The sequence below is a fragment of the Carettochelys insculpta genome, chromosome 3 (assembly GCF_033958435.1).
Source record: "Carettochelys insculpta isolate YL-2023 chromosome 3, ASM3395843v1, whole genome shotgun sequence".
Lineage (NCBI taxonomy): Eukaryota > Metazoa > Chordata > Testudines > Carettochelyidae > Carettochelys > Carettochelys insculpta.
Window position 1 is genome coordinate 131,623,958 of NC_134139.1, and position 1,153,433 is coordinate 132,777,390.

Below are 1,153,433 nucleotides of genomic sequence, written 5' to 3' on the forward strand. Positions count from 1 at the left end.
CCATGAGATTTCAATGAGACAAATTTATTTCATTATTATTTCCTTATTGGTGCCAACAGATAATTTCTTTGAGAAAATTAAACCATGAACAGTGAAAATTAAGATTCACTACAGGCATAAAATACCTGCTGTTCATAGATTGGACAGAAATTCAAGCAATAGGAGGTCACCTTTTCTCTCAACATGAAATCATCACAAAATGTTGATACATTTAACTAGTATAAAGTGCAGAATGTCAAATCAAAAGTTCATTCAGTCTATTTGCATTTCTACCCACAAGTGTTAAATTTACATATTGCCATGTTCAATGTGTCATACAACAAAATGCTATCCAATATCAATATGTTATATAGCAGATTCAGTAGAGACTGCTCTTCCATGAATACAGAGGTACATCTGCCTTTGAAACTAATTGGAATTATGCCTGCATATCAAACGAAGAACAGACCAACTTCAGTGAGTAGTAGCACCTGTTCCTATGTAGCTAAGAGTTCTGCAGTGCCAAAGCATCATTTTCTAAATTGAAATTTACACTCATGCACCTAGTCTAGATATAGGGCTTTTTGTTGTCATAAATAATGAGCAACTTTGCTATAATGCAAATTGTGAAGTATATTACATGGTAATGTGATACCCTAAATATTCCTACAACACAATAGCTTAGAAGTTTGATTTCCCACAAAAACCAAGTGCATGTAAACCAATACCTGTAAATTAAATGAACTTCAAGTATAATAAAATTATTTTCATGTTCAAAATCTGATGTTCCCTGATGATCACATGTGAAGATCGTACATTAATAGCTCTCTGCAAATGTTTTGGTCTACCATTCTGAAGTATGGAGGACGTGGCACAGAGTAACTGATTTGTCATATGCACACAGATATGCAAGAAAGTCAGTTAACATGCCGCGTGCTAAATCACTTGTATATTTTTACACTGCTGAACTCAAAAGTCTTTCCATCTCATTTTCAAAGTGCCAGATCAGGGTTGAGGAACATTCATTGACGAGAAACGTGTACATCAACTGCTTGTGCTAGGCATGATCTATGACATAACTGGTATTGTCAGTCTTCAGGTCTGTAACTAAGAATTTTCCCCAAGAGTACATTCCCTTCATAAAAATAGAAAGAAACCCAACTACCCTTTTAAAGTTAATTCTTATTTTGATTGTTTAACTCTTTAGGGGACATATACATGTGTATATTACTGTAACATTTATGTATTACTAAATACAGAGACTTTACTTCAGGCAGCATGTGTTCAGCAAGTGATTCTATAGCCTGAGATTCACAACACCCTTTATCCAAGCCAAGGGAAACACAGAATAGAAAGTATGTCCTGCCTGTGAAGGTCAAACAACAATACTAAAAACATCTCCCACCCAGTTCAGTGGAACTGGTTGAATGTTGGAAATGTTGATATGTATGCTCTATTAAGTTTCCAATTGCATTTTCCTGCAATTGTATATTATTTGCTATGAGTTTTATTAAACAGGAAAATGGAATCATACCAGAAGTAAGTTTATAAAAGCGGAAAAGTGACTTGAGAAAAGAGCAAAACAATTCCCTGCCCCCTCCCTTGATCAATGGCAAATATATTGAACTCTGATAGCGAAATAGTAAGAGGTTTTTAACACATCAAAATTAAAAAAAATTAAATGTGTGCCTGATGCTTTTCTTCTCTTATGGAATGAATGATCTTGAGTCAAAATGAGATACTCACTAAATCCTTATCCTTTCCGTCATCCCATTAACTGTATTTGTGAAATAAGGTCACAAACAACGTAAGTAGATTATGAGAAAAAGGGCCAGAGTTTTTGTCCAATAGTCCAGTGATTGGAGAAACTCAGAAAAGGAAAGATTTTGCACTATCACCTTCCTTCAGAGGAGCAGAAAATGGAACAGCCTTCTTCACAGTCATGGAGCACTTTTGTCCTAAGTCCCCTTTCAAAATTTAAAAGCACAGAGAAGTAGAAAACGTAGAATCTGACAGAAATTAACTGGACGTTTAGGCTGTGTCTACACTTGCATTCCTCTTTCAAAAGAAGAATGCAAATGAGGGAAATTGAAAATGCAAATGAGGCACAGACTTCCATATCTCGTGCTTCATTTGCATAATCCTTTTTGGAAGAGACACTTTCAAAAGAAAAAACCAGAGTACGTGGGGCTCTTTTGAAAATAAACCCTATCTTCAAAAGAACCCTTCTTCCTATTTTGGTTCTTTTGAAAGAGGAATGCACATGTAGACGTAGCCCTAATGTCTAGTTGTGATGGGATTAGGAGGAATAAGATGATCTTATTTTATCCAGTTAACCACAGAGTGTACAATATCTTTTCTAGTGGTGGTGATTTATTAAAAGCAGCAGTTCTCAACTTTTTCCAGAAGGGAACCCATTTTGACAATTCAGGAAGACTTGGTGATCCAAGGCAATTCAAAAACAGGGAAAGGGGCAGTGCCATAACAGCTAATTTTACACCTGAGGCAAAACTATAAATTGTTCTCCCTCATGTTTATATATTCAGAGTAGTTATTTCATAGAAAAGGGGAAATATATAAATAAAATAATAACACTACATTTACTACAGTTAGTCAGAGTTTTGATGGTGCAAAGACACTCTTCCCCAAACCGCTCCCCCCAGCTTAAACACCACAATCAGGGGCTAGGGGAGTCACACTCAGGGGCTGGAGGTGGCTAGGGGAGGCACAGGGACCCCCCCACACCTCTGTAGCTGGAAGCTGGCTGGGGCACGGAGCCCTGGGCCGGATGCATCAGCCGTGGGACCCCCAGCCAGGTGCGGGGGAACCCTGACCCCCACAGATGGAAGCTAGCAGGGATGCAGAGCCCTGGGCCATCAGTACCAGCTGCAGGAAACCTGGCTGGGTGTGGGGAGGGAACCCCAACCGCCACAGCTGGAAGCCGGCTCAGGTGCAGAGCCCCAGCCAGCAGCACCAGCCTCAGGAACCCCCACCGGGTGATGGGGGAACCCCTGACCTGTGGAGCCCTGGGCTGGAAGTGCCAACTGGGGAACCCCAGCTGGGTGTGAGGGGGACCCCATCTGGAAGCCAGCAGGAGCGCAGAGCCCTAACCAGCTCTCAGCCCCAAGTCCCAGGCTCATGCCTGCCAACCCCCAACCCCACCTCCCTCACCTGAGCTGGGCACTGCTCCATTGACTCTTTAGTTCTCTGTCTTATACCTTTTTCACACGCAGGTGGGCAATTCCCCACACTGCAGGGCTGAAATTGCACTTAATTTAATTGATTGGTTTAGCCACGTAACTTCTGTTTGACAGTGCGGGCAGAATCGCGGGTGATGAAACCCCCCGCTGACCCCGCACGAGCAATCCGTTCGGATCCCCACAGGGCCTCAGAGGAGGGCACAGAGGAGCCGACAGAAAGCCCGCCCAAGGGCCGCTCCGCTCCTCCGCAGACCAACCCCACCCACCTCCGGCAGGGGGCCTAAGACGCAACGCCAGAGACCGGGGAAGAAGCTGACCACCGGCAGGGTAGGAACTGGCAAGGGATTGCTTGTGACGAGGGTAAAGCACGAAGAGGAAGGTTATAATAAACAACAATTATATTTATTAACGCCAACGATAATTAACAGGTCAACAATATAATAATTAAACTACTACTTTATAACTACCACTCTATATGCTATCTTATTTACCTAGGTTTTAACTTACAATGAGTATAGTTAAGGGTCCCATTGATGAAGCCACTTTGAGACTTCCCTTGCTAAACACAAGGACAAAAAGTTTAATGAGCCCTTTTGCCTTCTCCGAGCAATAAGGGGGGGTTTAATTTGCCCCCCTCAATTACCCTGGGTAACTGGGTAGGTTACCCTATTGGATACCTCGCGGTCCAGCCGAACAAGGCTCCTTTCCCACTGGCTTATTCAGTGGGGCTTGGAGAAAAAAGGGGAAAAGGAGAGAAGTAGGGAAAAAGAGGTAAAAGGGAATATAACTATGGGGATTTAACTTAACAAGTTTAACTATGGGCTTTGTTAAACAAATGTGCGGCCCAGATAATGGTTTTTTGTTAGATTTAAGCTCACGAAGCCCGGTTTAAAAGTCAGAAAGTTAGTATTCCGGGATGTGGGGTTTTACGTGTCCATGTGGTCCGTTGGTCGAGTCCGGTAGTCACGTCCGGTGGTGGAAGGCTGAGGCGGTGACAGCAAGGGCGGTGGTGCTGCGTGAGTCGCAGACCTTGAGCCTCAGTTGGAATGGGCGCAGTACCCCACCCTATTGATGGGGCCAGTTCGTCCCACTCCACGTCCGCTCTCAGCCTGCTGTTGGCGGCGAGATCGAAGGTGCCGCAGTGATTTATGTGGCAGACCCTGGGTGCTAAGGGGTGAGGGCGCAGTATCCCACCCTAAAGGTGGGACCAGTTCGACCCTCACCTAAATTTACCTCAGGGTTATCTGCCTAAGCTCTTTTTTGAGAGGGTTATTTCAAGAGTGATTTCAAGCAAAATGCCTCAGCAGAGCGGACTCTGCTGGGCGGCTGCGGAACTGCAGGCTCTGGAGACAGGAGCTCTTTGCAAATCAGGAGCTCTTCACAAAGTCTTCTGAAGCAGCTGGCAGGCTGGACGAATGGGAACGGACTGACTCCCGAGCGCTGCGGGGCGCCGCCTTATATTTCCTGTACTCATGAATATTTATGATTACATTAGCATACGAAAGTTCTGAGGGGCCTGTTTTCAATCAGGTCCCTCTCCAGGAGCTGCCTTACCTCTAACCAATGAGGGCCCTGGATTTTGAAATTCATGATTTAAAACGCTGGTGAGTTCAGGTTACCGGTAAAACCAACTGACACAGAGTGACCGTTACTGGGGCTGTTAACTGACAGCCTATGTACCCTTTAGAGTCTGCCTGCCCCTGTGATGATATTAATGGCCGAAGGCTTGTATCCCCTGGCCCACGGGGACGATTATGCCCAAGGGATGAAAAATCCCTGACACTGTTAAGCCAGTTAAGAGGTTGAGTACCATTTTAATGTGCATGGCTTTTTGAGAGCCACCTGGGAAGCTGCCAGCCCAGTTGGTGACCCTTTCCAATTGTAATCGTGACCCATGTTTGGGTCCCGACCCATAGGTTGGGAAACCCTGATTTAAAGTAATGATTGAAACATCTGCTACTAACATGGCCTTTGTTTCCAGCTTACTTCTGCTACGTTTTGATGGATAGCACACTTTCCCTCATTGATGTTTCTGTGGCAAAAGAGGGAGGAGGAAGACATTTGGGCTATGTCTATTGTAGAGAGCTCAGTTGACAACCTGGGGTTTTGTCAACAAAATTCGAAGCATCTACACACAAAATGTGTTTTGTCAACAGAAACTGTAGACAAAAGAGCTGGGTAGATACTCTGGGGGCCCCTCTGTTGACAGATCAGACCAACAGAGAAATCTGTTGACAGAAGTTTTGTCAGAACATCTCCTCTGACAGTAACTTCTGAAGACAGATACTTCTGGTGTAGATATTGCCTTATTGTATAGTTTTGTAAAAATATATATCACACACGTTAATTGGAAAACTGCCATATTAGCTTAGACAGTTTCTGCCTACATTTCATATTCCAAACCAATAAATATTTAGCACATGTACTAAAAAATAGCAATAAGACCACAGGCCTGTCTTTTCACACTTTAATATATCAAACTAACCTAAAGTTGCAAGTGATTTTAAATATCTTTAAAGAGGTCCAATTTTCTGTAAGCAAAAGCTCAAAATAAAATATTAAGAAAATAATGTTGCAGAACATATTTAAATATGTAATGCTGTAGCCAGACAAAAAGGTACTCCGGCATCGCTGAACAGCGTTGCATCAACACGGGAGGCAACAGATATTGGTTATAAGCTCTTGCTCGATTGGCGTAGAGAACACATGCCAGGGGTTGCCTTCGACAGTGGGAGAGATCCTCGCATCTCACTGGACAGTCACCACCTGCCTCAAGCTGGGCAGCCCCCAGCCAATAGGGTACTGTCCTGCCACAGTTCACCTGCCTCGCTGGTGCGTGAGGCTTAAGGTTCCTGAACCTGACAAGTGACTGAAATTTGGGCACCAGGCAAACCAATAAGAAAATCAACAAGAAATGAGAAACATCAACAATTTAAGCTTGCTTGCTGGAATGTGCGGACCATACTGACCAGCTTGACTGAAGATCTTCAGGCCATCAGTGACACCCGCAAGACCGCTGTCATCAACGAGGAACTGAAGAAGCTCAGAGTTGATATCGCTGCACTGCAAGAGACGCGACTCGCAGATTCAGGATCTCTAAAGGAAAAGGATTACACCTTTTTCTGGCAGGGTAAAGCCCAAGAAGAACCCAGAGAGCATGGTGTTGGCTTTGCTGTCAGAAACACTCTTCTACAAATGGTGGAATTAGTCATGGGTGGATCAGAAATACTTCTTCGGATCACGCTTCAAACTTGCGCCGGTCCCGTCCACCTGATCAGCGCTTATGCTCCAACCCTGTACGCCAAACCAGAAGTAAAAGACAAGTTCTATGACATGCTTAGTGCTGCTGTAGTGCAAATACCTGCTCGTGAACAACTGTACATCTTGGGTGACTTCAATGCAAGAGTTGGAGCTGATTGGGCCTCATGGCCTTCCTGCTTAGGACACTTTGGTGTGGGAAAAATGAATGACAATGGACAGCGTCTCCTTGAACTGTGCACGTACCACAATCTGTGCATCACAAACACATTCTTCCAAACGAAGCCACAGCACAGAGTGTCGTGGAGACACCCACGCTCGAAGCACTGGCATCAACTAGATGTGGTCATCACTAGACGTAATAACCTCAAAAACGTCCTTCTGACACTCAGCTATCATAGTGCTGACTGTGATACAGATCACTCGCTAGTCTGCTCCAAGCTCAAGCTGAGACCCAAGAAGCTGTACCGCTCTAAACCTGCTGGAAGGCCCCGCATTGACGCCAGAAAGACGGCAAACTCGGAGAAAGCTGAAAAGTTCAGAGAGACCCTCCAGGAAAATCTGCACAGCGGCCCTGGGGGTGCCGATGCGACATCCAAATGGCAACATCTGAGGCATACAGTTTACAACACAGCCTTGTCGGTGTTTGGAAGAAGAGCTAGAAACACGAATGACTGGTTCGAAGCTAACTCCGATGAGATGATTCCAGTCATTGAAAAGAAGCGCGCTGCACTCCTGGAGTACAAACGCTCACCGAGCCAGAGTACCCAGCAAGCACTTAGAGAGGCCAGAAGAACAGTACAGCAGACAGCCAGGCGCTGTGCCAACAACCACTGGCTGCAGCTATGCAGCAGCATCCAGACCTGTGCCGACTTTGGTAATCTCAGAGGAATGTACGAGGGTATGAGGAAGGCATTAGGACCCACCCAGAACAAGATGGCACCTCTAAAATCCAAATCTGGTGAAGTCACTGCTGAAAAAGCCAAACAGATGGAGCACTGGGTTGAGCACTACTCCGAGCAGTACTCACGCGAGAACGTTGTGGTTGACGCAGCCCTCGATGCCATCGAGCTCCCACCAGTAATGGACGAACTGGATCAAGAACCGACTGTGGATGAACTGAAGAGAGCCATCGACAGCATTGCAGCGGGAAAGGCCCCTGGTCAGGATGGTATACCACCAGAGGTAATCAAATGTGCTGCAGACACACTCCTGGAACCCCTACATGAGCTATTGTGCCTGTGCTGGAAAGAGGGTGAGGTTCCACAGGATATGCATGACGCTAACATTGTAACGTATAAGAACAAAGGAGACAGAAGCGACTGCAAAAACTACCATGGAATCTCTCTCCTAAGCGTCACTGGTAAGCTGTTCGCTCGCGTCATCCTTGGCAGACTCCAGAAGATTGCTGAGGTGTACCCCGAAACGCAGTGCGGATTCCGCGCAGAGAGGTCTACCGTTGACATGGTCTTCTCTCTAAGGCAGCTGCAGGAGAAGTGCAGGGAGCAGAGAAAGCCACTCTACATAGCCTTCATCGACCTGTCCAAGGCCTTTGACTTGGTCAGCAGGGATGGTCTGTTCAAACTGCTCCACAAGATAGGCTGTCCTCCACGGTTACTCAAGATGATCCAGTCGTTGCACGAAGACATGAGAGGAACCATCCAATATGACGGCGCATTATCGGATGCTTTCAGAATGAGGAGCGGCGTCAAACAAGGATGCGTGCTTGTTCCGACATTGTTCGGGATCTTCTTCGCACTCCTCCTGAAGCATGCCTTTGGATCTTCAACTGAGGGCATCTTGCTGCACACAAGATCTGATGGGAAACTGTTTAACCTTGCAAGGCTGAAAGCTAAGTCTAAGGTGCGGGAAGTCCTCATCAGAGACATGCTGTTCACAGACGATGCTGCTGTAGTGTCTCACACAGAAGACCAGCTTCAAAAACTGCTGGATCAGTTCTCCAAAGCGTGCAAGGACTTTGGGCTTACCATCAGCCTAAAAAAGACAAACGTACTCGGTCAGGATGCTGCTGAATCCCCATCAATCAGCATTGACAACTATACGTTAGAGGTCATCCATGAGTTCGTTTACCTCGGATCCACGATCACTGACACCCTGTCGTTGGACACGGAGCTAAATAGGAGGATCAGAAAAGCAGCCACAACTCTGTCCAGACTCAGCAAGAGAGTGTGGAATAATAAGCTGTACACTCACACCAAAATGCAAGTCTACAGAGCCTGCATCCTCAGCACCCTCCTTTATGGCAGCGAGAGTTGGACCCTGTATGCCCGCCAGGAAAAGAGGCTGAACGTCTTCCACTTGCGCTGCCTCAGGCGCATCCTTGGAATATCATGGTAGGACAGAGTGACCAACATCGCCGTCCTCGAGCAAGCTGGAATCCCAACCATGCACACCCTCCTCAGGCAGCGTCGACTCCGCTGGCTTGGCCACGTCCACAGGATGAATGATGGAAGGATTCCAAAAGACATCCTTTATGGTGAGCTAGCCTCTGGCAAAAGACCTCCTGGACACCCCCAGTTGCGCTACAAAGATGTCTGCAAGAGAGACCTCAGAGAGGTAGACATAGAGCTGGACAACTGGGAAGACCTAGCAGATGACCGCAGCAGATGGAGTCAGGGGTTACGCAAGGGCCTTCAGAAGGGTGAGACGAAGATCAGACAGCTAGCAGAGGAGAAACGAGCGCACAAAAAACACAATAAGGACTTGCCAGACACCCACTACATCTGCAAGAGATGCAAGGACTGTCACTCTCGTGTGGGTCTTCATAGTCACAATAGACGCTGTAAATGAAGTCCTCAATTGAAACTTTAAAGGGCGCGATCCATAGTCTATGCAGACTGAAGGATGCCTACCTACTAAGCCAGACAAAGTCTCCCCCTTACAAGCCAGCTTGCTCGCTGCCCCACCTCCGAACTGAGGAGCCTCACAAGCACACAGAGCATGGAAATGGCTGCTGACAGCAAAGTCTTTGATGCCCCTCATTGAAGCCCAGATGTGCTAGCTCATCATGACCCTGAGAAACAGAAAGTACAGATAGAGGGCTAACAGGCCAAACTGTCAACAAGGCGGGGGGGACCTCAGGAAATCACCCCAGCTGGCATTGATGGATATGATGACCACACAGGCATCCCAGAAGAGGAAGTCTCCGCCCACACAAAAGAATGTCCTGTACTCCTAAATTGCTTATCTCCTGTCTTACAAGTGCAAATTAAGTAAGAAATGCCCTTGTAACAAACTGGCGTCACAAAAGACAGACCAGTACGATCTGGCACCTTAGATAAGAAAAGAATACGTAACCTAAAAGGGGTATAAAAGGTGGGCCCGGCAGAACTCTAACTTTGAGTGCATTTCCACCATCTACCTGCTGGTCGGGTCAGGTGATTGCCTCCCGAGGTCCGCAACTGGGGACACCCAACCTCGTATTCATCTTTCTGCGGAATTGAGTGACCGATCTGGCTCGGCTACGCTGGTATCGAGAGATGCAGAGAGGGTAAGATATACCCATGCAAGGTCTCCTTTCTTTTTGTGCACAGCTAAAGAATTAGAGCTCTGTAACTAGATGTCGTTTTATCAAGATATCATTGTGTTAGATGGTAACAGATATCTTTGTATTGGATTGTAATGTAACCTGTTAACACCTGTACTTTGCTAGCATATAAGAAGTAGACAATAGCCTTTTGTAACCACACGCTTATAACTGTAGCTTAATAATCTTGTAACTAGTTAAGATCTAAGCCTGACTGCTGTTACCCTTTGTCACTCCAACACAGCCGGCACAATAAAAAGAACTTTAACCGTTTGGTTACCACAGCCTGGCCATAGGTGAGAGTGCTAGGAGCTCCCTGCTCTAACAGTAAAAAAAACTGGGTTGTTTAGGACCCAGGGGAATACCTCACCGCACATTACCCGGTCACTGGCTAACAAATGCCACTAACACAAAATGTTTATTATTTCACAATCACTCTGTTAATTCTTAACTGACATGAGGTGTGTAAGAGCCATCATGCAACCAGTTTAATATTTGTTTCAAAAATTAATTGCAGAGAACATTTTCAAGTCCTTTAAGAAGTTAAAATTGGAACTGAACTTGAAAGCAAGAAATATTTTTCTGGTACTGGCAGATCAGATATTATATTTCTGTTTCAACGATCAAATAGAACTTTATGTTATTCTGGATTATTGTCAGCCTCAACTATGTACATTGCAAACACTACAGACATTCACTTGCACAGGACATTGTAGACTAACCTTCCAGAAGCAGTAAAAAGCCTACAGATCTGAAAGTAAACTTTTATTGTTAAATACATGTGTAGAATCTGGTCTGGATTGGACACCAAAGGATGCCGGATAATTCATTACTTTTATAATGACGTGATGTGCAAAACAGAATCTCATCATCCTGTAGCTTCCATTTCCTATTTTAATACCTACCTCAGATGAAGTGCAATGTTTCCCAAAATGGCTTTCGGCATGGTGAAACCAAAGGGAATGTGTTACTTTGAGTTTTGTCTACGAATACATTAGTCAGTCTGAGCAGCTCACATATATTTTACATATCCCTATAATCTAAAATTGGAAATTCTGTCTCCATGTATTGCATGAAATTGATGGGTATGTTGTCAGTTTAATGTAACAAATCCCTTATATAATAGAGTAGGAGATTTTATGCTAAGTGGAGATCTATTTCAGACTCTCCAAACCTAAATATGTGCAATAGCATAATTTTCTTGAATGCCTTTCTGCATTTTATATGCTGACCTGCAGAAAATTTCTATGTAAGTTTGTGTTCTTCACCAACAGAAATTGGTCTAATAAAAGGTATTACTTCTCCCACTGTCTTGCTCATGTTTTTCTAAGCAAGTTTTACCCCAGAGGTGATTATACTGATTGCTTCCCATTTTATATACTAGTCTTTTTTTCCTTTGGACTTTGTATTGCATACTTATGAACATTTATTTATATGGTGTTTTTGTGCATCAGGTTCATCTCAGTGGCTGAAAGTCCCCCAGACAAACCAGATCTTCCTAGCACCAGCCACTTAAAGAATAGCCAGTCTGGGCTGGGCCGGCCCAATGCATCTCTGATTCCTTCTGTCTCGCTGAGTCAGTCCTGTATCCAGAACTTAAATACAGTAGTGCCTCGAGATACACACATTCAACATGTGCATGTCACACTTCTATGTGAGGTGGATGTGGAGAGGAATTACAGGGAGGTGGGGATGCCCTGCAAAGCCAATCGTGGGGTGCCTGGCCCAAGGGTGGGGAAACCCTGCAGCCCCATGGCTGGAGTAAAGCCAGCAGTGGGTTTCCTGGTGGAATGGAGCGGGGAGACCTGCAGCTCCACAGTTGGAGCCTTCTCCCTCCCTTCCCCCAGCTGCGTGGCTGTCTGACAGCCATGCAGCTGGGGGAAAGAAGGGAGAAGGCTCTTTAGCCTAGTTCCTGGCTCCCTGCTTGCTGGACCAGGAAGCTGACCAGCCATTAGCTGGTCAGTTTCCTGGGTCCAATAGCAGAGGGGAGCCAGGAACCAGGCTGCCCCCTGGGCTCTCTGCCACTGTGGGAGCCAGGACACTGACCATCCCAGGTGGGCTGGTCAGTTTCCCAGCTCCCCTCAACTTGCACAAAAATTTGAGTTATGCTGGGGTTGCAGGAATACAACCCCCTCATAACTCCAGTGTTTATTGTATGCTTTCCCTTTTGAACCCCCAGCATAATGGAATGGCAGCATAAGTGATGCCTCTTCTCTGAGAATGAATTACATCTTCAGTGCATTCCTCTTCTTACATCCCATAGCAAAAGGAGGAATTCATCTTCCACATTGCCACCCACATGAACATGAATGCCCAGTATAATGTAATTTTACTTGTGAACATTTGATCAAAAATCTGCTGTTTAATATTTAAAGAGCATGTTTGCACTGAAAGTCTAATGTATGGATTTTATCAAGGGTTTTCATCATTTTAAGACAGCATGATTATGATTAATCTCCTTTTTATATTATGTATTTGTGGAGTGAAAAGTAGAGGAAAATGTGACCGCAGCAGCAAACATTCATGTTCAAGAAACAAGCTAATGAAAAGAAGAAAACCAAAACTATATTACTCACCCGCCTAACCCAATATGAGTTTCTAAAAACAAGCAGCAGAAACAGTGACAATGCCATACGTAACACAAGGCACCAGTTGTATTCAATTGCTGCCAAAATTCTGGCATTCCTTACAAGAATACTGCAAGTGTAACTCTTCATGCCTGACAGAGACTCAACAATTGATGAGCAACACTACAAGAAAAGAACCTTGAACTTGGCAGTCAGATGAAATTACACACACAACCTGCATGGAACATGAACAAACAGCTCACAACATCTAACAAAAATACAGACCTGGCATTAACAGCATGCATATAATGTTCAATTAACTAACATACCCTGGATCTAATAAATGTTTTACTACCTAGAGGTGACCTTTTCAGTTTCAGTTTTGAGCACCAACTTACCATGGGAAATTAGAAAAGTATTTTACCAAATTTTAAAATCCAACTTTAAATATTTAACATTTTACACCTCCCCCACTAATTTCCATGTGCATGCTAATTTTATTAAGTAGCTTGAAGAAATTGCCAAAACATAGCCTTAAAGAAATTATAGAAGAGCATGCTTATGAAAGCCTTTACATTCTATTTATGCTTTAACGTTTTTTTGTTCGTTTTTTCAGTTTAAAACAAAACCATGCCCTGGATTTTCTCTCTTCAACTCCAAAACACATTCTCTGAAGAACAACTAGGTATATAACTGAATGCATGTAATCCCAAAGAACACCCTCATTTTCCACCATCACCCCCATACATCAAAAATGGCACTATACAAAATACACACTTATAAAGTATGTTTAATGTAAGAGAAGAAATATATCTTGTAGGAGGTTAGAAAGCTACTGGATAGCTAGTCAGGAATGAAGAAGGTTTGAGGCAGGTACTTAAGAAGGTAGCAGTACCATTATTTCTAAAGGGAAAGTTTGCTTTAATATAGAATAGATACAACCTACCCCCTCAGGTGGCCTACATTTGTGCTTCAAAACATCCCTAGGCAAGTATGTTCTGAGGCTCAGCATGGAGAATTTTCCCAGTTGGCTCAGCCTGCATCCTGAAATCCCATGTATTTTGATGTGTTTGGGGAGAAGAATCACAAAGTTTGAAATGCAAGCTAAACACTGAGCAACTGATTATCAGAACACAAGAAGCTCAAGGGCATGTGCAAATATGTGAGTGTAGCTACAGGTTGAGCTTCTCTCATCTGGCACCCTCATCACCCAGCCAGTGCCGGACAAGGGAATTTGATGGACCATGGGAGGTAAATATTGTTTAAAACATTACCAACCCTTCCACTGCTTAGTGGGCTCTTAGAAGACCTTTAAGTGTAAATTAGAGCAAAACAACAGCACATAATGCTGAGAGCCAGGGCCGGTAGCTATAAGCAAACTTTATGGGACCACATGAAACTTGGCCACACCCATGTTAAGTGGTCATCTGGTTAACTAGAATCATGACAGATTATGGATGTTGCCAGACAAGAGAGTTCCAGATTAGAAAGGTTCAACCTGTACCTGTTTCATTTGAGCATGCAGCCATTGTGACATGTATATCAGAAATGTTCACATACAAAAGGTCAGTTGGATACCAATCTGACCATTTGTCAGTGCACTTTCATATTTTGCATATTCAGCTGTGGAAAATGTGAACAGAAATTAAGGACTCAATTGTGCTTGTATGTTTGCACTACCCCTCCATAGGCATCTGCTATTTTGAAAGTCAGGGCCATTGAGAGACATCCTGATGTTGATATCAGCAGGGTAGGATGTTCTGAGTAAGTAAGAATGACAGGATTGGACACGGAATGGGGAAAAGATGAGTTTGTAAAAGCAATTTTCTTATCTGTGGTGGAACCAAAGATCTCCCAGAATAGAACAAGGAGATTTGCAGGCAGGGAGCTTCCATTGACATCCCTGGAAGTGATGCATTTGCCTGTCAAGGCAGAACTGGAAGTCTTGCTGAGAGCTGTTTTGGTTGCTGTTAAAAACGTTATTTGTCTTATTTCAAAATCATTATAGCGGCATAATTGTCTTTAATTATAAAGAAAATAAGTTTACTTTAATTCCATTGTGTTCTATTTGTTGTGAAATGCACTCTCTCATAAAGGGATTCAGCTCTCTGATGGGCAGGTGGAGACCTCTGTGAACTACAACAGAGCCACAATGGCTGCGGGCCACAGAGGGGGACAGCAAGTGGATGCACAAGGGGTTTTTACAGCCTGTGTTCCACAGAACTCAACTCCAGGGCACCTCTCTCAAATGACAACAAGGGGAAACTACAATAGTGTAGGCATGGTGGAGACAAAAGGGATTACCAGTGACATGCACTCATGCATGGATTCACAGATCTAACAGATTCCACACACAATAGGGATGCTGTAGTCTATGAAAAGAGGAGTGACTCAGAGGAGCTGCTCGTCTGATACACTCCAAGCCACCAGAAAGAGGGAATGTGGAATTTTTTTCCACGTTTGTCCTCCTGACATCCTCAGTGTTTACTTCATCTTGGGGGGGGCAAGAAAAAGGGTCAGAATTTATCATGAAACAAATAGCCCTTACTCTAGGGCTCAGTGCAGCCAGCCACTACTGAGAGAGTAATCGTTCACACTGCTTCGAACAGGCTTTATGGCATAAGACCCCTAAAATGAAACTGCACAAAAAGGAAATCAGGGATTAGCTCCAAAGAGTAGTTTCAGTGGAGCATAATATAAAGTTCCAACAGAATATGGTGAGCCAATTCTACCCCCATTTCCAGCGGTGTTATCGCCATGCCTTGGTGAGGTGGCATCAATATAAATGAAGACAGAAATTTGACCAAGTGAACAGATGCATTCATTTCTGAGTATAGAACAAACCTATGTTAATATTTTCATTATTTAAAAGTAAATTGCAATTTTCTAAATCCACTGTTCCAATTTACTTAGACAGAACCTGGCCAACATAGAATGGATCCAGCTTCCCTACTTTGGGGAGTTTCAATGGGTCAGAAATGTGCACCTAGCTCATCTGCAGCCACTTCTATTTTTAACAGATTCACTAGAGACCCTCTGAACTTTGAATGTGCAGGGTGTGAGTGAGGTGTGTGTGTGTCTGGTCACCAGTATGTTACTACCCACGATCAATCTGGCAGGCCCCCAGAGCAATCCAGACCCTGGAGTGCTAACTATAACATCAACTGGTGGGACTCTGTGGCCATGTCTACACTAGACATAGCAGGCTGATATGCAATTTTAGCTAAGACAATTGCATAGCTAAAAATCAACTTCCCAGTGGTCGACTTCAGAGGCTGTCTATATGGAAGAAGGTCGATGGGAGTGTTTCTCCCATCAACCTTCCTTAATTCTCACCACTCACAAGGAGTTCTGGGGTTGACTTTCACCCTGGAAAGCGCTGTTCCATGCATGCGCAAAACAAAACCCCAGGAGATCGACTGGGTGGGTCGATCTCCTGTGGCAGTATAGACGCAGGCTCTGTGTTTGTCTGCCTGTGTGAGCATATCCTTGCTGTTTTTCTAGTGCATTCTTAATAAATATGGTGTATTTCCTTTGCCCCTTAAAAGATCCTATGTAGTTCTTATTGGCATAACACTTTCCCTCCTCTACAGAATACACACAAATATTCAATAACCATGTTAATTTTAGAACTCAATGAAAAAATTACCTTAGCTCTCATTCTATGTTCTTTGTTCCACCTATTTTCACTATATAACGATTACCAAGAGGTAATTATAACCATGTCATTTTCAGTCGTTTTCCTACAAAAACAATTGTGTTAAGTATTCTGCATTTCTTTTATCAATGCAGTGATTGTATTCAGAATACTGCTCATGTTCTCACGATTTTATGGATTAAATTCAATATTTACCTGAATGGAATTAACTAAAATTCATGGGGCCATATTCTCTCATTTATAGCCACACAGTAACATTGACGGTGATTACTGTCATTGTCAATGAGGACAGAATTTGACCCACTAACCTGAGAAGACAATTATGTTTAAAAGGGAAAAACTGGATATCTAATTCTAAACATGGACTATATTAAGGTTAGTATATTATTTACAAGATTTAAAACCTTATGCTAGACTTCTTTGAGTATTATAAGGAGCAAAACTTATCTGATTTGGAACATTTTTAAAGATATTCATACCTAACAACGTGGCAGGGTCAAAAATGTGTGAAGCAACTGATTTCATACATTAGCAACTACAAGAAAACCCACCACTAATAAATAATACTTCAGACCACTTTTTATTGTAATTAGCAGCAACTTTGATAAATTATTGTACTATTTTGATTTTACATAATAATGTGCCTAATTATTTTATATTATAAAATACGATATATGCATCTAATTTTTAACATATGGTAAACTTGCTATTCTAACTCTTATTTGCATGGGTTCATTCTCAGCATTCAAATTCAATTTTGCCCTCTCTGGGTGCATTTATTATAGTCCTGTACTTGCCATACCTGTAGGACATAGAACTTAATCCAAAATTCACTAAGTCAATATGCGTCTTTCCATTGACTTGAATATGTATTAGGTCAGGAACATGGAGGTATATTTGCCTCTGAATCATCTATAGATAGAAACTTCAATATAAAATAATGGAAATTTACATATGGAATATAAAATGAAAGAATATTAAGATTATAGAATAATAAACACACAAACAAAAAAAAACAAAGACATTTGCAGGATCGTTTTTCCACCAGTAAAAATCCAGAGTACTACGACTACAGTGGAATACTGCAGATATATAACAGTGTAATAGTCAGCATAATTTGTCCTGTAGTGAGTCCTGCAGTAACAAATATATTTTGTCCACTACACAGGCACAACAAGCCCTATTCTCCAGGTATGCAATGATTTTTGTTCAAGGCAGAGTCTGTATTTTTGAAATATTACAGATCAACCACAGCCATAGAATTTGGACCAATATTTAGGAGTTTCTGGCTTACAATTTGGGTTACAATTTGACCCCTTCAGGAGATAAGTTAGATAGGAGCTAGAGCCTATTTCGATTTGGGTAGAAGTCCAGAATTCAAACTCTTTCAAATGTAGGTCCATCTTTAGTTAACCTGATATAATTAAACAAAGATGGATAACCCAGAAACAAAGGAAAGAAGTGTGAGCTTTAACTCAGTAACATCACTGTGCTTTTTATCTTCTTTTGAGTTCACATAAACTTGGGGTATCATTGTTATGAGGCCTTTTGTAGTTCTTTAATTATGTTGTTTAATTGACAGCACATACACAGTAATATGATGTGACATCTCAGAAATTTAAGTAAAACCCTTTTCTCCCAAGTGAATACTCACACTATGCCACATCATGAAAACTTTATTACGTTTTTATATTCATGGATTCATAAATTCCAGGGTTCATAAATGTCAGAAAAGGACATTGTGATCATTTAGCTTGACCTCCTGTATAAAACCAACCCAAAGTAATTATTAGAATGCATCTTTTAGAAAAGCATACAATCTTGATTCAAAAATTGACCCTGCTGGAGAAGCCACAAAGGCCCCTGGTAAATTGTTCCAGAGGCTAATTAGTCTGATTGTTAAAAATATTTACCTTATTTGCAGTCTGAATTTGTCTAGCTTCAACTTTCAGCCATTACATCATGGTATACTGTTTCTATGAGATTGAAGAGCCTATTATCAAGTATTTGTTCCCTATGTAGATGCAAACAGACTATAATCAAGTCACCCCTTAACTTTATCTACTTTAAGTTAACAAAACAAACCAGGAGTCATGTAGCATTTTTAAGATTATAAAAATAATTTATTAGGTGATGAGCTTTCATGGGGCAGACCCACTTTCTCAGATCTGAAGATACGAAATTTCCCATACAGAACCGGCAGTTTTATAATACAGAGATCCAAAACAAAACAAAAAAACAAAAAAAATGAAGTAAAAACTGACAAATCAGATACATAGGAATGAAAAGGCGGGATGCAAAATACTATGAGATCATTATGAATACCAAAGGTAGGGAGACTGCCTCTGTAACGCTTGAGTTAATTGCTATCTCTATTAAGGTCAAGAGTCAATGTATTGAATTTGAACATGAACTCCAGTTAATTTCTTTAAGTTAAATAGCTTGAGCTCCAGGGTCTGCCACCATATAGTAAGTCTCTTTATCCTTTAATCAGCACTTTTGTAACTTCTCTGCACCCTCTCCAATTTAACATCTTTTGTGAATTGTGGGCTCGAAGGCCTTGTGTCCTCTTGCAGGGTTTCCCCCCACCCAAAAAAAAAAATGTTCCAAAACATAAAGTGGAGCATTCACACAGCCATGGCTGTGTGAATGTGATTTTTCAACTTTACTTATTTCAACCTTGGGACACCCAGAAAGTATCAATGAAAAAGAACATGCAGTGTAAACACAGCCTAAAATTAGACACAGTATTCCAGCACCAGTGACACCTGGGCCAAATATCAAACTAAAACACCTTTCCTGCTCCCACTTGGGAATTTCTGTTTAAGAATCAGTGTTGCACTGGAAGCTCACATTCAGTTGATTGTGAACCCCAGTCCCCAAATCTTTTTCAGACCCACTGTTTCCAGGACAGAAGTCAGGGTCAGTCTTCCGGAGTTCAGTTTCACTTACCTGGTAAAGACAAGCAAAATCAACTCTCTGGTGTTGGCAGTTGATGCCTGTACTCCTTGAAATCATAAGGAGTAAGAGAGGTCAATGGGAGAGTTTCTCTCATCGACCTTCCTCTGTGTAGATGGCCAGGTGTGTAGATTGCAGACAAGTTGCTTCTAGCTCTGCAATTACACAATTCTAACTATGGCATCTGCAATCAGCTTAACTTCCTAGTGTTAACCAAGCCAGAGTCTGGTTCCTTTAAGTATGGTCTACATTGTTTATTCCTAGATTTACTTTTAGCCATATGAAGAAATAGTTTGCTTGCACCAAGCTTACCAAGCAATCCAAATCACTTTGGCTGTGTCTAGATTCAGTCCGATTGCCAGCAGCATGATGCAAATGAGGGCTCATGACATTGAAAATAGCTGCTCATTTGCATATTCACCAAAGAAAAACAATGTAGATGTGGTTCTGCTGGCAAAAAATTCCTCTGTCGCCAGACCCTTATCCCTGAAAAAAAAAAAAATCAGGAATAAGGGCCTGGTGACAGAGGGATTTTTTTTGCCGACAGAATCATATCCACACTGCTTGTTTTCTGCCGCAAATAAGCAAATGAGTTGTACAAATAAGCAAATGGATGACCATTTGCAATGTCGTGAACCCTCATTTGCATCATGCTGCTGGCAGACCAACTGACTCTAGATGCAACCTCTGTGTCAGTGACCTGCTCTCAATTATTTACTACTCCCTCAGTTTTGGGCCATCTGGAAACTTTGTGAATGATAATTTTATTTTCTTCCAGATAATTGATAAAAATATTGAACAACATTTGGCCAGTGAGAGATCCCTGCAGAATCCCACTAGAAACACACACATTCAGTGACCATTCCCTGCTTAGAATTACATTTTGCAACTCACCAGTTTGCCATATTATAATCCATTTAACACATTAATTTACATTGTTCAAGATTTTTAATGAAAGTGCTGTGTAATACCAAGTCAAATGCCTTGGAGAAGTCCAAGTATTTTATATATACTATAGTATATAATTATTTATTATGTATAATATTATGTATATTTGTCAACTAAACTGGCCCTTTCATCTAAAGAAGGTATCAAGTTAGTTTGATAGGATCGATTTTCCACAAACCCATTCTGATTGTCATTAATGATACTTCTTTCCTTTAATTTTTTATTAACTGAGTCCTATATCTGTTGCTCCATTATCTTGCCCAGGATTGATGCCATGTCAATAGGCCTATAATTAACTGGGTCATGCAGTTTACCTAATATTCACACATCATCATCTGTTCTCCCATCTTCTGGAATTTCCCCAGTATATCAATTAAAGGATCCAGCAAAGCCCTAAATCTCTTTTTTTTTTTTTTCTTCAAACTCTTGGATACTGACTTAAAATGCCTAACTTTTAGTTGCTTCTGTTTAACATCCTGCTGAGATACTACTGAAATTGAAGGAATGTTACAGTCAGCATATCATATTGCTGTACCATCTCCTTTTTAACTCCCAAGTACAAGAAAGCAATATTTAGTGAACACATCTCCAATTTGTGCATTATTTATAATAGTTATATTTATATAATAATAGAACAATACCACTCTTACTTTTTTTTTGTTTGTGTGTTTCTAATGTATTTTAAAAACTTTTGTTCATATTGTCCTTACCTCCATTGGCCATTCATTTCTGCTTATGTCCCCATGCCTCCCTTAATCATTCTCTATATTTCATAGTTTTTGATTTATATTCATTACTAATTCTATTATTTTCCGGGCAAATTCCAATTGATTCAATGGGAGTTTATCTATACTAAGACTGGGTAAAAAAACCTGAAGCTCTGATCTTAGAAACAGTTACATATGCAGTGGTTAATCCTCTGCCAAGTCAAATTGATTTTAACTGTTCCCATTGGGGAATACTCACACGTGTAATTACAAGAGATGAGCTAAGTAAGAATCTAACTATCCACAGATCCATCATGGGCCTTTTTATAGGCAATACATATCCTTTTATTGTTGTCCAAAAAATCTATCTGTCAAACATTTTGTGTTAGAGAGAAATGTTTCAAAACCAGACTCTTCAGGACTCCCTAGAGTCTTTTTAAATGCCTGAGTTTTTTGCTTCCATTATGGGAAATTATATTTCCAAAATCCTCCCCCCCTCAACCCCGACACTCCATACACGCACAGAGATTAATTGATTGACTTTGGCTGCACATATTGCTAACTATGAAATTCAAAGCTCCACGCAAGAATTACAAAACAGATGTATCTCCCCTTTATCTATAATTTTATCTGTTCAAAATATAGAAATTTGACTTTTCCCTGCTCTTCTTTCAGTAAAAATATTTAACTGTACCAATGTAAACAATGTATTTATAGTAGATCACTGTATAGCAAATTTCAAATGAATTAAACATTTTAAACATATCATTGCTAATAAGCCAATGAAATTATTTCCTATTAGGCAAAGTTAATAATAACGATCAATTTAAGCTGTATGCCTGACAATTCAAATACATTTTCTGGCCATATAACAGTTTGCAAGTCATAAATGGTTTCAGATTTCCCTAAACCATACTAAGAGCATAACATGAATATTTTAAGCAGCTTAGCTTTGATTTAAATATATTTTCTCAGGATATGCTGGCAGAAACCCAAAAGGCAGTGTAATACTCTCAGAGCTGGCAGGTCCAGGCTCAATTTAAAAAAGCAGATAATATGGACTAGCAGCATAAAAGCAAATAAAGTCAATTAACTTAATTTTTTTCTTAATTTGTTTCCTGTAGCTTGAAATTGAAAAAGGGTGGATAAAGGTGGAGGATAAATGAAGAAAAAAATAATGGAAAGGGAACAAAAACAACATTAAAAAGGAATAAGGGATTCTAACAATTATTTATTTATTACTGGTGGAATCTTTCTCGTCCAGCATCCTGGGGACATGACCAATGCTGAATGAAAAAATGTACCGGACCACAGGAGGATCAAAGTTGTCTTACAGCATTACCAATGCTTCCACTGCTTACAGGGCTCTTACAAGACATTTTGGGGGTAAATTACAACTAAACAACAGAACACTGAGAGCCAGGATGGGCAGCTGTAAACAAACTTTAAGTGACCCTGGGAAACTTGGCCACATCCATAAAAAGTGGTCATCCGACTAAAATCATGCCAGATTACAGATATTGCCAGATGTGAGAGTGCGGGGATTAAAGAGGTTCAAGTGCTGGATTAGAGAGGTTCAACTTATACTTAATTCATACAAATTGCATACTAATATTTCAATATTTAAGGTCACCCAAACACAGAAAGGGAAAAGCTTGCATGGTGTATATATATCAGTACCACATTCTAAAAAGCAATGTGCTCAACTGAAAACATCCACTTTCTCTTTAAAAAAGAAATACTCTGAAACATTAAATATTTATTATAAATCAGCAGTTCTCAATTGGTGGGTCAGGACCCCAAAGTGGGTCTGAACACCATTTAATGGGGTTACCAGTGCTGAAACCTGTAGACAAAGCCTGAGCCTTACCGCCTAGGATGGAAGCCAAATCATGAGCCTTACTGCCCAGGGCCACAGTTGGAACCAAATCATCCAGGGCCCAGGCTCTGGCTTCAGACCTGAATGGCTGGTCTTAGATTTGGTCCCCCTCCTCCCGGGGTAGTGTGGTAATTTTTTGTTGTTCAAAGGGGTCATGGTGCAATGAAATTTGAGAACCCAAACTGCAAATGACCTAAATACCCAGGTGGCCAAATTATTTCTTCTCCATCTTACACTCATACAAAGCCATTTAATTCAATTCTCTGTTGAATCAATTATGCAGGCTGCTGTACTTTGTGTACATTGAGATGTTGGCACTTAGGTGTTCCAAGATGGGATAGCAGTGAAACAGCCAAAAATGGTTGCAGAATACTAACACATTTTGCAATGAAAACAAATGGCTTGCATTATTCAGTTATTGCTTGAAGGTATTTCAATTTTTTATGCCTAAAATTCACTCAGCTTAAGAGTTGAAAAAAAGAAGTATCTTTCATGTTACACGTGGCACACTTCCACTGGAGATGTTCATGAAAAAGTACTATTGAGTGTTTTGGTAGTAGATTTACAATGTTTATTGATCTCATGCTTTGAAGGTAACCCTTTTATTTTTAAGTAACAGTATCACTGAAGGTCAATAGCCTTTAATTATACTACCAGAGCATGTTATACTCCCTGTCACTTACACAGTGGGCTTTTTTTCAATCTTCAGTAGTTTAACATTTGGAGAACCATATTTTATTCCTATATCTATATGCTTTGATTTGATGTATATGTTTTAAATAACCTTTATTTTAGCATATATATTCATTTGGTAAAAAACAAAAGTCTACACATCAGTGGGGCCAACAGCCATTGCAGGCCTGAGGGGCAATGTGGGAAGGGAGCCAGTTCTACATCCCCAGAAGGGGCAGAGTCTCGGTCAGAACGGGTGGTCCATGAGCAGCCAGCCCTTAGCACAACCTGAAGCACAGCTCTGGGACACACATTATCACCACCACTACCACCAGCAACACACATATACACTGCCCTCACAAGCTGCACAGAGTGATGCATATGCAGCGTTTCAAAGGAGTGCAGAGCTCTGGGCTACTGCAGCAGTGGCCAGGAGCTCCAAGTTGCTCTGAAATTTTGGGCCCCATTGCAGTTGCCCCATTGCCCCCACACACATACTCTACCCCCTGCTCCCATCAGCAGGCCTGCTACACATTATGGCTACATCTTCACTTGGTAAAAACTTTGAAATGGCCACGCCAATGGCCAAATCTAAGAATACTAATGAGGCGCTGAAATTCATATTCAGTGCCTCATTAGCACGCTGGCAGCCGCAGCACTTCAAAAGTGCTGTGGTTCGCTCCTGTGCAGCTCATCTACACCACGGTCCTTCTCGAAAGGACCCCACCAACATTGAAATCCCCTTATTTCTATCACTTCATAGGAATAAGGGAATTTCAATGTTGGTGGGGATCCTTTCAAAAAGGGCCCCAGTGTAGATGAGCCATGTGGGAGCGAACCATGGCATTTTCGAAGCGCCGTGGCTGCTGGCATGCTAATGAGGCACTGAATATGCATTTCAGCACCTCATTAGTATTCTTCAGTTTGGCCTTTTGCGTGGCCATTTCAAAATTTTTACTAAGTGTAGACACGACCTATCCGTTTTGGTTAACAGGGATTTCTTTGTATCATTTTTGATAAATTACATTGTTTCAAATTTGTCATGAAAATTGTGAGCTTTTTTGCCTTCCAATCCATTTTAAAGACTTCAGATGTAATGGAAAAATTGTCTGAACTTGCATAGAAATTTTATTAACTGAAGCAGTGTTTCATATGCTCTAGGCTCTCACATACTATGGTGATAAGAGACATAGTAGTAGTTAACTAGCTAGCTAGCTGGCTGGCTTTATGAAGAAATATATGAGTCTTGCATCATAATTTGATTTACTGTGGAGTAAGTCCAGGTAGCCAAAAACATTATTGTGATCCTGGGAGCCTGGGGGGCCAACAGCCTCCATGGGTGCCTGGGCAAGGCGGGGGGCAGAGCAGAGGAGGCTGGTTCCATGCTCCTGGAAGGAGAGGTCACTGAGGGCAGAAGGGGCAGGACCAAGGACAGCGAGCCCTCAGTACCACCTGGAGAACACTAACACCTCTCCTGTGTCGCCCCTCCCACACCAGACACTTAGTACTTCCTACACTCATAGAACACTGCTCTGGCAGAAATTTAAAGTGTCTGGGTCTCTGGCTGCTGCCTCCTGTCAGCAGACATGGCTGGGAACCTTTGTTGGAGCCTGTATTCCTTCTTGGGCTTTGTGACTGCAGCCTTTGCTAGCTAAATTGTAGTTCAATTTTGATAGTTTGGTTAAGACTTTGCTTTTATATTTCCACATATCAAGAAGCCATTATAGTATAGCTAACTTAGGCCCAGGGGAGGTCTACCTTTCCTGTTGGCAGTAATGCAAGCAGCCTGCCAGTAAGACCTGACACGAGGGGCTTTTTGCAAAATATTTTTCTTTTTCCCCTTTCATAGGAAAAGTTAAGTTCAAATTAGTAATGTTAAGTCATTTATGTCAATTGTCACTACCTGGGTTACTTTCCGATGTCAGCTGGTGTTCAGGCTTTCCCCACCGACCCCTGACTGCAAAGGTGTGATGGCCCCACTTGAATTGGAGTAAAGGTCATGTAATAATATTTTTCCCCAACATTTCATCAGAAATTGGCCTTGGAAGACTAACACATAGGATACGGTCAGTGGGAACAACTCCAAGTTGAGGTCATTAGGCAACTTGAAGTATTTTGGAGATTCTAAGAAATCAAAGCTTAATTTAGAATCAGTATTTAAGTGCTATGTGGTCAAATGGGTATAAGAACCCCTTGATGAATGGGGAAGGGGTGCTAGACAGAATCCGCACCTGAGGCGTATTTGTCGCCTCCTCAGAGCGCCACTCTTTTTCTATTATATCTGCTATCTCTGTTACCTTTGCTACTGCTATTCTTAGAAAAAACTTTTGTTCTTCCACTCTTTAACTTGTATTCTGTCCACTGCAACAGTACCTTCCTCACTAATCAAACTGAGCAGGCCTCGGCTTCTAGGAGATTCAGAGCAGTCAGTGAGTATTGTACCCTGCTCATATAGCATAAGTTTATACCGTAAGTGCACTTAGATAAGTAACTTTTATTAGTTGTTATAACATTGTTAAGTAAAATCTCTGTGTGTAACCAGATATTAACTATATTAAACATCTGTTAAGTGCTGCTTAATAGCATCGTGCTGCTAAAAGAAACAAACCAGATGTGCTGCTAAAAGTGTTGCCCATTTAATCACTGGGAAGCCCAAAAACTCACCTCTAACCTGAGGCTTACTCAGTCTCAGACTCTTAATGTTACCTCGGGAAAGGCGCAAACATTTAATCTGTAAATGTTAAGCCAGATTGGTGAGCCTTCCCTAATCCATATTTCCCACAAAATTCCACCCCCCACCCCCCTCACCAAAATCAACATGACGGACCATTATGGAGATAGTGCTTGTGGCACTCATAATGGCATGCTTTGCATGAGGAGCACTTTAGGTCCATTTGATAATGTACCTTCAGAAGACTCCTGTCTGGTCTCATGACTGTGGGAATAAGTGAGGGGACACTCCTGTTATAGGACTAGAATATTTTTCTGTTAGGCCACACCACTCCTCTGGAGAAGTTTGAAATAAGGACTAGTGTCTGCCACAATTCCAGAACAGCAGATATAGATTAGCTCCATCATGTACCAGACCTCCCCTCCCTCCATGGTTTATGTAAAATAGTTTATGAACTTAAATATGTATAACTCCGAAATGATTTTACCAAAAGTTGTGTGTGACCTATCATTTTTATGTTAGAACCTGCTAAATGTGTACATCATATTTTTGTGCATGCACCATTCTTCTATGTGAAGTTAGAAATATGAAGTGCACGTCTGTTTATAGTTTTAAAGGTACTAATGAATGACAACCATTACTGGCACTCCTGAAACCACCCAGAGGGCAGGATTATCTTCCCTAGTGACTGAACATTCAACCTGATGGCTTGTAAATGGATTTCTTTGTCCTATAAGTCTAGGAGGTGGTTGGTTTAGAAAAACATGTGACCATGCCACCTAGTACAGGCTTTCATTTTCGAATCCACCATTTCTTCCATGATGGGATACTTAAATTAACAATTCCTGCCCCTGAGGGAAAAGCCTTTTTAAGCAAAACAAAAAGCAGTCAAGTAGCACTTCAAAGACTAGCAAAATAGTTTATTAGGTGAGCTTTCGTGGGACAGATCCACTTCTTCAGACTATAGCCAGACCAGAACAGACTCAATATTTAAGGCACAGAGAACCAAAAACAGTAAGCAAGGAGGACAAATCAGAAAAAGATAATCAAGGTGAGAAAATCAGAGAGTGGAGGGGTGGGGGGGGAAGGTCAAGAATTAGATTAAGCCAAGTATGCAGATAAGCCCCTACAGTGACTCTTTGAAATTGACGCGGCTCATCCAGATGGGGCTCCTTTCCAAAAGGACTCCGGCTACTTCGCAGTCCCCTTATTCTCATCTGCTCACAGGAATAAGGGAACTTTGTAATAGCCAGGGTCCTTTCGAAAAGGAGCCTCATCTGGACGAGTTGCGTCAATTTTGAAGTGCCGCAGCCTCCCGCACGCTAATGAGGCGCTGAATATGTATTTCAGCACTTCATTAGTAAACTTCAAAATGGCCATTTGCATAGCAATTTTGAAGTTTTTGGCTAGTGTAAACAAGGCCATTGTGTTACTACTCTGACTCAGCAAGAGTGACCCTTGCGGCTGCTCAACTCAGTGTCATCTCCCATGTCACCAGGCTGTGGCCTGGTGAGCAAAGTCTTCAGGATTATTCCAGTCCTGACTTTGCCTTGCAGGGAACGACCACCGAGTTCCCCAGAAACATCTCTCTGAAGTATCTAGTCCCTTTCATTGGACAATCTTGGAAATGATTAAGTGTGCTACATCCAAAGAAACAGAGCTAACACCAGACTGTTGTCTGAGCTGAAGACACACGCATCACTTTGATATAACAGCACAGAGGTGGTTTTGAAAGAAAAAAAAACAAAGTTTATCGGCCAGCAACAGAGATTTAAATAATTTCAAATGTAAAGGTTATGAATAAACAAAACACACTTTCTAGTGACTAAAACTTGACTTCATCAAGTTATAATCTTTATCTAAGCAGGTTTCTCACCTACAGTCAGTGCTCAGACATCTCAACTCCTTTTTTTTTTTCCTTTTTTCTTTAAGGAGGACCCACCTTTCTAGAGCTTTGACATTCTGTCCCCTCAGGTGATGGACACCAAAATGGCATTTGGATTCCACTTATGTTTCCCAAAAACTCTCTGTTTTAGTCCCAGAGTCAAGATGACTACCTGCTATTCTTTGCTTCTTGCTTCCAATCCCCCTCATTCATATGTAAATAGGACTTACATCATTTTGATTCCATAATGCTAATTTACATTGGAAATTACCTTCTCCCTTGTCTGAGAGAAAACCTGCATAGCCCTTTGGTCAGAGACTTGAGAAGCACAGCATCAGTGTGTACTTAGAATTCCCAAAGCTATTAATCACCAGTGCTTCATCATCTTTTATAAAAGGACTTACTCAGTACATCTTTATAATACATTAATAATGCGTTATAATATCAGTTTATTCTTTGAGTTTAGACCCCCTATTCTCACCTTGGGGTATCTGGACACTGATTCTCAAACCTCTTGTTTCTCCTAATTCTTTCTTTGGTTAAGTTAAAGTCAAACCTTATGCACCACACTAACCTTCCTTGAACTATGCAAATGACTAATTAGGCCCACTGTGTCTAGTGATTCTATAAAGTGAGAGGGATAGGTCTAATTTATGCTTAAGTTTTTATAAAATAGACACGTTGAGGAAGAATAGAATAGATAAAACCTGAAGGGCTAGTTAAGCCTATTGGCCAAATTCATTTATATGGTAAGAGGGAGTAACTTTATTTAAATTAGTAGAAATAAACACCTATACATCAGATCTCAATTTGGCCAATTCCGATTCTCTTCTTGCACCTATCGGCTGATGCTCCTGCTCTCCTTGTGCATGTATAATGCAACTCATCACACAGAAAAGCACCCCAGAGGCATAATGCTGCTGTTGTATTTTTAGAATTAGATATATATTATTTTTGCTGTGTCCATTTGTCTGGGTAAGGTTCTACCATGGTCCTCTCCTGACCAGCTGCACTTTGCCACCCACAGCCCCTCCCCAAGTCCATGGAAAACTGTCCCAACTCTCAGTGGTTTGAGCACTAGCCTACTAAACTGAAAACTATGAGTTCAATCCTTCAGGAGGCCATTTAGGGTTGTAGGGCAAATAGATTAATACATATCTGCCAGGGATAGTGCTTGGTCCTGCCAAGAGCACGGGGCCTGAACATGATGATTTACTGAGGTCTATTCCAGCTCTGTAAGGTGTACATCATCAAATCCAGATTGCACTTCTTTACTTTTCCTGACTCTATAATACAAGGTGAAGAATTAATTCTTAAGCACTTTGGTACATTACTTAAAAGATTTAATTGTTATGCAATTAAATCAAAATTCTAATAGTATTGACTTCCAGAGAAGATGTTTGCTGTATATTGACCTTTCCATTTACTGCTGTTTACTCAGCTATAAAATCCCCTGAGAGCATATTACTTGCCTTTGAGGTAATTCTAGCAAAAATATACTCAGAAGTGTGATAGAAACCTGGCCTGCTGTCATTCCAAGATTTCAGCACATCAAGTCTGAGTAGTTGAAAACTAAGATCAATGGGATAAACAGTGGAATTGTAGTGCATTTTAGTTACCTGAATATCACAAAATTAGTTTTAAGATAAAGTAGTATTTGTAATAATCATGTCTGTAAAGTTTCAGACTAATCTTTTTAGTCTAAACCAGGGGTCAGCAACCTGAGCTGTAGTGAGGATTTGACCTTGACCTTTATGTACAGTCCGAGTGCCAATGATACTTTTTAAAGTCGCTAATAGTCCTACATACAACAGCTTCATTAATAAATACGCACGCAGATCTTTACCATTTAGGTGGTGGCTGGTAGCATTAGCTGGTATTTTGTTAATCCACAGGTGGCATGGCTTTGAGCAAGCCCCTAGCTGAGTGGGGGAGGAGGGGCTGGGCTAAATTGAGCTCCCACCTCACATGCTGATGAAAATCAGCTTGCATGCCACTCTTGGCATACATACCAGGGGTTGCTGACCCCTGATCTAAACTGTAGATATTGCTGGGCAGGTGTACTAGGAGGCAGGAAGGTGGTTCAAAGAGTCACCAAGCACATGTTCACAGGAAGGAAACAGACTAAACTCAGTGCTGCCTTGAGTGCTCAGGGTGTTTGGTCATGGAGAGGTGTGGCCATCCTGGCAGAGGTCATGATCAATACCCTGTGCCATCCAGCACGTGCACCAAGGGCTGAGGCAGTATTCACTGCTCTTCTTCAAAGCAGGATGAACACAGGAATGAGGATGTATGTCACATTCTACCTGGATTTGTTCTACTAACACAGATTCTGATTGCAAAACAATGAAAATCAGGACTACTTCATTTTAAATCAGTGGAATAACACTAGTGTAAAGCTGCAGGGGTTCTCTCAGAATTGGGTCCTCACCCAACAGGCAAACATGTTTGCTAAAGAGAATAATCAACGCATTGCATTTAGCTTCTCAAGCCCAAACTGGGCAGATATTACAATACTAACACTATTACTACAATGTGGTAGTAATACAGAGCTCTTACACAGAATTTGTTAGCTAGCCCTAGTGCCCAAGGGCCTTTACAAAGAGGTCAGTATCACGATCCCTGTTTTATACAGCCATGGAACAGCAGCACAGCCAGGAATAGAAGGCAGGTCTTATGAGTCCTAAAGGTCCGTCGCATGCTGTAGCCCCCAGTAACACTGCACTAGTTTAGGCTCCGAAGCTTCAGTCCTAAAAGATATTAAGCATCCTCAATTGCCATTAACTTCAAAAGGAAATGAGGGTGTTTTGCACTCCATAAAACTGAGCCCTAATTGATTGGAGGATTGAGCCAAAAGAAACCTAATGAGGTTCAACAAGGACAAGTGTACAGTCCTACACTTCAGACAGAAGAATCCCCAGCATTATTACAGGCTGGGGAGCAACTAGCTAAGTAGCACTGCAGCAGAAAAGGAACTGGGGATTACAGTGGATGAGAGGCTGGATATGAGTCGACATTGTGCCTTGATAGCCAAGAAAGCAAATGACATTTTGGGGTGCATTAGGAGGAGCATTTCCAGCAGATGTAAAGAAGTTATTATTCCCCTCTATTGGGCACTGGTGAGGCCTCATCTGGAGTACTGCACACAGTGCTGGGTCCCCAAGAATAGAAAGGATGTGGCTGCATTGGACAGGGTCCAGTGGAGGACAACAAAAATGATTAGGGGGTTGGAGTACATGACCTACAATGAACAGCTGAGAGATTTGGTCTTATTTAGTTTGCAGAAGGGAAAAGTGAGGGGCGATCTGATAGCAGCCTTCAACTTTCTGAGGTGGGGGAGGCGCTCTAAAGAGGATGGAGAGAGGCTGTTCTCAGTGGTGACAGATGGCAGAACAAGGAACAACGGTCTCAAGTTACAGTGGGGGAGGTCTAGGTTTGATATTAGGGAAAACTATTTCACTAGGAGGATGGTGAAGCACTGGAATGGGTTACCTAGAGAGGTGGTGGAATCTCCATCCCTAGAGGTTTTTAAGTCCTGGCTTGACAAAGTCCTGCTGGGATGATTTAGTTAGGGCTGGTCCTGAGGTCTCTTCCAACCCTAGGATTCTGTTATTCTGTGATCCAAGTACTTAAGACTGTACCTAACTGTAAGCCAGTGTACAGTCATACTGAAGTGAATATGAGCACTGGACTGGCTCCACTGTGGAAACCCCAGATTCAATTCCTGGTTTTCCAATTGGCCTGCAGCATGACCTTGCATAGATCACTTCAGTTTCCTGTTCCACAGCTTCCAGATGTGTGAAATAAGGATAATGACTTCTTTTGTTAAAGTGCTTGGAGATCCACTGATGAAATCATAATGTAATATTAATAGCTATTTTTACATAGTACATTTCATAAGCATTAGATATTTTTATGTGACTACTCATCTGCTCAGAGTCAGTTGCGTGATTAATTACCCTGCAGAATCTAAGTGTTAGCATACTGCACACACTTTTCAGGATGCATGCTCTCATCTGATTTATACGAAATCTATTTTATTACAGCCATGAAGTTTTCAGAAAAAAAAATCTTTACAGTCAAAATTCAACAGCCTCACTTCCATCCTGAAATGGCAAAATATTATTTTAACTTTCTGTCCTGGCTAAAGGTTAAAAGACTTAAACAAGGCACCTGCTTATTCCAAGACAAATGGAATATGATTAACTTATAAGGTGAGGAGAATAAAAATAAAAATTCTCTGTCAGTCTCTGAAACAAATGACTATTGCTGAATAATTAAAAAAAAAAGATAATGGAAGATATTTCCTTTAAAATGGATGTATGAAAGCAGTAAACACATTTTCATAATTTATACAGTGAAGGAGAAATTACATGTGATTCAGAAATAAAATTTCAGGATCTCAAAAGAGATATCCTGGTCATTTGAGCAGTAAATATGCAAAAGTGCTTTGAATATGTAAAAACAAACCTAGGCTTCACTTGTTGTCCAGATGGCTCGATTGTGTGGTAAAAGGCTAAAATGTATCATTATTCATAAATAATAAATTAGTACCTTCCCTTTTGTTACATTCACAGAACCTCAGTTAAATGGCTCAGTTAAATCCCTCCTTCCTCTAATGTAATCTTTCACTGTGCTATAAATTGTTAATTAAGAAAAGGAAGCAAAAGCAAAGGGGGAGAAATAGTTTATGACCTTCTTCAAAAGAAAAAAAAATGATTGAAGCTTAAAACCTAGAAGCAATGTGTGAGTTTTTGAGTAGACATATTTTCCTCTTCAAATATTAAAGGAACTGCGTGCAAAAGATGACCTGATTATTCCCTTATGGAATACAAAGAAATCTTGTTTAAAATAGTCAGATAAAAAAGAACAATTCTGCTGAGGACTACATTTTCAGCTAATCATATTATTTTGAAATTCTAAGTGACAGATGATTAGACAATTTTTGTATTTTTACACCCCCACCAACACTATAGTTCCCCGTCACATTATGCAATCTTAATGGCAGGATAGGTTACTTAAACTAGTCACTCTAACCACTGGGTTGCTAGACACCTCTTTATTCTCTGAATCCTGTGCAATAAATGACATTCCTTTAACTGATAAAATATTTTAAACTGTTTTACTGAAATTTTACAGAATTAGCCTGAGGTCAGGGAGTTTCTCTCTTTTATGATTTCTATTTTTAAAAGTGTCAAACATGATTAAAAAACAAACAAACAAGTCTATGTAGCCCTTGGTGTCAGACCAAAAGCCCCAGACCCTTAAGTCATGTCTACAGTAGCAAGTTCTTTTGGAAAATCAGGCTCTTTTTCAAAAGAAAACATGAAGCATCCACACACAAAATGAGCCCTTTTGAGCCAAAAATCAAAAGAATGCAGCTCTTCTTCTGGAAGCCCTCTTATGCCCCAGGATCAGGAAGAGCACCTACTTTAGAAGGTTCTTTCAGAAAACAAAACAAAACAACAAGCATGTGTAGCTGTTCCACAGGCCTTTTTCTCTAAAGAGCAATCCTCATGATGCCAGAAGATCATCTTTCGAAAGTTCACTGTAGTGTAGATGCAGGCTTAAGGTATATCTATATAGCAGAGTGATTTCAAAACAATAGCCCTTATTTTGAAGTAACTTTGCTAGCATCTGCACAATGCAACTGCTATTTCAAAATAACTTCAAAATAATGGTTGCCTTATTTTGTAATAGGTATGCCTCATTCCACAAGGAATAGCACCTGTTTCAAATTACCTATTTTGAAATAGGGGTGGTGTAGACAGCGAACAGAGCCTATTTTGAAATAAGCTATAGTGTATCCAGTGGCTTTGTTTTGAAATAGGCTGTGTTGTGTGTAGATGCTCTATTTCGAAACAGCTAAGTGCTATTTTGAAATGCATTTTGTTTGTTGCAGCATTAATTCTAAACAAGATATTCTGAAATTATACAGAATTACCAAGAAAAAAAGTAAGGATGTAAGAATGTATGACATTCTTGCGGGTACTGAATAAAATGAGACTACAGGTTTTATTTTGCAGAAGCCCACCCAAAGCAAATTCCTGGGAACCGACAATGAAATAATTATGGCTTTATCTTGACTGCAAGATCAAGCGTTGATTTTGGACACATCTAAAGGAAAAAAAAAAGACAACAAATATTAAGGACAAACATACTGATCTTTCAAGATGCAAACCTTAAGTCACAAAATATGAGAGGACTCAACTGAATCTACAAAGTAATCATCAGCGCTACACCCAGCAAATCTCCAAGTGCTTCATAAGTATAAGAGGGGTAGCCATATTAGTGTGTATCTACAAAAACAACTCGAAGTCCTGTTGCACCATATAGACTAACAGATTTTTGGGGAGTATAAGATTTTTGTGGGCAAAGACCCACTTCGTCTGTGAGTCTATCAGATGCCACAGGACTTCTTGTTGTTTTTATGAGAATAAAACATTCTTTGGTTTGCTCTTTTGGCAAGGTCTAGCAGGGTATACCTGCACAGAAACTTCACTGAGTTTTGATATAAAAAAAAAAAAAAAAGAGCTATCGATTTTCTTCTCTCCCTTCCCATCCCTCAATGACTGAGAAAAAAGGAAAGCTGAAGAACACATTGCTAAGATTTTCTCTTTTCTAAAGAAAATGCCTTGCTTTGTTAGCTCATTAATGTGACATCATTAGACTTTCAATGACTAAAATGAAATGACAGTCTTTGGCAAAGTGAATTCCTGAACATACAACATAACTAAAAATTACTGAAAATTAAACATCATTACTTATAGGTCAGTATCAAGGCAGACCTCAAACGGTTTACTATTATATTCTAAAGTAGTGACTTCTGGTTCTGACACAGAAATCTTTCCAGTGATGATCCAACAATATACTGTGTTGTAATGGTGCACAAACTTATTTTTGTGGCCCTCTTTTTACATACCTTTTACATTTCGTGTACCATTTCTCAACTTTGACACCTTAAATAAGAGAAATGCTCATATAATTTGTAGATTTCTATCGGTCAATAGCTTTATGATTTGATGCACACAGAGAACTTGCTTAAATCTTTTGGCCTTCTGAGGCTGATACTTTAGAATCACATTACCTTCCATTTTTCTGTGTTGCCTTTCTAGAGGTTTCTGTCTTGTGGGGTTTAATTTTGTTACTATGCTTCAAGAAGTTCCATCTCCAAGGAACTTCTGACAATAACAAAAGCTACAGTAACCTTTTGCTAGATTGCTTGAAATTTGCCTACAATAAGTCTTTGCAGAATGTCATAATTCAGTTCACAAGCAGCCACACAGAAGCAGTAAAGTTAATTGTACTTTTCCAGTTTATTGGCTCTGGAGGAAAGTATTTCCAGAATTGGCACATGAAGAATTTCAGTATTCTGATTACAAAAAAAAAAAAAAATCTTTATCTTCCTTGCTCATGCAGTGTTTACAATCAGTGTCTAAACATGGTGTGCTTAATAAGAGATTCACATGCCCATGAATTTCCATGTGAATTTTCCAGATCTGAAGAAGTGGGTCTCACCCACGAAAGCTCATCACCCATGACATTTTGTTAGTCTTTACAGTGCTACAGACTGCTTTCTTCTGTCCTATGATGATGCTAACTGATGAAATCATACTGTTTTATTTTGTGCAACCACTGAGTCAATTGTCCTTCAGAGCTTTGGGGTTTCAATGGCCACTGTAATGCTGCATGATCATTTTGAGTAATAAACTTTCTCCTATAGAGGTAATGATGAAAGTCATCTATTGATCTGACAATGACCAGTAGTTCTTTTCTTGTGATGCAATAATGTTTCTCAGCAGCACAGAGTTTAATTATAATATAAAACTACTCTTTCACAAGCTTCTGAGATCCCCAAATAGTACTGTTCCAATTCCTAAATCACTAGCATTAGTGTCCAGAAGGGAAAGTTGTCCTTTTAGAATGGATAAACTAAGACTGATCCTTTTAATAGGGTCATTTCCAGCTGCTGGAAGGACTTTTCACATTGTTCATTCCAGAAAAGGGGCATCTGTTTGACAGTAAATTGGTGGGGGAAAAAATTCAACATTATTCACAAAACAAAAAAGCAGTCAAGTAGCACTTTAAAGACTAACAATTATTAGTTAGTCTTTAGTTAGTTAGTAGTAGTTAGTTAGTTGTTAGTTAGGGCATTGTTGGCACATATGATGTTAGCTGAGGAACATGAGAATGTTCCCGTGATTCTGTGACTAACCTGGTTAGGTCCAGTGATGCTACCCTCAGAATAGCTATGTGGACAAAGCTGGCAATGGGCTTTGTTGCAAGGAAAAGTCCCAGGACTGGTACTCCTGCGGTATAGATTGTGGCTTGTAATGACTTAAGAGTTTGTGTCTTACTGAAGAGGAATTTTCACACTACTTTGGAAAGAGAGGCTCGTGAACTCTCTTTTATATTCAAATTTGACACATTAACACATGGTTTGAATGGGGATGTGAATTTTCTGGGTCATTATAGGGGCTCTTTTGCATACTTGGCTTAATCCAATTCTTGACTCTCCCACGCCCTGCCCCTCTACTCTCTGATTTGCTCACCTTGATTTTTTTTTTCTGATTTGTCAACCTTGATTACTATTTTTGGTTCTCTGTGCCTTAAATATTGAGTCTGTTCTGGTATGGCTATGGTCTGAAAAAGTGGGTCTGTCCCATGAAAGCTCACCTAATAAATTATTTTGTTAGTCTTTAAAGTGCTACTTTACTGCTTTTTTTGTTTTGATAGTATATGAACTAGCACAGCTTTCTCCCTGTTACTAATCATTATTTACAGAATTATGGAACAATCTTGTAGCATTAGAAACATTGTTGCTCCAATTTATGCTAATTTGTTCGGTTGGCAAAGGCACAATTTGGGGCTTTAGTTTCAGATGCCTTATCAAATGAAGTGGATCAGTCCTGTTAATTAAATTTTTTAGGCAACACTCTCCCTGTTTCAAGGACACTGAATGAATGTGTTAGCAATATGTTAAGGGTACACCGTCTTCCTAGGGTCTTTCAGGCGAGTTGTTAAACACAGCTGTTACATTGACTGCTGTGGTCACTGAACATACTACGAGAGTCTTTTCAAAATTTTGCAGATTAATAGGTGTTTTGTCCCTAGTCCAGACTTAATATCTGGTGCAATGGAACTTCTTCCTATCCCATTTTCAGCTCTCTGTTTGCTACATCTCCCAAGGCATAACAAAAATCCCAAATGTCACCTGCGATGTTGGCGACCAAAATCTCTGACTGGTTTCTGTCATGTCAGCATTTATTTTTGCTTACAGTGAAGCCTATTCACTGTTCATTGTCTCCTGTGTTATGTAATAACAAGCACGGCCTCTGGCATTTCATTTTTAAATTCTCTTTTTATATAGCATCTTTCATCCCAAAAAATCCCCAAATACATAATGGTCTATACAAAAGGATACATCTACTTCCCCTTATTGCGTAAGTCCCTAGTAAAAGCCAAGTAGGTGCCTCACCCGTATTTTTTCATTCTATAGTACTCACTGCAACAAATCCTACCGAGTAAAGCTGATATTTGAACTTATGAACAGGACAGCCTCACACAGCCTAACTTCTATTTTATAATCTTTTTGATATTTCATCCATCATGTCGCATTTACTATTTCTCATTAAGCAAGTTAGGGCCACATTTAAAGTTGAGTTTGTTTAGGAAAAAAACGACTCGAAGTTCACTTACATTATTTCTGCATTTCAGGACAGACCCATAAAGAGATTTAGATTATTTTACTCAAGGTTTAGCTACCTCAATTCCAGTTTTAGGCACTATTATGATTCACAAAACCCCTGCTCAGCTACTACCTAATCTGTATGTACTTAAATTCACTAGGCACCTACATTTTGTGTGTGTGTGTGTGTGTGTGTGTGTGTGTGTGTAAAAGTTAAATTCCCTGCCTCTGAGCATGTGTACAGCTGCCCCACTCGAGGTGCACACAATCAACCCCTAGGGCAAACTAGGGGAATACAGGTACGGGAGAACCTATCAGACCTGTGGGGCCCAACTTGGGAAGCATGCTACACAAAGTGGTCACAGGAGGGACCTTCCCTTATATCCTTTTACCCATTGGGTAAGGTACTCACTTGGGATATAAGAGGCCTCAGTTCAACTCCCCTCTCTACCTATGAAGAAACCAGCTCTCCCACTTTCACGGGACATGCACATTAATTATAGAGTCTCACATTGTGTCTGGCCTAATTTAGTATTTAATTAAGAGGAACATCTTCAGCAAGCGAGACTCACATCAGAATATCCCATAGTCCAGCAGCTAAACCACTCACTCCTACATCATAGCAGGAACCTGTTCATGTTCCTCCTCATGAAGCAAAGAGGGAAATTGACCTAGGGTCAACCATAACCTCTGAAAGTACCCTAGCCACCAGAATCCCTTTGTAGACATCTGTCTCCATTCATTGCACAGGGACTCTAGACACTTAAGCCAGGCTCTGTGAATCCCACTCATTCTCCCGGCACCTAAATGTCAGCAGTTGCAATGCTCAGTTTTGCACAATATAAGTCCCTTTGGCTATGTCTACATTAGCACCCCCCTTTCAAAAGGGGGGTGCTAATGAGAGATTTTGGGACATGTTAATGAGGTGCTGCAATGAATATGTAGCACCTCATTAGCACAATGTCAGCTGCGGCACTTCCAAACTGCCGCTTTCGATCATGTGTGGCTCGTCTACATGGGGTCCTTTTTGAAAGGACCCCTCACACTTCAAAATCCCCTTATTCCTATTTGGAAAGTGACGCGGCTTTTGAAGTGCCGCAGCTGCCATTATGCTTTTGACATGCTGCATATCCATTGCAGCACCTCATTAGCATATCCCGTATTGTCTCATTAGCATCCCCCTTTCGAAAGGGGGGGGGGCTAGTGTAGACATAGCCTGTATGTCTTTTTACCATAAGTCCTATTTTGCCCATGTTCAAGATCCATATTTCATTAGATACCTCTTCTGCTCAACATTACAATGCCTAAGTCTCATTTTCAGAAGTGGCTTAAACACTTGGGAGCCTACTTGCCTGATTTACAAATCAGACACTTGGTTTCAGTAGCAGTGCAGTGCCCAGCAACTTTTGAAAATCCCACTAAATGTTAGCTGCCTACATCACTTTTGACAATTTTACCCTCTAGTTCATTCATAACTACCTGTAATGCTAGAAAGAATAAGGAGCAGTAAAACCTAATGTGAGGCCTATGGTTCTGAACACAAACAAGAAACAGCTCTATGGATTAAGGTGATAACGCTTGTATCATTTTTAAAAGTAGAATCACTCTTCAAAAGAAAATGAAAGTTAGTTTCTGTGAATTTTCTGCCTTAATTAAATGTCAGTCATCTTTCCTTGGCTGTGAAATATTCTCTGATTTCAGATAATCTTCTTAGCAGTTATGAAAATGACTACAAATTCACTTTCAAATATCTCAGAAGGTGATAGGCAACTGATTTGCAAGGAATGCATATTTTTAGGTAATGAGGGGGAGTTTAAGTAAATCTTACAAGAAGATCATTAGTTGCTTGAACTTTAAGTTCGTAATTAGTGTTGGATGCATTTATTTTATTCTACTTTGAGTTGTCTCTCCCTCTTATATCATGAAATATTTGCTTTTTCAGATGATTTTTGGACAGTCATTTTTTAATTTCAACGTTTATGCCAGGGTTGCTGAATGATTTTATCTTCAGTTTCTGAGTTAGTAACACACAGAAAGCTGTGCTAGTCTATATACTATTAAAACAAAAAAGCAGTAAAGTAGCTCTTTAAAGACTAACAAAATATTTTATTAAATAAATAATTGACCTAATAAATTATTTTGTTAGTCTTTAAAGTGATCCTTTACTGCTTTTTTGTTTTGATAGTTTCTAAATTAGTGCAAGTACAGCATATGTATTTTGATAGTGAGATAAAGACATCTAAGGCTATGTCTAGACTACAGTGATTTGTCAACAGAAGTGTTTGTCGGAAGTTATCTTCAGACTCAACTTCTGTTGACAGATCTCAGCCAAACTGCCAGGCAGATGGCAAGAGCAATCCACTCTGTCGACAAGCAGCAGCTGGGCTGCCTGGCCACTCTCTTGACAAAACGGCCAACTGGAAACACAGCAGACAGGGCTGTCCTGTGGTCCAGAAGCCCTGTGTGTCAACATCCAGAGCACCTTTCCATCAACAGAGGTGTTGGGCTTCATGGGGAGGGGGATACAGCTGTCAAAACAAGTGTTGTGGTCTGTCAATGAACTGTCAAAAGAACACCTTGGGAATCTGGATGCTCCCCAGGATTTGTTGACAAAACGCCAGTTTTGTCAACAAAACCCTCTAGTATAGACATTTCCTTAGAGCTCTTCAGAATCATCTGGAAATGCATGTAGTAGTCCATCATTGCCTTCAGACAGTTTTGGTAGAGAATCCACATGTTCACTAACAAACTGTACTTCCAGCAAATTTATTCTGATACTCATCTCCAACTAAATTAGTTAATGCAGCTAACAAGGCTTAGCCACCTTTTCTTACAAATTTCTTAGCTAAAAAAAAACGTTTCAGATTTCTTTGGGTGGGCATCAAGAACTGCTAAATTGTTTAATCTGCCTTCCTTCAAAATAAACTTCTCAGAATAGATTTTCTTCAAAACTGAATAGGCTCTAATGCATCAGCTAACTAAGGCATATTCCTCAGTTCTTATGCTTGAAAACTGTAACACTGATTCTCCAAATGCCTAAAACATGTGATGGTCAAAGTAGTCCTGCTGACCTTGACCCTATGAACCATGTTTATAAAATTATTTGTGAAAAGAATTTGTAGAGTTTAAGCCTATACGATAAGTATGAAATGAGATGCCTTTACCAGATCTATCTTCATTTCTCAGTAAAGAAATGTGGGCTTGAGTCTCCACTGAACAGAGCTTTACTAGGTGCAGTGGGATAGGGGGAAGGGTATTTCTGGGAGTCCATTGCAACTCCTTGATTCTGAGCTGCTCAGATTCAGGATAAGATAAATTTGAAGACACTTTATGCTTATGCAGAGGGTAGGCCTCAATAGCGATAACAGGTTGTTTTGGATTTATCTTGTGCCACATATGCAATGTGAAATTGGCAGACTTGACAATATTATCTTGTACATTGTAAATAAGTCTCAAATTTCTACCTCACAGGTTTTCCCTAACGCCGTTGAGCCTCAAGATATGAAGTTTGTTGGGTTAGTACACTTTGGCACTCAATGCATCTCTCCTCTAGTCCTGCTATATTTTGACAAACACAATCTTCTAAATAGTTGTTAGTAGTTTTTAGTGTGTGACTGTGTGCTTATTATTCACAGGATAACATTAGCTTTTCTTTCTGAAAGCATTTGACTTTGACCTGTTTACCTTTTGTGCACAGGTTGAATCTCTCCAATTTGGCACCCTCGCAACCTGACTAGTGGAGAAAGAGAATTTGCCAGATCATATTATCTAGCACATCACTAACACTTCCACTGCTTACTGGGCTCTTAGAAGACATTTATGGGTAAATTACAGCTACATAACAGCACAGAAAACTGAGAGCCAGGACCGCTGGCAGTAAACAAGTTTTTTGGGACTATGGGAAACTTGGCCACACCCATGATAAGTGGTCATCTGGCTAACTAAAATCATGCCAGATTATAAATGTTTTCAGAAAAGAGTCTTCCAGATTAGAGAGGTTCAATCTGTACTTTGCATTTAGTCCCTCACTTGATTTCTGCTGATCTTCATATCTTTCATTTGGCCCTGAATAGTTCTTTATCTTCACCAAGACTGTGAAAGGACTGATGAAGTCCTCACCATCTGGAGGAAGAGCAGTATCTGCTACTTTCACAGCCTTTTGCCTTACCCCATTCCCACATCAGTCATCATGAAACAAAGAATATAGCCCCTTCAGTCCTGTCGTGAATACTCAAAGGTTGAGACTTAGGATAGTTCTTCCTTTGCTTCAAATTTATGTTTTAAAGATTGTGCAGACAAATGGGAAGTATTTTTCCCCCCATCATAAAGGTTCCAGGATCAAGAATATATGTGTGCAAGTGTGTTCACGTGCATTGAAGTATGACCATTTATGACTATTGCCAACTCATCCCTGTTTATGGAGACGTTATGTGGCTGTGCAGTGATTGCCTGCACCTGAAACTAAAAAGCCCAACTAAAGCTAACACAAATTGCTACTTGGCAGTTTCCATTATCTCAAGAGGCTCACATGGTAGAAACTACAGTTTTTGTAGTTAAAAATAATTTAGCATTCTATTTCTCATATTTTAATGTCAGTTTTTTTGGCTATATAAGTGGTAGTTTTACAACAGGCAGAATAGATGGTCAGAACTGGCAGTATCTGTGCTTCTGATGGTCTAAGTAGCTTTTAATTCTTTGTCGTTATAGCTGGTTCTTGCTGAGTATACCAACAGATACAGAATGTAGGCGGAGCAGTGAAGTGACCTACAATAGTTAACATGGAAGTACAGTATATTTTTACCTTAACCTTCAATAAAAACAACATTTAGCTAACAGCAAGGGTCTGCCTGAGGGCTACAAAAACTAGACATCCATTACTACATTTCAGGCCTCCAGGGTTTGGAGACAAAAGGTCACAACTGGGTGCTGTTGGAGATAATGTCCTGTTGTGACTAGATAATGTTAGTTTGATCCTTAAATGAGGTTTGCCTTGCTTTGGTACATTTAAGGCAGACCTTTTAATGTCTTTTTAATGCAGTTCTGTTGAATTTTATTTTTCTTATCCACAGCACAGACCTCATACCAAATTTGAATGTGCAAACTGAAGTTTACTCAGACGAATGAAAAACCTTGCAGTATCTGAAAACTAACTTTATACAGATTATTATATATTTTGTAAAGCTTTTCAACATCAAAGATCCTAAAGTAATATATAACTATGTGTGTATCATTGAATATCATTGAAATCCAGCCATATGCATTTTCCAGAGCTCCCCAGAGCACTGAGGGACCATATACAAAGCTGCATCCCTTTGTAAAGTGCAGTACTAACCCCTTTACACCAGTCCTGGGTTCTTCCACACAGAGGATGTCATAATGCCTTTGTAACACACACGCACCTAGGTGTCACTGTCCAATGTAGTGACACCTAGATCATTTACACAGAGAAAGAATGAGTCTCCTTTACCGCCTTAGCTGACAGACAGCTATTAGGTCAAACTGTAGCAGCTGATGCACTAAATTCCAAAGATGCCAGGTTTGAGTCTACCTGTGGGTGATTGTGCCTGGCCTTGCATAGAAAAGGGGAAGAGAAGACTACTATGATGTACAATTACATTTAAACCTGCAAAAGGCATTTATAGAAAAAACTGATCACAAGCAAAGCTTCCTCCTACCAAAGGCTGGCCTAGGCTATATAACACAGTTACATAAACTCAAAAATGCTCTGTATCTTAACATTTAAAAACAACAACTGAGGACAAAAATGCAAATTTTCAATTCTATCTTTGAATCCTCAAGAACCCTTGGTCTCAAACTATCTTCTGGCAATGAATGCTGTTGATAAAAATATTTTTAACATGCAGTTTTAAAAAAAATCAATATTTTCCCAGTTTCATTGACTGTTCTCTTTCACTGAATGTTCCCAATTTATCTTCTCTACATTATTCATTCTTTTGTGAACTTTTACCATGTCTCTTCTTATTAATTTTCTGGGTTAAAAATATTCCCCTATCTTTATAAGTTCACTTCATATACGATTTTTTTTTTATCATCACTCGTCACTGCCATCACCTTTTGGTAAGTGATCAACATCATTAAGATCTTAAAGCTCATCTACATTCTGCTGCACCCACAATTTTTTCAAAACCTTATCAAATTGATTCCAGAATTTTTTAAAACTTTGTGACCAGAATGGACTAACCAGTGGACATTTTCAGGCACTTTTTAGTGTCTCACCATAAAAATCAAGCACCAAAAAGTGTCTCAGTTTATGCAGTAACTGAGGTGTCCAAAATGAGCTTGTTTTTAAAATCTCTACTAATTTTATCTCTGCCAAAGAAAAGTTATTCACTTCATTGTCCAGCCCAATTCTAATTTTAGTTATACCAGTGTAAATCAAATGTAGTTTTCTTGAAATAGATGGAATTATTTTGCTTCTATGATGATATAAATTATGAAGCAAATTTGATGGTACGTTCAGCTTCTTTCAACTTGTCATATACAAGTTTTTTTTTATGTGACAATTTCAGGAGGTGTGATATAGAAAAAGCATTTGAAGGTCAGCTTGATTTGTTTGAATGACAGTGACAGGGTGACAGTAACTGACTAGCTTTTGTGTTAAACAAGAATACTTAGGTTTCTATGTACTTCTCAACATAAAAACAAAAACTTCCAATGGGTCCTCCTTTGCATGAGCAGGAGAAAAGGATTTTTTCAGCTATCACTGAGAAAGGGGGACTTTTATGAAGACATTAGGTCGTGAAAACACTAAAGAATATAGAGCAGATAAAAGTCAGAGATAGAATAATACTATAAACTGGCTTCACTAAGGTACTGAGTCCAGACATAGGTCTTTGTTAAGTGCTATGACATATAGTGAAAAGAATGAATTATGTATGTACTACTTGAACTTACGCTATGGATTTCTTAAAGATGCCAGGAGAACAATAGGATTGTCTTTCCACTGCTGAGATGAGAAGAATATACCCGATAGCCATTTGAGTATGTGTGTGGCATTTAAGAAATGTAAAGCCTATATCTAACAGATTTAAAAAAGGTAATTACTTTTAAAAGAGAAATAATTTTGTTGATTTTAGGTGAATGGAAGCTTATGTTCCAGAAAAGAATGTCTTAACATTCAAGCATATGGCTTTTTGCTTTTCTCCTTGAGGTACAAATGTGTAATTCTGGCACTGCGATATTTCATGTAGATACTTCCTGCCTTATAAGAGAAATTTCCTTTAAAAACCACAGAGTTCTTACTTTAAAATACTTTCTCATACTATAGAAAACATAGACTCTTAAGGCTGTATGACTATATTAGTCAGTTTCATTTTACATACTATAAGAAGCATGTGATTGCATGAGTTATTGTCAGTAAAACCAGTTGCATTTATTACTACCAAGAGACCAATTCTAAGGCAACAGGCATAATCTTTCCAGTTAATATAATAAAGACGTGATCACTACGAACCAAACCTTACCGACCATTTCCTGAAGCTGTCCTACTCAGTATTTTAAGATCTTGTTCATGACTTTAATGTTCTTTTTATGGTATGTTAGTTAATCATACCAATAGTTAGAAATTAAAGCCAGACAAATTCAAATTAGAAATAGGATTTTTTTAAGAGGGGGGTGATTAATCACTGGAACAAACCATCAAGGGAAGTGATGGATTCCCCATCTGCTGAAACCTTCAAATCAAGACTGGATGCCATTTTGAAAGAGATCCTTTCTTCAAACACAAGTTAGTGGTCTCACTAATGGGTAACTCCATGAAATGTTATTGCCGATATTATAGAGGCCATAACATTAGATGATCTAATGGGCCCATCTGGCCTTAAAAATCTATAAAATTATGAACTGGCATTTATTACAACAGAAACAGAGTGTTCTTTTTGGTGAAGTATCTGAGTTGATGCCACTATAGTGTGAGTGCATAACTGGAAAACCATTCTTAGAGAGTAGTTATTAATAGTTCACAGTCATGCTGGAAGAGCATAACACATGGGATTCCACAGGGGTATGTTTTGCATATGATACCAAGCTGGGAGTGGTTGCAACTGCTTTAAACAATAGGGTCATAATGCAAAATGATCTGGACAAAGTGGAGAAATGGTCCACGTTAAACAGGATGAAGTTTAATAAGAACAAATGCAAAGTACTCCACTTAGGAAGGAACAATCAGCTTCATACATATAGAATGGGAAGCAACTGTCTAGCAAGGAGTACTGCAAAATGGTATTTAGGGGGTCATGATGGACCACAAGCTAAATATGAGTCAACAGTGTGATGTTGTTGCAAAAAACATGATTCTGAGATGCATTAACAAGAGTGTAGTAAGCAAGACAAGAGTTCATTCTTCCACTCTACTCTGCACTAATTAGGCCTCAATTGGAGTACTGTGTCTAGTTCTGGGCGCCATATTTCAAGAATGATGTGGGGAAATTAAAGAAGATCCAGGGAAGAACAACAAGAATAATTAAAGTTCAAGAGAACATGGGCTATGAGGGAAGAGTGAAAGAACTGGGCTCATTTTGTTTAGAAAAGGGAAGACTTAGAGGGGACATGATAACGATTTTCAAGTAACTCAAAGAGGGTTACAAGGAGCAAGGAAAAAAACCTGTTCTTCTTGGCCTCTGAGGATAGGACAAGGAACAATGGGCATAAACTGAAGCAAGGGAGGTTTAGATTAGAGATTAAGAAAAACTTTCTAACTGTCAGGACGGCTAAACATTGGAATAAGTTAGCTAAGGAGGTTGTGGAATCTCCCTCACTGGAGATATTTAAGACCAGGTTAGATGGACATCTATTGTGCATGGTGTAGATGGTACTTTGTCCTGCTGAGAGGGCAGGGAACCGGACTTGATGACCTCTCAAGGTCCCTTCCAGTTCTATTGTTCTATAATTCTATGCACGCCATGTACTACTTATTTTTGTTTCACAAACTTTAGCACACAAATGAGCTAGATACTGCTAAAATAGCTTTACATAAAATATAAAAAGCACAATCGAATCTTTTGAATTTTGTTTTCTCCTGCATAAATAGGACCCACATACCAATCTCACGATACTACAATTAAACAAGCTGCAGGGAGGTAGCTGTGTTAGACTGTACCTTCGAAAACAACAAGAAGTTCTGTGGCACCTTATAGACTAACATGAGTCTAATGTACCTGATGAAGCGGGTCTTTGCCCACGAAAGCTTACGCTCCAAAATAACTGTTAGTCCACAAGGTGCCACAGGACTTCTCGTTGTTTACAATTAAACAGAAACTAAAAAACCCACTGTCCTCAAGCCTCACAAATACATGAAAATATATTCTACCAGCATGAGGTCTTACATTAAAATTCCACCTGATCCAAATGGCCATCCTTGATTTATGCTGGTGTGAGACTAAAATCAGGTCCATAGTCCACACAATCACTGTAGGAAACTAACAAAGAAAACTGACAAGAGTTAATTGGCAAATTTTCATCTCAGCTACATCAGTATAAATCCCAGGATTCATAAGTCTGCACAAATATTTTGTTAACTGAGTAAGTCAGAGATAAGACAAGAAGGAGACTAATTTAAGGGGAACAAAATTCATCTTCATACCTCTTACAATCTTCCATGAAATAGTCCTGTTGCAATACTGCTAGGGAAGAATTTAGCTTAAAAGACAGATGTTAAAGGGAAATGACTATAGAAAATTTGCCGGAATGACTGCAGAGAAAATTTATCAAGTTCGGAGTATATTACTACTTTAAGTGGGAACAGGGAGAAAGTCCCTAAATGACAAAGAACACTCACTCACTTTGGACACAGACATCATTGTGCCAGGGATGTTAATGACTCCAAAGTTTCAATCTCTGCAGCCAGTAAAAGGTAAGGCAGAAAATACAGCTCAACTGGAGTTCACAAACAATTCTGGAACAGGAATAGTGTATCAAAATATGCAACTGAATAAAAATGCAAAAAATAAAAGCTACATTATATTTTTAGGAATTGGACCCCACTACAGCATTTTTTTTTAGTTTTCTTTTTGAAAGGAGATATATATTTCTTGCACTGGGCCCAGTCTGACTTATTTTTCACTCAGGCAAAACACCCAGAGAAATTAATGAGTTGTGCTTTTGCACAAAAAAAAAAAAAAGTCACACTCACCCAAAATGTTCAGTAATAATAAATTTGTGTAACTCTTTCAGGATAAGAATTGCTACGTATTATTACATTACAACAGATGTTGAAAATTCTCAACACTGAAACAGAATTGCCAGGGCAAGTACATGCATACTTTTAAATTATGCATTATGTATATAAGTAACTGATGTGAACTTAAAAATGAAGTGCTTCTGTGCACAGATGAACATTCATAGGCCTAACTGGCCATGCTATGGTGGGATGGCACGAGTGCACACACACACACACACACACACACACACTATTTACATGTACACCGGATACTTGTACTCAAAATATTGGCCATGTAAACATATATATGTGGTTACACATTTGTCTTTAAAATATGGGCATGGATGTGTGCGTGTGTGTATGTACATACTCTATACATGTATAAAGATATGAATGTATAAGAACAAATTCAGTAAACACAGCTGCTGTAGAAGTCTGCAGGCCAAATGCAGTAGTAATACATATGATGAAGTAAATCACATACTGGGAATAAACTGATCATAAAACAATTAAAGTGGAGGTAGTGGCAAAGAAGTGTAACTTACACCAATTTACTATTTAGTGACTATGTAAAACATGTACCAAGAAGGGAGAAGGTATATGCAGCAAAATAAACAACTGACAGAAGAATATAAAATAGAACATACTCACTGCTCCAAAGGCACACAGAGTCTGATCCTCAGCTGGTGTAAACAAGCACAGTACTATTGACTTCAGTTGAACTATCTCAATGTATTTAGATTTGTGTCTACACAATCCTTAACATACTAGGAAAGGTCCAAAGCTAACATGAGCAGATGCAATTTCCATTGGCTTTGGTCTCATAGTACTAATGTGGTTTCTCACAGTCGCTACATGCCAAAGCAGTGTAATTCATACTCATTTTAAAATTACCTTAAAATTTGCAGGTCCGATTCTGATTTTGTTTACATTGATGTAAAATCAGGAATAACCCCACTAAACGAAATGCAGCGACACTTATATAAAAACAGTAGACTTAAGATCAGAATTAAAACCTACCTGTAATTTACATTGCAAATTATGATGCTGCTAAGTTTAATCCATAAAATGCAATCATGAATGACGACTATATAAAAAAGCGCACCCAGCTGATAGTTACATCTGTAAGCTAGGGTATAAAAATAAGACATATACTGAAGTGACTCCCACTAGCACTGAGATAGCTCACACAGCTAAAGGAATTGTATAATAATGTAGACAAGGTGTTTGCTACTAATAAATAATGCAAAGCTACTTATGAACATAAATCAGTACTGTACCCCCACCCCCATTTAAAAAAAAAAAACACAGAGTCTCTCTCATTATTTCAATCTGAACAGTTTGGGCAGAAGTTAAAATGATCTTAACACAACTGATTACTTACAATAAAAACGTCTTCAATATGAACGCAGTGGATTGTGTACAACGCATATTTCTTGTTGAAATAATGTGGATACTTCATTATTTATATTATGGTATGTTCTATAGCCATACCATAGTTGTGTTATTTTAAACTTGCAGTACAAATGTAGGTTGTCTCATATATACTTATGGGAAAACCATAAAAGCTCAAGCTTCAGTTTTATATATATCCTTAATAAATGAACTTGTATTATTTCTTATTACAATGTATATACATATTAATTATTACAATAACAGTATTTTTAATTCAACTATCGTCAGCTTATGACAAAGACAGCTTTCAATACAGCCTTGTTTTTGCATTAAACATAGGATAACATTTTCTTTGAAAATCAAGAATACATGCTGTCCAAACATTTTCTCCGTATGGACTTAATCTGACTCTCATTAACTTGAGTTGAAGCTTTGCTGTAGAATTAGGGTCCAGTTCATCAGTGTTTTTAAACAAATGCTGCAGACTATTCTTATTCAGCAAAACACGTGTGCTTAACTTCAACCATCTATACAAATCCCATTGAAATCAGTCAGATTTAATGTTAGGAACATACATGAGTGTTCTGCTTATTAAGGACAGCTTGTTGAACTGGGACCACACCCAAAGCAGGAATGCATTTTATAGGTCAGGTTCAACAGTCCTTACTCAGATGCATAGTGCTACTAACTTCAGGGGGAGTACACATTACATTATATATATAGGCTTCAGAATCAGGTCCTTACCCAGTATTCACAATTAGACCACTAAAAGGCAAAGTCTAATTTTTATGTCACATTCAAATGTATTGTTATACTGAAAGACACAATATTATATCCCTGGGGGGTATGGAAGTTCAAGTTTATAAATCCAGGGCCAGATCCTGCAATCACTGACTACCAGGTTAGAGCTTACTACCATTAATAGTCCCATTGGTGCTTTTGCTATTTGAAAGTCTGAGCTTCAGTGTTGTCAGCCTTTAAAGGCCAGACTGTGGAATGTTTAGAAAAAAGCTAATCTTTTTTATGTAAAATGTTTCCCCCACCCACTCATGGGAGTTTGAGGGTAAGTAGGTGTCACAAAAACGAATAGTTTTAAATAGTCTGATAAAATAAATTGATTACTCCCTCATTCTGTTTTCACTTTCTCTATATATGTAATGTCATAAACCAACTAGTTTTCCGGTCATCCATGCAGTTTTCCATGAAAGTTAGGAAGTTCAGGACCGTGCAAAACAGAAATAATATTTTTGTAAACAATAAAAGAGAGGAAAAAAAGACGGTCTCTTTCTTCTTTCCTCTGCAGTACATCTTTAAGATTATTTTGTCACCATATGAGAAACACTGCTGCTTACTACTATAATCTGTACAAAAACTATGAATCAATCATCTTATCCTGTAATATTTATTCAGATATACTTAAGTGAGTTGCATTATTTGTGTAATAAATTGTTGGCAGATTGGACCTAAAAATGTTTCCATAACAGCAAAATGGTGGGGAAGAGGGAACATGGCCTATTTACATTATTTAATAATTGATAAATGCACATGCTGGAAAACCCATTGTGACCTCAATGTGCATGTGTCCATAACTAGTTTTAGAAATCATAAGAAAACCTTCCTATAAGCAGTGATTTTCATCCCCCAAAAGACATAAAAGCATATATGCATGATTTGCTTCACCTAACTTTTAAACTGTCACCTCTGTGGTGAAATATAACAGGTTTAACAGAGTTAAGAGATGAACATGAACAATATCAAATGTAGCAAACTAGAGGGGAATTGTCATGGGAAGAATGTGGTTACCAAACGAGATAGCTGCTGCTTATAAAAATTTGAAATCTTGTTGACCCAATAAATATAAAGAGCTTCTATTGCATGATTGCTAACACAGTTCTCTACAAAGATCACACTACAGTTACACACCAAACTACCCTCACAAACATCCAGTTACAGTTCTAACATTATGCAGTGAAAAATGCAGCTTTTTGTTCATTTAAAGCAAATTATTCAGGAAGAAAATTCTCTCTCAAGTTATGAAATTCACTTCGAACATATGGGTCAGAATGGATTCCCAAACACTTCTACAAAAGAGGGAAGACTTACCCCAAGAAGAATTCTTTGATACTCTTGCATGCAAAACTACCTTACTATTAACTTGCAGATTGTGATCCAAGTGTGCCTTTTGGATGAGAGGTAAAAGTGAGATCCCATCAACTTTAAGATCCATGGAACGCATTGCACACCAGGCCTGAGGTCTTGGTCACATTCAAATACATGTATTCCAGTTCCAGGCTCAATAAAATCTCCCAATCAATGCAATTAAATATGACAGTCTTCTTTAATTTTCTGCCTTAAACTGCTTTATCGTTACTGTACGGTGTTACAGTCTCACTCATGATTGCACGCCGCTGACAGAGACCAAAATTAGTTTTAAACACAATAATTGCAAAATGCTTTGAATCTTTTGATTTTTTAAAACAAACATAGCACTATTATTAACATTATTATTACAGTCCATCGTCAGATCATAAAGATTAGAAACTACTAGTCAAAAACTAATCAAGTACAAACTAGGGGAATTTTCACGCACCTTTACACTTAAGCACTGGCCTCTGATTCTCCAAGTTTTTTTTCAGAGGTGACCTCATACTGTTACGTTGTGCAATGTTTAATCTAACATTCATTACAGCACAATCACCATAATAAGATTATTCAAGCAACATTAATTTGCCTAGTATATGAAAATCAGGCATGTTCTAGTTTCTCCTTTGCATTATTTTTATTTATATTTTATTTATTGCATTATTATTGCATAACTGACTGAATATATAATGGGAGTTTCAGTAGAAGAGATTACAGGAAGGAAAGATTAAAAATTATGACAAATAATATATATAAACCTAAAAATGAGACATAAGACTTGCAGCTGTTTGCATTTTTTTTTCTATTTCTGACAGGAGTGGTGGTTGTTCTTGTTAAAAGAAAAATCCTTAATATTAATGTTTAGAAAGGATAAGTAAATCTCTTTTTTCTCTGATTTCTTATCTCCAGAGACAGAAATCATTTCACTCATCAAGCACATTGACAGTGAAAACATGACTTGAACTTTCCATTACTTCCAAAGATCAGTCTTCTTAAATCCTTGTACTCCAAGGGGAGCACGGATCATCTTCAAGTCTCCTCTACTTCACTCTATCTTGGGACAAAACTTCTAGCTGACTTCAGAGAGTACCCGAGATCAGTAATGGTCAATACAAAAATGTGTTATAATTCTGATCACTTCATTCATGACACACTTCTGTGCAAATCCTTGTACAAGTATGCTTGATTCTACACAGTGGGGTAAAGGATGAACGGATATCCCCAAAGCTCCACACACAAGCAAGCTTACAACCTACATTAAATCTTGATAATGTAATAATGAGTCTTTTAAAAGGATAATTTTAATTCCCCTATCTACAGCAATAAAGACTGTACAGCCATCTCGTTTGCCCTTTCAATTAAACTTGTTCAGGACATTCTATTTAGTCAGCACCCTGAATGGGTCATTAAAATTCTTGTTCGGTAAGAGTTGTGTGCAGTGCACTGTTGTTTTTAAATTCCATTAAATCCAAATGGTCTTTATCGCCCCATGACCACTGTGACTTCAATCAGCCAGTTTAATTACCTTACAAAATTGTCAGCAGAAGGAGCAAAGACAAACAGGAAGAACTGTGACGTTATCAAATTGAAATCTTCCTCTGGGCTGTTTAATCTGGACCAGTCAATAACAATGCTTCTCACCTCCTTCCTTTCTTCCCTAGGCTTTTAACCTTGTTCTTCCTCCACAGATTGCTGCTGCTGCTGTTGTGTTTAAGACAGGTTTTGAATACCTCACTTCAAGGACTTTAATACAAATTGAAGGCTCTTTGCTTTCGGCAAGTAAGAATCTCTCTGCCTCCAAATAAACAAAGAAATACAGCAGCCCAGAAGCTTGAAGGGTTGTTGACCCAAACAAGCTCCTCTCCAGATATCTCCATTTCCCTGATCTGAAGGCAGATACACAGACACACATGCACAGACTGAGATAAGTTGACAGATATATAGACAGACTAGATCCTTTCCCTTACACTCAGTCTGACTTTACAGGGACTGTTGACTGCATTAGAAATGTACAAACATTTTTGTGGAAGAGAAATCAGATGGAAAGAAACTCCACACTACAGATGCCTAATGCAGGTACAGAAAAGTAGTACACTATTGCCCTAGAGGTATAAATGGATGCTTGAGGAGCCGGTAAACTATATGACCTCGGTGTCCTGAAAGCCAGCTTTCCCTCTGTGCTACATGGTGTCTTGGCAAATTTTAATAATGGTGTGGCTATGACTGGCTGTCAATGCAGTTGGCCATCAACAAAGGCATTAGGATCTACTTCCACCTGCTGTCAGACATATTTTAGCATGTAGTAAAAGTTTCTATGAAAAAGTCAAATTTGGTTCAGCTGGGGAACACAACGAAGCCCAAATGCCGTATCTTCACAGAAGAAGCCACGCTTGTGCAGTATTCCCTCCACTGAGCACCATTAAAAAAGAGATTGAAAATAAGCTGGTTTTTTTTCTAAATCTCTAAGAGAATAAAACTATTTTCACTTGTTTTCTGAGCATATTTTCTACATTTTGAGGAAGGACAAACAAGCAACTGTAACACTTGAAGCAGCTGATTATGGGAATAGATCAAAATTCCCTAAGATTTTCCTCAGGTGGCCTCAATATAGTTGTTTTTCGGAGTTCACTCTGACGTTCTTGCAGTTCTGACAGTTCCTCATTGCCAGAGACAGGTGGGCCCAGAGGGGACAGAATCTGCACAATTAATTTTAAAACAGTAACTAACTCATCACATTCAGCTAACTCCACTGCCCCATGCTTAAAATCTGCTATGACTACAGAGATCCACAACATCTGAGCAACCAAAGGTCACTGTCTATAGGGAGCTGTCATCCTGATTCTTGTACATGCCCAAAAGAAAGGAAGGGCAAGAAGCATTTTGTGATTTCCTTGTTTTTACAGGGATTTTGAAAGTGAAGAGGAGAGAGAGGGAGCAGCAACAGGTTGAGGGATGACTCGCAGTTCAGAACTTTGTGTCTTGCACATATGTTCACAGACAATACCTGTAATTAGGGGAAACGGAAATTAATCCCTAGTGACTAAACTGTGTTTTCCTAATTCCAGCCAGTTGTCATGCTGATGTCAGTACACTACTAAAACAAAGTGAACAGGATTGTCTGGCCTCAGATTCCCACTACTAAATATAGAAAGGTCCTAGAATGAATGATGCATCCTGAAAGGTGTTTTTAAGTAAGAAGAGGCATTTTAAAATGCTCAAAACATCTAAAACAGGTGACTTGAAGCAGCCAAATTTTTTTAAATATTCCATTGTCTCTACCTCACTGGGGACTTTTGTTGCTATAAACTGTATATTGCTGTCATGTTGAACCTTTTAGCACTGAACGCAGTGTTTGTGCACTGCTTTTACGATAGTCTGGTTTTTAAACACTGCTGCCTGTTGATCCACTTGTGATGCCTTGAAGAAGGGACCTGTGGAAGACACTGGGCTGTAGGCTATTTTTTTTAAATGTAAGAATCACTAGTAGGTGCATCTAAAGTCAGCACCAGCCAAAACTGCTTATCTTGGTCCTGAAATGCTTGATCTAGGGTTCACTAATGCAGTACCCCCACTCTTGCATATAAGCAGGCTGCTGTGAGAAAACAAACACAGGGAAATATAGATAGAGATGGAACACAACGTGTGGCAGTGAGGGTTGGAGGACATAAGGATGTCCATAGAGGTGTGTATGTTTCAGCTGATTTTATAGTCAAAGGCCTGATTGTCTCATAAATCAACAGTAAATTTAAAACGCGATCCACCAACTGACCCACCTTTGTTTTTCTGCTTTTGTGTAACTCCAAGAGCTGCCAGTTCCACTGAACATAGAGACCACAGCAATGCACATAAGACAAGACACCGTCCCCTGACCTCTCCTTTTATTCCCCTTAATTTAGAGCCAGAATAATATGATCGATGCCCCGCCTTAATTCTCTTTCAGTTTCTTGAATGTCATAAGCGCAAGCCTCATGCCTATTGTCTTCTGGGCTTGTTTATGGGGAGTTATTCAGGAACTGCACTGAGAGAGCTGGCTGGATGCTATTTACAAAAGATCACTCTTGTGGTGCCAAAATATCAGTTGGTCCTGCTCTAGCAACAGAAATCCAGGCAGGCATCATTCCTGCAACTGGACTGAGCAGGGTAGGCTGACTCACTGCTCCTAGAGTTAGTTTTTGTGTCAAATTAGCCTTTCCCGGGGTTCAATCCGCAAAGCCGGGGTAAAAGTGAGTCTGTCTATGACAAATGAGGTCCGCTCTCCTGTGCGGCAGTGGGGGGCGGGGAAGAGCCGCAGGGCTGAGTGGACATGCCGGCTAGTCCCAACAATGGTACAGTCGTGGGTAGAACAATGAGAATCCCCATTGGGTTAATTGACACAACAAGAATGAGGGGGCTGGCAGCTCTGGCAAGCTACATCTCCCCTGTTGCCATAGCGCTGCTAGCTGAAAAGGAAAAGCGGGGGATGGCAGGCTGCTGCCTTCTAAAAGGAATCTTCCCTGATCCTGCATAGACCCAAGGAGAACTTGGCTGGGCAACATGAGACAACCCATCAGTTCAGCAGCAAGGGCATTTGCGGGGTGGGAAGAGGGACACTATGCTTAGCACTAAAATCAAGATTGTCCTTGCACAGCTGTTCCCAGCTTCCCACTGCCAAACAATCAAACCGTCTTGGGAGTGAACAGCCCTCCCCTCACGTGCACAAGAGGAGCAGTTTTACTCCTGGACTACGCTGAAAGCTCAGCTCCCTCCCAATGACAGACATGCAACAGGCTAGGCTGACAAGCAAAACAGAAGCCTTTCCCCTCACACCTGGGGACTGCACATAAGAAAGAAACAGACTAACTTCACCACCTCTCTCCACACTGCAGAAAAAAGGTGATTTTTTTTAAGCACAGAAAGGCATCACAAGCTTCCGAAGTGGGCTTCTAGTTAGCTGCTACAAACCAGTGTGAACACTAAACATTGGCATCTAAACCCCAAAACTGAGATACATGTCCCGAAGACAGATTGGGAAAGGCAGTTAGTCTAGCAAAACATACTCTATGCAGCCAAGTGGCGGCCCTTTGGAAAAGGCACTATACAAAACCTGCTGTGAGCTTAAGATTATTATCTTTTCTAACAAGAAAACAGCTAGACCAATGATCTTCTAATAAGTGTCCTAGCCTAATGGTTCAATAAGGATACTACTGCTGATGGAGACAGCTTGAATTAACTCATGGATCAGCATTTAGTAATGGTGGGGCTGGAAGTTGTTTTCCTAGCTACCTCTGAAAGTGATTCAAACGCATAGGTACCAAGTCTGGGCACCAATGATGAGCCTGTTTCCCTTACAGAAGGATAACCGGGCAGCGACAGACAGCAGGCGGCCCTTGCACTGGTTGCATGGCAATGGCCACGGACCAGATTCAATGCAAAATAACCCCCCGCGATAATATATGGACCCGTTTAACCGTGTCCAAAGAAACAAGCATTCCTGAAGATGGTTGCTAAGAGCAACGTGCCTTAAGCACCACCGTTAGACCAGATGAAGGCAGGAGAAAGTACTGCTAGGAATTCAGCCCACCAGATCTATAACAACCTGTCGCCCTTTTTGTCATTGCCAACCTTATTCCACAGGAAAATAATTAAAAATAAATGCAAGGCAGTTCTACTTTCCCGAGACCTGCTAATGGCTCCTGCAAGAGCTGTAGGGCAACTAATGCTGGTACAGAACGGTGGAAGGAACATTTTCTTTCGCATAGGTAGCGAGCTGGCACCCAGGGTGCCGCTTGTTTAGCAAAGCAACTTTTCCACCGCGCGTGCAGGCGGAGAGTGTCATTAGCACGGGGACGCTAGGCGAGTCCCACTAGGATGGCGGTCACTGACCGGCCCAGCGCGCTTCGCAGCTCTCAGCACCTTGACTCGTATATACTTTGCAGAATTTTTCACGCCCAGCTCTGCCCGAACGCCGAGACCTAACCCGAGCCTCGAGCGGGGGTCGAACAAGCCACTCTCCGAGGGAGGCTAACGGAGCTCTCACGCAACATGCGGGATGCTGAGGGCTGCCGTGAGCCAGGGAAGCGCTAGGCTCGGTGTCACTGAGGTTTCCCCCTGATCTGCCTGGGACACCTCTGACTCTCTGTGTCTTGCGGGCAACTCATTGCCAGCCAACCCCTTTTCCCCGATGAGAGGCGCTGCTCTGAGCTGCGTCTCAGCCCCGCACCACGGGCACTTGTGTGTACCGCCAACCGGCGGGAGCAAATCCGCTGCACCGCCGCGGCACCCCCACCCCGAAAGTAAACTCGGAGAGAGCGTCCAAGGCCAACAGCACAGAAGGGCTCGTCGGGGGTGACCCCGGCGCACACTCCGCCCGGACCCTCCGAGCGCGGGGGCACCAGGGCAAAGCCGGAGGCCGAAACTTACCAGCCCCGGCCAGATTTGTAACTAACCCGCAGCCATTGGAGCCGCGTTTCCCACTGCTATGGAAACCAAACAGGCACAGCACGAGGGAGCCTCCCAGGCTCTGATCGCCCCGCGGAGCCCCCGGGAAGCGCGTCTGCCGGCCAACTCCCACCCCCGCCAATGTTATTTACTGGCGTCAGCCGCACGAAAACAAACAGAAATTCAGCCACGCGGATGCAAAATGGGGACGGGGGGCTTAGGTGACCGCCGCCAGCAGCTGCCCCTCTACAGCCACGAGCACGCCTATGCCCCTTCCGTACGCGATGGGCAAGCTTACCAAATCTCAGTACATGCGTGGTTCCTTGAGAATATCCAATCCACAGTGAGCAAAGCAGGAGTCTAATGGTGCATCTGAAGACTGGGTGAGTTAGAAGCGGGGAAATAATCTTCATGGTGTTTCTATGCACACACGCGCGGCCGGTACTTTCCCCCTTCTGAGCGTCAGGTTCCCGGGTAGGGCAGAAATAAGGAGACGTAGCCTGGCAGCCCTCAGACGCGATCACGGCATGGTCACCGGGAGAGGCGAGAGTCTACGCGTCCCAACCCCATTAGCAATCCCGGCATGTTCTTCATTCACTGCGCCAAGGAGCAACCTTCAGCTGCAAGGAATGGTGGGACGTCCATGGTAGTCGGGGGAGAAGCCTTGCGAAAGCCACACACCTCCCCCCCTCCCCGGCTCACCCAATGTCCAGCCGGGGAGACCTGGGAGGCGAGAAAGGAGAGGAATCAATAGGCAAGCCGGCTGGAGCAGGCACCGAGCTGTAGCCCCGGGGCGAGAGCCAGCGCGCGGCAGGCGTTTCAGTGGCGAAGCTTCCCCTGCCTTCCCATGCCACCGCACTGCTGCACAAGCTCCTGACGCCAAGCCAAGCTTAAGTGAGAGAAATTGCGAGCGCTCTTGGCTGCTTAAGGCTGCCTGCCAGCCAGCCAGCCTTCCCCAGGGCTGCCAGGCCACCGACCCGCTCGCCTCGCGTGGCTGGAGACCCTGTTCCGCTTTAGTTTACGTGCGTGCAACGATTCTCCTGTGTTGGTTCTCCACGCGAACTACTTTCGTGCCAAGGGGGTAGCCGGGGCTCTACGGGCGGGCGCGGGGCTAGCAAAAGCAGTTCATCAATTGCCACAGCTGACTAGCCGGCTGGAAATCACCCAGCCTCGGAGTTCCGGGAGAGAGGCGTTTACAAGGAGGGTCAGGAAGAGGAGCCAGCTAAGGCTGAGGCGGAAAAGGCTCCCCCTAGTTCAATTCACTCGCTCTTACTTGTGCATTGAATGCTATTAACGCAAGAGTGAGCACTCGTCTACTGGCTGCCCTGTGACAACTTGTAGCGGGCTCAGACTACCGCCCAGCCCGTTTTAGCAGCAGACAGAGGGACTGCTGGCGCTAAATACAACCAGCCATCTCGCTCAGGCTGAACTGCAAAACCTAGCTGGTCCTTTCGCTCACTTTGCTGAGCACGACCCTGCTGTTGGACGGAGAGAACGTAGGACTGCTCATGGTTCACGTTAAACCCTCCGAAACGCCTCTCGGTCTTTGGCACTGCCCTCTCTTTCACTGGGGTTTTATTAAAGTGCTACTTTTTATACCTGCAGAGCCAGACCCCTGGCTATAATGGGACTGTAGAATAAACACACATAACATCCCATTCGCCTTAATAAGTGCAAATAGTAAGTGCTAGCTGGCTCCTGGGACATGTAGCTTGCACCCTCAAACAGCTCTGGACTTCTTTGTCGCTAATGTATTCCTGATAAAGGGGCACTCCTCCGCCTAATCTCCGATTTTCCTTAGACATACAACCACGATATTTTAAATGGTGTATTCGCTGCTGTTTATGGGCCCTATTAGTCGAGAACGGAAAGTGATTTTAAAAAATCTGAGCGTGTACCTTTCACTGAAACTATCTGAGGACTCCCTATAGATAGTAAAAGGCTACTCCTAGTGCCCCATCAGAAAAATCTGCATTCTGCCTGGACTCTCCCCCTCTTTGTTGTCGAAAAATCTCTAGGGGAGAGGTATTTAACACAGCTGAAGACTAAGCTTTAGAGGAATAAATAACTGTAATGTCAATCTAAAGAAACATATTCCTGGGTCTATCAGGAGTGTAGCGAGCGTTATGGTTAAAATATTCTACATTGAACAAGCAGAATAAGTGATATTAAATTGAGATTACCTCTAATCTAGGTGTCATGTGTCCATAAAAGTGTTAACGATTCACAATAACTTCCTATCCTTATGAGTTAATGATTTTCTCCGCCCATGTTTACTTAAGATTTGTAAAAAAGTTGACGGAAAGACATTTACATTTTGCGACGGGATTATTAAACATCTCTGATTTCTCGTCTTTAAAATGGAGGCATAACTGCAGTGTCAAAAATAAGTATCATGAATGGCCAGTTCTGCAGTCTAGCAGGCAATTCCATCAAATGATTTGACTATAGGAGCACTTTGAAAAGAATACCTAGTGCTAAAAGCAAGGATATCTAGCGACTCCTTCAGTTCTCCTTTAGAATCTCTCTCAGGAAAATGTACGGTTTGATATGTTCTTTCATATATTTGCTGTTTCATTTAATCTGATCTACTTGTGTGTCTCTTATCTTAGTCCAAGAAGGAATAAAACTGACCTGCGGAGTGACTGACCATTCTTAAATTTTCTGCAGTGATGAATTAGAGCAGATTAGGTATCTTCAGATGCTCCTTCAGTTGCAAGATATCAGAATGTAGTACTATGTATAGACTTAATTTTTAAAAAGCATGGGAAATGTGAAGACTCTTGGTCTTCTTTTGCAAGTGTAGCACATCAATCTTTAGATGAAAATAAACTCTTTTTAACCATCTGTTAGCCAATCTGATTTTCCAAGTTATCTGGAAAAGTATGTAGCTTAACAAAAGACTAACAAAACTCCCAACTTGCCCAGGCACTTAGACAATCACTGAAACGTCAAAACCATCTATTATAAATGGCTTTGTAAATTAAATGTTCAGTGTTCTGCTATTCAAAATCTGTGGGCAAGCATAACACTTAAATTAACTTTCTTTTCACCCTTCATAAACGTCCATCACTAACCTGAGAGCACTCACTACCGCGGACAGCGACTGGACCTCTGGTGACGATTGGCAGTGTTCAGCACCATGGAGAGCACCACTCCTTAAGCATCATTGCAGTTGAGCTGTATTACCTAAACCCTGTGTCATTCTAGGCTAGGGCAAAATACATTTTCACCCTGCAGTGGTTTCGCAATACAGAAAGGGAATTCTCTGGTGTCTTATAAAACATTTTTCCCCTTCAAGGAAGATTGTGGTTGACCCAGAATTCTTACATAGCCTCCTTACTTCGTAGTGAGGGATGACTTACAAGCCACCAAATATTTAAATTTGAGTGGGGAAAAGCTGCCTACCTTTGGTGACTAGAGACCATTTATAAAACATGCAATTCGCTCAAACCTCAAACTCCACCACCTCCAGATTCCAAGCTAAGATTTCAGTTCCATTTTCCCTTTATTAAACACCTTTTAAAATAAACCCTTTTTTCCCCCCACGTCTGGGAGATTTTAGTGGGAAAACCGAGAAACGCCTATTCCAACCTCACAGCATTGTTTTTCCAAGTGTTGTACATACCTAATTGATTATCACCACCAATTACACAGTATTTTACTGAAGGAGCTCAAATTGTGTAATACTTGTCAACCCTGCCACTCATTTCTTTTCAGATATAGGGCTAACTGAAGACGGTGTTCGCTGGGAGCCTACCCTCCGTATACCAATAATTCGCCACCACAATTGAAATATTCAGTTTCTTGTTACAAGTCTTGATTTGTTCTTCCACTCCACCATAGGGAGTCTGGAAGCAATGTGGTTTAGTGCCCAGAGCCAATGCATAGGTGAAACAAATGTGAGAATATGTTTTCAGATACAAAAACCTTTAGACATTGAATAAATTCATTATAATTATGCTGGGCATTAAAAGCCTATTAGTTCTGTTTCTATGTGCGTGCCCTGCGTACACAATGATCTTATGTAAACAAGGTTGCCTTTGGAAAAGGGAGATTTGTTTAATTTATGCATTTAAACGACTGCCCTAAGCGATTACAATTCAATTATTACTATTTATACGAAGTGTTTCTTCTTTTTCAGAGCATACTTTATGGCCTCTTCTTATATTAAAGGTTAATCTAATTTCACTTAGCTTCCACCTGCTGGGATATACATTTTTACCTCAAAAAATGTAAAAGCAATTCTTTCCATCCTCAGGTCCTAGCTACATCTCTAGGAAACGACTACAGAGCTTGTGTCACGGGCCTTACATCACTTAACTTCTTGATTGTTTCCCTTCCAAGAACAAAGAAATGCATAATCCATGTGTGACATATGGTCCCTGACACTTCTTTTCTTTGGACATTTTTCGGTGAAACGTTGCAATCACCTCAGACTTGCCTGCCACTAAACTCTTCCTGCTAGTACAATCTGGGGCAAGGCACCCACCAGATCTGTAGGCAGAAATACTGCAGATTTGCTAACTTGTCTGTAGCCTGAACCACCCTGAAAATGTTCGCCAAAGTCCTAACGTGAATGTTGGTGTTAGGCGTTAAACACATTGTGGCCCTTTTGCACTTCGCTCCGACGAGCTACAACAACGGCAGGTCCCCCTTGTCTGTGATTAGCTTAGTCCAGATTTACAACCAAGTTTCTGCTGAGCCGATCATTAATAGCATTTTAAGATGGTAATTAACTTGTTTTTAGCTGCTGGAGAGACGTGCATCCTAATTAGGGAACAGAGTAGGCGAGAGATTTACTTGTTCGGGCACTTTTGGACTTCACTCCTACGCACGCCTTGGCACATTGTCAGCAGCAGAAGCAAACATTCATGGCTTTGCCCATACCTCAGCTTTCCCCCCCCTCGGTGCGTAGGAAAGGTGTGGGGGGGGGGGAGCTTTTCCTTTAGCAAAGTTTGAGAAAAACGGAAGGGAACTTTTCATTTGAAGGCATTTTCACTGCACGCGGGGTCTAAGCAATCCCCAGCGCAGGATACCGAGAGGCTCGGGTTGACAATAGATGGCGTTTCCAAGAAGGTGGCCCGCCCTTGTTGACCAATAACGACAGGACTGGCCGTCATATAGCAGACGGCTGGTAGTACCGTGTAGTAAATGACAGGGGGAGGGAGGCAAGAGGCGGTGGATGAGACATCAGCTGTTGTCCACCCAGAGCCCTTACTATTAAGTTAGAGCCCAGGTCTCAACAGCCGCCTCCTCCTGCGCCTCTGAGGACGGCGACCTGATGCACGTCTGAGCCAAAATCGTGACCCCGGAGAAGGGAGGCGGCTGGGTCACAATAGACATCCCCTCTCCTCCAGCCTCTGATGCCAACTCGGACCCTACCCGACCCGGCGTGACTGCAGATAGGCCGGGAAGCAAAGCAACACGTGGGGGAAGCGGGCGCGGCTTTGGGAGCCCTGCCTCGTGAGAGGGGCTCGGCGGGGGAGCGCTGGGGACCCGGCCGGCAGTCGGAATCTGGGGCGCAGCAGAGCCCCGCGCTGCCAGCCGCAGCTCGCACTGAATCGGCTTTAAAAGCCCCCCCCCCCCCCCCGGGGCCCCCGGACACTGCCCCTACTGCCAAGCCAGGCCCTGGGCACTCGCCAGCCCGCGGGGGGCCACTTCTCCAGCCCTCCCCCAAAGAAAACCGGCGAAAGCCCCACGCCCGGCCCCGCGGCGGCAGCGAGCCCCCGGAGCGCTCCTTACCTGGCTGCGGCTGGCCGCGTGCGCGGGGCAGGACAGAGCCCGGGCTCGCGGCAGCCGGCCGGGTGGCGGGAGCGAGGTGCAGCCGGCGCTCGGAGCGCGAGTGAAAAGCAGCAGCAGCCAAAGCAGCAGCTGCGGCGGCTGCCGCTCAGCAACCAAACCCGCCCCCTGTCGGGAGCTCTGCCCAGCGCCCTTTAAAGGCGCCGCGCTCCTTTTCCTGCCCCTTTGGCCGGGCCCGCCGCACTCACGCGCCCGGCAGGGGGGGACGCGCGTGCCTCCCCTCTGCCCCCCCGCGCGCTCACCTCTTGGCGCCCAAGGCAGCCCCGAGCCTGGCGACCCACGCGGCTCACCCCGCTCCCCAGGGAGGCCGTGGCCCGCTCGCGAGTGCAACCTCCCAGTCCGGGGCCGCTGCCCAGCGCCCCGCGGGGTCTTTTTGGCCAAGGGGTGGGGGGGAAGAGAGGAGAAGTGGGGGGGCCGGAGAGCTAAGGGCCGCCACGTGCAACCCCTTGGCACCCCAGCCCCCCCTTGCCTACACCGCTGGCAAAGAGGGGAAGGAGCTGAAGCCTGGCACAGCCCCCTCCGACCAGCCCAGGCAGGAGCTGAGTCCCAGCACGGCGGGACTGGGAGGAGAATTGCTCAGGCGGCGGGGCGGGGGCGTAAGGCTGGCAGAGGGACCTGGGGAGTGACAGGCCGAGGAAGACAGCCCAAGAGCAGCTCAGGGGAAGGTCCGAGGCCACCTCGAATAGGGCTGGATGGGGTTTAAACCCGCCCAGCCCTGACAGCGCCGCTGTCTGAGCGCCTCCCCACCGCCCTCCGAACCCTAACAGGAGCGGGGCGCGCTCCTGCCCGGCCAACTCAAATCAACCGTAGTAGCCAAGGCGCGTCTCCCGCTTCCTCCCGCGGCACGCCCCAGCCCTGCCCTGGTGCAGGGAATTCAGGCGCTCTGCCCCGCTCAGGTCCCCCTTGCGGTAACCCAAGAACCTCCCCTTCTCCCTCTGGTTCCCTGCTCCTGGCGGGAAATACTGCCGCTTCCCCCTTCCTTCTGGGGCTGCCCGGCTCGGCCCCGGGCACTGCTCCCTAGAGACGTGGCCCCACCCCACGAGCTGCTCACCCGCCCAGGAGAGCTGCTTAAAAAGGACACACCAAGCTCCAGCTGCAATCAATGAGCCGGTTTAGGGGGGCGATGGGGCGGAGGGACCTCCAACAGCATCAAAGAGTTAGTTTTGGGGGAGCTGAAAAAGCTCCTGTAATTAAGGAAACACCAGACTTCTTGTGTGAAGTAAATAAATAGTCAATGAGCCCATTGTGCGGCGAAAAGCCGGCAGCACAGACGCGCGACTGACTCACAGCGATTGGGCTCGGGTTGCTGTGACTTGCAGCTTAATCGGCCCCACAGTACGTAGCTTAATTACTTTGCTGCACACTTCCCGGGCCGACGGAAAATTCATTAGCTGCTTAATTTCCCCGAGATTGTAACGGCGATAACTTGTGTACAGACCACATGCATTCTGGTTGGAAACCACTCCTATCAACCGTAGTCACAAGAGGCTGGGGCTGAAGGGTGAGAGATCCGGTTGGGCATAGCTCCTTTTCGGGGTGGGTGAGAGTAGGGGTGATCAAACTTTTTACATCAGGCCCCACTTTTCCTCCCAGCAATTAGCAGCCTCCACCCCATTTAACGTAATCCAAACCCACAGAAATTTTGGTTATGACAGAATGAAAACCACCCTTTAAGCTAGTTTAAGAAAGTATGTAAAATGTAAAGCTTTATTAATCCCCATGTACATGGGAATACACATGTATAAAACCAGGAACATAGTTCAACATTTTTAATGAGATGGATGAGCCTGAGACCCAGCAGCCAATTGTGCTGTGCTCCCCCCTTATAAAATTTCATACTCTTCATCCCCCAATTTGTGCATCTCTGGGTTACAGGAGAAACTGAAGCCAATGGAACCCTGAGGTCAAAGGAAAAGGAAGGTGGGACCCTGACAAGACCAATGAAAAGATCTCCATGACAATGTGAATTGCAGTGGACATGCATGGGGGGCCACCTCCCATCAACGAGGAGAGAGGAGGCTTGTGTTAAATGAAAAGAAAAATAATATTTGTTCTCAGGTGCCTTGTTGGTTCACCCCACTTTGTTTTATAGTTTTCCATTATTATTAATTATAATCCAGAATCTTAGCTCCAAATATTTAGAAGTGTATATAAATGTTTGACTCTGATGTACATTTTTGGGAGGAGGAAGGGGGACAGAGCTAACAATGTGATATAGCTAGGGTTTCCAGCATTCTAGCCAGCAGCGGCTATTTGGCCAATTCAGTGTGGCTAGTTGGCTTGATCAATAAATATATTTTCAGAGTAATGTGGCTAGTGCTTCAGAACTGGTTGGACACCAGGCATGGCATTTCAGTCCTTAGAATAACATTGATAGTCCAAGAAGACAAGGGGTAGCACATAGGGCAGTTTCACTCCAAGGCTGTGGCCACACTAGCCCCTCCTTTTCGAGGAGCTATGGTAATGTGGAACTTCAGAATATGCTAATGAGGCAGTTAAATGAATATGCAGCACCTTATTAGCATAACAGTGGCCCTGCGCACATTGAAACTGCTGGTTTCAAAACACACGCTGCTCCTGTAGTGAAGGGCCTTTTGAAACAGCCCCCAATTTCTGAAGTGCCAGATTACCATAGCCCCTCTGAAAGGAGGGGCTAGTGTGGCCTCAGCCCTAGTGTTTCTTTACTGTATATTTCCTAGGATGAATAAATATGTCCAAGAGATCTATCTACTGCCCTTTCTCCCGCCCAGAAATATCTTTTCCTAAATGTGTCTCCCCTAGGACACATGAAATATCAAACTCTCAAAAGTCTAGGTAATATTATTATCACTGATCACCCAGAGATCTTAAGGTGCTTTATAAAGGTATCATTTAGCAGAATTTTTCAAATCAAGAAAACTAGGATGTGAAAAGTTAAGTGACCTGCATGAAATCACACCTCAAGTCAATGGCAGAGAATCTGGGTTTCCTTACTCCCAAGAGTCTGCGTACTCCAAAATCATATCCCTTTCCACATAGTTACAACACCTATTCATGCAGTATCTGCAATTAGGGAAACCATGGGTACTGTCAACGGGGACTTGCTCTAAGGGGTCTTCCAGAAACTATAGTTCAATGTTACATCTTCCACTTATGCTGTCTCAGGCGCATCCTTGGAATATCATAGAAGGACAGAGTGTCCAACACTACCGGCCTTGAGCAAGCCGGAATCCCAACTATGCACACCCTCCTCAGGCAGCGGCGGCTCTGCTGGCTTGGCCACGTCCACAGGATGAATGATGGAAGGATCCCAAAAGACATCCTGTCTGGTGAGCTAGCCTCTGGCAAAAGACCTCCCGGACGCCCCCAGCTGCGCTACAAAGATGTTTGCAAGAGAGACCTCAGGGAAGCAGACATCAAGCCAGACAGCTAGGAGGAGCTGGCAGACGACCGCAGCAGATGGAGGCAGGGGCTACCCAAGGGCCTTCAGAAGGGTGAGTTGAGGATCACACAGCTAGCAAAGGAGAAGCGAGCCCACAGAAGGCACAGCAAGGACCTGCCAGACACCCATTACATATGCAACAGATGCAGCAAGGACTGTCACTCTCGTGTGGGTCTTCACAGTCACAGCCAATGCTGCAAATGAGGATGCCAAATGGAACTACAAAGGGCGCGATCCATAGTCTACGTAGACTGAAGGATGCTACTACTAGTTCAATGTTATTATGGAAAGTCAGTAATGACATAAACCAGAACATGTAGCGGAGCTCATTGAAACTTTCCGAGATTTGACTTCAGAATTTCAAATTCTGACACCGGATCCCTGCCTCCAAGGCTTTTTCACACACATTAATACATGATTTGTTTTATTCACTACAAAGTGATCAAAACTGATTTTCAAAAAGTTGACTGAAATTACATTAAAATTTCAGATTAAAACAAAATTGATAATTATTTAGCAAATATTTTCATGAAAATATTTTCAATTGTTTGTCCAGTTCTGCTCTTAAGAACTTTGAATGGAATTGCATGGACTCCCACATAGCTATGCCATATTGCATTAATGATAAAATAGTACAATTCCTATCAAATATAGTAGTACTGTAACTACTTATCATAAATGTTCATCAAATAAGCTTTCACTGAAGTTCCTATATATGACTGTCTGGGGCAGGACCACATCAGCAGAGGGCCCACCATTCACACTGAAGTTGGAGACTTTTTTCTAGCAATACCCATGGAGGGTCAGCACTCACTCCTTATGCCTATAGCCCCTCCACTGTCTGTACAAGATGGTGAGGCCCCATCCTCCTCCAGTTTCTTCAGACTGAATGGCAAGTGGAAGACTCCAATGGAGAGGGGACAAAGGGTAGGTCATGGGTATGCCTCTGCATCACATTTAGAAGAACCATGGATACCGTAAGAAACCATTCTTCTTCAAGTAGATGCACATGCGTATTCCAAGTAAGTAACTCACAAGCAGTATCCCCTATCCAGAGGTGAAGCTCAGTAAGGATTGCAGGACTTCTATTCCAACATGAACATCTGCTCTGGAAGAAGCAGTGTCTGTATAATGGATCATAAACATGATACATATGGCTAGACAACCATATGACCACCATGCACACGTCCAACATGGGAATATTGAGGAATGCTAATGACATTTCCTGTGCTCTAAGCAAATGAGGCCATATATGCTGAGAAGGAATACCTGATACTATCTCATATGCAGTCTTGATATGAGATGTTATCCCTCTAAAGATGGTCTGTGCAAAGACTGGACGTCCCTGTATAAGGTCCACATATGATATGAACAGGTGAGGTGAAGCACAAAATCATTCAGGCCCACTCAGATAAAAGGCTAGACAGTGTCTAACAGATTGAGATGTTGCTCCTCCAGGGAGGACTGCAGGTTGAGGAAAAATACAAGCTAATGTGCCACCTCAATCAAATTAAACTCAGATACCACAATGAGAAAAAGTTCAGGAGTGTCCAGCACATTGCATTGTCCTTGGAGAACCACATGTAAGGAGGCCCTGCCATCAGGGCCAGAAAGTTACTTACCATCCTAGCATAATTAACGGCTATCAAGAATACAATTTTCTGAGATATGGGGGCAGCAGACAGGAAACAAGGTATTGATTGGAGGCCCCACTATAGCTGCTAAAACCTCAGGTCCCACAAAGATCCAAGTGTCAGAACAGCAAATGCAGGCAAAGAAGTCCATTCAGAAACTCATCACCAAGGCATTGGAAAAACAAACAAACAAACCAGCAAAAAACAATTTCCCTTGGATAGTCGACTGAAATGTTGATTTTACTGTCAAATGCACTTTCATCAAAGTGTCATGCTCAGTATCTGAAGTTGTGAAAGATATTTCAAGATGTCCTAGATAGGAGTCTGTACTAGATGAGTCTCAGGAGCCAACAACCACACCAAAACCTCTTCCACTTTGCCAAGGTTTCCTACTGTTGAGTAGGACCTGTTGGACAGCCTCTAAGAAATTATCTTCTCCCTCATTCATCCATGGAGCAGCCACCCCACAAGGTGGAGGGAGATGATCACTAGATTCAGAATGTGGTTGCAGAGGGAAGAAGCAAGGGAGCAGCAGGGGAGACTATACTGAGAGAGCAAGCCAGTCCAAGACAGAGAGCTGTCTCAGCCACATCATTCACTACCATGACCACCAGGGGCAAGATCAGGTAGGAATAGGACCCCTTGTATTCCTGTACAAGCACAAAGTAGTACTTCTCCAAGTGCTTGGGCATTGGTGTTACAGAGGCCAGCATACTCCAAAATGCTCTTGCAGGTTCAAGGAATAACCTCATTAACTGGGAGGGCTATTTTGCCTGGACCAGAGGCCTGGAGAATATTCACAAGTTTATGGACATGCTGTTAGAGAAACTCTGCTTGAAAACCCAGAAGCTATAGCCACACTATGTAAAAGATCCTCGTACACATTGAAATCTTCTGAGTTGGAAAGGGAGCAAGACCCAGACAGTACTGCATTCTCAGGAACAAGGACAAGGTTGTTGGTTGAACCATAGATGTGTCCTGTTCCTGAGGTAGTGTCTCCAGACAAAGAAGCTTCTATCACTTCACAAGAAGGGGAGCCATGGATGCCTGGGCTTGCAACCAACCCACAGCTGCCAGTGCTGCATGATCATATGATCTTGCCTTGAACTTGGATGATGAGTAAGACTTCTGGGAGCAAGAGGCTTTCCATTGAAATGAAGGGGGTCACTGGTATGGGTAAGGCATTAGTAGCAAGTAGCTGCAGGCCAGGTGCCTGTGCCTCATGAGACATGCTGATGCCCTGTGTTGGAAGGGAATAGCTCAGTAGTTAGAGTAGTGGACTCTTAAACACACTTTGCAAGTTCAATCCTCAAGGGAGGACCTTTCAAGCATTTGGGGCAGGTTAAATTAAAAAAAAATCTGTTATGAATGGTGATAGGCCCTGTTGTGAGAGCAGGGGGCTGGACTCTGACCTCTTGAGGTCCCTTCCACTTCTATGATTCTATACTATGGTAATTCTGTGATATGACATGGTAACAGCAGTGGTATCTGGACCTCCTCCAGAAAAGATGACAAAAATTCCAACTCTGAAACAGATGCATTCTGAGACAGAAGGGAGCAGCCCCAGAAGGGGTCAACAGCCAATCAGACTCCTTCTGTGGCTCAGAACGAGGCTGGAATCAGCATTCCTGATATAGTCAGCACAGTTGGTGCTCTATATGTTGGTGCCACAGGCCAGGTCAATCCTTGTGCAAAAAATGCAGCATAAGTTCTTGATTGCTTTGACTTTGAGGATGCTGACAACTGTCATGAAAACATATGCAGCTTTGATTCCATTAGTGCCAAGGAAGGGCCTGGCACCAAATTCCCCCTACTTTCTCCAGTGCCATGTCCTGCCTATCACAGAGGGGGATGCTTCCTATTGTGGTGTGGAAGAGTCTGAAATTTTAGTGGCATTCTCCAATTGGAGGGCCACTGTAGATGTCCGCCTTGAGAAGCCTTGGATCAGTTGTCAAGATGGGAGAAGAAAACTAGGTCTGCCACAACCTGCTTTTCCAATTTCACAGAGTCCATCAGTGCTGGCATTATTCCAGCTGGTACCAGACTCAATGGATGAGCAAACTGGTGTGGCAGATTGTTCACAAAGGGGTCTCAGGTGGCACAGAACATGAAGGGTTTGGCGGGGGCATGAACACAAGTGGAAGTGGGATCCCAAGTGGCGTTGGCCTCAGGCACCTCTCCTGCTGCAAGTTCATGGCCCCGTCAGAGCTAGGCTGGGATGGGATGAGGGATAGGGGGAGGTATGCACAAGGAGGGGCTGCAGTGGGGTCTTGGTGGGCAAAGGGAGCAGCAAGGGCCTGGGAGCCAGGGGGAAGGTCCATGGCTATCACATCTTGGAGCAGATGGGGGTTCAGGGCACCATGTGGGAGGGCTGATGGGTGTAGGGCAGCGACGGCAGCCATAGGTGGCTGAGACAGCATGTCCCACCAGGTGCTGGTGGCAGTATCACAGCAGGATATTAACTGGTCTCAGACCCATGACCACCACTCCACATCAACCTTGAGGTGGTGCTCCATGGACCTGTGGTTGTCTCAGAAGATGGCAATGTGCTTTTGCATGAGATCCTCATGGACCTACCCATGACTTCTCCAGCTGTGGGGGCAGGCTGGTGGCATTGTGGTGGTGGCCTGGCCTTTGGATGGTGTAGGTTCAGCTGTGAGGAAGACAAGGAGGAGAAAAGGTGAGTCATTCATGCAATGCAACCCCAAAAGCTCTGCCTCCCACCATATGGAGCAACTAACCCCCACCCTCCTGGGCGCAGGAACAGGGAAGTCCTGAGAGCAAAGCCATGTGTGGCCTGCATGGTGGGTCCTGCTACACAGGAGTTCTGCGATGCCTCTGGAACTGTGCAGGCTGCTGTGGCACCCCAACCCAGTGCTCGACTGATCTGTGGCCAAGGTGGGTATCTGATCACAGAGGGGTCCCCTCATGGGTGATGCATGAGCTGGGAGAAGCCTACCCCTTCCCAAGGTCTACTCACACACCTGTGGCTCACAGCACTACTCTCAGGAGCAAGTGCTGCCTCTCGCCTTCAGGCAAGCCTGTGTACAAGGTACTGCACTCCTTGGTGTGGCTGGGGTCAGGCTGGTGCCCTTGTGCCTAGCTCACTTTCAGCCATGGCAGGTGCTGGGAGGGGTCCCACCAGGGTCTGAGGCTCATCTGGCCTCCTCTGAGCTCGGCAGCAGGATACTATCCATTCCTGAGGGCTGTCTGCTGGGTCTGGATGGTGCACACTACCACTCCATGTGGTTATGCATGCTGGGACTGCAGCGCGAGGTCCTACCTGAGCTGGCTGAGCAACACTCATAGCACACCCCATCTGCACCTGCCTCCCATGCCCTGGGGTGTGAGGTGGGTGGGGTACTCACAGGAGGCATCTTATTCCAGTTTGGATGGTGCCTGGGACATGGCCTGGCTGCCAGGGACCAGGTCCAGCCCTGGGATGAGGCTGCTGGCCTCAGAATCTGGCTTCTGTGGGGGTTGGGCCTCTACTGCTTCCTTCTCCAGGTGCTCCTGCTGCACTGGGGGGACCTCGAACCCCATGTCAAGGCTCAGGCATGAGGGTGAGGTGTCCACCACCAGGATGTGGTGCAGCTCCCTGTAGTAGGGGTAGGAAAGTGGTCCTGCCCCTGAGTGTCGTGCAATATCCTGGGACCACACATACCTCTGCCACAACTCCTGGGTCTTGGGCCTGACTTGCTCAGTGGTGCAGCCAGGGTGGCCCTGTTCAGCCAGGGTGGCGATGTGGCTGTAGATTTCAGTGTTGTGATGCATGGCCCAGGGGTGTTAGAGGGTTTCCTCCTCAGCCCAGAGATCCAGGAAGGCCTCAACCTCTGAGCCGGACCAGGATAAGGCCCGCCTCTTGGAGCCCTGGGGTGGGTCTTTTGGAAGCCCTGAGGCTGTTCCCTTGTGAGACCTGGGGGGTCTAGAGCTTCTTCTTCTCAGTCATGGAGGCAACACTGCTGGAAAGGTGAAGCTGTGAAGGCATTAGACGCAGCAGATGGTAGCTTTACTGCTCAAATCACTCTCAGCTTCCTGCCATGGGGTTCCCCTGGCTCCCTGTGGCTCTCAGAAAGGCCAGAGACAGGAACTATGGATTGCTGATTGCTGTGGACAGGGTGTCTGCTGGAGCACCTGTGCAGCATCCCAGAGGTCTTTTTTGTCACCAGAGCTGTGTCTACACGTGCACGTTACTTCGAAGTAGCGGCACTAACTTCGAAATAGCGCCCGTCGCGGCTACACGCGTCGGGCGCTGTTTCGAAGTTAACTTCGACGTTAGGCGGCGAGACGTCGAAGTTGCTAACCCCATGAGGAGATAGGAATAGCGCCCTACTTCGACGTTCAACGTCGAAGTAGGGACAGTGTAGACGATCCGCGTCCCGCAACGTCGAAATTGCCGGGTCCTCCATGGCGGCCATCAGCTGGGGGGTTGAGAGACGCTCTCTCCAGCCCCTCAGCTCACTGGTGGCCGCGTGGAGCGGCCCCTTAAAGGTCCCCTCCCCCTCCCTGACTCTGCAGGAAGCTGAGGCAACGTGCAGGCTGCAGCCTGCACACGCGGGCAGCCTGCACAGCCATCAGCCACTCAGCCAGGAGCCCCCCCAGCGCCCCCAGGGGACCCCCCCCCAAGGGGAGCCAGGGCAGCCAGCCCAGCCAGAGGGCCACCCAGTCTGGGAAGTGGCAGCAGGGCCCCTCCTGGACGGAGGCCGAGCTGCGGGACCTGCTGGGGCTCTGGAGCGAGGAGGAGGTGCTCCAGGTAATGGGGAGCAAGAGGCGGAACACGGATGCGTTCGCTCGGCTGGCCGATGGCCTGGCTGCCCGAGGTCACCCTGCCCGCACTCCGGATCATGTGAGGAGTAAGGTGAAGGAGCTGCGGCAGGGTTATGCCTGGGCCCGGGATGCAGCCAGCCGATCTGGGGCCGCCCCCGTCACTTGCCCCTTTTACAGGGAGCTCAGGGACATCCTGGGCTCCCGGCGCACCTCCTCCCCTCCGGCCACCCTTGACACCTCGGCTGACGAGCCCCAGCAGGCCCTGCAGACGGAGTCCGCCCCGGAGGCAAGCCCCGCACCCCGGGGGCCCCCCCCGGAGGCCATCCCCGGGACATCGCGGCAGGAGGAGGAGGAGGAGGAGGAGCAGGGCTCCTCCTCTGCAGAATCCAGCCTGCAGATCCTCCTCCTGCCATCCCGGAGCAGCAGCAGGGCCTCCGACCCCCGGGGACCTCCGGACCGTGGGAGCGGACCCACAGGTAGGTACCCCTCTCTGGTGGACACCCCGGGGCTGGAGGGGCGGGGGTAACAGAGATGTGTCCAGGGCCCCCCACACGCTCACATGGCCATGGCCCCAAGGACACCAGGGCCATGCCCTCACAGCACTGCAGCCATCAGCCCCTGCCCCCCCACACCCTGCATGACAGTGCCATGCCCCATCCCCGGGCCAGGGGGGAGTGGAACCTCGAGGGGCCCCCGGGCGGAGGGGGTGGGACACCCCGCAGCAGCAGCATGTGATGAAGTGGGGGGAGTGCCCAAGGGAGACTCAGGCTATATATGAGCCACAAGAGCCGAAGAGCTCCCAGGGCCAAAGGAGGATCCTGGCGCTACAGCTGGCAGGTGACACCTCTGCCCTGAACCAACAGGAGGGAGGAGCCGAGCTGGCTTGGAATTGGGGGGCGAGGGCGGGGGCCACAGGTAGAGGCTACGGGAAGGGAGAGCTGGTAGGCAGCCAGCCTGAGGAGGGGGAAAGCTGCATCCCAGAGGGGCCCCCCTTGGGGTCTTCTCCCCACGACGGGTTGGAAGGACTGTCTCTTCCGACAGCTGGTGCTGTCACTCCTGCCAGAAACTGGGCATCTGTGGCCTAAGAAACCTCTCCTGCTGTCAGACCCTGCGGGGTGAAGTGAGAGTCACTCCCACCAGGGGACGGGGTGCAGGGCAGGGGGACCCCTGAACCCCATCCATCACAGCAGCATCTCCCGGGGACGGGGATGGGGAACCTGTAGCACAGGGCTGGGGGGACAGAGGCCACGGCTCGGGGCCCACACTAACGCCTGTCTCCATTCTTCTTTCCCCCCTCCTCTCCTGTGTCCTGCACCTGCACCTGCACCATCAGAAGGACCGGAAGAGAGCGCCGGCGAGGCCTCAGTTGTCCCAGAGAGCCCTCCGGGACCATCGTTCCAGGACAGCCCCTCGGCCGAGGAACGACCGGCCCCGCGGAGGGCTAGACGGCGGACCCCGTCCCTACTACCAGCGACGGCGACGGACCCCCACCTGCTGGCCATCCTCCGCCGGCAGCTGGAGGTATCGGAACAGCACCTCCAGCTGCAGGAGCGGGCACTGGCCTGGTGCCAGGAGGCATGGGGGGCCTATATGCAGACATTTAACCGGCTGGTGGACTACCTGGCCCCCCATGCCGCACCGGCCGAGCCATCGCCCGCCCTGCCCGCTCCTGCAGCCCCACCACCAGCTGCTCCAGCCATCGCCGGCCCGTCCGCCGTCGCCCCACCACCCACCCGCGAGGGCCAGAGCACCGAGGGACCCCTGGAGCCACCTGAGACTCACCGGCACCGATACCTTCCGGTCCAGCCCGCTCCCACCCAGCCGCGGACCAGACTGCAGGCGCGGCGGGGCTCCCGGCCGGGCACACCCAGTGCGGGGCTATAGGGGCGAGGGGCCCGGGACGTGGCCCCCGCCTTGTTGTATATAGTTGGACCCTCTTTTTTTGGTGCCCCCGTTTGCCCCGTCCCCCCTCATGTAAATAGTTGTCTCCTTTCTCCTCCCTGGTTTTCTTTTTATTATGTATGCCACACAGTTGTTTCTTTGGTTAGTTTTATTTGTGTACATATTTCTTTGGTTGAACGTTTGTACTTAGTTTTCTGTTTGTGCCTCACATATTTATTTACACCCCAAAAAAAAGGTTCAGCCACAAAAAAAAAATTTACGTTCACCCACAAGTTCATGCTGTCATTTGTCTAGGACAAGTGGGAGGGGGGGGCAGTGGGGTGCTCCATGGTGTGGGCGTTGGGGCAGGAGTGTGGGGGAGGAAGGGGCGGGCAGTAGGGGGCCTGGGCAGACTTCACCCCGTGGCCTGTTGGTCGAAGTAGGCCCGCAGGGCCTCCCGGACCCGGGTCCCCTCGGGGTCCACCTGCCGACTGGGGGCAGCAGGTGGCTGCACATGTGCCCTGCCGGCCTCCGCGGCCCAGCCCTGCAGAAAAGGTCTCCCCCTTGCTCTCCACGAGGTTGTGCAGGGCGCAGCAGGCACCCACAATCTGGGGGATGTTGTTGGGGCCCGCATCCAGGCGGGTCAGGAGACATCGCCAGCGTCCCTTGAGGTGGCCAAATGAGCGCTCCACCACCTGGCGCGCACGGTTCAGGCGCTCGTTGAAGCGCTCCTGGCTAGCAGAGAGGTGGCCCGTGTAGGGGTGCATGAGCCACGGCCGGAGGGGGTATGCCGCATCTGCGATGACGCAGAAGGGCATGGTGGTGTCCCCCAGAGGGATCTCCCGCTGGGGGATGTAGGTCCCCGCCTCCAGCCGGCGGCACAGGCCCGAGTTCCGAAAAACCCGGGCGTCGTGGGTGCTGCCAGGCCAGCCCACGTAAATGTCCTGGAAATGGCCCCGGCTGTCCACCAAGTCCTGCAGGACGACAGAATGGTAGCCCTTCCGATTGAGGTATCGTCCTCCACTGTGATGTGGGGCGTGGATGGGGATGTAAGTCCCATCCAAAGCCCCGAAGCAGTTGGGGAAGCCCAGGGTGGCAAAGGTGGCGACAGTGGCATGCGGGTCCCCCAGGCTCACGAGCCTGTGCAGGAGCATGGCATTGATTGCACGCACGACCTGCAGAGAAAGCACATGGGACAGCCCCAGTGAGGGGTGAGCAGGGTGTGCGTGGCCCTGCCCTGCCCTGGCCCCCCTGCTCTGCCCTGGCCCCCCTGCCCTGCTCTGGCCCCCCTGCCCTGCCCTGGCCTCCCCCTGTGGGTTCTCTTACCTCCATGAAGACAGCCCCGACGGTGGCCTTTCCGACACCAAACTGCTGCCCCACAGATCGGTAGCTGTCCGGAGTGGCCAGCTTCCAGACAGCGATGCCGACCCATTTCTCCACAGGGAGGGCACGCCGCATGGCAGTGTCCCGGTGCCTGAGTGCGGGGGTGAGCCACTGGCACAGCTCCAGGAATGTCTGCCGGCTCATCCTGAAGTTCCTGAGCCAGTGGTTGTCGTCCCACTCCCCAAGCACCAGCCGCTCCCACCAGTCGGTGCTGGTGGGGTAGCTCCACAGCCGCCGGCGTGTGAGGCGGGGGGTGGAGCGGGGTGCTGCAGGGGCAGGGGTTGAGCCCTGCTGCCCTGGGGGCATCTCCTCCCCTGGGGCAAGGAGGTACTCAGCTGCCTCCCACATGGCATGGGCCAGGGCAAGCCCTGCTCCTGCCGGGAGAGCTGGGTGGACCTCTAGCTGCTGCTGCTGCTGCTGCTGCTGCTGCTGGGGGTCCATGACTGCGGCGCCTGGGGTCTGTGTGTCTATATGGCTCCTCAGACCGCGTGCTGTGCAGGCTGAGTGTATGTGGGAGGGGCCCTTTAAGGGAGCGGCTAGCTGTTGCCCCGGAAGCGCTAGTCCGCCCGTTGACCCTGTCTGCAGCTGTGCCTGGCATCCCTATTTCGATGTGTGCTACTTGGGCGTGTAGACGTTCCCTTGCTGCGCCTATTTCGATGTTGGGCTGAGCAACGTCGAAGTTGAACATCGACGTTGCCGGCCCTGGAGGACGTGTAGACGCTATTCATCGAAATAGGCTATTTCGATGTCGCAACATCGAAATAAGCTACTTCGATGTAGGCTTCACGTGTAGACGTAGCCCAGAAGTCCCCGGAGAAGATCCAGACCCCCGTTGTGTCGACAGAGACATTTTTCCTCATGGTGAGTGGGGCAGAGCTGTTAACAAAAGCACTCCTTTACATTAGCCTACTGTTGAGAGAACGCACTTTGCAATCTGGATGCTCCGTGGGTTTTGTGAACAAAACGGATGTTTTGTCAACAAAAATCTTCCAATCGAGACATAGCCAAAGTAGTTATGGTGGCTGACATCAAACACTTGGAGGTATTAGCTGTTTACGAAGCACTCCTGTGAAGAACAGGAACTTTGCCCTGACTTTTAGTTCTCAGAGTCGAAAAGGTGAAATTCATACCTGTGCAGAGGGCTAGTACAAGGCCTATGTACTATTTAATTAATTAAAAATTCTGAAACTAGGCTGAAGTGAAATTCGAGTGGTTCATCAACCTTGTGTTGAATCTTTGCAAAGGAATGAATTCCACCCAAGGTGACCATACATTTGTAATCTACCTTGAAAATTATTGTTCTTTGGTTATACAAACTACATTTAGTTCATTTCAGAAGGGCTAGGAAGTTGCACAACTACCTCTACCTAAACAGCTTGTAAATTATGTAAAGTTTGTTCTCGTATGAGAAACTGTTTCTAAACTCATGCTCCTCCTTAATCTGGTTTTATTCAGACAGAAAAACACGTAACCTGACATTACATTTAAAAAAACACGTGTTTCTTAGTACGTGATGTACAAGTACTAGGGGAAAAATAAAACATTTTTAGTAGGTCATGCAAATTCCTATCTATCTAATATGCTTTCACGTTTTCCTGATCATTTTAAATATTCCTTGGCTTATCTGCTGGTTGCTGGAATAGAGGATTCGATTTTATTTGGATTTTTTTTTTTTGATGCTGCAAAGGAAAAGAAAATGACAAAAGTCTGAGGTACAGCGGAATTACCTATACCACTGGAGTTAGTTAGACAACTATATGCTTAAACTTAAGCATGTATTTAAATGTATTTCAACTTAAGGCAATCTACAGAGATTTCAGTGCTCAAACAGAGGCTGGATATGTGGACCTCATTTCATACACAATGGCTGTCTGACTACGTACTAGTTTTTGCCAGACTTGAAAATGACCTAGTTGTCTTGATTATTTGCATCCTCATATTGTCAAAGGTTTCCTTTTTCAAGATAGCTTTCTGAAGCAGCTGTACGGGCAAAGGGCCAAGGAAGGGATTTCTTAATGGTTCAGTAGCAATATAAAACTGCTGAACTTACAGTTTTAATCTTTGATAAAGTCTGTTTCATTGTTTTACACACATATTAATACTTACATCATTTTAAATTTCTTCTAATCATGATTGTTTCCATGAGAAGAGCACATATAGAAACAAATTTTGACAATTTATTTGTTTTTCCCCCTCTGAAAAAGCAATCCAAAGACAGAAAGTCAAATATATCCCTGTTACAGAACTCCACCTCAGAATGAATTTTCCCCACTGCCCCAAAGAAAAAGTAATTTAAATTTTTGAGCCAAGAAACAGAAATGAAGAAGGTGGTAAGAAAAATCTCTGATTTTCCATTGGGTCTTGGGGTAGTTAGGATCAGTCTTGCTAGGATTATAATATGAAACAGGATTCTTTTGAGACCCTGTGAGGAAGTTACAGGTGAGGAAAACCACTCCAGGCCTGTGAAATTTTGGAGATGATGATCAGTGATTAGATAATGCCACTGTGCTATCAAGAGAACTATTCTCTTCAATTTCTTGAATAATACTTATCACCATAATTATATATTTGAAAATGAATACCAAAGAATTCTTATTTACCCTTCCACTGAGAAAATGGGAGAAGAGAGATTCATTACCCAAAACTTGACAGGCAGAAGCCAAGTTACAGGCAGCAATTAATGTTATATTTTTCCTATACCCTGACCCCATTCACACACATGCTCTCAAAGACTGGGGTTTTAACTAGGGTTTTAACTCTGATTTAGAAGAAGAACTAGACACATTGTTCCTCAGAACATAGGAATAATAACCCAAAAGAGGCTGCTCAAGAGAAAAAAATAAAAATAAAAAGCACCCTGTCGCATGCTACAAAGACTGAAACTCACTCAAACTTAGATTTTGCCCTATGGCAAATAAAGATACTGCCATTTAATCTATAAATCCCACCAGTGTCATATTTGGTAGAGTCAGGGAAGACTAGAAGGTGGAGAGTAAAAACAGAGTTAGCTTTATACTTTTAAAGCGATTTGAAACTTCTTAAAAATTCTTGTTAAACATAATACGAAACCGTCTATTAAAAGTTGTGGAATTGTGGCTGGTGTGTTAGTGTAACAGTACACCTCTGGCAAAGCAGAACATTACATATGCATTCATCTTGCCTGGCAGGACTCTCAGCAAGTGCCAGAATGTTCTTAAATCTCTCAAGGCACTAGTAGAAGAACCCAGGTGTGCCCATGTCACTGGCTTCCTGATCATGGCTTTTGAGCAACAACTCCAGCTTTAACCTGAGCTCCTCCAGTTCACTGTCACGCTGTTGGGACAGTACTGTGCTATTGTGACTTCACAGGCATCCGTCTGGAGAATGAAGGGCTTCTCATTGTCAGGGATTTGTAGTACTGGTTGGCCAAAGAGTTTCTCTTTAATTCTTTGAAAGACCTGCTCACATTTAGTAGTCTATTTCACTTTCCAGGGTACCAAAGCCCTAGTTACTTCAGTCAGAGGTGCCAACAGCATTGCAAACATAGGCACAAATAATAGCAGATTAAGTCCCCAAAGAACAGGATTTTTTTTTTGCTTTTTTTGTTTGTCTTGGGGGTCAGACTGTCCCTCAAAGCTTATACTTCTTCAGTTAGGATACAGGTCTTCAACCTCTGGCTCTTGAGCTGCGTGCAGCTCTTTAAGGACTTCTTTGTGGCTCCTTATGCTATACTTGCAAAGCAAAAAACAACCCTCCTGATTATTTTCGATAAACAGTGAAAGTCTAAAAGCCCAACAGTGAACACCTCCTATCTAAACAGCAAACAATATGTGATCTTGAAACATTAGCTAACTCCCCTACCTTCCTCTAGGGAGTGAGAAGGGTTATGAGTAAAAGGCAGGAAGTCAGTGATACAAACACACACATAAAGTGTGAGGAAATAGAACATGTAAAAAGTTTATGAATGTCCTGCAGTAAACAGGTGTCACATAACAAATCATTCTGTGCACACTGTTCTTAAAACAGGGGTTACCACAAGTATGGTTTGATGTTATTTATTGAAGACAATCTCATTATATTGCTTGCGGCTCTTGAATTATTGAGCTTTTTCCTGAATTGGAAAAAAACGGCTCTTCTTGCTATTTTGGTTGCTGACCCCAAGCTAGAAATTTGGTCATTCTGCCTTGCAGCAGGTACCCCAGTTATCATGTCTTTTTTTCCCCCCAGTTGCAAACTTGGCAAGTTTGCAGTTAACCCATTGTAGCCAAACAAACCGCCCCCACCCCCCTTCTCCTCTCAGTGTAACTACTTCAAGGCACAGATGTGCTGAGTCGTCAAAACCATGGGAAGCACAGAAGAATAAACAAAGGGAGTAACAGGCTGTTCCTGGAGCCGGAGGCCTTGGGCTACCCTTGAACAGTACTGATAGTGATACGCCCATACAGCGTTCCAGGAGAGGAATCCTATGCCCATGTGAAAAGAATGTTCTGTCTTAATGATTTGGTTAAGATTTGGCTGTCTTCACCTAACAAATGCAAATTAATCTAGTAACCATCTTTTGAGACTGGCATCACTGAGACATACCAGCACAACTGGTGTTAAGGAAGATGTGTACGTGACCCAAGGGGTATAAAGTAGGGCCTAGCAGCAGACATGAGATGAGCTGCAATTGCCTGACCTGCTGGTCAGAACGGGCCTTTGCGTCCTGAGGTAAGGGGATGCCCTCCTCGTACTCTTCTTCCCAAGGGATTGAGTGACAGATGCTGGCAATGCTGGAGTCGGATGATGCAGGGGTGAGAATTATACCTGCTATGTATTATTTTGTGCTCATTTAATAGGTTAAATGTCGTTGTTGTTGAAACTAACGTTAAGTTGTAACTAAAGTTAAGTTTAACAATCTAAATTACCTGTAAGTTTACATCTCTTACATGCTAAACTTTTCACTGTAATAAATCATAGTAAGCACTATGCTAAGCCTGACTCCTCCAGTGATTTGCATTGAGCCATAAACAACCAAAGAACCCTAGCTGGCTTCTGGCTAATTAACCCCTTAGGTGGTTTTAGTGTGCTGGAAACTGGGCATTGAGTTTGGCCGCCTGCCAAGGGGCAAACTCCTGGGGCATCCGTCAGCCACCCTGGCTGCCCGCTGCAAAGGGACAGTCTGTCCTCGCAATTAAAGACTCGGATGTAAAAGGGGCTCCTTCTGGCACTAAGTACTACCCTGATCAGCCACCCCTTTAGTGTCGGCTAACAGAAATTAGCGCAGCGAGCAGGGTTGTGTTATTGGCTCAAATGCAGTTACATGGAGGCAGTCACGATGAACACCGATTTTAGTAAAATAGAAAGGGAATTTGCCCAGGAAGGATGGGTTGACCCGACATGGGACAAGGAAATGTTGGGGAAAGATTGGGACAATCCGGAGGAATTGTGGTTGCAGTTCTGTAAGTGGAGCACTGCTTGTAAAGTGAAAAAAAGGGAAAAGGAATATTGGAGCAGTTGCACCTGGATGTGAGAAACAGCTTTTTGGACAAAAGCCCAGATTATAAGATCTTGAAGAAACTGCCCAACTCTGAAAGCAGTTAACTCTTTGTGGTACAAAATGTAGTCATGCAAGCATTTATGTTGCAGTGTGTGTGTATATGTCATGGAGTTTTGTTTAAATTAATTGTTTTGCTAACAGGTGTTTGTGTCAAAATCTGATAACTTGCCCTTGCAGCAACAAAGAGCTGTTTTGGTTTTCTGCTACCAAATGTCTGGCAATTAGAATCTGTACTAATCTGTATTCGTCGTCTTTTATGTTTGGGGCTTCTTAGTTTTTGTGACTGGTCTGGGGTAATTTTGTTTGTTTGTCTGTCCTTCTGTTTGTCTTGCTGGTGTATACATAAGGAGGGGACGCCTTCTGATATGGACACCTTACAATATAGGAAAAACAGTAAGTTTAGGTTTGAAAGATCTAAATCCCTTTAGTAATACTTAAAATGGTAATATCCAATAAAATGTCATTTTGGAAAATAAGCATGTGATTTCAGGGAAAGAGTAAGTGAGTAAGTCCTTAACTCTGAAGTGTCCGAAGAAAATTCAGAGTGAGTAGCTAGCAGAGTTTAGAAAGAACTAAGCATATTTGTAAATGGAGTATTCTAAGATGTAACCTGCCACCCCAAAGGGGGTAGAAAAATATTCTTTTGTCTTTCAGAACCACAGAAAAACTGGTAGTTATTGAAGAACAACCTAAAACATCATGAATCTTCTCTCAAAACAAAGAATGTCATTTTGTATTTTATGTTTGTGCTTATCTTATTAATAGCATTATCAAATTGTCTATATTGGTAAGTTAATAAAATACACATGGGCTCACAAATTAAAAAAAATGGTCCATATGTTGCTGCCTTATTAAACGCCTTGCAGTTACCATGTGCTGTTGCAGTTACTAAGTTTGCTGCCCATCAGGTTGCTCATGATAAAGTTACATGTGGAAATGCCTTGGCTAACATGGCAGCTAAAGCTGCAGCCCTTTCCCCTCTTGGGCCACTTCACTGTTTCCTGTTTTTACAGACTCCCAGTCTCCTATTGCAACTCTTATTGATACTGCACTATTCCAACATCAGGCCTTAAATTTGGAGAAGACTATCTGGAGACTGGATGACTGTCTTTTGCATCCTGAACACCTTTGGCGCCTCCCTGGACATCTCCTTGGTTGCACCCAAGGTCCTTCTCCCTCATCTTGCTTGCATGCACCACAGTGTGGCTCATGTAAGCAAAGCAGGGGTTTGATTACTGCTGTTCAAACAAAATTGGTTTGCTTCCAAATTCTCCTAAGTGGCCCAAAATTACTCTCTGGCTTGCCCTGTCTGCCAAGCCCACGACGTGGGCACACCTGTAAAGACAGTTCTGGCAACCAGATCTCTGCCTTTAGGACCATTCCTGCAGTTACGAATGAACTTCATTCAACTACCCAAATGTCAATCTTTTTAAAAAAATGTGCTGGTTATTGTTTGTTTGTTCTTGGGGTGGGTAGAGACATATCCATGCCAGAAAGCTGATACCATACAGAACCCCACCTTAATTAAGGAACCCCTATGGAAGATGGGAATGCCTAATGAGTACCACCTACCCCCACAACCATCTCCTATTCAAAACGCTGCCCCATTCAATCCATCTCACCCTAAAGGGGTATGGTTCACAGATGGGAGTGCCAAGCCGGTTAAAGGAAAATGGAAAGGAAAGGCTGCTGCAGTGCCAGCAGACAGCCCTGCTGCACCTCTAACTACTGAAATAGTAGGGTCAGCCCAGCTTGCAGAACTAGCAGCAATCAAGCTGGCCTGTGACATGGGTGCTAGCACTAGTTACATTGACTTCTATGCTGTATGGACAGGCGCCACCCAGTGGATAATTAACTGGAAAAACAACAACTGGGAGATAGGAGGGAAGCCTGTATGGGGACTGGAATACTGGAAATGGAAACACCAGCATGCCGCCCTGCAACCCCTAAGTATAGGACATGTGTCAGGCCACCAAAAGAATAACACCCTGGCTGCACAGCTAAATAACTTGGCAGATGCGGCAGCCCAGATCTCCACCACCCAGGTAGATTGGGAATGTTTATACATTTGGCTACATGAGACTTTGGGACACACAGGGAGTGATGAGCTGGTGCAGCAAGCACATATCAGGGGGTGGCCTATCACCCACCAACAGGCCAGAGATCTAGTACAAGCCTGCACCATCTGCTGGGCTGAGTTGGTATTTTGAAAGGTTAACAATGTTAACCAACCAACAACATTGTTAACCTTTCGAAATACCAACTCAGCCCAGCAGAGGAGTCTCTCTTATCCCGGGGTCTTTCCTTCTGCCCTACCTCCTCCACGAACTTAATACAACTCTGTGGTGACCTTGAAGCCTTCTTTCGCCGCCTCCATCTAAAGGAATTTTTCCAGCACACCTATGAACAACAGTCTGACTCTCTCGACCCCCCCTACCAACAACAAAAGAAGAAGAACTCTATGTGGACTCCCCCTGAGGGTCGTAGTGAAAGTCCGGACTTCTACGTACAGTGCTTCTGCAACCGTGCTCAGGCTGACATTATACACAAACAATGCCAAATGAGACATAATCTGAACTATGCTGAACGCCATGCTGTCCAGAGTCTCAAAAATAACTCAGACATCATAATCAAACCAGCTGACAAAGGTGGTGCTGTTGTCATCCTGAATAGGTCAGACTATGAACAGGAGGCAGCCAGACAACTCTTCAACACCACATTTTACAGACCTCTCTCCGCTGATCACACTTTGGAATTCCAAAGGAAATTACAACTACTACTGAAGGAACTCCCTGCTGCTACTCGGGACCTCATTAACTCAGACACACCATCTGAGCCGCAGCCTGGATTATTTTATTTACTTCCCAAAATCCACAAACCTGGAAACCTTGGACGCCCTATCGTTTCAGCTATTGGCACCCTTACCACCGGACTATCCAGTTACGTGGACTCCCTCCTCAAACCCTATGCCACCAATGCTCCCAGCTATATCCGAGATACCACCGACTTCCTGAGGAAATTACAAAACATCGGAAAAGTTCCTCATAACGCCATCCTTGCCACAATGGATGTAGAGGCTCTGTACACTAATATTCCACATAAAGACAGATTACAAGCAATCAGGAATACCATCCCTCATGCCACCACAGCCAGTCTGGTGTCTGACCTCTGTAACTTTGTTCTCACACACAATTATTTCTGTTTTGGGGACGATTTATACCTCCAGATTAGTGGAACTGCTATGGGAACCTGCATGGCCCCACAATATGCTAATATATTTATGGTTGACCTGGAACAACGGTTCCTCAGCTCTCGTCCCCTATTACCACTCCTCTACTTCAGATACATTGATGACATCTTTGTAATTTGGACCCATGGTACAGAGGCTCTAGAGGAATTCCACAGAGACTTTAGCGATCTACACCCCACCATCAACTTATGCCTCGATTACAACATGCAAGAGATACATTTCCTGGACACTACAGTACTAATCAAGGATGGCCTGATCAGTACCACACTGTACCGAAAACCTACTGATCGCTATACTTATCTATACCCTTCTAGTTTCCATCCTGCACACGTGACTAGATCCATTGTTTACAGTCAAGCTCTTAGGTACAATCGCATTTTCTCTGATCCAACTGACAGAGACCAAAAACTACAAGAACTTTACCAAATATTCATAAACCTGAATTACCCACCAGGAGAAGTAAAAAAAACAAATTGACAGGGCCAGACGAATACCCAGAGACCAGCTACTCCAAGATCAGCCCAAAAAAGCCAAGAACAGAACACCACTGGTCATCACGTACAGCCCCCAACTCAGACCACTGCAACGAATTATTAAAGACCTACAACCTATCCTTAATGAGGATGCTACACTCCAGAAGGCCCTGGGTGACATGCCTGTTCTCTCCTACAGACAGCCTCCCAACCTCATAAGGATCCCCACTAACAGCCACAGTCTATACCCCAGTAATACCAGTCCTGGAACCTTTCCCTGCAACAAAGCCCGCTGCCAGCTTTGTCCACATATCTTCTCTGGAAATACCATCACTGGACCTAACCAGGTTACTCACAGAATCATGGGCACTTTCTCATGCTCCTCTACTAACATCATATATGCCATCATGTGCCAACAATGCCCAGATGCTTTGTATATTGGACAGACTTCTAACTCCCTTAGACAAAGGGTCAACGGGCACAAAACAGACATCAAAATACTCCAGATCCACAAACCAGTTAGTCAACATTTTAATGGAATGGGACATTCTGTCAATGACCTAAAGGTATGTGTGTTACTAAAAAGGAATTATCGCACCGTTCAGGAAAGAGAAACAGCCGAGCTGGCTTTTATATTCAAATTCGGCATATTGACACATGGTTTAAATCGTGATGGGAACTTTCTGAGTCACTGTAGGGGCTTGTCTGCATACTTGGCTCAATCTAATTCTTGACCTTCCCCCCCCACCCCTCCACTCTCTGATTTGCTCACCTTGATTATCTTTTTCTGATTTGTCCTCCTTGCTTACTGTTTTTGGTTCTCCGTGCCTTAAATATTGAGGCTGTTCTGGTCTGGCTATGGTCTGAAGAAATGGGTCTGTCCCACGAAAGCTCACCTAATAAACCATTTTGCTAGTCTTTAAAGTGCTACTTGACTGCTTTTTGTTTTGCTCAAAACAGGTGATAACATGTTGTTGCTCACATCTTGTTGGTTCCAGCATGACAGTGAGACATCTGAATGTTTCCAGAAAGGCCTCTGGGTTATCACCTGCTCCCCTCTCTAGTAGGAAGATAGGCTGAGACACAAGCCTTTGTATGAGGGGCTTCGTAGAAGGCATGACCTGCTCACAGAATCTGGCAAGAACAGGGCTGATATCGGAGAAATACATATTTCTGAGAAATGTTAAGCACAGAGTATTCTACATTCTGATATTACATGGTGCCAGAACATCCTGATATCAAGAATGGTACAAAAACATTCCCCAAGCATAAGAGTAGAAGCCCTCCTAAAAGAGCTTAACTTGCCTCAATTGGTAATGACACATTTGAAATCAAATTGCCAAGCTCGGCAAACATTCAAACATTGAAGAGCTTAACTTCCCTTATGGTTATGAAGTTTTTCCTAATCTCTAACCTAAATCACCTTTGCTTCATGGAATGAATTCTGCTGTGTGTATTATCAGAAGGTGCTCTAGAGTGTGAGTGACACCAAGGGGTTCAGGGTATAGGAGAGGGCTCAGGGCTGGGGCAGAGGATTAGGGTGTTGCAGGAGTGAGGAGTCTGGCTGGAGGTGTAGGCTCTGAGGTGGGGCGAGGGATGAAGTCTTCAGGCAGGCTATGGAGGTGGGCTCAGGACTTGGGCAGAAGGCTGGAGTATGGGGGCTGAGGGTTCTAGATGGGCATGAAAGCTCTAGGTGGAGCTAGAATGAAGGGTTTGATGTGCAGGCTGCCCTGGGGCTGTGGCAGGGAGAGAGGACTCCCTAGAGCCCCCTCTTCCCACACCAGCACCTCAGCTAGAGAAGAAAAGTGGCTGCTGCAGCAACTTCAAGGGGAGAGGCACTTCCCCCCACGCCGTGGCAAAGAGGCAGCTCTCCAGGCTACAACTCTAAGCATCTGTGTAGCTCTTGATAGGCTCCTGCAAGCCACAGAGGCACACAGCTGTCAGTGAACTTAGGCTATAGGTCATTTTAGTAAGGCCGATCAGGTATTTTTGTCTCCTCTGGACTTTCTCCAATTTGTCCATATCTTTCCTCAGCATGGTGTCCACCACTGAACACATTAATCCAGCTGAGGCAACACCAATTCCAAACAAATCAGGACAGTTAGACCTCATGCTGAAGATCAATGATAGCTTATTCCCCACTCCATTCTCTGAAGGCCAGACATTATTAGGACATGACAGCCTAAACTTAAAATAAGCTAAGGAATTTGCACTATGCAAACTACATAGCTTATTTCAAGTATAGTTTGAACTAGGCTATTTTGGCATTGGCTCTGTCTAAACAGCACCAAAAGTTGAAATAAAGTGCTATATTGAAACATCCCTTGCTCCTCCTGCAATGAGGGCAACAGGGATGCCAAAATAGCATGCCTGTTAATTCAGAATTTTTTTTCAAAATAACAGGCATAAGTAGACGTAGCTTTATGATATGCATCTTGTATATAACAGTCTTGTTAATATATCCTGGAATGATATTAGCTTTTTTGCAAGTGCATCACATTGTTGGCTTGTATTCAATTTGTGATCCACAATAAACCTTTGGTTCTTCTCAGCAGTTCTACCACTGAGCCCCTTAGAGATGTGCCTTTGATTTTTCCTTCCTAAGTGAAGACCTTTGCACTTATTTTTATTGAATTTCATCTTGTTGAATTCAGACCCATTCTCCAATTTCCAAGGTCATTTTGAATTTTTAATCCTGTTCTCCAAAGCACTAGCAACTCCTCTCATCTGCTCTTGTGTCATCTGCAAATTTTAAAAGTATTCTCTCCACTGTACTATCCAAGGCATTTAATTTCCATATTGAGCCGCACCTGACCCAAGACTGACTCCTGTGGGACCCCACTAGCTTATGCCCTCTCAGTTTGGAAGTCGGTACAAGTGCAAGAAAGAGAGATTTTGACAGAAGAACATTGATAACTACTTTCTCTAGTTGTGCACTCACCTTATAGTAATTTCATGGACTGCAGTTTCTTAGTTTGCTTATGAGTTTGTCAGGTGGAGCTATGCCAGTAGCCTTATTAACTCAGTATTCATTATGTCAGCTGCTTCTCCCTATACACTAAGGTAGCAGTAATTTAAAAGATAGAAAGGAGGCTGGTGTGGCAATATTTCTTCTTAATAACTTCAAGCTGGCTATTCCTTATAACCCCATTATCCTATAAAAGTGTGTATGCACCTATTTAAATGAACATATAAGGAAGGCATGTGACAAAGTGGGATGTGTCAAAGAAAGTGTGACAGTATCAGCATGTGCAGCTATGTCATTTCCATTCCTGCTGTGCAAAGTTATTTCTTGATCTCACTTCCACCTCCTAGATTTTGTACGCTTCTTGAAGGATGAATACTTTTGTGACTTCATGTGTTCCCAGTTAGTTCTAGTGCTGTTTGGATTCTTTATGGCTAAATGAAATTTTGCTGAAGTGTGCCCTGTCATCAAAGCTTAAGGGTTTTGCAGAGTTTTGTTGATTTCAACTGAGTTTTCTTCAGGATGGTATTTTGGGTCTAGGATTCTCTGGTCACTTTTGATCAGAAAGAGTGAAAGAGACCTGATTCAAAAAGCTCAGCTTCTCAGTCTTAGAGTAGGCATTTTGACACACTTCATTTTGTGAAAACATCTAAGAGGTTTTGGTTTTATTCCAATGCAGAATGAAAACAATTTTTAAAACATCAGAAATTTCCACATAAAAAGATTGTCACCCTCTGGACGGCTCTTCATATTTCTCAGACACTCGTCTGTTGGCTGCCAAGATTCTACATTCAGCTTATTTCTGTATCTATGAAAATCTACTCCCTGTAAATGCTCTGTTAGGCTGTGTTTACACTTCAGGCTTTTGTTGAAAAAAGCTTTTCTCATAAGGGATCTTCTGAAAAAACTTCCGTGAGCAGAGCGCATCCAGACATCAAAGTGCATTGAGAGAGAGATCTGCTCTCCCAACAGACAGCGGCCAGACAGAGGAGATGCTCATTTGGCAAAATGACCACCCAGAACCATATCAGCCAGGGTTGCAGGTCACCAGTTCCTTCTGAGTGTTGTTGCTGGAGTCCTGAGGAGATACACACTTAAACGGACTCCTCCAAACAGCCCTTCTCCTGCCCCTGCTGTAGGCTTGCCTACCCCTGCAAAGGACAGCAAAGCTGTTGCAGTGCCTGCTGTGCTTTTCCTGTTTGCTGGCAACACAGCTGGTCCCTGGGTGCCGAGCAGAAGGAGCTGCCCCTGGGCTTGCGATGGCCCCACACGGACATGGTGTGGCTTGTGCTGCACTTTCTGGCAGCTGCCTTCTTGTTCCCCAATGAGGTTGACCCCGAGCTTATCTACAGGACCATCAGCCTGGCTGTGGAAGCTACACTCTGGCAAGCACACATCCCAGTGGAGAGGCAGCTCTAGAGGCACCACACCAGTTTGGACTGGTGGGACCAGCTGGTCATGGACCGGTGGGATGACCAGCAGTGGCTCCAAAACTTCCGTATGTGGAAGGACACCTTCTTGGAACTTTGTGCCTGGCTCACCCCTGCCTTCTGCAGATGGGACACCCAGCTAGGGCCCACCATCCTCATGGAGAAGCAGGTTGCAGTTGCCATTTGGAAGCTTGCCACCCTCAAAAGCTATCAGTTGGTGGGCAACCAAGTTGGCATGGAGAAGTCCACCTCTGGGGCCCTCTTCATTGAGGCGACTCTTGGGCTGCAGTCCCCATGGGTGGTGGGGTGGCATCCTGCTAAATGGGGATCCTCAGGAAGTGAGGTTTGGGGGTGTGAGGGTGGAGGGAAGACCTGTCACTGAGGGATCATGCCTCTCTGCCCTCACACAGCCCTGCTGCTGGAGGAGCAACCTCACAGGGGGCTCCTGCAGAGCTTGCAGGAGAGAGGATGGGCTCCTTCCAAGGGCCCAGACACTCCCTCCCTCAGTCCTTGTTCTGTGTGTTTGTTCATCTCCCTTGCAGGTCGTGAGGGCCATCAACTTGATTCTGCTCTGGAGGGTCATTTATCTGGGAAACCTTGACTAGGTCATGGCCAGATTTGCTGCCCTGGGGTTCCCAAACTGTGCCAGAGACATCAGTGGACCCCGATCCATGCATCAGAGCATCTCATAACCAAGTTTATCAACAGAAAGAGCTACTTCTCCATGGTGCCACAGACCCTCGTCGACCACCACGGACAGTTCATGGACATTTTCATCAGGTAGTCAAACTGGTTGCATGACACTCGTGTGGAGGCAGGCTGGAGGCAGGCACCTTGGTCCACTGCTTTGAGATGGTGATAGGGGATGTTCAGATGCCTGTGTGCCTCGGTGGGGACATGGCCTATCCCCTCATGGCATGGCTAATGAAGCCATGTGCTGGACATCTGGACCCAAGCAGGGAACAATTCAATAAGTGCCTCAACGGCACCAGGATGCAGGCTAAGTGCACCTTTGGTCACCCCCAGACAGAGTTCAGGTCCCTGCTGACCCACCTTGATGTGGCAGAGCACAACAGCCCTGAGGTTGTTGCAGCTTGTTTTATTCTGCACAACATCGTGGAGAGGAAGGGGGGAGACCTTCCTCCTGGGGTGGGGGCAGGTGCTCGCTGTGAGGGGTGAGTCTACAAGCAGCCAAGCACAGCCTCCATCTGCCGGGCCCATTGGGATGGGATCATAGAACCATAGAATGCTAGGACTGAAAGAGACCTTGGGAAGTCATCATGTCCAGCTCCCTGCCCTCATGGCAGGACCAAGTATTGTCTAGACCATCCCTGATAGACCTTTGTCTAACCTGTTCTCAAATGTCTCCAGAGATGGAGATTCCACAGCCTCCCTAGGCAATTTATTCCACTGTTTGACCGCCCTGACTGTTAAGAACTTTTTCCTAATGTCCAACCTAAACCTCCCTTGCTGTAGTTTAAGCCTATTGCTTCTTGGTCTATCCTCAGAGGCCAAGGAGAACAAGTTTTCTCCCTCCTCCTTATGACATCCTTTTAGATACCTGAAAACCACTATCATGTCCTCCCCTTAATCATCTTTTGTCCAAATTAAACAAGCCCAGTTCTTTCAGCCTTTCTTCATAAGTCAAGTTCTCTAGACCTTTGATCATTCTTGTTGCTCTTTTCTGTACCCTTTCCAATTTCTCCACATCTTCCTTGAAGTGCAGCGCCCAGAACTGGACACAATACTCCAGCTGAGGCCTAACCAGTGCAGAGTAGAGCAGAAGAATGACTTCTCGTGTCTTGTTCACAACACACCTGTTAATGCATCCCAGAATCATGTTTGGTTTTTTGCCTCAGCTTCAATCTGTTGACTCATCTTTAACTTGCAGTACACTATAACCACTACATCCCTTTCTGCCATACTCCTTCCTAGACAGTTGCTTCCCATTCTGTATGTGTGAAACTGGTTGTTCCTTCCTAAGTGGAGCACTTTGCATTTGTCTTTATTAAACTTCATCCTGTTTACTTCAGACCATTTCTCCAATTTGGTCAGATCATTTTGCATTTTGACCCTGTCCTCCAAAGCAGTTGCAACCCCTACTAGCCTGGTATCATAGGCAAACTTAATAAGTATACTGTCTATGCCAATATCTAAATTGTTGATGAAGATATTGAACAGAACTGGTCCCAATACAGACCCCTGCGGAACTCCACTTGTTATACCTTTCCAGCAGGATTGGGAACCATTAATAACTACTCTCTGAGTATGGTTATTCAGCCAGTTTTGCACCCACCTTATAGTAGCCCCATCTAAGTTGTATTTCCCTCGTTCATTGATAAGAATATCGTGCAAGACCATATCATATGCAGATCTGGGACACCCTGAGGGAAAGGTTCTCCCAAGAACCCCAGTAGCTCTCTGCAGGGCCCCCACCTTGACAGCCTCAGGCTCACAACCCTATCCCTTCCCCACCACAACCCCTCCCTTTGCCCCTTCACCATTCCCTTACCCCTGATTAATAAAGCTACTGGTTTGGGTGTCAATGAAAGATGATTATATTTAACATGCGTGCAACATGCGTGTGGGAGGGTGGCTGTGAATGTGGAGTGGTGGGTGGCCTCATTTTGGTATTGGGGAGGGCTTGGGACATGTGGTGCAGGCCTCAGAACATGGGGAAGAGAGGAACTGCAAACTCAGAGGGGAAGTGGGACTCTAAGTGGCTCTCGCCTCAGGACCCCTCCTGGTGCACATTCAGGGCTCCTGTTGGGGCTGTCTGAATGTCAGGAACAATGGGAGGTATTCATAGTGGGGGGCTAGGACTGAGGCTGGGGCTGGATTGGCAGGGGAGAGGGGGCATGGCCACTGCCCAGGGGAATATGTGGGGTCAAAGGACCTTATAGGTGAGCAGGAGGGTGGAGAGCAGCAGGATTGCCAGCAGGTGGGTGGGCCAGCATGTCCCGCTAGACTGTTGCAGTAGGACATTAACTGGTCCCAGGCCCAGGCATGCCATTCCGCATCCTCCTGGACCTTGTAGGCCTGTGTCTGCTGCCTCTCACTCAGGACAGCAATAAGCTGGCACAAGATGTCCTCCTGGATGTGTGCCAACTTCCTCTGGCTCTGGGGTCATTCTACGGATGAGATTGTGGTGGCTAGGCCCTTGGTCAGGGCTAGTCCGGCTGTACAGAACCCAAGGCGGGAGAGATGGTCAGTCATTCATGCAGACAGTCCCTGAGGCTGTTCCCTCCACTGAGAGCAGCGACCAACAACCCTCTGGGCAGGGAAGAGGGGTGTCCTGAGAGCAAAGCCATGTGTGGCCTCCACAGCAGGCCCTGCCTCACAGGGTCCCAAGGTGCCTACAGGACCATGCTGCCCACTTCTGCCTCACCCCCCCACCCAGGTGACAGGGAAGCAGCCAAAGGGGGTATGCAGCCACAGTGGGGACCCTCATGGGTGGCAGGGGAGCCAGGCACAGCCTGGCCCTCCATGGGGCCCATCACACACCTGTGGCATGCAGCACTGCCCATGGGAGCAGCTATCTCATGTGCATGAGTCATGCCAGCACCCTTGTGACGAGCCTGTTTCCAGCCATGGCTCTCCCAACCCCCAGGGCCTGACATTCTTCTGGCTGCCTGCCACCTGTGTTTAGGGGCAAGTTGCTGGGTCCATGTGACACACACTAATGCTACATGTGGTTCCACGTGCAGAGACCACAGTGCAATGTCCTGCCCGAGCCAGCCAAGTGATGCTGTCACCCCACCCCCTGTGCACCTGCCGCCCATACCCCGGGTGTGAATGAGGCACTCACCTGAGGAACCCTCCCCAGCATCCAAAGAGGTCCAGGAGCCATCCTGGCTGGCTGGGACTGGCTCCAGCAAGATGGTGAAGATACTCCTCCACCTCCTGTGGCTGCCCCTCACCCAGCTCGCCCTCCTCTTCTCGTGCATTTTCAAGTCAGCTGACAAGGGGGATGTTGTGACCCAAGTCCAGGATCAGGTTGCATGGTGACGTGTTCCACCCCCCCTACCCCGCCCCCCGCAAGACTCTTGGTAGTACGAGGAGGTTGGGGGTTCTGCTTCCAAGCAGGCTGCAGTGTCCTGGACCCACATATAGCCCTGGAACAGCTCCTTAACTTTTGCCTGGACCTGCTCCAGGGTGCAGCAGGGGTACCCACATTCTGCCAGGGCTTTGGCCATGTCGCCGTAGATATCTGCATTGCATCTCCTGGACCAGAGGTCCTGGAGGATCTCTTTTTTTTCCCAGAGCTCCAAGAAGGCTTGTATCTCTGGGCCAGACCAGAAGGAGGCGCACTTCTTTGATCTCCTGGGCTGGGTCCTGGACCCCTGGAGCTGCTTCCTAGAAAGGCCAGGGAGGTCTTGGGGGGGCCTGTGGCTCAGCCATGGCTGCTGGAGGGGGCACTGTGGAGAGCTGCATGGTACACTGCTGCTCTCCAGACCAGCTTCCTGCCACAGAGTTCTCCTGCCTCCCTGCAGCTTTAAGAGGGCCTGGAGGCAGAAACCATAGAGTGATGATTGCTGTGGACAAAGTGTCCACCAGAACACCAGTGAGGTGTCCCGGAGGCCTCTTCTGTAGGCATAGGGCCTTCAGTTACATCCGCACCCACCTTTTGTCTACAAATCTCTATCAACAGAGGCATTCTTCTTTGTAGTGAGTGCAGTACATCTGTTGACAAAACCTCTCCCTTCTGTTGACTTACTGTTGATGGAACATGCTTGTAATGTGTCCACAGCCTGGACTTTGTCAACAAAATGCCCTTTTCGTCAATAAAACCCTGCAGTCTAGATGTATCGTTAGGCTGCTTTCTGTTGCCATGTTTACTGAAACAGGTTGAGGTAATTTTCTTTACGGCTATGTCTGCACTTGCATTCCTCTTTTGAAAGAGGCATCCAAATGAGGGAATTAAAAATGTAAATTAGGTACAGATTTACAAATCTAGCAGCTCATTTGCATATTCTTTCGAAAGAAGGAAGGCAGTGTAGACGTGGCTTTTTTGAAAATAAATCCCATCGTCGAAAGAACACCTCTTCCCGTAAAAAAAGGGAAGAAGTGTTCTTTTGAAGATGGGGTTTATTTTCAAAAGAACCATGTCTACACTGTTTTTCTTCTTTAGAAAGAAGAATTTGCAAAGGAGGTGCTAGATATGTAAATCTACATCTTATTTGCATTTTGATTTCCTTCATTTGCATGTCTCTTTTGAAAGAGGAATGCAAGTGTAGATGCAGACTATTTGAAGCGAAGTCAGGGATTTAACTGCGTAGGTCACATTTATCAAAGTTGGGAGCCTAGAGTTTGGTTCTGGAATCCACACAAATACCTAAATAAAAGTGCCCTCATTTTCAGCGGTGCTCGCCATTTAGAACTCCCAATGACTTTGGTGGGATTAGGGACTGCCAGAACTTCTCAAAATCAGGATGTTTGTCCATCTAACAAGGATCTTATATAGCCCCCATGCTGTAGTATTTCAGCACCTCACAATCTTTAATGTATTTACCCTCTCAATATTCCTGAGGTAATTATTTTCAGATGGGGAATTAAAACACAAAGGCCGTGTCTACACTAGCACAAGTCTTCAAAATGGCCATGCAAATGGCCATTTTGAAGATTAAAAAAGAGGCACTGAAATGCATATGCAGTGCCTCATTAGCATGCTGCCAGCCACGGCTCTTTGCAATTGCTGTGTTTCGCTGCCCTGCGGCTCGTCCAGAGAGGGGTCCTTTTCAAAAGGACCCCACCAACTTCAAAATCCTCTTATTCCTATCTGCTGACCCCCTGATAGGAATAAGGGGATTTTGAAGTTGCCAGGGTCCTTTTGAAAAGGAGGCCCATCTGGACGAGCTGCGCAACGACGAGCTGCGTCAATTTCGAAGTGCCGCGGCTGCCAGCATTCTAATGAGCTGCTGAATATGTATTTCAGCACTTCATCAGTAAACTTCGAAATGGCCATTTGCATGCAAATGGTCATTTCGAAGTTTTGGGCTAGTGTAGACACGGCCTAAGTGACTTGCCCATAGTCACATGAACAGCCAGTGACAGAGCAGGGAACTTAAATGGGTTTCCTGAGTTCCTGGCATCCACAGACACAATTACCCCATCCTTCCTCACATCTGGATGATAAATACAGATCTATGAATATATTCATCTAATTGAAGAACGAGACATAATTCTGGTTCATATAAACATGAAATATACTTGGAAAGTTCCATTACCCAAATATATTAAAAAGTTGCATAATGGCAGCTGTCTACACACAGTTTGAAACTCTGTGTCATGTGATCATTAGCAGGATGGGTAGAAAAATAAAGATCATAACTTCATTTTTCATCCTGCAGGAGGAATTCATGGTTGATAGTCTAACTGGTTGAGAATTCCGCCCCCGGTTGGCAGCAAGCCCCTGAATATCTTAGCTGCGGGGGGAAACTTCCACCCACTGGCAGAAAAGCCCTGAATATATTTTTGGTGGGGGGCTAGTTGAAGTAGTCCCCGCATGCAGCAGCAAGCCCCTAAAATCATTCCCGCCCTTTGACCCCTAACTGCACACTAACCGTGACGTGGTGCTGCCTGGCCTCATGGTCAGCACGAAATGGCAAGCACATCCTTTTATTGGGTTGGGGGCTACCTACGATATGTGGCTGAGCATGGGAAAGACCCCCCAGTGGGGGAGAAAGTGAGGGCTGCATGCACAAATGTAAACCGGTGAGAAGTTTCTCAGCCTTCTTAAGAAAGCATGATCCCCATAACAGCTTTGCTGCCATGTGATGCGGTGGGGCAGCGGCTGGCACCAGGAAACACACAGAAAAAAAAATACTAAGTGTAGAGACAGAACCACAAACTCTGCTGTGGCTATTTTTAATGCGTAGATGCACTCACAGTGCTAACAGCAAAGAAAAAAAAGACATTTCTAGGACTCTCATACAAACATGACCCCACAGCCACAGATCTTCTGGTCCCGATTTGAAATTCATGGTCTTCCTGTTACCGAATTCCTGCGCACCAGTAGAGCAGAAGCCAGAGCAGAGCACTTTGGGGCATTGTGGGTTACATACAGGACATGCGTGGGGCTAATAAATTTGATTTTAAGACATGTCACTTCCTTGCTGGCCATTAATCGAACTTTTGAATTTGAGCTTGACACCACACCCAGCAGGTACCAATGACATTGTATAGATATTAGTGCTCCCTAAATGGACCTAATGGTACTTACAGTGATGAAAGTCATGTGGTAATATCAAGCTAACTGCCTTAAATTTGAATTTACCTTGCAGTGTAGATGTAGCCAAAGAGAACAGGGCTAAACTGGTAGATGCTAAAGCCTAGTTCATTCCTTCTCTCTCCCTCCATGCCCTCTCCCTGTTATTTCCCACTTCCCATTAAATAATGAGGTCTCAGTTGCTGTCAACTTTACACTTGTGAGCTGAATGTGTAGTTTGCAACACTGCAGTTTAAGATGGTTCCCTATGTAGTTATCAGCCAGCAAAACTGTAAGGAGGGTGTAGTCCAATTTTTTTTTTTTTTACCTGAGTTAAAATACAAAACAGCAGACTAGAAGACCAGGAGCTTCTTTTGGTGCAAATCACTGAAGCTCCCTGATGTCCAAGAATCTTTATTATACTTCCTATCTCTTAATAATTAATTCCTGGAAGAATTTCTTTCCGTTTTGTATGTCTGCCAGTGAATTACAGCCCAGCTTTTACTGATACCTGATTTACCTCACTACTGAGAGATTTCAGTTTGTCACAAAGGCCGTGTCTAGACTGCAGGAAACTGTCAGCAAAAGATACACAAAATGTGCACCGCAGTTTGCGTATCTTTTTCTGACATTTGGCTCAAATGTCAGAAAATACCCTGTGCCAAGGCATCCCTTCTTCCTTATGGAATGAGGTGTACAGGGATGTCAACAGAATTCTCCCGACAGATGTCTTCCCAGAGATCTGCAGTCTAGACGCACGCTGTTAACAAAACTTCTAAAAAATTTGAAGTAAGAATAAGGTCTGCAAATTGATGATTTTGATATGAACATGATACTCAATATATTGTATAACATGGATATTGGTAATCCATACATCCTCGATGATAAATGGTTGTGGAACTTACAATGTCTAGACTTCACAGCTGAAAAATTTGCCACATCATCAGTGAAAGCAACCCATCTCCCTCTGATTTTCTCACTAAAATGTTTTTGATCTACTGAGATGAATACATTAATCAGCTTGGTTTTCAGCCTTGTAGGATTATGATTATTAAATGGACAGAACGCTTTAAATAAAGTTGTAACTACATTATCATTTGCTTAAACACCAAGAGTAAAATTTTGCACTTCAGTAAAATCTTTCCAAAAAAGTGGTGAAGATTGGGTTGAGGGATTTTTTAGACGATATTCAAATGTATTCAGACAGCTGTAGGCAGTTCATAATACATTGTGTCATTTTCCTTAATTCTATCATCAAAAGAAAAATGTCTTTTAACATATTCTCATTGTTCCTCCTGCCTCCGATCTAAGTTATTCCAGATGTTAAATTAAAATGACTAGAAAAGTAGGAGCAATGAGCTGTGAGCATTTCGAAGCCTCTCATGTACATGTCTTGTAGCTGAGGCATCACAAGGGCCTTGAAGCAGAGCTGGAAGTCTCTTCTCCAGAGCTACATCTACACAAGAGTTTGGTTGACAAAACTGGGATTTTGTTGACAAAACTCGAGGCGAGTCCACACACAAAATGCATTTTGTCAACAGGAACTGTCAAAAAAGCTGTGTAGATGCTTCAGGGGGCCCTTTTGTCAACAGAGTGGATCAAAAGATCGATCTATTTTTATGTGTAGACATGATCGATTGAGAGAAGTTTTGTCAGAACATCTCTTCCAACAGTAACTTCCTTAGACAGATGCTTTTAGTGTAGATGTAGTGTCCATACAGGGATTTAAATGAAGTTTAAATTCACACCTTCTGTTAATAGGAATTAATTTTTGAGTTCCTTTGTAGACAAGGCCTAAGAGAGGAATACAAAAATCTTGAACATGTGTAGTTTTTGAACAGATGGGCCTGGAAAAAATAGAAATGCCTGTTGAAACATGGAGAATATATAGCTCATGAAAATGGAAGGGACCTTGAGCAATACCTATCACCATCCCTCAGAGGTATTTTTTTTAAATCTAACCTGCTCCAGAACCTTGGAAGGCCCTCTCAGGTGGTTGAGCTCACAACCCTGGGTTTACAAGGCCAATGCTCTAATGACTGAGCTATCCCACCCCCGTATAAAGCTGTATCACACACTAAAAACAATGTTAAATGAACATTATGAAAGTTACAAAGTCTACACAAAGGCTACACAGTTAGGAAATGCCAGAGTTAAGATTGTCTGGGCAAACTTGATTCACACTTCTTATGCTTATAAATTATGATAGTATTTAATTACATCACATCATTTTTTCCCTGCAGGATGACCCTCATTCAGAGCACAGGACAGACCTGTTCTGGGGATGAATCAGGGCTGTATAGTGAAAGAAGATGTGGACTGTAGGACTGTTCCTCATCTGGTGTTGAAGTTGGAAGTGCATCATGGCTGCTGCCAGGAGAGAAAGGGTGGTATTATGGTTAATCCAGATGAATATCACCCCAAGGAAATGATTTCTATCCCTGCTCCTGCCATAAAGTTCTTGTGTGCTGCAGGCTGAGTCATTTAAACCAGACTTTTCACAGGTGGCTTCTAACTGTATGCTCCTCTTATTTTCTAAGTTCCCAGCTTGATGCCATGGGGTCTGATTGGGAGAAGTGCTGAGAAGTCACAGCTGACGTTAATGGTAGCTGTGCATGAAAACATGAAATGTGACATAATGCTAAGAACTCTAGGAGCAAGTCCATATCCACACACCACAAGACCAAATCACAATGCCAGAAGTGGAGAACCAGGACATGGAGTCAGGCCAGAATAAGAGACAGATGAATTAGTTTGATTACCAGACCAAAGAAGCAGAAATGTAGCACTTTAAAGACTAACAATATGATTTATTCAGTGGTGATTCATTTTGTTAGTCTTTAAAGTGCTACGTTTCTGCTGCTTTGGTTTGTTGGAGTACAGATTAACATGGCTACCTCTCTGTTACTATTTGACCACCAGGTCATTTGTATCCTTACTACTTACTCAACTGTTGCCAAATGACCTAGGCTATGTATACGCTAGTGAGTTTTTTTCAAAAAAGCTGAGGCTCTTTCGAAAAATCCCACAGAGCGTCTACACACAAAATGCTCTCTTTCAATATTAAATTGGAAGAGTGCAGAACTTTTTCTGGTGGCCCTCTTCCTCTCCCACATGAGGTTGATCACCTTTTCCCTAAAGATTCTTTAGGGAAGAGAAGTATGTAGATGCCTCAGGGGCCCTTGATTCGAAAGAGCAGTCCTCATGTTGCTAGATTTTTCGATCCCTTGCCCATTCTTTCAAAAAAGTGGAGGCTGTGTGGATGCTCTCTATCAAAAGAGTGGATCAATTTTTTCGATTTGCTTTTTTGTGTATGGATGCGCTCTTTTGAAAGAAGTTATTTTTGAAGAGATCTTCTGGAAGAACTTCTTTTGAAGGTTCGTGTTAGTGTGGACATAACCTTGGTGTTTGCAGACTGCAAAATCAGATAAAGCAAGTCACTATCCTCACACTGAAGTGCTCTACGCTTTTGCAGATTAACACTCAGGAAAATAATCACAATGTTGGGGAGTCACTTATGTATTTCAGGCATGACCAACACACTCAGAGAAACACACGGGGATTGGAATCTTTTGTTACAGGTCCGTTTATTGTAACAGAAGCTTATCACCCTGCAGAAGCACAGCTGTACCACTAGTTCACCTTTATATGCCGGTGAGTAAGCTCCAAGGCTTCTTTGTATTTCACCTTTATTGTAATCCTCAGTCCTTCCTCTACCTATATAGGCAGTCCAGATCTCCGACTTGGCCCAATAATTGTCCTTTGATTACCCTGCTTTCCCCCGTCCCCCAAAAAAGCCTTCAACAGCATTCATAGCGGTAGTCTTTGGCATATTTTGAGAGCACATGGAATAGCACAAGTGGTACAGATCATCAAGGCTACATCTACACTAGCACCTTCCTTTTGGAAGGAGCATGGTAATGAGCAAGTGGGGAATATGCTAATAAGGTGCTCCATGAATATGCAGTGTTTCATTAGCATAATAGCAGCTGCACATGATTCAAAAGGGCTGCTGTCAAATTGTGTGCCACCTGTGTAGACGGGGGCCTTACAGAAGGACCCTCCAGACATCAAAAGCTACTTCTTCCTATTTGGTTTTAGGAAGAATCATAGAATGCCGGCTGTGCGGGGCGAGTCTACAAGCAGCCGAGCATAGCCTCCATCTGCCGGGCCCATTGGGATGGGATCACAGAACCATAGAATGCTAGGACTGAAAGGGACCTTGGGAAGTCATCATGTCCAGCTCCCTGCCCTCATGGCAGGACCAAGTATTGTCTAGACCATCCCTGATAGATATTTATCTAACCTGTTCTTAAATATCTCCAGAGATGGAGATTCCACAGCCTCCCTAGGCAATTTATTCCACTGTTTGACCACCCTGACTGTTAAGAACTTTTTCCTAATGTCCAGCCTAAACCCCCCTTGCTGCAGTTTAAGCCCATTGCTTCTTGTTCTATCCTCTGAGGCCAAGAAGAACAAGTTTTCTCCCTCCTCCTTATGACACCCTTTTAGGTACCTGAAAACTGCTATCATGTCCCCCCTTAATCTTCGTTTTTCCAATCTAAACAAGCCCAGTTCTTTCAGCCTTTCTTCATAAGTCATGTTCTCTAGACCTTTGATCATTCTTGTTGCTCTTTTCTGGACCCTTTCCAATTTCTCCACATCTTTCTTGAAGTGCGGCGCCCAGAACTGGACACGATGCTCCAACTGAGGCCTAACCAGAGCAGAGTAGAGCAAAAGAATGACTTCTCGTGTCTTGTTCACAACACACCTGTTAATGCATCCCAGAATCATGTTTACTTTTTTTGCAAAAGCATCACACTGTTGACTCATATTAAACTTTTGGTCCACTATGACCCCTAAATCCCTTTCTGCCATACTCCTTCCTAGACAGTTGCTTCCCATTCTGTATGTGTGAAACTGGTTGTTCCTTCCTAACTGGAGCACTTTGCATTTGTCTTCATTAAACTTCATCATGTTTACATCAGACCATTTCTCCAATTTGTCCAGATCATTTTGAATTTTGACCCTATCCTCCAAAGCAGTTGCAGCCCCTCCTAGCTTGGTATCATCGGCAAACTCAATAGCTGTACTATCTATGTCAATATCTAAATTGTTGATGAAGATATTGAACAGAAACAGGTACCAATACAGACCCCTGTGGAACCACACTTGTTATATCTTTCCAGCAGGATTAAGAACTATTAATAACTACTCTCTGAGCATGGTTATCCAGCCAGTTTTGCACCCACCTTATAGTAGCTCCACCTAAGTTGTAGTTGCCTCATTTATTGATAAGAATATCATGCGAGACTGTAACAAATGCCTCACTAAAATCTAGGTATACCACATCCTCTGCTTCTCCCTTATCCATAAGGCTCGTTATCCTATCAAAGAAAGCTATCAGATTGGTTTTACATGGTGAGTTCTTTGCAAATCCATGCTGGCTGTTCCCTATCAGCTTACCACCTTCCAAGTGTTTGCAGATGATTTCCTTAATTACCTGTTCCGTTCTCTTTCCTGGAACAGAAGTTAAACTGATTGGTCTGTAGTTTTCTGCATTGTTCTTGTTCCCCTTTTTATATCAGCATCAATAACTGTGGGCTCAGAGACCTTTGGTGTCTGATGCCTCTCTCACTATTTCCTTCCATCTTTCCCTATCCAGTGCAGAGTGGCTTAGTTTCTTTAGACTAGCTCCTCACCAATCTACTACATCATCTATCCAGTCTTTGTGGGGTCTGCCTCTCCTATTTGAACCATCCATTATGCTGAATACTATGGTCTTGATTTTTCGTTTGTCATTCATTCTGCAAACATGTCCAAATAGTTGTAGCTTCCGTTTTATAACCTTCTGCAGCAGGTTCTCTTTCAGCTATCTTCCTATATAATTCCTCAATGATGACCTTCTGCATCCATCATATTTTCAGAATCTTTCTATAACAACTCCTTTCGAATGCCAATATTCTTCTTTTCGAATCTTTCATTATCACCCATGTCTTACATCCATACAACATGCTGCTGAACACATGTTTTCAAGACGCCCAGCTTCGTTCTTAAGCTAATTGCTTTGCTTTTCCGGATCTTATCCATCACCTTCAAACTCGCTCTTGCTTTTGCTATTCTAGTTGCTATTTCCTTCTTACAGTCTAGATCATACGTTATGTTACTCCCTAGGAGTGTGAACTTCTCTAAATGTTCTAGTTCAATACCATCCACACTGATCTTCCTTCCTACTTCCTTATCTCCAAATACCATTGTTTTTGTTTCATTGATGTTCATAATGGCTGAGTCTACACGTGCCCCTCCCTTTCGAAAGGGGCACGTTAATGAGCAGGTTCAAAATATGCTACTGAGGTGCTGCAATGAATATGCAGTGCCTCATTAGCATAATGGTGGTTGCGGCGATTCAAAAGTGCATCTTTTTGAATCGTGCACCGCCTGTGGAGATGGGACCTTCCAAAAGGACCGCCCCCCCAGTTTTCGAAGCCCTTCTTCCGATCACCAGATAGGAAGAAGGGCTTTTGAAAACTGGTGGGGGTGTCCTTTTGGAAGGTCCCGTCTCCACGGGTGGCGCGCGATTCAAAAAGCTGCACTTTCAAATTGCTGCAGCTGCCATTATGCTAATGAGGTGCTGCATATTCATTGAAGCGCCTCATTAACATATTTTAAACCTGCTCATTAACATGCCGCTTTTGAAAGCAGGGGGCACGTGTAGCCCCAGCCAATCAGTCCATACCACTTCCCTTCTTCGTTTAACACCCGCACCATTTTCACTAGCTTCTCCTCATCTTCCTCAATGATAACTATATCATCCATGAACCTCAAGTTGTTAATTATTTTCCCATGCACAGATATCACTTCTACCTCTTCCTTGATCTTGTCCATTGCTCTCTCCAGATGTGCAATGAAGATACTTGGCACTATATTTGCCTTTTTCCAGTCTTCTGGAATCTCTTCTGCCTCGCATGATTTTCCAAAGATGATAGCTAATGGCTCAGATACTTCATCAATCAGCTCCTTGAGTATTCTCGGCTGCATTTCATCAGGTCCTGGTAACTTGTAGACATCTAACTTTGCTAAGCGATTTTTAACTTGTTCTGTTTTTATTTGATCTTCTAAACCTACCCCTTTCCCACTAGCATTCACTATGTTAGACATTCCTTCTTCAGACTTTGGTCTTCACTGGATTATGGAAACAAAGAAGTCATTAAGCATCTCTTCCATTTCCAAGTTTCCCATTACTGTTTCTCCCTCCTAACTGAGCAATGGGCCTACCATATCCTTGGTCTTCCTCTTGTTTCTAATATATTTATAAAAAGTCTTCTTGTTTCCCTTTATGCCCGTAGCTAATTTGAGCTCATTTGTGCCTTTGCCTTTCTAATCTTGACCCCGCATTCCTGTGTTGTTTGCCTATATTTATCCTTCATAATTTGTCCTAGTTTCCATTTTTATATTATTCCCTTTTTTATTTTGAGATCATGCAAGCTCTCCTGGTTAAACCAAGGTGGCCTTTTGCCATATTATCTATCTTTCCTATGCAGAAGAATAGCTTGCTTTTGGGCCTTTACTAATGTCCCTTTGAAAAACTGCCACCTCTCCTCCATTGTTTTTCCCCTCAGTCTTGCTTCCCATGGAACCCTACTTACCAACTCTCTGAGTTTACCAAAATCCACCTTCCTGAAGTCCATTGTCTCTATTTTGCTGTTCTCCCTTCTACCCTTCCTTAAAATTGTGAACTCTATGATTTCATGATCACTTTCACCCAAGCTGCCTTCCACTTTCAGATTCTCAATCAGTTCCTCCCTATTTGTTAAAATTAAATCTGGGACAGCTTCCCCCCCGGGTAGATTTTTCAACCTTCTGAAATAAAAAGTTGTCTCCAATGCAATCCAAGAACGTATTAGATAGTCTGTGTGTGGCTGTCTTTCAAAGTCCAGGGGATCATTTCGAAAGGCCCCTGTCTACACAGGTGGTGCATGATTTGAAAGCAGCACTTTCAAATCACACACATCTGCCATTATGCTAATCAGGTGCTACATATTCATGGAAGCACCTCATTAGCATATTCCCAACTTGCTCATTACCATGCCCCTTCCTAAAGAGTTTTTATAAGAATTTCACATGCAGCATGGGAAACAGTGATCTACGCTTTGACATTAAGACTGGAGTAACACAGTGTTGTGTCATGTCTTCTCTGCTCTTTATTTTAGTCATAGACTGAGTTATGTGGCATACAACAGAAGATGAGCCAAGAGGCATGAGATGGTCCATCTTCTCTACATTAGAGAACCCTGATTTTTCTGGTGACCCCATGTTGCTCTCCCATATACACCATCATATACAACAGAAGGCAAATCAACTCTGCACCTTGGGAAAACAGATAAGACTAAGAGTTATCCAGAAGTTGAAAGAAGTCATGACCCTAAACATTGAGGCACCAGTGACAGTCAAGCTCAGTGGCCATGACCTACCTGCCACAAAGAGATTTGCATACCCGGGTAATATCATCAGAGAAGATGGAGGCATCAGAAGTGATATTCAGAGCAAACTCAGTAAAGCCAGAAATGTCTTCATGAGTCTGAGTGCTATATGGAAGTCATCACAGTACAGCATCCACACCAAACTGAAGTTTTATCAGAGCTATGTCTTAACAACATTATTATATGGATCAAAATGCTGGCAGAGTTAAAAACTTGATACATTTTTGACCTTTCACACCAGAAGCCATCAGAGGATCCTCCATATTTTTTGGCCAAAAATGATTTCAAATCAGGACCTGCTTGCATGGTGCAAGAAAGATATTGTGGCCACCATGATTATGAAAAGATGCTGGAGATGGATTAGTCATGTGATCAGAAAGACAGAAGTTCTTTGACAAAGTCTGCTGTTCACTGAACTCCTGAAGGGCAGCAGAAATGAGGACAACCCAAGATAACATGCCATCACACTGTTGAAGTAGAAATGAAGAGCATGAACCAAACTTTGGACACTATTTAGAGGTTGACCAGTGACAGACAGAAGTAGAAGATCTTTGTTGCAGCCCTAAACACCAGTAGACATAAAGGACAATGGTGGTGATGAATTACCCTGCTAAATTCTCCTCCTGTTTATGCCATGAACTTTGTGCCATATAAGGAGCTCTTTTTAAGCCCTTGCTGTCAGCAAACACCAGTAGGCTTGCAGTTTTGAGTTTTCCTGTCATGTCATGTGTTGCTTCTGCAGGCACTTTCCCAGATAGATTTGGTGAAACCTAGCAACATAGCCCTGCACACAACATTTTTATAGTAAGTGTAAGGCTGACAGACTCAGGTTGCTAGCCCCAGGTATAGAACCTGCAAGCATAGGGTCTAAAGTCTTGTACTCTACCATGTGAGCCAGAGACCATCTGGCTCTCACCTAAGGCTGTAGAGCAGAGACTTCACTCACCCCAGAGGAGGTCTCAGTGCCTGCAGGTACTACGTGCTTTCCTGGGCTGAGGAAGCACATCCCAAGCTTCTGAGACCTTCCAGCAGTTCTTCCCAGCCAATGCACCAATTGTAATGCCAACAGACCCGGGTTGCTAGCCCCAGGGATAGAATTTGTGTGCATAGGGTCTAAAGCCCTTCACTCTACCACGTGAGCTAGAGACCAGCTGGCTCTCTGCTGAGGCTGTAGAGCAGAGACTTCACTCACCCCAGGTGAGGTCTCAGTGCCTCTGGCTCCTACATGAGTACAGTTAATTAGTGGTCCAGTTCTGCAAGTCCTGTGTACGTGCACATGCCTCTGCAAGGACTTACAGAATTAGGTCATGTTAACTCTAGTTTCTATGAGGTATTTAGTTTTTAAAGGGTTTTTTGTAAAAGCTTTCAAGCACTTTTTCATAGGGAAAAATCAAGATTTTTTTTGCAGAGCAGCAGGGTTATGTGTAATGAATCAGTGATTTCAGTATTGTTTCTACTGGAGATGTGCGCACACCAGAAAAGCACAGTTTGTGGGACAGCTGTGTTTTAGACACTTTTTAGTCGATCTTTAGTGCACCCTTGAGGTGACAAGCACATTACTCTGAGTGGGTTCACATGATCTAACAAGTCTTAGACTGATTCTCTGGGCTGCATGCCCTGGTTCTCAACCATGGTAGCCCAATGAATCCACTAGCGCACAAGTCAGAAACTCCCAGCAGGTGCGAACAGTGGCACATGAGCCAATTTTCATGGGCACACAAAGAGGGAGCTCAGCCCCACTCCTCCTCCCCATGCAGCTGGGAGCTTGCTCATAGCCATGCTGCCCGTGGATTAACCAAAGACCAGCTAATGCTACCAACCACCACCTAAATGTAAGGCTCTTCATCTTAATGTATTTATTATTAATGAAGCTGTTGTAAGTAGGACTATTAATGACTTTAAAAAAGTATTGCTGGCACTTGGACCGTACATGAGGTCAAAAGGTCAAATTTCAGCACTCCACCTCGGAAAGGTTGCTGACCCTGGCACTAGTGCATAGGATCTGTAAACTCTACCTCCAGAAGCCAGTGACAGTGACTCGCTTGTGACTCAAAAACAGCTTCTTCAATGCAAAGTGTTATTTATTCTTTAACCCACAGGTACATAGCATGCAGAGCAAAGGTCTAACACAACAAACAGTCCCACAAACATGTTTCTCCTTGCCTGTAGCTTTCATTAAAAACATCTGTAAATTCCTCTCAGTCCAGCTAACTGCCCTCCCTGGTATACCTCTCTGCTCATGGCATGCTCTGTCTCTATGTTTCTGTCAGTCTAAGTGTCAGCCTCTGTATAACGACCCAAATCTGCTTATTTCCCTCCTTCTTCTGTTCTAGGCCATCATTTTTAAAGATTTAGCATTCCCTTTGAGCACGAGGTTTTGGTCTGGGAAGAATAAACTTGACTTGACTAACTGGAGCCAGGCAGGGGGCATCTCGCCCAGTTAACGGTTTCCCCACTGTTTTCTCAAAGAGACTAAGAGAGCCTGCCATGAGCAGGGCAGGCTGCCAAAGATGGTGATTAGCTGGACTGAGAGGAATTTATGAATGTTTTCAAGGAAGGTTTAAGATGAGGATAAGGTGAAATATGTGTACAGGACTGTTATCATAGCACCTTATCTTTGTCACTGTTTCCTGTTGGTTTCTTCCTCACAGACTTATTTGATTTAACTCTGCATTCAGGCAGGATGATGTCACATATATAACCTCAGGTGCATATTATATTTAGTCTCTTCTGCCCCGCACACGAGATGTTTGCTGGCAATCTACACAGAGAGACCAAATGTTGCTGAGGCACTGGTGTCAGCCCCCAGAAGAAGTTTCTTCATGTCAGGAGTAAAACACATTGAAATTACTGTCTGGAGAATCTTGCACTGCCCCGGCTCCATTCTACTCTTGTGTGTAAACAGCGGACCAGGTTCCAAACCAAAATCCTAGAAAGCATTTTCATAGGCTTCATTCTCCTCTAATCTATACTGGTGCAAATCACAAGTAATTCCAAGCTAATCAGTGAAGTTTTACACTGAGTTCAATTCAGCGTGGGAGGAGAATCAGACCTCATCTTGCTGTAATTTATTAAATCATTTGGATTTATTTTAAAGCACTTAGCTAAAGTTGTAAGTGCTTGTAACAACAATATATAACACTAAAATCAACAGCATAGTACATCAATCTTTTCCCAAACTGGGCTCATTTTTCCAATAAAGCACCCAAGAAGTCCTCTCGTCATAAAATAACTTCCCCAAACCCAACACTACATCTCATTAGGAGATGTCTGAGCAAATAGACTGGCTTTCTAGCATGCCCAAAGTGCACCAAACCCAGAATCTGTCATATCAAGGGGAAAAAGTGAGTTCCAGAAGCAAGGACACCGGAGAGATGCTGCCTAGCCCTCATTCCCCCTCTTTCTTAAATTGATGGAGTGAGTTTCAGCAACTACATTGGAGATAACTGCATGGTACCATGGACTTGGAAACGTTATGTCCCAAACCACTTACGGTTTCCAATGGTGAAAATCAACACATTAAATTATTCCAAAAACTAATGGAAGCAGAGGTAAGCTATGGTGCACTAGTGAAACATGCTCTTGATGTTATTTTACACAAACAGGCAGATGCATTTTGCAGGAGCTCACATTTTCTAAAATTCCCTAATGGTTTGTCTTCCCTGCTAATTAACTCAGGTTATAATTAAAATGTTGCCCCTTATTCGTCTCATTAAAAACACTTTAATTAAGTGTGATGGGCTTTTAACTGGAATTGGCTGAATTTTTGGGGACCAGGCTATGGCTCAAGTTAGTGTAACTCCTCCACTGGTCCCATGCTCACTCTGTGCCTCTCCAGTGTTATTTGGAAGTGTGACTGCTGTCACTTGAGTTAGACTAACTCTGCAAACAGGACTACATTAGTTCAAACTAGGTACTTTTTAGTGAGTGCCCACAGCACCCACACATGGGTGTTACAATGCAGCTCTTTGCTAAACACTGAAATTCACATACCCTAGAGCCCAAACTGTGGAATCTACACTACGTGGTTAACACCAGATACTACATGGATTTTAGCCTTAAACTCTCTATTATTTACACAAAATCCACCTGTCACCCAAGTTTGCCAATACATTGAGCTTATCTTGGTAGATGTATAGTGTAAAGGCTACATTCCACTTGGGGTGAAACCTAGCACTTCATAGTGAAGATGTAGGCCAAATCTCTCAAATGTCAATAGCTTTCCAACACCATCCCACAATTCCCACCAAAAGACAGAATTTATCCCATATTTGTTAAGGAAAGAATCATAGAGGTCTGTGGACAGAAACAGTAGGACACTATACCATAGGTAGGGTTTTGCATCAGGAGTAGCTGGTAATCTCTGCAACTTTCTTAATTCCAGAAGTGGCTGGTCTTCGTTATATACACTTAGTTCTTGTTTCAGTCTACGACCCTCAGAATTCACATCTATCTAGCTCCCCACTAAGTTAAAAACCTCCCAGACTAATGATGTAAATAAACCCATCATATCTTGTAATCAGTACTTTATTGTACCAAGTACTAAAATCACAGGCCCAGATCTCTACATGGTGCAATGACACTAATCAAACTGGTGAAACAAAACTGAAATAATATCAGTTAAAGAATTGACCAATGTCCCTCAAATTGATCCTCATTTTCATTTAGCAATGTTTTTATCTAAGCATGATGCCATTTCATTTTTGCTGCAGTATTATTATGATCTGTGATCCCCTTTTTTATCCAAACATTTGATGACACCTCATATTTCAGAAAACTCCAAAAGAAGCACCAAAAACACAGTTCAAGATGAGACCTATCCTTTCTAAGAGTATTATGGTGAATTTAGCATGGTACAATGTACCACAGAGAAATCAGCATTCTGGTGATACACTTTAGATAACTCTTTGCTAATAACCTGAATTGTCATCAAACATCAGAAGATATACTTGATCTCTTACTGTGTATCACCCACAGCTAGGGTTTTTGTTTCTATTAGTGGTGCACATTCACTCATGCCTTGGAGCACATGAAATTTCTTCTGCACATAGATAGAAAAAATCTGCACATGGATGGAAAAGATTAGTGGGAACATTGCTCAGCAGTAATTTTGGTACTTCTATTATGGACAAAATACCTTCAGTAAACATCAGCACCTTCTTTGTATTATACATCCTAGCAATATTTTTAATTACTATTCCTTGGAAATATTTTGGAGTTGATAACAAAGACGTTTTGAAGATGGATTTCAGAAATTTGTAGTCTGTGTCCACATGTATATGTTCATGTGGGACACACAAAATCAGTGACTACACATTCTTCCTCTGCTTGAGCATAATTTTGTGCTGTTAGTGATAGTGACCTAGAGGCAAAATTCTACTCTACTTATTATTCTTCAGTAATGCTGCTCCTAATCCAGATTAACTGGCATTACATAGAACTGCAGTATTTCAGGACTGAATGGAATAGGTGTGAGGGGACAAGAGCTACAAGTACCAAGGGTCTGATCCAAAGCCTCTTATAGCCAACAGAAAGAGCCTTTTGACTTCAGTGGGCTTGGGAACTGGCCGTAAGTGAGGTTGCACTAGAAGAGATCCCTACTGAGAAGCTGACTGGGGAGAAGGATTCTTTACCAGCAGCCTTTACAGCAGCACTTTGTGCAAGGCCCATATTCATGGGCAACATGATAATTCAAGATTTACCTCCAGAGGAATTGTCATGATTCATGCATTTAGTGCTTATGAGGTTTCTATGGGCTTTGTACATTTCTAAAATGGAAAAAAAACACAAAATAAAATTCTTCCAAAACAAAAAAGTTCAGTTGAGCGATTTTATGCTGATAGATTCAAAATCTGATTAAACTTTTCACTTCCAGTATTTATATTGAACGGCACAATCATTCTACAGAAAAAATGGAATGTATAGTCAGTGCAATTATCGTGCTCTCTCTTTTCCTAACTGGATCCAGTAGTGATTCTACCCAAGCTGAAAATGGAGACTGTTGATGTAAGTAGGTCAGTATATGGTTTGCTGATCAGTGTCCCCTGCTGTGTACAAGAGCCACATTGGGAAACCTGCCCCATGCGCAATGTTCAAGTTACGTTTTGAAAAGAAGGTAGCAATTGAATTGGATGGAATTTTGTCAGCAAACTGCATTTTCACAATTGCAGTCTTTGGACAAACAGAACTATTTGCAAAATCAGGTTGAATTCATCCCAATAGTTTCAGCTGAATAAAAACAGAGAAGAAAAAGATTCTGAAATGACAAAACCTTTTCAGTTAAATATTATCAAAATGAAACATACTGACTTTTCATTAGGAGGCAACATTTCATTTTGAAATGTAAGTGCTATTTTTAATCTCTCTCTCTCTCTCTTTCTCCCTTTCACCCCCACACACAAACCCCTTCTCCTCCAACACCAAAATATTTCTTTCCAGATCAACTATAACATTTCATTTAACCCAATTTTTTTTTTTAAAAATATTTTAAGTTGTCAAAAAACAAAGAATAGTTGTTCTGCTGGAAAAACTAAAATTAATTTATTTTGCTCAGTTTTCAACCAAATATACACCCAACTCTAAGGTGAACTCACCTACCAAGCAGAATTCCTTTTGTGTGACACACAGGTAGCTTTTGCAGATACAGAAATTTACCCAAAGAGACCTCATGCTTCTAAGCACTTAGAATAGTTATTATATCTGGATGGCCAGAGAAGAAAGAAAATGTACTTTTAGTATTAAGGAGTGGTAAGTATGTCAGTCAAACAGCCAAAGAATTAAAATAAAAGAAAGAAAAGGGAGTTGTTTAATCTATGGGCCAACTAAGAGATGAACAGCTTCTAAGAATCATGCTGAGTTTATCCAAACAAACAAAACGGAGTGTGGTAGAGCCAATCATACAGTGGCAGGGTATTAATTCAAATCTTATGATTAAATTAAAACAGCAGCAGATCCAAGTACTGTGTAAGCAAACCTGATATTGTTCTCCTCTGCATTAACTGTTGACTAACCTTCAGAAGTTTGGAAGTTCGGCTCCAGTGTGCCTCCTAAAATTTAGACTTAGCTGAATTTGTACAAATACTTTGCAAACCCATAGCAAAAACAACATAATATAGGGGTAATGGTAACTGATAGCTCTTTATTTCCCAGCCCCACTCAAAGGGGATGAGCCTGAGTTACAATAGGATTTATCTCACACAGATGTTGCCTCTAACACAAATGACTACTGTTTCAAGAAACATCTTCTATCTCTTACTATTTTCAGAGTGTCTTCCAATTCCCACCATCCATTGCCTTCATCAACATAGTGATAGTTAAGAAGACAGAGATTAAGCCTATCTGTCCTCTTCTTTTCACACATTGAAAAGTTTGATGTGTCTTATAACTACTGGTACACATAAAAGTCAAATTTAGCTACTTGATCCAGCTCTCTGTTCCAGATTTATGAGTTTGTAGCGAGATCAGTGATCTGTTTGCTGAGTTTGGAATTTCATGCTGATAGATAGTAGGATGTGCCATTGGGATCTGCTGTCTGGATCTTGGAGCAAACTGTTCTTCTTGGAATTCATTTTTTGGGCCATACCCTCACCGGTGTCAATTAGCATTGGTATCATTTTCATTTAAATCAATTTTATCACATTATGCCAGTTTATACCAGCTGTCCTGTCATTTTCAGGACCACATACACTTAATGTTCATTTGCCAGTTGTCTACAAAAGAGGGAGCCCTCCTGTAGGATTGTGTAAATACATTCTGGCAAATGCTGACTTTTCAATGGCAACCTCAGCAAATAGCTGTAGGGTTTAAGTCCCTGACTAGAATAAAACATTCCAAACTCTGAAGAATAATTTGCATTCCTAGCCAGGGGGGAAAAAAAGGGAAAGCAGCTTTACTTAATCCAGTGATAAAGCTATGAGTGAAAAAAATTACAAATGGAAAGCTTCAAATAATGGCTAACCCAGTATGTGGGCAGTCAAATGTGAGATGCTTAGGGCCAATTACAAATGTATTCAAGTTAAGTCTGTTTGTACTGACAAAAATTAGATGAAGTAGAAAATGAACTATAAGAACTGGGTATTTCATTTGTCAAACTTAACACTCTTGCAGGCATATGCATATCTCCCTTTTGTACTGATGGGGTGCACCAATAGCTTCCAGCAGCAAATGACAGAGTAGATATCATCCCAAGGAATTGTACACTTCAGCTATTTCTTTAAAAGAAGAATCCTTTATAAATATTACGCTATTGTAAATTTAACTGTTATCGAGACAGCTCCAGATGTAGATTTATCCTAGAGGATTTTATGTGTTTTGCAGTAGCATCTCTCATAAAAGTGGCAATAAATATGCTAATTTTAATGTCTTTATAGTTTAGTTTAATATTTTATCAACTTATAAAACAAAAATTAAATGTGTATGGATATGATACTCATGGATATTGCTTTCAAAAGTGATAGAATAAGGAGAAGATCCAGATGAATATTTCAGTAATGTGTGCACAATTATTTATCCTTTTTTTATTTAGAATGCCCAGCTCTTTGGCCACTAAATGCTATTATCAAGGTACATTAGTGGAATTGGTCTGATATGAGGTTTTCACTTTCACTTTATTCTTTTGGCACCAGTTGTTCTGGATCATCTCTAAATAGCTTTGCATGAAGGCATTAAGCATTCATGCTTTGTGCTGAAAATTCTGATTCAATAGCATAAGGTTAAGAAGTGACAGAATATTTAACAGAGGTGGAAGGGTGATGTGCAAAGGTATTCTGCTTATCTTTCCAATTATCAGGCACCTGAAGAGGCAAATGCAGCTTTGACCATTCAGGTAAATCAAAATGCAGAGTATTAGTTGGATGTAATTAATACCCCTGGTACATTTTCAGAAACAGATGGTAAGAAATGTCTGGTACGGCGTATTTATAAACTTTACTACTAAGGCTAAACTTCACCTTTGTGGTGCCCAAACTTGATGACAAAATTCCTAATATGCATAGATACTTACATATTGCACTAGCAAATCAAATCTATACAACCATAATATTGGCTTGTCCCTTCATTTGCCTTGATGTTTGAATATTTGTTCGATGAGCTCATCATCAATAAAATCAAAAGTCGAAGGCATTCACATGGCTATTTCACAAAAATATAGTTAGGGACCTAAATTCAGGAGTCAGGATATATGGCAGCATAAATTAGTCTTCTCACTTTTGTTTCACCCCTGTTAGAAATGAGACATGCACCTTCACACTGCAGCAAAGGCTTCTCCGCCACCCTGCCCACCCATCCCATGTGATTCACAGCCAAGTAAGGAAGAAATTGCTTGCACTGACTTCTTTACCAGGGACTCAGGCCGTGTCTACACTATAAGATAAATTCGAATTTCAAGGCTTTAGCTTGATTTTAAAATATGACTGTCTTCACACAATCATGTTACCTCAATTTATTGAGGATAATGTCGATTACAGAATATCGATATTACAGGACAGGTGTAGCATCTATTTCGAATTTAAAATCTCGAATGAAATCTAGTGTCAAAGCACCATGTTCTTAATTTGAATTTGTTAGCCTCCAGAAGTGTCCCACAAAGCTATGCAGTAACCATCCAAGTATGGCCACTTAGTTGTGCACTGCTGTCAGGTGTGCAGGAAGAAGGTCAAAGTAAGTGCACAATGTTTGGACTGAATTTGAGTTATACTTAGAATTGAAATTTAGCAGCCCAGCCCTCCAGATATAAAGGGCGTCCATTATGAAAAAAATTCCTTTGCCCATTGCATCGGTAGCTATCGCACCGCATCGGTAGCAATTATCAGTAGCCCATTACTGCAATCATGAGCACTCAGGGTAATGATCTGACTAACTCTTCTCAGGCTCACAAAAGAGCCTCAGCTTGGACCCACCAGGAGATTCTGGATCTTATTGCCATTTTGGGAGACCAATCAGTGGTGAAGAGACTTCAGGTGGCCAAGAGAAACATGCCCATCTATGATCAGATGGCATATGAGATGGCCACCCAAGGTTACTCCCAGGACTCTATGCAGTGCTGGGTGAAGGTTAAAGAACTGTGTCAGGCCTATCAAAAAGTCTGGGAAGCCAACCCATGGTCGGGGAGGCTCCACGGACCTTCCACTAACATCAACAGGTCCACATGCTTATGGGGAGTGACCCCACCACAGAGCCCAGATTGAATTATGACAGTTGTGGAGGCCCTGGTATGGATTTTGGGGTGAGCCCAGATGAAGAGGGCAATAGAGAGGAGGAAGGGAGCAATGAGCAGGGGACAGAGAAAGTTGTTCCAGGCACCCCAGAGCTTTTCACCATAGACCTGGAACTGGTCCCCCCCAACACATATCCCTTTTCAACCAGCATTTCTTTTAATTTTTCATGGTCCCCGCACCCCCACGCCACACTACTGCCGGTCTCTGTGGGCTTTTCCCCTCCCAATCCTGCTTCCTTCAGCATTTCTTTAGATTTTCCAGGGCTCCCTGTTGCCACATGGCTGCCAGGCTCTGCTGGGCATTTTCCCTCCCATGTCTCTTTCCAAGCACCATTTATTTTCAGTTCCCAGGAATGCCACAGCATCACATGGGGGATTCCCCTGCTGTGCTTTTTCCCTCTCATGTCCCTTTACATCCAGCTTCTCATTGGATACTTTTTTTCTTAACATTATTTTGATTGTGCACCGAAGCCCCACAAGCTGCCGTCCAATTGTCACTGCCACAGAACACCTGGTACAGTCCCGAATTTTGGAATACAAGCACATTGTGAACTCTCCCTGACCAGCCAATGTTAATGTCAGTAAAATGACCTTTGCAATCTACCAACCCCTGCATGACCAGGAAGGAGTACCCTTTCGATTAATATACTCTGAGGCCATGATGGGGATGTGCATGCCATCTATTGCCCCACTGCATTTAGGAAAGGGCTGGGCAGCAAAGCCATCCACTATGGCCTGTAAATCTCCAAGGGTCACAGTCTTCCTGAGGAGATGCAGACAGATTGCATGGGCCACCTCCATCACCAAGGACCCCATTGTATATCTGCCCATCCCAAACTGATTTGCCACAGACTGGTAACTGTCGAAGGTTGCAAACTTCCACAGTGGAATTGCCACTCGCTTCTGTACCATTAATGCCTGCCTCATTTTGGTGTTTCTGTGCTTCAGGGCGGGCACCAGCACATCAAGTTTCACTTGCTCATGTGAAAGTTCTGCACCTACTGCTGGCCATCCCAGTCCTCCAAAACAATGTGGTCCCATCAGTGCGTGCTGGTCTTTTGAGTCCAAAACTGATGCTCCACTGTCAGCAATGCAGTCATATGGTTAGTGATGCAGTGAATTGTGGGACAGTGCTTGGAATTCTGGGATTCCAACATGGAACACCCACAAGCAACAGGGTCTAAGGCACTGTGGGATAGGTACCCACAATGCAATGCTCACGCTGTTGAACTTGCAGGAGACAATGGGGATGTGGAGATTCAACATGGAGAAAAGGTAGGTCGAATTGCAAGAAGCTTTGTGGACACTTTATTCAGATTCATAATATCAAGATTAAGTATTCAAATTTATTATACACCAATCTTATCTCATAGTGTAGATGCAGCCTCAGTCAGCTGAGGGCAACTTTTAACTGCAATCAGAGCTTTCTGGGGAACACACTAAAATATGAGGGCTGTGAAGGGCAGCCTTAACTTGATGCTAGGGTCTCATACAGCCTACTCTACAGAGACTGTCCCAAGTGAGCACTAACCATCTCATACCCCAACCAACCTAGCCATCCTGTACTCAAAAAAAACCACTCCCTTTGAGGCAGCTATTAAGTTGTGGGTCCTCTCCCCTGCCCGCTCCTTTCCAGAGTATCATAGGGGTTCCTAATATCGTCACAGACCCAACCAGGTGAGCTTTCTGCCATCTGGAGCATTAGGGCCTGGAATAACAACCGATATCCTCCTGTCCTCTCATAGATTTCATCCCACCACATGTCTAAAGAGTATGTACAATTCATCATTGTGGCTGCAGTCACAATGGATAGTTTAGGAAGGCAAAGAACATAACCCAGTTACTGAAATGGAGGAGAAGGGTATTCTCAGGCAAGATTGTGACCAATGTGACCTGTACCTCAATGTTTTCACAGGGCCACCATATGGGATGTATTTTTCTGAGTACTCACATGTGTTTGCAATGACAGTACACACGGTTTAGAGGTATAACCCTTCAGAAAGAGGTCTTTAGCAGTACTAAGGGCCAGATTCAAAACCGTAATTTTTCAAATGTTAAATGTGTTAATTTAAAATAAATAAAAAGGTTGGATCAAGTCCTCACCTAAAACCTTGTCCAGTCTCAGGTTTTAGGCTATTTAAATTTTAACTCACGATCATCTTTATTGACACTTATCACACATCCACTGTTGGAGTCTTACTAATTTGAGAGTACAAACAAACTTTATTTAGAGTACTAAGAAACTACTTATCCAGCTACTTAGTTAAAAAAGTGGCTCCTTAATAATATCTACCAAGGCCTCACCTTTTATCCAGTTCAAACCCACCTCTGAAAGATGGGAAGAAGGCAGTTAACATAATAAATTGTGTTTAACTAAACCACAGTTTGTGTTTATGCTTTAGCCAAAGGCATCCAGTCTCAGTTTGAAGACATCAGTAGATGCATCATTTCCCTTGGTAGTTTGTTCCAATGGTTAATGATCCTCATTTTGAAACATTTGTGTCTAACTTCTGATTTGAACCTGTCTGGCTTCAGCGTCCAGCCAATGGTGCTTGTTTACACCTTTCTCCACTACATTAAAAATCCCTTAAGTACCCAATATTTTCCCTCCATGCAGTTTTGGTGGACATCTGCCAAAGCTTAATTCTCTGAATAATCTGTTGTGGGGACATAGACCAAGGTGGGAATGCGCACATAACTTTCTGTACTGAACCTTGTGTGCCAGTGGAGGTACCAAATAATAGCATGACCAGTGGAGAGAATTACCACAGTGCAAAAGGTATGTATAATGGAAGATGCTAGAATAGACACATAAATGTGAACTCACTTTAGCCCTCAAATACCCAGGCAACTCCCATTATTTGCATTAAATACATATGAACCAAAGCTAGAAAGAGAGTGGCTATATCTACACTAGAAGCATCTGTCAACAGAAGATGCTGTCAGGAGAAATCTACCAACAAAACTTGTGTTGACAGATAACATCTCTATGCAAAAGTAGAGTGCTCTGTCAATCCAACTGTTGACACAATAGACTGACAGAGCGATCCACTTCTGTGTAAGGATGTGATCTGTCAACACAAGTTTTCTCAGAAGTTCTGTCAACAAAGTGGATTGACTTTCTGGGCACTCTCTCCATGGAATGGTCAACTGGAAGCCCAGCAGACAAGGTTGCCAGAAGACCGGGAAGCCTTGTCTGTTGACAGAATTGTCAACAAAGGCATTCAGCCTCATCACAGAGAGGAAGAAGGTGGTCAGACAAAGTGCCAAGTTTTGTCATTATACTGTCAACAAAACACAGTTTTTGTGTAGACACTCCATGCGTTTTGTCAACAAAACACCAGTTTTGTTGACAAAATCCTACAGTGCAGACATAGCCAGTAGATACAAGATACACACACACACACACACACACACACACACACACACACACAGCTTGACCCATGAAGATTTAATGTTTGGACTATGATGTTTGGTTGCCAGACAATATAGATGTCTACATAGGGCTCATCTGTTAACATTTGCTACCAATAAAAGCCTTTTCAATTCAGGTACAGTAAACTCTTAATTCCTCAGACCCTGATTTAGTGGACTTCTGAAATAATGGACTGTTCACCAGCCTCCTCACCCCAAAGAAAGTGAATGCTGATGAATCACCAGAGCTGCCAGAGGTGTGGCTGGAGCCACCACTGTGGCTGGAGTTGCCGTCACTGCCCTGGCTAACAGAACTGCCATGGTTGGAAGAGATGCCACTATGGCTACAGCAGCTGCCACAGCTAGGTCTGCTGGAGTGTCTGGAGGAGCTCCCACCTGCTCCTCCCACCGGGGGAAGGGCACATAAGTGGGCAAGCAGCACTTGGGTGCGCACCCCACCCCTGGTGGCAGGAGCACATGGTGGCCCCAACCTCTCTGGCAGCTCCTTTAGCCACTCTGACTGCTTCAGCAGTGGTGGCAGCTCCAGTGAATCACTGGCATTTATGTAGGGGGAGTGCAGGGGGAGCCTGGCTGGGGGGGCCACTATGGTAAACCCTCAGATTTAATGGATTTTCAGCGTTAATGGACACCCCTCACTCCCATTAGTCCATTAAATCGAGGGTTTACTGTACTTCTAATAATCAAGGAACTCCACTAGTAAAAAATAAAAAGTAACACTGACCCATGAACAGGAATACTACATGCTGGGAAGTGCAACATTTTGACCGTAAAATAACCCTTTGACCAAACAAAATCTAAATATGCACTTGAGTTTAAAGAATAGAGTTACTTGGAAAAATAACCCAAACATGGCTTCATTGGTCTTCTATGATTACTGCATGTCAGTGAGTCCAAATCAAATTCACTCACTCAATTTATAAATAAAAATATATTCCCCCTCCCTCTCAACTCCCAGCCCTGCAAATTCATCCTAGGAGCTGAAAATCAAGCTGTATGTTTTCTGTTTACACATCTTTACTAATTACAATGGCCCTTCTGATTTATATATGCTGTTGCAACAGAAATATACTATTCACTTTGACATGCAATTGATTTAGAGGCAATAAACATGGAATCCTACAATGAGATTACTTTTAAACAATCTATTTTCAGAGTACAAACTCATTCTAAAGGGCTAGACACTGACAAGGTAGATTCTCACAGAAAACTCTCAAAATCATTGACGAGAGAAACTACGAAAAGGGACTAAAATTATGACAGAAAGGGAGATGAAGAGAAGTAGCTCAACATTTTTGAAGAGGCAGGGAGAGATATGGAGCAGGAAAAATGTCACAAATAAACCTGATGTAGAGAGACTGCTGTCAAGACTGCTGATGTCCTACAGATCATCTGGTTGCTATGATGTCATCAAGGAACTCTAGCTGCTACTATGACAGCTGTTGCAGATGACATCTGGCTATGACTACACAGAAGGATTAGAACCAAAGGTTGGGGATTTATATTTTTAACTGACAGCTGATCACTAATTCCGAACTAAAAAAAGTTTTAGAGAACCCAGGTTGAAGACTCTTCTCTTTCCCCTCTCTCTTTTTTGTTGCCATTATGTACCCATTCCATGAGGATTAAATTGCAATTTAGAAAGCATTTATTTCCACAATACAATAGCTTATTGTGCTGATGCAAGGAATTCATTTTAACTGTCAATTGCTCCCAGGAGGTTTCCAACTGAATGTTGCATTTTATTTCATTTAAATTTAGGCCCATGATTAAGTCCTTATTAAGAACAACTATTCATCTAATCTATGTATATGTCAGGGAAATATACATTCGACCTGCTCGAGGTCGAACAGGTAGGGAAGTTAGGGAAAAAAATCTTCAATCTCATACTAAAATTGTTTGGACTTTCAGGGTGTGTCTACACAGCAAAGTTAAACTCTGAAAAACGGCTGCTATTCTGAAATAACTTTGCATGTGTCTGCACGTGGCAATGGCTATTTCAAATTAATTTTCAAATAGAGGATGGCTTATTTTGAATTTGGTAAACCTCATTCTGGCTGTGTCTGCACTACAGTCCCCTTTTGGAGGAGGAATGCCAATAAGGGAGATCAAAAATGCAAATGAAGTGCTGATTTACAAACTTCTCTCTTCATTTGCATAATCTCTTCTGATAGCATTTTTGGAAAAGATTTTTTTTTAAAAAAACCCAACAGTGAAATTGGGCTTCTTTCAGGAAAAAAAAAAACTTTTTTGAAAGAACCTTTATACCTCATTTTTTTCAGGAATGAAGGTTCTTTTGAAAATGAGCTTTTATTTTTCCAAGGCAACCCCATCTAAACTGCTGTTTTTGTTTTTGGAAAAGTCTCTTCCCAAAACGCAATCAAGTGAGATTAAACAAATGAAACATGAGATTTGTAATTCAGCACTTCATTTACATTCTCAATCTCCATCATTAGCAGTCCTCCAAAAGGGGAATGTAGTGTTGACATAGCTTCTATGGCTACTTCTACACTGGCCCCTTCCTTTTGAAAGGAGCATGCAAAAACAGCCAATTGAAAATGCAGATGAAGTGCTGATTTGTATAATGATGGCCACTTGCCATTCTGGAAGTGCTGTTATCAAGAGCTAACACAGCCATGTAGTTGGGATTCCTTCGAAAGGAAGCCCCACTTTTCTCTTTTCAGGAAGAAGCTCTTCCAGTCTCCAAAACAGCCGTGTAGAAGTGTGGCCTCCGGGGATCTCCCAGAAGGAAATCCTTCCTCCAAAAGCCCTGTCTTCCTGAAATTTTTTTAGAGAGTTACAGTGGACCAAATCATGCCAGCAACACACATACATACACAACACAGAAAAAAAATCTGCCCCACGCCCTTTTCTATTTCAGTTAATCAAGGATTCTCGAACTGTGGGTCTGGACCCCAAAGTACATTGCAACCCCATTTTAATAGACTTGCTGGGGCCTCAGGCCTCAACTGAAGTCAAAGTGTGAGCTCACCAGCCTTCAGCTTTGCGACCCCTCCCCACTCTGTTGGAGTGGACTCAGACTTCAGTCCCCTCCCCCAGGGTTCTGTGGTAATTTTTGTTGTCAGAAGTCAGGGGGGTCACAATGCAATGAAGTTTAAGAACCATTGCAATATGTGATGGTTATCTCTGGGATAATACTTCACTGTACATATGTCTGTAAGATTATTGTTTTTTTTTTCATTTCTTTTTTTACAGTCACAAAACCATTGACGTAATTGTCTTTTTATTAAATGATACCCCTGGAAAATAATCTTGTTATCAAATTAACTTTTTAGGACACAATCTGCTTTGAGCCAAAGGGACAAAACACCAAGGAGAAACATATATTTTAACATGCAGTGATAATTGAATCCCCATGGACAAGGGAATATCACTTAGCAGCCTGCACAATATGGGAGGCTAAAAGCTTTTCATTAGACTCTTACTCAGCACTGGTGAAAATATAATTTAAAAGATTCACAGCTAAAGCTGAATGGTTAGTTTTAACTTTCAAAACCATGAAATAACAATTACACTAAATTAGTTTAACTGCTTGTTCATTAGCCTCCAATAGAAATGTGGATGCAAAATCACTCCAGGTTATTGTATTTTCAGCCAGATCTTAATTACTGATTGGCAAGATGTTTATTGAGTACAAAGTAAGGGCAAGTACAATAGTCTATATGACTTGTGTATGTAAATTTTGTATAATCTCAACTGCTTCTGCTAGGATGTTAAGATTTTATGTGATCAAAATGTCCAAATTTTATTAAGATTAGCTCACTTCTGTCTTGGTCTTCAAAGCTTAAACACAACTCTATAGCCAAGTGGTGGGCAATAATAACTAGCCTGTGGGCTGGATGCAGTTCACCAGGCCACTGGAGCTTTATTTACCTGAGCCTCCATGGGTACAGACGCTTAAAGCTCCCGTTGGCTCTGGATTGTTGTTCCTGGCCAATGGTAGCTGTGAAAAGCAGTATCCCAGTCCATGATACTTTCCGCAGCTACCATTGGCTGGGAACACTGTACCTGAAGAAGTTCAAGTAAATAAAATGGCAATGGCCCACCAGGGTAATCCTTGTGAATGGCCTCTATCTTATTCCTCACCCCACTTATAGCCACATTTTTAGTTAGCCAGACTAGGAATACCTAACACATAGTAAAGCTCTGTGGACCAACCCACTCTCAAAAGAATCTAATTGCAAAAATGTTATCTATTACAATATTAAGCAAACAACCTTTGTAAGTGTATATTTCCAAGCATCAAGGAAATGATGAGATAGCTTAAATTTTCTTTTAGACCGAAACAATCTTTAGCAATAGAAGGACAAAAATATAGTCCTTATGAGAGTGGAGTGTGTGAGCTTCCACACTGCCAAGCTATGCTCATGATGAACAAAACTGAGATATTTGCTTCTGCAGCAGAAAGTGTTGTTCAGAAGGTAAAGGTGAAGTACACAGAAAACAATGTCACCATAGTCCCATGGCTACACCTATCACAGAGTCAGATACTTTGGCCTCATTCAAGTCAATGGCAAAAAACATTAACTTCAAGGAATCCAGAATTTCACCCTTGGTATGCACAAAACCCAAGCCACTTCTCCAGAGCTGGTTTCTTGATTGGTTCTACATTCTTCACAGGTTTCCTGTAAAATGTGGAAGAGGAATCTGAGCTGGCAAACAGCTACAACTTCTGATTTAACTGAAAAGCTCAGACAATGGGAAACCACTGGAGACTTTCCCCTGCCTGCTTTATGTGCCAAAGATCCCCAGTGAGGACTCGCTCCTGGTTCCTATTATAGTCCATGGGTGTTTGAGGCATGCAAGGAATGTGGCTTTGGGCCACTGATGTTTCTAACAAGTAGGGGAATAAAAGAAAGCAAATGGAAGGAATGAATCAGAAGCCAAACACAAGGTTCACCTCCCTGTCCAGCATGGCTGGGTGATGTCAGGTCATGAACAAGAGAATTTGCCAGACCAGGGGACATCCAAGGCTTCTGCCCCCAGGCAGTCCCCTGCTCCCAGGCCTGATGCTGCCCCAGCCTCCAGCCTCCCTCCCTGAGACTCCAGGTCCAGGATTCCCATGGCTGCCCCTGGGCTCCAGCCCTAGCCCCACACTGCCACAGGGCAGCCAAGGGATGCTGGCTCCATCCCCTGGCCAGGCAGGGCAGGAAGGGTGCACTGGCTCCAACCCCACACTGCTGTCAGGCAGGCAGAGGCTTCAGCTCCCGGCCTCCATGCTGCCATGGGGCAGGTGGGGGCTCCGGCACTGGCCCCAACTGGGCTGCCAGCTGCTATTCCCGCACTGGCCTGGTTTGCAGACCCTCAGGGGGTGGTATCCCCAGCCCAGTATTCTTATCTGGCAACATCTGTGCTCCCGCCTAACCACAGATATTGCTGGATAAAAGAGTACCAGATTTGAGAAGTTCAATCTGCAGTACTTTGGAAAAGTTTAGAAGTAAACCTAGCCCATTAGGGTTGGCTCTTTATGCTTGGAGGGGTTGCAGCTGCTGCTGGGAGGGGTTGCAACTGCTTTGGAGGATAGGGTCATATTTCAAAATGATCTGGATATATTGGAGAAATGGTCTGAGGTAAACAGGATGAAGATTAATAAGGACAAATGCAAAGTGCTTCACTTGGGAAGGAACAATCAGTTTCGCACATACGGAATGGGGAGAGACTGTCTAGGAATGAGTACAGCAGAAAGGGATCTAGGGGTTATAGTGGACCACAAGCTAAATATGAGTCAACACTGTGATTCTGTTGCAAAAAAAGGAAACATGATTCTGGGATGCATTAACAGGTGTGTTGTGAACAAGACACAAGAAGTCATTCTTCCGCTCTGCTCTGTGCTGATTAGGCCTCAGCTGGAGTATTGTGTCCAGTTCTGGGCACCACAGTTCAAGAAAAATGTGAAGAAATTAGAGAGGGTCCAGAAGAGAGCAACAAGAATAATTAAAGGTCTGGAGAATGTGACCTATTTAGAAAGGCTGAAAGAATTAGGCTTGTTTAGTTTGGAAAAGAGGAGATTGAGGGGAGACATGATAGCAGTTTTCAGGTATCTAAAAGAGTGCCATAAGAAGGAGGGAGAAAACGTTCTTTTTGGCCTCTGAGGTTAGAATAAGAGGCATTGGACTTAAACTGCAGCAAGGGAGGTTTAGGTTGGACATTAGGAAAAAGTTCCTAATTGTCAGGGTGGCCAGACAGCGGAATAAATTGCCAAGGGAGGTTGTGCAATCTCCATTTCTGGAGATATTTAAGCACAGGTTACATAGATGTCTACCAGGGATGGTCTAGACAGTACTTGGTCCTGCCATTGGGGCAGGGGTCTGGACTCAATGGCCTCTCGAGGTCCCTTCCAGTATTCTATGATTCTATGATTCTATGCTAATGATTATTCGGAGCCAGATCCTCGGGGTTTTACTCAGGCTAACTTCCCACTGAGGGTCTTACCTAATAATATTTACAAGATGTGGTCCGTAGGAAGGTGTTGAGATTTACCCTGTCTTTGTATTTGCAGTCTCTCTCTTGGTTTTGAATTATTTAACCCCCCATCTTTTACTTTATTAGTCTGAAGTTAAAAAAGCAATAAGCATTTCAGAAATTATGCTGCACATAAATAGACACAAATGGATTTAAGTAAGACATCCTGGGGGTGGTGAGTCATCCCAAGATACACCATGACTTATACTGAAATCCTGGCTTGTGGAAAACAACATACTTTGTATTTTAAAATATTATAAGCTGATTTTTCTTTCACTCATTCTGCAAGTGTTTTACAGCTCTAAATAGGGGCAATGGCAAACAGAAGAGCCCACAGAGTAAGACTGAATATAGCAAAAAAGAAATCAGAGTCCAGCAGCATTTGTTAGTTTCATTTATAGCACAGTGAATTAGAACCATCTAGCTTGAAGTCTCCTGGAAGTCCTAAAGCTCCACAACTGTCTCAAACAAATCCATATCACTGTATAAACTATGGGCTTGAGGTCTGATCTGAGGCCTGCAGAGGTGAATGAGGGTTTTTCTCATTGATTTTAAAAGGCTTTGGATGAAGCATTTGAGGCAGTCAGTAGAGAAATTGAGTCATATATTGCAAATGCCGGCTGCCAAAATGTATTAAATCATCAGAAAGCTTTAGGTTAAGCAGCATTATTCTCTTGTCTTCTGTAATACTGGCATATTACAAAGCTATGCTGCAGCAGAAACTCTTTCTTAAATGAAACATATTTTAATTTTATTTGGTGGCAACCTTAATCTCACTTATTACCACCACCTCACCTGAGCAACTGCCACAGAACTTGTTTCCTTGAGCATTCATTCAGGTTCAAACAGAAACTCACCACTACAAAACTTGCCCCATGTATATGTTAACTCTGTGAAAACATTCATAATTGAGTTTCACCTGCATGAATGCTCTCAGGATGTGCAGCAATTCCTATGGAGGTGTGTTGGAATTTTTAGTTGAGGTTAGAGGAATTGGATCAGTCTCATGGAGGGCTAATGCAAAGGTTGCTCGTTCAAATATTTGCACTCAAAGTGATTTATGTTATGTGGACTGGGACAATGCTTAACACAGCGAGAGCACAGGATTCCTCAAAGCAACCAGAACTATGCTGTGGAGGAAATTAAACAGGTAAGGATCTAACAGACTAACAGAAGGGTAATAGACATGTTAGTCTGTAGCTTCACAAATAACAAGCAGCCCTGTAGCACCTTAAAGATTAAAAAAAAATATTTATTAGGTAAACGATACCTTTTGTTGGTAGGACAGTGTATGCATATGGAACATTTTTGTGCCCTCAAGAGTCATGAAGATACAAAATTACTAACAGCAACTTGGATTGTTATTCTACATAGAATATTTGAAACACTGTTTAACAAAGTTTGAGGACAGAAATCCACTCCACCACAAGAGGGAGTCTCAGAAGGGTCTGACTGGATGCAGGCTGCACCTCCCTGATCCAGCATGGTCCAGGCCTGACAAGTCCCAAACAAGAGAATTTGCTGCACCGCAGGAGATCCAGGGCTTCTTCTGCCAGGCAGCCCTTTGCTACCAGGGTTTCTGCACCTTCAACCTTGGGCTCCCCAGGGGCTCCACCTCAGCTGGGCTCCCTGAGGCTGCCAGAGGTTGAGCCCAGGCACTCCATGCCCTGGGGCTGTCATAGGGCTCCAGCCCTACAATGTTGCAGGGCTGCCACAGGACTCCAGCTTGCCCCACACTATCATGGGGTGGCCAGGGACTCTGGGCCACAGCCCCACACAGCAGGCAGGGGCTCCAGCTTCTGGAACCTGCACTGCTGCTGATCTGATGGAGGGTTCTGACTCCAGCCCCCCTCACGTTGCAATGGGCAGGCAGGAGGCTCTAGTTCCACCTGGGCTGCTGGCCCCAGGCCCTGCCGCAGCCCCAGCCCAAGGTCCCATGGAGTCTAGCTCCCGCTGGGCTGCCAGCACCAGCCCACAGATGCCAGTCTCTGCCCCAGCCCTGGGACTCTGCTCTTGGAACATGCATGGTCCTGCTGGACCACAGACGTTACCAGACAAGACAGTCCCAGATTTTAGAGGTGCAACCTCTGTTTCGCAACTAAGACTCAGCACGCAATTTAGTTAAATTAAGTTTTAATTTTGCACCCAGGCAATAAATCTTACACTGGTCTAGTTGTCCTAGAAAAAACACCTCAGACAATGTCTGAGGCATTATTCTAAAATTCTTTAATACTGGTTATCAGCTACAACTCCTAAAGCAACTGCCTCTCCCCAAAAAATTCAAAACTCCATTGTCATTAAGACCTCTTCTTCCTAACTGTAAGTTATTCTCATACAATCAACATGAGAGAGGCCACTTTACCTCTGTAGAAAATTAATCCCAGGAAAGCCACCGCTGAAAGGTTATCTCAGCAGAATGCACTAACTATAATAACTGCCTTCACTATTGCCTTACACGAAGCCCCATACAATAACTACCAGAGAAATCACAGGTGCAAGTGAACTGTTCACTTAGAATGAAAAATCACATTTTTCTTTATAACTAGTTCCCCCCATTCTGCTTCCCTTTAAGTTAATGTAGAAATGAGGACATATTTACCTTAGGTCTCATCTCTGGCTCCAGGAGTCGAGAAGAAGCCAGCAACTCTTACTGAAAGATGGCATCCTGGAAATACCTGTTGCTGGTTCATAGACTCATACAGCAATGCAAGGTGGCAGGAATGCAGTATTGCAGCTTGCTGTGCAGACGTTTTGGTTGATGTCCATTTTAATTTTTCTGTCTTTGAAAGGCTGTGTAACAGGATCAGACCAGCAGACCCTAAGTAAAAGGATGAAAGGCAGCTCAGGACACACCCTGAGCTCAGAAAAGAAAAGAAAGAGTGAGTTAAGCACCCAGGTGGAGGCAACAGGATGTGGCTGCAATTAAGCAATGAGGGCCAGCTGATCTCATAGTGGGCCGGCTAGCAGGGCTTTTAAAAAGACATCCTAGAGAGGTCATCGAGTCCAGCCCCCTGCCCTCATGGCAGGACCAAGTACTGTCTAGACCATCCCTGATGGACATTTATCCAACCTGTTCTTAAATATCTCCAGAGATGGAGATTCCACAGCCTCCCTAGGCAATTTATTCCAGTGTTTGACCACCCTGACAGTTAGGAACTTTTTTCCTGATGTCCAACCTAAACCTCCCTTGCTGCAGTTTAAGCCCATTGCTTCTTGGTCTACCCTCAGAGGCCAAGAAGAACAAGTTTTCTCCCTCCTCCTTATGACACCCTTTTAGATACCTGAAAACCGCTATTATGTCCCCACTTAATCTTTTTTCCAAACTAAACAAGCCCAATTCTTTCAGCCTTTCTTCATAGGTCATATTCTCAAGACCTTTGATCATTCTTGTTGCTCTTTTCTGGACCCTTTCCAATTTCTCCATATCTTTCTTAAAATGCAGTGCCCAGAACTGGACACAAAACTCCATCTGAGGCCTCACCAATGCAGAGTAGGGCAGAAGAATGACTTCTCATGTCTTGTTCACAACACAGCTGTTAATGCATCCCAGAATCATGTTTGCTTTTTTTGCAACAGCATCAGACTGTTGACTCACGATGCTGTTTTCAGCAGTCACACTTATTATTTAAAAGGTAAAATCTAATAATAGAAAATCCAAATTTGGGGGTTGTGTGGTTTTGCTTAACAATCTGCCCTGAGGTTGGTACTCAAGCTTGTGAGCTACCTAAGGAAGCTTTACATGTCCGCAACATCCTTAATCAGCTATGACTTTAGTTAGCAGGATGACTACTTATCCTGGGTGTGGTCAAGTTTCTTACATTCCCATAAAGTTTGTTTCCAGCCACCAGTCCTGGCTCTCAGTGTTCTGTGCTGCTACTTAGCTGTAATTTACCTTTAAATGTCTTCTAAAAGCCCAGTAAGCAGTGGAAGTGTTGGTAATGTGCTAGACAATATTGACCCCCTGTAGTCCAGCAAATTCTCTTGTCTGTCACCTATCAGGTCCCAAGGGTACTGGATTAGAGAAGTTCAGCCTGTACATAGAGTTGCCAAAGGATCTGATTTGTACAAAGACAATGATTACTAATAGATAACCGAACAGAAGAAAAAGCATCTAATGAGCAAATTAGTATGCTATCCTTAACCATTACCTACCGTAACAAATATCCTTCTTGATTGGCTACTGTCCTCAGAACTCCCCGTCCACCCACTCGCAATAAATATGGTCAACTCAATTCTGCCACACCTACTCTTATCACAGCAATTGCCCACCATGAAATTCACTTTGAGTATATATAAGGATAATTACTTTCTCATGCGGTGGGGAGAGATGAGCAGAAGGCCCTGATCCAGAAACAAGGAATAGAAGGAAGAGAATACTAAGAAGGGTGCAAAGTGGGGTAAGAGTGTCAGAAGTATTTGTGTTTGCAATAGACATGTGTATGGTGCATTGTGAGAACAGCAATCAGTCAGAACAGAGGGCATGAGAGCAGACAAGCAAAGCTCAGGGAGATAGGGTCAGAAATTAATTTAAGTATTATAATAATTATGACAATTTGAAAATGCTCTGGTAAGTGTAGCTCAGTTTATAGCCTGAGAACTTTTTCACTCTATATATCCTGTAAACTAGAACCATAAGATGCATACCTATGATTTAACTGGAAGGTGTTGTGTGAAATGATGACACACAAGAAACCACTTTAATGGATTTTAATGGAGTGGGCCATTCTGTTAATGACTTAAGAGTTTGCGTGTTACTGAAGAAAAATTTTCGCACCACTCGACAGGGAGACAGACGAGCTGTCTTTTATATTCAGATTTGGCACATTAACACGTGGTTTGAACTGGGATGGGAATTTTCTGAGTCACTATATGGGCTCATTTGCATACTTGGCTTAATCTAATTCTTGACCTTCCCCCCCTTCTACCCTTTTACTCTCTGATTGATTCACCTTGATCATTTTTTTTCTGATTTGTTCTCCTTGATTACTGTTTTTGGTTCTCTGTGCCTTAAATATTGAGTCTGTTCTGGAATGGCTGTGGTCTGAAGAAGTGGGTCTGTCCCAAGAAAGCTCACCTAATAAATTATTTTGTTAATCTTTAAAGTGCTACTTGACTGCTTTTTTGTTTTGATAGTATATAGACTAGCATGGCTCCCTCTCTGTTACTAAGAAACCACTGTTCACCTTAGTTTCATGTGTGTCAGTGTACGAAAATAATTAACTAAAATAAAACTGTAGTTTTTAATCAGTGAAACACCATGATTCTGGAGATTACACTACACATAAGGTAAAGAATAGCAATGAGTAGGGGAGTAGAAGGAAAATGATAAAGGTGGTGGGGAAAGTGGCTTTTCTTTGTTGCACTCTGGACTTTCTCCTACAGCAGCCCAAAGAAAAGGAGGTAGTATGTAGCCAGGTAGCATGTTGGAATCCTGAAGCAACACGGACCTCTGGCATTTAGGTCTTCAATTTTTCTATTTTCCAACTAGCCTGCAGACACATTTTCTGAGGTTGATTCACACACTACTTCTTCATCACAAACATGTTGCTTTATCTGCTTGGTCCACCATTCCATTTCTGCCATGAGTCATAAACAGATCCTATACCCTTTCTTGCAGCTACATATGAGGTTGCTTTTGTCGAAGTTAGCTGACTACTGTTCACCGAGTTCCTCCAAATGTAATTCTCTACAGTTTATTTAGGTTTTGTTCACTGAATAATTTATTGAGCAGAAGATTGCTTTTTGGACTATTGAACAATAAAGATTCAAACATGCAGTCATAGAGATTGTATTCAAATCCCTACTTTATAACAAATCTCCAAACACTTATGGGATTGCTTGACATTTTCCAAATTTACAAATATAGGCAGCAAAAGTGCTGATGCAAGTAGTTCGGGTTGCATAAGATATCCCATTACAAGCACTTGCTTTCAGTATCTTATGAACTTAACCAAACTCTGCTTGGGCTGAATTTTTCCATGGAGAGTGTCTGCTTTAGGATTATTATTAGTTTAAGGTTCAGCATAAGCAATTCAGCTACTTTCATAGCAAGAATAAGGGAGAATATAGTACTGCCATGTTAAAAAAATGCCTTATCACTATTCATTCTGTGCCCTGAATGAAGCAGCGGAGTTGTAGAAAAAAAAATAGTATGTGATCATGGAATTAGAAACTGTGCTATAGTTTATATGTACAAGGAGGACAGAATAAGGCTCCATGGGCAACCTTAATATTGCCATATCCTAACTTCTGAGTGTGTGGCTTTACACCCTTAATGTTCTTTTAATATAGTCCCATTTGTATGCAATGTATTTAAAAATCCAAAATTGCAGCTGTTACATCTGCAGCTACAGCCAAATGAGTGTTTTTTAAAATGTATGTATATATTTTGTGACATTTATTCAGCTTATTCATCTGATAGTGTAAATGTTAATGTGTTGGCTTCTCAAGTAGAGGTAACTAACTAAGGGTATATCTACGCTGCAATTAACATACCCACAGCTGGCCTATGACAGCTGACTCAGGCTCACAGAACTTAGACTGCGAGGCTGTTTAATTGCTTTGTAGATGTTTGAACTTGTGCTGTACCCAGAGCTCTGCAACATAATAAGGTGGTAACAGTCAGGATCCATTTGTCAAGAACAAATCACAAACAACCAAATAGCTTTCTTTGATGGGGTTACAAGCCTTGTGGGTAGATGGAACAGGTAGATGTCATATCTCTGGACTTTAGTAAGGGTTTTGATGCTGTTTTGCGTGATCTTCTTATAAACAAACTAGGGTTAAGGCTACACTATGGTTTCTATTCCGGGATAGAAATGTATCCCAAAATAGAAACAACCCTGTGGCCAAACATAGGACTCGAAATAGCAGGGGGTCATACAAGGGGTAGCATGAAGTTTGAAATAAGCACTTATTTCGCACTCTGGTGCAGTGCAGCCAACACTGGGCTCAAAATAATTTCCCTTGATTTGCGTCATGCAAATTGTGTAAGTTATTTTGAGACGGGACTAAAGTGTAGCCCTAGCCTAGGAGAAATGCAGCCTAGATGGAGATACTATAAAGTGAATGCATAACTGGTTAGAAAACTGTTCCTGGAGAGTAGTTATCAGTGGTTTGCCGTCAAGCCAAAGGGCATAATGAGTGGAGTCCCTCAAGAATAAATTCTATTTAATATCTTCATCAATGATGTAGATAATGACATAGAGAGTACTCTTATAACCTTGTGGAATATACTGAGTTGAGGTGTGGTTGGAACTGCTTTTCAGGAAAAGATTAAAAGTTAAAATGATTTGGACAAACCAAAGACATAGTCTGAAGAAAATGGGATGAAATTCAATAAAGACAAATGCAAAGTACTCCACATAGGAAGGAAAAATCAGCTGCACAGGTACTAATGGGAAATGACTAGCTAGGAAGGAGTAATGTGGGAAACACGTTGATTGTTAGTCTTTTCAAGACGGGTGACAAGTTCAACCATGGAAACTATCATGGCATCTCCCTTCTGGCAACAGCAGGGAAAATCTTAGCTCGAATCCTCGCAAACCACCTCCTGCCACTCTCAAAAGAAATTCTCCGAGAATCCCAGTGTGGCTTCTGACCATTCTGAGGAATAGCAGACATGATCTTCACTGCCCAGCAACTGCAAGAAAAATGTCATAAATGCTACCAAACCTTATATATGAGTTTCATTGACCTGATCAAAACATTCAACTCAATCGATCATAGTGCCCTGTGGACCATCCTCTCAAAGATAGTCTGCCCCAAAAAATTCATAAGCATTTTAGGGCTGCTTCACAACAACATGACTGCCACAGTATTGAGCCACAACAGATCCAACACGACCCCTTTGAGGTCAAATGGGAGTCAATCAAGGCTGTGTCATTGCCCAATCACTGTTCTGCATCTTCACCACCATGACCCTTCACCTCAGTGATGGCAAGCTTCCAGATAGTGTAAAGATTGTCTATAGAATGAGCAGGAAGCTTTTCAATCTCAGGAGGCTGAAGGCTAAAAGCAAGACCTCCAGTATGCAGATGACAATATGGTTGCTGCTTTTTCTCCTGTAGCCCCTCAGACTATCTTAAGTGCCTTCGCTGAAGCATATTACAATCTCAGCCGCACACTGAACATCAAAAAGACTAAGGTGCTCCACCAACCTTTACTGATGGGACAATCTTGTGCACCTTCTGTTGAAGCCAATGGAGAACTGCTGAAAAATGTGGATCACTTCCCATACCTTGGAAGTCATCTCTCTGCTAAAGTCAACATTGATGTGGAAATCCAGCATTGTCTCAGCCTTGCAAGCTCTGTTTTCTCCCACCTGAGACAGAGTCTTCAAGAACAGGGACATCTATTTGTAAGTGGTTTCCACCAGTTACAGGGTAACCTAGTGACTAGGCCCCCTTGCCGGGGTCTGGGATGTGGGTCTTCAGCCCCACCCAAGAGGCTGGTGGCTAAGTTTGGGGCTTGGCCCCAAAAACCTAGCTTTCCCTCTGGTGGGAGATCCATACCCAGGGAGGGGCTTCCCTCTTCCTTCTGCCTAGGGGAGGGTCCTGAGGGTCTGCCCTCCACCGGCCGACCAGGTTGCAGCACTGGCTTGGGCCCTGCTGCCTCAGAGCTATCTCTTGCCCCTTGGCTGTTTAGCCCCAAACTGGGCTGGCTTCCTTCCTTTTATATCCCTACAGGCCTGACACTGGCCACAGGTGAACCAGGGTGGGTCTGATTGGGCCAACAGGCCTTGCTTAACCCCTGCCTTGCCTGGCCTCCCTCTCACGCTCTTACACGATCCTAAGACAAAGCTCCTTGTATACCATGCAGTGGCTAGTTGTTCCAATGCCCCTATATTCATGTGAAACCTGGACAACATATAAGCATCATTTGAGGGCACTTGAATAATATCTTCAATGCTGCTTCAGAAGAATCCTAAATATCTCTTGTAAAGATAGGCACATGAACAGTAGCATCCTGGAAGAGTCAAGCGTTGACCAGCATTGAAGCCATTATCATTCATCAGCACCTTTGCTAAACTAGTCATGTGGTTCAGATGTCTGATCACTACCTCCCAAAACAGATTCTGTTTTCTGAGTTGGAGGAAGGACAGAGGAGCATTGGGAGCCAGTAGAAGTGATATAAGGATGTGCTGAAGACACACATGAAAAAGTGCAGCATTGGTGCTGACACTTGGGAGACCCTTGCCCAAGACCATCCTCAGTAGAGGATGGTAATCTATGAGGGAGTGGCGCAGTTTGAGAGGTCCTGCTGCAGTGTAGATGAGAACAGGCAGAGAAGAAAAGAGTGTCAAAAACTGCTCCGTACCCCTCCAACAGCTACTAACACCTGCCTCATCTGTGCTAAGATCTGTGGCTTCAGAATTGGGCGGATCCACCCTCAACAGTTTCACAAATAGGGGGGTGACATGAAGACTTCCTACTCATTATCATGCAACCACCAAGAAGAAAGTGGAAAGGGACCCAAAGGGCACAGTGGATCACAGACTACATTTAAATCAACAGTGTATTAGCATGGGGTGGGCAAAAAGTGGCCCAGCCCCTGCCACTTCCTGCAGCTCCCATTGGCTGGAAATAGTGAACTGCAGCCATTGGGAGCTGTGAGCAGCCACCTGGAGCTAAACCTGGCAAACACATCTGGCCTGCAGGCTGTTTACTTATTACCCTCTTCATATTAGCAGGATTGTTGTAAGCAAGGGAAGAAAAGTAATTCTTCAATTCTACTCCACAATGATTAGGCCTCAACTGAAGTATTGTGTCCAGTTCTGGGTTTCACACATTTTAAAAAAAAGATGTGAACATATTAAAGAAAGTCTTGCAAAGAGCAACAAAAATGATTGATGGCAGCAAGGCTGACAGCCACCACAGATCCTGGGGCAAAGTGGGACAGGAGCCTGGCTCCATGCTGGCCCCCAAAAAGGGTAGGAGCAAGGACAGAAGAGGCAGAGCCTAGGACAGTCAGCCTGTGGCACTGCTCAGGTGGCAGTGCTGCCTCCCCGCATCACCTGCCTTAGAGGCAAGTGGAATGACGTGCAGCGTGGCTGATGCATTTCAAAGGGGCCCAGAGCTGCTGCTGCTGCTGGTGCTGCTGCTGATGATGAATTAGCAGCAGCAGAAGGAGCACCAGACCTTTTGAAATGCTGGGCCCCTGGGCAACTGCCTCCTTTGTCTCTGCCCTCACCCACATTGACATGTCTGATAAATGGTCTAAAAATATGACCTATGAGAAAAGATGGGGGAGATAAGGGCTTACTTATTCTGGAGAAGACTGAGAGGGGATAGGATAGCAGTTTTCAAGTACATAAAAGTTTATTAGAAAGAGAAGGGAGAAAAATTGTTCTCCTTAACCTCTGAAGGTAGGATCTAAATTGTATCCAGGAAGGTTTAGGTTGAACATTAGGAAAAATTCCTAACTGTCAGGGTGGTTAGGCATTGGAATAAATTTCCTAGGGAGCTTGTGGAATCTCCATCACTGGTGATTTTTAAGAGAGGGTTGGACAAACACTTGTCAGGGATGGTCTAGATCAGGACTGGGAAATCTACGACCCTGTTGTTTGCCTTGATCCAGCCTACAGGGCTCAGGACTTGCCTCCTCCACATGCAACAGGCACCTCACGTGGCTGGAGAGTGAATGCTGGCTTCTCTCTACAGACAGAGAAGCCCTGAGTCTCATGGGCCAGAGCAAGGCAAGTTGGAGCCATATCTGGCCTGCGGGCTTTGCCTGGCATGGGATGGAAAATGGCTCTGTGCACTGTCATTCCCCTTCCCACCAGCTGCGGGAACAGCAGTGCAAGAACCTGCTTGCCTGGAGGCCCATGCTGCTTCCATTGACCAGATTCATGGCCAATAGGAGCAGTAGGGGCATTGCATGGGAGTGCTCTGGGACATGGAGCCACACGTGCCACTGGGAATCAGCTCAAGTAAGTTCTCTACCCTTTTTCCTCTAGCATTCCCTTTCCCATCATGACCTTGAACCCCAGCACACTCATGCACCCTACCTCCTACCCAGACCCCAGACCCTCATCCCAGTCTTGCACACCTCTTCAACCAAGAATGCACACCTCCATCTCCATCCTGCTCCCCATCATCAACTCTCTCTCACACACTGAATCCCTCACTTTTGACCCACCCCAGGGCCTGCAGGGGATGGGGGACACAAAATCTACTAGCCCCATGCTCCCAGAAGAGTTAATCCAGCCTGCAAGAAGCTCTGAGACTCAAGAAGCTCTGAACCTCAGGATCTCAGCTGGGGACCACAACAGTAGGGTGGGGTTTTTGTTTGTTTTTTGTTTTGGGATTTTTTTTTTATTTCTCCCTTTTGTGTGGCCCCTGACACTAAAATAAAGGTTTCATCACCTCTGGTATGCATAATACTTAGACTATATCTACACTAGTTAGGAAGATTGATGTACCAAGGTCAGTCTTCTAGGGTTCAATTTTGTGTGTCTGGGACAGACACACAAAATTGGCCTATCAGGGGTTGGCAGCAGACCCCTGTGCACCTCTCATGTCTTGAGGAGTAAGGGACGTTGATGAGAAAAACTCTCCTGTTGACCTTGTTAAGTGAGGGCAGTCAGGTAAGCAGTTTGCAGATACGTTGATTCTAGTTACAGAGTTGCCATAGCTAGAACTGCATATATCTGCAATCAGCTTACTTTCACTAGAGCAGACATAGCCTTAGTCCTGCCATGAATGCAGGGAACTAGACTGGATGAGCTTTAATGGTTCCTCCAGTCCTATGAATCCAAGATTTTATGAAGAGTGAGAGCACTGCAGTTAAACAGCCTTGTGAGCCCCAGTCAGCAGGTATGAGCCAGCCATAGGTGTCTACAAGCAGTGAAAACATATTCAAATACAATGTCCATAATGGAACAAAAGATGTTCCTTCTGAAGCCAGAAGCTGCTTTAAGCTCTTTAGAAAGCCTCCTCTGTGGTTGGTTCAGCTGAATGAGCATAATTAATATGAATCTCTAGTGTCAGAGCAGGAGGAAGGTGGATGGCTAGGCAATTAAAAACTCTGGATTCATATTACCAAGAACCCCTATTTGGCTCAATCTGTTTATTTCTAACTCCCTTGTGTTTGGGCATTCTAAAAGTGATCTAAAGAATTTACTTACAAAACCAGAACAAGCCAGTGAATACCACATTATCCCTGTCATCATTTCACTGACTCCATGAATAGTAAGTGAGCATCAGGTAATCAAATAAAATGTAAAAGGTTGATAACAGTTAAGTAAAGGTAATGTAGGCCCCCATCTGCTTCGACTGGAGTAAATGGCAAAATTCACATCAACTTCAGCAGACACGTGACATGCCAAATAGCAGGCAGTCTGCATTAAATCTGTTCAGTCAGATCAGCAAACTACTTGGAACCCACAAGCATGAAGTCAGGTTTTACAGAGTAACGTATCCAAGAAAAACCATAAATAAGTCAGAGCCGATAAATTAAAATGTGAGAAATTAACACATGATGCAGTTATTACACAAGATGATGAATGTATCCAGCTGTGGGATAGACAGTTAAGGAAGACAGGAGACAAATGGGAGAATACCAACTGTGACAACAAAATTGGGATGAGGATTTGAGGACCTAAGCCATGAGGAGAGACTGAAGAGCTACAGTTATAAGGTATAATCAAGATAAAAGAGGTGAAGAAGACACTATCAGTATAGTGTATTAATAAATTTTAAGTAACAGTAGATGTGTAAAAGGACAATACACTCATCCTTCATTCAATGAGCACTTAGGAGTACTTGCTAAAATGAGGGACACATATACCTACCTTTTGTTCACTAGACAAGTGAACTCCCCACCCCCACAATACGAGCCTTACCCCACTCCTCGCAGATCCTATTCACCGCAGCCTAAAACCCCTCTGGCCCTGCACATCCAACCTTCCTCAGCCTGAACCCCCCCTCACCAGCTCTGCAGCCCCAACCTTCCTCAGCCTGAACCTCCCTGCCCTCGCCGCGGACCCAACCTGCAGCAGCCTGAACCCCCCCATCCACCCCATGGCCCCAACCCACAGAAGACTTAATGCCCACCCGCCACCTGTTGCAGGGATCCAACCCACCACCACGTTTTAACCCTCCCTCCCACTCATGAGCCCACACTGCCCCCAGCCTTTAACCCTCCTCAACCCTCCCAAACCCAAGGTTCACTTACCTGTCAAAAGCAGCACCACATGCTGCCACTCCTTCACTGAGTCACAAGCAGCTGGAATGAATCAGAGATTTTATGTGCATTTTAATGGGAATTTAGTGTCCCTCTTACAAGTTTTTACCTATGAGCAGAAATTTGGGAACCAATTGTGCTCGTATAGTGAGGGATGAGCGTACTCTTCCTTAGAAACATTGGCAAGGAGAAATGATCTGCCGTTAAAAGAAGGAGTTAGAGCTAAATATTAGTGACAAATTCTTTGGCTGAGAGCGAATAAACCATACATCACAAATCTTAGTCAGAGAACCTTGATAAGGAGACCAATAGCTAAATCTATGCAGAATAGGAGAGAAAATTAAGATCAATAAGATTATGAAAGAGTGTTCCAAGGAAGATGGTGCAACTACTATCTCCACAGGGATTCAAGAACAGCTAAAGCATAATGAAGGCTATGGTCCTGCAAAATGGTGGGGATTAAACTGGATGACCCAAGTGATCATTTCTGGCCCCATTTTCCATTATACGTGTTATTTTAATCCATGGTATGTATTTGGTGGTAAGTAAAGACAGAAAATCAGTTGAAATTTGAGCTAGGGTACTCCTCCATGCAAAGATGGCACAGACTGCCATTTAGTTTTTCTGACTCCATTTTTAATCAAAGATATAGCTTATTTGCAATCAGTCATAAAATATGCAATCAAATATGTAACATCAACCCTCATGATAAATTGAAAGTTAAAAAATTATCTAATACAATTTGCTACACTGGGAACTGGATGAAATCTTGAAGATTTTGGGCATGACGGCCATCTTTCATTTCAAGATCAACATAAAAAACAAATTCTTTTGTGGAATGAGACAGCTGAAAATTGTGAGCCACTGTCCAAAACATAGGCCATACCAAGCCCCAATCAAGAGAGGGTTGGAGAGGTTTCTTTGTTCTCTAAACACAAATAAAGAGAGGATGAATATTGTTTTCATGGAGCTAGGAATGCTTGTGGAAAAGAACCAGCTAACAACACCACAGAAGCTGCCAGAGAAGTAGCAGAAAGGAGACAGCGAAGTACTGGGATCATGGCCCTAGAGGGAGGTTTTTTGAGGATGAGTGCTGGCTGAAAGAGGCTTGGAACTGTGAGCAAGGAAACAGTCTCTTGCTGTTTTACTCCTACTGGCTATGTCTACATGTGCACACTACATCGAAATAGGCGATGAATAACGTCTACACGTCCTCCAGGGCTGGCAACGTCGATGTTCAATTTCGACGTTGGGCAGCACCACGTTGAAATAGGCGCTGCGAGGGAATGTCTACACGCCAAAGTAGCACACATCGAAATAAGGGTGCCAGGAACAGCTGCAGACAGGGTCACAGGGCGGACTCAACAGCAAGCCGCTCCCTTAAAGGGCCCCTCCCAGACACAGTTGCACTAAACAACACAAGATCCACAGAGCCAACAACTGGTTGCAGACCCTGTGCATGCAGCATGGATCCCCAGCTGCTGCAGCAGCAGCCAGAAGCCCTGGGCTAAGGGCTGCTGCACACGGTGACCATAGAGCCCTGCAGGGGCTGGAGAGAGAGAGCGTCTCTCAACCCCTCAGCTGATGGCTGCCATGGCGGACCCCACTATTTCGATGTCGCGGGATGCGGATTGTCTACACGTGCCATACTTCGACGTTCAACTTCGAAGTAGGGCTCTATTCCCATCCCCTCATGGGGTTAGCGCCTTCGACGTCTCGCCGCCTAACGTCGATTTCAACTTCGAAATAGCACCCAACACGTGTAGCCATGACGGGCGCTATTTCGAAGTTGGCGCCACTACTTCAAAGTAGCGTGCACGTGTAGACGCGGCAACTGTGTTCAGAGGAGAAATGTGTTATGTACGTCCACTGTAAATAAACAGGATTGCATCAATGAAATGTATGTCTCTATCATCAGTTTCTTGTCCTAACAGGGAGAGCTGAAAGACTCCGAGTACTGGCTAACTCCTTGAGTCAAAAGGGATAACAAATTTTAGGTGCTGTTAGGACTTTAATTCTGAGCTGCACAGGGAAGGGAGATGAGTAACAGAGAAAAAGCCATGCTAGTCTATATACTAAAATGTCAGCTGACCAGTTTGTGGATCAGGAGTGTTTTTATGTCTGTTTTGTGCCCATTAACTCATTGACTAAGAGAGTTTGAAGTCTGTTCAATATACAAAGCATCTGGGCATTGTTGGCATATGATGGCATATATGATGTTAGTTGCAGAATGTGAGAATGTGCCTGTGATTCTGTGACTAACCTGGTTAGGTCCAGTGATGGCGTACCCAGAATAGATACGTGGACAGAGCTGGCAGCGGGCTTTGTTGCAAGGAAAAGTCCCAGGACTGGTGTCCCTGTGGTACAGACTGTGGCTGTTAGTGAGAATCCTTATCAGGTTGGGAGGTTGTCTATAGGAGAGAACAGGCCTGTCACCTCGGGCCTTCTGGAGTGTGGCATCCTGATTAAGGATAAGTTGTAGGTCTTTAATAATGTGTTGCAGTGGTTTGAGTTGGGGTCTGTAGGTAATGACCAGTGGCGTTCTGTTCTTGGCTTTTTGTGCCTATCTTGGAGTAGCTGGTCTCTGGGTAGCCATCTGGCCCTGTTGATTTGTTTTTTTATTTCTCCTGGTGGGTAATTCAGGTTTATAAAATTGGTTGGATTCTCTGTTCTGCATTCATTTTTGTGCTGCTGTTTGACTTGATGTTTTCCCCTGTAACTTTTCAGCTAAATCCCAGACAAATGTCTTTCTCTGTGTGTAACCCATGATTTACTTTTCTCTTGTTTTGTGAATAAATTACTTTTTTTTTTTTTGCAAATGATCTGATTTCTGTGTCTTGAGAAGGGTCTGTGTATATGCATACCTTAAACTGAAAGGTCAGCCACTGAAGTACAGGTTTGGTTGTTTTGTTTTTTTCTGTGTGGGTGTGTCTAAGCTCTCTCCTGAGGAAGGTTTAGTAGCTTGGGGTACCCCACAGGAAGATGTCCTGAGTGTGTCTTCCCGGGTTAAGGGGGGTCCTTTCCCCTCAGGTGGTGGCAGCGAATTACCCCCTGGGGTCAGGGAATCTGTGACCCAGGGAAGTTTTAAGGTAAAGCCTGTTTACAGGCAAGGTGTTCTTAAGTTTCTGCAGGGCCTCTCTTTCTGCACTCAAAATCTGTGTCTACACGTGCACGCTACTTCGAAGTAGCGGCACTAACTTCGAAATAGCGCCCGTCGCAGCTACACGCGTCGGGCGCTATTTTGAAGTTAACTTCGACATTAGGCGGCGAGACGTCGAAGTCGCTAACCTCATGAGGGGATCGGAATAGCGCCCTACTTCGACATTCAACGTCAAAGTAGGGACCGTGTAGACGATCCGCGTCCCGCAACGTTGAAATTGCCGGGTCCTCCATGGCGGCCATCAGCTGGGGGGGTTGAGAGATGCTCTCTCTCCAGCCCCTGCGGGGCTCTATGGTCACCGTGGGCAGCAGCCCTTAGCCCAGGGCTTCTGGCTGCTGCTGCAGCACAGGGTCTGCAACCAGTTGTAAGCTCTGTGTATCTTGTGTTGTTTAGTGCAAGTGTGTCTGGGAGGGGCCCTTTAAGGGAGCGGCTTGCTGTTGAGTCCGCCCTGTGACCCTGTCTGCAGCTGTGCCTGACACCCTTATTTCGATGTGTGCTACTTTGGCATGTAGACGTACCCTCGCAGCGCCTATTTTGATGTGGTGCCGCGCAACGTTGAAGTTGAACATCGACGTTGCCAGCCCTGGAGGACGTGTAGACGTTATTCATCGAAATAGCCTATTTCGATGTTGCTACATCGAAATAAGCTATTTCGATGTTGGCTTCACGTGTAGACATAGCCAAAGTGTGGAGAGGGAAGGAGCCTCTGACAGGAGCATAGGCACTCAGCTCTTGTCTTGCAGAGTCAATTAGTTTTCAAGTTGCTGCAAGCTGGGAATGGGTGATAGAGGATGGATCACATGACGATTACCTTTTCTGTTCATTCGCTCTTGGGCACCTGGCATTCGCAGCTGTCAGAAGATAGGACACAGGGCTAGATGAGCCTTTGGTCTGACTCAGTATGGCCATTCTTATGTTCTAACATTATGTTGAAACCTGCAGTATTCAGCACCATAATGCCTAACACTCTGTATGGATCTGGGGCTTAGAACACAGTATTCGTCTCACAGTGAAGAGAATGACATTGGTCTATGAGTACTGGTGATTTGACTGCAACTCTACAGAACAGACTTCAGCATACAACAAAGTTGTTGTTACCAGTTCCAGTCCAGGAATTGAACAATATCGGGGCTAACACCAAACTACCCAGAAACTAACTTGTTAAAAACACTATGGGTGTGTCTACACTAGCACCCTACTTTGAAGGGAGTATGGTAAGTAGGGTGTCAGGAGATTATTAATAAAGTGCTCGGTGCATATGCAGCACTTCATTAAGCTAATTCTCCCCCGCGGCAACTTCGAAGTGTCAAACTTCAGAGTGCCGGCTCACATGTAGCCATGGCTCACCCGCCGGTATTTCTAAGTGCCTGAGCAACTTCAAAGTCCCTTTACTCCTCAAAATTTTGAACACCTCGAAGTTGCTGCAGGGGAGATTAGCTTCAGGAAGTGCCACATATGCACCTCAACACTTCATTAATAATCTCCCGACACCCTTCTTACCATGATCCCTTCAAATTAGGGAGCTAGTGTAGACACTCCCTGTAGGATTTATATTCTACAGGTCCTATAATAAAAGAAGGTGAAAATGGGGGAAGTCTGTAGAGAGCTTTTCATCAACTCATCTGTAGGATTGTGCATCCCTGAAGGAATTAAATTCAAAGGAAAATTTTACTAAAAATAACCCTAATGTCATCATAGCCTGTGGCCCAGTCTTTCGAAGACTAAAAAAGTGTTTGACTTTGTACACAAAGCCTCACATGCATAAAGTTAACCATAGACCCCTTGGACAGCTCTCTCTCTGTCTCTCATTCTGGGATAAGGGGAGATGCTTGCTGTAAGAAACCCATTTAACTTTATATACTGGGCTGTGGCAGCAGCAGACATTTTGCATTCATATATTTCAAATCGAAGTTTCACTTTTGGCTCATCTATGTTTAAGTGGCATCCTCTTTGCAATTACACAAATTAACTCTAAGTGATAACAATTTATCTTATGATAATTTGAATAATAAAATGTTAATTGAGATGTCATAGGACAATTATGCAAACACTCATCATTTATGGTCATTACATCATCAATAGTAATAAAGATGTTTTTGTATTATGTGTGCACTAAGCTGGAGGATCACTCAAAATTTTTTAAAAATTAATCATCTAAACACCAGTTGGTGTTGAATTAAAGGTAGTACAATTGGGTGGCAAAATAAAAAGCAGTCGTGTAACACTGTAAAGACTAACAATATAATTTATCAGGTGATGAGCTACGTCAGAAAAGGTTCAGAAAAGGGCAACTACAATGATTAAGGCTTTGGAACGGGTCCCATATGAGGAGAAGCTAGAGAAACTGGGACTTTCCAGTCTAGAAAAGAGGAGATTGAGGGGCGATATGATAGAGGTATATAAAATCATGAGTGGTGTGGAGAAACTGAATACAGAAAAGTTATTTACTTGTTCCCATAAAATAAGAACTAGAGGACACCAAATGAAATTAATGGGTAACAGGTTCAAAACTAATGAAAGAAAGTTTTTCTTCACACAGCGCACAGTCAACCTGTGGAACTCCTTACCAGAGGATGCTGTGAAGGCCAGGACTCTAACAGAGTTTAAAAAAGAGCTCGATAAATATTTGGAGGTTAGGCCCATAGATGGCTGTTAGCAAGGGGTAAGGTATGGTGCCTAGCCTTTTGTCGAAGGCGGGAGATGGATGGCAGGAGAAAAATCGCTTGATCATTGTCTTCAGTTCTCCTCCTCTGGGGCACCAGGCATTGGCTACTGTCAGCAGACAGGATGCTAGGCTAGATGGACCTTTGGTCTGACCCAGTATGGCCGTTCTTATGTTCTTATGGGACCAACCCACTTCTTCAGATCTGGAAAAATTCTTATTTGCAGTTTTATTTACAGCTTTGATTGAAAACTTCAAATTCCAAAATGGTGATTTTACAAGTTGAAAGCTTAGCATGAGTTTTTCACCTACACACCCATTTTGCTCCATCATTCTTCTACAAGGTAATTATATATTATTTTAGACTTAAGAAAATCACTGTAATATTTTGTTGTAAGAATTCACAGCAATGGTCATAAAAAAGTCTGTGTCTCTCTATCACTTTTTTTCCTTTTGCTGGGGTGAAGGGGTATTTGGCATTTATACTTGTGTGACTACCCAGAAACTTTTGTCTTGTAAAAATAAATGCCAAAATAGTATTTAAACCCCTGTAGGGGAATGTTAGATGTATAGGTGGTGTCTCTGACCTTCCACATTAAGCCCATGCTGAGGATTTAATGAACCATTATTTACATGTCTTAAAAATCAGATAAATTACTTCTCTAGTTCCCCACCACCTACGCTCCATCATGCTTGCTTCATAATAGATATCTGCATATTGGAACTATGTGATGGAAAGTACACAAAACTACTTGATGAAAAGTACCTTCATCTTTCAGGCACAGCTTTTGTGTGGTGTGTACTCTGTAGTAAGATGACGGTCTAAAACATAAGCCCATGTACCACAGGCCTGCTATGAAACCTGAAGCCTAATAAGCCCCAATGCTCAAAACTTTGCTAATGGTGATCTGTGAGCAAGAGGTAGGCTTTGCTAACAAAATCTGGTGTGAGTAGGGTTAATGTTACAAAACACTGAAAGGTACGGGGCACTGACTGGAAACACATTCCAGAGGGATAACAGAGCACCTCATTGAAAAACATCTTGATAGCAACACATTCCCCACAAAAATAGACCTGATGACCCAGGTTCTGGACAGGATCTGAATTGACAGCATGATGGATAAATACAGTAAAGTTAGTACCAGAACACCCCAGTACCAAAGTACTCACTATAGATACCTAGAACAATATTGACTCATTTGGAGAACAGGGTCAGGATGACAGTATGATGGATAGGGATGTTCTGACTAAATCACCATGTACAAGGTAATGGGCAGATCTAGGTACATTAGAAGGTGGCAACCAGGTACATCAGGAATGATGTATAATTTGTTTGATCCTGTATATAAAAGAGTACCCCAAAGACTTTTCTTTGTTCAACCTAGAGGAGAGTGTTGCAGTCCTGGCAGTGACAGAGCCAAGTCAATTATAAGGGGGTACATACGTGCAGTGGTTCAGTAGAGTCTGCTGACAACTATTATTGTCCTTCATTTAACAATAAACAGGATCAAACAAGTTATACATCACTCCTGATGTACCAGGTTGCCTGGTTGGGTGCCTTTGTATCTTATCTGATTTCGTTGCCTTTGGGGGCTCCCTTGGAATCTACCACATTATCCATTTGTGCAGGAATAATGTGATATGCAGAGAAAAAGTATGCACATGGCTGAATGATTATCATCAGTGATGAAGCAGGAGACCACCCAGGTGATAATATCCAATATTTGCTAGAGGAATTTGGTGCTAGCCCTAATTACACATCATAACCTGACAGCCCCAAATCAGATGGTTTATTTCCTTACATGTTTTCAGAGGAATAATGTCCATTCAAATCCAATAGGCACCTAAATACCTTTGTGTGTCTAAGCACAAATGTTATTCTAGAAAATTCTGTAGATATTATCACAAGTTGCAAGTGAGCTTAAGAAATAAAAAGGAGAAATAAATCAAGTATAACAAAGAATTTAACTATATGCTTTAACCCTTTGTTAGATCAGGGTTCTGGTGAGGGACTTCAGCATTAGGCATGGCTTATAAGACTTGTGTAATTTTCTTTTTTTCAGGGCTATTCACTAGAATCTTTGAAGATTGTGTGTTTATTGTATATCATTTGAAGAGAACACATTAGCAATTATAATAATATTTTCAACAAATAAAACAAATGCTTTCTACAAAGTTGCTGCACAGTTTAGAAAAGTAAAATTATAAAAAGTTTTCACGTTGAGTTCCGTTTATTATGTGAAACACTATTTCACTGGCAATAGTCTCTGTTTCAATTACATTTACTTTCATTCAGAATTTCTAGTTATGGAAATTTTGTTTTACAAGATAGTGTTATTAGGGTGCAATGTAATAAAATGCTGATGTGATTAAACTAATTACATATATATTTGTAATACTATAGGACACAAAATAATAATTATTGTTCATGGTAATTACAAATGTTAATTATATTTGAGGTTACCATAAAAACTTGAATCTCATAAATCAGCAACAAATAACTATGTAATTCTTCTGCTAGCATGGCAAGAAAGTAGTTTCCTTATTGTTTCAGCCAATTTCAAATCTTTTAACAAGTTCAGTATAGACAATATAATATATTTTCTAAAGGCATAAACGAGATTACATAGCGCTCTTCTTTTATATACCAGAAAAAATAATTTTCTCAGATTTGATTTATAAGTCAATTATATTGTACAATTTCCCAGTTTTCTACGCATTATATATGCAAATAAACTAAATCTTGGTAAATTAGCCCTAACAATGGTAATGTGAGCTGAGTATAGCACAGAGAAAAAGGAATATGTATCTATTTATACATTTTATTTTGGAAATTCACAGGGTAAAAATAAGGCACATATTGGAATTATGTAGGTGATAGATGGCAGAATATCAAGTTTTCAGACATCTCCTGTGTATGTAATATCTTATTGAACATTTGTTTATCAATTGTAGTTGTTGTGCTTAGAGTATTACATTTGCAGCTTGTATATTGCAAGAGTTGCCTTGGTGGAAATAACATGTCCTCAAAATGTAGTTTACTCTTATTTGTTGGTACAATACCAGCTGAAACAGAAAATGTAAATATTCTTAGAAAAACACATATGTAACAGCACTAGAGAAGATTAACAGAGGGCTAGTTCTATAGATATTTTTTAACAGATGGTTGGCATGAAGGTCAAAACAAATAAAGTCCATTTCACGACAGTTTGGTAGTTAGCTTCTTTACTGAGCACAAGCTTTCTGTATTCCCATGAACCCAGTAGATTGCATGGTTATTGTACTGTTAGAGTTTGAAAATGTGTCATTTGAATGACATAATTCTGACACTGTCCAAATCCCACTGAAGGAGATTAAAAATTATTGTACCCATTTTGTCTTCTGCTTTTGTGGCCAAAATGAAACACGTATATGAATCTGCTTGCTGAAGGTGCCACCTCTGGAATACGTGCCTTTCTTCTTCCAATCTCATGGAAGTCTTCTTTGGGCAAGAAGGAGATGAAACACTAAAGGCCACACATGACCCCCCCAAACAGACAAGCCCCACGTTCTTCTGAGATATGTTCAAGGTGCACCCATAACTGAGGTTGTGCTGTCTAAAACCACATACGGAGAGACTCTATGATCTGATGCTTTGACTGAGCCAAATCCCTTGCCACTGCCACAGCCCCATCCAACTCCCACAAATGGGAAGAATTAGAGGAAAGCACTGAACTATTAAAACAAAATGAGTTAGTATTCTCCTATTCCTTCTACAGACCCCCAAGGAGGCTATTGCCTTATCGAACACAGAGCCCAACCTTGCACTCTTTAGCTCGGCAAAAAGTCTCTTTGAAGTAAATGGAAGTTTTGTCTAAATAAAGTTTGCCCCTGTAACCACTGTTGTGTGACATAGGCAGCCTTATCAAAAGATTATAAATAAGAATTCCCAATTATCACTTTGAGGGTTGACAGGTTTTTGTCCCAAGATCAGGCTCAGTCAGATTATTATTAAAATTACTATATAGTGGGGGACCCCAATATGCACAGGTGCAACATGCACACTCTACTGTTACAAAGACTATTTAACTCTTGTACTCCTTGTGGAGCATAGGTCATCTCCAAATCTCCTCCACTTCACTCTGACTTGGGACAAAAATTCTAGCTGGCTCCAGGAGTACCCTGGTTGTTGTCCTTCAATCTCAGTAGACCTTCTCCATGTTGTCCAAGGTCTTCCTCTTTTGGAGTTTTCCATGTGGGTTCCATCTGACAGCTTGGTAGACTATGGTAAATGATGGTTTTCTGAGTGTGTGGCCTAGCCATCCCCACTTTCTTCTCTTGATTTCAATGTCAATCAGTTCTTGTTCTGCTCCGTGCCAAAGCTCCTCATTTGTGACCCAGTCTTGCCATTTGATATGAAGCATTTATCTGTTTATGAATGTCTGTAGCTTGTGATTTGAAGACTTTTTAGTACACCAGGTCTTGCATCCATACACGATCACACTTTTCACATTTGTGTTCAAGAGCTTCACTTTCCTCTTCACAGATATTATTTGTGAACTCCATATGGGATGAAGAGTTTTGAATGCAGCTGTGCTTTCCCTGTCCTCGCATTAATATCCTTGCCTGTTCCTCCATCTCTGCCCATAATACCCTCAACTTGGTGAACTGCTCCACATCTTCCAGGTCATCCTCTCCCAGTGTGATGGTGGTGGTGTTGGACTGGTTGATCCTCATTATCTTGGTCTTTCCCTTGTTAATGCTCAGTCTAGTCATTAAGACAGTAATTAAGTATTCATATAAGAGTTCATAGAGTGTTCTACCATGCACACTTTAGGAACTTTTATATTTACAAATGAACAATTAATTAATGCATTTAGCAAAGACACACATATTCTACTTCAATAAGGTAGAGAGAGAATAAAGTACCTATTAACATCCGTATTCACACTACCACTTGCAGAACAAACTGAAACATCAGTAGGGGTTTCTCCCCTCTTGCTTACTTGGATTTCCTCCCTTTACCAATATTAAGGTGTCCTTCTTCTATAGATGAATGTATTTATGATTTTACCCCATGAACATATATGTCAATTCATTGCCAGGGCACCCTTGCGATTGTGTGTTCCATCCAAAACCCTCCAAAAATGGTGTCAGTTCAAGTTCTGTGGTTGGCTGATGTCATTATGGATAAAATTCCCCTCTACACTCTACTTTGAGTTACCAAAGAGGGCTATGAAGTCCTCAACTTCATGCTAACTGCAGAAGCAAGTGCCTTAGAGCAGGGGTAAGGAACCTCCAGCCCAAAGGCTATGTGTGGTTCATGAGGGTTAGCTGCTGGTAGGCAATCAAATGGTTTATTTACCTGAGCATCCATAGTCCTGGAGCCCCACTGTTCCCAGCCAATGGGAGCTGTAGGCAAGGATGCCATTTCAGAATGGCAGCGGGACTGCAGCCATGCGCACAGGGTGCTGTTTGTTCTTCTTCCCCTTCCCCCCCACTATCAGGGAGCCAGGAGCTAGTACATAGTTTGTATCACTTACTTCTTTGTCCCCTCCACTCATGAGCTGGGAGTGAGAGGAACACACCCCCAACACCTTCCTGAAATGGCACTCTAGGCTGTGGCAAGAAGCAGCCAAGTCCGCACAGCTACCATTGCACAGAAACAGCAAACTGTGGCCACTGGGAGCTGCAGGACTCAGTGCCTGCAGGTACTTAGGTAAACAAACCACCTGACAGCCCACCAGCAGCTAATGCCAATTAACTGCAATAAACCTATGTTAATACATTGGGCTACTCATAAGTAGAATAGTGAGTCTATTTCAGCATAAATAAATGGGATGACCAATGTAACAGAAATGGAAAATTCTTGATCCAAAGTGTAAAAATATCTGTCCGTTAGAATTTGACAGCAAGGCTGACAGCCACCATGGGCCCCTGGGCAAGGTGGGAGACAGGGCTGTCTCTGCACCTTGGAAGGGGCGGGGCCATGGACAGAAGAGGTGGGGCCTATGTCAGTCAGCCCTTATTGCCACTATGAGTGAAAGAGACTAGCTTAGATGACCTCTCGAGCTCTCTTAAGCCTCAACCCCATCTCTCCCCCCGCACACACACACAGCTGCATGAAGCCATGGAGCAGCACTGCTGCACCACTTCAACGGGGCCCAGAGCTCTGGTGACTGACACTGCTGAATTAGCAGTGGCAGCAGCTGGTGCTCCAGGCCCCTTTGAAATGCTTGGCCCCAGGGCAACTGTCCCCTTTGCCTCCCAAGTCAGCAGGCATGGCAATTGATCCTGGTCTGTCAAAGGCTACAAGTGCTTTGCCTTTGATTTCAATCAGAGAAACACCACACCTTATTTATAGCTGCAGCTGAGAAATCCATTTCCTAATTACTTGAGCTACACAATGTTGATTATTTGCTGGTCTTGTTAACCAGTTATCCAAGGATATAATCACAGTATCTTCAGGTAGTAGACATATCTCATCCGCCCTCTTGTTCTCTAAGAAAAATCTGCATATTGACTTTGCTTCCTGTTCAGAGGGTTTTAAAATTAATGTTTTTCTATTTATGTATGAAACACCGGAAGTTTTCAGTAACCACTGCTTCTTTCTTAAGGGAAGTAAAAGCTTTACAGCTGTGTGAGGTTTGAAGTAATTTTGCCAGAAAACTTAATCAAAGAAAGGTAAAGAATTGTTATGTGGCAGATGAGAGATTGATGAAGGCGATTAAGGAAAACTCTGACAGACTTCATGTAAGGGGCAAGTTAAGAAGGGTTCATTTCATTATCTGATTTGAATAGGGAGATCCAGGTGGATCCACATGGACAATCCATTTCCAAATGATATGTCTTTTTGAATGCTAATGTGGTCTCGCCAATGATTTATTGTTTACAATAGACAGTGGGGATGACATAACTGATGAGATCTTTGATTTTTTTTTAAGCCTACAATACGTTGCCATTCAACTGATAGGATGTGGTGACCTAGTAACACATCTTATACTCACACAATGAAATTTAATTATGGACTGTAATAATTTAAAAAGAGATAGAATCTTGCTGTATGAAATATACTAAAGACAGAATTAGTATTTGTACATATGATAAAATACTTCATTTTGTTTGTCATATTTAGGATCCTTTAAAATTGCAGGAAACATATGTAATATGAATTTAAAATTTTCCTATAAAACATGTATTTTTAAGTACATGTAAAGGAGAAAAGGCACATTTTCGGAACACGTAACTTGAAAATGCTATTTTCTGTTTGTCAGGAAAGGGCATTCTTTTTGCATAGAGTTGAAGTTAGCCATATGTCAAACTATGACAATTTAAAAAAAAATGCTAAAATAACAGACGTGCCGTATATGGACATTGAAGGATGTTGGTAGTACAGTGTTTTTACAAATACTATAGAAAGAGAGGTTTGAAAAAAGATCCAGCAATGAATCTGACACTCCCAGATGTTGGTTCTGTAGGTGTGTAGACTGCAGAGAGATGGATCAGACAAAAACATGGCTCCAAACAGAATTCAGAAAATGCTACAATAACATCACATGTTAAGAGATGAGGCTGAAGATGGCTATGTGTGAAGTCACCGGCCAACCACTACACCCAGGGCCAAACGGTGCTTTTTAGCTCAGCTTGGAAGCTCATCTAGGAGGACAACTCCAACTACAAATCCTGTCCCGAGGTCAGCTGCCGTAATCTAGTATATATTGCACAAGTGTGGAAACAGCTGCTTCACTGGGAGAGTGGGAAAGGCACCGCACAAGCATCTCTCACACTTATATCTATTTGTAATGCAGGATGATCATCTAATTCATTCAACTTATTTAACCAACTAACCAGAGACCTATGGTGATGAGAAAGTGGTAACAGTGACAGGCAGAGGATGCTCCTGGCAGTTTTTAGTAAAAACTCTGTACGCAGGTGGCTTTAGGAAGAACATCATTCTCGATAGAACAGGGCAGACATGGAGTTCATATCCCCCTGAGTTAACAGAGCAGGCCTTTTTAGCATTGCTGTTTCCAATCCAGGAAAAGGGGACTGAAAAGGAAGCCTAAAAACAGCTCAATGTCTGCATACCAGCCTGGCTACTGGTCGTGCCTGGTCAGCCAACCCAGCTGCTGAAATAAATCCAAGATTAACATATCTGAGTCATAGAACATCAGCATTCTTCTTGACAATGACCAAAGACCTGAATAAAGGACGGTACTTATTGACAATACACTGAAGAAGTATAAAATGGATATTGCTGACTTCCACAAAAAACTCATCATTAAGTCCAACCTTGAGAGATGAGAACAGTCTGCACCTTCTAGTGGCAGAGGTCCAGAGAGGTCCAGACCACATCCAGCTTTTGAGGCCCTCTGGCCATAATAAAAATAAAAAATGATGACACATGCAAACAAAATAAGGCACCAAAAAGAGTGAGACATAATTTGATTTTTTTTTAATTTAACAAATGCTTTTATAGCCTTTTTCTGTGCAAAGACACTAAATAGTGAAGGATGGGCATAAAAACAATTGTGAAAATTATTAAATGCCAAAAAATTAACAAGTGTCTAAATTTGAGACCTTCTTTGAGGCTGAGGCTGAGGCTAAGGCCAAATGGCCCTCTGCACTCCTCTTCCTCCAATTGGCCCTGCTTACTGTATTGGCAAGGCTAAGAATAAACTGAAATGAGTCATGGGTAGAGTTCACCACATGACGCCCCAAGAGAATCAATGACAGGCTTATGGTGCTCCACGTAAAGTTGTCCTGAGACCAGTATGCCACCATTATCAGCATCTGTGAATTAACAATCATTTACAGAGGTAAGATCAAGGATGCACTTCATGAAGATCTCAGCCAGGTGATCAAAGAAATGCCACACCAGGACAAATTCATCGTCCTTGGATTCTTTAATGTTTAGGTGGGGAGCAGATTCTGACACATGGAATAACGTGAGAGGCTATCCTGGCATTGGGAGGTTAAACTCTTATTACCAGCTGCTTCCCTCCAGATGAGCTGAGTTCAGTCTCACTAGTATACACACAATCTTCCAACAAGCAAAATATATAAATATTTTTCTAAGTAGAATACTGAAAAATACTAGAGTGAAGTTATGCTGCATTGACAGTGCCCCAATGTAAAAGGAATATCTGGTACATTTCCAGGGTTCCTCCACTGAACCATTCTTTCTAGAGCCATAAATTGTGTTGAACTACATATTCTGATAATTGCGTAAATTACAGAGCCTACAGATCTGAAATATTAAGGCACAAGTGATTTGTGGAAAGCCATCCTAAATTATGTTCTCATCAGAGTGGACAGTTAACATGATCAAGCAAGCTTCATTCTCTCTTTCAGAAAAAGAAGGAACAATTTTGATCATAGGTCACATACTTTAAAACAACATTATGAAGAGCTTTCAATGAATCTGTTACAAATTCCAGAGCAAACTAGTGTCCAACACATAAAGCAAATAATTTATTAAAGCAGATTCCAGCAGGGAGAAGAGTTGTTCCAATGGCACTTCAGGACCAAGATGCTTAGGTGGTACTTTGAAAAGCTTCTGCTGACACAGTGCTTTGGAACTAGCAATAATTTAAAGAGAGTAGTGCAACAAGGGCATGGTTTATGATTTCCAAGTTCCTTGCCAGAATCAAAATAACAAGCAGTTTTCAGCTATGCTGTTCTGTCATCTACATATTTTGGAGAGAAAAAAAAGATATCAGATAAGGACATTACAATTCAATATGATATATATTACAGATGCACATCTGCGCATACACACACAAAGTGTAAAAATCAGCAGCACACACAAAATACAAGGTGAACATTTTTATACTAATTACTGACTCACATCATTTTCGAAAAGGTATGACATTATGTGAGGCAGAAGGGACTCTTAAAAGAGACTGATATAAAAGTGTCAGGGAATTTTCTAATATACCTAAAGATATAAATGTAGACTGCAGCCATTTGAATTATTATTCAACTCTGACTAGCAAAATCATGATAAATTACAAGGGTCCAACTAAAATTCTTTTCATACTTCACAGGAACCTTTAGATTTATATGCTAGTCATGTGCTTCTCCTCTGTAGTCTTAAGCAAGCAGGGTTATCACTGTTATAAAAATTCAGAACACTTTAATTACTCTAAAGATTCACAATTAAAGTTCAAGGTTATGAATCTGCTTTGACGTTCCTAGTTAGAGTGCTCTCTGAATGGCTGCATTATTTTATAAAGGGAAACATATCTACTCCCAGTCAAGTAACAGTTTAAGAAATGCTTTCTATCATTAATAATCTGCCCAGTAGAATTCCAGAATTACGCACTTATACCTCTGCTATAAACATTATATAAAGGACCAACCCAATCTTCCTGCCATTGAAACTTTGCCATGAAAGTCAACTGAAACAGGAGTAGGTCCAATTAAAATACACATCCCAAAACAACAATATGTATACAATGGCAAAATTGGAAATGTTACTGACCAAAATATCTGAGGCTATACTAGACATAGCAGTCAAATGCTGATACATAATTTTAGCTACATCAATTGTGTAGCTAAAATTGACTTATCATGGTCAACTGCTATGGCTGTCTTTCAAAAGGGAGAAAATCGACGTTCAGCAGTCAAAATAGCAGCCGTCAAACGGGAGCACTTGACACTATTAGCGGATCAACATTTCAATCTGCTCTTTCATAGTGCCGCCATGGTCTTTCAAAAGAGAGAGTCCACATAGCTCCAAGCCCTCTTTCGAAGAAAGAAGGCAGGAAATGCCGTGGATGGGGTCCCATGGCCGACAAGCCCTTCCCGGGCTGCAGCCAGCCACTCCCTTAAAAGGCCCTCCCATCCACCCTCCACTCCTCATGAGCTAAGGGCTGCCTAGCCGTTCCCAGCCTGGCAGAGCCCACTTGTGCTAAAGATGGAGGCACAGTGACAGCTCCTGCAAGAGGACACCCTTATCATGGGCACAATGCTGGCAGTGCTGTGCACCATCACCCCTACTGCACCTGATCTCATTGGGTGGCTGGGTGTTCCCCCTGGGGCCGTGGGGTCCCCCCCACCCAGAGCACTGCTGGGCACCCCCCCCGGGTGCCTCGAAGCCTCTAGACCCACCCCAGGAGCACCGACTGATGGGAGCTCCTGGTGCTCAGGGAGTGGGGCAAGGACGTGTGGGTGCAAAAGTTCCACATGTCGAGGCAGACCTTCGATGAGATCTGCCATTGGCTAGCCCCCACACTCTGGCACCAGGACACCTGCATGCAGCCAGCCCTCACCCTGGAGAAACGGGTTGCGATTGCCATCTGGAAGCTGGCCCCGCCAGACTCCTACTGCTCCGTGGGACAACAGTTGGGGATGGGAAGGCCCTCATCACGGCCAGTACTTATGGAGGTAAGGTAGGTCTGGGTCACGCATCCCCTCTGGGTAGGGGGGGGCTGGGGCGAGGGGAACCCACCTCTGGATGGGGACAGAAGGGAGGAGGCAGGGGGCCAGATGGGGCTGGGGCTGAATGGGAGGGAGCAGAACAGGCCAGAGGCCAGGGGAAGAAGGCCCACTACACCAGCACTAGAGCACGTGTCCCCCTCCCCCCACACGCAAGTCATCAGAGCCATCAACATGATGCTGTTCCACAGGGTCATCAGCCTGGAAGATCTAGAGAACACCATCGCTGGCTTCCAGGACCTGGGCTTTCCAAACTGCATTAGCACTTTGGATGGCACGCACATCCCCATCCACACCCCACCACACAGCGCCAGCCAATACATCAACAGGAGGGGCTACTATTCAGTGGTGCTCCAGGCCCTGATGGATGCTAGGGGCCGGTTCACTGACATCTGTGTGGGCTGGGCTGGCTGCACTCATGATGCCTGGGTCTTCCAGAACTCCAGGCTCTGCTGGCACATGGAGATCCAGGTGGTGGAGGATGTCACCATGCCACTCTGCATGGTGGCAGATATAGCATACCTCCTGCAGCTGAGGCTCATGAGGCTGCCCACAGGACACCTCAACCCCACCCTGGAGGCATTCAATCAGCAACTCAACCACATCCACGACATTGTGGAGAGGGCCTTTAGGAGCCTGAAGGGGTGGTGGAGGTGTCTCCACACACGGCTGGAGGTCAGGCTCCTCAACATGCCCCAGGTGTTGGGCACCTGTTGCGTCCTCCACAATGTTGTGGAGGAAAACGGGTATGCCTATGTTCCTGAAGGGGGCCCTCCAGCTGGCTCCAGCTATGAGCAGCCAGGCACCACCCCCATCTGCCAGGCCCACTGGGACGGCCACCACATACGGGAGGCCCTCAGGCAGGCCTTTGCCGATGGCCACCTCTGACCCGCATACACACCCACATCCCATGCACATCCACCACCCATCATACCCCTCACCCCTACCCCCACCAGCACCACACCCATGCATCCACCACCCACCATCCCCTCAAGGAGCACAGCATGGGGTGGTGAATAGTAAATAAACATTTATTGAGACCATGCATTGTGAATTATGTACAGGTGGGGGGACTCTGAACCTGGAAGGGGATGGGGGGGACTCTGAACCTGGAGGGGTGGGAACCTAACCTGGAAGGGGGTAGGGGGACTCTGAACCTGGAAGGGGGTGGGGGCTTATTCCAGTGCCGGGGTAGAGGGCCGTGAGTCCCACCAGCCCCTGCAACCCCTGCCTCCCTGGGTGTGGGAGTCCCCAGAGGGTAGGAGAGGGTGCGGGGAGCACCAGCAGGTAAGGCCGGGGAGTGGACCTGGTGGGGGCAGTGGGGGCAGTCTTAGTGGGGGGGCAGGGGGCGGTCTCAGCAGGGGCAGTGTGGGCAGGAGCAGCAGGGGCAATGGAGGTGGGCTCAGCAGGGGCAGTGGGGGCAGGCTCAGCAGGGGAAAACTGCTGGGAGGGGCCAAGAGGCGGGCAACATTGGCTACATGCTCCTGGAGGGTCTGGCAAATTCTCAGTTCAGCATCCTCTCCCAGGCCACCCTCCACCAGCCCATCTCAGCCTCAGTGAGCCACAGGTACTGCTCAGCCACCTTGGCCTGGCACTGGCTGGCTGGGTCCTCCTCAGCCCCATGGGGGGCCCTCTGCTTACCATTCTGTTCCTCCTCCTCTTCCTCATCCACCATGTCTTCCCCTTTCTTGCCAGAGGCTGCCTGAAGAATCTTTTGTAAGGTATCCACAAACAGCTTAGGGACAGTGGATGGGTTCCCTCTTAAAATCCCAGGCAGTGGCAGATGTATGGTGATGACCCAATATCCATTTGCTTCCTTTGACTTCTGGTACACATAACTGAATTCCTTTATTTTCACACAGCACTGCTGACCTCCCGGTGTATGCTTTTTCCAACATGCCTTGAGAGGTCTTGGCATAGATGTTTGCATTTCTTTTGCTGATTCATAGTTCTGCCCGCAGAGCTTCATCCCTTCCTCTCTCCCCACCATCAATAAGGACATGTATATCCTGCATGCTCTATGCTGGAGCTCATCTGCGACCCTGGGAATTCAGGGCCAGATGTGGTGCTGTGGCTTGCTGCTTGCTCCACTCCTGGCCAAACAGGAAATGAAATTCAAACTTTCCTAGGCCATTTCCTGCACTCTGGAGAACAGCAGAGCTGAAAGTGCTGGCCAGAGTGGTCACTTTCGGGCACTGTAGAACACCTTTAGGAAGCCAAGAATGTGAAATTTCACAATGCCCCATTTGCATTACCCTGAAGTCAACCATGCAAAGTCAAATTTGGTGTTACTCCTTGTGAAAAACAGAAGTATTAAAATCTACCTTATGAGCTCTTCAGGTTGGCGGAGTGGACCCTGTAGCGTGAACTGATTGCTGAGAAAATTGACTTAAGCCGGTTAAGTTTGACTTAACCTTCTCTGGTAGACCAGGGCTATGCTTCAACTATGGGAGCACCTGTGGGGGAGTGAAAGTCAGCACTGGTCTTAAGACCTAGCGTAACTAGCTTGTGGCATCTCACTTATGAGGGAAAGGGGGTGTCAAGCAGAAACTGTGCACCCAGGGAATGGGACTAGAGCCCCGAGTGATATCTGGACACTGTTCAGAATCAGAGAAGACATAGAATAATGCAGTATCTAGTCAGTGTGTGGATCCAAATATAGACAGTAGCCTGGTGAGTGTCCAAGAGGGAGAACTCAACCAGTTCTGTGATACTGGTCACTGCCAATTATTGGTAAACAGAAAAAAAGAAAATAAGTAAGCTTAATTTTGCCTTAACTAAGAAGTGGATTAATAAGCATTTAACATCAAAAATATCTCAACATATATCTACCTACAGAATAAAAAAGTCTAATTAAAATTGTACTATATGTAGCCATTTCATTGTTCTGATCATATAGCTTGTTGTATCTTTAAATTTCTGGGAGTCTGCTTGTTCAGAGTTAATTATTATTTTGTGATGCAGCCAGTTATATAATGTGCTTTCTCAGGGAGACATTACTTGTTTTATTGTTTCCTTTAATACAAGAATAAATACAGATCATTCAGGCTGAAAGCAGACAGTTGCTCTATATATGAAAAAAAACCTTATGAACTATCTGTTTTTTTCTTAATCAATAAAATGGCATTTGCAACCATTGATTTCAATAGCAACAGATTCTTATCTTGAATTAGGAAAAGATTTTCAGTCAGGCTAACCACATAAGTGCATTACTTATTGTTGTACCTTCAGCAGATATAAAGAACAATTGATCACCATCCTCTTTCTAATAGCCCGTAATATCTGAGACTGGTGTCCCCTCCGATCTTCTTTTCACAGGACTGAACATTCCCACTTCTTAAGACTTTCATCCAATATCTCCTTCACTGTTCATCTGCACAATCAAGATCAAAGTCCATCCTTATAATTTTTAATAGAGATTTTATTGTAGAGTTGAAATCTGTACGGGAAACAAAAGAAAGAATAGGACCATAACATTTAACACTTAACACTGTATCAAATACTGAGAAAAATCTCATCATTTTACATCTTGAAATGCAACCGTATTATTTTGCTCATGTGGCATATCGGCATAGTTTGCTTTACGTCTATAGATTCATTTCCCAGCGCACTCAGTTTCAGGGGCTCCTGTTTTCAATAATGATTTAGTTTCTTGTTTAAATTATGCAAAACCATTAGTCCTATTAAAATTATTTAAATTTTATTATTTAATTTAATTATTTAACCTATTAAAATTACACATCTCTGATTAAGGAAGGGGGTGAATAACTGGGCAATAATTGATGCTCTTTGGCTATGGTTACACTAGCAAGTTTTTCCGGCAAAACCCCTGTTTTGTCAACAAAACTCATGGAGCATGCACACACACAATGTGCGTATCTGGACACAACACAGCGCTTTTGCCAGCAGTGTTGTGCCTCATAGCTTTGAGGCATAATGCTGCTGTTGGCAGAATCTGTTCACAAAAATGTTAATGTGGGCACTCTGGGAGGGCCTTCTCTCGACAAACAGGGCATCCACAGCCCTGTCTGCTTTGCTCCTGGGTGCCTGTTAGGTCGAGAGAGCAGCTGGGCAGTCTGGTTGTTCTGTTGACAGAGTGGAGTGCTGTCCTGACTGGCTTTTGTATGTGGCCGCACTCAGTCAACAGACGATTTGTTGGGAAATGTCTTCCAACAGTGACTTCTGTCGACAAAGTGCTGTAGTGTAACCATAGCCTTTAAGTGTATTCATCTCTAAAGGAAACCACAAGAAACCGGGAAAATTATTTATCATTTAGAGTTATGGCAGGGAATATCTTGTTTATCCAGTCCTTGTTTTCACATTCCTTTATGTTACTCCGACTAGTGAACAACAAAATATTTCTCAAGAAAAAATATTTCTCTGGACTAGTAGAAGATAATTTTTTGTTTTAATTTTGAGATATTAAATCTATTTCTCCCAACCCAAAGTACTTTAGGCTAGAACTGTATAGGCCTTTTAACATATTATTTAAAGAACGAACAAAGCATCTTTCCCTGTCCCACCCACCCTCCAAAAGCCCTTGTAATTAGGTTGGTAAAGTTGAATTTTCTGCCCTTCACTTTCTTGATGTCTTATCTCTTTCTATTTCAAAATACCACAGAAAACAATATTCAGCTACCCAAAACAATCACATTTAAACACAAGAGTTTATAAATCATCTGAGAACTTCTTTTACTGCAGGACCATATAGTAGTAAACCTCTAAAATTTCTTGAAAAATATCATGTCAGAAAAGTACAGTATCTTTCAGATCAGAAGAAATCTTGTAATCAGCAAGAAAAAGGGATGGACATTAATTGTTGTTACAGTACAATGGAGTCATTTGAAAATACATATTAAAATTAACTTAATTAAAAAGGGAATCAGAAAACATTTTTATATAAATAGGATTTCAACCTTTGGAGTATATGGTCATGTCTACACTAGCCCAAAACTTCAAAATGGCCATACATATTCAGCGCCTCATTAGCATGCTGGCAGCCGTGGCACTTCGAAATTGCCGCTGCTCTCTGTCGCGTGACTCGTCCAGACAGGGCTCCTTTTTGAAAGGAACCCGGCAACTTTGAAATTCCCTTATTCCTAACAGCAGATAGGAATAAGGGGATTTCGAAGTTGCTGGAGTACTTTCGAAAAGGAGCCCCATCTGGACAAGCCACGTGGCAGTAAGCCATGGCAATTTTGAAGTGCTGCGTTTGCAGACATGCTAATGAGGCACTGAATATGTATTTCAGTGCTTTATTAGAAAACTTCTAAATGGCTATTTGCATGGCCATTTCGAAGTTTTGGGCTAGTGTAGATGTAGCCTATATGTTCTATTTACTTATTTATACAGGTTATTGTGAATTTTTATTTACAAAAATCCCCTGTAAAACTGTAATATATATATGTGTATATATATATATATAGAGAGAGAGAGAGAGAGAGAGAAAGGCCTGATTTTAGACACTATATACTTCTAATGCTCATCTTAAAAAACTAACAGAAAGTGGGCAGAAGGACTCAAACTGTAAGGCAAGAAGGAAGCATCATGATCATCCAATAGTCTGACCTGAACATGATAGGCCACAACATCTTGTTCCTGCAATATACCCCTAAGTCCTGTTACTGAAGTCCTCAAATCACAATTTACAGATTTCAGGTTATGGAGAATCTGCCTCTTACACTAGTTTAAATCTGCAAGTGACTTATGCCCCATACTGCAGGGACAGGTGATATCCCCTAACATCTCTGCCAATCTGACCTGGGGGGAAAATCCTTCCAGACCCCATATATGGTGAACAGGTCGACCCTGAGCATGTGGAAAAGATCCACCACTCAAACACCTGGGGAAGAATTTCCTGTAGTGCCTCAGCGTCCTTCCCATCTAGTGTGTTCCCTCTATCTAGTGCCCCATCACCAGCCAGTGGAGATCTTTGCTGTCAGCAGTCACAGATGAGCTACTTGACCTTGAAGGCATTCTCATCATACAATCCCCTCCACGAACTAACAAAGCTCAGTCTTGAAGCCAGTTAGGTGTTTCTGGCTCCCACTGCTCCCCTGGGAAGGCTGTTCTAGATCTTCACTCTTATGGTTAGAAAACTTCATCTAATTTCAAGCCTAAACTTGTCAATGACCAGTTGACAGCTATTCGTTCTTTTGTCCACATTGATACTTAAATAACTCCTCTCTCTGCTCTCTGATGTATTTCTAGAGCAGTAACATCTTCCCCTCTTCCTTCTTTGTGAGAGACTTAACAAGCTCGGCTCATTTAGCCTTTCTTCCCCTTTTCCGAAATGTTTTTTCTTCACATTCCATTGATTAAATTTTCACTTGGTATAAATTGGCATAAATCTACTAAATTCAATAGAAGTTCACCAGCTCACATGAGCTGAGGACCTGGTCCCATGTTCTCATCATCAGTGCTCTAATTAGAAAAGACATTTGTATTTATTAGCCCGTTAGAATGTCTATAAAAAGGAAGCAGATATAATTCCCCAGTTTAACGGGGCACCAATGTCACCAGTCATCACTTAGGGGGACAGCCAGACTCAAAAAGAACTTCTGCATGTGTGGGAACACCTTCATTGTTTAGGCTACCACTAGGAGTGCAAGGTCTGCCATCCCCTCACCAATTTAACCAAGCAGAAGCCCAAGAGAGAGATGTAGTCACCCAACATGGCCTTGAGATTTCCCCAGTACAAAACAATGGAAATTACTCAATCTCTGTCAGGGTTTAGATCCATATCAATGAAAATAAGTGGCCAATAGTGCCAAAGGATTTTGACAGACTTACAAAAACAGCCTGAACAACCTGGACCCAACTTCACCATTAATGTATCTCCTTTGACTTTAATGAGTTTGCACCAGTAATAGAGGTGGCCCTAGTCTTGACTTTTTCCTTTCCAGAAGAAATCAACCAAGTAAGCCAGTACTGTGTTTGTATCATATGTGGTTCTCTGTACTCTATCCAAGTCTAAAACTATCTTTTTCTTTATTCATGTACATGGTGCTGCATGTTGAGTGAGACATAGCAGGCATAACAGAGCCTCTGCAATGAAAAGCTTACATTAACCCAACATCCCTAGGCTGTAGGAATCAAGTGCATGATACTTTCTGTTCTTACCCAGACAAAAGATATGCTGAATACATGCACTTCAGAAAACAAGCATCTTCCAAGAGGGTTTTTAAACAAAACCTCTTCACATGGGTAAAGGAAGAAAAATACATATGTATTCTCCTTCCAAGGCTAAGACTGAGACGAATTAATTTTTTACAATAAAGCTGTATTGAACCACAAGCTGCACAACAGTAATTCTTTGTAAATCGCATACCTCTCCACACTTGGATTCAACAAAAAGGGATTGCGGTTTGTACAGCAGAAGCAGGTGAGATATCCACAGAAACATTAGCTTGTCCCAAAACATAGTAAAGGTGTGTGCTGATTTAATATGCTTTGTCATTTAGGATTTTCCAGACTGGAGCATGAAATGTTAAAGCAACCAAAAGAATGATTCATTCTTAGGTGATCCTGCAGAAAGTGTAGTTCTCAGATGAAAGTAAACAGTGAGTAAATACAGTACAACTCATAAGATACTGTGCACAATAAGATTCTAGTGGCCGATGTGGTGCATTACATGTGGTGTTGCCCTACACTAAGGCTATGTCTACACTAGAGAGTTTTGTCAACAAAACCTGCAGTGTGTCCACATTACAAAGGTGTTCTGTTGACAGTAAATTGAAAGAGCACAGCACTTCTGTCAACTGGGCTCTGCCGTTCTCCCATGAGGCAGAATGCCTTTCTCAACACATCTCTGTCAACAGAAGCCAGTCTGGAGGCTGCAGGGAACCTTCTGTCAACAGAAAAGTCCTCCTTGGTGCTGGGCAGCTGCCCTGGGGGATGACGTGTTCACAGCAATGAGTTCTATGGTCCCTGCCCACAGCCATTCTTAAAGGCTCAGGGAGCCCCAGAAACCCCATGGCAGGAAGCTGAGAGCATGGAAGCAGCCCAGCAGTACACTCTCTGTCCCCATGCCTTTGGAGGCACTACTCCTGATAACACAGCTGGGTAAAATGGCAGAAAGCCAGACCCCTGATGACCCCCTGTGTCCCTTCCAGGGAGCAACTTGAGGGGTCCCAGGATACATCCCAGGGCTTGAGATCCAGAACCTCCTGAACATGTGGGACAAGGAGCACACCCTCCTCGACCCCTCAGCCAAGAGGAGGAACGTATGCCTGGCTGGCCACCATCCTGGTGGCACAGGGTCACCCCACCCAACCGTGGAGAAGGTGAACACAAAAGCAAAGAACTGAGGCAGGGCTACCGTCAGGCCCACAACTCCAGTCTGAGGTCAGGGGCAGGACCTGCCACCTGCCCCTACTACGGGGAGCTCCACCACCTTCTAGCGGGTGATGACACCTCCCTCCTCCACCTGCCCCCACAGACACCACAGAGGAGGTCCCTAACTCCACAGCCAGAGCTCAAGGAGGAATAGCAGGACCAGGAGCACCCCAGCACACAATCACCACTAAAGCTGGAGGCAGACACAGGGTCCAAGGCCAGCAGCAGCACCCTAGTCATTGCTCTGAACTCAGGCTTCTCCAGCCAGGCCACCTCCTGGGCATCCGCAGAGCTGATTAAGGGTCCTTCTGGTAAGTCCCCATGTGTCACACACCCCAGGGTGTGGGGGATGGGCACAGATGGGGTGTGTCTGAGCCTTGCTAAGCCAGCTCAGGTGGGACCTCGCACTGTGGGCCTGGCATGTGGAACCACGTGCAAGTCAGTGTGTCTCACCTGGACCCAGCACACAGCAGTGCCAACCTTCTGCCAGCTTCACAGGAAGCTGGATGAGCCCAAGGCCCTGGGGGAGGGGCAGCCCACCAGACTCTGCCATGGCTGGAAGTGGGCTAGCCACATGGGTGTGAGCCTGGCCCCAGACACACCAAGGAGTGCTGCTCCCAGCACACTGGCATGCCTGAAGGCAGGAGGCAGCACCCGCTTCTACCGAGAGAGCTGAAAGCTGCATGTGTATGAAAAGGCCCCTGGGGAGAGCCAGGCTGCAGCCTGCTCACCTGCCACAAATGCAGGGACCCCCTGTGGCCGGACACCCCCCTTGCATTCTAGCTTATTGAGTGGGGTGGGGGAAGGCCCACAACTGTCAGCCTGGTCCCTGAGACACCACACAGTGCCCCTGCAGTATGCTTGTGATCCTGGGACGTCCCTGTCCCTTGGCCTTGGGGGTGTTGGTGGCTGCTGATGGGTCAGGGACTTAGGAGCTGCATTGCATGAATGACTCACTGTCTCCCCTCCTTGACTTCCTTACAAATGGATCGGCAGCAAGTGAGGGCCAAGCCAGCCCTACCTACCCACAAGGGCCGGCCAGCCAACCCCACCCCAGGACCAGAGCGAGCCAGCACTCCACCAGCGAGAGGGAGGGCCCACTGCCAGAGCGGATGTCGCCAGGCAGGGGATGACTTCCAGAAGGCCCACACTGCCACCCTCTGAGGCTGACCAACTGCCTCAAGCAGTGGCTAGGGGATGACTGGGAGCAGCAGTTGCAGGACAGGGAGCGGTGGTCGTGGGCCTGGGACCAATTGATGTCCCACTTTGCTGTCCCCACCAGTGTCTGATGGGACCTGTTGGCTCAGCCACCCGCAGCTGCTGCCCCCGCTCCCCTCACCACTGCCGATGCTCCCCCCAGTGCCCGGCAGCCACCAGCCAACCTGCAGGGCATGCCGGACCTGCTACAGTGGGTCATGACCATGGCCACCCCCCTGTCATGCCTGCCCCCACTTGCTCCCCAGGCTTCCCCACTCCCTGACCCAGACCCTACCGCAACCCCACTTCCTCTGTATCTCCTCATGCTCCCAGCCCCACCCCAACCCTGATGGGGACCCCAAACCTGTGGCAGAAGGAAATCCCAAGGCTGATGACATTCGGCATCCTGTTCCTCCATGGGGTCAAAGCCCCCCACCTCTTCCATGGATTGAAACCCCTCACCCCGATCCCAAGCCCCCACACACTGTATACAGTTCACTGCTCTTGCAGTTATTTTCTTACAATGTTTATTTTTAAATCATTTATCTTAGTTCAAGTAAAAACGTTGTTTGCTCACCACCCCTGCATCCCTTTTTATTGGGGTGGGGTCAGAGAGTGATGAGGGGGCAATGGGAAGGGTTGGGGTGTGGAAGGGGTAGGGCTGCAGGCCTGAGGCCCCCACTGGGGTGTGCCCTAGGGAGGGTCATTGGGGTCTGCAGGTGAAGCTCTCCCTTGTGGATCCTTAGCCTGTCCCAGTGGGCCTAGTGGACAGGAGCTGTACCTGAAGCATGCTATGAGCTGGCTGAAGATGTACTCAGTCTGCATCCATGGCTGGTTGAGTCAGGCATTAAACTGTTCTCGGCTCAAGTCCAGCTGTCTGTTGTAGGGCTTCATAAGCTAGGGCATGAGAGGGTAGGCAGTGTCACCCACAGTGCACAGTGTCATGTGCAAGTCCCTGATGGCCAGCCCCAGCAGGGGATGAAGGTGTCCTCCTCCATCCTCTGGCACAGACCAGGGTTGTAGAATGCCCACACATCATGTGTCCAGCCCGACCACCTGAAGTACATGTCAGGGAACTGTCCATGGTAGTCAACCAGGGCCTACAACATGATGGAGAACTATCCCTTGTGGTATATATACTTGGCTGTGCCATGGTCTGGGGCACGGATGGGGACGTGGGTCCCGTCGATAACCATGAAGCAGTTGGGAAACCCTGAGGTAGCTAATCTTGTCATGACCACATCCACATGTGCCAGATGGATGACCCTCCGCAGCAGGAGTATGTCGATGGCTGACATGCCACCCCTGTGAGGCTGCCCCCCCTGGCAGCAGGGCTGTGTAAGAGAAAGGCTTCCCCTCCCAACCCACACCTTGCACCACCAACCCTGCTCTCTGAGGGCCATCCTTGGGCAGGACACCCTCCTCTGTTCAGAGCCTGAAGCCTGGGTGTGCCTTACCTGAATGAAGAGAGTCCTTACAGTGGACTTCCCTATGCCAAACTGGTTCCTGTTGGATCAGTAGCCCTCAGGGGTGTTGAGCTTCCAAAGGGTGATGGTGGGCTGCATCCAGGTATCCCTTCTGAGAAGTTCAGGGGGTGAGCCATGCACAGAGCTTCCACATGCAGAAGTTCCGGAGCCATTTCTGGTCATCCCAATGCCCCATTACAAGCCATTCCCACCAGTCAGAACTGGTGCTGTGCCTCCAGACCTGCCTGACCACCCAGACAGGGGGAAGTGCAGGTGGCCCTGCACAGCAGCAAGGATGTCTGGGTCATCCTCCTTGGGGAGGGGGAGGAGGACAGCCATTATGAGATTCGGCAGAAGCTGAAGCACCTCTGGGTGGGGACAGCACAAACCCAGGGACTGCTCTGACACATGGCTATCTGGAAAGCACTGTGTGTCTCTCAGTAAGCATGAGAGCCCTGCTGTAGCAGCTGTACTGTCCCTCATGCATATAGGCATCCCTCAGCATGGGCAGAGAAAGTGCATCGGGGGTGCGCTTGAAGTGCACGCCTTGCTGGGGCTCCCAGAAGGGAATGCCAGCCGCGTGACCCTGTCTAATGGGCTTCTGGGGGCCGTTCTGTTGAAAGAGTGGTCAGGCAGTCTGGCCACTCTGATGACTCAGAGGATCGGTTTTTAGATCTGCTTTGCAGTCTGGCTGCAATCTATTGACAGAGGTTTTGTCAGACAATGGCTACGTCTACACTAGCCCCAAACTTCAAAATGGCCACGCAAATGGCCATTTTGAAGTTTACTAATGAAGCGTTGAAATGCATATTCAGCACTTCATTAGCATGCGGGCGGCCGCGGCACTTCGAAATTGATGCGCCTCGCCGCCGCGCGGCTCGTCCTGACGGACCTCCTTTTCGAAAGGACCCTGCCTACTTCAAAGTCCCCTTATTCCCATCAGCTCATGGAAATAAGGGGACTTCGAAGTAGGCAGGGTCCTTTCGAAAAGGAGGTCCGTCAGGACGAGCCGCGCGGCGGCGAGGCGCGTCAATTTCGAAGTGCTGCGGCCGCCCACATGCTAATGAAGCGCTGAATATGCATTTCAGCGCTTCATTAGTAAACTTCGAAATGGCCATTTGTGTGGCCATTTTGAAGTTTGGGGCTAGTGTAGACACGGCCAATATCTTCCAACAGTAACTTCTGTCAACTGATCACTCTACTGTAGACATAGCCTCATTGACAAGATGGGTGCATGGCTTTTTAACAATTGATTCATCTTTACTGTAGCTAATCCATCTGCTATATGTCCTCAGTTTCACTTATCCTCCTTTGGTATATGAATAAATTTGTTTTTATATCCGCAAAAGGGCATGTTCTGAGATTCTGACATAAATACTGTCCAAGGTATGTTGTTTCTACTTTCATGTACAATGTATTTGTTAAATGCTTTTCAGTCTTTGTTAGAATTGTATTTTTCATCTGTGCTACGCCATGTATTATATTAGCTGTTTGCTCCCAACCATTTCTAAATGATTTAAAATATTAAATAATTCCAAATGAAAACTCTAAGATACAGCAAAGTTCACATATTTCTTAAACCAGAAGAACCACATTAGAAGAGCTTTGTTTTAAAAAAAAAAAAAGAAACAAACCCGCACTTTTTTGAAAGCCAGGATATTTGGAGTTAAGATTCCGTAAAGCGGTGGTTCCGAATGTGGAAAATATTTGAGACCTGGAACTGAGACTGGATAAAGGAGCTTTCTCAACTCCTTCCTAGATGGCATGTTGCTCATAGCCATCTCTCAGAGTCTATCTTCCTAATACTTTCATACTGGGGGTTTGAAAGAGGTAGACACAAGATGAAATGTCTCAGATTCTTTTTACGTGGGTTTTGACTACCAATATGGCTACTTGGTTGTAATCTGTTTTAAATTGTGCTAGTGTAGCATGTCTACATGATGTGAACTCAGAGCACCTTGACAAATGTGACTTCACCTACTTTACTGGAGCCATGATTTCACCCTTGGGCTTTGCACTGATACAGCCAATGTGGTGAATCAGTGGCTGTAGTGCTGGCATACACAAGGATTAGTTACTGCTGTGATTCTAACATTTTTTTCTGACGTGTTTCCTGGTGTATATAAAGGAAAGTGCAGAGAGAGTGAAGGTTTTACCATCGGTATCCTTGGTGCAAGGCTGGATAGGGAAAGATTATTAGCTCCAGACTACAGTTTCTTATCACAAAGAATATCATATATATTATGCTGTGTCGCTCTGTCAGTCTGTGCAACCTTCTACCATGTTCCCCTCAGCACTGTGCCAGCTCCAGCCCCTCCCCTGGGCAGCGCAGAGCCTGGCCCAGACTCCAACAACCCCCATCCACATTCCATGCCAACCTTTCCCCCACCTAGCATACGGCCCAGCCCAGTCCCCAACTGACCCCCCCAGCACCATGCTAGCTCCAGCCCCCCACCAGCCAGCATGGGGCCTGGCCCGTACACTTTAGATGTGTATTACAACAGGTTTCTGTCTAGAACTTTCCTCCAACCCAACTTCTGCTTGCAAGCAGAGCTGAAACAGGACCTCTAGCATCCTATAAATTTTCATGAGAACAGATTTTTTAAATCATAACCAGGTTTTGCATAGGAAAGAAACTGAAACAATGGAGACACCATTGTGATTTTATAATTGCAATTAAGTTTCATAATATACACTCATCCCTTGCTCTATGAGCACAGTTGGTTCCCACCTTTCTGCTCATAGGCAAAAACTCATAAGAGGGATGCTAAATTCCCACTAAAATACATGTAAATGTCTCTGATTTATGAAGGATTGGCAGCATGTGGCACTGCTTTTGAAAGGTAAGCAAACCTTGGGTTTGGATCAGGGGTGGGAGTTTAAAGGTTGGGGGGCAGTTTGGGGCCATGAGTGGGAGGGATGGTTAAAACCTGCTGGCGGGTAGGGTCTGAGGAGCAGGTGGGGAGGTTCAGGCTGCTGCAGGTTGGGTGTGAGGCCGGTGGGGAGGAGGGGTCAGGCTGTGGTGGGTTAGGTCTGCGGGACCAGTGGGGCAACAGGCTGCCATGAGACGGTCTGTGAGCTGTGGGTGGGGGGGGGTCAGGCTGCCAAGGCAGGTCTGCGGGGCCAGTACGGGGGGTTAAGGCTGAGGGGCCGACGGTGGTGAGGCTGCCGGGCCAGTCTGGGTGCTGGAGGGGGGACGTTAAGTCTTCCAGGGCCACAGGGCTGGCAGTGGTCAAGCTTCTGGGCCAGTCTGCGGGGCTGGTGGGGAGTTAAGGCTGCCGCGGGTGGGGTCAGGCTGCCGCGGAGCCGGTCTGCAGGTTGGCGAGGGTGTCAGGCTGCCACGGGTTGGGGCCACGGGGAGGGCAAGGGGTCATCAGAGTACAGCAGGTTGGAGCCTTGGGGTAAAGCTTGTAATAATGGGGGAAATTCACTCGTCTAGTGAACTAAGGGAGGAATGTGCGTCCCTTGTTAAAGCAAGTACTCATAAGTAAAGGACTCGTTTAACGAGGGATGAGTGTACTTGTAAGGTAATTCAGCATTATTAAATCTATTTCATCGATGGATCAAGGCAGGTGCACAAGGGATGAATCTTTAGTTGATGTAAATGTAAATGGTCTAGCCCCAGATGAGCCTCCAAGCCAGATTTAAGGTAGGTGTGCACCTAAATATACCTATACATGCTCTATGGGACTTGAAAACAATGGAATTTAGAGACACAGATTTTTCGAAAAAAATAAAATCTATTAGGGAGGCCCAAGCCGGGGAGAGGAGAAAAGGGGACTTTGCCCCTAGGCCCAGAGTTTCAAAGGGACCCGGACCTCTGGCTCCTGCCTCTCCAAAGTGGAGGGAGCTCTGAGCCGCTTTGAATTGCTGCAGTACTGCAGCTGCATGCAGAGGGTGGGGGCAGGGGCAGCAGCCCCATGGTCCAGCCAATGCTGAGGGCTGAATGCCCTATGCTCTCCCACTTTCACTCTCGGCCCTGCCCCTTCTGAGACACAGGGCTGGGCTCCACGACCATCTTGCCCCAGGGCCCACGATGCTTCTTGGTGCCACTGCTACTAGTCCCAGGCCTCTCTAGGCACATGTGTACGATTTAAAATGACTCCCAAAGGCCAGCTTTTAAAGGTTATATATGTTTTTGAAGAAGCAGCTCGGCATCTGCCATCTAAATATACCATTGAGAAGTCATTCACATTTTCAAAGACATTGCTGAGCTGCCCCTGCCACCTAACTGGCACATCTGGATCAACAAATGCACACTCATGCTACAGCCTTAAAAACCAGTTGTGCAGATGCTGAGGCTATGTCTACACTAGAGGGTTTTGTCAACAAAACTGCCATTTGGTTGACAGAATCATAGAGCGTCCATATTACCAAGGTGTTCTGTCGACAGTAAATCGACGGAATGCGGCACCTCTCTTGACAGCATTCTGCTGTTCCCCCATGAGGCAGAATGCCTCTGTTGACAGAAAGCTAGTCTTGACATTCCAGGAGGGGGCATCTGTCAACAGACAGGGCTTCTGGGACACAGGGACAAGAGTGGCTGTTTTGTCAAGAGCAGCTGGACAGGCAAGCTGCTGGCTGTTGATGGAGTGGACTACTCTTTCAATCTGCTTGCCAGACTGGCCGCAATCCGTTGGCCCAAGTTTTGTCAGAAGACATCTTCCAACACTAACTTCTGTTGACAGATTCCTATAATGTAGACATAGCCTGAGGCTCTTGCTCTGAAACCCACCAGGCTTCAGATCCTGAGCTCCCATGTCAATCTAGGCTTTTGGATTTGCTGCCACTCACTGTGTAGACATGGCCCTAGAAGCCTAAGCCCTTAGGTGCCTGAGTTTCTGCCAGTCAACATTTTAAAATCAACCTAAGCACTACCATCACCCCATAGCTAATGAGCTGTTCAGAGTGCTAGCTCAATCTGCATTGCAGGATTCTTAAATTAAGCAGGGTAATTTCTTCCCAGCAAGCAGGACCTAATCCTATAGGTAAATTCCGAGCAAATCCATCACCCTCCCAAGAGACACTTGTGGAAGAGATAAATATAGGAGGAATGCAGGGAGAAGTACTGAGCATGAGCAGGACAGAGAGATGTGGTTTCAGGGAAACAGTAGAGAACAAGTCATGGGGTACTTAGCTGACCTGGCTTAGATGCTTCATTCCAGGAGACAATTAGTAGATGAGGATCCTGAGCAGAGGTAGACACCTAGCTCTGACTTTTCAGCCATGCACTGTAGCTCAGGCACCTAAATTCCTCTTCTCTTCTGTTTCTCCTGGCTCCTCTCTTCTCCTGCTCCCTCGTGGCCTCTCTCTTCTGCATTTTACAGATAATATTGCATCCTTTTCCTTGCTGCAACAGTAAATCCTTCGACCTGAAGTGACTGGGGTAATTGTCTCTACCAACTGCTGGTGCAATAGAGTGCCATATATCCGATCACTTAAAGGTGGGTGGGTCTCGTTTCTCTCCTAGCTCGCTTAAGCTGTTCTCTGCTCGGATGGTAAGCTTCTGAAAATCTATTTCTTACACACTTAACTATCCCCATGCTCTCTACAGGGAAAGCACAGCATGGAGCTACCTGACTCAGGGCCGAAGATTTCACCTAACAGAACAACACCTAAACCTCTTGCTTCATCTGGCCAAAAGGGTGCGTCTACACAGCAATTAAACTCCTCCACTGATCCTTTTCAGGTAACTCAGGTGGCTCAGCTTTGGGCTGTATAATTTCAGTGTAAACTCTGAGGACCAGGCTGGAACACAAGTCCCATATCCTTCTAAGGGTTCTATGGCAAATGGAGGTGACAACTAGGGTGTGCATGCTCAGTGAAGTTGTTTTTTTTTCCTGTCTTGAAGCAAGTTATGTCAGGCTAGAACATTTTGGAACGCTTGTTTGGATGCTGCATGTATTCATCTCACTTATAATATTTATATCCCATGTTAGAAGATCACATTGAAGTTTTTGCTCTGTAACTACAAACATGTTTGGTAAGGCTATGGCCACCTATGAATATTCTACCTCTCTGAGTGAGATACGGTACATTGATATGAGTGCTAGTGTGCAAAGCATTGTGTCTGCAGAAGGTCTTTTCTGCCAACATAACTTACACTGCTCATGGAAGAAAGAGTTTTTTCTATACCAAGGGGAGAGCTCTCACCCATCGGCATAGTGTGTCTGCCCCAGACATGCTGCAGTGGTGCAATTGTATGGGTACACCTGCACCACTCCTGCACTCTATGTGTAGATGTGGCCAAAGAGAGTAAACCAATATAGACAGGGGACAAGTTTATCAAGTTTACCACATAAGAATGTCCATGCTGGGTCAGCCTAAAGATCCATCTACCCCAGTATCCTGTTTTCTAACATTGACCAATGTCAGGTACCCCACTGGAAATGAACAGAACAGGTAATCTTCAAGTGATCCATCCTGTCACCCATTCCCTGCCTCTGGCAAAATAGAGTCTAGAGACTCCTTCCCTGCCTATGTTGGCTAATAGCCATTTATCAACCTATCGTATCAGAAGGAGTAAATAACACTTCCTTATTTACTTTCTCCAAACCAATCATGATTTTATAGACCTTTACCATATCCCCCCTTAGCCATCTCTTTTCCAAGCTGAAAAGTCCCAGTCTTATTTATCCCTCCTCATACAGAGGCTATTCACCAATGTATCTGACTATTTTGTTCTTTACTGTAGTTTCAACCAGTTTGCCCAATACTGAAGTCAGATTTAAAATGCAGTAATCACCTCTGGAGCCCCTTTTTAAAAATTGATGTCACATTAGCTCTTCTCCAGTCATATGGTACAGAAGCTGATTTAAATTATAGGTTACAAACTACAGTCAGTAGTTCTGCAATTTCACATTTGAGTTCCTTAAGAACTTTTGGTTGAATACCATCTGGTCCTGGTAATTTATCACTCTTTATCAATTTCTTCCAAAACTTCCTCTAATGACAGAAGGATGGTTCCTCAGATATTTCACCTAAAAAGAATGTTTCACATTTAGAAACTTCCTTCCTATCCTCAGCCATGAAGCAAAGAATTAATTTAGTTTCTCTGCAATCAGCCATGAAGCAAAGAATTAATTTAGTTTCTTTGCAATGGCCTTATTGTTCCTGAGTGCTCGTTTAGTATCTCGATTGTCCAGTGGCACCACTGGTTGTTTAGCAGGCTTCCTTCTCCTCATACAATAAGAAAAGTTTTTTTTTCTATAACTTTTGCAGTCTTTGGTTAACTGTTTTAAATTTTTTTTTTGTTTTGCCTAATTATATTTTTACACTTAATTTTCCAGATTTCATGCTCCTTTCCATTTCTCTCACTAGGATATCGCTTTCACTTTTTAAAGGATATCTTTTTGTCTCTCTTTGCTTCTTTTACTGTGCTGTTTAGCTAAGGAGGCACTTTTATGGTTTTTCTCACAATTGCTTTTAATTTGGGTCATGCACTTATGGTAAGCCTCCATTATGGTGTCTTTAGTTTCCACACAGTTTGCAGGGATTTCATTTTTGGCACCGTGCCTTTTAATTTCTGTTTAACTTCCTCATTGTTGTGTAGTCCCCTTTTCAAAAATTAAATGCCTAACAGTGTTGGTAGCTGTGGTGTTTTTTTCCCAAACTATGGATATTAAATTTAATTATATTATGGTCACTATTAACAAACTGTCCAGCCTCTTGTACCAGATCTTGTTCTGCCATTATTGAACACCATGGAGAAAAGACTTACCCTATACCCATGCACAGGTCTTTATCCCATCAGAGCTTGAATTCTGGGGGAAGGGAATACAAATACCTGTGAGGCAGCAATTGTTAGTCCCATTGTGTTTGAACTATAAGGAGAGAAGATTTCTAAGTACAAGAAAGGGGTCCACAACTGCTTACTTGGACATACCCTAAAGAAAGGATAAAGTCTGACAGGTTCCTAAAGATGATAATGACTGTTAAGGCTCCTCCCTTATTTGTAAGTTTATATTTATTTGCTGTGACTCTGTAAATAAGTGTGACTTCTTTTTCTTAATAAGCTTTCAGTTAATTTATTATAGGATTGTCTACTAGTGTTGTAGTTGATATGAGAGCTAAAGTGCAACTGACCTGGGGTAAGTGGCTGGTCCTTTGGGACTAATTTGAATACTGATGTGATTTTTTTGGTGTAAAAAATGATCTAACACAAAAGCAAGAGTTCCTGGATAGCAAGATGTACCAGAGTGCCCAACAGGACTGTCTTTGACTCCATGGTAAGAATAATATACTGCTTAAGGATTCACACAGAATACTTGTGTTAAGGCTGTTCCCCACTCTGACTTGTCAAGTGCAGAAGGTAGAGGCCAGCAAGAGGCCTTAAAATACCTTTGTTTATAGGCTTCTGCTTAAAAGCTTTCCAAGGTCATAGATTCCCTGACTCTGGGAGGTAGCTGCCATCACCCAAGGGAGAAACCTGTCCTTTAAAACCCAGGAAGACACACTTGGGATGTCTCCCTGTGGAGTAACTCCAAGCTCTTAACCCTCCCATAGAAGAGAGCTTGAAAACAAAAGAGAAAAGAAAAAATAAACTGCAATCTCTGACAGCTGACCTTTCAGTCTTGGGCACGCACATATACAGGCTCTTTTCTAGGACATGGGAATCAAATCAGTGCCTTAAACATAGGCGATTTATTAACAAAACAAAAAGATATACGTGACAGCTATGTCTACACTAGCACTCCCCTTTCGAAAGGGGGATGCTAATGAGACACTTTGGGATATGTTAATGAAGTACTGCAATGAATATGCAGCGCCTCATTAGTGTAATGGCAGCCACAGCACTTCAAAAGTGGTGCTTTCAATCGTGTGCAGCTCATTGACATGGGGTCCTTTTCGAAAGGACCCCACAGACTTTGAATTCCCCTTATTCCTTTAACAAAATAGGAATAAGGGGATTTCAAAGTGTGCAGGGTCCTTTCGAAAAGGACCCCATGTAGACGAGCTGCACGCAATTGAAAGTGGCACTTTCAAAATGCTGTGGCCACCATTATGCTAATGAGGTGCTGCATGTTCATTGAAGTGCCTCATTAACATATCCCGAAGTGTCTCATTAGCATACCCCTTTTGAAAGGGGTGTGCTAGTGTAGACACAGCCGATAAAGCATACTTGGTTGTGAGGCGTGACAGGGCAACAAAAGAAAAAGAGAGATTAAAGCACAGAGAATTACTTCTCTGGGATTCAATTTAAAAGTTACAGGGTGCAGGGGGGTACATCAGCCAGCCTGCAGCAAACTCAAAATAAGAAAATAAGCTGATCGTGTCTGACTAAACATTTCCTGTTCTTTCCTTAACTGTGTTCCCAGATAACTTTGGAGGCCTGGATATTTACTGAAATCCTCCAAGCCTGGTTCAGACTTAAACCATCTCTTTATATCATTCCTTTCACCACACAAAAGAGTCTTCCAGGGGGTAATGGGTTCAATGAAAAAATCCCCGTCTCTTCTCATTGGCTCACAGTTTTGCTGGCCAACCCAGAAGCTACTCTCTCTGGCCATTTCTACATATGCCACTTGTTCCAAAAGAGGCATGCTAAGAAAAGGCCCAGAAAATGCTAATGAGGCACAGATGTAAATTTTCGGTGCCTTATTAGCATACGGTCACATGATTCAGAGTCCAGAGGAAGCTCTTCCGGACTGCAAAACAGCATGTAGAAGTGTGGCCCGTGGGGGATCTCCCGGAAGGAAATCCTCCTTCCAGAAGCCCCTTCCTCTCCCCATCCCACCCCACAGGGGCCTCTCTTCTACATGTTATTTTGCAGACCGGAAGAGGTTCTTCTGGACTCCGAATCATGTGACCACATGCTACAGAGGTGCTGGAAATTTACATCCTCTCCTTATTAGCCTTTTCTGGGCCTTTTATTAGCACTCCACTTTTGGAACAAGTGGCATGTGTAGAAACATCCTCTGGGTTTAGGTTTTTACAGGAATTCATTTATGACAACTTGGTTGGTGAAATATGAGTATTGAACAAACAACTAATTTGCATGCTTTGCCCTGGTTTGCGGTAGTTTTCCAGAAGTCTTGTGTCCATTTTTGTGAGCCCCTCCAGACAGGTTGACACTTCTTTTTACTTTGGTAAGAGTATTGTGGACAGATATAACCAGTCTACCTGGGGTCCTGTGTTTGTGTATTCTGGAAAGCAGGTAAAAGGTCTCTGGGGTGGGTTTGTGAGGGATGAAATTAATGTTTCACTTAGAGTTGTTTGGGGAAGAATTCGACGATATCCTTAAACTCCTGGGTGAAATGTGGTGTTTGGTCTTCTTTGAGTTCGTTAGAGCTGACAATATCAGAGTGCTGGTGGTTGAACTCACTAATGTTGACATCACGGTTGAGGACTACAATGGCTCCCTCTTTTTCTGCTGATCTGATTACTAACTGGTGGGTGGATTTCATGGACTGTAGCTGTTTTCTCCACAATAAAGAGATTGTGAGAGATGTGATATTTGTTAAGGATTTCACAGTCAGTTGTTTTTTTTTCCTCTAAATCAGTCAATGGACTGATCTATAGTGTGATTTTCTCTTCTATGGTGTGTCCAGTCAGACAACTATGTATAACACTGAACATATCACTAAATAATATCTTCACAGTTTCAGTAATCAGTCCAATACCACCAAGAAATCTGCAGCCAGGCATTCCCATAACACAGGATATGTTCCAATGAAAAAGTCTGGGATATACACCTTAATACATTTAAAACTGCCTTTACCAAACAAAGACACTCCACCAAAGAAGTAAATCACCTCATGTAGTGGGCCATACAAAATGCCCCAAGACAACATGTTTTGCTATAGAAATAAATACCCCACTGACCACAAACCCCTTGGAGTCACCTACCACTACACACTGGAACATACACAGATGTATCAAACAATTACAACCCATATTCAATGAGGACAACATCCTGAAAGTAATCTTTCCTGAACCTTTTCTTGTGACCTTAAAACAGCCCCCCAAATTCCCGAAGCTCGTTGTCATAAGAAAACTCCCCAAGCTTTCAGTCAGAAGCAAGCTCCACACAGACGAGGACACACCAACTCAAAACAGTACTAGACCCTGTCAGACAACAGATGCAAAACCTGCAGATATATTTCCACTGCTACAGTGATCAACTCCTCCTACAACAAACCTTTCATGATCCCTTGGTCCTGCATATGCCTATTGCAACATGTGGTGTATCTCATTCTGTGCACTAAATGTCCAAAAACATGAAACCAGACACTCACTAAGTTCTCGAATGAAATCACATGGGAAATTGATAAAAGACAAAAAAGCCATATGGATGAATAATTTTAGCAAAATAATTACTCTATATCTGACCTCTCAGTTATTATCCTCAAAGAAACTGGTACAACATCTCAAAAGATGAGCCTGGAAGCTTAAATTTATAACTTTGCTAGATGCTAAGTATTACAGACTGAATAAAGACACTGGATTTACAATTTATTACAACGACCCATAATTAACTAACTCCCCCATCCGCAAGCTTTTCCTCAATACTCCTCATAAGGTGTTAATGGGCCACAGTCCCTTGTATGGTTCCTTGATATATATATTAACTACTTGTGTACAACTACTTGTGTTAACTACTTGTGCTTAGCTGTGACGCTCTGAAGGTACGTCCACACAGGAAAGAAAAACCAGTAGCTGGTCCATGCCAGCTGATGCAAGGTGGTAGGGTTCAGGCTCTGGATCTATCTTGTTTCCGTGCCCCCGACTTCTGGGCCCCAACTATGAAAGCCTCCCAACCAGTGCAGTCCTAGACCCTGGGCTAGGCCTGGAAGGCTATGCAGCAATGAAACATCCCTGAAACCCAAGCCTGACAAGCATAAGGACATGTCTGTACATACAACACTGCAGTGGTTCAATTGTACCGATACAGCTGTACTGCTACAGCACATCTGATGAAGATGCTCTACGTTGGGGTGGGGCAGCTATGGAAGAGGAGGACAGAGAGCCCCAAGCCTCGCGGGCCATAGTCAGGCAAGCCAGGGCTGGATCTGGTCCACTGGCTCTGCTGAGTGGAGAAGTGCTGCCTGAAGGCTTTTCCTTTGCTTTTCTGATTAGCTGGACTCATGGCCCATAGGAACGGCAGTGGGGTGGGGTGGTGCCTGGAAGTGGTGCAGGACATGAACCCAAGTGCAACCCTGGGGAGCTATGCATGTAAGTGTCCCCCCATTGACCACCCTCCATATCCCCAAACCACTCCTGCACCCCCATCCTGCCCAGACCTCCTACTCCCAGCCCACTCCTACACCGCCTCCCAGCCAGACCCTACATCCACAGCCTGCTCCTGCAACCTCCTTCCTTCCCACCTCTCACACCTCAAGCCTGGTTCCCGAAAGCCCCTTCCCCCTCACAGAGCACCTCATTTTTGTCCCCATCCCAGTGCCTAGGGGACCACAAAATCTACTAACCTAACCCCTAGGTTCTGGGGCTGGTCTGTGAGGGGAATGAGGTGAGTATCTTTTTTCTGCTTCTCAGTGGGGGAGCCACATCAGTGAGGGTTTTTTTTTGTTTTTTTTTGGCTTCTCATTTTTGTGTCTCCCACAAATTATTTTTCTATGGCTCAGTGACGCCTGACCCAGAAAATGTTTTCCCCTCCTGTTCTGTGCTGATGGGAAAGGACTGTCCTGTCAACATTAAAAAAAACACACCTCCACAAGCAGCATAAGATACATAGGCAAGCTAAGCTCTCCAATCAATATAGCAGTGTGCATATGAGTGCTTACATTGGTGTAACTTACATCATTCATGAGACAGGCCATAACTGAGGCTGCCAGGTACAGGACGAACTGCTGAGAAATAGGGCAGACACATCCCAAACTGGTGACTATTCTACTACCAACTATACCAAGCCAGTAAGGCAAGTAAACTTCTGTCTCACCACACTGATTAACAGTGCAGTCTCCTTAGGTATTCTAGCACTCACTTCACCACATGGATACTAGAATTTGTAATGAGTAGTTATTTAAAACAAATTTAATCAAACAAAGGACTCTTCTAATTTGAAAAGATCAGCCACATAGATTAGTGTACAATTCAGATTTTACCCAATAATTATGCTGTTCCAATCCTTTAGTATCTAATATCTACAAGTTTATTTACAAGAGAAGAGAAAAGATTTGCAATGGTCCCAGAAATTATATACATACAATCATTAAAAAGTTCTTGTATCAGGTTTGTAGCAGCAGTGTTACAGACTGATGGCTTGTAAAGTCTCTGTGACTTACAAAAGATTGCAATGTCCTCACTCTCTTTAATATAGGTCCATAGTCCAGAGAACAGAGCAGAAAAGAGGCCAAATGGAAATGTTTCCAGGGTCCTTTTTATCTTTTCACAGAGGAGGAGATTATCCCAGTCTTAGTTTGTGGAAAATAACAAGCACAAGAGTGTGTCCCTGGTCACTTGAGCAAGGTACATTCCTTTGCATGCTTGGATGACTCGAAGTAGTGGTCCTTACCAACAGCTAGGCTAAAGCATCTACAGAAAAGCTCAGTAGGTGGAGACAAGCTGCCTCTATGACCCAGTGTGTTCTCTAAGAGGCCATCATTTTGAGTGATACATTCACAATCTGACTGCTAGATTAGATGTAAGATGCCTTCTGGACCTTACGCTGGAAGCAAACATTTGAAATACTGGTACAAGGTCAATATTTATAACTTTAGCTGCAAAGTGGATTCAAGCATATGAACAGGATAATTATATTGGTAGATTATAACTTTCCATTGATACCTTACATGACATACTTTGTCCAAGATTTGTTCCAACTGTTTAATAGTGACAATATCAGCTAGTTAGATGGTCATACTGCAATCATACAGCATCACAGGGCTGGAATATCACTTCCATGAATGAAATAAGTTTTAAAGATATAGGCATAGTGTACACATAGCATAAATTGACTTGCACAGGTCGGTTTTGGACCTCTGTGCTTTATATATTGAATCTGTTCTGGTAAGGTTATGATCTGAAGAAGTGGGTCTGTCCCACAAAAGCTCATCACCTAATAAATTGTTTTGTTAGTCTTTAAAGTGCTACTTGACTGCTTCTTTGTTTTGATAGAATACAGACTAACATGGCTACCTCTCTGTCAGAGGTCAGTTTTGGGTGTCTAGTTGCTGAGTAAGCATATCCTCAGTGCCTTCTTGGACCTGGAGGAGAGCTCTGTGTAAGTTTGAAAGCTTGCCTCTTTCACCAATAGAAAAGCTGGTCCACCAAAAGGTACTACCTCACCCATCTTGTCTTTTTCACGGCAGTTACTTCAGACTAGAACAGGCATTTTTTTTAAGATTTTCCAACAATGCTAGTATTGATGTTTTGATGGCCAGTATGTCTGCAGTACACATTACTTTCCTCCTGATTATCTTTTCTTTACAAATGAGATTAGACTTTGGCTATTACATTAGTATACTAGCCCTAACCACTCCTTAAATTCCAACCGGCATCAAATGGAATTTGGGATGAGCAAAAAATATAGTCTAGAGCCCAGAGATACACAATCATAACGGCTTGCTTTTGTGGTTTTAAACTGGTACTCTAAAAGCTTTTGAAAAATATTTTAGAAAATATTTTTTCTGAGTGAATTTAACAATGCTTCAGAATTCACAATCATTTCCTTGGGGTGGTGAGCATTTTTGCATTATATTCAATAGAAAGGGTCTGGAAGAACAAGGGGAAGGAGGATAAATTAGACAACATGTTTGAATTCTTTGGTCCACTCCAAACAATACCTCTTGTTGAGAAAGAATATCAAGCAGAGTTGCAGTTTCACTAATGTGAAACATCATTGAATTGCTGATGTAAAGCAGGACTATGTTCTACACCACGAATTGCTTATCTATGGTTTCGGAAATTGCACTGACCATGTTTACTGTCCTTGTACATACTTACAGTTAAACCATTTCAGCAGCAGATCAGCTGCACTTGAGGTTGATACTTGTTTCTACTACAGAAGTCACTCAGTGATGGCAACCAGACATGAGTGTGCCACTACAAAAACAGAAACCTCTAAAGCAGAAAAACTACCAGCTTATTGCACTGAAGTGAACATTGTTGTTTGAAGAGAAGCAGAGGTCTATTGGGTTGTAAATATGATTAAACACCGCCAGCTTACGCAAATCACTTGTTAATGGGGCTATTGTTCATTTTGTAAAGTAGTGTGGTCAGCTACTACATGCATCATCAAAGCCGTTTACTAATTATTCATCAGCACTAACTGTCATTGTGGAGATCTGTGGTTTTATATATATATATATATATATATATATATATATATATATAAAACGGCAGAAATTTCAAGCTGTGATCAGTTCATTTCAGATGTTTATTTTGTTTTCAGTTGCAACCACAGTATTGTTGCTTTGGAATTCAATTGAAATAATAGCCTGAAAGATGAACAGGAGTTCTATGACACTAAGATATAAACTGAAGATCTTTAAAAGCTTGAATAATTACGCCAGAAAACAATATGATGCTGCGGTCTCACGTTCAGCTGCTACTTGAAACATCTGTACAATTGTGAAGGCCAAGGCCAAAATTCTACTTCAGTGTCAGTAAGGATGCTGTTATGAGTGCGTGTGTTGCAGGGGGTCAGGGAGCGAGGAGAAGACAGGACAGATCGACTGGAAGCATGAGTAAAAAAGAAACCCTTCTGCCTGTGTTTCATTGTCAGACAGAAAAAGGAGGCTGTTCAGTATAAATAAATAAGCAAAAATATTTGCTAAGAGGTACCTAAAAATTTACCAGAGCAGGTCTGGGGAGAGACACAGAGCATGAAAATTTTCCCTTAAAAGGTGTCTTCTCTCAGACACGTACCCGGCAGCAGTCAGCACTCTGGGTCACTGTCACACATATCCAGTCTATGCCACACATACATTGTCACCGTCACGTATACACTGCAGCGCATATTCCACCTATGTCACAGTCTGTCTTCATACTCACACATTCTCATTGCCACTCTCGGTAACCCCAGCCCCAACCCTTCTGTCAAGGCCCTGCCCCTTCTAGGGGGCCCATAGCTGCCCCGCAACCAGTACTAAAATTTGTGGAGCATCCCCTGAGTGAAAATTATTACCCCACCCCCTGCTCTAGCTCAAACAGGCTCAGATACACATGCGTACTACTACTAGTGCTACTAGTGGTCTGAAAGAAACCTGTCAAAAATAAGGAAATTTTGGACTAAGGTAGCAACAATCAAGGGGGACACTGTCCTTATTGCACCTCATAGTCCCCAGATAGCAAGTCATGCACTCTCAGGCAATAGGGCGAGAAAGCCTAATCTTGCATTTCTGACTTTAGCAGAATTCCTATTGACTAAACGATTGTGTAATCAAGCCCAGAAAATTGGCCTGCTTTTTCATGCTGACCTATGTGTTTTGGCTTTGCAATTTGCATTTGTTTAGATCATTTTTATTTCCTGAATACAATTTTCTCAGATTGCTGTCCTGTTACTGTTTTCTCACAATCATTATGACTAAAAAACTGTAGTCAGGTGGGTTGTATGAAGGTTGGGTTTTTGTTGTTGTTTTTTTTAAAATTGACTCTTAATCTTAGTTGGGTTCCTTAAAGTGATAGAAGGAAAATCTAATGAACAAATCTGTATGCTGGACTGTATGACAGGTAGAGATAAAGCAAAGCTTTTGGTTATCAAAAAGTGAAGTAAAAAGCCCTAGCGCTTCAGAGAAATGAACTGAAATTTGCTGTCTGCAGGCGCTATAGCAAATGCTAAGGTATGGATGACAGAGTCCATTTTCACTTACTGCTTGCTAAAGATTGATGACAAGTGCTATATGAAAGAAAGAAAGAAAAATTGCACCAATCCTAGCTATGTGCAGTGTGTATTTGGATGGCTCCCTCATAAAAGGTTCAACTTATTCTCCTGACACGTAACAGTGCGTTATGACTCTACCAGGTGATCAACCAAGCACAACTGTAATCAGCATTACAAAGGGTAAGAGATAATGAGGACTCAGTGTGATATGGAGGTCAGAAACAAATATAGGACACAGAATTCAACCATATATGTCTGGGTGTAGGATGAAAAACTTAAATCACCTCTATTCTACAGCAATTCCAAATTAGAAGACAAGCCTATTTTCCATGTAGTATTAAAAAGGTAATTGTACTATAACCCATGCAAGTATTCACTGCTTTATGGATTTCATACTTTAAACATCCCCAATAAGGCACAGATCCCACCTCCAGGTGAGTACCTGGTGTGGCAGTATGAAGGACTCTAAAAAGGGGCAGGTCATAGCAGCCACCACTCCATGGAGAAGGCCCCTTCGAAGTAGGCGGGGCCCTTTCGAAAAGGAGCCCCGTCTGGACGCGCCGCGCGGCGGCAAGGAGCGTCAATTTCGAAGCGCCGCTGCCGCCCGCATGCTAATGAAGCGCTGAATATGCATTTCAGTGCTTCATTAGTAAACTTCGAAATGGCCATTTGCATGGCCATTTCGAAGTTTGGGGCACGTGTAGACACAGCCTGTGTGTACATAATCACAAAAAGATGACTAAGAAAAGAGGATGCAGTTCCTCATCATCAGGACAAAATTGGACATAGGTGGATTTAAAAGGTGGCTTCTTCTTTAATCAGGAGGCTATTCCAGCATCATTTGTAGAAGACCCACTTATGCAGGCAGAAAGAGCTGTGTGGTCTGAAGACCTCACCCAAACCCAGGAGTCCCAGGCATGGTGGGGACACATCAAGGAAGATGCACTTTGAACAAGAATATTTGGTTTCCACAGATGTGTAATTCTCCTGATTGTTCAAAAGTGTTTGCAGTTAAGACAATTCATTTCTAGGCCTGTATTTCCCTGTTTCACTGCTGCATTGTCCATAAAGGCAGTAACTAAGAATCTAGAGCTCCTTCAGCCAGGTAGACTCTCAGGAAGAACAGGTCCAAGTAACTTGTAGATGGTAGCAGGTAAGTCTACACCTTAGGAGAAATCCAAAGTTAGGAAGAGTGACCAGCCACTACCCAGACTCAGGGGGCTTAAAGGAATATGGGATTTGGTGATTGTATCAAATCACAGCAGACTGATTTCTGCTCAGAGAGGGAGATTAGACCAATTTGTGAAAAGTGAAGTATGTGAACCAGCTATACAGAAGAAAATACTTTTGTGATCCTGTAAAAATTAGAAAAATATATAACTGCCAACAAAACTTGGCACTTTCACCAACAGCAATAAGGAATGATGGCTTTGTTGACAGTTTCTGTTGACAAAATACCCATGTAGACACTAGGGGCAAGGGGATGTCTGTTGACTGACAGGGCTTCCAATTCACCGGGCAGCCTGTTTACTGAGCTTCCAACTGGCTGTTCTGTCAAAAGAGCAGCCAGGCAGTCTAGCTGCTCTCTGCTGTCAGAGCAGATGGTGTTTTCGATCTGCTTTTCTGTGTAGATGTGATCTGTCGACAGAAGTTTTGCTGGAAGATCAGTTCCAACAGTAACTTCTGCCAACAGATCACTTTGGTGTAGATGTAACCATAATGAAAAGAAATTGTCAAGAGCTAGAAACTTCCAGATATATGTTTGCATGATCAGAAGTGAGTAAAACAGGAAAGTATATATATTAACTTGAGAAAAATCTTCAAAAATATTTCATAGAGAACTTTGAAGGACAGCCCCTAGAGAAATACAGATTGCGAATTGCAAGCCTGGGTGCTGGCAGGAGATTGTCAAGCTTATCGAGCCTGTTAGTGTGCCTTGAAGATATTACTACTGAGAGATAAGGGGAATTCAGTGGACATAATCTATGCAAATTTTCAAAAGTATTTGACAAGGTTGCACACCAGCGACTAATAGGCAAAGTAAAGAGCCATGGAATGAGGGGTAAAATGGGATGCTGGATAAAAAAACTGGAAAACAAGTTTAAAATAGAGCTATAGATGGAAACTTTTTTCCCAATTGGAAAGAGATTAGTGACAAGTCAGTTCTAGGAGCATGTGCAAAAATTTAGATCTACACAGTTTCCATGTGGTTTACAGACCCTAAATGCCAGGATTCTAGAGGATACTAAAGACAAAAACAAACAAAAATAACAAGAAAAATTCACCAAGCTTTGAAAGGGTTAGATCAGAGCAGCATATGAAGTTCAAATGAGAAAAAAAAGTTAAATAATTTTAAAGAGAATCAGAAAACAGCATGAAAATATTCTAAATCATTCAACACACTCATTAGGAAAAGTTAAAAAGGCAAAAATAACTTGAAAATGTAAATAGATGCAGATGAGGGGGAGAAAAGCAAACAAGATAATGCTACCACAATTAGTAGATTTTATTTCCAGTGGGATAGACTACAATATGTCACTGTTGCTGTATAAGGCATCTGTCAGTGTCCTTCTGGAACACTGTACATTGTCATAGCAGTAAAGGAAGGATATCTGTACCTTGGAGGAAGTCATGCTTAAGATAAAAAACAATTACAGCGGGTCAGGAAAAATATGCAGGAAGGCAGTTTTTGTTGTAAGCAGAGAAATAGAGGACTTTGAGGGGCAATACTTGTCAGAATTCAGGGAAGTTTGAATTTAGGAGGTGGAGAAGTTAAAGGTACGTTTTTACATCACCAAAAGGTTAATAAAAGAGCCTATGTTTAGGTTACAGGGATTTGTCGCCAGAAGATTTGGTCAGAAGATATCTTCTGACAAAACTTCTTTCAACAGATTGCAGCCAAACTGCCAAGCAGATTGCAAGAGTGAGCCACTCTGTCGACAGAGAGTGGGAAGACTGCCCAGCTGCTCTATGAGCAAAATGGACAACTGGAAGTACAGCAGAGAGAACTGTCCAGTGTCCTGGAAGCCCTCTCTGACAGCGGCCCCTCGCCCCCCGCCCCCACTGACCCCCCAGTGAATCTCCAGACTGGCTTTCTGCCAACATATCTCTGTCAACAGAGGTGTTATTCCTCATGGGAGCAGGGTACAGCTGACGAAAAAAGTGCTGCATTCTGTTGACTTACTGTCCTCGGAATGTGGACACTCCAGGGGTTTTGCCAGCAAAGCCCTCTAGTGCAGACATAGTTACCATATAGGCCTATGAGCTTCCAGCATCCCTCACAATTAAATCAAAAGAGCCAGGCGATATATTTGGCTTTGAGCGTATTAAACTTACAGAGGAAGTTCCCTAAAAGAAATTGAACTGTGTCTAGTATATGTCCTATAAAAATATAAGAAAGGGTGCTTAAGGTTGTTTTCTGCTTGTTATTTCAGTAGTCAGAGCCAATTACAAACTAAAAGATAACTGGAACCAAAAGCAGGCCTGCCAGTGGGGGTGGGGACCAAAAGGGAGAGTTTCTCAGGGGCCTAGCTAGGACTCCAAGCCTCTGCTACCACAGCAGCAGGGCAACCAAAGCCCCAGGCCCTTTCAATTGCTGCTGGCAGACATGTACATGCTCCAGGAGTGTCTGAAGGCTGGCTGCCTAAGCCAACCCCTTTCCCCCAGGAGCACAGAGCAGCATATGAAGTTCAAATGAGACCCAGTGACCCAGCAAGTCTGTCAGCCCCCTCACCATGAAAGATGAATGCTTGGCAGATGCATAGGCTATTCTGACTGCAAAGAGCAAAACAAAATATTGATTGTAAAAGTTTTACATCACTAACCATAGTATTGTCCTTATTATTTATCAGGCCAAAATGTTAAGACTTCTTGTAAGTACATTAAGTTGGAAGCTCAAAAACTATGTTGTCAAAATCATTAAACATAAATGCAACATTTGACTGTGATTGGGTGACTGGATAATGCTAATTATGTAAGTAATCACAAGCTGTAGAAAGACTTAGACAATTAGTCTATAAAAATTGGAGACTTATAAACCACTCCAGACCAGTATGAGCTGACACGCCTGGCCCTCAGATTGGTAACTACAGCTTTCTGCATCAAGCACGTCCATTTTTAGTTAGAACAATCTGACATCATAAACCCATATAAGCTTGGGTTGTTGAAGTTTAATGGATTATCTCATTTGAACTCATTATTACAGAACAATCTGAAAATTAGAAACCTAGAAGCAAGTAGGAAAGTAGACAGAGCAAGCTGATTTTAAAAGATACTACGTGCATTTAAGAGTTAAAAAGGAGACTTTAAGAAACCCCTAGGTTTTGGAGAAGAAGGACTGAAGGGGAGGAGAAATAGTAGAGGAGAAAGGTGACATTGAGGCTTTGTGTACAGTGGGGCTTTTTGCCATTATATGCATAGCGTGCTGGCAGTGCTCCAGTGTGAACTATTACCTTTGCTGGTGCAGCTTCCTCCAGTTAACCATAACAACGGCTGAAAACCCAGTTGTAGACAAGGTAAACATACACATACAACAAGCTAAGTGGGCCAGTTGGCTTGTAGCTGTTCCTAAAATGTCCTATGTTCCACTGCTTTCTTGTTTATTTTAGGTTCTCCACTTGCCAACCATTTCCCTGTTTCAGCTGTTGGCTGTGTAAAAAGACACTTTCTGAATTCTCTGATTCCAGAAAGTGCATGTTTCTGAGACAAATGATTTTACCTGCAATGGGACAGGCTAAGGTCAAAATGCTAACTATTGCAGAAAACCTGAAATAATTCTGCATGTTAACTGAAGCATCTTCACATTTTCTTTTGTGCCCTCCAATCTTACACTGTTATTGTAAAATCAAGAATCATTCTGGCTAGGGTGACCATCCATCCTATGTTTGGTGGGCTGGTGCTGTATTTGGGATACCAAAAAGGCATCTCTACCTATTTTTTAAAACGGACTAATTGTCCTGTATTTGAGCCCTCCCCCACTGACCTTTTCTGCCAGCAGCTGTGCAGGCCAGGGGCTGCTACTTCCCTGGGGTTCCTGGAGAGCACCATGGACTGCTGCTTCCCCTTGGCTCGGAGAGGGCCAGTGGCTGTCACCTTCTTCCCGGCTCCCTGGGGCTTGGTGGAGCCAGGAGGAGCCGCCCCTCCTCTCCCATATCTCCCTGTCATGTATTTGGTGCACTGAGATATGGGCACCCTAATTTTGGCCCTCTGAAGTACTTCAGTTTCCACAGTGTCTTTGAATAATCAAGATGGTCCAGCATTACTGCAAATATGGTCAAAGTAGCATTTCATATACCAAGTATAAATGAAAATAGTAATTTATCCTACACAATACATACAAAATTATCATCTGTTGTCTGTACTTATAAGTTCATTGCATGACTCTAACATAGCAGTCTTGAAATTACTTTAGCTCGTATTTTGCTAAATATTGGCTTACACGCCGAATTGTACAAATAGATTTTATGGCATTATTCACAGTGCATTTAGCTGCTATTTGTATAAAAGTGGCTTGTAGCCCAAAACACAAATTTTAAGGCAAAATAAACTCTTTTATGAAGTGCTTAAAATTGTCTCAGTGTAAATTTATGTCTTGCAAAGATTTTTATCTCAAATTTGTTTAGTTAACATATTCAAGGTGTTTGTCCTTTAAACTGACAATATAGAAACAATCCGTTATCTGAAAAAAAAATTCCCACCTTGTTCTTTTTGTCAATTACAGCATCATATCCACCAACAGTTAGAATACAATCTAGTAGTAGAAGACTTATGGTAGACCTCTCTGCGCGGAATCCGCACTGCGATTCGGGGTACACCCTCTCGGCAATCTTCTGGAGTCTGCCAAGGATGACGCGAGTGAACAGTTTACCAGTGACACTTAGGAGGGAGATTCCACGATAGTTGTTGCAGTCGCTTCTGTCTCCTTTGTTCTTATACAACGTTATGATGTTAGCGTCACGCATATCCTGTGGAACCTCACCCTCTTTCCAGCACAGGCACAGTAGCTCATGTAGGGGTTCCAGGAGTGTGTCCGTGGCACATTTGATTACCTCTGGTGGTATACCATCCTGGCCAGGGGCCTTTCCTGCTGCAATGCTGTCGATGGCTGTCTTCAGTTCATCCACAGTCGGTTCTTGATCCAGTTTGTCCATTACTGGTAGGAGTGCAGCGCGCTTCTTTTCAATGACTGGAATCATCTCATCAGAGTTAGCTTCGAACCAGTCATTCGTGTTTCTAGCTCTTGTTCCAAACACTGACAAGGCCATGTTGTAAACTGTATCCCTCAGATGTTGCCATTTGGATGTTGCATCAACGCCCCCAGGGCCGCTGCGCAGATTTTCCTGGAGGGTCTCTCTGAACTTTTCAGCTTTCTCCGAGTTTGCCATCTTTCTGCCATCAATGCGGGGCCTTCCAGCAGGTTTAGAGCAGTACAGCTTCTTGGGTCTCAGCTTGAGCTTGGAGCAAACTAGCAAGTGATCTGTATCACAGTCAGCACTATGATAGCTGCGTGTCAGAAGGACATTTCTGAGGTTATTTCGCCTAGTGATGACCACATCTAGTTGATGCCACTGCTTCGAGAGTGGGTGTCTCCACGACACTCTGTGCTGTGGCTTCGTTTGGAAGAATGTGTTTGTGATGCACAGATTGTGGTATGAGCACAGTTCAAGGAGACGCTGTCCATTGTCATTCATTTTTCCCACACCGAAGTGTCCTAAGCAGGAAGACCATGAGGCCCAATCAGCTCCAACTCTTGCATTGAAGTCACCCAAGATGTACAGTTGTTCACAAGCAGGTATTTGCCCTACAGCAGCGCTAAGCACATCGTAGAACTTGTCTTTTACTTCCGGTGTGGCGTACAGGGTTGGGGCATAAGCGCTGATCAGGTGGACAGGACCAGCACAAGTTTGAAGCATGATCCGAAGAAGTCTTTCTGATCCACCCATGACTAAATCCACCATTTGTAGAAGGGTGTTTCTGACAGCAAAGCCAACACCATGCTCTCTGGGTTCTTCTTGGGCTTTACCCTGCCAGAAAAAGGTGTAGTCCTTTTCCTTTAGAGATCCCGAATCTGCGAGTCGCGTCTCTTGCAGTGCAGCGATATCAACTCGGAGCCTCTTCAGTTCCTCATTGATGACAGTGGTCTTTTGGGTGTCACTGATGGCCTGAAGACCTTCAATCAAGCTGATCAGCATGGTCCACACATTCCAGCAAGCAAGCTTGAATTGTTGATGTTTCTCATTTCTTGTTGATTTTCTTATTGGTTTGCCTGGTGCCCAAATTTCAGTCACTTGTCAGGTTCAGGAACCTTAAGCCTCACGGACCCAGCGAGGCAGGTGAACTGTGGCGGGACAGTACCCTATTGGCTGGGGGCTGCCCAGTTTGAGGCGGGCGGTGACTGTCCAGTGAGATGCGAGGATCTCTCCCACCGTCGAAGGCAACCCCTCTAAGGCAGCTGCAGGAGAAGTTCAGGGAGCAGAGAAAGCCACTCTACATAGCCTTCATCGACTTGACCAAGGCTTTTGACTTGGTCAGCAGGGATAGTCTGTTCAAACTGCTCCACAAGATAGGCTGTCCTCCACGGTTACTCAAGATGATCCAGTCGTTCCATGAAAACATGAGAGGAACCATCCAATATGACGGCGCATTATCGGATGCTTTCAGAATCAGGAGCGGTGTCAAACAAGGATGCATGCTTGCTCCGACATTGTTCAGGATCTTCTTCGCACTCCTCCTGAAGCATGCCTTTGGATCTTCAACCGAGGGCATCTTGCTGCACACAAGATCTGATGGGAAACTGTTTAACCTTGCAAGGCTGAAAGCGAAGTCTAAGGTGCGAGAAGTCCTCATCAGAGACATGCTGTTCGCAGACGATGCTGCTGTAGTGTCTCACACAGAAGACCAGCTTCAAAAACTGCTGGATCAGTTCTCCAAAGCATGCAAGGACTTTGGGCTTACCATCAGCCTAAAGAAGACGAACGTACTCGGTCAGGATGTTGCTGAATCCCCATCAATCAGCATTGACAACTATACGTTAGAGGTCGTCCACGAGTTCATTTACATCAGGTACACCATCACTGACACTCTGTCATTGGACACTGAGCTAAATAGGAGGATCAGAAAAGCAGCCACAACTCTGTCCAGACTCAGCAAGAGAGTGTGGAATAACAACAAGCTGTACACTCACACCAAAATGCAAGTCTACAGAGCCTGCATCCTCAGCACCCTCCTTTATGGCAGCGAGACTTGGACCCTGTATGCCCGCCAGGAAAAGAGGATGAACGTCTTCCACTTGCGCTGCCTCAGGCGCATTCTTGGAATATCATGGAAGGACAGAGTTACCAGCACTGCCGTCCTCGAGCAAGCCGGAATCCCAACCATGCACACCCTCCTCAGGCAGCGTCGACTCCGCTGGCTTGGCCACGTCCACAGGATGAACGATGGAATGATTCCAAAAGACATCCTGTATGGTGAGCTATCCTCTGGCAAAAGACGTCCCGGATGCCCCCAGTTGCGTTACAAAGATGTCTGCAAGAGAGACCTCAGAGAGGTAGACATCGAGCTGGACAACTGGGAAGAACTAGCAGACAACCACAGCAGATGGAGGCAGGGGTTACACAAGGGCCTTCAGAAGGGCAAGTTGAAGATCAGACAGCTAGCAGAGGAGAAGCGAGCACACAGAAAGCACAATAAGGACTTGCCAGACACCCACCACATCTGCAAGAGATGCAGCAAGGACTGTCACTCTCGTGTTGGTCTTTATAGTCACAATAGACGCTGTAAATGAAGTCCTCAATTGAAACTTTAAAGGGCGCGATCCATAGTCTATGCAGACTGAAGGATGCCTACTACTACTAGTAGAAGACTTACCTGGCACTGCTGAGCTCCTCTGTGACAGAAGTTGGCAGGAATAAGGACAAGGGGCCTGGTGGTGCGTTGGGGGAGGAGCTTAGGCCAGGAGGCTCAGGGCACAGGGGTGCTAACTGGGACCAGTTGCAATGGCAAGGATGGTGCTGTATTTGTTGCCCTCCTTCGGCTCCTCTGGGGAAAGGAGGGGTGGGGGGACCAGGGCTGTGACACCATTGGCAGGTGGCAACCGGGTAGGATGGGGTTGCACAGCCCAGCTTGGGCCACCAGTGTGGCTCCTGGATGGGGGCAGTGGGGGATGCTGCCCAGCCCTGGTCCTGGGTGGGGTTGCCCTGGAGCAGCAGGGCTGCTGGTGGATGGCTCACCCATCATCTGGCACTGTGGCTAAGGGTCAGGAAGGAGAAGGTTAGGGCAAGGGGGCCACTTACCTGAGCCACTCTGGGCAACACAGAGCACCAAACTGGGGGTGACTTTGCCATTGAGGCTGCAACTCCAGTGGTCGTAGCTCCAGTGGCTGCCACCCCCGTGGCCCCAGCTGTGGCAGAAGCCCAACTCCAATCAGGGCCCAGCCCCACACAGCAATCTGGGCCCGAGTAGCCAGATAAGATTATCTTGTTCCAACGTTTTTCCCCCTCCGCACACACACTGCACCTTACCCCCTGCCCCACTTCCAGCCCCGTCCCCTGCCTCCTCTACCCCTCCCAAAGTCTTTCCCTGAGCATCTCCATGAACCCTGCTGCTTTGCTCTGGGCTCCTTGCACTCCCCAACACTTGCTCCTGCACCTCTGAAGTCCCCAGCACCCACCCTAACTTCCGCACCCCCATACATTGCAACCCCCTGCCCTGAGCCCTTCATGCACCCCAAACCTGATTCCTGCACCTCCACATCCCCAGCACCCTGTCCCAACTTCTGCATCCCCTACACACTCCAATTCCACACCCTGAGCACCTCATATAACCCCACCCTGACTGCTGCACCCCCACATCCCCAGCCCGCTGCCCAGAGCCTCCCATATGCCATCCCATAATTTTTGGAGTATCTCTAATTGACTCACAGATTTAGCATCTTAAAGCTGAGCTATGTGTGGATAATGTGTATTTTGGTGTGTTCGCTAGCTTGAGTTGTTAGAAAGGATGATAATACAGGGATATGAAGAGCAGTGGTCATCCTCTTTTTTTATCTGCTTTCATATTAAATAAACAACATAAGCATCACCGCTTGTTAATTATCCCTTATTTTAATATATTTTCTTCCACATCAATGGACTGTTTACAATATATATTTGCATCTAGGATTTCTGTTCATTCTGGTGGCTCACATCCCCACACTAGCTTAGTATAGGGGTTGCACGTATGAAATTTTAACTGCCCCAAAAGAAAATTCAACCCATCCAAGGATGGAAAATCTTAAAGGCAACACTGCTCCCCTGTCCTGAACACTGTCAGAAGAGCCCAGCACTTATGCAAGGTTGGGCACAGCTGAGAGAGCCCCTGTGCACATTGCAGGTAGGAGTGGGAGAGAGGAGTAGGACAGCAAGTCCCTCATGAGCACGGGTGTGGCTGCTGGCAGCAGTCATGCTGGGGGAGGGGACCAGGGCCAGGCTGGCTGGAGGAAACTGGGGAGGCAGGGGCAGTTGGAGAGCTGTGGTTGGGAGAAGGGCAGAGCCTGCTGGCAGGTGGTGGTCCACATTTACAAAAAAGCACACTGTCCCCAGAATTTCCTTCATACAGACCTGTATGGACCCTGAGAATCTGGGATCCGCAGCAGTTCAACAAACTAGTAGGTTTCTCACAGGTCCCTGCCTCTGATTGCCCAGCAGATTAAACCCAAAGTGCTTCTGCAAAGCATTTCAGGTGCTACATGAAACCATTTCTTCAGAAAATGTCTGAATTTCAGCCATCTCTAGGTGTGACTAGACAGTTGCTCCAGAACACATAGCCCTTTTCATGGGCTTTGTAGGAACAGAAACATTCTTGTTTTTCACTCTAAAAGGCTTTGTGTTGTAACATTTTATATGAGGCTCTGAACAAAGAAAGGGGTCTTACTGTAACAACCAGGACATATGTGCTCTGTGCGAGGGTTCAGAGGAGGAGTTGGGGTAGGTCAGGTTATCAGGACATCTGACTCAGGCAGAAGGAGCCAGGGAGGCAATTGTAAGCAAGAAAAATGCAGCTGCATGAGCAGCTCCCTGTTCCTGTGCTTGGATTAAATAAGACTTGGGAATTTATCAGAACACCAGTGTTCCACTTATCAGGTCCCAAGCCAAAGTCCTCTGTTAAAGCTCAGTTTCTATCTACTGGATGACACGTTGAAACTACTTAGCTCTTAAGAGCCCTCTGGACCAAAGGTCAAGACCCCCTAGTTCTGATACTTCTCCAAATTGCTGTGTGCCCTCAATCCTTGAGGGAGGTGGGTGGATCCAGTCTTGGGGGAGCAGAAAGTAGAGAGGCCAGACTAGGAAACAGTAAGGAGAGAGTCATCTGTGGAGACAGGGAGAAACATGTCCCTGTGCATCTGGCATTTTTTACAGGGGACACGTTCTTCAGTATTACTTTAAAAAAAAAAAACTAAGAAAATTTCCCAGGAAAAAAGAACATTAAGGCAGAGACAAAACTAAATAAAGCTAATGCAAATCTTTTAAATAAAATGCTTTAAAGAATACCATAGTTTTTTAAAAAATTACTTTAGAAATCCTGGGAATCCAAAGCTCAGCCTCCACTTAAAAATGTGAAAGCAGAAAATATTAGAACACGTAGTTATCAGCAAAAGTCTGTAATCTCCTTCCCAGCCCTGGCCATCTGCGGCTGCATCTACACTCGCGCCCTGTCATCAGATGAGGCATGGTAATAAGGCAATTGGAAGCAGGCTAATAAGGTGCTAATGTGCATTTTCAGCACTCATTAGGATAATGGCAGCTGCGCAAATTTCAAAGTGCAGACTTCGAACTGAACGCTGACCATGTAGATGTGGGCAGCTTCAAAATAAGCACCCCATTTCGACATTCCCTTACTTCAATCTAGTTTTGTGGTCATAAGGGAATGTCAAAGTGAGGTACTTATTTCAAAGCTGCCCCATCTACATTGTCAATCTGCAATTCAAAGTCTGCTCTTTGAAATTCGTGAGGCTGCCATTAAGCTAATGAGGCACCGAATATGCACATTAGCGCCTCAGTAACCTGCTTCAAATTGCCTCATTACCATGCCACCTCCGACAGCAGGGGTGAGTATAGAAGCAGCCTCAGATGAGAATAATCAAATATTAGGCCTTGTCTACACTAGGGAACAAAGTCATTCCCAGATACACAATTCGATCATTAGTATCAGGATCGATTTTGTTCCCTGGTGTAGCTCAGGGCTCTTTGGGCTTGCACCAACATTCCTTAATCCATGAGATAGTGTGGAGTACCATGGTCAATGGCTGAGCCCAGAGAGATCAATTTTGCCGTGTCTTCGCTGACACATCAAAATCAAACTCCAGCGGCTCAACTGCGGCACTGTCAAATCTCAGTAAGTATAGACATCCCTTTAGAGAGACCCAGGCCCACTTAGAACACACACATATCAGAGAAGTAGCTGTGTTAGTCTGTATCTTCGAGAACAACAAGAAGTCCTGTGGCACCTTATAGACTAACAGATATTTTGGAGCATAAGCTTTTGTGGGCAAAGACCTGCTTCATCAGATGCAACAAGGGGTCCTGTGGCACCTTATAGAATAATAGAAATGGATGAGCATAAGCTTTCGTGGGCAAAGACCCTCTTCGTCAGACGCAGGACCTTCATCACCTGCATCTGATGAAGTGGGTCTTTGCCCACGAAAGCTTATGCTCATACATTTCTGCTAGTCTATAAGGTGCCACAGGACCCCTCGTTGCTTTTGCAGATCGGGACAAATACGGCTACCCCTCTGATACTTCATCAGATGCATGAGTCATAGAACACACAGGTTCACTTAATCCAGACTCCTAAACAAACAGTTTACTGAACTCTCTTGAGCTTATCTCCAAAAGACCACAATTCATGCAGTGCTCAGGAAGGAGACTTCTGTTTCTCATTTGCAGATGGTTTTGTTTTGCAGTTTCTTATCTTGCTACCCTGGTCTCACTGCTCTCTGCCTAAGCCCTGGAAAGGCTGTCCGGTACCAATTCTACATCTAATTTAAACTTCCTCAAACTTGAGCCCTAAATAATGACATTTGCATGGTAAGAGCGAAGATAATGTGGTGCACCAGAAGCACATTTAGACCTCAGCCCCGAAAAAAAAGTCATGTGTCAAACATAGTTTTGACTTTAATTGGACTATTTACATGCTGTCAGCTCCAGAGGATAAAGGCTTCATATCAAAGACAGACCTGTACAAACTCTGTATGCTGTAGGACATTTGCTATACTCCATGAGAAAACCTTTACAAATACAGTGGTTCTTTCAGATATAAGGAATTCACTAGTTATTGCTGTAGAATTCTCAGAGCCCTTTCGAAAAAAAGAAAACCTCTTTAACAAAAACTAAGTCAGACAAAATCCTTCAACAATAGGATTATATATCACAAAGTGGTAGGTACAACTGCAGGTCAATCACATTGCTGAGAAATGTTAGGCTGTATCTTCACTGTGCCCTTAACGTAAAACAAGATATACAATTTGTGCTACACAAATTGCATATCTTATTTCGAGTCAGTTTCAGAATAGGCTCTTTCAGGATTTGGTGCTGTATGCACAGCACCAAATTTTGAAATACTGTGCTATGTCAAGGCATCCCTTACGCCTCCCGCAATGAAGGGCAGAAGGATGCTGAAATAGTGCTCTCAGTATTACTGAAAATTTTTCAAAATACCAAGCGCATTTCCCAGACTTGGAGTTACTATTTTGGGGTACCTCAGTATCCTGAAATAGCTCTGCAGGGTAAACATAGCTTTAAGGGTAAACTTAAATGTACATCTCCAAACTCTCCAGTGTAATGTGGGGATTTGGGTTTTAAGTGGAAATTTGAAATTTTATATTTTTCAGCTTTCCAGCATTGTGTTCATGTTGGTGTATATTCTGGTTTGTTTTGTTTGTTTGTTTGTTTGTTTTTAACTGAAAAATTATTTTCTGGCATTTTTCACAAAGGTTAGGGTCATGTCTTAATTTTATGCGAATGGAATCTCCACCCCTTCTTGCCTGTTATATGTACTATTCTGGTCCTAGCCCTCTACAGAAAATATTTCAGAAAAGATTTTTCACGGTGAGTGCACAGTAATGCTTCCTGAATTTACCAACAGAGACGTTATCATTAGTGCTCAAAAAGCTATCAAGCCTCTACAAGGGGGAAAAAAACAAACTTGCCTCCTGCCTTTCAGTTCTGCCTGTGCCTACTCAAGGAATGATTCATCCTAACAGAATGCTATTTGAAGGGGAATCAAATAACTGGCTGTGGGTGGTCCCCCAGATAACCTCTTCTTTAACAACATAGATAGGACTGATAGTTGTGTTACTAAAAAAGAAAAATCATTTTTCTCTTCAAAAGACAGAGATCCACACAAAACTCCAATTGGAATAAAATGGCCTCCTACCGTTGCCTTCAGTTATATACCTATCTTACAGAGCTGGAAGGGACCTTGAGATGTCATGGAGTTCAGTCCTCTGCACTCACAGCAGGACCTGTCACCACCCCTGACAGATTTTTTTTTCATTTGTTTATTTGCCCCAAATCCCTAAATGGCCCAATCAAGGACTGAGCTCACAACCCTGAGTTTAGTAGGCCTTATGGCTAACTTCCCTCAGGGAAGAAAGCCACTAGACTTCCCTTTATCCCAGTGAGATTGGGCGTCAGGTTTGTTTGCCAAGTCCTTTAGCTACTCAGAAACTGGTCAACATTAGTTTTAGTCTCTCAGGAAAACAGACCTATCAAGCCAATTCTGTGGAAGATTCTCTCCATGGTCAAAACTTGTGCTAGATTTATTCAGTACCAGCAGGGAGAACACATGCAAAGTCTACAGTGCCACTTTACTGCAGTGCAGCTTTCTCAAGGGTGTGAAAAAACAGCCCCCCACACACACACTCTACGGCAAGTCACAGTGCTGTAGGGCACCAGTGTAAATGGGCTGCCAGTGCTGTTAGCTACTCCCTGCCTGGACACACTTTAACTTTAAAGTGCTGCCAAGAATATGCTTTAATTTCAAAAGTTTGGAAAAGCATTAGAAACTGATTTTCTCTGGACATAAGGTCAATTTTCAGGAACAGACTTTTTGATGTAATGTCACAAGTGTACTGGTTAAGGTGCATCAGAAATAATATTGTAGGCAGTGGCCACAGAAGTGGCTGCTTAAGGACACCACCCTTGTTGGCTTTTTTTTTTCTTGGTATACTATTTAAGGTTGTCAATTTTTCTGAAATTAAAGAGAAGAGGCTCATATTTTATTAAATGGAAAGATCAGTTCCTTATTTTCTGGTCTCCCACATCACTCCTGGTAGAATGTTAGCCCATCACTTCCCGGTGCTCTGAATTCTTTCATTCAGCAATGGGGTCTGTTCCAAGTTCAGAGAAACTGATATTTTGATCATTTTGTACAAAAATGAAAGTCAAATATACTTCAGTTGGTATTTAATTCATTTTCATGGACTGTCACAGTCTGCATTCTTGAAAGAGGTATTCCAAACAGGAGCTAAGAAAATATTGGGGCAAGACGCATATATCACAATTAGCACAGCTTAAAGGTTAATGAAAGTGGTAAAAATACCAGATAATACACATATTTCTGGCTACAATTTGAGTTTTAGATAAGACCAGAACCTGTTAATGGAGTTAAAGGGCACTTTAAATGAATCTAGCTTGGCATGGAGCTGAATAATTGGCGAGGACAAAAGAAATCTTTAAGGCTACGTCTACACGTGATGCCAACATAGAAATAGCTTATTTTGATGTAGCAACATCGAAATAGGCTATTTGGATGAATAACATCTACACGTCCTCCAGGGCTGGCAACGTCGATGTTCAACTTCGACGTTGCGCGGCACCACATCGAAATAGGCGCAGCGAGGGAACGTCTACACGCCAAAGTAGCACACATCGAAATAAGGGTGCCAGGCACAGCTGCAGACAGGATCACAGGGCGGACTCAACAGCAAGCCGCTCCCTTAAAGGGCCCCTCCCAGACACAGTTGCACTAAACAACACAAGATACACAGAGCCGACAACTGGTTGCAGACCCTGTGCATGCAGCATGGATCCCCAGCTGCCGCAGCAGCAGCCAGAAGCCCTGGGCTAAGGGCTGCTGCCCACGGTGACCATAGAGTCCCGCAGGGGCTGGAGAGAGAGCATCTCTCAACCCCCCAGCTGATGGCTGCCATGGAGGACCCGGCAATTTTGACGTTGCGGGACGCGGATTGTCTACACGGTCCCTACTTCGACGTTGAACGTTGAAGTAGGGCACTATTCCGATCCCCTCATGAGGTTAGGGACTTCGACGTCTCGCCGCCTAACGTCGAAGTTAACTTCGAAATAGAGCCCAACGCGTGTAGCTGCGACGGGCGCTATTTCGAAGTTAGTGCCGCTACTTCGAAGTAGCGTGCCCGTGTAGACACAGCTTAAAAGTGATCAGCTGATAGCATACGCTCAAGCCTTGGATCCTCTTCCTCAACCAGAAATTTCAAATGGTGTCCTTTAAAAATTGTGTGTGTACACCCTCATGCTTCTTCCTTATTATTGCCTGTTCTCATAGCTATAGGTCTCCCATATTCTGATCCTTGCACTCACTAGCTACGTCTACATGGGTATGCTACATCGAAATAGCTTATTTCAATGTAGCGAAATCACAATAAGCTATTTCAATGAATAGTGTCTGCACGTCCTCCAGGGCTGGTGCCATCGACATTCAACGTCAACGTTGGGCAGCACTACATTGAAGTAGGCGCTGCAGGGGAGCGTCTACACACCAAAGCGGCCCATATCGAAATAAGGGTGCCAAGAACAGCTGTCGACAGGGTCACAGGGTGGACTAGCACTTCCCGGGCAACAGCAAGCTGCTCCCTTAAAGGGCCCCTCCCAGACACACTCAGCCTGCACAGCACATGGTCTGCAGAGCCACAAGCCCGCACACCCCGTGGAAGCACCATGGACCCCCAGCAGCAGCAGCAGCAGCAGCCAAAAGCCCTGGGCTAAGGGCTGCTGCACACGGCAACCACAGAGCCCTGCAGGGGCTGGGCAGAGCGTCTCTCAACCCCTCAGCTGATGGCCACCATGGAGGACCCCACTATTTCAATGTTGCAGGACACGGATCATCTACACATGCCCTACTTCGATGTTCAACGTCGAAGTAGGGCGCTATTCCCATCTCCTGTTGGGGATAGTGACTTCAACATCTTGCCGCCTTACATCGATTTCAACTTCGAACTAGCGCTCACCATGTGTAGACGTGGCGGGCGCTATTTCGAAGTTGGCACGGCTACTTTGAAGTAGCCGGCTTGTGTAGACGCGGCTACTGTTCCAGATTCACACATGGCACTGGGAATATGCAGTGACTCAGGATCTGTGGCTACATGGGCTGCTAGTAAACTAGGTTTGATGGGGGCAGTGACCACAGCCCAGAGGTAAGTGAAAGATGTGGAGATCTGGGAGTTGGCCGGAAATGGAAGGGAACATGGGCTATAATAGCAGAGCAAAAAGGAGGGACTAGGCAGAATTGGGAGGCAAAATCAAATCAGTATCTTAGATGCCTATACAAAAATGCCAAAAATATGGGTAATAAGCAGGAAGAACTTGAAGTCTTAGTCTGGGTCTACATGTGCCCCTTCCTTTCGAAAGGGGCATGTTAACAAGCAGGTTCAAAAGATGCTAATGAGGTGATGCAATGAATATGCAGCGCCTCATTAGCATAATGGTGGTGGCGGTGATTCCAAAGTGGGGCTTTTCGAATCATGCGCCGCCTGTGGAGATGGGACCTTCCGAAAGGACCGCCCAGTTTTCAAAAGCCCTTCTTCCGATCACAGATAGGAAGAAGGGCTTTCGAAAACTGGGGGGGCATCCTTTCGGAAGGTCCCATCTCCATGGGCAGCACGCGATTCGAAAAGCCTCACTTTTGAGTCGCTGCGGCCACCATTATGCTAATGAGGCGTTGCATATTCATTGCAGTGCCTCATTAGCATCTTTCGAACCTGCTCATTAACATGCCCCTTTCGGAAGGAAGGGGCACGTGTAGACCCAGCCCTAGTAAATAAACACAACTATGTCATGGTTGGTATCACAGAGACTCGGTGGGATAATACATGTGATTGGAATATTGGCATAGAAAGGTACAGCTTACTCAGGAAGGATAGACAGGGTAAATAGAGAGGAAGTGTTTTCTTATATATTAAAAATGCACACACCTGGCCTGAGGTGGAGATCAACATAGGAGATGGAAGCATTGAAAGTCTTTGGGTTAGGTAAAAGGGGGTAAAAACAAGGATGATGTTATGCTAGGTATCTACTACAGACCATCTACCTAGGTAGAAGAGGTTGATGAGGCTTTTTCTAAGCAACTAACAAAATCATCCAAAGCACAGTTTTTGTTGTTAATGGGGGACTTTAACTATCCAGACATACATTGGGAAACTAACATAGCAAGGTACAGACTATCCAATAAGTTCTTGGACTTCTTTGAAGACATTTTTTTCATTTCAGAAGGTTGAGAAAGCTTCTGTGGGAGAAGCTGTTCTAGATTTGATTTTAATAAATAGAGAGAAACTAGTTGAGAATTTGAAAGTGGAAGGCAGCTTGGAAGAAAGTGACCATGAAATCGTAAAGTTCATGATTTTAAGGAATGGTAGGAGGCTGAACAGCCAAATAGAGACAATGAATTTCAGGAAGGCAGATTTTGGTAAACTGAGAGAGTTGGTAGGTAAGCTCCCATGGGAAGCAAAAAAAAACAACTGAAGAAAGTTAGCAATTTTATAAAAGGGACATTACTAAAGACCCCAAAAGCCAGCTATACTGCTGAGGATGAAAGATAGAAAGTATGGCAAAAGACCACCTTGGCTTAACCAGGAGATTTTGCATGATCTCAAAGTCAAAAAGGAGTCATATAACTAGTGGAAACTTGGACAAATTACAAAGGATGAATATAAGCAAACAATACAGGTATGCATGGGCAAGATTAGAAAGGCAAAGGCACAAAATAAGCTCACATAAAGGGTAACAAAAGGACCTTCTATAAATATATTAGAAGCAAGAGGAAAACCATCTATAGGGAAGCCCACTGATCAGTGAGGAGGGAGAAACAATATCAGAAAACTTGGAAATGGCAGAGATGCTTAATGGCTTCTTTGTTTCAGTCTTCGCCAAGAAGTCTGATGAAGAAATGCCTGACATAATGAATGCTAGTGGGAAGGAGGTAGGTAGATTTAGAAGATAAAATAAAAAATAAGTTAAAAATTACTTAGAAAATGTAGATATCTGCAAGTCACATGGTCCTGATGAAATGCTTCCTAGAATACTCAAGGCACTGGTAGAGGAGCTATCTGAGCCTTTAGCTATCATTTTTGAAAAGTCCCAGAAGTCTGGGGAGATTCCAGAAGACTGGAAGAGGGCAAATATAGTGCCCAGCTATAGAAAGGGAAATAAGATTAACCCAGGAAATTATAGACTAGTCGGTTTAACTTCTGTACCAGGAAAGATAATGTAGCAAGTAATTAAGGAATTCATCTGCAAACACCTGGAAGAAAACAAGGTAATAGGTAACAGCTAACATGGATTTGTAAAGAACAAATCATAGAATCATAGAACACTAGGACTGGAAGGGACCTCGAGAAGCCATCGAGTCCAGCCCCCTGCCCCAACGGCAGGACCAAGTACTATCATGCCAATCCAATCTGATAGCTTTCTTTGATGAATAACAAGTCTTGTGGGTAAGGGAGAAGCGGTGTATGTGGTATATCTATATTCTAGTAAAGCATTTGTTATGGTCTCACATGCTCTTCTTTTCAAAAAAATGGGGCAAATACTGCTTTTGTACAGCTTTTGTGGGTGGGTGCATAACTGGCTGCATAACGATTCCCAGAGACTGCATCTACATTTACATTCCTCTTTCGAAAGAGGCATGCGAATGAGGGAAAATAAAAATGCAAATGAGATGTAGATTTACATAAAGGAGACCTCATTTGCGTATCTTCCTTTGAAAGAAGAAAAGCAGCGTAGATGCGGCTTTTTCTAAAATAAACCCCATCTTTGAAAGAACCCTTCTTCCCCGATAAAAAGGGGAAAGGGTTCTTTCGAAGATGAGGTTTACTTTCGAAAGAGCCACATCTACACTGCTTTTCTTCTTTCAAAAGAAGCTCTTTCAAAAGAAGAATATGCAAATGAAGCATTTTCATTTGCATTTTCAATTTCCTTTATTTGCATGCCTCTTTCGAAAGAGGAATGCAAGTGTAGACACAGCCAGAGAATAGTTATTAATAGTTCATTATCATGCTGGAAGAGCATGACGAGTGGCGTCCCACAAGGGTTTCTTTTGGGACTGGTTCTGTTCAATATCTTCATCAACTACTTAGATATTGGCGTATAGAGTATGCTTATTAAGTTTGCAGATGATACCAAGCTGGGAGGAGTTGCATCTGCCTTGGAGAATAACGTCATAATTCAAAACAATCTGGACAAACTGAGGAAATGGTCTCATGTAAATAGGTTGAAGTTTAATGAGGGCAAATGAAACTACTCTGCCTAGGAAGGAATAATCAGTTTCACACATGTAGAATGGGAGGTGACTGTCTAACAAGGAGTACTGCAGAAAGGGATCTAGGCCCTTTAAACTGCTGCCAGAGCACTATACCATGTACTCCAGATAGTGCTCAGGGCTGGGGTGGGGGCAGGGCGTGAAGCAGTCCAGGTGGCACTGAGGACAGCCTGCCCTCAGCCCCACCACTTCTGGGTGCGCAGAGTCACTCCCACCCCCTTGCTCACAGGCCTGTGGAGGCTGTCAGCTCCCCTGTTCATAGTATATTAGTGCCTGTAAAGAGCTTGAAGACATTCTTAGGTTGCCATAAACACTTCATGTACACTACACATACATCAATATTTCTTTAGCCAAATCATGATACTCTCTTCTTACCCAGTTACAGAAAACATAGCTGACTCGTGTCCACAGGCCAGCTTCTTCGCCTCATGCTCACATTGGTGTATGCCTACTACCACGCTGCCTAACCATAGTCAGGGAAGTCTGGATAACTCTTCCACACTGCCTTAGAGTGTTCAGGGGACTTGAATACAGAATGACAGCAGCAGCCAATGAAGTACTGAAGCAATGCACTGTGGGATCTGAGATTGTCAACAGAGGTTTCTATTGAGTTTCTCCGCTTCATGAAATAAAAAACCTAGCCCTGTGTAATGGGGTGCAACGCAACATCCTGGCAACTTCTGCTGGTCACTCTGGGAGTTAGATCTTGCCCTCAGTAGGGCACCTTCTCCTGGCCAGTTTCTCACCTGTCACTGCTCTCCACTCTGGCTCAAGACCTGTATTGCTCACTGCACCACAGCATCCTCTTCGGGTACTACTGTTCTCCACTCCAATCTCTCAGCCCCTTTCAGGGGCATCAGGAGTCCTCAGTCTCACTTGCCACTGTGGCCAACTACAGCCCCAAAGTCTAGCCCTGTCCCTCAGGGGGAAGCCAGAGTCCATAAAGGCTACTCTTCAATGTGCTCAGTGTAGTGCAAGGAGAAAGGGGCTGACCCAGGCCCACCAACTATTATGCATCCCAGCCCAGGGACCCTCTGGAAGCGGCCTTGCCATGCCCTCCTTCACCCTTAACCGCCTTCTCTTCCCTGGGCTCTTTCCCCTGTAATGTTTGCAACCTCCTGGCTCTCCTGGGACCAGCCTTGTTCCCAGTGTCTGGAGGGGTGGGACAGCCTGGGAAGTCTCCCACAGGGCAGCAGCACCATTTCTGGTGCCTGAAGGTGTGGGACAGCCAGGGGGTCCCCCATGGGTCAGCAGCCCCATTCCCAGCTCTCCAAGGCATGGGTCATCCAGCAAAACCGCCTGTTCCCTGGGGCAACTGTCCCTGCAACCAGGGAACTCCCTGGTGGGGCAGCAGCCCCTTTCTGGCACCCTGTGGCATGGGGCAGCCAGACAGCTGTATTTGCTTGGCAGCTGCAGCTGGGAAACCATCCCCCCACCAACCCACCTACTAGAATGTCCCATATTTGGCCTAGGGAAATATGGTCACCCTACCTCTGGCCAGAGTAGGATAGCCACCCAACTACACACCAGGAAATTTCAAAAACCTGCTGGGTAATCTGTTTCTTTCTGTATTATTTTCTCAAAAAATGTTTGGGTAGTTGAAGTTCCCTTTCACCACCAACTCTGTGCTTTACATAATTTTGTTAGTTATGTTTAAAATGCCTTATCCACCTCTTTTCCCTGGCCAGGTTGTGGTAGACTCTTACTATGACATGACCCTTGCATTTTACCCCTTTTGTCCTTGCTCAAAGACTGTCAACAAGATTGTGGTTATTTTGAAACAGGAAAGGGTCATGAATTTGAGAAGGTGAATGTCCTGCAAGCAGATCACTCTAACCTCTATCACTGAAGGTCTGGTTGAAGTGACTCCAGTGCTCTCACCCACATCAGTATGGCCTGAGGAGACAGATTCTCGAATTGGCAAGTCTTTATCATCTTACAATTTTGTAGGTCAATGCTAGCACCTTAAAGTCCACCAAGATCAGTGGGCTGGGGACATGTACTCCTGGAACAACACTGCTTGCAAAGTAGGCTGCCCCAGTTCGCACCAGCTTTTTGATCAAGCCAGACTCATTTTGGAAGTCACCCATACATTCTTTTGGAGCATTACCATCTGCAGGATCCCAGACACGCAATATTGCTCTTAAGCACATTTAGGGTTTCTGTAAATTCCCAGTTAGCATTGCTCAAGTGCTTCAGCACATTTTCCTCCAGTTAAATTGCAAATGGCTGTGGCTGTAAAGTTCCATGCTGTTTTTGACTTCCAAGTTGAATGGTTTATTTAAAAGTTGATTATGAGCTACTGCTGAGATGCCAGTCAGAAAGGCAATATACTAGGAGGACACAAACAATATCTGTGAAAAGAAAAATGAATGGCTACTTTCTTCAATGCCATTAACTGGCTGTAAAATCTTTACTTAGATTTTCTCTACTTCATTCCTGAGCGCTCATACAATCACTATTCAGATATGCTATTTTATGACACCAGTCCACAATTTTCTTTTTTTAAATACTGCTGCTTCCACACCATAGATACAGTCTACAAACACATTTTAAAATGCTATGATAGAATAAAGTATAATTGTATTAATCAAAATTCTGGAAGGAATATGTAAGGAAAATTACTATTGTGTATATACACAGCTATAGAACTCTGATCACCCTCTCTTGCTTGAAAATAATCTTTCATAATTAATATTTTTTTTCTTGGAGTGAATGTGATACCTAATAATAGCATTCAGGTTTTGTACATGTCTCACCACTGATGTATATCTGAGCACTCTTCTGAAAGTGAATCAAACAACATATCAAGCATTTGTCTTGTGTGGTTTTTTTCTCTGTTTCCTTCTCCAGGGGAATTTGTATGTGTGTTTGTTTAATGATAAATCAATTTAAAATATATGCAGTGTGTGATGCCCACACAGATGACTGCACATGGGAATTATGCTGAAAGAGAGAAGCAACTAGAAGTGTGTGGGATTTTGGGGTGAAGCTGATCGACTCTATTCCAAAATATATCATGATGAATGATGAATTCTCATGATGTACTCACATGGGAGACCAAAAAAATAATAAAATAATAAAAAGTAATAAAAAATGATCTTTGACTCTGTCATAGCATTGATATAATCTTTAATAAAAGATGTGGTTTGAGTCGTGACTAGCTTTGTTCATATTAGCCTGGTCTACACATGCAAGTACATTCGAAATATCCGGCTCTCTTTCGAAGGAACATGAGGAAATCAAAGGAACGCAGTGCAGATTTTGAAATCCCTACCCTGATCCTGTATTAGGAAGACTGTCCCCTTTCAAAAGACCCTTTTGAAAGAAGACACGTGTCTTCACTCCATGGCCACTCTTTCAAAAGAAGAGTCCTCCATGGTGCTAACCAGCTGGAGCACAGAGATGCCCTGGCTTGCAGCAGCAGGGCTCTATGGTCTCTGCATCCAGCTGCCTTTAAAGCTGAATGGATCCAGAAAACCCGTGGCAGGAAGCTGAGAACATGCTAGCAGCACAGCCAGGAGCTGCTTTTAGCATGCCCTCACACCCATCCCCCATAATTGAAAAAAACTACAATGGCCAGCGGCCGCCTGCAGCAGAAGCCTAAATACCCCCTCCCAGAGCCCTCACAGGGCTCGCAGGAACCAAAGCAGGAAAAGAAAGGGCCCCCTCATGGACCCAGCCAGAATTGAGAGACCTCCTGGGACTAGGGAAGGAGGAGGTGGTTCTGTGCAAAATTGGGGTAAAACAACACAATGCCGCAGCCTTCTTCTGCCTTGCCCATAGCCTCTCCACCCAGGAACACTCTGAGTGCACTCTGGACCAAGTCTGCTGTAAAGTGAAGGAGTTCCAGCAGGGCTACACAAAGGCCTGGGATGAGGCTTGCTGTTCAGGGGCAGGTCTTGCAACCTGCCTCAACTACAAGGAGATATGAATCATCCTCAGTCCCTGGAACAGATCCCTGCCACCCATCACCTTCGACACATTTGTGGACCAGCTGGAGACAGAGGCCCAGGAGGAGCCGGGGCCAGGGAGCCAGAGCCAAGGAGCCATACCCACCCATGGAGTGGTCCAGCAACAAGGGGGACCTCATCATAGATGTGTCCTCCTGGTCATCCAGTCAGGCAACCCGGATCTGGACCTCACCAGCCCTTAGTGAGGGACTGTCTGGTAAATACCTGGCAGGGTGCTCACCCCAGCTTGTGGGGTGGGGGTGACACAGCTGCCAACAGGCCATGCACATGCCCAGTGGTCCCGGCCTGGACATATCCCAGCTGACAAAACTCAGCATCTGCCCCCATGGACAGCACTGTGAGCCACATGCATGGCAAGAGGTAGGCAGGGCATGACTGCACCTGGGGACTGCCCCACATGGACAGGGAACCTCTCTATGCTTGTGATACACCATGGCTGCTGTGCCTTTGGACAGGAGACATTGCCAGGGGCCATGACAGGGAACTGAAATAGCATCTTTCTCTCCATACAGCTGTGCCATATGAGAGTTGGGAGAGTCCCATGCCCCCCGTCATCCTGAACAGCCCCCCAGAGGTGGTGGAGACAGCCCAGGTATCTCCCCTCCCAGCAGCACCATGATGGGACCGCAGCCGGAGACCTAGGAGGTGGTCAGGGGATGACACCACCAGCCACTGCCAGGCTGAGGTTGCAGAGTGATGCCTCTGGATGGAGAAGGCCAACATGGCCTGCCAGAGGGTGGCCTGGGACAGGCTCATCAACAACCTGGAGGATACAACAGGCATCTTCCAGGAGCACGTGGTGAATATGGCCTGCCTTCTTGCCCCTTTGCCTCCCCCTTTGCCAAGAGCCCTGCCACCCTCTTGCCAAGCTGCCACTGCCTAAGCCCTGCCACAACCTTATCTGCCCATGCTGCTTGCCCCATCTCAGCCCCTCTGCAGACCCTGAATCCAGGGAGGGAGAAAATCCTAGGGCCAATGGGGCTTGTGGTCTTCCACCTTTGCACTTGGGTGATCCCCTCACCCCCACTCCAAGTTCAGCTCCCTCTCAGCCTCCCAGTGTACATAGTTCACCCTCCTCCCCATAGTACATATTTTTTGAGTTTGATAACAGTTGTGTATTCGTAGTTTCATAGTGGTGGTGGGGATGGTGAAGGTAGGCTGTGGGTGGAGGTGCAGCCTGTGAGCGAAACTGTTATGGAGGGCCTCCCTGATGCAGATGCCATTCCAGTGGGTCTGGTTACTGGAGGCAGAAGCTGGCTGCTCATACTTGGGGCCAGATTCAGCCACCCATCCCTGCATGAAGGCATCACCCTTGCCTTCATTGAGGCTCAGTAGTCACCCACCCCTGCAGGATTTCTTTACCACCACTGGCCCTTCAGTCACCCAAAGACTCACTCCACCTTGGTGTGGGCCTGGTTCAGCCAAGTGTTATACAGCTTCTGGGTGGGGTCGAGGTGGTCAGTATATGGCCACATTAGCCATGGATGCAGGGGGTAGACAGTGTCTGCCACCATGCAGAGTGGCATAGTGGCATCCCCCACCAGGAGCTCCTGCTAGAGGATGAAGGTCCCAACCAACATGCACTGGCAGAGGCCCCAGTTCTGGAACACACATGCGTCACGTGTCCGGCCCACCCAGCCCACTTCGACGTCCATGAACCAGCCTTTGGGATCCACCAGGGCCTGGAGCACTACCGAGTGGTAGGCATTTCTGTTAATGTAGTGGCTGGTGCTGCGCGCCAGGGCATGGATGGGGATGTGTCCCCCATGGTGGGCACCAAATCAGTTCAGGAAGCCAAGTGCAGTGAATCCCACAATGGTTACGTCCACATCCCCCAAGTAGACAACCCTGTGAAGCAGCATGGCAGTGATGGCTCCGATGACCAGCACAGGATGGAGGACATGCGCTCTTGTGAGGGTACAGTGGGGAGTTCCTGGCGTCTGCACCCTCTTCCCCTTTCCAGCCCCCAGCTCCCACACCTCCTGCCCCCTCCTGGCCCCTGGCCCCTGGCCCCCATACCTCCTGGCTCCCTGCCTCCAAGGGTCACCCTTGCCTGGGAGCTCCCTCTGATCTCCCCATAGCAGATGAGTGAACTGGGCATACCTTGCCTCCATGAGGACAGCCCCAACAGTGGCCTTGCCCACCCCAAACTGGTGCTCTACAGAGTGGTAGCTGTCTGGAGTGGCTAGCTTCCAGATGGCTAAGGCGACCCTCTTTTCAAAGGGAGGGAAGGCCGCATGCAGGTGTCCTGGTGTCTGAGTGCAGAGGCGAGCCAGTGGCAGAGCTCCTGGAAGGTCTGCCTGCTCATCCAGACGTTCCACAGTCCTCTGACATTGTCCCACTCCCCCAACACCAGCTGCTCCCCCCAGTTAGATCTGCTGGGGTAGCTCCAGAGGCAATGGGGCACCTGGGGAGGGTACCAGTGGGATCCACGCTGGGTGCATTCCACTGCCCCGGGGGGCAGCTTGGCCACCTGAGGAGGTGGGGCGGGGTATGGCTGTGACAACTGTGCACAGCATGACAAGCACAGTGTCCAGGATAGCAACATCGAATGCCAGGAGCAGCAGCTGGAGCTCTATTAGTTTGTGCGCTGGCCCTCTGGTTCCTGCATATGCTCTGCTTGGCCAGGGGCAGCTTGTCAGGCCTCAGCATGTGCAGGGCAATGGTGTGGGGGTGGAGTCCTTTGGAGCACTGTCTTGTACACACAGCTATTGTGAGCAGTGTTGATAAAGCTTTGCATTGAGACTCGGGAGAACTGAGTCTTGACTCTGGCACAGGTCTGCTGTGAGACCTTGGTCAAGTCATTTCTATCTATGTTTCCATTTCCCCTTGCGTATATCATATGCATTGTCTATCATGATTATAAGCTCTTTAGGGGAGGACACATTTCTTACTAAAAGTTTGTATAATAGATAACACAATAAAACCACACAGCCAGTTGGTAACTGTAGGTTCCAAAATGCAAATACTAAATAATAATGACTTACTATATCCATTATGTAGCTGATTAGAGAGCCTCTTGTGATGAAAAAATCAATAATTTTCAGGGGGAGAAATCATTTGGACTTGACTCAGTCTGCCATCATGAAAACAGAATAATGTTGTGTGAGGACAAAGGCTGTGCTGTCTCTATTTCTATTTCAGCCAACAGTTCTCTCTGGAACAGTGGAGGTGCTGGAAATGCTTTATACCATAAACTGAAAGGTATTCAGCGCCTTCTCTGAGGCATTGAGTGTTCTCAGCTTCCATTGACTAGAAATCATTTACTGCTCTGGGAGCTGCAAGAATTCGACGCCTTACTAGAAGCTGTTCACCATTTTGTCAGATTGGATGACGAGCTGCTTATGGACAAAGAACATGTGTGACAATTTGTAAAGCACCATATTCAGTGAGTTTATGGCACTTCCATAGCTATTAATCATATTGCATACTGAAATTACTATGATCTGAAAACTTCATATTCTTGGTCCAGGTGCACAAGAGAGTTACTTTGGCACATCCTCTGATGCGATATGTGCCATCATGTGCCAGCAGTGCCCCTCCGCCGTGCACATTGGACAAACTGAACAGTTTCTGCACCAACGGATGAATAGGTATAAATCTGACATCAGGAATTGGAATATACATAAATCCATAGGGGAACATTTTAACCTGCCTGGACATTCAATAAAAGATTTGAAAGTAGCTGTTCTCCTACAAAAGTATTTTGCCACAAGATTACAAATGGAGACATCTGAATTGGAAGTTTGACACATTCAACTTTGGGCTTAACAGAGATCTCAATTATCTTTGGTGTTACAAGGGCAATTTCCTCACCTTTGATATTTGCAGAAATGGCGCACAACCCACTTAACTTAATTTACATCTTCCAGTGGTCCTATTAGTGACAAGTGACACCCCTTTTTGCCCTCCTTCCTTCCCCCCCTCCCTTGCTATATAAACCCTGAACTGTAATTGTCTACTCCAATCTGAAAATCTGAAGAAGTGAGTCTTACCCATGAAACCTCATTACCTAAAAAATTAATTTATTAGTCTTTAAGGTGCTACAACACGGCTTGTTTTTCACTTTGGAAAGTTTGAGAAAAATTGGATTAGCCATTTGGGAGCCATAAGGTAGTGAAAAATTAATATTTATGTGTTTTTGCAAAAAGTTAACCTTTCCTGACCAAGCATAACTCAAAAAGAGCTGGTTTTGATTTCCAACTAGACAAATGCAGTTTGTCTACAATGGGGAGGATGACCTTTTTTGCTCCCTCTCATCTAAAGGAAATATTGATTTGTTCAGCGGTGAAAATAGAACAGACATCTACTGCATATTATGCAAAGAATAAAGGACACAGAATGATAATGTCTGCATACAAAGCACAGGAAGCAAGTAAAAAAGAGGTTCTAAAGAGTAGCAAAGTCAACATAATGATAACATATAGTGGTTTAGTTAGGGAGTAATCCTGAAGTGGAAGAGGAATAGTCAAATGTTCCCATTAAGCAGCTAGAGTGTAGGCAGCCAGTCCAATAGTGTCCACTGATCTGAGGTTGAAAGCAAGAGTCAAGACTAGTTACCAAGATGGGTCAGGACATGGGTACCAGAGTCAAACCAGGCTGAGGCTGAAGGTATGAATCAGGTACAAGAGAAGGCAAAAGATGAGATCTGCAGCAGTAGTAAACCAGAGACTATATTTTTCCTCACACAGCTCCCTCATTAAAATACTGAGTGTGAAGGAACATGTTACTCTGGTCTGTTTGGACAGCATTTTCTACCATCTTCTTTCTAACATCCTCCTGCTGTTGAATCCTGCTTTGCCAGACTCCCCATTCGTGACGTGGAGATGTCAATCACCAAAGATGCTGCAGCCTGCATTCTAGACCTGTGGACCCTTAGAGTGGCAAGCTGTGGCAAATATCCAAATCCCATTAACAACTGAATAAATAGACAGGATTGGTTCCCAGAAAAATTCTTCAAAGTTGTTATAATCAGGATTGCTAGTAAGCAGAACATATTGTATTATAGTGGTTTCTTATACAGATAACAGGTAATGAAAAAATCTTGCTCCTGGCCTTTTCTTTAACGATATTCTTTTTCTAACAAGGCTAAATTAAGAACATGAAGTAATACAGGTTTTGAAAGCTGGACAGTTTGTCATACTTCCAGTATTTCATAACATTTCTTTTGGCTGCCAATAAAGCCAGATATATGAATTTCCTGAAGCATGTGTTGTTTGCAAGTTCATTTACACCCTGAAACACCCATCACAGGGGAAAGAGTGATGATGGATCTCAGAATCTAACTGACAGCACTGGAAAGTGTGTAATTATTCAATATGAGTCCAATTCTGCTCCAGTTAAAATTAGTGAGAATTTGTCTGTTGACTTTAATAGGCACAAGAATGGAATGTAGAACAGGCCATACCACAATGGCTGAAGAAAGGGGCCATTTTAAATTTGAATATTTGGATAACAACTTATTGGGAAATAAGATTGTTTTCAATGGATTATAGTATACAGTATGTATAGTATGCACAAAGCTAGACATAACATTCAATAGCTGAAACAAGTCTTCTAATTTCCTCCCTGCAGTTCAATTCAACTACACTAGTCTCTTTTTTCTTAGCCGCTGTTCTGATCCAGCAGCCATATTTAACCCCCATCCTCTCTGCCAGCTATACCTGCCTTTGCTACACGTGCAACTATAGAAAAGACTGAGGTGAAGGATCATAGTGGCAGAGATGCAGAACAGCGATGGGGCAATGGCACAGCCTTGTTTTACTCCTCTTTTGACTTCAGAGGGGTCAGTTTCTCATGGAGCAGCCTCAAGAGGCTGACAAATTTTTTGGGGCAGCTGATCTTTGAGAGGATGGTCCACAGGGTGCTACAACTGATTGCTTCCCAACTCCCCCACCTACCCAGAGGCTCCACAGCTGACAGCTCACACCCCCAGCCACACATTCCCAGATGCAACTTCCCCAGGCCACAGCTTCTCCATGCCACACTCCCTGCCTGGCCCCAAGTGGGACTTCCTGGGGCTCTGGCTTCTCACCTGGTGCTGCCAGTGAGCTGCCATGAGCCTGAGCTGCCAGCTTACCAGCCTAGGCTCCCTGTCCTCCACTTGCCAGTGCTTAGAGACCTAATTACTTGTAAGAGGTGACCCAGGAAGTCTGTGGCAGATCAGCTACCTAAACCTGCATCTACTGAGTCCCAGACTGTTTTTCCTAATCGCAGGACCATTCTTCACTTCCACTTCCTCTTATTACTTAAGCAGGGCTGGACCAACTGCCTCCCTGTGCTACACACAAACCAGGTAGTTAGCATACTTCTGGCAGAGAGCGCCACATGCACCCATGTATGTCTCAAATGTCGCTCCTCATGTAGCATAGTTTTTAAGCCGGGGAAGGAGTTAATTTGGTTGAAAAGGTGGCATTATTTTATATTTGCTTGCTATTGTACTTGAGGTTTTCCTCTTTCATTGCTGAAGTTCTGTAATTTGCATAAAGTTCCTTTAACGTTTTACAACATCTGTTTGATGTAAAACCCATAATAGTTAAAGGGCATTAGGTTCCTAAGAACTATATGTGCTTTCAGAGAAAATTGCAGATAAATTGTTATATTTATACCTTAGCATCTGCTGATCTTGAAAAAGATATTTAAGGTATGTATTTTAAATAACGTTATATGTTGTTACCACAATTATTATTTTCCCTTCTTTACATTTATTACCTCCCACAAATAATACATTTCCTTCTAATTTTTAGTGTCATCTAGTCAGTCTATATGAAGGAAAATGCCAAACACGCATTACAGACTAGAAGGTTCTCTCTTCCTGTTGCTTCTCCTGGCCTGCTCTGTCATGCACTGGAATAGTCACACCAAGGTGTCTTGCTCACACAAGATGAAAATGCGATACGGGTATCCACAGCCATCACAGTCATTTTGAATCCCTGATGTGATTTCAATTGATAGAACAGATAACAGAAATTTTCTGCAATATTCAGGGCAGAAGTGAAATCAGAATAATATCGACTATGTTCAATTTACTGATATTGACCAGACTACCAAAAAAAAAAGAGAACTGATGTTTACACAGAGTATAAGAGACAGAGAAAGAAAGAGAAAAAAATTAGTCATTGCCTGAGAAGACAGGGTGGATGCACCTGCACAAACTGCTATTTTGTGTAGTATGCCATACTGTGTTGGTTCCAAGATCCTAGAACAAGTCCATCCAATTCCAGACCTATAAAACTTATTTGTCTATATAACAACAGAGTATTAGTGCCCTATAATAATTACTTAGACAGTATCATACATGTGTATGCCCCTTGACAGGCAAATATATTACTGCACCCCAGAGCCAGTTTGTTTCAGTGCATCTATTCTTCTTCGACAGTCTCCTCCATGAATAGTTTACAACCAATCCCATAATACAATGACTGTAAGTCAAGTCTGCCTGCCTCTGTGTAGAAGCCCAATAGCTTTGGTACAAACCCACACACTCTATTTCATGCTTATGGAAGAGAGTATTAGGAATGCAGCAATAGGCTCATGAGGCTGCTCCTATTAGTAATGCAGGTATCTTGAAAATTTCATAATGGGTTAATGATTTTACTGAGATAAGGTTAGGGCATATAGCTGTCATGGAAAAACTGTCCTTTGTGGGAGATTAAAGCAGGAAGAAAGTAGAGACTTGGAAGGATTTAATCATGCAGAGGGTTTTAAGCATAGCAGGTCAGCTAGAAAAAGGCACAGGGCTGAGAATGAGGGAAGGAAAGAAAGAGGTGGTGAGTCCAGTGAAAAAAAGCAAGTGAGAGGAAGTGAAGAGATACTGGAACGCAGAAGCTGATGAGAGCTATGTTATAATGTCAAGAAGAAAGAGTGTTAATCAGCATTTACATGGTGCTGTATGTCTCTAACCCATGAAACCTTGCAACTGGTCCAAAGACGACACAGAGTTTAGCTTGACAGTACTTAAAGATGACCCCTCATGCTGTGGTCAGAACAATCAAAAACCATTTGCTTTGAGAAAGGGGGGTGCTCTGAAGACCAAAGATACTGACACTATAAGAAGGAGGCAACATCTTCAAGATAATACTAGGGTGTCACATAAAATATTCCAGAAAAGTTTATTTCCCTTTTAAGCATATGCTACATGGGAAACAATCCAGTAATTTACCCAGTTACATCTCCCATATTCAGTAGCAGAAGGTCACTTGGGACACATATTTGATCCTAAGACAGAGTTTTACAGTACATCATTTCATCAGTATTCATTCTGTAATTTTTTTCATACCCCCAGTTTTGAAAATATTGAAAAGATTGCTATGTACAGCCCAAAGCGCCGAGCCAGGAGCCAGGAGAAGATACTCCCATCCAAAGTTGTCCAGCATGACCCCTTTTTTGCAATGATGACTTTGAAATATATTTGAGGATCCTCATGCACAAGTTCTGTTGCAGAAGTAAGTCACTTCTGGTTAAGCCCCCATGCACTGATGTTTGGTCACTTTCTGAAGCTCCTAGGTCCATATTTCATATCCTCTGGAAGTCCCAGACCTCATGACTGTAGCAAGACCACAAAGGTATTCATGATTATAAGTCAGATGCTATCTGAAATGTTTGTCTAAGAGATGCACAATATCTGCAGAACAGCTAAATAAGAGGATATTGATTTCAAGTTTACAAATGCTTGCTTAATCAGAACCCAAGAACATCACCTGAAATTTGGGTCAGCTCTATTCACCATTTGATGACAGCTGGCCAGCTGGGGATCATTGGCAATAAAGCATTTTGCTGTGCAAAAATCTCTTTAATAAACAGGAGGAAATTACTATTACTGGATTCCAAGTGATGTCCCATTTTGCATCTGTTTCTTCTTGTTCAGATCATTAACTCTCCCTACTCCCCCACTCCACACACACGCATTAGTTAGTGCCAGTGGTTAAAAGGACAGACGAGAAAACTGAACTATTTGTAACTATGACATACCAAATGCAGTCTCCCATCACAAATTGTTCAGTTTATTTTCATCTCGTACACAGTCTCTGATTATTCAGAGTGACACAAGCTTCCCCAGTGGTCTCACATATATGCTGATTAGGACAAATTGCATAGTTTTGCCTTAGTGGTGAGAACCAGCAAGCTATTTTTCTTAATGCTTTAAGCTCCAGTAGATAACAGGGATCTCATTTGCTAGGGGGCAGTTCATCACATTCAACTTTTCATAAGTCTGTATGCTCCTTTATGTCTTCCACTTTTGTCCCTCACCTCCAGGATATAATGGTTGGAATGTGGTTGATGTATGAGTCAGTTTGTTTCAATGCATCATCTTCTATGAATGCAAACCAATGAGGAATCTGCAGGTGCATCCACATGTCAGCAGATGTGACTGCATGGATTTTGCTACAACCTGCTTTCTTTGCTTGTGTTTCTGGTTGACTATTTCTGTTCTGCTATTCTTGATGGTTTTAGCTGCAGACTAACCAATGTGACAACATCCCAATCTGTCAGCAGCAGAAACAGCAGTGTCCCTTATGTTCAGGTCAGCTTGGCAAGCATGGAGGTGAGCAATAAGAATGTTTATATAATTTTTGATGGGTTCCCTGCGCATGTATGTTCATGTCATTTGTCCATAAAAATATGTGTTTGAGAGTCACATATTATTTGTACATGCAAGTTGATCTGTCTGGCAAAGTGGCATCTATATATTTATGGACTCACTGTTAGTCATTCATCATCTGTCCAGGATTGCAGTGTGGAATATCCTATTTGACCATTGGATGTTACAGATGAGATGCAGACAGTGCCTGTGAAAATGCTGTAAGTGCCTATAGGAGCATCCGTGGTTTACATGGTAAAGAAGAATGCTTAACATGACTGCACAATAGGCACTAACTCTGGTGTCAAGTAAAATGACTCTCACATTCCACAGGCAGTTACAATAGGCAGAACTGGCATTAGAAATGAGCTGCATGATTCCACAATCAAATGGGGAATGATTATAGCAATCATCAAGATAGCAACATTTTTTTACTGCATTTAGCAGTGTTACAAACTGCAATTTCAGGGACAGAATTCACTTTTCCTGGAGAAGGATGGTAAACCAGCTTGGTTTTCTTGAGGCTAAAAGAGCATTCAGATCACCTTGCAAATCCAGACAAGCAGTTAATTCAGTGCTGCGTGTCTTAGTATATACCTCAAGTGCAAATCATTGAAGAAAAATTACCTGATGAACAGGTAATAATTTGAGTGCAAGTATGAAGATGCTGGAGGCTGAAGATTCTGCCATCTCTGCAGAATGGCGTGTAAATTCCCTCTGAAAGACTCCAACAGTGTAGAACCAAAAAAAAAAAAGATAAATAGTATCACTGCTAGCACACAGCCCTGCTTAGCACCATTTGTGACAGAAAATGATGAAGCGCAGTTTTCTCCAGCCAGGTTGCCATCATGGAATGACCACACAAATGTGGTGAAATTATGTGTTCAACCAACTTTGTGTAAGATCTTCCAGAGACTTCCATGACTAGCGTTGAAGGTCTTACTCAGGTCTACAAACACACTAAGCAGACGTCATCGTTTTGTTCCTAACACTTTTCCTGTATTTGGCAAGCAGCAACAATCATATCCACTGTTCTTCATCCTAAATGAAAAGCACACTGGCTCTCTGAGATGTGCTGAAGGGTTTCAAAGGCAGTTGGTATAGCTAACAATGTCAGCGTGGACACCTGATCCCCATCTATATTAATGAGGGGATCATCCATTAGAATGACAGCTCTGCTTTCCGTGCCACTTCCACGTCTGAAGTCAGATTGGAAATGATCTAAGATGTTATAAATTATAAAGTACTATTGAAGCTGGCCCAAACAAATCAGGATGGAAAGCAGGGGAAGATCCTAGGAACCTGCGTGTGGACATTGAATCCTGATGCATCTGTCCCAGTTGATTAGAAACAGGAAAGGCAGGTTTAATGATCAGGAACAGAAGAGAAAATATCATACTCTCATGACCAAACCATTCTAATCAGGCACTAACATCACACCCATCACCATGGCATCTGAGTATCAAACTGTTATTCAGTAGTAGGTGTCTGAAAAGGTTGAAAGAACAAGAACAAGAACAAGCCTCCTATCTCCAGTATAGTTGGGACTACTATAAAAGCAATTTAAAAGAAAAGGAAAATGATACTGAGCAAGCACACTCTTGTTCGCTATTTGTTTTGTTCACTTCCACTGTCCATACACATCCATTTGATTTTCTGCTACACTTCCCCTTTTGTCAAATGATTGGATATATATCAGCTGCTCCAATCACATCACAGTCACTTTATTTCACAATGCAATGGGGCATGATGTAATGGAGCTTAAACAATTCTACTCTGTGTGGCCATACAAAGAAGTTCTATGGTAATTTTCAAAGTGGGGCTGAATGACTTCCAAAGTAATCATCCATCCTTTCTGTTTGTTTCTCTGAAGTCATCCATCAGAGAGATAGCCTCCCCATCCCCCTCAAGATAGGACAAGACACTCTTCTCCTACCCCCAACAGCTGTAATAGAGTGATCTGGTAGTGGTTTTCCAAGGGACTGATTTATAGAGTCATCTGAATCTGAACAAAGAGGTTCTACAGAGATTAAAAATATTTGGCTTGAATGCATATGAAATGCTATTTGGCAAATGTATTTTTAAATTTGTTTTTCCAGACACATTCCATCAATTCCTGGGGTTAGAGGGAGGCATAGAAGAAAGCAGCTACACAGACACAGAACAGCCAGCTGTACAAGGCATGTGAAATAAGACTGTGTAATGGGGCTGAATTATTTAATTGTTTTATAGACAATGGACCAAATTCAGACTTGGTGTAAATAGACAAACTGAAAAGGATGGCAGTTTGGATCTTCTTACACATGGGTTGAATTTGACCCACTGAATGCATTAGATCTTTGGAGCTGTTCAATTCAAGAATGTTGTCATTGTGTCAAATGTAAATTTGTGGGTGTATGTTTTGGATGAAATAGTCCATTCGAGTCAATAGCGTTATTCAGACAAAATAGTAATCGATCATGCCTGTGTGGAGGAACTTGAATGGCCAACGTGGTGACCACTTGAGGAGTCCGTCAAAGATAACATTAATGTGCAATTGTATTTTCAGTAACAGATTCTTTCCTCTCTCTTATCACTGCAAAGCTTTTTTATTACGGAGCCAAAGCTTAGTATGCCTCACCACATTAACCTACTTTTCTTTAAATGTATTTTTATTTGAACATTGTGGTATAATCCCCTTCATTCAGCAGTGCCATCCTTGCTTTTAGCCAACTCCACCACATTTCACTCTTCAAAACCACAGGAATGAGATTGAAACAGATACATCTAAGTACTGAAGAGATCTGTAGGGTGTGTAAATGTATAACAAAATTACACATAATGGGTGAATTTTGAGTATAAGTGGGGTCTCGATGGTTTGTGAATCAACTTTTACCACATGAAGTTACTTCTGTTAAGGCAAAATTAATGACTGACTGATCTAAGAAGGGGGTGTATGCATGTTTGTGTGAATATCTCTTATGCTTTGTGCTTACTTTTGTGGTTTCTGCACCATATCACTCTTGATTTTGTTTGCTTGTATTGTGAAAGGTACCCTTTTTACTACTTTATAAAAGCTCTGTTTTTGCTTTCACCTCCTCATTAGCTGGGGTATTATAAATATTAGCACTGTAAATTAATCCAAGTTAATTTACCCGTTTAATTCAAAAAACCTAATCATTGTTTAAACATTAATCACACTGTTAGACAACTGATATTTATTACATATTTTTCAGTGTTTTTCTACATTTCCACATATATTGGTTTCAATTACAACACAATGCAAAGTGTTGAGTGTTCATTTTATTTTATTTTATTAGAATATTTGCACTGCAAAAATAATAAAAGTAATAACATTTTTCAATTCACCTCACACAAAAACTGTAGTGAAATTTCTTTGTTGTGAAACTGTAATGTACAAATGTAAGGTTTTTGTTATATAACTGCATTCAAAAACAAAATAATGTAAATCTTTAGAACCTGCAAGTCCACTCTGTTCTATTTCTTGTTATACCAATAGCTAAGACTGTTTCCTTACATTTATGGGAGATAATGCTGTTTGCTTCTTACTTACAATGTCACCTAAAATGAGAGAGTGAATCATTTTTGTAGTCAGTATTGTAAGATGTTTATGTGCCATATATACTAAACATTCATATATCCCTTTATGTGTCTGCCATCATTGCAGAGGACATGCTTCAAAGTCTGCTGTACACCCTGCAAGGGATGATGAGTAAACTAAAAGCTGAGTCCCCTCCCCACCAGCCGACTGCAGCCAGGACATGGCATTTAAACCACGTCCCAGCTCCAACAGGCTCCCACCCTCCTCATTCCCCCTTCCCTCAGCAGGTGGTGGGCGTGGGCTCCCTGCTAGTTCAGTCAGGCCAGGAAGCAGCACTTCAGCTGCCTCCAGGCAAGAATGGGATCCTGCATGTTGGCATTTCCTCTCACAATAGCTCTGCAAAGAGCTACTGGGGGGAGTGGCGGGGGAGCGGGACTGATGAATGACATGCCACCTGGAACTCAGGCAGCACTGCTGCTTGAGCCCCAGCTCGTGCAGGGTCATCAATTTCCCCCCAACCTTGGCTCTGCAAGGGGGAATCGACAAAATTTCACAGCACACTTGGACAGTTCTCGTGGCACACCAGTGTTCCACGGCACACTGGCTCAAAACAACTATTCCAAGTTAGAAGAAACTCATTAGAAGTGGAAGTGCTGAACTAGTATTGTCAGACAAAAGACCACCTAGATAAATCACTCATGCATCTGATGAACCAAGTCTTTGCCCACGAAAGCTTATGCTCCAAAATCACTGTTTGTCTATAAGATGCCACATAACATCTTGTTGTTTTTGAAGATACAAACTAACACAGCTACCTCTCTGATACTTATCAAGGTAAACAGTGGGCCAATAATACAATCACACCCACTGGCATAATGGTATGTCGCCAGGCTGAGAAAATGCTAAATGAGGATCACGTGAGTCAAACTAACAGGAGCAGGAGGAGAGACCAAAGAATGCTGGGGGAAAGGTATTTATGGGTCTTAGAGAGGGAAAAAGAAATGAGTGTGTGTGAAGATGAAAGAAATAGAAAGGAAGAAATGAACAAATCAGAAAGACAAATGAAAAACAGATGACTGAAAATGAAGAGAAGGAAACAAATAAGGCAAATAGCAGAAAGATAAGTAACTTGGAGAAGCCCAAGGAGAAAACAAGGGCTAACTTAGGGAACAACAGTCATATGAAAAAGAATAGGCTACAGCAATGCATGAGAAGGAGAAGAAAACAGAGCAGGTGGAGAGTACTAGAGAGACTGTCTGTTGGAATGAGGGTTTATTCGAAAACAGAACTCAAAGTCTTAATTATATAAATCAAGGCAATCCATTCACAAAACTGTAAACTAAACTAGGCCTTTGTACCATTTAAGGTTTTTTCTATTTTTGTTATTACTGAGACACTAGATATTAATGCTGTTATTAATGTCCACACTATTAATACTTAGATAGTAAAACTGTTGAATAAACAACTACAAAAATCAAAGTCCATAATACTAGTGCTCAGCCAGTCTGAGAAACAGATCCTTAACCTCCCTGAAGTCAGTCTTGTATAGTTAGGGGCATGTAAAGCAATCTACTTTTTAACTTGATTCACTGATCAGAATTGAAACTCACTAGATTCCCTCACAAAAGTATGTTTGAGAGTGAACATGCTGAAGCTTGCCATTGACTACAAAGCAGCAGTAATCTCAAGATTTTATACCATCCTGTAAGTAGTACCTGAAATAGTGGGTCTGAAATGCTAGTCAGCTGAATAAAAACTCCAGCATATTCAATGCACGTGTGAGTGTGTGTTTTTAGTCAAGTATCTCTCTCTCCCTCTCTCTCTCTCTCTCTCTCTGTGTATACATATATATATATATATATATATATATATATATATATATATATATATATACACATATATTCAGTTTCCCTAAAATGTCACTGTGTGTCATGCAGTAATCTTTCAGAATGTACCTTTTAGAGATGAACCATACCAATAGATATCTAGAGTCTTATTGACATGATCTTCTCCCTGACGCAACTTCAGGAGAAATACAAAGAGCAGAGGAAGCCACTCTATGTCACCTTCGTCGACCTGACCAAGGCTTTCGACTCAGTCAGTAGGGATGGACTGTTTAAATTGCCCCCCAAGATAGGCTGTCCACCACAGCTACTCAAGATGATCCAGTCTTTCCATAAAGACACAAGAGGAACCATCCAATATGACGGCACATTATCAGATGCCTTCAGCATCAGGAGTGGTGTCAAACAAGGATGCGTTCTTGCTCCGACCTTGTTCAGGATCTTCTTCACACTCCTCCTGAAGCACGCCTTTGGATCCTCAACAGAGGGCATCTTTTGCACATAAGATCTGACAGGAAACTGTTTAATCTTGCAAGGCTGAAGGCGAAGTCTAAGGTGCAGGAAGTGCTCATTAGAGACATGCTGTTCGTAGACGATGCTGCTGTAGTGACACACACAGAAGGCCAGCTTCAAAAACTGCTGGATCAGTTCTGCAAAGCATGCAAGGACTTCGGGCTTACCATCAGCCTTGAGAAGACAAATGTACTTGATCAGGATGTTGCTGAACCTCCATCAATCAGCATTGACAATTACATGCTAGAGGTTGTTCACAAGTTTACTTACCTCGGGTCCACCATCACCGACACCCTGTCACTGGAGTCTGAGCTAAACAGGAGTATTGGAAAAGCAGCCACAACTCTGTTCAGACTTAGCAAGAAAGTGTGGACCATCAATAAGTTGTATACTCACACCAAAATGCAAGTCTACAGAGCCTGCATCCTCAGCACCCTCCTCTACAGCAGCGAGTCTTGGACCTTGTACGCCCGCCAGGAAAAGAAGCTGAATGTCTTCCCCTTGTGCTGCCTCAGGCACATTCTTGGGATATCATGGAAGGATAGAGTGCCCAACAACACCGTCCTCGAACAAGCTGAAATTCCAACCATGCACACCCTCCTCAAGCAGCGGCGGCTCCGCTGGCTTGGCCACTTCCACAGGATGAATGATGGAAAGATCCCAAAAGACATCCTGTATGGTGAGCTAGCCTCTGGCAAAAGACCTCCTGGATGCCCCCAGTTGCTCTACATATACATCTGTAAGAGGGACCTCAAGGAGGTAGACATTGACCCAGATAGTTGGGAAGAGCTGGCAGACAACCACAGCAGCTGGAAGCAGGAACTACACAAAGGCCTTCAGGAGGGCGAGATGAAGATCAGACAGCTGGCAAAGGAGAAGTGAGCCCACAGAAAGGACAGAAAGGACCTGCCAGACACTCACTACATATGTGGCAGATGTAGCAAGGACTGTCACTTTCATGTGGGCCTCTACAGTCACAGTCAATGCTGCAGATGACTATCTTAAATGGAGTTACAAAGGGCGCAATCCATAGTCTACGCAGACTGAAGGATGCCTTGGTATGAGAGTTTCCCTGAAATGTCACTGTATGTCATGCAGTAATCTTTCAGAATGTACCATTTAGAGATGAACCTTACCAATAGATATCTAGAGTCTTAATAAAAGGTAACATAGATAACAGGAGCCTATCAGAATTCGGTCTGTAATGATAAGTACAAAATTCAATACAAAATGGTTGGACTTTTACCTAAGGCCAATAGTACTGTCAAATGTACTGTATTTTAAAATGGAAAGGTTCTGTGGGTACATCTGAGATAAAAATCAATTCTACAACCACGAACAGTTTTGATATAATTCAGCTTGATATGCCTGTCCCCCCAGTTAAAAGCAAATAGTCACCACTCATAAGGTTGTGGATACTTCTTCTCTCTAATAAAAAAAAACAATGCCTTACCAGGGTCCAAAGGTGTTCAATCCATGGTTAATGGATTTGACTCATCCAGTGTTCAATCCATGGTTAATGGTTTGTTTTTTTCCTCATTCATCACATTGAAGAATAACCAAAAATCAGGTTATCACTCTTTCATCTAACCTTGAAGTGACAAGGGCAACATTTACAATTTATCTTCTTAAGGAACTGAAAATCTAATCATTTAGAATTTCTCACGTATCAAGCTATCTTGAAGCCAAAGACAAAAACCCCAGAATGTTTATACTGATTTCCAAGTAACACTTTTAAAAAGAGAGCTTTACTTGGCTGAATTATCCATCCTGTTGATGGAAAAGCTGGATAATCTCAAGAAGGGAGTTTAAATTCCTCTTAGGGCCTGACTTTATTAAAGAACCATATTCTCCTCAGTTTCTCTATAAAATGTGCTAATCTCAGATTCATCGGAATCATTCAAAGCTTTGAAGAAACAGTACATTGCCACTAGAATTAATATGTACCAAATATTTAAAATGGAAAGCACAAAGTCAACTGAATGCATAGTTTGGACTTTTCTCCACATTTAAAGATACCTGTGTCTGAGAACAACAGATAGCCGCTTCATGATAGTTACTGAGTATATGATGGATCTTTTGCTTAATTTATTATGGGCATAATACATTTACAAGAGCGAAAAATCAGAACATCAATCTGACCAGCTATTGATGCCAACTTCAAATCTGCAGTCTTCCACACCGCCCACAAATACATTAACACTTCCTTACAAACTAGAAAGGAATGCCCTCCTGAAACAATCTGAAAAGATACTTCCCATCTCCTCTTTTGAAAGCCTTCACAAGATCCATTTTTACCGTATGAAACAAGAAATTGGCCAACGTGTAACAGCACCAATGAATCTGGGACAGGTGGCTAGTGGGCAACTGGAAAAACAATATTTGTTTGTTTACGTAATTAATAAAAAAGCAACAATTTAAAAATAGTAAGTGTATCTAATGAATACATGGGTTGCATTACAAGTAGGTGTGATAGCATCATTTAATTTTAAGGCTGCCCAACACTTCGTACTGTAATGCCTGTTTCCATGTGCTTAGAACTTTGCCAAACTTCTTGTTTGTACAGAAATTTTCTCAGCGTTGGGTCTGCCTCAGGTTCATTTTTAATATTGTTTTTGGGGGTTACGAGAGATGGGGAAAGGGGAGAATTTTAGCCAAAACAATCATCCATTTCCAGAAACAAGGCTAAGGAAAATCTTCAGTGTTAAAAGAATCTTGTAATCTATTATTTAGAAAGCTCTAGAACTCCTCTAATTTGGTGTAGGGATTTGAAATGTAGCAGGAGGGTGGACTGTGTGTCAGGGATGTGAATTTTGCTAGCCCCAAAACCCCAACCATATTTGGCCAAGTCATAATCTGATGAAAAACTGCAATTCAGACATGCTTGTCAGAGACTTGCTAGAATTTAAAAGCTGGATTCCCTGAAGATTCTGTCCTTACTGAGCATGCTCAAGCCTCTCACAGCTCTCGTGCTGACCCAACACCATCTGCACAAAGTGAATGACCATGCTGGGGAGATGGGAGACTGGGACTTGGTTGAGACGAATACTTACTGGGCAGAGAAACTGGAACTGAAGTAAGGGATCCATGGTGCAATAGAGACAGCGAGAAGTTGGAGGGATGGGACAGTACAGTTTTGCTAGCACCACCACCACCTCTTCCTGGCATCACATAGCTGTACGCTTGGTCTGGTCAGATCCTGTCCAGTTTCATAAAACCGCAACCCCAACACACCTATTAGTAATCATCACACCCCTAGAACTTCCTGCCTATGGAGTCACCTTTACTGCTGTTTTGCTCTCCATACTCCCTTAGCCACAATGCTAGGTTCCAAGGTTCCACTTCATAAGGGCAGTGAGGTTCCTCACCATCTAATGATTTCATCTCAGTGATTGCATTTGGTGGTGGGAACCTCACTGTGGCTGCTCACTCTGTGCTTTCTTTCACCACAACTCTGTCTCCACATCAGGTCTAAGGAAAGAAACCACAGCTACCTCTCAACTGGTGCATGTGTTTAGGATTTCCACTTTGTCTTCAAGCTTTCTTGGGAGAAGGTACAGAGGTTGCACTCTAACTTCACAGACCAGCCTATTAGTGAGTCATTTCCAGGGGATATCAAGAAAAGACAAAGACTGTCAATTGCCTCATGTTAGTTCTGCTTTAAAATCTGGAGGGGACATGTCATGACCACCTCTTCCCCCCCCGATGCCACCCCACACCATTTCTCTTACATTTAGATTACTTTCCTCTTCCCCACCACTTTATGAATGGGTTTATGTTATAGTGACTCCCTCCATGAGGGTATAAGAAGTACAATTCTGTTGATCTTTAGTCATGCAATAAGGACAACAACATTTCACTACCTCTGCATCCATGACTCCAGTGAATTTTAATCCAAAATAGCCAAAACTGATTTCCTTGGCAAAGGAGGCCTATCTGTTCTAATAAGGTCTGCTGCTCTTGACTGCTGAAAAGACAACAGGGGAGAGTACACACAAACTACTGATTTCAGTCTAAAATGGTTGACCACCTGATTACTTCCTCAATGTCTCAAAACAAAAAATTGTCCCTAATACATTCCAAGGATATATTAGAAATGTTGTGCATTCCTATTACTTTTCAGTCCATGTCTGGGTAGTTAAAGTCCCCCACTAACATGTCTTTCATTTTAGCTGTTTCTGTTGTTTGTTCAAGAAATGCCTCATCCACCTTGACTTCCTGGCTTGGTAGAATACAATACACCCTACCATTACATCACCCGTATTTTCTTTCCTTCTTGTTGTGAGGATGGAAAGTTTTCCTGGAAGTTAAGCTAAATTTTCCCTTTCTCAGTTTCATTCTGTTGCTTCCTTGTTCCATCCTGGCAAAATAATTCCTCTCCATTGACATTTCAGATATTCCTAGACATGTTATTTGTTGCTTTTGTCTGAATCTCTGAAGTTCATTTTTAACAAATAGGGATGGTTTGCTCAGTCTGAAATAATGCCAGGAAATGGAACAATATGAAAAAGGATACAATAGCTCATTGAAACCAGTGCAGTTCAGGTCTTGACTACACTTACAGACTGATTCTTATTTATACTAAGGCCTCATCAAACCATCTGACACTATACAGGGACATTGAGGTGGATATAAATTACATGTTACTGTGACGTACAGAGACCTGAGTGTCAGAGTTTTGATCTCAATTTTTTAACTACTGGTTTAGTTGTACCAGTGAAACCTCCAAGCATAGATGTAGTTTATACCAGTGCAATGTAATTCGTATTGCTGCAGCTTAGAGCTTCTGCAAACAAGGGTTTGGAATAGTTCAGCAATATTATTTAATATGAAATATACAGCAAGAAGGAACACCGCTCCTAATTGATTATTTTTTATAAAAATAAATGAGAAAAATATAACTGTTTCTTGTCTTAATCAGTTTCTTGTCTTGTCCTGCATTCCTTACTTCTTATCTTACTCAGAAATAAACTGATAATAATTTACTAAAAATTAAAATAGAAAATTTCTTAATTGTTTAAAGATTTCAGATGGAAGGCAGGTGAATGAAAGAGCAGTGAGCACTGATCAATCAGTTGCTGGTGCAGCACTTTGAAGATGTGACTTTGTAAAAGTGTGAATTATTATTGAGAATATAATTAGTTAAGTAGTAGTTGTACAGGCAAACATTTTGTGCCAACAAATAGATGCTATACTATTCTGTTAGTAGGAGAAGTAATAAACCAGAGGAATGTGTTGCCAAGGACCTGCATTTGCTGCCACCATTCATTTACTGTGATATAGTCCTTTGTTACCCAGGATACAGAAGTTCTTCTCTGAACAAAGTGTAAAGTTTTAGAAAATGAACTAGCATTTATTGAATTCCACTATGGGTTGACTTCAGTATTGGAAATCAAACACAGCAGTCAACATACGACACGGTTCAGTACTTTTATTATTCAGTGTAATAAGGTGAATACAAGTAGTTCTGCCCATGAAAAGTAATTATTTTAAGCTGTTAGTCCTTCATCTTCCTAGCTATTTGCTAAATACATTTATACTGATAAACATAAATTTGTCATCTTAAATGGAAAAGGTATTGACTTCAGTTGAATTCCGTTCTGGCAAACCTCACTATCACTATGTAGTTTAAAACTGTTCTTCATGAAACTCATTCATTCCTGGTGTGTCTGAAGTGCATTCACATTGCTCAATCTTTTAACCTGGCCTTCAAAAAAATTACGCTACTTTAAAGTGGAGTTTTGCCCACAAAAACTTATGTCCAAATAAATCCATGAGTCTTTAAGGTGTCACAGGACTCCTCAGTGTTTTTGTGGGTACAGGCTAACATAGCTATCCTCTGACACTGGTCACTGCTTTAAAGTGCTATTTTTTGAAAGTTCAAATCATTAACTGTATCCATTGCAAAATATACAACAGTGATCTGTATCTTCTATTCACAATGCTTAGTCATTAAAGCCACATCTACACAAGCCAGCTACTTCGAAGTAGCCATGCCAACTTCGAAATAGCACCTGCCGCGTCTACACGTGCCAAGCGCTATTTCGAAGTTGAAATCGACGTAAGGCAGCGAGATGTCGAAGTCGCAATCCCCATCAGGAGATGGGAATAACGCCCTACTTCGACATTGAACGTCAAAGTAGGGCACATGTAGACGATCCGCGTACTGCAACATCGAAATAGCGGGCTCCTCCATGACGGCCATCAGCTGAGGGGTTGAGAGACGCTCTGTCCAGCTCCTGAGCTCTATGGTGGCCACGTGCAGCAACCCCTTAAAGCTCCCCACCCCCTTATTTCCTGTGCAGCAAGCTGAGAGCCCATGCAGGCAGCAGCACTGCCACGTGCATAGCCTGCACGGACCTCAGCAGCCCCAAGCCACAATCCTGCACCCCCTGGCAGCCAGCCAGTCCCCCAAGCGCCCACAGGGCACCCCCCCCACAAGGTTAGCCAGGGCTCCCAGGCTGGCAGCCAGCCAGGGAAGAGGCAGCGGGGCCCCTCCTGGACGGAGGCCAAGATCCGGGACCTGCTGGGACTCTGGGGTGAGGAGGAGGTGCTCCAGGTAATGGGGAGCAAGAGGCGGAATGCAGATGCGTTCGCTTGGCTGGCCGAGGGCCTGGCTGCCCAGGGTCACCCTGCCCGCACTCCTGACCATGTCAGGAGTAAAGTCAAGGAGCTGCAGCAGGGTTACGCCCAGGCCCAGGATGCGGGCAGCCGATCTGGGTCCACCCCCACCACTTGCCACTCTTACAGGGAGCTCAGGGCCATCCTGGGCCCCTGGTACACCTCCTCCCCCCCGGCCACTCTTGACACCTCGGCCAATGAGCCCCAGCAGGCCCCGGAGACGGAGTCCACCCTGGAGGCCAGCCCTGCACCCCAGGCCCCTCCCCAGGAGCCCACCCCTGGGACACTGGAGGAGGAAGATGGGGGTTCCTCCAGTGACAGGGGGCTCCGCATTGCCCTCCCAGCCTGCAGCTCCAGCAGGGCGTCTGCCCAATGGGTGTACCGGAACGTGGGAGCGGACCATCAGGTATGTACACCCCCCACAGTGCACACCCCCTGGGGTTAAGGGGCAGAGACAAGAGACATGACCAGGGCCTTCCACACATCCAGATAACCATGGCCCCAAGAACAGCAGTGGCATGTCCCTCAGAAGAGTGCATCAGCCCCTGCCCCCCCAGCAGGACAGCACCATGCCCCATCCCTGGGGATGGGGGTAGCGGAACCTAGGGTCCCCCATGGGGGGGGGACACCCTTCAGCAGCAGCAGCATCTCCAGGGGACGGGGATGGGGAACCAGCAGCAGAGGGGTTGGGGGACAAGGGCCACGGGTCAGGGCCCACACTAACGGCTGTCTCCACTCTTGTTCCCCTGTGTTCAGCAGCTGCACCATCGGAGGGCCCGGAGAGCGCCGGCAAGGTGTCTGTGGTCCCAGAGAGCCCACCAGGGCCATCCCAGCAGGCCAGCCCCTCGGTGGAGCACCGACCAGCCCCAGGATGAGGCCAACGGAGGAGCCACCCGCAGATGGCCACGGACCCCCAGCTGCTTGCGACCCTCCGGTGTCAGCTGGAGGTGTCGGAGCGGTGCCTGCAGGTGGAGAAGCGGCGGCTGGAGTTCCAGGAGTGAGCGCTGGCCTGGCGCCAGGAGGCTTGGGGGGCCTTCATGCACACTTTTGACCATACTGCGCAGCACCTGGCCCCCCCGCCGCGCTACCCGCCGCTCCGCCCACCGCTCTGCCTGCCGCGCCACCTGCCATCCCTCCACCGTCTGCCACTCTGGGGCCTGCCGCCGAGGGGGACCATGGGCCTGTGGACACCGGTCAGTAATATTTGCCGGTTTTCCCGGCCCCCACCCAGCCTCGACCAGGGCTCCGGCCAAGGCGTGGATCGCGCCCCCCAACACTGGGTTCTGGACATTAGGGTGTGGGGCCGAGGACGTGCCCCCCCCTTTTGTACATATTCCCCCATTTGTTGTAAATAGTTTTTGTTGGACCCCTGTTTTAGCAGCTGCCCCCCCATGTAAATAGTTCCCCCCTTTTCTTCTGTTATAATAATATGGTTGCACTGTTTTGTTTGAAACAACATTTCCATTTATTTCAAAGAAAAGTGCGGGGGAGGCTGTGCTCTTGGGTTCTCTGTGGTGTGGGCATGGGGGCAGGGAGTGTTGTGGAGGATGGGGGCGGGGTGCAGTGGGTGGCTCACCCGCAGCTGGCCCTGCCTGCATTCACTCCGCAGCCTGGTCAAAATGGGCCCGCAGGGCTTCCCGGACCCGGATCCCCTCAGGGTCGACCTGGTGACTGGGGGCAGCAGGTGGCTGGACGTTGGCCTTGTGAGCCTCCGCAGCCCAGCCCTGGAAGAAGTCCTCTCCCTTGCTCTCCACCAGGTTGTGGAGTGCACTACACGCGCCCACAACCTGGGGGATGTTGGTGAGGCCTGCATCCAGGCTGGTGAGAAGACACCTCCAGCGCCCTTTTAGGAGGCCGAAAGTGCGCTCGACCACCTGGCGCGCATGGTTCAAGTGCATGTTGAACCGCTCCTGGCTGGCTGTGACATGGCCCGTGTAAGGGTGCTTGAGCCAGGGCCAGAGGGCGTACGCCACGTCTGCAATGATGCAGAGGGGCATGGAGGTGTCCCCCACAGGGATCTCCTGCTGGGGGATGCAGGTCCCTGCCTCCAGCCAGCGGCACAGGCCCGAATTTCTGAACACCTGGGTGCTGCCAGGCCAGCCAACATAAATGTCCAGGAAGCGGCCCCGGCTGTCCCCCAAGGCCTGGAGGACCACGGAATGGTATCCCTTCCTATTGAGGAAGCGTCCTCCGCTGTGCTCCAGGGCACGGATGGGGATATGGGTCCCATCCAGAGCCTCAAAGCAATTTGGGAAGCCCAGGCTGGCAAACCCCGTGACGGCAGCATCCGGGTCCCCAAGCTGCACGAGCCTGTGGAGGAGCAGGGCATTGATTGCGCAGATGACCTGCAGGGGAAGGACATGAGAGAGCACCGGTGAGGGGTGTGCAGGGTGTGTCTGGCCCTCCACCCCTGGGCTCCCCCCATCCCCCCGAGGGCTCCCCCCCCGGGTCCTCTTACCTCCATGAGGACAGCCCCGACGGTGGCCTTGCCCATGCCGAACTGCTGCCCTATGGATCGGTAGCTGTCTGGAGTGGCCAGCTTCCAGACAGCGATGCAGACCCATTTCTCGACGATGAGGGCACATCGCATGGAGGTGTCCTGGTGCCATAAGGCAGGGGCGAGCCACTGGCAGAGCTCCAGGAATGTCTGCCGGCTCATCTGGAAGTTCCGGAGCCAGTGGTCATTGTCCCACTTGCCGAGCACCAGCCACTCCCACCAGTCCATGCTCATGGGGTAGCTCCACAGCCGGTGGCGTGTGCGGTGGGGGAGGGCTGGGAGGGTAGCAAGGCCGGGGGCTGCTTCCTCCTCCCCTGGGGGCAGCTCATCTTCCTCAAATAAAAGATGGTCAGCTGCCTCCTGCATGGCACTAAGCAGGGCAAGCACTGCTCCTCCAGGGGCAGGTGTGTGGACCTCTGGCTGCTGCTGCTGCTGCTGCTGCTGCTGCTGCTGGGGGTCCATGCTGCTTCCACGGGGTGTGTGTGCTTGTGGCTCTGCAGACCATGTGCTGTGCAGGCTGCGTGTGTCTGGGAGGGGCCCTTTAAGGGAACGGCTTGCTGTTGCCCCGGAAGTACTAGTCCACCCTGTGACCCTGTCTGCAGCTGTTCCTGGCATCCTTATTTCGATTTGGGCCACTGTGGTGTGTAGACGCTCCCCTGCAGCTCCTACTTCGATGTAGTGCTGCCCAACGTCGACGTTGAATGTCGATGGCACCAGCCCTGGAGGACGTGCAGAAGCTATTCATCGAAATAGCTTATTTCAATTTCGCTACATCGAAATAAGCTATTTCGATGTAGCATCCCCATGTAGAAGTAACCTAAATGTGATTATAAATTAAGTTTAACTACAGTTTGTTGGAATGTATTTTTAAAGTAATAGATTATTTATTATTACAAGGTAATACATATATCTATATATAAATTTTACAAAATTGCCTGAATTATATTATTAAAATACTAATCTAGAAAACGAAACAGTAAATCTTAGGCAGCGGTTGATATCATAACCCCACAAAGTTGTGAAAAGATCTAGCATAGCGTCAGTATTTATTAATAGTACCCATTCACAAACACGGAATGCAAAACAAAGGCTATCTTAGGTTACGGAATACATTTTCAATTGGTGTAAAATGTACACTGTGGATGGCAGGAGGTCATTTTTGTTGTCTCGTTCTTCCCCCTCTTACTCCTCCGAGCCTCACTCCCACCCTAGCCAATCCTCACATAATGTAATCTCACAGCAAAAAGCAAGCAGAGCCAGAACCAAGTACCCAGCAAATTCTCTGTGGACACTGAGCACTGCTCCACAGACCACAGTTTAGGACCCAATAATTAAAAACCAAAAATGCTTCCAATGACAAGTTGCTTTATTCTATCCACAGTACTAATTTTTTATATCTTTTGACTGCAGGAGGATGGATGGATGTCCCCATAATCATCTTAGCAAATGATCAGACCATCCTTCTGGAACCACAGGAAATTATTTTCTTTGTTGCAACTCATTGAAATTTGTCAGAGCCAAACAGTCCACATAGTATGTTAAAGGTACATTGCTAAAACATTACAAGAGGGTTGAAAGTAATTGGGAATCACAGTGGAGGCTTGCAGAGGAAGAGGATTTTAAAGTGACTTTTCATCAATAGCTTATGCCTCTTCTTCCCAGGTCTGGCTTTATTCAGTGGCTACAACTAGCAAACCAGTGGATGGGAGATAGATTGAAATCTATCCAGCAATCTTATCTATATGTTATGAATTCTTTGGAGGGGGGACTTTATGGTGTGTAAGTTCAGTAATTAACACAATGGGTTCTGACTGTAGGTAGGACTTCAAAGCACTAATGTAATAAAAATAATTGAAGTAAGCATATGGTCTGAATGAACTCTCTGCAGCCATGTATTGAGGAACTAGAAGAAAAGATATCATCAGCAGATTTTTTATGTCTTGATATATGTGGTCTGCCAAGATGACCAATTCTGGCTGTTTTGCATTAAAATTCACTGAAGTCTTGGATATAGGGTAAAATGTTATCCTTATTCAATGACTCAAGGTACACAGAACTGTGTTTTATCTAATATAATTGAGGGACCATCCTAACCTTAGTCTCACTTGCTAAGCATGGGATAGTGACCCAAATCCAAAGGAAAACTCAATGATGTAGGAAACAAGTGTTCGTATCTGGTGGATAGTGCTGGATGTTAGCAGCTGGCAAAGTAGAGTCTTTGATAGTGGCACAGGTTTCATTTCCTTCAGAAGCTGAAGATGAACCCACCTGACCTACCCCTGGACTGTTGGACTTATCTGACAACTAACCATTATTGATATACCTTCACACACATGACAAAATCAATCCCAGGAAGATTGATCGTGGTGCACTGATCCCCCACCCCTGTAAGTGGAGACATACCATCTGTGTTTATGAGTGGGGGACATGGTACCTACCAGAGTAAGGAGAAGTCTTTAGTTTTTGCAGGTTTCTGGACTGGGATGGAGCAAGGTCTCTTTAGCAACTTTAATGGAAATTCCTATACATGGAACCCAGCCTTTATCGCACCTGACAACATCTAGCTAAAGGGTGACATTAACAATAATTAGTGTAGATATAATTCTGTGTTTCTCCAGTGTAAAATGGAAAAAGGCACTGCTGCACAGTATGGGTGCTGGCAATCTGTTGGTGGGACAATGAGTTGGCCTTCATCTCACCTTTCCACAATGTGAAACTGATATCAGTCAAAAAGCCAGTTGTTTCCTATCCTAGCTGGCTACATTCACACTCAATGTAAAATGTTCTCGTCACAAAACTACAGTAATACTTGTCACTAACTGGGGAAAGAGGGAGTGTGAGGCATTAGGGAGTATGAGACAAATTAACATTTTTCAATTGGAGAGACCCACTCCAGGCATCCTTACCCAGAAACAAAACTATGCTGAACATAACCTCTCTAATTTCATCACAACCCAAGCCCAAAATCCTGACTCTTTATTGGACATGAGATCCAAATCTCAGGCTAATCAGATGGCACTTGTGGAAAAAAAGCATTTCTTTCCAGAAAACTAAAAATTGTTACTGAATGAATGGATATATTATTGTATTATAATCATTCTTCTTCTGACACTTGGAAAACCTGTGAGATAACCACTAAATGCTCAGGCATTGCTCATCAGTGATTGGCTGCTCTTCCCTGGGGTTGGTTTTAAAGTATGTAGAATTGCTCTTCATGCAAAAAAAAAAAATCCAATGTGTTTCTTAAGTCTGCCCAAAGTCTCTTATGGAGCATGATTATGTTCTGATCTCCACCTCATACTTCCCACCAAAATGAGAGAAAACCAAGCTAAAAGGTGAAATGGAACAGAATTCAGCTGACATGAGGCATAGATTCTGACTAACCTCCACATTAGCAAAGGAAACAGGAGTGTATGGCTTACCAGTCATCCAGACATCTGCTCCTCTTGCCAGCCTTCTTCCATTCCATTCCCCTTAGATAAGAGTGAACAGTAATTGTTGTTATTTATTCATGAATTTTAAATAGGACCATAGACTGACATGGTGTTTTACAGAGTAAGACTAATTCCCTGCTGTGAAGCATTTATACAGACAGAGTGAAATTCCACCAAGTAAACTGCAATGGCGAAAGGAAAGAAATCGTGTCCCCAAAGCCATCACAGAGCTTTGGATCCAATCCTCCAGTATCAGCCAAACACACCTGCCAGCTTCTCCTGGAAGAAGAGAAATGTGTTAATTATTGCATCAGTGCATTCCATGTGCTCTGAGCTATGGAATAACCCATCTTATATCATCTATTTACCAAGGTCTCTGTGAAGCCAAGATCTGCCTCAACATCATCTTGAACCTGCCCACCAAAATGATACAAGGTACTGACAACATACCTATTAGTAACAAATCCATGAACTCTGAAACAAATGTAATGTTGCAAGCACTGCAGAACAAACTTGAATAACAGATTCACACCCTCTGGGAATTTAGACATGCTGATAGTCTGTAAGCACAGTTTAAGGCTTATCCTTCCCCTCCCACCATTCTCCCACAAAAAATATCACTCTTTTGTTCTTGAGATTAATTATTTACATTATATCATAACCAGAATGGGAGACAATTAAACAATCATATCACATGTTGCTCCTAGGACACACATTTACTAATTCCTATTTGTACCATTCCCAGGAAACAGTGACTAGATTGCAAGTTGCAGAAGGGTAAGTCCGCATACCCCTGGATAGCGCTTCTGAAGTCACAGGAAATACAACAGGGATGGAATTTGTCCAGAATATTTAAAATATTTGCTTCTGAAACTGTATCCTTTTTAAAAGAACACAAACATATTAAGGCTACATTTACACAAGAAGCCTCTGTCGACACAAGTTATTCTCAGAAGGGATTTCCTGGCAAAATTTCTGTTGACAGATAGCGTCTACACATAAAAGTAGATCAAAAGAGCAATCTTATCTGTCAACAGAGAGCAGCCAGATTGCCCATCCCTTTCCTGACAGAATGGCTGACCGGAAGGTCTGCAAACAGAACTGCCTGGTGCACTAGAGGCCCTGTCTATTACAAAAGGGTCCCGGAGCATCTACATGGCTGTATTGATGACAGTAGACTGTTGAAAAAGGCATTATACCCAGGGCTTTTTTTCTGCCTGAATGCCCTGGAATGGCATCCCAGCACCTTTTTTCAAGGGTCAGCTGGGCGGCTCCACCCAAGCCACATGTGGGTCTTTAAGAGCCATTTGCAGCTCCAAACACAGCAACCACTCCATTCCGGCCCTGCCTGTGGTTTCAGGTAGTGTGAAGTTTAAGCTGGGGGGCAGGTGGTGGCTCCATGGGGGATTAAACCATCAGAGGGTGGGTTGGGGCCTTCTGGTGTGGCTCAGGGGCTGTGCAGGGAGGAAAGCCACGGGGGGGGACCATGTAAGAGGGCAGCTCAGGCCCCATGCAGGGGGGGAATTAAGCTGCTTGGGGGGAGGTTGGGGCTGCTTGGGGGGGGTAAGCTGTTAGGGGGTGTTGGGGGTCACACAAGGGGGAGGCTTGGGAGTGGCAAGCAGGGGGGACGGCTTGGTCCCCATGTGGGCAGGATAAGCCACCGGGGGTGGGTTGGGGTCATGTAGGGGAGTAAGCTGCCAGGCAGGATGGGACCACATGGGGGGTAGCTTGGACCCCACGGGGGAACAGTTAAGCCTTTGGGGGGTGTCTTAGCCTCTGATGAGGGGCAACTCAGGTCCCACCAGGGGACAGTTAAGCCACCTGGGGCAGCATGGGCCCTGCTGGGGAGGCAACTTGGGCCCCATCAGGAGGTGGTTAAGCTGCCAGAGGGCAACTCGGGCTGTGCCCAGGGGGTAGTGAAGGTGCCAGTGGGCAACTTAGGCCCTGCCAGGAGACAGTTAAGCCACCAGGTGGCAGGGGCTTGGGCCCACCAGGGGTTGGTCAATCCTCCGGGGGGCAGCTTGACCCCCATTGGGGGGGCACTTTAGCTGCTGGAGGGTAACTCAGGCTCTGCCGGGGGGATGGTTAAGCTGCCAGGGGGTGACTCATGCCCCACTTGGGGGGCAACTCGGGCCCCCACCAAGGGGATAGCTTGGTCCCCACTGGGGGCTGGTTAAGCCACCAGTGAGAAGCTTGGGCCACGTGTGGGGCAGCTAAGCTGCCCTGGGGCAGTTTGTGCCCCGCATATATGGAGTTAAGCAGCCAGGCAGGGTGTTGGGCCTCGGGGAGGAAGGGGCAGTTTGGGGTTTGAGTTCTGCCACCTTTTTTTCTCGAAACAAAGGACTGGTCATACTTCAATGCAGGAAGGTATAACAGTGCTGGCAGATGTGCCGAGTTTTGTCAACAGACTGTCACCAAAGCACATTTTGCATGTAGATGCTCCATGGGTTTTTCTGACAAAAGCCCAATCTTTCCAGCAAAATCCTCTCATGTAGACTTAACCTGAGAGTGGTGTGATTAAAATTAGTCAATAGCAGCTGATTATACCTCATGAACTTACTTCATCATTAACAGAACTAATGACCCTCAAGTAACATTTTGATAATTGACTATATTGCAAAGGAAAAATAAAACATTCTACTAATTGCCTGTGCAATGCAGCATATAGTGAATTGCTGTAATTCGGAGTTCTTTTCTTTTCTTTTGGTAATTTGTGTGATAAGATGCAAATAATTTTCATTGTCACAAGGTCCTTAAATAGCAACATTTGATGAAATGGTCTTGTGTAATGTTAACAGGTTTTCTCTCGGGAAAATCAAGGATGTCAATGAACTCATCAGATTTGGAAAATGAAGATTAAATGCTGTATTTTTGTGGATGAGTTAGGTTTTTGTTCATAATCCATGAGTTTATTAAAACCTATGACAAAGAACATCAAACAAGTCTCAAACCCCTCCCCAATTGTATAGACTTATGAAAGTCTGCATCATAAACAATAAGATAATATCAACACGCTCCTCAGAAGGTTTCTATGAAGCTGAGCATTTAGCCATTTATCTGATACCTCTTCACCAAGAGAAAGCATTACAGTCTGTTTTCTGTTCAGAGTCTTATTCCACTGTCCAGTGCTTTTCTGGGGGAAAAAAAAAAAAAGGGGAACTCAGTTGGTTCTCCCCACCTCCCACCAATCCCGTGGCTGGGGCTGCCATGTTGCCGGTACTTAATACCTTCAAATACCGGCACAGAAAACCCCACGGCCGCTGTCACCAGTGACATATCTGAGTACCTCCGATAAATATACTGAGCACCATGACTGATAAGTGTGGCTCACTCTTTTTTACCTCCTGTACCCGGTACCTATCCCCCAAACAAGGAAAATCATAAGAGGTATTTTTAAATTATAGTTTCATAATAGTTCAACTTTTAAAAATAGTTCCATATATTATATTTACTCTGTACTGTGTACCTGTATCCTCACTTTGCAGATACAAATTCCTATGTATCACCTAGGTCTGTGCCACCGCTTCAAGAATTTTGGAGATACATGCAACAACCTACAAAGATTGTGAAGCTTGTGTGGGGTGTGTACACAGTGCATTGGCTGCTTCCCACACAAGATGGCTAGCTGGGGGCATTACCATGGAATCTGGAGTGTTTCCGTCATAGCAGTGCTAGCACAAAAATAACAATTCCTTGGTGTAGCCTTATCTGTCCAGTGACTGTCGCAAAAGTCACACAAGTGCTTGCTCACTTGTTTGTGCATAAATGCATTCCAATCAGACACCATGCCAAATCACCTACAAGTGCCAGCAAAGTCCTATTATTCTCCGCAAAGTCACATTATCACCATGGCTATAATAAAAATGGCAGAACAGAGATAGGCTCTTTTAATTAGACTATTAAAGGAAGGAGACTGAGGGAAAATAACTTCATTTCTATTCTTATTGCCTTGTTTTTTGAGGTACACATCTTCCAAGTTTGATACACAGTCACAGTCCTATTATCAAAATAACTTAATTAACATCAACTATGGCAAAGAAACAAATATATAAACAGTAAAACACCTCATTATATATATTTCAATTTCAAATTTATCACTGAGGTGTTCCTCCCTTGGGTCTCAGTTACATCAGCAGTTCTGGATTTGTGTTTCTTATTGAAAAAAATGTGAGTTGGTATCAATTTTATAAATGTTATATAAATATTTACAAAAATAAGCAAGCAAACCTATCATCTAGTTAAGCTACCATTAATAAACTAAACTAAAAACAAAGCAATACAACATTCAAATAGACACTCCAAATCAAAACAAATTAGTCTCACTAATGAATTGGAATTAAATCAAATTAATTAAATCACCAAGTTTATGTCCGGAAATAAGGAATCCTTATGCATTTTAAAACTGGCTGACTGATCTTTATATTCCAGCTCATGAATGTTAGCAGTCAAACAAATCTATAGTTTGAATGGTTAAATAGCTTAATATTGAAACCAGATTATTATCTAATGGCAAGACAACAGCCTCAGAGCCAATTAAAATCTTTCCCTCCCACTCCACCTTCTATCCTGCACACAGCTACCATAATAGAGTTTTGCAAAACTCCCTTGATAAGCAGAAATTTAACAAATCTTATCTACCAGATTTCGCAGCTGATAATTGCAAGTTTATAGGACTTTTTGACATAGGACATATTTTAATGTTTCTTTACACAACAATGTTTAAAGCTGCTCAAAGCTGGGGAACTTCCTTAGGTTCCTTCCCAATGTGTGCTTCGAGTGGAGCCCACTCAAAATCCACACTGGACAAAGCTGTGCTTTCACGTCCTAAAAGTGTCAGCAAAATCTTTCAGTTAATAGAAATCAAAAGATTAAAAATAAAATAGGGAAGATACTTAGATATTTGGGTGTGACAAACTCCACTTGTAGTTTTCTGAACTCACATTGAGTCAAAGCTGGTACTTCAGTCAAGCAGCCACTTAGTGGTGGTCTGCTACTACCCAGCTTCTTGCAAGTGGGCCTCCGGCAGGTGCTGCTGGAGATCGTTGGTCAAAGACTGGAGTGGCTTGGGTCCAGATCCTCACAGGCACTTAGGCTTCCAACTTTCAGTGAAATGAATGGGACTTAGGTGCCTAAATACCACTGAAGAGCTCGACCCTGCAAGTTGACATTGTGGCTCTCTCTTGTGGTGATCTGCCTTGTGGAATAGGATTCTTGCTCAGATGGTTTGTTTACCTGAAAGCTGAGACTTCTCAGCCTTATCCTTCCTCCTCATGGTTTGGGAATTTCACTTGCTCTGTTTTACAGCACCACCCTCCAAGTTCTTTGGACAAATCAGGTGTGAAGTCCATTTTGGAGTTAAACAATTTGGTCCAGCCAGGTCTGAATAATCTTTGTTAGCACATGTCAGTTTTGGGAAAGTCCAGTTTAACCCAGCAATGTGACAAATATCCAGTATTTGCATATCACAAACATTAGTAAGTCTGTGACATCTCTCCACCAGCACAAAATATCTATGTATATGAAACTACTTTTGAGGAAGCTGACATAGTCTAATCAGGATGAAATATCTTAAGATGACATGAGGTCACCAATTTATGGAAAATTCAGTATAATAATTCTCTAAAAATAGCAATTAGAAAAAACCCTAGCACAAGAAAAACACTCACTCAATGTTCATTTATCAGCAAAATTAAAATAAAACCATACGTAAGATACATTTAGTCATCTTCAGTCAACATTCTTGTTCTTGTTGTAAATAAGATTTACAGTAATTTTCCTCTTTCAGAATCAGGCTATATGCCTGACGTATTTTATTCTGAAATCTAAATCTTGATAAAGAAAAGTGGTTTAGCAGTTCAAGAGTTGTAGCTCTATTTGAAATGTAAATGCTATATAAGGTCTGTATATCTATATACTATTCTCCTTACAGACAATTAAACGGCTTGTGGAACTTTCCACAAACCCAGAGATTTTCTAATCATCAAAGCACAAAGAAATTTCACGAGGGGAATTGTGGAAATGTCCCATACACTCCAATCTACAGTAAGTGGTGGGCAAACTAAGTGGAATGACAGGTGATGACAAATAACTGTAGGCATGGGCATATGATCCTCCACATGATGACAGCATAAGGTTTGTACATCAGGGCACAAATGGAAATCCTGGTCTATTTTAAGTCTAAAGCAAAATTCCCATTGACTTAAATGGCATTAGAATTTTACCTCTGTTCACTTACATTAGCACAGAATCAGCTCTAGTTATTTTCCAGTGACTGAAGATGGAACTGGACCACCCACAAACACTAAGGAGTCCCCAGGTGGCTTCAGACTGTACGAGACCATATAGTTAAGCCCTCCCACTGCACACATGGTACTTTCTACAGTGTGGATGACAACTGGGACTTTAGTGGAGAGGTTTAGCACCACGAGCCCATAATGACCTGGCACTTCCAATAGCATTGCTATCATCTTCACTGACTGGTGCATTTCAGCAATGCAACGCCACTTTGCTCTGAGCCTACTAATTTTGATCTCAGAAACAGGCAATCTGCTCTCAGCCACACTTTCACCTGCATCAACTATAAGTTGAAAACTGAAGCTCAGACGTCCTTGAGCTTCATCGTGCACTTCTGCACTGAAACCACTTTCCTTAAACTCCATGAGCTGAGGTGAAGGGCTGCCTTTGTATCAAGCTTTAGACGGCAATTCTGAGGGGCAGTTCTGTGCCAGTTACCCATAGCTTTAAGTCTTTCCTCCATCAAATTTCCCTGCTGCAGAGAGATGAAAGGCTGAAATCTGGGTACTAGGTCCACAATCTGCCCTGCAACAGGCATCTTCCAAGCAACTGTAACAGTGTCAGGCCAGCAGACCCCAGCTGGAAGGGTGAAAGGCAATTCAACGGACATCATGGCTAGGGGGAGAACAGAAGAAGCCAGTTCAGCTCCCGGGAGGGGGAAATAGAGAGTGGAAGCAGATAATCAATGAGGGCCTGGCAAGACCCTGGACACCCTGTTATACAACCCAAATCCCATTTTAGATGCCTTGGGGCATGAACCTGTCTGCCCAGAGAATTTGAGATTACACCTCGAGGCTACCCCCAAGTAATCCTCAAGGGCTCTTCATTTCATTCAATACTTGTAGCAGACAAGAGCTAAAAGCCAGGGCAAAACAATCTCCAGACAGTGAGAAAATGAATCCAAGGCAATTACATAGGTAGGGAACTCAGTACGTCAAGGGCCGTGCCCAGACTTCTGCCCATCAGCGAAGCACTAAGGCTACTGAAATGCTGTGCAAAGAAGAAATATTAACAACGAGAGGAAGTAAAAGCCTGTGTTCCACAACAGGCCAAGCACATCAAAGCACATGAACTGTAATATCTAAGAAATCCTCGTTTTCTGAGGAGAGGCACCAGTAACACAACAACTTCAGCTACTCAGTTAAAAGTGAAAAAAGACAATCAGTGCTATGAAGAGCTACTCCAGAGCCCCGGGAAAATAAAGTACAAGTAAAATAAGTGGATTTAGAAATGGCATCTAAACTTACATAAATATCCAAGGAGGCAGCAAGGACTGGAAGCAACTGTGATAACCACAATTCCTCATTATCCTGAGAGAGCCCAGTCAGAACAGGGGAAGCTCTGGCTCATGGACCGTCGGTCTCAGGATAGTGCAGAATGAGTGGTGCCTCATACAGCCAAAAATCTGAGAACTAGACAATGTCCATCTCTCGCGACACACCTGATAAAAAACAGTGGAAATTGGATCAATATGATTTATTTGGAGCTCGCTTAACAAAAATAGCTTTTGAGTTGGAACTGGATCAAAGTGTGTTTCCCTGGACCTTTTTTCTTTTTAAAACAAAGGAGTGTCTGACTAAAATTACAAAGAAATTCCATACAATGCAATAAAATATGGTCAATGAATACCCCAAAAGTTCACTTTCTTCATGTAAACATCTGTATTTTGGCATTAGATCAGTCATTGGATCTTCCACTTAGTCCCAGAAGATAATAAAATTGTGCGTGTGTCAAAAGAAAAAGAAATATGTGTCTCAGCACTAATATCAGTAACTTAACAATGAATCAGTCGGCATTAGTGCTAAACAGGATGATGACCACTAGCAGTCTCTCCAACTGCCTTTTATATTTTTGGCTTTAGACAAGAAGCTGCTCATATCAAGCATGCAATGCCCAATACCCTCTGCCACATCATATTTATTCACAGGATGTTGAACCATTTTAAGTAATTTCACACATATCAGTGCCCTTAATTGTGATAGGCAGCGCAAGAGCACACACTTCAGTGGTGTGTGCTAATCCAAGATGATTGTTTTGAGTCAACACATCCACCACAAAGAACAGCTTTGCACTTTAGTATTTACTTTCACTGCTCTCTTTCTCTTTCTTGCTCTCTGTTGACTGATTTTTAATAGTCTTGGCAAGTCAATCTAGTGAGCCCACATCATTGTTTTACATAGAGTAATTTTCTCTAATATACTGTGTTGCCATGGCTTTTGACAGCAAATTCCTGACCTGTTTTCTAAATTCAAGTGTAGTGTTGCTTGGGGATACATGAGGTATCTGAGGCGAACTTCGCTGCTCATATTAACATTGCCCCTTGGGCCTGGGCAGTTAGCCAATATTTGGGGCTGTGACTGGGTGTCCTGCTTTGGAAAGGGTCAAGAGATGATATGCCAGTTAGCTCTGTTCAAGTAAGCTCTGTGCTGCTACAGCTTTGCAGGATTGGAATGAAGAAAAAGGAAGCCCTGCAGTGAAAGCCGGCTAGAGAGGAAAATAGAAGGTACTGATAAGCCAGAGGAAAGCACGAGGCAGGCGGATCTGAGGAAGACATCTGGCAGAAAGACCTGGGATTGGCTGCCTAGGAAGGAGCCAAAGAGAGTGTGAGGAGAGAAACAAAAAAGGAGCCTTGGAAGCGGGGAAAGCTGAGCCTGGAGGGCAGCCGGAAGAATGCTTGAATCAGAGGAAAAACAGACTTCCTTGGGAAGGAGGAGCTGGGCCCAGTTTGAGAGTGGGTTAAAGACTTTGTATTTCTTTAGGTTTGAATGTGGAAACATCAGAAGGGGTTGTCTTTCGTTAATTGCTTAGCTAGAGAGTTAATTCACTGTGGGTAGATTGAAGCAGAGCAGCTATAATACCTCACTATGTCATGAGGAGGTATAGTGGGACAATGAGGTTTGTAACAAGGGCCCTGCTTGGTTGTTTCCACTAGGAGCAGAGGATTATACAAATCAGTAGATCCAGCCCAGCGGGGCCCAGCCCATGGTTGGGGCCCGAGTCGTCTTGTTGACAGTGGATCTCAACCAGTGGGCAGTGGATGCTGAAACATATGGAGGTGCTGGGCCCCGAGGGTGCAGGGCCTGAGACAACTGCATTCCTCACCACGCCCCATTGCCAGGCCTGCAAGTCAGATATAATTAGGTATAATCTTATCTATTTAAAAAGAATGTAAACGAAGTCCTGCCTCCCTGAGGACATTAGAAATAAATGGCAGGAGGTTTCTTTGCTCACAATTTCCAGGTGTGCTCCCTTCAACCCACAATCAGTTCTGTGTCCCAAGAAGTTCTGTCTTGCTGTTCTCCCTCAGGGATATATTTGTAGCTGCTTATCTTACAATCCACTCACTATCTCCACCGCACACACAAACATATCCCTAGTCCAGAGCCCTTCAGCCTCTATTGCTTAGGTACCGATCAGGCCTGGCAATGTAGCCCAGTGCTTTGGACAGTGGCTTCACTCCTCCAGCTATCTTGCCTCACAAATATGCCTAATTTTGCCTTCCATCTAGCCTGAAAGATGGATGCTTAGCACATCCACCTGATTTACCAGGTCTATGATAGCCTCTAGATCAGGAACCTGCAGGTCAGCAGATATTCATGAAACATTTCCCAACAGAACATTGACTTTAGTCAGTTCTGCCATGGACGAGGTAACATTAGTATTATTTTCCCCAGAAACACTGCAGTCTTTTCAGAGGACACAACATCACAACCATCTCATTGCCCAGTACTGCCTTATGTGTCTTGTAAGACATCTCTTTCTAAACATCTAAAGAACTGTGAATTCCCCTGTTGAACCAAGATTATTCAAACCATGATGAATGCTTGAATTTACTGCAAAATATTTTCAAGACTTAATAATAAAAAAAGTCTGCAAGAGCTCAAGTTGAGAACATATTTGATCTTTATTGTTTTCTTTTAATGCCCCTGCCCCACTCCAGTTTATCCTTATCTACTCATTTCAGTATGAAATTTCAAAGCCATCAATTGCAAGGGTACTACTACTACTACTACTACTACTACTACTTAACACTTTTACTCTGTGTGAAGCGTAGGTCATCTAGGTCAAATACCATTTAATCTATCCTGCAGAACAAAGGATATTTCTTGAGTTCCTGGAAACCTCTTCTTCATCACAATCATCTTTCAAATTTGCTCAGATTACCGAGAAACATGCAGCTCTTACTACCACCATGCTACCAGCTGTGCATCACTTAGGAGACCCAATCCATCATCCCTACATTACAAAAGTTTCAGCAGGACTTTAGTAGCAGACACTTGTCTGCTCCAGAGATCAGTCTATCCTTGTTACAGCACAGACACTAGTGCATCTGCATGTATTATGACAACTTTGGAGGTTTTATATTAAGTTCAGTATTGCCAACCCCAAGCCTTCAAAAACCGTGAGTCTTAGTACACTCCTCATAAAATTTACTTAAAACATTTTTGGGAGTCTATTTTTTGTTTCTGTATGGGGTCAGAGCCTTTAGGATTTATATTTTCAAGCCTTTTTCCATAATCATGTGGGCTAGACACTTTTTTTTTAAAGAAAGCTGAGTTCCCTGTGTAGTCACATGAATCTAAAATCTGGAGAGGTAAGGACAGCAGTAAATATTATGGGACTTGTGCAAATGTGGGCAGCTCACATTCCTTTGAAACATCCGATTGGCCACATCTGGAGACAAGACACTAAACATGGTGAACAGGTCTGAGGTGATACTGAGAAACTTCTTTTTATATTCCTGGTTGAAGTGTCTTGTTCACATGCACTAGGTCAATCTAATTGTCAGGGTCTGAGTTGAGAAAGAATTTTCCCCCAGGTCAGATCGGATGGAACCTTGGAGCAAGCATGGGGAAAGTGGGGTCGGCTTCCTCTACAGCAGGGGCATGGTTTGCCTGAGTGATAACCAGGTATATATCACCTGAATGAATTTTCTGACACAGCAGGGACCTCAGGCTTTGGGGATGCCTGGGTTTCTCCCATTCTCTCTCTGTAGCACAGTTTACTTTTCTGATAATGCAAATGTTTTAGTCTAAAGGATCTGGGTAAACATTAGATTGGATGATCTCTTGGTCCCTTCTATCATAACATTCTATGATGCTTTGTAAGAAAGTGCCAGTATTTACCAATGTGAACTCCTGTGCCTCTTCACCTCCCTTTTCCTAACCCCCACATTAGTCTTTACTGTTAGGACCTTCCCGTTCAGTTACCAAGTAGGGGGTGATTATATAATTCCAGATCGTCTACACTTACCAGAGAGGATCAAGATCTGTTGCAAGTGGAGCCTAATAAACAGAGGGATGTCACAGCAAGGGGGCTTTTAGTTACTGCTTAAGTCATGATTGTGTGTGTTCCCGCACTACTTTGTGTATGAAAGGAGTGATCCCATTCTTTGAAGGAGTAAAGGAAAGAAGGGAAACCCCCACGTAATAAAATGGGATTCTCAGGGCTCTGCTGAGTGTCAATTTGGAGCATCAATCGCTCAGAGACTAGGCTAATCACAGCCCAAGACTAGGGGTCTACCACTATAAGGCTCACCAAACCAGCCCGAAGAGCAATCTTCTATTTGCCACATTGTTTAGCAAGACACCATAGAAACTATTCCCTAAGAACCCCAGTTTTCCTGTGCCACCACCTGTGTCACACCTTATACTGATGAAAGGTTATGAAAACCCATCTCATTAAATAAAAACAGTCTTCTGAGCCCACTGAAACAGCCACATCTCCAGGCCAATTTATAATTCAGATCTGCTCACACTTAAAAGCACACTGATGATCAATCTTTTAGAATCTGAAATAGAAAGAAAGAAAGGTCAAATGCATATACCAACTACAAAGTTTTTGGTGCAGGCTTGTAGAACAGGTGTACTATAATCTGCTGGTTAAATCAAGTCTCTGGAACACTACACTTTTAGGATAGGTCATGAGTCATTTGTTCAAGACTCAGTTCACATCAAGATTCTCCGGAGGTAAGAAGCTGTACTAAAAATAAAATGAAGGAATCTCCAGGGCCCTTTATATATACTCATCCATGTGGAGGAACTCCCATTGTATACTTAACTCCTAAATTTTGAAAAATTCTGTTAAGATCGCCTGAAAAGAGAAGAGAGTTTTAAATAAATAACTGAAGTATTTTTTCTTATAATACTTTAATTTCCTTTAATTCTAAACAAAAAATTCTCCTTTTTCATTTTAAGTACAGAATTGATCAGTTTGATACATATCTAAAGAGGTATATAACACTCTGTATTTTGCAGAATTATATATTGTATCATATGATAAATGTGTAAGTGCATAAAGATGTATCTTATTTTAATATACACAAACCCAAATGGTTAATCTGCATCTTTTAGTGGTGTAAACAAGAGATGAAACAGTGAGGAGTGTTCAAAGATCTTGTGATTTGCTGTGAGTAGAGGCCAGGGAGTCTGTGAGCTGGCAGATTTGGTGGACCTGGGTAGAATGGGTCCACTGTGAACAGGCAGCCTGGCAGGACACAATCAGAATCACACATTCTGGGACTGAAAGTGGTGAAAGATTATAAAGAGAAATGAGAGCCAGAAAGGAGGATTCATCAATGGAGCACCAGAAGGATGTGCTGAAAGGATTGCGTTCCAGGAATAATGCCAGTTTGTTAGATTTAAATGGCAGACTTCCTCACCCCACAAGAGAAGAGGTGGTTTAGAATTGTTGCAGCTGTGTAAATGGCAAATGGTTATTGCAGAGACTCAAAGGGAGTTTAAAGGTGATTGCAAGCCTATCACTTGTTTCCCAGATTTTAAGACACTGGTATGCTCTGTGGAGGTCTTGGACACCATTCTACAGAGACTGAGAAGAGCACCAAAGCCCAGGAATGTACAGTTTTATTTTGAACATCTGGTAATATCAAGTACTTATGAAACCTCCCTTTGAAGTTTTCTCTTTCAAAGGGTTGTTGACAGTAATTGCAATTGGTTCTAAGATTATAAATTATTGTCACACATTCATGTAGAGAGGATGTTTTGGTAAACCTTTTCCTTTAGAGATCATCATTTTTCTAACAGAGATTTGACTTGGTTTAATATTATATCTGAAGCCCAGTCTCTTCTGCAACAGAAAGGTAGCCTGAAGTACAGAAGAAAAGAAATGCTATGCCTGAGACATAACATGTCCTCCTGGGACGTAGCTCAGGCAATTCAGCCAATCGTTGTAGAATTCCAGATGGTTGTGCCACTTTTTTCTCTTCTCACACTGCATTTTAGTGTTTGTTTTCTCAGCTGAATTCAAAATAAGGCTCAAAGTTCCATTGAGAGAGAAACAAAGTCCACCTGTTGCATCAGAAAGACTGAAAAGCTATTTGATGAACCTGCAAATGCTCAGAATCTTGTCACAAGGTGCAGAGTGAGTTATTAAAAGTATATGAAGTGGGCTGGGTCAACAGTCTGGCCCTTTTGCTTGCCTGAGGCTTCTAATATGTTCTTCTCAGCTTTCATGAAAAACAGTCTCTATGATTGCAAGAAAAATCTTCAAAATATGAAGCAGCTGTAACCTATGCAGTAATATTGCATTATCATAGTGTTGAAGCACCAGCTCTGGAAACTGTGCTCTGCTCCATGGATTCTTACCACAGCTACCCATTTCTGACTGTAATTATCAATATGTCGTCATCATTGTTACTTATTCCACTACTGATCAAAACACACAAAAGTTTAAACAGGATCAAATTCTGCAAGTCAGCTCAATTATCTGTGAGGTATGAAGGAGCGGGTAGGTGGTCTTTAGAGTATGACCGCTCCCTGCTCATTCTGCAGTCTCTGAGCCAAGAGACCACATATGAGAGAAACCGAGGAGCTGCTTGTCTTACAGCACCATCCAGGGCACCAAATGGAAGCAACAAAACCAAAGGATGTGATCAGAACCTAAATGGCCACAGTTCATTTTCAACTCTAGATTTTATGATTATCTCCATCAATCTACTTGGAAAAATTAGAGATGTCCAAGTTCATTTTCCATTCAGACCAAGTGACCTCAGAGGAGCTGACTGAAATATAGGGAAAAGGAAAGCTCAACTAGCTGACATTCTACTGGAAGAGTAGGTGTGGCCCACTGAAGGAACAGGAGTATGACATCATGTAGATTCAATCATAAGGCCTTTATTACACACAGCTGGCAGAGTGTCACTTCCCTTGTTAGGCTGAGTGAAACTGACAAAGCTGATTATAATGAATCACATAGTATGCCATTGGGTGGAGGGAAACAGCAGGGTGGGAGTTGTCAAACCCTGGACAGATGCTAGCGGCAAGGTATAATAAGCACAAAAAGCCAATAGTCTAAAAGATTATGTAAGTGCTCCACCCATGGCTCAAGTTTACATTTAAATACAAAGGTGTTATCCCTTTAGTTTTCTCTTATAGAAGATATCTTAAATTCCAATTCTTGGTCTTTAGGGTTGTCAGGCTGCACATTCCAATAGGTGTTTTCCGTAGATACATTCCTACTTGGTCTTGGGACATAAAAGAACAATAAGCGGTACATATATTGGCACAATTATAAATGTTATCCCCTTTCTCAGCTCCATCACTCATGCTGATATATTAGATCTTTTCCTGAACTTAGGCTGAGGAAGACAAAATATTACCTTTCCCTCATCTAGGGAGCAGACTTCCAGGCCCCTGTTCAATGAGTTAAGAGGCTATAATAATTCTTTTAGAGCTCTGCAATTAGGTACAATTGATACCCTAGTAACTTTATTGTGCTAAATGAGTTATTACTATACACAGTTTTCTTCAATGAATAGGCACTGATAAAAGACCCAGGATCTTTTTTCCAAGAGGTGTCATTGCTATTTTTATAGATAAAAGGGTGGCGGAACTCAATCCCATCCTGTCATTATGTGCCATAGCAACAGAACTATTGCCAGCCAGTAATCCTAGCCTCTGAGTTTTCACTTGAGCTTTATGCTGGTGTAAATACACTGATTTCAAGTGTGCTTATCCTGATGTGAAGCTGGTGTTACCAAGTTGAGAAACAAGACCAGAACTAAAACAGAATGTGTTTGGACCAGTGGTTACTTGTGTCCAACTCTAGTGTGATGTCTTTCTCCTCCACTCCCAGTTTTGCATTTATGTTTTCCTCTTTCTCTTCCCCTGACAGATACACTGCTCACTCACCAGAGGAATGCATGCTAGATGAACAGAAGAATCTGGTACTGTTGATATGCTCCTGCAGAAATGGGAAGAAGTTCATCCAGGCAGTCCCCCAATTTATCTGATGAACTAATGGCATAGTTTTGAAAAGGTGGAACTATTATCTGCTTGTTTCCCAGCTTCGTTCCTACCTAGAAAATGCTATCCATAAATTCACAGCTTGTAAAGTCCTGCACCATACAAGACATAGTACTTCACCCACTAATTCTAACACTGAACCCAATAATTTGTGGTTGGACTGGAGTATAGTTCTTATGGGGAGTTGGATTCTTGATTTAAAATTTTTGTTATAGATGATCGTCACATTCCTTGGTGTGCTGTTCCAATTATTAATTACAGAAGAGGCAAGAGTCTGCAAGCTTCTTCATTCCACCATGCAGCTTTTGTCATCATCTTCATTGACATTTCCTACTATTTTTCCCATTTGCTCTGAAGAGATGGGGGTGAACAAATGAGCCAACTCATGGAGATCCCTTCACTTAATTTTCTCTACTAGTGTTGCAGTCAGAGCAGCACTGATGGTCATGTGGAAATGGAACTGCCATATCACTGAAGTATTATTATGCCCTGTCCCATTCCCATGTGAAACTATAAAGGTTTGGAACCAGTACCCCCTAATGTTCCCTCTGTCATGCTCTGATAACATACTCACCCATGAGCTGACCTCCACCTTGATCCATTCCTTCCAGCAAAGACCCTGTGCATTGTTCCCACTTCTCATTTTTGCTTTTCCCTATATAGTACCCAGAGGCACTGCACCCTCATACTAGGGTGAGTGAAGTCCCTGCTCTACAGCCTTGGCTGAGAGCCAGATGCCCTTTAGCTCACGTGGTAAGGCACAAGGTTTTAGCCCCTATGATCGCAGGTTCAGTCCCTGGTGCCAGTGACCCAGGTCTGTTGGTGTTACTCCCAAAACAATGTCCTTGTACCAAGGAGGCCTGCTAGTGGGAGGGTGAAAATGTGCATAGTCCTGGAAAATTTAAAAGGGCCCAGGGGCCCACAGATATCACCAGCAGCTCTGTGGGGCTAAGGCAGGTTTTGTGCCTGCCCTCACATCCTGTCACTCCCATCCAGCTGCCACATCCTCCCCAGGGCACACTTTGTCCTCAGTCCTCCCCTGCCCAGCACCCTGAAAGCCACCAAACATATTACAGTGGGCAGGGGACCTGGGTAGGGACAGGGAAGCATTGATCAGTGCAGCCTGCTGGTGGTACTGAAGGGCCAGGGGCAACCGATGGGCGCTGCCTTTGGATGCTGAGATGACATCTACATCTGCACAGCCATATCTTGTATATATATGGGTGCCCATTGATTGTTCTGCTTGGAGAACCAGAATTACTGTATGCTGTCCTGGTACCTAGTCAAGTTCTCTCTCTCTCACAAGCACAGGTAACTTCCATAAGATACTTTAAACATTTTACAGAGACTCCCTATAACCTGCTTCTCTCTGAACTCTCAACACACTCTCCAGAAACAGAGAGCGCAAGTTCGTGTCTCTTGGTCCTTTCCATTGCATGAGAGATCTTTCCCCACAGCAGAAAGTAAAGCAAATAGGATGTTAGGAATAATTAAAAAAGGATAGAAAATAAGACAATGAATATCTTACTTCCCCTATATAAAACTATGGCATGCCCACATCTTGAGTACTGCGTGCAGATGTGGTCTCCTCACCTCAAAAAAGATATATTGGCGTTAGAAAAGGTTCAGAAAAGGGCAACTCAAATGATTAAGTGTTTGGAACGGGTCCCATATGAGGAGAGGCTAGAGAGACTGGTACTTTTCAGTCTAGAAAAGAGGAGACTGAGGGGCGATATGATAGAGGTATATGAAATCATGAATGGTGTGCAGAAAGTGAACACAGAAAAGTTATTTACTTGTTCCCATAATATAAGCACTAGAGGACACCAAGGCTATGTCTACACTAGCCAAAAACTTTGAAATGGCCATGCAAATGGCCATTTCGAAGTTTACTAATGAAGCACTGAAATACATATTCAGCGCCTCAGTAGCATGTGGGCGGCCGCAGCACTTCGAAATTGACACGGCTCGCCGCCGCGCGGCTCACCCAGATGGGGCTCCTTTCTGAAAGGATCCCGGCAACTTCGAAGTCGTCTTATTCCCATCTGCTCATTGGAATAAGGGGACTTTGAAGTAGCTGGGGTCCTTTCGAAAAGGAGCCCCATCTGGATGAGCTGAGCAGTGGCAAGCCACGTCAAGTTCCAAGTGCCGTGGCCACCCGCATGCTAATGAGGTGCTGAATATGTATTTCAGTGCTTCATTAGTAAACTTTGAAATGGCCATTTGCATGGCCATTTCGAAGTTTTTGGCAAGTGTAGACACAGCCCAAATGAAATTAATGGGTAGCAGGTTCAAAACAAATAAAAGAAAGTTTTTCTTCACACAGCGTACAGTTAACCTGTGGAACTCCTTACCAGAGGATGCTGTGAAGGCCAGGACGCTCACAGTTTAAAAAAGAACTCAATAAATATTGGGAGGTTAGGTCCATAGATGGCTGTTAGCAAGGGGTAAGGTATGGTGACTAGCCTTTTGTCGAAGGCAGGAGATGGATGGCAGGAGACAAATCGCTTGATCATTGTCTTCGGTTCACCTCCTCTGGGGCACCTGGCATTGGCTACTGTCGGCAGACAGGATACTGGGCTAGATGGACCTTTGGTCTGACCCAGTATGGCCGGTCTTGTGTTCTTATGTTCACCTTCAATACTGAGCTTCATTTTACAATGAACTCATGAAAAAATATAATTGAATTTGTTATAAGTAGCAATACAGTCTTAATTCTGTTGCCTGCTTCCCGTACTCTGGTTATGGCTAGCTTATGAAAATGCTTATTGTTTTTTTTTAAAGTCCCCAAGATAAAACAACAAAGATAGAAAGGAATGCTCAAACTTACGCAATACAAATAGCCCTAACTGACAGAATAACCAGAACACTTTTACTATACACATAATGATAATTAACTCCACTGAGCTCACCTGATATAGTAAGTTCATAACCCAAACCGTCAGGTGGCAGAATATTAAAAGATGAGGCTGACATTTCTTGTCTTCTCACATAAGCAATCCAGAATAAAAATCTGCCAGCCATAAATGCAAGGGGATTAAATTGTCAGGTTTATCACAAACTTGGGTTTTTAGTGCATGCTTTTTTAGCTTATTTTAAAAACATTTCTTATGGAAGGCTGTAAAATGCTCCTCAGTCACTTATCCAATACACCAGAAAGGCTCCTCTGGTACCTATAAATACACACTTCAGCAAACTTTAAAGCAACCGTTCCTCAAATGAAAGAGATCACTCAAAGCTACTTTTGGTCCATAGAATAAAGATTTCCCCATGTACAGGCATACTTTTACATATGCATCTCTGTTTATGTTTATGCGAAATAGCAGTAAAATAGTCTAATGTACAAGCATTCAGTTAATTACTATTTCTTTTAAATGCAGTGTATATTGCCTGTAATACCAATAGGCTCCAATCCAAAGCAAATGCAAGAAACCTTCACTAGAAGGGTTAGACATTCTGCCTATAGATACATAACATACACGAGTGTGTATAAAGACTACAAAATAAGCTTTTTTTCTTTTTCATTAAAACAAATGGCATTCGTTTTTATCCTAGTCAAAGACTATACTCCATTCAGTGAAAAGAAAATATTCTCTGCTTATTTGAACAGCTCTCATTTCAAGCACCGAAAGCATATGAAATACACGACTAAAGTGCTGTAATATATCTGTTTTATATCTGACCCTGGTACAGGTAGAACACATTGGTTGTTGTGAAACTATAGGACATATTTTTATACTCAGCATCGGAACTGATTTGTTTCCATATGACGGGTATGCTACAGTAAATATAACAGAAATAAGTGATTAAACGTTGGGCCTAGGTCTGGAAACTCTCTGCACATGGAACTGCCATGGAGTTCAAGGGCTGTTCTGTACACAGTTTATGGGAGCAGCTCTACGTAACCAGATTTTCAAGAAAGCCTGTGATTTTGTGTACCCAATTTGAAGCACTTTGAAAAGAATTTCAGAGTGCTGAGCAACCTGCTTCTTAAAATCAAATCTCTCTCAGGAGTCTCAGGCTGGGGATCCAAAAACTGACACCCGGGTTCATTATTCTGCTTTTTAAATTTTAGCCTGTAGTGAGTACAAGTCATTATCACTGTAAGTTATGAGGCTTTCATGTTAAAAAGGAAACAATAAAAGTATAATTTAAGAGGAAAATCTATCCGATTTATTTTAGAAATGGAAATAATGGAATAAGAATGTGCCTGTATTGTTGTTAGAAGCTGATGGTATGCTAAATTAGACTAGCACTTCAATTATTAGTTCAAAGAAGTGAGAGGTGATTAATCATCCAGTCCATCTCCTCATCAAATGTGAGAATGTCTCAGCAGCATATTTTTTATTCTGATCCACTTTTAATTATCCCAAATGATGGGACTTCCCCCGCTTACTTTGGGAGACTATTCCACAATAGAAAATTCTGCATTGTAAAGAGGTAATTCTTATTATCCAACCAGAAATTTTCTTTCTTTTATTTCAACTCATTACTTTTAGCTATTTCCCCACGTACCACACTAAATACTGACGAGGGAGAGGATATGAGGTTCTGTACATATTTTAAATAAATGATGCCCACACTGTTAATCACAAACAAATGTGTATAGCAATAGTGCTTCAAGACCAGCTAACATCACTTTAACAACCAGAAGGAGGAAAGCAAGACTGTCTATCTGTATATAAATGCAGGTTCAAGTGACAAAATCATATGCAGAGGCATAGTGTTTGTGTCTTTGTACCTCTGTATGTCTTCAGTTAAAATATGCTTGGTAGCTCTAGGTCAGGAGCTCCCTCAGCTCCCCTCTAGACTATATTTCCACTCTTTTATCATATGTTCCTTCCCTCCACCACCTGACACCCCAAGGCAGAGGAGGAAGCTCTTCAAGCAAACAACACGAAAGGGTCTCTTCCTTCCCAGAGGAGCGTCCGTAGGACAACAAAGGGAGGCAAGGGGGATCTGGATCTCAAGCAGTCATCCTAGATCAGACCTTTGAGCTTAATGTAAAATGGGATATGCCTACAGCCCCTCCCTGGGGGGTGTACTACTCTAAGGCTGGGTTCTGCAGCTTTGAGAGCAGTGAGGGCAGAGGTACGATGACCAGATCTCCCTGTCCCAAATAAGGGACAGGAAGTTATGGGGGGAGGGGCAGCTCCTCCAAGCCCCAGGGAGCTGGGAAGGAGGGGCAGCTGCCCGTGATCCCTGGGAGCCCAGGGAAGCCAGCGCTCCCCCTGCTTCCCCGAGGCTCAGGGGGAGGTGGGGCAAATATGGAACAATGAGTCCCTTTTTAAAAAAAAAAGGCAGGATGCCTTTTTGGTGTCCCAAATATAGGACTGTCCCACCCAATATGGGATAAATGGTCAGCTCAAGCAGAGATGAAAGTAAACTGGTGAGCTGCTCCAGCAAGAAGCAGCTGGCAGGCTGGGGCACTCAGCTCTGGGAGCTTTCTGCAGACTGCCTCATTAAGCAGCCAGGCAGGGAAAAGGGGCTGGCTGTGGGCGTGCCCCTACCAGTCTGGGACTGCCCTAGCCCCTTGCCCCTTGGCGGGACACTTTAGAGAGGGCAGAAGGCTGAGGCTCCCCTCTCCCCAGATTTTATTGGATGCTCAGAGCTGCCTTGCTCTTCCTCTCCCATCAGGGAACGAGGGGAAAGTGCACAGTACGCAGCTGCATTCCTCTCACTCTGGCTGGGGAGGCCCACTTCCCCCTCATTCCCTGACAGGGACAGGAGGGGGAAGAGCAAGCATCCCTGGTATGAATTTGGGGGGCTTCACCCCCGCTTTCCAGCATGTTTGGCTTTAATCTCCCACATCCCCAGCCTCATGCCCAGACTCCTGGGGGACATGTAGAGGTGTGGGGACACCTCCAGCCCCCTGCCTTGACCCCTGCTACAACCTCACACCCCTGCCCTCACTTCTCACACACCCAGCCCTGGCTCATGCATGCCCCATACCCCCAGCCTTTGAGACCCTTTGATCTAAAATAAAATTAATATTAAAATGGTAATATATATGGCATACTTAAAATGACCAATTGCTATTTAAAATTTGAAGTATTCTAATGGATCAAAATAACATTGTCTGATTCCATAGATGACTTCAGGTGTGACTTTTATTTCTATTATGTCTACTTCTGACTCTTGAACATGATACAAACTCAAAATAATCCCCACTGATTAGTTGACTAGAGACTGAAGTTTGCATTTGCAAGATTTCTCGGGACTGAAGTCCAATGTTACCAGCACCTCCAGCACATCGGCGTTTTTCTTGTATTAGAATTGCCTTAGGGCTGTGTTACTACTTCAGGCATATGCCACACAGGGAAAAAGTTAGTGGAGCACAAGTTTGCTCTCAAATCATAGCCTCCTGCTGTGCAAGTCCTGCAGGTCTCAATACTTTCACTTAGTATCAGCTCACTGCAGAAGGAGCAGGAGGAACCATGTGGTATAGTTCATTTCACCTTGAAGAAAAATCAGTGGGCAAAGACCCACCCACGAAAGCTTATGCTCCACAATATCTGTTAGTCTATAAAGTGCCACAGGACTTCTTATTGTTCTCAAAGATGCAGACTAACACAGCCTAATCAGACAAAGTGCATGGGTTAAGCAGTCTCTTTTATCTAGATCAGTGTTGCCCAAAGGGGGGCACACATACCACCATTGATTTCAAGGGGTACATGTCAGAAAACAAATTATTAAAACTCAGGAGATAAGCACTGGGCCAGCACTGGGAGAGGGGCATGCTGATAAGGCCAAGATCCCAAAAGGGATATGTGAATGTTTTAAGTTTGGGATACACTGAGCTAGATGATCATTGGCAAACTAAATAGCTCACGTGAACACTTAGGCTGTGACTACACTACCGTTCCCTTTTGGAAGGGTCATGTAAATGCAGCCATTCAAAAATGCAAATGAAGTGCTGATATGAATATTCAGCACCTTCTTTGTATAATGGCGGCCGCACGGCCCATCAAAAGTGCTGATTTCAAAATAAGAATAGGCATGTTGCTGGAGTTCCTTCAAAAGGGTGCCCTGATTTTGAAAGCACACTTCTTTCCAAATAAATGAGTAGACGTAGCCCTACACAAAAAGGCCATGTCAGTACTACAACATACCTTTGAAAGGACAGCTTTTGAAAATGCATGTCAAAAGACAACCTTTTGAAAGGGAGCATCCACACAGTCAAACAGGGATCGAAGGTCCAACCCATCCATTCAAAAGGCCCCACAGCTCTTTCGGAAGAGAGTGTCCACACATCCCAGGGCGCCCTTTAGAAATACCACAGGCAGGGTTTCATGGCAGACAAGCCCTTCTGGGGCCATTGCTAGATGCCCCTTTAAAGGGCCTCTCTCCAGAATCCTTGACCCGCACATTTGGAGGGCCAGCTAGCTGTCCCTAGGCAGGCAGAGTATAAGCGAGCAAAGGAGGCATGCCTGTCCACTCGATGGGCTCCAAGCAGCTCCCCTCTCCACCCATCAAGGCTTGGCCAATGTGCTGGCCATGGTGCTGGCTGGGGTCTTGCAGTAGCTCTGGAGGACATCCTCAGGGCACAACACCCTTGCCCAGTCCCCCGGTCCAGTGACTGGTGGGATCGGCTGGTGCTGGAGGACTGGGGTGATGACCAGTGGCTGCAGAAGTTATGGATGACCAAAGGGACATTCCTGAAGCTGTGCCACTGGCTTGCCCCAGCCCTCCAGCACTGCGACACTTGCATGAGGCCAGTAGTCCCCATACAGAAAAAAGTGGCAATCGCCCTCTGGAAACTGGCCACCCCGGACAGGCATCAATCCATTGGCCACCAGTTCAAGATGGGCAGAAGCACCAGTGGGGCCATCCTTAAAGAGGTAACTGATGCTCGGATCACACTCCCACCACAGGTGGAGAACAGAGGGGGAGGAGGCTCCCCAGCAAGAGGCACTGTTGGGAACCCAGGGGGTGGCCCCTGGCAAGGATGGGGGAGGCGACAGGGACAGGTTGCCTGAAGGTGGCAGGAGGAAGATGCCCCAGGGAGGAATGCCCTGTAGGGGATGGGTGAGGGGACAGTCCTGTGGGGACAGGGACGGGGATGGGCGGGCACTCTATGTCCCAATATACACTCACGAGTGCATTGTCCCTTCATGCCCTGCAGGGCTTCTGTGTTATCTACAAGGTCCTCCTCCAGCAGCTGCTCCATGGTGGGGCCCTCAATTATGCCATCTGGGGGGTTCATCGGATTGGGCTGCTTTGGGGCACTGGGCAGCACACACATCACCCATCCAGGCCCCAGAACACAGTGGCAGGACCTATGTAAACCACAAGGGCTACCACTCTGTGGTGCTGCAGGCACTCATAGACACCAAGAGCCAGTTCATGGGCATATGCATGGGCTGGTCCAGCCGTGCCCACGATGCCAGGGTGTTCTAGAACTCAGGGCTGGGCCACTGGATGACCAAGGGGACCTACATCTCTCAGTGGGATCTCCCCATCAGAGACTCCATGACCCCTTTGTGCAGGAGTGGGCATCCAAGGCAGGATGCAGCTACAAACTGCTGCCCCATGACACCAGGCCCAGCAGAATGGGAAGCAGGTAAGGGAGGCCCTTTGTGAGGCCTTCACCCAGGAGCCACATTGCCCCCCACACACACACACACCCTCCACCACTACCCCCACATATACACAGGGGACACAGGGGTAAGCACAAATAAACCTTTTACAGAGCATGGAACAAAAATCTGTGTCTTCATAACCTTATCAGCTATTTATGGAGGTGGGGGGAAGAACTATTTACAAGGGAGTGAGGCAAACTATTTACAAGGGTGGTTTGGCCCAGGGCAGGTGAACAGCAATTCCACAGGAGGGCCGAGGGGTTGCAGTTGGGGGGCTTTATCCCTCAATGGGAGCCAAGGAATGGGATCCCCATAACCCACCCCTGATACCCCCCGCTATCCAGGAGCCCTGTCGGGTCTGCGCTAGGGCTGGGAGCACAGGGAGGTAGGGCTGTAGCTGGGTCGCAGCCTCCACAATCTCACGGGGGTTGGCACGGGGGGACAGAGGGGGAGCCTGCCTCCACACATCCGGCCCTGTTCTCAAGCATGTGGGCTAGATGTAGGAGGCCAGCCAGGGGGAGATGAGTTGGGATCAGGGCAGTGAGGTCATGCTCATGGTTGGGGCAGTGGGGGGGAGAGTGGATGGGGAGCTGGAGTTGGGTGGAGGTTGGAGGTGGGCAGGTTGCAGGGGGACGGGGGAAGGAGGGGTGGGAGAGGGAGTGGTGGGTTCAGGAGTAGTTCACGAGGGGGCAGAGGGCAGGGCCAGGTGGGTGGTCAAAGCCTGGATCAGGGCATCCAAGTTGGCTGCCACCCTGACCCAGACCTGCTGCTCCACCATGAGCCATTCCTGAAGCATGCTGGTGAGGTCCCACAGTGTTGCAGTGTGGGCAGGGTCCCCCACCTCCTTGTCCCCTCTCTGATGGGGCTGGCTTATGGCCCGGCAACAGCCCAATGCTGTCCCTGGTTGGGATCTGAACGACTTCCCCTCGCCCTCTGTGGTGGGGCTCCCTGGCCCATGGATGAGGCTCAGCTGGCTGCTGGAGCTGTGGTGACAGAAGGGGAAAGAAGAATGGCCCTTAGTCCCATGAGATGGCCCCTGTGTTCCCGCCCCACCCCTCCCCATCCCAGGGGCCCTGCAATGCCCAGATCCTGGGGTTCTCCACATGGGTGGCATGGATGTGGGCTTCCCTCTGCCCTTCCCAGTCCTTCCATGTCTGTGTGATCTGTGGTGCTGTCCAGGCTCTGTGGTGCTGAGTGACATATGTCAGCCCCACGGGGCCCATGGAGCTTGGCCATACAGGTTGCACCTGAACCAGGGCATGCAGCCATGTGGGTGGGCTGTGGCCACCCTGGCCAAGACTGAGCGCCCCCTCCCCAGGTCCCAGACAATTGGCATGCACAACACCTATATGAGGGTCCCTCCAGGAACTCGGATGAGGTATAAGTGGAGGGAGCCCAGCTGGAGAGCCCAGACCTGATGGTCATGAAAAGGGCCCCCTCGCTTGAGCCCTCATCTTCACTGATTGTCTCCAGGTGCCAGACCATCTGTAGGTGTCAGGTGCTGGCTGCCATCCCAGGCAGTCCTCGCCCTCCATCCCAGTCTCTGGCTCTGGCTCTGGCTCTGGCTTGGCAGAGTCCAGAGCAATGGCTGGGGTTCCTGCCTCCTTGGGCCTGAGGAGGCAGTTGAGCTCCTTGTAGTAGGGACAGCTGGTGGGCACTGCCCCGACCGTCTGGCCACGTCCTGGGCCTTGAAGTAACCCTGCCATAATTCTTTCACTTTTGACCTCACCTGGTCCAGGGTGTAGCTGGGGTGGCCCCAACCAGTGAGGCCCTTGGGGAGGTGCCCAAATGTGGCAGTGTTGTGGCGCCGGACCCCCCACGTGGTACAGGACCTCCTCATCCTCCCATAGGAAGAAGAGGTCCCTGAGCTCAGCCTCCATCCCAGAGGGGGCCCAGTATTTTGGGGCCTAGCTTGCCTCCTGGGAGGGCTCCCTGTTCTCCTTTGGGGGCTGCTGGTGTGAGCAGGGGTCTGGCTGCCTGGCCATTGGGCCAGGGAGCGGTGGCGGGCTGGCTGAGGCTTCGCTGTAGGTGGCGTCCTGGAGAGCGGCATGGGCTCCCTGCTGCCCGCATGCTCTCAGCTTCCCACCTGGGAGGTGGTCCCAGCCTGTATCTTTAAACATAGGCCGACGCAAGAGCCGTAGAGCTCCATTTGTCCTGTGAGCAGTGTCACCGCCCACCAGCTGATCAGTGCCATGGAGGACACTTTCAAAATAGCCATCCATGGAGCATCTACACTTGCTCTCTTTCAAGAGAATCTATTGAAAGGTGGCACGCTTCACACAGCTGGAACAGAGGACCAACTTCAATGGAACGGCCCTGTTCTTTCAAAGTTAATTTTGAAAGACCCACGGTTTGTGTGTAAACGCTCTGCAGGGAATTTCAAAAGATGGGCTTCTTTCGAAGTTACTTTGAAATGTACTTGTTAATGTAGAGGCAGCCAAAATGTATATCGAAATAGTGTCATTGAATGCCATTGCGGCTTATTTTCAAAATAGCGCAATTCTGTGTCTTAACGGCGCCTATTTTGAAACGGCTATTTCAAAAGAGGCATTATGCCAATTTCAAAATCATGCACCTGCTATTTTGAATTTATTTCAAAATAGCACGAGAGTAGTAGAGACCCTTACAAAGTTATTGCAAAATAACTGTTGTGTAGACATAGCCAGTGAGCTCTGATCTGGCTGAGATCCAATTAGGTCTCATTACAAAGTAAATGATACCCAGCTGCTGCTGAACTAGCTCTACAGATTCATTCCACTGAGGACACAGAAACTCCTGCTAAGGAATCCAAAGTAAAACAAGACCCTTAGGTAAAGTATCTGACCCTTGGGATAGCATTCCTGATCTCTGTAAAAGCTCTTTCGTCTTTTCTATGCTGAACTTGACTTTGTTACTCTGTAAATGCCCCGGAGGGTGAAACACTTACTTCCAGCATATCCCACACAATTCTTATGCCCTTCTAGACTACATTAATAATAATGTATCATTTATAAAATCAAAACAATTCCAATAAAAGAAAAAAACTCTACAGTTAAGCAGTATTATAATTCATGTGAATAAAGCTGGTCAGAACTACTTTTTGACCTTCTCCCTCATAAAGGGGCCATGCATTTCCTTCCCTCTACATCTTCTGGCCCAGTGGGATTTATGACTCCAAGTGAAACAAGACTGACTTACTTCTCGTGCCTCTGCTGCATAACAAACACATAGTTCAATCTCATTAGCTCATGGGCAGCGAAGAAGAGAAGACAGTACGCTTACAACTTCAATAGATTCGAGGATGGCTGCAATGCTATCAAATTATATTCATTCCCTTAGCTAAGTTATGAGGTATGTCATGCTCCTGACTTCTGTATGGGTGCATAAGTGTGTGTTTATTTTTAATATATAGCAAAATTACATGGGGACATGGAGAAGAGACACTGCTGGTTTAACTGACTCTTCAGCTGAGAATATACCTGTCCCTTTTTCCTCTAAAAATGATTGTTCCTCATGCTGCATGTACTTTCCCAAGTCAGATATTGTCTGACTGCAAAAACAACAACAAATGCTATGACACCTTATCGACTAACCGTTTTTTTTGGAATGTAAGCTTTCGTGGGCAAAGACCCACTTCATCAGATGCTCCAATACATCTGTTAGATTATAAGGGGCCACAGGACTTCTCATTGTTTTTGTGGACACAAACTAACATGGCTACCCTTCTGATACTTGTCTGACTGCATGGTTCAAAAGCCCCAAACACTTGAACAAAAGCCAACTGGGCCAGGACTACTGCTACAATCCTATAATTGTGATAGCAAACACGTAAGGTACGGAACACTTGTGCAGTCCCATCCTTCATCTAAAGGGAAAGGTTTTTCCATTCCTCTCCACAGCCATGCTTTTGTGGGTCACAGCTGAGAATACCAAATTCAGGACAAGCTGCTGAGGAAGGGTCTTCTGATCCCAAAGGACTAGACACACACCCAGGTCAATATACAACTCAGATCTTAACCAGAAGTCATGCTGTTGTTAGTTCTTTCATATCTAAAATTTAAGGCTACATCCACACTACAGCAATCTCTTGAAAGAAGATTTACCAGAAAATATATTGAAAATCTTCTTTTGAAAGATTGAATCCATGCACCAAAAGCCCCAGATGCTTTTTCAAAAAAATGAACCAGGAAACACCACAGTCAGGGTCACACGGCCAGCAAGCCCTTCCAGGAGCTCCAGCCACATGCTCCCTTAAAGGTCCCATGCCAAACACCCTCTCCACACACATGCTGAGGCCTGCCTTGCTGCACATAGCTTTGCAGAGCTTGTGAATGATCCTGAAGCTCAGCCCTTCAGGGACATAGACCTAAAGCAGCCTGGACCCTCATGTACATCCTGGCTGGGCTACTGGCCACCCTCCTTGTGGCCACTGTCCACTACCTCCAGTGGCTAAGCCCTGTCCTGGGGGCCCCCAACCCACCCCAGCCCTGCCCATGCGCCCCTTTCCACAGCCAGCACCATTGGAACCACTCAACCAGCTCTGACTGGTGGGACCAGCTGGTCCTGGGAGAGTGGGATGGCATGCAATGGCTGCAGAACTTCTGTACCAAGAAAGAAACCTTCATGGACCTCTGCAGCTGGCTTGCTCTGGCTGTCTGATTCCAAGACACCCAAATGCAGCTTGCCCTAACAGTAGAAAAGCATGTGGCCATTGCCATTTGGAACGTGCTGCCCCAGAGAGCTACCACTCCGTGGGGCAGCAGTTCAGGGTGGGCAAGTCACCCGTTGGGGCTCTCCTCCTCAAGGTAAGGCACACTCTGCTGGCTGGCCTGGCATGGGGGAGGGGGAGGAGACTGGGAGGGGGCAGGGGAGCCTGCCTGGGCCAGGGCACCCCTTCACACACTACGAGCATGCTCGCTCTCTGTCCCCAACAGGTCGTGAAGGGAATTAACCAAGTGCTGCTCCAGAGGTTTATCCACATTGCGAGGTTCACTGTCCTCAGCTTCCCCCACTGCTTTGGGATGATTGGTAGTACCCATATTGCCACCCAAGCCCCAGACCACAGCACTGTACACTACATCAACCTGAAGGGCCACCATATGGTGGTGCTGCAGGCCCTGGTGGACCATATGTGCCAGTTCATTGATATTTACACGGGCTGGTCAGGCCAAGCCCATGATTCTCAGGTCTTCCACAGGATGGAGGCAGGGACCTACATCCTCCAGGTAGAACTTGCACTTGGAGATGTCACCATGCCCCTATGTATGGTGGGTGATGCAGCCTACCCTGTGAAAAAGGCCATCCTGCCTGGACATTTGAGCAGGTGCACTCCAAGGTTAAAGAACTGCACCAGGGCTATACCTGTGCTAGGGATGCCACCAGGCACTCAGGTGCAGGGCCAGACGCCTGCCCGCCTCCTTGCCAGTGTGGAGAGCTCCCCACCTTGCATTGTCCTCAGCATGACAGCTGAGGAGCGCCCCCGGGTTAATTGTAACCTATAGGGCTAATCTTCTAGCTTGCATATAGATACATTTTCTTGCAGATTTCTTATTTCCTTATGGTTTGATTATGTGTTTATTATAAAAAGTTACAATAGGTTTATAACAAAGTAATTTGGCTCTAATGAAAGGGAACATAAGGGAAACTTAGCACATGTGCCTGGGACCTTCCACCTAGATAGCAAAGTTAGTGTGCATATATTTGGGACTTTTCACCTAGACATATAAAGGTAAAGCAACCTTGAATGACACAGGGACTGCCAAGAGTACCCTCAAACTCTACAGATATACTGTAACTTGGAAAACCCCATAATAACCAGCTAAGACCAGACTGAATAACAGGGTAGGATAGAAATAACAAATGTGACATGTACCTGTAAAACAAACCATGGTAATGAATGGATATATAAGTTGATAAGTTAAGATCAGTGATATACTGATCTGTAGGAAAAAGAAGCTTCAACGTTAATAAGGGGAATGAAAAAAAATGAAAAAAGGAAGCATCCCCTACTCAATATGTACCAAACATAACAACATCAGTGAGCATATTATAAAAATGCCTCAGGGAAGGAGGAGAAGGATATGTAGTCCTTGGGAGGAGCCAGACTGATGGCCACTGGTAATGATGGGGAATGTAATGGTGATGGTAATAAAGAAGATGATGGCTAACACTTCAGGCTGTTGTAGAAGGAAAGGTGTGAGTATGTGTAAATATAGATGCACATTCCCTATATATCTTGTTAAGTTGCGGTGTTTGTGACAGTGCTAAATGTAGTAATAAGCAATATTTGTAAATGTACAGGAGATCCTATAGTGTGAGTGGTGCAACTGCACGCATCAGGGTTTTCAGCCACAGAATAATCGAAATACTGGGCTGAATTCTGGGACAAAGACCCATTAACCCTCAAGTGGTAATGGGAAATTCATAAGTAATCTATTTAATTATACACAATTTAAAGACCAGGCAACAAAATAGCATAATCAGATTCAGCAAATTGAACTTTTCCATACACACATTACATGCCACATTTTGTACCAGGTCTGTTGCAAATATGTAACAGTGGTTGCAAGAATGGGCCGTGTCTACACTAGCCCAAAACTTCAAAATGGCCATGCAAATGGCTATTTCGAAGTTTACTAATGAGCTGCGTCTACACATGCACGCTACTTCGAAGTAGCGGCACCAACTTCGACATTAGGCAGCGAGACGTCGAAGTCGCTAACCTCATGAGGAGATAGGAATAGCGCCCTACTTCGACGTTCAACGTCGAAGTAGGGACAGTGTAGACGATCCGCGTCCCGCAACGTCGAAATTGCCGGGTCCTCCATGGCGGCCATCAGCTGGGGGGTTGAGAGATGCTCTCTCTCCAGCCCCTGCGGGGCTCTATGGTCACCGTGGGGAGCAGCCCTTAGCCCAGGGCTTCTGGCTGCTTCTGTGGCAGCTGGGGATCTATGCTGCAGGCACAGGGTCTGCAACCAGTTGTCAGCTCTGTGGATCTTGTGTTGTTTAGTGCAACTGTGTCTGGGAGGGGCCCTTTAAGGGAGCGGCTTGCTGTTGAGTCCGCCCTGTGACCCTGTCTGCAGCTGTGCCTGGCATCCCTATTTCGATGTGTGCTACTTTGACGTGTAGACGTTCCCTCGCTGCCCCTATTTCGATGTTGGGCTGAGCAACGTCGAAGTTGAACATCGACGTTGCCGGCCCTGGAGGACGTGTAGACGTTATTCATCGAAATAGACTATTTCGATGTTGGCTGCACGTGTAGACGTAGCCATGAAGCGCTGAAATACATATTCAGCGCCTCATTAGCATGCATGGCACTTCAAAATTGCCGCGACTCACTGCTGCGCGGCTCGTCCAGATGGGGCTCCTTTTCAAAAGGACCCCAGCTACTTCAAAATCCCCTTATTCCTACCTGCTGTTAGGAATAAGGGGATTTTGATGAAAAGAAGCCCCATCAGGATGAGCCACGGCGATTTCAAAGTGCCACAGCTGCCGGCATGCTAATGAAGCGCTGAATATGTATATCAGCGCTTTGTTAGTAAACTTCAAAATGGCCATTTCGAAGTTTTGGGCTAGTGTAGACATAGCCATGGTGTATATGGTCATATTTTGATTAAGTTCACATCACACACTCCTCCCTATATAGGCCATATATTTACTCGTATTTATTTATAATATAATTGGAGATACACCTCTCCTAGAACTCGAAGGGACCTTAGGAGGTCACCTTGTGCAGTCCCCTCCCCTCTTGGCAGGACCAAGAACCATCACTGGCATCTATTTGCTCCAATCCTTAAATGGCCTCCTCAAGGATTGAGCTCACACTGGTAGGTTTAGCAGGCCAATTCTCAAACCAGCAAGCTGTCCCTCCCTGTTTATATGTAAATGTTCATTGGCTTCAAAGAAGGTACATACATTTGTTCAAAAATGTTAGTTCCCTGAATTAATTATCATTGCACAATGCATGAGTAGACTTAATTGTTACTCAAGCACATTTTCCCACCTGTTTCAGAAAAATATAAAATTGTTCTCCTGCAGTCTTTGAAGCAAGGCCAGTCTCCCAGAATGCCAGAGAACAGAATGGGAGACAAGGGAAAGGAATCAATGGGGTATAAGTTTCTACAATGTGTTTGTGTGCTCCTGTCAGGTTTCTCAGTGCATGTGAGATAGAAGGAAACACATTCATCCTCGGCATCACCAATAAAAGCATCTGAAAATTGTGGTAACTGGATCCTGAGTCTGTAAGATGTTGAGTACCCTTAACTTCCACTGCATGAATATCTCCTACAAGAAACATTAAACACTTTAATGTGAGACTCAAGCATGTGTCTTTTCTGTGGTAATTTGAGGGAATGTTAATAAATTTTACCAGCGTAGTGGAATATGCTACGAAGGCTCTGTCTGTGCTTGTACACATATTCTGCTAATTGGCCATATATACATGGCATGGTCCCCATACACTGTCTGCTTATGCTGGAGACAGGTATAATATGGCGTACACATGAATAGTCACGTCAGCACTACTGCTTTTATTACATGATGTCAACATTATCATTTCAAGTGTGGTACCCCAGGGTTCTGTGCATCACAGGAGACAATCTAGGAATTACTTCTGTTGGGTGTAATGCACCACAAAAAAACCGTTAAACATCCTGCAGGATAAATTAACTAAATTCATTCTTTGGGGACATACTGGCAGATACTTGTGTATTTGCATGTATATTGTTAGAGGTTAACAATGTAATCAAATCGTTCCTGTTTATACTGTATTTATCTGTCTGAAGTGTATAGCAAATCATCTGTGAATGATGGCCATCATCTTATGCTAACCCATATAGCTAATTACTGGTGACGCTTGGGAGATAGCTTTATTTGGAAGTCCATGATTGCCTAGTGTTCACCCAGGACTGAATGGTCAAGGGGCCGCTGGAAAACTATATAAATACACTTGGGATCTGATCTTTTTTATCTCATATCTGCTCACTGGGGAAAGCTTCAAGTCACAAGACTGAGATCCCAGGATACCCTGGAGTGATGCTGCAAGAACGTTTGCAATTACAAGGCTCACCAACATTACTATGAAATCTGATCTCAAACTATATTTATGACTGCTGTGATACTGATCTTTTAACCAATATTTTCCTCTCTCTTTTCTTTCTTTTTAAATAAATTTTACTTTAGCTACACAGAATTGGCTATAAGCATGTATTTGAGGTAATTTCAGAAATATTAATTAACTTTGGGGCATACCATGTCTGATCCTTCGGGACTGGTAGAACTTTCTTATGGGATGCATAAGATACTCAGTAAGGTATCATAGAGGCTGTTTTGTACTGGCTTGATAAATCTTAATATTTTGGAATGCCCATCAGCTTTAGTATCAGAGGGGTAGCTTCAGGAAGTGGTTCCCCCATTCTTTTCAATTTGGCTCTAATTGAGTAACTTCAACTGGCTCCCCTGTAACCCTAGGTACTTCTGGTGTTGTGCACATTTGCTGATGGTAGTTCTTGCTCACACCTTCTTCCTGCCAAACTGGATGGAAGACATGGAGAAAGTGAATGATGTTGCAGTTTTGTTTACTCCCCTTACTGAGGGACAAAGGAGTGCACTAGGTCAGTGGGGTCCAACACAAAACTGAGCAATCACCATGGCCCCTCGCCCCAGGCAGGCACACACATTCCCAGCCAGGTGCCCTGCAGCCAGGTGCTGCCCCTCAGCCAGGCACCTACTTCCCCATCCCCTCAGCCAAGCACCCCCTCCCACCGCACTAGAGCCACCACCAGAGCCTTGGCAGCCACCCCACCAGCCCAAGCCACACCGCATGAGCTGCCCTGAGCCACCCTGCAGCCCCAAGCAATCTGCAGGAGTAGCTGCCTTGGCTGTAGCTGCCATGTGCTTGTCCCACCAGCTGGCGGTGCACATGTGCAGAGAGGCGGAGGGCACTCCATATGTGCAGCTCTAACGAGCCGCTTTGCCGCACCACACTGTCCGGTTCACCACACGTGGCGAATGGACAACTTATTGGACACCATAGCACTAGATGATTGGCAAAATCACTGGATAGAACTGAAGCAGAATTTACTGATATGCAGAAGATGGCTGACTCTAAAAGTGGTGAGAAGCCCTTTTGCTCCCATGAAACAGATATGGTGATTGCTAGTATTGCCATGGTATGTCCACAGGTGGACCATCACTTCTGGCTTGGCAGACCTAGCCTGCTGTCATAGCACTGTCTCATTTTGGACACTTGGGATAGCAAGCAGTGGCTTCAGAACTTCTGAACAAGAAAACAGATCTTCAAGGAGCTGTGTGAGCAGCTAGCACCAATCATCCAGCATCACACACTTAGTTCATATCAGTACAGAAGCAGGTACTTATTGCTCTGTGGAACTTGGCAACACTGGCAGCTGTCTACCCATTGCAAGCCATTTTTGGGTGGGAAAGTCTGTTGGTGGGCTCAGATTTGCAAGGCTATTAATACAGTGATCTACCTCTACATGATTACCATAAGCAAAGTTCTGGAAATGACAACTGGATTTGAGAGGATGGTGTTTCTAAACTGCAGGGGCCATTGAAGGCATCCACATCCGAAAACTTTGCTCACCAAAAGGGGCAGGTGAGTATGTGAACTGAAAAGATTACTTGCTTGTTCTGTAAGGCTTAATGAATCACAGAAGCAGATTAATAAATACCAATGCTGGAAACACTAGAAAAGTTCATGACACATTGAGGAAATTGGAAATTATTTGAGGTGTGTGAGTGGGAAACTTTTTTCCACAGATATGAAGTGGTTCTCTCTTTTGCGCTTGCACCAACAATCATTTTGAGGGGCGCTGCATATCCTCTCCTTACCTGGCTCCTGAAACCTTACATCAACAAACCTGGCAAAAGGGAATTCAATTATAAATTCAGTAGCTGCAGAATGGTCATGGGATACATGTTTGAGAGGTTGAAAGCTTGTTGGCAATGCCTACACGCCCATCTGGATGCCAATGTGGCCAATGCTATTTGGATAATCGTGATCTGCTGTGTCCTCCATGTTCGTGATGGTTAAGAGAACCATATGGTCCAGAAAGAGCACAAGACAGGTCTGTTTTACAAATATTGTACTGGGAGCCATATCCTACCCACAAGCAAGCTGGATCCAGTTCCTGGTGGGCAAGGGATTCCACGTGTGCACTGCACACATCCTGCAGGGATGGCAGATGGTAACACCAGCTGCCCCATTGGACACCGTCACTCCCTAGGCAGCTGCTGGAAAGGTGCAAGCAGAAACATTGGCACATACTTGTGTGTCAACCAGAAGTGAAGGTAAGTCAATGTGCCCCACCCTGACCCTCCTGCACTCAACCCCACACTTAAATTTGTTATGGGTACAGTTGTATCACAACCCCACTCTATGCCCTAAGCTCCCACCCACGGGGAGCGGGCTGTGATAGGACAGTCCCTTGGGAGGGTTTAGTTAGTTCCCCCTTTGTTGATGGTCATTAGCTATTCATTTCTGTAGCTATTGATAAATTACAGACAATTGTCACAGGCCATTCCAGAGGTTTAACACCTTAGAGGTTGGGTTTTTGCTGTAGGTGGTGGTAACTAAGGTGTATTGCAATCATTGTGCAGTGGCTTTGGAATAATGTCAACACAATTCACAAGATTTTTATCAGGACCACCGAATGCGTGTGAGCTTAGTAACAGTTTGTTAAAGAGGGAGAATGCTTTCATATACAGTAAACTCTTTCATATCCATCATTCTATTATCCAGACCTCTCAAATAACTGCCATTTGAACCATAAGTAAATTTAAGTTATGTTTTCCATAAGTACATCCTAGTGAAAGTACAAATAAATACAGCAAATAAAGTACATGTTTACAGTGTGCAACTGCTGTTGTAAATAAAATACCGTGCATACATTTTTGTTTGTTTCTTAATATCTAACCTTGTTTTTCTCTAGTGATATGAATTGCTAGGAATACTTCTCTATTATCCAGAATATTTGAATATCCAGCAACCTCCCAGTCCAGGGGCTGCTGGATAAGAAAGAGTTTACTGTATTCTTTCTTTTTATTGCTAACTATTAGGGTCATAAGTGCCCTTTGCAGATGTTATGCATCATGGCACCCCAGGCTGAAACTGGTGAATGTTGGCTGGAAGTGGGAGCGTATGGACCATTAAATCACCATTCAGTGGTGGAAGTTGTTAATGTTACTTTAAATGTGTTTTCTTGCTCTGTGTATGAACCAAGCCATAAAGATGAGTTTATGTACCCATTTTCTGTCTTGTGACTTTTGCCTCTTTTAACGTTACCAGTGCTTTATATGCATATAACAATACATTTTTCCCATATTGCTGATGCATTTTTTGATTTTTTGATATTTATGATCCTGAAGGAGGGAGAGTTGCCCAGAAACAGTTAGCTACTGTAGGCAAGCACACTCCAGCAATCCATTTAGCATGGAGAGAAAGACAACACACAGTGGAGCTGGGGGGACAACAATTTCAAGTTTCGGCAGAGCAGGCCATGACCACCACTCTCTTCTCGGGGCCAGGATAAAAGCCTTGAGAAGTACCCCAACTCCTTCAGCCCCTGGAGCCCTACCCTTTGTTTTAATTATCTCCTTTCTTAAATATGTTTATACACTGCTCTTTAAATTGTCTTTTATAGTCTGTGTTTGTTAAACCTGCTGCTGCCACCAGTACTTTAAAATTAACTCTGTCAAGTTCTCTTTGAGCTGAGGTATCCTTTGCTGTATAGGTTGCTCTCCCACTTCTGCTCCCTTTGGGCAGGTGTATACAGCAAAGTTATTTCGAAATAACATCCATGATTTCAAAATAACTCTCCTAGCATATACACAACACAACCACGATTTCAAAATAATTTCAAAATAGTAGTCAGCTTATTTCAAAATTGGTAAACCTCATATTACAAGGAATAGCGCCTATTTTGAAATAACTGCTGTTAAGGCAGGGAATAGAACCTATTTCAAAATAAGCCCTGGCACGTCCAATGGCTCTATTTCAAAATAGGCTCTATTGTATGTAGTATTTTGAACTAGCTAAGTGCTATTTCGAAATGCATTTTGTTTGTAGCAGCATTGTTTTGAAATAAACTATTCCAGAATAGCTTATTTTGAAATAAGGCTACTGTATAGATACACTCTGGCTGTGGCTACACTACCCCGCCATTTGGAAGGTGCATGTAAATTATGGTTATTAAAAATGCAAATGAGGCACACATATGAATATTCAGTGCCTGATATGCATAATGACAGCCACCCAGCCCATCAAAAGTGCTGATTTCAAACTAAAAATAGCTGTGTAGCCAGGGCACCTTTGAAAGGGTGTCCCAATTTCAAAAGCACCCTTCTTTCTGAAAAAATTGGGAAGAATTTTATTGCAGCATTATTGTTTGAAAAACTAAAAGTTATAAATATCACAGAAATCTCCAGTACTGAAAAAGTAAAAGTAATGACAAACAAAGAGAAAATAAGGTAAAAAAGAGCTTTACTTAAAATAAGTCCAGTAAATTACCCTTCAGAAATGCAACAGCTGGAAATACTTCTAATTTTCTTGAAGATATGGTTGCCAAGCAACAGAAAGGCAGACTCTGCTTGTAATCCTAATCACTGACTAACAACTGAAACTTAGATTTCCCTTATTTTCACCTAGCAGAGTTTTTGAAACAATGTAAAATAATGGAAAATGCCTTCAGCTCTTAAATTAATATGAAGTGGGAAAATAATTAAATATGAATTTTCATTATTTTTTAAAAAATTGAAAGGCAATAATTTGAACAAAGCATAGCTTGTTTTAAAAAGACTTCGTCCTTATCATGCTGTAAACAAACTAAGCTAACTGTGTATTAAAACTGGCTTTTTGAAAAGAAGAGAAATATAAAACAAAAAGCAAAAATTTTATTATGATAACCAATTTAAACAGTTTAAGGTTCATCCCATAGATTGAAGACATCAGAAGCTATCAGTGCACAGTGATGAAACTCCCAGATATAAAAAAAGAGTAAAAATAAGCCCTTTATAAACAATAGACCAGTTTACTACACCTTAGCCTACCATATATGGATAATTAAGTATACAATCAGGTAGAAACCACTTGCTGGGCCAGGTCTAATTGTTGTTTTACAAGGGGGCATGTAATGAGCTCGATCGGAGAATAGCAACGAGGTGCTGCACCGCATATGCAGCAGCTCATTAGCATAATTCCCACCATGTGAACTTCAAAGTTCAGCAGCAAGCAGTGTAGCTGCAGACACTTTGAAGTACCCCTGCTACTTTGAAGTTCCCTTACTCCCAAAACGTTTTGGGTGGGAATTGTGCTATGAGGTGCTCCATATGCAGCACCTTTTTGCTATTCACTGATTGGGCTCATTTACATGCCCTCTTTGAAGGAGGGGCTAGTGTAGACTAGCCCAAGGAGTACATAACTGAGCTAAGTTAGTTCGTGTGCTGAGCAAAAGACTGGTATATTTCAAAATAGCAGATTCAAATCTAGATGAAGTTACTGAGTATAATACAAGATCATTTGAAATTGGAGACCTGTTTGGAATGGGAGTAATATCAAAAATTACAAATACAAAACATTAAGGGTGCAGCTACACTTGCATTCCTCTTTTGAGGTAAATAAAAATGCAAATAAGGTATAAATTTGCATATTTGGTACCTCATTTGCATATTCTGATTTCAAAGGAGCTTCTTTCAAAAAGAATAAGCCAGTGCATATGCCGCTCTTTCAAAAGTTAAACCCCCTCTTCGAAAGAATCCTTCTTCCCATTGAATAAATAAATAAATAAATAAATATTTAATGGCTACGTCTACACTAGCCCAAAACTTTGAAATGTCCATTTGCATGGCCATTTCGAAGTTTTGGGCTAGTGTACACACAGCCAATGGGAAGAAGGATTCTTTCAAAGATGGGGTTTACTTTCGAAAGAACAGCAATTACACTGGCTTTCTTCTTTCAGAAGAAGATCTTTTGAAATTAGAAAATGCAAATGAGGTGTAAAATATGCAAATTTATATCTCATTTGCATGTTCGATTTACCTCATTTGCATGTCTCTTTCGAAAGAGGAATGCAAGTGTTAGCATTTCTCTTTTGAAAGAGGAATGCTAACTGTTTTGACTGCCAGGCAATGGAAACTGTCTCTGAACCTGAAACTCATGGGCTGTGTCTACACTAGCCCAAAACTTCGAAATGACCATGGAAATGGCCATTTCGAAGTTTACTCATGAAGCGCTGAAATACATATTCAGTGCCTCATTAGAATGCCGGCGTTCGCGGCACTTCAAAATTGACACGGCTGTCTGCCGCATGGCTCATCCAGATGGGGCTCCTTTTCAAAAGGAACCCAGGAACTTTGAAATCCCTTTGTTCATAACAGCAGATAGGAATAAGGGGATTTCAAAGTTGCTGGGGTCCTTTCAAAAAGGACCCTCATCTGGACGAACCGTGTGGCGGCAAGCCACATCAATTTCAAAGTGCCGCACCCGTTCTAATGAGATGCTGAATATGTATTCCAGCACTTCTTTAGTAAACTTCAAAATGGCCTTTTGCATGGCCATTTCGAAGTTTCGGGCTAGTGTAGACATAGCCATGGTGTTACGTGTCATCTACTGAAGAAACAGTACACCAGTTATAACATGGCATTACTAAACTATTTAACCAAACACAAGTAAAAATTAATAGACTAATTGCAGCAAACAGTAAGAAGGCAGGGAAACAACAAATTGATAAATAAACCATTGGTATTGTTTATGGAAGTTACATAATAACTACAAATTGTGTAGACATAAACTGGGGTCACTAACCATACCAAGTACATTACAGTCAAACTGTATATTTTCACTCTAATACAAATCAGATTCTCAGCAACACACTGGTACATAACATTCAGCAAAAGGCTAATAGCTTCATTCACACAGATATTACTAAGCCTTAAGCAATAAAGAGACTGAACTAACAGAAAAAAACAGCAAAACTACATCTCCACTGGAGACTTTGGTGGTAATATGTTATCATTAATATCAGACTATTTTAACTGTTTTAAAAGAGTGGAGGAACAAGCTGTGACACTTTGGGGACTGACTCAGAGTGATAAGATATTCTGTTAATACCTACCTTGTAATCCTGGCAGCCGCTGTGCTCCCAGGCACCAGCAGCATGCTCACGGCACAATGGTTTCACTCTGGCTTCAGCCCACTTATTCCTTTTAAGATGACACCAACAACCCATCTAGTCCTGAGTCTCCCCAAAACCAACTCACCTAAAGTGGCCAGTCCCTCTTATTGGCACACAGAGAGGTAACCCCAGGTTCCCTGCCTCCAAAGAGCCTCCATACAACAGCTTGTTAGTACAACTGGGGTTACACACTTTAACACAGCACAGAGATGGGGGAAATGAACCTGACTCCATACACATCTATGGAATACCTAAAGCATTTAAGATGCTTCTTAGGGACGGGAGTTAGACACTTGCTTCACTCCATATTGAGGAGACCAGCAGTAATAATTCTGTATATACATAGTCCTTCTGATTTATGCTTTTCCTTGTGGCATGCACAAACCACTGAGCTACAACATATTCTCATATAGGTTCTCCTTGGTGCTTCCAATTAAAGGCACCTCCACTGTGGATGAATAAATACAGGAGTGTTGAAGCAGGTAGATAGTATAGTAAGATGACAGTCTGAAACATAAGCTTATATATCAAAGGCCTGCTGTGAGGCCTAAGGCCTAAGACACAATGATCACAACTTTGCTAATGTTAAACTGTGAGCAAGAAGCAGGCTTTGTTAACAGAATCTGGTATGAATAGGGTTAATGGTATAAAACACTGAATGGTACTAGGCACAGACTGGGAACACATTCCAGAGGGATAACAGAGCAGCTCATGAAGAAACGTCTTGGTGCCAACACACTCCCCACAGGCAAGAGATATACCCACCCAGGGTCAGGACAGGGTCAGGATGACAGCATGATGAATAGAGATGTTTTAATTAAACCACCATGAACAAGATAACAGGTGGTAGCTAAGTATGTCAGAGGGTGGCAATCTGATACATCAGGAGTGCTGTGCAACATTTTTGTACCTGTGTATAAAAGCTTTCACCAAAGAGTTGTCATGGTCCAGCAAAGGGGGCAATGAATTATCCTGTCATCATCTGAGCTGAGTCCATTTTCAGGGGGTATGTATGGTTCAGCAGAGTCTACTGACAATTATTACTGTACATCATTGGACAATAAGACTGGCTCAAGTACCTTCAATCCTTACCTGATTCTGTGGTGTTTGGGGGTCTCCCTTGGAGTCTACCCTGTTAGAGCCCTGCGCAGGGCTAAAGTGATATACAGCAGGGATGCACCCATGTGACTGAATGACTATCATCACCATCAGAGCAGGAAACCTGTCAGAATACCACATTGGAGACTACTGAGTACTACAGCTAGGACCCAGAGACTTACAGGTGTGTGCCATAACCAATGTAGGACCAAGCCATTCTAAGTCTTGCTCTACAAATAGAACTCCACTGAGCGTAAACACTTAAATGATTTTGAAGTCCAGAGAGGTTCTCTCTCAAATTCTGGCATCTTTATACTGCTGTGGTGCCCTAAGGGGCTATGGAAGCCCTATATTCACCAAGGAGAGAATTTCTCTGACAGACGAATTGAGTAAGATTGCCATAGAAGGCCTATGAGGCCTTCTGTACAAAAACAGGCACAGGGGTATTCAGAGGGCAGGGCTGTAGTGAACATAGCTATGGTCTGCTGCAACTTAAGCATCTGGGTGACATTCAGTTTTCTCCAAGAGATGTGGCACAATGCTTCATCCAGATTGCAAACTCTGCTAATTTAGTACAGTAACACAATCTAGCCATAGAATGGACTGTATGATTACGATGCTGATTCACACAGCAATTACAATGAGCAGTGACTTTATATGAAGAAGATAATTTACAGGCAACACATGGGTTGAATTTTGTATTCATTACTCACTCAAACATTTACAAATGGCAAACAAATTAGTAACAATCAATTCTTTTTTGTAAGAAGGAAACATGGTCATACTGAAAGAGTGAATTATTCACTACAAATAGTTTGTCCATCTCTCTTTGATTATACTGAATCAAAGTAAGCATTTGAGCAAGAAAACTTCAGAAAGATCTGTAGAGACTTGCTTATGTTGATAATGATGAGGCACCTTGAAAAGGCACTAGTAGAATAAATGGCTTCCTCCACGGTTATTTAGCCATTCAGAAAATGAAAATCACAGAACTTCTTAAACTGAAAAGAATGTTCTTTGCAGTGTTTCATGTAGCTGTTTTGGATCCTGGAAATTACAGAGTGAAGATGTGTGAGATAATGTTCTTTAGTGGATCAGCTTCTGCTGCTGAAGAAAACCATCATCCAGCATCGTCCATCAAGCTCTAAAATAGAACATGCAAGGAAAAGGCAAAAGAGGAAGACCTTGGACAATGTGGAGAAGACCTACTGAGACTGAAGGACAATAACTGGAATACTCCTGGGGTCAGTTAGAAGTTTTGTTCTGAGACATAATGAAGTGGAGGAGACTTGTAGATGACCTATGCTCCACCTGGGTACAAGGGTTTAAGTCAATATGTCAAGTCTGCTTTTGAAAGAGCCAAGCTTTCAAGTTCTTTTTCACGACTGGCAAAGGTACTTAGGATATTACAGCTAAATACAAGATGAACATAACATAAGGGGCTTGTCACCACTTGCTCCCAACTTTGAAGGACATCAGGGCAACGGGAGATTACTAATGAAGTGCTGCAGGGCACATACAGTACTTCATTTGGCTAAGTCTCCCCTGAGGCAACTTCTAAGCATCAGACTTCAAGTTCAATGTTCAACATGCATGCCGGCACTTCAAAGTTTGATGCTTTGAAATTGCCATGGGGGAGAATTAGCCTAATGAAGAATTAGCCTAATGAAGTGCTGCATATTCACTGCAGCACTTCAGTAGCAATCTCCCGTCACCCTGATTAACATGCCCCCTTCAAAGTTGGGGGCAAGTGTGGACCCAGCCAAGGAATTAACATGTAAAAGATCATTCAAGGCAAAATGGGCAATTAACACCTCAGCAGTCATAGGCCAAAGAAAAGTTAGTGGGTTGTAGACTGTTGAAATGGGCCATAAACCCAGCATCTTTATTAAGTCCATGATTTTGGATGTCTATCAGAGTTATGAATTTAAACTCACAGGCTTATCGTTTGACAGTATTGTTCAGGTTTCCTTTGAGGATGACAGCTGAGAAGTCAAATATGGAGTGATCATTTTGTGAATAGCATGCATCCATGGGTTTTATGGTGTGTTTGTCTTTTATCTTTTTTCTCTGAGTGTTCATTCAAGAACATAGTGATTGTCTGGTTTCATCCAGCTAGGTAGTGTTAAGACATTTAGTGCACTGGATGAGGTACACCGCATATTGTAATAGGCAGTGCTTTTTTCTGCCGGTACTTGCCAGTCAGTACTGAATACTGGCACCTCGGCAGCCCCAATCACTGGATTGGGTGGGAGGAGAGGGTGGGGAACTGGTTGAGTACCAGACCCTCTTTTTTCTTTTTTTGACAAAAAAAGCTCTGGTAATAGGCATGTGTAGAACCAGGGATCTTGAATTGTGTCTGTGGAGGGGGTAATTGGAAATGTGTAAGCTAGTTTTGAATCTGTTGTTATGGCAAAGTCTGATACCACTGTAAGTCTGTGTGTCCTGGTCTGTGGGCATCTAATGGGGAGGGTGGCTAGGTCAGAGGGTGATTCTTTGAGAAAGATTTCCTTCAGGATGTGGTCTCCACTGAGTATTGGTTGTATTGTGTAATGATACCCCACAGGAGTTCAAGTGGGGACAGTTTTTATTTTTTTGTATTGAAGCAAGTTATCTCAGCAGCTGTACAATGATGCAATTTGTGAGTGTCTGGTTGGTGCAGGCAGTTTTAAAGAGATGTGTATGTCAGATTTGCTCCTCAAAGCAAATTCTGTGCTGTCTGTAGGTTCCAGATTTCTTCTTAATGTTGTCTCATTCCCTCAAAAAATGTTATGTAATAAACCTTCCATTCAGCAGTTTAAGCCCCTTGCTTCTTGTCCTTTGATCAGAAGCTAAGGAGAGCAATAATTTTTCTCCCTCCTTGTAACAACCTTTTAGATATTTGAAAGCTGTTGTGTCCACTCGCAGTCTCCCCTTTTCCAAACTAAACAAAACTAATTCTTTCTTTCAATTTTTCCTCATAGGTCATGTTTTCTAGAGCTTTAATCATTTTTGTTGCTGTTCTCTGGACCTTTGCCAGTTTCTCCACATCTTTCTTGAAACGTGGTGCCCAGAACTGGATGCAATGCTCCAGCTGAGGCCTAACCAGCGCAGAGTAGAGCAGAAGAATTACCTCTTGTGTCTTGCTCACCACTCTTCTGTTAACGTCACCTGGGATATTTAAAGTTAAGAGTCAGCTTTATGTCAGAGAAGAGAAATGGATTCTGGCCTGTATGAGGATGGGCCAGTTGGAGCAGCCACATTACCTTCTGCTGCTAGTAAAGCTTTCCTCACCAAACCAATTTTCTCAGTGTGACCTGCTTCGCAGTGCTCCCAGGTCCTAATATATATGCTAGAGATGAGGAAATAGCAAGCTGGTGGACTGGTCATGTCAAAGAGATCAGACTGCAGTAAATAGTAAACAAGTACCACTGTGACCCACAAAAATCCTGTTTAGCTGATGTATAGTGCTATAGGTACGTAAAGTCACTATACACCAAAGTTTCCACAGTACAAGTTCCCTAAGTGCCTCACTTTCTGTCTCTGAACATGCATGCTGTTGCTTCACTCTGTGCCTCTGGATGCTGAAGCTCCAACATAATCTTCAAACAGATGGAAGGTCTCCCTTGTTTGGGGGGCTGTAACAATTCACAGCTCGCCCCCGTGGGACCTCCTGTTAGTCACTCTTGGAGTTAGCTCAGTCCATCCTCGGAGTCCATCATCTTCTGGTGGTGTCTTGTCTGTTATTTTTATGTCTGTTCACCACTCATCTGGGCCTGTATACCTGCCAGACCTCAATGACAATACTCTCAGGGTACTGTCCTCCAGCAGTGCCCCCAAGTTCTGAGGCCTTTTCCCCAGGTACTGCCCTGCAACAGTGACCCCACACTTTGGAGTCCTCTTCTCCCAGGGAACACAAACTCCATACACTCACCTTTTCTCAGTGACCCACAGCCAGTCATCCTCTAGCCCCTGTCTCAGGGACAAATTGCTGGAAGAAATGGCAACTCATCATAGGCAGGGGATGTGGATGTGCTACATTCCCCTGACCTGGCTGCTCTTCTGCAGCCCTAGCACCTATCTGGGACCCTGCTGTAGCTAGACCTCAGCATGTGGTTTATTCAGGATTGAACTTCCTTAGCTCACCCTGATTTCTGCTCTGTCCAAAGTACCCCTGCTAGCAAGTACCTAGGTCTGTTTCCCTCCATAGGTGGAGAAAGAGTGTGCATCTCTTGTCCAGTAGCCCCGACTGGTTGACTTTAGTCCCCCTTGATATGCTCCTGACTGACACCCATCTCCCAAGGCTGTTTTAACCCCTTTCATGCCTGGAGCAGAATAACAGCCTTGCTACTGGAGCCCATGGGTAGAGGCTGGGGTGGTGTATTTTAACTTGTACCTCGGTGTTCAGAATACTCCCCATAGGCTGTGAGAGGTCTGGGCTCAATTCTTCCCTTTACCTAACAAAGTAAAACGATCTGAAAAATTCTCAAAATGCCTCAACAGGTGTTTTGACCGCTGGGATATTGTAATCTAGGGACTATCTCAATCTCCCCTGTTGAGGTTGCGTCCCAGACACTTAACAGCTAGATTTACGGACCTTAGTTGCAAATTGTATAAGTTATATCACAGGGCAGCTATTTACTTATGATGTCCAAACATCAGAAAAGGCAATATAAAGTCAAGAAAAATAATCTTTCAACCACAAGCAGGGATCTGTGTATTGTGTAAAAAGACTTTTTTTTTTTTAATTTCAGTGAAGCTTTATTCCCAAATAGGGTACAACACAATGAATGGTGGGAATAAAAATGCTTTACTCTGTAGAGAAAATGACTATGACAGCATTTTGGAAAACGGGTATATTGGAAGGAAGTATTCCATCCTGTGAAAGGAGCTGGATTCCACTTATTAATCTTGGGACTCTTGAAAAATTTGAAATAAAGCTTTTGATAAGTTGATTAACTCATAAAAATTCATTAGAAATATAATCCAAAACTATAGTGGAGTACATAAAGTTACAGTTTGCATTCAGGGCACTGGAAAAACTATGTCAAATGCATAGCTTGTCCAAACAGAGTTAATTTCATCCAAGTGAAATTAATTAAGTTGTGCCTGCTTAAGTCAGCAGTGAGTATGTTTGCTGTTTCTAGGTTCATGGCTGAATTTAGCAGCTTGTGTAAGTATCGTACTTATCTTATTTCACACAATGAATAGCTGAGAGATTTTCTGGAATAGTATCAGGTACTGATGAAAACAACAATCAAAGAAAGCTGACTTCAGAGTCTATGCCGGATTTTATGAAAGCATTTGACATTATGTGGTCTGTGGAGTCAGCAACAAGTGATTCATGTGAAATAAAGGACATGGCACCATCTCTAGTGCCTGTGAGGGAAATATAGCCCACAGTAGCCCACAAGAAGGAAATATATTGATTGGATGCTACCATTGCAGAAGAAACCACTGAGTTATATCATTTTAAAGATTCGGCTCTTAAAAACACAAACAAAGAAAAAAAAAAGCCCTGCTTGTAGGAAAGAAGAAAGGCAAAAAACAGCAGCAGCAGTGGTAGAACCAATCAAAGGCTAAATTTCCCCTGCCCCCAATCCCAGTAAAAGCAAGATATGTGCTAACTTAGGTCTGGGAATCTGATGATGCCTATGCCACATGAATGACCTTAAACAAAAACACACAGAACCTATTAATCATGTCTTGGATGATTACTGCAAGAGGTACAGATGACTGGATACTGGCGTCTCTCAGACACTGTTAATGAGGCAATTATGAATAAACAAGAGGATCTCACAAGTAAAAATAAAGCAGTGACAACACTAACAAATACTGTGAAAACATTTCTGATTTAGGAAAAACAATATCCAACCTATCAAATTAAAGGTTTTCTTTCTTTTTTTTTCTTTTTTTTAATTCACCAATTAGGACTGGCTTAGAGGGAAAGTATTCAGGTTGAAAACAACTATAGCTTTCAACACTCCCCTCGAACTCGACTATTTTCCTTCATAGGAAATGAGTCTGAGTAATCCAAGAGAGAGAAACAGGCACTTGATCCAGGTCAGTTTTCATTGGCAATACCTATCATATCTATAGTGAAAAAGGAAGGAGCTACTTATAGCAGTAGCAATAAAACCCCATGGCCGTGTCTACACTAGCCCAAAACTTCAAAATTGCCATACAAATGACCATTTCAAAGTTTACTAATGAAGTGCTGAAATACATATTCAGCGCCTCATTAGCATGCAGGTGACCGCGGCACTTAGAAATTGACACGGCTCGCCGCCGCACAGCTCATCCAGACAGGACTCCTTTTCGAAAGGACCCCACCTACTTCGAAGTCCCCTTATTCCTATGAGCATACGGGAATAAGGGGACTTCAAAGTAGCCGGGGTCCTTTCGAAAAGGAGCCCCGTCTGGATGAGCCGCATAGCAGCGAGCCGCGTCAATTTCGAAGTGCCGCGGCCGCCCTCGTGCTAATGAGGCACTGAATATGTATTTCAGCGCTTCATTAATAAACTTCAAAATGGCCATTTGCATGGCCATTTCGAAGTTTTTGGCTAGTGTAGACATGGCCCATAGAGAATAGAATTGGGATACATACCTAACAAGAAGTAGAGGTGAGTTTTATTTTTTCATTACCAACTAGCTGCATTACTGAGTTTGACAAAAGTGATGTAGATCAATGTTAGTTTCTTGACTAGAACTCCAGATAATGTTTATTACTACAGTCATCATAGCCACATTTTATAAACTAGATATATCCCATGCTTTGGGTACATGAACAAATTAGTTTTCTTATAAAAATACATAAAGATTCAACACAAATTAATTTTAATTACAATCCTCTGCATCTTTGAAAACTGAGGGTATGTCTACACTTACGAGGTCGAAGGATTGATCTCCCAGAGTTCTATTTCTCATGTCTGGTAAAGACACACTAAATATCTCTCTCTGGCATCCACAGTTGACCACTCTGTAGTCACAAGAAGTAAGGGAGGTTGACAAGAGAAATGCTCCCATCCACCTGCCTTAGTGAGGACCGACCTTACAGTTGACTGCAGATACGTTGATTCTAGCTACGCAATTGCCATAGCTAGAATTGCGTATCTGCAGTTGACTGTAAGGTCTAGTGCAGACCAAGCTTTAGACATTCTGCCCACCAGAAAACCTTAGAAGGTCTTTGCATTTGGGAAACAGCATAAGCCTGTTCTCCACAAAAAAGCCCTAACTCATTAAAGGTGAGGTGGGCAGTCATCTCCTAGTTTTCTGGTGCTGGCCCTTTATTGTAGGGGAAATGTAACAGCTGGAGATCAACTACAAACTGCCAAATTCCCATTAAAAAGGATAGATGTCACTGGAGGACAAGGGCAGGAAACTGGCAGTATGCCATCTCATGCCTATGAGCCAATCAGGAAACACAGAGGGGAAATTAGCAAGAATGCTCATGAGACTGCCTGTAGTTTCAGTTTGTATTAGAGAAGAGAATGGTGGCAGAGTGGTCAAACCAGGTAGCAGTCCAACCTATCCAGGAAGTCCATCCCAGCAATGATGGAGACAGAAAGTCCAAGCAACAGAACTAAGGACTCTGAGCTCTTCTTTCACTCTAGCATCAGCAAAAGGTTGGTTTGTTCTATGTATGAAACAGAACAGATTGAATGTTGGTGCTCTATCATTTTAGTGAGCATCCATTTGTAAATTTAGTCTCTGAGGATATGGTATGTTGTAATGGAGCCCCTTCCTGGGGCAAACTTCTGACTTTCCTGGGTTCAGGTGGTGAGGAGGAGATGGTTCTTAATTGAGGATGAGGGAAATTTGTCCTAGGCATATAGTCTAGGTTATGAGAGCCACCCAGCATCCCCCCACCCTCAATATTCCACAGATTCAGGCTCCTTCACATAAAACGATTCCAGACCTTTCACTGAAGATGTTCTGTCATCAGTCTCACTTGTTTGAATCCAGGGACTGTTAGCTAGACTAGAATGACACTACTGCACTAAAGTAGGGAGGTGGTTTCTGTGGTTAAGGAAACAAACAAATTGGAGTTCTAAAAGGTGGGCAAATCCCTATGTTACAACCAAAGTCAAACTGCAAGATAATAACATCAGTGATCATAATGAGAAGTCCTGTGGCACCGTATAGACTAACATATTCAATGAAGTGGGTCTTTGCTCACAAAAGCTTATGCTCCTAAAAATCTGTTAGTCTGTAAAATGTCACAGGATTTCTTGTTGTTTTGGTAGATACAGACTAACATAGCTACCCCCCGATATCAGTGATCATAGAAGCGCATTTTGTTATATCAGTTGGGCTGTGGCCACGCTTGGCCAAAATTTCGAAAAGGCCACGCTAATGGCAAAATCAAAGAATACTAATGAGGTGCTGAAATGAATATTCAGCGCCTCATCAGCATGCTGTGGCTGCAGCACTTCAAAAGTGCTGCGTTTTGATCAAGTGTGGCTCGGCTACACAGGGCCCTTTTCAAAACGATCCCAGAGACTTTGAAATCCCTTTATTCCTATCAGATGATTCCCCACTGGGTTAGTCTGTATTCGCAAAAATAACAAGCTGATAGGAATAAGGGGATTTTGAAGTCTGCAGGTCCTTTTGAAAAGCGCCCCATGTAGCTGAGCCAGGCGCAATCAAAACATGGCAGTTTTGAAATGCCACAGCAGGCAGTATGCTAATGAGGTGCTGAATATTCTCCAATTTGGTCATTATCATGGCACTTCGAAATTTTGGCCAAGTGTGGCCACAGCCTTGATGTCTCTGTGTCTCTTTTACTTCAGGAACATCCAAATAATTTTAGCCCACTGACTCAAAGACAGTTAAAAATAATCTGTTTAGGAGACTAAAAGTCCTGATAATGATTTGAGACAAGTTATTAGAATACAGTACTATTGTTTCTACCACTTCAAATTATAAGACTATAAGAATGCCCAGACTGGATCAGTCCATCTAGCCCAATATCCTGTCTTCACACAGCAGCTAGTACCAGGTGCTTCAGAGGGAATGAACAGAACAGTTAATCCATCAAGTGATCCATCACCTGTTTATTCCTAGCTTCTGGCAAACATAGTAGGGACATCATCCCTTTCTGTCCCTAGCAATAGTCATAGATGGGTCTAGCCCCCATGAATATATCTAAATCTTTTTTAACCCTGTTATAATCTTGGCCTTTTCAGCACCTTCTGGCAAGGAGTTCCAAAGGTTGATGTTGTCTTGTGTGAAGAAATACTTCCTTTTGTTTGTTTTAAACCTTCTGCCTATTAACAGAGCCCTGAAAATCTGTGAGTAACTGCTTTATATTAGGTGGACCATTTTTGCAGATAGCAGCTCAGATGCTGATACAATATTTCATACCCATGCAGGGCTCTGATAGGAAAGCCAGTTGGGCAGAGTGTGCAACCACAGTGTGGACCCTCCATATGCCCTCAGTAGAGAGCCTAGGAAACAGGAACATGGGCCGGGGGCTGCTTGGACCCCCAACCCTGGGCAGATGGAGGATCTCCTGTGACTCCCCACACCTTCATGCCCTGCTCTTATAATGGCCAGGCTGCAGCTTCAATGCCTCTTTCCTCCCCAGTCCCACTCCAGCCAGAGCCAGGTCAGGGAGAACTGTGCTGACAGTTGAGACTCTCTAGTGCAGGTAGAGGGACTGAGGCTCACTGTAGCTGCCAGCACAGATCTCCCTGACCCAGCTGCGGTGGGATGAGGGGCTCAGAGCTGCAGGCCAACCCTGATAAGACCCAGGTGGGCAGCCGTGGGAGCCAAAGCAAACCCTCCACCTGCCCTGGGCAGGTGGGTCCATGCCACTTTCATGCAGCTCCACAGGTAACCGCATAACTGTTACCAGTGGCGCTGGAATGGGAGGGCCAAGGGGCCTTGCCCAACCACTTTTCACAGGCTGGATTCCTCCTCAAGCCCCTCTTCTCTCATTTCCACAAGGCCACACTATGAATCCCTCCAGTGAGGCCAGTGTGGAGCCCAGTCAGACAGCCTGGGGAGTTGTGGGCAGCTGCGGTAAACCTTCCACCTGCTAACAATGCAGGCTCACCAACAAGTTGAGAGCAGGTGGATGGTCGGCAACCTTTCCCAAACATACACGCACACGTGCACACACACACACCACCCAGTGTAGCTGTCCACACCCCTCTCCAAACTCCTACTCTGACTGGGGATGAGGCAGCAGGGCTTGAGACTAAGTAAGTAGAGCCCTCCATCTTTGCAGATATCTGAAGATATCCACAGACAATTTTTGCCAGTTGAGTATTGGCTATATGTATTTTGTATCCGCACAGGGCTCTGCTTATTAAGTTCACTTGACCCCCAGTTCTGGTGTTACAAGAGGGAGTATTTACATCCTCCATTCTAGTCATGATTTTATAGCCCTCTATCACATGCTCCTGCAGTCATCTCTTTTCCTAGCTGAAAGTCCCAATAAAGTCTAAATATGATGTCAAATTTGGAGTTTGGCCCTGGCCATATCAGCCAATGAATTCCTGTTATTTTATGTAATTTCATTGTTGTTTTAGGTATTTTTTGTTTGGTTTGGTTACTTATTTCTTTACAGAACCAATCGGTGCAATACAACGCACACAATAGCAAGTTTTCCTGGCTAATATGAAGAGACTATTTTATGAAAGTGTATTTATTGCATTCTGACTTAATTCACTGAAATAATATACAGTTAGACTTGTTCACATGGAGCTGGATAGGACTTCAAAAAGCAAAGCAGAAAAAATTTGAACATCAGCCTTTTATTCAATTTCAATTAACTTGCCTCATTGAAATTTCAAATACTCTTTTCTTTGTAAAATAAACTCCCCTAGTTTTAATGAAAGAGGTTGTATAACCCAATGAATAAAATTATTACTGCAGTTTGAAAAGGCAGTATATTGAAATCTGTGGTTATGCTTATCATGAAAAGAAATCAGATCATTCATTTTAAAACACAGCTTTTTTACCTTGACAAAATTCTCTGAATTTAATAAAATAAATTTCCCTCAGATGAAAAAAAATATAAATGTATAGTTTCACAATTATTTGAGGGTAGAAAAAACAATCTGATCATCTTTCTAGACCCCCTAAATATTACAGTTCATTAAGTTTCACCCAATAACACCAGTATTGAGCCCAAAAGCTTGTGTTTCAAGAAAGCATAACTTCGAGAAAGGTATCCATCCTTGATCTGAGATCTGCTTCTCATGATATTTTTACCATTTCTTTTGGTAATTTGTTTTAATAGATAACCACTTTTGCTATTAAAAAATTGTGCCTAATTACATATTGATATTTGTCTGGCTTCAGTTTAAAGCCATGGGATTTTGTTATGTCTGTTAACGAGATTTTTGGTCTCCAGTCTCCCCGTGAAGTGGCCTATATACTAATGAAGACATCTCTCTATCGTCATTTTGATCATCTAATATAATTGTACTCCTGAAGATGCTGTAAGGCATTTTTTCCAGCCCCCACATTATTTGTATGGCTTTTTCCTGCCCCTTCTCTAATTATCTGACATCCTTTTAAAGCGTTGACATGAGAAATGGACTCAGAACGGTATTGTCAGCTTCACCAATGCTTTCTACAAAGCTAAAACTCACCTCCCTACTTTTTCATTCACCTCTGGGGGAGCCACTTTTTTATTCACCTCTGTGTGTGTGTGTGTGTAACAGGGTGGCACTCACCTCCTGTGAGTGCCCCCATCTGGTCAAGTACATGCCTGCACTGATTCAGTTCTTTTTTTCCCTTTTTGTTACCTCAGCTCTCTGGCCAACTCACCATTCAGGCCTCAAACAAATAAACTCCTCCAGGGATACACAATTAACAGAGCTTGTCTTGGTGCCCTCACTAAAGTCTTTCACATTGTTTCCCCACTTCAAAAGAGCAGTGTCTCCAGGGCTTCCCCTCCTGGAGACAGTGTTTAGGTCATTTCCTGGCCCTTCAAATTTCAACCCTCTGGCTGGGTTGCCAGCCTCTAATTCCCTCCCCTCCTTCCTGGGATGCCAACCAAGGTCACCTCCCAGGTTCTACAAGAGGGATTGGAAGGAGTTGTAAGAGGGTCTCAGTTCCACCATTGACTCCAGACCCCAGCTCAGGGACTGTATAAATAACAGCCACACACTGAGTCCTACTTTACAGCTGCTACTTTTCTGTGCCACTTCCCACTGACCTGCTCTGGGCTTTCCTCAGGGCTCTATGGCCCTCAGTAGAGTCCTTGACCTTCTCTTGGCTTTACTTGCCATCCATCAGAACCTGCTGCAGTTGGCAGTGCCAGTAAGCTCCACACAGCACTCTCCAAGGTAGATTTTCCCTGGGTGAAGTCGCCAGCCACACTGAGCTGGCTCTGGAGTTGCAGCTTCTTATTATAGTTCCTCCCGGCTCCTGGTTGGCTACTTCCGGCTGCCCCTCTAGACTCTTCAGGAGTCGAGCCTCCAGCAGGTTTGTTGGAAAAGACATTTTTTTTTTAGTAAAACTGTGTAGATTGGCATCAATTATATTCCTATCCTTTACCTCTTTATCAGTTGAAACCCAAAATATCTTTTTTTCATTATTTTACCATCCTCCAGTTACTCAGGTCGTCCAGCTTTCACTTCTGAAGCGCATCATTAACAATCTTCTAATCTTCTGGAACTTCTCTGATATACAAATACTTATTAAAAATTAAATAATTAAATACTTACAATTACCTAGCCAGGGAGCTGCTAAGGCAGCTATTTTAGTGTTATCAAGCAGAAGCTATCAACAACACCTCATAGATGTTGATTTCTCTCTCTCTTCATTACTAATGAACAAGAAAGTACTTCAGCACTTTCATGAAATACTAGGACACCAGCTTACTTGTTCCAAATACCAAACAGAAATATTTATTAAATGCGTATGTTTTCTGTATCTTTATTAATAATTTTGCTATGTCCATCTACTAATGAGCTTCTCTCATTGTGAGGGGTTTTTTGCTCCTACATATGCTTAGTTCTCCTAGCTGTGGCTTTTCCCCTGATGTCTTTAGCCTCCCTTTTCAATCTTCTAATATTCCTAACTTCTAGTTTATCTTGATGATTATTTATTTCCCTCTTTATCCATTTGTTATATACCACTCGCTCACAGGCCTTCCACCCACTATGCAGAAAGTCATGTTTAAGGGACTTCTACCAGAGGAGAAAACGTTAAGGGAAATAAAAGTAACAAGTGGCGCAAAAATAATGGTTGTTGGTTCAGCTATCACTGATGTGCTCACCATAAATACTCACAAAGAAACTGCTCAACAGGAGGTTAAATCTGAAGAAAATAAAAAAGAGCCACTCTGCAGACAAAAGGTAAGTGACATCTTAAACCAAGCTATTGAGGCAAAGAAATTTGGGCTTGTATATTTCTTTTGTAATGTTGTGTTCTAATCTTTGGTTCTGTTCCACTCTGGAATAGTCTATTTCTTATTTACAATCAGTGCTAGATAGTGGGGCCAGAATAGAGTTCTAACCAAAGAACATATGTGTCACTAGTCCAGGGGGAGCTATTGATTTGCAAGATCATGCTGTGCTGGTGACTGATGGAGCTCAGAATCTCAATAAGACAAATGCTAGTATAAAGATTTCATAAGAGACAGAGTTTGTATTGCATTTTTAAGTCAGGTGATCAAAAATTAGTAGCTGTTAAGTCACTTACATGCAACAACTTAAATATCTTAGTCCCATTCTTAACAATCTAGTTTCTATGTCTCCAAAACCACCTTCACAGTTGACACCGAGTGGTGCTTTTCAGAAGCTTTATCAGCACAGAGAACATTGAACTCCTTTCACATTTTAAAGAGGTTTTTCCCACATGAGAGTTATGCTGCAGTGAAAAGAAGCATGTTGTCATGGCTATGCTGCATCTGTGTTTGGGCTAAGTAGAGGACTTCTAATTTGAGTTCTTTTCAGCCCCGTCTCTTCCATCAGCCACAAATTCCATTGAAAGTTAATGTCCACCATTGGTCTGCAAGTCTTTTTATGAAATATTCTTTGGTTTTCTTATTATCTATCATAGTTCACATGTACTGTAAGTGTTATCATTGTTCAAAGGTACTCAGCAAACTTGTCAGTTGCAAGCATGTTTTTCCTTACTGCTAGCGTTCTAATTCATTGTGGTTTTGTGGGTTTTTTTGTTCTGTTTTTGAAGTGTTACTCTTTAAATCAGCTCTCATCGCCCCCAGGTCCCCCTTCCCCTGGCCTCTCCGCACCTGGCCGCGCACTGCTGCAGCTCCACGGCCTCCAGAAAGGTGCCAATCTCGTGGCCCAGCCGCACCCTGGCTCCCTGCCAAAGCTACCAACTCTTCTTCTGGCTGCGGCTGCCCCCAGAGCCCCAAAGAGCTGCTGCGGGATGTGCCTGCAGGGATCACAGGACTGGGCCTGGAAACCCAGGCAATCTGAGCCAGGCTGCCACCACCAGCCTCCATGGGTGCCGCCATCTGCACAGCCGTACCACACACCCCCAAACCACATGCCCACCACTGAAACCCCTCGGTCTTGTCCCCCACATCCGCCATACTCCCCCAAGACCATTTGCGTCCTACTGCCCATGCTGCACCCTGAAGGCGGCGGGTCCCTCAGCTCTAGCCAGCAGTTGGGAACACCGCTTCCGTAACCATCTTGCCGCCCCTTACCCCTGTAGAAGTAACTAGCACCCTCTAAGCTCCCCTCTCAAAACTCCCTCCTGTTAGCAACCACCCTGTTCACAAGCTCCCTGGTCACTCACCAGCAGGGTTTAAAAAGCTTTGGCCTTCCTGAGAGCCCTTTCTTCTGACTACCACTCAGCCAATCAGCACGCAGAGTTTAGATTTCAAACCTAAACCTAATCAAGGCTAACAGCTTCCAACTGCCAGCCTCAGCACATGGCCTATCAAACAAACAGACAGTTCAGCACTCCAAACACCAAACAAACAGACAAACCCAGGCCCAGAACCCCCAAACCCAGACACCCACACACTCCAGGGAGCCACTTACCCAAAGGTGCAGTAGTTTGCCCCCTCCTTCCTCAGGGGAACTAATGGGGGCAGTGCGGTGAGTTGGGGGGACATGGGAGTGGATGGGGGACAAGGGGGCAAGGAGGGGGGATCTGGAGATGATGGTAGCTGATGGGAGGCAGAGGGGTGGGGAGGAGGGTCCTGGGGAGGTCAGAAGGTAGTCAGGCCATGGGGAGCTTTGGGGACACGTGGTGCCAGGGAGGTGCAAGAGGTAGTGGGATTGTTACCCACATTCTCCATGCCCCACTGCCTTGTGGGTTATCCTGGGAAGGAGCAAGGCTAAGGGAGTAAACCCTGTCAGAAAAAACAGAGGGGAGTCCTAAGGCAGTTCTGTGCCAACTTCTGGCATTGACCCGGCAACTTTTGCAGCTGAGCTGGTACCAGACGTAGAGGTTATCCTCTCCTTTGGACTATATCAGTAAAGCTGAGAGGGGAACACTGGCATCTGTGCAGCCCAGGGTCCCAAAAATTGCCAAGGCTCGCGCCTGGAGAGGTACTCCAGCATCGCTTAACAGCGTTGAACCAAGGAGGTAACAGATACCAGTTATAAGCTCTTGCTCGACTGGCGTAGAGAACGAGCACCAGGAGTTGCCTTCGACGGTGGGAGAGATAGTTGCATCTCACTGGACAGTCACCACCCGCCTCAAGCTGGGCAGCCCCCAGCCAGTAGGGTACTGTCCCGCCACAGTTCACCTGCCTCACTGGGTGTGTGAGGCTTAAGGTTCCCAAACCTGACAAGTGACTGAAATTTGAGCACCAGGCAAACCAATAAGAAAATCAACAAGAAAAAGAAACCATCAAAGTTTTAAGCTTGCTTGCTGGAATGTGCAGACCATGCTGACTGGTTTGACTGAAGATCTTCAGGACATCAGCGACACCCGAAAGACCACTGTCATCAATGAGGAACTGAAGAGGCTCCAAGTTGACATTGCTGCTCTGCAAGAGACGCAACTCACGGATTCGGGATCTCTAAAGGAAAAGGACTGCACCTTTTTCTGGCAGGGTAAAGCCCAAGGAGAACCCAGGGAGCATGGTGTTGGCTTTGCCATCAGAAACACCCTTCCACTAACATCATATATTCCATCATGTGCCAACAATGCCCAGATGCTTTGTATATTGAACAGACTTCTAACTCCCTTAGACAAAGGGTCAATGGGCACAAAACAGACATCAAAACACTCCAGATCCACAAACCAGTTAGTCAACATTTTAATGGAGTGGGGCACTCTGTCAACCAGACCTTCTACAAATGGTGGAATTAGTCATGGGAAGATCAGAAAGACTCCTTCAGGTCATACTTCAAACTTGCACCGGTCCTGTCCACCTGATCAGCACTTACGTTCCAACCCTGTACGCCACACCAGAAGTAAAAGACAAGTTCTATGACGTGCTTAGTGCTGCCATAGCACAAATACTTGCTCACAAACAACTGTACATTTTGGGTGACTTCAGTGCAAGAGTTGGAGCCAGTCGTGACTCTTGGCCTTCCTGCTTAGGCCACTTCGGTATGGGAAAAATGAATGAAAATGGACAGCGTCTTCTCAAACTTTGCACGTACCACAGTCTGTGCATCACAAACACATTTTTCCAAACCAAGCCACAGCACAGAGTGTCATGGAGACACCCACGCTCGAAACACTGGCATCAACTAGACGCGGTCATTGCTAGACGTGATAACTTCAAAAACATACTTCTGACACACAGCTATCATAGTGCCGACTGCGATACAGATCACTCGCTAGTTTGCTCCAAACTCAAGGTGATTCCCAAGAAGCTGTACCACTCTAAGCCAACTGGAAGGCCCCACATTGATGCCGGAAAAACAGCAAACTCAGAAAGAGCCAAACAGTTCAGAGAGACCCTCGAGGAGAATCTGTGCAGCAGCCCTGGGGGTGACATCCAGATGGCAGCATCTGAGGGACACAATTTACAACATGGCCTTGTCAGTGTTTGGAAGAAGAGCTAGAAACGCAAATGACTGATTCAAAGCTAATTCCGATGAGATGATTCCAGCCATCGAAAAGAAGCGCACTGCACTCCTGGAGTACAGACGCTCACCAAGCCAGAGTACCCTGCAAGCACTCAGAGCAGCCAGACAGACAGCCAGGCACTGTGCCAACAACTACTGGCTCGAGCTATGCAGCAGCATCCAGACCAGTGCTGACTTTAGTAATCTCAGGGGAACGTATGAGAGCATCAAGAAGGCATTAGGACCCACCAAAAACAAGATGGCACTTCTGAAATCCAACTCTGGTGAAGTCATCACTGACAAAGCTGAACAGATGGAGCGCTGGGTCGAGCACTACTCCAAGCTGTACTCATGTGAGAACATTGTGGTTGATACAGCCATCAATGCCATCAAGCTCCTACCAGTAATGGATGAACTGGACCAGGAACCAACTGTGGATGAACTGAAGAAATCCATTGACAGCATTGCAGTAGGAAAGGCCCCGGGCCAGGATGGTATACCACCAGAGGTAATCAAGTGTGCCACAGACACTCTCCTGGAATCCCTACATGAGCTACTGTGCCTGTGCCGGAGAGAGGGAGAGGTTCCACAGGATATGCGCAACGCTAACATTGTAATCTTGTACAAGAACAAAGGAGACAGAAGCGACTGCAACAATTACTGTGGAATCTCCCTCCTAAGCATCACTGGTAAACTGTTCGCTTGCATCATCCTTGGCAGACTCCAGAAGATTGCTGAGAGGGTGTATCCCGAATCACAGTGCAGATTCCGTGCAGAGAGATCTACCGTCGACATGGTCTTCTCTCTGAGGCAGCTGCAGGAGAAATGCAGGGAGCAGAGGAAGCCACTGTATATTGCCTTCATCGACCTGACCAAGGCCTTCGACTTGGTCAGCAGAGATGGACTGCTCAAATTGCTCCACAAAATAGGCTGTCCGCCACGGTTACTCAAGATGATCCAGTCTTTCCACGAAGACATGAGAGGAACCGTCCAAGATGATGGCACATTATCAGATGTTTTCAGCATCAGGAGCGGCGTCAAACAAGGATGCGTCCTTGCTCTGTAATTATTCGGGATCTTCTTTGTGCTCCTCCTGAAGCACGCCTTTGGATCATCAACAAAGGGCATCTTTTTGCACGCAAGATCTGATGGGAAACTGTTTAATCTTGCAAGGCTGAAAGCTAAATCTAAGGTGCGGGAAGTCCTCATCAGAGATATGCTGTTCACAGATGACGCTGCTGTAGTGTCATGCACAGAAGACCAGCTTCAGAAACTGCTGGATCGGTTCTCCAAAGCATGCAAGGACTTCGGGCTTTCCATCAGCCTAAAGAAGACAAATGTACTTGCTCAGGACGTTGCTGAGCCTCCATCAATCAGCATTGACAACTATACATTAGAGGTCGTCCACAAGTTCGTTTACCTCGGGTCCACCATCACTGACACCCTGTCATTGGAGACTGAGCTAAATAGGAGGATCGGAAACGCAGCCACAACTCTGTCCAGACTCAACGAGAGAGTGTGGAATAACATCAAGTTGTACACCCACACCAAAATGCAAGTCTACAGAGCCTGCATCCTCAGCACCTTCCTTTACGGGAGCGAGACTTGGACCCTGTACTCCCGCCAGGAAAAGAGGCTGAACGTCTTCCACTTGTGCTGCCTCAGGCAGATCCTTGGAATATCATGGAGTGTCCAACACCGCCATCTTTGAGCAAGCTGGAATCCCAACCATGCACACCCTCCTCAGGCAGCAGCGGCTCCGCTGGCTTGGCCACGTCCACAGGATGAATGATGGAAGGATCATTCTGCATGGCAAGCTAGCCTCTGGCAAAAGACCTCCTGGATGTCCCCAGTTGCGCTACAAAGATTTTTGCAAGAGGGACCTCAGGGAGGTAGACATTGAGCCAGACAGCTGGGAGGAGCTGGCAGACGATCGCACCAGATGGAGGCAGGAACTACACAAGGGTCTTCAGAAGGCTGAGATGAGGATCAGACAGCTAGCAGAGGAGAAGCGAGCCCACAGAAAGTACAGTAGGGACCTGCCAGACACTCTTTACACAGGCAACAGATGCAGCAAGGACTATCTCTGTCATGTGGGCCTTCACAGTCACAGTCGACGCTGCAAATGATGATCCCAAATGGAACTACGAAGGGCACAATCCATAGTCTACGTAGACTGAAGGATGCTACTACCACTACTGCTACTACTACTATACTGCTGCCTTCACTATACTAGCAAAGCAGGCTGTTAACCAAAGTTTTCCTCACCCTTGAATTGTAGAATTGTGGCTTCTTGGATATCTAATAAACTCTTTTCAAAGAACTCCCAATTTATATTCACATTTTTCTGTTGAAATTTGGCTTGCTGGTCAATTTCACTCATAATTTTCCTCAGATATGGGAAATGAGTCATTCTGTAGCACCAAATGTGTGTTACTGTTCAGGACTGTCCTCTGTTTGACTGTAATCAGGTCATGACTGGGCAATAACCAACTTCCTGATAAGTGATTATAATATATCAAGATTAATTAATGAGGTCAAAAATAATTTTTTCATCTGGGTGCAAAATCTTTTATATTTTCTATAGATCAGTTTAGAAAATCCAATGATGTTTTACTACTGACTGCATGAAACCTCCAGCGGTTTGTCTCCCAAAATGAAGTTCCTCAGAACATCGCTTTCCTCTTTCCACACACAAGACAAGCACTTGAGGAACTCATCCTGCTTTTTGGTATAATTCGGTAGTTTATAATAGACCCACCCACTTGTATCTTCTCCTGGACTTTGTTAATTAGCATATTGGTCCAGGTGTATCCAGTTGTTAAGACTTATTCATAACTATAAAATGGGCAATGGTGTGTTATGAACCAGGATGTGGGCAGCCCAGCCTAGTGTCTGAAGCAGGAGCCTGGAACAGTGATCATAATAGAGCACTATTTCCATGCTGGGCAGACCGCACCTGGCCCTGAATCCTTTTGCTGAATTCTCTGTCCATTCTTCTTAATATGGAGTTGCTGATGGTAAATGATTGCCTGCTTGAGATGGCTGAAGAGCCTTTCTTACTAACTGCTTGCTTAACACCACCAGGACCTCCCACCAGATATGCCCACTGTAGCTTTGTGTTCCAGTCCTCCAGAGATATATTCATTGTAGTTAATTTAGTGTGTATCTGATAAAGATTTGACACAATATAGGTTGAATGTCTCTCCAGGCAAGGAAACACACACACAACATATTAATGCCCATTATGCTATAACCTTAATAATGACATCAGAAGCAACAGCAAATACTCATCACTGACCTATGCATGTGGGTTAAATATATGGTACCTTGTGTTTGTGTATGAAATACAAAGTCATACTTAACATATTGCATTACAGATTGAAGGAAAATAGTGTATTAGGCGTATCACAACCAAGACTATCACCTCCTGTGTCTCCAGAACTGTATGTGCTTTTATTATTATCATTATTATTATTACTATTATTATTATTATTATTACCTATCTTGTGGTAGTACCTAGACTCTCGAGGCTAACCAGCTTGGGGCTCCATTGTGCTAGACACAGTACAATTGCATAGTCAGTGACTATACCTGTCCTAAGGAGCTTAAAGTCTAAAAGACATGAAATAACAGAGGAATGAGACAAAGCAGTGGAAATCTCCACTCCAGGTACTAATCATGCATAAACCTGATTTTGTGAGAGGTAAAGGGATTACAGCATACAGTGGTAAGGCTGAAGGTATACAAAATGGACTTAATTTTATATAACATTTATTTTTCAAAGTTCTTTACATACATTGCCAAAACCTCACTGCACCCCTGTGAAGTAAGCGGCGGTAACATTATCCAATACCAATGTAATAGAATTCAGTAAATATATTTACTATCCCTAGAACTGATGTTTTGTACTATAGCATAGTTTGATTACCACAGTTACATGATAAAAATAAGAATCACATAAAAACAAAAGCATAAATGTCATCTGTAAACACATTATTAAGTCCACTGCTATATTCAAGAGAAACAGAAAGAAACCTCAGTGAGCCAGATGGCACAAGAGTGCACTTTAATTTTATGTTCACCAGTCAAATAAAAATAATATAGTAATACAATCTTAAATGGGAGCACTCTATCAAAACATCTTTATTATTCAGTTCACACAAGCTGGTTTGCTATGCAGGCTTCAAATGATAGAAGAGTTGTGATGATCATACTAAAATGATAAATATTCTTATTTTGTGTTTTAAGAGACATCTAAACAATTATTGAGTATTTTATGGGACACCAAGAAACAGCCTTAAACATGGACGTGTTCTATATTTTTGCAATAAAAGATCCTTTTAAAAGTGTTAGGCTGATGTCGGCTTGTAAAACTGCTCAATTATTGCCTGATTCTTAGGTCCAAACTGTATATATCAAAGAACAGAATTTGGTATTTTAGACCATATTTTATTCTCGTTTCCCCCCCCCCACCCCATAGAGGATTCTGATACACAGCTTCCTTTAGTGATATTGAAACAGTTGATGGAAGCAATCTCAAAAGTTTCCAAGCTGATATCTTCACCTCTGTTTGAGTCATATTTGGGACCCACATTTGGGCCAGGTCTCCACTACAGACATATATCAGTATATCTACATCACTCAGGGACGTGAAAAATCGACACTCCTGAGCAATGTAATCATATTGACCTAACTCCCTGTGTAGACAGAACTTTGCTGAAGGGCAAGCTTCTCCCATTGACACAGCTACTACCTCTCAGGGAGGTGGATTGACTATGCTGATGAGAGATGCTTTCCTATCAGTGTAACATCATTTTCACTAAAGCACTCCAAGAACAGAACTGCACTGATGCATCTGGACATGAAGACAAGCCCTCAAAGTCTTGGCCCAATGTCTGAAGGGCCCAACAGCAGGATATAGCCAAAAAGAAATGTTACCACCTGCACCTCACTGTATGACCTTTTCTTTCTGGTACATACCTTGCTAACATCATGTGTCATTTTTGTCATAAAAGGATGAAGCTAATTCACGCTACATGGGCCGTGTCTACACTAGCCAAAAACTTCGAAATGGCCATGCAAATGGCCATTTTGAAGTTTACTAATGAAGCGCTGAAATACATATTCAGCACTTCATTAGCATGTGGGTGGCCGCGGCACTTCGAAATTGACGCGGCTCGCCGCCGCGCAGCTCGTCCAGATGGGGCTCCTTTTTGAAAGGACCCTGCCTACTTTGAAGTCCCCTTATTCTTATCTGCTCATAGGAATAAGGGGACTTCAAAGTAGGCAAGGTCCTCTCAAAAATGAGCCCCTTCTGGATGAGCCACGCAGCGGCGAGCGGCATCAATTTCGAAGTGCCGCGGCCACCTGCATGCTAATGGAGCACTGAATATGTATTTCAGTGCTTCATTAGTAAACTTCAAAATGGCCATTTGCATGGCCATTTCGAAGGTTTTGGCTAGTGTAGACATAGCCATGAAGACAACATAGGTGAATACAGAGTGCAATCACCCAGTACATTGTTATGGGCCATGCTAAGGACTATAGCTCTGTTTCTCCAGTGTGCTCCCAGTGGTGGACACCTGTGATTGTTTTGAGCCCCTTGAGGTTCATAGAATCACAGAACACTAAAACTGGAAGGGAAGTCAAGAGGTCATCGAATCAAGCCCCTGCCCTCACGGCAGGACTAAGAACCATCTAGATCATCCCTGGTAGATCTCTGTCTAATCTGCTCTTTAATATCTTCAGTGATGGAGATTCCACAAATACCTTGAATGTTTAACCACCCTGACATTTAGGAAGTTTTTACTAATGTCCAACCCTTTACTTGTAAATCTACTGTTACTTGTAATATGGCAGAGTGTAACTCCCCCACTATCGCTCATTGCAACACTAGACCTTATATAGAACTGCACTATGGGTAACTGCTTTGACACTGACCTAGCATGGCAGATCACCTTGCTTTTTCAGAAGTAGGTATGACGTTTATGTCAAAAATAATTTTTTTCTGGCAACATTGTTGCCTTAAGGTGAGTTATTGATACCTGTTTGTGATTAAGTGGACTCATTTTCAGAACCACGGGGATGAAAGAGTCTTGGGGATCACCTAGCCCCACCCCGCTATAACTGCAGCCAATGCTCTAACCACTAGATGGCCTGGCCCTCCATTCTGCCTACCACAGTTTCTGTACAGATTGCACTACTTTGACAAACTTAAAGGAAAATTGATGGCAGTATGAATTTTGGCAGTAATAGATCAGAGGTAAAAAGTGATAGGTGAGATCTACCCCTCTGGTTTCGAATCTAGTACTACAACATCAGCAGTACATACTGTTCATTATCACAAGGATAAGAATTTCACCATAGTCACAACAGTGAATCAAATGGCCAGATTTCTGGCTCCAAGATTTTTTATATATCTCAACTCAGTCCTCCTCACTCTGATCCACATCATAAGTGGCAAGATGAGGCCTAGTGGCTGGTCTTTGAGATCTGTAATCAGGTCTCCATTCCATTATTTTTTACAGCCTATACGATTTTTGTCTTTTGGTGACAGAATGACAGAATTTCAAGATTGCAAGGCCAAAGAATTAATCTTAAGCAGTCTTGTTAATCATATCAAAATTAGAGATTGATGGTAAAAATAAATTTTTGCATAGAAGTGTATATGCTAGTAGTGGCTGCTACTTTACAAGTTCTGTGTGTGAGCAAATGCCATTTTCAACATATTTTTAAACACAGTCCACAGACCACATATAGTTCAAACACAGAAACTATCAGACCAACACTCCATTTCAAATCTTCCCCCTTAGCTAAGTTCCTACCCAAGAATACTTCAGCTTATGTCTCAAATCCTCTCACCAGAGAGGGCTCCTGGTATTTGTATATACAGGTAGGGTAGAGAGTCACCTACCTCAGTGAATCAGCAGTTCCCTCTTAACATTCCCTTCACTTCTGTGAACTAGGAGCCATGTTCCAGGCAGACACTGACAGCTTATGACAGAGTTGTTTTCTATCCTTTATTAAGTATACCAGTTGAAAATGGTGATTTTCTTAAAAGATAACTATTTTGTTTTCAAAATGAGATGCTGCTGCACCCATTTGTTTTGCTTCCCTTTTCTCATTCCCCTCAGACAGAGGAAGTGGCAAAACATGTCAATGCAAAGTCAAGAAACATGACAGTGTACTCATCTTAAAAATATGCAAGCATAGTTCCAGTGAGAAACACAACTGAGACACACAGGCACAATGGATCAAGGGAAGCTGTTAAGAATTCAGAGTGAAAACCAACATTGGAGAAATGTCTTAAAATATTTTCTGGTATTCACTCAGCCTGGTCTTCTGTTGAATATAACATCTATCTTGCCACCAGAAGGCATTGAGCGTATTTTTGTTTGTTTGCTTTTAGGGAACCAATTAAAACATCATGGTTCCATGACAGAGGAGAGGAGAGGAAAGAGAATAGTACAATTATTAATTCGAAGAGGTAGCTGTGTTAGTTTGTTTCAACAAAAACAAGGAGTCCTGTGGCACCTTAAATATTAACAAATTTATTAGGGCATGAGCTTTTGTGGGCTGTAGCTGACTTTGTCAGATGCATAAAGTGAAAGATTTAGATGGCAGGGATTTATACATACATGCATACTGAGATGGGAATGTCACATCAGTGCTAATGAGTCTAATTCAGTTAGGGTGGATGTGGACTGCTTTCAAAAGTGATAGGTAAGGTGAGACTAGCTATCTTATTGTAAATGACATAGCCATTCACAGTCCCTATTCAGGACCATTCTTGTGCTTTCTAATTTGCACATAAATTCTAGCCCATCAGTTTTACGGTGTGGTCTGTAACTTTCAACTTTCTGGTAACTTTCAAGTCTGCAACTGTGTGTCCAGGGAACTTAAAGTGCTCTCCGGCTGGTTTTTGTATGCTATCATGTCCGGGTTTTGTCCATTTAATCTTTTGCATAACAAGAGTTTGGTTGGTCCAATGTACATGGCAGAGGGGCATTGCTGGTACCTAATGACATGTATCACATTGATGTATGTCTGATGTAATTAGATCCTATGCTGGTGTCAATAGATAGATATGTGGACAGCTGTGCCACTGATGCCTTCACCTGCCTGGGCCTCAGTTTCCTTCTCTTTAAAATGGAGATAATAACCCTTACTGTGTCTCTCTTGTGTATTGGGAAAGCTAATTATAATAATTAATAATGATAATAATTATAATAATTAATTTCCCCCTTTAGGTATTCTCACCTTCTTATCAATTGTTGGAAGTGGACCGCATCCACCCTAACTGAGTTAGCCTCATCAGAACTGATGGAACACTCCCAACTCTGTATGTGGGTGTGTATAAATCCCTACCAAACAACGCTCTCGCTTCAAGCATCTGAAAAAGAGAGCAGCAGCCTCAGAAAGCTTATGTCCCAGTAAATGTGTTAGCTTTTAAGATGCCACAGGACTCCCTGGTGTAACTACTAATGTGATCATTGTTTAAGGGAAAATACTCAAATGGAGTGATAATTTTCTTTTGCCATAAAAATAGTAAGCATAGCAATTAGTCACTGAAATTTAATTAATTCAAAATTAAAGAAAATCACATACATGTGTATACTATTATTTATTTTTTGTCTTAGGCACACTGGTACTTTTGAAAAAGTCAAAGATATTGAACAATCAGAAATTGACATTAAGTTAATCAGATATGTTATTTGTTGCAAGGTATTCATACTGGTCTAGGAACAATGATGTTCTCCCACTTCACAGGTATATTGTGATGACTAGTTTTTAGCTTCTTGGACAAGATGTATAATTGCCATGAAGATCATCACTGAGGCTGTGTCTACACTGAGCTCTTGTCCCAACAGTTTGATGTAAATAAGCAGTCTCAAAAATGCAAAATGGTGGCTCATTTGCAGATTTTTTCAGCAAATGTTCATATTCATGTGGCTAATTTGCATATTTGTGCCAGGAAATTAAACCATGTAGACATGGTTCTGCAGCCAAACACTGGATTTTTTTTCCTGGGTGTAAGGGACTGCTGATAAAGGGGGCTTTTGACAGCAGCATGGGGTCTACATGGCATGATTTCTACCACAAATATGCAAATTAGTCTCATGAATATGCACATTGGTGGTGCGAATATGCAAATAAGCTACCATTTGTAGGATGAAAATTCCCCTCAGGCAGGCCATGGTTTGTCCTAAAGACCCTCTATTCGAATGTTAAAGTCTGGAGTAGGCCTATAACATAGAAACCCAGTTATCATGAGTGGAAAGATACCTTGCTTGGCCCCTTCTCCCTTATCTCTCTCACAAGACCCAGAGAGGGACATCCCATCTGAGGAAGGAAGGATCTTGAAGTCTGAAGGGAGGAATAGCTGCCTCAGCAACTACATTCCAAGAAGAGGCCCTGCATGTGGAAACCAACTGTTAGTGCTGTATGCTGATTATGTCTTGTGCTTTAAATCTTGTAGATAAACACCCCCAGATGCACCAGTGTGGAGGCATCACCACATTCTCTATCCTACCTTGACATGAACCAGTCATTGTATATCTGTTTTGCTTAACATGTAGAGGAAACCACCTGTACTAGCAATAAGATGTTCTATAAGCTATGGGTGGGGATAATCTGTAGCCTTCTTAGATTATTGGTTTATTATGCTCATTTTGTCTTGCTGCTAGAACCTATCCAGGCATGGGTGACACCCATGTCATAGTTCCCCCCGACTCATCAATAATCTATGTAATCAATTGTAACCTATTGTCTGACAGTGCTTCACTGAGTCTTGATGAGCAAAGTGGCACTTCACCAGCACTGTGTGTGATAAACCCTCCTGCTTGCTTCATACACAGTGTCCAGACTTTGTTCCAATACCATTATACATTTTTGAGACTGCTTATTTGCATCAAAATGTCAGCACTAGGGCTCAGTGTAGACACAGCCTAAGAGTTAAAGTGAGTGAGTGAAGTATAAGTAATGGTAAATCTAAATACAGTCATGCTTGGGGAAGGCGATATTAACAGACTGAAACTAGAGATTAATCTATTGATCAATCTAAGGAGAGTTGGCAGTTTTTCAAGGGACATTATTAAGGGCCCAAAAGCAAGCTATCCCGCTGCCTAGGAAAGATAGAAAATATGGCAAAAGACTACCTCGGCTTAACCAGGAGATCTTGCATGATCTCAAAATAAAAAAGGAATCATATAAAAAGTGGAAACAAGGACAAATTGCAAAGGATGAATATAGGCAAACAACACAAGAATGCAGGAGCAAGATTAGAAAAGCTAAGGCACAAAATGAGCTCAAACTAGCTACAGGCATAAAGGGAAATGAGAAGGCTTTTTATAAATATATTAGAAACAAGAGGAAGACCCAGGACAGGGAAGGGCCATTGCCCACTGAGGGGGGAGAAACAGTAACAGGGAACTTGGAAATGGCAGAGATGTTTAATGACTTCTTTGTTTCAGTCTTCAGAGAAGTCTGATGAAGGAATGCCCAACACAGTAAATGCTAGTGGGAAAGGGGTAGGGTTAGAAGTTGAAATAAAAGAAGAACAAGTTAAAAATCACTTAGAAAAATTAGATGTCTGCAAGTCACCAGGGCCTGATGAAATGCACCCTAGAATACTCAAGGAGCTGATAGAGGAGGTATCTGAGCCTTTATCTATCATCTTTGGAAAATCATGGGAGACAGGAGAGATTCCAGAAGACTGGATAAGAGCAAATATAGTGCCAATCTATAAAAGGGGGAATAAGAATAACCCAGCAAACTACAGGCCAGTCAGCTTAACTTCTGTGCCAGGAAAGATAATGGAGCAGGTAATTAAAGAAATCATCTGCAAGCACCTGGAAGGTGGTAAGGTGATAGGGAACAGCCAGCGTGGATTTGGAAAGAACAAATCATGTCAAACCAATTTGATAGCTTTCTTTGATAGGGTAACGAGCCTTGTGGATAGGGGAGAAGCAGTAGATGGGGTATACCTAGACTTCAGTAAAGCATTTGGTATGGTCTTACATGATATTCTTATAAAAAAACTAGGCAAATACAATTTAGATGAGGCTACTATGAGGTGGGTGCATAGCTGGCTGGATAACCACACTCAAAGAGTAGGTCTTAATGGTTCTCAATCCTGCTGGAAAAGTATAACAAGTAGGATTCTGTAGGGGTCTGTTTTAGGACCGGTTCTGTTCAATATCTTCATCAACGATTTAGATATTGGCATAGAAAGTACGCTTATTATGTTTGCAGATGATACCAAGCTAGGAGGGGTTGCAACTGCTTTGGAGGATAGAGTCATAATTCAAAATGGTCTGGATAAATTGGAGAGATGGTCTGAGGTAAACAGGATGAAGTTTAATAAGGACACATGCAAAGTGCTCCACTTGGGAAGGAACAATCAGTTTCACACAAACAGAATGGGGAGAGACTGTCTAGGAATGACTACAGCAGAAAGGGATCTGGGGTTATAGTGGACCACAAGCTAAATATTAGTCAACAGTGTGATGCTGTTGCAAAAAAGCAAACATGATTTTGGGATGCATTAACAGGTGTGTTGTGAACAAGACAGGAGAAGTCATTCTTCCACTCTACTGTGAGCTGGTTAGGCCTCAGCTGGAGTATTGTGTCCAGTTCTGGGCACCGCAGTTCAAGAAAGATGTGGAGAAGTTAAAGAGGGTCCAGAAAAGAGCAACAAGAACAATTAAAGGGCTAGAGAATGTGACCTATGAAGAAAGGCTGAAAGAATTGGGCTTGTTTAGATTGGAAAAGAGAAGATTGAGGGGAGACATGATAGTGGTTTTCAGGTATCTAAAAGAGTGTCATAAGGAGGAGGGAGAAAACTTGTTCTTTGTGGCCTCTGAGGATAGAACAAGAGGCAATGGATTTAAACTGCAGCAAGGGAGGTTTAGGTTGGACATTAGGAAAAAGTTCCTAACTGTCAGGGTGGTCAAACAGTGGAATAAATTTCCAAGGGAAGTTGTGGAATCTCCATCGCAGGAGATATTTAAGAACAGGTTAGATAGATGTGTATCAGGGATGGTTTAGACCAGGTGTGTCCAACCCGCGGCCCGCGGGCCGCATGCGGCCCTGGACAGCTAGTAATGCAGCCCCACCAGATCGTAAACTTTTAACATTATTATGTGATTTATATACATTAACTATATTATATATTTTATATGCGGCCCAAGACAATTCCTCTTCACTCAATGCGGCCCAGGCAAGCCAAAAGGTTGGACACCCATGGTTTAGAGAGTACTTGGTCCTGCCATTGGGGCAGGGAGCTGGACTTGACGGCCTCTCAAGGTCCCTTACAGTCCTAATATTCTATGATTCTATGATCCAATAATTGAGATGATATATCATCTTTTTTTATAGCCAGTATTAGGATGAAAAAGAACCAAGTCCACAATAACAAATAAGGATTGTCACTTGTTACGCAGTGGTGGATATGGCAACATACTATGTCTCACAAGACAATATTAAGTTTCAAGAACTGACAGCCACTTATAATCTCTCTGTGACTTTTAAATAAAGTATTAAAAACCATGGGAGCAAGAATACTAAAGAATGACAGCTGATTTGAATGACAGCAACTCAGTTACACACAGGGGCTTTTGCAAGGATTGCAGTTGTTGTCATGATCAGCATGATTGCTTCATAATCATGGGCAATAGAGATGTTGTTTTTTTTCAGGAAGTTATATTATCTCCACATAATAACATTGATTTGGAATTCTTCTCACAATTTGTGTAACAGTGGCATCTGCAGAGAGGAGTTTGTTTCAGCTGCTTGATACCTTCACAACAGATATCAAGAATGAGTCAAGCATGTCTGTTATGTTTAGCCTATAACTTTAGCTGAGGATAAAATTGAGTCTTCTTGACTACAGTGATTTAATAAACAACTTTGCTGAGATTTAATAAGTTTTCTGCTATCTAAATAAAAAGAGTTATTCCAATTAGTAGTATTTAACTTTTCTGGATCTGAAGTACATTTCAGTGAACTGTAAAATGTATTACACTTACACTTTTTGTTTAGAGTTTTGAAAGAGGACCCAGAGTCCATTTAGCACCCTGTACCATTGGCTGGGAACTAGCAGCCAGAGTGGGCCCTGGGTCCAGGTGGGAGGGGGTCCTGGTTGGCCAGGGCCAAGGGTAGAAAGTTTGGGGCTTAGGGCAGTCAGGCCTGCACCCCCCTACACTCTTTCAGTGCTGTTGCGGCATTTCAAATGTCCCAGAGCATTGGCCGCCATTGCTGCTACTTCAGCAGCAGTGGCAGCTCGAGACTGGTCCACTTTGAAATGCTGGGCCCCATGGCAAATGCACCCTTTGCCTCCCACCACACCCCTTGCTCAGTGGGCCTGGAAACTAGACATCAGCACTATTAAGGACTTACTGTTTCCTAACTCTCATGATTCTTTTCATATGAAAACTGGAAAAATCAACTGATTTGCGCACCCTTCCTGAACATGATAACACTTTGATAAGGAATACGTTATTTCAAATAGTGTATCTACGTTATTTCATTCATAAAGCTACATGGCACATTGTAAATATTTTACTTGCTCAAAGAGTTTAAAATCCAAGGACCTGTTTTTCTAAACCTTTATGTGGCAGTGAGAGCTTCCCACATGAGTAAGGATTTGTAGACCGGTAGTGGTGCTAGCCCACTGGGAACCATAAGATGAAATATTTGGCAGGGAGGGGGTCTTCTGACTCACAGTACATACTAAAAAGCAAAAAGGGAATCCCTTGAGATGCTCTGGATCCTAACCAATTGCCGAGTCTGCTTATGCTTAGTGTAGCATCACTCTCATCTGCCTCTTATTCTAGAACATGTGAAGAAAATTGGCCAAACTATTTCTGAAGTACAGACCATAAAATGTATCTATAATACAGAATCACTGAGAAGAAATCCCAATTTTTTGTGATTACATTTAGGGTATACTACACATTTTTGGAAGAAGGTAATTGCTCTAAAGGTTGCTAAATTAGGAGTACATAAAAATTACATTCTTGAAATTCTGTCATTCTGTCACCAAAAGACAAAAGTGATAAAAGCTGTAAAAAATAGTGGAATCAAGAGCTGATTACAGATCTTGAAGACCAGCCCCTAGGCCTCATCTTAAGACAGGGATCACAGTGAACCACACAAAAACTTCACACCAACGTTACAATCATCTGGCTAAACAAACGGAAAATGAAGGACAGCCCATTATAGCCAGCAGCCGCCCACCACAGAAGTCCCCCTCCACCAGAGCCCTCACAGGAGCCACAGACCAAGAAGAAAAATAGGGCCCCATCCTGGACAGAGCCTGAGCTCTGAGACCTCCTTGGACTATGGAAGAAGGAGGAGGAGGTCCTCAGGAGATGTTGGGGTGAAGCGCTGGAACGCTGTGGCCTTTACCCACCTGGCCCAGGGACCGAAGACCCGAAGACACCCCTAGTGAAGCCTGGACCAAGTAAGAAGCAAAGTTGAAGAGCTCTGACAGGGCTACACCCAGGCCTGGTATGAGGCCAGGTGCTCAGGGGCAAGTCCTTCCACCTGCCCCTACTAGCAAGAGCTCTGCTCCATCCTGGGGCCCTGGGACAGCTCCCTGCCACCTGTCATCCTTGGCATGGCTGTGGACCAGCCCAAGTCAGAGACCCAGGAAGAGACGAGACCAGAGAGCCAGAGCCAGGGGCTGGACACCATCCTGGAGTGGTCAAGTGATGAAGGTGAACTCATCATTGATGTGCCCTCACGGTTGTCCAGCAGGTGACCAGGAGCTGGGTGTTGCTGGAGTTATTCAAGGGACTCTCTGGTAAGTCCACGGTGGGGTGCGCACCCCAACTAGTGGGGCGCGGATGACACAGCTGCCAGCAGGCCATGAACAGGCCTACTGGTCCAGGCCTGGATACATCTTGACCAGCTGTGGCCCCCGGCATCCATGATGCCCTCTGGTGACAGCCAGCACCCTCTCCTGTAGACAGCTCTGTGCACTGCACATGCAGCAAGAGGTAGGTGGGGCTGGATCGCACCCGGGGGACAGTCGCACATGGACAGAGCCCCTATGTGCCCCCGATACCTCGTGGATGCCATGCCCATGTTTCACCCTGGGGGTGGGTGTTGCCTTGGGGATGGGGGGTTGCTCGGGAGGCGGGTGGCATTGCTGCAAGGTCCCAGATCAGGGATTAAAATGCCATCCTTCTCTCCTTTCAGCTGCACCATGTGGGGGCTGGCAGAGTCCCATGCCCTCTGTGGTCCCAGAAAGCCCCCAGGAGGCAGCAGAGAGGGCCCAGGCACCAACATCAGCCCCACCAAGCTGAGGCTGCAGAAGGAGACTGCAACAGCGTTTGGGAGAGGACACCACCAGCCTCTGCCAGGCCAAGGTAGCGGACCAACATCTCTGGCTGGAGGAGGCCAACCTGGCTTGGCAGAGGGTGGCTTGAGATTGACTACTGTCCCTCCTGGATAGCATACGAAAGACCCTCCAGGAGCACATGGCCAACTGGCCAAGTGCCTCCTGGCCCACCATGCCACACTGCCCTGTTGAACCCCCTCTGAGCCCCCTGCCACAAATCTCACTGAGCCCCCCACCGCACCCCTGCTGAGCCACCCGCTGAAGTTCCCACCGAGCCACCTCCCAAAGCTGCCCCAAGGCCCAACCTGCCAGTGATCCCCACCCCATCCCAGCCCTGCTGCACACCCCGAACCTGGGAAGGGAGGGAGTCCCAGGGCCAACGGGGCTCTTGACCTCCAATCCCTGACCCTGAGTGACCCTCCATGGTTTAAGTTCTTCCCCATCTCCCTCCTTGTTCAGGTCCCTCCCTGCCCCCACAATGCACATGGGTTGCTCTGCTCCCCATTGTAAATTGTTTTGGTTTGACGGTTTACCAGCTCGAGGTTTAAGAGCAAAGGCTTTATTTCCCAAAAATCCCTGTGTCCCATGTTTTTGTTGGGGGTGGATGTGTGGGTGGTGAGGGGTGGATGTGTGGGGGGATGGTGAGGGGTGGCTGTGCGTGAGAGGTCAGTGGAACCCAATAGGAAAGCTCTCCTAGAGGGCCTCTTTCATGTGAACCCTGTCCCAGTTGGCCTGGCAACTGGCAGCAGCAGCTGGCTGCTCATACCCGGGGCCTGACTCGGCCGCCCACCCTGGATGGAGTCCCCCTTTTCCTCCACAATGCTGTGGAGGGTACAGCAGACACCCACCACATGCTGACATTCTGAACCCCAACCTCCAGGTGTGAGAGGAGGCACCGTCCCTTCAGGCCCCAAAGACCTACTCCACAATGTTGTGGGCCTAGTTGAGACGTGTGTTGAAGGCCTCCTGGGTGGGATCAAGGCAGTTGATATAAGGCTGCATGAGCCATGGCTGTAGTGGGTAGGCGGCATGCATCACCATGCACAGTTGCATGGTGGTGTCCCTGACCAGGAGCTCCCTCTGGGCCATATAGGTCCCAGCCCCCATATGTTGGCACAGGCCAGAATTCCAGAACACCCAGGCATTGTGTTCAGCCTGCCCAGCCCACATACATGTCCATGAACCGGTCTTTGTGATCCACCAGGACATGGAGGACTACTAAGTGGTAGCCCTTGCGGTTCACATAGTGGCCAGAACTGTGTGCCAGGGCACGGATGGGAAAGAGCATCCTATCCAGGGTGCCAAAGCAGCTCAGGAACCCAAGTGCTGCAAGTCCCCCAACAGCAGCATCCAGGCCCCTGATATAGCTGACTCAGTGGAGAAGCATCATGTTTATTGTGCAGACGACCAGCACAGGATGGAGGTAATGTGCTCTCATGAGGGTGTGGTGGGGAGTTCCCAGCCCCTGCACCCCCGCCTCCTCCCAGACAGCAGCCCCTGCACTCCCACCCACTCCTGACCCCCTGCCACCGCAGGTCCCCATGCCCTGAAGCCCTCTCCCCTCTCCCTGTGGCAGGGGTGTGACCTGGGCCTAGCTTACCTCCATGAGGACAGCCCCGATGGTGGCCTTTCTCACCCTGAACTAATGCTCCACTGAGCACTGGCTCACCCCTGCTTTGAGGCACCAGGACATCACCTTGTGGCCCACTCTACCTCTCAAAAAGCAGGTCAGAATTGCTATATGGAAACTGGCCACCTTGGACAGCTACCTCTCCGTGGAGCATCAGTTCAGGTTGCCTTCTAAGATCTTTCTTTGGAAGGGTGGTCTTGGTTCATTTCATGTCACTGGAAGCCACAGCATTGATGACAAACCTGGACATAGTCCAGTAATGTTGCTTTTCAAGTTGTCATACAAATGAAGAATGCCTCGTTTGTTTGCATAGCCCATCACAAGCCCCTTGTTCTGATGGTTTGTAGCAGTTTAGTCCGTTAGCTGTGCATTTGGACTTTCTCTCTATATCTCTCATCTATACGTATATGTATACATATATTACATCTGCATTTGATGAACACTGTAATTGTCAGGACAGAAAATGTATCTTGTCCACTATCCTCCATCTGACAGAGGCAATACTAGATGCTTCTGAAGATGGTAAAACTGAAGACAGAAGTGACTAGTCAAACTCTGAGGGTTAATATTTATTCAGTTAGGTGCTTCTTCTAGTAATATGAGTTTGCATTCTTTGTTCAGGGTTTACTTATACCATGATAATACATCTAATTAAGCACTATTATAACCATAATATTACACATTTCTTCTTTGCCTTAGCTAGGTTGTGCCCTAAAGAATAACAACTGACCATGTTTGTAAAAGTATCTGGACTTTTCTTCATATTCTCACCCTTTCTTTTCTTCTCCATGTAAACTCTGAAAGGCCCCATTGGCAACCCTGCCAGATACCTCCCTGCTTACTTCTAAATCAGGTATCTCCTTGTGTTCAACACCCTCATAAACTTTCATCTCTGCAGTTCCCCATTTCCTTCTAAAAATTCTCAATATGACTTGAAATAGTGTCTTATGATTAGGCCTCTGCCAATTTCAGAGCCATGAAAAATGCACCACGGACTGTGAAATAAGCCCTTCCCCATGAAATCTGATGTCTCCTAGTTCCAAGGCATGCCCTATCAAAGGGGGCTTCCTAGCACTGACTGGGCAGGGATGTGACTTGTCCCTCCCCTGAAAACTGCTGTTCTGGTGGATGCGGGGCGGGGGATCAGACAAGACCTGCCTCCATGTGCCTCTCCTTGCTCCAGGAAGCTGTCTGGTACTGGGCAGCAGCCTGAGGCTTCTGCAGCTCAGTGTGGGGCACGGGGTGCAGAAGTTTCTGAAGCTGTGCAGAGAGAGAGCAAGTATTGTCCCCCTAAGCCAGTCAGGAGAAGCAGCCAGGAGCCCCTAGCACAGGGGAGATCAGACCCACCTTTACCTCTTGGAACCTCCTGTGGTTGCAAGATGCTCAGTGGTCGCTGCCTTCAGAGTCCAGCTCTGAAAACAGCACAAAAGTGAGGGTGGTATTCCCAGGACCTCTGTACAACAGGTTTATGACACCACCCCCCCATTCGCCTTTTGGGTTGGAACCGGATGGTTACAATACCATAACATTTCAGGTTTAAATAGCTTCAAATTTGAAATGTATGTATTTTCAAATTCTGTGGCTGTGAAACTGGCCATAGTGGACCAGGAATTTGATGGGAACCTGCTTATGAGTCTGTCCACATTCCAATTTTCATCAGCGTGTGATGGAGTATAAAAAGGGACAGAGGAATTATATCGGCTGTTTGAATGAATAATCGAGGCCCTGACGTTAGCTCAGGTGTATGCAGATTTGAGTACAGTAGGGAGCAACATATGTGGGAAGTTAGAGTAGGAAGCAGTTTATGGAAGAAAGGGACAATTTGGCTGGGGCTAGTAAGATCAATATGTAGTGTGGGACTGGAGGTAGAACAAGAAGCAGTAAATTGTGTGTAATGTATGGGTGGAAACAGTATATGAGCTGGAATAGAGCTGGGGAGGGAGCAGAATGAGGAATGAGATTTATGTGGATGCAGATGGACAATGGTATATGAGAGCAGTATGTGGGGAAGGACACGTGGATGAGAGTCTGTGACCAGTCTTCAGGAGCACTGAGGAGGGTGAGGTCTCTGCAGGGCAGGCTGGAGGCAGGGACAGCAGAGTGTAAGGTGTTTGGGATGTGTGCGGGGTGCAGGGGAATAGCATAGACAGGGGTGTGCAAAGTGGGGGGCATACATTTTGAAAAGGGGCGCAGCATGATCAGCTGCTTTGGTTTCAGGCACATCCAGCTCATTAAAAATATTGAGATATATTACTATTTTTATGTCTGTGTATTGACTTTTGTATACTGATTAATGAAGTTTTCACATTCTACGTACTTATTCTCTTACACATACTGAAAAGATGTTTTTCATATGAGTATAACCTAAATTTCCATCAGTTTGGATTACATTAGACAGGTTCAGGCCCCCCTGCTAATTGCAAGAATGAAAAGGAGGTCCTGACATAAAAAGTTTGCTCATCCCCATCATAGGGGATATTTAAGATATATGTTTTTAGTAGTGGAGCATAGCATGGGGAGAAGGGTATACGCGGTTTTATGAAGTAGCAGGAGGTATGATATAGGTATGGGAATTGGGGGTCATGTGGACTATCAAAAGAATAGTAGGAACAGCTGGGGTTGGGTAGACATCTGGTAGGTGATGGCTGGGGCAGGATACACACCTGGCAGTAGGGGTGGGGATATCATGATACAGAACAGGTGTGCCAGTGAAGACAGGGAATAGTGGGGATTAGGGTAAAAGTGGGACAGTGGAGGGAGGGATAGCAGGGTAGGGTGCAGTTGTGCCAATGGGGGCAGGAGATAGCTTGGTAGGGAATGGGTGTGGTAGTGGGAACGTGGAAGTGGAGGGGGGTACAAAAGTGGCAGTGGGAGGAGAGGCTAGCAGGGGTAGGTGTGGCAGTGGAGGTAGGGGATGTTGGGGTAGAGTACTGGTGTGGCAATGCTGGTAAGAGCGAGCAGGGACACGGTACAGGAGAGGTAGTGAGGGAAGGTGGTGGTGATGGTGGGGGCAGTATACAAGCACAGTAAAACCCGCATAACTCAGGTTTATTCAAGTCGTGGTGGGGAGCCAGGCTGCTGCCTGGGTCCCAGCTCCCCACCGCTTCCGGACCCAGGAAACTGGCCAGCCCACCAGGGCTGGTCAGTTTCCTGGCTGCTTCTCCCTATCTTCACGGCTGGGGGAAAGCAGGGAGAAGGGGCTCTTAGCTTGCGTAGCTGCCTACAGCTGTGGCAAGCTACACAGGCTGACAGTCACAGAGCAACTTCAAGTTGCGCTTAACTCACGCTAGAGCGAGTTTGGGCCAACTTGAAGCCGCGTGTCTCCGGGTCTCACTGTGTGGTGAGAAGAGGGATGGTGTGCGCAAGGGCAGCGGTGCTGACAGAGATGGGGTTGCAGGGCGCAGGTGCAGCAATGCGGGCAGGAGTGGGGGGGACACACTGCAGATGTGGCGAGGGCAGGTGGCGGCAGAGAAAGGGCGCAGTGCGGCGGCACAGGGAGAGCGGGGCAGACCAGAAGGACAGTGCGCTTTGTCGCACCGCACGGAGCAGAGCGGGCTGTAGGTGTGAGGCGACAGCCGGCTGCTGCGCGGGTACCTGTCAATACGGGAACAGATGTAGCTCTGGTGAATTGAGGGGGGCGGGGCTTCGCGTCGGACCGCCCCACCGCCTGCCTTTGGGCGGTCCCAGCCTCGCTTCTTCACTTTACGGCAGTGTCGCACAGTGCTGCGCTTTGCGGGGACCGGCAGCCGGAAGGCAGGTGAGCTCCGGGCGGGAGGGGTCGGACAGTGCCACTGTGGCATTTGCGGCTGGGCCCCGCCGTGGGTCGTCTTGATCTGGAGCAGGGACGTGCTGTGCCCGGTCGTCACGGGGGCGGGGGGGTGTGGGACGCCGGTTTCCCCGGAGCCCGCCGCCCTGCCGGCGGGGCGCGCTCGAGCGCAGCGCTGAGGTTGTAACCGGCGTCGCTGTCCCCGTGCCTCAGTTTCCCCCAGCCGTGCAGTGGAGCTGGTGACCTGGATCCTCGCCTGCCGGGACGCTGCTCCGTGTTGCTCCCCGGAGCTTGGGGGCATCGACTCTGTCGCTCCGTGATTTTGCGGAGAGTGGAGCGGAGCCCGGTCGCAGCTCGCGCTGTGTGTCCGCGTGCGGGGCCCCTTGAGCCTCTTTCCGCTTCTCCAAGCCCGGCCGCCGGCACTGGGCTGTTAGTGTCACGCAGGCTATGTTGGGGCCTTTACTCCGTGTGGAGCTACACGTGTCCCCTCCACTGGCTGCGTTCTGGGAGCTCTCAGTGCACCTGGCTTCCAGATTGTTGGCTTCTCCCGCCGGCAGTTTGTGTGTGTGTGTGGGGTGTGTTATCGGGGCACTGTCAACAGAAAATTGTTTGGCAACAATATTATTAAAATTAACTGTTTTTAAAATCAGGGTTAATCTGCAGCTCTTCCCGTTCAAGTTTCCTTTCTCTGGGCCCTGACAAATGAAGTTTCACTTTTCAAACTGTTGTATGAATACTTTGGAGTTCCTAGCATTTTCACTTTCAGATTTCAAACATTGCTGGGAAATAAAAGGTTGAAATTTAAAACAAAATTTGAAGTGGTCAGGTTTTACAAAAATAAAATACAATGAAAAATACAGTTTGGTGTTTATGAAAGATTTCTTCAGAGCTCCTCATGTATGGTAAAGGTATTTTGCTGTTCCACTCTGAGTACGAAGTGCAACGTGTTAAGAATGTGTTCCAAGAGATTATTCAAGACCAGTGGGTAACTAGCAGTTTTCCAGTCATAGAAAATGGAGATGTAAACAAGTGTCTATTGAGTTCATGGTGTACAGTGTGTAGTAAAGTTTGAGTGTTCTGTGCAAGTTTCTGTTGAGGCAGAAGGCTGAGAGGTCAAATCAAATGAGAAGTGATCATCCACAAGTGATACGGTGTATTTTGCCTTATTACTGTTCTGTATGAACTGATTTGAAAATACATTGATTTGGTTTCTGCCCTATAGTTGTTGCTGTGGCACTTGCATGATTTCTCTTCCAATGCAGTGTTTGTCATGTGTAGGGCACTTAGAAGAAACATTGCCCACACCTTATCTTTCACTTTTTTCCATCTATGTGCAGCAAAGCACGTTTGGATATGCACAAGTAGAAGCACTTGCTGCTGGCTGTGAGAGGTTGTAGGTGTTCTGCTAATCAGCTGGGTGACATCTGAATTTTTCCTGGGCAGCCACAGAAGTGCTGATCTTACTGGGAATGCTGGTTGGAGGAGGTGTCGATCATTGTGCTAGTGGAGGTGTGTGCAGGTTTTTTATCTGCTGTGGCAGGTTTTGTGCTGCTTTGAGTTCGCGTCCTTAGTCTTTCAAGAACCTTGGATCTTAAATGTGCCTGTCACAACATGTGGCCAAAACTAAAACTTCCAGAGTTGGCCCTTTTTAGGTGGGTCTACTCATGTGTACCTGTTCAACTTATGCTGTTGTTCTCATCCACTGTGCTGTGAGAACTGTGTGTGTGTTGTGGAAACATCAGTTTCCCCTCCACCTAGCTCTTTGCAGAGCCATGGTGTGGAGGGGGTTGATGAAATTTCTGGTCACATTTAGATGACCCCCATGCCAGCTGGGGGCTCAGGCAACAAGGTTTTGAGTCTTTAGCTGGCTCAGGGTCATCAATTTCCCTCTGGTAGCCTCTGCAAGGGGTAATTGACAAACCTCAGTGGGGAATCAGGCAGCCTGGCTTCTAGATCCCTCACCTGGCTTGGACTCCCCACCCCCCATGCAGGGTTGGTCAGTTTGTCCTCAGAAGCTTTCCAGAGGGACTGCTGACTCCCAGCTGGTATAAGGTTGATCATTTTCCCCTTGCAGAGGAAAACTGATGACCTGATGCTGTCTGGGACTCAGGCAGCCTTGCTGCTTGAGCCCCCAGCTGCTACAGGGTCATCAGTTCCTCCTTCCCCCACCCTTCGGTGGCCCTGCATTTATGAGCAATCAGTTCAATTGGAAAAAGTGGGTGTGCTGTGGAATTGTCTCACTGAAGTGTGCTGTGTTACATGAAAGGTTGGGAACCACTGCCTTGTGAATGAGGGACCCTAAACATGTTACCATTACTTAAGATGGCAAAACAAGACATTCATATTTAAAGCATATAGCAAGTGTTAATTGTTTTGTATTGAGAAAGGGTGAGTTTTTGGTTCCTAGTAGAGAAAATAACTGAAATTATAATGAAATTATAACTTCTCATAGAGTAGTATTTTCTGCCCCGCTATCTCCTTTTGTTTTAGAATATGCTGGTATTCTGGAGGAACCTTATCCATTCTCAATCAGTATCAGAAGTGAGTCTGTAACACTGGCCTTCTAACATCTTACATTCTCAACAGTTAGAGAACAAGCCAGTTCTCAGGACAAGGTGGAGAGACATCTGGGAGACATTAAAGCAGGGTACAGTAGAACCTCAAATATACAAGTACCAGATTTATGGACTTATGATCAGTCAGGCAGTCTGTGGAAGTAGAAATGATCAGGAAGACCCAAACAAACAAAACAGCAAATACTGTGCTAGTGTTGGGGCTTTAGTCTTGGGGCCCAGGGCTTAGTGACAGGAGGGGTGGCTTCTCATCTGCAGAGAGGAAGAATCAAGATTTCTGAACTTGGGATGTAGTGGGGCTCAGGATATTTAAACCATGGGGAGCACTGGTGCTTGGAGTATCATCCCCACCACTCCATTACCAGCTTGAACCCTGGTACACCTTCCCCTACCTGAAACTGGGAGCAGAGCTGTGGGGAACTCTGTACCTGGGAGTACACCATTGTGGAGAAGCTCAGAATGGAGCTGAGAATCTGAAGCACTGTGTCCCCGATTGCTGCAAGGCTGAAACTGGGAGCCATGAGGCTGGAGCCTCGAGTCCCAGTGCTTTCCCCAAGTCTAAAGCGGAGAGCCCTGGTGCTCTCCTGTGGGAGAGACCCTGAACTCCATGGCTGGAGCCCTGGTACCCTGAGGGTCAAACCCTGCTCAAAGCTCTGACATTACCCCCTCCATGCACTCTGCAGCTATAATCCTCTTTGCTACCCACCCAGCTGAAGTCAGTAGTATCTTGTTCTGAGTTGTGGAACATTTCTGGGTGATGAGCAACCTCCATTCCCAATGTATCTGCAACTTTGAGGTTCTATTGTTGCTTGCGTTATTTGGCAAACATCTATGTTCTGCCTTCTGTATGAATCAACTGAATGTTATCATGCTGTGTTAAATATCATGAAAGTGTCTTTCACGGCAAACAACAAATGTTGTGGTGTGCTTGCATTTTAAAATGTGACCATAAGTGCAGAAAAAGAGAATGGACTTCTACTATGTGTATCATAGAGATAATAGGCAATTATAAGCAGGGCATATCAGGAGATTCCATCAATGCCATCTACGTCAGCCTCTTGTACATTCTAAGGAACTCTTGGAATAGAGATTCCACGTTGCATTGTACACTGAGCAGCTTTCAAATTTGCAGTAAGTGCTCCTGATCCTTCATGGGCCATTGTTAAATTATAAATTGCTGACAGAAGTGCTTTTATGAGCAGGTGAACAGGTGAAATAGTGCATTTATTGATATTTAATTGAATTCTTGATAAATAATAAAACATCTGAATTTGCTAAAAGGAATGACAGAGAAGACAGAGCACTTATTGGCAGAGCTAGAAAAATCTGCTTGCACAGAACAAGTAGGAAACTTTCTCGGCAATGAATGCCAAAACCTTCAGTTTTAACATCATGTTAACCATCTCAAACTCAGTTAGTGTTTTTCCTACACATTTGTATTTTTGAAATGGTATAAAGAACCACTTTTTTCATCGTATATGATCTGCTGATCAGTTGCAGTGTAAACTTACATCAGGTAATAAAAATATTAGAGAAATTTTGATTGAGTGCATTGTGTGGCAAGAAGGGCTAAATAGCATTGTATTTTGACTACAGTATGTGTTCTTATTTAAGAAACACATTACAGGGTGGACCTCCCTAATCTGGTACCCTTGTGTCCTGACTGGTGTTGGATGAGAGAATTTGCCAGACCATGGGAGGTCAGATTATCTAGCAGCATTACCAACACTTTTACTGTTTACTGGGCTCTTAGAAGACATTTAGGGGTAAATTACAGCTAAATAGTGGCACAGAACAGAGAGCCAGAACTGGTGGCTGGAAACTCTCACTTTATGGGACCTCAGGGAAACATGGCTACACTTATAAGGAGTCAACCAGTTAACCAAAATAATGCCAGATTATGGAGTATGCCAGAGGAGAGATTTCTGATTAGCGAGGTTCAACCTGTAGTTGATTACTGGATCAAACTGTTGATAGCAACTTATTTCATTTCACCAATGGGGACTATGGTTACTGAGCAATGTGCTCCAAGTGTATGTCTGTGTAGTACATGCTGTTGGTGAAGTACTGAACACAATTTGACATGACAGTCCTGTATAGTAATAAAATATGAAAAAAGGCTAAGGCTTATTGCATCATGGAAAATCCTACAAATACTATCACCACTTTTCATTTGGCAGGGGCCCAGTGATAGCACCAGAAAGAATAGTTTAACTGGAAATTGGAGTTAGTATCACTGAATAGCAGAGCATTAATTGATAAATGCAGTTCTTAATAAGCTATTTTGGATATAAACTGCCACAAAACAAAGGTGTACATGAGATGTATCAACATGTATTTTATATTAAAATCATTAATTGCAGTTGTAGTAATGAGGCTACGATTAGTATCATTAAATACTTGATTAACTGAACTTTCTAATATAACTTGAACAGGAAAAGGGAATATTTACAAAATTCTGGAAAGCTCAGTTATGCCAAAGAAGAGCCAAGCTAGCCTCCTAACCAATTTCTAGTGGTAGCAATATTTGAGTTTTCTATTAAAAACGCTTCTTTACACAACAGCTATGTCTACACTAGCCCCAGAACTTCAAAAGGAGCATGATAGTGAATCTAATTGAAAGATGCTAATGAGGTGCTGCCACGAATACGCGGTACCTCATTAGTATAATGGCAGCCGTGGCACTTCAGAAGTGCCACTTTTGATCATGCGTGGCTCGTCTACACAGGGTCCTTTTTGAAAGGACCCCACATAGTTTGAGATCCCCTTATTTCTATAATGAAAAAGATGCTCATTTAGCATCTTCCAATTAGGTTCATTATCGTGCCCCTTTTGAAGTGCTGGGGCTAGATTAGACATAGCCAACGTGTTCTTATTGAACAACAAAATAGCCTTTTATACTTGGGCAAAGGGGGAGGGGTGTCCAAAAAAAACCACACCTCCACTTGAGATTTGTCCTCTTACAAGCAGCACAAAAATGTAAGAACATAAGAGCCATACTGGGTCAGATTGAAGGTGTGTCTAGCCCAATATCCTGTCTTCTAACAGTGGCCAAAGTCAGATCCCCCAGAGGGAGTGAACAGAAGAGGTAATCAGGTGCTTGCTCCTTGGACAGCGATTTCCAGTCTCTGAAGAACAAAGGCTATGGACGCTATTCCTAACCATCCTAGCTAATAAGTGTTGATGGGTCTATTCCTCATGAACTTGTCTAGTGGTGGGTTTTTTTAACCTCATTCAGGTCCTGGTCTTCACAACATCCTGTGGCCAGGAGTTCTGCATGTTTACTGTGCTGCATGAATAAATACTACTTTTGCTTGCCTTAAATCTGAAACCTATTAATTTCATTTGGTGACTCCTAGCTCTTATGATCTGGAAGCAAGTAAATAACTTTTCTCTATATGCTTTCTCTATACATGTCATGATTGTACATTCCTCAATCATATATTTCCCCCAGTCTCCTCTTTTCTAAACTGAAAGTCCTAGTATTTTTAATCTCACTTTATGTGGCACCCATTCCAAACCCCTAATTATTTTTGTTGCCCTTTTCTGAACCTTTTCAGAATATGCAATTTAATATCAGTGTACAGTGCTAGCTGGTTTGAAATGAGCTATTTGTGTATTCTGATGAATCCTCTTTGAAACGGTCTCTGTCAGTTTGAGTCAGCCACCTATTGCAGTGTTGCAGGCTAAACCTCCCTAAAGCAACATACTACTAGAGCCCCCTCAATCATGTTGCCTTTCTTCTCTCCCCTAAAAAGTTCCTTATCTTTTTCCATCCATCGATGGAGTAAGTCTTTATGTGCACGGAGGCATGCATGAATGTGCACCACCAGTAGAAACAAAAATCTAGCTGTGGGCATTCTGCTCATCAGCTGAGTGGCATTTGAATATCTGAGTGGCTGCAGAAGTGCGCAAATGACAGGGAACAGCAGACCCTTGCACAGTCTTTCATGTTCTGTTGTACAGTGTGTGAAACCTGCAATTCATTTAGATGAGATACTCACTCTTGGGTTTCAGCAGTATAATACCTGCTTATGTGTACAGAGTAGAGGGAGGCTAGCCTGATTAGATGTTAGCTCGAGACGTGGGAGACCCAAGTTCAATTTCTTGCCCTTCCACAGACTTCCTGTGTGACTTTGAGCAGGTGACTTGGGCCTAGTGTAAGCCATCATATTTAGCTGGTATACTGTATTGGCTAGGAGCATGGAGAGAATTGCACCTTCATGTGTTGTAATTCAGGTGAGAGAACTGCTACTATAGATATACCTATGCCAACAAAAGCTTTTCAGTTGGCACAATAATGTTGTACAGGTAGTTAAACTATGCAGGCAGAGGAACTCCTGCTGGTTTACATTGTGTCAAAACTAGGGGGGGATCTGCCAGCATAGTAATGTTGGCCAAGGCTCTACAGTGTAGACTAGTGGTTCTCAATGTTTCCAAATGACTGCACCCCTTTCAGGAGCCTGATTTGTCTTGTGTACCCCAAGTTTCATTCCCCTCACTCCTCCAAAACCACTTGCTAACAAAATCGAACAAAAATACAAAAGCATCACAGCACACTAGAAGAAAAATTGATTGCTTTCTCACTTTTTACCACATCTTCAAAGTAAACTGATTTGACATATAAATATTTACATTTCAGAGTGATACTTGAGCCTGTTTTTCCTTGGTGAGCCTGTAACTTAGCTTTACAGGTTGCCCTGTGTTATGGGCCGTGGGCAGTTCTGCTTGCCACTTCCTAATACTGGCCTTGCATGAATGATTTCCCTAAATCTGTCCTACGTTCCCCTCTTCCAGAGCTGCAACCCCCGGCTTTAGAAAAAAATTACCTAGATTAGTTGATCAGCCTGGAAGACCTCTGAGTACCCCCAGGGGACACATGAGCAGATGAGCCTTTAGTTTTTCTTGGTGTCAATTCTGCAACTGTACCATGGTAGTATTACTTCTTTACCTCTCCAGGGTGTTTGTGAAGATTAATACACACAAGACCTTGTGTTGGTCAGGTGTCATGGTAATAGGGGCTGAATACATACTGAAGGCAGATATCTCCTTGTACTTTGAACTCCAAAAATATTTTCCTGCCTTTCTGAAAACTCTTGTGTGGGAGTAATATTATGTTCTCGTTGCAAGTTTCCTAATTTTGAAATAGGAAATGGGTGTACAGCAGTCAATAAAAATACACTTTGGTACATTATAGAAATGGTCGTCATGCTTGAAAGCTGTGCATGCATTGGAAGAGGGTGTCAAATGTCCAACATGTACTTCAAACATTTGAACAACTGAAAGTTATTGATCTGACCCTGTGAGTTCCTTGGGGGCCACTTCTCCTTTTAGAGTCTCAAGCCATCGTAGTAATGCTAGTCATCCCCCTTGGCCTGGAATAGCTTTATTTCCTACATTTAGTAACTGGGCAAAATGTAGTGCAACCTTTTGATATGAGAAATTATGAACGTTCAAAGTGTTCTCATGAGCATATTGCCAGTGATTCAGGCAAACTGCCCAGGAGGAGCGGGCACCAGCTGGTGGATTTTTTTTTTTTTTTTCCCAGCTAGCACACGTTGCAATGCTTAAAAGAAAGTGGCATGTCCTTTCAGCACAAAGAACAGTAAATCAGTGCTAATTTTAAATTGTCTTAAATATAATACAAAACAAGGAAATAGGAAGTTGCTATTTTGCCAGTCAGCTGGCATGCTATGTGAGGAAGGTGCTGCTAGCCTGCCAGCTCTATAAAACAAGAGGAAACCAGTCAACTCTGAGTTTTGGAAATCAGCCTCTATACAGCATGCTTGCAGATACTACTGGAGTGTATTTCAGGTAAACAAACACTTCTGCTAAATAAGCATACTCAAAAAAGCAAGTGCAGAAGTCTTCAGGCTGTTGTGTATCCATCTGTTCGGCTGTACTATGGGTGGTTCATCTGACAAATTGTCAGAATGGATTTCATGTTAGCATGTAGCAGTAAAATGACCATTGTAGTTGAGTATCGGAGGGGTAGCCGTGTTAGTCTGGATCTGTAATAGCAACGAAGGGTCCTGTGGCATCTTGTAGACTAACAGAGAAGTTTTGAGCATGAGCTTTTGGGAGTGAGTCTTTGCTCATGAAAGCTCATGCTCAAAACTTTTCTGCTAGTCTATCAGGTGCCACAGGACCCTTCGTTGCAATTGTGGTTGAGTGATGCTACAATGTAGTTAAAGCAAACAGATACATAGGTGCTGGGTCTTAGAGCACATGCCTATTACAGCAGTTAGGGCTCTTTGATACTGTGAGGTTTGTTTGGGCTGTGATTTCACCTCTCCTACCAAATGAGATGGTATTTCGTAACACCTTAAACTTTATATAGGTCTGTTTTATAGTGTGTTCATTTTGAATGTATCAATGAAAGCTTAAGAACTGTGGCTATAAGGAACTGAAAATCATGCCGTATATAACTAGGAGGGTAAATTCCCCTAGATTTGTGACTTACTCTCTGGAATACCACATGACTTTGTCTTGCTATGCTCTTTGATGGTTTGCTCTAACTTCTGGTGAAGTCAAAGGAGGGGTTACATTTGTCAGCATTTATCTTGCTATTTAGTTTACTGGAATAGGTTTTATCATTGCAAATACAGTCAGTAGAAAAGCCAAAATGAAGTTTGTCCTGTCTCAGATCAGCAATTCCAGGGCCAGCCAGAAAAATAAGTGTCTGGAAATGATCATCTTAGTTCTAAAACATGCTGTGTTTAACGTTGGATGATTACTTCTCACTTCCATTTTTCTCATGTTCTGGCATTAAAACTATTTTAGTGAGACACAAAAATGTCTTGCTAATATTAAGATGACTAGTTAAAATAGGCAGAATAATTTTTGTTTATAATCTGTTAAATTATTAAGAGGAGCGATGTATGTTTTTCATCATTGGCACTGTCGTAGCACACACTACTGTACCTGTGAGATTGCTGGTAATAGCAATGTGTAAAATATAACACTGTTCAGGAACTGGTTTTGAAGTTCTTAACGATCTATAGTTACATCACTGTTGTTCTAACTCTTGCTGATCCTGTTATGAGAGCCTTTTAAAAATCATTTTGGAATTTATGGGATTGGATAGGAGAAAGTAAGAGCAATCAGAATGTGTGTGTGTCTTTTTTGAGATCAGGGAATTGGCTTGGAACAGAAACTACTGAAAATCAGAGATTTTTGTGCCCACTAGACTGAGAATATTATGGTGAACAGAGCTCCAGATCTGGCCTTTGCTTCAGTCACTGCGGTAATTTATTGGGGATATACTTGTGAATCTGGGTTTAAGAGGGCATAACAAGATCTGGGTAGGTCAAGACTTCTATTTCCTGTCTTTCAGAAGGTTTGGGCAGAGCAGTTTCCATATGGAGAGGATTATAGATCAGCCATATCCCTGAATGGAGAAAGGGGAGCTTTGAACAAATTCTTAGAGAGAAGTGATGGCCCAGGCTTGGTGTATGCTAGACCTTATTCAATCGCAAATAAGCAGTTCTAACTATGGCAATTACATAGCTAGAATCGATATAGCTGCAGTCAGTCATAAGGGCTGTCATCACTGATGTATCTCCTGTTGACCTCCCTTACCCCTCGCAAGAGGGGAAATAGAGGTTCAACTGTGGACCCCAGAGAGATCAATTTCACGTGTCTTTACCGGACATGCTAAATGGAACTCCAGAAGATCGACCTGAACAGGTTGATCTCATGGTAAGTGTAGATGTACCACCAGCGGATATGCCATCAGCATAAGACTTTGGAGAACTCTGCTGTCTTACAAGATTTCTGTGTAATTTTGAGCAAAACAGTTAGGCTGTGTTTGCATGAAGCACTAGAGTGGCATAGTTGCAGAAATGCTGCTTCAGTGTAGACACTTGCTGCTGTGAAAGAAGGGGTCTTTGCAGTTCTGCAGTAAATCCATCCTCATAAGGTCAACGGAAGAATTCTTTTTTCCACGTGGTAATTTCCTCTGCATCTTAGGTTGGCTTGCTTATGCGTTTCAGAGATTGGAATTTTTTCATACCCCTGAGTTGAGTAGCTAGGGCCAGGTTGACTTAAGATACACAATTCCAGCAATGAAAATTTAGATTGATGAGGGACTCTCACATCCACTTCTGTTCTCATGATTGCAAGGAGTACTGGGGTTAATGGAGGTTGGGGAGTGGGTGAGCTCAGCATTCGACTTATTGGGTCCATTAGACATCCAGAAGATCATCCTCTGGTACACTTTACTTGATGGCAAGTGTAAACAAACCCTCATGTGTATTAGGCCTTAGCCTTTTTATCTGCCTGTCTTGTCGTCTGTGAGAATGTGGATAATAGTACTTGCCTACTTCACAGGGTGTTGTACTATTTAAGTATCTCACATTGGTATTGTGAAGATAGGTAAAGGCTACGAAAGTACCCAACATAGGCAAAATACGAACATAGTCATTATAAACAAGTGGATAAAATCAGTTGATGAATAATAAAACTTAAAACTGATCTCTTTTGGAAATCACACAAAGTTTACTTAGCTGAGTTACACAAGCACATGCATAGGGTGTTTGTCTTGAGCGCGGATGGTAATCCTGAATCTTTGCTGGAGCTTTAGCATCCACATAAAGGCTACATCTACGTGGTCAGTCGTGGCTGACAAAACCAGCCGGGCATCTACATGGTTAAAGTGCTCTGTCGAGAGTTTGTCAACGTAGCTGTTCAGCTGGCAACATTATACCTCTTCCCAGTCAGGTATGTCTCTGTGGACAGTATTTTGTTGACAGAGTGTCCATGTAGTCACTTCTGTTGACAGAGAGAGCTTCCGGTTTCCTGGGCAGCCCTGTTTGCAGGCCTTCCCGTCAGCCACTCTGAGAGGGGGCAGTCCGTCTGCTCTCTGTTGACAGACCGGCTTGCTGTTTCAAGCCACTTTTATGTGTAGACACAATGTTTTGACAGAGGTACTGCTGAGGCATCTCTGTCAACAGCGATGTCTATCGACAGACACTGTCTGTGTAGACGTAGTCGTATTTTTTTTCTGCATGCTGTCTTGAGTTCTACCAGTGTGAGTTTGTCACACTAGCAGAAGCATGCCCAGCTACATGTAGATGTAATCAAAATGCTTTTGACAGTGCTTTAGAATTGACTAAAGCAAGTACTGGAACTCAGATCAGTGTAGCTACTTTCTTCTGCTTTGTTGCAGCACTAGAATTCTGTGAATATAGGAAATTATTTTTCTTTATTTAAAAAAAAAAAGTGCTGGAGTATTTCCCATTTCACATGGGCTGTGTATGTTTGTCATGGGAGTTGTCTTATTTTTGAGATTAGGATGTTTTGGGAATATTTGATTTGCAAAGGCAAAAATCCTATCTGTATCTGTCAGAGCTTTTTTTGAAGTCCTCAAGTCTTATGGCTATCAGTTGTACTTGCGGAGCATCAATTTGTCTTCCATATAAATACAAAATTATACCGAGAAGGCTACAAGTCCTTGAACTTCAATCAAATGCAGAGTTTCTCATACCCACATCCCCTGCCATGTGGCAAGGCCTAGTGAGAGATTGCATAGAAATGCAGTTTTGTTCTGAGACTTCAAATTTCAGTTCTTTCCTGGAATCTTATCACAGTGCTACAGAACACATATTTGAGGCCCTGTAAGTTATTGGGTGCTATGTAAATAATCATTCTGGAAACTAGCTTTCTTTCAAATTTTAGTTATTATCTTTTTACTTAAGGCTTATGGGCCTAAATAAGGATGACTCTCTTTTTTTTAAAGGTAAAAGTAGGGATGTAAAATCCTGGCTAATAGGTTAACTGGTTAAACTGTAGGTAAGCCAGGTAGTGGGGGGAAAAAAGGAGGGGAAGCTGGGGAGAGCACTGGAGCTGTGGTGTAGGGCCTAAGCGAGAAATAGGCTGCAGGAGCAGGCTAGAGTTGGGGTGCAAGGTCTAGATGGAGGGTGAAGGGTGGCTGGGGTGCAGGGTTAGGGTGAAGAGGGGAGGATGCGGGCGTGGGCCGTAGGTTCCTCATTCCTGCTTTACTATAACCTGTTTTAAATTGTGTCTATTCTATGCCTTGGGCACTCCTGACAGATAATCACTTAGAAGATATGGACCTCTGAAGTTGGGAGGCAAACTATGGGCACATACCACCTTGCCATTTTTTGCCATATCATTTGGTTGCTTTGTTCAACCTACCACAATTATTGCAGGTTATTTTCAGGCCAGAGCCTTCATGCCATGTACAGAGGTCACTGACTGTGATACATAGTTTTGGATAATGTGTGAAGCTCTATTTAGAAATATACATACTTGCCTACCGTCTTAAGTATGGGAAGTATAACTTTAAGAAATCAAGGGAAGCAGGAGGACTGAATAGCTCAAGGGGAAAAGATGCAAAGCATTTTCCACTTAATAGTTGCAGATTTCATGTTGACTCATAGGAAGTGACCAGACATTATCCCCATAAAGCAGGTGTCTAGCTATGTTACGCGAAATGTGTTGAGTATCTGTTATTTAAATGAGCTTATGATTGGCCTTGTCTAAGGAAAGCTCATGGTAGTTAGGATTTGTATTAAGTGAAATGATATTTCAAACTAACATGGCTTACTTCCTTTCATTGGATTATAGCATTACAAAATTAACTAATGTGTGGCTAGAGTGAATTGTAATTCTTAAAACATTTAGGTACTCTGACTTATTCAAAAATTAGCAATTTTCCACTTTGAAGTTGTTTTACACTCTGCTAGTTTTATATCTGAGTGATTTGTTCTTCCTTTTGGTCTTGTTCAAATATGTTTTGTGATGAAGCAATTGAAAGGTAGACTGGAATTGCCTGCCTTGAAGTATACCCTTTTTTTTTTTTTTTTGGAGGGGGTTTCCATTGAAGAAAATCTGTTCCTCAGAACAACTGTAAGCTTAAATGTGCATTAAGTGCAAGTTCCAAGTGTGTTTTTTCTTTGATCTTTCAGATCTAATTTTACTGCTACCTTGGGTTAACTAGTTGCATTTTGTGAGTTTATATCCCCATAATAAATAGTTTTTTATTTTAATTACCCCGTATCAGAGCTAAAGAAGGGTATCATTCCTCTGTTACGAGAAACTGAATTGTTTTCATTTCCAAAGAAAAGATCTTGTGACCCTGGTCGAGGGGAGCCATTCTGAGTTTCTTTGCTCAGTTAGGCCAACTGCAATGGAGCAGACAATCCCCCAAACTGGTGACTATACTAATGCTTGAATTTGCCAAGTCAGTGACAAAATGGCATATACATTTGCCTTACTGGTTACCCAGAAGTCAGAAAAACAGTCCCTCAAGGCAACCCAACCTGGGCTTTCCGGTTAGACAAATCAAATACAAGGGTTACTGAATCTTTGTCATTGTATAACCAAATTCTAACAATCCCAAATGATTGGACATATTATCCTGCAGGTCAAAGAATATTTCCGATCTTACCTAAATACATGCATCGAACCAATTCTTATTAACTAAACTAAACTAAGATTTATTGAAAATAAAGATAATGCATTGATCCATAGATTATTGTATGTACAGACTTTATTAAAATTCTTCGTCCAGTTTTGTAGTAAAACAATGGGTTTCATTCAGAGTTGTGGTCTTTTGGAATTAGTCCATAAGTTCAGTTTAACGTCCAGTATCCAGGCAATCCCAAATGAAATTGGAGACCTCAGTCCTTCAATTTATACTATACAGCTTACTGTTAAAGCTTAAGCAGCTCAGAGATGAAAAGATCAGGTCCTGGGGTGGGTGGGTGTGTGTGGTAGCTTTGTTTGTTTGGGTTTGGTTTTTATCTGAAATCTTAATACTGCTTTCTAGTAGCCTCGTAACAGCATGAGGTCCTGGGGTGAACAGTAGTGTCTTTGAAGTAAGCTCCTATTTTCTAAACATCATGGGTAACTTACGTTGTGTTGGTCCGTGTAATTATTATCCATTAAACAGTTTATAGACAGTTTACCACAAACTTTTAAAGAGACCTCTAGACAAGACATTAAACTTGAGTTCCATCTGAGTATTAACATCCTTTTGGTCTCTGAATTATCTGAACACAGTCATGTGAAATGTTTGGTTACAGTGTTAAACTCTAAGAAGATATGGGTAAACATAGACTACTATACCCACTACCTCCCAGTTCCTTATCAGTACAAATTTGCCTTTCAAAGCTCTAGTGTATTTAATGTGACTATAATAACTGTTGATAAGGAATAGGTCTAACATATAAAATTGTTGAATACTTCCTTTTAGAGTTTAAACTTGTAGTTTTTTAGTCTGCTTAACCCTTTCTAGTCCTGTGTTAGACTTGAGAGAATATTTAATTACTGTTAAAATATAAATAGTTGTGGTTAAAGTCCAGTCCCATTGAAATCAGTGGTAAAGATCCCATTGCTTAACTTAGTGGAACCAGGATTTCATCATCGGGCTAGGTTTACACTAGAGACCTGTACTGGTATAACTATCTCTTTTCAGGAGTGTTTAAAAATCCAAACCCTGTAATGAAGTAGTTAAAATGACCAAACCTCCCTCTTCCCCACCCTTTCTAGACAGCACTATTTCAATGGGAGGGCTTCTCCCACTGATAAAATTACTTCCTTTTGGGGAGGCTGACTGACTGACTGAGCCAACAGGAGAAGCTCTTATTGATGTATAAACAATAGCTCAAAGCAATATTTTTTCCCCATTACATTCAGTTTTGATATTTCTGGTTATAAAACTTACTTTTTCTTCTGATTTTGAAATGGTTTCATATGGACTTCTAGCAAAGCATGCTGCCTCCAGCAATACTAAGTTTTAAAATGTTTAACCTCATAGGCACATCAGCTTCATGTTAAATGGTGACTTTTAAAACTAAATAATTAAAACCACTTTCTACACTTATTAGCTACATACACATGAGAGTTTTGTTGACAAAACTCATGGAGCGTCCACGCTAAAAATGCACTTCTGTTGTCAATCTTCTGCCTTCCGCCCATGAGGCAGAACGCCTTTTGCGACAATCGGTTGACACAAGGGCCGTGTGGACGCTCCGGTGGCTCTCTGTACATGGGGGTGGGGTTTCCGGGTCACTGGGCAGCCCTGACTGCTGTGCTTCTGGTTGGCCATTCTGTCGAAAGAGCAGCTGGGAAGTCTGGCTGCTCTCTGTCGACAGTGCAGTCTGCTTCTGTGTGTGGCCGCAAGCTGTCAACAGAAGTTTTGTTGAAAGATATATATTCTGACAGTAACTTCTGTCGACAGATCACTGTAGTGTAGACATAGTCATTGTAATTAGTTAGAGAAGCACCCAGAGGTGTCATTGAGTCCTTAGTGCTTCTTACAGTGTGTACAGTAAGACGTAACTGTCCCCAAAACTTTACCATTTAAAAATGCAAACCAACCAGCTGCATTAGGGAAGCCTCCAGAGTAAGATTGCATTACTAATACCTGTACTTGTCGTATTTTATTTCAGTGGGCGCTAACTCAGATGCAGAGGTTTGTGATACCTGAAAATAGTTAATGTTGACCCTTAATTATTCATTACAGCATATAAGAATAAGAGAAGTGAGTATCGTTTTACAAAACTGGACACATGTATTTTCCAAAGTGCAGAAGTAGTGTGAAAGATTTAGTGTATATAAGTTGACTACATTAAAAAGGGATCGCCCAACTGTCAAGCTGTCCTACAGTGGGTGAAGAGCTTAAGTGCCTGCCTGAGGGCAGACTGTCAAGAAGGCTAAACCACCAAATTGACAGAGAATTCGTACTTAGGTTTCATTTAAAGAAAATTATCAAGTGTAAACTCTGCAGGCACCATTAACAGTCTGAACAAGGAATACCCTTGGGTATTCCTGATCTGTCTTGCCATCCAGTTAATCTTCCTTTTGTGGTAGGTGGTCCCTGTAAACCAATAATCACAGTAATATTTTGGTTACTCTCAGTCTTAAAGGACCAGTTACTTCGTCAGGCCAGTAGTACTTTAGGCAATGCTTGTAGCCAACTCTCCATAATAAAGTGCCTACCTAAACTAAACTACCTGGGGATTGATTGGTTTATGTACGAAAAAAAACATCTAGAGTTATTTACAAAGCTCATGATGTAACACACACACACCAGTGAGTTCCGGTCTTAAATTTCAAAAATGGCAAATAAAAGCTTCTATAATGAAGTGATTCTAGCCCCCTAAAGTCCTAAAATGGTAGTGTAAAGAAGTCCGTGAAGGTGGGGAGGGTATTGATGGACTTGCCTTGTCAGACAGAACTGTAATGTTTTCTGTTGGCAACTAGCATTTCGCACTAGGTAATAATTGTCTCCTGACTGGTGATTTTACACAGCTGTAAAGACTAAGATTGCTAACAGTCAAATATCACCAGAGTGGGGGGTTGGGGATATAGATGTTATACATGAGACTAATGCACACAAGAACTTAAAAGTATTCAATAAAGTCTAAACAACTGAACACCTTTTTGTATTTTTTTAATATCATTTTGTTAATATTAACACACAGGTGAGCCAGACTGGCCGGCCAGTTAGGTATTTGTCAGTATGCATTGGAGATATGGGGTCTTGGTTTGAGTTGGCACCTCACCCGCCAGTGTCACACTAACACAAGCGTTTCCCAATTTTATTTGGCCACAGAACCCTTTTAAATGGAAAAGAATTTTGCAGAGCCCTTAAGTCTTTTATTTATGGCTTAACCTCTTTCAGCCCCTAACCTACCCCCTCATCCCCCTCATCTGCAGGATTACCTGGCATCAACCCCAAACCAGTCCCCAGGACTAACCCGTCCACCCAAAGAGGTCCTCTGCCTTCCTGAACAAATTCTGCCCTAGCGCTCTGTCCTGCTGCTGCCGCTGAAATAATGGAACTAAATTCAGTTGGTTGAACACCCAGATCCCTCCTGCTGGCTGTTTAAACCAATTAAATTTAGTTGTACTCTTTCAGCAGCAGCAGCAGGGCAAGGAACTGTAGAGGAGTTAGCAATGTCAGCGTCTGGAGCGGCAAATGACTCCTTGGAGTTGCAGGTTGCCAAACCCTAATAATTTTCTCATGTAACACTTATTTTCACTTTGAGGAACCCCAGGGTTCCCAAGAACATCATTTGGGAAACACTGTAGTAATACACAGTAACATTGTGGTGTGTGGGGAGATGGGTTCTGAAAAGTGCAGTGGATTTATTTTCCTGCAGTGGGGGCTCAGTTTTTCCAAAAAATTAGCAAACAACCAGTATTTCCCAATGCATACTCATAGCTAAAACCATCATTATAAAGAGTGCCTATTTTCCTAGGAGGTATGCTGAAAAAACTACAGGTAGTTGATGTAAAATACCAAACATCTAACAGATTACTATGTTTTTCAGTTCCTTTTGGTGGCCTGAGCTGGGTTTTGAATTTTGAGGTGAAGGCTCTTTCTTTTCCAGTGTGCTTGCTTCTGTAGCTCTTAACTTTATTTCATACTGGGAATTAGTGTAATGTGGATGAGCTAGTGCTTTCATAGTATTTTCATTGTTGCCTCAAATGGTGGTTGGCCGAATGGCAAGGGAGCTGATGCGAAGTTTGATGGCATTTCTCCATCTGTCTGTTTTTTGAACACTGCACACCTGGGATTTACTTTCAGACAACTGTAATACTGATTACAAAAATGTAGGTGCAGCTGTAAAACACAGACTAAGTGTTTTGAATCTATGTTGTTAGTATATCAAGGAAAAGGTCATGACTTTACTTGCATGAAGTCTATAACGTAGTTCTCAGTGCTCAGAAATAATAAATGTCTGTATTTACCTGTATGAGGATAGACTTACCTTAATTTGTTTTTAAAATATTGGCAAAGCTTCATTTGTTCTTTGTTCTCTCTTAGGTTTCTACAAGTTGGAGTGTGATTTAAATTTCTCATCATATGGATCACTGAATGATTAACAGATGGCCTTACCTCGTCTTACAGGAGCTTTACGCTCCTTTTCAAATGTCACTAAACAAGAAGATTATAGTGAAGAATCGGGTGACTTAATGGTAAAGATACTAAGCTTATTTTTTGTTTTTTGTTTTTGGCTTAAATTCTAGGATATGTTTCTTTAAGTTAAAGTACTGTTTTGTTAAAGGCAAGATCAGGCAGACAATGTAAGTATAGGTTCCTTGTGCATTTCCTTCTTATCCCATTATGTTCATACAACATTGCATTTACCTTGTCTTGTAGGGTTTGTACAAAGCCCCGTCTTTTGTTTTGCATTTTGGTTTTCTTCCTTTCTCCCTACTGAGGTGTTCTCTCCATGAAGCCTGATTAAATAGGGGTTGGGAGCCTGCCTATATATGTGCCGAAAGGTGTGTGCTGTGCTTTAACTAGATAATTTGGTTTTTTTTGTATAGTACAAATATGAAATTAACCATGAAATAAAATAGCCATATATAACAAAAATGAGCAGTTTTGGGGGGGTTTGATTGCTTGAGTAACTTTCATTAATTCATTGAAGGATAACCTATTTTTAAAATGCCTTTCTGAGTTTGCTTTTCCCCAGCACGGGGATTTCGTAGCATCTCTACTATTTTTCCAAATTTAGTCAAGCAAGAGTGGCGTTCCTGGAGAACACTTCCTTCTCCCACCAGTAATTGGAAACAGAACATTTTAGTTGTAATAAAAGTAGGTTATTGATTCTTACATTTAGCTGGGATAATTATACTTTCTTTACACACACTTTATAAGTAAATATGCTCTTTGTTTGAGGTTAAGCACAGCTGACCTCTTAAGGTGATGGAACATAGTAGTGTTTCTCTTCACTTTGGACTTTTTAAAAAACTGTAGTGCCATCTCTTAAACCTCCCTGCAGTATGCATATGTGATATCTTCTCCCCTGAGCAATAGAACAATGTCCTGAATGGCCTGGCAAACTTTCCGGCCTTGTGGGGGTGGGGCCAGGGGGGAGGGGGAGCAGGGGTGCACAAAACCCTTCTAAAGAAGAAAACCTTTTTTTTTTTTCCCCCCAGAAGTACATTCTGTTTAGCTAACCAAAACTTTGTTTGAGACTGTGTTTAATCACAGGGATTTTAAGTGGGAATTTAGGCTTGGCAATCTGACTCAAAGATTGAATTTGAAGATCTGTAACTGTTTCTGTGTTCCTTGTAAATGTGTGATCCTTAGGAACAGGCAACACTCTTTAGTAACAATTTCTTTATTTTGCAGCATGATGGTAAGGGACAGCAATGACAATAACAGATATAAACCATATGGTGTTAAGGACAGTTAATATTCAAATACAACTTAATTCTGACAATGTCTTTAACTGGTTATTCTAGGTTAACATCTGTTAAGCTTAATAACAAACTATACTCCTTACTCCTTTGGCAAAGGGATCAAAGGACCCACTGTAGTGAAGGATGGTGAGAGTCACAAAGTAGAGTACAGAGGTATCGGGCTTTAAGGAAATAGAGACTTGGTGCCAAAGACAAAGAGAAGAAAGGTCATGCTCTCCAATACAGAGTGTTGAGGCTCAGGTATTGGAACACACCTACAGTTGCAGCGGCAGAATATTTATACCCTATCTGTTCTCAACCTATAGTATACTATAGTAACTCCTGGCATTTTCCTCTATCTGAATATTGATGAAATGCCAACATTAACTGGAAGTTCAGCCTATCTAACTGGACTTGAGATACGGTGATGACGGAGACATTAGTCTGTTCATACAGGCATTTCTCTTTGTGGTTGTAAGTTAAGTAAAAGATGTGGGCAGAATTGGTGCCTAATTGTCAGTCTCGCTTTTATTTTATGTGCAGGATGTCCCTGTAGACATTCTTGCTTCCACATTACTGCTAAGTGTGCAAAAAGCTAGGCCAGTAGGCCTGTGTAGCCTAAGTTGACTAAACTAACATGGCTTCTTACTATACATGATTAATAGGCTAAGCAGAAAAATCAAATCTAAGTGCCAGAAGTATCACATCATGTCTCCCTGTGGTGATCTTTCAGTAAAACTGAATATTGAAAAACAAAATGCAATTATTACATACTTTCATGTGCATATGTCATTTGACTGGCTTTGGAGTTAGAACTAATGGAACCTGAAATTACTATGTGGTTTTTGTAGCATCACACACTTAATTCTAAAATCAAAGGGTTATTTTTGTCATCAACTATGATAAACCTTAAAAATACCTGAGTAATATGATGATAGCCAGTTTATCTTGAAAAGTTAGTTCATAGCCTGGTATCTGTTAAATAAAAATCTTGATTATAGTTTTGCCATCCTGAAAGGTGTTACTACTTGCAACATTTTTTGTTCAGCCCTTTGTGAGAAACTTATATCTATACACCACATTAAACCTCTCTTTTCTTTGTAAATTAAAATCTTAGCATTGGAATCTGGCTGTAAATGTCTGAAAACAAATTTGGGTGGAAAAAAATACATGGAACTCTTGCCAGGGCTAACAAGCAAATTAAAGGCTTCTCTTTTGGTTGTGTAAGAAGCAAAAGGGTAAACAATATTTAATTTAGAGGATTGGTAATGTGAAAAACCAACACGTGGGCCTGCAACTCTGACAAAATTATGAAACTCAGAGCAAACCTGTGGTTCAGTGGACACGTAACTTGAGATGTATGTTTACCAAGAAGCCTGCATTCTTCCATTCTAAAGACCACAGAAGTACCTTGTCTTTGGGGAGCTAACTAATCTTGTTGTTTCAAGTCTGCCACATAATACATAAATTAAGATTTCATCCAGTTTTACGTCAGGGACTTATCTAAAATAGTGGGTTCTCCAAAAAGGAATACTAGGCTACTTCCAGTGGCTGACAGATCTGTCTCTAAAAAATAACAAGCAGCCACATGGCACCATAGGCTATGTTTACCCAGCAGCATTATTTTGGAATAAGCTATTCTGGAAGAGATTTTCCAGAATAGCTGATTTTGAAATATTGCATCTACACAATGTGTATTGAAATAGTGCTCAGGTATTTTGAAATGTCCACACTGATAGACAGCCTGGGTAGGCTGGAGGCCCCCTATTTCAAAATAGCCCCTATTCCCTGTCTGTACAGCCCTATTCTGAAATATCCATTTCAGAACTGGTGCTATTCCCCATACAGTGAGGTTTACAGAACTCAGAGTAAGTTGTCTGTTTCAAAATTATTTTGAAATAGCAGTTTGGCTGTGGAGACACTGTATTTCAGACTAGTGGCCATTATCTGAAATAATTGCTGTGTAGACACCCTTAGATTAATAAATTTTATTAGCTTGTTTTAAGCTTAGTCGTCTTTCACTTTTGGAACCATTTCTAGTTCTGTCCTTTAAATTTGAACTCTTAAAGTCCCACCTTCTTTTGCGGGGGGGGGGGGGGGGTGTGTGTGGAATCTTGTTTTACTTTCGGTATAAACCAGGCCAATACGGTGATAAAACTGAAAGTTAACTCCAGTTAACCTGGCAAGCTGCTGAGTATTGCCTTTAAAGGGACAAACCATAGTGTATCTGACTGGTCAAGGAGAGTGTTTGGATATTGTAGAACACATAGTTTTGGGAAAATATGGGACTATGGGATTTTTGGGGTGAAAATGGTACAACAAGCAGGCTGCCGAATGGGAGTGCTGAATCAGGACTGCGTAACCAACCGTGCATTTTTTTTGTCTAATAATTGGAAGTACCCAGTGAAGAGAGAAACAGACAAGCATTTTGAAGCACTTTGGGTTATGGTGCAGGCTGTGGTAGAGCCCCTCACTGGTGTGGACTGCACTGTGACACTGTCTCATGCTGATTTTTTTTTTTTGGGGGGGGGGGGGGGGAAGCTTAAGAAAAATAAATTTCAGCCCATTTCAAAATTGAGATTTGGGCATAAGGTTTTGGTAGCTTCTTACTATTTCCCTCCTTGGTTTACAAAAAAACAAAACCCTCTTTAAAAATATGGAATATCAGTGTGGTATGCCCCAGTAAGTACATTTTCAGGAATGAAAGCATAATTCTTTTAGGGACACTGTTTTAAAATAGATGGTGCTGCAACTGTTGCTGAAAAGGGAAGCTTACATTGCAAAAATGTCTGTTGCTTAGCCATTCTGATTGTAGTGTTTAAGGCACAAGAATCCATTGTGAGCTGTAGAAAAGGAGAGCCTTTTTTTTCTAATAAGATGACTTGCATTAACCACCTAATCATTCAGATTCATGGATGAAAAGTGCTGTAAAAATGTAAAGAGTTTTTATTACTAATGCTGACAAGCCTAATTTGTGAGAGAAGTACCGTTTTGGCCTTTGGCAGTATGCATTGCTCTGAGTGAACCCACACATTACTACCTTTAAATATAAAACTCTTCTTAGGTTATTGTGTCAAGAGTTTGTCTCTTACAAAAGCTATCTGTGCCCAGATGTGCATAGTCCTTTGCTACGTAGTGAGTGTCTGTCTGTCTGTCTCTGTACACATTTACAAATTGTATGTTAATTTTAAACAATGTAAATTTCTTTTTTTCCAGAATAAAAGGTCAAAATTACATCAACAGTTAATGAGTTCTGAGCTAACTTGGAAAAGGATAGTAAAATTTGTTGAAGACAGTTTGGACAAGAAAGAACAGCAATCTGTAAGTGAAGATTTAAGAACTATATTACAGGCTGCAAAACAAATAGGTAAGTCTTAATTTGTTAGTAATATCAACCTGCAAACCAAATTAAGTTGATTCCTATGTTTTCTACCCTACTTCTGCCCTGAGGAATACCCTGGAAACTCAAGCCAGTTCAAGTTACACGTGCATATTTAAGATTAGAATTTGGGACCCAGGTCACTTTTTTTTTTTTTTTTTTTTTAAATTTGACTTAATTTCCCTTTTCTGGAATTGTGGCTTTTGAAGCTGTTAGTGCTGTTTCTCATTGCTTTTTAATCAAACTCCAGTAATTTAAAAGGTGTTAAAGCTACTTTTGGCACTTCAAGTGAAGAAGAGAAGTAACAAATTTGCTGGTATCTACTTCAGTGCAAGGTAGCTGCAATATCAAAAATGGACTTTTTCATAACTGTCATTTTGAAAACTAGGCATTTAAGATACAAGAGACAGAGAAAAGCCTCTAATTTGAACATCCCTTCCCACACCTTTTACCAAGGTAGGGGACAGAGTGAAGGAATTTTTTAAAAAAAAGCGGGGGGTTGGGGGGAAGAGCAGCGGGGTAAGCTTAAACTAAGCTTAAAATTTCATTCTTTCTTTACTGCTTCATCAAGCTTAAATAGCAGCCACAAGGTAAATATGACTAGTGGGCATTAAACTATGTAAACCTGCTATAGGACCTTGTGTAGATATAGCACCTTGGTGGCCTTATGGGATCTCGCGCACATATCCCTGCATGTGATCTCCTGAATACCTGAAAAATAGACTGCTTTGTTGGAGTTAGAGATATCTTGCTTCAAAGTACAAAACCCTTGACCAGACTACCATACAAAGTAACGTTCTGTCTGGAAAACAGTGTTAGTTTCTACCAATGGCAGCTGAGTCCAGCTTCAAAGAATCATGCCACTGTACGAGGCCTATGTTATTTCCTTGCCTCTTAATGATGGTGACGTTCCTCAAAGGGCTCTCGCTTGGCTTTCCTCATGACCAGGAACTCTTTCCTTCTTGGAATCTTAACTTGAATCATTTAGATAGATGAATCCTTCCTGTTACCTTCACTATCAAACAAGACATTCATGAAAAAGCCAGCCCTAACTGCTAGGCCCTCATCTGGGTCCTTATCTTGTGCCTTCCTCGCATGTCCTATCCCATGGGTGGTGTCTTTTTTGGCCCTCAACATGAAGTTTCTGCCAAAGGTGACTTCTGACTTGCACAGTGGTTAGTTGATTCGTATCCTGGTATTCTTTCCTAAACTGCGTGTCTATCCTGTGTATAATGAAACTTCATATCTTGGATGTTGAGAACGTTCTTGTTTTTAACTAGATAAGGACCAAGCTGTTCAGGAGTACACTGAAACCCCTCATAGCATTTGTTGAGAGGTTTAAGGGCCAACCCTTGTATCAGTTTCTAACCGTCTGGACTTCTTAAAGTTTTTGTAAAACACACAGAAAAGTTAGGGTTCAGGCTGCTTCTGTGGCCTGCTTCAGTAATATGTGATAGCAAAAAGATATAGAGCAGTGATGTGGAGATCATTTGATATCCTCTGGTACAAGAATATATAGAAAGGGAGGAAAGAGACACTTGATTTTTTTTTTTTCTTCTAATTTAGCATTTGACTCAAGTTCTGATAGCTTATTTCTTCATTTGCTTGGCTTTTTGGTGTGTAGTGACTCATGTACATTACAGGTTGAACCTCATGTTGTCTGGCCCACTAGGTACCCCCTTGCAGTGCTCTATGCCCCCAGAGCATGGGACTCTGCTCCACTGGCTTGTTGGGACTCTCCCCTGGTCCGGCAATACACATGGCCCTAGCTCGCTGGCTTTTTCCCATGAGTTTTCCAACCTTGGAGCAGCCACAAGATTACTGATGATGCTGGACTGTGGTGTTGATAGAGTAGGGAAGCCTGGATTACAGAGGTACAACCTGTATGATGGTTCTTGAGTAAATGGTAAAGAATAAATATTTAATAATTGTAATATTTTTTGTTTAGTTCTCATATGGGTGGTCCACAAAAATGGCTTTAGTATTGGTAACCTACATTTGTCTAATTTTTTTGGAAAGTAAAGTTATTTTAATAGGGATTCTTTAGTGATAGACAGTGAGAGTGGGAGTTCCCTACTAAACTCTGTCTTTAACTGGTCAGATTAAGTAATGAATAAGCGTTGGTTCTGACAATTGGTTTTTAGTCTTACACTTTTGAATGAAGATGGAAATTGTGTCCTTACACCAGTCTTTTTCCACATTTTACTTGACAGAATAAGGTGGTGTCAGTAATACCTTCATGTTAATTTCCTGATGGTTTTTAATCAGGCAAGCCTACAAACAAAATCTTAATGAAAAGCCTATTTTTAGTATACCCATACTGTTGCATTTACTTTTTTTCCCCTCAGTTTATCCCCAGAACATACGCTTAACCCTGAAAATATTGTATCATCCGAGATCTGTTGCAGTAAAAGCTTTTAACGTCTATTTGATCTTTATTGGGAGACTGTTTCCTGCCTCAGAGGGGCATGATCTTGACTGTCTTTAGCACAATTGCATCTAGAGAAATGGTAGGGGTGTGTTTGTTTTTTGTTTTAAAACTACTTTTAGCAGCACAGAATACTTTTTGGAATCATGCATGTCCCCTTTCTTGAAGCGTGGTTGTGTTCTCTTTTTGTCTCCCTACTTCTACCACTAATATTTGGAGCAGCTTTTCTTCTCTCCTTGCATGGATTTGGTCCTTGGCTCCTGATGAATAGGTCCCATCACCCAGTGACTTCTCACCGTGTCAGTTACACAGGGATGCTTTTCTTTGAGAAATTAATTTCAATATTGACTTAAATCCTCTGAATTACCCTAACAAGGCTAAGACAGTTAAAAGACGATTTATGTGTTTGCAACAATTAATATGCAAATTCAAAAAACAACCTCTCTTTAAAATTGACACTTCTTCCATAACCAGCTTTTTTCAGAGAGAATTTAGAAACTGGTGGTTTTATGTATTCTGGCTGTTGCAGAGTGTGTTGCTGAGTGTAGGAGGTAAAAGTAGCTATCCTCTTTGCCTTTGTAGCTACCTTGCCCTTCCAATCTTTCCCTTCCTGAAGCTAATGTGCAATGGTGATGACATATAAACGTGAATATGGACAGTTAAATTACTTATTCCAGTCTGTTGCTAATGAAGTGCTGAAGTGGATGTGTTAGAACACTGCAGAGTAACTTGAACTAATGAAGAAGCTTCTGTGGACAGTATAAAGTTCTGAAATAAATAATATAACTGCCACACAGGGAGTAAATGAGGAGTGTTAAGACTTTTGTGGCTAAGTGGGATTTTTGTGCGTTTTCTTAAACTTACACTAAAATTGGCAAGCTACCTGACCTTTCCTACATTTCTGCTAATTGGAGCCTGCAGAGCTGTTTATACAAATAGAAATATACTTTTGATCTCTGCCTCTAGATATTTGCTGCTGTGAGCACAGACGACAGCTTGTTAAAAGCACTCAAATTTTCTATACATTTTAGATAATTAAAGCAGTATGAGGGGGGGAGTTGAGACTGTTACTCAGAATTACACGATTTAAAAAGGACACTAAATTATGTTGATTGGAACATGCAGCGGTCCAGTGTTACCGCAATGATCAGCTTTCTTATTGTGGGAATCCCTGGACTAAATCTTTTGTAACTTCTCTGTTAGGGAGCAAATTGATTTAAGAACTAATGATTACTACTTACCTCATTCAGAAATGTTTTTGTAGGGGCCTGGGTAGAGCTCCTAAGTGCTGTCCCATTGCATTTAATTTGTTAGCTAGCACTTATACATCTCAGTATTCCATACTCCAAGACTTGTTCCTGATCTGTCTTGAGCTGTGCCTAGCTAATTTTTTTTTATGTTCATAGCAGGAATTTTTAATATGCTGGGTTTCCACCTATCTTTTCCATCCTTTAAGCAAAGGTTCCATGTATTTCACACACTGTGGTTTATAGAAGAGTATTCATAGTGGTCAAAGCCACACTATTTTCTGTGAGGAACTGGTGAGATCTATTATCCCTTTTACTATATAAGGCCCTACCAAATTCATTGCTGTGAAAAATGTGCCATAGATTATGAAATGTGGTCTCCCCCAGTGAAATCTGGTTTGCTATGTATTTTTATTGTATCCTATAAAAGTATTCCTTACTACATGGTAAAATACATAAAATTATACAGTGTTTGTCAAACTGGAGTTCCTGATCCCAAAAGACCTTGCGAGGTTGTCTTATGAGAGTAGAGTGGGTCACAGTATTGCCACCCTTGCTTCTGTGTTGCTGCTGGTGGCAACTCTGCCTTCAGAGCTGAGCACCTGGCCAACAGCCACTGTTAGCTAGCCACCCTGCTCTAAAAGCAACATGGAAGTAAGAATGGCAGTATCATGACCCTGGATATGAGAAATGCTGTGTCTGAAGGGCTGACCCCCCCCACTTCCTTTCTTCCATTTTTAAATACATATTCAAGTTTTGTTGCAACACAGTGAAATAAAAGATTTTAAATAGCTGAAATCATAAAATTTGAGGTTTTCTAAACTGCCATGATCATGAAATTTGTGAAAATGGACTGAGTTTGGTAAGGTCCTAAATATAAGGATGAATTTTGACTTGCTAAGGTTTGGGCTCTCCGCGCCCCCCCCCCCCCCCCCCCCCCCCCCCCGAAGATTTTACTAAAACTTCTGGGACAATATCCCACTGTCATGTTTTCTGTTATATTATTCTGGATCAGGATAATGAAGGCTTAGGATGGCAGTGATGATGATGAAGCTAGCCACTGCCCTGTCTCTGTTCTTCCATGGGTGGAATAGTGAATTCCTTCACTTATTTTGACAGAGAGAGAACCTGTATACACACCATGTATACAGGACAAACTGCAAACACTCTTCAACAAAGAATGAATGGACAGAGCAGACAAAAAAAAAACAAAAAAACTCCAAATACACAAATCTGTCAACCAGCACTTTAACGGAGTGGGCCATTCTGGTCAAGACCTGAGAATATGTGCTCTACTGAAAAGAGACTTTCACAACCATCTACAGAGAGAATGCTCAGAGCTAACATTCATATTCAAGAACAACAAGAAGTCCTGTGGCACCTTATAGACTAACTAACATTTTGGAGCATAAGCTTCCATGGGCAAAGACCCGCTTCATCAGATGCATGAGTGCGGGGGGGGGGGGGGGGGTTGGTTTCAGAGGGGTATTTAAAGAATGGAGGGCCAGAGCTGACAAGGTCTATTCAGCAAGGTGGAAATGGCCCATTATCAATAATACGTATTAAAAGAGTTAAAAATAAGTCAGATCAGACAGGGGGATATGAGCCATTGTTAGAGTCTAATGGGGAGATATTAACACCCAGGGCAGAAAAGCTGTTGCCCACAGAAGCTTATGCTTCAAAATATCCGTTAGCCTATAAGGTGCCACAAGACTACTTGCTGTTCTCAAACCTACAGACTAACGCGGCTACCTCTCTGGTAGTCAAATTTGACACATTAACATGTTGTTTTGAACAGGGACAGCAATTACCTGGCACATTATAGACTCTTTTACATATTTTAATGTTTGACCTAACTCGCAACTTCCCCATCCCACACCATCCCGCTGTCTCTCTGCTCTTATTTGCCAACCTTGATGCAATTTTTGGACCTCTGTGCTTTATATATTGAATCTGTTCTGGTAAGGCTATGGTCTGAAGTGGGTCTCTCCCACAAAAGCTTATCGCCTAATAAATTATTTTGTTAGTCTTTTTAACGTGCTACATCACTGCTTTTTTGTGTTCATTCATTTATATACCATCGTGCTGTCCTTTGCATTTACCATCACTGAATCTTACCAGCCATCTTGCTTCCCAGTTGCATAGTTTTATGGGAACTGTTTCTGACTTTTCTTGGACAGCTTTGGCATCTTGAGTAATTGGGTATCATCTTCAAACTTTGCTGTTTCACTCTTTAACTCTTTTCCCAATGATTTATGAATATGTTGAACATCACAGCTTTCAGTACAGGTGCTTCGAAGTCACCACTGTTAATCACTTCTTCATATTGTAAATATTGACTGTTCCTACCCTCTGTTTTCTGTCTTTTTCTTTTTATCAAGTTAGTTTTATTTTTTGTAGTTAAACTCAGTCAGGGTAAACTTGTAGGCCCAGTTATAATGCTCTCCTGCACCACTTTGCTTAGGTCTCAGGTCCCCTCTCCCACCTTAACACAGATATTGGTCCTTAACTCTATTTTAGCTTTGCAGCTAAGAGGCTTTCCAACAAAAACTTTTCTTCGAAACCTGGATACTTAAGTGCCTTGATGTGACTTGAAACAGATTTGTTTTCTGGGAGACTTGATCGCATCTGACCTCTCTCATTTCAGCTGCTTCTGTGGTCAGTCTCGATCTGAAGAATTGCAAGCTAAATCTCCAGTTTCTAACCAGTACAGGCAATATTCTTTAAGCACCTATAAAAACACATAGCTTGTGTGCCATTCTCATGCAATAAGATCAATTATGGTGGTTAAATTTCTTGAAATGGTTCTCTTTACTTGATCATTAATATAGGCTCAGAGGTATCCCTCAGAATCCTCTAAGCCATTTACCAGTCTTGATTAGAAAATGTCATCCAAACGTCTCTGAATCAAAATCATTCCCTTTTAAAAGAAGGCAATGAGATGACTTGTAAGTGAACTGAGCATAATTTTTCCCCCCAAATATGCTCATTAGCATAGGCAAGACTGGTGAGATACATGGTGTAGTGCTCATCCATATTGATGTCCTTGCAAAACCCTTCATTTCAGTCTTATATGGATCAAGAAAACTAAATACAGCAGAGCAAAACTATGCCCCTTCAACGTTTCTGCCCAACAAGGTTTCTTCAAGACAAACTGGGACCCAGTGGCTTAGTTTATGAAGACTTGCAACACTAAGTTAATTAAAATAACCCAGTATATGTTATGCAGTTTCTGTAACATGAGTAATGGGGCTTATTATATCTCATCTTATTGAGTTACATTAAGCAACAAGAATGAACACTAGTAGTCTTAAATAGTTAAAGTCAAAAACAACAAGAAGTCCTGTGGTACCTTATAGACCCCGGTGTCCTGCCAGTTCTGAATCAGTAGACACTATAATGGCTATTGCTGTAGTGAACTAGTAATGTTAGTCTGAAAAAGAAAAGGAAATGTAAATTTTGAAAAACAGGAATAAAATTTCAGCTGTCAGGTGCAGCTTACAATGATGCATGATGATTTCTGGCCTAAATGGCACTTCTGGCGATTTCTGACCATCCAGGAGATTGGTCAGATTAAAGGAAAGTGGTTTAGGATTTCAGAGAGATTCTGAACACTGCGTGTGCGTGTGCGTGTGCGGACTAAGATTTATTGGTACATAAGCTTTCATGGTCAAAGACCCACTTTGTCAGATGGGTCTTTTCCATGAGCGCTTACACTCCCTTCAGACACAGCATTTCTCATACCCTTATATTGCTTCCGCTGGCCTCCAAGAGATATTTAGGATTCTGCTGAGGCAGCATTAATGATATTGTTCAAGTACCTTCAGATGACACATGTATGTTGTCCAGGTTTCACATGCATATAGTGAGGGGAACAACCACTGCACAGTATACAAGGAACTTTGTCTTAGGATAGATGTCCCAGTTCTTGAGGACCCTTTGTCTCAGGCGGTCAAAAGCAGAACTTGTGTAGCTCAGATGATGCTGGATTTCAACATCAGTGTTGGTTTTTTTTAGTGGAAAGATGACTTCTAAGGTATGGGAAGTGCTTCACATTTTCCAGCAGTTCTCCACTGACTTCAATAGAAGGTTTATGAGATGTGTCCAGTGGGTAAAGGTTGGTGGATCACCTTGTTCTTTTTGATGATCGGTATGAGGCCAAGATTCTCATATGCTTCAGCGAAGCACTTAAGATGGTCTGAAGGACTTGGGGGCGGGGGTGGGGGGGAGGAAGAGTGCAACAGCCATATTGTCATCTGCGTACTGGAGCACCATGATTGAGATCCTGGAAGTCTTGATTTTAGCCTTCAGTCTCCTGAGGTTGAAAAACTTCCTGTTCAGTGTATAGACAATCTTCATACTATCTGGAAGCTTACTGTTGAAGTGAAGGGCTGTGGCAATGAAGATGCAGAATGATGGGGCAATGATGCAGCCTTGCTTGACACCTGCTTTGACCTCAAAGGGGTTGCTTTGGGAATCTGTTGTTGCTCAATATTTTGTCAGTCAAGTTGTCTTGACGCAGCCTTAAAATGCTAATATATTCTTTGGGGCTGCTGATCTGCGAGAGGATGGCCCACAGGGTGCTGCAATTGACGGAGTCGAATGCTTTGGTCAGGTCAATGAAGCTTATACATACAGCTTGGTTGCATTCACAATGTGTTTTGAAGTTGCTAGGCAGTGAAGATCAAGTCTGCTGTTCCTTGGGATGGTCAGAAGCCACACTGGGATTCTAAGAGTGGCAAGAGTCAATTTGTGAGGATTTGAGCTAAGATTTTCCCTGCTGTTGCCAGGAGGGAGATGCCACAATAGTTTCCCCAATGCAGCTTGTCTCTCTTCTTGAACAGGCTATCAGCATGTCTCTGAAAACTTGTGGCATCTGCTCCCTATCCCAGGTCTTGAAAATCAGTAAGTGGAACTGTTTTGTGGAGCTCTGGGCCACCTTCTTTGAAGACTTTGGTAGGGATTCCATCTAGTCTGGTAGTCTTGTTGCACTTCATCTCTTTGATGGCAGCTTGGGGTAGGAAGTGTTGCATGATTGTGTCTAGGCAGTTTGAGGGATTGGATCAAGGGATTCTGGGACCAAAGAGGGACGGTTCAGGAGCTCGTTACAGAGCTGCCTCCAGCAAGAAACAATGGCTTCAATTTTCAAGGGGTGGGTACCATCCTTTGATCTCAGGGGATGGATTCCATGGTTTCTCAGCCCATGAACAGCTTTGGTAGCATTGAAGAAACCTCTTGTATCGTTGGTGTCTGCGAGATGTTGGAGTTCTTGTGCCTTCTCAATCCACCACAGGTTCTTCAGAATTTTTGTTTTACATTGCATTTCCGCCTTGGCATGGGCTTCTCTCTGTCATGCAATTGATATCACTTTACCAGGTTCTAAAGGCTTGCTTGCTTTTTTGCCTTAATCTATTGTTCAATTTCCACATTGTCATCAAACCAGTCCTGATCTTTCCTGTTCCGGTAGCCAGTGGTTTCTCCACAAACTCCAATGATGGCATTTTTCAATTGATACCAGTGTTCTTCCACATCTTTAAGGTGTGTTGTCAGTAGCTTCCTTTGGAGCTCTATCTTGAAGTTTCTTCATCTGATGGTGTCCTTCAAACCTTGTACATTCGTCTTTTGCTGGATTTGTTTTCTCTGACTTTTCTGTTTGACGATACTAATTGTCATTGATCAATCTAGGAGTCATCAGCACTAATCATTGCACGTGTGAGAAGGACATTGATGAGGTGCCAGTGCTCTGATGGAGGATGTTGCCATGAGGTCTTAAATTTTCTGGCAGAACAGGATGTTCTTGATGACTAGCGTGTGTCCCACATATTTTGCAAGGAGGAGCACTCCATTGGAGTCGCTGTTGCGAACTCCTTTTTTCCCCAATGGTAGTCTGCCAGAGATCCATTATCCCCTCGCAAACTCCGCCAATCAGTTGTAAATCCTTAGAATTAGGCCGTTTGTTAGCATTTTGGGAGGATGATGCTCCTCCCCATTCTCCCCTTAACACATGACACTGCCATTGTACTGGTCTGGAGCACCCTCAAAACCACAACTTGATCACGACCTCAAAGGAACACTGTCTGGCATATTTCAGACCAGGCCTCTTGTTGCTGAGCATCCTGCAAGTTTTCTCGAACAAGTGTTAGAGTCTCTGGTGTTCTGCAGTTTACCTATAAAATCCAAAATGTTAGTTCCCAGAGAAAGTGTAACTCTTTCCCATTGCTTGTTTGGTGTGTGTGTTTGTTTGTTTGTTTTTTTAAAAAACAAAACCACTCTTCTCTTTGGCTCAATTGGCACCTTCCTGGAGATTTTCAGGGACCAACTATCGCTGGATTTTATTTTTTTTCTTTTACAGGCAGTTAACTACATGCTGGAATGTCTAGAAAAGAGGCATAGCCCTCCCATTCCTCTGTCTGTCTAATGTGTGTATACACACACACAATAAATGAAATAATCGGGAAAACCAACAACAACAAAGTTAAATCTTTTCTTGGTATTTGACACTGTAAAACTCTTCTTGACACTGATTTCTAAATATAAATAGTAAAATGAATATTCTTTATGCTATTGATTTGAGCATGTTAAATTTCTGCTTCTGTCCAAATTATGTCTCTAGCATGATCTGATGATGCACAAAAACACAGTATTGCATTAGTTACAAAATTAGAATGTATATGTATGGTACAGTATGCAGTAAATTCCCTAATGGAAATATTGAACCATAGGAGCAGAGGAGGACATTGGTTTTATCATGTCTTCTAAAGTAAATTAGAATATTCAGTCAGATTTCTTGATTTACATCCTCAACACCTCCAGGTTACGAAAATAGTTTGTACAAAGAATATTAATGGTATGAAAACAGATTAAGTTCTGATAGGATACTGTGTGAGGCACATAGCTTTATAAATAAAATGAGAACTAAAGAGACTAAAAGTTAGATGCTTTAATTTCACTTTTGTAAAACCCAGCAGCAACTTAGTTTAGTTTCATCTCGCTCTGCTCATGTAACCTTTATTTACAGCAGAGGTGACTAAAAAGTGGCCCATGGAATGGATCCTGCCCGCAAAATGTTTGGACATGGCCTGCTGCGGCTCTGTGGCACCTTGAGGCAAGCTCCCTGGCTGCTGTGACCCCACACACCACCCAAAGTGGTCAGCTGCTGAAGACAGTCTCTCTCTCTCTGCACGGCGCCCACTCCTTGTTGTGGGAGAGGTCTTGGCACTCTCTGCTCCCTGTCTCCTAGCACCATCTTTGCGACTTCCTGGCCGTGTCTACACTAGCTCCAAACTTCGAAATGGCCATCCAAATGGCCATTTCAAAGTTTGCTAATGAAGCGCTGAAATGCATATTCAGTGCTTCATTAGCATGCGGGCAGCTGCAGCACTTCAAAATTGATGCGCCTCACCGCCATGCGGTTCGTCCCGACAGGGCTCCTTTTCGAAAGGACCCCGCCTACTTCGAAGTCCCCTTATTCCCATGAGCAGATGGGAATAAGGGGACTTTGAAGTAGGTGGGGCCCTTTCGAAAAGGAGCCCTGTTGGGACGAGCCGCAAGGCGCATCAATTTCGAAGTGCCGCGGCTGCCCGCATGCTAATGAAGCGCTGAATATGCATTTCAGCGCTTCATTAGCAAACTTCGAAATGGCCATTTGGATGGCCATTTCGAAGTTTGGAGCTAGTGTAGATGTAGCCTCTGTTGGTTGTACCTGGCCAATGGGAGCTGTAGGTACAGTGTTCATGAGCACGTGTAGCACAAAGCAACTTGCTGCCCCCTCACTCAAAAGGAGCGGGCCATGAAGAGAGAGAAACACTGGATCAAGCTGCTGCAGAGCAGAGCAGGGGGCCTGCATTCCACTTGTGTGTCTAAGCTCTCTGCACTCCTGCCCCAGGTCGCAACCCCCTCCTGCCTCCAACATCCCTCCCAGAGACTGCACTCCCACTTGCCCTAATCCCCTAGCCAAAGCTCCCTCCCATACCCAGATTTGCCTCTTAAAAACTGAGTGGCCTCCCATTGAAAATTATTGCCCACTCCTGATTTATAGCAACAAAGTAAATAGACTTATGTGATTAGACAATTCTGTTTTACTGCCTTAGTTGTTAGAATTTAGGTATTAACATTCCTTTTGTTTTTGTGAACAGTAGGAACTGAAAATGGACAAGAAGCAATTGAAAGTGGAGCTGTTTTTCTCTTTAAGACGTTTCACCTGAAGGACTGTGTTGGCCACGAGGAAACAAAGGCAATCAAGCAGATGTTTGGGCGCTTTCCATCGTCTTCTGCTACTGCTGCCTGTAATGCCACATACCGGATTGCTTCATACTTCACAGAAGAACAGCTTACTTCTCTTATACAGATGGGTGAAGAGCAAAATAGGGATAACAGAATATTCTTTGGTAAAAATATAGCATTTTCATTTGACATGCATGACCTGGATCACTCTGAAGAACTACCAATAAATGGTGAGGTTACTGAACAGAAAACTATAAGCTTAGATTACAGGAAATTTCTGAATAACCATTTGGAACACTTCCAGAATTGCTATGGCGACAACTCTGGTTCCAAATCACTGGAAAACGTGGACGATTCTTTTCTGTGGTGTGAGGTTGGGAAGTTTTTAAATGAATCACTAAAAGGAACCCCTGGAGAACCAACAACTGAGGATCTCTGCTGCACTTTGTATGAGATGCTTGCATCTAGTAAAAGCGGTGATGAACTTCAGAATGAGGTACAGTAGATACATTAGCATCAATGCATGTTGAACCTCCCTACTCTGACACCCTGGGGACCTGGCCAGTGCCAAATCAGAAAATTTGCTGAACTATGGGAGGTCAATACAGTGTGCCAATGGAATTCCACAGACACAGAAAGTAGATGTGTGGGAGGTGCTTCAACACCTTTAGGCTCTGCATTCAGCTTGGCTTCATGGTCACCCGGGGTCCTGGCTGCCAGCTCCCTGTCTGGGGGCTCGGCTGCCAGCCACAGAGTTCTGGCTGCTGGCCCTAGGCCCCTTGCTGCCAGCCTTTCTGCTGCTACCCCTCCCCCAAGCATGCCTTGTGTCTGTTCTTCTCCATCTTGCCTGGAGCTTGAATGCAGCAAACAGCTGATTGGTGGCACTACAGAAGTGCCAGGAGGGAGGGAGAGGACTAGGTAAGTGGGAGCCTGCTGGCGTGGGAGAGAAGGGGGCTGGCAGAACATGGGGTGGTGGGTGCTCAGCAGTCCGCAGCCCCTCAGTTTTCCCTATGGGTGCTCCAACTTCAGAGCAGTCACGGAGTGAACACCTAAGCACTGGACCACAGTGTGCCAGACTAAAGAGATTCAACCTATATTTATTTTAATGTGACAGATGACACTTTCCTTTTTTAAATTCATTATAATTTCCCCATCAAAAAAAAAAAGTGTAGTTGGCATTAAGTGGCTTCAGGCAAGTTACTTCTTGCAGGTGAAAGGCAAGGATGACTCTTAGCTTTTGAGGCTTGGTATATTGCTAAACCTGTGGTCACAGCTGTCATGGGACTATAGCTGATTTGAGTGGCATCAATGTTTCTCGTCTTTGTGTTTAGTAAAATTGAAATGACGTTGTTTTAAGTCACTATAAACAAGTCTGTGCACTGGGGAAGGGAGAAACCATTGTATAACTGGTTTTTCTGATATATGGGGGACATTTTTTGGTCACTGTATAGACTTGGCATCATTTGCTTATATATTCAGTTTAACAGTCACTGTCCAACATTTAGCTATGTTAAATAAAGTCCATGATTTGGTGCTCAGAGACTTGAGCCTTAGTACCATTGCAAACACGTAACTAAATATTACAGATAAGGAAGGAAGAGAGAACATTTCAAATGTAAAGCATTAATAAGGCTTTTTATTTTAATATGTGAAGAGTTTTATCACTGGGACGCTTGGAGCAGTCACTTTGTGCTGAATTATCGACAACACCGCATGTTGGATATTTTCATACTTGACTTTCCTGTCCTTATGGGTGACTTTGGCTCTGACCTGCTGAGCCAGGCCCCTAGGCCTCCTCCAGCAGTGACAGAGTCACAGCCCTCTGCAGTATGATGCAGACATTGAGATCAGCTCAGCTCTGAAAAGGCTCAGCCAAAGAGACTTGTCTCAGCACTCAAATGCAAAGCGTTGGTGGGTCTTGAAGGCCAGATAAATCTGTTTTACTTTGTATAAAATTTTATACGAGGTGAGCTCATATTCACCCTCCTTCTCAAGGTAAAGAGATGCACACACTCCTGGCTGCTGCCTTTCTTTGCCCCCTCTAAAAATTACTTATGCTGGATTTGTTAATAAACAAAAGTGATTTTATGAATCATAAAAGGTGGGAGTTAAGTACTCATAAGAGAGAACACACACAACCATGCATATTACCAAAGTACAACAGAACACACAAGGTGAGCTTAATACACTAACAAGTTGTTCTAATAAGCTTGTTTCACAGACTGGAAAGTCTCCCAGCCTGGGCTCCATCCTTCCCTTGCCACCATCCATTCTATTATTAGAAATAGTCATGTTGGGTGGGATGGGGAGACTTAATGAACAAAACTACCTCACTCTCCACCCATAAATATGATCTTCGTAAGTTGTGAATACTTTGTTCAGTTCAGACTTCTTACTTGGTTTTCATTGGAAAAGTGCAGCACCCAAAATGTGTCCCAGGATAGGTGATATGGTCACACATCTTGTTAGGACCAACCACAGACTCTCTGCTCTCAGGCTTCCAGGAAAAAAAAGAATTTGTTCACAGAACATTCTTTTGAGTATTGGACCATTAAGTTCCTTGAATAGGACTTCATTTAGCATGGCTATGTTAGCAATACAGGTTTATACTTTCATAATGCTAAATCCAAATACAAGAAAGATACATGCATATAAGTAGAATATGCACATTCAGCAAATTATAATATATCCAGTGATGTGTTACATGAACTGTTTTGCATAAAACATATTCCCTTTGTGCAATTCATATTCATAAGTTATATGGAAAATCCAAAACAACATCCCTTGTTGCTTTTGCTTTAGTCGGACAGAGTTTTTAGAGGAAAAATCTGTCTCGCAGTAAATGGTACCAAAGATGACAGTTGTCACTAACCTTTGTTTTTTTTCCTACAACAATCTTTCTTTAAGGACCTAAAAGAGGGATGGGATAAACTATTTTTTCATGTCCAGCAATTAGACCTAGTATTCAACAAACCAGTTTTGCTTCATTAATGTTTGGACTCATGTTTATTATTTTACAAAGCATGATTTTAACAGCATTCTTGAGTTGTAGTGTATTACATTGTGGCAGGGTCAGTCTCATTCCTGGGCCCCGAATCTTCCTTTTAGTCCACTGGCCCCACCATACGAACCCCCTTACCCTTGCTTGGGGCAGGGGGTGTTCTGGAGGGAACCTGGTGCCCACCCACCCACCCACCCACCCATTCCAGGTTCCAGCCCAGGGACCCTGGACGGCTGCTCTCAGGGAGGGCTGTCTCCCTGTGCCCTTGCCCCTGTAGCTCTTCTCCTTGGGCCACTTCCCCAGATGATTGCCCCTGGTACCTCCTTCCGCTGGTGGTAGCTGCGGCAGCAAGTCCCCTCCTTTGTTTGGCTCCTCCGGCTGACCAGTTCCTCACAATCTTTGGTTGAGCTCAGGTGCCCACTGGACTGGGGCAGTCCAGCCCCCCCAGGTTGCTGAGGCTCCTCTCCTTTTCTGTGGTCTCTAGTTTTCCTCTAAGTTGTCTTCACTTGCCTTCCAAACTCTCCTTAATCACCCTCCCCTTTGCCCTGCATGGAGAAGGGCTTATAAAGATAGGCCTGAGAGGGATCAATTGACCCTAATTGATTTAGGGCCGCCTACTCCTCAGCTGCTCCCACTTTGATTGTCAGCACCATCTCTGCTGTTTTTTATTCCTGTCTTTTCCTCTCCTGGCCCCACCCTGCCACAATATACATATGGTGTGTGTGTGCACACATAATGTTTGGATTAATGTTAGGGTTATCTGGCTAATTGGCATCTATTCCCTTTACATTTGTTACAGGTTATTGTGACATTTTGTGAGCTTGCATTTACTTTTTACAGTTGAATTTAGTGTAGGTAAATCTGTAGTCTCTGTTAGATTACTCACAGGCTACATCCACACTCACAAGTCCTTTTGGAAAAATCAGGCCCTCTTCCAAAAGAACAAGTGGAGCATCCATGCATGAAATGCGCTATTTCGAAATAGCACAACACTTCTTCTGGAGGCCCTCTTCCTCTTCCAAATGAGAGAGAGAGCGCGAGCCTTCTTCCAAAAGAGTCTTTTGGAAGAAGTACGTGTGAATGCTCATGGGGCCCTTTGTTTAAAAAGAGCAGTTTTCATGGTGCCAGATATTTTTCCCTGGCATGTTCTTTCGAAAGAGCAGATTGCTCTTTTGATCTGCCTTGTCTGTGTGTGAACAGACTCTTTCAAAAGATGATATATCAGAAGAGATCTTTTGAAATATCATCTCTCGAAAGATCACTGTCGTGTAGATGCAGTCCCACTACCTCTTTCAGGAAGGACCTTGGTCCGTTCCCAAGCCTCTTGTATCTACTTAAACAGTTTTCTTATGAAGCAACTGTTTTAAATGAGAGGTTGCATTTTTATCTTTAAAGAGCTAAATAACTTTTGACAGCTCATTAATTTTAATGTGTAATTATACTTTCTAACCACTTGTTTTTTAATAGAAAATAACTTGATACTTTTAAATTTGGAAAAAAGTACCTCAATTTTTTTCCCCCTGCATGAGTGGTCATACTTTCTTTTGCTGCTGATGCTGGTGAGAAATTTGTTTTCAATTGTAAATAGGGGAAAGGCAGCTCTGTAGAAGATACTCATTATAAATCTGCTATTTATTTCTGCCTTTAAGTAGTATTCCAGGAACTGATAGAAGCTGTCGGGGCAAAAGGAGGACAGGAGACTCGCTGTTAGAGTGACTAGTGGTGAAGGGTCAGTAGCAGACATCTTTGGATGTGAGTAGTGTGTTGGGGACTAGTAATGTGTCAGAGAAAGATGAATAAAGATGGAGCATGGAATGGGGTTCTGTAATAGGACAGTGTTGTGTTGGGGGAGACATGGACCAGAGGAGGAGTCTGCTGAATAAGAGAGAACAAACACATTCAACTGGTGAAGGTGGTGTGGAGTGCTGAGTGAATTTCTGACATAATTCCTCAGTACTTCTTTCAACTGAACCTTTGAACTTTCTTTTTGAAATTTGATGTTTCAAATTACTTAAAGATCTTTCCATAGCTTTTCTGAAAGGCAACAGAATCACTGAAGTGGTGCCACAGAAGTGATGCTGTATATAAGAGTGAGTTGCTGACTGAAAACTAAAGACAGTGTTTATTCTTTTAAAAGTAAGAAGTAAAGTGAAAGAGGAGTGGAAGTGATTCTCCTTGCTTCCCATTTAGACAACTGGCAATGCATACCTATTGTATAAATGAGATTATGTTGCTTAAGTCATGCTTCTGTCTTGTATGGTATTTTTCAGAATGGGTGCGATGACCAGCTGAACATTTAAAAGGCCCTATATCTGCCAAAATGGCTTTTCCTTTAGTGGATTGCAAGCAACAATCTCAAGGAAGGCTTTAAAATGTTGGTTCTATTCATTCCATCACCATTCATTCCCACAAAACCCTTCCTTAGTACAAGTATCAAGTGCTGGGTGTCACCTTTAATCACAACAGACCTGCTAATTCATTACCCGTTGTGTTCATGTGGGACCATTGAGCCGATGTTTAAAATCAGCAGCTTTTGCAAAAAGCTGACATTGGTGTTATATCCTTCATCAGGGCAATGATGCTTTTGGACATTTATTGTTAGTTTTGGGTTGTGCTTTCATGTACTCTTTTGTTATAGCAGTTGTGTTGCTCCTACAAAATCCTGCCTCATAAGCAGAGTGTGGCACAGCAGTGACCTTGGTTAGTCTGATAGTGGGGACAGCAGAGTGCATTCTTCAGTAGGTTCATCCATACTAATAAGATTTGGGACTGCCAGTGCAGGGGAGAAGAAAGCTGTCATATTTCTTGAAGCTGGGCGCTAGCTATGTTGCGAAGGTAAGCATGCAACTGACCACATAGCGAGTGGGTCAATGAAGAAGTGCCTAAAACATGAATAAATGGGCCTCAACTCTTTTGTGTGCTCTTTAGTCCATTCATAGAATGCTGGGGCTGGAAGGGACAATCTCCAGCAATATGGCCAAGAAGTCTATCAGGAGCTTGAGGAGACCCTAATTCAAAAACCCACATATGTGATGGGAGATTTCAGTGTCAAAGTTGGAAGAGGGCAAGAAGGTGAACAGAGTTAATTGGAAGATATGGCATTGCCAGACACTTTCCACAAGGAAAGTGGCAACCCTGGAAGATTAAAAATGGCTTTTTTTTTTTTTTTTGCTATAACCTAGCTTAAGAAGGCCAAAAGGACATGGATCACATCCAGTGTGAAGCATTGACTATATTCTGATTTATAACCAGTGCATTGTACGAGACATCTCTGTAGATCCATCATTTAATAGTAGTAGTGACCATTGCTTGCTCAGAGCCTTGCTCAAATTCAACAAAAAGATGGAGAGAAACTACAGGTGGCAGAGAACAGTAAAAACATTCATTGAGAGAATCTTCAAAGTGAACGTTTCCAAGGAAGATTGGAGCCTTCTAGATAATTGCAAAGAGGGTTATAAAAAAAACTGCTGATAAATTGAGGCAATATATAGAATTAGCAGAGAGTCAAAGAATGAAGGGAAGAATCTTGGAGGAAATGCAGAACACGCTTACAGAAGCAGAGGAATGTGAAGTGAAATGATGGTGACAAACTTGAGTACTTCCTTGTGTTAGTTGATAAAAGTTCAAAGGAGAACTTTGAGAAGTACTGACATGAGAGGCTCTTATTGCAGAAGCTTCAAAAGATGTGAACGGTAAGTGACATTGCACAGCTCAACAATAATGGTGTGGAAGAACAGTGATAGAAAATAGGTAATTGACAGAATAGTAATGGAATTGGTCTTCAAACATTTCTGCAGCAAACTGTTCATGTCTTAAATAAATGATCCCACTACCAAAGCTTCAACAGACCAACAAGCATGCACTTCTAGTCCTTTGACATGGCATTTCATGAAATGGAGGAAGGAAAAGCCGCAGGTACAGACAGACTGATAATCAAAATAAGAACTCGAGGCCAAGACCCCTGGGAAAATCTTGCTCAGAGAAGTTTCTATTACTTGGAAATGCAAATGATACCATTCTGCTGTACAAGAGGGGCTGTCATGAAGATCTAAAGAACTCTTGTTCAGTATGCCTGCTCTCATGTCTATAGTCCATTCACCAAAATAACAAACTGAGAATCTGCACAGGCAGCAAACAATAGAACAGGCAGGCTTTCAAAGGAATTTCAGTGCAACGGACCATATTTTCACTATAAACCAGCTACTGAAATGCTAACGGATACAAATTCCTTTTATGTATTGTCTTCAACTATGAAAAAAGCCTTCAATAGCATAGGGATCAATGTAGCATTGAAAGCTCTTGCAGAGCAAGGCATCAACACAAACTATATCAAACTCTTAAAGAAGCAAGTTCTGACTGAATTGAAGTATATAGCTTTATTTGATACTTCCCTTTGCATCCTAGTTAAGAAATGTGTAAAACAAGATGACATGGTTTTACCAAAATCCTTCACAACCTACCTTGATATGATAATAAGATGTATTAAGTGGAAGAGGAAATATCAATGGAGAGCAGTTAAACCATCTCAGTTTTGTGGATGGTATTGAAAATATGATCAAACTACAGAAAATGTTATGAGAACTCTAACACAAAAAGCGACAATATTGGACTGGAAAAAAAACAAGTGCCCAAATTTTAAGTGCCTGAAGTTTTGTGAGCTGGTATCTTGCCAAAAGCCTAAGTAACAATCAAGAGAAAACAAACTGAAGCTGAGCAATATGTCTGTCTGGGCTGATATTAGGAAGGCGAGCTCTTAAGAACTAAGCAGGCAGGTTGGTGCACATTGATCTATCAGTGATGTTCTCCAAGGAAAAATCAAGGCAACATGTGCCAGCCTCTTCAACTCAGCAGTGTATTGTCACCAATTTTGTAACAGTGAAGTGTGGGTACTGATAAAGACAGTGGAGTAACAACAGTCTGTTGTGGAGAGGACAATGGAAATAAGAACTCTGGAAATTTCAATTCATAATAGAGTCCCAAGTGAAGTGATCAAATAGCAGAGTGGAAGTCACTTGCTGAAAACAGGTATAGTGCGATGTGTGGGCCGGGCATATAGTATGGCTCACTGACAACTGAGAGACTGCAGCTGTCGCTCAGTGTTACCCATAGGAACTGAAATGACCACTTGGTTGACTGTCAAGGAGAAGGGAAAACTACTTCTACTGTGGGGGAAAAAATGCAGCAAAGGAGGCCAGAATATGAGAAGAATGAAAAACATGTTGTAATGGGCACAAGGCCATTGGATGCTCTAAAGAACAGATTAGACAAACGTCTCTTAGTGATGGTCTCAGTATACTTAACTGCCTCAGTGTAGGCAGCTAGACTAAATGATCTTCTGAGGTCCCTTCTGGCCCCCTATTTCTATAATTTTGTGAAATAAGCTAGTGCTACTTTCTGGGTGGATTCTAATATGCGCTATTTCAGGTGTGATTCTTTAAGCCATTTATAAATTTATTAAATGAAGAGCACGTTCACTTATTGGCTGCTTTATCCCACAACAATCTTTCTCTTACTTTATAACTGTAAGAAATCTGCTTGCTTTAGAACATGGGTGTCCAACCTTTTGGCTTGCCTGGGCCACAATGAGTGAAGAGGAATTGTCTTGGGCCGCATATAATATAGTTAATGTATATAAATCACATAATAATGTTAAAAGTTTACAATCTTGTGGGGCTGCATTACTAGCTCTCCAGGGCCGCGGGTTGGACATGCCTGCTTTAGAAGTTGCCTCTCATAAGGTGCATCTACACTAGGAATCAACTTCAAAGTAGCCATCAAAGATTCTACACACGTTTTCCCTTACTTAGAAGTTAACTTTGAAGTAGGGAGCCCAACTTCGAAGTCCGTATTCCATTTCTGGGAATGGAGCAGTGCCCTACTTCAAAGTAGGGTGTGCATAGATGTCAACTTCGAAGTTGCTTACTTTGAGGTTGGTCTTTGGAATAAGCAACTTCAAAGTTATTTTTGTAGTGTAGACACAAACACAGCCATACACTTTGAATTCGTGAAGCAGTGTCTTCCACTCTGAAAAGTCTAGTCAAATTAGATTACATTACAAATAAACAATTAACATATTTTGGATTGTTACGTTTCATAACTATATAACTGGTAGTTACATGTAAGAAGCCAGTTACCAACCTATGAGTATAGGGAAACATGCTGCACAGAGACCTTAGCCATGACAGCTGTCTAATCTTTTTCAAGATTTATTATATTCTCTCTCACAGCAGCCACCACAATAGCTCTTCGTAAAAAATTGATAGAATCATAGACCACTAGGACTGGAAGGGACCTCAAGAGGCCATCAAGTCCAGCCCCCTGCCCCAAAGGCAGGACCAAGGGCTGTCTAAACCATCACTGATAGACATCTGTCTAACCTGTTCTTAAATATCTCCAGCGATGGAGATTCCACAACCTCCCTTGGCAATTTATTCCACTGTCTGCCCACCCTGACGGTTAGGAATTTTTTCCTAATGTCCAACCTAAACCTCCCTTGCTGCAGTTTAAGTCCATTGCCTCTTGCTCTATCCTCAGAGGCCAAGAACAACAAATAGATGTATTTTAACTAACCTAATTTTCTCACGATAACTAGAGAATGCTTTGCTCTGGTTAGATTTTGAAGCAGAAATTACAGCATTTCTTCATGACTCAAAGAATATAACTCCCGTAGAGATTCTAGTTAAAACTTAGAAATAGTAACTAAAATACTGACACTTTTGAGGGTTTTTTTTTTTGTGGGGGGGGGGGGAGAGTGAATTCCATCTTCTGTTGTAACACCATTAACTCAGGGACCATTACTCAATCTTAAAATAGATCACCAGTACTCTTCTTGTAATTTCTTAGATGTTAATTGCAGGTATTGAAAGAAATTAAGGGGACTTCTGCAATTTAGGAGAAAAAACATGACTAAGCAACTTAACTGATGAACGGTCTATGTAAACTCCTTTATTCTGTTTTCTGTGTTACAGGATGAAAAAGGAAATGTCTGAATAACTAAAATTAAGATGCTTAAGTGTCATTCAGTATGACAGCAGACTATTCAGCATGTCACAGGCATATCTAGACAAAATGTTAAATGTTATTTTAAATGAGTAGCAGGGAATTCAGTGATAATATGATGGAATACTAGTGATGAGCAAAGAATATTATTGCCACTCATTCACAGTGCACAGTATTAGTTTATATCTTAATAAATGATATTTACTTCTTAAACTTATGCCACTCGACTAATTTTTGATTTTGTGTGCATGGATGTAAAATATGTAGATACATTTTTACAAGCCTGTAGACTGAGAAATTAAAATCTTTATCCAATTTGCATTCGGCATATGTCATAAATAGGTAGATTGATTGCCTAATATTGAAAAACTAGCCCACTGGAAGAAAAGATAAATTTAAAAAAGAAAACAAAAAGAAATGTCAGAAGTATGAGACTGGTAAGCAGAACTTAGCCTGATGCTATATATTGTTAATTAATAGATAAACAATCCTAAAGTACCTTCGTATATTGCCTTTTAAGTTTATGGTTCTCTAAAAGGTAAAAAGATGGTAGGCATTTTTTATTCTGTTTTTAAAAAAAAAAAAAAAAAAATTCAAGATTTCACTACTTTGTTTGCCAGAGTCCTCAAGAGAACCAGAAGACTGATGTCTGAGCTATTGGCTACTACCAAGTGCTTTTTAAAGTTAATTGTTTTTCCTTTCTCTTTAGCCCTAATATTTTGTGTATTTTGTCAGAGTGCATGAGACTTCTTCTTGGGCCTGGTGTAGGGAGAAATGGAAGTAAGAATTGGAGATTAAGCTTGGAAGGCCTTTTCAGTGTGGATCTTCTTTTTGCTTGACTGCTGCCCCCACCACTTCAGCTGCACCTCAGCCTACATTACACCTGTTCCCTAATCTCCCACACATCAGGACGTCCTTTCCACATCTGTCTATCAGAAAGCTCCTTCCTCCTATGCATGCCTGGTCCCACTGTGTATCCCTATTACGTTCAGCCTTTAGCTTATTTCTTGATTTCAAATTTTTACTAATATACAGTTTAAAAAAAAAAAAAAAACCAAACCACCCATCCAACTCCTGAGGCCCTCGACAGTATGGCACAAGGGGAGAGACAGGTTGTTTCCAGCTCACTTTTGAGGTCAAAACCACTGTCTCAAAAGCAAAAGGGAAACTGGCAAGCAGCCAATGTATGTTGTGGAGTACAGCTTTAGAATGGATGTGTCTGTCATGAACTTTAGTCTGAACGTTTAGTATGCTCCCAAAAAAGAAGCAACCTGCTTCTTAAGTTGTATAAGTCATTACTACCTTCACTTTCTGAATAACTAAGTGTAGGAACTAGTAGCTGCAGCTTCATAGTTAAAGTTGTAGTCTCAAATAGACATAAAAGGGGTCTAAATTATCTTATTTCTCTACCTGTAGTTGTGTTTTGTGTCTCAAGTTTCAAATAGTATTAGTTTTTGTGCCCTTTGAATCTTGTGTAGCAACTGGCTTTCTGATAACTCTTTTGCATAGCATTGAGGCACAGCTCATATGTTAAAAATCTGATTGAAGACTGACTTTTTTATCTTAATTTTCCACTACTTAAGAAACTTATGAGTTGTAAGTCAATTGGATGATTTTTGAATGCTTGAATTTGGTGATATTGTTTCTGTTGGCTTCCTGTATTCTTCTCACCACAATCCTGGTTGCTTTAACTTTTCTTAGTGTTTTAGCTCAAACTCTACAAAGGGGCCGAAGGAAACTGATGAGCTGAAACTTTAGACAAATGGGATTCCAGGCTCTGCTACTGAGTTGGGTCTGACAAACATCCCATAAGTAATCAGAGACTCTGCCATTCTTAGAATGATCAAGTGACGCAGATTGAGAGGGTTTTCATTTCTGTTCAACACCTCTTGCTTTAAATATGAAAAACAAAAACCCCAAAATGACTTTAAAACACATTTGGAAACTAATACACAAAAAGATCCCAACTTTAGTGTGAAGTATGGATGCCTGTTACGTGCCCAGTGTACCTGACACAGAAGCAGCAAAACCAAAAAGTTAAGCGATGTAGCAGTAAATCCCTATCTACTCCTTCACTTATTCTGCCCATGCACCTTATCACTGGTTGGAGCTTGCAAGAGATTACTGCAGAAGCATCATATTAATGTTATAACTAATGTATTGGTCTAAAGATTCACTCAATGTCTCCTGATAGTAGGAAGCTTCCTAGTGACAAGGTGGTAAATGGGAAATGGGTCCCTGGTGCTGGGAGGATGGAGAAGACCAAGTGAGGATTGCAGGGACTAGATGAGGATGGCCCCTGATCCGAATCAATCCTTCTGCTCTGTTGGAGCATGTTTCTCATAAGCAGTGGGAAAGTACAGCTTCTATTTCACAGGCTGATAGTTTAAAACCATTATTATGCTGGCCTAATCAGCCAGTTAAATTGGGCTCTTGTGGTAGCTGGAGCATATCAAGAAACTCTTGCCTCGTGGGCTGGGATCTAATTTTGTCTGAATAGTGAGTGTGTCTTAAAGATAATTTAAACATTGCAGACCTTGGTGTGGATTGGCATTTATCTAACCAGATAACATTTCTTTTATATGCAAGCACACATACCAAAATGCCTGACTTGAATAATCTACGTTGGACTGGGTAACATGATCTTTGAAAAGTTCTGAAGCTATAATAGTTTAATTTCATGGCAATCTATAGCCCCATATGTGGCATCTATGATGCACAGGAAGAGTGGTCTGTATATCTGTGACAGCACTTCATAACCAACCACATGACTGCCATATCCAAAGCAAATACGGTTTGTGACCAAGTTGCAAGCTTTTCCAGAGCAAAATTGTGGGTTGAAGTGTGTAAATATTTTTGGTTTGATTTCCCAGTTGCAGTACTAGCCTTTTATGGCAGAGTTCCACTAAAGTGGTGATTTTCAAAATTCTTTTCACTTATGGAAACCTAAAGAAACCTTTAAGTCTTAGGTATAGTCAGTGTAGGGGATCCCCAGGGTCTGTGGATGACAAGTTGAAAACCATTGTTCTGTGGTTGACCTTTCACAAGCCTCTCAGACATGGTCTGCAGACCTCACGTTGAAAATGGTGACTGTCACTCAGATTTTTTTGACTAACTACCTTCATGATTTTGATGTGTGTTGCTGTTTAGTTTAAAGTGGGGAATAGATATCCTGAGTCATCTGTTTGCACAAATTTCTAGAAATGAAACATTTTTTAAAAGTCAAAACATTTAAATGGAGAGCCTAAGCACAAGGAACTAAAGGAGACTAGTGAGCAAATTGTGAAGTTGCCAAAAGTGCTTATCATGGGTGTGGCCGAGTTTCCCATGATCTCATAAAGTTTGTTTATAGCCACCAGTCCTGGCTCTCAGTGTTCTGTGCTGCTGTTTTTCTCTAGTTTACCTCTAAATGTCTCTGAAGAGCCCAGTAAGCAATGGAGGTGTTGGTAGTATGCTAGACAAGCATATAGAAGACAAAGAACTATTAAAGGATTAGGCTAGTTTAAAGTAAATTTCCAGTTTTTTGTTTTTTGGTTTTTTCTTCAATTGTCAGTGATATACAAAATCAGTCTAGGAAAATGAGGTAAGTGTGAAGTGGTTTTGATCAAGCAAATGATCACAACTTGGAGAAGTTCAGTAACTTCACTTTCCTATGTGTACTAAACCAAAGTTTTTGTTGATATATCTGCTGCTTTAAAGCCTACAAACTAAAGGATATTGCCTCACTTGTCTTGCCTCTTGATGTCGTAGGACCACCATATTACACCCATATGTACACATAAATTGTCCCTCTCTCTGCTCCAAAATTTAAACCAATATATGTTCTTTCTTGGGCCTTGTCACTAGGGTCATGTAATGAAGAAAACAGAGGTGGGCTTTTAAGTATACTAAAGTACCTAGATTAAACATTACTTACAACACATCTAATTATAGAATGCAGGAAAGAAATAGTCCTTGCATTTAAAGTCATCTTAATTAAGTTGTAAAGTGACCTTGGCTTTAGTTTTGTTAAATTGGTTCTCCAAATTAAGTATGTGTAAATAATGGGCATTTATTATTCCGAGAAGTCACTCATTTATTTAGTGGCAATAAATAGAAATCTGGCTTGGACACACTTTTTAAAGTCAAAATAAGTAGTCTTAATTTACATGGCCAAATTGTTAATGCCATTAAAGAGCTGAATTTTAGAAGTGTGAATATTTAAAATTATTCTGTAAGGCAAGAAAATTGACTAAGGTAAAAGTGCTGTCTGACACTTCTGTTTATGAAAATAAAATGAAATATTTTTCACATGAGAGAATTTGAGAATTTGTTTGTAGGCCAATCATTAAACTGAATTTTAATATTTTGAGCACTGTATACTTGTGCACACCTGTGCTACATTTCATATAAAGCCATACAAATGCAAATATATTGCCTAAAGAAGCATTTTTCTTCAAAACACAATATTTTGCTTCAGGTAGAAGGGTTCTTTTGTAGATGGAGTTTCTTTTCGAAAGAGCCCCGTCTACACTGCTTTCTTTAGAAAGAATCTTCTGAAAACATTGTAAAGTGCAAGATATGTAAATCAATGCCTCATTTGCATTCCCCTTTTGAAAGAAGAATGCAAATGTAAACGTAACCTGTTGTTTAATTTGAATTTTAATGATACTGACAACTTGGGTGTATGCACTCCTATAATTTTTTGGTAGTTTTATTAGTGCAATCTGTTCCACTAGTGCTGAATGCTGGCAGTAATGAGCAAAGTAATTTTTATTTTTTCCAAGTCAGAGTTGTGGAAAATAGCATGTGCTGTCATTTACATTAGCTAGAAAATCAGTTTTTTCTCACCACTAACCAGATGCATCTGAGTCCATTACACCTCCATCCTCCCAGCTGGAATGCTGTCCCCTAGTTACATCCAGGGCTTAGTATTTCCATGTGAGCGTCTGTTATTTCCACAGTGGAATCCACATCTAAGAAGCCCAGATGCTTTGTAGCTGATGCTTTTTTTCCCCCTGTTTGAACCGAATCAAAGGTGTCCTCAGAGGTCCATGTTCACAGATGCTTTTCCCCTGGCTCCTGCTGTGAATTGAGGTGACTAACTGGATAGGAGCTACAGCAGTGGTCTCAAACTCAATTTTGCCTTAGGGCAAGTGACAGTCCTCAAATCCTGCTAGTGGGCTGGTGGGCCCCTCTCTGACAGAGCTCCAGGAAGAGGGGATTCTCCATGCATCCCTCCAATGCATTTCCTGGCCTTGCCTGCCAGTCCATGAGTCTCTCCCCCTCCCCACCCTGTGTACTCCCTCGGCCCCACAAGCATGCCCCCAAGTTATTTTAAACCTTCACCTTTGGTCCCCAGTGCCACCACTGCTAGTACAGAGGGGCTAGCATGACTTCCAGCTGCTAGCTCATCGGCACTAATGGCATCCCCGTGTACCGGGACAGGTGTATGCAGAGCTGTACTGTCCATAAGATGTTTGTGTGGCCACCTTAGGCTCCACACTTTGGCAGGCTCTGTGGCAGCTGCTCCAACCAGCCTATTCCTCCTACCCCCTGCAGTACTCGGGTGGCCTGAGGCTGGCAACAGGGTTCAGGTCTCCTCCTGCACTTGCTGCAGCAGCCTGCTTTGCTCTGTTGCCATCTCCCAGGACAGCCTGTGCTGGGGAGCTCTGCTTCCTACTACTTATGTGAAGTGGAGTGACCAGGCTGGCTTGAGAGAGGGCGGCCAAGCAGCTTCCACACAGCTTCTGCTGCCATGATGGGAGCAACGGCTGGACTTGTGGTAAGGATATGGACATCACCCCAAGGGCCACAGGGACTTGCATGCCTGCAGGTGTGCATGGGATCTTCAATCTGCATGAGGTGCAGATGGCCTCTGGGTTATGAGTTTGCGACTCCTCAGCTACACCCTCTGGTCTCTTTCCAGAGTTGGGGAACCCATTTTTCTCGGGGGCCCACAAGCTGGCTGCTTCTACTCCCTGGAACTTCACGTAGCCGTTCCCTGACTACAGCTCAGAAGTAAAAGTGACATTTTTAGACCCACGTCCTCACAGCAACTTTAACTACCTTCCTCGTTCCCCTTGATCTCATTTTGTGTAAGGAACTCTCCAGTTAGAATATCATGAAAGGTCAGAAATAAACATGTTGAGCTGCAAAGGTGTGAAATAGTGAAACTGACTAATCTGAATACCCCTTGACTGTGAAATTGACCAGAAAGGACTGAATTTGGTATTTGTCCTATATTCATGTGTACTGTAGTTAAACTGACTGGCCTATAAATCTCCAGGTTGTTCTTATTTTCTCTTTTATACATTGGCACTGTAATTGCTCTCTTGCAGGGTGGCAAGTTGTACACACATTATTTCCATTAAAGAAAAACTGACTTTACATAATTTATTGTTGAGGAGAAGGTTAAACAGTGTGGGATGTACATTTCTGGAAGAAAATTTAAGACTAGGAGTCTGGAAGGGTTACTGCAGTAGAACTCTGGTGAGTGCCAGAGTGTAATTAGTGTGTGATTGGCATGTACCATTTATGCACAAATATTCAGGATATAGCTCACATGCTGGAAGGCTGTTTGTGACAGTCCCAGCTGGGAACTCCTTTGGCAATGCATCATATGGCACCCAAGATTGCAGGACAAGAGTGGCATGGCTGCTCGTTAATTTGGTGTACCTGGGACTGTCACAAATAAATACTGAAAAAGGCAGTCCAGTAGCACTTCGAAGACTAACAAAATAATGTATTAAGTGATGAGTTTTCGTGGGACAGACCCACTTCCTCAGATCATAGCCATAAGTCTGTTCTGGTATGGCCATGATCTGAAGAAGTGGGTCTGTCCCATGAAAACTCATCACCTAATATATTATTTTGTTAGTCTTTTGAAGTGCTAGTGGACTGCTTTTTTTTGTTTTGATAGTATATAGACTAGCATGGCTTTCTCTCTGTTTACAAACAAATATTGAATGAGAGATGGCAAGAAGCCCTTATGTGGTTATTGGAATTAGCCATGTGGAACCTCAAGTAAAGTGTTAAAAAAGCATATGAGATATACTTGTGTTGCATACATGTCCTATTTACTTAATATTACAGGACATTTGTAAACATAAAAATTGTAAAACCAAGTGGTATTGCTCGAGGGTTTTGAAGGATGTTTGAAATAAAAGGAAGCACACTGCATCTGAGGGTGCATCTCAAGAAGCAGGGTTGCAAGCTATGTGCATATATTACTTCTGTAACAGAAATAAGACTATGAATTTGAATTTGCATTGTTGCGGAGAAGGCTAGAGGGTTCAGGACATACATTTCTGGGAGAAATTTTTACTTTCTGCATATTGGGGTCACTTTATGTGCAGCAGCTACTTAATATGCCATATCATATGCTAACACATGACCATGACCAAAATGAAAACACTATTCTGGGATGCTAGACAAATTATGCACCTTAAAGGTGGACAAAATGTTGATGAAAACACTTAGATGAATGTGAGTACAGACACTGCTGTAATTTTAAGAAAAAAGAAACATCGTAACCTAGGCTGGAAGCCAGTCAAAATCTCTATCAACGTAATCATCTGTGGATAGTGGCATAAAGTGGTGACCAGTAACTAGGTTGTTAAAACATAGGCCAATGAACACTTTTGGCAATGATTATACTTAAGTATATTGGTGTTTCATGACATGTGAAGAATCTTTTGACACAGGCTGTCTAGTATAGGCAAGCTATTAAAAGAAGGAATACACTAACTTCACCATAGCCATTCATAACAGTAGGGTGAGTTTAAAATTTGCTAAAATATTTGAAAGAGGCCTTGTCTTATAGATAATAGAATATGATGGGGCTAGAATGTGAAATGAAGGGCAGAAACCAATGAAATAATCTATCAAAGTGCCAGTGTCTCTAGCTATAGAGTATCTGTAGTGCAAAGTAATAAGCGGTGTGCAGCATACTTAATGTGGGAGTGACATACCAAGAGAACACATCTTTGAGGAAAAGGCACATTGATAGAGGGGGAAAACAGCAACACAGTGTAATACAAATGTTTTGTAAATATTGGCCGTTTTTGTTAGCCAAGAAAATATTCAGTAACAGCTGTGAACATCTCTAAGATTCTAGGCAATGTTTTTCCAATTATATCATATCCTTGTCTGTTCTGAGTTCTTAATTAGTAAAGTTAATTGTAGTATGTGAAAAATGCACTTATCAGAACCATAATACTAAGAGGCTGTGGCCACCCTAGCCCCCTCTTTTTGGAAGGGGCATGGTAATGAGGAATTTTGGAAGATGCTAATGAGGCACTGCCATGAATATGCAGTGCCCATTAGCATAATGGCAGCTGCATGTGATTCAAAGTGCTGATTTCAAAATACACACTGTCCGTTCGAAAGTGTTCTCTGATTTTGAAAGCCAAAACCAAATGGGAAGAAAGGCTTTTCAAAACCAGAGGGTCCTTTCAAAATGCCCCCAGGTACAAGGGTGATATGTGTTTTGAAATCGGCACTTTAGAATCACATGTGGCTGCCATTGTGCTAATGAGGCGCTGCATATTCATACTCATTAGCCTCTTCCAAAATCCCTCATTACCATGCCCCTTTCGAAAGGAGGGGGCTAGTGTGGCCACAGCCAGAGAGTTGGCCTGAAAGACCTTTGCTATGTAGAAATGTGCTTGTTATGACCCGGATGGTCTTGAGACTTGAAGAGCTGAAAAATGCGTTTCATTGCAGGATTAATATTGGTTATAAATGTGTCTTGAAAGCATTCCACTCCTGCAACATCATTATGAACGTATCGTACAACAGTATAGAATAAGTAACAGAGAGGTGAGTCTGTTCTCCAACAAAACAGCAGAAATGTTATACTTGTGTAATGGATACTCTCAGCTATATGAACTCGGAGATCAAAAGACTTTGGGAATCACAGATTGAGTTATCACTACCATGGACATTTAGATTAAAATCAGTTTTATACACTGCATAATTGAAGAGTTTTTATGTTAGTGTTGTTTCTGCATCTTTGACTGACATGTTAATTTAGTAACAAAGGATTTCTTTTTGAGACATTCAGGTTCAGAAAAAAGAAACTTAAAATCTCCACAATGCACTTAGTGTATTGTATGTGGTTTAGTTGTGATGGTGGTGGTGAAGACATTTTTTTATCTCTGTGAAAAGTAAACTTTTTGATGCATCAGAACATTTGTGCGTGCTGTTTCATAGCTACGTATGTGAACCTAAAATTATCTAACCCTTTATGAAATCTACATATGGTATTTGTTTCCACTCATGTCAGTGAATTTGGCACTTCAGGTTTACACTGTTTGTTGAAAAAGAAACTTAATATTGTATTTTCTAATATTTTTGAGTTCCACTCTTGTATCTGAGACATGGTAAAGTGGCGAGATTGATCACATCTTAAAATCTTTAAATTCCTTCTAATGCTTTCTTTTTAAGGTAAACTATCTTGCTTTGCAATCTCTTTTTAAAAAAAAAAAAAAAAGTCCCACCATTATCACTGTCTTCAGAAACCTTTTTAGTGTACAGAATTTTCAAAGAACCCAAGATTATTAAATCACTATTCAACATAGGGCTAGTCTACACTACTTCAAAGGGAGGATGGTAAGTAGGGTATTGGGAGCTTATTAATAAAGTGCTGCGGTGCATGTGCAACACTTGATTAAGCAAATTGCCCCCCGTAGCAACTTCCAAGTGCTGGATCAAGTCTAGCCATGGCTAACCTGCCAGCACTTTGAAGTGCTTGGGCAACTTCGAAGCCCCTTTACTCCTCAAAACATGAGCCAGCACTTCGAAGTTTCCCACTTTGGAGTTGCCACGGGGGACGAATTTGCTCAATTAAATGCTGCATATGCACCACAGCAATTTATTAATAAACTCCCAACACCCTCCTTACCATTCTCCCTTCGAAGTAGGGAGGTAGCATAGACACAGCCGTAGTGTCCTAATAGCTTCTGTATTCTCTGTTCTTGTTTTAAAGCTTACCAGTTATGTTTTAAAAATTTACTTCTGGTCTCCCAGTGGACACTCATTCATACAGTTCACAAATCTTTTTCTGTTAAAGGATCTTGATTGAGACACTTCAGGATTTGAGAAATTTATGCCAATGCCTTTAAGTTAAATTTTGTCTGCTGTTATGGAACTCATATGTTTTAAATTTAAATTTCTGTAGTGTCCTTCATAATTTTGTCAGGTCACAGCTCAATCCTGTATTTAGATTGATAATCTTCTCAACAAATATTTTCAAGAGTTAATTTCCCTTGGAACGTGCTTATAAAGCATTACATTTCTCCAACAGTATTATGAACAGTTACATATTTGTTGTAACACAGAGAACATTACTCAGAGCGCTTCACTATGTATCTGGTACATTTGTATAGCAGTCTGAACTCGCCAATATTTTAAATTTTGGGTCAGGTATTGACATCACTTTAATTTTTTTCCCCTTCCATTCTCAGACTACTTCCTGTTGCTTAGCCTGTTTTTAAACCGTGGTAGACCTTTACACTTTGTTCTGGCTATTTTCATCTATACTTTTTATTAAAAAATTATATAAAAAGGGTTTTTGAAAATCCAGGTATGCAATACCAACCAGTTTAACTACTCTTTTGAGGTACAGGTCTCATTAATTTTAGCTCTAGAATGTGTTTTTACGTATCAGGCACCTGTAAACGTAAACCAGATTAAAAAAAACAAAACCAAAAACCTATTTTTAATTTTGTATGAATTTTTGTTTCCATTCTTTTGCCTTCTCATCTGAAGGCATGGGCTGAGTGATCATTTGAAGATGTACAGGAAAAGGCTTGTTAGGCAACTGACAGTCATGCTGTTAAGCAGATATTTGGCTTTAGAAGTGTCAAGAGGGTCCTTCCATCTCTCCTCCCAAGGGACCAAATTAAGGTGGTGCTTGACACCGAGCATGGGGGGGCGGGAGGGAGGGAGGGAGTGTGTCACAGTGAGAGCAGAGAAAATGCATTCACTTGAGACAGCTCCTGGCCCAGTGGCAAGAGCAGATGACTTCTATTTCCAGTGGCTTTCTCTCCCCCCACCCCCATGAGTGATCTTTTTAATTTTGTAGAACAGATAAGAGCTTATCTTCAGTTATAACTGTTGTAACAACTTGACACTTGTGTAATATACTTAACAAAATGTTGTTAGTTTTTCCCAGAGTAAGTTGAGATGCTCTGGATTTTAATTATTTGCCTGAGTTCCTTTCATCCACGGCTCCTTTTTTGACCATGTATTTCAAATGTAACTAGGGACAACACAAATTACACATACATATTTCAATCTTGTGATGCCTTCTAGCAGCAACATTGAAGTATACAGTCAACAACTTGCTGCAAAACAAATAATTGGACTCAAACTCTCTGCTCCATCTTATTCCATAATTAAAAACTTTTCTTTTCCATAGCTAAGTCCCATTTTAACTGTGATTTTAGCCCCTTCTGCTACAATGCACAATGCTTCTTTGACTCAATCTCAGAATTGGCAGACTATGGGTGGGACTGGCGAATAGGTATACTCAATTGAGTAATTTGGACAAAAGGGTTCTTGCAGTAGGAATTTTCCAAATTATATTGGGTGAATACAATTTGAGATGTCTTAATCTTTTTTACCACTCTTATTTATTAAATTAGCCTGGAAGAGAGAGGTGTTCGAAGAAATTATGCCATAAACTTCCTTCATACCTTGGAGCTTTGCTTTGAATTGTGCTCTAACCTATGAAAAGTTATTACATTTGCTTTTTGAAAAAAAGCAAGGGAATTTTTTTTGTCCATTTTAGATTTTCTCTTTAGGGAACTGCTTGTGTGCAGTTTCCAGTTTTTTGTTGCGTTAAATAAAAACCTTGAAAGAAATCAGAAATGAAAATCTATAGTCCTTTCCTCCTGTAGATAGATATGAAAGTATAACTAATATCAAAAAGTTATGACAATGGCAAAAAGAATGACCAGAACTTAATAGAAAAATTTGAATCAGTGTAATTTTCATTTCCTGGTGGAGTTCAGAGTGGTATAATTCAGCCCTTTTCAAGGTGTTACAGTTTATGGTTTTAAAAAAAAAAAAAAAAAGCAAAAAAAAAAAAGCTTATTCTTAGTTGCCTAGTAACAAATTATTGTTAAAGTAGAGATTCTTTGTTTTTAGTTTAAAAGTACAAATAACATTTTGCTCTAAATGTTCAAAATAATAAATGTTACATAGTGAATAATTCTGTATTGTAGTTATCCCTCTGTTGGAAACTTTATTTTTGTCTTAGATAAAACATACCTACTAGAAAAGGGTCTTGAGCTGCAAACCTCCCTGTAGAGGTGTTTGTGTGTGTGTGCGTGCACTATCTGGGTGGGGCAGGCGACCACACCTCTCCAAAGTCTAGGTGCTGCAGTCATCAGTCTCCAGTGGGTTGAAGTCCCTTTGCACAGGGCTGCAGACAGGTAATATATGCACCCAGGCCCTGATTGTGGGCCGGTAGCAGTCCACACATAGCCCTAGGTCAGGGCAATCAAACCCAGTTAGCAGTTGTGAGCCCAGGCCCTAGTTCAGGGTGGGCCTGCAAACACACACAGTTAGGGCCTGGGTTCTCCAGCCTGCTGGTTTAGGGTGGAGCAGCAGGGATGCAGCTCAGTACCTTGGTAGTGGAGCTGAACAGTTCAAACACAAGGTCAGGGGTTCATTCTAGCACAGGGCAAGGCAGCAGCCACACCAGCAGTGGTGTGTAGTGAGAGAGGCAAGGGACTGCCTCTAGGAGTGTAGGTAAGGGGAGTGCAGGCCCGCCCACTCAATTTCACCATAGCCTTGGGTCCTAACCATCGCTCTCACCAGGAGCTGGTCAGTGGGGATCCAGACCGCAACACACCACCATGGGCTCTATTGGAGCATCTTCTGGGCTGCTTCCCTCCTCTACCGGTTTCTGTTTGCACTCAGAGTCCTCAGGAAGGTCAGAAAGGCAGATGTCCTTAGAGTATGCAGCTGCTTGCAGGTCTGGCGAGTTGGGTGTCTCCACATCATTCAGATAGTGGACTGGAGGCAGGACTGCAGGCTGCAGCAGGTCCGAGAGTTTGGGGTCACTGGCAGCAGGTGGGCTTCCAGGCTTGGGCAAGTCGGGGCTGTCAGGGTAACCAGCAGTGGGCAGGCTCATCGGCTTGGGCTGGTTCTTGGGGAACAGGGCTCGCCACAGGCCAGAGGGCCCAGGTAGATCTGTGAACTGTGGGTCCCAGACCAAAGACAGGTTTGGTTGTAGCCCTACAGTTTGGTCAGGACGACCAGCTGGTTCCTCTGGCCAGTCTGGATGTCTGTTGCCGGCCTTTGGACTCCTGCTTGCAGGAGCCCAGCCAGAAGCCTCTGCTCTGCTTGGAGGCTGACCTTTTAATGAGCCCCAGGTCCTGCCATTGGCATTTCTGGTGCTGCTTGCTGAGCCCACCCACCAAGGTCTCTGTTCTGGTCTGGATATGGTCTGAAGAAGTGGGTCTGTCCCATGAAAGCTCACCTAATAAACTACTTTGCTAGTCTTTAAAGTGCTACTTGACTGCTTTTTGTTTTGATAGTGTATAGACTAGCACGGCTTACTCTCTGTTACCAAGGTCTCTGTGAGACCTCCCCTGCCTCAGAGTCAGGGGAGGCCCCTGCACCTCACTACACTCCAAAAGACAATTTAATTTTTACCAAAGTTCCCATGGAATGCAGGCAGGCTTATACAATTCCAGAACTAGGAGGAACATTGAGAAGTCATCAAGCCAGTCCTCTGCAATCTTGGCAGGACCATACACCTTCGAGACCAAACCTGACAGATGTTGATCTGATATTAAGTCACCACTGATAGACATTCTACAGCTGCCCTACACAATTAATTCCTGTGCTCATCCACCTTGGCAGTTAGCAATTTTTTCCTAATGTCCAACCTCAATCTTCCTTGCTTCAATTTAAACCCATTGCTTCTTTTTCTATCTTCAGAGATTAAAGAATTTTTTTCTCCCTTTTCCTTGTAACCACCTTTTAGCTACTTGAAAACTGTCTTTTCCAGTCTAAATAAACTTATTTTCCATAAACCTACACTACATAAATCATAAACTAAATTAACCTAGTTATTTCATTTTTCCCTTAGGTTATGTTTTCTAGCCCTTCAGCCCCCTTTTTGTGCCCTTCTCTGCACCTGTTGCTGTTTGTCTGCATCTTTCCGCAATATTCTAGTTGAGGCCTAATCAGTGCAGAGCCGGAAAAATTACTCTTTATGTCTCACTTACAAGAATTCTTGTAATGCATCCCAGAATGCTTTTTTTCCCCAACAACGTCATGCTATTGACTGATACTTAGCTTGCAGCATACTATGGCCCCTAGATCCCTTTCTGCAGCTCTCCTTCCTAGAGAGTGATTTCTCATTTAGTATACGTGAAATGGATTGTTTTCCCCAAGTGGAGTACTTTGTATTTGTCCTTGATGAATTTCATTCTGTTTACTTCAGACTAATTCTTCAGTTTGTCTAGATCATTAGAATTGTAATTTATAGCTATAATTGTATCTTCCAAAACACTTGCAATTCCTATCAGCTTGGTATCATCAGCAAACTTGACAAGTGTACTCTATCATTAGGTAAATGGTTGGTGAAGATACCAGACAGAACTGGTCCCCCCCCCCAACTCATCCAGCTGGAACCCCACTTGTGATGCCATTCCAGCATGACTGAGAACTATTGATAGTTACTCTCTGGGAACGCTTATCCAGCCAGTTATGTGCCTGTGTTGTTATAGCCAGTCATGGTGTGCCTGGTTTCCTGCCAGCTCCTCTTTCCACGGTGTGTAAAGTACCCTGGGAGCAAGAGACTCCAGAGCTTCCAGAATTTACATCTCTGAAACAGCATGCCATGGATTTGGGGGATCCTCTGGTTTCCATGGGTTGTATCTATGGTACAGCCTGCCATACAGACTGTCCCACTGTTGAGACCTTCCCTCACCTGGTTCTAATAAGCCATGTGAATCAGATGTTTGACCTGTTTAAATAGTTTTTCTAGGTACTTTCATTTAACTGTGGAACAACTAAAAATTGTTCATCTATAGTCTGCTAAATCTGTCAAAGTTGTCCCTAGTATTATTCCATAGTTGCCAGTTCTGTTAGTTTTGTAATGCTTTTTTGTGACAAGGTGAATGGCTACATTTGTGTCTTTCTGGGGAAAAAGACAATGTTGCTATGCACGCTGTAGCTGTTCCCAAATTTACTTTTCAGGATACTAACAACTATTATGGATGACTGATTTTGATCAGTGAAAAACCGACTTTCATCTTCAATGGATATCTTCTCAGGAACAGTCGCTTGCTTGTTTTTGTCTGTCTATAAACATTGGTCCCTAGCACAAAATGAAACTGATATTTGTCTCCTCCTAACATTTTTTTTTGGGGTATCAGTGGTTTTCCCTTTGTGGGGACCTGGAATTTGTATTGCACAGTGTCGATTCAGGCATCTGTGCTGTGCCTTTGCAAATAATCATTCAGTAGTACCTAAATAGCCAACAGCTTTTGTAGGAACTGCACCTGATTTCTGTGCTGGGAAAAATGACAAGTGCGGTGACTAGCTAATTGTAGAGTTTTTCAATGTTTGTGATGAGCTGATACCTAGTGTACTGCTGGGGTGCTTTATGGTGGAACAATGAGTCACGTTATTTGTAACTTTTTTTTTTACCCCTCCAGTTTAATAAGGTCTTCGGGGCTTCCTTTTCAAAAAAGGTCATTGGCCCTTTAACTCAACAGGGTTAATCTTGTGCCTGTACTATTTCTACTTTGTTTTATTGATCAGTAGTTAAATGTTAGAATTCTTGTTGAAGGTACAACAGTGGGAGACAAAATACCATGGCTTTCTCTAGTCTTCCATGGATCTCTTAGCAACTTACTGTCAAATTGGGCAATATGTTTTTGTGGTTCTGTTAAAGAAGCTGGATACATCCTTGAACCAAATCTTTTAAAATTGTTCTGTGACACATCATTTGGTGCCATTCAGGACGCTGAAAAAAGGTTATCTAGCTAGAGCAAAAGGTATTAAAGCCAATATCTTTCTACTTAAATTGGATCATCTCTGTAGTATAAATGTCTTGTTGTATTGTAAATCAAAACAGTTCCATCTAGATTTTCTTTGTGATTAATTTATGGTGTTTTCAGTTAACTTATGGAATGTTTGTAAACTATCATATGCAAGGCAATTTACAGAATGTAACTGTCTAAATCATCTAAGAAATGGTACTGCTGTACTTTTAGCCATTTTGTAATCTTTTAATTTGTGAAGCGTTCAAGTTACTTGGTTGGTTTTTTTTATTTGTGTTCCATTTGAAATACAGTGCAATGTATGAGGGGAATAAAAATTGTTGCAGGAGCATATCTTTTCTTCCACTGTAAGTAACTCTTATTCCCTAGAGAAGGGATCATTATGTTCTTCTAAGTTGCATAATAATCTATGGCTATGTAAATGAAGACCAAACTAGTGGAAGAAGCTCCTGTCTTGAAGGGGTAACATGCTGAAACAGAAAGTGGTTTTTAATATGCTAGGTAAAAGATACTGTAGCCAGTTAAGATTTTCATGATTAAGCTCTGGAAGAAATTCCACCATGTATTTTCAGATAATAAAATAGTGTTCTATTTCTCATCAAACCCAAATTTAGACTAATTCCAGGTTAGGGTCATTTTCCAGGCATAGCAGTAAGTCATGAATGCTGTATTTGCTTTCCTGCACAGCAAGTTCTTTGTGGTATTGACTTTTTGAAAGCAACCAAACTCTTGTGCTTTCCCTCTGGTTCTAATTTGGTCACTTTTAAGCACAGTGACTCACATTTTTTTCCTTTCTGCCATGGTGTTTTGTGAGCCTGATCCAAAGCCCACTGAAGTAAAGGAAAAGAATCTAACAAAGGGCTTTTGCTCAGGTCCAAGAAATGCATCCAGGTCCATCCATATTACATTAATAAGATCACTCAGATCAACGTGCACAATACTGAATTTATTAAGAATTATTTAAAAAAAATCACTTTCCTGATCAAGCCTATCTCCTCCTTGCTGGGGCGGGTGGAAATTGGCACCTTGGAAAATTCTTGGCCTTTACTAAACCAAATATATTCATGCACATTTCTGCATGTTACACTTGTAGAAGGTGAAAAGAGTACAAAGTATATCATACTCATTTTTAGTAAACTACATTTTTATTTACCATTTTATGTTGCCTTGGGTTTGAAAACTGCTCTAAGATAGTAAGAAGCAGTTGGTAGATAGTGGGGGGGGGGAAGGAGTGATTTGTTTTAGACAGAATTACTTGAGTTTAAATCTCGAACAAATACGCTCTTACTCAGGGTAAAACTATTATAGTCTTTTAGTTTATAAACTCTTGATTGATTTTGTGGGAAGATGCTTTAGGCTGAGGAATGATGTATTTTGTTTTCTGTTTTTCTTCAGTTATTCGAGCTCTTAGGCCCTGAGGGCTTTGAACTCATAGAGAAACTCCTACAGAATAGGTCTTTGATTGTGGAGAGATCTCTGTCTTGGCCAAATGATTACAAGCTGCAGTCTCTACAAGGTAAGGAATTTTTGAATGCTTTTTAAAAGTGATTGACTCCAGAATTTTTGAATAACTGCCTGTTGAGGGATTTCTTTATCCCATTAAAAAAGCTTTCGCGAAATGCATATATTGAAGAATAGAACATGATTTGCTTTCCTCTACATCTGATTTCTTTTCTTTTTATTTTTTTTGAAAAAAAATGTTTTAATTTCTGATTCTCATTTATTTTACCGTTGATATTGCAGTGTTCCTATGGTAGATTGTCATGCAGCTGAGTTAATGTTTGGTTATTCTTCATGTAGCTTACTGTTTTGCTTTCACCGCATGCTACTGTTGCTCAAATACAAGTTGCAAGAGAGTGCATTATAGCCACCTTTCAAAAGAATGAGGTGAAGAAAGGTCAAGATGGCATGTTGGGGATTTGTTTCTTCTAGAGCACATTGCCTTGCATTATAATTAATTCTAAATCAGTGTTACAAACTCGAAATAAAATAAAAACAGCAGAGGAAAAAAAGTCGGAGAATTCAGGAAAGACAATAACTTGAATTTTGGCACTGATTCTGTCCAAACCATGATAGGACGATTATACTAGCGTTGACAGAGAAGCAGGACACTGAGACAGCTCGCTGCTCTAGAAATTCTCCAACTGTATGGACTTCCAAGCCACCACATATTGACCTTCCTCCAAATCCTTCCTCAAAACTCATCTCGATTGTAATGAATAGAGAAAATTGCCATCTGGTCATGGAATACTGTACCCTCATTCAGTCTTTAGGTTGCCAGTCAGATTTGGAGGCTGATCATGTAAAACGTAATTTTGTGCCAATTTGTCTCTCACTGTCTTAATTGCTAATACAAAGGATTTTTCTTGGCCAGAGGGTGGGCGGCATGTAGGGTAAATGTACAAAGACTGCAGCAGCAAGTCTTTGAGTCTGGGCTGATTTGGCTCGTAGAGTGCTGTACTGCACTAAAAACAGATGTGTAGATGTTGCAGCTCAGGCTGGAGCTCAGGTTCTGAAGCTTCATTCTGAACCTCAGCTTCAATATGTTGTTTACATGGCTATTTTTATGCTGGTAGTGCAAGTCCTAGGAGCCTGCATCTAACAGCTTGAGCTTGGAGATTCACTAGTGCAAGACGTTTTAAACATCTATAGGCATCTGTAGACTGGATCTTCCCAGAGAAAAGAGTGGTAATAGATGGGGCATGTGTGAATGGCCCCTAGTGGGTGGCCGACAGTTTTTAATGTTAATATTAAATAGCACAGTTTTAAATGCTGTAGAGCCACTGTGAACAAATATGGCATCACAGTTTGTTAGCCGGTGCCTGGGTAATGTGCGGTGTGGTACAAACTATGCCCTTGTTACCATCCGAGTCTTAAACTGCGAGAGCAGGGAGCTCGTCGCTGTGAGCAGCCAGGACAGGCTGGCTGATTCCCCTGGGTCCTCAACAACCCAGTTTTTTACTGTTAGAGCAGGGAGCTCCTAGCACACTCACCTATGGCCAGGCTGTGGTAACCAAACGGTTAAAGTTCTTTTTATTGTGCTGGCTGTGTTGTAGTGACGAGGGTAACAGCAGTCAGGCTTAGATCTTAACTGGTTACAAGATTATTAAGCTACAGTTATAAGCATGTGGTTACAAAAGGCTATTGTCTACTTCTTATATGCTAGCAAAGTACAGGTGTTAACAGGTTACGTTACAATCCAATACAGAGATATCTGTTACCATCTAACACAATGATATCTTGATACAACGACATCTAGTTACAGAGCTCTAATTCTTTAACTGTGCACAAAAAGAAAGGAGACCTTGCATGGGTATATCTTACCCTCTCTGCATCTCTCGATACCAGCGTAGCCAAGCTGGATCGGTCACTCAGTTCCGCGGAAAGATGAATACGAGGTTGGGCGTCCCCAGCTGTGGACCTCGGGAGGTAACCACCTGACCCGACCAGCAGGTTGTTGGTGGAATGCACTCAAAGTTAGAGTTCTGCTGGGCCCACCTTTATACCCCCTTTTGGGTTACGTATTCTCTTTCTTATCTAAGGTGCCAGATCGTACTGGTCTGTCTTTTGTGACGCCAGTTTGTTACAAGGGCAATTCTTACTTAATTTGCACTTGCAAGACAGGAGATAAGCAGTTTAGGAATACGGGACATTCTTTTTGTGTGGGCGGAGACTTCCTCTTCTGGGATGGCTGTGTGGTCATCATATCCATCAATGCCAGCTGGGGTGATTTCCTGAGGTTTCCCCCCGACCCCGTTGACAGTTTGGCCTGTTAGCCTTTTATCTGTACTTTCTGTTTCTCAGGGTCACGATGAGCTAGCACATCTGGGCCTCAATGAGAGGCATCAAAGACTGTGCTGTCAGCAGCCATTTCCGTGCCCTGTGTGCTTGTGAGGCTCCTCAGTGGGGTGGGGTGGGGGGGCAGCGAGCAAGCTGGCTTGTAAGGGGGAGACTTTGTCTGGCTACACAATTGTGTTTGGAAACATTTGTCTGCAGTGTATGTTAGAATTCCTTTTAGCTGATATGAAAACATGGAATGGCAGTAAGTGCCCTTCAGAACCAAGAGACAAGGGGACTCTGTGAAAGGAATCTCTTATGTCATGCACCCACTTTGGGGCTTCATGAGTGAACTGCAGGGTTTGGACTGCCCAGCCTGCTTAGAGATCCATCCCCATCTGTGGGAAGCTGCAGTGGTCCCAGCATCCTCCAGGACTGTCACGGCCCATGGTGGCCCCACCAGCAAAAGAGCAAATGAGCCAACAGGCACCACAGGTACAGCAGCAGGAGGTGGTCTCAGCTAATATCCTGGTACCTAAGGACAAGATGATGATGGTCCAGCCTCAGAGAATGACAGAGCCCTTCTAGTTGCCTCAGCATAGGTGCAGATCAACATCTCTCTGACCTTAGACTCCAGCGCTGTATCTTGGCTCTCCAGCTGGTAGACCTAAATCCTATATCTGCTCTTCACCTACTAAGTATAGGACTCCAGAGTTGAGGCATCAAGCTCTATACCACCTTTGCCTGTGCAATTGAAGGTGCCACCCCTAGTGATTGTGTCCACCCACTCAACAAGGGTGCAGGCCTCTTCCATAGGCTTTCTGGCTAAAGTATGTATTTATGATATCAGCAGGGTGCCCACCTGATCATCTGTCTATACTTTCATCCAGAAAGCATTGGATGATGGCTTCTGTAGGGCAGTATTGCAAGCTGCCAGACTGAACTCTGAGCCCACCTCCACGGATACTGAGTGAAAGTAACCTGAATGGAATCAACACGAGCAAGCACTTGAAGAAAAAAGTTGCACACCTTTCATAAATTTTATTCTTTGAGATGCATTGCTTATGCCCATTCCATTACTTGTTGCCCTCCTCCTCCTGTCAGTTACCAGTGAGAAGAAACTGAGAGGGTGTGAGGTTGCTGGACCCAATATACCAATTCATTAGCTGAAAATGATCCTACGGATACTGCTAAGGCAGAAATCTCTGACAACAGTGCAGATGGGCAAGTGCACAGAATGGAATAGACATGAGCAACATGTCTTGAATAGTAGTCAAAAGGCGGGTGACTTTTTTTTAACAATGAAAATTAGTATTAAAACTCAGTATAAGAACTCTACACAAAACTATGTGCAGTGGAGAAAGTGGCAGCCAACCCCCACCACTCGAACCACAGGGGGGAGCGGCCTGCGGCATGGTCTCCATGCCTTTTCCAGGCTAGGGAAGGGAGATGGCTTCAGGGGCTCATGCATAATGTTTGAGAGGAGCATTGCCTTGGAGAGCAAAAGTACAGAATGTGATATAGCTGCAACCCTAATTCAAATAAGGAGGAAGGGTGTGTGTGTGTGTGTGTGTGTGTGTGTGTGTTCATTCTCCCACCAGTTAGGAAACACTGAAGTAGGAGACAAGTGTTTTGACTTTGGGGAAGTCATGTCATCTCTCTGTGCATCAACTTCCTTATTTCCTGATGGGGATAATAATTTTGACCTAATTTGCAAAGTTGTTGAGAGTGAGGTGGTTTTATAGACTTTGGTTAACATTTTCGAACGTGGGTGCCTAAAATTAGGCTCAAACTATCACATAGGCATCTAAAATAATGGTTTGTTTTTCAGAAGTTCTGGTAAGTTGCAAGTAGTACTGAAGTCAATGTAAGCGACAGGTGTTGTGGCAGCTTTCATTTGCTTCAGGACCAGCATTTTCAAAAGTGTACATTTAGGAATTTAAATTGGTTGAGTTCTCAAAAGTAATGACTTTTAATAGGCTCCATTATCTTGAAAGATATAAATTAATCTGTTCTTCAGTCTTTAAAATCAGACCATTTTATCCAGGTGCTTAAATTCAGGAATAGGAACCTGAGTTGTAGACTCTCACTTTGAAAATCATGGACTGCATGCCTAAATATGCGCTCAGAAGCCTAATGCTGTGAAACTGGGTTTGGAAACTGTGGCCTGCATATATTGTAAAATGATAGTTGCCAACTTTTTCATCACTCAAAACTGAACACCTCTTCCAGTCTGCACTGCCTCTGCCCAGAGACCTGGGCCAACCCTTTTCCATGACACCAAATCTATTTGTCATACCCCTCTCACCACTGGTCATCTCCCAGCCTTAATGGCTTTCACTGGGTTGGGGCAGGAGATTGGGGCATGGAGGTTTCTACCCCATTCTGCTCATTTGGGGGACTAGGTTGTTAAGGAAGAATTAGACAATGCTGTAGATCTTACTTACTCCCATGGTGTGGGGATCTGTTAGAGAAAGAAGGCATTAATTTCCAACCCCCATGCCCATTCACTACCAAGTTAGGTGTTTCACAATTTAACAAATGCTGTTGTTGGAAGAGTGGAGTGAAACATGGAAATTTTATTCTCTCTGGAGCATGGGTTGACTTTCCATGGCTGTAGCCACACTAGACCCTCCTTTTGGAGGGCTATGATAATGAGCCACTTCGACAGATGCTAATGAGGCACTGCTGTATATATGCAGTGCCTCATTAGCACAATGGCAGCTGTGCATGCTTTGGAACTGTGATTTTTGAAATGTACACCACCCATGTAGGCAGGGCCTTTTGAAACAACCCCGTGATTTTGAAAGCCCCTTCCTCTGAAAGAGGGGCTAGTGTGGCCACAGCCTATGTGTTTTGAAGGAACTCAGCATATTTCAATGTAAGTAATGCTAAGCAATTTTAGGCATTAGTTAACTGTCAATTTGTTATTTTGAAAAAATAAATAGCTTTTTCAATTGTTGAGAAAAATAAGTTAATCTCTAAATGTTCACAGAGGGCCATATCTATTTCCGTGTTGCAGAGCAGTGCAAAAAGTTTGTAGGGGACAACACTAAACCCAATTATGGTTGTCAAGTCACAATTCAGTCCGAACAAGAAAAGCTATTAATGAAACAGTATCGTCGTGAAGAAAAACGAATTGCCAGACGAGAAAAACGAGCTGGGGAAGAGGGAGAAATTTTTGGAGAAGGACTAATGTGTTTTGATCCAAAGGAGCTGCGGATGCAAAGGTAATAAATGCCAAAGGTTGAAAAATGCTTGTGCTGTAATTGCTACTTAAAAGATTATGATACATGAATTTTCTTTTAGTTCACCTTTGATCATTTGATTATGAATTCAAGTCACGTTTTATTACAGTTCTAGATTTTTTTTGTGTGAAAACCTAATTTTCTGGGATAAGAAGGTAGTCGTCTGCTTAATTAGAATCTTCTTGCTTTCATCCACATGGTTTAGAGATGTACTTTAGGGAGGTAAGCATGATTCCTTGTGTGATGTACATAGTCAGTTTAAGACTTATAAACTAAATATATCAAAACCCTTCCCTCCCCATTAATTGGGTATTGTTTTCCATGTTCTCTAAAAATGGAGTTGCCAGGATGAAGGGCAAGCATTTGGTATTGAGATGTTTTTGTTTATAGCAGTTTGAATTTTAAATATATAGAACCATAAATTAAGATATGCATTATGTAACTGAGAATGAAGAGCACAAAAGGACACCAATAAGCACATTCTGATACTATGATATCATGGTGCATTTGTTTTTTGTTGTGTTTTGGCAGGATAGGCTTGTGATGGGCAGAATTACTTCAATTGATTTTCTGGTTACAGGGAACAAGCACTTGTGAGTGCTCGAAGTATGGCAATTCTAGGCAGACAGAGAGAGATGGACTTTGAAAAAATTCATTATCCACATGTTTATGATTCCCAGGCTGAAGCTATGAAAACATCAGCATTCATTGGGGGTGCCAAGGTATACCTTTGGTATCTGACCTTTCATGAACAATGCATCTGTCCCAGTAAATAATATGCAGCTGAGTTCTGATTTGTTTCCTCAGGGGTTTTACTGCAAACTGAAGCACTATACAAATTTTACTTCTGCAGATTATTATTTTCAAATATTTTATTTTTACTTCAACTTTTCTTCCAGCAAATGGTTTGGTTTTCATTTCCATCGAGACTTGAATTTGTAAATGTTTGTTTTTTCTTCCTCAGCTGTTTCTCAGAAGCTGTTACATTTGCTAAAAATCCAGGCTTAATTTTCTCTCCTTAAACTTAATTATGCCTATAATTTTTAATAGGAAACAAGTATTGTCTTATTCCTCTCTGTTTTATGAACCAATGTCTGGATAGTAAAATGCCTGTGTCTCTTTCCCTGTTTTTTGATTCTTTTGTCACCTGTAGAATTAATAAAGGATGTATTTTACTTTATGTGCAGTCATATCAGTTGTTAACTATGTGTGTATACATTTGGACAAGGAATATATTATTAGCTACTCACTGCATTATATCTGGCATGTTTTAATGCCATATTTTCTTTCTTCCCGTAACTTTTTTTCAAATTGTTGCAGATGCTTCTACCAGAGGCAATCCAGAGAGAAAACAACAAAATGTATGAAGAAGTAAAGATACCTCATAGTGAACCAATGCCTATTGGCATTGAGGAAAAAATAGTCTATGTCAAAGATTTAGATGAGGTGAGTAGAACACTTGAATGATAGTTTTTTAACTTAATTGATCATAATTAGTTGTTTGAAGATACGTTACTGCTGAATTTTGCAATGATCTGTGATTTTGTGAAGTTTGATTTAAAATGTATATTTAAATGTTGTGAGGAGCTACTACTCAGTGGGCAAAGCACAGTGCTAATTCAGGGGTTTAGAGCTGTCATTTCAGGCTAAACAAAAACAGTTAAGTCAGGGACCTAGAGTACAAAAAAGACATGGTGGTTATTTGTGGTGTCATTGGGAATGTGATCAATGCTCTTGATTGGGTAAAAGTCCTGCTGAAATGTCCACTCACAATCCTGTGTGAGGGTGGGCAAATCACTTAGCTTCTTTGCCTCAGGATCCGTTGTACCGTAAAATATTTAAATGAGTTACAAGGGTGTTGTGAGATGTTACTCATAAACAGGGGAAAACTGCTTTGGAATCTCAAGGAAGGCAAAGTCTTGGCAGAGAAGCTAAATGGATTCCCTGAAGAGGAAGTGAAGGAGATTGAGGTGCCTGAGACATTCTTTTTAGGTGACAAATGTGAAGAGCTGTCCCAGACTGAGATACCAGTAAAGGTGGTTTAGGAACAGACTGATAAATCAAAGAGTCATGAGGGCCAGGTGGTATTCACCCAAGAGTTCCAAGCGTTCACTGTTGGAAAGTTAGGCCAGTTCTATTGATATTGCTGGCAGCTCCTCAGACTCCATGAAGCTGCACTTCAGCTTTTGAGATCAGGGAGTTAAGTGCACTCACTACTTGTGGAAGTACTAGGCTTTTTCTATGTGGATGTATTTCTCAGACAATTACCAGCCTGGCCAGGCTTATGACTGTCAGTGGCCCTGCAGAAAGTTAGAGTTCATTTAAACCTTTGCAGGCTGAAAGTAAATATACGAGCCATTAGGCTTTTAAGCACATTTTCAAAGTGACTGATTTTCTGGCTGTAAAAAGAAAGTTAACAAGCAGAAACACTTACATAAACTAAATACATCTGCTTCTCTGAATCAAAGTGTTGATAAATCTCATAAACCTGGGGCAAAAGGAAAGAGAATGAACGTGAGTGCGAATTCAGGCACAGTAACATTTGCCTCTTGGCAATGAGAGAAATTTTTTCGGGCCCATCCCAATGTAATGGGAAGAGGGAGAGATAAGAGAGAGAGGTCTAGTGCATCAACGTTCTGGATGGACAGACACCTCCTAAGTATAAATTGAAAAAATCTGGGTTTTGGGGCTTTTTGGCTTTTCCTGTTTCTTATTGTGTTAGATTCTAATTTTAATGTTTTGTAAATGCACATGCCTATTCCAAGATCTAACTTAAAATATAGTTTAAATAAAATTCATTAAATATGTCGCATTTAAATCTGCCACAGTGCACACAGAATACTGCCATCTGGTGATGGTTGGAGAGGTAGTGAGCTATTAGTTTACTGTTTATGAATTGTGCATGCAGCTATCTCTGCTAAAACTTCCTATTATTTGTTAGTTCCATCCTCTCATCTCACTCAGCTGTTACTTTTGTTCTTTTCTATTGTAAAATCTTATTCAGTTAATTGTAACTATGTACAATGGCTAGATCACTCTCCTAATAAGCCTGAGAGGCATTACAATAATAAACGATGATACCACTAAAAATTCCTCTTAAGTTATTTCTGAGAGACTTTGGTTGGAGAAATGATTCTTTAGCCAGTCTTAGTCTGAAAATTGAACTAAAATTGCATGTTTGAAATGGCATAATGGACAAAGTTCTCTTAGTCTTACTCAGTAAAATGGGGCTTCTCACAGAGGAGTGAATTCCTATTTAATTAAATTAAGGGTCTTTGGAAAAGCTGATAAAATTTGGCAAGCAATGCAGTGACAGTTTAATAAATGGGGATGACTGTTCAAAAACAATCAAGTAGTTTTGTGAAGTTGGATATTGGAGGATTTTTGAAACCTGTTAAACTTCTTGTTAGAGATCTTTATTTGATATATTTTGGAATAAATGAGAGAGTAAGTCCATGGAAAGTTAAATCGGTTCCTTTTTTGATATGTTTGGAGAATTTTGGTGTGTACTTGAAAACACAAATTCCTGGAATATACACACCTATTAAAAAGAAAAATTAAATGCTCAGAAATATTTGCGTAATTGAATAATTTCAGGGCTCTTATTTCAAATGTGTTGTGTTTTGAAATCTAGAAACAGTTTTTATTAGGTAGTTTAATTCTGGTTGAGGTAATTTATCTTAAATGCTGTGAACTCAGAATTTTAGAGCTTGTATCAAAGAATTACAGATTTGCAAAATATATTTAGTTTTGTGGGTTTTTTTTTTTTTTGGATAATTTTTCTCTATGCTGTCAGACACTTGATAAATATGGTGGTAGATATTATCGGACAAGATTACAAAAGAATATGGTTTAGATTCTAATTTTACCTGGCTTCTCTCTGAAAGTGTGTGGGTGGGTGTTAGCCGATAGGCGGGTGAGATACCACCTATGCCCTTATTTTCGTCCTGGTCTTTAACTGCTAGGACAGACAGCCCCTTTGCAGCAGGCAGGCCGGACAGGCTGACGGATGCCCCAGGGTCCTCACACCAGAGTCGTCAACTGCTAGGATGGAGTCCCTTTGCAGCAGACAGCCAAGAAGGCTGACGGGTGCCCCACAGGTTGTATTGAGATCCCCTACACCCGTGTCTTTAACTGCTAGGATGAGGTCCCTTCGCAGTGGGCAGCCAGGGAGGCTGACAGGTGCCCCAAGAGTCTGATCCATGGAGGCAGCACGACTTGGTTGCTCAGCTCTCAATGCGCCCCACCAGTGGCCAGGCTATTACAGCTGAAAAGCATCTGGGTTCTTTGTTTTGTGTTCGGTTTGCACAGTAACAGGAAGAGTCAGGTTACCACTTAACCAATTACTTGTTTGTTTAACTAAAAGAGTTAAGCTCTTATGGTTACAAGATTACAATATATATACTTTGCAAACTTACAGGATTTATACTTTGTTACAAAGATTACAAGGTTTACACTCTGTTCTTTAGTTGTCAATAGCTAGCATGTAACAATTCATAGATCTATTATTGAATGTGCACAAGGAAAAAAAAAAAGAAAAGCAATACACTTCACAGGTCTTATTCTCACCCTTGCATTACCAATGTGGAAGAAGCAATAACTAATGAGGACCTCAAGAGGCAATGACCCTCCTGACTGGCAGGTAGGAGTAATTGGAGCTCAGTTAGGCAGTCTGCCAGGCCCTTCTTTATACCCATTGGGTCACATACGCTTCTTCCTTATCTAAAAGGGTGCCAATTGAATTAACTTGTCTGAGACGCTGGTTCTCACAGGGCTGGTTCCCACCTGTGGGGTGGAGATAATTTTAGGGCATTCTTTCTTTATGGGCTGGAGATTTTTCCTCCGTCTGGGACGTTTGTGTAGGCGAATCAACTGATGGTAATTAACCAAGGCAGTCTGAAGCTCGGCTGTTTATTAGCCCATTGTCTCTTGCTCCAGAGCATTCAAAAGACTGTGGCTGAGATAAGCACATCTGCGCTCTCGGGCATTCCAGGGTTGAGCTGTTAACACTTTGGTGCTCTGAAGCAGCCAGGAGAGACGATGGAGTTGAGAAAAGGGGGCGGTTCTGTCTGGCTACAGTGGATGTGTGGCGATGTGATGTGATGGTCTCTAACATATTCCTGGAATGTTTTGATTAAGAGTATTCGATTAATAATCTCATCGCCTGTTGCCCTATAGAGAATAACTATACACTCTTTTCCATGGTGTACACTAGAGGAGAATAAAGTCCAAGACTCATTGTGTTCAGGTTCCTGCTTCTGTTGAAGAGAGTGGCAAAACTGCATTAATCTCAGTGGTTCAATATCAGACTCTTTCACTTGCTTTCTAAGAGCATGTCTACGCTGGAATCAGTCTATTAACTTAATAGGGAGTTTATCGTGAAAATCAGTTTTTTTCTGAAAATAAAAAATAATTGTAAAGAAAGAAAACCAAATTAAAACACCTTTCTGTAGGGGAAAAAATGTTTTCTGTTTTACATATTTGCCTAGCCACTATTCAGAATAATACTCTTGTCCCCACATCTGTTTTGTGTGTGTGTCTCTTGCACAAAAATACCCTTCCGGTTGTGGTGTTCTCAGGTTTAAATCTCTCTAGCTTTCTTCCACTGGCATTTGCCCTATTCTAAGGCTCAAACACGTCTCCCCTTTTGCTTGATTAGGACTGTGTAACCTTTTACTGACTCTCATTCATGACAGGATTATCTGGTTAAAAGGACAAGAAGTTGGCTTAGACTGTATATGTCTGTGCCTTTTTCTGTCATGCTGGAACTACTGGAAGCACTTGGCCCAAATTACAAATAAATTGTTCAGTTAAATATATTTTATATTTGTCAATTCCCTATGAAATCCAGCATCTAAGAGAATTGAACTCTGACAACTACATAGCTAGTCAAAAATGGTCTTCTGCTATAGGATAAGAGAGGGCAAGTCAGAGCGTTTGCCTGCATTTCTGGGATGATTCCCTCTGGAAGTGTCTCTGTCCTGAACTAATTTTTAAATATCTAGCTAGGGCCCTAGTTCTGTGGAAATAAAGCTATATTTTCCTTATTTTATTGCCAGCAAACTGTGAAGTTCTTGATGTTTTTAGAATGTTATCTATATCTAGGTTGGGAAGCTCCAGTTGCAATTCAGTGAGCAAACTTTTATCTCTCCCAACTTTCATGATCATTGAGGCTTTAAATCATTTGCCTGCTGCCAAAAACCAAAATTTATGTGCTGAGCAGTGTTCCCTCTAATATTTTCCATGTGTAGAATTACTTTTGTCATCTGCTCCAAGGCATGTGCTGGTGGGCACCATGAATAGAAATGCATGCTGCTGGCTGTGAGTGTTCTGCTAATCAGCTGGTAGCATTTAAAATTTTTCCTGTGTGGCTGCACAAGCTCACAGTGTACAAGGAACATTGGTGCTGAGGTGGGAGATTCAGTTGAATTTACCAGAGTTAGTTATCTTCTGTAAACTACTCCATACAATAAGAGTTGAACCTTTCTAGGCTGGCATCCTTTGTACCTGACCAGTGCTGAACAAGAGAATTTGACACACCAGAGCATGTCAATATTATCTGGTGGCATTACCAAACACTTCCACTGCTTACCTGGTTCTTAGAGGACATTTAGGGATAAGTTAGAGCTAAATAATAGCACAGAACACTGAGCATCACAAACTTTGTAGACAAATTTCATGTGACCACAGGAAGCTTGGCCACACCCCGATAAGTGGTCATCAGACAAACTAAAATTGTGCTGGAGTGCGGATGTTGTTGGACGAGAGAGTTCCAGACTAGATTGTTTCAACCTGTAGTGATAGAGGAGTTGGAACTTGATGATCAGCACTGCTGCAACCAGACATGGTTAACTGATGGCTGGAATTTAAGATACTGGAGTAACATGTAAAGTTCTAACTGTGAGGACTGGCTTGCCACAGCCATTGCCACACTCCTCCTGCAATAGAGCAGATGAGCTGCAGCTGGATCCTCCTTGCTGTAAACTAAGGAGCGGCTGGCAGTGTGTTCGCTGGCCCTCTGGAATGTACTTTCTGAAGCCTTACTCTGGAATTGCCTCAGTTTGGTGACCTGCCCAGGCTACAGAAGAGGTCTGCTTAATAGGGTATTTGGAGTGGGCCCCAAAGGGCTTTTAATCTTAAATAAGATAGATGCAGAAGAATGAACAGTGTGTGCTGGCAGCAGGTAGTTCCACAGTGCTGATATTACACCCCCGCTGCTGCTGCTTTTGTCTTTCTTTTGGAAGTAGAATCCAGTTGGTTGTGGCACTATTTGGTGTAGGTCTAATCCCCACCCTGGAAAATCCCCCTCTTTCCCTATTTGGTCTAACTTTTTATAAATTCAGACTCTTTCCCTGGACGTATAACCTTGGTTCCCCTCCCCTGCCTTAGGGAGACTTTCTACAGTGCTATGAAAGCTATGGCCTGGTTGGGGCAATACTGACTGAGGGGGAACCCAAGAAGCACGAACTCAGTCTTTTACAGGCTACCAAGAGACTACCTAACTTGTCTCATCACGAACTGCATTCATTAGCCGAGATTAGACTGTTGTGTAAATTTATATATATCAGAGAAAAGAGAGATCAAGTACTATCTTTTATGAGAACAGCATTTTTACTAAGAGAATTTGGGTCAATAAAAGGTATTATGTCAACCCCATCCCCTTGTCTCTCTAACATCCTGGGACCAAACAGGCTACAACAACTCTGCAAAGTTACCATATGGCACATGAGCTTGCTGTAGCACACTGTTATAACAGCAGGTTAAAATGAGTCAGGAGTTTGGATTTGTTTACTTAACATACAGCCCAAACATTATTTAACTGTGTTTTTTCTTTTAGGTAGGGCCCTATCAAAACCACAGTCCATTTCAGTCCATTTGATGGCTACAGGATTTTATATTCATAATTTCAGCTATTTAAATCTGAAATTTAATGTTGCAATTGTAGGAGTCCTGGAAATTGTGCATGTCATTCTACTACTTCCCTTCCATGCAGCTGCTGGTGGCCACTCTGTAATCAGAGGTGGACTCCTGGCCAGCAGCCACTGCTTTCTAGCTGCCAAGATCTGAAGGCTGTGTGTAAGCAAGGGTAGAGTTAGTGACCCCCGTGCAATTGCCTTTTGGGTCTGGATTCCTGTCTTGGGAAATGTTGGTACTCCCCTATGAAATCAGTATAGTATGGGATAAAGCACACAATATATCCAGGTAGGAAGCAAATATTTACCATCTGTGATGTGTTTTTTCATGGGTGTGAAGTTGATAGGGCTGTACTTACAATGAAGGTGTTGCTTCTGTCTCCCCTTCCTTTTTGTCAACATTTTAACAAATGAATATAAATCTAAGGGACTTTGGGACCTGACCAGTGCTGGATGAGAAAGTTTGCCAGGCCATGGGAGGTCAATATTTTCTAGCACATTACCAACGCTTCCACTGCTTGACATTGAGGGGTGAATTACAGCTAAATAACAGCACAGAACACTGAGAACCAGGACTGGTGGCTGTAAACAAATTTTATGGGACCATGGAAAGCTTGGCCACACCCATGAAAAGCGATTGGCTGGCTCACTAAAGTAATGTAATTATGGAGTTTGCCAGATGAGAGAATTCCAGGTTAGAGAGGTTCAACCTGTACCTGGAATTGCAATTCAGTCTTACATTTTATGTGCCAGGATGGTCAGGAATGTAATCCCATACTTTGGGTCTCCTTAAACAAGTTTTAAACATACCAGCAATTGAGACGGGAGGACAGGAGATTTGTAACTCAATTTCGTTTTTCTGTTCATGCTCTCTGAAGCATCTGATAATAGTCTCTTCGAAGGCAGGCTATTGGGCTACGTGAATGTACCGCTAGTCTGTTACACCAATCCAAAGCAAACACAAGTTAGCAGTTAAGTTGGTAAATGGACATCAGCGTTAAAAGAACATTGGTGGAATGTTTCAATTTTAAGAGAGGCAGTTTGAAAATCAAGAAACTCTTAAAGGAAATGTTAGAAAGTTTTGAAAGTTAGGAAACTTGAATATTGAAGCTCAAAAAACCTAAACTGGGTGAAAACAAGTCAATTGAAGGAATGCAGTGCTCCTTTCGAAAGCGCTCTTCCACTCCCTTTTCAGGAAGAATGCTGCCTTTGGAAATTTCCTTTCAAAAGGAAATGTGTGTAGATGGTTTGCAGGGCCCTTTTTTCGAAAGAGCAGTTCTCATGGGACCTGAGTTTTCGATTCCTGGCCCATTCTTTGTATGGCACTGGAGTACACCATAAATGAGTTGGTTAAAAAGGTAACATGATTGCAGTGGACCCATGAATACACCCAAAGCCTTTTGTCTCTTTTAGAGACCCCAGCCTTTGAAAATTGTTTAAAAATCATGTTAGTTTGCATGGGTAGTCATGAGGGTTTCCAGCACAGGCTGATGTGCTTGTGTACTTTCTGAGTTCCTGATATAACTGTGACAGATATAATGTATGAATGAGATCCATTTAACACCTGGTGATCTTGTGGATGAAGTCTCTGCAAAAGTAATAGCTGTTTTGTGTTATCTGCACTGTTTCCTTAAATATATTAAAACAAAGGTTCATATTAACCAAAACATTTCATGATGTCTAATGTGAGCCAGTGTAGTTACAGTAATGGAAGATAACCCCCTAATTTAAAAAGTATGTATTATACTTTTATATATTTTAAAGAACATTTGCTGCAGCTTTGCCATAATTGAAGGTTAGTAAATGCTATTATTATTTCATGTTTGTGGGACTCTTTCTGCTTCATTTATGGCGCACACACGTGAAAATGTAAGGCCAATTATTATAGTACTGGGGAGATATTTTAATATGTTGCCAAAATTTCATCATGCCATTAGAAATCTACATGCTCGAGAAAGGGATGACCAGTGAGTAGTTTACAAACAACCATATTTGTTACTGAGTACTTGCACCTCTGCAGCCCCAGCCTCAGGTATCCCAGTGGTGGGGGTGGGGGGAACACTGTGTGTGTGTGTGTGTGTGTGTGTGTGACTCATTAAAAATGTGTGGTTTTTTTCTGAAAATTACAACTTTCTAGAAAAACTTTTTCAATGCAAGTCACAACATGAGATTCGTGTGTGTGTGGTGTTTGGTGTTTTTTTTTTTTTTTTTTTTTTTACACAGTTATGGGAGCTTAAGTATAAAAATGAAGGAAAAAAAACTAAGCTAAATTACATTTGTCTCTTCTGAAGGAAAATATTAGCTGTGCTACTTTTTCTGAACAGCTAGTGCGTCTCCGTGCAATGTAGAACTGTGCTTCTCAAATGGCTGACAGTCTGATGGGAGCACTTATAAATGGCAAGCCAGCAAAGGGCATCAACTGCCAAAACAAACCTGCTGAACCGCTGTGATTGGGATGCACCTGACTGTAGCTAGAAATAATTTACCCCACTTCCTATTTTTACATGCCAGAAAGGGTTTTGGTTTCGTTATGACTCTCATGCTTGTAAAACACAACAAAAGAGAAAAATACTGAAGAAAAATATATTTTGTGCAAATAGCCATATGTTCATGTGGTTCAAAATATCACCATATACCTGGTAGTATTTTTATTAGGCTTAAGAAGTTGTCAGGGCAAAAGCCTTAGTGACATCAATAAATTGTTTTCCTTGTACAATTCATAGTCCAGATATAAGACCAGATAAATCTAGGCAGGGCACTCAAGAGCCTGAAGTGCTTTATAGGTAGTGACCTATATGTAGAAGCTTCGAGATGCAGCAAATATGCAATAGATCTTGCTGTTTTAAGGGCAGACTACCACACAACTGATTGGCTCAGTTGTTGAGAGATGTGTCTTAATGTTTGTTTCTGCCTGAGTAACATGCTCATTGCTAGAGGAGCTGATTTCCACTTTGTCGTAGACTTCAGGGTCAGAAAGGACCATCACAGTTGTCTAGTTTCATCTCCTGCATTTTTTCAGGCCACAGAGCTTCATCCACTTCTGAAAAGATTCCTAACACCTGACTCAGCTACTAAAGTCCCCCAGTCATGGTTTATAGACTAATTAGAAAGTTTTAAATAGTTTATTACCTTTTTATTAGAATTTAAACAATTTAGTTTAAACCTGCAAATGACCTCATGCTGCAAAAAAGGTGAAAACCCCTAGCATCTTTTCAGTTAGTCTCAGGAGATCAGTTAGAACAGTGGCAGTTAATTATGGGCCCATGGGCTGGATATGGTACACCACGGCTAGCCCTGGTGGGTTGCTGCTGCTGTTGTACTTACCTGCAACACCACAAGTAGGGGCCCTTGCAGTTCCCATTGGCTGCGGATTACTATTCCTGGCCACTGGCACCTTCAAGAACCAGTGTACTCCCAATCACCATACCACTTCACAATGGCAATCTATGGCTAATGAGAGCTACAAGCATCTGTACCTGCAGAGGCACAGATAAATATAGTGGCAGCAGCCTGCCAGGGATAACCCTGGTGAGCTTCCAACATCTTATTTCCCGCCTCAATTTAGAGCTTCAGCATGTGGGAGAGAACAGACAGATACCTGGGAAAGAATTTAAGAGCCCTTCCATCTAATGTCTTACCTCTAGCTGTTTTGAGGATTTTTGCTACAAGGGCATTTGGCACACTGGCAATTGCAGTAGCAGTCCCATCACACCGCCCCTTTCATAAACTTATCAGCTCACCTTTAACCCGCCCCCTCACCCCATGAAGCTGAAGGCTGCTTATCAAGTTGCCCATCCCCCATCTCTTCTGCAAACCAAATAAGCCCAAATCCTTTCCTCCAGCTCACTAATCAATTTCGTTGTCCTCCACTGGACCCTCTCCAGTGTATCCACATTCTTTCTATACTGGGGCAGCCAAGAACTGGACACAGTACTCCAGATGTGGCCTCACCAGTGCTGAAAAAAGGGGGAATAGTAACTTCTCGAACTGCTGGAAGTGCTCCTCCTAATACACACTGTGTGCCATCAGCCATCTTGGTTACAAGGATATGCTGTTGACTCGTATCCAGCCTCTCATCCACTGTAATCCCCAGGTCTTTTTCTGCCGCACTGCTACAGAGCGAGTCAGCCCCAGCCTGCAACAATTCTTGGGATTCTTCCATCTCAAATGCAACACTCTGCACTTGATGAACCTCATCTTTTCTTTTGGCCCAATCCTCTAATATATCTAGGTCACTGTGGACCATACCCTCCGAAGTATCTACCTTTCCCCGTACCATAGTGTCATCTGCAAATTTGCTGAGGTGCAATCCATTCCCTCGTCCAGGTCATTAATAAAGATGTTGAAGAATACTGGTCCTAGAACTGATCCTTGGGCCACTCCACTTGAAACTGACTGCCAAAAAGACCTTGAACCATTTATCACTACCCATTGGGCCCGACCATTTTCCCAGTTTTCTGTCCACCTTACAGTCCATTTATCCAAACAATACTTAACTTACAGGCATGGATATCGTGGAAGAATGTATCAAAGGCTTTCCTAGAGTAAAGGTATATCACATCCATTGACTTCCCCATGTCCGCTGAGCCAGTTACCTCATCGTAGAAGCTAACCAGATTGAGGCATGACTTGCCCTTGGTGAATCCATATTGACTACTCTTGATCACTTTTCTCCTCTTCCAAGTACTTTCAGAATGGATTCCTTGAGGATTCCCTCCATGACTTTTCCAGGGAGTGAGGAAAGGCCAGTCAATAGTTCTCTGGATTGTCTTTCTCTCCTTTTTTAAAAGATGGGTGCTATATTTGCCTTTTTCCAGTCATCCAGGATCTCTCCCAATCTCCATGACTTTTCAAAGGGATAATGGCTGATCTTCTCTATGGTGACAGAGGCCAAAAAGTATTGAGTGTGTCAGCTTTTCGTATATCTGTCACTAGATTACCTCCCCCATCCAGCAAGGGCCCTACACTCTCCCTGATAACCCTCTAGTTGTTAACATGCCTGTAGAAACCTTTCTTGTTACTCTTCACATTCTCTGCTAGCTGCAATTCAAATTGTTCTTTGTCCTTCCTCACTACGCCAATGCATTCTCAGGCAATATATTTATACTCCTATTTAGTCAGCTGTCCAAGTTTCCACTTCTCATTTGCTTCCTTTTTTGAGTTTACAGTCACCAAGGATTTCCCTGGTAAGCTGAGCTGGTTGTCTGCCATATTTGTTTTTCTTACTGTGCATCAGAATTGTTTGTTCCCGTGTCTTCAGTAAGGCTTCTTTAAAATAGCGCCAGTTCTCCTGGACTCCTTTCCCCTTCTTCTGTCTAGGAAGTTAAAAAACATCACACAGTTCCCAGTAGGAATCATTTCATTAGGATTGTTAGAACTCTTTATTTGCATCCAGATCAGATGCTTGAAGCAATATGTCAGGGGAACATCTAGTAACTTTCTTCCCTGAAGAGATTTTGGTGCAGGCTGTATTAACCATTCCATAACATCAGTCTATCTCATCCCTAACATGCAATGCTTCTCTACCACCTTTGTCTTTTCTGAACATATCCATAGAAATACCCCCATCCTTACTACTATATTGCCATGTTCCACTTAGCCTATAATATTTGTTTGTAATTCCTTCACTAGTAGATTTTGTTACCTGGACATACACATCTTAACTTTTGCTTGGCTTTTCCCACGTTCATTAGCCAGTTGGGTGCAGTCATTCTATTGCCAGCATTGCCTGGCTGGTATTAGAACTATCCTTCCTCTTAATGTCTATTCTCCTACCCACTATTTTCCTTGCTCCATTGTTGTATCCTTTCTTACTTCGTTTTCTCCCCTCTCAATGTTAAAATCAGGTGTGGGAATTATTTGGGCATCTCCTAGAAAGACCTTTTTACTGAGCTGTGCCAATCTTCATCCCAGAAGTCTGTTTCTTTTCTGAATCTGTTATCTGTCCTTGTGTGGCTGCCATTAGTGAACCTTCCCCAAACCCTCCTTATAACATCACTGCCTGAGCCATATATTAACAATCGTAATGTCTTGTCTTCATGCTCATCTAAGGAAAAGCAGAATCCTACTGAAGATGACCTGAGCATCTCTTTTCTTAGAAGTCATCCCTTGATATGTTCCAGCGAGAATATAGCTGTGTGATTTTTGTTGCCACGTAAAGGACAATCAGTAGGTTGTAATAGGTTGTTCCCTGCTTCCATTAGGATGCTTTTAAGCCACATGTCCACATCACACATTTGAGCCCCAGCAAACACACCCTTGGGTTCTTCAGATCATCTCTGGTGATGGGCTTGTCTGCCCTCCTTAATAGGGAGTTCCAAATTGTAGAGACGTACATTCTTCTTTTTTTGGTGATGGCATGATTCTTCAGCCTTCCTGTGTTCTTTCTAGGAACCTTGATAAGCTCCTTCATTAGGGAAGCCCTGCTTTCTGATCGGTACTCTGTTTTTGTCACAGCACACTGCCCCCTAGGATCTTACGCAAACTGATCAAATAAAAAATCTCCGCCATGAAATACAAGGAAAACCATACAGTAATAAACTCACTCAGTTCATCTGTGGACCCAGGGGCTTGTTCCTTCCTTCTCCTTCAACAGAAGGAGTGAGTGGTAATACACCTAGTTGCTGGATTTTCATGTAAACCGTGCTCTTTTCCTCAAACCAAATCTTCCTTGGTCTTAGGATATGAATGTTATTAGCTGGGTGTATCTGCTACTCATGAGGGAATCCTGGACTAAAAAAAATTTAAAGATCCTGTGCCAAAAACTAAAAATTTGGCTTACGATGTTTCAGAATTGTTCATTTACTTGTTACAATAACAAAGTATAATCATTCCACTTCTGATTATTTTGATTATTTCACAATACCGATCAATAATTAGGTCTGTAACAATGCATACAACATAAGATTCAGGAAATGTTTTCTGACAATTACATTTATCTATAAGTAAATTAATGTGGAAATATAATTAAACAACAATATACAAACATTTCCTGCACTCCTTAGAAGTGTTTTAAACGCTTGGGAAACTCGGGCAATATCCGGGGGAGATATAAGTAATTCCTGTGAAGAAGCGTCAGGGTGAACCCATAAGATTGTTAGGTAGGAGAACTAAGGGATTGTTTTCTTGGCAGGGAGGAGGGATTGGTAAGGAACTGGGAGCTTCTGGCATGCATCCTATCCTCTCCCATTTAGTAAGGCACACTGCCCTGTCCTCATGTGTCCCTGCAGTCTCATCACCCCACTGCCCTGTGTGTGTCTGCTTCCTGACTGAGCCACTCACTGCTATGTACTGATCTATTCCTGCACCCGTGCCATATCCCCATGTGGTGTTGCATTCCTGTGCAGCACCCAACCCATTCTCTCAGTGGATCCATACACATACACTTAGCCATGTCTCCTCCCCAAGGCCATGTGTCCCCAGTCACTCCTTGCTCTGTCCCCACGTGTGTTTGCAACCCACCTGTCCTCATGTGTCCCTGTACATTCTCTCAGCCACCTCTGTCTGCACTTGGTCCTAAGCTCCCGCTCATATTCAGCCCCTGCTCTGGGAGCAAGGAGTGACTGACTGGGGAAGCAGGAGCATATGGGGATAGAAGGCAGGGCTGTGTGGTGGTACAGGAACACATGGAGGCTGGGGAGGGGGCTGACAAAGTGGGTGTGTAGGGACACACTGGAACTCCAATCTGTGATCTCCCACCATCAGTCTTGTGTTCTGTCTCCTCCTCTTCCCTGTGTCCTGTGCCCCATCACTGGCTCTGTAGACAAAGTGGTGTGAGGAACTCTGTCTCTGCTTTCTCCCTATTGGCTGTTGACTACTATGGCTGATGAAACAGTTGCCTCTGTGCTAGCACTGCAGCCTCTCTTACTGAGCAAAAGGCATAACTGTAGAGCCTCTCCAGAAGAATCTGTTTACTATGGGGTGAGAACGGGGTGTGTTAATTCTGAGTGGTGCCAGATTCCCCCATAGTAATCTGCTAGTTGTAATTTGCTCTTGTGCACTTTGATTATTTTGTGGGTATCCTAAAGTGTACACTGCTTCTGTTGCAATCTTGTAGCTAAGTGCCTCCACCCCCATTTTGATCTTTCTAAAATTACAGAAAGACTTAGCAAAGTGTCTTGTTGCTTTTAAAAAAGGCATATTTTGTGGTCTAGATTATATGTGGGTAAGTTGGAAACAGGCAATCAAAAGTTTTATGTAACAGTTCCAAAGTCATTGCACACTTGATGTTGGAAGTATTCCATACCTCATTTATAAATGTAACTGAAGAGAGTGTGCTTAGGAGGGAAAGAATACTATTTGAAATCATGAGGAAATACACTCAGGTGAACAGTAGAAGATATTTTAGGAATCTTGATTAGTGTCCATAGTGTAAGGCTGATTAAAACAAGCAGCAGTGTTGTGTAATAGCATGTGATTTTGGGATTTAGGTGAACTTCTAGTTGAGCATAAAATTATGAAAAATGGACTGATTTTGCTGTCGTTTGTAAAACATGTTTAAGTACATTTTACATGTTCCTTAAAAATCATTTTCTTTCTGGTTAGCAGCAGAGTGAAATGAAATAAAAAGTAAATTGAGTCAAAAAAAATTTCAGGAGATCACGACGTCAATGTTTATTCCTTTAGGGAATGTTCTTTCCATTTGCAGGTGTCTCAATTTTACTTGATGGGTTAACGTTACTACTGTCAGTTGTAATTACCTTCAAAGTAGTCTGTTCTTCCTTTAGTTAAATAGATATTGTAATGCCAAACTTCAAGAGGCAGTTTATATCATATCATGGGATAAAACGTATGTTAAGTACATACTTTTAAAATTATTGTTCTTTGGATATTGAGAGATTTTTTGGAAGAGGTAGGATTGATGATAGCGCTAACCATGAGTCACTACTTCCAGTATAGAACTATCTCCAGACCTGAAGAAGTCATGGGGTCTGTCCCATGAAAGCTCATTACCTAATATGTTGTTTTGTTAGTCTGCTTTTCTGTCATGCATGCACAGTTAGAATTATCACTATTAGCTGGCGTGTATAAGACAGGATTGGATTCATTGTTTTCAAAAGAAATAAAATCAAAAGGTTGTGGGAATTTAGAGCATTAAAATAATTAGTAAAATTAGCCTAAAGTTTGGTCCTATTATAATTTTAAACAAAAGAGCATTTGGTTAAAATCTGTACTTGGTTAAAGATGCTTTAATTGGAACATCACTGTAAAATGTAAACCGCTGTCTCCGTCGTTTCAGTCATTAAAATGGAAGTGATATGAATAGTGTAAAGAGAACTTGTGCAAACTCATCACACACCTTGATTCTGAAAAAAATGAATGGATTTACAATTAGTGGTAGGAGACACCGAGACTGATTTCTAATGCAATCTGTCATTCCAGAATAACAGAAATTGACATTTTAGCTTTGAGCAACAGAATAGCTGGAGAGTTGCTAATTTGCTTCTGTTGCATCCTGTCATGATCCAGGAGTCTAACAGTCAAGGTTTCATCGTGAAAATGTAAAGTTCTGTAACTGCTAGTACCACCTGCAGAATGAAGAAAATAGCCAAACTCTGCAGAGCATGATAGATTGACTTTAATGACAACATATTTCACATAAATACACAATCATTTGAAAGCAGAATTTCATTCATCTTTGTGTCCAGTCTTCAATTCTACTAGAAATGTAGATTAATTCTACAGGTTGAACCTCTCTAATCTAGCACCCTCAGGACCTGACCAGTGCCAGGCAAGAGAATTTGCTGAACCACAGGAGGTCAATATTGTATAGCAACATTCTCAATGCTTTCACTGCTTATTGGGCTTTGAGAAGACATTTAAAGCTCATTTGGAACTAAATAACAGCACAGGATACAGAGAGCCAGAACTTGTGTCTAAGCAAACTTTATGGGAGCATGGGAAACTTGACCACACCTGTAAGTGGTCATTCAGCTAACTAAAATCATGTGGAATTTGCAAGATGAGAGAGATCTGGATTAGAGAGGGTCACCTGTAATTTTAAATTCTAATTCTAGTACAGTATTGTATAAATAACATTGGTTAAATTTAATTTCCATTCAGGTGAGTTTTTAGATGAGAACAGAGCATATACTAAGTCTCGCACACTCTTGCTTTTAAAAGCATCAGTCTTACTTTGCATCATGTAGTTAACATGTTGCCTTGAACTAGTACAGTTTAAGTGCATTACTTTGAAAACTGAACTTTCCGTTTGTGGTTTTTGAGCTTTCTTTCTTATTTCAGTGATTAGAAATGGGATGTACTTTGATTGCCAGAGCCAAGGGATTAACTTAAAAATCATCATATGGGTTTAATTATTTTCATTATTTTAGGTAAACGAGATGTGATGGGCTAAAAGGAATTATCCAAATGAGATATATGGTCTGTACTACATGGTAACTCTGAACAGTAGAAGGTCTAAATTCTAAGAGGTGGATGGTTATCGATTTCACCAAATTATAGAAAAGCATATAGTACCTTACCTGAAAGAGAATAGCATGTTATTTATAGCAGAACTTTTTTTCTATATTTTGAAACCTTGTTAAACTAATATTCCAAAAATGAACTAATGTTCATCTGCTGAATGAAATGATTAGTTATTGACTTCTGTGGAGCGGGGGACCCAGGATTTACATAGCTTTTCTGCTAAACCATATATGGAATTAATCCAGGTTGTAAACCTTTCCCCAACCCATCAAAACCAAAATAAAGTAACACATTTCTAGTCTGTTGTGTAAAATAAATGCCACAGAAAATAAAGAACTAGTTTACAGAGGGATAGCCATGTTAGTCTGTATCCACAAAAACAATGAAGCTCTGTGGGACTGTATAGACCAGTGGTTCCCAACCTTTTTGAAATGGTGACCCATTCTGACAATTAAGTGTTTATGGCCCAAGGCAATTCAAAACTGGGTGTGGGGGAGGTTCCATCCTGGAAAAAATATTTTTATAAGTCTCTCGATTTGCTTCTCCCCTCCCCCCCTACTTAGACCCTCACAGCCCCAGAATGCCCCCCACCTACGTCATGAGCATTGTTGCTGCTTACCCGTTGCTTCTTCACCAGGCTGCCGCCTCTGCATGGCTGCCCCCAGCCCTCCTTCTCCCTTCCCCATCTGCAGCATGGGCAGTTCCCTGCCCTGCCAGGCTGAAAGCAGACTCACTTTAATTGGTTTAGTGGCTGGCCTCCCTCCTGCCGGCTGTTAAAACAATTAAATTGCATTCTGTTTCAGTGTGGAAGACCAGGGACTGGGAGCCAGAGGAGTTAGCGGCAGCGGCGGCGGCGGAAGCTGCAAATGGCTCCTTAAAGAGGCATGTGTGGCTCACAGCTGCTTAGCTGGCGTCCCTTTGACAATCTAATGGCGACCCATATTTGGGTCTCGACATATAGGTTGGGAATCCCTGACATACTGACAGATGTTTTGGGAGCGTAAGCTTTTGTGGGCAAAGAACCACTTGGTCTGATGCATGTTGAACTTCTTGACATTTCTATACTTTTTAATTTCACCACTACAGGTTTTTGTCTATTTTCTTTTCCCTTGTTTTCCAGTGGCTCTGCTAGTATGGTATTTCTCTGCTGCTTAGCAAGTGGGTAGTTTCAAAAGGGCCAGCATTTTCCTTTTCTTCCTAGTCTTTTGCTGCTGCTGCTGCTGCTGCCGCCTTGCCTGGGAAGTACAAACCCATATCACAACTGTCTGCTTTATTTTTCCAATTCCACCTTCCAAAAACCACTTCCCTCTCTATGCCACTGTCCTAGGCTCACAAGACATAAAATTGTTTCCAAATAAGAACTCATAAATTCTGGTTCTTTTCCCTCACCCTGTGGCTGACTTAAAGGAAATGTGGATGTCCTTGGTTAAGTCTTGTGCTTCTTGATTAAATTCTAGCTTTTGAAGTTAACTGTTAGGAACTGCTTCAACTGCCAAACTCCTCTGCCTCAGTAATTTGTTAGATGTGTAATTTTATGCATAAATCAGGGGGCTATGCCACAGAGTACAAGAGGTCATAATAACAGGCAATGTGCTGATCTCAGTTGCACTGATGTGCATCAGAAGTAATTCCACTGGCATCGGTGGAGTTCGTCTAGATGCACACTGATGTCACTAAGATCAGAACCTGGCCTTGTATGTCTAATTGGATGTCTAAGGCTATGTAATGCAGTGGCATGTTGTACAAAGTTTGTTTTAAAATACCCTTTGAAATGCTTTGTTGTCCTATTCCTGCAAATCAAATTGCTGCGAGACCATTTCACTGTGCCTAATATCTGCTGCCTCAGTACCGTAAACCCTCATTTTTTTTTTTTTTATGGACCCTGATTTAGTGGACTTTGGGAATAATGGAGGTTTGCCAGCCCTCTGTTATGGAAGCCTGCTTAATTGGGCCCAGTAAAAGCCAAAAGCTCCCATTTCGCCTCCCCCCGCTAAAAAGTAAGGGACTCACTGGTCTGCCATGGCTGAACCTTCCATGGAGGCTTGGACTGCCCCTGGAGCTGCAATGTGTTCTTCCTACCGGGGTGGGACACATTAATGGGCAGAAGGCACTTGCATACACCCTGGTGAGAGGAGCACATGGTAGCTCCAGAGGTGGTAGCGGCTCTTCCCGCCACAGTGGGGTTGGCATCCTTGGCTCTAGCGGCTCCTCCTTTGAGTCCTGGGCATTTGGATGTTGGGGAGGCTGGGGGAGCCTGGCTGTGGCAGGTAGTAAACCCTTGATTTAATGGACTTTCAGCTTTAACGGATACCCCTCTCCCAATTAGTCTGATAAATCAAGGGTTTACTGTATAGCTAGTGTCAGGAGTGCCAACCCCTTGCTCCTTGAATAAAGTGTGTGCTCTTGTATTTATCTAGGGGATGAGAGAGACTAGCTCCCAGGAGGTATTCCCACCAAATTTATGGCCATGGGTCTCTCTTTCAGGTGTTATATGTAACAATATTCCCTACTTTTTAATTTAACTTTTTGAAAAGCAGGTAAAAAGTATCAAGTTGAGAGAGAATTGGGGGGAACCAGACATATAAATACTGATGCTGTACCTTGTATTGATTTGCTTACTTTTGAGCCCCTGTTCATGGGGGTTGTTAGAAACACAGTGAGAGATGCTATGTAAACCCAAAAAGACCCACTTCTGGAGAAGCTTGTAGTTCAGAGGGGGAAAACAAAAAAATAAAGAGTAGGGAAAAGTACAAAAAAAAAGTGTTTTCATTTTAATTTGTACTTCAGACGTTGCATGCTCTGAGTGGAGAACGGCTCTAGAATAGTATAATGTTCCTCTTTGTGGGGGGGGGGGGAACATTCATATGAGCCATTCAGGATTTTTCGCTACTTAGAGAACTGCTTAATTTCTTAGCAAATAGAGTGCTTTAGAATTTTGGTGAGTGTGAGCAGTAATGAGATTGTTAATCAGTATGTGAAAGCAGTGGTCCAAAATGAAGTCAAACCTTGACTCTTTCTGGAGGGTCAGGTTGATTATAGTGCTTTCTGATGGCTTTTATTCTCTGATGAGAGTATAAGGATCCTTCAATATGCTGATCTATTGTAAGGACATTAATCTTTTCATTCCTGAAAAGACTGCTGGCAGCAAATTTTATAGTGAACTAACTAAAGGTTTATTAACTAAGAAAAGGAAAATCATTTCAAGGTTAAATCAGGTAAAATATTTTTACAGGTGAATCGCAGTTTAGAATTCCAAATGCTGGCAGTGATGTAGTAAATGGCTACTTTCCCAAAACAATTTTCAGCGTGTGCAGACTCTGTGTTGATCTCTTCTTTTCATCTTATAAGCCGTGTCTACACGTGCATGCTACTTCAAAATAGCGGCACTAACTTCAAAATAGCGCCCGTCACGGCTACACGTGTTGGGCACTATTTCGATGTTAACATCAACGTTAGGCGCCGAGACGTCGAAGCTGCTAACCCCATGAGGGGATGGGAATAGCGCCCTACTTCGAAGTTGAACGTCAAAGTAGGGCACATGTAGACCATCCGCATCCCGCACCATCGAAATAGCGGGGTCCGCCATGGTGGCCATCAGCTGAGGGGTTGAGAGACGCTCTCTCTCCAGCCCCTGCGGGGCTCTATGGTCACCGTGTGCAGCAGCCCTTAGCCCAGGGCTTCTGGCTGCTGCTGCTGCAGCTGGGGATCCGTGCTGCATGCACAGGGTCTGCAACCAGTTGTCAGCTCTGTGGATCTTGCGGTGTTTAGTGCAACTGTGTCTGGGAGGGGCCCTTTAAGGGAGCGGCTTGCTGTTGAGTCCGCCCTGTGACCCTGTCTGCAGCTGTGCCTGGCACCCTTATTTCGATGTGTGCTACTGTGGCGTGTAGACGTTCCCTTGCAGTGCCTATTTCGATGTGGTGCTGCGCAACGTTGATGTTGAACGTCGACGTTGCCAGCCCTGGAGGACGTGTAGACGTTATTCATCGAAATAGCCTATTTCGATGTCGCTACATCGAAATAAGCTACTTCGATGTAGGCTTCATGTGTAGGCGTAGCTATAGACTGATATTTTGCAGCATAAGCTTTCTTGGGCAAAGATCCGCTTCATCAGATGTACTTGATGTCTTTGCCCACAAACCCAGATTTTTGCCCATGAAAGCTTATGCTCCAAAATGTTAGTCTATGAGGTGCCACAGGACTTCTTGTTGTTTTTGAAGATATGGACTAACTCAGCTACTTTTCTGCTTTTCATCTGGTACCTTTCCATGTAAAAGTCCAGAGATAGAGGATGTTGTTTTGAATCCATTCTTCTCCTTTGACTGAAAGTGAGGAAGCACTGTGAGTCTGACCATCATACGCATGGCCATCTGCTATAAAATTGGTACTTTTTCTGATTATACTCCTTCATTAGCAAGCCACAAGGCTTCTTTGATGTCTGCTACTCCCTTTGTTGATGAGATATTTCCAGTGTAAATATTTGCTGTCGCATCATAACAGGAAAACCATAGGAGAAAACTGCATGAAATGTCTCATTAGTTTTTATAGTGTTTAAACTCCCAAAATACTTCAAGTATTTAACAATCACTTTGATCTACACTATTACACAAAGGAATTGACCTGAATACATTCTGGCATGACCTGGCCTGCCAGTGTCATACCACTCTTAAATATTAGTTTACATCAATTGTAATTTCTACATTGGTATGCATCCTGACAGTTCTCACACACCTAAGCTATGTCTACACTACAGAGATTTTTTCGAACAAAGCTCTTCTGAGAGAACTTTTTTCAAGAGTTCATCTACACACAAAAAAGCAGATCAAAAGAATGACCTGCTCTTTCGAAAGAGTGTCCACAGAGCCCCTGCTCTTTCAAAAACATGGGCCAGGACTGAAGAAGGGCCTTGTGGAGCATCTGCACGTTTTCTTTCGAAAGAAGCTTTCAAAAGGGGCCGCTCTTCTTGAAATGGAAAAAGAAGAGTGATTTTTCTAAAGGAACACCACATTCTTTCGATTTACTTTAGAAAGAATGCTTTTATGTGTAGATGTTCCATGGATTCTTTTGAAAGAGCCCCCGTCTTTCAAAATGTCTCTTGAAAGAAATTGCTAGTGAAGATGTAGCCCTAGTCCTTTTATTCATAGAAACTGTAATATTTCAGAAGTTCATGACAATGTAATGTGACTACTAGGGAGGCCATTTTTTAAACTTCTGTAACAGACTCACTTCTAAATTTCTTTTAAGGAGATGGCATATATTTTTCATTCAGCACAACAAGTACTGTACCTGCCATATCTGAAGTTATAAATCAAATCTACTTTTGACTTAACGCCATAGGCACCAGGGAATCCAGAAAGGCACTTGGAAAGATTCTTAACGATTTCTAAACACACTGCATGGTATGGCTTCAAATAACTAAAGAATACTTCAATATTTAACTTTTATATAAAAATATTTTTGATGGAGACCAAAGGCAAAATATTTAAATCAAAATATTTCAAGGCCTATGTGCACTTGGTAACTTCCTGAAATAACTATTCTTGAGTAATTATTTTGTATTGATTTTATTTTGGTATAAACCTTTGTCACCACTCTTACTCTATAATTAGTGTGTCCACATGTGAGCATATATAAAAATAAACAGAAAACGTGTTCTGAAACAGCTGTTTCTGTAAATGTTCAAATGTATGTTGTCCTTAGTGATTGAATACATCAGTATATAGTGGCATTTTTAGTTAGTGCTGAAAGCTGTGCAGTGACACTACCACAGCATTCAGGGATCTATTTAAGAAGCTTACAGATCTGCTTGTGAGGTACTTAAAACTGTGGGAATGGAAAATTTTTGTTTTTGGAAGGTGTGCATAAGTGTAAAGTTAGTAACTATTTGAAAATAGTAACAGAGAGTAAGCCGTGCTAGTCTATACAATATCAAAAGAAAAAGCAGTCAAGTAGCACTTTAAAAGACTAGCAAAATAGTTTATTAGGTGAGCTTTCGTGGGACAGACCCACTTCTTCAGACCATAGCCAGACCAGAACAGACTCAATATTTAAGACACAGAGAACTGCGTTTTAAATATTGAGTCTGGCTATGGTCTGAAGAAGTGGGTCTGTCCCACGAAAGCTCACCTAATAAACTACTTTGCTAGTCTTTAAAGTGCTACTTGACTGCTTTTTCTTTTGATATTTGAAAATAGGGTGATTCCAGGTCTGATTACCCTAAGAGATATTCAGACAGGTCTTGTCTAGAGCTTGCTTCAACCAAGACTCTAGAAAGTTGGAAAACTTTGAAGATTATGAGGACATCAGATTGGAAGATGGTGAGGCAGGAATGAATAGCAAGCTAGTTTCAGTCTTTACGAAGAAATGGTCTGTCTCAGTGAGTCTTCTGTGTAATCTGGCTTTTTTTTTTTTAAACACTTTTATTTGAACTCTTGCCATTATGCTAATATTGCTAGGGATTAAAAATTATTTGCTACCGCCCTCCCCCCGCCCCCGGTCCAATGAACTGCATACGGCATGTGTTCGTAGATTCCTATGGCTGGGAGGGACCTCAGGAGGTCATCGAGTCCTGCCCCGTACCTAAAGTAGGATCAGCCCTAACTGAATCATCCTGGCCAGGACTTTGTCAAGACGGGACTTAAAAATTTCTAAGGATGGAGACTCCACCACCTCTCTAGGTAACACATCCCAGTACTTCCCCATTCTGTTGAAATAGTTTTTCCTAATATCCAACCTCCTCCATCCCCTCTGACTTGAGACCATTGCTCTTGTTCTGCCATCCATCACTAATGAGAAAAGCCTGTCACCATCCTCTTCAGAGCTCCTTTTCAGGAAGTTGAAGGATGCTATCAAATCCACTCACTGTTCTCTTCTGCAAAGTAAATAAGCCCAGATCCTGCAGGCTCTCCTGATAGGTCATAGCAACAAATGGTCCTGTGCACCTTGTAGACTAACAGAAAAGTTTTGAGCATGAGCTTTCATGAGCACAGACTCACTTCATCAGATGCTGGTCTTGGAAATCTGCAGGGCCAGGTATAAATAAGCCAGAGCAAGGGTGGGGATAACAAGGTTAGCTCAGTCAGCAAGGGTGAGGCTTACTACCAGCAGTTGATCTGGAAGGGAGAGGAAGCTGCTTCTGTATTTAGCCAGCCATTCGCAGTATTTGTTTAAGCCAGAGCCGAGGGCGTCGAATTTGCAGATGAATTGTAGCTCAGAAATTTCTTTGGAGTCTGGACCTGAAATTTCTTTGCTGTAGGATAGCTTCTTTTAAGTCTGCTACTGTGTGGCCTGGGAGTCTTAAACAAAGACTGGAATGGCTGGCTAAATACAGAAGCAGTTTCCCTTCCCTTGGTGTGCACACCTCCAGATCAACTGCTGGTAGTAAGCCTCACCCTTGCTGACTGAGCTAACCTTGTTATCCCCACCCTTGCTCTGGCTTATTTATACCTGGCCCTGCAGATTTCCAAGACCAGCATCTGATGAAGTGAGTCTGTGCTCATGAAAGCTCATGCTCAAAACTTTTCTGTTAGTCTATAAGGTGCCACAGGACCCTTGGTTGCTGTTACAGATCCAGACTAACACAGCTACCCCTCCGATACTTGACTCATAGGTCATGTGATCCAGCTCCCTAATCATTTTTGTTGCTCTCCACTGGACTCGCTCCAATGCATCCACATCCTTTCTGGGGGGTCCCAGAACTGGATGCAATACTCCAGATGTGGCCTCACTAGTGCAGAATAGAGGGGAATAATAACTTCTGTAGATCTGCTGGAAATGCTCCTCCTAATGCACCCCAATATGCCATTAGCCTTCTTGGCTACAAGGGCACACTGATGATTCATATCCAGCTTCTAATCTTCTGCAATCCCCAGGTCCTTTTCTGCTGCACTGCTACTTAACCAGTTGGTCCCCAGCCTATAACAGTGCTTGGAATTCTTCCATCCCAAGGACAGGACTCTGTACTTGTCCATGTTGAACCTCATCAGATTTCTTTTGGCCCAATCCTCCAGTTTATCTAGGTCACTCTGGACTCTATCCCTACAGTCCAATGTATCTACCTGTCCCCATAACTTAGTGTGATTTGCAAATTTGTTGAGGGTACAATTCATCCCCTCATCCAGGTCATTAATAAAGATGTTGAACAATAATGGGCCCAGAATTGATCCTTAAGGCGCTCCACTTGAAATCAACTGCCAACCTGAAATTGAGCCGTTGATCACTACCCATTGGTCCTGACCTTCTAGCCAACTGTCTATCCACCTTGCAGTCCATTTTTTTTTCCAATCCATACTTCCTTAACTTACGGACAAGAATATTGTGGGAGACTGTATCAGAAGCTTTGGTAAAGTCAAGATATTTGTGGACTTCCCCATGTCCACTGAGCCAGTTACCTCATCATAGAAGCTAATGAGATTGGTCAGGCATGACTTGCCCTTGGTGAATCCATGTTGATTACACTTGGTCACGCCCCTTCTTCCAAGTGCTTCAGAATGGATTCCTTGAGGATCCCCTCCACAATTTTTCCAGGGACTAAGGTAAGGCTGACCAGTCTATAGTTCCCCAGATTCTTTACTTTTTAAAAGATGGGTGCTCTGTTTTGTTTTTTTTTTCCCATCATCCAGGACTTCTCCTGATCTCCACAAGTTTTCAAAGATCATGGTCTAAGGCTCTTCAATGATATTTTCCAATTCTCTCAATACCCTTGCATGCATTAAATCCAGACCAATGGATTTGTATATATCTGTGTTCTAAGTAGCTCTTAACCTGTTCTTTCCCTACGGAGGGCTGCCCACCTGCTTCCCATACTGCGTTGCCTAGTGCAGTAGTTTGGGAGCTGAACTTGTCCGGGAAGAAAGAGGCAAAAAGAACATTGAGTACTTCAGCTTTTCTACCATCATCTATCACCACGTTACCTCCCTCCTCTGGTAATGGCCCCCCTCCTTCCCGATCACACTTATTGTTAACGTGCCTGTAGAAACCCTTCTTGTTACCCTTCTCATTCTTTGCTAGCTGCAAGTCCAATTGTGCTTTCACCTTCCTGATTACTCCAATAGATTCTCCAGCAGTATATTTATACTCCTCCTTCATGATTTGTCTTAGTTTCCACTTCTTATATGCATCCTTCTTGAGTTTGATCTCACCAAAGATTTTTCTGTTAAGCCAAGCTGGTTGCCTACCATATTTGCTTTTCTTATTGTGCATTGTGATGGTCTGTTCCTATTCCTTCAATAAGGCCTCTTTAAAATACTGACAGTTCTCCTGGACTCCTTTCTCTTTCATTTTAGCTTCCCAGGGGATCCTGCCCATCAGTCTGCTCTTATGAAATCAAAGGTCTGTATTTTACTGCTCACCTTTCTTCCATTTGTTGGGATCCTGAAATCTACCATCTCATGGTTGCTGCAGCCCAAGTTGCCATCCGCTTCTGTTTCTCCTACTTGTTCTTCTCTGCTTGTGAGCAGCAGATCAAGCTGCACATGGCCCCTATTTGGTTCCTTCAGCACTTGTACCAGGAAGTTATCCCCAACATTCTCCAAAAACTTCCTGGACTGTCTGTGTGGTGCTGTATTGGTCTCCCAACGAATGTCCAGGTGATCAGTCTCCCATGAGAACCAGAGCCTGTGATTTGGAAGCTTCTCTTAGTTGTCTGAAGAAATCCCCATCTACGTCATCTACTTGATCTGGATATATAAATAAATATAAAATAAAAATGTGGATTATAAACACACAGGCACCAAGTGCATACCATGTGGAAACGCTTAGACTACATGTTTTACAGTAAGATACATTAATACAAAGAACTGCCTTGCTTACCCTGATAAATGCAACTGAATAATACCCTTTGACAGAAAACATAGAAATTCCTTGCTGAATACCGTCAGTGGCGGGGGTAGGAGGGAAGCTTACATTGTCCTTAATGACTAACAGACTCAGACTTAATATATATATTGATTCAGCAAAATAGTAAGCACGTGCTTAATATAAGCATATGAATAATCCTTTTACTAGCAAGTATAATAATGCTTTTAAATGCATGTTTCATTTCTTTGCTTAATCTCAGCCTTAATCCTTTTTTACCATACTGGAGGTTTCATCCAGCTGAAATATTACATTTGTCGTCTTAAAGTCATTCTGATATAATACTGTAACTGTTACTTGTACTTTATTAATCTGTATTATGTATTCATTACCTGTGTGTGAGTTGTTCTTCAGTAATTCCTTCGGTATGACTTGCAAACAGTTTGCACACTATGAAACACCTTATTAAATGGAACTTGGAAAAAAAAAAAAAGAAAAAGTAACCATTTTCAGTGGGGTTTTAAGAATTTCTAAAACTAAACAGTGCACAAACTAGAAACCCAGAACTATGTAAAAAGACTATAAAACACATCAATCTAACCCTGATATGCAATAATTGTCTCTTTAGGAAAGCCATCAACACTTCATTATAGCCCCATTGATGAAAATGAAGGGAAGCCAAGTACTGCAGTTGATAGTAAACAAATAGCTTTCCTCCTACAGTTTTGCAAACAGAATAACCTATAAAAGGTTATTACTAGTGAAGATTACTGCAATGTTGAAACACAACTGCTTAAAGATTTAAGGAATCCTCCTGAAAAGTTCTGGGAATATTTTAAAGTAGATAAAGGCAGAAATAAACACTTTTTCTGAATTACAAGATTCATTGAACTATAACAGACATCCAGGTATACTGAGAAGCCTAAATTCAAATGCTGTAAACAAAACTACTAGCTTGTGTTTAAGTAGAACAGCTACAATTGTGTGCAAGGAAAACCTAAGATAATTTTCATGTGCAAATTCTTTGCTAATTAATTTGTGTTCTTATTCCATAGTCAATACATAAAAGCATATTTTACTGGACTTTTCTGTTATGGTGTTTTCATTTCATAATAGCATTATTGCTCAAATATTTAGGGCTTATAAGTCACAGGTGTCTCTGATTTATCAGTTACTTGTGTAATCAGAGTAGAATGTCTGGGATACACACCATTTAAAACTGCCTTCACCAAAAAAGGGCATTTGTCCAAAGAAGTAGACTTCATCATAGAATGTGGTACCCAAATATTCTGGGAGAAGGAGCTTCGGTTCAGGGGAAAGGGGAACTGTTCTCTCACCTTGATGTGTCATCTACCATTCCGCATAGGAAACCTGTGGAGTACCATCAAACAGTTGGAACCTATATTTGATGGGAACCAAATCCTGAAAAAAAAATCTTTTCCCCCCACAACCCCCTTCTGCCTTTCAATCTTCTCATCCCCCAACCACAGCTCTCTTAGCTCATCCATTGGAAGTATGCTCCTCACAGACAAGGACGCATGTATCTTCACTACTGCATTCACGTACAACTTCCCCCACCTCAAGCCTTTCAAGAATCCTGGGTCTTAGACTAACAGTGCATGTATATCTCATCACATGCCTCCCATAACTATGTGGATGAAACCAGTTAATAGCTACATTATTAAATGAATACACTCAGGAAAAAATAAGAAATCTCTATTTCCCCTGGACAAGGTGGTAAGGCAGGTTCTTCCAATATGCAGCTGACAAAGTGGGTCTTTGCCCATGAAAGCTTATGCTCCAAAATATATGTTAGTCTGTAAGGTGCCACAGGACTACTTGTTTCTTCAAACAGCAACCCCTATTCTCAGCAAACCACTCACTTCCCAAAGACCTCAGTTAAACTCCAGTCTTATCATTTAGATTTCTTTGTCAGCTTTTACATAGGCAATCCCCCCCCGCCAAAAAAAAAAAAATAAAGGCATTCCTGTAGTATATTAAAGACGAACAAAATTATTTGCTAGGTAATGAGGCTCCACCAGCTTCTTTTGCTCCCTCCCCATTGTGGCTACTATTGCCAAGGGAGCACAGTGCATCACTTCCATAATGGGGGGGGGGGGGCGGCACCAGCTAATTACAGGGCCAAAAAGTTTGGCCCAGTGTAAAAAGCTTGCTTACCCCTGCATTAACTGAATGAAGTTTATTCAATGTGTTTTTGATAATAGTGATACTTTTAACTAGACTACTAAGTTTTAAACTAACTTACTCATCATTATGTTAATTTTTTAAAGTAATCCTGCTTAGAAAACTAAAGAAATTTGAACTTTCCAGCCTGAGAGATGTTTTGCGATTAAAGGCTCATGACTACTTTCTATGAGGATCCCAACATTTACGTTTTAATTTTGCTGTCCTTACATTTTCATTGTAATACTTGGTTTTCTTTCAGATTGGGCAACTTGTTTTTAAAGGAATGAAAAGGCTAAACCGAATCCAATCAATAGTTTTTGAGACTGCCTACAATACAAATGAGAATATGCTGATCTGTGCACCTACTGGAGCTGGGAAAACTAACATTGCCATGTTAACTGTCCTGCATGAAATTCGCCAGCATGTACAGCAAGGTGTTATCAAAAAGGATGAGTTTAAGGTAAACATTCAGTGAATCAAATCCAGCTTTTTTATCTCCTAAAATAAAACCATTATTCAGTTATATACATTATATGAAATCAAGAAGTTTTCAAGAGGTATTATACTTCTCCAAGTCTCTCAGAAAATGCTGGTGATTTACTTCATTACTATTAAACCAATTCCTATTTGTGTTCTGAAAAATCTGATTACCCATGAGAAGCTATGAAAATACATTTAGCTTTGATGCAGAACCAATTCTCAAAGTAATGAGGCTATGTAAACAAAAGCCATTGTTTTCTAAATAGTGGCATACTTATCCAACAAAGATAACTACTTTCCATATATCACTATTAAGATTTTTCACTCGAAGTGCCTAGAATCATATTTCACAATACATTGTGACTTGTATTGGTTGCCCAGAAACAAATGACATTGTGCAGTTTGCTCATTTATCAAGCTACTGTCCTTTTGGTGCAGATTGTGTATGTTGCTCCTATGAAGGCTTTGGCAGCTGAAATGACAAATTACTTCAGCAAACGTCTGGAACCACTAGGAATCACTGTGAAAGAGTTGACCGGTGACATGCAGTTGTCAAAAAGTGAAATTCTGCGAACACAGGTATGTTTTATGTCAAATGAATAGTGCCTATGTACAGGCATGTGAACACGCTTTCATTTATTAAAAAAAATTCAGCAGTTGAAAGAGCATTGTGTAATTTATATTGTATACTTTTAAAGTGAGAGCAAAGTTTGGAATGCATTCACTATGAAGAAAACTTTCAGAGATATTTGAAACACAAGCCTAAAAAAATCCTTTTTTCCACTGAAATTTGGGGTTCCATTTACAGCCCTCTGAAAGACCCACGCCCTTACTATCACATCCCAGTTTTATTAGATCACTTGAGTATACCCATGGTCTCTCTTTGCATATAACCCTTAGTAGAACCAGATTCCTTCCTTCCTTCCTTCCGGATTCCAGCTTTTAATGAATTCTTCTTACCTTTCAATGGTTGTGCCACAGATTGTAGTACCTAGGTATGACTTTAAAAAAATTCCCTTATCCCATTTCCCTGAAAACTCCCTTCCCCCTCCAAAAACAAAAAAAGGCCACACACGTGCGTGCATACGCAGTCAAGTAGGGTCGGGTCCTTAGACGGAAAATGCAAAAGAAGTTTGAAATATTATAATAGTGTTTTATCATAGATAAATATTTTGTCAGAACTCTATTTAAACTGTACAGTGGTATCATAGCTGTACTGGGCCCAGGCATGGTGGACATGGTGGATGAGGCAATGTCTCTTATTGGAAGTTGGTCCAGTAAAAAGGTATTACTTCATCAGTCTTGTCAATCGTCTTTTTAAAGGGTTAATAAAATTGAAGATTCTCCTGACTAATCTCATATTTCTGCTGATAACGAACATTTAAATAAGCTTCAGATATCACTGAAGTCCATTTGCCTCTTGAGAAATTCTAGACTTTTTAATAACTGAATTTTCATATGTGGCTTCATGAATAGTGCTGTGCAGTGTACATACTTTTTGTTAGCAGATATGATTATTGCCATATTAATTTAAAAGAGAGACTTTTATCAGGTATGCATTTTGGGCAGTCTTTTCACCAGTAATGCATCATTTTCCATATTTTTGTATTTATATGCTTAAACTCCTTGTTGTTACCACTGTCTCCTAATTTCATGAATAAGCTTTGGCTCTATTGATTATCAGTTGGAACACGTGTGTGTAATTAATCCTGTAGTAATTAAAATTAAGTTGACATGTACTTTTTTCTTATTTTTCATATTCCTTAAATCTCCATTATTAGACTGGAGCTTTCTTTTTCTATGTTAAAAATATTGATTATAAATCCAGAATGGAAGATTGTGGTAATGTAGCTTGACTTGCTGCACAAACAGACTAAGAGATTTTTCCAAATTGGTGTGTTTTTTAAAACTATCTTGTTCTGAAAGCTTCCCATGGTGACGGTTTCACCACAGCCCAGGCACATTGTTCTAATGGTTAATTACTAACACAATTAAAAAGATACACCTTTATTTTCACTTTTCAAACTTCAGCATCCAGCAATAAGCTCTTGTTACTCTTGGTCTTACTGAAGATCAAACTTCTTTATTCCTCATTTTTGTTACCATTATTAAATCACCCCTTAATCTCCTCCCCACCTGTGGTGTGCTGGGGACCTGGGGCTGCCCTGGCCCACATGGAACATCCTTGCCTCGACCTCAGTGGCCCAGAGTGTAACACAAGCAGGGCACACCAGCCCTGCTGGAGCAGCCCTAGACCCTAATGCATTGTGGGTGAAGGCAGGAGCAACCTACCACCCTGGGGCCATCATGGACAGGGGCTACTCTGCCTGCGCTGGAGCGTTACCACACATGCAGCGGATCTGTGGAGTTGGAGGAGCCCCTCACCTGTGGCAGGCAGGGAGCTGATTTGGCCCCTACCATTTAGCTGTAATGGGTAAGCCTCATCTGTTTAGGGTGAGTGAGGCGCTACTGGTTAAGCAGTTAAATTTTAACATCCCAACTGCCTACATTGACTGCCCCAGCAGTGCGCGCTCTAATTTTTTCCATCCTTTGCATAGAATAAACTTTGTTTGTGTCAAGGTATGTGAGCATGTGCACCACCCATAGAAACATACACTGCCCATTGTGGACATTCTGCTAACCATCAAGGCAGCACCTGAATCTTTTCTGGGCAGCTGCCCAAGTGCTCAGCTAACAGGGAACACTGATGCCTTGTCATCCACCCAACATGCCCAAGTGTTGTGCCAATAATATCTGGGTGTCCTGAGAGACCCGTCAGCCATTCTGTACCTCAGTATTGCTACTGACTACCCCTTTTCTGCCAGCATGGAAAGCTGTAACAGACAAATGGGTTCTAGATGTTATCCAGAGCAGCTTTGTGATTAGATTTTACAGTAACGCCTGCATGACATTCTCCACTGTGGTGCACACATTGGAGCAGTTACACGTTGACACCTGCCAACTAAAGGTGGACTTCCTTTTGTGGATAGGAGCTATGGATCCTATCTCAGACCTATTTCAGGCTACTTCCTAGTATCCAAAAATAATGGAGGATGGAGACTGATCTTGGATCTCTGATGCCCCAACTGCTCAATTTCCAGATCAAGATTTCACATGATTGTACTTGTAGCAATCATGTGGTTTAAGACCCTTCATATGCAAGATGCCTAATTCAGTATTGCTATGTATCTTCTTCTCAGAAGGCTTCTGAGGTTTAAGGTGGAATGTCGACATCTTCAATATAGGGTTCTTCTGCTTGAACTTAACACTGCCTTGTGAGTGTTCACAGAAGTTTTGTCCGTGGTGGGAGCTTAAATCTTACTTGAGAGGATCTTTGTTTTTACCTATCTAGATGACTGGCTCATACCAGCAGGATCCAAAGAAGAACATAAGAACGGCCATACTGGGTCAGACCAAAGGTCCATCTAGCCCAGTATTCTGTCTGCCGACAGTAGCCAATGCCAGGTGCCCCAGAGGAGGTGAACCGAAGACAATAATCAAGCAATTTGTCTCCTGCCATCCATCTCCTGCCTTTAACAAAAGGCTAGTCACCATACCTTACCCCTTGCCCTTACCCATAGTTATCTATGGACCTAACTTCCAAATGTTTATCGAGCTCTTTTTTAAACTCTTAGAGTCCCGGCCTTCACAGCGTCCTCTGGTAAGGAGATCCACAGGCTGACTGTGCACTGTGTGAAGAAAAACTTACTTTTATTAGTTTTGAACCTGCTACCCCTTAATTTCACTTGGTGTCCTCTAGTTCTTATATTATTATGGGAACAAGTAAATAACTTTTCTATATTCACTTTCTCCACACCATTCAGATTTTATATACCTCTATCATACTGCCCCTCAGTCTCCTCTTTTCTGGACTGAGAAGTCCCAGTCTCTCTAGCCTCTCCTCACATGGGACCCATTCCAAATCCTTAATCATTCTAGTTGCCCTTTTCTGAACCTTTTCTAACACTAATATATATTTTTTGAGGTGAGGAGACCACATCTGCACACAGTACACAAGATGTGGGCGTACCATAGTTTTATATAGGGGAAGTAAGATATTCTTCGTCTTATTTTCTATCCCTTTTTTAATTATTCCAAACATCCTATTTGCTTTACTGACTGCTGCTGCACCCTGCATGGATGTTTTCAGAGATCTGTCCACTATAAATTCCAAGATCCCATTCCTGATCTGTTGTAGCTCAATTTGCCCCCATCTTATTGTATATATAATTGGGGTTATTTTTCCCAATGTGCATTACCTTACACTTGAAATTTCATTTGCCACTTTGCTGCTCAATCACTCAGTTTGCTGAGATCTTTTTACATAAAAACGGCCATACTGGGTCACACCAAAGGTCCATCCAGCCCAGTATCCTGTCTGCCGACAGTGGCCAGTGCCAGGTGCCCCAGAGGAGGTGAACCAAAGACAATGATCAAGTGATTTGTCTCCTGCCATCTGTCTCCAGCCTTTTGAAGTTCTTCACAGTCTGCTTTGGTTTTGACTATCCTGAACAGCTTGGTGTCATCTGCAAACTTTGCCACCTCACTGCTTACCCCTTTCTCTAGATCATTGACGAATACGTTGAACAAGATTGGTCCCAGGACTGACCCTTGGGGGATGCCACTAGTTGCCCCCTTCCATTGTGAAAATGTACCATTTATTCCTACCCTTTGTTTCCTGTCATTTAACCAGGTCCCAATCTATGAAGGGATCTTTCCTCCTTTCCCATGACCACCTAATTTATATAAGAGCCTTTGGTGAGGGACCTTGTCAAAGGCTTTCTGGAAATCTAAGTATATTATGTCTACAGGATCCCCCCTGTCTGCATGCTTGTTAACCCCTTCAAAGAACTCTAATAGATTAGTAAGACATGACTTCCCTTTACAGAAATCATGTTGGCTTTTCCTCAACAAATCATGTTTTTACGTGTCTGACAATTTTATTCTTTACTATTGTTTCTACTAATTTGCCCAGTACTGATGTTAGGCTTACCGGTCAATAATTGCTAGGGTCTCATAAACACTCCCAAATTAAGTGTCATAATGTAGTAAGAAGAGCCAAAAAAGATTTTGAGGAACAGCTAGCCAAAAATTCAAAAAACGATAGTAAAATGTTTTTTAAATACATTACAAGCAGGAAGCCCGCTAAAGAAGCAGTGGGGCCCTTGGACGATAAAGATATAAAAGGACCGATCAAGGAAGACAGTGCTATTGCGGAGCGATTAAATGATTTCTTTGCTTCAGTCTTCACGGCTGAGGATGTTACAGAGGTTCCTAAATCTGAGCCAGCCTTTTTAGGTGACAAATCTGAGGAACTCTCCCAGATTGAAGTGACATTAGAGGAGGTTTTGGAATTAATTGATCAGCTGAATAGTAACAAGTCTCCAGGACCAGACGGTATTCACCCAAGGGTTCTGAAAGAACTCAAATGTGAAATTGCGGAGTTATTAACAGTGGTTTGTAACCTATCCTTTAAATCCGCTTTGGTACCCAATGACTGGAAGACGGCCAATATAACGCCAATATTTAAAAAAGGCTGTAGAGGAGACCCTGGCAGTTATACACCGATAAGTCTAACATCAGTACCAGGCAAATTAGTAGAAACAATAGTAAAGAATAAAATTGCAAGGCACGTAGAAGAGCACGAATTGTTGGGCAAAAGTCAGCATGGTTTCTGCAGAGGGAAGTCGTGTCTAACTAATCTATTAGAATTCTTTGAAGGGGTTAATAAACATGCGGACAAGGGGCACCCAGTGGACATAATATACCTAGATTTCCAGAAAGCCTTTGACACGGTCCCACAACAAAGGCTTTTATGTAAATTAGGCGGTCATGGGATAGGAGGAAAGATCCTTTCATGGATCGGGAATTGGTTAAAAGACAGAAAACAAAGGGTGGGAATAAATGGTAAATTTTCACCATGGAGGGGGGTAACTAGTGGTGTTCCCCAGCGGTCAGTCCTGGGACCGATCCTGTTCAACTTGTTCATCAATGATCTAGAAAATGAGGTAAGCAGTGAGGTGGCAAAGTTTGCAGATGACACCAAGTTGTTCAGGACAGTCAAAACCAAAAGGGATTGTGAAGAACTACAAAAAGATCTCAGCAAACTGAGTGATTGGGCAGAAAAATGGCAAATGAAATTTAATGTGGGTAAGTGTAAGGTAATGCACATTGGAAAAAATAACCCAAATTACACGTACAACATGATGGGGTCAAATTTAGCTATGACAGATCAGGAAAGGGATCTTGGAGTTATAGTGGATAGTTCTCTGAAGACATCCACGCAGTGTGCAGCGGCAGTTAGTAAAGCAAATAGGATGTTAGGAATTATTAAAAAAGGGATAGATGATAAAACAAAAGATATCATACTGCCCCTATATAAAACTATGGTACGCCCACATCTTGAGTACTGCGTGCAGATGTGGTCTCCTCACCTCAAAAAAGATATATTGGCATTAGAAAAGGTTCAGAAAAGGGCGACTAAGATGATTAGGGGTTTGGAACGGGTCCCATATGGGGAGAAGCTAGAGAGACTGGGACTTTTCAGTCTGGAAAAGAGGCGATTGAGGGGCGATATGATAGAGGTATATAAAATCATGAATGGTGTGGAGAAAGTGAACATAGACAAATTATTTACCTTTTCCCATAATACAAGAACTAGGGGACACCAAATGAAATTGATGGGTAGTAGGTTCAAAACTAATAGGAGGAAATTTTTCTTCACACAGCACACAGTCAACCTGTGGAACTCCTTGCCGGAGGAGGCTGTGAAGGCCAGGACTCTATTAGGGTTTAAAAAAGAGCTCGATAAATTTTTGCAGGTTAGGTCCATAAATGGCTATTAGCCAGGGGTAAAGTATGGTGCCCTAGCCTTCAGAACAAGGGCAGGAGATGGATGGCGGGAGATAAATCACTTGATCATTGTCTTCTGTTCTCCTTCTCTGGGGCACCTGGCATTGGCCACTGTCGGCAGACGGGATACTGGGCTGGATGGACCTTTGGTCTGACCCAGTAGGGCCATTCTTATGTTCTTATGGTGTTTATATTAGCTGTCTTCTAATCATTGGGTACTGAAGCTGATTTAAAGGATAGGTTACAAACCACCATTAATAGTTCCGCAATTTCACACATGAGTTCTTTCAGAACCCTTGGGTGAATACCATCCGGTCCCAGAGACTTGACAATTTAGCTTAACAGTTAGTTCCAAAACCTCCTCTAATGACACTTCAATCTGGGTAGAGGCCTTGGAATTAATGTTGCCGCTGATTCTGCTGCTCTCCACCCTGGGAGTTGCATCAGTGTTGAAAAAAGTAGGTTTTTGTCCAACACGTTGCCTGGAGTTAATAGGAGCTCACATAAACACACCATCTGTCTGAGCTTATCTCCCGTGGGACAGGTTCCACACGGTGCAAGAACTGATCACTTTTGTGGCTTCCAACTGTTTGATTTTTGGCCAAGATATGCCTTTCTCTCTTGGGGCACATGGTAGCTTGCACATACATCATGCTTTCCGCTCAAATGAATTTGAGCTGTCTACACAGATGGTTATAATATGCCTACTCTGCTGTGCACAATTCTATGCACAGCTGCTTCATCAATCAATCAGATGTCATCTCTAAACTTTAATGATAGGTAGGCCTTGGATGAATCTGCTTGGGGATGACTGTCCTCTTATCTTCACCCATTCTGACAATCGTAATGGACTCGTCTCTTATGCCTTGAAGCACCCACGTGAGCAAGTGAATGATTTAAGGTTCTGGGACACCACAGGAGACTTGAATGCACAGAAATATTTCAGAACTGTAGGAAGTGCTCAGGGCTAGCCAATGCATTTCTTCCAATGGTTAGCCCTCTTTTTATTATAATTGCCCCAAAAGACAGGAGAACAACAAGAAGTCTTGTGGCACCTTATAGACTAACAGATATTTTGGAGCATAAGCTTTTGTGGGCAAAGACCCGCTTCATCAGATGTTTGAGTAGGGGGGCAGTTCAGAGGGGTATTTCAAGAGTGGGGTCCCAGTAAAAGAGAGGGCCAGAGTTGACAAGGTTTATTCAGCAAGGTGGAAATGTCCCAGTATCAATAGTAGTTATCAGAAGAGGAAAAAATAAGTTAGATCATACAGTGGGATGTGAGCCTTTGTCAGAGTCTAATGGGGACTGTTATTGAGCAGAGCTTGTCATCAACATGGGACCATATTTTCTGTAATGGGTGTCAAAGCATAAAAGGACATATGTAAATATCTTTCTCTGGCACATAAATACCTTGCAAACCTGACTACATGTGGTGACTACAAAAAAATTACATAGCTACTGTACTCATTCCATTGCTCATTTTTGTAATTATTTCAGGGTTTTTTTTCATTGAAGGGTTTTATTTTTAAATAGAACTGCAGTATTTTTGTCTTTTGCTTCTCAAGAGTGCAGAATTTAGGGATCTTGCTACGGAATTTTATTCCAGACTGCTTTGGAGGACAAGTTCCTCTTTATACATGGTTGACTGACTGGCTTTGAGAGTATTCTTTACTTTACAGGCTCTCATCACCTGTTACTCAAGCACTTTTAAGTAGTGAATCAAGTGACAAGTAACTTCTGCTATATGTGATTTGTTGTTTCGTTATCCTCTGTCTGGTGTCTGTCAGGACCGGGGTGGGGGAACGACCATGTAGTGGGATTTTTTTGAATTTGTACGTGCTGCTTAATGTTTATATTATAGAATATACGTGTAGTGATATTGGAATATCAGCTATCATGGGGTGGTGTTGTCCTTTTGTCATTTGACTTTTTCTGATATTTATTTGATCTTTAAAATAGTTTCAGAATCCTTTTGTCTTATGTAATTGGCAAAATGGTATGCTATAGCTTAGAACACAGTTTATCAGAAAGCCTTGCAGAAAAGGATCCTTTTCTTGTCTTTTCCAAACAGTGAACAATTAAGAATACCTTCAGAATCCCTTGAACCTTGCTTAACATGAATGGGTTTGAACTAGTACAGGTTTGTTTGTAAATCACTAGGCAGGAAGATGTAACATGTTTTTGTGAAGCTGGCTTACGCTGGCATTTTGTATTATAAACAGATGGCTCTGTTAGCATGATGTCTTAGCCTGTGGTAGACAGCTGTAACCTTTAGAGAATCACAGAAATGGCTTCCTGGCCTGGAAGCATATTAATGCCTAGAGGGGGATAACATTGAATAATATGATTTGATACATGTTGTGCTTTCCACTGTAGTTAGTTGCAGTTATGCTGAATTGTTCTTTTATTAAGGATATTTTGCTGATGTCTATGCAAAGAAGCTGTCTTTTTAAAGATAAGTAGGAGGTCTATGACATTGTAATAACAGGCAAAAACATTTAAGATAGTTTCATGTTCACATGGTAGAAACATGGAATTTCATTACTTCAAGTCATTTGCTATTTTGAATTTAAAGGCCAAATTCTTCTTTGACTACTTGCTTGGGTCAGTTCTAGTGTAGCTGTGCATTTTGCCCACGTGCTTGGTCATCAGAAAAACTTGCTTTAGCAGTATCCATAGGGCTGGCTGCGTCATCCCCTGAAGTGCAGCAGGCCTTTGTCGGTATGTAAGGCACTGCGAACCCCACACCCTTTCAGTTCCTTCTTTCTGACCATAGTGGTCAATTGGAGTGCTTTTTCTTGCACTTCAGGGATTTGCAGGTTCCCTTATCTTGGACTTCTATATAGTTTCATCTATTATTTAAAAATCTGTTAAGTACTGAAGTTAGTTGGGTCCTGTTAGGGATTTATCCCACAACAGGGCATGCCCCAATCTCTAAATTTGAGTAGGGCACTTCCTTAACAGGCCTATGCCTGTTAGTGATTCTACCCTCAACTGACTCAAGTGCTTGTGCATGGTATAGAGGTGTTTGGATTTGTAAGAAATTTTGTCCTCACACCCAAAAGGAGAGGGATCTCTGTCTCAGGACTCTCTCCTTAGCAGATCCACCCTCTACTTGGCATCTGAGCCAGTTGAACATGAGTTGCCCAGCACTTCACCTTCACTGAGAAGTTAAATCAAAGGCAGCAGGGTCCACCTGGCACCGATTGACATTTAGTACCATAGGAGAGAGTTAAACACATCTTCCTGGCGCCAGTGAAGAATTTGGATGTGAGCAATGAGCTTGCCCTGAGTCACCCACCCACACTGGAACCCTGCAGCTTACCATCTGTGGCTGGAACTATTAGCCTAGCTAAAAGTCCTCCTCTGACTCCAGCGAGCTGTACAGCCCCCATCATCCTGTTGACACTGCCTTCCGGGTCCGAGGCACCAAAAGAGTGGGTAGAGATCCAAGTTTCATCAGCAGAACAGGTATTGCAGGCCTCAACTAAGGCAACCCAAGAGGGCAAGTCAGTTGATGGGGCTCCCCAGGAAGCTGTAGAGTGCTGCAGATCTCTCTATTATGGTGTGCTTTCCACCTGTGTAATGTCGGACCCCAATATTATTGCTGAGATCACACTTCATTGACAGTCTGGGACATGGGGGTGGGTGGGTAGGAGTGTCCAATTGTGGTATTGCGCTCGTTGGCTCAGGCATTGTCCAGCACCACAGACCAGTGACCACTGGCACGGTTGATGCAGGGATCAGTGCTGCAGATACACCCAGTAACCGAGGCTCAGGAGGCTACCCCGACATTTAAGCCCTAGTCACCTGCAGGGGAGAATAACCAAGCCACCCTTCCACCAGTTTAATACTCCTCCTCATCACTCAGGCTGCATCTACACTACCCCTCCCTTTCCAAAGGTGCATGTAAATGCAGCAGTTAAAAAATGATAGAGGTGCCAATGTAAATATTCAGCAGCTCATTTGCATAGTGACAACCACTCGCCAGGTCAAAAGTGTTGCTTTCGAAATGTAAAATAGCCATATAGATGGGGATCCTTCAAAAGGAAGCCCCATTTTCAAAAGCACTCTTCTTCCTGAAACAAATTGGGAAGAAGAGTGCTTTCAAAAATAGAGCATCCTTTTGAAGGAACCCCATCTATATGGCTATTTTGCATTTCGAAAGCAGTACTTTTGATGGGGTGAGTGGCTGACATTATGCTAATGAGGTGCTGAATATTCATATCAGTGCCTCATTAGCATTTTTGAACTGCTGCATTTACATGCCCCTTCAGAAAGGGAGAAGTAGTGTAGACGCAGCCCCAGTGAGATGGTCATATGGCCCTCTAGCAGCATCCCAGCTGCTGTCTGTGTGGACTCCAGGCCTTGCTCTAATGTGGTAGATAACTTGGGGCTGCCAGTGGAATTGATTGCTGAGCAAAAGGACATGGTCTTTAATTTCTTGTCAACATCCGCTCATGTGCATGAGGGATTCTTAAAAATTGTCAAGGGCATATGCAGACATGCTCCTCCATCCTCTTACCTCAGAGTGGTGCAAGAAGAAATACTTCTTGCCAGCCAAAAGCTTTGACTATTTACTTACCAATATTTCTACCAGCTCACTAGTGTTCTCCATTGAGAAACGGAAGCAAGGATACACACCAGTGACACTCCATGAAATAAGGGGGGGCAAATGAGTCTGTTTTGGAAGTAAAATTTATTCCATTGTGAATGTCCAGTTTTGGGTGTTGAACCACCTGGTCCTTCTGAGTTGCTATAACTTCACTTTATGAAACTTTGCTAAAAAAGTCAGACACACTCCCACAGAGCTAGGAGTTCATTGCTTTGGTGTAAAAAGGCATCTTGGAGGTCCACTGTGCACTTCAGATGGAATGGGCCGTGGCAGACTTGGCAGCCAGGCTAGTGACATCCATACGCATGATGAGGCATAGCCCCTGGCTCCAGGCTTCTGGCATCTCCAAAGAGATGCTCACCTCTCTGAAACCTTTCATTGATGGAAGAGGTCTGTGTTCAGAGCAGAATGATGTGCAGCTGCACAGTACAAAGTGCATGACAATAAGGACACCTCCATTTGTTGAGTAGTCGTATGGCACAATTATCAGAAGTCTTCCCGACGTATTCCAATGGCAATGTCCTGGTAGTCTTGCCCTGAATCTGTGAAAAGAAGGGATGGGTCACTGATTTAGTTGTTACTGTCTTTCTATTTCCTGCTCAGCTGTGCAATTCAACCAAACTGAGCTTTCTGCAGGGATGAAACACTCATTTTGATAGCAGTCAGGAAACTGAGGACTCAGCTGTTTGACCAAATCTGTTGCTATTTTTCCTCAACTAACTGTTCCCTTACTGCTTGGTTTAGTTGCAGGATACATAAGATGGAAGATTTTTATCAGATGGTCACCTGACCTATCCCTTTTCTCCATCACCTTTTCAGAGACTTTTCTCATGAACAATTCCTTTAGTTGGGAAATTGTGAACCTCCTGCATGTGGGAGCTATGTAAGAGGTTTCTTGAGACATGAAAGGGAAGGGATTCTGTGCCTGGTACTTCTTTATCCCAAAAGAGAAAGGAGACCTCAGACCCATCTAGGAACTGTGCTGCCTTAGCAAGTCTCTCTAAAGTTGGAATTTTTCGTGGTGTCTGTGACCTGCGGCATGCATCATATCCACCCTGCATCTGGAAGATTGGTTCTCCTTCTCTTGACTTAAAATATTACTTCCACATTTCAAGTTGCTAAGCTACAAGCACTTCCTCCATTTTGTAGTGGGAAGGTGCAGTTTCCAGTTCATGGCACTACCCTTTGGTCTTTCACTGACCCTGAGGTTGTTTACAAAATGCATGATATTGGTATCACTTAGTCAGATGTTCCAGGGTCCATCTGTTTCCATATCTTGACAGTTGGATAATCAAGGGTGGGTGTCCAGAGTAGTTCTTGAGGAGTCTTGACTTGTTATGTTCACCTGCTGTGACCTGGGCCTGTTAGTAAATGTGAAAAAGGCTACATTAAACTTGGTTGAACACACAGAATTTGTCAGGGCTGTTCTCAGCTCCCCATAGGCAAGAGTCTTTCTCCCAGAAGTATGGTTTTAGGCACTATTCCTTTGATCAGCACTCATCTGCCAGCCCCAGGATATCCTCACACATTGCTGCAGCAGGACTTTATCATCTTACTATGAGTGGTCCCTTTATCTTGAGGTGCTCAGCAGAACCTTTGGGGAACTCCCCTGGTGGACCTGTTCGTATCTAGGCACGACAGGAAGTAACACCACTTCGGCTCCATTTGGAATTTGGGGAAGGATTCCTTTCCAGCTTCCTTGCGTGTTCAGTGGGCAGGGTCACTCAGGTAAGCCTTTCTACCAGTGCCATTAGTCTGTAAAGTCCCGGTGAAGGTCATCCATGACAAAGTGCAGGTCGTCCTTGTAGCTCTTGCAGCCCTTTGCAGCGTGCTCTTGGATCTGCCCACAGCTTCACCCTGCCATTGCCTCTTTGACTGGATTTGCTGTCGCTCTGAACCTGAGTGTGCGCCTTTTGCATAAGTGACTGGGGATGAAAGAATATGTTTGGCCAGTGTTCAGTATGTTGTGGCTTAGCAGCAGAAAACTCTCGCGCAGGCAACCTTCTGTCAAAATGCAGAAGTGTCTGAGTGCTGAGCTGTGGAGAAGCATTTGTGGGGTGCACGCAGGCTTTCCCGCAGAACTTCCTGGATTTACTTGTTGTAGCGAAGACTCCCAAAGGCTGTCCTTTACCCCGTTAAGGTCTACCTGCTGGCAGTCTTGGTGCTGCATCCACTGGTCCAAAGCGGGTCCCTCTTTGACAGTTCATTTCCTTAAAGGGATAGGGAAGTTCTACCCATATGTCTGGGATCCGATCCAGTCTCCCTTGGGACCTGAACCGAGTGCTGTCCAGTCTCCTGGGCTCACCCACTTAACCCTTTGCTTCATTTTCCCTCCTCCTTCTGTCCTGTTTCCCTAACATTGGCCAGTCGGATGTTTTGGGCACTTTGAATCTACCCTGTGTGGTTTACTTCAAGGACAAGATGCAGCTGTGTCCCAAGCTGTATCTTACCAGTCAACTGCCCAAAGCACTATGCCTTAGACAAGGAATGGAGGCTTTATGCCTTGGATGTCAGGCAGGTGCCAGTTTTCTACATAATTAGCACAAAGCCATTCTGTAAGTCATGGCAATTGTCACTTGGGGGTGAGATGAAAGGTCATCCTACGTCTATACAGAGAATGTCATCCTCAATCACGGCCTGCATCTGATACTGCTGTGAGCTGCCAAAGAGACACCCTGACAATTGTAACAGCTCATTTGGGCATGAGCATCCTTGCCGGATGTTTTGGCACAAGTGTCTAGCCAGGAAATCTGTTAAGCCACAACCTGGTCTTCAATCCACATGTTGGCATCACGTTATGCCCTGACTCAGCAGGCTTGAGACAATGCTGGCTTTGGCAGAGCTGTATTATGTGAAACTCCAAAGATTTTTGCTTTTGAGTCACGAACAATGGAATCAGCATAAGCAAGTGCTCAAAGAAAGAAAAAAGGTTGGTTACTTTTTATAACCGTTGTTCGAGACGTGTTGCTCATGTCCATTCTCTTACAGCTCCTACCCATCTGTTGCAGCTATCGTGAAGTATGAAATCAGAGGGCCTGGAACTGACATATCAACATGGCACTTGAGGGTAATGCATTTGGCCCTATGGATATGGCTAAGGCAAAAACCGCCAATGATAGTGCACACGAGTGCATGCACTTCTACAATGGGATGGATATGAGCAATAATTATGAGGGATAGGAGATATTCTTTTGCCAGAGTAGATGCAGTTAGAATAGTCTGAAAACTGCACATTACCCTGCTGTTGCATTTACGTATGCCGCAAGGCTTTTGGTTATAGTGGGTCCTGGTGATTTGTAGATAAAGGCTGGTCAGATGAATTTTTATCAGTCTCAGACTTGTTGGAGCCATCGTTATGGGTACTGAATTAAAAAGTTGATTTATAGTGTGCAAGTTGTGAGGAAATTTTGCTTGGCTTTCAAAAGCACATTTGTAGAATTCATTTCAAACATTTCAATCATAACAAAAATAAAAAGGTATTTGAGATTCTAAAGTGAAATGAAATAATTAATTTTGAGACATTTCCTCTTATGATTTGAAAAGTTTCTTACGGATAGTAAACATTTCTCTTGAAAGAAGTAATTTTGCTGTTGTGGATATCCATTTATTAAGATTTTTTTTGCTGACATATACAAGAGGGAGAATGAAATAATACAAGGAAAGCTAGCCTGCTGCACAGCTCATTCTTGCTTCCTGCAAGTGCTGCAGGCATAATATGTGACATGCAGTTCAGATTAGCACAGATCCAATTCAGGTACTTGTATCTATGATACTTGCCCTTTTTAAGATGGCATCTGGTGGGCATTTTCTAGTGCAGTGTTTCCCAATTGGTGTTCCGTGGAACCCTGGAGTCCTGCAAAGTGAAAGTAAGGATTCCACGGTGAGGGGTCAGCAGCATGCAACTCTGGAGCCACATGCGGCTTAGTCATTTGTGGCTCCAGACACTGCCATGGCTGACTCCTCTTTGGCTCCCTGCCCTGCTGCCAGAAGGGGAGTCAGACAGGTCCTGCATTGGGCCTTCAGGACTAGAGTCGCAGGAGCCGTAGTAGGTTTGTCCACTATGTTGGGTGAGGTATTTAGGCAGGTTTGCTGTTGAGAGGGGTTAAGCCTGGGATTGGGGGACAGGTTTGTGGCTGAGAGGAGTTAAGCCTGGGATGTGGGGGGGTGGGTTTGGGGCTGAGAGGGCTTAAGAGGTTATTAGGGGTTCTGCAAAATTCTCTTGAGTTGAAAGGATTCCATGGCCAAACGAAATTAGGAAACACTGGTCTAGTGTCTGTTCAGCGAAGGTGCAGTTTCATGCTGGGGTAAGGCTGCCAGTTCTTGTTATGTTGGTCATTTTGTGCAATTTAACTCATGAAGAATCTGGTCAAGCTTGAAATCATTTAGACAGAAGACAATAAGGAAGCAGAGAAAGTGGGGCCAAAGTGGCAGCAGATAGCCTAAACAGCTCCTTCATTTTGAGGAACCTTGCTATTTTATGTCATCTAAGGGGAAACATCTGTAATTCCAAGCCACAAATGGACATTAGTCAATCGCTACCAGATTGGTTGAATCCTAAACTAGGATGCAAGATGTAAGCTATTTAGCTTCTTGTTTTTTATTCATCTGAGAAATTAGAACATTCATTTATATGCTATAAAAAGTGCTTGGTAGCTGTCCATGTGGTCTTCTGTGCTTTAAATTATTGAGTTCTTTTCACACCTCTGTTTTCTAATTAATGCCTTAAACCTAGAAATAGGGTTTCATCTCTTTAAAAGAATAAGACTGAAATACTGCATATTTTACAAGAGCTTAAATCACCAACATTTCTCTGTGTAGTCTGTTTTTTAAAATTCCATGGTGTGGGAATTTGGAATGGTATTTTCCTTGCGTAATATGTAGGGGAGCTCTGGTCCAAGCTGAGAGAGCCAATCCTTCAGCAGTTTGCTTAAAACTGGGCCACTTACAGCCTGCTTAAAAAATGTCATTTTAATCACTTTCATTGTTGACTGACTGTCTTGTTTAAGAAGCTTCCCTTCTGACTCACATCTCATAGTAAATTGTCAAGGACTCGCATCATTCACGATTTTTTTAATGTGTTCTGTTCCAGAGGAGTTATAATATGGATATCATAACAGAACTGGTTAATTAACTTCATTTTCACTGAAGCCTTGACTTAGCCTGTTTTTAAACTTCAACATACAGTTTGTTGTGTTGGCTATATGAATATACGTAATCAAAATTTGTTTTGACCTTGAGCAGTATGAAACTTTATTTAAAAAAGCTTTTCTATGTTTTCTTTTGACTGATGAAAACTAAAATCTGCTACCTTAAGAACAGGTGTGGCTGTGCCATTGTAGTATGTTCAGTGTTCTTACTGCTTTCTTATTTTTTGAAAATAGAAGAAAAACTGAGTAGGTACTGTGGTGGTAGTAGTAGTAGGTTACAAGGTTTAAGTTGAAGTTAGCTTTAAAAGGATTGCCATTTTTGATATAGCACTTTAAAAGAAAAGTTTTTGTAGGTGTCGAGGCAATTACATAAAATTTGTAAATTGGTAGCCGAATTGAATGCCTCGAGTACTATTTTAGGGGACCTGGCTCGACTAACCTTGTCCGGGCCTGAATAGCCCGGATATAAGGTTCAGGTAAGTCCAGATACACACTGATTGAATTTGTACCTGTGCCCAGGGGATTGAGATATAATGAGGAGTGTGGGGACAATGTTTAATTGGAACGAATCAAAAACGGTTTGTGTATTTCACATACAACAGCAAAATACAAACACAGTAACATACAAGATATGAAACTCATTGTTTTAACTTACTGTCAGTAACATGGTAGCTAATTTGATTGTCACAGGTCACAGTACTCTGCTGTGAGGAATAACTGAAAGGTTGGTTAGTATGTATCTGGTTAGGATTGGCTGGAGCACCTTGTACCCACCAGAAATATGTAGGCTAAAAGCCTCTAAGATGTTGGGCTGAGGTGCCCTAAAGCTCGGTTTGAGCTGTATTTAGGCTTTTGTGGCTGGTTTGGCCAGGGCCTATTTGTCCAGTCAGTGGGTTGCTAGGCCACTGTTGGGGTATTATCTGGCAATATGGGCCAGAGGGAGTTTTGGCTTTCTGGCTCGCTGGGCCAGAGCCTATTTGTCCAGGCAGTGAGTTGCTGGGCCGCTGCTGGGTAATGTAGTGCAGGGTTTCCTGTCACTAGGTAGTTATCCTGACATAGATAATAATTAGAAAATAGAGCTTATATAATCTATGTCTGTCTATACCTATATTAAGATTAACTAGCTTACCTACATCAATATTATGTAAACAATTATAACAAGCAATAATAATTATAAATAACAGTTTAAAGGATATGGTCTTCGGCTTCTAGAGAGCCTGAAAAGCAGGGCACGAGGCCTTTATTGTACAGCAAGTGGCTGAGAGACCTGCCGCACTGGCGCAGGGTGCTGTGTCAAACAAGGCCCTCTGTGGAAGCAGCAATTGATGGCAGCAGGTTGAGACGATGCTGGCCAGGAGAAGATGGTCAGCCCCGGGGGAGCGGGCGGGCGGGCGGTGTGCTCTGAGGGTGTTGAGTGCGCCAAAACGGCAGTTGCTGACTCTGCAGTTCCTCCTTGAATGCTGTGTTTCAGGTGGTGAATGGTGCGGCAGCAGATGACCCCCCCCCACCCAATAGGAAAGTGCTGTCTAGTAGCAGCTGCGGCTCAAAAGGTCAACAGTGCAAGTGATTTCAGCTCTGTGGTCAGGTCTGGTCAGTCTCTCTCTCTCTCGCGCACGCACACGCGCACACACGCGCGCACACACTTCCTTCGAGAGCTCCTAAGATTCCCAGTGCTGCTGAGGTGTGTCCTTATATAGGCCATCCTCATTCGTATTCAGAGAGTTCTGGAAGAATGCCCATATTTGGTAAGGGCCGCTCGCCTCAGGTATGGTGGACCTGATTGAGGACTGCACCAGGTTTGAATTTGTGAACGTAGAATGTCAGTTATGGCAGTTGGTAATTGTCTTATAGGGAAGTGATTACACACGATTTTAAGATAATTTGAGGTAAATTTCAGTGATTTCTGTCCCCCATGCCCACACAAAATTATTAACACTTTCATTTAATCATGTAGCTGAGGCAAGCACACAATACGCCTAAAGATTATGAGCGTGGTCACACCTGAGCAGTACACACCCTGTTCACAATCTGTACAGTAGGAACCACAGTTTTTATTCAATGAGAAAATTTTAGTTGTGCAACTGCAAAATACCTACACAATTATTTGGATAATTTTCATGTTAAAACCATATATGAAAACAATGTTGACTAGCAGTGTATGCCTGAAAGGTCATGTTATGCAGTTTTGAAATGGAAAAGGAAAGTGAAAAATATCAGTCTCCTCATTAGGGCATAGGTAACACAATAGTGATATAAACAACTTGTTTTTCCAAAAGCCACTTTTGAAAAATAAACAATTTATGCAAGTGTGGTTTTTAGTGGCAGAATTACTTGTCTGCTTATTGGTGCAGAGAGGATTATTTTTCTTGAGCTGAAGAAATAGCTTAGAGGACTAAATAGATTCTGACATCTTAAAGACTGGCTGATTAATTGCACTTGTGATGACAAAGCAGAAGTGAGAAGTGAGGCAGAGACTAAAAGAGTGTCAGTGCTGATGAGTGGTGTTGAGGATGGCATCAGAACCTTTTAAGAAATATGGATGATTACCCTGATGGGTTTTGTCAGCTGATGGGCTGTAATATTGAGTCGTGAAGGCTTTATTCCCCTTTGAAATCTGAGTCTAATGTAATGGAATAATGTATTTTTCTTCAATTCTTGCCTGTTAAATAAAACTAGTAAGCTCCAAAACTACAAGAAGTGAAGGAGACCTGTAAGCCTGAAGTGCTGGTCTCCTTTGTCTCCTTCGCCTACTGTGTTTTATATATTACTTACAATTCTCACTGTTTAATAGAAGATTTAGAAGGAAGAGTAAATAGTAACATTTGAAATCTATTATTTTTCTCTTTGTAGAATATGTAAAATGGAGATAGCACATAGTTCTGCACTGAATTATCCTGCAAGTGTACTGTGTTGAACACACATGCTACTATATACATGAATAGACTTACTGCAGGTTGAATCTCTTTATTCCAGCACCCTCGGGACCTGACCAGCATCAAACAAGAGAATTTGCTGAACCATGGGAGGTCAATATTGTCTACTAGCATTATGAACTCTTGCACGTGCTAGTCTATATACTATGAAAACAAAGAAGCAGTCCAGTAGCACTTTAAAGACTAACAAAATAATTTATTAGGTGATGAGCTTTTGTGGGACAGGCCCACTTCTTCAGATCATAGCCACACCAGAACAGACTCAATATTTAAGGCACAGTGAACCAAAAACAGTAATCAAGGTTGACAAATCAGAAAAATTATTACCAAGGTAAGCAAATCGGAGAGCGGAGGGGGTGGAAGTAAAGAATTAGTTGAAGCAAAGTATGTAGAAGAGCCCTTATGAGCTAGAAAATTGTCATCCTGGTTCAAACCATGTGTTAGTGCTGAATTTTTGAATATAAAAGAGAGGCTTCCATCTCAGTAGATCTTCTCCACATTGTCTGGGGTAGCTGTCTTTTTTGCGTTCTTCCTGATTCCATGTGAGAGCTTGATGGGCTGTGCTGGATGTTGGTTTTCTGAGTGTGGCACCTAGTCATCCTCAGTTTCTTCTCTTGATTTGAATATCAAGTGATTCTTGTCCTGCTCTGTTGCAAAGCTCCTGATTTGGACAGTTTTGCCATCTGATGTGAAGGATGTACCCTAGGCATCTGTTTATGAATCTCTGTAGCTTGTGATTTGAAGACTTTTTACCAGGTCTCTCATCCAAACAGGAGCGCACACTTCACATTTGTGTTGAAGAGCGACAATTTTGTGATCTTAGATATGATTTGAGTGTAGTCAAAGTGGAACTTGCACTTCTTCTGATAATTTTTAGTCATATAAACTTTTCAAAACACTAATTATTGATTTCAGATTCTTCATGCTTAGTCAACCCCCAAAATAAGGTGTTTTTAAAGAAATACAAAATTATTTGAATATAAAGCTTAGCTTTTTTTTTTTTTTTTTTTTTAAAAAAAAGTCATTTATCTTCTGGATCTACTGAACTAAGGAACTATTCAAGTAGTTTGGATTGAAGACTGGTGTTTCTTCATGCTTGACTGACTTGTTTTTAAGTAATTTCTGGAGGTTTTAAAATGATAGCGTGCAGTGGCAATATACTAGCAGGTGTACTGGCATTACTTGGGTCCTTACCTGAAATATTTTCTGCTCCCTCCTTCCACCCTGCCTGTCCTTGGAGGTAAGTAGTATGGGCTGAGGCTCCCAGCTCTGCTGCCTGTCTGTGTGGGATGGGTGGGGCTGGCCTGCCTGCATTTCATTGGTGGGGGGAGGGGTCAGGCTGTGATATACCTGGCTGCAGTTTGAAGTCGGGGGAGGGGGGAGAGAATTTGGAGACAGGTGTTCCTGGCCCCTTTTTGGGGGAAAAAGTGGAAATAGTCTTGAGGCACAACCAGACTCTGAAGGAAGGAGGAAGTTGGAGAAAGTTGCTTACCAAGTTACATGGTCGTTGCTCTTATGGTTTAAGAGGAATTCTTGAACAAATGTAGAACCAACAGAGAGACGCTCTAAAATATGTACAATTTTCCTTAATTTCAGAAAGATTACTAAGGTAAGCTATGCTTATTTTTGCAAAACTATGTAAGTGGTATGGGTTGTTTGGAGGTGAGTTGGAAGGATCAAATGTCTAGTTCTTCTGTATATTTGGTTACAGTCCAAAATAATATCTTGGAGAATTTTATTTTTAGTTTGTGAAGGGGGTTTGTTTGCCTTATGTAGATGAGCTCCATGCTGTACTTCCCATGGAGGTTTGGGTCATGTCATATGAGACATATGAAGTTTTCTTTTGGAGGTAAACTCAAGCATCAGCAATGAGGATGAACGCATGTGTTTTTCAGAATTGTTGTATACCACAGTATTGAGTAACCCCATTTTGTTTGGAAGGGTAATGTGTGTAAAATGCCACTTCCTGTTCCCCAATGTGGGATCAACAATATTATAGAACTCTGACTTTTTAAAAAGACATTAGATGTGTCATTTCCTTGCTAATGCATATCAATTTTGAGATGATTCTGTATCTATTTCCTTGTTAGGAATAGAAAGAATCAACGTAATTAATCAAATTATATTCAGGTTCTGTCTTGTCCAAGTTCCTCAACAGATTATCATGATGGTAGAAATCTTTCTGGCAGCTACTGCAATTGTATATGTGGGAAAAATGTTAGATAATATGCAATTTATTTTTTGAAATAGGACAGTCTTATTTACTCAACAGTATGTTTTGTTATATGCTTCCCATCTCCGTGTGCTCTATTGCTGCCTAGTCTATATTGCTTCCCTGTTTTTGCTATCAGTTTGTTAGGTAATTAGCTAGCCCTTATTTCTATAGTATCTGAGTTCCTGGTGTTGCTCTTCTCTGATGGACATTGGTTTCTTGATGATTGATTATGCCTTTATCTTCCATCTGTCTGTCCTCAGGAGTTTACTGAAAGCATCAGTCATGCTCATGATGCCAAACCCTAAGGATATGTCTACCCTGCAGTTCGATAGTTACTCCTAGTCTGTATCAGCTGTCTTGAGCTTGGGTTGTGGGGCTGTAAAATTACAGCATAGAAGTTACCCCCCTCCTGTCTCAGAAGCTCCCAGAGCCAAGGCTCTAGTCCAAGCCCAGATATTTGACAGTTTTACAGTGCCACAGACCAAGTCACGTGAACTTGAGTCAGCTGACAAGGGCCAGCCTTGGGATTAGTGGAGAAATACCGTAAGAGTGACTCCCTTCCCCCTTTTTATGTTAGGCTGCATCTACAGTAGCAAGTTATTTTGGGGGGAAAAAAAAAGTGCCTTTCCCCAAAAGAACCCATGGAGCATCCACACACAAAATGCACTCTTAAGATCTGAAATCAAAGCACTCAGTGCTTTTTCCAGCAGCCCTCTTTCTCTGCCTGGTGAGGAACAGCGTCTTTTTCCAAAAGATTTATCCAAAAAAACAAGAAAAAAGGCAAGTTTACATGCTCCACAGGCTCTTCTTTCAAAAGAGTGGTCCTCATGGTGGTGGATTTTTCGATCTTTAACCCGTTCTTTTGAAAGAGTGAGGGGGGCTGTGTGGATGCTTTCTCTATTGAAAGAGCACACTGATCTTTTGATCTGCTTGTTGGTGTGTGGACGCACTCTTTTGAAAGATGGTTTTTTTGGAAGAGATCTTCCATAAGAACTACTTCTGAATGATCACTGTAGTGTAGACATAGCCTTAGTGTCCCCCTAAATGAGACAATTAGATGGGGTCCTCTTCCTTATTGCCTGTGCTTCACAGCTACTAGGCTCTGTATAATGAAAGCTTTAGACATCTGTACAATATCATGGAGATAGTCATATTAGTCTGTATCTTCGAGAACAACAAGAAGTCCTGTGGCACCTTATAGACTAACAGATATTTTGGAGCATTGTCGGTGTTAGAGGGGGAATTGCTAACCTTTCTACCCGCTTTGGGCAGCCCCAGCTAGCGCAACGGGGGGCGAGGCTCCCGGACACCAGCTGTCTGAATCCTCAAGGGCCTAGGCCTGAGATGGTAAGGAGGGACAGCGGAGACCCGGCGACGTAAGACCGCCCTGCCCCTCTGCAGACTGCCCCCACCCACCTCCGGCAGGGAGCCCCGGGGTTGTGCACATACCCTTGCCTCTGTACGTTGGAACTTTCCCCTGTTAGGCAGTGGCTGGCTACTAGGGCAAGGTTGAGGCAAAAGAGGGAGGCTTTAGGTACGGACTTGGTTAAACTATTAATTCTATTTATTTAACAGAGCCACCAACAAGCAAACAGGCAACAACCCACACAAAACAAGCACATAAAAATTCATAACTGCTATAGACTAACAAACGCTTACTATAATTAATATTAACTCCATACGGGCAACCTGTAGGACTTTCTTATTTCACCGGAAAGCAAAATGTGAGGTTAAAAGAAGACTGTTAGGGAAGAGGTATAAGGAGCTTTGATATTTTAGCTCCAAGCCGGGGGAGGGTGCTGCTCCTCCCCCTATACACTCCGGTTGGGTTGCTAAGCCGACCTATTGGAGGCCTTAGGGCTGTGCCTTCTAAGGCCTCCTCCCAGCTGGGTGAGTTTCTTTGGCCTCCCCAGCTGAGGCTTGGAGAATCGGGATAGGTAATAGGGTTAGGTTAAATGCAGGGTAGACTCGGGGAAGCGGGAGGCTGGGCCTCCGCCATTTCGACCCACCTGCATAATAAATTAACAAATATAACTATAAAATAAGTACTAATGACTAACTTTGATAACTAAGCTAAACTATAACTGATTTGAACTGAACTATTAATACAAGTGTACAGCCTCGTGTTTGTTTCCCGTTTTGGGTCAGTGTTTATATATGGGCAGTTGGGCCTGGCCTTAGAGTCGAGCCCCTGGGCATAACCCTTCCCTGGGCCTGGAAGGGCACGGCCTGGGTTGCGACCCTGAACCCCCCTGATAGGGGACCCAGTACCCAAATGTCTGTGGTAAGATAAAATGTTTAGAGTGGATTGTCAAAAGGTCCTGGGCTGTGCCACAGGCCTATAGGTAAGTTACGTGTCCTGAAGGTTGTCCAGTCCGGTAGTAGTCACGTTCGGTGTGTATGTAGATCCAGGCACTGACGCTGGGGAGCGCTGATGGTAGTGGTGGCGGGCCCCTAGTTGCGTCACCGGGTACGCAGTACCCCCACAAAAGTGGGGGCCAGTTCGCCACCCGGTGACTTGGCCAAGGGGCCTGCTTGCTGGTCCCCGATGCAATGTGCAGCTCAGGTGCGCTGGGGCGTGCTGGGGCATGGGCGCCGCTTCTGCCACGATAGGCTCCTGAGGTGACCTGGAGCTCCGGTGTCTCTCGGCTCCCAGTTAGCATCGCCTAAAGGGCAGGTGCACTGTGGTGATTTCAGCTCTGGGCGGTGCCTGAGGGCAGGTGCCACAGTGATTTTTCAGCTCTGGGCGGCGCCCCCTAAAGGGCAGATGCCTCTGTGATTTTTAGCTCTTCGCTCTGTTTTGAGCTGGCCTAAGGGTCAGCGGACGTTGACGCGGCAACTAGCGCTCCCCTATGCGGCAGCAGCTATTATGATAGCTAGCTCCCAGGGCCCCAGAATGGTGGGTGGCTCCTGAATTTATAGAGTAGTCTTATGAATATGTATGACATGATTATCATATGAGAGTTCTGTACCTGCGGTTCTCAACCAGGTCCTTCGGGCTGTGGAAGTCTCCAGAAACCCCCACATGTGCCCAATCAGAGGCCTGGATTTTGAACCTGGGGCATGAATTATTCATGAGTTCAGGTTACTGGGGAAACCAACTGACACAGAGTGACCGTTGCAGGGGGCTGCTGAATGGCAGCCTATGTAACTTTAGATTCTACCTGTACCTGTATTGATGTTTAATGGCCAAAGGCTTGTTTCCCCTGGCCCACAGGGACGATAATGCCCAAGGGATAAAAATCCCTGACAAGCATAAGTTTTCATGGGTAAAGACCCACTTCATCAGATGCATCAGTCAGGGGTGGGGGGTTCAGAGTAGTATATAGAGTGGAGTCCCAGTATAAGGGAGGGCCAGAGCTGACAAGTTCCATTCAGTCAGGATGGAAATGGCCCATTATCAGTAGTATTTATCAAAAGAGGAAAAAACAAGTCAGATCAGACACTGGGGATGTGGCCCATTGTCAGTCTAATGTGGAGATCAACAAGAAGTCCTGTGGCACCTTATAGACAGACGACCAGATTTTGGAGTATAAGGTTTTGTGGGCAAACACCCGCTTCATCAGATACATAGGGGGAGGGGGGTTCCAGAGTGGTATTTGAAGAGTGAGGTCCCAGTAAAAAAAGGTCCCCATGGACCTCTATGCTTATCTACACACCTCCAGCTTCCATCCAGGGCACACTACACGATCCATGGTATACAGCCAGGCACTAAGGTACAACCATATTTGCTCTGATCCATCAGACAGAGACAAACATCTACAAGACCTTTACCAAGTTTTCCTGAAACTACAATACCCACCTGAGGAAGTGAGGAAAGAGACTGACAGAGCCAGACAGGTACCCAGAAGCCACCTGCTACAGGATAGACCTCTCAAGAAAAACCAGGAGAACACCACTGGCCATCACACATAGCCCCCACCTAAGGCCTCTCCAACACATCATCAGTGATCTGCAACCCATCCTGGGCAACAGTCCTTCACTCTCACAGACCTTGGGAGGCAGGCCTGTCCTTGCCTACAGACAGCCTGCCAACCTTAAAGAAATTCTCACCAGCGGCTATAGATCACAACACAGTAACTCTAAACCTGGAACCAACCACTGCAACAAACCTCACTGCCAGCTCTGCTCACATATCTACACCAGTGATATCACAGGACTTAACATCAACCATATCATCTGGGCCTTCTTTACCAGCACATCTACAAATATAATATATGCCATCATGTGCCAGCAATGCCCCACTGCAATTTACATTGGCCAAACTGGACAGCCTCTATGTAAAAGACATAAATCAGACACCAGGAACTGTAATGTACAAAAACCTGTGGGTGAACACTTCAGTCTCCCTGGACACTCAGTAGCAGATTTAAGGGTGGCAGTCCTGAAACAAAGTTCAAAAATCAAATGGAGAGAGAAATCTCTGAGCTGCAATTTGCAAATTTGACTCCATCAACCAAGGATTAAACAGACTGGGAGTGGCTCACCCCTTACAAAAGCAGCATCTCTGCCCTGGGTGTTAACATCTCCACATTAGACTTTGACAATGGGCCACATCCCCCATGTCTGATCTGACTTGTTTTTTCCTCTTTTGATATATACTACTGATAATGGGCCATTTCCACCTTGACTGAATAGGTCTTGTCAGCTCTGGCCCTCCCTTTTACTGGAACCCCACTCTTTAAATATCCCTCTGAAACACCCCCCACCGCCGCTCACGCATCTGATGAAGTGGGTCTTTCCCAAGAAAGCTTATGCTCCAAAATATCTGTTAGTCTATAGGGTGCCACAGGACTATTTGTAGTCATGAGCTGATCCACCAGCTCTACAGATTGCCAGAAGTGGCTCATGACCCATAGGTCAGGAAAGCACAGTGGTTGCCCTGGCACATCTTTGCATCTGCAAACAGTTAAAACCAGTTAACACTTGCGCTCTTTCTTCCATAATGACAAAAGTGAATGCACTGCACACCCTCAGTGTCATATGCAGAGTGTTCTCTTTTGATCAACACTTTTTCTTTATTCTGAATATTAAAAGGTGTATATGTTCTGTTTCCTTCCCTTTAAATAAAGTACTAAAAACTTCCATTTTTAGTTGAAATGCAGCATTGCAAAAGGGTAGCGTGACATGTTCAGAGTTGTGAAATACTTTCTAAAATATATAGTTGTCTTTTAGAAGATCAAAACTTCTTTAGACAAAAATTATACTATGTCATTCGTTATCCGTAGTCTTCCCCATCTCATGCTCTATCCTGTTTTTATGAATTTTGCTCTGTATCAGGAGAATATCACTCCACAGAACAAAATCTTACTTCCCTCTTCATTGCGCATTCTGTCTTAAGGGCAGAAATATGTATTAAAAAAGCATTCCATCCACAAGATCTTTTGAGGCGGGTAAGACATAAAAATCTAGGCACTCTGTATCGAATTCCTTTGCCTCCTTGCATATTAAAACTTTTTATTAAAAAAATAAAGTTTGCTTAGTCAATCCACAGATCAGACACTTAGGAGCCTTTTGTATTTTGAACTCTGCCAATTTGTGGGTGTTAGCTTTATGTCCACAGGTATCTGCCTGTGCAGATGTGGGTATCTACAGATCATTTTTGTGGATGCATGTGCAGGCACAAATTTGTATCAGTGCAAGACTTCGCTGATGCAAGATGATATGGTACAATTTGAATGAGAAGTGCTAGTCCCCATGTTGGGAACTTCTGTTGATATACTTTCTGTGGCCTGTATATTAATCTCTAGATTTGTGAAAACGTGAGTCAAACCAGAACAACCAGCCCCCGTGTTTACAAACAGCTACAAAACACAAATCTGAATTTTATTTTTGAATTAATTCTCAAGCGATGAGGTCATGGTTTATTATTATTACATTATATACTGTTCTCCCTAATATTTCATGCAACATTCAGGTATAGTTCACAAGTTATCTACTTAGCCTTTAGTAATAGGCAGTGCTCTTTCTGTGTGGATTGTTGTCAGTACAGAGTACTTACTGGCACCTCAGCAGCCCCAGCCATGAGATTTGGCTGGTGGGGCCGGGGGAGGGAGTTGTGGGCAGGGAGCCAGCTGAGTACCAACTTTGTGTGTTGTGTGTTTTTTTTTTAAATGTACTATAAACAAAAAAGGCACTCGTAATAGGTGCTTCATATTGTAAGGAAATACACTATTAAAATTGGTGTTTAATATTGTGTTTCATCTACACAAATCATTCTATCTGGATTTTCTCGATGTGCCTAGGAAGGGAAGGAAGATGTTAATTTATTGCTTTATTTCTGAAGAAAAATTCAGTTGAAATAATGCCAAGTAAAATTATAGTAATTTTGTGCCGCAACAAACTTCTTCCACTCAATTCCTATAGTTAAATTATATACGGTTCTTTTTAATTACATTTTGTTGTGCATTCTTTTTTTTGCCTGTAACTTTGTTCGCATGTGACTACTTTCATTTCCTGAAAGTTTCTGCAAATAACCTAATTTTTATTAATAAAGGTTTATAATTTCATACATTGTATTTCAACATTAAAATGAAAGTGTGCATACGTTGTTTCATGAAAAGCTCTTACTCTGAATACTATATATAATCTCTGCAGTGTACACCTTTTCATTTTAAATTTTGTCTGAATAAATTCAGTTTTTAATATATTTAAACTTGGAACACTTGCATTAGTCGCTGTCTCTGCAGAGGCTGGATATTGCAGTGGAACTTTAAAGAAATAATGTATAAATATGTAGAAAATAATTGTGTTTTGGATACTTGATCGATCCAGCCTGCAGTTGAATATATTGAGTGAAAATATTTACTGCTTGTGCTTTTTGGCCGTGTGGCTAGCCCAACACTGTCACCTGCAGGTGAAAGAGTTTTTTTTTTTTTTTCATCTTTGGAATGGGAAATCTCAGCTGTATAAGGTGGTGGTTATTGAAAATAAGTAAACAAATGTAATGGATATTTTAATGATTTTTGCCTTTATTCTTAGTGTCAATCAACTGCAAACAGATGGTAATTTTCCCTAATTTATCAAAAACTGAAAAAATCACTAATTTATTTCCAGCTTGCTTGCAAAGAATTCAGTGTGACTATTCAGTGAGGTTAACACTTTGAATTCTACGTTTGAGAATATAGGCATTTTTCTAGAAATATTCTGCAGCGTCTCTTTAAAATTCACTTCTAGCAAATACTTCTGTTTAAATAAATTCATGCTATAATATATGCAGAAAGCATATAAAAATGGAACATACACCATGAAAGTATTGAATTTATATTGAAATTCAAATATTCATACTTTTTTTAATATTTTTCCAACTGTAGAAATGTCTTAGAGAATCAACTTCAGTTACAAAAAATGTTGAGAGATTTATTTTAGTGAAAACTATGACAGCTAGCATATGTATGAAAACTAATGTTCCTGCTAAGATTGTTAGGAAGAAACAGACTTTAAATGCTAGCAAACTTGAGTGTGCTGTATTTTGTTAGCGAGTTTATGGTACATAATGAAGGCCCGTTTTCATTCTAATAATGTAAAAATGTTATCAGCTTAGTAAATCTGCAATTTTAATAAGACACAATTGTGTTTTGACTTATCCTCTAAATCCTTACTGTTAGTGTTTAGAATTATTTGTGGTGAGAGAGGGGATTACTTATTCTTGGAGGGGGTCTCAAGCCTTAAGGACTTTCCAACTATATTTTTAGATTTACACCTACCTTACAAAAACGGTTCCCTTGAGATGGTTCAACTTTTTTTTTTTCTTTCCAGTGATATTGACCTTGGAGAATATAGCTAGGCAATATATGATGGCAATTATAAGGCTAAACAGCTATAAGCTGTCCCAGGGCATCTTTAACACATGACTACTGGATCAGGGATAGCGAAGAAAGCATTGATGTATTTATTATCATATGATCTCACTATAAAAAAGACTAAGTTTTTAATTTTTTGGAAGGGGAAGTTTAATCTAAAATTATTCTCTTCTTGAAGAGTAGATCTGTAGAAAACAGCAACCCCTAATAAGACCAAGTCTATGCTCAAAAAATTTGGTTGACCAAGCTATGTTGCTTATGTTTGTTTCCTAATGTCCATTTGGATAAGTGTGGTTACATATCGTTTAGTCTTGGACTCAAAATGTCTCTTTCTTGTGTTTCATTGCATTATAGTAGAAACTATAGACTCTAACTGCATTATGTAGACCCCCTGAAGAGTTTAAAATCTAACTGTAAAATAACAGATTAAAACAGCAAACAGAAGATAACACAGAACAAAAAAGCATTCCTATAGCACTTTAAAGAGTAACAATATAATATATGAGGTGATTAGCTTTGGAAGGACAGACTCACTTCTTCAGATCTGGAAAATCCTGATAAATGATAACTGAGACAGACAGAATTTAACAGAAAAAAATGAAATAAAACCTGATGAATCAGCTAGGTAGAACAGAAGAGGTAGGGAGCAGAAAGGGAGAAGAAAAATAATTGCTGCATGTGTCTGAAGTTAAGTGGATGTCCTGGGATCACTGCAAATGTCAAAAGTGGGGAAACAGTCTTTGGAATACGTAAGGTAATTGATATCTTTTTGAGCCTGAGGTGAAAAGTGTCAGATTTGATAATGAACTCCAGTTCAGATGTCTCCGTTTGTAATCTGGTGTTGAAGTCTCTTTATTTTAGAATACAGACTTAAGTTTTGAATTCTATGACCTGTTAGATTGAAGTGCTCATTGATAGGTTGATGTGTATTCAGCTTTCTCATGTTTGATTTGTGTCTGTTCATTCTTTGGCAAAGTAATTGTCCAGGTTGTCTAATATGCATAGCAGAGGGGCATTATTGGCACATGATAGCATATATCATGTTGGTGGAAGTATAGGAATATGAGCCCCTGACTGTGTAATTGACATGACTAGGTCCAGTGTTGGTGTCTCCAGTGTAAATATGTGGATAGAGTTGTCAACGGGGTTTGTTGCAAGGAAAAGTTTCAGGATTAGTATTTGTCGTATGGCATGCAGTTGCTAGTGAGAATTTTCTTGAGGTTAGGTGGTTGTCTAACCTCACGCAGAGCCTATGAGAGTGCAGCATCACGTTCCAGTATAGGTTGTAGATTGTTGATAATGTGCTAGAGTGAGTTGAGTTGGGTGCTATAGGTGATAAGTGGTCTTGTGTTGTTAGCCTTCTTTGGCCCACCTAGAAGTGGCTGGTTTCTGGATATTCATCTGGCCCTGTCAGTCTTTTTTTTTTTTTTTTTTTTTTAAAAGTTCTCCCAGTGGGAGGGAGGGAGGGAAGGATGTATGGCTTGTTTCTGAAAATAGATTATATATGTGCTCTTTAAAGCAGGTAATGCTTTATTGAGAGGATTTGAAAACTGACATTTTTTCCTCTACAGATAGGGGACAGGTGATTCAGCTTCCTCTTGTTTCCTCCCTCATATGTCCTAGCACTTACCTAAAAGGATCGTGAAGCTGAAGGAGAAAGAGGCATAGTTAAATGGTCATGGCCAACATGATCATCTTTGTCTTTTCATCTAAGCCTGCCAATAGGGGCATGAAGCAATTTACCAGCATGGTTGTGGCTTTCAGGAGGAAAATATCTGTCCATAGAGCATCAGATTGAGGTCATAAATTCATTTCATATATATCTAGTGAAGGCGCTTTAAGTCCGTTTTAGATCATTATTAAACTGGATTGCACTTTAGCATCTTATCTCTCGTATAACGCTTAAAAGCCCATTCAGCCTATTCTTTGAGCTTTCCTAAACTGACAGTTGAAGCTATGTCTTGATTAAAAAAAATTGTAGGAGTACAGCAGCAGATCTTCAGTGTAGACACTCAATACAGTAACAAGAAGGATTCTCCCCTCAATGTATTTAATCCTTCTCCAAGAGGTGGCAGCCAGGTTTTATCAATCTAGTGTTGTCTACATCCTGGGTTAGGTTGGCTTAACCACATGATTCAGGTGGTGTGGATTTTTCCTACCCTTGAGCAAGGTAGCTAGGTTAATCTAACTTCTAATATGCAGATGTGGCCCTGTTTTGTGCTGCTATTTATTGCAGATCTGCTTTTCAAGAAGAAAAGAATTTTAGATGATTACACCTCCCCAAAATTGAACTTTGAATCTCTTTGTACTGCTGCTCTTGCTACTTCCTTGGTTACATATTCTTGTGTTAAACATGCCCTTGGACAGCTTATTATTGTTTGGCTTTACACTTTTTTTTGCATACATTTTCTGTGTACATTCCCCAAGGTGAATGGCACTGGGAAATTTGGGGGAGTTGGCAGGAGGGGAAGATCTTTGAAAAAAAATCTTATTAGATTATGGTTTATTATTTAGTATTAAAAATACTCAATGTTATTGCGTTGTAGTATTTTCAATAAATGGCTTTTGACTTTTTTTTTTAATTGCAGGTCTTCACATTAGGTCTGTCTCAGCAGCTTTCACTACTTTGTGTAGTAAAAAGTAACAGAATATTTAAAGGTTTCTGCAGATAGCTTCCTTAATACAGTAAACTCATTCTTATCCATTATTGGTTAAGCCAGAACTCTGTTAACTGGCACCAGCCCTTGTCACCTCTGCCCCCCAGATTCTCAAGGCTGAAGCTACTGGCTCTCAGTCCCTGGGCGGCTTGAGTTCCCCTGGCCCTGGCGGAGCTCTGCTCCCCAGCCCAGTTCCTGGTGGAGCTCCACTCCCTGGTGGAGAGCCACCTGGGGCCACCAGGTTCTCCCCGGGGCCCAACTGCGAGCAAAGCCCAGGGCTGTTGGTAGATCCCCACTCCTGCAGCTCCCTCAGGCAGAGCCCTGTTCCCCTGTCTGCTGGCAGAGCCAGGCCCACCTCCAGAGCTACATGCCCCCTTGGAATTCTGCCAGCCCTGGGGCTGCCAGAGTTCCCTCTGAACTGGGCACCCGGACCAGCTCCCCAGGGCTGGAGCTGCCAATGGGGCTGTGCACTCCAGCCAGCTCCCAGTCATGGGGTTGGGCAGGGTCCCCTGCCCGCCAGTCAGGGATCCTACAGCGACCTCTCTACTAAGTGGCATTTTTTAATGTCCAGGAACCGCCCAGTCTTGGGGTTGCTGGATATGAAAGAGTATACTATATAGTCCATTTATTTATATAGAATTATGAAGCAAATATCATAGAGTGTACTATTTTATTCAGGCATTGAAAATGCTTTATTGTACACCAGCTTTGCTACAGGAAGTGACATTTATGCTTTACGAATTGGTGTCTTTATAGCTACTGTGTGAATAGTCTGCAATTTAATGTTCCCGAGCGCTCTGTCCTTGGAAATTAAGCAAGTTATACATTGTTTTAAGCAAATTGTATTCTAAAGAACACCACTTAAGAAACCTATCAGTATGGGAGGAAATATTCATTTCTGTGTTTTCTGAAAATATGCTTGGTCAGATTTGTGATATGAGCATGTATTACTCAGGGCAAATAGAATAAAATAGTTATATATCTCACTGAACTGCTATCCATATTTCTTCATGATCAATGAAGGATCATGTGATTAATTGAAGTAATAATTTGGTAAGCTATTTAAGTATTAGGTTTATTTTAAATCTGAACACAGTAAGAGACCTAACAAAGAACCACCATGGCTAAACAGCCATGTTAAAAAGGCAGTGAGAGAGAAAAGGGCAGCTTTTAAAAAGTGGAAGTCAAATCCTAGTGAGGAAAATAGAAAGGAACATAAACACTCCCAAATTAAGTGTCATAATGTAGTAAGAAAAGCCAAAAAAGATTTTGAGGAACAGCTAGCCAAAAATTCAAAAAACGATAGTAAAATGTTTTTTAAATACATTAGAAGCAGGAAGCCCGCTAAAGAAGCAGTGGGGCCCTTGGATGATAAAGATATAAAAGGAGCGATCAAGGAAGACAGTGCCATTGCGGAGCAATTAAATGATTTCTTTGCTTCAGTCTTCACGGCTGAGGATGTTACAGAGGTTCCTAAATCTGAGCCAGCCTTTTTAGGTGACAAATCTGAGGAACTCTACCAGATTGAAGTGACATTAGAGGTGGTTTTGGAGTTAATTGATCAGCTGAATAGTAACAAGTCTCCAGGACCAGACGGTATTCACTCAAGGGTTCTGAAAGAACTTAAATGTGAAATTGCGGAGTTATTAACAGTGGTTTGTAACCTATCCTTTAAATCCACTTTGGTACCCAATGACTGGAAGACCGCCAATATAACGCCAATATTTAAAAAAGGCTGTAGAGGAGACCCTGGCAATTATAGACAGATAAGTTTAACATCAGTACCAGGCAAATTAGTAGAAACACTAGTAAAGAATAAAATTGCAAGGCACGTAGAAGAGCACGAATTGTTGGGCAAAAGTCAGCATGGTTTCTGCAGAGGGAAGTCGTGTCTAACTAATCTATTAGAATTCTTTGAAGGGGTTAATAAACATGCGGACAAGGGGCACCCAGTGGATATAATATACCTAGATTTCCAGAAAGTCTTTGACACGGTCCCACACCAAAGGCTTTTATGTAAATTAGGCGGTCATGGGATAGGAGGAAAGATCCTTTCATGGATCGGGAATTGGTTAAAAGACAGAAAACAAAGGGTGGGAATAAATGGTAAATTTTCACCATGGAGGAGGGTAACTAGTGGTGTTCCCCAGGGGTCAGTCCTGGGACCGATCCTGTTCAACTTGTTCATCAATGATCCAGAAAATGAGGTAAGCAGTGAGGTGGCAAAGTTTGCAGATGACGCCAAGTTGTTCAGGACAGTCAAAACCAAAACAGATTGTGAAGAACTACAAAAAGATCTCAGCAAACTGAGTGATTGGGCAGCCAAATGGCAAATGAAATTTAATGTGGGTAAGTGTCAGGTAATGCATGTTGGAAAAAATAACCCAAATTACACGTACTACATGATGGGGTCAAATTTAGCTACGACAGATCAGGAAAGGGATCTTGGAGTTATAGTGGATAGTTCTCTGAAGACATCTACGCAGTGTGCAGCGGCAGTTAGTAAAGCAAATAGGATGTTAGGAATTATTAAAAAAGGGATCGATAATAAGACAAAAGATATCATACTTCCCCTATATAAAACTATTGTACGCCCACATCTTGAGTACTGCGTGCAGATGTGGTCTCCTCGCCTCAAAAAAGATATATTGGCATTAGAAAAGGTTCAGAAAAGGGCGACTAAGATGATTAGGGGCTTGGAACGGGTCCCATATGGGGAGAGGCTAGAGAGACTGGGACTTTTCAGTTTGGAAAAGAGGCGATTGAGGGGCGATATGATAGAGGTATATAAAATCATGAATGGTGTGGAGAAAGTGAATATAGAAAAATTATTTACCTTTTCCCATAATACAAGAACTAGGGGACACCAAATGAAATTGATGGGTAGTAGGTTCAAAACTAATAAAAGGAAACTTTTCTTCACGCAGCACACAGTCAACCTGTGGAACTCCTTGCCGGAGGAGGCTGTGAAGGCCAGGACTCTATTAGGGTTTAAAAAAGAGCTTGATAAATTTTTGCAGGTTAGGTCCATAAATGGCTATTAGCCAGGGGTAAAGTATGGTGCCCTAGCCTTCAGAGCAAGGGCAGGAGATGGATGGCAGGAGATAAATCACTTGATCATTGTCTTCTGTTCTCCTTCTCTGGGGCACCTGGCATTGGCCACCGTCGACAGATGGGATGCTGGGCTGGATGGACCTTTGGTCTGACCCAGTATGGCCATTCTTATGTTCTTATGAATGGAAAAATCCAAGGCTTTTTGGTTTCAAGATACACTAACAATTCTATCAACTCTTATTGTTAGTCATGTTGTTAAAGATTGGTATTTATACCTGTATTTCCAGTTTTATATTTTTGCCTTCTCTATTATAATTGCAAGTGGAGTTGACTATTGTGTGTGTAGCAGTAAAATATGAACAATACAAATTGATTTAGACCCTAGCATGTGGAGTAGTTCTTGGACAGTTTGTCTGTTTTATGCCAGCAGAGGACACTTTATCAAATGCAATGAAAATTGTAGCCAAGATGAGCAATTGTTGAGGGGGCCTGGAGAAAATAATGCAGCTTTGAAATTTTTTTTTCCGTCTTGAGAATTTCCAGCCTTGATCTTAAGTTAGCTCTTTTTTTCCCCCCCAGAAGGTTAAATACACAGCTACAGTAAGAAGTTAACTAATTACTGAATTTCCCCAAAAAAGGTGATCTAAAAAGACTTAATTCTTTCATACTAAGAGGTTCTGGCTTGAATAACTAGTGTTATAAAATGATATTGCTCATAATCATACAGTTAATGAGATCAAGCAGCTTATTTAAAAATCAGATAAAACATAAACATTTTTATACTGTTTCCGAAGACAGCTATTGTCTGCATGGAGGGCATACTATTAAGCAATTAAGAAAACTAGTAAGAGAATCTATGTAGATTCCCTATTGATTATTAATCAGTAATTAATATCTTTACATTTGAAAGATTTGATGGGCTCTTCTAACATAACTTAAAATGTTCTATGAAAAGAAATCCACATATGTCTATAAACCTATTCTATAGCTCTTTTGCGTTTCCCCCACATGTAAAAAAGGATTGCAAATTGTATAGAGTAAAAAAAAAAAAAAAAAAGTTCTTAGTTAATGCAAATTATACATTAAACTAGACCCTTTTCACAGAGTACAATTTAAAGGTACCCAGAAGTCCTATTATCTTTGATTTAGCTGTAAAATTGCAGAATAACATCTGTGCCTGCTGAGTGAATGTTCCTATGAAGAAAGATGGGCTTATTTGAGTGGAGGGGAGAGAGTGGATCAGCCAGTACAGGATAAGTACCATCATGTGCTAAAAATCCAAGGGAGCAGTTTGTCCATGGAAGGAAGATATTGAAGAGCTTCTGAACCACCCTGCCAGCTTGGAACCTCCAAAGTTACCACCTGCAAATATACCTCTGCAAATTGTGAGCCACAGACCAACAAAACAAGAAATCAGAAGAGCCACTGCCCCAATGAAAAGTGGAATAGCACTTGGTTCAGACAACATCCCTACAGAAGCAATCAAGGCAGGTACTGAATCAGCATGATGTATAATCTGTTTGGGACACTGAGGCAATCCCGCAAGACTGGAAACATGGCTACGTTATTAAGTTTCCCAAGAAAGGCAACCTGAATGAATGCAGGAACTGGAGGGTGTGGTAAACCTGGTGGTAGACCCTTACCTGGAAGCTTCCAGAGCCTGCTAAAAGGGCAGTATACTGGGTGGTGGGCCAATGCATTTCTGTTCCCTGTCTAGGCCCAGACCTTCATTGGTCAGATAGCCCCTGTGCTCCCTATAAAAGGCTCCCCATCTGGTAGCAGGGGGGGCGGGTTTTGGGAGGTGCACCAGAGGAGCAGAGCGAGAGCAGGCGCAGGAGCACAGCGAAAAGGTACCACGGGGAAGGGGTGGGCAAAGTGGCCCAAGGTGAGTCTAAGACTTTGGGGCAGGGGTAAAGGTCCTGCCGGTTGCCTCTTGTTCTCATAGGGACCCTGGGCCGGAGTCCAGGGTAGAGGGTGGGTCTGGACTCCCCCAACCGTTCCCCCGAGGGATCACTTTACTGGAGCAGGTGCGGGCCTGCAAGGGGACCGGTGGTATTCTCCCTGTACTAGTCCTGCCTATGATGAGGATGGCTCGCTAAGCGGAGACCCCTGCCTTTGGAAGGTCCTGGGCAAAAGGGGGGCCTCCGTGAGTCTCTGAGGCAGCACAGATCTGCCAGGAAGAGCAGGGACCCACAGAGGCTGACAAGGGACTTTGTCACAAGGGGCCTCACAATACTGTCTATTCCAGGGAAAGTGTTTAGTGGGATTCTCTTGGAGAGAATGAAGACAGAAATTGATAGCTCAGGGAAGAACAGGCTGGCTTCCAAAGTGAGAGATCTTGTACTAACCAAATAGCAACTTTCAGAGTGATCACAGAACAGTCCCTTGAGTGGAACTCACCCCTGTATATAACCTTTATAGACTTCAAAAAAGCCTTCATCAGCATGGCTAGAGACACTTTGTGCAAAATGCTGCAATACCATGGCATCCCGTCCAAAATTATTAATGATGTGTTCAGTCCTCAACATTCCAAGTACTTTACGCTGGTGTCTTGTCACACTCCTGAGAGTATGCTGAAGGATTCTGTCAAGGGTGCCTATTGTCACCTTTCCTGTTCTTGATCACAGTGGACTGAACTATGAGCAGGACAACAGATGGCCATCAGTGAGGTATTCAGTGGATACTTTGCAAACAGCTGGAGGACATTAATTTTGCTGATGATGTCACCCTTCTCTCACACTGGCATTGAATCATGGAAGAAAACATCACAACATGAGAGACAACTGCCTCAATGACTGGACTGAAAATTAACAAGGCAAAGACTAAGGCAATGAGGATCAGCCTGTCCAACAGCACCATCATCACTCTGAGAGGGGATGACCTGGAAGACATGGAGTAGCTCACCTCCTTGGGGAGTATTGTAGACATAGGCAGAGGAACAGAGAAGGATATCAATGCCTGGATAGGGAAAGCAACAGCTGCATTCAAGATTCTCCATCCCATATGGAGTTCACAAGTAGTATCTGTGAATATGAAGCTACGGATCTTCAGCACAAATGTGCTGTGTGCTCTTGTATGGATGAGAGACCTGGCATACTGAAAAATCTGGAAATCAAGCTACAGACATTCCTAAACAGATGCTTGAGGTACATCCTTTCAAATGGCAAGACTTTGTCACAAATGAGGAGCTTTGGAACAGAGCAGGATAAGAACTACTCGACGTTCAAATCAAGAGAAGAAAGTGGTGAAGGCTAGGCCACGCTTCCTCAGAAGACAATCATTCAGCATAGTCTCACTTAAATGGAACCTGCAAGGAAAACCCAAGAGAGGAAGATCTCGGACAACATGGAGATGATTTACTGAGATTAAAGGACAACAGCTGGGGTACTCCAGCACTCTTGAGACCTACTGGCCCTGAACAATGGAGTTTGTTGGATCAGGGAAGGTTGATCATGGCACCCTTGCCATTAACCCCCTGGCCCAGCTCCCACTATCCATTGGCCTCCTAGCCATAACAGTGGCTTCACTCCCTCATCCTGGTGACTGGCTCCTGCTGTAGGACTAGCTCCGCTCCTGGTCTCAGCTAGGCTGCAAGGTCCTGGCCCTGCTACTGTTGGCTAGAAATTTTGTCCCGAGAGTGAGTGAAGTGGAGGAGACTTGTAGATGATCTGTGCTCCACTGAGTACAAGGGTTTAAGAAGAAGATTGAGAGGGCCATTCTATGTCTCTATTTGGACCCATTTGATGGTGTCAAATTTGCATGTGAATTCTGGCTCAGTAGTTTCTTATTGCAGTCTGCTTTTGAAGTTTTTTGTTTGTATAAGAGTGGCAACTTGCAAGGAAGTAACTGTGTCTAGGCTGGTTAAAGTGCTCCCACAGGGGTTTTTGAAAGTTATCCTTGACATCGTATTTGTGTCCATTTATTCTGTTGTGCAGAGACAATGCACTTTAACCAGTGCATATGGCAGAGGGGTAATACTGGCAGGTGGGCTGTTTAAGTCCTGGGATGTTATCATCATGTGTCTGGATTCCATGTTCTTTTTGTGAAAGACCTGGTAGGAGGAATTTTGGCTATTTTGTGCCTTTTGGGGCAAACCCCTTTGTATCCAAAGGTACAAAAATTGCCATTCCCTTTATATTTGAATAAGGAAAAAGGCATTTTCATAGTGCTTTTTTCTATTTTCATTATTGCTAATGAAAACAATCCCTTATTGAATGTATAGAAAAGGAAACTATATATGGGAAAAATTACTCAAATACCTTTTTTTCCACGTGATCTGAGAGAAAAGAAAAATTTCCCAGCAAATACCGTCATTCTTGAAACTCTCTTCTTAAAGGTAAACTCTTACCAAGTAAATGCAAGAAGTTTTTTAAGCAAGCACAAGCATGGTCATACTTCAAGTGCATAATTATATACATTAATATTTATTTACATATTTGAATATTGTTGCTAATGCAATATAATAGATTTTTTTTCTGTAGAAGCAGTGAAGAGGGAGAAAAAAAGTAGGATAGAAAAGACATTAAAGTGAACAGGTTGGTCAGTTGTGCCCCAAGAGGCAGACACTAGCTGAAAATTGTCAGATCTGATTAAAGGGGCTGTTGGCATCAATCAGATGTGACAGTGGTAGATCTGAGGTTAGTATAACCATAATTAGTGAAAGGACAGCAGAAAGGGGAAAGAAGAGTAGGGAAACATTTGGCATTCAAACTCTTCTTTAAAACATTTAAATCTTGATTTAAACTTACAGGTTGTGTAACTAATTATATATTTTACAATATAGGAGCTGAACTTAACGAAGCATGCAAACTGTTCTTTCATCTGTAGTCCTGGCTGTTAACATGTGATTTGTAGTGACTCCAAACAGACTGTTTTTTCACTCTAGAAAAATATAAATGGAGCAGGTGTGCTTATATTTTTTTCAGTACAATTAATGTGATCTTAATGCCTTTCCCTCTGTAGTTTTTTCTTATTTTTCACGTAACAAGTTTGTATATACAACATTATGTTCTTTTGTTAAGAAGCACAGCTTTAGTCGTTTCACCAAAGTGAGAGAATGAATTGTCCACCTGATTGTCTGCATTTGATTTAATTCCAGTGTATGATAGTTGTCGTGGTCCACTATGTAGAGTTTTAAATGGACTACCTAGAATTTCCGGGGGAATTCTGCAATATATTTTCCTGTCTCTTTTATAAAGGTAAAATTTTGAATTACCCTGTGTACTTTGCAAGTCCATACCTAGGTTGAGTCTGTTGTATAATTGTCGGAAATGTTAAACGTACAGTTAACTAAAAATATAATAATCTACATTTTAAAATTTGTTGGTTCAGTATTTTGAAATGATCACGTCTGTAACCTGGACACAATGGAATTCTTTGCACATGGTCTGTAGAGAACTAGAACTTTTTTTTCAGTCAATTTAAAGAGTAATGTTATAACAAGGGCTGTGAAGCTTTGGTGGCATCAGACAGCTTATATGTACGTTCAGGTTAATAGGAAATGCTACTCTCTGCGCCATATTGCACTTACAAATTTTAGAGTAGAGGGGTGGTCTTTCGACTCCCAACTGTGAAGTAGCTGTGGATCTGCTCTACAGGTCCTGTTACAGCTTTATTTGTAGATCTGTTTCCCCTGCACAGTGTGAAGTAGTCTGCATGTTTACAAGCCTACAGTCACTTCTTCGCTAGTCCATCTGGTACTGGGTACCCAAAATCCCTGTATAGTTGTTGGGATGTAGATCAACAGTCCCAGATTCCCAGACATTATCATCATATATAATGGAGCGACATTTTATTATTTAGCTACTTTGCAGCTGTAGTGGAAGAGGTAGCATACCCAATGAGAGAAATAACTATCTCAGTAACTCTAAGATCAGGAAGTTTTCAAGAACAAAAAAAGAAAAAAAATTGACTTGTTCCTTGGCTCTTCATTACTATGAAGAGAGAGACTATCTACATAGCTTTGTATCTCCGCATAAATACAGAGCTGAAGTCAAAAACTTGTTTACCACCTCGGCATGTTGTGTTTCCAGTGACTATCTGTCACTGGTGTTAGACAGACTGACTTCCTGTGTAGTGATGTTCATCATTAGCTCTGCTGCTGATTTATGGTTGGCAGCTTTGATGGGTTATTAGTAGATTCCCATTGTATAGTAAGATCCATCTCTGTTGTTTTCAGGAATCTTCACTCTTAAGATGTTTATCCATCACTGTAAGTGATAGTACTAACTCTGAGTTCTCAATCTTCCATCTACTTGCTTATCTTAAGAGAAATAGTCTGGCTAGGTGATGACTTAAGTCTTGAAAGCCTCAAAGGAATGTGTCTTACTGAACATTAAATCCAATGTAGTTAACTTAACCTTGGTCTTTATGTTGGCCTCGGCATCAGAAAATGGGAGGCTCTTCTTCGAGTGGTCCCCCTGGGTGCTCCACCGTAGGTGTCGGGCTCGCCCCAGCGCCGCAGCTCGGAAAATCTTCAGCAGTTTCCGTCGGGTCGCGCATGCGCCGATGTGTGTCGGTCCTTCGCGTGCTTACGGTCATGTGAGTGATCCGGTCCCTGCCGGTTCCTTCTCAACTGCCAATGGCTGCAGACAGAATCCTCTCCGGCTCCAACGCCTAAGACAGATAAACTCTGTTTGATTCGTTCACAATAGTTGTAGTTATACTTAATTGTTATTTAGTTATTATAGTAATTAGTTTTACTGTGTATATAGTTTTTAAAGGCAAGAGAGTGAGCAAAGGACCAAGGCGGCCGCCTTTGGGCGGGCCCGCTATTTGACAACCTTCAACGGTTAACGGTTGCCGATTGTCGTGTTAATAGACTGCTAAGTGCCCTGTTAGCACTTAAGAACTTTGAAGACTTAAACACTAACAATGTCCTCTCTGGGTTTTAAGAAGTGTGAATCGTGCCGGGAGGCCATGCCTGCCTCAGACGGACACAGTAAATTCATTCGGTGCCTCGGGGAAGCCCATGTCCCCCAGCAGTGCTCTCATTGCTCTAAAATAACAACTAGAGCTTGAAAAGATGGAGAGATGAGGCTCAAAATGTTTCTTTTTGACAAGGCCCTTCAGCCTGCAACATGGGAAAAGCCCCATGAGGAGGGCTCTTCAGGTTTGCACAAGAGGAAGGCGGCATCTCTGACCTCCTCTGTGCAGAAGAAGAAAAAGACTTCACCAGCTCGATCCCTGCCAGTTACCTCTGTGAGCGGGACGAGCGGAACACAGGGCCTGGGCCCGCTGGCCTCTTCTGCTGGGAAGGCTGCGGCGCATGTATCCGTGCAGGGGCCTCCGGCTCCTAAGGAGACGGCACCGAGGGCCGTGCAGGCACCGGAAAGGTTGGCACCGGCTGCTGCGGCACCGAGCCTTATGGCTCCGACGGCACCAGTGTGTCAGCACCCGGCACGGAGCCCAACGGTGCTGGACGAGACTACCCGAGCGGCACCGAGGACAGCGACACCGGGGGCAGTGGAACCCAGCACGGCACCGACTAAGGTGCCGAGCCCCCCGGCACCGATCAGACTACCTGTGGTGCCCGAGCGGGGGAAAGCCAAAGCAAAGACCCGGCACCGCAGCCCCTCCCTTGAGGTAATTGTGCTGCCATTATCACCTCGCTCTCCCCCAGAGATTCAGCGGGCAGCAATGCCATCAGCCTGCCGCGGGCTTCCATCTCCATTTCTTCAACAGCCATCTCCTGGACTTGGACATTTTTCACCAACTTCAAGCAGGGATCCCTACGAATATTATCGCAGAGGATCTCCGCCTATGTCAGTGTCATCTCGACGGTCACGTCACTCTTCACATCACCCCTATGCTTTCAGGTCGTGGTCCAGGTCCCCATCACCGGGACCTTGCCCTTGTTGCTATGGTTGCCATTATTATACGGGACATCGACACAGGAGTTCTGCATCTCAATGTAGATCCCTGTCAATGCCTCGTCAACATCACAGCACACAGCCTCAACCTGGGGGAACACCACAAGTTTCCCGGTCAGAGGCTGGTTCAAAGGACTTGGAACCTCATTTAGAAACCTCAAAAGTGCAACCATATGAACACAGCCAGGATCCCGAGGACCTGGAGGAGGGGTATCACAGCGATGCCTCCTCATCCTCCCCAGACGAAGCGATCGTTCATGGAGACATCTCTCCCCCAGATGACCTAAAGCAATTTCAAGAACTGTTCAAAAGGGTGGCTCAATCTCGAGACATTCAAGTGGCAGAGGTACAGGAGAAACACCATAAGCTCCTCAAAAAACTCAGACCTCCAGCTTCCTCTAAGATAGCCATACCACTGGACGATGCAATCATGGAGTCAGCCACTAACATATGGCAGACTCTAGCCTCCATCCCTCCTACTAACAAGAGGGCGGATATGAAGTACTTTGTTCCTGCCAAAGGCATGGAATTTCTGTTCAGTCACCCACAACCTAATTCACTAGTGGTTGAGTCCTCCCAACACAGCCAAAATGTCCCAGTATAAATCCGGGAGATCAGACAAGGATATAAAGAAATTGGACCTCCTCGGCAGAAAGGTTTATTCATCATCTACCCTACTGCTACGGATGGCTAACTACGCTGCCCATTTGTCGAACCACAATTTCGACAACTATTCTAAACTTACCTCCCTCGTGGACTTCCTCCTGGAGGATAAAAAGCCGGTCCTCAAGGCAATCGTACAAGAAGGATACGCAGCTTCACGAGCAGGAGTCCAGATTGCCGCGGACGTAGCGGACGTAGCGGCTCCTTCCGCAGCCACCGCGGTGGTAATGCGCAGGGAATCGTGGCTCCAGACGTCAGACATTCCCAAGGATCTGCAAGTAAAAATCGCAGATCTTCCCTTTGACAGACTGAAATTATTTGCAGAATCAACTGACTCAGTTCTACACTCTAGTAAGGACTCGAGAGCTACACTTAGGACTCTGGGTATATATATCCCGCCATACAGGAGAAAGAAGTTCTACCCTCAGCACCGGCGCTATAGTTATCAACCACAACGCACCCATTTTCAACGGGGGTATGATCAGGGGCGCCAACAACAGCCACAACAGTACAAGGCCCCTAGACGTTGACCACAGCAGGGCCGTGCCCCATCTGGACAAAACATAAGACAGCAGGTTTGACGGGTATGTCAGGGGTTGCGAAACCAAGACCGTCTCTCAGTGCCAATCTCAACACGTTTCATCATTGACTCAAGCCATTCTACTCTCAATGGAAAAGCATCATCATGGACAAATGGGTATTGGAGATTATAGCCACAGGGTACACAATCCCTTTTCAATCGTTACCACCACCGAATCCTCCCCCCAGGCCCCTTTTCAGGGATCCCTCTCACCTCCATGAAACTAAAACAGGAGGTGGACCACCTCTTGTTCATAGGGGCAGTGGAGAGAGTGCCGGAACAATTCCAAGGCAAAGGTTTCTACTCCCGGTACTTCTTGACAGAGAACAAAACAGGAGGTTGGAGGCCCATCCTGGATTTACGGGCCCTCAACCAGTATCTGCGCAAACAACGCTTCAAAGTGACTACAATGGCTTTCATAATCACGGCACTAGACGATGGAGACTGGTTTGCAGCCGTCGACTTACAGGATGCATATTTCCATATCACAATTCATCCGGTGCACAGGCGCTTCCTCCGGTTCATAGTAGGCAAAGATCATTTCCAGTACAGAGTCCTTCCATTCGGTCTCTCTTCGGCACCCAGAGTTTTCACCAAAACCCTGGCGGTCGTGTCAGCGTACCTGCACAGACAGGGTGTCATTTTTCCGTACTTGAGCGATTGCCTGCTGAAAGGAACTTCTGAAGCGGAGTTCTTGCAGATGATACGCATCACCACAAACACATTTACCTCACTGGGCCTCATCATCAACTTCTCAAAGTCAAACACCGAGCCCACACAAAATATAGAATTTATAGGAGCACGGATAGACTCTGTTACATCAAGGGTATATTTGCCGGATGTCCGTTTTCACGCCATCAAATCTCTAGTACAACTAATAACATACAGCCCTGCTGTTTGAGTCCTAACATGCTGGGGCACATGGCCACCACCACATTTGTGGTACAAAACGCCAGACTGCACATGCGAGGCTTGCAGCATTGGTTGGCGACCGTGTACAAACCATCAACCCATACTGTTCACAGGATGGTATCACCCACAACGGAGGTGCGAAGGTCACTAACATGGTGGGCGGCAAACCCCAAGAACCTACTAGTAGGGGTGCCTTTCCGCCAACCACAAATTACTGTCTCTCACAACAGATGCATCCCATATGGGATGGGGAGCACACGTGGACAGCAAAGCCACTCAAGGTTTATGGTCCCCCGTGGAGAAGACACTGCATATAAACATACTAGAACTCAGAGCAGTGTTCAATGCATGCAGACATTTTCAGAATTACCTGCATGGGAAAGTAGTCGGGGTGAACACCGACAACACCACCACCATGTTTTATATAAACCGACAAGGAGGGGCCAGATCTCGCGCACTCTGTGTGGAGGCTGTCCGGTTGTGGCACTGGTGCATTGCCAACAACATAACCCTAAGAGTTTTCATACTTACCGGGTGTCCACAACGTAAAGGTGGACCAACTCAGCAGACACTTTGCGTTCACGCACGAGTGGCAGATCCGTTCCAACCTGCTCCACCAAGTGTTGCACAAATGGGGGTTTCCCCAAATCGATTTTGTTCGCCACTCACAACCACAAGAAATGTCCCCAGTACTGCTCCAGAGCGGGCATGGGACAGGGATCCTTGGGGGACGCTTTCATGATCACATGGAAGGGCCCTCTACTCTATGCGTTCCCTCCCACAACACTCATACACAAGGTTTTGGAGAAAACCAAAAGGGAGAGAGCATGCATGATACTCATAGTTCCAACCTGGGATCGACAACAATGGTTCCCACTGCTTCTACGCATGGCACATCGCCATCTGTTTCCCCTACCGGCAGTACTGGACCTTCTCACACAGGCTCGAGGGTCAATACTGCATCCGCACCTGCAGGGACTCCGCCTACGGGTATGGCTAATCCATGGCTCAGCGCCCTAGAGAGTGCATGTTCAGAGGGAGTGAAGCAAGTCCTGGAGTGTAGTCGGAGGACTTCCGCCAGAAGGACTTATGAGCACAAGTGGACACGATTTACCTCTTGGTGCTCTTCCAAGCAGTTGACACCTCTGGACACCCCTATAACCACAATTCTGGACTACCTGCTAAAACTCAAACAAAAGGGGCTCTCTCTATCCTCGATAAAGGTTCATCTCGCGGCTATATCAGCTTTTCGACATGAAGAGGAGTCATCAACCATATTCGCCCATCCTGTTGTCACGCGCTTCTTAAAGGGGTTGGCAAATCTGTATCCTCCTCGGAAACCGATACCGCCGTCATGGAGTTTGGATTTGGTCCTCCACACACTGTTGGGACCGCCCTTTGAGCCATTGGCTACGGTTCCCCTTTGGTTACTTACCATGAAGACAACCTTCCTTCTTGCAATTACGTCAGCTCGTCGGGTGAGCGAGCTTGCAGCAATAATGTCCACACCGCCCTGCATGGTGTTCTCAAAGGAAGTGGTCGTCTTGCGATTACACCCAGCCTTCGTTCCAAAGGTCTCTTCAGACTTCCACATTAACGAACCCATAGTATTACCCTCGTTTTATCCTAAGCCTCACAACTCAAGCAAAGAGGCACGGTTGCACTTATTAGATGTGAGAAGGGCGTGAGCCTTCTACATAAATAGAACTAAGCCTTTCCTGAAAACGGACAGACTCCTGGTGTCCCTCGCACCCAGGTCAAAAGGGGAAGGCCTATCTTCACAGAGGATTTCAAACCACATCGTGTCATGCATAAGACTGTGCTATGAGCTTCACAAGGCTCCTCTGCCAGTTCCGCCCAGGGCTCACTCCACTAGGGCGATGGCGGCGTCGACAGCCTCCTTCAAGGGAATCGCACTGAGACACATCTGCAGAGCGGCGACTTGGTCATCCTACGACACTTTCGCCAAGCACTACGCCATGCACCGGATGTTTGATGAGGATACATGCCTGTCAACAGCAGTCCTTTCAAGGGCAAGCTGTGCATGAATTGGGTACCCACCTCCTATTTTGGGGAGGTTACTGCTGGGTAGTCACCTCTGGTGGAGCACCCACGGGGACCACTCGAAGAAGAAAGAGAAGTTACTCACCTGTGTAGTAAAGATGGTTCTTTGAGATGTGTCCCCGTGGGTGCTCCACTACCCACCTGTTCCTCCCCACTTCGGAGCTCTGTGTTCGTATTTTTCAGGGACATCTGGAGCGGTTGATCAGGAACTGGTGGGGACCGGATCGCGCATGTGACTGTAAGCGTGCGAACGACTGACGCGCATCGGCGCATGCGCGACCCAACAAACTGCTGAAGATTTTCCAAGCTGCAGTGCCGGGGCGAGCCCGACACCTATGGTGGAGCACCCATGGGGACACATGTCGAAGAACCATTGTTACTACACAGGTGAGTAACTTCTCTTTATCTGTTGATCCAAAATTTATGATTTCATTTCATGTCTCTGCGGTCTGTTTGTCTATAAAATTTGCCCATTTACCTCAGTAACAAGATTTCCCTATGTCCTGTGGGCCAGTGGGCACAGGAACCCCCGGTAAGGAGAGGAGTGTGCCCGTGTGCCAATTAAGGCCCATGCACAGAGCCCGCCTGTCCTTACCAGGCACACCCTGTCCCATAGTTCTGCCTCTGGTGGCTCCGTCCCTGCCCTCCACTCCCTAATCAGCCTTGAGATACACAGCCACACCAGGAGGGAGAGAATGAGCACACTGGAAGAAGTTATACTACTATAATTCTTTTATTTAAAAGACAGCCCTAAAGGAGGATATAACAAACACAAATTTTAAAACTTAAGATCAATAACTAAACAGGAATTAAATAAACAAGTTTGATTTTTTTTTTAAGAAGTATTCACACTAATAAAGGCTGATGAAGCCATCTTCAATAAGTAGAACTATAGTCTTCAGGAAACCTTTTGGGAAAGAGGCACCAGGGATCAATTTCCGGAAGGGAGATTATCCCAGGTAAGAAAGAGGTTAGCTAGGCCTCTCCACTTTACCAGGGACGGTTTGCTAGGCCCTCCCTTTGTGGTCCAGACACCTACTGAAGGGTTTTTGAGGCCCTTCAGCGGGATTGGATAGGTGGGTGAATTCAGGTAATAGGGTAAATAGGGTACACAATTAAATAGATTCTATTATAACAATAACAATCAATAATGCTAACACTAAAATTACTATGCTGGCTATTATGCTAACTTAACATTAACTACTTAGAAACATAAAGTCATTTCTTGTCAATCTATAGGTAAGGAAACTAAATTGAATTTATAAAGTGAAAGGTTAAAGTCATTGAACAGTACACACAGTTTAAACAGGAAGGATATAACAGGTGACTGGGCTGCAATTCTTTTGCTGCAGCCTCAGTCCCTGTGCTGTAGACAGCTGGGGGCTCTACTGCTACGCACACCGGCTAGGGCACAGTACTCCCAGAGGGGCCAGTTTGACCGCTAGCCAGGGGCAGGAGCTGTCTGCTGGGAGTCGCTTCAGGTTCTGTAGTCATTGTATGCTGCAGGGACCATCGCCGCAGTGGGTGCACAGCTGGGCGGCAGTCTTGCGCCTCTGAACGGTCTTCTTGGAAACCAAGGTAAGGTGACAGTCTTGCGCTAAGTGTGTCTTTGAGCGCCGATCTCTGCCACCAAGGTCTTCAGGACTTGGGGCAAAGCCCTGGGACTGCACTAGCTATTACCTTAATGGGGTTCGCCAGCTGCTTCCCTCCAAATCCACAGTGATTTCAGGTAGCGAGCTCTGAGCAGTGGAGTGGACAGTGAACTGTGGACAGTGAGCTGTGGAGTGGCCCCAAAGCCCTGTGCGGGCTCTTCTTTTATAGAAGGTCCTCATGAATAATTCATGAGATCATTACCATGCAGGTAAAGTCCTCAACTAGGTCCACACTCTGATGGAAAGTTCTGGAAGGCATCCAGGCTCACCCAATCAGATTGCTCCTATGCAAATCTGAATACCCCTGACTCATGAATATAGATGAGCGCATGGAACAATTCAAATTCTCAGGTGAGTTAATGGTCAAAGTGAACTGTTTACAACGTATGCCAATAGGCAATGATAAAATACTTTAGGTTTCCTTCATGTTGCGATTCCCCCCCCCATCAATTCGGTCCTAAATAAACAGGATTGTGCTAAATCCCAGCTAACAGGGACGATAACGTCCATGCAGATGTTATCACACGACATCCGACATACATATTAAAAATAGTACTTGAACCACTCTGTCTTGTTTCTGGAAAGCAACACTATATGACTCCAAAATCTATTAAATTAACACTTTCCTACCTTTCTCAACTTCCTGTTCAAAATTGCTGTTTTTAGTCTTCATGTATTTAATCCACTCTTGCTCTCTGATTCTAACTCTCATAGAATTCAAAGGCAAAGGTTTCATTGGTTTTCACAGGAAACCTTTATGTGCTAGCTCAAGAGGACAATGCAAAGCAGATAGATGTTCTACCTCTTGTGCTTTTACTGCTACCTCTTCTATCACAAGTAAGTAAGGAGAAGTCAAAAGAGTATGTTGTGCTATTTTGGAGGCTAGGACATCTCTGTAGAGGAAAACTTATCTACACACTTACCTCCCATCTGCTTCTGTGCTCAACTGGCTCGACTGCAGTGGAGTAAAAAAATTAGAAATTAAAACAAAAAAAAGTGACTGTGCATCTGGATCCCCAGGTTGCCTGTCCCCTGTACTAATTTTCATCCTCCCTTGTCCACCATGTTCTAGACCTTTCTTGTCATGGCAGGGGCTTGTGATTTGGGCTCCCCAGAGGTATCTGTGGTGCTCTTGGTGTGGTGATAGGATCTCTTCTGAGGATGGAATACAGCACTTTGTAAAAGCAGCAGATTGGCTGCTTTGCACAGGATCGCTTGTGGATTCCCTAGCTTTTTGGTATGTCCGCTGCTTCTCTTTTGCTTTCCAGTACCATTGCTGCTGGTGCATGTACTCTTTAACCCAGGCAGTCAGCTCACAGATGTTGATATTTTTATCACTTGTAGGCGTGCTTGTCAAGTTGGGTAATCAGGAAAAGAAATGCCAAAAATTCGTGGGACTTTACAGAGCAAGAGTGACTTCCAGTCTGTGACCTCTGGGTGGTGGAGTTTACAATGATAACCACAGTGATCAGTGGGGGGGCTTTATGGGGCAGCTGCCAGAGGACAGATAGTGTCAAACTAGCTAAGATTATGGTTTTGCAATGGTTATTTTTAGTAAAATTCATAGAAAGGTCAAGGATGATGATCATCATCATCGTCAACCACCACCACCACCCTCAGGGGAGTCTGTGATTTGCCTGTGCCCAAAAATAATCATGGGGAGAGCTTAGCAGCAGGCTGGTGGAGGCAGATAGCTGGAGCCCCATGCTGAAGGGGAGTTAGGTGTAGGCAAAATCCCAGCTGCTGACAGCTGAAGCCAAAGAAGTCATGAAAATCTGTTAAAGTCGTGGATCACGTGACTTCTGTCATCTTGGTGACTAAACCCCATCTTTAAACAAAAGTGTGTGGTATCTGTTTGCACTGTTCATCTAAGTACATGGACTGTTCCTCTGGGCCATGAGGCCAGTTGATTTTTTGTGTTGGCACAGGGTGGTGCCTCAAAGGTGGGAGCCCTGTTGATATGTGCACAACTAGGTTTGATGTAAGCTGCCTTGCTTTGACCCAACTGTGTAGTGTACACTAGTCTTAAATCTTGCCAAAAGTCAAAGGAGTTTAAGCTCAAAAATCTCTTTGGCATTCTTGAAGGTTTTGTCCTTCATTTTACTATCTAGAAATTATTGTACAGTATTCCAGATAATTTCATTAAAGCAGAGCTTACTTGTTAATAAAGTGAATATTCAAATGATGAAATGATTTCTAGTTATAAATCTTATATCACCAATGTTTTATTTGTTAAATGCCTACTTTCTAAAATGTCTGTGTATTTTGCTCTTGGTCAACTGCATTTTCTTTGTTTCTGACCTGTGTTTCTGCTACTGATGTTGTTCTCCATGCCCCACATTTAGTTTCAGCTTCAATATGTTCAGTCACATCTTTTTTTCCTTTCATCAGCAATATGAATGGCCCCTGCATCATTAATCATTGCGCAGGAGGAGCACATTGGGTTAGCATTTAAAGGGCAGAGGCAGCAGGAGAAAACATGAGCACATGTTCAGTATTAGGCATGAGTACCACTGAAATTGTTTAAAATACAAGTGCTCTACATTCTCAGGAAAGACAAGAGACAGTGAAGGCAATTAATTAATGGAAAGAGAGAAGTAAACAAGTAACGATGCTGAGCGGCAAAAGCAATATTAATTAGTGTAGATAGGTGAAGGAAACAAAGGGAAAAAGCACTAACATACCGGGGAAAATGTCTTTCCGTTGACTTAGTACATGTAGTTTTGCAAAACTATTAGAATAATGTGAGCTTTTGTATAAAACAAATTATCAACAGAAGATTTTTTTGTTACCAAATATTCAAATTATTTTATAATTAATAGAATACAAGATTTTTTTGGTACACCTACATATAGATATGTTATATACAAAATCCAAGCACACATTGTAGAGGAGATTTATAATCAGGATGGTGCTCATCAAGATCAGATATGGGTTAGAACTTCTAGTGCTGGAGTAAAAATTGTGCCTAGAGAGATTTCACAAAGATATCATCTTTTTACCAATGCTTGTCTAACAATGTTCACTTTAATTTTTTTACATCAATATGCAAAATGAATTTTATGTGCACCAACATTGAGAAGATGTCCGACACATCACCTTCCTATTGGTGCACATAAATTTCCTTCTGCATGTCAATGGTATGTGGTGGAGTAGGACCAATGGGTGTGGGGAATGGGGGTCCCAGGGCTGGGTCAGAGGGTTGGGGTGCTAGGGAAAAGTCTGACTGGGGTTGCAGGGCTCTGGGATGGGGCAGGGTTGAAGGGTTTGGGGTTTAGCCTGTCCCAGGAATATAACTGGGGGAGGACTCCCTTCCCCATAGCCTTTATTCACTGCAGCATCTTGGATCTGGGGTAGGGGTGTGTCTCTATGGCTTCACCAGCTGCTCTTTGCAAGAGAGGAATGCATTTCCCTCATCTGTGCAGACTTAGACAGCCCACCACATGGCCATGCATCTCACAGGGAACTTGGTTGGTGAGGCATGTGGAGCTTAGACTCACGTCCTGCCTGTTTTGCTGCTTGCTTATTGGTAGGCTTAAATTGCTTGGTCTGTTCAGTGGAGGGCTTTGTTGCAGTGTAAAGCTAGTTGTCAGAATAAAAGATATAGTCCTATTTTCCATGGTAATTTATTCTGTTTGTGTTTGGTGAAGGAGGTGCACCGTTTAACTTTCTGTTGTAAAGGCAGTACAAGTAGTGGAGCTACAAGATACATACTTCTGTTTGTCATTAAACTACTGCTGAACTACCATGATAGGGACTTCCGTAAATGCTCACTGTTGGACTAATTATTCTTTTTCCCCATTGACGTTAACTCCCTTTCTTTTTCTAGTTTCCCACTAGCTCTACCCCAAATAAAAAATACTCTGGAGGTGCAGATGCAATAATTAGGCGTTAATACAGTAAGGCCTTACACTGTTAATGCATTCCGAAGGTTGTCATGTCAGTTGAAAACTGTGGAAGTCAGGGTGGGCTTGGGGACTGGGTTGGGGCCCTGGGACTGGGCAGGGAGAGTAAGCCTGTGGTGGGTTAGGGCTGCAGGGGAGTGGTAGCGGGCAGCTGAGCCGGGGTGTGCAGAGTATTGGACTCAAGCAGCAGGTGCCACAAGACTTCTTGTTGTTTTCGAAGCTACAGACTAACACAGCTACCTCTCTGATACATGTATCCGTAGATACACGGATGCAGTAAGGTCTCGGAGTACACAAATTTACATTATGTAATGCCGTTCTTACGTGGCTGACCCCCGATTCATACAGTAATTTCCCCCTTTTACACAGCTTCATGTTGCGTGAAACTCATTTTAACGTGAGTTTCACACAGTGTGAAACTGCTGGGTTAAAAGCCCCTTCCCCTTGCTTCCCAGAGTGGCGCCGCTTGACAGCTGCGCTAGTTCACCCCCGTTAAACCACCCCACCTGCAACTCCCCTGCCCTAGCTTACTCCCTCCCTGCCCTGCATAGCTGGCTCAGTGCATGGGGGGTTCTCCAAACCTCAGTCCAACCCCTTCCCACCAGGCTCAACACCCCCACTGCCCCAGCTCACCCCACCCCTGTGCATGGGGCTCCAGGTTCCAGCCCCCAGCACACTGTGTGGGGCTCCAAACTCCCCCCACCCCACTCAACCACACTGCCCTGGTGCACCCCCCCTCAGCCCTAGCTCACCCCCACCCCCTATGCAGGGCTATGGCTGTCAGCTGCTGCAGGTGTGTGCAGGGACTCTAAGGCCCCTGCCAGCTGGACCTGCCCCGGTTCACCCCCATTCAATTCCCTTTCCACCTGGCTCAAGCCCCCATTCCCCCAGCATATGCTGGGCTATCAGCTGCCAGTGGTTTCAGAGGAGTATTTAAAGAGTGGGGTCCATGTAACTCAGATCTGTGTAAGTTGGGAACTTATTCAAAAGTTCATATGGTGCTTTTATCCACCCCAAATTACGATAATTTTGTACATGCACAGTTGAATGCATTTATATAACTGGCATGCAAAGGGATAAGACAGGTGCACACACTCTTTAATAAGCTGAGAGATGGACCAATATGTTCTACAGCTCACTAAGATTAACAGACACATTTGGGTTGCTCATACTCCCTCCCAAAATGACAAGATGCCAGCTGCCTGAAGAGGCGATAGTTGGGCTGATGTGCAGACAGGGACCAGCAGAATTGCTGGGCTTCTAGACAAGGTGTGTGTTGGGAGGAGGGGGACAGCTCCATGCTCATCAAAGGGCGGGGCTGGGGGTTAGCTGTGCTCTGCCCCCATTCCCTGCCAACCCTTAAAGCTGCCCAAAGTGCATCTTTGATCTCTGGGGCTCTGGCTGCCTGCTTTAGTCCACCCTATCCCTCCCCCTCCTTGGTGGATGTGTGCCCAGAACCCCCCCCCCCCCCCCCCCCCCCCCCACACACACAATACAACGCCTTCCAAGTGGAAGGCAAATGTCGTTATTCTTGCTTCTCTACTATAGCATATGAAAAATTATGCATTATAATTATTACTAAAAAACAAAACATTCTACTGCACACATACCTACCTGGGAAATGAATGAGAGAACAAATACATGATCTGTTAGTTATATTGGTTAAAGTGCTTTTGGAAGGTGCTCAGGTGCTATAGTGATGAGCGTGATGTGAAACCTATATAGCGTGCAATTCAATGAAATGGGATGGCAACAGCCTTTCAGTTTACGGTTTTGTTTTAAACTTACCCATTTTAGAGGAGTTGGTCAGGAAAGGTGTAATAGGGTTGTTCCAGCAGAAGTTGGAGACTATATGTTTCCAAGGTTCTTGCTCATCTGGTTTCACACCTGGCTATGGACTAATTGTTGCAACCAAAAGTTCTCAGGTTCGACGCTGGGCTCTCTGAGTACGAAACATGCTGACAAGATATCTGTTAACCACAAGCAGTTTATTTCACTGACTGGCTTTAACAATAAACCCTTAACCAAAAAGCAAAAGCATGATAGGAAAGCAGCATCTCACGTTCCTTTGGCAGGCTGGGGACCCCAGTCAGCTGCAGACAAGTGGGAGCTCTCTAGTCTACTGAGGCTCAGGCGCCATGGCCCATCAGTGAGGTCCAAATTGCATTGGTTTCTGTGTTGGTTATATACAGTTTTCTGCCGCATTATACAGTTCTGTTAGGTAGCTCATTACCATTTATGGTATTTCCTTAGCTGTCAGTTATTGATCTGTTATTGGTTCTGTTACTACTTGTTCTTTAACCCTACTTACATGTTTACTGTATTTCATCATACAAGATTGGTGCATGTTCGTGCCCTTCCTCTTATCTCTAACTACAAATTGTTCTGCTACAATGCCACTGCTTATTTTGTTGGGTAGTTTTTCCCTGAGGCTTGTTCCTGGCTCGTTAGACATGGGGTGCAGGGTGCAAGCCACATCACCCCTGAGCTTTCACATACAAAGTTCTTCTGCAATTGACCACTACGCTAAGTCAATTACTATTAATAGTAATTTCCTCCAGGCAGTGAAACAGGATAAGATGTTTGATACTGATTTTAATACAGCTATTAACTTTTGTACCTTTGAGTTATTAAAAGATTATTAATGTATTCACTTAGACATTTTCTTAGGCATCTTCCATCTGCATGTGGGGATGACAGCTCTTGTAGGTGGGCTTACACACTCATTGCTGCTTTGATATTGAACTGATGGCTCCCTAATATCCCCTTTGTGTAGTAGTCCCAAGGTAATGTTAATTTTCAGATGGAATACATATAGTGGAGGTTAGAGCATGGGTGGCAGGAATTGGTTTCTGAATTGGACTGATTGTGCCATAAAAATGCTTTGAAATTCTCTAGCACTTATGTGGTATAAAAGGTCATATTGTCCTCCAAGCAGCAAAATATAAAGCCTGACCCTAATAGCGTATTAATGAGTAACTATTTAGTTTTCAGTCATACCACTATTAATTGAATTCTCTTACATTTAAATAAAACATCTAGATTAGGTCTAACAAGGAAAAGAGTGAGCTGAATTTTATTCCATCTTGTGCATCATCAGCAAAATCTTTACTTTGCACCAAATAGTTACATAGCCATCACTGAGAGCGTAATAGGGCCTGCAGAACCTCTTAATAAAGGAGATGGTGGAAAAAATTCAGCTGAACTCTCAGAACCCAGGTAGATTTCCAGACTGTCAGAAAAAAGGAGGGGGGAACAAACAAAAAAAAAAAACAAAAGAAAAAGAAACCGTTTTGCTGTATAAACAGGTACATCTTTGTAGTACTTTGCCCCCAAGTCGTGAATTTTGTGTTGTCTAACTTACTTACATACTTTTTCAGGAAGTTTTGAGATGAGTGTGAGCCGAGTGATTGGTCCTTGTTTTAAATCCTGGTAGATTATAGTTTTAAATTTTCAGGATTATCATTGTTTTCCAACGATCCTAATGTTTTACAACATATAAAAGAGCCTATTTTCTCCTCCTTGTTGTGGCTAGGCTGGGGATACAGTATTTTTAGTATAAACCAAAATGCCTCCTTTTGTTGGGATTTTAGGGAGATGTGTTTATGTGGTACCAAATCTGAGACTGCAAATGTAGTCAGTGTTGAACATCTTGACGTGTATTTTCTGTACAAATTAAAGATGGAATATTTGACTGTTATCCTCATCCAGGAAATATGTCTGTGTGGTGAATATATGTATGAAAATGCATTTGTCAGGGCTTTCAAAAGCCATGCTTTTTCTTATACATTGAAATGGGATAATAGCTACCTGACCAGGTATCCATTTTCTGCTGTGTTGAGGAATATCAGCCTACCTGGAGTGCAGTCTAGCAGATGTTATTACACAGTCTTCAGGCATGTTGGAGTGGTAACATTGCAGCTTTGAAGGCATTTGATTCTCAGAGGGATTTGAGCATTGTGTCTCTGGCTATACGATGGTCATTTGCTCATGCCCACCCCATAATGGGGCCTAGCAGGGCAGGGGGAGACTAGGAACTAAATCTCTTCTACGTGCAGTTGTCTGGAAATCTCAGTGTAGATACCTGGGTTTACAGGCATTAAAGTCCACCAAGCCCACAGAAAGGTAGGGGAGCAACAAGCAAGTTCACTGCTCAGCTTAGTGGCTGAAGTTGTTCTGCCTCAGTGGTTTGGGAGGAGGGAATGTTGTGGGATCAGTTCAGGCTGTTGCTGTGTTACATGATGGGTGACTCACATACATGTATGTAGTCCATTTAGGAGAGAGCAGTCTTAGAGATTTTTCTGTAGGGAATTTAAGAATCCGGATTTAGCAGGAACCAGCATTTTTGTAGATTGAATACCTTTGATTCAGAGGGGCACTGAATCTTAGAAATTATTATTAAAAGGGTCCATTCCAATTAGTGATTATTTGTCACAGAGGTCTTCTAACACTAGACTGAACCAAAGTAAACGTCTGGTTTTTGTACAGCTACTGGGGTGATGAGAAAGCGGTCTTAGTCTTCTTCCTCTGCCACCATTAAAGTTAAACATTCATTAAGTTAAACAGAACAGAGAGGTAGCCCTGTTAGTCTGTACCAACAAAACAAATCAGCAGAAACATGGCATGTTAACGACTAGCAAATGATTTGTTCAGTGATGAGGAAGACGTGGGTCTGTCTCACGAAAGCTCATTCATTAAGTTGTGGCCTTCTATTTAGATACCTGTCCCCTTGTCTGCATTTCATTGTTTTTTGCATGTTTCAAGTTTCAAACCCAGCTGTTTGGGACAGATAGAGGGCCCAGGGAAAAATTAAGATGATTTTGTTCAAAATGACAGTTGGCAGCTGTCATCTGTGAGGGTCTTTTTCTTATCTCTGCCATCACTAGACGCTGAGGCCACTGGAGTCCTAAGTATCCTCACACATTCATTGTGAGAGGGTTGTTGCCTCCATGAGTTTTATTATCTGTAGACTGCTAAAATTCAGAGCTTGTTTCTCTAGGAAGGAGAGCAGGTAAAACACAGATGCCTGCCAAGAGACTGTAATTTGTGGATTCTCCATCAGGATATCGCTATTCTGAGCAGCTGATGGCTTTGAGCATGAGTGTCGTCAGTCTGTGAACACAGAGCTCCATCATCTTGGTTATCAAGAGACAAAAGGTTGATTTTTTTTTTTGAATCCGAGTTTCATGTTTCAACTTTGCTTCTGAAGGTAGTTTAGCTGAAAGTTTTTAAAACCTTTCCATGTTACAGTCATTGGTATTAATATCAAATTGCCAGATGTCCCTAAACTTGCTAAGCAAGGCCTTTTGCATAATTGTGATGTGTGTGTATACTGTGTATGTTTCCCAATGGGCAAGCTAAATCTGGAACGGTTCCTAATAATAATTGGAACAGCGCTGGAAAAAAAAATTACATGGACAGAGAGAAATGTAAGTTGACAGTAAAAATATTGACAGTTAACCCATTTCCATTCAGCCATGCCCTAATATGAAAGCCAGATTGAAATGTCTTGCATGAGTTCCAATTCATTAAGCAAATGTGACACTTTATTTTCATGCCATTTCAGTGCTGAGAGAAACAAAGTGGTGAAATAGTGATATAAATGAAAGTACTTCTCGCCGTGCTGATAACTGAAGTCAATGGATACCCGAGAATGCACTAGAAAGACATTTCAAGATTGAGTTTGAATTTTTGCAAAGGATAAGTAGCGTAGCTTTCTGATGACTCAAAATTTGAGTTTATAATTTAATGGATGAAACATGTCATTGTTCATGAAAGTTATAGTGCAGTATTTAAATCTAATTATGAGGTGGATAGTATGAGTGCTTGTTTATATATTAATTGAAAAGAGTAATCTGTAGTTTTAACATTTGCTAGTAGTCAACATTTTTATTTCCACTTGAAATTAAACTCAAAAATATAAAACACTAATTAAAATACAAGTTTAGTAGACTTAATGTTTTAGAAACAAGCCACAGAGTTTTTCCAGAGGTTTTGTTTTTTTCTTAACTAGTCTGTTGCTTCACAAAAAACAAGCCATCCTGAAGCATCTTAAAATCTAACAAGTTTATTAAGTAATGAGATTTCATAGGTAAGACATACTCCAACAAAAGCTTATTACCTAATTTAAAGTGCTATAGGACTGCTTGTTTTTCTTAATTGTGCTTGTTGTCAAAATAAATCTAAGAAATAATCGCAGTTGCTGGCAAGCCATTTTCAAGAAGTTGCTAGCCTTCATTAACTATTACCTTATCTTAGTTTTTTATTTGCATAATTATGTAGAGCAACCTGAGCTATTTTAAAATAAGATTTTCAGACAGAAAAGAGCATTCTGGTGCATAGAGAATGTTCAGACATTTTTTTCAAAAATGGGAAAAGAAATATGTATCTGTTTTTATAATTAAAAATTCTGAAGGCAAAATTGGTGTGATCTCAACAGTACCAACTTAGTTTTAGCAAATTAGTTAAGTAGCTTGCATTTGTCGTATTTCACACCTTAAAATCTTAATATGCCTTGCTAAATATATTTTATCACAGTTTACTAATTAATGTTCTATGGAAGTATAGCTGCTAATTTGTCATCGACATGGCTCATTTCAGAGCGACAACAGCTGCGTCTGCAGTAGTGTCACAATTTACTTAATAAATTATAGTTGTACTTTAAGGATCTCCACAGTAATTCAAAGTCCACCTTTACCAACAGCTATCACAAAGTAGCAACTGAATAATAAGTAATTCTAAACAGAATATGTATGCCTATTATTTCATGTAAATCTTGGGGGAACACAGACCTTCTTGTGTCATAAGACTCTTGAGAAGCAGTTTTAAAACTTCTGGCAACTGATAAAATCCAGTATATGTTAAAGGCAAATAACACTGTATTGGAACAATATCTGGAAGTGCTCTAGAGAGAACTGTACTACATGGCGAAGTAGTATCAGTCTATGGAGAAAGGGAGAGTAAAAATCAAGATTTTTAAAAAGTAGGAGAGACTTTGGGAGCCTGAATTTTGGCGTGTCTAGCTGAAGAAATGGTAACAGGCTTGATTTGCAGAGATGCTGTTTCCTTGGCCTCTTGAAATCTAGGCCTTTTCAAAATATTTCAAGTTAAACACTTAGAAATGGAGGTACCAAAATAATTTCACTCTTCAAAATCTTGACGGTCTTCCCTCCCCTCATCTTCTTGTTTGGCCAGAGCAAACTTCTGCAGATTGCAGAGAAAGGTATAACATGATCTCAGGTCTGGAAGCTGATGCTAGACAAATCCAGATAATCACAGAAAACAGATCAATCAAGACAATAACCTTAATGTTGTGAGGGGTTGGATCTCAGAGATCCCCTTGAAACTGTCACCTGGTATGCTGGTCCTACCACTGAGTCTGCCTGCCTGCCCGCTGGGGCATCCCACTGCCTTGTCCTGCTGAGCCAAATGTTCTGGTATTTCCTAGCAAAGGGTAACAGCCCCCAGCAGAGTTACACAGACACTGATACCAGCTCAAATTTGGGAGGGCTCAGCTATGGGGATTTGACAGCATCCAAGTGCACAGAACCAAATAGGGCCCAAGCTCCAAATAAATCCATTTTACTTTGTGTGAAAATTTTGCATACAGCAAGCTAATAAAGATGCTCACTCCCTTTATCAATGGAAGAGAGCGATGCGTAGCTGTGACTTTTCCTCATTCCCCACAACAGTTGTTTAGCTTGGGATCGATAATAAATAGTGATTTTATTAAATGTAAAAAGAGGCATTGTTATGAAGTTATTACAAGTGAAAACAGATGGATCAAAGGAAGCAACTAAGCTAAAAATGAAGCAAAACAGTCCAGCTAAGCTGAATACACTAGGACTATGTCTAGACTGTAGCCTTAACTCTGAATAATTTACGCAATTTGCGCAATGTAATTCACACAATTTGCACAATGTAAATTATTTCAAGTTACCTTATTTTGATGGCACCGAAGTTCTAAACAGGGGGCTATTTCAAGATTTCCACTGCCCGCCTCATGAGGGGTAGCGGAAGCAGAATACCCTGCTCAAAGTAACTGTGCTATTTTGAGCATGACGAAAAAACGTGGGATTTCTGTTTCAGGATGCATTTTTATCCCGAAATAACAAGAGTAGTTTAGATGTAGCATGGAAAAATACTCGGTATGTTAGTCTGTAGCTGCACAAAATAAAAAAACAGTCCTGTAGCATCCTAAAGACTAGCAACATTATTTATTAGGCAGTGCACTTTTATGGATAAGATCTGATGAAGTGGGTCTTACCCACACTAGAAGTTGTTACAAATATGTCTCCCTCTACTTCTTATCTCAAATGCAGTTCTTTACAAGCCACAGCTAATTCCCACCCCCGACCTGGGCCCAGCTCTGCTCAACCACCCTTCTTATTACAGTTCTTTCCCCTGCCCCTAGGTATTCTCGTATAACCTCTTAAGGTGAGGAGGCCATTTCCAAAGCCAGCTAAAGATGATCCTTATTTGTTCCCTCTCCCATAAATAGAATTTCCTTGGGTATTCCTTTGTTCAGTTCTCTCCAGGCTCTGGGTAAAGAGCGTCCAAGGTACTGTTGTTTGATATCGTGCCTATATGTGGACATTTTTAATAGTGTTATTGTGAAGGAAAATACAATGCACGCTAAATAAAACATATATTTTAGAATTAGGGTGATAACCACTGAAAAGTGACTAACAAATGAGAAGAGCTTCCCAAGGGGAATGATTTTTCACATTCTCATTTTAGGAAAATAATTCCATATCTCATTTATCATTGTTACCTTTTGGAAGCTGACTTTTTCTTAGAACTCATTTAACAAAGATCAGTCTCTTTAATAAAGGTGATTTCATGCCCCTCCATTTTCTTCCAGCAATACTATTGATCTGACTAAGATTCATTTGTGAACTATTTGTGGAGATGTTTTTAGAGCAGGATGCTAGAAATTCAAGCCTAGTGATCAGAGAAGACGTACAATAAATGAATAATTTGTGGAACTTTCCTAATTGAGTAGACTAAAAGGAAAAAATTCTTATGGGAGCTGAGGAAAAATATTCAAGAAGTTGTTGAAGAGATGGGTGATGAGAAATTGGGAGGAACAATTTCTGAAGTAGATGCCAACAATTTTGGAAGCGGTAGCAAAATTATTGTGAATCCCAGCCTAATTTAGTATTAATCTACCTTATAGATCTTGCCGGAAAAAAAAAAAAAAAGCAAGGAAAGAGAATATTTGGTATATCTTCATTTATGTCTAGGAAGTTGAATACAGATTTAAAATAATATCAAGCAGGCTATTTTCAGCTATTACTGAGTTTTTCAAAATAAAAGTGTGGACAAGGCTGAGCTTGACTGAACGCTGAACTTAAGAAAAATTTTGCAAAGATTGATTCCTAGGAGTCTTGCTGTAAAATGTGTTCTTAGACTACAAAAATATTTTATAGAATGAAAGTAACCTGTTACATGAGCTTTTCTGGAGACTTTGGCTATTATGTTCTCTCTTTAGACACTGTCATCAGCAGAGATGATTGCGTATTGTTTATAATGTTTCAGTTCTGAGCTTCTTCAGAGATTCAAAACTGCATGCGGTTTTGAAAAGTGGACTTTGTTTAAAAAAAAGAAATTATGCAAGAGCCTGAAAGAAATTTGAAGAATCTTTTCTCTTGCAAGACCTTTAGGGCTAATTTTAATTTCTGGTGTAAAACATTGAAGATTTGAATGGTAGACATGAAAATGACTGTTTGCTGCTCTTTGCCAATGCAAGGTTTAGAGGGATTGTTTTACTATTCATATTGAAATAATATTCCTATTTTTTCATTCAGATGTAAAGAAATGAGTGTCCTTAAGTTTGGTTTCTGTTTTAATATAACCAGATTTTGTATCAAAACTCAAAGTAGAATGATTCCATTCCCATTCTCCAAACATGTATTTGAGGAAAATTTGAGTTTGAAGAGGATTCAGCTTTTAATCCTAAATTTAATTTTTTATAAATAGCAGCTGAATGTTTCAAAAGTTATATTGTGTTTATAATATAGGATTCCCATTTTTATGGGAAACTATTTTGAAAATCCTGAATCATTTGAGATTGGCAAGAGATATGGAGCTTACTTCTAGATCACCAGCTGAAATTAGACCCACATCATTTAAAAGTGAAAGCAATCCCCAGTTACTCAGTCACATATACAATGAGTTGTTTGTGCAAGTCCAGTTCTTACATGACAAGTGTCTACGTTACCAAACCTTATCATATATTGACAATCTTATTCACAGGCCTAGCAAATAAAGTCAATTATAAAATACAATGAAGACTGATTGTGTTTTTTCTTTGAAATAATACTTCCAGGTCAATGATGAATTTCACAGGCGAGGCAATATGGAAAAAGTAGTCAATTCTGCCCTTTTTTCAGTCACTAAATAGAAAAAAATCCTATAATTGTTAATCTAACTTGTTCATGAGCAATGCATTTACTAATAAAAAAACCTTTGCCTGTGTTAACATTGCTGTTAATCAAAGAATCCTTATGCCCCATTGTTCATAAAAACAAGAAGAGTAATCTTAGTTTTGCTCTATAAATCATATGAATAAAATTTGCTGGTTTCTTAACTCTTATTATACAGCCTCAATGGAATATTCAGGTTTGAATTGTAATTATTCTGTTTCCTTTAGCTTAAAAGTTGCTTTACAAATATAACTGTAATACTGTAAGCCTTATTTAAATACTTAAAAACTGATTTTATGTTGAACCTAAAGAAAGAGAAGCAGGTAAGAGTTCTCCGTGTTCTTCCACACTTTAGCCATGTCTATGTTGCAGTTAGATATTCATGCTATCTGACTTGGGCTTCCACAGCTCAGGCTGAAGGGCTGATTAATTACAGTACAGATATTTAGGCTGGGATAGGAACGTAGATTCTGTCCCTGTGAGAGAGAGAGAAGGGTCTCAAAGGTTGGGCTTCTGAACATCTGCAATTCGACTGAACCAGCCCGTAAGCCTCAGCCCTGCAAATGGCAGCCAGATGGCACTGTTCAGACCTGGGTTTTTAGTTGCAGGTTATGCATAGTCATAGTCTCCTAAGTCATGTAAAGGTTCTGAAATTTTACGCATAATATTACATTAATAGAATTGTGTCTGATGTAGCTGGCATGAATTTTCCATTTTGGACATTTAGGATTCTTTTTTCTGTCTGACAGATGCTTGTCACCACTCCAGAGAAATGGGATGTAGTGACAAGAAAGAGTGTTGGGGATGTAGCCCTTTCTCAGCTTGTAAAGCTCCTGATTCTTGATGAAGTGCATCTATTGCATGAAGACAGAGGTCCAGTACTAGAAAGTTTAGTGGCACGCACTTTGCGTCAGGTAAGCAAAAAATCTTCAGATGAACTTTCAGAAATAATTCAAGAATTAATATGATTCGCAGATAAGAATTCATATATTTTAAAGTGTTACTTGACGGTACTTTTGTCCATATGTAATTCTTTTCATTGTAATAAATGGTACAGTAAAAAGGAAGCAGGTGTGTATTTCATTTTGTCTAGCAAACTGACCTCCCTTATTGTATTATGTTAAATGATTGGGAAGGGATGTCAAAATTATATAGTTAAATTGTATTTGTACTAATTTTGCCTATAACGGAACAATCAGGGTTATTTTCATAGCTAATTGAATATTATGTGTTTAACAATATTTTTAGAATTAATGTTTCACTAATTAATTATTAGTGTTTTAATTTATCCAGAAGTAAGAATTCTAACTTAGATGTTGTTGCAATTTTTCAATTGGAAGCAAAAACTGTTCATATACTACCATTTTGTTGAAGGGTGAATTCAGAGTAGTCGACAAAAGTGGAGTTCAGAGATGGGCAAAGAATGAGATTCGAGTCATGAGAGAGTAGAAATTTGACTGCTCAATGTAGAAAAGAAGTGAATAAGAGGGGATATGACAAAGTAATGAATGATATAAAGAAAGTAAAATGGAGTTCCTGTTTGTTCTTTTTATAACCTAAGAACAAAGGTATCTGCAATGGAACTAAATGGCAAAAATAAATTTTGTTTTGCTTAACGTACTGATCTGTGTTGTCAAAAAAAGTTTGACATTTCTATGAACAATTAGAGCATCCACAAGTACCCTGTTATAGGGCAAATGTTTTAGTAGGACTTAGATACTTTCACACTTTGTGTCTGAAACCAACCATTGATCAACGGGGGCAAAGAATCAATTTCTTTATAGGCAGGGTATTCCATAAGAGCCAAGCATTTGTTTCTGGTCACTGAGGGTGTATCTACATCGCAAAGTTATTTTGGAATAACAGCCACTATTCTAAAATAACTTTGCAGGGGTCTACACAGTGTAACCACTATTTGACAGTAATTTTGAAATAGTAGTTGGCTTATTTTGAATACCATGAATCTCATTCTACAGGGAATAACGCATGTTCCGAAATAGATATTTTGGAATAGGGACTGTATAGATGTGGAATAGGGACTATTTTAAAATAGGGGCCTTCCAGCCCCATCCAAGGTGCCTTGCTGGCCAATCAGTGTGGAGGTTCTATTTAGAAATAGCTGAGCACTGTTTCGATATGCAATTTGTTTGTAGCTGTGCTATTTCAAAATAAAATATTCCGGAAAATCTCTTCCAGAATAACTTATTCTGAAATAATGCTACTGTGTAGACATAGCCTGAGGGACAGGACAGTGGACAGAATGATCCACTGGTTTGACCTAGAATGGTAATATAGTTGTCCTTGTGTAAGTGCAATGTAGGTGATGATTGATTGTTACCATTTGCTGCTGCAGCTACAAAACACTGGAAATCTTTGTGCTAAAATCCCTAGTCTTTGTGTTACAGAACACAACATTAAATCTTCCAGATCAGTGGATTTTTGATGAGTATAGTGCAATGTTGTGTACAGTTTGTTTTGCTTTTGGGGGAAGTGTTTATTTTCCCAGATGTCTTTTAACAAGGACATGATATTCTAGTGCTGATTTCTGTTTTTCTGATATAGAGTAGCAGCTGTTAACATATTTTTTTGTTCATATGAGACTTGCAGCACTTTTTTTGGAAGCTGACAGTGCTCGGTGGTTTCTCCCCGTGAGAGATGGCCAATAAGATGCGGGTGAGCCGGGGCCAAAAACCCAGGGTCCTCGGAGGGGGAATCCCACCAACCCACCAAGCGGGAGGATAAACGCAGTCACTTCTACAGGCAATGTAAGCGCTGAGATTTACACTCTATTTCCCTGGCAGGTAGAGGTCTGGACAGCAGGAGGAAGACTCAGGCACAGAATAAAGGGTATTACTAATAATTTATTAACGAAAAAGACAACAAGCAAACACACAGCAACAACAATAAAACATACACATTAATATACTCATATTAATTACTATATTAACTATAACTATACTCTAACTTACAATTATTAAATTATACTTCATGACACTCTCCTGTACACTTGTTTTTATTTTACGGGAAAGGAAAAATTTGATTAGCGGATAAAGGGAAGAGGGAAGGTAAGGGGATCTGGGCCAGGGCGCTACACCCGGCCCAAGTGGCTGGTGGTGGGAGCTGCTGGGTCTCAGCCGAAGTCAGCCCCCTTTTAACCCCAGCCCTTTCCCGGGGCCTCTGGCCCACTTGGGAGAAAATTAAAGGAAGGTAAAAGGAGATAGGGAAAGGGAATTGATGCCTTTTTTGGCACCAAGTTACCTGTTGTTTAATTACTTTTCCTTATACTATATTTAACTAATTATTAATGCTAAAATACAGCTAACTATAACTAAATTTAATCAAGTGTGCTTCACTTGAGTTCTTTGTGGGCTTCACAGGCCCGGCCCCAAGGGGTCAGGCCCCCAGGCTCTGCCCTCCCCCCCGCCGGAAGACGGCACAGCAGAAGTCGTGACCTTCTGCTCCCCTAGTAGGGGTCCTGGTGCCCACTGAAATGTCTCCAATTAAGGTATGTATGTCTGTCTTAGTGTATGAGGCCCGGGCTTCTGCCACGGGCCTAGTAAAGGTTACATGTCCTGACGGCAGTTGTAGTCCAATCTGGTTGTAGTCTAATTTGGGTAGGTTGTCCAATCCGGTGAGTCACAGATGGTGGATGTCAGTCCCAGCAGCGTGCAGGTGGTGGTGTGGCCAGAGGAGCGGCATCGATGCGATGACGTTGGTGGGCCTCCAGTTTCCTCACGGGGTGCACAGTACCTGTGGCTGAAGCCACAGGCCAGTTCGCCACCTGGTGAGTACGCCTGGAGGCCCACTTGCTGCTCCTGGAAGCAAGCGTGGTGCTGGGGTTCGGAGAGGCACTTGAGCACAGCACCGCTTCACAGCTCAGCCGCCCCTGAGGCGAGCTGCGCTGCAGTGTTCAGCTCTGGGTGGTGCTGCCCAAGGGGCAGACGCCGCAGTGAGATCAGCTCTTCGCTCTCTATTTAGCTAGCCTTGGGATCAGCGGATGCTTTTCAGCCAGCGCTCTCCCAAATGCAGTCTGTAGAATCCTTGTCTCAGTACCCCAGGGCCAGCAACTGAGCTGACTGCTCAGAATTTATAGAGAGTCCTCCTGATTATTTATAAGCTCATTATAATATCCATGATTCTATGCCGAGGTTTTCAAACAGGTCCTCCTTTTGGCTGAAGGTTCTGGAAACCCTTCCCCCTCGGCCAATCGGAGGACCCCATTTTAAACCTGGCTTCATGAATCATTCATGAGTTCAGGTTACCGGGGAAACCAACGGCCTCAGAGTGACCATTGAAGGGGGCTGCTAAATGGCAGCCTATGAGACTTTAGATTGTCCATGTACCTGCATTGATTTTACAGTGCCAGAGGCTTGTTTTCCCTGACACACGTGGGCGATTATGTCCTAGGGATAAAAAATCCCTGACAGAAGCATGGACCTGTCTTGTCTCATATTGCTCCAGTCCTGCTGACAGAGAGCAAAAACTTGAAGGTCTCTATCAGGCATTCATAAAACTTAATTATCCACTGGGAAGTTTTTTTTTTTTAAAAACAGCAGATTGACGGGGCCAGATAAATACCCAGAAACTAACTACTTCAAGATAGGCCCAAGAAGGTCAATAACAGAACACCACTTGCAATTACCTCAAACCTATGCAGCATATAATCAACAACCTATACTGGAATGTGATGCTATACTCTAAGAGGCCCTAGGTGAGAGGCCTGTTCTCTCCTACAGACAGCCACCTAACCTCAGGAAAATTCTCACAAGCAACAACAGGCCTCGTAATACTAATCCTGAAACTCTTCCTTGCAACAAACCTGGTGTGAATTTTGTCCACGTTTATTCTGGAGATAGTGTCATTGGCCCTAACCACATTAATTACAGGATTAGGGGCTCATTCTCCTGTACCTCAACCAATGTTATATGCCATCATGTCCCAGCAGTGTCCCTCTGCTGTGTATATCGGACAAACTGGACAATCACTTCTCCAAAGAATGAATGGACACAAAGCAGACATTAGGAATCTGAATACACATAAACCTGTCAGTGAGCATTTCAGTGCAGTGGTCTGAGAATATGCATCTTACATTAGAGCCTTCAATAGCAGATTACAAAAGGACATATGTGAACTGCAGTTCATGCTCAAATTCAGTATGTTGAGGGGTTGGCCTTAATAGAGAGCAGTTACCTCATGAATTACAAAGACAGCTTCCTGCTCTTTGATATTCGTAGGGATCTCAGGTAGGACCCTGAGTATTTTGCTCCTTCTCTCCCCCACCCCCCCGTCCCAAACTCCACCTTCAGTCCTATGTATCTGTCAACTTTTTCTTTTTTTCTCTGTCTGTGTCTACACTACAAAAATAACTTCTCAGTAAGCAACTTCAAAGTTGAGTGTCTACACACACCCTACTTTGAAGTACGGCGCTATTCCATTCCCAGGAATAGAGCAGGGACTTGGAAGTTGGGCTCCCTAATTGGAAGTAAGGGAAAATGCGTGTAGACTCTCTGCTGGCTACTTTGATGTAGTGCCAACTTTGAAGTTAACAGCAACCAAGGGTCCTGTGGCACCTTATAGACTAACAGAAAAGTTTTGAGCATGAGCTTTCGTGAGCACAGACTCACTTCATCAGATGCTGGTCTTGGAAATCTGCAGGGCCAGGTATAAATAAGCCAGAGCAAGGGTGGAGATAATAAGGTTATCTTGTTATCTCCACCCTTGCTCTGGCTTATTTATACCTGGCCCTGCAGATTTCCAAGACCAGCATCTGATGAAGTGAGTCTGTGCTCACGAAAGCTCATGCTCAAAACTTTTCTGTTAGTCTATAAGGTGCCACAGGACCCTTGGTTGCTGTTACAGATCCAGACTAACACGGCTACCCCTCCGAACTTTGAAGTTAGTTCCTAGTGTAGAGGCACCCTGTGTCATAAAACAGTCAGTGCTGTACTGGAAATCACGTATTTCCAGATGCAGGATCACATGTGCCCCACAAAAGCTCATTGCCTAATACATTATTCTGTTTAGTCTTTAAGGTGCTATATGACTGCTTGTTTGTTTTGTTAAACTACAAAGTAACACGGCTACCTCTCTGTTACTATTGTCTTATATTGGTAGAACTGGAATTTTAATACAACTAAAACAGAACTTTGGGATCAATGTGGGGTTGCAGCTTATTTCCTGTGTCCAGTAAATATGCTATCAAATAAACTCTCTTGCAGGAAAGAACACACGAAGAATAAAAGTCTTAAAACAAAAACACGCAGAAATCTTTTCCAACAACATCCAGATGTTAGCGTAACTGTTACATCAGAAATGGTGCCCTCATAAATTGCCATGTGCTATAAAAATGGCAAGAAGAAAAAAAAGATTATGGCGTGTCTTGACAACAGAATTTACAAAACTTGTGGAAGGGAAAGAGAAATTAATACTTAGTCTGAGGTGGAGGAAAATCTCACTGTTGTGGGAAAGAGAAGGGTAATCAGCAGAAAGAAAACTGTGTAAACAAAACTGTTCCTAAAAGATTAGAAGATAAGTGTTAAAAACAAACAAAAAGGTTTAACTGTTGAAAAAAATAATTTCTCCCAGAGGTGAAGGGCAAACAAGCTTCATTTGCCTTGAACAATAGTTGCTTAATATTCTTAAAATACAAGCACAAATTTAAACATTTACATTCTGCTTGTTTCAGAGAGTTTATTCTGCATGACCTAAAAGGAAGAAATGCTTATTGTTTCCATTTATGTTTTATTTTAGGAAGGTTTTTTGTTTTTTTGTTTCTTCTAAGAAAAATGTTACTGCCATTAATTTCTCTTTTGTGAGGATTCCATCCTAACTAGTTATAGGATATGTGCCTCAAGGAGAAGGAAAAAAAAAAACCCCTCTTGTGCAAAAACTTGTTCCATTTAAAACACGAAAGACTGACTAAAAATGGAGAGGCAGATGTGGACTTTGAAAACAATGAGATGAGAGTGCCAATATGTAACAGCAACTTTATTAACTAGGACCTTTTTCTTCTCGCTCAGCGATGTATACTCAGGCTGTGTCTACACTATGAGAAATTTTGAATTTAAAGCAGTTAGCTTGATATTACCAGGTGAGGTGACCTGTCTTCACTGAAAATACCATAAGGTTGATTTAGGGTGCACTAATCTCTAGATTAGAAAATCGCAGTTACCTGATGGGTGTAGTGTCAAGCTTGAATTCAGAAGTATGATTAAAGGTCAGTGTGGAACATCCTAGAACTGAATTTATTAGCCTCCAGAGGTGTCCCATATCTATCCCACAAAGCTATGCATGCTGCACCTGGCTCCCAGCTACTAGTGGGGTCTGCTGGAGCTGTGCACGGGGCCAGGCAGCCACACCACAGGGGCCCGTAGCCACCTGTGACAAGGTGCCCTCCCCCCACCCCCGCATCCAGCAGGCTCCAGCAGTAGTTCTACTGGAGCTGGTGAGTAGCAGGGGGTTTGGATTTTTTTTTGGGGGGTGGGTTGTTTTTGGAGGCTGTTTTTTTGGGGGTAGTTGGGGTGGGACTAGGACTGGGGGAGCCTGGGAGGAGGGGGAGTAAGCCCTCACATTCAAGGGACTTTTGAGAAGAACAGACAGCGATATTAGTCCGTTAAATGGAGGGTTTACTGTACTAACAGGAGCTGGGAAATTGACCAAGTCTGCTGCGCTGTCAGCTTCTCGAGTCTCCTAAGCTGTTGGACTCAGGAAACTGACAGCACTGCTGCTGCTGGCTCAGAATGCAGGGCTGAGGGAACTGTGGGATAGGTTCCCACAATGTCCGGATCATGAAATCTATGATCTCATGGTCGCTGCAGCCCAGGTTCCCTCCCACTTCTATTTCTTCTATTAGTTCTTCCCTGTTTGTGAGCAGCAGGTCAAGTTGCATATGACCCCTGGTCGGTTTCTTCAGCACTTGTACCAAGAAGTTATCCCCAACAGTCTCCAAAAGCTTTCTGGATTGTCTGTGTGCTGATGTATTGGTCTCCCAACAAATGTCTGGATGATTTAAGTCTTCCATGAGAACCAGGGCCTGTAATTTGGAAGCTTCACTTAGCTTCCTGAAGAAAGCCTCATCTATCTCATCTCCTTGATCTGGTGGTCTATAACAGACACCAACTACAACATCACCTCTGTTACTTCCACCTCTGAGCTTAACCCAAAGACACTCAATTGGATTTTTTCCTTCCTCATACTGGAGCTCTGAGCAATCATACTGCTCCCTCACATAGAGAGCAACTTCTCCTTTTCTCCCATCCGTCCTTCCTAAACAATTTATAACCTTCCATGACCGTGCTCCGGTTATGCGAATTGTCCCACCAAGTCTCCATTATTCCAACCACCTCATATTTGTTGGACTGTGCCAGGGCCTCTAATTCTTCCTGTTTGTTCCCTAGGCTTCCGGCATTAGTGTACAAGCATCTTAGAGAAGGGGCCAATTGCCCCACTTGCTCCGCTTCACCCAGGAAACCCACTTGATTGTTCCCTCCTCCTTCCCCACTTACCTCAGGGCTTGTCACCTTCCCCCGACAAACCTAGTTTAAAGCCCTCCTCACTAGATTTGCAAGCCTGTCGCAAACGCACGACCCGTAGGCCATCTCTGGCTGGAACAGTTTCACGATCTGATACAGGAGTACAGGCTGACCTGGAGGTAGGAAGCTATTTGTTCCCATCCTCTGAGCTCTTGACCTTCATGGCACCACATCGCCTGAGGTTATTTATTTGATATATTAAAGGATTTTTTTAAAAAGATTGTGCCTCTTTTTTAACAAGTGTAAAATGCCTTATTTATCTTTTTAACCAGCTACATTATAACATATCTAGATGGGGCATGTTTGCCTACTTTTCATATACCAATTGTAACACACCAGATTCTTCCATCATGTTGTCTCACTGAGTAAGATGCTCCTCAGCATGACAAAAGAGGTTGAATTAAAATGCTCAGGTTTTGAGGGATTAATAGCTGGGGTACACGCAAAAGATAAGAATGGAAAGTTCAGCGATTATTAAAATATATGCATTGTACACGTGAAGATAAAAAAAAAAAAAAAAAGTAATCCAGATTGTTGAAATAACTATCCATGAAACAAATTGCGTATTGTTTCCTAAAAAATGAGAGGTAGCTGTGTTAGTCTATAGCTTCGAGAACAAGAAGTCTTGTGGCACCTTATAGACTAACATATTTTGGAGCATAAGCTTTCGTGGGAAAGACCTGGTTCATCAGGTGCATGAGTGGGTGGATGGTTTCAGAGAGGCATTTAAAGAATGGGGTCCCAGAAAAAGGGAGGGCCAGAGCTTACAAGGTCTATTCAGCAAGACTTTGGGAGGCAGGCCTGTCCTTGCCTACAGACAGCCTGCCAGCTTTAAACAAATCCTCACCAGCCACTACAAATCACAAACCAGTGGCTCCAGGCCTGGATCCAGCCCCTGCAATGGTCCTCACTGCCAGCTCTGCTCACATATCTCTACCAGTGACATCACAGGACCTAACATCAATCATACCATTTGGGGCTCCTTTACCTGCACGTGTACGAATAGAATATAGGTCGTCATGTGCCAGCAATGCCCCACTGCGATTTACATAGGCCAAACTGGACAGTCTCTACATAGAAGAATAAATGGACATAAATCAGACACCAGGAATGGTAATGTACAAAAACCTGTGAGTGAACACTTCAGTCTCCCTAGGCACTCAATAACAGACTTAAAAGTAACAGTCCCAAAACAAAGAAATTTCAAAAATCACATGGAGAGACAAAACTCTGACCTGCAATTTATTTGCAAATTTGACTGCATCAACCAAGGATTAAACAGACTGGGAGTGGCTTACCCCTTACAAAAGCAGGATCTCTGCCCTGGGTGTTAGCATCTCCACATTAGCCTCTGACAATGGGCCACATCCCCCATGTCTGATCTGACTTGTTTTTTCCTCTTTTGATATGTACTACTGATAATGGGCCATTTCCAACTTGACTGACTGGCGTTGTCAGCTCTGACCCTCCTTTTACTGGGACCCCACTCTTTAAATATCCCTCTGAAACACCCACTCATGCATTTGATGAAGCAGGTCTTTCTTCCTCGAGTGTCCCCGTGGGTGCTCCACGATAGGTGTCGGGCTTGCCCCGGCGCCGCAGGTCGGATCTTTTCAGCAGTTTCTGCCGGACTGCGCATGCGCCCGCGCGCACCGCTCCCTTGCGCGCTCCCGGCCACGTGCGCGATCCGGTCCCCTCCAGTTCCTTTTTAACCACCATCAGCTGCAGACGGAATCCGCTCAGGCTATGGCCAGAGTTAGCGTATTTAATGTTTTTAAAGTGTTTAGAGTTTCTTTTTCAGTCTTTAAGCTTAAGTTAGCTTGTTATTGCTTTCAAAAAAAAAAAAAAAAGAGAGTAAAAAGTAAAGTTTTACAGCCTTAGTAGCAAGCGGAGCAGCGGAGGCCCGGGGACGTAAGGCCATTAGGCCTCCTGCCGTGGCAGGCTGAGTCCGAGAGGGGAACAGGCACAGAGAAGGTGCTAAGTACCCTATTAACAACCCAAAGACTCACCACAATGTCCTCTTCAGGATTCAAAAAGTGTGAGTCATGCCGCGAAGTGATGCCGGCCTCTGATGGGCACAGTCAGTGCATTAGGTGCCTCGGGGAATCTCATGTCACCCAGAAATGCTCTTTCTGCACAAAGCTCACAGCCAGAGCAAGGAAGGACAGAGAGATGTGGCTGAAAATGCTGCTCTTTGACAAGGCCCTCCAGCCAGACATGCTGGAGCGGCCTCAGCAGGAGGGACCCGCAGGGGCCCATAAAAGGAAAGCTGCTTCCCTAACCCCATCAGCGCAAAAATGGAGGAAGCTTTCACCAACCCGATCCCTGCTGGCAGCCACAGCGAGCGGGACGGGTGGAGCGCATAGCCCCCAGCCGCAGTCACAGCTGAGCGGCGGCGGCACAGAGACGCACGTGGCAGAGGCTGAGCCTCCGATAATCAAACAGCCGTCCCGCACCACGGGCAGGGCGGCGGCCAGGCAAGCACCGGAACTGGCGGCACCGACCCCCGGGGAACCGGTGGTGCAGAGCTCGCAGGCACGCAGCCTGCAGGCACCGGGGGAGACCACCTGCGCGGCACTGCAGCGGAGCGTGCCAAGCGCGGCGCAGACAGAGGGGCCGAGATCCCCGATGTGGAAAGGGGCAGAGCCAGCCCCACAGGGGAGGGGAAAGGCAGCACAGAAAACCTGGCACCGTAGCCCTTCTTCAGACAGGGCTGCAGGGCTACTCGCTCTAAGCCCTCCACTTATGCTGCGGACTCCAACGAGGCAGCAGGGGTCACCTCCAGTATACCCTGAGCCCCCATCCCCGTTCCTACAGCCAGCATCACCATGGTTCGGACCACCATCACCCTTCCTGGGTTTTGAACTCCTGGAGTACTGCCACAAATCAGTCTCTCCATTATCTCAATCACCCAGACGATCTCGCTCCCCCAGACGCAGGGGGTATGCGCCTTCAGAGTGGTCCAGGTCTCCATCTCCGGAACAGTGCCCGTGTTGCCATGGTTGCCCCTATCACTCGGGGCATAGACACCATAGGCCTACTCCCAGGGACATATCCCCCCAGACGGTTCAATATCCCCGAGGGCAATCGCAGATGGGGACGAAAACGCAGATATCTCAGGGGGAGTTGATTCTGGAACCCCAAGATTTTCCCTCGCAAGTATCTAGCGAGAGGATGTATCACCATCAACAGGACCCAGAGGGGTCCAGAGAGGCTTACCCTAGCGGTTCCTCGCTATCTTCCCCTGATGAGGGCACGGCCCCAGGGGATGTCCATCCTCCGGACGATCTCAAATAGTTCCAAGAGCTGTTTAAAAGGGTGGCCTTAACGCAAGGCATCCAAACAGCAGAGGTGCAGGAGAAACACCATAAGCTCCTTAAAAACCTGAGACCTCCGGCCTCTTCCAAAATAGCTATTCCGCTGATGAAGCAATCATGGAGTTCGCCACCACAGTATGGCAGACCCCTGCGTCCACTCTGCCTATAAACAAGACAGCGGGAAAAAAAGTACTTCGTCCTGACGAAGGGCATGGAGTTCCTGTTCAGCCACCCACAACCAAATTCTCTGGTGGTGGAATCGTCTCAACAGAGGTCAAAAACTTCTCAGTACAAGACAGGGGGAACGGACAAGATGCCAAGAAACTAGAGTTGTTCAGCAGAAAGGTCTACTCCTCCTCTACCCTACTGTTGAGAATGGTGAATTACGCAGCGCATCTAGTGAACCATAATTTCGACAACTACTCCAGGCTGACTTCCCTCATGGACTCGCTTCCAGAGGACACGAAGCTGGTGCTCAAGGCCCTCGTGCAGGAAGGCTACGCAGCCTCGAGGACAGGAGTTTAGATCGCCCTAGACGTAGCGGATAAGGCAGCATGCTCAACAGCTATGGCAGTGATCATGTGCAGGGAGTCCTGGCTCCAGACATCGGGTATCCCGAGGGATCTGCAGGCGAAGATCGTTGATCTCCCCTTTGACACGTAGAAGCTGTTTGCAGTATCAACCACAGCGTCTCCAGTACCACAGGGGCTACAAGCAAGGGCTACATCAACAGCACCAACAGTACAGAACTCCCAGGCGACGTTCTCAACAGAGCCGTGCGTCCTCGGGGCAGGGCCAAAGGCCACAAGTTTGACACACAGATCGAGGGCAGCGCTATCGCTACCATCGCGCAATGTCATCCGAAGCTACTATTCCACCATTGCCTCCGACCATTCTATGACCAGTGGCAAAAGATCACCACAGACAAATGGGTACTGGAGATCATAGCCACAGGTTACGCGATTCCCTTCCAGTCGCTCCCACCGCCACGACCTCCACCCAGACCCCACCTAAAGGACGCCTCCCACGAAGCAAGACTCAAGCAGGAGGTAGGCCATCTTATGCTTATGGGGCAGTGCAAAGAGTGCCAGAGCAACTCCGAGGGAAAGGGTTCTACTCAAGATACTTCCTCACAGAGAAAAAGACAGGAGGCTGGAGTCACATCTTAGATCTTCGAGGCCTCAACCGGTACTTGTGCAAGCAACGCTTTCAGATGATCACAGTTGCCTCTATGCTTATGGCACTGGACGATGGAGATTGGTTTGCAGCCCTCGACTTGCAAGACGCGTATTTCCACATAACTATTCACCTGGCTCACAGGCGTTTTCTCCAGTTCATGGTAGGCAAAGAACATTTTCAGTACAAGGTTCTGCCGTTCGGCCTCTCCTCGGCCCCCAGAGTCTTCACCAAGACCTTGGCAGTGGTGTCGGCCTACCTGCACAGACAGGGGGTGTTTATATTCCCATATCTGGACAACTGCCTACTGAAAGGGGCCTCGAAGGAGGAGGTACTTCGCATGATACGCGTCACAGCAGACACGTTCTCTTCGCTGGGCCTGGTCATCAATCTGGCAAAATCAAAGATAGACCCTGCACAGGACATAGAGTTCATAGGGGCATGTATAAATTCCATCATAGCAAGGGTTTATCTACCAGATGCCCGCTTTCGTGCCATTGGTTGCCTCGTGCAAGTCATCACCTTCAGCCCTACGGTGCCGGTTCTGACGTGCTTACAGCTGCTGGGCCACATGGCAGCAGCAATGTTTATGGTACAGAACGCCCGATTGCATATGCGCAGCATGCAGCACTGGCTGGCGAGTGTCTACAAACCGGCAGCGCACACCGTCCACAGGGTGGTGTCGCCCACGACAGAGGTGCGCAGATCCCTGCAATGGTGGGTGAACCCCAAGAACATGCTAACAGGGGTGCCCTTTTCACCAACCACAAATCTGTTTTTTCTCACTACCGACGCCTCCCACATAGGGTGGGGAGCACACATGGGCAAAAAGGTGACGCAAGGACTGTGGTCCTGCACGGAGCAGTCACTGCACATAAATATACTGGAGCTCAGAGCAGTGTTCAACGCCTGCAAACACTTTTGAGACCATATACAAGGCAAAGTAGTCGGGATCAGTACAGACAATACCTCCACCATGTTTTATATAAATCGGCAAGGAGGAGCTCGGTCCCGTGCCTTATGTGCGGAAGCAGTCCGATTGTGGAACTGGTGCATCGCCAACAATATAACCTTGAAAGCCTCGTATTTACCAGGCGCTCACAATGTGAAGGCAGACCAGCTGAGCAGGCGTTTCGCACTCACGCACGAGTGGCAGATCTGTTCCAATCTGCTACGACTGATTTTTCACGCATAGGGATTTCCCCAGATAGACATGTTTGCCACTCAACACAAGAAGAAGTGCCCACAATACTGCTCCAGGGCAGAACTGGGACAGGGGTCCCTGGGGGACGCATTCGCGATCTCGTGGAGGAGCCTCCCTGCTCTACACATTTACTCCCACAGTGCTTATCCACAAAGTCTTGCAGAAAGCCAGGAGAGAGGGAGCCCGAATGATCCTAGTAGTCCCAACGTGGGATCGACAGCAATGGTTCCCCTTACTCCTGCGCATGTCGGACCGTCCACCGATGCCCCTCCCGGTGGCACCGGATCTGCTCACGCAAGCCCAGGGTTCCATAGTGCATCCACACCCCCCCCGAGGCCTGCGAGTGTAAGCATGGTTAATCCATGGCTCAGCTCCCTAGAGAGCACGTGTACGGAGGGAGTGCAACAAGTCCTAGAAAGTAGCAGGAGGACTTCCACCAGGAAGACCTATAAGCAAAAATGGACTCGATTCACTGCATGGTGTTCTACCAAGCAATTAGCCCCCCTTGCTGCACCTATACCTGTAATACTAGAGTATTTACTGGACTTCAAGAGAGGCGGACTCTCCCTATCCTCGTTGAAGGTCCACCTTGCCGCTATATCGGCTTTCAGACATGAAGAGGAAGGGCACACGGTGTTTGCCCATCCCATGGTTACCAGGTTCCTCAAAGGACTGGTAAACCTATACCCCCCGTCGGAAACCGCTTCCACCTTCGTGGAGCTTGGACCTGGTGCTTAATGCGCTAACGGGACCACCGTTTGAACCCTTAGCCACGGTTTCCCTCCATCTCCTTACGATAAAGACAACCTTCCTTCTTGCAATCACGTCAGCTCGCAGGGTGAGCGAGCTTGCGGCAGTTATGGCAACGCCACCCTGCACAGTATTTTCCAAGGAGGCGGTAACCTTACGGCTGCATCCAGCCTTTGTTCCCAAAGTTTCTTCAGAGTTTCATATTAACGAACCTATAGTTTTACCCTCGTTTTATCCAAAGCCTCATAACTCCAACAAAGAGGCGCGCCTACACCTCCTGGACGTGAGGAGGGCGCTGGCTTTCTATATAGACAGGACTAAGTCCTTCCGGAAAACGGATAGACTCCCAGTCTCTCTCGCTCCCAAATCAAAAGGAGAAGGTCTCTCTTCGCAGAGAATCTCGAAGCACATCGTATCCTGCATAAAAATGTGCTACGAACTTAGACTCCTTTACTGGCCCCACCTAGGGCTCACTCCACTAGGGCGGTGGTGGCATCAACAGCCTTTTTCAAGGGCATTGCGCTAAAAGACATTTGGAGAGTGGCGACCTGGTCATCCTATGACACCTTCGCCAAGCATTATGCCCTTCACAGGGTATTCCAAGAGGATACCTGTCTCTCGACAGCGGTCCTCTCGGGGACAAGCTGCACATAAACCGATTACCCACCTCCTATCTTGGGTTACTGCTGGGTAGTCACCTATCGTAGAGCACCCATGGGGACACTCGAGGAAGAAAGAGAAGTTACTCACCGTAGTAACGATGGTTCTTCGAGATGTGTACCCATGGGTGCTCCACCACCTGCCCGTCCTCCCCGCTTTGGATCTCTGTTTAGTATTTTTCAGGAGCATCCGAGGCGGTTGGTCAAGGAACTGGCGGGGACCGGATCACGCACATGGCCGGGAGCACGCAAGGGAGCGGCGCACGCCAGCGCATGTGTGGTCCGGCAGAAACTACTGAAAAGTTCTGACCTGCGGCGCCAGGGCAAGCCCGACACCTATCGTGGAGCACCCACGGGGACACATCTCGAAGAACCATCGTTACTACGGTGAGTAACTTCTCTTTCCCCGTGAAAGCTTATGCTCCAAAATATGTTAGTCTATAAGGTGCCACAGGACTTCTTATTCTCTAAAAAATAAGGAAATTCTTGTAGCTGAATAGTCTTATCTCTTAGATTAATTAATCAGAATATTGATTGCTATTTATCAATTCCTAGTGAATATTAATCAGAATATTGGTTGCTATTTATCAGTTCCTAGTGAAGCCTATTTTAAAACATTGAGCTGTGAACCCTAATTCTATATATATAATATTTTGTTAGCAATCTTACTAGCAGGTCTTAAGGAAGAAAATATGTTTGTTAGAATTTCCTGTCTGGTCATATTTCCCAGGGCATTACTTTATTGTACATGTTACTTTTATAGGCACAATCGAGTCAGATATAAGTGTTTTTGGGGGCAGGGAAGTAGCCACATGGGCAGCAAGGCATGCTACGTGCAGAGGCATCAAGGAAGAAGTTTTCAAAAGTGTTCACTGATTTTTTTTTTTTTTCCCCCTCACTTAATTTAAGTGATTAAGTGCACATTTTTTAAACTTTGGTACTCAGGAATTGAGGCATTAAGTGTGCACAAAATTAGAGGGCACTTGAACATTTGGAATCTAGTATGTGGGAGGGACGGTGGGGGAAGGATGGCATAATTTAAAAATGAGGCGTAGATACTACTTTGGAAATCATGCATGTTAGGCTGGACCCCTTTCCCTGCTACAGCTACTTTTGTGCCACTCAGCCAGTGGAGTACGTCCACAAAGCTGACATATCAAGCTATCCAAGATATTGCTGCTGTGGGGGAATCCCCAAATGGAGTACAGCAGAGTAGCAGCTCTGCCCTAAATTGCATTTAAGGCCAAAAATGGTGTAGAAAAAGGCTTTTAACCTTGTTTGGGCACTCTTCCTTACCATGTGTGCTGGGTACAAAAGCTATGTTCTTGAAACACCTGAAAAAAAAAGTGCATAATAGTATTGCTGCATAACCTTAGCTCTAGTAGAGTAAAGCACTCAATAACAATGAAACATCCTGTGGCACCCTATAGACTAACTGATTTATTGGAGCCTAAGCTCAGACAAAGTTGGTCTTTGCCCCCAAAACCTCAGGCTCTAATAAATCTGTTAGTCTATATGGTGCCACAAGATTTTTCATTGTTTTTGCTTATACAGACTAACACAGCTACCCCTGTGATAGTTGAGTTCAATAATGCACGTTTTGCACTTTTCAATTTTTGAAGAATGTTTGTCATTTAGTAAAGTCAATTTAAACTTTTTTTAGTGGAAAAAATTGCTTTGAGCTCTGGTGTTATACTGTGTATATAACATCAAAAGAGTTCTTTGAAACTAATTTGTATCTTTTGATGTTTAAACTTATGCAGTCTTGAGCATAACTCAGATGTAAAATAAAAATGTTTAAACCTTTTAATCAAAATTTGTACAGTTCTACAATATTTAGCATGTTAGTTTAAAATACTTGAACAGCTTTCTGAGCTGGTGATGCATATTCTGTAGTATCTGGTCATCAGTATCCAGAGTTGTTGGTTTCTTGACGCTTTTACTCAGTGAGACCTTTACAAAAACATACTGGGTGTCACACTATAGTTGTTACACCCATACACACACATCTCGCAGAACTGGAAGGGACCTCAGGAGGTCATTGAGTCCAGTCTCCTGCACTCTTGGCAGGACCAAGCACCAACCCCCCCTTTTTCTCTATTTGCCACAGACTCCTAAATGGCCCCCTCATGGATTGAATTTACAACCCTGGGTTTAGCAGGCCAAAACCTGAAGAATGGGAATAGAATTTGAGTTTTTTGTTATCTTCATTCTCCCACTCATCTCAGAACTCACAAATTACATAACTGAACTTAAACTGATTATAAAAGTCTGTCAGTAATTGAAAATGTAGTAGCTAGAATAGGTCAAAACATTTTTGTGATATTAACTTGTCCCCATTTTGACACCCCACCCCAAACAAAAAGAAAAAAAAAAGCTTAGAATTTTTTTAGCTGTTTTAAAAAAACTGAAGACAAATCTCTTTTGGCAGTCTACTCTGTTGCATTCAAATTATAGAATTAATAATCATTCTATTTAATGTACAGGTTGTACCTCTCTAGTCTGGCACCCACAGGACCTGACCAGTGCCAAATGGTGTATTTGTAGGCCCTTGGGAGGTCAATATTGTCTAGCAGTATTACCAATACTACTTCTGCTTACTGGGCTCTTAGAAGATGTTCAGGGGCTAACTAAGAGCTAAATACCAGAACACCGAGAGCCAAGACTGGAGGCTGTAAACAAACATTATGGGACCATGAGAAATTTGGCCACACCCTTGATAAATGATAACTAAAATCATGCCAGATGAGTGTGTGCAGATTAGAGAGGTTCGATGTGTAATACAGAATATTACAAAGCTTACAAAAAATCCGTGTGTCTGTGTATGTCTTATGACCAAAGGAGCAAAAAGCCTAAATTTAATGTCTTATGACCAAAAAAAAAAAAAAACAAAATAAGTGAAAATGGGCTTTGAGGCAATTTAAAAAAAAATGGGTGAGAACACAGTTTCCATTTCTTAGAGTAAGCTACTTTTTGTCAGAAATACTTGACTTGTGATGTGATTCAGGATATTTAAGTGGTCATTCAGAATAGTACTCCTGCAACATTAAGCATTTTTTTATATTTATTTTATCCAAGCATATCCTCAGCATAAGTATGTTACCTTGGCTTCTTGTTATCTGCACTTTGAAAAACTACTAGCTCATAATAATCACCTGAGACAACTGGAATAGACAGTGTTTATGGTTTTAGTCAGAGTAAAGGAAGATGACAAAGATGATACTTTGGCTGAACATTAGTCTACCCTGATATGTCTGTATTGCATTAATAATATTTAGGAAAAAAATCATAATACCTATTAGGAGTTTACTTATAAAAGGCAGTTCCTGTTTCTCTCCCTTGACTCTCATGAGTATCTTTATGATTTTTAGATGTTAGGCAGTAATCTGTTTCCCCATAACACTCACCCACCCACGAAATAAGAATTCTTAAATCCTCCAGAGTGACCATATCCTTAAGACCTAAATTTCCTACTTTTCTATCGGACACAGGGGGGGTGGGAAACCTAACCAAAATTCCATTCTGTGGCATGTGGGCTATCAGGAAGTCCTGGAATCTTGAAATTCACTGCCCACCACTTCCGTTTAAGTTAATGATGTTCCTGACAACAGTTGAAAGTTATATTTATGTGGAACATTGTTCGAGTGAGATGAGACACATTGCCTGTGGGTTTCACAATATTTGTTGAAAGTAGAAGAATGGTGAGACACAGCAATTTTGAGTTCTGTTTGAGGTTCTGAAGGGGATGGCATTTATCATGAGTTTGTAGACTTTACTACTTACATCCCATAAATTTGACCCTTTCTGTCCCATCCTCTCCAATCTGTCCTTGTTCCAGCCTCTCTTCTCTACCAAAAGCTAATCTCATTCAAATTACATCTTCTCCCGTGCCATTTTTTTCATTCGAATCCTAGTTCCATTACTTACAATTAAAAGACCTCCAGCATAGGTAATCATCCTTGCCTTTTTTGAATGTTAGCTCACTAAAGGTATGTCTACACAAAGTTATTTCAAAAGAACAGATGCTGTTTCAGTATAATTTTGAGACCATCTACACAACCTCATTCCATGAGGAATAGCACTTGTTGCAAAATAGGATTTCAGAATGTGGCTGTGTGGACAGAGTATGGGGGCTATTTTGAAACAAGCTATTCCAGAATAGTTTATTTCAAAAATAAAGCTGCTGTGTAGTCGTGCTGTTTCAGATTAGAGCAGTGCTTCCAGGGGCTCTAATCTGAAACAGGCTCTATTTCAGAATAGGTTTTGCTTCTTTTGGGGCTTCCCTGTCATGTAGACATGTTGTTCCTAAATAGCTTATTTTGGAATAACTCCAGAATAACTCCAGAATAAGATATTCTGGAATCGCTCTGTAGTGCAGACATTCTCTAACAGTCTTACGAAATATTCTTCATATTCTAAGGAAAGAAAGGACATGAACCAGAATAGGGAAAGAACAGATTAAAATGTTTAGATAAATTAGAGGTATTCAAGTCATCAGGGCCTAATGAAATTCACCATGATGTACTTAAGGAGCTAGCTGAAGCAATCATGGATTCATTAGCAATTATCTTTGAGAACTCACAGAGGACAAGTGAGGTTTCAGAGCATTGGAGAAGGGTGAATATCGTATCTCCCTTTAAAAGGGAGAAGAAAGAGGACTCAGGAAATTATGGTCCAGTCAGTCCAATTTTGATACTAGGAAAAATACTAGAACAAATGATTTAAATATTCATTTTATAGGCCCATAGAAGATATTAAGGAATAGCTAATATAGATTTGTGGAGAACAAATGGTGCAAAACCAGCTTAATTTTCTCCTTTCTCAGGATACAAGATTAACATCTGGGAGCAATCTATAGATGTGATAGACCTTTATTTTAGTAAAGCTTTTGAGGTCGTCCCATGTGAAAATCTCATAAGCAAATCAGGGAAATGTGGCCTATGCGAAATTACAATCATCTTGATGTGGTACTGAAATGATACGCAGAATAGTTACCACTGGCTCGCTATCAAACTGGGAAGGTATATCTAGTGACATCTTATAGAAGTGTGTTCTGAGTCTGTTAGTAGACTATTTTCATTAACGAGTTGGATAATGGAATAGAAAAGCTTGCTTATAAAATTTGTGGGTAACATGAAATGGGAGATGTTGCTAGCTATTGGAAGGACAGAATTAGAATTCAAATGACCTTGAGAAACTAGAGAAGGGATATGAAATCAACAGGATGAAACTGAATCAAGACAAGGGTGAAGTAGTATTGTTAGTCGAACACGAATATGTGCCAACAATATGACAAACTTTCTGAAAAAGCTGATGCCGCTCCTTGATGTACAAAGAGTCTAGTTGGCATTGGTGAGTCTTCAACTGGATAACTGTGTCCAGTTTTGGGTGGCACATTTTGAAAAGATGTATATAAATTGGGGAGAATACAGAGGATAGCAACAAATTATAAAAGATTTAGAAAATGTGACATACAATGAAGGGCAAAACAAAAACTCGGTGTGTATAGTCTTGAGAAAAGAAGACTGAATAGGGACCAGTTTATCATCTTCAAGTATGCTGAGATGTTGTAAATTGATCAGTTCTCCATGTCCAGGAAAGGTGGGGCAAGTAAGAATTGGCTTAAGCTGCAGCAAAGAACGTGACTTGAAAAACTTTCAAACTATAAAGATAGGTAAGTACTGGGACAGGCTTCCAGAGGGTGTTGTGGAATCCCTGTTCCTGGAGGCTGTTGGGAACAGGTTGGAAAAACACTCGCCGGGGATTGTCTTGGAGGACTTGGTTGTGCTCAGCGCAGTGGGCTGGACTTCATGATCTCTGTCTTTTTCAGCCCTATGTTCCTCTGATTCTAAGATATATTAAAAATTAAAATCCAGATCCTGGTTAGGTTGTAGTTTTGACAAGACCAATACATTAGACAGTATTTCGCTAATTATAAAAATGAGTCTGGGGCATACTGGAGTTGTACTGCATCACGGAGTCAACCTTTCCTTGTTTTCACTAGTTAAAGAATATACTCCAGCTGGTAGGGGAAGAAGCAGTTAAACAGGAACTTTTGTAATGAACAACACCCAGCCAGGGTCTTCTCTCCTTCCAGCACCACTGCAACCCAGAACTTTGCACGACAGGTTCCCCTCAACACTCTGGGTACTAGGGTCAGTTGATAGGCAGAGAGGAACCAGAAGGCTTGCATACAGGGTGTTTGATGCTTTCTAAGGGAGTGTGATTTCAAGGTGCATTAATATGCTTTACATTAATTGATCTATGTATGTTAAAGCACACTAAGGAACCTTTAATTTGCACCAGCAAGGTCTACATAAATTAGTTTGTGCATAGCCTGTAAAGTGTGTTTCAGAAATGTCACCTCTAAGAGCACCATGCACGTAAGCCATGCAACTGCAGCCAGTAGGCACTGTAGCAGCAATGTATTTTGGACATTTAAAGAACTTTCCACATTCTTGACTGGATATTCTCTTCTGCTTCCGGTGAGGGCTTCAGATCTCCTGCTCCCTCTCCCTGGTTGGAGTTGTTTACGTGAACATGCAGTTTGCAGCAAGTTGGAGTGTAAATCTACCCTTTGCTAGCCTGCTGCACGCTAAGTATATGGATCCTGCTGATCTCAAAAGTTCTGTAATGTGCTTTGATCTATCCCACTTGGAAACAGGCGTTGATCTAAATGCACTAGAACACTGGTTCTCAAACTTATTTTCTGCTCCACCCACCAACTTCTCTTCACATCTGTAGTAATTTAATCTTCCTTGCCCAAGTGTACATACCACCACCTAGCTCTGAAGACACTGCTGTACCAGCAGCAGCCCAGAAGTAAGGGTGGCAATGTGAAAAGTGATATCTATCTGTTTTCTCAGTAGATTTAGCTCCCACTGCCACCATTTGCTCCCATCACATTGTTGACTGTGTGTGCATGTATTATATCATTTTCTCCGTCTCGCATTTGCCAAGTCTATAGTTATCCCTTAAGGATAGGAACCACAGACTATCATCTGAACAATGAGGGCTCACTTAAGGTTGGCCTATAGGCACTACCATAATAAATGTGTTAATAAACAAAAATAGGTTAATTTGTTTTTTGCACCTTTATCATTTATAAATATTAACATGGGATTGCATAGGACTGTGATACTGCTCTAGTTAACATTCAAAATGCAAGTCCTTGAGAGGCAACATAGCAAGTAATTAGCATGCTGGTTGTGGAAAAATTATCATGTTTCCTAAGCCATATCAGGATAGTGTGAAAAACATTGTTCATTTTTTTCCTTCAGCATACTTCTTGATTTTTGAGAAAGTGCTGTAAGTGGAGAATGGTGAGATTGCAGTATTTTAAACCCTTGGATTCAGCAGTGGCAGATTAAACTCATTTATAAATTACTCAGCCAGGTGGTTGCCTAGTAACAAATGCATTCTGTTCTGAATATTTAAAGGGCATACTTTTTTTAAGTGAATTCTACATAAGTGATCCTTTTAAAAGTTTTTACAGTAATATGAAATTCTAACATTTCCTTTTTGCTTTCCCATTTACCATTTTTATTTATTAAAGATAAAAAAAGTATATACATAGACTGGCTTGTAGTAATGTTGCTGACCTTTTATGGAACCCTAAGTATATTATTGTCCATTGTTTAGTAATGGGAGGAAAAAAGAAACTGCTGTTAACAAAATGGAAGCATTATACTGAAACTCTTAATTCTTTTAATGTATGGTTTGGGGTGTTTTGGAAAAAATCATCCCTAAAAGATTTTTCATGACTGAACAGTTAATGTTTAAAGAAAAAAACGTTTACATAAAAAGCCAGCTGTTGATCTCTTCCCCCACTCATCTTAAAATAAAATAAAATAAAATAAAGCAACTGATTTAAAAAAAAAAAAAAAGAAAAGACTACTCTTAAACTGGGCTTCAAGGGCATTTTATGAATGGTTTTCTTTTAATTAGATATGCTTTGAGACAACAATTAGGGGAAATTATTATTTTTGATAAATTAAGATACCTAAGATATCAAGGTATGGGGGAGATAGTTTGGTCTTTAAACTCCACATGTTTTTTTATAAGAATTGTGTTTTTTTAAACTTAGTGATTGAGTAGGGAGTTTTGAATTTCATTTGTGGGTCTTAGAGGAGTAGATACACATCTAGGTAGGTTTTGTAGATTTACAAACTTTAAGCTTGTCCTATAAAGTTTCTAAACTCCTGAGAAGCTTTCTTCTTTTCTTCCCCCTTCAGTAAAAAATAAAAATGAGTTCATGAATTGGGATCAATGCCATTACCTGCAATCAAAATGAAATTATAAAGATTGACCAAGAGAACACTGTTAATTTCTCGTGTGTTCGTGTCTATTACCTTGTGAACAGCATAATTTGGTGTAAATAGCCAATAAGCAGTAAGGTGTTGAAAAGGAAAAATGTTTGTGCAGTCAATGTATAAGCCTAGTACTACTGTACTAATATCTTGGCAGCACCGTATCCTCAGACTCCCTGGCAGACAATCCACAGGTAGTCAGGCTCCTTCAAAAAGATGGATTAGCCAGACTGGTGGTCAAGTCATTCTTCCTAAAATGGACCTTTCACTAGTTTGAGAGTTTGACAAAGTCCTCCCTTTGAGCATCTGACCTCAATGATTGTCTTTTATTTATTAATTAATTCTTCTTTCTGCAGTGGCAGTCATATCTACCAGCTTTGTCTGTATGGGAGCCATACTGCATGTTCCCAAAGAACAAGCTCAGGGTACCAGGATCCTTTCATTCTTAATTAAAATTCCTCTTTTCATATTTCCCAAGAGGTGGCACTTCCTTTGTGTCCAAAGCAGCAACACCTGATGGAAGGGGCAATAAAACCTTAGATGCCAGAAGTTTATTTAAAAAAAAGTTGATTGAAAAAGTATACAGGATCCATCAGAAAGATCAATGCCGTATTCATGAAATGCCAGGGAATCAGTCTTCCAAGTTCTCCGTCACTGTATTTTACACCATGTACTGTAAAAGCTTACAAATCTCCAGAGACTGGAAGGATTCAAGGTGCATTCCATGAGAATCTGAGCAACTTCATGGGTGAAATGAGCAAGTCCCTCCACGTTTTGCAGATTAGCAGCTTGGTCTACAGCTAACATTGGGTGAACCTTCTGGTTTTTTTTTGTTGTTTTTTTTTTTTGAAGAGCACTATTTAGCAGGAAGGCTTTGCAGGTAATATCCCAGGAACAGAATTTGGAGCAAGACCATGGAAAAGGTGTTGCTTTTTTTTGCTATTGAGCTTTTGTTTCATCCCTTTTCCTACATCTTTTCACTAGTTACTACTTTGCAGACATCCAAAATTGTGGGGGGTGGAATGGAAACTTTCCTCCCGATTTTTTTTTTTTTTTCTGTTAGCACTGAAGTGGTCTTCACAGTTCTGCCCTACATAGATGGCTCATGTCCAGGGTCAAATATTAAGAGATGTTCTCCCCCCCTCCCCCCCGGTGTTCCTTGGTATAATGTGCCTAATGAATTAAGTATCTCTGGAATATTTTTAATGATGCAGTGCAAATTTTACAATTTCGTAATAACTTTTCTGGTAGCAAGCGGAAGCTGGGGGGCGGGCATAGCCAAACTGTACAGAACCAAAATCCAGACATCCAGGATTGTGGGAGGGTGCTGCCAGCAGAAAGGAAATTATTGGTAAGAAATTTTCTAATTAGGGCAAGCACCTCCTTATGTATTGGCTTTTATAAATCTCATTCTGAGGCACATATTTTCCCCCATCATATAGGGACCCTAGGTATCTAAATCAGGTTTTCTGAATTTCAGTGATTTGTCTAGTCAAATAAAAGTTAATCCTGGGTGATGCCCAGGATTCTCATTTGGTTTCTTAGTCAGTCCAGTGCACAGCTAAGGTATGTGATTCCGTGATCATCTTACATTTACTCTTGGTCTTCTTTTCCTGTGCTGTTCATTACATCTTATTTCAAGTTAGATTTCAGGAAAGTGTGTGTCTGTGTTTTAAGACCTAGTAGCACAAAGCCACCTTTGGTGCTCCTGCAATATAAATAGTTGTAAAACCAAAATATTAAGAAAGTTAAGATGGAAAAGAAGAAAATTTTATCAGAGAGGTAACCATGTTAGTCTGTATCTTCAAAAACAACAAGAAGTCCTGTGGCACCTTGTAGACTAACAGGTATTTTGGAGCATAAGCTTTTGTGGGCAAAGACCTGCTTTGTCAGATGCTGGGGGACGGGACTGGGGGGGGGGGGCGCGAGTTTCAGAGGAGGATTAAAAGAAGTGGTCTCAATAAAGGGGAGGGCCAGAGCTGACAAGTCTATTCAGTCAGGGTGGAAATGACCCATCATCGGCAGTTAATGTGAAGCTGTGAACACCAAGAGAAGGGAAAACAAGTCAGTTCATGGGGGGGGGGGGATGTGGCCCATTGTCACAAGAAGGGTGCACACACACACACACCCCACCCTGATCAACTGACTTATTTTCTCCTCTCTTGATGTTCACAAGTCAGTTGATCAGGGTCGGGGTGTGTGTGTGTACCCTTCTTGTGACAATGGGCCACATCCCCCCCTACCCATGAACTGACTTGTTTCCCCTCTCTTGATGTTCACAGCTTCACGTTAACTGCCGATGATGGGCCATTTCTACCCTGACTGAATAGACCTTGTCAACTCTGGCCCTCCCCTTTCCTGATACCGCCTTGGAAACCGCCCCCTGCCCCCATTCATGCATCTGACATAGCGGGTCTTTGCCCATGAAAGTTTATATTCCAAAATGTTAGTCTATAGGTGCCACAAGACTTCTTGTTGTTTTTTGAAGACAATTTTAGCAATCTTTGATTTTTAAAAGTTTGAGTGCAATATGCAATGTTAACATTTGCACAAAATTTTTCAGAACAAAAAAAGCACTCTAGAACTTTAAAGACTTGCAAAATAATTTATTAGGTGAGCTTTCGTGGGACGATCCACTTTTTCAACTCACCAAATAAATTATTTTGCTAGTCTTTAAAGTGCTACTTGACTGCTTTTTTGTTTTGATAGTATATAGACTAGCATGGCTCCCTCTCTGTTACTATTCAAAATTGATCAGCTGTGACTATTAACATTAAAAAATGTCTGTGTTTCCTAATAGTTTGGGGGTTATGACTTAACTAGTTTTAACAATCTAGTAATATTTCACACATACAACTATAATTATTGCTAACATGACTGTTTCAGTAAAATAACCTATTTCAGGTTTTATTAGAAGGACAAGAAATAGTTTTCTGTTCAAGTCAACCTAATAAAACTGGGACTTGATTGATGTGGCCCACTTAAGTTATTTGATTTTGTAAGAGAGCATATTTTTCTATATTAACTTGAAAACATTTCTGTGGTGTTTCTAGAGTTTCTTTGAGACCTTTACATGTTTTTGGGCATTTTTCCTTGGTTTCAGTGCTACCCAAATAGGATATGATTTAACATTGGCTGTACTTAATCTTTTATTTTCTGAAACGCTGCAGGTACATTTGATGCACTGAGTGGTAACCTTCCCTGTATAAGCACACCTTTGTTTGTTTTACTGTTTTTAGATAATTGTGCTGCCAATGTTTTGTGTGCCTGCTTTTCCTGCCCCCCCTCCTTCCATCAACCTTTATTTTTAAAAGCTTTTCTAGTTCTGGCCTGAACCTCCGTTGCTGACTGAGAATGCATTTCGGGAGGAGTCTGGTGTGGTGTGTCTCTTTTTTTTTTTTAAAATTTAGATTATTAACAGAATTTCAATGAATTGTTTGCATCTTTATATGTAAAATAAAAATAAATTTACTTGTGGATTTATTTGATGACTTTCAGATATTTTTATGGGTTAATGAACATGAAACTGACAAATTATGGTGCTAGTAACTATCACTTTCAAATATTTTATGTATTCTTTTGGACTGAAAATGAAATTCCATTGCTGATATTTGATACTTTGAGTTATGCTTACATCAATGTTAACACTCATGTTTGACTTTCATGTGCAGTTTGAATGCAGGGCAGAATTTTCCTTATCTTTTCTAATTAGAGATCAAGCTGACTCATTTGCCAGATAGATAAACTTTAACTGAATTTTTAAATTTACAATGGTCTTACCAGTGAAGTCTTGCAAATTACAGCTGTTATTTTAAAGCTAAAATGGCATAGTTTGAAGGCATGCATTTACTAGTTTGCTCAGGTACTACAGTCTATATAGCAAATAGCAATGACTGATGTGTAAGATGGTACATTGTTCCAGTGTTAACATGAAGTGTTTTTCTTAAATGCTTGGTGTAGTTTCAGTGTTTGGTGAATTAAAAGAGCTCTCAAATGCCTTTAGAAACATTTTTTTCCATTAACAGCCATAGGAAAATTAATGGATAGTATTAACTTGTCTAAATCTCTGTTTCTTTATGGATTAGAATAAAAGAATGGAAGTAAACATCCAGATAAAAATATCACCACCTTGCTGGTACCTTTTGAACAAGCAGCAGAACTTGCAGAGTATATCAGCAGATGTCTTCTGGTCTTACTGTTTCAAAACCAAAGAGTTCTTTAAATAAAGAAAAATAGCATTCACCTGAGATCAGGTCACATCTTATGCCTTATTCCACTCAGGTTTTTAAAGTATGTGTTTCCTGTGATGGGGCATTTTGCTGTCATGAGTATCTTGTGTTGTCTTGGTGTGATACTGCAACCTGTCTTAGGTCTGGTGCCTCCTGTTGGCTACTGACTTCATTAGGCAGGTCTTTAGTGGCTCAGCTGTCCAGCCATGTCACACACCACTAATATGTATGAATGAACCCCTTACTATGTTAGAAAGGTCGAATAAGGACTATTGCTGTGCGCTTGGTTATGTCTTTGGTCATATCTCGGGGGCTCAGCTTTTGCTTTTTCTGGTCTAAATTTAAGTCCTTAACAGCTGTGTTGTAGCAGACTGCTCTGCCCCCCCCCCCCCCACACACACACACCCCAGGGCTTTCTCCATGGAAACATTTTGTCTTCAGTGGTTCTCAGTGCTCCATCTAGGTCATCTCTTAATCTTAGTTCTCTCCAAGGGCAGGGGTAACAAAAGTTCGCTGGACTGTCTCCCATCCCTTGTGGTCTTGAGCCCTCTCCCTGAGTCCTTTAAAGTCCAGCCCTTTGAGCTTCTGTTAGCCGATGGCCAAGGATGTTTGGTGAGGTGCCAGCTATGCCCGTTTTATACCATCCGTGACTTTAACTGCTAGGACGCACTGTCCTTTCACGGCGGGCAGCCCGGGCTAGGCTAACGGATGCCCCAAGGTCCTAAACACCCGTGACTTTAACTGCTAGAGCTCAGAGCCCCTTTGCAGTGGGCAGTCAGGATTGACTGACAGGCGCCCCAAGAGTTTGCCCCGTGGAGGCGGCACAACTCAACGCTAGGCTCTTAGTACTCTCACCTAATGGCCAGGCTTTATAGCCAAAACGGCTGAGGTTCTTTAATTGTGTTGGCTGCTTTACAGTAAACCAGAGGAACAAGTCAGGCTTATGCACAAACGGTTACCCAAAATTTATTAAACTAGATTTTAATCATGTGGTTACAAAATTGCTAGTGCCTACTTATTTAAATGTATAGATGTTACACACACAAACAAGTTACAAAGCTGAAGCCACTATCCCAAAGAAAGAAAACAAAGTATAGAGCTCTATTTCAAAATATGTGTACACTAAAGATAGGAGATCAGGTGTGGGTGCTTCTTACCCTCCTTGCATCTCTCGATTCCAGCGGTGCCAAGCCAGGATCGGTCACTCAATTCCGCGGAAAGACGAATAAGGGACAAGGCTTAGGGACCCTTTTAGCTGCAGAAGCCTTGGGAGGCTGTCACTTATCTGACCAGCAGATAGATAGTGAAAAGCACTCAAAAATCATGGTGCTGTAGGTCCCATACTTATACCTCTGTACTCCTTTATTCTCTTTCTCCTTTCTTATGCCAAATTGGGGCTGGTCTGTCTGGGCGACGCCAGCTCTCGCAAGAGTAGTTTACGTTTGCAAGGGAGAGGAACAATAAGTTTCGACTACTGGACATTCCTTTTATTAGGGTAAATATTTTCCCACCTAGGATGGTGGTGTGTGTGCATCACGTTATTTAGTAGGGGCTAAGAGCCATGTCTGTCACAGCTTCTCTGTCTGCTGTGAGCCTAATCGTTGTATATGTTCCCAGAGGCACATTGTAGCAGCACACCTGTGCTTCTCACAGCTTCAAAGGCTGTGCTGGAATTTATGTTAAGTGCCCTGTTGTTTTGGCTCCCTTGTGTTCCCAGCAATGCTGGTCTGAGAGAGGGGGCTGGCTGTCTGGCTACAGCTTCTAAACAAAACTTGTCATGTTCTGAGATCTGTCTTACCAGTGGCCAGTAGTGGAACCACACTACTCTGCGTCTGTATTTCAGGGACTTTATGAAAAGAGGTCCCATGAAACTCCCTTCAACTCCTTCCATGAACTAGTACTATTCTGGCCCTGGCCACGCCCCTTGCAGAGGGCTGTGGTGCAGGGTTCTCTGGTCCAAGAACATCTTTGTTCCTTCTGGACCAGAGAATCCTGGCTTTTAGATGTTCAACCTGTACAGTCTAAGGGAAGAGAAGAAATCTCTCTAGATATGAAGCTCTGGGAGTTGAGTAACTCCAGATAGCAAGATGGCTGCGTGAGAGATTCTACAGTGTGATTCTTCCTGGCTCTTAGAGGGTTTGGGATGCAAGTCTGCAGGGAGCTGGAGCCAGCTAGGAGGGCTGTAGTGTGCACAGCAAATCTGCTAGAAGAAAGCAGCAGGGATGAGACTCAGAACCCCGTGTAAAATGGTTTGATCTGACTTGGAAGGCTAAGTGGGAATTCTTGTTTCCTTGTAAGCTTTAATAAAACCTCGATCTCTAAGGAGAGGTGTTTGTTCAATGATGAAAGGCTTTAGCAAAACTATTGAGGTACCTAACAATGGGAACACACATAGTTGTGCGTAACGCTATGACAGGCCTGAACCACTGCTTATTCTGGAGATTTTGTGTGTAACCTCTAGTAAACAACAAAGTGTGAGTTCTCCCTTTGCACATCTGCCAGTCTCTGTTCTATGTGCTTTGTATTGTTCTGTGAGATCCAATTAGTTAGCTAACCATATCTGGCTTTTATGCTATGGGGTGGATTGCATCTGTGTGTGCCAGGAATCTGTTTTTTCACTGGAACACCTGAATGGAAGAAGACCCTGATGGATCCAGTCAGAATAGCTGACTGCAGGTGTGAAAAGTCCAGTTGGGCACAGTGGCCATCGGTGTGGGGTTCTTGGAAGCAGCCAACATAACCCTCTAGCTCCTAGGCACAGGGATGGCCAGGAGAGTTCCATGCACTAACTCCGTGCATGGCGCAGGTGCCACCCTGTGCACTGGCTCCACAGATCCCTTTGGTTAGAAACTGCAGCCAGTGGTGACTGGGTGGGTGATGCCGACAACTGTGGGGTGCCAGTTGAGAGGCTCCTGTGCCTAGTAACCAGAGGGACATGTCACTGCTTCTGTGAGTTGCCTAAGGTAAGTGTTTGCTGGAGCCAGCATTCTGAACCCCCTCCCATACTCTAAACCACTGCCACAGCCCTGAACCCCTCCTGGAACTGACACTCTGACCCTGAGTCCCCTTCTTCACTCTGAACCCTTTGGCCCTGCCCAGACCTATCGTCTGCACCTCAAGCCCCTCATCCCTGACCCTGCCCAGAGCATGCATCCCCATTTGGAGCCCTCAGCCCAACCACTGGCTCCACACCAGAGCCCTTGACAAGTATATTTTGGCCTTTGACAACTATTTCTTATATATGTACGAATGTTTGATAGGCAGTTACTGTGCTGTATGTAACTGTCTGCACACAGGCTTGCAAATTAGGGTTATCTTCACATCAGAACATTTTCCTCTTCCAGTCCCCTGAGAAGCTTGTCTTTGTGTCTCTCTTTTCTCAAGAACATTTAACTCTTCCACGTTAATCAAGGTGTCACACATCTTTGCTTTTTCTTTATGTAAAGTACCCTATGACTGAGTCCTTTGCTCTGCTGATATGCAAGACGTATTTGATGCTCCTTTTGAATAGGAGATAATCAGGCAGCAAATCAGGCATTTTGTTCAGCCTTCATGCTTTTCAGAGAGACTAATTAGGTATCTAGTGTGAAACTTCCACTCCACTTCACCAATATTCTTTAGATTAAATCTGTGTCAGTTATTTGGAATTAAAGCCACACTAGCAAAACAGTTATGGTTCAGACAATAATGATCCTGTTATCAGTAGTCTAAAAAAAAAACAACTGAAATCTCTCATATTCACAAGTCCAAAGCACTGGGTCGGAGGTTTGATTTTCTTTGTGCATTGGAAACTTGCAGGGAGTGTTTTTCAGTTGAGTGGGAATCAAAATGAACCTCTTTTACAGTTGAACATTTATGTGGTGGTCAGATAGCTTAAATATAGTTTCCATTTAAGATATTGCACTTAGCAGAGTACAAAGACAGTCAAAGAAACAATTTGTTTTAGAAATAAAATTTATTAATGAGTGAAAACACTATGCTGCACGAGTAATGTTTTGCCCCCTTCAGTTTAAATGCTCACAAAATGAATTATTCAAATATACAGTATACATTCTGTAGACATACAAAATAGGTTGCCTAAAGTGGACCATATGGGCAATTGAGGCAATTTTGAATGAACTTAATGTGCAGTGAAAGTTGCTTATTCTGTACACATTTTCTGGGAAGCTGATGAAATACCTTGTTTAAAAACAGTTCTCCCGCTACATGATTTTTGTTTAGTATTCTTATTTTTATTCCTAGAAATATACAAATCTCAGAGTAGTTCTTGAAACTTCATCTATTTCTGCTAGTTAGCCCTGGCCTGAATGTACACTGTTGTTTTCTGACACTATTATCGCTAGACCAATGCATTATAAATAATAAACAGCTAAGGTCGCACTTGAGGCCTAAGCAACAGGAGCAAGTTAGTATCTTCTTAGAGACAAAAATCCTATTAGGTCCCCAAAGCAATGGAACATTGAAGCTATTATCATTCATCAACAACTTCATTGGACCAGTCACGGGGTTCAGATGTCTGATCAGCGCCTCCTGAAACAGATGGTTTTTTGAGTTGGGGGAAGAACAGAGGAGCATTGGAGTCCAGTGGAAGCGATGTAAAAATAGGCTGAAGGCACACATTAAAAAGTGCAGCATCGGTGTTGACACTCTGAGAACCTTGCCCAACACCATCCCCAGTGGAGAATGGTCATCTGTGAGGGGGTTGCGTAATTTGAGCGGTACCCCCAGAGTGCAGACTAAGAGAGGAGGAGAAGAAGAATGGAGCAGCAAAACTTCCCTGCATGCCTTTAACAGCTACCTACACCTGCCCCTTGTTTGGTAAGATCTGCAGCTCCAGAATTGGGCTGATCAGCCATTAATGAACTCGCATGTAGGAGGGTGACATGAAGACATCCCTGCTCATTATCAAGTGACTGCCAAGATACCAATGTGCAGCATGCACAGTTAAAGTAAGTGCAGACTTGAACAAAGCATTTAACATAAACACTGATGTCAAACGAGTGCATTTTTCCTGTTTGGTGTTTGCATTGTCTTCACCTTAAAAAAGAGGTACTGACTGACTCAACACAGGCATGTCATGATCCAATAATTAAAAATTTAGATTTTTCTAACGATATAGCTCATCTAAATGAAAATCAACGTGGAAGCAAGGACCAAAAGACTTTCCAGCACTACTAAAAAGACATGGTTAATTAGTTGTGAAGTAAATGAGATTCCTAGCAACTCACAAATCAAACATTTTCAAAGGGCAAAAGGAGGGAGAATTGAATCAGTTCCCAAACATTGACAGGAAGATGCAATCTAATGGGGATGTCCAAAAGACATAGTGCCATAAATAGGTTATATTTGCCAACTTAAGGAAGATTTGGTCCTTGATTCCCTCTAACATAAAGACCAAACTAAATATTTTCAGTTCAGATGTTGTTTACATTTTTAGCCTCTGGATGAGAAATCCAGAAGTCCACCAAAAGCCTAGACAGACCTCTACTAGCTTTCCAAACAAATGCCTTTGTAGATTTGTCTGAGTTCAACTTCTTATCTCCAAAACTGCAGAAAAGAAAATGAAAATATCTTGGATATGAAGCCAAGTATGGATAAGTCTGCACAGCAGAAAACCAGCCAACAAAACAAGAAACCAAATGCCTGTGGCACTGATCTCAAAGGCTAGGTCAACTGACTTATGCTCATGCTGTAGGGCTAAAAGCAGTGCATATGCTCAGGCTGGACCCTGTTACCTGAGGTCTTCCCCTATACTGAGCTTCAAAGCCTGGCATCCCACCAAGCATCTCAGCATCTACACTATCATTTTTAACCCTGAAGGTAATCTTTTGTCTGTGTAGAATTACCCAACCTCTGTCATGGTAGCTAGAGGAAGATATAAAAGGTACCAACTGACTAAATTCCTCCATGAAATAGTACTTAAAATATGTGTACATTCAGTGACTGCAGCAGCACAGCCATCGTACTGCTGCTGTACAAATGTAGTGCCATCTGTGTATTTAGTCCACCTTGCTAAGAAGTATCATCAATGAAAGAATTCTTCTGTCAACCTGTGCCTATAGTCAGGTTAGGTGAACCCAGCTAGATTGCACAAAGTGTGATCTTTTTCCCGACCCTGACCAATGTAGAGATGTCAATCTAAATTTTTGTGTGTAGACCAGGCCAAAATTTGGGAACATAGAACACACAGTGGGCTTAGGCAGATTGGGATAAGAGAGACATTTTCATACCCTAAGTGATCTCCGACAGTGCAGAAAGAATCCAAGAATGTCAGTTGAACTGTAAAGTTGTAAACTGTACTGTAAAGTTGACAAAAGAGATGGAAAAGGAAAGCTATGAAATTCAGTTTTGAAGAGTAAGGTCTTCAAACAGGGACTGGACATCCAAAAATATATGACAAGCAGTTATGTTCAGATGAAAAATTGGGGAAATGGAGAGAGATGATTACTATTTAGTGCTTGATTGCACACTTCTGGGGAGTTAGTGTGCTTTAGAAGCATCCAAATAACAAGTGGCAGGTTTGAATAGTGTTTTACGTCTAATTACAACATGTAATAAGATGGCTGATAGCAAACAAGTTGGAATGGGGAGGGAGTGCCAATAATATTGGCATTATGTTTGCTAAATGATTATCTGTATTTAAGAATGTGGGAATTGTTCTTAATCAAACTCAAGGTCCATTTATACCAATATATTCTGTTTCTGAGAGTTCCACAACCAGATACTTCAGAGGAAAATATAAGAACACAGCAGGAGGGACAGTGGGTATGGAGCAATTTTTCGAATGGAGGCATGCTGCTCTTTACCTCTGTATGTGCCTTTTGCCACCAGCTGATGCCAAAGCTGCAATCAGGGCCATGGCTGCAAGAGGGGGATGTGTGGATGCTGTAAGGTGCTTGAAGCTGAAGTTACTGCTATGGGCAGGTGCACAGCCCTGGGTGTGAGGCTAGCAGACAGAACCCCTAAGCCCAATTCCAGTTGTCAAGCAAGAGCTGCATCCTAGCTCCCCGAGGGGCTTGTGGCCAGGACTATGGGATGGCAGGGGGCATGGATCTGGTGGCCAAGGACACTGGATGCAAGACCTAGGAGTGCTGCAGTATTCCCTTCACCCCTACTTCCTGTGTCTATAAGTAGAGAGAGGCAGGGTAATTTACCCCCTACATAGGTCTCATTGTAAACTCTGGGGCTGCATCTAGATTGGCTGGCTACCGGAAGCGTGATGCAAATGAGTTCATGGCATTGCAAGTGACAGTTCATTTGCATACTCATGTGGCTTATTTGCATAGTCACATCAGAACACAAGCAGAGGAGACATAGTTCTGTTGACAAAAAACCCCTCTGTCACCCGGCTCTTGTCCCTGATTTTTTTAATTTAATTGAATGGTCATTTATTCGTAGGAAAAAAACTGGGAACATCCATTTTACCTTTCCTGTCTCATTCGTTAGTCTATACGCTTTTATCATCTTCAAGTCTTGGTTGTCTTCTTAAAAAAAAAATATATAAAACCCTTTACTATGTTATGGAGAATGTGACAGCACGAATGTGAAAAGATGAAGGGGAAAGCTGAGATTGCTGAAAATTCCTTTCCACTCTGATTGCTCCAAGTTCTTGTTTTCTCAAATGCACCGTCTCATGAGAAGAAGTTTGACGTGCTTTGTCTTTGAAAAATGGTGATCGTCATGTGTCTGCTGCATTGAATCTCTGGCTGATAAATCTCAATTTACCATTGAAGATAGAATCAGAGATTTCTCCTTAGCTTGGATTTCCTCAACAGAATAACACATGTAATTGTATTTATCCGTTTCAATTTTACTTTTCTTAGAAAATTGTGGAATCTCCACTCTGTTGAGAGAAGAAAATCCAATCTGTGTATCAAAATAATCACAATGCCAAGGAAATAATACAAATTGCACCATTAAAAAGTAATTATTTTACAATGGTTTGTTACTTTAAAGAATGTTTTGAGGTTTATACAAGCTAGGTTAAACAAGAATAGTTACATGAGAATGGTTTCTATGTACAAGTACAGGCAATATACAAATTCTTATGAGAAAAGAAATCTCATGAAACAAACAGAAGTATTTCTGATCAAAAATTTATATGGTGCCATAACTTATGACTATATAACAACTTTTTAAATGTTGACTTATTTTGTTCGGCAGATTGAATTTCTATGCAGAGGGCAGACAGCAATGTTAGACATGAGTTACCTTAGTTAACCATTTAAACAGATATCTTTGCCTTGTCTTCATATTCATAGATCTCGCACTTTGTGGTCGGAATTAGAGTGATGGAGTTTAAGTATTTCTTCTTCTTCAGTTAGACCGTAATTGACCTTTTAACAATGCCCATTTCTTTATGGAAGTACAAAATGATTAACTTTCTTGGTGTAATCAAATGTGTTAAGGAGAAGAGGTATTAGAATGTTTTAATGGAGATGAGGAGTGTAGCACAGAGGCTAGGTGCCACCAGCATGTGTTCTCTTCTCCTTTATGTTTAAACTATTAGTTGTTTGTATCATGCTGCTGTCTAAGATTTATCTCATAAATTTTGCTTTAATCCATTTCTGGATCTGATTTATGAAACTCTCATCCTTTGTGCCTATCTAAATCATTTTGTTTAATTTTTCATAGGTTGAATCTACACAGAGTATGATCAGAATTTTGGGGCTTTCAGCTACATTACCCAATTACCTTGATGTTGCAACATTTCTACATGTTAATCCTTACATTGGACTCTTCTACTTTGATGGCCGTTTTCGACCTGTACCTCTTGGGCAGACATTTATAGGAATTAAGACAACAAATAAGGTAAGATGAAAGACTTTTTTTTTTTTGTGTTTATACATAGATATTGATTCCAGCATGTGCGTAATAGTTCAGTATTCCAGACTATATTATTCCTTAGTGCAGGAGCCTCACGCATTGTAAGTAGGTCTCTTCACAAATCAATGTACTCAGAAGTCTTGCAAAACTAAGACTGGTACTTAGAATTTTCACTGAGGTCAAAACACCATTTATTTCCTTTGATAAAAAGCCCTATGCAGATTAATCAGCAGTTTTTTCTCTCCGTTGATGAATTTGTTTACCAAAGTCATCTTGTGAAGTGTGTTTTCAAAACAGATTGTTCTGTCCAGTTCTCTCATTCAGTCCCTATTTTTGGTGGAAATTATGGAGTTTGGCTTGTTTTGCTTTTCAGATACATGAGAATAACAGCTCTCAACTTGGAGGAAAGCACTTAATCTATTTAGACACAACCATTAAAATATGATGCGATGTACTGAATGCCATATGAATAATTGAGCAAAATTCGTTATAGGACAAGCTATCAGCTTTGATACATGCAGTTTTTGATAGCAAAAGATGTGAAAGTAGTCTTTAACCCAGTCTTTTAGATTTTTTTTTAAGTGAGAAATAATGAGAGAGTACAAACAAGGTATTCAGCTCATGTAAAGTACCTCTATTTGTATTAGAATTCATGACTGCATATTAAATCGGTGTGACATAAATGTACTTGACATGTACAAAATACTAATTTTACAGTTAAGTACACGAGAATGAATTCAAACATTGTTCAGTGATTTGGCTTGAAAATAAAGTAAAATAAATGTTGTACTGTCTGATTGCTAAAACAAAGTAAGATAAGAAGAAAGGTTACAGTACTTCGTAGCACAGCTTGTCTTGCTATCTTGAATATCCATTAGACTGTAGGTTACCTAACTTTAAAAATTATGTTTTCAACTATAGTTCGTGTTTCAGGGCTCCATCGATATTACAGTAGGTTTTTAAAATAGTGAAAAATCACTTTCTAATTGGGTTCTTTAAATAATTAACTGTATCCACAATGCAGAAAAGAAAGGTATCTTAAAACCATGGGGGAGTCATTTCAAGTCTATGCACACAAGGATAGTTTACCATATGGTACTTATTATGATGTGCATATTTTAACCTTCATTAATTGTTTCAAGTACTTTCAATAATATTTCGGTTGCTATTCTTTAATCATTTCGTAATACTTCATTTGAATATTTAGTTTATTTTTACTGTATCCTTAGAAAAAGGTAAGGCTTTGGAATAAGCTTTATAAGTTTAAAAGGAGACAACTGTGTCACCTACTTCATAAAATATTGCTGAAATGACCATGAAATTACTAGTTCTTTTCCCCTGCATCTCACACAAAAGGCAGGGGGGCAGGGGGTAGGTAACAAGGAAATGAAATAATGAATCACTCCTCCTCAGGGGGAAAAATAAAAAGTAAGGCAGATGAGATGTTTCCATTAATAACATAATCTATGAAAAGGTCCTTGTATTGTTCCGACAAATTTGAGGTCGGGGGGGACGGAAATGTAGAGTCAGTTGAATGTGCTTTCTAGCAGCTGACATCTTCAATGAAAAGTGCCAGGTATTGAATCTCCATTCCAGAAGGTTTCTTCCAGGATGTTACAGGGACTGAACCTGCCCAAGCAGAGCGAGACACCTGACAGAACCAGTGCTGTCTAAACTCTCCTAACCTTCATCTTCCTAAAAAGATCAAGGAGACAGTACAAAAATGTAGGTCCAACAGGTAACTCTTGATACCACTGACTAAATAAAGCAGCTGCTAGGCCTAACAGCATTGGCATGGATTCCCTTATTAAAAGGGGTTCATCAACCAATACAATACAGGTTGAACCTGTTTAATCCAGAGCACTGGTCCAGCAACAGCTAAAATCATGCCAAATTTCAGATATCCTAATGACCACTTATCATGGGTGTAGCTGAATTTTCCCTGGTCCCTTGAAGTTTTACAGCCACCAGTCCTGGCTGTCAGTGTTCTGTGGTGGTGTTTATCTGTAGTTTACCCCTAAACATCTTCTAAGAGTGCAGTAAGCAGTGAAAGTGTTGGTAATATGCTAGTAATATTGACCTCTCATGGCTGACAAATATCCATGAGCTTTGAGGCAGCTAGATAATGCAATTATCTTCTCAGTAACCTTATCTGAAAAAAAGTAAAGATTGGCCAGTTAGCAATCTGTTCCCAGATTGTGTGCATAGGCCGCTCACAAGGCCTATTCAAAACAGACAGTATCCTTCCTCTCTTTAGTAGAAGTCACCATAATAACTAACCAGGAGAGGCCTATCATTTCCCCACATGCTTTTTGCAGCTAGGAAGCTGTTTTTCAAACACCTCCCCTACCTCAGTGAATAACAAATGCCAAAGAGTAAAACAGAAAAGACCTTTGAATTCCTCGCGCCTCCCCCCGCCCCCCCCTGCAGTTATTGTTTTGCTCAAAAGGCCAGATAAGTCTCAGCCCACATCAGAAGGGTCTCCTTCCCTCCTTCTCCCTCTCCCCCCTGCCCCCACCCACCTAATATTTGGACTGGAAAAGCTTAGTTAAAGTATTCCCTTGTTGGCTGGATATATCTATATCCTTAAATTACTTCAGTTAAATATGATTTGTGCAAGAGTTCTGGAAATGGAAGCATGCATCAGCCCATAGAAAAAGTAATATCCAGTGCAAGAATGTCTCAATCCACTGTTAGTCTCTTAATTGGGTGATGAAAGTTTGATTGAGTAGGATAGGATTTGTTTTTCTGTTCTTATTCTAATGATGAACACTTCCTTTTTAAGTGGTGAGGCTAAGCAGCCGCAATGTACTAAAAACACTAAGTGGTAGTTTTATCCTAAGGAATCTATAGTTTAAGCATTAGTTTGTTCTGTCAGTGCCAATAATGGAACCTTTCTTACATATACTTTCCTTTAGCTGGGACAGGCAAATAGGGTTCTTTCTTTTCATTTCATGTGTGTCTTATAACGAATCCACATGCTTAACATTGTAAGAAAAGTTAATAATTTAATTTTGCCTACTCCAAAGTAAGTCAGCATTAACTGAGTGCTCAGTATTTCTATTAACATTTACTTTTCCTTTCTTATTTCATCCTTTTTGTTCTGCTTCTCACAGTCCATTTTGCTTTTGTTTCCTTTCTTAGTACCATCCCCTCAAAGTTTTTTTTTCACTTTTCCTTTAATATTAAGTTATTTTAAAGCTAAATGTGGATAGTACAATGGACCTTGTTATTAGCTATGATGGTTTGAATGGGAAAGGGTAGGGTGGGCCAGTTAAATACATGATGCTCTGCATAGAGCAGAGTTTCTTGAAGTGTGGTATGTGCACCACTGGTGGTATGCAAAAGGATTTCAAGGGGTAAGTGGCAGAAAATATATTACTTACAATCAGGAGGTAAGTACTGGGGCAGCACTGTGAGTGGGGGGAATACCAGTAAGGCCCAAGTCCCAAAAGGGGGACTCAAGTGTTTGAAGTTTGGGTAACACTGGCTTAGAGGATTCAAATGCCATACTGTGTTTTTTATTCATTTATCTCCATTTTCTCTTTAAAAAGGTTTTTGTTCATGAAAGAAGGACCTAGCACTGTATCATGAACTTAGCCTATGCTATATTAAATGTAATTTATAAAATGTTGCTCTTAGTAATAACATGTTTGAAAGAAAAGCATTGCATTCTTGTACTCGTAGCAGTTGTGTGACACAGTATTTGGATTATTGTTTGTTCATGTAAATATATTTTTTCCATTAAAGTTGTGTTTCAAGTATGCTTTCAACCCTTCTGAGCATACCAGAGATACGTTAAGTTTTAATTTTCAGAATATTATATGCTTTGCTACTGTTGATTGATGGTTGCTAGAAGATTTAACTCACCCTACTAAGAGTTTTCCCTTCCTCCCAAAGTGAACAAATTTATATATATGGACTGAGTGTCAGCTGACTTTGAATTCCATTGTTTCATTTTGGTTTGTCACAACTTCAGTGTTGTGTAAACTTTATTTGAACGTAAGCTGTGATATTGAGAGAGTCACACATGCATGTTTATCTAAATTACATAGATTTTTCACTATACAGTTATAGTTCAATACACATCACCATAGATTGTAATACTTTCCTGCAAGAGCTAATCAACCTAGCAAAGTCAAGCTACATCTACACTACAGAATTATTTCAAAATAACAGCCGTTATTTAGTAATCAGTTTGTGAACATCTACACTACACATGTGCTATTTTGAAATAGCAGGTGTGTTATTTTGAAACAGGTAAACCTCACTGCAGGAGTAATAATGACTATTTCAAAATAGCTATTTTTGAAATAGGTGCTATTAAGACATGGGCCGTGTCTACACTAGCCCCCTCCTTTCGGAAGGGACATGGTAATGAATGAGTTGGGAAGATGGTAATTGTCAGGATTTTTTAACACCTTTGGACGTAATCGTCCCCGTGGGCCAGGGATTACATGCCTTTGGCTGTATAAAAACAGTGCAGACCCATGAAATCCTAAAGTGTCACAGGCTGCCATTTAGCAGCATTATCAATGGTCACCAATGGTCACTTTGTGACAGTTAGCTCCCCTGGCAACCTGAACTCGTGAATATTTTATAAGCAGGTGTTTAAAATCATAGTTTCTGATTGGGTGAACACCTGACTTTCTAGAACCTTCTACCCCCAAGAGGAAACCAACATGGCATCACGGACAGGATCCCAGGACCCACGATCCCTCTCGACCCCTCAGACTGGGGATGTTCCGCCTCGGGGGCATGGGCTCCGCTGCCCCGGCAGGTTGGGCCTCACACAGACGGCGAGACCCAGCACCTCCTCCTTCATAAAGAGGAGGCTGAAGGACAGGGAATTGATTATCAAATTATCATTAATAAAGATGGTCAGGAAAAAAATCTATTTAGCAAATATAACTCTATCTCGCCTGGCTTGCTTATTAGAATGCCATATTCATGTTTCATTTGATTCTCCAGAAAATTCCTTGACCATCATGACTATAACTGCTAAGGACCCTCCGACCGGCTTGGTGGAGGAGTCACTAGCCAAAATAGAAAAAATTATGAATAAGATCAATTTATCATGTAAACCAAATGATTTACCCCATTTGATCACTCGTTCCCCAAAGGTGACCGATCTAATTAGGGAATGGGCAGAAGCCCTTGCGTCCACTAAGAAGAGAGGCACCTTCGGGAGGACGAAATATTCCAAAAAAGAACTAATCATGGCCCAAACACAACAATTATTGAAGGCAGCTAATACCATCTCCAAACTGGAAGCCCAGTTTGGAGTGGCAGTATCTCAGATTAATCAATTCAATGATCAAGATCAAATTGAACAAGCTAATCAAGACTTTCCGGAAGATCAAAGACCCCAATCATGTACCCCTTCCCCAACAGCGTATCCTGTAATAGTTACTAAGTCGATAATGGATCATGCAACGCAACAAACTACTACAAACACCTTACAGCAGGAAAGGTCGAAGGCGGAGTTAAAGACCTTAACAGAGGACACCAAATGTCAGCCAGGAGAGCCAGCCTTGGTCTGGCTAGGGAGGCTTATTTTAGAACATGCTCAGGAGTGGTTGTCCCGGACAGAGGGCAACTACCTTGCCACGAATGCTTTGTGGCGGGGTAGGGGCTGCTCCCTCTGGGAACTCCAGGAGAATAGGGTGTGGCCAATTACTGTGCCGGCCTTGGCCATGCTCTTGAATAAATCCTCCCTACAGGCCATGAGCATTCCACTGAACAGCATTAAAACCTCAAAAGACTTGATTCGGAGTGTGGCAGGGTCGGCTGCCATGGGCTGGACCCCCATGGTGGGTGGTCCCGTCGGCCTGACCACGGCACAAGCCCAGGACCCAATGTATTATATTTACATTCAAGACTTCACCAGAATCCCTGTATCTGGTGGAGCTATTAGAGCAGGAGTTTCGGGACTCCCATTTAAGGATCCTGGGGTCGTGCTGTGGCTCAGATCCGTCGAGGATCAAGAATTAGGCCATCTATTCGACATCGAAGAGGGTCTACCAGAATTTGGTCCCAAATTTGATAGAAAAGAGCATGAGGGACCAGGTTTCCGCGGGGACTCGGGGAACCCCCTGAGGCAACATGGGCCTTTGAGGCTCCACTTCAATGATTCCAATTCGGTCAGATATAGGTCTACAGAGTCTTTAACTCATCCTTCGCCTGGACCCAGCCCCAATCCTAATTTTTCTCTGCTGAAACGTCACCGAGGTGCTCTTATAGGGTACCTGACCTGGAAGGGGAAGTCTATAGACCAATTACGAGATCAAACTAATGCCAATCTTGAGAGAGAGGCTATGGCTGTGCGGTGGCAGCCCGATCATTGGACCCCCAGACCTGGCACTCCTAATCTCAAGAAGGGTCCCCCACCAAAAACCGAGTAGGGGGACCCAGTGCTCGGGTCCGTAGTTGTAAGTCTCTTATTACTAATCATGTAAATAATTTAAATGCTCAATCTGATACAAATCATGACACATGCCCTTATATCTGGGTCAAAGACGAGAGCCATAAAAAATGGAAGTTTTTAATTGATACTGGTGCCCAAATAAATATTACCCCCGATGTAGCCCACCGAAAGACCGGGGTTGAGTTACACGTCCAGGGGCTGAATCAGGTCAAGAAGGCCCCTATGGTGAAAGCCAATTTAGGACAACTAGATGGACTGCTATTAAGGTTCAGGGCAGTCATCGGGGATAAAAACATTCTGGGCATAGAAGCCATTAGAACGTTGAATTTACAACCGATTTTGGCGGCGCTGCCCGTTTGATTTGTAAGATCCCTTAATTGAGCATCACTCCCCTGAGCTTGTTCGGCCAGATCCTTGGAGATTTAGGCCTATCCCAACCAGAGGGGAGGCAGCTTTGGTGGGAATCAACGAGCTAATTAGCAATTTAATCAGAGAAAACAAAATTTAAAGAATAAATGGAAGCAAATACCTCTCCCCAGCTTGGGGTATCCCAAAGTCTGGATCGGTGGCCCCGGCCCTCAAATTTCGTATGGTAATAGATTACCGAAGGGCCAACGAAAGAATTAGGCCGGTCCAGTATTCTGTTAAGTGGACTCATCCAGAAATTGAGAAAGTGTCGGCCAATAAATTATATCAATTTGGCTCAACTATTGATTTGAAAGACATGTTTTATCAAATTCCGCTGGACGATCCTCACTGAGTACTGGATTTCTCCTTCAAAGGATGCCTATACAGGTGGCGAGTGTTACCCCAAGGTTATCATAATTCTCCCTCAGTCGCCACACAGTGGCTAGCCAGGACCCTAGAAAAATTGGCAGTTCCCACTGATTGTGAACTGCTCTACTACATTGATGATATCGCTGTGGTGGGCAGGGATCGATCAGTGGTTGAAAATTTTATCAATCAGGTGAAAGAACAACTGATCTCGGATGGGTGGAAAATTAATGATCAGAAAAGCCAAATTAAACCTATCTGAGTTTTCTTTCTTAGGTATTGAAGTAACGGCTGACCACTGGGCGACCAAATTAGAACAAAATCAGGTTAAAAAAATGGTTAGAAAACCCCCCTAAATCAGTACATGAGGTTCAGGAGTTATTGGGCTTCTTAAATTATCATCGCTCCTTGATTCCCACTAAATATGCACCTGCTGTAGGTGTTCTTCAATCAAAACTAAAGAAGAAGAACAGCTTAGCGTGGAGTGGTGCCCAATTAACGGCGTATAAATTAATGTTGCACTCTTTAATTAACCCATCAAAATTGAGACGAATTGATCACAGTTCCCCGGTAGTGATCAACTTGGAGCTCAATTTTGATCAAGTTATTGTCAGGGTAGAACAGAATAATCACGTTGTAGGTAGATCAATCAAAAAGCTACTGTCTAGTCAGGTCCGATACGGCATCTATGGGAAGATGTTGCTTGCTTTAGAGGCGGCAATATCTTGGAACCACCTCCATGGGACAGTAAGAGGCCCAGTTGTAACATCCCTCTACTGGCTCATGGAAGGGCACCCTCTGGAGTTTGGTGGAGAAGATCAGACTTGGAATAAATAATTATTATCTGTCTAAAACCAATTGGTAGGTGCGCCTCTCCCTGCAGAGTTAAAACCTTCTGCAATAGTTATAAGAACAGGTAGTCACGACCCTTGGTTATATTCCGATGGGAGCACTAATCAATTAGTGAAATCCGGGATGTTCTGTGCTAAGTGCAATTATCTTAAAATCGTGACTGAGGCACAGGACACCTCTGCCCAAGCGGCAGAGGTGAGGGGCATCTATTTTGCAGTGCAACATGCCATTGAAAAACACTCCACCAAAGCTCCAGTGTTAGGAGTAGATTCAGAGTATGTGATCAAGATCCTAGTTAACGAAGGATCACCCCAAAAATATGAAGATATTTGGCTCCAAATTAAGAATATGCTAAATAAATCAAAATCGCATATCTGGTTCGTTCGAAATTGCCCTCCACATAGACCTGATTTGGACACGCTACACAGTTTCCTGGACTCTCACCTACAAAGCTACAGTGGACAAAACCCCCCAGAAAATTCCAATCAGGTCCACGTAAATTTTAATACCAAAAAACCTGATTCGATTTACTTGGCCCAATGGTTACATCAAACCTGGGGCCACTGGGGGCCTAAAGTTTGTCAGAAGCTTTGGAGGTCAGAATCCAATAGCCCTGACATAACTTATAAGTCATGGAAACAAGCTATAAGAAATTGTTTAGAATGCAATACAAGCAAACAGTTAAATCAAATATCAAAGAGAGGCCCTGGGTCCACAGTATTTCAGGCCTGGTGCCACCTGGCAGGTGGGTATCATGGGACCCCTGCCAGGGGCATGATTATACCCGAAGGCATTGATTGTTGTGGACCTAGGGACTCGACAAGTCTGGGCAGTGCCAACCAAACGTACTACCGCTAAAGATATAGAAAGATTATTAATTAAATGTGCTGCTAGTTGGGGCATCCCCCAGGAGATAGAATCAGACAATGGGCCTCCATTCAGTTCGACCCAAATACATAAGTTGTGTAGGGAATGGAACACAAATTGGCACTTTCACCTTGCCTACCATTCTGAGGCGAATGGCGTCGTGGAAAGAAAAATCGGGATTGTAAAAGAACATTTGCGAATCATGAATCCAAACTCTGATTACAAAGGTTGGCATTTGTATTTAGATCAGACACTTTTGATCATTAATAGAGCCACCTCTTGGTGGCAGGACATACAACCTGTAATCAAAGAACCCTGGACACCTGTTTATAATCAACGAGATAAAATTTGGGTCACGTTACCAGGAGGACAATCAAAACCAATCAAGTTGGAAATTGATTCTCCAGGAGCGTATCCCAACACTTATTTTTTAAAAGAACCTAAAATCATTGCTCACCACAACTGGTTAAATCGCAGAGGACCCTAATTACATTTTAAATCATTGTTCCATATTTTCTGCATCCTCCTAATCATGATATCCAAGGTATTGCTGGACCATTGGGACTTAAACAATATGTATATTAAAACATCGGCTAAAATTGCACAAGAAAAGAACGTTTCCAAGTGCTGGATCTGTTCTGTTCTGCCAGATAGTTCAGAAGAGGGAGTACCACTAATACCTTTGCCCCTCTCTGATCAGTACCTCACCCACTCACCGAGACCTCCACTGGATAACGACCCTCCTGAAGAAGAAACAACCTGGGCGGATGTACAATTGAATGATACAAATTATTTAATCATGCGACCCTTTCCTGGTAATTGGTGCTAGCTTTGCAATGGGACCGAAACCACCACAACCCTTTATAAACCTATTTCAAGTAGTCATTTTGGAGTCCATAGATGAGAACGCATTATAGAAAAGACAGGAGTCATAAGTGAATTATATTGTGCGAAATTGTATAATCATGGCTGGACAATGGCATAGTAACGTAGACAGATACTGGGCACAAACGGACCCAGTGATTTATGATGCCAGCCGTTATTCACAACCCCCCATGAGTAGACGCTCCAAATATAATTATATAGAGGAAACTGACAGTGATGAGGCACCACCATGAATATGCAGTGCCACATTAGCATAATTGTGGCCATGCCATAGGAGTTGCCATTATGCTAATGAGACACTGCATATTCATGGCAGTGCCTCATTACCATGCCCCTTCTGAAAGGAAATGGCTAGAGTAGACATAGCCATGGAAAAGTGATATTTCAAAATAAACCATAATGACATCCAATTACACTATTTCAAAATAGCACTGTGTGTCTGGAAATGCTATTTTGAAATACATTTTGGCTGTGTCTACACAAGCAAGTTCTTTTGGAAAATCAAACCCTTTTTTGAAAGAACACACAGACCATCCACACACACAATGCACTCTTTTGAGCAGAAATCGAAAGAACACTTCTTCTGGAAGCCCTGTTGTGCTTCCTGATCAGGAAGACAACCTGCTTTCAAAAGCTTTTTTTTCACCCCCCCACCCCTTCTTTTCTTTTTAAAGTGTAGGTGCTGTATGGGTCATTTTTTTTTTTTTTTTTTGAAAGAGCAGTCCTCATGATGCTGGATTTTGCGATATGTGACCCATTCGTTCACTAGAATGGAGAATGGGTGGAAGCTTTTTGTCAAAGGAGGGGATCAGTTTTTCACTCCACTTTTTTTGTGTGTGGACCCACTCTTTCGAAAGATGATCTTCCAGAAGATAATCTTTTGAAAGATCACTGTAGTGTAGGCAGAGTCTTTGTGTGTAGCTGTTTTAAAATAGCTGTTTTGAAATATCTTATTTTGAAATAACTGTTGTGTAGACTCAGCCTTAGAGTCTTATTTCTTTTGTTTCAAATACTAGATATAGGACTATTACACTAATTTGTTTCTGTGGCAAGTTTTTGTAACGTAACTGAATCACTGAATAATATTTTACTGTTGGTCTTTACATCTTTGCCTACAGCATTTTCTTCTTTCACTGGCATGTCAAACATGTTGATAGTAAGTTCTTGGTATGGATTTACTGATAATTAATAATGCAATGGATAAGTGTAACTGTAAAAAAAAAAAAAAAAAAAAAAAAAAAGTCTACTACTCTGCAAAATTGATTCTACTTCCCTTAGCACTATGTACATTGATGGAGAATCCTTTTAATATTAGCAGGAATGATCTGAAATTAATGGGAGATATGAGCAACAATGACTTGGACTGCTGATCTTGTGTGGTATAATATATGGATAGCAAGTAAATTTTGTGCTTTGAATATTTATATTTGGCTGATATTCAAACAGTTATATTTGAGTTTTATAGACCTACTATGCTATATGCATATGATGGTAGGTCTTCAGTGTGGTGCAAAATATTTTATATTGCATTTATGAGATGCTAGTGTTTATTTCTAATATATATTTGGATGGATTCATTTTAATTCATTTAATAGAAAGTATGTTTCAACTAGACTGAAAGACTTCCTTTACTTTTCATTGGTAACATACCTCTTACTACTATCCAGGTGCAGCAGATGAATAATATGGATGAAGTATGTTATGAAAATGTTTTGAAGCAAGTAACAGCTGGACACCAGGTATGGTTATTTTTCTTGTGTTTTACTCTGAATCTGTTTCATAAAAAAAGAAAAAGCAAGAATTTCTAGTCTGTATTTTAATTAAATGATTAAATGCTTTATTTTTCTCTTCTGTATTCTGAGTGTGTTTGGGCATGCTCAAGTTCTTCATTGTAACTACACTAGGAGATTTAGAGGTAAAAGATTTCAGTCCCCATCCCAAAAAACATCTAAGAATAAATACTTTGTGAGGGATGTTAGAGTATGATCTACTCAGCAGAACTGTTTGGTCAGGACTAGATGAAGTTGAAATTAAGAGAGAAATTACTTTGGAGGTCCTTAATTTTCATGGTCCCTTATTGAGTCAATGTCAATCTTGTATTCTCCTTTTGTTGATGTGCTGTCAAGGAATGGTGTCATGGTCCATATGGCCAACACATTAGAAAAATCATTTTCAGATACAAATAATGCATGCAGAGTCCTTGCTGCCATCAAAGTGAAAATAAAAGAGAGAGAACTTGCGTTTAGCTGATTCTTTCCTCATTGCCATTTGTAAATGGAAAACAAGCATGATCACTAAGTACTCTATCAATGAGTCAAGTTTAATGTATACCCTTTTGCTTCTCTCCTGGTTTGCTGGCTATGCATAGAACTAATCGTAACAATCTATTTAAATCCATAAGATTTAAATTTGTATAATTTCTGGTGTTGACATAAAACATAATTTTACATCATTCTAAAACAATCCTGTTTTTGTTGTTATACTAGACTACAATAGATGGCAATAATCTGTCTTCAAATATAATGGCATAAGCATGAAAACACTTAAGTTATACATCATCACATTTGACTAGGAAGTCCACCTCTCAAGAGGCAGTCATTGCCATATATAGTGCATGAGTAAGGCTAGATCCACACTATGAGATAAATTCAAATTTAAGGCAGTTAGCTCGATATTACCACATCACTGTCTTCACTGTAAAGACCATTAGCTCAATTTAGAGAGCACTAATATCAATATCATAATACTGTCAAAACCTGCTGGGTGTAGCATGAAGTTCGAATAAAGGCTAGTGTGGAAGCACCATATCTTAAAATCAAATGTATTAGCCTCCACAGGTGGCCCTTATGTGACCCATAGTGCTCTGCTCTGACTGCTGCTCTTGAAGTGCTCTGAAAGTAGGTAACAGGAAAACAGTGAATTGCAAATCAGGACCAGGAAGCCTTTGGCGGTGGGGTCATTTTTGAATGAGAGGTTGATGAGAAACATCTTTGCTATTGGCACTGTGAGCGTATATTTCCATTACAAATAGCCCCAGCATGGAGTTTGTGGTTCTGTCTCTACACCTGGTATTTTTTTCTGCACTGCCTGGTGCCAGCCACTGCCCTGCTGCGCCACATGGTAGTGAGGCTGTTGTAGGGCTCACGCTTGCATAGGAGGCCAAGAAACCTCTTCCCACTGGTTTACATCTGTGCGTGCCCCACTCTACCTCCCCCACAGGTGCCACAGTGGGGGTCTTTCCCATGCTCGACCACATCACAGTGTCTAGCCTCTGACCAAATAAAGGGATGTGCCTGTTGTTCAGTGCTGACCATGCTACTGGGCAACACCATATCCTGGCTTGCATGCAGTTAGGGCTCCAAGGGCGGGAAAGATTTTTGGGGGCTTGCAGCGAGCCGGAGGGATGGCTTCAATTGGCCCCATCCAAAATTTGGGGCCTTTCTGCCGCTGTGGGGAAGTTCCCCCCCGGCTATTATGAATTGGCGTGGTGCTTGCCATGACCCAGGGGGCCTACTTCAACTGGTCTCCCACTGAACCTCGCCCCCCCAAACAAGGAGCTGGGGAGGTAGCTGCCACTAGGGGTGGGGAGTCTGATTTTCAGGGACTTGTAGCTGCCCAGGGGGACTACTTCAACTGGCCTGTCATTGAACATGCCCCTTGCTCCAACAAGGAGCCAGGGGAGAGCTGCCACTGCACAGAAGTTTCCCCTGGTGGCTACGAATTGCAGGGGGGCTTTTAGCTGCCTTGGGGAGCAGTTTGAGTGGCCATTGAGCCATGACCCTGCACCCCAAAGCCAAAAAAGCATTTTCAGGGACCATGTCAACTGGCCATTCAATCTCCCAAACACCAAACCTGCCCCACAATGGCAATGAAATGTGGCAAGCCCCATCCCCTCTGTTGGCAATTTCTGTGTAGTGAAGAGGGAAGACAAAAATATCTTTTTCCCTAGCCTTTTCTGTCCTCTAACTTTAGGCCCCTTCAGGCAGGGCAAAGTGGGTGGATGGGAATACAGACTGCACAGAAGCTGTATAGTGAACTGGGAACCCCAAAACCCTCCCCTCAGCAACTTTTTTTTTTTCCTAATCTTTATTACGTACTCTTTCTTTGTGCTTTTCAATATTCTTGTATTATTTTCTGGGGTCAGATGTATTCCAGGGAGGGGGGGACAGTCAGTGGAGGGCCATTAGAGAAGACATACACCTGCTGATTTTTATAAAATTCTTGTTAATTCAGTTACAGCTATAGTTTTAAAAAGCAGTTCATCTCTAGAAGAAAGAGATTCTTGTTAATCTGGCGATTTTTGGGTATGCTCCACTTTTCCTTCCTTCCACCTGGAAAAATGGACATTTGCTTACCATGGGAGGGGAATTAAGGCAATCCAGTGTTGGAAGATGATGCCAAATACTAGTGAAAATACCCAGAATGTTACAAGTATGACGGAAGTGTGCGATAGGTTTCCACAATGCACAAATGGTTGCTGATTGAGTGTGGCAGCAGTAAGTTGACTTTGTGAGGAGCAAGTGGGGAGGTAAGGATAGTCAGATTGGAATTTATAAAATCCAGCATCACTAAATCAATATTAATAAATTGGAATTTGTCTCATAGTGTAGATGTAGCCTAAGGCACAGGATCACAAAATGAACTGACACACTATTGGCACTTTTGGTCTGCAGTGTTTTCCTCTTTGCTCTGTCTCTCAACAACCTCTCTCCAACCTCTTTGACTCCCTGGTGCTGCACAGCTCTCCAGCATAACCAATTACTAGCTACCTTTAACCAACTTTCAATATCGGTGTGGAAAATTTCATATCCCACTTGTCAACGCACTTGAATCTGAGCCTACATAAGCTCAGTGGACATGGAGAATCCACACGTTCTCCATAAAGAGATCATTTGGAATGTCCACCCTTAAGCTGGCACAGATGAGTGAGCCAACAAAGACACTTCTGTTTAAGAATAGTGATTGGCAATTTTCTTTTCTTAATTTTCAGGAACTTTATTTTTTTCCTTGATATTTAAAATAGGATTAAAACAGCAGGTGTGGAAGATGTTTATCTTTTTGCCATGTTTGCATACTTAGAACACACATTTGGCTCAATGTAATCTCGCAATCCCAGGTGAACTCACTCTTTGGCTGAAAACAATGGCTGCCTTTCTGATCGGAGAATTAACCCTGTTTAATTAGCGAGAGATTATGTAGTTTAGTTGATCCAGACAGGACGACTTCAGGTCTGGAATTCTGATGAAAGTTATGTCCCACAAAAGCTCATCACCTAATAAATTATTTTGCTGGTCTTTAAGGTGCTACGGGACTGCTGTTTTTATTTTGTGAAGATGCAGACTAACATGGGCACCTCTCTGACTTGTAATGTAATAATGCTTACTAAAACCTTGTGCTACCAGGAGGGCCTGTGCTATAATCATTGTCGTCTTTTATACTGATGGTTAGTTCAAATTAATGGCAAGCAAACAGAAAGCTTTTGTGACATCTCTGTAGTTCCTGTTGACTATTTTTGATGAGCACTGAGTCCTCTGTTGCATTAGGTCTTTAACCTTGTGTTTTGTTCTCAATCATGCAATGTTGAGGAAATTTTCTTCTGATGCTGTATGGAATGGTGTACCACTGGTGCTAGAGGACAAAGCATGACGACCCACTAGAGAGAGAGTTGTATTAATGAGTGTCAGTGCTAGATAACTTCGTTGCTCTAGACCACTGCTAATTTCAAAACTGTCATACTGATAACTATCATACGGGACTGTAATCTACAGGCACAGATTAAGCTGTGGCTATATACATGTTCAACAAGAATTTGCAGTCTTTTGAAAATGATCCATGGAAATGCTCTGCCAGCAACACTCTCTAGAGGAATTTCCTCTGTCATTGTTGCAGCCACTCTGGTATTGTGTATTTTTTTACAGCATTGTGGTATTGTCATCCTTTTTCTTGTGCTATCATTTCTTCCCTCTAATTAGCAAGGAAGATGCTGAACAGATATTTGTGAACAATATACCCACAAACTTCCAGTACTTGAACTGGAATTCTGTCTTTTCCTGTAGCCTTTCCAAAGTGAGGGATGTAACTGGGTTTTCAAGATCATTTACACATAAGTTTACATAAAGTTCTTCAGTAATCTGGAGCCTGGTGGTCCCTTTTAGTGCTGCTTCAGAAATTGTGGCGACACTCGAGGAAAATTTGCGATAGTGTCTATGCAGAATCACATCTGTTTGAATCTGTCATTGATACTTCTATGAAGAGATTTGAGTGGAGTAGTCTTCTTTGCTAAAGGACTAATGACTTTCTTGATAGTCCCGGCTCAACAAGGTCCTGGCTGGGATGACTTAGTGGGGCTTGATCCTGCTTGAAGCAGGGGGCTGGACTAGATGACCCCCTGAGGTCCCTTCCAGCCCTGTGATTCTGTGATATCATTATCCTACAAACTAAAACAACCCTTTATTTATACAGAGGAAATTCAAATAAAACTTAGCAAGCTTATAATAAATAATTTAGTAATCTTGGGAGAAACGTTTTTATTTTGATAGGAAAAAACAGCAGAAATGTAGCACTTTAAAGACTAACAAAATGATTTATTCGGTGATGCGCTTTCATGGGACAGACCCACTTCATCAGATCAATCTCATTTCCAATACAGACTGACGTAAGTACAGAGGACCAAAACAAAAAAATTTAAATAAAATTGTTTGTACAGCTTTACTTGAAAATAGTTTTGAGGTTCAGTAGAAAAATTGAGTGTGGGTTTACACTTTATTGTGAGGTCCATATTATGGCTGAGAGAGGTCAAATTATGTTAGCTTTCTTAAAGTAACCATTTCAATTGCTGATACAGTCTAAGCTCAATATCTGTACATTATCGGACTGTTAATTTTAAATATAAACAGTATATTTTTGCTGTCTGCCACAGTTGTTTTTGTTGCTATTTAAATTTCAATTTGGTTCCACATTGAAAGATCTAGATTGCCATTGACAGCAGTTTTTTTAAGGACACTATGGCTATGTCTACACTAGAAGCATCTGTCGACAAGTTATGGTCGACAGGGAAATCTCGACACAACCTCTGATGGATTACATGTACACACAACTTGCTCTGTCAGAGCTGCTAGACTGCACTGCCCTCTGGTACCAGACAGTGGAATGGCAGCTCTGCAAAAGGGCTGCCCGGCAACTGGAAACCGTCTCTGTCGACAGAAGTGTCTACACTGTCTGTCAACAGAACTCTATCGAGAGATTGTTATCCCACAAATTTTTGAGGGATAATACTGTTGAGGCAAATGCAGTGTTCTGTTGAGGCTCTGTCGACAGAACATTCTAAGGGTGTATCTACACTTGCATTCCTCTTTCGAAAGAGGCATGCAAATGAGGGAAATTGAAAATGCAAATGCAGTATGGATTTATGTATCTGGCACCTCATTTGCATATTCCTCTTTCGAAAGAACTTCTTTCAAAAGACGAAAAGCAGTGTAGACACTGCTCTTTCGAAAGTAAACCGAATCTTCAAAAGAATCCTTATTCCTTTTTTATGTATGCACACCCTAAGTGTGTATACGCTCTGAGTTATGTGAACAGAAGGCCCCTTCTGTCGACAAAACTCTCTAGTGTAGACACAGCCAACAAGTTTGAGCAGTTCCTTGTTTAAATGTAGTGCAGAATGTTGTGTAGTCAGTCTGACAAAAAATACTGTTTAATGCACAAAATTGTTTAACTTACTGCTCTTAAAAATTCAAAATAAATCTGGTTGCTTGACATTTTCTGCTTCAACATTCACAGTGTAATTTTCTTCTCAATATACTGACTATCAGCAGTTCTTTTTTTGTGCTGGTACTGAGTGCTGGCACCTTGGCAGCCCTAGCCGCAGGATTGGCTGGGGGTGGGGAGCCATATGAATATTGGCTCCTCTTTTGTTTTAAGAAAAAAAGAAAACACTATCTGGAAGACAGATTGTTAATATTACATACTTAAAAGAAGTCAGTTTGTTACATTGCATTACTGAGTTAAAATGCATCAGATGTAAGTAGTTTGAGGGACATCTGAAAAAACCTGATCTTAAGAACACAATCGTACAGAAAATGGCAAAATATATAGTTAAATTACCAAAAAATTTTCCCCATTTTTCTTTCATGTGAAGATTTAAAATGTTTGTTGCTATATTATATACTAAAGAAACATAGGATTCACTATCCTGAAATGGGTGAATGGCCTATAGTCTGCCATACTGCCTCTTACAATGCAGAATGCTTCAAAACAAGTATAAATCTGCCGATAATGCACATGTTTGTGCAATCGAGTTTAAAGCTTCAAGATGAAAGATTTTTTTAAACAACTCTAGCAGGTGATTGGTGTGTTCTTACTGTTCTAGTTAGCATAACTGTGGATTCTATTCTCTTAATATGTAGTCTCTATTTATATTACTAATCAGTTTGCTTTCATGCTCTTCTCCAGCACTTAGTGCTATGAAGCATGTTTTCTAACTATTAAGGTAGCTTCTATAGTTACATTTGTTAGCAAACATTATATAAATGTGTATAATAAAATGATAGGCATTTATGTGTTTCTGAATCCTCTGCTCCCAGGTGGGAGTGAAGAGAGTGCCCTGAAGGAATTTTTGAATGCTTGAACAAATGCTACTCAAAATTGTGTTGTTATAGAATTTTCATTGTGTGACATTTACAAATAAACTTATTTGCACCCTTATTGGTTGTGACCTTGTTACATTAATATTGCTTATTATGGCTTGCCTTTGTATGTCTTAGATATTCCTCAAGCTAAAAGTTGAACCTCTCTAATCCGGAGCACTGTCATCCGGCAAACTGTATAATCCGCCATGATTTTAGTTAGCCAGGTGACCACTTATTACGGATGTGGTCAAGTTTTCTGTGATCCCATAAAGTTTGTTTATACCCACTCGTCCTGGCTCTTAGTGTTCTATGCTCTTAGTTAGCTGTAATTTACCCCTAAATGTCTTATGAGAGCCCAGTAAGCAGTGGAAGTGTTGGTAATATGCTAAAAAATATTGACTCCCCATGGTCCAGCAAATTCCTGAGGGTGCTGGATGAGAGAGGTTCAACCTGTACTCACTTCCGGAGAATGTGAATTAGTTTCCTCTATACATGTAAATTTCTTTATTTGTAAGATATGTTAAAAGATTTATTTCACTCAGTTAAGGGTAATGCACTTTGGACTTCTTTTAACATAATTTAGATTGTCTTTATGCAATTTAGTAATTACCTGGAAGGTTCTAGGTGCTGACGTGGTAATGTATAGCTGTCAGAAGAGGAATATCTCATGTTAGTCTCTACTATCATTATATCAGAGTTCCAAAAAAACTGTATGCACTGTCTCATATTAAATTACAAGACATAGTAGGGAAACTCTTGTCTGAGAGAAGCAGAAACAGAGGGAAGTAACTATCTTTTTTTAAAAAATTCAGGACAGGAATCAGTACTTCCCTGCTGTGGCTAGCGAGTTTCCTCATTTTCTAGAATGAGTCTTTACCAAATACGTTGCTAGTAAAAAGTCTGAATAAGGTGACTCTTTTATCTGCTCATCTGTTACCTTTCTTTCAAAGAGTTCTAACATTTTACAAAGGCTTAATTTACTCTACTGAAGTCGTGCTGGTTTGTCCATAGTGCATTACATTACACTATGGATTACATTGTGATATTCAGCTGAAATGATATATTCCTGTGTTTAATGGATGTAATGTGCATTTTCATTTTTAGAGTAAGGACAGTTGGAGGTAGTTGTATTCTACACAGGCATGTGTTATGACAGATGGAGAAAATCTTTTCATGTTGATTTTTCAACAATTATACTCTGCAAGACTTCAAGCTCTTCCTGGCTACTGGGAAATTAAAAGTTGGCGATTCAGCCTTTAATTTTGATCCATCTGCTCAAACTAATGAGATGTCTCATTTGTGGGCTTCACTTTGAATTACCAAATGCAAGTGGACCCATATAATTCTGCTCAGTGAATCCCCTCCTCCTGTGTAACTTGTGGGAAGAGATAATGGATGACTTAAACCTACAGTCTTTTGCTCCTATTGTGGAAACTTTCTTATCGATACTAAGGAAACGGAGGTTAGAAAATTTCTCAACACTTGCCATCTGCTTTTTAAGTTAAACTGCTCTTTCTGTAGTGTTGACTAAATACATGGATTTCTTTCACAAGATTTGTTTACCAAAATGCCTCATTTAAGACTTGAAATGACACTCTTTAAACTGTTAAAATTGAAACATAATATAGATTGAAAACTTTAAAATGTGTGAAGCATCAGATGCTGTATCTTTATGCCTCATTCAAAGACTGAGCCTACTCATTTTTGTATTGTTCTTCCCATGCCTGCCAGTTGGTTAAATCTTCCTGATTGATTTTCTTTACTTTTAATAAATGAGTGATTCATTTTAGGGGGGAAAAATGGTAATCATACAGTGCTGGTCAAAGAAGAAGTTCTAGCAGCAGTGAGGAAAGAGGTGATCCTATCTACCAATGATAACATTCTCTGACAGTTGTGGTGGCTTTGTTCCCAAAAGAAAGCCAGACACAAATGATCCTAAATTTGGCTAAAGTAAATGGCTTAAATGATGGTGATGTTAGTCTTACTGTGTTATAACTGAGGTGAAAAAAATATGTATGTTTATTTTCTAATTCACTTCTGACAACACAAGCTCTGCTTTTCTTGTCTTTACAACTTAACAAATCTTTGTCAAAACAAGTCTTATATTTCTCCATCTTTCACTGACAAGCTTCTATTTATTTTTACACATGCCTTTAGAGAGATCTTCAGAGGAAATCCTGTACACTATCTATCAGTTGCCTTTGCAGAAATCTCTCAATGGTGCAAGCAACCAAATGAGTTATTTGCCATACCTTCCCTGATTTCCTTCGCTCTTCGTACACCCAAGAGCTGAGCATTTCTGAAGTCCCTGTTTGATGGCACGAGGGGTGCATCTACACTTGCATTCCTCTTTGGAAAGAGGTAAGCAAGTGAGGTAAATTGAAAATGCAAATGATGTATAAATGTGCATATTTGGCACCTCATTTGCATATTCTAATTTCAAAAAAGCTTCTTTTGAAAGAAGAAAGCCAGTGTAGATGCTGCTCTTTTGAAAGTAAACCTATCTTCGAAAGAATCCTTCTTCCCTTTATTTAATGGGATATATGCCATCCTTAAGACTGTGATAAGTGTTGCAACTCCATGCAGTCAATTTGAGACCATGTACTGGATTAGTATATTGTATCCTGGAAGGAAGGGGTTGCCACAGCTCTTCTAGGTGCTAGTAAACAATGAGTGAAGGAGGGTATGAAGATGAACCATTCAGTTTGTAAAGACTTCCAGAGGGATATCACCTATGAGAAGTCTTGAATATACTGGTTCAAAGTGTATTTCCCAAAAAAAAAAAAAGGTTTTGAGCAGAACGGAGATGGATTTAAACAGGCTGACAGTCCTCTTTGTGATACAGCTAAATGACAGGACTATATGTCCAATGAGAGTCCTAAGTTTTGTGGAAAGCTGGTCAGAAGGACTTTGATTTTCTAGGATCCAAGACTGATGGGTGACCTCTGGTAGTCTTTTGGCACGTGTATAGGAATGTTCCAGGTGGGCATGTGTGTATTCTCCAATGCTTTTTTCTTAAGAATCAATGTGCTTGCTTGGAGGGAGCTGAATGATTACTTGAAATTGCTGGTAATGCAATTCATAGCAGAAAAAAGCACATCAAGGACTGTGAAATCTGTCCTGTATGAAATCTGGTCTCCCTGTATTTCTGGGAGCTTGGGATAGCTGGTTAGGCTGGAAAGGGATGAGAGTTGTTCTTCACCTTCATGGCCATTCTTGGCTGGGAGATCAGACCTGGGCTCAAGGTTTAAGTTAGTAGTGTCTGTAGCTGGAGCTAAGGGCTTCTTTCCCCATGTCTCCTACTGAGACTCATGATGACCAGTAGGAGCTCTGGTGCTTCATCTGGCAATAGGACATCCATTTTCTCAGGGGCCTGCAAATTGGCTCACAAAAGTGATGATGCCATTCTTGGTACCCCATCCTCACAATAACTTTGAAAACAGGCCCCCATTCCCCTTCTGGGTCAGGACCCACACTAATAGAACTCGATGAAATTTCAGATGTAAACATCTGAAATTGTGAAATTGACCAGTCTGAAAATCCTCTGATGATGAAATTGCCCAGAATGGACCACGAATTTGGTAGGGCCCTAGCAATACAATAGCCCTTAGAGTGAAAGTGTATCCTGCAGACCTACTGGGCATGATTAACTGTCTCATCAAATGGCACCTAGATTGCTTAAACAGAGAGAGAATGCAATCCCACATGTCAAATTTTCCATAACTTGGGTGATCCAGGAAACTGACCAGTTCAGCAGTGCCAGTCAGTTTCCTGTCTCCTGTGAGCGGTGGTGCAGCTGAGGGCGTGGCTGTGGGCTGCCCACTGCTCACAGGAGAGGGGAAACTGACCAGCGCTGCTGCACTGGTGAATTTCCCAGCTCCTGTTAGTGGTGGCAGCCAAGAGTCAGGCTGACGCCCTGACAGGAGTAGGGAAACCATTCCTGTTGGGGTGGTGAGAGTCAGGCTGCTGCTCCTGACAGGAGCAGTTTTCCCACTTCTGTCGGGGTGGCAGCCGAGAATCAGGCTCTCTGCTGCCACCACTCACAGAAGCAGGGAAACTGACCAGCGCAGGAGCCTCAGTTTCCCTGCTGCTGTGAGTGGTGGGGAGCTGGCACCTGGCTCCTGAGTGTCAGCCACTCACAGGAGCTGGGAACTGACTAGCAGTGCTGCCCTGGTCAGTTTCCCAGCTCAAGTGGTGGGCAGCTTGGAGCCAGGCACCAGCTCCCTGCCAGTCAGTCATGTCAGCAAGAGATTCACACAACTAGAATGCGCTTATCTTGGGGTTCTGCTTTAAAGTAGGCAGAATGGCTTGCTATGGATATTTTGGTATAAAGAAAGGAAGTCGTGAAGCCTTCAAACTTCTGGTCAGAAGGGAGTAGGACAAAGGTCCCTGTTTAGAGAGAGAGAGGACTGTTGGAGACGTGACTGGGTAGTCAGGGAGTGGAGCACAGAGTGGGATATAAAGGCACCCTTACCCTGAAATTGCGATAAACACCATTTAGTGCAGCTCACCTGCAGAAAGAGATGCTCTAACACACACTATTAAATTGTTCAGTAAAGATTTTATTCTTTCTCGCTTCACATAAAAATCTGCATAGAACAGTGGACAGTGAATAGCTTTTCAGTGCACCACAGCTACAAGTAGAATGGTGTTCAGAGGCATCTTAGCTCTTCAGGTTGTTGCTTTTCTACATTTTTGTCAATTTGAATCGCACACGTTTTTTATTTTACAGAGAAGTGCTCTCTTTATCACATATTGACGTACAAAACAAAATCACACAAACACACACAAATGCATATTATAGTTTGTAGCAAATCTGTAGATAAGGCTGTAACCAGTATTCCTTTAGATTTCTGATAATTTGTTCCATCTCAATGCTCAGAAAGATCATTTCTGCTTCGTGTGTTAGATATCTGCTCAGGTGAGATTTCCTGGTGAAATTTTAATTAGACAAGGTCAACCATTTGTGAAAGATAGGAAAAAATAGGCTTAAATCAACTTTGAGAACAACTCATTTTTTGTTGAGAAAAGAATGATGTTAGTGATGTTAGTAATGTTTGTAGGTGTGTATATGTATATATGAGAGTTACTGGAAGTTCCAAGTGAAGTCAACTTAACGGTGACAATACAGTAAACTCATGGCATTCTGTCATCTGGAACTCTCAAATAATTGCATTTTAACGATAACCATTAAATTACATTTTTAAGTGCGGCATAGTGAAAGCATATACAAATAAATACAGCAAATACAGAATGTTTGCAGTGTACAATATTACTGTTGATTAATAAAGTACTCTGCATACATTTTTGTTTTTTTAATACTTAATTTTGGTTTTCGTTAGTGTTATGCATTACTAGGTATACCTCTCTGTTATCCAGAATACTTGAATGTCCAGCAACTTCCAGGCCCTGGGGTTTCTGGATATGAAGGAGTTTACTGTACAAGGCCAAACGATGTGGCTGCAATCTGACAAGCTCTGTCTTTTTGCACTGAATGAAGGTGAGAGAATCAGTGACATAAATTGATGTGGAAGTATGAAGACACCTTAGTCTGTGGAGAGTTGACTGGCCTGTAGTTGGCTAAATAATATTTAAAGATAAAGTAAAATCAACTAATAACGTGCTTAATATTTTTTGTAAGCAACAAGAAGCAAAGGGAGGTACTGTATGTGAATAATTAATGGGAGGACATATGCGTCTTCAGACAATTTTTAATTAAATTGTGATCCACACAGCGAAAAATAATTGTCCCTGCTTTTGGTTTTGTCAATTTCCAGGTTAGTGTAATGAGAAGACCACGTCTGAAATTGTTTAACTCTGAATTTCTGTATTTTATTTGTTTGTAAAATATAACGCATTTCTTAGCTTCTAGGGTTTTACTTACTTGATTTTTAAAGATAACATTTTATTGAAAACTTTTCTTTAGGCAGTTAGTGCATATTTACAACCATGGCACCAGTTTAAGTTCCTTTGTCTGGAAAAATTGTGTTTTTGCATTTTGATCAGGTTCAGATGTCTAAGTGACTTAGTCCCCAACTCATTTCAACTCAGATCCCATTTTTGTGGGTGTGGTGCTCTTTTTGTCTGATCCATTTGTTGGCCTCTTGCTATTTTAGCTCCTTGTCTCTGTGCTGAGCAAGTGCCAATCTCATTCAGATCTTCAGCAGCTCTGAAAAGCCTTGCTGCTGTGGATGTGAGTCTTATTGTTAGATAGTTGTTTTATAGCTTACTGGACTTCCGTTTAAAGGTGATATACCTTCTATGCTGTTTCAGCAGGCCTCTGAGAGCTATTTCTGTGCATTATACTTTTATATCTCCTGTATTGTTTCCTGACTCTAACTGAACCCAGTTGTTTTTAATATTGCTTCCCAACCACAGAGATTCAGCTGCTAGCTCCTCTGTTTCTTAGCCACTGCTGATTAATCCTCTACTATTTTGACTATTTCCTGGGTCCTAACCTGAATGATCTGAAATTCTACCTTAGGGGCTTTCTTCTCTTCTCAAGTCCTTCCTTTTTGAAAAACTTTTAAGAAATCTTTGCCCTAATGCCTGCCCACAAACAAGCGTGTTTCCATGCAGCTCTGAATTTGTGAATGTGCTGCTCTTTTGTATTAATTTTTTTTCCTCCAAAATCTCCTTCCCCAGGGAGGGATTACTCAGTGGTTTGAGCATTGGCCTGTTAAACCTAGGGTTGTGAACTCAATCCCTGAGGAGGGCATTTAGGGGCCTGGGGCAAATAAATTAATCAGAAAAAAAAAAACTGTCAGGGATGGTGCTTGGTCCTGCCAAGAGGGCAGCGGGGCTGGACTCGATGACCTCCTAAGGTCCCTTCCAGTTCTATGAGATGTGTATCTCCATATATTATTATTATAACCATCCTTTCTCTCTTGCACACGCGCGCACACACACACACAGTTTAGTCAACGCTAGAGTTTTGATTCTGACGGAACCTGGAATTCCTCTAACAAATCATGGCTATATCGTAAATGCCACATCCAGCAAGGGGTCACTACACATTGTTACTGTAAACAGAAACTGACAGCATTGTGGCTCTGTGCAGTCTCTCTTCTACTACTGATGACTCCTTAGTTATTAATCCCTTCAGTGGGTAACTTCATACGTGAGCATTTGTAATATCTGGTGTGTGCAATCTTCATATTTTAGATTTAAAAAAAAATTTTAATAGTCCCAATTCCATTTCATCCCCCACTTAATAGCCACCTGATGCTAGCTCTGCATCATTGGAGCTACTCAAGTAGAAATGTTGCTCGTTATGAGAGCTTGAATTTCAAAACCCCTTCTCTTTCACCTTCACTCAGTTGTCCTATTGTTTATGTGACTTGCCTGTTCAGTTAGAAAATCTTGTGGTGATCTTAGTAGGAGCCTTCAAGCTGTTCCTGCTCTGCTCATCGAAGTACTTGAGTGTGCTTTCAACTGACTGAAACCAAATGACTTGTTTGTGTGTTTTTAACTGCCTCCTGTGTGTTAGCATGTGCCAGCTCAACATCTGCGTTTACTGGGAAATATGTCTGCAGTACTCTTGAGTGCTTCATAAATTCTCTCTTCCACGCAGTTATAATCACGTCTTCTATTAGTTATTTGAGCCTTGCATTTTGCTTTCTTATGGCTGTTCATAGGCTGTTTCTCTAATTATCACTGTTCACATGGTCTTGCAAACTTTGCTGCAATTTTCTTGTCTATTTTTTTCTTCTCGCACTAACTCTGTTGTCTTTCCAATATTTCCAGTAAATTACTAGCATAATTCTTTACCTTTAGTACCAGCATTCACCTTCTTCACCGAATAAATCAGAGCTTAGAATGGAGCAGAGCACAATGAAGAAACTGACATTTTAAATAAATATCTTTTATGCTTTATATTTAAGTATTAGTAGTGAAGTAGGATTAAGATACTAGGACTAGTTGGCACAGGCAAATATGGCATCTGGCAAATACCTTATTATGGTTACAGGACTAGCTGCACATTTTATTCACCACCTGAGTGCCCCCTCTGGTGTCATATGTCCTGCCTTTACCTTTCTTTGGATGGAATTCTACTCACAGCGTACTCTTTAAGAGGATCCTTGTCTATAACACCTTAAATCTCTATTAGGTTTAATCATTAGGCCTAGCTGAATTTGGCACTGCCATTTCTTCCCTTCTTTCTGGAAATCTGAGAACTACGGTGTAGTGACTAGACAGCCTTCTGAAATCCAAATATGGCTTAATTGTTACAGTGCATAAGAACAGAAGAGTGGCCAGGCTGGGTCAGACTAAAAGGTCCATCAAACCCAGTCTTCTGACAGCAACCAATGCCCAGAAATAAACAGAAAAGGTAATCTTCAAGTGATCCATCTCCATCACTCAGGAGAGGCAAAACACAGAGATTTTGAGATGGTTGAAAACATATGGGCAAGCATAGCCCTTTAAAGTATTTACTTGGATTTTTAAATGCAAAATATGTTTGGCAGATGGGTTCTTTCACATGGAATTGAAGGACAGAGGTTGGTGATGTGTTCATGTTACTCGCAGTTTTGTTTGGTACATGTATCATATGAGAACACTGATGTTAGAAAAGAATGTATTTGTGGGTGTGAAACTGGGTTCAACTAAGTATTTAACAGCCTTTAACAAAACTTTTTCATTACTAATTTTTGTTAATGTGTTTTTCATTGATATGTATGCGGTCCCCTACATGTTAAACTTTACATTGATGTTAATTTTTGAATGGTACAAAAATAATACTTGCCAAAACCAAATATTTGTCATAATAAGTCTTTATTGGTAACAGTTTATGGTGTAATATTTACACTTTCTTTTCATATGATTGATTAGTCATCATTGAAAGAGATAGGGTGCAAGGGAGAAGAGGACTCACCAGTCAGTGTTGCTCAGTGTGGGGTATATGACTGGTCCAAAAATTATTGGTCAATGGACCAAATAGTAATAAAAATGGTCAAATATTTTAACAAATTGATTTATGCAACCAGGAACCAAAAATAAATATTTTGTGGTTTCCTATAGGCATAGGCTTAGCCTTTGGCAACATCTACACTGCACGGGATGTAGGACATGGATAGCTGCAGGCTGTGTCCACAGGGGTGGATGAATCTACACACACTAGTGGAAATCTGTGGGATGGGAAGGGAGAAACAGCAAGAAAGGCCTTGAACAGGAAACTGTCAAAGCCTTGAGCTCTCTCCCTCTGCCAGAACCTTTCTTTGCTACTTGATTCTTTCCCAACAGGGAGCTATTGATAGCCATGTTTAATCTTTAACATTTATACCACTCTTAAAAGTTAAATTGCTGCAGTGTTTGGAGTTCCTATAAACACTGGGTTTTTTGGGCTTATCTAGACAGCACAGAAGTATGTGATAGTGGCTTGTGAATTCTAAAGCAAGTCAATGACTTGCCCATTAACTGACGTCTAAAGATCCTGCTGGCATATACTGACAGTTCCCTAATGTTCCTGTTGGTGCACTTCAGTACTCAGGATCCACCTCATAGGAAATGCTGCACTGTGTATAGACAAGCCCTCAGTAAAACACAAGGCCTCCAAAAGCAGCATAGAATCATAGAACACTAGGACTGGAAGGGACCTGGAGAGGCCATCGAGTCCAGCCCCCTGCCTCATGGCAGGATCAAGTACTGTCTAGACCATCCCTGATAGACATCTATCTAACCTGTTCTTAAATATCTCCAGCGATGGAGATTCCACAACCTCCCTTGGCAATTTATTCCACTGTTTGACCACCCTGACAGTTAGGAACTCTTTCCTAATGTCCAACCTAAACCTCCCTTGCTGCAGTTTAAGCCCGTTGCCTCTCGTTCTATCCTCAGAGGCCAAGAAGAACAAGTTCTCTCCTTCCTCCTTATGACTCCCTTTTAGATACCTGAAAACCGCTATCATGTCTCCCCTCGATCTTCTCTTTTCCAAACAAAACAAGCCCAATTCTTTCAACCTTTGTTCATAGGTCGCATTCTGTAGACCTTTAATCATTCTTGTCGCTCTTTTCTGGACCCTCTCCAGTTTCTCCACATCTTTTTTGAACTGCGGTGCCCAGAACTGGACACAATACTCCAGCTGAGGCCTAACCAGCTTACAGTAGAGTGGAAGAATGACTTCTCATGTCTTGTTCACAACACATCTGTTAATGCATCCCAGAATCATGTTTACTTTTTTTGCAACAGCACCACACTGTTGACTCCTATTTAGCTTGCGGTCCACTATAACCCCTAGATCCCTTTCTGCTGTAGTCGTTCCTAGAAGTCTCTCCCCATTCTGTATGTGTGAAACTGATTGTTCCTTCCCAAGTGGAGCACTTTGCATTTGTCCTTATTAAACTTCATCCTGTTTACCTCAGACCATTTCTCCAATTTATCCAGATCATTTTGAATTATGACCCTATCCTTGAAAGCAGTTGCAACCCCTCCCAACTTGGTATTATCTGCAAACTTAATAAGCGTACTTTCTATGCCAATATCTAAATCATTGATGAAGACATTGAACAGAACCGGTCCTAACACAGACCCCTGCGGAACCCCACACATTATACTTTTCCAGCAGGATTGAGAACCATTAACTACTCCTCTCTGGGTACGGTTATCCAGCCAACTATGCACCCACCTTATAGTAGCCTCATCTAAATTGTATTTGCCTAGTTTTTTTATGAGAATATCATGAGAGACCATATCAAATACTTTACTAAAGTCTCGGTATACCACATCTACCGCTTCTCCCCTATCCACAAGGCTCGTTATCCTATCAAAGAAAGCTATCAGATTAGTTTGGCAAGATTTATTCTTTACAAACCCATGCTGGCTGTTTCCTATTACCTTACCACCTTCCAGGTGCTTGCAGATGATTTCTTTAATTACCTGCTCCATTATCTTTCCTGGCACTGAAGTTAAACTGACTGGCCTGTAGTTTCCTGAGTTATTCTTATTCCCCTTTTTATAGATGGGCACTATATTTGCCCTTTTCCAGTCTTCTGGAATCTGTCTCCATGATTTTCCCATGATTAGGATAATCATGACACTGATGCCCTTGGACTGGGTGCAACATGCATCCCTGCTTCCAGGGTAACTTCTGTGCAAGTGAGTGCTGACAGTGGACTAGGGTGGAAAAGTCCTTGTTGTCTGAAATATTCCTAGTGTTCGCCTGTGTAACTGGCCAGTGGAAAAGGGTTGAACGCTTCATGCATCTTTTTTGCATTTTAGGGCACATCAGCCAGTCTTGTTTTACCTTTTTGTCTTTACTACTTTGTCTTTCAAGAAAGTTGTGGAGAAAGTGGAGAAGGTCTAGAGGAGAGCAACAAGAATGATTAAGGGTCTAGAGAACATGAGCTGTGAGGGAACACTGAAAGAACTGGGCTTGTTTAGCTTATAAAAGAGAAGACTTAGAGAGGACATGATGACAGTTTTCTAGTATCTTAAAGAGGGTTACAAGGATGAGAGAGAAAAAATGTTTTCCTTCTCCTCTGAGGATGGGACAAGGAGCAATGGGCTTAAACTGCAGCAAGGAGATCTAGATTGGACATTGGGAAAAACTTTCTAACTGTCAGGGTGGTTAAACACTGGAATAAACTACCTAGGGAAGTTGTGGAATCTCCATTGCTGGAAATTTTTAAGAGCAGGTTAGACAGCTCTCTGGGATGGTCTAGACAGTGCTTGGTCCTGCCTAGAGGGCAGGGAGCTGGACTTGATGACCTCTCGAGGTCCCTTCCAGTTCTAGTGTTCTATGATTCTATGGATATTGGAGACAGAAACTCTTAATCTATTATTTGTACTGTGCTTCACCTGAAAAAAAAATCAGTGGCAGTATTTTGTTTTATCTTCTCTCTGTTTCTAATTCACACCCCAGAATCAATTGACAAACAAAAACAAAAACAAAAAAAAACAAACCCTGCATCTAAGCTGGCATTATGGAATATATGAACTAGTTTATTTTGAAAACTATTCTTATTTTAATGCTTTTATACATTGAGTTGACAGGATACAGTTTGTTCATTGAGCTTGGGCCTGCTGCTGGATTATTTCACCAGAAAGTATACACTTAATTAAAATTTTCTATATTTTTGAGCTCTTGCTCTGATTGCATACTGAAAAGCTGCAAATCAATTTAATAAATTAATGCATTAGAAGAAACTAAGGATTAATTTAAATAACCTGGCACTGATTTTAGTCATTAATTCTGTCCTCAGTCCTTGTGTTATCTGTGTCATAGACCAGGCCTGCTTGTCATAAAAGGGTTTTGTTATTTTAATTCAAATATACAGATCTGCAATTTGAAACACTCATACATACTCTCCATCTTGGATTAATTTACCTGTAATAGTTCTGGGCATGGTAATTAACTTCAGTTTGGCAGTACTTGGAAATTAGTACTTGGTTTTTCTTAGTTACTTTAAACCAAAATAGGAAATCTAAACAGCTATTTTAAACCCATTATATTAAATTGTCAGAAATGAATTTGACAGATATTAGTTTCATCTATAAGAATGATGGATTGAATTTCTTTATCATCTGGTTTCCTGCTGTCATTTGGGCTCAGAAGCAGTGGGAAGATAGAAGTTTAATAAGCTTCGTTACCACAAGCAAGTGGATGGCATTTTTATAGCTGTATCGTTAGATAAAATTTAATAAACAATATTTTCCTAGGATGTCTGTCTAGAATTTGGTGCCTTGGGGATTAAATTCATGTAAGGCTTCTTTCAGGGAAGACTACTCTACTGTATACTTACACTTGTGAATACTTAATACTGAAAGATTACCTGATTATTCAAATTTATATTTTCTGTTCAGGAGTTTTTATCAAGACTGTAATTCCAAAACCATAGCTAGAGGAAATCTGCCCCTTTTTTGCTTCCTTGTCCTCTCATATTACTTCTGTGGTGTTTCAGTTTCATTTTATTGCACAAATAATTTTTGACACTCTGCCAAGGTTACTGGAATTCAGTTACTGTGCTATCCCTTTCAGCATCAGCAAGTGAGAGCTGCCACTTAGTTGTGTGTTAGCTCTCTGACAAACCGGCTTGTTTGACTCACCATCAATCTCTGCAGGACCCTGCTATTCCCAAAACTTCCTGGCAGGGCCAGTCAGTTGAACCCCATTTGCTCCTAGAGACAGCACACAACAGTTTATTACCTTAACTGGAGAGGATAAATACTCTGTTTCAATCAAAGCACTGAATTGGGTGCTAGTAAAAATAAAATATATTAATTAGTAAAAGGACATAGGTTTAAATTATATCAACTATGAGATTAAAAAGATAGAAATAGTGATTAAAAAGAAGTAGGAATACACTTCTAAGATTTCAGTCTAACTTAACAAACCAGAGGTTTATTTTTGTTCCAAGTTGTTTCGTTTTGTTTGAGTATATGAGAAGCAAGAAGCTTACCCAACCCATCAGTGGGGCTGCAGGATGATCAAGACACTTGAGGCACTCCAGAAAGATAAAGCCATTGCAGAGCTGGTAAATGAACTCTTTACACCAGTCTTCACTGCAAATGATGTGAGTGAGGTTCCCTCACAAGAGTCCCATGTATTTTATTTTTTTCTGCAATAAGGATAAAGAAGTGTCCCAGATGGAATAGAAGAGGTTTTTGGAACAAACTGATAAACCAAACAGCAATGAGTCACCGGGACCAGATGATATTCACCCAAAAATTTTGAGGGGACTCAGATATGAAATTGCAGAACTACTAATTCTGGCATGTAATCTGTTGCTTATATCAGACACTCTTCCCCATTGTCTGGAAGATAGCTAATGTAACACCAATTATTTTGGGGCCTCAGAGGTGATCCTGACAATTATGGGCCAATAAGCCTTACTTCAGAATCAGGCAGATTGATTGAAACTGAAGTAAAGAGCAGAATTATCAGCATGTGGACAAGGATGAACCTTTTGACATCATGTTGTTGGACTTCCTAGAAGACTTTTACAAGGTCCCATAAAAAAGATTCTAAAATAAAGTATGCAATCATGGGATAGGTGGGAAGATTCTCTCATAGGTGAGTGACTGGTTAAAACACAGGAAACAATTTTATTTGTTAGAAAAGCAACTCCAAACAACAACAACAAAAAGCATAGCTATAGAGACCCCTTTTTCCATACTTTCTTTGATTTTTTTTAAACTAATGTTACATTGTTTATTTTTCTTGGCAACAGTGTAGCCGTTCATGTTGTGTCTGCTAAAGCAATAGTATATCTCTATTCCTGAGTCTGTGATTTCTCATTTTCAACTAATGGATATACAACATGGCTACCATTATCTCAAGTCCAGATGTCATGTAACACCCCAAGGATCTCTACTTCTGTTAAACATATACATAAAGAATATGAGGGGGGGAAAAAGGCAGGGGAGGGATTGTGGCAAAGTTTGCAAACAATACTAAATTGTTCAGGATAGTTAATACCAAACATGACTGCAAAGAGTTGCATGGGATTTCAGAAAAATGGATGACTGGACAACAAAATGACATATGAAATTTATTATGTGCAAAATAACGCACAGAGGAAGTAACAACCCCAACTATACATTCAAAATGAAGGGGTCTAAATTAGCTGTTATCCTCAAGAAAGATATCTTTGAGGCATCTTTGTAGTTAGTTTTATGTAAATATCTGTTCAATTCACAGTGGCCATGTCTACGTTAACCCCAAACTTCGAAATGGCCATTTGCATGGCCATTTCGAAGTTTACTAATGAAGCGCTGAAATACATATTTAGTGCCTCATTAGCATGCGGGCGGCCGCAGCACTTCGAAATTGACACGCCTCGCCACCACGCGGCTCATCCAGATGGGGTTCCTTTTCGAAAGGACCCCGCCTACTTCGAAGTCCCCTTATTCCTATGAGCAGATGGGAATAAGGGGACTTCGAAGTAGGCAGGGTCCTTTCGAAAAGGAGCCCCATCTGGACGAGCCGCGCGGTGGTGAGCTGCGTCAATTTCGAAGTGCCGAGGCTGCCCGCATGCTAATGAGGTGCTGAATATGTATTTCAGTGCTTCATTAGTAAACTTCTAAATGGCCATTTGCATGGCCATTTCGAAGTTTTTGGCTAGTGTAGACATAGCCAGTGAGTGAAAGAAAAGCAAACAACATTAGGAATGTGACAGATAAGACAAAAATCATAATGCAGAGACAGTCTCAAGAAGCCCATGGTGTTGGGGAAGAAGAGGAGATCCCTTTTGGGATGCAAGAATGTGTCAAGGAGTGCCTTAGCATATTCTTTTGCCGGGCTACAGATCACTGACTGAATAATACCTTTGTATTTGCAGGGTCTGTGTACCTATTTCTATAGAAGTAAACCACACTCTTTGGGCTTGTCTGCGGTTGCCCCCAACTTCAAAGGGGGCATGTTCATCAGGGCCATGGGAGGTTACGCAGAACTTCATTAGGCTAATTCTCCCCTGCAGTAACTTCGAAGTGCTGGCATGCATGAAGCCACAGACACTTCAAAGTGCCTTTACTCCCCAAAATTTTGAGCAGTAAAAGCACTTTGAAGCAGCACAGGCACTTCAAAGTACCTGTGGCTACATGTATGCTGGCACTTTGAAGTTTGATACTTCATAGTTGCCACAGGGGAGGATTAGCCTAATGAAGTGCTGCATGTTCACCACAGCACTTAATTAGTAATCTCCCATTGCCCTCATTAACATGCCCCCTTCAAAGTTGGGGGCAAGTGTAGATCCAGGTTTTGTGTTCATTAAGAGGCCATTCAGGCTTCATATTTCTGTGATACCTGTATTTTACCATGATTGCGTATGTGGGACAGGAATCTTTCTTGTGGTTGGTATTGTAGGAAGCAGCAATCATTTATTTTACCCCCTTTTCTCTGAATACAGGGTGAGTTGTCCACTGCGTCAATGGGGCACTGTAAATATTCTCATCCTATAAAATCAAGGCTTCGTCCACTCCCATCTGAGCAAACCTCTCTTCCTAAAATTTGACAGTCCTCTTCATAACTAAGGCAGGCTATTGAACACTGATTATCAGCTGTTGAAATTCTCAACTTTCCTGGCAAAGTGCATCTATATATAATCATTTTATGAAATCCAGTGTGATACTCTGACTTCCATAGGATGCATGCGTGCTTGTAACATTCATGTTAAGTTAAAAGAACAGTCTTATACCTGGCGGAGTCAGAGGTTAGCAAAGTTTGTTGTTGTTTTTATTGGTGGAAAATGCACTCTAGGTGCACTATAGTCAAATGCATAATTTATGAAAATACAGAAATGGATGCTGATTTTACAGTATGGAGTCAGAACGACTAATATCAGAAGAAAAGGTAAATACTTGCAACAATTTTTTGCATGTTCTTGTTTTGCAGAAATTAGATTCAGTTCAAAGCATCTTACCATGTTGAATAATAACTGTCCTTCAAGTCTATTGACATCTGCAGAGATGCAATTGTTAGCTGTCTAATGACTTATATTTGCATAGTAATAGAGTAGCTGCTCTTGTGTAATTTTCTGTACAAGAATAGACATCATTATTTTTGTGCTGTCGGTAGCAATTCAGAGTAATTTCTACTACCTGTAGGAGTCAGTAATGTATTAAGGATTTGTGTTCATCCTGGTAAAGAATCTGCCTTCCTTGTTAACCTTGATTCTATGTATAGTACATTTCAGTTCAGTAAGGAGAGCACCTCGTGTTATTTTAGATTCATACCTTGTAATAACTACTGTTAAGTTTTTTACTCATGCATTTTTCTTAATCTACTTTTCTAATGTATGATAAGGCAAAGAAAGCACTGACCTTTCCCTCTTATCTAGTTTCAACAGAAATATATTTATAATACCTCAATTTTTACTTAAGTGTTTTTGTGAGTAAAGTAAGAATATATAAACAGACATACTGGGTGAGATCAAAGGTCCATCTAGTTCAGTATCTCGTCTTTCTTCTTTGAAGAGTTTCCTTGGGGAACATCAAATAGCAGTGGCTTCCCCATTACCTCTGCTGCAAACTCCTCACATTCTGACGTAGAGCACTGAGAGGCTCCTCCATCCACACATCTTTCCTCCATCTCAAGGTATGGCTCTTTCAGGACTAACAGGACTTGATCTCCACTGCTCTGAGGAGATCAAAACAATCCTCATTAATAGCTGCAAAGCCCATATACACAAAACGTATGATCAGAAATGGCATCACTTCTGCAACTGATGTATACTTCATTGCCTCTCACCCCATTTGCGTCCACTGCTGAGAGTGTTGGATTAAATACTCAAACAACAAGGATTAGCTAACAGCTCCATGAGGGTGCATCTATCCGCAGTTTACGCAATGCACAATGAACAGTAAAGCAAACTGATCTTTGCACATTCAACCTCCAAATACTTCTCAAAGGGAACAAATACACTCATCCCTCACTGCATGAGCACAATTGGTTTCCAACTTTCTGCACACAGGTGAAAACTGGTAAGGAGGACACTAAATTACCATTAAAATGTATGTAAAAGTCTCTGATTGGTTCCTAGTGCTCCTAATTGGGGGAAGGAGTAGCAGAAAGCAGCTTGAAGGGTGAGTGAACCTGGTGGGGAGAGGGTTGGAAAAGGTGCACTACCTGGGGGGCGGGGGTGGTGGGCAGGGGAGTTCCGGGCCTGGGTGGGTGTTGAGAGCAGGCGAGGCTGGCGGCTGTGTGGGGAGTTGCTGGCCACAGGTGTTGGGAGTAGGCTGGGTGAGGCTGTGGGTCTCCCTGGGCCCTGCTGGGATCCCGCAGCTGGAGCAGAGATAGTAAATAAGAGTTCTTGGGGTCAGCTATTATGGGGAGAGCAGGGCAGAGAGTGCAAGGGAAAGGTGGCTTACCCCATCTCCCACCCTGTTCAGCAATCAAACTTTGGGGTGTCAGCCTACTGTTCCAGGAGGCATCCCTGGGAGTTGAGCGAAAGGCTGCCTTTGACTTTATCCCCTTACCCACCCACCGTGGCATTCTAGGGTGCTTGGGGAGGCTATCAAACTTGGTGAAGAGGAAGCCAAGCCTCCACCCTTCACCATGGGGCTGTGTGTGGCCTATTACTGAATTTTTTTGTTATAAGTCGGTGATCTCTGATGGGAAAAAGATTCCCCATCCCTGGGTGGTATCTTTAAACACGGTGTAGCTCCATGAGTGTATTCTCCCAGCCAACATACAAACGTGCTCTCAGTGTCCGTATGCATAAGCAGGCCTGATTTCGCAGCTTTCACTCCAGCATACTGCTTGTTACACAACAGCCATGCTTTGGTCTCCACCAGCCTTGGTTATTACTAGCCAAGTGGCCACAACACACACCCCAAGCCCACATTTCCGCAAAAACATCTGCCCTGCACTGTCCAGCCCCATGCTAGAACATAAGGTCTGCTGCTCTTTCAAAGAGAGAAAAACACTGCCTATTTTTGCTTTAACTGGAGTTGACTCTGACTTCAAAACAAGCACTGGGTTTGTTTAGGTTAAAGGGAAATAAAGATTAACAAACTCTTACTCTTGTGAATACACACGCTTGATGATAATTATGTTCATTGTATTTCTCACATACAGTGAATGATATACTTTTCAATACTTTGATAAAGTACTGCTACTTATTTCAGGTGAACAGCAAGTACAATACAAAGTGTCTGAAGTTTAAGCATACATGGTTGTGAAATTTGGACATCCTTGAGTAAAAGTATTTTTACACTTACTAGAAAAATTACAGTTATGCTTCCTTTGTATACTTTTGTCATTGAAAGCCTAGATTTCATGAGAAGAGCTACAGAGATGTGCAGCACTAGGCACCAGAGCTAGCTTTGTACTGCAGAGTTACAGATCTAATTACCCAGCTTGTAGCTGTGGAACCACTTTTCTCTTCTAAATGACTTTCCACAACTTATTTACATAATTTAATGCACAGAGGTTAAGTGCTATAATATAAATTTGGCTGGCATAGGTAAGACTATGTTGCTATTTCCACAAACTACTTGTTAGCTGCTTGCCCTGTTTGATGAGGACATACACGTATTCAGTGGTTAATGAAAGATGATTTTTACAATCACGTTTGGTAATGTGTAAGGATTAAAAGTAACCATTTGTTAGTTGTAGCTTTAATCATAGCATTGTGAGCTTGTAGTTACCTAATAAAGATGCCCTGTTTTTGTTGCTCAAATTTGATGCCCATTCTACAGAAAAATAATGCGGAGTTCTTAAGTTCACTGTCAGCAATTGCACTAGGTTGTTAAATCATTTGAGTCTAGTCATAGAATAGGCCAACTTAAAATTCAAGCATGGATTATTTGATGCGCCTGAATGGGAGGTGAACTTCATACAGAAGAGGAGATTCTTAAAAGTTAGAAACCAAACTACACAGATTTCTGGACAAAGGATAATTGTGCATACTTGTTTTTTTTTTCTTAATTTAGTTTGACCAGCAAGTGAATGACTGCTGTAATATGATATATCATATATTGTTGCTTCCAACACAAACAGGACATCTGCTATTCAAGAAGTTTCAAATATCTTACCAAGATGATGAATGTGGTATGGGTTCCACAGGGCCACTGCCTCATTCAGTGCATGAGATGGACAGTGTTCACTTAATAGGCAGATACTGAATATTTTGTTTTTACCTTGTTCAGCATATGGCCCCTTGCATTATTTACTGCATGCTATTCAATCCTTAATCTGAAGACAAAATTCCTAATTTTCTGATGAGCTATTCTGTGATGCTCATCACAACAGTATCTCAGTGCTTCATCAGTACACCTGTTGAAATGATGGGGCATTACTGCAAACATTTTATAGATGAAAAACCTGAGACACAGGGTGATTGAGGTCAAAAGTTTCCACTAACTTTGGTTCAACTAGTTGGAGAGTTCCCATCATTACTCCCATTGACTTCATTTGCAGCGTTGAATACTCAGCATTTCTGCAGATCAGATCCCAGAATCACAAGTCAGGCACTTACGAGATGGGGAACTCACAATTAGTGGCTGCTTGTGAAAAATTTTGTTGAATTTACTTGCAAAGTATTATGTGGGAATCCAAGATCTCAGTTAAATCCCTTAACTTCCTCTTTCTGCAATCCCCTACCTTGTTGCTCAACAGGTGAAGTAGAAGTCCTTCATAACCATAATTAATCTTCCATGCCAGGCTTCAGAGTGGGGTGTACTGTTGCAGTCCAGCCCTAATCTTGATCCCCCTATTGCCCCATCCCCTCAAATATGTCTGTACCAATCCTGTCTCTTTTCCAGCCTTGATCATCATTTCTGTTGACTTTCAGGTGAATCCAACTATGGGCACACTAGTCTTGCCATCCTAGCCTCTCCCCACTGTCACTTATTTATGGTTTACTTCTGATTTCTTGTCTCCAGCTTCTTTATTCTCCTCTCATCCCCAGTTGTGTCCCATCTCAGGATGCGCACCTTCCATTTTTGGTTCCAGTTTTGTCTAACCAATCCTAACTGTCCCCCTTGCCCCCATTGGTTTTTGTTTGTTTTGTTTTGGTCAGGTATCTCCACTTCTTTCCTGTTCTTCTTGTCATTCCTTGGCTGCTTCTCTTCATGCTCTGACAATCTGTCATGCATCCCAGTTCCCAGTCCCAGTTTTTCTTTCCCCATCCCCTCTCAGCCTCAAATTCCAGTCTCCTCCCAAATTACTTCCCCCAGTCTTACTCCCTACCTCTTCTTCACCACCCTCAATCCAGTCCAGCTTTTCTCCCCTCAGCATTCAAATCAAACAGCTTTTTTCCCCATGTTGCCTGGGCCCACGGAACTGGGGAGGTGGGGTATCATCTAAGAATCCAGGAGAGACAGGATCCTTGCAGTCGGTTCCATCACCTGTCCGATAACGTTCTAGAGCTGAAATTACAGGGAAGGTCCTTCTGAGCTCCTGATTGCATCTAGTCACAGTACACATGTAATCTTCTGGTGCTTTAGCTATGTAACTCCAGCACAGTGATTTTTAACCTGTGGTCTGTGGATCTAAGATTTCCAAAGGGGTCCACACCTCTATTCGGTATTGGTCAGTGGACAATAAATGAAAAAAGTAGGGGGGGGAACCCCCACTGTTCTAGCAAGTCTCTGTGAGAATGCATCAATATTTCCAGGTTTATAATTTAGCCACATTGGATTTTCAGGGCAATGCCAAAAGGTACATTGCTGAGGCAAAGCCCAAACCCTACTATATTTCAGTTCCCTGCTCCAAAGAATAGGAGTGGTAGAGCTACACATAGGTAAAGGACCTGATATTTTTCTCATGGCTTTTTTTTTTTAATAGCTCAACTGTTTTGCCTGAAGTTCTTTAAAAAAGTCTGATGCAGACACCTAGCATGGAAAATATCAGTCCAGGTGGTAAAATATGGGTGAGGTACAAGTGACAGAAGAAAGGCTCATATAGTGGTTATGTCAGGTACACTTAAAATACATGGTGATATCAGTCTCGCCTGCAATAAGGCTTGAACTTCAAAAGCAAAAATTAGATTCATTTACTAACCATATTAAACATCTGTGTTTTTAGAAAAGGCTAAAAGATAAGATGGAAGATATTGCAGTACAGTTTTATAAGATTCTTTTTTAATTCTGCATCATCTTGTAAGCTCAGGTAAAAGAATAGATACATCAGAAATGTTGCTTTTGAGTAATACCAGATGTATCTGGATAAAAAGTAATAAAATCTTCAATGTGAAACAGTCAGCAGCTTCACAGGCAGTGTATTTGGCAGGCAGCACATGAATATTAAATAAATGTCTTTTTTAGTGTAAAGATAAAAAGTATGTGTTTTTAGTTTAATGGTCTCAATTGTATATGCAAACAAATTATTAAAAAAAAGTCAAGGTCATGAGAATATTTTTAATGTAAAGGACTGCATGGATCCTGGCTTCTACATCCTCTGGATATGCACTTGGGGTGTGACTTTGTAATACTTCCTTATTAGTGGTCAGTATTTTCCTACCAGTTTGCATACTGTTAAACTATTTATCTTTTGAGTTAACCTAAAGATGAAAACATATACAAGAAATGTTCACCATCATTTCTGGATCAATGGGAGCTTAGAATTTGTTTGAGATGTGGAAAATTAATATCGGGCAAAAGTGAATAACAAAACCCAATTTGCCAACATATATGACTGTAATGGAATTGTTTTGCAGAATTTTGCACTATCAAAATGACTCATTTGAGATTCTGAATAATATACACATAAGCCTATGAAGTATAGCTACTAAACTACTGTATTGTCCACAAAGAGTGCCAGAGATAACTAGAGCAGTACAAGAATAAGACAACTAAGTAAATTTTAAAATTAATTTTCATGGTAAGATATAAACTTTCATAAGGCTGCCAGAGATCCTCACAAAGGTGATGTTTACACAAGAAGACTCCATCAACAGAAGTAGCTGGTGGAAAGGATTTTCCAGCAAAACTTCTGTCGACAGGTTGTGTCTACATGCAAAATCAGATGGAAAGAGCAATCCGCTCTGTTGACAGAGAGCAGCCAGACTGCCTGGCCCTCTCTTGACAGAATGGCTGACTAGAAGCTCTGAGCCCTGTCTTTCGACAAAAGGGCCGTGGAGCATCTACATGGCCGTTTTGTCAATAGAACACTATCAAGAGAGGTGTTATACCTGAACGGGAGAGGTGTAATGCTGCTGGCAGATGTTCTGGGTTTTGTTGACAAACTGTTTACAAAACGTATTTTGCTTGTAGGTGCTCACAGCTTTTCCCCACAAAGCCCAGTTTTGCTAGAAAAAGCCTCTCGTGTAGATGAAGCAAAAAGTGTAGTTGGTGAAATCAAGTGATATAGCCTGATGTGTTGGGCAGGGAATGCCCTGTGTAATAGGGATTGCACAATGACAGTAGTTAGTATCCTAAAGGATATACTGTGAAAACAGCAGAATCATTGTTATAAAATTAAAGCTAGAAAGAAGCTGCGTAAAATGTTCGAGAAATACAGCTTCCTTTCTTGCATTGGGAGTGTGCATGTTGTACATGGCAGAATGGTGCCAGAAAAATAGTTGAACAAATAAGGTTAATTTTTCCCATCATTTCATGGGAATACTGACCCGTGATGCCCGTCTGGTGGGTGCACTGATGCCAGAAGTGCTGGAGACTGAATGCCATTGGAAGACTTTTACTCTGATGGAAATCCAAGATAAACATAGTAATCACTGGGACAGCATTAGCATCTAGATTTCATCATAACTCTTGAAATTAATAGTCAGGTTTGTTTAAAATTGGAATCATGCACTGCAGAATCAGTTTCTAGGTTTAAAAGGTCTTTGAGGCAGCATATTTTGTCTTCTAATTTCATATTTTCTATTTGATTTATTTATGGTATTTCTAAACTTCCTTTTACCTTGGCATGCAACAAACTATGTAAAGGTAAACAGTACAAGTGTCCATAACAAAATGATGGTTTCACTCTGCATCTGCCCTGTGAAGTGAGGTGTGTATATTTAGGTGCTTGACAAGTTCCATCTGCAAGTATGGTTTTCTATGAATAAAAGTAAACAGGAATCCTCACTTAACAGCCTGTTTTCCTCTTCTCTGAAGTGGGGTCTGTGTTTGTGCAAGATGTTCTTTGGTCTTCCTCTGATCTTAGAGATACCCAAGGATAAACCAGATCAAGACAGATTCAGTGTTTTGGATCAATGGTCCCCGTTTTCACACAAACCGTAAGCCAGCTGTACTGTTCGTGGATAAGAGAATTTTCTCCAGGTCACGCATATTGCTGTGTTTTCCAGCTTTATGGAGAGGTTGAAGTAATGGACAACTGTTTGCACTTCAGCTTGTAGTATAGTCGTTTTTTTTCCCCTTTGGCAGCTGTCATTTGCCATGTACAGTTACCTTTGCTTTCACATGCTGAGATGCTGATGAGTGGTAATTTCACTTGCTCAGTTACAATATATGTATATTTTAAGAACAACAAGAAGTCCTGTGGCACCTTATAGACTAACGGATAGTTTGGAGCATAAGCTTTTGTGGGCAAAGACCACAATATCTGTTAGTCTGTAAGGTGCCACAGGACTTCTTGTTCTCAAAGATACAAACTAACGGGCTACCTCTCTAATTTATTTTATTTTATTTTATTTTTTCTTATATTTCAGCACATATGGTCAATTTTTGTCTATTCTTACTCTACGATTTGGAGTCTTACACTATACCTACCACTTAAGTTTGAAAGTTTGTAGTTTCACTTTTTGGTACAATTAGAGTGAATAAAGCTGAGGTCCTGTGTCTTTTCAGCTTCAAGTTAATTTTTATGCTCAGTTATGGTCATAGAACTAAACCTACAGTTTACTCTGACCTAATCAATAACTGCTTTTGCTTGAGGCTAGAGATACAATATTTCAAAGTATTTTCTTTAAACAGGTGTGTTACAGAAAAGATCATACTGGTATTCAAAGTCTTATCTATTTTTTAATTGTGAACTTAAAATGACTAAGAAATGTAAGCAAACATATGAATTCTTTAAAAATACCGAAGAATGAAAATTGTGTATATGTCTATGCGCGGGTGGGCACGTGCATCCACACCCCCACACGCGTGTACACTGAATATCCTATTTTGTAAATGATTAAATACCAGCAGAACTTGTGAACAACAAAGGATGTGAAGTACCAGTTCCCCTAGTTATGCACCATTTTATTTATTTATTTGTTTTAATTTTTACTGGTTTATGGTTACATCCAACTTGATAATCTGCTGCTGCTTTGATGTGTGAAGGTTGCTACAGTATGATGCCTAAAATTAAAGTTTGATTTAGCTTAAGAAGCTTCTCCCTCTTGTTTTCTTTTTTGCTGTGTTTTGTTTTATGTTAAAACAATCACAGATGTGAGGTGCTGGTTAATTAAAATGTAGACTTGCTTATTTGGATTTAAGTGGATACTTGCTCATAGACTTAAGGTTGTTGTTTTTTTTTTATATTCTTATCCAGGTGATGTGCTTTTGAAACTTGAAAAAAGTACTACTTGAGTTTTCCCTTTCTCCTTTACCTCGGGAAGGTCGTTTTGTCTTAAACCTGCCTCATGCCATGAACACAATTGTGTAGCAATTTTAGGGAGATGGGGGCATCATAAATTGAATTATGAATTTACTAAAGATCAGAAGAATAAAATGTATTTATCAATATCATATCAAAATATGCAGATACCTTTATTTTAATACACTTCAACTAAATAAATACTAAAACTATCTAAATGTCATGTAAGACATCACCCCTTTTGGTTTTGAGCTTAAAACAGGCAATTTCAAAATTGCTGCAAGTAGTAGTAGGCATCCTTCAGTCTGCATAGACTATGGATCGCGCCCTTTAAAGTTTCAATTGAGGACTTCATTTACAGCGTCTATTGTGACTATGAAGACCCACACGAGAGTGACAGTCCTTGCTGCATCTGTTGCAGATGTAGTGGGTGTCTGGCAAGTCCTTATTGTGCTTTCTGTGCGCTCGCTTCTCCTCTGCTAGCTGTCTGATCTTCATCTCGCCCTTCTGAAGGCCCTTGTGTAACCCCTGCCTCCATCTGCTGCGGTCATCTGCTAGTTCTTCCCAGTTGTGCAGCTCGATGTCTACCTCTCTGAGGTCTCTCTTGCAGACATCTTTGTAGCGCAACTGGGGGCATCCGGGAGGTCTTTTGCCAGAGGCTAGCTCACCATACAGGATGTCTTTTGGAATCCTTCCATCATTCATCCTGTGGACGTGGCCAAGCCAGCGGAGTCGATACTGCCTGAGGAGGGTGTACATGGTTGGGATTCCAGCTTGCTTGAGGACGGCAGTGTTGGTCACTCTATCCTTCCATGATATTCCAAGGATGCGCCTGAGGCAGCGCAAGTGGAAGACGTTCAGCCTCTTTTCCTGGTGGGCATACAGGGTCCAAGTCTCGCTGCCATAAAGGAGGGTGCTGAGGATGCAGGCTCTGTAGACTTGCATTTTGGTGTGAGTGTACAGCTTGTTGTTATTCCACACTCTCTTGCTGAGTCTGGACAGAGTTGTGGCTGCTTTTCCAATTCTCCTATTTAGCTCAGTGTCCAATGACAGAGTGTCAGTGATGGTGGACCCGAGGTAAACGAACTCATGGACGATCTCTAACGTATAGTTGTCAATGCTGATTGATGGGGATTCAGCAACATCCTGACCGAGTACGTTTGTCTTCTTTAGGCTGATGGTAAGCCCAAACTCCTTGCACGCTTTGGAGAACTGATCCAGTAGTTTTTGAAGCTGGTCTTCTGTGTGAGACACTACAGCAGCATCGTCTGCGAACAGCATGTCTCTGATGAGGACTTCTCGCACCTTAGACTTAGCTTTCAGCCTTGCAAGGTTAAACAGTTTCCCATCAGATCTTGTGTGCAGCAAGATGCCCTCTGTTGAAGATCCAAAGGCATGCTTCAGGAGGAGTGCGAAGAAGATCCCGAACAATGTCAGAGCAAGCACGCATCCTTGTTTGACACCGCTCCTGATTCTGAAAGCATCCGATAATGCACCGTCATATTGGATGGTTCCTCTCGTGTCTTCGTGGAACGACTGGATCATCTTGAGTAACCGTGGAGAACAGCCTATCTTGTGGAGCAGTTTGAACATACCGTCCCGGCTGACCAAGTCAAAGGCCTTGGTCAGGTCGATGAAGGCTATGTAGAGTGGCTTTCTCTGCTCCCTGCACTTCTCCTGCAGCTGCCTTAGAGAGAAGACCATGTCAACGGTAGACTTCTCTGCGCGGAATCCGCACTGCAATTCGGGGTACACCCTCTCAGCAATCTTCTGGAGTCTGCCAAGGATGACGCGAGCGAACAGTTTACCAGTGACACTTAGGAGGGAGATTCCACGATAGTTGTTGCAGTTGCTTCTGTCTCCTTTGTTCTTATACAACGTTATGATGTTAGCGTCACGCATATCCTGTGGAACCTCACCCTCTTTCCAGCACAGACACAGTAGCTCATGTAGGGGTTCCAGGAGTGTGTCCGTGGCACATTTGATTACCCCTGGTGGTATACCATCCTGGCCCGGGGCCTTTCCTGCTGCAATGCTGTTGATGGCTCTGTTCAGTTCATCCACAGTCGGTTCTTGATCCAGTTCGTCCATTACTGGTAGGAGCTCGATGGCATCGAGGGCTGCGTCAACGACAACGTTCTCGCGTGAGTACAGCTCGGAGTAGTGCTCGACCCAGCGCTCCATCTGTTTGGCTTTGTCAGCAATGACTTCACCAGATTTGGATTTCAGAGGTGCCATCTTGTTCTGGGTGGGTCCTAATGCCTTCCTCATACCCTCGTACATTCCTCTGAGATTACCAAAGTCGGCACAAGTCTGGATGCTGCTGCATAGCTGGAGCCAGTGGTTGCTGGCACTGTGCCAAGCTGTCTGCTGTACTGTTCTTCTGGCCTCTCTAAGTGCTTGCTGGGTACTCTGGCTCGGTGAGCGTTTGTACTCCAGGAGTGCAGCGCGCTTCTTTTCAATGACTGGAATCATCTCATCGGAGTTACCTTCGAACCAGTCGTTCGTGTTTCTAGCTCTTCTTCCAAACACTGACAAGGCCGTGTTGTAAACTGTATCCCTCAGATGTTGCCATTTGGATGTCGCATCGGCGCCCCCAGGGCCACTGCGCAGATTTTCCTGGAGGGTCTCTCTGAACTTTTCAGCTTTCTCCAAGTTTGCCGTCTTTCTGGCGTCAATGTGGGGCCTTCCAGCAGGTTTAGAGCGGTACAGCTTCTTGGGTCTCAGCTTGAGCTTGGAGCAAACTAGCAAGTGATCTGTATCACAGTCAGCACTATGATAGCTGCGTGTCAAAAGGACGTTTTTGAGGTTATTACACCTAGTGATGACCACATCTAGTTGATGCCAGTGCTTCGAGTGTGGGTGTCTCCACAACACTCTGTGCTGTGGCTTCATTTGGAAGAATGTGTTTGTGATGCACAGATTGTGGTATGAGCACAGTTCAAGGAGACGCTGTCCATTTTCATTCTTTTTTCCCACACTGAAGTGTCCTAAGCAGGAAGGCCATGAGGCCCAATCAGCTCCAACTCTTGCATTGAAGTCACCCAAGATGTACAGTTGTTCACAAGCAGGTATTTGTGCTACAGCAGCACTAAGCACGTCATAGAACTTGTCTTTTACTTCTGGTGTGGTGTACAGGGTTGGAGCATAAGCGCTGATCAGGTGGACAGGACCGGCGCAAGTTTGAAGCGTGATCCGAAGAAGTCTTTCTTATCCGCCCATGACTAAATCAACCATTTGTAGAAGGGTGTTTCTGACAGCAAAGCCAACACCATGCTCTCTGGGTTCTTCTTGGGCTTTACCCTGCCAGAAAAAGGTGTAGTCCTTTTCCTTTAGAGATCCCGAATCTGCGAGTCGCGTCTCTTGCAGTGCAGCGATATCAACTCGGAGCCTCTTCAGTTCCTCGTTGATGACAGCAGTCTTGCGCGTGTCACTGATGGCCTGAAGATCTTCAGTCAAGCCGGTCAACATGGTCTGCACATTCCAGCAAGCAAGCTTAAATTGTTGATGTTTCTCATTTCTTGTTGATTTTCTTATTGGTTTGCCTGGTGCCCAAATTTCAGTCACTTGTCAGGTTCAGGAACCTTAACCCTCACGCACCCAGCGAGGCAGGTGAACTGTGGCGGGACAGTACCCTATTGGCTGGGGGCTGCCCAGCTTGAGGCGGGCGGTGACTGTCCAGTGAGATGCGAGGATCTCTCCCACCGTCAAAGGCAACCCCTGGCGCTCGTTCTCTACGCCAATCGAGCAAGAGCTTATAACTGGTATCTGTTGCCTCCTGTGTTGATGCAACGCTGTTCAGCGATGCCGGAGTACCTCTCCGGGTGCGAGCCTGGGCACTTATTATGGAGACTCTGGGCTGCCCAGACACCAGTGTTCCCCTCTCGGCTTTACTGGTATAGTACAAAGGAGAGGATAACCTCCACGTCTGGTACCAGCTCAGCTGCAGGAGTTGCCGGGACAGTGCCAGAAGTTGACACCGTACCACCTTTGGACTCCACTCCAGATTTTCTGTCAGGGTTTACTCCCTTAGCCTCTCTCCTTCCCAGGATAACCCACAAGGTAGTGGGGTGTGGAGAATGAGGTTGAGGATCCAACTACTTCATGCCTTCCTGTTACCACGAGTCACCATAGCTCCCTGCAGAGCTATGACCTCATATCCCCAGGACCCTCCTCCCAACCTTCTACCACCCCTCCCCCCAGCTACCATCACCATAGGACCATCCCCAACCAATTACCCCCATCTGCTCCCATGTCCGCTCTCCTCACTGCACTGGCCCCTCTCCTCTCAGCGCCCCCAGGTCCACCTTTCCCCCATCGCTCTTCAGGCTCTTCTCTTCAGAGACTCCTTTTCCTGGTAGTGCTGCCTTGCGGGGCACAGGTGGAACACCATACCTGAAAAGGACACACACTGGGCTCCTCCCTCGGCAACCTCCCAGAGGCAAACTCCCTTCCCTGTTAGCTGCTGCCCCCTATTCGCTGGGAGCTCCCTTCTTATAGGGAGAGCTCCCAGCTGGTCAGGCCTGGCTCAAAGCCTTGTCTCCAGTCTAATCAGCCCTTGAAGGCTCACCTGGCAGGGAACTCCCCCAATTCACACCTTGCAAACTGCTCTTCTCTGCACAGCACAAGCTCAGGTACCTAGGCAGCTGATCAAGCTGCAGACAGACAGACATTCACCCACCAGCTCACCACACAGCCCCCCAAATCCCACACTCACCCAAGCTCCTCTAGGACACTTTGCCCAGAGGCAAACTCCCTTCCCTGTTAGCTGCTGCCCCCTTTTAGCTGCTCACTCCTTGTTCGCTGGGAGCTCCCTTCTTATAGGGAGAGTTCCCAGCTGGTCAGGCCTGGCCTAGGTAGAGCAGCCAGGCCTGCTGCAAGACAGAACATGAAAATTAGTCTGAAACAGATTAAATTGTATGTAAAAATCTAATGAACAAACCTATTAGTGGGTTAAATCGTAAAATAAAAGCATGTGTGGGACTTTTTAAGCAACCAACATGAAAATGTCAAGTACTATTGTATTTTCATTCAATTTATTTTTTTTCCTTTTGAATTAGCTGGCTTGAAGCTAGAGTTCCTGTCCTGAATTAAGGAATGCACTTGCACTCCTCCTCAGCTTTCAGTGCTATTTTACTAGAGCATTTGCAGCTATTTTTGTGAGTTCAAATAGGGTTGTTTAACTGTGTAGATTAAAATCTTAATGTTGCTTATTTTACATAAAGAAACGAATTAACAATAAAATCAGGTATATTTTTAGATGTTCAAAACTTTCCAGGATCTTTAGTGACTCCTGTCAACAAACACCTATGATATCAAAACAAAAAAGCAGTCCAGTAGCACTTCAAAGACTAACAAAATAACTTATTAGTGGTGAGCTTTCGTGGGACAGACCCACTTCTTCAGCTCACCACCTAATAAATTATTTTGTTAGTCTTTAAAGTGCTACTGGACTGCCTTTCTGTTTTGATAGAATATAGACTAACACGCCTATCTCTGTTACTACACACCTATGGTATGAGAGCTTACTGTTTGTTGTGGAACTGGTGTGGAGGGTTGCAGGAAGTGGATCCTTTTCTGAAAGGGAATTGCTGTTCTCCAGTTATTCCAGAAGAGCATGACACTGGATGTGGTTTGTTGGGCCATAACTTTATTCTTTAACTGTTGGTGTGTACCCAGCAAAATGAAAGTGTACTGGGCTTGTTACTCATAATCATTTTGATATGTACCCACGGATTTGACCTTATCACTTCCTGCCTTCAAATAGGCAGGGGGTCTCGATCCATGCCATACCAGCCATAAGAACCCATTTCAGCTGCACAATGGATATCATTCACCAGTTCACTTTCTCATCTTTGTATCCCTTCCCTATAGAGTACCTGCAATGGGTTTTGTTCCCTACATTTGCATAATGATATCATTGCCTAACTCCCATTTTGTCTTTCCCCAAACCAAGACCTCCAGCCCCCATTGTGAAGAATGGGGCGGGGGGAGGGAACACTTCACCTTGGTCAGAAAAAGCCCTCTGAGAAAGGAGCAACTAGCCAAAAAACCAGTTTAGAGCCTGACAAAACCTGGTAGTTCACTATTTCCATGGGTAGGAAGATGGGTGCTGATTTGCCTAGGTCTAGGTAAAAGAGGGCTTTTTTTTTTGCTGTAGACTTATCTAGTCCTCCCTCTATTAGTCACCTGGAGGATGGGGATAGGTGAGCATCCCCATACTGCCCTGGTCTACAACTGCAACAGAAAATCACTTCTTGCCCCTCACTTTTTTTTTCAACAAATCAAGCAAAAGCCTCCACCACTTAGTGTGATCATTTTAAATGCTAACCGACGTCTGTGCAAACTGCTTTAGAAAGTAAATCACAAAATCATTAACTGACGAGTCAAACTAAAATGATTAATGCAGATTAAGGGTTGTAGTCTACTCTCCCTTACAGGTCTGCGTGTCTGCAATTTTGGAGAAATTTAAACAAGATTGTGCCATTATGTGGCATGTAAATAACAGGAAATTGGTATGCAGTCATCAATGGCATTTACCACATCCGAGCATGTTTCTAGTTAAATGAACGGGTATAATTGAAAAAGCCATACTGTTATAAAGGGTTCTTATGGAGTCATATAATTAACTAAAATACTTAATTAAAATAAATGGATAATTGCTACTATGAAGCATGCATTACCTAACCAAAGTAACCACAACATTATGCATGCCATTCCTTCTGTTCATCTGTCCTATGTTCTGACTTCATTTGTCCATTCTTGAGGGAAAAAAACTGTGTATTTCAACATGTATAGTGTTGAAGAAATCTTTAGTAATATTTCTTGAAGGATAAAATAGTAATGTTTTGAGGTATGGCCTTAAAGAAATAGCCTGAAAGTCGTCTTCAAAGAATCAAGTTAAGAATAATCATATTTTTTTCAAGTTCAATTGAAACATTCTTCCTCCAAGTAAAGAAGATAATTCAGTGGGCAAAAGTAAGCAATATCAGATTCAAGGGAGAATGGTGTGAAAGTACATAGATAACATATTTTCTTCTAGCATTTCACTGACTTGGTAAAACAAGATAAATTTCAAGCTATAAGAAAGAATTGTATGCCCTGAGTAGCAAAATAAGCTGTTTCTTGTGTAATAATGTTATATATGTTCTTCCTTGCCTGTTAGTCATTTTCCATAGTGAATGATGATCAAATGCTTGTGCACACTGTTTCCATGGGTGTCTTAATTTAGAATTTCCTGATAATACATTTAAAATTTCATATTTACTGTTACATGATTATAAGGTTTTTTGTCTTTTTTAATTTAAGGCAAAGAAATTGTCATTAATTTACCAGTTTATTTTCTAATTTAGTAAATACGTACGTTGCATTTCACGGATCTATGATCTAAAAATATTCTAAGTTGTGATGACTGCAACAGCTTCCAAAGAACTGTTCTGGCAGCAGTTGACTCCAGAGTGCCAGTTGCATTTTGGGTACCCAGTTTCTTCACAAGAACACACCCAATTTTGAAGGTGGTTTGACACCTCTGTGGTGTCTTCAGATTCCTCTCCTCCAAAGCTGCTATTAAGCAGCAAGTTAAAGCTACATCTAATTCTGTTTTGTTCAATGCAAAGCAGGCTTAGTAGAGATCAGGATTTGCTCCAGAAATTAGAAGGAAAAAAAACCACTTTTTTTCCCAAACAAATGGAGTGAGGTTTTCAAATGTATAAAGGACTGTTAAGCACCAGATTAACATTGGAAATTAAAGGAATTTGAGCATATAAACTCTCATCTCTATCTTAAACTTCTAGAGAAGCCCTCCTCTCCATTATTTAGGTATGTTGCATAAGATACATAAGCATAGTCTTTTTTTTCCCTGTTGAAATTTATTTTGGTATTTTTGCATGCTAATGATTAAGGGTTACTAGGAATTTAAAGAGCTTTGTAGAAGTAGGTTGGTGGAAGTGTTTCTGATTTTTTTTGTGTTAAAAAAGAAATGCCATTTATTTCAGCAGAAATAGCTACATTACTGTATGGAGAGTTTAATTAAGCTTTTTGGGTTTTTTTTCTGTTTATTTTAAGGTGATGGTGTTTGTTCATGCTAGAAATGCCACTGTACGAACTGCCATGGCTCTTCGTGAAAAAGCAAAAAACAATGGTCATATTTGCTACTTTTCACCAACCCAAGGACCTGATTATGGACAAGCTGAAAAACAAGTAAGTGATAAATTAATCTTTAAAGTCTTGTTGGCCTAGGACTCAGTAACCTGAAAGACTGTTTCTCTCGACCGGCCATACAGATAGACTTGCATTTTTCTAGCTATAGACTCAGACTGATTTTAATTTCATTAGTCCAGCCCAGCAGGCTTTCGGCATAGAGGGATATTGCTCCATTTGCAATTCACCGGAGCACGAATACATCTGCCATCAGAGTGAAATATAAGGTGTAACAATTTATTTTAGCATGTTATTTTAGTGTGCCTTGCCCTAATGTGACTAGCTGTGACTTCAGTGCTCTCCTTTTGTGTAGGGGGTGTGTATATTTTATTTGTTTGGATGCTAGGGTTGTTGAGGACCATCTGTTGATATATTATCTATGTTCATGTAGAATATATTTTCCCATGATAGTATGTGGTTTTAATATAGGAATGTATATAAGTATAAACTTTTCATTTTCATCTTTGAGTCAGCTTGATCTAACAGGTGTTTGATTTCTGTAGTGTAGGTGAGATTTATATTGTCATCATTTGACATGTTTTTCATAAGTAAAGTTGCATTTGGGCTGCGTCTACACGTGCACGCTACTTCGAAGTAGCGGCAGTAACTTCGAAATAGCGCCCGTCACGTCTACACGTGTTGGGCGCTATTTCGAAGTTGAAATCGACGTTAGGCGGCGAGACGTCGAAGTCGCTAACCCCATGAGCGGATGGGAATAGCGCCCTACTTCGACGTTCAACATCGAAGTAGGGACGTGTAGACGATCCGCGTCCCGCAACATCGAAATAGCGGGGTCCTCCATGGCGGCCATCAGCTGGGGGGTTGACAGATACTCTCTCTCCAGCCCTTGTGGGGCTCTGTGGTAACCGTGGGCAGCAGCCCTTAGCCCAGGGCTTCTGGCTGCTGCTGCTGCAGCTGGGGGTCCGTGCTGCATATACAGGGTCTGCAACTAGTTGTTGGCTCTGTGTATCTTGCACTGTTTAATGAAAGTGTGTCTGGGAGGGGCCCTTTAAGGGAGCGACTTGCTGTTGAGTCCGCCCCGTGACGCTGTCTGCAGCTGTGCCTGGCTCCCTTATTTCGATGTGTGCTACTTTGGCGTGTAGACGTTCCCTTGCTGCGCCTATTTCGATGTTGGGCTGAGCAACGTCGAAGTTGAACATCGACGTTGCCAGCCCTGGAGGACGTGTAGACGTTATTCATCGAAATAGCCTATTTCGATGTCGCAACATCGAAATAAGCTATTTCGAAGTTGGGTGCACGTGTAGACGTAGCCTTGAAGAGTTAAACAGTGACATATGCTATTATCCTGTGCTTTTTATTCTGTGTTGATTGTGCATGTCTAAAAATGGGAAACGCATAATCACTTTTGTCAGTGCTGGTATAATCTCAGTTTTGACCAGTAGTTGTTAAAGCGTTATTGCATATTGTTTTTACAGAAGTAGTTTTTAAACTTTCCTGAATACATATCTTTCTCTGAACATTTGATATTGAAATAATTAGGTCATTAATAATGTTTGGCTTTGGATAGACTAGTATTTAATGTTTGTTTTTTTTTAAAAAAAACAAAAAACAAAAAAAAAACTACCAGGGCAATGGCAGATAATGCTTTGACAATAAAAGTTTACACCATACAATCTGGCATCAGTAGAGTGGTGTTGAAACCACTGTGGTCTATTTTTATGTTGAATTGTTTCCTAACTTAGTGATTTGAGCATTGGCCTGGTTACAACCAGGTTGGTAAGGGGGCCATTTAGGGATCTGGGGCAATTAGAGTCAAAGAAAGAAAAAAGGCTGGTGCTTGCCAAGCGGATAGGGGACTGGACTTGATGACCTCCCAAGGTCCTTTCAGTTCTATGAGGGGGTGTGTGTGTGTGTGTGTGTGTGTGTGTGTGTGTGTCTAATAAAGACATATCCTTTTGGAATTGGATGTACATTAGAAACTCCAGTTAATTTTGGAGTTTACTGCTGCCATTGCAGTTAACCAGTGCAGTTAAAGGGAGACCAGGGTAGGAATTAGAAAACCGTGGGGTATGCAAGGCCCAGGAAGAGATTCTGTAATATTCTTTACCCATTAATTAAAGATGTTACCCAGACCTGGCACCCTTTAAACCCACAATGTTGCCATGCTCTAAGAACTGTAAAGGCACTGTCCAGACTGTAATATGCTCAAAAGGTGTTAGCCTGGTCTATTCTAAACATTAGATAGAAAAAAGTTACACCACTCAGACCATTAGCTATGCCAACCTAACCGCTGGTTGGTTGATAAGAGTAATTCTGCTGATCTAGGCCTGCTCTTTACTTAATAATTATATCAAATTAAGTCAGTCAGTGTGTTCAAAAATATAAAATAAAAACTGTACTTGGAGCACCTGCATTAGGCATCTAACTTCTAGTGTAGACAGAGCTAGGTCAACAGATGAGTTGGTCCATTCATCTAGCTAACACCTCTGAGAGAACTGGATAAACTATGTTGATATAAAACCCTTTCCATCAACATACGAAGTATTTACAGTACACGTCTACATTGTGCCACTTAATCCCATGTAGTGTAGACATAGCTGTAGTTGCTCAGGGAGGTGAAGTCACTGTAGTGATGGAAAAGAATTATTGCAACTCTTATGATGTGTCTGCACAAATGGGGTTAGAGGGACATAACTGCAGCACTGTCCTGTAGCCCTCTTAGGGTAGATAGTCCATTGTGTCTGTATGAGTAGGTACTTGTCCATCACACTTTCATTGTGGCCGTTACATTTGTAGGTAATAGAAAGTGGACATGATCATTGCAACAAAACTTTTGGAAGAGAAATGAGCTCATAACTGAATAAGTTTGAAATGCCTGGGAGTTCAGTTCAGCTCGTCAAGGCCTCAAAGAGTTAGATGTTCAACTTAATTTCCAAAACTGCAGAGGCTCATCAGAGCCACTTAGAAGATAAAATGACTCTAGCCTGCACACTTGCACCCATTCGAAATGCATGATGTTTCCTCTAGGCACCTGTTGGTGAGCAACCAGAGTGGCTCACTTGAGAGTCAAGGATGAGAAAACAAGACGACATCAGTCTCTTCCCGCCCCTCCCAGCCCAATTCTGTTTGTTATCTGGACCACTGGAATATCGATGAATGCTGGTCGAATTTCAGAAGGAAAATAATCTCACAGGGCAATAATACTTTGTACCATAGTGCAGTATTTACTAAAAGTGTGTGTGTGTGTGTGTGTGTGTGTGTGTGTGTGTGTCTCTCTCTCTCTCTCTCTCTCAATACCAAACAAATCTTTGGGGGAAAAAAAAGCAAAAAAGCTTATTAAAATATAAGAAATAAAATTAGTTAAACCTTTTTAAAATTATTTGGATGCATGAGAGAGGCATTAACCTCATATCTATATCAAGAGAGAGTTTTCTTAAATGTTAATTTATAGTATTGTCTATATAGGTTCATTTTTGGTGCTGTAGTTGTTAGAATAATATTTAAGTTGTGTGAGTTTTCCCTTAGGAAATTACTTTCCTCCACAACCCAAAGTTAAATATTAAAAAATGGGGGGGTTCATTAATTTATAGTTTTGTATGTTTATGTACATTTAAGTTAACCCCTGCCACTGAAGATATTCATGGCTCCCCTGTACAGTAAGAGTTTTGTGGTTTAGGGTCTATGTCTTAGTTCCTTTTTAATAATGATGTTGTCTTTTGAAGTGTCCTTTGAAAATAGCTTTATAATGCTCTGAAGGATATAGGGTGGGTTTTATTTTGACCCAGTAATTTTTTTAAAGGTACTAAAGGTATGCAGATATTCAGCTCATAATTCTGAACTGCCACTAATATATTTGCAGAGAATCTGTGTGCATTTTTTTCTTAGTATGTTGTTGTTTGCAGCCATATTTCTAAGTGAGAATATTCTGTCCATATTCACACATACTGAATATACAGTAAACCTTTGATTTAATGGATTAATGGGGGGAAGGGGTGTTTGTTAACATCAAAAGTCCGTTATATCCAAATGGTTACACTGTATGGTGATGCACTGACATTCCCAGCCCATCACTCACTCCTGTCCTCTTCTCTTCCCATCTGCTGCCCCATTCTTCCCCTCACATCTCCATCTCCTTCTCCCAATTACCAGGAGAGGAGCTGAAGGAGAGGAGCTGAATGCTAGCCTGGCTCCTTCTACCTCTTGCAGTTCTCAGCGCTGCAATTCCTCCAGCCCCCAGCTCTGAGCCGCCCATGCAAAGGTAGAGCATGGCAGCTCCTAGCCTGCCAGCGGGCAGCAGCCCCCAACATCATGCCTGCTCCTCAGTGCCATTGCAGGCAGTGGTGGCCAGGCACTGACATGCTCCATGCACGCAGGGCTGAGGAGGGAGAGCCCTTATGCCCTGCCACAGCCTCTGCTCCCAAGCTCCTCTGGCCCTGGTACCCAGCCACTGTGGTGGCCCCTCCAGCCCTGGCAGTCCCAGCCACTCCAGCAATTCCTTCAGCCTTGGAGGTGGCCCTGGTGAGCCTCCGCCATTTATTTGGGAGTGGGAATGGTGGGGCTGTCAGACAGCATCCGTTATTTCTGAAATGCATTATGTCAAGGTCTGTTAAATTGAGGGTTTACTGTATTTTACAAAGTAAATTATCTAACACACTGCAGAATTTAACTTCTGTTCCTAATGGTTTGCTAATGTGCACAGAAGTTAAGAAACTAATTCCAAATTTGAACAGTAAATATGTTTTCTATACTACTTAAACTAGAAGCCAAGAGTGAATCTATACCAGTCATTCCCAAACTTTTTGGCATAATGCCTCTTTTGATTTTTTGAGAGACCTTCATGCTCCCCCACCTCTTCTTTTTCATCATCCAATCCACCTTAACAAAAACCTCAATTCATAATTTAAAATAAACACAAAAACTTGATACAAAAATGTTATTAAAAATTAAAAATAAGCACAAATAGTTTTTCTTGGCCCAGAAATTTAGTAAAAATGTAATTTAACATCAGAAACAAAATTCATTTAATCTGAAGGATGTGACGTGTGGGTTTTTTTTAAGGTTCTATTGTCACACACACTGATTCCCAGATTTGTCTTTCTAACTGGGTTTGCTTCGAATAAGGGGTTAAGTGAAACAGTTAACTGAGAAGGGGTTAACTAAAAAGGAATTAACTAAAAGGGGTGAACTAGGAAGGGGTCTCAGTAGTGGGTCTGCCTGCAGCCTACCTGTCAGTACTGACATACAAACACACAACACTGTCTTGTAGAACACGGAGGTTCAGCGGGACACACCTCCCAGCTGAGGCAGCTTGCTTTCAGAACTTCCCGGTCATTGGGCTGGAGCCCTCTCGGGGGTCCTGGGGAGTCTTTGTCTCAGACTTACACATGGCCCTTACAGGCTCATGAACTAAAACATAAACACACCACAATACACAGCTGAGAGCACCTTTCCCTTTAACCACTGGTTAGGGTACTGGATAAAATTATGGATAAGGATGACAAATGACAAGACATAAACAGATTTAACACAATCAATAGATTTTACTTACATAATTGAGCAGGTACAAAGCTAAAACAATAAACTGTTGCATTATGTTGCTAAAGCTATACTTATACAGGTTTCTTCATGGTACCGATAGGTATTCGCGCATTACTCTAACTCATGAGCAGGTGGGGGCATAGGGTGATCAGTCCTCAGCACAAGCAACACTTGGCTTCTCAAGGCTTCGGGGGTCTCCCCCCTTGGGGATTGCTGTTATGCTCCTTTATAGACTTTTGATGCCACTACTTCCTGGGGTGATGTGTACCATACACCAATTATTTTACAACACATTTAGCTTTTTCCCTAATGTGGGATGTATTAGGGGGAGGGTATTGTAACACATTTCACTTGATTCCTTATTTGGGATGTGGAATGGGGAGGGTCAACCAGCCTTGGCTTAATTAATATATTTATTGTGTCGTGGGTTGTTGACTGCTCCTGCTTCTCCAGGCTCCAAGTTTATCACATGCGGCCAAAGAGGCCCCCCTTACTTTCCTTCTTTTTATCTTGCTGAGATGCTTCCCCGTTTCCCCTAGCCAAGGTTAAAAGTAGAGTGCCTGAGCTATGCAGCCAAGTCTGGCCATGCTGATATGGTGTGACTGACATTTGACAGGATGATGCTTCATTTTCTTCACAATTTGGGAAATCATAGGTTTGAAAGATGAATGTGCACAACACAAATCGTTTGACATCCAGTTGATTTCTTTGTTTCATTTTTAATGTGAGTAAATTTGAAAAGCTTTTTTCACAAAGGTATATTGACAAAAATGGAAGAATAATACGTAGCAGTTCTTCCAAAACTTTCAAGTACATTGGGAATTATTTTATCCAAAATTCCTCTGACCTTGAGTTTTTGAAATTCTTTTACACATGAATCATATTTTATTTTGAGTACTTGTTCTTGCAATACTTCTGGCAATGTATCGACATCAACATTGAATAGACTTTAGTAAGGCATTTGATACAGTCTTGCATGATATTATCATCAGTAAGCTAGGCAAATACAACTTAGATGGGGCCATTATAAGGTGGGTGCAAAACTGGCTGGATAACCGTACTCAGAGTAGTTATTAATGGTTCTCAATCCTGCTGGGAAGGTATAAAAAGTGGGGTTCTGCAGGTGTCTGTATTGGAACTGATTCTGTTCAATATCTTCATCAACGATTTAGATATTGGCATAGAAAGTACGCTTATTAAGTTTGCAGGTGATACCAGGTTAGGAAGGGTTGCAACTGCTTAGGAGGATAGGGTCAAAATTCAAAATGATCTGGACAAATTGGAGAAATGGTCTGAAGTAAACAGGATGAAGTTTAATAAAGACAGATGCAAAGTGCACCAGTTAGGAAGGACCAATCAGTTTCATGCATACAGAATGGGAAGCGACTGTCTAGGAAGGAGTATGGCAGAAAGGGATCTAGGGGTTATAGTGGACCACAAGTTAAATATGAGTCAACAGTGTGATGCTATTGCAAAAAAATCAAACATGATTCTGGGATACATTAACAGGTGTGTTGTGAACAAGACAAGAGAAGTCATTCTTCCACTCTACTCTGTGCTGATTCAGCCTCAGTTGGAGTATTGTGTCCAGTTCTGGGCACTACATTTCAAGAAAGAGGTGGAGAAATTGGAAAGGGTCCAGAAAGAGCAACAAGAATGATCAAAGGTCTAGAGTACATGACCTATGAAGAAATGCTGAAAGAATTGGGCTTGTTTAGTTTGGAAAAAAGATTAAGGGGAGACATGATAGTGGTTTTCAGGTATCTAAAAGGGTGTCATAAGGAGGAGGGAGAGAACTTGTTCTTCTTGGCCTCTGAAGATAGAACAAGAAGCAATGGGCTTAAACTGCGGCAAGGCAGGTTTAGGTTGGACATTAGGAAAAAGTTCCTAACTGTCAGGGTGGTCAAACAATTTAATAAATTGCCTAGGGAGGTTGTGGAATCTCCATCTCTGGAGATATTTAAAACAGGTTAGATAAATGTTTGTCAAGGATGGTCTAGACAGTACTTGATCCTGCCATGAGGCAGGGGGCTGGACTCGATGACCTCTCCAAGGTCCCCTCCAGTCCTAGCATTCAATTCCATGATGCTAATTTATGAATGGGGTTGCCAGAAAAGTTGTTTGGAAAATAAAAGATAGTAGACTCAATGGGGCTGTGCCACTCTGCCCCGAGCCCTCCCCCCACCCCACCCCAGCCCTGGGGCCCTCTTAACCTCCTGCTGGACCTTGACCCCTGCTGAGCTGACAGCAGCCCAGCCACAGGCTGTGAAGGCTGGTTCCAGCCTCTTGCTGAATGTGGCCCGGGCCCTTTGGGTACCAGATCCACCCTGAATGGGCTGTTGGCATGGTCTCAGATCTGCAGGTGTGGCCCGGGCCCTGTAGAGACTAGCTGCAGCCCTGGCTGGGGTGCCGGACATTGTGCTGGCTCCATCCCAGCCTGAAGGCTGACTATGGAAGGGTCAGGCTAATGGCACAGTCCCCACCTGGCAGATGCCTTGTGCAGCCCCAGCTGCCCATCCACCTGATCCCTGCACTGCCAGAGCTACCTGCCCACCCACCAGCCACTGGGGCTGGCTGCCCGCCTGCCAGCCATCCAAGCTGCCCAACCAAACAGCGGGTCAGCCCCCCAAATCCCACGCTGCTGGGGCCAGCCACCCACCTGCCTGAAGGGGGGCTGGGTTGCTTCATGCCCGCCCCCCCAGTTTGGGAAACCATGATCTATGCTATCATAAAAGCAGAGCTGTCTGTCCATCCAGTCCGCTTTAGTTATTCCCACTGTGTGAATGCCATCTGCTGCTCTGTGCACATGTCCCACCGGTTGGTGGGAGCAGTGTGGGGTAGCGGTGGTGGCAGCAGCTCTGACCCTGGTGGCCGCTCTGCTGACCCCAGCAGCGGCAGCCCTGGCAGTTCCAACGGCCCTTAGCAGCGACAGCAGGTGCTCTAGTGTCTCCAGCTGCGGCTGCTTCAGCAGTGGCAGTGACAGCTCCAGCAGCCTTGTCCACCCTGCTGGCTCTGGTCCCGGTAGTTCCAGCAGCCGCCCCCAGCAGCTCCAGTGATGGTGGCTCTGTTGAATTGCTGGCATTGATTTAGGATGGGGTGGGGGGGAGCTGTGGGAGCCTAGCTCTGTGAGGTGGGAGAGGGCATTTATTTATAGGAGTGGGCCTTGGGGGAGCCTGACTCTAGGGGACTGCATAGTGCTTCAGCTGTAGCCACCCCAAAGGGGCAGGCGCTGCTAGTTTATATAAGAACTCTTAGTGGTGCCACCCTGAATATTGGTTCCTCAGATCCCATTGGCTGGGAGCTGCAGCCAGTGGGAGCTGTGGGGGTGACACCTGTGAGTGGGGGCAGTATATGGTGCCCCCGGCTGCCCCTCCATCTAGGAGTCGGAGAACATGGCAACTGGCTCCTGGGAGCTGCCTGAGGTCTGTACCACCAAGCCCCTGCGCATGGAACCCCCTCCCATGACCCCACTGCCTTGCCCTCCAGCACTCTGAACTCTTCAGTCGCAGCCCAGAGCATCTCCCTACACCCCAAAATGCTTCATGCCTAGCCCTACCCCAAGGTCCACACCACTAGATAGACCCCCTCAGTTCCCCACACCTCACCCACCAGCCTATATCTCCCCTTCCACATCTGCACACCTCATCCCAAGCATCCCTTCAAAATCCTCACCCTCACCCTCTCCCATACCCCAGCTCCCTGCCACAGCCCAGAGCCCCCTCCTGAACTCTTTGGCCCCATGTGGGAGACCTAATCTCCTCCCGCACTCTAATGGAGTGACCAGATGTCCCATTTTTAAAGGAAGAGTCCAGTATTAGAGTCCTCTTGAGTGTGTCCCTACTTTATCTTAAAAATGGGCACACTGTCCTATGTTTACTCCCGTTTGGTTGGCCCTCCTCTTGGTTGGATCCTTGCTCACCAGCTGCCCATCCATGAGCAGTGAGTGCTGGGACTGGTTGTGTGTAGTGGATGTGCAAGGCTGGTGGTCAGCAGAACTGCAGTGTGTGGAGCTAGCTCCACCCCACTGCTGGTCCATCAGTGCAGTGCCTGCTTCATGCTGGCTCTTGGCCAGCAGCACCCACCTACACACTCGGTCCCGTTTCCAGACAGCACTGACTGCTTGCTGTGGTGAATGGTGAGTGCAGGCAGCCATGGAAAGCTCAATCCATGGAGCCATGAGGAGCCAACCCCTGCATGTGCCAAAGCCCTGGACAGCGCTGGGACAGGGAAGCTTCTCTGACCCTTAGCTAAGCTCTGGAACGGCGGAATGGAAGCTATTCCAGCCTATTTGCGCCCTGACCCTGCACAGGTTCTACGTCACACACAGTGTGCAGTTGCTCTGTCCCCTCAGCATCCCACCCCCCCAGCTTCTTCACAGAATGCCCTTGCCTCAGGTCCTGCTCCCAGGCAGTTTTGGGCTACTCTGTGCCCTAGGCATCCTCCCACGTTGAGCCACCTCTCTGGCTGAGTTCTCTGGAGACAGTGCTGTCCAGATTCCACATACACCAGGAATTTTTAGAGGTCTGAGCATGTTCAGAGAGTACAGAATCATCAGAAATTATAGCTAATACAGACTTGACAGGTCCTGAACAAGAGAGTTCCCTGAATAGGGAAAGTGCTAGGCAGTGCTCAGGCACCAGCCTCCAGCTTCCCTCCCCTGAGACTCTGGCCCCAGCCCAGGCTCCCAGGGACTACCACAGGACTCCAACCAGCCCCTGTCTCTATCCCACCCCACAAGAGAAGGGAAGGTTCCAGCTCCCACCCAGCTTCCACGACTGTGGGGCATGTGGAGGCTCCATCTCCTGGCCCTGAGCTGCCAGAGAGCTCCAGTTCTCTGCCCCATGGCAGTGTCCTGCCCCACCAGTGTGCGAGAAGTGGGCACTCAGGCTCCTGGCCCTGCACTGCCATGGGGCAAGGAGGGGCTACAGCAGCTCAGGCCCACAGCAGCCTCTCAGCCCTGGCTGCCACCGGGTGGGACAGGGCTCCAGCTCCTGGAGCCCGCACTGTGGAGGGGCTCTGATTCCCACGCCACCATTCCGACCCCTGCTGGCACAGAACAAGCAGGGACTCGGGGTCCTGGCTCTGCACTACCACAGGAAAGCTGGGGCTCCAACTCCTGGCTCCTGTTGCCCCGGAGTTCTGGTTCCCAACTCGCCTCACAGCTGAAAGACAGGCAGCCCAGCTGGGGCTCCTGCACCTGCCAGCTATTCTCTCATCTGGCAGCATCCGTGGTCATTCCAGACAGATGTTGCCAAACAAGAGTACTGGATTTGAGAGGTGCAAACTGTCTTAAAGTTTCTGCTGAAAAAATGCAAACATTTTTGTTTTGTTTTTGTTTTTTTTTTTCAAAAGCTTATAACTGAGCCAATTTTTGGCTTGCTTTCATATGGGGCAACGAGCACATGCCTTTCACAGAAGCCACGTCCTCTGCCAAATTTTGCTCCCTTTGTCAAAGCATTGAGGTGCTAAAGTTGTTCAGCCTAAAGGTTACCAGAATTTGTTTTGACGAGGGCTCAACATATTTTTACCTTATGTATAAAACAATATAGCTTGAATAGTTCAGGACATGCTACTTTACGGTGAATGGAAGTTAGAAGATCATTTGCAAGTTTCAGGCATCTTCTATGTGATTCATGAGGCTGAGAATCCTCACCTGTGCATCCAGTGCCATTTCAGTTTTTTCAGAGACAGTCATTACTCTGTGTTAGACCTCCCTCACCTTCATTGTATAACTTGCTTCTTATTTCAGTGACTAGTATAGAACAGTTAGAAACTATAAGGTTTTGAGGGATGAAATTCAGTATTATGCAGGTGGAGTCAGCTGAGCTTGTACAGTCCGCTAAGGTGATCCCTATGATACAAATTAACAGTGGTAGATTTAGATCAAAACATTTGTGAATGCTGATTTGGTTAGGTGGTTGATGTAGTGTCTGAAATAGCTCCTTCAGTTCTCTCAGGTATTTATCCATCGTACAAAAGACACTGAAATAATTTGCTATCGCAAGTCCCCCTGCGATTTCTCTGTTCGGTTGTTCAGTATGCATTTCTGTGGATTTAAAACATGTTTGGATTCAATCAAAACTTGAATTGTTGAATTGCAGCCTCAAATATTTATCTGTGCGGAATGATTGCAGATAAGCTGGTTTTGTTCTTGTTTTTGAAATGTATAAAACTGCTGGGACATGCATTCTTAATATTTTGCTAGAAAAACTTCATACTGATTTTAAAAAAGGGAACTCCTGTGATGTTTCATATGATCCTCTTATTTCAGTGATTCTAAGATGGCATTATTTTAGTAGCAAAAATATTATTTAATCCTTTTCTCAGAATTTTTTAGGAACTGTACAGCATGTGAAATATGAGTCGTATTATGAAGATTGATTTTGCATACTGTAGTATAACATGTTGCTATGGCTGTCATTGTACTGCCTCGGCTTTATGAGGAGGTAAATTTATATAAGAAATGCACCAAAATAAGACAGGAACTTTATCAACATTAAACTATTTTATTTTGGTGCTTAATAAATTTCAGTGGGGAGGGCTGGAAATTCTCAGAAGTCCCTTAAAACGTGTCACACAGTGACTATCTCATTAAATATATTAATTCTTATTTGAATATTTACATACAGTATTTAATTTTAAAGCTCTGTGATTAATACAGTGTGAGACAAGAAATGTCCAAACATTTAAAGTCATATAATAGTCTAACAGTATGTTTATTTTAGATGGTATCACCTAATATAAGAGAAGTTGGCTTGAAATATCTAGATTTTACTAATCAGCTTATTGTTGTCTGATAAGAAGCACTGTTAAATTTAAAGTACATGAAGGAATTTGTGATTCACACAAATATACTGTTGCTCTTTCAACTATATGAAAGTCAAAGCCCATCCTGCAGCCATTGCTCATGTAAATAATCCTTTCTTACGTGTTTCCATTCAATTCATCTGAATAAGACTGTATACTAAATGCAGATATGACTGGAGTTACCCGAATATCAATATAATAAACAATATCTGAATAATACAGTGTGTTAAATTTGTTTCATGTGGCATGTACTGTTATACAAAAAGCAAAGCTTAATTATTAAAGAAAACATACTGTAATTAGATAAATGGTTTAATAAAATATTCACAAACTTTTTTAATGTGTGCAGCCAAGAATGAAATTATTGAACGCATTTTATGCTGTCCTAGATTCAAGTGCATTTCCATAATAGCTCTTTTGTCCACTTATTCATATTAGTTTTTATTAGTAGACCAACAAGAATAGTGCACATTTTAACCTAATTTGAGGAGACTAAAATGTAAATCTTATGCAGATGTTTAGGCATAGGTGTTTCAACTCATTGCCTTCATCTTGGAGTGATCATTTCTAAATTTGAGGTACAAGGTGTAGAAGATTTTGGAAATCTATGTAAATGAAAGCCATGTATGTTTTCCATTCTGCAGTTGCTAAAAGAGCTTATTTGAGAACCCAGACAAAACATTTTATTGTTGTGCCATATTTGTTCTTCAGTAAATATAATTTGGATGTAGCTATAGACACAGAACTCAGTACACATCACTGGTGACAGGATGTAGCATATGTGTAGCAACACACCTCAGTGAAAAGCAACCTGTATCCACACTGTGTAGCTACATGTCAGTTAAAGTCTTTAACAGCTCCCCAGTGTCAAGCTTCACCCTGACATGAAGAAAGGCACCAGCAGCAAGGAGGCTGTTAGATACTATATAACTGTAAATAGCAGTTCTCCCACAGATACTCACTGGTTGGGTGAGTTGAGAGACACGTAAGACATGTCTTTACTAACCTAAGTTATACCTTATTTATGCATTCATTCATTGGTGATTCTTTGATTTAAGGATGAGCTCTGTCACGGATTTACGTGTGTGTCCTGAGATGACTCAGAAGTCTCTTCCTGTAAATCCACCCACAGTAGGCACAGCCATTTTATGACAGGCCAGCTACCTGCTGGGAGAAAGTTTTGGTCTTTTTCCTTCCTTATCTCTCTCTATCCAGCTTCAAGAGCAAGGTGTTTCTCCTCAAAGTGGGCCACTGTCTGATGGGTGATACACTGCCATTGGGGTTGGTTGGTGGCTTGCTCCTCCTAGCTTGTAAAGTTTACATCAATTTTCTTAATATACACTTTCAGTGTGTCTTTCTTGCATTTCCTCTGACCTCCATGGGATCTTTGGCCACACGTGAGCTAGGAATAGAAGACGTGTTTGGTAAGATGATAGTCTAGCATCCGCACAGTGTACAGCCCAGTGAAGTCAGTGCATGAGGATCATTTCTTCAATGCTGGTGACGTTGGCTTCAGTGAAGATGTTGATGTTAGTGCAGTGATCTTGCCACCTGACACACAGGAGTCGTGTCTACACGTGCACACTACTGCGAAGTAGCGGCGCCAACTTCGAAATAGCGCCCGTCACGGCTACACATGTTGGGCGCTATTTCGAAGTTAACATCGACGTTAGGTGGCGAGACGTCAAAGTCGCTAACCCCATGAGGGGATGGGAATAGCGCCCTACTTTGACGTTCAACGTCGAAGTAGGAAACGTGTAGTCGTTGCGCGTCCCGCAACATCGAAATTGCGGGGTCCTCCATGGCAGCCATCAACTGAGGGGTTGAGAGACGCTCTCTCCAGCCCCTGAGCTCAATGGTGGCCATGTGGAGCAGCCTCTTAAAGCTCCCTGCCCCCTCCCTTCCTGTGCAGGAAGCTGAGAGAATGTGCAGGCGGCAGCCCAGACACGCGGCCAGCCTGCACGTCTCTGAGCACCACAGACACGCACCCCAGCTGTGATGGCCACATGGCAGCCCCCCAAGCGCTCCCAGGGGACCCCCCCCCAAGGGGAGCCAGGGCTCACAGCCCAGCAGCCAGGCGGGGAAGCGGCAGCGGGGCCCCTCCTGGACGGAGGCTGAGCTTCGGGACCTTCTGGGGCTCTGGAGTGAGGAGGAGGTGCTCCAGGTAATGGGGAGCAAGAGGCGGAATGCGGATGCGTTCGCTCAGCTGGCCGAGGGCCTGGCCGCCCAGGGTCACCCTGCTCGCACTCCGGATCATGTCCGGAGTAAAGTGAAGGATCTGCGGCAAGGTTACGCCTGGGATGCGGCCAGCCGATCTGGGGCCGCCCCCGTCACTTGCCCCTTTTACAGGGAGCTCAGGGACATCCTGGGCCCCCGGCACACCACCTCTCCTCCGGCCACTCTTGATACCCGGGCCGAGGAGCCCCAGCAGGCCCCAGAGGCGGAGTCCGCCCCGGAGGCAAGCCCCGCAGCCCGGGGGCCCCCCCAGGAGCCCACCCCCAGGGCACCGGAGGAGGAGGGGGAGTCCTCCTCCAGCGACGCCAGCCTCCAGATGGTCCTGCCATCCAGGAGCTCCAGCCGGGCGTCCGCCCCCCGGGTGTCCTCTGACCGTGGGAGTGGACCATCAGGTATGTACCCCCCCCGGTGCACACCCCCAGGGTTGAGGGGCGGGGGTAATAGATATGACCAGGGCCCTCCTCATGCCCAGATGACCATGGCCCCGAGGACAGCAGTGGCATGTCCCTCAGAAGAGTGCATTAGCCCCTGCCCCCCCCCGCCCAGCACGAGAGTGCCATGCCCCATCCCTGGGGCTGGGGGGAGCGGAACCTCTAGGGTCCCCCGAGGGGAGGGGGTGGGACACCCAGCAGCAGCAGCAGCATGTGATGGAGTGGGGGGAGTGCAAATGCGAGACTCAGGCTACATATGAGAAACAAGAAGCAGAATAGCTCCCAGTGGCTAAGGATGATCTTGGGTCTACAACTGGCAGGTTACACCTCTGCCCTGATCAAAGAGGAGGGAGGAGCCGAGCTGGGTTTGAATCGGGGGCGGCAGTTAGAGGCTAGGGGAAGGGAGAGCTAGAAGGCAGCCAGCCTGCGGAGGGGAAAAGCTACAGCCCAGAGGGGCACCCCTCGGGGTCTTCTCCCCAGGACGGGTTGGAAGGACTGTCTCTGACTGCTGCACTGTCACTTCTGTGAGAAACTGGGCATCTGTTGCCTAATAAACCTCCTGTTGTACCTGCTGAGTGAGAGTCACTCTTGCCAGCGGACGGGTTACAGTGCAGGGGGACCCCTGAACCCCATCACAGCAGCATCTCCCGGGGACAGGGATGGGGAACCTGCAGCAGAGGGGTGGGGGGACAAGGGCCACGGCTCGGGGCCGACACTAACAGCTGTCTCCACTCTTCTTCCCCCCCTCCTGTGTTCCGCAGCTGCACCATTGGAAGGACCAGAGAGCGCTGGCGAGGTGTCAGTGGTCCCGGACAGCCCTCCGGGGCCATAACTCCAGGCTAGCCCCTCGGCGGAGGACCGACCAGCCCCACGGCGGGGAAGACGGTGGACCCAGCACCAGCAGCCGACGGCGACGGACCCCTAGCTGCTGGCCCTCCACCGAGCGGCTGCAGGTGAAGGAACGCCGCCTCCAGCTGCAGGAGCAGGTGCTGGCCTGGCACCAGGAGGCATGGGGGGCCTACATGCGGACCCTCAACCGTATCGCGGACTCCCTGGCCCCCCATGCTGCGCCAGCTGCCGCAGCGCCCGCCCTGCCTGCTCCACCCGCTGCTCCAGCTGCTGCGCCATCCGCCGTTGCACCGCCACCTGCCACTGAGGGCCATTCCGCCGAGGGGGACCTGGGGCCAGCTGGCACTTGCTGGCCGTATCTCCCGGTCCGCCCAGCACCCAGCCAGCCCCGGCCAGGGCTGAGGCTGAGGCGGGGATCCCGGCCGCCCACTCCCAGCACTGGACTTTAGGGGTGTGGGGCCCAGGACATGCCCCCCACACCTTTGTATATATTCCCCCCAGTTTTAAGTTAGTTTGTTGTAAATAGTTTGTAACAGGGGTCAAATATACAATGTTGATCCTTACCCCCCCCATGTACATAGTTCTCCCCTTCCTTGTCTTCCCCTTTTCATGTTATCCCTATTTTTATAATGTATATATATTTATAAGTTATTTTCCCTGTACATAGTTAGTTAATCTTGTTGATAATAATAATAAGAGTTCTAAAGATATTTGAGTTGACAAACAACTGTCTGCTTTTATTTTTACAAGAAAAGGTGGGGGGGGCTCTTGGGTGCTCTGTGGTGTGTGCGTAGGGGCAGGGAGTGTTGTGGAGGATGGGGGGGGGAATGGGGGGCCTGCCAGCGTTCACCCCGCAGCCTCATCGAACTGGGCCCGCAGGGCCTCCCAGACCCGGGTCCCTTCGGGGTCCACCTGGCGACTGGGGGCAGCGGGTGGCTGCACATCGGCCCTGCCGGCCTCCACAGCCCAGCCCAGAAAGAAGGCCTCCCCCTTGCTCTCCACCAGGTTGTGGAGGGCACTGCACGCGCCCACAATCTGGGGGATGTTGGTGGGGCCCGCATCAGGGTGGGAGAGGAGGCACCTCCAGCGCCCTTTGAGGCGGCCAAATGTGTGCTCCACCAGCTGGCGCGCGTGGTTCAGGCGCTGGTTGAAGCGCTCCTGTCTGGCAGACAGATGGCCCGTGTATGGGTACATGAGCCAGGGCTGGAGGGGGTATGTCGCATCTGCGATGACGCAGAGGGGCATGGTGGTGTCCCCCACAGGGATCTCCCGCTGGGGGATGTAGGTCCCCACCTCCAGCCGGCGGCACAGGCCCAAGTTCCGGAATACCCGGGCGTCGTGGGTGCTGCCAGGCCAGCCCACATAAATGTCCAGGAAACAGCCCTGGCTGTCCACCAAGGCCTGGAGGACCACTGAGTGGTAGCCCTTCCTATTTAGGTAGCGTCCTCCACTGTGCTCCGGGGCGCGGATGGAGATGTGAGTCCCATCCAGAGCCCCGAAGCAATTGGGGAAGCCCAGGGTGGCATAGCCCGTGATGGCAGCATCCGGGTCCCCAAGCCTCACGAGCCTGTGGAGGAGCAGGGCGTTGATGGCGCGGATGACCTGCAGGGGAAGCACATGGGACAGCACCAATGAGGGGTGTGCAGGGTGTGTGTGGCCCTCCCCTGCCAGGGCTCCCTTCCCCTCCTCTGCCAGGGCTGCCTCCCCCTCCCCCTGTGGGTCCTCTTACCTCCATGAGGACAGCCCCGACGGTGGCCTTGCTGACACCAAACTGCTGGCCCACGGATCGTTAGCTGTCTGGAGTGGCCAGCTTCCAGACAGTGATGCCAACCTGTTTCTCGACGCTGAGGGCATGCCGCATGGCAGTGTCCTGGTGCCTGAGTGCGGGGGTGAGCCACTGACATAGCTCCAGAAATGTCTGCTGGCTCATCCGAAAGTTCTGGAGCCAGCGGTCGTCGTCCCACTCTCCGAGCACCAGCTGTTCCCACCAGTTGGTGCTCGTGGGGTAGCTCCACAGCTGGCAGCGGGGGCGGGGGGTGCTGCAGGGTTGGGGGCTGCGTCTTCCTCCCCTGCAGGCAGCTCCTCCTCTGTGGCAAGGAGGTGCTCAGCTGCCTCCTGCATGGCATGGAGCAGGGCGAGCACTGCTCCTGCAGGGGTGGCTGTGTGGACCTCTGGCGGCAGCGGCGGCGGCTGCTGCTGCTGGGGGTCCATGACTGCGTCGCTCAAGGTGTGCGTGCCTATGGTTCTGCAGACCACGTGCTGTGCAGGCTGTGTGTGTCTTGGAGGGGCCCTTTAAGGGAATGGCTAGCTGTTGCCCCGGAAGCGTAAGTCCACCCTGTGACCCTGTCTGCAGCTGTTCCTGGCACCCTTATTTCGATGTGTGTTACTTTGGCGTGTAGACGTTCCCTCGCAGCACCTATTTCGATGTGGTGCTGCGCAACGTCGACATTGAACATCGACGTTGCCAGCCCTGGAGGACGTGTAGACGTTATTCATCGAAATAGCCTATTTCGATGTAGCGTGCACGTGTAGACGTAGCCAGGATCTTCTAGAGGCAACATTGGTTCTACCTCTCCAGATTCGTGAGGTGCTATGAATAGGTCATCTAGGTTCTGCATTAAAAAAAAAAAAAGTGGGGGGGGAGTATAGAAACACTAATTCTCTATGGACCTGGATCTTGGCATTCTGATATAGGTCATGGTTCATAAAAATACATTTGGAGCAATTTCTCAAAAGAAGCACTAGCACGTGCTATTTTGGATCTCATGGTCCATCTGTTGTGTTTTGAGAAAGTTGGCTACTGAGGTCGCAAAGGTGCTCAACTGTTTCCAAGGTCGGACTCTGGGTGGTGATATATGGTGGCTCATGTCCAAGCCTAAAGCTGATAGTGCACTTTAGTCATCTCATTGCAGATTAAAGAGCTGCCCATCCATTCTGTATCAAATGCCATCTCCATTGAGAAGGTGATCTTTAATGAGAACCAAAATGACTGCTAAATAAATGGAAGGCAGGGTTGTGACAATAACGTATCCTTGCTTATCCCCGGTTTTGCTAATGAAATCTTGCCTCGAAAGGCCATCACAGAAAACTGTGGCAGTCATTTGATCATGAGGAAACCTTAGGACCCTAGTAAATTTTAGAAGACAGCCAAATCTGGACATCAACTTCCACAAAGCTTCATGACTGACAGAGTCAAAGAGCTTTGTCAGATTGTTATAGACTATGTACTGGTCCTGATTTTGCTCCCAGTTCTTTGCCTGGATTTGGCGGACAACAAAGATCATGCTGGTTGTTCCATGGGCTGGTCCAAAACCACACTAAGCTTCTGACAGTATTTCCTTAGCAAGGGAAAATAATCATTTCAAGAGGACGCTGGCAAGAACTGTCCCTGCTGTAGACAGGCAATGCCTGGATAGTTTCTGCACTCCAACTTGTCTCCTTTTTTAAAGATTGTAACAATGTTACCATTTCTCAGGTGTTCCAGAATCTTGTCATTATACCCGATGTGGCAGGGTGAGGGAGGAGTTTGTGATGCTTCCTTAGCAGGTCTTCACTCCTAAGCTTGTAGACTTCAGCTGATAGGCCATATGGCACAGCTGCCTTGCTGTTCTTTGTTTTCATAATCGCTCATGTTACTTCCTTGACAATGAGGGGGATCAGTAAAAGATTCTCTTTTGTGTCATTAAAGTATAATGGAATTAGAGACAGTTGACTTACAGGCCAGGAATAGCTCAAAATGATCCTTCCATCTGTTTTGATGGCTTTGCTGTCCTTAATACATTAACACATCTTGTGATTGGAGTGCAGTGGCCCCATGTGAGAGTGGACTGTAAATGACCTTTATTGCCTTAATAAAGCTCTTCATAATATATTTATCATCATAAATATTTTCCTTGATCTTTTCTTACTACTACTTATTTTTGATGTTACAGATTTTCCTTTGGGCTTCAGCCTTGAGTTTCCTGTCTTACTCTTCTTCTGGCCTGATATGTCATTTTGCCACATGTAGTGAACTTTTCTTTTCTGATCAAGCATGCCTTGAAGTGTCATTCTCATCAACCAATCTTGGTGGTGATGGGTGTCTTTGCCAATGGACTCAACACATCCAAAGAGAATGGCAGTCTTTAATCAGAAACGTGCGTTATCATCATCATCATCATCATCATCATAAGCTTTAGGCATAAAAGCAAACTTCTCTTGGATACACTGCAGAACTGTCTCCCAAGTCACTCCATGCGGCTAGCCCTCGTCCCACCATGCCACGTGCCTGCTGTGCAGTGCAGACCATGCTTCTAGACAGCAGCATGTCCTCTCCTGTGTGGGGGTGAAGGCTTCTGCACTTCACATTTTCCAGGGGTTCACTAAATGCCAGGGGGCTGGCTCCCCCAGTGGCAAATATTTTCTGGGGCTTGCTGGTCCCTGAGAGGCAACATGTGCTGGGGAAGATGCCCTCCTCCCCAGCGGAACCTATTTTCAAGGATGCTCCCTGCCCCACCCAAGAAACCTGCCGACTGCAACGTCGGCTGGTCCCTTAGCTAACCCACTGCCAACTGAAGCTTTGTTGTGGGGCCAGCCCCTGGTGGCACCTTTTTTCAGGGCTTCCCCACCTCCCCCAGGCACACAACCAATAAAAAATGTTAATGGATTACAGGTGGGGCTGGCCCCACAGAAGGCAACAAGAATTTTCTGGGCTGGTCCCACCTGTCTAAGAAACCCACTGACTGAGCCATGTCAAAGGTCCCTCAGCTGGCCATCACCAGCTGAGTTTTGTTGGTGGGTCAGCCCCGTGGTGGAACCTATTTTTGGGATTGGCTCCCTCCATTTGAAGAGAGCCCTTAAAGGGACAACACCCCTTTTTTTCCCAGGGTGGTGGACAAATGAATTTTTTTTCTTCTGATTATTTGATAAAGTAATTTTAAGGGAACCCAGCATCAAAATCAGTACCTTATTAAACTATAAAATCCTTTGTTATACCTAAAATCAGGAAACATATTTTGTAACATGATTGTGGTGTAATTTCATAAACATTTCTATTTTTATAAAGGTCACATAAAATAAATGTGTTCCCTTTTTCTAAAAGCGAGTAACATTATTATGAATGCACTAAACTGTTCTGGTTAATTTTTCTTTGTTTCAGTGCATTAAATATGTATTAGTTTGGAATGATGACTTTATGAAGGCTGAAGAGCATATTCAAGATATAAAATCAGCTTGGAAATACTGATTAAGAAAATGTAAAGCAGAGAGAAGGGCAGCATCATGTATGCAGTAATATTTAATGTTGCATTTAGCAGAACAACTAACTGGTCCTTATTACAATTTGTTTGCACATACTTCAGGGTATATCTGAAAACATGTGGCTGGCATTTTTATTCTGAAATTTAGAAATGGTTAATTAGGTATCTTCTGCGTGTCCACTCTTCATAATCTGGCATGCAGTGGAAAATATGCTCCATTTTCTTTAGACAGAAATTGTAGAAGAGTGGTGGGTTTTTTTTTTCTTTCCAAAATGGCATTTACTACATGTAGGTTCAGGGGTTTTGCTGAAAGGGGCTGAGCAGGAAGGGAAGAGAGGAGAGAGACCATTGAGGAGTGAGTGTGGCCTAAGCAGAATGATGGGAGGGGCTGGAGTGGAGCAGAGGTAGAATATGGGCAGGACTACAGGTTGTGGAGTTTGCCTCCCCAAGCAGCAGCTTCACCTACTGCCCATGCCCACTGAGAATTCTAATTTCCAAGTCTTTGCAACCTCTCCCAAATCAGTGTCTTCTACAAATTTTATAAGCATATGCTCTATTCTATTATTCAAACGATTCATGAAAATATAGACTAGTATCATATTCATGGCTGACACCCAGAGAGACCCCCTAGACACATACTTGCTGTTTGACAGCAAGCCATTTGCAACTACTAGATCAGAGACATATGAGCACGAATGCACAGTGAAAAGTGAGGAAGGAGATTTGAAGGGACAATATGGTCAAAAAAAGTAAGCAAAATAACTTTGTTAGCCAGAGAGAGTTGAGCTTATATGGGGTTGTTCTTGCTAAAAGACCTTTCCTTGCAGCTCTAAGTTGGACATCCCTGGTGCAGCCCCAATCAGAAATTTTGCCAGATCAGAGGAGGTAAGTGCTCTCCTCTGTGCTGTTGACCTCCAGCCTAGGGCACTGGCTCTGCTGTTGGTCTAGCAGCCCTCTGGGCCATTGGCCCCCTGCTGCCAGCTCAGCTACAGTTTCTCACACCCAGCCAAGGTTCCTGGCTGAGGCCTCCCAGATTCTTCCAGCTCTGCAGCTTCAACAATGTTTCCCTCGCCAACCACTGCCACATTCTTTCCAGAGCTGAATGGGGCTTCCTCTCCATCTCCACTGCTGGCCCCATGGCCTTATGTAGGACACCAGCCTCAGCAGTGGTGCACTTTTGGTGGGGATAGCTTAGGGGTTTGCGCGATGGGCTTCTAAACCCCAGGTTGAGAGTTCAATTCTTGAGGAAGCCATTTGGGAGTCTAGAGCAAATAGATTTTTTTTTTTAAATCTATCAGGGATGGTGCTTGGTCCTGCCCAGAGGGCAGGCGACTGGACTCGATGACTTCCCAAAGTCCCTTCCAGCTCTACAAGATGTGTATCACCATGTATTATTACTAACAGACACCAGCTGAGCTGGAATAAGTACAGTCTATAACATTTTAAAATACTTGCTCTCTCTTTCAAACTCAAATGCAGCTCCTCTAATTCACTTGTCTCAATGTTTTAAAATTATTAAAAAATAATTTTGGAGAATAATAAAATTTTTTATACATTCCCATTTTGATATGTAATTTTTTCAGTGAAAGTTCACATTTTACTTTTATTTAATTAAAAAATATCCAGTATTTGACATTAAAAATAAAATGAGGATTGGTATCTAAATACATTAGGGTGTACTAAATGTGAAATATACACTGATTATACATCTATATTTGTTTTATAGTTATAATTTGTTTTATTAATCAAAATATTGGAAGCTAGTTTTTTTTCTCTTGCTCTCTGTCTCACTCACTTGGGATGAGATGGGGAAAGGGTATTCTTACATTTCTTTTACAGGATATATGATATAATGTTAGTTTAAAGCAAAAGTGCATAATATGAAGTGGACTTCACAGTCCATGCTTGGGCACAAAAATAGATAATTCTCTGAAGAGTAACTCTACTCTTCCAATGGTCTAGTGCAACAGAATATCAGTACATTAGAGAGATTAAGTTGAGTGTTCAGCTTTTCAGAGAATCATAGGGGTGGAAGGGACCTCAGGAGATCTTCTAGTCCAGCTCCCTGCTTCAAGCAGGATCAACCCCCACTACATCATCCCAGCCAGGACCTTGTCCAGCCAGGACTTAAAAACCTTGAGGGATGGAGAATCCACCACCTCTCCAGGTAATGCATTCCAGTGCTTCACCACCTTCCTGGTGAAGTAGTTTTTCCTAATATCCAACCTACACCTCTCCCTCTTCAACTTGAGACCCTTACTCCATGTTCTGCTATCTGACACCACTGAGAACAGTTTCTCACCATCCTCTTTGGAGCTCCCCTTCAGGAAGTTGAAGGCTGCTATTAAATCACCTCTAAGTCTTCTCTTCTGTAAACTAAACAAGCCCAAATCCCTCAGCCTATCCTCATAGGTCTTGTGCTCCAGTGCCTTAATCATTTTTGTTGCTCTCCACTGAACCTGCTCCAGCAAATTCACATCCTTTTTGTACTGGGGGGCCCAAAACTGGACACAGTATTCCAGATGTGGCCTCAGCAGTGCCGAATAAAGAGGAATAACTACTTCTCTAGATCTGCTCAAAATGCTGCTCCTCATGCACCCTAGTATGCCGTTAGCCTTCTTGGCTACAAGGGCACACTGTTCACACATATCCAGCTTTTCATCCACCATAACCCCAGCTCCCTTTCCACTGTACTGCTGCTTAGCCAGTGGGTCCCCAGCCAATAACAATGCTTGGGATTCTTCCATCCCAGTTGCAGGACTCTACACTTCTCCTTGTTGAACCACATCAGATTTCTTTTGGCCCAATCCTCCAATTTATCCAGATAACTCTGGATTCTGTCTCTACCCTGCGACGTATCTATCTCCCTCCCAGCTTTGTGTCATCTGCAGACTTGCTGAAGGTGCAATCCAGTCCCTCATCCAGGTCATTAATGTAGATGTTGAACAACACCAGGCCCACAATCGAGCCTTGCGGCACTCTACTTGAAACCGACCGCCATCCAGATATTGAGCCATTGACCATTTTCTGCTGGGCCCGACTGTCAAGCCAGCTTTCTATCCATCTTATAGTTCAAGGATGCAATCCATATTTCCTTAACCTATGGGCAAGAATGTGGAGACTGTATCAAAAGCTGAAGTCAAGATGCAGCGCATCCACTGACTTCCCCATGTGCACAGAGTCTGTTATGTCGTCAGAGAAGCTAATCAGATTGGTCAGGCAGGACTTGCCCTTGGTGAATCCGTGTTGGCGACCTTCGATCACTTTCCCCTCATCCAAGCGCTCCAAAATGGATTCCTTGAGGAAAATGAATGGCACTCATTAAGTTGTCAGAAAAGATGTTTCAGAAGGGAAGCATAGAACTGGCAGAGACCTTGAGAGGTCAATGACTCCAGTTCCCTACCATTTAAGGCAGACCAAGCACCATCCCTGGCAGATTTTTTTTTTTAAATCTATTTATCCCTGACCCCTAAATGGTCTCCTCAAGGACTGAAGTCACAAATGTGGGTTTACAAGGCCACTGCTCAAGCCACTGAGCTATCCCTCCCCTTCAGGGAGCCTCATTTAAACCAGGCCCTTTGTGTAATTGGCTCAGTTGACTAGCTATTCCACATTTTAGAAATAACTGTCTGCTTAAATGTTAACTAATGTAAACTAGAATAAAAACAGCTGTACAGATAAAAATGATATAAGGAAAGAATGTGTTTTGATAAGTGTGCTGTACAAAAACTATTTATCCAAACAGTACTCTGGGATATTGACTAAAATTTCCTGTAGTACACTGATCTTCACTGTTCTGCTTAAGGATACTGCTGTTGAAGAATTTGTACACTAGGGCATCCAGAGTGCATAAGGTGGGGAGTATTTTCTAATTTGCTCATATCTAGCCTAACACATTTTATGGTTGCTCTGCTTTCACTCAATTTTCTATGTGATATTTTGTGAAACTCAACATAAAAGCCAAAACTACAGGCACCACTGAGATCCTAAATGAAAGTTCTAAATTATTTCCTTGGTCATCACTTCTTCCAAAAATTGTCCACTAAGGCTTTAGAGACCTTATAATTAAGGCTGTGAGATATTTGTAATATCAGTCACAAAACGAATGTATTTTAAAGTTCTAGCCATCAAAATGGAAGTGAACAGTATTTGACTTAAGTAAATAAAAGAAAACTTTGAGGAACTTGTCAAAGGTCAGACTTCACTAAGATCTGAAGCACAAAGGTTATCAAGTTAATGGCAAATCCTGTCGTCATGCTGAAATCTTTTCTAGTTGTAGACAGTGGCAAATCCTGTAGGCATGCTGAAATCTTTTCTAGTTTTAGACTGCCAGGGAATTCTTATTCAAATGCTCATCCCAATGCATATTCACTGTGGATTTGCATTCACTCGTGGTGTCCACATTTAGATATTCATTAGCAGCATGCTTAAGTAAACTAGTGAAGATCAGCATACAATAGGAAAATTCAACCAATAAAATTGAAATAAAAAATTTCATAAAATAATACATTAATAAAATAATTTATAGTGTGCTGTCATCAGAAAACCTCTAAAAGGTGATAAAGCCCATTTGAAAAGTCATCATGACCCATTCTTTTTTAAGAAAGGAAATTACAACTCTTACTACGTGACCCAAGTATTTCCATTTTCTCTTCTGGATAATTTTTGAGATAAGGGGCTGTTGACCATTGTTGAGTCTTGCCATTTGTTATAAATATATTCAATGTAATAAGTAATATTTTTCTAAGGCATTTACTTGCATACATATTTAAACATATTTTCTTCAGTGGATTTCCAGCATTCTTGTCCATATGTTAAAATGGAAATAATATTGGATTGAAAATTCATAGTTTGGTCTTTAAATTGTAAATTTTTAGTGACTAAATCTTATTTAAGCTAGTAAATACTACTTGCTGCCATGCCAGTTTATGACATTGTGCTCACCGCAAATGAATGTGGTTCATCTTTGTGGATGGCATCAATACAACCAGAATAGAACCTGTTTTTTTTATAATCTGCAGGGGGCCATGTACTGTTCACCTGTTGTTATAGGTCTAGGGAAGAATATTTCCCTGACTGTCAAACTGCATGAGATGAGGGTTTGTGGAGTTCCCCCCCCACCCGACCTTCACCTTTCCCACCACAACTCATGGAGCATAGGTCGAGATGTTACAAATGAGGAAATAGCAGGAGTGGCAGTGTCCTGTCCAGGTACCTATTACTTAATGAATATGGTTCTCTGAAAAATAGGCAATAGAGATGGATTTGAGAGCAGCATCCCATAGGGAAGTCAGCAAAAGGGAGATGGTTTGGACTTCCTAGTGTTTGGAATAGGAGGGAGCAGGGGAAAAAGCGTTTATTTCAGCCTGTTAGCCCTCATATAAAGGAAGAGTAGCTGGTGAGGTAGTGGGAGGGCTGAGGTACATTGGCAGATAAGGGATTATATATTGGAAATAGTTTGGGGCCAAAATTGCTTCTGAGGGAATTTGGCGAACCTAATTTGTCTCAGGTAGAGCTGTGCAAATTTATACTGATAGAGAAATTATCTTTATATAGTCACATTACTTAACAAAGTCTGCAGTTGGATAATGCTAAATTATGTGGTGGTATGGTGAGGCTCTCTTGCTGTTGAAGTGTTTGCTTGTGTTGGTGCAGGAAGTTGCTACTATTCAATGCCTCCTGCTGGCTTCCTGCCTTTGATTCTAGATCTTCTGTGGCTTAGTCCTCCAGCCATCCCTCAATTCAAACGTCTTCTGGGGTATCATGAACAAAACCAGATGAATCTGGACATTTCTTCTGCTCTCTCCTTGTACTTAAACCAATCTTATCTTGAAGCTTCCCCTCTGGGATCCTATACTCCCCATGTAAGGTGCTGCCCATATTATCTCAAGGTGTTATCCTAATGCTGGGCTTCTCTCTGTACAAATAAACCTGTCTCCTCTTCAGTCTCTCCCTCAATGGAGATTGATAATGCTTAGATCTGCCACCCCGTCAAGAGAGAGAGTTACATACTTACCATTCCATGTGCAAAGTCTGATTAATTTTGTGCATTGGTTATCTTTCTAGGTGGGTTTAAGTCAAATCGCAGATGTTTATATTCCAGTACATTTCAATTTAATATGTTAGAGGTGATTATTCAATAGCTATCTAATAGCAGCAGTGTGTCGTATAAGTTGGAACAAAACTTTTAGCAAACACCAAGTTTTTATTAAGAGGAAGTAAACTTTTCCTCAGATGAGAATTTGTCTCCAAAAGTAACTAGTTGTTCCTTGGTTAGTGAAAATTTAATGATATTTTCAATGCCTGGGGAGACAGAGGAATTAAAAAGCTGTGGTGAGTGGGTAAAAGTTTTCACTCTTTTATATTCAAAGTTTAACTATTACTTAAGAAAATAACAAAACCTGTGTCATAGCAAAATGTGCAATACAACATGTCAAACGTCACTCACATATAACCTTGGTCCAAAGTACAAGTGTGTTAATGCTTCCAGCTGCCTTGAAATGTGTTCCCTTTGGCACTTTGGTATTTTAAATGCCAATTTTCAGCTGGATGTGAAGTTCTGAATTGTTGTTTCATAGTAGTTTTAAAATGTTCTCTCTCATGAAGAGTGAAAATGGAAAATGTTTTTTTCTTTATCATCTTTTTTCATTTTGCTGAATGAGAAAGTTAGCAACATACTTTTGGAAACTTAAATTTGTTTGATTTAAGACAGACTGAAGAGATCAGATTTAGAGTCAGCTAAATATATTTTGTAACGTGTTGTTGTTTTAAGAGGAAGGGTTTTTGTTTTGTTTCATATCTACTAAGCTAATTTTACAACTGTATAAGCTATAATGTGGTACTGAAAAAAGAGTCAAAACTGAATAAAAAACAAATGTTTTCTGTGATACAATATTCCCTTGTCCACTGTTGTAATTTTTAGGACAAAGTATTGTTTGTGAAGTAGTCTTTGAAAACTCATAATTAGTCATTATCATGGCAAGATTGTAAACATAATTATAAGATTCCACTGTACAGTGTTATTGAAACATGTTCTAAATCTGTGGAGTGCTCAACCACATCTCAGAAACAAGGAGAAACTGACACCTTAGCCAGTTCTAAACAAGGCCAAAAGGTTATTATCTACTAAATGGCCATTTTGAGGGGCAGAAGAATATGTGCGATTTGTAAAATCTACAGTTGGGAAAAGAAACTGTCTAGAGATTCTTTCCAGAGATTGTCTATCTCTATGCTCCAAACTGGAGATGCTTCTCATAGTTGGGAGATTTAAGAAGGGACAGATGCCTGAAAAGGTCCCCTGGTTCTCAATCTCCGTCCATTGTTTCACTGCACCAGTAAGAACAAAGGAAGCACTCATTACAAAGGAAGGGGGCCTAAGTGTGAGTAGTAAGCACGCTGTGAGAAAAACTTTGTGGGTAGTCTGTCGTGTCTGATGGTGACATCTTGAGCTTGCACAGGCTCATTGGTTGTGGACTTGCATGTGGCTGAGGACTCCAAGCTTTGAATGGCATGGGCGTTCACAGTGGGGGCAAGGGAATTGTCCTGGCTCTGTTGGTGCGGCTGCTTCTGTTGCTTTCTTCCTTTCGCGAGTATCAGCGAGGCATACGCATCACTGCTCTTCAAAGTTCTCATACGTGTGTCGTACAAGAGCACGCCAGCCTGTTCAGTCTTTTGCTTGCTGCTCTAGCTGGTGTGGTTTTAAACCAGCATGATCAATGTTGGCCTTCACACAGTCTTCATATCTCTTATGAGGCCTACCTTGACTCCTTTTGCCCTGGGAGACTTCACCGTAGAGGAGTTGCTTAGGGGTTCTCGACTCCTCCATTCGTATGACGTGCCCTGTCCAGTGAAGCTAGGCTTTCAGAATCATGGCTTCAATGCTCATAGTTCCTGCTCTGTCCAGGATTTCCGGGCTCATAACTCTCTCCCGCCATCAAATATGCAGTGTTGACCTGAGGTGGCGTGTATGGAAGCACTCCAGCAGTTTTATATGTTTTCTATACAAAGTCCAGGTTTCACAGCCATACAGGAGACTGGTCAGGACTACAACCGTGTGCACTTTCAGTTTAGTGGACTGTCGGATATAGTGCTGATTCAACACTCGCGCTCTCAGACGTCCTAGTGTCCAGATGGCCTGGCAGATTCTGGCATAGATTTCTTTGTCAAGGGAGCCATCATTGGCTATCACACTGCCAAGGTACTTGAACTCCTCTACTGTTTTTAACTCTTTTTTCCTTCAATAAAGATTGAAGTGGGAAGAACAGCAGATCCTGGAGCAGGTTGAAACAGTACATTGGTCTTTCGTAGGCTGATGGTCAAACCAAAGAGGCAAGTGGCATGAGCAAACTTGTTGACGATGAGATTCCTTGTGTGCCATAAGTGCACAGTTGCCAGCAAAAAGGCCTTCAAGGATGAGCCTCTCAAGTGTCTTGGTTTTAGCATTCAAACAACAAAGGTCAATCAGTGACCCATCAAGTCTGTATTTTATGTAGACTCCATGGTCCAGATCCCTAACTGCGTGGCTGAAGACGCACAGGCTCATGAAAAAGAGGTTGAATAACACTGGGACCAGCATGTACCATTGGATATCTCAAATGGATCTGAGGACTCGCCATTTGAAAGAACAAAGCCAGTCATGTCATCGTGGAACAGGCGTATGAGGTTAACGAATCTTCTTGGGCAGCCAAGTTTTGACAGGATAATCCACAGGGCTTCTCCGTTGACCATGTCAAACGCCTTGGTCAGGTCTATAAAGATAGCATCCAGATCCAACTTCTGCTCTGTGCACTTTTCCTGGACCTGATGAGCAGCAAAGATCATGTCAATGGTGCTGCTGCCTGGGTGAAAACCACACTGTGCCATTGGTAGGTTCTCCTCTGAGATGTTGGTGATCAGACAGTTGAGGATGACTTCAGCCAAGATCTTCCCAGCAGTACAGAGAAGGGAGATGCCCCAGTAATTTCCACAGTCAGCTTTGTTGCATTTATTCTTCAGCAGCAAGATGACTGTGGCATCCTTAAAGTCTTTGGGTATGTCGTCTTCTTCCCAGATGCTGATCAAGATGTTGTGAAAGGCTTCCAGTGACACTGGTCCTGCCACTTTGAAAATTTCAGCAGGGATACCATCCATCCCAGGGGCTTTGCCAGAGCAGGTTTGGCTGACAGCCTTTTTGACCTCATCTATTGTAGGGGGCAGGTCAAGACTGTCTATTGTGGGTTTATGAGGGATCTGGTCTAGGGCCACAGGGTTGACCCTGGAGGGTCTGTTGAGAAGGTTGCTGAAGTGCTCTTTCCACCTATTGTTGATGCTGTTCTTCTCCCTCAGAAGGGTCATGCCATCTGCAGACAGGAGAGGTGTAGTACTTGGCTTTGAAGGTCCATATATAGCTTTGATAGCACTGAAGAACATCTTGGAGTTTTTGGTGTCAGCGTAGTATCGGACTTTGTCAGCTTTACTCTCCCACCACTAATCTTGCATTTTGCGAAGTGCCATTTGCACCTGGCTCTGAAGGTGTTTGAAACGATCACATTTGGAGATTGAGGACTGATCATTTTGCTATAGCAGAAATGCGTTCTGTTTTTCCTCTAAGATCTTCATGATAGCCTCATCATTTTCATCAAACCAGTCTTGAACTCTCTTTTTCAGTCCTAGTGTTGACTTGGCTGACTCCATCACCAGGGTTTTGAACTGGTCCTACTTTTGTGTTGGGTCTCCAGTCAGAGGTCCATGTGATGTCAGCACTTCATCAAGGCAGGCTGCAAACTTCTCACAATGGCCAGTATGTTGCAGCTTCCCAATGTTGAAGGAGGGTCTGACAACCTTGAGCTTCTTGCAGTGCAGTGGTGTGATGTGCAGCATAAGGACTGATCTGACAAGTCCATGATCAGTCCAGCACTCAGAAAAACTTTAAGTGAAACAAAAAAGCAGACCTGTAGCACTTTAACAAAATAATTTATTAGGTGATGAGCTTTTGTGGGACAGCCCCACTTCTTCAGATGTGGAGAACTGAAGTGAGTCTGTCCCACAAAAGCTCATCACCTAATAAATTATATTGTTAATCTTTAAAGACTGCCCTTTCGTTTTGTGAAGATACAGACTAATACGCCTACCTCTCTGTGACTATTAGCTTTAGGTGAACATAGTTTAAGTTAATTCAACAGTGACCTTTGAATGCGGTGGTACTGCCAAGAGAGTGCAAAGGCAGCACAGTACTCACATGAGAGGATGGGGGAAATCTGGAATTGTGTGTGTTGGAGTTGCTCTGTACTATAACCAAGTCTAGTGAGAATCAGACTGTGAGCCATGTTTACCTAGAAGACTGCATTTACACGCAGACACTTAAGGTGTGACTTGCATGCCCAGATTGAAGCTTGTTCAAAGGCATAATAAGGAACCCACAGTAGCAGGGCCAGGGCAATGCAAATATCCATTAGTCTGCATTTTACCGTAGTATGACACAGTTGCTAGATGATACTTTATACCCCAATGCAATTTCATCTTTGTAGACTTTTTTAAAAATAGCGTCTCTTAGGAACTTGTATTTTCTCTGCTTTTAACACTCCTTGATAAATGTTTTTGGTCCTTCATGAATAAAACCAATATACAGTATTTCCTTGAGGTAAGTGAGGGTTGCCTGGAACGCAACCCTCACATACCTTGAATTTTGTATAAGTTAGGGAGGCTTTGGGGAATGGTTAGGGGCCCTGGGAAGGAGATGGGGTGTCCACAGCTGCCACTTCCCCTGGGCTTTGGGCAGGGAGCACCCATGACAGCCACTTCCCTGAGGCTCCAGGGCCAGGAGCGCCTGCCGCTTCACCAGGGCTCCAGGCAGGGAGCACCCACGCCACTTCCCTGGGGCTAGAGGGGGTGCCAGCTCCCCAGGGCTTGGTGCAGTCAGGAGGAGCTGTTCCTCCCCCTATATAGCTCCCTGTCTCGTATTTGGAACAAGGAGATATGGTTGCCCTATCAGACCCGCATGTGTGCAGTGGGGGTGAGCTGGGGCTATGGGGGAATTGAGCTGGGCGGGGGAGTGGTTGAACAGAGGTACACCGGGTGGGATGGTTGAGCCGGGGGGTGGGAGTTAAGTGCAGTCTGTTACATATAGGAATTAAACTAATCTGTATGGACAAAACATTATATAGTTACTGTTTATTTTTGGATGGTTATTGGTATTTTTTTCACACATTGCTTTCCTTTTCCAAAGAGAGGTACACAAGTTTCTTATCCTTAACACTTACATGGGTGACCTTATTGTGTCTGATACCTTGCTAAATAATGTGGTTCTTTATTACATTAAAACAAGTATCCATCGTAAGAATCTCGATCAGAAGTCAAATATGCTAATTTCCAAGTATATTTTTTGGGAACTGCTTTTCCAGCTATGTTCATATCAATTTATAAAGTTGCACCACAATATTTTGTGTAAAGTGCCATGAATTCCAATATCTTTTTTTTTTTCTTTCTTTCTATAAGATTTTAGTACATAAAATCCTGTGTATTCTTTCAGGGAGCTGAACCAAAATGTTTGTGTTCTTAGAATCTCATACAAACAGTTCGGGAAATTCCAAGCAAAGCCATTATTCTTTTAAACATATTTTATTTTGCAAATAAAAGGCATCAAGGAGCTGTCCAAATAAGTAGCTTGTGTGTTTTACATTTGCTGAGCATTTACAATACTACTTGTTTACAGGGCAAATAGTGATGTTAAACATTTTTGCTAATCAAGTTACCCATTTATTTGTGTGCATTATGATTTAGGTGCAAAATTTAAGCACCAAAGTTTGACTTTTGTAATGTAATCTTAGCTCACAACATATGATACATACTTTTTCCCCCCAAAATCATCTTCCAGAGTTCAGGAGTTTTGTAATTAAGAAAATAAATATTTCTTAAATCTAGACAATTGGCTAATGTTGGTAAAATATGTAGATCGAAATAACATCTGTATATCTTATAGGGAACTGTATTGTTTTCTTCTAAATTTTCTTGTTCTGTTTTAAAACGTGATTAAGTTACTGTGTTTAACAAAGCCTTGGCTGCTCACACTTTCGGCATGTAGTTGGACAAAATCTTACAAATGGCTTAACAATGCTTCTGTTTGTTGAGTTACACAATTACAAAAGTTAATACCAACAGATACAACTTTATACCGTGAGATATAGAGGTTATAAGTAAGATCAATATATGCAGCATTCTACTGTCATTTCTACAAAGTGTAAACGCTAAACACATTTTTATCCACATAATATGTAATCTCTGTTTTGATAATGCTAATACCCAGAGCAAGCAAGACTTCTTTCCTGTTAAGCATTTGTAGATTTTCAGTGAGCCCTGCATCACACCAGTGTCAAACTTCATGTTATACATTTTCTTGGAACAGTCACATTTCAACTTCTTCAGCAGAAAGTCGGCATAATGGTATTCTCAGGCGAGCCAAAAGGAGGGAAGGTAGTTCATTAAAATCTTTCTTTAGTCCCTTATCCCCATTTGCCAAACACTTAAGTTACCGAAACTAAAATTTGCCGTTAACACAACTGAGGGAGCCATTTATTCCCTTTCAGATGTAATCAAGTTATGGTCTAGAATACCATTAAGTGTTTTCCTTAATCCTAAATGCTGAAATGAGGTGAAAAGTTCAAGTCACATACTTTCATCTTTACTACATGGTTGGGAATTATGTATTTAACAAAATCACTTTGGGCTTTTCAATAGTATTCTTATCCTGCTGATCTCATTCCTTAATATTAAGATGTTATTGCATCCAATGTTAATATTCTACAGAGTTCAAACAGAGGTAGATTCTATTATGATTATGTAGTCTGACCTCCTGCATACCACAGAGCATAGAATTCTATCCGGTAGTTCTGGCTCAAAACTTTCTGGTTGACCTAAGTCACATTTTAAGGAAGATATCCTGACTTGATTTGAAGACACGAGGTAATGAAGAATCCACCTCTTCCCTTAGTATATTATTCCAATGAAAAATTAACATCACTTTAAAAATTATGCCTAACATCAGTATGAATTTGTCTATTTTATTTCCAGTTATTGGCTCGTGTTACACCTTTGCCTTTTAGGTTAAAGAGAATTTTGTTTTTGGAAATTTTCTTCTTAGATATGTGATGGATATGATTAAGTTCTTTTTTTAAACCTCCTCTTTGCTATAATAATTGAGATGCTTAAGTCTGTCACATAAAGCTTGTTTTCCAGAAGTCAAATCTTTCTTGTGGCTCTTTGCTGAATCCTTCCAAATTTTTCACCACCCTTTTTAAACAGAGTGAGCACATAATACTGCAACAGTTACTCAATAATATCCTCCTTGGAGGCATGTTTGTTTCATTAAGTTCCTTCTTAATTCTTGTAGAAGTTATGTTTCACAATTTTTGTTTTTGAAGCTGGGGATTAGAGATCATTTTAGCTACCAAAAGGGCAGACTGTTTACCAATACCTAAAATCCTGTCTACACAGTGCATCAGACTATTGTTATGCTTAAAAAAAGCACTTGAGATCTTTTTCAGTGGGGTACGGCAACATGCCACATTTATTAATAATATAACAAAGTAGCATATGCTTAAACATACACATCCTGCAGATGTAATTACCAGTCTGTTGCTCATCCCAATTTATTGATTAGATAAGCCACGCGCAAAGAGGGGGAGCCAGGTTCTGCAAATTCAGACTGGTGGTCTACATTGTAGCAGGACAGAACCCAAAGAATAATACAAGACACCCCCTTTTTATATGGTTTCCTTCCCATATAAGCCTATGCATTTTGCCGTGTCAGGACTTACTCAGTCACTCAGCATTACAATCAGTCTTTCTACAACATATGTTTGTCGGAACATTCTTGCAGTTACTTGATATCAGGATGCAGATTTGTCCTTTGAAAGGTCATTATCAGTTCCCTATCAAAAGGAGCTTGATACTAGTTTCAGAGTTTGTCAGTCTACCCCATCCAGTCTTTGTTTTCAATGGGCTTTAGCTTGGTTGATAATTGTTCGGTGTCCCTGCACTTCAGGCCCCTCCTCAGGCCATCTGGGTATTTTCCACACATTTCCTCACTCAGGCTGCATCTACACTATGAGATATATTCAAATTTAAGGCAGTTAGTTCAATATTACAAATGGCTGTCTTCATTGTAATGCCATTAGGTCGATTTAGGGAGTACTAATATTGATATAACATCATTGAAACTGGGTGGGTGTAGTGTCAAATTCCAATTTAAAAGTTCAAATAAAGACCAGCATGGAAGCGCCATGTCTTAAAATCAAATTTATTAGCCTCCAGAAGTGTCCCGTCTGTATCCCACAAAAGCTATGCGGTTACCCGCCATGTATGGCCACTTCCATCTCTGCTGCTCCTCCAGGTCACAATAAGTAGGTCACAGGAAGGCCATGAATTTGAATTCATCACTAGCAAACTCTGTAATATAAGATGCTAGAATTTCTTTTACCCATCAGATCGCACCACATCAGTAGCCATTGCACAGCATCGGTAGCCATCTCTTGCAATTGTGAGCGCTCAGGGTAGCGATCTGTCTAGTGGTACTCAGGGTCACAAGAGAGCTCAAGCATGGAGCCATCAGAAGATTCTGGATCTTCTTGCGGTTTGGGGAGAGGAATCAGTGGTGAGCAGACTTTGGGTGTCCAAGAGAAACTCATGCATATATGATAAAATGTCACAGTAGATGATGGCCAGAAGTCACTCCCAGGACACTACATAGTGCTGGGTGAAGGTGAAAGAACTTCGGCAGGCATATCACAAAGTCCAGGAAGTCCAAGAAGCCAGCTCGCAGTCACGGTCCTCTCCAAAGACCTGCCACCATTATAAACAGATGCACGTGCGTCTTGCGGGGACACACAACCATGTTGCCCACTCTTTTTATTTCAACATTTGTGGTGGCCCTGGTCTGGAGTCTGAGGTTAGCTGAGTGGAGCTGGTGGGCTAGGAGAAAGAGGCCAGTGGAGAAGAGAATGGTGGCAACCAGCGGGAGTTCAAGAAAGTGGTTCCTGACAGCCCGGAGCTCTTCCCCGTAGAGCTGGAACCAGTCCCCTCTATGCTGTCCCTCAGCCCCTGGGACTCAGCTCTGGTGAGTATTATTTTCTGAATGCTAGGAGGGTTGCAGCTGGGTATAGGTACAGGTATGGGCACTGGTATAGGTTTTCTTTGGAACTGCGCTCCTCAGAACAGCATGTTAATATTTCTGGGGATGGAGCTTTTATCCTTTTTGGAGATCTCCTCAAAGGCCTCATCTAGGCACTCTTGTACTTTTTGCACCAGGTTTTTGGGCAGGCCTGCCTTAGTGCGGCTTCCACCCTAGCACACCTTGCCATGCCAGGCAACTGGATAGCAATCTGGTATCAAGGTGCTACACAGCATTTTTGCAAATTTTCCATGTTTGTGATCACACAGGATGAGCAGCTTTTCTTTTTCTCTGTCTGTGAGTTTTAGGAGGGTGATGTCTTTCCGGCAACCTAACAAAGCACGGGAATTTGGAGTGCATTTCTTTTCATTGCTCCCTGCGCTTTTTAGATTTACATGGAGTGCATGGCCACACCACGTGGCTGGCAGGCGCTCTGTCTCCACCCCTCTGTACAGGTGGCAGCTCTCTGGCCCTTCTCCCCTCCCATTTCCCTTTCCCCCTGCGTTTTTGAGGTTCAACAAGGAGAAGTGCAGAGCCTTGCACTTGGGATGGTAGAATCCCAAGTATTGTTAGAGGCTGGGCTAAGGCACTGTGTGATAAGTACCCACAATGTAGTGCGCACACATTTGAACTTGGATAAAGCAGTGGGAGTGTGGTAACTCGACACGCAAAATGATGGGCCAAATTTCCAGAAGGTTTGAGGATGCTTAAATTCATAAGAATGAGGTTAAAAAAAATCAAATGTATTTAAAGTCAAATTTATCTCATAATGTAAACATAACCGCACCCAAACAATGCATTTATATTATTGCAGCATAAAACAAAAAGTACAGGGTCAGAGTAAAGAGTCTTTAAACAGTGTAACTAGATTTCTTCCTAATACTATTACGATCAAAACAAAAAGCAGTCAAGTAGCACTTAAAACATTAGCAAAATAATTTATTAGGTGAGCTTTCGTGGGACAGACCCACTTCTTCAGACCACGAAGTGGGTCTGTCCCACGAAAGCTCACCTACTAAATTATTTTGCTAGTCTTTAAAGTGCTACTTGACTGCTTTTTGTTTTGGGAGTGTATATAGACTAGCACGGCTCCCTCTCTGTTGCGAGTATCACTATGTATTACAATTTAACATCATAGCATACTAACATCAAACAGACCTGGAGCTAAGATAACATAGCTGCCAGTTGCTTGTCTGAGGCCTATATATTGTACTTGGTTAGTATTGTAATTTGCATTCATTGTAGCTAACAAACTTATTGCCTACACAACTATTTGGCTACACTATATATGTAGTAAAGAGGGAGATTACAAGCAGTCCCTACTGTCGGTGTTCTTTCAACTGACATAAAGACAAAAATATTTTTTTCATAAAAATCTCTCCCCAGTGTTTTGGTAATGAGCTGATAAAGATAACAGTGCATTGCATATACTGAACTCTGTCAGCAACAGGTGCCATCGGACCATTGATCTAATTCTTCAGTAAACAACAATTGAAAATTCTGGGCTAAGGGTGTTTGAGCCACAAGAATGTTGGAGTTCCAACTGCCACGGTGCTATGGCACAATGAGATGTTTTTCCTACGGTATTCTTCAAAAGTTAAAATGGAGGAGCAGTGATCCTGGAAATCCTTTTGTTACAGGAAAACATGAAATTTTGCATTTTTACAAAAAATTTTAGTTTCTATATTTTGTGAAATGTCAAAACATCTATCTATTAACTAAACTTTATTGAAAGCATCAGTGTCACTGAGTGTGTGCAATCTCCCCCTCTTGTGGTTGAGTTTTGAAGGTGTTTTAAATGTACATAGCTAAATATATTCCAAGAAGTTTCTTCTGGCATATAGACATGACACAGTGGCATATGGAGTTTCATGTTTTAAAGCATCTCAAATTTCACTTCAGGTTTTAGACATGAGTAAGTAAAATTATGTAAAGATGCCATTAGAAGTTATTATAGATTGCTATGGACATGTTCATTCCTGGGAACCTGTCCAATATCTCTTCTAATACGAAATGCCAGGCTGTATCAGTAACAGGCCTGTCAGGAGCAAAGTGGGTTTGCAAATATGTTTGTAGAATGCTCTTTCAAATCACAACTCCATCCTTTTGATAGCAGTACAGATGTTTGAGTTCAAGGAGCAAACCAGAAATCAACTTCAGTTCTGTACACTACACATTGAATATTGAAATGATTTTGAAGCTTTTTCTTATAAATCTTCAACAGACATACAATAATCCCTTGATTTACTCAGAGGTTGCATCCTGGGTAACCTCCGCATATACTGAATTTCACATACATTTGGGGGTTTGGGGAGTGGGCAGCTGGAGGAGGTGTGAGGGGCAGCCACTGAGAAACTGCACTGCAAGCAGCTGTATGGCCACCGGGCTCCCCAGCTAGGGAGCCTGGTACTTACAGCACAGTTTCTCCCACCTGGGGGAACTGGCACCACAAGCAGCTATCTGTCTGGGACAGCAGCCTGACTCACAGCTGCCACCCCGACAGGAGCAGGAATCTGCTTCTGTCAGGGGCGGCCACAGTCAGGCTCCTACCCCTGACAGGAGTGGTTTCTCCACTCCTGTGAAGGATGTTAGCCTGACTCATGGCTGCTGCCCCTGACAGGAGTGGTTTCCCACTCCTGTCAGGGGCCTCAGTCACGTTTAACCCAAGACATGATCTCGAGAGCTTAGTGTATTCTGTTAAAGTATATGATTCATTGCCTACAGCATCCCCTTTCATTGTTCACAAAAATTCTCATTAAATACTAAATACAGAATTGTTATGGAATTTTGTAAAAATGTTAGTGAGTTGTCATCTTTTGGATTTGATTAAGCTTCTTTACATAAACTGAGCCTACCACAACCCTTTCAGGATACCTGAAAAATGTGTGATTGCAATTACAGTAAGCATGTTACCAAAATATCTGATTTATTTAGTGTGATTGGAAGCATAGCGGTGGAAATCTAAAGATATGTTGTTGTTAATACAATGTGATATAACTGTCAAGATCTATAAAGAGTACATTTCTTAAAACTTTCCTAAAACCTTACTTTCTCCTTCCTTCACATTAATGCAATTTCTCTTTGTCCTGGAAAGGTGTGTGTCTGACAGATTAGCTTCCCTATACTATGCCAGTTAGTTCTTAGAAAAGATGGGTTTTTTATGACGAGGGGACATTTGTGTTAAAATCGAATTACTTATTGCTGCGAAAATCTACAAAATACTGTCGTTCCAATCAAGAGGAATTAAGTGTTTGTTTGAGTTCTTTAGTTCCTGAAACTATTTATTTTCAGGATTTCCAAGATGCATCAGTTCTATTCAAAGGCTTGTGTATAAAGGTTCGTGTGGCTGTCTTTGCATGCTTACAATTTTAATTTACAAAATTTTACATAAATTTTAAAGCTGTATCACTTATTTAAAACCCTTAACTTACTTCAATACCCACTATAATAAGCCAGTACTCTTTCCATGTGCATTGTCAAACATGCCTTACAATTTGAATTCATGAGTTAAGTAGTTTGTGTAGTTTATAACCTCATCTTTATGGGAGCCAGAACATTTTGTCTTTTTGACCCTTCACTGTGAAACTTTCCTGCAGTTGTCCTTCAGAACATATGGTCTGTTCAAGCATTTAAACCAAACTAGTGGGGCGGGAGGAGTTTACTGCTGCTTTCAAGAATTGCTTATGATTCATACTGTACAGACGTGCATATCCTGTTAACATGTTGCATGAATCTTTATTTGGAAGGGTTTCCTTGTTAATTGCTTGGGAGATATATTAGTAAAAGTAAGTTTCAGAGTGGTAGCTGTGTTTGTTTTAGTAAAAACAACAAATCTGGTGGTACCTTAAAGACTAACAAATTTATTGGAGTATAAGCTTTCATGAGTTGCAAGTCACATCATGAAATACATGAAGTGAAAGAATGAGATGGCGGAGATAGATACATGCATACAGAGCTGGGAGTGTTGCAAGTGTTAATGTGGCTAATTCAATCAGGGCGGATGTGGTCCAACAGTGATGAAAATGTGAGAATACCTAAAGGGGAAATTAATGGCAGAGCTATTCCCAGCCTGTATTCAGACCCATTCTGTTGGTGTCACATTTGAATACAAATTCCAGCTCAGTAGGTTTGGTTTATAGTTTGGTTTTGAAGATTTTGCTCAAAAATGGCAATTTTCAAGTCTGTAGGTGTGTCCAGGGATGTTAAAGTGCTCTTCTCTTGGTTTTTGTTTGTTACCATTCTGGATGTCTTATTGGTATCCATTTACTCTCTTATGTACATAGCGGGGGTGAAGGGGCATTGCTGGAGCATGATGCATTTCTTACATAAGTAGATGTTTGGGTGAACAAGCCTTTGATGGTATGGCTGATGGTGTGGCTAGGTCCTCTGATGGTATCAATAGAGTAAATGTATGGACAACTTTGGCCATGCGGTCTGTTGCCTGGATTGGTTCATGGATTAGTGTTTCTGTCTGTAATGGGACAGCACCCCTTTCGTGCCCCTTCTCTGGCCAAGTGTGTGCCTGCACGGTTTCAGTTTGTCAGCCTTCATGGCTACATAGTCCTCCAGCCATGTTGCACTGTGTGAATCGGACACCCCTTCTCACATACATAGATAGGGGCCCATCTTGGTGTTCTCTGCTTGTGTTACTCAGTCTGTTCTCTCCGTCCATTTTCCACTCTTATCAAGAGTGGTGCCTCCAGGACTTCACCCCTGGAGACATCATCTTTCCCCTTCCCTTAGAGCGTTATCTCTGAGTCCCAACAATCAGCATCTGTCCACAGTCTCTTGCCAGCTCTCCACCCAGAGCTCTCCATGGTGCTGCTGCTCTCTCGGCTAGCCAGTTCTCTCCCCACAGATCTCCAGTGGCACTGAGCTAATTCTGGTCATAGAGCTCCTTTTTTAGGACCTTCCTGGCCCTGGATGTGCCACTTCCTCCTGCAGACAGTCTAGCCTCTTTTGAAGACTTATTTATGATTTGCTGGGATATGGTGTGGGAAGGCCACAAGCATCCATCTGGGGTTTTAGGGTACTATCCCGTATCTATCACACTACCCTAGTGACACCCTCAAAGGACCTAGCCACAAATGCTGCACCGTCGACATGATCTTTGCTGTTCGTCCGGTGCAGGAAAAGTGCATAGAGCAGAACTTGGATCTATACGCTCTCTTTATAGACCTGACCAAGACGTTTGACACCATCAATAGAGAAGCCCAGTGGATTATCCTGTCAAACTTTGGCTGCCCGAGAAGATTCGTTAACCTCATGCCTGTTCCACAATGACATGACTGGCTTTGTTGTTTCAAATGGCAAGTCCTCAGATCCATTTGAGATACCCAATAGTGTGAAGCCAGGGTGCGTGCTGGCCCCAGTGCTATTGAACCTTTTTCACATACGTCCTCAGCCACACAGTTAGGGACCTGGACCATGGAGTCTATATAAAGTACAGGCTTGGTGCGTGAGTTTTCGACCTTTGTTTGGATGCTAAAACCAAGATGCTTGAGAGGCTCATCCTGGAAGCCCTTTTTGCTGATGACCGTGCACTTATAGCACATGAGGAATCTGATCTCCAGCTTATCATCAACAAGTTAGCTGAAGCCACTCACTTCTTTGGTTTGACCATAAGCCTAGGAAAGACCTGTTTCAGCCTGCTCCAGGATCTGCTGCTCTCTGTGCTTCAATCTCTATTGAAAGAACAGAGTTAAAAACAGTGGACAAGTTCAAGTACCTTGGCAGTGTGGTAGCCAACAATGGCTCCCTTGACAAAGAAATCAATGCTAGGATTTGACAGGCCAACCAGGCACTAGGACGTCTGAGAGAACGAGTGTTGAATCCCCACAATATCCGACAGTCCACTAAACTGAACGTGTACAAGTCTGTAGTCCTGACCAGTCTCCTTTATGGATATGAAACCCAGACCTTGTACAGAAAACATGTAACTGCCAGAGTGCTTCCATACATGCAGCCTGGGGTCAATTCTGCTTATTCGATGGCAGGACAGAATCATGATCCTGGAAGTCCTTGACAGAGCAGGAACCACAAGCATTGAAGCCATGATTCTAAAAGCCCAGCTTCACTGGACGGGGCACATGATAAGAAAGGAGGAGTCAAGAATCCCTAATCAAGTCCTCTGGTGAACACTCCCAGGGCAAAAGGAATCAAGGTAGGCCTCGTAAGACATGTAAAGATTACGTGAAGGCCAATATTGCTCATACTGGATTAAAGCCATAGCAGCTAGAGCAGCATGCAGAAGACTGAACAGTCTGGAATGCTCTTGTATGACACACACATGACAACTTTGAAGAGCAGCAACACATATGCCTGATTGAGGCACATGAGAGGAAGAAAGCAACAGCAGCGGCCACACCGACTGAGTGAGGACAATTCCCTCACCCCTACTGTGAACTCCCATGCCGTTCAAGGCTTGGACTCCTCAGTCACATGTGAGTCTGCAACCAATGAGCCTGTGCAAGGTCAAGACATAGTAGGACACAACAGACTACCAAGAAAGATTGTTATACCTGGTTTAGACGAACAAAAATGCTTGGCCATCTAATAGCTTGATAGTTGGTGAGTTTATGGCATAATCACTGGACCTCCTCAATGACGGGGACGTGGGAATATAATCATCCTACTGAAAAAGCAAAGATGATTAGCCAATATTAGTTTTTGGCATTAATTAGTTAATCAATTATTATGTAATTTAGTTTAAATTAGTGATATAGACATCCTAGCCAGTCCATCAAGATGCATAAGAAAGATGCACCTTCAGAGAAAAATAACCTGCTTCTCTTCATTTTGCATTATCTGAAGGGGTCAGTAGTCCAAAATCTGGCAATATTTGGCCAGATGAGAAATTCACCCAGGGCAGTGGAGTTCTTGGCTGGTTATAAAGGTAGCATAGTTGTTTCCTGCACTAGCACCCTCCCAGCTCCAGCAAAGAGATTTGTTTTGGAACTGGCTGGAGCTCAGCTGTGTTCTAGCTGTTATCAACTAGTATCGACTATCCCCTTGGAACTGCTGGCAGCTGTCGTCTTTGGTTCTCACAAGCCCTGAGGAACCTCTAACCACAGTCATAGTGGGAGCGGAGCCAGAAAGGCTGCTGTACTTCAAACTAATAATTATGATAGCTGAAAGAAGTTATCAGATTTTTTTTCCCAAGTTTGTTTGCTTTATGCATGTGACGGACGTAGTGAATAGCCGGTTCACAGATGTGTTAATGATCTGCTAGATTTTGAATCTCATGGATGATTATATTGTTCACACACTGACTCAATATTGCACATTGGTTGTTTGGCAAACGTATGAGCAATTCTGTTACCCTTTTGAAGCTTATTTTCTTGGTGATCATCAGCAAATATCCTTTTTCGGGAGGCTTGCCAAGTCACACTAAATTTGAGTTTTATTCAGCATAGTGTTTGATGGCAGTTCAGTGCAGAAATGTCACATTTGGAAAGATTACTGACTGGGCCTATCTAATTAAAGAAATGATCTATTTTAAGGATGATTAGGGGATACAAGTATCAGAGGGGTAGCCGTGTTAGTCTGGATCTGTAGCAGCAACGAAGGGTCCTGTGGCACCTTATAGACTAACAGAAAAGTTTAGAGCATGAGCTTTCGTGAGTTAACTCACTTCTTCAGATGCTGAACCTTTTCTGTTAGTCTACAAGGTGCCACAGGACCCTTCGTTGCTGCTAGGGGATACAAGTCATCAATTCTGTGATGCATGTTACTATAGAGTAATATTTACTTCTGCCAGGGACGAAGGTCAGGGTGCAAGGCCCTTCCCCCCAATTCTGCCCACACATTGCTTCTTCCACGACTGTAGACTCCTACCACCCCATATTGGATTTCTGCTGGCAAGAGGAGTCTTTTTTTTCTGGGCCCCTCAATTGGCTGAAGCACATCCTCCTTCCACACATTGGGAAACCTGCCATTCATCATTTCAATTCTTTATCTCATTTTCCTCATCTCTTTTTTTTAAAAGGGCTGGTGAGCCTCACTGTTTATTCTGGGTCCAGGTACAATTACATGGAATGCAATTTCTCCATAATAATTGTGTTCCACGGATGAAACTTACTGCATGTTGGTAATTTCACTTATGTATTTTCTGCATGTCAGAATCAGGAGTCTTTCTTCAGAAACATTAAAAATCAAATTTGTAATTAAAACTGTATCACGCTGTTTAGACACCTTGTATCCCCAAATAGTGAGTACAGTTCTGTTTAATTTTTTTCTCAGAAGACTGCCTCCATTCAGTGACAATTTTTCTTCAGTCACTTGCGTGGTTACTTCACAGATTTCATTGTATGTGCTTAAGTAATAGGAATATGCATACTCTTGTATACTGTTAGCTCTTCTGGAAGCGAAGTACTCGGCAACTGATCTTTTCAAGTAGTGCATTTTCATAAATATCCAACTTGAAGGTTATCTTCCTTTGTGTACTGAGCATGCTTTTCTCGTTAAAGGCATTGTTAAAGTAAATATACAAAACAAGCACATGCTAGGACATGAAATATATGGCAGGCCAATAACAGAACAAAGCATTTTATCCCCACCACCATCCCCTTTTATTACAGGCTGTGATTTTTTTTCCAAAATACTTTAACTCCTCTTCCTTTTTTAAGAAAACATAGTTTCTACATCAATTGAAATAAAAACAATAAATTTCAGACTGGCTCTTCTTAAGACCAGAAATCCTCTCAATCTAATGTAATTGAATAAGCATAGAATTACAGACATTTTTATGACTGAAAGGCGGCTCTGGAGGTCATCTAGTCTTGTCCATTTCATTCTTGGGAGAACTAAGCATTATCTAGACTGTCCCTGGTAGGTGTTTGTCTAACCTGCATTTAATGGTTTGACAGAATTGTTTAACCATTTGTATTGAGTGATTTGGATTTTAATTCTTTCCATCTCCTCCTTACCTCCCAAAAGAGTAGGGGTGCAAACAAAGATGATTGGGTTTTTTTTTAAATTGTTACTTTCTTTAGTTTATCTGCACAATATTCAGAGTAAGTCATACCATCTGTTCAATACTTGTACAAATTTTGGAATCTGCAAAAAATGAATATACTGAAATTATGATTAAAATGAATGTTTCACACAAAGTCAAGTCGTTCTCAGCTTACTTATCATAATATGTGAGCTGAATTTGCCCCATATTCTGTAAATAGCACACACTGAGTGCCCAAATTTGACTTTGGGGGAAAAAATGAGATTGAAAAGGGGGAGGGGGGGAGAGAGTTTGTGCTTTCTTATATGACCCCTTTAAAAACAATTCAATAATTATCTGTAGTTTCCTAAGTTTTTAGACAGATTTTTAGCCAGGGTAAATAAAATAAAATCCAGTTAATCAGCCAGAAAGATATCGAAGACAAGGTACTAGGAAAATAATTCGAAGTAAGTATTCAACATGTTAGTTTTCAAAAAGTCTGTATCTTATCATTTGTCTGCGAAATATGACACCTGTTTTAGAAACTGCTGAAATCAGAAAGAGCCATGAAAAGAAATAAGCAATTCCTTCTGTCTTGTCTTGTACTCAGTCCAGTAGGTGATGCTACGCCTTAGAATATATGAATGAAAATGAAGTATACATTTGGAAATAAGATTAGAGTGCTGATGATGAATAAAAACATTACCAGCTTAGTTTTTGATGAATCAACATATGTTCAATATCACCCAGGATGTGCATTTGTGACTCATTTTTGCTTTTACTTGCCCTGAAGCCAGGTCTAATTTTTGCAATCTTATATTTAATGTTACATTAACTGATATCCTGTATGCTTGTACAGAAATATTGATGTCTGTGTATTGTCTTTCCTGGGATGCTGTTATCTCATCAAGCATAATTATGGCAAAATATGTCAAATCAAGTCTAATTAGGAAACTAGATCTACTAAAATTGACTTCTCTATTTCGTTAGATCTGTCATTACACCAATCCTTGTAAGAAGCTATTAGTCTTTCTGGTAGTATTTATTCATGTCAGAATGGAGGCTACGTAGTTCCAAGAAATGAAAAAGAAAGCCTAACTTCTGTAGCACATTTCCCCTAAGTCTGGGTCAGGTAATACAGATAGACACAAAAGCATTAGATATTTATAGGTAAGTGTCAGTAAACATCAATTTCACTATACATCATTGATGGAAAATTGAAATTCATAGACAAATTATGGAGAGTGCTGCTTGAGAACTCTCACTAAGTAATTGTCTGATTTCCCCCTCCATAATCACCTGAAACTTTAAAAATCTACATAGATAATTATTTTAAAATGCTTAAAGCCATGAAGTTGCTCAACTGTGAAAAGTGAAATAGTGAAGCTAAAAAATATCATTGATGTTATCTGACAAAATTATATTTAAAAATACCCAATTCTTCCAAGCCTAGCTATCGATAGGAAAGCCATTCTGGCCAGATATAATAGCAAGTTCTACTGTACTTGGAATATGAAATAGTTACTGAGAACAAAGTTGATAAGCCTCGAAGAAAATTTGGAGACAAAGGACGCAATTGAAATCCACAAATCCGAACAGAGGTTCTCAAACAGAAGTTTTGAGTCCTTTGTCTGTTAACCTTTCTACCAACCTATAAGCAAAAGTAGGGAAACAATATTATGAAAGCAAAATTTGAGTTATTTTGACGTAGCAATAGAAGATGGCTTGCAAGTGTTTTTTAAGAATTTTATAAAGCACTTAATGGCTGTGTCTACACTGAGCCCTAGTGCTGACATTTGATAACAAAAGCAGTCTCAAAAATGCAGAATGTCGGCATATTTACTAGGCTAATTTGCATATCCACAGCAGAACTCAAGTGTGTAGATATGGTTCTGCTGGCAAAAAAAAAAAAAAAAAAAAAAGAAAAAAAAAAAAGATCAGCAGCCCCTCTAGGCCTGGAAAAAAATCAGGCGTATGAGCCTGCGGACAAAGGGTGTTTTTGCTGGCAGAACCATGTCTACACTGCTTGAGTTCTGCTGCAGATATGCAAAATTAGCCTCATGAGTGTGCACATTAGCCATATGAATATGCAAATGAGCTGCCATTTTGCATTTGTGAGACTGCTTATTTGCATCAAACTGTTGGCACTAGGCCTCCATGTAGACATAGCCAATGTGAAAGTATTTTAATCTCAAAATGCACATCATGCTACGATTGATTTTAGAATTCTGTTCTAACAGAAGATTTGTGCCTATAAATTGACCTTTTTGGCCTCATAGTGCTATCAAAACATAAGTTTCTTGCTACTTCATAAGTCAGAAAGCCTCAGCAATGAATTTTCAACATTTTTCTCCCATGTTTGAGAGTAACATTTTTAATCTTATTACAGAAACTTCAGTTTTAAAATACTCCCTTCTCTTAGGCACGTTGCCCCCAGAATTTATTTTTTTTAATATTGTGACTTTTTTTCCATAAAGATTCCATTTATCAGTAATTCCACATGCATAAATTTATGTGTGTATCTGTTATAGAATGTTTAAAGCATTGAAGGTGCTGCCTTAAACAATCCATTGGTTGGTGGTTCTGTAGAGATTCTGGTTAGAATTAAGTGGCAAATACTCCATGCAACCAGTCTGCCACAAGCCTCTCAAAAGATGGTTTCACACTTAATCTAATATTCCCCACTGTAACAGAGATCAGTGGACCCTAGTCATCCTAACCAGTGTTCCCTGTAAGCTGTGTGCTTGCATGGCCACTCAGGAGAGATTCAGATGCTGCCCAGCTGATTCCAGAGTGCCCACAGCCATGTGTTTCTACTGATGGAGCATATCTGCCCTTGCCTTGGTGCACATAACAAACTTTATTCTTCCTGTGGATAGGAAAAAAATAGAGGGAATACTTATTGTAACCACTCCAACTACACAGGTGACATCTAATCCTCTCATTTCCCTTGAGGGCCTCATGAAAGAGCCATAGCTGGTTGACTGACTAAAGGCCTCCAGAATTAGCAAAACCAATCTGCATACTGTTTCTGTACCTTCCCTCATTGGCTCTGAGGGGATAATTTATAGCTCCCACTCATACCCATCCTTGTGGACACTTAGGGCATAGACAACCTGACTTTAACCGTCATGGGCTTAGGGCAAACACCCATTCCCGGCAGACTTTGAACAAACACCCATCTCCAAGAGAATCAAGACTTTCCAGGTCTGTGAGGCCTTTTCCAAGGCCGTGTCTGCACTATCCCAAAAGTTCAAAATGGCTATGCTGATAGGAATAAGGGGATTTCGAAGTTGGCGGGGTCCTTTCGAAAAGGAGCCCCGTCTGCACAAGCTGCGTGGCGGCGAGCCATGGCAATTTTGAAGTGCCGTGGCCACAGGCATTCCAGTGAGGTGCTGAATATGTATTTCAGTGCTTCATTAGTAAACTTCGAAATGGCCATTTCGAAGTTTTGGGCTAGTGTAGACATAGCCCATGTGAAGGAGCTTTACACAGTGAATATCCTTAAACATGTATATGAATTTATTAGCAATTAACAATACATCAGTAGAATACACCAAGTGTCTAATGCCTACCACTCCAAACAAAGAAGATGGACATCACCATATGGCCAGTCAGGATCTGATTTCATGAGCTTCGGCTTCTATGCAGATTAGTCTTGCAGGAGTTAAAAATCCTGACAGCTTTAGTTTTGAGCCATATACTAGAGTTAAGTTGCAAGGAGCTTACTTTCTGACCATCATTATAGAGTTAAAATGAGGATTTCTCTTATCTGTGCCTTAGACAGTTATTTTGCTTAAAATATGTCTATGCAAAAACACTAACCAATTCTTTTTTTAGTATAAAGGGGTTCACATGCCTATTGCTGCCTCGTCAGCAGTGATTGCTTTTTTCAAAGTTGGTAAAACTTCAGGGTCTACTTATCTTTATGCTTTATTAGTGGGCTGCACTTGCAACAGCAAAACTCCTCCTCTTTTTTTTAATCAGGAAGAAGCTGCAGAAAGTCTGGGTTAGCATGTCCAATCACTCTCTGTTCTCACGATTTTAGGAATATATACTTATCCCTGTTAGTAATGTTGCAGCTGTGTCTGATACTTTTCTGTCTGCATGTCAAGGCCAAATTTTTATGCCTCTGTAGTGGCATTTCCACTGTATAATGTCTGAGTATACAAGACAGCAGTGGATTGTGTGAAATCTATACACAAGATGGCTGTGTTGTCACAACATGTCACATACAAGTCTCCCATTATGTACCCTTCTGTAAAATGAAGAGAAAAGTAGGAGATTAATATGAAAATCAGCACAGAAAATCAAATCAATAAATTATGAAAGTTTTGCAAAATGCTCAAAGTGGTCAAATGGCTGTTCTGTGATTATGGAATTTATTGAGGTCGTTAAATCTAAAGGGAGAAGAAAGTGAACTGAAGCTTAATCCATGGAGGAGTAAAACATTATAAACCCTGTGAAAAGAACCATGTGTCTCCTGATTTGGCCTAAAACTAAACTGATGATTTCTGGAATATCTGACTATGGGGAAAATGACAAAGAAGTTATAGTACAGTATTCTTCCTAAATGTATTTGGAAAAATCTTTAAATTTTTGCAGTAACTCTTTTCATATTTATGGAGTAATAGAACACATCTGCCTAAATGTGGATTTTCTTATATGTTTCCCCAAAAAAGAAATATTAGTGATCTCAGAATTTAGTTGAATGATAACCTTGAAGAAACCATGTTGCACTCAGTTCTAAAGCACATGTTGGTAGATATGTTCAGTTAGCTGCTACCAGGACAGCTAGTCCGTTTCTCTGCTGAAGGTGTTAACGTGCAGTCAGGTAAAGATACAGTGTAGGCAAATAAGATTTAGGAAGATAACATGACTATGGGTGATTAATTTGGGGTTTCTAAAATAGCAGATAACTGATGACACAATTCTAAAAACCTGTTAGTGGATGAGAAATCCATAACACTTTAGGATTTAGAATGTCAGTGGTTTGAAAAAGCATGTTTTTTTTTGCCCTATATTTTCATACTCAAAAAGTAATTAGTTCTGAAATGTGCAAGGGATTTCCAGTAGCATTACATGTGTGATTACTAAATTGATTTATGTGTATTGAACCCAAAGTTCCCAGATGATAAGGTTTGCAACTTTTTAACTCTGATCCATTTATTAGGTACACAGATATACCACCCATAGTGATCAGAAACTGAAGTGTGTGACGGAGTTGGATTCAGTAATATTCTTATTAATGTTAGTGATATGGTTCCGTGAATGTACATGGCTTTGTTTGAACTGTAAAGATTCTGTAGAAATGAATGAGCCTTTGCCATAGCTTACAGAGGAAGGATCTCACTGAAAACCTTACAGAGTTCATGGGGAAGACTGCCATTGACTTTTATAGCTTTTGGATAAGGACTTAAAGTTATAACTTGGTGCAATACGAGTCAGTGCATAGGAGAGCAAACACAGCATGAAGTTCTTATGATTCAAGAACTGTTGGATTTTCAAGGAATTTCTGCATCAGATAAGTTAGGGTAATTGGAAAACATTAATTGGGAGGCTGTTACAAAAATTCAAGAATCAGGGATCAAAAACCCCTACATAAGTGGAGTAACATTAAGATCATTAATCATTTCGACAAATTTAGAGATGAGGTAACTGTTGTGTAAAAGTGCACCAATTGGAGATTTCTGTCGTTTTAAATCTTGTTAAATTCTCTGAAAGTTCAGTGATGCAGACAATCCTGATGAGTATGCACAGCGCCAATTGAAGTAGCCAAGTATGCACTCAGCTATATGACAACATAATTTGCATTGATTGAAATCGATAGAGAAGACGTGGCCTAGGTCAGTGTAATCACGGAACAAGATTTCAGAGCAAAAAAAAAAAAAAGATTATGGTGCAAAATACAAATTGTTTTTTCTTCAGTGAAATCTTAAACTGGAGGATTTGTGGTTCCATCTCAGGTGCAGTTTCTAAGGAGCCATGTACAGGTATTGGAATTGGTCCTCAAATTAATCAGGTTCTTCAAAGAGCTCCCACAGGATTACTCATCTGAGGAGCAAATGCAAGAAGGTGATTGTGGTAGGTTTCTTGGTTCCAGGGCGTCCTACAGAGAACTTTCTAGAATTTTCCATTGATTCTGTTTGCACCCACCCTCTCTCTCTCTCTCTCAAAATATAGCTGTTTTGTTATAGTCAGTTATCCAGTTAATTGCATAGTGCCAAAGTGGTGGATAGTTGTGTGAGATGGGTCTTAATGCTGCTACTTAAGAAAACTCATTTGTTGTCTTGTGAACACATTGTTTTGGTGTATATATTACTAGAGAAATGGACTAGCTTTTTACTTGTTATGGATTCTTCCTTTCTTCCTAGTTAGGTGGGAAACTGAAGAGTTCATTAGCAGGTATTTGCTGTTCTGCACAGTTAACAAAAATGATCCCCAATAGATTCAGACTCCTGTTTACCTTTAATTATTTGTCCTCCTGGCTGTAGCATGTACAGTAAACTCTTCGATGTCCAGCATCCCCGGGACTGGGAAGTTGCTGGATAATTAAATATTCTGGGTAACTGAGAATACTCTTTCGGGGTGGGAGAACAGAGGATCCTGCTGGCTGCACTCAGAGCAGCAGGGAGGGCTGTAGGGCTGCACTGAGAGGGCTGGCCCCCTCCCCCGAGGGCGGGGAGTTACTCTCACTCTGTGTACAAACCCCAGCCCTGATGCTGCTTCTCTGTGCTCCTGCCCATTATCTGCTGACCACAGCAGCCTAGCTGTGAGTTGTGCCAGTTATCCAAGTGTGCCGGTTAATCAAATATTGGTTAAACAACAGTTTACTATAAATGGTATTTATTCAGGGGACGTAACGCTACTTTCTTCCCACACTTTTGTTTTTGTTTGTTTGTTTGTTAAACTCAGCCAGGTTTACTCCCATTTCTCCCTGTCTCCCCCACCCCCCACACACGCAGGTGTTGATGGGAGAGCAGCCCCCAGCAAACTGCACAAAAGAGTGCTTGCTCTCTTACTGAAAGTTGGATGTCAAATTTATAATTACCTCATGGAATTTGCTCTTATTTTGTAAATATGACATCCAATTCTTAGTAAGAGAGTTAGCATTCTTTTAGGCAGTTTGCTTTTATGGAGATGGAGCAATCTGCAAAGGCTGCATCTCAGTCTTTTAAAAGGAGGTTTGTTAATGTTTTAATTTTCTTTAACAGTTTTCTAAAGCTTTTTTTCTCTCATGGGAGTTCAGGGGACGCTTCCAAAGTAATTGAAGCTTATTTCACTGTATTTCAACTTATTACAGCATTTTTAAGTTTGGTGCTTAAGTGGAAGATTAAATACTGAACATAAAATTTAGATTAGAAGACTTTATTATACAGCTTCAAACTGACTAACTGTATTTTTAAATGTTGAGTTTTGAGAGCCACCTTGTGGATCTCTGTGGCACAAATATTGTGATCACTGTGTAGCTAAATGTTCACAAAAGTATGGTTAACTTCAGTGCAGTCTAGAGATGTTTTACAATCATTTCCCAATCTGCACTTTGTTTTGGAAGTGTTGTTTACATCACTGAGATTTATGACTTCAAAGGGACAACCAACAAATCCTCCTCAGAGAGAGAGATGGCTCACAAAGGGATGGCCATAAGGGAGAAGAAATATTTCTACTGTGAGTCTTTATTTCTTTCTTGAAGTTAATTGTGAATTGAGCCTGCTTTCCGTTGTTTTTTCTGATTGATCAGGGGTCCAAGCTACTAACTGATGATTATAGAATATGAAACCAGGGCTCTTGCCACCTGTGTGACTAAGAAATTGGAAGGCCTTGCTCTCAAAATAAATAATTGCAGAGAGGAAAATTTAAGAGATGGAAATAACTATTAATGAACTTAGAGCTATTTTAACAAATAGTGTGTAGTAAATTCATGTCCGTTCAAACTGATGATCTGAAAAATAAGTAATGATAAAGAAATATTAAGTTGACTGTATTGAAACCCAGCCGTATGAATGAACCATAATGGAAACTTGTAGCATGCTAGCCATTTCTGGAATCAAAACTAAGTTTCTAAAAAACGCTTCATGCGGCCCAGTATTTCTAATACAGTAATGAAACCTTTCACATCTAGGTTACTGGTCTGAGTCAGGAACATGTTGACCTTAACCAGCTCTCTGATTGCTGTTGGGTCTATCTGAAATTGTGAGTTGGTGATATTAGTTCCCAGCTGAGATGTGCTGGCATTACAGGAAGTATTTCAGCAGGGATTTTTTTTAAAACTGTGTTAGAAACAAAAAGGATTCTGACACTGGTATTGGTCCACTACTAAATGGAAATGGTAGAATTAGCCATAACAATAGAGAAAAAAATGGAAACGTTTAATAAATATTTCAGTTCTGTATGGGCAGGGAAACAGGTAAGTTATATAATCTCTTCCTGTGTTTAATACACTTTCCATTTATCTAGTACCTCTGGAAAATGTTGAACAAAAGGAGCTAATTAGATATTTTAAAATTAACAGTAAAGCTATTAATCTTTAAGGGACAAAACTGCTAATAGAATTAGAAGATTAAAATAATTTAAATTCATAGTGTAACATCTTGTGCTTTCCATCAACACACACTGTGTGTATTGGTAAATAATGATAACATTTAGAGGCTAACATGTACCAGATGTGACAATATTCTTCATTTTCCTTAATTTCGGTGTACTATTTCGGAAGGAAATATGAAACAAATTCATTTATCACTAAAGTATTGGTTTAACCTCTTTTAAAAATGACAATGTATGGATTATGATGTCTTGACAACAGTGAGCTACTTAGTTTTGATAGGGAATTTTAAAAAAAGGATCAAGCTTTCAAACTTCAAACAAGCAGATTAGATACTTGTTATGAATTAAGCATTGGTGCAGTATTTTTTTACAGACACTATTTATATATGTAATATATAAATGCTTTGCACAAGAAAAAAAATCATGTCCGTCCCCCCCCACCACCACCACCAAAAAAAGCCTTAAAAGAGAGCATCATGTGCAGTCACAATAAAAATGCTTGCAGAATTACACATGCAGAAGAGCATTCTTCAAAGGCAGGATTAATTATGCACAATTGTGTTAATTATTGTGGCTTCTCTGGAACTTTCTAAACAGATATTTTACAGTTTGAAATCTAAACCAAATAATACTAGTGCTCACCAGTTAAAATATTACAGCCTTTTGGTTTTTAGTTAAGTGTAATTAAGAAATAATAATATTTAAGAAAAGTAGACTTAATATGTAAGAAACCTGTCATTCTTCTTCGAGTGTCCCCGTGGGTGCTCCACATTAGGTGTCGGGCTCGCCCGGCGCCGCAGATCGGATCTTGCAAGCAGTTTCTGTCGGACCGTGCATGCGCCGGTGCGCGCCGCGCGCTCCTGGCCACGTGCGCGATCCGGTCCCCGCCAGTTCCTCTTAAGCACCGTCGGCTGCAGACGGAATCCGACTAGGCTACGACCAAGTTAGCGTAATCAATGGTTTTAACTGTTTTTCTTTAAAGTTTTCAAGTTCTTAGGCTACTGTTAAGTTAGCCAGTTGTTATTTTCAAAAAAAAAAAAAGAAACAACAAGCGGGACGGCATTCAGTCCAGTCCTAGTAACAAGCGGAGCACCGGAGGCCAGGAGCCTAGGGCCATTAGCCCTCCTGCCGTGGCAAGCTATCGGAGAGGGGGAAAACAGCACAGAGAAGGTGCTAAGTACCCCATTAACAACTGAAAGACTCACCAACAATGGCCTATTCAGGATTCAAGGAATGTGAGTCTTGCCGAGAGGCAATGCCAGCGTCTGATGGGCACAGTCACTGCATAAGGTGCCTGGGGGAGTCCCATGTCACGCAGAAATGCTCCTTCTGTGCAAAATTAACAGCCAGAGCAAGGAAGGACAGGGAGATGTGGCTTAAAATGCTGCTCTTCGACAAGGCCCTCCAGCCAGACATGCCGGAGCGGCCACAGCAGGAGGGACCCTCCGGGGCCCATAAAAGGAATGCCGCCTCCCTCACCCCATCAGCGCAAAAACGGAGGAAAGTCTCCCCAGCCTGATCCCTGCCGGCAGCAACAGTGAGCGGGACAGGAGGAACGCACAGCCCCCAGCCGCAGCAACAGCTGAATGGCGGCGGCACGGAGAGCCACGTGGAGGCAGTTCAGCCTCGGAAAATCAAACAGCCGCCCCGCACCGCAGGCAGGGTGGCGGCTAAAAAAGCGCCGATACCGGCGGCACCGCAACCAGCGGCACCGACCCCAGGGAACCGGCGGTGCAGAGCGCGCAGGCACGCACTCTGCAGGCACCAGAGGGCACCGCCCATAAGTGTGCCGAGCACGGCACGGACGAGGCAGAGATCCCCTACACGTCAGGGGGCGGAGCTACCCCCTCAAGGGAGGGGGAAGGCTGCACACAAAACAAGGCACTGCAGCCCCTCTCCAGACAGGGCTGCAGACTGCTTTCTCTCAGCCCTCCGCTCATGCTGCAGACTCCAACTAGGAGGCAGGGGTCCCCCCTAGCCTACCCGGAGCCCCCATCTCCATTTTTACAACCAGCCTCGCCCTGGCTGGGACCACCTTCACCCTTCCTGGGGTTTGAGCCGCTGGAGTACTATCACAAATCGCTCTCTCCAGTGTCCCAGGTCTCTCGACGATCTCACTCCCCCAGACGCAGAGGGTATGCACCAAGGGAGTGGTCTAGGTCACCTTCACAAGAGCAGCGCCCATGCTGCCATGGTCGCCCCTATCATGCGGGGCATAGACACCACCAGCAATCTACCAGGGAAAGATCCCCACAGACGGTCCCGTATCCCCGAGGGCAATCGCGAACGGGGACAGAGACTCAAGTATCTCAGGGGGAACTGGTTATGGAACCCCGAGATTTTTCCCTTGCAAGCTTCCAGAGAGCGGATGTACCATCACCAACAGGAATCGGAAAGGTCCAGAGAGGCATACTCTAGTGGTTCCTTGCTCTCCTCCCCAGATGAGGCTACGGCCCCGGGGGACGTCCATCCTCCGGACGATCTCAAACAGTTCCAAGACCTGTTTAAGAGGGTGGCCTTTACGCAAGGCATCCAGACAGCAAAGGTGCAAGAGAAACACCATAAACGCCTCAAAAATCGCAGACCTCCGGCCTCCTCCAAAATAGCAATACCGCTTGATAACGCAATCTTGTAGTCCGCCACTATGATATGGCAGACCCCTGCGACTATTCCACCTGTCCACAAGAGAGCGGATTAAAATATATATACTTCGTGCCGGTGAAGGGCATGGACTTCCTGTTCAGCCACCCACAACCAAATTCCTTGGTGGTGGAGTCGTCGCAACAAAGATCAAACACATCTCAATTCAAGACAGAGGGAACAGACAAAGATGCCAAGAAGCTAGAGCTGTTCGGCAGAAAGGTCTACTCCTCCTCCACTCTACTGTTGCTAATGGCAAATTACGCAGTGCATCTAGCGAACCATAATTTCAACAACTGCACTAGGTTAACCTCCCTCATGGACTCTCTTCCAGAGGGCAAGAAACCGGTGCTCAAGTGCATCGTGCAAGAAGGCTACGCGGCCTCGAGGACGGGAGTTCAGATCGCCCTGGATGTCGCGGACACAGCAGCACGCTCCACAGCTACGGCAGTGGTGATGCGAAGGGAGTCCTGGCTCCAGACTTCGGGTATACCGAGGGATCTGCAGGCAAAGATAGTCGATCTTCCCTTCGACTCGCAGAAGCTGTTTGCTGAATCAACTGACTCGGTCCTTCATTCCAGTAAAGATTCAAGAGCCACACTTAGGACCCTGGGGATTTACACCCCTCCATACAGAAAGAAAAAGTACTACCCTCAACAAAGACGGTACCAGTACCAGCCACAGCGTCCCCAGTACCACAGGGGTTACGAGCAAGGGCGACATCAACAGCACGAACAGTACTGAACTCCCAGGCGATGTTCCCAACAGAGCCGTGCGTCCTCGGGGCAGGGCCAAAGGCCACAAGTTTGACACACAGATCCAGGGCTGCGCCATCACTACCATCGCACAAGGTCATCCAAAGCTGTTATTCCACCATCACCTCCGACCATTCTATGACCAGTGGCAAAGGATCACCACAGACAAATGGATGTTGGAGATGATAGCCACGGGGTACGCCATCCCCTTCCAGTCGCTCCCACCGCCACGACCTCCACCCAGGCCCCACCTCCAGGAGGCCCCCCACGTAGCGAGGCTCAAGCAGGAGGTAGACCATCTCATGCTCATAGGGGTAGTGGAAAGAGTGCCGGAGCAACTGCAAGGGAGAGGGTCCTACTCGAGGTACTTCCTCACGGAGAAAAAGACAGGAGGCTGGAGGCCCATCTTAGATCTTCGAGGCCTCAACCGCTACCTGCGCAAGCAACGCTTTCGGATGATCACAATCGCCTCCATCCTTACGGCACTGGACGATGGAGATTGGTTCGCAGCCCTCGACTTACAAGACGCGTATTTTCCCATAACTACCCATCCGGCTCACCAAGGATTCCTCCGGGTCATGGTAGGCAAAGAACATTTTCAATACAAGGTCCTACCGTTTGGCTTCTCCTCGGCCCCCAGAGTCTTCACCAAGACCTTGGCAGTGGTGTCAGCCTACCTGCACAGACGGGGTATTTATATTCCAGTATCTGGATGACTGCTTACTCAAAGGGGCCTCGAAGGAGGAGGTACTACGCATGATACGCATCACAGCAGGCACGTTCTCTTCGCTCGGCCTGGTTATCAATCTGGCAAAATCAAAGATAGACCCCACACAGGACATAGAGTTCATAGGGGCACGCATAAATTCTATTACAGCGAGAGTGTATCTACCAGAGACTCGCTTTCGGGCCATCGGCTCCCTCGTGCAAGTCATCACCTTCAGCCCTACGGTGCCGGTTCTGACGTGCTTACAGCTGCTGGGCCACATGGCAGCGGCGACGTTCGTAGTACAGAACGCCAGGTTACACATGCGCAGCATGCAGCACTGGCTGGCGAGCGTATACAAACCGACAACACACACCGTTCACAGGGTGGTGTCGCCCACAACAGAGGTGTGCAAATCCCTGCAATGGTGGGAAAACCCCAAGAACCTGCTAACAGGGGTACCCTTCCACCAACCACAAATATCGTTTTTTCTTACTTCAGATGCCTCCCTCATAGGGTGGGGAGCACAGATGGGCAAAGAGGTGACGCAAGGGCTGTGGTCCTCCACGGAGCGATCACTGCACATAAATATACTGGAGCTCAGAGCAGTGTTCAACGCCTGCAGACACTTTCGAGACCATATACAAGGCAAAGTAGTCGGGATCAGTACAGACAATACCTCCACCATGTTTTATATAAATCGGCAAGGAGGAGCTCGGTCCCGTGCCTTATGTGCGGAAGCAGTCCGGTTATGGAACTGGTGCATCGCCAACAATATAACCTTGAAAGCCTCGTACTTACCAGGTGCTCACAATGTGAAGGCAGACCAGCTGAGCAGGCGTTTTGCACTCACGCACGAGTGGCAGATCCGTCCCGATCTGCTACGACCGATTTTTCACACATGGGGTTTTGCCCAGATAGACCTGTTTGCTACTCAACACAACAAGAAGTGCCCACGATTCTGCTCCAGGGCAGGACTGGGATGGGGGTCCTTGGGGGACGCATTCGCGATCTCCTGGAGGGGCCCCCTGCTTTACGCTTTCCCTCCCACAGTGCTGATCCACAAAGTCTTGAAGAAAGCCAGGAGGGAAGGAGCCCAAATGATCCTAGTAGTCCCAACGTGGGATCGACAGCAATGGTTCCCCCTACTCCTGCGCATGTCGGACCGGCCACCGATGCCCCTTCTGGTGGCGCCGGATCTGCTTACGCAAGCCCTGGGGTCCATAGTGCATCCGCACCCCCAAGGCCTGTGACTACAAGTGTGGTTAATCCATGGCTCAGCTCCCTAGAGAGCACATGTACGGAGGAAGTGCAGCAAGTCCTAGAAAGTAGCAGGAGGACTTCCACCTGGAAGACCTACAAGCAGAAATGGACTCGCTTCACGGCATGGTGTTCTACCAAACAGCTAGCCCCCCTTTCGGTGCCTATGCCTGTAATATTAGAGTATTTACTGGACCTCAAGAGAGGAGGACTCTCACTATCCTCGTTAAAGGTCCACCTTGCCGCCTTTTCGGCGTTCAGACACGAAGAGGAAGGGCACACGGTGTTCGCCCATCCCATGGTTACCAGGTTCCTCAAAGGGTTGGTAAACCTATACCCCCCTCGGACACCGCTTCCACCTTCGTGGAACTTGGACCTGGTGCTTAATGTGATAAGGGGACCACCGTTCAAGCCTTTGGCCACGGTTTCCCTCCGCTTCCTTACGATAAAGACGACCTTTCTTCTCGCAATCACGTCAGCTCGCAGGGTGAGCGAGCTTGCGGTAGTTATGGCAACGCCACCCTGCACTGTTTTTTCCAAGGAGGCGGTAACCATACGGCTGCATCCAGCCTTTGTTCCTAAAGTTTCTTCTGAGTTTCACATTTACGAACCTATTGTTTTACCCTCGTTTTATCCAAAGCCTCATAACTCTAACAAAGAGGCGCGCCTACACCTCCTGGACGTGAGGAGGGCGCTAGTCTTCTATATAGACAGGACCAAGTCCTTCCGGAAAACGGATAGACTCCTAGTCTCTATCGCTCCCAAATCGAAAGGAGAAGGTCTCTCTTCGCAGAGAATCTCAAAGCACATCGTATCCTGCATAAAAATGTGCTACGAACTCAAAAAGACTCCTTTACTGGCCACGCCCAGGGCTTATTCCACTTGGGCGGTGGCGGCTTCAACAGCTTTTTTCAAGGGCGTTGCGCTAAAAGACATTTGCAGAGTGGCGACCTGGTCATCCTATGACACCTTCGCCAAACATTACGCCCTTCACAGAGTATTCCAAGAGGATACCCGTCTCTCAACAGCGGTCCTCTCGGGGACAAGCTGCACATAATCCGATTACCCACCTCCTATCTTGGGTTACTGCTGGGTAGTCACCTAATGTGGAGCACCCACGGGGACACTCGAAGAAGAAAGAAAGGTTACTCACCGTAGTAACGGTGGTTCTTCGAGATGTGTCCCCGTGGGTGCTCCACTACCCGCCCATCCTCCCTGCTTCGGATCTCTGTTTAGTGTTTTGCAGGAGCATCCGAGGCGGTTGGTCAAGGAACTGGCAGGGACCGGATCGCGCACGTGGCCAGGAGCGCGCAAGGGAGCGGCGCGCACCGGCGCATGCGCGGTCCGGGAGAAACTGCTTGGAAGATCCAATCTGCGGCGCCGGGCGAGCCCGACACCTAATGTGGAGCACCCACGGGGACACATCTCGAAGAACCACCGTTACTACGGTGAGTAACCTTTCTTTCTGTTTCTTTCCAAGATGTAAAACTGGAGGGCATATCTTATTTTAGGCCACATCAGCAGTGGGGAAATTCCCTAAATGTGAACTCAATCTAGCTGTAAGGGGTGTTGAGGCGGTGCTCAAGAGGTACCACTGAAAAGTTCCTCTTCCCTTCCTTGAATCAGTTGAATTCGTCTTCATTCTGGTGGCAGTGGGCCTAGCGCAGATGCCTCATGCTCAGTGACATCCTGACCCCCAACCTCTCATCCAAACGGTGTGAAGTAGTCACAGATTCCAGTGTCAGAAGGAATCATTATGATCATTTGGTCTGACCTCCTGTCCATCTTTCTCCCTTTAAAAAAATAAAATGAAATCCTCAAGTGTTTCCTATTCTCGAAGGGAGGAGCAATAATATGAATATCCTTTAACGTGATAGTGTTTCATATACTGCTGTGCTTGAATGCATGTGGAAATGCAATGCCCACAAAGATCATTTTACCATTTAGACTGCCCTGTACTTGACAATCCAGCTTCAGGGAAGGAAAATGGGAGATGGTATGATCTGGTCCATGTCTTTTCAGGGCTCTTACCTGTCCCTCCTTCCAACTTCTCCCCCTTTCGTGGCTGGAAGCATCTTGCCCCTTCCCTGTCTTCACAAGGTTGAAAGGCAGCTGACACCTCCAGGCTGCTGCTAGCCACTAGCGTAACCCAGATACCTTCTGTCTCTCAGCCACAGCATGGGCAGGATTCATTATGCATCAGGGCCCATGGAACCTCACTGCAGATGCTTCAGTGAATATGGCTAGAGAGGCAGCTCAGCACAGGAAGATGCCTAGGCAATGGAGCAGCCCCATGGTGGGAGGTGAAGAGTCATGGGTGAAGAGGATGCTAAGCTCCTGCCTTAGTGGCTGCCGTGGAGCCTGCAGGTTCAAGGCATGAGCAGGCTGGAAATCACTTCCCTTCCTTCTGTTACTCCATAGCTGAGCTGAGGAGTGGAGGGGCTCCCCCATATCAGTGCTGTGCAGAGCTTTAGTACATGCACTGCTAGGCTCTGATGGCCAGAAAATCTTGGGCTTTCCTGGGGTGCCAGCACAGCCAGAGGCAGTGGGGCGGGGGTGGGTAACAAACCTGCTGGCCAGCCTGTTGGTGAGCTGAACACTCTAACCAGGAGCTGGTTTTCCACACAGCATGGGAAGCAACCTGCCCTGCTTGGGGATATGGAAGAGCAGCAGGCATGGGAAGGGGAAGAAGGATCAAAGCAAGGAGAAGACAGCAAGAGGGGGGAAAAAAAGCTGGTAGGTGGGCAGCACAGGGGACACATAATCAGCTGACACCTGACACCCACCCACACTCATCAGTGACCAGAGCTCACAGCCAATGCCAGCCAGAAACAGGAAGGGGAATGGAGCACTGCTGGCCGAGAGCCAGCACGCAGCAGGGCTGCACTAGGACACAAGGGGAGGGGAGAGGTGGGCAGCCAGACCCTCATACACAGCATCTTGTCTAATCAGTCTTTTACGTGCACCCCCATCGTGAGCCTCTAGACTCCCCGCCACCCCTGCGTTCCCTTCACCATTGGTGTGTGGAAGCTGGCAAATAGGGATTAAGTCAGCAGTGGGACCCACCAGTACTGACTGGGGGGAAGTGGGAGGAAGAAAATAAGGGACAACTTGCCCCTTTTTAAAGAAAAAGTCAGGACACCTGCAGGAGAGCTTACATATGGGACTGTCCCTTTAAAAATGGAGTATCTGGTCACCCGAATACAATAGACTTTTTTTTATAATTTTTTTTTTAATTTGACACTTGAATTTTAGTGTATGTCCTTAGATTATTATCATGGGGCTTGGTTTTATACTCATACCATTCAGTGGCAAAACTTCCATTGGTTTAATGATGCAGGATTGTGGCAGAATATCTTGTGCTCTTTTTAGAATGTCCTATTGCATCATTCTAGCTTGTCTTAATATATTTGACACCTATTTTCTTTCACTAAAATAGTTCTGGCTTGTGTTACTGGGAGATTTGAACCCTATTGTTAAAGTCTCTGCTATTTAATTTAAAATTCTTTTATTTCTTATCTCGGCATTCAAGGTTATGGCCCACCTGATAGACTTTCCAGGGAAAAGCTCCTACCTAAACTAATTAGCCTTCCCATTGAAGGCCATAGATACAACCCTCCAATCAAGAATATGCAACAAGCAATAAAGTCTTTGAAAACAAAAATAACATTTACTTTAAAGGGGAGGAGAGGTATAATAAAATAGTAACTATTTCAGTTGCAGTTTAAAAGTGGCACGGTAAATAAAGGCAACACTGCATATCAATTTCAGTTAACTCAATGGCATATAACAATTTAACATGATCATTTGCTTACTACTGTAGGCTTAAACTATAACAATTAAGCACATGACATCAATTACATCTATTGCTATAGCAATTAAAATGTAACAATTTCCACTAACATTCAATTACTTAACACTAAACTCTTAGTACTGTGCATGCTGACCTAACAGTTACCAAATGGGTTGGGAGATCTAACTCAAACTGCATCCAGCTTTGTTTACACTTGAAAGCCATATGCCTGGTGGTATAAAATAAAAAAAAAATAAAAATAAAACTTAAAAGGTGTCTTTAAATTGTCCTCTGAATCATCTTTAAAGATTCCTTCTGCCATGTCAGTTATTCGAGAGCGATCACATGGCCGCTGCGCCAGGCATACAGTGCTGTGCTGGGCAGCTATTTGCTGTTGCTGAGGTAAAAATCTCTGCTCTGGTGGGAGATACAAAACCCCATCTGGCACTGCTGCTGGCAAAGTGTCAGGTGCAGCCATTGTTAGGCAAGCCTTGAGCCTTGGAGTGTGTTGCTGTTGCTGCTGCTCCTCCTCTTACAGCTGTGAATTTTCAGGAAGCTCTTCCCTTTCAGGGAGTTCAGGAACCTTCTCAGGTGGCTTCTTTTACACAGGTAACTTTTTACAGCTGTTCAGTCTCTCTGCCATAGCTACAGTTCTCCTACAGGGCTTCAGCCTGTTGGCTCTGACATACAGTTTGAGCTCATAACAGAATTTATTACAGCTAAGCTATGTCAAAACCCATTCACTTCAGAGGGTCTCCAGTGTATTCATGTGGGATTTTGCTGAGTCATCCTGACTAATATTTTGAGTCAAGTGCTCCAGGGGAAACTGTGCATGCCCCCCCCCCCCCCCGCCAAAAAAAAATCCAGCCGCACTGTTTTAAAATTTACAAATTTTATTTGTCACAATACCACTAGATGATCACGTCAGTTTCAATTGTTTTGGTAATTTGTTTCAAAACATCTACCAGCTAGTTCATCTGTAACAATACAGACACATTCAAAAAGTACCCCAGTAGTAAAGAGTTAGACACTTCTATGACAGCCCAACTCCTGTTTCTCTGCCCCTTTGTTTCAAGCCATTCTAACTCTTCAGTAACAGCACTCCACCAGAAGGAAGAATGCAAACTGATTCACTTTTGTTTGCTAGAAATACTACAAATACATCTTCTAATTATAATAAAGTAAAAGAAAACTTGTGTTGGATAGATACTACTGCAATCAGAAAGTTACTACGGAATGGCTAGCAACACTGCAGAAGCAGTGGTGAAGATTTAGATAGTGAATATGCACGCTCTTTCAGAAAGCACAGTGGAAAGCCTAGCTCCATTGAAAATAACCTGCTAGGTCATCTCTGTTAGAAAGAGTTTACTTGCCACAAGCTCCAACCACAATGTGAATGAGGAGCAGAGCCCACACACCATGCCAGCAACACTGCTAGCCTCCCCGCACAAGGCAAAGAGGAGGCAAAGTGAAAGGCCCTCATCTGATTCATACACATAAGCAACCCAAAGTTTGTACATGATTATTAAATCACTGCATGTTTTGCAAAGTCACTAGCAATACTATGGAAGGCTGTTGATCCAGGCTATAAAATGCGAGTTAGCCTTTTTACTTCAAAACTATGTCACATTTGCATTGTGGGTTTCCCATCATTGTATTTCTACATTTATCTATAGTTCCAAATTAGTCAAAGATCACAATTTTCTGCACCCTTTTCAATTTTGCGCTGTAAAGCAACTTCTGAGAAAGTGGTACCCTTGGCGTGATCTTCATTTATAATTTATTTCCAACCATAGCTTACCATGCTGTTGTACTGCACAAGCTGTTTTAAAAGGAATTAAGAAATTGAGATTAGGCTGTAAATTGAATATAGTACTTCACTTTGGGTTTGGTTTGTACTGAGGTCATTAACAGAAGCACATCTGTTCTGAGTATTTGAAATCTACAGACGTAAAATACGTTACTGGAAAATAGCCTTCCTCCTGGCTGTAACCTCAGTAAAGTGGGTGAGCTGTAAGTTCTGATAATTAATGAGGCATTTATAAGGTTCACTAAGCAAGCATCTTAAAAGAGAGAAACCACATCATTTGGTAGATGGCACTGCTTTTCTTTTTGGCTTGAATGTACTCTTTCTGAAACATTTTTTGTATCTTCAGCAGATTAGATCTAATAGTATCCATTACTAAGAACACCTTAAGAAAATAAGCTGCTCATATTAAAGAGGTTTACCAAATCCAGTATAAACCCTGTTCTTCACAGCTTCATGCTATTCCACAACACGCTTAGCAGTAGTATAGAATAAAGTCATCTTTAAGATAGCTTCAAGGAAATTTAGTGACTCATAAGAACAGCCATACTGGGTCAGACCATAGGTCTATCAAGCCCAGTATCCTGTCTTCTGACAGTGGGCAATGCCAGGTGCCCCAGAGAGAATGAACAGAACAGGTAATCATCAAGTGATCAATTCCCTGTTGCCCATTTCCAGCCTCTTGCAAACAGAGGCTAGGGACACCATCCACGCCCATCCTGGCTAATAGCCATTGATAGACCTATCCCACATGAGTTTATCTAGTTCTTTTTTTAAACTCTACTATAGTCTTGGCTTTCACAATATTCTCCAGCAAGGAGTTCCACAGGTTAACTGTGCGTTGTGTGGAAGAAATATTTCCTATTGTTTGTCTTTAAATTTGATGCTTATTAATTTCATTTGGTTACCCCTAGTTCTTGTGTTGTGAGGAGTAAATAACAATTTCCTTATTTATTTTCTCCATACTGGTTATGATTTTATATACCTCTATCATATCCCCCCTTAATCATCTTTTTTCTAAGCTAAAAAGTCTCTTATTTATCTCTTCTCATATGGCAGGGGTTCCATACCCTTAATCATTTTTCTTGCCCTTTTCTGAACCTTTTCTGATTTCAATAAATCTTTTTTTTTTTTTTTTTTTTTTTTTTTTTTTTTTTGAAATGGGACAACCACATCTGTACACAGTATCCAGATGTGGATGTACCATGGATTTAGATAAAGGTAATATTACATTTTCTGTCTTATCTATTCCTTTCTTAATGATTCCTAACATTTTGTTAGCTTTTTTACTGCCACTGCACACTGAGTGGATGTCTTCAGAGATCTCTCCACGATGACTCCAAGATCTCTTTGTTGATTGATAACAGCTAAGTCAGACCCCATCATTTTATATGGATAATTGGGATTGTATTTTCTGAAGTGCATTACTTTGCATTTATCAACATTGAATTTTACCTGCCATTTTGTTGCCCCATCACCCAGTTTATTAGGATCCTTTTGTAGCTCTTCACTGTCTTCTTGGGACTTAACTATTTGGAGTAGTTTTGTGTCATCTGCAAATTTTGCCATCTCACTGTTCATCCCTTTTTCCAGATCATTTATAAATATGTTGAATAGGACTGGTCCCTGGGGAGGATACCACTATTTACCTCTCTCTATTGTGAATACTGACCATTTATGCCTACCCTGTGTTTCCGAATTTTTAATCAGTTACCAACCCAAAGCAGCATATATGAAATGCAGGTACAGCAGGACAATGTTCCTAAATTCAGATACAAAAATGAGGCATGCATACAAATGTAATAGTCATGTTCAGTGAATCATAACATTTCCAATTATATCTTATATGAATTATCTTGCATAAAGTATATTTCTATGATGGAATGTTCACACTGTAGCATATTTTCATAAAGAACATGGAATGCCGTGTCATGGAAGTCTTCACACACAAAAAAAAGTTCATGTTTCATATGTGGGTTAAGAGCAGGCATGAGACAATTAACTGTCTTTTTCCCTGTCCTTTTTCCACCTTTCTTCCTTTTCTGTCTTTCTCTATTACTCTGTCCCTCCTGAATGGGCTCTCTTTCATAATCTTTCCTCTGATGTATGGTGTCATAGCTATACATCTAGAAGTAGATTATCTCAGAAAGCCACTTGAGTCCTATTTGCATATATTTTAAAAAGTTATGTAATGATTTCAAAGATACTGAATGTGCAGCCAGCACTTCAATTTCACTGGATGTGTTAAGCAGGAAACCCATGAAGGAAGCTCTTACACTTATTAAATATACTAATAGTGAGGAAAACATCCTTTACGGTTTGTTTGGTTTTGGTGCTTGTTTTGGGAGATTTTAATTCTATTTTGTGATTGGTTCAAAAAGGTGGATGGTAAATAAATACAAATTCGCCTCAGGATGGAGTTTAGGTACCCCTCAAAAACAGTGACCAAAACTGTTGAGGTCTTTCAGCTAATAAAAAGTGAACTAGAGAATTAGAAGGGTGAACTTAAATTGCTCACAGTTGCTCAAACCAACGATCAAATATGATGCTGGTTTCTGAGAAGTACCTGGTGGTGAACCATATGAGGAGAAACTTGCAAATAATTCATCCATGTGGTTTCAAAAACAAATTTTTGCTGTAGCAAAATAGCTGTAAGATGAGTCGGGAGGTAACCAATGCCGCTTATAAAGCTGGAACAAAATACTTACATGCCAATCGGAATTGGGGCTTTCTGTGGGAAAGAAAACAAAATTCAGAGTGACACCAAAATCATTGTCCTCTCTTACTGACTGCAATCAAATACAAACAGCCTTGTCCTTGCCAAAAAGTTCAGTCATTACAGATTTAAAACAAAGAAATAGTGGTTCACTCAGCCAATCACTCTAGGAAAGGAAGATTGTAGAAGTCATTTTTATGTAATTTCACTTTAAATTTTTAAAAGGTTGGCTAGTATCTCTTCTTATCAAGCTGTCTGAATATCCAAAGCAAAAAGGATCTAAAATAAAACAATCAATAAGCATGCTGTTATTTTTTACCTCCTGCTTTTTATACTTCATATTATATTGTTAGTTCAAACAAAAAGCTGATAGTTTGTATTCTTCCATGAATAACGATAGTGCTATACTAACTATCAAATGAAAGGACCAGGCAGGGAAATCTGTCACTTTTTTTTTAATCTCTGTAGTTGAAAGACACCAATGCGTGGCTCAATCTTTTTTTTTTTTTCCATTTTGTGTGCCTCACATCTCATTAAAATTATGCGGAATATTTTTCTCTAGACAGCTCAGTGTAGAGTTTGCATATGACATTTTCAGTGCACCTTTTATTAAGAGTATTGTGAAATTCAAAACTCCTGAAGGAGAAATATAGACATTGTCATGACTATCTTATCTTTGAAGTTTATTTAATATGTTCTATCATATATTTGCTTAATACATACTCGTAGGCTACATCTACATGAGAGATTTTTCCCGGCAAACAGGAGTTTTGTCAGGAAAAACCCATGGGACAGTCTGTCGAGAGAGGGCTGAGCAGCCTGGATACCCTCTGTCAACAGAGCGGATTGCTCTTTCAATCTGTTTTTATGTGTAGACAAAATCCCTTCCAACAGTCACTTCTGTCAACAGATGATTCGCATGTAGAAGTAGCCTTATGCGTGCACACACATGAAGCAAAAGTCACAAACTTGTAGGGAGATGAGCAATGAGGGGTGAAAAATCAATTGTAATTAGAGCACTGTAATAAGGTACTTGGCCAAAGTCCTTGAAGTACTTAGGAACATCCGAGATAAATTGTAACATAAACCCTTTAAAACTGTTCATAAAGAAGAATAAGTAGGTAACATAATTTAATGTTTTACAGCTTCACTTTTCATATATAAATCACTGGTTTTGTTACTTCTGGAATAATGTGAATCAAGGTTTCATAGAACAGTGCTCTCATTAATGGAGACTGGTGCTTTCTTTAAACCCTACACACTTTGTGCTAAATGCAGCCTTTAAAGACTACATGCTGGCTAAATATTCTTCCCTAGGATGACTTAGGAATCAACCTTCTTAGTTTCTTTCTTAAAATGAGGACAACTTAAGAAATGCATGCTATTTCTTACTCTAAAGTTTTTAATTTGTAGAGATTGAATGTAAAATTCAGCTGCTCGCTTGTTCTCTAGCTTTTTTTATTGGAAGCATCCTTGACCTGATAAGAGAGAACAAAGAAGCAGTCAAAATAATTTATTAGGTGATGAGCTTTTCATAGGCAGACACATTTCTTCACTTCTGCCCCATGAAAGCCCATCACCTAATAAATTATTTTATTAGTCTTTTTGAGGTGGTACAAGACTTCTTGTTTGTTTTTTGTTAGAATACACACTAACATGGCTACCTCTCTGTGACTTAGAAGATACTGAATTTCTATGTATAATAGTTCAGTAGTAATCAAAAAACAAAAGCTAAAGTGATTTGATGAAGACAGTTACCTTTAAATGAGGCTTTAATATTATGGAAAAGAGAAATTCAAATTGCAAACTAAAATTAAAAAAGGCCACCATGAACTGAAGTGTGATTTAGTTTACAGTCTATATTAGAAATACATTCCAATTGAAACTGGTTTCAAATCCTGTTTCTGTAGAAATCTGCAAAGTATAGGACTAATCCTCTGAGCTTTTTGGGATGTGTTGGGCATGTTTAACTACTATACGTGTCAAAATTTAAAAGAAGAAATTTGTTTGTATTTTAATAAATGCTGACTATCACTAAGGGTAGGAAACTGGTACATAAAGCATAAATATACATCGTAAATTGGTGACTTTCAGATTATTTTTAATATGGCAGTGTTAATTATCAGGACTTAAGCAGGTTGGAGGTTCAGATCTGTCATTGTTCCCGACATGTTTTATGGTATGGTTATGTTTGTTTTAAATGGTGATTTTATTTTGTAAAAACTAATAGGAAGTCCCAGAAACAAAAATGACCATTCAGTGTATCACTCTGGCACATTTTTCATTCTGCTTGGCTCCTTTACTTAGTTGTTTACACTTAAGAATCTGTGTCCTTGATAAAGCCATGTGCAGTCTCTGACTGCATATATTGCAGCCACTGAACATTTTTTGCGCATTCCGTGCATTTCTTTTCTTTTTGATTTCTAACAGCAGTTGTTTTTAACAGCACTTTTTGATCTAATTCTTTTGTGAGAAAGAGAGCTCTTTGCACTGGTAATTACAAAACCCACAGCACTGTACAATTATTGAAGTTGTCTTATCTGAAGTATTTTAAATTTTTCAGTGCTGTAGACAATCTGAAGCTCTCCACCATTATTGTTTTTCACAATATTAAAGGAGTATTGAGAATTCTGTAGCATGCTATTGATGATCTTGCATTAAAATATAGTTAATCTGTTAACTTCCTGTTAAATATTGTTTAATGCAGCACTAAGATAGCCAGTGTTGTAGATCTGATAAACAAAACTGAGAACATCTAAACTTTTCAATATTTTTATTTTAAGGCATTTGGTATATTTGAATGCAAATAAATAAATTAAAATTTATTATAAAATACAAATGCTCATCTATTTGGAATTCTTGACTAATTAAACCTTTGCTCCTCTTATTTTTTTTTTATCTTTCCTCACTAACACATTTCCAATTTTTCATTAGTCTCCATTGACAACCTCTCTCTTCTGTCATTCAAGTTTTAATGTATTGCAAAGAACTGTGTGTCAGCAGCTTATCATCATCTTGTTATATTGCTCTCCCGATATTATTTTGACTGCATCTTGCCTGAAGCAGGGGACACATTGCCCAGGATTGCCAGAGAAAGGGTAGCAATTCTTTGTGGGTGAGGGAGCACAGAAAGTCAGAAGCTGCTGCAAAAAGCATTGATTGGGGTCAGCATGGGTGGTGCTGACTCATTCCCTAGGAACATAAATGCAGAAGGCCTTTGAAAGCGCAGGTCTGGTATTACAGTCCCTTCTTCCATGCAGCCAGCAAGGCAGCACTCACCCACTCTCCCCTCAGACTGGTGGATGTTGGGTAGGTTAGGACCTGCTGTGGACTAAACTCTCTGTTTTAGGGAAGCTGGGGAGGAATTTTTCCTTGCTGCCATATTGATTTAATATCAGAGAGGTAGCAGTGTTAGTCTATATCTTCAAAAACAACAAGAAGTGACTTAAGTGGACGTGAGGGTAAGGAGTTGCCTTCCAGGCAGCTGGTTTCTGAGGGAGCTTATTATGGTGGTGAAGAAGGAGGGTTAGTTATTTTGCAACTCATTTTGTAGGTGTGGGATGGTTGTACAGTGCAGGTAATCCATAGGAAAGGCAACCAGTGACTGGATAAATGGCCTGGCAAAGGACTTAGAAAGATGCTGGTTAAAGGAATAGAATGGGACAAGGGTTAAGACTTCTATAATTGGTATGGCAGAGGGCAAACCCATATACTTGTAGCCCCATGTACTCCACCTAGAGGGGAGGAGTGGGTGTGTGCTAAGATCTCATGATGGAAAATAAAGGAGGGAGTGATGGAAGCCCCGGTAGTCATTTGAATGAACATTGATTTGCCTTCAATGTCTTCTTTTTATCTGCTGGGTAGTTCCAAATGTCTAATGATGAAGCTGTGGCCTGATTAAATCCGTATCAGGTGTCTCTTGTTCTCCTTTTTGTAATGACTGGACAATGATTTGTCTGAAAGTGGTTGGGCAACTGTTTTAATATTTTTTTTCACTTGTATATCAGTTTTCAATATACTGTGTTGTATGGTTAAAACAATCTCTCACGACCTGTAACTAGGGTCACCACCTGTAGGGTGCAATAAAAGGGGCATTGAAGATGATCCTGAACTAACAGGTGATAGTGTGTATTCAACAGCCTTACAGAATTCACAGATAGCTTCTTCAGAAAAAGGGCGATCCTGTTTAAAACACGAAAAGGTAGCAACTCTACATTAGTGGGTTTCAAAGTGTGGGGCATGACTAGGTCATGGAGCATAAAACATGGATCTCCATGCTCACTCCCAGAGCCACTGGTGGCTAGCTAAAGCTGGGTTGTGACCTGCACTTTGAAAACCACAGGGGAGTCCCTACCTGTTCTTACACCATGCTCTCCAGAAGTAGCCAGCAGGACCAGCTCGTAGGCATGGTGCCCCAGGGCTCCATGCACTGTCCCCACTTTAAACATTGGCTCTGCCCTTCTGTTGCCTAGGAACAGGCCAATATATGGTGGAGGGGGTGGGGAGTGCTTGCAGGCAAGGCCCACTTGCAAGCCTCCGCTTAGGAGGTGGAAATGCCGCTGGCTGCTTTCAGGGCACAGGGCATTCTGATGCCTGTCCGCAGCCATGCTGTGCTGCTCACTGGGAGCCCCAGAAGTAAGCGCAAACCCCAATCCTTTCCCCAGCCTTAAGCACCCAAAACTTGGGTCCCCTTTCTGCATTCCATCCCAGCGTGCACCCCCAGCCTTCTCCTCTGTCCTAGCCCAGAGCCCCCCTTGCACCCCCAATTCCTTTTCCCTGGCCCCACCACAGAGCCTATTCCCCCAGACAAGAATCTCCCCGCATGCTCTGCCCTAGCTCAGAACTCCCTCCAACACCCCAACCCCCCGCATCCTCAGCCCTGTTGGGTCATGGGCATCAACAGTTTTCTTCTACTGGTTCTCCAGGAAAGGAGTTTGAAAACCTCTGCCCTAGATGAAACTCAGCCAACATACTAGGCCTCTCTCTTCCTACTTATGGGCATTTGAGATTAGGATTTGGATTTTTCAGCTCAGAATGATCTCTTGGGACTTGTTTTTGGTTTTGTTTTAAATTTAGTCTTAAACTTTTAAAACAATTGATAATTATATGGCTTATATAATTTAGGCTTTTGACTATGTGATACGCAAACCGTATTTTATAAGACAGCTCTTTTGATCCAAATGTATCATAACCATTTACTTACATGCAGTGAGTGATGTGACCTAAACAGTGACTATTAAAGAAGTGAAATTTCATTCTGAATTGATATTTGTGATTTGTTTTTTTCAAACGTTTTCATACTATATAATTCAACAGGCATGGGAAAGTCCATAAAACTGTTTTTATGCATAGAGGTTACATTTTTTCAAACAGAGGTTAATTACTTGTTAACTCCTGCGTTGTGGTTCAAAGCATTGTGGTTCAAAGTATTTAAAATCACATGAAGTTTCTTGTTGCTAGTATTCTCAGCTTTGACAGTGAGGCAAATTCACATTTAACCTACATTAAAAAGATAGCCAGATGGAGAGAGTTTCTTTTGTGGGGGGTTAATTTGCTACATACAAGGGCCTTCTGCTCATTTGTGCACTTTTATAAAATATTTTGTTTTCCATTTCTAAATTTCAAAGAATATTTCCCATGAAATGCATTGGTTTATAGTTATTTATTCTAAGTTTTATATTCATTCTTGAGCAGTGCAGCATCTCTCTATTTGTATCTGTTCTTGCAGTGACTGTGTGTGTTTGACATGTCAGTACAATCATTCAAATTCTTCTCTGCGTTACCCTCTGTGCAACTCTGTTGGCTATTGCTAGACATGTGATGTGTATGAGAGAACAAAATTGGAACTGAGGTGTATATAATGTTAAAGCAGAAATTGACATTTGCCACAACTGAACATAAAGTAAAATAGTTATAATCTGTATTTCTGGATAAACTGTAGTTTTGGGTGCTTTGACAATCTACAGGTAATTATAAAGATTCTCAGTTGATAATGAATTATAGAAAGACACGTATGTTAGCAGGTAACTGGCAATTATTCTTGCCAAAAGAGAGAGCTGATGTTCTAAAGGAAAGAGAAATTCAAGCTTTCAAATAGCTTTTCATACTGCAAATTGATAAATCTGGGATATCAATTTAAATGAAGCTAATCTGGCTTTTCTACCCCAAGTGAGTAAATTCTTCTGCAAGTAATTATAGGAAGCAATTGGATTCACTTAGTCTATAAACAGGTGTTTGTACGTACAGGTTAAAACTCCCAAATCCGGCATTCTCTCATCAGGTAATGCCTGTCATCTGGCAGGACCAGAGTGTCCCGAGGCTGTGAGGTGGAGGGGCCAATCAGACTAGTGACAGGAGCCCAGGGCAGGGCAGCCACAGATGGTCTTACAGCAAGTGGGGGAAGAAGCAGCGGTCAAGGAGCCTGGGCTGGGAGCAACAGCAGAGAGCACTGGCTGGAGTGTGGCAGCTCACAGAAGCTCATCACAGGTGCCGGGCAGGAAGCTGCACCCGGGGGTGTGCAGGAAGCCATGACTGGGGCCAGGCAGGAACCTGCAGCCTGAGAAGGCTTTGGCTGGGGAGGGGAGGCTTGGGCCAGGTGCCAGCAGCTGAAGAGTCTGTGGCGGGGAAGGAGGGGTCAGGAAGCCACAGGCAGGGCTCCCAGAAGCAGTGGCTGAGGCCAGCAGGGGCAGAATTGACCACCTCCTGGGCCGACAAAATCCCTGGTCCAGGACCTCTTAGGTCCCAAATGTGGATCAAGGAGGTTGAACCTGTACTTACATTTCCGTATTCGTGGAAAGGGTTAATTTTGACAAGGTTCATAATAATTCTGAGTAACCCATTCCTTGAAATGGTGATCATTCAAATACTTTTTCAGTATGGTACTTTCTGTACCGTAGTTCTAAATGAACTAATATGTTTCCTTGGCCCATTTTAGGTACAAAGGTCCAGAAACAAGCAGTTACGTGAATTGTTTCCAGATGGTTTTAGTATCCATCATGCAGGAATGCTGCGGCAAGACAGAAGTTTGGTTGAAAACTTGTTTTCTCATGGACATATCAAAGTTCTGGTTTGTACAGCCACATTAGCTTGGGGTGTCAATCTTCCTGCTCATGCTGTTGTTATTAAGGTAAGAGCATGTCCTGCTCTGCAAGTGAACATGTCTTAAAACAGTTAAAATGTATGTGTACCAAGATCTTTGTGTTTGGGTGTGGGGAGAGGGGCGATTGATTTGAAATGTTGGTTGTATCTCGTTAAACTGATTGTGTCTAGTCAGAATCCAGTCTGTATAGTAAAGATTTAAATATATCACAGATTAGGAAAGGATTAGTTACGGTACACTTTTGAGATCATACTATATTTGCCTAATTTCAGCATTCAGCTCATCAGGATTATATTCATGTGTGTTTATGTTAATTGTTGTTAACTTTTCCTCAACCAGGGAACACAGATATATGCTGCGAAAAGAGGCTCCTTTGTTGACCTTGGAATTTTAGACGTCATGCAGATATTTGGTCGAGCTGGCCGGCCTCAGTTTGACAAGTTTGGAGAAGGCATCATTATTACAACTCATGATAAGCTCAGCCATTACCTAACTCTTCTTACTCAGCAAAACCCAATTGAGAGCCAGTTTCTTGAAAGCCTTGCTGACAACTTAAATGCAGAGGTAACATTTGATAAGCTATTGAGAGAAAATAGCTGAAGATGACCAATTTTAATCACAAAAATGCAATAGTAATATCTTTAAAATGTCTGTAAACTAATTGATACTCCACGTAATCAGGGGAATTTACAGGTGTCTGTTTTGATTTAAAAGAAATGAGCAATAAGTAATTGATTGTATAGGTATGGTATCACAAGGCACTACAAACATAACAGAAGTTAATTACTGCTACCAATGAAGTTGGTATAAGAAGAACAAAATCTTAGGTATTATTGCACAGAATTTATTGTAAAAGCATTTTAACTTAATTAAAGTAACTGGATTTATCCAGTATGCTCTATAAAGTTGATTAATTGTGGAAAATTATAAAAGTAAAATCTTGTGTGTATCAAGAAATTTTCTAAAAAATAGAATTGTGTAAAAGTTACCATTTATTTTTAATAAGTCTAAAATGTAATTGATTGAACTGGAGCTAGGAAGTGCAGCATGCATTCTGGTTTGACCAGATCTGTCTCTGTGATCTTAGTTTTACAGTGGTAATTGAATTAGATGTATTACAAATAGCAAGTCACCAGTTCACTTAAATTAAAATCTCAAATAGAAATATATTTTCTTTGAAAATGTCATAGTTGCTTGCAGACTGCACTTTGCTTTAATCATACTAAAATACAACTTTTCAAAGGCCAGTCATTATACTAACCAATTGAAAAATATTTATTTTTCTGGAACATTCCAAAATGTTAATAGCTGTTCCAAATCATAAAGGGTAAATTACCTTTTAAAAGTACTTGTTAGACATTTTTCCAATAAAAGTAAAACAATTTAGAGTTGCATTTAATTTAGATGCCCTTCAGTAATTTACTGAGTTTGTTGGCACCGTAATGACGTTATTAATGAATTACATTATGTATTATTGTTTGGGTGTTTAAGATGTTTCACTCTTTTATGCATGTATTTCTTCACTATATTGTTATTATGTTAGTCTTTTTACATAATTGTTATGTGATTGGAGGACCAGCTTATATAAAAAGGGGGGAAATATGAGTATCTCTTGAAAACAAACATAAAGCAAAAAAGAGATGTAATGGTTGCTTTAGTACAGGTCTTGTTTCTGATACCTCCTTTCAAAGAAGGGTGAGCAAATGGCTAAATTTGACCACTCTTAGTTTTTGATTTTTTTTTAAATCTCTTGATTGACTCTCTTTTCAGTCCCTGTTTGCAGGTTGAATCCCTGCCTGTGTAGGTTTATTAAGCACAAGGGATGAGGGTAGCTGAGTCTGCAGCTGCTAGCTGAAAGGGCTTCAGCTACATCTAAGAGCATTAGCTATAAAATACTGCGGAAGGGTGGGAATATTTACATATGCTTCCCCTCACTCCCCCCTCCACTGTACAATTGAAAATATCTCTGAAAGTCTTCTAGTGTAGGAGGAGTTCTGGCTATGAGCACTTCCTAGTGATGCCCGTCCCAAAGAACCTAACACAGGCTTGGGGGCTGAGGCAGCAAAGGGAGAGAGACTCCCCTGCTCTTATTGGCACCCTGAAAAAGGGGTGAGAGACACATAGGGGTTAGGAAAGGAAGCCCTTGTAATTTTCTGCTATCCCTCTTCCCCCCAAATGAGGCAGGGAAAAGAGAATAGGAAGGGTGGGATCTTGGTGGATCACTTACTCTGCTGAGTACTGAGTTCACTACTCCTGCAGCTACACAGCTGACAACAGCCCTGATGGGCTTTTCTCCTAATGCAGCTTTGATCTGCTTGTGGGAAAGAGATTGGGCTTGTGAATCACCCATTGCTCGCTCACTCTCTTAAGACCAAGGGTAGTCATTAATATACTTGAAGGAAAAATGAGGGTCAGGAAAAGAAAAAGGGTTAAGTGAAGCTATAAATCGAATAGCTGTAGTAAAATGAAAAAAGAGAAACTATGAAAAAAAAATAGACTCTCGAGTCTTTTTTGCTAGATAGCTAGATCAACCATTTTTATTGATTCCTTCTAACCACGGCTTAGAGAATAGGTTGATGCTTTGTATCCATGCAAAAGAAGTTAAATACTATGTGTAAGGGAGTAATTAATGAGTCAGCTGTCTGACATTCCAATAAATTGGGCTGGTAACAAAATCCAAAGTAAAAAACTTCAAGAAATACGATACCTGAAATCAGCAGACTTAAATGAAACCATTTTGTCAAGCACTTTGTCTCATTAACAGCCCTAGATAGATTTCTCGTATATGTCACAGTCTTATTACCACGTGTCTATATTTAGCATTAGTAATTTTGTTGTCTTACACACATCAGCTGCATCTACACTTTCCTCCTCCTTTTGGAGAGGACATGTTAATGAGGCAGTCTGGAAGATTGTAATGAGGTGCTGACATGAATATGCAGTGCCTCACTAACCTAATGGTAGCCACGTGTAGTTCGAAAGTGCTGTTTTTGGAACTTACACCTCCCATGTAGATGGAGGCCTTTCAAAAGGACTCCCCCCACCCACTTAAAAAACTCCTTCTCCCTAAAGCCAAATAGGAATAAGGGGCTTCTGGAGTCAGGGGGATCCTTTCAAAAGGCCCCCCTCTACATGGGATGCATGCCTTCAGAAAGCAGCACTTTCTAGTTGCAAGCAGCCACCATTATGCTAATGACGTGCTGCATATTCATGTCAGCTCCTCATTAGCATCTTCCAAACTACCTCATTAATATGCCCCTTTGAAAAGGAGAGGGCAAGTGTAGACATAGCGATCCTGTTCCTATCTGGAGTAAAGTGAGCAGAGTGAAGCAAAAATTCCAAAACTTAATGTAAATGGTGTTTATTCTTGACAGCAGTTCATGAGATGAGGAAATAGTAATTAACATTTTCAGTTCTGTGCAAATAGATTAAAACATCTTATTTGACTTATGGGGTAAATTTTTTTAAATAAGCGAAACAGCTAGCCTCCATTTTAAACTCACTGTTACTAGAGTGATAAAAGTTTTATGGCATAAAGCAATATTTTTCAGATTCAGATTTTGAAAGCCAGTTAGGGCCATAAGCAAGTTATTAAAATAGTCAAGGCCAGAAAATACTATGAGGAAGTTCAGAAAGATTTAATCAAGGTATGTGAATGGTCCACACAATAGATGAAGAAGTGTTGGTAAATGCAAAGTATTGCACAGTCGAGGGAAAAAATGCAATAATCATAAATCTTACAGGGTTCTAAATTAATTGTACTAATTAATTGTAGTACGATTAGTACAAATTAATTGTACTAATGCAAGAAGGAAATCTGAGCACCATGATCCATTCAGGCAATACCTAAGGCCAGTGTGCAAGTATGGTTAATGGGGGGCTGGAGAACAATACAGAAAAGAAGTATAGTATAGTATTACAAACATATATCAAAGATGCTGATTCATACAGAATGTTGTGTACAGTACTGGTCACCTCATCCCAAAAACGATAATACAAAAGTACAGTGAGGTTCAGAGAAGGCAAGGAGAACGATGTGCGTGCAGGGTAGGGAGAAGCTCACATATGATGGCTGGAAAGATTGGGACTGTTTACCATAGAAAGGAGAGGAAATATATATCAGACGTTATCCATGTTCCATAATACAAGAGAAAGGAGTTAGTTAAATTAAAAGGTGGCAAATTAAAAGCTTGTAAAAGAAATACTTTTTCACAAAACATGCATTTAGACTGTAGAATTCATTGTTATATATCATATCATTGAGGCCAAGCACTTACAAAGATTCAAAGAGGAATTGGACGTATGTATGAATAACAAGAATATCCAGACTTTCTCTTAATGAAGAAAGCAGTGGGAGGAAGATAAAAGTGCATGTTTTAGTGTTTAAGACAATCTCCAGGTTTTGGATGGGATGAAACCCATCTCTGCTGCGTCTGCAGTTTCTTGTGCCATTCTGTGAAGCATCTGGTACTGTCCCATGTCAGAGATGTGCCAGTGAACTAAATCGTTCACAAATCTGGCCCAATATGGCAATTATGTCCCTGTGCATTTTTACACAAAGTTTTCATTAAAATATACCCTTATTTGGCTTTGAATACTAAAGCCTAAACCTATACCTTAATTTTTCATTTAATTCAGAAACTGCAGAGTCACGGAACATTTCACATCCAAATGTTGAGGTTATAAGTATCCCACAGCACACTAAGGTTTCAGTGATCAAGCCAACTGGTAAATAAGCAGAAAAGGCAAAGATCACTCAAAGGATTCAGCTTCTCTCAGAAAAAGACTGCGAAAATAAACAGCTGTAATATGGTACAGAAGATATTTATCCAACTAATAAAGGGTTTGAAAGTTTACAAACTCAGATACTTAGTTTTTTTGTCTAACTTCTGTTCTTCAGACAGAAGGAGATGTAAGTCCATTTGGAGTTAAAGTAGTTTTATCAATTGTCTATCTTACTTGATAAGATATGCCAAGAAATTGTTCAATTTAATAGTAATGGATAATTGGATATTTGAAAAACTAGGATTTTACCTAAGATTTTCATATTTGTTTAGTATTTATTCATATTTTTAATTGGAAAATGTATTTTAATCATTAATTAGGCTATCTTTGGTCTTCTCTGGGGAAGAGAAAATATTAAAATAACAAGACATAAAATATGTATCACTGTGAGTTTGGAAAGAGAACTTGGAGAAATTTCTGACAAAAGTTCTTGGCCATGAGTATTTCCAACAGGGAGATTCTTAATCACTTCAGACTTCTAGAAGAATGAAGGGCTCCCCATAAGTGTTCTGTTTTCCTGGAAATGAGTAGGAAATTGCAATTACAATTATTTGCTGTAATGTTTTTTTCTAATGAGTGGGCTGGGAGCACTGAACTACCGGTCTTCGTAGAGCTGTTCTAACTCAAAATTGGGTCATAATGATTGTTATGAAAAGGACATAATTCCCATTTTAAACATGCCACAAGCTAATGCCAAAACCGTATCATTTCATTACATAGATAATAATGAAAGGTTTCTACCTTTGTGATTTTAAACAGAGACCTATATTTCTTGTTTTTACATAAGTTTTCTTGTACAAACTTACTGTAAAAGGGTAGCTGATTGCATCTGTCTTTCTTGGATCGGAACTTAGATGTACAGGGAACTATGGTAGTGTAGTTCTAGCGTCTTGAAATTTCATACAAAGACTTCATTAAGGAAGCTTTTTCTTGTTTTCGACAATCACTGGCCCACCCATATTGAAGGGCAGATGAGGCAATAGATGAAGTCTGATTGGGCCTTAACTCTCCACATTTAACTTATCTGGGAATGCTCGATCAGAAGTTGCACAGGACTTTTTCTCAGTCATTTTCACTTGATTCCTAAGGCTACTCTCAATACTCTCCTTTTCAATCCTGGTCCAAGCCAGTTGATCCAAGCTCTCTAACCTCCTTTCCCAGGTTATGGGAAACTGGGAAAAATGGATGGGTGGGTTCTCTTCCTGTTGTCTGACTTCAGGAGATCCAATGCTCCTTTTCTCAGCTTCTTTAACAGATGTCTTCCCTTAAATATCCTTCCACCTGAAATTTATTAGGGAACTGTATCTTCTTCTTCGAGTGTCCCCGTGGGTGCTCCACATTAGGTGTCGGGCTCGCCCGGCGCCGCAGATCGGATCTTCCAAGCAGTTCCTGCTGGACCGCGCATGCGCCGGTACGCGCTGCTCCCTTGCGCACTCCTGGCCACACGCACGATCCGGTCCCCGCCAGTTCCTCTTAACCGCCGTCGGCTGCAGACAGAATCCGACTAGGCTATGGCCAAGTGAGCGTATTCAATGGTTTTAACTGTTTTTCTTTAAAGTTTTCAAGTTCTTAGGCTACTGTTAAGTTAGCCAATTGTTATTTTCAAAAAAAAAAAAAAAAAAAAAGGAAACAACAAGCGGGATGGCATTCAGTCCAGTCCTAGTAATAAGCGGAGCACCAGAGGCCAGGAGCCTAGGGCCATTAGCCCTCCTGCCGAGGCAGGCTATCAGAGAGGGGGAAAACAGCACAGAGAAGGTGCTAAGTACCCCATTAACAACTGAAAGACTCACCAACAATGTCCTCTTCAGGATTCAAGAAATGTGAGTCCTGCCGAGAGGCAATGCCAGCATCTGATGAGCACAGTCACTGCATAAGGTGCCTGGGGGAGTCCCATGTCACGCAGAAATGCTCCTTCTGTGCAAAATTAACAGCCAGAGCAAGGAAGGACAGGGAGATGGGGCTTAAAATGCTGCTCTTCGACAAGGCCCTCCAGCCAGACGTGCCAGAGCGGCCGCAGCAGGAGGGACCCTCGGGGGCCCATAAAAGGAAAGCCACCTCCCTCACCCCATCAGCGCAAAAACGGAGGAAAGTCTCCCCAACCCGATCCCTGCCAGCAGCAACAGCTGATCGGCGGCGGCACGGAGAGACACGTGGAGGTGACTCAGCCTCCGATAATCAAACAGCCGCCCCGCACCGCAGGCAGGGTGGCGGCGAAACAAGCGTCGGTACCGGCGGCACCGCAAGCGACGGCACGGACCCCCGGGGAACCAGCGGTGCAGAACGCGCAGGCACCGGAGGACACCGCCCACGCGACACCACCCATGAGCGTGCTGAGCACGGCGCAGACAGGGCCGAGATCCCCTACACGTCAGGGGGCGGAGCTACCCCCTCAAGGGAGGGGGAAGGCTGCACACAAAACAAGGCACCGCAGCCCCTCTCCAGACAGGGCTGCAGAGTTGCTTTCTCTCAGCCCTCCGCTTATGCTGCAGACTCCAAACAGAAGGCAGGGGTCCCCCCTAGCCTACCCGGAGCCCCCATCTCCATTTTTACAACCAGCCTCGCCCTGGCTGGGACCACCTTCACCCTTCCTGGGGTTTGAGCCGCTGGAGTACTATCACAAATCGCTCTCTCCAGTGTCCCAGGTTTCTCGACGATCTCGCTCCGCCAGACGCACAGGGTATGCACTAAGGGAGTGGTCTAGGTCACCTTCCCAAGAACAGTGCCCATGCTGCCATGGTCGCCCCTATCACGCGGGGCATAGACACCACCGTCAATCTACCAGGGAAAGATCCCCACAGACGGTCCCATATCCCCGAGGGCAATCGCGAACGGGGACAGACACTCAAGTATCTCAGGGGGAACTGGTTATGAAACCCCGAGATTTTCCCTTGCAAGCTTCCAGAGAGCGGATGTACCATCACCAACAGGAACCGGAAGGGTCCAGAGAGGCATACCCTAGTGGTTCCTCACTCTCCTCCCCGGACGAGGCTACGGCCCCAGAGGACGTCCGTCCTCCAGACGATCTCAAACAGTTTCAAGAGCTGTTTAAGAGGGTGGCCTTCACGCAAGGCATCCAGACAGCAGAGGTGCAAGAGAAACACCATAAGCTCCTCAAAAATCTGAGACTTCCGGCCTCCTCCAAAATAGCAATACCGCTTGTTGAAGCAATCTTGGAGTCCGCCACTATGATATGGCAGACCCTGCGACTATTCCGCCTGTCCACAAGAGAGCGGATAAGAAATACTTCGTGCCGGCGAAGGGCATGGAGTTCCTGTTCAGCCACCCACAACCAAATTCCTTGGTGATGGAGTCGTCGCAACAAAGATCAAAGACATCTCAATTCAAGACAGGGGGAACAGACAAAGATGCCAAGAAGCTAGAGCTGTTCGGCAGAAAGGTCTACTCCTCCTCCACTCTACTGCTGCGAATGGCAAATTACGCAGCGCATTTAGCGAACCATAATTTCGACAACTACACTAGGTTAACCTCCCTCGTGGACTCGCTTCCAGAGGACAAGAAACCGGTGCTCAAGGCTGTCGTGCAAGAAGGCTACGCGGCCTAGAGGACGGGAGTTCAGATCACCCTGGATGTCGCGGACACAGCAGCACGCTCCACAGCTACGGCAGTGGTGATGCGAAGGGAGTCCTGGCTCCAGACTTCGGGTATACCGAGGGACCTGCAGGCAAAGATAGTCGATCTTCCCTTCGACTCGCAGAAGCTGTTTGCTGAATCAACTGACTCAGTCCTTCATTCCAGTAAAGATTCAAGAGCCACACTTAGGACCCTGGGGATTTACACCCCTCCATACAGAAAGAAAAAGTACTACCCTCAACAAAGACAGTACCAGCAACAGCGAACCCAGTACCACAGAGGTTACGAGCAAGGGTGACATCAACAGCAAAAGCAGTACAGAACTCCCAGGCAACGTTCCCAACAGAGCCGGGCGTCCTTGGGGCAGGGCCAAAGGCCACAAGTTTGACACACAGATCCAGGGCTGCGCCATCATTACCATCACACAAGGTCATCCGAAGCGGTTATTCCAACATCGCCTCCGACCATTCTACGACCAGGGGCAAAGGATCACCACAGACAAATGGGTGCTGGAGATCATAGCCATGGGGTACGCCATCTCCTTCCAATCGCTCCTGCCGCCACGACCTCCACCCAGGCCCCACCTCCAGGAGGCCTCCCATGTAGCGAGGCTCAAGCAGGAGGTAGACCATCTCATGCTCATAGGGGCAGTGGAAAGAGTGCCGGAGCAACTGCAAGGGAAAGGTTTCTACTCGAGGCACTTCCTCACGGAGAAAAAGACAGGAGGCTGAAGGCCCATCTTAGATCTTCGAGGCCTCAACCGCTACCTGCGCAAGCAACGCTTTCGGATGATCACAATCGCCTCTGTCCTTACGGCACTGGACGATGGCGATCGGTTCACAGCCCTCAACTTACAAGACGCTTATTTTAACATAACTATCCATCCGGCTCACCGACGGTTCCTCCGGTTCATGGTAGGCAAAGAACATTTTCAATACAAGGTCCTACCGTTTGGCCTCTCCTCGGCCCCCAGAGTCTTCACCAAGACCTTGGCAGTGGTGTCAGCCCACCTGCACAGAAAGTGGGTATTTATATTCCAGTATCTGGACGACTGCCTACTCAAAGGGGCCTCGAAGGAGGAGGTACTACGCATGATACGTGTCATAGCAGGCATGTTCTCTTGCTCGGCCTGTTTATCAATCTGGCAAAATCAAAGATAGACCCCACACAGGACATAGAATTCATAGGGGCACGCATAAATTCTATTACGGCGAGAGTGTATCTACCAGAGACTCGCTTTTGGGCCATCGGCTCCCTTGTGCAGGTCATCACCTTCAGCCCTACGGTGCCGGTCCTGACGTGCTTACAGCTGCTGGGCCACATGGCAGCGGCGACGTTCGTAGTACAGAACGCCAGGTTACACATGCGCAGAATGCAGCACTGGCTGGCGAGCATATACAAACCGGCAACACACAGAGTTCACAGGGTGGTGTCGCCCACAGCAGAGGTGCGCAAATCCCTGCAATGGTGGGTAAACCCCAAGAACTTGCTAACAGGGGTACCCTTCCACCAACCACAAATATCGTTTTTTCTTACTACAGATGCCTCCCTCATAGGGTGCGGAGCACACATGGGCGAAGAGGTGACTCAAGGGCTGTGGTCCTCCACGGAGCAGTCACTGCACATAAATATACTGGAGCTCAGAGCAGTGTTCAACGCCTGCAGACACTTTCGAGACCATATACAAGGCCAAGTAGTCGGGATCAGTACAGACAATACCTCCACCATGTTTTATATAAATCGGCAAGGAGGAGCTCGGTCCTGTGCCTTATGTGCGGAAGCAGTCCGGTTATGGAACTGGTGCATCACCAACAATATAATTTTAAAAGCCTCGTACTTACTAGGCGTTCACAATGTGAAGGCAGACCAGCTGAGCAGGCGTTTTGCACTCACGCACGAGTGGCAGATCCATCCCGATCTGCTACGACCGATTTTTCACGCATGGGGTTTTGCCCAGATAGACCTGTTTGCTACTCAACACAACAAGAAGTGCCCACGGTTCTGCTCCAGGGCAGGACTGGGACGGGGGTCCCTGGGGGACGCATTCGCGATCTCTTGGAGGGGCCCCCTGCTTTTTACGCTTTTCCTCCCACAGTGCTGATCCACAACATCTTGCAGAAAGCCAGCAGGGAAGGAGCCCGAATGATCCTGATAGTCCCAACGTGGGATCGACAGCAATGGTTCCCCCTACTCCTGTGCATGTCGGACTGTCCACCGATGCCCATTCCGGTGGCGCCGGATCTGCTTACGCAAGCCCAGGGGTCCATAGTGCATCTGCACCCCCAAAGCCTGCGACTACAAGCGTGGTTAATCCATGGCTCAGCTCCCTAGAGAGCACATGTACGGAGGAAGTGCAACAAGTCCTAGAAAGTAGCAGGAGGACTTCCACCAGGAAGACCTACAAGCAGAAATGGACTCGCTTCACGGCATGGTGTTCTACCATCAGCTAGCCCCCCTTTTGGTGCCTATACCTGTAATATTAGAGTATCTACTGGACCTCAAGAGAGGAGGACTCTCACTTTCCTCGTTAAAGGTCCACCTTGCCGCCATTTCGTCATTCAGACACGAAGAGGAAGGGCACACGGTGTTCGCCCATCCCATGGTTACCAGGTTCCTCAAAGGGTTGGTAAACCTATACCCCCCTCGGAAACCGCTTCCACCTTCGTGGAACTTGGACCTGGTGCTTAAAGCGCTAACAAGACCACCGTTCGAGCCTTTGGCCACGGTTTCCCTCCACCTCCTTACAATAAAGACGACCTTTCTTCTCGCAATCACGTCAGCTTGCAGGGTGAGCGAGCTTGCGGCAGTTATGGCAACGCCACCCTGCACTGTTTTTTCCAAGGAGGCGGTAACCACACGGCTGCATCCAGCCTTTGTTCCTAAAGTTTCTTCTGAGTTTCACATTAACGAACCTATCGTTTTAGCCTCGTTTTATCCAAAGCCTCATAACTCTAACAAAGAGGCGCGCCTACACCTCCTGGACGTGAGGAGGGCGCTAGTCTTCTATATAGACAGGACCAAGTCCTTCCGGAAAACGGATAGACTCCCAGTCTCTCTCGCTCCCAAATCGAAAGGAGAAGGTCTCTCTTCGCAGAGAATCTCGAAGCACATCGTATCCTGCATAAAAATGTGCTACGAACTCAAAAAGACTCCTTTACTGGCCACGCCCAGGGCTCATTCCACTAGGGCGGTGGCGGCATCAACAGTCTTTTTCAAGGGCATTGCGCTAAAAGACATTTGCAGAGCGACGACCTGGTCATCCTATGACACCTTTGCCAAACATTACGCCCTTTACAGGGTATTCCAAGAGGATACCCATCTCTCGACAGCGGTCCTCTCGGGGACAAGCTGCACATAATCCAATTACCCACCTCCTATCTTGGGTTACTGCTGGGTAGTCACCTAATGTGGAGCACCCACGGGGACACTTGAAGAAAGAAAGGTTACTCACCGTAGTAACGGTGGTTCTTCGAGATGTGTCTCCGTGGGTGCTCCACTTCCCGCCCATCCTCCCCGCTTCGGATCTCTGTTTAGTGTTTTGCAGGAGCATCCAAGGCAGTTGGTCAAGGAACTGCCGGGACCGGATCGCGCATGTGGCCAGGAGCGCGCAAGGGAGCGGCTCATGTGCGGTCCAGCAGAAACTGCTTGGAAGATCCGATCTGCGGCTCCGGGCAAGCCCGACACCTTATGTGGAGCACCCACGGGGACACATCTCGAAGAACCACCGTTACTACGGTGAGTAACCTTTCTATCTTTGCAAAATGTACCTGCACTGATTTCCTGGTACCTGCTACCTTGTGGCATCTTGACTTTAACCTTCTTACATACCCCACTGGGTCCCTGATGTGTGGGCAAGGTGTAAAATCCTCCCTACCTCCCAGTTTTTCCCAATGCTGAAAGAAAAATGTTGACTAGTACAATGCCCTCAGCAAATCATAAAAACACAGTCTTAGGCCTTGTCTACATTACTGGGGTAAGTCAACCTAAATTATGGTATTCCATCGTATGAATAATTGGTTTAAAATAGCTTAAATTGATTTACAACCTAGACAGATTGAACAGCAGGGCCAAAAGAATTCTCATGAGGTTCAACTAGGACAAGTCCAGAGTCTTACACTTAAGATGGAAGAATCCCATGCACAGCTATAGGTTGGGGGCTGGCTAGCTAAAGCAGCAATTCTTCAGAAAAGGCCCTGGGGATTAAATTATTAAATGCGGGGGGGACTGTACATGAGTCAACACTGAGCCCATATTGCCTAGAAGGGTAACAGCATATTGGGCTCTATTGGTAGAACCATTCACAGCAAATGGAGGGAAGTGATTATTCCCCTCTTTTCAGCACTGGTAAGGCCACATCAGCTGTGTCTACACGTGCACGCTACTTTCAAGTAGCGGCACTAACTTCGAAATAGCGCCCATCGCGGCTACACACGTCGGGCGCTATTTCGAAGTTAACTTCAACGTTAGGCAGCGAGACGTCGAAGTCGCTAACCTCATGAGGGGATCGGAATAGCGCCCTACTTCGACGTTCAACATCGAAGTAGGGACCGTGTAGACGATCTGCATCCTGCAACGTCGAAATTGCTGGGTCCTTCATGGCAGCCATCAGCTGGGGGGTTGAGAGATGCTCTCTCTCCAGCCCCTGCAGGGCTCTATGGTCACTGTGGGCAGCAGCCCTTAGCCCAGGGCTTCTGGCTGCTGCTGCGGCAGCTGGGGATCCATGCTGCAGGCACAGGGTCTGCAACCAGTTGTCGGCTCTGTGTATCTTGTGTTATTTAGTGCAACTGTGTCTGGGAGGGGCCCTTTAAGGGAGCGGCTTGCTGTTGAGTCCGCCCTGTGACCCTGTCTGCAGCTGTGCCTGGCACCCTTATTTCGATGTGTGCTACTTTGGCGTGTAGACGTACCCTCGCAGCGCCTATTTCGATGTGGTGCCGCGCAACGTCGAAGTTGAACGTCAACGTTGCCAGCCTTGGAGGACGTGTAGACGTTATTCATCGAAATAGCCTATTTCGATGTTGGCTTCACGTGTAGACGTAGCCATCTAGAGTATTACATCCAGTTTTTTTCCCTCCTCCTTTACCCACCCCATACACACAGAGGATGTATAAAAATTGGAGAGTACAGCAGAAGGCCATGAATATGACTAAATGATTAAATGGCAGGGGACACATTATTTATCAGGAGGAGCTAATGAACTCGGCTTATTTAGCCTTCAGAAGGTAAGAATGAGAGGAGATTTGATAGCAGCCTTCAACTACCTCAAGGGGGTGTGGGAGGGAGGGAGTTGCAAAGAGTATGGAGCCAGGCTGTTCTCAGTGGTGGCAGGTGACAAAACAAGAAGCAGTTGTGTAAAGTTGCAGTGGGGAAATTTGTTAGGTAATAGGACAAACTATTTCACTGGATTCATGGTGAAGCACTGAAATGGTTGCCTAGGTAGGTCATGGAATCTCCATCCTGGGAGTTTTTTAAGGTAAGGATTGACAAAGGCCTGGCTGGAATGATTTAATTGGGATTGAGCCTGCTTTGAGCAGCCAGGGCGTACGGGTAGATTAAATGACCTCTTGAGGTCTCTTCCAACCCTAATCTGCTGAGTTTCTGTGATTCCACACTGTGCTGTGTCAATAACAGACAGACACACATTGCTCCCCTTCTTCTGGTGGAGTAAAGTTAGTCAACAGGAGAGTGCTCTGTAGTTATTTTAGCAGGTCTTCACTTCATCAGTCACAGCGTCATTGATCCCCAGTAAATGTAGACATTGCCTTAGTCTGATCCCATGGTTGGAGGGTGGGTTTTTGCTGATATGTGATTAATGGGAGAGGGGATTTCTTTCAGAATGCATGAGATATAAATGTTCTCCTCTTGGCTGGAGCATATTGTGGATCATTGTCTCCACATGACCCATCCACTTCCCCATTGAGTCCACTCAGGTAAATTCCATGTAACCTACATGTATAAGAGACTCTTAAAGGACACTCAGCTCCTTTTCATCCTCCTGGCCAGACAAGACTTTCAGTTGCAATGCACCTTTAGAAAATGTAGATATAAAATTGTCTTAAAAAACTGGTGTTTTCAAAAGCCTGTATGGGAAGTAATTTGTGAGTTCTCTGCCCACTGCAGCAGTTAACAAAACTGATACATGGCATAGAACAACATATAGAATGTGCCAGTTTAGCTCCTTATGTCTGTGTTAGTGTGACTGATGCCATGACTCATATATTCTAATAGAAATTGTAATTATTGGTAGAAGTAAGGAAAAAGGTACAAGATTACAAATCACATTGATGGATGTATAGTTCTTCCAGGGAAATCCCTAATTAATGTTTAGTACATATAAACCTTTTACTGTGATGGATGCAGGAGGACTCTTCTGATGGAATATAATGAAGGTAATTGATAACACCATGTAAGTCTCTCCTCATGTTATTTTCTAGAGATACTATTTTTAGTTTATAATGTTATAAGATATGGGGAGGTTGCTCTAAATACATAACACACCATTGCTAATTCGCACTTACCCGACAGAGCAGTGGTAATTAGTTAGTTTTTCTATATTGTTTTTTATAATTGTTTTTAATATGAAGTACTGTATGCAAAACTTGTCAATCTGAACTTGAAAATTTTAGATCTGTAATGGCAATTAGGACTGGTGCAGAACAAATGAGTGCTCTTCTGACCAAACGCCTTTCTCTCAAACACACACATTACGTATGTGTTTATTGAAACTTTGATATTAGCGTTCTAGAACCTCATGAAGATTTTGGAGTACATGCAACCAGCTCCAATGTGAAATAAAAACCTATCCAGACATGGTAACTGAAATAATTCTTTAGCTGGTCAATGATTCTGATTCAGCAGTTCCCAGATTGTGGTATGGGACTCCCAAGAGGGTTGTGACCCCTTTTTAATGCATCACCAGGGCTGCACGTGGGAGAAGTGAGCAAGGAAGAGGGGTGGCCGAGTCTTCCCCTGTGGGAGCCGAGCAACCAGCCCTGCCCCTGACAGAGCTTCCCAGACGTGCTAAGGAGGAAGAGGTAAGGGGGGCCTCTTGCAAGTGCAGCTTCACTCCCCGCAGGGCCAGCACCTCCCGGACAGCATGGCACCCGCCAGCTCCTTCTCACTCTGCAGCAGCCACTGGAGCCTGGAGCTGCCACAGCCTGAACCCCCCTGCCCACCCCACAGCCCCAGCCCACTACAGCCTGAAGCCTCCTCTGGCTCAGTGCCCCAACCTACTGCAGCCTTAACAACCCGCCCGCCCCGCGGACCCAACCCACTGCAGCCTGAACTCCCCTCCCCAGCCCAACGGACCCAACCTGCAGCAGCCTTAACACCCCCACCCCCCATTCCACAGACCCAACCCACCACCAGGTTTTAACCCTTCCTCCTGCTCATGGCCCCAAACTGCCCCCAGCCTTTAACCCTCCCCAACCCCCTGCCAAATACAAGGTTCACAGAGCTTTCAAAAGCAGCACCACGTGCTACAACTCCTTCACTGAGTTACGAGCACTTGGAATGAATCAGAGACTTTTACATGTATTTTGTTGGGAATTTAGTGTCCCTCTTACGAGTTTTCACCTACGAGCAGAAAGCTGGGAAAGTCTTATAGCAAAGGATGAGAATACTAAGGTTTTTAGAAGAGCCATAGCCGTGTTGTGACTCTCTTAATGTTCTCGGGCTGCTCAGAGGGCTTGGTTAACGTAGGATATGATGCCCACAACTCTACTGGGACAATCTGTGAAGGATAGTCCATGTATTTTCACTGAAAAAAAATATACATCAAAATCCTGAACAACTTCATAGGAAGCTATTGAGTTTGTCTTTTATTTGTTTCTTATGATGTAGGTCTGAAAAGGTAATGTTATGTTTTATTTTCCCCTTCCCAAAAAGATGATCTTTGTATGATTGAAAAAGAGCAAGCAAAAAAGTGTGTCTCATTTTGAGGACCAGAGGCTTTTGTAGATCGTCTTTATAGGGCAAAGAAAAGAAGAGCAATAGGCTATTTTTTATTTTAAAACATCACTGTTAAAATCAGAGCTAGGTAAACATCTTGCTTCAGATCAAAGGTGGGTAAACAGTATTTTAGGGACATTACTTATTTATGTTTACTGTTTTGCTTCATTTTAGAATATTCTAAAAAGTCTCAGTTTACACTTTAAATATTCCCTTTGTTTGTTGCAAAGATGAAGTTGGTACTATTTGTTATGATTTATTCTATCTAGTGTAACCACATCCAAAGACTCCACTTAATGAGGATTTCATTGTGCTAGGCACTGTACAAGTTCATAACAAATCAATGTACCAAGAAACTCCTAACCCAGAGTTGCCGCAGCTGTCTATTGTCAAACAAACTTGAAGCATGTGCAGCACAGCTAGGTTTAGCATTGTTTTTGGAACCCTACATTTTGCATTTTCTGTCTTTCTTTTAACTGTGATGCTTTATTATAGCCTTATTTGTTTTTTTCTTCCATTTAATAATAATAATCTACAGTTCATTAGCTTAGACACCATCAAACAAAACTAATTACAAAAGACTTGGAAAGGTAAATATCATTCTGTAGTACCAGCTGAGCTGGTATGTATCCAAAAGGACACTTAATCCTCATGTAGAAAAGTCACAAGGAAAAGGAGCATTCAAAAGCAAGACAAATGAGGGGAGAAAGTGCTGTGTAACAGTGCACATCTAAGTTGCAGCTAGGCACCACATGCAAGTATTTCATATCCTAGTAAGACTGACAGCCTTACCAAAGTTAGCCTACTTATGAAGAATTGTAAATATTCTATAATATCGTGACAACATTATAACAGAGTGGAATATGATATATTTTACTAAACAAGTGTGTATTTCACAGGTGCAAAGTAGCATAATTTAGTATCTTCAAACATGAATGAAATCCATCCCTGGCCAAAAGGTGGACTCAGTGGAAATTGAAATGACCCTTAACAGTAACTGAATACCCAAATGTCAATATGTAAAAATGTTAAGGCTTTTTTATCCATTGCAAAGATAATTTCATATGTCATACAGTTACCTACAGTATGAAATGTACAATAAAGTTTATAAAGTCAGAGATGTTAACAAAAGCAGCTGGAGAGTAATACATAATACAAGAAAAACTGAAAATTGGCCAATTATTATAGAAAGGAATACTTTGTATGCCACATTCTAAAAGTAATAAACAAGCATGACTGGCTTTTTGTTCTGTTTTTGTACAGCACCTAGCACAGTGGCATCATCATCTAAGGCTGAGGCTCTTATGTACTACAATGTTAAAAGCATGATAGTAAATATTTAGTTGTTTAAACTGTTTAAAAAACTAAGAAGCTGTGATATGCTGTAGCCATAAACAGTTCAGTGTGTCTCTGAATTATTGGCCCACCATGCAAATAAGTAAGAGTAGAATAAAATTCTGAAAAGTTTCAAGTCTGAAAATGTTTTTTTAAAGACCAAATGTATTGTAATGTGACTGTGGTATTGTACTTTAAGAGCCAGATGCCCTAATCAAGAGCAAGTCAAAACAGTTACAAAAGTCTATTGTTTTTTCTAGATGGCAACCTGATATTTATCTCTCTGAATTCAGAAATAGTTATATACTGATTAGAGCTTCACATATAACCTGATGTACACTTTCAGCATTGTAGGAATCATCATAAATACTTTGGAAAAAAAAATACAATTCGTATACCATGACATTGAACAGTAGCACACCATCATCCGAGTTCAGTTTTGAACACCTCACATAGGCCGTGTCTTATAATGCAACTCCCTCTGTTTCCACCCCCTCACCCCCACCACCCACGCCTGGCGAATGACCCAACTATTGACTTTGCAGCAACAGTGGAAGAGGTTATGTAGAGTGGTCACCAGTGTATTGCCACCACTTTTCTAATCCCTTTTAGATCGAATCTAGAAGATAGGGAGGCTTGAAGTGCTGATGGCCATCAGCACCTTCTCTTTTTACTAGAGCTCCCTCCATTGCTTAACGCTGAAAAGCCACACTAGGGCTAGCAAGAGTCATGATTGTTAGGGACAGTGAAGTTAGTGTAGAGCAGGCATCTCAAATTCAAAGCCTACTGAGGGCTGTGCAAACGAAAACTGATTAGCTTTCAGGGCCACCAAAAAAAAAAAGTACTTCTATTCGAAAGTTACAATTATTTATTATTATTAGATTATGTTTAGGTATATTTTATATTATTTTTTCAGGCCTTTGAATATAATACAAGAATCTTAATTGAAAATGTAACATGAATTATATTGTTTCATAATTTTATTAATAGTTCATAGAATTTGATGTGTAAAATTATTTGCTTATATATAATTTTTAATTTAAACACAAATTTAAGGTACTCTGCACCCAGATAGCTCCCAGACCCTGAGCTGATGGTGTTCCCCTGGTCCTCAGCCAGTCCCTGGGCTGGAGCTGCTGGTAGGGATCCCCGCCCCAGAGCTGCAAAAAATTCAGTTGGGCCACATGTTTGACATGATTGGTGTAAACAAGCTATTTGGAAAGAATCTAACTGAGCTAGAATAGATCCAGTAAAAACTGACTGTAGTGAATCTTACTTTTCAGTGGAAATAACCAAGCTCAAGGTAATTAAGCATGGAAAGGTGAAGAATTAAGGAGAACATGATTTGATTCTGATCTGATTTATGAACTTTTGTTTGTTTAGCTCAAGCAAAAATAATAATGTTTAAAGGACAACAAATAGATAGATTTACTTTATTTGATCTTTGTAAAAGGGATTCAAGGAAGTGATTAAAAATAGTTCTAAATATATTTACAAAATAACAGCCTACCATATTACTAAACTTAAATAGAATGTTTTTGGTTATGTAGTGCATATTCATTTAGTCAAATTAGCCCTCTTCACTGTGTCTTGTACTCAAGTATTTTATCTTTATTGAAGAATGATATGGTTCCCTTTTCTTTAGTAGGGTAGTTCCTCCTTTCAAAACTCAAACGTACTTCTGGTTGTGACATTTATGAACAGAAATTAGTCTTTGGGTCCTATGATACTTAATTGAAATGTAATGGGTTTGATGGGTGATAGGAAAGGAGGAGCAGGTTCTATCATACCTACGTGAGACTATACAAAGAAATTTCCCTCTGTCGGAGAGTTGATGGCAGGATGCTCTATCTCATTTGGTAAAACTCTTATACCTCTAAAGAAAAGATCTCAAACAAGAGAGGTGAATAAGATATTATTCAGTTTATAAAAGCTGTTTAACTTCTAACACTTGCCTAAAAGTATACAGCATTAGAAATGGGTGAGTCTGCAAAATATTTTCATGATTTCAAAACAAAGACAAGAAAATGCTAATGAGATGTGTCAGAGGAGACTTCCTGCTGTGCTGGCTTAAAAAGCAAATATAAGATTGGTATGCAGGAACACTTCTGCAATGTCTTTTGTCTCAATTATACGTCATCGTTAAATACTTCAATTAACTAGCAAATTTTGCATGAAAACGGTTCAAAATGTTTTAAGACTGTTTTCTCTGTAGGTCTTTTTCAAGAGGAGAGAGATTATTTTTCTTATGTAAAAACATATTTTGCAGATTATATGTGTGATGGGGTTTGAGCACAGAAGACTCCTTGTTCCCCAGTGTGCTGATCATGCCATTGGCACCAACATTCTTGCTCTCTAGGGCTCCCCCATCACTCTGTCCTGCTGAGCCAGTTCCTCTGGTGTCCTGCAACCAAAGCAGAGTTGGAGTAACTGCCACTCCTGCAGAGCAATGCTCTGGGAGGAAGCAGTTTGAGTGCACAGCACTCAGGGAATCAACTCCCAGAAGGAATCAAAACCCCCAATAGAGTTGGGTAGGTCTATACTACACTACCATGGCCGAGCATCTACAGTTCTGTTTAGCGCACCTAGTAGGGAACTGCTAACTTGAACCTACATCTGTGTCCTTGCCAGTAGTCTTGCTCCCATTGACCTCCCTTAGTGAAGATGGCGCAGAACCCCAAATTAAGGTACGTTAACTCCAGTTACATAATTAATGTAGCTAGAATTGCGTGCCTTAATTCAATATTCTGCTGTGTGTAGGCCTACCCTTTGTCTCTCTCTGTGCAAAAGGTTTGCACAGGGAGGCCTCATTATCTAAGTCCCCTTCATAAATGAAAGAGGGAGAAGCACAGTGGTAGCTGTACCTAAGTAGTAGTAGTTTACACTGGCTTTGATTATAAACAAGAGTTTTTTATTAAGTAAAATGGTAGGACAAGCTGATCAAAATTACTTACCAAATCAAATATAAGAGAAAATGCATAGCTAATTCTGTTTCCCTAAAATCCAGTTACTTGTGAGTTCTTACCCCAAGCAGTTGCTTTTATATCAGTGAATTCTTCAGGTCAGAGATTATCTTATTCTGACTGGGGTCTTCAAAGTTCTCTCTTTTCCTTAAAATCTATCAGGCAATTTCCAAGGCAGGCAAAGATGTCACCAACTGAAAACAAAAACTGGAGAAATTCCAGATCCCGTTATACTTCTTCCCTGTGGAGGAAGTTCCATTGTTCTCTTTGTGTAACAGTATACTCCAAGATGGAAACTGTCACATGAGCAAATTGCCTGTCCAAGGCCTTTTTAGTCAATCAGCCATTGCCTGTGTACTGGATTACATGTTCACAGACAAGCTCCTCAGATGTGAATTGACACTCATTAAGTTGTCTACTGTTTTCGCTTCCCAACTCACACTCTCACTCACACTCACTATCCTTTAAATCCACTTTGGTACCAAATGACTGGAAGACGGCCAATATAACACCAATATTTAAAAAAGGCTCTAGAGGAGATCCTGGCAATTATAGACCGATAAGTTTAACATCAGTACCAGGCAAATTAGTAGAAACACTAGTAAAGAGTAAAATTGCAAGGCACATAGAAGAGCACGAATTGTTGGGCAAAAGTCAGCATGGTTTCTGCAGAGGGAAGTCGTGTCTGTCTAATCTATTAGAATTCTTTGAAGGGGTTAATAAACATGCGGACAAGGGGCACCCAGTGGACATAATATACCTAGACTTCCAGAAAGCCTTTGACACGGTCCCACACCAAAGGCTTTTATGTAAATTAGGTGGTCATGGGATAGGAGGAAAGGTCCTTTCATGGATCGGGAATTGGTTAAAAGACAGAAAACAAAGGGTGGGAATAAATGGTAAATTTTCACAATGGAGGGGGGTAACTAGTGGTGTTCCCCAGGGCTCAGTCCTGGGACCGATCCTGTTCAACTTGTTCATCAATGATCTGGAAAATGAGGTAAGCAGTGAGGTGGCAAAGTTTGCAGATGACACCAAGTTGTTCAGGACAGTCAAAACCAAAAGGGATTGTGAAGAACTACAAAAAGATCTCAGCAAACTGAGTGATTGGGCAGCAAAATGGCAAATGAAATTTAATGTGGGTAAGTGTAAGGTAATGCATGTTGGAAAAAATAACCCAAATTACACGTACTACATGATGGGGTCAAATTTAGCTACGACAGATCAGGAAAGGGATCTTGGAGTTATAGTGGATAGTTCTCTGAAGACATCCACGCAGTGTGCAGCGGCAGTTAGTAAGGCAAATAGGATGTTAGGAATTATTAAAAAAGGGATCGATAATAAGACAAAAGATATCATACTTCCCCTATATAAAACTATGGTACGCCCACATCTCGAGTACTGCGTGCAGATGTGGTCTCCTCACCTCAAAAAAGATATATTGGCATTAGAAAAGGTTCAGAAAAGGGCGACTAAGATGATTAGGGGCTTGGAAAGGGTCCCATATGGGGAGAGGCTAGAGAGACTGGGACTTTTCAGTTTGGAAAAGAGGCGATTGAGGGGCGATATGATAGAGGTATATAAAATCATGAATGGTGTGGAGAAAGTGAATATAGAAAAATTATTTACCTTTTCCCATAATACAAGAACTAGGGGACACCAAATGAAATTGATGGGTAGTGGGTTCAAAACTAATAAAAGGAAATTTTTCTTCACGCAGCGCACAGTCAACCTGTGGAACTCCTTGCCCGAGGCGGCTGTGAAGGCCAGGACTCTATTAGGGTTTAAAAAAGAGCTTGATAAATTTTTGCAGGTCAGGTCCATAAATGGCTATTAGCCAGGGATAAAGTATGGTGCCCTAGCCTTCATAACAAGGGCAGGAGATGGATGGCAGGAGATAAATCACTTGTCTTCTGTTCTCCTTCTCTGGGGCGCCTGGCATTGGCCACCGTCGGCAGATGGGATGCTGGGCTTGATGGACCTTTGGTCTGACCCAGTATGGCCATTCTTATGTTCTTATGTTCTAAGAGGGTAGTCACACCTCTTATTGGGGTCTTCCAACATTTGGAATATAGAAATATGCAGACAGTGTTTATAATTTCAACTATACAAATGATAAATGAACAAAAATAGGATTTACAGATCCAGCAGGTTATAATTTTTAATGTTATAGGTCAGAAGCTACCTTTTGTTCGAAGCTTTTATGAGTTATACATGTTTATATTCATAACCCATTTTCCATAAAACATGGAGGGTCCATCACAACATACTGTTACGAATATTTACTTGTTTAAAATAAAATTGGAAAATTAAGCTGAAATCTGAATTGCTTTGCAGCTCCCTAAATGCCTTTGCATAGGGATTTTTAAAACTAAAATTATTTATTATTGCTGTTTTAATTCTTTTTATAACATTTTTTCATAGTCACAGTTGTACTGGCAGAAGCCCTTGCACTATTAGTTGAAAAATTCTTACAATTTAACATCCTTTTTCACTTTAATACACATTATAAAACGGATTAATAACCCGGTCTTTCATTTTTCAGTTTTGCAGTTGTAATTATTTGTATAAGCAATGTAGTTATCCTTTGTCTATCCTTTAGCTAAAAAGGTACAATCAGGTAGTTAAGTTTCAACATGACGTAGTTTTGCAAGGCCCAGGGTTGTTTCTTATAACAAAGTAACTGTTTAAGGAGTTGAAAAATAAAAATTTCTGCACTAAGACAGTTCAATACAACAAGTTTGACTTTATTTTATTTTGCTAAATATGAAAACACCTTCATTCATCTCTTCATTCTGCTTACCAGTCCTAAATTTCCATACCTATCGGACCCTGGCACCTTATTTTATACACCATTTGTTTCATAACTACTCTTAAGAGTGTGCAGTAGAAGGTACCTTTTTGTTTGCAGTTACTTAAACTGTTTTCATAATAACAGAGAGGAAGCTGTGCTAGTCTATACACTATCAAAACAAAAAGCAGTCAAGTAGCACTTTAAAGTTTTCATAATGTTGCTCTTATCCAACAGTCTGTGGGAACTTCAGGTAGTCACTAGATGGCAGCAAATACTCACAAGTAGCTTTTACTATTTTCTCCATATGGCATTCAGTGAGTACAATCTTTAACATAATGACAAGCATTAATAAGTTCTGAAATCTTAGGAACGTTTACAGATTTCATCTACAGGCCTTCAATACTACACATTTTTACCATCTTCTTCCTTAGCTTTACTTTTAAGTATCGAGATATTTCATTTTGAACACATCAAAATCCAAAAATTAGTAATTAGCGTGAATGAGGCGGAAATGGCCTTGTTTTTGATAGGTTTGTCAGAATGGTTTATCTTCCAGAATAAAAGCTTTATATCTTGATGATTTGAAATTGGATATTTTCGGGGGGCAGGGGGGAAGGAGATATAATACTGAAAGATGTCATTATGCTTCATGAAGTTACGTACTGGAAATGGGCTTATTGAATCACGGGGAGAAATCAAATGTACAAAGTAGTTTGGGTTACAAATTGAAAATAAGGTTATGTGCTTCAAATGAGTTACAGTAGCGTAGTAAAAGTGGGCATTCCTAACCCATTCAATGTTCCATGAAAATATGTCCTTATCAAGATATTACTTAAATGATATTCATTTCTACCCTGTTGGGAAACCAGCCAATCTTAAAATGCATACCCTAGCTGATATTAAGGTATGAATGTATATTATTGAAATCAAAAGGTGTTACCCCGGATTTAAAGTGGTTTAACTAAGAATATATTTGGGATTTCAGTATTTTAGTGTAGGGTATGTTTGTTTTTCCTATTTCATCATAATGAATTTTCTTCTTAACATATAAATCTAGAGATGTGAGAGTTTAAATTGCTTATTGTGTGCTTTTTTTCCATGTAAATTGAATAGATTTATGTGAAAGGGACAAACTGTAAAAGCAAATTGATCCTTTAGCATAAGTTGTTAAGAAGTTTGCCAAACAATATGAAGAGAAACGAAGCAAATGATCATAATTTATCTAAGTAGTGTTAACATGATAAAATAATAACAAAGATAATCGTTGCCTTTGTGACGTGAACTTGTGGAAATTGAACCCAAGTGGCTTTTAAAAAAATTAATATTTAATGTGTCAATCAATTTGATGATTACAAAAAGATTCCTGAGTGAGTGTCATTAAAAGTCTGTAGAGATGTTTAAAAATTACCAGCTCCTTTTCTATTTTGAAGCACACAACTCTATGTTAGAGGCTGAGGCAGCCCTAGCCATTTTGCTGGCTAGGGTGGAAAATATTTTCACAATCCCTCTTCCCCCCCACCCCGGCACTGTTGACTGAGCCAAAGTTGCGGGGCGCAGGGGGAGGTTGGGCAATCAAAAGACCAAAAGCAATGATAACGGGGGGGAGGGGGAAGAAAAGTGGAAAAGCTTGCTTTTCATAGTGGAGGAAAACAAAGCACCCAACAATATGGCACCCCCAGATATTGCCATCTATGGTGAGTGCCTTGCACATCCCCTACAACTAACCCTGGCTAAAGACCATGGGTATGTGAAAATTTGAAGGTAAATGGCAAGTGAGTCAAAAACCTATTTCTGAAGTAAAGGTAGCGTACGAAGACATGGTAAAAATCCTGGTGTGCCCATGTTCTTACATTTAGATTCATCCTATTTCCACAGTATCGGAACACTTTTCCTCATAATATGGTTTCGTAAACACATACAAGTATATAATTGAAACAGTATCAATTTAAGTTAGTTTGCAAACTTCTTGCATAAACTCAGACAGGAAGGTAGGAGTACATGGTTTTAAAAGCTTAAATATGAATTCCACATGAGCCTTGTTCATAGAAGATATATAATTTCCTTGTAGCAGAAGTCTGTATTGTGTAATTTTTAATGTAAAAATTATAAACAGTAGAAAAGATCATTTAGGTTCTCAAGAAGCTGAAATATACTGTGAAAGAGGTTTCATGGTGATTCAAGCTTTAGAAACACAGATATATTGGCTCAGAAGAGAGATTTATATGATTATGCTTTTAAAATAATTAAAATGGAAAGCTATGGACACTTTCTCTAGTCTAGTGCTAATGGTCTGAATTCAGTATGTAGCAAACTTAATGCTTGTGTTTTCTTCTAATGTATAAGTTCTGTTTTTACGTCTCTTCTTACTTGCAGATTGCTCTTGGAACAGTAACTAATGTGGAGGAAGCAGTAAAGTGGATAAGTTACACTTATCTTTATGTACGGATGAGAGCAAATCCATTAGTATATGGCATCAGTCACAAGGCTTATCAGGTAGAAAATGCATTAAAAAAATCTAACCTGCTTTCTAGTTCTGTAATCCTTTCCTGATGTGAGGATAAATATTTGCTAGTTCTGTGTTACATGACATCAGCAATTCTTTAAGTGTTTAAAAGGGAGAAAATATATATATTTTTTTTTCTGTAGCAGAGTGTCATTTTTTTAAAAGACTCCTTCTGAGTTGTCCTGAGAACTTTTATCTTACAAAATACGCTTTCAGTGGCCAAATTAGCCATCTACACATAGCACTCATTTTTTATCAGAACAGCTACCATGCCTTAGTCCCTGTCAACTTTTCAGTAATGAAAGTCAGATATGAGTTATATGGCCAAGTCTTCTTGAAGCCATAGTTCTGCTTTACACACAGTTTTTCCTGTGTTAAGTATTTGTTTTAGAAGAGCTCACCACTCACATTATCCTAAAGTGTTAGGCTTCATATTTATTAATTTAACAGGTTACTATAATCAATCATATTTGGTCTTTTTCTGCTTGGTATCTAATCATTTTAAGAGTGTTTTCTTCTTGTGTTTATTGTTTTTAGTTATCCTTTTGTGTATTAGAGTCACAGAACACAGACGACATTTTTCGGAATAGAATTATTTTTACTTTTCAGTGTGTTTCATAGCTTACAAAAATATAAATACTTGTTTTGCTTACTGTGCTCTACTAGAGCCTTCAAGAAAAGTAATTTGATAGATGGGGAAGAACATAAACTGGTGGGAGGAAAAACCAAAGGAAATACATTTCTGGAAGATTTTTTTTCTTTAAAGGCAACTGTTTAAAGCTGTTTAGAGGTTTTAGTCTTAGGTATAGTCCTGTTAGATGTGGCTTTGTGGTCAGAGTGCAGATGGGAGGGTCGAAGGTTCATGATAAAAGTAATTTATTTCACATCTCCACTATTTGTTAGATGGCTTATAGTTTATCACAACTGTCAACATCCATGTTTTGAATATGTAGGATGTTTATAGTGTTATGCCAGTATCAAATTTCATGTCCAATATCTTTATCCTTTATCTCTGGAAGTCTGATTTAAACCTTAGTGAAAGTGATTAAGATTTCCATGGTTCTCAGTACATTATAGTGAAAATGTAATTTAAATATTTCATGGGCACTCATTTATGGGTTTTCTGAGTGTAGTCATCCCAAATACCTATTAAGAAAACTCTTATACTACACTAGCATTTATTTGTATACGGTTTGCCAGACTCACATAGCCAGGTAAATGACAAACATAATCTAAGATGTTATCAAATACTGTTTTTAGCTAGGGTCCAATAGTGGGAGTTTTGACATATCCACGTCTTTAAAATCAAGCAAAAAGGTTACTCTCCAGTCACCTTTCTGACAGTTTTCAGCCAAACAAGTCAGTGCCAACCCTGAAGGTCCAGCAGTGTACTGCCTTTCCTGCAGCTGTCGTCTTTGCTTGCACATCCTGTACTGAACCATTTGGACATTGCCTTTGTTATCTTTTGTTAAGACAGAAACAGACTGACTGTTACCAGGGCTGGATTAACTGTTCTGGAGGCTCAGGCCAATTAGATTTTGTGGGGCCTCCTAGTCTCTGTGGTGGGACCAAATATGAGGGGTTCAGAATGTGGGGGAGAGTGCAGGCTGGGGTGGAGAGGGTAGGAGGGCTCCAGCTGGGGGCACGGACTCCAGGGTGGAGCTGGGGATGAGGCATGTGGGGTGGAAGAGGCTCCAAGCTGAGGCAGGGGGGTTTGGAGTGCGGGAGAAGCTCAGGGCAGGAGTTAGGGCTGGCAGTGCAGCGTCTGTCCTGAGTTAGGGTGTGGAAGGTGGCAAGGGGCTGGGGTACAGGGACTGATAGGTAGGACAGCTCCCCTTTGTTGACACACTGGTCAAGAAATACTGCTCTGCAGCATATGCCCCAAAGCTTTAGACTTAAGAATATGGTTACAGTGAAATGTGATAGGGTCTAGCCCTCTGTCCCTGGCCACAAGCACCTGTGAACTGTAACAAGGCAGTAGACACTCCTTGTTTCCAGTTAGGGATCAGCAGACAGTGACATCCAGTTCTGGGCACCCAGCTGATGGCTAGCAGCCAGGGCTCTATTTTAATAATAAAAACAACAATACCATCATTAGTAATTCATGGTTATAACTTTCCAGGGTCAGTTAACTTCCCTGATACTTTTTATTGAAATGTCTGATTTGAGAATGGGCATAAGTTGCATTTTCTCATTTTTATTCTTGTTTAGTATATGTAGCAAACTTTTTGTGGACTGTGTGTCAGTATAACTGGTACTAATGAGTCCTGAACTAATTTTTGGAGTGGTAGTCATTGCCTTATTTTGTTTTGTGACTGTATGTTGTTTCTTGCTTTTAGAAAACCAGAATTGTTTCAGTAAAATGCCTAATTTAGCATTTCTGTACTTTGTGCATGGTCTTTAGATGGATCCAGGACTAGAGAAACACAGAGAACAACTGGTGATTGAAGTTGGCAGAAAGCTTGACAAAGCCCACATGATTCGTTTTGAAGAGAGAACTGGTTTTTTTTCGTCAACTGATTTAGGCAGAATTGCCAGCCACTATTATATTAAATATAACACTATTGAGGTACAACATCCTGTTACTTCTCGTTATACTTTTCCTTTCCTAACCCTTTATATAAAATGGTCACAAGACGATATTATAGGACATGCTGATGTCTTTTTTCAAATTGTGGCATATGGCAATACTGAAAGCTCAGAAGCATTGATTTGGTCAGATTTGGTTTTTAATGATGAATTCTACATTCTCTGCCCCTTCCAAAGACATGGATATCTTATCACCTGTACATCCATTTGCAGTCAGTAGAGCCTGCAAACAGAAAATGCGTAGAAACGTTTTTTGTGGGTGAAAATGCAATCACTTGTTCATTCATGTGATAGAATGTATCATTTCAGTATAGGCAAGTGTTGGTCAACTGAAGCATGTGGTGATACTCATATGCACACAAAACTGTTCCTGCTGCATTGGATGATGGGAGCTGAAAAGCTGACTGTGAAACTTACTCGTGCATAACGAGTGTTTCTTGAATAAGGATTGTGGTACTGGGCTTCAGCATTTGTTTAACTGTTGTCATTTTATAAATAGATGTGTTAACTTACACTTTCAAACTTAGCATGGCCAAGGTTTTCAAAAGTGACTATGGATTTTTGGGTGCCTCAATTACTGGGTCCCTAACTCGAGACAACTTAAAAGCAGCCATTTTTTAAGAAAGTGCTGAGAAAGCTCCCTGAAAATTTGGTCCCCTCGAAGTAGTTTTAAGCTGGGTATCCAATAACTGAGGACCCTATTACTTTTAAAATCTCGGAGACTGTTGCTTCTTTGAGTGGTTACGGAACGCAGAATTGCATTTAATTTTAAGTTGATATGTCGAAGTAATTGTTTATGCATATTTATTTTTAACAGTAAATAAAATCATTTTATTTTGATAGACTTTCAATGAACTTTTTGAAGCCCACAAAACAGAAGGTGATATTCTTGCTATAGTATCTAAAGCAGAAGAATTTGAACAAATCAAGGTAAGATTGCACTACTGCATCCAGTAGGATGCTTTTAATGAAAGTAAACTGTAATCCACAGTTCCAGATCCATGAAATCCATGACCAGCGGTTGGCAAATGAGTGGGGCTTTTAACCCTACACTCTGAGTCCTCTGAATGTCAGGTAGTAGAGCCTCTTGGAAATGGCCCCCAACTGGTTCCCTGTAGGGGCCAAACATTTACTCTCTTTAAATAAACCTTAGAATGAAAACTGTCAGTAAATCAAAGAATATGTAGATTTATGGAGTGTTTTGCATTCTCATCAGCGAGGATGTAAAATGCTATGCATTATTCAAACTGCAGATATGAATATTTCTTTACTTGTATTAAAACTTAATCTTATTAACAGTAAAAACTCTAATATCGTGAATCATAGTACTCTACAGTTTTGAGCTAAGAACATATTACACCACATGCAAACTTATGACTATAATGAATGCATTTAATGTTAATTCAAATTTTCCCTAATCCAGATGGACAGAGGTTTTAGTCTGGTCAAATAAAATATGAAATCTCATCAGATGGAGGATGGTAGGGTCAGAAGATTCAATTTTTGTGGCATATCGAATTTTTGTGTGTCAATGGCAACCTTAATAGACAGTGATGAATAATAAAATATAATTGTGTCGCTATTAAGATATTTTCAATTAGGTTCTATTAACTACAGTCTGGAACACTTTTTTTATTTTGTGTAAAACTAGACTCTGTTTAAAATCACGTTTGTAAGAGGTAATGAAATTTAGTGTGAAAGTTTTTATCAAGTTACTCCAAACTCTGCCAAACTGTTAATTGTGTTTTAGGTACGAGAAGAAGAAATAGAGGAGCTGGATGCCTTGTTGAACAATTTCTGTGAACTTTCTGCTCCTGGAGGTGTAGAGAACAGTTATGGGAAGATAAATATCCTCCTTCAAACATATATTAGCCGAGGAGAGATTGATAGTTTCTCCCTTATTTCAGACTCTGCGTATGTTGCGCAGGTAAAAAAAAACTATAAATTCTATTAATTTGTCCATCTTTACATCTTACATTCACCCGTATATATGGATAAATATGTGGGCCCAGATTTTCAAGCATGTGTGTGCATATGTTTTGAAAATCTGAGCAGTAGCTTTTGAGATTTCGGCACAGAATATTTATGATTTAATGGAAAATAATACTTAATTTAGTAGGAAAAGTTGTACTTTTTTTAGTTAAATTGTATTTCCAGGACAGTAGCTATTAACTATTATTTATAGTTTTCCATAGTTTGTATTGCAATTACATACAATATGTTAGCCTTAAACCTCTTAATTTCCTAAATTTCCAGAAATTTTCAAACTGTTTTTCACTTTTTTCGTTCTAATTGCATATGTGTGCATTGCAAAACATAATTTGGTATTATACATTACCAAATTGGTTTACACCAGAATATGTGCTGTTAATCTTGCTCTTGTAAATCTGAGTCCCTTGGGAACTTTGAAGGAGCAGGGGCGGTTCAAAGTACCCGCAGCTGACCTGTGGCTACATGCAAGCTGGCACTTCGAAGTTTCACACTTCAAAGTTGGTGTGGGGCAGATTTAGCCTAATGAAGTGCTGAATATGCACCGCAGCACTTCATTAGCAATCTCCTGATGCCCTAGTTACCATGCCCTCTTCAAAGTTGGGGGCTAGTCTAGACACAGGCATAGAGTGGCAAAACGTAACTTCAAGCTGAGTGTGCATTATGGCTGATAGTGTTTCCATGGGTGTGTAATTTAAGTAACCTGAAAGGGGATATCAGGCGTTATGGAAAACCCCTCCACAGCTTGACGCCCACACGAAGTTGATACCCACTCAGTAGTGGCAGACCAGTCCATGCTCTTGATTTAAAACCAAGTGGTCATCAACTTGAAGGGATGTTTGGTCATCTCATTGATGAAATAGCATGGGGAAATTTTTTTTCACAAGTCTAGAGTCCATTGCAGGAAGTTAGGGACCACTTGAAATTCCCCTTAAGAAGACATCTGTTTTCTGACTTGAGGACTCTAAAAAAGGCAGATAACACAGTGCACAGTTCATAAACAATTCCGTATGTCAACCAGTATTAAATATATATAAGGTGTTATAAAGCTGTGGCTTTTTGGACCGTATAGAAGTAGTTATGGCTTTTCATTAATAATTAGCATAGTATGTTCTAGCATAGTGCTGTCACATCCTGCCGAACCATTTTAAAAAGAAATAATAAAAATTGTATTTAAATAACATTAAGGATGAGAATTAAATATTGAAAAGTGCAGGTATTCAGAGTTAAGAATGTCATGTCTCCTTAGTTTTTTTTCCTTGTATTCAGGTTTTATAGTGCACATGGACTTACTGAGCTCATTATACACGGCATAAAGTATGTGATATGTGCACAGCAAGATTATTTTAAGAGAGGTGTCTCGATTTCAGTTTATAACTTTTATTCATCTCTCTCAACTGGAGCATTTTAAAGATGATGTTATGGTCCTATACTCGGGCGCTCAATAAACAAATGTATGTAATAAGTTATAAGGGGACATGGGTACTAGTGCTTAGAAGCACTTTTTTTAATTGCAGCTCTACTCTGAACACTGACTATTTAAAAAAAAAAAATGCTCCTTCTACATAGATCAGTTGTAGCTGAATGCTTTAGTGACAAAAATGTTCTAGTACTCTCCTCCCCCTCAACTGCAGAGCCAGCCCAAAGTAAATGGCATTCTATTTGGTGAATCATCAACAGAAGTGCTAGCTAATTTGCCATTATAAAGTCAGATTCTTTTCTGTTTTTAGTAAGACTGTCAAGGTGTAACAATGGGTTTGCATGGGTGTATAATTTGGCAGAAATTGGTCTGAAGAATGTTTGTCATTGCTATATTAGATGATGTTCAGATTTTAAGTTGTTTGTGGGAAATGCAAATAAGAAGAAAGCAAACTTTTTGTAACACATGATGGTGGTAGAACTGTAAGTACTGGGTAAGCAAAAATATAGAGTGCTCGTGTAACTATGATCAAAAGCAGGAACAGGAATTCTGCAGCAGACCTAGCAGTTGAACTAGTTTTCCTGACAACTGGACTTTAATCACAAGACATTGCTTCCCCGCATCATGAATGTGCAATTTTATTTTAATTTTTTAGCTCTGTCAAGCTTATTGTCACAAGACAAAGTATTACTATCAGCAATCATTTGTTTGCTGCAACAGTATGATTTTGAAAATTGATTAATAGTACTTATTTAGTATCATCCTCCCAGTAAGTAACGATGAAGCATTTTGAAGAGATGCAAACAATCATTAGGTAGAAACTGCTCAATAATTATTTAAGAATATTTTAGCTAAAACTTAATAATATATTATTTTAGTAGTCTGATGAAACAGAGACAACTATATATGCTGTACCCAGTGACACAGGTTTGATCTGATTTTAATATTTTTCTCAATGTTCCACTTTGTAGAACGCAGCTCGTATTATTCGAGCCCTTTTTGAAGTTGCTCTTAGGAAACGATGGCCTGCTATGACATACCGGCTTCTGAACCTCAGCAAAGTCATTGATAAGCGGCTGTGGGGCTGGGCCAACCCTTTACGGCAGTTCTCAGTCCTACCACCGTCAGTTCTCACAAAGCTAGAAGAGAAGAATCTTACAGTAGATAAGATGAAGGACATGAGAAAAGATGAAATAGGTAAAAAACACAAGTAATGTTTTGTTTAAACGTTGGGCTCTATGTTCACAACCTTACATCGAGTAGGATCTTGATGTTAATCCCATTGACTAGTGAGAGCTGACAACTCAGGTCCTTCGTTACTTGCAACTTGAATACATTTTATGCGAAAAAGGATGAAAGTGGGAAGTTACAACAAAAGATGTTACCACTAAGTGCGTGATTCATGCCTGCTTCTGAATGATCAAATTCATTTTCATTTAACCTGAGGAGTTGATTGCCACAAGATTATCATTGGCATTAAGAGCATAAAGGAGTTTAATAAAGGATTTCATATTTATCAGTAACAAGGACATTCACAATTATATTTATAGGAATAAGATAATTTTAGGTGTGTATACTACAACAAAAAGGGTAATGAAAATCAAATGTCTTCCTGGGGAGATGTTTTTAAAAAAGATCAATTGAGTTGTGTTCTCTGAAAAGCATGTTTAGTCTTTATAGAATCAATTAAGTTTTATACTTCTTTGAGCTAAAAATGCACATTTTAAGAGGCCAGTTCCTTAAGTTAGCAGATTGTGAGATTCTGAAATTTTGAGAAGTCACACATATGTTAGGTAACATTCTCTTAATGCAACTCTACAACAACAGTACCACCGCACCAGGTACGCTCTGCATTTACAATGCTGTGTTTACAGGCAGATCCCCTTACAGAGCCACATAGTCTTCTCACAGGCATGAGGGCTCCCCCATGTTCATTACATTAGGACTGATCTGATTAGTTTTACTGAGCTAAGAAACTAAATTGTGAGAACACCAATATTTTGTATGTCTTTTAAAGTTTTGCTTTTGCTTGTCAAAAAAAAATAGTGACATTAGAAGGGTAAGGGAATGTCTGGAGTGGAGACACTGCATCCATTTAATGAAATTGATTTAAAACCAATCTAATTAAAATGGTGCACACTGTTAATATAGATTCACTTAATGTGTACTTTTAAGCAAGGGTTAATCCTGTTTGTGTTTACCTGAGGAGTTTGCATTCCTTTAACTAAATCAATTTTGAATTGAGTAGGGCCAAGTGTACATTATAAGGTTATACAGTTTTACATCAATCTATTTACATATTGATTTAGTTAAAACAGTGCAATCCCTATGCATAGATTTCAGCTTAAGAGCCTCATACCGATTCAACTTAAATAGGGGAGATTTCATTTCTAAAAAGATTTAGTTATATCTGTACAGGCCCACTGATGAGGAAGTGGGGGAAGGCTCAAAGGGGGCAATACCGCAGAGTCCTGGGCCTGTTTAAAAGGGCCCAGGAGACCACAACAGACAGTGCAGTGAAATAAGGCTTTCTGCCCATGCTGCTCCAGGAGTAGCATGCAAATTCATGTGGCCCCAAAGAGGAGGGTCAACTCCACAGCTCCTTTTCCCATTGTTTGGGGCAATGGGAGCTGTGGGATCTGTCTACTGGCAGTCATGTTCAGAGACACCCCTCCCCTCGACCCTGCAGGAGCCATTGTCAGAGAGGTGTGCCAGTCCCTTTCAGAAGCCACTTGAGGTAAGGACTGATTCCCTGACCCCTCCTGCATCCCCGTCCACTTCCCCAGCCCAGAGCCAACTCCCTCCCAGAGACCACCCTCTCCCCATGCCTGCACTCATATTTGCTCCCAGAGCCCACACTCCAAACTCCTGCACAACCGTGGTGAAATTGAAAGAGTGCAGGGAGAGCTAATGACAGAGGGAGAAGGGATGGAGTGAGCAGGGGAGGGGGCCTCAGAGAAGAGGTGTTACAGGGATGTGACCTCAGGAGAGTGGAAGGGAAGAGGTCTGGGTTTGCATGGTTATACAGTTATCAACCTTTCCAGCTGAGCATGTTCAAGCCCTGGCTTTGCCGGAGAGTTGCATCCAGCTTGCTGGGCATCAGCCAGGCCCACCGATGGAGGAGGCAGGCAAAAGGGATAGTTGCCCCTGGGCTTGGCATTTCAAAATGGCCCAGAACTCTGGCTGCTGTGGTGGCGGCTGGAGCTCTGGGCCTCTTTCAATTTCTGCGGTAACACTGCTGTACCACTGCACACAGCTGTGATGGAGTAGGAGGCCCTGGGCCCTACCCCTTCTTCTTATCTGGACCTGCTGCCTTGTTCTTTATCTGCTTAATGGCACTGCATACCTCATGTAAAATGGGAGAGCGTCCAAGCTCACTTCCAGGAGGTTGTTGGAGGATTCGCTTAAGGAGGTCCCCCTAATAGGGCTAGGCAGTAGAACTTCTGAAAATGATCTGGGTGTTATACTGCATCACAAATGGAATATGAACAAACTGTGCTGCATCTGCAAGAAAAGGCTACTAATCCCACTAGGATATATTAAAAAAAAGTCATATTATTCCACTTTACTTGTCCCTGGTGGAACTTAGTTGGAATATTGCATCCATTTATGCGCACTGTGTTTTAAGAAGGATGTAGACAAATTGGAGAGAGACCAGAGGACAGCAACAAAAAAAATAAAAAGTTCAGAAATCCTTATCTATGAGGAATGTTTGAAAAAGCTGGGTATCTGTAGGTTAGGGGGAAGAGGTATTTTTAAAAGTATTCACATTTGTTCAAGGATGTTTTAAAGATGGCAGTGATCAATTGTTCTCCATGTCCACTAAATGCAGATCAAGCAGTAATGGGTTTACTCTGCAGCAAGGGAGGATTAGTTTAGATATTAGGTAAAACTAACTAAATGGTCAGAGAGGTAGCTGTGTTATTTTGGAGCTACAAAAGCAACAAGGAGTCCTGTAGCATCTTACAGATTAACAGAGTCATTTGGGCCTGAGATTTCGTGCGTAAAAACACTTTGTCATATGCATCCCCACACACAGATATTGACTTAAGTGCCTCATATCTATGGAATCATGCATTTGATGAAGTGGTTTGTACCAATGAAATTTTATACCCAAATAAATCTGTTAGTCTATAGTACGGATCAGCATCCTTTCTGAGGCGAACTGCTGAAATTTGACCTTTTGACCTCTATTTACAGTCTGAGTGCCAGTGATACTTTTTAGTCACTAAGGCCATGCCTACACTTGCCCCCTCCTTTCAGAAGGGACATGTTAATGAAGCAGTTCAGAAGACACTAATGAGGCACTGACATGAATATGAAGCACCTCATTGGCACAATGACAGCCATGCACGATTCAAAGGTGCCACTTTTGGACTGCACGCTGACCGTGTAGATGGGGGTCTTTTGAAAGGATCCACCTGACTTCGAAAGCCCCTTCTTCCAAATTGGCTCATTAACATGCCCCTTTCAAAAAGAGGAGGCAAGTGTAGACATGGCCTAATAGTCCTACTTACAACAGCTTCATTAATAAATAAATTAAAATGCGGTGCTTTACCATTTAGGTGGTGGTTGATAGCATTAGCTGGTCTTTTGTTAATGCACAGGTGGCATGGCTCTGCACAAGTTATCAGCTACATGGGGGAGGTGGGGCGGGACTGAGCTTCTGCCTCACATGCCAGTGAAAATCAGCTCAGGTGCCACTCTTGGCACCCAGGCCGTGGATTGCTGACCCCTGGCTATAAGGTGCCTCAGAGCTCCTTGTTATATTTTTGGTGCTGGCATAAGTTACTGAGGGAGATTGTGGAGTTCCTTTTGCTGGAAGCTCTTTATAAACAGATTGAACAAAGACCCACAGGGATGGTCTTGGTCCTGCCTTAGTGTTGGGGCTGGATTAGATATAAAGTCCATATATTGCTATAACTCTATTATGAAGAAATCTGACTTTAAAATAAATTGCTGCTTTTGCTTTCAGCTCCTCCATTTCCTGTTATAAGATGAGAGGTGAGGAACTGATACATGAGTTACAAAAGATGACCAAAAATTTCCTTGGAATATCACTTTGAGTAGTCATGACTGTAATAGAAGTTGGAGATATGCTGGAATATGATTCTTTTCCTTACTTGTGTTGCACAGTGTTGTATTCCAAAAGTTCAGCACCCCGTGAGATAAGTTGCATATGTGTATATCCTTTGAGCCATTTGTCATCTATTATGTTCATTTTAGGAAATCACGGTGATCTTTGTACTTTGAATCACTCTACACCAGAGCTGCAAAAGTTCAAATAAGCGTCCTATGTTAAATCCAGGTCAATATTTATGTGTAGAGAAGGGATGATGTGTTTTTCTAACGAACAGGTCAAAAAGTCATGGGAAGAAAAAGGATACTGCCATGAAATAGCAGATTATTCAGCACGAATTCTTGATGGTCATTTTCACCCATTGGTAAAAACCAGCAAAGGAGTTCTGACTTCTTCTGAGCTGTACATTTACTAATTCAATTTAAGTATTACAAAATGTTCTTATATATCAGGTCAAGAGTGTCAGTCATTTACACACCAAACAACAAAATAAGCAAACAATAACACTCCACTCTAAAACTTTATGTGAAAGGCTGATTTGTATTATTTCTCCTGCAAATGCACATTAGTTTCACCTGTGTTTTTTTTTTTTCCTGTTTGATTTTTTGCAGGTCACATGCTACGCCATGTGCATATTGGGTTAAAGGTCAAACAGTGTGTCCATCAAATTCCCTCCATTACTATGGAAGCAGCTATTCAGCCAATTACGCGTACTGTACTCCGTGTTCGGCTGAGCATCACTCCTGACTTCAATTGGAATGATCAGGTAGAAATGAAAAGGGTGGGGGAAAGCACTCTTACAGCTTTCAGTAATTACAGTGAAGATTATATGAGTTTAACATCTCTTGTCCAGCACTCTCAGAGCATGACTGGTGCCACACAAGAGAATTTGCCAGACCACAGGAGGTCAAAATTGTCTAGCAGCATTACCAACACTTTCACTGCTTACTGAGATCTTAGAAGACATTTAGAAGTAAATTAGAGCTAAATAAGACCACAAAACATTAAGGCTATGGCCACACTTGGCCAAAACTTCAAAATGACCATGCTAATGGCCAAATCAGAGAATACTGATGAGGCACTGAAATGAGTATTCAGTGCCTCATTAGCATGCTGCTGGCCGCAGCACTTTGAACGTGCCATATTTCACTTGCATGCAGCTCGTCTACACGGAGGTCCTTTTCCAAAGGACCCCGCAGACTTCGAAATCCCTTTATTCCTATCAGCTAATAGGAATAAGGGCATTTCGAAGTCTGTGGGGTCCTTTCAAAAAAGACCCCCATGTAGACAAGCCACGCACAACCAAAATGCCGCACTTTCGAAGTGCCACGGCTGGCAGCATGCTAATGAGGCACTGAATATTCATGTCAGCACCTCATTAGTATTCTCCGATTTGACAATTAGCATGGCCATTTCGAAGTTTTGGCCAAGTGTGGCCACAGCCTAACAGCCAGGACTGATGGCTGTAAACACATTTTATGGGACCTAGGGAAACTTAGCCACACCCATGATAAATGGTTACCAGGCTAATTAATATCATGCTAAACCACAGATGTTGCCGGACAAGTGGTTCAACTTGTAGTGGAAATTTAGCTATTAGAATAATGTAAAAGGGGAATTATAAATTGTTGTAAAGACAACGTGGTCTACAGGAATGAAAGAATTTTGAGCTGCTGAGGGAAGGTGATACCTAAAGAAAATGTATTTTCTCATTCAAGTTAATGTAAATAATACTATATTCTTTGTAATTTCATAAACTCTTGTTTTAAGAACAGATGTTAGTGGGAAAATTTGCACATTTACATTTTTAAATTGATCTAAAGTATAAAAACTCTTCTACACAGGAGAATCATATTTACAGAAGCAGAAGTTTGTAGTCACAGACAAGTTATATCAATATGTTACAGTCAATATGAGAATTTAAACTAATATTGTTACACTTGTCTGTTTCCCACATTCAGCACCACTTTTTTAGGTTTGGTTTATGTTGCTTAGGAAGGAATTTAGGCTATACCAAAAATTCAAACTTTCAGTGGAATAAAAGTGACCACATGGAGCGATTAAATTGACCTATGATAAAAACTTATTATGTAAATAAGACCTTGGCATTCACAGGCTTTTCTTCTCTGCTAGGCACAACTCTCATTCTTTTCCACCTTTATGAGTTTGGAGAAGCTGTACTTCTGAAAACTAGCAATTACATACTGGTTCTGCACCTTAACCCCAGGGTTTAGAACTCCATTTTCAAAGTGTACCCTTCTGTTAAGCGCAAACACGCATGTATCATATTGACCACAAAGGAATGTATGAGACTTCTATTCTAAAAATAACTGAGGTGTCACAGGACTTCTTGTTGTTTTTGAAATAAAGACTAACTCGGCTTCCTCTCTGATTCTAAAAATAGATGTATGTTCTTTTTTAAAAATGTTTTTTCCTGGTTTTAAGGGTTTTTACTTTTTCTTTTGACAAGCTTCCCTGTCTCAGATTGTGAGTAGGAGTGGTAATCAAAATGCATGCAGTTTCTTTCTATTCACTTCCTTGACTAATTATAAAAATTCCGTTTTTTGAATTCCTAACCTAATCTTGCACCAACTAATTTTGATGACTTAATTTTGAACATGTACTGGTTTATATTACAAAAGGAGATCATTTAAAGATTTAATTGAGCTTCTGTCTTGCATCTGTATTACCAATACAAAGTTCAGTACTGATGAGCTAATATGTCAGTAAGGACGAAACAGTTGAACACTTGCTCTTGAACTTAAATCTGTTTGTAGCAGTGCCTTCCCAAGGCAAACCAAAGAGGTCAGCAAGATCTGGTAGTTTGAGTTGTGTACTTGTACAGAGGAAATACTGGGGACAAGAATTTTTTGCCCAAGCTTATTGCTGTGATGTTTAGTACAGTATTTCTTAAATACTTGCTTTGGAAACGTTACAAGCATTTTGTCAATTTGTATAGTGAAGCTCTTAAAATGTGAATATCTATATTTGTATTTCTCAAATCCTGAAAAGGCTGCTTCCTTTTTTTTTGCTTTGCTATAAAGCTATCTGTATGCAGTGAACTTCTAATTAATTATGAAAGAAACTTTATTATAATAAAGGACTACAATGATTTTAATTATCATTAAAAATTAATCATAATTTTAAATTAAACAGTTGGCAAACTACGAAAGTATTGCTTTCCCATCAGCATACTGCTAAGATGCCCAGAAGTAGACAGCACAAAAACCGACTGCAAGACAAGCCCAGCTGTAATAAGACTAGAAATGCACCAGCATAATTAGAGTTGTGAAAATCCACATAGTTAATTGAATTGCCTAACCTAGCTTGTAGAGCTGCACCATCCCAGTGTCTTGGTGCCAAATAAAAACAAAGTAATACAAAACTGGAACTGACGGTACAGGATGCACATCTTAAATCCAGTACTCATCCAGCAACATCTGTGGTGCAGCAGTGTGTGGTTAGGGATAGGGCCCCAGCCAGCCCCGGGAACCTGGAGTGGGAGGCTGGGCCCCTCTGAAACAGAAGCTCTGGACCATCCCTGGTCTGGCAAGTTCTGCTGTTCAGGACCTGCAAGGTACCAACCGTGCTGGACCAGGGAAGTGCAACTTAGTTTGCTTGTAATTTGATCATACTTTTAGGAGTGTTCTAGAGATAGGTGAAGAAACAATCTTGCTGTTTATTTTATACTTTCCTTTATTAGGGGAGGTCTGTTCAAAGAAAGCATTTTACAAGGTAGAAAAGGCAAGATAGGAGTTCATTCTTATCTTGAATTACAGGGCTTTCCAAAGTTAGGAGACCCTTACTTCAGCTAAAGCTATTATCCACGTCCATGGCTACAAAACATTTCCTTTTCGCTACTCCAGCACATCAAGAAATCACAAAGAGCTGTCCTAATATTGTAGGTGAGCATTCCTACAGCATGAAGAAATTGAAATTTGATATAAAGTCACACAGTCAATAGGAGAATCTCTCAACATTGTAGCACTGCTCTTAGTAGTATACCACAAAATGTGGTTATGGAATAAGGTGTCTCAGAGCACTGTTCCACTCTAGCAATCTCCAGTGGTGTCTATGGTTTGTTACTGTAAGTTAAAGCAGCCTTGAGTCACTTCTGCCAGTCTAACACTATGTTCCTCTGCTGAACACAGGACTGTTGCACTTCAGGATTGGATCCTCCATTTCTTGATAAGACAGTTTGTAACTTTTATGATATGGACAAATTCCCACACAATTGACAAGGGCATTTCTCATATTTCTAATGATGAATGGGAAGATAATGAAAATAATGAACAAATAATTTAAACACTTCACCTAAGTTACACTACAGCACTCTGTCAACAGAAGTCACTGGTGGAAGAGATTTCCCAACAAACTTCGGCTGACAGTGTGGCCGCACATCAAAAGTGGAGCAGAAGAGCGCTCCACTCTCTCTCAACAGAGCAGCCAGACTGCCCAGCTGCCCTCTCGACAAAATAGGCACCCAAAAGCACAGCAGACAGGGCCATCCATTGTTCAGGATGCCCTGTCTGTCGAGAGAAGGACCCCCTCCAAAGCATTCACACAGCTTTTTTTGTTGACTGAATCTGTCAACAGCAGCATTATGTCTCATGGCTGAGAGACAGAATGCTGCAGGCAAAAGTGCTGACTTTTGTTGCCACACTGTCAACAAAACACATTTTGTGTGTGGACATTGCATCAGTTTTTTTTGTTTGGTTGGTTGGTTGGTTTTTTTGGTCAAAACTCACTAGTGTAACCATAGCCTTCAGGAACAGAGAGGAGAGGCTACAGCCAAAATAATCCCCAATTTTCCAAAGTAGATCTCCAGATCTGTACAATCTTGTACTGGTGAAAATTATGACCAGTATTAATGTATTATTCAGTTTGCCTCCCACCTCGACATGAAGAGGAAATACAACAGCTCCTGGTCCTTGAACTAAGATTCCCAAAGCAATTCACTCCAAGCTTAGTGGTATAGATTTAAAACATAAAATAAGTGTATTAATTCTAAAAAGATTTTTAGGCAATAGCAAAGAAATCAAAGCAGATTAACTAGTAAATAATCTGAAACATAAACTAAGCAGAAGGTACTAGAAAGATAAGATATAAATTAGCAAAGTCTCCTCTTGGCTTCTAAGAACATTAGTTGTCTTGCAGATTCTTAAAGGAAAAACTGTGTTTGCTTTGCACCTCGAGTTTTCCAGTTTTCTATACAAATGCTAGAAATCCTTTTAGCCTGAGTCCAGTACTTTCCCCAGTTCAGTCTTTCTTCATCCAGCATTTGCAGAAGTGTGGAGTGAAGACCTAGGGATCCTAAACAACATACGCCAAATGTGGGGACAGCTGGAGGTCAACTTCTTTGCCTCACTCACAAGGAGGAAGAGTGTGTTCTTTTCCTGGGCAGAAGACAAGGATGGACAAGGGCTTCAGTTTCATGGAGATTTGTTCTCCTTTCTTTTACAAATCAACCCCTTTGATTCTCAAAGTGGTAAATAAGATTAGGCAGGACAAAACCAAGGTTATACTGTTAGTCCCAGCTGGGAGAGAAATTTCTATCCATATTTTAGATGTCAGAAAAGCGTTGGCTTTCTGTTTTCATAGAACCAAACCATTTTGGAAACCTAGACTACTCATTTGCACTGCAGAAAAATCTGGGGATTCGCTTATTTCTAGACAGAGACTAACAAGCTGGATTTTGCAGTAATGTAAGTTGTTAAAGTTAGTTAACACCTGCTAGTGTTCTAGCACACTCTTCTAGGTCACAGCCAACATCCAGCTGAAATCTGCAGGGCTTTACATGGTCTTCAATACATACTTACTCCAAATGCTGAGCCTTGGTGCATGCGTCTAGGTCTGATGTTGCCATGGGCAGCACAGTTATGTCCTCTGTGCTCTATTTTGAAACTCCCTTCTCTGGGAATGTTGCTTGGAAGGCACCTTGACTGGAGCATTTTTAAGGACAATACTCAAAAAGAAGGGAAGATTACTTACCTTTTACAGAAACTGTAGTTCTTGAGATGTGCATGCTTATGAGCACTCCACTACCTTCCACCTTCCTTCCCCTCTGCTTTGGCATTTCCTTGGTTGATGTGTATGAGGAGTCAAACAAATATAGCCTGCAGTGAAGAAATTCTTTGAAAAGCTTTTCTTTCTAAAGCACAGTTTTTCCCCTCCAAAAATGTGTGTACAAACCAGTATTTGTCAACTTATACAGAACTTGGAAATACTCCAAACACTTCTCCATATCCACACTACCACCAGAAAATTGTGGCTATTTATCATGTTTGTTTATCTGGATTCCACATTTCTCAGCAAGCAACTTTTCTTTTACCCTGCACAAGTGGTTAAATAAGATACTAATATAAATATGTGGTACCTAACATAGTTTTCCTCAGAGAGGGGAAAATTCCTTCCTGACCCAAAATATGGCAGTTAGATAGATGTATTGCATAATTATGAATATTTGCAAGGTCTTAACTCTCCTCACGAGAAAGCGGACAGACCAGAAACCTACTACAAGACAGAGGGCAGAAAGAATTGCTCCCAAATGTCAAAACATGGAAATTGTCCCTCTTTTCTCCCACCAAACCTGAACCACTAACTGTTTGCTTATGAATGCATCAACTGTATGTTTCCTGCCTTGGATGAGTGTGTGTCAAATAGCACATCATTAATGCAAGACCCAAAGAAAATGGTAGTCATAGATGTTACTGCTTGAAAGATTAATGGAATCTAGTAAAAAGTATTTCCACTGTACCAGCCTGAATGGAACTTGGAGAAAGATCACAAGTAGCAGGAGGAATGAGTTTTTGAAAATATCTGTCTGTGTGCACATGGCTTGAAGGCTAGCTACAGTTGCAGTACTTGAGCAGAGTGTCCACACACACACAATACGCTTTCTATCTGAATCGAAAGAAAGTGGCTCTTGTTCTGGAAGCCCTCTTCTGCTCCCGGGTCAGGAAGAGTGCCTCCTTTCTAAAGCTTCTTTTGAAAACAAATGTGTCGCTGCTGTGGGCAGCCCTTTTTTTTTTTTTTTTTTTTTTTTTTTGAAAGAGCAGCCCTCGGGGCAGTCCTCCCTGATTCACTCTTTCGAAAGAGCTGGGGGTCTGTGGACTCTCTTTATCAAAAGAGCGGATCAATCATTGGATCTGTTTTTTTGGGTGTGGACATGCTTTTTTGAAAGAAGATCTTTTGGAAGACCATCTTTCAAAATATCTTTGTAGTTTAGACATGACCAAAGAGAGAGAACCCCCATTACTGCTAATATAATGTATCAAGCAGCTACAATTATAGGTAGCTAATATCAGATGGAAGGGTATGATCAGAAGTTTTACATCACTCCCCAATTTTGTCATATTTTGTCTATGTAAATAGTAAACTCACATTGTACTGAAAAACATCCTCAAATAAACCCACATCTTACTGAAATGCATCAGCCAGTATGAGGTGTGTTTTGAGAGGTTTATTGTACTTGTAAAGAGAGAACTTTTTCTCTTCTTTTAGGTGCATGGTACAGTTGGAGAGCCCTGGTGGATCTGGGTAGAAGACCCCACTAATGATCACATTTATCATTCAGAGTATTTTGTCATTCAAAAAAAACAGGTAACTCTGTCCTTAGGCAGAATTTCAAAGCATGTAATAATTGGGGAGGGGGGAGGGCTGTCAGATAGTTTAGGAGTAATTACTGTAAACCTTTATGGTGCCACCAACCTGACATTTACACAATAACACCACCACCAAATTTTCAGAATCATTCGTCTGCCTTTCCTTTCTTCATGCGTGTGCTAAAATTGGTCTTATACATGGTGTCCACTAATATTGTTATAAAATCCGTTAAAGGATTTGCTTCTTTCATTGGTTTCTATGGCAGACAGTTACTTGCAGATGAAAAGTGAAATCTGCAATGCTTGTTTTTATTAGGATTGTATATACATGTTGTTCACTCTTGTTCCATCTCAAAAAATAAATAAAATACTTAGTGACCAAGAGCCTTATGCTGCCCCTTCTGAAGCCAATGGAACCAAAGCCTTCTCCTGAAGGCAGGGTTCTGTACTGTCTTTCATGGGCATATACTTGATTTTCTTTTGTTCCCTGGTGCTTCTGGTAAGTTGTTTTAGCTGTTCAAAATTGAATCTCTATTCTCTGTTTACATTAGGTCATTCTTAAAGAAACTCAGCAGTTGGTATTCACAATCCCTATTTTTGAACCTTTGCCTTCCCAATATTACATTCGAGCTGTATCTGATAGATGGTTAGGAGCAGAAGCTGTTTGTATCATCAATTTTCAGCATCTGATCTTACCAGAGAGGCATCCACCTCACACAGGTAAAGTTATAACTAGAAACCTTACTGTTTTGTTTCCTTAAAGATGTTTCAGCTAGCCTTGCTAATACATATTTTCATTATTTCTATGCAATAATACAGATCTAACTTGTTTAGTGTTACTGAAAAAAGTGTGTGTAGGGAGAGGTTTATTGTTATCGTTCATTTGTATTTTTGAGACTGTTAACAATCCTATCGCTAGCATTAAATATGTTTGTCTTCAGTAGCAAGAAGCTTAATTCTTCCTAACATAGTCCTGCTTATTTGTAACTGCATGTTCATCAAGAGCAAGAGAAATATCATTGGCTGTGTCTACACTACAAGCTAAAATCAAATTTATTAAAATCGATTGATTAACCCTGGGTTTTAACCACTTCATTTTGAGCATCCTCACCTTCCCATATCACCATGAGCTCAGCGCCCATTAGTGTCTGCTGCCTTTCTCATTATTTCCATGTAAACAGCTGAAACGAAGTTTCTCATCCTATCAGACAAGCATGACCTTTACCCACAGCCTAGTTGCCACATGGTACGGGGGCAGGATGAGCAGCTGGTGCCAGGTAGCACAGAAAGAAAAGACACTAGCAGGGGTATACAGAGAACCACAGACCCCACAGCCATGTTACTTGCAAACAAAAAGAAAATTTTTCAGCCTCTCATGACCCTATAGCCATGGACTTCCAGGTGCTGAATTGAAACGGTATTCCTGTCGCCAAATTCCTCAGCTCCTGAGAGCAGTGGAGACGGAAGAGGCCAGAGCAGAGAACTATGGGGCATTGTGAGACACATACGGGACATATCCAGTGGCTAATGAATTTGATTTAAAGACGTGGGACTTTCTCACTACCCTTCATTCGGAATTTTAAATTTAAACTGAACACTACAACCATCAGGGTACTACAATATTGTGATATCGATATTACGTCAATGTTAGTGCTTCATAAATTGAGCAAATGGACTTTACAGTGAGGACATGCACATGGAAAAATCAGACTAATTGATTTAAAATAGATATCTCATAGTGTAGGTGTAGCCATTGTATCATTAATAATAAACTAGATTGCATTCTCATTTTCATTGAATTAAGACTGTTTTCCATATAAGACTGCAAATTATAATTATAATCTTATGTCTTAAAGTTTCTCTAAAATTAAGTATCCTTTTTTAATCCCCATTCTTGTAACATTTAGTAAAGGAGAGCTGCTTATACTAAACTGCTTTATAGGAAATGAGATTGGTCTGATGAGGTGGGTCTCTCTCACAAAAGCTCATCACCCATTGCTCCTGTTTTGCTTTATAAATTAATTTCATTGGACATACAATGCATGTCTCAAGGTTTGTTTATTGGCCCACCTTTTCACTCAGCTAACAGTTCTTTTCACTTTCAGTGTCTGTGGAACTGAACTGTTGTTCCTTTAAATAATAGCTTTCAGTTCTTCTGTTTTATTACTCATGGATAATGGTTTTAAATAGTAGCTCAGATTTTTTTTTTACAAGGCTTAACAAATGTTTTGTAAATTTTTGTATAATATTGGGAACTGCGAGGGGGTTTTGGGACTGTCTACCCTCTTATTGATCACGTGGTACCTGCTGGCACCCAGGCACTTACTACCATACCAGGTCAGACCAAAGGTCCATCTAGTGCAGTGTCCTGTCTTCTGACAGTGGCCAATGCCAAATGCCCTGGAGGGAGTGAACAGAACAGGCAATCGTCAAAGTGATCTCTCCCCTGTCATCCATTTGCAGCCTCTGGCAAACAGAGAGTAGGGACACGACACACAGTGCCAGGAGAGAACTCAGGAATCAAGGACATGAGCACTACCTGACCAAGCAGCTGCCCTGCAGGGTGAGGGAGCTGTGCTATTGAGTGTTATCATCTCCCAGCTGTGTTGTCCATAAGCTCTGCTGCTCCCCTTCTCTGCAGGGCAGCCATTTAGTTCCTGCTGCCACTTCTGGCTTCTGGCCTCCTCTTTCCTCCCAGCCTTGCTGGGACTCGATGTGCCATCCCAGTCAGTTCTCATTCCAAAAGACTTCTATGTAGTCTCTGACTATGTGCTTGCAGTCCAGAGTTCAGCTGCAAATAATTAGCAATGGGAAATGTGACTTCTGTTTGGATTAGACGATAATAAACTGTACCACATATTGTCAGAATAGTGAGGATTAAGGCAGTTGTCCCAGGGAACTCTAAGATACATCCAGAAGACTTCTGGTACCTGAGTCAAGCTGAGACCGTAAGCACACAGGAAAGCGATAGGGTTCAGACCTCTCTGTCTCTTTTAACTTGGTTTCACATTCTTCTACCTTGCCAGGGCACTAGGTTCAAGACCTGGGTTAGCACAGTAGGTGCATGGGCACAAGAAGTTAGGGTCGAGCTCGCACTTACATTGCTATATAGATGTACTGTGAGTAGAGACAGTGGGCAGTAAATTAGACACTAACTTGTACTGTGATGTTGCAACAAAAACAGTGCTATTTTGTGTTCTGTAAACAAAGACATCACATCTGTGTGTCTGTGTTGTGATTCTGTTTTATGTTCAGTTCTGGTCACCTAAATTTAGAGTGAAGAGAGAGAGAAATAATGAACCAGAGTCTGGAGGAATTTAAGAAAGAGTCAGATTCTGCCAGACTTAATCAAGCTCATAGTTGGGTAGAAAGGAGTAATTTTCAAGTTATTGGGTACCAGGTAATTTTATGCTACTAATTACTGAAAAATATTTTGTGTAGAGAAATAAACAGTAGGCTAGCTTTTGTTGTTTCTTTGAAGTTCCAGCTCAGGAGTGTAGCTGCTTGTATTCTTTTCTGTACACCTCGAGTGACACCATGTTTGAAATGAAACACAATCGCATCTATTAACCAGGGCTATTTAAGTAGCAGGGAGGGAAATTATAAACATCGACACAACACAAATGTCAGAATACAATGTTGTTTGCTGTCATTTTATTGACACTCTTGAAAATTGGCTTAGATGAGGACTTCAGCTTCTGAGTATGCAGTCTGTTATGAATATACAACATTTCTAATTGCCTGTGTGTTATTGATGGCAAAATCCCAAGTAAACTCTTTAACTCAATTTAACTTTTTATTCAGTACCTCTTCTGAAATATTTCATCATTTTATTAGTTCAACAGACATGAAATTGTTTGTTTAAAAAAAAATCGAAGTACTCGCGCTCTTTATATACAAATTTTCACTTTTTAAAAAAGTCTTTTTAAAGAAATTATTCTTAGAGATTCTTTAGCTTAAAGAGCTATTAAAGAAGTTATTGATTCTGTATGAGAGTTTTAGGAAAGATGAATCTTCTTCTCTTCTGTAGTTCGGTTGTGGGAATTGGTTGAGCATTACCAGTAATTAGTTTCTGACAAATATAAGTGTTCAATACTTAACTTTATTTTTTTAGCAATTATTTTAGAAAGGGCACTAGATTTACATCACAATGACATTGGGAGCCTTGGTTTAGCTTAGGTATTTGCAAGTATGCATTTCACAAATATGTTAGCCAGTCCAACACTTAATAAATAAGTGAAAGATGTAAAATATTTCCACATGCACAGGCTTTTCCTACAACCTCTACTGAATGAAGTTTTTATGGTAATTATATAATTCATTTAGACAAGGATATTTCTAGTATTCTTTTGATGGTTTACTTAGAAGTTATCTTGATATGGTAAAAAATTCCACGCTTTCCTCTAGATTTATTGCTCTGATAACACAACTGTACATTCCATTTTTGCAACTGGGTTTTGTCCTAAAACAAATGTTTTACGTGGTTTATTTACTTGAGTTTAGGATTATAAACTAGCATCTTATACAAAAGAAGAAATCCTAGTTTAGATAAGAGGTTTGTCTTTGTCCCAAAGCTCCCTAGAATTACGCCTGTATGCTACTAATTACTGTATGTTATGGTACTTAAACTTCTATTAATATTTTATCCAAAGCACAACTTTCAATAACCACTGCATCTTCTAAACATATCATAAAAGAAAATAGTATGAAGTTAAAGCAAGTAAAGTTTAAAATGCAGCCTTTAAAAAAATCTTTGAAGTTATAAGCATGGTTTTATGGCTAAAGGAGGATAGTTTTTGTTACATTGATTGACATATCCCTGGGACACAGAAGCTTCCTGGAATTTCTTTGAATAATTTGAAAACTTGTCACATAACCAGCTAAAGGTACTGTGTTTCATGTTTTCAGGCATCCTGGATTATATCATACTTCTAGTTATAACTTAATGTTCAGTAGCAACACATACAAGATTAAAAGAAATTAATAGTTCTTCAAGTTTTGTCCCCAGGGGTGCTCCATGGTAGGTGTTGGGCTCATTCCAGTGCCACAGATCAGAGATTTTCATAACAGTAATCAGCTGAACTGTGCATATGTGGTTAGCATTTCACTCCATTAGTGCCCTTTTAGTCGCGTGCACAATCCAGCTCTAACCAATTCCTCTCAACTGCCCTCAGCTGTATACGGAGTGAACGTTTCTCCGTATCAGACCACGTGTTGAACATTTTATTTCCTCACGTTGCTTGTTAATCTTAGTTGATTAGTCAATAGTTTAGTAGTTAATAGTTAGTTGTTGATCATTACTGTTTAAAGAAAAAAATGCGGGGATCTCCCAGGTTTAAGAAATGCAATGCCTGCCAGGAGGTTATGCCAGCCTCGGCTGGTGATTCCCACAGTATCTGTTGTTTAGGTGAGGGGCATCTTCCTCAAAAATGACCTTACTGTTTTAAATTAACACAACAACAGGGAAATGGTGCTACATGATAGAACAAGAATCTATCTGTTAATCCTCTTATCTCATAAATACCAAAATTCTATAGATATATTCAATAATACCTTCCTGTATGTCATCCAAATGGAAAATATGGATATAGTTACTAAGTGCTACTAGTTGTGAATAAGGGTGACAGAGTCTGCCTCTAAGAAAGTGTAGTAAGGAAGTGATTATGGGGGGGAGCGAGATATTTTCTCTACTGATGTGAAGTGTAGAAACCAAGGAAGTCAAGGATTATATAGAGAGATGCTAAATGTACTGACAGGAATTACCAGGTAGTGGAGTAGTAATCCAAAGGAAGCAATGGAAATTCCATTGCTTGGGACATGGAAGCTAGACATGCAAAAAACATTGGTAAATGTGCAACAATCCTATGATGCCATGAAAAGGGCAACCTTATGTTTCTTTTGACTCTGACTTAAGGAGATTCTTAATTTCTCCGGAGACCTTTGTGGGAGGGGAGAGATTTTCATATGAATGAAATGATTCATCTGCCTGTTACCTTGAACAAAGTTCAGTTGTTTACAACAGAAGTCCAGTCAGTTTCCAGGCATTTATTCCTGATCATTGAAAGCATGGGAACAAGCCTTGGAAACTAGTTTTTCTGTTTATCAGCTTCATCAAAACCTAATTCCCATAAGCAAAGCATAGGTGTAAAAATTGAGGGCATGTAGGTTTCATCATGTTTTTCAGATAATGCCTTTGGGACTGAAAATTAGTTTTTGCATTTGAGCTTTTACAGTTGGAAATTTAATCTGGTTGTAAAATTATGATTTTTTTAACAAAAATCTTCCAAAAAACAAGTAAATAAATAAAATAGAAAACTCTCATTGAAAACTGGAAACATTTTGACCTCTAGCTATAAAAGAGAAGGTCAAAATGTTATATATATAAACATATAAAATATAATATTTTAAACATAATATAATACATAAACATAACCATAATATAATATAAACATATCAAACAGCATTTTTATCATACAGCATCATGCATCCAAGTTGAATCTCAACATTAGTGACTGAGTCGTATTATTTTGGCACAGAAGCAGGTTGTTTTTACTGGATGCTTAGAATGCCTGTTATTGTCAATGTGCCTGACACAATTGTCACTGTAAAACTTTTTCACTATAATCACATTTGGAAGTCTGTGAAGTGGGAGCATTCAGAAATGTTCACTTCTGATAGTGTTTTCCTTTGGCATGCTTAAACTCACATGTGTTTTGTGAAGTATTCAGCTATGGTTCGACTGTACTGTCTGGAAAGGCATGTGTAACCTTTTTACCTAATTGATCATTGACTACTATTCAGAAATAAAGAGTGTGATATTTACACATCACCGGTTATGGAGCCCGGAGGATTTATGATAATTGATTTCAATTCCCATCTGGTTCCCACTCAGCAGTGAAGTATGCAGAAACCTTCTCTCCTCTCAACAGACCCCAAGAAATCACAGATTTAGTGGGAATGATAAAACATACATAAGGTATTGGTGAAAAGCATGTTAAAAATATTAGGCATTATGGGCTCAGCAATTTTTATGACTCATATGCCATACATTAACATGGGGCACCCTGAAAAGGCTATAAGGTCTCCCCTCACCCACCCCCCCCCCAAAAAAAAGGAAACAAAAAACACTTAAAAGAAATGATCTGCATAACAGCATCATTGCAAGTCTCATTAATTTGTAGAAATCTAAACTGAATCTTGTTTTAGGTTAGGTATCAGCTTCCAAATTCCACAATCTCTAATTATTTAGATAGTGGATGTCTCCCAAGATATGCCAAGAGATACATGTGAAAGAGATGTTTGCTTTTTTATGAATGTGCCTAGACTAGCCCCAAACTTCGAAGGGGCATGGTAATTAGGGTGTCGGGAGATCACTAATGAAGTACTGCGGTGCATATGTAGTGCTTCATTAGTCAAAATCTCCCCCTCGGCAACTTCAAAGTGCCGGTTTGCACATAGCTGCAGGTCAGCGCAGGTACTTCCAAGTGCCCACTCTACATCAAAGTCCCTTCACTCCTCCTACATGCAAGCCGGCACTTCGAAGTTTCACACTTCGATGTTGTCATGGGGGAGATTTTGACTAATGAAGTGCTGCGTATATGCCCTAATTACCATTCCCCCTTCAAAGTTCAGGGCTAGTCTAGACACAGCCTATGTGTATTTATATGTTACCCATCTCTCTTTTTCATTTTAAATGACTATATATAAAAAGTGTATGTATCCCTCATTCATATTATTTCATCAGTTAACCATTTTCGTATAGGATCCTTACTGTGACACTTTGGAGTGGGTGAGGGAACTCTTCTGTGTAACTGGAGTTTAGATGCTGTGAGGTCACCTATAAATCATTTTCACTTATCTTTTCCCTCATAAGAATTGTCATATATTTTCACTGGTATAGTAGCTTTAGATCTACTCAGGAATAAGGAAGTTAAAAAAAAAAAAAACTTTTGATGTTCAGATGATTCTATGTAAAAATGTAGACTTCAAAGCTCACAGACTGCTTAGCAGTTGTACCTTGAGGAGAAATGTTAAAGTGCAAAACCTTCTTCATTATTGATCTCTGGAATCCATATGATCCCAAATCAGAGCCCCATATAATATAGGAAACTACCAACAAGAGTTCAAAATTAAGTTGTTTCCCATCAAAGCATAAGTTCTAACCTAACTAACATCTTATTAGGTTAGTCTTATAATACAGTATTTTACAAGGCTGCATATTTTTACATGTACTAAATGGTTACTCCATTGTTTTAGAACTACTGGATCTTCAGCCTTTGCCTGTCACAGCTTTGGGATGTGAACAGTATGAAGCCCTCTACAAATTCACCCATTTCAACCCTATCCAGACACAGATATTTCATACGTTGTATCATACAGACTGCAATGTTCTTCTGGGAGCCCCCACAGGTTCTGGAAAGACTGTTGCAGCTGAGCTAGCCATCTTCAGAATTTTCAACAAGTATCCCACATCAAAGGTTTGTGACATGTTTGTTAGAAATATGCCGTGTCTGTGTAGTTCTTGCAGCAATCCAAATCTTCACAAAAATAAGAAGTAGCACCAGCAAAATACATTTCTGAGTTCAAGTTCAAATTACATGTAAACTGAATGGTACTAGTTCATGTACTTAATCCTTTTAGTTTCAACTCTGCATACCAAAGTAAAAGTGACAACTATGTAAACAAGCATATTTTACTATGTTTAAGTTTAAATGCATATTGAGATTCTTTTTCTAGGGATGTCTCTCTATCCATGATGAATTTCTTAGTAGCTCTTTGCTTATCTTTTCATTTCCTTTCATCGGCAAGGTCTTGCTTCCAAACTACTGTATTGTGTCCCCTTCTGAGTGCCACATTTCAGGAAAGCTGTGGACAAATTGCAGAAAATCCAGACTAAATTAAATGTCCGTAAATGACTACGGTTTATAAGGAAAGGCTGAAACAATGATTTGTTTTAATGTAGAGAAGAGAAGGTGGAGGGGGATTGTTACGTAAGTTTTCAAGTCCATAAAAGGAGGGCGGAGGAAAAATGTCTCAGAATAGGACAAGCAGCAGTGGGCTTAAATTGCATCAAGGGATTTAGCTTTAGGCTGGACATTAGGAAAGACTTACTATCAAGCTAGTTAAGCACTGGAGTATATTGCCTAGGGAGGTTGTGGAATATTCCTCATTTCATTTTTCTATGAGCAACACCTCCCAAAGATGTTTTTGATGATAATTAGTTCAGCCTTGAGTACAGGAAACTGGACTAGAAGACCTTCCTTACTGTCCTTTACTTGTATGATAGCCAATTAGGTGATTTAGCCTCAAAACTTCCATTGAAGTTTGCTCTTGAGATCTTAGCCTGTACATGTTAATAGTTGAGATGTCTTCAATAAATTTTACTAAATTGGAAAACACGGATAAAATATAAGAATAGAGTGCATCTATAATTTTTCATCCTGGACCTTCATACCACAGTAGGCACTTATTAAAGTAATATTAAGAAACCTTGCTTAATCAGTCTTCAGGATTTATAGGCCAGCTATTCTAAAGTGCATATGAACTTTTCACACAATCAGTATCATGTTCAAATGTGCACTCATGGTTTAAAAAAACCTGCCCCTAAATATTTAAATGAATATTATAAAGACTATGCCACTGTACTTCAGCACACAAAAAGTATTTCTCTGGGGCAATCTTGTGAAGTTATTTAAAAGTAGCAAAGCTCATAATTAATTTTACTAATCAAACTAAAGAGATTGAACTTACGGGATATTAGAAATTCTGGTTTGGGTTTTTTTATGGTTTGGGGCATTAATTTCAGAATCTTTGTTTTCAGGTTTTTATGGTCCTGGCAATAAATGATAGAATTTTATTTAAATCATTTTAAAATGACACATTTGTATAATGATAATGTTACAGTTTTATAAATTACTTTTTAATTCATTAGTTTATTTGACTGTTATTGGCTTAAGGAACAAAAGAATTTTTGAAGTATAATTTCTATCTTAATTGGAATCCTGTTATAAGCTACAAAATGTAATTTTAAGAATTATTATGGCTTAATGATTCACAGTTCAGAAGTTAATTCAAGTCCTTAGAAGCATAAAAGAAAATAGTTCTCTGTAAATTAAAATTTTATACAGCTTTTGTTTAATTCTCCTTTTGTGTCTCTCTTTTCAGGCAGTGTACATTGCTCCCTTAAAAGCACTGGTACGAGAAAGAATTGAAGATTGGAAAGTCAGGATTGAAGAAAAGCTTGGCAAAAAGTGTGTTTCTCCCAAAACATTCCTGCAAATGTGAACTAACTCAGTTAAATATATCTAGTATCTTATATTTCATATTTCAAATTGTATCAATGCTCCCCATAGAAGTTCTGAATGTGTTACAGCAAACATATGCTACATATTTTAAGAAGTGACAAAAATGGAAAATAATTGAATACGTTGCCAGATTTTCATATTTTATCTGACTAGAGGAACTGGCAAATAAATTCAGTTTCCATCTTTATTGTCTGTCTTCTTGAAGTTGCAATGCAGCATTAATTTTGCTTCAGATTTTTTTTTTTTACAGGATCTCATAAGATGCTTAACATGTCTGTAGCAGTGTCCATGCATAATCTTCCACATATCTTAAGATCCATTTTTACCTTTTTATTTTTTGGGGGGGTGTACATATAACTTCTGTTGGCTTCACAGGAAGTTTAGGATACTCAGGAAGGGCAGGACTGGGCCCTTCTGATGTGGTACCAAGGAGATCTGAGTAGTTTTAGCCTTTTCTAAAAGTTTCCATAATGATTAACAACTTCCAAGAGTGAATTATTTGTCCAGATTTTGCAGTCCTTACTCGTACTGACTAATAATGCACTTCTCAGTGGTTTAATTTACTCGGATACAAATACTCCCAGAGAAAGGTGCTGCTCTGTGTGTCAGAATCCACCATTACTAAAAGATAGTTGTTTCATTGTGGTTTGTTTTAATGAGGTATGTGAATAAATTAATTTTCTCTATTAATTTTGAAACTTGTTTTTATTCTTCAGGAATGGATTTTCTTTGTGAAATTAGCCGTATAAGTGATAATGTGACATTGACCCAGGGAAATAAATTTTACTACATGGAAGTTTTAGAAGGTGCAAAATTAGGCAGTAGAACTGGCAAAGGAGTTGCCATAAAAATGTCAAAATGAAGGGTAACATTCAGTCAAAAACAATCATCTATATCGGCGTAGCCTGACCTAAGTAGAACTGGTGTACTGAAGTTGGATAGCTGTCAAACTAACCCTCAAAATTAAGGATTAGCTCCAAATATTTAAATGTGCATGTAACACTATGGCCGTGTCTACACTGGTACAAATCTTTGAAATAGCCATGCTAATGGCCATTTCTAAGATTACTAATGAGGCCCTGAATTGAATATTCAGCATCTCATTAGCATTAGCACACTTCCAGCCATGGTGCTTCGAAAGTGCCACTTTTGAACGCCCGCAGCTCAGTGCTGCTACATGGGGATCCTTTTCAAAAGGAACACGCCCATTTCAAAATCCCCTTATTCCTCTCAGCTGAAGGAATAAAGGGATTTCAAAATGTGTGGGGTCCTTTCAAAAAGGACTCCTGTGTAGCCAGTGGCATTCAAAAAATTCAGCGCCTCATTAGTAATCTTGAAAATGACCGTTAGCATGGCTGTTCCAAAGATTTGTACCAGTGTAGACACGGCCTACAGATTGAACCTTCTCTTCTTCAGTTGCAACACGGGAGATAAGTATATCTCACAGAGCTGGAAAGGATCTTGAGAGATCACTGAGTCCAGTCCCCTACACTCACAGCAGGATCTATCATCATCCCTCACAGATTTTTTTTATTTTTTAAAATCTAGTCTGCCCCAGCATCTTGAAAGTCCTCCTCAAGGACTGAGCTCACAACACTGGGTTTACAAGGCCAATGCTTAACCGCTGAGCTACTCCTTCCCCTCAAACTGGTGCCAAAATGCAGAAAAAAGGAAAAGGGGGAAGGGACAAAAACTTGGTCAGGAACAGAAAAACAAATGTTTTCAATGGTTGTCATCAGAAAGGAGAAGTTTAAGAGTCAAGGACTGTCAAGATTACCTTGACTGTCCCCACTTTAGAGTCGTAACTGAACCTAACATTTGAGAGCAGTGGTGCAGCTATCTAATCTCTCTGACAGTTACCACTGCTAAGCGAGTTGTACAGAGCAATATAGAACCACTAGAAAATACAAAATTCCATCTTAACATACAGATCGGGTATGTCTACACTACAAACTAACTTGAAAATTAGGCACTACTTGGAAGTACACACACATTTTCCCTCATTTCGCAGTTAACTTCCAAGTCGGCAGCCTGACTTTCAAGTCCTTACTCTGTTCCTGGGAATGGAGTAGTACCCTACTTCAAAGTAGGGTGTGTGTAGACACTCAACTTTGAAGTTGTTTACTTCAAAGTTATTTTTGTGGTATAGACAGCCATTATGAAAGGCTGTTTTGACTTAACTGTAATATCTGTAGTAATTTATCCTCTTTTTGCATCAGTCTTTGTCTTATAAAGTTATGAATAGTTTTGGTTATCCAATTAAACATTTCTTTCTCGCTGATGCTGAATTAATGTGTTTTAATGGCTGGATTTAATTGTGTTAATGTTTGGATACACCTTACCCAAGAGGTGAGAAAGCTTATTGGTTTAAAAATTAAGTGCAACCCAGTTCCAATAACCATTTAACTTCTTTACAGGGTAGTAGAATTGACAGGGGATGTGACGCCTGACATGAGAGCTATTGCCCAAGCTGACCTTATTGTAACTACACCAGAGAAGTGGGATGGGATCAGTAGAAGCTGGCAAAACAGGAGTTATGTTCAGAAAGTTGCCATTCTTATCATAGATGAGATCCATCTGCTAGGTAAGCATCTTTTTTTTTTAAATCACAATTGTTGCTGAATTTGAAAAAAATGTGCTCACGATAGGCTTGCATGGAATTCTAAACATATGGACTTATTGCATTTTAATTCACATTTCTCTTATTTCCCAGGGGATGAGAGAGGCCCAGTACTGGAAGTTATTGTGTCTCGAACTAACTTCATTTCATCTCATACAGAGCAGCCTGTAAGAGTAGTTGGTTTATCAACAGCATTAGCGAATGCCAGAGACCTTGCTGACTGGCTAAATATTAATCAGGTATGTGGAAAATTTCTGAAGACATTTGTATTGGTCCTTCAGACAGGTGGACTAATAATATTCCCAAAATAATTTAAACGTCAACTAAAAGTGTTCATATTTTCACTTTAGATGGGTTTGTTCAACTTCCGACCATCTGTGCGTCCAGTCCCATTGGAGGTACACATTCAGGGCTTCCCTGGCCAGCATTACTGTCCTCGCATGGCTAGTATGAATAAACCTGCATTTCAGGGTAAGTTTCCAAAACCAGGACATTTCATATGTTCATCTTAAACAAAAAGGCCATGTCTACAGTACAGCAATCTGTCAACAGAAGTCATTGTTGTCAACAGATTGCGTTGACATGTAAAGGGTCGAAAGGGCAATCCACTTTGTCAACAGAGAGCAGCCAGGTTGCCTGGCCCTCACTAGGCAGAATGGCTGTCTGGAAGCTCTGCAAACAGGGCTGCCTAGTGAACAGGAAGCCCTGTCTGTCAACAAAAGGATCCTGGAGTGTCTACGCTCTTCTTTTGTTAACAGAACTCTGTTCACAATAGCATTATTCCTCAATGTGGAAGAGGATGACACTGTCAGGGAAAGTGCTCTGGGGTTTTGCCTTTTGTGTGTAGATGGTCTGTGGCTAGTGCTACACGCAGCTCTAGGGCTGACAGCTTGATGCAAATGAGCACTATCAAAAATTCAAAATGGTTGCTCATTTGCATCTTCCTGGTGGAAAACAAGCAATGAAGCTGTGGTTCTGCTGGCAAAACCCCCCTTTTTTGGCAGCCCCTTATCCCTGCTTTTTTCCAGGGATAAGGGGCTGGTGACAGATAGAGGGGTTTGCCGACAGAACCACATCTTCATTGCTTGTTTTTTGTTTTGAATATGCAAATGAGCTGTCATTTTGAATTTTCAAGGCTACTTATTTGCATCAAGCTGCCAGAACTAGGGGGTGAGTGTAGCACTAGCCCTTGAATTTTATTGACAAAATTCTGTAGTGTAGACACAGCCAAAAAGGGTAGAGGTTTCTATCTATTTTTGCATGTTCCATTTGAGACACATTTATAACGTGCTGCTGTATATTTTCTTCATTAAGCAAATTCCCCCCCACACCCCCCGCAGCAACTTCGAAGTTGACCCGGCACTTCGAAGTACCATCAGGTGAGCTGCAGCTAGACATGAGCTGGCACTTTGAAGTTTAAAACTTCGAAATCCCTTTACTCCACAAAATTTTGAGGAGTAAAGGGACTTTGAAGTTGCCCCAGCATTTCGAAGTACTGGCAGGTGAGCCGCAGCTAGATATGAGCCAGTACTTCAAAGTTTAAAACTTCAAAGTTGCTGCAGGGGGTGGGGGAGGAATTTGCTTAATGAAGAAAACAAGCAATGAAGATGTGGTTCTGGTGGCAAACCCCTCCATCTGTCACCAGCCCCTTATCCCTGGAAACTTCAAAGTTGCTGCGGAGGGGAATTTGCTTAACGAAGTGCTGGATATGCACCACAGCACTTCATTAATAAATTCCCAACACTGTACTTATCATCCTCCCTTCGAAGGAGGGAGGTAGTGAAGGTACAGCCTTGGTGGCCCCTAAACTGCTTAGCTCAAACATCAAGTAATGGTGTCAGAAAGGTGGCCGTATTAGTCTATATGCAAAAATGAGACGTCAGATGCATGGGGAAGACCATATGCAATTGCATGCATCTGAGGAAATGGATTTTATGCACCAAAGCTTATTCCCAAATAAATCTGTTAGCCTTTAAGGTGCTACACCCCTGTTTTATCAGCTATGGTCATACGTCAGAGGAAGGTAAATGCCGCGCAAACCAGTGGTTTCTCCCCGCCCAGTGGCCGAAATATTGTGCGGGTGAGCCGGGCGCTGGGACCCTTGGTTCTCAGAGCAGTCCAGATCCAGCCACCCCACTGAGCAGGAGAGAGCACACCCGTCAACGGGACCAGTGCAAACGCACGTAAAGGTACACCCTACCTCCCCCCTGACAGGCAGTAGCTGGAACAGGGAGTGAGGCTTAGGCACAGATTAAGAGGTGCAACTAGTAAACGATTTATTAACAAAAACAGCAGCAAGTAAAGACACAACAACAGTAGAACATACACATAAGCCAATTCATATTAACTATTAACTTAACTATGCTTAAGTTACAATTATTAATACACATTCCATGAGAATCGCCTATATAATTATGTTTATTTTGCCGGAAAACAAAAAGCTAGGTTAGTAAATTAGGATGAAGGAAAAAGGGTAAAAGGAATCTGGGCTGAGGCGCTACTCCCGGCCCAAGTGGCTGGTGGTAGAGGTTGCCGGGGATACTACCCGTGTCAACTGCCTTCAAAACCCCAGCCTTTTCCCGGGGATCTTATGACCCACACCGGGTTAAATACAGAAGGAGGAAGTAAAAAGGTTAAAGGGAATAAGGTGGTTTTGTTTCCACCGGTTGAGATATGCCTTATGGCATGTAATGGGCCAGGTGATTGTCTCTGCCAGTATATGGCACCAAGTTAAGATTTTACTCTAATAACTATATTTAACTAATAATACTACTACTAAGACTACTACATGTAATGAACTAACAACTAATATTTTAATCAAGTGTGCCCCAATCGGCAATATATGGGCTTTTAGGCCCGGCCCAAAGGAGTCGGGCCCCCAGGCTCTGCCCTCCCCCTGTCGGAAGACGGCACAGCGATGGGAGCGACCCTTCGCCCCCCCTTTTAGGGGTCCCGGTGCCTACAGTAGTTAACGGCTTTTATGTGTGTCAGTTTCTAGTAAAAGGCTCCGAGCTGAGCCTTGGATTAACTGAAAGTTTACATGTCCCGTTGTTGTGTCCAGTCCAGTTAAATTGTCCTGTCAGGTGAGTTGCCCCTGATAGGGAGCGGCGCAGGCGGTGGTCTGGCGGGAACAGCGGTGGCGATGACGTGGCATTGGCAGGCTCCTGGTTTCCCTGTCGGGTACGCAGTACCCGCGGCCTGAGCCGCGGGCCAGTTCGCCACCCGACAGGTACGCCGAGGAACCCACTTGCTGCTCCCTCGCCACTTGTGAGCACTGGGGCTGTGGCAGCACTAATACGAAAGCCTGCGCTTCGCAGCCCTACGGGTGGTGAGGCGCTGCTAGTGAGCGGTGGTGGTGCCGATGTTTGCGGCGCTGCAGTTATCTCATCTTCGCCCAGCTGGGCTGGCCTGAGGATCAGCAGACTCTGTATTATTACAGCCAACGCTCTCCTCTGCAGGCTAGCAGCATTCTCAGCTGCGTCACCAAGGGCCCCCGAATGAGCTGGGGCTCTGCCTTTTATAGAACCTGTTCATGAATAATTCATGATTTCATTAACATATTTATGAAGTCCTAAATTCTGCACACCTGGTTCTCAAACAGGTCCTTGATATCCTGGAAGGTGCTAGAAAGCTTTCCCTCCAGCCAATCAGAGGTCCATGGTTCAAACCTGCACCCATGAGTTCAGGTTACCGGGGAAACCAGCTGACTCAGAGTGACCGTTGGGGGCGGGGGGGGGGGGGGGGCGCGCTGCTAAATGGCAGCCTATAAGACTTTAGATTTTCCATGTACCTGCATTGATTTTTACACAGCCAGAGGCTTGCTTCCCCTGACACACGGGGACGATAGTGCCCTAGGGATAAAAATCCCTGACAGTAAATATATTTGGGACAGAATCAGTGAACGTAGTGGTTCCAAAGAAAGATCTTCTAAAATGAAAATGTATTTTCTCCTAGTGGTCAACACTGTAGAAATATGATTTTGTAAATGTATTTCAGATTTATAAAGTGATAAAACCATTGACAGTGTTAAGCTGATGAGGTTTTTTCTTACAGATCGCTGTATGTATGTTTTTTTAAGTGTGAACAGAAGTTACAAGTCAAGCTAACTTCAAATTATTCTAATGTCAGGATAATAACTGTAAAATTCAGAACTTTCCATGTGTCTAGATGTGCTTCTGTTCTCAATTTTTATTCTTAACAAAGCTGGAAGGCAGGACAGATTTTCAAAAAAAACTTCATATTTTATTGAACCATGTTTTGTTTTGGTTACATAAGGAATATTTATTATATCAATTAAAAGTAACCTCCATTATAAATATTGTAATGTGAACTGCAGTTGATTGTGAAGTGACAGTTGTGAGGTGACTTTTTAGCTGCTGTAATTATCCTTATGACAGAGCCAAAGTATTGATTGTGGACTAGAGACCCATTTTGGCAGTTCGTATTATTTATACCTCCATGGGAGTATTGTATGAAAACACTAATGAACAATAAATCTGTCTTGAGCTTTTCAGCCACACCTGTTCCTGAAGCAACAACAATCCATTAAATGTCAAACTTTAAAACTAAATAGATGTATGTCTTATGAATGTAGATGCCAATATGTTATACTATGTCTTTATGTAATTTTACAATAATACACATAGATTTCTGTAAATATGTACATATACACTCACAGAGTATTACCAGTAAATTGAGAAAGAATGTGTTATGTTGAGTAGTATAACACATTTTTTTCATAAATTAGGGATGAGTGTGTAATACTAATCAACAGAATGAAGCACTGTATCTATGAAATCATGTATAAGCATCTCAAATATAATATTATTGAGATCGTATCTGATGCAATATGTATAAGCTGTTTATTTACTTGTAACAGCTCACGTTATTAGAACACATACAGCAATTTGATTTACTGAGGACTTTTCCAACTTATTGGACAAAGTCATGGCTGTATCAGCATTTCCATTATCATCTCTGTTTCTGAGGTTACAAAAACTTGCTGTTCTCGGAAAACTTTCAAATACAGATAATGCCCTTTAAAAAAGAAATGTGATTAGAGTAACTACTTTGAAAGTTATTCAATGCAGAACTAATGCTCTTTTACCCCACTGGGTCTAGGGTTTGTTGTTACTATGCAGAGGTCACTTTCTGGTTTTGAATTCTTGTCAGTGCATAGACATAAAATGTACATGAGGAATGGATTTAAATCCTCAGCACTTTTATTTACGATACATCTGTTGGGAACATTGCTAACCTGAGAGATCCTGGGTTTTGGCCTGGGTGGATTCACTCTGAATTTTTTGTTTTGCTAACAGCTATTAGGAGCCATTCTCCAGCCAAGCCTGTCCTTGTGTTCGTCTCATCCAGACGTCAGACTAGACTCACTGCCCTAGAGTTGATTGCTTTCCTGGCTACTGAGGATGATCCAAAGCAATGGCTAAAAATGGACGAAAGAGAGGTACAGTAATATAGTGTCTTAATTAAGTTTCTTTTTCATTTTTTGTAAACTAACACTTGGTAGTGGTTTTTTTCTTCACTTTTTTTAAGGGCCCAATCTTGAAAATAGTTGCATATGTTTGATTTTAAGCATGTGAGCATCCCACTTACTTCAATGTTTAGCACAATGTTTAGCCTAAATCTTTGCAGGATCAGGGCTTTATGGTATAAGCACTTTTGTTTGTATTTATTTTATGTTAATAGTAACAGTACTACAGTGAGATGGACATCCCATGTGCTAGACATAGCGTGTAGGCATGAATTTAATTCCAACCTTGAAATTGACTGAGTTTCCTGGTGAAATACATTCCAGGAAAGCTCTGTGAAATTCAATACTTAGCCATTTACACTTCTGAATTTAAAAAAAAAAAAACATTAGAAAAGGATTTACACTGTTCCTTGATTATCTTTATTACCCTTTTGTTACATTTTCAACTGAACCCCTGCCTCATTCAGTGCACTGGATGGATGGTGATCAATTAATGGGAAGCCATTCAATATTTTGGTTCATTCTCTTTATTCAGTGAGGAGCTCCGTGCTTTGACTGCTACACTCTGTTCAAACCCTGTTCTGAAAATTAACTTATTAATTTTCTCATGGGCTTTTCTATGGCACTTGTTACTATATATTATCTGACGGCTTCACAAGTGAACACTGTTTTATTTATCTTCCCAACACAGGTATGAGAGAGAGGACTGGTATCCCCATTTCACAAATGGGAGCTGAGGCATAGAGAAATTAACATAAAAGTGACAATTAATTTTTGAGTGCCCAATTTGAGATGCGTAGGACCTGATTTTTTTCAGAGCACTTAGAACTGTATAATAATTTTCTATTCAAAGCACATGGACATCAAGTTATGTCTGTGAGTGCCTAGTACGTCTGCACATTAGACCCCAGTATCTCAAGGTGGGCACCTAGAAAATGAAGAACATGTTAGTTGTGCCACTTGTGAAAATTTGAAGGTGACTAATAGCTCACTTAGGGTGTGTCTAGATTGGTGAGAAATGTCAGCAAAAGATACGCAAATTGCACAAAGTGTTTGTGTATCTCCTTCCGAGAGTTCTGTCGGGAAAGGCTTTCACGGCAGTTGGCCCATCCACATGGTGCCGAACATCGGGAAAACCCCCTTTGCCGAGACATTCCTTCTTTCTTGTGGAACAAGGAAGACAGGGATGTCTGCAGAATGCTCCCAAAACAGCAGACTTCTGCTAAGAGACCTCTGATCTCCTGGCAAAAACCTGCAGTTTAGACACTGCCTTAGGAACTCATTGACAGAGACAGGGATAGAATCTCTCCAGGGCAGCATTCAACTGCTTTAACCATGAGAGTCTTCGGTCTTCCTAAATCTCCTCCCTTCTTCATTCAGCACACATCCTATAGACACTGGCTTCCTTCAGTACACAGACCTGATTCACTCTCTTGAGGAAGGTTATGGAAAAATGGTATGTGATCATGTAATGAAAAACTATCACAATGGAGATGCACAGTCTGGGAGAGGGGAAAATTAGTGTGCTTGACCTAGCAACCTGAATGTTCTTTTAATGTATTTTTATGTGTTACTTCTCTGTTTTTTAAAAAATAGAAATTTCAATGTGTGTCATTCTGACAACCATGTGCATCAGCCGCTGTATTGGAATCTTTAGGTACACCACCCAGACCTCTTCCTGTTAAGTTAACAGAGTAAATGATAGCAATCATAGGCTGAGACCTGTGTGCACCCGCATAAAAGGGGTTCGGACATACGTTGGTCCAGTGGGTTTCAGATATCTGCTGATATAGCAGAGGAATGCTGAGACCCAGGAATTTGTTTTCCATTCCAGACTATGGTGGAGAGTGTGCTCTAGTAAGCACATAACTTGTGCTTGTTGTCCCAGAGCTTGACCTCCCTCTGTCTTATCCTTCCGACCCGTCCCTGTCTCCATACTCCTCCTCACAATTCCTTCTCCCAGTATCGCCTTCCTGGCCTATCCCTCCTCCATTCCTCATAATTCTCATCCCTGTACTGATTTCTTTGCCTCACAAGCCCTAGTCTTCCTCTATTACCATCTCACCCATCTGGATCACCAGTCCCAATCTCAATGCCTTGCCAATCCATGATTCCCTCCTCCTGTCCCCTTGTCCAATTTGCCCATCCTCTTCTTTCCTAGCTGCTCTTTGTCACTCAAGTGTATTTAACATAGACAAAATAATATATTTCAATAACATTATTATTTGAACCTTGTTAGTCAAAACATTCCAAAATTTTTCAGCCTATGAAAGACACTGGGCATGAAAAATGTTAGCCTCACCTCTAACAAGTTAATGCTGATTTAACAGTTGAAAAATTGACTATCTCTGGGGATTGGTAACAAAACGTGAAGCATTACACTTCTAGATCACCAATTCAAATCCATAGTCATGGTGACTAAGAGTTATAAGTATCTGGTAGCAGCTCTCTGCAAAACTCTCTCTCTCTCCACATAACAAAAACTACCCCAGATGGCATTCATAGAATCACAGACCACTAGGACTGGAAGGGACCTCAAGAGGCCATCAAGTCCAGCCCCCTGCCCCAATGGCAGGACCAAGTACTGTCTAAACCATCCCTGATAGATATGTATCTAATCTGCTCTTAAATATCTCCAGCAATGGAGATTCCACAACCTCCCTTGGAAATTTATTCCACTGTTTGACCACCCTGACAGTTAGGAACTTTTTCCTAATGTCCAACCTAAACCTCCCTTGCTTCAGTTTAAGTCCATTGGTGCTTGTTCTGTCCTCAGAGGCCAAAAAGAACAAGTTTTCTCCCTCCTCCTTATGACACCCTTTTAGATACCTGAAAACCGCTATCATGTCTCCCCTCAATCTTCTCTTTTCCAAACTAAACAAGCCCAATTCTTTCAGCCTTTCTTCATAGGTCACATTCTCTAGACCTTTAATCATTCTTGTCGCTCTTTTCTGGACCCTCTCTAATTTCTTCACATCTTTCTTGAACTGTGGTGCCCAGAAGTGGACACAATACTCCAGCTGAGGCCTAACCAGCTCACAGTAGAGTGGAAGAATGACTTCTCCTGTCTTGCTCACAACATACCTGTTAATGCATCCCAGAATCATGTTTGCTTTTTTTGCAACAGCATCACACTGTTGACTAATATTTAGCTTGTGGTCCACTATAACCCCTAGGTCCCTTTCTGCTGTAGTCATTCCTAGACAGTCTGTCCCCATTCCGTATGTGTGAAACTGATTGTTCCTTCCCAAGTGGAGCACTTTGCATGTGTCCTTATTAAACTTCATCCTGTTTACCTCAGACCATTTCTCCAATTTATCCAGATCATTTTGAATTATGACCCTATCCTCCAAAGCAGTTGCAACCCCTCCTAGCTTGGTATCATCTGCAAACTTAATAAGTGTGCTTTCTATGCCAATATCTAAATCATTGATGAATATATTGAACAGAACCGGTCCTAACACAGACCCCTACGGAATCCTACTTGTTATACTTTTCCAACAGGATTGAGAACCATTAAGACCTACTCTCTGAGTATGGTTATCCAGCCAGTTATGCACCCACCTCATAGTAGCCTCATCTAAATTGTATTTGCCTAGTTTTTTTATAATATCATGTGAGACCATACCAAATGCTTTACTGAAGTCTAGGTATACCCCATCTACTGCTTCTCCCCGATCCACAAGGCTCGTTACCCTATCAAAGAAAGCTATCAAATTGGTTTGACGTGATTTGTTCTTTACAAACCCATGCTGGCTGTTCCCTATCACCCTACCACCTTTCAAGTGCTTGCAGATGATTTCTTTAATTACCTGCTCCATTATTTTTCCTGGCACAGAAGTTAAGCTGACTGGCCTGTAGTTTCCTGGGTTATTTTTATTCCCCTTTTTATAGATGAGCACTATATTTGCTCTTTTCCAGTCTTCTGGAATATCTCCTGTCTCCCATGATTTTCCAAAGATGATAGATAAAGGCTCAAATATCTCCTCTATCAGCTCCTTGAGTATTCTAGGATGCATTTCATCAGGCCCTGGTGACTTGCAGACATCTAATTTTTCTAAGTGATTTTTAACTTCTAACCCTACCCCTTTCCCACTAGCATTCACTGTTTTGGGCCTTCATCAGACTTCTCAGTGAAGACCGAAACAAAGAAGTCATTAAGCATCTCTGCCATTTCCAAGTTCCCTGTCACTGTTTCTCCCTCCTCACTGAGCAATGGCCCTACCCTGTCCCTGGTCGTCGTCTTGTTTCTAATATATTTATAAAAAGCCTTCTTGTTTCCCTTTAGGCCTGTAGCTAGTTTGAGCTCATTTTGTGCCTTAGCCTTTCTAATCTTGCTCCTGCATTCTTGTGTTGTTTGCCTATATTCACCCTTTGTAATTTGTCCTTGTTTCCATTTTTTATACGATTCCTTTTTAATTTTGAGATCGTGCAACATTTCCTGGTTAAGTCAAGGCAGTCTTTTGCCATTTTTGCCATATTTTCTATCTTTCCTACACAGCGGGATAGCTTGCTTTTGGACCCTTAATAATGTCCCTCTGAAAAACTGCCAACTCTCCTCAGCTGTTTTTCCCCTCCCCCTCATCTGTTTTTCCCCATTGTCACCTTGTAAAATAGTCTTAGCAGTGAGACAAAAGATTGTGAATGTGTGTGACCCCTCTGTATACATTTTGAAACACAATTCAGCAATTTGCTGGGGAAACTTGTGGACTGACCCTTTCTACACAGTACCTGTTGTCCAGGAGAAATAAAGAGCTATTGTTCTGACTCATGTCAATGGTAAATCCTTGTTGCTGAAACTCTGCACAGCTGAAGAGGTTACAGAAGGTGACTGACCACTCTTCATGGCAGCATGCCTGGTGACCTTACAAATATCCAAGCAGGTATTCAAATGGACATTAATGCTGTTTAAAACCATATCTAGTTCACCCAAGACTCTTGTGCTACTGATCAGTCTCAGCAGGATTATCTAAGTAGTAAATTAGAAAGTCCATCTTCTAATATATGTTCATAAATAAGATACAGCTGTGGCGTAGTAGATCTGAAATTTCATTTCAGGCCTACAAACTGCTGAAAAAATGTTTTCATCAATAATAATCAAAATTAAAGGTAGGCAAAGTAAGAAAAACGCTGCTTCAAAATTCATTACAATTTCATTTTAAGAATATCTATTTTGTATACTTTGGTGTGATGTTGGACAATATGTCTTTTAATGGTTGTAAAGCTGTAACTTTCTGAATCTCAAAGTCAACTTTTCATTAAAGAATTTCGTATAGCATGCCCTAATTTTCCGCAACGCTGACAACTTAATTAATAATGCTTAGAATTCATTTTGCACAACTGTGAAAATTTAAATTGATAAAAACTGGAAAAGTGCTTTAAAATAAATCTTTGGCTTTTGACCACATTGTTTTTTGAAAATTTAATTCTGCCCAGCCTGGCTATGCATTGCAAAAGGTTTCTGTTCTAGCTGCTTACAATCTAATAGCTTTGTTTTCGATGAATTTGCAGTTGGGACAAGTGAAGAAACGTTATGAGATTTAACAGGAGAGTATCAAGTGAGGGAAATGTAAACTATGTATTTATGTAAATAATTAGTATCTTCATGCTTTACCCTACACTTTAATAGTTTTCTTTTGCCTTCAACTGGACAGAAAATCTTAACTTGTGTGATACTTACTTTAAAAAATACAACAGTACTCTCAGGAAACTGAATTCATTTTGCTTACTGATGCCATTGGTGCTGCTAGATTAAGTTCATGGAAGCTAGGTCCATCAATACCTATTAGCCAGGCTGTGCTGGGATGATGATCCTACCTTCTGCATGTCAGAAGCTGGGAATGGGCAAGAGGGAATGGAAGCCTGTTCTGTTCATTCTCTCTGGGGCTCCCAGCATTGGCTGCTGTCAGAAGACACGGTACAGGCTAGATTGACCTTTGGCCTGATTCAGTATGGTCAGTCATATGCTGCATCAAGGGTCACTACTGGGCTCAATTTGCCTGTCAGTAAACACCGTAAGAATGCTTAAACTGCCTCCAAGCCAGACTGACCAGTTGTAGGTTCTCTTGCCTGAAATACAAGGGAGACGGTGAGAGAGAGTCTGCGCTATTCCCTAAATTGGACACAGTGAGAACCTTAGCCTGTTACCAGCTGATGCCCCTTGGTTTACCTAACAATGGGTCTATGGAATTGCCTGCACTCACTCTGGGACAGCTTCTTTATAAAGGAGAAGGGCAGAGGAGATCAGATTCTCGATCTGTGCTGTGAGAGAGAGAAGTTCACATTCATTTTTTTGGATCTATGACTACAATGTACTGTGTAATAAGCAGGTGTTACTACTTCCTGGTGATGAGAAGGTAATCCAGAATGGGCCACTGGGACATGATAGCCTCCTTCTTACTCTCTGCCCTCCTTACACAGCCTTGGAATGATGTTCTGCCTAGCTAACAGCTCTGGTTCGAAGCTGACAGCCAGGAGTGGTGTGTTCAAGCTGATGGACCATTCACTCCTTTTAACTGCACTGGAGGCAGCCCCACCTTTGAGATTTTGAAAAAGGTGCTGCAATCTCTAGGTCCCAATTTATTATGTATAGCGGTAGTACTTGGTGTCACCATTGTGATCCAGGGAAGAAGTGGGCTTAGGCGACCCCCTGGGCAATGAAGGAAAGGTGTGGGGAAGGGGACAGCCTTTTCCGCCTCATCCAGACTGTCCTACCTCTGTGGAAGTTTGGTTGTGGACTGGAGCAGTAAGGCTGTCTCCATACAGCAGAAATTACTAGAACCAATTTGTATCCCTTAATTTTGTTATCTCTTCTTTTATTTTCCTTCTGTGTTATGTTTGTATACGTATTACTTTTTGTCTTATGGACAAAATAGAAAATTAAAACTAATTAAGAAGGTGGCACATTATGATTGAGGTATGTTCTAATTAGGTAGCATTTTCCCAGCAAAAGAAAGTTAATTTACTGATTTTTATTGTTTGATCCTGCCCTCCCTTGCAAGACTTTTGAATTTCTTCACATATTTAAATGTAACCAGCCTATGCCATTTGAACTACAACCACAATAGTTTTCTCATAATGTATTTGTCATTTTAATGCCTTGCATCTTTAAGACTGTTATGAAACCTCTAAATACAACTAGGTTCTATAATACGAACTTATCTTCTGTAAATCATGTTCTTTAATTGTATTCATATAGTGCCACATCCAGCTCCCACTGGGGTCAGTAGAATGACTCCTGTTTACTGTGATTGGAATTTGGTCAGCTCTGAAATGACCTCTGAATTTCAAAAGAGAAAATGTGTACTTGAGGCTGATTGAGGGTGAGAGAGAGAGCAAACTATATGTATATACCAGGAACATGTGAGAGATATGAGTAAGTTTATTGGAGAGAAGGATCTCTCTCTCTCTCTGTTTTTGTGTGTGTGTGTATATATAAAAATATATATAATATGAATGAAAAAGGTGTGTATATCTATCTAAACTTAGATATACACACTCCTTTTTCATTCATATATATATTTTATATATATATATATATGTAAATGGGGTAGAAAAATGTTGGACAAACATATTGCCACCTTTTAAAGAACTTTTGTGCTAAAAGTGTAATTTTATTGATATATCTCAATTGTGGTAAATGCACATGAAAGCTTTTTTCCTGGATAATTTTGTCTGGGCTTTTGGGGGTAAGGGGGCGGAGCAGGATTGGATTTTTTTGGTGGGGGGAGCGGGAGCAGTATTTTATTTCTGTCTTGTTTTGGAATACTAGTACATATGAATACCTGGTCCAAAACAATAATAAAGGAACTTGATTTGTGTGTCTTTTGCAGTGATCAAGAATGAGCTCTAAATGTTTCTTTCATTATTGAAATTTAACTTCCTCCTACAAGATGTTGTTTTTACGGCACAAAAGTGTGTCGTTAAAAATTAACATTTAGTTATCAAGGAGATGTTTTATTTTATTTAACATCTGTAGCAGATGTGAAATAAGTAATTGTTTTTGTAAAAGACTTCATAACTTTCACAGTTCTTTTGTTTGGCACATCTTTCTTTTATTGGGCATTTTAGACAATTGATAAGCATTATTCAGTGGCATATGGTCTGAGTCTGACGTGCTTTGAAAAGAGTACAGAGTACCAATAATGAGGATTCTGTGAAAATGGGAAAACCAGCACAACAGTTATGCTTTGAGAAAGTATGGGCTTTTAGCATCTTGAAACAATATATCACACTCAAAGGGACAGAATTGGGCTGCACAATCTGTTAGCTCATTCTTGTCCAATCTGGTCTCCTCCTTTCTTTTGGAGCCAGCATTGTCATCAACTTGCTGAATTATACTCTTGACTGGAATGTATTTCAGGCTCAGGGTAATGTATCTACTTAAATGGAATCCTATCTTTCTGCAAAAGCTTTTTAAGTATAATAAATTTTACAATATAAAAAACAGTTCTATTAACTTAAAGTAAATGGTTCAACAGTTTACATATGTGCAGGAACAGAAAAAATTACTGCTTACTAGTTTCTGAAATATTTAGCGCATCCAGAGAAGAGTTTATTTCAGCCATTTATAATCTTTATTGTAATTAATATTTTCTATGATTACAAACTCCACTTCACATTTCAGAGGTGTTTAACAACAGCTACCTTCTTAATCAAACTACACTCAAGGGAAGAATGGGAAAGGTTTTGTTCGTACTTCAAAAACCTATGAAAATTTGCTCAGGTTACCCAACATTAGCCCAATTTTGTTTTCACTGGAATCCGTGTTAACGTGTGTGTGTGTGTGTGTGTGTGTGTGTGTGTGTGTGTGTGTGTGTGTGTATGTGTGTATATACACATACCCTAATTACAATAAAATTTCTATTTTCTTATAGCCATGTTGCTGAAACTAGAATGTTTGTTCGTTCTATACCAGAGCTTAAGAACGTGTTACTTCTTTAAACTTTAAGAAGGATGATTACATTTGTGTTCAAATACATTCATTTTAGTAAAATATGTAATGATGTAGAAGCACCTAGCTGTATGTTGTGTTGGTCTTACTGTGTGCTGTCTGATTAAAAAAATAAAATTTACCTTATCTTACTATATAGCAATAATTTAATACTTATGTAATAAATAGGCATAGGAAAAGGAGTTCTGCTTTGAAGTAAATTGTCGTCAGAATTTTAAGCCCAGAATTGTGCCTCTGGGTAGAAATAGTTCTTTGGATTTTTTTTTTGTTGTTTTATTGATCTATGTAAAAGTGAGGGAGACAGCTAGAAGTGACTAGGGTTCCCTGCTGCTAGAATGACAGGATAGTCCTGCATGCACCAGCTCTCCTGCTAAGTGTTCTTTAGTTTTCCTGTGGTAAATTACACCTCTTTGCAGGTATGACTAAAATCGCCACAGGACACTGCTGCAATACAAGTCAGGAGAAAAAGAAAATAACTACTGTAGATTGCAGAAAGAGAGAACAACTCTGAATAATTTCCCAGCAATGTGAATTTGGGATATTTTATGCTAGGAAGTACATGACAGAAAGGAGTAATATAGATTCTGTGTTGAAAATAAGTAACATTGTAAAACTATTATTGCTTAATACATATTCTGATTGCCTGTAGGCATTGGAATCAGCCAATTTAACTTCTGTTCCTTTTGGAAGAGAAAGATACACAGATTCTGTATTAACCTGGTAACAATGTATAATGTGTTTATTATAACTATGAAATATATAACATTAGACTAATAAAATAAATCACTCCAAATCCCATAGCTATTATGAGATAATTGTACTAGGAGCCAACACTTACTGGTATTTTAGTAAATTTGGGTTTCTCTTTTACTTATATCAATTCCATCATTGCTAAAGTACCTAAAATTCCTTTAAAATTATTGAAAATGCTTTACTCTGCTTGCCAGGTTAGATTGTCTAAATAGGTCAAATCTATCAATGTTCTTAAACGTGTATTTTTATTTTACAACCTTTTTAGTGATGTGTTTTCTCTCATGTTAGGAAGGAGACTGTGGAACTACACTATATGCGTAGCAGCAACAAAGGGTCCTGTGGCACCTTATAGACTAACAGAAAAGTTTTGAGTGTGAGCTTTTGTGAGCACAGACTCACTTCATCAAGTGAGTCTGTGCTCACAAAAGCTCACGCTCAAAACTTTTCTTTTAGTCTATAAGGTGCCACAGGACCCTTTGTTTCTGCTACAGATCCAGACTAACACAGCTACCCCTCCGATACTGTATGCGTAATCAATTTTATTTTCTAAAGTTGAGATAATGCATATATTATATTACTAAAATAGCTATTAAATGCTATACATTTTAAAATTTCTCTTCCCTGTCCTTCATATGTTACTTGTCTTTCTGACCCTGTGCTGTTCCTAGCAGAAATTGTTTAACTCTGTGAGCATAGACAGCGCGTAGCACATTGTGGTTACTGATAGAAAGAAGATAATTTATTAATAACGATATCCCTAAAATGTTAAAAACTTCTCAAAGAATATTTAGGACTATTCTAAATCATGTAACCTCTGTGTATCATGTGTAGATCATGTATCTTCTGTGTTACAGATGAACGATGTTATAGTGACAGTAAGAGATTCTAATCTGAAGCTGACTCTTGCATTTGGAATAGGCATGCACCATGCTGGGTTACATGAAAGAGACAGAAAAACTGTGGAAGAACTGTTTGTGAACTGCAAAATCCAGGTAAATTTGTATTCTTAATACCAAAAAGAGATTTGCATGTGGTTTTAAAGGTTGTCGCTTTGTTATATTTCTTTCTTTCTTTTCTGTTTTAGGTTCTTATTGCCACAAGCACTTTAGCTTGGGGTGTAAATTTTCCAGCTCATTTAGTAATTGTTAAGGGAACAGAATTTTACGATGGAAAAACAAGGCGTTATGTGGATTATCCCATTACAGGTATTCACGTAAATCTTACAAATATTTAGTTCCTGGAATGCATTTCAAGCATATGCAAATGTGAACTTGAATAATTTATAGCTTTAGGGACTCAGTCTTATAAAAGATGCTTGTTATGATTTTTTTTTGTTTCTTAAATGTGACTCATAAAATAACTGCTTAAAAAAGAACACATTGAAACCACCTTTAACTTTTTTTGAAGCCTTTTTCTTGCAAAACTACTGAGATGGTATCATCCTAAGAGACTATTTAAAAAAATTCTAAAATCAAAAGACCATTGAACATATACAGTCTATTTGAAAGGAATACTGTAAAATCATGTTGGTCTGCAAATAAATTATATAAAATATTTCTGAAAGTGAAAAATTAATTATTTACATGGTTTTACTTTGTTAATATCCAATAGAAAAAGGTTTTTAAACAACCTATGCAGCAGCAGTTCTCAACCCACAGTCTGTGGACCCTGGAAATCCTGGACTCAGGGAAGCTGTGTAATGGGTGCCTGGAGTGAGTAACCATCTGGCCCCTCATGGCAGGAGTCTGGGGTTGCTATGCTGGTTGACCCTGTGGTATCTGAAACCATGGGCTGCCACATGATGAGTAGCCAGCCTCACGTGTCAGGGGTCTGAGGTCTAGAGCTGGGCAGCCAGGGATGTTCTGATGCCATTGCCCTACCACCTGGCCCATGCAGCTTAGGTAACGTTGCGAGCTGCACAATGTCCAGTAAGTTGAAAACCACTGCTCTGGTCTATAATGCTTATCTCAAGTTTGGTTTTGATGCAGCTATTGTAATTTTCATTTCTGCCTCTAGTCCACTCAAATTTTGGTAAGCAGTATTGCAACCATTTTAAGAAACTTCACAGACTAGAAGGAGTCTGAAAAGCTCAAGCAAGAGAAATTATTCATTTTAATGGCACTAAGCTAAAACTATTACACGTTTCCTGGTCCATTTTATCTGTTACACTAAAGAAAGATAGTTTGCTTTTAAAGAATCTGAAGCTTGGCCAGAAACATGTACTTCTAGGAATAATCTGAATACTGTTTGTAATGAAAGTAGAGATTAATTACTTTTAACCAAGCATGTCCCTTTGCTAGTAGACTTTTATTAGTTTAAAAATTGAAACAATACATTAGAGGATGTCCTTCCAACTAGTCCATCTTTGAGCTCAATTTCATCTTAGAGCTCCGCAGTCTCATGCAGAAAAATGTAGATCAATTTATAGGCCAAGTTTCTTGTTTCTGAATTCTTGTATGACCTGGGAGTATAGGCACCAGTGCTTTTTACATGCCAGTATTGCTGGTACTGAGTACTGGCACCTTAATAGCCGCAGCAATGGGATTGACTGGGGATGGAGGGCAGGGAGCCAGCTAAGTATCAACCTTTTTTTTATTTATATTTTTTTGGTAAACAAAAAAGGCTCTGGTAGCCGCAGCAGCATGCTTGAAACTTGAGAGTCCATTGTGTCATTCTTTGTCTGTTGTAACTATAGTACTAACAATCTCTGGATGAGGACATATCTAGCTCTCCTTGATTAACAGAATAGTGATACCTGTTTTTACTACTAGTGATAAAGAATGAGGAGGAAATAATCCAGTTTGACTTTCAGATCTCTGGCTGAGTCTGCAGGACTGGAATTAGAAAATCCTTTTTTAAAAAATAAATTAGTTGAAAATTTCAGTCTGGATTTAATGAAGCACAACAAACACAGAGCTCCGCTCCTACTTTTTTATGGATGTCCCTTTCAGGGTATGGCTGCACACTTTAAGTGTATTGTGTATAGATTCCCAAATAAGCTTTGGGTATTGTGGGCATGTTGATTCTTGAATGTGGTTCTAAGGAAAATAACACATTCTTTATAATAGCAATTCCCTCCTGTTTTCGAAGATTTAATTTTGCTCTCTGTAATTTAACAGAAAATTCAAATGCATGTACTAGGGGGAATGGCTAGTTTTAAATGGATCAAGTTATGCTCTCATGTGGTCAGGTTTGCTAGGTTATTTTTTATTATAGTTTTAACCTGCTACAAAACAGAGTTCAGGATATTTAAAAGTTATGGGAGAAGAGGGTTTAGTTTTACTGATGAGCCACTGCATTCTTTTTGCACTTAACATAAGTTATCCTATGTCCCTGGTCTTGCCTGCAATACAGAGTAGGTTTGCACTGCAAAGAAGAACATGCATCACCAACCTCAGAGCCTAGGTCAATGGACTTGAGCTCACAGGATTGGGCTTCAGGCCTACATATAACCACAAAGTTGTTTGGGATCAGGTGGGAACCTAGACTTTTAAGTCCCTTCCCCCTACTAGGTTTCAGAGTGTGGGGTCCCACGCAAGCCCAGACAGCTGCACTGTTGTTTTTAGTCTCACAGTCTAAGCTACATAAACCAAAGTTAGTTGCCTCTGAGACATGGCATAGTGGGGTTTTGCTTTGCATTGTAGGCATACCCACAGAAACTTTGCTGGAGTAGCTTTGCCACCAGAGTCCCCTAAGAAGGTTGAGCATATGCTATTAGAAGGTATGTTGGGTTTTTTCTACCATCATAATACTACTCCCATCACTGACATTAGCTGTGTTGACAAAACACTTTTGTGCACATAGTGGTATGTACACCATCAGCTGTGTTGGCTGAGTTCACACTCCTAGACACTATTGTATACCGGCAAAACTTTGTAGTGTAGACCAAGTCCATGTTTCACTTTCAGTTCTGCCTTCAGGTATGCCTGCATAACTTCTATTTAAAAAGTCATAGGAGCATAGCACACATTCAGATGTTGTATCAATTGGTTTATCTCTAGTAAAGTTATCTGCCAATACTAGGATGAATTTGATGCCTTTTGTACAACTGAGGATAGAAGTAGGTCTCTCAGTTTCTCGTACAAAGACCAGTAGTTTGAAAATGATAGCACAGCCCAAATTTTTAAGTTCACATCTGAAGTAAAGCATGGTTGAGGAAAATACAAATCAGTGGTTTTGGGGTGGGCCAATTTCTGATACAAGGAGTTCACTCATCAGCCAGTTGGAGAGCATTTAACATTTCAGTAGTTTAATCCAGTAGTTAAGAACAGTTCAGGCAGTGTATAGTCAGTAAAAAAGATGTTGCTATTGGCTAGCTATGCAGTAGAGGTTGGCAAAAATCATTTCCTGATGTCTTCTGGTAAATCCATTTCATATACATTATTGTACACTATTTCAATGCACTATAGTCAAATAGCAGGAAATATTTCATCATTCTTCCTTCTATGCATCTATTCATAAATGCCATTTGGGCAATGATTTCATTTTAAGGTTGAACATCAGTCGTAGTTTTACAATCAACAAACTGCATAAAAACTGTTGTTTATCTAGTTCATAGAAAATACAGAACAGAAACATAAAAGATAAATAGTAACTCATGCATGAAAACTGTTTTCTGGTTTCATTTATAGTATTCATATTGAGGTAGAAGCTAGAGGCCCCAAACAAAGCTCAGATTTCCGTTGGGTGTAGTGCAATAGAGCCCAATAAAACAAAATCAGTGCCTGCTCTAGAGAACTACGGTCGTAGCTGTAACTAGACACAATGGACTCAAACATTAAACAGGCATTCTGAGTGGGGGACCAAGTAACGACAAAGGCGAGGAGGGGTTGTATAATTTGGTAACTTTAGTGCGCTGCCGTAGTCACAACTGGGCACCAGCCAATCCATTTACCCCATATGTTTTATAGGCGTCACAACAGAAGTGGACTTCAAAGGAGGATTTGGGTCTTTTCATTTGCATGTTACTGTGTCCTGCTTAGAATTTTTATCCTAGGGGGAGCTGATTACAACCCCTATATTTAGGCTGCCTAATACTTTCTATTATGAAGGATTCTTGTGGCTGTTTCTTTGAGAAGCATAACATCTCCATTGTTTGCAGTTCTTTGATGGTCTTCAGGGAGCAGTGCCTCAGGTGATAGTAGATGTCTTTTCTTTTCCTGTCAAATTTCATTCAGCTCGAGTTGAGTTGTAAAGTGTTTAAAAAGTCTCAGTGTCCTTTCTCTCACTTGCATTCCTCTGAACATTTTTGGCAGCCTCAAACTACTGAATGTTCTAAAGACTTCACCACTTCATAACACCAAGGTACCAGCAATAGGAGACAGCACTGCACTGGCAATGCATGGGAGCTACCAGAGCAGTTCTAGTAGCAGCATAAGGAGGGGGAGAGCCAGAACGAGCTTTCTTGACAGCCCTTTTGTCCTTCCAATGTAGCATCCATCTTCAGTGTTCTATTTCCCAGCATGGTGTCAGATACTCCCACAACAGGATGGGAACATAGAAAAAGTGAGCCTTCAAACTAGGCTCTCCTGTGAGCCCATTGTCACTACTCCTTCCCCTTTGGACATGGGGCAAGAGCTCCCTCCACTACTAGGGAGGATGGAGGAAAAACGAGAGAAAACAAAACTAAGGTTCTGTTCGGTAAATATCCTCCCCTACCATGCTTAGTGTTTAGCCTCAGCAGTTCATTTACCCTCATAAGAGGCAGAAGCTACAACTTTCTGGTAAGGGAGGAGGCAGATCTGCCCAGGTACTTCTTATCTGACCTCACACATTATCCTAGTATCCAAGATAGCATCACAGTCTTTAATGTGTTTATCCATACAATACCCCTGTGAGATTGGGAAGTGTATTTTACAGATGGGTGACTGAGACACAGAGAAGCTAAGTGACGTATTCCTGTCACAGAGGGGGTCGGCAGCAAAGCACGGAATTAAACCCAGATGTCCCTGGGTCCAGGCTACCATCATTGCCACTGCCCATCTTCTTCCCTATGTCTGGGAAGCTCCTCAAAGTACTCTTAAGAACAGTGCATGACGCCAACTCCCTATTCTGGCACAACAGCCCTGTTCTGCACCCAGCTAATGTAGCTCGGACTGAAGTTCAAGTGATAATGTCTATATTTATACATATTAGAATTTGGTTTTACCTTTGTGCTAAAAGGGAAAAAAAATCCATACAAGCCCATGGGTTTTGTAACACTCAGAAATCACATTTTTGAAAAATATTAACAAAACACTATTAAGATGTCAAACAATTGAAAATTAAGAGCTCCTAAATGCATGGTTATCTGCATGTCCTTAATTGATCCCTCTTTGATTACATGATCACATAACTGTGTTTTCCATAGGACTCCTGAGTCATACAATCCACAGTTTGGATGCATACGCAAACCAAATTACTGTTGCACCAGCCACGTAAATCGAACATTTCCTAACTTTGAAGTACTTGTTTTTGCAGTCCAAATAATGTTCTTTGCCCTAGTTTTTCATGTGTAATTATTACTTATATTTAAGGCCCCAGTCAGGCTTGGGATTGCATTTGGTAGGTGCAGTGCAGACGCTTAAGAATACATTTTCCCTCCCACAAGGAATTTTTAATCTGGTTTTAGACAAGATTTGGTCAGCGGGACTAACATAGAAGGGTAAATGAGATTATAGAGAAACAATATATCCTGTACTGTAAATTATAGTGAAATAAATCTTATGTATTATCTGTTTTGTAGATGTACTTCAGATGATGGGACGTGCTGGTAGACCACAGTTTGATGACCAAGGCAAAGCTGTGATTTTAGTCCATGACATTAAGAAAGACTTCTACAAAAAGTTTCTTTATGAACCTTTTCCAGTAGAATCAAGGTAAAGTTTGATTGGAAATAAAACAGATAAACGTCCATACAGCAAACAGGCAGTAGATGAAAATGAAATGGGACATAGATACACCAAAATATTGGGACCTTTAAAGACAGTCCAACTAAGGCCCTCAGCCCTTCCAAACTAATCATACACTGGAGAGACTTTTTCTCCAAGGCTATGTCTACACTACAGTGATCTTTCAAAATAAGTTCTTCCGGAAGATCTCTTCCAAAGAACTTTTGAGACAATGCGTCCACATACAAAAAAGTGGATCAAAAAAGTGATCCACTCTTTTGAAAGAGAGCGTCCACACATCCTCTACTCTTTCAAAAGAACAGGCCAGAGATGGAAAAATCAGGTGCCATGAGGACTGCTCTTTCGTTTAAAAAAAAAAAAAAGCCCGTGGAGCATCTATGCATGTTTTCTTTTGAAACAAGCTGGAAAGGGTCCAGAAAAGAGCAACAAGAATGATCAAAGGTCTAGAGAACATGACCTGTGAAGAAAGGCTAAAGAATTAGGCCTGTTTAGTTTGGAAAAAAGATTGAGGGGGGACACAATAGCGATTTTCAGGTATCTAAAGGGTGCCACAAGGAGGACGGAGAAAACTCGTTCTTGTTGACCTCTGAGGATAGAACAAGAAGCAATGGGCTGAAACTGCAGCAAGGGAGGTTTAGGTTGGACATTAGGAAAAAGTTCCTAACTGTCAGGGTGGTCAAACACTGGAATAAATTGCCTAGGGAGATTGTGTCATCTCCATCTCTGGAGATATTTAAGAACATGTTAGATAAATGTCTATCAGGGATGGTCTAGACAGTACTTGGTCCTGCCATGAGGGCAGGGGGCTGGACTCGATGACCTCTCAAGGTCCCTTCCAGTCCTAGCATTCTATGATTCTGTGAAACAAGGCGTTCTTCCGAAAGAGGAGTGGAAGAATGCTTTCAAAAAGGCCACCATGTTCTTTCAATTTCATTTTGAAAGAACACTGTGTGTGTGTGTAGATGCTCCGCTGAATAGTTCAGAAGGGCCCCTTCTTTTCAAAAATATTTCAGAAGAACTTGCTAATGTAGAAGCAGTCCATATGTTTAGTGTACCCAAGATAAATGTTACCCTGATTAAGGGTGCTTGTAGAATAATTATTTATCTAATCAACAGCACCAACAGAAAATATGGTCACAGAAGTGCTAAGTAAAGGAAAAATCATAAATAAAGTACTTTGCACATAGGATTTTCATACCATTTAAGGAATATACAGATATCAAGCTCAAAGGAAAATTTATCTTGTGAAGAACTGCTAATATTTGTAAGTGGGAGCTGCAAGATTTTTGAAATATAGGAAAACTGAGCAATATTTCCGATTATCTCCTAACCTTACTCACTAATCCATGATCTATCATTAACCAATTCAATGTAAGTATATATAACGAAAGCTAATACCATCTCCACTATCATAGATAGTCAAGTACCATTTTTTCCCCTAAGGAACAAACTAGGATATATAAAGCTTTACCCAATTAGATGTTGCACTCATATGTGCTTTGTTTCAAATATTTATGCTCAGTGTCTGGTACATTAGGAGAAATGCAAAGAAAGGTAGAATATACATACAAACAAAAAGAAACCGAAGGAAATCTTCAGTATGAAGATTTAACCAAAACAGAAGAAACAGGGCAGTAAAATGCAGATTTTTTTTTTTTTATAATCCAGACCATATGATTGTTGGCATCAAGAAGCCTTTATATCTGATTGCTAAATTGTACGTCTTAAAAATAGAAATATTCTCTGAATCTAATACACAAATGATAATCCTAACTTTTCATTGAAATATTATAAATGTTCTTCATTAAGATTACTCAACATAAACAATGTGCTGATAAATTTTCAGACAGAGACTTAGATGTTGACCTTACTCTCTAAATCTCTGATTAGTTGACACATATCTTGATCTCTGTTTATGATGATCAAAGGCTTTTGAAATTTTGGTTTACAAGAGAGGTTGCCATTGGCATGTGCTCTTTCTGAAGGTTCCTTAGCACTGTCTGTACAAAGGCCAGATTTATTTATTAACCTTATATGTCACTTCCTTTTGGTTGCATTTGCATTTTTCAGAAAACATTTTAAAAATAAACTGAGTTTCCACATCACAGTTGCAGGAGTAGCTGTACTACTGTTCCCTTTATGCTCTTTCTAAGCACTCCTCCTCATGCTTTACTTCTCTCAAGGTGGAAGTCTGCAGCTCTCCCTATTGTAGATCAGGCTCTGTGCTACAATACTAGTAGGAGTGACTACATTTCATTATGAACCTGGGTCTGTGGGACACAGACACTTGGTTGATGTTTTCAAGCTTGTTATTGAGCATCCATACTGCACCGTACACCAGGTTTACAGTTGTTGGACCTGGGTCACTCAGGTTTGCTAACATGTCCATACTGCATTATGCAGACCTTCTGACTTGGGTCTGCAGCTTGACCTGCCTTCATGTGCAAATTAACAGGGCTGGAGTCCGAGTGACAGCAGGACTCTGATTTGATCTCTAAGTGTATAGAGAAGGGGGCCTAGGCTCAGCGGGACTCAGAACTTAGGCTTAATGCACAGTGTACACATGCCTATCGTATCAACCATGCTTATCCAGAAGGTCCAGTGGAGTTCAGACATCTGTGGTTCTTCCTTTTGAGAATTTATAGCCAATGATAATCAGTTACAAAACAACCTCTATAAAACAAAAGTATTGTTATTTAGGGAAATAAAATTTAACTCCAAATAACTCCTCCGTGTCTTAAGAGAATGAAAAACCCTTTTTAAGCAGAGAAAGTTCTTTTGTTCTGTTGCATTCCTGGGATATATTTCTTCTGACCAAAACTAGTTTTGCAAGTTGGCTGCAGAGAAGGTACAGTCTTCAACCCTTAACATTTGGGCATTGTCTGTTAACAATCCTCAAGTGTTTACTTCAGGGATTGCTCATCTTTAGCCATTATTTCCATTTCTGCTGCTTTTTCCTTACCATCAGCAATTAAATTAAACCAATATATTCATTCTGTAAACATCGCAACAGCTGGGTGAACATGCAATCTCCATAAAATATTATTGATGGCTACAAATCCATTCCATTCCAAATATCACCTCAGAATACTACATTTTAGATTTAAATGTCAACTAATTGAGTGATAGCTTATTAACATGCACAAGTTGCATCCCAGTAGTATGAGATGTTTGCTTCAGTCTATAATTGTAATTGTGACATTACAAGAACATTTTTCCCCCATGAGGAAAAATATTTTTAGATTAAAAAGGTGTTTTTGCTTTATATAGACCCAGGGCTGTGTGTGATGGTTATATACATCTCCAAAAAATACAGTTTTTGTATTTTGTAAAGTTAAGACATGCCTTTTTCTGTCTTGTCCTCTAGTTTATTGGAAGTGCTCTCTGATCACTTGAATGCTGAAATTGCTGCTGGAACTATTACTTCCAAGCAGGATGCAATGGATTACATCACATGGACTTACTTCTTCCGTCGTCTTATCATGAATCCCAGGTGAGTGTATAATAAAAAAGGAATGTAACTGAGTTCTCATTGTTTATAATTAGATTCCCAAATGCTCAGCATGTTTGACAATCAGGCTAATAAAGACTCAGTCCTAGGAAAGAAAGCCACATGCAAATTAACAACATTTTTCTAACTATGAAAAAACCTGTTGGTAGGTAACTTAGACTTTTCATTTCAGTACCAATTATAAAATCATATTATTAAGACAGCCTGATCAAAATTGCTAAATCAATATATATAAAATAAAAGTGCAGATCATCTCATGATTTTATATATAGTATTTCTCTATCGTATTTTAATAGGTTTTTAATGGCCTAGCAACATTATGAATGACTTCCCGTAGGCACTCAGACCAGCTGAATTTCTTAATCATTAATGGAGTAACTATCATTCTTTCTATGTGATAATGTTTACTACATTATAGGAGATTGTTATGCAAACCACTGTGAGCTACTCCAACCATGTCCAAGCCTTTGCTTAAATATCGTTGTGGGTATATGTATACCAACCAAAATATGTAGAAAATACAGGGTTAGTGCTTAGAATATAGCCATTTCATAAATAATATCTGACATATGCAAGATCGCAATATTCCTGAAACTGCATAACAAATGCCATAGCACTTGGCAGCATTTTTAATTTGAATTCCTGATCAATAGTTACAACTGCTGTGCTTATAAATGGAAGTAGCCAAATAATAAATTGCCCTAACTCAAAGTTTAATTCTTCATGAGTTCTATATTCTGCATCCAGGTCTACATCCTGAATTTTTCTAAAGCAGCCTTTGCAGGTGATTTTGGAAATGGAAAATGCAGAAAGTCTTTTTTGAGTTTAGTTTTGTACTCAGTAAGGCTGCTGACGTAAAACAGGTTGTGTACTTATCACACAAATGCTCATTCAGTGTAGTGAATAATCATAGGAAAACTTTATAAAGAAATGAATTATAATACTGGATTTTCATGTTTAAATTAATTAGTGGATCTAATTTACCATGCAATATCAAGCTCAAACACAGGTCTCCTTTGTAGAGAGGTTTCTTGAACACAATTAAGATTATATAGGTAGTTGTAGATATAATACAGTTATTTGAATAATGTGAGAATTATAAAAAACATTCCTTACCTGAGGTTAATGTATACTGATAGGCCTTGCTTGTTAAGTATTTCTCTCTTGATGGTACTTTATATGAAAACTTACATGTCAAGTTATAAATGAACATTAATTTTTAGGGACAAATTTCTGATTTGAGCCAGAATCCCTGAATAATCTTGGCCAGAAAAGTAGCACATGCAGTAGACAGAGAGCAGAATTTTTCAACAGATGATGAACATGAAGAGAGAAGGGGAAAGTATGAGTGATGAACTGTAAGAGAATATAAATCTGACCAGGTGTTCTTGTATGTAGTGGTAGTATGGGTGGAAGACAGTCAAGTGAATGCAAAAGTGGAAGGGATAGGGATATTTACTGACCGGTTTTGTGAGGGAGCTTAGGATCAGATTGTATGGGGAACACAGAAAGATGTGGAGATGTTGGGCAGGTAGTCCAGAGTCTCAACAGAGTAGATCCACTGAACTGGTTGGGGCCACATCAGAGTGAAGTCTGGTAGGCTTTGCTAATGTGAATGTGGAAGGACGGCAAACTAGACTGTGAGGTAATGAGAGCGCTCCACTTGGCATATTGCAGATACAAGTTGAGACCACCTAGAGCTTGCTTCTAATTTTCTCCCTCCTCCGCCTCCATATATAGGCTATGTCTACACTAGAAGCATCTGTCAACAGTACTCTGTCGACAGACTGTTACGACTGAAATTTTGGAGGGATAACTCTGTTGAGGCAAAAGCAGAGTTCTGTTGAGATTCTATCAACAGAAGGGTTTATGAGTGTGTGTAGATTGTCCCTGAGTTCTGGTGACAGAGCTCTCCAGCGTAGACACAGCCATAGTGTGCTTTCTAGACTCTGAGGCTATGTCTAGACTGCAGGCTTCTGTCAACAAAACTTCTGTTGACAGAAGTTTTCCCATCAGTGTGCGCATGCAGACGTCAGATCTTTCAGAAGAGATCTGCTGGTCAGAGTGTTCTGTCAACATCCCTGTACACCAAGTTCCATGAGGAAGAGGGAATGTCTTGATAGAGGGTTTTTGCTGACATTTGGTCCCATGTGGATCAGCCAGATATTGGGAAAGCCTCTGCTGACAGTTCCCTGCTGTCTAGACACAGCCTGAGAGGTAGCTTTCAGCTGCCAGATGCAACCCGGTTCTGTTTCCTCTGGAGTTTGTTTGGTTTTTTTTAATATCCTGTGTAACAGTGGATGCCCGTAGCATTCTCAATGCTCTCTCAATGCTAAGGAGGAAAATTGCTGAGTTAGTGATCACTAAAGATTGCAGCCATGTTGCCTTGGACTGCAGTCTTGTCAGATCTGGTATATTAAGTCTACCAGTTTATTAAGCATCAAGTTTGGTCAATATTTCATTGAAAAGCACCGAAGAAAAACTCAGGTACATCGAAAGGATTCCAGCTTCATTCAAGCCACTCTTTTCCTTCTAAAATAATTCCCATTATAGTGATGGACGGTACTGTGCTATAGAGGAGCTTTGTTTTTGAAGGACATAAAACCAAGGTCCTAACCACTTTTGGTCCTTAAGGATCTAAAGTTACTTTCATAGTAGTACTTGCATTCTGGCGGTCTTCCAGTTTTGACACTTATAATATGTCCAAAGTATTGCAATTCCCCTTACAGTTTTGCTTGGTTATTTTATTCTTCATCACTGCTTAACCTAAGCTGTTTTGTAGCTTTCTTCTCCACTGTGAAACAGCTAATGCTTTTCATCCAACAGGTGTTTGCACCTCAGTGGTGAGTGAAGTAATTCCAGCATGTGTGATGCGTTGAGTGCTTTGTGATTATTTTGGATGAAAGGCATTATATAAATTCACAATGATGTTATGTTTCCCAGTGAACAGGCTTAGATCGTATATAATAAACTTAATTCTCATTGATTTGGTTGCCTGTTATTTTTGGTTACACGTGTTAGTGCTGTGTAAACAAATTTAGAATCTATCAAACTATACATGCGAACTCCAGTAACAAATAAGTCAGTAGTCTTACTGAAAACTTATGACTATTTAAACCATATTAATTTGTTTTTTACCTTTTCTGAGAGAGAAATTAAGATCAAAACTTTTTCTTAAGGATCCAGTTATCTGCTGGATAACCTCTGTCTTCCCAATGTTAAATAGGTATAAAAATATTGTCACAATATTCAAAATTTTTAAATAAATCTCCAAAAATGGACTAAGAATTTTTCATTCTTATTCTGATTTTGTGGGGCACCATGCCAGACTTTAACATCTATGTACTTTAGCATGTATAAAATAAATATTAAGAAAATGTTTCTGCAACAAATTTTAACTTTTGTCATACCTGATATAGTAATATATTTTGAGCTATGCCATTGGAAATATGTAATTATAACATTACTTATTTTTACTGAGTTATTTTAACTTCCTTCATCTATTGAATTGTTTACTCCATCTGTCCTGTTATGTGTAAGCTGGATTCCTAACATTATTGTTAAAATGTGTAATTGAACCCATGATTGGGAGGGTGGGTCTGTTGGGAGCTGTTATTGTTCCGCAAATGCTGACTAGTAGCCACTTCCTTAAATAGACTGTGAATAGGCCTTGATATGCAAATGAGACTGGCAGTCCAAATTAATATATCACAACATGCCACGTTTCCAGTCCTTTGTTTAGTTTACTAAAAACCAACCATTTCTAAATATTCTAGGGATTTGAAATTTGTGTTTTTGGTTTAGATTTGGGTTTTTTTTTGTTTTTGTTTTTCCCCCTGGATCACAAGCAGGTACTGTTCCAAGCCAGGACATGTTTCCACATCAATCTTTATTTATAGGGCTGTGGCCAGAGAAAATGAGATTGGCCAAGAGTTGTGTTTTGGGGGGGGGCATCGGGGGGGGGCACGGGGGAGGGGAATAGTATGAGATTAGCCTATCTCATCTGGCAGATTGGAGTCCTCCATAGGAGACTGCATCTCATTATCAAGAAAGATCATCCTTGGCTTTGGGTGAAATTAATGAACTCTGTCCATTGTATTAACCTTGTGAAAGGATAGACTTCATTAATCCATTTTTTTCTTCAAAAGGGAGACAACCATTTGAAATACTTTTGAATATCAAACCTCAATGTTTTATGCTGTACATTTAATCAGAAAAAGGGTGATAAAAAACCTACTACATGTCTGAAGCTAAGTAGAATTAACTTTGCAGTTAGATATTAACATAATGATAAACTTTCTCTCCATACAGTTTCAAGTTGAAGTGAGAAATTTAAATCACTTCTGTTTAAATAAAGTGAATATTCAGTAATAACAGATTTTATTGCTGAGTCATTCAAATATTGTCCTTTTTGTGACAACCTTGGAAAATTTACCACAAGGAAAGAATAGCATGGTATAAAGTATAGAAAATGGAATTGTCAGTTAATTAAATGCTCTTATTAGTGCAGCATTTTACGTTGTATCTCACATATGCAGGTTTTTGCATTCTGATTGGCTATTTGTATCTAATTTGCATAATTGTGGTTATTTCTCCTTCAAGGCTCAGGTTCTTATACTAGACTGAGGATTGTTATTAACCATTCAAAGTAGTATAATTTGCATAATCAAGCTATAGTTATTGTTCAGTGACGAAATAACAATTACTCAAAATGCTCACCTCTCAGCTGCTGGTTCCCTCATACTTTCCGTCGGTAAGCCCACAGCTTGAAGAGCCATCTAAATTTCTGAGACTCCTATATGTCCTGTCACTGCAGGAAACTCAAGAAAATAAATACAAGGAGGATATAATACTTGTGTTTATGATGTGTCTAGCCAAGTGGTTTGTGACATAATCTCATAACAGCCAATTATTATATGCCCCATAAATAGAAAATAGAGAAATATGTTGCCTTTTAATTCCATTGGATGCTACTTTGTATTAAGAGAGAGGTTAAATAAGAGGACCAGAACAGCTTTCTTCAGACCATTCATGGCTTCATGCAGCTTTTTCCTGGCTCGTTTTATTCATCTCGTCTCTGAACTATGTAGTATCATGGCTTATCCACACTTAGGAATTTTGCACTATTGTAGCTGCACCAGGGCAACTCCCTAACGTTGGTATCTTTTTTTAAAAATATGGCATATTTAAAACAAAAAAGGTGAGTTTCACCAGAATGACACATACTGGTGTCAGCCTCTTGTAAGCCATGCTGACAAAATCATTTGTTAAATCCATATAGACAGTGCTTTTTTGTTTGTTTGTTTGTTTGTTTGTTTAAAAAAAAAAAAAAAAAAGAGGAGCTGGTACTCAGCTGGCTCCCTGCCTCCTCCCTCTATCCCCAGCCAATCCCGCAGCTGGGGCTGCCAGGGTACCAGTACTGAGTACTGGCACAAAAAAAGCACTGCATATAGGGAATGTACACTGGAGGGTTGCAATAGTACAGCTTCACCAGTACGAAAATTCCTGGTGTAGACAAGCCACTTTGCTTTATTACCTGTCTCTCTCATTTTTCTTAGAAAAGTTTGCTCTTAGTAGTTAAAGCGGGGCTAGGCTTTCTTCAAAGGAAAAGGCAGTGTGCATGAGAAGGTTAGGTTAGATGAGAAGAACAGAATCAGAGACTCAGAAGTTGTGGTGTACCCATGTTTGTTGTGAATGAGAAGTACAAGGGCAGTATCCAATCAGAGTAGAGGGGGTTTATATTAATCAAAATTTAGACGTAAGAGGCTGGAACTACATGGCATATAATAATTAATATTTGTAACCTGGACTGATAGACCATGCCAATAAACACCTGTTAATCTAGTTTAAGCTTTTGCCCTCTGAGTTTATTTACTTCAATGTATTGTTTTTATTTCATAAATAAGAAACACACTTATGTTATTATTTAAGTAGTGTATTAAGCATTTATTCTTCCTCTGTAACATGACTCTTACATGTGAGATTGTTTAGCAGATTAACAGCGTGTTTTTATTTTGAGATTGTGAAGTTGGCTCGTTTCATTACCAAACAAAAATGCTACTTGGTGTCAGTTTAATGAACCGTTAGTTTCAATTCAGTGGGTGGGGAGGGTCATGCAGTTGATGGTGTTTGTCAAAAACTTAGATGATGAGACATTTCTGCAGGACAGTTTTGTGTGTTGCTCATAAATGTTAACATGCTGGGCTTTTGCAAAAGCATGACCTTCCTTCTCTTCCCCACTCTACTGTACATGGTTAATGATGAGTTCTCCTGTGAGAATGTTGAATAGTGACAGAGAGATAGCCGTGTTAGTCTGTATTCTATCAAATCAAAAAAGCAGTCAAGTAGCACTTGAAAGACTAACAAAATAATTTATTAGGTGATGAGCTTTGGTGGAACAGACTGACTTCTTCAGATCATAGCCATACCAGAACAGACTCAATATATAAAGATTTGCCAGCCTTTAACTTTTTTTCCTGATTTGTCAACCTTCATAATAATTTTTGGACCTCTGTGCTTTAAATATTGAGCCTCTTCTGGTAAGGCTATGATCTGAAGAAGTGGGTGTGTCCCATGAAAGCTCATCACCTAATAAATTGTTAGTCTTTAAAGTACTACTTGACTGCTTTTTTGTTTTTATGAGAATGTTGTTAGACCCAGCATCTACACAAGTCAAATAATCTGGCACAGCTGCTATTCAGAATCATGATTTTTCCAAAGGGACTATGCATCTGGTCTTAACACAGGAAAATGAAGTATATAGGCAAAATGCATGCAGTGCCTCAAATTGACAGGTGCCCAATATTTCTAAATTTGTAGTAAAGTCTCACATATGCAGTGAAGCTTCTAGTGAAGGACCAAATTAAGGCAGTAAACCCACTGCCAAACTGCTTTCTGGCTACCAAGAAAGTGGGATCACATGTCTGAGAGTCCTCTTATGACATAGTCCAAATTAAGAAAGCAAGATACAGTAGAGTTCTTGCCATGGTACTATATAAAGGAATACAATGAAATAAATATATAACCTGCCAAAAATATTGTTTATTTTTCAGTCCTAGAACAGATAAGCAAATATGAGACAGCGATAGCCAAGTAACAGAGGAGGAGCTGTGTTAATCTATATTCTATCAAAGCAAAAAAAGCCGTCAAGTAGCACTTTAAAGACTAACAAAATAATTTATTAGGTGAGCTTTCATGGGACAGACCCACTTCTTCAGACCAGAGCCAGACCAGAACAGACTCGATATTTAAGGCATAGAGAACCAAAACAGTAATCAGAGTTGACAGATCAGAAGAAAATTATTAAGGTGAGCAAATCAGAGAGCAGAGGGGCGGGACAACCTCCCAACCTTATGAGGATTCTAACCAATAGCCACAGTCTATATCACAGGAATACCAGACCTGGGACTTTTCCTTGCAACAAAGCCCGCTGCCAGCTTTGTCCACATATCTATTCTGGCGATACCATCACTGGACCTAACCAGGTTACTCACAAAATCACGGGCACATTCTCATGCTCCTCAACTAACATCATATATGCCATCATGTGCCAACAATGCCCAGATGCTTTGTATATTGGACAGACTTCAAACTCTCTCAGACAAAGAGTTAATGGGCACAAAACACACATCAAAACATTCCTGATCCGCAAACCAGTTAGTCTACATTTTAATGAAGTGGCCGTTCTATTAATGACTTAAGGTCTGCGTTTTATTGAAGAAGAATTTTCCAGTCTGCTTTACAAAGAGAAGCTGCTGAACTCTTTCATATTCAAATTTGACACATTAACACGTGGTTTGAACTGGATGCAAACTTTCTGGGACATTATAGGGGTTCTTTGGCATACTTGGCTTAATCTAATTCTTGACCCCCCTCCACCCCACCCCTCTGCTCTCTGATTTGCTCACCTTGATAATTTTCTTCTGATTTGTCAACTTTGATTACTGTTTTGGTTCTCTATGCCTTAAATATCGAGTCTGTTCTGGTCTGGCTCTGGTCTGAAGAAGTGGGTCTGTCCCACGAAAGCTCACCTTATAAATTATTTTGTTAGTCTTTAAAGTGCTACTTGACTGCTTTTTTCGTTTTAATAGACGAGTGTGCTCCTACAAATTATAACCTACACATGCACTAATAACACATTAGCCTTATACTTACAAGCTCCAATGAGGCTAGGCAGTTCCCTTCCCAATCAAGCATGTTGAACCACAGCCTCTTTTAGTGGCGTCCCCAACCCGACAGACAACTATAGATACTGTGGGAATTGCTTACAGTGCTTCCCCTAATAGTGATGTGTTCAATAGCGCACCTCAAACATTTCACAGTCAGAGACTTGATCAGAAGATGCCATTCCCAGTGAACTTATCTGGCTGTGCAGGGCCACAAGCTAAGGGAAAGAACAAGTGAAAATGGCTGAATGTCACGATTATGACTGAATGCCCGTCTGATATTAAAGCTTGCACATTGAAGGTATTCTGTTTTCGGAATTGCAAGTCTCAGAAAGCAGACATGGAGCGTGGTATAGAATTTAGCAGATTTTGCTTTTAAAAAACACTATAGCAAGATTTTTGTATAATATTTTTAGCTGTTTCTGCAACCCACTTTCATTGTGTGTGTCATTATTACTACCCTATAACCTGAACATAAAAACATGGTGCTGTAACAAATGACTTCACAGTAATGACAGTTATAGCAGGACCATTTCGAGCCTGATGAAAAATTTCCTGGAGAGATCTCAGGTCAGGTTTACTTAAGATAAACAGGAAATGGCTGCCACTATCCACATTAAATCCAAAATGTTTTGTGTAACTTCATCTACATTTTATGTTGCTATACATCTCTCTATCATTCTTAGCTGATGAAATTCCACACTCGCGTAGATTAGATAAATAAGTTCATGTTTCATGGTTTCTTATTCTTGCTAAACTCTACTAGGTTTGCTAGGTTTGTGGGATTTATTATTTTAAAAGACAATAAAAAGTTAGTTCCTTCAGTTTTGATTGTTAAAGTTTATGCACTTTGCACATTTTTATGTAACCTAGGGGTTTGTTATTGCTTTTTCCCAATGGACTACTAATAGAAGTTAGCCTGTCTAGCCCATGTGCTAGATGGTGTTAGTATAAAACTGTCTTTGACTTTCACACCTCTCAGGGGACGAGTAATTGTTGTGTTCAAACAGCCTGTAATTGTGATCCCGCTGGCTTTCTCAGTACGCTTCTGGCTATTAGAATCATTAAACAACTCAGCACCTGTTAACAGCATTGTAAATATTCAACCCTGCTTGTGTGCAGCTTGAGCCCGATATAGGAAAAGGCTTACAGAGCCCAGCCTCGTAAATTAGAGCTTCTGACAAGTCAATTATTGTGAAACTGGGTTTCACAGTGAAATAAATGAAATGGTGTGCTGATAAAAAGATAGGCTGTCTGTTTACAGCAACGGGGAAATAATGGCTAGATGATTCAATGCAGTGAGCATGAAACTGCATTGTTTTTATTCTTTATCTGTAATTAAATATGTAGGTAATATAGCTTCATAGCAGAACTGATGTAAAGTGCAGTTTGTACACTTTGAGCATACTAGCATACAAACTGAGATAAGCATTTATCCACTGCATGTTTCAAAAGCTTGTGTAATCTCGGTCATAAAATCATTGTTGGAAAAAAATAATATGGTATTTTCAGTTGAATGGTTCTACTACTTATTGGGATAAAAGAGCAGAGTGGCTAAGAAGCTCCCTTGGGTGTGGTTAATAATCTATTTACTCTGTTACATATACTAGTTAACATACACAGGCAGTACTCCACTCAAGATCAGAAATAACTTGAAAATTCTCAAAACAAAAAAGCAGTCCAGTAGCACTTTAAAGCCTAACAAAATAATTTATTAGGTGATGAGGTTTCGTGAGACAGACCCACTTCTTCAGATCTACATAAAATGTAGATGAAGTGGGTCTGTCCCATGAAAGCTCGTCACCTAATAAATTATTTTGTTAGGCTTTAAAGTACTATTGAACTGCTTTTTTGTTTTGATAGTATTTAGACTAGCAACAGCTATATCTCTGTTACTATTATAAATTATTACTATTACCAGTATAAATTCTCCTTTTTGCAGTCAGATTTACACTGGGCACTTTAGCAGATTTTTCCCACCAAAATTGTCAAAAGTGTAGATCTCAGCAAATTTTGAAAAGGTCTGCAAACAGTATTGTGTTTTATTGGAGTCTCAAAAAACTTGTGTATCATGATTTCCCGATAAGCTGTGAAAAGCAGCAAATTGGGCAAAGAGCATATAAAACAACAATAGTGAGTGAGCTACTGTGAAGAATTTCAGAAGACTGAATACAAGTATAGGGCCTGATCCTGAAAAATTCATACTATTGTGCTACACATATCTCATTTTTAAATAACATAATTATATTATCATCATCACTTCAAGGGGACTGCACACAGCAGAGCTGACAGTATCCTAGTTTTTGGTCCGGCCTTTTGAACATTACACACTGCTCCACCCAGAAGTAAACATTAGCAAGACCAGGCCCTAAAATGTGCTCATTTAAATAGTGATGTATGCAGTCTGAAAGAGTAATTTTAAAAAAGCCAAGTCAATGAAAATAAAAGGTAAAGATAAGTAAAATGCTTCCATTTTTATCAACGTTACTTGGAAAATTTTGAAGGTTCCCTGAGATAGATAGTGATCTGTTTGCTGAAAGGAATACAGCAATAACTTTCTTGCAAATTAGCTTTTATTTGGACAGTTCAGAGATGCTCTCAGTGGATTACTGCCTATGATACGTAAGCTTTTAGATAATACACTTTAAAAGAGTTTTGTTTTACTTGGGCATCACTCTTGATGTGCCTCCTTGCCCACCTGGACATTGGTCTCCAGAACATCCCCCAGGCTTTGGGTATGCACGCTCCACAACATTTTTGAGAGCAAGGGGGAGGCCTTTGTCCATGGGTAGGCAGTTGACGCCAGCATGGGCTTCCCCCAACTGGCTGCCGCACCCAGTCACCAGGCCCACTGCGAGGAGGTATGGGTCTGTGAGGCCTGTGGGCCCATTTTGATCAGGGGGATCCCTGAGCACCTATTTGGCCTTCCCCAGAGGGCCTCCCACATACCACCCCCACTGCCTGCACACCATCCCCCCAACAAGCACATGTCTTAGGTTCTGGGGAAAATAAAACTCTGGATTATTTAATACTGGTAAACTGTCTTATGTGCACAACAAAATCTGGAACAAATATACAAAGGGGGACAACCATATACACATGGGGGGCCAGCAGATGGCTCGGCCGTTGGCCCATCAATCTGGGGTTGGGGTAGAGGGGCGCCCCCCCAGCAGGTACGGGTCGCCCCACCTTGTCCACAGTCCCCGGTGCGGCCAGCTGGGGGCTGGGAGGACCAGCAAGTACAGCAGGGATGCCTCCTCGGTCTGGTCTTCAGCCCCAGTGAGCTCCAGTCCTAGGGGGCTGGCAGGTGGGGCTGCAGGTGGTGCAGCACACAGTGGGGCAGGTGGGGCGGTGGGCAAGGCAGGTGGGGTGGCAGTGGGAGCATCAGGTGAAGCAGCGTGGGGAGTGGGAGCTGGGTGACATCATCCCGGAGCGACCCATCTATGTCCCAGAACATGCCCATGAATTCCTGCCATGCCACCAGGTGCCCAGTGGACGCCTCCCGGTCAAAGCAGAGCCACTCCTCGGCCACCTCCACCTGCCACCAGAGAGCCACCTGGAGCTGGGAGTCCATGGTGGCCATCCCCTCGTCTGGTGGTGGCGTGCCCGTCCTGCTGGCCTCAGTGGTGTCGCCAAGCGCTGGCAGTGCCTGACCTCTGGCAGGCTCTCAGGGACCACAGAGGGTGCCTGGCTGCCTGGGGCCTCAGATGGTGAAGCTGCGGAGAGGGAGAGAGGGAGGGAAAGGCTGTTAGTACTGTGCCCTGGCCCGTGGCCCATTCCCCTGTCCCACCTTGAGTGCTGGGTCTCCGTCCACATTGGTGGGTATAGTGTCCCTGTTGGGTGTCCCCATTGCAAGGTCGCCCCCCCACCCCCACACGCCGGGGGTTAGGGCACAGTGCTCTCCATGGGTGTGGGTGCTGCTGTCCTGGGACCGTGCTGTGGCTGGGCAGTTGCGGGTTGGGGTCCGCAGGGGGCGTGTGAGGCTCCCAGTCGTGTCTGGTGCCCCGTCCCATGGGCTGGGGGTGTGTGCCCTGTGGGGTACATACCTGACCATCCACTGCTGTGGTCAGGGGAACCCCAGTGAGTGGACACTTGGCTGGTGCTCCAGGAGGGGAGGTCTATGAAGAGACGCCCCCCTTGCTGCTGTACCCCTCTTCTGCTGTCCCAAGGGGTGGCTCCTTGGGTGGGCCCTGGGGTGCAGGGCTGGCCTCCAGGCCAGACTCCAGCTTCGAGGTCTGCTGGGGCTCCGAGGCTGCGGTGTCCAATGTGTCCTGGGGGCCCAGGATGGCCCTGAGCTCCCTGTAATAGGGGCAAGCAACGGGGGCAACCCCAGATTGGCTGACTGAGTTCCAGGCCCGGGCATAATCCTGTCGCATCTCCTTCAGCTTGCTACAGACGTGATCCAGAGTGTGGGCAGGGTAACCCCAGGCAGGCAGGCCCTTGGTCACTCGGGCGAACACTTCTGCGTTCTGTCGCTTGCTCCCCATCACATGGTGCACCTCCTCCTCACCCCAGAGCCCCAGCAGGTCTCGGAGCTCGGCCTCCGACCAGGAGGGGCCCCAATGCTTTTTGACCCCCCGTTTCACTGCCGGGGTCCCCTCAGAGGGGGAGCCTTGGGGGTGCTCAGGGGGCTGGTTCGATGCCATTGCGCTGGGTGGTCAGATTGGGGTCTGTAGAGGGCATGCAGGGCTAGCATGTGTGTGTGCTACTGCCTGCACGCTCTCAGCTTCCTGCCACAGGAAATCCGGGTCTGTGGTGCTTTAAGGGCCACTGTGTGCAGTGATCACAGAGCCCTACAGGGTCTGGACAGCACGTCTGAACCCGTCAGCTGATTGCCACCATGGAGGAGCCCACTATTTCAAAGTAGCGGGTTGCGGATTGTCTACGCACATCCTACTTCAACACTGAACATCGAAGTAGGGCGCTAATCACATCTTCGGATAGGAATAGCGATTTCAGCGTCTCGCCGCCTAACATCGATTTTTAACGTCGAAATAGCCACAGCACGTGTAGACGCGATGCGCGCTATTTCGACGTTGTGCTGGCTATTTTGAAGTAGCCGACTAGTGTAGACACACCCTTAGTTTCCAGGAGCTCAAATTGTCCTCTTTTTTCCTATGCTTTTGAATTATTGAACTTTTCTATTTTAAATTATATTGAATTATATTTGAAAAGAATATTTTAATAGTGTGTCTTTTTATTTCAGAATTTATTTTTAAATATTTGAAACTAAAATTTAAGAATATACTCTCTTCATTTATCAAATGTAGAGCCAATTCCTCACGTTCTTTCTTGAGTGGTCACGTGGGGCCAAGTTCCCTATGTCCTTCTCCAATTTTATTCAGGCAAAACTCTCATCAAAATCATGTTTGCTTTGTCTGAATACATACCTGGGGTTTTGGCCTATAGCTTCAGTTCTGCTAATGAGGAGTGTAGGAGTTGGTCCAAAACATCAGTTAATCTTTTATTGTGCATGGGTATAGCAAAATGTTCTGGCACGTTTATCATATTTGGAAATATTTCCCCTTAGTTTAGATGGCAAATAAATATTATTACTATAGAGGGTGATAAACATAAATTAATAGAAGAGCCAGGAGAATATACGCTATAGTGTGTACTAACTAATCCTACTGTAGAATCCCTTTCTGAGTAAATTAAATATTGTGAAAAATTAAGCTGGAAAAAATAGCATCTAGCTTTTTTATTTCTGCTTCCAAAATACCAACAGACTTCCTTCTCCATCACTTTGGTGGTTAAAAGAAATATATACTTACCTGACTTAATGTTGCTTGTTTAAGCTTATAGGTCCAATTTATGGAATAAAATGTTTTAGGATTTATCCTCAGCTGTTTAATACTTAAAATGCTATCTTTTCACATAAAGAGAGATCCTAGCATTGTTGTAGTTATTCCCAGAGTCGCCACCCTGCTTCTTAAACTAAGGGATTGTTTGGCAGGCTGGCCAGAAGAATAGAGCATTTCTTGATAGTTTTAGAGAGTGAGAGACATAAAACAGTTAATCACCCCCTTTCTGACTTGTCCCCAGGAATGGGGAGTTTTAAAAGGTCAGCCAGCAACCACCCTGCCTTCCTATTCTGGTGGTAAATATTCAAGGCTTTTCTCTGTAGCTGCTGTTGGCATTATGTAGCTGCCCAGTTGAGGAGGGCTATGAAGAAAAAATTATAGTTTACCTGCAAGGGATGGTCTCCTAAATAGGAGGGCAACATGAAGACATCCTACTCGTTATCGAGTGACTGCCAAAAGGGACAAGGAGGGTCATTGTTAAGGTCCCTGCCCTGTACATATAATCTGCTGTGTCGTCCCAGATAACCAATAATAAAACTGTGGCCTTATTAAACTCGTATCAAATGTCTGCTCTCCTCTTTTTGGCATAACCACACAAGGTATTTAAGATTTAGCACAGAGAAGCATAGACGTCTCTTTAAACTCTAATGGGGATCTGTTCTACATTTAGGCCATGTCTACACTGGCACAAAACTGTAAGTGGCCATTTTGAAGATTACTAATGAGGCAATGAAATGCATATTCAGCACCTCATTATCATGCCACCGGTTACAGCTCTTCGAAATTGCCGCATTTCACTCCCGCACAGCTCATCTACATGGGGGGGGGGTCCTTTTTGAAAGGACCCCACCAACATTGAAATCCCCTTATTCCTATCAGCTGAAAGGAATATGCATTTCAGTGCCTCATTAGTAATCTACAAAATGGCCATTTGCATGGCCATTTTGAAGTTTTGTGCCAGTGTAGACGTAGCCTTAATTGCATGAGCAATATGGATTCCTGCTTCTTGCACTCTGAATGCATGTTTGTAGGATGGCCTGGTTATATTCATAGTGTTTCTAGAAGATGCCTTTGTTGTTAAATATTAACAGTGTGCTTATGTAATTAATCTGTTTTTAATTTATCTAGTTACTACAATTTAGATGATGTGAGTCATGACACCATGAACAAGTTCCTTTCAAACCTTGTTGAGAAATCCCTCATTGACCTGGAATGTTCCTATTGTATTGAAATTGGGGAGGTAAGACTGACTAATACTTTCTTTAAAATCAGTCAGTAAACATATAGCAGCAGGAAGCTTTAGTGCCAGACTGCTATTTTTCTCAGCAACGTTTAATTTGTTCTTGAGTTGCTTTAAATATCTAATTGTTACACAATTCCATAGATTGGCTCATAGTAATCCAAAACAACCGTAATGAGGAGGTGAAAGGGAGAATAACTTCTGCTCTTAGATCTTGAAATTTCAGTCTGCCTTCAGAAATAGAGACTCTCACAAGGACTCTCTATACTGACAACTGTTTTGTTTTGGTTTTTTTCCCAACCAGATTGGCAATTGGACTAGCATCATGCTTTTGAACCATTTAACAATTCCATTTGCATCGCTGTCTATTTTAAAATGCAACCTTAAACCTTTTTTGCATGTTTTTGTACATTTAATTCTATGTTTTCTTCCTGTTCTAACAGGATAATCGTAGCATTGAACCTCTGACGTATGGCCGCATTGCTTCTTACTACTATTTGCAGCATCAAACTGTTAGAATGTTCAAGGATCGGTTGAAACCTGAGTGCAGTGTTGAAGAATTGCTTTCAGTCCTCTCAGTAAGTGGTATTTTTTTCTTTATATTCTTAACTCTAAAAGGCACAAATAACTTTGTGAACCTGTACATGAGCATGTGCATGCACAAACATTATTAAATAGCATATCAACTCTATCCTTGAAGTGTTTAATGACCTAGATTGTCTCCAGAGTTTGATAATTTTCCATTGCCTCATATTGAACTCTGTCACCTACCTTGTTAGCTGAATGTGAGACAGAAATATGCAAGGCGCCATAGCTGGATGTCTGTCTTACCTGATGATAAAAACAGGTCCCAGACTGACTACGAGTATATTGGAGACAGTGTGTACTTCCACATGTGTACATGTCTTGCAAATTGTCATCTTGTTTCTCTAAAATTTTATTGATATGGATTGTGAACAGCAAAATCCAGTGATCCACAGTCTGAATTGTCTGAGAATGTCTGCCAAGAGGGGGCATGAGTAGGGGACAGCTGCTTCAAGCCCCAGCAATTTAAAAGGGACCAGAGCTCCCAGGCACCACCGCCAAATTGGTAACAGCAGAAACTAGAATCTTGGACCCTTTAAATCACCACAACAATATACCACAGATTTACCTAACATTTTATACCTAATATTTACCGAATAATATGATTATTATTATTATTCTCTGTCCCTTTCTTAATGCAGGCTGACATTTTGTTTGGTTTTTGCCACTGTTTGGGCTCAAAGCTCTCTATACTGTTGCCCACATATTTTGTCCTGAGTGATTATAATTAATGTAGAAACCATCATTTATATTTCTCCTCGAGTGCATCGTCTTTTACGTATCCACACTAAACTTAATTTAACATTATATTAGCCAGTTGTGTCTTAGTGTTCACACTCTGGGAAATTTCAGGCCACAATTTTGTAGCTGAGGCCCCATTCCTACATATTTTTTCCCTAAATATCCATGAGACTGCTGCAACTTAGATTTAAAAACGTAAACAAACATTTTCTAACTTGACTAAAAATAAAATCAAGGAAGGTCCAAATACTTTGAAGGTAAACTTGCAGAGATATAACAGAGGAAAGGAAGTGTGAAATCCTTATGTTAATGGTGAATAAACTGTATAGCCTAGAGCTTTGTTTATTTTAATGCAGAAGTTGATTTGCCAGTTAAATTATTATTCCATCTTTCTTTATAAAAGGTGTAAAAGGAATTTTTCACAATCAGATGCTGCCTTGAAAAGATTAGACATTTTAACAGAATTATCGCCAAGTTTTTTTTTCCAACACTGAATTAATGAGCTGTATAATTAAAGCAGTTGCTTCACACCACTATTGTTAACCAATAACATTACATCTGTCTTGCTCCATTGATGCCCTCTTCCTACTTATTGAAACATTTAGCAATTTTGGCAACAGGGAATTACATGGCATGGGGTAAGTAGTATAATTAGATGTAAGTGAAAATCCTAGGGGGAAAGGATATTTAAAAAGTAATTTGAAAGATCTCTTAATGATGCTGGCTCTGAAAGCTGTAGCTTATAGTAAAAAAGACATGTCAACATTGCAAAACATGAGTATAATTTTAACTGTTTTGTTGAGGTGACTTTTAAAGTTTTTACTTCCTTTGAGTACATTAATTAAAAATAACCTTTAAACGCTTCCAAAATGGTCTGCAAAAGTCAGTAGCTTTGAAGTATGTTTCTTTTTATTGTTTTTCAGCACTAAGACTTTAGAAAGATTAATTCTATTGAATGAAATTCAGCAGTGACACATGTAGTATAGCCATCAACCAGCATTGATATAATTTGCAGTCTGTGGAAGCAGAAGTGAGAGACTGTATGAGAGAAAATAATCAACATGAGGGTTTCGGATTAAACTTCATGCCAAATTACCAACATGTAATTTACACCGCCTCTTGTCATCTGAATGCAGAAATTACTGGGTGAGGCACTTTGGCTTGTTATAGTCAGGAGATCAAACAGGGTGACCATATTGGTTTCTTCTGGAATTAAAACCTGTGAATTCCACCAATGATATTGTAAGAGTTCCAGGATCATATTTTGCCACAATCCAATATTTCATGCAAAGCATGGTAATTATGAATTATTCACCAGACAGCTGCCACTGGGTACCTGCAAATTATCCCATGGTAAACTGGTTCAGATCACAGAATGAATAGCACTAACAGTATCTCTTCTCTGAAAATAAAATAAAAGGTAATTGAAAAAAGGAAAGTTGTCTTCAACTTCCTGTCCTGTGACCAAGAGAGTTGCTTTCCTGTGAGTCCTGCAGCCTACCCTCATATCCTACTTTTTGTCATTTGCTTGGGTTTCATAGCATAAGAATGGCCATATTGAATCAGACCAATAGTTCATCTATATCAGTATCTAGTCATCCAGCAGTGACCACTGGGCATGCTTCAGAGAGAATGAACAGAACAGGGCAATAATTGAACAATTCATTTCCTGTCATCCACTGCCAGCTTCTGATTAGCAGAGGTGCAGGAACACCCCAGCACATGGGGTTGTGCCACTAACTATATTGGCTGACAGCTTATCTTCCATTGGCTTATTTTATTCTTTTGTTAAGCCAATTATTCTTTTGGCCTTTACCACATCCCCTGGCAATGAGTTCCACAGGTTAACTCTTCACTGTGTGCAAAATACTCACTTTGTTGGGTTTTTTTTTTCTTTTTTCCTTTCTACACACTATTTTCATTAGGTGACCTCTCATTCTTGTGCTACGTGAAGTGGCGGCTATCACTTCCAGTGGCACTGGAACTATTTGTAGGGTGGAGGTGTTGAGCTTCACCCCCTCCCCCTGATGAAACCTGTTCATGCCCTCACTGGCCCAGGCTAGGGTCACACTTGAAGCTGCTATCTAAGACACAGACCAGGTGTCACTGCCACCAACGGCATCCAGTTTGAGAGAATTGGCAACCTAGTCACTGCTGGAGGTGGCTGCAGAGCCCTGGGGCTGTAGCAGGGCCCACAGCAGCAGTACAGTCTCCAAGGTCAATGGCCTGGACTCCACAGGTTGTGGCCTGCATGATGCCGGGGGTCAGGGGGCGCTCAAGTTGGCAAGGTCCTGGAGGGGCTGCCTGGATGCCAAGCCATGGTGCCAGCAGGACCCCAGATGGGCTGCCCAGAAGCTGGATGTGGAGCTGGTGGAGCCAACAGCACAGGAAAAGCTGGGTGGAAAACCTGGGGGTGTCGCAGCACACCCATCCACACACACACACACACACACACACACACACACACACACACACACACACACACACACACACACACACACACCTCATTCCCATGCCTATCACTATTTCCCTTTCTCTGAACCTCTTCCAGTTCTACTATGTCTTATTTTGAAAGATAACAACCAGAATTGCATGCAGTATTCAAGGTGTGAGTTCTTCTTATCTGTCATTTCCTAATGGTTCCTAACAATCTGTTAGCTTTTTTGATTGCTGTTGCACATTGAAAATTATTTTCTCAGTTTTCTGAGACCTTTTTCTGCCACTTTCCTATAGCCATACTTCAGATGGTGTCACAGTCCTGTTGGGAATAATGTGAGGTGCTTGCTGCATTAGGTATTGATGGGAAAGCAGTGTCTGGAGTTCCCTTCAGTAGTGCTTGGAGATAACCACCATTTATTCCCAAACCAAGGTAGAGCGGTGCATCAGAGATCCAAGTTTGGCTTCAAGACATAGAGCTATAATTTTACTAAATTGTTTTCATTGCCGTTGCTGGATTCACTGCTGGGAAGAAGCAACGTTACCTCAAAGACAGCTGTATGGCTTCCCTGTATAAGGGTCTGATTCTTTGCACAGGAAATGGCTGGCTGATTCCTGGCTTCAAGGGCAGATTTGTGACACAGAAATCAGGACACAGGGATGAGAGTTTTTTTGTGTCCAGTCACACTAGTAAAATTAGCGATTTAACCATTGGGACTTAGGAGTACTGTTGGGTGTAACTGTTAAGATTAGTTCTTCTTCGAGTGTCCCCATGGGTGCTCCACAATAGGTGTCGGGCTTGCCCGGCGCCGCAGATCGGATCTTCCAAGCAGTTTCTGCCGGACTGCGCATGCGCCGGCGCGCGCCGCTCCCTTGCGCGCTCCTGGCCATGTGCGCGATCCGGTCCCTGCCAGTTCCTCTCAACCGCCGTCGGCTGCAGACGGAATCCAACTAGGCTAAGGCCAAGTAGCGTATTCAACGACTTAACTGTTTCTTTTAAAGTTTCTTTCAAGTACTTAGGCTACTGCAAGTTAGCCGGTTGTTATTTTTACAAAAAAAAAAAAAAGCAAACTACAAGCGGGACAGCTTCACCAGTCCCAGTAACAAGCGCCGGAGGCCAGGAGCATAGAGCCATCAGCCCTCCTGCTGCGGCAGGCCATCGGAGGGGGAAAACAGCACAGAGAAGGTGCTAAGTACCCGTTTAACACCTGAAAGACTCACCAACAATGTCTTCTTCAGGATTTAAAAAATGTGAGTCCTGCCGAGAGGCAATGCCAGCGTCCGATGGGCACAGTCTATGCATAAGGTGCCTTGGGGAGTCCCACGTTGCACAGAAATGCTCCTTCTGTGCTAAACTAACAGCCAGAGCAAGGAGAGACAGGGAGATGCGGCTTAAAATGCTGCTTTTTGACAAGGCCCTCCAGCCAGACGTGCTGGAGCGGCCGCAGAGGGAGGGACCCTCCGGGGCCCATAAAAGGAAAGCTGCCTCCCTCACCCCATCAGTGCAAAAACGGAGGAAAGCCTCCCCAGCCCGATCCCTGCCGGCAACAACAGCGAGCGGGACGGGAGGAGCGAGCAGCCCCCAGCCGCAGCAACAGCTGATCGGCGGCGGCACGGAGAGCCACGTGGAAGCGGCTCAGCCTCCGATAATCAGCCAGCCGCCCCGCACCGCAGGCAGGGTGGCGGCTAAACAAGCGCCGGTACCGGTGGCACCGCAGGCAGCGGCACCGACCCCCGGGGAACCGGCGGTGCAGAGCGCACAGGCACACAGCCTGCAGGCACCGAGGGACACGGCACGTGCGGCACCGCCTTCGAGCGTGCCTAGCACGGTGCGGACGGGGCCGGCATCCCCCGTGCATCGGGGCAGAGTTACCTCCTCCAGGGAGGGGGAAGGCTGCACACAAGAAGAGGCATTGCAGCCCCTCTCCGGACAGGGCTGTGGAGCTGCTCTCTCACAGCCCTCCACTTATGCTGCAGACTCCAACCAGAAGGCAGGGGTCCCCCCTAGCCTACCCGGAGCCCCCTTCTCCATTTTTGCAACCAGCCTCACCCTGGCTGGAACCACCTTCACCCTTCCTGGGGTTTGAACCGCTGGACTATTATGCAAAATCGCTCTCTCCAGTGTCTCGACGATCTCCCTCCCCCAGACGCAGAGGGTATGCACCAAGGGAGTGGTCTAGGTCACCCTCCCAAGAACAGTGCCTATACTGCCATGGTCGCCCCTACCACGCGGGGCATAGACACCATCGGCAATCTACTAGGGAAAGATCCCCACAGACGATCCCATACCCCCGAGGGCAATCGCAACCAGGGACAGAGACTCAAGCATCTCGGGGGGACTGGCTATGGAATTCCGAGACTTTCCCTCCCAAACCTCTAGCGAGAGGGTGTACCATCAACAGCAGGAACCGGAAGGGTCCAGAGAGACGTATCCCAGCGGTTCCTCGCTCTCCTCCCCGGACGAGGCTACGGCCCCGGGGGACGTCCATCCTCCGGACGATCTCAAACAGTTTCAAGAGCTGTTTAAGAGGGTGGCCTTCACGCAAAGCATCCAGACAGCAGAGGTGCAAGAGAAACACCATAAGCTCCTCAAAAATTTGAGACCTCCGGCCTCCTCCAGAGTAGCAATACCGCTTGATGAAGCGATCTTAGAGTCCGCCACTACGATATGGCAGACCCCTGTGACTATTCCGCCTGTCCAAAAGAGAGCGGACAAGAAATACTTCGTGCCGGCAAAGGGCATGGAGTTCCTGTTCAGCCACCCACAGCCAAATTCCTTGGTGGTGGAGTCGTTGCAACAAAGATCAAAGACATCTCAATTCAAGACGGGGAACAGACAAAGATGCCAAGAAGCTAGAGCTGTTCGGCAGAAAGGTCTACTCCTCCTCCACTTTAACGCTGCGCATGGCAAATTACGCAGCGCACTTAGCGAACCATAATTTCGACAACTATTCCAGGTTAATCTCCCTCATGGACTCGCTTCCAGAGGACAAAAAGCCGGTGCTCAAGGCCATAGTTCAAGAATGCTACACGGCCTCGAGGACGGGAGTTCAGATCGCCCTGGACGTTGCGGACACAGCAGCACGTTCCACAGCAACGGCAGTGGTGATGCGAAGGGAGTCTTGGCTCCAGACCTCGGGTATACCGAGGGATCTGCAGGCGAAGATAGTTGACCTTCCCTTCGACTCGCAGAAGCTGTTCGCTGAATCAACCGACTCGGTCCTTCATTCAAGTAAAGACTCAAGAGCCACACTCAGGACCCTGGGGATTTACACCCCTCCATACACAAAGAAAAGGTACTACCCTCAACAAAGACGGTACCAGCACCAGCAACAGCGCCCCCAGTACCACAGGGGTTACGAGCAAGGGCGACATCAACAGCACCAGCAGTACAGAACTCCCAGGCGACGTTCACAACAGAGCCATGTGTCCTCGGGGCAGGGCCAAAGGCCACAAGTTTGACATACAGATCCAGGGCTGCGCCATCACTACCATCGCACAAGGTCATCCGAAGCAACTATTCCACCATCGCCTCCGACCATTCTACGACCAGTGGCAAAGGATCACCACAGACAAATGGGTGCTGGAGATCATAGCCACGGGATACGCCATCCCCTTCCAGTCGCTCCCACCGTCACGACCTCCACCCAAGCCCCACCTCCAGGAGGCCTCCCATGTAGCGAGGCTCAGCCAGGAGGTGGACCATCTCATGCTCATAGGGGCGGTGGAAAGAGTGCCGGAGCAACTGCAAGGGAAAGAGTTCTACTCCAGGTACTTCCTCACGGAGAAAAAGACAGGAGGCTGGAGGCCCATCTTAGACCTTCGCGGCCTCAACAGGTACCTGCGCAAGCAACGTTTTCGGATGACCACAATCGCCTCCCTCCTTACAGCACTAGACGATGGAGATTGGTTCGCAGCCCTCGATTTACAAGACGCGTACTTCCACATAACTATCCATCTGGCTCACTGGCGATTCCTCCGGTTCATGGTAGGCAAAGAACACTTCCAATACAAGGTCCTACCGTTTGGCCTCTCCTCGGCCCCCAGAGTCTTCACCAAGTCCTTGGCAGTCGTGTCAGCCTACCTGCACAGACAGGGGGTATTTATTTTCCCGTATCTGGACGACTGCCTGCTCAAAGGGGCCTCGAAGGGGGAGGTTCTGCGCATGATACGCGTCACAGCAAACACGTTCTCTTCACTCGGCCTGGTTATCAATCTGGCAAAATCAAAAATAGACCCCACACAGAACATAGAGTTCATAGGGGCTCGTATAAACTCGGTTACAGCGAGAGTATACCTACCAGAGACTCGCTTTCGGGCCATCGGTTCCCTCGTGCAGGTCATCACCTTCAGCCCTACGGTGCCGGTCTTGACGTGCTTGCAGCTGCTGGGCCACATGGCAGCGGCGACGTTCGTAGTACAGAACGCCAGGTTACACATGCGCAGCATGCAGCACTGGCTGGCGAGTGTATACAAACCGGCAGTACACACCGTTCACAGGGTGGTGTCGCCCACAGCCGGAGTGCGCAAATCCCTACAATGGTGGGTAAACCCCAGGAACCTGCTAACAGGGGTACCCTTCCACCAGCCGCAAATATCGGTTTTTCTCACTACAGATGCCTCCCTCATAGGGTGGGGAGCGCACATGGGCGAAGAGGTGACTCAAGGACTGTGGTCACCCACGGAACAGTCACTACACATAAATATACTGGAGCTCAGAGCAGTGTTCAACGCCTGCAAACACTTTCGAGACCGCATACAAGGCAAAATCGTCGGGATCAGTACAGACAATACCTCCACCATGTTTTATATAAACAGGCAAGGAGGAGCTCAATCCCGTGCCTTATGCGCGGAAGCAATCCGCTTATGGAACTGGTGCATCGCCAACAATATAAGCTTGAAAGCCTCATACTTGCCGGGTGCGCACAACGTGAAGGCAGACCAGCTGAGCAGGCGTTTTGCACTCACACACGAGTGGCAGATCCGTCCCGATCTGCTACGGCCGATTTTCCATGCATGGGGTTTTCCCCAAATAGACCTGTTTGCCACTCAGCACAACAAGAAGTGCCCACGATTCTGCTCCAGGGCAGGACTGGGATGGGGGTCTCTGGGGGACGCGTTCGCGATCCCGTGGGGGGGCCCCCTGCTTTATGCGTTTCCTCCCACAGTGCTGATCCACAAAGTCTTGCAGAAAGCCAGGAGGGAAAGGGCCCGGATGATCCTGATAGTCCCAACGTGGGATCGACAACAATGGTTCCCCCTACTCCTGCGCATGTCGGACCGTCCACCGATGCCTCTTCCGGTGGCGCCGGATCTGCTCACGCAAGCCCAGGGGTCCATAGTGCACCCACACCCCCAAAGCCTGCGACTGCAAGCGTGGTTAATCCATGGCTCAGCTCCCTAGAGAGCACATGCACAGTGGAAGTACAGCAAGTCCTAGAAAGTAGCAGGAGGACTTCCACCAGGAAGACCTACAAGCAAAAATGGACTCGCTTCACGGCTTGGTGTTCTACCAAACAGCTGGCCCCCCTTTTGGTGCCTATACCTACAATACTAGAGTATTTACTGGACCTCAAGAGAGGAGGACTCTCGCTATCCTCGTTGAAGGTCCACCTTGCCGCCATCTCGGCGTTCAGACATGAGGAGGAAGGGCACAGGGTGTTCGCCCACCCTATGGTTACCAGGTTCCTCAAAGGGTTGGTAAACCTATACCCCCCTCGGAAACCGATTCCACCTTCGTGGAACTTGGACCTGGTGCTTACCATGCTAATGGGACCACCGTTCGAGCCCTTGGCCACGGTTCCCCTCCGCCTCCTTACATTAAAGACGACCTTTCTTCTTGTGATTACGTCAGCTCGTAGGGTGAGCGAGCTCGCGGCGGTCATGGCAACGCCACCCTGCACTGTTTTTTCCAAGGAGGCGGTAACCATACGGCTGCATCCAGCCTTTGTTCCCAAAGTTTCTTCCGAGTTTCACATTAACGAACCTATTGTTCTACCCTCGTTTTATCCAAAGCCTCATAACTCCAACGAAGAGGCGCGCCTACACCTCCTGGACGTGAGGAGGGCGCTAGCCTTCTACGTAGACAGGACCAAGTCCTTCCGGAAAACGGATAGACTCTTAGTCTCCCTCGCTCCCAAATCAAAAGGAGAAGGTCTCTCCTTGCAGAGAATCTCAAAGCACATTGTATCCTGCATAAAAATGTGCTACGAGCTCAAAAAGACTCCTTTATCGGCCACTCCCAGGGCTCATTCCACTAGGGCGGTGGCGGCATCAACAGCCTTTTTCAAGGGCGTTGCGTTAAAAGACATTTGCAGAGCGGCGACCTGGTCATCCTACGACACCTTCGCCAAACATTACGCCCTTCACAGGGTATTCCAAGAGGATGCCCGTCTCTCTGCAGCGGTCCTCTCGGGGGCAAGCTGCACATAATCCGATTACCCACCTCCTATCTTGGGTTACTGCTGGGTAGTCACCTATTGTGGAGCACCCACGGGGACACTCGAAGAAGAAAGAGAAGTTACTCACCGTAGTAACGGTGGTTCTTCGAGATGTGTCCCCGTGGGTGCTCCACTACCCGCCCATCCTCCCCGCTTCGGATCTCTGTTAGTGTTTTGCAGGGGCACCCGAGGCGGTTGGTCGAGGAACTGGCGGGGACCGGATCGCGCACATGGCCAGGAGCGCGCAAGGGTGCGGCGCGCGCCGGCACATGCGCGGTCCGGCAGAAACTGCTTTGAAGATCCGATCTGCGGCGCCGGGCAAGCCCGACACCTATTGTGGAGCACCCACGGGGACACATCTCGAAGAACCACCGTTACTACAGTGAGTAACTTGTCTTTATATATGGGCTTGATCCTGCAGCCCTTACTTACATCATAGTTTTTCGTACTATAGGGCATGGTCTCCCCCTCCCCACCCCATCCCCCCCCGGTCTCCATGTGATTATCTGAGAGTGCATGTGACCAGGCACAGGATGGATGGGAAGAGTCTGATCCCAGAATCTCTGTTATGATTACCCAGGACAACCAATGTTGTGCTGCCATTTTGCTGCCTGTAGCTCCTGCACCCCTCCCCACCATTGCTTGCACCAGGCGCTCTCACATCACCCTGGTTGAGATACGACTTGGCTGCTCCATATAGGGTAGGCTATGGGTGGGTGCCCCTCTCCACCATGGCAAACTGGGCAAATGCAGCTTTGCAGAGTCAGGATTGTAGTGATGGGCAGAAAGAGGGAGGGCTTTTCTGGGTTGGCAGGTATCCAGGCCTGGAGGAGAGCGGGGTTACTAGATGAAAACAGTCTGGCCATGGGGAGCTACCACAGGGCAGAAGGGCCTGAGGCAGGTGTGAGGAGGTGGTAGAAGTCTCAGGAAGAGATAAGAGCTAATGAAGAGGCAAGGGAGGTGTGCAGCTGATAATAGAACCCAGACTGGAGTTTCTGCCAGGGAGAGGTGTCAAGGCAGGGGTTTGGATCTGGCTGCCCACTGAAAGGCTCAGATTCCAGATTTGCCTCATTCAGTGACCCTAAAATTCCACAGACCTCTGAGGTTGAGAATCTGTCCCTGCGCTATAGACCCCATGGCCAGAGCTAACCCTATGGGATCTATGCATGCATCCCTACAGGCCCCTCTCCCTTTGTCCTAGCAACTCCACTCTTCTTCCAGGGAGAAGCCCTGGAGCTCACAGTCATAGGGGCTTTTCCCACTTCTTTCCCACCCCATTTCACTCCTGACGTGGACTTCAAACTCTAATCCAACCAGGGTACCCCCTTTCCCATGTGCTGAGGGGTGTATTTATAGGACACGAATCTCCAAAAGACAGTTCAGCTTTAAAAAAAAAAAAAAAAAAAAAAAATTTGGGAATCTCTATCTTACATGAATAGTTCCAATAGCGGCAAGGTGAGGCTTCGTTAGTTGACTTAATGTGACCATGTGGCTGGGCAAAGGGACGTGGAATTTAACTTTTTATGAAGACATCCAATCTGTTTACATAACTTCAAAAAATGAGTTTTCTTGCCGTCTTCTGCCTTCTTTCCCTCTGTTTTTCTGTGTTGTACTCGCTAGAGGGAGCTCATGGGGTTCTCTGTGCTTTTTCCTTAAATGCAGGCTTTGGAGGAGAAGATTTTTCGTGGTAAATATTAGTGAATGACAATTTCAAGAAGTGCACACAGTCAAAAAATTTTTCATTGGTGGTAATCAAAATTCATGGACAGGCAAATTAAGGAAAATGTTGGTTGAGAACTTACTAGAGTTTAGTGTAAGGATATTTATTTTGTATATTTTGGCATATGATGAGAATTTTTGCTTTAACAGTTGACATTTTAACTTTTCAATCTCAGTATCAACTGTCATGAAGTAATTTTTGTTTAGTCTTCCCCAGTTGTCTGATCCCCAATGTTTCCTTCAACTGTGAAAGTTTAAATGGATGCAAAGCTTTATAATAAATATGAATGTTATGTGTCAAAATTATTTTTAAAAGAATCAAAATTAAAATCTACCAAGCAAACGTAAATCATGTGCAGGGCATGCATTTTTTCTTCAACTTTTTACCTGGAAGTTTTTAATCGTAAACCATGGTTTAAATTGTGCTGTAATTATGGGGATATACCACTTCATACCCATGATTTAAGGATCATTTCATTCTCCAGGTGTCCACATATCAACCCCATCCCCTCTCTGTGCCTGAAATCTAGTAATATGCTATTGCAGTAGCTTGTGTTGGACTACAGTTCTTGGAATTAGGCAGAGAACTTGGCATTGTTGTGGTACCAGATTTGGTGGACTACTAAGATGGCTATTATGCTTTCTGGTATGTAAGTACCAAAAAAGGGTGGGAATTCAATTAAAACTGAAAAGGTCTGTGATCATGTCCCCTGTTTCAACAGCCACTGTGATTTTCTGTTTTTAGGGTTTATTTCACTGGCTTTTACCACCATTCTTTCTATTCTGTATGTCGCCATTCGTGCAAGTCCTGGGCAATCTTATTCTAGTCATAATTAAGTCATTATCTAATACAATCCTGCATATGCTTGAGTATTGCAGGATTGTACCAGAACAGTATGTTTTCATTGTATAACCAGGACCTTACTCTGTATCAATACGTTAGTTATTAGTGCCCATGTTTTAAGTAGGCAACTTTTGAGTCTGGTTTCACTTAGGTACTAGGAAAGAAATAATGAATTGTGAAATACATTTCTGCAGAAATGTAGAGAGATTTGTGTTTTACTTTCTCCACAAGACAGCGTAAATACCTTATTAGTCCCACCAGGTTATTAGAAAGTAAAAATGCATGAGGCATTAAGGATTTAAGGCAACATGCCATTATCTTATTTAATGATTTTTTGTTTCTGTTCTCTGAACTGGTTCATGAAAAATCAGATCACTTCTACCAAACAAGGCAGGTTCTGAGAGATGCTAATGGATGTATTGATCAATTTCAAAAGAAGTGAGGGTACTACAGGTTGCACCTCCCTCATGCAGCTTGTTCGGGACTCGACAGGTCCTGAACAAGAGAATTTGCTGGAGAAGTGGGGGTCCGGGGCTTCTGAAGCCAGACAACCCTATGTTCAGGAGCTGCTGCAGCACCAGCCTCTTTCTCCTGGGACTTTGGCCCCAGCCCAAGTTCCTAGGGGCTGCCACAGAGCTCCAATCATCCCTGCCCTCCCCCAGCCAGCCCCTAACCCTATGGGGCTCCTGCACCTGCTCACTACTCTCTTGCCTAGCAACTTCCTTGGTCCTGCCAGACAACAGATGTTGCCAGATGAGTGTACCATATTTGAGAAGCCCCCAACCTGTATTGTGAATTTCTTATGGATCTAAATCTAAAACTGACTGTTTTCAGCAAGCTGGTTTTTTTTAGGAATGGATTTTAGTGTGGGGAAGTGTTGATTATATATACTTACCTTGCTTCAAATGATTAATAATTAAGGCTACAGTTTTGTTTTGTATATCTATGAAGAGTATGCACACTGTGCCCGCATTCAGGATAGATTGTGGGTCTGCTGACTGTGTGATTCCTCACATCAGTGCAGTCTAGTGGTCAGAGTCAAAGCAGTGGCCCTTGGTTTCTAGACTGGCCTAAAACAATTTGGCCGTCCACAATAGAGGACAGCGTTGTGTCATGGTTAGAGTCAATATATTGGCCCTCAAGCTCAGGTCTGTGTGTCCTAATGTCCAGAGTTAATAGGGTGGCCCCTGTGTGCATGGCAACATGGCTTGGTGGCCAGACTCAGTACAGCAGGCCTTGAGTGGAGGCAGCATAGCCTTGTGGCCACAATCAATATAGTTGTCCCTGAGTGCAGGGCAGCATGACTTAGCGGCCAGAGTCAATAGAAGGGTCTTTGAGTGTAGGGCAACACGGGCCATCAACGCAAAACAAAGAAGCCAGCCGCAACACACTGACCTCTTGCAGTAGGAAAATACTACTTATTCCACATCCCTGGGTCACTGCTTCTTGGGTTTCCTGACGCTGCAATATGACATTTGGGTCTCCTGGCTGCTCAGGGCAGATAATTCCTTTAGGCTCTGACTCCAGCCAATCACCTGTAGGCAAGAGGCCACTGGTCTGTGTCTTAGGATCACTGGCTCCCACAGGCAAGGGCTGTAATGGCTCATGGGCTGAAGCCTCCTCTGAGCATCCTTCCTTCTTGGTGGTCAGCCCAGACTGAACTTAGCTGCTCTCCTTTATACTAGCACAGCAGTTGAAGCATCCCCATCATGATCTGAAGAGGAGAACTTCCATCACCCACAGCATAGGATTAATCTTTTCCTGGCTAATGCAGGGTAGGCACACTCCCTCACAACATCACAGAACCCAAGAATTTCAGTAAGTCCATTAAACTGTCCCATTTTAAGTGGTGGGGTGAGCTAGTACATGGGGATGAAATGCCACTCAAGTTTGGCCCACTACTCCTCCATTGCTATCTACAGAGAGGTGGACATGCCAAACCTAGGTGATGGTGTAACCCCCTTTCCAAGGTCACAATACCTAGAGGGGAAAGGAGGGCACAGCGCTGCAGGACAGAAACCCCCCACTGTAGTTTAAGCATCGTCTGGGCTTCCTCTCCAGATCATGCCCCCAGCCCTCACCCATGTAACAGTTCGAACACTCATTGGCATGGCATCTCCAGCTGGTCTCTCCAGGAATCAGCACTTCTAGCCTTGGAGTACTCCCACTTGGCTGGTGTCTCACCTCAGTTATCTGTCGTCTTCTCCACCACCTCAGGTTCCAAGTCCTTCCTGTCCCATGAGTCCCCATCCCTTGTGATACTGTCCTACTGCAGTGGGGTTGTCTCCTCCAAGGGAATCCTTGCCTCAATGTCCACTGCCAGTCACCATCTAGCACCCACCTCTGGGCAAACTTCAGTCTGAAATGGCCATACACTATTGGCAAGGAGGTGTGGGACTTCTCCCTTTTGTTGTGGCTGCCTCCCTCGAGCACTAGTATCTCCCAGGCCGGGAAAACATGGCCCCAGCTTGGGAGTTTGCCTGGCCAGAGCTCCCCGGCTCTGACCATCCTTACCCAGTACTGATGTGTTTCAGATACCCTCTCTAGCCCACCAAACAGCTAGGTCTTTTCTACTCCACAGCTGGAGCAAGTGTGTGTGAACACCTCTTCAGGAGCCTTCTTATAGGACCTAGCCAGGCCCTGAGTGGCTATCTCTAGCCCTTTTCTGATTGGGTCCCCATCCACAGCCTTCACTCCAAGCTGTTTTAACCCTTTATGAATCAGTGCACGGCAACCATCCTGTGACACGGCCTAAACCACCACCAAAACCTGCTCTCCTTTTTCATAGCATATTTGCTGTTTTCCTACACCTCTGCAATGAAATTTATTAAAAACATCTGAGAAAAAATCAAAGACCTAATGTGCAATATGTGCAGTAATAAATAACAAATGGGGGAAGATAATCCAGTTTAATGCTGACTACTTATGTGCCAAACTTTATCCACTTATTTTAGTTCCTATAGTGATAAAACAGAATACAGATAACAAAAAGTTAAGAATCCTAAACATGGGAACTACAAATAATGTTTCAATATTCATAACATGCAGTGCTATTCAGACAAGATATATATTTTTACAAAATTTCACAAAAATATTTACTGTTTTGTTGCAGGCCATTTCAACAAGCAAAAAAAAAAAACCTTGTGCAATATGGAAATAAAATTACTGTTTTTGCATTGAAGCATGCGGTATGTTGTATTGCATATTCCAGTATGAAATTTTACATTCATCAAAGTGAAATTTTGCAGTACGAAATTACTTTTGAAATCCAAGTTTTTTATTCATAAGTAGGGCCATTTTTAATATGGTTTGGCCACCTGTGACTATTTTGACTACTAGAACTGCTTGCTTATGCAAAAATACCTATCTTCACTATTATCCAATCCATCGTTTGTCTGCCTTTCCATCTGTTGCATATTTTCATCATCCTAGACATTGAGCTCCCTGAGGCTGATCTTTTTTTTTCTCAGTTGTGCAGTGCCTAGAGCAGTGGAGACCTGATGCCTGATTGGAGCCTTTAGGCACTACCCTAATTTTATTTATATATATATTAAAAATACTAAACATGTCCTATTCTTGAATGAAAAAAATCACTTTCATTAAAGGAAAACAGAATACTGCAATTTCTATATTTCATGGCTTTCATATGTGAGTGGCAATCTCTAACTCAGCCCTACTGTATACTTTGTGGCTGAAAACAAGGAGTTAATTCATAAATGAGAACTAACTTGCTTTTCTCTGGTCACAGTCTATGGAGCAGCTTGAAATAAAACTCATTCTATAGTACCTGAACATAGTCTTTTTTTCCAAAAAAAAGGTGGCATAGAGAATTTTTCACTGCAGGCATTCTAGTCTGCTGACCCCAATTTTGAGTGTCTCCTCAGACATAAGTAATACCATCATTGTTTGATTTTTAGTTCTGGAGCTAACTTTAAACTAAAAACACCTGGTGCTGCCTGCCTTCCCAGCAAAGCACAATCGGTAGGTAAATCAAAATGACAATGCCTACCAGTCATGGCTGGATGACTGTGGCATATTGTATTTTTTTCTTATAGCACAAGGAGGGAAGAACTAAGTTAGAAAGCAGATGAAGAAATCTGACATGTGAAATAAAATGTGAACCCGATTACTTCTATAGACATGCATGCTTTCATCTATGACAAACATTTTTCCTCCAATTACAGTCATGTCATTCCATATCTGTTTCTACTTGTCAGATAAAAAACCTAGAGAAAGAATGCTGTTTACAGTGAAAGGTTTGTTCTTTATACTTCCTGGGGCCAAGGCAGAAGGTTGTAAAATGGATAAATCGTCACCATTACTATAGCATAATTTAATTTTTTATGTTTATTGTATTCTAGTGTTTAAGGAACAATCTTCTGAAAGAGAATATAGGCATCTGTTTGTTAAATTTCTATGCAGCCTTAATGATGATGTGTGAAAATCATTGTTCAGTTTGTCTGTTCATTAAAGTAGAAATGTATATGCAATCTCAGTAGAAGTAACATACAGCATGTTTTGTTGTATGGCTCCGACTGCTAATCTTCCAGGTCGTCCAAGTTAACCATTTTATTTCAGCAGCTTGTGATAATGGAGTATTCTATTTCTTTCAGATCAAGGGCTTTAATATCATGTATCAGTGTGGGCAAATCTGAGGAGGCAGTTGTTCCTGGCTCTCCTCATCCTGATAGTGATCCCATAATCCTGACCATGCTACAATTGTCCTGCAGTCATCTATTCCATTTCAGGAAAGGCATTGCTTCCCATTTCAATGGTTAGGCCTGTAGCAGTGCTCCTAAAGGGAAGGAGAATTAATTTGAGGGGAGAGTTGGTTCTTTGTGAGTGGCAGCTGCCAGTCTGGAAGCCAGCCAGTGGGCTAGTTTAATGGCCATGACTTTCCCTTCCAGAACTACTGAAGACAGATTAAACAAGCTTCCTTGTTGCTTTCATCACCTGGGGATTCTTTCCTCCACTTGTTCGCGCATCTGTTGTGTTTTCCTTTGTGGCAGTGTGTGCTTACCAGTGGGTGATTTTGGTGGTTTTAGAAAAGGTTTGGATTCCCTTACTAGCTCATTTTCTCTGTGTTGTTTTCCTCAAGCACACCTGGTATTAGGTTACAGCCATGTGAGACCAGAAAAGAATTTCTCATAGTCTGCTATCGTCATTTAGCAGATTTTAGATCATTTGCCTCATGAGCAAGTTTTCACTTTGCTAAGGGGGCGTTTCAGAGAGCCACTGCACTGTGATACTTGCATCACCATTTTCATGCTCTTGCGTATGAGCTTATTTATGCGCAGTGGAGCACCTGAATCAAATGATTCACCATCGCAAGTACCATATGGTCAGTGGATTTGTATGTGCCAGCGTTCACAGGGTGTCACACCATTTGCAACAGATTGAAGGAACATATCTGTATAAATACTCAAAGGTTCATCTTACCAAACTATCCTAAATGTCTAGCCAGTGTATTTCTTTAGATATTAACCTTGTTTCATTTGTTTACTTTACTCGACTTTACCAATACCAACAATGGGAGATCATTGCAGGGACAGGTCATAAATGTACATGTTCATGTTCCTATTTCAAGTTCTGCAAGGACTGATTTGGTTTTGGTTAATTTGGTTCAACTTTCTTCATAAGACTGTTGCAGACAACTTGACCCTATACAGATGTGTTTGTCTTTACTTAAGTGTCACATTTGGCACTGCAGTTAGTCATAATTCAAGTATGAGTGCAGATACAAACAGTCTCATGTCAGAGCATATGGATATAATGATTAAAAATGGAATGGGTTTCCTTTAATAATCAACATGTGGTCAGAGTGTCCTGGTAAAATTAGAGTTTGCAAATGTTAAGTGTCTTTTTAAACACAGGGCAGAAATCATTTGAAAAGTTACTGAACCTTCTTAAAGGAAGCTTTTTAAAGTGCAGTTTTACAACAAAAATGATGGAAGAAATGGGATTGTGGGTTCCATTTCTCACTGACTTCGTATTAGAACTGCGCAGCAGTTTATAGGCAAAAGGTGTCTTTTCCAACATCTAGTCTTACATGCTCCGCCTGGACTCTGCCACTCAAGCTGAGTTCTTCTTGTCCTGTGCACGAGTATTTAAAGTTCTACAGACCAGCTTAGACCCTCAGTCACACTTGTACAACCTGTTGTCTTCCGTTTGTGCCTTTGTTTTTGATGGGGTTATGTAAGTGTAAATGATTATAATTTACCAAACTATTCTATTTATTATAAACTAGCTTTAGTAGAACCCAGGTCAATTAGTGTTTAGTTATGTGAATTTTTCATTCCTGATGGGAGTGAAAAGCCATTAGTCCGAGTGCATACGAGGAGTAGATTTATTAAGAAGATGCTATTTTTACAGTCATTATTCACAGCAGAATCTCAGTTTTGACAAGAAAGAAGCCAATCTAATTTTGCTTCAATAATATGTATACAAAACTGGTATCTTGTATGTCTTAATGTAGCCCAGTAGTATAAAAGGAGGTTTTTATAAGAGAAATATTGACTGTCCCTTAATTAAATGGTCAACTAAATGACTCTAATATTGTCTTTATTTAACATTTGTACTTCTCACTCTTGTTCATTGATTACCTTTTCTTATTTGAGCCCAAGCCCACCAATGAGGTGGGGGGGAGCCCAGGGGGACATTTTCCCCCAGGCTCAGCATTTCAATGAGGCCTGGGCTCTGGCCACTTTTGCTGCCAAGGTAGCAGCTGCCGAAGTAGCAGCAGTTGGAGCCCCAGCCGTCTTTGAACTGCCACAGCTGCACATGGCCTTGGTCCGGGTGTCACAGAGGGCCAGATTCCCTAGGCCTCGCTCCTTCTGCCCTGGGCCCTGCCCCTTTTGGGCTGCAGAGCTGGGTCCTTCTCCCATGTTGCCCGGGGCCCACAGCAGCTCTCAGCACTGCTGCTTGAGCCTTCTTGGCTGAGGAGTTGTTTAGCATCAGAGACAAAACTTTGAGAAAGCGATCTTTTCATTGTTTATTATTATGACTCACGTAAGGCCAAGTATTGGGAACTAAGAACATCTCCCCTGAATTCCTAGTAATTTCAACATTTGGCACGAAGTAACGTGCCAAAATAAAGTGTAGACTATTTCCTACAATCAAAAGCAGAAATTCTGCTTAAGATTTTAAAGAATTAGTACAGAATTTGTGTATGGTCCTGGGAAAAGCACATTATGGTAAACTTGCTTTTAGTGAACGAACACATCCAGATTTTGCTTCACCTCAGCAGCCTTTACAAACAGCTGAATTTTTGTTCTTTTATGTCTAAGTGAAACAAGTGCATTATAATTTCATAATTTGACATTTTAAGGTGATAACAGATGTTGGTAGTGTGGATAAATCTGACATTCCCAGCTGGAAGAGTTGGTTTGGATGAGTACGTATCAGTACCCAAATTTCCTTATGCAGATATGTCGTTTTACTGATCAAACAAATTATGGCAATAAATTAGAAGAACCTTTTATTTTTTATCATCTGTTAGCAGATGGGCAAATCAATGTCAGTGCACTGTCATATGAGAGACCCTGACTTGGGTCATAACCTCCTTACTTTGTGGACCAGTGATAATTTGAACAAGCGCAGAGAAAAAAGGCTGGTTAGCCCATATCCATGAGTATTCTGCGGGAGCAGTAAACACAAAGGAGAAGGACTAGTAGGAAAAAATCCATTCAAATCCCAATTCGACCAGTCAAATTAGAAGTCAGTCTGCTGAGGAATTGAAGACCCAATGACATATACCCAACAAAATTAAGCAGTTTAGGTCACTTCCAAAAAATAACTGTGAGCCTGAGTTCCAGTCCTCAGCATATAAGTATCTCTTTAAGAAAAACCAGGTAAATTGTGCAAGCTACCGGATATTGGTGTCTGCAAATGAGTGTTGGTGAGCATATTTGCTGGAGTGGTAGCAGATTATTACCTATTCCATGTGGCAGACACACACCAGCTGGCAAAAGAGCAGATCCCACTAGTCCTACTGGGTTCGGTGCAGCTTCCCCCTCTGGGAACCGAGGTAGCAGAAACGGAAGCTACGCAGACATCAGGAGGGAGTTCTGAAGAAGCAAGGACACTGCCTGCCAACTCGATGGATAGCTCTGCCTTCACCAGCATGAATCCTGAGACCAGTGTCTAAACATACCTTCACAGTCGCACCTTAAAAGGCTGTCAACAGGACACCTGTACACTGAGCCAGAGCTCTACTGGGTTGTCCAGCCTGGAATGTACAAGGGAAACCCCAGATCCATTTGCTCTGGCTCTGCCCTACTCTGCCCCATGTGTGCTGCTTGCAACACCACAAAACATTATGAACAAGAGTTTAGGAGTAAAATGCCATCTTTCTCTGATTGGACAATTTATACTACTCCCATTGGGAAAAGCTGGGAACCAGTGAAGTGACAGTCTTAAAATCTGCCAACTTTTGGGGGAAAGAAAATATTCCACCAGGCTTCTTTCCACTCCCCCCTGTTCCCAAAAGGCTGAAAGAAAAACTAAATTCCCTTCCAGAGATCTTACCTTTTTTTTCATTGAAGGGAAGTACCCATTTGTACTTGCATGTATTTTTCATGTGTGTGTTTATATGAGCACATTTGGTGGAAACATACATTTGAAAGTACAACTAAAATACAAAGTCATGAGAAATTTCATTCTATATGTTTTAAATCCTTTATTTCATGGATTATAGGTTATTAACATGAAATTCAATGTGTATATTGTTAAAAGTACCAAAAAAATGAAGTAGGTATTGGTAATGGATTAATTTATTCTCTTGTATATAATTATCTTAATATTTACTATACATGGTGCTATAAGATGCTAATTGTGAGTGCTACTTTAGCTATAAGAATGCATGTTTGCTTTCTCTTGACTCACACAGAGCAGATGGATGCTTGACTATCTGCTAATCCACAGCTGGAATGGTTTCAGCGGTTTCCACGTTGCTGGGTTAGAGTGGCTTTTCTAGTGGACTGAGAGGGCAGCGAGAGAGGGATATCATTATTCATCAGTATCCCAGTGGGATTGCTGCCAGCAGAGATTAATTTTTTTCTGTTATGCTTGTAAAACAAGCTCAGGTGGAGTCTCTAATCCTCAGGGCACGGGTGGCAGATCAAGGAAGATGCTACAAAGCTAGTTAATTTTCAGATTCTAGGGGAAACAGAAGCTCTGTTAGATGTATAAATACATGATTGCAAATTTAAGTAGCTCAAATCCAAATGGGATCTTCCCAGACATCTGGTATGGAAAATCTCTATTTTCTTTGTATTTTAATAGAAGTTCTTGAAACTTTACACGAGTGCCAAAATACTTGTAGCTCTTTTAATTCTTAGTTAGCTCTCCTTGTCAGTTTTGGCAGATGAAACCATTACAATGTAACTCTGTTTCCACATATATTTACAGGCTGAGAGAAAGACAAGCTGGAACAGTCTTCCCCTGACAGTTACTCCACTGCCAGTTTCGGTCTTTCCTGTCTCAACATTACTTATATTTCATAAGTTCTTCAAAACACTGGGCTGGATCCTCAGCTGGTCTGAATCCATTTAGCTCCAAGGAATTTAGTAGGCATAAGCCAGTTTTAACCAGCAAAGGATCTGGCCCAGAAAATTTAGTTGCAGCAGCTGTTTCTTCTTCTTCTTCCAGCTTTTGGTGTGTTTCTTCTTACTGTGTAGTTTAAAAAAAAAAAAAACTATTTTGAGATCAGTTTTGTTCCCCTGCAAATGAGAGCAGTAGCACTGACTTGCTAATCGGACATTTCACCAGTGAGTACCTTCCATATTTTCCATATATTTCTCCCACTTTACATTGTTCTTTTGTTTTACCAGGCATGAACCTCTCTTGAACAGAGGCTGCTAGTTATTTTAAAGCATGATGACAGATATTCATGCTTCTGAACCTTTTATTCCCTTTCTCCTCTGATCACATAGCTGTCTGGATCCAGAGAGTTTAATCTGGTAGAAAAATGCACCAATGTGAATCTGTGGCTCCCTAATCTGGAAACTGCCACAGGTCAGCAACTGTGAAATCTATTTTTCAACACACAGAGCGGCTACTGAATAAGCATGATGTCTACAGTGGGTAAGACCCCAATGCTGGATCAGTATCTACTCATGCAGATCCCTACCACTAAGCAGAGCCCCACTCACTGCAGTGGGAGTTCAGCTGTGTCTTAGGAATCTGCAGTAAAGGATCCCAGTGCAGGATCAAAGCCTAAAGTGGAAAATGATTGATCACTTTCTTGGAAACAGCTGCTAGGAAAGTTGTCTTCTGCAGTTCTGCTGTTATGACTTATTACTGTCATCATCTCAGCAGCTCAGCTAAACCTGAGCCAACCCAGTCAATTCAGCCATACTCGTCTTCAAAATGTGGCCAAATCTCAGTGGAACTAGAGAAATTTACTTGTTTTATGATGATCGTATTTCAGTTCTTGCAGAGATTTTCTTAATTGTGTAATATCACATTGTCAATTTCATGCACTTAAATACTTTTAAATATTAAGGCTGATATTTCAAAGCTACTGAAGGAAAGTGGTTCATACCCCCTTTTCATGTTACAGGAGAAGACTGTTTTAGGTCCCCATCCTAGGTGTCCGTAAAGAAGGAAAAGATGATGGCAATGTTCCTAGTTCTGTTTACTGTGCCAAAGTTGAGAAACCATGAGAAAGATTTTGATGCTCATTTTCCATTGAAGTAAGGGAATTGGTGGTCAGATTTGTTAGGCAGCTTTGCAAACTTCATCCAAAATTTGTAATGGCAAATGCAATACCTTGCAATAGGAAATTCTCTTCTCTTCTCACATCAGCATGTTTTAGAGTGCCACAAATGTAAACATTCACAACTATATAAATGCTTTCCAGAAGTCATTTTGTCAAAGTTAGCTATCTATTTACACCATGTTGTATTGTCCTCACTATCCATCATCATTTTACTTGCCATGGTCTGAGAAAGTGTAACTAATTAAGGGCCTGCATACATGCTGCATCATTCTGACATTTGCTTGTCATGGTTTTATCTTATTTTGTTGTGATTTAAATCATTAGACACTTGCTCGCAAATTTACTTAAATAGAATATAATTTCAAAACTTGAGATTTACAACATATCTTGAACAAAGGCATACCGTTTTACTGCTGTGAAGAACATTGCTGACAGAAGCAATGCATGGGGAGAGGTAAGGGGATTTTTAAAGTTGCAACATCCCATAATATTATAGTTCTTCTTTGTGTGATGGTCTCTAGATGTATTCCAGATGTCGGGGGGCGGGGCGGTGCACCATATACCAGAGATGAAAGTTCTCAGTGTCCATTGACCCTTGAGGATGTCTTCCATTGCCACATGCTCCAGGCAAAGTTTTATAAGAATGACAGGTCTCTCTTATGGCCACTTGATGAGAGTCAGAATCTTCTTTCCTCATGCTCATAGTTTTTACAAAATCCATTTGTACGTATATAGTTGTCATCTTCCTCTGATCCATACCTGTAATTAGTTTAGCTAGCTGCCCTTTTTTGTTCTCCACCCCTAACTTTTTCAGGGGCTATTCCTGTCTCCCTGTGCTTCATGCCCTCGCTCATTCTCAGTGAGTAACGTGAATGAACAGCCACTGTGTCTCCGTCCTGAGGGGAAGCACATCTAAGAATATTGGGAAGCTGCAGGTCTGTTCTACCATGAACCTGCAAAGCTCATTTGCTGTGCCTCCACAAGTTCTTCTTCATGGAGGAAGTTCTCCAGTCCCCTGACACATCCGATCCATGACTGGCAGTACAATGCTCTTTTCCAGCATTAGCTGCCCACCCTCTACCTTCTGCCCTGATCTGGTGGCACTGCTGAAGCACAACAAAGGCAAGAAGATGATCACTGCCAGTACCAGGAGCTACTGCAGAAGGTGGCTTGATCTTGGCAGTCCCTTGGAGGAAAGTTCAGAAGTAACCCCACCATCTGGGGACATTCTCCAGACTTGGGAACCAGCATGAGTGGCACATACTGATATCCTGTGCCCTAACTCCTAAAAAGACAGAAGGTATTTTGTGCCATCAAAGGGAGCTGATTTTCTTTTCACCTACCCCACTTTAGTGTTGCTGGTAGTGCATGCAGCAACAGAAATATCAAGACAGCACTTCTACACTCCCCTGCCTGGACTGCTTAGCTGTAAATTCTACTCCCCTACAGCTCTGCAGTTCCACATTTCAAATGATCAAGCTCTACTGGCAAAAGAAAAATTTTTAAAATTATGCAAGCTGGCAGATTTCTTGGAGGACCTCCTGCAGTACAAGCAGCACCATCTGAAGGCCTATCTTTGACATATCAGTTGAGAGCTGCAGTCCCCCAGCATCATCCCCTCCAGCTTCCCTTACTACCTTCAGGGGCCATTTTGCCCTCTTCACCACCATTGAGGAAATATCACCTTAGATTGTTGGGTTCTGGAGATGATATGACATAGCTACCAAGAGCTTCTCACCTTTCCCTCCCACCACAGGCCTCCACCACATCATCCAACACAATGCAGATGCCCTCCTAATATAGGTGCAATCAAGCCCATGACCATCCCTTTTGTCAGCAAGGGCTTCTGCTTGATGTACTTCTCCATCCCAAGGAAAGGTGAGGGCTTCCATCCTATCCCCAATCTCTGCTTTCTCAACGCTTTCACTGAAAAGAACAAGCTCCATATTGGTAATGCTTACATCCATCATTTCCTCCCTTCTGTAGGGGGCATGGTTTGCAGCCCTTGACATGAAAGATGTGTTCTTTCTTATTGATATGCACCTGGACCACTGCTAATTCCTCTACTTCCACATAGGTGACAGCCATTGTCAATTTAGGGTCCTTCCCTTCAGCATCGGCACCCTGCCCCCAGGGTCTTCACCAAGGACTTCTCAGTTGTTGCAGCCCACCTTTGCTGGCTGGGGCAGTCTGTCTTTCCCATACCTGAAGGATTGGCTGCTGGTGACACCAATCCTCAGTGAGACAGTGACAGCTATTGCCACTCTTGGTTCACTTCTCACCTCACTGGACATCTATGTCAATAAGAAATTCATGCTGCTTTCAACACAAATGACATTTCATGGGTACATACCTGGAGTCTGTAACAGCATGAGCCTTCTCTCCTGCTGGCCACTTTGCTGTCCACATGCCTTTTGCAGTAGCCCTGTGTAGTATTTTTATTTCTCACAGGTCCTAGAGGCGCGATACTGCGAAGGATGAAAGACAAAGACAAACATAAAGACAGCAGGGGTTCAACAGTTCTGATGACTGAAGGCCCTGAGTTTATTATTTTTACAGCTTTTATAACCAAGTGAAAGCACATTATTATGAGAAAAGCAATCAGCTATAATACAACTGGCTTAACACCTTTATTTTTAAAAAAGCCACATTGTTCCTCCCAGTCCTTGAACATGAACTTTTGGAAAACACCTAGTTCAAGCAACACAGCTCCTTGTGGCTTGCCTCCAAGAGAGCAGATGTTTTGTTTGCAAAACATGTTATGTTGCTCTAGATGCCAAGAGCCCAGCCGGGCCTGGGAGACATGTAGGGGGAAAAGGCAAAACTCCTTCAACCCTGTGCTGCAGCTTGTTCACAATGTCACTGTTGTTGGGAACCAACTCTCACTGTGACTGTCTCCTAGGAGGCAAGGCAGCCTTTACCCATTTGATGCTGCCTACTGACCTACACATTATAACAGCGCCTCCTCTTAGTCTGCAGGCCCCGCATCTCCCACCTGGACTGGACTTGACTGTTCCAAGTGGAGTCCATACCTCCCTCACCTGGTGGACTGATCCCACTAAAGTGCTTTGCCACATCCTGTTCATCAACTCCTGCCCCTATGGACACTCTTGCCAGAGACGCTTCCCTAGCAGGAAGGAGCACACACCTAGATGGCCATTCCATGCCAGAGATGTGAACACCTCAGGAAGCTCCCCTAGTATGAGGGGTAACATAATGCTGCACCCACGCCTTCACAGCCCACTATACCATTGTCCTGCAGCACGTGTTTTCTCTCACGATTTCATACTGAAGGTGATCACTGCTCGGTACTCAAGTTTTTTGAGATATGTGGTCCCTTTTTGTATTCCAATCCCTGCCCACTTACCCCTTCTGCTGCAGATTGTGAGAGTGACTAGAGGTATGTCATGCCTCACAGACCTTTGAAACCTCATCTGGAACATGTGGCAACATAAGAAACATGTGCAGATCCATAGACACTGCTTCTGAAATGCTCTGTTGGATGGTGTACAAGAGCACCCCGGTATTTGAGGTACAAATAAGAAGCAGACATCCTGAATAACCTCCAGTTACAGCTAAGCAACCTCCTCTTATGCATCCAGAAGCCCCTTCTGGGATCCATTTTATTTAAAGATACACTTTAGTATGTGAGAGAAGTTATTTTGCTAGCTTTTCATCTGATGTTTGTGAATACGTTATAGGAAAAAAAAATCCTAAAGGCTTAGCAACATTAAACTTTTTCTCTTCATTTTGCATTGTGATCATTCCCAAATGTCATAGGCCCCTAGGGCTGGAAGGGGGTGTCAGGAGGTCATCTAGTCCAGCCCCTTCTTCAAGCAGGATCAACCCTATCTAAATCATCCCAGCCAGGACCTTGTCAAGCCAGGACTTAATCTCCAGGGATGGAGAATCCACCACCTCTCTTGTCAACACATTCCAGTGCTTCCCCACCCTCCTGGTGAAGTAGTTTTTCCTAATGTCCAGCCTACTCCTTTTGTTGTGTAACTTCAGACCATTGCTCCTTTTTCTACTATCTGACAACACTATCTGACAACCACTGAGAACAATTTCTGTCCATGAGAAACATTATGCATTAGAGACAGTGGTCATAGGCATGGGAAGTAGGCGTTCAAGGGGGCTGCAGCCCCTCCAGGTGTTGCACCTGGGGGCTTTTCTCAGCTGCCAGACCCCTATCCAGGGACTCTGCGCCCAGCCCAGGCTACAGCTCGGCTCCCAGTCCTACACCCCACCCTACCTATGACCCCACTATCTGCCACCTTATCCTGGTCTGCCTCCACTCCATCCCCACAAGCCATGGCCCTGTTCCTCTCTCCAACTCTAGAGAGCTCTGAAGGGTTTGGACAGGGGAAAGTGGTGAGTGCAGCTTAGTGTCTGTGCTCCAAAAATTGTTCCAGCACTGCTGACTCAGAGATCAATAGTTCATTCTTCATTTTTAGTATGTTTCAGAAGTCAGCATTTTACAGTAAGAAAATCCCTTTAAAATGCAAGCAGTTATTTTTAACCAGTATTCAACTGACCCATCTGTAACACAAATAGTCATTACATTACCTACTGCTGTACCTCACTGGTTCTGTGAAACGTAATGTTTGTAATGTAGGCTTTTTTTTTGAGGATTTTTAAAATGTGCTATATAAATTCAAATTATTATTGCAGATGTGACTAGTATCTGCTAACTAAATGCATCTTTTTTCACACACCACATCGTTGATTCTTTCCTCTGTTAGCACTTTTTCTTTTAGCATCTCTGTGCTGAAGCAATTGTCTGCAATTTGACTTTACGCTTAAGAAGTAATCTACGCGTTTGAGTCATTCCCCAATACTGATAGTTAAGATAGCTGACCTTCTTTTGCTCTGTACACAGTGGCAAAGGTCTTTTAGACTCCTGACCTCAGGTTGTCGGAAATGCTATCAGTAGTTTGTAACATGGACATTTAAGTAAGAGGTGAGCTTGTGAAATCTAAGCCCTTCAGGCAGCATGAATCACTCACTGAACTTTCACTTCTCTAGCTTATGCTTCACGTGAGATTTCCCTTATTTTTATGGTTGTAATTGTAGAAGGGATGATGTTTATCAGATGCAGCCATTTTTAAAAAAATCAAAATGTGCTATGTGCTCTTCTTTCTTCACTGTAATTTATTTAAGTAAGAATCTTGCAATTTCAAATGCATACCATTTCTCCTTACCATGGATATTTGTGGTCATATCCATTAAGTAAATAGAGCCCACTGCTGAACTTTGCACCACTTTAGATCCCAAATCTTACACATGTCGTGATTTTTAACATCTTAGGACATTATCGTCCCTGTGGGCCAGGGAATACACGCCTTTGGCTATGTAAAATCAGTGCAGGCACATGAAGAATCCACAGTCTCACAGGCTGCCATTTGGCAGCATTACCAATGGTCGCTTTTTGACAGTTAGCTTCCCTGGTAACCTGAACTCATGAATAATTCGTGAGCAGGTGTTCGAATTCCAGGCTCCTGATTGGGCGAAGGGGAGAGTTTCTGGAACTTTCCTTCCCTCGGAGGACCTTGTTGAAAACCACACCTGCATGCAAATTTGATCATGAATATTTATACAGAATCATGAATTATGTATGAGAATAGAGAATATAAACAGGTGCTGCGGCGCACTCTGTGGCCCTGGGAGGCGCAGACAGGACTCTGTGCTCCTATATAGGGAAGAGTGGCTGCGAGAGCAGCGTCCGCTGAATCCCTTGGGCCAGCCCTTGGGGGCGAAGCACCTGAAATCACTGAGAGCTGATCTCAAATCAATAAGAGCTAACTAGAAATCACCTCAGCACCGCCCTCCATCTGTGGTGCTGGCCTGGGCTCATGCGGTCCCACTGCTCTCAAGCAGCTCCTCCCACCTGCGGCACCAGCAGCAAGAGGCCTCTGAGGAGTGGCAGCCGAGTGTCGAACTGGCCCGCCTTTCGGCGGGTACTGCACGCTCGGCTACTTAACCCGGAGGCCGCCATCTTGTCACCTTTCCACCTGCAGCACTGCATTATCCATCAGCTTTGTCTACTTACCTGACGAGACACTCTCACCGGATTGGACCTTCAACTCGACCAGACACGTAACTCACCGAAATGGACACTTCATACACAGATTTACACCTGGGACACCAGGGCCCTCTGTGAGGGAGCGGGGGGTTGCTCCCCCGTTGTACACCCTCCCTGACGGGGGAGGAGTAGGACCCGGGGGCCTGACCCTTAAAGGCCGGGCCTATTAGCCCAGGCTGCCTGCTATCATAAAAAAGGCACATTTAATTAATAAGAGATATTTATTGTTAATATTGTTAAAAGTTAATAGGATTTAGTAGGTTTAAGGTGAAGGCAAAGCCTCCCTTTCCCCTTCTATCCTTATAACCCCTAATAATATTGTGAGTCAGGGACTCAAATAGTCTTGTCTCACCTCTCTGGCTCCCTCTACCTGGCTGGAGGCAAGTGCCCCCAGGTACAGTTGGTACAGCCAGGCCACTGAGAGGCTGCGGCAACCGTACAGAAAGGCTCTGCCTAAGGGCCTCCAGGGCCTTGGTATATTTCAGGGGCGGGTTAACACGCCGCCCCCGGGAAGGGGTGTGGTTCAGCACTCCCACCTTTCCCTTTAAAGGAACCACAAAGGGATATATAAGCCTTTCCTTACCTTCAATGGACTTTTAAAAATCCTATTCCAGTTTTACTTTTACTTAATTCAGTTAACTAGTTCTGTTGCTTTGCGGTACAATAAAATATCTACAAGACTTCACCTCCAGGACATAATTGTTACAATGTTGAGAGTAAGTAATTGTTAGACAGAGTCTAGAGTAGTATGCTTTTAACATTTATGAGTTGCCTTATGTGCCTTTTCTACGCCTGTTGTTGTATTTTTGCCTGTTGTTGCTTGTGTTAAATAATAAAATAGTTTTCCATTTTATGTAACTTAATCCTTGTCTCAGTCTCATTCTCTGTGCTAGCCACACCCCTCTAGGGGGCTTGGGCGGGGTCCGTAGTGGACCGGCATGGTGCTCTTCTGTTTGGGGTTGCAGCAGGGAATTGACTGGGTCTTGGGACCTGTACACAGGAGGGTCAGGGCCTCCTAGCAGAGTTTAATTTAAGATAAACATCTATAACCTGTCCATAATAAGAAGCTTGGCAACACATTAAATTCCAAATATTTAATTGCAGAAAACAATTAAGGCAAAGATTTCCATGGTCTATCAAAGATAGATGTGCTCCACAGCTTCTGGGGTTCCTGAGAGATTTCCCACCCTATCCCTGATTAACTTTCAAAATCAGACGAGATGAAAAATACTCAGACCAGCACAGCTTCACTCATGGGCATGCACAAGGTTGTGGGGTGGAGTGGGGCAAGCAGGGACAAGGCTTCGCTTATAATCACAGAACTCCTTGCCACAGTGTTGCAGCAGAGAGAGTGTGCTTCTCGAGTACTACAGCAGGGACAGCAAGCTCCTCCGGCATAGAGCATGTCCCTCCAAAAGCCGTCGCCGGGCCCCCCTCATTCAGATACTCAACTACTGACTTTTTTGTTCCCATGCTTTTTGACTTCCACAAGATATGTTTCTATCATTTTCTTTTCTAGCTATAAAAAAAAAAAACTGTATAAACCAATGCTCGTGTGAAATAGAAAAGATGGACATTTCTTTCACAGGAAGGGCTTTCAGCTCTGCTTGTCCCTAAAGGTCCGTACACTTTAGAAGATGAATACAACTAGCTGTGTTGCCAGTGGTATGTCTGAAGGACTTTCCTCCAGCTTCACCGCTGCTCCCTGAGATGCTGGAACACCGGAGAAAAGTGGTGTTCTGTTTTTAACCTTCTTGGGCCGATACAGAAGCATCTGGCCATGTCAATCTGGTTTTTTACTTCTGGTTGGTAATTAAGTTTCATGAATGCCTGGTAGAGATCATGAAGTTTTTGATCTTTGTTAAGAGGATTGGAGCAGATGTGGTTGTATCTAAGGGCTTGACTGTACTAAACAATGGATTGTGTGATGGCTCCTGGATGGAAGCTGAAGGCATGCAGGAAATAGTAGTGGTCAGTGGGTTTCCAGTGGAGAGTGGTGTTGATTTGGCCATCAGTGATTTGTACTGCAATATCCAGGAAATGGCTCTCTTGTGTGAAATGGTCAAGGCTGAGATTGATGATAGGGTGAAGGTTGTTAAAACTTTCATGGAATTCTTCAAGAGTCTCTTGACCATGTGTCCAAATGGTAAGTTGCCCAGAAAGTCTGTTTCAGACTAGGGGGTTTGAAGCTAGGCCATCCAAATCCCAGTCTAGTACCCTAACTATGTTGTCTATGTTCTCTTTTTCATTCATTCTTCACTGTTGCTCCCTTGACATAGGTTCCACTTCCTTTTGCACCAAATAATGTGTTTATGTAAATTCATCTTCACGGCGGGCTTTGTCAGCACAGCCTTGCTACAAATTCTGCACTACTTTCAAACATAACCTTCCTGACTCTAGCCATCCTGTGGCCTTAGAAGAACAATGCTGCAATGGGTAAATAAAACATATATGGGGTGTGTGTGGGTGTGTGGGTGGACATATGATCTATATATATATGGAGGTGATAAATATGTCTTGCATCTTTTGTAAGCTTATGTACCTACTAGTCTCTTTTCTTTGGTAGTTAATTTTACATTTCAAGCCTGCACCAACCTACTATCAATAACATCTTCTCAAATTTGGGACTTTTCTCCTCAACAATTACCCCTTGAAGTCCATAATGGATATAAAGCAGTGAAGGTCTCTGTCTCAAAGAGATTGTTTAATGAAAAATTTCCATTCTAAAAACCAGTGTGTAACATGGGGACTTCAGGGCTATGTCCAAATGGCAGCGCTATTCCAAAATGGCTATTTTAAAATATCTTATTTAGAAACAACACAACCACACACACAATACATTTCAAAATAGCACCCTGCTATTTCAAAATAGCATTTCCAGGTCCATAGTACTGTTTCAAAATAGTGCCATTGGAGCCCATTGTGGCTTATTTCGAAATAGCACTATTCTGTGCTATAGGCCGCATCTACACTAGCGCCCTCCTTTTGGAAGGGGCATGACAATGAGAGATGTTGGCAGATAATAATGAGGCGCTGCCATGAATTTGCAGCACCTCATTAGCATAATGGTGGCCACACACGATTCAAAGGTGCCACTTTCAAAACGCACGCTGCCCATGTAGACAGGGACCTTTTGAAAGGACCCCCCCACCCCCAGACTTCAAAAGCCCCTTCTTCCCAACATCAAATGGGAAGAAGGGGCTTTCGAAATCAGGGGGTCCTTTGAAATAGGCGTCATTCCTCATGGAATGAGGTCTCCTGGAATTGAAATAATGCACCTGCTATTTCAATTTTATTTTTAAATAGCATGTGCTTCATTTAGATGCTGCCAAAGTGATTTTGAAATAACTTTGGTGTGTAGACACAGCCTAACAGTTTGATAGAAATGTCTCTCCTATTGGCTAGAATGGGAAGTTGGAAGTACTTCAAAAAGCTTTGAACTAATAATGTGCATTTATTAGTTTCTTTAATTGGGATACTGTCCTAAATCCTTCATATCTATAAGAATAAAGAAACATCTAAATGGATTTTAAAAACTTTGAAGAGAGAAATTATATCCTGTGAAACTGAAACCAAAGAACAAACTTTTATGGGCTGGCAGTCAACTCCTTAAAAATGGAGTTTATAATGGAGCTGGTAAAGCTGGTATAATTTTAGCTACAGCAATGCTAGCAAGTAACTTCTCTAATTCAGTTTTTTTATGGAACCTAATTTTAAGGATACTCCTGAAGTCCAGATGTTAACCATGTGGTCAGTTTTGGCAAGGATAAGAAAGAGGTGTTGTCTTATGCATGTATTAATTTTCTGCATATAAACCTGTGCTTGACTGAATTCCAGCTGCTTGCCAGTATGCATCTGTGTTCGTTTGATGTTTTCCTGTATAAATCTGGTTTACACTTGGGATGGTACTAAGAAGATGAAGATGAAATGTGAAAATATTGCTCATATAAATAAGTTTCTAAAATAGATCAATGGTGATAGTTAAATGTTTATCTCTCAGCTTGTAACAATGGTCAGATCTTGAGGCAGAGCATGGACAGTGGGGAAAAAATGTGCAGACAAGAAACATGGTGTTAGTGTTACTTTGCATTCTTCTAGCTATAATATAGGCAACAGTAAACTATTAAAAACCACAAGATTATGATTTCTAAGGCAAGTTAGTGGAGATCTGTCTACACAAGAAGGACAATACTGGTCAGACCAAAAGTCGTCTAACCCAGTTTCCAGTCTTCCAACAATGATCAATGACAGGTGTCCCAGAGGGAATGAATAGAGCAGGTGACCATCAAGTGATCCATCCTGTGTCACTCATTCCCATCTTCTGGCAAAATAGAGGCCAGGGACATGATCCTGGCCCATCCTTGCTAATGGCTATTGAGTTTCCAGTCTACACAACCCTTGACTGCTTTGACAATCAATACTATGTATCTACATAACGACAAGCTAAACAGTGCTTTAAAAAAAGAACGCAAATGTGCAGAGAGAGAATAAATGTAAAAATTGGAAATTAGCAGAAGAATAAACAAAGAAAAGGGGAAAACAGGTTTAGAAACAAATATGAGCATGCTGTAAACTAGCATAATTTATTTATTGTTGGAAATAGACAAAGATTAACAGTTAGAGTTGTCTCTTGTAACTGACTCAGCAATCAAGATGTGTGCCCCCACTTCCTATGTAATTTCATATTATCCCAATTTCTCTTGTTTTTTTTTTTTTCTTGTCTTCCCCTCCAATTTGGTAAAACCTCTTGCTCCATCTTGTTTAAAATTAGTCCCCTGATCCTGCAGCTGAATCTGTGTGAATGAAGCTCTATGCCTTTGTTGAGCCCTATGAACTAATGGCATGAGAAAAGTTGCAGATATGTGCTTAAGGCTTTTCCTATGCTGGCAATGGTGTGTAGGGTGCACATAACACTGAATCTTAATGAAAATCAGGCTGTCCCCTCACTGTCATGTGAGATTCTGGAGCCTTTCCCTGTGGCCAGGAAAGGCTCTAAAAGCAGAACACTGCACTGCAAAAATATCAGCATTGACTAGGGAGGCATTGCTTGAGCATGTAGAAAGCCAGGTGGATAATTAACCTATGGTTCAGCTGTTTTGTTACTCACCCAAGAAGCACCTCACCATCTGTACTGCTGTTTACATTCATGCTGTGGAGGCAAGGGAGAAAATATATGTTCTCTACATGCCATCATAACAATGGACATAGTCTGTGTGTTTGAAGACCCCAGTCTTAACTTGACTCTAGGTGTTGTTATAATACAAATGATATTATCAGCACAGTAAATATTAATTTAATGCCATTTCTAAAATGTACAGGAATGAATTTATAGATAGAAATTGAAAAAACACAGATATTTTCACCTGGAAAAATCTTCCTGAAATTCAATATTGGATTAACTTTGAATCTTAAGTTACGTGGAAGCATATGTGCAGTGTAGTGTGTACGAGTGATAATTGCAAGGTATTGTACAATATATAACCATACCTGTGGAAAAAATTGGCTAAAATTGTATCAGTTCACATTTTTTATTCCATAAAGTTTTGTATAATGTATGTAAGTATTTAGAATGAGTACCTTTATTGGACAATTAAGGATTTAGGTAAAATAATGCAAAATTTCCATCATTTTAGTAGGAAACATAATGTACTTAAATTTAATATTCTTCTAGGTGGCGAAATACCAAGGAAATTCATCATAGGAGCATTTAACTTCAAAGAGGGAAATTATGCAAAAATGAGGAATGGAATAGTTAAACGGAAATTAAAAGGAGTAGTTACAAGAGTGAAATGCTTGCAAGCTGTTTGAAAACTTGGAGAGCAGTAAACAGTGGTGCTCCCTAAGGTTATGTATGGGGATCAGTACAGTTCAACATATTCATAAATGATTTGGAAAAATTGAGCAGGAAGAAGTTTGCAGATGATACCAAATTACTCCAGATAGTTCAGTTCACAGCTTGAGAATTAATTACAAAGGGAAGTCACAAAATAACTAAACAAAATGAGAGATGAAAATCATTGTGGATAAGTACAAAGTAGCATATGTAATCCCATCTATACAGACAAAAGTGATGGGGTTTATATTGGTTGTCATCACTCTTGGAGTAATTGTGGATAGTTGACAAAGAACACCTGCTGTGTGTGCAGCAGAAGTTAGAAAAGCTGATGGAATATTACAAAAGAGGTAAATAACACAGAAAATATAATAAATGTATGGTGAACTCAGAACTTGAATTCTGCATGCAGTTCTGGTCACCCCCTCTTAGAATTGGAAAAGTACAGACAAGGATAACAAAAATCTTTACATATGAGGAGGGACTAAGACAACAGGGACTTTTCAGCTTGCAAAAGTATGTTTTGAGTGGCAAAATAAGAGATTTATAAAAGCATGCAAGGTGAAGAAAGTTGGTAAGAAAGTGTTGTTCACCCCTTCACATAGCACAAGAACCAGAGGTCACCCAATGAAGTTAATGAGCTGTAGAATTAAAACAGAGAGAGGGAAGTACTGTTACACAATGTTCAATCAACCTGTGGGACTCCTTGCCAGGGGAATTGTGAGGGTCAAAAGTATAACTGTTCTTTTTTTAAAGCATTAAATAAGCTCTTAGAGGGATGTGTCCATCAGTGGCTATTAGCCAAGATGGCCAGGGATGCAAGCTCATGCTCATGGGCTGCATCTACATGAGAAGCCTCTGTTGACAGAAGTCACTGTCGGAAGGGATTTCCTGTCCAGATTTCTGTCGACAGATTGCATCTACACATAAAGGCAGATTAAAAGAGCAAACTGCTATGTCAGCAGAGAGCAGCTTGACTGCCGGCCCTCTCTTGATAAAACAGCTAACGTAACGCTCTGCAAATAGAGCTGCCTGGTGAACCAGAAGTCCTGTCTTCCAACAAAAGGGCCCCAGAGCATCTACATGTCTGTTTTGTTGACAAAACACTGTCAAGAGAGGTGTTATACCTGAATGGGGAGAGGTATAATGCTGTTGGCAGATGTGCTGGGTTTTATTGACAAATTGTCGACAAAGTGCATTTTGCATATAGATACTCCATAGTTTTTCCCAACAAAAGCCCAGTTTTGCTGGGAAAAGCCTCTCATGTGCTGTGTTTACATTACCACCCTCCTTCGAAGGACGGGTTGTAAATAGGTTGTTGGGAGTTTGCTAATGAAGAGCTGCACAACATATGCAACATTTCATTAAGCAAATTCCCCCCTGCAGCAACTTCGAAATTTTAAACTTCGAAGTACCGGCTCACGTATAGCCGTGGCTCACCCCCCGGTACTTCAAAGTGCCAAGGAACTTTGAAGTCCCTATACTTCTCAAAATTTTGAGTAAAGGGACTTCAAAGTTGCCCCAACATTTGAAGTACTGGTGAGTGAGCCATGGCTAGACGCAAGCTGGTACTTCAAAGTTTAAAACTTTGAAGTTGCCCTGGGGGAGAATTTGCTTAATGAAGTGCTGCATATGCAGTGCAGCACTTCATTAGTAAACTCCCAGCACCCTACTTACTATCCTTCCTTTGAAGAAGAGTGGTAGTGTAGACAAGCCCAGGTAGGTATAGCCATGGTATCCATAAACCTCTGACTAGCAGAAGCTGACATTGAACAACAGAGGATGGATTACTTGAAAATTGCACTCTTCTGTTTGCTACCTCCAAAGCATCTGGCACTGACCACTGTTGGAGAACAGAATACTGAGCTATATGGACCATTGATCTGGCCCAGTATAGCAGTTCAAATGTTAATTAAATAACCCTTATTGTGTTAATGAAGATAGCTGGATTGACATGTGGCTTTAAAATTTTTTTCCATCTTATTTTTCTTATTCAAAGTCGTTACTCCTTTTTAGTTTGTTTTAAAAATTGAATATTGGGTAGCAATTAATAAATAATTATAGGTCACAGGTTTTGTTTCTTTAACACTGGCTTGCTTAGACACAACAACATTTGTGTCTGGATATTTTCAAAAATATTAAAGATCTGTAATATTAGTGTTGACATGATCAAGCAAAGAAAACAAACCCAGGTTTGGTTAGTCAATCCCATGGTATTTACTAACATACCATTAATTTAAAATACAATAAAATAAAGACTGCAATTTCAATAGTGGAATGTGAGAAACTAATTCTGGTTTCTTTTAGATCCTCACTGTTACAGATTAATCAACTGCTACTTAAAGTCTAGAACTCATTAACTTTTTAGGTTTTATGGTTCTCATGACTAGACTTAAATATAAACATAAAACTTCTTTTATTCACTCATATTGACCCTGGAATTGTCCACAATGCACAAACATCCTCTGTTCTCTTATTTAAATGTAGATGGCAGCATGAACAGCTATTTAAAAATCACAAACGTTAATTTTAGAGAAGATGCACTAGCAATATAAACCCAGATTTCATAAATCATTTTGTATCATCAATTTAAGCAGCATACATTAGTATTTCGTGTGAGCGGAAGAAAAATCTGAAAAAAATACATGAGGGTCCAATCCTACAAATACTACTCAGTTTGGCACTTTTATCATGAATATGTACCATAAAGCTCATTATGGCCACTGAAAATCTTACAGATACTAATACGTGTTTGTATTATCAGGGTCTCATTCAAATAGCAAATGGTTGCAGGATCAGACTCAAATGCTATGTTTACACTTGCACACCCTTCTTCGAAGGGGGCATGGTAATCAGGGTGATGTGAGATTACTAATGAAGTGCTGCAATGCATTTGAAGCACTTCATTAGGCAAATTCTCCCCGATGGCAACTTCGAATCAAACTTCGAAGTGCCGTCATGCCATGTAGCTATGGGCACTTAGAAGTCCTGCTCTACTTTGAAGTGCCTGTACTCCCCAGAATTTTGACACTTTGAAGTTGCCGCAGGGGAGAATTTGCCTAATGAGTGCTGCATATTCACTGCACCACTTCATTAGTAACCTCCCATCATCCTGATTACCATGCCCCCTTCAAAGAAGGGGGCAAGTGTAAACATAGCCTAAGTTGGATACTGTCAGACGCTTCAGCTTAAATGAGCTTTGGGTCAAGTCTTTAATAACTGCACAAGTATCAAAAAGATGAACTGGCTAAGAAACTATCTGGCCCATTAATGTTTTTCAGTACATGTTGGAACACTGGGGAAGTTTAAGTGAACTGGAAGAACTTGTGTTGCTCTAATATTTTAAAACAAAAAGCAGTCAAGTAGCACTTTAAAGACTAGCAAAATAATTTATTGGGTGAGCTTTCGTGGGACAGACCCACTTCTTCAGACCATATCCAGACCAGAACAGACTCAATATTTAAGACACAGAGAACCAAAAACAGTAAGCAAGGAGGACAAATCAGAAAAAGATAATCAAGGTGAGCAAATCAGAGAGTGGAGGGGTGGGGGGGAAGATCAAGAATTAGATTGAGTTAAGTATGCAGACGAGCCCCTATAGTGACTCAGAAGGTTCACATCCCGATTTAAACCATGTGTTAATGTTCCGAATTTGAATATAAATGTCAATTTGTCCGCTTCCCTTTCTACAAAGGAGTGATAATTTTTTTCAGTAACACACATGCCTTGAGGTCATTGACAGAATGGCCCATTCCATTAAAATGTTGCCTAACTGGTTTGTGGATCTGGAGTGTTTTAATGTCTGTTTTGTGCCCGTTGACCCTTTGTCTAAGGGAGTTAGAAGTGTGTCCAATATACAAAGCATCTGGGCATTGTTGGCACATGATGGCATATATGATGTTAGTAGAGGAGCATGAGAAAGTGCCCGTGATTCTGTGAGTAACCTGGTTAGGTCCAGTGATGGTATTTCCAGAGAAGATATGTGGACAAAGCTGGCAGCGGGCTTTGTTGCAGGGAAAGGTTCCAGGACTGGTGTTCCTGGGGTATAGACTGTGGCTGTTAGTAAGGATCCTCATGAGGTTGGGAGGTTGTCTGTAGGAGAGAACAGGCATGTCACCCAGGGCCTTCTGAGGTGTAGCATCCTGATTAAGAATAGGTTGTAGGTCTTTAATAATTCGTTGCAGTGATCTGAGTTGGGGGCTGTAAGTGATGACCAGTGGTGTTCTGTTCTTGGCTTTTTTGGGCTGATCTTGGAGTAGCTGGTTTCTGGGTATGCGTCTGGCCCTGTCGATTTGTTTTTTAACTTCTCCTGGTGGATAATTCAGGTTTATGAATATTTGGTAAAGTTCTTGTAGTTTTTGGTCTCTGTCAGTTGGATCAGTGCAAATGCGATTATACCTAAGAGCTTGACTGTAAACAATGGATCTAGTCACATGTGCAGGATGGAAACTAGAAGGGTGTAGATAAGTATAGCGATCAGTAGGTTTTCGGTACAGTGTGGTACTGATCAGGCCGTCCTTGATTAGTACTGTAGTGTCCAGGAAATGTATCTCTTGCATGTTGTAATCGAGGCATAAGTTGATGGTGGGGTGTAGATTGTTAAAGTCTCTGTGGAATTCTTCTAGAGCCTCTGTACCATGGGTCCAAATCATAAAGATGTCATCAATGTATCTTAAGTAGAGGAGTGGTAATAGGGGACGAGAGCTGAGGGATGGTGTTCCAGACGCATACCCAGAAACCAGCTACTCCAAGATCAGCCCAAAAAAGCCAAGAACAGAACACCACTGGTCATCACTTACAGCCCCCAACTCAGATCACTGCAACGAATTATTAAAGACCTACAACCTATTCTTAATCAGGATGCTACACCTCAGAAGGCCCTGGGTGACATGCCTGTTCTCTACTATAGACAACCTCCCAGCCTCATGAGGATCCTTACTAACAGCCACAGTCTATACCCCAGGAACACCAGTCCTGGAACCTTTCCCTGCAACAAAGCCCGCTGCCAGCTTTGTCCACATATCTTCTCTGGAAGTACCATCACTGGACCTAACCAGGTTACTCACAGAATCACAGGCACTTTCTCATGCTCCTCTACTAACATCATATATGCCATCATGTGGCAACAATGCCCAGATGCTTTGTATATTGGACACACTTCTAACTCCCTTAGACAAAGGGTCAACGGGCACAAAACAGACATTAAAACAGTCCAAATCCACAAACCAGTTAGTCAACATTTTAATGGAATGGGCCATCCTGTCAATGACCTCAAGGTATGTGTGTTACTGAAAATATTATCGCTCCTTTGTAGAAAGGGAAGCGGACGAATTGACATTTATATTCAAATTCGAAACATTAACACATGGTTTAAATCGGGATGTGAACCTTCTGAGTCACTATAGGGGCTCGTCTGCATACTTAACTCAATCTAATTCTTGATCTTCCCCCCCACCCCTCCACTCTCTGATTTGCTCACCTTGATTATCTTTTTCTGATTTGTCCTCCTTGCTTACTGTTTTTGGTTCTCTGTGTCTTAAATATTGAGTCTGTTCTGGTCTGACTATGGTCTGAAGAAGTGGGTCTGTCCCACGAAAGCTCACCTAATAAATTATTTTGCTAGTCTTTAAAGTGCTACTTGACTGCTTTTTGTTTTGATAGTGTATAGACTAGCACGGCTTACTCTCTGTTACTATTTAATATTTTAAAAGGCTAAACAGTCTGATATCGTGGGCAAAATAATAGAATGGGTGGTAGGAGACTCAATTAATACATAACTAAAGGAAGGTGATATATCTAAAGCTAATCAACATGGGTTTATGGAAAATAGAGTTGATCAAACTAGCTTAATATCTTTTTCTGATGAGATTACAAGCTTGGTTGATGAAGGTTATTGTGGTGGCATAATATACTTAAAGTATTGTAAGGCATTCACTTGGTAGTAAATGAAATTTTGGTTAAGAAACTAGATGGAAACAATCAGTGTGGCACACATCTAGTTGTTTTAAAAGTGGCTGATGGATCTCAGAAGGTAATTGAAAACGGCGAATCCTCTTTGAGTAGCTACATTTCTAAAGAGGTCCCCTGTTCTTGGGGATATACTATTTAAAATGTTCATCAATGACTTGAAGTAAAACACAAACCTGATTAGTAATTATTTTAGGTGACCCAAAATTTGGGGGAGTGATGATTAATGAAGAGGACATATCACTAATACAGATCAGTTGGTAAACGTGGTGAAAGCAATCAATATGTTTTTCAGTATGGTCAAAGGTAAGATCATACAGCTGCGGGAAAAAATGTAGGCAATACCTACAGAATTAATCATTTGTCCTGAGAAGCAGTGACTGAGAGAGAATGAGGGATCTTGGTTGATAATCAGCTCATCATGAACTAGGCTCAGAATGGGTAGCCAGTAGAGCCCCTAGCTTCACAAGTGACACAGTCCTGTAGAATCTTAGAAACTAACAAATTTATTAGGTCACAAGCTTTCATGGGTAAAACCCACTTCCTCAGATGACATTTCATGTGCAGATTATCATATATTAGATTATCACAGCCTTTTGGCTTTACACTTGATGGGCATAATTTATCTGTGAAATTTAATGCAGTTTCAGATGTGACATTTCTCACTGGTGAGAACAAGTCACTACAGTAGACTCTGTCTTAACCCACGTTCTATCACCTGGAACTCTCAAATAACTGGCATTTTACCAAGAAGTAAATTTTAGTTATGTTTTCCATAAGTACAGTATAGTGAAAGTAAATACAAATAGCACAGCAAATACAGTGTAAGTTTACAGTATACACTACTATTGTTGGTAAATAAAGTACTTGGCATACATTTTCTATCTTTCTTAATATCTAACTTTGTTCTTCTTTAGTGTTATGCATTGCTAGGTATACTTCTCTGTCCAGAATAATTGACTATTCAGCAACCTCCCGATCCCGGGGCTGCTGGATATGAAAGAGTTTACTGTGGTTGTAATCCCTCACAAGCAAGTGTGATGTTGAGTTACCGGGCCCATTAGTCCATAAAAGTGGTGGTAGGGAGGCATTTAGGAAGGTCCCAGGCAGGAGTTGGGAAGTTAGAGCAAGAGTTGAAGTAGCCTGAAGTTGGTGGTGATGTTGGATGTTTTTTTTAATGAGTCTGTGGTTTACCGGTTCAGAGAGCAGTTAGGAGATCCTGAGTCATCCTGAGAAAGGGATCTTGGAGCAGCCTTCCCTCTTCTCTGCCCCTTTCTAATTCTTCCATCCCTTCTGTGCTGCCTTTTGCAGTACCTGATCTAAACTGTTCTCCCCGTGTTGTCTCTTCAGCCTCTACAAACCTTTCTGCCTCATCCCATATGTTCCTGCTGCCTTCCTATCTCCCCAATAACACCTCCTTTTCGTGTGGGCTGCAGCTGCTGCCTTAACCTCCTGGCTGATTGTGTGAGTTTTGCAAGGGGACCAGTAAGAGCAGAAGAAAGGAGGGAGGCATCCTGTCTGCTTGATTTATTTGCCACAGTAGTCTCTGGAGCCACAAGAAAATATTATAAGGTTCCAGCAGAAAAGAGTGATGGGGCTGCAAATGTATGATTATAGAGAATGCAATTAAAACCTGTCGTCAACTGCTGGTTATCATCAAAGCATGTTATGCTTTCAATAGGTATTCATATAGATAAAGATTATAAAGCATGTGGGTTGTAAGCTATAACGGTACTGATTTAACACAACATCAGAGGAAAACAAGGAAAGGAAAAAAATGTACAGCAATTTTTTTTGACTAATTGTAAAATTTGTCCTGAGAAGTGTCGTAACATTAAATTGTTATGCAGCTTAACTCGTTTCATCAGACCCCAAATTATATACCATATTCAAACAATATGTAGTAAATTATATATTTTTCTATGCTGCCTGGCATAGCTGGGTCTATAGCATTTGCAGAACAGATTGAGGTTTGTAATGAAAAGGGAAACAAAAATAGAAAATACTGCATGAACAGCAGGATCCATTTGAGGTGATTATGAAGGTTGTTTCTTTATTATGTCTTTTCTTGTGCTATCTGAAAACAGTAGCAGAGGGTTACAAGCAGAGTTCATCATAGGATTGTCAATCACTGTCATTTAACATTTGCAATGGAAGATGTCTTTATTCAAGGACAGCTGGGCAAATCAGAGAAACAGATTTGCAGTTAGTAGTCTGTCCAGTCTACACTAAACAAACAAGGACAGGGCAGACATACCGGCCTCTCACATAAAAATATAATGGACTCTGCTGACCTTAGTGCCCTCCATTCAGCTTCATTCCCAGTTGCATAAAAGCTTCACTACCCATTCTCAATTTCCTTTAATTACCTACACGATGCAGATAAGAAAATGAACCTCACTTGCTTACAGTCAGCAATCACACACAGGAAATTAAGTAGGCAAGTTGTTTAAAATACGATGACTGTTTTGGAAGTAAATAAAACACATCGTACTAAGGGAAAACTAGTGAGAGTATATTTACAGGAATACCAGTCGGTCTGATTCCACTCCTGTCTCCTGCTGCTGCTTGAAACTGCAAGCCAAAACTAAGAAAAAAATCTCCTTGGTAAATATTCTTTAAAATACCTTTGAAAGGGGATAAATAAAAGAGCAGAGCAAACATGCAACATTCTATAGGGCTTAAAAAGAGTGTGACCTTAGGTTCAGAGAATAAATGACCACCGTTTTCACAAGAAATCTGGCAGAGACATCAAGGATTAAGCAGCAGTTGTCTTGAGTCAGTCTTCACTTTTAATCTGCTCCCATAATATGAAATAAATTGATTGCATTGCTTTTATTTCTATCTATTCTTAAACTTTATAAATTCAGTCATTGTTTCACAACTATGTTTCAGTAAGTAAGCGCAATTTCAGTGTACCATAAGTGTGAGTAGAAAGTAATGGTGCTGGTTTTTATTATTAGGCAGACTAACAGTAAATTTTTTTTTCGAAGTGCCAAAGTTGTCCTATAAATTGAGACATAAATCAGGTGTTAAGATACTATGAATTGTGGTAGTCCCCCAAGATAGGCAAAAAAGAACACTTTTTCTGTGTCTCACTCTGAATTACTTACCACTGTGAACATTTAATTAATATGGATTTGCAGGAAGCCTGACTAGAGATTGGGGACTAAAGCCCATAGTATCAAATCTGTAGTTCAAGATGGATACAAAAGCTTGAATATTTTATCTTTAACAGTCTCTTTGCTGAATCCACAATTTGTGAAGGTATTTTCCTCTTCTAACAGCCTTGTCTTTCAGACTACCAAAATGTTCATTGACCCAGTTGGTAAAGGGAACCTGATTGTTTTAAAAACAGGCCCAAAAGGCCTCATGTATTGATGATTTTATTTTCTGTACAATTTTTGTACATTTTTGTACATTTTAGGAAATTATGAAATCCTTCCCACACCAAACCAAAGTAGATACTTAGTGCATGTGAATGGTGAGAAAAAAGAATCCTTCCCAATTTGGAGTTTGAGAACTACAGCCAATCCACTCGATAGCCAGAGCTACAATTCAGAGGCTACTGTATTCCTACTGCTACAAAGGGCAGTTCATTAGTACAGAACAAAATTTGCCATCTCTACCCTTGCTACCAGAGGTGGAAAAAGTACCCAAAAAGTTACTACTGCTTAACCCTTGTACTCCACATGGAGCATAGGTCATCTACAAGTCTTCACTTCACTCTGTCTTGGGACAAAACTTTTAGCTGGCTCCAGGAGTACTCCAGTTGTTGTCCTTCAATCTCAATAGAAAGCAGCTGCACTTTTACTCAAGTAACTTTTTGGGTGTTTTTTCCACCTCTGCTTGTTACTAGCCCAGCTTGTCCCTGTGTCATTCGCAAAACCTTGTCACTCAGGCCTCCAAGTTCCAGAAACCCCATGCACGGGCATCAATAGTGAGCATGTGTGACCATTAACAAGGCAAGGATGGAGGATAGTATTTAGCCCCTAATCATTAGTTTGCAGTTTTGATAATTTACAATTTGAACATCTATTGCTTGGATATTACATATTTATGATATTTAAAATAAAATAGATTTGTTTGATTTCAAACCCACAGTGTGTTTTAAATATAAAAGAAAAGCAGAAATATTTGCATATTATGAAAAATGAAATGAAATTCTGCATTGCTGATTGCTTGCTTTAAATCTAAGACTAGCTTTATTATGTCGTTTTGTGGGCCATTTATTGTGATAAACTACATAACCCAATAGAGATCTTCTATCTCAGGTACTGGTTTTAACTAATGGGCATATTTCAGTACTTACTATGAAATCTGCTCAAATTCTGTTCTAACATAAAAATCAGATATATCAAGATTATTTCTGACACTTTAATGGTTCTTGAATATTTTAACCATCTACTGCGTTTCTTACTCACATCCATGGTTTTGATAAATCTAAACAAAGGGATGTTTATACATCAGTAATAAAAATGGTTGCTTTTATCAATATTTCAGCTGTATGCTCCAATTTCCATGTTGTTTCTTATAAATGTCCTAAAAAGAACGGTGCAAAAAATCCTACTTAATTACAATTGCTTCCTCACATTTTAGGCACTAATCTGCTCTCCTTTTAATTTTTTGCTAAGGATGCTGAAGAGTATGCAGATCTTCCAGTGAGACACAATGAAGATCAGATGAATAGTGATCTGGCAAAACATGTCCCCATTGAAGTCAATCCTCATTCATTTGACAGTTCACATACAAAAACTCATCTTCTGCTGCAAGCCCATCTTAGTCATGCCGTGCTGCCTTGCCCAGATTATGCGACTGATACCAAGACAGTATTGGACCAATCCGTAAGAATATGCCAGGTATGGTAATCCATTTCATACTTTGTCTGCTGCTTTAATCTTTGGCAGTAATGTGTTGTAATAGTTTTGGTCCAGGAAAATCCACTTTTTTTTCCTAGTGCTGTACTGCAATATGTTTTGTTGATGACTGGAACCACCTAAAACAGACATAAATTTATTTAAAAAGTGACCCAATGTACACGACATTAAAGGACATAATATAAATAAAGATAAAACTGAATGTCAGTAGATACTAGTACTGATTTAAATGAGGTGATTGCAGCCACTGGTTTTCCTACTTCCACCAACACTAACTTTCAGTACTGTTAATGCTGAGTCTATATGCTGAATGCTTCTCTAACCCAGAAGCCAGCTTCTCCCACTGTCTCCCTCAAGTGCCACCAGCCCACCATGGTCAGCTGTTCCACAACATGGAGGAGTTGTTGGGGAAAAGAGGATGAGAAAGACAGCAATAGGACCTGGAGTGGAGTGAGGTGGGAAGAGTCAGTACAGAGGTGTGGATGTGGGAGAAGGGATGGACTGAGGTGGGCCCTGAAGTAGAATGGAAATTGAGCACTCTCGGGACAGAGCGGAAGTCAGTGCCTGTAACAAAGTAACCTTACTGTACTACCTGAAAGTGATCTGCAGTTCCCTCTAGGTGAATGCACTTTGGAAAGCCTAATCTTTCCTTCAGAGATGGGTTCTTCTGTAGACACCACTTCTATGGTCAATTTTTATTTTTAATGTTCATCAGTTATTGTTCACAGGACTCAGAAGTGCTCTAGACACTGCAATACTCAAAGCCTGTTTTAAAATGTTAATTTCATCTAAAATTAGATTGTTTTCAGTTGCTGTGTTTCCTAGTTCTCAACTACCATAGGACTGGAAGAGCAGGCTGACACCATCCAAACTGATTTTAAACCAGTCTCCTGGCTTGTGACTTTTGCAGTTGCATAATAACTCAGTACCCTGAGGCATGCTAATTATACCATGAATACCATAACACACAACCACACACATAACTGTCCCCATCAAAGACATTTTAAAGCAGCAATATAAATCTGGAATAGTTTTACCTCAGATGCTAAAAGGCGTATTTACACAGTTTTGGAAGTCAGGTAAAGAGCAGCTGTCGTTTGAAGGAAAAGTAGGCCAGCTTCTACCTGCCACTGTTAAGAAGGAAGAATACTATTGTGGCTGAAGTATTGGATGGGGTCTGAGGAGTTTGGGATTAAGCTCTTGTGTAATCCTGGATAAACCTTTTTAATCTCTCTGCCTCAATTTACCTTTTAATCTGCCTCTGCCTCAATTTACCTTTTAATCTGTCTCTGCCTCAGTTTACATCTGTGAAGCATCAGGATAGTAATACTTTCCTCGTCTTGTCTACCTAGACAAAAAGTTCTTGAGGGTTTTCTTACTGTCTGTATGTACACCTTCTAGCAGAAGGAGAACCATATCTACAGGGTGCCTTTAGGCACTGTTGTAATACAAAGAGATAATAAAATAATTTTATTGGCTGTGCCAAGCTGCCAGTCTGTAAAACGACTGTATGAGAGATGTCTCATAGAAACACTCCTCCCAAAGGGGATGTACCATTGTCTGACGGGCAATACTATAGTGCCAAGAGGCTGGGGTGAGTCTGGGCCTAGGAAAGCACACCATCTGTTAGGGGCAGCATCACTTGTAATAAGATGATTGCACTAGGTTAATCTAAAAGTAAAAGTAATAAGCAAATCATATCACATACTTTTATTTCTGAAGCCAGGAACTTGGCAAAAAGGTTTTGAAAGGAACCTCACTCACTATACTTTAATTACTAACACAAAGGTGATGAAGATTTATTTTGAAGATAATTTTTTTTAAAACTTTGATTATGAGTGGCATTCATGTGATAGACGACATTATGTAGGTCAGAAATTTCACTTCAGTTTCATATAAACCACCTAATTCATTTAACATTTTGCTGTTTTGAGGGAAAGGGTTGTCACATAGCAGTGGCTGAAAACGAAAGTAACTTATGTTTTTAGTAGTTTTACTACAAATATTTGTACTAATATGCTAATCTATATTGTAGGATAGGAACTTTTTGGAAAGTGTAGAATTCAGGAGTTACATTAATCAGAAAAAAAAAATCTTGAGTGAATATTTTATTATAACAGATCTAGTTTGTGACTTTGTCCTCTACCAGAGGATACTGATATGTACACAACCATATGAGCAGGAAAGAAAGCTGCTCCTAAACGAGAGAAAAGTCATTTGCTATTTTAAAACTGTCACATGGGTTACATCTCTTGGGAGTGTATTTGCTTCATCTTATTAGTCATGCTTTCCAAATGAAGGTTAAAGTTCCTAAACCTTAAACCATAGACAGGGTTACCCTTTCCATACCAGTTGTTACCTTTTTCCCTAGCACTGACCTGTTGATGAACTCTGCATCTATGGGGTGCAGAAAGAAAGGTCTTAGTTGTGAGAGAGGACCTGATTGTAGAAGGCAGTTAATTCCTGATGTCACTCTGCCTCTTCCCATAATGTTGTATGCTCTCTGTCATTCTGTCTCTCACACATGCACACACAGAGCAATGCAGTGGAGTTCGTGTTTATGTGGCTATGCCTATACTAGAAGGATTTGTCAGCAGAAGTTTTTGTTAGAAGTAAACTTCTATGGACAGATCACGGCCAGACTGCCAAAGTGGATCAAAAGAATGATGTGTTCTGCCAACAGAAAATGGCCAGACTGTCTGGACACTCTATCGACAAAATGAACAACTGGAAGCACAACAGACAGGGTTGCCTGGTGTCCTCGAAGCCTTTTCTGTGGACAGAAGGGCCCCTGGAACGTCCAGCATTTTGTTGACAGATCTGTGTCAACATAGGCGTTCTTCCTCAGGGCGAGTGGGGTACAGCAGTCAACAAAAGTGCTGCATTCTTGTCAATTTACTGTCGACAGAATGCCCTTGGGAATCTGGACGCTCCGCAGGTTTTGTCGACAAAACCCTCTTGTCTGTGTGTACAAGTAAAACATTATGGGAAGAGGCAGGGTGACATCAGGAGTCAAAGCAGGCAAATTGTGGCAGCTCAGTGAGCCAGTATTCTTTCCTAGAAGTTTTTTTCTTGTGTGCAACACTAACCTTCTATTTACTTATTTACTTAAAAAGTCTCCAGCTGTTATGTATGTGCAGATAACCTTCAAGGCATGAACAAAATGTAGGCTGACAGTGAAGCCTGACAATGGGCACAACACAGGTGGGTTTTCCCACAGCAGTGCAGCCTGGGTGCCCAGGGAGTCAAAGCAGCGGCTGTGGAGGTGATTTCAAATGCTTCCACCTCAACTGAGAGGTCCTTCCTATGCACCTTGCAGAATGGAAGTTCCCTACTTTTGACCTCTTTACTCTCCAAGCTCCCACACATTCTTCACACATCCCATTGTTCCTTCTACCTCTGAGCCCCCTTAGTTCACCAGTGTCAAAGTCAATGGAAGTTACATTGTTAAGGGGTCTGGGAAAAACCACCCCAAGAGAGGTAATGTACATTGACTTAACACAGTGTCTTCTACACTGCACTATTGTCAGCAAGACAGTGTCTCCCACTAACACAGCTTCCATCTCCCACTGAGATGTATTAAATATGTCAGCAGGAGAGCATGCTCCCATCAATATAGTGTTTCTTCCCCTGACATTCTAAATTTAGTTCGGTAGTGAGGACAAGCTCTTAGAGTATCTGTGCTGAGCCAAGCCGGAGATAAGAGGGAGGCGTGCAGGCAGTGTCAGAGAACGTAAATAGCTGATAGAACTGTTCAGATCTATCAGCTAATCTTAGCAAAATTGGATTAGGTTATTTTTAAATGTTTCTTCTGCAATCATTAGTCAAGGTTTTACTTAAAAAAATCCCGTTGTCCTCTGAACATGTAGGGAGCTAAATTTGGAGACTTATTTATTTGACTGAATTAAAGCATAAAGTGAAGGGGATGAGGCTTAATTCTGATACACGTTCCAATCTCGGGACATTTATGGGTGATGTACTTGCAGGGTTTTCATAACGTGTTCATGCACATGTGTGCACGGCCACAAATGTGCTGTACATCCATTGCACACACTTGTTATGTAAATACCATATTTTGGATAAAGGAAAATATTCATAAAATATTATCTAAAATTAATACTATCTTCTTATATGCACACCTGAAGTCCTGAAATTTTTGTGAACATAAATAAGATATAATCATACAAACGTGAACTGTTCACAGCCTAATCACTTAAAAAAATCTATTTAAATCACTTGGTTTATTTGCTGGGGCTCCCAATGCAGAAATCTTCCTTACATTTACCCTCTCCGCTTTCAAGACAGGTCTCTTTAAACAAAGGTGTAGCTTTTTTAATGTAGTAGTCACTGTATAGATCCACATTTAAACCAGAAGGAGCAAATGGGATCACTAGTCTGCCCCACAGGCTGGAAATTCCGTCAAAATATATATTGCAGTGTGCATGAGACTACTGTTCTGTCACTTCCATCTTAGAATAACTTCTTTTAAGGATTAATGTGCCTTATGTCTTCTAAATTTTAATTACTGTTACAAAAGCCTCTTTCAGAATGAGCAACAAGTAAATATGTTTCTATAAGCTTACTTTCATTTGGGTACTAATCTAAAACCCTTCACTCTCCTAATCCAAAGTGCTTGTAACCTTTATCATAAAATTACTTTTCCAGAGACTTCCCCCCACCCACCTAAATATCAAATGTTAGTTAAAGAGCTTAGCAGGCACGCACACACATTTCCAGAAAAACAAGCTGGTCCCAGAAGTCTAGCCACTGTCCCAAGAAATATGAGTATTGCCATAGAAAGGGCACTTCACTACAGCCTTTCTAGAATTAATATAATTTAAATATGGGTTTAGTTCATTGTAACATGGAGTTTGTTGCAATTTGAAATTTGTCATATACGTACCTGGAACAGGGGGAGGGTTACGTGGAGTCTATTCCTATTTGCTGCACAGCCCTAGGGAATGTTGTGTGTTCAGAATGACACCTTTGTCATTAATGGTTTTGCAGTCATTGATCAACCTGAAAGAATGTTTTGTATGAATAGCTGTGCCTTACATTGAAAAGTAAGAGACAAGGACTAATGAAGACACTTCCAATAAGAGGAAGGGTGGGTTTATGCTTAAGCTGTAGGACTCAAGCTTGGCAGATCTGGGTTCAGTTTCCATCCTGACCACACAGTTCCTGTTTGATCTTGACTAAATCATTTCATTTCTCTCTTCCTCAGTTCCCCAGCTGTGGGAACAGGAAACTGTGAAAGAGCAAAAACAATGAGAAGTCCTGTGGCACTTTATAGACTAACAGATTTATTGAAGCATAAGCTTTAATGGACAAAGACCCACTTTATCAGAGTCATCTGTTGGAATGGGTCCTTGCCCACGAGAGTGTATGCTGCAGTAAATCTATAAGTCTGTAAGGTGCCACAGGACTTCCAATTATTTTTACAGATACAGACTAACACAGCTATCTTTCTGATACTTGTGAAAGAGGAAAATGTAAAAACTCCATTTTTCATTCTCTCTCTATTTAATTTATCCTGAGCCAAGGAACTCAGACTTTTGCTAAGTGTACTGTACAGTAATAGTCAATTTCAGCTGAAGGCTCTATGCATTACCATGACACACATTGTTTTAAAAATTCTCTCTGCATGGTCTTGTTAATTTCCCTTCTCCACTCCCATCCTCTCTCACTGAAGGAGGACATAAGATTCCGTGAATTGGTGCTGAACATGCCAACAAGTGCTTGACTAATTAATATTTCTTCAGGGAGACCAATCTGAGCATCGTATCTTCGATTGGACCAACTTCAGTTGGTGAGGGAGACAAGCTTTCACACTTATCTAGAGTTCTTCTTCTTCAGGTCCTGTGTGTCTGCCTGGTATAAAGAAGAGCTCTTTGCAGGCTCATAAGCTTCTCTCTCTCACCAACAAACATAAGTCCAATATATTTTCACCCCCCTTGTCAAGCTAATATCCTGGGGCACAGATATGGCTTCAATTGCATTGCCACAACAATGGATGATGTTTCTTTAGGCTTGTGAGAGGAGGACCATTATCATAGAAACATTGTTTGCTTTTATTTAACTAAATGATTCCTCGAATGTTTTGATAGTGTAGTAGTAGTGCTTATTTGAAAGGCAATGCCCAATCTTTGTTCCTATCCCTGATTAAGAACATGAGAAATAGAATAAATCTAATCTTTTTTTGTTTTGTTTCTCTTATCAAGCCATATACATTCTGACTGTGTATTCAGCGATCAGCTCTTATTCTCCTATTCTGAAACTACATAATATATTTGTATTGATTATGATGGTTAATTGAGATAGTAATAACGTCCATCTCACATTCAGCAGGGTAGTCACTTTCAGTGAGAAATAAAATGACAGCAGCTGGTTTTGCATTTGGATTGGCTGGGAGACTCCACTTGTAGCATAATCAGAGATAAAACATTTTAATACTTCCACAGAGCAGGACTGCTATGGAGCTCAACCTTAACCTTTGAAGAGTGTTTGCCTATGTATGTAATAAGTACATCTCAGTAGGATACCTGTATGTTGAGAGAAGGCAAAAGAGAAGTCAGGTTCGGAAATGTAGACAGAAGTACAGTTTGCAGTGAGAAATGTGCACATCTGTTAACTGACTAACCAGGGGACTGTAGTGCCATAACCTCAACTGTTCCCCACTGGTTTGTTACCCCTCTGCTATGTCATGTCCAAACATAGAGTATAAGATCTTCTGGGCAGGGACCATAACTCCTGGATCAACGAAGAGGCCTAGCACACTTTGGGGTGCTGTATTTAATGAATAAGAATGAGCTTATGCTAATTAAATTGGATCTTTTGCATTCGATATCTTTCAGGAGACACCTTAAAAATGACAATTTCATTTTTAATGAAATTTAACTTATGTACTACATTTGTACACACACGCATTTTGTGACTGACTTTACTGATCAATGTGGTCTTAGAGGGACCTGTGCCCAGCGTGTCTCAGCTGGAAGATAGGTTGTTCCCATACCAGGACATTTGTGATCAGCAGAGGTATCTCGCCCATAGTTCTGCACATATGAGAGAAAGTCTACCCTTCCACTTAAGAGCTTGCTCCCCTCATCACCTTCATCATGAATAGCCCTAGTTTCAGACCATGTTCCAATGTCCATTTGTTTTCCCTAGTTGTCAAGACGTGGGAAGGCTCTGATGGGAGATTTTTAAGATCTTAAGTATATTTATAGCTGCTGTGTTATTTCTGGGTGCTGTAGATAATGTGATTAATGGATGAAGGGAGACAGCTACAGGAGTCTATTTGTCTATTTTATGGTTGTATGTTTAAGAATTGTTGAGAAGCGCCTGGAGCATGGGACAGTCGTTCCATTTTAATGGGTGTGTATATTACTAAAAATAAACACGGGGAGCCTTTGAAGGCAGGAAAAGAGGAGGAAAAGTAAATAAACCTTAAAATATAGATGAATCTTGTGAAACACATTGATGTAGCCAGTGCACATACCGTTTATGAATGTGTGTGGCACACCGGTGATGGTAGTAGCCACATTCAGATAAAATTGTAATACTAGCTGCTTCCACGTTTGGACTGATATTATCCTAGCTCAGAAGAGCAGAAACAACATAGTAGTCAAAACCTTTTGCTTGGAATTTGTGCTGCATGGATAGTGTTCATTTACAGATAATAAACACAGATGCGTAGTATTGTAGTGGTAGTATTGTAGTGGGAGTACCTGTGCATACTAGATATTCAGGGGAGCTTATGCACCAGCTGCCTTTAGAGAGGTAATTTATTTTGCAGGTATATGATTTTTTTTTGCTTGATTTTTTGGCACACCATAGATAAACTTGTAAACTGTTATGTGGCAGCACTTGGTGACAGTTTAATGATGATATGGTGCTGCTTATGTACAATCCCTCCCCCACCCATGACAAACCTTTTCCCAGTTGGGGCTGGAGGAAATGACTAATGCTTAACCCATTTGTGTGATCAATTCACTTAAGCAGCTACTGTGAAATGTTAATCACAACTTTAATTTGTACTGCATTAGCATTTTGATTAACTTGTAGGCTTGCTAGCATACTTGAAGCACTTTTACTCATAGTTACTGCTCGGAAATGACTTTTTGATTAATTAAGTTTGTTAGACAGCAGCTGAGCTTCCTGAATGCTAACCTTATGGGGCTAAAAGTTCAGGAGAAAGTTACTGTGAGCAACTGATACTGTTGAAAATAAATTCTTGTAAATGCACTTAAAATATTTTAATTATTGACAAAATATTGTACTATTACTTGGGAATTGGTCTTAACCTTTAAAGGGTGCATACTGTTCCTGAGAAAATGGCTGTAGCTTTTGCTGCATTTTGTAGACTGGTAGAAGCTTTGAAACCATAATGGTATCTTTAAGAACTTGAAGCTTGTTTATATTGGTGAGAATGGATTTTTGTTGCCATGGGAATTTCTCAAAAATACTTACTGTTCTGTTGGTTTGATGAGCATAGTACAGTATATAAATTTATAAATTAGTAACAATTTAAGAATAAACTGGATTTCTGGAACATAACAAATTTTGGACCAGATGGATAAAATACTGTAATGTTCATGTTGCCAAAATGTCATGTTTCAGGGCTGGTTTTGTCCCTGGAAAACTGTTTAAGAGAAAACCAGTAAGAAACTTAGAGAGTTGTGCTCTCCCAGATGTATTCTGATGCTTTGGTATTCCTATTGAGATTGAGGGAGAAGCAGAGAGGTCTTATAAGAACTCCTTGGAAAGTTTTAGTTTGCATACATAGTGTGACCTTCAAGGGGATGAGGGATGGAGAAGAGCATTTGTTGTAACGGATGACAAAGCAGGTGTAAAAGTGTGAAGAAGCAGGATTAGAGGAAACAATATGACAGGAGTGCCATCTGCCCTTCTAACAGCATTCCTATTAATTGAAAATAAGATAAGCCATATTTTTTCCTCTGAGGCTACAGCTGTAGAACTCCCCTTTACCACACTTGAAAAAAATATTCTTTTTAAATTTTTCAGCACAAAAGTAATTCCATTTTTTTCTCAAAAGTCATCTTCTTAAGTCTGGTACACTGATGTAGAGCTGGCTGAAAAAAACTTTTCCAGGTGGAGAAAATTTTGTCCTGAATCAAGGCAAAACATCAAAAGCCGTGAACATTTTAAAAGGAAAATTTCCATTTCAGGAGAATTGAAATAGATTTTTTTTTAAGCGTCCAGGGATGGCTCTTGTCTTTTTCAAAGAAGTCTTCCAGTCCATCTGCTGAGAGGCATAGAGCCCATCACTGTGTCTCCCTGCCAGCTCCCCAGCTCTGGAAGTCAGGGGGACACTGCCCATCCTCAAGACCTGGGTGGGGGGAAAGCAGGAAGGTGGTGCATCCCAATGGTCTGTCCATCTTCTAGATTTGGTGGGCGGAGCAGTTGCTATGTGCCTTGGTGCTGTTTCAATGAAAGTTTAGCAAAACCTGTGAGAGATTTGTCAACATTTCAGTGTTCTGAACTCTTTTGAAAAATTTCTGACTAGTTCTACGCTGAGGCTGACAGGTTGGATAGATATTTAGTTCAAAATAAACTGGAAAGTCAGCGTATGAACGTCCATAGGTACTGACCCTAAGAAGCTTCACTTAAATAGAAATGAACACATATGAGATTTTTCTGTTTTAGCTACTGGTAACTATGATTGCAGTGTAGTAATGATGATTTAAAAATATATATTTGGAATTTGCTTTATAATATCTGGCCTATTTGTAACACCTGGACAGAATATTTTAGCCTTACATTATGATCTTGATGTGGAACACAGTATAAAGTTGCAAACTGCTTTATGTCACCTAGACTAAAAGTGTGTCCAAAAAAGATTCAGCATTATTCTTCATTAATAGATTTTAGGAAAATTTTACCATTTTTGCACATGAAAAATCTATGAGTATTTATCTTGGAAGTTATGGCCCTGATCTACATCAGATGCAAGTAGGCATAGCTTTCTCAGCTTCACAAGTGATGCCAATTTATACCAGGCTGAAGAACTTGGCCTCTATTTTCAATTAAGCTACAGTGAAATCCGAGACCAAAACAACTCACGTTAAAATGGTGTGAAAGCTGAGTGTGTGTTTCTGTCAATTCAGGTGAACAAATATGACAAAAGTGTTATATTTATCCCAAAATCAAACATCTTAAATGTAGTAAAAATTTCACTCCGCATTTACCCAACAGATTTAGGGAAGAAATGCACAATTAAAGCATGTTCCCTGCAGTGACACTTGCCACTCTCCACCACCAAGCACTTCAGCCAGGGCGCAGAGTCAAGGGCTTGCCTCGCTTCCCCTGCCTGTCCACTGGTCCTGATGGGGAGTGGGGTGCTGGGAATTACCTGACTCTGATCCCTGGCAGGAGTGCTGATGCCGGGCATGGGGGGCTAAAGAATCTGATCAAAAGCTGTGATGGGCCAGATGTTGCCCACAGACTGTAGCTGGCCCACCCTGATCTACCTCTACCACCATTAAGCATGGAGTTGCCATGCAGGAAATGTAGCATGTCATAGTTATTGCTGGTGTAGCATGAAGAAATAGAGAAGCAGCAGCAGACAGGGCTGCCATCACCATCAGCAAATCTAGCTGGAGAAAGGGGCACCGGGAGGTAGGAAACAATACAAAATAGGATACACACAGAAGAAAGGAAGGAAGCCTCACTTGGTCAGAAAGAGAAAGAGGAACCTGAGGAGAAAAGGAAAATGAAGACCCTCCAACAGGGATAATAGTCAACCCCATCCAAAAAAAAAGGCGGGATTGGTAGGTAAAATCTATAGATGGCTTGCCTTGTATCCCCAACCACTTCCTGAGAAGCAGCCACCCAATATCCTTTGAAAGTTCTTTGGTGGGGGCAGAGTTACTTGGAGTGGGCACTGATGCTCTTGTACAGGAGACATTTCTGGGGGAAAAAGAAATGGGCCAATATCAAAATAACACTCAAACATAGGGAATCTGAATAGCTATTTAATAAAAAATATTAACTCATATTTGCCCTAATGAGTGAAGTTATCTTACTATGCACCTGCTTTGTTACAGAGTGACCAAGAAATCTCATTTATTGAATACCTGGAGTTGATTTTCATAGCAAATGAACTTTCAGTCTCTTTGATGTTCTCTAGTCAAGCTGTGTGACATGAAGGCCAAAATAGTGCTGTAGTTCACCTAATTAATTGTTGCTGTGATTATTTATGTAGTATTGTCAGAGCACATGGCACTCTAAAGACAAGAAGCACTTAGAAGGCTTACAACCTAAGGGCTTAATCCTACATTAAGAGCACATGAGTGAAGCCAATCTTAGTGTCGGATCGGGGCCGAAACAGCAGAATCAGTGCCAAAATACAATGATGCAGACTTCCTCCTTTTTTTCCTTTGTTTCTCTGACATTTTTATAAGGAAATCTAGAATAATACAAATGCTGTTTGCTCCCGGATTCCTCCATTCAGCCCATCTTCTCTTCCATATGGAAAAAAAAAAAAAAAAACTTGTATGTCCTTTTCCTTTATTTGCAACCTTTTATTTTACTTTACTGCAAGAAAATTCCTTGCGTAATCAGTGTCACTCTTGTCTCAGGCTCTTCTTTAAAAATATCATGTACATTTGATTAAAATATCTAGTTTCATCGTGAAATCTTTGTGAAATTCAAATAAGATATTCCAGCAACTAGAGTTATTCACATGCAAATTTTCACTCTGGAACACCATTTTTAATGTACAACGAGAAGTCCTGTGGCACCTTTATAGACTAACAGATATCGTGGAGCATAAGGTTTCGTGGACAAACACGTGCTTTGTCAGATGCATCAGTGCAGGGGTTTCAGAGGAGGGTTTAAAAAGGAAGTCTCAGTTAAAGGATAGTCCAACCTCTTATTAGCTGTAGTATATTTAGAAGATGATTTACTTAAAAGCTTGGCTAAAAAGAATTAGTTATAAAGTACAATGTTTTTCAGCAGGTTATTACAATAATTGGTAATCATAATGATAACATTTGGAAATAAGTCTGTTGAATTTGTTGTCTAATATTAAGCTCCTAGGTTTTATATGTGGCCAATTTAGAGAAAACAAAATGACTGTTTGTTATCTTGAGTATTTACAAGAATTTCAATGTCCCTTGAGTATCAAGCATGCTTCTGTTTTACACTTAACAAAAAATGTTGTGTGTGAGTTTCCAAGATAGCAAATGAAACAAGCAAACTATACCATTATCCCAGCTCCTTCACAGTGTCACTGTCATGTTTTTCAAGATTCTGTGAATAAATTCAATGGTTGATGGAGCAAAATACTGAGGAGGAGAATACTTGCTGTATGGATTCCTAATGATAAGCTGGAACACACATTCCCACAGTCCGTCTCCCTCCCCAGTTTTTCAATAACCCCATAAGGGATATCCATGAGAGGACTCTGCCAATGTCTATGAGCTAATCTATAAGAGAGAGTTCACAGAAGTGAACTGAAGGATCCTTTCTTTCTATACCCATCTCCTCCCACCATCAATAAAAATCCACTGTATTTTACAGGGAGGGGAAAAATGTTCCCAAATGTCAGCAAAGATAGATTGCCAAAGGAAAAAAAATTACCAACAGCTCAGCATACTGGAAGCACAAAGAGTCATGTTCATATGAGCAAAACAATAACTGCTCTTAAAGTTGGTAATGGCTATTCCTCAATACAATCAAGAGGTCTGCCAAGGTGAAAGTGACTGCCGAGACTTACAATGGGTAAGGAATCCAATCTGTGCTATACAGGTTTTTTGTTTTTCCATATATGTGACAGGTGGTTGCTTAGAGAGAGCACAATTGCTGGCCAGGATGTTGTACAGATTTCTTTCCCCTTTGCTGTTTCTCAGCCTCTTGAGCAAGTTTTTTTTTCCCCTAGACTGGGCTAAGGTTTGCTGTACAATGTGACATGCTTTCAGTTTATTGCCAGACAGCTCTTCCCATTTCATGAGATCGACACATCCCTGGTTAAGATATAATTTCAGGATGTCCTTTTAGTGCTTTCCCTGTCCCCAGTGGGTTCTGTTACCATGACTAAGTTGAGAAAAGAGGACTTGCTTGGAAAATGAGTATCAGCCATCCACACACCATCAGCAGCCCAGCAAAGCAAATGTTTCATTATCTTAACCTTTACACTGGTGGTGTTAGCTGCAGGGAGAATGATGGCATTGGTTTGACAATCTTCCAATCTGATACAGAGAATCTTCCTAAGGCAGCCCTGTTAGTATCACTCTAGACAATTAATATGTCTTCATGATATTATCCATATCCCTTCAGCAGGCATCTGTATCTCTTATAGCTCACATAATACAGACATCAGTGCAATCGCAAACTCTGATGACATAGTCAAGAAGATGTCATTGTCTGCAACATGGATGTTTCCAAGTTGTTTCATATTTGTGTCTCTGTCTAAAGATGTTATTTGTGAGAAGCAAGTCAGTCTCCACACATTTGCTATGGAGGAGAATACCACTAGAGTTGTCTTTTCCCATCCATCTTTTCCCCCTGGTGCTACCTTTCCAGAATTGGGAGGGTCACCCAATTCTTGCTTTGAAGTCACCCATGAGTTTGTCTGTCTTTGGTTATGGCAATCAGCAGTGCATCAAAAGCACAATATAACTGCTCCTTGTAGACTGCACCATCATCACGTATGGGTGTGTACACACTGAGGACTGTGGCATATTGGCTATTCCAGAGCTTAAGACAAAGAATCATGAAATGTTTCAGATCCATAGAGAATTCTAAAAGCTGGCTTGAAATCTTGTTCTTGGTGGCAAAACCAACCCCATGAATATTTCTGTCTTCAGGTGTCTTCCCTTTCCAAAAGAAAGCATAGCCACTTCCTTCTTCTACCTTTCAGGTAGCTTTTGTCTGACCAACAGATCTTTTTTAGGGCAGCAGCATCAATGTTATCTTGCAAGTTCTCTAGCTTTTAGGGCAATTTCTTCAGGACAGTCACTGCTTAGGGAATCCATGAAAGTGTGAACTTCATTACTTTGCTTTATATGTTCTGACCATAGGTAAAGTGATCCCACTGGACTCAGCCATACAGCTTGGGCTGTGGGGACAGCAGAGCGGGGGTTGAGACAACCTATATTTAGCATGTCTTTTTAACTCCTTCCCCCTTCATGATGAGCAGAGAGAACCCTGAAAAGGACTGGTCAGTTGCAACAACAGCTACCAAACTGCACATCAGTGTCACAGATCCCAGCAGAAGACGACCAACACATGACTTCCTCCTGAATGCAGATTTGCTCGTAGGGACTCTGAGATCACTACCTTTGTCCCTAGCACCACTCATCCATTACCACAGGACTTTCAGTTCAAGCTGTTAACACCGTTGGCAGAAACTTACACTTGAAGTATTTTAACCAAGGGGGAGCCATTGCACAGGTTTAGGAAACTTAACAGGAAGGAGACCTGGGCAAAGTAGAAGGGCTGTTTGAGAAACCAGAGGCTTACATCCTGCTACAGCACTTATTCACCTTCATAGCTACAGAGAACACACAGGTCCTCAAACATGCCTGTTACTCTGTGGGGCTACACTGTAGCCCTAGCTCAAACTACCTTACACCGTCTGTGTTCTGCAAATTACATTAGTTATTTCAAATTACCTTATTTCTAACTCTAGGCCATGCACATGGCAGCAAAGTTCAAAATAAGGTGCTATTCTGAAGTTTCTCCTACCCCTCTCACAATGAGGGGTAGCGGAAATGTAATACCATGCTCGAAATAATGCTTGCTATTCTGAGCACATTGTTTAGCCCTGGAGTTGCTATTTAGGGATATATTTGTTTCCCAAAATAGTAACAATGGTGTAGCCTTAGCTTGAGGGATCTGTTAACACAATAGACTAGGTAATTAGATATCACTTTGTTGCCTATGTATGTTAGTGATTGTGGTATGGGAGGTAAGGCAAGTGCATGGGTAAAGATAAAGTAAAAGCAGCAACAAGAAGAAAAGAGAAGGAAGAAAAGTGGGAAAAGAGAAGTGGCCATTAGAACTATGACTATGTGCAGAGAATGTTAGAAATAGCTCACCTTTGATAAGTGAGATTTGTGGGCAAAGACACATACCTTATACATTGTACAAGCAAGAAAATAATTATTTACTAGTTTTGAAATGGCAGTCTTGTCCCTGAGAAATGCTTAAGGTAGCTCATCCTTCAGTCTGACTAGAAAACTATGTGTGAACAAACATACAAGCTTTTTAAGCTGTGCAGTTGGTCCTTTCCTATTTGGTTTCCAGCCTCATCAGATTTCCACAGCAAAAAAATGCAAAGCAGTTTGGAGTTTGAGAATCAGACAGTATCAACTTTGAAAGTTTTGTCCTGTATAATATTTATAGGGTAAGTGGAAAAAATTCATATTTACTCTTCAAAAAGATTCCCTACATGCAGAATATTATTAATTGCAGGAAACTGTCCCATGTTTTTCAAGAGAAACAGGGCAAAACCTATGGAATTCAGAACAACATTTTAAGTATTTTTCTACATGTCAGTGACCCTATCACCCTGGTCTGGAACAAAACCTGTTATATTTGCAGTATAATCTAGTAATGTAAGATGTGTGTCTGACCATGACTGAAACCAGCTTGTGTGTTTTTTTAAACTTAGCATTTCTCCAGAATCAATGTAATTTAATTGAAATAGCTCTGCATGTGTAAACAATTCCTTTGTTTAAAGAAGATTTCACTGTTTAGTTTGTCTTAAGTAAATGCTGTCTTTTGTTTGTCTGTAAAACATTTGATTAAATGTACAGTCTAATATAGACAGCTCCTCATTATTCCACTAGTAGACTGTAAAATGTGCTAAAAGTATCTCCAAGTATGTGCATTCTTGAGGAAGCATCAAACAATGTCCTTGGTCTTGAAAAAATACGAATACCTCTTTAGCATGTTCCTAAAAAGGAGGTCATGTAATTGTAGTATCAAACCAAGAATTTAGATTTGAAAGACTGAAATGATGATTGAACATTCATTCCTTCTCTGATTTTTTAACAATTTTTAAAAATTGTAATGAAATTTCAAAATTTTACCTAACTATTGCTTTTGAAAATACATCTTTATATGAAATTAGCACAAATTATCACAAGGCATCTGATTTTCTTGTTTTAAGCATTTCTGCAGTTTGCAAACCAATAAATGTATTTACCAAACTCCGTTATCAAACTAAAATGTCCCAGTAAATTCTAGTTATTGTAATATATTGTGCATAGTGTAAAAATGGTTTTATATATTTAAATATTTGTATTCACTGTTATAAACTAAACATTCCAATTTTAACTGTTTCATTTTGAAAAGTTCTCAGTTGCTCTTTTGATTCAACAAGAAAAGACTATGGCGCAAACATACAAAGGCTTACACGTGCACTTGATTGAAATGTGAGCAGCTTCATTGAAGTCAGAGAGACTGCTCGCTGTGCATAAAGTTAAGAACAAGTACTTGTCCTTGCAGAATTAGTCCTTAGTCATGCTACTAATGCATATATTTTATTTTGATTTCTGTTTTCTATCAAAAAAACAACTAAATAAAAATTAGAAGTCAACTTGGGAACTAAAAATTGTCAGTTTATGGTGTTGAGAGGCAATATTGTCTGAATGAAGAGGTGCGTAGGAGTCAGGAATCTTCTGAGTTTAAATGCCACTTCTGACACTGACTTGCTCTCTTGGCTTTAGCAAGTGCTTTTACTTCTGGTCTTCAGTTTTATCATTCATAAAATGGACTGATAATGAATGAACTACCATTCAATATTAATTTTATGGACAACATTTTAATAATCATTTAATTTATTTTAATTATAAGTGTTTCACATATTTTAGAAAATATGCAAACTTTCTTATAGAAAAAACTTTAGAAACCATATTGAATTTAGTTGTAGCTTTTCATCCTTTTAAACCAAATCCTTACAAGTATACCAAGCAAAAAGCACTTGGACTGTACACAATGTCCCATTCTATGCATCTGTAGTGATTTGTTTTTGGAGGCACACTCTGAAATGGACCATTCTTCTTCGAGTGTCCCCGTGGGTGCTCCACATTAGGTGTCGGGCTCGCCCGGCGCCGCAGATTGGATCTTCCAAGCAGTTTCTGCCGGACCGCGCATGCGCTGGTGCGCGCCGCTCCCTTGCGCGCTCCTGGCCACGTGCGCGATCCGGTCCCCGCTAGTTCCTCTTAACCGCCGTCGGCTGCAGACGGAATCCGACTAGGCTACGGCCAAGTTAGCGTATTCAGTGGTTTTAGCTGTTTTTCTTTAAAGTTTTCAAGTTCTTAGTCTATTGTTAAGTTAGCCAGCTGTTATTTTCAAAAAAAAAAAAAAAAAAACCAAGAAACAACAAGCGGGACGGAATTCAGTCCGGTCCTTGTAACAAGCGGAGCACCGGAGGCCAGGAGCCTAGGGCCATTAGCCCTCCTGTCGCGGCAGGCTATCCGAGAGGGGGAAAACAGCACAGAGAAGGTGCTAAGTACCCCATTAACAACTAAAAGACTCACCGACAATGTCCTCTTCAGGATTCAAGAAATGTGAGCCTTGCCGAGAGGCAATGCCAGCGTCTGATGGGCACAGTCACTGCATAAGGTGCCTGGGGGAGTCCCATGTCACGCAGAAATGCTCCTTCTGTGCAGAATTAACAGCCAGAGCAAGGAAGGACAGGGAGATGGGGCTTAAAATGCTGCTATTGGACAAGACCCTCCAGCCAGATGTGCCAGAGCGGCCGCAGCAGGAGGAACCCTCCGGGGCCCATAAAAGGAAAGCTGCCTCCCTCACCCCATCAGCGCAAAAATGGAGGAAAGTCTCCCCAACCCGATCCCTGCCGGCAGCAACAGCGAGCGGGACGGGAGGAGCGCACAGCCCCCAAGCGCAGCAACAGCTGATCGGCGGCGGCACGGAGAGACACGTGGAGGTGGCTCAGCCTCCGATAATCAAACAGCTGCCCCGCACCGCAGGCAGGGCAGCGGCTAAACAAGCGCCGGTACCGGCAGCACCGCAGGCAGCGGCACCGACCCCCGGGGAACCGGCGGTGCAGAGCACGCAGCCTGCAGGCACCGGAGGACACCGCCCCTGCAGCACCACCCATGAGCGTGCCGAGCGCGGCGCGGACGGGGCCGAGATCCCCTGCACGTCAGGGGGCGGAGCCACCCCCTCAAGGGAGGGGGAAGGCTGCACAGAAAAAAAGGCACCGCAGCCCCTCTCCAGACAGGGCTGCAGAGTTGTTTTCTCTCAGCCCTCCGCTCATGCTGCAGACTCCAACTACAAGGCAGGGGTCCCCCCTAGCCTACCCAGAGCCCCCGTCTCCATTTTTACAACCAGCCTTGCCCTGGCTGAGACCACCTTCACCCTTCTTGGGGTTTGAGCCGCTGGAGTACTATCACAAATCGCTCTCTCCAGTGTCCCAGGTCTCTCAACGATCTCACTCCCCCAGACGCAGGGGGTATGCACCAAGGGAGTGGTCCAGGTCACCCTCCCAAGAACAGTGCCCATGCTGCCATGGTCGTCCCTATCACGCGGGGCATAGACACCACCGGCAGTCTACCAGGGAAAGATCCCCACAGACGGTCCCATATCCCCAAGGGCAATCGCGAACGGGGACAGAGACTCAAGTATCTCAGGGGGAACTGGTTATGGTACCCCGAGATTTTCCCTTGCAAGCTTCCAGCGAGCGGATGTACCATTCCCAACAGGAACCGGAAGGGTCCAGAGAGGCGTATCCTAGTGGTTCCTCGCTCTCCTCCCCGGACGAGGCTACGGCCCCGGGGGACGTCCATCCTCCGGACGATCTCAAACAGTTTCAAGAGTTGTTTAAAAGGGTGGCCTTCACGCAAGGCATCCAGACAGCAGAGGTGCAAGAGAAACACCATAAGCTCCTCAAAAATCTGAGACCTCCGGCCTCCTCCAAAATAGCAATACCACTTGACGAAGCAATCTTGGAGTCCGCCACTATGATATGGCAGACCCCTGTGACTATTCCACCTGTCCACAAGAGAGCGGACAAGAAATACTTCATGCCGGCGAAGGGCATGGAGTTCCTGTTCAGCCACCCACAACCAAATTCCTTGGTGGTGGAGTCGTCGCAACAAAGATCAAAGACATCTCAATTCAAGACAGGGGGAACGGACAAAGATGCCAAGAACCTAGAGCTGTTCGGCAGAAAGGTCTACTCCTCCTCCACGCTACTGTTGCGAATGGCAAATGACGCAGCGCATCTAGCGAACCACAATTTCGACAACTACACTAGGTTAACCTCCCTCGTGGACTCGCTTCCAGAGGACAAGAAACCGGTGCTCAAGGCCATCATACAAGAAGGCTACGCAGCCTCGAGGACGGGAGTTCAGATGGCCCTGGATGTTACGGACACAGCAGCAGGCTCCACAGCTACGGCAGCGGTGATGCGAAGGGAGTCCTGGCTCCAGACTTCGGGTATACTGAGGGACCTGCAGGCAAAGATCGTCGATCTTCCCTTCGACTCGCAGAAGCTGTTTGCTGAATCAACTGACTCGGTCCTTCATTCCAGTAAAGATTCAAGAGCCACACTTAGGACCCTGGGGATTTACACCCCTCCATACAGAAAGAAAAAGTACTACCCTCAACAAAGACGGTACCAGTACCAGCCACAGCGTCCCCAGTACCACAGGGGTTACGAGCAAGGGCGACATCAACAGCACAAGCAGTACAGAACTCCCAGGCGACGTTCCCAACAGAGCCGGGCGTCCTCGGGGCAGGGCCAAAGGCCACAAGTTTGACACACAGATCCAGGGCTGCGCCATCACTACCATCGCACAAGGTCATCCGAAGCGGTTATTCCACCATTACCTCCGACCATTCTACGACCAGTGGCAAAGGATCACCACAGACAAATGGGTGCTGGAGATCATAGCCATGGGGTACGCCATCCCCTTCCAGTCGCTCCCACCGCCACGGCCTCCACCCAGGCCCCACCTCCAGGAGGCCTCCCATGTAGCGAGGCTCAAGCAGGAGGTAGACCATCTCATGCTCATAGGGGCAGTGGAAAGAGTGCCGGAGCAACTGCAAGGCAAAGGGTTCTACTCGAGGTACTTCCTCACGGAGAAAAAAACAGGAGGCTCGAGGCCCATCTTAGATCTTCGAGGCCTCAACCAATACCTGCACAAGCAACGCTTTCGGATGATCACAATCGCCTCCATCCTCACGGCACTAGACGATGGAGATTGGTTCATAGCCCTTGACTTACAAGACGCATATTTTCACATAACTATCCATCCGGCTCACCGACGATTCCTCCGGTTCATGGTAGGCAAAGAACATATTCGATACAGGGTCCTACCGTTTGGCCTCTCCTCGGCCCCCAGAGTCTTCACCAAGACCTTGGCAGTGGTGTCAGCCTACCTGCACAGACAGGGGGTATTTATATTCCCGTATCTGGACAACTGCCTACTCAAAGGGGCCTCGAAGGAGGAGGTACTACGCATGATACGTGTCCCGGCAGGCACGTTCTCTCGCTCGGCCTGGTTATCAATCTGGCAAAATCAAAGATAGACCCCACACAGGACATAGAGTTCATAGGGGCACGCATAAATTCTATTACAGGGAGAGTGTATCTACCAGAGACACGCTTTCAGGCCATCGGCTCCCTCGTGCAAGTCATCACCTTCAGCCCTACGATGCCGGTTCTGACGTGCTTACAGCTGCTGGGCCACATGGCAGCAGCGACGTTCATAGTACAGAACGCCAGGTTACACTGGCTGGCGAGCATATACAAACCGGCAGCACACACCGTTCACAGGATGGTGTCACCCACAACAGAGGTGCGCAAATCCCTGCAAACGTGGGTAAACCCCAAGAACTTGCTAACAGGGGTACCCTTCCACCAACCACAAATATCGTTTTTTCTTACTACAGATGCCTCCCTCATAGGGTGGGGAGCACACATGGGCGAAGAGGTGACGCAAGGGCTGTGGTCGTCCACGGAGCAGTCACTGCACATAAATATACTGGAGCTCAGAGCAGTGTTCAACGCCTGCAGACACTTTCGAGACCATATACAAGGCCAAGTAGTCGGGATCAGTACAGACAATACCTCCACCATGTTTTATATAAATCGGCAAGGAGGAGTTCGGTCCCGTGCCTTATGTGCGGAAGCAGTCTGGTTATGGAATTGGTGCATCGCCAACAATATAATCTTGAAAGCCTCGTACTTACCAGGCGCTCACAATGTGAAGGCAGACCAGCTGAGCAGGCGTTTCGCACTCACGCACGAGTGGCAGATCCGTTCCGATCTGCTATGACCGATTTTTCATGCATGGGGTTTTCCCCAGATAGACCTGTTTGCCACTCAACACAACAAGAAGTGCCCACAATCCTGCTCCAGGGCAGGACTGGGACGGGGGTCCCTGGGGGACGCATACGCAATCTCCTGGAGGGGCCCCCTGCTTTACGCTTTTCCTCCCACAGTGCTGATCCACAAAGTCTTGCAGAAGGCCAGGAGGGAAGGAGCCCAAATGATCCTGATAGTCCCAACGTGGGATCGACAGCAATGGTTCCCTCTCCTCCTGCGCATGTCAGACCGTCCACCGATGCCCCTTCCGGTGGCACCGGATCTGCTCACGCAAGCCCAGGGGTCCATAGTGCATCTGCACCCCCAAAGCCTGCGACTACAAGCGTGGTTAATCCATGGCTCAGCTCCCTAGAGAGCACGTGTACGGAGGAAGTGCAACAAGTCCTAGAAAGTAGCAGGAGGACTTCCACCAGGAAGACCTACAAGCAGAAATGGACTCGCTTCACGGCATGGTGTTCTACCAAACAGCTAGCCCCCCTTTCGGTGCCTATGCCTGTAATATTAGAGTATTTACTGGACCTCAAGAGAGGAGGACTCTCACTATCCTCGTTAAAGGTCCACCTTGCCGCCATTTCGTCGTTCAGACACGAAGAGGAAGGGTACACGGTGTTCGCCCATCCCATGGTTACCAGGTTCCTCAAAGGGTTGGTAAACCTATACCCCCCTCGGAAACCGCTTCCACCTTCGTGGAACTTGGACCTGGTGCTTAAAGCGCTAACGGGACCACCGTTCGAACCTTTGGCCACGGTTTCCCTCCGCCTCCTTACAATAAAGACGACCTTTCTTCTCGCAATCACATCAGCTCGCAGGGTGAGCGAGCTTGCAGCAGTTATGGCAATGCCACCCTGCACTGTTTTTTCCAAGGAGGCGGTAACCATACGGCTGCATCCAGCCTTTGTTCCCAAAGTTTCTTCTGAGTTTCACATTAACGAACCGATTGTTTTACCCTCGTTTTATCCAAAGCCTCGTAACTCTAACAAAGAGGCGCGCCTACACCTCCTGGACGTGAGGAGGGCGCTAGCCTTCTATATAGACAGGACCAAGTCCTTCCGGAAAACGGATAGACTCCCAGTCTCTCTCGCTCCCAAATCGAAAGGAGAAGGTCTCTCTTCGCAGAGAATCTCGAAGCACATCGTATCCTGCATAAAAATGTGCTACGAACTCAAAAAGACTCCTTTACTGGCCACGCCCAGGGCTCATTCCACTAGGGTGGTGGCGGCATTAACAGCCTTTTTCAAGGGCGTTGCGCTAAAAGACATTTGCAGAGCGGCGACCTGGTCATCCTATGACACCTTCGCCAAACATTACGCCCTTCACAGGGTATTCGAAGAGGATACCCGTCTCTCGACAGCGGTCCTCTCGGGGACAAGCTGCACATAATCCGATTACCCACCTCCTATCTTGGGTTACTGCTGGGTAGTCACCTAATGTGGAGCACCCATGGGGACACTCGAAGAAGAAAGAAAGGTTACTCACCGTAGTAACGGTGGTTCTTCGAGATGTGTCCCCGTGGGTGCTCCACTACCCGCCCATCCTCCCCGCTTCGGATCTCTGTTTAGTGTTTTGCAGGAGCATCCGAGGCGGTTGGTCAAGGAACTGGTGGGGACCGGATCGCGCACGTGGCCAGGAGCGCGCAAGGGAGTGGTGTGCACCAGCGCATGCGCGGTCCAGCAGAAACTGCTTGGAAGATCCAATCTGCGGCGCCGGGCGAGCCGGACACCTAATGTGGAGCACCCACGGGGACACATCTCGAAGAACCACCGTTACTACGGTGAGTAACCTTTCTTTGCTGTTACGTTTTGGGATACATTTTTAGGTGATGGTTTAGGACATAATCCAAGTCTAACTAAGGTCAATCAAAAGACTTCCATTGACTTCAACAGGAGCTGGGTACCCATAATGAAACCCCCAAACTCCCACTTTATGTGCAGCTAGGTATCTTTACATTTAATATTAGTTGCTTGTATTTAGAACATAAAAGTAGAGGGAGTTGCTACTGTAGTCATGTATTTAATGCCTTGTTTCTTTAGGCAATGCTGGATGTTGCTGCAAACCAGGGTTGGTTAGTGACTGCTTTGAATATTACCAGTCTAGTGCAGATGGTTATCCAAGGTCGATGGCACCACGACTCTTCTCTACTTACTTTGCCCAATATAGAACAACACCATCTTCACCTTTTTAGGTAAGTAATTATTCAAAATGTTCATAGTTCTTTCCAACTCTTCACTTTTTCATGTTGATCATCATTGTGGCCTGGAATGTTAATAATACAGCAAATGATAAACCTATCCCACCCTTGCATTTTCTCTCCCAACAACTTATTTGTTTTTAATTATTACTAAGTTCACCTAACTCTGCAGAATTAATTAAATATGTAGGCAACCCTAGGTAGTATTTCAAAGGAGTGTGATTTAAGACGCTGGAACAAGGGATGACTCTTTAGAAGGAATACCACTTCCACCAAATCTAACTCTGTTTACGTATCGCATCTTTAATTTGGTCCACCGTAAAAGTACACTCATACATTGGCGTATCTCAACTTGGTGTGCAGTACTGTACAAACTGATATACTACATTAGTAATGTAATAGTTAACATAATCCAAAAAGAAATTACTGCTATTTAGTATCAGTGTCAAGTCTTGATATTAAAATATGAAAAAATTCAGTATCTCCAGAAAATATCCTCCATATGAAATCATTTCTAAATGACTAAAAGAGTGAGAATTTGAGTCTTTTGTGTCAGTTGAGGGTCATGCTGATAAGACTGCCTTGTTTTACTCTGATTGGGATTTATATTTTTATATATATATATAGTAGTTTTAAACTGAAATGATTAACATTAAAAATGTTATTGAATGGTGACTGTCTCTTTCTGATGATTAAGCTGATTGTAACTCACAAGGGAAACCATTTAATGATCTTTGACCTTGGTCAACCCAGACAATTAGTGTCCCAGTTAATCCTGTTTTTTAAACACTATATCCAACAGCAGCTGTGACAATCAAATTTTCAGATTCTAGTGTTTATAATTAACTAAAGAGAAAGGTGTTTCATTCTTATCAGGGAAACTTTTAAGACAATATTCTGAGTAAAAGGGGACAAACACTTCCATGTAATTTCTACTTTCTCTTTCTTTCCTGCTTCCTACCACCCTTGTGCTGCACTGGGTATATGTTTTGTTGTCTTTGTCAGGAAGTGGAACCAAGGAAAAAAGAAGAGTTTGGGTGGAGGTTACCAAGGACCTATTGAGTGTCTTCCTGAACTGATTGCTGTTACTGAAGGAAAAGAAAACATTTTTGCTTCCATTGTAGACAGTGACTTGCAAGCTGTACACATTGCACAGGTAAAGCTTTCTATAGTGATTTCACAGTTTATGTGAATGTGCTTGGGAAGGAAAAATAGGCAGGAGAGTCTTTTTGTACCCTCTCAGCAAATACCCCATCTTATTTTGCAGAATATGCATGTATAAATTGCACCACATTGTTAGTCTAATTTCTGGAAAGACTGAATTTTGTAAGGGTTTCTTCCAACACCCTTTTCTTTTCTAGTGAAACCTCCTCCCCTTTTCTGTCATTCAGGATCATCAATATGGCTCATAGCTGATGTTAATGCTGCTACTTGGCCTGTTGGAAGTATTTGCAAGGAATATTCAGTCCACTGACAGTTATCTAGCTTTATTATAGTCATCTGTGCCTTAAGAATACATGCATTACAAATAGCTTTGTAGCTAGTTCCTGAGATATTTCAAACCCAATATTTGCTCGGAATATGGTTTGTAAGCAATCCAATGCTCAGTTTCTGTTTACAAGAGAAAAAGCATATGGGTTTCCCCCTCCTGGACGGGGTAGTGGTCTCAAAGTATATAAGATACTATGGCCTTTTTAGTTTTCTATAGTCTTTTTAAGCTGTTTCCAGTCTTAATCATAGCACTATACCATAAAATTCATTACATGAATGTATGGACCACAAATAAACATATAAAAGGAAAAAACATCAAAATGTATTTCTGTTTAAAAAAAAAATCTTTATAATTAAAACGGAAATACAGAACTTGACAGTTCAGATTCCATTAAATCTAACACTGGCATATAAACAAAATGGAAGGTATTCAAATGTTCGTAACAGACATCTGCATTTCTAACTAAATTACCATCAAAATTTTGAATAAAGTTATTTAAATCAAAACAAGGCCTTCTTTAACAACAACAAATTTCTAACATAATACATATTGATTTCAGTCCAAGTTTTAGATGTGATAAAAAATTAGAACATTGTTATAATTAGTTCAGGGAGAACTCAGAAGTAAACTTACTTAATTTATTTGCATAAATTGCCATTCTGTTATCTTTAAAAGCAAATGCAAATTGGCTCTGTCTGATATGATGATGGTTATTTGGCTCAAAAGTGCTTCAATTTGCGTAGCAATCTGGTGTCGTCTCTGCAGTGAGGCGATCCCAGGTAACATACAAATCCTGAATTATTCCAGAAATTAGTATGTTTAAAGCATCAATTTAAGTGCTAATTGCAGTCGTAATGAGAAAAAGCAGTACTACTGTGAGATTTGCATCTACTGCCCCATCAGTATGCCTGGAACGGCTGCTGACTGGCAGAGGATTTGGCTGCTAATTAAATAATTGTATGCATGGCAGTGTTCTCGTCTGATTCAATAGATGAAGATTAATCCTCAGATAAATATGTTTGGCTGGTATTGAAATGTCTTAGCAGTTTCTTCAAAAATAACTTGTGTGTATGTGATGTGTACATACCGAGTGTGTGAGGAAGAGGGTAAATATAGATACATATAGAAAGGGGATATATGATGTGTTACAGTGTAAAGGAAAAGTTTCAGTCACATGATATAAGGATGGCCACATTGCTTGAATTTGAAGTCATGCAGGCCATCCCAAATATTGACTGATAAAACCTTTCTATCATATCATTATGTATTCTGTACATACAAAAACTATTGCAGAAGTGTTTTAGAGGGTTTTTGCAGGGAGGAGGGAAGGGGTTCGTTCTCTTGGGATTACTTTTGATGCTTCTGCTATAAAGTCAAGTGCATTAGCTACTGCATACCCAACTGCACAAGCATCAAAGGAAAAGAAAAAAATACTAAATATAACATATATAACACTTCTAAAAATATTAAAAATGTTGTTTGTTCATAAAAATATGACAAATTTAAAGTCTGATATCTTGGAACCATCCAGGGTTCAAAGCAAGTGGTAAGTGTCCTATGGGGAAGCCTAGAATATTCCCTGTCCAATAGTACAAAGCTCCTGCTTCAGGCCATGATGTTAGATCATAATAACACTTAACTCTCTGCCATTATGCAGAACTGAAGAGTGGCCAGGCTGAGCTATAGATAGGTAAAATTTTGGATGGGAGGGAAGAGGAAGAAAACACTATGTCTGAGGGAAAAATAAAATGTTTTTGAGGCAGACTGGTAATTTTAAATGGCAGCTCTTGAAGCTAGATGTGAAATGCTAAAATGAATTCTGGAGATAAGGATTATTGTTAAAGGTGCCAATGATACCATTAAAAGGTCATGAAAAATTACAGTACAGTTCTGTGATTCACAATCATATATTGGGTAGTTGCATGTGTTAGTGAGTGCATGTATTCTCTTTCTCTCTTTTGGCAGTCACTTAATAACAAGTAGGACGTCTTCATGTCACCCTCCTGTCTGTGAGTCAGTTGAAGGCTGACCAGCCTGATTCTGGAGCTGCAGATTGTATCACAGAAGGGGCAGATGTTGGTAGCAGTTGGAGGGGTGCAGGGCAGTTTTTTCTGCTCTTTTCTCCTTCTCTGCCTCTCCTCATCTGCACTATGGCGGGACCTCTCAAATTGTGCCACCCCCTCATGGATTACCAGTCTCCACTTGAGATGGTCCTACGCAAGGTTCTCCCAAGTGTCGACACTGATGCTGCACCTTTTCAAATGTGCCTTCAGTATGTTCTTTTATATCAGTTCCTCTGGCCCCCAACTCTCCTCCATCCTTTCTTCAATTCGGAAAACAGTATCTGCATGATCTTTATATATATACATAATGTGTGTAATTTTGCATAGCAAAAGACAGACGCTCGTCTTGTCTAGAACACGCTGTTTTCAAAAACCATACCACTGGTCATAACTTCAGAAAGCAAAGTCAGTCCTTAGGCCTCACAATAATACTAAATCTATATTGTAATAGTTCTGTGTCAGAACGTCTTCAGTAAACATAATGGAGCTCTGGTGATTTGCCACAACTGAGGATCAAGCTCAGTGGGTCTAAAATTTTCTACAAATAAAAAAATAAAGCAGAAAGCCATCACATGTGGGTCTGAAGCAGCCCTACTTTCACCCACACAGATTGCTTGTCCCTGGTACCAGTTCAAGATAGTGGATCTCTGGTAATGGGAGAGAACTGAGGGACTGATACAGATTCATGAAGTGATAAGAGAGAGACTTCAGTGTCTTTAGGACGACCGTAAGAACAAGGAAGCTTCATGGGGATGGATGCGAGAAAATCTTTAATATGGCTAACTTTCTATAAGCATTTGAACTTTTGAATAATTATCTGAACTGATTCTCTGAACTCTCTGAGGTTTGCCCATCACTAATTAGCACTGCACTGGCTCACTCATTGTGGATTATGTTGAGGAAGTTTAATTCAGACCTTAATTATACTAGTTTTAGTGGCTTATAGAAAAAAAAATACTTCAGTAGTTAGGATTTTTCCTTGTGTTCAGAAATATAATTTTGGGGAAGTATATATAGCACACAATGGAAGAGTTTTACACTTGTTTTATGTGCCTTGCAATACTGTAAGAGGGTTAATAAAAGAAGCATTTTCCAGGAATGATCTGGAGTTTATACCATTTAAAATATATCGGTTTAATATGTAAAAGTATATTCAAAATGTACATTAGTGTGTGGACTGCATGATGACATTTTCTACTGTTATGACAGAAGAATGTATTATAGAGGTTTGCATTGTAGCTGAAACTGAAATGTGTCATTTTGTGCATGATCTGTTTTTCCACAGGCTTGGAATTTCTTGTCCCATTTGCCAGTGATAGATGTTAGTTTGAGCATAAAAGGATGGTGGGATGACTCTCCTCAGGAGCAGAATGAACTGCCTGTCCCTACTTTGGCAATGGATATGAGAGATGACAAAAAGTGGATCAGTTTACATGCTGATCAAGAATATGTCCTCCAGATAAATTTGCAGAGAGTCCAGATGAGACATTACAAGGTAGGGGATTCATAATTTTGATTTTGTAACACACCAGATTCTGATAATCTGCTCTTGAGTTACGGGAAATATAGAGTATCATACAGTAAGTTTCTATTGGACTATTAATGCTTTCATGTAACTCATTAGTGCTGTGGTAGTTTCTTTGGCAGCCTGGCTGAAAGACAGGAAATGTTCACAGTGAGGCCAGTAATTTTTCCAGTACCGTAAGAATACTGGATCAAATATATGAAGTATTTCATTTGTTAGTTTTTGCCTCACTAATTGGTTGAAAATCCTAAATGAATCTGTATTTTCTTTTTTTTATTATATTCAGATTAGTAACCTGATTTCCTGAGTTCACTATAACTGTCTTTAGTTTTGTTTTTAAAGCATTATGATCCTCTGCTAAGGACTCGCTATTTGCCTGTAAAGTGTTTAATGAAAATGTAACTTTATTTCCCTTTTAGTCCCTACCTTGGATTCTCCTTGTGATTGTCCTTTATCCATACCAAGCATTCAGTGATATCATTTAAGCTTCATTAAGTATCACCCCTATCTTTTTACTCTTACTATACACATACAGAAGTGTACTATGCTCTGAAATTCAGACCCTTTAAACTTGTCTTAAGCTTGCTGTGTAGTAATTGAGGTACCAAAATCACTTGATGTTTTTGAAAACATAGGCCATTTTCTTTTAGCTTTAGCATTCATATCCAAAAGCTCAGGAAAAGAGTAAGTGATGCTATGGCCACTTCATCACAATTCACTTGGCTGGTGAAGAGTATCTGCATTCATCCCATGTACCATGAGTGAGCTCAATATCTAGTAGAGCCTGAACTTTCTTAAGAAATGCCAGACGCTGTAGTTGGACACCAGGGGTGAAATCCTGGCCCCACTGAAGTTGATGGCAAAATTCCCTTTGACTTAAATGGGGCCAAGATTTTACTGTAATTTTCATTTGTTAATTATTTGGAGGGAAATAAAATAGATGGAACTTAAAATTATCAGCAAAGTCACCGTTCACTGTGTACAGGCTACATGGGTTTTCATTTATCCTTCAGGAACATTGAAGGCAATTTTGCTCTTGCCTCATTAAGTGTAAGACAAGAATAACAGAAGAATGCATTTTAATATCAGGGTTGGATTTATAATAGTTTTAGAAGTTAACTTTTATTAATGTAAGAATGGCATCCTAAAAGTACCTTCCTTTTCCAAACAGTAGCTCTGATTACTATGACGGCATGAGCAGACTCTGCATGCATCTTCATGGCTCTGTTAGTGCTTTTCTTTTTTCCTGTGGATCTTCAGCAAAATCTTTCCATCTACAGAACACGACATGAATGCCGACTGAGTGTGCATCATTATTAGTGTGTTCAGCTTTCAGCAATAAAGTCACTGTCTTAAAGAATCACAGAAATAATCTTCCATTTTGCTACATCAACCTAAAATAAAAACTTCAAGGACTGTCATTGTCTTTATACTAATCTTGGACAATGTTGATTAATATTGTTTAAAGATGCTAAGAATACAATTAGCCACTCTTGAGGAAACAACATTCATTGTGTTTTAAATTAAATTATCAAAAGAAGCAGATTTTTCATTTGTACTTTGATTTGCTTTGAAAATACAGATGAACCTATGGAACAATATTTGGAATAATAGCTGATTTTCTGGTCTGTATGTTCCTGTGGACAACATTATTTTCTAAGACTGTGTAGAAAAATGACAAGTGTTCTCCTTCTAGTTCAATTCAAGTTGTCTGTAAAAAATGTAGTATCTTTTCCTTTATGGTGTTACCATACCAAGACAAATGGTGATTTGGTTGGGAGATTTCCAGTTGCATTAACTTGTATATTCTGCCTCACAGGGAAAGCAAGACAGTAAAGCAATTGCTCCTCGATTCCCAAAAGCCAAAGATGAAGGGTGGTTTTTGATATTGGGAGAAGTGGATAAAAAGGAACTCATTGCATTGAAAAGAGTTGGATATGTCCGAAATCGAAGTGCTGTCTCAGTTGCTTTTTTTACGCCGGAATCCCCTGGAAAGTAAGACAAGCTTTAATTTAAAATTATCATTGGAAATTAAAATGTTGACTTCTTTGAAAAATAAACTGATGCTGCTGCTATTATGTTTCAGGTGTATCTACACATTGTATATCATGAGTGACAGTTACCTTGGCATGGACCAACAGTATGACATTTATCTGAATATCAAATCAGCCAGAATTTCAGCACAGATCAGCACTGAAGGCTCTGCAGCTGAGAGTCAAATGGCTCTGCAGTAACATGACCTGAACAATCCATTTGAAAGAGTAGTCTTGAAACCTGGATATTCAGTCATTCTGGACAAGAGAGAAATTATGTTTGCCTTAGTCAAATCAACTTCTAACCTCAAGACAACCAGGAAATTGGATATGACTTCTGTATTGACTCTAGTAACACAGAGTTAGCCACAGTGGCCTTAACCTTTTACAAAATGTTGCCTTTTATCATTTCATCTTTGTGCCATCCTTGAAATGTAAAATGGGTCTCTTGTATTGTTAATGTAAATGCTGAAATTATTTGTTGGAAGATCAAAATAAGAAAGTAATAGCTATTTTAATTTGTGCACATTTAGTGCTATAGTCTCCATATGTAAATGATTAATCTATAGCCACTGTTTGGGTATCATTTAATTTTTTTCTTAATTTATGAGAAGAGTTCAAAACTTGAAGTAAGAATTGCAAGAAAGCATTGCTGATATATTTAGTGTTTAAGACTTATCTGTAAGAAATTTGCTATCTTAGACCTTTCAATGTATAGGGTATATAATGATAAAACACAACACTGTGTTTTCAAGGTGATCCTACACAAAAACACTTTTAAAAACTTACATTCGTTATACATTTAATAAATCTGGTTGTAAAGTCATGCCAAATAATCAAGTTACTGATTTCAAAATCAACAAGTCATACAAATACACTGCTTGTACATGATATAAATTTCTCTTTTCACTAATTTTGTGAAAGTGAATGTTTTGGGGGTTTTTTTCTGAATTGTTTAGAATGAGTAGCTGAGCTGCCCATTAGTTACTTCATTTTGCCATGATAGGATAAGGTACTCACTGCAGCTCACAAAGATACATTATGGATGCAGTACCCCCAACCGCAAAAAGAATCTGATGAAAATTTGTAAACAAAATAACACATTAAAAAGTGTTAAGATTGAGAGTGTTTCAGGGAAGTCCAGCAACACACACAAGCCAGTATTACACTTGTTACAAAAATTCTGTACCTTGAAAAACATGTCTGAACATTCACATAATATGCCTACCGCTGGTGTTCCACTTGTATGTTGTCTGAATGTTACCTAGTCCTATATTTATACTGGAAGCTCTTTGGATCAGAGACTGTCCCATGTGTTTGTATCACGCCTCCAACACTGGAGACTGCTCAACTATAAGTGATATATAATCCTTCCTAGCTTCTCTTTTGGTTTTTCTTGTAACATTTAATGAAGAGATTTACTGTTTCACTCTTCATTATCAGTGTTACTGACTGGTTTTGCAATATTTGGAAGTCATAGTCCCTCCTCTTTTTCTAATGTTTCTTATGTATTACAACACCATCCATTCAACTAAACTTGTAGCCACAATTTTCAAACCTGTGTCTCTAAAGTTAGACTTCTGAATCCCACATTTACGAAACGTAGCCTGATGTTCAAAGACATTAAGCTCCCTCTGCTTGGGGTCAACACTTTCAAACGTCAGGTCATTTCTATAAAGGTGCCAGAGCATGGATGCAGGGGGCTAATTTTAGGCAGTCAGGTTTGAAAATGACAGTCCTCACTTTTAGCTAATATTAAGTGGTATTCCCAGTGGTGTTACTGTCACCTTCCTTGTAGTTCATGTAGCCAAAACATAAAATGTAGTGAAGAGCTGCTGCCTGTCAGCTTTCTGAAGAAAATGATGCAGGCTATGCTGTAGGGATTGTGCCTGCAGTGCAGTAAAGAGAGGTCCAGCTGTTCTGGAAAATCCAAGTGGCATGCTCTAAAATTTAAGGAAGAAGTGGGAGATAATACACTTATTCAGTGGTTCACAGATCCTCAGATAAATAGGCCTCCCCTGTATTCAATTTACAGCTAAGTGTTAAATTTAAATTGTTCAAGAAAACAAATTTCTTGTTGTAGTTGAGTATATTCTTGGGATGTTAAAATGATTAACCAATTAATCAATAGCATGTAACCAGTTAACAATTTTAACCTTTGTGGTAAACCCGGCAGTAGACCCTTACCTGGAAGCTTCCAGAGCCTTCTAGAAGGACAGTATACTGGGTCCTATTGGAGGTCCATGGAGTGGGCGGGTCCATGGAGTGGAGCGTGTGAAGCACGAGCATGTACAGATGACATCGGGGCGTGGTTCTAAAGGGGACCGGCTGCAAGGAGTGCGGCCGGCTGGGATGATGCGGGGGACGGGGGCAGGAAGGCTCACGGAGCCGGGGGCCCACAGAGAGGTCCGGAGGGCCAGGAGTAAGAGGGGGAATGGGGTGCACCCTCTCGCAGGACCCGGCGTAGGTAGACATGAGCAGCGGGTGGCAAGGCAGCCTTCACCTCCTCGAGTACACGCCGGGGAGAACGTAGGGTGGAGAGCCGCATGTGCCGGGCGAGCGCCGGGGCCTCCATCCAGTCTCCCCGGTCGTAGTCCAGGAAGTCGCCGACCCTGGAGAGTCTACTAAGGACCAGCCTCCGGCACACCGCAGGGGACTCCGCCGCCTGCACACAGAGGTAGGGGTTGTGTAGCAGGGGCTCCGTGAGGAGGTCTTCCCCCACAGTGGCCCCTAAGGACCTGGAAACTGCAAGCAGCCGCCAGGTGTGGAGGAGGTCCTGGTGGAAGGCCGGCAGCTCCGAGAGGTCTCGCGGATGGCCTCTCAAAGGCAGATAAAGGAGCTGCCGGTCGTATTGGAGCCCTCGGAAGCGACAGAGGAAAGCATGCACCAGCGTACTCTACGCCGGACTATCTGCACTGTTTCTGTTGAGGAGTTCCTGTAGGGCTCGGAGGCGGAAGACATGGACCTGAGTGCAGAGGCAGGTCAGGCCCTGTCCTCCCTCCTTTCGGGGGGAGATGAAGAACCCCTGCAGGGACCCAGTGCAGTCCTGACCAGAAGAACTCCAGAATTACCTTCTGGAGGGCGGCCAGGAAACCCGGGGGTGGTACAAGGGTGCTGAGTCGGTGCCAGAGCATGAACAGGACTAATTGATTAAGCACCCATGCCCTCCCCCATAGGGAGAGGCACTGGAGCAGCCCCGTCCCCCTCCGCAACCGCTCAGCCACCCTGCCCTCTAAACCCTGCCAGTTTTCTGGTGGAGAGGGATGCATGGCAGATAGGAAGACGCCCAGATAGGACAGCGGACCCACGCTCCACTGGATGGCTTGGAGCGCGGACAGGAGGCGGCTCGTCTGCCACCCAGCCCCAACCACCAGACCATAGCTCTTGACCCAGTTGACCTGGGTAGAGGAGGCCGCCGAGTAGATGGCTTGGCAGGCCTCCAACCGCACCAGGTCTCCCGGGTCCTGGACCACGAGGAGTACGTCATCGGTGTACACCGACAGGACCAGCCACAGCTCTGGCTCATGGAGCACCAACCCCGTCAACCTTCGCCGAAGGAGACAGAGGAAGGGCTCGATGGCCAGAGCGTAGAGCTGGTCTGACAGCAGGCAGCCCTGACGCACCCCTCGCCTGAAGCTGACCGGAGCGGTCAGGGTCCAGTTGAGCTTGACCAGACACACTGAGGCAGCATACAGCACCTGGAGAAACCCGATGAAACAGGGTCCGAAGCCAAAGGCCCGCAGAGTGCCCAGGAGATACCTGTGGTCCACCCTGTCGAACGCCTTCTCCTGGTCCAAGGACAGGAGGGCGAACGACAGACCATTCCTACACCCGAGCTCCAAGTGGTCCCGCAGCAGATAGAGGTTATCGAAGATAGTACAGCCCGGGACGGTGTAGGTCTGGTCGGGGTGGACCACGTCCTGCAGCACGGACCCCAAGCGACAGGAGATGGCTTTGACAATTATCTTGTAGTCCATGCCGAGGAGCGAGATAGGACGCCAGTTCCGAAGGTCACGGGGTTCCCACTTTTTGGGTAGCAGGGTGAGGACGGTCCGCCTGCACGACAGGGGGAGGACCCCGCTCTGCAAGGACTCGGCCCAGACGCTGAGCAGGTCTGGGCCGAGGACGTCCCAAAACACGCGGTAGAACTCCAAGGTCAGCCTGTCCATGCCCGGGGATTTGTTGGTGGGCATGAGAAGGAGGGCTTCCGAGAGCTCAGCCAGAGTGAGAGGAAGCTCCAGCCGGTCCCGGTCACCCATGCTGACCGAAGGGAGTTGGTCCCAAAGCACTCTGCAGGCGTCGGTGTCAGTCGGATCTGGGGAGAAAAGGGTGGCATAGAAGGCGCGAGCCCCCTCACGCATCTCCGCCAGATCTGTAAGAGGGGTGCCATCCTCTGCGAGGAGGCAAAGAATATATTTCTTGGCACCCCTCTTTTTCTCGAGGGCATAGAAGAAGCGGGAGCCACGGTCCATCTCCCGAAGGAGCTGGATCCGCAACCTCACAAAGGTCCCCTGCATCTGAAGGGCGTCGAGGGCCCTGAGCTCGTCCCTCTTCTCCCGGTACATGCCACAGAGGAGTGGATCCCCGGGGCTGCTGTCCAGGCACCTCTCCAGCTCAAGAACCTCCCGCTCTAGCTGTCCTATCAACGCATCCCACCGCCGGCTGGCCCCCCAGGTAGAGTCGCGGCAGTGCGTGTGCGTGTGCACTTTTCCCAGATCCCACCACTGCCGCACTGAAGGAAAGGTACACCGTTGCCCACGCCAGGCCAGCCAGAACTCCTGGAAGGATGCCACAAAGCCCACATCCCCCAGCAGGCTATTATTAAAGTGCCAGTAGGCTGATCCCTGCTTCACCGGTGAAAAGGAAGCCTTCATGGCCACCAGGTGGTGGTCTGAGAAGGGGGCCGGCCGCACACTGGAGGAGTGGGCCCGGGAAAGGTGTTGCTGAGTGACATAGATGCGGTCCAACTGGGAGCATACAGATTTATGGCCCACCACTCGGACGTAGGTAAAGACGGTATCCTCGTCCAGGTGGTGGCTGCGCCAGACGTCCACCAGGGAGCGATGGTTGATGAGCTCCCTGAGGATGTCCGCAGCGGCCTGGCACTGTTCAGTCCCCGTACGGTCCCGTTCCTCGAGGGTGCAGTTGAAATCCCCGCCGAGGACCAGGCACTCGTGAGGATCGATGGAGTCGAGGAAGGCCGCCGCCTGCTGGAAGAAGGATGTTCTCTCCGGGCCGGATGTTGGGGCGTAGACTTTGAGGAGGTGGAGGGGCAGCCCCTCTATCCGTACCTGGAGATACAGCAGGCAGCCTGACACGACCTCGATGCTCCCCAGCACCTCAGGCTGCAGGTCTGGGGAGAACAGGGTCGCTACCCTGACCCGATCGGCCGAGAGGTGACTAAGATGGACCCCGTCTCCCCACTCCAGCCGCCAACTGGCTTCGGCGGCTGGAGTAGTGTGGGTTTCCTGCAAGAAGGTGACCAAGTAACCCCCGCTCCCAGAGGAAGGAGAGCACTTGGCACCTGCAGAGACCCGACCCGCAGCCCCTGGCATTTAATGAGGCAAAGATGGTGGGTGCCATTTGGAGGGGTGGGGAGGATCCTCGCCGGAGGGAGCACCGACGGCCCCCGTGGGGCCACGCAGCAAGCCGTGACTGATGCCAAAGGTAATTAAGGCATCACAGAAGCCGCGGGCCCCTTGGTAGGCCGTGGCGTCCCTCCTCTTGGTCCCCGTGCCCTCTTTTAAAAGGGCCCTCACATCTCTAGGATGGCGTGGAAGTCACCCCAGCGCTGAAGGGCGAGAACGACCTTGTTCTTGGACCCATGGACATTGTCCAAGAACTGGTGTATCTTGCCCGCCAGCATAGGGGGTGCTGGGGTTTCGGGGTGCTGGGGATCCATCAGCCCCAGTTTCTTGTGGGCCCCGCAGCCAGAAAAAAAGGTCGAAGAGGGGAGTGGGGTCTAAATTTGGGAGGGATGGGGGTGGCAGAGGGAGAGCAGCCCTGGAGGTGCTGGGAGCAGGCAGTACAACAAAGGCCACCCAGGCGATCACAGCCTTGGGGGCAGACGTGGGTGGACAAATGTTGAGGGGAGGGGTAGAGGGGGGAGGGTGGGGAGGATTAGGTTTGGAGGGGAAGGGGGTGGAAGGGGAGCAGGGGGAGGAGGAAGGGGCGGGACTGGTGGAAGAGGGGGAAGGGGAGGGCCTGGAGGGTTACAGGTTTTTGGATGGGTCATTGATTGGAGAGGGGAGCAGGGGTGGGGGTAGAGGGGGGACCAGGGTGGGAGTAGGGCCTGGGATGGGAGTGGAGGGGATCTCGGGAGGGGGAACCTCCATGGGCGGTAGAAGGGGTTAGGGGCAAGGTGCCCACACACTCGGCGGCGGGCACTGATGGGGTGGCGGGAATGGTGGTAGGGTCTTCCAGTCCAAGAGAGGAGGGAGGGCATAATGGGAACACCAGTTCTCCCGGGGCATCTGAGGGCTGGCCAACCCCCGCTGGGAGGCCATCCCCGATTGGGAGGGGGGCCGTGCCCCGCGACGTCCTAGAGCAGGGAAGGTGGGCAGTTAAAGGGGTGCTAGTGGACGAGGGGCGAGGGGGTGGGGAGTAGAGGGACGGCCCGCAGGCCTCCAGTAGAAGGCCGTCCATGTCAAGGGCTGCTGAGGTGAAACCAAGGGCCTCGACCTCCTGCAAGAGGAGGGCGAGGCCGAGGCTTACCTCCCCCTGACGCTCCACAGGGGCAAGCTGGGCAGCAGCCGGAGGGGTGTCGGAGGAGGGCGAGGGGACGACGGAGGCAGTCTCTGTTTTTTGAGGTTCTGGCTCCAGGGCAGAAGGGGTGGTGTCCTTTATGGCTGCCGCGGCGACTCCAGCCACCCCCGGCAGATGGTCGGTGGCCGGGGGTTCGGTGGGTGGGCTAGGGCTGGCGGCTCTTTTTGGTGCTTTGCGGGGCACGCCCACCCCCTCCTCTGATGCGGTGGGGTGCCAGGCGCACGCACTTCCTTTCTTCCTTTTTCCCCCTACCAGCACCCAGTTCTCCGAGGAGGGGGGCTGGGCAGCAGGGAAGGAAGGGCCAGGGGGTTGAGGCAGGAGGGAGGGAGGGAGAAAAGGAGGGGCCGGGATGGAAGGGGAAGGCCCGCCCTGGGGTGGGCCCTGCCCAGGTCCTGCCACTGGCCCTGCCTCCCCCTCTTCCACGGGCCCAGCTCTTGTGCCCGCTCGAGCGCCAGCACCCGCTTCTTCCTGCCCGGCACCATGCGGCCAGGTGCCCTCCGACACCTGAGCGGCAATGGATCCGTCTGGGATGAGAGGAGGAGGGGCAGTCCCAGGGCCTGTTGCAGTCGGGGCGCTGCTGCTCTTGTGGCTGGCACCCCCCAGGTCGGAGGAGGTCCTGGGCTACTCTTCGTGCTGGGCCAGGGGGCAATCCTTCCAGACGTGCCCTGCCGCCCGGCACATGAAACACCGGGCCTCCCCCAGGGTGTAAAAGACCCGGTACTGGGCCCCTTGATAGGGCACCAGTATAGCCCCCTCCTGTGCTGCTGCTGGCGACAGTTGTACCCGAGCCTGCGGGCAGAAAGAAAGCACATGCCGGAGGGCAGGGTCCTTGCAGCCTAGAGGGAGGGGGCTCAGGACTGACAGAGGCCAGCCCAGGGCAGTGAGGAAAGGCAGAAGGGCAGAGTTGGGGAGGAAGGGTGGGACGGAGGAGAACACCACCCACATGCCCAGGTCTTCCAGTGGCTCCAGGGGCACGTGCACACCCCCTATCACCAAGCCCCTCTCCACCGCCTCCTGGGCGGCTGCTGCCTCTGAAGCCAGGAAGAAGACAATCTTCCCAAATATCCAGGAGGCTGCCACCACGGCCGCAGGCCCCACCACCCGCGCCAACGCCTGCACGTAGGTTTCTACATGGGGTGAGGCAGCCACCAGGAGGCAGTGGACTCCATACCTCTTGGTGAGCGCGGGGAAAGGGCCGCGACCATCGGGGGTGGTAGTCCTAGCGGAGGCAGAGGGAGCAGGGTGCGAGGCGGCAGCCGCCGCCTGGGTGTACGACCTGGGGGCCGAAGAATCGGAGCCCACAGGTGCGGTGGTGGGAACAGGGGGGCAGGGAGAAGGGGGAGCTGCACCACATGTTGCAGCAGCTGAGCTAAGAGCCCCCGCCATAGGAGGTTTGGCCGTCTGGGCGGGGCTCTTGCCTTTCTTTTTCCCCTGGCCTTTCCTACCCTTTTGGGGGGTTGGGTTCAGGGCGGGGTCACCGGAGGACGCTGCGGCGGGGGTGGCAGGAGCTCCGCAGCCTACGCCTGCACCCTCGGCCAAAGAGATGGCAAGGACCCCGGCGGCCCTGGACGAGGAGGCCGCCATTTCAGAGGTGGAAGGTGTGCCAGTGGAGGGAAGAGGGAGGGGGGCATCGCCAGATGGCCCCCCGGTGGTTGTAGAGGCCATGGTGAGGGGTGCAAGGGCGAGGGAAATTATTAGGGTGGGGCACATTAAGAAAGAGCGGGGGAGGGAAGGAGGAGAGGAGAAGGGAGGGAGGAAGTGGCTACCCCTCCCCCACCAGCCGAGCTGAGGGCCTGGTCAGGTGGGGGTGGGGCAGGAGGAGAGAGGGAGGAAAAGGAGGTGCAAGGGGGCTACAACTCCCAGCACAGGGTGGTAAGCGGCTCCTGCAACTGCACTGGGGGGTGTGTGTGTGTGTGTGTGTGTGTGTGGAGGGGATTCAATATTTGTAAGTGTGGGGAGGTGAGTGAGTGGGAGGGGAGGGGGTCAGGCACCTAACAGAAGAAGGGGGGGAGCGTGGGCACATAATGGGGGGGGCAAGGTGGAAGGGTGGCAAAGCCAACCAAAGGGGGGTGTTAGGGGGAAGAGTGTGCCCGTGGGTGCCTGAGGGTGGGCCCACAGCAGCCACTGCAGAGCCCCACAGGAGCAGGAAGGAGCAGATGATTAGGGTGGGGCCCAGATGGAAAGGACCCCAGTGGCAGCTGGGTGTGGAGGGGGCGGGGTGGGGTGGTGAAGGAGGCAGTGGCTGCAGGGGTGGGGCAGGGACCACACCCTAACACCCCACCCCCAACTATGCAGCCACCCCTCTGGAGCCCCAGTGGGGAGGGGGCCCCACCCCCCACCCAAACTCACCACCCCAAGCCACTCCACAACAAGCTGTGGAGGGAAGCCCAGCCGCCGCCCCAGAAAACCCCTTATCTCCTCCGGAGCAGTGAGGATGCAGCGGCCAGTGGATGGAAAGGTGGGCCCAAGTAGAGGGCCAGCAGAGTCCCCCCCCCAGAAGATGGAAGGAGGGGGGGTACCCCCTCCCCACCAAGAGGCAGGGTAGCAGGAGTCCCCCCCTCACACCACCCACGCAGCAGGTCCAGAAGAAACTAGCTGGGAGGGGTGGGGAGGGGTGGGGGGGAGAAGAAAGCAGCCTGCCTAAGCCAGGGAAGAGAAGCTGGCCCAGAAAGGGGGGCAAAAGACTGCCCCAGGGGGGCCTGAAGCAGCCAAAGGCTGCCCACCCCCCCAGTGCCTCACCTCTCAACTGCGGGGCTCCCCAGTTGGGATCCCCGCGGCAGCCCTGCAGCCTAGAGGACAGAGTGTTTCTGTTCCCTGTCTAGGCCCAGACCTTCATTGGTCAGATAGCCCCTGTGCTCCCTATAAAAGGCTCCCCATCTGGTAGCAGGGGGGAAGGTTTTGGGAGGTGCACCAGAGGAGCAGAGCGAGAGCAGGCGCACAGCGAAAAGGTACCATGGGGAAGTGGTGGGCGAAGTGGCCCAGGGTGAGGCTTCTACTTTGGGGCAGGGGTAAAGGTCCTGCCGGTTGCCTCTTGTTCTCATAGGGACCCTGGGCCGGAGTCCAGGGTAGACGGTGGGTCTGGACTCCCCCCACCCTTCCCCCGAGGGATCACTTTACTGGAGCAGGCACAGGCCTGCAAGGGGACTGGTATTATTCTCCCTGTACTGGTCCTGCCTATGATGAGGATGGCTCGCTAAGCGGAGACCCCTGTCTTTGGAAGGGCCTGGGCAAAAGGGGGGCCTCCGTGAGTCTGTGAGGCAGCTCAGATCTGCCAGGAAGCGCAGGGACCCACAGAGGCTGACAAGGGACTTTGTCACACCTTGTTACTGCTGCCCAGCCCGACCCAGCCCTGCTTCAGTTGTGGAGTCCTGATGCAAGACCCATTGTGGCCATAGGATCCCACTCACCCTGACACATCCAGGCCTGCTCTGCCCAGGCACAACTGGCTGCTGCTGGATTTAACTTGCAAAAGCCAGTTAACCAGTAACTGTATCAGTAAGCATGCTTTCCATGTATTTTTACCAGTTAATCGGTTAACATCCCCAGAATATTTGACTATTTAATGTTCGAAGACAAGAAGTCCTGCGGCACCTTGTAGACTAAAAGATATTTTGGAGCATAAGCTTTTGTGGGCAATGACCCACTTCATCAGATGCATGAGTTGGGGGGGTTTCAGCTGATGGTATAAAGAAGGATTCTCAGTCAAGGGGTGGGCCAGAGGTGACAAGATCTGTTCAGTCAGGGAGAGTGTGGCCCATTATCAGCAGTTCATGTGAAGCTGTGAATATCAGAAGAGGAAAAATCAAGTCAATTCAGTCAGGCAGGTTGTGGCCCATTATCAGTAGTTAAAACGGAGGTGTGAACATCAAGACTGGCGAAACTGCTTTTATAATGGGCCAACCACTCCCAGTCTCTGTTCAATCCTTGGTTGATGGTGTCAAATTTGCAAATTAATTGCAGCTCTGAAGTCTCTCTTTGGAGTTTACTTTTGAAGTTTTTTTTTCTTGTAGGACTGCTACTTTAAAATCTGTTACTGAGTGTCCAGGGTGGTTGAATTGTTTTCCTACAGGTTTTTGTATGTTTGCATTCCTAATGTCAGATTTATGTCCATTTATTCTTTTACATACAGACTGTCCAGTTTGGCCAATGTAAATTGCAGTGGGGCATTGCTGGCACATGATGCCATATGTGATATTAGTAGATGTGCAGGTGAAAGAGCCCCTGATTGTGTGGCTGATGTGGTTAGGTCCTGTGATATCGCTGGTGTAGGTATGTGAGCAGAGTTGGCACTGAGGTTTGTTGCAGGGATTGGTTCCAGGTTTAGAGTTACTGTGGTGTGGTCTATAGCTGCTGGTGAGAATTTGTTTGAAGTTGGCAGGCTGTCTGTAGGCAAGGACAGGCCTGCTTTCCAAAGTCTGTAAGAGTGAAGGATCGTTGCCCAGGATGGGTTGTAGATCACTCATGATGCACTTGAGAGTCTTTAGTGTGGGCTGTATGTGATGGCCAGTGGTGGTCTCTTGTTTTCCTTGTTGGACCTGTCTTATAGCAGGTGGCTTCTGGGTACACATCTGGCTCTGTCAATCTGTTTCTTCACTTCCTTAGGTGGGTATTGTAGTTTGAGGAAAGCTTGGTAAAGGTCTTGTAGATGTTTGTCTCTGTCTGAGGGATCGACGCAAATGCGGTTGTACCTTAGTGCCTGGCTATATACAATGTATTGTGTAGTGTGCCCTGGATGGAATCTGGAGGCGTGTAGATATGTATAGTGGTTTGTGGGTTTCTGGTATAGGATGGTATTTATGTGACCATCACTTATTAGCACAGTAGTATCCAGGATGTGGATCTCTTGTGTGGACTGGTCGAGGCTGAGGTTGATGGTGGAGTGGAAACTGTTGAAATCACAGTGGAACTGTTCAAGAGCCTCTTTCCCATGGGTCCAGATGATGAAGATGTCATCAGTGTAGTGCAAGTAGAGAAGTGGTGCTAGGGGATGAGAGCTCTGGAAGTGGTGTTCCAGATCAGCCATAAAAATGTTGGCATACTGTGAGGCCAGGCAGGTGCCCGTAGCAGTGCCACTGATTTGAAGGTATAAATTGTCCTCAGATCTGACATAGTTGTGGGTGAGGACCAAGTCACAAAGCTCCGCCACCATTTATGCCTCGGTCTTATCAGAGATAATGTTCCTAACAGCTTGAAGTCCATCTTCATGTGAGGTATTGGTGTAAAGGACCTCTACATCCATGGTGGCCAGGATGGTATTTTCAGGAAGGTCACCAGTAGAATGTAGTTTCCTAAGGAAGTTGTCTCTGAGGCTGTTGATGGCATTGCATTCTAGATCAAGTTTGTGGGGGTGATGGAGCTAAAAGAGAGTCCCCTAGAAAGGGCAGACTCTTCTGCCGGGCTGAGTGTGTAGTTGGATGGATTGACAATATTCTTGGGTGAGTTAAGGGTACCACTATTTTGCTCCCATGTGGAAAGTACAGTCTCTTTTCTTCTGTGGAAAAGAAAAATGTGCACTGTAAATCTCCTGTCTTGTTTTAGTAAAGTCCGGCCAAGTGGAAGTTTGTGTGGAAGGTTGGTTTTGTTTTGAGTCTCCAGATTTGAGTGCTCTTTTTTGATGTTTTCCTGTTTCTTGTACAGGATGCTGATCAGGTGATTCCTCAGTTTCTTACAGTGTGTGTGTGGCACAATCTCTCACCATAAACTGTGTTGTATGTTGATTTCAGTGGGATTTTCACCTTCAGTGGTATGATAATGCCCATCTGACTGTATTTGGAGAGGAAGATGCTGTCTGTATCTGTGCAAGTTTTTTTTCCATGAGGTTGATGGATTTCCACTCATGTTAATGTTTGTTGTTCAGTTAACTGTAATTATATATTTCACTAATCCAGTGCAACATTATCTCATATAACCTCAAAGTGATGGTGACATCATTATGGCAGAAAGTCCAGTAATGCCATGAGCAGTTTATCAGTGTAGTGGGATGGCTGCCGCACTTTGGCCAGGAGGGTTAAAGTAGGCTGAAGGGGCCTGCATAGAGCCCTAGCCAATGAGGAAAAGGCTTCCAGAAGCCACACAGAGGACAGCTTGTTGGGGCAGTCTGTTGGGGCAGCCCTGTTTATAAGGAGCTGCTCAGTAAAGTAGTGGGTAGTTGGGGTCCTGACCAAGGAGGATTCAGAACTGATTGTCTCGAGTAAGCACCCAGGACAAAGCAGTGCTGGGAAGGCATGGGGGAGCTGGAAAGAGGTTCCATCCCATTATCTCCCAGGCTGTGGCCTTGATGCAAGTGCCAAGAAGGTGCAGGAGGTCACAGAGAAGTGACCCAGGAAATGTGAGGCAATGGAAGGGAGAGGAGGAGGACGTGACAAGGCTAGGACCCAGAGTAGTGGACAGGCCTGGTTCCCCGCTTCCTGCTGTGTTGCACCCTGCTAGCTTGGAGCACAGCCAATGTAGACTGTGACGACAGACCTTGGCTGCATTTGGTACTGGAGGCAAGTGAAGGACTAAGGACTGCTGCTGATGGCGAGAGACAGGAGTGGTGAACACTACTGAAGGTCAGTGTCCTGAAGAGGATGCGGTGGTCCTGGGAGCAATGCGGGTTCAGTCCCAGAAGGTGGAGCGAATGGAGTGACAATAGGTGAGACACCAGCTAAAGAGGGCCCCCTTCTGAGGGTCAGAGCTACTTCCCCCTGTGATCAGCAGGAGGCACTGTGTTAGGGGATCTACCCCATTACAATCAGCATCTGTTCTTTATTGTTTCACATTTAAGATAATACTACATCTGTATAATTTTGGAACACTTAGGTGAAGCTTCACTCATTTACCCAGGCTGTGGCCACACTTGGGCAAAATTTCAAAATGGCCATGCTAATGGTCAAATCAGAGGATACTAATGAGGCTCTGAAATGAATATTCAGCACGTCATTAGCATGCTGCTGGCTGGGGCACTTCAGAAGTGCCACATTTTAATCGCGCACGGCTCAGCTACACGGGGTCCTTTTCAAAAGTATCCTGCAGACTTAGAAATCCCCAAACAAGGGGATTTCTAAGTCTGCAGGATACTTTTGAAAAGGACCCCCATGTAGCCAAGCCGTGTGCGATCAAAACACAGCACTTTTGAAGTGCCCTGGCCGGCAGCATGCTAATGAGGTGCTGAATATTCATTTCAGTGCCTCCTTATTATCCTCTGATTTGGCCATTAGCATGGCCATTTCAAAATTTTGCCCAAGTGTGGCCACAGTCCCAGATACTTTAGAAAAATGTATTTCTACAAAAACTGTATAATTTTGCATATGACTTTAAGAGGAACTGAGAGAGTTCTGAAAAGAAATCATTGGATTACAGCAAACATTTTCCATCAACCATTCTAGAAGTAGTATAGCTCTGCCATGATCACGTAATATATGTAGTGATGATCTTGGCTCTTGTGAACGTTGTAAACTGCACATCACAAAAGTGTGTTCTTCATCTGAGTTATGTCTTTTTCATAATACCTCCAATATTTTGTCTGAATGAATTGGAGGTTTTCATGCTGGAAGTTATATGATTTGGATTTCAATTTCATCCTTTAGTTGTGATAGTCTCTGGTGTTAATTGTTTTTGGATAGTTCAGGCTGTCTCTAAATAATAGATCTGAAACACTCTTGAGAGTTCATTGCCAAAATATTGGATTTATGAGGACAGAGTCTGAAGTAATGCAACATGAACTGAAGCAAATTGATTGGAATCAGATTTTATCTAAAATGACTACTAGGGAAGTTATGCAGTATTTAAAACAGCTGGTCAAAAGGAACAACCAATATATTGATTTAAATTACATCTAATGGTGAAAAGTGAGAGCAGCAGAGACTTGTTTTAACAAAGATGTGAAAAGCAGACAAAAAAGCAGAGAGCAGGCACAAATTATCAATGCTGTCCTGTAAAGTGGCTGGCACTACTGTTGATGAATGAATGGGTGAGTTGTTGTCTTCAGTGAAACAGTGATCAACAATCCAGATGCAAGATCGCAATGTCCGGTTTCTTGTTCCAGTTCTCATACAGGCTTCCCAATTGTTCTCTGTTGAAAATAGGTGCAGTTGGTGTCTCCGCTAAAGTGCCATCGGACAAAGACAAAGAGAACTGCCTCCCTGAAAAAGCCAGGGAACTACCACCAATTGGCTGTGTCCTTTCCATTTTGTCCTTCTGTAGCCATGTATGGCACCATTGTAACCAGGCCTGCGTGGGAATAGAAGAGGCTCTGAACCAATTCTGTTTCAGCAGCTTCAGTCTGAAGTACATTTCTGCAGCAAAGAAACCCCCACAGCTGACCTGTGATGGCCAGCTCCGGCTGCAGGGGTCTTTCACTGCTGTGGAGACTTGGGTTCAGTCTGGATCCTGGGCTCTAGGACTCAGTGAGGTAGGAGGGTCCCAGACCACAGGCTGCAACCTGAGCCCAGAAGTCTACATGGGAGTGAAACAGCCCCACAACCCATGCCCTATGAGCCTAAGCTAACTAGCATGAACTGCAGTCGATTTTTCCTTACAGTGTAGACATATCTTGAATGCTCTCAGAGGTGCCACAGGAGGTCTTATCTCTTCTTCATCAGTTTCCTTAAGGCAGTCTTTTGTCTTGGATTCTTTATTAAATCTCTTGGTCCAACTTGAAACCTATGGCTGGTGATCAGTGCAGTCTGCCTGGAGATGATCTTTACTGGTCCAGTCTTTTCCTCCCTTGAATGTTGTATTTTCAAGGCCCACGTCAGCCTTGAACTGTGGTGTTTGCTCCCCTGATTTGCAATCCCTGTTCCTCATTTTCCATAAAATTGTTCTGAACATACCTGAGTTTTCTCACACAGGTGGTGTCTGCCCTTCTGTCTTAATCAGGAGGTCTTCCACAACTTCTGTCCCAATCTCAAAGCCAGGCTTGAGATTCCTGGACATGCACTGTATACTAGAGTATTCCTTCCCTGAGATGAATCTTTATATGATTCCATGTCCCTGTACAGTCTGAAGGGCCTGCGTAAAGGAGTATGCAAAATCTGTGATAAAGATGGAAGGGGTTACATGACAGTACTCAGCCCACCTAGCCCTACCTTTCCAAGCTGGTAGAGCATGCTCCAACTGGAGACAATTAAAAAAGGCACAACACAGATCTGGAGGCTGAGGAAGAGTAGAGACCTACCCTAAGGACTCCCACCAAAAGGGACTAGAGTGACCTCCTTGATGTACCAGGACTGTATACTGAGCCCCATTGGGACTGATAGCTTTGGTTTATTTTATCTGGGACTGGAAGCAAAGTGAAGAAGTGACCTGAAAAGACCTTCTGAGTTACCCTCTCTGGAGATCTAGTGTTGCCGATCCTTATAGCGCCCTGGGTCAGAACAAGCCGAAGAGCTGTTATATTGTGCAGACAGAGTAGATAAGGGGTAAAATGATCATTCCCTTAAGAAGAAAAGTGAAGGACACAGACATAAAAAGCAAAGAAATGTCAATTATAAAATAATGGGGGAAGAGATTTTTGTCTAAAACAAAGCTTGGATGTCTTAGTATAGAAGATAGGACTAACAGCATGTGCAAATGACACCAGAGATAGTAATTGGGTTGGAGGGTTGGTGATTCCTAAAAATTACATCCTATCCAATTTAGATGACAGAGCGCCAAAACTCTGCATGGATAGAAGTGAAGAGAGAAATTAGAAATTCATTATTGTAGGAAATCCCAGGGTACTGCCAAATGTCATTATTTTAAAGTGCTGAAATTCAAAAGCAGTTTAGAAAAAAGGCAAATGAACTTCTATCCATTCTTGAGAAATTCCTAGAAATAATGGCTTATATAAAAAGCTTGCCTAAAACATCAAACTTAGTTTCATTGCGGGATTGTCATTTTATACATAATTAGCATTCTATAGCCAGGTTTAACCAAAGTTAAATAAAACATAAATTGTAAAGTGTTTTTTAAAAAAAATTAAGCCTATGGTCATCACTCTGTAGTGGAGATGAAGGCTTAAAATGTGTAGTCTGGTTGGAAAAGGTTTAATCTAGATTCACTCTGAGGTGGAAGGTGGCATGTGCCCCACTGCCTCAGTTAAACCCTGCATTGGCGCTGTAAAGAGTCGTCTCTGTGCTGGTGAAGGGAAGCCTGTGCCAGATCTGAATATACCAATAAGCAAAGGTGAACCATGGAATGTGCAGTTATGTGGGTCAAGTGGGCCAAAACTGCCATTTGGAATGTTGAGCAACTGCAAACCTATCACTCGACCCCTTGCGTGTAACTCCACAATGATCAGTTCCCTCTCCAGTCTTTTTCAACATCTACTAACCTAGGAGGTGAACTGGTCAGTTGCCATGGACTCAGGTGCCAGCAGTAGGCAACTAATACACAGTTCTACCTATCTTCCACAGGCAACCCCACCTCTACCACCAAGGTAGCCCAGTCCTTGGTTGAGATCAGTTCTTGGGTGAACAGCTGGCTGAAGTTGAAGCTTCTGTCTTGTTTGAGTATGCTGGTGGACAGAGGAAAGTATGTTGAAGAGCCTGTAGCCACAGAGCAGGTTGAAAATATATATACCCACAATGGGTCATTTCAGCCCATAGTCTGAAGTGTGCTTGAATTTCTTGCTGATGCTGAACTCTCACACGGGGGCATCCGCCAGTAACACTTCCTACTACATCTGTTTTGCTAGGAGACTCCAGACTCAAAGACTCAATTATGCATGCCTTTGTCATCTCTGCACTTGATTACAACAATGCAGTATATCCCTACTGAAAATAGTCCTCAGACGGTTCAGCTCCATTCAAGCACACTAATGTCCATTCTGCCACTTACATGTGACACAGCCCCTACCTATAGTCAGATTTACTAAGTTAATATATATTGTAGGTGTGGTCTTAAACATAGTCTTTAGCTGAGAGACTACTAGATTTCATTGGTGCTACACAGATGGACGACCAAATTCCCTACTGGTGTAATGCTTTTAACATCAGTAAAGTTACACCAACAAAGACTTTGGCTACACAGTATTGTGAAGTACTTTGGGAGAGTTGGGATGACCTATGCATTATTATTAATGCATATACTAATGGCAGTGTGACATTACACATTTGTGTCTTTGAACGTGAGGGGGAACTTTTAGTCTAAGAGCAACTTTTGGAAGAAACTGTAATGTTTTCTACCAATTAAATGTCTGTGTAAATAATTCCTATAGAGGATTCCATCTAGACAGATGTAACAATAGCTATGAAGAAAGGATTCTCCACAATGATTATATCTCACAGCTATTAAATATGTTTACAAAGAGTCTTGCTCTCAAAAGTTCCATAGTCCCTTAATGTAATTTGAATCCAGTACTTCCAATGTAAATGAGTCCTCCTAATAAATCCTTTCTTCTGATTTTATAGACCTGGAAAATCTCAATCTTCTCTGCTCTGGGTGTTGTAAAATTGAGATCAACACTTCTCCTGTGATCTTACTTTGTCTAATCATTTTTGTATTTAACGAATAAAATTATCTCCCGCTATCGTGCTAAATATATACCACAAGTATTAATATATTATTTCATTATGAGATTCTGCTCTATTATTCACACAGCAAGAACCACCAAATAAAATATCTCTTATTAATCCCAGAATATATTGATGGACATTTTATACCCTCTCAATTTCTTCTTTTCGCTCCTTAGCTCAAAGTTTGTTATACAGAAAGATTTGAAATGTAAAATGCCAAATAAAATGTTCGGCCACCATCTGCCCTGGGTGGTGGTCCAGTTAGTCATCTTCATCCCTGTGTTCAGAGTTGCAGAAGTTCCCTTGGCAGCTGAACTGGTGAGGTTCCACTGCAGGGAGGAAGAGAGAAGTGGAAAGGAAATGTGTGTGTAAGGGTAGTAGCAGGTAGTCCATCATGTCTGACGATGATGTCTTGAGCTTGCACAGGCTCGTCGGTTGTGGACTCGCATGTGGCTGAGGAGTCCAAGCTTTGAACAGTGAGGGAAAAGGAATTGTCCTGGCTTTGTTGGTGCAGCTGCTGCTGTTGCTTTCTTCCTCTCACGAGCATCAGTGAGGTGTGCGTTGCTGCTCTTCAAAGTTGTCATAGGCATGTCGTGACAGAGCACACCAGCCTGTTCGGTCTTTTGCATGCTGCTCTAGCTGATTGGGTTTTAAACCAGCATGATCAATGTTGGCCTTCATGCAGTCTTTATATCTCTTGCAAGGCCTACCTTGAGTCCTTTTGCCCTGGGAGAGTTCACCATAGAGGAGTTGCTTAGGGATTCTCTACTCCTCCATTCGTATGACGTGCCCTGTCCAGCAAAGCTCAGCTTTCAGAATCATGGCTTCGATGCTTGTGGTTCCTGCTCTGTCCAGGACTTCCCGGTTCATAACTGTGTCCTGCCATTGAATGTCCAGTATTGACCTCATGCTGCGTATGTGGAAGCGATCCAGCAGTTTTATGTGTTTTCTGTACAAGGTCCAGGTTTCAGAGCCATACAGGAGACTGATCAGGATACAGCCTTGTACACTTTCAGTTTAGTGGACTGTCAGATATAGTGCTGATACAACACTCGTGTTCACAGACATCCTAGTGCCCAGCTGGCCTGGCAGATTCTGGCATTGATTTCTTTGTCAAGGGAGCCATCATTGGCTATCACACTGCCAAGGTACTTGAACTCCTCTCCTGTTTTTAACTCTGTTCCTTCAATAAAGATTGAAGTGGGGAAAGCAGCAGATCCTGGAGCAGGTTGAGACAGTACCTCGGTCTTTCCTCGGTTGATGGTCAAACCAAAGAGGCAAGTGGCATCAGCAAACTTGTTGACAATGAGCTGGAGATGAGATTCCTTGTGTGCCATAAGTGCCCAGACATCAGCAAAAAAGGCTTCAAGGACGAGCCTCTCAAGTGTATTTGTTTTAGCATTCAGATGACAAAGGTCAAAAAGTGACCCATCGAGTCTGTATTTTATGTAGACTCCATGGTCCAGGTCCCTAACTGCGTGGCTGAGGATGCATGTGAAAAAGGTTAAACAACGCTGGTACCAGCACGCACCCTTGCTTCACACCATTGGATATCTCAAATGGATCCGAGGACTCACCATTTGAAAGAACAAAGCCATGTCATTGTGGAACAGGTGTATGAGGTTAACAAATCTTCTCAGGCAACCAAGTTTTGACAGGATAATCCACAGGGCCTCTCTGTTGAAGGTGTGGCTGTCAGGATGACAGCTGTGCCACTGGTGGAAAGCAGGGAGAAGTATCCAGGAAACTGACCTGTCTTGGTGAGCTGGTCAGTTTCCTGGCCTGTATATGGACTGGAGTTGGGACTCAAGCAGCAGCTTGGTTCTCTCTCCCCTCAACTTGTGCAAAAATTTGTTATGCTGGGGTCGCAAGAACACAACCCCCATGTAACTTGAGGGTTTACTGTATTATTTGAAATGCTGAATCATGAAAGTGAGATGTTGGAATATATTAGAGAAATTAAATTTACCTGAGTTCTGGTACGTCCTTACCACGTAGTCTTTCATGTCCTTTTCAGATATTTTGTGCTTGGCAGATTAGGAGGCATAAAAGAAAGCAAATGGGAATGGATTGACGGGTTAAGAAAACTCTGCAACAGAACATTTAAACATGTATAAGTTTAAGCATGTGAATTTCTCAGGGAATGTCTACATTACAGCACTGCATTGACACAGCTGTACCAAAGTAGTTGCACTGTTGTAGCATGTCTGGTGAAGATGCACTTTTGGTCAACAGGAAAGCATCTCTCACTGGCATAGCACAGTGTGGACAGGCACTTTGTTGTTGTAATTTACGTCACTCAAGGTTGTGAAAATCACAGACACACACCCAGAGTGATGTAAATTACATTGAGTTAACCTTAATCCAGCTGTACGAGCTGTTTTCCAAGTGTAAGTGCTCAGATCCTGTGTGTGACACCAGGGAAAGGAGGAAAGTGCTCAGCACCACCCAGAATCAGTTCCTCCAAGACAAAGAAAGAGTAAAGAAAGAGAGCACAAATTCTGACAGTGTGAACATGTCCTGCACTGGAGGCAAAAGGGGCAAGCCAGAACTCTTGGTAGCAGAAGCCACACCGCTCCCCTCTGCTGGGCATGCTCCAACTACTGCAGTACAAAAGGTAGCAACACACTCATTCTAGATTGATGAATGAGAAAGGGGCTGCTTACTTCTCTGGCTCCAGAGGAGGAGCAGCCAAAATCCCAGGCCAAGGGAGTGGGAGACACCAAGACCCAAGCAGACACCAGGTACTTGCAGATGCCGTGGGGAATTTGCAGTCCCTGGGAGCAGCACCACCCAAGGGATCTTGTGACTCAGGAGATGCCCAGACTTCAGTTGCAGGAGTCACAGCAGGAAGTAGCCCAGGGAGGGAGTAATCGGTGTCCCAGCAGCAGTTAGAAAGTTTTGGGTCGTTTCTCTAACAACTTAGTGGTGAACCTATTCATCCATACCAGGACCTTGGAGTGGAACTTGATGGAGCAGAACAGATCAAGGTCCCCCTACTCAGCTGCCCCTCCTTGGGAAACTGGTCCATCAAACCTCCTCCTATTGACTCTGGTGCTTAGGCTGCACTCTCCTACAGGCAAAGCGGGGGTCTTATTGACTTTGGCTATTTGAGACACACCACACTGCAGCTGAGGCTAGTTGTATCGTTTCTTGTCATAATGCCACATTTCTCTGCAGCCAAGGGTAATCCTATATTGATTTCAGCCATAAGGCTGTACAGCCCTGAGGCTAAAGGCACCCATGTTGACTTAACCACAGGACTACCACACCCTTGCCCAACCCCAAAGGTGCCTGGGTGTAGGTCACCCATATCACAAGCAAAGAAGAGAGAAGTTCCCAACCCCCTGCACCCTAAAAGAAGGAAGAAATCAGAGCAGCATTGGCCAGAGGGGAGAATTCTCTTGTATCCTTAATGGAAAGGATTACAAACATTGTGGAAAGTACAAATAACCCAAGGAGCTCAGCCTGAGAGGTGCAGGGCAGCTACCCTTAGCTTCAGTGGGAGCTGATGGTGGGGAGCACCTCAGCTTTTCACAAATAAACTTCACTGCTGGCTGTAGTGTCAGTTATAAACTGCATGGTGGTCTGATGCTCTCTGCCAGTCACTGGTTAAAACCTGAAATGGGAACTGGGTAGGGCTGGCTAAACTTGTAAAAGTGTTTTTGAAGCATCTGAGAGATGCACGGCTATGTTGTGACTGTATTCATAAGACTTTCACAGGCTGAGTCCCCTCACCCCCCCCAAGTCACAATTTTTCTTGCCATTGAAGCCACTTTTCTAAAGAGCGACTCCACAAAACTAGCAGGTTTATCAACTGCCAAGTGTTGGCCTAGCCTGTTAGTAAGTCAATGTAACTATAGGTTACACCTCTCTAGTCCAGCACTCTCTCACCTAGCAACATCTGTAATCTGGCACGATTTTAGTTTGTCAGATGACCACTTATCATGGGTGGGGCCAAGTTTCCTGTGGTCCCGTAACATTTGTTTACAGCCACCAGTGTTCTCAGTGTTCTGTGCTGTTTAAAAGCTCTAATTTACCCCTGAATGTCTTCTAAGGACCCAGTAAGCAGTGGAAGTGTTGGTAATGCTGCTAGATAATATTGACCTCCCTTGGTCTGGAAAATTCTCTTGTTCAACAATGGTCGGGTACTGAGGTTGCCGGACTCAAGCAGTTACACCTGCATATTGGTTTAGAAATGGAAATAACCAGCTGTGTGGACAGAGTAATATTGATATAAAGTACTTATGTCAGTGTAGCTTCTTCAGAAATTTTATGTTGGTATGCAGCCCGTGTACCAACAAGCCCAATGCCAATGAGGCTGCACAGCAATACCCACAGAAAACATGGTTGATATAAATGCTACTTCCCTACCTTTTGTTTTCAAGGATGCTCATGATCTGCTTGGCATTGGGAAGCTACAAAAGAAAGTTTAATCTCTGAGACCTGAAGAGTTTATGGTCTGCAAACAGCTAGTGAAATAGGAAAGCAGAGAAGTACATTGGCCTGGGAATATATACTCAACTTCATTTACTTTATTTCCTGTGATCAGGTCAAAGCTTGGGGTTTGTTGGTTTTACTTTGGATGGAGGGAATTTCAGAAGCACTCAGCAATGGCCTAGTTGCTTCCACTGAAATCCTAGACAAATATCCCTTGACTGTTAGACTGATACTGAGCTCTTTTGAAGAGCACATGTGCACTCACTGGCCGTCTCTATATATGTGTGTGTATAGAGAAATGTATTTATTCATACTATGATCCCAATTTGTCTTTAAATTTATTCATACTGTGATCCCAAATATAGTCACTTGTATGTGGCACAGTAGAGTCTTGAACAGAGTAACATGAAGCACTGAATATAGTTTTCCAACCTCATTTTAAGCCATAGGTTTAAAAAGCATTCTTTGCCACAAGCATATTAGCACCTTGGACTTGAAATAACTCATTAGCTGGCATATACTGCTAATGTGGGTGAGTATTTGCTTTCTCATTTAGTTCCCAAAGATGCTTTCCCAGCTCATAGGTTAAACTTGTTTCTGATGCCAATAACACATGACAAGTTCCCTTCACACCTCAGTTCATTTAACAGCAAATCCATCTCATTAGGGACTAATTAGTCAATGGAATATGGCAGCAATATCAAACACTGATAAATGTTCATCTTTGTCATTGTGAGGACTTTGCAAATAAGCTTTATTGTGTTTTCTTAAATGATTCTTGGAGAAGAGTGAAAGGACCAGGCTAGCTAGAGAAAGGAAACCCTTTTGTACTCATCAAATCCAAGCCGGTGAGATTTCCCTAGGATGCCTTTTCTACTGCTTTGTCCCATCTTGTGTAAAATGTCCCATGCCATGGGTTTCCACCCCATATACGTGACTTTGACACTCTAACAGAGCTTACCATCGAACAGTTTTTCCAAATTATGTTTTTTTTCTAAATTATTATTGTAATTTGATCCCATTGCTTCTAGTTATGCCCCTTTTCCCACCTCACATACTGCTTCTCATCTTGATGTTTACCCCCTTCAAATGTGTGTAGAGGCTCATCGTTCCCCCAGACACACACCTGGTACGGGCCTTGCTCTACAGCCCACTGATCTCAGTGGAAACCCCCGTTACATCAATGGATTTTGGATCAGGCCTTGAGCCATTCCTTAGCCAAGCTACACCGTACATCCTCATGCATTAATCAGTCGCTCCAGTTCCAAATCACTGTCTCACTCTTCTCTGAATTCCTTCTCTGGTGATTGTTGGGGAGACTCTCCAGCAATGCCGCAAACTTCACAGCAATGCTGGGCCTCCCCCAGGTGATAAAAGGGTGTAATAGAGTGCCCCCCTACCACCTTTTCGGTCCCAGGACCCACCTCCGCGGCCTATGTCAGGGTGCGCCTCCAGGTGATATGGACCTACGCTAGCTCCCCCAAGGCAGACTACAGCTAGGGAGAACAATGAGGCAGACAACAGAGTGGCATGAAACAAAAACTATCAATTTATTAATACTCAGGGAAGGAATGGGGATAGTATTGCAAATTATTATTCTAGCAACTATACCCACTTACTTTTATTGAGGGAAGGAAATTCATATTAACACTAGGGAATGACATGGTCTCAGGTAAGTAAGGTACAAAGGTAAGTTTGAAGGAAATATAATAAATGTATATATGTATATTGAGTTAATGGGAGGGAGAGGGCGCTACTCCTCTTGCCCTACCGGGATTGGGTCGCTACTCTGATCCAAATGTCTATTATAACAGGCTGATAGAGGATACACCTCTTCGTCAGACCTAGTAAGACAATAAGGAAAAGGGACGCCACGCCTTCACCTTTGGTATCTGTTTCTCTGATAAGTTGCTAACACTTCTCCTCTAAGTATTAATCTCTACTAATTATTAACTATAATTAACTACTAAAATAATTCAACAAGCTTATCTTATCTACTACTAACAATGCTAACAATTCAACTAATTAAGTTACATTAAGAAACACTATCTATAAACACAAATCAATTATAACAATAACAGTGTCAAATTATAACGGTAATTAATCTTGGTAAATGTCTTTTTAGATCAGGGTCCAGCCAGAGGCCTGCAAGGCCTGGCCCTGGGTCGGGCCCCCGGGTACAGCCCTTACCCTGCCAGGCAGGGACACAGCAAGGGGATCAGCCCTGCTCACCCACTGGGGGTCCCTTAGCCACTGACTAGTGTGGCGGTGCTGTGTCTGTGGTTCTATGCAAGGCGTAGGCCTGCTGGTGAGGATATCTGTCTTAATCGGTATGTCATGTTCGGTATTGAGCTGTGAGCAGGTGCTGCCGAACTGGTGGCAGGCCCTGGGTTTCACTGAGCCAGCCGCGCAGGACCTGCACAAGTGCAGGCCAGTTCGACAGCTGGTAGCTTCCCCACAGGGACACCACTTGCTGCCGGTGCCGCTGCCACTGCTGCCACAGGAGCACAGGTGATGGGAAATCTTGCGCTTCAAGGAAAGCAGACTGGTGTCTTGAGTCTTCTCTCTTCGCCTCTTTCAGGCTAGCCTAGGGACTGGCGGACGGTCCGTGGAACCACGCCTTCCCATCCAGGGCCACAGAATGGGCTGTGTGCCCTGCTTTTATAGAATGTCCTCATAAATAAGTATGAGATTATTAGCATGCAGGTGAAGTTCTCAACCAGGTCCTGCTCCTGGTGGAAGATTCTGGAAACCTTCCAGACTCACCCAATCAGAGTGTTGTATGCAAGTCTAGACACCTTTCCTCATGATTATGGATGAGCTCGTGGAACCATTTCAAATTGCTGGGGGAGCTACCAGTCAAAAAGTGACCGTTGGAATGCTGCTAACTGGCAAGCTGTGACAATTTGAAGCTTCGTGTGTCTGAGGGGATTTTTCTCTCACAGCCCCTTCCCACCAAAACCACGCTGTCCCTAACTCACAGGGGCGATAATGTCTGTAGTGATGTTTTACACACGACAGTGATGAAGTCCGCAGTACTGAACCATGTATTACAACTGCAGCCAATGGCAGATTAACACTAAATGGGGCACAGATCCAATCTAACAAAAGTCTCACCATAGTGCTTGTGGCTTATGCATTTCTAGCTAATTCATGTACAAACCTCCTCTTTCAGAAAACGCAGCCACCCACACAAAAGCAGAGCCTCATTATTCTGCACACTATACAATGTGTACCAAAAAGTCAGTCTCACCCTACTTCTCCTCACAGGTTTACTAGTTGAGGGTTTGTAGTGCCCTCCTGTGTTATTTCTGCAAGGCACACTACAATCTGTACTCTGAAATGTTATCAAATAATTAAAAATAAATTGCACTTGGGTAAGAATGGTTTCCTTACAGCATTAACCTTCTGTGGTATTTTCCTTCCAGAGCGGAATGCTCTATTGCTTCACCTGACACCAATACACTCCCTCCCATTTATTCATGAATCGCTCATCTTTCAGAATGGCAGTTTGTTCTTTAAACTGAACCACGCTGTAATAGGAATAAGTTGCACCTGAGGGTGCATTAGCACATGATTGGTGCACATCTGAGGTGATTGTCAGCACTCTGGTTTTGGCATCGCACTGCCTGATGGGGCCTGACACATCTAGTAATAGCTGTCTAACGTGCACCCCACTGAGGCTTATTGCTACACTGGTCATGAACTTAAAACTTGAACAAAAAATGAGAGCTTGCTCAACAGGTGGGTTTTTCTAGGTACTCACAACTGTAGTCATTAGCTGATTACTGCATTCTCATACTATAATCCAAGGAGCTCTGGGAATTGATGAGAGTTTGACTTTACAACACATTTTCTGGTCCTGTCGCATTGTCTCTGTGAGGGGGGAGCAAGGGATAAAAAAGGAGATATCACAGGAACCCTGAAGACTTGACTCAGAGATCCAATCTACAGAATACTTAATTTTCCAGTGGGTATCATTTTACGGCAGCTACCCACAGAGGAAGAGAAAGAGGGGAGAACACTGGCAGTTTAAATTTGGAGAAAAGGAGGAAAACAATATTCTAGGTGGTACTCTGACAAAAATGTTCAAACTGAACAAAGGCTTGTTTAGGATGAACATTACTTATCCTTTGAGGAAAGGTGACTGGGTTAGAGCGCCATCATCCAGCCATCTGGATGAAACTTCTTGACTTTCCAGTTCTAATAATCTCTAAAATTAACCTAACTTTGCAATGAACCATCTTGGTATTCCAAAAGAATGTAAGAATTTATTATCCTTATTTGAAAGTCATACTTCAGGTAAGAAAGAACTCCAGTGGGTCATTATTATTTTTTAAAATGATGATTGAAAGTATGTTCATTTGAGAAATAACCTGAAATATTAGGGAACTACAATAAATCAATAATCCTCTTAATCCAGCCCCAGAGAGCCAAGAAATATTTCAATTTCTTGAGATTAGGTTTGTCCATTTAATAAAACAACAAGATGTAAAACGACAGTCAAAGCACTCTAGGTGCTTACCATAGTAAGAGAAAATATTTCTGGGGTTATGCAAGTTTGAATGTATTGCGCCTAGCATCATTTTCAAAAATCAACAGTTAATTTGTTTGCTAAATTATAGAAGAACATTATTATTTATACTAGTTTGGGTTGGAAAAGGCAGATCCTTCCATTATTTTCTTGCTGGTGAAAAAGGGGAGAATTATCACAAAAACATTCAAGAACAGTTCATCCTGTTATTGGTATTTAAAAAAATGTAAATTGCTCTTTTACACCTCCCAGGAGCCCACTCTTTGGGCTTGCTCAAAGCTCACTGAAGCTAATGGATAAGCAAAATTTCCCAAGGATTGATCGTATGAACACTCATGCACGTGCTCAATTTGCTGTTGTGAGCAGTCCCATGACTTCAGTAGGTCCACGCACACAGTAGTAAAGCTTAAATGTTTGCAGGAGCGGGACCTTAGTGGTTAGTCTTCTACTTCTGAATGGCTCACTTTGAACAGTGCGGGGAAGGCAATTGTATTCAAGCAGCCTTCTGTGCTCGATGTAAATACATTGCCTGTTGGTTCCCTTCACAACAACCTGGTGTTGCCATCAGGCAACTTTTGCTTGTTGTCTGACAGACACCAGCTTTAATGAGGAACTACCCTGTAGCTTACAAATTGGATGCATGTTAGAAACCTCCAACATTGCAGCCTTGTTTTGTTGGATAGTGACAGAGAGAGAGCCGTGCTAGTCTATATACTATCAAAACAAAAAAGCAGTCCAGTAACACTTTTAAGACTAAGAAAATAATTAGGTAATGAGCTTTCATGGGACAGATCCACTTCTTCAGATCTGTCCCATGAAAGCTCATCACCTAATAAATTATTTTGTTAGTCTTGAAAGTGCTACTGGACTGCTTTTTTGTTTTGTTTTGTTGGGTTTGAGATGACAGTCTAGGCAGCATGATAGCAAAGTGGCTGTGCAATATCATGTGATCTAAGCCACAATCCTCTACACAATATCCTGAACAGTTTAATGCTAAAGAAAGAGGATGGCTTTTTTCACCTTCTATACGTGCCAAAATATAGGTTTCCCCCTCATTCCAAAGTAAATAAGAGAACCTCGCTGCTGCCCCTTCCTGGCTCATGATTAATATTTTTGAACAAGTTTTCTTTAGCAGATTTACTCTCTGGTGCTCTGAGCCAAATCCTAGTGGTGTCCAGGGAAAGAAAGATCCACCATGAAGTTCACTGGGCTTTGGAGCAGGCCTTACGCATCAAATCCTTGGAGGGTAAAAAGGCAGGAGTCAGAGGAGAGCCTCAGACCCTCAAGGTGGGATAGAGCTGCTCCAAATATTTCACATTTAAATGTTTCAGCAACAAAAACAAAAGGAATGAGCTTCTTTGGAGATTCTTGTGGCAATTCTCCCATTTTGTGCCATGTTAAAAGTTTAAGAAAAAGGATTTTTTTCCCAGTCTTCCCTAGTAATAATGGAAGGGGCCAATGGAGTACTGCAGATATAAATTCAGTACCTTTGAACAAAGGAAAAGGGAGCTTACATGCCAAGCAGACAATAAGGGAGAATCCAAAGACACTGTTTTTCAATTAAAAAAGCAACGGTACAACACCAAGCCATGTTGGCAAAGTCTAAAGCCACAGCTGCACTAACTTAGTGAATGAGTTAATGGGGCTGCCTCTAGAAGTATGGGTCCAGGTATACAAAGCAGGCTGCAGTGTCTGGCTCTAAAATTTTCTGTCAATCACTGCCTCCTGAAGAGTAATATAAAGAATATGGGAACGCGTCTTTTCTGTTGATGCATTACCCTTTGCTCAAACTTGAGAGGCTAGAAGATGAAATGCATTCTCAACATATGTTATTAGTGGCTCAAATTTGGTTTCTAATATCAATTTCAAAGGATTTGGCTAATAGACAACAGCATTAACCTAGCCATCTTGTCCCTCCTTCAGACCTTCCACTCAGAGATTAACAGCTGCAGATTTATTTTCTAATGTTTCTTATTTATGAGCAATACCTAAGTTAGACACTGTGGCAATGTTTTAAATTTGTTTCATACCTGACTGTTGTTGCTGTTTAAAGGAAAATTACCAGCAGGAAAGGCAAAAAATTACTTTATGAACAAAGTGGATGCAAAACCCTTTCTTCAACAATAGCAAAAGCACCCCAAGGCCGGGGACACCCCCGATAAGGATGGGGGAGTTTGGACTCACTCCCAAGCATGCTGTGTGACAAAGGCCCCTTAAAAAGGCGGTTTGGCTGTTTTCATTGCAGCAGGGATGATGTTCTTAACACTAGATTGGGGTTGGACCTATTGTAATAGTTCTGAGCAGCTGTTCCTGCCTCTTAGGAATCCTGGATATTATTATTTATTGTATTGTTTTAGTACTGATCTGAAATGGTGATGCCTACAGGCCATCAATTAACTCCGGATCCTGCTGCCCAAAGCAAGAGACGAGTTCACAAAGGAATAAACAAAACAGGCTGAGGGTAAAAGAAAGGAAGCAGTATCACCTCCTATTTGCAAGCAGTGCTAATGTACAGGGAGAACAAGTGGTTTGCCCAAGGTTTAGCATTGATGCTAACCTGAGTGGCCGACCACAGCCTGAACCAGCCATCTTCTCTTACAACCCTGGGATGGGATGGGAAGCGTGACAGCCTTAGGAGAATGTTGTGCTTTAGCCAGCATACCAGAAATGGGATGGGAAGGCGGCCAACATTGCTTTTGTTGGTTGTCGGAGGGCATTCAGAGGACCCCATTCTAGAAGATGGCAAAAACAAACTTCTGGTCTCTGGCAAGAAAGAAGTGTGAGCAGGGAAGACTGACTGAGAGGTTATTTAGCTGGGTCACTGGATTCATGGTATAGAGCAAAAAGTCCCAAGAAACTCTGGGAAGTGGCTGCTTGGGTTAGTGAAGCACATAGGGAACCATTCTGAGGGGCTAACAGTTACCAAGATTTAGTAAAAAGAGGGCAGCCAGCTGGAAGGCTCTGAAAAGCCTGTTCTCTGGGTCCCCATGCTGCCTGTCCCAGGAAGGGCTAGCCACTGCAGTGATATTAACAAATTTATCCAGACTGGAAGTTCAGCAATTAAAAAGTGATTGGATATTTGTAAAGTGTTTCAATCACCTCTGGTAGCAAAAGGTGAAGATGCAAAACTGAGCCAACCCCAACCTGTCCGTACAAAAAGCACCCTGTAGTGAGTCAGTATGGCCTCCTGCAGACCCGGAGGCAGGGGAAGCTATGCAGAGGCCCTGGTGGGCGGGGCCGGAGTCAGGAGACTAGAGGCCCGCCCCTCAGAGGGCGGGGCCAAGGGCTAGAAGAGCCAAAGGCGGGACTCAGGAACCATTTGGGGCTGGGCCTCCAGGCAGGGAGGACGTGCCTGCACGAGCTCCTCGGGGCCAAAGGGAGAGGGCCTGCGGCCACCCGGCCAGGCCGGAGGAACAGGCCTGCAGAGGCTCCACGCAATCCCGGGTCTGTATGCCCCAAGGAGACTACCCAGACTTCCCGGACCTACCAGGACCTTCCCGCTGGCGGAGACCCCCCACCTTGGAAGAGGCCCCGGGAGCGGGCTGCCCCAGAGTCCTGGCGGATCCTTACAGCACTCAGACCCAGGACCGCCTTGTGTCTCCTGTATTGCCGCCACCTGACTACCCTAACGACGTTGTTATGGACGATTGGCCGGAGCCCCCAAAGGTGGATGACCCAGAGGAGACCCACCTAGGAGGACCCCTCAACCAGATGGACTGGGACCTGCCGCCAACAGAGGGTGAGGTAGGAAGTGGCCCGGGGAACGTCGCTCACAAACCAATGGCAGTGTGTTGCGGTCTGGATCCCCACTGCTGGGGTTGCATGTGAGCGACCCCCAGGGCCCCGGGCTGGGTCACAGTGGAGTGGGAGGGCCTGCGACCCCCTACCCCCTCCTTGACAGGGCCAGCCCCCGCTGAGCCTGTCTGTAAACCCTTGTGTTGCTGCCCCGCCCCAAACTGAGGGCTGGGCCGGTGCTTAACTCTTGTGAACTGCTGCCCCGCCCTGGACTGAGGGCCGGGCCCAGAACTGTATTATTACGTGGGACTGCTGCCCTGCCCTGGACTGAGGGCCGGGCCCAGAACTCTATTATTACGTGGGACTGCTGCCCTGCCCTGGACTGAGGGCTGGGCCCAGAACTATACAACTCTTGTGAACTGTTGCCGCCCGCCCTAGACCAAGGGGCTGGGCGTCACGGGACGTGTTACACACCCCAATACAATTCACGGATTCTGTTGAGATCAAGCTTAATAAGCAAGAAAATTGTGGAACGGAAAAGCAGTAAACCACAGTGTATGTGGCAGAAACTAGGCCCAGTTGGTGAGGATGGGCTACTTACCCTTCACACTCTCTGAGGAGGTGCTGAATGAGCGTCAGGGTTGGGGAGGGAAGGCTGGCTTCTGAGGTGCTGGTTAGCTGAAAGAGGGAGTGAGCTCCAGCATCATGGTTGCCACATCCACCATCTCCTGGCATGAATGCTTTTTACTCTTGGAGATACCCTGGCCAGACCTGCCCAGAGAGGGACCTAAATGCTGCTACTGGCTCCAGATGACTCCTCAGCACCACTTGGGATGTGAAACAGTATGTTTCCATGTCCTTTTTCTTCCCACCTTATTCCTTCTCTTCCCCACCCCACTCCTTTCTCATTCTGTTGGATAACCATCTGGATTAGACAGCCAAGACTACCTATTTTTCAATGCCATTGTGAGCCTGTGCCAGAGAAGCAGTTCAAAGCAGTGCCCTGAACAGGTAAATGCTGATACACATTTGCCCAGTCTCTGACTTACTTGGTAAGACCATGTACAGTGCCTGGGTTTTTCATCAAGCAGTGAGGTTGCAAATGTGAGTCAAACCAGAACTAGCATCTTCATTTCCTAGGTTTGCTGTTCTTTCCTCTTCCCTTTTCTGAGTGTTTGTTTTCTAAGAAATGGCATTAGATTTAGCAGTGGCTACAATGACAGGTACAGTTCATTTTAACTAGTTGTCTTTCCCCAAAAGGCAGCGTTACCCTCTTTAATGCCTTTCAAGTGACAGTAACAAGTTTTTTTTCCTTTTTGAAAGGTCTCTCCTGCGGACGAGAGAGGGAACAAGGCATGTTGTTACAATGAAAATCCTACTTAACACATTAACTGTCACTGCTTCTGTTTGTATCTTCAATAGGATGTTATAAACTTTTTGACTGGGGTTTGCCCTGCGCCATCTTTATACCAGGGAACCTCCAACCCCTGGTCCACATCTGGACCGTGGCTCGCCTGGATCCAGACCTGAGGCTCAGGGCTCCCATCCCTAGCTTCTGGCCTGGGATGGGGCTAAGGATGCAAAGCCACAAGCCGCGTGGGCCGGATCCAGTGAGCCAGGGCCAAATCCAGACTGCAGGTTCTGTCTTCTTCGGGGGTGGGGCGTGGGCAAGAAGCACCTTGGTGCGGTACTATCGCTATTCCCCCAATAGGGGAAGGAAGGGGGAGCAGCAGCAGCCTAGGTGGTGCTGTCCAGAGGCTTCGGACCGTGGCTCTGATTGGCTGGAATCGCCTGGGAGAGGAGGGAGGGGGCACAGAGCCATGTGTTTCTGGGGAAACAGGTAAGTGCACCCCTGTCATCCAAACCCCAGTCCTCTCTCCTTAACCTCCCATTTTGACTCCTCACCCCGCTTCTGCCTTGTCCAGGCCCTTCACCGTACCCTGGCCCCTCCCGTGTAGGCCCCACAACCCTCTTCTGAACCCCCTTCCCCCACATGCACTCTGCTCCTGGCCCCTCCTTCCCAGACACTTCTTCCCACCCTGACCCCTCACTTCCAGACCTTGCATCCCAAATGCTTCTGCATCCTTCCTCTTACATAGACCCACACCCCCACCCCACCTGGTCCTGCACCCACTCCTCCCCAGACCTTCCCCCTCCCATCCAGATGCCCTATCCTGAGCCCAGTCTAGATCACGCACCTCCAACCCACTCCTGCACCCTCCATCCCAGCCCCACCAACTACCAGCTTGCTCCTGTGCCCTCCTTCTCATCCATACCCCTGACACCTCCCCCCACATGCAGCTGGGGACCACATCAGTGAGGGTTCAGGTGGTTTTGCTTGCTTGTTTGTTTTTGTTATTTTGCACTTCTCACTTGTGTGGCCCACCCCAGCCAGATGAGGTTCCCCACCCCGGCTGTACTCCATGCTTCGGACCTTGCTTAATCTTGAATGAAGATATAGTTATGTTAATGCCTTAATACTTTGGGTTGATTTATTTAATCTAAATTAATGGATACCCCAACCATACACACCTGGTATGGAGACAACTCCACCCTGCAGTGAATGGTAGGTTCAAAGTCTCTGCATTACAGCTAGTGCAGACAATTTAAAAACAGCAAGCGGGAGTGTTGACCAGCATTACCTTTGCTGGCCTTTTGTGCTGGGAAATGCTGAGAAGACTGAGCAGTTCCCAGGGGATGTAGCTGACCTTTGCTCTAACAGTGGAATTAGTAAATTAGGTTAGTGCCATATATCATTAGCAAGAGTTTTTCTCATTGAGAAACTAGAGCCCCATACCTGAGGAGGGAAGTGTGATCCATAGCACTGGGTTGAACCCCAGGAGTCTGAAATGACCTTCAGTCAGAAAAAGGAAGTCTTGTCCTTTACAGTCTCCATAGCCTATGACACTGCTAACACCTTGTGGTTTTGTTCCTGGCCATGTCTGGTGACCACCTCAGGCAGCCAGAGAGCTGAAAGGCCAAATGGACCCAGCTGGCATGACATGAAGCAGGAGTCCCCATCTTACCTTTTAAGTGGGCACTTAGCCTCGGAAGAGGATTTTAGAGGGTTAGTGGGAATTGAGGAAGATTTTGTACATAATGGAGAACAAGTTTTTGTAACAAAATTGAGTGACCTTTACTCTTGTAACCCCCATCTGCCCAAGCTTCCACCCCACCCAAGGTTGTATGTAGCTCTTACATGCTGCATCATGTCTTCCGTTTGTCTGTTTTCTAAAGAGCATCTTTCAAAAGAAGAAAAGCAGTGTAAACACGACTATTTCAAAAGTAATTCCCATCTTCAAAAGAACCTCTCCCTCCATTTCTTTCAAAAGAATATGCAAATGAAGCACCAGATATGTAAATCTGCACCTCATTTGCTTTTTTATTTCCTTCATTTGCGTGCCTCTTTTGAAAGAGGAATGTAAGTATAGACACAGCCTTAGGCCATGTCTATACTACCCCCCTCCTTTCGGAAGGGGCATGTTAATGAGGAATTTTGGCAGATGTGAATGAGGTGCTGCCATGAATATGCAGCACTTCATTAGCATAATGTCTGCCACGCACCATTCAAAAGTGCGGCTTTCACAAAGCACACCACCTGTGTAGATGGGGGCCTTTCAAAAGGACCCCCCCAATTTTGAAAGCCCCTTCTTCACAAAACCAAATGGAAAGGAGGGGCTTCTGAAGTCAGTGGGGTCCTTTCAAAAGGCCCCCATCTACACGGGCAGCGTCCCTTCTGAAAGCAGCACTTTTGAAGCGCGCATAGCAGCCGTTAAGCTATTGAGGCACTGCATACTCAAGGCAGAGCCTCAGTACCATCTGCTGAAATACCTTATTACCATGCCCCCTCCAAAAGGAGGGGGCTAGTGTAGACTTGGGCTTTGTGTATAAACTATCCAAGCCCGTGACAGTGTCTTTCTATGTGTTTTGAAAGCACATGATATATTTGGAATATTACTGTAATATGAACACTGCCACCGTCTCTCAGGGGAGGAAGAAAAAAATGGGGTCATGACAACAACTTCAGGGAGGAAAGAGTTGGGATGCAATGATGTGACTCCAAGGAAGTCTTTCCAGGAAATGTCATCCTTTGCAGAAGCTGAATTTCAACTATATATTCCTTAGCCCAACATTAAAAACAGGACTGCAAAAATAATCAAGGACAAAGAATGCTCAACTTTATTGTAAAGTGAGATAGTACAATTGCCTTTTCACTTTTTTGTAAGCAGGAGCATATATTCCCCTCCCACTTCAGCTGCAGGAGTGGCCAGGTCATGTCAGTCTGTTTAGAATTACAAAGGGCCTGGACAATTGGATGGTGAGGAGGAAATCCAAAGTCATGTTAGGTAGGATACAAATGTATAAGGAAATACCCTCATGCTTCAGGTCATACCAAATGAGGCTTATGATATGATTTCCCCCTAGGCAGATTGGTTTAGAATTGTCCAGTGCAAGGTGCCTCTGATTTATTCGCTGCTGTTGGCATCAGGACACTGGTCTGATTTGATGTGGTTAATCCTGTATCGTGAATGCATCCAATGGAGCGGAAGGTAAATATGTGAAGCAGTCAAACCCTTTGACATGTTCCCGTGCCTCTTTTCTGCCTTCTACCATGCCCATTTACAATTCTAGGGCTTCGACCTTTAGGAAGCACTTCCCCAGACAGCTCGGTACAGTTCTCCAATAAATATTTCATCTTTCAGATGGATCCAAAAATACGAACCAGACCAAGCTGAAAATAACTTGCCTAGGCGCGCGCACGCGTGCGCGCGCACACCCTTCATTTGTGCTTAATCATAAATCTATGCTATGGATAAAAACTCAATTTCTGTGATTTAAAAGGAGGAAACCCCCATATAAAGAACTGAAGGTAACACAGACAATCTCTAACATAAGTGCTAGTTATTAGGTGTCATATGGAGTCAGGAGTTGCCATGGAATCCATTTGTTTCTAAACCAGCTCCTCCTGCTGGAATACTTTCTCATTATTATTTCTTTCTGTAGCACAAAAGGAGCCATCTGCACAAGACATGTTACTTTAAGAAGAAAGTTGCTATACAGGGTCTGAGCTGAGACATGGAATTAAAATATAAATATAAAACTGTGTTTCAGCTTGGGTGTAGAGTGGCTAGAAGAATGAACTTGTAGTTAAGGATTCTCATCATAAATACCTGCTAACAAAAAGAGAGTAAATGATGACTCAGGTCTGATACAACATTCATCCTCAGAAGTGAGTTTTCAGGGTTTTTTGTGAGTGGCAAGAAAAATTATATCAAATTCCTATTTTTTATATATATATAATTTTGCCTATACATTCTCAGGTATATTTTATATTTGCTCAGTGTTATTTTAACATTAATTATGTGGTGTAAAGAGTAGCTAATTACAAACTCCTCTCTTTTCTTGTTCTCCTGATGGACAAGATTGGTTACATTCTTCCCAGTCTATGATTGGCTAGTCCTGGCTCTCACATTTTTAGTTGAGATGTTGATGTTTTGATAGGTGGATTTTAGAAAACGGTGTGGTCAGCTCTGTAAACTCCCAATATGATAATCCATGGAGTTTCAATTGACTTGGGAAAAATAACTTCAGTGGAATTAATCATGATGAGATGACAGAAAATGCTGTAAAGTAATCGGTGATTTAAAGGTAGTGTTGTCAGGGGCTCTAACATTATTTGTTTATTATTTTAGTATGTATACTATGATAATACCAAGAAGCCCTAAATCAAGATCAGAGTCCCGCTGTGCCGAGTCATTCTCTCAATGCGATTTTATGCCATGTTGAGTTTTATACTGCATTGATCACTGTAGTATCTGAGCACTTTCCAGCAGGTGATACACATCTGTCACAGCACTCCAAGACGCCATTCCTGCAAATGGATCTGTGCACATAGATGTCTGCACTTGAGCAGCTTTCCATTGTCTAGCCTCAGATTCGAGGAGAGGAGACCGAAAGCTCCTAGGAAAACTGCAGCCGTCTTGAACAAACCTTTTCTTTCCACATGGGCCAGATAATCTTCTGCTCCCCACAGCAGGGTTCCTACGGTAACCTTCCCACAAGTGGCTGGCTGACCCTTGTGCAGCTGCTCAGGAGCAGTCACTCCACTAAATAGGACATAAAGCCATGCACTGAATGATGAGGATGAACAGAAGTCCGGAACAGCTGCCTCGCAGCCTGAGCACTAACCATCCTGGGCATTGAATGAGGCAGGGGTCCTGGGCAGGGGAGCAGAGGGAGTAGTATATGGTCATGTAATCTCACACCCTAGTTTACTGAATAATCCCATGAACAACCTGAGCTTTGGATATTTCCTTATTTGGCTGTGCAACCCAAATTATTTTAATGAGGGAATTTAAATATGATTTCCAGGAAGGGAGGCATTTAAAGGAAAGATAAATTGACTTATGTGCAGCTGTAACATACCCTAACTCCACTCCCAATAATGTATCTCAAGAGGGCCTGAACCTCAGCCTCAAATGTTGTCACTTGCACTCCTAAACTAACTATATTAGCTGGCTGTAGGGCAGGCTGTGTCCACTCTGAACCACACTAGAAGTAGATGTGTAACAGATTGAAACTTTGGGCTACTGTATATGAATAGTCCCATTTTGCGAATAGCACAGCCCAAGAAAAAGCCAGTAAGCTTTATAAGAACTTAATGTAACACCAACAGACCCAGGTCACCCACACCAGGGAATGAACTTGCAATCATAGGTGCTTAAGCCCTGTGCTCTACCACATAAGCTAAAAGCCAGCCAGCTCTCTGCCAAGGCTGTAGAGCAGAGACTTCACTCACCCTAGTATGAGGTCTCAGTGCCTCTAGGTACTACATTAGCAAAACGGGACTCTGAGCTTGATTTAGAGTTTGTGGGTGCTATCCTAGCATAAATGTTAAGTTATACAGCTGCTCTTTCCAAGAGGCAAGTCGCTAAACAGGTGACAGGAATGTGGGGTTGCCACATTAAAGAACTGGGTTCTAGTCCCTGGTTAAGTAACCCTGCTGTGTGATAGGAGGCACTGCTTAATAACCAGAATTGTGAAGGGTACAGACTGGTTAACGTCAGTCAGTAGCAGGATTGAATTTCAAACTCCAACATTTCTGGTTCCTAGCTATTGATATTCATAGCTGCTGGAAGTAGGGGTGCATGAGGTGCATACTGGGTTTCCAGCTTGATTCATTTGCTCTCTGCAGCCCCACTGTACACGTTGTTCCCATAACCTGATTGGTATGTGAGATTTGCACCATGTGAAAGCCCCTATAACTGAGGTGTTGTAAGGCACTTGTCCTGGAGGAACAAGGAGCTTGGGCAGAAGATCCCTGTGCTGGATGGGAGAAACCTAGTCTCTTTCAACCTTCCCCTTGTCCTGCCCCACCACAGTGACAGCTGCTCTGGCATGCAGCAGTGAGGGCCTGACCCTAGAATGGTCCAGGTTTCTTGGCATGTTGCCAAAATTTAGCATGAATACCACAAGTCTCAGCAGGGAAATGGTAACTCTGAATTGTTTGCAAGCATCAAATCTCAATGGAATTTGAGGGGTCTACGGAAGGCGCTCTGACCCTGGGGCTTTCCCCCTGGCCAGTTTTAAAGGCCTGCTCCACATGGGGTGAGTAAGCCAGCTTCTTAAGAAAGGTCCTGATAAGCTTTTATAATGGGAACACGTTAGGCAATCTTACTTTAGGGTTTATCACCAGTGCCCCATATATCTGTAAGCATAAGCCTGAGGTACAAGTCTGAAATTCGTAACACTTCTCCCCAAACCTGTACAGATATTAAAGGAATCTTTCTTTGCTTCCCTTACAGCCGAATCATAGCAAACTGTAAAAATGGTTATGATGGTAAAATGTACTGGTGACACCATGTTCTTGCTGGAGGTTTGTTGTGTGTTCTCTTTTCTGGGATGCTGGGTCAACTACAATTAATTCTAACTTTTCGTGTCCTGCCTGGCTTGAAGAAGATTGGGTTACTGTTGTTAAGGTCCTACCAAATTCACAGACTGTGAAAACTGGTATCACCTCATGAAATATGGCCTTTTGTGTGCTTTTACCCTATACTAGGCTGGTTTCACAGCAGACACCAGTGTTTCTCAAACTGGGATCCTGACCCAAAGGGGAGTTGCAGGGATCTCACAAGGTTATTTTGTGGGGGTTGTGTTACTGCCGGCCTTACTTTTGGCCCATCTTCAGACCTGGGTGGGTAGAGAGCAGTAGCTGTTGGCCGAGCACCAAGCTCTGAAGGTGGCATCCTGCCAGCAGCAGTGCAACTGTAAGGGTGGCAATACCACACCATCCTTCCTTCTGTGCCTCTGCTAGTGGTGGCCTTGCCTTCAGAAGTGATTGTCTGGGCAACAGCCATGGCTGTCCAGTTCTCCAGCTCCAAAGGCTGTGCTGGGTCCATCAGTAGTGCAGAAGTAAGAACAGAAGTTCTGCAACACCCTGCTGTAATAACCCTTCCCTGCTCCCAATTCCTTTGTTGTGTCAGGATCCCTCCAATTACAACACTATTAAATTTCAGATTTAGAGAACTGAAATCATGACATCGACTCTTTCTAAAACCCTCGTGACTGTGAAATTGACCCAAATGGGCTGTGATCTTGGTTGGGCCCCAACCATGGGTGTTTAGTCTTCCCTGGGGCGTGGTAAGGTGGTGATTTGGAAGAGAGGGTTTTAGCATGTAGGACATGGGAGAAGGTGCATTTGGTGTTACTGATTTAATCTGAAATAACATGTGTTGATACTGAGTGCATCGACCCTATTCTTGTGTGCTGCTCTTATCCAGTGGAATATAGAAACGCTCCAGCATAATGCGTCTATTGGTGAACTCTAATTATCTGCTCAATCACAAGAACAGCCCCTGGAGCTCTTCCTGCTTTTTCACATTGCTCTTTGGGGTGCTGAAATTTACACATGCTTCTGCTGACAGATTCCCTGCCCCCAGAGTCCCCAGCTAATGTAATCTTTTATTTCCTAATGAGAGCCAGGCTCTGGGAAAGGAGATTTCAGCCCAGAAGCAAACCTGATGTGTGGTTACAGTTGTACTGAGTCACATGAATGAAAGGAGTTTGCTCTAGTGCTACAGCTCTAGATCAGAGCTTGGTAAGGAGCCAAGGCCTGAAGGGAAACACTTTCCCTAGCAAAATAGCTCGTTCCTTCTCCCTCTAATGTTCATGGGCAATAAGGGAGAATTGTTAGGTCTCTGGAAGCCAGGAGCTGTTTTCCTTTGGTTTGGGCATGTACCAAATCCCAAGGCTGCCATATGTGCTGTGTCCTGTGGCATTCACCTCCACTTCTAGAACAGACAGGAGCAAACAGTTGCCCTGCCCTGCCTAAAGCATGGCGCACTTGCTTCGAGCCGCATGGCCATCTTGCAGGCAGCCAAAAGAGACCAGGGCGAATTCTGCTTTGTCTGGATAGGAGAGTAGAGAAGGCAACTACGAGGAAACACTGGAAGCAAGCTGGTATGTGGAAGGGATCGTATAACTGCCCACAGGGTGGGTTAGAACCTAGCAGCTCTGTGCAGGAGCTGCTGCACTACAGTTTGAGCTAATGCTCAGCCAAGATAGTAGAGGACACTCATTCTTTCTCTGTATAAGTGATCTAGTTGCCACTACAAGAGACAGTGAACCACATCCCTAGGTGTGTGGACTAAAATTCTATATGGAAATAAAAATTGGTGGGTTTGCCCTTTTCTGGGTGTTTTATCCCCCCCACAAAAAAAAAACCAATCCCACCCTCCTCCCCAATACTATCATTCTATGCAGTAACAGAACCTTACTGGATCAGAAATTGATGCTAATAGCTGATGGCCAAGAAGCCAGCAGCTCTGCTGGGTTAGTGGTACCACTGTTTCGCAGTAGCTCCTCTGGCCACGTTGACATGTGATTAAAATATTTTGCTTCCATGTTTCTCTAACTGAGGTGCCATTAACGTGGAGCAGGCAGGAGTAATTATCTTATTTACTCCATGGTCATTTTGCTCCCCATTCTTCATTTAACTGAAGCTCTCTCCGTGTCAATGTGTGTTGGTCCAGTATTCCTAGAAACTCCGCTTGTGTCTGAGGGCTCCTAATCCTCCCTGAGACACCAGCTAATTAGCCACAAATCCCATTTTACCCAAAGTAAAGGCCCCTCTTCCCACCTCATTAGCACCCTCCCTCCTGCTCAGTGGTACTTGGAGACTAACTGTGTCACCAAGCCAGAGTCTGTGAAAGCGATGCCTTTGGGGGTCTTCAGGGACCTTCCACACCACTGCCCCAAGACATGTAGGCTGGTGCAAAAGGCCTGTGTCCCTCACCTGCTCTGTGTTTCAGAGGTTATGCTGTGCTTTTCAACCCATAGCCTGGGGGGAAATCGCACCCATCCTGCACAGGTGTGAAGTGCAGGGCACACCCAGAGCACAGACCTTTATTAATGTGGCAGGAGGATTGCATGTTCACCCACAATACCAAGCCCTGTGTTTTCTGCACAGCTCTTTAAATTTCAATTCTCCCACCCAGTAGCTCCAAAGATATCAGGGGATCAGCCAACTGCACCTTCTGGGAGCAGGGTGGGATGCAGGCGGCACGTGCTGTAGAAATGTGCCCCTGCACCCATCACGAGGTTCTCGGGCAGTATCTGGCTCTGCTAAGGACAGGTAGGAGCAAGGCCCTTTTTTATAGGTCTGTGGGGTAGGTATATCTCCATAAAATGAATACTATGTAGGAGAAGTGGGTATCAGGAAGGATTTCATCATTTTGGTAGGGAGGGATAGCTCACTGCATTGAGCATTGGCCTGCTAAACCTGGGATTGTGAGCTCAGTCCTTTGGGGTGCCATTTAGCAGTCCAGGCCAAATAGATTAAAAAAAAATTGGTGAGGGATGGAGATAGGTCCTGCTGTGAGTGCAGGGGACTGGACTCAATGACCTCTGAAGGTCCCTTCCAGCTCTATGAGATAGGTATGGCTCCACACTGAATTGCTGAAGGGGAAAGAGAGAGAAACGGTCCCCTGCTCCCCTTGCACAGGGTTCCCCCTGAAGCGCCTTTCCCTTTGGGAAGAGGGATATCAATCCCAAAGGACACAAGCTACTGCCCATCCAGAAATGAACACTGCTTCCAGAAGAGAGAGAAAGCACCAGGGAGGTAAAAGGGGGAGATCTCTGGCAGCCTAAAAAAAGGGAATAGTAACAGAGAGGTAGCTGTGTTAGTCTGTATTCCAACAAAATAAAGCAGGAGAAATGTAGCACTTTAAAGACTAACAAAATGATTTATTCAGTGATGAGCTTTCCTGGGACAGACCCGCTTCATCAGATGACTCTCATTTCCAATACAGACCGACATTTATAAGTACAGAAGACCAAAAAGGAAAAAAAATTGCAATAAAAAACTGACAAATCACATAGGGCAGAAGGACAGGACAGACAGGACAATTAACATCTCCCCATCCTTCTGCCCTATTTGATTTGTCAGATTTTTTCATTGCAATGAGTTTTTCTTTTTGGTCTTCTGTGCTTATGAACGTCAGGCTGTTTGGGAAATGAGATTGGGCTGGTGAAGTGGGTCTGTCCCACGAAAGCTCATCACCGAATACATCATTTTGGTAGCTCTTAACGTGCCACATTCCTGCTGGTTTGTTGTGAAGAAAGGGAGACACACAGCACCGCCCGGCTGACTTCCTACAGCCCACCCCGCTCCGAGTTCGCCACTGTCCGACTGAAGCACCTCGCTGTAGGCAACGAAGACAAGAACTGCCGGGACCAAAGAATCGCCTGCTGCTACGGACTGCCCCTGAGCGCACGCAGGGGAGCGGGACTCCTGGCTCAGGCGGTGGAACCTTACTGTAAGTTCTGGGCCGGCACGCCCAAGCAGGGGTTCGAATGGCACGCGCGTGCCGCCTGGGCAGGAGCCGGGGGAGGCGGTCTCGCCTTCCCCTCTGCAGCTGGGAGTTGTAACTGCGTTCCGACGCGCTCTGCTCCGAAACGCTCCCGCGCCTGGAGCCCGAAGGGTGGGCTGTGTGTGTAAACAGGGAGCTGGAGGCGCGCGGGTGTATAACCTGTACGAGCCCAGCAGCTCTCGTGTTATGCCCCTTGCCCAGGGCGACGATCAAGGGTAGACGATTGGCTTCTCAGCTGCGTACGAAGGAGGAACTGACTTGTGGGGGACACCAATGTAAACAGTCTCCCTAGGCTGATGCTAAGGCAGGAGTAAAAGCCCGGAGCAGAGGCGGCTGAGAAATGCCGGGGTAGGGTATTTTTGGCGGGGTAGCGTGGCGGGGTAGGGTATTTTTGGGTCCCTGGGGCTTTGTTTTTGGAAGCGTGTCTGTACTGTGTATCACAGAGGTAGCCGGCTTAGTCTGTAGCTTTGAGAACAAGTCCTGTGCCACCTTATAGACTAACCGGTGTTTTGGGGCATAAGCTGTCGTGGGCAAAGACCCGCTTCATCAGATGCATGACTGGGGGCGGGGCGGGTTCAGAGAGGTATTTAAAGAGCGGGGTCCCAGTAAAAGGGAGGGCCAGAGCTGACCAGGTCTATTCAGTCAGGCTGGAAGTGGCCTATTATCAGTAGTATGGATCAAAAGAGGAAAAAAAGGGGGGGGGAAAGCAAGTGAGATCAGATCCCCCTGTCTGATCTGACTTGTTTTCCCTCCCTAAATACCCCTCTGAACCCCCTCCCCCACTCATGCATGAGATGAAGCGGGTCTTTGCCCACCAAAACTTACGCTCCGAAATATCTGTTAGTCTCCAAGGTGCCCCAGGGCTGCCTGTTGTTCTCTGTCCTAAATGTTACTTAACCAAAGGCCACAAACGCCCGGGCGGGACGAGAACAGTGCAGCTAACGGCGCAACAGTCCAGGAAGTGTTGGAAGTGGCATTTACCGAATCGCCCAGAGCTTTCTAGTTAGCGCCTAGCACCTGGTGCCCGGGGTGTTGAAGAGCTCCCCTGCTGAGCTGGGTAATCGACCATCAGCTGAAAAGGGGCACTGAGTAGGCAGCCCACGAAGGCGGGGGGGGGGACCCAGATCACTTAAACTCGTCCTCGCTTTCCGCACGGCTCCAGGTGTGTTTATTTCATCACCGCCTTGCATGAGACACGGCTGGAAGCCCCACGCAAGGCGTCCCTAAGGGCGCCTCTTAGTCCTGCTGCAGGCAGCGTCGTTAATTGTGGGGCTCTTAAACCCGGGCTTTCCCCGGCCTCGGTTTGCAGGGCCGAGAGCCCCTGCGGTGCTACAGCTCAGAGAAAGGAACCGGGGACTGAGCTTGTTAAAAGCCAGCGTAGACTCAGGGCGCGGCTCGAAGGGAGCAGACCAGGGCGGGCTCTGCCGCTCCTTGATGCGTGCTTTTGGGGCTATCTCTTGCATCGGCTCCTGTAACGCCAAGCACCCAACACACTTACCGCAATTTCACAGCTTTTCTAAGCGCTGCCCGCTGGGAGCAGGAACGCCGCTCCGCAACTCACACGCCGCTGGACATCACAAAGCACTGGAGCATGCAAGGGCTGCGGACAGTTCTGCCCCTCCCCCTTCCCCAGGACCCAGCCACGCATCTGTGTGTCTGGCGCTGTACATCGAATTAGGCGGCGCGCGCCGCGCCTGCCTGGGACTGGGTGCGTTTCGCAGCCCGTCTGTGAAACGAGTCTGTTCTGTTCCGACAGCCACTCTTCACGCGCTCCCTGCTTGTCTGGGACCACTTCAAGCCGCAAATCGGGATCCCCAACTCTGATAGGCTCATTTCCCAGTGGCGGCAGCTGAACTTGGCCCAGTTTTACTACCCCTCCCCAAGCCGCTGCTCTCTGCTACCCGTTTACATCCCGCCTGCCCTCCCAGCTTGGTAGCCTCCGAGCGCCTGGCGAGGCTGAAGGTGAAACAGCAAGAGAGCGGTATGCTTAATAACCTGTTGCTTCCCCTTTCCTTGGGGGTTCAACCCTTACGCCCCCCCAGGTGTGTCTTCAGGTGTTACCGCCCCTCCCCCTGGTTGCAAACTGAGTCCCAAGGAGGTGCAGGCTGAGGATTTCCCATGGCGCAGTAATGCATTCACTCGGTTTATTAAACAAAACAATCCACTCCCTTCTCGGGCAAAAGAGCTTCGCTTGGCCACTAGGAAAGCCTTGCTTCGCTCCTGACTTCGCGCTGTCGATTGATCTGCGGCGCTACGTGCTCATGTTGCTATTGCCGACGAAGCATTGGATTTCTCGGTATACCGAACACGGATATCAGCATCGAAAAGTCACCGCTCATTTCTAATCAAGAGCTTTCTGTAACAGAGGCTTCCCGATGCCTGGATTTTCGACTGATTCCCTCCCTACCTCTCTGAACGCTGGAAAACAAACCTTAGCGCTGATTAGAAACGGTCTTGTCTGCTGCGATTCCTACTACTCTGGAAGCGGAATAAATGCCCTTTGTGGGAGGCAGCTTTTCGATCGCACACACTCTCCACCAAAATCTTTACTTTGCAAAAAAAAAAACCCCACAATGAATGAACATATGTAGGATTCAACCCAGTCCCCCTACTTGGGCTTTTATCGAAATTCTCTCCCCTCCCCACAGGGCCAAGTTACTGGCACTGCCGCTGCCTGCTGAAATTCTCCAGGGTGAGCGCTCGTGATTTCTCCGTTTAAACCTGCAAAACCGTGACCAGCGGGAACTCTTTCAGGAGCGGAGGTGGCTTGAAAAGGCGTTCTGAGGACCGGCGGACCTGTAACGCGCGGGTGAGCAGGCAATGCCCGGGCTGTCCTCGCCCCCAGGTGTCTAAGCGGTCTGCAGGAAATAGCAGCGTCATTCCGGGAGTTTAGCTGCCTCGGTTAGCATCCCGGCGGCAGCTGGCAGGACTGTGTTTCTAACAAACATTGAGAGCTCGGGCAGAGCAACCGTGGAAGTGAACGTTTGCAATCTCGCACTTCCCTCTCCACCCACGCGAGCAACCAGCCCTTTAGCATATGCAGCCGTTTGGCAGCTCGCTACCTGCGCTGGGTGCAATTGAGTGTGTGTTAGTTTAGCAAATGAGACGGCGAAGAAAAGTCGAGCCACTCCAGTGAATGCCTCTGCTTCTTGTACTGTTACGCCCACTTTATCTACCACAACGAAGGGAGGGAAAGCTTTGGGCCGGGGCGGGATGAGAACGGTGAGCCGGACTCAGCACCTAGAAGCCGAAAAGATGTAGCGAAGGGTTGAAGTAAAACGTGGTTTGTTGTGCCGCAGGGTGTCTGGCAAACATCCCCCTTCGCTCCAAACCAAACTCTCTGCCTTTTGGAAATACGTTGGGCGGGCAGCAATTTATGCAGTACCAGAAGTCCTGTGGCACCTTATAGACTATCAGATATTTTGCAGCATAAGCTTTCGTGGGCAAAGCTGTTAGTCTATAAGGTGCCACAGGACTTCTTATTGTTCTCCAAGATACAGACTAACACGGCTCCCTCTCTGATCATTGGTGCATTGTAATTTAATGTCGAATGCATGTTCTTCGTTCATTTTCTGGACCGATCTTCGGCGTTTTGGTGTCAGATTTAAGTTTTCCCGCGTGTGTGGTTGCAATGAACTGTTTCCAACCTCCCATGACTCCCCACTGCCCCAGTACAGTACCGAGCTGTTAGTGAGAGCTACCTGGCTTTTTCTGAGAGGAGTTAGGAAGATCCCACCAATTTTCACTCACCGGGAAGGAAAACTCCCCCCTCCCCGCCCCACCCATGATTTGAAAGGATTTCCAGGCAGTTTAAGAGCCTCTCACTCTCGTGCTAAGGGATTCTGCGGGGTGTTACCCGGGAGCACTCCCGGATCGTGTCCTCTCCCCCGCCCACACCGGTTTATGTTGTCACTGAGCCTGACAGCTTTGGCCTCTGCCGCGTCCCGGGCCGTGCGATTAGAAGCTAGCGCGCCTGTACCTACTTCCCTCCCACCGAGCACGGCTGCTGCCGCCGGCAAAGGGAAAGTGGCTTGAAATGCGGTCAGCATCCTGGAGAACCGGAATCAAGTCCCGGGGGCCGGGAGGGGGGGATCTTTCCCTAAGGCTACTGCCGCGCGGCGCTCCGGCAGGGAGACCCTGCGGCTGGCAGAGGAGGTGGTCGGCGATGACTGCAGCCCCAGCGCCGGTGGGGGGCTGGACCCGCAGCCTGTTAGCTGGGAGCGGCCGCGAAACTGGCTTTCCCGAGCGCCCGATCCCCAAAGCCCAGCCCCAGGCCGGACGGAGCGCGGTGGACAGCGGTCTCCGCCGGCGGGCGGGGGGCGTTTCCGATCCGCGGCAACCCGCAGTTCCCGGCACCCGCTCGCTGGGGGCACCAGCCGCCGGGAGGTCAGAGGCTAGGCGCCGCAACCCCAGCGCGGCACAGGGGTAACGAGGGGTGTGTCCGGAACGCGGTGACGTCACCCCGCCTCTCAGCCAGTAGGAGACCGACCTCAGGGAGCGTGGGACCAATAGGAGGCGAGGGGGGCCTTTGAGTGGCATTGAGGGAGGGCTCGCCCGAGCCAGGGAGAGAAATGAAGTTGGGCTAAAAGCCTTTTAGCTGTAAAGAAGTTATTAGGCATTTCTCAGGCTCCAATTAGGGCTTCTTCATTAATATCAGCTCCATCCCCATTACCGGCGCGGGAGAGTCCGAAACCGCCGAGAGGGGATGGGAAGGAAGCGCTAGCCGTCTACTCATCCGCGTGAGAAAAGCCAACTTTCCCTCTGCTGGCATTAATGATTTCAATTAAAGAGTTGGGCTGCTCGCCCCGAGAGCTCGCAGCAGACTGCCGGGGGCAGGGATTGAAGGTAGGTTGAAGATCAGCGCCCCCAGACCCGTGGCAAGGTTACCTGTGCAAGGGGCGCAATGAGTCGTGTCTTTCCAATCGCGTTTTGATTTCCCCCGCTGTACGTGCTTTGTCCCCTCTAGTTCTGCCTCTGCGGCGGGTCGAGTTTGGACGCTGTGGCTCTTTGTTCAATAAGATGTTGCTGCCTCGGTTCCTAGTCAGGACGGGAGGATAAGCAGGAGTCCAGAGAATCTAAACCAGTCACTTTCATTCACTGAGTAGAGGGCCGATTTAGCAAGCGGACGCCAGCCCCCACGGCGATGACTTGAGAGAAACCCATGGAAAAAGTACAAATGCTTTGGGGCATTTGGGGTGCACGTTTCAGCGGAAGTATTAATGTGTTAGTGACGTCTGGTCTGCGCCCGGGGCGCTAACATTTATAGAGAAACCACCTGGTTAGTTAGTCATGAGAACAGTAGAAATTCTCCGGTCTTAAAATTAAAAACCAGTCCTTTCACTTGGGTCACAAAAATGTTTTGTGCAGCCGAAAGGCGGGTGGAGAATATAGGAGCAGCTCTTTTTTTCCACTCGTGCTCCGCATCTGCACAGCGGAGAGGTTAACATACCCTTTCCATTGTGAGCCCGGTTGAGAAAACAGTGCACCTCGTAAGCAGCGTTTTTGGTGAATGGTTAATAACGTGGTTATGTGTGGCATTGTGTAACAGAGCGCTCATCCCAGGAATGCTGTTGTCTTCACAGTGGCACGAAGGAAGTAACCGGTACCTGTTACCCACCGAAGGACCCAAAGGCCAATCATTTCAGGCAGCGGATTGACAGCAGGAAGAAAAAAAAGGGGGGGAAAAGAGGATTATGTCTCTTTCTCGAGAAGCCATGTTGGCATCTATGAGTAGAAGAAGAGGACAGAATACCTTGATTGGGTTGCTGTGTACTCAGTTACTTGCGTACTCTGAGTTGCACTGAACCTCTTTCTACCCGTTTGCATTCGCTTCATGTTACTTCTGAGCGAATCTTTTTCACTCCTGGCCTGGCATCTTTTTCGTGCCATTTGCAGATTTAGATGAATAACCGCTGCATTTAAAAAAAATGTTCGATGCTTCGGGAAGATGAATTGCAATTGAAAAGTTCTCCCCCTCTTTGGATGAATCTGTGGAGTTTACATTTTAAGAAGGAAGGGGGAAAAAACCACAATGAAAGAGAAGTCCAAAAATGCTGCCCGGACTAGACGGGAGAAAGAAAACAGTGAATTTTACGAACTGGCTAAATTACTGCCTTTGCCCTCAGCCATCACCTCTCAGCTGGATAAAGCATCAATAATCAGACTCACCACCAGCTATTTAAAAATGCGGGTGGTTTTTCCTGAAGGTAGGTGACTTTACTGAAAATGAATATTTGCCTCCATTCAAATGCCAGCCCAGATGATCATTTACTCTTATGTAAATTTCACCGGGCCGGGTAGAATTCCTGCAGGAAGGTGTTCTGTGTTGTCCCTTTTCTCTGCCGTAAATACTTTCACTTCACTTCAGTACATATGGGACGTGTTTGGTTGGGGACCGACCGTGCTTTTGTCAACACTTCAAGATACTGAGCTCAGCTGCGTATTCTACTAAAACAAACACGACTTTTTCCTTTCTGCTCTGTACGAGCCGCATCCCTCGCGAAGCACGTGTATAACAAAAGGGCAACCCAGACGTATTTATAGCTATATGAAGGGAAGTTAATATGTGGGTAAATATTTGCCTGAGTCTATGCAAAGTCCTAAAGCCTTAGTTCAAGAACTGAACCACAGTTTACAGGTACAACGCTGTACAAATAAATAACAAATCCAAACAAACCTTGATTGCATTATGAATGTGCTGTCTCTGGGTCTGAAAGTCATTAGGACTTTGGTCAGGTTAAATGCTATCCGGAATATATATTGCAAATTTTACGGGGAGCAACAGTGAAAATTCCTGTCACCCTCTGAAACGAAGGGTCCGATTTTGGGCCTGATCCTCTTCCCTTGGGGGACAGTGGAAAATTTTGCATTGCTCTCAGTGAAGGAGGGATCAGCCTAGTCTGTCTGCTAAAATCAGGGGTGGGAATTTCTTCCATACTTTAAAAAGTCTTGCCGTTAACCCGGTGGAGGACTTGAAGTTAATGTTTAAAATGTCTAGCTCTGCTGCCAAGGAAAACAAGCACCAGGTAAACTTCAGAGGGACTAGCTGTAATTAAGAAGAACCACAAACAGGTCACTTGTATTTTGAATCTGTTGCTTTTAACGAAAGAGAGATAAATACATGCAAAAATCTGTAAGACCATTTCAGCTCGGTAAGACTATTTACCTGAACGGAGTATCCTGTATAAGGAAGAGAAAACTGAAAGGGGAAATTCTGCCGATCGAGTTATTAGCATGAGTAACCCCTGCAGCGTTAACAGCTCCAAAGATAGCGCGTTTGAGAAAAGAAGGCTATTTGATCAAGCATATGTTTTTAGCAGGAGCTGGAAAAAACAGGGCAATATATTAGTTCTCCCCACTTTAAAAACGGAAAATGTCTCTTGAAAATCAAAGTACGCCGTTAGGAAAGAGTATAACAAGAAGTCTGATGAAGCGGGTCTTTGCCCACGAAAGCTTATGCTCCAAAATATCTGTCATAAGGTGCCACAGGACTTCTTGCTGTTCTCCAGACTAACAGGGCTCCCTCTCTGATCCTTTAAAGAGTACAAATACGCGAAGGGAGAGAGAGATTTAAAAGTTTGTTTTTGTCGGCTTCTTTATTTTTAAGCAACCAAAACAAACCCGTCCCCCTGCCTTCTCATCTATTGCGTCTGGAAGCTGTTTCCTTTAAACTGTAAAATCCCTCCCCTAGTCACTTGAACCCAAGCGAGAAGGAGATGAATCAAAGCTATAGCGCTGAAAGGTAACATACTAAACGAAACTGCGCCTTCCTAGTGTGTCTGTGGTTTGCCGGCTCGGACGGCACTGGACTAAGCCGCCTCCTGTTTGGAAAGGGGTCGGGGTGTCCTTTCTGCTGTCCGCGCGTACTTTATAAAAATAAAGCTCTTGCGAACGCCGCCGGCCGGGATGGTCCTGCAAGGATGATTAGCAGTGATTTGTCAGCTCCCGCAGTCTCCGTAGGCTGCCGTCCTGCGTGATTTCCAGCGGGCCCCGTCAATTATTGGTGCCTCTGCAGCGGGTTGTTTGATCAGGAGAAGCATATGGTGTTTCTTGTAGGCTGTGAGTAATCACGGGGAAAGAATAGCAGCGCCGCGTCCCCCGGTGCCAGAGCCGCATGTTTGAATGCACTGGGGAATCGCGTGGCAAAGTGCACCGAGCCGGAGTGCTGCTGTCCAAAGCATATGGCAATTTGTGCGGGGGGCCCGGGCGGGAGGCGAGGCGGGGGGCTGGAAGGTGTCAGGCCCCGCGGCGGCTAATTACAGGCAACCTGCGAATTACCAGCCCGCTTCTCGGGAAGGGAGCGCTCTCCAGCCTAGATCTCAAAGCGCCGCCGCGCTAGCGGGGCGGACATGCGGCGCTGCACAGGGGGGCTTGCCCCGCCGGCTGCGGGGGACAGCCCCAGCGCGCCGCGGAAGCTCGGCTGCCTCCTACGGCTGTGCCGAGGCGCGATGAAGCCGCCTGGGAGTTCCGCTCCTACCCGCGGTTCCACCGCGCGTGTCGGGGCAGGTGGAGAACCCGGCTCCCTCCTTTATTTCCCACGTTCGGGGGGGCCGCCCAGCCGCTGAGCGGAGCGGAGCCGAGCCACCGGGGAGGTGGGCCAGGCGCTCAGGAAGGAGCGGCGGGCCCCTGCGCAGGGGGAGACAGGATCGGGCTCGGATCCGAGCCGAGGGACCGTTTTAGGGCATTTCCTGTGGCTGGGGGCAAATCTCCGCCAAGAGGGGCGAGGGGGCGCAATTAGGGATGGAGGGAGACGCAGCGGGTCCTGCAGGAGGAGGCAGGGTGCGGGGGGGTATTTAAAGGTGGGAACCTGCTCATTATATGTCCCCCCCCATACGCTGGAAAGGAAAATGACACAAACCTTTGGGAGTAAGACAGGCGCCAGCGGCCAGAGGGTAACGAAATAACGTGTCATCTCCAGGCTTTCTACGTCACAACCCTATGTATTTAAACGTCTGGTTGGAATAACCTTACTTGTCTCTGGTGCAGCTCCTAAAACCTCTCCCCTCGTCAAATAATCCATTCAATCCGCCTGGGCCGCGACGGTGCCTAGGAAGAAACAGAAATAGGGGAATAACATGTCAACATTTCTCTCTGCGTAAAATTCTTTTCAAACGGCTTTTCCATAATCTCCCTGCAGCTGAATATTTGAATTTTTTAATTGCGGAGGTTGTTTTCCTGTTAAAATAAAGGGAGGGGTTAATGGATGTGTGCAGAGTTTCCTGTGCTTGTGTTGAGCAAAAAATACGATTAAATATATAGAATACGGCTCAGTGCCCCTAGCTAAGGAAGAAAGCGAACGTTGAATTACAGTAAGCAAAGATTTTCAATCCATTGTGTCATTCCCCCTCCTTGGATGGTGTTTAAGAAACAGTTGAATTCTTCAATGCCCTTAAAAAAATTGATTAAAATACTTAACAGTTCCCGTTTTCCCCTCCGCAAGTCTGCTGTAAATTAAATCTCTCAAGGGGGGAGCTCTAGTTTAGTTGAAAACAGCGGCTGGGTCAGCTTGCATCCTTTTGGTCCAGGGAGTTTAACCTCCATGGAGAAAGACAAACACGAGCTTTCAGGGGCTAGCTAACTTTTGGAAGGCCTGCAAGTTCTGGTAAATCGCTAAGAGGTCGTAGCGTGCCATCAATTTTTTAAGCCCAGCTCCATGTTGAATTCAGTAGGGAGTTCGGCTTTTGAGCAAACAACCCGACGACAAGATATGGCCCTGAAATCGCGATTTACCATTAAATAGTTGAAACACCGAGTCTAATGCAGCTTCAGAAAACTCGCAGGGCGCAAATAACAGCCGTGTAGCACACGGCACAAAAAAAAAAAATCAACGAAAAAACTCGTTTCCGGTCCATGCAGGCACAGCGCATATTATTTTTTCGCAGAAAAAGAACTAAAGAAGCCCAGACCTGCTGAAATAAACACGTGGCCCGTTTAACAAATTCTAATCAGTCGGGGCTATTGTCTCCTTGCGCAGATCGTTTAGGAAAACGATCATGAAAATTGTTGTACATTTTTCTATACAGAAAAACGCTTACATTCAGAGACTCAAGCAAAGGGCAGTGTTCATATAAACTTCGCAGAATAATGACCTGTATTGCAATACTAAAATCCTTAATCTTGTTTTTTTTTAGGAGCTAAAAGACTAACCGAAAAAAAAATCCATTTCCCACGTGGATAGGTGATTTAATGCTGTTTTTCTTACTGCCCGGGGAAATGATTGAGCATTAGGTTTCAATGTTTATTTTCTTACAGAAGTTTTTCTCATTTAAAAGCCTTTAAGCTGCAGTTTACTCTCCACGCTGCTTCTCTGGGTTTAATTCTAGTTTTGATGCGGACTTAAAATGTGAAGCGCAGAACTAAACTTCTTGCGTAAGAGTTGCAAGAGCGGATTCCTGAGTCAGAAAGCGCCCGTCAGCTCAATGGTGGAATCATATTTTCTTCCGCATCAGCTAATTGCAATCACTTTTGTTCTTTGTTTGGGGTTTTTAACTTGGCGGACGCTTTTCACCATTCACACAGATACCGGGCCAAAGCGGGTGGGAGCGGGCGTTGTAAGGGCAAAATCCCTTTCACTCGCGATCCTTTTAGAATACCGAGCTGCATGAAATCCGAAGATCGTGCCGGTCGTTTTCGGTGGGCATTGGAGACCCTGGCTTACCCCTGCCAAGCGCGATCTACCCAGGCAAGTGTTAGTAAGAGCGTGAGTCTTTCCGGTGCTGCGGCACCGCTCGCTTTGTGTTGCGAAGAAGCAGACTCACACCGCTCCCCTCTGAGACTATTCACCTGGCCCTGCCGGCCAGAGGAGCAGGCGGCTGCGATTTTGTTGTGTAGCGAGTCCGGGTTCTCTATGCAATGCACAGAGCTACCGCCGGAACCTCGGTTCCAAACGAACGCAGTGGGGTTAGCGGGTTACTGACAAATTCCGAGGCGGTGGCGTCCGGAGACGCTTCGAAATGCGCAGCTTTAAAATACTTTTAGTTATTTTCATTGGACCCTCCAAGGAGGATTTGGGGTTTGCGCGCAGCCGCAGCTGTCTGGAATTGTAGCGAGCGTTGATTAGCGCCTGTAATTAACTAAGAAATCAGCCGGGGCAGGGCTACGTGCTGAAAGGACGCGAAACAGGGAACGGAGGAGAGTAAACCCATTAAGCGGCTCGTGGGCGCCGGTGGATTCCCACGTGCAACATCCAGGGCCTGTTTTGTTTTGTTTTTCAGGGAGTGGGCTGGATCGGGGTTTACCTTTGAGAGGCAGAAAGGGCCCTGCGCTTAGCTGGTCTTCCCCCAGAGAAACTACAGTAAGAGACAGAAGGATGCAGCTCTGCCGGTGCAGGGCGAGCAGGCTCTGCAGTGAAATTCCTGTGCGCTCGTAAAGCGGTCCAAGGGGCCTCACCTGCCCAGCTGCAGGAGCGAAAGGAAGGGGCTGCTATGCAGGGAGCTGCACTTTGCGAACTTTGCTGCATCCCGGGCTCCTGGTCCAGCCGCCTTCCTCCCTTGTACCGCCCCCCTCACCCCCAAGCGTAGCCTCCCACTGCAGGGATGCTGAGGATTTCCTGGGGCGAGAACTTCGCTCATCCCGGCGGCCTGGGTCACGTCCTTTCCCTGGCTGTGCGAGGGAGGGACTGTGACTGTGCCCGGCAGGTCTGCAGAGGAAAACAAATCCGAAGCAAGAGCAGTAGATGCCCCCCTAAGGCCAGCGCACGTGGCGTTCGGGTGGGCCCTGCGCCCTCCCCCAGGCTGGTGGGCTTTTCATTACATCACACCCCCTTGCTTTCTGGGATCCAGTCTGCGGCCTGATGTGCAGTTCTGGCCCAGGCAGAAAACGACCTACTGAGGTTTCTCGCGGTCCTGCGGTTGTCTGGAACACGCGCTCCTGAGACCTGGGCGAGGCCCTTAACGTCTGTGTAGAGGGCTGCCTCGGGGTCCGATTCTGTAGTCTTTACTGAGGCGAACCCTCCTGACATGTTTGCACGGGGCAGGCGAGGTCGGAGCTGGTAATTCGATAGAGATCACCTAGTCGCTAGACAATGCAGAAAACCAAATCAGCGCCTGCCGATTTCAGGCAGACTTTTGCCCGCGTAAAGGTTGCCCGATGCTCCTAACTAACCTCGCTTTCCTTGGCCACCGTGACTGCATTTTGGATGCAGGGGAAGTAAACCAAGGGGGGAGATGTTAAACCTGTCTGCCCGCAGCGCCTTCCCCCGACAGCCTCACTGAATAGCGATCTAGTGCGCATCTCCCCTAAGGATTGGGGTGCTGGCTTCATTGCTTAATTTGCGCTTGAGTCTGCATTCTGCCCCAGCGCAGCTTGGAGATACACTCTCGAAGCTGGTGTACACGAGGGTACAGGGAGCCAGCAAAAAGGGGGCTACGCTTTCGGGCCCCGAGCAGCCCCCCGCCTGTGAAACCAACCCCGCTCTCAGGTGTCTAGAAGGGGAGCAGCCCCAGCCTCTAGCCACACCGTCACCGCTGGGTTTGCTGTTCCGACAGGGGGTTGCAAACCGGGCCCGCAGTTTGCGGCTGTTGGGCGTTTTCTCTCGCCCCGAACGCGGATTTTATGCCCCACGCTGTTAGGGAAGCGACAACTGCTTTAAAAGCCAGCGCCTGGGAACAAAGGCCGAGAAGGGCTCGCCTGTTCCCAAACAAAGCAAGGGGACGAGGGCGGAGAGGGCTGCGGGAGCTCACAGGGAGATGCCCGGCCTAGCGGCTCCTACCCTGCTAAAGAGATGGCTGTGTCTCTCGCAAGCCCGTTTGCCCTCATCTCCTGTTGCACCGGTTATTGTTAGTTTGCAGAGCCCAACTCAGAAACGATCGGAAGTGTGTGTGTGTGTGTGTGAAAGAGAGAGAGAGACAGTGTCCTTCCAGTTCTCTGGGTGTGCGTGCGTGTGTGTGTGTGTGTGTGTCCTTCCAGTTCTCTGTGTGTGTGTGTGTGTGTCCTTCCAGTTCTCTGGGTGTGCGTGTGTGTGTCCTTCCAGTTCTGTATGTCTGCCTGTGTGTGTCCCTCCAGTTCTGTGTGTGTCCTTCCAGTTCTCTGCGTGTGTGTGTCTTTCCAGTTGTGTCTGTGTGTGTGTGTCCTTCCAGCTCTCTCTCTCTCTGTTTGTTTGCTGCTGGCTAGCAAACAAGCGCTAGCATATTGTAGCCGCCCTGTCCCTGGGCACAACCTGCTCATCAGCCCGGTTTGCCCTGCTGGCGAGCATTAAGGACCGACTCCTCGCCAAGGTGGAGGCGCCTGTTGGTAGATCAAAGCGGCTGTGCATTAAAGCGTTGGGGCGGGAGGTGTCGGTGTGATCCGGATGGGACTGAACCCGGAAAGCGCTTTCCGTGGCCTTCCCCGGGCCTAACGTTGGAACGCAGCTCCACCGAGCGCGCATTGAAGTAAAGAACAAGAAAGCCCCCTCAGCCCCAAACAGGGTAGCGGCCTTTCGCTCCCAGGCACGGGCTGGGTTTAACAGCCGAAGCAATATGCCAGGCTGGCTCGCCTGCCTTCTGCTCCCTCCTGGAGATGGGCGGTTTCTTGTAGGCTAAATTGTTTATCTTCTCCGAAGAAATCGGCTCGAGTGGAGGAGGTTGTTACGGAGGGCCCATAATCTATATTTTGTCAAGAGTCGCAAATTCATTCCGAAGGAAAAGCTCGATCAATTTATTTTTGCTGCTTGCAATAACACAGCTGGATGAGGCTTTGAGCCCACGCTAGACTGGGGCTCATCAGTCATTCGCCAAGAACTGGCCTAAATGGTGCCTGTGGGATTAGGTCAATTTTAGTGGATCTACTTCGCCTCATTTGGTTACTAATTGGTTTCTTGTTTTATAAATCGAAATCTCATTTTCAGGAAATTACAAAGCCCAGGCAGCCAGTCCATTGAGGTAATCTGTGGGTCAGGGGAGTATTTGAATGGAAACAGTGGTACAATGCATCAGGTATAAAGCAACGGGGAAACTTCGAATAGGTTTTCCAATGAAACGTGAGCCAGCCAGCGCCTGAGCTCAATAATAGATACAGCCCTTCTAAGGCGACTTATGTAAATACGATCAGGCAGACTTTGATGGAGTTGGGGGGCTCCGAGAGGAAAGCAAATTTTCTCGGCTAAGGTTAATGTGGCATATCTTGGAACGCATCCAAAATAGATTGTGTTTTGCTTTGTCTTCGGCCACTTTAGCTGGGAAAATCCTCCTCCTAAAAGCGCTTTAGTTCTCCTTCCCTCACAAAGCTGCTTGCTTCTATTCCAAGCCGATTATTCTCCTGCCCTCTCCAAATTACAAGAGAATCTTTAGGTCTTGTTGCCGGTGTAATCCCGAAGCACAAGGGAAGCTGATTTCCGTGTTTTGTTTTAAATCGACAATCAAAGGGGCCGTAGGATATTCTGCGGTAGGTCAAGTGCAAGAAATCACCGTTTACACCCCCAAGAAGGAAATTGGGCGTTAAACACACAGGCAGATGAAAAGTTACACCAGGGAAGAGTTTTGCTGGCATCACAGCTTTCCAACAGCGTTTTAAATGGTATCAGGATGGCAAGAAGGGGGTGAGGTGGGGGAGAATGGCAGGGAATAAAAATAGCCTCTAACTTGAAAGCCCCGAAACATCTGGGAAGCACAAAGGAGCCGGCTGGCGTGGTGGGCTTTGGAAAAGCCGGCTGAGGTAGAGGAGTGAAAACCTTTAATTATAAACCACGAACTTCTCGGAGGCAAACCGCGCCCGGTTTCCACCTGGCACGGGAAAGGGGCGCGCAGTGCTCGGGGAAGGAAAGCGTTCCTGGAAACAGAGAAGTTAACGTGTAATGCAGAGGGGCTGTTCATTAACCCGCCCGCGAAGGGAGATTTTTCCCTTTTCGGAGCAGAATAATTAGACCCGTTAACTCGGATTAATAAACAACTCAGAACCCAGGCCAGGAGCTCTCCGGCTGCGTTACTTGCAGGAACCCGTTCTCCTGGTTCTCCGGCGAGGACGTGGTGCGCAGAGGGGTGGTCTCGTGTCGCTTTCATGGGCGTTGGTGCGAAGCCCAAACCACCCGACCCTCCTGCAAATGCCCGAAAGGCCAATGCCCGAAAGGCCAGCGAGGAGACAATGCCCCTTGGCGGGGCAGGGGGCCCTGGTCAATTTCAGCCCAAACCCGGCCGCTGTTAATTTAGCTCCGCGGCCTCCCCCAGTCGGCACCTTTGCCCGGCTCTTCCCCGCCAGGCGGCTGGAGGAAAGCGGGCACCACGGCAGGGGTTAGTAAAAGGCCCAGGGGCCCCCGCGGCTGCGGCTGGCGGCCGTGTAACTGGGGGCAGCTGATTGCCCAGGGCGCAAGGTGCAGCTTTCCCCCGGGGCTGGGGACGCGCGACTGAAGGGATCCGCGGGCCCGGCTCCGGCCGGCGTCCGGCGAGGGTAGCTGCACTGGGGAGAGGCAGCCCAGCGCGGCCCTCGGGAGGCGAGGAGCGGGGCCGGCAGCGGAGAGACCGCATGGCTGGCCTGGGAGTGGGCGCTCCAGGGTCTGAACCGCGAGACACATGAGGCCGGGAGTGGTTACAGGGTGACGCTGCCGGAGGCCAGCCCGGCTGGGCCCCTGCTCGCCTCCTGGCTGGCCCCGATCCCTGGGCTTGCCCACGCTGTGCCATGGGGTGAGCGGAAGGGCTTTTCGCCGGCACGCTGCAATGAGCTGGGCCGCAGCGGGGCTGAGCCTTGGTGGGTTTAACTCCGGCCCAGCCGGCTCCTTTGCCTCTCCCTTTGCATCGAGGGAAGCTGGCGCACCAGCAGCGCCCGGGGAGATCTTCGGTCCAATCCCACCGAGAACCGGGAAGCCGGTCGTTCCCGGCGAAGGGAGATGCTCCGTCCGTGGGGCGGGGCTGGTCTGTCGTGGGGAGGAGGGTTTGGTGGCGGGTGCCTCGAGAAGTGAGTGACTCCAGCGGCTTTTGCGGTACATTTATGCGCTGCCCGGCGTGTCTTAGGGCTGTCCCGGCAGGACGTGGGGACAGGTGGTTTCTTTCTAGCGGGCTTGGAACACGCTAAAGTACTTCTTATAAAACGCAGGAGCTGGGGGTGCGTGGGGAGGGGGCAGCTCCCATGGAAGTCGATGGGTAGGTGAGGAATGGAGGATCGGGGAGGGATTTGTACCAGCTCGCTGATCAGTCCAGAAGGTGAGCGGGGTACCTTTTAAAGCCACCCCAGTACGCAGTGTGGTCAGCCTGTTCATCCGGTCACTGCCCCGGGGGTTGTGCACAAACAACACAAGCCTTCCTTTCGGGGAGGGGCGGGAACCCCACTCCATAAACAGTCACACACCTGAGCTGTCCTAGTGACAAACGCAGAAGACCGAATAACATCTAATTGGCTTTAGATGTTACATCACCCTGAACTCTCTCCACCCTTGCTAGCCGCGCCGTTCCCTTGAAATGAACGCTTTGGGGCTCATTTTAATAGGTCGCCGTGTCTCTCCCTAATGTATCAAGTAGGTGAGAAGCCAGGACACCCTTCCAAATTCCCAGCCCGGGAGCAACTTTCTAGGCGCCGGTGCCCGGATCGACCGGCTTTTTTACCCGGCGTGGGTCCTGGGGTGGTGGAACTCACTCGGTGCTTATGAACGCACTTTACTGTGAGTTCCAGCACAGGGACACCGCCACCCCTCCAAACGGGGACCAGATTTCAGATCAACCGACAAGGGAATTATTTCTGCTTATTCCATCAGGACAGCGAGTTTGCAACCAAGCCGCAGACAAGCAGATAAATCGTCTCTGCCAGGCCAACCAGCCTTTGTATCTTGTCTCACCGTAACTTTTTGTGTGTCTTAAACAAACAGGTCTTGGCGAAGCCTGGGGCCATACTAGTCGAACCAGCCCTTTGGATAATGTTGGACGGGAACTGGGATCCCACCTTCTGCAGGTACGGACCCGGAAACGAGACCCATTTGGTATTAATATCACGGAGGGCGCACTCTATTCTGAGCGTTTAATTATTCCCTCGTCTAGTCGCGCACGTGTTGTCACAACAGGCGAGCGCCGCATTGTGAGACCCATGCGGTGGAATTTCTTGATTTGTACTGGAACTGTATCTGTCGCGAGCCTGGATCTCTATTGCGATACCAGGGCCTTGCTGGAGGCCAGGGCTGCATCCGAAGCAGAAAGCGGCAGGTTGCTTTCGCCGCTAATCTCAATGGCCTTGACCGGGCCGGGGCGTGTAGCTCTGTCGGTGTTAGGCACCCGGTGAGCGCAGACCCGGTTCTTTCAAGCGGGGCGGGGTGAACGGGGGGGAGGGTTCAAGGGGGCTATTTTGCAGAGCGTCTATACAAGATCTAAAAGTTTAGCACGGAGCTCCCCCGTAGGTAGAATAAACATCAAATTAAAGACACAGGAATCATTAATTCCGCTGTGACACAATTGACAACTCACTGTTGCTTAAAGGATTAACAAGCGGATGTCGGTGGTTACAACACGAGCTATTCAGGCCTTTGGTAGTTTGGGATCTTGCAGCATTTTATAGCGGGCTCTTGTAAACAGGGGCCTGGTCTTCTCTCGGTGCACGCACCAGCGTCTCTCTCATCTATCCCAATCCAGCCTTGCCGGGGCCTGTAGACGATGCTGGGGCGTTCAGACATGATTTGCACAGCGCAGAGTTCTAGACCGCCCCCCTGCTCGCCGCAGTCTCTTAAGCAGATGCGGAAGAGTGTGACTCGCTCCTGCAATTGGGGATGGAGGGGGAAGGGCTCAGTGTTTGCCCGGGGGGGCGGCCAGCAAAGCCGAGGCTGGGAGACTCGCTGCTCAGGGTCCCATTTCAACCAGGTCCCCATTTGGAGGTGCGTTATGTTGATATCCCGGCTCCTGTATGGGGGTCTATAGAAGGGCTTCTCCCACCCTCCCGCACCTCTCCTCATAAAGCAGCCAGGCTGGAGCCCGCGCTCTGCAAACCCAGTCCCGGCCACACGCAGGTCACAGATCGCTGGTGTCTTTTTTCCCCTCCTCCAGACCTTGGATGGTTTCATATTTGTCGTGGCCCCAGACGGCAAGATCATGTACATTTCCGAGACCGCCTCCGTTCATCTGGGTTTGTCACAGGTAAGGGGGCAGGTGACCCAGCCCCGGCTTCTGTGTGCGTGGGACGGGGCATAATATCTACCACCCTGGGTTTCCCACGGGAGGAGGCCAGCGGCCTCTGGCGCTCTGCCTACCCCAGAGCTGGGGTGGAGAGCAAAGCCAGGGCACCGCAGCTCCCGCGGGGTGTACAGAGCTGTTGTGCGCATGCGCGACAGACCAACAACAGCCCCCGCCCCCCTTCCTTCACAGGTAGAGCTGACCGGAAACAGCATTTACGAATACATCCACCCCGCTGACCACGACGAGATGACGGCGGTGCTCACGGCTCACCAGCCCTACCACTCCCACTTCGTGCAGGGTAACGCGCTACAGCGCGCTCGGCCGCGCGGGGGCGGGCTGGGGCTCTGCTGGGGGGGAGGCGGCGGCGGCCTGGGGTGCCCTTCTCTCACGGCTGTCTCTGCCTTCCCCCTAGAGTACGAGATCGAGCGCTCCTTCTTCCTGAGGATGAAGTGCGTCTTGGCGAAGCGGAACGCGGGGCTGACCTGCGGGGGCTACAAGGTGCGTGAGCCCCAGCGGAGAGGGGTGCGCCTGGGCTTGGCTAGGCTGCCAGGCCCTGCGGTGTCAGCTGGCAGGGCCTTTTTAAAGCCTGTCTGTCCCGGTCAGAGCCAGCGATTCCCCTGGAGGTGCAGAAGACTGACCACGTAGGCCCCAAATATCAGAGAGGCAGCTGAGTTAGTCTGTGTCTTCAAAGACAACAAAAAGTCCCGTGGCACTGTATAGACTAACAGATATTTTGGAGCATAAGCTTTTGTGGGCAAAAACCCTCAAAGACAGCCACAGCCAGATCCTCCTCCCAGTGTGTGCTAGTGTAAAAACCAAGCAAATCCCCCCGGCAGTGGGCTGGACTCGATGATTCCCTTCCAGCTCTATGTTTCTGTGGGTATTATGGGTGGAGCCTTTGTAAACCCCTAGAAAACCTTAGGAGTCTGTCCAAGCTTTTCCAAGTTAGACCAAGTTCAACCAGTTTGAGGAAACCTTATCCGCATCCCTCCCTGCTCAAGAAAACGGCCAGCAACAATGGTGGCTTATGTGGAAGATAAGTTGTGTGACTAGATTCATTCAGACATGATCTGAGTCCCTGTAGGAAAAGGGCCTTAGAATAAAGTATGGTTATAACATCAAAATGTCTGTACTATAGACGTGTGGGAAATGCCTATAAATTTACACACACACAGAAATACTGTGCATCTGTTGTGTGTGTGTAATGAAAACCATCCACATATATGTCCACACCTAATCTAACCTAAAACACTGTGTGTATGTGTGAAATTGCAAATATCATTTATATGCACCCTTGCATTTCTATGTCTTTCTGAATGTTACAATGCTTAGAGGAGGGATGAAAGGGACAGCTGGGCCTTGACCTCAGTCCCACTTGAATTGTGGGAAAGCTCCCCTTGCCCCAAGTTCACTGGGCTTTGGATCGCGCCCTTATTCTAAGGAGAAAACACCACCTATCCCTCTGGTTCTTCTACCCAGTAACTGGCCAATTCCTCTGATGCTGCACTGCTCTGTAGTAGGCTCTGTATTTTAGGTGCTGGCTGTCTGCAGGTCCCCACCCAGTCCCATGTATAGATAGGCAAGCTGTGTTCCTAGTGTACGCAGGGCATGAAGTGTCCCTGTCTTGTGTCTGGCAGGTCATTCATTGCAGTGGCTACCTGAAGATCCGCCAATATAGCCTGGACATGTCCCCCTTTGATGGCTGCTACCAGAACGTTGGCTTGGTCGCTGTGGGCCACTCGCTGCCTCCCAGTGCGGTGACAGAGATCAAGTTGCACAGCAACATGTTCATGTTTCGGGCCAGCCTGGACATGAAGCTCATCTTCTTAGATTCCAGGTAGCTGGCATCTTCCTTTTTAAACCTCAAGCTTTCCCGCCCAGCTTTGCTCACAGCCCCTTCACTCACTGCGGCCTGCTTCTGCCTCTCTCTTCCACAGGGTGGCTGAGCTAACAGGTTACGAGCCGCAGGACCTGATAGAGAAGACCCTTTACCACCACGTCCATGGCTGTGACACTTTCCACTTGCGCTGCGCTCACCATTTATGTAAGGAGTCCTGCTTGCTAAAGCCCTGTCACTGCACAAGGGAGAAACCCCCCCAAGCTCCCCTCGCAGATCCTCTGAGGCCTGATGTTAGTCTTCTCCCTTGAGACTGGGACACTGGGGTTTTCTTTGGTTTACACCTAGCTTGGGAAGCCAGCACAGGTGAAGGGGTAGCAAAAACTCCAGGAGGTTTTGATGAAAGAAATATCACTAGGACAACATGCACAAGGAGTAGCCGCAGTGGGTCTCCAGTGGGTAGAGCTTTCCTTCTGCAACCTGTTCTGAGGAAAGACCTAAAACAAACAACTCTCAGACATTTCAGCTGGGAATCTGTTTTTTCCCCATGTCTGTAATATCCAGATTCCTCTTCTCCACCCATGCAATTTCCCACTAATTCTATGTGAGTATTTGTTTGAATTGTGCTAGTCCGGTTCCTAGATTTTTATGTCAGTATCAATCTGACACTAAGACCGTGGCCAAAACTTTGAAATGGCCATGCTAATGGCCAAATTGAAGAATACTAATGAGGTGCTGCATTGAATATTCAGCGCCTCATTAGCATTTGCATGCTGCCAGCTGTGGTGCTTCAAAAGTGCCACTTTTGAACATGGGAGGCTCGGCATGGCTATGTGGGGGTCCTTTTCGAAATCCCCTGTTCTTATCAGCTGAGAGGAATAAGGGGATTTCAAAATGTGCAGGGTCCTTTATAAAAGAACCCCTGTGTAGCTGTGCTGTGCCACACCGTGCTGTGCGCATTCAAAAGCGGCGCTTTCGAAGCACCGCAGCCAGCAGCGTGCGAATGCTAATGAGGCACTGAATATTCATTTCAGCACCTCATTAGTATTCTTTGATTTGGCCATTAGTATGGCCATTCCAAAGTTTTGGCCAAGTGTGGCCGCAGCCTATTAGATGGTGGGAATGGGTGAAAAAGAGATTAATGTCTTGTAAGTTTTCTTCCCCATTTTCAGAAAGTAGAATGGGCATAAGTGGAAGCAAACCCTCTTTTTAAATAGTCTTTAAAAATCTTAATGACAGAGAGAGATCAGAAGAAAGAACCCCCTCCCCCAATAGTGAACTGCATCATTTTTTACCTTGAAACAGTGGCATGTCATTTCCCTTGAAAATTATTATTTTTGTAGTGGTGCTGACATTAATTTATTACCTGGAAACAAACGAGTGAGGGGATCAGCTCTTCTCTGGAAATTTCTGGATATGCATGTATCTGCACTAGTCCTGTTCCGCTGATGTCAGTGGGAGCTTTCTCATTAGCGTCAGGGGGTTCTGGCTCATTGTTACCAACACACACACAACTTTAATAAAAGCAAAAGCAGAAACATGAAAGCACCCCTCTGCCCTGAACTAGCTGAAGCCCTGTATCTGAGCTGTAGTGAACAGAAATGACTGGGGCTTCCTCAGGGAGGGGATAACCCTATTCGTGGGGTGGGAGAGAGATGAATGCAAACATCTGCAGTACTCCACTGAGTTGCTTTTTCCTTCTTTTGTCTCTTCTGCAGTGTTGGTGAAAGGGCAAGTTACCACCAAATACTATCGCTTCCTGGCCAAGCATGGTGGCTGGGTGTGGGTGCAGAGCTATGCCACCATTGTACACAACAGCAGGTCTTCGCGGCCGCACTGCATAGTCAGCGTTAATTACGTTCTCACGTAAGTGAGCCCAGGGGCTGCTCTAAACTCTGCGGAGCTAGGAGTGCCAGAGGGGAAGGGCCCTGTGGGAATGCAGGGAGAAAAAGGGGTCTTTCCCCACGAGACAGAAGTGCATTGGAGCAGACCTAGCTCCATAGCAAGCTGGTTTCTCCCTGTCTCTTTGCACAGATCTGCTAAACCTGCTCAGAGCTGCAAGCAATCAAGGTAAATGCACTAGGCTGGCTGGGAAACCCAGGGGGTATGGTCATGCTATAGGGATCTGTCAACAGAAGTGCTGTCGGAAGAGATTTCCCAACAAAACAAAATTTCTGTTGATTAGAATGTGACCATACACAAAAGCCAATCAGGAGCGTGTTCTGCTCTGTCAACAGAGTGGCCAGACTGCCCGGCTGCTCTCTCGACAAAACACTCACTCAGAAGCACAGCAGAGAGGCTGCCCCATTGTTCTGGATGCCCTGTCTGTCGAGAGATGCCCCTCCCCAGAGCATCCATACAGCTTTTTTGTTGACAAAATCTGTCAAAAGCAACATTACGCCTCATGATTGAGAGGCAGAACTCTGCCAGCTAAAGTAATGAGTTTTGTCAACAAACAGTCAACAAAATGCATTTTGTGTGTGGATGTTCCACCAGTTTTGTCGACAAAACTGGGGTTTTGTTGGCAAAACTAGCTTGTGTAACCATATCCAGTGAGGACTTTCATCTTAATGAAGGCTTCCCATCTGCCTTTTCCCCTTTTGCTAGGGAAAAGATTTAGAGGTTTGTCACTTGCACATTGGGCTCTCTCACTCTCTCTTTACAGTTTAAATGTACCCAGCTTTAAATAAAATTTAATGCAGCGTCAGGAAAAAAAAGGTTTCAACGTACGGAGTTATTTATACTTAACAAACAGGACATCTGTTTTTCTTTTCAAAAATCTGGAGTTTGAAGTTCTTAATATCATCCAGAGTCTCTATCAAAGCTTCGAGATTTCTTTTTGTTTTGAGAGAGTGATCCTTATATTGAACCACAAAGAAGGTTTAAATGACTAGGAGGTTCTCAGTTTAACCTCCCCCTTCCCGTCCGTCCTCAAAGCGAAAAGGTTCAGTGTTGGTATTGAAAATCTTGGCTGTATTTCTTAATTCACCCTTTTGTACTTGACTATTGCAGGAGTATAAGACTGGCGTGTTACCTACTGCATAAACTGCAAGAGTTACGCCCAATGGGTGTATTATAATTACCTCTGGCAGTAGTTTGGGAGTGTTGATGATGATGATGATATCAACATTATTTTTATGGCAATAATGATAGTTGTGGACAGAAGTGATATGTCATTGGAATCATGTGACGTATTGTATTTGTTTTGGTAGTGAAGGAAACATTCATGATTAGTGTAAGGGTGATGTATCAGCACATGTACCGTCTTATAGACCATCACTGCTTTCTTCATTCTTCACTCAGATGTAACTGTAGGCAATAGAGAAGCTAAATTCTCTTCCCTCAAAATGAATCAATGCACTGCAGAGATTTGCAGCTTTAAAACAAAATTATTTTGCTTTTTAGGCTTAATGTACACACAGGAGATTTCTTTTTTGGCAGTTCACTTTTTAAGACAAACATAAAAATGAAACTGCTTATTTTGAAACAGTGACTGTAGTCTTGCAAATCGTACTCTTCCAAGGAGCATACATTTGCTTAGATGAAAGAGGGTTCTTTATAAATAAAAATGACAGCATTACAGAGTTAAATCTGTGCTCATTAGCAATTAGACTCAACAATAAAAGTATGTATTGTTTCTTGATTCAGTATGGAGATTTAAGTCCACATGGGTAAACATGAATAACATGAATTTGGTTTGAGTGAGCATTCGTGTATATGGGGAAAACGAGTGGGTTTTTTTGTGCTGGTACTTGCTGGTACTGAGTACCGAGACCTTGGCAGGAGTTCCAGTTTGGGGGTGGCGGCAGGGGGAGAGGGCTGAGAGCTGGATGAGTACCGGCTTCTCTCTTTTTTTTTTTTTTAACATAAAAATCACTGGGGAAAAGGGGAAAACCCTTCTTTTCCTCTCTTAGGTGGACTCCTACACTCACAGCTGGTTGTTAGGAAAATACTCTTGATTCACCTTAAAAAAAAGTAAGAGTAAAAGCTCTGTCATTTACTTACAAGTGGCAAAACTGGAGTAAGGAGGGTATTGACACCTCCTATGCGTTATAGCTCTTACATATATTTGCAGATGAAAACACTCACGAACAATGAATGTTTAGCAGCAAAGAAATGTATCTGTGGAGTGTAACAATTTTTCAAAGAAAAACAAAATATTGTAGGCGCTCTGTATGTCAGAGGCTTCAGAAGTACGAAGCATATTTTCCTAGGGGAGGGGCAGTAGTTATCCATCATATTTTATCCCACAGCACATAGTCATGCAGAGCTATGCTCAGTGACTTGCTCGGAAATTAAACCTTCTTATGGATAATTAATTTCTGCTTTTGGTCAGTTTGAAGAAAGCATATTTTGTTTGCTTGGGAAAAACAGTATAGTCTTTTCCTATCTTTTCTGTCACGTGTTTGTGCAGCATTACAACTATTCCAGTGTATAACAGAAACAAGACAGTGATTGTGATGTAAAGGATTTATTCACCAGAATAGTTAAGTGCTCTGGTGGGTCTAGAGGGAGGAAAAAAGAAGCCACAAAATTGGTGTAAATCACATTGGGACAGATCTTGTAGTCCTCTCACAGGCAAAATGCCTAATACTGCCGGCATAGAAAAAGCAAGGTTGGACCAATTGTTATATCCATATACAATTCAGTATCTTTAGCTGTATGCAAGTGCTCTGATCACTAATAATGTGCCTAAGGCAGTGGATAATATATCACTGCGTGGATCGGGGTCTCTTTTCACAATGAACAGGTTGCAGTTTGCTGTGGACATCCTACATCTGGTTGCAAATGGCTGATTCACATTGGTTTAGCCAATTACGTAGATTTGTATTGATTCTCCATGGTAGCAGTGAAACTGAGCATAGATGTTGATTAGTAACAGAGAGAAAGCTGTGCTAGTCTATATACTATCAAAACAAAAAAGCAGCAAAGTAGCACTTTGAAGACTAACAAAATAATTTATTAGGTGAGCTTTCATGGGACAGACCCACTGGTATGGCTATGGTCTGAAGAAGTGGGTCTGTCCCATGAAAGCTCACCTAATAAATTATTTTGTTAGTCTTCAAAGTGCTGCTTTACTGCTTTTTTGTTCTGAGCATAGATGTGTTTGTAAGCTCCTTCTTTCAAAGGTGAGAGTGATAAGTGAGTTCTGTTCAAATACACACCTTTAAAGACAGTGGCAAAGTGAGATCACCCAGCAATGGTTCAAGCAGGCCTTGAAACGCAGGCTTAAATACTCCGAAGCCATCAGAGGTTGGAGAATTCTAGGGGGCTGATGGTGTGTCTTTGGAAGTCAATGGAAAAACTCCTGTTGTCTTCAATGGACATAGATCGAACTCTTGAGTACAGCATGTGCATGCGTGTGTGTGTGCTCACATGCGTTGTAAGAGATAATAGTACAATTTCTTTATTTTCAGGGTTTCTTTGGTATTTTTAATGTGAGGTGATGTCTTTTCATTTTCTTACAATGTAGATGTTCAAATGCATTTCTATTTTGATCTATTTTCAACAAGGCTGCTATTTACTGGAAAATTATTTCTTAAAAAATGCATTCAGATATTTCCTTTAAAACAATGGGGTATGTAGCAATTTAACTATGTGTTGAGCTATTTAAGCATTTCCCTTACTCTTCAATTAATCATCGCAAGTGCAGAAATAGAAAGAAAAACAGCTTATGTCAAAGGCAGATGGCAAATGCTGTGATGGCTGTTACAAGCACCAACCACCATGTGCTGTAGAATGCTGAAATTCTCAATGCAAAAACACTATGACTACATTAAAACCTTGTTTTGCTATGTCTAGGTCCCCAAGGTTCAATCAAGTCTGACCATCTCTTCATTAGTGCTCTGTCGAACAAGAAATCATGTAATATTTTTCTGCAGTAAAGTTACTACAATAGTAATGACCACAACAGATTCCCAAGACATGCACATCATTTATTGCCTTTTTAGTTTACTGATAGACTGCAGTTGGGAAGCTAAGTGGTAAGAACAGACAATATTCTGTTTCCTAGTACTTTGCAGGTAGACAAGTGGTTGGCTTTTTACAAATGAGATATCGTCAACCTCAGAAACAAAGCATACCACTGTGATTGTCAGACAGAAGTGGAGAAAAGGTGTTGTGGAAGACAGTTCACACTTAGGAGAGTTGGGGGTTAGTGGGTTGCTGAACTCACCTTATGGAGAGTTCAATTCATTGTCTCTGTTCATAGTTACTTCTGTCTGTCAACATTTTGTGCTTCAAATATAGAACACAGAGTCTGAAAATATAGGGGGAAAAGAGGAACTTTGGGCATCAGACTCCCATTGACTTCAGCGAACTTTGGAGCTGGTCCCTATGATGGATACGGATTTCAGGAAATTAGAATAAAGGTTCTTTTGTTGCTCTCAAAACTGCACAATTTTTAATATTCTTTATCCTAATATAAATTCTGTAGCTACTACAGTTCTTTAAGGAGGGCACTGGATTATTCCACTAAACCAAGAACATCTGTGACGTATGTGTGTATGCTGTGGGTTCTTCTCATGCTTTTGTTATACAGTATTTGATATTTGGAAGATCGCTTGTACAGATGCAGTTCTTGGCAGAGACATAGTGCGCACGAGATACGGTTGAATACTGGTATAAAATCAGCTAGGAGAGATCTGCTTAGAGGGGAAATAGGAACATTTCTTGACCTGTTCTTTGCAAATAAATTGGTGTACATTTAACTGAAAAATATGAGAAATGCCAAGCAATTGATTATGCGTCTTGAAATAATAAAGTGCCATGGTAAGGACTAGAGAGTCATCCGTTCAAGTGTAGCAGTTACTTTGGAAATATTCTAGCTCCTCTTTCTCACTACATTTAGATAAACAGTAATCAAGGAGGGAATCACAGCTTTACAGAAAGATAGTTTGTACTATTTTGCCTGGAATGGAACTACTGATTTCAGTGGGAATGTTGAGTTAGTAAGGTATTACTACTGAATGTTAGTAAAAGTATCACAGTCTAGCTCTATTGTGTTTGAACTATGAGTCATTGACCTGAACAAGTTTTATCCTTGTGAAAATCAAAGCAGTGTCTAAATCAAGCCACGTAGTAAAAGGCAGAACAAATACAGACAATGTATGTCAGTAATCTGTTCTGACTGGAGCAGAATGCTTATAGCTGTGCAAAAAGGAGAGAAGAGGAAAGTCAGAGGCGGGGCTCATGGAAATGTTAAAAAATAGTTTGCTCCATTTAAAAACATACAAAAGTGCTAAGGTCCAAATGACTCTAGATTTGAAAAAGTGCACTCAAGGATTAAGAACAGTAGTTTTAGATATAAAACTATTTAGAAAAGTTGCTACATTGAGGGCCATTTAAACGAGGTTTTTTAATGACAGTGTATAAAAAAATAAGGAACTTGACGTGTGTTTGAAAATATGCAGATGTACCATTCTTTTGTATTTCAGTTGACACAAGGAGTATCTGATACAGAAATATATGTTCTTATTTGTTCCATGTGTCTATTTTTCATATTATTATCAGCTGTTCATGTTTAGCTTAAAGAGAGAAAATATTTCAATTAATACAGACTGCAACTGCTGAATTTTTAATTTATTCTTACTTTGCAAACAATCCCTTTTTAAACAAATTTGTAATATAAAGTGAAGATCTTTTAGCTTTTTGAGCAGCAAATAATGTAATGATTTATCTCTAGAGAATGTTGGAGAGCTTTTGCTGTATATGTTTAGTTATTTTCTTTATCATTTAAAATCACAGCTGTAACACTAACATATACAGATAAATTGGATTAGAGGCTTAATTGTACATAATCTCTGTTATGATAATATAGTACATACAAGTCCCAGTTGCCATCTTCAAATTACCTAGTATTATATAACAGGCTGATTGAAGCACAAACTGAAGTATGCAATTTGTGTGAAAGATCATTTAAAAAATAACTACCACATAAACAAAAAGATTAGTTCACGATAGATTAAATGACGTTCAGGTACTGTTAATTGCATTTATAAAATATGCCTTTTAACTTTAGTGCTTAGGACATTTGAAAGTCTTGAGTTATTAAATTTTTAAAAATTAACTGCATAATCAAATAAGTTACCAATTTGCATAATTGGTGAAATTCACGAATCCCAGAAAAAGCCAGAATAAGTGGGCGACAAATCCAGTCCTACAGTATGGGGGCAAAGAGCTCCCCATAGCCTTTACTGTAGGCTCCTCCCCATGGGTTTTCTTGTCAGTTGCATTTACATTACTGCAGGCCCAGTGGTACCTCATTACCCTGCTTCAATTTTCCCACCTCTATTAGGTTATTAGGAGCTGGTGCATTTTCCATCTCCCCACCACAGTGTGGCTGTGTCTAGATTGCTGAGAACTTTTGGCAAAAGATATGCAAATTGCACAATGCATTTACATATCTTTTACCGAAAGTTCTGTCAAGAGAGGCTTTTCTGACATTTGGCCTGTCCACATGGGGTCAAATGTTGGAAAAACCTCCTCTGTCAAGACATCCCTTCTTCCTAGTGGAACAAAGTATACAGGGATGCCAACGGAACGCTCCCGACCAGCAGACCTCTTCCGAGAGATCTGCAGTCTGGACGCACACTCTGTTGGCAGAAGTTATGTCGACAGAAGACTGCAGTCTAGACATAGCCCCTGTGTATATTTCCTATAACACAGTGTACTTTGTTTTTCAATCAAGCATGCATATGAAAGAGTTTACGGCATAGGGAATGTACAAAGACTTCTTAAAATATTGTTTCAAATGTTCTGGGAATTTGTGCTTATCACAGGAAAAAAAGTGAAAATCTGTGGAAAAATAATTTAACAGTTTAGGTACATTAAGGAGTTAACTCTCGGGAATAGGAGGACGGAGGGAAAAACAACAAATAGGGAAAAGCAAGAGCTTGAAAATAAAAGCAATTTAGTGATATCGTTTATTTAATGAATTGTGTATTTACTGTATGTACACATGTATACACACATACATGTGTGCATGTTTTTAGTATTTTCAGTTAAAAAAGGTAAAAACTAAAAATGGAGGGCCTCAGGAATACAATGGAAATGTTATATATATACTGATAACAAGTATAACTCCTGCACTTACACAAATGGTCTACTTTATTTACAAATAATACCACTAAGTTATGGAGCTACTGATGTAAGTTTTTGTAGATTAGTCTCAACAGTTCTAAAGATTTAATTGTGGTGATTGAATTTGCCTTCAAATATTTCCAAACAGGTAAGCATAAAAACTGTTGTTGTACCTTACTGTTCCATAGTAGGAGCAAACCTGTTCTCCAATAAAGTCATTGGGAGTTTGCTATTCTTACGTTCCCTGCCCATATTATTTACTCCTGTTATTTGTTAGATGTAAAAAAGGCACAATCATTTTTACACTTGTAAGCAAATCATCAGTTGAATAAAGTCATGTTATGGTATACTGGTCTTTACTCAGCCTCAGAAGTTTTCAGGTACATACTGCAGAGAAAAAATTAAAATATTAAATCTAATCAGAGTTCTGTTGAGCTACTCTTCAGTATGTTGTTTGTCCATCATTAGCTTTCCCAATGCCCACAACATGCTATTTCAGTTCTTTGCCCATGTAGATTAGCTATTGTTTTCTCCAGTTCACTCCAAATTCCTTCTCTTGGTTTTAAACCAGGTGACATTAAGGACCAAGACACTAAAAACTTTGGACTAAGTCCTGCAACTCTTATCCATACAAAATTCCCATTTACTTCAGAGAATTTTTTTCCTCTCTCATTTTTTTTTTCTGAATTTTGGATCATTGTCATATGCGAAATAAATCTGCTCTCATGCTTCCTTCCCAGGGAAAACTTTTTAGATGCTAATAGTGCTCATTAATGCTCTTCACAATTGATTATACCATCACCGAAACACACATTGTCAACAAGTTTAGGAAAGATTCAGCCATGCTTGTGATAGTATTTTCACCAGCTGTTTAATGAGTGACCAGAGTGCTGTTTTCTAAGAATTTCACCTTCGTGCCTCTGTGTAGAGTATAACCCTTTTCCTCAGAGGCATAGGGAATATACAAAGACTTAGTTTGTGTTTCATCAGATGATACAACTCGAGCATTCTGTCCATTTCTAACTTGTCAGGAGGAGGCTGCAATTGCTTTGCATTATGCTTTTGTGTCTGACAAGGTTTGTAACATGTTACTCTTCCGTTCAGCTCCTCACTCCTTATCTCTCCACTTTCTGGGCCAAAGGGTACAATCCCTCTGGGTCTCTGCAGGTGGGCAGAAATCGAAACCCTAAAGAGAACATCGATGTTCCTGCTGCTTGGCTGGAACTGAAAAGGAATAATAAGTTACAAACTCTAAAGGGTGTTGTGGGGCCTCTTTCTGCAGCAGTGTCCTAATGGTGGTGAAAGATTAGGTAGAGGAACAGCCAGTGGATTTTCCACTCTCCGTATACACAGCTCTTCCCCACTGCACCAAAGTCATGCTGGATTTCAACTGCTGCTACATTCTATGGCTTGCTGTGCAGCATTTCAACATCTTTATACATTGAGTGCTGGAAGACTCCTGCCAGATCTTAATCTCTTATGCAGCATTGGATGTCATGGGTTTTTTTTTTTTTTTGTGTGTGGAAGTAGCAGGAGGAAGGCAATTGGCTGATAACTTCTGCACTGATATCTACAACACTGTACTCCTTAAGCCATTTTGTAAGTTTGGTTTCTCCTGTTTGCGTAGTCTCTTGCTTGCTTGTTCTCTTCTCTAGGTCGTGAGCCTTGGTTCAGTATAGGTTTCCCACCTTTTTGTTTTGGATGTGGTTTGACTGTAATTTCCATGAGTGATTTTGAACTGCTGCTGCTGTCCCTCAGAGCCAGTTTGATGACTCTTCCCAACAATCAGGCAGTGCAGCCTATCAGTAGAGCTGGTCTTAGGGACAGGTGAGCTGGGCAGTTGCCCAGGACTGCCAATTTCAAGGGGCTACTGAAATGGACTGGCCTGTGTGGAGCCAGAGCCAGCAGGCACTTGCCACATGAGGATGTGGGGAGGGGCAGGGTCATAGCTGAGCATCTTGGTGGCTGGGGTGTACTGCAGTGGCTGGAGGGTGCAGCCAGGGCCCAGTGGGAGGGCACAAACAGCTGGGAGAGCTCACCTGCTCCCCCTCTGAGCAGCCCCCATTTGCCCAGGGCTGTGAATTAGTTAGGACCGGCCCTGCCTATTGGGCAACTTATTAGGTTATGGCTATGTCCACACTAGCAGAAAACTTTGAAATGGCCATTTCGAAGTTTACTAATGAAGTGCTGAAATAAATATTCAGCTCTTCATTAGCATGCAGGTGGCTGCGGCACTTTGAAATTGAGGTGGCTTGTCCAGACGGGGCTCCTTTTCGAAAGGACCCCGCCTACTTCGAAGTCCCCTTATTCCCATCTGCTCATAGGAATAAGGGGACTTCGAAGTAGGCGGGGTCCTTTCGGAAAGGAGCCACATCTGGACGAGCTGTGTGGCGGCAAGCCGTGTCAATTTCGAAGTGCCGCGGCCACCCGCATGCTAATGAAGCGCTGAATATGTATTTCAGCACTTCATCAGTAAACTTTGAAATGGCCATTTGCACGGCCATTTGAAGTTTTTGGCTAGTATAGACACGGCCTATGTCTACAAAGCAAGAAAACGTCTCCAGGCAGTTTATGTGAACCCACTCAGGCTTTCGGGACTCTGCTCTGAGGCTGTTTCACTGCAGTAATTCCAGGCTTAGGTTAGGCTTGAGCTCTGGGACGCTACCATATCACAGTGGTCGTATGAGGACTTCAGCCAAGCCCAGATGTCAATCCAGCAATGAAACAGCCCTGCAGTTTGAGCCCTGTGTGCCTGGAGATTGGTTCTGGTGCAGGCCCTGCCTCCTGACAAACATGCCCTCAGTTAAGCGCTAACTAGGTCATCTTCTTTCTCCATCATTGGATGTTTTTAAGAGCAGGTTAGACAAACATCTCTCAATGATGATCTAGACCATGAGTCAGTAACCCTTCTGAGGTGGAGTGCTGAAGTTTGACCTTTTGATGTACAGTCTGAGTGCTGGTGATACTTTTTAAAGTCTCTAATAGTCCTCCTTACAACAGCATTATTAATGAATACATTAAGGTGCAGAGCTTTACCATTTAGGTGGTGGTTGGGAGCATTAGTTGGTCTTTTGTTAATCTTCAGGTTGCACGGCTTTGAGGAAGCACCCAGATGTATGGGGGAGGTGGGGTGGGGCTGAGTTCCCACCTCGTCTACCTGTGAAGATTGGCTCACATGCTACTCTTGGCACCTGTGTCAAGGGTTGCTGATCCTTAATCTAAATTCTAGATAATGCTTGGTCTTGCCATGAATTCGGGGGACTGGACTTCATGACATCTTGAGGTCCCTACGGGTGTGTCTACACGGGCACAAATCTTCGAAATGGCCATGCTAATGGTCATTTTGAAGATTACTAATGAGGCGCTGAATCATTAGCTTTAGGACGCTTCCGGCCATGCTTTTGAAAGCACGTGGCTTGGCACGGCTACATGGGGGTCCTTTTCAAAAGGACCCTGCACCTTTCAAAGTCCCCATATTCCACTCAATAAGTGGAATAAGGGGATTTCGAAAGGTGTGGAGTCCTTTCGAAAAGGAGCCCCATGTAGCCACGCTGAGCCGCGCGCTTTCGAAAGTGGTGTTATCAAAGCGCTGCAGCGCTTTTGAAGCACCACGGCCAGAAGTGTCCTAATGCTAATGAGGCGCTGAATATTCAATTCAGCGCCTCATTCATAATCTTTGAAATGGCCATTAGCATGTCTATTTCGAAAATTTGTGCCCGTGTAGACACACCCTACCTGTTGTATGGTTCTTTGATTTTAGGAGGTTCTGTGATTTTATGATCTTGTAAACTGTATTTGGTTGGGAAAAGTGCACTAGATATTCCCTATACCTGTTATTTTGTAAACTTTTTATTACATAGTAGCTATACCTTTACATCTGTTCAGCTTTCAGTCAATTTACATTGTGTCCCATTATAAGTTTTAAACGCTGTGCATGTTGATGAAGCTATATAATTTTTGTTATTGTTTTCAGTATTGATTTTATTAGATGGATTGTATAATAGCATCTGACTAACCACTGGCAAAAAAATTGTGTTTACTCTGTTTGGCTGTAGGCATAGAGGGCAAGCTATAGCGGCCTTATAAGTTAGACAGGGAGTTGTAAAAGGGAGTGGGTGCAAATCAGTGCCTTTTTTTTTTTTATAAAAACAAAAGGGCTACATCTACACTAGCCCAAAACTTCAAAATGGCTGTGCAAAAGGCCATTTTGAAGTTTGCTATTGAAGCACTGAAATACATATTCAGCACCTCATTAGCATGCTGGCAGCCATGGCACTTCGAAATTGCCGTGGCTGGCCGCTGCGCGGCTTGTCCAAATGGGGCTCCTTTTTGAAAGGACCCTAGCAACTTCAAAATCCCCTTATTCCTAACAGCAGATAGGAATAAGGGGATTTTGAATTTTCCCGGGTCCTTTCGAAAAGGAGCCCCGTCTGGATGAGCTGCACGGGGATGAGCTGTGTCAATTTTGAAGTGCCGTGGCTGCAGGCATGCTAATGAGGCGCTGAATATGTATTTCAGCGCTTCAATAGTAAACTTTGAAATGGCCATTTGCATGGCCATTTTGAAGTAGTGGGCTAGTGTAGACATGGCCAAGAGGAGACAGTACTTAGCCAGCTCCCTGCCTCCCTCCCCACCCAATCCCATGGCTGGGGCTCTGAGGTGCTGGCACTCAGTAATGGCAAGTATTGGCAAAAAAAAGCACTGGTGCAAATAATAAAGCCAAGTATCTTGCACTGATTTTGGAATTTAGTGGGTGTGAAAAAAGGTAACTGAGAGTCTGAGAATGGCTGGTTTAAAAACCAAGAATTCCATTTAGTAAAAAGTATTGGGGTTTCACATGTATTTCTGTTGCCATGCAGAACAAAACCAAAACCTGGAATGAGAAACTGAATCAGAGAGAGTGGGGACTTTACATGGGTCTTCTACAGTCTACTCATGTGCCCTAACCACTGATCTGTTGACTATTTTGGGGTTAGGGTGTCTCTCTCAGGAGCTGACCAGAAGTTGCAGTCTGTCCCTGAGAAATGTTGCAGATGAAAAAAAAATGTTTACTTAGAAAATTCTCCACTAGTTCTAAGCCTGAGGAGACAGAGAAGGTGTATAGTAGGAATAGTAATTAAGAGGGAGATGTGAAATAAAACCAGAGACCCTGCTTTATTTCACAGCCTATATTACATTTCTTGTTACATCTCCCTTTTGTTCCCTCAGAGGGTAAGTTTCTACTCATTTTGCACACTGACGGTCCAGTCAAAATCAGTACAAGTTACATGATTTTACTACTTATACCTGATGAATCTGCATATTCTGTGTAATCTATAGCACTGTTAATGCCACACCTGAATTTTTTTGGTAGACTTCTGCCAGAGCTGTACCTGTTTCTACCAGGTCTACTGTTTATTGTCAGTGACCTCAGTACCATACCTAAGATGAGAGTCTGCCCTGTGCCTCTAAGCAGTGCAATACAAAAGTCACAGCTCATTTGGTTTTGAGTTATCCTGGTGCTGGAGAGGGTCTGGAATAACTTAGATAGCTCTGTTAAAATTACAGCAGTCTCCTCAGGCTGCAATCTGAGCTACAGTGCTGTGAGGATCTACTGCACTGTTCTCTGGCCCCTGGCATGCCCCTCCAATCCCCAGCTTCAGCCTAGTCCAGGGCTTGCAAAGAGTTCCTGGAAAGGCACTCGTCAGCACATGGATCCTCCTACAGTGAGAAGTCAGGCTTTTAGCACTTTTTAAACGTAAAGGGAGTGGGAGGGAGTATCTCGCCTCTAAATAGTTGGACTGATTTTAAAATAGAAAGCACGGTGGTTGCAGTATTTCCTATTGAAGCCAATGGGAGCAGCTGGTTACTCAGCACTCTTGAAAAACAGCCCCATTTATTTAAGTTCCTAGCAGTGGATTTAAGAGCATTAATTTTGCCTCTTATGTTTGGAAATCTTTGCCAAAACGTCTAAAGCAGCCATTGGGAAGCCATTTCCTTTCATAAGCATCACAAGTGCTTATCTGTTGAGTTATTTCTAATAATTTCTTCTTAGATAACAACAGTGGTAATACATGTGTTCAATCAAGTATTTTTATTTATATAATACATTGCAAATTTATTTTAGCAGTCCAAATAAGAGAGTTTAATGTATATTTAGTCAAGCATTACAGTAGTGAGGGCTTAAGCAGATTAGAAATAAATTAATCCAATTAAAGAACATGTCTCTGAAATTTGATATGTCATAGATGTGAATGAACTGTTTGCACAGTAACTGTAAAGAAATCATTAATGATTAACTAGCTAGAAGAGTTTAATCAAGGATAAATGGTATAGGATAAAGTCAAAAACATTTAGGTTAAATATATGGAGATTCTCACATAATAAACACTTGGTGTCAATAGTAGCTTTGGTACTGCTTTGTATAAATATATTTAGTTCTAATAAATTAATTTGTATTACTAAAGCACAGGGATGGTAGCAACCTAAGCTGGTGAGTGTGCCCCATGGGTGGCCCTCCTTTATCTCAGTGGGCTGCATGATTGTTGTAAACAAGACAGTTTCCTGGGATCATGTAGTTGTTAACTGCACTTCCAAACTTAGAATTTGAGGGATGTGCCCATTGAACCATAGCGGTATTTAGATTGGATTAGGGAAGCACGCGGCTCTCACAGTCAATATTGTGTGCAGTCAGTATGCACCTCACTTCAGGTGCCCTTCTTTTATGTGCACATCGCTTTAATAATAGTGGTAGGAATAAAATTTTGTGGATGGATACCAGTGAAATCCAGTAGCCCTGCGCATGGGCAATGGTGAACAGAAGTTTCACGGGTCAAACATAGAACCTGATGGGCCACACATGGCTCTCTGGTTGCAGTTGCCCACCACTGCGATATCACTAAGGATCCCTGTTCCTGGATCAGGAGCCCATTGTGATCGATCCTCTATCAATACAGAACAAAAAAGGTGATCTCTGCCCCGTAAGACTTTTAATTTGTGCAACAGTAGCACATAGAAGCTACAGATGAGATCAAGGCCCTGTTTTGTCATTTGTAATGGTAACAAGAGACAGTCTTTGTCCTGCAGAGCTTGTATTTGAGGCGGACCAGAGAGACAAAAGGTAGGAGGAAAAAACTATTGCCTCCATTTTCATAGATGGGGAGCTGAGACAGAAAGATTACAGGTGGGACTCTCCAATGGGACTCTCACTGTGTGCTGAGCCCTTTGAGATAATCGTTACAACTTTCATTGACTTCAGTGGGAGCAGATTTAGGTCAAAGGTGAGTTCTTTGGAAAATTGCTCACTTTGAGACTTAGCAAAGGTCATATAGGGAGTTTATGGGCAGGCCCAGCAAAGAGGAAGGGGCAAAGGGAATATCTGCCTCAGGGCCTGGGCATTCTAGAGGGCCCAGGGCTCCAGGTAGGGTCCTGGGCCCTTTAAATCACTTCCTGGGCCCTCAGCGGTATGCTCTGGGCTGTGCTAAGGGCTGGCAGTGGTGTGTGTGCGGCAGGCCCACGTGGTGCTGAAGGCTGGCTACCCTCAGCCCTGCCTCTTCTGCCTAAGGCCCCACCCCTTCCAGTAGTGTGGAATTGCCCCCCCCCCTTGCCCAGGGGCACAGCCATTCTGCTGGCCCCCCATCTGTGGGAGAACTGTGGCCTGACCCAGATTTCAAGGGTCACTGCCCAGTGTCAATGGTACTTGAAAAAGAAAAAAGTCATATAAAAATGTTATTGGTAAAGGTTGAGGTGAAAAAAGTGCAGCCTGTGCAACTAATGGGAATATTCACATGCTGATGTGTGAGCATTAGTATTGGTGCCAGCATACCAACAGGAATTACTGTGCATGCATAAATCTTGACACCCTGAAGTGAGAATATAACCAAAGATCAAGTTAAAAAAAACAATTTTAAAGAGAAAAAGAATCCACTTCCCCTTATTTAATAGTGCTTTAGTTCATCCTGGCATGTGCTTTAAAAAAGTATGATTTTTTTAAAGTAATGGACATTAATATTATAAAAGACTGATCAATCCATCAACATATCTACTGCAGACTTTGTAGGGGTGTGCCATGAGATTCATCATTGTTGGAGCTGCTGGCTGATGAAATGTGGGACTAAGTTCCTTTATGTATTTGATGACTGTCCAAGTACATGTTAGAGTTCTCATGGCACTTTTCAAAATTCATAGCAGACAGCCTTTTTCTTAGCCAACTTTCTCATTATCAAGCAGGTTCTAACATCCAAAGGCCTTTGAGAGGTATACACAAATACATATTGCTCCATTTTCTTACACAATCATGGGATATATACCAGATGTGATTTTGGCCCACTGTGTTCTGAGACACCTTGCATTTGAAAGATAAACTTTTTTATAGACTCACATCATGGAATGAAATTAGTATCATATTTGGTACATTTATTTTATGCGTTGTACATTTTTTCCAAGTTACATGTGAGCACAGATGTAAGTGATTTTTGTATATAATTATCCTAAACTATCATAAGAAATTTTTGTAAAGAATTTATAGATAGATCCTTACCACACAGTCTCATCTGGGCTAAACCTTGTGAATTCAAGCATCCTAGCATTGCTGTATGACAGCCAATTGTACTACTTCTGTGTATACACAGATCTAGGAATGGCAAGCTGCACCTTCTAACTGTTGGACACACAGCTGTATCAAGATGATTTGGAGGCCACAACTCTCTTTTATTTAACTGTCAGACCAATCTGACAGCTGGAATGACTGACAATCTGGAGATGCACCAAACAGGAAAAGCACAAAAAGTGTCCGTCAGTAGCATTCTGAAAACATTGGCAGGCATCTAAAGATTCCTTCATATGAAATATCACGGGCAAGTTCTCCTGAATATACCATTTCTGTGATACAGCTCATTTGGGCTTGTTAACCTGATGTGGTGGTGTGCATCCGTGGAGCGGAAGTTCTAATGCATTGTATACTGACTGGCCCATGTAAGCTCTGCTGAGCCATTTCAAACAGTATTACATCAATGCACAATAAGGAGCTTTTAACGCCCAAAAGCAGGGCCCACATGAGCCAGTTTTAGTGTGTGATACACTGATGTGCACTAGAATTCACACCCTTCTAATGCACATTGCTGCACTGGGTAGACAAGTCTTGAGTTTGGAGGTTCTTCAGTGTTTGATGGCTAAATACAGCAATGTGATTTGCAATGAGTGACTCATAATGGGGGAAGGTATGTCTGTGACTTCACAAGCTTTATGCTACAAATGTAGACTACTTAAGGCTACTTATGAGGGGAAAAAAACCTGGAACTCAGTGACTGAGGCTACAATACAGTCCTATAGCTGCCAAAACAAGTCTTCTTTTTAACTACACAATGATAATAAGTAATCTCTTGAAGGGCCTAATCCAAACACCTCTGAGTCAATGGAAGCCTTTTCATTGACTTCAGTGGGCTTTGGGTCAGGCCTGTATGGTGCTTTTCATCTAAAAGTATTTTACGAAGGAGGGTAAGTATCATTGTCCCAATTTGCAGATGAGGAAACTGAGACACAGAGAGGTGAAGTGATTAGCCCAAGGTCACAGAACAGAACACCACGGAAGTCTGGTAACAGGTGATGAGGGAACTGCAAAAGGTACAGAGGTTCTTTTTGGTTCAGGTAAGCAATGTAAAGCTTGGATACTTATGCAAATTAAACGACCCCCTTGAGTATCTAGAACTAAAGTCAACTCACTGATTTTTGCCATTGATTTAAATGGGTGCAGGACTGGGACCTTAGATTGAAATTCTCACAAGTGCTGAATTTCTGGCAATATGTCTGACACTTCCTGTTCTGGTTCAGTAAAAAATGCTAGTGAGCAGACTTTCTCTCGTCTGTTGGCTCTTCTGCTTCTGGGTCTAGCTTGAACTTGGAAATACAGGGAAATATTATATTGAAACATTAATGGAAGGCAGGTAGGGGGCTTAACAAAGTGTTTTTGAGCCTCCAAAGGAGTTTGCTTTCCATTTACAATGAAGGGGATGGAAGGTGGAGAAATGTTTATTTTATCTGAAGTAGTGCACTCATCCCTACGAAAAACATCAGGGAAGGGTACATGGATCCCCCTCCTGACAGATCTAATAAGCAGACCATAGCGGAGATACTCTGTACAGGAGCAGGGGACATAACAGATGAGAAAACTGCCCAGTCTGTTGTGCCATCTGCTGCTTCAGAAAGTAATGGAAACAACAAAGAACAAAAATCTGTTTTCCTTTTATTCATCAGCTGAATGAGTCTTCGTCAACACTGAGAGGGAGTAGAAAGCAGAAATAATATAAGGGGACATTTTTTTCAAAAGTACAACAGTGATTTATTATAGCACAGTGCAGGAACACAAAGAAAAGTTGTAGATTTTTTTTTCTTGCTCCTGGTGTAATTAAACTGAATGGGGAGGGAATGCAGTGAAACGACATGTGGATTACCGTGAACTTCCAGCAGTGTGGGTTTTCAGTTTAACTCTCCTGCTTCTATTTCATTTTATGTCAGATTGGCAGAAATAGTTCTCTAGGGTCACTAACTCACATAAACACCAATTGCAGTAATATGATATTTTAAAAATAATGATAAAATATCTGTTTATAAGTACAGGGAATGATGACTGTATGTAATCAGTCATTACAATAGTCATTCGTCAATATCCAACCCCTGGCTCAGTAGCTTGATGTATTTTTAATTGTTCAAGCTATTGTTCAACGCACTTTCAACTGTGGGGACAGATGCTTACCACATCTCATCATTAACATTATGTGATCATACTTACAGTGTGTAACCCTAGTCTATTAATATCCACTTAAACTAGCATTTATGTTTGGATGATACCAAAGTCTCACTGTACTGCGTAAATGACCCTTCCATAGTGTTACTGGATAATGCTAATTCAGGGCAGTGATGTTTGGGTAATTGTGTAGCAGCACATGCTGGCCCTTGAAGATAAACTACAGGTTCTTTTCTTGCTTCAGCTTAAGATAGAAGAATTCTGGGACATGCAGTTCCCAGGGGTAATGAGCATTAGAAATTGTTACAGAAAGGAAAGAAGTGCTAGATGATATAAATTTTCCTGTGCTAGATGATATGAACATTCCCCTGACCCAAAGCCCATGAAGACTGAAGAAGCTGTGGAACTAGAACATTTCTGGGCCTTTCTAGTAAGACTCCTGAAAGGAATAAAGAGGCTGTAGAGGGCACTGAATTTGGATCTGCTGATGACCATTGAGAGCTCAATGCCGGAACTTCTGGCAGGAGGTGGAGAGAGTTCCTTTCTCCAGTTCTCTCTCGCAAAGGTGAGAAGATTTTCTCTTGATTACTGAAAACGGGTGAAGTCTGGGTTGAGCAGGATGGATAAATTATCCAATGATGGAAACTGAGCCAGCAGCCACAGTACCACAGTAGAGAGGAAAGTTACTGATGCAGATTGCCAAATATGGGTGTAAACAGTATGTTCATATCAGCAATGTCATGTTACTGCTGTTAAGTTAAACTCCGATAATAGGCAGCGTAGAATTATAATGTATCAATACAGTTGAGTATTTGGATGTAAGAGCTGATAAGTTATTACCTTTTTAACTTCTGTGAGCAGTACTTCCATATGTCTTCTGCAAAAATTATGTTCTGTTTTTGACAGCACTAATTGTCTCCAGAGAGGCTTTATCACTGTGGTGAAGCACAAGCAAATGAGGCAAAAGAAGGGCCAGCCATGAAATAATTGAGTAAAATTCTGGGTTTTGGGGAGCTCTTTTATTTCATAGACAACACAGTTTCTATAAGATTCTCCCTCTTCTTAGGTTGTAGCAAACAACAGCAGGTTATGGTCACTGGCTTCCTGGTTGTGTGTACAATCCCCAGCTCCAGCATTTTCCTTGAATAGGATCACTGTTTCAGAGCCTCCAGTGTTGGGTATGGAGGCTTCCCAGTTGTTACCTCTGGTCAGGGAAAGAGAGGAAATGGAGGAGGGTCAAGCCCCCAGGTCGTTTCCCTGTAGATCACTTGCTTTAGCAGCTAGTGCTTCTCTGCCTTCTTGCAGCCATTTTCTCCTTCACTCATCCCCTGACTGCCTGCAAGTGCTCCTTTTTAAGCAAGTTCTTCCATAGGCAGCACATCTGGCAGCTGCTTGGTAGTGGAGCCTTCTTTGCCCAAAACCATTCCATCACCTTTAACTTTACTTTGGAGTTGGTGAACCCCATCAAAGGAGATTAATAGCACCTTGTGGTCCAACCTGTCAAAAGCTACAAAGAGATCCAATAACAGGAACATGAAGATCTAACTTGGGTTCGGGCCTGGAGGAGTTTGTCATTTAGTGCCACTTGAGCCATCTCTGTGCTGTGCCCTGGTCTGACCTCTGATAGTGAAGTATTCAGGATGTTGTCTCATGTTATCTGTCAAAGTTCAGTGATTACTACAATCTCACCTATATTGTCCAGGAATGGGAGGCTGGAGACAGGACAGCAGCTGGAAAGATCTTGAGGATGTTGGCTTCTTGAAGATTGGGATAGCTACTGCATTTTATAAGGTGTTTGGCAGTACACTAAAGTAAATGAAGGCATTGATTACTTCTGTTAGTTGCAGGCATAGTTATCACTGTTTTTTATCAGCTCGGAGGGGCATGGATCATTTTCGCCTGTAGCTCTGATATTTTTCAGACCTTCCTGGGGCTTCGGCATGTGTGATGGGACTAAACTTAGCTGGGGAGGGTGATTGGATGATATAGCCTACTTAGGGATGGAGATTTTCCCCAGTTAGCTCAATATATATTTGGTTGATCTTATCAGTGGAGACAGCTCTCCACAGCAGTCCGTTCTTGGTCTGGTGGCTGGGCAGAGTAGACCCCTCACTATGCAAAACAGCAAAACAGTCCCTGATTCTACAGTGCTGACTGCGGAGGGATAGAAGGCTGGTTGTATCTCTGTTGTGGCAGTGGTGCGGTCTGTGGGTATTTGTGCTACAGGTTGAGGGAGTCAGAATGTGTTTGTACACCACTGCCATTCTGACTTTGTCTGTGTCTGCTGTAGTTCATCTGCAAAACTGGCTTACAGTAAACTCTTGTTTAACCACTGTTTGATCAACTGGGACACTTGAATAACTGACATAACTTACAGCTGAGCAGGTCTGGTCAGCAGACACCAGGCAGGAGCATGGAGACAGCAGAGTAGCCTGCAGGCTGCATGCAGATGCAGCACAGAGGGACAAAGGGCTAATGTTCCAAGTAGAGTACCCATTAAGAGATAATTAATGCCAACTGCAATGTAGATATTTCTTCAAAAAGATCTAGACAGAGGGTCTGCCAAGGAGCCATCAGGCAGTCCCTTTTAAGTACCACCATTAACACTCTTCTAAACTATCCAGCCTCTCCCTTTGGGGACACAGGTATTGTCTGAGTAGTAACAGAGAGATAGCTGTGCTAGTCCATATACTATCAAAACAAAGAAGCAGTCCAGTAGTACTTGAAGACTAACAAAATAATTTATTAGGTGATGAGCTTTTGTGGGACAGACCCTCTTCTTCAGACCATAGCCAGTTTGTTTCTCTGTGCCTTAAATATTGAGTCTGTTCTGGTGTGGCTATGGTCTGAAGAACTGGGTCTGTCCCATGAAAGCTCATCACCTAATAAATTATTTTGTTAGTCTTAAAGCTGCTACTGGACTGCCTTTTTTTTGTGATAGATATTGTCTGAGTGCAGCTGGCAGGATCTTCTGTTCTCTTCCACAGCATGAGCTACCCAGGCTGCCCAGAGCTACAGACTGTCCTGTTGGTAAGGGGTAATAATCTTCTAATGTATGTGGATGCTTGTGGAAAAAGACTGGGAACAGTATTCTGAATACCTTTTGTTTGTTTCTTCATATCTAATTTTTTTTTTTAGTGTTATGCATTGCTAGGTATTCTTCTCTATTATTGAGCAACCTCCCAGTCAGGTGGATGCTGGATATCAAAGAGTTTACTATATAAAGTTTGTGGATGATACCCAGTTGGGAGGGGTTGCAAGCACTTTGGAGAACAGGGTTATAATTCAAAATTAGCTGGACAATTGGAGAAATGGTCTGCAGTAAACAGATGAAATTCAATAAGGACAAATGCAAAGTTGTCCACTCAGGAAAGAAAAAGCAGTTTCACACATACAAAATGGGAAGTGACTTTCTAAGGAGGAGTACTGCAGAATGGAATTTAGGGGTCATAGTGGACCACAAGCTAAATATGACTGAACAGTTTGACATTATTGCCAAAGAATCAAACATCATTATGGGATGCATAAACAGGAGTGTCATAAGCAAAACATGAGAATTAATTCTTCCACTCTACTCTGCATGATTGGGCCTCAACTGGAGTATTATGTCCAGTTCTGGCACCACATTTCATGAAAGATGTGGAGAAATTGGAGAAGGTCTGGAGCAGAGCAACAAAAATGATTAAAGTCTAGAAAACATGACATATGCGGGATGATTGAAAGAATGGGGTTTGTGTAGTTGAGAAGAGAGAAGACTGAGAGGGGACATGAAAACAACTTTCAAGTACTTAAAAGGGTGTTACAAGGTGGAGCAAAAACAATATTGTCCTTAGTCTCTGAGGGCCAGACAAGAAGCTGTGTGCTGAAGTTGCAGCAAAGGAGCTTTCGGTTGGACATTAGGAAAAGCTTCCCATGTGTCAGGGGAGCTAAGCACTGAAAGAAATTGCCTAGGGAGGTTGTGGAATCTCCATTATTGGAGGCATGTAAGAGCAGGCTAGATAAACATCTGTCAGGGATGATCCAGGTGGTGCTTGATCTTTATGTGAGTGTGGGGGGACTGGACTCGATGACCTCTCGAGGTCCTTTCCATTTCTAATATTCTATGATTCTATGATCTTCTCAGTCACTGAGGGCAAGCAGATAGCTTGGGCCCAAGTTGTCAATAGTACAGTGTAGTAGAGAACAGTGACTGTAAACTTGCACTAATTCATTGGTGCACTGGGCTCATATTTGGGTGGCTTGTTCAAATAGGGTAACTTGGAAGTTCTGGAGTTTTTCAAGAACAGACCAGATTGGGTAGCTGGTAACCAGACCAGGACAATGGTTATATTGGTGATAATCTGCTGTATCCCGTGCTAGGCTGAAGGTAAGATGCAAGATAAGGTCTGGCTGCATGCTCAAACTGATTGGAATAATCCTATGGTTTTTATGTGGACCATGAGATGGAGTGCTGCTGTATCACTGAGAAGGTCAATGAAGGTTGAGGTTAGTTGAGAAAAATGAATCTGGGGGATTCTTATACCATGGAGTGCAGCAACTCTGTACGCTCCTGCATGGAGGTGTTAGAGTTTTCAGCTGCAGTTATGTACCTTGCAAGCAATCTGATGTTCATCTTATTCCCTGCCTCACAAATGACAATCAAATGTTGTGTCTGAGCTGAAATGTCTTTCAGGACTACTACTCAAAATCTTATCTTTTTTCTGATATATTCTCAAGTCTGTCTTGAGCTGTGATGTGGTATCCTGTGCAAACTAGCAGTGCCCAGGCAGGGTTGCAGGTGGCATTAAATCTTGTCTTACAGATGTAAGCCAGGCCACGTGCGCCATCCAAAATGAGATCGTAAATGGTGACTGTGGACTTTGTATTCAGCTGCAGGAGCTTTAGGCTCTTATTTACTCCTTCTTCCCTGGTTATGAAGGTTAATGATTGACCAGTTAGTTTTAGGATTTATCCTACCATACAGTGTTCTTGAGGAACATCTTCTCAACCCAGGAATAGTGGAAATTGGGAAAGGGGTGGGGTACTGGTGTTCAAGATGGTTTGAAGGTGCTGGTATTACAGTGGTGGTAGTGCAGGCAGGGGTCATTTCTTCCCATCTCCTTTTCTCTTCTTTGTTATGAGCAGAAGGTATAACAGAAAGCTTCTGTTCTAGCATAGATGTGGAGATGAGAGAGGTAGGTTGTGGTTGGAACAGTGGGTAGCCAAAAAGATTGGATTAGCTATTTAAATTGTATAGATATTGGGAGAGAGGGAGATAAAGATACCAACAAAACAACACAGGTGCTTACCAGTAAAGTTGTGACCATCTTGTCTCCTTAGTTTTGTCTTAATATTATTTTTCCCAGTTAATTATTTGTTGTAATGTTAATTTTGCCACAGGAAAGGTATTGGGTCAGAACTGGAAGTTGTGAACATTTTTGGAGGACCGGTGATTATATATGGTGATGCTTTAAGAGTTAAACATAAAGAATGTTAGTATCCTTCATTTTAATGTTGTAGTTTACCTTTCATGCAATCAAACAATGAGTTGGTACCACTCATCTGTACAGAACCAGATGCCTTGTTTGTAGAGAGAGGCTTGCACCACAACCCTGACTCCAAACTCTCCCAAAATTAATGAGGATAAAAATTGGAACAGTGCATCAAATTTTGTTTCTGTACTTAACTTTGAAGTCAAAGCAAAATCCTGGATCTAGATGCTCACAATATTTGGGGTGTTTAAAACAAAGATTGAAATATGTCCCACTCCATCTCTATTAAAGCCGGGGTGGGAGAAATGAATTCACAGAAGGAGTAGATAAGCATTACAAAACATTGATTATACACTGTGAAAACATCTGTCTGTTATAAACTGGAGATACTGTACCCAGCTACTGCTCTAATTACAGTGGCTCATTTATACTTTACGGTATGTTTCTTGTCAGAGAAGCTTGGCCTTCAACAGGAAATCTGATCTACTAACAGTTTTGTTGATTACCTGGTACAAACAAGTTTTAGTCTGGGAATAGATGCGTTGACATTAATTAATGTGTCTGTTCAGCAAGTCTATTTGTGTAGCTGTTCAGAGATTAATTCTATTTAATCATTTGAATATATGGATACTTGTGTAGTCATTTATCAGGTTTGTCCCAGCAGCCATGGTATTTATTTGAAAGAGTTTAATTGTACTGAGCAGGAAGATGCAGAGGCTGGGGCCTAGTTCACCTATGTTTTTAAATGGCTTGTCTGATATCCTGAACCATAGGTACATTGATGTGGCAGTTAGGGATTATTGGATTATTTGACATTAGCTTTTTATTAACTGGTATATGGAACATACAGATTCAGTCCTGAGTATGAGGCAATGTGCAAATGTTCCAGAAAAGAACTGAGTCATGATTCCTCCCCTGTACTCTTCTTGCTCTGTTGCCTGGCACAAAGAAGAGGCACAGCCTTGGCTCTTACCTCATCCTCTTGGTTTGTGAGGGGCTGGGTGAGGAATGCACCTTCTTATTTTCTTCCTTGTCTGCAAACCATGATCAGAGTAGGTTCTATGTGGTCATACCAAGAGGTGGGAGTTGCTCACTTCTCATTCCCCTCACAGGGTCACATAAATCAAAGGCACAGTTCTACCCTAATAATTTGTCCCATTTTGCATAGCAAATCAGAGTGAACTATTTGTTGATTTTCTTAGAATGTATTTGTTAGTTTACACTGTTCACTAAAAAGTTGGAATGAACCATGTGGACTGGTGGCTTTAGCTTCTCAAGGATGTATCATTTTAATTTCCCAACATCCTTTTTTATTCTCTCTGATAGAATTACTGAAGATCTTTAAATAAGAGAATAATGACCAGTAAATTTTTGGGCAGATAATTTGTGGAAGTTTCAAGATGTGCAGACATAGGCTTCATCTACACTATGAGCTAAAATCAACTTTACTAAAATGCACTGGAGCACATGCTTGATGTTAAGTGGGGAGGAAGGGCCACTTAACTCGAGGGGGCTACTAAGATCAGCAAGCTCAGAAGCCACCACGGCCAGGGGAAATGCTGAAGTTTGGATTTAGACCTCCTGGCAAAGATCCTCTGATCAAGAATGTTGTCCCAAAGGCCAGCCACTCTAATGACAAATTTCTGAGTGTGTGTGAACAGCAGTGCTACAAGCTGCTGTGCAAACACTCTTGCACCCACTCCTTTCCAGCCAGCATTCTACATAGCACACCAGGAGGCACCCTAAGACTCCCGGGGCCCTCAAGGAATCAGCTGGAGGGGTCCCAGGAACCAGCCCAGGGCACCAAGAGGCATGCCCCTCCTGGACTGGGCCCAAGGTGCAGACCCTCCTGGACCTGTGAGAGTAGCTCCTCCTCACCCAAGAGCCCAAGGTGAAGCATCATAATGCCCAAACCTACACCGGATGGCCACCCCTGGCAGCATGGAGGAAGTCCAGGCAAAGGTGAAAGAGCTCCAGTAGGGCTACATCCAGGCCCAGGATGCAGGCTGACACTCTGGGGCAGGACCCACCAACTGGATCTGGATTTAGACATGGCAAAGAAAATCCTCAGAACAAGCATTTGGACCTGAAATGTAACTGTGAGTAGACACAGGCGTTACACTGAAAATGCAATGCATCATTAAATCAGTTATAGTTCCTTTGTTCTCAAAGGACAGCCGTGCTAGTGACAAATTTTATTCTTCAGTTGACCGAAAAGTCCTCCAGGTGTGTAAATAGACATGGGTGTTACACTGAAAATGCAATGGATCATTGAATCAGTTATGGCTGTTTTGGTCACTTGCCACACTCTGGGGCAGGACCCACCACCTGCCCCTATTACCAGCGGGCGCAGGCTTGGATCTTGGTTTAGACCTCCTGGCAAAGAAGATCCTCAGAGCGATAATTTCTACCCTTGCGCCCAATCCATAATCTAGAAATGTACCTCTAAGTACACATGGGTGTTACACTGAATGTCTGCCCGATCAACTTTCGATGGCATTTCAATGTGCCTACCTTCCTCTGGGCACTTGATGGTCTTTAGCCAGCCCCTGAATGTTAGGCACTGAGGGAGAATTCCCCCTAATAGCTGCCAGCACTCGAATGTCTCAGTTGCTGGAGACTTTTTCCCAGGTGGCTGCCAGCACCCAACAATCTTAGCCAGTGAGGGAGACTTCATCTGGGTGGCTACAAGACCCCCTGAATATCTCAGGCACCGGAGACTTTCCTTGGGTGGCTGCCAGAACCCCGACAGTCTTAGCCAGTGAGGGAGACTTCCCCTGGTCAGCTGCAAGGTCCCCAAATATCTTAGCCACCAAGGGAGACTTCCCCTGGGCAACTCCAGGAACCTCACCGCATGCAAGCTGCCCTGCAACATGTTCAGCATGTTTTTTATAGATTTGGGGTCTAGCCACATGATGCTGCTGGGAGCGGGAAAGTTCCAGACTGTGGCACCTCTGGGGAAGGGAAGCGGAGGGTAAGTGAGGGTCAGGACAAAATGTAGATGGCTGAAAAGAAGTTTCTTATCCTGTCATACAAGCACACCCCCCAACCACAGCCTAGCCGCCATATGGTCTGTGTGTGGGGGGGGGCAGCGGCTGGTGCCAGGCAGCGCAGTAAAAAAAATACAGTTAGCAGAGGTAGACACAGAACCACAGCCATGCTAATAGCAAAGAAAGAAAGAGAGAAGATTTTTCAGCCTGTCATAGAAGCATGAACCTACAGCCACAGGATTTCAGGTACTGAATTGAAATGGGCTTCCTGTTGCCCAATTCCTGTGCACCAGAGAACAGTGGAGATGGAAGATGGCAGAGTGGAGAACTGTGGGTCATTGTGGGGCACATACAGGACATCTCTGGAGGTTAATGGATTTGATTTAAATACATGGCTCTTTCTTACTACCCTTCATTGGGAATTTTAGATTCGACCTGACTGCTACACCTATCAGGTTACTAAGATATTATGATATCGATATTATGTTAATGTTAGTGCTGCATAAATCGAGCTAATGGACTTCACAGAGAATTCAGGCACTTAGTAAAATCGGGCTAAATGTCTTCAAATTGATATTATGTTGTAGTGTAGACACTGCCTAAGTCACAAATGTACGTCAGTTGCCAGAGTACTTGGAATAATGAATGGCATATTCTCACAAATCACTGCAATCTTAATTCAGAGATTTTCAAAGTAATATTCACAGATCTTTTGACTTACTGTTCCATCACTGGTAGCTCTCTGCATGTGTCACTTTTATAATAAAAAAAAATCCATCCACACTCTTACTGGTTAGCTACAAGCTCACTGCTGTGTAATATCATTTTCAAAAGTCCCCATCGTCATTGGTCTGTATTACTGAAGAAAAGGGAGTGACAAGATGGGGAGAATGCATTGTATCAGGTAACCAAGTTTTTAAAATAAACCAGTGGGAATAATTTTGTGAAGACACATTCTAGAATCAAGAAATAGTCACAGGAAAATCATTTAAAAATATGTGACACTGCAGCTACTGCCATCATTTAATTAGACACTGACACATGCATATTTCTCGGAGTGGAGGATTCTTCCTGCTCCCCTCCCCCAGTAACATACTATTCTGCTTGAATTTATCATGAAGCATTAAACAAGTGTAATTAACATTCACTTTGAGCTAAGCTTTAACAGTGAATGTGTATGCTCATGGAACTTCGGAGAATCTGGTCACCCGTGTCACTTATATGCTCTGATAACGGCATAGCATGGTGTTTGTTACATGTACATGGGCTTGTCTATGCATCTTTTGATTAATGTTTTGCAAAAGGTAGGAGTTCCATTGTGTGAAAGAGTTTGAGATTTCAAAGTTTGGCTCTGAATCGGAATGAAATCTGAAAATTTTGTGAAGGAGAATTCCAGAGAAAAATTCATTTGAGGTTGATTGAAATATTTTGATTAAAAATGTCATAAGTCTGTTTTGACACTGGCAAAACTTTTTTTTCTTTTTTCTTTCCAAAATGAATTTCTGCAATCAAATCAGTTATGTTGTTATGTTGTCCTCTCTAATTCCCTATGGAGGTGTTGATAGGGGGTGACCTTGAGGAGTGGCCAGAAGGACCCCACAGTGCTCTGGTCACTACCTATAGCCAGCAACGAAGGGTCCTGTGGCACCTTATAGACTAACAGAAAAGTTTTGAGCATGAGCTTTCGTGAGCACAGACTCACTTAATCAGATGCTGGTCTTGGAAATCTACAGGGCCAGGTATAAATAAGCCAGAGCAAGGGTGGGGATAACAAGGTTAGCTCAGTCAGCAAGGGTGAGGCTTACTACCAGCAGTTGATCTGGAGGTGTGAACACCAAGGGAGGGGAAGCTGCTTCTGTATTTAGCCAGCCATTCTCAGTCTTTGTTTAAGCCAGAGCTGAGGGCATCGAATTTGCAGATGAATTGTAGCTCAGAAATTTCTCTTTGGAGTCTGGTCCTGAAATTTCTTTGCTGTAGGATAGCTACTTTGAAGTCTGCTACTGTGTGGCCTGGGAGATTGAAGTGCTCTCCTACGGGTTTGTGAGGAGTTTGTGGTCCTGATCCAGGGGAGGGCGTCCTGCAGGGAGCTCAGGGCCCTGAACCAACAGGCACAGGGCTCAGCAAGGCTGGGACTCTGGACCCGGGCAGTGGTGGGGAACAGGTCCCTGTCACATCCCCAGGTGCTGAATTCCAGGCCGAGGTGCAGGCAGATCCCTCCTTAAAGACACTGAGGGACCAGGTTGGCCTTGGTGGTGCCCAGCCCCTGGGTGGTGCCTGTCAGGAGAGATTCTTGTGGGACAAGGGATTCCTGTACCATTGCAGGGGGCACCATGGCTTAGCTGGGTAAAGCACCTGCCTAGTAAACAGGAGATCCTGTGTTCAGCTCCCAGTGGTGCCTTGCTCAGATCTACAGAAGTAGTTATTCCCCTCTATTCAGCGCTGGTGAGGCCACATATTGAATATTGTGTCCTGTTTTGGGCCCCCCAGTATAAAAAGGATGTGGATTTGCTGGAGCAGGTTCAGCGGAGGGCAACAAAAATGATTAAGGGTCTGGAGTACAAGACCTATGAGGATAGGCTGAGGGATTTGGGCTTGTTTAGTTTACAGAAGAGAAGACTTAGGGGTGATTTAATAGCAGCCTGCAACTTACTGAAGGGCAGCTCTAAAGAGGAGGGTGAGAAACTCTTCTCAGTGGTGTCAGATGGCAGAACAAGGAGTAATGGTCTGAAGTTGAAGAGGGAGAGCTGTAGGTTAGATATTAGGAAAAACTACTTCACCAGGAGGGTGGTGAAGCATTGGAATGTGTTGCCTAGAGAGGTGGTGGATTCTCCATCCCTCAAGGTTTTAAAGTCCTGGCTGGACAAGGTTCCTGGCTGGGGTGACTTAGTGAGGGTTGATCCTGCTTGAAGCAGGGGGCTGGACTACATGATCTCCTGAGGTCCCTGCCAGCCTTATGATTCTGTGATTCTGTCATGTCTTCCCTCAGGGAAAGTAGGATCATGGGGAGGTCCAGTGGCAGCTGGTGGCTCCCCAAAGATATCGCTCCAGGCTGCTGTGCCTGGCCCATGATGACCCACTCTCGGGGCACTGGGGATCCAGTGCACCTGGCTGAGGTTGCTTCACACCTTTTGTTAGCTGGGGATATTTGTGGCCGTACAGTGGTACTGCTGGGCCTGCAACTCCTCTCAGAGGGTGGGAAAAGCCCGAGACTGGGGGAGGGCTGCCTTGAGATGCCTGCCCATCGTAGAGGAGCCTTCCCAGAAAGTAGCAATAGATATAGTGGGGCCTGCCAGCAAGGCAACCCAATGGGGAAGAAATACATCCTTGTTGTGGTGGATTTCACTATCCGCTACTCTGAGACCGTGGCTCTGTCGTCTACCAAGGCAGACACAGTGGCAGATGCTGTTCTGGCCATTTTCAGCAGAGTGGGATTCCCCAAGGGAGGCCCTCAGAGACTGGGGTTGACATCATGTCTGCTCTGTTCCGGAGCTTGCAGGAGAAGCATGGGATCTGGCTCTTCTGTGTCGGGAGATGATGGAACTAGGTGCCTCTCCACCCGCTCTGGGCAGCTCCCGGCTGGCCCTGGGTAGCCAACCGGAAGGCGAGACCCTCTCCCCAACTAGGGGTCTGAGGACCCGGCCAAATCCAACTGCAACCCCACGTGTAATGTTAAGCGAGAGCACCGCCCCGGGAAGATACACGTGACCCCACCCAAAAAGCACCTGGAGGGAAGGAGCTAGCGGAGCCGGGGAGAACGAAAGTCCAAGGCAAAGGAGAAACGGTGAAACAAAGTACTATCTTTATTAAATAAGCAACTATCTATTAATAACGCCTATATATCTATTTATATTGTATTATGCTATACTATACTATACTTTACATTGATTAAGGCGAATGGGATTAGGTGCTTCGATTCCCAAGCTACCTTAAGGGTACAGGCGGGGGCGCTACTTCCTGCCTGACCAGGGGCCGGGGAAATACCCTGACCCCAACTGACTGGTGCCCAGAGTTCCCGCTGGTCACCAGTCTATAAGAGAGTCCGGGTGGGGGCACTCCTCCCCAGCCGGTACGGTGATAGCTTGGGAATCTCAGCAATAAAAAGATAGGATGGGTAATTGATGATCTTATGCTAATTGTTTATATACTAATTGTCTACGCTACTTATTTATTAACAATACTATCAATACCAATAATATTATCTAATAATTAAACTTACTTAATATAAACATTAATATTTACATTATACGGGGAAACCTGGCCTGGGCCTTTAGGCCCGGCCTATGTAAAGGTTAAATAAAAGGTGATAAGTCCAGTAATGTTTATTTAAAGTGAGTAGTCAGGTCCAGTAATCGTTTAAGGTAAGTGGTCAAGTCCAGTAGTCATATTTAAGTAAGTAGTCAAGTCCGGTGTTTGGAATATCTAGTAATGAAGTGGCCAGTGGTCAGATAGGTGAGTTTGAATGGCGGAGGTGGTGTTACCACAGATGAGATGGTCCAGGTAGGCACTGCCAGGCGATGTTATGGCCGGAGCAGCGACGGTGGTGTTGGCAGACCCCTGGTTGCACCGCCGGGTACGCAGTACCCCCCACTGAAGAGGGGGGCCAGTTAGCCACCCGGTGGCCTGGCCAAAGGGTCTGCTTGCTGCTCCTCGATGCAAGCGTGTGGTGGGGCGCACTGGTGCAATGATGCCGCTTCAGGCTGCAAGGTGGCACAGGCTCCTGTTAGAGATGGCCGACGCTGCTAGGTATGGCAGACGCGGCAGTGATTTAGCTCAGTTTCAGCACCGCCCAGAGGCAGGTGCTGCAGTGATTTCAGCTCTGTGCTGCAGGTGCGGCTGTGATTCAGCTCTTCTTCGGCTTTGCGCCTGGCCTCGGGTTCAGCGGATGCCTATTGGCCACGCTGTCCCGTGTAGGGTCAGCAGAATCCTTACCTGCAGTACCCAAGGGCCCTGAATGCCAGGACCAGCCTGACTTATATAGACAGAGTTCATGCATGATTCATGAGGTAATTATCATATGAAAGTTCTGAGCACCTGTTCTCAAACAGGTCATCCGGGCTGGGAAGTTTCCAGAAACTGCCCACCTGTGCCCAATCGGGGGCCCGGAATTCAAATCCATGATCATGAATTTTTCATGAGTTCAGGTTACCGGGGAAACCAGCTGACACAGCGTGACCATTGCAGTGGGCTGCTAAATGGCAGCCTATGTGACTTTAGATTCTACCTGTACCTGCATTGATGTTTAATGGCCAAAGCCTTGCTTCCCCTGACCCACGGGGGTGATGATGCCCAGGGGATGAAAAAAATCCCTGACATCCTGGACCTCGGGGTATCACTCCCGGTCCAACGCACTGGTGGGAAGGTTCCATGGGACACTGAAGCAAATGCTGGAGACCTTTGTGCACTGGCTTCTGCGGGACTGGGAGGAGTACTTGCCCCACCTGCTATTTGCACCCAGAAAGGCTTCCCCAGAGGGGGAGTCAGGGGTGAAGGATGTCCTGGCTTTCCAGGAAAAGCCCGCTGAGCTCATGGGCCCTGCCAGGGGGACCCAGAGCACAGCCCAAAGGAAGAGGAAATGCCATCCCCCACGAAAGAGAAAAACATGTCTGATTAAGATATGGAGTGAGTTTAAGTCTTCTACTTCTGCCTTTAATAGGGATACCGAATATAAAGGACTACAGCTCTCCCTGGATCAAGTGACAGCAACCAAGCCATCTTTCTCGTATGCAAATTCAACTCCAACCATAACAGACAATAGAAAGGGAAGCAAATCACGGCTCTCAAGCACCAAGTCAAAATCAAGGACATCACCATATCCACAGGTAGCTGTCTTTGAACAAGTTGCTTATGTTACAAAGCTTTCTTTACTGCATATTGATTATGATTCTGGCTGACTTTCAAGCAGGAAATTGGAACGGACTAGGAAAGTGCTCCCCAGCTTGAGCCAAAGGGTAGCAGAATGAGGTCCTTAGACTTTAAGCTCTTGAGGGTACAGATGTGTTGTTAATTGTTTATAAAATGCCACGTACAAAATGGTGCAGCCTCAATAAATCATCATGAATAATATATGGGGAAGGGACATGAGAAGAGCTGAAAAAGCTCTTTGTATAGCATTTTTGTTGTTTGGTGTGTGGGGACTTTGAGTTGTGAGCGTCTGAATGATTCAGTTATGGCATGATCCTATTTTTGAGTAAACCATTTTTCTAGCCCTGTCTTTATCAGGAGAAGGAAGATCAGTAGGAAGCACATGCGTACAGATAAGTGATGAACTGTTTCCTAAAATGAGTTTCTAAGAGGGATTAGGACAAGGTGGCTCAGTGAAGTGGAGAGGACACACAAAGCTGTGAATGGGAAGAGTAAATTTGGGTAGATGGTGTTAATTTCAATAGTCTTTAATTTCCTATTTTTCATATTCAGGCTTATGTTTAAAAATCTATTGTATAGAGTCAAATTTTCAATGGATCTCCACAGACATGCTTGCAAAAGTCTGTTCATACAACTCATTGGTCATACAGAACCCTATATTTGATCATGAGAACATGGTTTGTCAAGCATCCACACTGTTGTGGCTACCAAATATTGAGCCCTGTCCTGTGGACCTTACTCATACAGGGAGCTCCGTGTCCTTAGTGGAGATACTTGCATGAGTAGGTGGTGCACTGTCAGATAGCTGTGGATGCTTTTAAGGAGTCCGGTTGAATACTTGGTCTATATTGTTACCTCTAGATAGGATCTTCCTGAAAGACCAATATTTGCAAAACTGGGTTCTTAAAGTGAGGAGTCTGAGTTCATACTGTGGTGCTTAAATAAATGGTCTGCTTTTCAGAAATGCTGAGGACTCTGAAGTTTTAACTTTTCTTGCAAAGAGAACTGCTGGGTATTAAGCCATTTTGATAATGGGGGCACTTATTTGGCCACCTCAGGGTGAACTCAGACTAACTTTGTGAACCCAGTTTTGAAACCAGCGTTATAGTTCCTGTTACTTCAGTCTAGTGTGTTACTCAGGGCTTGGTCCAGAATAGCCTTTCCTCTGAAATGCTCCACAAGGAACAGTTCTAGTAAAATGTGTTTTTAAGTTTTGAGAAATTGTATCTACAAAATATTTCCAATGAGATGTTCAACGTATTTCTCTCTCTCTTTCTCTCTTCCGTTCCTGAAATTAAATTGGTATCTGTACAGATTTCTCCTCCTTGACACCAAAATTTTCTTTTGCTAGCACTTTTAGCAATCCTTAATTTAATAGCAATTGTTGCCAGAATGTTTAGTTCCCAATTCAATCCTCATCTCCAGCTAAATTAGCAGTAAAGTCACAGATTTTATAATATATAAAACTGTAAGAGCACAGGTTGCTAATCTCTTGAAAAATGGTTGTATTATACTTTATAGCCCCCCCACTCACTCTCTCACACACTGTGTGTGTGTGTGTGTGTTGGCAGCTAGTCTGTACCTCCTCTCTTCCAGTCACAGAATAAACTGTTGAAAGACCAACCAAAGCTGTTGTAAAGAACTTGCAGCAGGTGGTATTGCCTGTGCCCATCAGTTTCCAGCTCACATAATCTTGCCACTCAGTTGTGGAGAATTGGAGAGTGACTCAAAGTCATGGTCGTAAAGTGACGTTCAAAGTTTTGGCTCACATGCAGAGTCTGTCTTTTTAGCGGGAGGGGGAATTCTTGCTAAAATTGGAGCCATTGGACATTGGGATCCTTTGGGTTACCCAGTCATCAGTGGGTGTTGCGATGATACCCCAAGGCTTTTAAATTTGTGTACTCTTTTCTTTCTCTCTTTTTTACCCTTACTACCTTACTCTTGGAAGAAAAACAGAAAACATAGGCTTCATTGAGTGATGCCTGAGAATCTGCTCCATTGACAGCTGTGTACCACAAGGACAGCTCCATGAGATGTGGACTGTCAGACAAACAGCTTTTAATAAATCTCGGTAGCATGGTCATTACTTGGGCTGGAGAAGTGGTGCTCTCCTCACTTCACTTTTTTTCTCAAACCTCATATTACTGCTGAATAAGTTATCTGCAGAGCGGAATCCTTCTACTAGAATCTTTCTCACTAGGAATGACTTTGTAGAATTACAGGTGCTTGTCAAAATTTTTGTAGTTGAAACTGAAGGTAGCAGAGCACAGACCTGCAAAACCAATCTCAGGGTGGGAGAAGGTGCTGCCAAATTTTAGGGCACCCTGACATGCATTATGTGATTATGAGGTTTGCTGCTGTCTGAAAGCATTGATCAGTACTCTGCTTCTTCAGCTTGATTGTAGAAGTAGAGAGATTAAATACAGGAAAAGAGGATAGAAGAAAGAAGGGGTGAGAAACTGGGAGAGTTATGAGAGAACAAAAAGACTGAGTTGGATGAGTTGTCCTTTTCTTCCGTCTCTGTCCCATTACTATAATTCCCTCTGTGTTCCCTGTGGATCCCATTTATTTTGTATCCCAAAGAACTAGCCTCAGGCCTCATTTCATCTGTATACAGGAAAAAGCAACAATACTGGCAAAACATCTTAATGGTGATCATCTGAGCAACTGCTTTGGGGTTTAATCTTCCATTAATAATGATCATATAAAGAAAAAGTTGAGAGTTATCAGCCTCTGATGGAAAGATTTTATGGTCAGATTTTGATCAGCATTTATTGCTTCATCTAAACATCTTCCTTACTTTTCTTTGGCTCAGACTATATTCAATAATTTTAGGATTTTTAGTCCTTATTAGATCATATGCTTTCAAATATAGTAATAATGCTATCAGTGCACTTTAATTATTGCTAAGTTGCCATGCAACTGAAGTTGATGCCAATTTTGTTCTACATTTGCTCTAAAAGAAATGATCGGGATTCCTTTTGCAGTCTGCATTCATTCTCATGCAGCCAAATCACCCACTATTTTAAAGGGCTGTGTAAGGACATTAGGACTGGGCCTCATGGTAGACAGCCTCTCATTTGTTTACTGTTTCTTGTTGTAGCCTAAAGCTTTGGCAACTACTGATAGATTCCAAACAGCAAAGCAAACCCCTTTTTTATAGTAAACATAACTCTTGGTCTGGTGAAGACTCACTAGCAGTGGGGGTTATTTTAATGGACATGCTGTATTATTTTAATCTAAGCCTTTCACCATCTGTTCCGCCTATAATAGTGAATGCAAAAAGAACGTATTTTACATTTCAGGGTTACATTAGTAAAAAGTAAGATAAAAGTGATTTAAAGGCATGCATATGTTCTTAGTACAATGCAGCCTGCATCTGTGATGTTTTTTCTCATGGCTAAGACACAAATCAAGAGGAAAAGCTGCTAAGGCCTCATACAGTGAAAGTTTTTCATAGAAAAGAGGACTTCACTCTGAGAGGATTTCACTATATATTTAACAGTTTATAATGATAAAAACCTGAGCATGCTGCCAGAGAATTAGATAACTGTAATATTCATTGTATGAACATCTGGCACTGTGTATGAAGCTGGCTGTTGTTGCTGTCTATGGAGGGATGAGAGCTGAGGGCAATGAGACAGACACCTGTATTCACTATTATGGAATGAGAGGGCAGGTGTGTGTCTGGTGCAGAAAAGTGACAAAAATATTGTCGTTTATAGTAGCCAAATGCATTTTTATGGCCTCTCTTAAGCTAAGCATTGGCTAGCCTGGTGAGGGTGGATTTTCTTTCTTTTTTAACCTCCCTCCCACAATAATACTCTCCCAAATAAAAGGCAGATCAGAGAAAACGATCCCTTTCTGATCACTTCTCATCAGCCTGGCACACTGAACACAGCTCTGTTGTCTTAAAGTGCCCGGTGAGTCTGTCAGGAGCTGGCAGTCCAGCAGGAAGCTGTTGGTGGAGTGGAAGTAGTTTGAAATAAATCATTTGAATTCATGGTTGTTTCTTTTCTGCCAGCAATATTTTTAGCTTTGGAAGGTATGATTGATTTCAGGCATTGCCTCTGGCCAATGAAGTCCTTCATCTTGTCCCAACCTTTATCTCCTAATTTGACTAGACAAAGCCACATGTCTAACAAGTACTGCCTGAGAGCAGACATGGAGAAAAATGAGCAAAGCAGAAAACTTTCAATTATGCAGGAGCAATTTCTTTATGGAAAACAATGGTTTCACTGCTTCTGATTGGTCAGATTGCTATTGAAACCAACCCCAGTATCCTGTGCCTTTCATCACTTGGGCTAATTGTGCCTGAGTTTAATTTGAAAGGTTTCAGAAGAGTTTGGAAGGGCTGTCTTCCATCTCCCCTAAAACTATCGCTAAGGAAATTCACACTTGCCAACCTAAGTGGTCCCATCTTGTGAACATCATGTTCCCAGAAGACATAGGTGTGGGAAGTCAATGATAAAGACAGCTTGACAATGTCCATCTTTAAAAGAAAATCTTTTAGGCTTATGTCTGCCTGGCTCTGGACTGATGTTATGCAGTCATATACAGGCAGGCTTTTTCAACCTTGTAGGCCACAAACAACTCACTGTGTTAATTTAATTTCGCCCATGGCCTAGCAGCTGTACAAGTTAGATCTCAGATGGCCATCTTTTATGTGAAGCACAAAAAACATGTGCAAAGTCTTGCTGTTTTTCAGCTATGTTGCTACACGGTCATTGCCTGGTGCATTTCTGACACATGAATATCTGCCTTTTGAAATGCTACCCTGATCTGTGAACTAACTGTGTAAGACTTGTTGAATTCATTGTGAATTTTAGCTGTGTGAAGAAGATACTCACAGAAGTCAAACTAACTGTGATTACAACCAAAATTATATCATTAGGGAGAAAAACTCTTTTCATGTTCATAGCAATGTAGCCACAAAACAGAGCCAGTAGAAAAAAAAAAGCCCATTTAAACTGAGCACAATTCAGACTTTTGACCCAGTTTGAAATTCCAACATTTCAACATTTTGTCCAAATTGGAGTGAAAAACTGAAATTTCCAAAATGCTGGTGGAACAAAAATTATGAAAAAATTGATGTTTGGAAGTATTAAAATACTACATTCTGATATTTTTGATTTAAATGAAACACACTGATTTTGGGAATATCAAAACACTTCATTTCTAGGCAGTGCTGCTTTACCTAGATTTTCCCATTGTGGAACATTATCTCATGGGAGGGATTGTTTGGGAACCCGATGGTCCCTCCTCCTGTCCCTTCCTGAGGAAAATTTTAGTTTGTGTTTGGAAAATAATGTTAGCAAAAAATTCCCAACTGGCTGTAATGCCAGTTACTTTTTGTGTGATATCTTTTCTTTATTTTTTTAAATAAAACATCAAAGCCATTTTAAGTTTTGGTAAAACTTTTCAGCTTTTGAAAATTACACTCCAGAAAGTGAATTGAAAAGAATTTTTGGGGTTTAGTGAAAAAAATTATCAAAGCATTTCCATTTCTGTGTTGAAAATAGATGAAAACATTACCAAAATAAATTTTTGTTTGAAAACTTTTGTTTTAAAGGCCATTTTTGGTCAATTTATTTTAGTATGAGAAAATTTCAAATTGAGCTCTAATGACAATGTACTTGTTGTAGAATAGTTTTAGGGTGTTTCTGCTAGGAAGAGCATAGGAGATTTTATTAGTTTGGCCCACAATGGTACACCAATTAACTAAAATTCACAGTTAACTGAAGTCCATTGAAGTGAGCTAAAGTCGGGTAAGGTATAATCTGATATTAGATCTCAATTAAGGTACTACGCTTGCTCTTAGTTAATAAAAGCCAAGAGTCTCATATCCCAGGCTGAGAATGTCAGATGATTTTCCAGACTGGCTAGTTTTAAAGGGCCTAATTTATTTCCTCTAGTCCCTCAGTTTCATTTAAAACTTTCTGAATTGGAAAGGGTCTGGTGTCCCCTAAGACTGTGAGGATAAATAGGGATGTACTGGTCTGTTAGTCATTGGCTCCACCCTATATATCTTCTGTTTGTATGTATGTCTTTTGTTTTTTTTTGGTGCACAAATACCAAAATGTGCCTGGGCTATGCAAAGCTGCTACCATTTCTCGCTTAGACTCCTTCTAGCCTTTTTGTCAGCAAAGACTTCAACACTGCCCCCAACCCCCACCCAAATAGTTGCACTGCTAGGGTTGCACAGATGGTTTAACTTTCCTGAAGTCACACATATGGCCAGTACTTTTGATTGGTAAGTGCATAAAACATGATTCTGGTTGATAAGGAGGAGTTTCATAGCAACTCAGTGTAAAGAAAGAGAAAGTAGTTTGTTTTTAGTAAAGTGATTTGATTGGTACCAAAAAGAAAGGTCATTGGGTATTTTCAGAGGGACTGAGAGGAGCCGAGAATTACAAGTTCTCTTAAGCATTTTGATTTGTAGCATTGATATGCAGTACTAGACAAATAAATTGCACTTTTTGGTCCATCCCACTCCATGGTCTTAGATATAGCTGATGTGAGAAGATGATCCATATTTTCTTATGTGACGAATTAATAAAAAGATACATAAGCTCAAATAAACATTATTTATTCAGAAAAGTGTCCAGAAATTCACAGTTTTATCCAAAATTTAGCTTTAACTGTCTCTAAGCCCAACACTACGTGCTCCAGCTGGTCCCATAACTCTTCTGCCCTCTTGATAGGTTCTGATTCTGTCTGCCTTTTGTGCTTTTCTCCCCCATCAGTCAGTATTATTCTGCAGTGGTGGTGACCAGATAACGGTCTCGCCTTGCCCTGGCAAATGTTCTCCTCTTCTGGTAAATAGTCACTGATAGTTGGTTTTCTTGCTCACGTGTAGCAGGCCATTGTAACCCCCTTGGGGTCCCACTGAGCGATTGCTTTAAAACTCAGGAGCATTCTGGAGATTTTCTCCATGGTATTTTGAAATCATCAAGTGCATTGGAACCTTCCTTTTCATCAGCAGTAGGTGAGAGAGGAAACTTCAAGAAGACCTGGCACCACAGGTAAGAAAGTGAGATATGTGCAAGGGGTAGTGATCATGAAATAGGAATTTCAAAACAGGTTCAGTTTTGGTCTGTTCAGAGGGAGGGTCTGTTTCAATCCATTTAAAAACCATTTTTGAATGGAAGAAGGGAGCTATTGAAGTTCAGATGAATATTATGTGCTAGATTTTACATGTCAGAAGAGGACTTTTTAAAGGGGGGAATGGGACAGTCTCAGACTTTTCTGAGGTCTACCTTGTCAAGTGTGGGCTTATCACAGACTGTTCTATGGGGAAAGACTGGTGAGGTGAGACCCCATCAGAAAAAGAGCAACTTTTCCACCAGTCTAATTGCCTTTGTTGTCTTATTCAGGTATAGTTATTCCTCTGTCTTTCTGTTTGTGTTACAGTACTCTGGATTTCACACAGAAAGATCTGAATCTGACCATGAGAGCCAGTGGGGTGGAAGTCCATTAACTGATACTGCCTCTCCGCAATTACTGGAACCTGCCGAAAGGTCAGGCTCTCAGCACCATGATGTCTCCTGTGCATATAGGCAGTACTCGGACCGCAGCTCTCTCTGCTATGGTTTTGCACTGGACCATTCTAGGTTGACTGATGACAGACATTTCCATACTCCGGCCTGTGAAGGAGGCAGGTGTGAAGCTGGTAGATATTTCCTGGGCACACCGCAGCCTGGAAGGGATACTTGGTGGGGTTCTCGTACAGCACTGCCCCTGACAAAACCTTCCCCAGAAAGCAGAGAAGCATATGAAAACAGTATGCCCCACATCACTTCCATTCACCGGATACAAGGTAAGAGATAACAAGTAATTGCTGAAATGGTGCTATATCAGAATTTCAAAGGGCTGACTGAAACATGCCCAACTCGTATGCGTGTGACTCTGTATTGGGAGCTATGAAGGTGCAAGTCTGGGTTTGGATGAGCTAGGCCCTAGATAATCAAATATTTGATTTGTTCCATATTTTAACTGTGAAATTTAATTAGGAACACATAATAAGTGAAATTTTAGCAAACGTGAAGAGGTGCACTTAGTATATGTATTTAATCAGCTTGAATGAAAGCTGTGCAAGTTTAGATAAAATCAAAACTAACCAAAGTTTTATCCAGAACCAAACCCAAATATATATATTTTTTGTAGTGTGGAAAAAAATGGAAATCTTTTCCCCCTTTTTTATTTTTTGAACTTTGATCCCTTCCACTGATCCTGTCTTGGACTAGAAATAAATATGCTAAAAAAACCCCAAAGAGTTTTCCAAGTAATTCCAGCCACAAAAATGGCAAGGATTATAGAAACTTCAAAAGATCCCCTTTTTTGATGGAGTCAAGAGATTTGGATAAAATTCACATAAACACTTAGAATACCAGGTGCTTATTCAAATCAAATTCTACTTCCAGACTTTTTGAGGGGTATCCATCACAGCCTACCTTGTGCCGTAGTTGTACATATTGAAAAAAGAACTGTGTTGCAGTACGAGGTGTTACCTACAGAACCAATGACAGCACTTTATATTGGGCCACAACTCCAGCTATTATAAGTTGGCATAGCTGCATTGACTTTTAGCATCTGGCATCGTAAGTTCAGACAAAAAATAAGTCCTGTTCCGTTCCAATAAGAAAAAAAATTATGTTGAGAAAGAAAATGAAATAACAGATTCAAGGAAGTATAGTCTGAAAGAAAGAGAAGGAAGAAAAGAGGCCTCTAGTTTGCTTTGGCTAGTACTGTTTTGTGGCTTTTTTTTTCTTTTTTTTTTTGATAAGCTATTGCACTTCCTTGTATTTTGCTTCCTAATGCTGATATTCATAAGTGCATCTAGCTTTTTTTCCCCAAAATGAGAACTGAGATGTGTGAGTTATTCACAGTACCAAAGACATACACTTGGATAGATATATTTCTCATGTTATAATTGTTGGTGATTATGCTAATGATGTAATATAGAAATATTATTTATGGATCTATAATACATTTTTACAGATATGATAAAATACACCACTTTTTTTTCAGCCAAAGAAAGCTGCTAATAGAGCTTGGTTTTAATTTGTTAGTTTACTTTTTATTCTAAACTGGAGACCTACATTCCTTTTCATGAAGTCCTGGTGGATGTTCCTGAGGAGAAGTGGAAGTTTCCTCCAAAGTCAGTACAGGCTAAATGAACAAGGCAACAGGTTCCAAAATCTATCTTTGTCTACAAAAAAATTGTTGTTTTTCCCTCAAAATGAACTTGGCTATTTTCTCCCATCTAAAAGATATAGTGATCCTCAAATGGGGATTTTGTTCTAAGGGGTCCGTGGACTTGGTAGATGATTCATGCCTTAAAAGAAATTATGAGGCCACTTGTGTCAACCTTGGAGGAATCAGCTGCCTACAAATATTTCACCTCCTCTACTTTTTATGGACAGATATGTTGCAGCGTCTCATCCTCTGCAAGTTCAAGAAAGTTTGTGGTCTAGATCCATTAGTCTAAAAGATTTTCTTGGTGATAGACTTTGTTTTAGATGTCTCCCTTGATGTACTTTATTTTCATCAAGAATAATAGATTACAATGCAGTGTTCCATATGTGGCTCCTCTCGTAGAAAACACAAGTGTAAGAAAACATCTCTCACATGTTTCAAAATGCTCTTGTTTGAAAGCATTCCGGAGAACTGACAAACTGTGGGGTGAGGTAGGCGGTTGGAGTTTTTGGATCAGACACAAGAACACGGGAGCTGGGCCCACATGGATGTACTGGGCTCCTCATGGCTTGCAGGAGCTAGGGTCTGGACCAGCATGGCTGCACCTGGCACTCAGCTCCCCACCACTTGTGGAAGCTAGGAGCCGGACCTGCACAGCTGCCACCCTGCTCCCAGCTCCCCACACGTAGGGAAGCCCACCTGTGCGGCTGTCACTCAATTCCCAGCTCCCCGAGTCTGGGGGGAGCCGGAAGGGGCACCGGTGACTGCTGCCTCATTCCTGGCTCCCTGAGGCGCGGGGAGCTGGGAGCCCACCACATGGCTGCCTCCCGGTTCCCAGCTCCCTGCACCTTGGTGGAGCGGGGAGGCACTGCCCTTCTCCCTCCCATATCTCAGTGTACCCTATTTGGGATAGAGAGATATGGTCACCCTGCCTATAAAACCAGTTGTTCCTCTCACTTATAAGGAGGAAAAAGGGCTATATTTCATCCTGGTCAAAAAGAGATTGGGCATCAGCAGAACAATGCTTTATCTTAAGCATTTGAACACATTTTTAAAAATGGAATTTCAGGATGGAGATTCTGAAATTCATCTTCGAAATAATCAGCAAGGGAGATTTTCTGTGACCCAGAGAAAAGTCCATATTCCACCATTACTATCCCACAGAAAATTGTCATGCTATTCCAAAGGATATCACTTCCAGCAAAAGTCCTGGCCTTTCGGATAGTATGCAAATACACTGGTGGTCCTAATAATAGCTTTCAGACAAGAAGAGAAGCATATTACATCCTTCTTCAGGGTCCCATTCAGAACTAAGGTGATACCATATGCTCAGTTTAAGATTTGGATTCCAGATAAGCATAGGGTGATATTCTTAGCGAAGTGGCAAGAGAAACTATAAACATTCATACAGGAAGTCAGTGCCCCTTGTACTGTTCCTGTTGGATATGTTAGCATAGATACACTACAGTGGACAACAGGGAAACTGAGGTTTTTTTCAGAATTTTCTTTAGTCCTTTTCATGTTTCCTATTATCCCACCCACCAGTGAAAGTGAGACAAGTGATTCTTCAGTCAGATACAGTTATGACAATGCTTCCAGACAGGAGGTATGGGTCACTTCTTTGGAAGTCACACATAATCGAGGGAATGTGGCCCTGGCAGAAGATTTATTGTGGACCCAAGTGACTTGGGGTCAGATTTTTAGTCTTTTACCTGTGAGGTTAAAACACTTACCAAAATAATCCCTTTGGGAATGATATCGATACTTTAATTCACATTGTTGAATAGTACTTTTTTCCATAAGCATCCTTGTGAAGCCAATGGCCTATTTGGGAGGTAAGCAGCTGTTCAATGTAAGCAAAAGGATAAGAATCTGGTAAAACATTTTGCTAAATTTCTGTTCCCCATCTATAAAATGGGGATATTAATTTTAAGAACTTTGAGAAAGGACTATCTTTTACTATTCTCTGCACAGTGATCAGCAAGAGGGAGTCTTAATCCTGATTCAGGTTTCTGGGTGCTACCACTGTGCAGATAAATAATAATCCCCTATTTCAAGAGATAGCAACGAAGGGTCCTGTGGCACTTTATAGACTAACAGAAAAGTTTTGAGCATGAGCTTTCGTCTTTGCTCACAAAAGCTCATGCTCAAAACTTTTCTGTTAGTCTATAAGGTGCCACAGGACCCTTCGTTGCTGTTACACATCCAGACTAACAAGGCTACCCCTCCGATACTATTTCAAGAGAGTATATTAAGGCTAAATTAATATTTGTGAGATGCTTTGGATTCTATGGTAATGGGCACAGGGCTAGCTGATGTTGCCTTCTGCAGAGTGCTCCACAGTGTAGTACTTCAGATATATACAGAGAATGGTGTGTGTGTATACTGTTTGTCCCAGTTACTAACTTCGTCACCCACATGAGTGGTATGCTGGTGAAAACATTCTACTTTCAGAGTGGTTTGAGCACTGCCCATGTAAACCCAGATATATGAATTGAATCCTTGAGGAAGCCATTTAGGGATCTGGGGCAAGTAGATTAAAAAAAAATCTGTCAGGGATAGTGCTTGGTCCTCTCAGGGTCCCTTCCAGCTCCATGAGGTATGTGTATCACCTTAATGCAAAGAAGAACAGCAAAATTTATCTGTGCTTGCCTGAAAATTTTCTTTCTTGGAGCAATGAAGTCCATGGATCTTGCCTTCCCAACCAGACAATATCATTTATATTAGCTGATACAAAACAGCATTCACTGCTCTGAAATGGACCTGTATATTAGTAGGTTTTTTTCACAGTTCCATTGTTATAGGTTAGGTCTACCCTGACCTGTTCTTCTGACAGCCTCATGCTAATGAGCAGTCTTACAGTTGCAAATGCTTGGCAGAGGCTGCTGCCTGTATTAAACAGAGGCTGCATAGATCTGCCTCTGCCAGCTAAAAGCTCTTGTGTCACCAGCTCCTAACGTCTGAATTCAGGCATAAGGAGCTGGCAACGGAGGTGCTTTTAGCTGGCAGAGACAGGTCTACACAGACTGTTTAATGCCAGCAGCAGCCTCTGCCAGTAGCGAGATTTCACGTGGCCATCCTAATTAGCCCTGGGATTATGGTAATGGACAGCCATTTGCAATTGCAAGAGTGCTTGTTAGCATGAAGCCGCCAGGAGAAGAGCTCAGTGTAGTCTCAGCCATAATGTCTCTGTAGATGGGTATTATCCTTGGCTATTGGTGGGGTATTATCCCTTCTTGACTGGGGATATTATTTCAGTTATGAGCTTCACCAGGGACAGAGTCACTCCCTTTTTGCTAGTGATAGATGGGTCTAGTTTTGTCTCCTGCGCTGCATGCCAACCTGAACACTCCTTGCAATAGATCTGTGGGTCTTAGCTTGTGAAGAAAGGGAAACGTCAGGTAAGCATGGCTGAAATTTCCAATTCTAAATGCTGTAGATGGCAAATATTCTTGCACTATAAAACTAAGTACTGTGCACACTTGCTCTATCAAGGAACAGAAAGGCAACTGTTTTGTTATTTCTTTTTTTCATTGCCATTGCCAGACAGCATGTATAATATGCTACATAAGGCCACACAAAAACGCAGTGTCTGGATTTATAATACACTTTGACTATGTCTTAAAGCCCAGAAGGGGTTAAAAGAGCGCAGTCTAATAAAAAAAATATGTCGCCTTTTGGGCCTCATTGTCAGGCGAGTCTCAGTATGCTCTGATGTTGTAGATGCAGAATGGTACTTGGACAGCTAAATTATATCAACTGGACTTGTAATTCACAGTTGGTGCTAATTAATTCTCTAAATTCTAGACCATTGTTAAAAATCAGGCCGGGATGTTCAAAATCCAATCAAGCACAATTTCTCCTCAAAAATCCCCTGTGAAGAGGTAGCATAGTACTTGCATATTACAGGTCAGAGTGATTAACGTCCATTGATTACATCAAGGCTAGTGGTGTTAGACCCAGGACTAGAACTCAGAAAGACTGAATTGCAGTTTTGTGCCCAACTGACAGTTTATATCCTTTGCTGAAGAAGTATTTCATTATGAGCTCAAACTCGAACATTTGGATCAATTACTTCATCTGGCCTATCTTGACAAAAACACTTACATGGTTTGGAGGAATATTCTCAAGATTAAAGCATTTGGTGAGGTCTTAGACCTCTTTTGAACTCCTGTCTTTTCTTTGGGCTTCTTGTGTGATGTTGGGCAAGCCACCTTACCTCTGTTTTCTTCCCCATCTGTAACATAGGGTTAGTAGCTCTTATTGCAACTCTCTGGTCTACTTTTTTGCTTGAGGGCCTGACTGTCTTTTATGCATAATCAGGCAGTCATCTCAATTTGGGTTGCCAGGTGATACTTAAATGCAAACAATAACCAGAAAAAACACACTATGTATTAAAAAGAGGATTTTAGTTTGTTTGCCTTCTTTCTGAGGTCCACATACAAATCAAACCAATGATATGTTCTTTTTGTTTGTCTGTCCTGCAGGGAGAGGACACTGGGATGACGACAGTGTTGTTAGCTCCCCAGATCCTGGCTCTGCTAGTGAATCAGGAGACCGGTACCGTACTGAGCAGTATCAAAGTAGTCCACATGAGCCCAGCAAAATTGAAACTCTGATCAGAGCTACCCAGCAAATGATCAAAGAGGAAGAAAACAGGCTTCAGCTACAGAAAACAACCCCTGATCAGCTGGTCTCCGTTAATGGAGCAGGGAAAAAGCATTCAATTTGTTTTGCAAACTACCAGCCACAGCAGTTGACGGGGGATGTCTGCCGTGTGCCTACCATTGCCAACACTTCTCCTTGTGAACATATCCAGCAACGAGATGGAAAGATTATGAGCCCACATGAAAATGACTATGACAACAGCCCCACAACACTGTCTAGGATAAGCAGCCCAAATTCTGACCGTATTTCTAAATCTAGTTTGATACTAGCGAAAGACTACCTGCATTCGGACATGTCCCCTCATCAAGCAACGGGGGACCATCCAGCAGCTTCTCCAAATTATTACACATCACACAGGCAGTACTTTGACAAGCATGCTTACACGTTAACTGGATATGCCCTGGAGCATCTATATGACAGTGAAACCATTAGAAACTATTCCTTGGGCTGCAATGGATCACACTTTGATGTGACTTCTCACTTAAGGATGCAGCAAGATCCAGCACAAGGACACAAGGGGACATCTGTTATAATAACCAATGGAAGCTGATGTTTTTTTTTCTAAAATATTTTCTGCTATAAAAATTGTTTGAAATATAATTGGAAGATATATCAGTGTTAATGCCCTTGTCATTACCAGCATTTGATATACCACGCTGCACTAGAGAAAATAACCTAAGGTACTGGGGATACGTGAGTTGACACATGTTATTGTAAAAACAAATGCATTGGCATTCAGGGTTATAGTGAATGGCGATAAGTCAAAGTTGTTGTCACATTATCTAGAAAAGAAGATGGAGGAGGCCTGGTTTGGGAGCACATTGTGGCAGGCCAGCTGAGCAATTCCTGCACGTTGTGTTGGGGTCAGTTGATGAAAATACTGCCAAGGGCAGCCGGTCTCAATTGCATGTGCCCCACTGGCCTTAGTCACCAAAACAGCTATGCATTCTTTACATGCAAAAATATGGCTCACATGTCTTTTCAAAATGCACAGAAAATGGGTATATTCACTGATTTGTTTATTCATTAAATTCCAGTCATGTTATGTTGCTCAGTGATGTAAAGTATTTAGGACTAGCCAAAAGCCGGGGGGAAAAAGATAGAGAGATCTTCAGAATTGTTGCTTCCTTGAATAACCACACACACAGTTACACACTTGCTTGGCTGGCAAGACGTAAATTGAGTGACCTAGTTACGATTGGTTACTGGACTGTTTGCTCATGTACTGTTTAAAAGAAGGAATCAGAAAGGAGGGATTTGAGCAATGCAGAGGATCTGATTGTAACAGGAAGATACTTTGAATTGTGATCATGGTCTGGATGGTGCATGAAGTGTCTGGTAAAGTGAAATGGAAGAAAATTCGTGAAGGGAAAGAGGGAAGAGGCGCTGAAGTGGAGAGTGGTCCAAGATGAATTAGTTTAATCCCATGGCAGTGTGTACTATGTAACAATAAATATTCAGTGAGGGAAAAAATGTTCTGCATGGCTGAGGTAATCAGGACTGAGTTAGAGGAACTGCATACAATTCCTGGATATTTGGCTATGAGGACTATAAAACATAACTATGATAATGTATGCATGTAAGAGACAAAGACAAAGTGAAGACTGTGGGTTGTCTGTGATAAATTCTCAGAAAAATTTGGGGCATATGAAGAAAGTAAAGGAGGTTGTAAGGACTCAGAGTTGGAAGAAGTAACTTGTCACTTGAAGTGATGGGTGTGATTTTGAAAAAGGCTTACATTCTTTTCTTCCTCATGAAAGGGAAGTCCAAAATAGTCACATGGTAATCTGGGGAAGGCAAAATCAGTGTCTTGAGAGAATACATGGACTAAAACTCAAAGTGTTTGATGTCTGTCTGCAGCATCAGGTCCTGCAGACACCTCCTCTACATTAAAAGATGTATCAAAGGAGATAAGTAAATATATTCAAAAACCTTATGAGGAGGGGAAATGAGCTAATAAAAAAAACCTGCACTTAAAAAGGCAGCTAGGAAAGAGCATGCCACCTGTCATTGGCACACTCCTTCTCCCAATGATTTCAATGGGAGCTGCACTAGACCCTCCTGATTATATCACACTAGAGTAAAAATGAGATGAGCGCTACTGAATGGCTTGATTTATAAAACAAAGAAGTTATATATATGGAAGTTTACTGTCATAAATGGTCATAAAACACAATCTACCAAGAAGTAGGTTGATCCAAGGGTTTGGTACAAAAATATCAGTTTTCAAAGCCAGGCTAATTGATAGCAAAATAATGACAGTAATAATAATCTGGTTCACCAAGTAGAAATTTACTTGAAGACCAAGAAAATTACCCAGCCAAACTTGGAATACTGCTGTATACAGTTCTGACCACTTTCAGGCAAACTGTAATACTTTCACACCACACGCAATCCCATTTGATTTTAGTGTGATCATTCATAATCACAGATACTATTTCACAAGAGAAAGCTGTTGCAATCTGGCCTTTATTATTTAAAGCTCATAATAGAAAAGGTAGAGAAGAGCACAGAGCATAAAGACAAAGAGAATTAAAGATCTAATAAGTGTTTAAATAAACTGGGTTTGCTATCTTTGGAGGAAGAATGATTCAGAGGGAATGTCACTGTGGTGCACAAAGTTCTGCATGGAAGAGAAGTTAGATAAGAATACAAGATTATTTAAAATAGTGGTAGATAGACTAGAGCCAAGGGGCATTACATATTAGCCATGGACCAACTAGAACAAAACAAATTTGGAAAGAATTCTATTAAATGAAACCTAGTTAGTTGAATGAACTATGAAGTTCATAAACAGGAGCAGCTAGTATAAATGATCTTAAAAAAACCATGAAAAACAAGGCCAGTATTTAAAGCTGCTGGGAAAAGGCTAGCAACTGCTAATTCAAAAGGGAGGATTTCTTTCAGCTTCAGAATTGTGTATATTCCTACAAAGTTAGGAACAAGATGGTATTTTTGATAGGTCTAGTTCTGGATACACTTTATTTAGCTTGCATATATGAATAATATTAGCCACATTTTGTTTGGAGCCTCCTTGTACAGTAGTAAAGTATGATTTACTGAGTAAAATAGAATATAAACACATGGTCTGATATGTCACTTGGCTTATTGCCAGTACGTTGTAAAAGTAACTCTAGGCAAATATGAATATTATGCTATATTGCAGTATGAAAAGCGCCTTCATAAATTACTGTAATTATAACACAGTTTACTTATATTCTTCATCTATGAAAGAAAGCAAGTAAGCCATGCAATAAAGATTCCCTGTTACTATTCACTGTGATCCCATATAGAATAAAAATTTCCAAGCAACTATTGCTAAATTAAATATTTCCCATGCTGAGACTTTCCATAGTTTTGTTCCACTACAATGGCAAACACAGGAATGTATATAATATTTAAAATATGCCCTCTACGTGCCACCATCTTGTGAGAAAAGCAAGACTGATGCTTGTTCTTCATGCAAGACGCCAGCAACCATTGCTCCTTCTTAGTGCACCAGTGTCATTGACTGGAGGCACTTGTCTATTATGGGCTATGTGATTGGCCATCCTGCTCCCTTTAAGGGCCAGCCTTGAGTGAAAAATTTTCTCTTAATTTCAAAGCTGGCAAGGAGCTTGTAATGTGAGTTTGAAAAATTATTACACGTGATTTGTAAGTATAATTATCTGTAAGCTTAGAGACCTGCAGCAAGCTATATCCTGCTTCAGATTGCAACTCTTTTTAAGTACTGCAAATGGTATGACGTACTTTCCTGTGTGGCAAAAAGCTTATACTTGTTCATGACGTCAATGCGAACTATATGACCTACTTTAATGAACTTGATGTTTAAATAAACTCCACACTTAATCTTAATGATTAAATGTAAAAATCCTCAGCCTCCTTTGAGGAATGTACCCTTCTAAAAAATGAGATGGGCAATTATGGCAAATTTGAAAATGCAAGATACGGTATTTGGTATGACATTTTTCAAATTGTATCCTGTTATGTCACTGCTATAATTTACACCTGAGACATTTTAGGGTATATTTCATTCCACAAGTGCAATTAATACTACACTAATTGCCTGTAGTGTTCTAGCATTTTCATATCATAGTAGCATTATGTCAACAAACATAATACCAAGTGAAGATACTAATAAAAATGGAAAACTACTTATGACCTTTATCAAACGTTTGTTGAAATCAATGGAAGTATTTTCAGTAAGTTCAGTGGGTTCTGGATCAGGCCTTCTGTGTCTTTATTTGATGTTAGGAGAAAAGTGAAACTGTTTCTCATTTATGCACAGTTGTACTCAATAGACATAGTGTGCATTTGTAAGGCCAGTGTCTTATACAAATTCTTAACTTACAATAGAAACCTTACTCCTCAAGCAGCGCTATTGATTTCATTGGGTTTATCTGTGGAGTAAGGTTCTAGTCTTGCAGAATCTGGCTCTAAGTTTTCTTTGCACCTGCAAGATGTAACTATGACAACTGTAAAGAGAAGTACCCCCATATGCAGAGCTGTTCTGAACCATATGCAGAATACACAGCTGGGTAGGGCACCCGAAGACTGGGGGCACCACTGGGTCTTAATGTCCACCCATCTCCCAATTCCTGTCCCTGTTCTGAGGCTCTGCTTCCTCTGGGGAGGATCTAGTTAAAAGTGAAAAGCCTGCAAGACTTATTAGCAGAACCTGTGAAAGAGCCATTCAAGTGGTAATGAAGCCATATTCCAGACATTTGCCAACCCTTGTCAGTTTCTGAATGTGCTACAGGACCTTAGTTTGAAATTTGTTTTAAAACTTTTCATTAGTATGTTGCTGAAGATTATAATGTCACATCTCTAAAAATCATCATCCATCCCCCTTCCACAGCTGCCATCAGGCAAAGGGGCACCAGTTTAATAGCACTGCATAGGGCCCCATAAGTCCTAATTATGGTTCTGTGTAAATGGCATGAATTTCTAATGAAGCCTGTTATTTTAATATACGTGCTTTGAATAGGTTTAGAAAAGTATGGGCTGCCCTAAACGTTTGAGGGAGCCAAAGACTGAGAATATGTTGCTGTTCTTTCACCTTCTGGGAAATAGCCAACTTTCCATGATTTTTGATGATATTCTTAGAAGTGCTACCACTCAGCACAGTACAGTAAAACCACTTTTATCCAGATCTATTTAATCAACAAAGCCCTTCTCTTATTTGAAATCTCAGTTATATCTCTCCTGACATGAGGCACAAATTCAATAATTTTCTTGATTACCTGAACCATCATTTATCTGAAAGGTATTAATAGCACCCAGATGGTCTTGCATGGTATTTCTGCAAAAGGCATGAATGGACTGGAAAAGTTGACCAAATTTTGCAGAAGCACCAGCTTTTAATTGCAGCACCAAAGTCCAGCAAACTCATGGCTATCAGAATGGTGGTTCTGTTCTTCCACATGAAATTTCCTTTTGGCTTTGTTTGAGGTTACTGCTCACAAAATAATTCCAGGATTAAACCAGTTATGGGTGTTTTGGAGGCAGTTATGGTTAATGTCTGGCAGCAAATGTATTTCAAGTCTGGTCTTCCCATGGAATTCTCTTAAATTTATGTATGGCAGCATAAGGTTGTATCCTGTTCTCATTAAAGGAAATGGAAGTTTTATTATTGGCTTGAATAAGACCAGGACTGAGGAATTTACTTCCTACCAAATACACATGCTGGTTAGTCCCAAGTCATCCAGACTGTTATATTCAGATAACTGGAACAACTATTTATTATTTGTTTTATTAAATATATCTGTTCAATAATCTGTCTGCAGTTAAAATAACCAACAGTACTGTGCTATCACTTTGGTATCATATGTGACATAGTTTGTTATGAATAAAGCCCCCGAGTGGGTAGCTCACAGGCTAACAACCCATTTTTACAGGTGGATATTCCAAAGAAAATTATTATTTTGAACAAAGAAAATTAAGTAGAATTTTCTGCTGACTGGCAAGTGACAGCGCAGTTTCCTTTCACAAAAAAGCATACCTGCAGTGTCTGACAATGAAAAATTATATGAGGAAATTTCACTATAGTGTGAAATGCATATAAGAATTGTGTGGATAAATCTTGTCTCTGACTTGTAAGAACGCACCCCTTTCTGAAAGAAGTTTAATTTATGGCTCCTGCCATGGGACTATACATGAAAGGAAAGATCAAACATACAGGCATTAGAGAAAGAAACAATGATTTTTTGGATGGTTGTGTCCACTACTTAACCTCTCCTTTCAAATGGTAAACATAAGCTTACAGGGTTTAAAATACATTTTTAAAACATCTTATTTGTTGAACTTTTGACAGCATGGGATTTTGATCTTAGATGCTAAAAAAGTGGGAAGTAAGAAATTTCTTTAATACATAAAACCATACAGCAGTTTCATTAAAAAAAATAAAGTCAATGAGGAAAAAGTTCTTTTAAAGCACTCTTTTTTTTTTTCAGTGATAAATATATCAGTGCATAAAACTAGAAGAAGTTTCTCTAGAAATAAGGATGCACCTTCATATTTGAGTTTTGAGCAGCATACCTAAAAAGCCAAACAAACCCAAAGTCCCCAAACCCAATGCATTATATTTACAAAAAGGACACATTGCCAACATTTCAAATGCCATGCCTTGCAATGTATAGATTCTAGTGACATTGTAGCATAACATCTGTAATTTGAAGTTTTCCTTTGGAATGTAATGTAGGAAACACAATTTAGCTATGTTAACAATATCTTGCAAAGTGTTCCCATTTATAATTATTTATATTGTAAATAGCTTTCTGAAGTAAATTTGAAGGTAATGTGCATAAGATGTATTTATTATGTGAAGATTTTTTTTTGTTTAAAATATAGTTACCAATATTCAGTTTTTGTCTGGTTTCATGAGTTTTTAAGCTAAGGATGGTCCTTTACATGGAAATGTTTTCCAGAAGGAATTTTTAATCAGCTTCTGAATACCTGGGAATTTAAAGGATGTTCAGGGTAAGTCACTTACTTGGATTCCATTGCACTCCAATTAAATGGCTTCATATTTTGAACAGAGTATTTTGAAATGGTAAGTATCACCGCTGAAACATGCCATTGAAATTCATTTAAATGCAGCAATGTTACATTTTATTCTTGATTTATAAATTGCAGTTTATAGCACACTTAAAGGATCAGTCAGGGTCCACTGGGTGCTAGGATATGGTGAGGCTGACACACACTGTTAACCCTCCCATTATTAGCCATATTATACACACGCTTTAGCATTTGAATTGTGGCTGCTGTACTGAAGTGCTGTCCTCTGCTACTGTCCTGGTATGATTCAGTCTTCCCCTGTTCCTGGCAGCTTTTGGTGGCTGCAGTCCACCTCACCTTACTTGGAGTCCCTGCAGTGCAATGTCTGCAAGCTGTAAAAGGAACGCGACGAATGAAGGTCTTGTGAGGGTGATTAAGTTTAGTTACACAGCCTCTGTGGACACATGCTTCCTGCAGCTACATCCCTCTCCATGATGTCTCTGTCTGTCTAAGCCCACGAATGATTAAGGGGGTTTATTAGCTGGTTATCAGATAGGAGGACGGTGGATTCTGAGGCAGACTGTTGAAGTAAAGAACTTGAGGGTGGGTAAAGATGATTTCTGAGCATGAGGTTGGCAGAGTTGTGATCTTGAGGATTGTGGGAAGAGAAGGTGTTCTGAACCCTGATGCCGTGGGGAGAGTTAAGAGCTGGGAGAAGGGTTGTGGCCTATCAGAAAGTTGATTGGGAAAGGTGCAAATTCAAAGGTCGGGGATGCAGAGGCTAAACTGGGGCATCACTGAGTGAAGTGTTGGAGGTGGACTAGGAGATTTATGGGGTTTTGTAGCTGAAAGGATGTAGTGGATTGAGTTTGGATTGCAGGGGTGGTATATATGAATGACAAGAAGTGGGTGAGAGGAAGCTGGTAGGACAGGAGCTATTTTAGAGTGGAGGAAAAAGATTAGATGCTGGAAATGAGAGGTTGGTGCCTACTTACATGGCTTATTGTATGGTAGTGGGACTATACCACCTGCTACTTAAACCAGCTGATATTTGCCACAACTTGTCACTCTGAAATTTAAAATAGTAACTGGTCCTACATGCAAGGAGAGGAAACAGCACTGAGTGAAAACTTTCTACAAACAGTATTTAGTTCTCTTTTGAATCATAGAGTTGGAAAATACCTCAGGAGGTCATTGAGTCCAATCCCCTGATGAAAGCCAAAACAATTCCGACTAAATCATTCCAGCCAGGGCTTTGTCAAGCCAGGATTTAAAGATCTCTAGAAAAGATTCTGCCACCTCCTTAGGTAACCCATTCCAGTGCTTCACCAAGTCTCCTATGGAATTCCTAATATCCCACCTAGACCTTCCCCACTGCAACTTGAGACCATTGCTTCTTGTTCTGTCATCTGTCACTACTGAGAACAGCCTCTCCCTATCTTTGGAACCCCGTTTCAGGTAGCTGAAGGCTGCTATCAAATGCTCCCTCACTCTTCTCTTCTGAAGACTAAATAAGTCCAAATCACTCAGCCTCTCCTCATAGGTCATGTTCTTCAGTGCCCTAATCATTTGTGTCACCGTCTGCTGAATTCTCTCCAGTGCATCCACATCCCTTCTGTAATGGGGACCCCAGAACTGGACATAATACTCCAGAAGTGGCCTCACCAGTGCTGAATAAAGGCAATAATCACCTCCCTAGATCTTCTGGCAGGCACCTACAAATGCATCCCAATATGCTGTTCACTTTCTTGGCTAGAAGGGCACATTGTTGGCTCATATCCAGCTTCTCATGCACTGTAATCTCAAATTCATTTTCTGCAGAACTGCTGCTTAGCCAGTCAGTTCCCAGCCTGTTGGAATGCTTGGGATTCCTCCATCCCAAGTACAGGACTCTGTACTTGTCTTCGTAGATGTGACAAATGTGATTTTTTTGAAACAGTAAATGTTGGCTTCTCAGAAGCGCTCACCACTCATCCAACTCTGCTACCATTGAAGTCAATGGTAAAGCTCCCAGAATATGTCTCCATGCAACAATAAGCACAGACTATGACTCCGTGAGCTCAATCTTCCACTTCTCTCCAAATCAAAATCATCCTGACATGAACCTGGAACTTATCTGGAGTTGTTAATGGATCCTGTTAGGGGAGGGGATCAGAGTCTGAGTCCCACCATGTCATAGGTATAATGCAGGCATTTTTGAAGTGTGGACACAACTGACATCTAGATTGCAAGACTCAGGTCTGGAAGTCCACCATCCTAAATTCTGCTGGGTTCCCAGCCCTCGCCCTCAAATTTCCTACTCACATTCCACAAACCAGAAACAGCCTCCTGGTTCAAATGCAGTGGCTTGGCATTTAACCCTTCATTTCCATATGGCCTGCTCAACTTGAAATGGTTAACTCCCCTGGTATTAGCTATGGCCAGGACTAAAAAGTCTAGTAACAAGCGTGTTGCTAGCTGACCGGAGGAACACAGCCAGATTCTGGTTACCTCTGGTGTGAGACGAGACTGACATTCAATTTCAGCAAAAGCAAAAGAAATGACCATGTCTACAAGGCTGTATCCAAGCAGGTAGAGGTGTTTGGTGTAACAGTGCCTGGCAGTGCATTCCATATGATGGTCTATGAATGTGTGAATGTCTAGGATCCACCTAATGGTGGAGTAGTGGCCTTTGTGGTATGTGTACTCATATGCTCCTGGCAGTGGGCAAACAAGAGGCACATGAGTCTCATCTATCTTCCCAGCACCATTTGGAAGGCCCATTTTCTCAAAACAAGCCACTTTTTTTTCAGGAACATTTGTAACATCCACCAACTCTTGGTACCTCACAGCCCTGCATGCCTCAAAAACTTTTGCCATACAACTTCAAACGGTTAACCAAGGACTTGTAGTAGTTTAAGGTAGTCAGCTGCCAGATAGCACTATACTGACCTCCTACTGGCCTGGCAATGCCTCCTTCATGTGGATTTCATGGCATTAGAGGAATGTGAGTTGAGGGCAAGTTGATCACAAACCTCTAGGAATGTCTGCTTCTCTATGGAAAAAGTCCTGGCCCAGCTGCTGGTCATCCCATGTCTGCACAATGATATGATCCCACCAGTCTGTGCGTGTGGGCCTGCACCAAAAGCAAGTCTCAAGTAGGGAGGATGTGCAGCTAAGACAACAAGCATAAGCGGCTGGATCACAAATGGCATGGTAGCGTCCCAGGTGGCAAGGGTCCTTTGGCAGGTCAAAACCAGACAACACAATGTCAACCCATGTCTTGCAGATTCTCTGAGTCTGGAAATAGGTTGGACAACTAAGGTAGAAAAGTTCTTCTCCCACGCAGGGATTCAACTTGATGGCTCTGGCTGCTGGGACTGTGTGGACACAAAATGGATTGGCTGGATATGTCGGTGAGCTAAATACCATTCAAACCACTTCCAGCTGACTCACGAGAGAGAGAGAGAGACAAATTCTTACGCAGCCCACCACGACCCAAACCCTAAGACAGCTGGCAAGGGCTCTCGGAAGTCTGGGGTATGATGGTATTTACTTATAGAAGCTGACATTCTCATTTAGTGTTACATCACACAGTATGGAGGCATTAGCATGGTTTTAATGCCCTGGTTTTCAGTGCAGGTCTGGCATGGTATTGGAAACAAAGCTTCTACAGGGGTGGGAGGCTTACACAGACTTAGTGTTGTTATGCTGTGTAGACAAGACCACAATGGTGTCAATGAGAGCAGCATAAAGCCCGTACCAAGTGCTTCTGAAGAAACCCCACTATGGGTGCATCTACACTAGCTGGCTACTTCGAAGTAGCTGGCACAACGTTGAAATAGCATGCATTGCATCGACACGCTCCGTGTGCAATTTCAACATTGAAATCGACATTAGGCAGCGAGACGTCGAAATTGCTGTTACCATCCATTCAACGTCGAAGTTGGGCATGTATAGATGATCTGCATCCTGCTACTTCAAAATAGCAGTGTCCTCCATGGCGGCCATCAGCTGAGGGGTTGAGAGATGCTCTGTCCCGCCCCTGCGGGCCTCTGTGGTCACTGCTTGCAGCAGCCCTTAGCTCAGGGCTTCTGGCTGCTGCAGCTGGGGGTCCATGCTGCATGCACAGGGTCTGCAACTGGTTGTTGGCTCTGTAAATCTTGTGCTGTGCAGGCCGAGTGTGTCTCGGAGGGGCCCTTTAAGGGAGTGGCCTGGGGCTTTGCTGGCCCCTTATTTCGACGGGGAGCTCGTGTGTGTGGACGCTCCTCATTTCCTTCTGGGTCGGCTCCTTTCGACGTTCTCCGTTGCTACCTCAACGTTGAACATTGATGGCACCAGCCCTGGAGGATGTGTAGGTGTTACGCGTCAAAGTAGCCTATTTCAATGTTCACACGTCGAAATAGGCTACTTCGACATAGCACGCTAGTATAGACGTAGCCTATAAGTATTTTTTAATATTATGTCACTTAGGTTCAACCTCTGTAGCATAGATGATAGCCACCACATATCTTTTCGAGGCTGCTATGTTATGATGCCCAGAGCGTGCAGTTCAGGGAGTTAGTATATCATAGCACTATTATCTAAGGTTTTCATTCAGTTTTTTGGAAACATGTCATCAGTCTCTAGGAATGCTGCAGAAATAAAATTTGACTAATATCTCCAGCTATACCTGAGGATTGGCTGGAGCCCAAAAGAGGGAATGCTATAGTTAGCAAACTGCTTTAAGTAAGACACTATATGCTGCTTGCTCTACCTAGGTCCTTAATTTTTAGAAACGCCTTCCCCCTTTGCACTCACCACTTTGCTGATTCAGACAGGAAATAATAAAGAGGAAGTGAAAATAGTTGGATGTAACAAGTACAATTTTTCAGGTCCAATCACTTGCATCTATAGTTGTGTCAGCATAGTGAACTTGTAGGCACAAAAGGAAAGGCTTGTTTAACATTCCTTTTAAAATCAGGTCCATAAATTCAAATATCCCCTCCAAATTTAAGGCTACAGTCTCAGGTCACTGGGTGCACTTGTGAGTGGTGGAGGGCAAGGTGGTCGCCTGTCAGCTTTCACCTCTCTGATCCTGGAGACAGCCAAGAGCCAGTTTGAGCCAGGAACCAATTAAGGCAGACAGGAGGCTGTTCTAATTCTGCTAGTGATAATTGCCCCTTAGAACTCCTGAGCTAGTTCTAGATCAGTGAAATGGAATGTATCCTATTATCCCTCTGACTGCAGGGAAGCCAAGAGTAGTTGGGTAAAAGTGGACATTGAGCACAATGTTTTAAAGGATTTGCCACAGAGCTTTTAATTTCAATGTCATCAGATGTGGGTGAAACAGAGCTTATTGAGGTTTACAGCTACCTGAGTTACGAGCAAAAAACTCATGTGTTTAGATGTCTGAGTACTGTCATTGTTACCCACAAAATGAGAGGCTTTCTTTACTCTATTCCTTTCTGTTTAACCTGCCAAAACAACTGCAAAGTATAAGATTGATTTCTGTATCCTCCCTCCTCCCACTATGCAAATAGCCTTAGCTCAAGAAAATATATCTGCAGTTTCATCAGGTTGGTTATCAAACAGGCTGTTCATAGAAAACAGCTGATTCTTATTTTTCTAGCTGAACTGAAGCTTTGGCTTCCTGTGATGTCTTTCTGGTTGCAGCACTAAATATGCTAAACTGCAGGTGCCAGCAAGCTTTGAGACTACCTACACGCAAATACTGCACTATGGTTTTGTGCATCATCAAAAAGCTACCTTATGTACAACTATGTGGTCTTTTTGTAACTATGCTTTAGAATTTAGTATGTGTGGTGTTTACGGATGGGATTAGCGCTAATGTGGGGGAGAAGCAAAACAACCAGTCATTTAGGATTATATAAAAATAACCTGAGTTTTGTTCAGTTTTTGATTTAGGCCAGTCTCTTTGAATGGAGTGATTCCATATGGCAACCTGATTTGAGCTTACTGAGAGCAAACCTTAAAATGGTTGTTGGCAAAATGCATTTAGCCATCAGGAAACCATTGTGTTTCTGGTGAGGATTACCTGATAACTTAATTCATTTATTAAACCAATCAGCAAACAAAACACCACTTGAAACTTTTATAGGGTTCACTTAGAAATGTACAAAGAAAGATCTAACTCGTGTCCAGGGTGGTAGACACCAAGAGGTGCACAGGTGGTTTTAAGCTACCTTTGCTACCAGGCTGCACTTTCTGAGTTATATGGTAACAGAGAGTAAGCCGTGCTAGTCTATATACACTCTCAAAACAAAAAGCAGTCAAGTAGCACTTTAAAGACTAACAAAATAGTTTATTAGGTGAGCTTTCGTGGGACAGACCCACTTCTTCAGACCAGAGCCAGACCAGAACAGACTCTATATTTAAGGTACAGAGAACCAAAAACAGTAAGCAAGGAGAACAAATCAGAAAAAAATGATCAAGGTGCACAAATCAGAGAGTAGAGGGGTAGAAAGGCTCATTTGCATACTTGGCTTTATCTAATTCTTGACCTTCTTCTCCGCCCTTCTACCCATCTACTCTCTGATTTGCTCACCTTGATCATTTTTTTCTGATTTGTTGGCCTTGATTACTGTTTTTGGTTCTCTGTACCTTAAATATAGAGTCTGTTCTGGTCTGGCTCTGGTCTGAAGAAGTGGGTCTGTCCCACGAAAGCTCACCTAAGAAATTATTTTGTTAATCTTTAAAGTGCTACTTGACTGCTTTTTTGTTTCTGAGTTATAGTTTCTGAAAGGTATAGCAGAAAGTCTACACCAGGTGTCAGCAACCTTTCTTAGGCACAGGGCCGAAATTTGCTCTTGTAACCTCTATGTATGGGCCAAGTGCCGGTGATACTTTTAAAAGTCATTAATAATCCTACTTACGACAGCTTCATTAATAAATAAATTAACATGCAGATGCTTCTATGGGGTGGAAAGTTTACAGAGACTCAGGCTTATTGTGTTGTGTAGACAAGATCACAGCGGTGTCAACGAGAGCAGCGTTAGGCCAATACCAAGCACTTCTGAAAATATCCCACTATAAGAATTTTTGAAATATTATATCAGTCAGGTTCAACATCATAGTGTAGTTGATAACCACCATTAGACAATATTGTAGCCTACCAAGCTATGATGCCCAGAACTTGTAGTTCAGGGAGTTAGTATAACATAGCACTATTATCCAAGGTTTCATGTAATTTCCATTTATATGGCATTTGGTAGCAGGACCTGGTCTTTTGTTAGTCCGTAGCTGATATGGCTTTGAGCAAGCTCCTAGCTGAAAGGGGGAAGAGGGGACGGGCTGAGCTCCCCCCTCAAGTACCAATGAAAATCGGCTCAAGTGCCATTCTTTGCACCTGTGCTGGGGGGTTGCTGACCCCTGGTGTAGCCCATTGTGCCTTACAGCTATAGGAGAGAGAGAGAGAGAGCACACACACACATTTACGTGTGCATGTGTATGGTGTGGATTTGTAGATGGCTTTTTTTTTCCTACTCCTCCCACTTCTATTGAGAACCCACCCAGAGCTTGGCACACACTGGCCCCCAAGGTGTTTATCAAGGGAATGGTGCCAAAGGAGTTCTGTAGTGTCACTAACATTTAGTTAATTGGACCAGTTAAAGAGTTTACACAATTTTACATAAGTTGAGAGTCATCCCTCTGCATTTAAAGATTGAGATGAACTCCTGGTTATACTGAAGTCGATGGCAAAACTCACTTTGATTTTAGTGGGGCCAGGCTTTTCCCCTTTGAATAACTGGAGAGAGATTTACGCATGCTCCAAATAAACAGAATTTAAAAAAAAAATGTGTGGAAGAAGGGAAAAAACACATATCGAATCCTCCCGTGACTCCCCCCGCTCCTCTGTCCCAGCCATGTCATTTAGCTGAAAGGTTTCAAATGCGAATAAAAAGCCTGTGATAAAACTCTGGCTAGATAGTAGAAATTCTGACAGGGTTATTTTTGAAATGAGGCTCTGAGGAAAAAGCTGCTGATTAAAATCAATACGGCAAGACCTGGAATTTGAAAAGACCATATCTAAGACCTGAGAGGGTCACTGAACAGAAGTGTTAGTTGATGGTATTCAGACCATGCAATTGCCTTCACCAAGGTGCTTCACTGTTTGCTTAAGTGACTTGTATTTGGTGACTGAGCATTCATTTAACAGTTCTACCTGAGATTGTACAGTGGGGGATGGGTAGGCTTAAAAGCCACCTGGACTTAAGGGTATATATTGCTTTTCACTGAAGAGCTCCTCAGCACCTAGGAGGATATAGCCTTTAATGAATAAAGTTTAATTAATTTACTGCACACACACAACTTAAGATATTATTTTTCTGTAGGAAAATTATAAAGGGTTTGGCTCCTGGTACATTTTTCATCTGCTTTTCTTAAAACATTTTCATTCGCTTGGGAGTGTCTGTTTTAAAAAGCTGTAATTTATCACAAGAAACGCTTTTTGAACAGACCTCAGTTAATGTTTCCAATTTACCTCCAAGCACAAGGAATCATTTATTTTTATACAGTGTAGCATTGCATTTGGAAACAGCTTCCTGGGGAGTGGTGAAATACAGTTGCATTCAGATAATTTGAAATTTCTTTAAACAACAGTCAATGGTTAATTTAATTAGCATGATTAAGACTGAGTAGTGTACAGAAAAAATACATGACATGGGTTTTAATTTTTAAAACATGCCTTCAGTGTTTCTGTACTGAGATCCAACAACTGTTATGTTTTAAAATAATTTCAGAAGTGTAGGGTGGGTACGTGGGAGGGAGATATTGAGTTACATATTTAATCCAAATTGAATGCATGTAACTTTGAGACCCTTAAAACCAACTATTTATACAGTGATTATATTTTATATACCCTATTCATTATATTCATTTAAATTACTTTTACAGTACTTTATGAAGGTATCAAGGAACTCATCAAGTATAAAGGAACTCTTTGAAATTCAATAACAGTTTATTATTCTTACAAGGAAAGGCTAAAGAGAAAGATCACCTAGTACAATTTGACCAGCCTAGGGCTTCACAGAGTACTATGGGTTTTTCAGTGTCCATTTTTAATTATTGTCTATTTGTAGCACTCTCAAGGTATGTCAGTGGCCATTTCTACATAGGCCACTTCCTTCAGAAGTGGCATACTAATACACAAAGCAAAAGATGCTAATGAGGCATGGATGCAAATTCCCCACGCCTCATTAGCATAACATCACATTATTTGGAGTCTGGAAGACTGTTTTTCTGGACTCCAAAACACCGTGTAGAAGCACGGCACCAGGGGTGACTTCCGGAAGGAAGTCCTTTTTCTGGATGCCACTTCTTCCCAAAAAATTTTGGGAAGAAGGGGCCTCCGGAAGAAGGACTTCCTTCTGGAAGCACCCCCCCTGGGGCCATGCTTCTACAAGGCGTTTTGGAGTCCGGAAGAATGGTCTTCTGTACTCCAAATCACGTGATATTATGCTAAGGAGATGCGGGGAATTTGCATCTGCACATCATTAGCATCTTTCGCTCCTTATATTAGCATGCCACTTCCAAAGGAAGTGACCTGTGTAGAAACGGCCTACATGACCAAGTTTTCTCAAAATAAAAGCAGTTATTTCAAACTAACTTTGGCATTGTCTAAATGACACACATGCTATTTCAAAAGCAATCTGAAATAGAGGATGCATTCTTTTGATTGTGGTAAACTTCATTCCCTGAGGAATAATGTCTTTTTTGAAATAGGACATAATGGGGTCCAATGGCACTATTTTGATATAGAGCTAGGGACCGGAAATAATATTTCAAAATAGCTAAGTGCTATTTCAAAATGCATTTTGTGTTTGGTTGTGTTATTTTGAAATAAGATATTTTGAAATATAGATATTTTGAAATATCTTATTTCAAAGTAGGGCTGCCATGTAGACATAGCGTAAGTGACCTATTCTTAATTGGTTGCTATACCTTTATAGATATCAGTGAAACTATGGCAATTGACACCCTCTGAAGATCTGACCCAAATATATATGAAGCTATCTTGGTTACACCCATTTTGTCAACGTCCAAAACAAGGTGATGGAATACTTTATGTGGCTGAGCCTTGCTGAGGCTGTTAGCCTTTCATATTGTGTGGAATTCTCAGCTAATTGGTCAAACTAACTTGTGAACCGTTTGAGGTACTTGAATCTGCAAAACAGCAGGAGCAAGGCTGAAAATCTGACACAGCATACATTTTACTTTATAATTTACATGACTACTGAAATCAGTTACAGAGGAATTATGCAAGATGTATGCATGTGAAATTGAGATCAGAATCTATCCCAGCTGTACTGGGCCTTACACTGCTAACTGTGGGTAACCACTGACTCTGCCCTTCCTTTTATTGGATTTGTGATTTTTGTGTGAGGTTACGTTTGAGATACTTGTTCACGGACTATTGAATTTCAGTTCAATTGATTTTAAAGAAAACATAGTTACATGACTTACGAGGTGTTACTTGATAGATGCTAAATAGTTTTGTACATATATGTTTTGTGCAGTGGCCTTATTTCACTGGTATTCCTTTGATTGATTTTCACTATTTCTAAGAAAGCTGTATATTTAGGGATATAATCACGAATGCCATAATACAAACAGACCAATTTAAAATCCACTTGTAATTAGCAAGAACATGTTCATTGTGTAAATCAGACATGATTACAATGGCAATATAAATTTCATGAGGTGAAACAGAACCAGGGAAAGAGGCCGCAAATTCATCATGAAAAATGCATTTGCAATATGGATTGCACTTATCTTTTTATTTGCTACAGGCAATGTAAATTATGTGTAACAGAATTGAAATTCAAATAATTTAGCATCTGCATTACACTATAAATTATGGTGTACTGAGTACACTAGAGAAAACAGGAATTTAGTGGTATCTGACCCAAGTGAAATGATATAAAAGGCAGTCTCCAAAATTGGTGATGAACTGACCCCAGTAGATTAATTTTGCTTGAGATATATTTTAGGGGTGGGATTTTGAAAAGTGCTCAGCGTTGGCATACCTCTGCTCCCACTGAAGTCAATGAGTGTTTTATTGTTGAATTCGGTGGAAGCAGAATTAGATTACTGTTGAGCACAGCTGAAAACCTACCCTTTGTTTTGGGGGAGATTGCATGAATGCATGTAAGTTTTTTTTAATGGTCAGTCGGTTTCCTCCTCTGTTGTCTCTCATCCTTTCCCTGTGCTTCTTCTCTGCTATCAACATTGTCCCCCTCTGCTCTACCACCTCAACTCAAGTCTTCCCGCATTGCTTCTTCCCCAACCTGATCCCACGCACTTGCTCACATTCAGCTCTTTCTCACAGCCCAACACCATTGACTGCATGTGACAACTTTTGTAATTCTTTCTGAATGTTTTTTTTTAAATTTTGTTTGCCTTGTCCCTAAATCCTGACTTTCTTCTCAGTTCCCAACAGGTTCACTTTACTAGCTGATATTCCTGTTGTGGATTATCAGGTTCTCCACAGATCACAGGACTCCTTCAAATCAGGAGAACCCTAGGATGTGTCATTTACCTTTGGCATGAAGAAGTCACAAATATGAATTCAAGTGGGCTTTGGTCGAGTAGATATTTGCAGAACATAGAGGGAAAGAAAAGTATATTGAGTAAGGCAGAAGCCATTTGGATGTTCAAAGAGGATATGAAGAGATAAGCAGAAGTAAAGAATAATTATATCTGTAGGTCAGGCTGGAGAGTGACTGCTGCTACTTTGAGACAAGTGGAGGAAGGAACAAAAAATATGGAAGTGAAGTTAAGCATTTAATCGTCTTTCAGATTTTAAAAAGAAACGTTCAAGAAAAGGACTTTTTGTTTAATTTGGTTGAATCCTTGTATTACAAGCTATGGACTCACTCACAGTGCCACAATCCTTACTTTTAAAACCTTCATTAACTGCAGCAGCACTTTTGCCTGAGTCAGGAACACTGGACCAATCCCTTAATGAAGAGAAAAGAAAATGGGCAGCATTGCAATAAATGGCCTTTGTCTTAATATGAAGAGACCATACAGCCCAGTCTGCACGGCTAGGAAAATATTAAATACTTTGTTTCAGCAATAATGAATACCACAAGTTCTGGCAGTGGTGGTTAAACATTTCATTTAGTTCTTCAGTAAGACAAGGTTATTCACAAATGGTCTAGAACGAAGGATGCCCTTCAAATTCTTTATATTTTTATAACCTCCCTCGTGTGACAGAGAGAGGTTTTAAAATGGTTGCTGTAAGAGTGTGATAGCAAGGCCAGGTAGGGCAGGGGTTAAACAGGGCCTGTGGCTCAATCAGTCCCACTCCGGTTCACCTGCAGCAAGTGTCAGGCCTGGAGGAGTATAAAGGGAGGGAAGCCAGCCCAGTTCAGGGCTGACCAGACACAGGACTGAAGCTGGAGCTGCCACCTCGTCAGCTGCCAGAGGGCTGAGCCTCAGGGCCCTCTCCCAGGCACAAAGCAGGGAGCCCCTTAAAGGGAACCCCTCTCCCATCACGGGGGGGTGGGGGGGAACTAGGTTCTTGGGGCCATGCCCCAAACTTATCTAATAGACTCTTGGGTGGGGCTGAAGACCCACACTGCAGACCCCAGCATGGGGGCCTAGCTACTAGGCCACCTTGCCACTGGTGGTAAATGCTCACAGTGGCATTATAGGAAAGTGAGTAATGAAGCAGAAATTGCAAGTGCTGCTAAACTTTTTTGTGTGACCAGTGCATGGTTGAAGCCCAGTTTTGCTGTCTTTGGGACTCATTTCATCATTATCATTGAGACAAAGGGACAGAGGCCAGCTTGTAGAGTGATTGATTTGGATCAATCTCTAGGTAGTTTCTTAAGAGAGTCTGACTGGTAGGTAGTCTGTGTCTGTCATTGGTGATCTTACATCATTGAAGCTTTTTATGACTGTATGATAATTACTTATGTAGCAGCATCCATTGGCAAGCAAATTTTGTCTTTCATTCATCTATCCTAATAATATTCCTGCATCAAGCAATCTGCCTCATGTATTGGAGTAATCACCGGGTTTGACAATGAACATCCTCACTGTTGATCTTGTTCTGCCACTTAGCAGGACAAGCTGATGAGCAGCTGGTAACAAAAATAAAAATGTCAATGATCTACTCTTCAGCCTTCCTCAGTGCTTACATCCTCTGCCGTACAATAGAGCTGCCATAACTGTGGGTCAGTAGAGCTATAGCCTTGCAGACAGCTTTGTGTCCCAACATCTCCACAGAAGTCACTGAAAGGCTCAGAACATGGAGCAACTGCTGGTCTGTGAACATCATGTCTTCAGAACACCCTCCTTTGCTGTCTGTGTCACTTCCCAAGCATTTGTCAGTTGTCACCTTTTCAAAATCCCATCTGAAACAGGCATTTTCTGAGTTTTTTGTGATCTTGAGTTGGATGCTGCTTGATGGTGATGACTAGGAATTTAGTGTTAACAAGATTTATTATGAAACCAATGTAGACTCCTTCTTGCCTAGTGTGATCACCCAGCTCTTTCTGCCCAACCAGTACTGGGAGCAATTCACCAAAATAAGCCAACAAAGAGTTATTGGCATATCTGAGGTCTCAAAGCAAAAAAGGAATTCAACTGAATGGCATGGATGGCTGCCTCCTCAAGTTTATCTGTCAGCCAGCCATAGCCCAATATTGAACTGTGGTGGTGGAAGCATGAAACCTTGTTGAACAAGTATGGAGATAGAAAAACCTATGTATCTGCCATTGACTTGGACAAAACTTTGTGTTTCATTGCAGAACTCTTCTATCGCTGACATTATCTTTTCAGGGTCATCACATTTTTGCCTAACCAGGTCATATAGTTTTGTTAGATTCAAAGACCTGAGGGAAGTCTGAAAAGATGTTGTGCACAGATGATTACATTTTCAGTCACCTTCTCAAAAAGCTGTCCCAAGGTAAAGATCTGGTCAGTAGTAGAACAACCATGACTAAAGGCACATTGCATAGCCCACTTTTGCCATGAAATGCATTGCTGATTCAAGACAATAACACAGAAGCAAATACTTTTTCTGGGATCACCAACAATCTGATACTTCTGTAGTTTCTACTTCCCCCTTTACAGTCTGTAAATATGTATATGGAGAAATATTTAATAGTGGATTCTTAAATTTAACAGAAAAAGGTATACTATGGATGGAAGTTGAACTTAAACAAAGCCTACATTTTTAGCAGTAACAGTAAAAAAATAAATAATTTACCAAGAGTTGTGGTATATTCTGCATCACTGACAATTTTAAAATTAAGATTGGATGCTTTTCTAAAAGACTTGCTTTACAATTTATTCTGGGGAAATTCTAATGGTCTGCGTTATACCATCAGACCAGTTGAACACAGTGATCACTTCTGACCTTAGAATCTACAAATCTGGGAATAAACATTTTGAACTGAGTCAGAATAACACCCTCATAGTCACTGAGGAGGATATTAGTGTACCAAATGGATGAACCTACATAGCCACTCTACAACAATACTTTCACCTGTCTTCAGCAACTTGGGGGTGATGTTATATATCTCAAATGCTTTACTATCCAGGAGTTCAGCTTAGGTATTGTAACAAGGATTTTTTTTGTGGCTGAGGGGCGCTGGCCTGACTGGAACTTCCCATTGTACTTCAGGCAAAAGAAAGAACCATCAATATACTGATCGCGCAGATTCTGGATAATACTGCCACCCCAGTTGTAAACTGGACAAACTGATGCCACTTTCTAGTACGCACTCAAGGCTGTGTAAGTGGTGCCTGGCAACAACATGTTCTAAACTGGCTGCCTGAATCAACCACCAATATTCCTTATTTTAATTACATAATAGCCTGGTGACAGTCAAAGCCATTCGCTCTTTGCTTTTGCTCTCCACAAATGTGTCTTTGAAGACTCAAGTTATAGCCTCACATTTTTTTTCTTAGCTCCAGCTGCTATGAGCATCTCCTTGCTGATCCATGGTTAATATTTGGAAGGCTAAGGGACACAGCACTGCGCTGACAGCAGTCAGCACAGAGAATTTAAAACAATGCTATTCTTTACCATATGATAGAGGAAATGAGGTGTCATCTGATCTCAGGTACATTAATAAATTTGGAGTAATTCCCCTGACTTCAGAATCCAGCCTCGTAGGTACACTTATGAATTGGTTCACCTCTGAGACAGGTTTTAGTCCAATCTAACTGCACTGACTTTAATTGAATTACTCCTGATTTAAGCTCACGTAAGAAAAAGTAACTCAATGTGTGTAATGCTTTCACAAGAACTGTAAAACCAGCCTTTGACAACAACACCCACTGTGCATACTAATTCTGAGATGCTGTGCAGTCATTGTAAATCAAACTGCAGCTGGTTTTTATTGACGAAATTATTCTTACTAATTTTAAAGCTGTCATGGGTAGATCTGAGGCGAGTATTGTGGCCAAGTTAGACTGATGGCTTTTTTTAAAGAAATGTACAAAGCGTTCTATCTTCAGTTCTGAAAGAGGAAACATGACTTCTTCTTGTGTTTCCTGGCTATGCAGAACTTTCTGGCTCAGAAGTGAAACATCCTCCATAAAGGGCTGCTCACGTATTCTCCATAAGATGCGTAGGGCTCTTCATAATAATAGAAAGGAAGAGTTGTTAAACCAGTCTGTAAAAGGCAGATGCAGATGTATGTTAAAATCTGCCAAACATTCTCTCTTACAATTAATTATTTAATTGTTCTGTTTTTCAAGAGAGAGAGAGAGAGACAGCCAGAGAACTAGATATTACATTAATAACACAGCAGAGAATCTATAAATAAGGTTGTCATCCAGTGGTGAGGAAGAGCTGGCCCTTTAAGGGGTGGGGCGGGGTGGGGCGGGGCTCAGCTACACCTGTGTCAGGATTAGTCCAGGTGAAAGCAGTAAGTCTATATGATTCAGAACCAGGTGTCCTGGGTGATATAAAGAGCATCTTGAGAGCTGAATCTCATACTTTAATGTGGATGGGTCATGTGAAAAAAATTGCATCACGGGGAATTATCTACTTTAATGTATTTACTGTGTCAATTTTAATCTTGTTTTACTGTTTTTTACTTTAGTGGGAAAAAGACTCTTTGGCCAAGTGTAGTAGTAATTTAATAAATGGATGTTTTGTATGTTATCCAGAGATCAGTGGAGTTTTGTGAGGACAACAATCCACTAGTGAATCACAACTCATTTTGGCAAACCATTTTCTGTACAATATTGACCTTTCCTTAACATCCATAAATCCTCCACAATGCTGACAAAAATACGCACCAAATGACCTTTCCAAAACATTGGAAATAATCTGTTCCAGCTGAAGATGGTGGACAATGACCATATTCAAAAATAAATCTCTCCATCTGTACCACAGACTGCTGGCAACATCATCATTCATACTCCCCACTCTGATTCTCCTCACCCATAAGTCCAATATCACCAAAAAGTGGAGAGTTCATTGGCTATGAGTAGAAAAAGAATCAGAAGCAGATTAGCTATTTTCATGTCACCCAGCTGTGTTCAAGTGGCCATAGCAGGGAATTATAGTATCCTTTGATTGTCCCCTGTGAATGATAAAGGACCCATAAACACAAATACATTTTTTCTAAGAGGAGGAATCTGAGGGCTAGTCTACAACTAAACCTTAGGTTGATGTAGCTCATACTCCAGAAAAACATAGTTAAGATGACTTCAGCTCCAGTGTGAGGTTGATGGATGTCTACTTCTGTTGACCTAGCTACTGCTTCTTGAGAAGGTGGAAAAGCTGCTGCTCCAGCAGCGGTGGTGGTGGCAGCCAGCAGCCCCACATCCTTTTAAATCTCCAGACCCCAGGGCAGTTGCTCCCTTCCCCCTTGCACAGCCATAATTGGGGCCTGGAGCTAAGCCCCTTTACCACGAGCTACTTCATCTCTGAATACTTGGCCACCACTGAATCCTCTAATAGGAGCCATTCCATTGTTTTTCTCTGTTGACAAGCAGTAATACATTTTACATGTGAGTGGTGTAGGGTGCATCTCTTTCTCTTACAGCAAGTGAATTTTTCTTAGTTCTGGGGTTATGGTATATTTTCACATGAGTATGAGAAGCAGAGTGTGGGTTGGTTTTGGAAGTGAGCATTAAACTCTGTCATGTGTGAATGGGATTAGCGAGATACCAAGATAGGAAATAAAAGAATTCAATTTAGATAAAGATACAAATGTTTTCCATAGAGTTTTAAGGCCAGAAGGGATCATTATACTAATCTAACTTCCCTTCTATAAACAGGCCAAAGAACTTCACTTACTAATTACTCTTCTGGGCTCAATAATGTGTGGTTGAAGTAAAGTGTATTTTCAAAAAAATATCCAGACTTGATGTAAAGATTCCTATGGATAGCAAATCTACCACATTCCTTGCATAAGCTAAGTGGATAAGTAGCCAGTGGCTAATTACTGTCACTGTAGTAGTGGTTTATTCAAACTTTTCTAAGTCTTAGATGATTTTTCAGGTTCATGCAGACCTCGTTATAGACTCAGCCAGTTCCAGTCTCACTGCCTATATACTATATCCAAGCAAATGGACTCAAAACTTTGTGCATTCAAGAAAGGCATGCATACGTTTAGATCTGTTTCAGAGGTCTTCATCTGAAGACATCAGGTTGCTTCTGTGCAGATCTGAGAAACAATAGTGATATGTAAAGAAATAGTTTTGCTGTTTGTAGATAAAGTAATGAAAGTGTCCTTCCTACAGCAAATCTATTGAAAAATGTGTTAGAAAGTAAAAAAGGAATACCTTTTTCTTTTAAATATAACTTCTCATGGTAGATATACCAGTTAATCTGACACAAATAGTGCAAGCAAGCTAATATAACAAGGCTGCAATTTAAAGTGGGGTTTCGTGTTTATTGTATTTCACTAATTCCATACCAAATTCACCAGAGACTTGAAAACCAAGTTGTGTTATTACTTTGTGTCACAGCATTACCAGTAATAAAAATTACATAAATGGAACTTAGTCAATAATTCTTTTGAAAATATACATGTAAGAACAGAATCTTACTCTCTTTCTTTTGGCTTTCCTGGCATGGTAGAGCTCAGCTGAGTTTTTTATCAAAAACTAAGCAAATTGGTTGCCAAAAAATATATACATGGTATTTATGAATCAAACATAACAATATTTTTGAATAGACCATTTTTGGCTATATTAAAAATTGCAAAAAGCAAAATCAAGAAATTAATAACAGGTTTATTAAAGTACAGTTTCCTAACAAACTCATTAACCCTGAGTCATGTAAACAACTCTTGCCATTGACTGCTAAAGAGATGATGCTGGTTTAACATAATACCTATTATACCTATTATACTTAGCTTTTACTGGTCAAGAAAGAGATCTTTGAGTCATTGTTGATAGTTCTCTGAAAACATCCACTCAATGTGCAGCAGCAATCATAAAAGCTAACAGAATATTGGGAATCATTAAGAAAGGAATAGAGAATTAGACCTAAAATAGCATATATTTCTGCATAAATCATAGTATGAAAACATCTTCAATACTGTGTGTGCAAATGTGATCATCCCAAATACACACGCGTGCACACACACAGAGTACAAGCTTTATTATCTGACACCCCCTGGGGAACCAGGGACTCCAGATAATAAAATGCGCTGGTTATTCAAGCTGGAGCCAGCATCCGGCCCTACTCTGCCCTGTTGGCTGGGCAGTGGGCAGCTGGCCCTACTTTGTCCCCCACCCCCCGCCCCCTGCCCAGCCAGGCAGCAAGTTAGCCAGCCCAGTCCGTTGGCCCCAGCTGGGCAGCTGGCTTGCTGTGCTGGCCCCAGCTGGGAAACCAGCCCCAGAGCAGCCATTCCCAGCTGGGTAACCATCTCCTCAGCATGCGGGTTAACTGAATGTGTGTGTTTTACACATACACACAAATTGAAAGATGTACAGGAAAGAGCAGGAAAAAATTATTAGGGAGAATGGAACAGCTTCTGTATGAGAAAAGATCAAGAAGACAAGGATGGTTCAGCTCGGAAAAGAGAAGACTGAAAGGGGTTATGTTAGGGGTCTATAAAGTCATGACAGGCATGGGGAAAATAACTAAGGAAGCGTTATTTACTCCTCATAAGAGTTACCAAGTGAAATCTATATTCAGAAGGGTTAAAAAAACAAAAGGAAGTGTTTCTTCGTACATTGAACAGTTAGCTCATGGAACTCTTTAGTGTAGGATGTTGGGAAGGCCAAGACTGTAAGAGGGTTTAAAAAAGAAATCTATAAAGTCACAGAGGATAGGTCTATCAACCATTATTACCCAGGAAGTGCAGGGAGGATGTGCCTTGCCTCTGTTTTCTAGAAGCTGGGAATGGGCACCAGGAGATGGATCAGTTGATGATTGCTTATTCTGTTCATTTCCTCTGGGGGGGCCTGGCATTGGCCACCATTGGAAGACAGGATACTGGGCTAAATGGACCTTTGGTTTGACTCGTATGGCTGTTCTTATTAAGTATGTGATCACATCCACACAATAGCCTTCCCAGCAATGTCATGGGCTGAATACGCACCCCAAAATTTAGAGAGACACATATAATGGAGGAATTTATAGGGCATGTTATGCACCTGATTGAAACTGAAGTATTTATAAAAATAGAATCCATTGTTATGGTTGGGATAGACAATAAATGACCTACTAGCCAAATATGGTTCACCAGTGTTAGCCTCTGACAAGCTACCAGATGATTTATTTACCTGAGCATCCACAGTTACAGCTGCTCACGGGTCCTGTTGGCCGTGGTTCACTATTTCTGGCCAATTGGAGCTGGGAAAAGTGAAGTGGGCTGAGCCACTGCTTTCCACAGCTTCCATTGGCCAGGAATGTTGAACCATGGCCAGTGGGATCTGCGAGCAGCTGTGCATGTGGAGGCTCAGGTAAATAAAGCACCTGGCAGCCTACCAGGGCTAATCATGTCTGGCCCACAGGCTGCTTATTACCTACTCTTGCCTATGATGATTGGCACCAAATAATATGACAACAAATAAATAGGTAGCTTGGTCTGTTTTATTACGGTCTATTTGCTTATATTAGGTACTGTAAGCAGTTAATATAGCATATATGCTAAGTGCTCAGTTGCTTCAGGACTGCTTCTGTATTCAGTGATATTAAAGGGAAAACTTCTGCTAGATCAGGTTGAGGACTAGAAAATTATTTACCTCATTTATTTGATGAATAATAACATTTTCACTGATTATTAATATTTGGCTAGCCATACTCTTCATGCTGATGGATTGCACAAAATCACAGCATGGACTGGCCCAATCCCATTACTGACTCCTCAATGCTCACAGCACTCAAATATTTGTTTGACTCTTTGCCGACCAATCTAACTGTTGCAGATGAATTATATTTATCCCAATTTTCTCAATGAAAGTTGAAAAAAGCCCTAAAAAGGAAAGTGCTGCTCATGCTTTTTAATGATTTGCACTTCGCCCGTTACACTTTTTTCTTTAATATAGTCAGTAACATGGTGTAAAAGCCTTGTCCCATTGAAGTCATTGGCAGAAGTCACATCAAATTCAGTGAGGTTGAGACTTCACCCACAGCAAGCCTTTGGTTGTTAATTCAAAAACCAAATGCAGTGAGTGTCAAATATAATTATTAAATAGGATATTAATGTCTATTGGTTAGTGTTATATTGCATCTATTATGGTAGCATAAAGAGAAGGATGTCACATGTATTTGTTATGCAAAAGAAAACTGTTTAATGAGGACTGTTGAAGTTTTTGTTTTTGTTCGTTCACTGAGATATCAAATAAAAAATTGTCAGTTTCTTGTGTTTTTCCCAGGAGAAGTTAGAAATTGTATGGCATATTTTACAAACTTTCCCTTTCTGAGTTACACCTTAAACCATTGAAGTTTCTGTATGAACATTCTGGATGCTAAATGTCAAACTCTTATTCCTATATCTGTGGTAGTATTGCTTGAGATACTATTAATGAAAAAGAGTGGTTTCTAGTTTATGAATGAAGCTTAAGATCTTTTTATATTTGTAACGATTGCATTGGTTAGGAACACATACTAACAGTCTTAAATATATATTAATGTAACTTATGTTGTAATTATTTCATAAAGAACAGTGTGACAACTTGAGAACAAAACAGCATTACATGAAACATTGTTGTATAATATGTATGGTACAAATTATTGTATTTGATTCAGTGCTTTTGCTCATAAGTCATTTATGATTTAATCAGCAAGATATAATTACCACTTTCTTACAATGATGGCGTTAACGTAGATTTTCCAATGCAGCATACCATAGCAAAATGCAAAGTATTAAATGGAACTGATGAGGTTACTGGGCATGATTCTTATTTATATTAAATAAATAAGAATATTATTGCTTTGGTGACTTAAAAAGTTCTTAAAGTGTAAATGAGAATCAGATCCATTGAGGTCAAAGGATTTATGCACAATAGAATTGATAACATCATAATATTATTCTTTTTAATGACAGATGGCAAACATACCAAAAAACTGCCTGGGGGGAGAGTATGTTTTTCAGTAGTATCTAAAGAATTGCAACAGATTAAATGTGATATTCAGAGCCCATCCTTCCAAAGCAGAGGGGCAAACTACAGTAGGAGGCTGCAAAAATGGTAACTCCTCTAATCTTAAGGAGAAGACAACAAACATCAGATAGTAAGTATAAAAGCTGAATAGGCTTATGGTTTGGCATGGTGTTCCAATATAGCACTGGCATATTGGCCGTGTCTACACTAGCCCCAAACTTCGAAATGGCCATTTCGAAGTTTACTAATGAAGCTCTGAAATACACATCTCCTAGAACTTGAAGGGACCTTGGGAGGTCATCTAGTCCTCTTGGTAGGACCAAGCACACCCCTGATATTTATTTGCCCTAATCCCTAAATGGCCTCATCAAAGATGCAGCTCAGAACCCTAGGTTTAGCAGGCCAATGCTCAAACCACTAAGCTATCCCTCCACCTGCTTCTAGCACTGCACCTCTTCTGAGGACTCTCACCATCCCCTCAGGCCACAATAGCCTAGTCCATACCCTCTCACTCAGGCCCAGAAGCCTAGTTAGGCCTCAGTGGCTTAGTCAGTGTTCACAGGCCTCAGCAGCCTAGTCCATATTGTCAGGTCAGTGCTTCCCCTTCCTTAGTGTCACAGGGGTGTGGTTAGGGAAACTCAGGCCCTCCCACTCCACTGGGCTCCAGCCCAAGGCCCTGTTGATGGTGGGTGTGTCTCCTCTACCACCAGCTCAGTGGGCAGTCCCACCATGACACACTGAACAGGGGTGTTAACCAGAGCTATGTTCAGGTAGTGAGCCAGCAGGAGTTTGAATTGGGGCGAGGGGGTTGTTGAGCCAGAGCAGCGCATGGGGATAGGGGGTGATCTGGAGTCATGCGTGGCTGGTGAGCAGGGCTGGGCAGGGGTTGAACTGGGCTCATGCAGGGCCGGGGGGTTGAACCAGGGCTGGGGAGAGTGGGATTTTGAGTTGCACTTAACTCATGTTAATGCAAGTTAAGCGCAATGCGAAATCATGCATTTCGAGGGTTTAGTGTACCTCCATTGGCATTGTATGTTTTCCTTGCAAAGCCCAAAGTGTGTTACAAGCATCTTACAGCTGAAGGTTCAGCAATCTGGATTTTTATAAAAATGACAATGTTCTATTTTATAGAGTTAATGAACATGCATGACCGTAGGTATGTAAATGACAACAAGTATCCTTATTCTTAGAACTGAAGATTGATTAAGCTGATGTAAGCGTTAGGAACATAGGAATATTTATGCTACTAGCTGGCTCAGGAAGTTTCCTAGGCTTCTGTCGAGATAATTCTGGTGGCTTTTTGAAGCTATTTCTGAGTGTATGGTTGTGGCTGTGTGTTTAGCCTCTTACTCTGCCTGCTGCCTGTTAAGGCTGGGAGGGGTATTTGGCTGTTTTTAGCCATCAGCTGATAGATGCTCTGGCTAGGTGCCCAGCATTGCCATGAGGTTGCTCTGGATGCTACCAGACATCGCTCTTACAATGCTCCAAGTTTATGTCCATGAGTGGGTTGGAAGACTATGCTCCATGGACTTTATCCGACTAGGGTGATTCTGGCTGGGTCTCTTTGGGTTGACTCTAACCACAGAGAACTCAATGAAAACCATAGCGAGATGGCCAAGAGTGTTTTCTCAGCATCCCAAATTAGGTGATTTCAGCTCTTTGGCTTCTGCAGCAACAGTATTTCAGATGCAGTTAAGGGCAGGTTCTTCCCAGCCACAGCAGGCAGCAGAATGGGTGGTAGGGTTTTCAGGACATGTCTGGCCTATAAAGTCAGATTCTATCTGATTGACAATGAGGGTGATGTGGGATATCAATGCCTACAGCTAAGATTTCTGGATACTTCCTCTTATAAAACTCGAGCTACATGTGCACTACTGCCAAGATCAATCCAGCAGCAGTCGATTTAGTGGGTGTAGTGAAGACCTGCCAGATAGAGCCAGATAGAGCACAAATCACTCTCCTCTCAACCCTGTTACTCTGCCCCAGATGAGAAGAGTAAGGGAAGTCAACAGGACAGTTTTTCCCATTGACCCTCCATGGTGTAGAACCTAGGGTAACTTGACTTAAAGTACATCAACTCCAGCTACTTTATTCACTTAGCTGGGGTGGTGTAGCTTAAATCAACTTTCTGCTATAGTGTAGAAGTAGCCTTGGTTTTCCAAGCTGGGACCCTGCCTAAGGCTGAATGTTTTTGGACAGTGCAGCAAAAAATAGTTCAGCTATTTTAGAGAATGAGATTAAGGAAAAATACATTGTTAGACATAATTCTTACACCCATGTTGTTGAAGCTGTAGTGCTCTGAAATTTTGGAGCAAGGATGTTGCTCTGGTGTCAAGGATGTGTCATTTGCTATCCAAGGGAAAATACTGGTAAGTTTGACCAAGTAATAAAAGTCTCTGAAAAATATCCTTGAACTCATGCTAAATAGGTGGTGTTAGGAGCTGTTAGTAACATCTCCTGCTATCCTGTCAGTACTGAGTATGCTCCACTACAGGCTGCAGGGGATCACTGGGATTTTCTGTGCAATTTCTTCATTCCCCCTCCCCTTCTCCTGTAGGGGTACTGCAGAGCTGGCCACTGAAACTGAAAACACGGAGATTGTCCCCTTGGATCAAACATGCCTGGGGTGCCTGGCTGCCATTGCTGCTATTGCGGCAGCAATATTGTCTGGAATTCCAGGTCCTTTAAATTGCTTCCAGAGTGCTAGGTTGCTCACTCCAGGTGGTCATGAAGGGTTGGTGGGGGGATGCTAGTTTCCAGCCCTGCCCTTTCCACCTGAGGCCCCACTCCTCTGGGACCGTGGAACCAGCTGAACCTCCACCTTGCCCAGGGGCCCAGCAATTCTCTCACCTCCCCCCCCATGTGCATCCAAAACTAGTAAACATGTTGGACAACTTTGGCCATGGTCTCAAATTATCTTGGTTCCCCATTTGTAAAATGGTGATAATAATGCCGACTCTATTTCAGAGGAATGTTGCAAAGATAAATTAATACATGTCTAAGCAAGGTTGTACTGAAATATCATTGCTATGGCATAAGGGCTGCACACTAAATTATATTGAATGGCTATGCATTCAGGCAAGATCTACATTGCAAAGATCTTTCTAAAGAAGTCCTTCTGGAAGATCTCTTTGGAAAGAACTTCTTTTGAAAGAGTGCAGCGACACACACGAAAATCAGATCAAAAGAGTGATCTGCTTTTTTGAAAGAGACCACCCATACAGCCTCCGCTCTTTTGAAAGAAAGTGACAGGAATCGAAAAATTGGGTTTTTCGAAAGAACTTGTTAGTGTAGACACAGCCTCAATAAGCATTGGCCAATCTGTACACTCAATCGGAAGGGTTTTCTCTTGTGGAGCCTTACAGAGTCCATCAGAGTTGGCAGCAACTCAAAATCTCACAGCTGAAATGTTTTATTTTTCATTACTATGATTTTATATTCCTTCCAGACTTTAAAACTTTTTTTCCAGTTTGCTGACAATTTTTATTTTTTCTGGTTGGTGTATCAACCAGTAAGTTTTTAACATACATGAATTAGTGTTCCTTAACTGCTAGTGAACAAAAATGGGATGGCAAACCATCCACCTCACCCCTACAAGCCCCCCAATTAAATATGTGTAACTTGCCTAATTCCCACCAACAAAAACCTACATGAAGCTCTCGGGAACTGTTGGCTCAAAAGCACGTGAGACATGTTTCTGAAGATGAGTGGATGTCCTTTGGGTACAATTTTTGGGCATCTCAGGTTGACCTGTGTTGCATGATATACACCAGTGTTTAATAATGTTTTTCACATATAACATGTAACTCCTTTCATCTGGACATATCAAAGTCAAGTCTAAATACTATGATGTCTAAGTAGATAAAAAATTACAGTGCAACCCTGATATAATGACCATGAGGTAACCAAAATTACGAATAGTGTAAGGAATAACTGATGCATTGCAGACATCACTGTGTGCTATTTTCAAGTTAATGTTGACCTTTCATGGTTGTCTGCATATGCCACAGTGGGTGATGGGAAAAGCTCCGTGTTGAAGGAACTTTGCCAAGTTCATCCTTCAAAGACATTACGGGAGGAGTACTCTTTGCATACCTAGCATGAGGCTGATCCTACTGAGACTGACTGCACTCATAATTGACTTTCACAGGTCTTGTGCACATATAATGATGGGATACTAAATACATGCATGTGTAAGTTCTGCATTTTCTTTACAAGTTTCAGATCTCTTTTCCAAGAATCAATGCTATCCAAACATATGTATTCACATATAACATGTGTTGCCATTTTCTTAAGAATAAATGTACTCTAATTAAATTCTCTCACAGAATGGTTGTTTAAAGGTATATTATGGAAGTAGTCTTTTAAAAGTAATTCATCAAATATTCAACTAGTAAGCTTCTTGGAGCACAGAATATCTTTAATTATACATGCAAGTAAAATAATATTATGTCTGTGCCTTGGAATAAAATAAGTTGCAGTAAAGTATTTTTTCTTATTTTAAAGCTGCTTTATTTTTTTCTCTTCCTTCATTTATAGAACAGATTACATAATCTCTCACTGCAGGCAGTAGAAGTGGCTGCTGGAATTGATGACTGTCCATGAGGAACAGTTTAAACAGGTATAGTGGAGAAGGTACAGATTTTTTTTGGAAGAGAAACTGCCGTGGCCAGAATACAAACCTAGCTGACATACACATAAAAGACTGTTTAAAACTATGTATTATATCAATCGCAGTATAAAAAGAGGGTTCAAGGGACTCAAAATAAAATCATATGGGGCTGTAGCCCCGCCCAACAGCGTTCTGTAGAATTTTAATAACAGCTACTCATTACGCTGTAGGGGTCAGGTCAAGGCAAAATGCTGTGGTGTCAGACTGAGAGACAGAAAGGTGCTAATTTACAAAAAATGTGTAGAGGGACACCACCTCTGAAGGGCCGGTGCCATACTATTTTTGTTAAGGGGTAGCATTTTGTGCTTCTCTGAATGGAAGGATAAGTTGGGAAGAGGGTATGGCGAAAACTACATACCCAAGGGGTACACAGTAGTTGCAGCAGCTGCCAGTAGGAGTAACATATCACAAAATACTCTAGGAACCATTTGTAGAAGGGAGGAAAACTATATAGGCCATTTTAGGATAAGAACCTTTTGATGGCAGTGAGAGTTTTGCTTGGCTCTGAGTTCGGGCTGTAGGATTTGATACCATATAATTGAGTCACATCAATTCAGGCCATCTAAAGAGCTGCTTCTATTGAGGAACAGCATAGTGTGCTTACTGGGTCCCTCAGTGTGTGCGTAAGATCATAAGAGAACACAAGCGAGCAAGCAGGGGGCTAGGAGGAGAGGCGTCCTGGTGACAGCTATGTTCAGACCTTAAAATGAGGTGCTGCAGAGCTCCAGCTATAAGTCTCAGTAGCCCCAGTGCAGGATAACGTATGGCTTGCAGTCTTACTCCCAGCATTAGAAGAGCCAGCTCCTTTGCCGCTGTTCACAGTACTCTTATGCTTGTATTCCATTGCCCTATCAGGCTACGTCCATGTTAGAGAGTTTTGTCGACAAAAGTGTTGTTTTTGTCGACAAAACTCACAGTGTATCCGCATTACAAATGCGTTCTGTCGAAGGTAGATCAACAGAATGTGGCACCTCTTTTGACAGCATTCTTCTGTTCCCTCATGAGGCAGAATGCCTCTTTTGGCAGAATCGGTCAACAGAAAGCCTGTGTGGTCACTCCAGGGGCAGAGGGGTGGTAATGGTTGCGTGTGGACAGATAAGTCCTCCATGGGGCACTCCACCTGGCCTGGGGACAATCTGTGCACAGCAATCACAGCTCTATTCTCCCTGCCTCTGGCCATTCTTAAAGCTGCAGGGAATCCCATAAACCCAGTGGCAGGAAGCTGACAGCAGGGAAGCAGCCCAGCAGCACACGGCTCTTCATTACGCTGCAGAGCCACTCCTCTTAACTGCTCCTGCTTAGCTGGCAGAGAGACAGCCATAATACGACCCCCAGACCCTTCCAGGGACAAGCCATGGGGTCCTAGGAGTGCCTCCCCAGTGCACAAAACATCAGGCCCCCCTACTGGACCAAGCCTGAGATACAGGACACCCTGACCCTGTGGGGAGAGAACCATACCCTCCTGGACACCTCAGCCAAAAGGAGGAACACTCCAGCATACACCTGGTTGGCCACCACCCTGGCAACCTGGAGCCACCCTGCCTACACCTTAGATCAGATGTGGGTGAAGGTGAAGAAGCTGTGCTAGGGGAAGACACAGGCCTGCGATGTATGGCATAGGTCATGGGCAAGACCAGCCACCTGCCCCTATTATATGGCTCCTGGGGGGCAACACCATCTTCCCTCGAACTGCTGCCATAGATATGGCTAATGAGGACCCTGCCACATCCAGAGGCTGATGAGAAGGTGGAGCACCCAGGGAGCCAACCTATGCCAGAGCCGGAGGGGGACACAGGGTCTGTGGCAGCACCCTGGTGATAGCCCTGGCCTCAGGTCCCTCCAGCCAGGCCACTTCCAGGGCATTTCCAGACTGGTTTGAAGAACCCTCCAGTAAGTAACCTACGTCACACACCTCAGCATGTGGGAGAGTGGGTGCAGACAGGGCATGCTGAATGCTTCACCAGGCCAGACTGGGTGTGATCTTGCGCTGCAGGCCTGGGGCATGGAAGCACGTGCAAGGTAGGGTGTCATATCCAGACCATGGCATGGGTGCCAGCCTGCTGCCAATCTCATGGTAGGTCAGATGAGCTCCGTGCCCTGAGGAGGGGAGGGCCTGCCAGCACCTGCCACTGCTGGAAGTGGGCTAGCCACACAGCCAGTCCCCAGACACACCAAGGAGTGTTGCTCCCAGCATGCAGGCATGCCCTCAGACAAGAGTCAGCACCCACTTCTGTGGACAGCACCGTGAGCTGCATGCGTATGTGAAGACCCCAGGGAGGGCCAGGCTGTGCCTTGATCACCTGCCATCCATGTGGGTACACCTCTGTGGCCAAACACCCCCTTTGGCTGTTACTCTGTCAAACAGGGGAGGTGGGACTGCAATGGTCAGCCTGGTCCCGGAGGCATTGCACAGTCCCTAGGCAGCCGGTCCCGCCATAAAAGGCACACATGCCTGTGCTTCTTGGGCATCCCCATTCCATGGCTCAGGGGACATTGGTTGCTGCTCACAGTGGGGGCGCAGGGACACAGGGGCTGTGTTGTGTGAATGATCCACCATCCCTCCGCCTTGTCATCCTTATAGCTGGACCTGCACTGAGTGAGGTCTGAGCCAGCCCCACTTCTCTGCTACGGCAAGCCAGTCCCATCCCGGCACCAGAGCGAGGCAGCCCAAAAGCAGTGCCAGAGCAAGTCAGCACCCCCCACTAAGGGGGTGAGCCTGCCATCAGAAGAACCAGGCAGGCAAATGAGGACCTTCAGAGGGCCCACACTGCTGCCTTCTGGGGGCTCATGGACCTCCTGGAGCAGTGGGAGCAGAATGACTGGGGGTGGTGGTCGTGGTCCTGGGAAACTTCTGTTGACAGAGAGCTCTAGTCTAGATGTGACCTGGGACTTGAGCAGCCTCCTATTTCCCCTCTCAATGTATGTTTTCCCCATTACCAATGCTTAGCTGAATTTTCACTACCTCTTTGGAGATTCACCACTGCATGCTAGTCCTTCCTAAGCCTTCTTCAAGGAGATGGGGATGTAGCCTTTGTGACAGAGTCTTCCTGGCAAAGGATGTTTGCAGGTGTCTCTCACCTTTCTGGGCAGGTTGATGGTTAGAGGGTGTTTATTAATCTGCCCTTAGCCAGTGAGTTACTGCAAGGCCTTGATTATCTATAGGTTCATGTTGTCTGGAAACAGAAACAAAAGGAGAGGAGGAAGAAGTACTTTGTATCCATTCATGGAAGAAAACCCTTTTAGGAGCAGGAGGCTTCTTCCATGAATGTTCATATCTCTGCAACTAACTGAACTAGGGTAAAACCGGCTGTATTATATAGGAAAGACCACTACTGATAAGTAGAGACCGAGGGCTGCATTTTATGATTTTGTTCTGAGATGTTTCTATTACTTTTCTCTCACTTCTAAGTCAATCTTTATTCTTTTAAAAATTGATCTGCTTTTGTTGTACTTCAAGTGCTGTGCTGTTATCAGAAGTGGTTTAAGGTCAAACTGGTTAGTTGAGGAAAACAGCACCTTTGGGTACAAATGAGCTGGAATACTTATAGGCAGGGTTCTGACTTTCACATTCATGTGAAGAATAATTTTTTTTACGTGCACCAAGGTATGTTCAGATGTGCAACACCACAGCAACACATGCTGCCGGCTGTGGGAACTCTAGTAATCATCTGGGAGACACCTGAATCTCTCCTGGGTGGCCACCCAACTTCTCAGCTTACACTGTTTGGCCGTGTATACACTAGGCCAAATTTTTGAAATGGCCATGCGAATGGCCATTTAGAAGATTACTAATGAGGCGCTGAAATACTTATTCAGCACCTCATTAGCATAACGGGAACTTTGAAATCCACTTATTCCTATCTGCTCCCTTTATTCCTATCTGCTGATAGGAATAAGGGGATTTTGAAGTTGGCAGGGTCCTTTCGAAAAGGACCCCCATCTGGACAAGCTGCGTGGCAGCAAAAAGTGGCATTTTTGAAGGGCTGTGGTCGGCAGAATGCTAATGAGGCTCTGAATATGCATTTCAGTGCCTCATTAGTCATCTTCTAAAGGGCCATTTGCATGGCAATTTCGAAGATTTGGGCTAGTGTAGATGTAGCTTTTGTGAGTAACCAGTTTAATCAAGGGGAGGATTCAAAGGGACTCAGGGATTGTGGTTTGCCTACTGGTCACCTGTAAAGCCAAGTTAGGGCTGACATAGCCCAGACGAGCATGCTTGAAAGCTGACACCTGACAACCACAGGAGAGCTTCCCCTCTCTGGAGGCAGGGGTTATAGGGCAACTGTCAGTCATGAGTACCCCAAGGACAGATACTACCATCATAACAAAAAAGCAGTCAAGTAGCACTTTAAAGACTAACAAAATAATTTATTAGGTGAGCTTTCGTGGGACCGACCCACTTCTTCAGACCATAGGCATACCAGAACAGCCTCAATATTTAAGGCACAGAGAACCAAAACAGTAATCAAAGTTGAAAAATTAGGAAAAAAATGATCAAGGTGAGCAAATCAGAGAGCAGAGGGGTGGCGGGGCGGGGGGGGGAAGTCAAGAATTAGATTAAGCCAAGTATGCCAAAGAGCCTCTATAATGTCCCCGAAAATTTGCATCCCAATTCAAACCACGTGTTAACGTGTCCAATTTGAATATGAAAGAGCGTTCAGCAGCTTCTCTTTGTAAAGCAGATTGGAAATTCTTCTTCAATAAAATGCAGACTGTTAAGTCATTAACAGAATGGCCCACTCCATTAAAATGTAGACTAACTGGTTTGTGGATCAGGAATGTTTTGATGTCTGTTTTGTGCCCATTAACTCTTTCTCTGAGAGAGTTTGAAGTCTGTCCAACATACAAAGCATCTGGGCATTGTTGGCACAAGATGGCATATACGATATTAGTTGAGGAACATGAGAACGTGCCCGTGATTTTGACACTAACCTGGTTAGGTCCAATGATGGTATCGCCAGAATCGATATGTGGACAAAGCTGGCAGTGGGCTTTGTTGCAAGGAAAAGTCCCAGGACTGGTATTCCTGCGGTACAGACTGTGGCTATTGGTTAGAATCCTCATAAGGTTGGGAGGTTGTCTGTAGGAGAGAACAGGCCTGTCACCGAGGGGCCTTCTACCATCACTACCATCACAGGCTTTGCGGCTAACTCCTATTAAAATGTGACTTGCCTATTCAAGGGGAGAAGGAGGAGCACAACTTTATGTTGCAAAGGAACACATACTGAAAAATTAGGCATGACAGATATATATACTCTTATGTATTGGGCCAAATTCTGCCTTCAGTTACATCTTGCAAACCTACTGAAAGCAAATGATAGAGCCTTCATTCATGGTTCTAAAGTGGCACTTGATGATTAAAGAAAAGCTTTTCTAAGACACTGGCCATCGCCATTTCTGTTCTTTCCTGTCAGCTTTCCTGTCACTCTTCTCTAATGAATACTTTTTCTTTTAGTTTCCTGATACAGGTGGCTACCATTTGTAGTTCTATCAATTTCACTGTCTGCTCTCAGGCAACTATTATTTATGTCTGTGCCTGCTTATCCTCCTTTTTATTCATTTAGACAAGAACAGCTACAAAACATTTTCAACATCTTGAGATAAGGGTTAAGCATAAAGATCACATGTTATCAGGCACAGCTTCAGAATAAATGGGTTAAATCTGCTCCACACAATGTTCAGTAATTGTGTTTTTAACATGCCTTTAATTTGTGCCACTCATACAGATGTAAGAAATGTGAAAATACGAGCCAAGTTTTAAAACTATGGATCGTAAAGACAATCAGCTGCAGTAGCTTAAAAGGAACTCTCCACTCCCCAGCCCCCAAACCTTAATCTTCTGATGCAGGACTATATAGAATTTTTAAAAACAGTGTTTATAAAGGTGCATTTTACTGAGAGGGAATGTGTCTTTGGTATATGTCTCACCATACAAGTGTGATTGAAGAGAGTCCTCTTGTATTTATCCCTCTTATAATATTTTAGAAGTTTTCATATTAGAATTAATGGTTGATTCATAGCCCTTGTAACAAACAATAATTTATCACTGCATGTCTTTCTATTGAAATATGTTACTTAGCTATTCATGATTTGCCCTGGGATGCTCTCCAGATGTGTTGCATATGAAGTTCTCTGAATTTTTCACTTGAATGCTATCAAGTTAATCTGTTCTTTAGCACACCAAAAGAATTGCTGAATGTCTACTAAACATTATATGGGTCTACTGTGATCAGTTGTGAAGCTTCCTTCCTTCCTTCCTTTCTTTCTTTCTTTTCAATGATGATCTTTAACAATACCCCACTGTTGCATTGCTGTACTTTTCCTCCTTCAAAGTATAATTTTATGCTAATCCTTGAGCTGCTGAGAAAGGTTTCAGATTTCAACTGCTTGGCTAGCACAAAAATTCAGAAAAGGGTTAGTTACTTATAACCTGGATATCATATCAACATTACCTATTCCTTGCATGATTTAAACACTGTTTTGAATTTAGTAAACATTACAGAGTAAAGATGTATGTTTTTTCTGTCTACTGTATATTTTACAATCCAATTGTTGAGAGAACTAAGCTTTTGCCTCTATTTTGGACTATGGCCCAGATTCTAGATCTCAAGGAAGGGAAGACAGTCATTAGGACAATGTACCCTCAAATCCCAATTCAAATAATCTCAAAGTCTATGCAAAACACAAATGTTGACCCTGGAGAACATCTCCAACCTGCAGAATAACCCACAAAGCGCTGAAATCACTCCCAACATATTGTAAAACTTTTTCTTTTATTGTTGGCAAAATATCCTTTTGGTTGCCATTAGTTTTGCTTAAATCCTTTGGAAATATTCAGCTCTCCATAGTGTATTCAACGTTTCAGAAAAATGGCTCATCATCTCAGCTTAGCTCAGTCTGCACGATTGCTTGTGTACTTAGTCCCTACTTATTTTTTTTAGGTTCACTATCAGACTAGACAGCTCTGTCAACTTGAAAAAACATTCTTTTTTCAAACTATTGATCTCTGTTGCTCTTCCAAATCCTTTAGTATTGGCTCTTAGGATTACTATAATGCTATAATCATTCTGTTAAGGATTCAGATTCGTGGTGGACTAAAAGATGGTAACATCAAAAGGATTGAAATGCCCTTGAAGCAATCAATTTTTGTTCATCAAACACAAATGCTGAGAGGCTGGTTTCAGCTAATAATTTATAACTGAATTAATGACACATGGCTTCCGTCAGTAATGGTTTCTCTCTCTCGCTCTCTCCCTCTCTCTGGGATCTTTTTTTTTTTAACTTCTGTGATCTGATTTTATATTCTGGGAAAGGAAATTGGAGTGCTAAAGAATTCAATCAGGAATGAGGACTCTCGGAAGCTAAATGCTTAGTTTCCTTTCTTTAAACTCACAGTGCTGCTGAAATCTTCCTTTCAGTTTTCGCAAACACAAAATCTTAAACTAATCCCAATCCTTCACTTTTAATAATATTCCTACTTCTTTCTTGGTAATGTACAAACTCTAGCAGAGTGGTGGGAACATACTGCAAAATGTGAATGCTTTTCAAATGTGTCCCTGTTGAGTTTGCTGAGCTTTTATCAAAAACCTGTTTTATGCCAATTTTTTCATGTCACCAAAAATAGATGTAACCTTTTCTCTTCCTCTCTGAAAACTGCACCACCATCATTTATGGATGCCAGCAACAATTTTAGAGAAGTTGTGTGCAGTGTGTTTCAAACTTGGATGTTTGGGTTTCATCTCATGGTCAAAGTCAGATTACTTCCAGTTACCTGAGTACTTGAGTCTGTGCCATGTGTTAGAAGGTCCATCAAAAGCCGTTTACAGTATTGTTATTGCAGGTCTGTGTGGAAAGGGGAATACGTCTCAAAAGATGACAGAGTGCCACATATTCTGGACAGGGACAGGATCAAGAAGACAACACCAGGTAGGGATACTGGGGATAAGGGGGTTGCAAAATCTTTCACAGTGACTGTTTGAAATGTTCTTGAGGGGAATGTTTGGAGAGGGAGGGCCATGAATAGGCATCCACATGTTTGTATGCTTAAAACCCCCAAACTCTGCATCTTTTAATGTTGTCCCATCTGTGGATTGATTACTGTATTTTCTCAACATTGCGTCTGTTCTGCTGTACACTCTGTATGTAGCTATACTATGATGAGGTACTAGTTTTTGCTTTTATGTATGTAGTCTTGTTCAGTTCAAGATTTTTTTAAAAAAATCCCTGTATTACTAAAAACATAGTAAATATTATTTGTGGGACAGGGGAAGAAAAATATTTTTGTGCAGCAGTGGAAGCTAAAATAAAACCAGTTTATCCTTCCACTTTATTTTTTCATGAAAGAGAACAGTTGTAGAATTAAGCAAATAACTTTTCTTTCAGTTTTTCCTCTTTTCTTATTTGGGAATTGTCCATGATAAACTTATAATATTGAATGTACCATGTGGTGAATAATGGGTATAAATAATCATTGGCTTGTTGATCGTTTAGAAAATGGTCTTCGTGAGTATATGACAGAGAGGTAGCCGTATTAGTCTGTACTCCTACATTTCTGCTGCTTTTTTTGTGCGTATATGTTGTTCAGGATTCAGAATCTGAGACATGCTGATTGGTTTTGGTTTGGACGATAGGACAAATGGCAAATTTTAATTCCTCAAGCATAAATCTTATAAATTAACATAACAATCCTCATTCATTATGCCAGGTAAATTATCCTCACATGTGGACAGTCCATTCCCACTTTTTCTATCCTCAGTTGCATCCTCAGTCAGGGCCAATCGGAAGAAGGGCCAGGAGGTCCATTTGGCCTTGGTCTCAAGCTCATAGGGGATCTCAGATTTAGACTCTTGTTAATTTGCTGGCATGTGATAAGTTTTGCAACTTGCTTTTATGCATATCCCTCAATAATTAGTGTATTTGCACAGAAAAAGGCTAGAAAAGCATTTGTTAAATAAAAAAAACAATTCAAATTATGTCTCACTTTTTTTCTTCATTCTTTATATTGTTTTCATGTTTTGTCATATCTATCTTTATTATGGCCAGGGGTGTCAAAAGCTTGAAATGGCCTGGGCCTGTCTGGATCTCAAAGGCTATGTCTTCACTATAGTGATCTGTCGACAGAAGTTAGTGTCAGAAGATATCGTCTGACAAAAATTCTGTCGACAGACCACAGCCACACACAAAAGCAGATCTCTCTATTGATCTGCTCTGTCGAAAGAGAGCAGCTGGACTGCCCAGCTACTCTCTTGACAGAATGGCCAACCAGAGACACAGCAGACAGGCCTGCCCTGTGACCCAGAAGCCCTGTCGGTTGAAAGAGGGCCCCCAGAGCATCTACTCGGCTTTTTTGTTGACAGATCCTGTCAAGAAAGGTGTTCTGCCTTGTGGGGGAGAGGCAGAAGGCGGTTGACAAAAGTGCCGAGTTCTATCGACAGTATCGAGTTCTGTTGACATTATGTGTAGATGGGGCAAATGTCAGGTAAGCCTCTTCCTACAGAACTGTCAGCAGGAGACATGCAAATGCATTGTGCAAATTTGCGTATATTTTGCCGACAGATCACATACCCTTTCTTTTTCTTTCATTCTTTCTTTTTCTTTCTTTCTCATGCTGCTCCCCATGGGATCAAAGTTCTTTTATTAAATAATACTTAATAGTACTTAAGTAGAAAATTATATTTCCATCAAAGCAACTTATATCCAATTAAAACAAAATTCTCAGTCGTAACAACCCATTTCAAAGTTAGGGCTTATATTGCATTCTTAGTTGTTGTTGCTATGTATTGTCAAGCAGTGGTTCTCAACCTTTCTGAACTAGAACACCCCATCCAGGGGTCTCGTTTGTTTTGTGTATCCCCAAGTTCCACCTCACTTATAAATACAATTAGCTTACAAAAATCAGACTTAAAAATACAAAAGTGACACATCACACTTTACTGAATAGTGCTTACTTTCTCATTTTCGTGTGCATGAAATTATAGTTTGTACTGACTTTGCTATTGCTTTTTAGGTAGCCAATTGTAAAACTAGGCAGACATCTAGATTAGTTGATATGTCCCCTGGAAGATGACTATATGCCCTCAAGGGCACGTGTACCCTGGATGAAACCACTGTTGTAGAGTATATTATCTATATACAATAGTACTTCATTCTTGCTCTTCCAGTTGATTTACAGAATTTTAAAACGATAAATTAAATAGAAAACTAATGAATTATAAAAGAATCTGGGGTGAAAACAAAACAGAAATGCATATCTGAAATTAAAATTGTTACACATGAATGATGACAGAATTTGAATAGTTTACTGTAATCCACCCAAAATAGTAAGAGATAAGTCCACCATATAAAATCTGACATCCTCAGAAACTCATTCAAATTGCAAGTATTAGAATTAATTGAATCTGAGACCAACTGATCAAATCCTACAGGTGCTGAGAGTCGTCAATTCCTGCTGAAGTCAATTACTGCTCAGCATTTTGTAAGATTAGGACCTGTATGAATAATGAATGTTAGACAAACATTTTATAATACCAAATTATAAATAAACTTTCAAAACAACCTATATACACCAAACCAATTCCATATACTAGTTATATTACTTGAAAAAACTATGTGCATGGTATTTTTTCAAAACCCTTTAAATAAATCTAGACTTATTCCAAATAAAAGTTACAAAATAGCTAAATTATAATAAAAATGAACAATAAAAAAAGCTTTTAAACTAATTGAAAACATCATAACATTAAGCTTTATGACAACCAGGGGTTTTTAAAAAGCAGCCAAACATGCAGTCTTTGGCAAGAGATCTTTGTTTTAAATTCCCTCCCACTGAACAGTTAATGTGATCCAAATGTCTGAGCTTTTGTCTTTTCCCCAGTCTCAATAGTATTATTTATTCTCGGTGGGATAAAGGGGCTGTTAGTGGCCCAGTGGCTCATACATGACTGGCTGTAATTTTTCAGACAAATAGTCAGGGTTTTCCATTTTCTTATTCCTTTTTTCTCCTCTCCCAGTTAGGATCATCCTCTTTTTATTGTTTTTAATGGGATGAGGGTAGGTTGCCGGTCACTTTGCAACCAAACAATTGTGAAAGAGGCCCTGGAGAAATCCTTAGAAGGCCAGAAGACGTACAGTTGTATTTGGTTCAGTGCAACAGCTGTTTCTTTAGTATGAGGTGTTTGATAAGACCTAGTGTCTCTGAGCTTGATCCTAAGGCCTAGTTTCTCTGATAAGGTCTCATGTAAAGAACTAGCTTTAGATATTGCTAAGAAACTTGAGATCGTGTGATACAGAATCACAGTTGCTAGCCAATGGAAAATGGGCTTGCCATGAATAAATCATCTTACAAAGTGTTTTCCCATCCCTATCCTAAACAATATGTGGTCAAGCTATATTACAGCCTGAAGAATGGCTTTCCCTGGATCTTCTTCATCCAGTAATGATGATATAATCACTTAACTGGAATTATTTGAGTTATAAATCTTAAAACATATACTTTGAGACTTGTAAGCTATGACTCAAATGTTGAAGTGTTTACTCAGGCAAAACTCCTTAGATTCGAATGGGGATTTCAAGTGAACAAAGTTTGAAGGATTTAGAAATATTATCTATAACTAATACTGCAATAATGTTAGGAGTCTGTGGTGGCCCCTCACCCTCAAATGAGGGGAAGAAAGCTACCTTGCCTCACTTACAGGTGGACTACAAGTCACAGTTTGTAGGAGAAATTCCAGCCCTCTGGGATGGGCAGAGTACAAACAGTCTATTCTTCAGCACCTTCTGGGTGGGACCAACAGAACGTAATAGTCTATAGGGGCGTTCTTGCTGTCAGGATGGGGTAGAGCACAGTCTATCAGCTCCGTGCCTTTAGACAGGGGCAGAGCAAACACAGAAGACAAAGTGGTCTGGGGTCTGGCATCCTGGCTTTGGGAGGACAGCCAGTGAACATAGGCCTCTGGGGGCCTCAGAAGGCTACATCATGGGGGTGAGGTGGTGAGGACAGGCCCACCTGACTCCACCCTGTCCCAACTTAAGGCCCTAACTGTGGCAGAATGTTCCACCCCTGGGTCAGCAGGCAATTCTACCACAACACGTTGACTCACACTCTAGCAGCAGAACCCAGCCAGAGTCTGGCTCCTTTGGGCTACTTCCTACTGCAGTCTGGGTGTAGGTCTTTACAACCCAAGGGTCTGCCTTCTTGGGATACTCAGCTGCTGGCAGACTCCACAGTTTCTCCGTGCAGTTGCTCCTCTGATGACAGTCCTGGAAGTTACCCTTGGCACTCTTTTGTCTCCTTCAGCCACAGAGTTCAGTGCCACTTGGGACCTAGTTCAGGATCTATTGAATCCCAGCTCCCTAGATGATCTGTCTGCTTCCTCCAGTGCTCCTGTCCCACCTGAGCACTAGAGATCTCTTTTTTTTTTTTGCTTCCTGTCCTGTGCTGGGACTTCCAAAGAGTGGGCAGGTTGAATTTAGCTCTGCTCACCGTGGGCAATGCAGTGTTCCCTCACTCTCCTGCTGTGAGGGAAGCCACTCTGACTGACTCTTGAGGTCGGCTAGCTCTAAGACTCCAATGTGCTAGGCACTGTACAACTACCTAGTGACTGATAGTCCCTGGCTCAAAGATTTTACGATAATTGGGATTCTTATAAACAAAACTGTGCTAGCCATATTCCATCACAAGAGAGTGTATTTCAATAAGACTTGCCAAGTATGTACCAGCACAAGATTATTAAAATATTTTAAAACACAGCATATGAGGTGTTCAACAGAAAAAAACCCATAATTGGTCCTCTATTCCTTTGTGGGAATACATGGTTTCTGATTCAGGTAGAAGACAAAGTGTAGTATAAATCTCTATTTAAGAGTACCATACCAGTGAGATGCCTGAACACCTAAAACAGAAAGATACAACAAAAGCTGCAGCATTTGTATTTTTGCCATGGATACTGAAATGAGGTTCAGGAGGTGATGTCATTTTCTGTCACATGAAATATGATCACTTGGGTTAACCTGAGCAGTTTCCTCTGTGCCTTGCATTCTCTACCAGTTAATAGAAAATGACATGTTCCATTCCAGTCTGCCCTCTGTCGAATGCCTCTGAAAGTCAGCTGAGCTCAGGACTTAAATCTACTGCTGGTAGCATTTTAATGACAACCAACAACATGGGACTGATTTTCAAACTTTCTTGCATTTGCTCCAGGTTATTTCTAGAAGGATTTCTTCACATAGAACATGTTCATTTGTAGTTTTCTATTGATTTTTCAACAACTGATGTGAAGTAGAGTAATCTTTAAGGTTCTTTTTTCAACTGCATTTCCCAGAATTTTCCTCCTTTAATCTTTGTAAACTCAGATCTTTCTGAGACTGTGTTAGTGTGTTTGTTTCTTTATCTAGCTTGATTGTGACACTGTTGGTATTTCTGAAACAATTTTAGCTTCCCCAGTTATCATCTTGCAGGTGGATTTACCTTTCTTAAAGTTTTGATATCTTCTTCATTTAGAAAAGGTGTAATATTTTCAGTGTCTGGCTACTGATGGCTCTCAAAACTAACATTCTGGAATGTTACTGATATGTATTTCACCTTTCTGCCATTAAGTTGTCCTATTGTACACATATTTCTCAACCCCCTTACAGAATTAAAATGAAACAGTAAGAGCTTTTGCTGACCAGTTAACTAATCTAAACCTACAAAAATTCAAAAATAATCTGCTGTAACAATCCTTTGGGTCCAATCTTGCTGTCGGTGAGTCAGAGGAAGTTTTACTATGGACTGTATTTGGATCAGTCTATTTCTTAAGTTGTAGACAAAGTACAAACTATCAAACTCTAGAGCTGGGTCTACATGTAAGCATCCCTTTGAAAAGGTAAAAATTGAAAAAGGAAAGTCGAAAGTGCAGGTTTTGAAAAGGAGCGGCTGCATGTTAAAAGCGGATCAATGGGTTGCTCTGCCCTTTCTAAGGGCCACCATTTGCTTTCGAAAGGGAGTGTCCACATGGCTGCAAGCACTCCTTCAAAAGAAGTGGGGGCAGGAAATGCTGCGGATGGGTTCCCATGGCCGACAAGCCCTTCTGGGGCCACAGCCAGCTGCTCCCTTAAAAGGCCCCTTCCTCCACATTCCACCCCACATGAGCTGAGTGCTCCCCAGCTGTCCCCAGTTTGGAGTGGGCAAGGTCATTGCTGGGGGCTGTACTCATGGAGGTAAGTCAGTCCCAGGTCACATGCCTCCCCGGGGTGGGGGTGGGGAGGGCTGGGGCAAGTGGCACCCTTGATTGCAAGGAGCAGACAGGGGGCCAGGAGGGGGCAGGCACGCAGGGGGCAGTCATGGGGCAGGGGTTATGGACTACCCTTCATGCCCTCATGGGAGCACATGTTCCCCTTCCCACCATGTAGGTCCTCTGAGCCATCAACGTGATGCTGCTGTACAGGGTCATCTGCCTGGGGGAGCCAGATGCTGTTATCACAGTCTACACAGAACTGGGACTCCTGAACTGCTTAAATGCCTTGGGTGGCACACACATCCCTATCTGCACCCCAGCACACAGTGCCAGCCAGTACATAAACAGGAAGGGCTACAATTTGGTGGTTCTCCAGGCCCTGGTGGATACAAGGGGCCAGTTTACGGATATCTATATGGACTGGGCCAGCTGCACCCATGACGCCCACGTATTCCAGAACTCTGGGCTCTGCCGGCCCAAGGGGTCCTGCACATTCGTCCCACAGCAGGAGAGCCCGGTGGTTGTGCGGGTGGTTGTGGGGGGCAACGTCACCATGCCACTCTGCATGCTGGAAGAGGCAGCCTACCCCTTACAGCCATGGCTCATGCAGCCATACATGGGCCACTTCAACCTGCACTTCAACCACTCTGAGAATGTTGTAGAGCAGGCCTTTGGGTGCCTTAAAGGGTAGTGGAGGTGCCTCCACATGAGATTGGAGGTTGGGGTCTTTCACATGCCCCAGGTGGTGTGCACCTGCTGCGTCCTCCACAACAGTGTGGAAGGTAAGGGGGATGCTTATGTCCGGGTGGGAGGCCAGCTGGGCCGGTGCTGGCTATGAGCAGTTGGGTTCTGTCCCAGTCTGCAAGGCCCACCAGGATGGCTCCAGATGACGGAAGCTTTCAGGCAGGCCTCTGCAGATGGCAGCCACCTGTGACCCACCCTCACCCCCACTCTTCACCATCCCCGCCACCACCACCACCAGCACCTCATCTGCACATTCAACACCCACCATCCCTTCCCAAAGAGCCATGGTAGATGGTGGGGGGGGTAAGCCAAATAAACATTTATGAACACTACAGAAACTATGTATGGGAAGAGGAACAACAGTGTACTGGGAGAGGGCAGGAGGGCTCCTAACCTGGAGTGGGGTGGGAGGCCTCATTCCAGGGCTGGGGGGCATGGTAGGCTGTGAGCACTGGCTGGTAAAATGGGAGGGTGTCAGCAGAGGGGGAGGCAGCAGACTCGGGGAGGGGGGTGTGGTCAGCAGGGGGTTTGAAGAGGCAGGCCACATTGTCTGCATGCTCCCAGAGCATGGTGCTGGTGTCCTCCAGGGTGGTGAGCAGCCTGTCGCACATTGCCCTCTGCCACTCCATCAGCCTCAGAAAGCTGGAGGTGCTGCTCAGCCAGCTTGGCCTGGTGGCTACTGGCCAGATCCTTCTTTGCCCACTGAGGGGGCCCTCCAGCAGTGGCCATGTGGGGTGGGGCCTGGGAACCCTCCCCATCTGCTGAAGGGCTCCCCAGGAATAGGGATGGTGCGGGGCTCTGCCGGCCCTTGGATGGTGCATCTGTGTGGAGAGAGGGCCAGGGTGTCAGTACCATATTAAGGGCCTGAGGGGGCTTGACCATGGGATGGGCATCAGGCCCTGTCAGGACACCCCCCACCCCTTCCAGGGGTGTTTTATCCCCCCTCAGAGCACTCACCCCTCCTGGGAGTGGTATCTGCCCTCTTCTGGGGCTGGCATCCCATCCGACAGTGCAGCTTCTGGGGGTGGGGGGGGTCTCTTGGGTGGCTGAGTGGTTTCTGGGCACTGCCCTGCCACATTTCTTTAACTTTACTGTGTACTTCTTCCACAGTATGCTCAGGGTGGCCCCTCATGAGGAGGCCCTGGGCTAGGAGGACAAAGGCAGTGGCATTTTGCCACTTCACTCCCATTTCATGTAGGACCTCCTCCTCTTTCCATAAGCCGAGGAGGTCCCTCAGCTCCTGCTCTGTCCAGGAGGGAGCCCTTTTTTTCTTCTCACTCTTGGGACCCTGGAAGCCCTGTGACAACTCTGAGGGTGGCCTCTTGCCGGGGGGGGGCGGGGGGGGGCGGATGGCTGCTGGCCATGGCGCTCGACTGTGCAGCAGGTGTGCAGCCGGAGCTGCTCTTAGTATGCTCTCGTACTCCTGCCACAGGGTTCCTGCATCCATGCTGCATTAAGGTGGCCAGACTCAGAGATCATAGAGCCCCACTGCTGCAGGCTGGAGTGTCCCCGCACTCCAGCTAACTGGCATCATGGCAGACCCCCTCCTTCGACAGAGCAGGCTGTGGAGCATCTAGACTTGTATCCTTTCAAAATAGTTTTTCGAAAGGGGATAATCTTCCTGATACAGGATCGGGATATGGATTTCAACGTCCGTGCCCCGTGCCTTCAATTGTCTTTCAAAAGAATGTGTTACACATGTACACACTCCCTCCCCCATTTCTTCCAAAAGAGGGCCACATATTTTGACATTTTGTGCCTGTGTAGACACAACTTAGCACGTTAAGAGTGATTTAATTTCTCACTATGAAAAAGTTATTAGATGAATTTCAGACATTTACAAGCCTCTAATTTTTCACTTAACAACCAGTCACTCTAGAAGCTTGCTTATTTTTCTAAGGTATGTACTAAAATTTGTCCCACACCACTATCCAAGGGTTTAGTCAAATGGGTTACTTAGGAGCTCTGACTTTCAATGTAAGATTGAATGAAATTGTAACATTGGGGATGCTTTTCGGAGATTGTATAAGAATAGGTGTTAAATAACCAGATATGGTCCTCGGTGCATGTTTTACAGACATAAACTAAGTCTACACTAGCATTCCTCTTTCAAAAGAGGCATACAAATGAGGGAAAGCGAAAATGCAAATGAGATTCACATTTACATATCTGGCTCCTCATTTGCATACTCTTATTTTGAAAGAAGAAAAGCGGTGTAGACAAGGCTCTTTCAAAAATAAACCCTGTTTTTTGAATGAACTCTTATTCCTAAAACAATAGGAACGTTTATACTGCTTTTCTTCTTTCGAAAGAAGCTCTTTCAAAAGGAGAATATGCAAATTAGGTGCCAGATATGTAAATCTGCACCTCATTTGCATTTTTGATTTCCTTTATTTGCTTGCCTCTTTCAAAAGAGGAATGCCGGTGTTGACATAGCTTTTGAAACCCATCCTCTAGAGATAGATTTCTGACACGTTCTTCTATTCTTTTCTGACTTCTGAAGGGAGGTTCCAGGCAAAAAAGTTCACCTGCAAGCATAATTAAAACAAAAGGTGGGAAAACAAACCTTTGAAAAGTGGTATTTTGAGAATGACTGACCTTGAATAATTTAAAATATCAAAGGTTCAGGTATTCTGGCTCACAGTTAGATTTGTGGGTATTTTATAGCTTGAGCCATCTCCCAGCACTATTATCAGTCTTTGGGGAGCCTTTTGAAAACAAAAATAACATTTGTAGTATGATTTTGATGCTTGAGGCTCTCTTTACGTCTTATAGATGCCAATATAGTCAGACTCAGAACACATTTCACTCTAGATAATGCCTGTTACTCAGTTGTGCCACAGACAAGCATGAAAAAATTTGTATATTCTGCTGATTTAAGAGCAGTCCTACTTCAAACCCATTTCCCATAGATAAAAATGCTTATTTCTACACAAAATGCCTGTTAATACACAGCTGGTTCCTCAAAGTGGAGAGAGAAACAGCAATGTTTATGAGTGGAAAAGGACATAAATCTGCTCATATTGTAAGTTTTGGAAGCACATGTGCACCTTTTGATTTTTACAGAGGGAACGCTAAAGTGGTGGTCTTGGTTTGAGAAGCAGCTTGTGTGACATGTATGGCTAACAGATTACTTTAAGGTATATACCTTCACCCTCTCCATCGGGCTTAAACCCAAAGGGTCCTGTCTGGGCAGAGTCTTCCTGTATAATCTGGAACCTCATTCAACTTCATTTGGAAAAAATGACCATCCTTTCTCCTTGCGTACCTCACGCAAGCCTGGTATTTACAAACATGTCACCCCTGTTAACAACAGAGTGGAAAATCAGATGGATTAAAAATTGGAACAAATTTAAATAAACAAAGAATGCACATTCTGGAATGAAAACATTAATATTTTTGAAAGATTTGGCTGAAGGCAGATCTGTTTTACTAAATGGGCAGCAATATCTGGTGTGGTGTACACACCTTTTGTCCCAAGAAACTATTTAAATATGATGTGCAATTAAGAGTCTCTGAGGAGCAGTTTATCGTGATAATGGAACAATCTGATTTGAAAAGATAGTCACAATAAGCACTGAGATAGTCCTTGCTCTGAGTCTTTGGATTATTTATGGGACATGAGGCCAAGTTTACAGGTGGCTTGAATGTGCTTTAAGTAATGCATCTGTAGGTGAAAGCAAATGGATATAAGCTACAGCAAAAAGGAAAAGTGGTAGGGCTGCACTAGGAAAAGCAGGAAATAGATGTGAGAGGTATGATGTAAGTAGCCCTGCCTTTGATGATATTTTATTATGCACTGTCTTGTTAATTGCTTTTACTTCTGCAGGCCCCTCCTTGTTTTGTCAGAGAGGAATAGCTCAGTGGTTAGAGCATATTGCAAGTTGCATATCTTATTTTAAGCTCATGGCACTGTGTAGCCATAGCCTTCCAGTTCTACGATTCTGTGATTCTGCAAGGGATTTTTGACAGAAGTGAGGGTCAGGTTCAAATGTGTAGGGGGGTCTATCAGTGGCCAATAGGGTTAAAAACAAGAAGAAGACATTTTAAAAATATGCTAGGAACAACAAAATAAATAACCTAGGTCAAATATAGGTACATGCTTAGTACTGATGGTAAAAATCAAGGCAGTAGAAATTTCTGTTTGGAACTGCATTGAAGCCCATATAATTATATGGATGAAAAAGAAACCACCATCTGTAACAAAGGAGGATATCAAACAGAATCTGCTAAAATTAAATATTTCCATATCAACAGGTCCAGATATCTTACAGATAAAAGTCAAAGAGGGACTAGCAGGGGACCTCTTCTAATCACTTTGATTCATATTAACAAACGTGGGAAAACTAGGAAAATTTCAAAGGATTAGAGGGCCACCAATGTTGTTCCAATATTTTAAAGGCATAAAAAGTATAATCCAGAGAACTGTGGACAGGTTAACCTGATGCTAATTCTGGGTAAAATAACAGACTAGTTAATTTAGAATTTATCAAGGAAAGAATTAGAAACTAAAATTACAGTTGATGATATTCATCATGATCTCATGAAAGGCAAGTCTTATCAAATGAACCTGGAGTTCTTTTTGGACAGAATTACAGATATGATTGATAAAGGCAACTAAGGTGCTATCACATACTTAGATTTACCCATGGCAGTTGGCTTGTACCACATGACATTTTGATTTAAAATGTGCATTATATGAGATTAACAAGGTATACTTTTGATGGATTAAGATTGGCTTGCTAAATGCTGTCAAAATGTCATTTTTAATAGTGATACATCAATGAATTATTTCTATCAGTGTCCTTCAAGAACTAATTTTTGGTCCAAGGTTCTTCAATATTTTATCTACCCTCTAGTTGATGATAAAATATTTTTATTGGTAAAGTTGTCTGAAGACACACAGATTGATAGGAACTAAATAATTAGGAGGATAATTAACTGTTACAGAAGTGAGTTTCAAGAACAACAAGAAGTCTTGTGGCACCTTATAGACTAACAGATATTTTGGAGCATAAGCTTTCGTGGGCAAAGACCCGCTTCATCAGATGCAGTGAGTTGAATCATGGGAGCTGGGTCTATACTTGCCCCCAGCTTCGAAGAGGGCATGGTAATCAGGACCATGGGAGAGTACTAATGAAGTTCTGAGGTGAATATGTAGCACTTCATTAGGTTAATTTTCCTCCACCGCAACTTATATATGTACAATATATAATTGTTGTAGGGCATACACGCTCATATGTATGGTCAGAGGTTGTTTTTATATATTTGGAAAATAATAACATGCTTTTCTCTCCTCTTCTTCCCCACACCCCTCTAAGCAGGCTATTCTTTTCCATAAAACTTTTCATTTAAATTCTGCTGCCATTGTTCTGGAATAAATTTTCATCACAGCGGTATGGGCTTTTTATTTGATTCAATCTTACTGCGTCATTAAAATATTGGCATTTTTTATGTTTTGCAAACATTTGTGGACACACCATTTACCAACATGAAACAACGCAGTAAGAAATGCTTGTTTTATGACTGCTGTCAGACTATATATTGTCTAATGTTCTAACATTAGCAGCAATGTAAACCTAAATTATAACAACCAACAGTCAATGAAACACAATACACATCTATAATTGCCAGAAGCCCATGTATTGAAACATTAGAATTAAAGGCTTGGTCTATCAATTTAGTGAAAACTGCAATTTTACAAAGGAATTTTTCACTCAGCCAGCAAAAGGAAAAGGAAAGAAGCCACATGCTGTTACTGAAAAGAGCACCCAGTCTTCAGTGACCAACTAAGGCCAAAGAAGATATAGTTCTTCTGGACATTTATGTCGTTGCGAGAAGAAGGAAAGAATAATATGAGAAAGGTGCAGTGTGTGGTTTCTTATTACTTTGACTTGCAAATATTTTCTCATTTAATTAAATTGTTCCATTGCCAGTTTGTGAGCCTGATTTGTGTTATTCCCTGACAGGTTTTACATGGCCTGATAATTCCACTATGTCTGTATAGGAGCAGAAGAATGTGAGGCTTTAAACTAGGATGACAAATGACAAACAACATATGGTTCACTGAAAACTGTGTGCACATACTCTTCATGTTGCTGAAGAATGTTACCAAACAATGTGTTTTAGAAACTGTAGACTTAGACTGGGATAAAGTGCAATGTGTCTTGTTATGTAATTAAGCATAGTTGGCAGAGATCTGCAGAAAACAACATAGCAAGAATGAATTTGCTGTTTGCTTGACAGCCACGTTTGACCCATTGTTAATTTTCTACATCTCCTTTGTAAACCCTAGAAATGAACTATTTTTTTCTTCTGGTTGTCTTTGTTTTTCAAAGGTGATGACAGGATCAATTTCATTGACTTAAAATGACAATATTAATCATAAGGGCTGTCAGGAGATATAATGGTTATGTATATAGGGAAAGAGACTCACTAGAAGACTCTGCCTATTATACTTTTCCTTTTTATTGTAGTCCTTGACAGCAGCAGTTTACTGAATAAAAAGAATGCTCCAGAATCTGAGCATCAGAAGCAGACAATGTGGAGAAGAGGGGGACAGGGGAGAAAGCAAACGTGTTTGAAAGAAAGCGTTCAGGCTTTCAAAGGCGTTCCTAATCAAACAACAAAAGAATTTTGATTTAGTGAGACTCTAAAGTATGTCATTTACTTTTCCATTAAAAGGATGTTTAGGGATTTTTTTTTTAAATTTTTCTTTCTGAACTAGAAAAGTAAAATGCACACTAAGCCTGCTACCTAAAATGATTTTGAAATGCAAAGGTTCAGTGTGTAGCTTGTTTTTTGATTAGATGTGTCAGTTCCAACAAACCCAACTAACCCTGTGCTTTTGTTTGTCCTGGCTTCATCTCCTCCTCCTCCTTGCAGAGATTAGCTCTTACCCATTAGAATTTCCAGGTTTTTTTAATTTTTTATGCCCACTTTCCCACAAAACAAAACAAAACAAAACAAAACAAAAACCAATTCCACCTTGGGAGATCCATGTTCTTTGTAATTTATTATCATGTTTTACTGAAAGTAATTTGTATTAAGGATGTTTACAGAAGTTTCATAAAATGAAGCAAAACTAGACAAACAAAAAGTTCCTATGGTCAGGAGAAAATATTTGCCTTTTCCTGCAAAGAAAATACTGGAAGTTTTTTTTTAAATTAAATTATATTTTTCAGCTCTTTTATGTGGTATATTATTTACCTTATTTCATTATTTTTATGACTATATTTGTATTTTGTAAAGTAAAATACAAATATTTTCATCTTTAAAACTTAATGTACACCAGTTGTGCAAGTAAGAACTATTTTCACTCTGTTAGGTGATCACAGTTTACACCATCATGCTTTGGTATTACATACAACTTATTCCTGAGCTTATTTGATCTCTGCATTACTGTAGAAAACAGTTTAAGTTTTCTTTTGTTTCTGTAATTGATATTTAATACAGTTTTACTGAGAAATAAAATGAAGATCTTATCATAAAATGAGACCCGCGCATCGATTTAATGATTGAATATGCACTGATTTGACCTGACCCTGAAATTTTATAATAACCACAAAATTATACTAAGAGTAGGATGATTCATAATAATCTGTTTTTACCTAATCCTCTTCTTTCAAGAGTTCAGTATTAACACAGCTGATGCACATTTCTCTGGGACAGCAAGGATAGGCCCAGTTCTGCAGACTTTACTCATGCAAGCATTACTCATGAGTTCAGTGGCACTATTCTTTGACTATGGTCTGCTCATTTGAGCAAAGGTTTTAGGATAAACCCTCATTTCTGTATTCTTTATTTTAACTGGACAATATCTTACACTGTTGAGCAGATTACTTTCACCATCACAGCTAGAAACTTGGCAGACAGGGCAAAGGGAAAAATCTGGGTGTTGTGTAAATAACATATAATGCTGCTAGAATTCTTAAGGGCAACATCATTTGGAAATCAGATACCAATATGGCATTCTTGTGGCAAAGATTACTACAGAAATATTAACTGGTTCAATTTCTCATTTATAAATGTTTTTAACTGAAATGGGGAAGAAGTAGAGACACTCTGAAGGCTACACTGTAAAAATAAGATTTCAGTTTGAAACAATGCAACACAACTAGTTGGTCTGTGAATGCCTGTGACTAAATAATTAAAAAAAAGATTTATTAGAGGCTGAGAATTTCATTAGAATCATTGCTCTTTCCTCTTTGTTGTATCTTCAGGTTTTTTCTGTAGTTTGCACAGAGCTAATATTCTGTCCTTTCATAATGGTATGCAATTCCTGTTGAGTTTAATTGAAGTTACACATCTGAGGGGAGAACGTTGCCTTTGGTTTATTGTACCACTCCATAATATTAAGATTATGTGCAAGTTTATGCAATTTTGAATGCCTGCTTTTCAACTGCATGTGCTTTCAGTAAGAACTACTCTTCAGCATTGTTTAACTCATTGTCAAGTTTCCTTTTTGGCCCAGTGAATGTCTTTGGACCTTCCAGGTATAGTACATAAACTATTTAGAACTGTATTTGTTTTCCCAGTTTCTTCCAAATACTTCTGGGCAATACCATATTAAATGTATAGGATTCTCTGTCATGTTGAAGAATTGCAGATGAATCCTCTATTGATTCTCCGCTCCCTTATACCTGAACTGTATAAGTGTTAGTGTCCCCTTAATGCCTTTTTCAATCTATATGATGTGCAGCAAGTTCCAAAGATGGCTTTCTGTTTTAAAAGAATGTTATTGTATTTTTAGAACTGGTTGAACTATTTCTATGAACAGCTTTTTTGATTATTGTAGGCCATTTTTCTGTTTCCAGATTATTACCAATTTGTTTAAAAAATGTTACAAATAATTTAAAAAAATATTTGGGGGATGAATAGTTTATTAGCATTCCAAAGTTCTTCCAGTTCCATCTTGGTCAGGTTCTGTGCTGTCCTGAATCAATCGTTTGTTAAGCAATTTTCATCTACCACCCTAAAATTCTCATTTCTGGAACATTCCTGCAAACAAAATTTCCCTTGCATGAAGGTTGATGGAAAGGAGAATGTAAAGAAAAAGGTGTAAGTGTTTTGAATCAAAATGTTTGAGAGAGTTTTTCCTTGCTAGTCACTTGTTTAGTATTGCCAGAAATTACTCCTGTTCCTCCTTCCCCACCCCAGTGTCATTACTCCATACCCAAGGAATTAATAGGAAATTGCTGATTTTATAGTAATGAGCAGTGCTTTGTTCGTGTTGGTACTTGCTGGTACTGAGTGTCAGCACATAAGCAGCCCCAGATATGGGATTGGCTGGAGGGCAGGGGTGGGCGTCAGGGAGACAGCTGAATACCGTTTCCTCTTTGTTTTACTGAAGAAACACTGGTAATGAGTGAGGGAAGTCTAATAGGCAGCTAAAATGGAATGAGTATGTGGCACTGAGGAGGGGCAGGGGCACTTATGTTTGGTTAGCCTATGCAGTGTTTTCTGCAGGCTTCTCATACCCTGGGACACAGGGATGTATGAGAGACACTGTGTCTTATGACCAATATATGCTCATCTTCAAGAGAGTGATTTCATTGCTACTCTGTGGCTTGATTAAGCTATCCAATATTCATTTAATCTCATTTTTGGGTGGAGTTTTTGAAAGATTTGCATTGAATACTTTAATGTTATTAAACAAAAGATAACAACAACTGTGCCGCACAGTGGTTCTCCGTTTGTTAAGGAATCACCAGCCAGTATGAGATTTTTGGCTTTTATTTTTAAATCATGTATGGAAAATCTCAAAATGACAACTATAAATGATAGGAGTAGGAAAGTCACCCATATTGTGAAATAACTACAAAGTCTATTAGACATTCCCAGCACAAAGAGATTTGTGACTTCTGCTGTAATGGTCAAATTAAAGCCTAAAGGCTCCAGTATAGTTTAACAAAACGGTAACAAAGGTGATCTTTTGGATTTTGTTATAAGGATGATATAATAGGTAACTATGTTACCTTGAGAAAAAACAACACAGTTGGCTAGTTGATCACTGAAAGAGACTGAATTTTGTACGGTGGCTTAGGAAAAAAGGAAAACTCCCAGTGCATTGAATATAAGCTTCTGGGGATAGACACGGATTTATTTTCTTATCTTTAAAGGGTTGCTTAGGATTCACGATATGAAAAAAGAATCTAAAGTAACTTTTCACACCTCAGTATTTCTTAAGGTCTTTGGGATCAATTATTTTCTCTGAGTTTTTTTTTAAATAATTAACTGCATCCATGTAAATGGTGGCACCTATCTCTTTCAACTCATCCGTCAAATTCCATAATCCAGCATGATTTTAGTGAGCCTGATGACCGCTAATCATGGGTGTGACCAAGTTTCCTGTGGTCCCAAAAATTTTGTTAAATACAATATGGTGATACCCATCTCACTGAACTGAAAGGGAGCTCAGGAGTTCATGAAGTCCAACTACCTGCCTGGACTAAGCACCAATGTTTCTTTTAAGCTATTTGCCCCAGACCCCTAAATGGCCCCCTCAGGGATTTAGCTCATAACCCTGAATTGAGCAGGCCAATATTCAAATCACAGAGCTACCCCTCCTGCCCTATCTTGCCTGACTTTCAATGCTCTGTGCTGTTATCTAGTTGTAATTTACCCCAATATGTCTTTTAAAAGCCCAGTAAGCAGTGGAAGTGTTAGTAGTGTGCTAGAAAATATTGACCTCCCATAGTCTTGGCAAATTCTTTCGTCTGGCTCTGGTCAGGTCCTGAGGGTACTGGATGAGAGAGGTTCAACCTGTAGTGGAAAATTTGACCATGTCTTAGCTTCATAATAGTTCATTTGGTTATATAAAATATATCCATTTTGCATTACTGGATTTCAATTTTGTAAGGTACCATGTTGGCATATTTTGTGTTTGTTTCATTTTTAGACTGTAGTCAGTTCTAGTTACTTTTACACATTATATTTTATGCCACCCAAATGGGAAAATATGGACTGAAAGAGGCTTGTTATTAATTTTGAACTTATGATCATCATGGACAGCAGTGCAGTTTCTTTCAGGCCGTGTCTACACGTGCCCTAAACTTCAAAATGGTCATGCAAATGGCCATTTCGAAGTTTACTAATGAAGCACTGAAATGCATATTCAGCGCTTCATTAGCATGCGGGCGGCCGCAGCACTTCGAAATTGACACGCCTCGCTGCCGCATGTCTCGTCCAGACGGGGCTCCTTTTCAAAAGGACCCCACCTACTTCGAAGTCCCCTTATTCCCAACTCACAGATAAATTCCTTTGTAAACCAGTTTGCCTCAAAACTCAAATAATTTCTCAAGTTGGGGTTTGGTAGAAGCCTCACTGAAGCTGGTGCTCAGAACAGACACTTTCCATTCAGGCTAAATGAGGGAATATTTTTCGTTTAGAGACAGCTGGAACAATAGGAGCCAACATCCAAAACACAGCCCACATGCAAGTCCACTTAGGATTCTGAACTATGAGTTTGGGCTGATCATGAGCGCAGGCGTGAGGAACTGATGTGATTGCAGGTGTCTGTGTCTGTGTCTGTGCCTGTGCGTGAGAGAAAACTGAGAGAGAGAGAGAGAGAGAGAGTGTGTGCTTTTAGGTAAAGTGCTGGCTGGGAGAATCTTGGATCTGTGACCAGCAAACTATTTCCTGTTGCTTGAGTCTTAGTGTCTTCGGGGAAACAGACTTCAGACATTTTCTATGCATACGCAGGATTGCATCAAAGAAATACCTGACTGCACCATCGTTTTCTCCTCCTAATGCAAAACAGCCTGTCAGATCCCAAATATTAGTTAACCACTTTGTCAACTGGGCTAACAACATAATTATAACTAGAGATTGATTTGACACCCAACATCTAGATTTCAAACCTCTCCCACCTCTCCCAAAGTGTTATAGTGTGCAGATATAAGGTTTGGTTTAATCTAATCACCAGTATAAAACTTCTTTACTATTGCAGGGCAATGGTGTGTAGTTTATCTGAATAAGTCATTTTATGGTAATCCATGGAAGTCATCTAAACATATATGAATGTAGAGTAAGTTTAAATAAAGTGATATGAAAAAATACAGTCCCTTGTTTTGCTTGGGCTGATATACATAAAGATAACTGAAGCTCATGGTGTAGTAGTCATATGCTGACCTTTATAGATTCAGCAGTTCCAACCAGGTTGGTGAAATTGTAATTTTTTTCAGCAGTTCAGTGGCCTAATTTTACCCTATATGTGAATGTATAGGCAAATGGAAATGAAGTCAGAATCCTGGAAAAGTATATCAAAGTCAAATTCAAGTAAATAAATTGCAGAAACTCTCTTAGTCATGTCAGTTTTATATTCTTACTCTTCTCCAATGCAACTTAGTAGTGTCACATGCCTTATCTGTCAGCACAGAGACATATGGGTGAATAGAGACAAGCCAATCCAGAGCCGCTACGTTATTGGAATGATTTCCCTGTATGGCTCATTGTCAGTGATCCAAATCATTATGTCAGGGAAAAAGCATTACTCTGTTTTTCCATTAGTATGGTTTCTTCTTGTATTTATACAGTAAATCCTCGAGTTACATGGGGGTTTTATTCTTGCAATCCCTTCATAACTCGAATTTTTGAACAACTTGGGGAGAGGGGTAAGGGGGAAAGGAAGGCAACCAGGCTGCAGCCTGGTTCCCAGCTCCCCTGGGATGGCAGGAACTGGGAAACAGAGCTGGTCAGTTTCCTGGCTGCTTCTCTCAGCCTTCCTCCAGTGCCAGCAGCCAGGCAAGCTAAACGCCCCTTCCCCCTGCCTTCCTCCAGCAGTGTGGCTGTCAGGCTGACAGCCATGCCTCTGGGGGAAAGCCGGGGGAAGGGGCCACAGAGCAGCTTCAAGTTGTGCTTAACTTGCATTAAATCAAGTTACGTGCAAGCTGAAGCCACATATTTCAAGGGTTTACTGTACTTTATAAGCATAGTTTCAAAATAAGCTTCTCAGACTGAAGACAACCTCTTGAATTCAAATATACATGTGTGATTTTCCATGACTGGAGATATTTATGTGCAAAACTTGGTAGGTTTTGGAGGCCTTTTTAACATCCTTATTTGATGACTGGATTATTTCTACACATAAATACAGTTCACACACATGAGTGTTTGCATGCACAGAAGCAGTTGTGGAAAATGGCACAATCATTTTACAATCTGAGTTCCTCTTTAGAATTTTGTTCTGTGATGTTCAGATTGTTTCCAGATCTGACAGTGTTCATTTCAGGAAAATATTTTGGCCAAAATCAGCAAATAAATCTGCAGCTTCTTCTGTGCACATTCACATTTTTCATTTTAAATGAAAAAAACAAAACAAAAGCCTTAAGTAGAATTGTTGGGTTAAATCCCTAACGGACAGCTGTCCATTTTCTGGCTAACTTAACACTGTACTGGAAACCCGCTTATCTACACCCTTCTAGCTTCCATCCTGCACACATAACTAGATCCATTGTTTACAGTCAAGCCCTTAGGTACAATCGCATTTGCTCTGATCCAACTGACAGAGACCAAAAACTATCAGATCTCTACCAAATATTCATAAACTTGAATTACCCATCAGAAGAAATAAAAAAACAAATCGACAGGGCCAGACAAATACTGAGAGACCAGCTACTCCAAGACAGGCCCAAAAAAGCCAAGAACAGAACACCACTGGTCATCACCTACAGCCCCCAACTCAAACCACTGCAACGAATTTTTAAAGACCTACAACCTATCCATAATCAGGATGCCACACTCCAGGAGGCCCTAGGTGATAGGCCTGTTCTCTCTTACAGACAGCCTCCCAACCATATGAGGATTCTAACCAATAGTCACAGTCTATACCACAGGAATACCAGTCCTGGGACTTGTCATTGCAACAAAGCCCACTGCCAGCTTTGTCCACATATCGATTCTGATGACATCATCACTGGACCTAACCAGATTATTCACAGAATCATGGGCACATTCTCATGTTCCTCAACTAACATCATATATGCCATCATGTGCCAACAATGCCCAGATGCTTTGTATATTGGACAGACTTCAAACTCTCTCAGAGGAAGAGTTAATGGGCACAAAACAGACATCAAAACATTCCTGATCCACAAACCAGTTAGTCTACATTTTAATGGAGTGGGCCATTCTGTTAATGACTTAAGAGTTTGTGTCTTATTGAAGAAGAATTTCCAGTCTGCTTTAGAAAGAGAAACTGCTGAACTCTCGTTCATGTTCAAATTTGACACATTAACACATGGTTTGAACCGGGATAAAAATTTTCTGGGACATTATAAGGGCTCTTTTGCATACTTGGCTTAATCTAATTTTTGACTCCCTCCCCCACCCCTCTGCTCTCTGATTTTCTCACCTTGATAATTTTTTTCTGATTTGTCAACTTTGATTACTGTTTTTGGTTCTCTATACCTTAAATATCGAGTCTGTTCTGGTTTGGCTGTGGTCTGAAGAAGTGGGTCTGTCCCACGAAAGCTCACCTAATCAATTATTTTGTTATTCTTTAAAGGGCTACTTGACGGCTTTTTTGTTTTGATAGTATATAGACTAGCATGGCTTCCTCTCTGTTAGTGTTTGGGGGGGGCTGGATTCTCTGATTTTTGCTGTTTTCTAGGCCCAGGTCTTCCATCCTACAGAGCCTGAACCTTTGAGACAGACATATGTACAAGAAGATCAGAATGAGTCTCTTCTCTCTGTCTCTCTTTCACACACACCTGTTTACAAGGGGCAGCCTTATATGACTTTTTAACTTTTCCCTCGTTAGGGCTAGAGTAGAAGCATTGGGACTGCACACTAAAGAGTAATTTCACCTGTCAGTGATCTTGTGAACTGTGGAAATGAACCTCTGCTGGGAGCAGTGTCCCAAGCATTAGTAATTTAATGGCTGTAGAATTGCAAACAGCAAAGCTCATTTCACCTCACTCCGCAAATGGGTGAAGACCAGGGCAGTCATGTGTGTGTATGTAGGAAACTCACAAAAAATGTGAACACTGTGTCAATGCCAGGTGAACCCAAGATTTCTTGGTACTTTGAGTTGCTCTAAAGGTGGTGCCAAGACTCCCTATCTATGGGAGATGAACTGGCACTTTTTTCCAGTATAGGATAGTTTATTTTGCCAATGCAAAATAACAGCAATCTTAAGCATTTATTTGGAGAAAAGTTTCAGAAAGGGTGCACTCTTCAAGATTTCTGCATGATGTCTTTTTTATAAGTGAGAGAATCCATGATACTTTATGGGTGTTGTATACATTTAAGTTTCTCCAGTTGCTTTCAGGATGACTTCTGTGAATGGTTGCTTATGGTAACAGTGGGAGGAGAAATGGGAAACCTTAGGAGTCAGCCATGAAAAAATGATGTTAGATATTCCCACTACATTGTAGATTTCTGATTCAAAAGAGAAAATCGCTATCATGAGAACAGTTCAAGAAGCAATGGAAACCCTGCTTTGGTAGCATAGTAAATGTATGAATATTAATATAACTCTTACTGTCTAATCATTTACTGTGGTTCGAACCTCTCTCATCTGGCACCCTTGGGACCTGACTTGTACTGGATGAGAGAATTTGCCAGATGACAGAAGGTCAATATTTTCTAGCACATTACCCACACTTCCACTGCTTACCAGGCTCTTAGAAGGTATTTAGGGGTAAATTACAACTACATAACAGCACAGAACACTGACAGCCAGAACAGGTGGCCGTAAATAAACTTTATTGAACCACAGAAAAAGGGGCCACACCCATGATAAGTGGTCATCCAGCTAACTAAAATCATGCTGGATTACAGAGTTTGCCAGATGAGAGAGTTCCGGATTAAAGAGGTTCAACCTGTATAGACTGTTTATTTCCAGAGTTCCTTCACACTGGTAATGTAAGATACTTTTATGTTTCCCATTTCTGTATTTGCATTATAACCAGATTATATAAATTGTAACTGATGAAATATGAAATATGAAAAGATATATTGCCATACAAAAACAGTATGCGTCTCCATGACCCCTGCCTTTCAGAAGGGACATACAAATGCGGCCAATTGGAAATACAAAATCAAGTGCAAATTTAAATATCTGACACCTCATTTGAATATTCCTGCATGATCTGGATTCTGGAAGAGCCATTTCCAGAAGCGAAAGCAGCTATGTGGACATGGTTCCTTTGAAAGAAACCCCCGCTTTTGAAAGCACCCTTCTTTCTGAAAAAAAATTAAATTCAGGCCTCATTTCCATTTCTGATCAGCTGGATTTGCATTCCCCTTCCAAAATAGATATTTCACATAGGGTCTTTGTAGATAGGGTATGGGGTGGGGATATTCTGGAATAGTTTATTTAGAAATAATGCTGCTGTGTAGACATACTATTTCAGATTAGATCCCTTGGAAGCTTGAATCCAAAATAGTCTCTGTTGTGTGTGGACATATATTTCAGAATAAGTTTTGCTTATTTTGGGGCTTCCCTGTAGTCTAGACATGTTATTCTGAAATATCTTATTTTGGCATAATAGCTCTGGAATAAGCTATTCTGGAATAACTCTGTTGTGTAGACATACCCATAGGTCTTGTCTACACTACAGAGTTTTGTCAACAGAAGCGGCCTTCTATCGTCAAAATTCAGGGAGTGTCTACACACAGAAAGCGTTTCATCAACAGAGTCTCGACAAAACCCAGCATTTGCCTTAACAGTGTTATCCCTCTGAGCTTTTGAGGCATAACACTTCTGTCTACAGAGTTCTGTCAATAAAAATGCTGTGTAGACACTTCTGTTGACAGAGAGGGCTTCACATTCACCAGGCAGCCAGGTTTGCAGAGTTTCCAGTCAGACCTTCTGTCAACAGAGGGCAGGACAGTCTGGCTGCCCTCTGTCAACAGAATGCATTGATCTGTTGAGTTGCTTTTGCGTGTAAATGCATGCCATCAACAGAGTTTCTGTCGACACAACTCTGTCAACAGACTTTGCTATCAACAGATGCTTCTAGTGTAGATGGAGCCATAGAGATAAATCCTTTGAAGTGAAAAAAAGTTGCAATCCAGTTAAAAAATATGGACTGGTATAATAACTAGCCTCAGACTAATTTTGGTTGAAGAGGAGTCAATTGTGGCATACAGATTTAAACAATCGAACAATTTTCTGATTGGGTTTATTGCTAGTTGCAAGCATTGTCTGTGCTTTTTGCCAGCAGGGATACAGAACACACTTAAGAAATTATTTAGATGGAAAATAAAATATCACTTTTAGAACCTGTACGTTAAATAGAGTTGGTGATCTGATGCACTGTTTTGAAGGAGGCCTCCTCACCAAAACAACTACGGAAGCTGTGGACGAAATGGCATAGAGATGCAGTTAATATTCCATGTAATCAGGATGTTGCCAGTTTTGAGCAGTAGGGGTTGTGAAGTCTTAAGAGCAGCCCCAGAGCACTTAAATAGAATCTGCTGGAAGCCCACTACTTCAGCCATTTAACCCCCTTACAATCCCTGTCTGCTATCACCAAGTCCCATTTCCCCCTCACTGTAGCTCAAAAGAGTCTACAGACCAGAAGTATCATATTTGGCTTCTGTGTTAGGAGAAAAGATGGGAGTGAGGTTGTACAAAGTTCTGATGGAGAGGTCCTCATGCAAATAAATTGTTCTGAGCGTTCATGTGTCATAACCATTCAATAACACAGTTGCTATTTTAAGCTCTCCTCTAAGCTGTTATTCAACTTGCTATGGATCAGTCTGATGGGTTAACCTTCTCTCTGGAAGTACAGGAGATGGGCCTGCAAGTGTCAGGATTTAGTCCCATCTTTAAATGCTCTTAGATTGGTTATATCAAAACCATACTTTTTCAAAGCAAACAAAGGTACTTGTCCCCAGTGAGGACATTGTCAATGACAACCTTAAGGTTTCAAACATCTGCCACTTTTTGCTACAGTCCTTACTGTAAAAATGTTTTTAAAACAGGAGAAAGTATTTGCCTACTCTTACTGAATCCAAAACAGTTGAAAGGATTTTGTTCACTTTCCAGTAACATTCTCCTTTGTGCAAAGATCAAATATGGATTTTTTTTTCGGCATGAATGTTAATGGAAGTAATGAACATGTGAAAACAGGACATTATAATGGAAGCCATTTTATAACCTAACCCATCAAGGGAATGGTGTAGCTGTGCAACTGTAGCTTGCTAGTTCAGTTCTTAAAAAGGTAGGCATAATGGCTGTGTCTACATTGGCAGCTTCTATTGACAAAACTGGGCTTTTGTCAACAAAACTTGCCATGTGTCTACACAGTTAAAGTGCTCCATCCAGAGTTTGTTGACAATACTCAGATGTTCACCTGTCGATGTCATACTTCTACCAGATCAGGTATAGCTCCTCTATCAACAGCATTTTGTTGACAGGGTGCACATGTAGACACTTCGGTCGAGAGAGGGGGCTTCCAGTTTCCTGGGCAGAGCTTCCAGTTTGCAGAGCTTCCAGTCAGCTGTTCTGTCAAGAGAGGACAGGACAGTCTGGCTGCTCTCTGTCGACCAAGCAGATTGCTCCTTCAATCTGTTTTTGTGTGTGTAGACACCATCTGTAGACAGAAGTTTTGCTGGGGTTTGTTCATTAACAGTGACCTCTGTTGACAGAAGCTGCCCATGTAGATGTAGCCAGTGTGAGTTTAGAAAGAGCATATTACTAACTCCATGGCTGTCTCTACACTAGCCCCCCACTTTCGAAAGGGGGATGCTAATGAGACACTTTGGGATATGCTAATAAGGCACTGCAATGAATATGCAGTGCCTCATTAGCATAATGGCGTCCATGGCATTTCAAAAGTGCTGTTTTTCGATTGTGCATGGCTCGTCTACACGGAGTCCTTTTGAAAGGACCCTGCACACTTCGAAATCCCCATATTCCTATTTGGTTATAGCAATAAGTGGACCCTGTGCAGAAGAGCCACACATGATCAAAAGTGGCACTTTTGAAGTGCTGTAGCCACCATTATGTAATGAGGCACTGCATATTCATTGCAGCACCTCATTAACATATCCCCAAATGTCTAGCATCCCTTTTTTGAAAGGGGGCGGCTAGTGTAGACATAGCCCATGTGATGTATACAGAAATGCAGAAATGTAATTCCCTTCTTTTACCTTTGTTATGATTTCTCATATTTAAAGGTATGTTTAAACACAAACTTTACTTAAAAAAACTTTACTTCCACTCAAACTGACACAAAATCATGGAAGACTAGTAGCCCCTCAACACCAAGGGTAGGGACATTACAGAAAAGTGAAATGATTTCTGTGCATCTGCCTTTTACATGGTGGATGTTTGGAATGTCAGGTGGCTTTTTTTTAGGCAATAAATATGAGAAACTGTCAGGTTTGATAAAGCAATAGATGGGAGACAAGATCTTCAGTGGAAGTTGTGCCTAAATACCTTACTTGGAAACTTTCATGATCTGGCCTGCGGCAGCAGAACAAACAGATACTTTAAGAAGAAACACGTTACCAGGACCATATGGTATCCACCCAAGAGATATGAAAGAACTGAAAAATCAACTGGCCAGGGAAAATGAATACAGTGATTAAAATCAGGTGCTATATTAAATGGACTAGGAGTAACCTGAGAATACCAGTACATGGTCGTGTCTACACTAGCCCCAAACTTTGAAATGGCCACGCAAATGGCCATTTCAAAGTTTACTAATGAAGCGCTGAAATGCATATTCAGCACTTCATTAGCATGCGGGCGGCCGCGGCACGTTGAAATTGACGCGCCTCGCTGCCACGTGGCTTGTCCCGACAGGGCTCCTTTTCAAAAGGACCCTGCCTACTTCGAACTCCCCTTATTCCCATGAGCTGATGGGAATAAGGGGACTTCGAAGTAGGCGGGGTCCTTTCGAAAAGGAGCCTGTTGGGATGAGCCATGCGATGGCGAGACACGTCAATTTCGAAGTGCCACGGCCTCCCGCATGCTAATGAAGTGCTGAATATGCATTTCAGTGCTTCATTAATAAACTTCGAAATGGCCATTTGTGTGGCCATTTCGAAGTTTGGGGCTAGTGTAGACACGGCCCATGAGCAACAAGTAGAATGGTTGGTGTAATGATTTAAAACAAGATGAGGAGCAAACCAATTAGTTTCTTCAGTGGAATATCAATGTTAGAATTCAATAAACATATAAAATAGGCAAAGGAGAATTGGATGACAGTTATTTGATTTCCAAAACACTTTCAATAAAGTCTCTCATAGGGTTATTGGGAAAGTAAACGGGAGTTAGGAAGAAAATTCCCAAATTGTAAGTTTATTGCAGAATTGTCCACTCCAGAGTTTCTTGCATCAGCCTTGGAAGCTTCTGGTATTTGCCATCTTTGGAGACAGGATACAGGACTACCTGGACCACTGGTCTAATCCAATGACAGTTCCTATGTTTCTAAGACAGTGATCCTGACCAAATGGCCCCCTGCAAAATTTCTATGCCTTTCTAAGTCCATGTTCATAAGCTCCACTGAACTGAAACAAACACATAAGCATACAGAAATGTTTGTATTTCCTGGAATGAGGTGCCAAATATTCCTGCTCATACACTTTCCAGAGTGCAAGGGATACGTAAAAAGCTGAGCCTAATTGTTTTAGAAGTGGTGTGCAAAATGAAAGACTGGCAGCCAACTGTCAACCTTCCCCTGTTTCATCCACACATTTCTGTAATGTCATTCTGACTACCTGGTGAAAACTTTCAACTAGCCTGCTTTCTGTGGATGGCAAAGTGACAACCTAATACTTTGAACCGATACTCTCTTATATTGGAGGTGCCTCTGGGCAATAAGGAACTTCAATCCCTGTTCTGGGAAACCTTAAAAGGTGCTCAGGCATCACTACTTTAGCTGCTAGCCCATCCATATTTAGCTTGCTTCTTATACAATTTCCCTAATTCCCCAAAGCTAATCCTCTCTAGTTATGGATATACTGGAGTGGGAAGGGAAGCTGCTCAGTTTTACCTGTGTAGTTACTGAGACCTGATACTAGGGTGAGTGAAGTCTCTGCTCAACAGCCGCATTTGAGAGCCAGCTGGCCTTTAGCTCACGGGGTAGAGTGCAGGGCTTTAGCCCTTATTATCACAAGTTCAATTCCTGCTGCTAGCAACCCAAGTCTGGCAGCATTACAACTGGGGGCTTGTCGGGGATGAACTGCTGGAAAGTCTCAGAAGTGCATGATGTGCTTCCTCAGCCCAGGGATGCATGTAGTACCCAGAGTTATGGAGACCTCATACTAGGGTGAGTGAAGTCTCTGCTCTATGGGCTTGGCTGAGAGCCAGCTGTCCTTCAGCTCATGCAGTAGAGCACAGGGCTTTAGCTCCTATGATTGCAGGTTCAATCCCTGGTGCCAGCTACCCCTGTCTGTCAGCATTACACCTGTGACCCTGATTGTTACGCTACTGGAGACTAGAGTCAAGAGAGATGTTCTCATAGTTAGGGACATTTGAAATGGGATATATGATTCTATATAGAGTATATTGGGGTGTATGGGGTGCCCAGGGAGGGGTAGCACCTCTGGTATGGAGACTTGTTCTGTCTCCTCAGGGGCAGCTTGTGCACCTTTGGTCCCCACATGGCACCCATCTCTCACCTGTGGCTTCAAGAAGCTGTAGCATGCAGTGGCCACACCCTGATAAACTGCTTCAACAGGTGGGCTAAACCAGGTGAGAATAGCTGGCAGGTCATGCAAAGTCAGCCCTGGTGCATTGGACGGATGAGCTCAACAGCAAGATCCAACGACCAGGAAGACAGTTCTGCAATGCTCTGTGGAGAGCGAAGGGCATGACAAGGCACCAAAGACAGCATGGCCATCCACTGCAGCCTAGGAAGTCCCAGCCGTGACAACTTTTCACACCACTGGAACCAGGCTTCAGAGGTCAAGAGAGTAGAACTGCCCCTGTGCAATGGCTTTTCCACTTTAAACATTCTCCCGCACAGGTTCTTTGCACATTCTCATCACTTCTGTTTACCTCAAAGTCCTGCCGCAATTGTGGAGGGGCGAAGCGACAGGTAGAGGTGACCACTGGGAGTCATTGCTCCAAACCTGCACGTAGGCGGCCTGTGGACTTTGGTCGCTCGACTCTGACCCCAGGATCGTTTCAAACACCTTCAAAGCCAGGTGCAAATGGCACTTCACGAAATGCAAGATGAGTGGTGGGAGAGTAAAGCTGATGAAGTCCAATACTATGCTGACACCAAGAACTCCAAGATGTTGTTCAGGTCAGCCTTCAAAGCCAAGTACTACACCTCTCCTGTCTGCTGTCTGCAGATGGCATGACCTTTCTGAGGGAGAAGAACAGCATCAACAGTAGGTGGAGAGAGCACTTCAGCAACCTTCTTGACAGACCCTCCATTGTTGACCCTGTGGCCCTAGACCAGATCCCTCAGAAACCCACAATAGACAGTCTTGACCTGCCCCCTATTATGGATAAGGTAAAAAAGACAATCAGCCACACTAGCTCTGGCAAAGCCCCTGGGATAGACGGTATCCCTGCTGAAATTTTCAAAGCGGCAGGACCAGTGTCACTTGAAGCCTTTCACAACATCTTGATCAGCATCTGGGAAGAAGTCTGCCCAAAGACTTTAAGGATACCACAGTCATCTTGCTGCTCAAGAAAAAGAGCAACAAAGCTGACTGTGGAAATTACTGGGGCATCTCCCTTCTCTGTACTGCTGGGAAGATCTTGGCTCAAGTCATCCTTAACCATCTGATCTCCAGCATCTCAGAGGAGAACCTACCAGAGGCACAGTGTGACATGATCTTTGCTGTTCGTCAGGTCGAAGAAAAGTGCATAGAGCAGAACTTGAATCTGTATACTGTCTTTATAGACCTCACCGAGGCATCTGACACCGTCAACAGAGAAGCCCTGTGGATTATCTTGTCAAAACTTGGCTGCCTGAGAAGATTCGTTAACCTCATACACCTGTTCCACGATGACATGACTGGCTTTGCTCTTTCAAATGCTAAGTCCTCAGATCCATTTGAGATTTCCAATGGTGTGAAGCAAGGGTGCATGCTGGCCCCAGTGTTACTCAACCTCTTTTTCATGTGCATCCTCAGTCACACAGTTATGAACCTGGACCATGAAGTCTACATAAAATACAGACTTGATGGGTCACTTTTTGACCTTTGTCGTCTGAATGCTAAAACCAAGATGCTTGAGAGGCTCATCCTTGAAGTCCTTTTTGCTGATGACTGTGCATTTATGGCACACAAGGAATCTGATCTCCAGCTCATCGTCAACAAGTTTGCTGATGCCACTCGCCTCTTTGGTTTGACCATCAGCTGAGGAAAGATTGAGGTACTGTTTCAACCTGCTCCAGGATCTGCTGTTCTCCTCTCTTCAATCTTTATTGAAGGAACAGAGTTAAAAACAGTAGAGGAGCTCAAGTACCTTGGTAGTGTGATAGCCAGTGGTGGCTCCCTTGACAAAAGAAATCAATGCCAGAATCTGCCAGGCCAGCCAGGCACTAGGACATCTGAGAGCATGAGTGCTGAATCAGCACAATATCCAACAGTTCACTAAACTGAAAGTGTACAAGACTGTAGTCCTGACCAGTCTCCTGTATGGCTGTGAAACCTGGAGCTTGTACAGAAAACACATAAAACTGCTGGAGCGCTTCCACACATGCAGCCTGAGGTCAATAGTGCACATTCGATGGCAGGACAGAGTTACGAACCTGGAAGTCCTGGACAGAGCAGGAACCACGAGCATCAAAGACATGATTCTGAAAGCCCAGCTTCGCTGGACAGGGCACGTCATACGAATGGAGGAGTCACGAATCCCTAAGCAACTCCTCTGTGGTGAACTCTCCCAGGGCAAAAGGAATCAAGGTGGGCCTCGCAAGAGATATAAAGACTGTGTGAAGGCCAACATTGCTCATGCTGGTTTAAAAGCAGATCAGCTACAGCAGCATGTAAAAGACCAAACAGGCTGGCGTGCTCTCGCACGACACGTGTGACAACTTTGAAAAGCAGTGACATGTACGTCTCATTGATGCTCATGAGAGGTAGAAAGCAACAGCAGCAGCTGCACCAAAAGAGCCGGGACAATTTCCTTGCCCTCACTGTGAATGCCTGTGCTATTCAAAGCTTGGACTCCTCAGCCACATGCGAGTCCAGAACCGATGAGCCTGTGCGAGCTCGAGACGTAATCGTCGGACATGACGGACTAGCTACTACTATAGAGTATTTTTCGTCCCCCTAGAATTATTAACTATTCTCCTTGTACTCCGAGAGGATTATTAACTAATTTGGGTGATTTTGGCTCCCATGAAAAATAAAATAATTAAGGTCTCTATCTTTAAACCCAGTGGCTTTAGTGTTATTTTTGATTGTGCTGGGTATGTCAAATAATAAAATATTGAAAAGCTTCATTGACATTCCATTGTGAATTTAGTACAGTTTCAACAATCTTCTGTTTCCCAATCTAAATACATTTTTTTATTTTTTTTCTGTTTTGTTTTGTTTTTGGTGGCAAAATAGCCAGGAAATGAACCAGAGTAAAACAGCTTCATTTAAAAATCAGATGTCATGTTATAGATATTTTCTCTTTATAGCCAACTTGATGTCAGGAATATATGAAAACAATTAATACTCAAGTGCTTAATCAATGTACACTCACATGTCTGAAAGTAGAGTAACGGCAGCTCACATGTCATGTTTTGCTGTAATTTCAGAGTTTGCATTGTATTAAAAGAGAGAGAGGTTTTTGGCCCTTGAAAACCTTTTAGGAGAGAAGCAGCTTTTAGTGAAACCAAGTAAAACAGGTATAGTAGAAAGATACTCACCTGATAGATAAATTCATTAGAGCCTGACTTGTCGTCTGCTGTTCCAGTTTATGGTGGTATAAAACCACTAATTTTAGTGACTGGAGTAACGTAGCAGTGAGTCAGGTCCAGAATATTTTAGTCAGAGAAATAAAGCAAGATAATTTTGAAAGTTCTATTAGATGCTGTATAAAAATGATCAGAAATGGACAAATTCAGTCTAGAGACGTGAAGGAAAATCTTTGAAAGTTCTTTCTAAGGAGTTCAGAAATTAGATATTCCACTTCACCAAATCACACAGTTAGCAGTAGAACGCAACATCTCAATCTGTGAATTAAACCATACTAGTAACAGAAAGGTTGGTGGAAGCAGGATTACCAAGCACCTGTTTTTTTTACCAGAATGCCCAGTTAAAAATGGACCCTGGGGGTTGCTGACTAGAACACTTCAAGTATAGTTGACAGCACAGTAAAGACCTGGGGCTATGGCAGGCTATGTGAAGCTCCCAGAACTCGCTGCAAGACCCCTGCAACCCACAGAAGCCATTACCAATGGGAACTGTAGGGGTGAGGCTTTTGGGTGAGAGGACAGGGCATGGAGCCTCCCTGTCTGCCCATGCACCTAGTGGCTGCAGTGAGCTGGTGGCTGCTGCATGGGATACAGTAAGCACCTCCAAGACCCTGCACCCTAAACTCCCTCTTGCACCTCAGCCCCTGCTCCAGCCAGGACTCCCCTCCTGCACCCAAATGCCCTCCCAGAACCCAGATCCCCCCATGCTCCAACCTCCTACCCCAGCCCTGAGCCCCATTCCACACCACAAAACCTTCGTGCCTGGTTCCACCCTACAGCCATTACCCTCTGCACCCGAAATGCTGTCCCAGCCCTGAGTCTCCTTCTGCACCCTAACCCACTCATTCTCAGCCCCACCCAGAGCCCACACCTCCAGCTGGAGCCCCCATTTTTCAACCTCTTGCACCAGTCTGATGAAAGTGAAGGAAGGAGGGGATGAGCGAGTGATGGAGGGAGAGGGGGATGGAGTGCTTGGGGGTGGGGCCTCAGGGAATTGGCAGGGTGTGGGGTGGACAGGGCTGTTCAGTTTTGCATGATCAGAAAGTTGGCAACCCTAGGTATGAAGTTAACTCTAACTGGTATTAAAGCATAAGACGTTAATTACAATTGAAATGGAGAAGCAACGTTGCAGAGTTACAGTAGTATGTTTCAGAAAATTATAGGCATTCAGGAATTAAATAAAAATGATCATGGGCAAAAATAAATATTATAAATGTTTAATACATCAATGTGAGATGCTCAGAATTACATCTGGGCAGGAAACAGTTTTCCTACAAAGATTTTCATTTTTTTTCTTGAGATGAGATGAAAAGTTGGTTGCTTTATCATCAATTGATAATCTGAGTGTTTAATTGGCTTGATTGAAACATTTCAACTTGATAATTATAAAACATTTCTTTCTAATATTGACCTTCTTCATGTTTTAGTATAGAGTATGTTTCCAGTATCATTTGGGTTTTTTAAAAAGGCATTTTGAACCACAACAACAACAAAAGAAAGGAAGGAAAACTAGAGCTTGTTGGTGATTTTTCTGCCAGGAAATGCATTTGTCAACACCAACATTTTTGTGTGAAAATACCAGTTGCATTTAAACTTTTGCTGTGAAGTTTTGTCAGGGCCAGGATGGCATTTGTGGTCAAAACCAGAATATGCGAAAGACTACAGAATAGCACATCGCTGGTGACCCAGCTTCAAATCTGTGTTTTGTTTTCATTCTCCGTAGCCCAAAAGAGTATTTATAGAAATGCAGAGAGCTCCAGCTGGAAAGGTTGAGAAGGACTGACTCTATAGCCTAGTACATACAGCTGTGGGAGATCCATATTCACTATTCCAGACCTGCCGCATGTAGAGCAGGAAGTTAACGGGCGGCTTCCACACGCAGGATGGGTGCCCTAATCACTGGGCTTCAGACAATGAGTTGAAAAAAGTGTCTTATCCTTAGGTTTTCATTAAAAATTTTGAAAGGTCTTCACTCTGTCTCAGTGCAGAATGGAACCAAATGCTGAAATCTTTCTCCGCTCTCTTGCTCTCTCTTCCTCACAAAAGGAATGCTTGTTTTCAGCCAGACATATAGAATACAAACCTTTCCATTTTGAAATTGCTAAAAGAAATGTTTGGACATTTCTGAAACCCATTTTCCAAAGCTTTTTCTAAGTAGGAGATCTGTCAGAACCAATGCTTTCAGGAGAATGCATCTGTATTTTCCAATCAAAAACAGTTTTGATAATTCCTTACCACAAATGTTAAAAACAATAATGTGTGAATTAGTGTGCCCAGAAGTGAAAAAAGGACCCCGAATTAATAGTAATTCTGAAAAATAACTTAATGACAAAAATCTGTGGGATACTGTATTTGGGTAGAAGCTACATAGGCTGAGTAGATTACATCTGCTGGATGTTAGAAGAGCACTGTCCTTAAAATTTCCATAGATTTTAATTTGGCAAAATGTCTGAGTAGGTAGGAAGATACAGTAGATTTTGTATAGAAATTAATATGCTATCAAGATGATATGATCAACCTCCAGTTCTAGAAGGGCATAGTGGGCGAAGTACGGAAAAGCAATTTTTTTTTCACAAATTAAACAGTCACTCCTTCAAACAATTAGCTTTGAAGCACACTAGACTACAGAGCTTTAAGCAACATATCTGGCTACAATTGCCCAAAGGTGAATTTCTCTATAGTGTTTGATGCTGGTTCTTTTACCACACACAAAACTATGGTAGCAGAGTGCACTTTGGTAGAATGTAAGCAGCAGAAGTACATCTGACATATATACTTCATTGTCTTTGATATCCTCTGCTCAGAGAGAATTGTGCATGTAGCGTAATGTCTTGTTTGGTAGATTTTTTTTTTTAAAACTTACATGGTATCACAGAAGAGTTCTGAGCAAACATTACTTTTATATTCATATTGCATCAAAGGTAAGCTTTTGCATTTATTAATGCAGTTGTGTGAAATTTTTGGTTGTTTTGGTTGATTTTGTATCTCTTAAATGCATCTTTTAGGCAGAAAAATTGACAGCTGAACAATTTGTACATCAGAAGTGTGAAAATTCCCATTTTATTTTTGTATTTGAATTTTAAAGCTGCCATTTGTTTGGGATAGACTCATTGGTGTATTAGGTGGAGAAATAGGCCTTTTTCTGAGTTCATAAGACAGAATGAGATTGCTAATGAACATAAACTTACAGATGAGTTAGTGTTTGAAAGATCAAGGCCTGCCTCAATAACCTATTTAATCAATACGTATAGTAGCTCAATAAATAAAGGGAAAACAAGCAAAAGAAAGGGAAATACTATTTTTCCTTTGTTAATAGACCTACTGTTTTGTTGTATAAAAGTTTCCCCCTTCCTTGTTGCAAGAACAATGCTCAGAAGAATATTTATCTGTGCTTTCCTATACCTTGTATATCAAAGGCCAGATTCTCAGGTTGTATATAAACAGTTTAAATAATGCTGATTTACACCAGATGATGATCTGACCCTTTGCTTTTATCACTTGAACCAGTAGGTTTATCCTCTTGCACACTTCCCAGAGTCCTCCTTGCATAAGGACTGTAGGATTTGGGTCAGCCAAATCTCTCTTGCAAAACTCTGAATGCCTGCTGACTTCATTTGGGACTTGAATACACAGAGGGATAAATGAGTGGGCTCATTTAATTACTATGTATGCTAAACATTCAAAATGGTCTTTTATAACAGGTCCCATCATTAGGCCTCAGCATTGCTGATGGGTGTCTTTGGCACACATCTATCTTTTAAAGTGATTAATAATTTCTCTCTTTGTAATGAAAGTTTATTTTATGGTGGTCTGGTGACATATGAAAACATTGTTTCTCAGCCATCATTCTAACCGTAACTTTGTCAAAAGAAAACAGACTGATCTAGCTAGCTTTTTTCTTATTTCCCTTTCCTTTGTACACTTACTGCACACCCTCTGAAGACCTTTTATTCTTCCTCAGCTTTCAGAACTGATATGCTTGGATTCTGATGCTCCTGCTGGTTTAAGAAAGAAATGCAACACTAATAAATTATAATAAATGGTCAGTCGCAACAGGTCTTTGACCCTCAGTCGGTAGGGGGTTATATGCAACACTTCATTTCCCCCTCTTTTAGCTCTGGCTGTTACCCTTGCTGCTCGCCAGTGCCCTTGATTTATGGGTGGGCCACCAGCAGGACTCCTCACCTGCAAAAATAGTTCACACTGTGTTGTTTATTGTGCTAAGTAGGCTTCATGCTGGCTCAAGGTTTTTTTCAAGGCAAAGAAACTGCTGTCAGACCTTCCCTCATCTGAACAAAACTGGTACCTAAGTATCTCAAATTTCTGTATGCAATTGACTAACAAAAAGCCTAAGTAGGTTTTAGGTCTTCCATGCTTCAGCCTCTGTTGATTTGTCTGATTTTCAGCTCACTAGAGAAACAGAACACAACAAAAGGAAAATTAGGACATAAAAATAAATCATACACTACACCCTAAAATGAGAAAATGTAAAAGAATAATAATTTACCATTAAAATGCTAACTTTCTCGTGTTTTAAATTAGTACTCGCCTGTCTTTTCTAAGGGTTTAAAACAAAATATTTGGAAATAAAGAGGTAGCCAGTATAAGACTCTGCAAGTACAATAAAAATATAATTACAGTATTACATGTCACTACCAATGGAAGTGATTTTACACATAAACAAAGATGATAAACAGGTAGAGCAGGTTGTGTGTTGTTGGTTTATTTCAGTGTTTCACACAGACGAGCTTTTCATGGCAGGAATCTCCTACATTTTACCAGCACAGCATCCCAATATAAAAACAGTAGGATTTAGTTTGCACTGCTGCCCCATTGAAGGCAACCTTATGGTGTGAGAGTAGGCCCAGGCCCACTGGATCTGGCCACCAGCAGAAAAAATGCAGAAGTGTCCATCTTTACTTGGTGAGTGCTCATGACTAACACAAATAAAGCAACAGGCAATACTAATTTGGAATGGAAAAATTTAGCAGGTCCTAAAACACCTAGTTCCACATTCTCAGTCTCTTGGTAGTTGCTTTATACTGCTCTGGAGGTAATGTAAAACTTTAAAGGCTAACAAAATAATGTATTAGGAGATGAGTTTTCAGGGGCAGACCTACCTCCTCAGATCTGGAGATAGTCTGGATCCATGCAAGTTTTTTCATATAGTTGATGGATCTCCATTCCAAATGGCTAAATGTAGTGCCTGTCATGTTGAATAGTAACAGAGAAGTAGCCATGTTAGTTTGTATTCTAACAAAACAAACCAGCAGTCACGTAGCACTTTAAAGACTAACAAAATAATTTATTAGGCAATAAACTTTTGTAGGGCAGATCCACTTCCTCAGATGCCTCATGAAAGCTCATCATCTAATAGATTATTTTGTTAAAGTGTTACATGACTGCTGGTTTGTTTTGTTAGAATACAGACATACATTGCTACCTCTCTGTTACTACTCTGGAGGTGTAATACAACCCCAAAGACCCTTCATCTGAACCCAAGGAGAAATCACTGGGTGATAGAAAGCTGGCTATTACTGTCTTGCAATTCACTACTGAGGCAAAAGGCATGTCTTTGAGATAAGAGGAATAGAGTTAGGATACATTTATACTTACAGGGTTAGTCTTCTGGGGTTCCGTTTAGTGTGCCTACTGGGGACACTACTTGAGCCATTGGTATGACAGTGGACCCTGGTACTGCTCATTCCTGTGAGGAATAAGGGAGGTCAATGGAAGAGTTTCTCCCATCAAACCTCCCTCTGTGAGGATGGCCTGATAAGTTGATCTGAGATACATCCATTCCAGCTACGTAATTGTCATAGTTGGAATTGCATATCTAAGATCAACCTTCAAATCTAGGATAGACCCGCCCTTAGCTAGGTTGTCCTTTAATCTTAGCAACCCCAGCTCCTGGAACAGCACTTTGACTGCATTGTATTGTAACTCAATGAACACAACAGCAAATTTTCAAAGTTTCTGATTTCACTAGGGTTTTGTAGTAGTGCTACGGCTGACCAGAGGATCTGCCTATACATCCAGAATGCGGTGCACACTAAAGCTGGACAAACAGGGACTTCCCTTCTGTATAGTGAAAAGATCATCTCTTCTTGGCCCATCATAAAGGTAATATTGGGGCACTAAGCATCCTGGAAAGACATTCATTTTATGTATCTAATTACCAATGAACTGATTTTGTTCTTTATCTCTTTACCTACATCCCAATCACAATGCAGTGAGGCAACATTACAATAGAAGCAGGGGACTGGCTGAAAACTATCACCTGATTCCTTCAATTACTCCTAGAAATTGATGGTTCCATCGATGTGTGGTCACTATACAGGCAGTTTGAAGTAGGCGAGTTACAGTAGGATAGAGTGCTAGAAAACCTTTTGCTAATTAATGACAGCAATATGTCAATATATGTTTTATACTTTATCTTACCTTTCATTAAAGCACCTAAACTTTCAAAATCCATGCTCTTTGTTGTGTTTTAGGAGAATTGGACGAATAGAATCTGATAGCACACTTTGTCACTTTCATCATCAGCTGGGAATAAGAAGTAAGGGGTTTTTTTTGTTTGTGGTTTTTTGAAAGGTGGCACTTTTACAAATGTTTTCTGGATTATAACCAAAAAAACAAACAAACAGAGATTAAAAATTACTGCCTTCCACTCTTTAATTAAACATGTGCTTTCCCACCATGCCTCTAATGTAGAGAACAGTAACACCATTTCCAGAAGGCTCACTATGAAGGGACGGTGCTTCCAGAAAGTTCACCTCCAGCTGATCAACACTTCCAGTGCAGAGAGGTTAAATATGGATGATCTTAACATTACTCTTGGGGATAATACATCCAGGCAGGTGATCTTATTATACTACAGAAAGATTTAGTTATAAGGGTAGAAATTTGCTACACCTGTTGCAAATATGTAGGATTCAAATGATCAAAGATGTCTGAATACTTTATAGCATGATGCCAGTGGTGAACTAGATTTTAATCTCCAGAGTCCTGATTTTAAATCCTGGCTTATAGTATGTCAACAAATGAGAATACATTTGTTGACCTTATTCTAGATGCCAAGGAATTTTCTACATGAAAAGTATCTGCACAATTGGCAAGCTGTGGTCAAAAGAGGTCAAGGAATGAGAGATATTGGCAGAGCTGTGTGGGAAGATGACTCAGCATCTACATGCATTTATGTTGGCGCTGTTATGTAATCGATGTAGCATGTCACTTTCACGAATTGCAAATTTAATTTTAAACACACTTAATACCCAATCACACCCAAGAATTTGCTATACTTTAGTAAGAGTGATTAAATTTGTTCACCAAGTTCAAGCACGATTTTAGACACAACACATTAACGTTTATTAAGACTTTTTCTCCTTCCTTACCACGTATTATAGGAACAAAATACCTGCCCAGCCCTCTAAGAGTATCTGATTATATGATGGGCATTCTATAGTACCATGTGATATGTTGGTATCAAACTATATATACTTATCAAACTGAGCCTGAGTTTCAAAGTCTGATATATCTGCACACCTCAGCTCCTGTCTGCAAAAATTTGGCAAATAGGGAAAGCAGTAAAAACCTTCTCACCTTAGATCAAAAGGTTGTGTTGATATCTTGGTATCTCTTGACTGTTTTTATTGCTTCATCTTTGAATTACCCAACAACTACATTCCCCTCACCTCTCAGCCATAAAAAAAAAAGCTACTAAAATTATCTTTTTTTTTTAAACTTTTACTTGAACAGTGTCACTGTTCTTTTTGAAACCATCCACAGGATCTCTATTGGTCCACAACATCACATTCAAATTTTTCTTCACCATCTTCAAAGCCTTTCCAGTCATCTTCCTCCTTGTACACATTTGTTATCTGTTTATACGCTTCTTCCTCATTCACTTCCAGGGTTTCTTTCATACTGCCCCTTGCACATGGAATTCCCTCCATAAATGATTGTTAGGAACCAACAAACTGCCCACCTCCATATCCCTCCTGATGAGAAGCTTCTTATGCAATGCTATGCCAAAACCAAGCAGTGATGATGGCTTGGTTGAGTGGCAGCTGAAGACTGAGGACATATGTTTGTTTTTCTGCTATAAATAAATAACAAACCCCACACCCCTTAAAATTATTTGAAACTCTCAAGGTCTGAACACACCTAATTTATGCAACTTCTTGATCTTATTGGGCAACCCTTACCTGATCCAAATAAGCGTAGCTGCCTTGATTCCAGCCCCTTATTTTTGCTTTCGTCTTCCTTCGCCATTGTTTCCTCTTATTTACACTATTTATTTGTGTCTTGCCATACATTACATAACAAATTCTTTGTAACCATCAGGCCATCTCGCAATACACTTACACAGTGCTATTATAATAGGAACATGACACTAATTATGAATTTCTCTTTTTTTCACCAGAAAATTCAAAATTCAGTGTTTTGCAAACAGCTCTGTAAATAATGAATAATACTAAGAGTGAAGGTTGTGATCCATCTTGTCTCAGTTCTTATGTTTGCCTACCTTTGCAAAATATAAGCTCTCAGGGATGGATTTCTGTTCATGTAGATAAGTAAATGACAGCATAGCACGGCATAAGTTGCTGTCAACTGCACCGCCAGTAAGGTCAGCGTAGACAGTCCCTGGCACCGTTATGCTGCTCCAGAGGGCACAAATGGCTATCAGTGTGGTACCACCTGGTGAACCTGGCCCTTGCTTTGACATTTTTTTAAACATGAAGGCTAAAAGTGATTAGGATTACTGAAAAATATATTTATTAAGAAGGTATTTTTTATCTTTTTTTTTGGTCATTTTGGTGTTGATTTTAGCCTCAGACATTTGAAATTGACATTGGCTTCCTCCCTTCCATTAGGAAGCATCTTAGTTTCTTACTGTGTAGGAATGCTAAGCTGCTGAGAATTTTTTTTTGAAGGAAAACAATAATACTTAGCTCATTTGTAGCATTTTTCCACAGTATACCCCCAAAGATTTTTAGAAAGGAAGATAAGTATCATTACACCCATTTTAAAAGCCTTTAGTTTTGACTTCTCTCCTCCTCCCCCATTGGAATAATGCCAGTTTAACCAAGGTGAAGATTCTTCCCATAATGTGCAATTTTTTTCCCCGTTGTGCTTGTTCTCGTTTTGGATTTCATTCTCAAGCAACCAGGAAATTTGGGATACATTCCATTTTTTATTTCATTTTGTCTGGGTTCAGCAGGTTGAGAAAGATGAAAGGGACTATGGCATGAATGTTTCCTTTCTGTATTTTATGCAGCTGTGAACAATGCTTCTTTTGTCGCTCACTCATTTTGCACTAGCTTTGTGAATAAAGATGATTAGCAATGTGAAATGTTTTAATGTGAAATGCTTTCCCCCTTTCTTTTGTTATTAGAGTATTTCTAAATCTGAAAAATTTCACCAAAATCTAAAGTTCAAAACACTGGGATAAATATTTCAAGAAAAAAATTCTCTAAAAGTTTCTCTTTTTACATATTTTTATTTAAAATCCACTTTTTTTAATCCTCTCAGATTATGAGCTGCTCTCCGCAAGTGACATTATGTGACCACATAACGTCTTATGGAGTGACACTCAACATTGTCTTTCTGCTTATATTTTTATTAGCCCTGCAATACTTAGTTTTTACATTTATTATGCCCTGTTAAGTACATTATTTTAAGGTATAAATGCAGCATGCATATATTAATGTCTGGTCACAATCCCCTCTTGTAACGGTGAAGAAATTACTGACGTAGGCTGTGAAGTATGTTCTGTGCCTTGTTTTATTATTTAAGTTCAGCACTGCACAGTTGTGGCTATACACTAAATACCAAATTGTGATCAGACAGCTGTGCACATAAATCAACCAAGTGACTGAATTTACAGAGCCATTATTAAATATATGAATGTATCGTGAATTAGTTATGTGTAAGTGGTTGGGAAATTATTTGTTTTCCCAGTAAAAATACTTGCTTGACAGATATAAAAAAATGCTGCAACTGGAAAACATTAAACATATACAAACTTCAACTCAGCACTGAAGACACAGGGAAAACAAAATCAATAATATTCAGAATACACGACATATTAATGACATTATCTTTTTTTTTCACTTTCCAAAGTCGATGGCATTTATCTTCATTTCCTTTTTGTTCTTCTGTTTAGTAACTAAAATAGGAAAAGACAGTTGCAAAAGTTCTAATGCTATGTCCCGTATGCCACTCTGCTCTATTGTAAGCTCTTTTCTACAATTGCTCAAAGATAATAGTTGCATGCAGTTCTGGAGCCTGATGGGCTGGTAGCCATCTTTTGCTCAGCATTGGGCAAAGGTAGCGTTCGTACTTGTCAGTCATTGCTTGGTAATTTATAGCTAAGATGATTTCCATCCCCTGCTCCCCAGCCCTTCCCACTACTGCAGGAATTTGTGATATACAGGATGGAAAATCCACAGCATGCATATTAGTTAACAGAAGGCTGTGACTACAGTTTAAATCTCCACACAAATCACCAGCCCTCAGAGGACATAATGGATTTTAACTCATCTAAACAGACTAGGCTTGGCTTAATTTCTTTGTGGGCCTTTATCATCTAGAATATCTATTATACTCTAGCAGACTATAGCAGAAAAGAAAAAACCAACTTCCAAATAGTTTTTCTTACTTAAGATTTACAGCCAAAAATAGTTTTATTATGGGCTTACTCGTTTGACACAATTTGCTACAATACTTGTTTGAAAACCATCAAATCCTACAGGAAATTTAAATACAGAATGTAGCTCTAAAGAAGTAGTGAAAATTCAAATTTTTTAAAATGTGGATGCAGAACTAAGAAAAAATGCATTAAAATGTGAAGTGGAGCAGCTAATACAATAATTGAATTGAACAAAATAAATGAGATGCCTTTCATAGGGCCCTTCTTCTGAGATCAATGAATTGTTTAATGGAAGATGATAAGATTACATTAGAAAGTTAGAAAGACAATGTCAAGGTTGGTAAACCTAATTTTTCACATGCTTTTCATATATCACACAAAATCAAATCAAGGACCAGTTAGGCTGATAAATTTCAAAATGCCCCTTGGCTTGGGTTACAGTTGGGTTCCTACCATTAGACCCATGATTTGAATCAGGAAATAAAACATAGTAAAAGAAACAACAGGCTTAAATACACCAGCTCATCTTTTCCAAAGTGTAAATGAATAGTGCATTTTCTGAAGGCCTCTCCTTAGACTGTGGCGAGGAAGTTGCAGGTCTCCTTTCGAAGAAGACCCATTTAGTTATTCCATTATCACAATGTTAGTGCCATTAAGTTAAATGGGATTACATGGGCAAGTAAAGTTACTCATGTGTAAAAGCCTTTTTGGAGGAACAAGCCCTGACTGTAAACACCCACCAGGCTTTTTGGCTTCTGTTTCACTGACAGATCTGTTTGGATTTCTGGTTTTCAAAAGGGAAATTTTTCCTGCAGTTTCGGCTTCATGGTACTGTTTTAGCCATATATATTACTAAATGCAATAGGCCATTTTGAATCCCTTTGCAGCAAACCAAATAAGTATCTTGAACTGGAAGCTGACCAAGTTCCCTGATTATTCCAGAGTGCCAAAGGAACTAACTTTAGCTAGATAGCAAAATAGTTTATTAGGTGAGCTTTCCTCCTTGCTTACTGTTTTTGGTTCTCTGTGCCTTAAATATTGAGTCTGTTCTGGTCTAGCTATGGTCTGAAGGAGTGGGTCTGTCCCATGAATGCTCACCTAATAAACTATTTTGCTAGTTTTTAAAGTGCTACTTGACTGCTTTTTGTTTTGATAGTGTATAGACTAGCACAGCTTCCTCTCTGTTACTATTTAGCTAGATAGATTAGATAGATAGAATTTCTAAGCCGCCTGTCACACAAAGGGGTTTCTCTTGAATTGGAAGTTGACCAAGTTTCATGAATATCCCAGAGTGTCAAAGATACAACTTGTCTTTATTATATCCAACACACCTAAATATTATTACCATTCATCAGTTAAAGAAAAACTAAAAGTTATATTAATGGTTACATTGCAAGAGCAGCTGCTAGTAGTACAATATTAATTCAGACATATAATTTCAGAGGGCTTCCACACGTTCACATTTCTTCCATAAAGACAGCATGACAATGCCATTTATGCAAACTCAGTTAATGGAATAAAATAAGTCTACAAAATTTGGAAAGTTTCTTTTATGTTTTGAGAGCAAAGAAGTCTGCTGTGGTAACCAATGATACTAATTCCGTCTTTATTTTATTCTCTCATCTTTTAGCATATGCTAAGCAAACAGTGACTCTTAAGATGTTGTTACCAACTATAAGTAAGAACTATACCAGGTTCAGTCTGTTGAATTCTTACATAAGAAGCACATTACACGTATTGCACATTTATATTATATGCCTGCCCTTGAAATTTATACCATACAAAGTCAGATTTAGAGGCAATATGAAGAGGATTATTCAGAAACTATATTGTCTTTGTCACTCTTGCTCTCTCCCTCAGCACAGGCTGCTTGGATGAAAGCCCCCGAACATCAATTTAGGGAGATCTTCTCAGCTGGTTACATTTGTGCGTGAACTCCACTCCCTCCCCCACTGGCACCATGCAGTTGGGGGTCTTTCCCATGCTCAGCCACGTTATGTGGGTAGTCCCCCACCCAATAAAAGGGTGTGCCTCCCGTTCAATGCTGCCAGGCAGCATCATGTCCTGGATTGCATGTGGTCAGGGCTCCAAGGGCGGGGAAAGATTTTCAGGGTCTTGCTGCCTCCAAGGGAAGTTTCCCCCAGCAACTATGATATTTGAGTGGAACTACTTCAATTGGCTCCCCAATAAAAATATTTTTGGGGCCTTTTTGCCGCTAGGTAGAAGACTCCCCCAGTGACTGAGATACTCAGGGGCTTGCTGCCGCTGGGGGGAAGTCTCCCCTGGAGGCTAAGATACTTGGGAGGGACTACTTCAACTGGGCCCCCACTGAAAGCCCCCCGCACCCTTAGCAATGGACCCATGGGGCTTGAGGCCACTGAGTTGAATTCTCCACCATTGGCTAAGATACATGGGGGCTTGCTCCTGCCTGGGTGGAAGTCTCCCCTGGTGGCCAAGATATCTGGGGGGAACTGTTCGGCCTCTTATGCGAGCATGACCCCACAACAGACTTGTTGCCACATGGTGCGGTGGGACAGTGGCTGGTGCCAGGCAGCGCAGAAAAAAATTCCAAGTGTAGAGCCAGAACCATGAACTCCATGCGGGGGCTATTTGTAACGGGTAGATACACTCTCAGCGCTAACAGCAAAGAAAGACAGACATTTCTCAGGCTCTCAGACAAACATGACCCCACAGCCACAGGCTTCCTGGTCTCAGTTTGAAATTCACACTCTTCCTGTTACCTAATTCTTGAGCACCTGGAGAGCAGCAGCCAGAGTGGAGAACTGAGGGGCATTGTGGGTTGCATACAGGACACCTCTGGATGCTCATAAATTTGATTATAAGATGTGGCACTGCCGCACTGGTCTTTAATTGAACTTCTGAATTCTAGCTTAATGTTATACTCAGCAGGTACCGACAATATTGTAACATTGACGTTAGTGCTCCCTAAATCAAGCTGATGGTGTTTACAGTGAAGACAGTGATGTGGTATTATCGAGCTAACTGCCTTAAATTTGAATTTATCTCATGGTGTAGATGCAGCCTCAGTCTTTCTGTAAGTAGTCTGGGCACCATTGAATTGGATAGTGAATCACACCACTCAGCATGTGAGTTACCCATGGGTTAATTCGTACTGGACATCAGTTAGATATCTGTAGCAGTTTTCATTGGGTTATAAGCTAAAATGTTAACAAGCTACCCTGGTTTACTTCAGTTGTATTGTGGATAGTTACTCAATAACCTATCACTACACTGAGCAAAGTGCATATTATATATTATATTATATATAATAATATATAACTACATTATAATAATATATAATATACAATATATATAATTATATATAATTACATTATACTATATTACATTAATGAACTCATTCAAAGAGTGCAGGTAATGAAAACAAGGGACCAGATTTTTACCATTTTCACCACAGTAAAATCTAAAATTGATTGATCTGAACGTGTTCTGCAGTTTTACTCATGTAAATCAGATCAAGGTATTGTGTGGCCTGGGACTCCAAGATGCATAACTAATTTAAAAAAAAGTAGTTAAACACTGTATAGGAAAACTGAGCTCAGAACATAGCTTACACAAGTATCACCTACTCAAGAAAATACAGTTAGAACTGTGAGAACATTGCAAATGATTTTTCCACACTCCCATTTATATTTTAAATGAATTTGCTTTGACTGTGTTCACCAATTTTCTGGCAGGAATTCTTCAAAAAGAGTGAACCAGACAAGTGCTGTTGTTTTTTTCCCTGTAATTTCAGTAATGAATCCATTGAGAAAGCTGTAAACTGCTTGTCAATATTTTGTACCAGAAAGGCAGGGCCTATTCACCAAATAAATGACTTACATCAAATTCCAATTATTTGAACATTATAAACTCCAGGGTAATTTGTTATTTTGTTTTCTACAGAAGAGTTGGAAACAGTTACAGAATTATTGTATTTCTGAAAGTAATAATCACTCTTGGCTGAAACATTTAGCAAAAACCTTCTCAATAAAAACCATACATTTTTATTTAATTCAGTGAGAACAGTATTAAAAGCCTTAAGTTAGCATTGTTTAACTTAACAGCATACCAAATCAGAGCATTATACAATTATTTATGTATGCATTTTGTATGCTTGTGTGTGTGTGTTTAGTGAAATTAAATAGTCTCTTCCTGTCAATACTTTCTATTTTATTTTACTCTATAAATTATGAAAATAAAGTGGGTTTATATTCATTATCCAGCTTTTACCTGCCTTTGCAAAAAAAGCAAAAATAAGAAAATATTGCTAATAAGTCTGGTCAAAATTTTTCCATCCAAATTGGAAGCCACAGGTTAGATGGTTGCCGAAACAGGTGGCCTGCCTTGGGTGAGAGGCCAGTCTTCGTTTACAAACAGCGCTCTTCCTTTACACCACTAAACACACCAATCCAGGACCCAGTCCCTGCAACAAACCCTGTTGCCAACTCTAGCCACACATCTACCCTACTGACACCATCACAGGCTCTAACCACTTCAGCTATCCCATTAAAGTCTCATTCACCTGCCTGTCTTTTAACATGATTTATGCCATCATGTCCCAACAGTGCCACTCTGCATTGTGCATTAGAAAAACCAAACTCATGTTACGCATAAATAAATAAATAAATAAATGGACACAAATCAGATGTTAGGCACATCAACATTCTCTGTCAGAGATGAGCCACATCCACTCTAATTTTATAGCACTGACGTTACACTCTCATCTCTGTATGCCTCTTTTTTTCTTCAGCATACAAGGAAGTTGTATCTCACAAAAGCTTATGTCCTACCACCCTTATACATTTATTACCCTTATTATTGTTATATGGAGAGATACTGATCGCATAGAACTGGAAGGGACCTTGAGAGATCAAGTCCAGTCCCTGTACTCACAGCAGGACCTATCACCATCCCTGACATTTTTTTTTAATCTCTTACCCCAGTCCCCTAAATGGCCACCTCTGATTGGAATGCGCAACACTGGGCCACTGGATTCCTTGTTTTTTTCGCTGAAACTGACTCATATGGCCACCTCTCAGAGGCAGAACAAGAGAGGTGCTAAGAATGAAGTGATGGAGCATGTAGTGGTTTGACATATAGCAACAGGACTCGGTGAGGGGACATTGTATGCAAAGGGAATGGCAGAGAAAATGACACTATTGATTGGCCTGGGAGCTGACAAAGGGGATCTTGTTGCTAGCTTTTTTTGATTGAGGTCCATTAACTTCAGTGTGAGTTTTGCTGCACAAAAAATGAACAGGCTCTAAGCTTTTATTTTCAGGCAGAAAAATAAAATCAAAGAAAAATGAAACCAAATAAATGAATTTGTCCTGCAGTTAGATTGATTCAGAAAGGCCACCAGCTGGTGCAAAGCCCAGAAACTGGGGTCTACCAGAAAAAAAAATGCCTTACTGCACACCCTAGCCAGAAAGTTCAAATCAGGGCACTAAGAAGAGCCACCCAGCTAAAATAATTATGGTGTAAATTCTTAGGATAAGGGGAAGTCACTCAAGTAACTGTACCCAGTTCATATTTAGGGCATTTCCCTCACCATGAACTGTGTCTGGCAGCAGACCAAAGCAGAGCCTTGAATGGTAGTGTGCTGTGTTCACAGCACCTTGCCCCTTTTAGGAGGCACACAGTTGCATTCTGCGCTACATGCCTGATCCAAAGCTCTTAGAGCTTTCTGTTGACCTCAGTGAGTTTTGGATCTGGGCCTTCCTGGAGCTTGAACACAGAACTGACAAGTACGAAAATCCTAAATTGATCACTGAAAGAAAGTGATTCCATGTTCTAGCTCATGGCTACTTCTTACCTTCCTACTCTGCCAAAAAATCCCTGATTTGTCCCCCCAGTTCTCCTTCTGCTCTCTACATTCTTTTTTCTGTGTTGTCTTCTCTGCCTAAAACATTCTCCCCATCTCAGTTTGCTAAGCCACCACTTCTTTTTCATTCAAAACCTTCTTAGTACTCCACTTTTTCTGTGTTGCACACAAGAAGTGACTTTAGGAAGGAAGAGGAAGGGATAAGTTTTGCCTTGCCTTGGTGTTTCCAGATGTGACCTATGTTCTGTGTGTCTAGGTTTCAGATTAAGGGCAGGAGTTTCACAGATGTGTGTTGTTCCAGACTGAGGACACAGTTACTACGAAACACATAGTAGATACAATGTTTACCACATCTTAGCCACTATACTGTATAATATGGACTCCCACCCCGGCACCCCACCTACAGTTGTTTCTACTTGTGTTTCAACAACTACTTATCCTAAAAATAGTTACGTTCTATTCTCCAGTTGCTTAACACATAGTACTAAGGGTTGGCATCTATTTCAAAAATAAAGTCAAATGTATACACTGTATTGTTCAATATAATAAATATTAACTCTTGATAGGAAAATAACATTTGAATGAATTTATTGTTAGTGCACTCCAAGTTCACTGCAGCAGAAAATCTGTTTTTCATTCTGTCTCTCAAATGAAAATGCTGCGTTACAAAAATGGCATCTCAACATGCATATTGTGGCAGACCTCTGCCTGGTAGCTGTAGGAGCCTTCTAGAAGGAATGTATGCCGGCTTCTATTGGAGGTCCATGGAGTGGTGGGCACAGCCTGCCCATGACTAAAAAGCCCCTCTTAAAGGGAGAGGGAGCCCATTAAAAGACATGGCCCCGACAAAGTATGGGGGACAACTAAGGAGAAAACAGGGATGGGAGTGGAGGTCAAAGGTTTAAAACTAGGGAACCAGAAGGGGACACCGAGCAGAGAACCCCGGACAGCACCTACTGCCACTCAAAGGTGTCATGAGAGCCAGTGGTCGCCGCCCAAAGGAACTCTGCCCAAATTTGTGAGTGGAGAGCCGAGCGGAAATAGGCCCCACAGTCGCAGGCCTCCCCCGCTGGCCAGCCTCCTCTCCCGGGTGTTGTAAATGGCCACCTTGGCCGTGGCCAGGAGGAGGCTGACGAGGAGGTCCCATGACTTAGTGGGGCCACGGATGGGGTGTGTCAGGATAAGAAGGTGTGGGGAAAAGTGCAGCCAGAATTTCAATAGAAGATTCTGGAGGAGCCGGAAGAGGGGCTGCAACCTGGCACACTCAATGTAAATGGGCGCCAGGGTCTCCCTCATGCCACAAGAGAAGCAGGTGTCGGGGAGGGGGGGGGGGTGAACCGTGCCAGGTACACTCCCGTGCTCACCGCCCCATGGAGGATTCTCCAGCCAATGTCCCCGGCGGGCCGCGGGACCAAGGTAGAAGAAAGGCTGGCCCACCGGGGCTCCTCACCCTCCAAAGGAGGTAGAAGGTCCCGCCACTTGTGGTCTGGGCAGGACGTGAGGGTGGGGAAATGGAGCGTGTGGAGCATGAGTGTGTACAGGTGACGCCTGGGCGCGGTTCGAAAGGGGACCGGCTGCAAAGCTTGCAGCTGGCTGGGATGATGTGGGACCGGGGGGGGTGGGGAGGCTCGCGGAGCCGGGGGCCCACAGAGGTCCAGAGGGCCAGGAGTGAGAGGGGGGCGGGGTGCACACTCTCGCAGGACCCGGCGTAGGTATACGTGAGCAGCAGGTGGCAAGGCGGCCTTCACCTCCTTGAGTACATGCCAGGGAGAGCATAGGGTGGAGAGCCCCATGCGCCTGGGCCTCCATCCAGTCTCCCTGGTCGTAGTCCAGGAGGTCTCCGACCCTGGTGATTCCACCGAGGACCAGCTTCCGGCACACGGCGGGGGACTCCGCCGCCTGCACACGGAGGTAGGGGTTGTGTAGCAGGGGCTCCGCGAGGAGGTCTTCCCCCGTGGCGGCCCCTAAGGACCTGGAGACTGTGAGCAGCCGCCAGGTGCGGAGGAGGTCCTGGTGGAAGGCCGGCAGCTCCAAGAGGTCTTGCGGATGGCCTCTCAAAGGTAAATAAAGGAGCTGCCGGTTATATCAGAGCCCTCGGAAGCGACGGAGGAAAGCGTGCGCCAGCGTGCTCCACGCCGGACTATCTGCACTGTTGCTGTTGAGGAGTCCCTGCAGGGCCCGAAGGCGGAAGACATGGACCTGAGTGGGGAGATGGAGAACCCCTGCAGGGACCCAGTGCAGTCCTGGCCAGAAAAACTTCAGAACTACCTTCTGGAGGTTGGCCAGGAAGCCTGGGGTGGGACAAGGGTGCTGAGACGGTGCCAGAGCATGGACAGGACTAGTTGGTTAAGCACCAGTGCCCTCCCTCGTAACGAGACACACTGGAGCAGCCCCGTCCACCTCCACAACCACTCAGCCACACTGCCCTCTAAACCCTGCCAGTTTTCCGGCGGAGAGGGATGCGTGGCGGATAGAAAGATGCCCAGATAGGACAGCGGACCCGCGCTCCACCGGATGGCCTGGAGCGCGGGTGGGAGGTGGCTCTTCTGCCACCCAGCCCCAACCACCAAGCCAGAGCTCTTGACCCAGTTGACCCGGGCAGAGGAGGCTGCCGAGTAGATGGCTTGGCAGGCCTCCAACTGCACCAGGTACCCCGGGTCCTGGACCACGAGTAGTACGTCATCGGCGTACACCGACAGGACCAGCCGCAGCTCTGGCTCACAGAGCACCAACCCCGTCAACCTTCGCCAAAGGAGACAGAGGAAGGGCTCGATGGCCAGAGCATAGAGCTGGCCTGACAGTGGGCAGCCCTGACGCACCCCTCGCCCGAAGCTGACCGGAGCGGTCAGGGTCCAGTTGAGCTTGACCAGACACTCTGAGGCAGTGTACAGCACCTGGAGAAACCTGATGAAATGGGTTCTGAAGCCGAAGGCCCGCAGAGTGCCCAGGAGATACCTGTGGTCCACCCTGTCGAACGCCTTCTCCTAGTCCAAAGACAGGAGGGCGAACGACAGACCATCCCTACAACCGAGCTCCAAGAGATCCCAGACCAGATAGAGGTTAACGAAGATGGTACGGCCTGGGATGGTGTAGGTCTGGTCAGGATGGACCACGTCCTGCAGCATGGACCCCAAGCAACGGAAGATGGCTTTGGCGATTATCTTGTAGTCCGTGCCGAGGAGCGAGATGGGATGCCAGTTCCGAAGGTCACAGGCGTCCCCCTTTTTGGGCACCAGGGTGAGGATGGCCCACTTGCACGACAGGAGGAGGCCCCCGCTCTGCAAGGACTCGGCCCAGATGCTGAGCAGGTCTGGGCCAAGGACGTCCCAAAACACGCAATAGAACTCCATGGTCAGCCCGTCCATGCCCGGGGATTTGTTGGTGGGCATGAGACGGAGGGCTTCCGAGAGCTCGGCCAGAGTGAGAGGAAGCTCGAGCCGGTCCCAGTTGCCCGGGCTGACCGAAGGGAGTTGGTCCCAAAGCACTCTGCAGCGTTGGCATCGGTCGGATCCAGGGAGAAAAGGGTGGTGTAGAAGGTGCGAGCCCTCTCATGCATCTCCACTGGATCCATAAGAGGGGCACTGTCCTCTGTGAGGAGGCAGAGGATATATTTCTTGGCACCCCTCTTTTTCTCCAGGGCGTAGAAGAAGCGGGAGCCGCGGTCCATCTCCCAAAGGAGCTGGATCCACGACCTCACAAAGGCCCCCTGCACCCTAAGGGTGTCGAGGGCCCTGAGCTTGTCCCGCTTCTCCCGGTACGTGACACAGAGGGGTGAATCCCCGGGGCTGGTGGCCAGGTGCCTCTCCAGCTCAAGAACCTCCCACTCCAGCTGTCCTATCAATGCATCCTGCGGCCAGCTGGCCTCCCGGGTATAGTCGCAGTAGAAGAGCTGCGCGCGCACCTTTCCCAGATCCCACCACTGCCGTGCCGAGGGAAAGGCGTGCCATTGCCCGTGCCAGGCCGGCCAGAACTCCCAGAAGGACGCTACGAAGCCCACATCCTCCAGCAGGCTGTTGTTAAAATGCCAATAGGCCGACGCCCGCTTCCCCGGAGAGAGGGAAGCCTTCACGGCTACCAAGTGGTGGTCTGAGAAGGGGGCTGGCCGCATGCTGGAGGAGTGGGCCCGAGAGAAATGGTGTCGGGAAATGAAGATGCGGTCCAACCGGGAGTGTACGGATTTATGGCCCACCACTCGGATGTAGGTGAAGACAGTGTCTTCGTCCGGGTGGTGGCTGCGCCAGACGTCCACCAGGGAGCGATGATTGATGAGCTCCCTGAGGACGTCCACAGCGGCCTGGCACTGCTCGGGCCCCGTATGGTCCTGCTTCTCGAGGGTGCAGTTAAAATCCATGCTGAGGACCAGGCACTCGCAAGGATTGATGGAGTCGAGGAAGGCCGCCGCCTGCTGGAAGAAGGATGTTCTCTCCGGGCTGGATATCGGGGTGTAAACGTTGATGAGGTGGAGGGGCAGCCCCTCCACCCACACCTGGAGATACAGCAGGCGGCCTGGCACAACCTCAACACTCCCCAGCACCTCGGGCTGCAGGTCTGGGGAGAACAGGGTCGCTACCCTGGCCCGATGGGCTGAGAGATGACTAAGGTGGACCCCGCCTCCCCACTCCAGCCGCCAGCTGGCCTCAGCAGCTGGAGTAGTGTGGATCTCCTGCAAGAAGGTGACCGAGTAACCCCCCCTCCCGGAGGAAGGAGAGCACTCGGCACCTGCGGAGACCCGACCCGCAGCCCCTGGAGTTTAATATGGCAAGGACGAGCGGTGCCATTTGGAGGGCTGGGGAGGATCCTCACTGGAGGGAGCACCGACGGCCCCCGTGGGGCCACGCAGCAAGCCGTGACCAACGCCGAAAGTAATTAAGGCATCACAGAAGCTACAGGCCCGCTGGTAGGCCACGGCGTCCCTCCTCCCAGTCCCCTTGCCGTCTTTTAAAAGGGCCCTCACGGACTCTAGGATGGCGTGGAAGTCACCCCAGCACTGGAGGGCGAGAGCGACCTTGTTCTTGGACCCGCGAACATCATCCAAGAACTGGTGTATCTCGCCCACCAGCACGTGGGGTGCTGGGATTTCGGGGGGCCGGGGACCCGTCAGCCCTGTTTTCTTATGGGCCTGCAACCAGAAAAAAGGTCGAAGCAGGTAGTGGGGTCTAGGTTTGGGAGGGATGGGGCTGGCAGAGGGAGAGCAGCCCCGGAGGTGCTGGGAGAGGGCGGTGCAGCAGAGGCATCCTGGGCGATCACAGCCTCGGGGGCGGATATGGGTGGACAAGTGTTGAGGTGAGGGGCGAAGAGGGGAATGGTGAAGGTGGGGAGCATGGGGGTTGGAAAGGGAGGGGAAGGAGAGGGAGGGGGTGGAGGGGGAGCAGGGGCAGGAGGAAGGGGCGGGAGTGGTGGAAGAGGGGGAAGGGGAGGGCCTGGAGGGGGGAGGGTTGCATGTTTTAGGATGGGACATTGGTTGGAAAGGGGAGCAGGGGTGGGGGTGGAGGGGGGGCGCTGGGGTGGGAGCTGGGTCTGGGATGGGGGCGGAGGGGATCTCGGGAGGGGGAACTTCCACAGGCAGCGGAAGGGGAGTTGGGGTTAGGGGCAAGGTGCCCACATACTCGGCGGTGGGCACCGCCGGGGTGGTGGGAGTGGCAGTAGGGTCTTCGGGTCTGAGAAGCGAGGGACGGCATAATGGGAACACCGGTTCTCCTGGGGCATCCGGGGGCTGGTCGACCCCCGCCGGGAGGTCATCCCCGATTGAGAGGGGGGCCATACTCTGCGACGTCCCAGAGCAGGGAAGGGTGGCACTTAGAGGGGTGCTAATGGACAGGGACAGGGGAAGGTGGGGAGTAGAGGGACGGCCCGCAGGCCTCCAATAGAAGGCCATCCACATCCAGGGCCGCCGGGGTGAGACCCAGGGCCTCGACCTCCTGCGAGAGGAGGGCGAGGCCGAGGCTTACCTCCTCCGGACACTCCACAGGGGCAAGCTGGGCAGTGGCCGGAGGGGTGTCGGAGGACGGCAAGGGGGTGACGGAGGCGGTCTCTGTTTTTTGAGGGTCTGACTCCAGGGCAGAAGGGGCGGTGTCCTTTGTGGCTGCCACGGTGACCCCAGCTACCCCCGGCAGGTGGTCAGTGGCCGGGGGTTCGGCAGGTGGACTGGGACTGGCGGTTCTTTTTGGTGCCTTGCGGGGCTCGCCCATCCCGTCCTCCAACAGGGTGGGGTGCCGGTCGCGCGCACTCCTTTTTTTTCTTTTTCCCGCTACCAGCACCCAGTCCTCCGAGGAGGGGGGCTGGGCAGCAGGGAAGGAAGGGCCAGGACCTGGTTGATGGGGCGGGTGGGGGGCAGGAGAGGGGAAGGAGGAGAGGAAAGTGCAAGAAGGCCACAACTCCCAGCACAGGATGGTAAACGGCTCCTGTTACTGCACTGGGATGTGTGCGTGGGGGTACAGTATATGTAAGTGTGGGGAGGTGAGTGAGTGGAAGGGGAGGGGCTCAGGCACCTAACAGAAAGAAAAAAAGGGGGGCCGTGGGCACAAGGAAGGGGGGTAGAACCAGCTAAAGGAGGGGGGGGGTTAGAGGGAGCAGTGTGCCCACGGGGGCCTGAGGGTGGGCCACACAATAGCTGCTGCTGCAGGGCCCCACAAGAGCAGGGCGGGGGAGAAGGAAGGAGCAGATGGTTTGGGTGGGGCCCAGATGGGGAGGGCCCCAGCAGCAGCTGGGTGTGTGGGTGGGGGAGGTGGGGAAGGAGGCAGTGGCTGCAGGGGCGGGGCAGGGACCACACCCTTACACCCCACCCCCAACTATGCAGCTACCCCTGGGGAGCCCGGTGGAGAAGGGCCCCACCCAAACTCACCCCTCCCCCAAGCCACTCTACAGCCAGCTGTGGAGGGAAGCCCAGCTACCACCCAAGAAAGCCACTTACCTCCTCCGAAGCAGTGGGGATGCAGCAGCCAGCAGGTGGAGAAAGGTGGGCCCAAAGTGGGGGCCAGCAGTCTCCCCCCTAAAGGGTGGAAAGGAGAGGGAGGCCCCCCTGCCAAGGGACAGGGGGCAAGAGTCCCACCCTAACTCCCCGCACCCAGCAGCTCAGGAGGGAACTGCCTGGAAAGGGTGGAGGAGTAGGGGGAGAAAGAGGAAGCTGGCCCAAGAAGGGGAAAGTGGGGGAAAAGGACAGGCCTACGGGGACTTCAAGCAGCCAAGGGTTGTCTGCCCCCCTGCACCACACCTCCTGACTATGGGGGGTTCCCCAAGGGGGGGGGGCCATGGCAGCAGCCCTGAAGGAGGCCTACCAAGAGATGCCAGCTGGTGGGCTAAGGCAGTCTTGGTCCCTGAATAGGCCCAATTAGGACAGGCAGCTGGGGCCCTTATTAGGTATCAGCCCTCATTGGTCAGATAGGCCCTGTGCTCCCTATAAAAGGCTCCCCATCTGGTAGCACGAGCACGAGCACGAGCACATTGAAAAGGTACCACGGGGAAGTGGTGGGCGAAGTGGCCCAGGGTGAGGCTACTACTTTGGGGCAGGGGTTAAGGTCCTGCCAGTTGCCTCTTGTTCTCATAGGGACCCTGGGGTGGAGTCCAGGGTAGAGGGTGGGTCTGGACTCCCCCCACCTTTCCCCTGAGGGATCACTTTACTGGAGCAGGTGCTGGCCTGCAAAGGGACTGGTATTATTCTCCCTGTACTGGTCCTGCCTATGATGAGGATGGCTCGCTAAGCGGAGACCCCTGCCTTTGGAAGGGCCTGGGCAAAAGGAGGGCCTCTGTGAGTCTCTGAGGCAGCACAAATCCACCAGGAAGCCCAGGGACCCACAGAGGCTGACAAGGGACTCTGTCACAATATGTATATTGTATTGTAACTTCTGTTTACAAAGTTTACTGTTTCTTTGAAATGTATGGCTGTGCTCAGCTGTGTTGCAATTGAATTAAATTATGAAGCTCAAGCTGACATGGAAATAGTGGACAAAGAGTGCAAACACTTCAGTCGCAGATTGTGCCCATATTGCCTCATGCCAAATAAATGGAAATAACTTCTCAGTTATTTTTGTTTGTTTGCAGGTACTATAAGGCAATGTAAAATTCTTGGTTGTTTTTTCAGTATTTTTTCCTAACAAGAGGAATTATAGAGGCAAAAAAGACCCACTTTTGCATTGTAAAGTAATACAAATGATCTCTTTATTTTAATTTTAATTCAAAAAATCCTTTTAACTCTTCAGTATTGTCAGTGTAGATGTAACAATACAGTGTCATATGCATGACAGAAAATATTCCCCCTCCTCAGAACTAAGGCCTTGACCCACCAGTGAGCAGTAAAGACTAAATATATCCCATCTACAGGTGTGTCTGCATGGCCACTGTCCAGATTGACAGACTTGTGCAAGCAGGGCTGTAGCTAGCTCACTAAAAAGAGCTGAGGGCATGTTTCAGCTCTGGAGGAGACCTGGCTACTCATGCAAGCTCCAGTCCATGTGGTCCCCTAGGCTTGACCTTGGATGGCTAGCCCATCTCTGCTAGAGCAAAGGTTATGTTTTTTGGTTCTAGCTCAAGCCCATCAGTGTGAGAGTCTGCAGTGCAGATTTATCCTCTTGGGCTGGATTGCTCCTTTCTGTGTAAGTATGGCAGAGGATGACACTTCTGTCAGTTTCTGGTTGTAGAGTTACTTACACACTGTCCCATGAAAGGGCAGAGTTTGGTCCCAGGGGTCGTAGAGATTGGCCACAAACTACACAGTGATCAGGGCCATCCAAATGGAGGCTTCCTGTTGTAAGTGCCATTCTATCCAGTCCACAGATGCCTCTGAGATCTCTATGGTAAATGGGGCTCTGTGGAAAAGGAAATTCAGCTTGAGGCTATCTTAGCTTTTCTTTGAATCCCCTGGGGCCATCCTGACCTCTCCTCCCTTGGTGTGTTCAGTCCCTGATGCTACTCCTGGCTAAGCAGCAGGATTCACAGAGGCGGCTGAGCACCGTCTTTCCCAAAGGAGGAAGAAAACCTATGCATAGAAAGGCCCCTCCACACACGGATTAGAGAGGCACATTCCTCACACTGATGACCATTCTTTCTTGTAGAGTATTTATCTAGTATCTAAAATGTGCTAGGCTCTTCTCAAAAAAATAAATACATTACCCCTCCCCTCAGTCTCATTGTAGACCTGACACAGTGAATGGTGTTTGTGCAGTGGAGGGAGGGGGAAAATGGAGCATGGGGAAACAAATGTTATAATAATATGATTAGAGGGTTAAATAGGCACTGCTGCTTCTTCTCCTTCTAAGCTGCCAGAGGGAGTGAGGGAAACATGAATAGCAGCATTAGGACAATGTGGTTATGTCCTGGCAGCCAGGATCAAGGCAGAGGCCATCAGCAGAAGGAAAGCTGCATGTGAAGAGTTGGGTGTGGGAGAAAAGCAGATAATCCTAAAGTGAGGTGATGTACAGTTAAAGAAGGTTGAGTATGGGAGAGGGGAGAAGGGAGTGGGAGATGATGAGGGGTAATGGAAGAAAGAGCATGACAGAACAGCATGGGAGAAGACAAGGGAATAAAAAGAGCACAATGCATAGTGAGAAGAGCAGAATGGTGCTGGGATGAAGAATTATGAAGGTGGCAAGCTCAGGCTCTGTGGAAAGAATGCAGTGCTTGAGCAACTTTCCTTCCAAAGTTAAGAAGGTTCTTTATTTATATTAGCCACCACCAAAACTTTTGTATGGTAAAAGGTATCTTGAGAGAATATCATCTTCATGCCCCATTGAAAGATAGCTATGTCTGGCCAGGTTGTTTGACGGCATGGAGCAATTATATGTGGCTAACAGTTTCAGAGAAAAAGAAGACCACAGTTTCCAAAAGAAAAAGTGGAAAGCTTTACAATATAAGTAGCAAAATAATGTAATTCGCATTGATTTGGCAGGCAGGGGATGTGATTTATTTACAAGCTGTGGTGGCAAACACTAGGTAAGAATCTAAAAGGAGGGAAAGGCATGATTGTTTTATATTATGTTCACCTGCTGGCCTTGTCTACTAGTCTCTAGCTCTACAATTACGTTGCACACACCTACCCAACCTTACCGCTCCTGATTAATTTTCACTTAAGTATAATTATATGTCACCTTCAAATTTTGTACTAATGGGCATCAATTTCAGTGGACCTTAACCAGGGTTGAGGTTGACCAAACACATTTAAACACTATTGGTGGTCACATAAAATGGTTAAATGGAAGGGTTATTTCATTTAGGTACAAATACAGCAATAGGACATGAGTATGGGCTACTTTTTCCACAGGCATGTATTGGGTCATATAAAAACTGATCTCCCAGAAATCTGACATATTTGATCAAGACTATCTTACAACCATCTGCATCAGACTTGATGAGAGTAGATGATCATGTTATCTTGTAAATGCCTAGTACCTCTTTGAATCTTGGCTACAGCAACCTCCTGTGACAATTGTTTTGTTCCATAAAACATACAATTTTCTTGATAACATAACTTTACATCTTAGCATTCTGAATGCACAACAACCCAAGAAACTCCAGGAAAAGATAAAACAGACTGCTGCCTAAAACAGAAAGACACAACTGATCCCACCTTACTGTAGACTGGCTGTCTGCAAACTGCTTGAACTGTGACACTTTGCTACAGAAGCAACACCCCACATTCCACAACCCTTTTCTTAAAGTGATAGCTTGCAAACTCAACTCAGTCTTCAATACATCATCACATATTCAGCAGTCTAATTATTGCCTGTGTGGAGAAGTATTTCATCATAACACTTAAATATATTGTTGCCACAAACTAATAAACAATGTTACACAATTCTTATGCATTGTTTTCCTTTCTCTTCATTCTTTTAAAAGGGATTTGCCTTTAGAGCTTTAACTGCATCGTTCAGAATTGCAAGTAAGTGTGACACGTAGAATTTCCCAGATGTGCACAATTTGATTTCTCACTGCAAAAAAAAAATCTATATCCCACAATATTAGCATGACAATTTTGAAACATTAATGCTAATTATTTTTATAACTGTGACATTGTTCAAGGCTAATAATTAGTGAAAATATTTGCATAGATTTAACCAAATAAAATGTATTTTAAAATGGAATGTTTGTAACTTGATAGACTCCCCTTTGTGTACTCCAGATGATAGAGGATGCAGCAAATAATATCCAAGAGCAGATATTGAGGAGTATACTTGCAAAACTTTGCATGAGGCTTTAGTGGCATGATTTCTATTAACAAAAACACACTTTATTTCTTGAAGAAAAAGTAAACAGTAAGAAGCCCAAAACTTTGTATGATGGTTATATTGAAGCATAAGGGTGCTGAAGAATGTGGATTCAATTCTACCCCCTTTGGATCAATGGGAATTTTGCCATTGACTTCAATGGGAGCAAGTTCTGTTTTGCGGACTTTTGGATTCTGAAACTAAGTATAAATTGCAATTATTTAAATGTTTTAAGCTTTGTGCCAACAACTGGAGATTGTTCAGTGAAATTTTTGAGTAAAAGTTACCAAAAGAATAAAAGTGGAAGGAACAGTTGTTTTATATTTCTTGTTCAATGAAAAAGTGTTTCCTTGCTATTTATATTTTTCTCCACTGTGGATTCTAATGTATGTTTTTGTACAGCATTTAGTTAACAATTAATTGCATTTAAAAATTACAGTATTTTGCTATTATTCAAAAGGGGAAAGATTTTATGTTGTTAATCTGTTTTTGTTAGCTGTCCCCTTCAGCTTATACCTTTAAAAACATGTTTGATTTTACTAACTGCTATAGTTGCTCATAGAATCACATGGTATTTACACTATGGCCAGATCAACACAAGGGACTTTTCCTGGAAACCAGGCTTTGCTGGGAAAAACCATGGCACCTCTACACAGCAAATGTGCTTTGTCAGCAGCTTGTCGACAAGACCCGGCACACTTGCCGGCAGCATTATACATATCCCCGTTCAGATATCACACTTCTCTCGACAGTGTTCTGTCAACAAAACAGCCGTGTAGATACTCTGGGGCCCTGCTGTTGAGAGAGAGGTCTTCTGGTTCACTGGGCAGCCCTGTTTACAGAGTCAGCCATTCTGTCAAGAGAGGGCCAGGCATTCTGGCTGCTCTCTGTTGAGTGGGGGGGATTGCTCATTTATTCAGGTTTTATGTGTAACTGTGATCTGTCGACAGATGTTTTGCCGGAAAATCCCTTCCAAGGGTAACTTCTGTTGACAGAGGCGTCTCATGTAGACATGGCCTGTATGTACCAATTCCAGTTCACAAACAGAAATGAACTTCCTGCTAATCCCCCATGTTAGATCAATAACCTAATAATATACATGACAACTTCACCTTCAGCACAGTCTATTTAGTGCACTAGAATCAGTTGGTGCTGCTGTTTGCATGGATCATGAAAATAGTTTGAATTTCATGCCACCTTTCACATTTAAACAGAAATACAGGTAGTCTTGCTACCCATGCAGGTTTCCATGTTCATCTGCCAGCTTGATTCCATAAACAGTCATAGGCACATCACTTGGAGTTGGATCTAGATTATCAATGATCACGTACTTTAGGTCAGGGCTATACCTATTCTGTTCAGACTGTTAGACTACAGCGTGCAGGTATCCTCAGAACAGCCCTCCTCTCCAAGAAAGCTCACATTGGCTACATAACAGCAGTTACATTGAAATAACTTTACTAGAATCGACATAACACATGTGCTATTTGAAATATATTCAAAATAGTGGGTTCATTATTTCAAAATCGGTAACCCTAACTACAGGCGGAATAATGCTTATTTGAAATAGTCACGATTAAAGCATGGAATAGAACTATTTCAAAATAATCATAATGGTGCCCAATGGCACTATTTCAAAAAGTGCTATGTGTTTGGAAATGCTATTTCAGAGTAGCTGGGTGCTATTTCAGAATGCATTTTGTGTGTAGCTGTGTTATTTTGAAATCAGATATTTCAAGATAGCTGTTTCAAAATATCTTATTTCTAAATACCTCTGTAGTGTAGCTGTAGCCATTATCATCATAGGAAACTTGAGGTACATTTAAATCACATAAATAGTTTTGCATTAGAAGATATTTCATTTTGAATGACCCCTTAAATACATGCTAATGACATATTTTAAACAAGCTGTTTGATTTTGTATTTGGTTTTGACACACAAGACTTTTCCCAGACATGAAGAAGAGCTCTGTGTAGAATGAAAGCTGCTTTCTGCACCAATAAAAATTAGTCCAATAAAAGACCCATTTTGGCTGTCAAAAGCACATTAAACCAGTTTGTGTATCCCTCTCCACACGTCTTTCTGAGAGTTGTGCTTCATCATGGGCCACTGCGGGGCACTGTGGTCTGTGTGTACTGAAAATTCCATACCTAATAAATGGGGATGATAGATCAAAGACCTTCACAATAACTAGACACTCCAGTTCTGTAGCTGAATACTTGGTTTTCATTCATTTAACTTGTGAGCGCCAAAAAGCCAGCAATCTGCACCTTCATCTACATATTATGGACATGCCCTGCTAAACAAATTGTAAACTTATTTTCACTTTGGATTTTCTCATGGCATGGTAGTAGGCACATAAGTCTCTTCTGTGAATTGCTAGTTCCACATTTGGAGCAGCAAATTTTGTTTCACTCAAGCCATCTGCTGGACAGGGAAAGTCCTATCAAATGTAATCTTCAACACAAATGTGGATGCAGAGGTTGTCCTTCTTCCATCCCCCAGACTTGCCATTCTTCCAGTATTTCAAAAAAGCCAATCCTCACTCATAGTTGTCAGTGTTTGTGCAACTGTCTATAAGACCAATGATCCATACTAGAAAGCTGCTGGTAAGAACCATTGGCATCACCACCCAAAAAGCATGATTAGGTAGTGTGCCGCTTTTCCCATTCATCCACTCATTCACAGAGAGCAACAGCTTGAAGTCTGTCAAGATACTCCCAGAGTCTAGTCTGTTCTGCATGACTAATACATTTACACACAGAGAAAATTGCTTTTGCCATCTTGAAGCCACTACCATCACCGGTACCACTCACTTATAGAATCACTGTGGTTTATTAGGACATGGCAAACACCAACTTCAGTACACACATGCAGAAATGGACTTGTTGCTAACCAGCAAGAGTCAGATGAGCCACAGAATATCATAGAAAACAACAATTTAACACAGAGATAAAGATTTAGCACCACCAACTGATGGAGGTGCTATCTGCACTGATCATTACAATAGTTTGGATTTGGTGACATGTTCCAGCTTCAGTGCCTTGCTCTGCACATGTGTGAGATGACCATGTCCAATAGAATGACAATCAAATTCTAGTTGACTCATGGTAAAAATATCGCATAGCCAGACAAGTAGAGGAAGGAAAAAGGATGGGTCTTTAAAAGCCAAGCCAAGACACATTATTAGGATAAATGGTGGTGTCCCCTGTGCAGTGGAAATGCATTATTCCCACTATCTTTCAGATCTTGTATACTGGAAATGAAGCATAGGAAGGAAGACAGTGGGAATGATGTGCTTCTTTAAGATTAAATTAGAAAGACACAATGAGGTTTAGGACAGAACAGCTTCACTAAGGGACAATTTCTCCAGATTAGATGTGAGACCATACTTTCAGGTAACTAAGGAACAGAACATAAAGCAAATATACAAATATTATATATGGAAAGGAAAAAAAATCAAATAACACCATACTGCTTTATTGACCTGGTCGAGTATTAGTTTGGTTGGATATGCATTATCTTCAATCCCATGTTTATTGATTAGTGGTCTTGTTAGATTAGGGTATTAGCTTAGGGGCTCACATTTCTTGGCATATACTGATGTAAATAGTTCTGGTTCTAGCAAAGGTAAAGTGGGATGATCAAACATAAGTGGTAACTACTTTGACTAAGAACTCATTTACTTAAAATTGGATTTTATTTTTGATCGGATTTCCTGAAGATCTTGATCATGATTAAATAGACAGATCAGATGACAATTCATTAACTTATAAAGCTCCCATCAGCCTAATACCTAAAATGCCAAGCAAGTGGTGGGAAGAGGTGTGGCAGCAAGTTAAGAAAAACTGTATAGAAATAACTGAATACATTACTGTCTGTCCCCAACGATTGAATTGCTAGATCCTGAAGGGAATTCATTACGAAGAGGAGCAAGAGCCATTCTGTCACTTCCTCTACCTGGGACTAACATTGTAATTGGTGTAAAATGAATTTGTGTAATCTCCACTGTGTTTATGGGAATGCAGGAAACATTAGGATGGAAAAATTACTAATTTTATGGGAAACATTTCTAGCAGACTCTCAAACATTTGCTGACGCTTCTTTATGTAGTCTGAAAAAACAACTGTGATGCAGGCAGAAAGATTCCAGTAACTGAGACCAATCCTGCCACGTGCATCCATGTAAATAGCCCATAATTATTTCCCATTCAGGTAGAGACTATTCAGGTAACTACACCTTTAGTTCTATGGCTGATCTCATGTCCTTTTTAATCTTAATTACGCTGCTGTTACAATAATAATCTACACATGATTTAACTCGATAGTAGGCCTGGTACTGTACTTCTCACTTAAGCATGAGGTGGTGTTGTTTTTCATAGGCTTGGTGTAAAATTAAATGAACAGCAATATATAAATGATTATTATTATCATTGAGTTTTTAAAGATCTATGATTATAAAAGGAAATATTTGAATACTCGTGACTTATTTGACTCCTCAAAATAAAGGTAGCCATATAAAGTGAAAGAACATGCTCATAGGAGAAAAGAAAATGTACAAATGAACAACTGTATTGGTCTGGAAATATTATCAGTGTATTGGTCTGGAAGTATTAACAGTGAACCACCAGGCCACTTTCTCCAAAAGAATGGTATTCTCACTAAATTTATTTAAAAAAAAAAAAGAATAAAGAATCTCCTCTACCTCAAAAAAAAAAAAAAGGTGAAAGATATTAATTTACCTGTTAATTTGCTAGAACTGAATTTTCTTCTGGTACTTTTTATTCATGAACTCTCATTGAACTATGGACACACTACCCACTGTGGCATTATCACAGACACTTTACCCAAATCCATGTGTCAGTTCAAACTGACCATGTATATTCTTGGAGCATTAAAAACTGCATCTATTGAAATAAACACATTTCATTCATTCCAATATACATACCATTTTGTGTGTATTGATACCTGTTCAACTGAACTAATGCATATTTTACCAAATCAAGGGAGCTGTGAGACACTGAATGATTATTTCCTTCTCTTTAGATTCACAACCCCAACAAAGTGTCAGGTACTGTAAGCACATTACGGCTTCATTTTTCTGCATCAGAGTCAGGTCCTGTGACTCCTCCTACTCCTTGTGAGGCCGCCTGTCTATCTGCTTTTGGAGCTCTGGCAAAAAGCCTGAGCTCATTGATTACAGATCACTGTTAATAAAGAGCATTTGTAATGCAGCAGTGGTGATACAATCTCCACACGCCAGTTCATGATGGCCCTTCAGTCTCCACAATTAAGTCGTCCAGCAGGCATGCCCCCTGTTGCAGCTGCTCTGTCAATCTCATTTTGTAGTACAAATGATCTTAGACCCAGTGTTTGACATGGGGTTTTAACACCAAAGAAGGCAATTCTGCAACTTCAAATGAGCCTAATTGGTTGTGCGCTCAGGCGTTCACTCAAGCTGCTTCAGTCCATCAGAGAGAGATTTCCAACTAATTGAACAGCTCAGAGGAAAAAGAACCACAGAAATCACAATGCTCAGAGCCATTGGAGAGGGGTTTTTCATGATAAAAACCTTCAAAATAAGATTTTATTTTTTTAATCAGCCACCTGTCAATCCAGAAAGAAGCCTCTTTGGTACAGAATTGCTCAATGAGCTCTGGACTAAAAATCAGTCATCATTAATATCAGGGTCCACAACACCTACATTTTGTTCTATAAAAAATTAAATTTCCAACACTTTGGGTTGCGGAAGTATTTTGCTCAGCTTGTAAAGCTTTGGGGTGATGTATGGGAAATACAAGACTTGGGTCTCATCCTGAACACATTGATCGCTTATTCAAGGGATCCTTGTGGCCACAGTGAGACTACTGTACTAAGTAAAGTTTGCAGGCATTCTGTGACACCAAAGATTTTCTTTATCTCACTATTCTTATTTTTAACACTGCTCAGATTAAATTAACATGTTTGCTCTGTTAAATTGCAGACCCTATTTCTCTAATGTATAATACCACTTTTACGCTCATGTAACTCCATTGATATTAAACAACTCCCATTCAAAAGGCAGCTCAACAAAGGTTTTGGCCTGTAGTCTGCTACTGCTTGCAAATAATAAGTGTGGTAATGTAATGAATTTTTCATGAGCAGAGAGGCAGACAGATTTTGCTAGGCCCAGACAGAGCTGTATATGTTGGGGAGAAGGGGAAAGGGAGGAGGAGAGGCCAGTTCCAGGCACCCAGGAAGGGGTGTGACCTCAGATGAAATGGGCAGGACTGAGGGCTAGCCTGTCCCAGTCAACCCTTTAGCTCCACTTTGTGTGGTGCCATTCAGGGCTCTAGTGGCAATCTAAAGACCCAAGGCTCTGGTTTTTGCCACTTCCACTGTAGCAGCATTGGAGACCAGAATTCCCAGGCCATTTTAAATCACTGGGCCTTCAGCTGCTTACCTGCTTTGTCCTGTCCACTTACCTCCCATCAGCCGGCCTGTCCAAGAATGATTTGTAAATGCAATTTATGCCAAAATTCATTGTCTGCCCTCAAGAGGGTGATTTTCCCTTTAAAATATGGAGGACTACCCAAAGGGTACTGCTCAGTAGGAGTTCTGAATTTCATTTCAATACGCTTGTTCCTGTGGGGAGCTCAGTACCTTAGCTCCAGTCCAGGAAAGCACTCATGTGCATAGTTGACTTTAAATATGAGAATAGCCCCATTGACTCCAAACACAATATAAGAATAATCCCACTGAAACATGAAAATTATTGCAACTGCACATATACACCTCAGGAATCTGGTGAACTTATACATGTATCAGAAAAAAGTGTCCTGGCCCCCAAGAGTTCATAATCTAAGAAATTAAACTGAAAATCTGGCAAAATTTTGCCACTGGACACACTATCAAGTTCCTATGAATGCCATTTTGTAGAATTTAGGCCAAGTGGTACAGTAGGATGGCTTGATGGTTAGAGTACCGCATGAGGACATGGGAGATGTCGGGTCAAATTTCTGTTCCACAATAGGCTTTCTTTGTGGCTTCAGGAAGGCCGCTTAAGTGCCACTTCTCAAAGGTTAGCTGCTCCTTTGCTCAGCATTGCAATGCTAAGATCTAGGTGCCCTTCTGTCTAGTGGAAACATCAGCCCCAGTCTTGGTGCCCAGGCTCTCCATACTCTACGCAGAGAGAGTAAGACAGCCAAGAAATAGATCCTCAGGAGTGAAATGTCAAGGAGAGGTACCTAAGTACCTCTTGTACCTCACTGACAGGCCAAGATAGGCACTTTTTTCCGCTTGGGACTGTCAGCTGCAAACCCTGGAGTGTGGCACCAAAATCAGGTGAATTTCTTAGTCATCCCATACCTTAGTGGTAAAACAGTCTATCTCCTGCTCCTGCTCATTACCTGTGTTATTGCTAGATGACTTTTGTGTGAGTGGTGTGCTCCCCCCCTCACCCCACCTCACAACATACTGATGGCCTATTTGCAGGCCTCTGGCTATAGGGCTGACAGGTATTAGGTCTTAAGCATGCTCAGAACATATCTACATGATCAGGCCTACTGCCCTGCTGACGAGTTAGGGATTCCCCTGCCTACTTTGAGAATCCTGCTCTGGACCTTTGGCTAGAGGCAGGGCTTTGAGATGTTCATCAGTTGAGTAGGAGCATCAGGGCTTAGACAGATTTGCAGCTAGTGGTCTTGAAAATGTCAGTGATGCCTAAATGGTGGAATTAGGGTCCTAATAGGAAGTTAATTACCTTAAATGCTTTTGAGGATCTTGGCACTGGCCTCTCTGAGCCTCAGTTTCTCAGCTATAGGATGCAGATAGTACTTTCCTACCTTTTAGGGGAGTTGTGTGTGTGAACATATGAAAGATTGTGAGGAGCTCCTGATATTATAGTAATAGGGACTCTCAGAGAACTTAAAATAGATAAAAGATGACTGGAAATGTAAGGGGTAGGGATACAATATTTTTTTTAATTTGCTATAATATTTGATTTGCAGAAAAATAATAAAAACAAGAGATATTGTCAATGATCAGGCTTAAGTTTTATTTCATGCCTTTAAAAATCTTGAACTTTTTGGCTGAAGTCTCATAATTCTGATATATATTGCCATTTTATGGGCCTGCTCTGGCTTCCCCTGAAATCAACAGCAAAATTCCTATAGCTGACAGTGGCTGTTGGATTGCACTGTACATCTTCAGAAAGACTAGATTCTTTGGGTTACAGGCAAAAGCAGGAAAGAATATTTATGTATTCAGGACTCCTTATTTCTACTTGCTTATTATTCTGGTGGTGACACCTAGCACCACACCTTAAAATTCAAGTGTACGTAATAGTTCAGTACAAACTTAAATTTATCTAAGTGAAATCATTACAGTTTTGTAAAAGTCACTACCTTTTAAATTAACAATGATGACTATTTCACAGACTTATTCTTTCCACATGAATCATGCTTCAAGAATATTTTTGCATGGACTCTGTGGAATGTTTCTATAGCTGGGTTCTTATTGGACCAGTAATCCTATAGCAAAGACTGTAATTTCTGAATCCTCAGTGGATCCCTTAACAGTAGGGAGAAGATGTAACTACAGGCCTCCCTGCTGCTGAACTCAGCAAACAAGCTGCTCATGTGATTCCAGATGTTTCTGCTGTAATTGGGGCCATGGGCCTCCAAGCAGAAAATGCCAGTGTGAGTTACTGAAGCTACACCTTGACACAAGGAACAAAGCATTACTAACCCTACAGCTTTGCGAAGAATTCATCTTGGCCCACCATGGAAGGTGAACTATACAGACTTATGTCATCAACTTTCTTAACCAATTGCATTGCCAAAAATTCTTGTTAATTTGCATACATTATAAATATATTTCTAAAACAGCTCCTACAGAAAACTAGCTGTACTCATTTGAGGCTGTGAACAGGTTTACTCAGTCCTTAAACTGGTTTGTGCACATAGTGTGTCCTAAAAGTTACATAAACAGACAGGAAAGTGGAGAAGGTTGTGGGGGTAAGAGTGTATGGAATGGTTTAAGGCTAAGAGGTTGGGTGATGCCTGGCTGGAGTGGAAGACTGTTGACAGCTAATTGAGGTAAAGTGGACTGAAATAATGGAATGTCTGCAAGAGTCAGAAAAGGGAAGGGCTGGTGGAGATAGTCATCAGGTGTTTAGTATGATGAAGTTCATTGTATACCCTGTTTACTTTAGTATTCAGCCTTAATGTCCATTTGGAGCCCACATAGCCGGGAGCTTTGTTGAAATAATAAAGCCTTCATGTGAAATGTATTGATGGAATCAGAACTTCATGCAAATGTTCCTTTCTTAGTGGATACAAAGTCTTAATGGCATGTAGATTTCAAGAACTGTGTCACACAAAGAATTGAATAGCCTGACATGCTCTTACCACAGTACCAAAGACACTCTACATCTCTGCTTAATACAGAACCCTGCAGTGACAACTGTTTAAGTGGTTGATGTCTGAAATGATATTCTTTCACTGAAGCACTAGGTCATTCTGACGGCACCTTAATTTTCTATCTTGGATCCGGTGGAAATATGGTCACAGCAAACCAGTTAGGACTTTAAATTAGGGGCCATACATGTAACTGTTCTTTCTTAATTCTGGGTATATTTTGCATCTGCATTATGAGAAAAATAAAACATTGTAAATAATATATAATATTTCTCTGGTTACATTTCATAAATGCTCTGAATGATTAAAAAAAGAAACATGTATTATTTGACAAATGAACACTTGTAGTGAGGGTTTTGATACCAAATAAATAAATTCCAGATGAACCTGCCAATATTTTATAAGGATCGTGAGACAGCCCAGGATTCCTCTGTGCTATTCCAAGTTAGCCTGACGCATTCCTGGGCAAAAACATGGAAAGCCCAATATGGGACATAATCACTAAAGAATTAAAAGATGGTAGTATAATGAATGTCATAGCAATGCAGTTTATGGAAAGTAGTGTCTGTCAAAAAGATACTGTTTATGATGAAATTATAATTTATTTCACAAAAGTAATTGCGCTGTACTCTGTGAGGCATTAGACTTAGTCCTGCGTGACATTCTGATAAAACATTAGCAGTAAGCAAAATCAGTGTAGCCCATATAAAATGGATTAAAAACTGGTTAACTATTAGGCTAAAAGAGTAATTGTAAATAAGAAATATTGAGTAAGTTGGAGTGTTTCTAAAAGGGGCTTTCAGGGATCTGCTCCTGGACAAATACTCTTTATTAGTTTAATCCATGATTTGGAGAATATATATAATCATTGATGGTAAAATTTTCAGGGACAGGATAATGCAAAATGATTGGATCTCTTAGCAAGGTGGGTTCATTTGAAAAGAACACGTGTTTTACTCAGAACTGTGCAGAAGACAGATGATCTGTTTCACAATGGATTTTGACATTTAATTTAATTCTAGATAGGATTTTTGAAATTTTGGAATTCTACATAAAGGAAAATTTAAAAAATCATTTTGTGTAGATCAGAAAGATTTTTTTTTCATTTTGGTTGTGACTTTTAAATTTTGTATTATAGAACAAAACGCAAACGGAAAGGGGGTGGCACTTGCATAGGAGAGGGATAGCTCAGTGATTAAATCTTTGGCCTGCTAAAGCTAGAGTTGTGAGCTCAGTCCTTGAGAGGGCCATTTAGGGATCTGGGATATGTCAATTAAAAAAAAACTTAAGGGGGCTGGACTAGATGACCTCCTGAGGTCCCTTCTAGCCCTATGATTCTATGGTGGTTTGGAATGCAGTGAGAGAGATTTGAGGCACCTGGTGGATAACAAACTGCCGAACCTTAGCTCCACATCAGATGCCGAAATGAAAAGGGGCAAAACCTCTTGGATTCCCCTGCATAGGTAGGGAAATATCAAGTAGGAATATGAAGGTGGTATTAATTCTGCGTGTGGCAGTAATAGGACTGTTACTGGAATATGGCATCACTCCTGGTAGCCATACTTCCAAATATTAAAAAATTGGAAATGGTTCAGAAAGGAGCTGGAAGAATTATTCAAGGTCTGCAAAACACACCTTGTAGGGAGAACATAAAAAACCCCAATGTTTAATGTGTCAAAGATAAGGTTAAGAGGATTTGATCACAGACTACAAAAGATGACTTGGGGAAGAGATTTCTAATAGCGGGCAGCTCTTGATTCTAGGAGAAGCTCTAATGTTTGGAAACTGAAGCTAGACAAATTTACCTAGAAATAATACACACATTCTTAACAGTGAATGAAATTAACAATGAGGGGTATGGTGGATTCCTTCTCATTGGAAGTTATCTCAAGCTGGATACTTTTCTAAAAGTTATGTTACAGCTTAAACAGACATAATGGAATGGATGCAAAAATTAGTTCAGACTTGGTGACCATAATAACTCGTTGGGGCCTTTAAAAAATCTATGAATCTAGTGACTGGCTAGTAGGTTTTTGCAAGTGTAAATAGGATCACAGTAAATGAGCCCTGTTCCTTCCTCTTTTATACCCCAGTCATACAAGTGAGGCAGACAAAAGTGCAGAGCCCAAACAAAGGGAAGGTTCTTGCAATCAGTGAAATTCTCTGCGTATAGGGATGTGCCCACATGGATCTCACTGCAGAATTGGAGCCCAAGATAAAATCTCAAGAATGGTTCTAGATAAGGAAATTACTCATCATAGCTGGTAGACTTACTGGAGGTTTTGTTTATTTTTTTGTTTGTTTTTTACTTAAATCAGTTTCTTCCTAATAACCTGCAGCTGTGTCATTAATTTTACTCAATGATCCTGGGTAAATAACTTAACTTTTTTGTTCCTTAAAGTGCTTGCTACTTCCTTCCCTCTCTGAGATGCTCCCATAACATTTCAAAACCCTCACAAGAGCTTGAGATGCGTGGTAGTTTTTCCCACCTCAGAAGTGGTAGTCTATTTGGGGTCTTTGCAGTAGGTCAGCTTCCCATTGGTAGAAAATTCAATGACATGGACACAGGATATTTTCTAAAGTCATTTATTTATTTACAAAATGTACCCTAGTCCAGTTTTATATGGAACAAAGTTGGTCAAAAATGCACACAGAGAGCTCCCTTCTGCAGCAGCCTCACTCAATATACCATTGCCTAGCTGGCAAGAAACAGCTGCTTTGGCCACTGTTCCTCTTCGGCTCTGATTAAATTAATATACCCTGCCCTCTTTTAACTGCTAATTAGTGTAGAGCATTTTATTCTTTCTGCTGTCAGGGTATTGAACTTGGTAGGGGCTTCCAGGTACAAAGCTTAAGCATTATAATAACAACTCTGCCATAACAGTATTACCATAACATTAAATATTTTTCTCCAAGGAAAGAGTGGGTCCTCTTTTTCATAGCAATAATTGATTTCTACAGCTTGTCTTACTCATCAGCTGTAATCCCTTTAGATATTGTGAGCAAGGTAGTCTTGGCAGGCACATTTGTTGTACTGCCAGTTTAATGCTGCAACCCAGAGCTTGCACAGCTCCAACAATAAGGTTGTCTTTTTCAGTGGCTGCAAAGGATGGGGACCAAGGGGAGCTGGTTGACCATTTCATAACCGTGAACCAGTGATATGCAAAGCCCTCACAGAATGAGGACTTATGCTTGATTTCAGCTCTTGACTTTCTGTCTGTTCTAATATCCTTTCAAATTGTGTGACAGGGTTGAGAGACACGGCAAGAGGAAAGGGCGTTAAGAGGCTTACAATAGTTTTCCTCTTTTCCACGGGCAGCATTAACAAGAAAAGACCACATTCCTGGCACAGTCGCATAGTGGACATTAATCACAGCCCTCCAGGATGGCAAGAAAAGGCAGTGAGGATCACTCCAAACTCAGTGTTAAGTGGGCCAGATCTGTAAATTATTTCTTAGTTTTTCCGTGAGTGACCCATTGTGGACCAGTGTAAGAAAGAAGTGTCCTATCAGAAATTACCAGCTATGCCTACTTTTTTTTCAGTAAAAAACACATTTCCAGTTTTTTTCTTACCATGTAATAGTTCTTCTATATTTTTGTGTAAAGCATGAGTGATCATTTCTATGCCTCTTGCAGGACAGATTTCTCTTGCAAACTACTGGCAAGGAAATATTGGCATTTCTCAATAGATTATTTAGGCAAAGGAACTCAATACTTTGAATGACAACACTAGTGATCCTTTCTTAATGCTGAGAAAACTAACATTTGTGGTAAATCTGGAAGACAATATGACAATGTAAAGGTTATTGACTTCACAGTATTGCTTTACTGAGTAAGTCAAAGGTGAATGGAGGATGACTATTGTATGATCTGACTCCCTCCTTCTCCTTGTATTTCTGTTTCTGAAATCATTAATGTTGATGTTGCTCTTTGTACCTGGCAAAGTTCCTCTGACCTCAAATTTCCAGATTCTTGCTTTCCTAGTTTTGCTGCTATCTAACTGTTCCTTTTTGGCTACTAGCAGTGGAAACTTATCCATCCTTAAAACCTCCTACTGTGCTGCCCTTCAGATTCTGTATCTTTACTATCTAATTTCTGCCATAAAGAAAAACCATTACATCTATAACCGTGATCATTTTTTCCTGATTTGTCCTCCTTGATTACTGTTTTTGGTTCTCTGTGCCTTAAATATTGACTCTGTTCTGGTATGGCTATGGTCTGAAGAAGTGGGTTTGTCCCATGAAAGCTCACCTAATAAATTATTTTGCTACTCTTTAAAGTGCTACTTGACTGCTTTTTGTTTTGAACCCAGATCATATGACTAGGCCAGGAGATTATAGAATTATAGGTTCCATCATTTACTTCTGAGGGAATTCTACAGCCCAAAGTGAAAAGTTTTGCGCATAATATTTGAAACTTCTGCGACATTCTACGAATTTTCACCTTTTCCAATTATTTGCTGATAGACATTTTGAAATAAATGACCAACATAATTGAAAATGGTGTGACTGCAGTCTTATTCTGTCTCTGTGTTATTCTGGCAAACAACACATGCAAACCTTTGCAGAATTTTAAGGTTCAGGCAGCTCAGTGTAGGTCTGAAAGGGGGAAATCTGGATGCACAGGGGCTCAGTGAAGTTTTATGGATGCAGGGGGAATGCGAATCTATAGGAGAGTCCGGGTGAATGTTGTTAGGACTTAGTGAAGGGGAGCTGGGGGAGTAGGTGTGGGAGTAGGAGTCAGGGTGCAGCTGGCTGAAGCTCACTGGGGGTCTGGGTGTGTGTGAGGGTGTTTTGATGTGCCTGACAAGGCTCAGTTGTAGAGAGGCAGTTTGGGAGGGGATCAGAGGAGAGTTCTCAGTGGGCAGGCTCTTGATATGGGGGGCGCTCACTGGAGGGTTGGGTTCAGGGAGGGGAGGGATCACTATATGGGAAGCTGCTTCCTCTATCTACACAACTTGGATCACCCCGAACTCACCCCCACCCACCGACCTTCACCCCATCACTCAGACACCTCACACCAAGTCCCCCCACCATTGTGCTACAGTATCCTGCAGTGAGGGGAAGTTTGTGTAGGTTGATCTGACCCAGCCCTGGCTGTTCTGCACAGGGAACTCCGTCTCCATTCTCCTCTCCACTCCACCTTCCTGAGCAGGCACTAATGTCCCTGGACCTGCTGGTGAGCCCCCATTCCCCACCATCCAAGTGATTTGCTTCTCCCTCAGCTGCCTAAACTGGGCCTCTCAGCTGCAGGGAGGAGTGAATGAGCACTGAGGCAACTTTTCTTTGCTTTCCCACAGAAACCTTTTTCTGCAAGGAATCTGTGGGTGTAGGGTGCATTTTCCTGCTGTGCCTCAGTGGTGCAGATGTTCTCCAGGACTCATCATTGGCCTTCTTCTGTATCTGTTACTCTTTCTCCCTGTTTTAATGAAAGCCAAAATTCATACTGTCTTGTTACTGTCAGAATGCATGAGAGAACTCAGCTCATAGGGAAAAGACGTATACAAAATAACAACAAAATGCAATTTACAGTATGTAGACATTTTATTCCACACACCTCTTCTATAGTTTATATTTTCCCCTTTTCATCAAGATTTCTAAATCTGTTTTTTAAGCTTATCCCAGTTTTAAAATCCCCCAGTTTGGCTGCTAAAGGCTTAGCATTGATTTCAGAATGCTGTTGTTTACTTATAATGTCCTTAAAAATGTTAGGCCCAAACATTGTTCTAGCCCACTTTCTGTGCATTTCCTTGATTTCCCAAAATGAAATGGAAAGAGGTTTGCATGGTTCTTCATTTAGTGTAAAATAGCAGATGAGATGTTCAGATGAATACAAAGGTAATTTCCTGTATTAACATCTACAAATCAGGTAACTGTGTGCACAAATATCTATTTACATATGCAAAATCTAATTTACATATTCAAATACTATTATGTCTTTAATTAGGGCAGGCCTTTGGAAAAGAACTTTAAAAACTAGTTCTCCGTGTTTGTGTACAGGTAATGTTTTGTAATGATACTACATATTAGATTTACCAAGAAAACTTCATGTGTTTAGTTTTCAAATCAAAATTAAAAGCTTTTGGTTTGAAGCTGACTTTAATTATAATCCATTTGTAAAGCACAATGGGACTTTTGTAAAGGGTGTAATGAATGTATGCTGTTATTAACCTCAATCATCCATTGTACATGAAAAATTAAAAAGAAGACCAAGGAAGAGAAATCCATTGTTGGTCAGTGGTTATGAGAGCCATGCTTCTTACTTTCTCATTTTTTTTAGTTTTATCAGTATTTATCATATCCCTTTTCCTAACATGGATCCCGAACAACATAGTTTCTATAGCAACATTGAATGACTGTTGAAATAATGAAAGACACAGCAATCTCTCCCGCAGTGCTGCTCATGCTGACAAGCTCAACTCCTATTTTCTTTGTCCAGTGTTTACCATTACTTACTAGAATTACCCATTTATCAGGATACACAGGATTGCTACTAATTACCTCAAAAATAGACTAATGCAAGCAAGTCAGCTAAACCTTTTTGTATCTGGCTAACAGTCTACTATTATTTTAAAAGATTAATCAGTTTCCAATACTGTAAATATAATTTCTTATAATTAGAAGTCTTAGAACTATGCATTTACAAGAGATTTTAGATTTTAAAAAACAATAAACTCCAGTTTAGCTTATTTATTTAAATTTCTTTCTAGCTAATATCACTATGTCCTGCTATTTCTATGTCACTTATGTTTGATTCCAGCAGATTTCTCAAATTAAGCACCATGACCAAACTGGCTCACTGTCTGGAGGAAAGACCTCCAAGAAACATGTAGTTGCACCAGGAAGTGGTCTTAGTCAGTCAATGCAAGGGACTCTTGTTGATTTCACTACTGAAACAATGCCGGTGCATATTGGTGAGCATTTTGCTCTCAGAAGAGCCATCTTTCACATAAGATTTATAACTAAGAGCTTTACCATTTGTGGTAATTAAAGATTCTATGACACCAGTTTTAAGTGTACAGCGTTAACCCAACTATCCAAGTCACATTCCAGTGTAAGCAATTACTTTCTGCCTAATTGCATTCCCTACATGTATAGAGTATAAAAAAGTAAATTTCTAAGTGGATAAATCTTTCTTCACTTGTCCTCCTAAATTGTTATGTAGTGTTACTGTGAGCCTGTATACAGTTGGCTACATCAATCAGAGCCTGGATGAAGTAAACCCACTATTGTCAGTTATTTACTTAACAAGAGTTTTGTGTGAATTAATTACTAATGGCTTGATTTTCATGGGCTTTGAGGACAATAGGAGTTGTGGTGTTCAGCTCATCTGAAAAGAAGTTAATGATGGCAAGCTGTACAGCTTCTTGAAATCTTTCAAAATAATATTTAAATTAAAAATAAGCTTTTTGAAACTGGAAATACAAGGCTGTTTGTCTTTTTAATAGTTTGTGATTACACTTGAAAAATGTACTATTTCTGATTTTTATCAATGGCAAAACAGAAAAAAGAAAAAAGGGAAGAAAAGTGAAAACAAGGAAAAATAGAGACAAAACAGAGTGTGTATCGGGGGGAAGAAAAATGTGAAAATTGAAAAAATATCAACATTTTCTAAAAATTGATCATTTTTCATGAAAACTTGTAATTAAACAAAGACATCATTCTTTTCTTAAAGCTCTAGAACCTAAACTCAAAGTCACTGTTGATCATAGCAAACATGGTTACCACAAAGTTCTGAGAGTGAGATGCACTACTCATAAAAACATAATTGAATTCACAAAATTGCAAGACACTGTGTTCTCCACAGTGTTAATCTCTGTTATCGGTAAAGTGGTTGTGGCTGTAGTGGATAGATTGTATTTTTTGGCCAGCTGACACATTCCAATACAAGGAGCAAAGCATATTTTTGGTGTGTGAAAGCACAACATTTGATTCAGTGTCGAAGTGCTCTCAAAATCAGACTTGGTTCAACAGCCTTGGTAATTACATGCATGAACCAGAATGGATTGTCTCAACTTCTGTTTATTTCCAAGAGCTTTTAACTGAGTCTGGACATGCGCCTTTTCTTTTCATCTGGATATCCATGAGTTTTCTAAGGCTTCTGATAACTAGTAGCATTTGAGACTAAACTCTATTCTGTGCAGAAACACATGGATTTTACCAAGATGTCCACTTCTGGTTCCAGCAAGCTAGCAGACCAACAAGCTCATCTGAACTGGTGTCAACTTAAACTTGAAACTGTGTAAGTTTGAGTGCCACATACTCAAGGTAAAAGAACCTCCTCCAAAAATTTCTGTGTGAAATTAATAACTTCTCTTTGAGCTTTTTAAAGAGTCCCCATTCTCGATTTAAAGACTTCACATTATAGTAGGGAATCTCTCAAATCTCTAGGACTTTTGAAAGTATTTGGGATAAGATTAAGGCACACAAAGGCCATTTCTACACATGCCACTTATTCCGAAAGTGGCATACTAATGAACAGCCCTGAAAATGCTAATGAGGCACAGATGTAAATGTCTGGTGCCTCATTGGCAAATGGTCACATGATTCAGAGTCCAGAAGAAGCTCTTCTGGACTCCAAAATAGCCATATAGAAGCCCGGACCCCGGGATCTCCTGAAAGGAAATTGTCCTTCCGGAAGCCCCATCTTCTTCTGGAACTAGGATTTCCTTCCGGGAGATCCCTGGGGGCTGCACTTCTATATGGCTATTTTGGAGTCTGGAAGAGCTTCTTCTGGACTCCAAATCATGTGACCAAATGCTAATGAGGGACCAGAAGTTTACATCCATGCCTCATTAGCATTTTCCAAGCTGTTCATTAGTATGCTGCTTTCGGTACAAGTGGCATGTGTAGAAAAGGCCAAAGATACTAATATGGAGCAGAAAAGGCCAAATTCTTTGTCTTAGTTACTCTGAGATGAAATCAAGAATAAGTGATTATATTGACTCAGTGAAGTTGCTCTGGATTTATGCATATCTGCAAGAAGAAACACAAAACATCTGTCTCTCTCTGCTTTAATATTTCAATCACTTCTTTGAAGCTGCTTGTATTATTTGTTTTAGACAACATAGAAGTTAGTGTTAATAGTTATTAATTTCATTCAAACCAAAGAAAAAGCTAGTGCATCCAACTGACAACAGGGTAACGTGTATGGGAGAAGTTAAATTATCCTGCCGGATTAGTGGGCAAATGATTTACACTTTAGTATTTGGCACAGTATATGAAATAAGACTTCAAGCACCTTTCAGGGATAAAAACAGGTTTTAAATATACCCATAAGAAAATAAAAATAGCCGTGGTAAGGTTTATCTAGCTCAGTATCATGTCTTCTGATAGTGGCCAATCCCAGGCGCCCCACATGGAATTAACAGATTAAGCAATGCTCAAGTGATCCATCCCATTATTACCCATTCCCAGATTCTGACAAAAAGAGGCTAGTGACATCATCTCTGCCCATCCTGGTTAGTAGCCATTGATAGACCAAACCTCTATGGTTTTATCAAGTTCTTCTTTGAACCCTGTTATAATCTTGACCTGCACAACATTCTCAGGGAAGGAATTCCATGGATTTACTCTGAATTGTGTGAAGTTCTTCTTGTTGTTGTTTTAAAACCATTATCTATTAATTTCCTTTGGTGTCCCCTAGTTCTTGTGTTATGGGAAGAATAAATAATGCTTCTTTTTTATTTTCTCTTCATTGGTCATGATTTTATCGCTGTCTGCCATAACCCTTTTTAATGACCTCTTTTCCAATCTGAAACATTTCAGTTTTATTAATCCCTCCTCATAGGCAGCAATTCCATGTCCAGAATAACTTCTGTACTTTTTTTAATTCCAGTATTTTTGAGATGAGACATCCACATCTGCATACAGTATTCAAGATGTAGGCATACCATGGATGCTACTCTTTAGCAGTGCTTTGAAGGAAATTGTATATTATATAATATTGTATCTTATATATATTGTATAGTATATTAAACTGTACAGAATTCAAGGCCCCACATCTCAAAGGATTTAGCTCTTTAATAGCATAGGGTGCAGCTCTACACTGGTTTGGGAAACCTTTGGAAGTAAGCAGGATTGCACAGGCATAACACATCAATGAATTTGACCTAGGTGGCTCATGTCTTCTGTGTTCTCTTCCCATTCAACACTTTGGGGCATGCAGATCTTGATTTAGTAGTGAAATTTGAAGACATTCATATAAATAAATCCACTCCCCATTTGTGCCATTGGAACAGAAATTGATTGATTAGGGTTGTACTTGGGCATAGATTGACTTTGGGTTTTGGCAGGAAAAATGTACTTTTAAGTGTTCAGATGTTGATGGCTTGAAGTGGAATATCAAAACTAGACAGGTTTTCTGATGTCATTCACTGGGTTTAATTTGTTTAATGTGTGTTAAATCAGTGGTTCTCAAACTTTTATACTGGTGAGCCCTTTCACACGGCAAGTCACCCCTTATAAATTAAGCACACTTTTTAAATTTTTAACACCATTATAAATTTTCAGAGGTAATGCAGGCTTTGGGGTGGATGCTGACAGCTCATGGCCCCTCATATTATAACCTTACAATCCACTGTGTCAAATAATAATGGATATAATCCTAATATCTTCATGCATACATTCTTGTACCAGAGAAATTCCACCACTGTAGTGTGCTATCAGAGCAATTGTCTCCCAAAACATGGCTGATAACACTTATATATTTACATTCATTCATAACTATCTAGGAAACTACTTACAAGTGCTTGAAAATCCATATTTTCCTTTAACTTTTCCAAGTGAGGTTGTCAAATCTATGTATTTCACTGTGGAAATTTACAGAATCAGCCACCTTAGTTTGCAAATTAGCTACATGTTTGAACTTGCTTCGAGCCAAGGAAAATATATTCTGTGCTTGTTTGGTGAGTCTTTTATTGAATGGAGACATCTATTGAGCTGAAATAAACATACATTTTAGCCTAGAGATGGAGACATATTAAACCTTAAATCATTTTGCCTTTATTTTTCTTTCTCTTTAAAATGTAGAGTATTTTCTAGTTGTCTTATACAATAATGATTGCGGCTTTGCTTCAGATAAATTATTGTGACAAGTATAGCACAATATTTCCAATTTATATTATTTTGAGCTTTGTTTACTTTACAAACAAGGGCTAATTTGATCTAATGTAATTTTAACATGTGCCAAAAGCCTTTTAAAAGCTAAGATATGTTCAAGTATTGTTCAAAATATTTTCTTATATGAAGTCTGTGTGTATCATGATACAAACACTATGGCTGGGTCTACCTTGCCCCCAACTTCAAAGGGGGCATGTTAATCAGGGTGATGGGAGATTACTAATGAAGTGCTGTGGTGAATACTCAGATCTTCATCAGGCTAATTCTCCCCCACGGCAATTTCGAAGCTTCAAACTTCAAAGTGCTGGCATGCGTCTAGCCGTGGACACTTTGAAGTGCCTGCACTACTTCAAAGTACCTTTGCTCCCCAAAATGTTAAAGCTTTGAAGTTGCTGAGGGGGAGAATTAGCACTTCATTAGTAGTCTCCTGCTGCCCTGATTAACATGCCCCTTCAAAGTTGGGGGCAAGTGTAGACAAGCTTTATATGATGTGTACATGCAACTTCCATTATGTAAAACAAACAATAGCACATATGTCTGTTGTACTCTCTCAGCTTGAGGGTAAATAAAGTTTTGTTTTCTCCCTTCAAATAAGGGGAATATTTTCATAAAGTCTGATGGTCAAGCTTCCAGGGTAAAAGTAGGAAAAGACTGGGCTTGTGGCTCATTAGCGTGATTGGAAGGCAGGGCACCTGAGTTTTGCTCCTTCTTCTGTCTTTGACTCCTTGTGTGATCTTGAGAAAAATCCCTTCACTATTGCCTCAGTTTTGCTTTCTGTAACATAGGAATAGTAATGGCATCTTACATCAATTCATGGGCACAGGCATCAGTTTCCAGGTCCTGCAGATGGGAGGTACTTAGGGAGGGTACCAGTGTAGCTGGCAGCTATTTTCACAGACCCTGAAAGAGCCTTAAGATTCTTGTGTGACCACTGTCACACAAGTGCCAAATATTTTGTTACACGGTAGAGAGCTCAGTGAATGTAAGGTCAGCGGGGCTGTCAGCCACTGTGGGTCCCAGGGCAAAGGGGAGGGAGGCCTGGCTCCATGCCCTGGAAGGTGTGGGCTCAAGGGCAGAAGGTGCAGGGGCAAAGACAATCAGCCTTTAGGGCCCCCTGGACTGTGGAGCTGTCCCCCGCCCAGCCATTCAGAATGGTGATGCAGCACAACTTCAGGACTTCAAAGTGGCCTGGAGCTCCAGCTGCTGGCAAAGTGTCAGTTGTGGCAGCCGGAGGGCCAACCACTTTGAAATGCCAGGCCATAAGATAACTGCCCCCTTTGCTACCCATTGCCTTCATAGACAGGCCTGTGTGAGGCACGCCTGTAGTTAAGCCAAGGTTAAAGATTTATGTGCAGCAAATAGTTAAAGATGAATGAAGCAAATGCTTAGGAAGGTTATCAGTTGTCCATAGCAAGAACTTCTTTCATTTAAGAGAATAACATTTAAATTTGGATGGTTTTCCATTACACGATTAAATTTTCTGTACTTCCACAGGACAGGCTGGGTCAGAGTCCGTCAGAGTCCTGTGAGTCAAGTCACATAGTGAAGTGATTCTAGATTAAGGGAAAATCCAGCTTTTTAAGTAAAGAAGTCTATCAACACCAGCAGAAGAAAAAGAAACTTTTGAAAGATACAAAAGATCGGTCTGCCAATATTGTCTGCCACTAGCCTGATCATGACCAAGGTTGTATCTTGTCATATTTTTATTGACCATCAGTGGAATTGGTGTGATTGTGATATAGTCATAAAAGAGTCCTTTGTTCAGAGACATAGCACAATAGGATTAATTTCTGAATCTGTCCATCACTTCTCCAGAAGAAAATTGATCATAGCATTTTTAGTCCTTGTCATAAAGAACTTTATCAGTGTAAAGGCCACTTCTTGACTAATATGTCCACTGAAACCTGTCTCAAACACTGGCTATGCTAATCTCGGGCTACGTCTGCACTAGAGAGTTTTGTTGACAAAACTAGGGTTTTGTTAACAAAACTTGCAGAGCATCTATGCACAAAATGCATTGTGTTGACTGTCTGTTGGCAAAACTCAGCACTTTTGCTGACAGAGTTCTGCCTTTCTGTGATGAGGAATAATGCCTTTCTTGACAGTTTCTGTTGACAAAAAAGCCGTGTAGATGCTCTGGAGGGCCTTCTGTTAACAGACATGGCTTCCAGTTCACTGGGCAACCCTGTTTACTGAGCTTGCAGTTGGCCATTCTGTCAAGAAAGGGCCATGGAATCAGGCCGCTGCTCTCTGTCGACAGAGCAGATAGCTTTTTCAATCCGCATTTGTGTGTGGTCGTGATCTGTTGACAGAAGTTTTATCAGAAGATCTCTTCTTCTGAAAGTAATTTCTGTTGGAAGATCGCTGTAGTGCAGATGTATCCTCACAGTCCGTGACTAAACCTGTCTGCTAACATGCTTTCCTATTCTTCCATACAGGAAAATTGCCCCCGTGTTGTCACTCAGATTAACACTCAAAGGTCTTGCTTGATTGTTGACTTCTTCTAGGTATTCACAAACAAGATTATTTTTAGTAACAGAGAGACAGACGTGCTAGTCTATATACTATCAAAACAAAAAAGCAGTCCAGTAACACTTTAAAGACTAACAAAATAATTTATTAGGTGATGAGCTTTCATGGGACAGACCCACTTCTTCAGACCATAGCCATACCAGAACAGAATCAAAATTTAAGGCACAGAGAACCAAACATAGTAATCAAGGTTGACAAATCAGAATATTATCAAGGTGAGCAAACCAGAGAGCAGAGGGGCAGAAGAGTGTGCGGGGGAGGTCAAGAATTAGATAAAGCAAAGTATGTAAAAGAGCCCCTATAATGAGCTAGAAAATTGCCATCCTGATTCAAACCACGTGTTAATGTGTCGAATTTGAATATAAAGAGAGTTCAGCAACCTCTCTTTCCAAGCGGCTGTGAAAATTCCTCTTCTGTAAAAAAAAAAAAAAAAAAAATAGATTTTTTAAAATTTATTCTTGGCAAAACAATTTCAACCTTTCTTTTTGGGTGTGTCTTGCCACAGTGACATATGCCCAATAGGACTATTCTAAAATAACTTTCTGGGGGCTTTACTGGAATAGCAACCAGAAACTTTTTCTGGTATAAAATGCAGCTGCCAGTTTGCCAGTGGAACTTCTTTCAGAAAGCACATTAGAGCTGTACTCTGTAGTCCTTTCTGGCAATAAGTGTATTTCTGTCCACAATGCTAATTATTCATTTGCTGCCTAGATTCTTAGGTCCTGGCAAGCTTTTTCCATCTTGTGGTTCCACAACAGTTAAATCAGTGGAAGAGCTTGAACAGCCAGCTTCATGGTTTAAATGAGAAAGGGTTAGTGGCAGACTTGCGCACACATGTAATTTCTGTTCTTTTAGCCCATTTCCTAGACACTGACAATTTCTATGGCCAAATTGTACAAATCTATAATCCTCTAACTAGTTTTTTGAATTAAGTCATATAGATGACTGACTACATCTCTTGGTGTCTTCATAGCAAGACTTGATGCCTAGAATAATAGGTTCACTATGACAGAATGCAGTGGAGGAGACTTGAAGTGAAGGAGACTTGTAGATGATGTATGCTCCACTTGGAGTATAAGGGTTTAAGAAGTAGTAGTAGTAGGAGGAGTCCATTTCAGAGATCACATGCTAGTTTTGTAGTCTATGAATAAGCCTAGAAGACATTCTTTAATCAAACTCAAATTATGTGGCTCCATGCAGAGATAGCTAGGTGAAATGTAATGGCCTGTGATACGTATAAAGTAAGCATATGTTGGTACCTTTTGGCCTTACAAAATATGGATGTCTGAATAAAAGTAGCAGAAAAGCTATGTTACCAGAAAATTTGCTGAGAGTGGGGTCTTATTTTTCCTTGTGGGTTCTGCAGTGAGGAAGTACCCATGGGGTTGCTAAACCACAGATGTTGCCAGATGAAGGACGTCCAGGTTATTGAGGTATCAGAATCTGGTCCAGAATAAGGATGTCAGGATTTAGCTGTAAATATATTGAAAGTGTAATACAATTATACTATACTGGATTGATTTATCTGTGAACAGCATTCACTTTAGTCAGTTCTATCTCTTAGCTCTGGCTTTCTGATAGTTCCTGGGGTAAAGCTGAATTTTTTGGTGCAGTAATGTTGGCCATGTCTCAATGGAGATGCTGTCCTGGCAGCTCCATGCTAATGAGAAGTCTCACAATTCCAAATGGGTGCTCATTAGCACACCCATGTGGCTAATTAGCATAGCTGTATGAGATTTCACTCTCGGAAGACGGTGGTGCCATCAGTAATCATGCCATGTGGATGTGCCTATGAAGGATAAGGGAATGGCGATATAAGGGGTTTTAGCCGGCAGAGGCACATCCACACACCACGTTTACTGTCAGCACCACCCTCTGCCAAGAGCAAAATTTCTTGCAGTTATGCTAATTAGCCATGCAAGTATGCTAATGAGCAGCCATTTGCAATTGCGAGACTGCTCACTAGCTTGGGGCTGCCAGGAGAGCAGTTCCGTGTAGACATGGCCATTGTAAATACTGTTCCACTGCGTAGATATAGCAGAGAATTCTTTTAGAATTCTAGAAGAGTGGTTTGTAATCATTTTACTGTCAGTGCATGTTATTTTAATTTTGTTAAAGGGTAAGATATACTTCAAGGGTTAATCTCATGCTTTTCCTTTTTACTATCTTCTTACATAGTTTTATCGAGATTTTCATGGCCGTATAAATGGTTGACTTTATCTCTTAAAAGACTGATTTATTTTAGGAAATTCTTTCTTACACAGACTATTTTAACATATTTATATTAAAAGCAGCTCACATAAAACAACATTGTAATGTTTTACATTATAATTTTCCTATAAATTTTCTTTTTTCTCAATCGGGTCACATGAAAGAAAGTCTCTGCTTTTGGCATTATAATTTTTCCTGAACCTGCTTGAGATTCCAGAGATGACAGGCTCCCAAGGAATATATCTGATAGTCTGCCTAATGCCCATGTTTCACAAAGGAGCTAAGATGAGCAAGGATTTGTGGGTTTTAGTTCAAACAAATTGTATAAAGAAATATATAATCATCCCACACAGCAGTGGATATTCAACCTTTGTGGCTACTCACATCAAAGGGGAATATTTCTTTCGTTATCCATAGTTTAAGGGAACACTTCTCGAACTAATTTTTAAAAAGAACATTTTGGCTATATCTACACTTGCCCTGGGACATAGTTATCAGGATGATGGGAGATTACATGGCAACTTCGAGGTGTCAAACTTCGAAGTGCCAGCGTGCCGTGTAGCCGTGGGCACTTCGAAGTGCCTTTACTCCTCAAAATTTTACCGCAAAGGGGGCAAGTATAGACATAGCCTTTCACAGCCATTTGCTACTCATACATGCATGGTTGCATTTCATCAACTAAACATTGTTATCTAGCACAGGTGAATGTGACATATATTTATAGTTCCACTGATTCCTTCAACTTTAAAAATAATATTGGGACCATTTGGTTTCATGTGTTATTTTTAAGTCTTGTAATTTGATGCCTGTGGGGAAAAAATTCTTTTGGAACTGAACCTCATTTACAATGTTCCTTTTCTGTTTGTTTGTTTGTTTTTGGTTTCTGAATTATCTCATGAAGCCGAGCTGTCTTTGTATTTATGGAGATAAACAACTTTTTTATCTCTTCTGGAGAACTTCAAAAATTTTGTGAATAAAGATTTTGAAAATTAGCTGATACAATGCAAATTAAAATAATGATAAAATACATGATTAAAATATCTTTATCGGATTACAACTTTTTCAGATGTGTGTTCTTCTTTCAGAACCCTGATATTAACTTCAGTGCAAAATAACACTTACTCTTTGCTATGAAGCCAAATTAACCCCACTACCTTCAAAATGGTCATACTAAAGGTAGAGTAGGAGTGTATGGGATAGCTAAAAAAAAAAATCTTCTGTGGGTGCCCGTTCTTTATTCCCATCAATAACAATTTTCCTTCTTTTTTTTAGTTTCACTATAAATAGAAAAGTCTATTTCCCCCTATTTTTCCTTTACTTTTCCAACTTAAGAATAGTTGCACATATAGTGTACTGTCAGACACAGTATGGTGTATAAGTGAAAGAACAAAGCCAGAGGTCAAAGTATCTTACAACACTTGATGAGAAGAAGGAAACAAAATGAATTGCGTCTTTCCCCACAACTGCCTAAAACTAACTCAAGTGTCTTTTTGGAAAGGGATGCAATCTGAAATGTTAAGTGCTTAATGCATTCCCCACCACCATGAGCTGCAGAAGGGATAACAAGACACAAATATGGGTCAAATCTGGTTGGTAAGCATGGAGTGTGCCCTGAGGAGGCATTAGAGATTTCTTCCCTAAAGATGCAATTACTTTAAAGAGTTTTCTTGACAAACTGGGGCTTTGTCGACCAAAATCATGGAGCATCTACACTTTTCTCAGGAGAGTTCTGCCACTCCTGTATGAGGCTGAACACCTCTGTCAACAAAATTACAGTGTAGACACTCCGGGAGGGGGCGGGCCTCTGTTGATAGACAGGGCTTCCAGTTCACTGGGCAGCCCTGTTTGCACAGCTTCTTGTTGGCTGTTCTGTCAAGAGAGGGCCAGGCAGACTAGCTGCTCTCTGTTGACAGAGCGGACCAGTCTTTCAAGCTGCTTTTATGTGCAGACACAATCTGTAGACAGAGGTTTTATCAGAAGATATCTTCTGACAGTAACTTCTGTTAACAGGTTGCTGTAGTGTAGATACAACCTGTAATGGCAAAATCTACTCTGGAGGACTAATCTTACTTTCTTTTATAGGAGGTAGTCTACTGGTCAAGGGGGGAAAAGATGGAGAGCTAGTCCTCTAGGGGGCAGTATCCTATGGTAAACCCATAGCATTTCCAATAGATTCTAGTAAGATTTAATTTTACTAGCGCATTACCTCCCATTCCAGACCTTCCAAGTGGACACTGAAGTGAACAGTACATGAACGTTGCCAGTAAAATAATGTCAATATATCCCTGAGTGAGATATGCTGTTGGTAGATGGTGAAAGGACTCGTGGAGAAGTATAGACTCGAACATTACAGCAGCAGAGATCTTGAGAAATCTATGCAATTAGGTAAGTCCCTCCCTACATAGAAAAGGTGTTCTGTGTCTTACAAAGCTTCAGAGCTGGACTGCCTGGCCCTCTCTTGATAGAACAGCCAACCAGAAGAACAGCAGACAGGGCTGCCCGGTGACCCAGAAATGCTGTCTTCTGATAGAGGGCCCCTTGGAGCATCTACATGGCTTTTTTGTCGACAGATTCTATTGAGATATTCATTCTGCCTCATGTTGACAAAAGTGATGAGTTCTGTTGACAGTTTGTCAACAGAATGCATTTTTAGTGTGGCTGCTCTGAGGATTTTTTCAACAAAACACCTCTTTTTTTGAAAAAAAAAGCAAACCTCTAGTGTAGACATAGCCTATTAGATAATCTGGTTGGTATATTCAACTACTAGGCCCAGTCATACATTCCTCAGCCAGGCAACACTTCCCTTAAGATTTAGATTGCAGGACTGGGCTTCCCATTTGTAGGAACAAACATAGGAAAAAACAGAGATGGCAAATTGCGCTTTGAATTTCACAGGTGAAAGGCAAAATATCATGCAAGCAGTCATTTACATGAACAAATCCTGGCTCTGATTCACACTGGTATACCCCCTTTGACTTTAGTGCTGTTATTCCTGATTTACACTTTTATAAATGATAGCCAAATAATGCCCAGTTAGACTTCCTATTCTCTAGTGTAGAATCTATTGACATAGGTAAGGACAACTACCATGATTAACGGTTTATATAAGTGATCTTCAATTAGACTCCTTTGATCATTAGAACATGAAAATTTAAACACTTTAAAAAGATCTCTCACCTGCTGTACTAATTTAGATGGAATATATGGGCTAAAGGAGTTAACATAACTAAACAGTGCAACACTAAACAGTATTAAATAAGATACAGGGTTTGGTAGACAGAGGCTTTAGTTTACTTAGTACCATGCTAAAGCACTATTCCATTCAAGACAAAGGCTGGAAAATTGATTGATTCTTAAAGGAAAAGAATCTAAATGAAATTGGTTATGGAGAACGAAACCTAATCAAAGCCTACTACAGTCCCTTTTTGGATACACGTATTTGCAAATCTCTCTGATCCCCAAGCCCCATCCCTTCCAGCTTCCACCCTTTCCTGCAACCCCACTGCACCTCATCACCCAAGCTCAGGGCTGAGGATGTGGTCTAAGTCGACCTGTTGAGGGGCAGCAGCAGCTGTAAAGCTCCCTTGCACTCATCATAGCAGCAGAAAGCCTCAGGGAACTCACTGTGGTGCCTGGAAGATGCAGGGAAAAGGAACACTCAATCTGCTTCCCCACCAGCCCAATATTCATGGATTTTACCATTTGTGGTGATCTCAGGAACATATCCACCATGAATGTCAAGGGTTTCTTGTAGCTGATGTTCTCAGGCTGCAGGACAGCTGGTCAGTCATAGGTGGATGCTACGGGCTGACAAATCAGCCACGATAGCTGTTGTTATGGAATCTCGGTCACCTTCCCGACCAGAGACATTGTCTGGTTAGGCACCTCTCCTTCACTGGGCTTTCTTAGCATAAATGGAGATGGATGGGCAGTTTTCTCCAGTCACTCTGGTATTGCAAAGTAAAGTTGATTTCAGAATCACATGACAAAGTCAAGAGAACGAGATAGGACAGATGAAAGATGGGAAGCAGGGGGACAGAAAGCAGCACACAAGTGAGGGAAAGAAAGAGCAGGCTCTCGCATGTATCACGCGAGGGTCCTTGCTGGTGCAGTGATCATAGTCATACATCCCCACCGAAGTCTGGTGTTATTGGCAGCCATCTGTCCTATAGTGGTAGTAAAAGTCTTCTTTTTTCTACTCCCCACAAAGTCTTTTTAAAGGACCCCAAAAGGGCAGTAACTGGAATGGTCCATTCCCTCATTATTTTGCCCACCAGCAACAGTTTAGGTCTATTAATTTTTGGTCTTTTACCCTCTTGTTGACCAGTTATAATTTCAAGACAGTGATATCAGTAAACTCATTCTGTTTTAATTAATTTGGTCTTTCTGCCTCCCTCTTACCAACTTTTTGTAAACAATTTTGTATAATAGATTCTTATGACACTTTATCCATTTTTCACCAGGTAACCTGACAATTAAAGAAGGATCACTACTTCCCAGTTATTACAAGAGACTACCATCCTTGGTTCTATCTTTCACACATGCACAGACGTGTGGTTGGAATTTGTGACAAAATATAGAAACAGAAGACATTTATTTTCATTTAGTTTTTACCAAGTTCACAATATAATTCCTTTTCATAAATTATGATATAGATCAAGAGATGAGATAAAATTCGGAAAGTATATCTTTAATGTTTCCAATTGAGCATGCTTGTTTTTCAAAGCAAATATTCAGATTATTTTAATAATGGGTTTACATTGCATGTGCTTAAATGTTATAAATGCATTTAGAGATTATAAAGCGGTACCTGGTTTATATTCAGATTATGAGTCTGACTAAATTAAAATGGATACAGTAATAAGGAATATGGAAATCATAATAATCAAAACAAGATCAGTGAATAAAATAGATTAAAGTAAAAATTTAACTTAGCTATATAAAATAGTGCTAATGGTAAATAACTGCAACAAGGATATTTAAGATCTAAGGACCTTGCATTCTTTTTTTATGATCTAATAGAAGCTACTATTACAGCACTGTTGTTTTGTTGCTGAAAGGCTTTGACTAAATGGAAAAAATACTCTTTCCAAAAGGATTTTTCTAACAGACTTAATAAGCAGCATTAACTGAAAACGCATCTGAAAAAAAAAATCCTTAGATTCTCATGATAAGCCAAAGTTGCCTCTTTAAATTCTTTTTTCCTGAGTAACATTTAATCCGTTATGCTAACATCCACATACTACAGTATAAGCAAGTGGGTATCATAGCACTGTTACAAGTTAAAGCACTAATATTTGGCACTTATGTGTGTAACTAAAATAATGTTTCAGCCTCCCTAAGAACGGTGTAGTTTTCATCAGAGAGACTCTGTGTCTCTGATATAAGATTCCATTCGACAATACTGGGACAGTCTAAGTGTGATGGCAACAATAGGAAAGAGACTCACTGTGCATATATAATTCACCTTCTTTAGCCAATTATTATTATTATTATTATTATATAAATATATACTTATATATTATAATTACAATAATTATAATAATAACAATAAATGGATGATCATTCTTGTAAAAAAGTATTTTGGAGGAAGGCCCTATCTGACGAAGCTTTCTTGAATGAAATATGGTGCAAGTTCAATTTTGTAGACTTCAGGTACCTCTGACCTCTTGATCTTTTATGTCTCTATTTTTTTGTCTTGACAGACCACATGCCAATGCGAAGCCTCAGATTCCTCACCCTCATGATTTATTGTTTACAGCTGTTCTAGCATTTCTGACATGGCAGCTGCTTTTCAGATGTCTTCAAATTAGAATGAAAGTCTTAGAAAGAGGTTTTAAGGCAATAACCTGAATGCCTGCAGAAAGTAAGGAAAAAGTTGATGAAAGAATCATATGAATTCTGCTCTAAAAGCTCTCCATTGATTCTAGACTTCAGGGCAAAGGAAAATGTTTGGTTTATTTCACAAGCTAATTAGGTGTGTGAGAAGCTATTTGGCATTCACTATTGACTGGGTTTGAGCAAAAGTGATCACTGGCAAGGAGCTCAATAATGGATCAATAACAAGCATGTGATTGGATTAGCTACTTGATCAATGCTTTGTGCTAATATATTAACAAGCAAATTAACAAGCAGCCTGTAAGAGCAGAGTGCTGACTGTAATTGTGTTACAAACTGTGGTGATCTAATGACCCTTGAAGTGCAAAAGGTTATTTATACAGTCAAAAGATGTGAATGTACTTTGTGCTGCACTGCATTCATATTTCAGAAAGCAAATCCATTTGCTAAATTAGCTCCCTATTCAGTCATATGATAAACAATATATTATGTTTTGTGGTCACTTCCAAAATCTCCAGGCAAACAGTAGCCATTTGGATGAGAAAGGGAAATGAGAAACAGTTCAGAAAACTTTTCAGGTTGAGAATGCATCACTGAGAACTGTTGGGGGAGTTGGAGAGGACAGAGAGTAGTGAGGAAGGCTGTTGGGGAGCCTAAGCAAAGTGATAAACGACCTCAGAAGAATGAAGTAAAGGGAACTGGTGCTGAAGAGAAGAGAATTTTAAATATGAATCTGAAGATTTTGGACCAAATTTAGATGTAAGGCGTCAGTTGCTGTAAGAAATTAAATCCCTTTTCTTCATTAACATCCAGTCACAAAAGGTGTAATTTACACTCCAAGGAGCCACAAGAAGGCATTAGAAGATGTCAGTGTAGCTGCTTTACTTTATGCCTTCTTGACTGTTGCCAGATTTGCCCATTGCTCTGGGGAATGCTCATTTATTTGGGGTTGCAGGGGGACATATGAGTAATTCTATCAGGCTTTGTCGACACTTGCATTCCTCTTTCCAAAGAGGTATGCAAATGAGGGAAATAAAAATGCAAATGATGTGCAGATTTGCATATCTGGCACCTCATGCATATTCTTATTTCAAAATTGCTTCTTTCGAAATAAGAAAGCCAGTGTAGACACTGCTCTTTCAGAAGTAAACCCCATCTTCGAAAGAACCCTTCTTCCCATAAAAAAGGGAAGAATGGTTCTTTCAAAGATGGGGTTTACTTTTGAAAGAACAGTGTCTACACTGGATTTCTTCCTTTGAAAGAAGCTATTTTGAAATAAGAACATGAAAATGAGGTGCCAGATCTGCAAATCTGCATTTTATTTGCATTTTTGATTTCCCTCATTTGCATACCTCTTTTGGAAGAGGAATGCAAGTGTAGACACAGCCCCAGTGTCCTGCTTGTGTAACTAGTGTTTCTAAGGAGCTTTACTTCTCCCTTCTGCTAATTCCCTCCCAATGGAGCCATTCTGCCTGACCCAGGGTTTGCAGGATTCAGTTCTTCCCACCCTGGGCTCAGGTAAACACACACACACACACAGACAGAGAGCTTATCTGAGAGGACTGGTTAATCAGCACTTACAAACTGACACCTTATATGTACGTGTACTCAGTGTGCTGAGTTGCACAGCAGTGACAAACTGTGGCCCTTACGTGCCCTTGGACTCAGTGGCTGGGTTAAAAGAGAAAGAGATAGATCTCACCACTCCGTGGAGCTTGCACTGTTCGGGGGTCCCAGATAGTGAGGGTAGCCAGGGATCCAGAGGGCAGGAGACAAGCACCCAGCACGATCAGGCAGGAGATTATGAGGTCTCAATGGTACTGATGGAAAGTTTACATCCAGGCATCAGAACAAATTGTTGAGCTGGGGTAGGTGTTTTTTTAGAGACAGGACAATAGTTCAAGAAGAACACTGGGTTTGATTATGGATAAATAGAGGCAAGACAATGGATACAGATCATACTTGGCTATGGGTGATGTTCCTTGAATGAGCTCACAATGCAACTAGACAGTTTCAGTATTTTGGATATCAGTAGGATCCATTACTAGAATTGGTTTGATAAAGACTAATTTGCGTGTGAGCAGGCCTGGGTTCCTGCTTTGGGAGAACTGTTCTTCATTCATTGTGCTTCTATCTCATCTTCAATGTAGATGAGGCTAGGGGTATTTCCTCAACCCAGTCACTGTTGTTGGTAGGATTTAGGTGTGTCCACCCCTGCCAGTTTCAGTGCTTTGTCTTTGATTCAAGCAGGGGCCTGGGGGAAGGGGATTTGTTTTCCATGAGTGTCACTCCCTGACTCCCCAAGAGCACAGGGCTGACAGGTGGTCCTGCTCTGATTCCCCCAAAACCACAGAGCTGGAAAGTAACATGACTTCTTAACACATAAAGGCCAGGTCTACAGTATCCCAAATCTTCAAAATGGCCATGTAAATGGCCATTTCGAAGATTTGGACTAGTGTAGACATAGTCAAAATGTATTCCTTAGATTCCCATAAAGAGCAGTAAGAGTGGGCTCTTAGCAGGCCAAAGTGGGTCTGATTTTCATATTATCATAGGTATCTCTCCTGAATTTGGCCCTTGCCATTTAAAACTAATTTGAAAGATAAATATGGTCACTCAGTGGCTTGGCCTTCTGCCTATACTTTATAGTACAGATATATTAGGCCTGCTTCTGCTTCTAGCCATGATACATGTGGGTGAACGTGAAAGCAGAATCAAACCCACAGTCCATATAACAAAAGCAGTAGTTTTAACAATAACCTCTTCTGAATCCATTCTCTTCAGTGAGCAAGGGATGCTGCTATTTCAGGTTTTCAAGGCAGAACTGTTTCCCTCCCCTGGCCCTTGCTTTTCCTGTGTTCTAGGGGAAAGTTGAAATAATTGAAGGGAATTCAAAAATGTTATTTGCACACAGCAGAGGCCTCCTGGGGCTTGAATGCTTGCTGCTCTACTGAGATGCAGAGGCTGAGCTGCATATCAGCACAGGCGGCCTATGAGGTGAAAGGCCTCAGCTGGGATCCCTGCAGAGTGCAGCATCCCTGCTCAGACTGACAAGCAGCAGCCCAGTAGCCTGGTTGTACTGAAAGCTGCAGCTGACAAAACAACCTGCATGGCTGCTACCCTTGGAGTTCAGCTCAACGGAAAAGGGAACGCTGTCAATCAACAGTCACACTGGTACAGTGGGAAACATAATAGCCAATTTAGCAGCTAAGTTTCTGGTGGGTGCTTGTCAGTCTTTTCTAACTTTAAGGTGAATGATGATATTTAGCATGGAGGAGCCAAGTTTAGGCTCATTATCTGAAACATCAGAGCAGGCTGAGCGAGCTTAGATGCCCCTGATGAAAGGAGAATGTCTGACCATTTTACATCACCCGATGTCTTTTTTGTTTTATATGAGGCTATTTAGCTAGATGTGAAATGTTCAAATGTGGCTCCTTGGCCATAATGATTTTGAACCAAGTGTGACTCATTTGACTTATTTCCCCTTTATTTATTGAATTGCAAAGTGACCTTCTGCCAGTGAATGTTTTCACAGCAACCAAAATCTTTACAGATGACCTCACAGCAATCCATTTCTTCTACCTGCCACAGGTTAGGCCTTTATAAATATCGCTACAGTCATCCATTCAAAAGCAGAATGGGACTTAATTCTTTTTTCCTTCAGTCTTAGGACTTACATGTCTCTATTTAAAAAAAAATAAAAAACAAAAATGTGTCGGTCCCACTTCATGTGATAAAATTAACTGACTGTGCCAGAACAGTTTAGTCACTGGATCTGCTAGTTGTCAGCTCTCTGCAAGAAGTCTTTCCAGCACACACATCAGGCATTATGCCACCAGGAGGAAATTGTTCAACCTGCCACCCTCCCAAGCAGATCAAAATCCTGCTTTGTAATTTTATGTCCCAGTGTGATAACAAGGATAGTAAAGAAACTGAAGAAAGGGCACTATTTCAATATAGAGTTGAGTTATTGCAAAAGCCGTGATTTCTTATCATTTAATTGGTTGTTGTTTCACAGGGTGAAACATATACACACTTGTATCCCCCTGCAGAGAGAGAGAAAAGAAGTAGCTACATTTTAGCTTGTCAATTTGCCTAATCTGTATCCATATTAAGCTCGGTGGCTTACAAATCGTTGGGAGACTTTTTGTTAAGAAATAGTTACCGCTTCCTTTAAAACTACTTGATTTTTACTTGTGTCTTCCAGTATTGACAAACAAAAATCATGATGCAGACCCTGAAAAAGCTCAAGACGGGGTCCTTCTCCCTGTCCCCGCCACTCCTTCCCCCTAAAAGCCATACATTTTTTTTTTAAAAGTCAAAAGTTGAATCATGAGTTTTTTCAGTTGATCCTTTTAACTGTTTTACTCCCATCTATTCCTCCATCTATGTGTGTGCGCGCATGTGTGTGAGATAATTTCAGGTTGAAACATCACCATTTAACGCATGCAAACATTCCAGCCTTTCCATTACTAGTCAGATAGGAACTTTACTTATTATTCTCACTCTGTGATCCCTTTCCTATTACTATCTTGACAAAGCAGCTATGCTTCTCTGCCTCCTGCTGGCCTGGGACTTCTCTAAGTAGGATGGAGGAGCACCACATCCTCAAGTCCTTCTGTCCGCTGATGTAAGACTTCTCTTATGCCCAATTCTGAGCAGCATCATTCACCTGATCTTCCTCTTTGGTGTGTCCTGCAGCCCAGAATCTACTGTCTGTATGGGTCATACATAAAGGCAGAGCTCAGAGGCAGGGCAGATCTGCGTCCTCAGCCCTGAGACTCCCATATGCAGTTCTGCCCAGCTCTGAAAACTGTGATATTGAAGCTGATTCTCATCTCGCAGTGGCCTCTCCTCCTACAGCTGCAAAAAAGCCTCTGACTCATGATAATTCTTTGAGGGTTGGAAACACTGACTCCTCCAGGCTGCTTGAGGGATCCGCCATTCTATTCTCTGTCCCCTCACCATCCTCCACACTCCTCTCAGCCTCATTCCTGCCCCACATCCCTCTGTCCCTCATTCTTTCAATCCCTAAATCTACTTCCTGCTCTGCCCAATCCCCCCGCATCGCATCATTCTCCACGTCCAACTTGCAATAGGGTTTCTGATGTGCCTCACAATCCGTAAGTCTGGTAGCCTTCTGAACCAAAGAGTGGAAGCCATTTTACCTGTACAAATCACTTCAATCTCATTGAAAACAATGGGAGGTGACAGCAGATTTATTAAAAGCAGCCTTTCCTACGCGTATAGATCAACTGTAGGGAAACGGTAGCCATCTTCAAGACCATTCACAGTAATAAGAGATACTGGCTATTCTGGCTAAAGAAAACTTCAAACGTGTTATGGGACAGCTAAGGCCCATTCTACACCCCAAAAATCAATAAATCCATGATAAAATGGTGAAAGTTGGCAATACTGGTTTACCCACTCTCATTAAGTTTACTAGATTTAATAAAGTCAGTGAGTTGCCACATTTTAGCTTTTACATCAGAGACATTTGCAGAGTTATTAGAAGCACAAAGAGTACCTGATATTGGTAAACATCTTTTACATTTGAATCGTAACAGAGAGATAGCCGTGCTAGTCTATATACCATGAAAACAAAAAAGCAGTCCAGTAGCACTGTAAAGACTAACAAAATAATTTATTAGGTGATGAGTTTTTGTGGGACAGACCCACTTCTTCAGACTATAGCCATACCAGAACAGACTTAATATTTAAGGCACAGAGAACCAAAAATAGTAATCAAGGTTGACAAATCAGAAAACGTATTATCAAAGTAAGCAAATCAGAGAGCAGAGGGGCAGAAGAGGTGGAGAGTCAAGAATTAGGTAAAGCAAAGTATGTAAAAGAGTTACATTTGTATAGCTTCAGAATGGCTAAGCAGTTTAAACAATAACCTCTCCGACAGGCTATAACCACCCACTCTACTCCACAGAAAACAAATTTCCCTTCAACAATAAAAGCTCGGCAAGACTGAATCCAGAGCAAAGATTTAATGACATCTTATAAATCTTTAGCTCATGGTGTAGTGGCACAAACCATGATGTATAATACAGCAGCAACATGAAATTAATTCTTTCAGTCACAGATAATTATTTCTGTAAAGAGGAATAATACATATTTAATATGGCAAAAACCACCATTTAATTATAAAGTTTCCATAACTCTCTCACAAGTTTATTGAATGCTTAAAAAGACTGCTTAAATAGTCTAGTTTTGATAAAATAAACTAAAAGTTCCTGTATAACACTTCTTGGCTACGTCTACACATGCACGCTACATCAAAATAGCTTATTTCGATGTAGCGACATCGAAATAGTCTATTTCGATGAATAACATCTACACATCCTCCAGGGCTGGCAATGTTGACGTTCAACTTCGACGTTGGGCAGCACCACATCGAAATAGGCGCTACGAGGGAACGTCTTCACGCCAAAGTAGCACACATCGAAATAAGGGTGCCAGGCACAGCTGCAGACAGGGTCACAGGGCGGACTCAACAGCAAGCCGCTCCCTTAAAGGGCCCCTCCCAGACACAGTTGCACTAAACAACACAAGATCCACAGAGCCGACAACTGGTTGCAGACCCTGTGCATGCAGCATGGATCCCCAGCTGCTGCAGCAGCAGCCAGAAGCCCTGGGCTAAGGGCTGCTGCACACGGTGACCACAGAGCCCCGCAGGGGCTGGGGAGAGAGCGTCTCTCAACCCCTCAGCTGATGGCCGCCATGGCGGACCCCGCTATTTCGATGTTGCGGGACACAGATCGTCTACACGTGCCCTACTTCGATGTTCAACTTCAAAGTAGGGCGCTATTCCCATCCCCTCATGGGGTCAGCGACTTCGATGTCTCGCCGCCTAACATCGATTTCAACTTCGAAATAGTGCCCAACACGTGTAGCCGTGACGGGTGCTATTTCGAAGCTGGAGATGCTACTTCGAAGTAGCATGCACGTGTAGATGCGGCCCTTGTGATGATGCAGATAAACACTGCTACATCTATTTTACAGAGTTTTCCACGTGGATAGTTAAGGTTCTGAGTAGATCTATCATAAATATTTCTTCCAAGGGGATCCAGCTTTGTGGATTCTACTCTGCCTTCGTCAAATGAAAGCTGGTTGACTGACATCTTCAGAGAGCACATCAGTTGTTTTCTGGCTATAACAGGCTGGCTGGTGAGCCTGACTTAGGAATATGAGGAGAGAGCAACTGTATATGAGAAAGGAACAAAAATAGCAGACAATGTCAGTTCCTGAATGTAATGAAGGCACAGCAGATGACAAAGTGGGAAGATTATTAATCTACTGCTGTGCTACACAGATGATATCAGTATACAGCAATGTTGCAGTTTACCAAAATACAAAATACTACTACCCCAAAAAAAAATTAAAATCTAAATTATTTTTTAAATGTAAAGTACAAAATCTTTTTTGGGAGCATGAGTGGGCTAATTTAATGTCTTCAGCTTGTTATTTGTATTTGTTTTATACAGCTGTTGCCTTTGCAACATAGTCTATTATATTTCAGAAAGGCAGTGGTAGATTAAGGCAATACAGGGTCCAAGGCAATCAACTCCTTTCCTCCCTAACATGGGGCTCCCTGTAGTCTTGTCCACAAGTCCCCTCAATGTCATGGTCCTGCTTTCCATTTGGGCAGCAGTATCAGAGAGACTCCTTTTCCTGAAAGGCAGGGACAGCAGCAGGAGGTCTCCCTCTCTCCAAGAGGAACAGAAGAGCCCCCAGGTCCAAGAGAATAGGAGCGACAGCAAGAGTGTTCTTTTCTCCCTACCATCATGGGTGCATATGCATCATTTCCTTCCCTCCATACAAAGTTCTCAACTGGGATGACATTGGCAGACCCTCCCACCACTCCCGAGAGCAGTAGGTTTTGGTGTTAACAGTCTGCTGAGATGCATGTTCTCCCCACTTTAGGGCCATTTCTACACAGGCAAGATCTTCCGCTTCCGGAAGAATGGTGCCTTCTTCCGGAAGATCTGAGGAGCGTCTACGCATGCAAGATGCTCTTTCAGATTTCTCCCAGAAGAAGATGCCCCCTCTTCTGGATCCTGGATTCCGCTTCAGAATCAGGAAAAGGACCTTCTTCTGGAAGAATCTTCCAAAAGAAGGCATGTGTAGACGTTCCCAGACTGCTTCTTCCGAAAGAAGCAGTCCTCCATGGCAGCAGCCTGCTGGGGAGCGGGGCTGCTCAAGACACCCACGGTGAGCTTCTATGGTCCCCAGGTCCTTGCAGCCTTTAAAGATGCAAGGACCTGGAGACCCCGTGGCAGGAAGCTGAGAGTGTGAGACAGGCAGCTCGTGCAGGGCTGCCTGCCATACTCCCCCGAGGCCCTGCAGTGCCCGGTGAGTCCTGACCCACAGGATGGCTACCTGGCCGTCACCTCCCACTGCCCAGGGGAGCCCCAGGAATCCAGATGAGGGCAGCCAAGACCCTGACTGGGCTCCAAAACAGAGGGCCCCCTCCTGGACTGAGCCAGAGCTCCAGGACCTCCTGGGGCTCTGGCACGATGAGGAGATCCTCTGGGACACCAGCAGGCATGGGAGGAATGCCCCAGAATTCACCTGCCTCACCCAGGGCCTGGCTGCCTGTGGCCACCCCTCCTGGACACCGGAGCAAGTTGGGTGCAAAGTGAAGGAGCTGTGTCAGGGGTACATGTGGGCCCAGGATAGCGTCCGCAGATCCGGCCATGCCCTTGTCACCCACACCTTTTATTGGGAGCTTCTTGACCTCCTGGCTGAGGATGACACCTCCCCACCTTGCGTCACCATGGAGACAGCTGCACCTGAACCCCCTGCTGCACCGGAGGAGGAGGACGAGGGACCTGCCACTGTGGATGTCCCATCTGATGGGGAGTCCACAGGCGGGTCCCTCATCATCGCAGTGCCATCCACCACCAGCAGCCAGGCCCCCTCCAGTCGGGCATCACCTGACATATACGAGGCCACCTCGGGTAAGTGTGCACAGTGGAAAAGCACAGTGTGGGGAGGGAGACACCTGGGCCCCAGCCCTCGGCCCCAGAGCCCTAAAGCCTGTCCCTGGTCAGGGCCCAGAGCCCTCCCATGCCTGCGAGCAGCACCTGGCTCCCTCTCCTATGGAGTGCCCCCTGAGCATGCTGAGGCACCCCCAGGCAGCATAGCTGCATCTGGAGCCCCCCATGGCTGAGACCCCACATCCCACAAGCCCATTGCCAAGGTGGGCCACTGTGGATAGTGCCCCGGCCCCAGCATCATGCCCCAGTGGCCACCACAGCGAGTGCAAGCAAGCCCGCCCAGTGGCCTCCCTTGGCACATGCCTATCCATGGATCCGTGGAGTGGGTAACCAGCCGGGGAGACTGTGTCCATGCCACCCAGGTCCTAGATGTGGCACTGACTTCCCCCTCTACCCCCACCCTCTCTCTTTTAACAGTGGTACCATCCGAGGGCTGGGTAAGCTGGACAAGGAGCCCGGGGCCTGCCAGCCTCATCCAGGCTGGAGGATCCAGCAGCCCACCAGCTGGGCCTGCACCAGCCTCCACTGCGTGGCAGTCACAGGTGCTCTGGACCGGATGCAGCCGCTGTGAGGAGGAGGTCATGGCCTACACAGCGGCCATCCGCCAGCAGAACACCCTCACTGAAAGACAGCTGGCCCTCGATGAGGCCAAGCTTCAGTGGAGGCAGGACACATAGCGGGGGAGTGGTGGGAATGCTCTGCACCTTGTGCGGAGTCCTTGCAGGCCAGTCTCCAGTCCCATCAGCTGGCCCCCTGCAGTCCCCCCAGAGGTCCCCCTCGAGGTCCCCCCACAGTCTCCCCAGAGTTCCCCCCAACACCCCCCCTGCAGTCCCCCTGGGCCCCCCCGTCCCCCCTGCTGTGCCCCCCAAGTCCCCTGCTACTGCCCCCTCCGAGCCTCCCCCAGCTGCCCCCACAGCTTCCCCTCTGTTGGCCCCCCGCTGGCCCTTCAGCTGCTCCCGTGCCCCCAGTCCATGACCCTGAGGCCCTGGCCACCCTACTGCCCCCAGGCCTGCCCGATGCTGCTCTGAGGGACCTTGCAGCATGACTTGTGGCCATGGTGGGCCCCGTGGAGGGTCACCCGAGCCACAACCTCCCCCCAGCCCCTCCGCTGAGGCTGGGCCAGGTGCTGACCAGCCCTACCTGCCGGTGCTTCCAGCCCCATCAGTGCCGCGTGGGAGACTGCACACCTGGGGTTGGGAGGGGGGCCCACGGGCACCAGGTCTTGTGGCCTTCCACTCCATCCATTGATTAGAGCCCCCCACTGTTCCTGCCCCAGTCCCCATCCAGGTTTAAGTGCCCCTTCCCCCTGATGCCCATGTATATAGTTCATTCCCTATCAAGTTTTGGTTGTTATTTTTATTATTCACCATTTACTATTTACATTGCTCATGGTTCTTAAAGGTTGAGGGTTAAATACATGTTAATATTCAGCGCCCCCCATGTCCCTGATTACTGTGGGGGAGGGCTGGGGTTGGTGTGTGTGTGTGTGTGCATGGGTGTGTGTGTGGGGGAGGGCCTGTGGGGAGGGGTGTGGGGGTTAGTAGTTCCCTCGGCTGAATGCCTCCCAAAGCGCCTCCTGGCTCTGGAGTCCGTCATGGTCAAGCCACCTGTCAGGGGCTGCAGCAGGCTGCTGGTAGTGGGGGGGCCACTTCCGCCATCCAGTCCTGGTGTAGGGTCCCCTCATGTGCCTCAATGAGGTTGTGGAGTGCACAGCAGGTGGCCACGACCTGTGGGACATTCTCCACCCCCCCCTTCGAGGCGTATGAGGAGACACCTGAACCGTGCCTTCAGATGGATGAAAGCGCACTCAATGGGATACCAGGCCCATGTGAGCCAGGTGTTAAACAGATCCTGGGAGGGTGTGAGGTGGGCCATGTATGGGTGCATCAGCCAGGGCTGAAGTGGGTAGGCCAGGTCGCCCACAAGGCAAAGAGGCATCATGAGGTTCCCTGATCATGCTGGGTGCTGGCTGTTTGTTCTTTATGGTTCATTCTTTCCTCCTGTCCTGTCTTTCAATCTTTGGCCTTTCATCAAATCCTGAACTCATTTGCACACCATTGCAAGAGGATCATAATCTTGCCCCATCTAAGGAGACAAGAGTCAACCAGAGGGCACTTCTGAGTGGAAGGTGAACCAGTATCTAAGCCTTAGGTGCTTTGTGGTTGACCTATCAGTCAAACCATCCATTTGTAATGGACTGGCCATTTGAATTTAAAAACAAAAAACGAACAAAAAAAGTCAAAAAACCTAGCAAAAGCCATATTACTTCCCACCCCTTCTCAACTGTCTGTCAGCTTGTGTCTACTTGTTGGAACTTTGATAAATGAATAAACTTCACACATCTAAACTGATAGAAAAATTAACCTTTTTCCTTTTGTCAGAGAAAGATTGTTGCTTAAATAAGAGTCACTAATATTTTGTCTTTCACAAGAGACTTTAAGAGATTTTAACGGTTGCATTGCATATTCAGTCAATTCATGTTTCATTTATAAATGCTTGTTTTAAATTCTTGTGTTTAATCAATAAACTTTCACTTTTAAAAGTAAAGTTTTTGGATGTTTCCCAAGACTATGTAAACCTGGTTTCTATGAAATAAAACCTGGAACCTAAGTATCAGTTTTCAAGTTAGACAGGGGAAAAGTTTGACTAAAGTAGGACTGCATGGATTTGTAAGCTCTAAAGCTTTACTTTATTTTATTTTTGACTGCAGTTATTTTTGTACATAATTCTACATTTGTAAGTTCAACTTTCATGATAAAAAGTCTGTATTACAAAATTTGCATTATGCAAATTGAAAAAATATTACATTTATTTTTACATTGCAAATATTTCTAATAAAATAAAGTGAGCACCATACTCTTGTGTTCTGTGTTGTAATTGAAATAAAAGCATTTGAAAATCTGAAAAATGCCCAAAATATTTACATAAGTGGAATACTATTATTATGTCAGCATGTGATTAAGTGCAAAATTAATCATGATTATTTTTAATCATGCAATTAAATATGATTCATTTTTAATTGCATGACATAGCTAGGGCTTGTTTACACTTTCCCCCAACTTTGAAGGGGGCATGGTAATCAGGGTGATGGGAGATTACTAATGAAGTGCTGCAGTGAATATGCATCACTTCATTAGGCTAATTCTCCCCCATGGCAACTTCAAAGTGTCAGACTTCGAAGTACTGGCATGAATAAAGGCACTTCTAAGTAGCGTGGGCACTTCGAAGTGTCCGTGGCTACACTCATGCCGGCACTTCAAAATGTAACACTTCAAAATTGTCACGGGGAGAATTAGCCTAATGAAGTGCTGCATACTCACCACAGCACTTCATCAGTAATCTCCCATCACCCTGATTACCATGCCCCCTTCGAAGTTGGGGGCAAGTGTAGACCCAGCCCTAGTAAAATGTTCAACAGCATGTCATGGTCAATTTCTTGCTTTTCAGCCAGCAAGCCCAAAAACATGGTCTGATCCATGGCATCCATGCAGCACAGCTAGGGCCTAGCCAAGAGGTCTGGGACATGTGAGGAACAGATTGTGAATTTCCCTTATATTCCTGATACTGTTATTTGTGGCTTCCCCATGCCCACAGAGTGGGATTACATGTTTTCCTTTAACCTTTTCCCATGTTTTCCAGTTAGTTGCTGTTTAATAAATTGTATTTGCTTGGGATTACATGTAAGCTATGTCTACACGTGAAGCCTACATCGAAGTAGCTTATTTCGATGTAGCGACATCGAAATAGGCTATTTTGATGAATAAGGTCTACACATCCTCCAGGGTTGGCAACGTCGACGTTCAACATCGACGTTGCGCAGCACCACATCGAAATAGGCGCTGCAAGGGAACGTCTACACACCAAAGTAGCACACATCGAAATAAGGGTGCCAGGCACAGCTGCAGACAGGGTCACAGGGCAGACTCAACAGCAAGCCGCTCCCTTAAAGGGCCCCTCCCAGACACAGTTGCACTAAACAACACAAGATCCACAGAGCCGACAACTGGTTGCAGACCCTGTGCATGCAGCATGGATCCCCAGCTGCTGCAGCAGCAGCCAGAAGCCCTGGGCTAAGGGCTGCTGCACACGGTGACCATAGAGCCCCGCAGGGGCTGGAGAGAGCGTCTCTCAACCCCTCAGCTGATGGCCACCATGGCGGACCCTGCTATTTCGATGTTGCAGGACACAGATCGTCTACACGTGCCCTACTTCGATGTTCAACTTCGAAGTAGGGCGCTATCCCATCCCCTCATGGGGTTAGCGGCTTCGATGTCTCACTGTCTAACGTCGATGTTAACATCGAAATAGCGCCCAACACGTGTAGCCGTGACGGGTGCTATTTCGAAGTTAGTGCCACTACTTTGAAGTAGCGTGCACGTGTAGACATGGCTGTAATGATCAGTGAATCAGAGATGCCTCCAGAGAAGAGTTCCCTGGATACTGTAGCCAGTGTCCTAAGTGACCATTTAGGGACTGGAGGTCAAATCCTGCTCCTGCCATTGCTGAGATTCGGAGGAATCTACTATCCAACAGAGTTCAGGCAGGACTCTAAGGCTATGTCTACACTGCGAGATAATATCAATTTTAAGTTATTTAGACCAATTTTACCAAGTGCCTGTCTTCACTGTGAATTCCATTAGCTCAGTTTATGGTGCACTAAAATCAATATAATGTCTGTATCATAATATCATAGTAACCCAAAGGGTGGAGCGTTCAGGTCAAATTTAAAATTCCAAATGACGGGGAGTGAGGAAGTGCCATGTCTTTCAGTAGAATTCATTAATCTCCAGAGATATCCAGTATGTGCCCCACAATGCTCCACAGTTCTCTGCTCTGGGCTCTTCCATCTTCACTGCTCTCAGGTGTGGAGAAGTTAGGCAACAAGAAGACCATTTCAGTTTGGTGCCTGAAAGTCTGTGGCTATAGGGTTATGCTTGTATGAGAGGCTGCAAAATCGTCTCTCGTTCTTTCTTTGCTATTAGCGTGGCTGTGGGATCTGCAGTTCTGTGTCTACCTCTGCTAGTTGTCTTCTTTTTATGAGCTGCCTGGCACCAGCGGCTGCTGGCCTCCTCCCTCCCCGCCCCATGTGGCAGCTAGGCTGCAGGTGGGGCTCATGCTTGGATGATAGTATGAGAAACTTCTTTTCAGCCATTTACATTTTGTCCTCACCCCCCACTTACCTTTCAGTCCCTCCCCGAGAGGTGCCATGAAGTCTGGAATTTTCCCTTGCCCACATCACTTGTCAGCCAATCTGTGGGGGGAGGGGGGAGGGTCGTGCTTGTGTGATAGGATAAGAAACTTCTTTTCAGCCACTTACATTTTGTCTTTCCCCCACATTCCCTCCCTTCCTTCCTCCTGGAGGCGCCACGCAGTCTGGAATTTTCCCGTGCCCAGACACATCATGTGGCTTGACCCTGAACCAATAAAAGGACAAGCTGCACAAGGTTCCAGGCAGCTTGTGAGTCGTGAGCATCCTGGAGCTGGCCAAGAAAAGTCTCTCTTGGTGGCTAGGATATGGGAGCGGGGGGCTGGCAGCTATTTGGGGGCCTTGCAGCCACCCAGGGGAAGTCTTCCTAAGTGGCCATGATTTGCAGGGGCTGACAGCTGCTTGGGGAAAATCTTCAGCAGCTGATATAATTGGGGGTCTTTTAGCCATCCGGGGGAAGTCTCCCTCAGCAGCCGTGATTTTCAGGGGGCTGGCAGCTGCCTAGGGAAAAGGCTCTGGCGGCTGATATAGCTGGGGGCTGGGGACAGTGGCACATCAAGCACCCAGAGGCAGGGCTGGGACCAGACTTGCCCTCCAATGGATCATTGTTAAAGGATTTAACCTCTACTCAGTCCAATGTGGCAGACATTTCTCAGGCTCCCTCTCAGTAAGTAACCCCTGGTTACCCATTACCCATAGGCACAGGAAGTGCCATCGAAAGCTGATTGGGCAGACATTCAGTGTAACACCCGTGGGTACTTAGAGGTACATTTCTAGATTATGGATTGGGTGCAAAGGTAGAAATTATGGCTCTGAGGATCTTCTTTGCCAGGAGGTCTAAATATAGATCCAAGACTTTCCTCTGGGCACGCTGAGCAAAGGGGTAGGTGGTGGGTCCTGTCACAAGGTTTCATGGGTTCCCAGCAACTTTAAGAGGGATCAGAGGCAGGCACCATAGAGCATTGATTATTGTGGCCAGAGTGTCCCCTGGCTACCTGGAAGCCTTTTGGTCAACAGAAGAAAAAACTTTGTCACTAGTGTGTCTGTCCTTTGAGAGCAAATTTTTGTATGGGCTTGATCCAAAGGCCATTGAATGTAGTAGCTCTACAATTACCACAGATGCCAAGTAAGGCTTGCATTGACCAACCAAGCCACAACTGATTTTATGATACATTACATTTTCAGTGTTATGCTCTTGTCTACTACATATACATGTATTTCCAGGTTTTGCAATGGTTGCAAGGTTGAAAATTCTTGTTCTGAGGAAGTCTAAACCTAGATCCATGCCTGGGCCTGCTAGTAATAGGGGCAGGTGGAGGTTCCTGCCCCAGAGTGTTGGTGAGCAACCAAAGCTGCAAGAACTGATCCAATGTTCTGAGGGTCTTCTTTGCCAGGAGATCTAAATCCAGATGCAGGTAATGGGTCCTGCCCCGGAGTGTCGGCCAGCATCCTGGGCCTGGATATAGCACTGCTGGAGCTCCTTCACCTTCACCTGGACTTCCTCCATGCTGCAGCTGGGGGTAAGCTTGTTCCACGGGGGAGTGGCCATCTGTTGTAAGCTCAGGAATTACAATGCTCCTCCTCACCCCACAGGTCCAGGAGGGTCTGCACCTTGGGCCCAATCCGAGAGGTACCCACCCCTTGGTGCCCCAGACTGGCTCTTGGGACCCCTCTGGATGATTCCTTTAGGACCCAGGGAGTCTTGAGCCCCCTCCTGGTGCGCCACGTAGAAAGCTGGCTGAAAAGGAATGGATGCAAGGGTGTTTGCATAGCAGCTTGTAGCTCTGCTGTTCAGGCACTCAAAATTTGTCACTATATTGGCTGGCTTTTGAGACAAAATTCTTGAACTGAGGATCTTCTTTCCCAGGAGGTCTAAATCCAAAGCCTCCAAAGATCCTGTGCTTTTGCATCCCATTTTGAAAACCTGTTGGTTGGGAAACCCGAAATCTTTTTTCTAACCTTTCCTAAGTGCTTTATTATCCCTACCCTACCCTTAGTTATAAAAAGCACATCTCTTATACAGGCAAGCCAGATTCTGCCTGGAAAAAGGGGTGTTTAGTTAAGACAGCAGGGGAACGAGGGAAATGAAATGTAGGAAATGAAATGTGGGAAGATGTTATCAGGTACCCCATGGGGCATTTTTTTTCCCATGCTGCACCAGTGAAAATAGCCAGAATGCTACAGGGCTCAGGGAATTGTGAGATAGGTTCCCATAATACTGTGCCAACAGTTGCTTTTGGAGACTTTTGTGTGGCAGCAATAAATCTATTTTGTGGGAAGGGGAGGATGCTGAAAATCAAATTTATAAAACCTAGCATTAATAAATCGATTTTAATAAAATTGATTTTAGCTCATACTACAGATGCAGTCTAAGTTAAGAGAGTGGGAATGAGGACTTGTGACGCGCAAACCGGTGGTTTCTCCCTACCCAGTGGCTGAAATCATGCGGGTGAGCCGGGTGCTGGGATCCTCGGTTCTCGGAGCGGGCCAGACCCACTCACCTCGCCAAGCAGGAGAGAGCGCAGCCATTAATGGGAGCAATGCAAACGCACGTAAGGTCCACCCTACCCCTTAGCAGGCAGCAGCTGGAACAGGAAGTGAGGTTTAGGCACAGATTGAAATGTGCAACTAGTGAACTATTTATTAACAAAAACAACAGCAGGCGAAGATACAACAACAAGTGTAGAATATACACATGAGCCAACTCATAATAGTTTCCTATAAAGAATAACCCTTAACTATACTTAACTTAACTATACTTAACTAAACACTTACAGTTATTACTACACGCTCCATGAGGAACACCTGTGCAATTAACTTTATTGTTCCGGAAAGCAAGAAACCAAGTTATTAGATTAGGGTAAGGAAAAAAGGTAAGAGGATCCAGACTGGGGCGCTACTCCCAGCCCAAGTGGTTGGTGGTAGAGACGGCCGGGGATGTTACCCGTGTCAACCTCTTTCAAAACCCCTAACTTTTTCTGGGGATCTTATGACTCACACCAGGATAAATGCAGAAAGAGGGGAATAAAATGGTTAGAGGGAATAAGGTGGCTCTGCTTCCACCATTTAAAGTATGCCTTATGGCATTGTCATACAGCAATAGGCCAAGTGTTTATTACCCAGCCAACATATGGCATTAAGACAGGATATTACTTTGATAACTGTAACTAACTAAGAGCACTACTATTAAAACTACTATGAAACCAATTAATATATAATAAGCTAATAATCAACTGGTGTTATTAATCAAGTGCTCCTCTAGTTGGCAATATATGGGCTTTTAGGCCCGGCCCAAAGGAGTCGGGCCCCCAGGCTCTGCCCTCCCCCTGCCGGAAGACAGCATGGCGATGGGAGCGACCCTTTGCCCCCCTTTTAGGGGTCCCGGTGCCCAAAGTAGATGAAGGCTTTGTATGTGAAATGTCATTTTCTGGTAAAAGACTCCGGGCTGAGCCTCAGGTCAAGTGAAGGTTTACGTGTCTCGATGTTGAGGTTTGTCCAGTCCGGTTGAGTTGTCTCGTCAGGTGAGTGGTCTCTAATAGCGAGCGACGTGGGCGGTGGTATGGCGGGAACAGCGGTGGTGATGACGTGGCACTGGCAGGCTCCTGGTTTCCCTGCCGGGTACGCAGTACCCGCAGCCAGAGCCATGGGCCAGTTCACCACCCGATGGGTATGCCGAGGAGCCCACTTGCTGCTCCCTCGCCGCTTGTGAGCGCTGGGGCTGCGATGGCAACGATGTGCAAGCTTGCACTTCTCAGCCCTACAGCAGTGAGGCGCTGCTGTCAAGCGGTGGCGGCGCCAATGTTGGCGGCGCTGCAGTGATTTCAACTTCTCCCAGCTGGGCTGGCCTGAGGATCAGTGGACGCTGTGTTATTACAGCCAATGCTCTCCTTTGCAGGCTAGCAGCATTCTCAGCCGCGTTGCCAAGGGCCCCTGAGTGAGCTGGGGCTCTGGCTTTTACAGAACTAGTTCATAAATAATTCATGATTCGATTAAGATATTCATAAGGTCCAAAATTCTACACACCTGGTTTTCAAACAGGTCCTCGGTGGCTTGGAAGGTGCTAGAAAGCTTTCACTCCAGCCAATCGGGGTCCATGATTCAAACCTGTACTCATGAGTTCAGGTTACCGGGGAAACCAACTGACCCAGAGTGACCATTGGGTGGGTGGGGGGCTGCTAAATGGCAGCCTATGAGACTTTAGATTTTCCATGTACCTGCACTGATTTTTACACAGCCAGAGGCTTGTTTCCCTTGACACACGGGGATGATAATGCCCTAGGGATAAAAATCCCTGACAGCTTGGACCCTTTTGCCAACCATTTTAACTGGGGTAAAGTATAAGCCAGGAAAGTTCCCAATAGTAGCAGGCCCAATTCCCCACTTACCTTTGTCCACATGTTTGTTGACCTCCTCAAAGAATTCTAGTAGATTGGTGAGGCATGATTTTCATGTACAAAAACCCTTTTTCAGTTCTTCCCTAACAAATTGTGTTCACCTGTGTCTCATAATTCTGTCATTGTCTATATAATTTAAACCTCAGAAAAGATATGAGGATCTTTAATTTCTGAAACTTAAGTTAGGTTTACCAGCCAGTAATTGTTGGGATTGCCCCAGGAGCTTTTTTAAAAAAAAATGGTGACACATTATCTATCATCTATTCACCTGCTATAGAAACTGATTCAAATGATAGTTGCATACCACAGTCAGATGATCTTACTGTTGTTACATTTTTCAATAAACATCATAGAGGCTACGTCTACACGTGCAGCCAACATCGAAATAGCTTATTTCGATGTTGCGACATCGAAATAGTCTATTTCGATGAATAACGTCTACACGTCCTCCAGGGCCGGCAACGTCGATGTTCAACTTCGACGTTGCTCAGCCCAACATCGAAATAGGCGCAGCGAGGGAACGTCTACACGTCAAAGTAGCACACATCGAAATAGGGATGCCAGGCACAGCTGCAGACAGGGTCACAGGGCGGACTCAACAGCAAGCCGCTCCCTTAAAGGGCCCCTCCCAGACACAGTTGCACTAAACAACACAAGATCCACAGAGCTGACAACTGGTTGCAGACCCTGTGCGTGCAGCATGGATCCCCAGCTGCCACAGAAGCAGCCAGAAGCCCTGGGCTAAGGGCTGCTGCTCACGGTGACCATAGAGCCCCGCAGGGGCTGGAGAGAGAGCATCTCTCAACCCCCCAGCTGATGGCCGCCATGGAGGACCCAGCAATTTCGACGTTGCGGGACGCGGATCGTCTACACGGTCCCTACTTCGACGTTGAACGTCGAAGTAGGGCGCTATTCCTATCTCCTCGGCTGCGTCTACACATGCACGCTACTTCGAAGTAGCGGCAGTAACTTCGAAATAGTGCCCGTCACGTCTACACATGTTGGGCGCTATTTCGAAGTTGAAATCGACGTTAGGCGGCGAGACGTCGAAGTCGCTAACCCCATGAGCGGATGGGAATAGCGCCCTACTTCGACGTTCAACATCGAAGTAGGGACGTGTAGACGATCCGCGTCCCGCAACATCGAAATAGCGGGGTCCTCCATGGCGGCCATCAGCTGGGGGGTTGAGAGATACTCTCTCTCCAGCCCTTGCGGGGCTCTGTGGTCACCGTGGGCAGCAGCCCTTAGCCCAGGGCTTCTGGCTGCTGCTGCTGCAGCTGGGGGTCCGTGCTGCATATACAGGGTCTGCAACTAGTTGTTGGCTCTGTGTATCTTGCACTGTTTAATGAAAGTGTGTCTGGGAGGGGCCCTTTAAGGGAGCGACTTACTGTTGAGTCCGCCCCGTGACCCTGTCTGCAGCTGTGCCTGGCTCCCTTATTTCGATGTGTGCTACTTTGGCGTGTAGACGTTCCCTCGCTGTGCCTATTTCGATGTTGGGCTGAGCAACGTCGAAGTTGAACATCGACGTTGCCAGCCCTGGAGGACGTGTAGACGTTATTCATCGAAATAGCCTATTTCGATGTCGCAACATCGAAATAAGCTATTTCGAAGTTGGGTGCACGTGTAGACGTAGCCCTCATGAGGTTAGCGACTTCGACGTCTCGCCGCCTAACGTCGAAGTTAACTTCGAAATAGCGCCCGACGCGTGTAGACGCGACGGGCGCTATTTCGAAGTTGGTGCCGCTACTTCGAAGTAGCGTGCACGTGTAGACGCAGCTAGAGAGTCATACAATGCCATAATAGAAGTCCATAACCTAAAGAACCCTCTTTTATGAATGCTTTTGGGTAACATAAAATCCCCAAATTTAAGTTCCTCATTGTCAATAAAGTATATTAGTCTCATTCTCCACTGTCTCACATCATTTATGTAGTCCTGCGCACCTGTGCAAAAATATTATCATTCTATTTGGTAGTGTTTTACTCCCACTTTGCATAGATGTAGATAACCACATGCAAAGTGTTACGAAGATAGATTTTATGTTGGTGAAAGACATTTCTTTCACTTATTAGAGATTATTAACACTTCATAAAAATACACTGGATAAAAAAAAATTGTCAGTCATCAAAGTGCATGGGTTCCTATTAATCAGAGATCTGTATGGTATATCTGAACACAACAAGCAACATTGCAGTATTGTTAACTGCATGAAAATCATTGCTGGGTCGTTTAAAAAAGACCACACAGAAAATAGCAATCATAAAACCTCACATTCCTTTAATAAAATATCTTAGAAAGGTACCTTATTTCACTAGCAGTAAGGTAAAATAGTGCCCCAGTCCTTCTAAAACACAATTTACTTTCACATACAGATTTTTCTCAGATAAAGTACATTCCTTTTTATTTTTTTCCTTTTGCTGCTGATTTGCAGCAAGATAAAATTCCGTTGTTTCATGAAGTGGTGTGAAGTGGTATGACACTTTTACTGCCTAGCTTAACAGTTGCTTTTCTGAAAATAATGTAAGGCACCATTTGTATCACTTTCGTTAAGGTTGTAGCAGTATTTTTACAGTAATTTTTTCAGGCCTTTAAACATGGTCATAAAAATATGCACCAGGCTGAAACTCATCCTGTAGACAATGTTTCAATCAAGATATCAGTTCCTCCTTTTACACATTTAAGAAAGTACCAAAATAACCAGTTGTAATATTTTACATGGTTATAGGAAATAAATATATAATGATTGAGGTCCAATCCTACAGTTCATCCACAACCTAAACACCCTGTACATTCACATGGACTGAGACTATGGCCCATCATTTTCCATTAAGTGGTACCAACCTGGTTAACAAGCAATAATTAGTTCTCACAAGATCTTTTAAAGGTCAATATGGTTATTTCAATTTCACAGATACGAAAACAGAGTCAGAAAAATTAAGTGATGAAGAAAACCCAGGTCTCCCATTAGCCATGAGGTGATCCTTTGTTACATAAAATATAATGACTTCTACTTTGTCACTTTCCTGAGTTAAAAAAATCTCTAAACAATGAACATTAATGCACAGGACACATCTTGAGGATTAGTAATGGATGATGTTGAACCAGTAATATTATTTTTACTGTTAAAGATGAAACTGCAAAACCTTAGCGATATGGATTTTTCTGTGAGTGATACCAGTTTGTATTTACAGGGCATTTATTAAGACTTAACACCATGGACATTAAGCAACAAGGTTGTTTGACTCACCTTTCTAGGTTTCTTACAATTCTTTCAGCTGATACTAAAATGCATTGCCTTATTAAATATGGTGATTTGTTGGTACTGTTCCTACTATTCACAGCAGTAATCATTATCTTCAACATATTAGTCAAGGTGCACATTTTCCATAGGTCCTCCTCCTGAGATCCATTGTGTAGGCATATGTTAGTGCATGCAAATCATTTACATATACTATTTTTGAAGGTTTGTACAAAAATGATACAATGAGAATGCATAAAATCTATTTGTGATTGATGTGCATGGGCAAATAATGTGTGAATAAGTTATGCACTCACTAAGGTTAAAAGCCTTTGAGTGAACAATTTGTTCTGGACAGAACATTCTAATGATATTGAGCGAATGGCTTTACTTGATACAGTTTCTTTTATTTTCCCATTTTAATTTTTGGAAACCTAGGAAATGCTGTTAAAATGACATTAAAAATGTTACGGTTGCAAAGTGAAGCAATTAAAATACTGGAAAAGGCGATGTTGAAGTTGCGTACAGAACCTAAGTTCTGCGTTTTATGGATATACATTATAAGAGGAGCTTTAAAAATGTGATTACGTGTTCTTTCCTCAGAACCCTTGGCTCATTCTAAGTACGGAATGGAGGGTTAATGGTATAGGGTCATGTAGTGAAAGAAATGAAAATACAGAGATTCCCTTCCTCTCTCAGGTTGATGGAGTAAGTTGGCGTGTAATGGATAAAATGGGAAATTGCTCAGATTGAATAGCGTGGATCGAAAATTGAATATTGCACAGTTGCATCATTTCTGGTCTCCTTTCCACCTATGTGCTACGTGAGTCAGAGACTCTGGCACAATATATAATCGCGATATCGTTTAAGTAAGTACTGTGTCCCTCTGTTGGATTATATTACATCAGTGTAAAACTGGAGTAATACATCCTGAATCAGGGCCTTGATCATAATGCACACACACAAAGGGGCAAAGATAAGGATGTGCAGGGGACTTCAAGTTCAGATTTCCCAGCCTCCACATGCTTCACTCTGTAACCTTAACATTCTTTTCCTGTAGTTTTCTATGGGATTTTCTTTGGATAGTTAGATATACGTTAGAGTATGTATTTGTGTATGATACATTGTAAGGACAACTTCATTTTATCTAAAAGTTATAAGTAGACTGGTGGCAAAAGGTTCTATTTTGTTTTATCTGTTTGTTATAGACTTAAATAGTGACAAGTCAATTTCTGTTGCAAATATTTTAAATGGTATTGTTTAAGTGCCTTCAGTTTTGAGGGAAGAGCTTTTTTCTAAGCTGAAATATCCAAATTTGTATATCTTCAAATCCTGATGTCGTTTTGCACAACTTTTATGTAGGAATAATGGGAATCCTAAAGGAACTGAACTGCACTCATACTTTAGCCTGGGAAAATATGGAGTTTCCCCTGAATAAAATCTGTGTAAAGTCTTCAGGATGTGTGCTATAAAATAACTTACACACCCTGTAACTGGAGTGTTAGGTGTCTAATACCAGGGAGTTAAGCACTTAAGGATCTGGGCCTGGGATTCTTTGGAACAGTTCCGATATAAATGGACAAATAGTTCTGATATGTATTGGTAGGTTCCAGACTTTGCCTGAGCCCCTCTTTCTTTCACATTTTTTTCTTTTTTTAAAAATATGGCACCTGGGAGAAATGGAGGTGTAATGTAATCACTGATATCTTCAATTAAATCCTTGCTTCAGGACAATAGGTAGTAAATAAAGTAAATCATATATTATTAGGAATAATTGTGTAATTGTTTTACAAGCAATTACTTTAGCATGGCTGAAGAAAACCTGATAAAATGAGCGATGCATTGTGCCACCGAATCATGTAGCTGTGCAGTACCATAGTTAACCAGTTTTCTACAGTTGGTTGGAGCTCCTGGTAGTGAATTCAGATCTTATCAAATATCCCTCCCTAAAATGTGAAGGAAAACACAGTTCATCTGATGTAAATACATGTTCAACCTTTTTATTTAATTGAGTTCATGAGTCACTCTCCTTTTATATTTTTATTTACTTATTTGGCTGTTTTAAACAATTTCCCCATTGCATTAACCACCGTAAAATCTTTCAGAATAAGATCAACATCTGAAGCTAGAATTTAAACCTCAGAAAAGACAGGAGAATCTTTAATTTCTGAAACTGAACAAGTAGACTTATCCAAACATCTCCAGGGTGTTAATGGAGGATATCTCTAATTCTCTGAATTGTATTCCTTTCACAGTGATATTTTGTAATTCCATTCTATTACCCTTGCTTAACATTAATGAGATAAAAAGATCACATTATGGCGATTGATGTTCTTCAAATTAAATGCACGTTTCCATGTACAAAGCTGTCTGCTAATTTAAAAAACATAGCATGTAACATAGAATCATGACCATGGTCATCACTCAGCTGGGATCAGATAACATTTTTTATCTATTCATTGGATTTAACAAGGCATGAGATGGAAGCAGAATACAAAGTGTGGATAGATTATCCCATATCCCCGCTTTTGGCCACTTCTTGGCAATCTCAGCAAGGAAACTGAGGCTTCATGTTGCCATGGCAATAAACCTCAAGGTCAAAGGGGCATATGGAAGGTCAGGCAATGACAAAGGAACATCTGAGAGGCCATCTGGATGAGTGACCTGACATAATTAGTCATTAATCCCACTCTTGGGAACAATAGAGTTAGCCGAGAATGTGTTCGGACTTTGATCGTGGCCAGGGTGATCTCATGGGGAAAGGGAAAGAAAGCTCTACTTGGTAACTAAGCAGATTACCCTGGCATGCTGTTAACTAAAGAGGAGTGGGCAGAAGAGGCTGGTGGGATATGTATTTTACATATGTTATGTTTTCCCTTTAGCTACTAGAGGCCTCCCTAGAGCCATGTGGCTCTCGGATTAGCTTTTGGGTAGCGGGGTTTTATTTTTACAGTTTTCAGTGAAAAGAGAGCAAGAGTCCCAAAATACATTGCTTAAAATTCTCAGGCAACAGATGGGAAGAGAGCTGAAGAGCCAAAGGCATCAGCCAGCTTGGTTTACAGGTGTCAATATTTGCTAAGCAGAGTTTGCCAGGGTGCCTTTTGGGAAAAAGGGAGAGACTGGTTAATCAGTAAAACAATGGCAATCAGTCCTGTTGTCTGTTTTAAACAGAATGGTTAGAATTATAAGATGACCAAGTGGATGGCAAGAGCTACCCATCAGCATCTGTCTTTCCTTTTCTCTTTCTGTCCCCCGCCACTCCCCCTTTATGTCATGTTTTATTATGCAGACCAAGGCTTTGATCACAAGATATCCCTCACATGTAGTCGGGATTCTTGTGCTTAAAGACTTGGTGATGTTCTGTGATTGATCACCTACAGTTTTGCAAGATGTGAACATGATAATGGACTGTGCTAAATACACACATTCTAAGACCTGCTGAAATCATTTTTCCCCCTTGAAACAAATGATCATTTTCAGTATGTCAGCAAGGCTATTTGGACGAAGTAATAAATGCAAGAGACTAGGGAAATTACATGATAATTACAGGATGAGTTTACAAACTGTTTTTTTTTCAAAGCAATGTAATACAGCAAATAATTAGTTCATTTTGAGGGCATGGTATTTGTTAATTATTTTCATCTTTTAAAAACACCCTTCCTTTGAACGTACATTTTATTTTATATATATATTTCTGTGATCTATGCCATCATGGAATGGGTTTGCCTATAACAGAGCTGACACAACATTTTGAAAGATTTTAGGAGCAAAGGTTAAGCTACAGACATCCAGCCACAGCCTCATTTATTTAACTTCTGTACACATATGCAGCCAGCAGCAGTTGGAGTCTGATCCCTTTTCTTCCCTGTATGATGAAAATCACTTCTGCAAGCACATTTACCCCACTGTTAGGTTCCCGTACTTTTCAACCTATATCAGTAATTCTAACCTCTAGAAATTGGTCAGAAGCAGCACTTCTATTTTGGACTTTGTATAGTGAATTTAAAAAGTGGTATCAGCACTCATATACATGTCAACACGTCCACTCTCTGAAGGCTACACTTGCATTTTCTCTGCCATGACTGACTCAATACCAGCTACTGTCTTTTGCTTGATTCTTTTATTTTATTTGGTTCTTCAACAAACTCTATTTGGAGGAAAACAGTAAAATACATAGTTAATTTGTGAGTATATATTAAATCCTTGGAATTTATGGATGTCTAGGCTCCAGTTTTTCTTCCCAGTTACTAACTGAAAAACTGAGGTAACTGTTGCTTTGTACTTTCCTAGAATTACAAAGGGGTTGTGCTAAAAAAAGGTCAATTAGCTTACATATCTAAATAGTAATTTTACACTAGTATTCACAGTATTCTCTGAGAATGATCTATAGTAAATATAGGAAACTGTATGTAATATTGCAGATATAGAGATGATATTACCTAATGCAAAAGCAGAAAGTTTATAAGCATGATCACTGTAATATCTACATTATGGTTGAGGGTGCTTGTTGAGCTAGGAACTAAATAACGAGTTAGCATGAAAACAAATCTCATATTGTAGATGGCAGGACAGATGTCAGTGATCAAAATTCTGCATTCTGCAATATGTCCTGGAAAGGTTACAGCATAGCCAGATGATTAGCAGTACTCAGATTCACAGGGGGTAAAATGGCAGGAAATTCTGAGATAATTCTGAAAAGAAATCTAAGAAGAGTGATGCAAAATGAACATAGTGAAATCATTTTATTTTTGTTTTAGATAGCTGTGCCTATTTTGGTATGGGAAACAGCATATAAACAGAATAGTAAAGAAGGTATATGGTGTACTGAGCTGCTCCACTGGCATTGCTCTTTTTGAGTGGAATCAGATCTTTTCAGGTGACTGTGATGATGTCACTCTCCAATGGCTGGCCAATGGAGAAGACATACTAAACATGACTATAACACACTAAAAATATGTTGCTGATAATCTGAAAACTATATGACTGTTAGCATTAGGTCACCCTGAGAAATTTACAGCACTGGGTGAAGCATTCCAGGCTGGAAATATAATCAAGAGATTGCTATTAGATTTTCTGTTACCTTTATACAACGTAGTCCCACAGATCCTAAACACATTAGGTAGTAAGACTATAGTATTCCTCTCTGAATTTACCAGGGGGGGAACAGAATATTTCATTTTTTTAGTGGATTCTTAAGCTTGATAACATTAAATATTAAATATTAAAAAGGGTGTTGTAGAAGTGCAAACAAATTCCTAGAGAAATGAACTGCTCTTTTTCACATTGTTCCTTAATAAGAAGTAGTAAGAGGCCATGGAATGGTACAAATTTTAGTGTGGCATTGCTTTCGAAAAATTTTCTAAGCATAGCACGCATAGTAGCAGTTTACATATATCTTCCTCTCTGACTACTTAGTGTAGTGTAGACCAGTGTTTCTTACACTTTTTGAGACCATGGAACACCAAACAACAATTTTTTTTCATACAGAACACTGAGCTACCTTCACACTAGAAAGTTTTGTTGACAAAACTCACAGTGTCCACACTAATAATGTGTTCTGTCAACAGTAAACTGACAAAATGCAGAACTTATGTAATCAGATTTCTGCCTCTCCCTCATGAGGCAGAATGCCTTTTTTGACAGAATTTGTTGAACAAAAATCTGTGTGGCTTCTCTGGGGTCCCCTCTGTTGACAGACAGGGGTTCCGGGACACCGGCCAGCCCTGTCTGCTGTGCTTCCGCTTAGCTGTTCTGTCGAGAGAGCTGCTGGGCAGTCTGGCTGCTCTCTGTCAACAGAGCAGATTGACAGAGAGATACGCTTTTGTGTGGCCACAGTCTGTCAACAGAATTTTTTTTTTTTTTTGCTTCCGACAGTAACTTCTGTCGACAGGTTGCCATAGTGTATATATAGCCCTTATGAAACTTTTCTTAAAAAAATTATTGTCAGACCAAAAAGAAACAAGCAGCAACATATACAGCCCAAATCAGATGAAGTAATTTAATCAGGTACCATAGCAATGAAGAAGTAACATTGTATCTGGTTTTAATAACATCAGTGTATTTTTCCAAATGCTAGCCGCACACCTGCAAGTTATTCACCAAACACTAGCGTTGCGTGGAACATAGCTTAAGGAACACTGCTGTAGACCATCCAACACTACAATAGTTCATATTCCTATAATTAGACTCATAAAAAACTCAGATATTGTGGTGATGGGCGACCTAGAAAACATCCTGGATAAATAGTGTGTCATATATCAAAAGTATATCACAGCTCCTGCAGTTCCATTTTACAGTCATTTTAGTCAGAGTGGGAGTGGAAGGGACAGTTGTAGTTAAGGTTGAAATGCAGCTGCCACTAAATTCCCACTGTGCAGTTGTTTGTATTTCCAAGAAATAAATTCCCTTATGGCTGGATGAGTGAATGATGGAGCAACAGAAGGAACTCATGCTTCAGTCTTAGAGTTGAGGTTTCAGAAGTATAGACCAATTTTGAACAGGATTTTCACTGTCTGATTTTTTTCTCTAGAGTCTACCAAACTCTAACAATCAGAGGAGGCAAGAAAAAGCACAATTTAAATAAATCTTGCAGTGCTTAAACATTCATATAAGCACTATCAAGCTATAATGGGTTAGATAATTACATATCTATGCTCTTTAGAATTTATTGTCATATTTCTTAAGTCTGATTGTGAACCAGTGATAAATGGACTTAGAATTCTGGGAAAGCTAGTTAGCTGCTGCTGCTGCACAGCTTTCATTTAACCTGTCTGTAAAGCACAGATGCTGGTGGAGCCATACAAACAAGTAAATAATAACTTGATCATACTAATTATAAAGCAAATTTCACAAGCAAATGTGATTCTTTAAGCAAAAGGTCTACAGCTGATGAGCAATTCTAAAATATAGCAAATGCCAAAGAATACAAACCATTATGCTCTATTGTATACCTGATGTACTGCTTATGAAACATCAGTAAGTACATATTTATGTAATAAAATTGAAGCCTGCTGAATCAACTGTTCCAATTAGGTAAATAGTATACACTGTACTATTTTGTAATATATATGAATGTCTAAATGGACATAATATATTGAAATATGACTAAATACATATTTATACAAGAGGAAAGTATTGTCCCTAAGAAATGTTGATGAATTCTCATTAAGAGTCACACAGCAGTGTTGAAAGGTTCGGGATCAGCAAAAATCAAATATATTGGGGTGGAAAGAAAACATTGTTTAAAAAGCTCTGTCTTTAGCAGAACTGCTGCTTATAATTTAAATAAATAACCATTGGGTAAAATTTCTGAAGAGCTTACGTTACTTAGGGGCTTAAATGCCACTGTAAGTTAATGGGAGTTAGGCCCCTATTTCTGTTTCTGAAGATTTTCCTTTTATAATAAATTACTTTATATGTGTTTATACAACTCTTATCACCACAGTATCTGGAAGCCTCACTAAATGGAAAAAAAATATTTCTAGCAGAAAAAAATGAATCTCTCCCTTTCTTTCAATCCGATATCTGTGAGTGACCCTATGGTGATAGCTAACTTCCACAGGGACTGTGTCCACTGCCTTATGAGATGATACTTGGAAGATATACATCAATTAACAAGAGCACCTTCCAACATTCTTTACTGCTGGCAAGAGTGGGCTTGGACTGATTTCAGGTAGAAGTGAGTTTCACAATCATCCTTTGAGAACACCTTGATGTTGGCCATTAGGGCCACATCTACACAGCTGTTTAGCACGACTCTGCTGCCAGCAGTGCTATGCTAGTGACATGTCATGAAGTCACAAATGGAGGATCATTTGCAAACTCGTGCGGCTAATAAGCATAGCCGCACGAGATTTTACTGTCGGCAGGCAGTATGCCGGCAGCACTGAGGCTGTGTGAACATGCCTCTGCCACCTAATCACCTCCTGTCCTATGCCTGGTGACAGAGGGGGGCTTAGCTGGCAAAGGCACATCCATACGACCTCTGTACTGCTGGCCTCCTGCCAACAGTAAAATCTCATGTGGCTATGCTAATTAGCCACAAGAGGTTGTAAATGGTCCTCCATTTGTAATTTTGTGACCTGTCATTAGCATAGCACTGCTGTCTGCAGCATTGTGCTAAACAGCCATGTAGACGTGGCCTAGGAGTTTGAATCTGAATTCTGTAAAGCATCTCCTCGAATATAGCAGATGTGTGGGGCAGGAGAAGCAGCCTTTGAATTAGCTGGGTTCCTTTCTGTCCTACTTACTCTCCTGTTGATAAGGATGAAGGCCTTGAATGGACTTGCAATTTGACCCGCTGCGGCAGCGCAAGATCAGAGAGATGTTTTCTCAAGAGTCTACTTAGCAGGTAGGTTGCTCTTTGATGTACCAGCTGCAGATTTAGGGTCAGGTGTACGACCAACAAAATTCAGTAATCCAAGCCGGAGGTGAGAAATTCATGACTATTTTTTAGATGCATATGTATCTAAAAGGAATGCCATAACTGTGGCAAATGAAAAGGCAAGTAACATTGGTGATCATTTCTGCTATCTGGGGGATGTGATTTTCCATTGCATTGTACCTTGGTTGAATGGACACTCTAGCTGCATCTACACTAGCAAGTACTTTTGTAAGAAATTTCAATAGTGGAGGCCCTTTTGAATAGCCCCTTAGAGCATCTACATACAACATATGTTCTTTCTAAAGGAATTTTAAAAGGAAGTGGCTTGCCTTTTGAATTTGCTCTTCCATTCCTGTATCAGGAAGAGAGCCCCCTTTTGAAAGGCTCTTTCAAAAGAGAACATGTGTAGATGGTCTACAGGTCATTTTTTCAAAAGAGGGGGTCTGCCATGGCTCCGGCTGACTGCAGCACAGAAACGCCCTGTCCAGCACAAGCAGGGCTCTATGGTCCCTCCATCTGACAGTGTTTAAAGATGTAAGGATCCACAAACCCTGTGGGAGGAAGTGGAGAACATGCTGGCAGCAGCACTCTCCAGCCTGTCCTGCAGCCAACCAAGACACCCAGTCCCTTGAAATGGCCAGCAACCAAGAGCTCCATGCTTCCAAGTGGCCTCCCACTCAGCAGGCAGATGGCAGCCCAGGAGCCAGTCAGGGCCCCCCAGAAAGGGCCCACTTGCGGATGGAGGCTGAGATTAAGGACCTTCTTGGATTTGGGGCAATGAGCTGGTTCTCCTGCACACAGCAGGCCATTGCCAGAATGCTGCGGTAATTGTGCACCTGTCCACCAGCCTCATGTCCTAGGGGGCATCCCAGCCGCATGGCTGACCAGATACTCTCCAAGGTTAAGCAGCTAAGGCAGGCATACTGTCAAGTGAGGGATGCGGCCAGCCTCTCAGGCACAGTGGCCACAATCTGCCCCCACTTTGAGGAGGTAGACTGCCTCCTTGGTCTGAAGCAGGAGACCCCCCGCCCCAGGTTGCCCTCCTCGACACAACTGAGCCAGAGCCAGGGCTGGAGCAGGAGCTGCAGGTAGAGGACCAGCCAGGACCATTGGGCATCAACATCCCCTGGCTGAGAGACCCAGGTGTTGAGGCAGGAAGCAATGGTGAAGGATCCAGCGATGGGACCCTCATCATAGCCATCTCCTCTGGGTTGTCAAGCTAGGACTCCTCCTCCCAGGCCTCCCCTGAGTTCCTGGAGGAACTTCCAGGTAGGTCCTGTGTATTTTAGATGCCCTGGCACATGGGGAGGAAAAGCCCACTGCTGCCACAGCCAGCAAAGGGCAACTCACACGGCTGCCAGCCCCAGCCCAGATGCACCTCAAACGGCCACACTTCCCAGACCCCAGAGGGGGATCATGTGCAGCACTCAGCACTCGCTCACATGAAGAACATCACTGGCCACATGCCCTGGGAGGGAAGGGTATCTGGGGGTGTGCCCAAAGCCTGCACATGCTCCACTCATTTGAGAACCCCCAGAGACCGGGATTATCCAGGACCCCCGGGTGATGGGATGGGGGGGGTGGGAGGACACGGGGAGCAGGGGCAAGGCCTGCAGGGCTAGGTCACAGGACTGATGGGTCCTCTCTCTGGCCCCTTTGTTTCCACATCTCTGCCATCTGAGGGCTGGCTGAGCCCTGGACGCAGCCATTGGAGCTCTGCAAGACAGGACATGGAAGCCAGGAGCCCAACACCTCCTGCATCCATGCAGCAACCTCTCCCTGGTGGTGCTGGTACTTGCTCTGGTGGCTGCTGCTGCCCATATGGCTGCCCTGTGGGACTTAACTACCATCCTGTGGAAGTGGTTGGCAATGGAGCCTGAGGCTTGGAATCAGGTGGCGGGCATCCTGAATACCCTCACCTAGGCTGTGACCACCTGCCTGACCCAGCCTCCAGCTCCCTTGCCAGCCCACCCTGAAGCCACCCCACAGTTCGCTTCTGCAGTTTCCCCTGCAGCCCCCTCCCACAGGTCCCTCTGCAGCCTCCCCTGCAGTCCCTGACCTTGCTGCCCTGCTCCCACCCGGCCTCCCCCAGTCATGCAACTGGCAATTGGCTGGTGGCTGGTGGCTAGTGCTGGCCAGGGCAAGCCCGTTCCCCTCCCTCCAACCCCTCCATACCTATCCATGCCCTCTGCCAAGCCCATGCCTGCTGGACTTCTGCATCCTATCTTTCCATGGGTCCCAGCCCCATCTCAGCCCCTAAGGGGGCTCCAGACCTGGGGCAGTAGGGGATCCTGCAGCTGGTGCAGATCCTGGCTGTCCACCCCAGTGAAGGAGTAAGGACACCCACCCCTACCCCAGGCCCCTGTTGTATATAGTCCCCCCACTTCCCTTTGTAAATAGTTTATTATTCAGTTTAAACTGTTTGGAATTGTTTCATATTTTTCTAGTAAACAGTATAATTCTCACCACTCCCACGCCCCTTGTATATGTTGGGGTGGTGGTGGGAAAGGGTCATGTTTGAGGGTGCATCGGGTGGTCACTGAGGCCCCTGAGTGAAGGCCTCCCAGAGAGCCTTCCTGACATGCACCCCGTCCTGTTGCACCTGTTGGCATAGGGTAGCAACTTGTGCTCAGCCTACACAATATTGTTGTGGAGGGTGCAGCATGCCCCCACCACACCTGGCACATTGGCAAGGCCCACCTCCAGCCAGATTAGAAGGCAGCGGAAGCACCCCTTTAGACGCCTAAGCGCCCACTCAGCAGTGTTGGGAGCTTGGTTCAGGCACTCATTAAAAATCTCTTGGCTGGGGACAGTATGTACCATGTAGGGCTGCATCAGCCATGGGTGCTGGGGGTAGGTGGCATCAGCCACAATGCAGGAGGGCATGGTGGTGTCCGCAGCTGGAAGGTCCTGTGGGGTGTGGGGTTTAGGTCCCCTCCTGCATTCTGCAGCCAAGCCAAGAGTTATAAAATACCAAGGCATTGTGGGCTCATTCAGACCATATCACACACACGTCCATAAAACACAGAATCATAGAATCATAGAATCATAGAACACTAGGACCGGAAGGGGCCTCGAGAGGCCATTGAGTCCAGTCCCCTGCCCCGACGGCAGGACCGACCACTATCTACACCATCCCTGATAGACATCTATCTAATCTGTTCTTAAATATCTCCAGCGAGGGAGATTCCACAACCTCCCTTGGCAACTTATTCCAGTACTTGACCACCCTGACAGTTAGGAACTTTTTCCTAATGTCCAACCTAAACTTCCCTTGCTGCAGTTTAAGTCCATTGCCTCTTGTTCTCTCCTCAGAGGCCAAGAAGAACAAGTTTTCTCCCTCCTCCTTATGACACCCTTTAAGATATCTGAAAACCGCTGTCATGTCCCCCCCTCAATCTTCTTTTTTCCAAGCTAAACAAGCCCAATTCTTTCAGCCTTTCTTCATAAGTCATGTTCTCCAGACCTTTTATCATTCTAGTTGCTCTTCTCTGGACCTTCTCTAATTTCTCCACATCTTTCTTGAATTGGGGTGCCCAGAACTGGACACAATATTCCAGCTGAGGTCTAACCAGCGAAGAGTAGAGCGATAGAATGATTTCTCGTGTCTTGTTCACAACACAACTGCTAATGCATCCCAGAATCATGTTTGCTTTTTTTGCAACAGCATCACACTGTTGACTCATATTTAACCTGTGATCTACTAGAACCCCTAGGTCCCTTTCTGCTGTACTCCTTCCTAGACAGTCTTTTCCCATTCTGTATGTGTGAAACAGATTATTCCTTCCTAAGTGCAGCACCTTACATTTATCTTTATTAAACTTCATCCTGTTTACTTCAGACCATTTCTCTAACTTATCTAGATCATTCTGAATTATGACCCTATCCTCCAAGGTAGTTGCAACCCCTCCCAGCTTGGTATCATCTGAAAACTTAATAAGCGTACTTTCTATGCCAATATCCAAATCATTAATGAAGATATTGAACAGAACTGGTCCCAAAACAGACCCCTGCAGAACCCCACTTGTTATGCTTTTCCAGCTGGATTGAGCACCATTAACAACTACTCTCTGGGTGCGATTAGCCAGCCAGTTATGCACCCACCTTATTGCAGCGCGATTTAAGTTGGACTTGCCTAGTTTGTCGATAAGAATATTATGCGAGACCGTATCAAATGCTTTACTAAAGTCTAGGTATACCACATCCACTGCTTCTCCCTTATCTACGAGTCTCGTTATCGTGTCAAAAAAAGCTATCAGGTTGGTAGGGTTGGTAGGCTATCAGGTGCCTGGAGCACCATGGAGTGGTAGCCCTTCTGGTTGATCTACATTCCAGCACTGTGGTCCAAGGCCCAGATGGCGACGTGGGCCCCCATCCAGAGCCTGGAAGTAGTCAGTGAAGCCCAGCTCAGTGAACTCTGTGAGGGAGACATTGAGATCCCTAAAATGGATGACTTGATGAAGGAGGATGCTGCTAATGGCCCTGACGACTGGCATGGGTGGAGGGAGAACACACCTGTGAGTGCATGGTGGGGTGCACAGAACCATCCTCCCCAGCTCCACCGTACCTCCCTCCCCTGTGCCCTCCAGGGCCCCCCGGGGTCCCTGAGGGTCCCCCTTTCACAGGAGTCCCCTCCCCCTCCCCATGGTGCGTTTATGACCTGAGCATAGCTTATCTCCATGAGGACTGCCCCAATGGTGGCCTTGCCCACTCCAAACTGGTGGCCAACTGACAGGCGGCTGTCTGGCGTGGCCAGCTTCCAGAGAGCAATGGCTACCTTCTTCTGTGGGGGGAGTGCAGGACACATCCAGGTGTCATGGTGCAGGAGGGCTGGAGAGAACCAGTGACATAACTCCAGAAATGTCTGCTTGGTCACGCGGAAATTCTGGAGACAGTGATCGTCGTGTCAGTCCCCCAGCAACAACTGGACCCACCATTTGGTTCTGGCGGGATAGCCCCACAAGCAGCGGATGACCTGGGGAGGGGGCACAGGCTTTGCTCCATGAGGACAGCCTGTAGCAGGGAATATATCAGGGTGCCACCTCACGAGAGCCACTGGAGGACGGTCACTAGCAATGTTGCGGGCAGGCTGGCCACAGCCTTGAGGCATGGCACATTGGGGAGCAGTTGGAAGTCCATATTGTTCATCAACATGGCTTCTGTTGCTGTGCAGTGTCTGCATGGAGCTGGGTGGCAAAACAGCCCTCAGCATGTGCAGGCCGAGGGTGCTTGGGAGGGACTCTGTAAGGCAGCGGCTGGCTCCAGCCCGCAGAAGGGCTTGTCCACCATGCGACCCCGTCCACAGCTTTTCTGGCCCTTTCTTTTGAAAGAGTGGCCTGGGCTGGGTGGATGCTCCCTTTTGAAATAGCGAGCTGGTCTTTTGGCAGAGCAGTTCGTGACCTCAATCTGCTTTTTGTGTGTGGACACGTAATTTCAAAAGGCGATCTTTCAAGAGGTGGCTTTCAAAAGCTCGTCTTCTGAAATCACGCTATAGGGTAGACATAGTCTCATTTCACACGGGTGCAAAGGTTACACAATGTGCAAGCCATGAGAGAATCAGTATTATGAATACAACCACACCACAAGATTGGGTCTACATTGACTACTGATCAAGAGGAAGTGTACCTTTAATATGAAGTGAGGTCTCACTTTCAAGCCGTCTTTGGTACTTGGGGATGTTCAGCTGCATGACTAAAATTTGTCTGGTAGTCTAGCTCCATTTCCTATTGCATGTGTTCAAATCATACACACACACAAAAAAAGCCACTTCAGCAATTGGCATCTTTATTGATAGTCTCAGCATAGAAGGCAAGGACTAAATAGCGATGGAGTTGGAAATCCCCTGTCATCTGTTTTCCCTCTTGGTCCCTCTGCAATAGTTTCCCAAATCCTGCATTCACATGCTGAGACCAAATACAGTTTGACCCTTTATGTTGCAAAAATTTCACTGTCAGACAGTTAGCATAATAAAGAGGAACAAGTTAATGAATGGTACATACATGATTTATTGCTGACAATTTACACAGTAGTCAAACATGTAAGGCTTTAGTCTATGCCAACAACACATTTAAAAACCCATGCCTATGGTTATGCTAGTGAGTTTTGCTGACAAAATGCCAGTTTTGTCAACAAAACTTGTGGAACATTCACACACAAAATGCGTTTTGTCGACAGTTTTTCAGCACTTTCACCAACAACGTTCTGCCTCTTAGCCATGAGTCATAACGCTGCTGTAGACAACAAAAAAGCTATGTGGATGCTCGGGGGCTTTGGGGTGGGAGGGTAGCAGGCTTCTCTGGGCAGACAGGGCACCCGGAACAACGGGCAGCCCTGCCTTCTGTGCTTTGCGGTGCCTGTTTTGTTGAGAGAGAGGCCGGGCAGTCTGGCTGCTCTGTCGACAGAGCCTAGCACTCTTCTGATTGGCTTTTGTGTGTGGCTGGACTCTGTTGACAGAAGTTTCATTGGGAAATCTCTTCTGACAGTACCTTCTGTCAACAGGTCACTGTAGTGTAACCGTAACCAAAGACTGCATCTCAGAACTTGGGCTCATGTGGCTGCTTGCTGCAGTACTGAAAACAGAAGCTTATACATTTTTGCTCAGGCTTTGAAGACATATGATCAAAGTCCCAAAGTTTTATGAATAAGTTGTTAAAAAAACCTAATTAATGGAATTGTAAAATTCTTATATCAAGGAAAAGAATGGCCTCTAATCTGAAAGGTGAAAAAAATAGCTGAAAGCAGCTTGCAATATTGTTGTAATTGTCACAAGGTAATTAAATGCTTTCAGCTGTGTCTATATTGTGGCACTGTTTACTTGGCTTGTTTACACTCAGCTGTAGGTAACTCTACCAAACATTCTCGTATTTATTACTTTTCTCTTTGTTCTTTGTGGGTTTCCAGGAGAAACAATATTGACAAACAGGTCAAACTTAACTTTCACACCTTGTCTTGTAAATAAATGGCTTGAAGACATGCTGATTAAAACGGGAAGAGAATTTGCAGAATGCAGAGGATAGCTTTTTTAAAAATGGGACAGAATTAGCCTGCAACCATTCGAGCTCCAAAACCATGAGCTGCTTTCAGGACACGATGTGTCATTAAAGCTACATAGCGTCTCCTGGAAGCATGATATAATCCTGAATACCATACTCATCTGTTTCTTTTCAGAGCATGAATAATGTGTATATTACCGCTTTGTAGCATCAACACTAATTATGGAGGAGCTGTTATATACTTTATAAAATTCTATTTGCAGGTGTTTATATTCTTAAAATATATTTATATCATGTTGGCTGAAATTTCTCATGCTTAATCTTACTTCAGACATGAAAAGTTTTGGAAAACCAAATAAAAATCTGTTTCTGACTTATCCAAAGCTTACAAAAACTGGTTTTTAAGATATTTCATGGATGCTTTTTTTGCATTCTAATAGCTTAAGTTTGATTTTGCAAGAATTAACTTAAAAGCATAGTCCTCAAGGAGAAATAGTGGATTTGCTGCCTTGATTTGTATTACAGGTTTGACCTCTATGGTCCAGCACCCTTTGGACCTGACCTGACTGGAATGACAAGTTTTCAGGACCAAGGGAGGTCTCCTGTTTCCAGCTCCCCTAGGTGGCCGCCCTTCCACCCTTCTGTCTGCTCTGGTTCTGACCCTGGTCCCACCTGCTGCTAGCTCAGGCCTTGGCTCCAGCTCTGGAGAAGAGGCCATGTCTACACTAGCCAAAAACTTCAAAATGGCCATGCAAATGGCCATTTCGAAGTTTACTAATGAAGCGCTGAAATACATATTCAGTGCCTCATTAGCATGCAGGTGGCCGCGGTACTTTGAAATTGACGCGGCTTGCTGCCACGCTGCTCGTCCAGACAGGGCTCCTTTTCAAAAGGACCCCACCTACTTCGAAGTCCCCTTATTACTGTAGCAAGCCACTGTGGCCTTCTGCAGACTCAGAGGTGGAGGAGGCTACTCAGAGGCCCTGGTGGGCGGGCCCTGAGCTGGAACACTGGGGCCCCGCCCCTCAGAGGGCAGGGCCCGAAGCCAGAAGGGCCGGGGTGGAGCTCGGGGCTCATTAACTGTTGGGCTGCTGTGCTGGGAGGGAGCTCCTGCTCAGGCTCCTGGATGCCAGAGGCAGAGAGCCCGCCACCGCCTGGCCTGTCGGCGGGAGCTACCCTGCAGCTGCCCAGACCACCCTGGGCAGCTACAGATACGGATGCCCCAGGGGACCTACCCAGACTTCCTGGATCTATCAGGGCCCTCACGCCGGTGGAGAGCCCCCTCCCCAGAGGGCCTGCCAGGCCCAAACAGACAGCCTGGGCCTAGCCACCCAGAGGCCCTGGGAGCGGCTGACCCTGGAGTTGCACCGGACCCCTGCAGTGCAGAAGCCCCCGACTTTCTTGGACCCACCATGCTGCCACCACCAGACTACCCCAATGACGTAGAGATGTCAGACTGGCCAGAGCCCCCGAAGGCAAATGACTTGGAGGGGACCTACCCACCGGGACCCACCTACCAGACTGACTGGGACCCTACCTAGATGGAGGTGGAGGTAGGAAGTGGCCCGGGGAACGTTTCACCGGAACCCATGGCAGTGTGTTGCGGCCTGGATCCCCACCACCAAGGGCAGGTGTAAACGATCCACAGGGCCCCGGGCCGGGTCGCAGTGGAGTGGGAGGGCCTGCGACCACCTACCCCCTCCCTGGTGGGGTCACCCCTTGCTGAGCTAAAGCCAACCCCACGGAGGGGAGAACCAAACTCCGCTGTACCTGCTGCCCTGCCCTGAACTGAGGGCTGGGCTTCTCCCCAAACACTGCAGCCTTACCTGTCGCCCTCCCTGCCGCAAGGGCCAGGGCCCTCTGAACTACTTGCAGGCTGCCTGCAGCCCTGACTTGAGGGAAGGGTGAGCCTTTGGGGCCGCCCTGCCTGGGCCAGAGGCAGCCTCCCCAGCTGGGGCCGACTGCCAGGTGGTTCCTTAAAGGAGCCAGAGCCCAGCGCCGCTGTGATAGCCCGTGCCGCCCAGCAAGGGGCGCTATTGTAGCACAGGCCCCTACAATTCCCATCTGCTCATAGGAGTAAGGGGACTTCGAAGTAGGCGGGGTCCTTTCAAAAAGGAGCTCCATCTGGATGAGTCGCGCGCTGCAAATCGTGTCAATTTCGAAGTGCCATGGCCACCCGCATGCTAATAAGGCGCTGAATATGTATTTCAGTGCTCCATTAGTAAACTTCGAAATGGCCATTTGCGTGGCCATTTCAAAGTTTTGGGCTAGTGTAGACACAGCCAGAGAGTACTGGATTTGAGAGGTGCAACCTATAGTTTATAATTGCATAGAACTGAACTTCAGAACTGGCCCTGCCCTCGTGTGGAAAGAGCTGGTTTCAAGCCTTTGAAAGCCTGTCTATGTACAGCATCATAAATATTATTTTTGCTGTGTCAGTTGGTCAGTCTGTCTGGGCAAGGTTCTGCTATGTTTTTCCCCTTGCCCCTCTGCACTGTGGCAGCCCCACCAGCCAATCTCCCAGCCTGCGCGGAGCGTGGCCCAGCTCCTCAGTGGATCCTCCCCCCAAGTCCCTGCGTCCAAGCCAGCTCCAGCTCCAGCACAGGGCTCAGTCCAACTTGCTCAACAGAGTCTCCCCTGCACCATTCCAACCCCAGCCCCTCCCCGGATCAGCCCCACTCACACTGTGCCAGTTCCAGCCCCTCCCTGGCCAGCACAGGGCCTGGCCCAACTCCCCTAAAAGAGTCCTCCCTGCTGTGCCAGCCCTATTCTCTTCCCTAGTCCCTGAGGGAGCTCCCCCTTCTACAGTGCCAACTCCTCCCCTGCCCGGCACAGGGCCCAGCCCAACCCCGCAGCGGAGTCCCACTGCACCATGCCAGTCCCTTCCCCCGTCAGCCCAGCCCACCACAGAGTTCCTCCCCAAGCCAGCATGGGACCTGGCCCATACACTTTGGATGTGTGTTACAACAGATTTCTGTGTAGAACTTTCTTCCAGCCCAACTTCAGCCTACTAGCGGAGCTGCAATAGTGCCTCTAGTAACAAGTTACTTTCCTTAACTTCTTATATGGCATTTTTCACTCACATAAGAAAGGAAGCATGGAGAACCACAACCTGAAGACTCAGTTCTCAAGTGCTTGTTGTCAGTTGTCTTGTATCTTGTGTATCTGATATTTAGACTGTGAAGCAAGTATAATGTGGATGTAGAAGCTACAAAATCAAGTGTAATGGGTTTTTACACCCACTTTGGTTTTGTGTGTGAAATGACAACCTAATGGTCAAATCTTCACTGCAGAGTTAACCCAGAAGATTGACACCTAGATATGAACACCTGTATTGGTCTAACTTAGGAATTGGTAGGACTTCTGGGGCTGTGTTTCATGGTTCACACTTCAGAAAGCTAAGCGGTTCTATATCTTTTCACCAGCGAATTGTGGGAGAACTTGTTTGTCTTTTTGAGCCCATGTAAGAAACAATGCGAAGGGCATTGAAGGTGTACCGGCATTTGCTTAGCCTGTATCCTCACTGCAAACTGGATGGAATAAAAGCACTGGTAGCAATGTTTCCTTTGATGTAGAATTAGGGGCCAGATCCCCAGCTGGTATAAATCAGCATAGCACTATTGACTATCCTAATCACATCAGTGGACTATCTCGCCTTCTGTACATAAGGAACAGTTTAGAGAAAAGAATATGTAGAATATAGAAGTATTAGCATTGCATTATTTTCTCTAACATCTATTGAATGGGCCATAAAACATCCCACAAATATAAGCAATGGGTTCATGTTTTTAAAATGCTACGCATTAAGAGACAAAGTCAGAGGTTAGTATTATATGGAATTATACACTCTGAATAAAATGTATATAAATTAAATGTATAGTTAGGCTGTAAACTCACTTAAGCGCTTAAAATTTACAGAGGAATAAAAAATGCAAATTCAAGAAGAAAATCTATTTATTTCCCCTGTTTGTATGGTAATTGGCTGCTCATAATGAAATAATCTGATGCACAGACTACTGCTAAATTAGACAGCCAATAATGTACTGTCTTCAAGTAACTTCACATTCTCATTATGGCCTCTCTAATTTCCAAAGCAAAATTAATGTAATTAAGGATTAGATCAATATATATTGATCTTAAGGTGCTTCAATGGAACACAAGAATAACAGATTAAAAGGAAATGACTTTTGTTAGCATTGATTTATGCAGAAACAACAGCTCTGAAGAATTAGATTTAAAAATATTTTCTTTCCTGAATGATATCCTGTAGTTATCTTTATGCACTCTGAGGGGCAAGATTATTTTTGTGTCTTTTGTTTTAAAGACATCCAAAAGACTGCATTTTTTCATATTTGTTCACCTGTTGTGGATTTTTCTCCCAGTATAAATCTAAATAGCAAATTTTCTTTTCATGGTGAAGAATTTTAGATCATGAATTATTGCAGAAAAAGTCTCTTTTCCACATGTAAATTAAAACCGGATGCATGGTGAAAAACACCATCAGAATATACACTTGGTCGTATAATACAATACAGTTAAATAGATGCAGAAAGGAACTTGAAGCTCCAGAATAAGAAATAAAGAAAACATACATAGAAATCAAAGTAGCTTTGCTTTTCTACATACTAATCAGCTTATTTCAGGCTAAAGAAAAATGACACTTCCTAGTGAAAGAAGGAAATGAGTTCTGTGCATGGCGCCCAGTAGAAAGACATATTGCTATTCAATTGTTTTGGGTTGATGTCTATTACTAAGATGCAAAGGGAAAATAATAATGTGCTGTCTTGACAGTTGAAGTTCCTGTTATAAAAGTTGCAGCTGGACTTAGGCCTCACATGCAGATTTCTCATATGGACCTAGAGAAAAGATCACATTGCTGTAGATCTCCTCCTCAACTACTGTAGGTTACTGTTGGATGTAGGCTTTCTCCCAAAGTCATAATATCATGTTGATTGAAGTAGTGGGCAGTTAATTTGCTTTCCACATCTTAAGGTCTCTGTAGAGCATAAACCCTTTTTCCTAACTCATATTTCATCACTGTATTTCACAGAAGCTTTGTGATATGTAAATAAATTCTCTGGCTGCAGGTGATAAATCTAAATTGCTTTGTTTAAAGGAGTAATTCATTTGGAGTTTTTCTTTCAATTTTCACACCATATGAACACGAATAAAGCTTTTCATGGTGTATAATTTTATACATAGTGATTACCTAAATGATTGGCAGAAACAGGTGAACATTTAATTCTGTACACTGAACAGTCCTTTTTACTTAAAGTTGAAATTGAAGCTTTTGGTTGTATTTCAAGCATTCATTTATATCAGCTGCTAAGGGAAACAATTTTTGTACTTATTAAAGGTGCTAACATAATTTCTGAAAATAGAGGAAGAAGAGCTTTTGTTTATTTTAGTTGCAAATATAGAAAATCCTAATCAAAGGTCATGCCTATTAATGTTTAAAATGAACACATCCCTTTTTTTTTAACTGAAAAGTGGTCTGTGTTGGAAGAAACCGTGTTCACTCCTGTGACTGTGTTCTCTATTAAAAAGCACATTGGTGTATTTCTGATTCAAGGGGTTGCATCAAGATTGCCTCTAAGCCTTGTAAGCAAGGGGAGAGAATTGATGACCCTCAGTGTTCATCTTTAATACCAAAGTGTGTTTTTTACATCAAGGTGACTCTGTTAATATGAAATCCTAGTGAAGACCAAGAACTATAATTTTTACCTCAAAATAGCTAGTTAAGGGTGCAGGTATAGGGTTGACCTTCTCTAGCTACATTGAGATAAAAAATACAATACCTTGCTTCCATTAGGGTTTTACATCAAGGCAGTGATCTCAAGTACACATTACTTTTTTGTAGTGAAGACGTAGCATCTGTTATCCATTTTCAACTTCCATTTTTCTTTTGACCCATGTACTTGAGAAAATATACTTTGCATTTTGCACCTTGAAAGCAACATAATGTCCTTTTATCACGATACTGGGCCAAGCTGTTTGCAAATTTAAGTTGGCACTGCCCAGCTAAAATAAGTGAAGTTTTACCAAATTATAAGAGTTAAGAATTTGCTTCTCCAACATACATGATTATATATCCTGTTTGATAGTATAATTTCCTGATGATCAAGTACCATATATGTAGCTACTTGTGTTTCCAGAATGGGGTCGGAAGAGCGGCACATATTTAAATTCCAACTGGTTAATTTCACTACTGAAACCGGGTGAGAAAACTTGGCTCCACTGGAATCAATGAGAGCTTTACCACTTAGTTCAGTGGGCTAGAATTTAGCCCCTTAACTTTGGCATTTTTTGAGTTTTTATGATTTGTATCTGTAGAACCATAACATGATATTTTGTTTTTAATATTCTAGACAGGTTTAAAGAAAAAATAGCAGAGCAGGAGACAAAAACTTATGGCTTTTGGCTTGTGGAACTTCATAATTTTCTAGCTTTGCTCTTTGGGCTCTTTCCTTCTGGAGCTGAAAGGTTTTTCTGCTCGCTTTTATTGTCTATCATACTATTCAGTACAAATTTTCACAATCATTGTTGGCCTCTGTTACACAGTTAAACAAATCTTTCCCAAATTCCTTGCTCTAGAGCTATTTGTCTTGTGTCTGTACAAAAGCTACCAACTTGACCTATATATACCTTGCTCCAGCATTATCTGGTAGAGTTTACAATTTCCACCTACTTTATTAGAATGGCATGTAAGTTTACTGAATCAAAATACCTACACTTTGTCAGCCTGCTTCAGCAAAGAACTTAAGCATATTTTTATCTGTTTTGCTGAATTATGGCCTGGGGCTCAGTACTTTAGATTTGCCATTGAGGGCTGTGACAGGTCAGAGAAATGGGTGTCTTCCAAAAGACTCTTGTAACAGCAGCCAAATTTCAGCAATTGTACCTGCAAATCAGTGCCCCAAAGTTAACCATGTCTACAGCTTCTGTTCTACCTCACTGCACCAGCCGGACCCCTGTATCCGCAATGCATTTAGAAAGAACTGTGGTGGAATTTGTTTCTTTCCTAAGGGATTAACATAATGAGTTTGTGGTGCATCTGCAAAAGTCAGATCCACTTAAGAGTTAGTCCTGATTTTAAATTTGGAGGAATCAGTTCAAAATAAACACAATAGTCCCTTTTGTCAAGCAGAAGACACACCCTGTGCTTTACGATAAGTAATACCTGAGGGCTTGTCTATACTTCCATGAAGATTGACCCAGTGAGTATGATAAAGAGGTGTGAAATGGATTTGTCTGTTTTTGGCAGTCAACCTCTGTACTCCTCACTACCATGAGGACTAAGGGAGGTCATTGGGAGAAATGATCCCTCCAACCTTCCTAAGTGAAAACAGTCACAAAAGTCGATTTCTGATACATTGATTCTAGCTACACAATTACCGTAGCTAGAATTGCATATCTGAAATCGACTTTTAAATCTAATGTAGACTTGGCCTGAATAAGCTGAACTTGCAAGGCAAATGTATGCAAGATAGTGCTAGTCACAGTATGGAACTGGAGAATTTGGCTGAAATATGAGAAAGCAGCTGAAAGACTGTCCCATAGTATAAGAATCCAACCATCCACAGAAAAGTGACCCATTGAGTTAATTTTACCCTTAAAATCAGAAAAAATTAAAATGTGATTAAATTAAGTTCAAAAACTATTGTTCAACATTAAATCTGATAGCCAAAGTCAAAACAAGTCAAGAAAGACAAAAGCTTTTAGACAATCACTTGGTTAGATTCTACAAGTACTCTGTTTTTAACTCTATTATTCTTGTTACATGTAATTCTTTTACAGATGATTGATTATCATGTCAAAAGTAAACTATACAAGATGTATGCAATGTGTCTAAGGTAATGTTTCAACAGCAGTTAATTTTTACATTTCCTAACTATCTATGGTTTTTTAATTGTAACCTTTAAAAAGTATATTTTACAATTAATACCTTTATGTTCATGTAGTTTTGACTTAAATAGATTTCCTTTAGGAAGATATGACAACTGTCATTTCATTGATAAATTTGTAGTGACCGTCATGACAAACACATGAGTAGTAACAGTCTTGCCAGCAGAATGCTTATCTGTTTTACTAGTTTAGAAGGCTCTGATTGATGAGAAAGACCAAGGTCTCTCTAAAGATAATTTAGCCATTTCCATACAGTTTACGCTTGTGTTAGTTGTATCCTGCAGGGGAACTCCCAAGAGGTTTTCGCTGACCTTTCTTCTAAAAGGTAACACATAGGAGAGTCCTAAAGGAACCATCATCTAACAAGAGTAATGATAGCTTCCATGCCTATTATCATTCAGAGAGAGAGAAAAAGACTTTAAAAATGCAGTACCACATTCCTCCCTTGATGTTTCTCATGATCTATTAAGGTATTAGAAGCCAGATAAATTAATCATTAAAAACTTACAGTTAAGTCTTTACAAATAATAACCAGGTGTACTTTCATTATTTTTGATCTCAAAATATATGTTTTCTGTCACTAAACACAGATGATACATGACAGCTTGCTTTATTAACGGTTAATAGCCAGCTAAAGTTCACGGAAGGGGTTATATTCATGAGCATTCAATGTATTCAAAAATCAGAAGAACTAGAACATACCATCAGTTCTTCACTTCTGAAATAGCTCATGATTTGTCAATCCACTTTCCTTTCATTTTCTTTCTGGGGGTGTGAGCTATTGTGATGGCTATTTATTACTGCATGTAACCCTCCATTTGATTTATTTTTCCTGATCATTACTTTTTGCTGTATAAAAAATTCTACCTGTTGAGATACTAGGCAGCATTTGCCAGGGAACTAATGGTATAGTTGCTGGTTTCCACCCTTAGTTAGACAGAATTTATAGTAATATAAACATGAACCAAAATCCATATTCAAAAAACCCTTTTCACTGAAATATTATTTATTTAGGAACAAACTAGGTAATATTTTAAAGGGCGAATTCAGAATAGTGATTACATGACTGAATCTTATTTCAATTATAAAGCTATGGATAGATTAGCGTGATTTGTCGACAAAAGTTTTTGTCAGAAGACATTTTGTGATAAAACTTCTGCTGACAGATTGTGGCCAGACAGCAAAGTGGATCAGAAGAGCGATCTGCTGTGTTCACAGAGAGCTGTCAGACTGCCTGGCCACTCTCTTGGCAAACCAGCCAACCAAAAGCACAACACACCAGGTTGCCTGGTATCCCAGAATACATTTCTGTTGGCAGAAGGACCTCCTGGAATGTCCAGACTGGCTTTTTGTCAACAGATCTCTGTCGACAGAGGTGTTCTTCCTTGTTGCGAGTGGGGGACAGCCATCAACAAAAGTGCCACATTCTTTTGACTTAGTGTCAACAGAATGCCCTTGGGAATCTGGATGCTCCAGGGTTTTGTGGGCAAAATGGCTGTTTTGTCCACAAAACCTGATAATCTAGGCATAGCCTAGGATCCTAGATATTTTCTTCAGGAGCTGTATTGATTGAGTCCTAAGAGGTACACCACAAGGGCTCTGAAGGTGCCAACTACTTTCTGCAGATTTTAAGATTTCATTAAAAAAAACCAAGAAAATTTGTATTCTTCATTGTTTCAAACCTAAGTTCCCGTATGTGAACTGATACAGTGCTACTATATATAAGCAGTCAGAAACACAGCCTACAGCAGCATCTGACCTGGGAAGTGTGATTACCAGGTAGAACCAAAAGTAGCAGTATGTCCAGGGCTGCATGGCTGGCTGCTAAGGCTAGGCACCCTGAACACAAACCTTCCCAACCCTTAGGTGCATCCTTGGGCAGCAAGATCAAGCTGCTGCTGCTGCTGCTGCTGGAGATTCAGTGCTGTTTTGAAGCATTATCTTGAGGACAGCTGGTGCAAGTACTTCTGCATATGCTGGGAATTGCACTGTCCAACTCAACACGTTGACATACCCATAGATTCACATCTTCCAAAGCCAGAAGGGACCATTGTGATTGTCTACTTGACTGCCAATCTGAAACAAACCATAAAACTTTTCCAAACATTCAGTGAGTCAAGGACCTGGGGATTATAGTGGATGACACGCTGGATATGAGTCAACAGTGTGCCCTTGCAGCCAAAAAGGCGAATGGCACATTGGAGTGCATTAGGACAGATGGCAGAATAAGGAGCAATGATCTGAAGTTACAGAGGGAGATGAGTAGGTTGGTTATCAGAAAAACTAGCTCACCAGGGCTACGTCTACACGTGAAACCTACTTCGAAGTAGCTTATTTCGATGTAGTGACATCGAAATAGCCTATTTCAATGAATAACATCTACACGTCCTCCAGGGCTGGCAACGTCGATGTTCAACTTCGACGTTGCGCAGCACCACATCGAAATAGGCGCAGCGAGGGAATGTCTACACGCCAAAGTAGCACACATCAAAATAGGGATGCCAGGCACAGCTGCAGACAGGGTCACAGGGCGGACTAGCGCTTCCGGGGCAACAGCTAGCCGCTCCCTTAAAGGGCCCCTCCCAGACATGCACAACCTGCACAGCACGCGGTCTGAGGAGCCATAGGCACACAGACCCCGGGCGCCGCAGTCATGGACCCCCAGCAGCAGCAGCAGCAGCAGCAGCAGCCAGAGGTCCACCCAGCCCTCCCGGCAGGAGCAGGGCTCTCCCTGATCCATGCCATGCGGGAGGCAGCTGAGCACCTCCTTGCCACACTGGAGGAGGAGCGGCCCCCAGGGGAGCAGGGCTAAACCCCCAACCCTGCAGCACCCTGACCCCCCCCGCCTCACACGCTGCCGCCTGTGGAGCTACCCCACCAGCACCGACTGGTGGGAGCGGTTGGTGCTTGAGGAGTGGGACGACGACCACTGGCTCAGGAACTTCAGGATGAGCCGGCAGACATTTATGGAGCTGTGCCAGTGGCTCACCCCCACACTCAGGCACCAGGACACTGCCATGTGGCGTGCCGTCCCTGTGGAGAAACGGATCGGCATCACTGTCTGGAAGCTGGCCACTCCAGACAGCTACCAATCCGTGGGGCAGCAGTTTGGCATCGGCAAGGCCACCATCAGGGCTGTCCTTATGGAGGTAAGAGGACCCACGGGGGGGGGGGGGGCAGGGGGGCCCTGGCAGGGCAGGGCAGGGCAGGGTACGGCAGGGGAGGGGAGGGCAGGGCAGGGCAGGGCAGGGCTGGGCAGGGGAGGGGAGGGGAGGGCAGGGCTGGGCAGGGCTGGGCAAGGCAGGGCTGGGCAGGGGAGGGGAGGGCAGGGCAGGGCTGGGCCACGCACACCCTGCTCACCCCTCATTGGTGCTCTCCCATGTGCTTTCCCTGCAGGTCGTGCGTGCCATCAACGCCATGCTCCTCCACAGGCTCATGAGGCTGGGGGACCCAGATGCCACCATCGCGGGCTTTGCCACACTGGGCTTCCCCAATTGCTTTGGGGCTCTGGATGGGACTCACATCCCCATCCGCGCCCCGCAACACAGTGGAGGACGGTACATCAACTGCAAGGACTACCACTCAGTGGTCCTCCAGGCCTTAGTGGACAGCCGGGGCCGTTTCCAGGATGTTTATGTGGGCTGGCCTGGCAGCACCCACGACGCCCGGGTTTTCTGGAACTCGGGCCTGTGCCGCCGGCTGGAGGCAGGGACCTACATCCCCCAGCGGGAGATCCCTTTGGGGGACACCACCATGCACCTCTGCGTCATCGCAGATGCGGCCTATCCCCTCCGGCCCTGGCTCATGCACCCGTACACGGGGCATCTCTCTGCCAGCCAGGAGCACTTCAAACAGCGCCTGAACCATGCGCGCCAGGTGGTGGAGCGCTCATTTGGCCGCCTCAAAGGGCGCTGGAGATGTCTCCTGACCCTCCTGGATGCGGGCCCCAACAACATCCCCCAGATTGTGGGTGCCTGCTGCACCCTGCACAATTTGGTGGAGAGCAAGGGGGAGGCCTTTTTTCAGGTGCCGGCTGTGGAAGTCGGCAGGGGCGATGTGCAGCCACCCGCTGCCTCCAGTCGCCAGGTGGACCCCGAAGGGACCCAGGTCCGGGAGGCCCTGCGGGCCCACTTCGAGGAGGCCACAGCGTGAACTCTGCCAGGCCCCCCACTGCGCCCCCCGCTTCCTCCACAACACTCCCTGCCCCTATGCCCACACCACGGAGATCCCAACAGCACCCCTGTAGCCAGAGAAAGTCTCCCCCTTACAAGCCAGCTTGCTCATTGCCCGCCCCCACTGAGGAGCACACAGGGCACGGAAATGGCTGCTGACAGCACAGTCTTTGATGCCCTCATTGAGGCCCAGATATGCTGGCTTATCGTGACCCTGAGAAGCAGAAAGTACAGCTAGAAGGCTAACAGGCCAGACTGTCAACATGAGAGGGGGGGGGACCCTCAGAAATCACCCCAGCTGGCATTGATCAATATGATGCACACACACAATCACCCAGAAGGGGACATGCCCCACCCGCACAAAAGAATGTCCTGTACTCCTAAATTGTTTATCTCTTGTCTTACAAGTGCAAACTAAGTAGAAATGCCCTTGTAACAAACTGGCGTCACAAAGACAGACCAGTATGATCTGGCACCATAGATAAGAAAGAGAATACGTAACCCAAAAGGGGTATAAAAGATGGGTCCAGCAGAACTCTAACTTTGAGTGCATTCAACCAACTTCCTGCTGGTCGGGTCAGGTGATTGCCTCCCGAGGTCCACAACTGGGGACGCCCAACCTCGTATTCGTCTTTCCGCGGAATTGAGTGACCGATCCGGCTTGGCTACGCTGGTATCGAGAGACGCAGAGAGGGTAAGATACACCCATGCTAGGTCTCTGACTTTTTTTTGTGCACAGCTAAAGAATTAGAGCTCTGTAACTAGATGTCATTGTGCCAAGATATCATTGTGTTAGATGATCACAGATATCTTTGTATTGGATTGTAACGTAACTTGTTAACACCTGTACTTTGCTAGCATATAAGAAGTAAACAATAGCCTTTTGTAACCGCACGCTTATAACTGTAGCTTAATAAACTTGTAACTAGTTAAGATCCAAGCCTAACTATTTTGTTAACCCTTTTGTCACTGCAACACAGCCGGCACAACAAAAGAACTTTAACCGTTTGGTTACTACAGCCTGGCCGTGGGTGAGTGTGCTAGGAGCTGCCTGCTCTAACAGTAAAAAACTGGGTTGCTTAGGACCCAGGGGAGTACCTTACCGCACATTACCTGGCCACTGGCTAACAGAATTGGCGCAGCGAACAGGGTTGTGACACAGGCTGTACCACAGTGACAAAATGAAATCAGTCATGATAAACAACATGGATTTCCCCAACATAGAGAAGGGATTCACCCGGGAAGGATGGGGTGACCCTAAGTGGGACGAGGGAATGTTGGAAAAGTACTGGGGACAATCAGAGGAATCACGGTTGCAGCTCTGTAAGCAGAGAACTGCTTGTAAACTAAAAGAGAAAAAGGAATATTGGAGTAGTTTTGTATCTGGCTGTGAGATACAGCTCCTTGGACAAAAGCCCAGATTATAAGACCTTGAAGAAACTGCCCAACTCTGAAAGCTTTAGTTCAAGTTCTTAACTCTTTGTGTTACAAAGTGTAGTTATGTAAACATTTATGTTGTGGAGTATGTGTATGTGTCATGGAGTTTTGTTTAATGTTGTCTGTCTGTCTGTCTGTTTGTCCTGCTGGTGTATCCATAAGGAGGGGACGCCTTCCGATATGGACGCCTTTCAATATGGGAACAAAAGATCTAAATCCCTTTAGTAATACTTAAAATGGTAATATCCAATAAAATGTCATTTTGGAAAATAAGCATGTGATTTGAGGTTAAGAGTAAGTGAGTAAGTCCTTAACTCTGAGGGTCTGGAGAAAATTCAGAGTGAGTAACTTGCAGAGTTTAGAAAGAACTGAGCATATTTGTAAATGGAGTATTCCAATATGTAACCTGCCACCCCAAAGGGGGTAGAAAAGTATTCTTTTGTCTTTCAGATACAGGAAAAGCTGGTTGTTACTGAAGAACAACCTAAACATCATGAATCTCCTTTTAAAATGAAGAATGTGGTTTTGTATTTTATGTTTGTGCTTATCTTATTAACAGCCTGACTCATGTAAGCGAAGCAGGGGGATGATTACTGCTGTTCAAGCAAATTGGTTTGCTTCCAAATTCTCCTAAGTGGCCCAAACAACTGTCTGGCTTGCCCTGTCTGCCAAGCCCACGACGTGGGCAAACCTGTAAAGACAGTTCTGGCAACTAGATCTCTGCCTTTAGGACTGTTCCTGAAGTTACAAATGAACTTCATTCAGCTACCCAAATGTAAATCTTTTAAAAATGTGCTGGTTATTGTTTGTTTGTTCTCTGGATGGGTAGAGGAATGTCCATGCTGGAAAGTTAATACCGCACAGAACTCCACCTTAATTAAGGAATCCCTATGGAAGGTGGGAATGCCTAGTGAGTACCACCATGCCACCCAGCAGCCCTTAAGTATAGGACATGCGTCAGCCCAGCAAAAGAATAACACTCCAGCTGCACAGCTAAATAACCTGGCAGATGCAGCAGCCCAAATCTCTGCTGCCCAAGTAGATTGGGAACGTTTATATCTATGGCTACATGAGACTCTGGGGCACACAGGGAATGATGAGCTGGTGCGGCAAGCACATGTCAGGGGGTGGCCTATCACCCACCGACAGGCCAGAGACCTGTTGCAAGCCTGTACTATCTGTGCTAAAACCTGAAAACACATAGCTGAAGGACAACGATTTGCCAGACCAAGAGATGGGAAAACACTATGGGCAACCTGGCAGGTTGATTACATTGGCCCACTTCCTACTACCAGGCAAAGGTGTAAATGCCTCCTGACTGGAATGGAAGTTGTCTCAGCAATTGGTTTTGCATACCCTGCCCCATTGGCAACAGGACTTTCCACCATTATGGGACTAAACTGCTTAACAGCAATTGTCCCAGCACCCCAAGAAATCCAGTCTGACAACAGCTCACACTTTAAAAACAAAGTAGTACAAGAGTGGGCTACTAAGTATGGAATTCAGTGGACTTACCACTGCCTTTGCCGACCCCAGTCCAACGGCATAGTCGAGTGCTGGAATGGAATGTTAAAAAGCCACTTGAAGCCCACGGATGGTACTTGGGAAAACAGGCTGGATGAGGTTGTACAGAGACTGAACAAAGAGTAAACCCCTACGGGCAGTCCAATCAGCAGAGGATTCTTCCCTACAGGGAAAAATTCCTCAACTTCGGCTGCGCCACTCAAGGACTCCAAATCTAATCCTGGAGATACTGTTGTAATTAAACACCCTAGCCTGTGAACACAGACTCATGTACTGCACTCATACAAAGGTGGGGATGTAGACTGCTTTAGACTCTAAAAGGGAACCAATAACCATTACCAAGGCTTGGATCACATCCAAGACCGGCTGACCTTGTGTTTTCTCTCCAGAAAAGAAGGAACCACCTGGAATACACATCTCCCTGGGAGGAAGCAAGGCAATGGCCACCTGTAACATCAGTACACACCAAAGAACTTTAATGTACATAATATATGCATGCTGCTAGATGCCATATTAATACTAATGGACTCTTAGTAATTGCTATAGGCCAAGTTGGTGTGGGTAGAGGTAACCGGTTTGAACTTTCGCAGAACTGAGTGTCTTGCTTGTAATTCCTCGGAGTGGAAGCCATCGCGTGCGAGGAAGCTCCAAGGTTAAGCTGGGCCCTTCTGTCCTGTTCTCCCAGCCAAGCTGGTGTGGGTAGAGGTAACTGGTTTGAACTTTCTGGATTATACCATAATTCCCATCTGCCTTCCTGTTTAATTGTTCTCTGTCTGAGTGTCAGCAAGGGATGGGTGGGTCTCAAAGTATGTAGTCCTGGCCCAACAAGGAGGATTTTGTGCTGTAATTAACCAATCTTGCTGCTTTTAGGTAAACACTCAGAACAGATTAAACAGGATGTATCTGCCATCAAAGATGCAGTTAAAATCTTACATGCTGTAACTATCTCATGGTTAAAATAGTTAGCTCAACAATTAGAATTTTCTCTTACTCCATTCCTGCATTCTATTGTAACCACTATTTTGATTGTTCTTATCATAGTAGTTGTGTTTTGCATAACACTGTGCATCATTAGGAGACAAACTGACGTGGCTATCTCCTCCACGCAAATCCGATACATGGAGCTGACAAGTGATCCTAGCCAGTTCTGCGATTCCCCACATACTGATCGGATCATTGGGCACTTTTAGACTTCCCCCAAGGAGGGCAAAAGGTGCTGGAATCACCACCACCTTGCGTTCTGGGATGTAGTGTGGTGCATCAGGGGGTGGAATGTAGCCAGACAAAGTCTCCCCCTTACAAGCCAGCTTGCTCGTTGCCCCCCCCCACTGAGGAGCACACAGGGCACGGAAACGGCTGCTGACAGCACAGTCTTTGATGCCCTCATTGAGGCCCAGATTTGCTAGCTTATCGTGACCCTGAGAAGCAGAAAGTACAGCTAGAAGGCTAACAGTCCAGACTGTCAACATGAGAGGCGGGGGACCCTCAGAAATCACCCCAGCTGGCATTGATCAATATGATGCACACACACAATCACCCAGAAGGGGACATGCCCCACCCGCACAAAAGAATGTCCTGTACTCCTAAATTGTTTATCTCTTGTCTTACAAGTGCAAACTAAGTAGAAATGCCCTTGTAACAAACTGGAGTCACAAAGACAGACCAGTATGATCTGGCACCATAGATAAGAAAGAGAATACGTAACCCAAAAGGGGTATAAAAGATGGGTCCAGCAGAACTCTAACTTTGAGTGCATTCCACCAACTTCCTGCTGGTCGGGTCAGGTGATTGCCTCCCGAGGTCCACAACTGGGGACGCCCAACCTCGTATTCGTCTTTCCGCGGAATTGAGTGACCGATCCGGCTTGGCTACGCTGGTATCGAGAGACGCAGAGAGGGTAAGATACACCCATGCTAGGTCTCTGACTTTTTTTTGTGCACAGCTAAAGAATTAGTGCTCTGTAACTAGATGTCATTGTGCCAAGATATCATTGTGTTAGATGATCACAGATATCTTTGTATTGGATTGTAACGTAACTTGTTAACACCTGTACTTTGCTAGCATATAAGAAGTAAACAATAGCCTTTTGTAACCGCACGCTTATAACTGTAGCTTAATAAACTTGTAACTAGTTAAGATCCAAGCCTAACTATTTTGTTAACCCTTTTGTCACTGCAACACAGCCGGCACAACAAAAGAACTTTAACCGTTTGGTTACTACAGCCTGGCCGTGGGTGAGTGTGCTAGGAGCTGCCTGCTCTAACAGTAAAAAACTGGGTTGCTTAGGACCCAGGGGAGTACCTCACCGCACATTACCTGGCCATCGGCTAACAACCCCCCCCCCGACTTCTCCTGTACAAATGACAGCACGCACTTGTGGCTAAAATTAAACTGGTTTTTCTTTTAGAACTGTTTTTTTGTAACTATAATTAAAACAAGAACAAACTATATACCAGACGTCTTTAACAAAAGTAATCTGTACAAATAAAACAATAATAATAAAAAAGTTTGCATATAATAATATGGGTCTGTTGTTCAATAAAAAGAAAACCAGGGATAATAAGGAAGGGGAGAACTATTTACAAGGGGGGGGACGGGGCAAAGGGGGGCACAAATATAAATGAAACGGTCCATCTTCATTCTTTTTTGGAAAATAACTATATATGGCGGGGGGGGCCACGTCCTGGGCCCCACGCCCCTAAAGTACGGCACTGGGGGTGGGAGGCCGGGAGTCCCGCCTTGGCCGCAGCCCTGTCCGGGGCTGGCTGGGGGCTGGGCAGACCGGAAGATATGTCCGGCGAGTCTCAGCTGGCCCCAGGTGTACCTCGGAGGTCCGGCCCTCGGTGGTGGGTGGCGGGGTGATGGCAGATGGGATGGCGACGTGCAGAGCAGCAGGTGGTGCGGCGGGTGGAGCAGGCAGGGCGGGCGTGCGGCGGCCGGCACGGCATGGGGGGCCAAGTAGTCCACCAGGCGGTTGAAAGTGTCCATGTAGGCCCCCCATGCCTCTTGGCGCCAGGCCAGCGCCTGGTCCTGCAGGTCGAGGCGGCGTTGCTCCACCCGCAGGCACTGCTCCGCCACCTCCAGCTGCCGACGGTGGATGGCCAGCAGCTGGGGGTCCGTCGCCGTCGGCTGGTGGTGGTGTGGGGTCTGCCATCTAGCCCGCCGTGGGGCCGGTCGGTCCTCGGCCGAGGGGCTTGCCTGGAGCGGTGGCCCCGGAGGGGTCTCCGGGACCACTGATGCCGCGCCGGCGCTCTCTTCCGGTCCTTCCGATGGTGCAGCTGCGGAACACAGGAGGAGGGGGGGAAGAAGAATGGAGACAGGCGTTAGTGTGGGCCCCGAGCCGTGGCCTTTGTCCCCCCACCCCTGTGCTGCAGGTTCCCCATCCCCGTCCCCGGGAGATGCTGCTGTGATGGATGGGGTTCAGTGGTCCCCCTGCACTGCACCCCATCCCCTGGCGGGAGTGACTCTCACTTCACTCAGCAGGGTCTGGCAGGAGAGGTTTCTTAGGCCACAGATGCCCAGTTTCTCCCAGGAGTGACAGCACAGCAGTCAGAGACAGTCCTTCCAACCTGTCCTGGGGAGAAGACCCCAAGGGGTGCCCCTCTGGGGTGTAGCTTTCCCCCTCCTCAGGCTGGCTGCCTTCCAGCTCTGCCTTCCCCTAGCCTCTACCTGCGGCCCCCGCCCTGATTCAAAGCCAGCTCGGCTCCTCCCTCTTGTTTGTTCAGGGCAGAGGTGTCACCTGCCAGCTGTAGCCCCAGGATCCTCCTTTGGCCCTGGGAGCTATTCAGCTTGTTGCTCATATCGAGCCTGAGTCTCCCTTTTGCACTCCCCCGACTCCATCACATGCTGCTGCTGCTGCTGCTGCTGCTGCTGCTGCTGCTGCTGCTGCTGCGGGGTGTCCCACCCCCTCCTCCCGGGGGACCCTCGTGGTTCCGCTCCCCCCTGCCCCGGGGATGGGGCATGGCACTGTCGTGCTGGGGGGCGGGGGCAGGGGCTGATGCACTCCTGTGAGGGACAAGGCCCTGCTGTCCTTGGGGCCATGGCCATGTGGGGGGCCCTGGGCACATATCTATTACCCCCGCCCCTCAACCCCGGGGGTGTACACCAGAGGCGGGTACATACCTGTAGGTCCACTCCCATGGTCCGGAGATCCCCGGTGGGTGGACGCCCAGCTGCTGTTCCGGGAGGGCAGGAGGAGGATCTGCAGCCTGGACTCTGAAGAGAAGGAGCCCCCCTCCTCCTCTTCCTCCTCCTCCTGCCACGATGGCCCGGGGGTGGGCTCCGGGGGGGCCTCCGGGGTGCGGGGCTTACCTCCGGGGCGGACTCCGGCTGCAGGGCCTGCTGGGGCTCGTCGGCCGAGGTATCAAGGGTGGCCGGAGGGGAGGAGGTGTGCCGGGGGTCCAGGATGTCCCTGAGCTCCCTGTAAAAGGGGCAAGTGATGGGGGCGGCCCCAGATCTGCCGGCCGCATCCTGGGCCCGGGCATAACCCTGCCGCAGCTCCTTAACCTTAGTCCTGACGTGATCAGGAGTGCGGGCAGGGTGACCCCGGGTGGCCAGGCCCTCGGCCAGCTGAGCGAATGCATCCATGTTCTGCCTCTTGCTCCCCATTACCTGGAGCACCTCCTCCTCGCTCCAGAGCCCCAGCAGGTCCCGCAGCTCGGCCTCCGTCCAGAAGGGGCCCCGCTGCCGCTTCCCAGCCTGGCTGCCCGCCTGGCTGGCCTGGCTGCTTTGGCTCCCCTTGGGGGGGGTCCTCTGGGGGTGCTGAGGGTGCTGCCGGGCAGCCATAGCAGGTGCTGGCCCTGTTCTGGGTGACTGAGGGACGTGCAGGCTGGCTGTCTGTCTGGGCTGCTGCCTGCGCGTTCCCTCCGCTTCCTGCACAGGAAGGGAGGGGGAGGGGACCTTTAAGGGGCCGCTCCACGTGGCCACCATTGAGCTGAGGGGCTGGCGAGAGCGTCTCTCAACCCCTCAGCTGATGGCCGCCATGGAGGACCCCGCAATTTCGATGTTGAGGGATGCGCAACGACTACACGGTCCCTACTTTGACGTTGAACGTCGAAGTAGGGCGCTATTCCCATCCCCTCATGGGGTTAGCGACTTCGACGTCTCGCCACCTAACGTCGATGTTAACTTCGAAATAGCACCCGACACGTGTAGCCGTGACGGGCGCTATTTCGAAGTTAGTGCCGCTACTTCGAAGTAGCGTGCACGTGTAGACACGGATCAGGAGGGTGGTGAAGCACTGTAATGCGTTACTGAGACAGGTGGTGGAATCTCCATCCCTAGGAGTTTTTAAGTCCTGGTTATTTAGTTGGTATTGATATGATTTAGGCAGGGCTCTGGACTAGGTGACCTCCTGAGGTCCCTTCCAGCCCTATAATTCTATTATTCTATGATTCATTCTCAGTGTACCTCCACTGAAGGTAATTCAGAAGAATTTGGTGTACCACTCTAAGATCAATAATAGTTGTCCTTCATTCATTGCATTGGGTCCATTACTTCTTTCAGTGGGTGTTAATCCAGAAGACCAAACATGTTCATCTTCAGTGCTGATTATTCTAGCATAGACTTGTCACTTTTCTGGGAAAGTGAGAATAGTTAGAATAGACTTTGTTGCTTTATTCCTTATTACCAGAGGAAGTTAGTTAAACAGAAATTGAAAGGTATGTTGAAATATTCTCACCTGAGGTGATTGATATGTTCCTGGCCATGGGCTGTGGTGTCTGTGTGTTCCTCCCCGCATCTTAACCAAAAAGCCTTAGGAACTGAGCATTTAAACGTCTATGTTGTTTAATTCGTGACTTTATTCCCTATCAATCCCATAGAAGTGCTTTGCAAAAGATTTAATTTAAAAATCCCCTTTAAAACCACTGTATAAAGCTGTCTAATATGAAGTAAACAAGAATGACAGTTGGTATTAATATTCATAAGGGGTAGTTAATATATATAAGTTGTAGTTCAAAATTTTAACAAACAATTGGTTAGTTTACAAAACCTTATAAATATGTAACATGGAACTTTGTTTGGTTGCCGTGGCAACCAAAATGCAACATAGTTTTCAACCAGGTCCTCACTGGCCCTATAAAGTTAGGAGCCTGAGGCCCCTGGACTCACTTGGACCTTGGATCCTGGACCTTGGACTTGGACCTTGGATTGAGCTGATCACTAAAAAGAGCTGAAGAACAACGAAGAAAGAAGGTGACAAGCACCGAACCCTTGCATCGCACCCCAGCATCGTGGAACGACTACAGGAACTCAAACTGAGCGACCATAGTCATCAAGGTGCTGAGCGTCGTGGGACGTAGAAGAGCTCCTGCTTGCTGCCATTTTAGAAGGCTCCGGCGCTTATCCGGAGGGTTCGTTCCGGCAGGTGATGCCGCCTGATGAGTGCACGCCCTGTGATGGGGACGAGCCGCAGCAGTGGTCCTGCCCTTCTCCTCACTGACCATTGCCAGTGGCCGGTGGGGAGAATTTAATGCCATTTCTGAAATCACTGCAAATTTGCTGGTTTATTTGCAAATTTGCTTGCGGGAGGTTTTTTGTCTCCCACGTTGGTCTTTTTTCCTCCCGCTCTTTTCTCTCCTCTTTCCTGTCAGGCCTAGCACGGCGCTGTAAAAACACGCCTGTGCAGCCATCACTTCCTAGCATCTTAAAGAAGTGATTGTAGGCCCAGCGCCTGGAAACAGAACTAAGGAAAGAGGTAACCAAAGGGTGTAGTTATAATGAGTTACTTAATGTGCATGTTTTATGCTTCTTGTTGTATTTTCACTTGCTGCTGGATGTGTTAACCAATAGCAGCATCATAGGTGGTAGGCTGGGACTGCCCCAGTTCTGCTAACTTGTGTAACCCTTAGTTCTGCTAGTTAATGTAAAGCACAGGGGGCACTATTTATAGCCAGCCCGAGATACTATTCAACCCTCATAGCACTATAGTAGTATAATTTACTCTGCCAGTAAGAGGCATAGAATTGCATTTGGGAAACTACCGTAAAGAGGTGGTCCCAAACTCAGATCAGCTGCTTAGTGGGTGGTCCAATCCAGGAGTCATTGCAGGAGGCGACCCCAATCCTCAGGAATTGTCGTAAGGGGCGATCCCAAAAACCGGGAACTGTCGTAGGAGGCAGTCCCATTCCGCCTGCTCCCCCCTGTTCGAGAGGGAGGTTGAGCGACCGTGATCATCGTAAGAGGTGATCCCAGGACTAGGGTTGAGAACCTCGTGGCTCTCCCCCCTGCTTGTGTGGGAATAAAACCCTGCGGCAGGTATATATTACTGATATAGCCGTTAACTGGCACCTCTGTAAAAGAGGACTGTGAAATACTGTGCATTAATAACTTTCCCCTTTGCAGCACTCAGCAAAGATGTCATGGGATTCCTGGGAAACGCTGTAAGTAGAGGGATATTCTGAGGGTGCTGCCCATTGCAGCTTACACAGTTCGAGGGCTAGTCTAGTAAACAGATAAACCCTGTGCTAGCTACTAGTAGAAAAAGGGAAATATTTAGTCTGTTATTTTAGGTTTATCTTTGTGTGTGTTTCTTTTGCCCTTTAATAAACTTCTTTTGTGTTTCAGCCTAAAAGGCCTCATTCGTTCTTTCAGGGTCAGACAGTTTATTGCACCATTTCTGCAGATCCTATCATAACCCTGTAAACCCCATTGTGAGCGACCACCGCGCACACCGCGCTGGGTTGCGGGGTAAAATCCAGTGAGGCACTTTGCTAGCATCTCCAGGGGTGTGGCTAAGTGCCACGAGGGCACAAAAAATCAATAAAATTTGAATTCGGTGTCGTGCCTCAGTTTCCCCTAGTGCACACAAATTGTCCATTGTGTTTCACAGCACTGCCCTCTGTGATAAGGTATAGTGCCAAAAGTGAAATCCCTGCAAGCTGCAAGGAATCTTTTAAAAGATACCATAATGTAGTCCCAATTTAAATGTATATCCCAAATTTTAAAAGAAAAACATAGCAAGAGAACCAAAGTGCCACTATGGCTAAACAACAAAGTAAAAGAAGCAGTGAGAGACAAAAAGACACCTTTTAAAAAGTGAAAGTTAAATCCTAGTGAGGACAATAGAAAGACGCATAAACTCACGCAAATGAAGTATAAAAATATAGTTAGGAAATCCAAAAATAATTTGAAGAACAGCTGGCCAAAAGACTCAAAGAGTAATAGCAAAGTTGTTTTACGTACATCAGACACAGGAAGCCTGCTAGACAACCAGTGGGACCACTGAATGATTGAGATGCTCAAGGATCACCCAAGAACAATCAAGCTATTGCAGAGAAACTGAATGAATTCCTTGTGTTGGTCTTCATGGCTGAGGAAGTAAGAGGGATTCCCAGATCTGAACCATTCTTTTTAGGTGACAAATCTGAGGAACTGTCACAGATTGAGGTGTCACTGAAGGAGGTTTTGGAAAAATTGAGAAATTAAACAGTAATAAGTTACCAGGACCAAGAGTTCTGAAGTAACTCAACTGTGAAATTGTAAAACTAATACCTGTGGTTTCTAACCTATGATTTAAATCAGCTTCTGTACCATATGACTAGTAGATAGCTGATGCCAATATTTTAAAAAGGTTTTGAGAGATGTAGCAGTTCAGCAGAAAAGGACCTGGGGATTACAGTAAATGAAAAGTGGATATGAGTCAATCAAGCGACCTTGTAGCCAAGAAGACTAATTATTAGGTATACTAATGTGTTAGGTGGAATATTTTCAGCAGTTCTAGAGAAGCGATTATTCCCCTTTGTTAAGCACTGGTGAGAGCACATGCAGATTATAGCATCCAATTCTGCCCTGCCTCCCAGTACAGATAGGATGCGGACACACTGGATAGGGTCTAGGGAAGGGCAATGAAAATAATTAGGGGGCTGGAGCACATGACCTACGAGGAAAGGCTGAGGGATTTGGGCTTGTTTAGTCTGCAGAAGAGAAGGGTGAGGGGGAATTTGATAGCAACCCTCAACTACCTGAAGGGAAGTTCCAAAGAGGATGGAGAAAGGCTATTCTCAGTAGTGACAAATGGCAGAATGAAGACCAATGGTCTCAAGTTGTGGTGGTGGAGGTCTAGGTTGGATATTAGAAAAAAGAACAACATCACTAGGAGGGTTTACCTAGGGAGGTGGTAGGCTCTCCATCACTAGAAGTTTTAAAGTTCCAGCTTGACAAGCTCCTGGCTGGGATGATTTTAGGCTTGTTCCTGCTTTGGACAGTGGGCTGGGCTCAATGACTTCCTTCAGCTCTTTGATTCTAGGATTATATGATCACATCAATTACAAGCCAGTAAGCCTGACTTCAGTGCTGGTCAAACTGGTTAAAACTATAGTTAAGAACAAAATAGTCAGACACATAGATTAACATAATTTTTTGGAGAAGAGTCGACATGTTTTTGTAAAGGGAAATCATGTTTCACCTATCTACCAGAATTCTTTGACACCATGTCAACAAGGGGAATCCAGTGGATATAGTCTATTTAGATTTTCAGAAAGCCTTTGACAACGTCCTTTAAGGAAAGTAAGCTGTCATGGGATAAAAGGAATCAGTAACTCTCATGGAACTGGTTAAAAGAAAGGAAAGTGTAAGAACAAATGCTTTGTTTTTAGAATTGAAAGACGTGTATAGTGATGTCTTCCACAGGTCTATACCAGGACCGGTCCTCTTCAGCATGTTCATATATTGTCTGGGAAAAGAGATCAACAGTGAAGTGTCAAAATTTGTTGATGATACAAACTACTCAAGATAGTTAAGTTCTAAGTTGTGAAAAACTACAAAAGGATCTCACAAAACTGTGTGTATGAGCAACAAAATGATAGATGAAATTTAATACTGATAAATGCAAAGTAATGCACAATGGAAAATATAATCCCAATTATACATAGAAAATGATGGGAGTCTAAATTAGCCATTACCACTCATCACCTAATAAATTATTTTGTTAGTCTTTAAGGTGCTATGTGACTGCTTGTTTGTTTTGTTAGAATACAGACTAACACGTACTAATACAGACTTACCACTCAAGAAAGACATCTTGGAGTCATTGTGGATAGTTCTCTGAAAACATCCACTCAATGGACAGTGGGAGTCAAAAGTGAACAGAATGTTGGGAATCATGACAGGGAGACATAACAAGGTTGAAAATACCTTTTTGCCTATACAAATCCATGGTATGCCCACATATGGACTAAGACATGCAGATGTGGTTGTCCCATCTCAAAAAGACGTATTGGAATTAGGAAAGATTCAGAAAAGGGCAACACAAAGAATTAGAGGTATGGAATGGCTGCTATATGAGGTGAAATTAAGAAAACTGGGACGTCTCAGACTGGAAAAGAGATGATTCAGGGAGGGCATGATTGAAGTCTATAAAATCATTAGTGGTGTGGATAAATTAAAAAAGGACAGGTTATTAACTTTTGTTTGCAATATGAAAACTAGGGTCACCAAGTGAAATTAATGGGCAGCAAGTTTAAAACATAGAAAAGGAAGTATTTTTTCACACAGCCCACAGTCAACTGGTGGAACTCCTATCAGAAGATGTTCTGAAAGCCAAGACTATAACAGAGTTCAAAAAAGAACTAGATAAGTTAATGGAGGATGGGCTCATCAATGGTGATCACCAAGATGGACAGAAACTGTGTCCTTAGTATCTGTTCATTCCTTGTGGGACACGTGGCATCAGCCATTGTTGGAAGACAAAATACTGGGCTAAATGAATCTTTGGTTTGATCATACCCTCACTGCCCTCCTTTGGAATCTTAAAGACAATGTGATCTCTTGTACAGTCATGTCTGTGTGGGAATAATTCTGGTAGGAGCTGATCAAAAGGTTCTGGATCAGATTCTTAAGGTCTTTTTGTTTCTCCATAAAAATTCAACAGTGGTCAGTAGACATGCCCCAGCTCGATTATCTACATCCTTGTATTTTTAGCATTTACAGTTTACAAGCAAAATTATTGCTGCTTCTCTTCTGTGAACCAGTTACCACAAATACCATGTGGTAGCTACAGTAAGCTCTTTCTTATCTGGCAGCCCCAGTTGCTGGATATTCAAATGCTCTGGATATTATAGCGGTATACCTAGCAACCCATAATACTAAGGAAAAACAAGATTAGATATTAAGAAAAAAACAAAAGTGCATGCAGAGTACCGTTTTTACCAACAGCAGCAGTATTTTACACTGCAGACTTATTTGCTGTATTTATTTGCATTTACTTTCACTATACTGTACTTTTGGAAAACGTAACTAAAATTTATTTATGGCTAAAATGCCCATTATTTGAGAGTTCCGGATGATAGAATGGCAAATATGAAAAAGTTTACTGTGTCTATATAATACTTTAAAGACTCATTCTTTCATAATTAGAGTACATTCAGTCATGAAGTACATTCTATCAGATGCAGCATCCTGATTTGTTGGATGCACTATTTTAACCAGTCAACTGGGCAGTCACCATCTGCAGCAGAATCTTCCAACTTGGCACTTCAAGTGAAATTCCAGGAGGGGAGGCCCAGGGTGAGGTGGCATTGGAGAGTGAGCATGCTGCCTACTTACTCCACAGTAGTGACTACTATCCTACAGTGCTGTATGCAGCTCCCCATCCTGGGCGTTGAGATCTGGTTGCATGCGGTCATCACACCACTCAAGTTTGCCAGGTCCCCAACCCTGCTTCTATAGTAGGCATGGACAAATGTATGCTTTGCATGCTGTTGATTTCACAATTTCTGTAAGGTGCAGATGTATTCACAAACTACCACTAAATGCACCCTGTTCAAATGGGACCTGAGGATTATTTTGATGTCATTTTTCAGCATGTCTCAAAAACAAAGAACACAACATGACATCCTTCAGGGTGAAAAATGATGGAAAACTACATCATAGACAGCAGAAGTAAGTTACAATAAGAGCAGGTATGGTAGATTGTCCAGATTCTTCTCACTTAAGGATCCTTGATTTAGAATGATCTCACCTGACTGATCTTTCCACAAATCCCATCAGTTCCATCTTTCCCATAATACTGTTTCTCTTTTGTACCTGTGAACTTCATTTGTTATTGAATGATATAAGAAAAGAAGGCATGAAAAAACTGAAGACTAAACTTTCTAAAAACAATGAAAATCTATGATGTTCAGGCTTGGACGAGCACCACAAACATTACTGACATTTGAGGGTACATGGAAGTTTAGAGTTTGAGGGAGACAGAAGAAGAACCCAGCTGTCACAGAGACCAAGAAGCTGGCTGATCCTCCTCAAGAACATGATGCTACCTGGAGCTAAGAGATCAATAATCAGCTACTCATTATCCCTGGCTGCTTCAAGATTTGGCAACCAGGATATGTCTGTCTTCTCCCAATATTGCATTAGCAGGAGACAGAAGAAAAATCCTGACATCCCCTCCTCTGTCCCATCAAAGGGACCATAAAGACTGTGGACCTGCCCACAGTTCTCCATCCTGCCTGGATTCAACAAGATGTACTATGGAGGACACTGAAAGTAACTCTTGGCTGAGACTTGGATTGAGAGAGACGAGACATAACAGAACAACATGTAATTAGAGATGTTAGGGCTGGGGGGCGGGGGGAGCTCATGGAATATCCAGGAAAACTGAAGAGTAGGTGAAGTACCTCAACAGGCAGTGCATGACACTCAGCTAAGGCAGAACTCCCAATCCTTCTACCAGCTTCTGGTTACTAACATTTTGTGTGTTGATGCAAACATTTTATTTGCTCTCTGTACCCTGTAGTCCTTTGTAACATTCTCTCTCTCTCTCTCTTTTTTTTTCTGGAGACCGGGTTTAAATTCTTTAAGCGTAGAAGTGAATTACTGTCCATAATATTTTCACCAGTAAAATGTGCAGCACAAGTTACTGATTTAAAACATTTTTATTATAGGAATTTTAAAAGGTGTGGTACGAAGGCAACATAAAACTACAGGAGGCTCTCTAGTGTGGAAATGATAGACCTGCAGGACTGTCAGGGGAAAAAAAGTCATCTGAACAAAAGGGGAGTGGGAAAATGTTGGAAAACACTTCAGAGACTGATCCTCTTGCTCTGCATGTTGGGTGCTTCTAGGGATAATAAAAACAAGATATGAGGGTAATAAACCTGCGCTAGACACATCTTAAAAGAAGGAACTAACCATAGAGCAAAAGAAGCACTTTCTCTCCAGATGTTCTAAATGTCCCAGCATGCTTTCACCTACAGTAGCAATGTGCAGAGGTACTGATTTCATACATAGGCAGCTTGGATGGGAGGAAATATAGACATAAAGCAAAAACTTTACAGTTTGCCTTTTTACTCTTTAAAGTATCTGCATTACTGTTCAGTAATTGAAGATGGTATGGGAGCCTATCCAATTTAGATGTATGCATTGGTGGTAGGAGTCAGGACTCCTGAGCTTTATTCCCATTTCTGACAATACCTTTAGTTAGCCAGTTAACCTTTCTGTGATTCTGCCTCTCCATTTATAATGTTTAATATGTCTATCTCACATGACTGTTGTGAGGCATAATAAATATTTAAGCTCTGACATTGAAAATAAAAGTTACTCTGTAACTGCGAAGTATTTGTCATCATTATAAACTAAGACTCCCCTAATAATCTTGCATGTATTCTCTGTGCTACAATACATTCTAAAACCTATTAAAATCCAGTGGGTAAAGCCAAATGTAACATTTCCTCCTTGGGGGGGTTTCATGCCTATGTGCATGGGCAAGCAGTCCTCAGGCTTTAAGCAGGAGACGCAGGCCTAACCCTATGGTGCATCCCAGAGATACGAAACACCAGGTGCAGACATTGGGGCCATGTCTACACTAGCCTAAATTCAAAGTTTATTAATGAAGTGCTGAAATACATATTCAGTGCCTCATTAGAATGTGGGCGGCCGCGGCACTTCAAAATTGACGCGGCTTGCCACCGCGCGGCTCATCCAGACGGGGCTCCTTTTCGAAAGGACCCCACCAACTTCGAAATCCCCTTATTCCTATCTGCTTGTTATTCCTTATTCCTATCTGCTGTTATATGTATTTGATTAAACACTGCAATAGAATTGCATAACTAACCTTTTTAACAGAGCTATATTTTGTTTCTGAAACCTTATTAGTTTAAATGAAGCCATTCAGGCCCATCTCCTTTGCTTTTATTATCACATTGAATGTGTTTTGTACATTAATTAGATTATGGGCATTGCTTCAATTAATGTGAGTTACTCTAGATCTTCCACAAACATGGGTCTACAGTTGCATTCCTCTTTCGAAAGAGGTATGCAAATGAGGTAAATCAAAAACGCAAACGAGGTATAAATTTGCAAATTTGGCACCCCAGGGTCTTTATTTAACGGGAAGAAGGATTCTTTCGAAGATGGTGTTTACTTTCAAAAGAGCAGCATCTACACTGGCTTTCTTCTTTCAAAAGAAGCTGTTTCGAAATTATAATATGCAAACAGGGTGCCAGATATGCAAATTTATACCTCATTTGCATTTTTGATTCACCTCATTTGCATACCTCTTTCAAAAGAGGAATGCAACTGTAGACCCACCCCCCCAGTGCCTGCACCTTGGGAACTGGTTTGTTGGTAACCCCCAAGGAAACTTTTGTGGAAGATCTAGAGTAACTCACATTAATTGAAGCAATGCTCATAATCAAATGAATGTACAAAACACATTCAATGTGATAATAAAAGCAAAGGAGATTGGTCCTGAATGGCTTTATTTAAACTAATAAGGTTTCAGAAACAAAATATAGCTCTATTGAAAAGGTTAGTTATGCAATTCTATTGCAGTGTTTAATCAAACACCCCATGGCCATGTCTACACTAGCCCTAAACTTCAAAATGGCCACGCAAATGACCATTTCAAAGTTTACTAATGAAGCGCTGAAATGCATATTCAGAGCTTCATTAGCATGCGGAAGGCCGCAGCACTTCGAAATTGACGCGGCTCGCCGCCGCGCAGCTTGTCCCAACAGGGATCCTTTTCGAAAGGACCCCGCCTACTTCGAAGTCCCCTTATTCCCATCATGGTCCTTTCAAAAAGGAGTCCCATCGGGACGAGCCGCACAGCAACGAGCCTTGTCAATTTCGAAGTGCCGCGGTCGCCCGCATGCTAATGAAGCTCTGAATATGCATTTCAGCGCTTCATTAGTAAACTTTGAAATGGCCATTTGAATGGCCATTTCGAAGTTTGGGCTAGTGTAGATGTAGCCCATTTTCTGCAAAAGTACAGTTTGCACTGAATTTTGATTGCTCAAAAGATCTCTAGTGTCCTTTCCAAGACTCCTCCAGGTATTTTCTGAACAGATGGGCTCTGGTGGTGACAGTTACCAGAACTATTGCAGCCTGTGGGACAGTTTTCCTTATGCCACTACTGCAAATGTTATTGTATTCACAATATTTCAATGAAACTTAAGCACTTAAATGCCTTTGTGGATTTGGGCCCAAGTGCCCTCAACCATTTCCAGCAATGTCTTACCTTTTGCATACACTCAGGTGTAGCTAAGTGTAGGCCACAGTGTTTTTATATGTCTACACAACGTTACTAAGCCAGAAGTTAGCACCTGGCTCTAGACTTCCAGTGACTGATATACACAGATACACAGTAAAAAAACTCCCATTTATATCAGTAGATTCTGAAGTGAATCCCAAACTTTCCATAAAAAAATGAACAGTAACTATACTAAATTACAAACTGTCTTCTTCAAATCAATCTCTCATATAAATTTTCAAGGGGATTTAACTACATGGAAAGTTTGAAAGAGTGCCAGCAGGTTTCTTTTTTTTTAAAGCAGGCAAAAATATTACACAAAAGTTAACATTTCAAAGATCAATTGTATCGACACTTAACTCAAAACCAGTTGCTCCTTTGTCTTCTGTGAAAATTCAGCAATTTGAAAGCTAATATGACAAAATTTTCAAACCTAACATACATGAACTGTGGCTTTTTACACATATTTTGCAGGGTGGGTAGCAGTTACATCCAACTTATACAAATAGGTTCCAAACAGCTTACCTTAAAGAGTTCAATTTGGCTTTCCTCTCACTTTGTCTTTGAAAAGATTTTTGAACCCAGATTTTTTTTTAAATACTAGTGATTTGGGGTTTTTCAATTTTTGTGTGCCCAACATGTCATTCAAGAAGAGGGACTGATTTTCATTTGGTGAAAATGATGAGCCTTTCAGATGTTCCATGTATGGCATCCAGAAACAGAGCCCTTTCATCAGATTTCAGACCACGGAATCATGTTTGAGCCCAAATAACTATACTGCCATTTATAGCTCCACAGCATGAGCATGAGTTAGTTGACCAGGACTCTTAAGGCTTGCTGCTGTGGGTCTTTTCTGCTCTTTAGATATACCCATAGACAGGTGGATTTTAGGGCAAGAAATTATTATTATAACCATCTAGTTTGACCCCCTGAATAACAGAGGCCACAGAACTTACTGAAAAGAATTCCTAGACTATATCTTTTAGAATGACATCCAATCTGGATTTAAAATGTGCTAGTGATGGAGAATCCACAACTCTTGATATATTGTTCCAGTAGTCAGCTACCTTCACTGTCAAAAACGTATGCATTATTCCCAGTCTGAATTTGTCCACCTTCAACTCGCATCCTTTACTTAGTGTTATTCCTTTCTTTGCTAATTTGCAGAGTCTGTTATTTTCCCCCATTTAGGCACTTACAGACTGTATTTATGCTCATTACGGCTACGTCTACACTAGCTCAAAACTTTGAAATGGCCATACAAATGGCCATTTCAAAGTTTATTAATGAATAGCTGAAATACATGTACATACATACATAATCCTATCTGCTGTTAGGAATAAGGGGATTTCAAAGTTGCTGGGGTCCTTTTGAAAAGGAGCCCCGTCTGGACGAGCCGCGTGGCCATGAGCTGTGTCAATTTTGAAGTGCCGCGGCTGCCGACATTCTAAGGAGGTGCTGAATAAGTATTTCAGCTATTCATTAATAAACTTCATTAGTAAACTTCGAAATAGCCATTTGCATGGCCATTTGGAAGTTTTGGGCTAGTGTAGACACAGCCTACTTCAGTCATGGTCATTACTCTTCTCTGAATTCTCTCCAGTTTATCAACCTCCTTCTTGAATTGTAAGTACAAGAATGGGGCATAATAGTCCAGTAGCAGTCTTATCGGTACCAAATATAGAGGTAAATAAGCTCTTTATTCCTACCTGAAATTCCCTTGTTTACATATCTAAGGCTATGTCTACACTAGCCAAAAACTTCGAAATGGCCATGCAAATGGCCATTTAGAAGTTTACTCATGAAGTGCTGAAATACATATTCAGCACCTCATTAGCATGCGGGTGGCCGCGGCGCTTCGAAATTGACGTGGCTCGCTGCCATGCGGCTCGTCCAGACGGGGTTCCTTTTCGAAAGGACAACAATCTACTTCGAAGTCCCCTTATTCCCATCTGCTCATAGGAATAAGGGGACTTCGAAGTAGCTGGGGTCCTTTTGAAAAGGAGGCCCGTCTGGATGATTCGCACAGCAGCGAGCCGCATCAATTTCCAAGTGCCGTGGCTGCCCGCATGCTAATGAGGCACTGAATATGTATTTCAGCGCTTCATTAGTAAACGTCAAAAAGGCCATTTGCAGGCCATTTCAAAGTTTTTGGCTAGTGTAGACATGGCCTAAGGGTGTGTCTACAGTTGCATTCCTCTTTCAAAAGAGGTATGCAAATGAGGCAATTCAAAAATGCAAATGAGGCATATATTTGCATATTCAGCAACTCATTTGCATGTTCAGCAACTCATTTTGCATATTCTAATTTCAAAAGAGCTTTTTTTTTTTCGGAAGAAGGGGCCTCCAGCAGAAGGACTTCCTTCCGGAAGCCCCCCCACCCCTGGGGCTACGCTCCTACACAGCATTTTGGAGTCTGGAAGAACAGTCTTCCGGACTCCAAATCATGTGACATTATGCTTATGAGGCATGGGGAATTTGCATCTGCACCTCATTAGCATCTTTCACTCCCTGTATTAGCATGCCACTGCCAAAGGAAGTGGCCTGTGTAGAAACGGCCATTGAGTCTCATGTCAGCATATGATTAGCTTGCCCAGGATCGATGTTAGACTGATAGGCCTGTTCATCACATTTGTCTTTTTTTTAAAAAATGACACAATATTAGCTTTGTCCTGGATCATTCCCAGGACTCCAAGATTTATTCAAAATAAAATGCAATGACTCAATGATTTCCTCACCTTTTAAAACTCTTACATGCAATTTATATTGACCTGCTGATTTTAAAATGTCTAACTTTAGTAGTTTCTATTCAGAGATACTAGTGGAATGAGAAAAGTGTTGTCACCATGGGATGAAACTGTATCATGTTACCCCAGCAAATATAGAACAGAAATAGGTATTCAACACTTCTGTCTTTTCTGAATTATTATTGATATCTACCATTTCCATGTAGTAATGGGATAAACTAGCAACAGATATCACCTTTCTGCATCTCTTACCAATTTTCTACAATCCCTAACTTTTCATTTATATACGTTAAGATCAATTTGCCCTCTCTTCCATTTATTACATTTATTTTATTTTTACAGCTGCCTTTGCATTCCCTCTCAATCAGGCCATATTTCTTAACCAGCAAAGCTACCTTGTTCAATAATGAGATCATGGGTTTTTGGACACATACTAAGTTATTACAGGTTGAAACTTCCAAAACCAGCATTTTCTTGTCCAGCAAACTCCATTGTCTGGAAGGATGCTGGGAATTTAGTATGGAGAGCCCAGCTGCCTTGGGCCCAGAGGAGCTCGTGTCCCTGAGCAAAGGCACAGTCAGCTGGAGCCAGCCTCCTCAGGGCCAGAGCTGCACCCAGTGCCTCTGCAGCTGGAGTTGCATTCAAAGCCTGGCTGGGGTTGCACCAGGGACCCTGTAGGGCTGAGGCTTTGCTGATCTCCATGGGGCCAGGGCCTGAGCCAGAAGCCCAGCCCAAGCTACGGCTGGTCTCTGTGGGGCCAGGGCCAGGGCTGAAACCAGCCTCCAGCTGCAGGGGCCAGGCCAGCATCTCAGTCAGGGCTGAATTGGCTTCACATGGCCTTGGCCATGGCTGCATCAGGAGCTGATGCCCGTGGGGCCTGGGCCATGTCTGGCAGGCTGGCTGGGGCTGAAGTGATCTCTGCAGCCGGTAGGCCAATTTGGCCAGGTCAGTGTTGGCCCAGCAGGGGCCAAGTTTCAGGCAGAAGGTAAGGGGGCTCTGGGGATGAAGTTATGGGGGGAAGGGGCAAAAGAGGGCCAGCAGCAGACAGGTGGCCAGAGCAGGGGACCACCCTTTGCCCAGCAAATTCCTTCATCCAGGACTAGTCAGGTACCAAGGTTGTTGCATGAGGAAGGTGGAACCTGTAACAGTTGTCATTCCCATTTTTCTGATTATGTACTTCCTCACAGTAGACATGACTCTACATTTGGTTAACTGTTTCCCCCTAGTGAATCCTTCTATTGCTATGTTAGGTGCTACTAATCATGGACGTGATTGTTATGCTGCTGGTAAGCGGGGTGGTGAAAAGAAAGTATTTGTTAATTTAGCACACTGGTATCTGAAACACCACAATTTATTCCTATCTAGGATAGGAAACAAAGTAACAGCAGTGTCTTAGATCCTAACGTGTGGTGACTGTTGTTTTAATGACACCCACTCTATCCCTGTAAAAGTTTCATTATTTTGAACACTATTAATTTGATTAACCTGAATATTTTAATGGAAATTACAGTCCTTACCCTTTCTTCCAGTTTCATGTACATAGCCAGCACCCTCATAATTTTGGGTTTCAGAAGTACCAAATGATTTCCCATCTGGGAAAACCATTTTATTGCTGATAATTTGGCTGCGCTAGCACTAAAATAACAATTCTGGGCCAATACTTTTGGAATGGGAACTTGAGACATGGCCATGGGAAACGGGTATTTTATTACCCACATATCTAACTGATAGAAATAAAATACCTTATGAAACAAATTTCTCACGTTGTTTATTTATCAGTGATATTTTTCTTTCCTTCTCTCTTGCTGACACCCAACAATGTTCTGTTGGCCAGGAGCATCAACAAATAGCTGCCTGACATGACAGGTGCTGATCTTGAGGTACATTCTCCAGCTTCTTCTGATGGGAATGATATGTGAGCTCTGTTTTATTTGGTAGGGAGGAAATACTTTCCCACTTCTGCACACTCTGGCTACGGCTACACTAGAAGCACCTGTCAACAAACATTTCTGTCAGAAGAGATTTTCTGACCAAACATCTATCAACAGAGTGTGGCCATACACTAAAGCAGATCGAAAGAGCGATCCACTCTGTTGACAGAGTGGCCGGACTGCTGGGCCGTTATCTCTACAAAACACTCAACCAGAAACACAGCAGACAGGGCTGCCCAATGTCCTGGAAGCCCTGTCTTTTGACAGAAGCCCCCTCAGAGGCTATGTCTACACTAGAACCATCTGTCAACAGATGTTAGTGTCGACAAAGGAATCTCGACGAGGTTGCAGCCATACTTTGGCCTTGGAGTCAAATACACTCATTGGACCTGTAGGTTTAAATGGGCTGGGTTAAGCCAGGGATACATTAGAATGCTCTGAAGTTAAGTATGTGAAATGAGAGAGAAGTGGCAGTGACAATTTGGGATAGTTCTTACTTCCCTAGCATGTCTGTCAGAACAGAAATTACCCTGAAGGTTTAATAAAGCTTTGTTGTGCTGCATGAACGCCATCAGTGTCATGCTTCTCACCATTCTTTTAAGTATTGCAAAGTGACTCAATTAGCACTAGATTGCAAGCCTTAACACAGTGGTGTCCTAAAGAAATTTAAGAATCACCACAGCTCTACCATCCCAGCCAGGCAGCACCAGAGCTGCCACCAGAGCCTCGCTGTGCAAGCCGTCCTGCTGCCCCGAGCAGCGCAAGATGCACCATCCTGAATGAGCCACGCTGAGTGAGCCACCCCAAGCCACACGAACTACCAGAGCCACCTACACAAGCTGTCCTGCAGACCTGAGCAAGCTGCAGGAAGAGCCATGGCCGCTGCTGCCGCCATGCGCTTTTTCCACCGAGTGGTGGGGTGGATGTGCATAGGTGCAGAGGGTGCTATATATGTGCAACTCTAATGAGCACATTCGCCACACTGTGGTGTCCAGTTCACCACATGTGACAGACAGCATATTGGACACTGTGGACTTAACATAAATTACAAGGAGAAAGACTGAAAAACAAAACTTTTGAAGTAGATTTCCTGATAATTGTTTATAGTTAACATTGGTTGACTCACACTTCATTCGTTCTGAGCTAAACTAGCACATGGGAGCCTATTACCATCTGATTAATTGTCTTCGTGTAAGATTGTAACTTTCTGTTTTTCATGCTCTTCTTACTAACAGTTCCTTTATCTGGAATTAGTTCTGCCTTTCTCTTCAGATAAGCGCTACCTTTAAAGGTTAAAGGGTGAAAGGTCTAGTTCATTTTTAAAGTGCCTGTGATCGGCTATGTTGTGAAATCATGCCATTTCCTGATAATGTGAAAAGACATTTACTACAAGAAGAAGAACAAGAAAATAAAAAGAGCTTGGTGAAAAATGCAAACCTTGTACAACCACATTCTGTTCAAATTTTTAGAAGAATTTGTTCCATCGACAATTGTGTCTGTTGTGCTGGCTTTCTGCAAATAGATCAATCAATTGAGTTGTTATGATGCAACTATGAGCATATTTGAAAGCTGTATTTATATTTATTTGCAGAAACAGTTTTTTTAAATTTGTACACACGAGGAATTCAAACAAGCAGTTTTCAGGGACTCACCCAATCAGGGAACAGAAGCATTACCATATGACTAACTCGAACTATCACAACAGACTAAGATGGCCTAGTTTAGAATATTTGCAAGCATGACTGTTGACACACGCAAAGTCCATGTGTGTAAATTTCTCTAGGGAAATATATTATTTCATTGTAAAACAAGCATAACCTTTAACATTTATAAAGTTTCCAGATTTCTCTTGTGATCTGCTATGATCCTTCCCCTCCCCTGATTCTTTTTCAAAGTGCTCCTTCCTAGGAAGTCATCTCTGATTCTCTATGGGTGTAACCGATTGTTTCTTCTTAAGTGCAATACGTTCCATTTTTCCTTATTAAATTTCAACTGATTTAATTCAGAACATTTCTCGGGTTTGCTTAAATCATTTTGAAACTTAATCCTCCCTTCCAGACCACTACCATGCCCTCCCAGCTTAGCATCATTGCAAACTTTATAAGTGTACTTTCTATGCCATTGTCTAACTCATTAATGAAAATATTGAATGGACATCAACTCTCTGGCATCCCACTCTATATGCCTTTCCAGCTTGGATGTGAACCACTAGTAATACTCTCTGGTAACTGTTTTCCAACCAGTTACGCTCCCACTTTCTGCTAGCTCCATTTAAGTTGCATTTCCTTAGCTTGTTTATGAGATCACGTGAGAGAGTATCAAAAGCTTTACTAAAGTTGAAATATACCACATCTACTTTAGCTATAAAAACAACAAGAAGTCCTGTGGCACCTTATAGACTACCAGATATTTTAGAGCATAAGCTTTTGTGGGCAAAGACCTGCTTCGTCAGTTGCATCTGACTGAGTGAGTCTTTGCCCACGAAAGCTTATGCTCCAAGATATCTGTTAATCTATAAGGTGCCACAGGACTTCTTGTTGTTTTTGAAAATACAGACTAACACCACTACTTCTGTGATACTTTAGCTATAGTTAGCTGTGTATTATTGTTGGTAAATTATCAAAGTTGATCAACTCGTAATTATAATTATGCATTCTTTAAAGTTTGAAACATAAGTATATTTCGATTTGGAAGCTTATGTCTCATTCTCTTAGCCAACGCATTCAGCCTTTAACAGAGGCTTTCCCAAAAGACATAATCCAATGATTCTTCCAATCTTCATTATTGCAGTAATAACAAATGCTCCTGGGACAAATCAGCATTCATGGCTCTTATTGATCTGACATGTTGAATTATAACTTAAGTTACAGTTAAATTCCCCACATATGGTAAAATGGAAATCCCCAAACAGAGATAAACATCTTAATATTACTGAACAGAATAAAATGGAAGACAATACACAGACCTCCATGATTTTCTTCATTTTTTAAAGCTGAAGAGGTTAACTGCAAAATAGTGTCTTCAGTCAGAGATAGTTATTTTATTTTTCACTCTCTAACCTTCAAGAAACACTTCTGCATTGTGTGGTTTCTTCTTAAGAATCTGGAGCAGACTGCACTTTTTTCCACCAGACTTAGAACCTAAATTTTAGTGAACAATTTATTCTTTGTTTGCTTTCAAAGTTTATTAGCAGTTCTCATTGAAGTTAATAATGGCTTTGTTTTTTGTTTCATAATGAAATATGAAAATATGACAAATTTTGTGAAATTCACATGAAATATCATTCCACTTTGGCCCCAGTTCAGCAATGCACAGAAAGGGTCTTGTTTACACACACAGACACACACACACACACACACATGAGTTCAGCGCAAACTAGTGCATAAATCTACTCTGCATTAGTCTGCCACGTACCAAGTGTCCACATGGACTCTGCTGCTGGGCACTTAACATTCCCTAGTGCATTTTGATCTACTCATGTTTCAAAGCAGGAGAAAAGTCCTTATACTTGCTAAACTTTAACGTGTTTGTCCTCCCTGTGGGAGAAGCAGGGCGTTCAGCTTGCAACTCTGAAATCAATGGAATTGCACCAGATGTTCAAAATTCAGTGTACCCTGTTAGGGTTCACATACTTGAGATAATTGATAAGCAATTCTCTAAATCATACTGGAGGTTTCACAACTAACAAATAAAAAAATGAGTCAGGGAAAATTGAAGAGCAAATGATAAAAAGAGAGGACTGTTCAAGGGTAATATTGCATGATTTTCAGAGGTCATTTCAAAACATAAGTACTCCAAAATCTTTGGAAGTAAATATTTACAGAGCAGACCATTCCATGTTTTTCCTAAATTCTGCATTGTTCAGAGATTATATAACCAAGTAAAATTGCATATAAACAAAAGGGATATGCAGTTTACAATGAACTTTTTTACATTTTACTTTCAGATGATTCCAACTCTCTGTTTTTCCATTGAATTTCCTTCCAGACCTGCCATTGGTCTAAACAAACAGAGATGAGGATGCTCTTGATTTTACTTATTCTAGCCTAATAAAAATAATAACACACCATTGTTTTTGGTTTCTTTTTTTGGGGGGGCGTGATTTCTGTAATTTTTCCTGTTTGCTAGCCTCTTGCTATTTGTTGAGGATCACTTATGTTAACATCAAGTTTTTCCCCCTTCCATTTGTCTTGCTGATTGAGCTCTTTTATTATTGAATATTATTTTCATTCAGCCCTTTCATGATGCTGAAAAAACCATACATTCAGCACCATTTAAGATGATGATCCTCTTGAAATCCTTTCCAACCAATCCAGCTAATTTATACTGCATACAAACTGTGCAGTTTGACATCTGGATATGAATTTTCCAAGCGGTCCCTGTCTCTATAATGGATCAAACAGAAAAAGCTGAATCCAAACATACACAACATTCAGAGGGCGCTCAAATAAAGATTGGAATTCTGTTGTCCATCACAAAATCCTTAGGTACAGTGTGTATGACAATTCTGAAGATGAGGTAAATATGTTACAAATAACATATTAATGTGGATAAGTTAAATGATTCAGATGCACCCATTTTTCTTTGTGTCTGACCCTGAAGGGTGCTTTAAACTTTCAACTCCCAGTAATGTCTCTGGGTTGACTATTTAAAGCTTTGGGCCTCCCTTTAATAAGACACCTAGATAGGTGCATAAGATTAAGTGCATGAGAAATCTAAGGCTATGTCTACACAGCAGCATTACTTCAAAATAAGCTATTCTGGAAGGCTGTGTCTACACCTGCACTCCTCTTTCAAAAGAGGAATGCAAATGAGGGAAATTGAAAATGCAGATGAGGCACTGATTTGTATATCACATGCTTCAGCTGCATAATCTCCTTTTGGAAGAATTTTTTTTGAAAGAAAAAAAAGCAGTGCAAATGGGGCTCTTTTGAAAATAAACCACGTCTTCAAAAAAACTTTTTCCTATTTTGTTTCAGAAAGAAGGGTTCTTTTGAAGACGTGGTTTATTTTCGAAACAGCCCCATTTACACTGCTTTTTTTCTTCCAAAAGAATCTCTTCTGAAAAGAGATTTTGCAAACGAAGTATGTGATATGTAAATCAGTGCCTCATTTGCATTTTCAATTTCCCTCATTTGCATTCCTCTTTCAAAAGAGGAATACAAGTGTAGACGTAGCCGTGTAGACACAGCTACAATGGCTACATCTGTGCTACAGAGATCTTTTGAAAACAGAGCTTCTGGAAGATCTCTTCTGAAAGAACTTCTTTCGAAAGGGTGCATCCACACATAAAAAAGTGGACTGAAAGAGTGATCTGCTCTTTTGAAAGAAAGTATCCACACAGCCCCTGGTCTTTTGAAAGAACGGGCCACAGACTGAAAAATCAGGACCCATGAGGACTGTTCATTCAAAAATAAAGGCCTGCAGAGCATCTGCACGTTTTCTTTTTAAAGAAGCTTTCAGAAGAAGGTGATCTTCCTGAAATGGGAAAGGAAGAGTGATGTCTGAAGGAGCACTACATTCTTTCAATTTACTTTCGAAAGAACTCTCTTTGGCTGTTTCTACACAGGTGGCATGCTAATAAATGGTCCAAAATATGCTAATGAGGCATGTATGTAAATTCCCAGTGCCTCATTAGCATAAAGTCACATGATTTGGTGTCTGGAAGAGTATCTTCCAGACTCCAAATCATGTGACCTTATGCTAATGAGGTCTAGGGAATTTACACTTGCGGAGAAAGCAGCATGTGTAGAAACGGTCTTTGTGTGCAGGTGCTCCAGAGATCTTTTGAAAGAGCCCCTTTCTCTTGAAAAATCTTTTAAAAGAACTTGCTAGTGTAGACGCAGTCTTTGTGAATTGGAAGCCCTAAAAACTAGAATTAAAATATAGAAAAGCGTGGACTTTGCTGGGGGAGACAATAGAAATATGGGAAAATACAAGCAATATATATAAACCTCTATAGTTAGAAACATCTTATTTTTAACAATCAGCTATTGTTGCTTATCAAGTTAATCATAAAAGAAATTGTGAACATGAATTTTAGAGGCAGGCTTGCTGTGAACCAGAATTTTCAACTTAACTGCTATGAAAGTGAAGGATGAAAGATACGCCTTGAAAATCAAAGCACAATAAACAAGAGTTACTACTATGCATCGAAAGTGTTAGTATTCATTTTAAGAATTCAAAGACTTTTTTTTTGCTAGCAGTGTAAAAAATTGGAAATTCTACTAAAAATAAGGAATCTAAGGCTCATCTCTATGTACGTTAGCCTAATTAATACATAAATTTTGGTTCAGAGACATGTAATTAAAAGAAATGAATGCTCATCCAAATAATTTGCATGGCTTTAAATATTCAAGCAGCATTACATCAATGTCGAAAAATCCTTTCTAACTTCTATGTATCATCTGCATAGGGATGAAAAAATACATTATTATGACAGATAGAGTCAATGAAAGGTCATATGTAAATTAATAACTCAAGGACCACTGTCTAAACCCCTAGAGATATACACACAGACGATTCTGCATGGAATATAAAAGAAACCTAACTAAATATATTGTTTATTAATTAGCTACAATGTGTGGCAAAATCTTTTTTATTAGTCCTGTAGCAGATGTTGGTGAATATTCAGCTTAAGGTAGAAAAGAGTTTATGTCAACTTTCCTAGCGCTGTGATTGCAGCCCATGGAATCATGGCAATAAATGGCCTCTAGGGATGAACTATGCATAAAAGAAAGAACCCAGATTGGGAAAATAAGTCATGACTAAATACTAATACACATTTACATAATTTTCGTATGTCATTTTAGAGAGAACTGCTTAATACAAGCACATTAAAAGAATAAATTGACAATAGTGGTGGTTTGACTGTTTGATTTGGTATTGTATTTTGTTTTGATCAACACTATGACTGAATCTATCTTTACCTCTCTCTTCAAGTCCTTTTCTCTAGTAATCATGGAGAGTATATGAAGGGAGAAAGCAATGCTATCTTTATTAACAAGAATTGTTTGTGTAGTGTGTCAGTTGTATTAGACCAGCCAGAAATCTATGCCCTTACCTCTGCTTCAGCCAGCTGAGCAGTTGTCATTTTCCCAGCCAAAACACACACAGACACACACACAAACTACTTCTACATGAGGCAACAGAAACAATGATGCCACACCTGCTGCCCTTGCTAGCCAAGAATAGAGAGGGCTATCATTCAAGCCAATGGAAATTGGGCCCTATAAAACCAAACAAATGCCTTTGCCAGCTCAGCTGTTATCCTCTCTAGGCACTGAAATCTTCCTGCCAGCTGAATTCCTGTTTGAGTTGCCCAACAAATGGTAGCCCATGGTGAAAGCATGGGATACATGATGAAATGCGTGGGAAATTCTAACATTCATATTTGGGAAAATAGAATGAACAGGATTTTGTCCCCCGGAGGGCCAGATTCTGTGTTAACTGGTGGAGTTCTACTGATTTTAATGGGAGTTTTACCAGATTCATCACCATCATCAATAACCATGGGCTCAGCGCCCGTTGGTGTCTGATGCCTCTCTCACTATTTCCTTCCATCTTTCCCTATCCAGTGCAGAGTGGCTTAGTTTCTGTAGACTAGCTCTGCACCAATCAACTACATTATCTATTCATTCTCTATGGGGTCTGCCTCTCCTATTCGAACCATCCATTATGCTGAATACTAGGGTCTTGATTTTTTGTTCATTGTTCATTCTGCAAATATGTCCAAATAGTTGTAGCTTCCGTTTTATAACCTTCTGCAGCATGTTCTCTTTCGGCTGTATCTTTCTATATAATTCCTCATTGGTGACCTTCTGCATCCATCCTATTCTCAGAATCTTTCTATAACAACTCCTTTTGAATGCCAATATTCTTCTTTTCAAATCTACCAGTTTTGAACTTATCAGTTTGCCTGAACTAAAAATCTGGTGTTACAGCTGTATTTCATACAATGAAGACAATGAAATAAGGCATCTTATTGGTTGGTAAGGTATCTTTTATAACAGCATAAATCAGTACTTATTAGCCACTTTCTCTCAAACCAAAAAATCAGTGGTAGGAGATAGGATATTGTAGGCAAGTTCCTACAATTTTAATTAATGTATGGACAATAAAAATGTGTGCAGTATGCGGTTAATGGATCCTAAAGTCTGCAGTAGTACCAGGAAAATTACAATCGTATTTCTTAGCTGTCACTCATTGAAATGTACAACCAACGGGAGGAAATGTCTTTATTATATTTCACCTTGAACCCAAATAGAAGGCTTAATGATTGCAAAAACTCTACATTTAGCATTCCATGGCATTCCCTTTCAGGGCTTATTCCTTTTGCCAAATATTGCTAATGTCAATTAGGAGTAATATAAAAGGACCTTAACAGCCCCTAGTAAGATCTTTTTTTTACAACCCTTCTCACAAAGGTTGAGGCTAGGCACAAAAGCCTCAACCTTCCCCATCCTCACCCAACGCTGCTTTACTGGGGCTGGGGGAAAGGGACATGGCCTCGCTCCTCCACACCCCAGAGTTCTAGCTCAGGCCAGTCACAGCACCACATCCCAGCCCCAGTGCTTGTGCCCATCTCCCCGATTTGGGGCCAGGGCCTACTCCTCGGCTTCCCCCAAGGTGTGAGCCTAATGCCACAGCTTAGCCCCTTCTACCCCAGTTCACCCTGGGGCTGGGGCCAGTGCCACAGCCCTTTGCCTCCATGGCCCTACCGCTGTCTCTGAGGCTGGGCCCAGTGCCATCACCAGACCCTCTTGGCTCACCCCAGAGCTCAAGCCAGGGCCAAGCCCAGTGCCATGGCACAGCCTGGACCCCCACCAAGATCCCTGTTCACCAGCCCCAGAGCTCAGGCTGGGGCCGGAGAAGCCCAGAATCCACTCCTGAAGATCTCAGGCCTGGGCTGGGAGATGGGACCAGCTGAGGGCCTGGGAGCTGCAGCCCAAACCTGTCCCCTCAACTCAAAGACATGGGGGCTGGAGCTGTGACTCAAACCAGCACCCCCTCTAACAATAGAGGGCAGGGGCCATGTCCCAAACTAGCCCTATGCCTCCAAAAACAGATGCGGGGTTTGGGAGCCACAGCCTGACCTGACCCCAACCCAAGTAGAGGTGATGGAAGCCATGAGCCATGACCCAAGCTGCCCCCAAGGACGGTTGAAGGGACTTGGAGCCATGGCCCAAACTGGCTCCCCATCCTCTAAAGACAGCAGGCAAGGGTTCGGGGGAGCAGAACAAACCCTTCAGTTAAGGACCTGAGTAACGCTGGATGCATGTGCTACTTTACAATAGCTGGACTGTCAGCACATAATTGTGATGGAGGGTATAAGTAGCTGGCACTATTGCCAAGATTGAATTCCAACTTTAAAACAGAACTCAAAGTTACAACCTGCTTTTCTTTTAGGTGTCTAAGGCTACGTCTACACGTGAAGCCAACATCGAAATAGCTTATTTCGATGTAGCAACATCGAAATAGGCTATTTCGATGAATAACGTCTACACATCCTCGAGGGCTGGCAACGTCGATGTTCAACTTCGACGTTGCGCGGCACCACATCGAAATAGGCGCTGCGAGGGTACGTCTACACGCCAAAGTAGCACACATCGAAATAAGGGTTCCAGGCACAGCTGCAGACAGGGTCACAGGGCGGACTCAACAGCAAGCCGCTCCCTTAAAGGGCCCCTCCCAGACACACTTGCACTAAACAACACAAGATACACAGAGCCGACAACTGGTTGCAGACCCTGTGCATGCAGCATGGATCCCCAGCTGCTGCAGCAGCAGCCAGAAACCCTGGGCTAAGGGCTGCTGCCCACGGTGACCATAGAGCCCCGCAGGGGCTGGAGAGAGAGCATCTCTCAACCCCCCAGCTGATGGCCACCATGGAGGACCCGGCAATTTCGACGTTGCGGGACGCGGATCGTCTACACGGTCCCTACTTCGATATTGAACGTCGAAGTAGGGCGCTATTCCGATCCCCTCATGACGTTAGCGACTTCGACGTCTCGCCGCCTAACGTCGAACTTAGCTTTGAAATAGCGCCCGACGCGTGTAGCCGCGACGGGCGCTATGTCGAAGTTAGTGCCTCTACTTCAAAGTAGCGTGCACGTGTAGACACAGCTTAAGAGTCCTGCAAAATTTCAAAGAAAATCACTTTAGGATGGTTAGAGCTAAGAACATTTGACTCTGTAATATTTTCCCACACAAACAGAAGATTAGGGATAGGGTGAAAGCTGGTTGAACCTTTTTGCACCAAAAGGTGGGATACTGAGGAGGAGACCAAAAGGTTTAAGAGATAACCGACCCCACTTATGCGTGGGGGGGACTGAACCTGGGATCTCCAAAGCACAGTGTAGGCACATCTACTGTATGAGCTAAATGCCACATGTGCATTAGCCAAAGCTATAGGGACTACATGAATCTCTTGCCAGGCTAGGTGCCATTACTGGAGGATAGAGGGCCATGCTAAGCAGACATGGGTTGTATAGGCATTGTTCCCTCCTGAAGGGATATATGGGCTAAAGAACCCAATAGTCTTCCCACAGATTCATCTAATCAGCTGTGGGTTGTGGTCCACTGTTCCCCAAATACTTCAAATACCCTCATAAACAAAACCTTTTCAAAAAGCAGAAGGAACTTTACACGTGTCCCACTCCAAACTCTATAGCTAGATCTACACTAGACAGTGTTCTTGACAAAACCCTGGCAAAACTCATGAAGCATTTAGGCACAAAATGCATTTTGTCAACACATTCGGCACTCCTGCCTCTCTGTGATGAGGAATAATGCCTTTGTTAACAGTTTCTGACAACAAAAAAGCCATATAGCTGCTCCGGGAAGCCCTCTGTGACGGACAGGACTTCCAGTTCAGCAGGCAACACTGTTTGCTAAGCTTCTGGTTGGCCATTCTTGTCGGGACACAGCCAGGCAGTCTGATCACTCTCTCTCCACAGAGCGGGTTGCTCTTTTATCTGCTTGTGTGTGTGGACGTGATCTGTCGACAGAAGTTTTGCTGGAAGATGGCTTCTGACAGTAACTTCTGCCGACGGATCACTGTAGTGTGGATGTATCCTACACGAGTTAATCAGGAATGGATCTGAATGATGTTATCTGGGAAGCTTTTTCAAAATTCTTTATAGTAAGAAGTATTCAAAAAACTTATGTTGTTCAGAACATATAGGATATGTCTACAATACAGAGATCTCTCAAAAGAAGTCCTTTCAGAAAAAGTGTGTCCACACAAAAAAAGCTTCCTACCTGGGGGTTTGCGGGAGCCTGTGTATTTAAAGCCAGGCAGATGCAGGCTCCATAGAGCTGCACTTGTGCTGCGAGTGGCACCACTGCCTGCCAGCTTATCAGCACCATGGAGGATTCCCTCTTTCAAAAGAGCTGTCCACGGAGTGTCTACACTTGCTGTCCTTCAAAAGAGTCTTTCGAAAGAGGGTGCTCTTCCCACTGCAGGAACAGAGGGCCAACTTTGATGGAGTGGCCTGTTAATTTAGCAAGATCTTGGTTTGTGTGTAGATGCTCCACAGAGGATTTTGAAAGATGGGCTTCTTTCGGTGTTACTTTTGAATATACTTGCTAGTGTAAATGCAGCCTATTTGTTTATTTTTCAATGCATCCTGCTATACAAAGATAGACTTGTTTCTATTGATTTTTGTCCCATTCACATACATATTTTAGCCATGTTTTAGAAACAAGCTTTCATCTAAGCTATGGAAATACATTATGTAAGAGGTTTCTCCATATCAACGTTCAGCCCAAAATAATTATTTTCACAGAATATAAACATCTACAAATAGGGAATTCATAGAGAATGGAAACATTTGACTACTGGAAAGGTATGATAAATGAAATGTTTAGTCTGCTTTACAGTTATAATTTTACTTTTGACAGCACCTTGCTTCAGTTACTCTAACTTTACAAACATGAGTTATTAAATCCTCAAAAGTAGTGCTATAATATATGTAAATACCAGAGCTCATTGAACTATTTGTTCTGAACAATTTTTAATGCACGTTACCCCAGGTTTAACAAATCATTCCCAAACTAATCATTTATTTGCCAGAGAATAAATAATTTTCCGCCCTTTTTTGCTCAGTTCTTTTATCCGTTTGTTTCAATGTTCTGCATTTGTTATGCTGCTTGTGTGACTGATCGCTTAAATCATACAGTATTGATTCTGCTAGTGAATTACGAGAAATACTCTTGAAAGAGGAATAGCAATTTTAGCAAATTTTTATAGGAATTTTTGGATAAATAAAATAGCTGCTCAAAAATCTGTGCAACTTTCATGATTTGTGAACATTTCCAGACCATCTTAAAAGATGAGGGCGCAAACTCATTTAGTCAATGGAAAAGTTTTAATGACTTCAGTGTACTTTGAATCAAGCCCTAAATCACAAATGATTTTACATTTTCCCTCTGATTGTGATCATCATAAAACATTTTCCGTAAAATGAACTTGAAACTGTGATTCTTGTTTGCACCTTATCAGAGGTTACAACTAGTAATCCCCCTGCACACATATACCTGAGCCATTGGCAACTAGTCCTCTTATTTTTATTGTGTTTTAACTATATTGTATAGATTGGGGGTATGACTGGGTAATCTATAGAAATAAGTGATCGGCTATACTAAATTTAAAAAAGTTAAAAATATTATAGCTCTTAATTCTTATATGAATGTCTACAAAATTTTATTTTTAGCAATTTTTATTTTATTTCTGGAAAATCAATGAAACATTTTTGAAAATATCTAATTTTAGGTATTTTTCAAATACTTAATTTTATCTATCTAATGCAAACAATGTTTAAAGTAGATAGCAACTGAGACTGGCATTCCTTTTGTACTCACAGACCTGGAACATTGCAGCTGATTAAAATGTTCATACCTCGCCCTGTCAATGTGACATATTGCTATATCTGGTTAAAATAAACCACAAGTTGACAGTGAAGCCATCACAATGGTGACAATTACTGACTGCTTCAGAGACTAAAATTCACTGTTTATCCAGGTTGAGGGTTTCAAAAGTCCTGAAATAATTTAGGGGCACAAGTCTGCTAAGTCACTTAACTCAGATCCTCCAAGGTATTTAGTCACCTAACCCCCTCCATTGATTTTAGTGGAAGTTAGGCACATTTATACCTTTGAGGATTGGACCATAGGCACTTTTGAAAATTGTATAGACAGGATATGATACAACATGTCTGCACAATGCACTGGGTGATGTGACCCAATGCTATTCTGTTTAAAAACACATCTAGTGGTGTTGAGACTACCACAAGACAACAAAAAGCGCAGCTTTACTTCTTTAATATATTCATGGATAAATATTTTACAAGGTATTTTAAAGAGTAGCATGGATTAGATCATGTTTGCACAGTGGTTTGAAAGTGTAAAGTCGATATATGAGCTAGGTATTAATTATTATATAATGTAATGAAACTCATATTTTAGTTATGTTTTATACGGTATAATTAATTAAGCCTGAGGAGTTTAATGAGCTCCACAGTCTTGGTATGCAGCTCCTGTGTTCAGAGGAAAATGAATTAGCTGTGGAAAACAACAACAATGCCTGTCTTATCTGCATTGAATACTAAAGGGCTGATAACAAATTGTTGACAGAGCATTGTGACTAGCATTAAAATTAACCTGCTTGCCTGAGATGGTTCTTCCCTTTATTTTAGCTCCTAATCTTGATGCTGAGATTGAACAGCTGCTGTGTACCTGGTGGCAATGTGAGTTTGTCACGCTAAAAGAAATTGTCCTCTTGCACTTTGCTCCACTGGGATGAGACAACCAAGCTCTGTGGAGTGAAGAATAGGAAGGAAATAAAATATATATGTTGACATCTAATGGTGGGTAATATATATCTTAGCATTCGCACATCGTGCCTCGGATGGCACATGACCAGGATTCATCACCAAATTTAGTCCCCAGGTTGGATCATTAGTTTCCCTGTCTTGGGGCTGGGCACTGACAAAGAGTGTAATGTGAATGCTGATCCATGACCTCTGTAACATGTATGAAATGAGCTGACAAACTTCACTCTCTGTCACTACTGCTGAGCAAACTACTCAGGGATATGGAATCCCCAGGAGGAGATCTATGCTGGTGTGACTGACCTGGAGGATACACAGGATGTTTTGGTTCAGGGTGCCAAAGAGCTGTTCACCCTTTCCATAAGTCAGAACCAACAGTGTCCTAGAAGATCATAAGGCATTCACGACAATTAACACCCTGCCACTTTCACTGGTCCAGGGTTTTAGGCAAATGCCTGACCAGACAAGCAATATGCAGGATCATAAGTCTCTTGGGTCAGCATCTGGTATTGGAGCTCATCTACCCCGTCCTTAGAGACCTCCAATGACAGGAATTCCATAACCTCACTTGGAAGCCTGTTTCTGAGCTTATCAGCCTTGAAAATTAGAAGAAATTTTTCCTGAAATCTAACCTAAATCTCCTTTCCTGCACATTAAACCCAATACTTCTGGTGGACAAGAAGGACAACCAATCACCATTCTCTTTACAACAACTGTTACCATATTTTAAGACTCTCATCCACTCCCTTCTCAGGCTACGGTTATGCTACAGCTCTCTGTTGACAGAAGTTACTGTCAGAAGAGATTTCCTGACAAAACTTCTGTTGACAGAGTGCGGCCACACACAAAAGCCAATCTGTAGAGTGCTCGACAGAGTGGCTGGACTGCCCAGCCATTCTCTCAACAAAACAGGCACCTGGAACTATGGCAGACAGAGCTGCCCATTGTTCTGATTCCCCTGTCCGTCAAGAGAAGCTCTCCCTCCTCCAGCCCAGTGTGTCCACACAGCTTTTTTGTCAACAGAATCTGCGGACAGCAGCATTATGTCTCATGGCTGAAAGGCAGAACGCTGCCAGCTAAAGTGCTGAGTTTTGTCAACAATTTGTTTTGGAAGTAAGGGAATTTTGAAGTTGGGCTCAGATTTTGAAGTGCCTGCGTCTACACTGCCTGTGTGCACTTTGAAGTTAGGAGCTTTGAAAGTAACGTGGCTGCCATTACGCTAAAGGAGTGCTGCATATTCATGGCAGTGCCTCCTTGATATTCCCTGGTCTGTGTCATTTCAATGCCCCGTTTGAAGAAGGGGGCTAGTGTAGACATGGCCTGTGTGCGTGTGAAATATAACATAGAACAAATATTCAAAAATAGTTGATTGAAGTTCACAGTCAAAAATGCAGATATCACAATTGCCTGTGGAATTATTACAGTTATGCGAGCAAATCAGAATAATGTATATGTGTACAGCTATTTATAAATTTAAATCTCCTTAAGAGGCACATGTAAGCATTGATAATGTTTCAACACAGCTCTCTAAGCTCTATTTATGTGAGCTATTGCACAGAGACTCAAAGATCCCCTTTTGCATACAAACCTGCTACATCCATCTTTCCTTGTCTCTGCAGCGTTTTATGGTATATATGAACCTTAACCATACCTAATGCAACATTAGGCATTATACATGCATGGCTCATTTTACACTGACAAAACTTTACATGCATAATATTGTATTACAGTACTGCACAACATGTTCTGCAGAAATCCATGAACCAATTCTGATGAAAATAAAAACAATCCTGAATCTTCAGCTAAAACTTTTTTTTCGTTTTCCCCTATGCCTGTCTTTCTGGACTCTAGCCAGTATGAGAAACAAAGACTGAAATATTGCAAAAGACGTTGTTCTGATATTTGGGGCTCAGCTGCAGTCAGGAAACACTATAGCAAAATAAAAGTTTATCTTTACATTTTTTCTCTCACTTCTGCTGACCCAGGAGCTTAGCTTGTTCAGAGGAATATTAAAACTTTTAGGTCTTTCCGCAAAATGAATCTCAGAATTTTCTGACTTTCCATCTTCACTCAGATCTCTCATTAAGGTTTTCCACCAATTATTTTGCTGGGTGGCCGCACATCACACTGCAAAACACTACTCACAAATCCAATCTGCAATCAGACTTCTACTCTGTGGGGAGAAGCCAATGAGCTACTAAGTTTCCTGTGGTAAGATTCAGACCTTATTGCTGCATATCACTCTTGCCAGGCAATTTGCGCATCAGTTAAATGAAAAACTGATGCTGAAGAATGACAAACTCTGGAGCTGAAGGTGAAGCAACTGCTGCATAGGAGCAGAAACTGAGAAGTAAAAAATAAAAATGTCAAGGCTGAGTAAGCAGGAAAAATCCAGAATCTATTTCTACTTTAGGAAGTGTTACAGCAAAGTCCCACTGAAGGAACAGGCAGGGGTATAATTATATCCGGAGCCAAGAGACAACTCTCCTTTCCCTGAGCTGAAGTTGTCCTAATGAGAGGTATTCATATGAAGGGCTGAAAATAATCAATAAAAAGTTTGGGACTAGATTCATAAGGAAGACTTCAGCCCTTAAATGCATTATTTGGGCACCACTGACATTCATATAACACCTTCCTTCATCAGGTGCCAGCTACCTCTTTAGGTAACTGAAGCCCCAGGCTCATGTCTAAGACCTGGCAGGATTCAGAAGTTAGGAAACCCCCACCTACAATCTCAGCTGCAGAGCTGATGCCTCTAATGTCCTCTGAGGCAGAAGATGAGCTCCCTTTTATTCAATAGGTGGGTTTCTAACAGAACTCATGTATGCTGTGGGAGACCTGGGTTCAAAATCCAGATCTCCCATTGCCAATGATCATGGCCTGAACACTGGGCTAGAAGATGGGTGAGATTCTTTTAATCTCCCTTAGTGGAACTGTTCCTCTTGCTGGCAAATAATTAACTATTCCTGAGGCCAGAGAGACAAAAAGCAAAAATAGATGAGAATGACCTTTTAGCCTGGTGGTTAGCCTGAAAGGAGAGATGGTCAGGTTCCAGTCACTGTGTCCCTAACCGTTTAAGTGGAGTAGTTCCAACAGGAGTAATCATCAGTGCAAAATGCAGATATCACAATGCAGAGCCCACTAACTAGGGAATTCTCCTGGGACAGAGAACACATGGGTTCAGCTTGCTGCTCTACATCAGGCAAAGTAAGCAGTTGACCCTGGGCCTTCTGCACTCCCAGTGAGTGCTCTAACCAGTGGTTTAAAAGAGCTATACACCTCCTTCTTGATATTTACCACTGACTGTCATAGGAAGTTGGCTTCCGTGAGTCACTTTTTAAGGGCACCAAGCATTCCCTATATCTTGAATAAAGAGCCTGTGTGACAGAAGTTTTCAGGTTTGGATATTTCACTAAAAAGTCAATGCTTGCCAAGGAAAAAGCCCATTTACTAACCAGTTCTATTTATAATGGGTCATGGGAAGGAAATGATGCTGGGTACATTACACAGGGGACATTCCCATGAAAAAGGCACAGTGGCCAGGGGAATGGCTATGTCCCAGTGATTCCTTGCTGGTGAAATGGCCTCTTGGAGCCAAAAGCAGGTGTGCATAACTTAGTCCAGCTCTGTTTTAAGTTGTGAATTAGGCACCATCCCAGTCCCAGAATTGGGGAAATACAAAGCTGGCACTGATGTCAGATTTGCCCTCAGCCTGTACTAGGTACAGCTTAACTGTGCTAGAAGAGCTGACCCTCTGAATCTTCGTTTTATTCCCTTGGCATGTAATCTTGCAGTTCTTTCTCAGGGGAGAAGCCCATTAATAAAGAGAAGTCATTGGGACTGCTCATCTTAATAAGGGCAGCAAAATTAGGCTCATATCAACATAATTTAGAGATACAACATTTGTCCTCTAGGGCAGCCATGAATACTGAATTACAATAAGTTTACATAAACCTGTAATTTACACTGTACTGTTATCTTCATAGATAGAATTAGTATTAACATTACAATAACACCCAGTGGCTCCCATCTCATGTCAGGCATTGTCTTATACAGGCACTTCATACTTCGAAAAATATACCATCTAAATTAAGACAAGACATAGCAAGTGGGGGTAATGAATAAAAGGAATTAAAGGTGGGAGGAGGACAAAAGTAACAATGACGGGAAGAAGCGGCTATATAGACTAGTTATGAGCATAGAGAGATGGTCTACTCTCACTCAATATTTCTTTTCTCCAATTATAAATAATAAAATATAATAAAATAAATCAATCCTGGGCACTGGTCTAGCTTTCTCAATGAATAGTGTTATTAACTTGTGACATTTCATTACATGAGTAAACATGTCCCTTAATGCTACTTTTACATATTTCCAATGTCAGTTTCTAGATTGACAAAGAATTATTTTGGTTCTTATGCACAAAGCTCTAACCTCAACTTAACAGAAACTGAGTAAAGAGAAATATATGTATGATTTACCCTAAGTGAGATCGGGCACCAGTTCCTTTGAAATTCAGTGAGAAGGGTAATTTGGATACATATGAAAATCATGCCAATAATTTAGTCATAAATTGTTAATTTCCCTAAATATACCCTATACCATAAGACTATTAAACAAAAGTCACAAACCTAGCATCATTCCCTGTTTAAAAAAGACATTTAACAAACTAAACTACAGGAATCTTGAGTCTTTCCTGTATTACTCTGGGATTAATCAATTTTGCAATGATAGCTAGACATTTAACTGCTATATGCACCTTTGAAAATCCCTCCCTTGATCTAAAAGGTTTTCAGTTCACCAAATTGAAAAGTTTATCTCAGTCAACTGTATACAATGTATCTATACATTTGGAGGTTCATTAAGTAACTATCAAATTGTGTCTTCTGCAATTAAAATAAAAATTAGAAGTCCTGTGGCACCTTATGGACCAACAGATTTTTTTGGACTATAAGCTTTTGTGGGCAAAGACCCACTTCATCAGATGCATGTAGTGGAGATTCCAAAGGCAGCTCTTAAATATACAGGGTCATGAAAAGAAGTGAGTATCAATGAGAGGAAGGCCAGAGTTGATGAGGTCAGTTCCGTCAGGGAGGATGTGACCCACTTCCAGCAGCTGATGTGGAGGTGTGAATACCAAGAGTGGAGAACCTGCTTTTGTAGTTAGTCAGCCACTCCCAGTCTCTGTTCAATCCTTTATTGATGATTTCAGATTTGCAAATTCGCTGTATCTTTGCAGTTTCTCTTTGGAGTCTGTTTTTGAAGTTTTTTTATTGCAGGATGGCTACTTTTAAATCTGCTACTGAGTGTCCAAGGAGATTGAAATGTTCTACAAGTTTTTGTATGTTACCCATCCTGATATCTGATTTGTGTCCATTTATTCTTTTACACAGAGATTGTCCAGTTTGTCCAATATATATGGCAAAGGGGCATTGCTGCCACATGATGGCATATATCACATAAATAGATTTGCAGGTGAATGAGCTCCTGATGGTGTGGTTGATGTGGTTAGATCCAGTGGTGGTGTCACTGTTGTAGATATAGGGGCAGAGTCGGCACCAAGGTTTGTTGCATGGATTGATTCCTGAGCTAGAGTTACTCTGGTACGGTGTGTAGTTGCCGGTGAGAATTTGTTTCAGGTTGATGGGCTGTCTGGAGGTGAGGACTAGTCTGCCTCCCAAGGTCTGTGAGAGTGGGGGATCATTGCCAGAATGGGCTGTAGATCAATGATGATGCACTAGAGAGGTTTACCTGGGGGCTGTAGGTGACAGCCAGTGGTGTTGTGTAATTTTCCTTCTGGGGCTTGTCTTGTAGCAGGTGGCTTCTGTGTATATGCCTGGCTGTGTCAATCTGTTTCCTCACTTCCTCAACACCTCAGGTGGGTATTGTAGTTTTAGCAAAGCTGGGTAAAAGTCTTGTAGGTGTTCATCTCTGTCTGAGGGATTGGAGCCAATGCAGTTGGACCTTATTGCCTGTCTGTAGACAATGGGTTGTGTGGTGTGCCCTGGATGGAAGCTGGAAGCATGCAGGTAAATGTAGTGGTCTGTGGGTTTTTGGTACAGGGTGGTGTTTCTGTGACCATCACTTATTTCCACTGTAGTGCCCAGGAAATCAATCTCTTGTGTTCAGGCTGAGGTTGATGATGGGGTGGAAACTGTTGAAATCACAGTGGAATGCTTCAAAAGCCTCCTTCCGATGGGTCCAGATGATGATGTCAGCAATGTAGCACAAGTAGAGGAGGGGCACTAGGAGATGAGAGCTGAGGAAGCTTTGTTCCAGGTCAGTCATAAAAATGTTGGCATACTGTGGGGCCATGTGGGTGCCTATAGCAGTGCCACTGATTTGAAGGTATAAATTGTCCTCAAATCTGATATAGTTGTGGGTGAGAACAAAGTCACAAAGCTCTCCCACCAATTGTGTCTTGGCCTCATCAAGGATAATGTTCCTAACAGCTTGGAGTCCATCTTCATGAGTGATATTGGTGTAAAGGGCCTCTACATCCATGTTGGCCAGGATGGTGTTTTCAGGAAGGTCACCAATGTAGTGCAGTTTCCTCAGGAAGTCAGTGATGTCTCAAACATAGCTGAGAGTGCTAGTAGCATAGGGTCTGAGTAGAGAGTCCACATACCCAGACAATCCTGTAGTGAGAGGGCCAATGCCTGAGATGATGGGGCATCCAAGATTTTCAGGTTTATGGATCTTGGATACTAGACAGAATAAACCTGGTTGGGGGTCTAGGGGTGTGTCTGTGTATATTTGTTCCTGTGCTTTGTGAGGAGTCTTGAGCAGATGGTTTAATTTCTTTGTGTACTCCATAGTGGGATCAGAGAACAGTGGCTTGTAGAATGTGGTACTGGAGAGTTGCCTGGCAGCCTCCTTTTATAGTCTGACTTGTTCATGATGACAACAGCACCTCCTTTGTCAGCCTATTATTAATTATAATGTCAGAGTTGTTTCTGAGGCCGTTGATGGCATTGCATTCTGCGTGGCTGAGGTTATGGGGCAAGCGATGCCACTTTTCCACAATTTTTGCCTGTGCACATTGGCAGAAGCATTCTATGTATAGGTCCAGCCTGTCATTTTGACGATCATGGGGAGTCCACGGAGAATTCTTCTTTTTGTACCATAGGTTGGAATGGTATCTTTGGCTCAGTGAGCTGTTCAGTGTCGTGCTGAAAGTATTTCTTGAGTGGAAATGGCGAAAGTCGTCTTCCGGATCCCCACAGAACTGTATCATGTTTGTGGGGGTGGTGGGGCAAAAAGAGTTTCCCTGAGATAAGTCCCACTCTTCTGGTGGGCTTAATGTGTAGTTGGACAGATTGAATTAAGAGTATAAATATTGTGCCCCCATGTGGCAAGTAGGTGTTTAGATAGTTTATCATCCTTTTTCCTCTGTAGAGAAGTGAAGAATGCATTGTAAATCTCCTGTCTTGTTTTAATAAAGTCCAGCCATGTGGAATTTTGTGTGGAAGGTTGTTTTTTTATGAGTCTCCAGATTTGAAAGCTCTTTTCTGATGTCTTCCTGTTTGATGTACAGGATGCCAATAGGGTGGTTCCTCAGATTCCTGAAGAGTGTATGGCACAATCTCTCGCCATAGTCTGAGTAGTATGTCGATTGCAGTGGATTTTTCACCTTCAGTCCATTTGGTATTACATCCACCCATTTGCTTTGGAGAGGAAGATGATGTCTGTGTGTATCTGTGCAAGTTAAAATAAAACACTAGCCTTTCTATCTACTTAGTATCGGAGGGGTAGCCATGTTTGGATCTGTAACAGCAACAAAGGGTCCTGTGGCACCTTATAGACTAACAGAAAAGTTTTGAGCATGAGCTTTCATGAGCACAGACTCACTTCATCAGCATCTGATGATGATGAAGTGAGTCTGTGCTCACAAAAGCTCATGCGTAAAACTTTTCTGTTAGTCTGTAAGGTGCCACAGGACCCTTCGTTGCTCTATCTACTTAGGACTCCCTCCCCTCTATCTAATGTTTGAGTTTCCTTAACTTGTTTCCCTAAGATATATTCTTAAAATTTAACACCGTCTGCTTGCGCTATGCTATGTTATCTTTGCATTGGGAATAAGTGAGTTCTTCATATTTGCTACCTGTGGCACCCCAGTCATCTCAGTGATGGCCCCAGGCCAGCAAAGCACTTTAGCATACTCTTGAATCACGAAGATTCCTACTGACCTTACTCACTCACTCACAGCAAAGCTTATGAGTAAGTGCTTTGCTGGGTTGTATCCTGTATGAAAGATTACCTCATCTGGAGCTCAGCTAGCATGATGATAAATGTGGCCAAAAAGTTTTGACAAATTAGATTGAGAGCAACTACTCAAGTGAACAGCTAGCAGGTGGGT

At 42.9% G+C, this 1,153,433-nt stretch overlaps 3 protein-coding genes and 1 long non-coding RNA gene across 7 annotated transcripts in view; 2 read left to right on the forward strand and 2 right to left on the reverse strand.

Annotated features, from left to right (window-relative positions):
- The window catches only part of GRIK2 (glutamate ionotropic receptor kainate type subunit 2), a 610,734-nt gene extending 552,573 nt beyond the window's left edge, over positions 1-58,161 (reverse strand). The window contains exon 1 of the mRNA XM_074988838.1: positions 58,047-58,161. Coding sequence (XP_074844939.1) covers positions 58,047-58,161 — 115 coding nt within the window. The remainder of the gene's footprint in view (positions 1-58,046) is intronic.
- Positions 58,162-315,917: 257,756 nt separating this feature from the next.
- Positions 315,918-817,781, forward strand: ASCC3 (activating signal cointegrator 1 complex subunit 3). Of its 4 annotated transcripts, XM_074990823.1 has the most exons (43): positions 331,983-332,029; positions 333,825-333,862; positions 334,322-334,473; positions 338,905-339,055; positions 350,878-351,461; positions 378,374-378,494; positions 383,778-383,985; positions 384,584-384,725; positions 385,324-385,449; positions 414,580-414,780; positions 415,239-415,379; positions 478,899-479,063; positions 514,959-515,135; positions 526,623-526,694; positions 566,578-566,712; positions 641,003-641,194; positions 641,507-641,731; positions 666,956-667,075; positions 669,490-669,654; positions 670,518-670,604; positions 671,425-671,601; positions 674,055-674,280; positions 678,775-678,929; positions 685,667-685,765; positions 686,319-686,487; positions 694,024-694,244; positions 695,932-696,017; positions 698,489-698,655; positions 698,785-698,930; positions 699,042-699,162; positions 704,010-704,152; positions 714,740-714,877; positions 714,970-715,090; positions 720,610-720,742; positions 724,143-724,268; positions 739,384-739,495; positions 739,939-740,073; positions 785,500-785,724; positions 809,101-809,252; positions 810,264-810,414; positions 814,099-814,308; positions 816,158-816,333; positions 816,425-817,781. In XM_074990823.1, exons 3-43 carry the CDS (start codon positions 334,384-334,386, stop codon positions 816,570-816,572), a joined length of 6,639 nt encoding a protein of 2,212 aa, XP_074846924.1. In that variant the 5' UTR covers positions 331,983-332,029; positions 333,825-333,862; positions 334,322-334,383; the 3' UTR covers positions 816,573-817,781. The 4 variants fall into 4 exon arrangements, with proteins under 4 accessions (XP_074846923.1, XP_074846926.1, XP_074846924.1 ...); XM_074990822.1 differs by lacking the exons at positions 331,983-332,029; positions 333,825-333,862 and adding an exon at positions 315,918-315,937; XM_074990825.1 differs by lacking the exons at positions 331,983-332,029; positions 333,825-333,862; positions 669,490-669,654 and adding an exon at positions 315,918-315,937.
- Positions 817,782-863,801: 46,020 nt separating this feature from the next.
- SIM1 (SIM bHLH transcription factor 1) lies at positions 863,802-933,927 on the forward strand. The gene is made up of 12 exons (XM_074990827.1): positions 863,802-864,037; positions 864,775-865,398; positions 875,961-876,043; positions 877,123-877,212; positions 877,441-877,549; positions 877,664-877,749; positions 878,889-879,088; positions 879,189-879,295; positions 880,807-880,954; positions 913,004-913,169; positions 920,626-921,031; positions 926,898-933,927. Exons 2-12 carry the CDS (start codon positions 865,224-865,226, stop codon positions 927,626-927,628), a joined length of 2,301 nt encoding a protein of 766 aa, XP_074846928.1. The 5' UTR covers positions 863,802-864,037; positions 864,775-865,223; the 3' UTR covers positions 927,629-933,927.
- LOC142011417 (uncharacterized) lies at positions 866,370-870,574 on the reverse strand. Its single transcript, XR_012645078.1, has 3 exons — positions 870,430-870,574; positions 868,050-868,237; positions 866,370-867,248 (listed from the first exon to the last, which is right to left on the reverse strand). It is a non-coding gene; the product is annotated as an uncharacterized LOC142011417 (long non-coding RNA).
- Positions 933,928-1,153,433: the final 219,506 nt, after the last annotated feature.

Excerpts from the sequence above, each read along its gene's own strand:
- ASCC3 (XM_074990822.1), top strand. The coding sequence starts at position 334,384 with ATGGCCTTACCTCGTCTTACAGGAGCTTTACGCTCCTTTTCAAATGTC. Across the intron at positions 414,781-415,238 it reads TCAAAAAGGATGAGTTTAAG|ATTGTGTATGTTGCTCCTAT; the intron begins GTAAACATTCAG and ends CTTTTGGTGCAG. Across the intron at positions 698,656-698,784 it reads AGATGAGATCCATCTGCTAG|GGGATGAGAGAGGCCCAGTA; the intron begins GTAAGCATCTTT and ends CTTATTTCCCAG.
- SIM1 (XM_074990827.1), top strand. The coding sequence starts at position 865,224 with ATGAAAGAGAAGTCCAAAAATGCTGCCCGGACTAGACGGGAGAAAGAA. Across the intron at positions 876,044-877,122 it reads TGGGATCCCACCTTCTGCAG|ACCTTGGATGGTTTCATATT; the intron begins GTACGGACCCGG and ends CCCCTCCTCCAG. Across the intron at positions 877,213-877,440 it reads TTCATCTGGGTTTGTCACAG|GTAGAGCTGACCGGAAACAG; the intron begins GTAAGGGGGCAG and ends CTTCCTTCACAG.